This window comes from Camelus bactrianus, chromosome 20 (assembly GCF_048773025.1).
Source record: "Camelus bactrianus isolate YW-2024 breed Bactrian camel chromosome 20, ASM4877302v1, whole genome shotgun sequence".
In the NCBI taxonomy this organism is placed as follows: Eukaryota; Metazoa; Chordata; class Mammalia; order Artiodactyla; family Camelidae; genus Camelus; species Camelus bactrianus.
The window spans coordinates 19,997,242-21,090,280 of NC_133558.1; the positions used below are offsets into that span (position 1 = coordinate 19,997,242).

Sequence of the window (1,093,039 nt, forward strand, 5' to 3'; positions counted from 1 at the left end):
AGATGACCATTTTACCAATTTCTCATGTATCCTTCCTGAGAAAAACTTAGACAGATGTTGTTACTGTTGCTCCATCAGGGAGTACTGAAAAGAAACAGAGAGTAGAAGAAAATGTTTCTTTTCAGTTTTCCAGGGTGTTGTCACCAAGGGGCTGGAGAGAGGGGTCACATTGGGGAGACAGAAACCTCAAGAGTTGGCACAAGGCTCCTGAACTCTCTTCTCCTTCAATCCCTGTCCCATCCCTGACCTTGACACCTGTGCAACCCAGGGCTGCTCAGAAGCTACTTCTTTCCCCCATTGCTACCCAGCCTTCAGGTCAGCCATCTCTGACCAATTTGTATAGCCCAGGCCCTTTGAGGCAGCTCAGTCAAAATCTGACAGCAGTGTGGGGGCGCCCCCGTGTGGCCACAGGGCTGAGGACAGGCAATCCAGCTGTCCGTCCTCCTGCTCAGCAGGACTTCCCCAGGGCCTCTCGGGGCTCCTAGAACCAGAACAGGGCTTTGAACACAAGCTCCTCCCCAGACAAAAAGCCATGTGAGGACACAGTGAGAAGGCAGCCATCTACAAGCCAAAAAGAGAACCCTCACCAGAAACCAAATTTCCAGGCAGTTTGATCTTGGACTTCTTTCCAGAACTGTGATAACAGTAATTTCTCTTGTTTAAGCCACCCAGCCTGTGTTACTCAGTATGGCCACCTGAACTGACTAAGACAACCTCCAAAACCCAACACTGTTAACCTCCCCTCTTCCAGCCTCACACCCAGCTTTAAGGAATCTGTCACAGCATTTATTCATTCATTTACACACATTTAGTGAGTGCTTCTGTGTCAGCACTTAAGTCTCATTCAAAGGCAAGGGAAATTATGCATACATAAGAAGTAGAAGGGGAGGGGTGATAAGAAAGATGGCTTGCTGCTTCTTGGAAAATAGGAAAAAGACCACAAAGTTTCAGTTCCTAAGAAAATTGTCACCTGTTTGCTGTTACTTTATTCTAGGACTGATGATCATTTAATCAAAACACAAAATACTTGCTCCTGATGCTTACCATCTGACAGGAAAGACAATAAATAAAGATCGTAATAGTGGTAAATTATATGGTATGTGTTCCTGTTATCCCAAAACAACTGTTTTATTCCTTCTCATTCTGTGGGTTGATGGGGCTCAGTGGGCAGCTCTTCTGCTCCGTGTGACTGGGCTAGGGCTGCGGTCATCTGGAGGCCCTACTGGTTCAGAACTTTCCAGAGGGCGCCCTCAATGGGCTGCAGGTGGTGCTGGTTGTCGGCTGGGAGCTCACTAGGGCTGTTAAGCCAGTGGCCTACATCGCCCTCTACCTGCTTCTCCCTGTGGCTGGGCTGCTCTCAGCTTAGTACCTGGGTTCCAGGAGGGTGTTTCAACTGGACAAGTCAGAAAGCACAAGGCAACTTATGTAGGAACCTCAGAAGTCATGCACTGTCACCTTTCTCATGTTTAGCCATCAAAGCCAGTAATCAATTCAAAAAGAGGGGAACTAGGCCCCACCTCTAGATAGGGGATGGTGAGGTCACACTGCAAAAGAGCATGTTGGGAGGGGGTGCTATTGAGGTCATCTTTGGAAAAAGATAATTTCACGCTATGAGAAAATGATATGAGATGTAGAGAAAAAATAATGAATGCAAAGTCAACAATCAATGCAAGGTGATGGAAGAGGTGGCACTTTAAAAGAGAGTCAGGTTGGGCCTTGTGGAGGTGATGGCTGAGTAGACTTGAAGCAGGTGAGGAACTGAGCTGCGCAGATATTTGAAGAAAGAGCACTGCGGGATCACTCTCTGCACCCACCTAGATCTCTGCATGGGGCAGGCACTAAAAATGCAGTGGGACTGGAGGTGGGCACACTTATGGACAGATTTCTGGCAGAGAGGTGTGGGGTCCTGGGTGTCTCTTTCCTGCTCTGTTCTTTAGAAGTCCTGGGGCTGGGGAAGGGAGAAGGCACTGCTGTGTGGAAGCTGAGGTGGGGCCCCACCCTCGCTCTCCCGGCTGTCTCTCTCCTGCATCCAGTGTTCCTGCCCAGGGTTGCTGTAATTCACAAGGAGGACCCTGAGGCGATCACACTCCGAGAGGCTGAGGCCGAGCCTTAGACTCCTCCCCTGCCAACAGCATGCTGAGCTGACTGTGGACTCGGGACTCAGGGGGGCCTGACTTGGGGGTGACAAGGCATACCAGAGCTGGATAGCTGTAGGGGTCCTCCCCAAAGAGGAACTCCCTCAGTGTGACCTGGGGTGAGGTGTTGTCAGAGGACAGGGGTGAGGGTGGGGTGAATCTCGTCCAGACCCTGCCAAGGCTCTCAGCACCTGTTCCCAAGGGCCTTCCCTTCCCTTCTACATGGAGATGCTGAGAATGTCCTCAGTCACTGATCACTCATATCTCACCCTCATTTGGAAGTCCTTCTGGCTCTAACCTCCTTCATTCCTGCTGCACCTTCTCCCACAGCCCAGGGCTCTGTCCTCTCTTCTCCTCCTCTGCCCTCCAGTGGTAAAAATGGCCCCCTTCCCACTGAGGAGTGGGCTCTAGGTAAGATACTGGGCTCTAGCTGAGGTTGGAGGAGAGAAAAAGCAAGGGGCTGGAGAGAGAGGATGGGCACAGACAGAGCAGAAATCAAAGGGTTTGGGGAGGTGATGAAGAAAGATGATTCCACATCATTATTTCTCTCATAGTCCAAGAGACCAGCCTTCACCCTAGCCCAGGGACAGGGAAAGAGCAGCAGGAATGGAGAAAGACTCTACACAAAAGCAAAATATAACTGAATCCTCCCTCTGCTGTCTTTTCCTCTTGCCTATTCTTCAATTTTGTAAGTGGAATTTGTTAATAAACATGAAAATTTTCTTTTAGGAAAATCTCCAAACATCAGAGAATTAAATTATAAATATTTAAGGCCAACAGGTTAAAAAAACAGAAGCTTTAAGGAGTGAAGTCGTGGATGGAGAACTGGCCATTATGTTGGGTAGCACAGGCTGCACTGAACAAGCTCTAATGTGGTGCTGAAGTGGGAGCCGCTTACATGCCTGCATGCATTTGGGCAGCTCTTGGAAACTCTGGGTCCTCTTTAGAAAAGTGAAATGAGCACCCAGTGTCCAGATCCTGGTCTCTAAATACCATTCTCCAATAAAAGGAATCAAGGATCCTTAGAAAGGAAGTGCAGCTCTCCCAAAATGGGCCATGTCAGAGGGACACAGGAGCCCTGAAAGAGCTCCCTATGAACAAAGTTGGAACAATGTGAGCAGCAAAATAACAATACTATCGGATTATAACCCAAAACATAAAATAAATATTGAGTTCATACTGAAATATATAAATGATTGAAAAAAAATTTTAAGGTGGGGAGAAAAGACGAATCTTACAGAAGAATACTAAGTAATACATGAAGAGAATCCCCCTTCCAGGAGGAGCTTAATTTTCCTCCCCTTGACTGTGGACTGGACTTGGCGACTCATTTCCAAGAATGGAATATGGAAAGGGAAAAATTACTACTAATTGTAACAGCGGAGAACTTGGCAGACATAACCTGAATCAGGTGATAAAGGCCACACACCCCTTGACGTGAAGTGCTGAGAAGGGCACTTTACCTCTACAGTAGTCTTCCTTAAAGCCCATAATCCCAATTTGATTATCTGAAAATATCAGATAAACCCAAACTGAGTGACATTCTCCAAATGATCTGTCCATTACTCTTCAAATTTTTCAAGGTCATGAAAACAGGTAAAGACTAAGAAACTCAAGAGATCAGAGGAGACTAAGGAGACATGATAACTTACTGCATTAAGGTACCATGGATTGGATCCTGAAACAGAAAAAGGACATTAGGGGAAAAACTGATGAAATCCAAATAAAGTCTATAGCCTAGCTAATAGCATTGTACCAATTTTAATTTCTTAGTTTCTTAGTCTTAACGTGGTTTTGTTAGATGCTAACATTAAGGGAAGCTGGGTAACGAGAATGCTGTGTTCTAGGTTTACGACCCTTCTGTAAATCTAATGTTATTCAAAAAATAATTTTAAAAAGTAAGCAGCAGGCCCAGATAAATTCACTGGTAAATTATACCAGTGCTTTACACCATCTCTTCCAGAAGATAGATGCAGAAGGACCACTTTCTAACTCATTCTGTGAGGCCAGTTTACCCTCATACTAAACCAGACAATAACATTACAGGAAAAGAAACTATAGACCAATATCTCTCATGAACATAGATGCAAAAATCCACAACAAAATATTAGCAAACCAAATCTACAATGTATAAAAAGAACTATATACCACAACCAAATGGGATTTATCGCAGGTATGCAAGGCTAGTTCAACATTTGAAAATCAACTAATGTAATCTACCACCTCAAGAGGCTCAAAAAGGAAAAATCATATGATCATATCAATAGATGCAGAAAAAATATTTGACAGAAACCAATTTTCATTATAAAAATTCTAAGTGAACTAGGAATAGAAGGGAATTTCCTAAACTTGATAAAGAACATCTACAAAAACCCCACAGCTAACATTATACTTAACAGTAAGCAACTAGAAGTTTTCCTGCTAAGATCAGGAACAAGGCAAGGATGTCCCCTCTCACCACTTCATTTCAACATCATATTAGAAGTCCTAGTTAATGTAATAAGACTTTAAAAAGGAAATAAAAGGTATACAGATTGGGAAGGAAGAAATAAAACTGTCTTTGTTGGCAGATGACATGATTGTGTATGTAGAAAATCCAAAGAATCAACAACAACAACAAAAAACTCCTGGAACCATCAACTAACAGTTAATCAAGACTGCATGATACAAGCCCTTCTATACAAAAGTCAATCGCTTTCCTGTACACCAGCAATAAACAACTGGAAGCTGAAATTAAAAACACAATATCATTTACATTAGCACCCCACAAAATGAAATACTTATGTATAAATCTAACAAAATATGTACAAGATCTATATGAGGAAAAAAATTTAAACTCTGATGAAAGAAATCAAAGAAGTAAGTTGAGAGATATTCCATGTTCATGGATAGAAGACTCAAAATTATCAAGATGTCAGTTCTTCCCAGTTTGGTCAATAGACTCAGCATAATTTCAATCAAAATCCTAGCAGGTTACTTTGTGGATACAGACATACTTCACTTTATTGCATTTTGCTTTTTTGCACTTTGCAGATTCTGGCATTTTTTACAAATTGAAGGTTTGTGACAACCCTCCACTGAGCAAGTCTATCAGCACCATTTTCCCAAAAGCATTATTTTAAAATTAAGGTATGTACATTGTTTTTTAGTTTTTATTTTTTAAATCTTTTGGGGGGGAGGTAATTAGATTGATTATTTATATATTTATGTATTTATTTTTTAATGGAGATACTGGGGATTGAAACCAGGACCTTATGCATGCTAAGCATGCACTCTAACTAAGCTATACCTTACTCCCTTGTACATTTTTTTTCTAGACAGACTGCTATTATACACTTAATAAACTACAGTATAGTGTAAATATAACGTTTCTATACACTGGGAAACCAAAAAATTCATGTGACTTGCTTTATTGCAGTGATCTGGAACCAAACGCATATCTCCAAGGTAAGTCTGTACTGATAAACTGATCCTAAAGTTTATATGGAGAGGCAAAAGAGCCAAAATAGCTATCACACCATAAGAGAACAAAGTCAGTGGACACTTGAAGACAGTGTCTGAGTTCAAGACTTCCTATAAAGCTACAGTAATCAAGGCAGTGTGGTATTGGTGAAAGAGTACACAAGTAGATCAACGAAACAGAATAGAGAACCCAGAAATAGAACATACAAATGTTTCTGGAACAACTGAACATCCACATGCAAAAAAAACGTGAAATGAGAAAGCGCTCTTCAAAAGTTATCATGAAGGTCACCTGTGACAGGAACAAAAAGTGGCCAACAGGGTCTCTGACAGTCAGTAAGCTCTCACATTAATGTAATGGGTGGACTTCAATATATCTAGGAAACCAGCTCCACAAGAGTTTCACATGAAGGCTATGATTCATGTCGGTCACCCTAGTCCTGCCAATCTGCAGGGTAGGATGCAATATTAAAGGGCGGCATCGGTACACTGGCCTCAGGGAGCTCGACAGCCCCTTGACCTTGTGGTTGATGCTTCCCATAATCGTCTGCTTGTCCCTGGCTGAAGACAGGCAACTCCTGCAGAGGCCAGGCCAGAGCCCTCATTTGATTAAGGCTCTACTAGACATAAACAAAGCCTTTTCATATAAACGGGGGGGGGGGGGAGACTACTAAACACTCAGAAGTAACAAAAAAATATACACAGTAACGTAAATCTAGGTTTAAACATTTATCTATCTTCATTCCTTCATTTCCATGATTGTGAGATCCCAGCTTACCCAACAGATTTGAACTAACCCAAATACTAGCCTTTTCTTTAGTTCTCACAGACGAACAAAGCCAAATCCACAGATTCTTATGGCTTAGAATGACCTACTGTAAATTATTGGGTGTTAGTTCATTTTGTAACTCATAACCTAAAATAGAAGTTCAGATGGTTGAAATGTCCAGTTTTCAGGAAGGACATTTTGTTACTAGTGCATCATTTTGATTGCCCTATAGAAGTTTCATTTATTTTCTTAATAGCTGCTAATCTTGCCTTTAATTTATAAACGAGGTTAGTTTTGCTTCAGTGTTACCGTGGGTTGTTTAACCTTATACTAGATAGTTTCCCATATCTGTAGCAACAGTAGTTTGGGCCTCTTATGTCCCAATAATTAAGCCTTAAAGCTGTGAATACATTGCAATTCAAAAATGAACCATGCATAACCCTATCACTTAAGAAACGAGAGAGCTTCTCTCCTCCAAAATTTTACAGGGATTCTTGGTTCTTCTTTCACTGAAAAGTGGGAACCTGCTAGCCAATGGGGAACTTGAGGTCTTTGACCTCATCTAAAGGTGTTTCAGTCCCCCAAGGTTAAAAACCACTGACCTCCGGGAAGGTCTCCCTCCCTGGTTCCCGGACCCCCACACCATGACAGAGGCTATCTTCCCTCTGAATTCAGTGTGATGTCCCAGATAGTGAGCTGGCCAGAAGCTGTCCACTCTCCAGCAATCTTGCTTTCTGAAGCATGTTTTTCTGAGGACCTGCCTTTTCCCAGGTGACAAAAGCTGGAACCATCTACTCCCTATGAGCCACCTCTGCCCACAGGGCTGTGGCTGTGCCCTCCAGCCACAACAGGACATTTCAGGACACACTGCAGAAAGTCCAATATATATACACAAGGTTCACACACAATGGGTGAACTGGGCTTTTGTTCTAGTGCATCGTTGATGGGAGGGCTAACTAGTTCAACAAAGCTTGAAACCTGTACCAGTGTCCCAGTGTACGGTGTCCAGACTTACCAGAGAAGGTAACCCCGTACAACGTGCAATGTACAACAGGGGCAAGAAAAAAAGCTCCCTCTGGGACAGCAAGAACAGGAAAGGGAAATAAAGGGAGAATCAGTCAATACTTGAGTCAAGACAAGTATGAGCTTTCAAGTCAGAGAGACCTGGTCATGAATCCTCCAGGATTTTCCACCAACCAGCTGTAGAGTCTTGAGCACATCTGGTCCAGGGCGGGCTCTGAGTGATATTTGCCGAATCAGTGAGTGCTGAATGAAACTGAGCATTTCATTTGCTAACCAGTAGTGTAATTCCTACCTTGCAGAATTGAGAGGAATGAGAACACATTCTAAGAAAAAAGACATTAGACATGCAGTAGGCTAGGCACCAGAATTCTAAGGTACTGCCTACCCTGGCAGGAACATTTTCACAACAGGGAACATGAGTTCCTGGACTCTGGGGCCAGGTTAGGAGGTGGGTAGGTGCAGCAGAGCAGGGCAGGGGCAGGGGCAGGGCCAGGCACTGAAGCAAGGCTACAGCCCGGAGGAAACCAGTTCCCGGTGGCTGTAGGGTGGCTCAGACAGTTCCCTGCCTCACCCGCCATGGTCTTCCCTCTGCCCTGGCTCTCCGGACATTGCTGCCGCCTCCTCCTCCTGCCATCCTGGCCCTCTGCACTCCAGGGCTCCTGGAGGCGCTGCTCCCAAGATCCCAAGGCAAGTACAGAAGAGACCAGCTCTACAGGCAGTGGGAAGATGTCACCCCCCAGGGTAAGTGGACCAAGAGTGAGGCTGGAGGGCAAATTTGTACTGGAGGGGTACAGGGAATCACCTCCATCTCATCCCGTAACAAAGGCCAGCTGAAAGCAGACACTACCCTTAACCCAGGTGCTTGTTGCCTAGTCCCAACCCAGTTTCCCGGAACTTTCCCTGTCCCCAGACCACTCCAGACCTCAGGGGACCCTCTACTGCACCCTTCCCTCCTCACAACCCACGAAGTCCTTGAACAGGAATTTCCCCTAACAGTTAATTATTTCTTTGGGGTGGGTTGGGACAGCCAGTCCTCCCCTTCCCATAACCCCACATGCTGCACAGGGAGTCCAGTCATAGCCCATGGGCTGCAATCTCTAATTGCTCTCCCATCCGGCCCCAGGCCGATGCCTAAGACAGGAAGTTAACCTTGGCTCTGCAGTACAGGACCTTAAAACTAATGAGGTTGAAAAACTGGAAAGATGCATAATTCCTTTCAGTGAGCCTCAGCCTCCTGCCCTGGCTGATGCTCCCTCCCTAATGCCCCCTCTCCCAGGACCCCCGGCCTCATCCCACAGCTGAGCTGGCCCAGGCTGAGGAGTTGCTGGAACAGCAGTTGGAGCTATACCAGGCCCTGCTGGAAGGTCAAGAGGGGGCCTGGGAAGCCCAGGGCCTGGTGCTCAAGACCCAGAAGCTGAAAGAGCAGATGAGACACAGGGAGAGCCCAGGAGGAGACACCTAAGCTTTCCACCAGTTTGCACTTAACCCTCCAACACTGGGAATACTGCATACCACTCTCCCCAGCCCTTCAATCAGGAACACCCCAGCCTCTCCCAGCCACTAAGAAAATGGAATCCTCCACAAAGGGCCAGAATATGGAAAGCAGTGAGGAATCATGGCCTCTGCAGTCTTTTCAGTCACATCCCCCAGTTTGACACCTCCCACTGACCTTGGCCCCACAGCAGGGCACAGTCCCTACAGGAATTTACTCTGGATTATGCCCTAAAATCTCACCCCAAATCCAATAAAGGGACGGAGCGCTTACAGATACCACAGACACATATGTTTTTTAGTTTTGTTAAAAAAAAGTTGACAAATCAGTAAGTGGGGGGATTAGGAGTGGTGGTGATGCAAAAGAGGGAAGCCATGGGGTGGGGGTTGGGGTTGTCAGGGGCAGGTGGCAGTAGTGTCTCCTTCATCCCCATGCCTGGTGTCATCTCCTGAAAAGGGATGGACTGTCACATTCCAGAATGGGTGGGTGAATTCTCTACCGCGTCTGTTCAACTGAAGAAAAAACATGGCAATTAGAATAAGGCATGAAAAGGAAAAAGCAAGGTTGGCAGAAGCACCCACCCCTCCCCAACACATGCAGATGTTTGTATAGTGTGTAGGTCAGAGAATAGATTTGGGAGTTAAGAAAGAGAAATCATTTGATGAGAAGAGACCTCATATAGAAGTCTTTAAATTAAACATCCCAACAGGGCATCAAGATGGATGGGGTGGGGGTGGGGGGAAGGCAATGGATGATGAATTTGTCAAGTGTCCACTATGCACCAGGGGCTTTAAGTAAAGACCCACTAAGTAACAAGGAGAATCTAAAGAGCTGGGGGAGCCAGTTTCATGAGATCAATACTCACTGTAGGAGGAGATGTCTATCTCATCAGGCAGCTCACTAATATTGACTTCAAAGCGATCCTGCACATCATTGAGGATCTTGGCATCATTCTCATCTGACACAAATGTAATGGCCAAGCCCTTGGTGCCAAACCGGCCAGCTCTGGCCACCTGGAAGGAGACAGGTAACATCTGTACACCCCCGAAGAATGAAGACAATCAAAAGGGGAACGAAGATGTAAGGGATGAAAAGATAATAGAAACCAAGGAGACGGGAGAGGATACTCGGATGCCCTCCTGGGTGTGGGGCTTACCCGATGCAGGTAGGTGTCGGAATCTTCAGGCATGTCGTAGTTGAAGGCAATGTTCACCCGCTCGATGTCCATGCCTCGGCCAAACAGGTTGGTGGCCACAAGAATTCGTCGTTGAAAATCTTTAAACTGCTGATACCGAGAAAGCCTTTGTGAGAAAGAAAGTAAAAATAAAATAAAATAAAATAAAAATGTTGAGTTTCCCTTCTCACAAGGGTCTCTCTTACTCTCAAGGACACAAAACATCTTCCCCATCTCTGACTCACCTCTCCTCCTGGGGCATCCCACGGTGGATGGCAATGGCTGGGAAGTTCTGCTCCACCAGAAGCTGGGCCAGGGCGATGCAACGCTGCACAGACTTCACAAATATCACCACCTGTGTGTGTGTGTGTGTGTGTGTATGAGATTGGTGGATGTGGGTCCATGTGGGTGTGTAAGAGATTATATGCAAGAGTTTTCAGAAATTATACTCTTCTGAAAGAATTCCTTAGTCCCCATCACGTCTCCTCTTCTGCTCTAAGTATAATATAGCCTTTCATAGCCTTTCCCTCTTGGCTCTAATTTTTCCTGAGCAGACAAGACATGCTACAGAGAAGGTAACGAAAACAGTAACCAAAATTACCAGACATATTAGGAGACAAAAGAAGCCACCTCATGAGAGAGTGTAAAAATTAGAACTAAGGTCTGGAAAGACCAACTTTCTCACTCACCAAAACATCAAATGTAAGGACTACCCTAACTCTAGAAAGTAGCTTTTAATGCAAACAAATCACACAACAGGTAAAGTGACGGAACACTTCTCCCTCAGCAAGCAGTACAAGAAACAAATTTAAGAACCCAACAGGCCTAATATATCTTGGGACTTTTACCAACTTATTAAAACTGTTCAAGGATTTTCTTACTTGAAATTAATTTTGTTGAGACTCTGTCTGTGCCAGCCTTCGAACAGAAAAGCAGTTCCCACCTTGCTCCTGCTCAGCCCCACAAAAGACACTTTTTTCTCACTTAACAGAATTTCATTTAAGAGGATTGTTCCACCTTTCTTTTACACAACATACATGGTTTCCTCAATGAAAGGGTATATAATACACGTTTCTGCTCATCTTCCCTACTGGACCCTGAACAACTGACCTGGTTGAATTCAAGGACATCCAGAAGGTCAAAGAGTTTCCGGTTCTTCTCGTTGTCCTTCAGTTTCACGTAGTACTGCTGCAACCCATGCAGCGTCAGCTTCGTCTCATCATCCACGAAGATCTCCATTGGCTGGGGGGGAGGGGGGAGGCAGGGGGTGGGGAACGGGAGGAGGGCAGAGTGGGGGGGTTAAACCTGGGGGGGGTGGAGGAAGCTGATCTCCAATACACCCCATGGGGGGATGGGGAGAAGAGAGAAGATTGAAAACCCAACCCCACCCCCAAAAATACCCACATTTTAATGTGGCCTTTCCCACGTTAGATCTAATTTCCTTCCTATCAGTTGAGTTTTAAGACTGCCCAACTGAAAATTGTCATGGGAAAGAACTTTGCAGGGAGGAAAAGGCATATTGCAACCATCCAATGGCAAAATGCCATTACCTCAAATGGAGGCGGTGGAAGAAAGAAAACAATGGGAGATGATTCTCAAAGTGAGAACATAATCCAAACACCTGAGAAATGACAGGAAACAGTGACTCGAGGTCAGAATAACTCCGTCAGAGCTGGTTATAATATGGGGGAGGGGACAAGGACTGCTCCATTTGAGTATCCTCTCAACTAGGAGAAACATATCCCTATTGGGAAGTGGATGTCTTTAAGATCAGAATGCTTCAATGGACATTTCAAGTCAAAATGCCATGAAAAGACAGGCAAAAATTATTCAAGATGAGCAACTTGCCCTCAGACTAAAAGGGAAGTTTTAGATGAAACTGATCTCTCAACTAAGAATCAAACCATCTACAGTATTACATGGAAGGTATCAATAACTGGCGCTAAGAAGCAAATTCAGAGCAGCAGTTATTCACTCATCCTAAAACAGACACACCCCTGCCACACACACACACACAACCCTTGAAGGGAAGGAAAGCAGCATTAAAAAAAGATGGAAATTGGCAACTCAACTCCAAAGCCCAACTTCCCTAGCACTCTTCACTAACTTGGGGATGTATTTAACATGAAGACCCAGGGTCTAAGATTTCAGAAAAGAATGTATGTGTCATGGGAGAAAACCAGAAGCCCAACCCTAGGAGGCAGACTAGCAAAGGTAGGCTTTCCAAAGAGAAGTTTCATGGCCTCCTTCAACATCTGAGTCCCAAGCATAGCTACAGATAAAGAGTTATCTTCCCTCGGGAAGGAGCAGAGCAGGGAGGGAAAGAACACGCTCCACTGCTTATACAACTGGCCCCACTTAGCCCCAGACCCTAACACCCACCTGGTTACATCCAAGTGGAGCTCCTCACTTTACCTTTCCCATATCCCTCTGAGTATTAAAAAAGTGTATGAAAGAAGAAAAAAAAAAAAATCTACCACCCCATTCAGAACACCCCTCCCCCCAACACAAATGAAGGGAAACGGGGAGCACGGCACGCCTTGGGTTCAGGAAAAAAACCGGGAACGGAAAAAGAGGCTGGTTTTGGTCCTCGGCTTCCTGGTCAGGTTCCCCGCGGCCTCCGCTGCCGCCATCCACCGCTGGTGCCGTCTGCATTCCCCCGCCGTGCCACGGTGCTTCTCTGCCGCCGGCTCACATCAACTGAGGTTCCGGATGGGTGCGAGGAGGTACGGGTAGGAAGGAGCAGGGACTCGGGGATTGAGGTGCCAAAGGCCCCCACCCCTGGAGGTGGGGAGGGAGCGGATTCATTTGTGCTGTTTGCTCTTCTTTTGGACATGCCCTGCCATCTGTCTGTCCCTCTCTTGCTCTCCTGCCACCGGGAGGTTATGAGTTTGGGGGAGCAGAAGGCTCCAGTTGTATGCTTGATGCCACCTTGAGGATGCGTGGCTGTAGGGGGTATGTAGGAGACGATGGGTGGGTGGTAGGGCAGAAAATCCTGCCCTCCCCCAAAAAGGGAGAAGAGGTTCAAAAATGCTGTGATTGAAAAAAAAAAAAGTCGAACACTACCCGCTCTCATGTTAACCCGACCAAGTCTTCCGGAGTTTCCCTGGCGCCCGCGCAGACCCTAACACTAACTGTCTCTGCCTCTGTGTGTCTCTTCAAGGCTTCATCACTCCCAAATGGGCACGTGCCCCCTTCTTGGCGCTTGAAGGACAAGGGAGTCTGGAGGAAGAGGGCGCGGAGGGGGAGGAGGCAGCGGGCGGGGAGTGGAGGGAGAGAAGGTAGAAGGGTATTTACGTCTTGCATGAACTTGCGGCAGACTGGACGAATCTCTTTGCTCAAGGTAGCACTGAACATCATGACCTGCTTCTCATGGGGGGTCATGCGAAAAATTTCCTGGACATCCCGACGCATGTCTGAGAAGAGGAAAAAAAATTACTATAGGAGAAGAAAAGCATATACTATAAACAAAGACCAAAAGGCTTCCCAATGAGGTAGAACTGCTAGAAATGGGTAAGCAAGTCTCATGTCAAGGAAAGATTTGCCTCAGGTCTCTCTCTACTCTATTTTCTCCAACCACCATGAAGTCATATCCATAATAACAACACAGTGGAAAGAACAATGAATCTAGGGCCAGATTCCAGCTCTGTGTTTTTTAACCATACAAACTATCAAATGAAACCCCAAAGCCCACAACTATGAAATGGAGATAAAGTCCACTGCAGCTCACAAAGATAAGTTCTCTGAAAAATGCTTCACAAGGCCCTTCTTACTCCTCTCTCCCAGAGCCCCAGCTGTCTACAAATATGGCGCACCTATTACATTCCAGCTGTCTACAAATATGGCGCACCTATTACATTCCAGCTGTCAGAGTCCATTCCGTACTTCCTCTGGATCACACTGTCCTATTCAGTCAGGGAAACATGACATCTCTACCTGCAGCCCACCTTATAGCTTGCCATCTAGAATAGCCAAAGATCATCTGGAATCACTTATCCCTGGGGCTATGTCCATCCCTACTCCCTCATTCACCAAATTTGAGTTCCTATAAAAATCTTTCTTAACCCTACTTAGCACACCAGAATACCACACCAAACCAACTCCCACACTATCTGTATTAATCCTAGAACTTAAGTCTAGAGATCTATTCAGCTATAAATTCTGACAACATGTGCTAAGCTGAGGATGTCAGGAGTAGACTGTCTCCTCTTCTAGTTTAATTTTCTCCCCTATGACACCCACTACAGGAATTTATAAAGAAAAGAACGGATGTGTGACTGATGTCCAAGATCAGCAAAGTTTCTCCTCTCAAAGATAAACATCTGTCACAGAAGGGAAGAACACCCTTCCCCTTGATCACCAAGGCTGCTTAAAAAGCCTAACAAAGACTGACCAGGGAAGCCAGAGCCATCAGTCATGGGTGATAGATTAAGGGTCGTCCTGGCACTGAAGTGCTCCAGTAGCAAATAAACATCATTTGGCTCCAAAAGGCAACTCCCAGATCACTAGCCCAGTCTCAGCACTGCTACTTACCGAGCTGTTCAAGCATCTTATCACATTCATCCAAGATAAAGTGTTTAATGTGTTTGAGGTTGAGGCTCTTATTTCGAGCCAGGGCTAGGATGCGGCCAGGGGTCCCCACGACGATATGCGGGCAGTTCTTCTTCAGTACCTCTTCATCCTTCTTGATAGACAGACCACCAAAAAACACTGCGACCTGCCAACCCAGAGAAAAAGAGCATCTCACAAGGAAGAATTCAACCTCCCCAACATTCCCATCCTTTCAGTTTGCTCTAAACCAATTTTTAGAATATTTCAGACTAAAGGGAATGTAAGTCTAGTCTAAAATTATCATACTCTTCAAACATTGAAGCTAAGAAACAAAAGTGACTTCTCCTGTTATATGGCTGATCAGGACAGTCAAGACTAGCATCTACTTCTTCTGACTTAATCTAACAATATTCCTCCCCAAGACTCTTAAGGGTAGGCGTCATTGTGAAAATTGGGGGGGGGGGTGCACGTTGCAGTGTGATGGGGGAGCTAGGGGCAGGGAGATAGCTTAGCCTGCACAAGGTCCTGGGTTCAATCCCCAGTACCTCCTTTTGAAAAAAGAGAGAGAACAGCAAAAAATCGCGAGAGTGTCAAGTACCACAAAAAACTCATGGACATCAAGTGTTTCTAACCAACTCCAGAGTTTTAAACTCCTTTACATAAATCCTAGGAAATTACTGATTCAGGCTAAACATACCACGCCACGTTAAAATCATTAGGGGAATAGTTGCTGAGGATCTGGGCTTTAATACAGTATTAAAAAGCATCAAAAACTGCTTTCTAGTTCAAGGGGGGTTAAGATCAATCAAGGGTTCAGACCGTCATGACCCTAACTCTAGGCTAAGTCTAAAACCACTAATTGTGGGACAAGCAGTTATGCAACAAAACAAGAGGTACGCGGCATCATTTATGAAGAATTCTCGCCAAAAATGTTTAACCTGAATGAGTTAAGCTTTCAAATATAAATCTCAGTTCACAAGAAATACTAGGAAGGAAGAACAAGTTAAAACACAAGGGAATAACCAGACAAACCCAGAGACAGGACATTCTGTAGAACTAGCCCAACCACTTCAACAAATCACTGAAGCATAATTTTGAGCAAAATAAAGAAAACTTAAAGATGATGTCATGATAATTTTTATTTGATCTTGACACCAAGAACATCCTCTTTTGAGTCCACAAGGGTGATGAGTTAGACCTACAGAGGAAGTGTAATCCTAGCTCTCTAATGAGCTCAACAATAAATTTTTCCAGTCTTAACAGTGGAAACTGGTTCCTGGTTATTAACTTTTAGAATCAACCTACAATCAAGACTGCTTGCAGGGGGGAGGGTATAGCTCAGTGGTAGAGTGTGTGCTTAGCATGCACAAGGTCCTGGGTTCAATCCCCAGTAACTCCAGAAAAAAAAATATTAAATAAACCTAATTAACCCCCCAAAAGACTGCTTGCTAAAAGGACAGAAAGTAAATGCTAATGAAATTGACAACATGAGAATACAGGCACATATATACAGCATCCAGACTATTTAGAGAATTTCAATTAATACAGTTTTCAAATTCTGAGAGAAAGAACAGTGTAAACAAGCTAAATAATTTTGTGAAAAAAGTAAAAAAGGCCTGTAAGTTGACAAACTGAGAAAACAGTGCCGAATACTTGGTTTCACAAAACTATCAGAACTTAAAAAAAAAAAAAAAAAAAAAAAAAAACAAAAAGGTTAACTAGCAGTACTCTGTGAAGTACAATTAGATGGAAGAATACAAATCTTTTCATTATAAGGCCCTATGGCTTATTTAAGCATTTTTATCATGCACAGGAACTACCATTACTACATTAAAGCTACTACTCAAATGTTCCTAGTCTTAAATATAAAGTAATAATCAATTGAGGAGAAAATTCTAAAAATCCGAACAGAAATACAGTTTTTTCCCCCCAGAAGAGCAGAAGTTATATACATGGGTGCTTCTCTAACTCTAATTACCTGAAAATCTTAGAATACATACTCAGTAGGTCTGTGGTGGGACCCATGAAATCTTCATTTCCAGTAGGCTGCCAAATGACACTGAAACTACGGGTCTGGGAACCACACTTTGACTATCTAGGTTATACAATGCACAGGCGTATTTATACAATGTGTTAGAAACCAGCGCAAACTAAAGCTTCTCCAAAATTAAGAATGTAACAAAGGTCTCTGAAATTATAATGCATATGCAAATGAGCCCTAAAACATAAATCTCTTATACGCTAAAGTTGCAAGATACATGTAACTGAGATTTGTGTACGGGTATTTAACACCTGTGGGACATGAAGACCGCTGATCTAACAAGTCTCCAATGCCTCCAACTCCCCACACCCTCACTCTCCCAGAATATTCCCCCGGCTCACCTTGACATTGGGCATGTATTTAGAGAAGCGCTCATACTCCTTGCTGATCTGGAAAGCCAACTCCCGAGTATGACACATCACCAGTACAGACACCTGGGGGGAAGGGGAAGAGTAGATGGAGACACACATATACTGTATCCCTTCACCAGCTGTGCCACAAAAACACACCTGGCAGATCACAAGTGACTACAATTCTGAGATCTAGATTATTAACCCCATGTGCCCCGTAGCTGTCAATCAAGGATGATAAACTTCATCTTAGCAACAAGCCCTCATGGCTCTGAATGCACCACATAGCTGAGACAAAAACATCCTTCCCGAACATTACTAACCAAAATCCCTTCCCCAACACTCTCCCCAAGTGTACCTGCCCAGTAACTGGCTCCAGTTGTTGCAGTGTGGCCAGCACAAACACTGCTGTCTTTCCCATGCCTGACTTGGCCTGGCATAGGACATCCATTCCCAGGATGGCCTGAGGGATGCATTCATGCTGAACTAGAAGCAGGGGGAAAAAAAGTTGAATTAGACTTCACTCTACCACCTTTTCCACCATGCCAAACCCATTTCTCATCACTCAGTTCTTAAGTGGTTCTTGTCAATTTCCAGATCTTTTCTACCTCTCTGCTTCCTCAAAGTGATCTCCAAATCAAACCTCCCCAGTTCCTTCTAGCTTTAGCCTCCTCCAGCTCCACATCCCTAGTCCTGCTAACCCTCTTGCACCTATCAACTGCTCACCCTAGGTGCTCCTGTCCGAATGTTCCTTAATCTAGAACAATCCATGACTTCTGAATGCCTGTCACAGGCCATTTCTCCTACTTAGGTTGTCGGGCTTTGGGTCACATAACCCTGCAACTTTGGACAAAATGAAGGACTTCGATCCTGATCTAGAAACCAGCCATCTTTGGACCTTCCATAAACGTTTCCAGAGACAAGAGTTGGCCAGCTCCAACCAGCTCCTCTCTAACAATTTTAAATTAAAAGTCAAAGTGACAAAAATCAAAAACAAGCAGACAAGGAGAAAGGCAGACTTTAAGCTGCTTTTAGATTAGTACTTACTCACTCTCATGAATGAAAAACCTACCTATATAAACCTCTTCAATTGCTAAAACAGTTTTTGGTAGTTATTTCCTCGTCTATCCTAAATATAATCTGCATCACCTGAGGAACCACAACCGTATCTGTTTCTTGTATCCTTAAAGAGCAGTGCCTAACTCTGTCCAACAGAAAATTTACCTTCTGATGGATGCTCAAAGCCACAGTCAACAATGGCCCGGAGCAACTCTGGCTTGAGCAGGAAGTCACGAAAGCCAGAGCTGTGAATGGAGACGTAGGAGCCCTTGACATCCTTCTTGGCAGGGGCCTCAGCCCCATCTCCCCCAGCTGCTGTTTCCACCTCATCGTCTTCATAGTCTAAGAGCTCATTGTCCACATCGTTCTCTGCCATAACTGAGCCGGCAGGGGGAGAAGGGGAGGGGTCTTTGGATAGGTTTACGCAGAATAAGCGAAAACAAGGGAGGAAGGAGAGTGGGGGCTTGAGGAACAGCAGAAAAAAATAAACACAATAGTTTCTGACAGAAGAGCTGGGGAAAAAAAACAGGGAGAAGACTCATCAGTCATGAGCTGGGCCTTCACAGCCTTTTCTATACCCACACTCTTCCTGCTCTCCCTAAACTATGAAACATTTATTTACCTGGAAAGAAAAGTAACAAAGGAACAAAACATAATAGCAAAAGGCAAACATAATACAGGTAATAGAGAAAGTGGCCCCAAGGGAGGTAGTTAGGACACAGGTTCTCAAGGAGACAGGATAGGAGAAGCAGAAAAAGCTAAGTTGTAAGGGCAAGACCAGCTTATACATAGTCTTGGTCTGTGACGGTAGTGAGGGGAAAAAAACCCGTGAAAAACAAAACATGACTAATGACTGAAGAGAGCGGAGAATGAAGGCGGAAATGACCAAAAAAAAAAAAAAAAATCCTCAATGGACGACCTTGGTGCTTTCCCTACAATCTCAAAGCGTCAACCTCTAACATAGCAGCCATCAGTCAAGGGTGATAGATTCAAGTCGTCATTGCGCAAAGCGCTTATCTTTCAAAATGAAAACATCATGTGGCTGCCATCCACCTCTCCCACCCAGCACTCCAGCCTCTCAGTCCTCACTAACCTCCTTCTGATGCTTAAGAAATCCTTAATTAATGGGGGGGGGGGGGCAGAGAAATGGCCCGGCCAGAAAAAACTCCTTCATACGATGAGTAAAAAGGTAATAATTGAGAAAGATGTATTCTCGTTCCAGCTAACAGAACCTTTACCAAGTGGTCTCACAGCACCGTTGGGCTACTCCTCAGGGACGACTCCTTTCCGAAAAACACAATGACACCACTCGTCAACATTTGGACAGCGCTCCAAATAATGGTGGACAAGTAGAGTCCAACTAGGCCCAGAAGCCAACTACTTCCACCGCGGGCCGAGGGCTCAGAGAAAAGCGGGAAGGTGAGAAGAGCCCCGCCTTCCCCCAAAGCCCAGGATCAGAGAACGCCTAACACCTCCTATCACGGTCGCTGGGGCCTCTGATAAATTAGGAGTCCACTGGAGGAGCGAAGAGCAAAGGAAACACAATGGCGGCGAAGCCACCATCTTGGATTGACCCCCTAGATTTCCTACCTCCCCCTGAAAATTATTGCTCCCGAAAGAGATGCAAACGATGGATGTAATGACCCAATCAGACCCCAGCGACCAGACCAGAGCCTATACTGTGGTTATCAGGAGCCCATGAGACAGGATGGCCGCAGAGGAACGCAGATGGACGTGGATGGTACGGAAGGCCAAGGCTTACCTGGGCAAGGCGAAGACGTATGGCGGCGGCAACAGAGACGAAGGAGGGAATCTGCCTTCACTTCCGGTTCCCGGCTTCCCTCTACCCAGGTCTCCCGCCTTCTGGGCTGCGAGAGCGCAGACGCAAGGGACCGGAAGAAGGACCTTCCACTGTTCTATAGTTCCGCACGCTCCCTGGTTGTCTTTAGAGATGCCTGTGTGAAAAAAAAATTTTTAAGCCACTTCTAAGTGCTCCGCTACTGCCAGTAACAAAAGCATAAAGGAGACTAGCATCTTCTCAGATGGTTATTTTTTTCTTCTTGTCCTACTCTTTTCCACGCCCTTCTCCTCTTTATTTAGGTTCTTGCCACGCAGGTCTTCTCTCTGGGCACCCCTCCGGGGGGCACGAGGACCCAAGGTGGCGGGACTGAGAGTTCCCACGGGGTCCTTGGCCCGGTAGTCAAGGTGACCTGGGGGCGTTGGAGCGGGAGCTAGGGGACTGCAGGCTCCAGGTGAGAGAAGCGAGTGCTCACGGTCCTACCTCTACCCTTTCCCTAGCCGTAGGGCAGGCGGGCGGCATTTACCCAAAATAAAGTGGGCCGATGTAGCTGATGCCTTAAGGTCCCTGAAGTTCGTGGACTTGGACTGCGAATCAGAAAGGTGTTCTGAAGCCACCGTATGGGGGACGGGGTCTAGATTCTGCCCCAAGTGTTAAAGATAAATGGTAGGGCTGGAGGGTTATGTAACATTTTATAAATATTGTTAATTTGACCAGAATGTACTTAGCCCCGCCCCCAGTAGCTCCTTTGTTCAGCCTGGATTTTTCTTGAATAAAACATTTGATGTGTCCCTCCCCAACCCCCGCCTTTATATGCTACAGAAGTCAAATGTGACATAACAAAAATGACAAACGTTTGGCCCTTTACCTGTTGTCACACTTAACCACTTAACATCATGGTGTATCATTAATACCATTCTATAATAAGCAAGCAGATTTAGAGTAATAAAGCAACATGTCCAAAGTAATACAGCTAACAGGTGACAGAGCCAAAATGTACACATCTCTTTATTCTCTACTGTATACTTTCCACCTGCTTCAAGAGTCTAGTTAATAAACTACGGATTATCTCATTGGTTTAAGTACTTGATGAAACAGGCTTGTTTCCTGTGGTCAAAAGAACAGTAATCCAAGGATGGTGTCATGGAAGGGCAGTTTTTCCAACCCACAATATCAATTTTTTTCAACAGTATTTATCAATTGTCTATCCTGTGCCAAGTGCCATCCTAGGATCTGGGGACGCAGCAGTGAACACCTGTGATCACAGAGTTCACATAATAGGGGAGACAACACATAAACATGTCAAGTATTGATAAGTGCTACGAAGGAAAATAAAGCAACGTAAGGGGCAGAGTGCTTGTTCCTACATCCTAGCTTTTCTCTACAGTTGCCATCTTTAGTCCTCAGGTTCCCAAAGGAGGAACCACTTGTTTCTCACTTTAGAGAAAAAATTACGTACCATTTGCTTTTGTTTCTCCAACAAGCTTCAAAGGACAGCCCTTTTGGCTGTTTGGGGAATCCGTAAACAAGGAACAAGAGTGACTGAAAATGAGAAATGATGAAACAAAAGGAGGCTGATTCAAACCACCAATCGATTTGCCCATAATTATTTTATTGACACTTTTTTATTGTTACAAAGGTAAAGTAAGGTGTTGAAGATGTAGAAAGGAAGGCCATGCATACGAGGGAACAGGGTCACTTTAGATCTCAGGAAGCAGTGAACATCTGATGGGTCTTTGGAGAATTAGGGAGAGAGGGAAATCCAATAAAGAGAAAGACCAATTTAAGAGAGACAAAAAGAGAGGCTAAGAAATGCAAACATCTTCCTGGAACCACAGTAGAGAGGCTAAATGAGATCATCATTTCATTTTTTCAGGGATCATAAGGTCTCTGGGAAAAGAGGTGGGAAGAACCAATTTAGAGAATTACTCGCACCACAGAATGAATGAGTAGAATTAGAAAGCCACAGACAGAAGTGAGGAATCAGCTGTGTTTAGGTTTTGGTAGGTGGGCAGGGAATAGTAATAATATAACAGGGTTGCCATTTATTGGACCACAGCTACCACATGCCAGAAACCATGCTAGGCTCTTTACGGAAGAATCCTAGTAATTGCAGCAACCCTGCAAAGTAGGCATGATTGTTACTATTCCAGTCTTGCAGAGGACACTGGGGCTACAGCTGAAGTAGCTTGTCCTGGTTGCCAAGCCAGCAAGTGGCAGGGTTGGGAGAGAGACCCAAGCCTTCCAGGCTTTGAAGTTAGTATTTTCCACATCCCTATTTCTCCATGCTACAAATTTCATGAGGGTGACTTGGGAGTTTATGAGGTCCCACTGAAGGTTAAAGGACAATCAGGAGATTCAGGTCTCAGCAGGACATTTATGAATTTCAAGGGAGAATTATTGGAGCCTGCTTCCAAGAATTTCTAGGGAGTGGAAAGGAGAGAAGGATTATGGTGGGAGGTGATTTTGACTTAGGGAGTTCTTTGAAGGAAGGAACTGGCAGGAGGAGTCAGGCCCTGGGGTGGATTCTAAGCAGCAATCCGGTAGTTGGGGTGGACCTGGGGCCTGACGTCGCAGACCATGCCAAGAAGCTGGGCCAGGACACGTTCTCGGTTTCTCTGCTGGGAGCTCTGCATGCCCTGCACCTGGCGCCTTGTAGCCTGCTCCACCTCAGCAGACAGGTTCCCCTGGGAGCCCATGGCCTGGGTTGGGAGGGGTTGGGAGGAGTGGAAGAGAGAAAGGAAAAGGCAGAAACAGAAAAAGAAGCATCCAGGCATGTGGAGGGAAGGATCCTGGAGCCAGGCCAGGAAGAAAGGCCCTCTCCAAAACCACTCCCATCCACGGTAGTATCCAGACACCAAAGAGAGCCACACAACGCCCTCTCCTCTAAGACCTGACATGCAGCATCATCCTAAAACCGACCGTACAATCCCCACCATCTCACCACCATGCCCATAAAGCTCTGCCTTCCACCCCAAATGTCATCATCATACTCTACATAAAATGTGGCGATTCCCCCCACCTCCCTAAACTGTACAAGCCCTTCAAAACTTCCAGACTCTTTTACATACCACAAAGCTTGACCAATGTCATGGTCCTCGCCAGGGTCCCCTTTAGCCCTTTACCACCTTATTTTCTTGTGGGATCACCCTATACACACCTCACCAGAGGTATCCACCAACTTGCACCCTGGAGTCCCCTCCCAGCTTCCCCAGGACTCACCGCCTGCTGCTTGCTCTGGAATTCCTGTTCTCTTTCTCTGCGGTATTGCTCCACTTCCATCTGTGCCTCTTCCTTTGCCTGCTTCAGACGCCGGGCCTTTCCTGGAAGCAAAAGGAAGGACAGAGGTGTAGAACCCCCCCCCCAAATGTGATGGTAGGGGTCAGTCCTTTCCAAAAAGTTATTCTGCCTTCTCTCAGCCAACCAGGTGCTAGATTCCAACAGCCACCCATTTCTTCCCTTCTAAGAAGCCACTGCAGCCCCCAGCTGTCTCCCTCCTCTCCAGCCTTGAGTTATCCCAAGGACTCAAAAATGTTTGTTATCACGTCCAATTTTCTTTCCAGACTTCTAACGGAGACATGAGGAGACTCACTCTTTCTGGCATCTGCCACCTTCTCAGCCGCCCGCTTCTCGGCTTGCAGGAGCTGCTGGATACCTTGGGACTGACTGGCCATTTGTGTCGTTATGACCGATGATGTTTCAGATGCTACCAAGGTACCAGATGGCTCCCCCTTCTTTCCTCTCCAAACCGCCTACTTCTCCTCCTCCAGCTGTTTGCTGCAGCCTTCCCCTACCCCTGGGTCTTAGTGCTCCCCTTTTCACTCAGCCTCCTGCGCCCGGTGTCTCCCCCAAAATGATCCTCCCATTGATGGCTGGTCCTCTTCCACATCTCACTCTGGCAGTACCCAGAAGAACCGCCTGAGGGCAGCAGAGACCACGCCCAAAGCTGCCTGCTAACATTATAGACTTTCCCAGTAGGAAGATCTAGGAATGGGGGCAGGGGTAGAGAGGAAAGGAGTACTGGGGAGAGGAGGCATAGAGGGATTAAAAATGGGTTGAGGAGAAAAAGAAATTATCATGCGTGGCGTGTTGGGAACAGAGTATGCTGGGCTTCTCTGAATTCTTCCAATTTCTCTTCCTCTCTTTTTTCTCCCTGCCATTTCCATCTCATTTTTCTACATCTTTCCCAATTCCAAATTTCTGCACCCATCTCACTTTCCTTGTCCTACTGTTGCTCCTCGTGTTTTTTTATGTCTGTGTTTTTCTCTTTTATGACCTGTCCCTCTTCTTGGCCTCACTATGGTTTTGGGTTTGGTTTTCCATTTTCACTGTGATGTTTATCCTGTTTTTATATTCTCCTATTTTCTCTCTTCTCATCTTTTTGTCTACCACTGAACCATCTCCTCTCTCTTCTCAGTTGGGGGAGGCGGGCTTAAACCTCCAAATAGCCCTTGCCTATGCTCCTTTTCATCGCATATCGCATTATCGTCCAGTCTTCCGGTTTCAGACGGACCGTTTGTCTTGAGTTCCCTAGTTTCCCCCCCGGAGGCTACAGCGAGGAAACACCTCCCGCCCCCTTGGGGCGGAAGGACATCGGTAACGCGCCACACAGTTCATTTCCGCCCTTCACCTGCGTCTTGGCTTGCGCCATTTCCGTCAGCCTAGAGTGTCTCCGCCCTTCCCGCCTCCCTTCCTCCGAGCGTCTTAAACACAGGCCTTGAGCCTACTGCTCCGGGGGTACTTAGGGGGGCGGGGGGGGGCAGGTCTGATGAGTAACCCCTCCCCCCAAGTCCCAGAGGGAGAAGCCTCTACATCTGTCTACCGGGTACATCATATTAAATTTCTAGATCATTATTTGAAATTATCCCTGACTTTTTAAGATTCAAATTTCTTTTGATAAAAATTTACCCCACCAGTCTGTTTTTTATTATATAACAAAGTCCTTTATTTAAAAAAAAATGGACTAGTGAGCCTTGAAGTAATCATTTATCCTTTCCTCAAATTTTACATTAAAAAAGTAAATGTAACCCCAGCCCCCCTCAAAAATTTTTTCAAACCTATCGCCTGGTAAAGGAATGAGGGTTAGGACAGGCCTTATCTCTAGCTGAAGATGTCAGAAGAAATGGGGAACGGAAGGGAGAAACAATGTCAGAGATGGAAGGGAAAGGACCATCCAAGGCTGGGGGTCCTGACTGCTGCATTTTTTTCCTTCTTCCTCAGCCCAAGAGTTCCATGGCCTCCACTTCCCGTCGCCAACGCCGAGAACGTCGCTTCCGTCGTTATTTGTCTGCAGGACGGCTGGTTCGGGCCCAAGCCCTCCTCCAGAGACACCCAGGCCTTGATGTAGATGCTGGGCAGCCCCCACCACTGCACCGGGCCTGTGCCCGCCATGATGCCCCTGCCCTGTGCCTGCTCCTTCGGCTTGGAGCTGACCCTGCCCACCAGGACCGCCACGGGGACACGGCACTGCATGCTGCTGCCCGCCAGGGCCCTGATGGTGAGTCTGCCTGGTGGGGGACAAGGTCATGAACAACTGATGGGGTCTGAGACCAATGGTTGAAGGCCAGTGGTTGAAAAATAAGCTAGTTTTCTGGTCATGGGACTTAGGGAAGTAGTTGATCAAGTTGGCTTGTGGCTATCATTTGTGCCTTTACATTATTCCCCAAACATCAACTAGTATCTGGTTTCACATCTTTCCGGATTAGTAGCTCCTTTGTCTCTTGACTGGTTGTTGCCTGTAGTGCAAAAAGTAGAATAGAGGGTACTCTCCGGAGTTACATCGCCTGGGTTCAAATCCCAGCTCCACACTTAATAGCTGTGTATTCTTAGGCAAGTTACTAAACTTTGCTGATCTTTAATTTGCCCATGTGGAAAATAAAATAATAACCCTTGTTGTGTGCCAGGTGCTTCTCACACAGCAACTCATTTAATTCTTACGACTACCCTATGAAGTTATAAATACTCATATCATCCCCCATTTCTCAGATGCAGAAACAGCACAGAGAAGTTAAGTAATTTGCCAAAGTCACACAGCTATTAAGTGGTAGAGTAGGGGTTGTATCCCAGGCAGCCTAACTAGACTACCCATGCTCTTAAATATCTGCTCTATCCGGTGTGATACTTTATAGAATTATACAGTGATAATGCCCGTGTTCACAGTGCCCGTGTTGTGACACATGTTTTGAGAATCAGCTGACACCATACATAATTAAAGCACCTGACACATGATAAGCACTCTAGTTGCTGGCCACTATTCCTGAGGTTATCAACAGATGCATCCTCTCTTACCCTTAGTTCTGAAACTCAAAAACACTCTTGAGAATGAAACATTTTTCGTCAGTTTGCCACCAAACTCATTTGGTGACAAAACCTAACCTGAACTAAAATGAGGCTATCTCTGATATGTTTTTCTCTTATTGATGTCAATATTCATACATTTCACTGCAGAAACATTAATGCATTTGGGGACTGGGGCTGCCCAGGCTCTCCTGGGTTACATAATATACAGTGTGCAGTTGTCCCTTGATGTCCAAGAGGGATTGGTTCCAGGACCCACCTCCCTGAATCCCAAAATCCACAGATGCTCAAGTCCCTTATATAAAATGACATAATATTTGCATCTAGCCTACATACTATCTTCTTGTTACTTTAAATCATTTCTAGATTACTTGTAATACCTGATACAATGTCAATGCTATGTAAGTAGTTGCAGGAAAGCATCAAATTCAATTTTTGCTATTTGGAACTTTCTGTAATTTTATTTTTCCTGAATGTTTTAGATCTGTGGTTGGTTGAAGCTGCAGATGTGGAACCCAAGTATATGGAGGGCCGACTCTATGTACTTTCAGATCAACTCAGTCAAATCCCCAAAAATATCTGCATTCTGGAAAGCCTTCGATATGGAGGGTTTCAGATGGGGACCTGTTAATACTATAGTGGCAGTGGAGGGAGCTCTGTAGAGGTACAGCCCTCCCTAGGAAGATAGTAGGTGAAATCCCCTTTCCCCTTCTAGAGATTTTCCTTCTCGAGTAAGAACGTTAGATGAAAACCTTTAGGTTGAGATGAGCAACCTGAACTCAGTTTGATTGCTGTTATCATCCCCCAGCTCTCCAAGAATATACAGGAACCCCACCCACACCCTGGAACCTCCCCAATTTGGTCAAAAATCCCCTTTTCTTTAACTCCCCTAACATGAGTGAGATAGGCTGACCTACTCAGATTTTTTTTAACTTAAAAACAAAGAGAGAAGGTCTTCAAAGGGCAGGCATCCAACTTGACAGCTGCCACTGTACGTGGCAACAGAGCAGAGTACCCTGAGACAGACCTCAGACCCCATCCAAGTTCCAGCTCTGTCACTTAAAGGCTGTGTGATGGGGACATGCAGCTTAGCCTCTACAAATCCAATCTGCTTCTCTAAAATGGAAGTTGTGACTAGTAAATGAGGCAAGCACTTGGTGCAGTTTTGGTACTCGCCAGATGATAAGAACTGATATTTTTATTCTTACATTATTTAACTAAGGCTTTCTGAGTAACAAAAATTTCCCTCATAGAAGATAGGTGCTTTCTTCATCATACTGAATTCTAAGAAGCATATGAGATTGATATTATTATTCCATATACAGATGAGGGAAGCAGGGCCCAGAAGGTTCAAGACCTTGCTGAAATCTCACTTGTACTCAGGTCACTCCCAAGCCCTCTCAGGCCTTCTTTCCTCCCAATCCTCTGCCAGCCCTGCCAGCAGGTGGCCTTCTAACTGCTTGGTAGAAAGGCCCATCTCTGGAGACCACTGCCTTAAAATGCAAATGTTTTCTTTGAACAGATGAAATGACCCAGAATCTCCTGGGGGAGTGGAGGTTTTCCCTCAGTTCCTGTGTCAGGTCTGAGGGACGTGCCAGTGCATGCTGGAGTGGCTGGGCTGGGTTGTCACATCCAGTGAGGTGCCAGTGGATGGCACTGCTTTTGAAGCCTTTGAGTGAACGTTGAGAAACAGGAGGTCATTTTCTCACAGTCTTTGTAAAAAGAACAAGTCCAAAGCCAGCTTAGTTTTTTTTTTTTCTTTTTTTAATGTAACATTCACTGCACTTCTGCTCTGTGCCAGCACAGTATTAGACATTTCCCACCCATTACCCACTTTGATCTGCTCAGTAGAAGTAGGCTGTGGCCCTGCTTTACAGATGACTGAGCCATCCGGTTTACGTTCCCTTTGCCTTTCCAACTTTATCTCTCACAGGACACCTACAAATCTGCAACTCGTGCTACATGGTTCTGTCTTCAGTGACCCCAAGCATCTTTTCAGCAAACCTGCCTGTCTGTTATCTGTCTCTTGCCTTTCACTTTCCTGTCCACCTTGCTAAGTTTTCCACCTTGCTGAGTTATTTTCCCTTCTCAGCCAGTGTAAGCCCCACCTCCTTCTAGAAGCCCTCTCCAACCACTCGGCCCACTGTTACCTTTTCTTCCTCTGCACCGCAGTCAGTCGTCACTCAACATAAGCTTTTGATACAGGCAGTTTTTTCAAAATATGTCATACCAGTTAGTATGAACATCTCTTTAAGGTAGAAATCATGTCTCATTATGGGGAGAAGAGCAGTGCTTCCATCACTAAGATGAAGTGTGGGTTTTTTCATATTTTTCCCAAAATAAAAGTAGAACATGTTAATTAAAGAACATTGAGAAAAGTTGATCTTAGACTGCTAAATTGATGGAAAAGTCAGCATTTCACATCACTAGAGGGGGGTGGTGAACTATTTAATAAATGGTACTAGACTATTTGGCTTCTCTGGGGAAGAGTTTTAGCTCACAGCCAACTCAAAAGTAAATTACAGTAGATTAATCATCTAAATATGACAGGAAGGATACATACCAAATGCATGGGAGGGTTTTCCCTGCACAGTGGAGGGTGGGGTGGATAAAACTTGGAAGAATCAAGAAAAGCTTAGCTTTATCTATGATGTTTTTACTTCTTTAAAGTAAAATGATGTTGTAAAAATGAAAGTACATTAACATACCTCATATGTTAGCAGGAATAGGGATGCTTATCGTACTGTGCTTTACATTTTTTTTTCAGTTTTTTTTCTTTTTTTTGTCTTTATCTTTTTATTTACTTACTTATTTTTGATGGAGGTACTAGGGATTGAACCCAAGACCTCGTGCATGCTAAGCACACACTCTACCACTGAGCTATACCCACCCACCTCAGTTTTTTATATTTCTAAAAAATAAATGTGATAGGAAGAAATACAAAGGAATGACCTTGGAGTGGATAAAACCTTCCTAAGAGTGAAATAAAGTCAAAATCTATAAAAGAAAATATTGTTTCAGATTTAACTACATAAACACTTTAAAAAGACAGATGGGAGAAAATAATTACAATATATGTAACAGATGCAAGGGATTGATATCTATACTGTATTAAGAGCTCTCATGTCTGCATATATAATTTCTAGGGGGAAAACAGACAAAGAATATGACAATTTATTTTCAAGAGAAACACAAAGAGCCAGAAAGCATATGAAAAAGAAAAATCTTTCATTAGTAAAGTCGTTTGTTTAATCTATCAGATGGGCAAAATTTAAAGGGTTGGTAATACTCAGGTTTGGTAAAGGATGACACAAGCACTCGTATATTCTTGATGAAGTGTTGGCCAAACTTTTTGAAAGCAGTTTGGCAAAACTGTACATATTGTTTGACTCAGAAATTCCACTTCTGAGAATCTACCCCCACAGAAGTACTGTAAGGAGTCCACAAAAACGGATGCGTGAGGCTCATCATTTTTGGAAACAGAGTCTGTCTTTTGGGGGTGGGAAGATTTGTTTGTTTCATACACACAGCAGAACACTACACAGTCATAAAAAAGAATGAGTTAGACTATGTCTACTCCTGTGGAAAATATAAATGAGGTGTTAAGTGAAAAAAACAAGTTGTCAAACAGTACATTGTAGTATGGTCACATATCTCTGAAAAGAAATTATCATTATGTATGTCTATATACACCAAGACAAGACTGGAAGGGTCCATAGCAAATTGTTAACAGTGATTAAATTTATTACTCATTCTTTAAAAAAAAATTTCATATTATGTCCCTTTCACATAAAAACATCAGCTAAGACTGGGGGAAAGCCACCCATAGTCCTACCACTCAGAGACTAGAAGTTTTACATCTTTCCCTCCAGGCTGTTTTTTCAACCATAGGATTTGGTCTCTTTTTTTATGCAGTTGTGATAGGATCCAATGCACAGTTTTGAGGTGAGCTTTTTCCACACACAAACATAATTTTTAGTGGCTGTTTAACATTCTGTAGCAGATTCTACTTATCATGTTTTATATAGTTGGAGGACTTGCTCCTTAAAATCTGTGAATTTAAAAGCCTCCCATGCAAGCCTGAGCATCCACCTACCTTCACACTGGCTATGAACCCTGGTGGGGAATAAACAGTTGAAAGACAAGACCAGGTACTTGCTGGGTGGGACAGGTTGGGAGGGCTTGTGATGGGTCACATCGGTACTAAAGCCAAGCACCCTCAGCCCTCGTCCTGATGTGGTTTGGGTGGGGTGACATGCAAGTGTGCCAGGAGGTGAGTGGGGGCAGTGGGCCTTGGCCAGCCAAGGTTGGACCCAGTCTGTCTTCTGCTTTCCTGGCAGTGGCAGGACAACCCTTCCACTGTCCTGTCCTTTTGCAAGGTAGCCAGTATGTTCTAGCACCACAGAATAAAGATTTAAGGATTGCTGGCCCATTTCCTCCTGCCCTAGGGAGAGAAAGTAGGTTTACAGGAAGGGAGGGTGCCTCACTCCCCTTCCTCTGTCCTGGGAGTGAAGAGGCCGTGACGAGTGGGGCTGGCCAGGGGTAGGGTGCTGGGTTGGCAGTGAAGTGAGCAGCATGGTACTTGGCAGACACTAGAGGAGATGCATTGAGGTCAGGGCTCAGGAAGAAGGGAACTCAGAAATTTCAGTCCCTCTGCTGTTTTCCGCCAGCCTCCTGTCAGTCAGCCCCTGGGTGAAACCCTCTGTCTCAGCCCCTTTCCCTTGCCTTAGGTTAGTGGTCATTTGGAAAGAGTCTGCTTTGTGCTGGGAACATTTCTGTGGCTCAAATTCCTTGCTGGTATGGACTCTCTACCTCTCCTCACCCCCCTCCCAGCATCCCCTGGGCAAGGCTGGCTGAGAGAAATTCCCCTGAAAATAATTATCTTACTCAGTTTATTGAAAAGTGATATAAAAAGGTAAATATTACATATTTTATATTTATAATGGTACAGGGTAGGGTGTTCAGGTATTTTATCAGTTTGAATAGTTTTGGCTGAGAAACACATTGAGAGGTATTCAAGCCCGAAATGGAATACATAGTCAGGAGTTCTTGACATCCCCTAGATGGCTAGAGGCAGGCCGGAAAATGTCATTTGACATAGTTGAGCTCCCAGGACACTAAATTGGTTTATGAAGACACAGGTCAGAATATTTTAAACTACCATGCTTATCAGGCATGTGGTAAGCTATCAGTAAATATTTTGTGAGTGACGGTGATTTCCTAATACCCAGGAGGCATCCACGTGGGCAGCCTTTTTGTTGCTCAGTGAGTGACCAGCAGGATTCAAGATGGCGGCCCTGCCAAGGAGTGGGAGTCCCAGCTAACTTCTGCTCAATGCTCTCACACCAACAGCCTACACGGATTTCTTCTTGCCACTGCTGAGTCGCTGTCCCTCTGCCATGGGAATAAAGAATAAGGATGGGGAGACCCCTGGGCAAATTCTGGGCTGGGGACCCCCCTGGGATTCTGCTGAAGAAGAGGAGGAAGATGAGGCTTCCAAGGAACGGGAGTGGAGACAGAAGCTACAGGGAGAGCTGGAGGATGAGTGGCAGGAGGTCATTGGAAGATTTGAAGGTAAGGAATCCATTTTCATCCACAGCCTCCCTTCTTCCCCAGTGGCCGCTTTTCCTCCACTCGCTGCACGAATGCTCCCATGGCACCTTCTCACAGCCTCTCCCTGACCACCCCCATCCTGCCCTCCCAAACAGATGATGCTGCCCACGAGACCCAGGAACCTGAGTCCTTCTCAGCGTGGTCAGATCGCATGGCCCGGGAACATGCCCAGAAGCGCCATCAGCAGCAGTGTGAGGCGGAGGGAGCCTGCCGACCCCCGCGGGCTGAGGGCTCCAGTCACAGCTGGCGGCAGCAGGAGGAGGAGCAGCGGCTCTTCCGAGAGCGAGCCCGGGCCAAGGAGGAAGAACTGCGTGAGAGCCAAGCCAGGAGGGCGCAGGAGGCTCCCGGGGACCGAGCGCAGGAGCCAGCCAGGGCAGGGCCCAGGGCAGAGCACCCCAGAGGAGCAGGGAGGGGCAGCCTCTGGCGCTTTGGCGATGTACCCTGGCCCTGCCCTGGGGGAGGGGACCCGGAGGCCATGGCTGCAGCTCTGGTGGCCAGGGGCCCCCCTTTGGAGGAGCAGGGGGCTCTGAGGAGGTACTTGAGGGTCCAGCAGGTCCGCTGGCACCCCGACCGCTTCCTGCAGCGATTCCGAAGCCAGATTGAGACCTGGGAGCTGGGCCGTGTGATGGGAGCTGTGACCGCCCTTTCTCAGGCCCTGAATCGCCATGCGGAGGCCCTCAAGTGACCCCAGGGAAAAAGCAAGAAACTGCAGGGAGTGCAGGGCAGTAGGAAGGGGATGACAAGGAGGAGGCCTGTGGTGCTGAACAGCAGAGGATATGGGGTGGGAGCAAAACTTGTAATGAGCGGGGGTGGGGGGATGTGGGCCACCACCACTGCTCCTTGACTCTGCCATTTCCTAATAAGACCTGGTTCCACATCTCACTCCTGGTGTCTCCTCTGCCTTTTTCCATTGCTGTGGTTTTCATCACCCATGACATCTCCTTTCCCGCTCCGCCTGCCAAAACCCACAGCTCCTACACACCTGCACCATGCATGCACACACTAACTCGTGCCCTCAGCTGGAAACTAGAAGCTCCCTGTTTGCCCGCCTGCCTGCCTTCCCACAAGGGCGGCCCTAAGAAGGCCCAGTTTGCCCTCTGGTCTCTCCACTCCCTATGCTGGGCTCCTCTCCGCTCTTTAGTCAGTGGTTGGAGAAATAGATGTGAACGGAGGCAAAAAGGGGAACAAAAGCAGTTTCCCTCCCCTCCCCAGCTCCCCAACCAGAACCACATCCTCCTCCCCACTTAACACCCCCGTCCCCCAACACAGGGCTTTCCCTTTGCTGAGTCACTGAATGATCTGAATTGGGGGCAGCTGGAGCTGGAGGACCATGAGGAGGCTATGGGAGGATGAGGGATAGAAGCAGGATGGATGGAGGAAGAGCCCTGTTGGGGAGTGGAATTTTGGTTGCTAAAGTTAGGAGCAGGGGAAGGAGGTGGAAAGAGCCAAATTATGTAACCTGGGTTGTCTGTTCTTGGGCAATCAGGGATCCACACCCGAGGCCATCTCTCCTCTCTGCCTTCTCAGTCCTGTGTCTCCTCCTCTAGAGCCCCATTCTCAGTTCCCTCCATCCAGCTTCTGCCCCATCCTGGGGCAGAAACAAACCTGGGCTTGTCTCTGGGCAGCCCAATCTTGGCCTTCCAGATAAACATCTCCTTCTGAGGTTGAGGAAGAGATCCTGGAGGGTGGAGAGAGAGGGTTTAGGATTCCCAAGGTGGAAGGAGCGGGGCACCATCCCTTCCACTATTCATACCCAGTTCTCACTCCAGCTCCCCGGAACTGGGATAGGAAGTTGTAGACAGGACCAAACCCACTGCCCTCCACCAGGACACTACAGGAAGCTCGGCAAAAAGAAAGGGCAGGACTGAGAGGAGAGCACAGATGTGTGCTGGCATGTGTGCAGTCTGCACGTGTCTGCAGCAGAGAATCTTATGAATCAGAAACGTATTTTTCAGGTTTGGTCTACACAGGAAAGTCCCAGGAGTGGAAGTGGAGGGCGATAGGGGACAGGGAGGGGACGCCTCTGGAAGCATGGGAATATGGGTTGGGAGTGAGACCTTTGGAGAAGGCAGAGCCAAGAGGCACCAGGTCTCCGAGCGACCAGGCAGATGTTCATGGGGCAGGAGAGGAAGGGCTGGTGAGAAAGATCCTGTGAGAGGAAGCTGCTGTGATTCAGAGAAGAGACTTCGAGCTGTGAGCAACCCAGGCGTCCGGTTCCTCTCACAGGCCGGAGCTTTCGGAAGTGGCATGCAAAGAGCTCAGGTTCAGAGTAGGGGGTGGAGTTGGGGTTAGGATCCCTAAGCTGGGGGTTGAGAGGTAAGCAACAGAAAACTTGGGTGTCTAAATGTGTTCCTTTACCCAGAAGGTTTTTCTCTGGTTTTTAAGCACATTATTTCTCTCTCTGCAAGAGTCACATAAAACTAAAGCAAAATAAGTCCTGTTAGTTGGCTCCCCAGACCTCCCTCTTTCCAACGTCTCTACCTGGTGTCTGGCCCCCAGCCCTGTTGGGGGTTCCCCTGAGATGAGGGCTGTTCACTTTCTCTGACCACATGGTTTCCGCTTCTGTGTCTCTTATTTCCTAGGCTGATAAAAATACTGAGCCCCAGAGGCCCTGGCTTCCTCTGACCCCCTGGGGCCAGGCAGCAGGCATCCTGTCCACCACGGAGTGGGTGGGGAGGGGGGACCAGGGATCCCCAAGGGGTGACTCAGTGCCTACAATGAAACACTGGGGTAGGTGGATGTGTATACATCTGTCTGCTCTCTAGAGCTGGAATGAGGAATCACTTCTCAGTGGAGAATGCATTGGGGTTCAGTTAGAGAAACAGGGTTGGGAATGAGACTGGTGAGATTGAAGAGGATAATCTGGGGGACTGAAATTGTGGTAGGTTTGGGTTAAGAAAAGGGTCTGGGAGGGACTCTATTCAGTGCAGTTCAGCAGAGCATCAAGTAGCCCAAAGATAAATTCAAACTCTGCTTCAAGCTTACATCCAACAGGAGAGGCAGGCCCCATACCTAGTTAACTGATTCAAGGCATGCTGAGAAATGTTAAGAGTAAGGTACGGTGGATATCGAGAAAGGGGAGGTGAATTCTAACTGAAGGCACCCTGGGGTCTCTGAAGAGGGACAGGGCATTTGAGCTGGTGCTGATGAACAGGTGGGATTTCTGCGGGCAGGGGTGATAGAAGGAAGGGCTCTGGCGATGAGTGAAACGGCTTGAACAGAGGCTGGGCATCAGAAAATAGAGTGTGTACGTTCGGGAAAGATGAGTGTCCCGAGGTAGATGAAGTGCAGGTGTGAGGGAGCACATGTTGAAGAAAGGACACAGAATGTCAACATAAGGGATTTGGACTTTATCCTGTGAGCAGTGGCGCTGTGACAACCATGAAGAAGAGGGAGAACTGGGGAGCGCTGCAGGCGTACAGGCAAGGGATAAAGAAAACAGCTGACATTCTTTGAACACATACTATATGTTAACCACGTCAAGCCCTTTTCAAAACTAACGTCAGAATCCTGCCAGCAGCTGTCAAAAGGTAGGTGGTGGCTCTCCAATACACAGGAACTGAGGAACTGAGGCTCATCCACACACTATAACTTGCTTAAGGTCACAGCTAAAAAGTAGTGGAATTAGCATTAAAATTATCTTACTCCAAAACTTGTGTCCTGTCTACTTAGGTCCCAGTCATTCCAAGTGGCATTAAAGGGAAGGAACAGATTTTACAAACTTTTGAGAGAGAAGTCATTAGGACACACCAACCACCTGGATGGTGGGAGTGAGGGAAGAGGGGTCTTAGATGACTCCAAGTTTTGAGCTGAGGGGATTGGAAAGATGATGCCGGAAGCCCTAAACCAAGAAGATGTGTGGCTGAGGGGAAAGATGAGTTAATTTCAGACATACAATCAATAAATTTTTATTAAGGACCTGATAGGAGCAGGATGCTCTGCTAGACAATGGGTATAAATGAAATAGTCACTGCCCTCACAGGACTTGCAGTCTAAAACAAACAATATACAAGTACCAACTACAGGTAATGATGGGAGGTGCACCTGCTTAGAGTAGTAAAGTGCTCAAAGAAGGTCTGCTGAGTTTAAGGTGTTAGCATAATACTCAGGTGGAGAGTTTCAGCAAGCAGGTTTGGAGCTCAAGAGAAAAGTTGGGGCTGCTGAAGGGACAGATTTGGGCATCGTTCCTTTTCCAGTGGAGGTTGAACCTCTAATTGAACAGGATCCCCCCACCCCCCGCCAAAAGAGAATGGCCAGAAGAGCCTTGAGGATGATCAAAGAAAGAGGAACCAATAAAAGAGAGAGGTTGGGGGGAGCAGTCAGAGAAGTAGGGCAAAGGAGGGGTGTGCCAAGCAGAGACTGGGCAGCCACATCTGATGCTTCAAAGAGGCCTAGTAGGTGAGAGTTCAAAGGATCCTTTGGGTTCAGGAACTAGACGATTACAAATTTTGAGAAAACAGTTTCCACTTACCAGAGGGGCAGAAATTGCTTTACCTAGGTTGAGGAATGAGTGGGAGGTGAAGAAAGGGAGGTGGTGAAGACAAAGTCATAGAATGGTGACTACAAAAGATAACTGAGAATTAACTCTAGTTCAACCCACGAATTCTACAGATGAGGAAAATTTACCAGTTCCCAAAAAAGTGGTTAGTTAGGGGGCTAGTCTCTTGAGACATCATGCAGAAAAGGAAGGTGAGAGATGAAATGGATATTTGAGGGAAAAAAATGGAGTCCAGGGGAGTCTTTTTTTATTTTCAAGAAGTAAAGATGAGTATGTAAAATGAAGGCACATGAAAAGAGAAAGATACTGAAAACATAACAAAGGTGGGAAAGAGTATAGTAAGGACAGAGAAGGGGGATACAGAGTACAAAGCATCAGCCTTGGACCGGAGGAAGAGTCTCTGAGTCAAGACGAAAGGAAAAATGAAATATTAACTAAAGGGAAAAGAAGGAGGTAAAGAGATCCACCTTGAATGGTCTTAAGCTCAATAAAAAGATGACAGCATCACCAACTGAGAGTGAAAAAGTAGGGAGGCATGGAGATTTAGAACATCACCTGCGGGAGTAGAACAAGGGAATCAACAAAGTTTAGGGAACACTGAGGGTTGTCTGAGGTTAGATGGCCAGGCTCAGTAGAAGGCAGGCCTCTTATGGTGACATCACTCTCTCCTGCAGTCCTTGGTAGCCTAGGAGAAAGACCCAACCATGAGACCATCGAGTTCACCAAAATCAAGTTTTTCAAGATCTTCTTGGTAGCCTATATCAGACAGTGATCCTAAAGTGCTAGTGAAGGTAGTTGAATTTTTGACTATACAGTACAGGTTAAACCAAATAAGCAAGGAAAACAAGGAAAGAAGAAGATGGAGGTCTTGGCAAGAATGAACTGATTCAATGGGAGGGAGAGAGTGGAAGGTGTGAAAAGTGGGTGGTTGTGATGAGAGGGAAAATTTAGAGTTCAAGAACTTGAAGGTGTAGCCTTTCCAAGTGATGCTGAGGTGTGAGGTACCACCTTCTGGGTGGTATGCTTACGGGTGGCTAAAGTGGAGCAGGGAAAGAGGCTATAATGCTGTTGAGAAAGTTGAAAAATTTGAAGCACTGAGAGGCCAGATTGTAAGATTCATCATGTCTGTGTGGTTTTGAAGTCACTAAAGCTAGTAGAAGGGGATGAGATGTGGAGAAAAACTGCTAGGTATACAAATTAAGAGCCTGGTAGAGATTTTGGTGAAGATTGTGCTGTGAAGACCAGAAGAACATGGAAAATGCAAAAGGCATGGGCTTCAAGAAGAGGAGGAGGTTATCAATGGTTCAGAGGGGAGAGAAGAGAAGAGTGGCCTCTCCTCTGACTCCTCCTGTCCCTAGTGATGGACATGAAAGAAAGAGCAGCCTCCCCCCCCCCCCGCCCCAAGACAGAAGGAGCATCATTAGGGGAAAGCCAGGTTTCAAAGTGCCAGAGGAGGAGGGGAGGGTATAGCTCAAGTGGTAGAGTGCATGCTTAGCATGCACTAGGTCCTAGGTTCAATCCCCAGTACCTTCTCTAAAAATAAATAAATAAACCTAATTATCTCCCTCCCCACCTAAAAATAAATAAATAAATAAAATTTTAAAAATTGTGACAATGTGCCAGAGGAAGATGCTTTCAAAAGTGAAACAGAGAATTTGAACACATAAGGAGTTCCATAAAATATTGTGAAATGGATTGGTAGAAGCAGTCTTCATTGGATAGGGAATTGAATCCAGGGAGGATTTCCAGTGAGAGTTCAGAAGAAGACAAAGCCTGGAGAGATTTGCTTCTGGACACAAGAGGCTATTGCTTCTGGAGTTTAGAATGGAAGATACATTGCATTTATTGTGAGGGAAAACATAAAATACCTTGAAGGGGTCTTAGGGAGATGGGCAAGATAAAGTATCTCTTCCAATTCCATGGCTTTCTTCATGTTGACAGTTCCCAGTGTTGACACCCTAGTTCTGATATTGCCTCTGAAATCTACTCATATATACAACTACCAAGTGACATCTCTTGGCAAGATTTGAATGTCATCCAAGACAGGAATGTCTGTCTGATAGATTTAAACTGAAATCCAAAATTGAACTTCTAGTTCTCCCATCCCATCAGAATCCTGCTTCTCTCCCAGTCTCCCCACCTCACCTCCATCACCATTCATCCAGTCAATCTTCTGATCTTATCAATTCTGCCCCTGAAATATATCCCAATATATCCCAAATTTGTCTACTTCTCTCCATCTTCATGGCTACCACCATCTTCTCTCCAGGATGACTGCATTGCCTCCTAACTGGTGTCCCTGCTTGCAATCTTCCCCACTACAGTCCAGTCTAAACACAGCAGCCATGATGATCTTTTAAAAACATAAATCCAATCACCTGTACCTCATACCTACACCTCTCTCTGTCTCATATGCACACATTCATACATTTACACATACATAGACACCCTCCAAAGTTCCTCATGGTTGAGTAAAATCCAGATGCTTTACCCATCCTTACATGGCCCTGTGTGATCTGGCCCTTGCCCCTCCTCTATGACCTCATTCCCCACCCGTCTCCCACTCTCTCTGTTCCAGCCACACTGGCCTCCTCTCTGTTCCTCAACAGCCCCAGTTCATTTCCACCTTCCGGCCCTTGCAATAGCTATTCCCTTTCCTGGAAAGCTCCTTCCACAAACCTTCACTCAGCCACTCCTATCATTTGGGTCTTAGCTTAAAATGCCACTTACTCAAGAAGGACTTTCCTGACCTTTCCTGTGTCTAAAATAGTTCCCTGCCATTCGTATCATATGACCCTGTCTTATTTCCTCATAGCACTGCTTACTGATTTCATCTTCAGTGTATTTCTTTTCTGCCTTGCCTCACTAGAATGTCAGCTCCATGAGTGCAGGTTCCTTGTCTGACTTGTTAGCCACTATGTCCCTACTGCCTAGAACAGTGCTCAGCACATAGTAAGCACTCAAGTAAGACTCAATTATTAAATGGAGGCTTGGCTGAATAATGGAGTAAAAGCAGAATAAAGCTCAACTTTGGGTTTGTGGCTCAGACTGAACTTACATTTAGAGTCAGGTTTAACTATAGGGTTAAGCATGGAGATGAGTTGATTTCCAGACTAGCTCTAGAAACAGGGTTGGGTTTGTTCAGAGGGTAAGTTTATTTGGGGCTTCATCTATTGAGCTGTGTTTATATTTGAGGTTAGGGTTGAGTTTGAGTTGTGATTTGAGTTGAGGTTAAAGATGGGTTAGGATCAAAGTTGGCATTAAATCCCAGTTTAGCTTTTGAGGCGAAGTTCAACTTTGAGTCTAATGTCAGTTCAACCTCATTTGGAGGGCTCAGAGATTTCACTAGTTCCTCCTCAGAGACCACTGTAGAAACTGTATTTCCCTAAGTTTGGGGCACAAGACTCCAGTCATCACCCCTCCCACCCAGGGAAAGCCCCAAACCAACTGCTGGCCTCCTCAAGAAAGAAACCAAATTTCACACAACCTCCGAAACTGAGATTGAAACCAAGATTGGCCCATCTCAGGGAGCGTCCTTCAGCACATCGCAAACACCCGTGACACGGAGCCTCGGCCCAGTTCTTGTCCTTCCTTCTTTTTTCCTCCTCGCCTTCCCTTTTTTGTCCCTCAATGCCCCAGTCTTCCTCTCTGATTGAAGTTTCTCCCTTTCTCTCTATTTCTTACCATTAACGGCAACACCATTTTATATTTTAATACAGCTCAGGTCTCTCAGTCCATCAGCTCCCACCACTGGAGAGGCAGAAAGAGACTGATGGAAGAAAAAGGGACTCCAGAGGAAGGGACACAGGAAAGGAAAGGAGCAGGGACCAAGAGGGAGGCCAACAGTGACAAAAGACACAATGAGGTTAAGAGAAATAAAATGAAACCAAGATACAGATCAAGATATTTAAAAGAGGAATCTGTGGCTATGCGTCTTCCTCTGTCACATTTGGTCAGCCACCAAGACCTGGAGATTTTGCCTAGAAACTCTCCTTTCCATTCTCCTGCTGCTGCCTTGACATAAAGGTAGGCTCCTGTCACTTCCTTGCTGGGTTGTTGCAAAACCCTCCGCACTTCTGGTTTCCCCTCCAGCCCCTCAACTCCCATACCTCAATTTCAGATGTTTTACCCATCCTTACTTTCTCAATTCCTTCTTCGTGTAGCTTCCAGGCTGATTTTTTAAAAATATACCAATCTGGGTGGGTCCCTCTCTCACTTAAAATTTGTGGTGGCTCCCCATCCTATTTAGAAGGAAATCCAAACCTTCTTTCTTGGTTTTAAACCCCCCAGGATGTGTTCTCAGCTTACCTCCCAAGCCTCATCTCTTCTCCTTCTGTTTGTACCCACTTGCACATGTTAGCACACTTCATACTCTTTTACATCCAGTCTTTGCACCTCTCTTCCCTCTATCTCGAATGCGTTTCACCATCTTCTTTCCCTACATAAGATGCCTGAATCATCTCTCCCCCAGGCCAAGTTCGATGGCTTTTCTATGGGCTGCCATAAGCCCTCTGTCACAGAATGTATCACACTTTATTGTAATTATCTGATAATTGTGTCTCCTACACTGGTCTTTGGGCTCCCAGAGATCAAGGGACTGTCCTTCATGTTCGTCTCCTCAATGCCTTGTGCAGGTGCTCAATAAATGTTTGTGAAATAGAGAGAAAACCAAAGAGATGGAATGAGAACGAAAAGAACTAATAGGTTAGACTAGTAAGGCATGAAAGACAAAGTTTCAGGGCCTCAAGGAGGGGAAGGAAAATGGAAAAATAACTCATGCACACCCTGAATATCCTGTATGTGCCACCAGACACCAGGACCCTTCAGGAACTTTCTGCCCAGTGTAACAGAGGGAGAGGTTTAGCCTCCATCACCACCATCCTCAGCCCCAGCCCCTCCAAAACCTTCCAAATGAAAGCATAACAAGTAAGAACAATAATAATAATAATTGAGGCAGCCAATTGTTATTTTCTCAGTCTTACAAAACGTGACAAAAATCATCTTTAGAAACCTTCCTTTTTTTTAAACCTGCAACCTACAAGCTAAGCGAAAACTGGCTCATGTTCGAGAATGTTCTTATCAACGTTTTTCATACTAGCTAAAAACTAGAGACCAACGGAATGCCCATCAACAGAAGAATAGATAAGTAAGTTAGAGTATATTCTCATAATAGAATATTGCATCAGAGTGAAATAAAAATTACTACTGCTGCATACAACCATATAGACTAGTCTCACAAATGTAATTTTGAGTGAAAGAAGCCAAACACAGGTGAGTACAGTCTACAGGATTTCATTTATATGAAGTTCAAAAGCAGGAAGAACTAGTCTATAGTGACAGAGGTCAGAAAGTGGTTGGTTATCTTTGAAAGATATGAACTGGGAGAGGGTCCGAGAGAAAGTTCTGGGGACCTAAAAATATGTTGCACTGGATGGTGGCTACATGGCAATAAACAGATGAAAAAATTCATCAGGCTATCCACTTAGGAGAAGTGCACCTCACTGTACCTAAGGTCTACATCAATAAAAGGTGGAAATCCTTGATGATTTTACAACAGTGCATTCATTGACATTACATTGATAAGTCCCTTCACTGCCTGCCTCCCCAGCCCAGGTCACCCACCCTTAAGCTCTATCTGTGTGGGATTCTGAAGCCTCCCCTATAGAGAACTTTAGAAGTTGCCACATTCCTTGATCCTGGAGTGTATTTGTGTGGAAGGGACAGGTTATAAGTCTGATCTGTGGGGCCCACCTAAGGGTGGGATGAGGTGGAGGACATCCTTCAGCAGTTAAGACGAAATCTCATCATATGTGAGTTCCTTGCCTCATCCTTGAATAGGATTTTCCAAACCAGGATACTTTTGAGCTCAAAAGGGGGCTCCATGAATATTTCTACCAAGACAACAGGCATAAACCAGGATGTCCCAGGCAGGAGGGTATCTAGTGGAACTTCTTGATGTGAAATCTGCCAGATGAGCTGGAAAATACACATATTGGGACAAGTGTGACTTGAGCCTTTTGGGACAAGGACAGGGGTACCAGAGGAGGAAATGTGCACAGAGAGAAGCCTGTAATCAGCCAAGGGTGCAAAGGTGTTATACATAATCGCTCTTCAGGGAACCAGGCGACCAGCCCACGCCCCAGCTGCTCCCCTTCTCCTCTGAATTTACTGTCCCTTCTCTGGAACTCCTAAGCCTGACCCCACTCCCTGGCCCTCCCAGCCCACGGTTCCCCTGACCCCGACTCCCTTTCCCAGAACTCAGTCGTCTGAGCCCCCAGCCTGCGGTTCTCTCCTAGGCCTCAGCCTTTCCTGCCTTCGACTGAAACAGCAGCATCTTCTAAGCCCTGGGGGCTTCCCCGGGCCCCAGCCCCGGCCTAGAACCCGCCCGCCGCCTGCCACGCTGCCACTGCCGCTTCCTCTATAAAGGGACCCAGGCGTCCGGGCCAAGAGGCCCCACACAGCAGGTGAGACTCTCCCACCCCATCTCCCTGGGCTGCCCGGGCGGGTGGACTCCTTCCCCCGTGGGTTCGGTCCCTCCCCCGTGCCCTGACCCCTCCTGCACCTCCCCGCTGGGCCTTGGTGGGTTTGGTTTTGGTTTGTTCCCTCTCTCTGACTCTATGTGCCAGCCTCTGGCACACGCTGTGTGTTCCTGCCCCATCCCTCTCTCTTCCCTCCCTGCCTGTTTCTCTCTGTCTCCCCCTGCTCACCTCGGGGTTTCCCTGACTGCATCTCGTCCCCTTCTCTGTCTGCCACCCTGTCTCTCAGGGTGGCGGTCTCTGCAGGCAGGAGGCCCGTCTTCCGCATCGTGCCCCGCCCCGCTCACTGTCTCTTTCCCCCGCAGGTTCTCCCCATGACACCACTTGGACGTCTCTACCTCCTGAGGGTGTGCAGCACCCCCCTCCTCCTCCTCCTTCTAGGGCTGCTGCTGGCCCTGCCACCTGAGGCCCAGGTGAGGCAGCAGGAGAACCAGGGCCACAGGGGTGGCCCAGCCCAACCTTGGGCCTTAGATCCTCTCTCAACTCCGTTCTCCCCTAGGGACTCCCACCCTCAGCTGCACGGACTACCCATCAGCAACCCCCGAAGCATTTCGCCCAAGGCACCCTCAAACCTGCTGCTCACCTTGTTGGTAAACACCCACCTGCCCTCCTGGACATGTAGCCCCCAGCCCTCCTCCTACTCGCCTTCAAGGACCCAAGCATCCCCTCCAGCTTTCCCCCATCTTCCCTCACCCCCAAAACAGAGGCATCCCACTCCCTCCGTCCTCCCAACCACCCCCCAGGAACTCAGTCTAGCACCTCCCTCCTCAGGGATTGAGACCTCTGACCCCCAGGGCCCTGACCCCCACCCCCTCTGGCTCTTCCTAGGAGACCCGAGCACCCAGGACTTGCTTCGCTGGAAGGCAAACACAGATCGTGCCTTCCTCCGCCATGGCTTCTCTTTGAGCAACAATTCCCTCCTGGTCCCCACCAGTGGCCTCTACTTCGTCTACTCCCAGGTGGTCTTCTCTGGAGAAGGCTGCTTCCCCAAGGCCACCCCCACCCCTCTCTATCTGGCCCACGAGGTCCAGCTCTTCTCCTCCCAGTACCCCTTCCATGTGCCTCTCCTCAGTGCTCAGAAGTCCGTGTGCCCGGGGCCGCAGGGACCTTGGGTGCGCTCGGTGTACCAGGGGGCTGTGTTCCTGCTCACCCGGGGAGACCAGCTATCCACTCACACAGACGGCATCTCCCACCTGCTCCTCAGCCCCAGTAGCGTATTCTTTGGAGCCTTTGCTCTGTAGAAAAATCTGGAAAGAAGAAAATTGGTTTCAAGGCCTTCTCCCCATTTGCCTCCATTCTGACCACTTCAGGGGTCACCATGCCTCTCCTCTGACCATTCCAACAATCTCAAGTCTTCCCCTCTCTCTCAGCACCTGGAGGTTCCAAAGAAGGAATTATCGGCACCCCAGGAGACCACACTCCCTGAATCACCCCGGATGCTCCGTTGAGGATTTCAAGCCTGCGTAGAAATGCCCACCCAGAGCCCTTCACCAGTCCTGCCAGTCTAGGGGGGGGTCCTCGCCCTGGACATGGAAGGGGAGGGACACATGAGGGAGCTTGGGGGGATGACTGGAGCAGGGGGTGGGTTATTTATGAAGGTGAAAAATTAAATTATTTATTTATGGAGGATGGAGAGGAGGGAGTAATAGAGGGACAGAAGAAAGAGAAAAATATGCCCAAGGGATGAAGAGTTGAGAGGGCGTCGTCTTAAGGATGACCTTGGGAGAGAGGAAAAGAAGTGGATCTGAGGGACCAAGGGGGTCTAGAAGGAAGTGAAAGGCTGTTAAGAAGCAGCAACTGCTTGACTGGACAGCCCAGGAGGAAACATCCAACCTCTGATGAAGCCCAATAAACCTCTTTTCTCTGAAATGCTGTCTGCCTGCATCTGTCTGTCTGGGAAGGGAGAATTCTCCAGAAGTCTCGAAGGAATGGTGGGAGGATAGGAATCAGAGGGTTCAGGAGCGGTGCATGTACACAGAGGCCTAAGGGGCTTGGGGGAAATATGGTGGACTCGCGGGGGTGGGGCAGCCAGGTCACTGCAGGGGAAATGAGGATAAGCTGCGAAGACAAAGCAAAGAAGCAGGTCCAAGGTCTGGAGGACTGCGTCAGGGACCCCTGGCAGATACGGCCACGTGGAGATGGTCTGAGGAATGGGGTTTACAGGAGGCCTCTGGGGAGCAGTGACCACACTGAATGGTGTTCAGGACTATGGGGTAGGGTATGAGGACCCTCTGGCAGACAGACATGGCCAGGCAAGAGCCCTGAGAGGTGGGAGAGCCTCCAAGGAGAGGAGGCTGGGGAATTCAGGGGACATTTGAGGAGACATGGTCCCGCACAGGGGCTCCGAGGTCCAGGGCTGTCTCCAGGAATTCTTTGGGGATACATGGGCACACACAGGGACTCTGAGGGGTGGGGACTTCATGCAAAAATCAGAGTCTCACATTCCGTTGGATGCCAAAACTGAAACCAGCACCAGAGTTCTGGTGAGTCCCCCGTCAGAGTGAAAGGAGAAGGCCTGCTCTGGTGGGGTTTGTGATTTCCCAGCGTTGCTTTGACTCCCTCTGGGACTGTCCCAGGCTCATCCCTGTGCTCCTCCCCCAGTCTCTGCAGAGCCTAAGCTCCCCTTCCTCCTATTTCCTTTCCCCTCAAGGAACCCAAATACACATCTAAGGACCCAGTACCCCTTCTCCCACGTTTGCTATTAAGGACTCAGTTTTCTGAAGCCCCTCTCATTTCTAGTTCAACCCCTATAGGAGTCCTGTCTAGAAATCAGAGAGAAATAAGCCACAGACCTTGTCACCAAAGAAATGGAAACAATGGAATTTAGGGTGAGGGGCAGAGGGAAACGAGAGCCCCGTCCGTAGGGCCCCACATACACAGCAGGAACTGGCCCAGTGAGCCCCCTTCAGAATCTGGGTGAGGAGGGTAGGAAGTATCCTTGATGCCTGGGTGTCCCCAACTTTCCAAACCCCCGCCCCCACGATGGAGAAGAAACCAAGACAGAAGGTGTAGGGCCCACTACCGCTTCCTCCAGATGAGCTCATGGGTTTCTCCACCAAGGAAGTTTTCCGCTGGTTGAATGAGAGTCTTTCCCCGCCCTCCTCTCACCCCAGGGCGTATAAATGCAGCTGTCTGCACACCCAGCCAGCAGAAGCTCCCAGAGCGAGGACACCAGGGGACCAGCCAGGAGAGAGAGAAGCAACTCCAGACCCCCCTGGAAACAACCTCTCAGAAAACACACCCCTGACAGGCAGCCGGGCGACTCTCTCTCTAACACACGCTGCCCCAAGGCTCTACCATCTCCCAGCTGGAAGAAAGACCCTTTGAAAAAGACACCATGAGCACTGAAAGCATGATCCGGGACGTGGAGCTGGCAGAGGAGGCGCTCCCCAAGAAGGCAGGGGGCCCCCAGGGCTCCAGAAGGTGCTTGTGCCTCAGCCTCTTTTCCTTCCTCCTTGTCGCAGGAGCCACCACGCTCTTCTGCCTGCTGCACTTTGGGGTAATTGGGCCCCAGAAAGAAGAGGTGAGTGCCTGAATAGCCTTAGCTCATTCTACCACCCAGAGAGAAGTAGGGGGGAAAGAGGGTGAGAGATGGGATGCGGGAAAGAGGTATGCTGATGGGGAGGCATGGGGAGGAAAAACATGGAGAGAGATGGGCAGGCAGAAGGAGATGTGGAGAAAGATGGGGGAAGAGAGAGAAGGACAGGGAAATGGGGTGCCTGGCACCTGGGAGATGCTCTCTAAATATTTGTTGAATGAATGAGCAAGCAGGGATACAGATGTAAAGAGAGATGTGTGAACTGATAAAGGGTGAGGGTAGAGAGATGGAGAAAAAACAAGTGATGTGGACAAAGATGGTGAGATAGAAAGGGATATAGGAGCTATGAAAGAGAGAAGGAAAGGTGTAGACAGGGTGCTTAGCAAGTGGAAAGAACTCAGTGAAAGAGTTATTGAACAGATGGATGATGAAAAAATGAATGAATGGAGAGAGAAGACTAGACACAACAGGGCAGAGAGCACAAACTAGAGAGGCAGCCAGCTGTTTCTCCTTTAAGGGTGACTTGCTCTGATACTAATCCTCCATCTTCTCCTCAACAGCTCCTGACTGGCCTCCAGCTCATGAACCCTCTGGCCCAGACCCTCAGTAAGTGTCTCCAAAACCTCTCTCCTAATTCTGGGCTTGGGCAGAGGTGGGGGTTAGTCCTGAGATAGAAGCAGTAGGGGAAATTTAGAGTTTTGGGTTTGAGGGGAGACGGAATGGAGGTCAAAGTAGCGGGATATTTTCTGGGAAGCTGAAGGGTCTCACCTTCTTCTTTCTTCTTTCCTCTTCAGGATCATCTTCTCAAGCCTCAAGAGATAAGCCTGTCGCCCATGTTGTAGGTAAGAGTTCTGAGGCTGTTCCTGGGGGCTGAAGAAGCAGATGGGACGGGGAGGGATAGGGTTTGGGGGCTGAACCCAGGTTGAGGATAGACAGACCCGGGAGACAGTGTGAGAAGGACTCACTGAGCTCAAGGAGAGGGTGGAGGATACCTAGCACTTGAGGGGGAGACTCAGAACCTCATGGCCAGATGGGATGTGGGAAGACAAACAGAGGGGACAGGAACCGGATGTGGGGGGTGGGCAGAACTTGAGGGCCAGGATGTGGAGAGTGGAACTGACAGGGTCACACTGACTTACCCCGCCCTCTTTTTCTCCTTCCTTCCAGCCGACCCCGCTGCCCAGGGGCAGCTGCAGTGGGAGAAGCGGTTTGCCAATACCCTCCTGGCCAATGGTGTGAAGCTGGAAGACAACCAGCTGGTGGTACCGACTGATGGGCTATACCTCATCTACTCCCAGGTCCTCTTCAGTGGCCAGCGCTGCCCCTCCACCCCTGTGTTCCTCACTCACACCATCAGCCGCCTTGCCGTCTCCTACCCAAACAAAGCCAACCTCCTCTCTGCCATCAAGAGCCCTTGCCAGGGGGGCACCTCAGAGGAGGCTGAGGCCAAGCCCTGGTACGAGCCCATCTATCTGGGAGGGGTCTTCCAGCTGGAGAAGGATGATCGACTTAGTGCTGAGATCAACATGCCCAACTACCTGGACTTTGCTGAGTCTGGGCAGGTCTACTTCGGGATCATTGCCCTGTGAGGGGGCAGGACATCATCCCCTCCCACCTCAATCCCTTTATTATTTAATCCTTCAGACCCCTCATCCCCTTCTGCTTTAGAAAGAGAACTAGGGGCTGAGGGCTGGGCTCCAAGCTTAAAACTTTAAACAGTAACAACACTTAGAAATTGAGGTTGCAGGAACATGTGGCCTGGACAATGGGGCACTGACCACTACTGAGAATTCAAACGAGGTCTTCCAGAACTCACTGGGGTCCCCAGGTTGGGATTCCTGGATGCAACCTGGGACACCTGGAATGTGGGAGCCAGGGAACCTTGGCTTCTGTCTGGAACACTTCAGAACATCCCATGAGAAGATCTCACCTGGAACTTGACATGAGTGGACTTCAGGCCTTCCTTTCTTCAACTGTTTCCAGACTTCCCTGAGATGGAGGGCCCACCCCCACCCCTAGCAGGGCCAGTTCCCTCTATTTATGTTTGCACTTGTAATTATTTATTATTTATTTATTATTTATTTATTTACTAATGAATGTATTTATTTAGGAGGTCAAGGTGTCCTGGGAGAGCCAGTGTAGGGGTTGCTTTGGCTAAGACATGTTTTCTGTGAAAACGGAGCTGAATTCTAGATTGTTCCCACCTGGCTTCCTAGCCTCTGTGCCTCCTTTTGCTTATGTTTTTTAAAAAACTATTTATCTGATCAAACTGTCTAAATAACGCTGATTTGGTGACTGACTTGTCGCTACATCGCTGAACCTCTGCTCCCCAGGGGAGTTGTGTCTGTAATCGCCCTACTGGTCAGTGGCGAGAAATAAAATGTGCTTAGAAAAGAAGTATGGCCTCTCTCTCTGGGAATTAATTCTGCATTGGCCTCTCCTTGTGAGGAGCATGGGAGCCGCTCCCTGAAGTTCTTTCTTCTCAGGCTTAAGGTCCCTGGACCCAGTTCTCATTATTGGGGTGACTGGGACTCCAGGGACCCTACAGAAAACAAAGTCCTTTGGAATATGCTCCTCCCCCAAGAAAGGAGCCTAAACTTCATTACCTCTCCCTTGGGGCATGGGAATTTCCAACTCTGGGAATTCCTATCCAAGCCGGGGAAATCCTGCAGCTCAGGTGAGATTTCCGGCTGTTTAGGCCTGAGAGAAAGAGCTGGAGAGGGGCCAAATTCACAAACACCTGAGTCACAGCCAAGGGACTTTCAGACACTCAGGCAACTGAGCTCCAAATCGCCTGATCCCACCCCATGTCCCTCCCCTGCCAGCCTTTTCCTAACTGTGCAACCAGAACCAGATATTGAACCCCATCTATCAAAGAGCAGTAGGAACCCTGACCATGTATGGAGCCATGTGAGAACAGAAGACCTAAATAAACTACATCTGAGTACCTAGCAGAGCACCCAGTGAATTCTGGCTTTCTCCCTTTATCCAGCTCCCAGTCTTCTATCCCCTTCCATCCCTTAGCGGAAGGGATTGAAGAGAAAGAAGAAAATAAACAAGGAAGAAGATGTAGGTCAAGGACTTCCATGCCAGCTTGGTCTCACTGATTTTCTTGGCAAAGGATGAGGAGAGGGATGTGAGATGGGAGAAGTGAGAAGAAAAATGCATTCCCTCCATCTTCCCCCCAACACACACCCAGGAAGGCTCTTCTGGACACAAAGATAAATATGGAGTCAGAAATGAAGACTCAGAGAGTTGTAGCCCCACCTCTGGGCTCAGAAGTTGCATTTTCCTTCCTGCCAGGCGGGGAAAACCGTGTGGTGTGCCACAGGGGTGGGGTGACCCACTGGGGTAACCTAGATAGAGCATTGGATTCCTTTCTGCCTCCTCCAGCCCGGGGCTAAACGTTAGTCATGGGGTGAGGGGGCTACTGTCACTCACCCTGGGGCTCCCACCCTTCTTAGAGAAGGGGACCTGAAGGTGAGGGTCTTCACATCCTTCCATCCCATTCTGGACAGGACCAAGTGCCATCAGCTTTTCTTCCTCCCCTTCCTCCCCAGGTTCTCCTTGGTGTCCTTAGGCATTATCCCCACCCCATCTCCCTTTCTTCATCACCCTCCCAATTGTCTCCTTCAGCCTTCTGACTTCATATCCCATGAGCTGTTGGTTCTTCCCTTGGAAGAGAAGAGTTGACTGTGAGATAGTAGCTAATGGAGCCTTCAAGCAATTAGCAGGGGAGAAGTGCTGACTCCTCAGTGCTTCATTATCAGCCCTATTTGGATTTACTCTGCCAGTTGGGCCTTTCTGAGTGGTGCTTGCCTTCCCCTGTAATGACCTCTGTCACTGCTGGTAGGGACCCAAGAGAAAAGAGTGCAGTGTTGAGTCCCAGGGGGGACCATGTGGCCCTGAGAATTAGGATGCTTGGAGATGCTTTGGGATTTGAGAAGGTCCCTTTCCTTCTACCCATCCAAATGGGCCAATGGCGCAAGGCCATTCAGAGGCAGGAGTGGATGGGATCCACAGACCCCCAACCCAGGGAACAGAGGCCATACCAAATGTCATGAACTGTTTCAAGAAACCAGAAAAGAACACACACACAAAATAACCCCAGTATATTTAACCATGACTTGTGTACCCACCCTGAATGAAGACACATTAGCATCTCAGCATCTGTATCGGCAGCACTAAAGCTTTACATTCTTTATTTCCATAAGGCTCAAAATCAGTTTCCCATCACCTACATTTTCCCCACGGCTATGGGGTCCCTGGTGTCTGAGTCCCCAATATCTGGGCTGATTCATTCACACACTCCCACCATGCAGTCGTTTTCCCCAGGACGCCAGCAGCCCTCAGCCCACCATCACCGCACCAAAGAAGGTCTTTCCTCTCCTGTAGTCCACCATATCGGGGTGACTGATATTGACGTACACCCTCTCGCCCCTCCGGAGCTGCACCAGGCCACCGAACCCCACGCTCGTGTACCAGAGGGGCCCGTACTCGTGCCTCCGGGAGGGGTCCAAGACCGGGGTCACGGTCTCTGCGCCCTCGAGCAGCAGCTCAGGAGTCCCGGATCCGTAGGCACCCCCCGCCCGGTACAGCCGGCTGAGCAGCGTGACCGAGCGGTCCAGGGGGTCCCCGCCGGGAGGGGGCGCCCGGCCCCGGTAGCCGATGTGACAGTAGAGATAATAAAGTCCATCCTGAGGGAGGGCCAGCCCCTCGGCGCCCGAGAACTGCGTCCCGCTCCTCAGAAATGCCTCTTCTTTCTTCGTCTCCCAGCCTAGCCCCTGCCCGGTGGTCCAAGCGCCTGCGGAGAAACGGCCTGTCGGCTCTCGGGGATCCCGAGAGGAGTGACCCAGGCCCGGGACTTTCTGGGATGGTGAGCGGGAACCAGCGGGGGAAGAGGGAGTGGGGGTTGGTGTTGGGGGAGTGGTGCTTTTTAATTCCCGGCAGGAAGCCAGCCGGGCTCGGGGCAGCGGGGTGATGGCGCTCACTCTGCCAGTGTGAGTATTGGCTGGGGACCGAGGGCACCTGGGTGTGCCGTGCAGAGCGCCGTAATGGGAAGATCCAGACCGGGTTTCGCCTCCTCCGGAGGAGAAGCGAGAAACAAGAATGCTGGACAAGCGGAAGGGTGGGCACTAGAGTGGCGGTGGAGCAGGTGGGCAACCGAGCACAGCAATAACAGAGCAGAACTGGCACTCATGGACTATTCAGGTCTATGAGATCCTTACCAATGAGATGGGCAGCTGGGAGCCTGGGGCTGAGATCTGTTTCTACCTCCTCCTCTGGCTGCTCCTGGGACTCTGGAAGGGGAAAAGGGTCCACAACTGGGGGCAAGGCAGCCACTCACACACAGTCCTCCTAAGAGGACAGGGCACCAGGGCCCAGGGATGGGGCACCTGGATTCATGGAGGAAGAGAGTATCTGGGGATGCAGATGGATGGGAGCTGGGAGCCCCTGAGAGGCAGGAGCCGGGGAGGGGGAGATGGTCTGCTCTTACCCAGTTGCTGCCGGGCCTGTGCCTGTGCGCCTGGGTCAGCAGTCCCTGTTACCTGAGTGGGTGGGGTCACAGTGCCCAGAGTTCAGTCTTAGCTGATACCAACCCCACCCCTCCCATTCCCAACATAGACCCAAACTCTTCCACCAACCCCAGCCTCAACACACACCTCCCTGGAATGGAGAGCAAGCAAGGCATCTGTACTTGGGCAGAGAGACAGAGGCCCGAGTATGTCTTGGAAAGAGAAGAGGAGACAGGCAGACAACCAGTAAAGGGCTTGGAGATATCAGGACACAACAGCATCACAGGAACACGGAGAGAAGACCAGCAAAGAGACAGACAAGACATCCTCACTGAGGACAGCCAAACCAGCTCAGCAGGATGAGGCAAGAAACCCTCAGGCATAACCAGAGGTGAGTGAGCAGCAGCAATTTACAGCCCTTCAAGGATTTGTTGCAGCCACTCACCAGTCCTCCCTGCTCCTGGGGCACCAAAGCCAGCATAGCCAGGACAGTGATAGGCACAGCCAGCAGGAGGGTCACCAGGGAAGTGGCTCCTGCCACAGCCAGCAGGAGGCATCCCTTCCCCTGAGGCCTCCTGCCCCGGCCCTCCAGCCCCAGTGCCCCCATTGAGACTGAGCCAGGGCCAACGCAGGGGGGCTTTCATACCTCAGGGGTGGGGCCACCCCCTCCCCACAGACGCACACACCTGGCTGGGACTTTCCGCACACCCCTGCTCCACTCACCCTGCTTCCTGTTTACCCAGAGCTAGGGTGGGGCAGCTGGATGCTTGGGTTCTCTGAACTGGGGAAGGAGTTGGGGTGAAGAGGCAGGCTTTCAGGGTAGAGCTCAAGGGGGCCTTAGAGATCTTCTGACTCAGTGGGGAGGGAAACTGAGACTCAGGGAGGGAAGGTAGCTTGCAGAAAGTCAGGCAGCTGCAGTGAGAATGCAGAACTCTAGATTTCCAGTGTGGTCTGCATTCTTCTGCACCCCAGAGGTGGGTTCTGGAGGGAGGACTGTATCCCTGAGGTCAAGGGCTGGAATAGGAAGACAGGAACTGGGGTCTTGAGGGATGGATGTCTAGGTCCCTAAGAAGAACCTATCCCCACATTGGGCTGAGCCCCTCCCATTCCTTTGCTCCTTCCTACCCCCCAGAGCTAAGTGAGTAAGGCACCAGTCCACAGTGATGACAGCTGAAGGGGGCCTCAGCCTCACCACTGACTGTTAACTCACTGAAGAGGGATGGAAATGGAGTGTTACCTCTCTTGCTACACATAGTGCAGACAGGAGAGTGTTGAGGCACCCACCCCCAGACAGCTTCTCAATCTAGAATGAGCCCCATCCATTTATAGATGCTGGCTAAGTGTTAAGTGAAGAAAGGACAAATAAATGAATGAGTAAGCAAAACAAAGCAGTATGGACCAAATGAATGCTATAGTAGGCAGTGCAGTAGGAGTCGAAGGGAGGAAAAACCAGGACAAGGAAGTTAGAGGTAGTCCCAGATCATCTCTCCTTCTTGATATCTCTGTGTGTTCTGGTAATATTAATAATAATAATGATAATAAAATATAGCTAATATACAAAAAGCATTTGGCCTGTGTCTGCCACAGATCTACACCCTTTATATATAATAACGCTTTTAATCCTGACAAAAACTGAGGGGAAACTGAGGCACATATTGGTTAAGGAATTTGTGGAAGGTCACACAGAAGTGGCAGAGTCAGGATTTGAACCCAGGCAGTCTGGCTCCATGCCCTTAACCACAAGACAGTTTAAGAACTGAGTACTGACCTCAGATTTGTGCATTTCAGTGTATGTAAATCTTGCCTTCCTTACCACCCCAAAAAAAGAAATGGGGAAACAAATACTGAACTCAAGTCAATGATAAGCATCGTAAAGGGTTTAGAGGTAAAATGTACTGATGTTTGCAACTTTGAAAGGTACCAAAAAATGAGATGGATTGATAGACAGGTGATAAAGCAAATATAGAAAAGTACTTATTGTAGAATCTAGGTCGTAGGGATACGTTCACTGTTAAATTCTTTTAATTTTTTCTACGTTTGAACATTTTAATAATAAAACATTTTTAAAAACTGAATATTGTCCTACTATCCTGCATGGGGAACATCGTGAATAGGGGAAGGGGAGAAAATAACAGAAAGTTTCTGAATTTGGAGAAGGAAACGCAAGTGCATATGGACCCAGGCACCAGATCTCCTCCCCACGCCTGGCTTTCACATGAGTCCTCAGTCTTCACCCTCCTAAATGACTAGGTGTGCCATCCTCCAGCATCCATCGCCCTCTCCATCACAGTGCTGCTAAGAGGCCTTCATCTGTCCAGAGGGTTTCAGATAGCCACCCTTACTTTTGTGCTTAACATCAGAATGCTGCCCTCTGCAGGAAGCCCACCTGGATTGCCCACACATCCTTTCCCAGCACCAACTTATCATCATCTTTCTGTCCTTGATCTATTAGCAGTGCTCATGTAGATACAGCTCCCTCTGACTCTCCCATTTGTTAATCAGTCAGCCAAGTGTTAGAAACAGCTCCAGAACACCAGGAAGTTACCCTAAATCCACCAGAACTCCCAGTCAGCTGCAGGAGCTGGGGTGTGTGTCCACACACATACACCAGGATCATGAGCTCTCAGCGATGCACCAGGAAAAGGTAATCAGGGAAGGCACCTGGAAGGCATACGTTCACTGGCGATTTGCAGGCTCGGTAGGAAGGCTGGAGCTGCTGGGGTTCACAGGCTAAGTTACAGACTCAGGAGTCTGAAAGGAAAGATGTTGTAACCCTAACCCTCAAAGCCTAACTTCTTCTCCTAACGATGCTGGAGAGTCACCCAGGCTGGGGGAGAAGTTAAACCAGAGGAGGGGCAGGAATGTCTGAGGTGGCAACACATCCCAGGCAGCTCTAGCTGGTCTGGAGCGTGTCCACCCGCAGGCCACAGAGTCTGGGTAAGCTGGAACCCTCACAGGGGAAACCCAGGGAGGGGATGGACATAGCCCAGAGGGAGGAGCAGCTAAGATGAGGGAAGGGAGAGTATGGCTTTGAGGTTCTCTTGGCCCTGGAGGAATCCTCTGCCCAGCCTCTGTCTCTGCTCCCCAGAGAAATTTAAAACAACCTACTTCCACTCCCACTGCCCCTCATGACCACCCAAACCCTCCTCTCCACCTGTGCTTCTGCTCCCCCCACCCACACAAACCCCAGCATTCCTCCTGAACCCAGGATGGTCTCAGTTTCCAGACCCTGGTCAGTGCATCTGGCTCTGGGTGAAGTCAGCGACCCCCTCTTCGCCCTCAAACAGGAACCAGTGGTTGCAGGGCAGGAAGTGCCTGAGGGGAAGTTACGGACCCCAGACACACCTCCAGGCCCTACTTCAGCCCCAGCAATATCTGCCCAAGGGAAGCAGCTCTCCACACCAGCCCAGCAGGGCCCCATTCTCCTGAGTTGCTCTGGGGCTGAAGGAGCAGCCCCAGTGGCCAGGTGGCACTGGGCACCACCCTCCCTGTTTCCCCACCAGTCCCCACACGCCCTACCCTGGCTCCTCCCTCAGCCCCCTCACCAGAACCTAGAACTATCCAGTGCTGGAGAGGGCCCTGTGAACCAGCTGGTCAGCCTGGAGTGGGGGAAAGGAGGTGAGCTCTGGAGCTGGACAGAGCTGGCCTTGAACCCCAGTTCTGCCACTGCTGGGCTGGATGTCCTTGTTACGGGGATTTGCAGTGACAAACAGAAAGCGCCCCATTCAGGGCTGGCACGTAACGAAGGCTCCTCAGCCTGGGAAATGATTGTAACAGAGGGCCCTGAACTTTACAGATGAGGAACTTGGGGCACGTGACTCACCCCAGGCCATTTAGCCTGGAAGAGCAGGGGCCAGGTTTTCTGACCTGCAGGCCAGTCTTCAATTCCCAACCTAGTGATGATTTGTGAGACTCGAGGTAAGGCAGTGCTCTGCCCAGGGAGGGCTGTGGTGCACGGGGAACCGTGGGTAAAAAGTGGTGTGTGTGGTTCATGAGTAGGTGGCCAGGGCCTCTCGGGACCAGAGAGTGCAAGTGGAAAAGGGACTTCATGGGGAGGCCCAGAGAGGGCAGGGATGGCAGTGGGAGGCTTCTGAGGGGTGAATGAGGTAACCCGTGAGGGATGGCTACCTCTAGTGGGAAGTGAGGGAATGCAGTCTGGGGTGAAGGATCTCTCAGAGAATCTTCTGCCTCTAACACTGTTGGAGAGAGGAGTTGAGATCCATGGCCAACCAGGAGGATGGGGTGAGCTGAAGAGAAATGGGCTCTTTAATACTCCCCTCTTTTCCCTACAGAGTTATGTCTTTACGAGTATGTGACCTTAGGGCTGGGGGGGCTCCTGCTCCTGGTTTTGGTCATTCTGTCCATCTGCCTGTGTCGGCTTCGTGTGAGAGGTGAGCCCCACCCTTAGCTCCCTCATTTGCTCCTCGCTCCTCGGCCATGCCCCCTGCTACCTGCCCCCCATACCACACCCTTCCTACCACTCTCTCTCCAAGTCTCCACCAATCCTGAGTGAGGAAGGGGGCAGAAGTCTGGTGGGAGAGGGGAGGGGAGAGTGTCCAAAGAGAGAGGCCATGTCTTTGGCCGTGTGAACCACAGGGAAGTTGGCAAGTGAGGAAATGCCTGCTGGGGGTGGGGAGGCGGAGTGAGGGGGCTGGAAGATAGCACAACAGGAGGGCTGAGCTGAGCTTCTTCTTTTCTTCCAGTGAAGAGGCTGGAGAGGAGCTGGGTGAGTCTGCGGGCAGGGAAGTGTGTGATGGGGCCACAAGAGGGGGATGTGAGGGCTGTGGTGGGGGTGGGCAAGAGAAGAGAGAGAAACAGGAGCATGAGAGAGTCAGAGAGGGAATGAGAGAGACACAGGGAAAATAAGAGAGAAACCAAAAGAAAAATAAGAGGGAGAATGAGAGTGAAAGAGACCCAAAGAGAAAAGGGTGGGAGAGAGAGAGAGATGGAAAGAGATGGAATCTCCCCTCATGAGGAGGCAATGAGGCAAGAAAGCAGGGGTGGGGGTGGCAAGCACTCAGAAGGAAGGGTTGGGGTTGGTGGGGAGGCTCCTGGGTGACCTCCTGTCAGCGCCTTCTGCCCGGGCCCAGTCCCAGCTCCCAGAACAGGAGCTCCACTACGCATCCCTGCTGAGGCTGCCAGAGCGGGAGGGACCTGACCTCCGCAACCAAGAAAGGGAAGACAGAAAGGAGGACCTCAGCACTGACTACGCCTGCATTGTCTAGAACAAACCCACCTGAGCACCCCCAGATGCCTCCCCCACCGCAAGCGGGTGGTCAGGGCCGCCCTGAGTTTCACCCAGTAAAGACCATGATCTCACACATTCTGTGTCTTGGGCTTCTCCATCCCTCTCAAACCCCGGCTCCACATGGCCATCATCAAAGTCTAAGTGACTTACCCTCCCGCCCGCTCTGGGGTCAGATAGGGATTCATTGGGTGAAGAAGGGTGTTGAGGGACCCACGCTCCTCTGAAGGCCAGAAAAGAGAATTTGTCTATGGGCCATTGACAAGTAGGACTAATCATGCCTGAAACTGCATTTCTCAGGCGAATGGGACTTAGCCTCCTGAGCGTGGGAGAGGGAGGTACGTTGAGTCCCAGAATGGTGGTGGTGGGAGGGGGCTCTAGGCAGGAGTGCTGGGAAGCTCCCTTCTTGGGCCAATCCAGGCCCAACTTGGTAGAAGGGAGAGTAAGAGCCAGTCGGGAGAACCCGGAGAGGGGCACATGGGGGCATCTGAAGATGGAGAAGAAATACACAAGACTCATAAGAAGCAGCTAATGGTGAGGCAGAGAGGGATTTATTGGGGTCTCTTGAAGAACACTGGGATTACTGGGGTCTGGAATCACTTATCAGAGGCCATCCAGGGAGGGGCAGTGTGTTCCCAGGTGACAGTGGCCTGATGGAGAGGTGACAGGAGTCGCGCAGCGCTGGAGCCCTCCTCCTCTTCTTGGTCTCTGTCTCCTCCTCCAGGCCTCTCACTGACCCTCTCATCTCTTCAGCCATTGTCCCGGCTCCATTACTCACATTTGCCCTAATAATAGATGGTACTGCCCATGGCCACAGAGAGAAAGCGGAAGGCATAGAATCCATCCCGAAAGAGGAGGGCTGTGCCGGCCACTAGTAGAGGGGGTCCTGCATGTGGGCAAGGGGTGGGGAGCGTTAAGTAAAGGATGCCTGGGGAAGAGGCGTGCACAGGGTCAGGGAGGGACAGAGGGCAGCGGGCCTCAGGAAGGTCTCTCAACTTCTAGAGAGAGTGGAGCCTCCAGACAAGGAGCACCAGACAACTTCTCAGCAACTCATCTTTCTCCATCAGCAGCAGAGTCCCATTCCCTGTTCCAACACCCAGGCCCAGTACCTCCATCTGGCATGTGCTGACTCTGGCATCATGGTCTCAGGTGCCCCAGATGTTCAGCTCAGCCTGGTGGGCACTGAGGAAGCAGGAAGAGGCAAGAGGGGCCAGATGGCCCCTGAACTCTGGGGTCCCATTTCTCACCTTCTTCCCTGGGGCCACTTTGTCCTGGTACCATGTGACAGACCCAGTGGCCATTCTCCCTTGGCTGGCATTGAAGGAACAGGGTAGGGAGGCAGGGGGGCCCTCCTGGGTGTGGATCTCAGGGAGCTGGGACACCCAAAGAACACAGGATCCTGGGGGCAGAGAGAAGACCCAGAGAAACAACCCCCTAGCTACTCCAAAGATAAAAGACAAGAGTGGGAGAGGGTATAGTTCAGTGGTAAAGTGAGTGCTCAGTATGCACGAGGTCCTGGGTTCAGTCCCCAGTACCTCCATTTAAAAAAATAAACAATAAGCCTAATTACCTCCCTGCTAAAACAAAACAAACAAAACTCCAAAAGACAAGAGAGCTTGCAGTAGAATACCCCAGCTGTACCCCTACCCATTAAGGGCCCAGAGGGACAAGTCCTTAGATGCCTCATTAAAACCCTTTTCTCTTTACCAACATAATTTCTTAACATTGCTTATTAAATAGTTTTTCAAATTCTTTCCCATACCAACTCTCACCCTCTCCCATCATTCTCCAGTTACATTCACTAGTAACATTTTGCTGAAACTTAACCTGTCACAGTGAAATTGAAGCTCATTAATGAACGTGGCTGCCTAGTTAAATAATATCATTAATTACATTATTCCAAGTATTATTTTAGTACTAACAGCATTCAGTAGTAGACCACTTTTGCTAATCTTTGTTGTTATTGTTGTTGTTAAAGAGTATTAACTAATTAAATCTCCAGGTGAAGACATGGCTATAATTGATTGAGATCACTGTTTAACTCATTTAAATTGATGAATTAAACCAATTACTAAAATCCTTGATTAAATTCATTAGTTAATGAAATTTACCAGTCATGCTTCTATGTCAGTGATTCTCAAACTTGAGGGCACACTGGCACCACCTGGAGTGATTGTTAAGACAGATTCCAAGTCCCCACTCCCAGCCTTCTTTATTCACTGGGTCTGGAGTGGGTCTTGGGAATTTGCCCCAGATCCCAGCTGATGCTGAAGCTGAGGGTCTGGAGTTCACACTGCATTTAGTTAATGGATCTGTCTGATAATTAAAATCAGGTTCATTAAGAAATAGATTTAATTAGGTCTCCCAAACTGCTAATTTGATCTAGACCCTAGATAATAGGTTTTGTTTAATAGGCTTATTAAACTCATCAAATTAAAACTGACCCCTTTAAAAAAAAATTGACCCCATCCTTCAAGCCCTTCCTTCCTTTTTACTGGTTCTTTAAATTTGATCTCTTCAGGAAGGTGGCTGAGAAGAAAAGAATTCTGGGATGGAAGCTGGGGAATGACCCTCCGAGCAGGTGACATGAAGGGAACTGTGAACTGGGGCATCTATATCCAGCCTCCTCCCTCCTCCCAGCCCCACACCCCTCAGGGTCCTAGAAGAAAGCCTTGTCACCTGGATGGACTGTGATAAAGACGAGCAACAGAATCCGGGCCATGTCAGAGGGCGTTCCTGTTGACAAGGGGAACCTGAGCAGTGAGGTCTGGGTGGAGGAAGAATGACCCACTACTTGTGACCAGGCCTTGGGTCACTAGATGGGGGTGGGGGGCTTCCTATAACACACAGGACTCACACATCACTTACCAAGGACTCAACTGCCTAGGACATCGGGCATCAAATGCATGCCTCCCTGAGGAAAGAGGATGTTGCAGACAGCGGTATCTGGGTCGCTAGGAAGTGCGGGCAGCATGTGGGCAGGTTTGAGGGAGAGGGTGGAGCTTAGATGGTTGGTAAGTCAGGATGGGTTGGTGGACAAGTGAGACCAGGAAGTGGTTCCCCCACCTTCTGAGGTTCAAGAAGATCAGCCCCTTACCCAGAATAAGCCTCCAGGAGCCTTTCTGGGCCCAGAGCTAAACTACTTCCCCTCCCCTTGGCTCAACAGTGCCCAAGCCAACCCCATCCATTCCCTTCTGGCCCTCCCCCAGGGCTGCTCTAGAAATCCTATAAATAAGAGGATTAGCTGACGCCATCCATCAGCTGGCGGCTGCAGGGGGTTGCTAGGGACTTTGTCTGGAAGCTGCATTTACATAGCAGTCATCCGGTTTCACTTAGACTGTGTGGACTTGGGTGGACTGGCAGAGAGAGTGCAGCTGATGGAGAAGTTTGGACTCATTCATATTCTGGTCTCCACTAAAGGGATACACCTCTCACAGAGGTCTGCTTTACCTAGTGCATTCTGCACAGATTTATCACCCACTGGTAAATTCACTCATTTTGATTATTTTATTCATTATTTAACTCACATTATTGAGCAATTACAAATGTAGTTTCTAGTTTCTAGAAAATGTAGTTTTCTGTAGTAAAATATATTTTTAAAGACAAAAATGAAAAACATATTGCAATACACAGAACTCCAAGGTTATGGAGGATTAGTACAAGAGTACACCACAAACTCTTGGATACATATTACCCACCTACATGAGATAACACAGCACAAAGAAAAGAAGGATGACGTGTAATGTGCTGGGGGAAACCTGCCCAGCCCTCACTGCACATTTGCTCTCTGGTTCCTTTCACATTAATACATACTCTTTCTGTCCGTGTTTCCAGCTCTCTTTCATAATACAATTGTAGACTGTGCAGTTCCCACCCTTCACTGCAGTGATCTGGAGCCTTTTCCCCCCACATCACAACAACCTTTATTGCCCCAAGAGAAACTCTATTCTTCTTGCTCCATCTGCCCTCCTGTAGGACCAGAGAAAAGGGGCCCTGGAGCCCAGAACATCAACATGCAACATAAAGGGGCTCAACAGGGAAGTAAGCCCCACTGCAGCCGGGTTCCGGGTGCCTGCCTCGCTCATCCTGGGTGAGAACCGGGTCCCCTGTGGAATGCTGGGAGAGCATGGACTGCGAGCCTTTTTTTTTTTTTTTTTTTTTTTTTTTTGAAGGAGCATTGATTTTATGGGTTTATTTTTTTTAACATTTTTTTTATTGAGTTATAGTCATTTTACAATGTTGTGTCAAATTCCAGTGTAGAGCACAATTTTTCAGTTATGCATGAACATACATACCTTCATTGTCACATTCTCTTTTGCTGTGAGCCGATTTTATGGTTAAGAACGCTGGCTTGGAGTCAGGCTAGATTCAAATGCCAGCTTCCCTACAAACTGATTACATGATCTTGAACAAGTTATTGAGCCTTTCTGAACCACCCAGACAAGCACAGGTACCCCACAATCTGGGGAGGAGTAACAGCCATTCTCCATCAACAGTGGCTGCCTCTTCAGGGCCATCTAAGCAGAGGCTGTGGCACTGAAGTTCCATGGCAAGGCAAGGGCTGCCCCCTGGTGGTCACAGAGCATGGGGCAGCCTGAGGAACCAATACATGGCTTTTCCCAACCGGGCCTTAATTTTAGCTTCTGTCTGTCCATTACCTTGCCTTGTCCTATCCACACCCCATGCCCAGCCCCAGAGAGTAATGTGGAGCGAACATCCCATCTTCATCTTCCCTGGGCTCTCTTTCCCTCACTTCTTGCCTTATCTCCTATATCTTCAACATTCTGCCCGTAACTCTTTTTTGTCTCACTGTCTTTATTATTTTTTACCATTTGTTTCTTCCCTATCTCTCTACCCACATGCCACATCCCTCTAAATATCTTTATCTCTCTCTCTACACACACACACACACACACGTGTGTGTGTGAGTGCACGTACACATCCGCTTATTCACTAATTCATTCTCTCTTCATATTTCTCCCTTTCTCTTCCCCCACCTCTCTCCACATCTCTTTTTGCTTTCTCATCTTACTCTATGATGTCCCTCCCACCCTTCCCCATCAGCACACCTCTTTCCCCTACTCCATCTCTCACTCCCTTTCTCCCTGATTTCTCTGAGTGGAAGAATGAGCCAACACTGGCAAAGTACTCACCTTTCCCTCTGGGAACTGATCACCCTCCACTGAGAAGCCTTCCCTGACTCTGCCAGGCTGGATGGCTGCGACCACTCCTGGGTGCCCTCAGACTCTCCGTGCAAGGATCCTTTTTTGTTTTTTTTTCTCTATAATATTAGTGGAAGACTTTAACTTACATCTCTCAGAAAGTGGTAAATCAACCTAAAGACATAGAGGAGTGAAACCAGACAATCAACAATTTTGCTCTAATGGAACTATGCAGTATATTAGAATAACTAGAAAAATTAGGAAGTAGACATTGTTTTCAGGTACACAGATAGACATTTAGAAAAAAGAATCAAAATCTATAGAATACAATTGCTGACCAAAATCCATGACAATTGAAGAGTAACAAAAAATATTTATCATATGTTTGGAAAATTTAAAGATGCATTTCTAACATATTTGTAAACTTTAAAAAACCTACTTCTAAATAATTAAAATGCTAAAAGAGAATACAATGGAATTTAAAATATTTTGAATGGAATGACAGGGAAAACACTGCATATCTAAACTGTGGAATGTAGCTAAAACAATTCATGGAAGAAAGTAAATGTGCATATTACAAAAGAAAGTTTGAAAATTAATGAGTTGAACGGATATCTCAAGAAATTACAAAAAGTGCACAGAGTAACTCCCCAAAATCTTAGAAGGAAATAATAGATAATTTTAGAAATTAATGAAATAGAAAATAATAGAGCAGAAAACAAATACATATTTACAGAGACTTCTTATATCTTTTTTTTTTAGTTTTTTTTTGGGGGGGAGGGTAATTAAGTATTTATTTATTCGTTTATTTACAGAGACTTCTTATATTAAAAAATCTCTATCCAAATTGGTAAAGCAGAAAAAGAAGAGAAAAGGCATACACAGGCATACACAAAAGTAATTTGAAGGGAATGTAATGCCAGATGCAGCAGATATTTAGACTGCAGATTTTGAGAAGATGAATAATTTTCTAGAAAAAAAAATGACCAAAACTGACTCAAGAAAAAATTAAAAGCCTGATATGTTTGTAACCATTAAAGAAACTGAATTAGATGTTCAAAATTTAACCACCAAAAAAATCACCAAACCCAGATAGTTGTGAAACCTTCAAAACAGAGGTCATTCCGATCATATAAACATTATTCCAGTGATCAAAAAACAGGAAAAGTTTCTCAACTTCTTTCATGAGACTAATATACCCTTGCTATATGGACAATTTGAGAAAATAAAACTATAAAACAATAACAATTTCCCTCACGAAGACAGATGCGAGAAAAAAAAAACTTAGAAATATTAGCAAACCCGAATAGAATTTACTAAATAATATAAAACTTAACCAAGCAGTCTTTATCATAGGAAAGCAATTCACTATTCATGCAATTCCTGGTTTCTATTCATACAAACCACTGCATTAAGAGATTAAGGAGGAAAGTCCATATGACCTCAATTAATACAGTAAAAGCATTTCACAAAAACTGTTCATGCTAAACAACTATTCAGATTTTAAAAAGAGAAAAAAACCCATTTTACAACAGTTATTTATGATTTTTAAAATTAGGAATATATATTAAACGTCTCTCTTCTCCCATAAAATGTAATGTTCACTTTTGAAATGGCTTTGTATTTTTGTTTTCTGTATTTTTCCCCATCTTCCTACTCATATGTTGTGTTACCCATCATTATAAATGAGCTAGATTCTTCTAAAGCGTTAGCAGTTTAGAAGGTGAGGGTGGGGAGAGTGCCCAGGAGGGCTTTCCAGACTTACAACTTCGATGACTCCTCTTTCGCCATAACAATGGTTTACCTTAAATATTGTGTAGCCACTACCTCCTTGGTCTCTGAGAACATATCCCAGTTAAGCAAGCATTTTACCACCAACTTTAGGCTTTTTTTATTTCACAAGAGACCTTGCAGGCTGCCAAATGCACCTAAGGGGATTCACTTAATATTAGAAGAATTTTGCTGGCCCTTTCTGAAATCTGCCACCTCTGGGTTGGGTTCTTTGGAGCACGTTAAATCATTCTCTCTCCACCTTTACAAGTATTTGAATCTGTTCAGTCAGCTCTGACTTCAGCTTTTCCCTCCTGGGATGAAGACTTTCCTCCCAGGAAGGAATATCTGCTTTTTTTTCCAGCAGTCATTGGACCCTCCCTACTCTTAAGCTCTTCCCAGAGGCACTCCTGGGGATGGCCTGCTCAGCTGGGTATTTGGTCACATGTAACGCATAAATTAGAGTTTGTAGGTTACCTCCTAGCTTCACTGAAAATGTGTGTGTGTGTATTTCCAATTTCTTTATGGTTTCCAGGCATCAAGAGAAGAAATTTAGAAATAAACTGTTGGTATGTTCCCCATAAAGCTCTACAAGGAGGCTTTTTAGAAAAGTCTTTGGCAACAGCAACATCGGTGAGTTAGTTCTGGTTCTACAGAGCTGCACCAGAAATTAACACAACATTGTAAACTGACTATACTTTAAAAAAAATTAAGTTATTAAAAAAGAAGCTATTGCTCGTCCCCACCCCCAGAGTTTCTGATTCCACAGACCTGGGCTGGGGCCCAACAATGTGCATTTCTAACATGATTCCATATGATGCTACGGAAGGACCAGTCATTGAGAACCACTGCTTTAAGGAGATTCTGCATATCTCTGCTCAGATCTAGATTGTGTAGCCTAAATGTCAAAGTGATCTACTTCCCTTATTTCTAGGTTCTTATCAGATTCCTTGCTGCTTTGCAGCTCTCTGCCCAGAGGGCCCGCCTCCCCTTCAGCCCTAACTGTGAGCAAGCCCTCTCTGTGGTCCAGGGGGTGGGGCCCTGAGTTTGGGAGAGAGGTGTCTTCTGGCATCTCTGTTCTTTCCAGGTTTTCCCCATATCTGTGTTTAGGCTGAGTTTCATTCTCCACTCACTGGCCCATCTCGATGCCCTTTATCCTTCACTTTTGTCCCATGGCCAGAGCAGCCGTCACTTTCTCTATCCCAGGAAGTTTCTCTGAGCACCAAACTCTATGTCACCTTGGTAGTCGGCCAAGCCACCCTCCATGGAACTACTACTCTGGGAGGCAATCCACTCCAAATATAAGCCAGATTCTTCCCAATGGCCTACAAGATCCGACACAATCTGGCTTGCATCTTTTGCCTCTGCTTTCCCTCACACACGTGGCTCCAGCCGCGCTGGCCTCCCTGCTGCTCCGTGAATACTCAGACATCTAGACATATCCTCACCTTAGTACCTTTGCACTTGCTGTTCCCTCTGCCTGAAATGCTTCTTTCCCATCTGTCCACGTGGCGTATTCCCTCACCTCCTTGAAGTCTTTGCTCAAATATCACTTTCTCAGAGAAGCCTCCCCGAGCACCCTATTTAAAATTGCAGTCCAATTTCCAGAAGGAACCCTACTTCAAAAAGACACCTGCACCCCAATGTTCACAGCAGCACTATTTACAATAGCCAAGACATGGAAAACAGCTTAAATGTCCATTGACAGATGACTGGATAAAGAAGATGTGGTCTATTTATACAATGGAATACTCTTCAGCCACAAAAAAACAACATAACGCCATTTGCAGCAACATGGATGTCCCTGGAGAATGTCATTCTAAGTGAAGTAAGCCAGAAAGAGAAAGAAAAATACCATATGAGATCACTCATATGTGGAATATATATATTAAAAAAAGAACATAAATACAAAACAGAAACAGACTCATAGACATAGAATACAAACTTGTGGTTGCCAAGGGGGAGGGGGTGGGAAAGGACAGGCTGGGAGTTTGAAATTTGTAGATACTGACAAGTATATGTAGAATAGATAAACAAGATTATACTGTATAGCACAGGGAAATATATACACAATCTTGTGGTAGCTCACAGCAAAAAGAATGTGATAATGAATATATGTATGTTCATGTATAACTGAAAAATTGTGCTCTACACTGGAAATTGAAACAATATTGTAAACTGACTATAACTCAATTAAAAAAAAAACTGCAGTCCACACAGCCCTTCCTAGCCCCCTCCTCCGTACTTAGCTCTTCTCCATAAGCACCTACTGCCATTAATATACTTGTTTATTCATTTATTTATTTTGTAATTGAAATATAGTCAGTTTACAATGTTACACCAGTTTCTGGTGTGCAGCATAATGTTTCAGTCATCCATATACATACATATTTCTTTTCATATTCTTTTTAATTATAGGTTACTACAAGATACTGAAGGTAGTTCCCTGTGCTATACAGTAGAAACTTGTTTATCTACTTTATATATAGTATTTTTATTGTCTGTCTTCCCCAGTTAGACTGTCTATGAGGACAAGGGTTTACATTCATTTGGTTCACTGGGTGGAGAAGTACAACTGGTATCATAGTAAGTACTCAATAAATATTTGTTGAATGAATGTATGAATAAAAAAGTGAATTCCTCCCACTAGGCACTGAGACCACTGGACCATCCAGCTGCAGGGTTGCAGCTTTCTCTTCAGGGAGGAGGCAGCTGCAATAAAGAGAAGTCAAGAGGTCAGAGTCCACTCCAGCATCTCCCCCAACCTGCATGGGTCAGGGAGAGGGCAGTGAGAAGTAAAACCTCGCAGCTGCAGAAGGGGAAATAGCTTGTGGGAGGAGAGGAGAAGGAAAGGTGTGTCCATCTGGGGCAGATTGGCTGGAGTTCATAGAAGGGAGTTTAGACAAAAGTGTCTCAGTGAGGGGGATGCTCCGTCTTTGCCTCCCCTAGAAGCCATTAGCCAAAACGAGCAGCAAAGGGGATAAAGGTGTCCCTTGGGTCTACCAATCCGGTCTCTCTCAGTATCATGTTGCTCCAAAGAATCTACTTAAATTCTTGAATTCCTGAGCAATGTTGATTTTACTGAAAATTTCCAAGGAGATAAGAGGATTACACTGCACATCCAGAAACAAATTAAGGTTCCTTTGTTAGTTCCGTATTTCTAAGTGCCTCTCTGGAGCTGCCAGGCTAGAAGAGAAGTTTCTCTTCCTTTCCAGACCCTGCACCCCATCTCACCACCCTCCCAAATCTGTCAGCAGACTTCAGGTTCTCCTGCCATTCACAGAGCAGAAAACCTCAGTCAGCCTTTCCTCCGCTCCCTATCCAAACCTGCGTGCCCAGACTTGTGAAACCCGAGCCTTAGAGTTACCTGAACGTCCAGACCTGTTCAAAGACCGTTTGTTCCTGAGAATAAATGTCCCTGGGGACTTACCGACCTTCCCCCACACCTCTGGTGGCTTCTCAAAATATTTCTTTCATGCACACACTGGGCTCCCCTTAAGAGGAATTTAGGAGAATGTTATTTTCTCATCTCTTTTCTACACCCAGCTCCTCCTTCTTCCTGGGTGCTAGTGTCAGCAGAAACTGATGGGGAAGTAAGGCCTGGGACCTGAGGGGAAAGAGGAAGTTTGGGAGGGAGGCTTCCAGGAAGCTGGTGGGAGAGCCGACAGACAGAGAGAGGCAGCCAGTTTGGTCTGTTTCCACCAACATCTCCACCAGCATCTGCTGAGCAATGAGCCAAATCAGGGATTTACAGGGTAGGGAAGGTGGCATAAGGCAGGATCCTAAAATGGGAGAAAGGAGCTCGACAGTCCTGGGCTGGGGGCTAGGAGGGTGGTTAGCTGACCTATGAAGGAAGAACTGTGATAGCCTCAGGCTGGGCCTGGGGGTGAGGAGAAGATGACGGGGTGGGGGTAGGGATGAGGATACATTAACCTTGGTGCCCCTTTAGGAGGAAAAGCCTTTGGACTGCTGAAGGCCCAGCAGGAAGAGAGACTCAATGAAATCAACAAGGTAAAAGGAAGAACTAAGGGGCAGGGTGTGGGGGGGGAGGTGGACCCAGAGGGCCAACCCAGGATCTTGCTTTCCCCCACAGCAATTCCTGGATGATCCCAAATTTAGCAGTGACGAGGACCTGCCTTCCAAGCTGGAAGCCTTCAAGAGTAAGGGGGAGACTGTAGGGGTGGAGAAGGGGTGAGGAGGATAGGATTTCCCTAAGAACAGAGAAGAGACAGAAGAAACAGTGGACTTTTGTGGTGGGAAGATGGGAGGGTGCCTCTATTGCCACCCTAGTTACAGTCTGTTCCCCTGTCCTGCCCCTCAGCACCCCCTCTAGTTCCCTACACCTTACTAGGGCCTCTCAACTCCCCAACCCCCACTTCTTCCCCCTGCCCCACCTCCTCCTCACCTTCTCCCTAACCTAGTAACCCCTTCTCAATCCCTGCCCTGCCCTTGCCTGTGACCCTCCAGTCAGTGCTATCCTCTTTGCTTTCTCCTCTCACCCAGAGAAATACATGGAGTTTGACCTGAATGGAAATGGAGATATCGGTGAGAAAAGGGTGATTTGGGGGGAGTGTGCAGATCTAGGAAGAGGGAGGTCTTTCCTACAGTGCTCCATTCCCAATGGTTTGGGAGAGAGCCCAGCTCCCAGGATAGGAGGAAGGGGAGTGGGAATATGGAAGTGGGCGGGGGTAGAGAGAGAGAGGGTCCTCCTCTCTTCACCTCCATCATCTGCCTCCAGATATCATGTCCCTGAAGCAAATGCTGGAGAAACTTGGGGTCCCCAAGACCCACCTGGAGCTAAAGAAATTAATCCGGGAGGTATCCAGTGGCTCTGGGGAGACTTTCAGCTACTCTGACTTTCTCAAGATGATGTTGGGCAAGAGATCTGCCATCCTAAAAATGTAAGGGTCCAGTTCCAACCTCCTATATACTTACCTGTTTTTTCTCCACCCCTACCTCTGTCCCCAGGCTCAACTTCTATACTACTCAGCATCTATTTTTTCCATCTTTTGAGAGACCCTTCCAAAAATCCTATCCCCCTCCATGGTTCTGGTCCCCACAGCCCCCAGCACTCCCACTCCTGCTCTTCCTCTTTCTCCTCCTACCCTCACAACCCTTATCCTTTTATGGAATTTCCAGCAGCCTAAGATCTATTCTCTTGAGAGGACTGTCCGACTGTCCGACTGTCCCCTGATCCCCAAGTCTCTTCCTATCTCAACCAGGATCCTTATGTATGAAGAGAAGGCGAGAGAACAGGAGAAGCCAACGGGTCCCCCAGCCAAGAAAGCTATCTCCGAGTTGCCCTGATTTGTGGTGGGGAGATGTGGTAGGATTGAAGGGGCTTCTAGTGACCCCAGCATAGAAAAGAAAGACAAAACTGTGAGCCAGAGTCAAATTAATTTAAATAAATTATCCTTGTTCAGATCAACTCAGCTTGGTCTTTGTTTTGGAGGGATGTTTTTTCCTGGGTTTGGGAAGGATAAAGCATCTTTGATGCAAAGATAACAAGGATTTCCCAAATGACCAATCCATTAACAATTTTGTAGTATGTCTACCACAGCAGATGGTTTTGTACACCAAGGAGGATTCCAGGTGTATAAGATAGCCTTGAACTCAAGGAATTTAAGTGGGATGAAACGACATGTACAGACAAAAAGTATTATTGCTCAAGCCAGTGATGAAAGGCAAGGATACCTTGAATCAACATTCTCTATCACTATGAGCTTCGTAACCTTAACAAATCACTCAGGATCTCTGAGTCTTTCATCTGAAAATGGAAATAATATGATCTATCCTGCAGTGCCTGACATATCATAGGCTCTCAATAAGGTATAAACCTTGAATGAATGGATGGATGATGGATGAAATAACTGGTGTTATCAAATTAAGTAAAGGATTAATGACCCTATAAAGCCAGATAATTTAAGTGAAAATGAGTTTTGAGGTCCTTCTGGGGACAGGCTACAAAAACTGAGTCTACCTAATAAAAGGAAAAAGGGTTTGTATTAGGAAGAAACTAAGGGCAGATTCTGGGGATACAGCATCCATGGATGGTTGCAAGAGTTAAATAGCCAACTCCAGGGAAGGCAGGAGCCTGAGAGTTTCCAGACCTTCAGTGAGGCTATTCCTGGACCTTTCCTCCAGGGGGTCCAGATGTATTAACTCCAGCAACTTCCAGTCTCTGGCCACTACATCAGACTTTCTTACTCCTTGGAAAGCAAGAATCCAATTGGCCCAGCTTGTTTCATTTACTGAGGACAAATGGGCGCCCTAGGGCCACCCATGTTGACCCACACCAATGGTAAAGCCAGGCTGGCATTCTAAAGAGTTCTACAGTAACTGTATAGGACTTCAAATGAAGAAGAAATCAATGCGGGTTGAATAAACTCTCTGAATATAAAAAAATTAATAGCTAACCTTTATGGAGCACACACTATATACTGGATAGATGCTTTCCGTGTATTAATTCATTTAATTTTTGCAACAACTCTGGCAACACCAAGGAGGATACAAAGGATCTGTGGCTTAAACAACTTGTTCATTCAGGATAAATAAATTGGGTTATATTTACACAACAGACTATTATTATATAGTAATAAGAATGAACAAACTAAATGCAACAATTTCATTAATATAGTGTGGCACAGAAGAAGACAAACAAAAAAGAACACTTACTGTACAATTTCACTCATATAAAGTACAAACACAAGGAAAACTAATAAATATTGTTAAAAGTCAGGATAGTAGTTAGCCTTGGGGGAGGGCAGTGACTAGAAAAGGCCTTGGGCAGCTTCTGTGGTGCTAGTTAAGGTTCTGTTTTTGTTTACATGTTCTGCTTAGTTCATGAAAAGTTATGAAATTCTTTGATACTTTGATAAAAAAGATTTTTAAAATCATTTAAAAAATCATTATGTGTCATTCCCTCCAAGCACCATACAGGTGCTTGGGATATAAGAGTGAGCAAAACAAAGCTCCCTGCCTTTGTGAAGCTTACATTCCATTGTGGGAATTGGTGCGGGAAGAGAGACAGACAATAGAAAGTCAACAGAATTTACAATTTGTATGCTCTTTTAGAAGATGACAAATACTATGACAAAAAGAGAAAGTAGAGCAGGTTAAAGGGAATCGGGGGTGCCAGGATGTAAGGGAAGATTAAAATTTTGGAAGGGTAATCAGGATAGGCCTCATCCAGAAGGTGACCAACATTAAGCAAAAACTTCAAGGAGGTAAAAGAGTGAGCCATACAGGTTCCTGGGGGGAAGAGCCAACTGGGCAGAGAGAAAAGGAGCAGAAGAGCCCCAAGGTGAGACAGGCCTGTGCAGATGGGGAGAGTAATACAATCAGAAATATAACAGGGGGCCAAGTCATCAAGGGTCTTGAAGGCTGCTGTAAGGACGTTGGTTGGCTTTTACTCAGAGAGAAACAAAGAAGCACTGCAGGACTTTGAGCAAAGGAGTCCCCTGAAACCTCTTTTGAGAAAAGGCCCACTCTGACTGCAGTACAGAGAACAGACTTCAGGAGCAGGGGTAGACTCGGGAAGACCAAGTAGGAGGCTGTGGCTATAACCCAGGTGAGAGATAAGGATGGTTCAGATCAAGGTGAAAGCAGTGGAAGTGGAGAGGTTGGACTCAAGATATTTTCTCAAGATAAGATTTCCTGTCTGACTGAAAGTGGTGAGGGAGAGAAAGAAGGGAGTCCATGAGGTTTCCAGGACTTTTGACTTAATTGGAATTTTTAAACTGTCATCAGCTGAGATGGTGAAGGCTGTGGCTAGAGAAGGTTTTGAAGGGCTGGAGATCAAATGTTCAGTTTTGGACACACTGAATTTGAAATGATCTGTTAGATACCCATGAGGAGATGTCAAGTACACAGCTGCATATTCACGTCTGGAGTTTAGGAGAGAGGCCTCTGATGAAGATAAACATTTAGTTGTGATTAGCACATAAATGCTATTTCAAGCCATAAGACTGATGCCCTTGACATACCCAGTCTGGGTAGAAGGTGGGGATCAAGGCTTGACTGAAGTGAGTTTACAAAAGAATAAGAGATGGTGTGTATGGGTAGCTCTTCCAAAAAATTTTGCAGTAGTAGCTGATCAGGGAAAGGGGACAAGAGAAACGTTTTGAAAGTTTGAGAACTCAACCATCTCAAACATCTTAAAGAGCCCCAGGATAAAATTCTTAACACATTCTTTTAAATTTTTTCCTCTAATGTCCACAATGGACAGGCAGTCCCTTAATTTAGCCACACCAGCCTAGGCATAAGTTCTAAACCCATGCCTCTGCTCATCAGTTCACTGGGCCTGAGATGTGTACCCTTTCTTCAAACTTGGCTAAACATATATTTTTTAGTTGAACTATAGTCAGTTTACAATGTTGTGTCAATTTTTGGTGCACAGCATAATAGTTCAGTGATACATACACATACATTTCATATTCTTAATTTAGCTTTTTAAACTTACATAGTTATCAAAGGAATAAAGCCAATCACAAAATAAGAGTAACATGCAGTAATCCAATCATAAAGGACAGTCAAATGTGCTTACACATATTCAAGATATCAATCACTTAAGTTATAAATAAGTAGTTCACTTGTGTCCTTTTTTTTTTTTTTTTTTTTTAGATTCCACATATAAATGATATCATATGGCATTTTTCTTTCTCTTTCTGGCTTACTTCACTTGGAATGATGATCTCCAGGTCCACCCATGTTGCTGCAAATGGCATTATTTTATTCTTTTTTATAGCTGAGTAGTATTCCATCATATATATATATATATATATATATATATATACACACACACACACACACACACACATATATACACCATATCTTCTTTATCCAGTCATCTATTGATGAATATTTGAGTTGTTTTCATTGTCTTGGCTATTGTAAATAGTGCTGCTAAACTTGGCTAAATCTTAACTAGTTCTTCATATCAGTTAACCACAGTCACATTTTTCTAGAAGCATTTCTGAACCTGCCCAGGCATGATCTGGTTTTTATTCCTTCACTTCTATAACATTCTGTGCATATCTCTGCTGCATCCAAAACACAGCTGTCGACAATGGTTCACTGAAGAAATCAAAGAGGAAATATAAAAATAACTGGAGACAAATGAAAATGAAAACACAACACTCTAAAATCTATGGGATGCAGCAAAAGCACTTCTAAGAGGGAAGTTTACAGCGATACAAGCCTACCTCAGGAAACAAGAAAAATCTCAAATAAACAAAATAACTTTACACCTAAAGGAATTAGATAAAGAAGAACAAACAAAACCCAAAGTTAGTAGAAGGAAAGAAACAATAAAGATGAAAACAGAAATAAATGAAATAGAGACTAAAAAAAAAAAAGAATAGAAAAGATTAATAAAACTAAGAGCTGTTCTTTGTAAAGATAAACAAAATTGATAAACCTTTAGCCAGACTTATCAAGAAAAAAGAGAGACAGTCCAAATCGATAAAATCAGAAATGAAAAAATGAGAAGTTACAACCAACATCACAGAAGTACAAAGGATCATAAGAGAGAACAATTATACACCAATAAAATGAACAACCTAGAAGAAATGGACAAATTCCTAGAAATGTATAATCTCCCAAGACTAAATCAGGAAGAAATAGAAAACATGAACAGACCAATTACCAGTAATGAAATTAAATCAGTAATAAAAGAAACTCCCAACAAACAAAAGTCCAGGACTGGATTTCTTCACAGGTGAATTCTACCAAACATTTAAAGAAGAGTTATCATCTATCCTTCAGAAACTATTTCAAAAAAACTGCAGAGAAAGGAACACTTCTGAATTCATTCTTTGAGGCCAGCATCACCCTGATACCAAAACCAGACAAAGATATCACACACACAGACAAATGAAAATTACAGGAAAATATCACTGATGAACAAGCAAAAATCCTCAAAACATATCAGCAAATGGAATGCCACAATACATTAAATACACCATGATCAAGTGGGATTTATCCCAGGGATGCAAGGATGGTTCAATATATGCAAATCAATCAATGTGATATCCCAGATTAACAAACAGGAATAAAAATGATAAGATCATCTCAGTAGATGCAGAAAAAGCTTGTGACAAAATTCAACATCCATTTATGATAAAAACTCTCCAGAAAGTTGGTATAGAGGGAACATATCTCACATAATAAAGGCTATATATGACAAGCCCACAACTAATATCAGACTCAATAGTGAAAAGCTGAAACATTTCCTCTAAGATCAGGAACAATACAAGGATGCCTACTCTCACCACTTTAATTCAGCATAGTATTGTTAGTTCTAGGCACAGCAATCAGAAAAGAAAAAGAAATAAAAGGAATCCAAATTCAAAAGGAAGAAGTAAAACTGTTACTGTTTGTAGATGACATGATACTACACATAGAAAACCCTAAAGATGCCACCAAGAAACTATCAGAACTCACCATGAATCAGGTAAAGTTGCAGGATACAAAATTAATATACATAAATCTGTTGCATTTCTATACACTACCAACAAACTATCAGAAAGAGAAACTAAGAAAATAATTTCATTTATAATCACATCAAAAAAGAATAAAATACTTGGGAATAAATCTAACTAAGAAGGCAAGAGACCTTTACTCAGAAAACTATAAGACACTGATGAAAGAAACTGAAGACAACACAAACAAATGGAAAGCCATACTGTGCTCATGGATTGGAAAGATTAATATTAAAATGACTATGCTATCCAAAGCAATCTACAGATTCAATGCCATCCCTATCAAAATATCAATGGCATTTTTCATAGAACTAGAACTAATAATCCTAAAATTTGTATGGAAACACAAAGACTCTGAATATTCAAAACAATCTTGAGAAAAAAGAACAAACTGGAGGTATCATGTACCCTGTTTTCAAACTATACTACAAAGGTACAATAATCAAACAATACAGTACTAGCACACACACAAAAAAAACACGAAGACCAATGGAACAGGTTAGAAAGCCCAGAAATGAACCCACACTTATATGGTCACTTAACCTAGGACAAAGGAGGCAAAAATATACAATGGGGGAAAGATAGCCTCTTCAATTAATGGTGTTAGGAAAAGTGAACAGCTAGATGCAAAAGAATCAAACTGGACTACTTTCTCACACAATATACAAAAATAACTCAAAATGGACTCAAGACTTAAATGTAAGACCTGAAACCATAAAACTCGTAGAAGAAAGCATAAGCAGTATGCTCTTTGACACCAGTCTCAGAAATATTTATTTTTTGATATATCTCTTCAGTCAAGGGAAATAAAAGCAAAAATAAACAAATGGGACTACAACAAACTATAAAGCTTTTGCACAGAGAAGGAAACTATCAACAAAATAAAAAGCCTGCCTACTGAATGGGATAAGACATTTGCAAATGATATATCCTATAAGAGGTTAACATCCAAAATATACAAAGAACTTATACAATTTAACATCAAAAAAGCAAAAAACAAAAGACAAAAAATTGAAAAATGGGCAGAGGCCCTAAAGAGACATTTTTTCCAAAGAAGACATACAAATGGCTAACAGGTACAAGAAAAGATGCTCAACATCACTAACCATCAGGAGTGATTAGTGAAGGGATGATTAGTGATGCAAATCAAAACTACAATGAAATTCACCTCACACTTGTCAGAATGCTATTATCAAAAAGACAGCAAATACAAATGTTGACAAGGATGTGGAGAAAAGGGAACACTAGTGCACTGTTAGTGGGAATGTAAATTGGTGCAGCCACTATAGAAAACAATATAGAGAATTCCTCAAAAAATTAAAAGTAGAACTACCATACAATCCAGCAATTCCACTTCTGGATATTTATCCAAAGAAAATGAAAACACTAATTCAAAAAGATATATGCACTTCTATGTTCATTGAAGCATTATTTATAATATATTCCAAGGTATGGAAGCAACCTAAGTGCCCATCAATAGATGAATGGATAAAGAAGATGTGGTATTTATGTACAATGGAATATTACTCAGCCATTAGAAAGAATAAAATCTTGCTATTTGTGTCAACATGGTAGACCTAGAGGGTATTGTGCTAAGTGAAATAAGTCAGACACAGAAAGACAAATACTGTATGATTTCACTTATGTGGGCTCTACAAAACAAAACAAATGAACAAATCTAACAAAGCAGAAACTGAGTTATAGATACAGAGAACAAACAGGTAGTTGCCGGGGGTAGGAGAGTAGGGGTAGGAGAGAAACAGGCAAGGGAGATTAAGCGATAGAAACTTCCGGTTATAAAATAACTGAGTCACAGATACGAAACATATAGTATGGAGAATATAATCAATAATTATGTAATACCTTTGTAAGGTGACAGATGGTACCTAGACTTACGGTGGTGGATCATTTTGAAATGTATAAAAATATCAAATCACTGTTTGTGTACCAGGAACTAACATAGTATTGTAGGTCAATTATACTTCAAAAACAAGCAAACAAACAAATTCATAGAGAAAGAGATCAGATTTGTGGTTACCAGAGGCAGGAGGCAGTGGGAAGATGGGGAATTGGATGAAGGTAGTCATAAGGTACAAACTTCCAGTTACAAGATAAGTACTAGAGATGTAATGTACAACATGATAAATATAATTAAAACTGATGAAGGTTGTTAAGACAGTAAATCCTTAGTTCTCATCACAAGGAAAAAATACATTTTTTTCTATTTCGTTAAGTTTTAACTATGTGAGATGATAGATGTTCACTAAACATTGTGGTGATCATCTCATGATGTTCCTATACCAAATCATTATGCTGTTCACCTGAAATTTATATAGTGCTGTATGTCAATCATATTTCAGTAAAACTGGAAGAAAAAATAATAACTTTTCACTACTGGCTTATCAATTGCAACAAATGTGCCACACCAATGCACTATGTTAATAATAGGGGAAACTGAGGCAGGGGAAGGAGTTTATGGGAATTCTCTGTACTTCCGCTCATTCGTTCTGTAAACTTAAAATCCCTCTAATAAAAATCTATTATACGCATTTTTATTGGTTAAAAAATAATTGTTGAATGATTTGTTAAACGGGTAGGTCTGATTGGAGCCGAATAAAAGGAGACTAAATGGGAGACAAAGGAGAAAAATGGTACTGCATTCCGTATTATTAAACCCATTGTGAAGGGAACGCAAACTGCCAAAAATATCAAATATACAAATATATTCATTAAAATTATAGATTATAAAACTAAATGTCCGTCCTAGTCACTGGTTGCCAATATTTTCTTGAGTATGTTATTCGTAGCCTATCTTTGTTCAAATGATTTGCATAATTATGCAAATAAAGACCTACCCACAGAATGCCTACGCTGTGTGGTGCCCACGATGCATTCCCCTGGACCCTTGAATTGGCCTGTGTATCCATTTTATTTGCATGACGTGATTTAATAAACTAAGGCCCCGCTCCTCCAGTGCTTTCACCTCTCGCGAAGAAATGCATGACTTGGGACTCTTCCCTGGTTACGTTAGCTCCGCCCTCCGGCAACTAATCCCTTCCGCCCCGTCTTCTAGCTCCGTCTCCTCCGCGGAAAACGCCACGGGCCTACCATCGTTTCCTTCTACTCTCGGCGTCCCTACGTTTCTCCGCTCTCATCTTTCCACGAACGCACGACGCACGCTCCGCCTCTTTCTCTATTTGTCGTGCAAATTCTGCGACCCAACCGCCCGGCGCCGCATTTCCGCCCCCTCTACACGTCTCAACGGCCGACGCCGGGGGCCCGTCTCTCCAGCCAACCGGCGTCCTAGCGCTTGTAAGTCCCTCCTCTTTATGCAAATAATCCATGTCTGCTTCGCAGGCCTTTTTTTTTTTTAAAATAAGGACAACCCTGGAAGTAAAGAGGAATACGGTAGAAAGCGCCCCGCCCTTTATGCAAATCAAGGGGCGTGTCTAGGCGCGGAGGGAGGCGGGAGTGGGGGGGCGCTCCCGGGGGCGGCGGTTGCCCGGATGGGCCGTTAGTCGGAGCCCAGCCGCGGAGTGAGCGAGGGAGACGGGAGGAGCCGAACCCGGCGCCATCCGCCGCCATCCGCCCCCGCCCCACCGCCATCCTACTCCGGGGAGTCCCTAGGCCCCGGTCCCGGACCCCCGCGCACCCGGCCAGGTGAGTCTGGGCAAGCCGAATGCTAACGCCCTTTTCCGGCGCGGGAGCGGTGGTGGCAGCGGCGGTGGCGGCGGCGGCGGGCTGGGGGGAGGAGAAGCTGCCATTAGCCGCCGCCATTTTGTCCTCCTGCTGCCGGGCCCTGCCTGCCCCTCCCCCTCCGATACTCCCACCCGGGGACCCGCACCTCCAGCCCTCCTCTGAGTCCACAGCCTGTCCTTACCTTCCCGCCTTCCTGGCTTCCTGGAGCGACCTTCACTCCTGGGCCGCAACTCCCCATTCTCCACTGCGCTCCTGGTTTCTCACCCCTATTTGTGGGCCCCCTTCTCTGCGGCCACTCTGGGGTGGGCCGCGCCTGACTGTGCTCTCCCAGAATCTTCTTTCCTCCATAGTGGACCCCCTCCCATCACTCAGCGCTAGGGTATCCCCTTGACGCCCCACTTCGCTTCGAGTCACTCCCACTCTGAAACCCTGTTTTTATCCTGCATCTGTGCTTTTTGCGTTCCTCGGTCTCCCCTCTGCTTTTTTTCATTTTTCCTATTCTCTCTGTCTTTTCTATCCCACCCCCCCTTTTTTTCTGGGCCTGTTGACACTGCCCCCCCTTACTGTGATCTACATCCTTTTCCTATAACTCCTGCTTACGTGTATTATTTTCCACCTGCCTTCATATTAACTCTCTTTTATTAGTCTTAGTCTGTTCACTCCACAATTCTTCTGTCTCCTTTTCCTTCAGAGACTGACCTTAAATACCTGCAAAGAGACCCCCATCCCCTCATCTAACCTGTCTTAAAGTTCTTGATTTCAGCTTTCATCCTGGTCCTGTCTGGATATCCCACCAACCTCCATCTTTTTCCTTTACATTATTTTCTATAAATGAATGCCTGGTCGCTCAGGAACTGAGGATGGAGCATTTGGCCTGCTTAAGGAGCAAGGGGCATTAGGGAAAGAAATGACTGCTGATAGGCCTTTTTACTGGGAAGGAAAATGAAATTGGTTCTGGCCTTGGCCCCAAGCTTGCAGGGTGTCTGTGTTTTTTGTTTCGCTCACATCTCCAGAAGGTGAACCAGAGCCTGCCAGTGTTTCATCTAATGAAAAAAAAATTCTTCCAGGAGGCAGGGTAGGGGCAAATGTAGGAAAAGATAGGTTATCCCAAATACTTGGTTCTATAACTTGGGAGTATGTAGAGCCCCAATTGTTCTATGAGGAATTCTCTGGCACCAGCCCCAAGTCTGGCTGAGCAGGCTCATAAAATCCTTAAACTCCTGGCATACCTTCCTGCAAATCTTCCCAGATGGGAGTGAGGCTGCTGAGAATAGAACCCGGGGCACAGTTAGGAAGCTAGTGTCTAATAAGTAGGGGATCTAGATATTTGTACCTTACATGATAGAGCTGTATTCCTCTTTCTGGTTTTCTCTGGGGCTTAGACTTGCTCTTTTTTTTATTGTAGGTCTCTGAAATGATTTTGGTGGAGGGAGAAGAGGTTATTACTTGTGGGGTTAGTGAAGAGGCTGCTGCCCTTTATAGACTGGCACAAAAGGGAGGGTGTTTACACAAGAAGATACTGAATTTTTATTCGCATTTTCATGGCAAGAGATGTCTGGGGAAAAGAGGGAACATGGCATTTGGGCTCTGTTGGGAGTTAAGTAGATAATGATTGCTTAAAGAGACTGGGGTGTTTGATTAGATGGGAGGAAAAGACATGAGAGAGCCACATATCTGGGCCCCTATTGAGAATGGAAGGGAGCATCTAGGCTTTTCTGTTGGAATCTGTAAATGAAACAGAGACTGAAACACTTGGTGTCTGGCCCACAGGCTCCGGCACGTTTTGGGGGAGGTGCCTGCAGGACCCAACGTACTCAATGAGCTTCCAGCGCAATGTCCGATCGCTCGGGGCCGACTGCCAAGGGGAAGGATGGAAAGAAGTATTCCTCGCTCAACCTGTTTGATACGTATAAGGGCAAGTCCTTAGAGATCCAGAAACCCACTGGTGAGGGTCCTGCAATGATGTGCTTAATTATTGGAGGCTGGGCATGAATGGGTCATGTGTTTTAGAGCTCTCCAAAGGGAAACAGCTGTAGTACATACATCAAAAAAAAAGAGGAACACTAGAGACTTTCCAGTTTTGTCTTGGGTCCCATAGGGCATGTTGCACTTTGGGTAAACACTAGTACCCTCCTACAAAGGCGTGTCTGTGGTTTCCTATCTTTGGACATGTAAGAATTGGAGGCAAAGAAATGTGGATTTGGAGAAATCTGGGGCCAGCTTGCACCTTGCAGGCTCAAGATCAACCATCCCACAAAGAAGTATTGAATGTAAAACATTTCAGTCTTCCTGATAGGATTTCGGAGTTTGCCTAGGGCAAAGGGAGGGAAGATTTCTAAGAGAAGTTGGGTAATGAGACTGAGGATGCGTGTCTAAATGGAGCCTAGGGTAGGATGCTGTCAGATCTCTGAGGCATTTTTCATCCTCCACCTTTTCTCCAGTTGCCCCTCGCCATGGCTTGCAGAGTCTCGGGAAAGTTGCCATTGCACGGCGTATGCCACCCCCAGCCAACCTTCCAAGCCTGAAAGCCGAGAACAAAGGCAATGACCCCAACGTCTCACTAGTGCCGAAAGACGGAACAGGATGGGCAAGCAAACAGGAGCAGTCCGACCCCAAGAGGTAGACAGAGGCTTGGGGGACCCAGAGTTACGAGTATTTTAACTTTGAACTTCAGGAAGAGTTGGCGCTTGGTCTAGCCCTGCCACTTAAGAGTCAGAGACAGAGAAGATTTTCTCCTGCCTACTGCAGCAGTCCTGTTAAATGAGTAGGGAATAGTACCTTTTAGCTTTCTGTCAGATGGATAGAAAGTTGGAAGAAACAGTTCAGCCTATGCAGTAAGACAAGATTATGGCATTTTGTTCTAGTATTTGTAGCCAGTATCTAAGAGGCTTGGGTTCAGTTCCTGTCCTCGACCAGCTGGATAAGCAGGAGAGCCACAACCATCTTAGGCTCTGAATAACCTTATTCTACCATTCCTTAGTTCCGATGCCTCAACCGCTCAGCCGCTGGAATCGCAGCCACTGCCGGCTTCACAGACGCCTGCCTCCAACCAACCGAAACGACCCCCAGCAACCCCCGAGGTATTGAAGAAATGGATGTTACTTAAGGGTTGGGGGGCAAGAATGGCTTGTATCTCCTCACCCACATTGCCATTTATTATTTCACTGCTTCCCCAGAACACTCCTTCGGTTCCAAGCGGGGTAAAGTCCTGGGCACAAGCCAGCGTCACCCATGGAGCACATGGAGATGGTGAGTGAAGGGCTGTTTGGGGAGCTCTCTCCAGGCACCCTTTTAGGTAGGAGCCTTGCACTATACCTTCAGCGAAGTGTTCTCATTCCTCTTTGACTAAATTTTGGACTGCATATTCAGTTTTATAGGGCATTTGAGCAAGTTTGTCTCAGTGTTACACAAGTGTGAGGAGAGTGTCCTAGAACTGACTTTGTTTCTTGGGGAATGAGTACCTAATACATAGTGGGTGAGTTTGGAGGTGGAACTGGATCTGGTACCCATCAGGACCTTCAACTTTGATGGTGCATTCTCAGTAAATGTATTTTTGTCTCCTATTCTTGAACCTCAACCGCAACAGGTGGAAGGGCATCAAGCCTACTGTCACGATTCTCTCGAGAGGAATTTCCGACCCTGCAGGCGGCTGGCGACCAGGACAAGGCTGCCAAGGAAAGGGAGTCTGCCGAACAGTCGTCTGGGCCCGGACTAAACCTCCGCCCCCAAAGTGAGTGGCTGTTGTGAGGCAGGGAGGGAGGGAAGGAGTGATTAAGTTACCCTCTTGGGCAGGACATAACCTTATTCCATCTCAGAACTAAGTACTGGCTTATTTATCTTTCTCCCCATCATTTTCAGCTACATTCACACTCTGCCTTTTTCAAAATACAGATTCTACTACTTGGAGGGACGGAGGTGGGCGTGGCCCTGATGAGCTGGAGGGCCCGGACTCCAAACTTCATCATGGCCATGATCCCCGGGCTGGGCTGCAGCCTTCAGGCCCACCCCAGTTCCCTCCCTACCGCGGAATGATGCCGCCCTTCGTGAGTTTGGATGTGTTTTGGATTGGTTGGACTGGAAGCTGGAGAGTTAAGGGTTAGGACTTAGTTTGTGGAGAGGGCAGCTGGAAAACAGGAGCCTGTGACATAGAGTGAGGGTCGGGGGAGGATGATAGGTTTAGGGAGCTGGTTGGCTATTTGACTGTCTCTGAGCAGCTACTGTTGGGCCTTTTTGCAGATGTATCCCCCATATCTCCCGTTTCCTCCACCGTATGGACCCCAGGGGCCTTATCGATACCCCACTCCTGATGGGCCCAGGTGAGTAATCCAGTTCTGGGTTTGTGGTTGGGGAGAGGGGAAGCCTTTTGGGGAAGATGGTTTTCTAGCGAGGAGGCTTGGTCTTACGTGTGTCTATAAAACTGTTTTATTCTCTTCTCCTATTTGCCTTTTCATACACAGCCGTTTTCCCCGTGTGGCAGGCCCCCGAGGCTCAGGACCACCAATGCGCCTTGTAGAGCCTGTGGGTCGGCCTTCCATTCTTAAAGAAGATAACCTCAAAGAGTTTGACCAGTTGGACCAGGAGAATGATGATGGTTGGGCAGGTGAGTGGATATTAAGGACTAAGTATTTTAGTTTTAAAAGGCAAAATCTGGTGAGGAAATAAAATGGGGTCAGGTGTGATAAAAGACATTGAAAGGTAGGGAGATACATGGAGGAAAGCCAAGTCCTGGTAGAGAGCTGAGAGGAGTGAGTGACAGGAGCCATGGTGGATCTAGACATCCATCGGGAGGGCAGTTGGCATTGGTAGTGCATCTTGTCGTGTAGTTCCAGATCCCTTCCTGTGTTCCAGTGGATAGCAGACTAGAGAGCAGAATGCTTGGGTTCCAGTCATCACTTTTCTCTTCAGGGGCCCACGAGGAGGTTGACTACACTGAGAAGCTCAAGTTCAGCGATGAGGAAGATGGGCGAGACTCCGATGAGGAGGGAGCTGAGGGCCAGTGAGTTAGGGCCCTCTGGGGAGAGGAGGGGAGCTCAGTTTCTCTCACAGTAATATACTCTTAAAGGCTCTGGGTTTCAGCTGATTTTAATTCCATTGTTGGTTTGCTCACAGCAAGGAGTCCCAGTCAGCTGCTGGTGAGGAACGGCCCCCTGAAGCAGATGGCAAAAAGGGCAACTCCCCTGGCAGCGAACCGCCCCCTCCTAAGACGGCCTGGGCAGAGACCTCTCGGCCTCCAGAGACAGAGCCGGGGCCTCCTGCCCCAAAGCCTCCCCCACCCCCACCTCACCGGGGCCCCGCCGGGAATTGGGGCCCCCCTGGGGACTACCCAGTGAGTGTCTACAATGAGGGGTTGAGAGGGTTAGTTGTGGGAGATTAGTTTCAGCTGAGTAATTGAAGCAGTAGGAATAGAGGAAGCGGGAGGGAAGGCCAGAAATGGGCTGCAGGAAGTGTAGAGCTGTGGAGCATCTCTGAAAAGGTTGAACATTGTTGGTGACAAGCAAGTCTGGGTTAACAGAGAAATTGGTTGCTAGTTAGGAAAAACGGGGAGACCTGGGTTTTGGGGTCTTTGAAAGAGGAAACAAGACTAGGATGATGAGTTTGTTACTACCCAGAGAGGTCATCGGCCCCAAGGCCTGGTCTTTGCACCTACAGCTAGAAACAGTTGGTGAGTCTGAAAGAGATTGTAAGAAACATAATGACTGACACCTCTGGCCCTGCTGGGTCTGCCCACTGACAGGATCGTGGGGGCCCTCCCTGCAAGCCCCCAGCACCCGAAGACGAGGATGAGGCATGGCGACAGCGGCGAAAGCAGTCTTCCTCTGAAATCTCCCTGGCTGTGGAGCGGGCCCGGCGACGGCGAGAGGAGGAGGAGCGGCGCATGCAGGAGGAGCGCAGGGCAGCCTGTGCTGAGAAGCTCAAGCGACTCGATGAGAAGTTTGGGGCACCTGACAAGCGGCTCAAAGCAGAGCCTGCTGCACCACCTGCTGCCCCTCCTGTCCCTGCTCCACCACCTGCAGCCCCCAAGGAACTGCCCGCACCTCCAGTTCCTCCAACTGCACCAGTCCCATCGCCTGAAAAAGAACCAGAAGAGCCGGCACAGATGGCTCCTGCCCAGTCCACCCCCACTCCAGGTGTGGCTCCAGCTCCCACTCTGGTGAGTGGTGGTGGCAGTACCAGTAGCACCAGCAGTGGCAGCTTCGAAGCCAGCCCAGGTATGGAGATGGTGATAGGTACTACCAGGTGCCAGATCTCTGCTTGGGGTCGAGGGTGCAGGTGGTAAGGATGGGAGTAAACGAAATAGAAGGCAGCTATTTTGGTTTATTGGGCTGTCTGTGGTAGGGGTAAAAGGGGTCCTTGTGCTTGTGTGGACATCTAAAGGGGAAAGATTTTGGTACCTGAATCCCTGAGTAAGTAGTGATCTAAAACCACTTTCCATAGGCCTAGCATGGAGCAAGACTGAAGAAAGTGTCTTATTTTGGTGATTTCATGGGAAGTTAATGCCACCACTGTTGGCTCTTGAAATACCATGAAGTGTTTTCATGGGTTTTAAATGGGAAAGTCTTAACCTTTAGAGGGGGAGCTAGAGGTGAGAGCTGAAATTATGGGGGTGTTGATGGAGTATCTGTTGGTAGACTAGGCTACTCTGATTGTTGTCTTTTCTTCAATGCAGTGGAACCTCAGCTGCCCTCAAAAGAGGGTCCTGAACTGTCAGAAGAGGTTCCTTCTCCTGCCACACCTCCGGTCCCAAAGGTGGAACCCAAGGGTGATGGGGTTGGTCCCACCCGGCAGCCCCCCAGCCAAAGCTCAGGCTACCCCAAATATCAGAAGTCATTGCCTCCTCGTTTCCAGCGGCAGCAGCAGGTGAAGCTGAATTACTTTCTTAAGGACTGCTGCTTTCCTTGGTTTCAACATTCATTCTATCCATAAGTTACTTTCTGGGTCCCTCTACCAGTTCTGTCTCCATTATGTCACCCTAGTTTCCATCTAGCCCGTGTATTTGTAACATTTATGTATTGCCTTTATCTTGCTCCTTTTTCTGTCTGGGGCCTTTAATGCCTCTCTCATCTCCTTTTTTCCTTCCCCAGGAGCAGCTCTTGAAGCAGCAACAACAGCAGCAGTGGCAGCAGCATCAACAGGGCTCCGCTCCACCTGCCCCTGTGCCCCCATCACCACCACAGCCTGTGACTTTGGGGGCTGTGCCGGCTCCACAGGCTCCACCACCCCCTCCCAAGGCCCTGTACCCAGGTGCTCTGGGCCGGCCCCCACCCATGCCCCCAATGAACTTTGATCCCCGATGGATGATGATTCCTCCTTATGTGGACCCCCGGCTCCTCCAAGGCCGGCCCCCTCTGGACTTCTACCCTCCTGGTGTGCACCCCTCTGGTAAGGGGCCATAGGAGGGGTAGGGGACAGGGAACCTCTTAGTCCTGGGAGTTGGGATCAGCATCTTGCTATGGAGAAGAAAAGCTACTAGTTAAGAGGAAGCTTAGCATTGCTGAGATAACTTCTTGTTGCAAGAATGAAAGAGTAGTTCTTTATCCAGGATTAATGTGGGGGTTATTGATTGATTTCATTTATAGAGAAGCTTAGTGGACAACTCTGTTTCAGGAGAGCAGACAAGGTCCAGGAGATGGAGGTGCTGACATTGATTGGACAGACATGGAGGATTAGACTGGGTGATACTTTGTGCTGAAGGGCCTGTAACATGAAAAAAGGGTTTTTCTCATACTGTTTTGTTTCCTCAGGCCTAGTTCCCCGGGAGCGTTCAGACAGTGGGGGCTCAAGCTCAGAGCCATTTGAACGCCACGCACCCCCACTCTTACGGGACCGGGGCACCCCACCAGTGGATCCAAAGTTGGCCTGGGTAGGAGATGTCTTCACCACCACCCCTGCTGACCCCCGCCCACTTACCTCACCACTGCGCCAGGCTGCTGATGAGGACGACAAGGGGATGAGGTGAGTCTGGGGAGAGAAATGGGTGAGTTTCATAGTGAAAAGATCTGGGGTAGGAGAAAAGGTACTTTGGATTATTGGTGAGGTGATAGGGATAAACATGAAAGGAGTGTCTGGGTCATAATAAAGTATTCTCTTTCCCTACCTAGTCTGTTTTCCTCGTCTTGAGATATTTCCGTTCTTTTCTGTCTCCCTCTTCAGGAGCGAGACCCCTCCAGTACCTCCCCCACCACCCTATCTGGCCAGTTATCCAGGCTTTCCTGAGAATGGAGCCCCTGGGCCCCCAATCCCTCGCTTCCCTCTGGAGGAGACAGCTCCCCCAGGGCCCCGTCCACTCCCCTGGCCCCCAGGCAGTGATGAGGCGGCCAAGATACAAGCTCCACCACCCAAGAAGGAAACCCCCAAGGAGGAGACTCCACAGCTAACAGGGCCAGAAGCTGGCCGGAAGCCTGCCCGCGGAGTTGGAGGCCAAGGCCCCCTGCCACCTCGCAGAGAAAGCCGCACTGAGACCCGCTGGGGACCTCGCCCGGGCAGCAGTCGTCGTGGAATCCCTCCGGAGGAGCCTGGGGCCCCTCCCCGCCGGGCCGGGCCTATAAAGAAACCCCCACCACCTACGAAAGTTGAAGAGCTGCCCCCTAAGCCCCTTGAACAGGGGGATGAAACCCCTAAAGTTCCAAAGCCAGACCCACTGAAGATGGCAAAGGGGAAGATAGGGGGCCCCAAGGAGACCCCACCAAGTGGGAATCTTTCCCCTGCCCCAAGGCTTCGGAGGGACTATTCCTATGAAAGAGTGGGTCCTAACTCTTGCAGGGGGCGGGGCCGTGGGGAATATTTTGCCAGAGGGAGGGGTTTTCGGGGGACTTATGGGGGGCGGGGGCGGGGAGCCCGAAGCCGAGAGTTCCGCAGTTACCGAGAGTTCCGTGGAGACGATGGGCGTGGAGGTGGGGCCGGGGGACCGAATCATCCCCCTGCTCCCCGAGGCCGCACTGCCAGCGAGACACGAAGTGAGGGTTCAGAGTATGAAGAGATCCCCAAGCGGCGCCGTCAGCGGGGCTCAGAAACAGGCAGTGAGACCCATGAGAGTGATCTGGCCCCATCAGACAAGGAGGCCCCCACACCCAAGGAAGGAGTTCTCACCCAGGTTCCTCTTGCTCCCCCATCATCAGAAGCACCTCCTTCACCAGCCCCAGCCCGCTTTTCAACTGCCCGGGGTGGGCGTGTCTTCACTCCCAGAGGAGTGCCATCCCGCCGGGGTCGAGGGGGAGGGCGGCCCCCTCCCCCCATTTGCCCAGGCTGGAGTCCTCCAACCAAGTCCCTGGCTCCTAAGAAGCCTCCAACAGGTCCTTTGCCACCAAATAAGGAGCCTTTGAAAGAGAAGCTGATTCCAGGACCTTTGTCCCCTATGGCCCGAGGAGGCAGCAGTGGAGGCAGCAATGTTGGTATGGGTGTGGAAGATGGGGAGCGGCCCAGGAGGAGGCGACATGGGAGGGCTCAGCAGCAGGACAAACCACCTCGTTTCCGGAGGCTGAAACAGGAACGGGAGAATGCTGCCAGAGGGACTGAGGGCAAGCCCTCTTCCTTAACCCTTCCAGCTTCCTCCCCTGGACCGGAGGAGGCCCTCACAACAGTAGCAGTGCCTCCACCTCCTCGCAGGGCAGCTGCCAAGTCTCCTGATCTGTCAAACCAGAACTCAGACCAAGCCAATGAGGAATGGGAGACAGCGTCAGAGAGCAGCGACTTTGCTAGTGAGCGCCGGGGAGACAAGGAGGCTCCCCCACCAGCACTGCTAACCCCCAAAGCTATGGGGACTCCTGGGGGCGTTGGAGGTGGACCAGGCATTTCAGCCATGTCCCGTGGAGATCTGAGCCAGAGAGCCAAGGATTTGAGCAAGCGGAGCTTCTCAAGTCAGCGGCCCGGCATGGAAAGGCAGAACCGGCGCCCAGGCCCAAGCAGCAAGGCTGGCAGTGGTGGCGGCAGCAGTGGAGGAGGAGGTGGGGGTCCTGGAGGGAGGACCGGCCCAGGGCGAGGGGACAAGAGGAGCTGGCCCTCTCCCAAGAACCGAAGGTGGGTAGGAACAGGCTGTTACAAAGTTTAATTGTAGAGTTAAAAACAGGATGGGGAAGATTGAAAAATCAGGGTGGAGGTGCGGAGGAAACCTGAGGGAAAGGTGTGAAGTTGGGGGCTGTGGAGTTTGAGATCTGAGGGCACAGGCTAAGCTGTTAGGCACTGGGGTATTTGTGTTGAGGGAAGGCAGCTGGAAAGCAATTGATAAGTTGGGAACACCCATAATCCTTGCTCCCCATCATAGATATGTATGTGTATAATTGCTTAAAAGTGCTCAGAAACACCTGGATTTTAGCAGAGGACAGGTCGAAGATGAAGTAGAGTTCGATTTCTAGGGAAAACATAACAATTTTGTGACAACTGGAGCTGATGCTCTGTTCTCTTCAGCCGTCCTCCGGAGGAGCGTCCCCCAGGGCTTCCTCTGCCTCCCCCGCCCCCGAGCAGTTCTGCTGTCTTCCGCCTGGACCAAGTTATCCACAGCAACCCTGCTGGCATCCAACAGGCCCTGGCGCAGCTCAGCAGCCGCCAAGGAAGTGCAGCTGCACCAGGGAGCCACCCAAGGCCCAAGCCTGGAGCTCCCCAAACCCCTCAAGGCCCCTCCCCTCGGCCCCCAACCCGGTATGATCCTCAGAGGGCCAACAACAACGGCATCGATTCAGGTAAGCTGGAGGGACTAAGGGTGTGCGTGTCTCCATCCCCACAGAAGATCAGATGCTGAAGGGGCAAGATTCTGTGGCCTGGGGGGCCTTGATGCCAGATGTCTGCACTGAGGGTAGAAGGATTGGGAGGTGGAGTAAGGAGGAAGTGCTCGGGTCAGTGATGGAGCAAGGCAGATGCTAACAGATTTCCCCTTTTCTCCAGACCCCCACTTGGAGGAGCCAGGGCCAGTGGTGAGGGGGGTGGGCGGGACTCCCCGGGACTCTGCCGGGGTCAATCCCTTCCCCCCCAAACGGCGAGAGCGACCTCCCAGAAAACCAGAGCTGCTACAGGAGGTGAGGGGTGGGGCTTGAGGTTGTGCTTAGCTGCTCTCACTTAAACGTTTTTACTCATGTTTTCTTTTTTTCTAGTCTCTGTCCTATTAGTGTCATTGTGTTCTCACCCTGAAGCCTCAGTATTAGTCACTGCTTGTCTCCCATGTTTCTTTGCCCCACACGTGGGGCACTCTTGTCTCAGCTGCTTACGTTTCGTAATGCCCTCATTCATGTTTTGCTTCTGACTTTTCTAACCTTTAGGAATCTTTGCCATCTTCTCATACCTCTGGATTCTTGGGCCCCAAATCCGAGGGCCCAGGCCCTCAGGGAGAGTCCCGAGATGCAGGAACAGAGGCCCTGACCCCTCAAATCTGGAACCGTTTACATACTGGTGAGTTAAGCTGAGTAGAAGGAAGGCCTGTGTTAGAGAGCTTAGAGAGAGGTGAGCTACAGAACTGTTTTCTCACTTCTGTTCTGTTGGTGCTGTTCCCAGCCACTAGCCGAAAGAGTTTCCAGCCTGGCTCTGTAGAGCCTTGGATGGAACCCCTGAGTCCTTTTGAGGATGTGGCTGGCACAGAGGTAAGTGAGGGTGGGAGGGAGTGTCTGAGTTGGAATTTTATTGAGCACTGGTCTTAATTCCCCACGTTTTGGAATGAGTCTGGGGCTGTTTGGTCATGCAGTTGTCTCCTTTCTTTAGTTTGTGTGTGTACATCAGTCAGGTATATTGGGGTGCTTTCTACTCTGACTTAAGTCCTTTTCCACTCCTCTCAGATGAGTCAGTCTGACAGTGGGGTGGACCTGAGTGGGGATTCTCAGGTGTCATCAGGTCCCTGCAGCCAGCGAAGTTCCCCTGATGGAGGACTCAAGGGGACAGCAGAGGGACCCCCCAAGCGGCCTGGAGGCCCCTCACCTCTGAATGCTGTTCCTGGTGAGGGTCCACCTGGCTCTGAACCCTCTGAACCTCCTAGGAGACGACCACCTGCGCCCCATGATGGGGACAGAAAGGTAAATCACCACGAAAGGGTAAGAAGGTTTTTGGGACTCTGGCTTTGACCTTACCTTTGCCCTTTCCTCTGCCTATGTGTGCTGATTTGGCCTTCCCTTCCCAACCCTTCATTGTGTTGCCCAATACAGGAGTTGCCCCGGGAGCAGCCTCTGCCCCCTGGGCCCATTGGCACAGAACGATTGCAGCGTACAGACCGAGGCCCAGAGCCTGGCTCCCTCCGCCCAGCCCATCGACCTGGTCCCCCAGTCCAGTTTGGTACCAGTGACAAGGTCTGAATGGGGTGAATCTGGGTGACTTGGGTTGGCTGGAGAGAAGGGAAGGGTTAGAAGTGGGAAGTGGAGGACACACGTCTGATACATGGGATAATCTCCCTTGCCTTGTGATCACAGGACTCGGACTTGCGTCTAGTGGTAGGAGATAGTTTAAAAGCAGAGAAGGAGCTAACTGCATCAGTCACTGAGGTAAGTGGGAGAGTGAGATTGATGGAAAGGCTTTAGACTTCTGGATAAGGTGTCTGGGAGTCACCAGGGCATCCAGGATGCCCAGATAGCCCTCTTGATAAAGCTTCTCCTTCCCAGGCCATTCCTATTTCCCAGGACTGGGAGCTGCTCCCCAGTGCTTCTGCCTCAGCTGAGCCACAATCCAAGAACATGGGTTCTGGGCATGGCCCAGAGCCCAGCTCCTCAGGCCAACGCTTGTACCCTGAGGTCTTCTATGGCAGCCCTGGGCCTCCCAGTTCTCAGGTAGGTCCTATTTCCTATCCCATGACCCTTTCTGCCTACTGTCTTCTAAAATCAAACCTTTCCAATTTGTAGTTTATACCTTCTTGTCATTTCATTTTTCTCCTTGCTTTTGCTATAGTGGGTGGGGGGTGGGTGAGCTTTTCTTGACCAGAGAAATTGGAACTATTCCAGCCTTACTCTTCTTCAGGTCTCAGGGGGAGCCATAGACTCTCAGTTACATCCCAACAGTGGAGGCTTCCGCCCTGGGACACCCTCGCTGCACCCTTACAGGTAAGACTAGATTTCTGTGGACTTCAGAAGGAAATGGAGCCGTGTTTTAGGGGAGAAGAAAGAGTAAGGTATTTCTAGAGTACCCAGAGGCTAGTGAACTTACCACATGGTTAAGGCTAACGGAGTAAATGACCCTGGCTTCCTGACACCTCTCCTCATCCTTGCTCCAATTTCTTTTCAGATCACAGCCCCTGTACCTCCCCCCAGGCTCAGCTCCACCCTCTGCTCTGCTCTCTGGGGTGGCCGTCAAGGGCCAGTTTCTGGATTTCTCAGCACTGCAAGCAACAGAGCTGGGGAAATTGCCGGCTGGAGGAGTTCTTTACCCTCCACCTTCCTTCCTCTACTCTCCAGCTTTCTGCCCTAGCCCTCTGCCAGACCCTCCCTTGCTTCAGGTAAGAGGTGGGTGGGTGCTGGGCTTGGGGAGTTAGGGGTGAGGGGAAGAATGCTTTTTGGGGAGTTGACGTATTTCTCCCTGTTCCCCAACAGGTGCGTCAGGATCTGCCATCCCCCTCAGATTTTTATTCTACTCTGCAACCTAGTGGCCAAAGTGGCTTCCTCCCCTCAGGGGCCCCTGCCCAGCAGGTACCGCTTATGTTCTCATTCTGTTCTCTTTCGAGCTTCTTTTTTTGTTAACTTGTTTGGACGCTATTCCTGGTATTCTGACATTCCTCTCTGTTCCCCACACACACTCCCATGTTTCTCATTACAGATGCTTCTACCCATGGTGGACTCACAGCTGCCTGTGGTGAACTTTGGCTCCCTGCCACCAGCGCCACCTCCCGCCCCACCTCCCCTCTCTCTGTTACCTGTGGGCCCTGCTCTGCAGCCCCCTAGTCTGGCTGTGCGGCCCCCACCTGCTCCTGCTACTGGGGTGCTGCCTTCACCTGCCAGGCCCTTCGGCCCTAGCTTGGGGCGAGCAGAGGTAAGGTACAGGAACTGAGGTGCTAGGGAACCCTGAGAGTTTAGGGGTAGGAATTCAGTATCAAGATTAAAGGGTTGAAAGGCAGGATTCTCATGAATTTTTTTTCCTTCAGCTGCACCCAGTGGAACTAAAGCCGTTCCAGGATTATCGAAAATTGAACAGCAACCTTGGGGGACCTGGGTCGTCACGTACTCCCCCAGCTGGAAGGCAAGAGAAGGGAATGGAATGCAGACTGCCTGTCCCCTAGGACTTCTTTGGTCACTTCAAATACTTTTCCTCCTGTAGGTCTTTCTCTGGCCTCAGTTGCCGTCTCAAGGCCCCGCCTTCCACCTACAGTGGAGTTTTCCGCACCCAGCGCATCGACCTTTACCAGCAGGTGAGGGAGAAACTCCTGTCTGAATTTACAGGAGTTAGCACCTGAGTTCCTGTTCTTCCATCCCTGACCTCCCTTTGACATAACTCTTGCACATGTACCTGTCCCCCAGGCGTCCCCATCTGATACCCTGCGCTGGATGCCAAAGCCTTGGGAGCGGACAGGGCCACCTCGAGAGGGGCCGTCCCGAAGGGCAGAGGAGCCTGGGTCCCGAGGGGACAAGGAGCCTGGGTTGCCCCCACCCCGCTGAGGGATTTCCCCTTGCCCCCTATCCCCGGGGCTTGTATATAGATTATAAATATATAAGGGGGAAAAGGGGTGGGTGGAGAAGGGTTGTAGGGCTGGGGCCTTGCTTCCCCTCCTTCCCCCTCCCCTGGTCCCCTATCCCTGGGGCCGTTTGTTAAAAAAAGAAGAATAAAAGGATTAAAAAAAGTATTTCCAAAATGATTTTGGGGATGGGTTGGCTGTTTGCAATCTCTTGTCATATAGTCTGATGCCAGGTGATCTGTAGAGTGGTTTCATTCAGGGAATTGCTATTACTTCAGTGATCTCTTGTAACAAACTACCTCAACACTTAAACTGTTTTATTGTATCTTAAAGTTGTGTGGGCCAGGAATTACATCTGGGCTTCCCTGGGCAAATCTGTTTCTTGTGCCTGTGAGGTTGCTTGGTAACCAGTTTGTAGCTGGGCTATCCTATAGGGCTTTACTCACACGTCCGGGGCTGTGGTGGGCCGTCTGGAAGGTAGAATCCATTGGATTGTCAACCAATGTCTCTGTATAAGTTCTCTAGCAAGATAGAGTCACCAGGCCTTTTATGTCCATGAGCCAGTGTTCCAAGAGGTCTGGGCAAAAGCTGCAAAGCTCATGACCTGGCCTTAGGTTGCCTCTTCTACATTCTGTTTGTCCAGCATTAAGCTGGCTAAAAGGGGGAGGGGACGGCAACTGCGTCTTAAAAGGAGTAGCAAAGAATTTGCAGCCACATGTCACTTCAGTCCTGTCTACAAACAGGAAGTGCCTTTATAGCTGTCAAAGACTGAAGGTAGACCAGTTCCATCACAGTCAGACTTGGTTCAGTTACACTGGTACTACTGCATGCATCAAGGTAAGACTTTAGGTCTGCAGCTGCTTGGAAAATGGTTTACTAGATAGCTTGAGAGCCCTATTATAAAATGCGCCCACAGTATGTTTGTTTACATGCAAAAGGCTTTTGCACAAAAGCGTTCCTTGGAAGTGGCCAACATTGAAACAGGCTTGTACGTTTTCTCGTGCTGCACAGTCAAACAATACTGCATATATATGCTCATGGTGAAATGTTAAATGCTGCCCAATATAGCTGGGTTCCTAGGAATTAATTTAAAAAAACAAGTTCATAGAAGACATAAGGGAATTAGACTACCTAATGAAGACAATTCAGAGACAAAAGAGCCAGGAAAATCTGACTTTTATTTCTTAAATACTGTGAAGGAAGAGTCGGGAAATGGTCCCCAGATGATGGAGGGCCGTGGAGCAAAGAGCTAGGGATCATCAGCAAAGGCCCTGTGGGCATTAGGGAAGCGCTGGGGGCTGTAGTTAGGGTCTTCCTGCAGTCGCTTTTGTATATCAGCCCGGAGCTGGATAGAGAGCAAAGCAGGTTGGAGAGGTACTGGCCAAACCCCTACAATCCCAGCAACCACACGAAGCCATCCCTGAGGCCAACACTTCCCCAACAGCCATATACTGTCCAGTAGCCCAACATGGCATCACTGAGCCTTCCCAGATGCTACTAGGGAAAGCATCTTAAAACCATCAAACGGTAGCCCCAGACTGACCAGTTCACCTCTGAAGGAATCCAGGGAAGACGGGCCCTAGCCGAACCCCTCCCACTTGACCATCCCTATGCTACTTAACGGTAGGGGCACCTGCTGCCTGTAGCTCTCCTGAACCTCTGGTGCCTCCAGGTCCCGGCTCAGGCTCTCAGGGCTCGTCAGGGGCCGAGCTCCGGCTGCCTTAGCTGCCCGGCTCACAGCCTCTGAGAGAAGCAGCTGGGGGCCCTCACCCTGCATCATCTGGGGGGCAGGGGGTCGGGAGGGAAAAGAGGATCAACGTCAGCTCCAATGCCACCACCCAGCTCACCCTTTCCATGAGTCAACCACTGAGTCTCCATTCTAGTGGAAAGAAGGGAAATAATCCAAGTGTAGTTTTGACAGCAGAAATGCCTTCCTAATTTTGTTTGGCTCTGGCCAAAACCAGCATTTGAATTTGCTCACTTGGTCTTCAAAATAAGAGAGGCAGGATGGGTCAGGCCATCCAGCATTCACAGCCAGCTAGTCACCAGCGGAAGCCCACCTTATGGAAGCTGGGCCCTAGTCACAGGATTAGGCAACTGAGGGATGACAGCACTGCTAACAGACTAATGCAAAGGTGTGAGGTGACAACCGTGAGCAAGTCTGAGTCCCAGAAAGGTTCTGGTGTCACTTAAATGAGGAGACTAAACTAGAAAGAATTCCTTCCAGCTCTAGTTAGTTTGATTCTGAGAAGGGTATTTGGGTAATGGGGACGTCAGGGGAGAGGCAAACCAACCTTGCGTCTCTTGGCAGGCATACCACTGAGGTAGGCGTCACTCAGGGGGGGCTGTGGCTTCACCTTCCGCTGGCTCTGAATGTCCTGCTGGATAATAGGGACCCATTCCTGGGGGGGGAATGATGATGAGAAATTCCCACAAGTTTCAGCTGCCTTAGCCCACTAGGTCACCTCCTGACACTCACTGGGGGGACTGCTGCTGCCCAAGGTTCTGTCTCAGCCGAAGCTCCATCCTGTTCGTCTCGGGAGCCCCCCTCAGGAGCAGGAGGTGGACCTCGGGACATGGCCTCTTCTGCTGTTGTTCCAGGGGCTGGGGACGCATTCTCCCGCTGGGAGTCGGACAGCGGGAAGATCCAGGCTTCAGAATTCTCAGCCTCCAGCCCTTCCGCCCCAGCCCTCCACACTCCATATTATCTGGCTCCTCAACCTCTCCCTGGTACCTGAGGCTCAGGGGAAGTTCTCTCTGATCCCTGAACTTCCATTGGCTCCTCAGGAAGTGGCTGTGAAATTAGACAGAGGAGAACACCACAAAGCGCCCTCTCAGATCTCTCCAGGTCCCTCAGGTCCCCTGACCCCACAGTCCATCAGGTTCCTTACCTGGGGCGGGTCACCAACCCTACGGACGTATCTGAGGATGGCATCAGGGCCCACAGGCATGTGCTCCAGGACCACCTGAAGTCTCAGTCCCATCATAGTGGTCAGCCAGCTCACCAAGGATGGATTTACTCCACGAGACATGCGACGCTGAGGGGCAGAAAGCAGACTAGAACACAAAATGCTCAACCAGCTTTTGAAAGATATCAAAGAGTAAAGGAGGACAGTTTGGAGGGAAAAAACTGAGAATTGCAGGATACCAGAGAATGGAAACCCAAGAAAATGAAAGGCTGGGGATCTGGGGCTCAGTGATGCTTACAATTCGGCCATTGATGACAGCAGCAAGCTCCATCTGCTGTCCGCCCAAGCAGTGCAGGTTCAGGGCCAGGCATTCAAACAAGCCCTGGTTACACAATTCCAGCAAACGGGCCCCAAATCCACTGTCTGTGGGCAAGACATAAGGAAGGAACACTGGCACCCGGTAGCTGCTCTGCACATACAACACACCCCCCAACTCATCCTGGCCCAGCCAGCCCCTGACCTGTGCAGTGCATCACGTGAGCAGCAATGCTGTTAAACTGCTCTTGGAGAAATTCCAGGTTTGTCCGGATGATGTCCACACCTGGCTGAACTTGCACCAATGACTGAGACACAAGACACACAAAGACCCCAAAATCAGAAAGCCCAAGAGACTGGGAGTTGTGGGTGAAGCAGCTGGAATAGCGGCCATCCCACCTGGAGCCAGGAATGGAGGGGATGGGAGAGGGCTACTCACGAAACTTTCCCGCACGTACTCTTCTAGCCCCGTGATCAACGTGTGGGTGGCCGTCTAGGGGAGAACAGCACAGCTTTACAACAAAGCCCCACCCCTCAAGGCACTCCCCACCCCACCACAAGTCTAGGGCTTGGGCTGGAGCAGTCGCAGCTTCAGACAACAGATAAAAAAAGTCAGGAAGAAGAAAGAGAAGGTGAGAAGGAGGAGAGCTCTGGGCCCAAGGTCTTCATTTACCCGGATGTTACCAGGTGTGGGCTCCTGGCCACCCAAGTAGTGCTGGTGGAAGAAGGATCGCAGCTGGGGCTGGAGCCGCTGCAGTGGCTGGAAATGCCCGTGGAGAAGCATCACCACATCCACCATGGAAAAGTTCTGGCACAGAAGAGAGAGCAGGGCCCCAAAGAATCCTAGGGAGAGGTGCAGAAGTCAGCAGCTATCTTGAGCACTTGGCCTACCCACCAGCCCATCAGCCTCATCCCACCTTGGCAATATCCCTAAACAAAGGCCATCTACCTTCCCCTGGCTGCCCCTCCCTAGAGAAGGCCAAGGCACCCTCATTTGCTCACCAAGGGCCCCATCAGCCCCAGGCTCAAAGATGTTGCTGGATCCACTGAGGCGTTGTATGAAAGCAGCGATACTTTCACTGCTGCCAGCCCGAGCTCCCAGGGAGCCCAGCAGGGAGCTCAGTACACCCTGCACCACTGAGGTGAAAAACTCCAGCGGCAGGCTCTCAGGACCCAGACCTCCAGGACTCCCTGTGCCACCAGAAGGGGACCCTGGTGGGGGCGCCGTCTGCTGCTCTGGGGCTGGAGGTGGAGGCGGGGGTGGAGGGGGTGGAGGGGGTGGAGCGGCCGTTTGTGTTGCCTGGCCAACAAAGAAGAAATAAAGAACAGAAAATGAAGTGAGAATGGGGACAAGGACAGAAAATGGCATCAGGAAAGCACAACTCAACAGGGGTCTTGAAGACAGGGAGCTCTACTTTGGTCTCTGCTCCTTAAAGCAGAAGGTCCAGGAGTAGTTTACTCCACAGCAAAGTGAGGTCCAGAGACTACCTCTCTCCTTCTGAATGAGTCAGGTCAGAAAGCAATGACACAAATTACTATGCCTCTCTCTCTCAACCTCATTTTCCTCATCTCCAAAATGGAGGATTCTAAGTCAATACACTCCCAGGGTCCCTTCCAAGTGGCAATATAATGGCAATAAGGCACCAGTGCCCCAGGCTTGGGAACAGGAAGGGGGAAGTAGAGAGCAATGCAGTCTCTCACCTGCAGGAAGTCAGTCATGCCCTGGAGAAAGGCAGGGACACCAGGCATCGCCACAGTGATGGTGGGAGAAGCCATGCCAGGCCCTGCAGCCCCTGGCCCTGCAGGCCCCAGCAGGTTCCCCAGGAGCTGAGAGAATTGAAGATCAGAGGCAGAGGGCTGAGGGGGGGGAGGCTGGGCAGGGCCCCCCGGGGCAGGGCCAGCTGTGGTAGCCGTGTTGGTAGTGCCAGCACTGGCCGAAGCAGTGGCAGGGGCTGGAGGTGGAGCCATTCCTGGGGTCCCCTGAGCTGTAGAGACCAAAAGAAAAACGTTGAAATCTGAAGAAAAACAAGACACCACAGGATCTCCATTCTGGCCTTCCCAGCAGGAAGGCAAGAACAGAGAAATATGGAGAACTGGGAAGCGGCCAGTGAAGAGACCGGGAGGGGAACACCGGCCTTCAGAGCCATGGAGACCTCTTCAGTTCAAGCTAGGGAAGAACGAAGACTCACCCACAAGGACAGGCTGCATAAGAAGCTGCCCCACAAGGCCGCTCACCATCTGGGCTAAAGACGCATTGGTCCCCAGACCAGCGCCCGGCTGAGGGGAAAGAAGGGGAGGCTTTCAGTCTTGGCTTCTCCATGCCCCACCACAGAATTTCCTCCTCACCTTCTTTCCCACTGGGACTCCGCCACCTCACTTACCAGAGCCCCCGAGACAGGGGGCCCCCCAGGATGGGAAGGCCGAGCCTGGGGAGGGGTGGGCCGGGCAATCACCACCCGGGTCGGAGCTGTTGGGAAGCCTGGCACCTGCTGTCCTGTAGGGGGCAGAGGGGAGAGACCGAAGAGGGCTGAGGGCCGGGCCCTTGCCCGCCAGCCGACGATACCAACACCATGGACCGGGCCCCACCGCCCAGGCTTCCCCTTTCTGGTCATTACCTGTGGCCGCGGAGGCAACAGCTGCCACCATGGCCTGATGAGTGATCTGGTGGGCGACGGCGTGCATGAACTCAGGGGGCAGGGAGGGCAGCTGGATGAGGGTGGAGCCTGGGGGGTGGGTCTGATGTAACCTTGAACCTGGACCCCCTTCAACCCACCCACTTGGCTCTACCCCGTCTCTACCCAGAGCTCAACCTGCTCTGATGCCCTCACTCTTACCCAGGGTCTGGCCATGACCAGGGGGTCCTAGGGGGCCAGTGGGAGCACTCGGAACTCCACCAGGCTGTGTGCCAGAATCTGGGCAAGAAGACAGAGAGAGTGGCCCTGAGACAGGCAGGGCCAAGGCCTAACTGTATCCTCCTGAGATCAGCAAGCTGCAGGCCTTCACTCCCTCAACCAGAAAGCCCACCTTTCACTCCATCTAGACACGGAGGAGACACTTCCTTCATCGTGCAAACAACTCTCCAAGGACAAGCAGTTCTTCCTGCCCCTCGCCGTACACGCCAACTCAAAGAGCTTCTGCTCTGGTCTCAGTTACTGCTGACAGCCCTGGCCTCTTGCTCCCTTGCCCTGGCTCTCTCATACCTCAGTTCCAGCCCGACCTCCCTCATCGCGCTGCTCTTCTCTCTGCTGGCAACTGCTCCTAACTCACCTTGAATGTTCATGTGCATCATGACCACGGGTTCCACGCTCTGGTGGGAAATCCGGATGACCCTCGGGTGGCTGGCAGTTGGAGGGGGAGCTGGCCCTGGTGGGGAAGCCCCCTCGGTCGAAGACTCCACAGTGGTCGAAGAGGGAGCCAGGGAAGAGGCCTGCCCAGGACCAGGGGGAGGTGTCTCTGCATTGGGAGTTGGGGGGGGCCGAGTCCCATTCCCCGTCATGGTCACAGTGGTCCCCACATTGATCTGGAGGACACAGATGAACAGGGCAGCAGTGAGAAAAACCCCAGAGCTTAACCCAGAGCAACCCATGAGATACTTCTAAATTCTCCATCCTGCCTAACAATATGTTTCCAAAGTCTGACCCTTTCTAACCTGCCTTGCGCCGACAGCTTCTCTGGGTCATCCTATCAACAGCCCTCCATTGTCTCTCAGCCGGGATTCCTCTGACCCACCTGGATGGGGATGGCTGCCTGCTGGAGCACCATGGGGGTGGTGTAGTGAGACATGGGCCGGACCACATGCAGGTGGCGGGGGGGCGCACAGGCCAGATTGCAGCGCAGGTCTGACAACGCCACAAAGGTGTTGCCCAGCAGCCGCAAGCTCTCGCCAACCAAGTTGATCAGGCGCTGGTCCTCTTCACGGCCCTCTTGCTGTAGTCCCAAGGCCAAACACAGAAAAGCAGAAAACATTAGGCTGGCATTCACCTTGCTAACAAAACCACCACCTTGAGAATATCATGTCCTCTACATCTTCAAGCATATCCTTGGGAGCCTCTGGGTAGATCAAATCTTTGCCAATAAGTTCTATTCTACACACATAGTTTCCTATCAAAATAAACCCTACAATAAATCAATAAGGTATCATCTGCTAATCTGTTAGTTTTTTTTTATGTTTTTATTGAAGTGTAATCAATTTGCAATGTTAGTTTCAAATGTATCCCTTATTTCCTAAACTTCCTAAATAAGTTGAGGGACCAAAAGGTTGCAAGAACAGTGGTTATCATTAAGATCCTCACCTTCTCTGTCAGGAAGGGAAGATCCCTTACTTGCAAGTCCAGAGAGAAACCATTTTGTTACAAGTCCAGAGAGAAACAATTTTGTTGCAGACAATGTGTTTTGTAGGGGGAAGGGGTGATCTGCATTTCACCCTGTTCCACCTGGAGTAGTGGAGGTGGGGGGCGGGCGGGGCTCACATTGTTGTTGTAGTCCGTTGTGGCAGCAGCACCCAGAACCTCATAGTAGCGCTGCAGGAAGGGCTGGAGGCGGCTCTCAAGCCGCTGCAGCTCCTGAAGCACCTCGACATACTCCGCGGGGGAAGGATGGCTGTGTGCAACCCCAAGAGGCAGTAAGCCAAGGTTTTCCTTAGATTCCCAACCTCACATGCCCACCCTGTCTCTTCCTGGCTTCCCAAACCCCTGACCCAATCCTTCCCAAACTAGCAGAGCTTCTGTTCTTTAACCCCACCCAGGGGAAGATGGGGAGAGGAAAATAAACCGCTTCCACCCTCCCCACCACACTTATCCTGTACCTACAATGGCGAAAATCTAACTGAAAAAGAGATGGGGCCTGGATGAACTCAGAGGAAAGAATCTCCATCAGGCTCAGGAAGCACCATTTGGATTTCCTTGCCCCAGAGAGGGCAGGGCTTCTGGCTCAGCAGCCAGTCCTAACTTCATTTACCTACTACCCCCTGCCCCTCAACACCAACCCTCCAAGGAAGACTTCCAAGCAATTCTTCCTCTCCCATCAGACCCCTCCTGGTCCCCATACGTTACTTAGAATCCCCAACCCACTCCCACCCCAAAAGGTTCCCTCCATCTCTCACTTGGGTGCATTTGTCTCTGGGGCAGGTGTTGCGCCCGCTGGGGCTGGGCCGGAAGGGGTGAGCTCCGGGCTCTGGGCGGGGGCACGCTCCTCCACTTCCTCTGCCTCCATGGGCTCCCGAGGAGGCACTTCACTTTCGACTGGTTCTGATGTTTGAGAGCTCAAGGCTACTGGCTCCGGGGCCACAGCTGGTATCTGAGGGGGTGGCTGACTGTGCTGTGCTTGGGACCCTCCTCGGCACTGCAGGTGGAGAGAGTCAGGACACCAAAGGCAGGATGAGACTGCGGCAGAGGCTTACCCAGGTCGAAGCGGACTGAGTAGAGAAGCTGTGCTGACCAGGCTCCCTGGAGGCAGGGGTCCTCATCTGTATCTCTGACCCCCTAGCAACCAGTGTAAAGCTTAAACAAATCAGATGTGTGACAAATATCTGTAATACCTGCAAACAAATTACTAAAGAAAAGTAAGCATTGTAGTTCCCTACCCACCAAGAGAAGAGAAAGAAAAGGCCACTGGTTGCAGCTGCAGTACAAACTAACGGAGTTAGCCCACCCCCGTATCAAACACGCTAAGACATTTTTAAAAAGCACAGAATCCTTATTTAATTGAAAAGACATATTGTGAGTTATCTGACAAGTCTGCAACAAACTTCTCAGATACCAGGTATCTGGGGATCAGCAGGGACAAGACAGTCTCACAAAGCTACTTTTTCTGCCCGAAAGAATAAAGATTGCAGAGAAAAGACCAGATTAGAAAGAAAGAATCCAGTGGATGTGGCCAGTCATGTCCTCACCCTTGGGCTGAGAGAAAAGGGGTAGGGAGGATGGGAAGAGAGACAGACAGACCCTAGCCGGCCTTGCCCACTCACCTCCATCCGGGATAGTAAGGTCTGTATGTCCCTGATCATGTGCTGGGCCATCACCAGCCGGACTCGGGGCTCACTCTACAATAAGAGAAGGAAAAATCAGGGCAGGCTTGGAATAAAGCCATGAGCTCCACAACCAGGTCCCAGCCATTTCCTCAGCCAGATCCGCCCCCACCTCATGGCCTCCTTCTCCCAGATCCCCTTCCCTGACCCTCCCAGGCCCCGGGATACCTGAATCGGGGCCTGTTCCATGTTGATGTGAACATCCACAGCAGAGCCGTCACTCTGGGGAAAGGGTAAGGGAAGTTGCTCTGGGAGAAGCCAAATACTAAGGTCCCCCACACTTCCAACTGGTTCTCTGGAGCCCCACCCACTATCTTCTCAAAGACAAAGACTATATTATCAGACCACAGGGCCCTCCAAACCCAATCTAAAAACTGAGAAACCGGTCTTATGAGGTCTTGGCTGCTACCACTACCAAAACTACACTCTCCCACAAAAACCCTCCCATGAGGAACACAAGCTTACAGGAAGATTGAAGGTTCCAACCATGACATAGCTGTTGGCATTCCGGTCATGAACAGAGGCCCCAGGCCCCCGAGTACCAGGCGGGGGTCCCCCACCATGGGTAGCTGAGGCAGACCCTGTTCCAGAAGATGCCCCAAAAGGGAGCTGAAGCTGAGGAGGAGCCCGTTCTACCAGGTGGATAACCTTTCCCCCAACATCTGCAGGAAGAAAAGATACACACCAAAACATTGTAACATTAGGTAAACCCAAAGCCTCAGCTCAGGACTCTGGACAACTGCCTCAGCCTCTGAATGGCCTCCCCCACTCCCTTACTGTATTCTTGGAGCTTCTTATCATCCTGCAGAACTCGTCCCTGATAGATGAGTCGTTGTTTCTCAGAAGGGATGCTGACAGAGGCAGCAATGTGCTCCTTAAACTCCTTTACATTCATCTGTAAGGAAGAGACATGAATAGGAAGCAGGGAATGGAAGAAAACAGGAAAGATAGAAGAGGGACAACTGACTTGTGAGGGCTAAAAAGCCATCCCATCATAAAATCACTACCTATTTGTCTTAATTGTGAGGTAATCATTGTGCAAAGCCCTGAACTAAGGCAACACCTGTCAAAATACTTACGATACACATAGGGAACTGCAGGTTATATGCCTAGTGAAAATTACAGGGCTGAAAAACAGAAAAGACGACTGACATTCCCTTTTCTCCTCCTCTGCCTGGCTCCCAAAGGAATGTGTCTAAAGATACCAAAGGAATGTGTCTAAAGATACCAGTGACCCCTTCTCAAACACAAAATGATACAACTCTGTAATCTTAAAGATACAAACGCTGACAAAGAAAATGGAGTGGAGAATCAGGTTAAGGTGGGAAGACTGAGCCAAGATGAAAGAAAAGGGATCAAAACAGAAAAACTTTTGTCCTAACCATACAACTGACTCTTGGGAAGCACCAAGCTGTTTACATACATCTAATTACAAAAGCCTATATGGTTTCCTTAAAAACAGGTAACACGTTTTAAAACAACAGAACAACTCCCTCATGATTTTGTCTCCAATAATGACATAGATAGCTGTATTCCTGCCATTAAGCTCAAAAAACCTAAAATACATCGTAAATATTAGTAATTCCACTCAAGAGTCTATTAGGGCTCTTCCTGCATTATGAGCTCCATTTTCTCTACTTTAAAAACAACAGTTTTTGTTTGTAAGACACACTTGCACTTTAGGTCTATGTGTTCTGTTTCCCTTCCAAAAGGCAGGAGCCATGTCCGTCCCTTTGGCTGGGATTCGTTCACGATGTTGGCATACAGATTCCTCCCTCCTTCTTTCCCTTTGCATTTTTATTGAGGTGGAGGAAGGCAGAAGAAAATCTGCCTCACCCAACAGAAACCATAGAGGTAACATCAGGAAATGCTCTGCCTACAACATGAACAAAGGATTCAATGAAAGGAAATTTGAAGACCAGAAAATCAGACTCTTCTCTCAAGCTAAGGAACCTACAAGAGAAAGAGTTAATGGATGTCTTCCAGAAGTACTGGGTTCTCACCTGGGCCCCCACAATAAAGGTCCGGGTCTGTGAGTCCAGGGTCTTCACCAGCACCTCCAGGCTGTCAGGCTCCTTCACAGTGGTACTGGTACTATCATTAGACTCCATGGCCGACAGCTGTCTAAGGAAGAATGGAAAGGAGGCGGCCCGCTGTCGCCCAAGGCAGATTTTTATGTACCCGGAAGCCTCCCCGGCCCAAGACTCCGCCCCAATGCCTAAGGAGTTTCTCCCACACAAGCACACACACTCACACCCGCCCCCATCCCTCTTCTGATTCCGGGGCACAGGGAGAGAGACACAAAGGGCAAGAGATCGACGGCACACGGAGCTGGAGGACGGGAGGTGGGAGGGGCTCCACGAAGCCAATCACAATAAGGGAGGGCCAGTCGGGCTAGAAAGCAGCGAAGGAAGGAAACACAAAACCATTGTCATCACCAGTCGCGACAGGACAAGGGCCCAAGAAGTCGGCAAACCCTGGGACAACGCAAGAGCGAGGGTCGCGCCAGACCTGGCGGAGAAAGTGGTTTCGCGCGCACGCGCGCCACGCCACGCCCATCGAACCCGCCTAAGTCACGATAAACCCGAGATGACGGACACTCACTGAGGGCCAGACCGGCCAGCTGACTGCCCTTCTCTTCCGCCTTCCCTCGGTGCTCTAGCAAAGCGGCCCAACTAATACACCAGACTCAACACACCAAACACACACAGCGCCAGCCAGCGGCTCCGCCCCCGACTTCCCCACGGGACCGTCACTTCCGGTCTCCCCCAACCTGCCACCGACGGCCACTTCCGTTTCCCCAATAGTATTTGGGGATCGCGAGGCGGTACTTCCGGCTCCCCCCAGTTCCCCAAGCTTTACTTTTGTGGGGCACGACGAGAAAGTCCGCGGCCCCAAATAGTAAGCTTCTGCGGCCGAGACGGGCCGGGGCCGGCCTAGATGGGAGGGAGCCGAGCACCCCGAAGAGCCGCCGCCGCCGCCGTCGCCCGGGGGACCGTATTGCGCCTGCGTGCGTCGTACTACGTAAGCGTACAGAGTTAGGCACCGCCCCACCCCCGCCGGCGGTGTTCCTTTCTCCCGTGCGCGCGCTTGAGCAGTAGGGAGTTGTGGTGGCCACTATAAATGCCTGAAAAAATCAATTACCATATGGGACTCTTCGACTGCCTGGAGAGGTGCACTGAACGGCTGTATGGATCTTGGAGTTGGGAGACTGGAGACTATGTCTCGCCAATCTATGTGAACGTCTTGGCCTGCAGAGAATTTGAGGTGGCACTGTCCTGGCCACCTAGAATTCTGTCCGCCTCTCACTATCCCCCTCGCTGCGACACTCTTTCCGCGCCTCCGGAAGTCACTCTTTACCTAGGCAGTTGGAGGTGGTTCTCGAGCTGACTTGCGTGTGGTGGCGTCGTTGGGCTCGAGCTCGGTTTCGCCCGGTGGGCATCTTGCGAGTTTGGGCGCCATGTTCTTCCTCTGCGGTGTGCGGCCGAGGGGACACGCCATGTTTTGGAGAAGCTAAGGATTTACTACCTTTCAAGACTTTTGTCTGAAAAAAAAAAAAAAAAAGGACGCCTCCGAGTTTGGGAGTTGGGAGCAAATGGAGTCTGACTGAACCGAAACACAAGGCTCTGACCCTGGGGGATTGAAAGGGCCGCCTGAAGGCTTTTGCGCGCCGGGAGCCGCGGGGGTTACTGTCCCTGTGTCCTCTTCTGTCTCCACTTTTCGGGCAAGGGCCTCGGCCCGCGGTCCTGCCGGGGTGCCTGCCTTCGTGCCCAGCTTTTCTGGGATTTGTAGTTTATCCCCAAGGCCCAGTACTGTTTCAATTAAGAGTTCTAATAAGCACCTATTTAGTGAGCCCCTGGTTTGTGTCAGCCAATTTGCTGAGGAGTTCAGGTACTGTCATTTAAAAACCTTTCAACATTTGAGACGGTTATTACATCCATCTTTAGGCGAATGTAAGTGGCAGAACCGACAAATCCAGGCCTACCAGACTCCTTTGGGTCAAACACTTATACTGTAGTGCCCCCATAACTTGTATTTTAGTTTTTTATTGTAAAAAGATGTCAAACATGACTCCATAACAATACAATGAAACCTCAAATACCCATCACCCAAATTTTGTTCTTTTAACTAAATCATAAGCCCATAGCAAGCCTCACCTCTGAGAACAAATCTTTATGACAGTCTGTGGGTTATAAAGGAAGCCCCAATTTTCATTGCATTAACTGCTCCACCCACTTGGCACTACCCAATGACTACCTCTTGATAATTCTTTCCTTACCTCCTGTTGAGAACTTAATACCCACCAGAGACTATAATAAGTGCTTTACAATCATTAGTATTAATTATAGCGAATATTTACTTTGGACTTAACCATGTGCAGGCCGTTGCTAAGGGTTTTATGTGCATTCTCTCTTTTAATCGAATGAGACCAATGATTTGCTAATTTTACAGATGAAAAAGCAGGCATAAAGATGAATAAAATTGTACAATATCTAATAAGTAGTAGATTCACTCTCCTGACCCCAATGTCTATTCATTTTAACCACTAGGTTACATGGATTCTTACTCGTAGTAATAAACCAGAGAATGAATTCATGTGTCGGCAGACTTTTCGGGGGAGGGGGTATACATATTGCCTCCCCAGTTATCAGCTTCAGAGAGAAAGCCTCCCATTCATCATGCTCTAGCACTTGGTTCATACCTGTTCTAAAGCACTTACCAGGTTGTACTAAAATGATTTGTTTACATAGCTAGTTTTCCTCTGACTGATTCTTCAAGGCCAGGAACTGTCTTACTCATTTTTATGTTCCCAGGGCTTAGCCAGTTCCTAACAAACAGCTGGGACCTAAAAACAGTTTGCTGAGTGAATGTATGAAAGAATCAATCCACCTCTCTTCAGTGCTGCACAGCGCAGCAGATATCCAGGGTTGAAAGACCACAGGCTTCTACCTGGAGGGCTCAACTCTCCTTAAAACTCCTGAGAAATCCTGGACATGCCAGGATGTATTGTGAAGTGGTTACATTCAGTAGAGGAGAAGACCCAAACACTGTAAGTAATCCAGGCTTGGGTTGGAAAACAAGGTTGAAGTTACTCATTAGCAGGTGAAGGATCAAGGGTCAAGGCAAGGGGGCTGGAAGCAGAGTGGACTGAGCAGCCAGTGGGGGAGAACAGTTAAGACACCAGCCACTCCAGGCAGAGCACCAGCTCCTCCTTCCTGAAGATGTTCCACCAAATTTGGGCAGCTGTACTCTACCTCTATGGCATTCTTCTTAACTCCATCTACCAGTGCCCTGAGCACAGTCAATTGACACCTCAAGGAGTGGATGGGAAAGAGGTATGGACTGAGAGTTCGGGAAGCTTGGGGTGGGGAGGGTCTGAGGGATGACCAGAAAGCCACACTGGGAAAGGAAGTGGGGAAGAGGTTGCAGGTGTTGTGATGATAATGGCAAGAACAAGTAAAGAAATATTAGTGCTGTGGCCATCATTGTGAAGACATGGTGCAATTGGATGGGGCTGGGGGCAGGTTTACTGAGGAGGGGCAAAGAGGAAAAGTCATTTAATGACTCCCATCTCGTGGATCCAACCCCCAGTTGGAAAAAGGCCAGCCAACACCTTCACTTGTAAGTATTGCAGTCCTGATTAACGAACAGGTTGGATGGATTCTGTAGTGGGACCCACCTTCTTCTGCTCCCCTGTTGTCTCTTCAGTTCCCAGAGCCCCACCTTGGCCGGTGGTTCTTTATCGCAGGGGCAGCTCCCACCAAGGAGGAGTTGGCGACTTTTGACCCTGTGGACAACATTGTCTTCAACATGGCTGCGGGATCTGCCCCCATGCAGCTCCAGCTTCAAGCTACCATCCGCACGTGAGTGGTGAGGAGGCAGAGGCACTAGTAGGTGCAGTCTCTGCCCCAGGTGAGAGCACCCACCCAGAAAGAGCTGGGCTCTTTGGTATAGCCACTATCCTTGGCCCATTGAGTTCAATAGCTCTATTAGTTTCCCTCTGGAGAGAGATGGACCTAACCATCCCCCAAAGGGGACCCAGGCTTCAAGGAGGAATAAGATGGAATAAATAGAGGCTGGTCCTGAGTGGTTGAGGGGTCACTCAGTCTTTTCTCCTTGCCACCACCACCTCTGCAGGAAGAATGGGCTGTGTGTGCCCCGGAAATGGATCTACTACCTGTCTGAAGGGAGCACAGATCTCAGAACTGAAGGTTGGTTCTCTCCAGCCCTTGCTCTCCCCAAGCCTCCTGGGCTTGCTTGGTTTTGCATCGCTGTCCTCACACTTCCTCCCACCCACCCTGACAGGCCGCCCTGACATGAAGACCAAACTCTTCTCCAGCTCATGCCCAGGCGGAATCATGCTGAAAGAGACAGGCCAGGGTTACCAGCGCTTCCTTCTCTACAGTGAGTGGGGATGCCAGGCAGGAAGGGTTGGAGGGAAGCATGGTGAGGTTGCAGGGGCAAGAGAGCCCCTTCCTCTGGGCCCTGTGACATCATCCCAAGAAGGGCTGGGTGCTTCCATGAGGTTCTCACCAGAGGTGGTGCTTAGAAGCAGGGGATTTGACAGACCTGGGCCTGCTCTGTCCATTCAGATCGCTCACCACACCCCCCTGAGAAGTGTGTGGAGGAATTCCAGTCCCTGACCTCCTGCCTGGACTTTAAGGCCTTCTTACTGACTCCCAGGAATCAAGGTGAGGGGGTAAAGTCTCACAGAAGACAACTAGGACTCACCAAGTCTTCTGTGAGACCTGGTTGAAAGGGACTCAAGTGGGCATAGGGGCTGGGCAAAGGCTGGCATCATCAGACTGGCTGTGTTGACACCTCTATTTGTGTCATAGGCTGTGATGGCACCAGAGAAAGTAATCATGGGCTCTGGGCTACTCAAAAGAGAGGTTTCTGATTTTGCAGTGGATAAAGGGGGTGAAGGGTCAGACACGGTGCAGAGGTCTGCAGGGCAAAAAGGCCTCAGAGACCCTCTTCTCTGAAATGCGGGAATGAGGGAGTGCATTCTTCCTCATCTCACTACCACCAGCCTTACCTCTCTCCTTGGGTTTCCTTCCTTTCCATCTTTTTCTCTTCATCCTCCTCCCACCAGAGGCCTGCGAGCTGTCCAGTAACTGACCTGTGGCTTCATCTGTACCCCCAGATGGATACAATAGAAGCTGACATTGTAGTAGGGGAGAAGCTGGAAAATCCCAACTCCCTTTCAAGGGTAATAAAGGTTTTTCAATCCTCATCTAATTTAGGGGGTTTGTCTCTAGACATTAGTCCCACTCCCTCCATTTCAATATTTCCCTGGACCTTCTACCACATAAACCCCCAGTTGGACGGCGTCAGGAAGGACACTTGGCAGTAACTCTTACTTTGTAGTGGTATATTGAGGATTTGGTGTGACAGAGTTATTTATTGCTGAGTGAGCAAATCTCTAACCACCCCCCCCCCCCGCCCCAGTGGGGTCTGCAGACTCCAGTGCTCCCCATACTGCCTGTCTGAGCTGACAGCCCCTCTGAGCTGGCCCTCCTGCTAACAATGCCTGCACAGTCCCCATTCCCTCTGGCTACTGGGAACACCCAGATCCTCCCTGCAGGCTCCATCACCTATAGGACCCCATCCAGACCCCCTAATTCACCCACCTAGCAGTGCCACTCCTCCCTAGATGGTGCAGATCCCAGGATCCAAGGGATACCTTGAGTCTCTCAACCACCCTCTTACCCTATCCAGAGATCTATCTGTCATACCTCTGGTCTCCTCCACCCCTGGAGAGTTTTGAAAGGTAGAGAGGGACTTTTAGTCTTTATTCTCCACCATCACACTTTTTTTTTTTTCTTTTAAAAAGTGGAGGTGGAAAAAAAAATAACTGGAGGTGGGAGAAATGTAAAAGCAAAAATTAACAACAGCTGGTGAATTCAAGGGCAATGCCCTCACTGTCCATAAACAGACACCTAAACAGTTCTATTCTCTCCTGTGTGTGAAGGGGGGCTCTGTGCCCTCATACTCTGGGGTTTCTACCCCATCCCTGAGGTCCCTGTGCTTACAATCTAAATCATGCCCCCCACTCTCCTAAAGGCCACACTGTGTTCACCCTTGCTCCCACCTCACTGAGGATGGGGCCATGGGACACACCCCACCCTGTGGTCACAGCCCCTTTCCTGGGTCTCCCCTCTGCTCCTCACCCTCCCTCCCCAGCTTCTCGCCCTCCAAGTCAATGGCCTCCTCATCCCCACTGGGCTCCCGGAGGCTGACAGCCAGCACCAGGGCCTGTAGAAGACCAAAGAGGCAGGCAAAGTGCAGGGGGTGAGCGGTAAGTAGGCTCAGAACAGCATGGAGCCCATGCAGGGCAGCCAGGAAGGACAGTAGCCCATGTAGCCAGAGGCCCAGTGGTCCACGCAGGCCCAGCGCGTCCAAGGCTGCCCGCAATGGCCTTGAGCATAGCCCCAGCAGGGCTGAGGCCAGTAGCTCCAGCAGGTGCAGGGTCAGGTTGGTAGAGATCTGCAGACATTCCTCTGGGCCCCCCAGGTACTGATAGGGAGCCCCTGGTTCCCCCCGCAGCCAGCCCAGCAGCTTCTGACGCCGACCAGGCTTCTCCAGTGGGGCTTCAGGCCCAGAGGGGCTCAGTCCCTCTTCAGGGGACACTCCAGGTTTCCTGGTGCCACCTGAGTCCACAGGATCCCATCCCAGTTTGGGAATGGCCTGTCCAGCCTCCAGTCTCCCAGACCCTTGAGTGCTAGAGACAGTCTTGTTCCACTTGAAAGAATCCATTCTTTTGCTCTCCAGTTGCTCAACTTGGGACTCCCTGCTTGGTTCTGGAGCAGCCCCAGAGCTCGTCTGTGCACCTGAGTCCTTGGTCTTGGGAGGCCCCAGGTCTCCCATGGTTTCTGGGGCACTGTCCCAGTCACTCCCTGAATTCTCGGAGGAGCTGTCCATCTGTCTGGGTTCTGGGGCAGGCAGGTCAGGCCTCGTTGGTTTCCGGCGGCCCCAGGGGCGAGGTAGCCAGCCACCAAGCCGTCGCAGGAACATGGCTGGGGTGTGTAATGAAGCCCCAAATTCTGGTGCTGCTTCCTGGCACTGCTTAGACTCTCAGGTTTGAGGGCTGAAGTTCTCCTCAGAAGCCAGAGTCTGTTCAGGCTCAGAACAGGTATCTGCCTGGTGTGTCCTACTCTGAATTCAGAAGTGGCTCCCCACTTCCCTGGATGGTTATGCAGCCTCAAACGTGGCAGGTGGCTTGTTTCCTTTTCAGTTTTGAGGTAAAGTTAGGCACATCCAAATTTATTAACCACCACCACAATCACCACCACCACCACACAAGATTCCGAAAGTCTCGGGATCTGACAAAGCCTGGGTCACCCCCACAGTGTCCTCCCTGTTTTTCCGGGTTTCTTTCCCAGCAGGCAGCACCCCAAGTTTCACTCACCAAGGCCACGCCCCAAGGTGCCCCAGAAAATGGGGAGGCGGTGCTCCATCCAAGAAGGAAGGAAGGAAAGGTGGCCCCGGGTCCTAGGTGCTCCCGACTGAGGGAGTTCTGAACTGCTATCCTAAAGGAGCTCAGGAGTAGGAAGTCTATTAGGTGGATAGGGGGAGAGCTATCCGGCAAACTCCAGCCAGCAGCGTTCGTCCCTTGATTCAGAGGGCTGTGAATCCTGTAAGTAGCCCCACCGGTCTCCGAGCACACAGCTGAGACTCAGCTTCAGCAAGGTCAGGTTGGAGGGTTCCTCGGAGCTCTCGGTCGAGAGGCAAAGCGCGGGCCTGCGTGGGGAGCCAGGCATCCGGGCGCTGCAGCCCCTCCCGGACCCAGCGTCGGGGCCGCGGCCTCGCGGAGCCGCCCGGAGCCAGCCGCAGAGCCCGGAAGCAGCAGCACAGGGACTACAGGGACAGACGGGGGCGGAGCCCGAAGCTCACGGGGAGGACCCTGCCGACCGACCGCCCCCGCGCCCCCGCGCCGCTTGTGCGCGCCGTCAGAGCGCACCAGGCCGTAACACGGCGCGGAGCCGAGGTCGCTGGGGGCCAGTAAATCCAGCCTTCCATTTTCGTCGCCCAGAGGTCCCGGGACCACCAGTGTCCCCTAAACTCGCCCACTCCCATTAGTCTCCTGCCTTTGAGTTCTTCCCCGTATCCCCCACCATTCCTTCTCTTAAAGTCCAAGATTTCATTAAAGGATTTTCTGGAAAAGAAAGCTATGAGAGAAGGCTTGGGACTTGAGTAGCCCTCCGCCCATCCATGCATATTTACCTCCTAGATTTGACAACAGCGAGGTCTTCTTTTGCCTGGTACCTGGTATGAGCAGCATAAGGGAGGAGGGAGAGAGGGAAATTTGGGAAAGACAAGTATAGACAAATAGGATGTACTTCCAGCCCTCAGTTTTCAGGTAGCAGAATGAAGAATCTTGGCTTAAAATGCAGATCTGGAAGGCCAGAATTCTGATCCCAGTTCAGCAATAGCTTACAGACTTCATAATCAGGCCCTCCTATCACACTGGCCTCTTCCTCCAAGACCCTACCCACTCTCATCATCTTTGAGCCTTCTCTGACTTCTACCACCGTGCATTGTATTTTATCACATACAGTCTCCTCCTCCAGCTGTGAGCAACCCCAAGACTGGGAGTATCTTTCATTCCTACTTTTAGTGCATAGCACATGAACTTCTATGTGAAATCAGTGATTGAATTGGCTAGAGTGGTCAGATGATTTCTGGGGGAGGCTAGACTTGCACAGAGATGGGTAATTGCTGGTTCAGGGATTGAAAGAATAGGTGGTGACACAACATTGTAAACTGACTATACGTCAATAAAAATATATTTAAAACAAAGGAAAGGAAAGGAAGAAAAAGGAAAGAAAGGAAGAAAGAAAAGAAAGGGAAAGAAAGAAAAAGGAAAGAAGGAAAGAAAGAAGGAAAGAAAAGGAAGGAAGAAGGAAGAAGAAAGAAAAAAGAAAAAGAACGAAAAAGAAAGGGAGAGGAGAGGAAGGGAACGGAAAGGAAAGGAAAAGGTGGGTCCCTCAAGGCAGTGGCTGGGACTAGAAGTGAACCAGACTAGCAGGAAGGTGACCCTATCATGCCACCTAGAGGAGCTGCCTCTTCTAGCTCACGTAGGATTGTATGTGGTCCCTAGCCTTGTTTGGCTTCCCTGCAACAGCTTCCAGAAAAGTGAATAAAACACCAAAGAGGAAAAAAAATTTTATTTTTTAACTCTCAGCCTCTCTCTCCCAAAGGCAGAGCCCACTGTTCAAAACCTGAGGGTCTGGGACCTGAGCAGACCTCAGGAAGTAGAAGCCAAAGTGCCCAGGCCAGAGGCTCAAGCAGACCAGGGTCAGACCTTGCCAAGGTCAGAACTCAAGATTCATATATGTCCTCAAATCCCGCTCCCAGGCCCTGTCCTTCTCCTCCTGCCTTCTCTCCCTCTTCTGGCTCATTGTGGTCACCTGAGGGGTTCTCTCCCTCCCAGCCACTGCCCGGGTATCCCGAGCTGGGAAATGTGTAACTCGGGGTTGGGGTGCTGATCTGTAGCCTAATCCTTCCTGGTCCCTCTTGAGGACAGTGGGGATGGGGTTGGCACGGCCCTCACCCCGGGGCCCCAGCCCCATTCCAGGCTCCCAGCCCCCCTTCAGCAGCAGCCTGAAGCCTGGACTGGAGGTAGGCACCCCAAGGGGCTGGCTGGGGGGCCGGAGATCCTGGGACAGTGACAGCAGGTGAGCAGTGGATGTACGGTGGTTAGAGTCTCGGAAGTGGGCACCACAGGTCTCACAGTACTGGGGGGAGGGGGACTGGGACCTGTAGAGAAAGAGAAGAAAGGGTTTAGGACAGCACAAAGGTTGAGGCCTCGGGGGGTGGGGTGGGTGGCAGAATGGGACAGGGTCCTTCCAGTGTTTCTGCTGAGGAACAAATTGCTTTCCTCCCCACTTAGCAATGAGGGACTCAGAGGAGCACAGTTGGGAGAAGAGATGGTAATCAGGCCTCACAAGGCTCCCAGGCAAGGGAAAAATAAAATTGACCACAGCTAATGTAGTCATATAGTGCTTACTACGCAACCAGCACTGTTCTGTGACTTTACATATATTAACCCATTTAATCCTCAAGACCCTATTGAGAAAGGTACTCTTATTTCCCCCATTTCTCAGATGAGGAAACAGGCACATAGATATTAGGGTGCCCATCTAAGTACAGGATTTAAATCTAGGGAGCTTGTACAACACAGGGGATATGGCAAATATTTTGACTATAAATGGAGTATAACCTTTAAAAGTTATGAATCATTACATTGTATACCTGTAACTTATGTAATATTATGCCTGAACTATAGTTCAATTAAAAAATTGAAAAATAAAAAGTGGAAAAGATTTTAAAATATTTAAAAAATAAACTAAGGGAACTCATGTTTATAAGCACTCTACTACACTGCCTTATCAGCCTACACAGGGGGGCAGGGGAGAGAACCCTTCAGCTCTGTTCTGGGGCCTCTGGTGGGGAGTGGCTAGGAAGGGCAGAATACAGTGAAAGATGGGTGTGGGCTAAGGCTTCCCCTCACCAATTCTCTTGACTCCTCGTCTCTCCAGGGCTCTCTCTGACCATGCGGGCCACCTCAGGAAAGCCCGCTTCTTCTGCCAATTGAGCAGCATCCCTGCCACTCAGCTCACAGACCCCAACCCAGGCAGCCCCACGGTTCAGGAGATAGCGCACAGCTGCCTCCTGGCCGGCCCGGGCAGCACACATTAGCGGGGTCCACCAGAAGGCATCTCGAGCGTTGATATTCCCCCCAGCTCCCCCTGCCTCATGGGGATCCAACAGTCTTTTTAGTTTTGCCAGGTCCCCCTCCTGGGCTGCCCTCAGTATCCGCTGGGTCATCTTGTCTTCTGCCTCCAGGGATCTCCTTTGTCCATGTCCTCCTGATGTTCCTGCTGCAGCCTCCCTCATTGTTCTTTTCTTCCTCTTTCTCTTACTGGCAGGCTCAGGATGAGATCTCTGGGGTTCCAGGGTGCTGCTCTCATCCCCAATTAAGGCCTCGTAGAAAGCCCGGGTTGCAGCTCCATCAAGGGTGGGCTCCAGCTCTTCAGGCTGTGATTGCAGCTGCCCATCTTTCCAGAGGTCACTGGGGTCAGTGGCTGGGGTAAAGTTAATGAGGGAGGACCTGGACATGGCTTTTGGGAGAGCTGGGAAAATGAGACTGGGCAAGGGGAGGATGAGACAAGGAAGCCAAGCCTTTGGTGGTCCTGCAGTGACCAGAGCCACCTCCAGACACCTGCTGGGATAAGGAAAAGTATCCTTAAGAGTCAAAAATCCCCTCATACCCCAAATGTAACCCCACAACCCAGGACTCTGCAGGGCCTGAGGGTCATAGATCTTGTGGAAAAACTGGAAACCCAACAGTAACAGACCATGTCCCTTAGTAAAGGTTAACAAAGAAGACTCTGTAAGACAGTTGCCCAGAGCTTTTGGACTCCGCCCCCACTCCAATTCTCACCGCCAATAAATTCTGAAACTACTTTACCACCGCACAAGACATACCATTAAGAAAAACAGCCTGGCTGTTTAAATCTCCCTTGATCCTATTTCGGGGTAACGTCTTCCCAAATCAAAACAGACTTCTCCGGAAGCAGGAAGCAGATATCGAGGAGAGGTTCCAGTCTGCGTTGCTTTGTAGTTTCCGTACTGCAAAATGGTGCTACTCCAAGCTAAGAAGTCCACAAGTGGCCACATGACACAATCACGCATGCGTGGCTGGGGAAAAACAACAACAACAAAACACCAAAACATTACTTGAGGGCGCAGGCATGCGCAAGCGCTGGGGTGTTTCCCGCCCTGGAATCTTTCCAATAGCATACGCGAAAAGCGCCACGTGCCCAGGCAGCGCGAGGACCAAGAAGGATCCGTCGGTTGGGGCAGAGGGGTCCTGCTTTTACATAACGCCCCCACAATGCCCTTCGCCTCCCTCAACGTGGCCCCTGCTACAAGCTCATTTTCTGGACCTGGGAAACCACTCTCGCGGTTAAAAAAGGCCCCAAGGAGGCGGAGAATGCCCAGAAGCCGTGAAATGAAATAACATTACGCAGCCCCTCACCATTACTCTGACCAGGGTTCGAAGGTCACACTTAGCGCCCGCAGCAGAACGCTCTGTTCAAGCCCCAAGAGGAAATGGAGAAGTGCAAGGGGACGAGCAGCAGAATGGCTGGCGCCACCTCAGGTTAGCGCACCGGGACGTCCCGGTTCTCACACCGCTCAGCTCAACCCAGTACACCCTACCCAAGTCCCTCAACACGGAATCCAGCCTCACCTCCCAGCTCAGGAGGCCGAACCCCGGGGTGAAACATGGGCCTCGTCAGGGGTCTCTACTGGCAGGCTGACTCGGGCAAGGGGCTCGACAGGCGATAAGGAACCGGCTGGTTGGCAAGGGATGAGGTCGATGCCCTCAGTAGCAGGATCGCGTCGGGACCTGAGGCATGCTGTATTAGGGGAACGGCTGGAAACGATTCAGCCAGCCTCGTTCCTTTCCCCGCCCCCTCTCGGCTCCAGGGTCCGAGGATCACAGGGCTGTTATTTCTCAGGCTCCCCGGTCCAGAACACGCTACTGAGCTTCCGCTTCCGGTGGCGACTCCTAGAGCCTCTCTGCGCCCCGCCCCCGAGCGTGTCCCTCAGGGGCCTCGCGACACCAGGGTCGTGCGCGGGTTATCCTGGGGTTCGTAGTTCGTCTTTCTCTAGTTTCGCCAGTTTCTCCCCACCGGGGACTCCATCTCCCGGCGTCCACGGCGGCTCCCGACTCTAGGCGCTTGCGCGTTGCCCTCTTCCCCACCCCACCCCCAGTTTCCACTCCCCCCACCCCACTTCGCCTGCCGCGGTTGGGTCCGCGGCCTGCGTTGTAGCGGTCGCCGCGGTTCCTTGGAAGTAGAAACTCCCCTCCCCTCCCCGCCCCCCGGTCCCGGTCCCCGTTCAGCCGGTGAGTCTGGGGTCGTCGCCGCTCGGTGTCTCCTGTCCCTGGGCGCGGCACATGGGGTCTCGGCGCCTTGATGTGGGGGTGGGGAAGGAAGTGACCTGGTCCGGCACCGAGGGAGGGAGGGGTGGCCTGAAGTATGGAGGCGGGATGTGGGGACTCCTGTGAAAGGGACCTGACGGCCATTGCCAGGCCTTGAGAAGAGGAGGGGCCTAGCCCTTGTTTGGAAAGGATAAACTTTGAAACGCTTGGGAGTGGGGCCAGGGACACGGGGAGACCTGCGGGGGTAGGCAGCCTGAGCCGCCGGGCCCTGCCGGAGCTGACACAGAGGAGACAGGCCTGGCCTTCGGGAGCGTCAGGGATGTGGGTAGGACTGGTGGCTGTCGGTTTCTTCCAAGTGGTAGGACCCTAAAGAATTCCTTAATCTCAGTGAGAGAAAATTGCCTGAGGTGTGAATAAGACGATGTACAGAGACGTGCTGCAGCCTGGGATCCTTTAAAAAAGGGTGGCCCCAAATTCTTCCGCGGTTGGAGAGCAAAGTGTGGGAGGAGGGAGGATACCAGAGGCAGGAAGGGAGATCTTAGGTTTACACTTCTTTTTCTAGCTGACGTGAAGATGAGCAGCTCAGAGGAGGTGTCCTGGATTTCCTGGTTCTGTGGGCTCCGTGGCAATGAATTCTTCTGTGAAGTGAGTTCTCCTCAATCTTCCTATCCATCTCCACGTATAATCTGGCCAGATATTCTCCCATTTATTCAGTTTCCACACACTTCTCTCACATGCTTCTATAGAAACTTTCTTGTTAAGGAAGAGTCTCCTCAGTAACCCCCTCGCTAACTTGTGGTGAATGGGCAAGACTGGGGCCTCAAGTCAACCCTGCCATACTCCAGCAGTATAATGTTGGCCATGTCAACCCGTGTGTTTTCTTTTTTATGTGGTACTAGTAGAACCTGTCTTTGGAGAAATAAAATACTGCATGTTAAAATGCTTGGTAACATGTAAAGCTGTGTGTTAACATAAGGGATTGTAATTGCCTTCAGAACCCAAGCTGTTCAGCCTCCACCTTCCTCAGAGAGCCAGCTGCCCCTAAGAGGAGGCCAAAACTGAGACCTGGAGATGGGGAGCAGGAAGAGGGACAGGGGTCTTGAAAGGAATGTCTCTCTAAGGAGGGGATTGCTGTACCTGTTTATCCTTAGAAAAGAAAAGCCAAAGGTTTTATGGGTGGTATACGTGGACTGGGGATGGAGACTCAGGTGCTTCTGCTGAGTTGGGAGTGGTGATCAAAGGGAACAGGAGCAGTTGTGTTGAGGATAAGGCATCAGTTAGGGCAACTTGCCTAGGTCAAAGCTGAGGATTCTGCTGTGGGTTCCTCTTGACTTCCATGTCCTGACAGGTGGATGAAGACTACATCCAGGACAAATTCAATCTCACTGGACTCAATGAGCAGGTGCCTCACTATCGACAAGCTCTAGACATGATCTTGGACCTGGAGCCTGGTGAGATACCCTCAGGGTTGTTTTGTGTGTCTATGCTTCTTTTCCTCTTCAAATTCTGTTTACCTGCTTCTTGAATTTCTAAATTTCCTTTTGGTTCTCTGATCCGATTAACCCCAAATTCTCTACTTCCATTTTGATTCCCCACTTGATTGTTGAGTGTTATGACTTATACCACTTGTTCCCATACTCTGATCCTATAACTCAGCTCTCTTCCATAATACCAGTTTCCCCATGGGTCTGATTTTCTGTTTCTCCTGGCTGGCACCTTTCAGTCTAGAGTCTATCTTTTGTGTTGACATCTTTGTATTTATGTGTTGAGAAGGGAGTTGTGAGGGAGAGAAGGGAGCAGAAGCTGAGAGGGGCGGAGAGAAGGCACAGTTGCCTTGGGTGGGTGGAAGGGTCAGAGGCCCAGGTTTCTGGGTCAAATGCCTGGGCTGTGGGTGGGTGAGGCTCTGAGTTGGATGCTGGGCTAACTGAGTAGCCAGCAGCCCCTGGGGGTGGGCAGAGCACCTAAAAAAGCTGTCAGACAAGTGGTTGCATTCAGCCTGGGCCATATTGCAGATGAGGAGCTGGAAGACAACCCCAACCAGAGCGACCTGATTGAGCAGGCAGCCGAAATGCTCTATGGATTGATCCACGCCCGCTACATCCTCACCAACCGTGGCATCGCCCAGATGGTGAGGCCTCTCTACTCCCACTTGACTCCTTCAGAGGCAACAAGGGAAACAGATTCCTGCAGCAAGAAGTCACTTGTTTCAGCCTTGTCAAGGAATCTAGCTGAGAAGAGAGAAAGAACCCCTGGGCCTGGGGGTTAAAACCTGATTGAGGGTTGTGCTGAAGGGGGTGTTTACAGGGAGGGAGATGTGACCTCGGGCAGGAAATTGTAGACTGCCTCTTCCTCAGGGAACAAGCAGCGAATGGCTCTGATGGTCTGCAGCCTGTGTAACTGGAGGAAAGGAAGCAGAGGAGTCCAAGGGCCAATCTGAGCCACAGAAGGGGCCTCTGGACAGAGAGAGGCAGGAGGAGTTGGGGACAGAGTGATTTGGGTTGGGCCAAGGAGGGAAATTGCCTCTTCACTTCGCACCTACCCACCAACCCCTTCCATTTTATTCACTTCAGTTGGAAAAGTACCAGCAGGGAGACTTTGGCTACTGTCCCCGTGTGTACTGTGAGAACCAGCCAATGCTTCCCATCGGTGAGTGTTGGAAAAGGGAAAGGAGGGCTGTGTAAAATGGCAGGTCCACTGGGAAGGAGCTGGGGCTCAGCAAGTTGGGACTGAGTCCGGGAGGGAGGTTGGGCAGGCTTGGGGTTGCCTGGCCTGCTGAGTCTGGCTGTCTCCCAGGCCTTTCGGACATCCCAGGTGAGGCCATGGTGAAGCTCTACTGCCCCAAGTGCATGGACGTGTACACACCCAAGTCATCGAGGCACCACCACACGGACGGCGCCTACTTCGGCACCGGTTTCCCTCACATGCTCTTCATGGTGCACCCCGAGTACCGGCCCAAGCGGCCCGCCAACCAGTTTGTGCCCAGGTGGGGAGTAGGGACAGAGTCACCAAGGGTCAAAAGCAAGGCCCAGGAGCCCCCAGAAAGAAGGGTGAACAAGTACAGGGCATGGTCCTTTCTTGAGGCCTACTTCTCCCAGAGCCATGGCTTTTCCCTGCTGAGTGACCATGGGAAAGTTGTTTGATTACCTATGTCTCAGTCCCCTTATCCATAAAATGGGGATGATGGCAATACCTGCCCAACAGCATATTTTTAAATGTGTGAATTGCTTAGAGTAATGTTTGGCAGTTGAAAAGCCGTCCTTGTCGCCATCTGCCCTCAACCTGCCAGGAAATCCTCAGAGCCACGGTTCAAGTGTGGTTTATCTTCCTGGAGCATCATTTTTACTCTGGTGTAGAGAAGGGAAGTCCAGGTTTGAAAGCTGAATAGTATTGAAATAGTTTTGAAACAAGTACTGACGTGTACACATAGACACATACGTAGACATGTGTGCATACACACACCTATGTATGTATACTGAGTTTTAACAGATATTTAAAGCACATTTTCAATATTCTTGAGGGAAGAAGTTTGGGAACCACTGCCCTTAAGCGCTGAGCAGGCCCATAAAGGAGCTGGGATAGGGAGGCGGGAAGGCAGGCCATTGACAGGGCCAAGATGGGGCTCACCCTGCTGCCTCTCTGACCTCTGCCCCAAACCAGGCTCTACGGTTTCAAGATTCATCCGATGGCCTACCAGCTGCAGCTCCAAGCCGCCAGCAACTTCAAGAGCCCAGTCAAGACGATTCGCTGATTCCCCACCCTACCTGTCCCTCAGTCTTTGACACTTTCATTCCTTTGCTGCCACCCTTTCAGGAACCCTCTTTGGTTTTTAGTTTAAATTAAAGGAGTCATTATTGTGGTGGGAATATGAAATAAAGTGGAAGAAAAGGCCATGGGCTGGTCTGCTGGTGCTTGGGGTTGGGAAAGGGAGGGTAATGGTGTGCTGGACCCCAGGAGCCCTCCTGGCCCAGCTCACCCTCCTCAAATTGAAAACCAGCACAGATTTGTGCCCAGTGGATTTGGATGATGTTTTTAGTAGTAGAGCAAAGTTCCTAGGACTGGGTGTGGGGATGTGCAAAGATCACAAGGGAAAGACTCAGAAAAGTCGGATTTCAAAGGCTAGAGAGATAATTTGTTCTTTTTGGGTCACCTATGGCTGTCTGTTTATACTCTAAGGGATGTAATCAACACTTTCAGTTTGGGTTTTACAGGGAAAGTGGTTTCCCAAAACAAGACAACTGTAGGGGGTGGGGAGAGGAGGGACAGGTCCATAATTTCTGCTTTGTGGTGTCTATGCGCCCTCTACTGGGAGAGCTGAGACCTGCTCATCTCAGAAGGATGGGGTCACTGTGTCCAAAGTTTCTCCCAGCGCAATAGGGACTGGCTCTGTTGTGTAGAGAGGATAGCACATTGTGCCAGAGACAGAAACTAATCCATGCAGCCTTGAGGGGCGGGAGTAGATCTGTGAGGGGCAGGCAGGACAAAGGTAAACTGCTGGACTGGGGCCCAGGTATTGCCCCTGTCTGGGCGACTGCCCCTACATTCAGGAACCAGACCTTGTGGGTGAGGACATGCTGTCCCTCCTGCCAAGTTAATAGCTTCCTCCTCCAGCCAGAATCCTGCCCCAGGCGGAAATAAAGCTCTGTACCTACGGTAGCTCCTGCCCAGATTCTGCTTTGTCAAAACCACCCTGCAGCTCAGGCTCAAGGGGTATGGTCACCCCTCATGGACTGCCCTTCTCCCCAGAATTCCATAATGAAGGCCCATATACTTGTAGGTGTGCTGGTCATGGTGGGATTCACAGTGGGAAAGGGTAAGTGGGGCCCAGGGGCAGGGAGGGAGGAAAGATTAAGTCCAGGCAGAGGGGTGGGCTGTGGCACTGGATGTGCTGGCTCCCTGAAGGGCAGGGAATTTGGAGTGGGTCAACACCCCCATCCCTCCTGTCTGTTTCCCCAGCTCCTGTTCCTGAACTCCGGACCTGCCACCTCTGCCTCTTGGAAGATCCTTCTGTAGGATGCATTTCAGGCTCGGAGAAGTGCACTGTCAGCAGTGCATCCCCATGCATGGTGATCACCATCTATTATGGTGAGTCAAGTCCCAGGAAGGGGATACTAGCAGGACAGCCTATGGCTTAGTCTCATAGATGAGGGCTGCTTGGAGCCTGAGGTATAAGACAGGGAAGTGGAGGGGTCTGGGATTCTGGGAGCCAGTTAAGCTAATTTTTCTGGCTCCTTCTAAAGGAGTCTGGGATAGGAATTGGGTCTGGGTGAGGGATGGAGAGAGCCTGTGAAAGGGGTGCCAGGTTTGGGGACTGTGGGAGGCAGCAGGAGTCATTAGCTGTCCCCTCCCCTTTAGAGACCAAGGTTCGCTTCTTCATCCGAGGCTGTGGACAGTATAATTCTTACCGCTGCCAAGAAAAACGCTCCACCTACTTCCCAGAGTACTGGTACCAGGCTGAGTGCTGCCAGTACGACTACTGCAACTCCTGGTCCAGCCCCCAGGTCCAGGGCTCCCTGCCTGAGCCCACTGATGGGTCCCTGCCCCGGCCCCTGTCCAAGTCCCAGATCCAGTGGTTCTACCAGGCCCTGAACCTCTCACTGCCCCTGCCCAGCTTCCATGCTGAGAAGAAGCCTGAAGGCCTGGACCCCCTGGCCGCCCCACCCCTGAACCTGAGCTTGTCCATTGCTGAGCTGCGCCGCATATACTTGTTCCTCAACAATTCAGGACTTTTGGTTCTTCCCCAGGCTGAGCCCTGACATTTTACCCTTCCTGGATTCCACTCTAATCCGGCATCTCTCCCCTAACACCCCAGCATCCTTCACTGCCCTCTCAGAAGACCACATTCTCTGGTCTGTGAGTTCTCGGGCCTCTTTTCCTCTGTACTTCATGGCTGTTTTAGTTTAGTTTCCTCCCCAGAAAGCAGTTGGCACTGCACCCACTGCCCTTTGTCCGTCTAGAAAACAGTCTCAAAGGTGGGTAATGCCTAGGCTGCCCTAGGAAAGGCACAGTGGTTTCCTCATCCCTTTCCCGTCATCCCCCCCCTCGGCTTCCTGATCCTCTCTCAGTCTGGTCACTTCCCACTTCCATTCTTACACTCTCTCTAAAACCTTGTGCCAGACTGGACTTGCATCAAGAAGGGTGAGGGATGGACTTCTGTGCAGATTTCCTGACTTGGTACTCTGGCGTTCCTACCTCACTGTCTCCACCACCCTCACTCCCACCTGGTCTCCTACTGCTTTCTCTCATCTCATCTTCGTCTCTGGCTTCCTCAGCTCCACTTCACGCCACTGAGTCCTGGCACCCGCTTCCACAGGTTCCTGGAGAGGGGAGAGGCTCTGTCCTCTGCTCCACACTCCCCAGTTTCCCTCCACAATAAACAAACTGGGCTAAGTCTGTGTCACATGGTTTATGGGGTCAGGCTCAGGTGTGGGCAGGTGTAGACAGGTTAAAGAAAGTTAACTGGGTGTGGGGTTCCAACAGGGTTGCAGCACCCTGCCCACTCAACCATTGTGGCTTCCTCGTAGTCCGTCCCACACAGCCCTCATCCATTCCGCCCTCTGCTCAGCAAGAGATCAGAGTCCTTGTGACTCCTCCCAGCCTTAAACATACCCTACAAAACCTAGGTAGCTAAACCTGAGTGATGTCAGGTTTTTCCACCTAAGAAAAGAGGAAAAACTCAACCAGGGAAACTCAAGAGCAAACCATAGGGCCCAGGTCTGCATCTCAGAGTCACCCGGAGCTGAGGTTCCTGCGTTCCTGCCTATCCTCAGTTTTCAGGATCCTGGCACCTAGAACCTCCTCTGTGGGGAAGTACAGAGAGCACACAGGTGGGGTTGCAGTGGTAGAATCTTTCATTTTAATGTTTTGAAAAACTGTAAGCATGCAGAGGGCAATAATGAATATTCATAACTGATCCTTTCCCATACATTCAATAAACACTGAACACACTGCTCTGAGCCAGGCCTGGTGTTAAGCACCAGGAGTTGAAGATGAGTACATCCAGGCATCCACCCTTCTGAATTTTGTAACCCAGTTCTGGGATTATGAAACCTTTTTCTGAAAAGTAGTGCAGCTTTGTGGCTAGAAGGCCAAATCCCAGCTCCTCTGCTACTTGGGTAAGTTGGTCTCTGCTTAACTTGGGTCATTTGTCAAGTAGGGATAGTGCCTCATAAGATTGAGAGAATGAGTGTAAATATGTGCACACAAATGGAAAGTAGGGGCTCAGAAATAGACACATGCCTTAGAGACAAACATGCACACAGATTTTGGCCTATACAGTTTTAAACCTTTTTGGCCATACAGAAGTTTGCACACCAAAAGATGGATTCTTGTAAAATACACACCTGTGTTACCGCTCCCCAAGTTAGCATAAAGGCCTTTATCAGCACCCAAAGCTGCCTTCACACAGCTACCTCCTCAGCCCTCCCCGCCAGCTCTCAGGGGCAGCCACTGGCCTGAGTCGCACCGCCATGGATGAATTTTGTCTGTGTGCTGAACAGAAGTGGTGTCACGCAGCATCTAAATTACACAACATTTTGCACATAAGTTAACAGGTCTTCGTGGCCCCTTTAACAGCCTGTGCTCTGGTGAGAGACACCAATGTTTGTTTTTAGGTCAGGAAGCAGTTGGAGGTACAAAAAGAGGTACCAACCAGTTGTCCCCCTCTTGCTGGCCCACTTTTCCCCGTGACCTCTGACTTCAAAATAAGACAAAGGCCCCAGGGATGGAGTATATAGCTCAGAGGTAGAGTGCATGCTTAGCATGCACAAGGTCCTGGGTTCAAGCTCCAATACCTCCATTTAAAAAAATAATAAGATACTGACATTGCTATTATTAAAAAAAAAAAGTTCAAAAAAAAAAAAAAAAAAGCAAAGGCCCAGGGTTTACACAGCTCTAGCAAGTCAAACTGGAAGACAGCCTCAGCGGCTGAGAAATCCAAGGCACGAAGTTGAGTAACTTACTGTGGTCCTTGATAAGGGATGTTGAGCTTGAGACCACAGAGGCCAGTGCTCCACTGGGCCTCACATCTCTTCACAAAACTTCTTCCGCACCTTCTCCTCCCTGGCCTGGTTCTTCCACAGCTCCACTCCCACCCACACACCCCCATGGACCTGCCCACTAGTCCCCATAGCTCTGGGTCTGATGGCACTTCTGAGGACACCCACTGCCCTTCTGGTCTTCCCTGGAGGATGGCTTCCAGTCCCTCTTCACCTCTTTGTGCCAAGAGCTGAGTCACAGACAGTGGGGCAGAGCGGGAACATAGCTCTGCTGAGCTGGGAGCTCCTTACGGGCTCCATGAGGGGGCCGTCAGGCAGTACCACCTCCCTCAGCCTCCACCTCCACCAGAAGAGAGACAAACCAAATACTTCAGTACCTCAATTTATTTTGCAGGAACAGCTGGGGACTTGGGACAAGAGAGGCCTGTGGTGGGAAAAAGGGAAGGAGCAAAGCAGGGGAAAGCAGCAGCTTCCAGGTGGGAGCAGACAGGAGGAAAGCTGTCAGACAGGACTGAAGGAAATTCTGGAGAGGGAGCCTGGGGAAGGGGCAGAGTGGAAACAGGGACATTCAAGGGTGTCAACCAAGAAGTAGATAGGGCTGGGGTCCAGTAACTCGGGGGAGGCAGGGAGGGCTGGTGGGCAGGGATGGGCATTGTCCCAGCTGCCCCTGGGTGGAAATTGGGGGGATGGCTGGAATTTGGCAGAATATTACTCCAGAGGTCTCCGCAGAATTTCTAAGAAATATAGAGCGCTCTGTTCTGAGGGTTATTGCAGAAATTCCGGAAGCAGCATCGAGAGAATATCCAGAAGCCAAGCACCGGAGAAGTGCGGGTGTACGAGCAATCACTCATCTGCTCCTTAGGACGACAGTCACTCACCATGATGTCAGAACCACTGTCTGCAGAGGGACGGCAGCAGTCAGTGACACGGAGGTCCAGGCAAAGCCTCGAACCCTCCCATCCCCTCACTCTGCATGGACTGACCACACTGCCCTCAAACCCTACCCTGGACCCCCCCAAACGCAAAGATTCCTGGAACTGGGCAGAGGCAGAGAGTGCCAGGAATTCACCAGCCATAAACTCTTCAGAAGTTTCCCAACGAAGATTGGTGAGAAAGGGCCATTTGAAATACAGTGATAGTTGGAATGGGGTGAGTTGGGACTTGCGGAGCGAAGTTGGGAGAACCAGCACTTTGGATGGGACCATGTAAGAAAAAGTTGGGAGATGTATTGGAGGTCAGATTGCAGAGGGGAGGTGTTTGTCATTTATTTTATGGATCAAAAGTAAGAGGATGTTCCTGCTGCTGTTATATATATTACTGGAGGGGGGAAATCTTTGTGCCCATGTCCAGGGATCGTCATTGCTGCCCTGCTTAAGAGAGTGAAAACTTAGAAGCAACCTAAAGGTCCAGTAGGGGGATGAATAAATTGTCTCTGACATGCCCATGCTGTGAATACTACGCGGCTGGACAGCAGAACAAGGAAGCTAGTTACAAACTGGTATGGAAACATCAAGTTCCCATAACTGTTAAGTTTAAAAAACAAGTGCAGAACAGTGTTTACAGTAGTATGCTACTCTTTGTGGAGGAAAAAAAAAAGAGGTGAAAAGGAGTAAACAGCATATTTGTATAGGTGGGATGTGCATAAAAGATCACAGAAAGGATAATAAAGACATTTTTAAATAGTTTTTTGCTGTTTGTGCTTGAGAGCTGAATGGATTGGGCCAGGTGTGGGAAGGAGACTTCTCTTTGATACCCCTGAATACTCTGATATGGAACCACACCTGTGCATCAGCTGTTTGAAAAGTATCATGAAAGGATTTGAATGAAAGCAGTTGTGAACAGCAGTTGATAAGAACACCGTCTCTGGAGCGACCATAAACTGTGTGACTCAGCCTCTAGGAGATTTGTGCAAGGCTCTGCACCTCTGTTTCCTCCTCTGTAAAATGGGGATAATAATGTCTACCTCGGAGGGTTGTTAGTGCTTAGAACAGTGCTGGGCACATAGTCTGTGTTATGTGCTTATTAACTTGAAAAAGGTGAGGATTCGGGTAGAAGAGCAAGCATGAGGAACAAGGGAATGTAGTCAACTTCCAGCAAGTTGAAAAAGAGGTGGAGATGTCTAGAGGGCAATTTGATATGACAGTTTTGGCTAACATTCAGATTTAGGAGGATGCCATACATGGCTGCTAGGTGGAGCCAAAGAAAGATAAAATCCTCTTGGAGAGTAAAGAGCTAAGGACCAAACTTTGGTGAACATGAACTGTTAAGGGTTATGGAGAATAAGGCAAGACTCATGAAGGAGACTGGGAAGAAGCAGTGGAAGATGGAGAAGACTGATGCTGGCAGGAACTACTGCTGACAGATGGGGAGAAGGCAGCCTGAAGAAAGGCTTGTGGATCTGGTGATCTTGAGGGTCCCCTACAAGTCTGGGTGCTATGAGGAGGGTGAGCTGAGGAGGGAAGGAGAGTGGAAGTAGAGATAGGGAGTGGCTCTAAAGGAAAGGAAAGGAAAGACAGACAGTGATGGAATAGTATCTTAGAGCTGTGGGAACCAGACTTGGGGTACAGCCTAGAAGGCTGGTAGAGGCTCAGTTTGGGAACAGACTGGGCCCAAGACAGAAGGGGGAAAGCAGCTTACTGTTCTTTATGAACAGAGTCATGCAGCTGCTGCCGTGCGGGGCAAGGCAGATGTCAGATCCCAGAAGGCACCCCAACTCCTTGGTCTCCAAGAGGCATCGATAGCAGCGAAGGTATTTGTTTAACTGAGGCAGATAAGGGGGTTCTTGTTCATTAAGATTGAGCTGACCTAGAACATAGAGAAGCACTGATTTCAAACCCACCTAATTTCCAGGCTGGCCAACCCCACTGTTCCCTCCCACTTACCCATCTCAAAAAACCATAAAATTACCAATTCTTTAAAACCATCCGGCTAAATCTTCCATTAGAAGCCTTAGTGCTTGTTAAAAACCACCGTTCTCTGCTGTTATACCTCCTGAAATGAGGAACTCATTCATCCATTCATTCATTCACCATGTATTTGAGGGGCTAATGTGCCCAGCACTCTGCAAGCCTCTAAGTTCAATGGTTAGGCCAAGTCAGCCCATTCCAACTTTGGGTACCCCTGTTAGGACAGTTCTTCCTCTGTGACTTGGTGTCACAGTTCCCCACACTCCTCCACACTCCCAGACTCTCTTGAATATGCTTTCTTAAATCTGTAACATTCAGAAGTGAAAACACCAGCGTGGACCATCACAGGACAGGAAGAATCTCTGCTTTGTGTAGACAAGAGACTTCAAGTAGCCCACAGCCACATTCTTTGTTTGGTGGTCCTCTCATTGATCCAACTCATTTAATTTTGTCCACCAAAGCCCTCCTCTATTACATGCATATTCATCTCCCTCTTCCTCTGGTCCCAGGCCCAGACCACATGTTAATGAGTCCCCAGACCCGGCAGAGCACTTGGTGTGAAGCAGATGCTGAGCAAACACTGAATCCTGTTTCTGTGTAGATGGTACTTTGCAGCCAAATGAGGTTATCAGGTTGGATTCAGCCTTGTTCTACGTGGTGGATCCTAGTGCTGTCATCTGGTATGTTCGTCCAACCCTCCCTATTCTGTATTGTCCTCAGATATGAAGAGGTTCCCTTTAGTATATCCATTTAGGTCACTGCTGTTGAGTGAGACATCCCTGGGGAAGTTACCAGAAATCTCCCTCAGAATGAACATCAGTCCATTATCAGTCTGCAGGCATTATCCCACCAAGCCCACACATCCCATCTTTCCTCCTGCCTAGGTTTACCTGAACATCCTTGGAAGATGTACCCAGACACCTGGTGTCTGTGGATTTCTCTATCCAGCAGGCTAGGAGAACCTTCTGACCCCTTAGAGCCACTTACCAAATGCGAAGCTCATCGTGACCAGAATTATTAAGAGGACAGGGCTTTTCCTCTTAATGTACAGGGCTTGGGGGGAACTCAGATTCCGGCTACCTGCAGGGACTGCCATTAAGTTTATGACTTCCCATCAGCCTCTGGTTTGGCCTTATATTGGTGGAAGAGAAGTTGGCCAAGAGGGCAGGGAGAGGCAACACCTGTTTGGGGTAGAAATCAGTGCCAGAATGGCCAGAGGGACAGAGTGTCCCCACCCACAGCCTTTCTGGGGCCTAACATCCTGGCTTGGGGACAAGGGCCCAGCAACAGGGGAATGAGAGGGGAAACTTCTTTCATATTAATTCAACAGACATTCATTGAATCAGGTGTTGGAGATACAATATTTCACAAAGTCTGTACTCTGACAGAGCACACAGTCTAGTGCAGGAGGCAAGTCAACAAGCAATGATGGTGGGGAGTGCTTTCCGGGGGCACTTGGGCAGTGGAAACTACTGACCAAAGGGATTTCAGCAGAGGAGTAACAAGATCAGATTTCTGTTCATAAAGATTTCTGAGGCCGGGAAACCAGTTAGGACGCTATTCCTGAGTCCAGTCACAAGATGGCGGCCTGGTCTAGCAAAAGAGAGGGAAGCCGAGACGTGAATGATTCTGAGATAACATTTAGGAGGAAGACTGGACAAATTTGGACTTAAACTGAATGTAGGGTGAGGGAAAGGGGGATAGGCTTACAAAAGCAGGTGACTGTGATACCATTTTCTAAGATGGGAAAGACGTGTCAGAAATCCAAAAGCGCAATAAAAAATTTTTTTAAAAATAAAAGAAATCCAAAAGCGAGGACACCTGGGCCCCGAATGGTCATTCTCAGCCCAGTGCCTCCTGTGGGTTCTGGAAAGTAAGTGCCTTTCCCTACGCCCCCCTTTTCCGGGCCCGCCTCAGCTCTGCTGCAGGTCAGTGGGTCTGATCTCCGGCGCCCACAGGCTCCGGCGCTGTGCGCTCGAACTCCGCGGCTGGCTGCACCTCAGAGGTTTCGGGAGGACGAGAGGGCGGCCGCCAGCCCAAGTTTGGCTCTTGTCCCTGCCGCGGGGAAGCAACCTAGGAACGGCGTGCCGGGCATCAGGACCCAGGCGTCTGGCCCTAGCCGACACCCAGACACTACGCGGCTTCCCCAGAAGGTGGCACTGTGGCGCCAACGTCCCTCCCAGACCAGGATTAGGAGCCCACGCAGCAACCAATGAGCGGCCGCCCACCCGCCTCAGGTGCGGTATCCACTTCCTCCGCCCGGGGCCTGCTGGGCCCGCCCCGACTGCTCTGTCGGCATCTCGTCAGGTCAGTCCCTCCCTCTCTGTGGGAGAAAGGGTTTTTGCTTTAAGGGTCGGTGGGCTGGGGGGCCGTGGGGGGGTCCTCGGCTTCCAGGAACGCACCACCTGCTCCAGCTTCTGGTCTGGAGGTTTGGGGCGGGAACGTGCCCGAGGGTTCGCAGCTACTGTCTCGGACTACCCAAGAATCCTTCGGTCTCGGGGTGCTGATGAGGAAGATGGGAAGAAACGCACGGAGACACACCCGAGAAACACGGACGCGAAAACAGAAATACGAGAGGAAGACGCGCGCCACTGCACGCACCCCAAGAGCTTTGGAAGCAATTTTTTTTTTTTTTTGATGGAGGACTAGGGATTGAACCCAGGACCTTGTGCGTGCTAATCACGCGCTCTACCACTGGGCTATACTACCCCCCACCCCCAAAAGCTTTGGGATGATAGAAATAAGAGAATTATTTTAAAGGAAAGTCAAGGTAATGGAGAAATGGGGAGGAGCACCGGCACCTATATAAATCTTTGTTGAATGAGTGACAGAGTGATAGATGAAAAGAATCAGACGGCGGGGACTGCTCTTGAAGCGAGGAGGGCAAAGGGGAGCAGAAGGGAATTTCACAGCGCCCTCTGAATCCCTCTTTCAAATATAACCGTAACGAAAAGGCCAAAGACTAGAGTTATGGGTGACTGAGGCAGGGGTCCCCCTGAGAAGTCCAAGAGGACTTGCCGTGGAGTTACATCGGCCACGCGCCCTAAGGGTCGCAGGAGCGAAGAGGCGGGTCTTATTTCGAGGCTGCGCTGGGCCTTCTTCGGAGGGGGTGGGGTCTTAGGGTTATTAATCCAGCCCTAGTTTCGTTTCGCTCTTCCCCTGTCCACGTGGCAGGGCGCGGCGGGTGAGCGCGCAGAACTGCCGGAGTTCGTTGCCACGGTGACGGGCACCTTGGAGGCTTTCTTGGGGTGAAGAGGCGGGGCGTTCCAACAGTCGCCATGGTGACAACTGCGGATAATGGTATCCAGACTGAGGGCCTCTCCCCCGGGACAAGGGATAGCTGCGGGTAAGCAGCTGAATGACCAAACAAAGGAGGTCGGGCTTGAGGACCCAACGCCACAGTTCGGGAATGGATCTGGGCAAACGAGGGGCCGGGCTACAGATAATTGGGCCCTCGAAAGCCAGGTTCTGTTAGGGAAGTGGCTGCGACTCTGCATTCTGGAGCGGAACTTAGAGAGGGGATATTTAATCTGAATATAAATGAATGAAAAAATGAATGACTGGGCTCCTGAGAGAGCTGGGAAGATTTGGTGATGGGTGGATGAGCTATCCCCAACACCTGCCCCCACCCCCCGGAACCCTCCACCCTCTGGTCCCTCATTCACTTGTGACAGCTGTGTAAGCAACACATGCCCCTCCCGAGAACGTAGAGCAAACCTTCTGCCCAAACATGCAGCCCAGAGCTGAGTCCAGCACCTCCCACTAGGAACAGTGCAGGGCGGGGCCTGGCCAATGAGGTGGCCCAGCCCCATCTCTTCTTCCCCGGATTCCAATCCAGTTGTTAGATCTCCTTTTTCCCAGTCTCCATTCCCTCTCCCAGTTTTCCCAGCAACTCTAGGGTGCCTGGGCAACCAGGCCTCACCCGGTGCCCAGTACGGCAAGATCCAGAGCCCCAGCAGATTTAGGGTCTACATCTCAGCTGGTCTTCCCCTGAGACTGCGAGAACCCTGCTAAATAGGGTGAAGAGTGGACAGGGAGCTGGTTCCATCCTGGGGTAGAGGGTGGTTCTGAAAACACAGCTGCTGTGAGCCTTATCAGGTGGGGAGTAATCTGAGGCCCCTTGGGTGGGGTGGTCCAGAATTCAAATGTTGAACCTCACCTCTCCCTACTCACTTCAGGTATCCAAGGGCCCATCAGGGCATCCACTGTTCTCTATAGTTAGTACAGGAAGGAGTGAGGAGGGCAGTGGTGGTAGAGACAGATCAACAGAGTCTCTGGCGGCCATGGCCAGGAAGAGGGACTCCTTTGTCTCTAGGGTGTGAGAGGTGGGGCTGGGTACCTCCTGACTGCATTTAAGGAGGTTCTCTTAGCTGAACAAAGACTTGGTTTCCAGGAGACGACTGTCCTGGTGGATCTGGGAAGGTGAGGTTCAGCACCATGCCACTGGTCCCACAGCTCCATATTCCACACTTCCCATCCTGTTTGCTCCCTAGGACAGGACAGAGGAGAGGGGTACCAGTATCTGCTCTCCAGTATTTGCTAAAGGTGGAGCATTCTGGAGCTGTGGCCACCTCCTCTCTTCTAACTCCAAGTAGTAAGCATCATGTTACCTGACAAGTCTCAGATCATTCCTTCTGGTGGAGACAAACTATGTCTCCCCTTAAGGAGCTGCTGAGCTGGTGGGGGCAGAGAGCCTCTGCCCCAGGGATAGCAGGGGAGCTTTGTACACTGAGGTTGGGGGACACACTGAAATTAGCCAGAGACTTTATCTAGTTAGGACATCAGAATATTGTTGCCCATGTTAAGTATCTTGTTCAAAACAGTGGACCCAGGGTGGTAAGCCTAGGGGCATTTCATCAGGGAAAAGAGGTTTCCAAGGGAAGAAAGTGGCCAGGCAACAAACGGATGTGTGGGAGAGGGACTCATTCTGTTCTGTGAGGTCCAAGGATGGGAAATAGGACAGAAGTTACAGGGAACCAATTTCCTCAGGTTCAAACTAAGAATATTCTAACAGCTGTCCAAAAAGGTAAAGTATGGCTCTCGGAGGACTTAAGTCTTTGTCATTCGGTCCTCAGTCCCTGGCAGACCCCATGTTTGTTGAATTGCAAAGAGGATATGAGGAGAGAAATTTGATGACATGGAGAGGAGAGTGTGCTGGGTTTGCTGCATAAGACACGGGGTGCAGGCCACTCCTCACTCTCTGTGGGAAAAGCAAGAACTGAGCAAGGAAAACAGGAGGTACTGATGGGGAAACCATGTAGGCTGGACCTGGCGATCAATAGAAGAGCTGAGTAGGTGAAATCAGCTACTAGAAAATACTTTGTAAACAACAAAGCTCATGAGTTGTAAGCAAGAGGAGGCAACCACGGGCTCCTGGGGTGGTGGTACGCAGGAAGGACTAGGCAGGGGCCAGGGAGGAGGCAGAGTCGTGATAGTACTAGGCACGCCAAGGAGAGGAAGGCCTTGGGGACCCACTGCATGACGGCAGCTCAGGTTGGGGTCTGAAGGCCTGGGGTGACAGCAGAGACAGGGCGGGTTAAACTGGCTGTCTGGAGTTGGGGTTTCCCAAAGCTCCCCACTCCCAGCCTTGGCTTCCTGGATACCTGGGAAGTCACATTATTAGCCAGCCAGTAGAAAAAATACCTTTTTATTAATTATTAGGAATAATCCATTCATTTAATGCAGGGCGTGTGTCCAGGAGACTTAGGTACTGCAGGACGGAAGAGGGGAACCGTGCAGGAGGAACAGTGAAAAGGGGGATGGCCCCCCGCCTGCCACAAACTATAAACAGCAAAATAAACACAAAGAATCACAAATAATGGGGTCCTTCCTTGTGTCTCCTCCCATCCATTCTTCCAGAATGACTCCCACTGTGGTCCCTAGAGGTGCCAGGGCATCTGGAAATTCTGGGCTGGGAGTGGGGTGCAGTGTGTGGCCTCGAAGTTGTGCAGATGCTTCTGAGCCTGAGGGGAGAGGGTGGGACAGGTGGGGTGCAGAGCACGGACACCCTCCAAACCCACTGCCCACTCTACAAAAGATGTCGCTTCCAATGCTTATGGGGTACCCTGTTCCCAAGCCCCACATGTGCCCCCTGGCCATTCAGGCACCCCCTTCCTGCTTCCCACCCTGGAGCTCACCAGAAACAAAGCCAGCTGCCGCCGTCCATCCACACTCATGTCCTCCCCTGCAGAGAGGAGACGCTCAAACTTGGGCCATGCACCTGGGTGTTCATCCCCAGCCCCCTCTCCTGCCCCGGGACTCCTTACCTACACTCCAGGGGAATTCAGGCCCGTGTTCGGCCTGGTAGGAGCGGAGAACGGACAGGCACCAGTCCTCCTCCACCTCCCATCGGCTGTAAATCGAGGCTGGTTATGGAGAGAGAGGAGTGCCCATCAGCAACCTGGCCCTGCTAGGCCCCCAACAAAGGCCTCAGTTGGTCCCCTCTCACCTTCCTCCAGCTGTGAGGAGGCCTCCAGCCACTGCCTCACCACTTGAAGACCCTCCTCTGCCATCACACGGGGATACCTACAGAGGGAGCGCCAAGGCAGGAGGTCGGGACCCAGTTCTCTGCACTCCTTATCCCTGACCCTTCTCCCCGCCCTCCTTGCGCTGGTGACAGCACACACATACACCCTGGCTCTCACCGATGCTGCAGGAGCTTCAGCAGGAGGTCATTGCCTCGGTTAGACATGATATCCTCAGGAACCCTGGAGGGTGAGAAGAATGTACACTGGAGGGGCTGGAGGCTGGGGAGGGAGGGTCTGGACACCTGGGTTTCTGGAGGGCAGAGGGAGGAGGGACAACTTCCTAGCTGTCTCTGGGATCCAGGAGGGCAGAGGTTCCCAGGCACTCACGTGGTGGTGATGATCTCATCCTTGGTTCTGCGGATCAGCAGCACAGGGCCCTGGTACCTTCAGAGGACAGTGTAGTAGGGAGGGAGAGTTCAGAGGGAGACAGGTGACACTGCCACCCCACCCCTACACTGGCTGCATTCTTACCCCCTGCTACAGTAGAGGGCCCCTTCACCCAGGCAAGCCCTTCACCCAGGGCTGAGAGTCTGAACACTTAAGAGTGGGCATTGCTCAAAGGCAGGCCTTGCTGGGAGATCCCTGCTATGCCAGGTATGAACTGTTTGGTTACCAGATCATGGGAGGGTCCAGGATCCCAGGGAAGCTGGGAGGGGTTGGGTCTGCTGGGGTGATGGCAGGGTCACTCAGGGGATGTGGGTCAGTGGCCTTTTGCCAGCTTGCACTTTACTACTAATTTCAGCATTTGAATACGCAGCACCATGTCTATGGTGGGGTGAGGCGGGGGAAAGGTGTTATATGCCGGACACTGGCCTGCCCTCACCTGCACAGCTGCTCCGCGTTGTTTAGATTGAGATGCTGCCTCACGGTCCTGGTCACCAGGCCCCCTAGAGTGAGATAAAAGTGAAGCGACAGCAGAGACAAAGCCCCTGCCCAACACAAAGGTCCCTACTGTTCATGGAGATAGAAAACTGAGGTCCCCAGACAGGGGAGTCCTCCTGCTTCTCAACAGGGTGACCTACTCCCCACCCACAGAAAGGGGAACCATCTCCAATTAGAACAGCTCCCAGTTCCAGCCCACCCCTTCCCTGCACTCACTCCAGCTGTCTGGCATGACCTTCAAGGCCAAGGGCACCAGGTCATCAAAGGAGGCATCCAGGATCACGGCACTAATGTCTGGATAAGACATGGCTGCCCACGTAGCTGGTACCAGGACAGGGAAGAAGGGTGATGATCAAGGGGATTCTGCCCACCACCCCCACCCTCATCCCACTGATCCTGTAGGCGGACCCCATCCTCCCTACTAAGTTAGTCCCAGGTCTCTCCTTAACCCCTCACTTCAGTCAGCCAGGGCTCTGCCTGGAGAGGATGGAGAGAGAACAAAGTGCACTGAAGACAATACACACAGGAAACATTCACTTCCCTGACCTCCCCATCCCAGGACCCAGGTCTGCTTCTTTTAATAACTGGGCACAAGGGTGGAAGGAAATATGAAGTGTATATGAATAGGATACCTTCCTCCAGACCCACTCAGAGATCCCAGTTCCATTCCTTTCTTTAAGCCTCCACCCCACTCCTGGGCCACCAGTGCATTTCCCCACCTCTCCTGGGTTGTGGGGTAGCATGGAGATGGCATGAATGTGCCTGCGCTGTGGGGGTAGGAGAGAGGCCGTTACCGGTGAAGCCGCCAATGGACCAGGCATAGAGGATGATGTCCTGGGGATGGAAGCCCAGGCGGTGGATGGCAAACTGGACCACCACATCCACGGCATTGGCCTCATTCTGCGGGAACGGCACCCCCTGCAGGAAGAAGGGCAAAGGGTGCTGAGTGGGTCAGCACCAAAGGCTGGTTTGCCTGCCACCCCCACCCTTCCAGCATGGACCCTTCCTGCAGCTACCCTGCAACAGAGAAGATGGAACTGCAGCTCTGAACAGACATTTCAGAGTGCTACAGTCTTATTTCATGGAAGAATAAATCTGTAGTCTTATTTCATGGAAGAATAAATTTCTGTCAGTGGCATTTAAAAAGAAGAAAAGAGTGGGGGAGAGTACAGCTCAGTGGTATAGTGTGTGCTTAGCACGCATGAGGTCCTGGGTTCAATCCCTCATACCTCCCTTAAAAATAAATAAATAAACATAATTACCTCCCCCTCCAAATAAAAATAAATGTAATGATAAAAAAAAAATCAGTAAAAAGAGGGGGAAAATACCCTAAAAAAAAAGAAAAGAATAGGGTGGTGGAAGGGGCTCTTCTCTCTAGAAACCAGTCATTTACAGCAAGGTCCTCCCTCCCCTGCTCCTGCCAATCCCTCAGTGTGAGAGAAGGGGGCTTGCAGCCCCTTGCTCTTGGCACCCAGGTCACAGTGAGTGGGAGACCCCATAGAAATATACATGACTTTCCCTGACTCCAGGAGCTGACCAGAGGGAGACAGACCATCATTCAGGAAGAGGAAGGGATTCTAGAGAAGGTCTCACCGTGCTTCCAGCAAAGCCTGGATGATTCCAGCCCAGGACTGAATATCCAGCTGTAACACAGGGTATGGAAGGGCTGGAACTTTACTGCCCACGTCCACCCCCTGCCCCAGCTCTGGAAGAAGGAGCCACAGGACAATGGAGCTCTAAACAGCCCCCCAACTCAGGCAAATAACTCCAAGCGTTCCCAGAATGGAGACATGACACCAAAGGTTCTGAGGCAGCAGAAGGGAGAGATACGTGATTGTTGGGGGCGGAACAGAACAAGGAGCATAATGAGGTTAGGGACACAGCCCAAGGGGAGGGATGTAAGTTTAGCAAAGCAAATCGGGAATGCACTTTGCCCCAAAGGCAAGGGTCTAAAACCTCTCCCAGAGAAAGTGGTTAGGCCCTGGGAAGCTGGGGACATTCCATTCCAAGGGGCAGAGATAAGAGGCCTGAGGCATGGGCCTACCTTCCAGAGGTGTGGAGACGCAGCCCACCTCATAGAAGCCCGCGTTCCCCTCACAGCAGATCACCTACAGGGGGAGCAGGAAGGAGCCAAGTTGGAACCAAACATCCCCCTAGTGGCAGGGAGGGCAGCCTGTGGGAGCTTCCTAGGGAAGAGGAAAGCTCACGTTTCCTGTTCTCTCCAAGGGGAATGGAAACATCTCATTTCACAGGGTCCATGAAGTGAGAAGAAAAGTGCTTAGCAAGCTGAGCCCTCAGAAAAAGAAGAATGATCTGAGTTGAGATGCTCAACCCCTCCAGCACAGTGTCGTTTTTCCTTGGAAGACCACCACCTGGATAGCTCTCAGGATGGGATTATGGATGTTTTTTCCCTTTCTGGTTTCTGGGCCCATTTTTTCTGTGACTGTTCTTTCATGTAGTATGCCAAGTGCTTTCCCTTTCCCTCCTGGGCTCCAGACTTGTGGCTAGATATACTCTACTGGTGCCCGAAGCCAGAGCCCAGATATGGTGGGACTTACGTAGACCCTCACAGCAGCTGGGCAGAGCCAGGACTAAAGCCCAGCTCCCTGTACTGCTGGCTCAGTGCTCGTTCCAGGGCTGTGGCATGGATGCAGGAGACTTCGGAGCAAGGCTGCCTGGGTTCAAATCCCAGCTCTCCCACTCACTAACTGTGTGATCTGGGGAAGTTATTCTGTGCCTCAGTTTCATCTGTAAAATGGGCTAATATAAACGGTACCTACCTTACAGGGCTGCTGTGAGATCAAACATATGCCCTGCATGTGTACGTGCTGTCTCAGCAGCAACTGTTACGATGATGACTTTTTTGATCCTTGCGTGTCAGCTCCTACTTCTTCATCTATTTCCCTATCACAGGGATTTCCTGCACCAAGAGGTCTTTAGGGTGTAGCTGGGAGATGGGGTTATCCCCACTGTGCTTCCTTAGGGGCTGTAGAACTGAGATCCCCAGAACCCCCACTGCCCTCCCCACATTCTGCCTTTGCACTCCCTGCTCCCTCTCACCAGCTTCTGTCCCTGGGGCTCAGCTGTCCCCCGTCGGTCCACAAACATGGTGTCAATCTCGTTGCCGTCACAGGCCAGTAACTTTGCCCGGCGCCCGTTACACTGAGTGTGCGAGATGCAACAGCCAGGTTGGACGGGCAGGAGGCCACATCCCAGGTCAGGGAAGAAAGGCTGTGGAGGGGAAAGGGAAGGGGAGCCTTACCTCTTCTACCAGCCGGGCCTGGCCCTGCAGCAGCACAGGCATGAGGGCCTTCTGGAGCAGATACACTGAGCCAGGATACAGCATCCGGCGCCCCAGCGTGTGTGCCACCAGGTAGCTGTGGGGAACATGGGTCTAATGAACCCCCAACCCCAGTGGGGCCCTGGCACCATCCCAGCCCTAGCACTCACAGACTCTGGGGCCTGCCTCACCCTTGACCTTCACAGGTTCATTTTTCCCCTTTCAGGACTTAATGAAACAATAATATATGTACCAACTTTTCAAACTTTTTCACGGCAACTTTTCAAAGATACTTTATATCATGGCCTGGTACATGCATATGCACATATAATACTGAAAGTTTTATGAGATAACACTTTCTATATACGATAAGTAAAAGCAAGGTAATTAACAATTATGATTCTGATAATATATAAATACAATTTATTAGAAGTCCCAAAATAGGCAATACTGATCACTGCGACATTCCCAATGTCTGCCATGTGGTAAGTGCTAAAAGTCTGGCACAGAGTAGGGGCTTAATAAATATTTCTTGAACAAATGTACTAATCTAGACACAAAAGATGTGGCAGGTGCTGTTCCTGAAAAAGACAGTTAAGCAGTTCCAGTTAATCCTGAAGTAGGATTTGTCCCCAGAACAACACTGTACAACCCCTTCCAACAGCCCCCTCAAAACCTCACACTTGGCTTGCCCCTCTGGTCAATCAGCACATGGTCAACAACCGACCACTAAGTCCACCCCTTCCTTGGTAGCCCACAACCCACCCCCCAGGCCCCAGCGACAGAATTCCCACAGTGCTGCTCCACTGTAAGATCCGGGTGGTCACTGGTGTTACTTCAGATGTCATCAGTGCCCACAACTACACTTTACTTGGGCCTCACCTCGTGCTCCCAGGCACCCAGGCAAGGTGGAAGCACTTCTGAATATGTTACCTACTTAATCTCACCAACCCTGTGAGCAAGTTGTTCACGGAGACAGAAAATGTAGCTCCTTCGAGGAGGAATGACCAAGGAGCAGAGGGGCCAGGGTAGGGCCGCAGCTGCCACCAGACCCTGCTGCGCTAAGGCTATGGGTTCCCTCCCCACCTGCAACCTCATTCTTCCTTCTCAGCCTCCCTGAAACAGCTTCTGAGTCAGACACAACTGCCTTGTGTCCCAGCTCTTCACGCTCCTCCTGTGAGACTCTGGATATCTGACCCTCTTCTTTTCACACAGAAACGTGAATCAAAATTACTCGGCTACAAATAATACGATGTATACAACATTCGGCTCAATAACTGACAGTTATCTAACAATGGAGCACCCAGTCCCAGAGCCTGCGCCCCATGCCCCTCCACCCCTGCCAGCCTCTGCTCCCTCTGCTCCCCACCTGGTGATCTGACAGGGCAGCTTCTTGACCTGGTCAAGGAGGGTGTCTGCCGTCCCCCGGTGCAGAGGCTCTGGGCGGAGCAGGGCCACGCCCCGGCAGGAAGGGCCCCCTTGGGACTCCTTCCTGAAGAATGGAAAGATGCAGGGGAAGACGGGGTCAGGAGCAGCAAGCTGGACGTCTGAGGTCTGATGGACAGTGGGGTCGAAGAATGAGGAGACGGCACTGGAAGGCAGGCACTGGAACCCAGAGAGGGTGGAGGTGGGGGACAGGTCAGAGTAGGGATGGAGCGAAAGAACTGGGGCCTCACCGGCTGCTGGGTTCTTCCCAGTGGAAGTCGACTGGCCAGCTTCTGAAGTCAAAGTTGTAGTTGGCAAGCTGCCTCTGTGGGAGGTCGAGAGAGAAGAGGGAGACCATGAAAAGGGGAGTAGGTGGAGGCCCACCTACCCACCCTCGACACTCGCATCATCCAGGGGACTGGTCCCCACACATTGTAGGGAGACAAGCAGAGGTTGACACTCTCTGGTTCACAGATGGAAAGCTCTGCCAGGGCCAGAAAAATCAAGCAAGGGAGGGTTCCCTAGCAGACACCCAGGCCAGCCTGTCTGCCCTTGTCTAGAAGCGAGACCCAACACTCTTTGCTTTTCTAAAATCTAAGACTGACTCACCCCCAGAAAGGGTGGCTGGAGGTGCTGGTGCTTTGGAAGGAAGGGATGGGGGCTTGTTGGCTGGTAAGGCTCCCTTTCCCACCTGGGTCCTATACATGATGCAATCCTGAAGGATCAACATGTCTGTCCCAAGGTGAGGAGGGAGGGAAGGGGAAAGTCACACCCACAGTAGCTCCTTTGCACCAGGCCACCACTTGAATGAAGCCTCTCTGACTGTTCCATCCTCATGGCCACCTCCCTTCCCTCAACTCCTGCAGCCACGGGCCGTTGATGCCACCCAGACCATCTGTGCCTCTGTTCACCCCACTGAGTCAGCCCCCGTGCTTTTTGAGGGCAGCAAGAGCGGTGTCTTCCACTCTGCCGTATTCCTTCCCGCACCCCGAGAGCTCCCCCGCACTCTATTTTGAGAATAGTTTTTTTACTTTCTGTCACAGGAATTTTTTGACATTTTCAAAAATAGCTGGACTAAAAGAGAGCAATAGAAAAACTGTACAGAAATGTAAATGGCAAAACAAAACAAAATGAAGAAAAGCCCATTTCAGGCAAGCTCTGTTCAGACCTGGACCCAAATGCTCTTAGTCACTTCCCTGCTCTGTGACTCTGCTTGGGTCATGTAACCTCTTTTTGCCTCTGTTTCCTCAGACATATAAATAAGGGCAATAATGCCACCTTATGCGGTTGTGTGAGGACTAGAAATGGTGTATCCCAAATGCCTCAGCCGGCGGCATGGCAGAGCATCATTACACAGCTCCGTAAGTGGTGGTGTGGGGTGACCAGTAATATGATGACAGTGGTCATAGCTGTTTGATCCCAGAAACCCCTTTGCTCCAGGAGAGAGCTTTATAAGGCCCCAAGGCCCCTTCTCAAAGATAATCACACTCCAGCAGTGGCAGGGCTGGAACAAGTCCAAGGACAGTCTGCCCTGGCTTTTGTCCCTCCTGGCGCCAGACAGTACTCCTGGGCGTGAGAATGGATATACCTGTCCATCTCGTCCTATCCCTCAACAAAACCAGCTCAGTGTTCAATGCACACAGCAAAAAAATAAACAGACATTTACAGAATGGGCCGCTGTGATGAAGAGAAAACCCCTTTCTAAGAAACACTGTGGAATGTTTCACATCTAGACAATTCTTGCAGGTGGAGGGTGGGGGATTGTTCTAGTGGAATATTTCATCAGAAGTGGGAGGGTGGAAAAATTCCTCGGGTGGACAGGTCACTTGTGGAGGGGAGAGGGGATCCAGTGACATGCAAGCAAAACACACCCCTGCACCCAACAGAAGCCGGACCAGTGCTCCGGGGAGGCAGCGGCACCTCTCACCTTGTTTTCCGCAGACTGGTTCCTATGTGTCGCCTCCAAGATGGTGATGAACTGCCGGTACTGGGGGTTGGTCCAGCGGCCGATGCCTGGTGGAGAGAGGATAGGAAACCATGTTAGGAAAACTGGGAAGCAAGATGAGTAGGTTTCAGGAAGAGAATTGGAGCTGGAGAAGACCCTGGAAGAAGTGGGAGGAAAAGGAATAGAGGGCCCTGGAGCTGGGGAGATAGGAGACCTAAGCCAACTCCCTTTCTCCGTAATCCTCCGAAAGCATTCGTCCCCTAACTTCTCCTGTTTTTCTTTATAGACTATCGACCTTCTACCCTCCAGGACGTTCATTCTCCCCAGTCATAAAACACTGTCACACGCCCGCACGCTTCGCCCTTGCTAACATTGGGTCTCTCTTCTTTTCACTCCACCCATCCCTGATGCCACCTTTCCCTCTTTTCTGTATAGTCCAACTCCCTGTCATCTGGCTTCACAGCTTTTGCTCTTGCCCCATAATTATGTCCTCGCTGAATCTGAGTCCCCTTCCTTGTCCTCATTCTCATTTAACTGTGCCACCCAGCACTCCTCCTGTCCCTGGGGATTCCTTTCTCTTCTGCTTCCTGGGTCCATCTTTGCCTCATTCAGTTCCTGGACTGCTCCTCTCCTGCCTCCCTTCTACGTCCCTCTCGGAATCGAAAGCCATTCCTAACACTGGGCTCTTTTCTCTCCTCACTTGGCCCCTCAGCGATCGCACCTGCTCTCCCATGACTGCCAAGAAGTCTCAAACCCTGACTTCTCTGCTCCCTCTGACCCGAAGGAGTCATGCCCCAGGCACTGCTCTGATGTGGGAGAAACAGCAGGAAACGAGCGAGACACACGGGTCCGGCCCTCAGAGAGCTGGCCTTTCTGTTGGGGGTGGGGTGGGGCTGGGGAAAGACAGTAAATGAGTAAACAGGAACATTTCAGAGAAGCGTAAGTGCTATAAAGAAAACAAAACCAGAATGAACTAGAATGCTATGTGTTATCAAGGGGAGAGCCCCCAAACAATACTGAGAATGAAACATGCTGCAGGATGATTCGGATAGAATGATGCCATTTGTGCTAAAAAGGTAAAATGCGCCCCCCCAAATGCTACATATTGTTTATACTCACCATGTCGCAGACTTTAAAATGCCTATTTTTTTCATATTTGAAAACTCTGAAATCAGTGTGTGTTTTACAATTTATAGCTGCTTAGATTTAATGGAATGAGGTATATATTGTGTAAAAGTAAAAAATATGGACCAGGAAGAAAACCTACACCAGATGACAGTGGCTACTTCTGGGGAAAGAGGAACGTGTGACTGGGGTTAGATTTAGGTGGGAATGTCAACTCTATCTGTAATGCTTTAGTATTTTACTGACAAAACGTATTTGAAGCAATAGCACAAAACACAAACATTTTAGTTCTTTTTGGTATTTTGTTCTCTGGACTTCTCTGTACTGAATTTTTCCCCCAGATTAAAAAAATGAAGAGGAGTGGGATCTATTTTTAGGCAGGGTGATCAGGGAGGGCCTGTCTAAGGAGGGAGCCCAGCCCCATGGTGATCAGGAGACAGAACAAGCAGAAGGTCCTCACCTTGGGCTGGACCCACCTGTAGCCATCCAGCTCCTGACCCCACCACTCCCTTCTCAGGACCCCCCTCCCCCAGTTTTCATCATGTGCACCCACCAGAGGGCAATGATTTGGTTTGTCTCTCCATTTTTAAAATTGTGAGATAATAACATATGTACATAAAACATACATTCAGCTTAAAAGATACAAACATTCATGTACCAATCACCCAGGATGAGAAAGAGAACAAAGCCATCTCCCGCCAGGAGGCCTCCTTGGCCTGTTCCCTCCCCACTCCAGGTAAGCAGTCTCCTGACTTTCAAGATACCCATGCCTGTGATTTTCTTTAGTGTTTCACCACTTAGATCTGCATCCCTGTTGAACTTCATATAAATGGAAACATACTGCATAAACTATTTGGTGGTCAGCATCTTTCACTCAGCATAACACCTCTGAGATCCATCTGTGTTGCTGAGTGTAACTCTACAGTCTGTGTGTCTGCCTTGCTCTATGGCGTTCTGTTGCAGGACTATACCCCCTAATGTATTTATCCATTCTGCTATTCGGGGCCATGCAATCCAGTTAGGGTTATTACAAACATATATATGGATATATATGGAACTGTTGTAGGGTATATGCATCTTTTCTAGGTAACAGCAAATGTTTCTGCCAATTATTTGTTTCTATTTACGACTCAAGCCCTTTAAGGAAAAGATCATGCCTTGACCATTAATTACTCCCCCTCAGAGACCAGCACCAAATTATATTTGCAGAAGGTACTTAATGAATATTTACCCAGTGATGGTATGTCCAAACCAGATCCCTCTCCACCTACCTCGGAGGCAGGCCACTCCTGCCAGTAGTAGAAGCAATGTCCCAGCATAGTGAGAAAATGGCACCACTTTGGACAAACTCAGGTAACCTGGATGGGAGAGGGATTATGTGAGACGCTTTCCCCCTTGACCCTCAGCTCCTTTCCCAGTTTGGTCCCAATCTCCACCCCACACCCTCTTTGGGGGACAGCCACACCCTCAGAGGAAGAAGATGCCTGATGGAAGAGGGAAGCCAAGCCATCCTCACAGGTTCCCTTTCCCCTTTAGGAGATGGGCTCAGCTGCCGAAAACCTGCCCATTTCCTGTCCCACCACCTTGGAAACCACACTGACCTTTCCTGTACAAGTAGAAGAAGGCGAAGGGAGAGGAGTAATAAGAGATGGACCAGAAGACTGAAGCCTGCAGCAGAGAGACAGGGACAAGCAATCAATACACTCACACACATGCACGCACACACAAGTCTGCCATTTCCAGGCCTAGGCTCTGAGCAAAGTGGATAACCTGAAGGATAGTATCATATCAAGTACCTACTCTGTGCATGACACCATGCACACAGTAGGTGCTCAATAATTTGTTGAAAAGCAGTGTGTCAGAGCATAACACAGGCTGGGAAAACTAGGTACAGCTTCTATTTTCTTCATCTAGTCATCTCTGGACATAATTTCATCACATCTGAAGGCCAGTCTCTTTTTCTACTCAAGTCAATCAAGCCTCTTCAATCAGCTCTGCTCAGGACAGCCCCTGGCCTGGTCCCCAAGAGATGCACAAACGTCACCACAGGAACCTTGCCAGAGACAACAGCTGTCTCTGCAGCCAAAGAGGTTAGTTGCCAGGGAGGACAGGTCACTGGGGACTGCAGGACCCAGCACCTGGGGATGGTCCCAAGAGTAAAGGGTTTCCTCGTGGCTCAGGCTGCCCCAGAGAAAGCAGTGCACATGCCAAAGGGGAGTACCAAGTATGCGCGTTTGAGAGCCGTCTATGTGTGTGTGTTGGAGATGTCTGCTGCAAAGCCCAGAGCATTCCCCACCCCCAGGGGCGCTGCCTTCTCCTAGGCTGGGGAGGAGGAAGTTCAGGAGGGCAACTGGCTCTGAAAAGATGCAGTAGTAGTCTCAGATGCCCGGGGCAGACATACCAGTGCCAGGATGCTGTCAGCATGTTTCTCGAGGGCACGGGGCTGATAGTACGTATCCTGCCAAAACAGATGGTGGAATTAAGGACCCCGCTCATTGACAAGTTCTCCCTCTTCCCTTTCAGAAGCCCTGATGTGTGTCCTTTGGTTCTAGCCCCCAAAGCCATCTCTCCTGGGACACCTCTGGCTCCCAAGGAAGCCTCTCTTCCCCATCACAACTGAAAGCCTGATTTCCCACTCCAGACCATAGGAACAAACACGGGGGTCTGGACTTGGAAGGAAAAGTGAAAGCAACATTGGACGACTCTTGTTTTTTCACAACGCAGTTTTAAATGGGTTGTTTGCATATGGGAGAGGGGTTAGAGAAGGAAAAGACACCATGACAACTTTTAAAGGGAAAGAAGAGCCAGAAATAAGAGTGGGTTTTTGTTCGTTTGTTATTTAGGAGTAGGTGTGGCTGGAGGTGGGCAGTTTGCAGAGGACAGTAAACATAATTTGAGACTCCCGATAAAAAGGAAGACAACATTTACGGGCACAGCCTACCACCACCCCAGCTTTCAGGAACGCAGTGATCCTGGGGTCTCCAAGGTAGGCTGGGTGTGGGGTGAGGGGAGAGCGGATACACGATACGTTGAAGAAATCATTTTGAAATTCAAGGCCGGGGAGGATAAGCGGAACCGAGTGAGGCACTGAGTAAGAAGAAATGGAGAGCGTGATGGCAAAATCACCCAGCTCCGGAATCCGCGCAGGGTCTCTTCCAGGACTTTTAAGAGTCAATTGGGACCGGCAGGAACCACGACGGGTAGGGTGAGAGGCCGCGAGAGGAAAAAGGAGTGGTAGTCAGAATGAGAAAGCACTGGCAAACAGCGATAAAGCAGACGGCCAGTCCACAGGCGTGACTTTAACCCAGGAAGCACAAAGAGCGCAGACTTTGCGGACAACTGGCTTGACAAGCAGGCTCCCCCTATTTCCAATAATGGGCGCTTCTGGGGATCAAAGGCCGCAAAGGGGTTTGGGCCATACTATGTTTTTAACCAGGGGAGAACTCGACTCACCCAGGAGCTGGAAGGGGGGGTAGTGACTGAAGTTGGAGTCCCAGGGACGCCGGACGGGGCCCTTTCAGAGTCCCTTTCCCGGTAGATTTTGTAGAGCCGGGGGCCTAGGACGCAGCTCAGCAGCTTCGCCATGGCCCCGGGCCGGGCCGCTGCTCTTCCAGCAGCAGGTCCCCCTGCCGGCCCCGCCCTCCCCCGGCCTCTAAGATGTTGCGTGCCCTTGACGTCAGCACGTACCGGCTCCGCCTCGTGCCGAGTCGAGACATTTTCAGCGCTTCCCGAACAGAGTTTCGCGCACTTGGAGCTACGGGTACAGCAATGGACAGAAATTAGTCGGAGGCGTTTGGAATGCGAGGAGGTAGAGAATTATCAGACATAAGTAAATCAGTTTTTTCTATCCCTTATTATTGGCAGACTCTCGAGTGACAGTGGGGACGAAGAGTAGGATCATGAGCATTTGACAAGAGCAACAAAAAAGGTGTCTAGGAATACATCTAATAAAAGATATGCAAGATTTTACCAAGAAAATTACAAAAGTTCTTGAAAGAGGTAAACGAAGCCTTGACTATGTGGAGAGCTACGCCGTGGTCATGGATAGGAAGATTTCGTATTGTTAAGATGTGTGAAATACTGTAAAAAAAAAAAAAAAGATGAATTATCGTACTTAAGCTTGAACAAATCTCAAAACCATAATATTGAGTGGAAAAAAGAAAGCCACAGAAGACTGTGCACAACATGACACCATAGTATAAAATTAAAAAACACATAAAATTTAATGATCAAGTATGTGAAAGATAAAGAGTGAATTTAGAATGTTGTTATACAGCATAGAGCATCTTTGAAATGATAGTATTCTGTTTCTCAATAGGTATACAGGTTTGTTTTATTTTTCTTTGTACCTGACACCTACGTAATATATAAACTCTTTAGCTTTTCACTGCAGTAAACACATATACAGAAAAGTGCACCAGTTGAGTATATCCATGTGATCAGCAGCACCCAGTTCAAGAACATATCATTACCGCATCTAGAAGACCCTCTCCAGATTACTACCATTTGCTACCACCCCACCAGAGGTAATCACTATCTTAATTTCTAACCTTGTACATTAGCTTTGCCAATTTCTGCACTTTATATAAATGCAATACGTGCCTTTTGTTTCTGGCTTCTTTACTCTCATTATGTTTGTGACCTTGTTGCATATCTTTGTGGTTTACTCATTCTCATTGCTGTTGAGTGTTCCGTGTATGAATATACCACAGTTTATTTAGCCATTATATAGTTGTACATTAGATATAGTCTTTGGTATACATGAAATATTTCATCAAAAACAACTGTTAAAGGAATAGCCTTTGAAAATAAATAACACATTACAAACTATTAGAGCTATATGAAGATCTGCCCTAAGAGTCCTGCCTGGGGCAAAGGGATGAATCAGTGAATTTTCCAGGCCCCTGCTAGCCTTCTCCTTGAGTTAATAACTTAATATACTCATCAGAGGCTCAGAAGAAGTCTGTGGTGTGCCAGGCAGCCACAAGGAATGTCATTCTGTCATTTATGGAGTACTGACTGGGTGTGCAGTCTTGTGCTGGGGTTCCATGGAAACCAACATGAAGACTCATCTTCACTCATGGCTGAGATCTCTAGGGTTGGAAGGCAGAACAGGGAATGTAATTCCAGACTGATGGGATGTGGACAACCGTGACTGCTTCTGGGCAGACGTCTTAGCATGGAGAGTTTTTGATCTGACTCCTTCAGCTGATGTGGAGTCTGAAGGGTGATGGGGTCATCTTCAGAGTGGCCTGAACTGGGTCTTTTCTCTCTCGGCATGGAAAGGTGGTGATCATTTTTTCTCCCTGGTAGACATGCAGCTAGGCTTTATCTCCCCAGCATTCACATCCCCTTCAGAGGCCCTTGTCACTCCAGACTAGGGAGAATGGGCGTTTATCTGGGCTCTGTTTCCTCCCTGGGGATAGCAGGTCCCAGGCAAGAGAAGTTGGCAAGCTCTCCCCATGGCTGTCTTATTCCTACCCCTTCTGTGCTTGTGTGGGCTCCCCAAGGCTGTTGCAGGTAAGGAGCAGGAGGTGAGGGATTCTCTAGCTCTTCCCAAGGTTGGGAGGGACTGCTGCTATTTCTCCTTAGGGGCCTGGGGAAGGCATCTGGCTCACGAAGATAGATTTACCCCAGTTGACCTCCCCCTGTCTCTAGTACTGGGGAAGACCCAGAGACCATGAGGGTCCAGGTCAGGTACAGTTTCCTTTAGAAAACAAGAACGGACAAGTAAATGCTCATCCAGAAAATGAGAAATGAGGGGAAGGGAGATGGGCATTTCTTAACTATTCCAGCCTTTCCCCTCTTGCCCTCAGAGTCCTTCACTCACTTGGTGGGGATGGGGGAGTCCTACCCTCTTCTATTCACCTCAATTTTTTGTAGCTGTCACTTGAAAAATGTGCTTACAGCCAGGCCCAGTGGTGGGGGTACCCAGGAAGGGGAGGAAGGTAGGAGGTTGAGTGGTGGGGTTGTGGATTTGATGGAGGGCTCTGGTCTCATACAACCCCCTCCCCACAGACAACATCCAGGCCATCTATGTCGCCTTGGGGGAGACGCTGGAGCTGCCGTGCCCCTCACCGCCCACCCTGCATGGGGATGAAATCTTGTCGTGGTTCCGCAGCCCTGCAACAGTCTCCTCTACTGTCTTAGTGGCCCAAGTCCAAATGGTCAGACCAACTCCCTACTCTGGGAAGCTCCAAAGGGAACCCCAGCTCAAACTGCTGGGAAACTACTCTCTGTGGCTGGAAGGGTCCAAGGAGGGAGACGCTGGGAGGTACTGGTGCGCTGTGCTGGGTCAGCACAACAAGTACCAGAACTGGAGGGTGTATGATGTCTCCGTGCTCAGAGGTGAGTGGGGGGCAAGCAGACCAGGGGCTACTGGGAGTTAGGGAAGCCCAGACAAAAAACGAAGGGCTCCCTCTCTCCCTCCAGGATCCCAGTTCTCTGCAAGGGCTGCAGATGGATCCCCCTGCTCTGTCCTCCTGTGCTCTGTGGTCCCTGCCAGGCGCCTGGACTCTGTGACCTGGCTGGAGGGGAAGGGTACTGTGAGGGGCCATGTACAGTCCTTCTGGGGTGATGGGGCTGCCCTGCTCTTGGTGTGTCCTGGGGAGGGGCTTCCTGAGCCCAGGAGACGTAGACCAAGAATCATCCGCTGCCTCATGCCACAGAACAAAGGGATCAGCTTTAACCTGGCAGGTAAACTGAGGGACACTATGGGAAGGATGTTGCCTCCAACACATCCCACACCGCTGGCTGGGGAGGAGGGGAGAGAGGAGGCAAATCTGTTATTGGCCACGTGGGGCAGTGTGGAGGGGGTCATTTTTGGTGGAGCAGACTGCTGCCTGGAGGAGGAGGACTCTTTTCTCATTGACTCAATCCATTTAGCAGAGAAGGGGGTTGGTTAAGCGAGCTTTCTCATGGAATAGACCATCAGCCAAGAGGGAGAAGAATTCTGGTGGTCTATATCTGTATTTAGAAATAGAATAATCTGTGACTTTTGTGAAAAATCCCTTAGCAGAGAGGAGGAAAGTAAGAATTATTGCTGGGGCAGTTGTCTTTTGAAGAAAGGATATATGCACCGATGTTATAATGGCCCATTGATAGTGGAGGCAGAAGGAGGAAAAATATATGATTGTTTTACAATAAAAAGTCCATTATGCAGAGAAAGAATGCTATTGGTTGTAGAATAACCCATTCGCAAGGCAGGAGGGAGGAGCCAATGCCCATTATTTTGGTAAGCATAGGCCAATTAATGGGCAGTGACTGGGTTTTATTTCCCTCTCCATCCTCAGCACCTAATACGGTGTCTGGCACATGGTGGGCACTCTGCAGATGCTTATGGAGTGAATGAATGGAAGAACGAATAAACAGAAGGCACTGTCTTTTTTCTTGAAAGGGTGGATTACTAGGAAGGGTATGAGTTAAAAATTGCAGTTGTGACTCATGGTCTGCCCTAGAGTTAGCTGTCCATGTGTAGGCAGGGGGCACTGGCACTCTCTATCAGTGTTAGCTCAGGGGGTCAGGGCGAGAGGCCTGGAAATGGGAGAAGGGGGGTTGTGGATATTGGGGGCAAGGAAGCATATGAAGTCTTCTTTTGGAAGAGCCCACCAGACTATGGGGGAAGCTTCTCTGTGGGGCACAAGGGACAGACCCCCTCCCTACATCCCTCCTGATCCCTCTTGTCTTGTCCTTGCTGCAGCCTCCACGGACGCCTCCCCTGCCCTCTGTGCCCCTTCCACAGACTGGGGTGTGCCCTGGATCCTGATGCTGTTGCTTGCAGTGGGCCAGGGGATCATTATCCTAGTCCTCAGCATCATGCTGTGGAGGTGGAGGGTCCAGGGGTCTCAGGGCAGAGGTGAGTCCCTCCTCCCCAGAGGGAAGAAGAGAGTTTGTGGGCACGAGGCAGAGGGGGTGAGCTCACATCTTGCTTTATGTGGTCTTCCCTAGGGGAGGAGGGGGTAAGGAATACAATTCTGAGTTATCTGACTTCTCTGCCGCACCCGCTATGGCTCCTTCTCCCCAGATGCCTCAATTCCTCAATTCAAACCCGAGATCCAGGTCTATGAGAATATCCATTTGGCCCATCTCAGGTGAGGAGCTAGGGGGCAGAGGTTTAAAACCCAGAGGAGACTGGGGTGGGGTGGGGTGGGGATCAGATGCTGGTCCCCAAGAGGTGGCGAATGGAAGTATCCTTAATCTGTCTTTCTCCTTTGCAAAACCCACAGCCCACCTGCCCCCAAGACCAGGTGATCTTAATGACAGCTGCTGGGAAGTGTCACCTGCTGTCTCCTTGGTCATCTGGCACCTGAAGGATTCCCTGAAAACCTTGGCAAGAGGGGAGGGGCTGGGAGTGCTACTTCCCAGTCCAGCTGGTCTCCAGCAGCCAAACTATGTTTTCTGTGTGTCTGTGTGTATGTGTGCGTGCATGTGTGTTTTAAGGGGCTGGGAGCTGAAAGAAAGAAGAATTATTTTGTGATGTCACCTATGAAAAGGTGTGATTTCCTATCTCGCAGTAGCCAGTGACAGGGTGGCCTGAGCCTGCAGTACCATGGGATGAAGGGAGCCTGGGGTAGCTGGCAAGGGCTGAGGAGGGTTGGGGATGGGCAGAAAAGACACAGAGGAATCCAGAGGCTGGAGCGCTGGGAAAGAATCAGCTATGGGGAACCAAAGGACAAATGGGGGACATTGAAGAAGAGAGAAGGGAAGAGGCTCAAGGCAGAGTAAGGGGAAAGAGACAGACAGAAAGAGAGAAAAATAGAAGTACAAAGTGGGAGGATGGAGGGACAGAGAGAATGGAAATAACACTCAACTTGCTTCTAATTTAAGCCAGATCCTCACCCCCGTCTCCTTCTCACAAAGAGAAGTTGAGAGAGAATAAGCACCTTTAATTGGACCCCAGACTTCCTCAGATGGAAGGGGAAGGAAGGGGTCAGGATGGGGTGCCCCCCCCACACCCCTCCTTATCCTCAGCACTCCATTGTGGCATCCGGAGCAGGGAGCAGCTTGTCACCCTGACATCCTGACAGCCCCACAAGTCACATGCTCTCTCCTTAGGCAGCGAGAGTGTCCTCAGCGGTGGGTGGGTGGATTCTCCGGTTGGGTGTGTAATCTGGTTTGTCAGTAAACCATGGACAAGTCTGGGCTGGTGAAGCGGGGGAGGACACTGGTGTTCCTTGTCTCCTGTGGCCTCCTAGCCACACCCTCACCACTCCACCAGGGGCCCTTTTGTGTATCCAGTCAAGCTTGGGCTTCACTGGAGAAAGGGCCTTTTTGTGTATCTAGTCAAGCTGGGGCTTCGCTGGAGAAAAGCTTTCTTGGAAGTCTCACCTCAGCCTTCACGCTGCAGTGGCTTAAGCTAAGCTATTGGCAAGAAGGAGGATGCCAATGACAGATGGAAGATGAAGGGACAGTTATTTTTCAGGTGCCAGCATCCCAGCCCAACCCACCAAGCAGCTATAGTTTGCTTTTAGAGAGAGAACGTGTGTGCTCGTGCACACACACACACACAGGCGTTTCCGGACTCCCAAGACAGCACTTTTATTATGTATACTCTTCCTAGCTCCCCAAGCCCTCCTTCCTGAGTTCCTGACCTACTAAATTAACCTTTCCTAACAGAACTCTCTTCCCCACCACATCTGATGCCCCTTCAATCCCCTTGCCTGGGACCCCCAGCTCCATCAAACACTTGCCTTGCCAGAAGGCTGGGGTGAGAGAACACATCAGCAATGGACATCTAGAAAAGGCCAAAGATTTAGAACAGGTGTTCTTTATGAGGCTGGGCTCTGGGCAGGAACTCTGGGCCAGGAGGGGCTGGAGCAATGCCTGCAGGAATCAGGTCTTGTGGGGGTTCTGGGAAGCTCTTGAGACCAGGGATCTGAGGTCACTGTACAAAATCAGGTTCTTGGCCAAATCTCACAAGTGTCTGTGCAGGTGTTCCCAGGGCCATGGTGATGGTAGAGGAGTCCTAGGTTGACGGCTGTAGGTCTGTGAGAGGCTAGTGGAGAAGGTGGCCTCCCCAGGTGAAGCTGGCCATGAGGACGAGCAGGGTGATGAGGAGGCAGCTGGGGAGCCGCTGCAAGGTGGTGGCCGCATTGCACAGGTCCTGCTCACAGCAGTGGTGCTGCAGAGAGTAGGAGCGCTCCCAGTAGGTGGCATGGCCCTGCAGAGGGCACTGGGCCCTTGGGAGGCAGCCTTTCCGCTGGATGACCTCACTCTGCTCTGTGGGACAAAGGGAGAATGCCAAGGCTTGGGCAGGAAAGAGGCAAGGGCCAGGAGGCCACAGGAAAGGTAGGATGGATGGCAGTGGGGAAGACCTGGAGAAGGTCCACTGGACCAGAATCCTACCTGAGGTACCAATGCTGATGCCACAAACTTCATCATCCTGACACTCGGTGGGAATAGGGTAGCAGGGTTTGGCGAAGTTGCAGGTGTAACAGCGGAGCCGTCCCTGGGCAGAGGATGTGGTGAGACCTGTGAGATGGATGGAGACCAGGCAGGGAAGAGAGGCAAACAGGACAGGTGAGAGGCTGAGCCCAGATCTGGGAATGGGATGCACAGAGAGAGGTGATACACAAAATGGGAGAGGGAAGCGTGAAATGGAGAGAAAAGCAGACAGAAGTAGAAAAAGAGACACAGAGAAGGGAGGGGAGACAGTGCCAGAAAAGAAAAAGACACAGAGGCAAGAGGGATACAGGAAGTGAGAGAGATGCACAAACATGAACAGAAGCCAAGAGACTCAGAGATGAACACAGAGAATGATACAAAAAGCCAGACGGGATGGGAGAGGGATGGCAGTGAAGAAGTTAAGCAGATGGTGCCAAGTCAGATGGGAAAATAGGAATTAACATTGACCAAGGGGCCCAGCCAAGAAGCAAGAGGCAAGATAAGGGTCAGGGGAGACAGAGGCATGTCAAAGACGCCAGAAGGAAGAGACAGTTATTCTCAAATGTCTTTGAAAAGAAACTTTTTTGTTTCACCTCATTAGACTGGCCAGAGACTGTTCCAAATATCTCTTCTTTCCAAAACCCCTACAGCTCTCTCCTTGGCATCTCTCAGCACACTCCCCAGCCCCCTCCCCAGCCCTCAGGCTCCTCCACAAGCCCCTGCCACCACCCGACCCTGCCTCTAGCCCCCAAGGATTCCCCAGCTCACCCTTACCCAGTGCCCCACCAAGAAACAGAATGCAGAAGAAGATGCTGGAGGTGCCCATGGCTGGACCCGGGGCTCAGGAGTCTGGGAGAATGTGATCTGTACCCTGAGATCTGAGAGTTGGAGAGTTGGAGCATCTGAGCAAGACAGGGAGGGACCAGAAAACAAACACACCTAGGGAGTGAATCTGTGGGGGGCGGAACTGGGAACAGATTCAGCAGCCTGACACAGCAGGGGCCCTGGCCCCACTGCTCTCACATCCTCCCTGCCTCCTACTGGAGTCTGCTCTTACCTTGAGGATCTTCTCTGCTCTTAACGTTTGCCTGTTACTCTTAGTTGCGTCTGCCGCTCCTGAGTGGTGTCTGTCAGTGTCTGTCACTTCCCCTCCTACTCATCTCCCTCCCTCCCCTTGTCTCAAGCTGTTCTCTGCTCTCTCCCAGTTTTTGTTTCTTGGTGTTTTCCCCTTCTGTGCATTTAAGTCTCTGAAGGTCACCCTCCTAAACAGCCTGGGCCCAGATCTGTTTGCGCATGGTATTTGAGTGTGGAATTAGCAACCCCCCAACCCCGCAACCTGCACACACAAAGCCCAGCTGCAGCTGCGTAAGGGAGGACCCCACCCAGCCTCTGATCCCTTTGATCTCCCCAAGCCTTAACATTGCTATCCCATAATTATCTCTCCTGCTTTACTACATTGGAGGAAAGAATTAATTATGGGTGGGGCCAGAGGGACTGATGTGTTTCCACTGGGGCAGGGATGGGGGGGTCAGAAAGACTAGGAAGGAAGGCAGCGATAAGATCTGGAGCAGTGGTGGGGCGTGTGGTAGAGTCTGGAAGACTAGGGCTTGAGAGTCTAGGGAGAAGAGCCGCATCTAGGGAATCAGGGCAGAATGTACCAGGAGGAGTAAGAGGCAGACTGGGCTGGGGGAATGTGAGAGGGAGTGAGACAGAGGACACCCAGGTATTTGTTAAACAGCAGTTTTCAAAAACATTTTTCATATCAGAACCTCTTTACACTCAAAAATTACTGAAGACCCCAAAGAGCTTTTCTTATGTAAGTTACATCGCTATTTGTTATACTAGAAATCGAAATAGAACAGTGTGATAGGTTTATTCAAAAATTTAAAAATAAAAAATAAAAATAAAAAATCAATAAACCTATTACATGTTAACAAAACATGGTTTTGTGAAAAATAGCCTCTTACCCAACAATACAGTAAGAAGAGTGGCGTTGCTTTATCCTTGGGAGAATCTATTTAATGTCAGGCTTAATAGAAGAACCAGAAGATGACTGGGTTTTCACATCTGCTTCTGCATTCAACCTGCTGGGATGTGTTATTTTGGTTGAGGTTATAGTGAAAATCTGACCTCACACAGATAAGTCATTGGAAGACTGTCAAAGACCCTCTCAAAGGGTCTTAGGGACCCCCAGGAGTTCTGGGGCCACCGTTTTAGAACTGTTTCTGAGGTGGAGGAGTTTGAGGACTTCAGAGGAATGTGGGGACTCCTGTGGGGGCCCCTCCCTGACCCCATTGGGGCCCCGGTGCCTGCTGGGGGAGACTCTTTCCTCCCCTTTTATTGCCCTATAAAGCCCAAGGCCAGGGGGATAAAAGGCTGGCAGAGCAGGGCCAGGGAGGGGGGTGGGAGGGAGGGAGAGGCGCTCTGGACACAGGCAGACACGATGAACCCCCTATTTGTCGGGATCCTACTCAGCACCCTGCTGGGGGCTGCCTTGGGTAAGGAGGCAGCCCAGGCGCCTCTCACACAGGCCGGTCCCCCTCTGCCAGCGGCTCCCTTGAGAGCCCAGGTCCGGCACCTCTTCTCTCCTGCCAGGAAATCGCATGCGGTGCTACGACTGCGGTGGAGGCCCCAGCGGCTCCTGCCAAGAGACCGTGACCACTTGTGGAGAGGGCGAACGTTGTGGCTTCCTGGAGCGCAAACCCAAAGGGGACGTGGGACAGACCAAGCTGTCTGGAAACCGTGAGTCCTCAGTTTCTCCCCCTTCCTCCCAGCCCCTCCCTGCCTCCAGCCCATCCCTCAATCCTTCTGGCTTCCAGAACCTTCCAGGCTCAGTCTGGCTCTGGGCAGATGGTGCCATTGTCGGAGTGGAGCAGTCTGTAGCCCCTTCTGGCTCCTGGCGCTGAGCCCTGGAAGCCTGCCATCTGTGTAGCCCCACCTCCCTCCTTTTGACTCTCCAGAGTCTCATAGGCCCATTCACTCACAAATGGTTGGAAAAGCTGTGTCCCTTGAAGGACCAAAATATTCAACCAAACTTCAAATTGCAGGCATCAGTTAAGGATCCCAGAGGGGTGTGTGTGTGTGTGATTTTAAATTTTAATTAATTGATTAATTAATTTTTGGATGACTGGGTCCAGCCTACTGCTCCTGGAGCAGCCCCCCACCCAATTTTTAATTTTGAAATAATTTTAGATTGACAGAAAAGTTGCAAAAATAGTACAGAATAGTACTGTATATTCTTCACCCGGCTTCCTCAAATGTTAATATCTTATAAAGCCATAGTACAATTAGCATAATCAGAAAATAACACTGGTACAGTACTACCAGCTACTCTACAGACCTTACTCAGTTTAGCTGGTTGTCCCACTTATGTCCCTTTTCTGATACAGAACCCAAACCAGGAGCCCACATAGCACTTAGCTCTCATGTCTTCTTAGTTGCCCCTTCTCTGTGACAGTTCTGAATCTTCCTTTTTTTTCCCCATGATCTTGACACTTTTGAAGAGTCCTGGTAAGTTACTTTATAGAACATCCTGCAATTTGGATTTATCTGATATTTTCTCATGATTAGATTGAGCTCATGAGATTTGGGCAAGAAATGATGTTGGTCTCTCTCAGTGCATCCCATCAGGGGATTCACAGTGTCAACGTGTTAACTGTGATCACTTGGTTTTGGGGAGGTGTTTTTTGAGGGGGCAGAGGATCCCTTTGGGCTCCTTGAAGTCACATCTGCTCTGCCGCAGAAGGCAAGTCCTCAAGCCAGGCGTCCAACACCCCAGTCTCATTCTCTCTCTCAGCCTCAGTGACCTTGATTCATCATCATCCAGCCTGTGTGGCGGCCCATCATTGCAATCGAGTGGAAACAGAAGTGGTGGGAGAGGTGACTTATACGACCCACAGGGACTGCTGCGTCGGAGACCTGTGCAACAGTGCTGTGGCAAGCACTGCGGCCCCTGCATGCCTCTTGGCCGCAGCGGCCACCACCCTGGTCTGGCTCCTGCCGGGACTGTGGAGAGGGTAGAGGGAGCCGGGGAAGGGAAGGGAGCAATGGAGCAAGGGAACTAAGGCACTCTGAAGTGAGAAGACAAACACTCCTCTTTGAGCCATTAAAAGCTATCCACCACTCTAAAGCTGACTGGAAAATTCCATCTTTTGTTGATGGGAGGGCTGAAGGAGTGATATGGGGTCATCTAGGCTTGAGTTTAGGGGTCATCAAGGATCAGTGGACTTAGTTACAATGGTGCACTTCTTAGCCAACTAAACCCCAAAGGACAATGGAGAATCTGCCCTAAGTTGCTCCTACATCCTGTTGCTAGAGAGAATCTTCCTTAGCAACGAGGATCACTGAGAGGAGCAGGATCTGGGCTGAGTGGGGGCCACCAGGAATCAATGAGCCTGGTTGTCTGGGCTTGTTCCCCTTTCCTCCATTTGCAACTTAGCTCCCAGTATGGCTATTTTGGATTGAGAAAGGAAATGTGCCTCACTTACCTGGCCAGGAGGCCTCTGACTCTAACCTGAGGGAGTGAGGCCTGGCAAGAGGGTCCCATGTCCCATCCCCATGCAACTCTCCTACCCTTTCTGGGGATCCCTCAAGCCAGGCTGTACCTCCTTCTTGACAGTACATCAGAGGTATGGCCTAAATTTAGGATAAGGATTGTTTCTCCAAACACTGGGAGCTGTATGCCACCCCCAGACACTGGAAGAGGGATGGAGGCCTGAAAAACCTGTTTCTCCTTTTGTCGCAGCCCAGCCTCCCAGAAAAACTCCCTGAGGGGTTCTTTGATGGGGGTGAGGTCTGAGAGTGTTATTTCCTGGCGGGGGTGGGGGGGTGGGTGGGCGGCTTTTCTGTCAATAGATCTTCTCACAAAAATGCACAATTGATCAGATACAGACATTTATTACTCAAAATGGAAAGGGGTGAGAATGAGGCTGGGGCACATATGACAGCCAGGGTGTGGGGAATCAGCTCATACAATGAGGTCATCAGGTCCTTCTTGGGAGCCTTCACTGGGGACAGGGCAGAACCCCCATTTCCAGCCCAGATTCCAATCCCTCCCCAAGGAGGGCATGGGAGAGTGCAGGAGGCAAAGGGGGGGGGGCCCTTTTAGGAGGCCATGGAGGATCTGGAGTGGTGTTCAGGGAAATGGGGAAGGACTCCGGAAAAGCAGAGTGGAGGGTGTGGGGTGGAAGGATGGAGCGGGAGACCACTGTCTAAGCAAAGAAATGTGAAGGGTCTGGAGGGTTGCTTTTCTGAGCAAAGGGAAGCAGAGGTTACAAAGACAGAAGAAGAGAGGCTCAGGCCAAGGCAGGTGGGAGGAGGGGCAACCACGGAGTGGATTTCAGTGCAACAGCCAGAGGCCAAGGCCAGCCAAGGAGGTAACAAGGACAAGGGCCAGGGCCGGGGTGGGCCGAGGGGCTGGGCTATTGCAGTTGTCCTTGTTGCAGCAGGTAGTGTTATAGGTCAGGCCCAGCTTGTGGCTGGTTTGGTTGAAGGCCTCCCGACAGGGCTCTTCTGGTGTGCCGCAGCGGAGATTGGAGAAAACCCACATCTTACCTGGGGTTAGAAGTGGCCAGTGGAGTCAGTTAAGGTGGGCACCTGACATGCCTGTGTCCACTTTCCCACCCCTGCACCCCACCCAGGCTTCCTTCCTTCCCAACTCTGCCCCTGGCCGTGCCCTTCTGAATCTCTTCTCAGTCTAACCTCCTGCACTTCCTTGCTTTGCCCCATCACCCCAATCCTGGTCCTATCACTTGCTGGCCATGAAGTCTTGGACCAGTTACTGTCTCTTTCTGAGGCTGTTTCCTCAGTAGAACAATAGCAGCACATCTTAGGGTTGTTGTGACCATAAATTGAAACAATCCATGTAAAGACACGGAATGGTGCCTGGCGCACAAAAGTCCTTGGCCAATTACCATCATTGCTGTAATTCTCTGTTCCACCTCAGCCCCAGGCATAGTCTCCCACTGGACCCCTCTCCCTACTAGAGAAGGGATGTTACCGAGATACACATTTGTTGTCAGGCATTGGTGTCCTGGTTCCAGGCGGCAGGACTGCCGGTCCACGCAGCCCAGCACAGGGACCTTGTAGCAGGAGTGACAGCGAATGTCAGCTGGGAAGACAGAAGTCATGCTGAGGTGATGGAGTGTCTGACTCACCTCGGGATGAGCCGAGCTGGGAGATAGGGTGGAGAAGAGCCAATCAAGTAGGTGTTCTGACCTGTTTGGTCTGCTAGGGACGGAGCAGGTGAGTGATGCAGAAGTGGAAGTGGGTGAGGGTGGAGTTGTTGCTCTGTGAATAGCCTGCACCCTAACATCTTTCTTCACTCCACCCCACCTGGAGATGAGTCAGGAGGAGCAGAGTTACCAAGAAAAACATGGGGCTGGGGAGGGACGGAATGTGAGCCTACCACAGGGAAGGAATGAAGGAGGTGAGGGAGAAGATGAAGGAATGCAGAAAACATCACAGATGGAGTCTTGAAACAGGAAGAAATATTAAAAGTAAAAACCATGGCGTTACAACACTTGTAGAAATGGCTTGGAACTTGAGGTGGGCAAGAAAGCCACCGGGGGCCAGCTTTAATAATTTAACCTTCAACCCAGGGGTGGCCAAGAGTGTGGGAAGAAGAACCAGACCTGAATGGAACCCTCCCAACACAGCAGCTCTCTGACAGAAAGGAATAATATCTGGGAGACAGATCATCGGAATCCATCTGAGCACTTTACCGAAATGGAAGGATGAGGGCAGAAGATGACACCCCTTAAAGTTTCTGCCTCAGCTGATTTAAGGTTTGAGTGAAGAAAGGGTTCAATCTATGGGTGGAGGATCCTGGGACTGCAACTCAGGAAAACCTACCTCATCTGGGGGTGAGCAGCCCCGGTATTCCCTCCCCAGAAGGCTGGGAAATCTCCCTGGTTCTCTGGGAGGTTCTGAGGGGCCACTGGAACCCTCCAGAAAGCTTGTGTCCTTGGGGGTATGCACCCCAGGGAGGAGCAGAGCGTATCAGGAAAAGCCACTGCTTGACGGACTGAGCACAAAGTCCCTGATGGAGTAGAAGGGAGGATGGAGAGCAAAAGAAGTCCCTGACTGCATGTCTAGATTTCTGAGAGAACACCCTGCTGAGTGCAGGTGGTGAGAGAAGGAAGCAGGTAAGCTGCATCCTAGAGAGTTTCATTATTGGAATGGGGCTGGCAGGGGAACTGGAGAGCAGAGTTTCCAAGAAGGAGTGGGGAACAGGGGAACTGGAACCCTGGGCAGGTTAAAAGAGTGGGTCTTGGTGGGGAGGAGTCTGAAGGATGGAGACTGGAGTCCTTGAGAAATGGAGCAAGGACTCCGTCACAGGGTCAACTGAGCCAGTTGGGTCTGGGGGCACTGGGGATCTTGAGTTGTGGGTAGTGTAGGGCAGTGGCTGGGACAGGGTGTGGAAGTCCTGACCAGGTGAACCAGGTCTTTGGGGGCCCCCAGGTGCTCACCTGAGACCCAGCAGAGCAGAGCAGACAGGATGAGCAGCAGAAAGCCTTTCATGGTGAGTGTCTTGAGAGTGGTAGCGGTAGCAGCAGCCGACAGAGTAGAATTTCCGGGTTGGGTTCTGGGAGTTGAGTGGCCTTTTTGGAATTTATAATTCCAACGGTCCCTCCCTTCCCTGACTCTGGTGGCCCCTCCCTCCCCATTTAGGGAGGGGCTAAGCAGGGCCCAGTGAGGGAGTGGGGATGGGGATGGGAGAGAGAGGTGGGGAGGGTAGGTGCACTAGTGGCCAACTCCATTTTGGTTCTTGGCTTCAGTCCAAGACACACCCTCCTGGCCCCCAAGAGTAATATCCCCTCCTGCCCAGTCCTCTGAAGAGGTATCACCAAAGGCCCCTGTGATGTTACAGTGGCTGTGGTGGTAGCATCTGCTGGTTCCTGAGAAATGAACAATGGGGTATGGCCCAAGCTGAGTGCCAAATTTAATCCCCGGTGGGCATTTGTAGGGGCACGTGGGCAGAAATTGAGCACCAAATTAACCTCATTTCAGCCCCTACTTGGTCTTCCCAACCCCTGCTCAGCCACAGGATGAAGGGTTTGTGATGTCACCAAGGGCTTCTGTGATGTCATAGCAGCAGAGGCATGGGATGGAGCTGCCTGCTAAGGAAGGGTTGCTTCAGGCCCCCTGAAGGTTCTGAGGTCCTGGCTCTGGCTCTACTTGGGCTTGGCCTGGACTTGGTTGCTCCAGTCTGGTAAGGGCTGATGAAGTCCTGGGTGTGGGGCTTTGCACCTGCTCCAAAGCACTTCCTCAATCAAAACCTGCCAATTTGGGCGCAGCACCAACGGCTGGGAGGGACAGCGTGGGCACAGAGAGGTGAGGTAGCAGCTAAAATAAGAACAGAAATGGTAATAATGGCAAGTACATAGTGCTCCTATGTCTCAGCCATTGTTCTAGGCATTTTCGGTGTATTACTTAATTCTCACAATACTCTACAAGGTAGGTGTTTTTATCCCCATTTTACAGATAATGTCAACAAGCCCAGAGAAATTACACGACTTGTGCACATCATGCATCTAGTACATGGCAAAGTCAAGATTTCAACTCAGACAGTGGGGATCTAGAAATCGTGGTGTATCAGGCACCTGCGACGCTGCAGTGGTTAAAGTCTGCGGTAGTGTTGGTGAAAACGGCCCCAGCAGGAATTTTAAGTGAGCATTGGTTGAGGGCTGTGACTTTGCCTGGGAAGATTCCCAGAGGGATCAGGGCAGCTGGTGGCCCCGCCCTCACCCCTTATCGGAGCCCCCAGACCTGCGGTCTCCCTCTCCACCCCCACCTCCGGTTTCCCTCCGGTGTCCTCCGCTGATTCATTCGCCGCCTCTTACCATCACATTCCAGCTATGGCCCTGGTTCTGCAGCTGCTACCGCTGCTGCTGTCGAGGGCCCACGGGAGCCCCGGGGGTAAGCCATCCCGGGAAAGTCAGAATGGCGACGAAGGACTGAGGCAGGGGGCGGGGATAACTAGGAGGAGTGGGATGTGTGTGGGAAGATCCAGGACGGCTGGAGAGCAGAGGAGACGAGAGGAGAGCAGACGTAAGTGAGGGGTCGTCTCGCCCTGTGGACTTTTCCTAACCACTACCTCTGGCCTCCCCTAGCTTCCCTGGTCGGCCGCCCTGGGGACAGGGTGAATCTCTCCTGTGAAGGGGTATCGCAACCCAGCCGCTGGGTCTGGGCACCTAGCTTCCCCGCCTGCAAGGGTCTGTCCAAAGGACGTCGCCCGATCCTGTGGGCCTCACCGAGCGGGACCCCCACCGCGTCTCCCGTTCAGCCCTTTGCTAGTCGCCTACGTGCTCTGGACCTTGATATCAGGCGGCTGGAGCTGCTCCTGAGCACGGGGGACTCGGGCACCTTTATCTGCAAGGGCCAGCACCAGGGAGAGAGTCGAACGGTGCTTCACGTGCTGGGGGATCTGGCCAATTGCAGAGCTCCGGAGCCTACCCAAGGTAGGTCTAGGACTTCATATACAAGAGACTTAACCCTGACACACGCCCCCGGCAGGGAGGGAGGCCGTGGCTGGGGGTTCCTGAGTAGGAGACCTAGCTGTCCTCGCACCTTTGACCTTGGCATCCACCGCCACCCCGCCTCCAACATTCCCTTCGGGTCAGTTTATCCCCAGATCCTGATCCCGCTGCTAAGCGTTGGATTGGTGCTGGGACTCGGAGCGCTGGGCTTGGTCTGGTGGCTGCGCAGGTGAGCACGAGGGGCGGGATTTCACCGGAGGCGGGAGGGGCAGGACCACAACTTTTGCAGACAAAAGCTAGATCTGGAGCCCTGGGGTCTGGTTTGGAGAAGAATGGAGGAGGTCAGAACTTGGCGAAGCCACGAGCTGGTGGGTGGAGCCCTGGCTAGGGAAGCGAAGCTAGAGGCGGAGCAGGCTCAGAGCGTGGGCGGAACTATCTGTGGGGGTGGGGCTTAAATTGTTTTGTGGGTCAGAGCCTGCACCGAGTTGGTGGGTTGTTGGTGAGTCCTGGGACCCAGAACTAGCGAGAGAAGACTGGTGGCTCTCAAATACTTTTATCCATCCTTACAGGCCCTCGCCCCCTCACCCGCCCTCGCCCCCTCACCCGCCTCGACCGCTGCCCAGATTTGGTGAGACTAACTCCACCCCATTTTCCTTCTCCGCACATTCCCCACCCAATGCCGGAGTCTTAGCCCTTGCTGGGAGCAGACAAGTTGGTTACCTTCTCTCAATTCTTCAGCTCTGTCCCCCCCACATAGTTCCACTCGTGAAAGCCGAGCCCCAGAGGCCAGTAGAGGAGGAGGAGCCAAAGATTTCAGGGGGCCTGGATCAAGAGTCGGTAAGGGCTTGGGGATGGAAAGGGGGCTGGTCAGAATCCCTGGGTAAAGTGGATCAAGAAAGACAGAGGCCTGGATCCCCAAGGGAGTCAGACTTCTGAGACCCTCCTGCCTTCCTCCCCACCTTTCAGAGCCTGCTGTACGCAGACCTGGATCATATGGCCCTCAGAAGGCCCTGCCGACTGTCCCCAGTGGCCCCAGCTGATGCCTCCACCATCTATGCGGTTGTAGTTTGAAAGGAACCCCTTACTCCAAACCTCACAAGCTGGGGGCTCCCAGGTCTCCATAACCCTCCCCTTCTTGGCCCTTCACGTGGGAAAGGAAGGCACTGTAAGATAGAAATGAGCACTAGACTGGGAGTCAGAAGAGCTGGGCTCCAGGCTATCCCTGTCACTGATCTTCTTCCTTCCTTCCCCACAACTTTCATGTCTCCTTCACCACTGATTTCCTTTCTAGAGCTGATCAAGCCCTGCTTCCCCATGTTGAGATATCTACAACTCCTAGATTACTGCCCTCTCTCTTTCCCTCTCTCCGCAGTCAAGCTCTTTCCACCAATGGCCTACACCTAGCTCTTCCATTTTCTTCAGTCACCTCCTACTGCTCACCCCCTCTCCATGAGATTGCCAGTGATGTCCTAATAGCTACACTCAGCAGACATTTTTTATCATTCATCTGGCTTGGCCTTTGATTACTCTCATCTTTAAGCTGTTTTTCTTTAATGTTGATATCTTCCTTCTGGAATCCTCTTCCTTGCTCTCTCCCCCCTACAGTATTCCCCACCATTCTAGGTTTGTCCCTGTCTTTATCTGCCTTCTCCCTCTTCTGGGACACTATGATCCACAGCCAGTCCTCAGCCTTCACCTCTGCAAACAACAGCAAGAACTCTTTCTAGCTCAGATCCCTGATATGGGATTGCCAAACTGTCCCTCAGACATCCCTGCCTGGCTGGCCCTAGGCATTTTGCACACAGCAGGTCCAAAACCCAACTCACTGTCATCTCCCAAGCCACTTACTTAATTTAACCCTTCCTCCTCTGCATTCTCTCTTGATCAACCCAGTTGCCTAAGCCAGAAACTGGGAGTCATGTACACCTCTCATTCCCACACAATTAACCAAGTGCCTTTCTATTTTAATGTCACAGTCAAATCCACACCCTCTTCATGCCCAGTACTGCCACCTGAATCTCATCTCCTCGTTTCCTCCTTAGATTGCCCATAGCCCCACCTCATCCTCCTACCCTTGCTTAAGATCTTCCTTAGATGCTAACCTGCTCCTGACCACCTGTATTTCAGAACTGCAGTATTTCAGCTCTGGGTCCACGGTCCTCAGATTTGGGTACAAGGTGCTATAGCTTTCGACCTACTTTCCAGGCTTATCTCTGTCACTCACATGCATAGAACATGACAGCTATAGAGAAAGTCTCCCCAGCCCCAAATATGCATTTGCCCAATGCAGTTCCTTCTTCCTAGATTAATTACCCTTTGTCTCCTTCCCACTGTATGCCTGGCTATTATTTATCCGCAGGACTCAGTTCAAGCATAGCCTTTTCTGGGAAGTGATCCCTGCCCCTCTTTGCCCATCCCTGCTTACACTTTGATTTCCTAGAGGGTCCCCTTATTTCTCTCATAGCCTGCTGTGAATTGTTTCATTACAAACCATATTTCAATTTATAAGAAATTTTCATGTACCATGAGTTCCTTGATACCAAGAGATTAACCCTTTTTGTATCACTGCTAAGCTTCAGTAAATGAGTAAAAATGAATGTCCCTGGAAATGTCATTTCCTCCTATGAATTATGGATGGACTGTTAATCTCCTAGTCTCTGAATCATCTGACATTTAGATAAATGCAGTGATTGATTCACTCATATTTTCTCTTCTCTGCCCTGTACGTGCTCCCCACCACAGAAGTTCTGTCCTGTCCATTTTGTGGCCAAACACCTCTGATAGGGCTGGACCATGAGTTAGTAAGTGCCAAGAGAGGGTTTGATGAATGAAAGAGGCCTCCTTCCCAGCACTGACCTAACCTCAGGTTTCAGCCCTGCCCTTGTCCTTCTGCCCCAGTAAGACACAAGTCACAGCCCAGTCTAAAAGGTCAGTTCTATTTTATTAGTTCTTGGGGAAAGGACTTACCCAGTGGCCCCTATCCTTTTCCTTACATTATGCCCTCCCTCCACCTTGGGGCCCTCTCCCCACTACTACTGTTCGCCATCCTCTATTGAATCCTCCTTCCCCTTCTACTCCTGTGCCACCCTACCCCTGGCCAGCCAGGACCCCAAGGCCAGGCTCTCAGCTGTGGGGGCGTGTGCTGAGCACCAGGCAGAGGGAGCTGAGCCCAGCGCCTGCTTTCTCCAATTCTGAGCAGGACACGGGTACCAGGGTGACGTCAGAGAGCTTCTGCAGTGCCTGCAGGGAGGACAGTGTGTGGGGAGAAGGGAGTAAGACCCCAAAGCCCACAGCTAAGGCCTCCTTCCCACCAGCCAGCTCAGAGTGGCCCCACCCAGGCTTCTAGAGAAGGTCTCCCTCCTTCCTGCCACTAGGAAAGCCTGAGGCTCATTTCTCTGGTTGGTGGTGATGGTAGAGCTCCTGCCTTCTCTCACCTCCTGGCTGTTGGGCAGGTCCCCGCCTCCGCGGTGCAGGAGGAAAGGGGGCACACCAGGCATCCCAGGCCGCAGAAAGATACAGTCAGCTGCTGCATCATCCGGGAGGGTTAGGGAGGCATAGGGGTGATCTGTCAACACTGCCATTGCCTGGGGGACAGGAGAGAGGAAGCATGCAAGGCTCAGAGCCTCTTCACAACTGAGTCTGGCTGCCCAACCACTGCTAAGGGCTGAGGACAGAGTTAAATTATTGTGGAATAATAATGACAGCAAGCACATAGCACTTACTATGTTTCAGGCAGTAAGTGCTTTAATTAACTTTGCAATTTTCACCTCAGACTCACATGCAGTTCTTTCCACGTGCTACCCTCTTCTCCCCTACTCCAGACCCGACCTGTCCGTCCTATCCATCCTTTAAGTCACAGCTTAGATGCCACTTTTGGGAATTTCTTGAAACTTGGGAAGACAATCTTAATTGCCCCTGTTCCTCGGTCTTCCAGCCCCCTGTCCCACATAGTAACTTCTTGTTTTCTCAGGTGTTTTTACACTGGATGGACAGCTCCGTGAGGGCAAGGGTTGGGGCTCATCCTCAGAGCCTCCCAGCTCCCCGCCTCCCAGGCCCGGGGCCACGCCCAGTTTCGTTGGCCGCGGACCAACCCGCCCCACCTCAGCCCTGCCCCTTCTCACCCTGACAGCCTTTTGGGCAGCATCGCTGCTACCTGCCACCACAGTGCGAGGTCCCCCCATGCCACAGAGGCCACGCAGGTGGGCAGGGCTCGAGACCGGCACCGTGGAGACAGCAAAGTCCTAGCGGCGGGGGAATAAGGGAAAGTATTCAAGGGCGCGGGAAGGGTGAGGGGATACCCTCAAACACAGACTCAGCCTCTTCCTCCTCAGTGCCGCGCTAAGTCTCCCCTCGCCCCCGCCGCCGAGGCTCCTCCGGCCCCTATCTGCTCCATGCCCTCCCCCCACCCCCCTGCCCAAGGCGGGTCCTACTCCTCACCCGGAACGTGTCTGCCACGATCTCAGCTCCTCGGTGATTGGTCCACTTGGAGAGGCCTACGAAAAACTCCCGGCCTGAGCCCGGGGAGGCCGCCAGGTTTAAGGCGGGAGTGAGTTGGCAACAAGGCGCGGGATGGCCCAGTCTCCCAAAGTCTGCTTCCCTGTGCCAAGCCCTAGGGTGCAGGCACCCCAGCCTCACCAGTGAAGAGAACATCAGTGCCATCCAGCGTCGCGTTCTCGTCCCCCATCTCCACAATTCGGAGCCCCAGGTCCTGGAGGGCTTTGCGGACTCCATCAACCTTAGTGCAGAAGAGGGCGCCAGGCGGAGACATTCCCATCCCCATTCTTCCCTAAAGCCCTGGAGGCCCAGATCCAGTTTCCCCCTACCCTAACCCGCACCCAGGCGCTCACCTCCGGCCTGCGGGAGGGACTCCAAGGTCGCGTGATTAGGGCCGTATCCCCTTGGATCACAGCGGTGTCACCAAGCAGCGGTCCCAGCGGCAACGACTCTTCAGGAGGCAATTCTAACAGCTGCAGCCCTAATCGCTGCCTCAGTTTACCCCCCAGCACCCCGTGCTCTCTCTGAGCTTTGGCCAGGTCCAGAGCTGGGAGGCCGGCCCCTGCACCCTCGCCCGACGCCAGGCTCTCCGGGACCCCCCGGATCAGGGCATGGGAGCAGCGGCCCAGCCCCTCCCCTGGCGTCCCCATCCCATCCACACAGACGCCCCCTCCGGCCGCGCTGATTTCTTAGTTTTCTTTTTACTTCACCTGTCTGGGAGAAGAAAAAGAAAGGGGTGAAGCAGAGAAAGAAACATGCAGAAAAGGGTGTAGTGGGTGGTGGTTAAGAGCGCCCAGGTCTTCCTCCTGCCATCTCCGGGTGCCCCACCCACTCCACCCCACCCCCTCCAGTCGGTCCTCTTCTGCCGACCCCACTCCACCCCACACCCTCGTGGGTCTGCAGCTTTAGGGGGAGTCCGAGGAACAAGATCGGGATCCCTAATCTCCAAAACACCTGTTGCCCCTGCTCGGGGGCTTCGAAAGGTCCCTGCCAGGCGCACCTCTTGGCAGCCGCTAGGATGCGCTCACTCCCCAAAAATGTAGCGGCCCCGCCCCCTTAACCCTCAGCTGCTCGCTGCCTTAGGGACCCGACTTGTGGCGAGGGGCCCACAGAGGTTATGGGTCAGGAGACAGCTGGGGAGAGTCAAGGCTTGGGGGATGGAAGTCCTAAACGTCCGAATGAGAAAGGGAGAGAGGGACAAGGAGGGAGGAATTAGAGACTAAGGAGTTAAACATCCTCTCTCCACCCCGACCGGTCACTCCGTTCCTAGCGCGACCCATTGTAAACCAGACTGAGTCCCGGAGGACTGGGAGAGGTCTAAAACGAAATCCGAGGGGCGGGGAAACCGGGGGCGTGGTTCTGGGGAGCCGGCGCCACTCTGGGCACCAGGACCCGGTCCCCCAGTCTTCGGATCTATCTTCCCCAAAGTCCACTCCCACTCAGCTCCACACCCAAATATCGACCCTTCGCACTGTCCGGCACAAGCAAGGGCCCCTCACCCCCAAACTCTGGCCCTCACATGATCCAAGGGCCACCTCCCACCCCAGACTCACCTCTAGCGGCCACCCCCACTCCTGCCGCTCTGTGATCTTGGCTGCGGCCCCACCCCCCTGAGGACAGAGTTGGTGAAGAAGAGTCCTAGTCTTCAAGCCTTGAGGGTTGGAGCTTTGGCTTTCAGGGGTCCCGTGGTAAGCGAGCTCAAGTACTACAGTGGGGCGGGGTCGCGACGATCTGGCGGCTCCGGGGCATTGTCTAAGCGGGACGGGGCGGGGCTCCTCGAGGTCACGCCCATTCCGCTCTGCTACGCCGCGCCCACTCTATCCGGACTGCGCTCCTTCTCTGAATTCAGCCCCGCCCCAAGAGCGCTGCCTAGGCCCACCCAGATCTGGCCGGCTCTTGCGGCTGGGCTGCAAATGCGACATGGAGCGCAAGACAGCTCAACGGTGAACCAGCACTAAAAATGGCAGCCCCATCACAAGCACCCCTCTTCTAAATTCCGGGCTTCTGCTCGGAGCTCAGGGTCACTTACCCACCCTTCATTCCGTGTTACTCACACTTCAAGCCCCTTTGTGTAAAAACACTGGATTTTCCTTCTGTATTTTATTATTGAAACACATTGTCCTATCCGCCCGACCCCACAATAAAAATCTCACCCATATCCCCCATCCTTTCTCCTCATCACCCCCCAGCAAGCCCCGCACCAGGATTCTCTGTACACCGGCCGTTTTGGAGTGTGTCCATTGGGTAGCCATGTGGAAACAAACGATCCAGGGCCTTGATGGAGAAAATGGATGGGGGTGAGGGAACCCCAGGAGGGACTTATTTGAGGGCCTTGGCCACTTGCTCATAGGCCAGCTCGATCTCCTCATCATCTGGACAGGTGGAGGCAAACTCTTCCCGAGCATAGGCATTGCGTAAGTAGCGATGCACTCCCCGAAACACATCAGGAATGGAGAATCCCCGGTACTTCTTACATACCACCTAGGGATGAGGAGAGAAGGACCAATAGCTTAGCCTCAGGGAAGCCACAATAGTTATCATGCTCTTGGTCTTTCCCTTATGCCAAGGCCTACAGGATAAAATCCAGCCTCCTTGTCCAGGCATTCAAGTAATTCCACTCTCTGGTTTCTCTTCCTAAGATTCTTATCTCCCATATTAATCATCTTTGATGGGTTTTCTTAACTCCTCACTGTCTTGTAAGCTCTTTAGCCTTCCTCTCCACTTAAATGAAATCCTGGCCATTTATAACCAACCAGCCCTTTTCAGACCACCTCAGTCTATGGTGCTAGTTTTCCCCTCTTGATTTTGAGATATAACTCACAAACCACACACTTCTCCTCTTGAATTTCCATAGCAACTTATATCTACTTTTCATTTGGCTTTTAACCATGTATTATTACTTAACTTTCATGTGAATGTTTTATCATCTCAGCTAGATTTCAAATTCCTTGAGGGCAAGGACCAATCACTCCAGATCTTCATGTCTTTTAGTGCCCAGTACACCGATGTTTAATACACAGTTCTGCAGCAGACTGACACTTCAGTATCCCTTGTTTCACAAACTAAAGCATAGCATGAGCTATGATAAAAACATGGGAACCAGCAGTGTTCATCTTCGACAAGAGGAAGTGAAGACTGAAGCTACAGACTTAAAGCTTTGATTTTTAGGAAAAGCCTGCTCTGTCTGATTTGGGGATTTGGCAATGACTGAGACAGCAAGAGCATTTTTGAAAGTAATACTGGAATGTGTTACTCTCGGCTAGTCTGTTTGCACTCACTTCTTGTATCATGGACTAGAATTCTCTCAAGTCTTACCAGCAAAGAATGCCAGGAAGGAATGGGGTGGTGTCTGCTATTAGAAATCATCCTAGTAAAGAAACCACCTTTGGAGCAGTTGTCATGGGAAGCCCATGTGGGAGCCCCTTAAAAAGCCATCCCAGCGACCACCCTCTCCTCCCACCATGACCACCCACCTGTACTATGTGGAGCTTTGGCAACAGGTTGCAGTCAGCCAGAGTGAGCTCATTGCCATCCAGAAACTTCCTCTGAGAGATGCCCTCATCCTCAGCACTGGTCTCATCCACTTCTTCTGGGAGGGGGGATGTCAAGTAATTGTCTAAAATTTTCAAGGCTTTCAGGAGCCCCTTCTCCAGATCTGTGCAAGAGAGAGAAGTTGGGAAGAACATCAGAAGGTCCAAGAAGACCCATGGGGGTACTGAATACTAATGGCGAGGCCAGTCCAAAATAATAATTGCTAGCAGTAATGTAGTTCATTTTTTATGTGTTATTCTAATAATTTTACACACAAAAGCTCATTTAGTTCTCACATCAACCCAAGAAACAGGTATTGTTATTCTCATTCTATAGATCTGGAAGTGGATTTACAGAGAAGTTAAATGAATTGTCCCAAGTTACCCAGCTAGTAAGATTTGTACTCAGGTAGTCTGGATCTAGAGTCATTGTTTTTTGTTTGTTTGTTTGTTTTTAATGGAGGTACTGGAGATTGAACTCAGGACCTCCTGCATGCTAAGCATGTGCTCTACCACTGGGCTATTTCCCTCCTACCTAAAGCCATTGTTCTTAAGCAAAATCCTCTTCTGCCAGAACACAGGCCAGCAGTCAACCCAACTAATGTCCCCAGTGGGGCAGAAGAGGCTAGGGAACAAATGAGAGGAGCTTAAAAGTCACAGTCAATGAGAATTCAGGGAAATATGGGGGTTAAACAAAGATAAGGTGCAGGGTGGTGGTGGTGCAAGTTTGCCAACATCTGCTCCATTTCCCTGATATCTGAATTTCCAGGGGCCCCTAATCCATGGTTCTTCTTCATTCTTCCTAGGACTCAGGCCTCCAATCCACAAGACTCACTGTCATTGAGGGCTGGGTTTGAATTCTTTATGTAGGCAGAAAACTTGGCAAATATGTCCAGCCCAGCAGTGTTGGATTCGGGGTTCAGAGCTGCCAGCTTGGGGTACCTGAAAACCAATGGGAGAAACAGGATAAGAGCTCTTCTGAGAAGGAGCCTCAGCAACCCTGCCCTTGCCCAACCACCATCTGCGTTTTCCATTTCTTCAATCATTCTCTTTCTCTGAGTCTCCCAGATTCCCCACTCCCTGTTCCGAGTTCCCCTATACCTAGGAGGGCACAGCACCGCCTCCAGAAATTCCTCAATCTTGTTGGTGTCTGTGTGCACTTCGGTGCCGTATAGCAGGAATGGGAGCTGCCCTCCTGGGCACAGCTTCTGTACCGTCTCAGTCCGCCTGGAGGAGAGACCCAGCATCAGGACAGGAAAAGGGGTTTAGGGAGAACCAGAAAGGGGAGGGGGAGGAATGTGGGAAAAGAAAAGGGGCTCCAGATGGAGGGGAAAAGTATTCAGCATGGAAGGACACAGGTGGGTGACGGTATGTATGCGCATGTGTGTATGCACAAGGGATGTTTAGTGGAACAGAAGTGGGCCTACCTCTTGGTGTCAACAGTGGTGACATTGAAGGTAACTCCCTTGAGCCAGAGCACCATGAACAGTCTCTGGGAGAAGGGGCAGTTCCCGATCTTGGCACCATCACTGCCAGCCTGGAAAGAAAGCCCCACTCCAAGGTTAGGCCTGGTGCATCCCACTCATCTCCAGGTCTTTCTCTGCATCTCCTATTCCCAGACCTGTTTCCTGCCTCGTCATGACACATACTCAGTCTCACTGCTAAAAGCTCCCCCAGAACTGGGCTCTCCACCTGGGGGGCTAGATCAAACCCAAGGTGGATCAGTGAGAATTTTCTACAAAGGTAGGCTTCTGCTTCCCCAGAGAGTTGAGGACAGGTGGGAGGTAGGCAGAGGGAACAGGCTTCGGAGAACTTGGAGGATCTGGACCCTAGAGAGGGAAGACTAATGCTAGTGTAGTTTCCTCTGTGCTATTCTAAGCACTTTACATACAAAAATTCGTTTAATTCTCACAATTTAACCCATGAAATGGTGCCTAGAGAGGGGCTTTGGGGAGTCTAGGGTTGTAGGCTAGAGGCCTGGATTCCTGGATTCCTGATAGGAATACAGCCTGAAGACAGGAGGGGTGGGGCAGGGCTCAGAAGCAGGAGGTCTGGTTCTCTATACCTCTACCCAAGCAGTTTCTGGCAGCTGCTTGGGGAGGCAAGGGACTTAGGGCCTTGCCCTAGAGATGTGGAGGGCCTTGCATAAGGGGGCTGCCCTCTAATTGGCAAGTGGTGACCTCATCTCCCAAGGGACACCTCCCCCTAGGCTGAGGGTGATTCATCTCACTGTGTCTCTGGTCTCAGCAGCTTCCTTCCTGGCGAGGAGTGGGGGCAGGGACCTGTGAGGCTGAGGCCCAAGCAGCAAAGGCCACCTCCCTCTTCCCTGGGCACTGCCGGGGTCTCCAAGTATAATTCCCCTATTTCCAGATAATCCTCCCCATGCTGGACCCAGGGCTGGAGGAATCTCTGCAGCACAGCCTCACCCAGGAGTAAAAATAGCCCTTGAGGCCAAGTGTGAGAGGGAGGTGGGGACCACACCTAAGGGGGCGGACCCTGCATGGCTGCACAGAGAGGGAATGGCTGCCCAAGAAGCCCCAGCATAAAGGAGAGGGAGAAACCGGCAGGAACACACAAAGGCTAGATGAACAAAAGCAGGGAAGTGGAGAGAAAGGAGGCAGGAAAATGAAGAATGGGGAAAATGTACAAACCGGGAGACACAGACAGAGAGGGAGGGAGAGGCATAGGGAAGAGGTCCAGAGAAGGCAGAGAATGCAGTGCTAGTGGGGAGGGGAGAGGGGCAAAAAGGCAGAGGCTGCCGCCTGCGGCTTCGATATGCAGATTCCATGGGACCACCACCTCTTCTAATCCACACCCGCCGAGAGGAGAGAGTTGGGGTGACTTTTTCTTCTGCTTCTATAACTTCAAACCCTAAGCATCCTAACCCTGCTCTCTTCCTCCTGCTCTGTCTCCCCATCTACCCTCATGGTAGGCACAGCTCAGCTCTCATCTCCTCGCCACCACCCTCCTCACTTCCCCAAGTCCCCAGGACACTTGTTCACCACCCAGTCACCTCTCCCACCCAGGTTCTAGAACTTCGCTCCCACTCTCCTGTCTCCTTTCATCCCGCCAATTCTTCCCAGTTCACCTAGTCCCACTCCCAGGCCTCCCTACCACACCCTCTTCCCTGAAACCTCCCCCGCTCCCCCCCCACACGCCTCCAAGTCTCTCCCACTACACCCCTCATCCTCTGATCTTCTCGCTGGGCCCATATCCTGAAGTTTCCCTCTGTGCCACCCAAACCCTGTAGGTTTCTGGCCGCCCCCGTCTCTCCTGGTCCCCCTATCAGCTTTGTCCTCCACCCCCCACTCCCCGTCAATCTTCTCCACTCTGGAAACCCTCCCTTTTCTGTACCTTCCTGTCCTTTAGGCTGCTGGAAACTTGCACTTTTACAAACTTTGCAGAGTTGAACCTAGATTTCTCATTATCGACACACACGTCAATTGTCTTCCCCGCCCTAACCCCCCCCCACAGTACCACACGCCCCTCAAAGATTGCACGTGGGGTTGGGACTGGGGCTGGGGGTCAAAGAGGGAAGGGATTGGGAGTAAAGGTTGGAGCTGGGGAAAGGTGAGAGCTACCTTCTAGGAATTTGGAGGGGGGACTAGGGGCGGGAGGGTGTTCTTACCTTCACGAACAATTCGACCTGCGGTTGTTCTTCAGCCATGGTTGCGACGGGGACCAGGAAGCGACCGTCGCTGGGGGAACTGGGAGGGGCCGGGGCCGGGGCCGGGGCCGGGGCCAGGGAAGGCGGGTCTCACTGAAGAGAATCTGTCCCCTAGACCTAGGTCTGGCCCTTCAGCGCCGCACTAGCCCGATCAGACCCGCTCACTCCAGACGCGGCCTCCCGACCGGTCCAGCGTCCTCCACACCCTAGCTCTGCCCCCTCCTGGGTCGGATCGGGGAGCCGCTGACTCACAGACCGCCCCGCCCTGAACTTGGGGAGGGGACCGGCGGGGGGCGGGACGATTCAGGGAGTGGGTCGGAAGGGAGATCCTCAGGTTTTCCAGATGATCGAGGAGGAGGGTATCGAGGAGAGGGAATCCTGGGAAATTTGTTTCTCCGCCAGTCTCCCTGAACACAGAACTTTTTCTGCCTCAGTTTCCCTGCTTCACTCATCAGAGGACACTCTCCCTCCACCCTCACACAAGAAACCGGACACCCACTGCTTGAGCACGTCCCTGACGGCCCAGAGAGGGAATTATAGAAGGGAAAGGTGGTGGTTTATTCCTTTTTCCACCTTGCCTTTGGACTCCAGTCCAAAGTCTGGGTTCCTAGGACTGTGGTCCAGGAAAGGGACTTGGAAGTGGAAGCTGGGGTTGGGAAAAGCGTGGTGAAATGTAGGGCAGGGGCGGGGAAAGGAGATAATCAGGCTCGTGTTGGGGAAACAGGAAGCTGCCTAACCACTGGGGGAGGTCCGCTACCACTCAGTAGCCTGATCAGTCATCTGGGGCCCCTTCCTGTGCCCCTTGTCCTTTTTTCTCACTGACACGTTACCTTGGAGACAGGGTAGGAGCCTAGGGTTGTTGTGGCCCCAGGATAGCTCTGCCCTGATCCTAAGGTCTTGGTGGTAGCTAGTCCTAACAGTGGGGAAAAAAGTGAAGATTAGACAGGATAGTGTGAGTGGAGTCCTTGGGGATACAATTAGAGAAGTAGGGAGGACAGAAGAATAGCTCTCTTCCTTCCCAATAACCTTAATTTTGGAGGTTCTAGCAAACTCTTTATGGTCTGTTGAAAAATAGCCCAAAAATATGTCCTCTGAACTGGACATAGGCCAGCCTCTACATCTGACTCTCTCTCCTATCTAACCATCTTTTTCCTCCCCACCACCTTCTGTCTAGCAACACACCTACAGTTTCAGAGAAACATAGTGGAGTGTAAGGACATAGGGGCAAAACAGGGCTAAAAACGTAAAGAAAAGGAGAGAGTTGGGGGAGGAGAGAGTGGAGAGAAGAGAGGTGCTCGAACCAGCAGTTAGTGGTTTCCTCTTATGCTTCCTCTTCTGTGGGTTTTTTCCTCCCTGCGGGAAGGCGTTTCTCCACCCCCAAGAAGGAATATATGTGGTGTTTGCTCCCTTGAATTATCACAGCTTATAAGGATGTAGAATGAGTCAATGAGTATGCATTTGTTGGGGGGGAATCTCCTTTATGTGTGATCCTCAAAATCTGCACACAAGAGCCCTTTCATCTGAGGAAGGGAGGTCAAAGCAGAGCTACTTCCTAGGGTCCTCTTCTGCTCCAGGTGGTCAATTTGCTCCACAAAAATCTCCCCTCTGGGAGAAGCCTCAGGCAAATGGGGCCAGCCCTGAGCTCAAACAGGTTTGGCAGATTCTCCCCTGCCTCTTTTCCCTCCTACAGCTTTTTACAGCTAGAGCTGCCTTGATCATCAATATTGACTTTGGCTAGCTGGTATGGTTACCCACAAAGAATTTTGCCTTAACTTCCCACGTGACAGAGAATGCTGCCCTCTCCTGGTGCCATCCATCAGTGCCTTATGGATTTGAAGCCAGGGGCTGTACCCCCAAATCCTGCATCAGAGAAGTTTCCCTCCCATATCAGTCTCCTTGCCTTTGCTTTTCTCCTATCTCAGTATCTCCGCTTTCCTTCCCCAGGCTTCTTTCTCCACTACCTCCCCTTCCTCAGCTTGGTAAAGCAGTCCCTAATCTCTTTCCACCCCAGACTGGAAGGTGTGTCCCTCCCCGACACTCCTTAGAGCTGTCACCTGGCCTCCAGTTCTCCGTAACTTCATTGCTCAACAATTTGCCAGGGGTAACCATTAACTCAGACCTTAACTCACTCTCCCAGCTTTCTCACTAAATGGGATTTTCCAATCATTGGTTAGCAGAGCCAGGTTACACTCACTATCTTTCCTAAACTCTTGGGTGGGATCTCCACATCTCAGAGTACCCAGAACAGTTAATTAGAGGGGAGATATATTTTAAGGGAAGTTTTTTAAAGTATATAATTGTTTATTTCTGTCTCCTTCACCTTGCTTCTTCTCCCCTTACACACACACACTCAAAAATTAAGCTGGTGGAGCAGGGATTTAATTATGCTCTCTGCTTTTGAGTACACCACCTGGCCCAGAAGGGAATGAATGATAAACCCTCTGTCCTTAGGGGTATGTGTTTGTATAGGGGTGTAGGTGTTCTTATCAGGGTTACTTCTTTCTGCAAGAATTTAGTGTAATTCGAATGCTTTCACCTTCTCTTGGGGGACAGAGAATGCAGTGCTAGTGGGCTGGGGGAGAGGGGCAGAAAGGCAGACGCTGCCATCTGCGGCGTTGATATGCAAATACTTTGGGACAACCACCTCTCTTCAGCCACACCCACCAAGAGGAGAGAGTCTTAGAATTGTTGGCACAAGTTGAATTAATGTTGCTTATCTCTACTCTCCAGAAAACCAAACCAAACCAAACCAAAAACGCGCCTCTGTTCCTTTAAGGTCGGCCTTCTCTCCAGATTCCCCAATGCCCCTAGACAAGCTACGGGGACCCGAACTCAATCTCAGTTAAGAACCTTCTCACAGGCTCCACCCCGTGTCAATCAAAGCCTAGAAACCCAGATCGCGCGAGGCCCGGGTGCTAAGCAACGGCAGAGGGCGGGAAGTTTTTACGTTCTAGCACCGCCCCATATGCAAATAGACCAATCACCGTCCAGCCTTCTCTGCAGTTCCCTCCTCCCCCTCTCTCTGTTGGATCTCTGGGGAGTTTCCGGATCCCTTCGACGAATAGCGGCTAAGAAGGCGGGGCGTATGCGCGCTCACCCCGCCCTCGCGCCGGCGCACCCCTCCCTGCAGGCTCGCGGCTGTTAGCGGCGGTCAGTGACGCGCGGTCTTGCACACGTCGCGACCCAGGTGACTGAGAAGGCGGGAAAACACCGCGAGTTGTCCGCAACTGGGTGGGGAAGTCAAGAAAGTGAGGCTGTGAACTTGGGGAATTATTTGGCAGTGGTGGAGAGAGGAAGCGTGCACAATTCGCCCCACTGGGCCCTCAGACCGTCTACAAAGTAGAACCTCCGCCTGACAGAAATGAGGGTGGGGCAAGTGGGGTTTTCTACAGTCTGTACTTTAGTGAAATACTCGAGAAGTCGCTCCTCCCAATGCCCTATACCTGTCACCACAGCGCTCCAAGGGCCCTCGCAGCCCTGCCCCTCAGCCCTCTCCCATTAGTTCTCAGCGGTTTTGCATTTCTGCGCGCCCCCCTACCCCGCCCCCTCGCAGGTGACATCTCGCTCCAGAACCGCGTTAATTTTCTGCATCCGCAGAGCCTTCAAGGCCATGGCCTCCGTAGGAGCGACCCCAGGGAGGACGCCGCAGGGACCAGGCCCCGGCGAGGCCTCGACCAACTTCCCCTGCCCAGCGCCAGTACCAGGTCCCGGGGAGGCCGAGGAGGAGGAAGAGGAGGAGCCGGCGGAGGTCTGGCGGCAGTGTTGTGGGGGGAACAGGAGCTCGAATCTGGAGAGCGGGGAGTTGACTCGAAATTCTGATGGTTAGAATATAAAGGGGCTGGAAAGAGCTGAGCAAGTCACTTCCCTCCTACGAGTGTTGGTTTCACATTTACTGATTGGGAGTGATGATGTCCGTCTCAGAGTTGAAAGAATGATTAAAATTAAATAAGGCATGGCCCAAACCTGGTCTTAAGAGGGGTTCACATGTTGGGTTCCTTTCTTCCTCGACCAACAGATCCATCTGTGTGTGCTGTGGAATTCAGGATACCTGGGGATTGCCTACTATGACACTAGTGACTCCACCATCCACTTTATGCCAGATGCCCCAGACCATGAGAGCCTCAAGCTGCTCCAAAGAGGTGAGGGCAGAACCAACAATTCCTCACTCTGGGATTGGAAGTGTATTTCACGCATATCACCTTACTTGACTCAGTCTATTTTGTTTTGTTTTGTTGACTCCTAGAGGCTTCTTTTGTTGTTTTTGGTAATTAATCTCATTGTTTACAAATGTATCAGGTGCTGGAGATACAGTCCAGGGCAAATGAGTCATGTCTATCCTTCAGGAGTTTGTAGTCTAGTGATAATCTCCTGGGCACCCCTGTTCCCTCCCATCACCCTATCTTACTACTCTTTTCTAATCTCATGTCTGACTCCTACCTATGCTCCCAATCTGGGGGGCACTCCCTACTCTTAGAAGGAGGAAAGAGGAAATAAGTTTTTGAGAGACGAAGGGAGATAGCAAGGGGAGGGCTACATATTCCCTCTCAGTCAAAAGATAAAGATCCTTAAAAAAAAAAAACAGAAAGATAAAGATCCTTGAACTCATTTGGTCTCTGTTCTCTTTCCAAGTTCTGGATGAAATTGATCCCCAGTCTGTTGTTACGAGTGCCAAACAGGATGAGAATATGACTCGGTTTCTGGGGAAGCTTGGTAAGGACTGACTAAGGGAGAGAGGGAAAATGGGAAAGGACTAAAGTGTGGATGTCCCAGGAGACTAAAGGGTCTTGGAGGGAGCTACGGCCAGGAGGCCAGAACTGGGTGAGAGGGAAGGTGGAATAGAGGCAGAAGGACTGAGATGTACGGACTGATGGCCCTTTCTTTGCTTCCCTCACAGCCTCCCAAGAGCACAGAGAGCCTAAGAGACCTGAAATCATATTTTTGCCCAGTGTGGATTTTGGTATTTCCTTCTTTTTGCTTTGCTCAGCCCCTCATCCCAGTTTTTTTAATCTTTTTTCCTAACTCTGCCTTTATCATCAGAGGTGTCCCCTCAGCCCTATCTCATCCTAAACCACTGTGTTCTTCAACCAGTCTCCCCATGAGCTCTCCTGATCCCTACTTTTAATAACGTGCAGCTTAGGCACGTCTAGGGATGAGGGCCTTCCCTGAGAAAAGGGAGTGGTAACACTTTTTGAACAGCTCTGATTGTTGGCATTTTCCCCTTTAAGCCGAAGCCATTTGCCCCTTAAGAAAAAAAAAAAAAGCACTGCCTCAGAGAACTTGTTAATCCAGAAGGCACTTTCATAACCTTCCCAGGTTTGCAAAAAGGACAGGGAATGGTCTATCCTATACTAGATGTTAGGGCATTCATGTTATTTGTTCCTCTACTAATGTAATCTTTTTGACCAAAAATCTCCAGTTCAGATATCTTACTCTTCTGAGCCATTTATCTTTCTCAATTATGTTCTCAGCCTTTATATTATATGTAGAATAAAAAGAAAGTTAGACTAAGTGCCTGAACATTTGGTTCTTGTCTCGGCTTTCCATTAACGGCCTGTGTGAGCTTGGCAAGCCACATCATCCCTCTTGCTTCTATTTTCTCATTCTTAAAATAGGGTGAAAAATTCGGTTAAAAGACCTTTCCCTCCCTCAAAATAGGTCTGGAGATAAGCAAACAGCGCCTCCTTTCTGGAAACTACTCCTTCATCCCGGACTCCATGACTGCCACTGAGAAAATTCTCTTCCTCTCCTCCATCATCCCCTTTGACTGCCTCCTCACGGTGAGATGGTTCCCACGAAATAAGGGCTGGGATGCAGCAGATTAGAGAAAGGCACAAGCGCCCCAGTACTAGGATTGAGTCTTGGGAGGCACTAGCTCAGCCCTAGAAAATAAGTTTTCTTTGATGTTGTCTAGCCTCCAAGACACTGAGATTTACCCCAGCTTCACTACTGATCCCTTCCTAGGTTCGAGCACTTGGAGGGCTGCTCAAGTTCCTGGCTCGAAGAAGAATCGGGGTTGAACTAGAAGACTGTAACGTCAGTGTGCCCATCCTGGGCTTTAAGAAATTTGTGTTGTAGGTGATTTACGCTAACCTCAACCAAAGTAAAATGGGATTGGGAGGCCTGGAAAGTAAGATGGGATCAGGGAAGGGGGCAATGAACCATTTGGTAAAGTGCTCTAGGACACACGGGAGCTCCTGAGAGGGTGTGAAGCTCTGGGGAGAAAAGTGAGACAGTGTTCTGGAAGGGAGGCTAAGGGTGGAACTGAGGAATGAACTCGGACCTCATACCCCAACCACCTTCCCTTGTTTTCTGTATTCAGGACCCACCTGGTGAGCATAGATCAAGACACTTACAGGTAAGGAGATGGAAGCAGACTGTCTTCTCCGGAGAGGGAGAAGGATTAAGCTTAATACTCTAATAATCCTAATGGAGCTCCAATTTCTTTAATCCTGGGGCTATTAGGATCTCTCTCCCTGAAGGAAAGAGAAGAAGGGAGTGAGGGGGAGAGAAGAAAAGCACAAAGGTGTCAACTTCCTTTTCTAAAGGGAGAAGCTGAGGCAGAGAGCAGTGAGGGACAAACCTTATATCAAGGCTTGGTCTCAGAAGGATGTTCTCAATCCCCTTTCCGTTTTCTTAATTTCCTGTAAAAATACAAATTACCCCAATTTCTTCCTGACAGTGTTCTGCAGATATTTAAGAGTGAGTCTCATCCCTCGGTGTACAAAGTGGCCAGTGGACTCAAGGAGGGGCTCAGCCTCTTTGGTAGGTGTGCTCCGTCCTTCATTCCACACTACACAAGCCTGCCAGAAAAGCAGCTGCCTCCAGAGATGTGTCCCAGCCCCTCTTCCTACTTCATCCCCAGTGCCAGCTATCTCTTCCACTCCAAACCAGCTTTATCATCCTCTTTGTATCCTTCCCGAGCTTGGGTATCTCCTCACAGCCTTGTCCAATAGAGTTGTCTGGTATCATTTGCATATAATTTCTTAGTTTACCAATTCCATTTTTATTCCTTGGGTTTGTATGAATGTTTTTACTAGTTGTGCACCTGTCTAGGGACTTTGGGAGGCCATATGTATAGAAGAGAGTTATGTAACTACATAACTCCCATGTTTGATTTGCACAGAGTATCTCTTATAGTTGTTTCAGGCTTTAGGGTATATGGGGACATCACCCCAAATATCCACATGGTTTCACTATGCATCTCAGTGGGTTGTGCCTAATGTTTACGTATATGGGCTGGGCTCTTTGTGAGTTTAACTACGCCTGCTCAGCATAATTTTCTAGCTGAATTTTCCTGTGAGTGCCCATTCCCTCCCCCGAGCCCATGTAAGGTAATCCCAGCTCAGACTTGTGGCCAGACACCGGCTTTGGCTGCCTTTGTGTCCTGTATCTGGGAAACGCCCCCCACCCCCAGGCCAGCCAGCCCCATGCCCAAACCTCTGACCCTGATGCCTCAGCTTAGATACATCCATATATTCCTTTCCCTGCCCCTCTTTGTAACAGGCTCACTCCCTACCCCACTCCCAACAGGAATCCTCAACAGATGCCGCTGTAAGTGGGGAGAGAAATTGCTCAGGTGAGTAAGTCTCACACACATGTTACAGATTAATGCATGCAGTCGACAGACACACACAGCACCCTTAGTAGTAATGAAAACAACTGCCCTTTCCCAAATGCATTTAATCCTTACAACGACCCCATGTGGTAGCTGTTACTGAACCAAATTTGAGTCCACTTGCCTGTGCACAGTAAAGCCAATCTACTAACACCAGGTTGTGGTGAAAGAAAGTGCAGTGTTTATTGCAGGGCACCAAGCAAGGAGTCCAGGTAGCTAGTGCTTAAAAGACCCAAACTCCTGAAGGCTTTCAGGGAAAGGTTTTTAAAGACAGGGTGAGGGAGGGGGGTTGTGGGGTGTGTGATAAGCTCATAGACATTTTTCTGATTGGTTGATGGTGAGTTAATCAGGAGTCAACGTCATCAACCTTCTGCTTCCAACTGGTCTGGGGTCTACATGCTTGTGGGCAACACACAGTTAACTTCTGCCACTATCTGCAAAATGGCTCAAAGGCTATGGCTCAGAATATTATCTATAGACCTTGAGGGGGTACTAAAGGTCCTTGACTTTGTTTAATGGCTAAAGTATTATTATTTTGTCTTACTTAACTGTTTTCCTTTCTTTCTGCATTTTCTCACTTCTCTGATTAAATATATTCTTTGGAACTTGGGGATGCCTAGGAAACTAAACTTTTGCTACAAACAAGAGGCAGGTGGAGGACATGGGTGTTGGGTACCTATTCCAGGAAGGTCCCATAGGGTCCTGCTTGGTTAAAGTAGCTAGTATTATTCTCATTTTATGTTGTCAGCACAGATACACACATACCCATTGATGATATAGAGACTTGCACACATAACGTGCAGCAGAAACACAATCACAAGACACTAATGTACACATGGTAATATCTTTAATTATTAAAAACACACTTCGGATTTGAACTGTTCTCTGATGACTTTCAAATTGGTGTCTCTAATTTCCACAGGTAGCTCAAACTCAGAGCATCCAAACTGACACCCACTGGCCCTGTTCTCTTCCTGCATTCCCTTTTCTGGTTAATGGCATTGCTGGCAATACAGCTTCTGACGCTCTGAACCTTAGATTAATGCTTCTCCCTCACCTCCGATATCCAGTTATTCAATAAGGGCGCCTATTGATTCTATCCGGAAATGTTTCTCTCAGCCATCCCCTTCTCCCTCTTTCCTCTGCTCTAATTCTGGCTGTCTTCATTTCTACCCTGGAGCATTGCATTCACTTTCACATTGGTCTCTCTGCCTCTAATCTCTTCTTTTTCCAATCTATTCTTCTTTCTAAAATAACTGTCATTCCAAAGCAGAGATCGGAGCGTGTCACCCCCTTTTTTTTTTAAAACATAAGTGGAAATAAAACAAACCTCAGGATGCTTCCCCCCACCTGCAGGATGAAGATTCTCGCCTTCAGCAGTATGATGTTCAGGGCCTATCCCATTCACCCCAATTTTAATTTCCAGGCTTACTTTCCCAACCCCATCCTAAATCCTTTCTTACTGGATCCTCTGTATATTCCAGTCACTTAGGGCCACCTGCCATCATAGAAACACATCATGCCTGTGTTTATGCCCTCTGGAAAGTCTTACCCCTGTTCTTCTGTCAAAATCTTATATCCTTGTCAAGGTGCAGCCGAACTATCACCTTTTTGGTGAAGCTTTCGCAGGCACCTCAGAGGAGACTGACATACACCTTGCTGTGTGGTCACATAGTGCCTGTTTATATTTTCTAGTTGCGCTATCACATCAGGTTGGAATTAGCAGCCCTCAGAGCTGAGTGAACTCTGTGTGTGGCCATTCCTGTTAGCTTGGTGCCTGGCACAAGGCCTCGTACACTAGCGCTGAGGGAGTGGGCACAGCACACTAATGCAAGCCCATTAGTTACATCATCTCTAAAAACTGAGGAAACCTTTGCTAGCCTGCAGGTGCATAATCCTTTCCCCTATGCCACCTGCCCTTCAGTGTATGTCTATTGGAGGTTAATTTAGGATAATCTCTGAGGCCATTTCCAGGTAATTGGTGGAGTGATCTAATTACCCACACATTCTCTAGTGCTTCAGGTGCAGATCTCTAATCTCAACCAGGGATGAAAGGGAAGGAATTCTCAGTGGAGAAGAGAATGGAGTTAAAGTTGCAGGATGGGTGCAGAGTCCCCAGATGGGATCTTGGGAATATAATCGCAGGGCGTAGAATCACAATCTGATGATCAACTAAGGGCCCAGCTGTTCAAAAGCCAGACAGGGCCCCTGGAAGTTGACTGAGTGTCGCATTATGCTCTAAAGAGTACTGTCCTAGCAGTCTGGATACCTGAGTTTGATCTGTACTTCATACTAGCTGCATGACTTTGAACGACTTGCTTATTTTCTAAGGGCCTCGTCTCCTCAGCTGACTAAGACCTCTAGGCACTAGCAACGCATGAGTCAGATACACAGGAGTTCTATAAGAGAGTATGCTTAGTGTAGCTCACATGCTTCCCAGGTGGGGAGAGTATTCACAGACTGGCCTATACTGCTCCAGGCACCTCGGCTCCTTGGCCACACCCTTGAATCCACCTGAATCCTCCCTTTTATTTTAACCTGGTGTGTTCTAACCCAGGGTAACTGGCCAGAGACTACAGTGTGATATACACATCCTTAGGCCCCAGTGTCTCCACAGGTTGGCTTTTATATAAAATTGTATGCCTAATTGTATGCCTAATGGCTTGCTCTAATGTGGGCTCACAGGTCCTTACAGAGTCTCACACTCTCCTTAGCCATAAGGAAATAGGGATACCCAGAGTTAGACAAACACAGATGAGACATTTATTTCTGTATAATGATTTAATTTATTAGGAAATACCTCAGACACACAAGATAATAATATAAACTTCTGTGTTTCTACTAGCCAATTTAAAAATAAGACTGTTATTGGAGCCCCTTAAGTGCCTCTACCCAATACTTTCTTCTCTGCAGAGATGACCATTATCATGAATTAAGGACTTATCATTCTACATGGAAGAGTTATGTACTTTCACAGGAAGAACATGAAAAGACGAATGTCTGTGCTATTTCACAGCTAAATACAGATACGCAAACTCATTCTGACTTATTCTCTCCTACTCAGCTGCAGAGAGAGCTAGAGTGTTGGCATACAAATGCTTCAACACACTGCTCTCCCTCTAAAATATTGACAAGCTCCATCACATATCCACATGGAATGACACATGGTCACATCCATCAAAACTGAGATACACAGACACAGTCGTGCTCTTCAAAGATTTTCAGTAGATGCAAGTGAACCCACCTGCATAGATAGGACACTGTACTTACCAGTACAGGTACACGTTGCCACAATCCCCAGAGACCTCCAAGTGCACATTTTCACAAATTGAGATGAAGACAGTGATAAGAACAGATGTAATTTCTGGTCCCCCGACTCCAACCCTCACTTCAGGCTATGGTTCACACGTCCAACTCAGGACCTGGGGGAACTAAATTCCCGTCTGGATGTCATTCAGTTTTTCCTGTTACCCCAGAATCTGGACATGGCTCAGATGCTGCATCGACTGCTGGGTCACATCAAGAACGTGCCTGTAAGCCCAAGGTGGCGGGCAGGGAGGTGGGGAAGGAGGTTGAGGGATGGTGGGCATCTTGAGGGGCGTTAGGGTGGGAGAGGAAAACAGTGGCTGTCTCCTTGTCTGACTGTAGCTGATTCTTAAACGCATGAAGTTGTCCCACACCAAGGTCAGTGACTGGCAGGTTCTCTACAAGGTAAGGTCTCCCTTTTTTTTTTTTTTTTTTTCCGTTTTTGTTGAAGTATAGTCAGTTTACAATGTTGTGCCAGTTTCTGGTGTACAGCACAGTGCTTCAGTCATACATGAATGTACATAGATTTGTTTTCATATTCTTTTCACCATAGGTTGCTACAAGGTATTGAATATAGTTCCCTGTGCTATACAGTATGAACTTACTGTTTAAGGTCTCCCTTCTTGAATCCCAGAAGTCCAGGTTAAGCCCTTCAGCATGTGTTGTAAACCCTCTGTACTCTGATTACCCTGTCCTACTTTATCCCAATACCTTTTTTTCCCTCAATACCTTTTTTTTTTTTTTAAACTTTGTATTGTGGAAATTGTCAAAAAATTTTAGAGAAAATAATATAATGAACCCCCACATACCCACCATGGAGCTTCAACACTTTGACTCATACCAATCTTGTTTCATATGTATCTTCTCCCACCTTCCTTTTCCTGGATTATTTTGAAGCAATTCCCAGCCATCTTATCATTTCATCCATAAATATTTTAGAATGATTTCTGAAAGAAAATAATTTTTAAAAAAGAATAACAATACCATTATCTTACCTAGGAAAATAATGTAATTCTTTAATATCATTAATTATCTCATTTTTAAATTTCTACTCATCTCTTAAATGTAATTATTTTAAAATTACAGTTTGTTTAATTAGGATTCAAATATGTTCAACATATAGTGATGGGATGATGTCTCTTTAATTCTCCTTTATGGGTTCCTTCTCCATTGCACCTTTTCCTTTCTTTCTCTCTCTCTTTCTCCTTATATATATCTTTTTCCCTTGCAATGTTATTTATTGAATAAGCTGGATTATGTGTCCTGCAGAGTTTTCCTTAGCCTGAATTCCACTGATTACATTCCCTACGCGTATTAGACATGTTTCTCTCTCTTCTGGAATTTCTGTAAATTAATGGTTGAATCTAGAAGCTTAATCAGGTTCAAGTTTGATTTTTCTTCAATACTGTTTGTTAAATGGAGGAACGTAATGTCTGATATGTCTGTCTCTCCTTTTGTGATGTCAGCAGCCTTTGATGTTTAATATCTAAGTCCATTAGTTCTTTAGGGATTGCAAAGAATATTTACGCAATTCCAAACATGGTATAGTCAACTAATTCTAGCTTCTAGCCCTTTCCCCTCTTTCCACCTGTAGATACACTTTTCTTTCTTTCTTTCTTTCTTTTATTGAGTTATAGTTGGTTTACAATGTTGTGTCAATTTCTGGTGTACAGCACAATTCGTCAGTCATACATTAATCTACGTATATTCATTTTCATATTCTTTTCCACCATGAGCTACTACAAGATATTGAATGTATTTCCTTGTACTATACCCCTTTTCTTTTTAAAAATTTTAAGATTTATCCTTATATTGTTTTAACTTTTTATTTAAAAAACAAAATTTAATACTTTAAAGTTGCAAAAATTGTATAGAACGTTCTCATATACCTTTCACCCCGCTTCCCCTAATGTTAACATCTTACATAACCAGGGTATAATAATCTCCTAAATACTTATTTTGTGAGTTATAATTCAATGCTATCATTGTTTATTTTTGCTCAAATTTTTCTAGCTCAGATCATTAAGAGTTCTTTCAGACTGACCAGGGGAGGGGGGCTGTATTAGGTTTACTTATTTATTTATTTAATGGAGGTACTGGGGATTGAACCCAGGACTTCGTGCACGCTAAGCAGGCACTCTACTGCTGAGCTATACTCTCCGCTGCCATCTTCTTTCTCACTGTTTTGCCTTTGAGGTCTTCTGTCTGTCTTTGTTATTGTATTTTTCCCTGTTAGTCTTTGTTCTTCTCGGTCCATCCTTGTTCTCTCACCTGAGCCCGGCCTGGGTATGGGCCACCCTTCCCTGTCCATTTCTCCTACAGACTGTGTACAGTGCCCTGGGCCTGAGGGATGCCTGCCGCTCCCTGCCCCAGTCCATTCAGCTCTTTAGGGACATTGCCCAAGAGTTCTCTGATGACCTACACCACATTGCCAGCCTCATTGGGAAAGTGGTGAGTGGAAGGAAAGAAGCAGAGCTCCTGGGGAACTGGGGGAGAGAGATGGGCTTGGATAACAGAGAGTGACTGGGCTCTGGGGAATGGGCATGCATGGGAGACATTGAGGTCAGCTGGATGACCAAAGGGTAGGATGGTGAGAGGAGACAGCCGAACATCAGGGATGTGCTTGGAGGGTCAAGGTTAAAGCAGGGACTACAGGGTGAATTGGGGCCCAAATAGAGATGAGGAACAGGATGAGATGGTGTTGGATAGAAAGAACCTGGACTTCTTGTCTCCTCAGGTAGACTTTGAGGGCAGTCTGGCTGAAAATCGCTTCATCGTCCTCCCCAACATAGATCCTGAAATTGATGAGAGTGAGTATTAGGTGTGCGGATAGACCCAAGGGCTCTGAAACCTGAGCCTGCCTGGAGAGGGGGTTCTATCCTTGGTAGGGAGCAAGCTACCTAGCAACCAGGGCGGGAACCTTACTTTCGATATCTATGTCTTCCACCCTCCTAGAAAAACGAAGGCTGATGGGACTTCCTAGTTTCCTCACTGAGGTCGCTCAGAAAGAACTGGAGAATCTGGATTCCCGTATTCCTTCATGCAGTGTCATCTACATCCCCCTGGTGAGGGCAGGAGGGTGGATGTAATCTCCAGGGGTTTTTAAGGGGAGACATTAGGCTTATGAAGGACACATTGGTAGGTAAGAGAGCTCTTGGAGAAAACTGAAGAACATGAATACCTTTTTGGTGGCTTTATTCCCCTTGAGGGAAGCACTCGGGGGGATACAGGAAACTCTGGCTTCCTGTAAGAAAAGAGGGCACCCAGTGCATCACTGTCCTCTTTATCTCTTCTTTACTCTCCCCAGATTGGCTTCCTTCTTTCTATTCCCCGCCTGCCTTCCATGGTGGAGACCAGTGACTTTGAGATTGAGGGTCTGGACTTCATGGTGAGACCCTCAACCTCTGTAGGGGGTGATAAGGAAAGTGAATCAGCAGCTGAGGGAGGGCTTTACCCCATCAGCATCCCCCAACGTGGGATCCCTCTTCTGTAGTTTTACTTAGATCTTTGCCTGATCTGAGACAAAGCAGAAAAAAAAAATCAGGGTCAGGGCTAGAGGTGGGGTTAGAGAGGATGACAACTAAGAGATGCAAAGACCATAGCTTTGAACCCTTGTACCCAGTTCCTCTCAGAGGAGAAGCTGCACTACCGAAGTGCTCGAACCAAAGAGCTGGATGCATTGCTGGGGGACCTGCACTGCGACATCCGGGGTGAGGAGGAGTGAACGGCTGGAGCAGCTCAGGCAGCATGGAGATGGCTGACAGACTCCTTTCCTTCCTGCTGTTGCTCTCTCTCACGCACTCTTGACTCTGCACCTTCTCCTCCGAATGTCTCTGGGTGTTTCCGACTGTGTCTGCAAGCCTGTTTCTAGGTCCCTCTGCTGGCTTCTTGTCTCTCCTTCACTTACCCCTGGAGCTGACCCCCAGCTCCCTCCTTCACCTGCTTCCAGACCAGGAGACTCTGCTGATGCACCAGCTGCAGTGTCAGGTGTTGGCACGGGCGGCTGTCTTGACCCGGGTGTTGGACCTTGCCTCCCGCCTGGATGTCTTGTTGGCTCTCGCCAGTGCCGCTCGGGACTATGGCTACTCAAGGCCCCGTTACTCCCCCCGGCTTCTTGGGGTACGAATTCAGAATGGCAGGTGAGAACAGAAAGGGGTGGAGGTATAGACACGAGGAGCCCAAAGGGCCCATCTTCTGGATCCACAGGCCTTGTGTGAGGTACCTCTCCTCCTACTGCAGGCATCCTCTGATGGAACTCTGTGCCCGAACCTTTGTGCCCAACTCCGCAGAATGTGGGGGGGACAAAGGGAGGGTCAAAGTCATCACCGGACCCAACTCTTCAGGGAAGAGCATATACCTCAAACAGGTAGGAGAAGCCCTACAAACTGGGCCTCTGGCTTCTTCTTCATGATCTCCACCCCCCACCTGCCAGCCAACCCAGGTCCCTACAGCTCTTCTTCTGTCCTCTGACCACCCCTGTCATGAAAAGACATAACTCACACCCTCTACTCCTCTTCCTCTCATGTTCTCTTTCTCTATCTGAGGGAGAACCATGCTCTAATGATCATTCCATGGCCTGAATTCTCTTCCCCCACCTCTGAATAGGTCCACGCCATTCCTCAGTATGCCTCTGCCTGTCCCTCTTTACTGATTATAAAGTGAACAGAAGGGGCTGTGACCTATTAAACTGTGGCCATCTCTCTTGATCTGTCATTGATCCTTCAGTTTGGCCTCACCTTCACCATAGCCCACACCACCAGGCCCTGGGCCCTGTCTCTCCCCCCTATTCAGGTAGGCTTGATCACATTCATGGCCCTGGTGGGCAGCTTTGTGCCAGCAGAGGAAGCCGAAATCGGGGCAGTAGATGCCATCTTCACCCGAATTCACAGCTGCGAATCCATCTCCCTTGGCCTCTCCACCTTCATGATCGACCTCAACCAGGTCAAAGGGAGCAAAGGGAGGTGGGATTGGGGGAGAGGGTAATGGGGAAGGAATCCTATCCCTGAGAAATAGTAGAACGGGAAAAATGTTCCCTCTGCTGCCTGCTCTCCACACCAGGGGCAGGGAGTACCCAGTTCAGACACCGGGTGAATCAATACCATGAACCTTTATTGAACCCTGGCTTTGTGTAGGGCACAGTTGGCAATGAAGGGATAAACAAAACATGGGCCTCGCCGTTAAAGAACTTGCAGTCCAGTAGGGTGGGCACATATACAAGCAGCTTTCTTCACAGGCAGACTGTGGTCAGGCCTCAAATGCTAATGAAACTCTCCCTTGTCCACCTGGTGCCCAGCAGGTGGCGAAAGCGGTGAACAATGCCACTGAGCAGTCTCTGGTCCTTATTGATGAATTCGGAAAGGGAACCAACACGGTGAGGGGAGAAACTGAAGAGGAACTAAGGAGGGAAAAGTGGAGGAGGACGAAGGAGCAGGAGAGTGAGGCTGAGCCTTAGGGAAAGAGAGGGTTGTGTGGGCAGAAGAGAGACAGAGCACGAGGTGGGAAAGGCCCAGAAGGAGGAGGGGGCACCCAGGGCAGGTGGTCCCACACCCTCACCCCTGCCTTCTGCGCAGGTGGATGGGCTCGCGCTTCTGGCCGCTGTGATCCGACACTGGCTGGCACTTGGACCCACGTGTCCCCACGTCTTCGTGGCCACCAACTTTCTGAGCCTCGTTCAGCTACAGCTGCTGCCACAGGGCCCCCTTGTGCAATATTTGGTGAGGAAACCAATCCAGCCCCTAGGTACCTGTAGGGCAAGCATTTCCCAGGGCTGGGAACATCTCCATCAGAACAGGGGCTCGCTGAGGGAGGGACCATGTCCCTTTCCGTTTCTCACCACAGTGATTGACCAAGGGTATCAGGGAAGGAAGCAGAAGGACTGATGACATATGTACCCTTTATTCTCTTTTAAGACCATGGAGACCTGTGAGGATGGGAACGACCTTGTCTTCTTCTATCAAGTGTGCGAAGGTGTTGCCAGTGCCAGCCATGCCTCCCACACAGCTGCCCAGGCTGGGCTTCCTGACAAACTCATTGCTCGTGGCAAGGAGGTGAGGTCCAAACAGCAACTACCTCCACCAGGGCTCCCTTCCACCTCCCTGCTTCTCTCAGGTGCCCAGGTTTCTTGGCCTATGGGATTTCTGACCCTTCTTTTCCCTTCTCTTACCCAACACCTCCCCCCTGCTTCTTCCCACTTGGTCCTAGGTCTCAGACTTCATCCGCAGTGGAAAACCCATCCAGCCTGTCAAGGAGCTGCTAAAGGAGAAGCAAATGGAAAAGTGAGTGCAAGCCCAGGGTCCGCGTTCTCTCCAGCATGTTTTGTAGCTCTTCTCCCCCTTTCAGAGGCCCATCTAACCTCCTTGCCCTTCAAAGACTCAGTTTCTTCCTGAAATTCCTAAATTCTCAAGGTCCCCAGTTTCCTATGCTGTATCCTCTCCCCTCTGCTCAGGGACTGTTATCCCTCCTCTCATAAATCTCGCCATTCTCTCTCCCCTCAGTTGCCAGACATTAGTAGATAAGTTTCTGAAACTGGATTTGGAAGATCCCAGTCTGGACCTGGACATTTTCATGAGTCAGGAAGTGCTGCTTGCCGCCACCGCCATCCTCTGAGAGTCCTTCCTCGGCCCTCCTCCGCCTCCCAGACCCTCTTTGTTTCCTTATCTCCTTCAGACCTAGAGTTCTCAGTTTCCCTGTAAATTTTGTTTTCTGTCAGTAATAAAGTTTATTTTGGAGAAAGTTATTGTTTCCTTAGGCCAGACAGACAGGAGAATAGGAAAGAGATGAAATGCAAAGCAGCAGTCCACAGAGGGACCTGCCCTGCCTCATTAAAAATACAGTATCACTGCTGGAGGGAGACCCTTGAGTTCTACACAGAAGGACTCCATGAGGACCAGCCACTTCAACAGATCTTACAAAAACAGACGAGAGGGAAGACAGGAGCCCACGGGAGATGGTCTTTCTCCTTAGAGTAGGAACACCTCAGCCTCAGGCAGACACAGCAGGAAGGGCTCTGAGAGGCTGAAAGTCTAGGTAGGACGGGTGCAAGGCTAGGGGAATGGGAGGGACCAGCTCTGTGCAGCAGTGGGCGTGGCTCCACTTTTCCCACCTCAGAACTATGGGGAGCCGGGGTCGCAGTGGGCTGCCCCTGGTGCAGGCCCCCTACACGGTTCTGCTGCTGCCACTGGAGACAAGCCACCAAGACCCAGGGGCCCGGAGCTTCTTCCTCTGGGTGAGTATCAGGGGAAGCCTCTCTCCCTAGATCAGTCTCCTCCATTTCCACTTGATTTTGAGGACTTTTAAGTCTTTCCCTCTTTTCCCTTGTCCTTCAGGTCCTCAGTGATCAGTCTGGGCTCATACTCAGTGACCAGATAGTGAACCCAATCAGGGGTTAAGAGGAAGGGCCCGGCATGGCCCAGAGCCCTGCTGTGGAGTGAGTCAGCCTCTGCTCCTTGCCTTTTCCAGCTGCAGAGGATGCAGGCTCTGGAGAGGGAACAGGATGCCCTGTGGCAGGGGCTGGAGCTGCTGGAGCATAGCCAGGCCTGGTATGAGGGCCGCCTGAGGGAAGCCCAACAACAGCAGCTGCGTCTGGGGGCCCTTGGTGAGGTATGAGGCTGATCTACCGTGTGTGGGGCAGGGCTTGCAGAGACACATGGACACAGCCTGACACCGTCCTGGAAGGGCAAGAGTTAATGGGCAGGGATCATGAATTGGAAGTAACATTGTAATGACAGGATGCCACCAAGTGTTCAGTTGGTGTTCATTGTTGGGCCTAGAGGAGGCTGATCTGCATTCCATTCAGAGGGACATGATTTGGATCACTGCATGGAGATGGAGGAGTGGCCTGGATTGTTCCAATGAGTCAGGGATGGACAGGGAAGATCCATAAAGAAGAGAAGGGGTGCTGTGCTATTTGAGGGGAATGGAGGAACTGGACTGTTAAAGAGATGGAGTGAAGAGTATTAAAATTGCCCCCCTGCCTGGTGGGGAATTGGGAGGAGGGGATCCAGATGGAAGAGAGGAATGGCATATGAGCTCAAGTTTTCACCACGTTGTCTGTCTCTAACTCTTCCTTTAGAATTTTCTAACAGATTCACACTCAGAGCCTGGCAGCCCCCAGTTAGCCCAGATTCAAAAGGTGAACATCTGTTTGCAGAATCTAATTCAGGGGAAGGTGAGTTTATTGTTTTTAGTTTAGACTTTTGGGAAGTGGGGTCATGGGGAGCAGCCTTTGGGTCAGTTCCAGTCTAACAAAACAGTGAATCCCCCCCGCCCCTCAGTTCTCTCCACATCCCTTGAACAAAGATAGTTCCTGCGCCACCCAAGACTGGAAGGGAAGGCCAAGGAAACAGAATTTGTGGCAGCAGCAGGTAAGCTGTAGAGAAGTGGGGGGAGGGTGGAAGCCCTGGGCCTCAGTGGGAGTGGGGAGCACAAACACCCAAACTGTCTCTCTCCTCTTCTCCAGGAGCTGACAAGGCAGCAGAAAGGAGTCATTCGCCCAAAGGGGGAGATGGCTCAGCCAGGCTACCCCGAGGGACGGGTGGGCCCTACCCGTGTCTAAGGTCTCCTCTGGTTCCCCTCAGTTGTGCTGGGGAGGCTAGGTCAGAACCCCCAGCCTCCTTATTCCTTTTTTTGACTCAACAGCTAAATGGCTCCAATTAGTGGGTCAACTGAAGTCCAAACATTTTGGTATATAGTTTCTTCTCTCCTGAAAACTTCCATCTCACCTTTTTGGTGTCTTACACTCTCCCTCTTCCCTAAATGATTTGCATAATCTTTCTCTGAAATCCCTCTGGGGAGAAGAAATGTTTATTGAAACTGTCCTTCAACTTTAAATACAAAAATAAAATAGAAGCATCTCTAGAATTTCAATAAAAACAATTTTATAAATAATACATTTTGGTAGGAGGTGGAATACCTTCCTCACACTCCAAATCTTAATCTCTGCCCCCACATTATCTTCCCCTCTACCTGAGCCTGAGAGAGCATGAATAAGTAGTGGGATAAAGATGCTACAGAGGAATAGAAAGCAACTTTCTCCAGAAATGAGTCTTTGGTTTGGTTCCCACAAGGATTAGGGAAAGTGCATTATGAGAGAATCCATTGCCCTCCACTACAATCTTGCTAAGAAAGAGACGGGATAAGTGCATGAGAAGGAAAACCGCCATCCTACCTGGGAGAGTAGGGTCCTGAGGCCCATGTTGCCTTCTCACCAATGGGGCAAGATAGCAAATACCGCTGGAGACCCATCCCTCGAGGGGCTGTTGTGTCAGCAGGAGGCCAGGCCTAGCAGGATCAGCGCCCCTCCAACTGTGCCCCACCACGGGTTGCCCACTAGCCCTCCCCCAGCTCCGCCCCGAGTCACCGAAGTAGAAGGATGAAGGGTAGGGCTGGTTGTGGTGAGGACAGGGTCAGTGGAGTAGACAGGAGCAGGGAGCTGGTTCTGGGGAGAAGGAGAAACTGTCAGGGTGGCTGTACCACCCTCCTCTTGCCCTGCCTATTCTGCAGTGGAAAGTGGGGGCACCTCACCTGTGGGGCCGGGGGCAGCACCAGGAGCCGGAGGAAGGCATGGGTTGGGGGCACTGTGCTGGCTTCTCGATCTGTCGCAGTCACAGTCACCATCACCACAGAGTCCGGGGCAGCTGAGTCTGGGACCTCCAGCCACAGGCGCCCCCAGGCAGACTCATTCTGTTCTAGGCTAACCCTGGAGAGTAGTGACATGGACTGACATCAGGCTGAAGCCCCAGGCTCCAAATAGCTGAGAGCCAAGCACAGGCAGGGAGAGGAGCAAGGAATCTGAGCACCAATCTGAAAGGGCAGGAGGCAAGGCTTAACGAGGTATACCAGAGCCTGAAACCTGGGAATAGAAAGATGAGTCCCAAAGGGAGCAGGAGGATTCAGGGGATTCACCTGGAGAGGTTGGAGGTGAGAGTGAAGCTGGGGTTGACAGATGTCCTAAGATCAAGATCCCGAGGGCCTGAGAAACTGGCAATGTGGAGGCTGAGCGGGGCCTTGGTTCCCGGCGCCAGGAGACTTGGGGGACCGCTGAGCTGTAGAGGAGGGCCAGTCAGGGGAGGGGCAGGTCCTATTCTCTCCAGCCCTGGCCACACCTTCCATTGGCTTCTCACCTCCAGAAGGACAGGAACTACAGCACAGGGCTGGGGGGCTGCCCGGTGTAGGCCCTGCCCCGCTCCATCCTGGCCAATAATCTCCAGAGAAAAGGGTCCCGCAGTGGACAGAAGTGTGGGCGGTAGAGAGGCAGCAAAGAGACCTCGCTCCTGGGGTCCCACGGGCTCCAAAGGCACCTGGCCCAGCTCAGCACCCTGCGGGACTCCTCGAAGGACAACATGGGAGAAATGTGGCAGAGGATCTCCAGGGTGTCCTCTGGAGCCCAGCCCTGTCACTTCGACCAGCAGTTGGGTCTGGAGACCTGGGACAGGGATTGGGGGGGGAGAGAACAGTGATCTGCATGAGGTTTGGAGACAAGGAGAAAAGGATGAGCAGCTTTGAATAGGGGTTGGTTCTGGGGAGTATGGATGGGGAGGGCCTGGAGTGGGTTCTGGGATGCGAAATGTTCTACAGCTTGAACTGAGTGATGGTTACATGGGTGTATTATATAGAATCCACCCACCTGAACACTTAAATTTGGTGGACCTTATTAAATGTTTATTGTAATTCACTAAAGTTTATATATATATAAACAAGTTAGGGATGCGGGTAGATGTACCTGCAACTGGTTGAGTCAGGGGGTAGAGGCCAGGGTGGGGTCCATCCTCCTTGGGGATCCCAAAGTGGAAGAGGAAGTCCAGGGAGGTCTGGGCTGAGGGAGGGCAAAGGCAGTCAGAGACCCTCCCGAGATGGTTGTGACTGATGTTGCTCTCTGAGCTCGGCAGTCTTCCTTTCTTTTCCCAGAAGTATCTCCCTCCTTACCTTGCACTCTTACCCGGGGGATGCCCTTGGCTGTGACCTGGATCTCCCAGGTTCCTGTCTGCAAGGGGTCATTCATGGTCACCATCCAGAACTGCCCGAAGCGGCGAGTGTGACCTAGAGGCCCGTCACCTTCCTCCTGGCCCTGGGAGACTCCTGAGTGGGTGTTGGGGATAAGAGATTGTCACATGAGAATTCCCCTCATTCTCCAATCTCCATTCTTCCCTCTGCCTTGAGAAACACACGTGGAAGTACCTGCAGGATTCCTGATCCAGAAACTGCTGACTTCCCCGTGGATCCGGACTGTGACCCTCTGGAGCCGCCCATCCACACTGAACACAAGTGGCCTCTCAGGCACAACAACAGAAGGCTCCAGGGGCAGGGTCACCTTGAGGGAGCAGGGCCGAAAAATGGGGAGAAGATAAGACATGGGATGAGGGGGAAACAAAGAAGAAAGAAAGGTAGAGACAAACTAAATAACACATAGAGAAGGGATACCACTGAGGGAGGAAGGACCAGGGTTGAAGCTATGGTCAATGACAAAGTTGAAGGAAAGGGACTAAGGATGATGCAACCATTTCTTGCCCCCCTTAAAAGATGGCAGGACTTCTAGGGTAGCCATGAGGACAGAACACTAGAGGCCATGACTAGGGGGGAGATGGAAGTACTAATACAGTAGTGTAGAAGTTTGTAGCCATGGATCTCAGAGGGAGAGAAACTTCCTTTCCCACCCTTCTGCCTAGAATGGCAAGCCAGCAATGGGAGCCATTCTCCTACAAGAAAGAGAAATGCAGTGTCACCCATCCCCTCAGTCCTGAGTTGAGTCCACTGATCTGTCTGGCCCCTACCCTTACCAGGTCAGCTATGCTGTCCCCAACAATGGCTGCCACATCCCGAATATACTGGTCTTTGGTGAAGATCACTTCTCCTCCTGAGGCCAGGGCCACTGCTTCATATGGCTCAAAACGCAGAGGGGACAAGACCTCACGTCGAGCTCGGCCATGAAACCTAGATGGGTCTTCAGTCACCAGGAATGTGACCTGTGTCCGGAAGAGAGGCCAGTACTTGAGGTTTCTATGTGCCATCTAACATTGTAAACAAAGGTCTCCTGTGCTCAAGCTTTCTACAGAGCTGATGATTGGTGATAAATTCTCTGTCTACCCTCTGGCTGCTACAGCAGGGTCTTCTAATGACACAACGCCTGGCCTTCAGTTAGAAGTTGCCACTCTCTGTAACTGTCACCATATGTCATCCATATAGTGGATTGTTGGCAACCAGATCTCCAGTTCTTCAACTGGTTTACTGGGGGCAGGTTCAAATACAAATTCAGTATCATTAATGGTAGGGTCTCCCACTCTTTAGTACTGTTAAAGGGATTGGGAAATGTTATACTAATGGTCCACTTCTCCCCACGTAAGCCAAGTCTAGTTTAACCACCATAGTGTGGGTGTGACCCTTATTATGAGAGTGTTGTCCTAGGATTTCTCACATCCCTGGGTGGCTAACACTGAGTCTCCCCCCAGCTATGCTCACTCTGCAACGCCGCTCCTGAGTCAGGGCTTCCACCTGGTTGGTGAGAAAGGCATCCTTGGGGGAGGCATCAGTGAAGACAAAGATGTCTGAGAGTGGAGGTGTATGTAGCAAGGCCAGCTGGCAGGGAGGTAAAAGACTGATGTTAAAAAAAAATGGTGGCAGTAGGGGAATGGGTAGAGCAAGGGAGGGCAGAGTAGAAGGCAGTCGGGCCCTGGAACCTGGAGTGAAGCTAGTGGGATTAGGCTCTGAAAATGAGCTGAGGGTGGGGTCCCAGGGAAGCTCTAGCTCCCCTGATGGTGGGGCCTGGAAAGGAGGGGAGAAGAAGGGACAGGGTAGGGAGGGCAGACCTCCAGAGCTGACAGGCACATCTCGGGCTCGTCTCCACCTCCCAAGGCATGTAACTCATTGAGTTGTTTCCAGAAACTGTCAGGGTCACTGGTTGTAAAGACAGGACCAAACCCTGGGGAAGGAGAAAGGAGATTGAAATGAGTGAGAAGAGATCTCCCCTCACTCCCACCCAGGGCCATCTCCCCAGTCAAGAGGTCCACTGTGTTCCTTGGGTGGACAAATATTGAGATAACAATATTCTGTTATATTTATACACACAGGGTAGGACAAGGTAGGGGCTAGGTACCTCTGATGGGAAAGTGGACCTCGTTTCCTCACAAAATGGTGGCACTTCCTGTGATCCTGAGTGGGCCTTTTTGGGTATATGTATAAGTATAAAAAAACAACTACGGCAGCAACATGGATGGACCTAGAGATTATCATACTAAGTGAAGTAAATCAGAGAAAGACAAATGTCATGTATCACTTATATGTGGAATCTAAAAGAATGATACACATGAACTTATTTACAAAACAGAAATAGACTCACAGACATAGAAAACAAACTTATGGTTACCAAAGGGGAAAGGAGGAGGGAGGGATAAATTAGGAGTTTGAGATTAACAGTTACACACTACTACATATAAAACAGATAAACTACAAGGACCTACTATATAGCACAAGGAGCTATATTCAATATCTTGTAATAACCTATAATGGAAAAGAATATATATAACTGAATCACTTCACTGTACACCTGAAACATTGTAAATCAATTACAGTTTGATTAAGAAAAAAATAAAACTAGGGCCTCAGTTTCTTTCTTTTTTTTTTTTTTTAACTTTTTTATTGATTTATAATCATTTTACAATGTTGTGTCAGGGCCTCAGTTTCTTCACGGAAAAGCCAGAGAAATAATAGTATTTACCTCAGACAGGGTTATTGGGATGACTGAATTGATTTTGTAAATCTAAGAACAGTGCTTTGACACACAGTAGGTGCTAAATTCTTACTTATTAATTTACTCACACCTTCATCTAATATGTGATAAGCCTCTACCGAATGTCAGCTACTATGAGATTTATACATGCAAATCAGGCTCAAACTCTGCCCTTAGGGGATTCTCAGTCCAAATTTTATTTGATGAACATTTCAACTATGGGAGTTAGGCAGGATAAGGCAAGTACTGATGCATTTTATGGAAGATGAAATTGAGAAAAGAGAGGTTAAACAATCAGCCTAAGGACACACAGCAAGACTGGTCGACTCAGGTCAAGTGATCTGACTTCCAGTTCAGCAGGGAAAGGAATATGATGTAACTAGCTGACTCAGACATTTCACAAAGGCCTGGACCCGCCAGCACCCCCATCTTCATCCCAACCTCTGTCTACAGGAAGTGGAGAGAATTGAAAATGACTTATTAGAATGGAAGCCTAAGAAAGCAGAGGCCACCTGTCTAAGCATGTATCATGACTAAACTCATGTGGAAAGTGCTGTCATTTTGGAAATAGTGGAAGAAGTGGCCCATTGTTTCCTGTATGCACACAGGTACCAGTACAGGCTCACCCAGGACTACAGAAAGTGCCTCCATTTTACTACAGAAATGAAGTCATGAGGGCACTTTCCTACCAGTGGCATTTACCCCTCACCCTGGACTTCAGTCCACTACCCCAGCCATATCACAGTTACCTGGGTCATGGAAAGGCACCAGGACGTAGTGGCTGGGCTCCATGGGGCTTCCCAGCCGCTGCTCCACAATGCGGCGAGCCTGGATTTTGGCAGCGTTGATCTCCTCACCCATGCTGCCCGTGGTATCCAGGACAAAGCTCAGGCTAGAGGCTGGGGTGATGTCCAGCAGCCTGGGAAGCAGGCCAGAGATACAGTGAAGGGTCTGCACATTTGTCCCCAGCCCCTCGTTTCTTAGCTCTGGAGCACCTACCTATTAAGGAGTCCATCTCCAGAAGGCCACTCACCTGGAGAAACCCCTGTCTCCCAGGCGGCTTCGCAGGAGGCTGAAGGCCTGGATGGAGGCCAGGAGGGCCAGTTTTGCAGCCTGGAGGTGCAGCATGTGGTGGGGGGAGAAGCCTGGGGATGTGCTATCCTTGTTGATGCCTCCTCGTGGTGGCTGGGAGCTGCTCTGGTCAAAATGGCCCCCGTGGCTACATTTCCCTGGGTTGGGGAAAGGAATCTGGAGGGTGGAGGTAAAAAGCCCACTGCCTCCTAAGAAAATGAGACCCTTCCTGACCTGGCCTGACCCTCTCATTTCTCAGCAAAGGATCAGCAGAAAATTTTGTAGAGGGCAAATCTGGAGTTAATCTGGAATAGGCAATCATCACAGCACAAGGTGAATCCCCTAGTCCCTCCAATCAGTCCCCAAAAGCTGCCTTCGGGCAATGGAGAAGTTTTATCAACTGAGTAAGAAGCTGCTCCCCAACCCCAACAATCATGGCCACCTCAGTGGGCCTTCATCCGCCCACCTCCTTCCCAACCTCCTCTCCTTTCAGGAAGTGATGCCACAGGAAACAGGACAAGGGCCTACAGAACTGAGATCCCTAGGAAGTGACTTTCTCTCCTTACTTCTGGAGGCTTTCCAGTCTGGTACCTGGAGGTTTGGAAGGATGAGTTCCAAAGTAGCCAGAGGTGAGGAGTGTGAAGCCCAGCAAATTCCCAGGGCAGCTCAACTCCTCACAGTCGGAGCAGGTAGGATCGTCCACTGGGAAGAGAGGGCAGGGGTCTGGTACTCAGGATTCTGTTGCCCCTGACCTTTATCCCTGTCCACCCAAACTTCTTCAACTCTTCCTCCCAACTGGAACAAGGTGGAAGCCCATAGGTACCCGTCAAAGCTACCCTTCTAGGCTTTCTGAACTAAAACCTGGAATTCATGGGCCAGCAATGAGACTCAATATTTGAGACTGGGACTGGGCTAGAAAACCCAGAAGTGTGGGGACCAATCCTAAAGGGAGTGTACCCTCTGTGAGCTTGTGAAGTGAACTTGTAATAGGCAGGAGGTACCTTCCAGGTCATAGTTCAGTTGGAAGGATGAAGGGACAGTGAGAAAGCCCCATGTGATCCAGTGAGGGGAGGAAGCCACATGGATGACAGAGAACTCCCTGAGGCGTAGACCTGGTGCTGGCTCTGTCCTTCCCCGTGTGACCTTGGGGAAGTGGCCTTTGGTTGAACTGAGGGACCTCACAGGTGGTTCCAGAGATGAAGTGATGTCACAGCCTATGTGACCTTAGGATATGACATGGTGGCTGGATGGGCTGAGAGGAGGTGACTCCGTGGGCTCCCCCTCACCCCCGGGGTCATGGCCGCACCTTGTGCCAGGCTCTGGAGCTCCTGCCTTGGCCAGAGGAGTTGAGGATGTGGCTGCTGCCTTCCCATTTCCACCCAGTTGCTGTGACTGTAGAAATCCTGGTCCCAAGGGAAAGGAAGAGAAGGGGAACAAGGTGCTAGTCTGACTGGTCGCACCATCTCCAGCCCTAACTCCCCACTCCTTCCAGTTGCCCACCCTGAAAGCCTTCTACCCTACCACTCCTTCAGACGCCCCAAGTCCCCTCCACTGCTCTCTCCCTTGCCCAGGATAGAGCTTCACTGACGTGGGAGTCTCCCGGTGTTTCTTCCTATCCCACTGCGTCCAACCAAAGGCCTTTCAGTGGCCTGCATGGCCCACCTCAACCTGAGCACTGTCCTCTCACTCACTTGTCTCCATCTGCAATGGCCTCCTGGCTGTTGCCAGGGGATGTGCTGCCAGTTTGGAGGTGGGGACTAGGGAATCGCCCCAGGACATTGGCAAGCAGCACCCAGGCCCTTCTTGAGTAGGGTAGGCTTGACTAAGAGGGCACCATTGGAGAGTAGGGAAGACTGGAAGCAAAGACCCCTCTGACCATTACCCCAGCCCTGTTCTCACCTGCAAGGCATGAAGTGCAGCCCCAAGGCGCTGACGGGCCAGGCTGTGGTCAAGGGCCCTGGCTGCCACCAGCGTCTCCTGTAGAGCCCCCACCAGGCGTGTGCGTCCCTGGCCTAGCCGCTCGGCATCAAAGTGCAGGTCAGGGTCATTCCTGGAAGTTGGCAGGAAGTCCTGGGCGGCATTGGCTCGAGACACCTCACCTAAGGCTGCTCGGAACCGCCGAGAGGGAGACCCAGGTCCAAAGTAGGCAGCAAAGAGGTCATCGGCCAGGAGGGTGTGGCCCTGGGAGAGTGGTAGGGGATAGGGGTTCCAGGGAAGCCCCTTGAATAGGACCACTGCCCACGTTTCCTCAGCACTGGCACTCAGGCTGGGTATGGAAGGATTTGAGGGTACTGGGCCCTAGAGGAAGGGGGACTCCTGGGTTTTAAGCCCAGGACTCCTGGGTATTGTTGCTACTGGGAGGAGAGGAGGGGATGCAGGGAGCGGGGAGAGGGAGGTCCCTTCTCTCAGCAGGCAGGGCCCTTAAGGAGTAGAGTTCCCTGGGAATGGGGGAATCCGGCTGGGATTTGATGGGACCCAGGGAGGCTCACCAGGAAGTCCTCAAGAAGAAGAGGGGGCCGACCTGGTGGCGGCTGCTCCAGGAAGAGCTGCAGGGTGACGTTGAGAGCCGCCTCCTCAGTCAGGTCCTGGTGGGTGATGGAGCCGGGGGCAGCCAGGAGACTCCAAACATTGGGGAAGAAGGCAGATGCCGGGGGCAGCAGTAGCTGCAGCAGCAGCAGCACTGAGGGGCCCAGGTGGGATAGGGGCACGTCCGCAGGGAGCATAGCTGAGACATGGACCTGGGGGACAGAAGGCTCTCAAGGGAGGAGAAGGCAGCAGCAATTCCAGGGCAAGCCTGGCACTGTTTGTCTCCATGGGCACCTGCTTTGTTCCCTTTTTCCGCTTTGCCTCAAGTACCTTATCTGCTCCAGCTGGCTTCCCCGCCCTCTCCCTTCACTCATCCGGACAACCTGAGGGCCTATCAGGCCAACAGGGACTTACACCTGCAGGGGAGGGGCCTGAGGCTCCTCCTCCAGGCCGCCCCTCCCCACCCACAGGCTGACACCCCCCCACACACACACAGAAAGTCTCCTCTCTAGGCCTCTCCCCTACCTGGTTGCTGGGTCTCCGGGCAGGGCCGCCGGGGCGTGGCGTCACAGGGCACTTAGGTCAGAGTTATAATTAACCTAGGCCGACTCAGTGGAGGGGGAGGGATGCCCCAGCACGGTGGGGGCAGGACAGGCAGCACCTGGCCCCTCTACTCTCGCCTGCCTAAGGCCACCAGCAGCAGCCAGCACCAGGGCGGGCCTCTCTTGACTGTCCGCAATGCGGAGGTGAGTGGCTGGCTAAGAGCCTGGAGGAGGGAGTGAGCAGCGAGTGGCGAGCAGCGTGACTCAGGCCTGGCTCAGGTCCAGGGCCAGACCCAGACAGATGCATCTCTCCCCACCAGGACCCAGAGCCCTACCCACGCCTGCTGCTATCCTATTGTTCACACTGGCACCCCTGAGGATTCAGGAATCCAGCCCCTCAGCACTGCCTCCCCAGCCCCACCACACACACAATCAAGAGATGGTTTCGTGGCAAAATATTTTATTGCTGCCATCCCCATGGTGGACTACTGGGGGCTGTGAGGGTTGGAGCTGGGTATATCACAGCATCTTCTGAAACAGGGCGATGGCCTTGTCCACCTTCCTGAGTTCTGCTTCTGTCTGTTGGAGCTGAAGGTGGAACAAGGGGGTGGTGGGTGGTGAGGACCCAGGCCCGAGAGAACCCCAAATGCCCATGACAGGGGTCAGAGATGGGTGAGGATCATGGGCAGGGAGTAGTTCGGGGACCTGTGTGCTTGGCTGGCCTGCTTCCCCCTAATTCTCAACAGCTTCCCCACCATCTCCCCCTTCTCTTCCATCATCACTGGTCTCCTGAATCCTGCCTTTTCCCAGAGTGGTCAGTTCCGAAGGACAAAGGGGCCTCAGAGCTCATGTGCGCCACCCAGTGGCCCAGCTCCCCAGTTGGGCACTAGAGCACTGGAGTTAGGAGCACAGGCTCCCGGGCAGGCCCTTAGCCTTCCTTCATTTGGAAGAAGGCGATGGTCATACTGCCCTGTCTTGAGAGGGCTACTGGACAGTCATGTAAGATAACCTTGCTCAGCCACCAACACTCTGTAACTCAGCCTCCACTCATGTTCCTGTGTCCTTGTGGTTTACCCCATGGCTTCTCCCTGGAGGGCCCCAGCAATCCACTGAGCTTCCTCACTATATTAGGTGGGCCCTGAGCCTAGCCCCCCGACCCTGGGCATGTGGACACCATGTTCTGGGCACCAGGTGGGGCATGAGGGGTCTGGCTGGGAGGCAGGATAACTGGTTCCAGGTCTGCCTGTCTTCAACTTGCTGTGTGATCCTGGGCTGTGCCTCTGCCCTGGCTGTCCTCACATAGGACAAGAGGGATTACAAGGCCACCTGCCCCCATGGATTGCCTGGGATGGGGCAGAGCAGCCGCAGGACGGTGTTTGACAGTGGAGGGAGCGGATGGTGTGGGAAATGTGGAAGGAAACGCCCACCCACTCCACACACCTTGGCTTCATCTGCTTCCTGGACTTTGAGGGGCACCTTGACAGGGTAGCCCGAGGCAGCACGGCGCTCCCGCAGACGCTGGGCCTGCCGCTGAGCTTCATCACGCTTGGCCTGTAGTTTGCCCAGCTCCCGGGCCGGGTCCACCAGCCCCTGCAGCTGCAGGTGGACGGAGCAGCAGTCAGAGGCCAGGGCCACAGCACAGCCCTGGGGTGCAGAAGCCCCCAGCGCCAGGACAGCCACTATGCCTGCGCTGGCCAGCGTCTGCACGTAGCTCGACACTGCCGATGCCAGGGCGCCCGTGGCCTCATCAGCCACCTCCAGGAAACCTGCCGGGGAAGGGAGAAAGGTGAGGAGACAGAAGATGAGGCCACCACACTGCATGCTGGCCCCAGAGTAGGCTGAGGGGACAGTGGGACGTGGGGGCCTGAGGCTCACAGTCGGGCCGGGTCCGGGTGAGACTGTAGTCAGCACGCAGGGAGCGCACAGCTCGAGTGATGCTCAGGGCCAGCTCAAAGGCGGCTTCTGCCTCAGGGTCCTTCCAGGAGCACTGTGGAGTGGATGAGGGGGTGAGGGAAGCTGGGGGGCAGCTCTGTGGAGCTACCCAGAGCCCCTCTCCAGGCCATACCCCTTACCTCCAAGGGCTCCGGGTAGTGGGTAACGCAGAGGCTAGGGGGAGCCTGTGGCGTCCGCCGGGGCAGCCTCTGGAACAGTTCCTCGGTCACGAAGGGCATGAAGGGTGAGAGCAGCCGCAGGCCAACGTCCAGGCAGGTGTAGAGGGTCTGGCGGGCGCACTCAGCAGCTACCTGGTCAACCCCATTCAGCACAGGCTTCAGGCACTCCTAGGGGAGGGGAGGCACGGGGCTCAGGGCTGGGGAAGGTCTGGCCCCGAGCCCTCGCTGAATCAGTGAGGACAGGGAGGGGGACAGGCTGGCTCAGGTCTCACAGCCAACCCCGGGCTCTGCTGCACCCCGTCCACAGGGCCCCCCTCACCAGGTAGACATCACATAGCTCGTAGAGCCAGAAGCTGTACTGGGCAGTGGTGACAGCCGGGAAGTCATAGGCCTGGAACCCTTGATTGCTGAGCCTCACAGCCTCCGTTAGCCGGCTGAGGATCCAGCGGTCCACCAGGCTCTCATGGCCTCCAGGCTTGTGGGGAAGGAGTGTATCAGCCAGGGGGCCACCATATGCCCGGCCAGAGGGAGGGAGCCACAACTCCATGGGACCAGGAATGGTGGGCAAGGCTGCATTCCAGGAGCCCGATGGGTCCAAAGCAACCACGATGTACCTAGTATCTGGGGGAGAAGGTACAGGTACCCCGACATCTTGTGGGAGGACCTCAGTGCCTGAGGCTTTCCCTATGACAGTCTGCCCCAGCTACATGGAGGCTCCTGGGGGCAGAGGCTGGGCTTCCAGACTCTGTTGCTACAATTCTGACAGAGCCAGCATGATGCTGGAATGGCAAGGGTGCAACCTGTGTGGATGCGGGCCACCTCACTGCCCACCAGGCCCTCACCTCGGAGGTAGGTGACGGCACAAAACCCTTCCCAAGGCCACGGAGGGCAAACTTGGTGGCGTTCCAGAGTTTGTTGCAGAAATGGCGGTATCCCAGTATTCGGTTCACATCCAGGTTGATGTCACGACCTGGGTGGAGGTGAATTGAGTTCTTACCCTTCTCCCTTCAAACTGACCCCCAGGGTGGGAGGAGGGGAGGGGGGAGGTAAGAAAGGTTTGGGGAGCTGTACCCTGAGACGTGTAGGCGCACAGTCCAAACCGGAGAGCATCGGTGCCACACTCGGGAATCCCTGCTGGGAAATCTGCCTTCTGCAGGAGAGTCAGTGAGGGGCGTGCCCTGAGCCGGCCTCACCCACCTTCTGCCCACACTCCAGCCCTGGGCCCACCCTCTGTACCTGCCCTTCTTTAGCCTTCTCCACCTCGCTGGGATCCAGGTTACTGTTCAGTAACTGGTCGTGAAGGCCCTGAGAGTAAGGTGGGAGTAGTCAGAGGACCATGGCCACAGCCCCACAGCCCTTCCCGGCCTAACCCAGTGCCCAGCCCCACCTGCAGGGAGACTCCATGGATGACGTCTAGGGGGTCAATGACATTGCCTAGAGATTTGCTCATCTTCCGGCCGTGGGCATCTCGCACGATGGCGTGGAGGTAGACCTGCAAGGCAGGGAAAGGGAAGACCTGTGAGGATGTGTCTCCCCTACCCCAGGGCCCTACATCTATCTGTCTGTCCCACTCTGAACCTCAGGCCCCATGGGGTCCCCACCAGCCTCTTCAGTGCCTTCATGTGGATTAGAGGTGCTGCCTTCTCTAGGAAGCCAGGGCACAGAATCACCCAGTAGAGCCCAGGTTGGCTTTCAGCCCCCCGGCCAGGCCCAACCACAGCTGTCCATGGGCCCTGCCCTGTGTCCACATCCAGGCTGAGCCTGAGCTGTGGCACAAGAGAGCGGGGGAGGGTGGGGACTTGGGGAGGAGTCTCCGCAGTTGCCACACCTCTCTGAAGGGCAGCCTCCCAGTGAGCTTTAGGCCGAGCATGACCATCCTGGCCACCCAGAAGAAGAGGATGTCATGGCCCGTCTCCAGCAGCGTCCCCGGGTAGAACACACTCAGATCCTCTGACTGTAGGCAGAGAAGGGCGTGAGTGATGGGAACCAAGCACTCACCCCACAAACCTCTGCCCCACCTTGGGCTGGCCCTGGGAACATACCTGGTTGGGCCAGCCCAGGATGGAAAAGGGGAAGAGGCCAGAGGAGAACCAGGTGTCCAGTACGTCTTCATCTGAGGGAGGCCAAAGGTCAGAGGTCAGAAAACATAGTGGTAAGGATCAGAGCCCCAGCTCTGCCCCTGACCCCGAGGCCCCGCCTTGCCTTGCTGGAGGCTGATCTTGTCAGGGGACACTCCAAACTCCTTGGCTGCCTTTTCCAGGGCCTCGGCCTCGGTGCGCCCACTCACCCAGTATCGCCCGTCAGGGTCCTGCCACAGATGTAGTGAGTACCCAAGGGGGCACCTCTGCCTGTTCCCCCACCAAAGACCCAACCAACTCAGAGCCCCTGGAGATGTGCCAGTACCCCGCCCTGGCCCAGCTCTCACCTCCCCTGGGGGTACGGCTGGGTCATTGACAGTGATGAAGTAGGCTGGGATGCGATGGCCCCACCACAGCTGCCGGGAGATGCACCAGTCTCTGCAAGGGGCAGGGAGGGGAGGGAATCAAGAAGGGCAGGATGTGCCCTGGCCTGTGCCCTCTCGGCCCCTCGCTCAGTCACTCTCCCCACATCGAGGGGCCTGACGCACCGGATGTTGTCCATCCAGGCATGCCACGTCCGCTGATGGGCCTCAGGCAGGATGCAAAGGTCGCCCCGCGTCACGGCAGCGCTGGCAGCCTGGGCCATCTCCCCACAGCGCACGTACCACTGCGGCCGCAGCAGAGGCTCTACCACATCCTTGGAGCGGCTGCAGGTACACGTGGGTGGGCAGGCTGGGTGAGGAGCACCCTGAGGAGCCCCTATCCTCACCCCCTCCCCGGCCCCACTCTCACTTGCAAAGTGGCACCACCATGGGGTTGTCCTCAATGCCACGGAACAGTCCCTGCTCCTTCAGCGCTGCCAGCACCGCCTTTCTGGCCTCAAACCTGGGCAGGCCCTGGATGGGAGACAGTCTCCGTCATGGACGTGCCCAGGTACCCCACTGTCTCCTGGCCCGGCCACCATGTCCAGCAGTCTCACCAGGAAAGGTGGGGGCACGTTGATGAGGGCCCCTTGGGCGTCCATGATGCTGATGGCCTCCAGCCCGTGCCGCTGCCCAACCTCATAGTCATTCTGATCGTGTGCAGGGGTGATTTTCACCGCGCCTGGGGTGTACATGGGGGTGCCGGGCTCACGAAGGACTTATTGGAGTCCCCCTTTTGCCAGTGGATGTGGCCCTCAGACCACTCCTGTCCCCCATCCCCCAAACACAGTCCCCTGGGAACCAGCCCGAGTCCTGCCTGTTCAGGTGGAGCTTTCTTTTCTCTGAGGGCAGGTGTATGGCAGAGGTGGGCCTCGCGGCTTCTTCTCCCCAGACAGCCCTCGCTCACCTGTGCCGAACTCCATGTCCACAAAGTCATCGAAGACAATGGGGAGGCTCCGAGATACAAATGGGTGGATCACGCTCTTCCCTTTTAGGTGCTGGGGACAGAGGGAGACTTCAGAAACATGCAAAAGGCTAGGCCTGACTCCCTCCTCCTCAGGGCCCTGACAGCCCCACACCCAAATTCCATCTTCACCGCCAGAAAGCAGCCAGAGGATAAGCTTCTAATCCAATTTTCTGTCCTCAGCCAGGGGCTTGGTGCCCATCCTGCCCCTACAAGTAGCATGGGAGCCCTCTTTCAGCCAGCACTCTTCCCCCAGCTGTGGGCAGCACCCCCACCACACCTGGTATCTGGGGTCTTTGGGGTGCACAGCTACGGCCACGTCTCCCAGCATCGTCTCAATTCGAGTTGTTGCCACCACCACCTCCTCGTCACTGTCTAGGGTGACAGGAGGCCTTGTGGTCTCAGAACCAGCCCCTTCCAGCCCCCATCTGACCCAGCCCAGAATCTGGCTGCCCCAGTTCCTACCTGAGTCTTGGACCTTATACGCAAAGGAGACGAGGACCCCAAACTCCACCTTGTCCTTGTAGCCAGGCACGGAGAGCAGGGTGCGGCCTGTCAGCTCCTTCTTATCCACCTGTGAGATGGAGATTTAAGAGAAGGGGCCCAGGGGCTGGGGGTGGGGGTGGAGAGCGCCAGGGGGTGGGCAGGGGCACACCTCAATGTCAGAGATGGCAGAGTTGAGGGTGCAGGACCAGTTGACAAGGCGGGTACTGCGGTAAATGACGCCTTCCTCGTGGAGCCGGACAAAAGCCTCGGTCACGGCTGCTGACAGTTTCTGAGGGGAACAGGGGACGTCAGAGATGGGCTGAGGTGCCAAGGCAGCAGGGGCCAGTGAGACCTGGCCTGTCCAGAGCCCCACTGTCCGGCACACAGAGCCCTTTAAGGCCTGGTGGGGAGAAGTACTTTTCTGGAGGCGGAGAGGGGACCCTGGGAACACAAGGACAGGCAGCAAGCCTGGTGATGCTTGAGATGGCAGGGAAGCCACTCAACTCGGGATAGATGCTAGTGCAGAGAATCCTGGGAGTCCAAGCTCCAGGGAACACAAAGGGCCATGACATGGGGCGAAAAGTGGCATTTAGTAAACTAATCAGTAAGTTGACTAAAACTAGTCAATAAATTTGTTTACAGCTGAGCCCTTGGTGGTTTCCTGCGAGTGGGCCCGCCTCCTGGGGGAGAACCATGGGTGTGTGCTTTCTTCTGTGGGGAGCTTCCCACCCCGGCCCCAGCCCCAAGACCCCTCCTACTCCTACTCACAGGATCCATGGTGAAACAGGCTCGATTCCAGTCCAACGAGCTGCCCAGCTTCTTCAGCTGGTGGTAAATCCGGTCACCTTTCCTGGAAGTGGACAGACAGACCGGGATCAGTGTTCAGGCCTGGGCTGGAGGGAGACACCAGGTGGCTAACGGGGCAGAGTGTGGGGCTCACCCCTCCCTCTGAAATTGACCTGGGCCCAGGAGTCAGCTGACCCTCAGCCTCTGTGAGATGGTCTGAGCCTGCAGCCAGGGTCGCAAGTGACCGAGATCTTATCTGGACAGGGGACAGGGAGGCAGGGCTGTGAGGCCTTCAGGAACACTGCACACTCACTCCTCCTTCCACTTCCAGACCTCCTGCAGAAAGGCCTCTCGGCCCAGCTGGTGCCGACTCAGCCCCTGCTCACGCCAGAGTTTCTTCTCCACCACCACCTGGGTGGCAATGCCTGCGTGGTCACAGCCAGGATTCCACAGGGTGGTCTCCCCACGCATGCGGTGCCTGTGGAGGAGCATGGAGGACCAGACGTGAGTGGGCTGGTGGAGCTGCCACAGAGGAAGGGGCTCCAACAGTCAGTGGACTTGGTAAAGAAAGAGGCGGAGGATAGGGCCTCTCCCAACTGTAAAATTATAGTCGTGCAAGGATGGCCAAGACAATTTAGCAAAAGAAATACAAAGAGAAGGCTTTCAAGTTTGATAGCAAAACATATGAAAAAGTTGATTACTAAAACAAGTTTTCATAGGAACTAGGATCACAGTTATAGATGAAGGAAGCAAAACAGTGACTGGAAATGGATCCAAACAAGTATAAGTATCTGTTAAAGGTGGAATTTTATATCCAGAGAAAAGACAAAGTAGTCAATAAATCTACTTGGGACACTAGTTAATTGGGTGGAAAAATTGCCCTACTTCCCCATATTCACAAAATTTTTTTTTAAATTTCAAAATCTAGATTTAAATTAAAAAAACCCTCAACTTAAGAAAATAAAACTATGAGAAAACTATTAGAAAATGATAGTTTCCAAAATTTTTTTTAAAAAGAAGAAAATAATAAGTGATCATGTTTATAATTTTGAGGCAGGAGAGGCCTTGTTTAACAGGACACAAAAGATAAAGTCAAAGAACACTGGCAAACTGACTAGGTCAAAATGCAAAACCTTAGAGCAATAAAACCTCTGAATTAAAAAGCAAGGAATAGACCATTTTGGAGAACATACTAGAAGCTAGTAATAGTTTGGGGAATTAACCAAGGGATGAATTAGAGAAATAGAGATGGTAATGTCACGAGTCTTCACCCACCATACTCTGATACAAATGGTTCACTCTTAATCTTAAGCTTTATGTTGATGTGGCCCATAGAACATCTAACTGTAATGAACTTTTTCAATGACTCATCAAACTGTACAATAGTCATTACTATATCAGTCTGTTTACCCCCACTAGGTTACATCTCCTTGGGGACAAGAACTATAGCAACTCCATTCTCTTATAGATCATAGATATTTGGAAATGTGCTTATATGCTGTAATGGATGTGAACATTTTCTAACCTTTGAAGACGCGATTAGATATTACTGTTAAAGAAGTTAAGCATAGGAAAGGAAGATAAGAGTATTATTTCAATGAAAGTATCTCTTAGGGACCATATAAACTTGGTAAAAAAAATCAATAATGTCTTGGATACTTGTAGAAAAGTATTTCCTGTTATTCTCTGCTGGAGGAAGAAAAAATAAAAAATACAGACAACTCACTTTTATAATGTCTTCTTGGTGGAGATATTCAAGGCTGTATTTCATATGTTATTTTTGATTCTAAAATGTTGACATAAATCTATTCCGGGTTAAGTAATGGGAGTTTCTAAAATTTTATTTAAATCATGCTCAGAAAAAAAGTTGCTACCTTAAGTATTTTGTAAAAGTATTAATTCTTTTCTCATGTAAATAATTTGGCTGTTATATGTTACAAGTATTTAATACAACCCTGTTCTTCCAACTTTCAATTCCCTGCAAAATGCTAGATCTGATGTTGTATCCCCAGTGCCAAGAGCAGAGCTGGCACATGATCATGTCCTATAAATATTTTTGACCAAATTAATTAAGACACTAGAAAAACTATTCAAAATTTAAAATATAGTAAATAAACCCTGGTTTCTAAAGATAAAAAGCTGTTTTAAATAACCTTTTAAAAGAAATCTATCACTTGGAATAGTAGACTTTGCAGTTGTTAACTAGTTAAAATATTCACAGTAGGGAAAAAATCAAGTGCTAGAACAGGAGAAAACATTTATAATATGTACAATAAAAAGTCAATACCCAGAATATATATATATTCTGGGTATTATATATTATATACATATATAATTTGCTAACAAACCAATTTTTAAAAAAATTACCAAAGAATAGAAAGATGGGCAAACAATAGGTTCAGACAATTCATATAAGGAAAAACCTGACTGGCCAGGATACATGAGAAGGCACAGCCTCACCCAGAATCAGAAATAACAGGACCATTTTTTTGCCCATCACATTATCAAAACAAAGACAGATAATGTCCAGGGTTGGCAAGGGCATGAGGAAACAGATACCCTTGCATGCAACTCTCGGAGGTGTAAGTCAGTAAAGCCGTTTTGGAGGGCCACATGGCAGCTTCTATTCGTACTTAATACAGGCATGCCCCTGGACTAAGCGATTTCAATTTCACTTCCTGGGGGCTATGCCAGAGAAATGCTTCCCCATGAGCTTGAGAAAGCATGTACAGAAAATGTGCATTCCAATAAGGTGCTCAATAGAGAAAAGTTAGGAATAATCATTAACAAAAAAGTGACGCCATTATGGTGTAGCCACATTATGGAAAACTACAGAGCAATGAAGGAGAACGAAGTCAGTCTATGTATAAGGACGAGGAAAAATCTCTCTGATAAACTGGTAAGGGTAAGAAGTTGTAGAGTAACAAGTCTGGTGTGAGCCCTTTATGTTAAAGAACAAAAAAGAAAACCCCCTCACAAAAGGAAAACTATAAATGTCTATGGGTACACGTACACAGAAGTAAGTACAGAGGGAAGATCTGGGAAGATCCGTATCAAAGTGCTAACAGGGGCCAACTCTTAGGAGGGAGTAAATCTGGAGAGGGTGGTCGAGGAAACCCGAAGCTTTCGATTTCTTACATCAAGAACATAGTCACATATTTCTTGCTAAATTCAAAATAAGGTTATTTTTAGTAGCAAGAGAAGAGACCCTGCAAGTGGAAGTGTTGGTTTCTTGACCAGGAGAGGGCATGCTAAGTGACCAGATGTGAACGACCCAGAGAGAAGAGCAGCAGCACTAGGGGGCAGAGCTGAGCGACAACATGGAAGGAGAGGACAGAGGGCCCCAGTCAGTGATGAGAAGGGAGGACAGGAGTGGGGAGCCAGAGAAGAAAGAGGGAACCAGCTGGAGAAGACAGGGGCTCACCATCGGGTCAGGGAGTCCTGGATGGCGTTGGTGAGCGCATGGCCCAGGTGCAGGGAGCCTGTCACGTTGGGGGGTGGGATGCACATCATGAAGATGCCCTGGGGATTTGGTGCTGACACGCTGGAACGCTGACAGGGAGGAAGGATGGGCGGTTGCTAAGGCCTCATGTCACCTCTTCAGGCCCCCTCCCAAGTAAGATATCCTTCAGCCCTGTGCTTCCCTCCCTCATCCCCTCCAGGTCTGGGTGGCAGCACCCACTCACCCCATACTCAGGCCTGAAGAAGCCCTGCTGCTCCCACCAAGGGTACCAGGCAGCCTCCACGTACTGAGGGCTATAGGAGTCAGGCATGGTACCACTGACATCTGGGGGTGAGGAAGGGAGGGATCAGAACCCAGGCTGGGAGCAGCTGGGAAGGGGACGATGGGCCAGCAGAGAAGGACCTGGGCCTCTGCAAATCCTCACTAATCTGCACAGTAGTGGGAGCAAGGACAGCAAGAGGGGTAAAGAGAGAAGGGTGGAGGTGAAGAGTGGGGTCTCTCTTCCCCCTCCTAGTACCTTTCTTTTCCCCAGGTGGGGTTGGGAGGTCATAGGTAATGACCCCAGGATCCCGTTTCTCCCTCTTCTCTGGTTTTGGTTTCTTCTGCTTGGGAGGGCAAAGGAGATAGGCCCAGAAATCAGCCACTCATCACAGCACTGACCCTCCATCCAACTCACCCGTGGCCCCTCACCTCCCCTGGGGGTGGCTGCTGCTGTTGCATCTTCTGCTTCTGTTGGAATTTCTCTAGCTTCTCCCGTTTCTTTGCCTCTTTCTTGAGTTGGGCAGCTGTCTTTGAGTGTGCAGGGACCTCAGGGCCTGGAAAGAGGCACAGAAATGCCTACCTGCAGGGGACCCTCTGTGAACAGTCCTACTATGTCTCAGAGGGGCTATTTCTGCTGCCCAAAGGTTCCCCATGTTGACCTCCCACCCTTCCCACTGGCCCTGCCCCAGGGATTCTGCCATTTCTGAGAAAAAACAAAAGCTGAATAAAAAGGCCCCAGAGAAACCCTTCCCCTCTTACCCCCCACCCTTCCTCACCTGGCTGCTGGGAGGGAGGCCTGGCCCCTGAGTATAGAACCACCTCTCCCAGCACGGCCCGGAATTCTGGCTGCTGGACACATGTGATAAACCAGCGAGTCACATTACCCCATATCCTGCGGGCAGAGGGGTCCAGGACCTGGGATGGGGAAAAGAAATGAACTGTCCTTATTCACCAGTAGTGAAGTCTGAGGGAACCTGCTCTCATTTGCCTAAGGCCCCAGTGACTCACATATCGGAAAGGCAGCAGCAAGGCTGTGACAGCCGCCACGTCAGCCAGAGTGGGGGCCTCCCTGGCCAGGAAGGTGTGCAGCCGAAGCCACTCTTCCAAGGGGCTCAGGGCCCTGCCCAGGGCCCCCAGTGCAGCCTAGCAGGAAGGCAAAGGTGTATTAGATAAGGCTTGGCCCACCTCAATCCCCATCCCGACTCAATCCATTTGGCCTCCTTCCATTCCCACAAACCTCCACATCTAAGGCTAGTTTCTTCTGCACTGACAGAGTCATAATAAAAATATTTCCCATTCATTCAATAAATTCCTGCTGAACAGTTATTAAATGTCAGGTGCAATATATGAAGCACAGGGAGTTAAAGATTACATGAGGCAACACAATAATTGCTTCAGTAAATATTTATTGAGTACCTACTTAATAATACCAGACACTTCTCCAATGAATGAGGAGACAATCTGAATAGATGGAGCCCCTGACCTAATGGAGTTTACATTCTAGTGGGGGAGACAATAAATGTGCAAATATCTAATGCATTACCCAATTTTTCTTAAGTGCTATGAAGAAAATAAATTGGGTTGAGGGGTACAGAGAAATTTCAGAGAGAGGGCCTCGACAGAGATAAGGTAGTCAGGATATGAGGGAGCAAGCCAGGATCTAAGCCATACATGCATTTCATTCATTCATTCATTCATTCATTCAAATACTAAGTATCCACCATGCGCTCAATATGGTGTCATAAGAACCCTAGGGCACAGCCCTTCTCTGGAAGGATTTAGTTATAATCCCAGGTGATTATCTCTCCTTTCCCCTCCTTTCCTTCCTCATTTCATTTCTCCTTCATCTCCCAGCAACTGTCATCTCTCCAGGACTGAATGCCTCTCACCTCTCCTTCACCCAGTCTTTTCCTACAATTCACAGTAACCCCTAACCTTATCAATTTCAGATTCATCAAACTTTTACTCAGAGACTTGAAAGCAACTGGCACTAGATTACATGCATCTTTTAATCTTCTCAACATGTTCTCAATTTTCATTTTCATAGACATAATTAGACCAAGGCTTAGAGAGTTTAAGAAACCTGCCCAAGTTTACCATACCAGGTGGCAATTTGGGATATGATCAATTCTTTTTCGACATCTGACATGCTACCTTCCTGGCGCCTTACCCACTCCAATGCTTACTTCCTTCTTCTAAATTTCCTCCTCCCCTTCTCCGCTTCTTCTCCCCACTCACCTGGGGGTCCTGGGCGGAAATTCGGAGTCCCAAGGCTGGCAGCGTTGCCCCACAGGCTGCTGGTATTAGCTCCGTGTCAGCGTAACTAACCCACTGTTGGACGAGGACGGCTGCCCGACTACCCCCAGGGCCCCCCAAGCCTGCTGGCCACAGCAGCTGGGCGACAGCTGTGGCCCCCCACACCCAGAGCCCACCGGGCCTCTGCTCCAGGGCGGGGAGGCGGGGTGGGGGAAAGGGAGTCCTGCTGCTCGGGGGCGGTTGGAGACAGATGCGGGGGTGGGCTCCTCCCCATCCCGGACCCTCCCCAGCCTCCCCGTAGCGAGCAGCTATAAGAGCTCGAAGGCTGGGGAAGGCATCGGGATGAGGGGAGACGTAGAGGATGGACATGATTATGCAGGAGGTCCGAACGAGATGGAAAAATCCTAGGGAGAAAGAGAAACAGGGTAAGACTGATAGACCCCGAGGAGTCCCACTTGAGTCGATAGGAGACCCTCACGGCAGCTCCTCTTCCTCAGGCGCTCAAAGCCCCCAGGACTAAGGGTCTGATCGGGTCTCAAGAGCTGAGGGCCCAGGTCTTGGAGTGGCAATGACAGTGGGGGACTCCCCATGATCGCGGGTCCCTGGGGAGTGAGAAGCTCGTCGGAGCCCCTCGGCGTCCGGTAGGATGCGGGTTCGGGCCGCTGGTACGTACTGGAAGGGAAGTAGTCACACTGAGCCGAACATCCACCTCATAGCCGGGCGCCGGCCGAAGCTGGACTGGCCTGGCGGCCGAGGCCGAGGCCGAGGAGTAGGGCGGGCAGGGACGGCAGGCGGTTCTCCGGGCGACCCTAGCTCCCTGAGACAGCCGTCCGGGCCGTCGGCGCCCACGTGTTCCCCCCTTTGTGACCGCGAGCGTTTCCGGACCTGCGGGTCCTGGCGCGGGCGGCCGTACCCCGCCTGCGTGTGCGGAGCCTGCCCTGCCCGACCCTGGCCCGGAGACCACACCGCCCGCCGCAGGCCGCACTCGCGAGGAACGACGCGGGGCGCCGGCGCGGGGAGGGGGTCGGGGGAGCACCGCCGGGGAACCTCACTCCCGTCAGGCGCCGCCGCGGGCACCCTGCCTGGGTCCTCGGTCGGGCCGGGCGGGAGGGCGGCGCCCAGCGGGCAGCCAGAGAAGCGGCTGGGAGGATGCTGCCGGTTACCGACACGCAAGGATTGGGGTCCATTTGGCCAAGGCACCTGGCGTTCACCTCCTCCCTGGGGCTCATTTCTTCCTCAGTGAGAAAAGGGAGTCGCACTGGATGGCCCCCTCCGTGCTGAGAACTATAATCTGTAGCGAGAACTCGTTTGCTGAATGGAGTGTTAGATCCCCCTTTCCAACTTCCCACGGTAAAAATTGTGTTTGTCACTTGTTTGTACTTATCTGCTATTTGGCTGGGTTGAGGAAGAAATCTAGCAGCATCAAATGCATTTTGGTATCTCATTGGCTTTCATGTTAATAGGACAGCAAGCACTCCAAGGTACAGTGTAAGCAAAAGACCGGTAGGTAGGTCCTGCAGGTAGGGGCATGTTCAGGAAACATGCTGTAGTGCAGTTGGGGTATTTTATGGTTTATACCAAGGAAAGCAGTAGCAGGTAATGCCAGGATGAGCTGGATTCTTGGCTGGGGTAATGAGTATAACAGGGCTTGGATGGATTTAACACCCCTTTCCCACCTTCCAGCCACCTTCCCAAAACACACACGCAACCAGAACACGATTTTGCATCATAAATTTTATTCCCGATGCGGGACAGATTCCTTCCATCCCCAAAATGAATCACGTGCTACCCTGGAGAGATCTGGGAGATTCTCCCACCATCACCAGGGGAGAAGCGAGAAAGGCAAGAGATGGGGACCGGAAAAGCTTCGAAGTTCCCCAGCCTACTTTTCCTCCCCTTCTTAACAGAGGACAGCAGCTCCCCACTATTATTCCTCTCATCCACTTATCCTTTAAAAAAAAAAAAAGCCTTCACTATGAAAAACAAAAACAAAACCAACACCTCAAGTAAGGCGAGGGAGGTATCCTGAGCTGGGACGTGAGGTTAAGGGTCATCAATGGAAGAAGAGGGAGGGAGAAGGAACCATCACTGTTTCTGCTGCAGGGCCTCCTTCCTTGCTGCATCCTGTAGCAACTGTGTGTCCACCTCATCTGCTGGTAACTGCACATAGCGAACCACTGAGCCCCTGATGAAGCAGTTCTTCACTGATAACTAGACAGAGTAGACAAATGTGAAAACATCCTGAAAAACACCCTCTATCCACCCAAGGGCCTCCTGCTTTTAGAGGTGTTTCCTCTTCTGTACCACCCACAACTCACCATGTGAGGGTATTTCTCAGGGTCAGTGACACTGATGTCAGTCAGTTTGATGTTGAGATACTAAGAAAAGAAGATGAACATCATTAGTACTAGAGACAAGATGCAAGTACCCTGCCTTTAAGCCCTCTCCTCTCCTTCCCCAAGGCCAGATTCAGGGCCCTTGCTATAGCTCACCTGATCCACAGAATGGAGGGTTCCACAGATGCTGTCAGGGGCAGAGAGAGGGAAAAACCAAGTTAGTTTATACCAAAGTCAATGTAGAGATGACTTCAGAGCAGAGATAAGAACATGGTTGGGGTAAGTAAAGGATATGAGGAAACGAGAAATGGTAGAACCCAAAGGGGTCATGCCTGAGCTCTGGAGTGGAAAAGAAAATGCTTCCAGAGCAGTGTGTTTAGACCTCACAGCTCCTCTCCCTAAACCAACTCACTCTTAGTAGCTACCATTAAACAACGGTTATGTGCTAGACCTGTATTCTGCATAGTATTTGTAATCTTTACAGCCACTTCATAAGGTAGCTATTAACCATCCACGGGCTCAGGAAGTTTGTATAATTTGCTCAAGTTTAGAACAAATAAACAGGGACTCTAAGCCTTTCTCTCAGAACCATCAGGTATTTTCAAGTATTTATTGCTTTGGAACCAGAGCCCCATATGTAAAGTAGATAAAGTAGCTAGCTATGTTCTTGATGATGCAGGCATGAGAGATACCCTCTCCCTTCCTCAAGCCTCCTGAAATATTAATAAGGAGTGCTAGCCAAACACCAGTGCTCCAAACCATGCTACCCCTCTCCTAATTCCTTCATTTCTGTCAATGGCTTCAACACCAAGTCTCACAACCCCAAATCCTGTAAGTTGTACTTCTCCACCTCCATGTCCCATGAATCCCCTTCATTTTGCTGATGTCTTTTTAACATTTTTGCATTTCTCTTTCTAGTATGATTTTATACTGCAAACTAGGCTAGTCTCCAACCTGGCTGCCCTCATCCTAACCACCCTGCATATCATCACCAGATTCTAAGTTCCTTAGAACTCTGATTTTCAACACTGATATGTGCTAGTTTCATGAGTCCATGACAAAAGAGAAAACACAGGCTAGCATAGTGTGTATGTAAGGTCCTAAAGGTTGTCAGTAGTTTTCCCCTAAGAATAACTGCTCTCTGCTCTTTAATTGCCCTTCCTATTTTTTGTATTAAAAAAAATTAATGAAATGATTTTAATAAATGGCAGTTTAAAATGTCCTTATCTTGCCAAAATTAAAGATATCAATTCTCTTTTGAGCCCTAATTTTTGTAAAATTCTTATTGTTTGAAATCCAGTGTCTGAGACCAACTGCCTCAGTGGTGGTTTCACCAAATTGCTGGCTGCTGAAAAATGCCTTTGACAGGGCCAACCAACGTCTGCATAAGGAACTGCATAAGGTGGTGTCATTTCATTCAGTCCCTTAGGAATGAGATACCTGGCACAAAAGTGGTCTGACAACAAGCATGAGAGAAAGAGTTCTTCTCCCAACCCAATGGAGTATCTTCATATCTTACAAGTCCTTGCTTTAGGGTCTGGGGCTATAACATAGCAGTTACTCTTGCCATGTGGAGGGCCCAGGAAGGAGAAAAGAGGAAAATCAAACACAAGTCACCTCACAGAACTGCCAAGGATGGTCGTGGCTTCCACACTTATCACTGTATATGGATCCAATATATATGCCATCAACACAAGATGCACTGCCAGTGCCACAAATCAAACTCTCTGATCTAAAATCTCTCCTCCCCCTTCCCCTACTAAAAAATTCTCACAGAAAAATGTAGAAGAAACTGTTGGGAAGAGAATACATTGATTCAAACTTTCTAAAGGACAATCAGGTAATACACATCAATATTTTGAATGTACATTTGTTTAAAGGATTTTTTCTAAAGAAATAAGATGTATACAAAGATGTATGCATGATGATGTTCAGGATGTTCAGGGCAGCATCAGTTGTAAAATGCAAAGACTTGGAAACAGCCTATATATCCAGCAGCAAGGTCTTGGTTAAATGAGTTCTAGCCAGCTAACAAAAATGCCAGTCAGACATTAATAATGTTAAAGGTGAACTATATTAACGTGGAAAATATCCACAACATACTGTTAAGTGAAAGCAAGTTTTCCAACTGCTTAGAATATGCCCTATTTTTAATTAAAAACAAACAAAGAAAAAGGGGGGGACAGAATGGGATTTAAGTTCTGGCTTTGTCTTTTACTAGTTGTCTAGACTCAACCAAGTTTAACCTAGTCAAGCTTCAGTATCCTCATGTGTAAAGCAACCATGTATGTCAGGTAGAGGTGTTGTGAGAATTAAATGAGTTAATAAATGTAAAGTATTCAGAGTAGTGCTTAGTCTATAGGAGGTTCTCAAATATGAGCTAGTTTTCTTTCCTTCAGCACATTTATTAAGCATCTACTATATACCAGGCCTGTGCTAGATGTTAAGTATACAATGGTGAGCTTAAACATGGTCCTGGCCCTTTAGGAAGGACAAGCTCTAAACAGTAAACATATTTCCATAAATCACAATTTGAGGTCCAAGGATACAGCATTTAATGCAAGTCCTGAAAGATGATTAAAAGCTAATGATACAAGGAGGTAGGGGATGGAAAAGCAGCACACACAGAATGGACCACATTGGTCTTCTGTTTATCTTTTATATTTTCTCCAACAAAAAGGAGACTATGCCACATACACTATTTTGCAAAAGCTTTCCATATTAATACATCTTATTTCCATGTGACAGCTGTATTATACAGCTATATCACAATCTAACCTATTCCCTAGTGATGGCTATTTGTTTCCAATTTTTGGCTATTACAAACAAAACCATCAACATCCTTGTACAAACGTCTTTACCTGTGGAACCAATACTTACGTTTCTAAAAGTTGGGTCAAAGGAGCATATAATTTAATCAGAAAAACAAAACTGTTTTGTAAAAAATGTTACTGATGCCTCTGCCTTGACTTCTCTCTAGTGCTTACTCCTTACATATTTCTTTGTATTGTTTTCCAATAGAAGATACAATTCCCTAGCTAATCTGAGAGCTTAAGGCAAAAGTCATTTCTTTTGTGTCTCTCCCACCTTGCCGAGCCCTCAAATACTTGTCAACATAAAGAAGTTCCAGGACGCTAGGTACATCCACCCCCTACAGACTTGTTGGAACAGGTACCTACCTCAGGTCATTCTTGAGTTCCACGACCACGTCCTTGCCCACAAGGGACTTGAAAAAGGAATAGAAGAGCTATTGGGGGAGAGGGGTGAAAATCATCATATGGGAAGGGACATGGAAAGAGGCGTGTCCCCCTGCCAGCATTACCAACTACTGGTATTGGGATCCCCGCCAATCTCTGGCAGTTCCCATAACTTCATAGAGAAGAATACTTGGATGAATGGCTGGAGCCCAGATGATTATGCACTTCCTAGAGTCCCTGACATAAAGCCCCAGAGAGAGGCTCTGCCTTGCACGCCTCGGGCTGTTCTCTCAACAAACCACCTCTCCTGGGGTCCTGCCCACGCCTCCCAGTGAACTGTAGGAAGTATTCCACCCGCACCCTCCCGAAGCCCAGTCTCCGTCAGGGAAATGCTCCTTAAAGTCTAGCTTTTCCCCCTCCTGCTCTCCCTGCCTACTCTCTCGGGTTTTATTTATTTTCCCCTTCATAAGGGAAAAATAAGTCCCATTTGCTCGCGGGTCTCTCCTCAAAGAACTGGAGGCGCAGGCTATGGATGCAGGGAAAAATCCTAGGGCCCAAAGCCAGCTCAGAGGAACAAAGCCCCCAGAGGGTTCCCCCACACAGCCCCGAACCGTCCCAACGGCCAGCGCTCCCCGAGGGCGCCCCCTTGTGACGTCACGGTACCCACCATGGTGCTTGCGCCGCGGGCTGCCTGCGGGACCGGGAAGGCGAGCGCTGGGTGCCGCGGGCCGGAGGCCGGGCGGGAACCCGAGCGCGAGCCCGCGCGTGGGACGGGGCGGGGTCGCGCAAGCGCAGCGGGACGCGCCGCGGAGAGCTCCGAGGGATGGAGGAGAGCGCGCGGCGGACTCGCGGAGAGCCGGTGGTGTAGAACAGAAGAGACGCTAAAGCCGGGAAAGGGGCGGGGCTTCCTGCCTTCCGACTTCCTCCCGGAGCGGCGGGCTCCCATCGCGCAGGCGCCGGCCTCAGCTGCTGCCCGGGTGTCGGAGAGGCCCGCTCACCGCCTCTCAAGAGGTTTTTGTTCCTCTCCATGACAATGAAGTACCAGCGTGATTTGCTCACACCCTAAAGACATTTCCTATTGCAAACTGTTGGGTAGTTTGTGAAAAACCATAATGATTTGCACACTTTTCTATGTTTGTTACACTTAATAAAAGTTAAAAAAATATTGAGTCGTCGAGATCAGGAGCCTGCGTACAAATCTTGAGTTTATCAAAGGTTCCCAATAACTATATTCCTCCCGAGGACCCAACCTCAGTCCATATTTCTTTTACGCTTTTGCCTAGGGCTGTCCTATAAAGGACTGAGTAAAACTAAACAGATTGGCCAGGGGATAGAAATACCAATTCTAGTATTTCAAATGCAAATATTGCCTCCTCAAAGGTTCACAAGTGCAGTAACACATACTTCTATACTCATGTCCCCAAGGCTTTATAAGTATGCGATATTATGACACAGCAGGTGAAATGTTTTTCAATAAGATCATTGAAAATCCTCCACTAAATCCTCCATTTTCATCTTGCATAAAACTACCCGTTTGTTAAGAGTTTGCTGTAGAAACATTTCCAGCATTTAAAGGATGTAATAATGGACTCTGTGCGTGCTGGATCTCCTAGACCCCACCTCTAAGTGACATCAGCACATCTAGCAGAAGTTTGTGCCTCCAACCCCAGGTGGAACCCTAAGCACCTAGATCAGTCCATCACTAAATATTAGCAGTAACTAATTAGGAACTACTCTAACTGGGGTTAAAGGTGCCTTATGATCCAAAGTTGTTTTCCTGCTTCAAACAATTAGCCCATGAAAATTCAAATACTTTGCCCTTACCCGTTTAATCATTCACAATTTGCTCACAAGCAGACCACACATGCTCTCTCTACAAACTCTCCTTTTCCCGAGTTTTCAAGATAAACACAATCTAAAGATACCAGAAGCAATTTGCTTTAGGAACAAATTTACTGAGGGACAAATAACCATCTACACAGGAAGAAGAAAGTTGGGGAGGCCAGAAATAAATAACAGACATTCAAATTCTGCAAATGGTTCAGAGAGGGGCCTAGTTTTCCTAACAGTCTCATTTCAGAGTCAGAAACAGGACATTGGAGTGTGAAAGGTGGTATGAGACTCCTCCATCATGATCCAAAAAGGATGGTAATTTAGGTTCAGGTCAATTCAAGAATCATAATCATGTTTGAAGATGAGGGAAACAAAATTCATCTTAGAGGCACCCTAGAACCCTCCAGCTCCAGATAAGATTAATCTACTTCTTCAATGGTGGGGCCTGTGGCAGCCCTTCCAGGTGTATACCCTGTTCCACATGAAGGCCCAGTGCATCCTCCCTGGTAGAGCTTTGTGATGACTGGGTTGCACACCTGCTCCAATTCCTTTCTCTTATGATCAAACTCATCTTTCTCAGCCAGTTGATTGGCCTCCAGCCATGAAAGAACCTCATTGCATTTATTCAGTATTTTCTTTTTATCAGACTCACTAATCTTGCCCTTCAGGCCTTCATCACTCACAGCACTCTTCATGTTAAAAGCATAGGATTCTAATGCATTTTTGGCAGCAATTTTCTCTCTCTGGACCTCATCTTCAGCTTTATATTTCTCAGCATCCAGAACCATGCGCTCAATCTCTTCCTTGCTCAGCCGGCCCTTGTCGTTGGTGATGGTGATCTTGTTGGCCTTGCCCGTGCTCTTGTCCATGGCTGTTACATTGAGAATACCATTTGCATCAATGTCGAAGGTTACCTCAATCTGGGGCACTCCCCTGGGGGCAGGAGGGATTCCAGTCAGGTCAAAGCGCCCCAGCAGGTTGTTGTCCCGAGTCATGGCCCTCTCGCCCTCATACACCTGAATCAACACCCCAGGCTGGTTGTCTGAGTAGGTGGTGAAGATCTGCGTCTGCTTGGTGGGGATGGTGGAGTTGCGCTTGATCAGGACGGTCATCACGCCCCCGGCCGTCTCCAACCCTAGGGACAGGGGAGCCACATCCAACAACAGCAGGTCCTGTACCTTTTCAGACTTGTCCCCCATCAAAATGGCTGCCTGTACTGCAGCCCCATAGGCCACTGCCTCATCGGGGTTGATGCTTTTGTTGAGATCACGACCATTAAAGTAGTCTTGCAGCAGCTTCTGAACCTTAGGTATGCGGGTGGAGCCCCCCACTAAAACAATGTCATGGATTTTAGCCTTATCTGTTTTGGCATCCCGAAGAGCCTTCTCCACAGGCTCCAAGGTGCCCCTAAACAGGTCTGCACACAACTCTTCAAACCGGGCTCTGGTGATGGACGTGTAGAAGTCAATGCCTTCATAAAGTGAATCAATTTCCAAGTTGGCCTGGGTGCTGGACGACAGGGTCCTCTTGGCCCTCTCGCAGGCCGTGCGCAGCCGCCTCACGGCCCGCTTGTTCTGGCTGATGTCCTTCTTGTGCTTCCTCTTGAACTCCTCCACAAAGTGGCTCACCAGCCTGTTGTCAAAGTCCTCCCCACCCAGGTGCGTGTCCCCAGCCGTGGCCTTCACCTCAAAAATCCCGTCATCTATGGTCAGGATGGACACATCAAATGTGCCTCCACCCAGATCAAAGATTAGGACGTGTCGCTCTCCCTGACCTGCTTTATCTAAGCCATAAGCAATGGCAGCAGCTGTGGGTTCGTTGATAATTCTTAGCACGTTGAGACCTGCAATCACACCTGCATCCTTGGTGGCCTGGCGCTGAGAGTCATTGAAATAGGCTGGCACGGTGATCACAGCATTGGTGACAGTGTGGCCCAAAAAAGCCTCAGCAGTCTCCTTCATCTTAGTCAGTACCATAGAAGAGATTTCCTCAGGGTAGAAAGCTTTTTTCTCCCCTTTGTAGGACACCATTACCTTGGGCTTGCCTCCTTCATTGATTACTTGAAAAGGCCAAAGTTTCATATCTGATTGCACTACAGGATCATTAAATTTCCTGCCAATCAGACGTTTGGCATCAAAGACAGTGTTCTGTGGATTCATGGCTACCTGGTTCTTGGCCGCATCGCCGATGAGCCGCTCGGTGTCCGTGAAGGCCACATAGCTGGGGGTGGTGCGGTTCCCCTGGTCGTTGGCGATGATCTCCACCTTGCCGTGCTGGAACACCCCGACGCACGAGTAGGTGGTGCCCAGGTCGATGCCAATGGCCGTACCCTTAGCAGCAGCCATGGTTTTCCTAGGCCTGTGGAGAGAGAATAAGATAAACTTTTGGCTGAGAACTTTTTAATTTTATTTATTTTTAATTGTGGTGAAATACACATTACATAAAATTTACCATCTTAATCATTTTTTGGCACACAGTTCAGTAGTAAGTTCATTCACATTGTTGTCCAACCAATCTCCAGAATCTTTTATCTTGCAAAACTGAAATTCTAGACCCATTAAACAACTCCTCCTTCCCCTCTTCCCTCAGCTCTTGGCAACCACTATTCTTTCTCTCATCATTTGACTACTCTAGGTACCTCATGTTAGTAGAATTATACACTAATTCTTCCTTTTTGTGACCAGCTTATTTCACTTAGCATAATACTTCAAGTTCCTCTATGTTACACCATGTGTCAGAATTTCCTTCCCTTTCAAAGCTGATTAATTTTCATTGTATGTTATGTGCCACGTTTTGTTTATTCATTTATTCCCTCTGTAGCACTTGAGCTGCTTCCACCTTACAGCTATTGTGAATAACTCTGCCACATACTCTGTGTTCAAATATCGTTACTGTGTACAAATTTTTTTTTTGTGGCACAGTGCTTTTTGGACAAGGTAGGGAAAAGTACTCCTAGCCAGCTGTAAGGGAGTGGGAGACCAACGGCATCCGCTGTTTTCAGTTTCTCACAGGACCTCACTCAACTGCCTGTTTCTTTGTGACAAATTTCATTCTGAGATTGTACCTGTCTCCTGCTGAGCTCAGATTATTTGCAGTTCTGATCGCCCCAGGAGACATCAATCTCCACAAGTGGGTTTAGCTAACCTCCTAGTCTCCTTTTACTCTCTTTAGGGATTGGTGGGAGTAAATCCTGGCCACTCTGAAGATGGCTGCTCGGAACCCAATCAAGCCCTCACGGTTTTCTCAGGCGAGGTGCTGCTCTTCAAGGCAGTTTCTTTCTCTAACCTTTTCACAAATAAAACTCCTGTCATCTGGAGACAAAAACAGACCGGCTCCTCCCTCTTTCCGGCAGTTCTGACCAATCCCAGCCACCTCAAAAGACCTCCCCCCCCACCTTCCCTGGTTGGCCAACGCCCCCATACCTTAGACTTAAACAAACTAGGTAACTTTCCAGCACTGCCTCAAACAAGGACCAACTAGTCTTGCCTTTTCCCAGCTCATTTCAATCAGAGCCCTCTTGGCTCACCTAGTATCCCGCCGCCTTCGATCCAGTTTGATAGGGTTCGGACTGCGGAGCCCCTGTAGCTGGGGGCTCCCTCAATATTCAAACTGCGCAGACGGTGTCCCCCCACCCCCCACCCGCCCGCCCTACAACTCTGACCCGGCTTCAGTCCTATCCTCCAGATTCCCTACTAGTCCGTGACGTCAGAGGCAGTATCTCCATTGTAACGCGACTCGGCGGCAGGAAGCGTCAACACTCACGCCCCACCCTCCTCTCCAAACCCGCCGCCGCCCCGCCCCCGCAGTCGGCTGACCCCACTAACTCTCTACCCCTTCCACCTCCCCCTCCCTGTGACAGTGCCCAGCCCAGCAAGCCCCAGAAGAGTCTGGAGAGTTCTGGGAGGGGCGAGATACAGGACGCTGATTGGTCCCAGAAAGCCAGGGGGCAGGACGTGAGGCGAAACCCCTGGAAAATTCCCGACCTGGCAGCTCCGCCGAGCTCGGTGATTGGCTGAGGAGGAAAAAGGAGGGGCTCCATGAAGAATTATAAACACAGAGCCGCTCAGCCCTAGAGCAACTGCAAGCCCCTGAGACGGGAGTTGCGTTATGTAGTCCGTGAGGACAGCTTCTGCAGACCCACTGCTTCCGAGGACCACCCCGGACGACACCGGCGCGTTCAGTTTAAGGCTCCATAAACGATCCAGCTCCTTGTCACCGATCCCGTCAGCCGTTTTCAGGTCTGAAGCTCATTGCGGGGCGGAGAAAAGGCAGGGCACAGGCATGGCGAAAAACACGGCCATCGGCATCGACCTGGGCACCACCTACTCTTGCGTGGGGGTGTTCCAGCACGGCAAGGTGGAGATCATCGCCAACGACCAGGGCAACCGCACCACCCCCAGCTACGTGGCCTTCACGGACACCGAGCGGCTCATCGGCGATGCGGCCAAGAACCAGGTGGCGCTGAACCCGCAGAACACGGTGTTCGACGCGAAGCGGCTGATCGGCCGCAAGTTCGGCGACCCGGTGGTGCAGTCGGACATGAAGCACTGGCCCTTCCGCGTGATCAACGACGGAGATAAGCCGAAGGTGCAGGTGAGCTACAAGGGGGAGACCAAGGCGTTCTACCCCGAGGAGATCTCGTCGATGGTGCTGACCAAAATGAAGGAGATTGCCGAGGCTTACCTGGGCCACCCGGTGACCAACGCGGTGATCACCGTACCGGCCTACTTCAACGACTCGCAGCGCCAGGCCACCAAGGATGCGGGGGTGATCGCGGGGCTGAACGTGCTGCGGATCATCAACGAGCCGACCGCCGCCGCCATCGCCTACGGCCTGGACAGGACCGGCAAGGGGGAGCGCAACGTGCTCATCTTCGACCTGGGTGGGGGCACGTTCGACGTATCCATCCTGACGATCGACGACGGCATCTTCGAGGTGAAGGCCACGGCCGGGGACACGCACCTGGGTGGGGAGGACTTTGACAACAGGCTGGTGAACCACTTCGTGGAGGAGTTCAAGAGGAAGCACAAGAAGGACATCAGCCAGAACAAGCGGGCCGTGAGGCGGCTGCGCACGGCCTGCGAGAGGGCCAAGAGGACCCTGTCGTCCAGCACCCAGGCCAGCCTGGAGATCGACTCCCTGTTCGAGGGCATCGACTTCTACACGTCCATCACCAGGGCGCGGTTCGAGGAGCTGTGCTCGGACCTGTTCCGGAGCACCTTGGAGCCCGTGGAGAAGGCTCTGCGCGACGCCAAGCTGGACAAGGCCCAGATCCACGACCTGGTCCTGGTGGGCGGCTCCACCCGCATCCCCAAGGTGCAGAAGCTGCTGCAGGACTTCTTCAACGGGCGCGACCTGAACAAGAGCATCAACCCCGACGAGGCAGTGGCCTACGGGGCGGCGGTGCAGGCAGCCATCCTGATGGGGGACAAGTCTGAGAACGTGCAGGACCTGCTGCTGCTGGACGTGGCTCCCCTGTCGCTGGGGCTGGAGACGGCCGGGGGCGTGATGACCGCTCTGATCAAGCGCAACTCCACCATCCCCACCAAGCAGACGCAGATCTTCACCACCTACTCGGACAACCAGCCGGGCGTGCTGATCCAGGTGTACGAGGGCGAGAGGGCCATGACGCGGGACAACAACCTGCTGGGGCGCTTCGAGCTGAGCGGCATCCCACCGGCCCCCAGGGGAGTGCCCCAGATCGAGGTGACCTTCGACATCGACGCCAATGGCATCCTGAACGTCACGGCCACGGACAAGAGCACGGGCAAGGCCAACAAGATCACCATCACCAACGACAAGGGCCGGCTGAGCAAGGAGGAGATCGAGCGCATGGTGCAGGAGGCGGAGAAGTACAAAGCCGAGGACGAGGTCCAGCGCGAGAGGGTGTCCGCCAAGAACGCCCTGGAGTCTTACGCCTTCAACATGAAGAGCGCCGTGGAGGATGAGGGGCTCAAGGGCAAGATCAGCGAGGCCGACAAGAAGAAAGTGCTGGACAAGTGCCAGGAGGTGATTTCGTGGTTGGACGCCAACACGCTGGCCGAGAAGGACGAGTTTGAGCACAAGAGGAAAGAGCTGGAGCAGGTGTGTAACCCCATCATCAGTGGACTGTACCAGGGGGCGGGTGGCCCCGGGGCCGGTGGCTTTGGGGCTCAGGCCCCCAAAGGGGGCTCTGGGTCTGGCCCCACCATTGAGGAGGTGGATTAGGAGTGCTTCCCCTGGTAGCTCATGTTTTGTTATGGAGACGGTTGGGTTCAAGACTTCTCATTGCCTTATATCTGCCTTTCATCAGCTCTCAAGTATGCAAGTTGTTTTGAAGTGAACTGTGTTTCTTGGTGAAGTTACGAACTTGCTATTTTTTCAGAGCCTAAATGTAGAGGTGAATGTATACTGCCATCTTTTGTTCATTTTCCTTTTTGTAATATTCATGTCAACACAGGCTTTTTGTGTGTGTGTGTGTGACTGTTTACTTCAAAGTGAATAAAGTCAAATAATTTGAGTGATGTCTGCTTGTTTTATTTGAGGTCAGAATGGTCTGCCTAGGTTGTCTTTCTTACAGGGTCTAAAATGGGATGGCAATGTGCCTGTTAGATAAGGTTAGTGATCTGGAAATTACGCACTGCATTGTGATCCACTTTTAGGCAAATAGTATCCTGGGGAGGCATAAAACTGTTTGTTTTGAATGGTTTGGGTTGGTGGGCCCCAAATATCAAGGGTTAATTGGCATGGTTGCCTCAAGGCTGCTGAGGGGAGTGACCTTGGATAAAAATGGCCTAAAAATGAGCTTGGTAGTGGCGGTGTTCCTGGAGAAGCAGAAAGAAAGGAGAGGCAGTTAGATGGTCATGGCTGCCTCTTCCTGTGAGTACCTGTGATGTGTTAAAGCCTTGTTACTTAATCTGAATTCTGCATGGAAGAGGTGAGTCCTGAGTTGACAGTGAGGAGGTGTGAATTCGAGCCCTGGCTTGCCTGGTTACACACAAGTAGGTTAGTCACCGTGGTCCCTAGTTTTCAGTTTTTAAAACGAAGGGGTTTGGCCTGATGCCTCAGCCTGTAGTTCTTACTTCTGAAAGAATGCTGAGAATTTCCAGCAGTGGTTACCTACCTACATTTTAAGGATCCCAATGAGTACCTTAGGGAGGTGTCATTGAGTGTTTTATGCCCCAACAGGAGAACTCCAGTATTTAATTGCTCTTGCCTACCAGGCACTGTACTGGGGCCTTGTAGGTGTTTATTAATCCTCATCCCATCCACCTCACTGAGTTTAATTAGTGTTTGACTTGCACAGATGGACATCTAGGAGACTTAAAAGATACTTGCTTAACTAAAATTATTTATTTCAAGGTTAGAAAAAACAACCAGTTCAGCAAAGATGTTGGATCTGGATTCCAGCTCAGGTTGTATCAGTTTTTGTCATGCTGCCCCAAGTGCACACGGCTTTTGTTTGTACGTGTCTGGTTCTGAGTTGTTTCTACCCTAGGTTTTACAATCAGTACTTCATGCTTTTACTCTGTATAATCCTTGACAAATATGTCAAGGGATGATGGCAGAGGATTAGTATTTGTTAAATTAGAAGAGAGAGAAAAAACCTGCAGCCCTGTAGCAGGAAGACTTGCCAAAGACTTCCTTCCCTTTGAGATGCCCTAGCTGCTAGCATGCTAGAAATAATCCACTCCGCAGCTTCTTTTTTGGCACAATTCTCAAGGCTTGGGGTGTGAGCCCCTATAAAAATCAGTTGTGTTGAGGGATTACAAAGATGTTTTTGAACGAGATAGAGGTGATGGTTTTCACAACATGTGTATGAACTAGGAAGCACTAAATTGTACACTTTAAAATGGTTTATGTTATATGAATTTACTTCAAAAACAGTAAAAAAAAATTGTATCAACATTCTATAAAAGCACTTTGTGAATTTGTGTACCTCAAGGCCCACCAAACCTTTCACTAAACACTTGCCTTTGGAGAAAATCCAGTATTATGGGAATGGCACATACAGGTTGACCTTGTCCTGGAAGTTTAGAAATGGAAATCCAAGAAATGCTAGGCTTCCAGGCCAGCTTATAACGACACATTTAACCCTCAAAGTAGTTCAGCTGTTACACTGTGGGCTCTAGCCACAGGTGAATCAAACTTCATGGGGATGTGCACTTGCTGCAGGACTTCCTCTACCCCTTAGAGTTGCAGGAGCATTTGACTGTCATCTACATATAATACAGTAACTCTTCAAGCCAGCACCTACTCCATTATTGGGGGGGGGGGGGGTTGCAAAGGAGGGGGATGGCAGGGGATGGGGAGGGTAGGTAGAAGAGGGTGGAGACTGAAAAGGACAAACACCTTTGCTAAGAGAGGTTAGGGGGGAAAAAGAGGTTAGGGAAATCTCCAGAAATTACCTTGAAGAAAATGAGTTCCTATGGCTAGGTCAATTAAGATTACTGAGTAGGTGTTTTATTAAGAAGTGAATTTTTTTTTAAAAAAGTGAAGATCGTATTGCTTGCATACCCTTGTACAGAGTACTTTGAAAATAATCAGCTTTAATCTAAGCTGCAGGAGATGAAGTTGAGCAAGGAGAATGTAGTGCCATCTCTGGAGGAAGTGGTGTTTTGCATAGCAGCAGGAACTTCGAAGGAGAGGAGGTGCATGGAGGAAAAACAATTGTAGATGAAAGAATTTTTAAAATCTAATACCTTCCCTAATTCCAATCTCACTTATTTCCCTATGCCAGCCCTCAGAAGGCAGGTGGCTCTAGTAAAGTGACTGATTTTATGTCTTTAAAGCCCAGGGTATCGCTTTATTAAATAAGTAACACACATACTGTTATTCCTGGTGTTTAATAGGGTTCTGCTATCAGCAATTTTAAAAATACCAAAACAACAAATAACTTAAAAATGTGAGATAAGTGGGCAGAAACAGGCTTTAGGTTAAAAGAGGTTATTTCAGGTAAAAACCCAATATTGGCGATTTCTGAGGGGCAATCCTCACCGTAAGGATAAGAAATCGTAACTGTCAAAATTCTTAAACCAATCACCTTAAACCCGTCCCCTAGGGTTACTCGTAAAGTATCCACTTTAGTTCAGTGGGACAGAGCAACCTCGCCAGTTCCTTCGCCTTCCCCTAGCTGCAGCTCATTAAAACGATGTTAAGGGGTCTGGTAGCGGAGCGAATTAACGATGAATTCACGATGCCGAGGTAAACCCGCTCCACCCCGCCGGCCCCGATCGCGCCCAGTGCAGAATCGGGGAGGGCACAACAGGGCACACAGGTTGGGAAGACGGGGGAATCCCACGAGACCAGAATAACCCGCGAGGGCCCTCGACCTTTTTAACCCTCTAAACGTCCCCACGGGAACCAGGACTAGAGTAGGGAGGTGAGGTGGCGGCAGAGAGAAACCAGCAGCCTCCCGTCTGTGGCCCGTCCCAGCACAGGGCCAAGGCGCTTTCGCCTCAGGGACGATGGGGACTTTCTCTTCTCGCGTCTGGCCACTCAATTCATCTGGCTTACTTGTATGAGTTACAAAATTTTCTAATGTTTTAGTCTAATAAGTTAGCGAGGTTGAGTGAAACACCACAGGACTCCCCCTTTATTCACTCCTTTAATCCGATTTTGAAAAAACCACCGCAAAACGCCGGCACCAGCCAGGTAGCTCCGCAGCCAGGCAGCTCCACGGCCAGCCCCGCCGGCAGGCCCCAGCGGCGGCCCGGCCCCGCCCCGCCCCTCCCCGCTCGCTCTATCTGGGTCTTGCGGGCTCTGGCTCCTTGCCGGCTTCGGGCTGTTCCTGGAACTTTCCGGCGTTCTCTGGGCTCGAAGGCGGGGACTGGCTCGTAGGAACACTCCTCAACAAACAAACTGTCCACCCAAGTCTCCCCACCCCCCAACGCTACCCTAGAACATCAAGCTTAGTCACGGCTCTACATTTAGTTTCCAGAAGATTCTCTGAACTGTGTGCCAGCCTAGCCATAGTAACAGAGTTCCCCCTCCCTTCCCCTCTTTCTGACTAACCAGTCTGCTATGAAGGGAAGGGGAGGCGGAGCTGGGAGAAGCTGTAAGGGTGGAAAAGGTGGGGGCGATAGTAGTGAGAAGCAGGAGTCAGGAGGGGAGGCCCTGGCGGGTCACAAACCACCGGGGTGCCCCTAATGGGCGCAGAGCCCTGACATTCACTCTTCACTCCCCTCTTCTGTGGCCATTTGTTTTCCTCGTTTTAGAGAGTGAATTGATAGCATCTGTGTCGGTATTGGCAGGAGTCCAAAACAAGGAGCATGAGGACATGTGGGTCAATTACCAGCTCTGTAATTACCTGTCCGGGTGACTAGACCAAGTCACTAAACCACTGATCCTTTGTGCTCATCTATGAAAATGGAAAGATTTGGCTGAATGGCCTCTGCCTGAAAGTTTTTAAGATAGTTTATTTGATAAACTGAAAGTAATACCATAGTCCTGGTAGTAGTCCTCAACCTTGTAAGCACCTCAGTGAGAATGTTTGAGGTAAGAGATGAGAGTGTGGGACCCCCAACAAAAGAAGGGAACTAAAAGAAAACTTTTGAGCACTATAGAGGAACTGTACTGTTATGGAAACGACAGGCCAGCCAAGAAACAAGCACCACTCGGAGGGTTGGAGTACTCAGATGTATTATGCCGGCGGGCTCAGAGGGGCTTCTCCAAAGCTCTGAGCACCTCCAAGATGTGCGCATGAGGTTTTACAGGGTAAAGTACAAGCTTGGGGTATTTGGCCAATAGGCATGGAACAGCCTTAGCAGCATAATTATCACAAAAGTGGAGGCAGGGAGGCAGCAAACCAACATTCCAAAGCCAGATATATGTCTTTGAAAATCCAGCTGGCTAGCAAAAAAAACATGAACAGCAAACCAACACTAATTAACCTAGATTTACAAGTTAGTCTAGCAGAACTCAGATCAGTATTCCAATACTTAGATTTGTGAGTTATCTTGTTAGACCAGCCCGGTTTTTCCTTCACAGTACTAAGGCCTCACCATAAGTATTATCATTGTAATCTTTGATGCCACATTTCTGTGACATATATACTGTTTATTCTAACTTAGAGATATAGAGACTTGCAAGTACTTCATTGTTAAAGAAAAACAGCCTCAACAAGAAAGTGTTCCTGAATGTGAGACAGAAGTAGAGTCCTGATGCAAATCCAGGTCTTCCCTTTCCCTGTTTTTTTCCGATGTTGCTGGAAATCTGCAGGGTTCCCAAGTCATTGAAGCCTTTGCCATTTGGCAGTTAAAAAAAAAAAAAAAAAAAAAAAGCCTGGCTCTTTTGCTTTCTTCGGATAAACCTAGAATTATACCATTTTTTAAAAAATGAATAGAATTGAGGGGAAAAGGATACTGTTTGAAAAACTATAGGAAAAAGGAGAGAGAAGGAAAAAGATCCTGCAGTTACAGGGTGAGGAAGGCTCCCCTCCCCTACACTTCCTGCTGCTGGCAGTCAGCATTCTCCACACTCTCTCTTCACAACCCCATCTTAAATTTTACCTGACATCCCATCTGACTTGGGGAACCTGAGCTTTGATCTTTCCAAACATCAAACTCCATAAAAATCTAATTCCAAAATTAGTCAAATTAAAATGCTGGAAAATCTCTTGGGATTCTTATAATCACCTTGGACACCAATTAAACCTTTAACTGAGTTTCTGCCTTGGGAAACATCCAGTGCAAAAGGAAAGACGAAATTCAAGAGACTTTCTCCTTGTAGGATATGGAAAAGGAGTACAGATGTTTTTGGTTTCCAGGCTAGTCCACAAAGAGAGACAACATAAAAGGTAGATCAAATACAATATGTATGTGACTGCCTCATTCATGGAAAACAGCATTTTTGAACTGCTCTTGTTCTGGTACCCCAGCAGCAGCAAAATTTAATGTGCTATCACCATGTTTACCTGCCAGTGGAGATAGTGATGCCCTTTGCTTCAAGACAGAGGCATACATACAACTGCAAATTTGGAGACAAGAAATGAGTGAATCCACAACTGCTGCTGGTAGCCAGCTGATGGTGAGGAAGCTTGGGGGGTGGGAGTGAGGTCAGGGGTCTCTAGAAGTGTTCATACACTGGGCAGCTAAGATGGAAGTTTGAGGAATCCCCAGCCAGGGACTGCATAAAGAAATGGAAAGTTCCTGAAGTTTGACCAGTTCGACTAGATTAAGGAGGTGAGTCATTAGGGAGTCACATCTGAATGTAAAAAAAGTTACCGCTTACGTACACACACACACACACACACACACACACACACACACAGAGGTTTGTAAAAGCAATCTTTTTACAACATCAGTTTAGATTAGCCTGATCAAATTATATAATAAACAACTGAATACTCTTGGATTCCAGGAAGAAGTGTCTACGTGTGTGTGTGTAAAGCCAACTGAGCAAGAGTGTTCAGAAGCAAGATTTCTCCTCTTCATCAAAAACTGCCTCCTCCTACTTGTGCTCTGTGCTCAAGAGATGTGGGTATGGAAATGAGTCTATTTTGCAGGGTTGTGAGCCCCATACTCTAGCTTTACTAGCCCTCACATTTTCTTTTCAGGCATCTAACAAGGGGTCTTGCATTGCCCACAAAGGGTGAAGAAACAAAGGCCAAAAAAATTTTACCAAATTTGACTGTATTTAAAACAAGGAGGATATGCACAGAAAGTTGAAATCTAGGATAAAAAACTAATTGGATGAATTAAGTGCTCAGCAAATAACCTGAAATTTTTTTGGGGGTAGGGTATATAGCTCAGTGGTAGAGTGCATGGCTAGAATGCATGAGATCCTGGGTTCTATTCCTAGTACCTCAACTAACTAAATAAATAACCTTAATTATACCCCTGTCCCCAAAAAGAACCTGAAGTTTTTAGAAGAGCTGGAACCTGGGTCTGGCCAGTCTCTCCCACCTTACAGCATCGTCCTGACCAATCCGCTTAAAATGGACCACCTGCCAAGGGACTCTAACATATGACGCTGTTAAAGAGGACTGAACGTTCTTGCCCCCCCCCCCCCGCAGGCTCACCACCACACCACATTTATCTAAAAGTGGTGGACAACCTAGGACAGCTGCAAGTGACAGGGCAGAAGACCAAATTCGCGACCCTGAAGTTAACCCTGGCACTACCCATCATCAGAGGCTGAACCGGGAATTAAGAGAGAAAAGAGGGAGGGGAGCGACCCGGATCCCAGGCTGGGAAGGACGAGGAATGGGAGAAGCCCAAAAGGCCTAAAGACAGTTGAATTTCTATAGAAAAAGTTTTTTTGTTTTTTTGTTTTTGCCCTCTAGCCCCAGTCCAGCCCAAGGCAAAGGGAAGTGGCTCTGGACAGGGACAGTGCCCAGCGGATCCAGCCTGGCCTTCCCTCCCCACACTCCTTAACCTTCTAAGGCGTTGTGAATATTCTCCAGTTTAAGAATCGTTTACCTGATTGCTTCTCTTTTGAAAATTCAAACTCCACCATCCTCAGATATTCCATCTATAAAGGGCTAAAGATGACGTCAAAAACTATATTGCATTATCTCTTCCCTTGTCCTTCTCATTTTAAAAATAGAATAGGAAAAACGCCACAGACGGCCAAGACCAAGGCAATCAATCCTCCCGCAGCCCAGACAGGCAGTCCCGCCCCTCCGCGCACCGGCCCAAACCGCGGCTCCTTCTATCAGCGTCAGGCTCCAATTTGGCCCACAGATACCCTACCCTCTTAGAGAAACTCGGGAACTTTCTGTATTTTGGGTGACCCCGGAGTCCTGTAGCCCTTAATCCTACTTTAAACCACCAAACTAGTTTGAGCCCCAGGAGCCTCTCATCGCCCTACAATTACAAGCCTAGTGCTGATCTTTCTAGTCAACTTCAAACTACTTGGCTGACCACTCGCCTGAAAACGGAGACTGTTGGGCGGAGTCAAAAATGACCCTTTCCAGCGCCTCTCCTCCCTCCCCTTAGGACTCTGGTTTCCTCCCGTGAATCCGAGAAGAGTCTGGAGAGTTCTGGGAGGGGCGAGATACAGGGCGATGATTGGTCCCAGAAAGCCAGGGGGCAGGACGTGAGGCGAAACCCCTGGAAAATTCCCGACCTGGCAGCTCCGCCGAGCTCGGTGATTGGCTGAGGAGGAAAAAGGAGGGGCTCCATGAAGAATTATAAACACAGAGCCGCCCAACCTCAGAGAAACCGCAAGCCAGCCACAATCTAGGGAGACTTGTGGCGTAGTCGGTGAGCGCAACTTCGGCAGACCCACTGCTTCCGAGGACCACCCCAAGCAGCACCTGAGTGTTCAGTTTCCGGCTCTACGAACGACCTAGCTCCTCGTCGCCGATCCCGTCAGCCGTTTTCAGGTCTGAAGCTCATTGCGGGGCGGAGAAAAGGCAGGGCACAGGCATGGCGAAAAACACGGCCATCGGCATCGACCTGGGCACCACCTACTCTTGCGTGGGGGTGTTCCAGCACGGCAAGGTGGAGATCATCGCCAACGACCAGGGCAACCGCACCACCCCCAGCTACGTGGCCTTCACGGACACCGAGCGGCTCATCGGCGATGCGGCCAAGAACCAGGTGGCGCTGAACCCGCAGAACACGGTGTTCGACGCGAAGCGGCTGATCGGCCGCAAGTTCGGCGACCCGGTGGTGCAGTCGGACATGAAGCACTGGCCCTTCCGCGTGATCAACGACGGAGATAAGCCGAAGGTGCAGGTGAGCTACAAGGGGGAGACCAAGGCGTTCTACCCCGAGGAGATCTCGTCGATGGTGCTGACCAAAATGAAGGAGATCGCCGAGGCTTACCTGGGCCACCCGGTGACCAACGCGGTGATCACCGTACCGGCCTACTTCAACGACTCGCAGCGCCAGGCCACCAAGGATGCGGGGGTGATCGCGGGGCTGAACGTGCTGCGGATCATCAACGAGCCGACCGCCGCCGCCATCGCCTACGGCCTGGACAGGACCGGCAAGGGGGAGCGCAACGTGCTCATCTTCGACCTGGGTGGGGGCACGTTCGACGTATCCATCCTGACGATCGACGACGGCATCTTCGAGGTGAAGGCCACGGCCGGGGACACGCACCTGGGTGGGGAGGACTTTGACAACAGGCTGGTGAACCACTTCGTGGAGGAGTTCAAGAGGAAGCACAAGAAGGACATCAGCCAGAACAAGCGGGCCGTGAGGCGGCTGCGCACGGCCTGCGAGAGGGCCAAGAGGACCCTGTCGTCCAGCACCCAGGCCAGCCTGGAGATCGACTCCCTGTTCGAGGGCATCGACTTCTACACGTCCATCACCAGGGCGCGGTTCGAGGAGCTGTGCTCGGACCTGTTCCGGAGCACCTTGGAGCCCGTGGAGAAGGCTCTGCGCGACGCCAAGCTGGACAAGGCCCAGATCCACGACCTGGTCCTGGTGGGCGGCTCCACCCGCATCCCCAAGGTGCAGAAGCTGCTGCAGGACTTCTTCAACGGGCGCGACCTGAACAAGAGCATCAACCCCGACGAGGCAGTGGCCTACGGGGCGGCGGTGCAGGCAGCCATCCTGATGGGGGACAAGTCTGAGAACGTGCAGGACCTGCTGCTGCTGGACGTGGCTCCCCTGTCGCTGGGGCTGGAGACGGCCGGGGGCGTGATGACCGCTCTGATCAAGCGCAACTCCACCATCCCCACCAAGCAGACGCAGATCTTCACCACCTACTCGGACAACCAGCCGGGCGTGCTGATCCAGGTGTACGAGGGCGAGAGGGCCATGACGCGGGACAACAACCTGCTGGGGCGCTTCGAGCTGAGCGGCATCCCACCGGCCCCCAGGGGAGTGCCCCAGATCGAGGTGACCTTCGACATCGACGCCAATGGCATCCTGAACGTCACGGCCACGGACAAGAGCACGGGCAAGGCCAACAAGATCACCATCACCAACGACAAGGGCCGGCTGAGCAAGGAGGAGATCGAGCGCATGGTGCAGGAGGCGGAGAAGTACAAAGCCGAGGACGAGGTCCAGCGCGAGAGGGTGTCCGCCAAGAACGCCCTGGAGTCTTACGCCTTCAACATGAAGAGCGCCGTGGAGGATGAGGGGCTCAAGGGCAAGATCAGCGAGGCCGACAAGAAGAAAGTGCTGGACAAGTGCCAGGAGGTGATTTCGTGGTTGGACGCCAACACGCTGGCCGAGAAGGACGAGTTTGAGCACAAGAGGAAAGAGCTGGAGCAGGTGTGTAACCCCATCATCAGTGGACTGTACCAGGGGGCGGGTGGCCCCGGGGCCGGTGGCTTTGGGGCTCAGGCCCCCAAAGGGGGCTCTGGGTCTGGCCCCACCATTGAGGAGGTAGATTAGGGGCCTTATTTTTGCCTTTGTTTTGTTTGAGACAGAGCAGACCCCAAGGATTTTGATGTTGCCCTGTGTTTTAGTCCTCTACTATGTCAGTTCATTGTAAGGTTAGGTTGTAACTTCATATAATTTTCTTGTTTTTGTTATTCTTTGTGTTATAACCAATGTGTTCACATCTCTGCCTTTCACATAAGTGGGTACTGTAAGTGTGGCTTTCCTTTTTTTTTTCTCTGTTGAATCAACACTGCCACCCTCTGTCTTATTTTTTGCTTTGTAAACACACCAAAGCTCATGGAATTTTTAATTTGTATACTTAAGGAATAAAAATAAAACGAAATATATGTGTCTTCTTTTATTTGGAGAGGGGTAATGGACTCTTCTCGGAATGTTTGAATTCCATAGGCCATGAAAGGGCAGTGCTTTTGAAGGGAGTTTTACACATTAGGAGCCATCACCATGGCTATTTGTGCAGGGACTTTATTGGAGGTGCTAAATTACATCTGTGACAGTAAACAAATTCCATGTGCCCATTTTGATTTGTGGGTTTTGTTTTAGGGCAAAGTGGGGATGGGGCTGCAATAGGGTTGTGGGGAGGAGAGGCTGGTGTGGGTTTAAAGGTGGTATTAAGAGGGGTTCGTGTTCCTTATTCTCTTGCACCTAATGTGTGCAGAGCCATTCCTTTTTCATTTGACCTGTGAGTCTTCCAGTCTTTTCTATAAGTTCTAAGCAAATTTAGGGGTGGGCAAAATGGTAAATAAGATACAGAATCACACTCGGTTTTATAAATCCCACCTGGGTGACCAAGTTTATTTAGCATTTTAGTTTAGGTCACCTCCTTGTAAAATACAGCATTTGAATGGCTTCACTTAGAAGTGGGCTATAAGCAAGCAACATCTTCAGCCATGATGACGAGCCGCAGTTACCCACCCAGGAGTCTGGAGAAGTGAGATACTGAGTTTGGGGACATGGTAATAAAGAGGGATGGGCTAAGCACTGTACCTGGTTCTTTGAGTCACTCCCAAAATCCTCAGTAATTCTCATCACACCACTCTCTACCCTAAGTATTCTAAAGCATTTTTCATAGGTTAGCACATGGAGGTGGTCACTTAAGCTATATCCAGGGCAAAATTAGCAACAAGAGATGGTTTTGAGGCCAGAGTTTTTTTCACACTACCTGATCATGGGGGTTGGCCCTGGGTGGTTCCTATCTAAGTGGTGATTTTACCTGAGTTTTAACGATCAGTATCCTCTTTTTCCTTTTAATGGACAATCTCAAAATAATAGCAACTTTAATAGCACATTTAATTATGAAAAGAGGAAATAAAAGCTGTGCAGCATAGAGCTGGGAAGATGAGGAGATGGGCTTTCCTTTCACACAAGCCCTTCCCTTTGGGGTTCTTCTCACCTGAGCAGTTAAATGTCCTGAAGAGTTTCTCTAGCCTGATAGAATCCCAACCTTTCTTCCAAAAACTTAACTTGAGAATATCTACTCCAAATCAAAGTTCCATGTGTTATTTCTCAATAAATGCTTCCCCTCTGGGAAATTAAAACATTTTAAGAATGACAAAGTGTGGGAAACCTTGCAAAGGAAAAAGTACCATATTGGTTCCAGGACCAGTTCCCAAAGGCTGGTTTTACTCACAAGATAGGTGAACTATAATATACCCTCTGATCATAGCATATGGTATATGCAGTTTAATTGCTGCAGCAGCAGAAATGGGGGAGGTGGCTTTCTTAACTTTTTAAAAATTTAATCTGCCAGGCAGTAGAGGGAATTAATCTTTTAACTTCAAACCACTGGAGTCGTGGTGTATACCGAAATCATTTGACGGGGCTAGGTCCCCCAGGAGTCAGAGTCTCTGGGACTGGGCAAAGGCATCATATAGAATTAAAAGTGCCTGGTTGTTCTGAATGTGCGGCCAAGGTTTAGGAAAAACCACTGCACCAGGGGCTACTCCTGATTGTTTTTAGAGGGATGGGGTCACTGGAGAGTAAGGACAGAAAGATGTCAGTGCTTCCAGGAGCAGCAGCTGGTGGCAAGGGGCTTTCTGCTGTGAACCAGAGCCAGAAGGCTTCAAAGGCCTTAAAGTTTTGATTCCCTAGCAGCAGCAGCAGCAGCAGCAGCAGCAGCAGCAGCAGCAGCAGCAGCAGCAGCAGCAGCAGCAGCAGCAGCAGCAATGATAAAGGTTAGAGAAGTGGCCAGCAACAGCAAAATGAGCCAAAAAAGAATTCCTGAGGCTGGCCCAATTAGTTTCATGAATTCTCATTAGGGAAGTAGTTCGTTAGAAAGCAGCATCAGAACATGAGAAGTCATCGCCTATACACTTCTTGAAACTTAAAATCACTTTTCAAGATCAATGATAGGAAGGGCTCAACCCCTGGAAGCTGAGAAATGTGTCAAACAAACAGGTGAATACTGTAGGATTCTTGGAAAAGACTTTGATGGACGCCTGAAGCCTTGGAGGAAGGGAGGGCAGACTGAACAATAATTGCAGGAGAAAAAAATAAAAGGATACATTTCCTGCACCCATGATTGCCTTCATCCAATTTTGCTCTGTGCTCTCTGTGCCTAAATTACGTGGCTCAGAAGACTGATTGCGTGTAACTTGGAACTCCCAAATCATCCTGGTAGATGGGACTGTCTCACAAAAGATGAAGAAAAAGATGTCAACATACATCGCCAAACTCTATCTGCATAAATGAAGAGTTACAGAAGGGGTCAGAAAAGAAGGATCTGGGGTAATGTATGAGTTGATGGATTAAGAGCAAGTGACTAGATTGCTGAGAGAGTGAAAACTAGCCGAGGGAGAATAGGGCCTGTTGCCCTCCACCCCAACATGTTTTGCGTCCAACCAACCTGAAACTTTACGGTGCTATTCACAGTGTACTGAGCACTTCCACCATTTCTGGCCCAGTCCCAGGCCATGCACTACTGCACTACTCATGAAAAGGACATGGGGAAATGGGGAATAGCTGTTTATAGGCACAAATTTCAGTTTTGCAAGATGAAAAAGTTCTGGAGATCGGTTGCACAACAATATGAAAATGTTAACACTACTGAACTGTAAACGTTAAAAGCTTACAATTTTTTTTTAATGTACCAAATTGTGTATTTTAAATACTTGTTCACTATACCTTAATAAAGTTAATACAAAAAAAAAAAAGAGGCATGAAAGTTAATGTGCCTGACAGGTCTACAGGTTGGAATGAGGAGGCGATTTCAGATTTCGCTGGCTAGACGGAGCGGGGTGACAGTCCCTCGGAGTGACCTGGACCCAACCTGGGACAAGTGAAGACAAGAGAGAAGTCCGGGGGTCATTACTCAACAGAGGACTGGACTCGCTGAGAGACCGCCAAGAAGAGCGCTCAGTTGCGCGCGCACCTGACAGCGCTGGGGACTTTGTGCGGCCTGGCCAGTCAAGTCACCTGTTTTTTGTTTTTCAAAACTCGCAAAACATCTCCGAATATTTGCCCAGAAGAGTGTGCAACATTCACCCGTAGCCTCTCTTTCACTTTGTTTCAGTCTTGTTTGGACGAGCGATGGGAAAAATGCTTCGGGTCAAGACAGGCATCTAAGAAGACAGCCATGCCCGTCAGGCCCCCGACCCCACGCCGCCATAAATAGCCCCGGCCGAGCGTTTTTGGGTCTTTTCGTGCGGTGAAGTCGTGGGGAGCTGCTATGGGAGGTGTATGGTGTTTGCCGAGGGTGCTGCGGACCTTTCCCCGAATTAAGGGAAGGCGGCACCCTGCGCCATCTTTGCACAGCTGCCCGCGTGCAGGTACCTCAGGGCCCTGCTGATTGAGGGACCGCACTCTCGGGCTGAGCAGGATGAACTGCCATTACAGACTAGAGTTTCTGATGTCTTTGTGACGCCAGTGCTTGGAACTGACCCAGCCTGGGGCAGGGGGGACTCCTCTGGAGTCAGCCTAGCCTCTGCTGACTCACTGTTTTTTTTCCCCAGGGCCCTGATTTTGGAAGCCGGATCTGCAGCTCCACGGGGGTGAGTGCAGTGTGCGAGATGGCGGTCGCACTGGGGGAGGACGGAGGTGATGATGAACCCAGGTGATTCTGAGTGTCTCGCTGACGCCATCACCGCAGCGCGCTGAACACCCCTATCCCCCTGGCCGGGATTCCTAGTAGTTGGTCTTGGGGAGAAGTTGATGTCCAGGAACCCTTAGTGATCACTTATTCGTGTGTCGTTTTTCCATTAGGGGTTTAAGACGTCCACCAGTGTGTTACCCTTGAATAAAGGTGAGTATTAGGGGTGCGGGCGCTCTCAGCGGCTGTCCCAGATCATGTTTTTAACTTCAGATTTTTGTCTAAGCCCGCTTAAACCTGCTTCCTCCACCCCTTTTTCGAATACAAACTTCCCTTCGTGCTGGGTTCCTCTGGTGGAGCTGGCGCTATCCTCTGCAGTTATAAATTTGTTTTCCATTTCTCCTCTTGAACATCCCAGCCCTGAACTCATAATTATGTTAGATCCTTATACTGGGACCGTTGTTTTTGAATGTTTTAGGTCCCTACCAGTGGTGGCTTCCGTTGATCCAGGTCTCTCTAAGTTGGGAATGATGATTTCTCAGACTAGAGTCTCTGATGCTGGTCCTGATGTCAAAATTAATTTCTGACCCATTTGGGGAACCTGGATACTTGGATTTCTGAGAAAGGCTAATGGAAGGGCTGTAACTGTCTTTTTTCATGAGTTGTCCTGTTTTCATCTTTGTAGCATGAGAGCTTTGGAAGCCCAGCCAGGGGCAGTGCCCCTTCACAGAAACTGAGGGCTAGCCTGGTGACTGAAGGCCTAAGGTTTGGAATTCTTTTGGAGAAGTGCTGTTGGGATGCCTAGGTAATAGTTCCTGCCACTTCAACAGCAGGCTGTGACAAAAAGTGGAGAGCCACATGCCTTCTACCCGGGTACTATGGTAAGTCTCTTTGCTGGTTTTTCTTCCATTCTGAGTGGTAGTGATGACCTGGTTGGACTAGAGTCTCTGAGCATTTCTCTGAGGATCTTTGAAACCACCTGATCCACTCATGCTCCTTTCCATGCTGTGTGGCAACTCCCCTGCCTACTCAGACTTTTCTCTTTAAATTGATTCATAACTGCATTAGCTTTGGGTATATAACATAACAATTTGATATTTACATATATTGGAAAGTGATCGTAAGTCTATTTACTGTTACCATACAGTTGGTCCTTTTTACCCAACCCCCCTTTCCCTCTGATAACCACTAGTTTGTTCTCTGTATGTATGACAGATTCATGCTTTAATACCAGCTATTTGCATGTTTTTAATGTGTTGCTTTTATGAAATTTCAGGATTTTGCTGGCAAAGGATGTCCCCTATCTGGTGTTGGACAGACCCTAGGAACCATACATCTTTCCTGCAGTAACCCTTGTAAGCAGCTGTCAGCTTACTGGAGGAGGGGAAACTGCCTAGAAATTTTGGGGCACTTAAATATCAGACAGCCTTTATTTTGTCTTAAGTACTTTATCAAAAGGATTCCAATAAAATATTTTAAAGCAAATAAAAAATAGATTGGTCTCAGTGAAAACAATATGATACAGAAAGGTTAGGGAGGTGAAGGTTCACCACTAGTCAGTGAGCCTCACAGCTGACGTCTAGCTGGACCCCTTTACAGCTGTGTACAAAAAACTAAGGTTTATTACACGTTGACACTAATGTTAAGGATTTCCAAATATTATATTTGAGAGTTTTATGATACCATTAACACAGGCATCCAATTTACCTTTTGATAGATTTGTGAAAACAGGTTGTTCAGGTATATTTTAAAAGAATATACTTCTGGTGGTTGTCAAGGGCTGGGGAAGGAGGAGTGAGGAGTTATTGTTTAAATGGTAGAGTGTTTTACAAGATGAAAGGAATTCATGGGGATGGATGGTAGTGATAGTTGAATGGTATAATAGATGTATTTATTACTCTCAAGCTGTATGCTTAAAAAGGTTAAGATGGTAAATTTTATGTGTATTTCACCATAATAGAAATTTTGGGGGAAAAAGCATCTCTTGTTCCTTCTTGTCAACATCGCAAAGGTGGTTCCCTACCAGCATGTACAGAGTATGCTGCTGTTAGACTGTACTATAAATTATCCAGTTTGTTTTAGGCGGCATTAGATTTCTGGTCATGCTGTAGTATACCAGTGCTGATTCCCTGTTAATTTGCACCCATATGAAGTTGTGTTGAATATATTTCCAAAAGTAGAATGTCAGTGGCAGGATTTGGGCATTTAAAATGTGTGTTCCATAAGGTTGTCCAGTTTACACTTCATCTGCCCCTTCAGAGTGCTTGTTTCTCCATTCCTGCCCTCACTATTCCAGTGGTAATACTTTTTAGCAACAATGTACCTAACCATCTGCATCTTCCTACTGAGCATTTCCAGGTTGGTCCCCATCACTTGTTAGCAAAGATTTTTTCCCAGCCTTTATTTTCCTTAATCACCTTTGTTAGTTTTCTTTTTTTCCTCTTTGAGATTGCTCTGTTTGGTACTCCTAACCAGACAGGCTCCCATTGCTATTCTCCAGTCAGTCTGTATCATCTTAGCAGCCACCATGTATTTAGTGCTTCGGTCTGTGCTAGGCTTTTTATGTGCTTCACTTTGTTGAATCCTTAAAAAAAAATCAGCCTTGTAAAGTAGACATCTGTCTTTGCAGGCAAGGAAGGGAAAGCTCAGGGATGTTAAATCATTTGCTTAAGATCACAGTATCAGGAGTATCAGTCAGCATTGAACTTCCTGTCCCTTGTGTACCTGTCACCTAGCTTTAAGACTACCAATAACGAGGCAAACCTGCCTTTGATTCAATTTTTCTCCCATGCAGAGGAAACCACCCAGCTGAGTTGTAGCTGTATCATTCTGACTTTCCTTGGTACTCTGAATTCATCCCTAAACAATACTGTTTGGTCGTGTATCTTTTTGAGCTTCATAAATAGGGGCTAATTACGTAGTTGGTTGTTATTTTAATATATTCCTGTAGTTAATTTAGATTTCACCCTTCCACGCACATTTCTATCCATTTTAATTTTTGAAAAAACGTTGGAATAATGGGTGTCTCAGTAGTGTATATGAGGACTTGTATTAGTGCATTTTTGTAGGGTGACCGTATCACATAGGAAGTATAGGGGACTGGTTAAGATTTGGGAGCAAACTGAACACTTACAGCTAGTCTATCACAATTTCCTTGTTTGTAAACGGATAGAGTACCTACTCAGAGTTGTTAGGATTAAATATATGTAAATACACTTTAAACTGCCTACCACATAGTAAACCTATTTAGGTATTGGCTACAATTATATTACTCCAAATAGCTTAGACGTTAGTTTACATAGATAACCTCGTCAGTACCTTGTCTACTCTTAATCCCTGACATGGCTGTTAGATGGTGAACTTCATCTTGTCCCTAGGGTCTCTTCTGTATTCTCTACCTGGACTTGTGTGGTCCAGGTCCTCCTGTAGGTGTTTGGACCCTCCTTCTTGTGCTAGTCTCAGGTTTAGGGTCTAAGATTGAGCTACAGCCATGGTAAAGATGGTCACATGAACTTTTCTTTATTCTAGGCTTGGGAATCACTTTCCAGTCTTCTGCATTCTTGAGCCCCACAGTCTCTCCACAGGGGTGACAGTGATTTGATAAGACCCCTATCCTAAAGCAGTCTTTTTAAATTCACCCCTCAGGCTCTAGGAAGGGAGCAAATTCATAAGAAGCCAGTCCCCTCCCAACCCACCATGCAGATCTCAGCTCTCTACTTAGTCTAAACAGAGACTGGCCTGTCACCTCAGCTACTGAAGACAGTGAGCCTCCCAGGGCCTGGCCCCCCATCCCTGCAATCCTCAGCAACTGGCCAGTGTGCAATCCCCTCCCGAACAATACCTCCACCCTGCCAGCTGCTGTGCCAGGACCCCTGCAGTCTCTTGGACTCTTTGTTCACACCTACTACGTCCAATTTGTCCAAATCATGCTGGCGCTACCTTAACACTAAAATTTGCATCGCTAACCTATGTGACTGCAACAGCCTCCAATGGCTTGTGGATGTAATTTGGTTTGTGCAGAAACCTAGCGCCAAGAAATAAAAACTTTTGGACATTGCTTTTGGGAATGTAACTTTAAAGGATCCCTTTGGAAAATAATTTTTCAGCACCTAATAAAAATGAGGTGGTGTATTGTCTTCAACCCAGCATCTCCACTTCTGGTAATATACCCTAAACAAACTCACATGCGTATGTAAGGGTTATTGGACAGGAAAGTCCTTGATGGTACTGTTTGTAATAGGGGAGGAAAAGGGGAAACAATCCAAGTGTTCTCCAACAGGGAAGTGGGCAAATTGTGGTATATTCATAAAATATACTTTATAGAGCAGCAGTGTGTTACATGCAGCAGTGGTGTGACTAATGTACTATCATGGATTAATCTCAATGTGAAGAAAAAGGGCAAATCACAGGAAAATAGTATGTAATGTTTTAAAACATTTCAAGCTAAACAATGTATTGCCTAGAATTCAGTATCATAATAGTAACAGCAAAAAGAAGTGCATAGGATTGCTAAATGCTAAATTCAACATAGTAGTTACCCAGACTGATGGGGTTGGGAGGGAGAGCGATATAGTCAAGGACTCCACGGGAGGTCATTGTATAATTCATATTTTAGTATTCCTGAATTATTTCTTAGTAAGTTAAAAAACAAGGTTTGGAAACTGTTGGAATGAGTAATCTCCTACGTATGTCCTCTTCTCTGCTTGCCTGCAGCCATAGTGGACATTCTCAGCAGTGGAATTGTGCATTTGTAATTTTTCATAGATAGGCCACATTCCCCTCCATAATGATGGAAATAACAATTTACATCCCCACCAGCCATGTTCCACAGTGTCTCCACAGACTAGCCAACCGGGTGTGGTATAAAACATTAGGATTTTTGCAAATTCAGTGGGTGGAAATAGTATTTCAGAGACGCTTTCTGTAAATGTCCCTCACATATTTTCTGTTGGGTTCTTCCTATTTCCGGGTGCTTTTTATTTATTTTTTTGCCAGGGGTAATTAGGTTTTATTTATTTTTTAGAGGAGGTACTGGGGATTGAACCCAGGACCTTGTGCATGCTAGGCATGGGTGCTACCAGTTGGGCTATACTGTCCCCACAACTAGGTGCTCTTTTTGTACTAGGAACCTTAGATCTTTTTTCTCATATGAGTTGCAAAAATTTTAATTTACATTTGTCATTAAAAGAATTATTCTACAGTGGTTGTTTTTTCCTTCCCATGCAAAAGGTTTAAGCAGTGAAGAACATACTAGTCTGATCTTCCCTGGGAGGGGGGGGGGAGGGGGGGGAGAAAAAACCCTAAACAAAACAAACCAACCAAGGTTTGAGACCTGTGAAACCCAAAGGGCTGAGCAAAAGGACAGGCAAAAGCTAAGTCACCCCTAGTGACTCCAGACTCCAGCGCTCACCCATGGAGTACAACTGTTTCCAAGATGAGCCAGAATAAAAACAAACCCATCCACCCCCAGGAGAACAAATCAACAGGCACAGTAACAGGTGACTTTACAGCTAAGAAACCAAAGATATTCAAAGAGATAGAGAATGCAATCCACTGTACGTGAACAGGGCATTATGGAGCAGATGGATTCGAAAGGGAAACAGCAATTCTAGAATTGAGATAAATGCACAAGAAGTACAAACACACAAAAAGGTGAAATAACAGACCAACTGGATAGAGAATTAGTGAATTGGAAGAAATCATCCATGATGTGGAGCAGAGAAAACATGAATAATATGAAAAGGGAGTTGAAGTGAAGGATGGAATGAGACGCCCCAACAATTGGCATCGTTAGAGCTGCCCTCACCTTGCTGGTTGGTTCTGATGCTGCAGCCACAACAGCCACAGGCCCATCATTAGCTCTGCCCAGTGGCATCTGTGGCCATCTGTTACTTTATCATAGTACTTTCTCATGCATTCTCATCCTACTTTCCCATGATTGTCTTTTTTTCTTTAATGGAGTTACTGGGGATTGAACCCAGGACCTCATGCATGCTAAGCAAGCCCTCCACCACTGAGCTGTACCCACCCTCTCCCATGATTGTCTTTCAATTTTGTTATTTCCCAAAGAGTAAGGACACAGATTATCCTAAGGGCTAAAGAACCTGCTGACTCTTAAAATACTAAATTTTATTGCCCCTTGATGAACCTCAGGTGGAAATGGGTCACATTTCAGACTGTCATTAAAGCATTAAAGTCTCACTATAGTGAAGATAAAGGTGCCAGCCAATAATTCATCCCCTTTATGTGCTGACAGGTACCAAACTGGGAGCAGGAGCTGTCTTTAAAGAGCCTTACAGCGGGGAGGGTATAGTTCGGTAGAGCACATGCTGAGCATGCACGGGGTCTTGGGTTCAGTCCCCAGTACCAACATTTAATAAAGAAACCTAATTATCTATCCCCTCCAAACAAAAACAAAAAAATAAAGGGCCTTGCAACAATGGCAGGTACCACCCTGAAGTACACAGGGAGAGGCTGCGCTCTACACTGGGTTGATTTCTTCCAAAGGAGGCTGAGAAATAAAATACTGTTTTTTAAAATTTTATTTCTTATTTTGTTATTTTTTAGGGGGGAGGTAATTAGGCTTATTTATCTATTTACTTTTTAATGGAGGTACTGGGGATTGAATTCAGGACCTTGTGCATGCTAGGCATGCGCTGTACCACTGAGCTATGCCCTCCCCCATGAGACTTTTAAAATAAGAATAGTATAAACACCCACATACCCACCACCTCATCCAACAATTGTCACTTTAACATATTTGAAAATATGGCAAATGGCAAAAATATATGTGTATATATGTTTACATATACATGCATATAAATATTAAAAATATATGGCAGGATCATTTCAATGTGAATTATAGAGATCATGACATTTTATGTTTAAATATTTCAGCATGCATATCCCCTCTAAGGACTTTCACCTGCATATACACAACACTATTATCATACCTAAGAAAATTAACAATTTCTAATATTAATCAATATTCAGATTTTTTTCAATTGTTCCCAAAATGTCTTTTATGGTACTTGCTTTTAAAGAGCCAGTATCCATTTAATCAAGGATTAAGCACTTTATTTTACTGTTATAGCTTGTTAGTCTTTCAATTCTAAAACAATCCCCTTCTTTCTGTGACAATTGCTCTTTTGAAGAGACTGGACCAGTTGTCTTGTAGAATGTTCCACACATACTGGCTTCATCTAACTGTCCCCTCTTGGTATTTTTTAACTTGTTCCTTAACTTTCTGCACTTTCTTTAACCTGGAAGTTATACCTAAAGGCCTAGTTAGATTCTGGTTACCTGGTTTGGGCAACAATACTTCTTGAATGCTGCTAACTATTCATTGCCTGTAGCTGCTGTAACAAATTACTACAAACTAGGTGGTTTAAAACAACGGATATTTATTCCTTCACACTTCTGAGGGCCAGCAGTTCGACAGTTTCACTGGGCAAAAAATTAAGGTGTCCACGGGCCCTTGCCCCTAAAGAGACACTAGGGGAGAATCTGTTTCTTTTCTCTTCCAGCTTCTGGTGGCTGTTGGCACAACTTGACTTGCGGCCACATCACTCACATCTCTGCCTCTGTGTCATACTACCTCCTCTTCTGTGTTGAATCTTCCTCTGCCTCCCTCTTATAATGATATATGTGATTGCATTTAGGGCCCATCCAGATAATCCAGGATAATCTCCCCATCTCAAGATCCTTGGTTTAATCACATCTGCAAAGACCCTCTTTATCCTTGTATAAGATAACCTTCACAGGTTCCAGGGATTAGGGCATGGATATCTTTTAGGGGATCATTTTTCAGTCTGCCATGTGCTATGTACTTCACAGGGTCTTGTGTCAGGGGGATCATAACCTCTACCTGTCCCATTTTTCTGGATCTCAATTTGGTCACCCAGTTAAAGTGATCCCCAGGATTTCTTCACTGTAGAGGTACTTTTCCCCCTTGTGAGTGGCAAGATGGGTTAATTCTTTGATGCTGTTACCAAACAAGGTTTATTTGCTGGGTGGGCAGCAAGCCAAACTCAAGGATGCCAAGGTTTGTAGCAAAGAGTTTATTCAGAAGGCAGCCAACCCAAGAGATGAGAAAACAAGTATCAAATTCACCTCCTAAAAGGCAAGGGGCCTTGGGATATTCATGGGATAAAGCTGAGGTGTGGGGAGCATGGGGAAAGGTAATTGGAGACAAGAGAAAGGTGCTGTAATTGTCATTTTGTGTGGGTGCAACTAAAGTATAGGCTTCTTCGTGTTCCATGTAGCTGTAGAAGCCCGTAGCTTTCTATGTCCAAAAAGTGGCTGTGTTCTCTTCACAATAACCAAGACATGGAAGCAACCTAAACGTCCATCGACAGATGACTGGATAAAGAAGTTGTGGTATATATCTACCATGGGCTACTTGACTCATCCATAAAAAAGAATGAAATAATGCCATTTGTAGCAACATGGATGGACCTAGAGATTATCATACCAAGTGAAGTAAGTCAGAGAAAGACAAATATATGATATCACTTATATATGGACTCCAAAAAAAAAGACACAAATGAACTTACTTACAAAACAGAAACAGACTCACAGACATAGAAAACAAACTTATACTTACCAAAGGGGAAATCCAGTGGGAGAGGGATAAACTGAGAGTTTGGGATTAGCAGATACAAACTACTATATATGAAATAGATAAACAAGAAGGGTCTACTGTATAGAACGGGACTATTTTCAATAGCTTGTAATAACCTAAAATAAAGAATATGAAAAAGAATATATATATGTATAACCAAATCATTATGCTGTACACCAAAAACTAACACAATATTGTAATCAACATTGTAAATCAACTATACTTCAGTTAAAAAAGTAATTCAAATCACTTCCTATTAGTATGCATCTCTGAAATATAAATGTTACAAGGGCAAGTTTTTTTGCCTGTTATATTCTGATATAGTCCAAACACGTAAAATAGTGCCTGGCATAAAGCAGGGCACAATAAATGTTTACTGAACAACAAAAAAAGAATATCCAGCCCCCATCAACCTTAATTAATGATTTTAGCATCTACTGATGATCGTTGCCTGTGTAGGGGTGGAAAACGTTTTCCCTGACCCTCTTAGGGTCCCTGGCTGGGTCTTTTCAACCTGACATAGATTAACAGGAGAAAAGCACACACATTTATTTAATGTAAGTTTTACATTACACGGGAGACTTCGTAGGGAAATAAAGATGCAAAGACATGGCAAAACCTACTTGCTTTTATGTTAGGTTGAATGAAAGAGGCAATTGTGGATAAGTGTCTAAACTATGTGGGGAAGGCTAATGGAAGATAAGAAGTATTTTAACAAGTTCTTGTGTGTGTGTTTGTGTGCGGGGCAGGTACTAGGTCTGTTTCTTTGTTTATTTAATGGAGGTACTGGGAATTGAACCTAGGACCTCCTGCATGCTAAGCACGCGCTCTACCACTGAGCTATACCCTCCCCAAGAAATACTTCAACAAGTTCTGTTTGTATAGAATTCTTCTCATCTCAACTTCTCATCCTCCTGGTTCAGGGAGGGCATATTTAGAATGGAAATTTTCATTTGAGTTTGCAAAATGATTATTTTCTAATTTGATTATTCTTCCTACACTTATTCACTGACATTCTACATTCCTCTGTCAAGTAAGTAATGTCATCTCATCTACTGGTACTATTACCAAATGCAAGTTCTTGTGCCCTACGCAGTGAGGCCAAAAAGATACTGAACTGTTACAGTTTGGAGCAGAGAAAGATTTATTACTGAGTAAGTGAATGGGTGGCTCAAGCCCCCCAAACCCCTGAACTCCCTGGAAGTTTTCAGCTAAGCATTTTTAAAGGCCAGCTGAGAGTGGCGCATCTCAGGGTATGTGATCAGCTGTGCACAATTCTCTGATTGGTTGATGGTGATCAATCCTTAGGCCCAGAAGGTCTGGGGGCTACATGTTCATGATCAAGTAATTTCTTCTGTTTGATCATGGTTTCTAGAAATATGCATGAGATACTATTATCTGGGTACTTCAGAGAGGAGCTGCAGCAGAGGATATGGGGGAGAGGTCTGTCCCATGAAGGCCCCATAGGGACTTACTTGGTTACAATTCCCTGCTTTTCTTTGATACTTCTCTACTTGAGGAGATCAGGTGTTGGACAAGAAGGGGAATAGTATTTTGGATAGAGAGGTTAATCATAAACTCAGCAGAGGAACTCAGTTTCACTCTCCAATCCTGTTTCATCCCAACCCAAGTCTTCCAGGGAGTGGGGTGATGGCCATTCTGGCCACTTCCTGCTTAAACAGGGCATAGTCCTACCTTGATTTGAGGAATGGACACTGAGTTGGACATATTTCTGAGTTCCCAAGTCCTGGGTCAGAGTCTTGTATGATTAAGATCTCATTCCCTGAGGAATTCAGGAGAATAAGCCTGAAAACCAGTCTTACCTGGCACTTTGGGGGAGATTTGTAGCCAGGTAGCCAGTTGTCTACTTTTATCTGAATAGGTTTTAACTTTTCAGGTGGTATTAACCTATATATAACAAGAGTTATTGGTCACTACACATCTTTTTTCTGCTAATATCTGATCTAAAGCAATTTTATTGTCTAAAAATTTAATAGTTACAAGAGGAGACCTTGAGATCATGAGGTTGCAGCTGCTATAAGCCAGCAGACACTGCTTTGAGAGTGGCTGGTGGTGTCCCGAGTATGACACAGCTCAGAAAATTAGAGTACTTAACAACACAGGAATGTGTCTGAAATCACGTCCACAACGGCCACCTAGTTTTACTTTGGAACCACAGCTACTCTATTTACACTTTCAAATGCATTCTCCTCCTCAGTGCCCAAAGCAGATGTACAATGCATGTCCAAAAGACCATAAAGCAGGCCTCTTTGGTCAGTAAAGTTTAAGCCAAGGCACACATAAGCCAGAATGACTCCCCCATACCTCAATATGTGCAGATTTCCCCATCATTTCCCCTTTTGATTACAAATCTTTCAATAGAAAGCACTGATGATGAGAATACCTGTCCCTCGATGCTGGGGTGGTAGCTCCTGCCCAGGTTTAGATCATGTCCCTTGGTGCTAGGCCTCCTTTATATTTGCCTAGTTAACCGCATTAGGGAAAACGAATCAGACATTGTGAACAGGCTCACATGTATGTTCATCAGGTAACACTTACAGGCTAAACATTTGATCACTCACCCAACTGTTACACAAGCATGATTCATGTGCTTTTAGCAATAAACTTAAAGCAAGCGTTGTTGTACATCATGAGTAGTTACACTCTGTGACAATTCCGTCAGAGAATTCTTTATATCCTAAACACTGGGGGCAATATTGATAGGAAGAAAAACATTTGATAAACAGGTCAATTATAAAACATAGATTAAAAGCCAGTAATACTTCAGACAACCAAAAAATTACAACCATATTCATCAGTTCACTCAATCCTATGCAATCAATCCCTTCAACAGTTTCATAAAATCAGTTTTCTTTAGACTTCTTAAATCTTACCTAGCTCAGTAGTATGATTTAAAAGAAATCTGTACTTGTCAAAAAGTCCTTTTTATGAATCTTCTTTTTTTTGGGGGGGGGGTAATTACGTTTCTTTATGTATTTTTAAATTAATCTTTTACTTTATTTTTTAGTGGAGGTAGTGGGGATTGAACCCAGGACCTTGTGCATGCTAAGCACGCACTCTACCACTGAGCTGTACTCTCCCCCTTAAATTGTATTTTGAATGTTCTTGACGATGAAGTAGTTCTGCAAAGTATCAGCTTAACTGTCTATGAATGACAAAAGACCCAAAAAGACAAGGTAAGAGATCTGATCACAATGTTTTTGACAAAGAAGCTTAATCAGGTTGCTGTGACATACAACATTCCAAGATAACCACCAGAATTATGCCTGACAGCATTATACTAGGACATATCTGAATTTCAGAAACTTTGTATAATTTCTAGAGTGCCCGTATTAACAGCTGTATGATGTATAATCCAAGGAGGTTCATCAGTCATTTGACAATGCTTCCTGTGCAATGCAACATACCAACCAATACCAGTTAAATATTTTTTCTGAGATGTCTCAGGGGCCCTCTGAAGCATCCCAAAGCCAGCTGAAGTCAAAAGAACTTTAATTAGAATTTGATAGAAAGCCTGTCAAAAATACCACAGAAGTTTCACACAATCTGTTATCAGAAGTATTCTAAGTAAACTTGTTCTCTTAACATAGAGGGACCAAATCCAGTCCTGCACCAGCCTACTTTGAATAACAAAATCCATTTACCTAATTAAGTTTAATCTAATCTCAGCCTGACCCTGACGGGTGCTGTTTCTTACAACCTTTCCTCAACTTCCTCTATCCATATTAGTGTGTCCCCTTTTGTCCACATCTAGAACAACCAGCTCTAGGACAAATCACTTTTTTCCCCCTCAACAAATGCAATTCCATTCCTCATACCTTTTTTAAAAATTTTAACTCAAAACACTACTATACACTGAAATGTCTCTCCCATTACTTCCAGTAGCTTCAGTTACATATTTAAATTAGAATCCTCAATTCTTAAAAATCTTAAACTCCAGTGAATGTTTCAGTATCTTATTTTGTTTGGGAATGATCTTGCTGTTCAACTATTCAATAAATTTCCATCATTTAACTTTATTTAGCACAACTCCAAAATTTTAAGTTACCAAATATCTGGAGAGATCATTTTTAAGTAGATATTCCTAAAACTAATTATTTCCAAAGAGTTCACCCAAAGGCTCTTATCTCATATGCATCTCATTTACTTATAAGAATTTCATACCAAGTTAATTTTTTCTTTCTGCTGAGAAACTCTGCAACAGAAACATGAACCTACTGACCTGTAGTAAACCTAGATACAATAAGACATGTCTGTATTGATTATACCAACAAGCTCAAGCTAGCGTTCATATCAGATCAACTCAATATTGAATATTTCTTAGATCACATGAACCTGAAATCTGTTCTGTCTAGCTTCTTTTGTACTTAGAAGTATTTAATTTGCAAGCACCTACCTTCGAGTCAATCAAGTAGAACTCACTTACAAGTTAATTTTTTACATAAAGACAGAACCAGAGACCTCAGTTGTTCCGACTGACTTTTTTTTTTTTTTTTTTTTAGTTTTTTATTTTAATCCTTCCTAGAGGAATAGAGATTTGAATGAAATCGACTGACTTTTTAAAAACCTCTTTTTTCCCTTGACAGCTCAGGTAGATCATCCACATCTCAAAGGCACAGGAAGAGAAATACAAATTTCTCTTCTAACTGCTTTTATAAAACCCAATCATCTTGGCTATTTTCAGGGATTTTTTCCCCCAGTTCCCAAATCGCCACCTCAGTTTAAAGAAAGAACAGTAATAGACAATAATATATGTATCATTCGCTCATATTCACATGCCTCACTTTTAGCAAAATCAGAAAGAGAGAGCAGGATTTGGATTCAGGTACCACTGAGACTCTCACCCCACCCCCACCCCCCGCCAAGATAAAAGCCGAAGCAATTGCAAAAGTCCCTTGATACAATAGCAGACCCATTAGGGGCCATTGTTCTGATCTGAGGGAGTACTGAGCCCAAACAGTGTTACAATAAAAAATTTCATTTATCTTTCATTTTCAGGAGCACAGCTGAAGGCCTCCCAGTTTTGCAAAATACACCCTAGGGGGATGTTAAGATGGAACAGAGCTCCTATCATCCATACTTCGTTATTCACAGCTGATGTTATCAAATATCAAGAAAATGGTCTCTCACGGTCACAGTTCCCTAGCCCCCAAAAGGGGGATTCCCAACCAATGCCCCATCAGAGATGAAGCTGAATGAATGACCAAGGCTAGAAAGGGAAAATCTCAACCAAACATGAGCTACAGGTGAAGCAAATGCAACAGAGAAGGATACCTGGATGTCGTCACCCGTGAGCCCTGTTACTTGCCAAAGATGTCTCAACTGATCAATGCAAGTACTAAAACACACACAGATAACAAATACGGTCCCACAAATAAAAGGTCAGATGAAGTGTAGCCTCATTTCCACTCCCAGACGGAGGATTCCAGAGTGGCCTGGCTCCTAAAAGAGAATGGACCCAGGGTGTCTTGTACTGAGCCCAGAGCAGCTCCCTTCCCACAAGGGAATGACTCCAGATAGAGTGCAGAGAATTCCCAGCCTGTGCAAGCAGGAGCGACTCACCCCAGGCGACACTGAATGTGGACCATAGCTCCGGATGTTTTTCAGCTCCAAACAGCCTCATGCTGTGGGGCAGGTGGCACCTGTTAGGGAGAGTCCCTCCCAGTTCCTAGAGCAAAGAGGCCTCCAGCAGCTGCTGGGACCCAGGATAGAGGCTGCCTTGGGCCAGGGTCGACCTGTTACTGGCACAAACTCCTAGGCTGGCTTTGCCAAAATTCTTATTGATCACAAGTTCTTGTGCCTAATGCACAGTGAGGCCAAAAAGATACTAAAAAGTTGGAGTCTAGAACACAGAAAAGTTTATTGCTGGGCTAAGCAAGGAGAATGAGTGGCTAATGCCCCCCAAACCCGAGCACTCTGGAAGGTTTCAGCTGGGAATTTTTATAGGCCAGCTGAGGTGTGGAGGGCATCCCAGGGTATGTAATCAGCTGTGCACAATTCTCTGGTTGATGGTAATCAATCCTTAGGTGCCAGAAGGCCTGGGGGCTCTTTGCTAATAATCATCAAGTAGTTAATTTCTTCCATTTGGTAGTGGGTTTTAGCATCTGAAAAAACCTCAGGAAATATGTATGAGACACCATTATTGAGTATTTCAGAGAGGAGCTACCGCAGAGGATATAGGGGAGGGGTCGGTCCTGGGAAGTCCCCATAGGGTCCTGCTTGGTTAAGTGGTTAAGTACTTTGTCCAACCTGAACTACTTGTTCCTACTGCAAAGATAGGAGAAAGGTTTAGTCTTTTCCTGTATTTACAGTAGTGTAAGGAGCTGGTGTAAAAGTGTCTTCAGTGGTGGCAAATGAATTTCCCTTCTTTTTTGGTTACATGGGTCCCCTTGTGGGAAATTTCCCTGTGGTCCCCTTGACTTTATCAAGTGCCTTACTGAGACTCAGACATGCTGAGACACTGGCCTTCCTCTGACCTCTCCTTTTAGAACTTTGACTAAAGAACTGCCATTGGGGTTGGCAGGATATCCCAGGGAACCCATGTTAGTTGCTCTCTACCAGGCTCCCACCTCCAATGGCAAGGGCACCGTAATGTCTTACCAATCTTGCTGGAGGTTAAACAACACACGTCCCTTAAACTGGGTAACAGGAACAACGCAAAGTTAGCTGGGCTGAAGACACCAAAGCGGTAAGTTGATTTTGCATCTTCACTCTTCCTTTCATCCTCACCCTCTCTTGATGCACATTGGGTCATTCACTCTGGGTGAGACACGCTGGGACATGGGGCTTGAGCCCTTTGCTCAGTGCTTGCATAGGCTGCGATGTGGGACTCTGGGCTGCAATGCTTGCATTGGGACAGAGCAATAGAAAAGAAACTATTAAGGGACTAAAAATAACTGTGCATGAGCAGTTGGCTGGGGCAAGTTATGAACAAGATACAAAAAGACCCAACACCCAACTGCCACTTTGAGATGCTGGGAGCAGAGGCAGGGTACTGGTGCTTGATCCTTGCACACACCACCACCAAGGGGGTGGGCAGCCCACCTAAGCCACCCCTCCGGCCCTACGCCTGGATCTGCCCCTACCCTCACCCCACTTAAGGGACCAGCTCACCAGGGAGTGAGCAAGGGAAACTGTTACTTATTTTCGCTCCTTTGTGCTGCAGCAGGAGTCCCAGTAAAGTCTTGCCTTAATTTCTCATCTGGCATCTTATCAATTTTTATTGATTAAGGAGGCCAAGAACCCTGGTCAGTAACATGGGCACCGTCTTTGTGGCTGTATTTTGCCAAGTTACCCAGTGATCTCCATTTATCTTTTTCCTTCTATTTATTTACTTGTTTATCTCCCTCTATTTCATTTTATTTTACTTTTTATTTTCTATCTATTATTATATACAAGAGTATATAACAATTCTGTACAATTTAAAGGAGACTAAAACAACATACTCACCACTGAGCTTAAGACCTAGTACTTCTAAATGCGTGGCTTGCAGATTTGAGGGCCACAGGAAACGTGATTTCTGGCATTAGTCCCACAGGAATGTGAACTTTTGTTAGGAATTTTCCAGACACTGTTATTTATTCTGCCCCACCCCCCACTGTTTTTTTCCTCTCTCTATTCACAGCAAAGATGGAGGCCAGTTCACCCACTGAAGATGTGGCTTTTTGATACTTTATTTACAAAGAAAGGTAGCCAGCCTGTGAGCTGTAGTTTCCCAATTTGATTTAAAAAAAATATATTGCATTAGTGGGCTGGAGGTATAGCTCAAGGGTAGACTATATGCTTAGAATGCACGAGGTTATTTTAAAAATATACTGCATTAAAATATGACTTACCTGGATTCCTGAGTTTTTTGGTGTTCTTTTAAATTTTGCACCCTAGGTAGTACTGCTATGTTGTGAGCAGAGCAGGGGTTGGAAAAAGGCTCTTATTTCATTTTGTCACTTAAAAAAAAAAACAGTGCAGGAGGCTGCAAATAAGAATGGTTTATTTGGGGTCTTAAGAATTACAGTTTGGGGGAGGAGGGTATAGCTCAGTGATAGAGTTCATGCCTAGAATGCCGGAGGTCCTGGGTTCAATCCCCAGCACCTCCACTAAAAAAAAAAATTAAGAAATAAACCTAATTACCTTCCCCCACCCCTGGATAAAAGGAAGACAAAGTTAAAAATGAACCTCACATCTAGGGAAAATTTTTTTTTAAATAAAAAAGAATTACAATTCGCGGGAGAGGGTATAGCTCAGTGGTAGAGCATGTGCTTAGCATGTATAAGGTCTTAGGTTCAATCCCCAGTACCTCCATTAAAAAAAATAAACCTAATTACCTCCCCACAAAATGAAGAAAAAAAAAAAAAAGAATTACAATTTGGGAGACACAGGTTTGGGTAACCTTGAAAGAGTGTTCCGAGAAAAGAGTCAGGGGCTCGTAAAGACAAAAAGCCACAGGTTGTTAAAAGTTGCCTGGCGAGAATTGTGATTGACTAAGTCAGAAAACATGTGTCCACAGAGAATCACAAGTTGTTTTAGGGCAGGGGTCTGATAAGTGGACTGTCATGAGTTATTTTACAAGTATCTTGAATTTCTGGCAGGTGTTCTGGATGACTTCATAAGACCAAAAGGTGAGAGTCCATCCAGGCTGAGAGCTGCTTAAGTCATGCTTCCTTAATGGCCTCCTAGCTCCATTCTGGAGCGCTCTCTTAGCAATACTGACTCCATTTTGACTTCTACTCACAACTTACAGAACTTCTCAACACCTTGGTTTTGTACCCTGACTCCAAATCTGTGATCTGCTGAAATCCTGACTTGAGCTCTGAGCATTGACTGATGTCCCCAGGGCAAATGCCAGCTCCAGGGCTCATTTTTCTAGGTTCTTCCTATTATTTATGGTTTTTGAAGATTCTCCTTAGTTTTCACCAGCTAAGCCTTACGCTAAAAATGTGTTTTAAAAAATATTTTATCCAGAACATTAGGAAAGGGAAGACCTACCCTTTCATTGTGGTAATCCTTCCTAATCCTCTTTCGGGAAAAAATGATGGACAACCTCCTGCTTCTGCCTGATAATGACTTCTGGTTGTGAGGACTGAATTAGTGAAAAAGTGCACCTGGTGCCTGGTCCCCGGTATTTGCTGCTCAATATTACTTGTTGGGCTCTCTTTCCATTGTTTCAGAGCAGCCTGGTAAACAGGAGAGCCCAGAGCCCCTCCAATCCTGAGCCAAGGGGCTGGGTAAGGGGTGAGAGTGTGTGCCCAGCAGGAGGGCCCGTGCTGGGGGGTGGGAGCTCCAGGTTAGAATCTGGCTGCTGACCCAGGTGGCACTCACCAGGCTGTAGTCTTCCAAGTCCACTTTGTCCCATTCGTACAAATGAGCACTCTGCCTTCCCCTTTCAGTTTCCTGTCACTCCTTCCAATTCCCCCTTTATATTACAAGAAAAAAAGCCAACCAAACAATCAACAGTTCTTCAACCCTTTCTGCACCCCTGACTTGTGTTCAAACCTGGTTTTCAAACTTGAATATGTATTAGAATCCCCTGGAGGGTCTGGTAACACTCTGAGTGCTGGTCCCACCCCCAGAGCTTCTGACTGCAGGTGTGGGGAAGGGGGCGGTGTCGGGATGGGGGAGGTCAAGCAACCCATTCCCAGGGACGGCTGCCACCCACCTGGGACCACACTTTGAAAACCACTGGCCCAGCTCCTTACCCTTCCTGGGCTTGTCTTTCCTCCCGTATTAAGCCTCCACCATGTGCCAGGTATCATGGCAGGGTTTAAGATGCCCGGATAAGTAGGCAGGTTTGGTCCCTGCCAGCTATTATGGCTATTGTTTGTTAGACACAAACTCTTCCTGTTGTAACAATTTCTCTTTTGAGATCTTTTCTTCAGTGTTTTGAAATCTATTCTTCCTAAGTCTAGGCTAAACGTCTGAGTTTCTCAAAGTGCAGCCCAAAGACCCCAGCGTTAGACTCTCCTGTAGTTCCCTTTAAAAATGCAAGGTTGCAGGGTGGGTAATAGCTCAGGGGTAGAGGGCATGCTTAGCATGTATGAGGTCCTGGGTTCTATCCCCCGTACCACCACTATTAAAAAAAAAATCTATTATAAAAAAAGAAAAAACAAACAAAAAACAAAAACAAGGTCCTGGACAGATTCCAGAGATACTGAACCTGCAGGCAGGTCTGGGGTGGGACCAGGGCTCTGGTTTCTAATGACTCCTCCCCACCCTCTTCTGAGGAGGAGATCCTTCCTTGAGGATCCTCTCTCTTAGCTGAGGGTTCTTGGCTATGAAGAAGGAACACTGTCACTTCCTCATAAGCCCCCCATCACATATACTTCACGAGGCAGTAGCTCATGGGTCGGACACTCACGGTATCATTTCCTCTCTTTCCTCCAATGTTTCTGATAAATAAAATTTTAAGGACTTACCAGATGTGTAATTATTAGTGTCATTAACAGATGTCCCAATTGCTGCATATGCCACCCCCACCATACTTCCTTGGGTCGTATCTGTTTCTCGATTGTATTTGAGAGGCAGACCCCCCACCCCCATGACCATGCTGCCTGTGTTTCTCGCCGAGTTCTTCCTCCCTCAGATGTCCCTGTTTCCTCCGGCAGGCCCACAGATTCTGCCTCTGCATGTGTGTCCTGTGTGGTAACAATGTGGTTTGCTGGCCAAGGTAAAGTATTCCATCAGTTTACTCTGTGAACTGGCAATTACAGGAGAGAAATTAAGCATTTATCCTGCCTTTCCCATGCAAACCACACTTCACGGTAACCCGACAGCCTTGATGAGTGACAGCTTTTTTTTTTAATCTGGAGAATTCTAGCTAATACATGAGGACAAAATAACAGAATTTAAAAACCAGCATTTCCCAACCCCTCATGAAATAACTGATTCAGGCAAAACTCATCCATGAATGAAACTTTCCGTTGGAAGGTTGATGGGGAAATCTTACAGAGGGGGTGAGTCAGGCTATGGCCATATGAACCCATGGCTCAATCTCAGCTTTACTCTGAGAGGGGCAAGCAGACAGTGCTTGCTTCCTTAGGGGGCACCAAAGGAAGCACAAAGCCCCTGCAAAGGAATCTTGTCCCCCCTCAGATGGACTCTGAACCTAGTTAGATCTTTTTTGATAACTGGAAATACAAGGGATGGAGGAAGAAGTTAAATGAGGCTCTGAGGAAGAAACATGAATCCAGGGGGAGGAACATTCTACAGGACAAATGAATTATTTTTGTGTAGATGGTATTAAAAGAGAGAGAAAGAAAAGAGAGGAGGTGGAACTACTGTAGATTACAAAGACTAAAGAGACATCGGGGTGGGAGAGGTATAGCTCAATGGTAGAGTGCATGCATGAGGTCCTGGGTTCAATCCCCAGTACCTCCATATTAAAGAAGAAAAAGACATCAAGATGCAATGTGTTGATTTTCTTGGCATCCTGATTTGAACAAATCAACTGTAAATAAGACATCTTTGAGACATTTGATGAAATTTGAACATCAGCTGGGTTTTAGATTATACCACAGTTACTGTTAATGTTTCGGGTGTGCAATGGCATTACGATTATGTAATAATATATTCCGATCTAAAGAAAGAGATGCATACTTAAGAATGTAGGGGTGAATGTCATGAGGTCTGGGATTTGGTTTAAAATACTTCAGCAAAGGAAGCAGAAAAAAGGGTAAGAAGCAACATGGTAACTTTTTTTTTTAAGTTTGTTTTTTGGAGGGGGAGGTAATTAGGTTTATTTATTTACTTTTAATGGAGGTGCTGGGAATTGAATTTAGGACCTTGTGCATGCTAAGCACACACTCTAACACTGAGCTATACCCTCCCCACAACGTGGTAACATCTTGATAATTGCTGAAACTGGATGCTGTGGTACATGGGGTTCATGAAGCTATTTTCTTTACTTTTGTGTTTTTGAAAATGTCTATAAATGAAAAAAATTCCAGTATTACCCAGTTGACCACAAATTCTGGATAGAACACAACAAAATCTCACCATGTCTTCACAGGCAAGGGGATTATTCCATCTCTTCCATCAGATAGGATATTATCCTAACATTTCTTAGAGAAGCAGTTGAAAGTAACACAAATCTCTGCAAATGAATGTGGCCTTTATCCCTTTATGATAAAGACATAAAGAATGTCTGGACCATTCCTACCATCTTGTCCAGGCACTGCATTTCCTTTCCGTATGGAAAAAAGCTGTGGTTCCCACTCAGCTGCAGGCCGTCTAGGCTCTTTTCACAGCATCTGTGTTTAGGATGAAGACGCTGTTTTCTCCCATAATTGCCACAGTGCTTATTTCTCCGCCAGGCCGGCCTGGGAGAGGCTTCCATCTGCACTTTACACACCTGCTCCCTGCTTCATGGAGGACAGTACCCCATCCTGCCTTAGACATACAGAACAGCCAGTTTTTAAATACCTTATGGGGCTCCCCCTCCTACTCCTCATTACACCTCTGAAGAGCAATCCATTTTTCTGTGATATGAAAGAATGTGAAAGGGAAAGGAGGATTTGATTTGTCAAAGTCAGATTTTTCACAGGCAGTAAGCACACCAGCTTCCTCCCCAAACTCACTCCCAGTCTCGCACGTGTACACAAGGAAAACAGACGTGAAGACGTGCATTGACAGAACCACAGAGACTGCAAATATTCATTCTCCTTCATTTAAAACATTCATTAAGTATAAACAGTTTGATTCATAAATAGTCAAAGTGAGTGGTGCACCTCGTTCCTTACCCTGCAACCAAACTTCCTGCCCTTCCGGGACTTTCACCAACCCTCTTCAAAGTGAAGATCTCACCCCAAAGAGGTAAACCTTTCCAGATTCCCTGAGTTGACAGTTATTTAATGCTACAAGCCCACCAATCCCTGCCCAAGAAAAGGACCAATCATTGTCCTGGGAGGGCAGAGAGGGCGTGGGGCAGACCCAGCAATGTGGAAGGGAAGTGCTCCCAGGTGTGGGCACTCTTCCTGTGGGGAGGAGCCAGGTTTTTAGTCCTAGAGATTTCCCTGTCAAAGAGAAGCTGATTTCCCAAAAGACTAGAATCTAAGGGAAGGTGGAATGGTCTTCTAGGGTCGTCCAGCAGACCCTGTACAGACCCATGGTCCTGAGGCTCAGTCCAGGGCCTCCTACCCCCGTGGCAGGTGTGCAGCTCACAGGGTCCCATAGATGCTGACTTTGGCCAGGGAGATGCTCTCTGTGTACTGGTTCCGGCCTTTCTCATACAGAACATAGAGCTGAGGGGCCTGCTCCTCCCCACCCACGCTGCCCTCCAGGGTTGCCAATGAGGAGTAGCCACTGGGCCCTGGCCACAGCTGGACCGTCTCCTTCCGCCAAGAGGTACCGTTACTGAAGCTCCAGCGCAGGGTCAGGTTCACCCCTGGGGACAGCAGCAGAGTCAGGGGAAGGAGAGTCTAGATGGCAGGGGCTCCCCCGCCGACCCCACCCGGCCGGCACTCACGGAACTCTGGATGGGCAGGGTTGGAGAAGAAGACAATGCCCGAGTTGGTGGCTACGGCTCCTGCAGCGACCACAGGGTCCACGAGCTCGGGGTCAAAGGTCACATCCCGCGGCCTCAGCGTCTCGCAGGCGTCGTAGCTGCGGAGGATGATGCGGCAGCGGCAGTGGTAGTTGTTCTGGTTCCGGGCATTGATGACGACTGAGCCGTCTGGGAGCTCATAGGGCTGAGGGGACAGAATGGGGCTTCAGGAAGACCCAGGGAGAGGGCAGCAAAGGGCCCTGTCCCAGAAGGAGTGAGGCTGTTGGCACAGAGCTGGGAAGCCAGACCCTGGGTCCACGAGTGAACCGCTGCTCTGAAGGACACAGCAGGTTGAGTGGATGGGGAACCGCCCATGGACTCCTGACCTGGCACTCGTCGGGGTTGAAATCGTTTTCCCGCTTGGGCTGGCCGTAGGGGATGCCGCTGATCCCACTCCCATAGCGCCAGGAAGCACCATGGTCATCGCTGAGGAGGCAGAAGACCCCGTCCCGCTCCAGTGTCCCATGGCCACACACGATGAGCCGGCCCTTTCGTGGCTCCTGCTGTTTCTGTGGGAAAAGCCACAGATGGAGACACTGAGGGGGCTCAGAGGCAGGGAAGGGGAACCCAGCACCTCCCAAGTGTGAGGACACACACATCTGGTCCTCATCTGTTCTGTCCCTGCTCGCTGACAAGTATCGCACAAACACCCACTGTCTAATTTAAGAAACTCTTTTGCAGAATAAGCTCCTTCAGGACAACCAGGGTGTACTTTGGACAGGTTGTTCACAGGACAAGGGGCCCAGCCACAGAGTAGATGGGAGCTTAAACCCAACCTGTGCTCACGGACCAAGCTGTGGACCACGGCACAGGCTTGTGTCTGACCAAAGGAAGGCTTTCTAATCTGTATGGGATTTTCTAATTTATTTTCTAATCTGTACATGGCTTAAGCAGCCCTGTTGACAGCCCCCAAAAAGGGAAGCCAATGGCAAAGTCCCACGTTCCTTTGGTAGGGTGTTGCTTCCAGGATGTCCCTTTCTACCAAGGAATCCCATCTAAGACAAAAAGCCTGTCTTCTCCCTGGGAAGGAGTTCACCTGGGGGCAGATTCTCTACAAGACAGCTCCCGCCACCCATCTCAGGACAGAGACCTGAATGCCAGACCCCGGGCCGGGGGCAAACATCTCGGTGCCTATATCCAAGGAGAGGTTCCGGGGTGAGCTCCAGGAAACACCGTCATCCTTGCTCCACACCAACATGGTGGAGGCCACCTGGCAGCCAGCCTTGTGAGCACAGAGGGAGTAGAAAAGGAAGACCACTCCTGTCGTTGCGTCGCTCACCACGGCCCCCAAATTTAGCCCATCTGGGGTCACCCCATCGTCCACAATGAAAGCTGTTGGAGACCATGTGCTGCCTAAAGAAAAAAGGGAGGAAGCCCAGGCTGAGCGCTCTGGAGGTGCCCTTTCCACTGCTCCCTGCAATTTTGACCCCTTGCTAGGGACCAAGGCCTTCTGATGGCCCCTAGGCCTACAAGACCTGCCCCTCCTTACCTCTCTGATCTTATCTATTCTATCCTTGCTCACTCCATCCAATCACACAAAATCCTTCCCATTCCTGAAATACTTCCCCTCCTTGAGGCCTGTGCCCAAGCTTGTGCTGCCTGGTGCACTCTTCCTCCAGGCTCACTGACCTCCTTTGAGTCTTTGCTCCAATTTCATCTACTTAAAATTGCAGTCAAACTCTGGCTCTCTCCATACCTCTTGCCCTGTGTTTTATTTTTCTCCACTGCACTTATCACCTTCTAGCATAATACATTTACTTATTTATTATGCTTATTGCATCTTCCCCCCAGTAGAATATAAGCTCTGTGAAGGCAAGGACTTTTGCTCTATTTTGTTCATAACTGTATTCACAGAACCTAGAACAGTGCCAGATAACTGCCCTGGACACCTTCCCTTCTTAGGTTCTATCTACCCCTCAGGGAACCAGCAGCTTCAGGGCCCTAAAGCAGATCAGGCTCCCAACCCATCCAACCTCTTGCAACCCAGGCATCTTTATACCCTGGTCCATAGACCTCCGCAGAGCAATGAACTTGGCTCCTTTATCTGATGCTGACATTTTTCTGGCCTCAGCGAAAGCAAGAAGAGTGCCCCGAGGAGTGGTGGTGATGAGCGGGATGCGGAAGGTGTCCACAGAGCCGATCTGCTTCCCGCTCACCCACAGTAGCTGCTCCATGGTCACCAGCGGATGAACCTACGAAGGGAGGAGGAAGGGTCAACAGAACAAAGGTGACTTGGGGTTTTAGGGCGAATGAATAGCGGCTCGGAGTCAAGTTCCCCTGGTATTGGCAGGGTGATGGGGATCCGCAGTGGGAGCACGGATCCCAGAACAAGGAAGGGGAACCCTGAGGAAAGTTTGGAGTGAAACCGAAGGCTCGGAGCAGCGGGGGAAGGACTACGAGGGGAGAAGGAATCATTTGAGACAAATTCTCAAAAGGGGAAGGAGCTCGAATGAGGAGACTTAGAAGGAAGGAGGACAAGAGCCCAGAGAGGGAGAGGGACTGGGAAAGGAGGGGAAGGGGTTGGAGAGTCCCCCAGTTAAGAGGGGGATCAGCAGTCCGCGTCCCGAGGAAACAACCACGCAGGTCGGGGATGGGGCTATGCAAAGGGTGACTTACCAGACTGAAGTCGTTCTTTGTCCTAGCCCCGAATGCTGCCGGAGATAAAAGCAACAGGAAGACAGAGGCAAATAACTGAATCCTACAGACTCCCCAGAATCCCAGCATCCGCGGCCTCCCGGGCCTGCCCAGGGGCACTGCGCTGGGTCGCCCCGCAGTCATCTCCACCCCGCTGCGGCCGCGACCCTGGCCCCCAGGACTAGACGCGGGCTGGAGTCGGTCAACTGACTTCAGCCCTTTAAATGCTCAGATGTCATCCCAAACCTGCCCTCGGCCCAGCCGAGCTTCCGCGTCTTTAATTGGCATTCGCAGTCCTCCCCACGTGACCTTCAACTCCTCAGCGCTACCTCTTTCAATTGGCCCTCTTTGAAGCCCCAGAGCACATGATCCAGACGGGAAGCCTATTGGCTGGGGTGAAGGGGGCGGCATTACTCCGGAGGCGCCCTTTGATTGGTTGCGACACCTGGGGCGCGTCACAGGGGCGGGGCCTATTTTAAAGAGCCAGGGCTAGGGGAAAAGGCAGCATGTAGTCCTGGAGGAAATAAAAGAAAGTTTTTGAGAAAGGAAAATATCAATCTTTTAATAAAATCTTTTTACTACATAATCGAGATCTGGAAGGTGAGGTAGGGCTGGGAAGCTGTACAGGACGGGTGCAGTCCCGGATCAGGGCTGCTTCTTTCATTTCTTCCTCTTCTTGTCTCCCTGGGGCGCCGCGTTCTTCTTGCCCAGAATCTTCAGAAGGCTCTTGGACATGTAGTAGGGGCGGTCCACGGAGCCATCGTTCCGCTCCAGGTCTTCCACTGAGCCGTGACATAGACCCGTTAGAGCGGACATTTGAGGGGCCAAACCCACTCCCCGGGAAAATCAGGGACTAAGAGACAGCTGCATGGTTTCCAGGCTGTGCCACCACCGGCTGTTTTTTTCTAGCATTTTTTGTAACCTACTGGGTGGGTTATGTAATATCAGTTTCCTCATCTGAAATGTGGGGTCAATAGTACTATATTTCATACAGTGATTAACGGTAAAAATACATGTCGATTGCTTAGCACAGAGCCTGCTACATACGAAACCCTGAATGAATGCATACAGTAGGGTAGGAAAATCCGCACTCACTACAGCCACCTGCTGGGAAGACTCCTGTGGCTTCCCTAGATTTTCAAGGGGAGGGGAAGATACGGGGTGGGGGGGCCTCTTCCCTGCAATGCTCCTTCTTGGGAGAACCCAGGCACCTGGGAGCTCCCTCCCTCCTTTCTTCCCAAACACCTGGCCTGAGGATGTTAGAAGAGGCTCCCTCTGGCTCTGGCTCCGGTAACTCACAAAGTAGCTGTTTCTAGAAGCACCAAATCTCCAAAAAAAGCCTAAACAATCTGGTACCTTTAAGTTGGGGAGAGGTGGAGGAGGGATATCACTCACAGAAACAGAGGAAGAGAGTATCCACACACATGCCAAAAACGCTGAAGAAGCCACTGGCGATGACATAGGCCCCCATGATGGAGGTCTGGAAGACACAAAGCTGGTTAGGGTTCCTCTGGAGAGTTGGAGGGTGAGGCAGAGTGGCTGAGGGGTGTCACTCACCATGATAGGCAGCCAGTAATAGTTGAGGTGGGGATTCTCAAAGTCTTTACCCAGTCCCTGGATGCGACCGGTGAAAAAAAAGAAGGACAGGACCCCTGTGGGAGAGAGGTCAGTGTCACTCCTCTGAGGTCATCTGTTAAGCTGCCCAGCATCCCTGTCCTCTGTCCACATAACTCCCTGCCCTGGTCATTACCTACACCTCCAACCACGAGCAGCTTCCCAAAGAACAGCAGCAGGTCTGTGACTTTGTCCAAGACGACCACCCTGTACATGGAGTTTGGGTAGGTTGGGGGTGAGAGGCTTTGCAGGGCTGGGAACAGAACTGGCTATATAATTTGCCATGACAGATGCAAAATGAAAATTGTTCACATTTCAAGATGAAGGCAGCAGAGATTAAACCCAGCTCAAGGCACCTTCTGAGCATAGCATGCCCATGAAGCTGGCCTTGAGTGGGAGATCACGGAGGTGGTGGTGGGGGGTGGGCAGTGATAGCCTGACCTGATAATGTTCCGCATGAGCAGCATGAAGGCGTTTTTGGCTGAGACACAGAAATTCTTCCCATAGACGGCAATCTGGGTGAGGTGGGAAGTTCAGAGTTAACCTGTGGTGAGTTACCTGGGCCAGGGTGGGAAGCCTGGGTCAAGGGCCCCCAGAGCAAGGGGTTGGTTAGGGAGTGGGGCTCACCATGATGTATGCATTGCGGTTCAGGAACTTGATAAACTTTTCCAAACACCAGAGGCAGCACTTGAAGCAGCACAAGATACAGCGGGCCATGGGGTTCTGGGCTCCTGGGGGTAAGGAGGGCTCATGTTTGGTCACTGGCCCCTGACAGCCCCTCCCCAAGGATCCAGCTGCCTAGCCTAGCCCTGCCCAGCCCCCAGTCTCAGCTCACCTCTCAGTTTGTGGTCAATGTACTCCAGGATGACTCGGGCTATCTGCACCAGGGTCAGGATGAGGGCTCCGAAGGCTAGTGACCCGGTGTGGTAACTGCACAGGACTTAGGGAGTTAGAGGCAGCCTCAGGACCCCTGGGACTCCCAGGGCCAAAATAGCCAGCCCCTGCCCCAGGCTTACCGGAGTGTGCGGATGAAGGCAGCGCTCAGGGGAAAGGTAGGGATGTCCCGAGGCTTGTGGAAGGCCCAGTAGAAGGAGGCAAAGGCCCCAGCCAGGACACACTGGCCCAAGGCCAATACCCAGTTGATGGTCCAGAAGAGCCCCAGTACCCCATAGATTTGCAAGTTGAAGAGAGAACGTTGTACCAGGCCTTTGGACAAGTAGCCCTGGAAGACGCACATCAGCCCTGGGCACGAGGTGTTCGGGGTCTGGGCCTGGGGAGATGGGCAGAGGAGGCTCGTTCCCAGCCAGCTCCTGCCTCTCCCAGAGCAGAGGGAAGTAACAGCCTCTCCAGAGCTGGAGAAGCTCATTCCTTCCAGGAGATCCATCTCCAGGTTCAAACAGGGTTCAGCTTGCCTACTGTGTGAGTATAATTAGTTTCCTTCAGTCTCCAGCCTGCGGATGGGCACCAGAGCTCCCAGGGCTTGTGGGCTGAGCCTTAACGGTATGAAGGCAGTGTGATCAGGAGCTCTCCCTCCCACTCAGGCAGCAATCCCCTCCCAGAGCAGCCTCTGCAACTTCAACCAAAACACTCCAGCAAAATGGAACAGACTGGGTATCAGGTGATACTAAGGAATTGTTCATTTTGTTGGGTGTGATAATGGTGTAGTGGTTATGCTTTTTAAATATGTTGAGATCCATCTTGATATATTGATAGGAGAAATGGCACAATGTCCAGAATTTGCCATTAGAAACTCCAGAAAAAAAAACTGCAGGTTGGGCAGGGGGTGGATGGGTAGGGAGTTACATGAAGCAAGAACAGAGAGCTGAAGCTTATGAAATCTGGGTACAGGGATTCTCTACGTTTGTGTGCATCTGAAAATTTCCCTCATAAAAAGTAAAAACCACAACCTGGCTCCTAAAGCAAAGGAAATAAAAGCCAAAATAAACAAATGGGACCTAATTAAACTTAAAGCTTGTACCCAGCCAGGGAAAACATCACCATCAAAAAGACGAGCTACTGAACGGGAGAAAGGATTTGCAAATGATGTGACAAAAATCTTGATAATTGCTGAAACCCAATGTTCGTTTGAAATTTTATAAGAAAGTAAACCAGTTTCTACTGTGTAGGTAATTGTGGGTTTCAGTCAGTCCCCACTGCTACATGGAGTCTAAGTAAGTCAAAAGCGAACACATTTGGGGCTTTGTATACCCAGCTCCCAGCACATAGAGAGTCCTCCTTAAATGTAAAGGATTTCCCCCTCCTTCTTCAGTGGGGCTAATGCCTGTGGGCACAGCCCTTGATCCCAGCTCTGATGCAGTGGCAGTATGAAAGCTTTGACCGCTAAATACCCAGAAGTCTGGCCCCAATCTCTGGGAGAGTTTGGGGAAGCAGCTACTTTCCCAGGCCTCCCAGGGAGCCCCACCTGCCTATTGCCTAGGACACAGTGTTCTGAGGGAGGAAGACTGACCAAAAAAGCCCGGAATAAAACCCATCTAGAGTTATCGGCTCTCATCAGATGCCAGGCATTGTACTAAGCACTTTCATGTGCACAATGTTCTTTAATCGTCTCAGCCTCGCTGAGGCACAGATATTAAGATTTATCTTCATTTTACAGGTGGGTGGACTGAGACTGAGAGGGTGAAGTGGTTAATTGTCCTCTTGGCAGAGGAATGTCCTGGGGAGGGATGGAGAACTTCTGGTACCCACCTGCCTGGGGGCCTGGCCCTGCTTTCAGGCACAGCCTGCTTGCTCTTCCAGTACAATGGGTAGCTCAGCGGGAGATCTGGATTCTGGGGACTGCTTCCCTCTCTGGTTCTGCTAGGGGCCTGCTGTGTGACAGTTACTAAGCCCCTTGCCCTCTCTGGTCCTCAGTCTCCCTGGCACAATGAGGGATTTGGAGCAGTTGGCCTCTGAGGTCCCCTTAGCCCTACTGGTGCACCTCTGTGTCCACCCCAAGTCCTCACCAAGGGATCACATGATGTATTCATCAGCGCTTTCTCACAGCCCGGCAAGGTGGCGTTGGGTGCCCAGAACACATACTGAGGTTGTCCCGATGTGGCCAGGTATCCAGAGAAGAGTCAAGGAAAGCATGGTCATATGGGGGTCTCCATAGGTCCCCTCCTCAGCAACCCCTTCCTGTGCAGGCTGTTTGCTGCACAGTGGCTGAAATTTTCTTTCTACGCAGGGCTGCCTGCAGGAAGGGATGCCTCCCTCCAATGGTACTGAGGCACTGCACAAAAAGGTACTGCCCTGTCCCCTACTCCCAAGGACTCCAGGAGGGCCCGGCCATGTGGGCAAAGGATACAGAGCAGTCATGGCCCAGTAGGCAATGCAGATGAGCAGGAGGACAAAGGTGACCAGCGGGTAGAACATGGTAGACATCATCTGTCCTACAGCCCTGCAGGGAGATGAGAGCGGTCCACCAAAGGAGCTAGCCCCCCAATCCCCACCCATCCTCTCACTGGGCTGACCCTGGTACGGCCACACCTCTGTCCTCTCCAGGGCCTGATCCATCCCCCCAGGCTGAGCACACAGTAGGTGTTCTCTGAACAAACTGAATTGAATAAATCAGGCTCAAGGGAACTATAGAGGAAACTAGAGTCACAAGAAACTGCCAAGGCAGCTTCAGGGAGAGTAAGGGCCTGTTTCATGTTCTAGACACTCGACGAGACACTAATTTAATCCTTATGACAGCAGCCCTAGGGGTAGGAAATGCTGTTACACCCATTTTACAGATGGGTAAACTGGGGCACAGAAAAGCTAAGTCACAGCAGTGTTAACCACCATGCTGTGCTGCCCTTCTCCTCCAGCGCTCCCCTCCACAAAGTCAGCATTCCCATCCTGGGCCCACACCCCTGCCCTCTGCCTCTTCTTTCCAGACAGGCCCTGACTTGCTAGCCTCCTCCAGGAGGGAGATGGCGATACGAATCCGCTGCCGGAGGAAGATGAGCATCAGCAGCAGAATGCCTTCCAGCACGGCCAGCACGATCACTAGGGTAGACGGGGCAGAGGGGCCTGGGTCAGGACCAGGGCCAGGCATGGCCCAGGGCCACCCTTGAGTGGCAGGTGGTTCATCGGTGGGCAGGACACTCACAGGCTGCCAGCCAGGTCTCCTGAACTTTGCCGTAGGCGCTGAGGTTGGTGGTGATGCCCAGCTGGGAGATGGAGGCACCCTGGTCCCGCAGCATGCGGTATTCTTTCCAGCAGTGGTAGATACCATAGGCCAGCACGCCCAGCACCCCTACGATCAGCACAAACACCAGGGGCCCGGCCACCAGGCGCAGAAGCAGGATAAACAGCAGGCTCAGGACCAGAGCCACACCTAGGGCACTGCGGGCAGGGCGAGGCAGGTGAGGGTCACCCCACATCCCCCAAACCTTTCCCCTTTCAGAGGTCCCCAGTGTACCCAGATCAGACCCCCTCCACCCCACCACCCCTTATAAATCCTGTCAAGCTTGGGATCCATTCTGAGCTCCAGCTCCTCCTCCCTGGTCCAAAGCCTCTGTTTCAGGGAAGGGAAGGAGAGAACAGAGGTATCTGGTGACTCACACAAGAATCCAATACCAGGATTGGGCAAAGTCTTCAAAGATCTTGACACTGATGTCACGGCCATTGAGGCCATCAAGAAGACCACTGTTGGGGAGACAACGTCAGATGGGGCTGTGTGTGGGATGGGGTGCGGGACAGGGAGGTGGGGGCAGGGGGGTGCCCACCTGATGCCCTGGGAGATGGATGTGTTGGAGATCCCTGTGAGCTCGGGCACAGTGCTATTGGACCATGGGAAACAACGCCCTAGAGCTGGAGGGAGAGAACCAGGTGACTGGATGGGAGGGCCCAGAGCTTTACCTTGAAAGCCTCTGGCCCCCACCCTAGCCGAGTTGAGAGTTGAGAAGGCTTGTGCCCTCTTCAGAGGGCTGCTCTTTTTTCTTTTTTTAATGGGGATTGAACCCAGGACCTTGCGCATGCTAAGCACATACTCCACCACTGAGTTATATCCCCGCACCCTGGGAGTGCTGCTCTTGATTCTGCAGCCAAAAGGGAGCTCCTGTCCCAGGAACCCAGTCCGTGTTTCCTTCGCTGTCTCTTAAAGTTCCTTCCTCCCCTCTCTGCCACTGCCTGCCCTCCTCCCCTCTGGCCTACCTCTTAAAGCACCTCCACCCTCAACCCTGCCAACCTTCAATCCAGCCTCTGCCAGAGTGCCCGGGAGACCATGACCTGGTCTGGCCTGGACCTCAGCATTCCAGGGCTCTAAATCACTCTGCAGCTCAGACACCTCCAGATGCCCTGCCCTGGAGAGTGCCCACATCCACAGCCAGGCTTTAAGACCCTGTTGTCCTAGCCCAGCCACTTTCCCCTCCCCTCTGTACCTTTGCGCTCCCTCCTCCAGAAATCCCATCTGTGATGCCCTATTCAGTTCCATCTCCACCTCACCTCCTCCAGGAAGCCTTCTCACCCCACCCCTATCTCCTGTGGAACCTATCACATGCCTACAGGGCCATTTATCACCACCCTCAAGGCAACTTTACCAGGTAGGCTTGCTTTGGCATTTACATTCTAAAGATGAGGAGACAAGGTTCAGAGAGGCTGTCATTTCCCCAAGACCACACAGCTGGAAAGTGCTGAATTGAAATCCAGATCTATCTGACCTTTGGAGCACTCATTGGAGACACTTCCTATGGCACGCGTATTGAGAGCTGGATATCTTTTCTCATGCTATTGTTAATTTTTTTCTATTAAAAATAACATTTACTATTGCACAGAAGAGCATAGAGGGCAAATAAAAAAGTCAACTGTGATCCCACTGCCTGGCCATACTCTCTTTAACATATTTGGGTGAACATCCTTCCAGTCTGTTCCCTATGCTGATGCACAAAGGCAAGTGTAGGTTCTCACAGCAATCTCATGCGATCTCTTCATGAACCTCTCTGATCGTACCACCTAGAATGCAGTTCAGACGGGGAGCAGTTTTCATCTTCCCTTCACCTGTCCCCAGTGCCCGGCACACAGCAGGTGCGTGATCAGCACTGATGATCTGATTACAGGGTCATACAGCAGAGAAAAAATGAAGGCCTGGTACTCATTCCAATTTTGTCACAGACAAGCTGTGTGACTTGATTTCTCTGAGCCTGCTTTCCTCGTTTGAGGAATGAAAATACAAGACTGGCTGATGTTTGAGGAAGGTATTCAACTTCTCACCTGGAGTGGAAGGGAGGAGGAAACTGGGGCAGAGCTCTAGTTGCAGGCTTTCAAGCACTTCCTGGGGGGTGGGAAGAGGAGAGACAGACACACAGACACAGCAGGATGAAGGAGTGAGTCCCCTCTCCACCACCATGATTATCTACCCAGTTCCCCCTTCCACCCCCGCCTCATTGTGGACCCCCCTTGGCAACAGCAATGATTTTGGGGGCAGCACTCACCATATCCCCAGACACCCCTGGCAGACAAAAGTTCCTATTTGCAGCATAGAAGACCTTCTCAACAGTCTGCGAGAGCTGCTCCGGGTCCACTGTCCATGGGACCACTGGACAGGAGGACACACACACCTGGGGGCAGAGAGCATGCGAAGGGGCTGGTATCCAGACCCTGGGGGAGATCTGGGGGCAGAAGCAGGACCCAGGCTCTGACCTGGGGTGTGGGGCATTCCAGACCATTCTTGGCGACCGCGATGATGTTGGTGGTTAGGACGCAGCTGAATATGTTGAAGTACAGGAGATATGGTTTATCTCTGCAAGAGAGAGGGAAGCGTATGCATCAGGTCTTGGGCAGGCCTCGGGGAAGGAGAGGGACTGCCAGGGCTGCATCTCAAGCATGCAATGGGCCCAGTGTGGCCTAGACACACACCACCCACTTCCTGGCCTCAGGATGCTCAGCCCAGCCAGGGAGGAGGTATGGGAGACACCAGAAAGATTTCCAGAGTAATTCAGCATCACCACTGCTAATAAATGGTTAAGAGCTTAAACTCTGGAGCTAAATCATCACCCAGCTTTATGACCTTGAGCAAGTCACTAAACCGCTCACTACCACAGTTCCAGCATATGTAAAATATTAGTACCTACACCTCATAGGGTTTAAATGAGTCTGTGTGCAAAGTACATTGCCTGCCCGAAACACAGTAAATGCCATCTAAGTGGTAGAGGTTTTATTATTTATTGAACATTTCCTGCATGCTAGGAGCGACAGCGTTGCTTCTGGAATCATCCCTGTGTTTTAGACGAGGAAATCAAAGTTCAGAGAGGTTAAGTACCTTTCCCAAGGTCACAAACCAGAACTTACTTAGCCCAGTTGGGGATTCAAATGCCAGTCCAAAACCCATGACTTCATCATTGATACTACACTGTCTCCCAACTTGGGGGGACTCAGAAGCCACTAACCAGCAGTGGAGGCTATTCAATGTGGCCTGGAGTGGTGAGATTCAGGGAGGCTGAGTGGGGCATGGAAACAACAGGAGAAGGGTCTGGAGCCCGAGTAGAGGTGGGTGGTCCCCTGCCCATCCCCCACCTCACCTCCCTCCAGCCCCCGCTTCTTGCCTTCATACTCACTTGTTTTGCCCAACCCCGCAGTATGCCCCAGTAGAGTTCCTGGGGTAGAGGACTTGCTGGGGGTCTCCATACACCCAGGCTGGAGACAGAGACACACAGATGAATCACAGGAGGGGGCAGGTATTTAGGAAGGAACAGCCATGGGTATAGTCCCTCTCTGGGACAATGAAGTCCCCCAGCCCACCGCCCCAGGTCTGCATAGCCAGAAACTCACCCACAAGTCCCACCGCGATGTAACCCAGAATGAAGACAAAGAAGAGGACACAGCAGATGATATCTGTGCAGCTCCTGGGAGAGAAATGGGGGAAACCTTTGGAGAGGGGATGCTGGGAGTGGGCGTGGTCTGGAGGTGTCATGGTTTGGGGAGTTGGGGGACGCTGGAAAGTAAGCATAGGTAGGTTCCTTTCTTTCTTTCTTTTTTTTTTTTTTTAAGAAAACCCTTTTTTTGGGGTAAGTAAACTGTCTTCTGAAGTTTAACACCAGAAAGTGTACCATTCATAAATGCTCAGCTGGATGAATTTTCTTTCCCAAAGGGCACAGGCCTGTGTAGCCAGCTCCCAGGTCAAGAAATAGAACAGCACCAACACCCCGGAAGCCCCCTTTTGTCCCCTCCACACATGACAGTCTCCTCAAGGCCACCACTGTCCTGGGGAAAGATTTTCTTTTCCCTCACAAGTAGATTCTTACCAATATTTCAGTAAATATGAAGCAAAACCGAGACACTGCCCCTCTCCCCAACTGCTGCTGCCCCAACCAGCGCAGTGCCCAGAACTCACCTGTTCTTGATGGGACCTCGAAAGGAGGGGTCATATTTGGCTGGTTTTCCTGAAGGGCATGGGGAGGAGTGTGCAGAGTGAGGCAATGAGAGGAGTCTCTCCCCCCATTTCCAGTCCCTCCAAATCCTTCCCCACAGCAGGCTCTACCCGGCACCAGGTCCTACCCAGCCCTAGGAGTTTGGTGGGAGATGGACAGGGGCAGGGCTGGCAGGAGGGGACATTACAGAACAGGAAAGGTAAGATCAAGGCTTGGTCAGCAGCTTTACTGCTCACCCACAGTGAACTCCAACTAGGCGGCCTTGGAGGGAGGGGAGAGTGCGGCCTTTTCCAGTCATTTACTGCTCACACCTCAAGGACCTCGGCCAGGGGCCAGGAAACTGCCTTCATCAATTTCCCCAACCCTGGCTCCTTTCTCCAGAGTCTCCCTCCAGCTGGGATGTGGGACTCTGTTCAGCCGTCTTAGTTGCTCTCACACCCCCATCCTTGTCCCTCTCCCCTCCCCATACTCCTGCCCAGGCCAAGGTGGGCACAGATCTGGAGCCCCTCAGGGAGGTCACAGCCCTGCCCTACATCTGCCTCAGCCCATCTCTCTACCCTCTGGCCCCAGGCTGTGGGGAAAGAAGCTGGAGCAAAAGGCATCAACTCCTGCAGGGCCTGGGGAGGGAGGGGGCCCCTGTAGACCCCCCCACCCCAAAGGGACCTTAGTCTCCAGGCTACCGCCAGTCCCTGGGAGACCAGTCAGTGTGACACTTGAGCCCGGCTGTTGAGATTGTGGCCACGTCCTGTTCCTGGTCCTCCCTGAGTACACACAGGGAGGAGGTGGGGCCAGGCAGCCAGGGTCCCATGTGGGCACCGAGGAGGGAGTACAGAGGGCTGGGCAGGAGTGTGGGAAGGGGTGCGGTCCATTCTTCTAGGTGCTCTGGACTCTGTCCCTCCATGATTCTTGGACATGATGTCAATGATTGACCCAAAACCACTCCAGGAAGTCTCCTGGGAGTCCTTCCTCCTCCCTCCCCTCACTCCCTTCTGAGGAAGCCTCGCCTCTGGGAGGCCCCTCCCTTGGGTTCCCTCCTTTCCAGACCAGGAGCTCAGATCCTTCAAACCCCAGGGGACCTCTGCAGGCAGGCCCCAGACCTTACTGCTCACAGGGATCCCAGAGGCTGGCCCCTCTCCCTTCAGACTCCCCCACCTTGCCCCCCACCCCTAGCCCTCGGGACTCCCAGGACAGACTCTCAGCTTTCTGTTCCTCACAGAGATTCTGGAGACAAGCTTCCTGCCCCTCTCCTCAGGCCTTGCCCTTCACAGGAACCCCAGAGGGCCGCTGCCCTTGTTCCTCAGTGTACTCTCAGATAGCCTCCCTCCTAACGGAGACCCTGGGTGCAGGTCACCAGTCACCTTTCCATCAAGATCCGCAGCCCCGACTCTTCACTGGGACCCCGAGCAGAACCCACTCCCCTGCCACTCCTCACAGACTCCAGCGGGCAGAACCCCAGCACCTTTTCCCCTCAGAGATCCAGCGTCCAGGCGGAAATTCCTCCTTGCAGGGATCCCAGCTCACCCGTCCCAGGCTCCGCAGCACGTGACACTCCCAGCCCGAGCCCCTTCCCCACTCTCCCCGACTCTGCCTCCTTCTGTTCAGACTGCTTCCCAGGGCCCAGGCCTAACACCACCCACTCCTCCCAAGGACTCCAGCCCCCACTCCTCATGGAGACCCCAGCTTTACTTCCCAAATTCTCCCCAGAAATGGCCCTCAGCCCCTGAACCCCATCCTCCTCCCAGGACCCTGACTCTGCCTTCTTCCATCAGCTTGTTTCCTGGGCCCTCCCCTCAGGGACCACGACTCCTCTCAGCTCCTCTCCCTGTGGTCCGTCCCAGCCTCCATACGCCGAACGGCCTACCCTCCCTCACAGGGTCGCCTCTGTCATGGGCTCCCCACCCCAGCCTTGCCCGCAGCCTTACCGTAGTTCTCGTCCTGGTCCTGTTTTCCCCCCATGGCTCAGTCTCTGGAGTGATTGGAGCCTGGGAGACCTGGCGGCTCACCTGCTACCTGCCCCGCCCTCCCACACGTCACAGCCCCACCTCCGCCCGTGGTCCCCGACACACTCTAGTTCCTCCTTGACTCCAGCGGAGGGCTGGAAAGCAAGCCTGGGACAGGGTTTCAGGTCAGGGCTGCTTACTGCGGGCCTCATGGACCATGGCCTGGAACACTTGCTCTAAGAAAATCCTTCATGGTTTTTCAAACTACCTCAATCATGGTACTCTCACACCCACACCCTCCTGCCAAAGATTAAGTGTGGAGATGAGATTTGCCCTTGACTAGACCCTGCCCACAGTAATCCCCCACAGCCCCTGCCTCCCCCCAGGCGGCTGTCCACACCAGCCACACCTGTCTGGCCTGCTTCCCATCCCCTCTCTGTGCCCCCTGGGACCCACATTCCTCCGGCCCTGTGTGCTTCCTCACCAACAGTGACTCAGTTTATTACCAAACCCAACGTTTATTGAGAACAAAGGAAACCAGTTAGCATAGAGGCCCAATTTCAATTCATCAAACTTAAGCTGAGGATGGGGGTGGGGGGTGGCCTGCCCTGAAGTCACCCTCCCAGGGAGGAACCAGCTCTGGGAGAGAGGGGCTGTCAGACCTCCAGGGCCTGGCTGGGATCTCTGGCTGAGGAATGTGTGAAGGGGGGGGGGGGGAGATGGTAGCACCCTCAGGTGTGGACTGTGAGCAGCAAGGGCAGAGGTGGCTGCTGAGCAGGTGGCCATGGGGTGGGGTGTGTGGTCCACTCTCAGGGGTTGACAGGGGGCAGGGAGCTGAGCTCAGGCAGCAGCTCCGGGTGGGGGTCCAGGCGGGCCAGGCGGCTCTGCTCCAGGGCAATGGCCTCAGCTGAGTGCTTGCACTTCTCAGAACCACACTGACAGGTAAAATATTTGCTTTTGATGTCCCAGAAGCGGTCACCATAGTCGAACCTGTCAGAGGAGCACAAGAGGTCTGTGGGACCCAGCCCCACTCCAAAGCACCCAGCCCATGGGCTCTAAGCCCTCCCACGTTCTATGTACCTGTGCACCAGCACTGCCTCGTAGGTTGGTGGAAATGAAGACTCTCAGGCCCCATCCCAAACCTACTGAACCAAAATCTGTGAGGCTCAGGACTGTCTACAGTGGAGAAGCTCTGCTCTAACCCACACATGGGAACCGGGCACTCTCCAGCCTTCTGTTTTGGTCCTAGGCTTGCTGCATCTCCCACATCCCTGGCCGAGCCCCAGGACACCTCACCCCAGCTCCTCCCCAGTCCGGATGTCTCGGGAACTGAAGAAGGCAATGCGTGGAAATCTCAGGTCTTGGTGTAACATGAAGACACGGACAGGGATGATGTTGGGGTCACACAAGTGGTTGATGAAGCGGCTGATGTTGCCATAGTAACGGGCATCGATGCAGTACACCTCTCCATCCTGAGGGAACGGTGTCACTCATCACGTCGAACACTACTCTGCTGGCCTGACCAAACTCCCCACCCCTGGCCATCCAGCCCCTCCTCCCCAGGTTTCCATCCTTTGACTGGGGAGGGACAGAGGGGGTCTCTGCCCACCTTGTTGTCTAAGTCGAAGAGATAAGAATCATCCTCCCTCACGTCAGCCTCAGCATCAGAGATCAGCTCTCCGACATACCTGTTGAGCAGGGGTTACTGGGAGCAGGCTCCAGGCCCTGTCTCTCCTCACCACCCCATGAATCCTCTTCCACAGCTGTCCCAGTCACTGTCTGTGAATCTCACAGATCAACGCTGCTGGGGTGGGTGACCCAAGGCACAGTGGGCCTGGAGGACAATGGACATTATCTGGAAGTGGGTGTGTGTTGGGACAGGCCTGAATGGTCTCTTAAATTGGCAAATGGGGCTGAAGGGCAGTTTTTTTTAAAGGCCAAAGGAGATCTAGATTAAGTTTGAAGGCCATGGAATAAAAAGCTGGAGGTCAGGAAGAGGTTACAGATGCTGGGAAGAGAAAGAGCTGATGGATGGAGAGGCCCCTGGGGTAAACAGAAAGGTAGCTATTTATCACCTCCATTTTGCAGACAGAGAAAAAAAATGACGCTCAAAGAGATTGTTACTTGGCCAAGGACACCCAATGGCAGAGTGGGGCTCAACCCAGGTCTGTCTGTCTCCAGCTGGGAAAGGCAGGGGAGAGGGAGGAAGACACGGGCCCTGTGGTCTGGGCAGAGCAGAGGCTTGGAGGATGGGGGTCAGAGGAGGCTGGCTGGAGTAGGGGCAGCAAAAAGAGGTGGGACCCAACAGGGAGGAGAGCAGGGAAGGGGGCCTGGGAGTCAGCTGTGGCACTGCACCCAGCCCCTCGCCCCCAGGAGCCAAAGTATGCCCCCCCCCCCACCGCCAACTCACTCGCAGATGAAAGTCCCCTGGGGAATGGTCTGCAGGGCGCGGACCCCCCAGCCCATCTTGGCTGTTCGGTAGAGCTGCAGTCGCACCCTGGGGGTAGGGGAGAGGGTGATATTGGGTGGAGTGACTTGGAAGCGCCCCATGGGAGGGAAGAGATAAGGGGTGAGGGTGGGCTGCAGCGGGGACCTCACTTGATGCCACTCTGTACTACCCGGTTCTTGCAGTTTCTCCAGCAGGAGCATGCCTGGTTACACTCGAAAATCAGCGGGGGCTCTATCTTGTTAAATTCCTGAAGCAGCCGCCCATCCTGGGATCAAGGGAGGGGAGGACAACGGTTTCTTATGGTGCCCACTTCAGCTGCCCAGGGCTCCCAAGACTTCACAGAAAAATCCACCGCTGGCCCCAACCCAGAGACAGGGAGGACAGGCTGGGGGAGGCCACATATGCTCTGAGTTCAGGGAACAGGAAGCACACAATCATTGCCCTTGATTTGCATAAACCTGGGCCAGGCCCATCTCTGTCCTGGCAACATCCTAGGAAACCCAGGTCTCACCCTGCTCTCTCTGCCACTTCCCCAACAGGGTGGGAGGTGAGGGACAAGGTCACAGGAAGCTGGTGTCAGAGGCCAGCTCCTCCAAAGGAGTGGATAAGCATGTGGCCAGAGCGAGGGCACGTACCTTGTCATACCAGCAGCGAATGCTGAGCTGGCCACACAGGCAGTTGGAGCTGGAGCAGTCATCCACACACGTGCAGTGCTGGGGCAGGAGGCAGGGTCAGCTCATCCTCCCCCAGAATGAGCCCCCCAGCTTCTAGGGCTCCCTGCTCCCTAACAGCTATCTTTTCTCTAGGGTCCACACTGTCCGGCAGTGATAGTGATGGTCTCAGGGTGAGGGGGAATCAAGATATTGCCGATGGGGGTGTCTCCAGGGCTACCGTGAGCCCAGGGGATACCTTCACGTGTCCTAGAAGAAGGACCCTTCCCCAGGTGGACGCAGGCCCACACCGGAGCTCCTTTTCAGCCCCACCACCTTGGCCAGGTACTCTTGGCCCACATCTTGCCCAGCTGTACTGGGCGGCTCTGGGTGTCCCTCTGGCAGGGCCCAGGCCCCGCACTCACCTGCAGGTGGGTGATGTTGCGGTCGATGTTCATGGTGGACGTCTCGCAGTTCTCCGAGATGTACTTGTAATCCTCCGGGCAGGGCTCCCCATCCACGCCGTTGACACAGGGAATGGGCACATTCTCGTAGCCCCGAGCCACGTCCCTGGCAGGAGGAGAGATGGAGCTGGGTGGCCAGAGCATGGGGTGAGGGCTCCCCTAGGTGCAAGGAGAGAGTAGTGGGAGGGAAGAGGGTGGTTCTGGCGGTTCCTCAGGGCATGGGGAATAAAGTTCCCAGATGAAATGCAGAATACGCCATTAAATTTGAATTTCAGACAAACAAGAAATAATTTTTTAGTGTAACTGTGTCCCAAATACTGCCTGGGACACACACTAAAAGAGTATGCACTGTTCATCTGAAATTCTAGTGTAACTGGGTGTTCTCTATTTTTATTTGCTGTATCAGGCAGCCTTAGCTGATGAGTGTGTGTTGGGGAGCAGGGGGTGGTTCTGGGGACCCAGTGGGGTGTGGGGCGGGGCTGGGGGATGTCCTGAGGGTTCAGCAGGGCCTGGGGAAGGGCAGGAGGTGGTTGTGGGTGTGGGGAGAGCACCGCTCACCGGCAGATGATCTTCTCAGTGCGGATGGCCCTGTTCCCCACCCCTAGCCGCAGCTTGCGGTTGAGCTGGAGCGCAAACCACACGTCAGAGCGCTCAGGAGTCAGGTCCCATGCGGTGTCCCCCTCCTTGTTCCGCAGCTCGGGGTTCGCACCACGTGACAGGAACAACCTGGGAGAGGACAGAAGCCCATGGGGTCCGGGGCCGTGAAGGGGGCAGAGGGGCGTCCAGGTGTGTGTAGGGGACAGGGGGCTCACAGCACGCAGTCGTGATAGCTCTCCCGGGCTGCGATGTGCAGGGGCGTGTCCCCGTGGTAGTTGACAGCGTGCAGGTCGCAGCGGGCGTTCAGGAGGACCTCAGCGATGGCGGCGCTGCCGGTGAAGGAGGCCCAGTGCAGGCAGATGTTCTCCTCCTGTGGAGGTGGGAGGGGAGAGGTGGCCCAGGCAGGGAGTCCTGGAACGCAGCCTGCACCTTGCTCAGGGGCTCGGGGTGGTCACCACCTCCCCCATCCCGACCAAAACTCTCACTTACGTTGTCTGTGAGGGTGACGTCGGCACCCCGGGTCAGCAGCATGCGGATCACCTCGATGTGTTTGTGCTCTGCGGCCCAGATGATGGGCGTCCACCCCCCACTGTCCTGTGGGTGGGAAGGGAAGGAGGTAGGGGCTCGGGCGGCAGCTCCGGCCCTTCTCACCCAAGCAGCAGGTGGTCAAGAGCACAGGCTCTGGAGCTAGACTCCGAGCCTGAATCCCAGCCCCACCACTCACAGGCTGCAGGGACTTGGGCAAGTCATTTACCATCGCTGGGTCTTAGTTTTCCCATTTATAAAATGAAACTAATACTGTCTACTGCTCAAGGCTGTGAAGTAATTTTTCTCATTCTAAAAAAATAGGTATTTCCTAGGTCTGCCCACTCAAAAGCCCTAGAAGCAGAGACCCAACAGCAACAACCACCCTAGGAACACAAACTGTAGTCTGAAAAATACTTCCCACTTAAAGGAACCAGAGTTTCTTAGAGAAATGATTGATTCTGAGTCCGGGGCAGGATATGCACTGAAAAGGATGCTCTCAAAGGCTACCGGGTCATATCAAAAGCCATAGGAGCCAACTTCAAGGAGCTTCTCTTGGACAAAGGATGGAACAATTCAAAGAGCAAGAAAAATGCATACCAAAACACATCTAACATGTGAAAAACTAAGAGCTAATAAAGAATCTCACTGGACAGCTCCAGAGATTAAGGCAGCAACTTGTTGTTTTGAAAACAGATAAACAAAGAAAAAAGAAACAAAAATCAGTGAAGAGAAATACAAGTAACGAAGGAAAAAGAGATGGGACAGACCAGAATAGCGTGAAATGCAGGGAAAGCGTCAACAGTCAGATGAAAGAGAAAGGGGACCCGAAACTCCAGGCTGAGCCAAGGACCCCAAGGGCTGAGCCTGAGGCCAGGCTGCTGACCTGGGCGTTGACGTCCACCTGTCCCGTGCTGAGCAGCAGACTGACCATCTCCAGATTCCCAATTTTGGCTGCGTGGTGGAGGCAGGTGGAGCCATCTTCCTCCTGAGGGAGATGCGGACAGGTGAGTCCTCTGGCTGGCACCTCAAGCCCAATCCTTGAGCCTGGGCGCCCGCCCGCCCGGCTGCCCACCTTGCTGTAGACGCAGCCGCCACGCTGTACCATGTAGCGCGCCACCTCCAGGTGGTTGTTCACCACGGCCTCCATCAGTGGCGTCCGCTGCTGCTTGTCCACTGCGTTGATGTTGGCTCCAGCCTGCAAGGACGGGGCACGTGGGCTGGCACCAGGGAGGGCCTGGGTTGGGGAGGGGGTCCAAGGCCCTGATCAATGAGGCGGAGGGCCGGGCCTGCACTGACCTGCAGCAGCACGTGGCAGATCTCCACGGAGCCCTTCTGGGCAGCCGCGTGCAGGGGCGTGCGCTTGCTCTGCTGGTCGCTCTGGAAGTTGGGGTCCAGGTTGTCCACTGTGGGGAGAGCCCGCCACACCGGGAGAGGGAGGGACAAGTAGTAAGTGAGCTAGGGAAGGGTGGCACCTCCTCCAGGAAGGCTTCTCAGGGTCCCAACCTAGGTCAGGGACCCCTCCTGAACCTTCTCTGTGCTCACTTCCACCACAGCACTTCTCAAAGAGTAGGAAGTTAAAGAGTACCAGTTCTGCCTGAATTCAAACCAGCCCTGCCCCTGCCTCTTAGTTCCACTGTGCACTGGGCAAGGGAGTTAACCTCTCTGGGCCTCTGCTGGGAGACTTATGTGGGTGGACCTACACGAGCACTCAGAACAGTACCCAGAGCCTCTGTGCTCATCGCTACCACAGTCCCCATCACCACGGGTTATTTGTGTATCTGTGTCCCCCACGCCACTGAGTCCTTTGGGGCAAGGATGACATCTTCACTGCTGTGCTCCTGGCCCTGAGCCCAGTGGCTGGTATATAATCGGTGTTCAGTCAAGGTCTGCTGAACAAGGAGCAGAGTACTCACACAGCATCAGGATCACCTTCTGCAGCTCCCCCTGCTTCACTGACAGGTACAACTGCCGGGGGTGGAAACGAAGTTTCTTCCGCCTGCCGTGGTGAGGGAAGGGGTGGGCTCCTCAGATTCAAGCATCAGGCCCAACCCCTGCAGATACACATCTCCAGCCCCAGTCCTAGGTGCAGTGCCCTAGAGCGACCCCTACACACCTCTCCGACTCCTGGATGACCAGGGCCTTTTCCAGGGCCTCCCGGCCTGGCCCAGGTGGCAGCCCCACAGCTGAGAGGCAGCCCCCATTGGGCAGGGTTAGGGAGGGCCCCGAGCTGTCGATGGTGTCAGCCAGGGGGTCACAGGGTGGACGCCGGGGCTCCCCATGCCCTCGCATCCGGGCGCTGTGGGAGAAGGTGTGGATGTCTAGGGGAGAAGGGGAGAGAGCAGAGAACAGACACAAGGGAAGGGCGAGGCCAGTACCTGGGCTGGGAAGTGTCTGCTCTCCCAGGGGCATCCTGGGCCAGGGGCGGTGGGGCAGGGGCTGCAGCGCCAGCTGGTGGGGTCACCCCATCCCCCCGGGGGATGGTCACCTCCTGGGCCTCAGATGCATCCTCCCCGCAGTGGGGACAGAAGACCATCCCGTTCAGCTGGGACACACAGGCCTTGTGGAAGCGGTGGGCCACACGGAAGTCGGGGTGGCACTCCAGGAAGGTGCCCTGGGGGCAGGGAAACAATGTGGTCCGGCTCCGGGAGCCCCCGCCCCTGTGAGGCACGCTGCCTGTCTGCCCCACTGGTCACTCACCGCTGTACAGAAATAGCCACAGCCTGGGCAGCAGTGGTGTTTGACCATACGGGCACGGTGTGTCTCACAGAGCACCATGAGTGCCACACGGCTTGATGGTCTCATGGTCTCCCGCTTGAGGATTGCAGCATTGCAGCCCGACAGCTGTACGCAGTGAGGACAGGGGAGAAAAGGTGAGGCCGGGGCCTGGGGCTGGATCCCTGGTGTCTCACCTACCAGCCCTCAGGCCCACCTCTCCATCCACACTCTCTGTGGCCATGCACTTGTGCCCCGCTCTCTCGCTGATGCGGTCTATCTTGGGTGCCTCCATGCGACAGCTGCAGAGGGGCAACTCCTCAAATCCGCGCTCTGTCTCCAGCGAAGACGTGTCATTGGACACCCCTTGGATGGAGGAAAAATCTAGCTGAGGGAGGCCCAGCCCCTCACTCACCGGGACCCCCTTTGGGGCCTTTCACCCCCACCTTCACTTTCCCTCCATGCTCCAGAACCCCCAGAGTCTGGCCATGGACACCCCGGCTTCAGCGGGGTCCCCCTCCTCCCCATTCCCTCCAGCCCCGAGGGCGCCCCCTAGTGGCTCCCGATCCCAGCAATTCGCAATTACCAGCGTGGTTGGGGGAGAGGGTCCCCTCGCTGGGCAGCTCCAGGGACCCCAGAGGGACCTCCATGTACTCACTGGGGCCTGAGGAGCCCACACCATTCACTCCTGACACAGAGACAGAGAGAGTGAGAGTGCGAGCTCACAGGTGCCTGGACGCGTGGGTACATGCGGGTGTGCATGCTGAGCGTGTGTGTCCATGCATGCTTTCTGGGGGCTGGGAAGGGGCTGGAGGAGGAGACCCAAAGCAAGGGAGCCTCCTCACCTCGTGGCTCCTTGGCCCTTGGAGGCTCCCGCTTCCGCCTTTTCCGTGACGGCTTCACCCATGGGCTGTCCTTCCGCCACTTCTTCTTGGCTTTGCGCCGGCCACTGGAACCACTCTAGGGAGGAGGAAAAGAGTTAGCGAGCCTGGCCCCCAGCCCACAACCCGCTCCTCTGAGGACTCAGGCCTCAGGCCCTGCAGCCCCCATCCCTCTGGGAATACCAGCCTCCAGCTCCTACCCTGTCAGACTGGTTGCCTGACTCTTCATCTTCCTCTTCTTCTTCTTCTTCCTCCTCCTCCTCCTCTTCCTCTTCCTCCTCCTCCTCTTCCTCCTCTTCCTCACTCAGTTGTTCAGCCAGAGCTTCAACCTCAGACTGAGAGAGAGGCAAAACAGTGCTCTCAGAAATAGTGACCCACAGGCCACAGCTCTCTTCTGTGGGAACTTGGGAGAGAGGCAGAGCAGGACACAGAGGATGAGGGGGAATCAAGAAAACAACAGCAGCTCCCCAAGGATGGCTCCCTGGTGGAGGTAAGTGGGGGCAGGAAAAGCGAGGAAGGGGTTTGATAAAGAGAGGCGGTGTAGAATATTAAATGGTATTGAAAAATAAGCTGCCATGGTTACATGCAACAACATGTATGAGTCTTGGCAACATGTTAAGGAAAAAAAAAGGTAAGTTCCTAATGACAAAAGTATAGTACAGTGTTCTTTATGAAGTTTGTAAATAGGCAAAACTAAAAACACTAAATGAATTTGTAGCTACTCACTACTATATATAAAATACATAAATCAACAAGGTCCTGCTGTACAGCATGGGGAACTCTATTCAATACCTTGTAATTGCCTATAATGAAAAAGAACATATATGTACAGATGAATCACTATGCTGTACACCAGAAATTAATACAACATTGTAAATCAACTATACTTCATAAAAAAATAAGGCAAGCAAGTAAAATTTCAGAAGAGAACAACAAAACAATCCACAGTAGATGAAAAACTAATCAGAAACTTTATAATGAGGATCAGGCTGACATCTCCTGAATCCACTGATCAATCTTAACTTCACTAATAAAAGACCAGATGTTCTAAACCTGATGTGATGCAACACTTGTACCAGCTATCAAGTCTTACCAAATTGAAAAAAAAAAAAAAAGGCATCTGAAGCTGATCACACTTTTGGATCTATCAGTCTGTAAGGAACATTGGGTAGAGTTATGTGTCAATCCCCACCCAAGCAGCCAACTCCCAATTATGAATTCTGTAGGACAACTGACTTGGTTTCTTCAACAAATAAATAGCAAGAATTTTTTTTTTTTAGAAGACAGGGAACCTATACATCAAGAGAGACCTAAGACAAATAATCAAATCAAGGCGTGGATCTAACTCGAATCAGGACACACAAAACCCGTTTATGAAACAACTGAAGAAATGTTAAGACTAACTAGTAGCAAGGTGATAGTATTAAGGAATCATTTGTAAATTTTTTTAGGTGTGAAAAGAGTAATGCAGTGATGTTAAAAAAACAGAAAGGGGTCTTATGTTTTGAGATACATATTGGAGTATTTCTAGATAAAATGATATGGTGTTTGGGATTTGCTTTGAAACAATCCAGTAGGTATGGGTGCACTAGGGGAGGAACAGCTGAGATGAGCTGTGTATTGATAATCCTTGGAGCTGGGGTGACAGGCTCCCTGGGGGCTATCTATTCTATTTTTGTTATATTTGAAAGTTACCACAATAAAACAAATGAAAAGCAAAACAAGTAAGACCAAGCATTACGTTGCACAGGCAAACATATATGTGAAATAAAACCAAATAATGAGCAAAGGAATAAACAAGTAAACAACAAATAAACCATAAAATGGGACGTTAAACCCTCAGTCCAGGACGTTGACTACCACTGTGGAGAGGGGCACAGGGATGGAATGAGGTAGGGCACACAGTGGAAATAAGTTATAGACAGGGTGGGGCAGTGAATTAGTGGGTGTTCAGAAAAGGAAAGAGAAAAAAGGGGGGCAGGAAGGACTGGAGAGCCAGCCCTGGGCATGGGGGAGTGCTGGCTGGGAGGGCCGTCGGCCCCTTCTCACCTTGCTGTCAGAGTCCACCCGTTCATCCACAGAGTAGGAATCATAGTACAGGCTGAAGTCATCCCCCACCACTGTCTCCCACTCCTCCAGGGACCCGGGGTCCCCTTTCTCCAGGGTCATGTCTCCTGAACCCCGGGCAGAACCCAACTCCTCCGACTAGAAAAAGTGAAAAAAAAAAAAAAAAAAAAAAAAAAGGAAACTGCTGGCATTCCCTCCCTAACCCTCCATTTCCCTTGAGGGTGAGATGGAGCCCCAGCTCCTGGGGTCCCTGGGAGCAGCCCCCCAGGTGGAGAGGCCCTCTTCCCAGCCTCTCCTGGCTCACCAGACCACCACCTGAGTTAAGCTTCCTTCTTTTGGCCACATCTGGAAGGAGAGAAAGAGGAGTCAGGCCTGTATTCTAAACCCTCAGGACAGGCCATATCAAGGCACAGGTAGGTGGGGGGTGGGACTGACCTGAGGTCACCTTCCCCAGCGAGTGCACGTCATCACTCATACGGAAATGCTGCACTTCAGGGGGCCGCTTCTCAGGGACTGGGGGCTGGGGGCCAAGAGGGAATACATTTAGGGTCAGGGAGCATCTATGGTTCTGCCTGGATTAGCCTAGAGCCCCAGGTAGGAATGGGATGGTGAGCCACACCCTCAAAAATGCCATCAGAAGCTCCGTGGCAATAACAAGAACAGTTTCCCCAAGAGGAAGTGTGTTGAGCACATCCCACATCTAATGCTTGCTGAACTCTCTGAGCACACCGCAGCAGGCCTTTTCTCCCCATTTCCCAGATGAGAAAACAAAGGTTAAGGCCTTGACCAAAGCTACCCAAACCATACTTAGAACAACATGATACCAAGAGCCCTAAAAACACTGTTGTAAAGCTTCTGAGATTCTGGGTCCCTTGTCATTTCCCTATGTCATTTCTATGGCTCTCAACTCCTTCTCTATAGAGATTCACAGTCAAACCTTTAAAAGGGAGGAGGGGGCAGTTTCACAGAAGGGAGGGAGAAGGGAGGAGGGTATAGCTCAGTGGCAGAGTGCATGCTTTGTGTGCATGAGGTCCTGGGTTCAACCCCCAGTACTTTGATTAAAAATAAATAAACCGACTGCTCTGCACCAAAAAAAAAAAAGGGAGGGAGAAGTTCCCTTGGGGCTTGTTTTGAGGTAGAAAAGAAAAAGTGTTTGGAAGTTTCTCTACTCATTAACATAAGAGTTATTAAGACATTTACTACATGATTAACTCTTTAACATTTGTATATCTTCTACTCCTCTCTCCTTAAGAATGTAAACCCCAGGATGATAGGAACCTGTCTGCCCACAGATTAAGCCTCAGTCCACAATTTGAGACACAGTAGCCCCTCTGTAAATATGTGAAGCAGTGATTGGGTAAGAAAAGGCCCGAAGCTAAATTGTAAAAGAGCAGCCCACCAGGGATTTCTGGTTGATTACCCCGTATCTCCCACCGGCCACAACCCTGCCCCTAAGCCTCACCTGTCCATTTCCTGGTTTGGACATGGTTTTTCTGGCTCGGTGGACCTTGGGCTGCCCCTCGGGGCTGGCAGTGGCTGGAGGGGGTTCAGGCCCTGCTGCTGCTGCCCCCTGGGCCCCAGGCATACTCAGCAGCCTCATGGCCAAACTCTGGACTGATGGAGGTGATTTTCCCGCCCCTGTCATCGACATCTTGGCTCGGCTGGGACAGGTACCCCCCTTGCTGGGGGAAGACGGGAATGACTTTGTGGCATGGCCTGGAAAACAGAAGGCAGGCAGGAGGAAAGATAAGAGAAATGGCAGAGTCAGAGAAGATCCCACCTCACCCCCAGACTCTTTTGCCTCTCACCCAGCAGGATGCGGCCCCCATGGAGGTCCCCATCTCCCTCAAGATTCTCCGGTTCCTCCCCAATTAGCGGTGTGGCCCCTATAGGGGTGTCTGCCCCCTCATCGCCGACGGTGACAGTAACAGAGGCTGGGGAAGAGGGGCCAGCAGGCTCCAAGGAGTCGGGGTTGACCTTGGGCAGAATCTCCTCACTACGAGGGGTGTCCCCCAAAGAGCCATGAACTGTAATGGAAGAGAAAAAGTTCAGGGCTAAAGGCTCAGAAGATCCTGTGTTGGGGGAGGTGAAGGTCCAACCGGGCCCGGTTCTGCTGCACTCACCTTTCTCGGTGGCTCCTCTGGGCTCCTTCTCCAACACCAGCGCCCCCATCTCAGCGGGGGCCTCCCCCTGGGAGGGGACACAAGGGATAGGAGAGCTGGTCAGTACGGTAGGAAGCTGGGGGGCCCAGGACGCCTGGGCCCTGGGAAGAGAGAGTAGGCTCCGGGGCCTACCTCTTCCTCTGTGGGGGCCCCCTCTTCCGCGGCCTCGGCTGCCCGGAGGGGCCGCACGACCCCTCCCCCGGGCACGCATCAGCCCCCTCCCTCTCGGTAGACCCCTCATCTCAGGGACCGAGAAGAGAGGAGGGGGAGGGGGCGGGGCCTCCGCGCCCCGGCCCCGCCCCCTCCTCCCGGCTGCACGCGCCGCTCCCCCTTTGTCCCCCAGGCCGCGGGGACCCCGGGCACCAACCCCTCCAGCGCCCGCTGCCCCCCAGCCCGGTGGACGGCCCCTCGTGCCCCTCACGCGTGTTCCTGCGGCCCCAGCGCCCGCTGCCCACTCGGGGGCAGCCGGCGGCTGCACGCGCGCCTCCGTGCCCACTCCCCCCACCTCCCACCCCCTGGTCCCCTCATCCGCCCCCGGTGCTGGCCCTCCGGATTGCTGCAAGTCCCGCCCGGGCCCCCCGGCCCCGATGCACCCCCGGAGCATTGCACGGGCGCGCGCTTCCCCCGGGCGCGCGCGCGGGCATGCACCCGCCTCTCCCCCTCCCCTTCCGCACCTCGGCGGCCGCCGCCGCTGCAGCTCCCGCCGCCGCCGCCATCGCCGCTTGCGCGGGGGGCCGAGCCGGCGCGCGGCCGCCCCGGGTCACGTGGGCGGGGGAGGGAAGGCTAGGAGGAGCCTTAAAGGAGCCACTACGCGCTTTCTGGCTATCTTCCCTCGAGAGCGGCCTGGGAGATGGCAGTGGCCGTCCTAAGCTGGGGGCTGCAGTAGAGAATTTCTGCCATTCCTGGCCTCAGCCCAGCGGGTAGCCGAAGGCGAGGCAAGCCTTGAGCCCAGGTGTGGCTTCTCCATTCCCCACCTAGTTTTAGGTAACTACGTAGCGTCTGAGTCTCCCAGCTCTCCCAGCAGTGGCTGTATTTCCAGTCCTACCCGCGTGTGCTTCTCCTGCTGCTGGTTGCTTTCTAGTTTCTGGGTCACTAGATAGAAAGCTCGGCCTCAATTTTGGCCTCGCTTCTCTAACGAGCAAGAAGGGGGCGATGGGGATGCGCGGAGGACACCTTTAATCTTGGCTGGTTCTAGCATGCTGCTTCAATGTCCCCTGGAGCAGCGACCCCTTTTGAAAACCTGGGGCTAAATGTGTTTTCTGTTTATGCCAGACATGTTACGCCACCACAAGCACTAGGGATTCAGGTAAGCCCCCAGAGCCCCGAGTCATTACTGTCTGGTGACAGTAAGTAACCTTTTTTTTTTTTTGGCCAAACACTCAACAAGGATAGCCAGGCACTCCGTGGGTCATAGCCCAGCCAACAGTGGAAGTATGAATATTACACCAAGACACACGACTTTGGCAGTAATAGAGTACCATCCCTTTAGGTATTACATTATGGTCAAATTTTGGATAATATCTGTATTTCACATGCAGTATTTGACACAGGCAGGTGGTTGGGATATAGGGCACCTGAGGCCAATTCAAGGCCTTCTGGGAACTGTAGTTCTTTTTGGTTAAGGATTCCAGAGTTCTCTGGGAATTGTAGTTTTCCCCATACCCTAATCTGAACAGTGGTTTTTAGCTTTCCCAAGGACATGAACCCTTTCCTCAGACCAAAAACGGGCTCAAACACAGGATCCTGCTTACAATTTTGGTGGGCACCACAATCACACCTAGAATCCCATCCCCTAGCCCTGACACTGAACTCTTCAACTAGAGGAGCAGGTTGTGTTAAAGCCTCTGCCAAACAATCATGGAACCTTGTGCTGTGAGGTATCTGCCAGTTGTTCAGGATGTAGAACTGGGGAGGGGGGGGTTCTCTGGCCAGAGGAACCCCCTTGTCACATTCCCCTGTCAAGGCTCCTTCAGGCATGGGCCTGCATGAGTTGTGACCTTGGGGTACTTCGCAAATGGCACCAGAGGGTGAAGTGGGACAGTCATTTACACACAGTTGCCAGACAAAGTATAAAGAAAAAAAAGTTTTTTTTTTTTATTTTGTGGAAAACAAAAGCAGAAAAACTAAAACCCCAAACTCCAGAAAAAATCCTAAAAAATACGTTTTGTTTTCTTAAAAAATACTGTATAAGTCTCTACTCCTTTCCCTCCCCCTCAACAGCCCTTCTTGTGTCCTCTCATCTAAGTGCCCTACCCCCCCCACCCCCACCACTATTCGTAGTTCTTGCTATTGTACCCCGCTTCCCAGTATCTACCCAGGATGCTCACCCCCATGTTCTCTTACCTGCCACCTTACTTTGTTCTCCCTACAATTTTGATGAGCCTTGTACCCACAGTCCCATTCCCCCAGCATGCAAGAACTGTCTCCCCCTTCCTTTTCTGGAATTCAATAATCCTTCCCCCTACCGTTCCCTCTCCCAAGGATCTATTCTAATCAGGAGCACTTAAACTGCCTCCTGCCAAATCCCCTCCCACTTCCCACCCACCCACCCCCTACCTCAAGAAATGTCAGAACCTCTTCCTGGACAGCCTTAGTTAGCCAGAAATAAAACATTTTCCAGCCTTTTCCCCTCCTCATCCCATAGGACCCTTTCCCTCCCTCCACGTATCCATGCACCTCTAAGAGAAGAAAATCTTTCTTTGGGACCCCCTATTCCCTTGGCCTTCTCAAAGAACCCTCTTCCTCTCCATCCTTTTCTTCTGAAGAGGCAGAGTCTTCTAAGGAATCTTCGGCCTCTCCCTCAGGATGTGTGTGTCTGCTCAGGCTCCTCACCGTACCTGTCTGCCCCCGACCCCCCACCCCCTATTCTCCTGGGCCAGGGATCCCCTTTTCCACCTAGCCCAGGGATCCAGTGCCTGCCCCGCTAGTGCTAGCGGATGAGGACGTTGATTTCAGCCACACTGGCCTCCAGCACGTTCTCGGCCGTGGTCTTGCCGTGCTGCTCCTTGAGGTGCCGCCTAATGGCAGGCTTGTGAGCGAAGCGCACGTCGCAGTAGGAGCAGCGATAGGGCCTCGCTCCAGAGTGGAGGTTGAGGTGGTCGTGCAGCGTGGACTTCTGCGTGAAGCACTTGCCGCAGATGCCACACGAGTGCGACTTGACGCCACGGTGCACGTTCATGTGGCGGTTGAGGTTGCTGCTGTGGTTGAACTGCTTGCCGCAGCGCGGGCACATGAAGATGAAGTGCTGTGCTCGCATATGGAAGACCAGCTTCTCCACGCCCTGGAACACTTCCGGGCACTTGGTGCACTTGATGTTCTTTAGGGGATTTCCACTGGAAAAGCCTCCGGGCAGGGGTCCCCGGCTGCCCCCCGCCCCCAGGCTGCCCCCCGCCCCCCGGGCAGCCATGGCCACCGCTGCTGCTTCCACCAGACCTGAGGTGGCCCCCACACTGGCCCGGCCTCCGGGGATCAACAGCAGGCCCTCCCCTTCCGCGTCCTCGGACAGGCTGTAGCAGGCTTTCACCACGCCCTGTGGTGGGGCCACGGTGCTGGGGGGCACGCTGCTCTGGGCCAGCTCCCCAAGGTGGCTGCCCACAGAGCCTCCGATGCCCAGACCTCCTCCCAGGCCTCCGGGAGGTTTGAGCCGGTGTGCCACCTCCAGGGCTGACTCCACCTTGACAATGCAGATATCAGACACGTCCTCGTCCTCGTCCTCATCCTCTTCCTCGGCCTTCAGCTCCAGGTCCTCATCCAGCGGGAACTCTAGCTTTACAGGCCTCAGGAGTGGAGGGGGAAGAGGGGGTGGAGGTGGGGGTTTGGGGGCTGGCTTTGGGGTCCTGGCAGGAGGGAGGAGGGATTTGGTGGCACTGACACTGCTCACAAGGCTGGCATCGCTGACCCCATCCTCTTTGAGGCCTATTTTGGGCTCGATGAACTGGCTGAGGGCGTTCCGGCATTTCTCCACCACGTGCTCCATCTGCAGGTAGGAGGCTGCCGTCAGGTAGTTAACGATGTCTCTGACAGCGAATTCCAGGGCTCCCGTGTAGCAAGAGAGAAGCAGGTCAGCCACTATGCGCGCACTGTGCATCAGCGAGACCTGCAGCTCAGAGCTGGGGTTCAGCAGGAACTGGTCCCGCAGGAACGGCGAGCAGGCGGCCAGGATGACCTTGTGGCCGCGGAACTTGAGGCTGTCGGCCACAATGGTCACGTCGCAGAACCGCTCCTCTGCGCGGAGCTGGTTCATGTTCCGCAGCGTAGCGGCCTCGTGGCCAGGCAGCTGGAAGCGCAGGACTTCCACCCCAGAGGCCATTGTGGCGGGGGTGGGCAACCCTGGTTGGGAAGGAAACCGGTCAGAGACAAAGGTCTCTGGCTTTCCTAAGCCAAGGCTCCAAGCCTCGCACCCCCATTCTTGCCTGGCCCTCCAGCATCAGAGCACCAAGTCTTTAAGCCTCTTCCTCAGTTTCCCCAGCCCCCGGGGAGGCGCTGTCCCTCGGAGAAGAGGGAGGCGTGGTTCCCGGGGGCGGGGCAGCGGCGTCCGCACTCCCCGGCTCCACCGCCCGCGAGGATGGGGCGAGCCCGCGCGCCCACGGGGGAAGATCGGAAAAAAGGGGAGCAGAGGCCTGGGGCTCTAGGGTGGCCCGGGTTGCAGCCTCTTCTCACCCCGCCCCCTTTACCCGCTGCCTCATCCCTCCGCCCCCCCTTGCACGTTTGCACGCGCCTTTCACGTCCTCCCCCCGCCGGCTGCACGCATCGTGCACGCCCCCCCCACGTTCAGAACTCCGTGGCACGCCCCCCCCGCCCCACGACCCTGAGTGCACGCGCCTCTCACCTGGCCCGGTTCCGCGCGGTTTTTTTCCCCCCCAATTTCCCCCACCCCCCCGGGGTCGACTGCGCCCCCACACACGGGCAGGGCCTGGGCAGCGCGCAGGCGCGGGGGTGCACGGGGCGCGCGCGCGCGCGCGGGGCTGGCTCCGCGTGGGCGTAAGGGGGGAGGGGCGGGGGCGGCTTGTGCCGTGTGTTCCAGGCCCCGCGCGCGGCGGCGTCGGCTAGAACTCAGAGAGAAGGAAAAGGGGAGGGAATTAAAGGAGCAGGATTCCCCCTTTCCCGACCCCCCTTTCTTCACCAGCCCCCCCACACGGTTAAAGGGCCGGACGGCCTGGCCTCCCCTTTGGCCGCTATTATTTGTCCGCCAGAGCGGAAATACGTTCCGCACCCCCCCCTCTTTCTGGCTCCCCCTCCTCTGTGCCTCCGGGCCCCGCGGCTGGTCTGCGCGTGCGTGCCAAATGCCGCGCGGAGGCCCGCTCGGCTCGGGCCCGCCCCCCGCTCCCGGCGGCCCGCGGCGCAGCCTGCTCTGCGCCCCGCAAGGCGCGCCCCCGCCCCCTGCGCTCCCAGCCTGCCTGGCTTCCCGCGGGCGGCGCTGCCACCTGCTCATAGGAGGTGGTGCGGCTCTGACCCAGCTGTGCGGAGCGGGGCCCGGGTTGCAACCCCCGCCCTTCCCGGGGTCCCAGAGCACCCGAGACTATCGGGGATGTTGGTTGCTGTTGCCCATGTCTGCATCCCCTGTTCACAGTTCCTCCAGCCACACTTCCAGACTTTTCCAGGCCTTCTGAAGCTACTAACCACCCCAGCACTCCTGTCCTAAAAGATATTTAACTTCCTACGAGGCCAAACAATCCAGTGTCGTTAACTTCCTCTGTCTCAAAATCTTGTGAAATCACACCCGTCCTGCCTTTGCCAACATTCTCAAAATTGATCCCAATTTTTTGCCAAGGCAAAAACCCTCGTACTGTCGATGACCTTGACCATTTCACCCCACTGTACAATTAGCCCTAGTACTAATTGTTCTAATTATGTGAATATTTACATTAATAAGATTCTACTATCTTTAATCTTTCCAACCGCAACCGTCCTTCCCATCCCTGCCCCTCCACCAGATTCACAAGGTCAAAGCTCCACCACCCTCAGTTCTGCACCTTTGCTTTCTTTGTCACTCCCAAACTAAGCTGCAGTCTCCACAACTTCACCACAGGCTTTTATTGAAGACTGAAAGACTGGTTCCCTCTTCCTTGCATCTCTCATACATACACTCATTTCCCCACACATCCAAGTCCAGGAGAAGCTCCTGTTTCCTGCCAACTGGATTTGTTTGTTACATCCTCCAGGACACTAGAGCATTTTCCTTACATATTAATTCTGATGGAACTGCTGGTGATATAATGTGTTCAATATCTGGTTTCCCCATTAGATTGTAAACTTCTTGATTGTATGAATTATATCTTGGGTTATGTTTTGCAAATAAAAGTCATACAATAAATGACTGACTGTTGAAGTCATTTCGCTTCAATTTAGTCAGCATCCACCCATAAAAGTTTGATGCTGACTTAAACCGAATCCTGAACTCAAGGGATGCCCTTTGATGGGGGAGTGGGGGCAGTGTTCCAATGGTGCCTCTAATCTGCCTTTCTCTTTTAAGTTCTTTAACTTTTATGTCTTCACCCAGTTCTCTGTTCTAAAATCCCTCTTTGTAGAAATATCTTTGTTTTTAGGCCACATGGATTCCAGGAAGAATGTTGGCTTTTGTGTCAGACATACCTAAGCTCAAAGCCATATTCCACTACTTATGAAAAGAGGGCCCTTGGGAAATTTACTTAATTCTCTGAATCACAGCATCTTTATCTTTGAATTGGAGGCCCTGGATTCCTTACAGAGCTAATGTGGAGTTATGTGAGCCTGCATATCAGTGAGAGGTGCTGCATCAGTGAGAGCTCCTTTCTCCTTTGACTAATTGAAAAACAGACTTAAATTTTCAAAGAACTGTAACTAAAAATTCTGCTTCCCTCATTAAGACAGGTGGTCCTTGGTAGCAGGTAGAGTTGAGAGCTGGTGACTCTTTCAGGTGCCTAGCCCACCCAGTTACAGTTTTATATGGAATCAAGTTGTGGTGCACAAGGCTGACTCTTCCTGTATAGTCTGGTGAGGAGATGTTGTAGGAGTGTTTTCACATATACCCCACATAGGGATATCTAAATCCTAGGCCTTTGTCCCCCAACTTCTGCCAGTATAAAATGACAGGACTTCTTGCCCTTGGGTGGCAGGACCAACGCCTTAGCCTAGTGTCAAGAACAAATAAATTCAGGATTCTTGTAGGGTTGAGAAATAAAATCTGATTAAGGATTCAAGAAAAAATTAGGAGACAGAAGTTCTGTAGACTTACTATATGATCCAGTAATCCTACTCCTGGGCATGTATCTGGAGGGAACTCTAATTTCAAAAAGATACATGGCACCCCAATGTTCATAGCAGCACTATTTAACAATACCCAAGACATGGAAACAATCTAAATGTTCATCGACAATGACTGGATAAAGAAGTTGTGAGATAGATAGATATATATATATATAATATATATATATATATATATATATATATATATATATATATATATATATATATATAATATATATATAATGGAATACTACTCAGCCATAAAAGAGAATAAAATAATGCCATTTGCAGCAATATGGGTGGAACTGGAGATTGTCATTCTAAGTGGAGTAAGCCAGAAAGTGAAAGAAAAATACTATATCACTTATATGTGGAATCTAAAAAAAAAAGACACAAATGAACTTATTTACAAGACAGAAACAGACTCATAGACATAGAAAACAAACTTATGGTTACCAGGGAGGAAAGAAGGTGGGAAGGGATAAATTGGGAGTTTGAGATTTGCAGATACTAGCTACTGTGTATAAAATAGATAAACAAATTTCTTCTGTATAGCACAGGGAACTATATTCAATATCTTGTAGTAACCTATGAGGAAAAAGAATATAAAAAGAATATATGTATGTTCATATATGACTGAAACATTATGCTGTACACCAGAAATTGACACAACGTTTTCAACTGACTTTACTTCAATTAAAAAAAAAAATTAGGAGACAGAAGTTCTAGATTCTAGCCAGGTTTGAAGTCCTCAAGTCCTCAGAGGTTTCAGTATTCTCTTCAATGAAATGAAGGGATTGTCCTCTGAAGTCTTTTCCAGCCTTGTGTCTACAAAAGTTCAATCTGAAAAGGGGTGTGTGTATTTTTGTGTGTATGCTTAGGAGAAGTGGTCAAGGACTAGCTAGCTCCTGGCTTAGTGAACTGCTCTTGGTTATGGACCAAGCAGTGACCTAGTAGGAAATGTCTAAGTGGTAGAAAATCTTAGACACTTCCCCGTGGCATTCAAAGTATTTTTCGCAGTGGGTTTACTTTTGCAATTGTGCTTAGCCCAGACTGAAATAACTATATGCCTTGAGCAACCAATTGAAAAGGAGGAGGGAAGTCTGCCTGGATTTCTTAATCCATAGGCTGATAAGACTTTCTGGTATTACAACAAAATTTCCAACTTCTCATTTCTGCTTGGACCCACACTCTGCTCTGCCCTCACTGTAGAAACCCTGGTGAAAACTGCAGCCTGTTCAGACAATGGTGACAGGTGCTCACAGCTTGAGAAAAGAAACCATATGACACATTATGCTGTACACCAGAAACTGACACATTGTAACGGACTATACTTCAATTAAAAAAAAGACACCTCAAGAAAACAAAAGGCCCACACCACTCCCATCTATTTGTAAAACCACCTTTCCTAAATTCCCATCTATCTCCTGCAAAGTATCCCATTCCCCAATCTGTACATCCTTCTAGTATTTCATTTCCTCCAGTTCTTTGCAAGCCTCTCACAGCCTCAGCCTCCAGACCTATTCTTCCCCCCATCTCCTGCTTTTGAGAGAATTTAGTTCTCCCTGCAGCCCATGACCTTCCCCCTCCACACCTTCCCGGCCTTGCTCAGCACTAAGTCTGGGGAAATGATGGCGGGTTCTCCTAGCTCCTTGTCAATCCCAGGAACAGGACTCTTCCACTTCAGTCCAAACACCCTTTCCTCCCAGCCTCAAGAGTCCTGCTCTAAAGCTCCCCGCCTCTCTCTCCTTGTTGCCATGAGCAACTCACTTCCGGGCCTGCCAGTGTCCATGCTAATAACCCAATCCACACCCCAATTAAAATATCTTTTTTTTTTACATTTTCTTGGATTCATTTGTATGGTTCAAAATTCAAAAAATATAAAGAGGTACACAGTGAAAGGCCTCCTTCCCACCCCCACCCATAACCCTCCCCCATCCGCAGCCTATATTACTGGGTTCTTCAAAGCTTCTTGGCCTCCTTCCAACAACTTTTACCTCGACTCCATCTCATTCACTTTCTTCCTAGAATCATACTCTGGTGATTATCAGCATCTGGAATTTCATCCTCTCTGAAATTTACAGTGCCAGCATACCATTCTCCAAGGAGCCCTCAGCTTGCTCCCTCCTGGAGGGCAGTGAGTATAACTGCTCTGTTCTCCCAGGAGAACCTTCAGTCGTGGGTCTTTCCTTTTCTATCAGGCCCTCCTCCTTTCTTCCCTTCTTTCCTTTCTTCCCAGTCTAGCCAAGGTACCACTCACAATGCATCACGCAGCTGCTCTGGGCAGGCTCCCTTCAGCTGGGCTCCAGGTGCCACTTTGCCCCCTCCCGCAGCCCCCTTCAACTCTGTCCACTCTCCTGAGTACTCACCCCCCCCAACCTTCTTCAACCTGGTCCCTCTCCAGCTTCCTCTCCTCTTCCCAGCACAGTCAGCATTTGGTGTTCCTCACTCGCCCTTTCCACTCTCTCTTCACATTCATCCTCTCTCCTAAATTTATTGTGATTATACTATAAGCATGGAAGCATGTATAAAATAAACATTTATAGTTAAAGATGAATGTAACAGACTGCCTGGGCACCTGACAGCAGCTTAAGAAATAAATTCCCAGGACATCAGACGTCCTGCGTGCTCCAAGTTATCTGCATCCCATTCCCTCCCTGCAGACTGAACTCCACCCTCAATTCCTCATGTTCCCTTCCTTTGCTTATCTTAGTTTCACTATCTATGCATTGTAAGTATTTCTAAACAGTATATACTGTTTAGATTTCCCTGTTTGATCTTCACATGTGTGGAATCACTCTCCATGTGTTCTTTTGGGGCTGGCTTTTTTACTCAGCATTATGATTTTGACTGTGTAGCTGTAATTCATTCACTTTCTTTCTGCATGCTCACACCACAATACGTCCTCACTCCTATCAGTGGACATTTACTTTGTTTAAGCTGATGGTTATGACCACGATGCTGCTGTGAGCTCTCTTCTACTCTTGTCTGGTAAGTTTCTCCAGGGCAAGTCTTCAAACTAGGACGTGTGTATTTCTGTGATTGGAGAGAACTGTCCAAGAGTCAGGTAGACCTGGAGAAATATAAGGGGACCATTTCAGATGTGTAACACTCCCATGTTATTGTGTAAAAATGTGTTACAGCTCAGTTACGACAGCAACCTGGAGCTGGGCAGCACTCCGGGAGTTGGAGAACTCAGGTTTATTACACCAGCAGACCCAGGACAGTTAACACTGGAAGCTCTGGACCCCAGCTGTAGGTTTACACAGGCTTTTATAGGCTGCCAGTTTTACACTTTGCAACATCATATGCAAATAGAGTATAACAGAAGTTGACCAACCAGGAACAAGCTTTGTAGAAATAGACCAATTAGGAGTGAGAGAAACAACCAATCAGGAGTGAGCTCCATGCAAATGAAGTACTACAAATGGACCAATCAGAAGTTAGGCAAGTGGACCAATCAGAAGTGAGAGTAATAACCAATCAGAAGTGAGCTCAGGGAACCAATAGAATTTTAGGGGTAAGTAAGCCATTTCAGAGGCAAAAAGTGAGATAGAGCCTCTGGGCCAGGGAACTGAATGGTGCTGTCAGGAGAGTAGTGGCCCTGCTTGGGGGGTCCTGCCCGTCTTTTTTATGGGGCTTCCTGCCTCAATGTGAGTTGGGAAGTTGGTGGGCCTGAGAGCCGCCCCCACCCCCCTTAAGGAGTGGGTATTCCCTCCCCCTCCCCTTGTCCAACCCTCCCTTACTACAGAAAGAAGGCACAAGGGGAAATCCAGGAGGGTCAAAACACCAGCGGGCACCAAAGGGACAGTTTCAAAATCTCACCGAGAGAGTGAGTGACCTCATGACACCATTCTGCCAGATACTTTTTCTTTCCTTTCAACAAAATTGAAGGAGGGCTCATTGAGTGTCAGCTGATTGATTTTTTTCTACCATTTACATTATTGAGGTGAAATTCACATAACATAAAATTAACGATTTTTTTGATAGCTTAGGTACATTTTATTGACTTTCTTTCAGAATAAAATTAACGATTTTTAAGTGAGCATTTAAGTGGCATTTAGTCCATTTTCAATACTGAGCAACCATTGAAACATTTTCATCACTCCAAGACATTTTCTATCACCCCAAAAGAAACCCCATACCGATTAAGCAGTTGCTCCCCGTTCTCCTCCCTCAAGCCCCCAGAAACCACCAATATGTGTTCTATTTCTGTGGATTTACCTATTTTGGATATTTTGTATAAGTGGAATCATACAATACGTGGCACTTTGTGTCTGGCTTCTTTCGCATGGCACAATGTCTTTGAGATTTGTCTGTGTTAGCATGTATTAGTACTCCATTCCTTTTTATGGCTGAATGATATTCCAATGTAGGTTTATACCATAGTTTGTTCATTCATTTGTTGATGGACATCTAGGCTGTTTCCACCTTTTGGCTATTGTGAATAGTGCTGTGATGAACATGTATATACATGTATTTGCTTCTTTTTGTTCTTTTTTTTTTTAACATGTATTTGCTGAGTATCTGTTTTCAGGTTTTTGGGGGGATATACTCATAGGAGATGAATTTCTGGATTATATGGTAATTCTATATTTAACTTTTGAGGAACCACCAAGCTGTTTTCCACAGCAGTGGAACCATTTCACCAGCACATTGTAAGGATTCCAATTTCTCCACATTCTAGCTAACACTTTTTATTTTCTATTGTTTTTGTTGTAGTTTAATAGGTGTCCTAGTGGGTGTGCAGTGGTAAACTACTGTGATTTTGATTTGCATTTCCCTTGTGACTTATGATGTTGAATATCTTTTCCTGTGGTTGTTGGCACCATTTTTATGTCTTTTCTGAGAAATGTCTATTCAGGTCCTTTGCTTATTTTTATTTACTTAAAAAATTTTAATATATATATTTTTGAAGTATAGTCAGTTTACAATGTCGTGTCAATTTCTGGTGCACAGCACAATACTTCAGTCAGATTTAAACTGAGTTGTTTGCCTCTTTGTCTTTGAGTTGTAAGAGTTCTTTATATATTCTGAATTCTAGATCTTTTTTAGACATGATTTACAAGCATTTTCTTCCATTCTGTAGGTTGTCTTTTTCACTTTCTTGATAAATGTAAAAAAAGTGAGAGGGTGGGGGTGTATAGCTCAGTGGTAGAGTGCATGCCTAGCATGCATGAGGTCCTGGGTTCAATCCGTGGCACCTCCATTAAAAAATAAATAAATAAACTTAATCCTGTGCCCCCAAAAAGGAATAAAAAAAGAAGTGATAAAAAAATTCATTTAATAATGAACAATTATTTTAATACAGAAAATTGTCCTGTCAAATATAACTCTTAACAAAGAAACCTATCTCTTTAGAAGCTAAAAAACGGTATGTATTGATTGGATACACTTTGCTTCTTCTCTTGTCCAAGTTTGTTTCCCAGGAAGCTAAAACCTTGCTCGTATTTCACTGCCTTTTAAAATTGAATAACAAAATGTTAATTTGTGTAAAAAAAAAAAGACATTTTCTACCGTCAAGAAGACTGTAAATAATAAATAGGCAACCACAGCAGACATAAGTGTGGAGATTGAGGCAACCTGGATATTATGAGGGCTCAGGAGAGACCCCAGAGGGAACTCCCTGGTCTGCTTCTCAACATTTGTCCTGGTCGGGGAGGGTGTAGCTCAGTGGTAGAGTGTGTGCTTGGGGTGCACGAGGTCCTGGGTTCAATCCCCAGCACCTCCATTAAAAAACAAACAAGAAACATTTGTCCTGGTTCCTCGTCCCGACTTCTCTGTCAGCCCCTGGTCTCTTGCCAGAACTACAAATGTCTCCTAACTCCTTCAATTCACTTTCCACATTGATTCCACAATAATAATTCTGAAGCGACCAACCCTGGCTCTTGAGTAAGGTACCTTCTTCACAGTCATCATACTGTGGCCTCCCCTTCCCTCTCCCACCCTAAAACTTCCTGAATGTACTCTAGGGCTCCAGACTCCAAGCCTTTGCTCCATGTACTGCTTTGTCTGGATTGCCCTCTGTCTTTTAAGAACACTCATCTTTTAAAGCTTATCTCCAGTTCCTCTATGAAGCTTTTCTAAACCTCTGGGGAGACGTGATACCTCCCTTTTTGTGTTCCTCTAAACTTTATATGCGTTCCTATCTCAGGTTGTATCAGCCAGAATGGCTAAGTAACACTGGAGAAACGAACAATCTGGCAATCTCAGTAGCTCAACACGAATTTTATTTCTTACAATGCTACCTGTTGGGTCAGTGGAATGGTGCTGGGAGTCTCTGATCAGCACAATCACTCGGGGGCCAGATATAAGGACATTCTGTCAGAAGAGGGCGCTGCAGTGTCTCACATTGCACTGGCAATGAATGCATCTGCCTGAAAGAACTCACATGGCTTGGGCTCATACTTCACTGGTGAAAGCAAGCTGAAATTCAGTCCTACCATGTGCCTGGAAGGCAGAAAACGGCAAGATTGGTGAATGACTCAGTGACTATCACAGCTGGGTTCAGTGCTGACCAGCTTGCATGACTCTCTCCCATGGGACACCGAGGGATCCCAGACATGTCCCAGGGTCCCTGTCCTAGAGCAGTGTGGAGAGACCAGTACACTGTAATTCTCTGTGTTAATGTTACAGTCCAGGTTTGACTGGCGTGTTGCTGGGGCAGAACCCATGAAAGAAGGGCAATGGAACATGGGAGAGGAGGATGGGAGAGGGACAGTCTTAGTTGAGTGTCCCTGGAAGTGGATGGAGCCTGAGATAGAGGTATAGGCAGGTAACTTAGGTGATTCCAGAAAGCAGAAGTGAGGGAGTGTGAGATCGCAAAGGAGGAAAAGCCAACTAAGATAGTGACAGTGATTCAATTCCATTGGAAATTTCTGAGGAGAGAAACAGAAATTGTCCAACTGAGGGACCAGGGGGCATGAGCATGTATCCCCCAGTTTCCATTCTCTGATTAATTGCAGGTTGACTCTGGGGCTGTTTCCCTGTCTTTCTTACATGTGTTGCCCTTTGAGCACCGATGTACCAGAGAAGGCCCAGGCTGGTATGATTTAGTGCAAAGTGAAACTGAGCTGCAAAGACCCACAAGCCTCAGCCACAGCTGAGGTCAGAGGTGGGCGAGGAGATGCTGGGCACCAGCAGCCGCTGCTGCAGGGACTTCATGCTGATTGAGTTACGGCTTCCTGCCAGTTGCTATGCTAGGTGCTAATTTAGTACACCTTACCCTTATTTGGTATAGCATTCTTGTGAGGTAGGGTGTTGTGGTAATTTATAGGAAGACAGAAGCATCATCTAGGGAAGGATGACAGGTGGCTCTGACAGGGTGGTTTTACTTTTCTGTAGTTATTTTCCAAAAGGTATTGCTCTGGGCTTTACGAATTCAGAAATGGGGATTTAAAAAATGCCCGCAAATATGACTGGTCCCCAGGTAACTGACTCATGCTAATAAAACTCATGAAAGACCAATGTATAAATGGCTCATTTATTAATTTCAGTAGTCAATGTGACTTGCAAGATGATTCAATGCTTATGTCCCCTTAGCTTTATCATCCGTTCATTCGATAGTTATGACCGTACCTTTGTGTCTCGTCTGATCTTTTTATTTGTTTAATCTTAGTTGCTCAATGGTCAGAGGGGGTTAAAATATTTTCTTTTTTTAACTTTTTATTATGGAAAATTTCAAACATACACTGAAGTTTGGGAGAATAGTATACAGATCTCCCATGTGCAGATCACTCAGCTTCAACAATTTTCAACTGTATGCCACACTTGCTTCTTCTGGCCTCCCCCTCCCTCTAGAGAATTTTAAAGCAAATGCCAGACATCATATCAGTTCATCTGTAAATACTGCTGTTTGCATGCCTACATCAAAAGAATTTTAAAACATAATCACTATGTGGATGTAATATACAGCATAAGGAATATGGTTAGTAATATACAGTATAAGGAATATGGAATAATAATATTGTAATAAATTTGTATGAGGACAGATGGTTACTAGACTTATCATGGTGATCATTTCATAAAGTAGGCAAATGTTAAATCTTTATTTGTATGTGGTACACCTGAAACTAACATAATATTGTGTGTCAACTATATTTCAGTTAAAAAAAAACCCACAGTGTCACCACAGTACTGTGAGGGGTACACCTACCATTTTGCTGTTTCTTTTCTATATGCCTTATGGCTTTTTTGTCCCTCATTTCCTTCATTACTGTCTTCTTTTGTATTCAGTTGATTTTTCAAAGCGAAATGTTTAAATGCTTCTTTCATTTCCTTTTTGTATATTCTATAGCTATTTTCTTTGTGGTTACCATGGGGATTACTTTTAGCATCCTAAAGTCATAACATTCTAATTTGAATTTATACCAGCTTACCTCCAATAATGTACAAAAACTCTGCTCCATTACAACTCTGTCCCTACTCCTTTTGGCTGGGGATTCCACCACATTATGAATGTATTTAATACTACTGAACTGTTAATTAATATACTAATTATGTTAATATATTAATAACTATAGTTATTTGAATTAACTTCACAACTTAAAAGTGGTGAAGATGGTAAATTTTATGTTATGGGTACTTTACCACAATAAAGCAATTAAAAAATAGGTTTGATATTGCTGATTTTTATTTACTTTTTGGGGGGGAGCTAATTAGGTTTATTTGTTTATTTAATGGAGGTACTGAGAATTGAACTCAGGACCTTGTGCATGCTGGGCATGCGCTCTACCACTGAGCTGTACCTTCTCCTGATGTTTTTTAAAGTGTGAGAACTGTATTATGGTTGTGTTTTCAAAAAAGAGTCCTTATCTTGTAGAGGTACTTACTGATGTATATGTACAGGTGAATTGTAACCTGATGTCTTGGATTTGTGTAAAAATAAATCCCAGAAGGAGTGGTTGGGTACAGAGATGAACCAGGATTGTCCATATATGGACTATGGTTGAAGTTGGGTGATAAATACATGGACATTCACTATACTGTTTTCTCTACTTTTGCATATATTTGAAGTTTTACAAAATAAGACGTAAACAGTCTGTAGAGGGACTGCATCAGGGTCTCTTGTTAGAAATCCAGCAGAATTCTTTTGGTGCAGTGCTACAGGTTGACATATATTCAAGCCTCTTTTTCCTGTAAAAGGCTTTCACAGGGCTTCTACTGAAGACACAGACTGAGGACACAAAGGAGGTACCAGCTCCCTCAGAGATCTCCTGCCTGGTTCCGGGGCTTTCTCCTCGGCTCCTTGTGTTTCCCTCCACCTATTTGAATAAGAATCATTCATACCCAACAAAAAGCTCAAAGAATAATAAAGGGGATTTAATGAAAAGTAAATCTCTCTCCTTGCCCCACATCCCATTTTCCAGCCCCCAGTTCTCCTATCCACGTTCTTGTCCACCTTTCCGGGGAGAACTTTCACACGTACAAAGAGCATACACAACTACATCCTCTCCCCTCCTTTTTTGCATAAATGGTGGCGTCCCATACACAGGGTCTTGACTGTATACTTAGTTAAAAAGTATATGTTGTATTATACATAATATCTTAAGACATTGCACTCATAGGTACAGATAAGCCTTAAGCTTTCAGAGGCTGCATAGTTTCCACCATCCAAACCACAATGTACTGTGTGTCAGTCCTTTATGTAAAGGTCCCTCTGCTGATGGATGCGGGTTATTCCCAAACTTTCTCTCTTGGTAACAATGAAAGCTGCAGTGGATATCTTTGTGCATCACACTTCCACACCTGCAGGGGAGAAGAGCCTCTCATTTTGATCATCCTAATCTAATTCTCAGAGGTAACCGTAAGGGGAGTGTATTTTGCTGTTGGCTCCATGTATGACAGGTGATAAAATAGAGTGAGCAAGGTTGAAATAGCTAATAAATCTGCCAAGCTGAACCCGCAGTTCCAGCCTGTCTTCAATCAAAGCCTGAATTCCTTCCAGCACCCTGGGGCTGGGGCCAGAAATGTGGGCAGGAAGAATCTGCTGGGGTATGACTTTCACTTGAGTCTGACGGGAAAGCAAGGCATGAGTGTCTCTTCTAGACTGGAAATCTCCCTCCCTGCCCCTTGGCAGCACCGGGGTGTGTGGGCAGGAAGCTGCCCAACTTTGAACCTGAGGGCTGCCCTTTTGGTGGGAGGGACCTGGTATCCAGAAGAGAGAAATAAGTGGATCCCCCATGTCCCCACACCAGGATATGGAGGAAAATGTTAGAGAGACATTTTGGATGAAAGAGCAGAGGAATGCAGCTAGGTCTCCCCCAACCAAAGCTAAGTCCAGACATGGAGGGAGTAGGAGTGAGGCAGTGTGAGGGAGGAGCCAGGGAGGTTACAGCCAGAGGCCATCCCTCCCCTTGCCCTTTACAGCTGACCCCTGAGTCCCTGGGCCATGATCACCATCCTCTCCCCTGGGCCATGCTGGGCAGCCTCCCCCTAGGTGGTGAGAAGTCAGGGAGCGGGAATGACATGCACCACTGGCACCCCCAGGACTGGCAGAGCCCAGAGGGATGGGGTGCACAGGGGTGAGGTAGGGGCTGTAGTGTGGGTAGACAGGCACGTGGTGCAGCCCAGGCCTGGCTGTTTCCAGGGGCTGAGTTTCCATCTGAAAGAGACGTGGCCCCTTACAGGAGATCAGAAACAGGCCTTCTGTTTCCTGGGAGGTCCCCACTCCACCCTCACTTAATTCTCAGGCACTGTTTGGGTGAGGAGAGGACGTTCAGCGTCCTGACCCAGAGTCTGGGCTTGCAGGGTAGCCTCTGGGTCCAGGGGCCTGGCAGAGTCCGGGGATGGGAGGGGCCCAGGGGCTAGGCATAACCCTTTTCTGAGGTTCAAAGGGTGCTTTATGTAAAGATTTCTCAAAGTCACAGTTGGGAAATCAGCTCAAAGTAAGTAGGTCAGTACGTGGCAGGATGGGGGTGGTTGTATACCCAGCCCTCTAACAGTAGCCTGTGTTAGAGCAAGGGGGTGGGGTCTGACCCAAAGTAAATATTTTATTAAGGAAGAAGTGGGAGGAATAGAAACCAAAGACACTTCTGTTGCTGATCTAAAGGAAGCTGTTTCCTTGGAGTGAGAATAGGACTGGGGAGGAGGTTCTGCTGGGTATAATCTAGAGTCTGGGGTATAACCTTCAGCCTGACCTTAACCGTGGAGCTCAGTGTTTCAACAACAGCTCCTGGGAACCCTCCTCTGGGGAGGCTGAGATAAGCACACAAGTGACTCAAAGCAGTACATTCTGTGGACAGGTCCTGTAGGAATCTGGAGGACTTTCTGGAGGACTTCCTGAAGGCTGAGGGATTTGAGGAGAATGAAGGTGTTTCAGGAGAAGGAGAAGGAAGAGACAAGCACATAGGGGAGAAAGGCCTTGGGAAGAGCTCCTCTGGGAGCTCAGAAGAGCCACCACAGAGATGTTAGGAAGAGGCACTAAAGCATAAGGGCTACGAGTGTAGACTCAGGAGCCATGCTGCCTTGATCTGAATCCCAGCTCTGCCACTTAGTACCCGTGTGAATCTAAGGCAGGTCATTTAACATTTCTGTGCCTCACTTTCCTCATATGTTAAGTGGGGACAATGATAAAACCTGTGTCTTAGGTTTATTGTGAGGATTACGTGAGCTCCTACTTATAAAGGGCTTAGAACAGCGTCTGGCTCATAGTAATTCCTGTTGATATGATATCTTCTTCCCCCAGAAGCAGCCCTGAGACAAAGATTCAAGTGCAAATAGTGCATTTGAGAAATGGTCTCAGGACATGTGGGTAGGGGGCGGGAAAGAGGGATAGCGAAGGAAGACAGTCAATAAAGTGGGTCTTATCTGTTACGGAAACGACAGGCCAGCCAAGAAACAAGCACCACTCGGAGGGTTGGAGTACTCAGATGTATTACGCTGGCGGGCTCAGAGGGGCTTCTGCTCCGAAGCTCTGAGCACCTCCAAGACGTGCGCGTGAGGTTTTATAGGGTAAAGTACAAGCTTGGGGTATTCGGCCAATAGGCATGGAACAGCCTTAGCAGCATTATCATCACAAAAGTGGAGGCGGGGAGGCAGCAAACCAACATTCCGAAGCCAGATATGTATCTTTGAAAATCCAGCTGGCTAGCAAAAAAACATAAACAGCAAACCAACACTAGTTAACCTAGATTTACAAGTTAGTCTAGCAGAACTCAGATCAGTATTCCAATACTTAGACTTGTGAGTTATCTTGTTAGACCAGCCCAGCTTTTCCTTCACAATCAAGAGAATTTACCATTGTGAATGAGTGGAGATTGGTTCTGCTGAGGAACCCTGGAGTCGTTCAGAATCTCAGCGTTATCCCATGGTGGGGTCACAGTCCTCTGTGACGTGTAGGGCTGGAGGGATGTGTGTGTGGAGAAAGAAAGAGAGACGGAGAAGGAGGGAGGGAGAGAGAAGTTTCTGGTATCCTGGATAATGTCACTTATCCTATTGGATCAGAACCTCAGAACCCCATTCTTATGACCTCATTGAAGATTAATTACCTCTTTACAGGCCCTGTCATCACCAAATATAGTCATATTAGGGGTTAGGCGTTCAACATATAAATTTAATTCAGTCCATAGCAGCAACTTAAAGAGGCACCCAAAATTCAGTGATTTAAGTATTCAGTCAGGCAGGATTCATTATGCCATTATGACAATCTCCCGATCTTGGTTGCCTTAGTGGTTTGCAAAACATGGCTGTACATCTCTACTATTCTGGTGTGTGTGCCTCTTTGCAGTGTGACTTTGCCACTCCTCCCATCAAAAGGTAAAGTTCCTCCCACCCTTAAATCTGGGCTGGCCTTGTGATTTGCTGTGACCAATAGAACATGAGGAAGTGATGTCATGTGACTTCTGAGGACAGGCCTCAAGAGACCTTGCAGCGTATGTGTTGCATCTCTTAGGATGCTGTCCTGAGACTGCCATGATATGAGGGGCTCTGGGTGACAGACCACGGGGCTTACTGTTCCTGCTGAACTCAGCCCTCAGCTGGCTGCAGCTGCATGAGTGAGTCCAGGCAAGAATCTCCTGGCCAACCCACAAAATCATGAGCAGGAATAAAACATTTTTAAAGCCCTAAATTTGGGGTGGTATTTTTTTCCCCCTGCAGCTGTGGTAATGCAGTGGATTAAAACAACAAAAGTTTATTTCTTGCTCACATTGCATATCTGGTAAGGGTCAGCAGGGGTTCTGCTTTTGGTGTCACCCAGTGATCTAGGCTGATGGAGCAGCCACCATCCCAAAAGTAGCCATCCAGAGGGAAAGATTATGAGCCCGAGGAAGACTGCATTGGCTAATAAAGCTTCCATGTACCAGTGGTTCACGTCACTTATACCCACCTTTCATTGGACAAAGCAAGTGGATAGGGAAGTTTAATCCTACTGTGTGACTGAAAGGAGACGAAGCCAGAACATTTGTGAACATCTCAAATGCCCACCACCTTTAATATAGTTTATTTCTCTCTTGTAACAATCTAAGCAGGTAGGCAGGGCTGGTATGACATCAACACAGTGTCAGGGACGCAAGGCTCCTCTGTCTGTTTGCCCTGTCATTCCCAGGGTGCTTCTCTGGAATCACCATCAAATTTATATTCCAGCCCATGGGAAAGGAGGGGGACACTCTCCGTTTATTTTAGGGGCATAATTTGGAAGTTACACACATCAGTTCTATTGGCTAGAGCTGTGTCACCTGGCCACTAGCTGCAAGGGAAGCTGGGAAATGTAGTCTTTAGCTGGGTGACTGTGTCCTGCTGAACATCTCTTACTGTAGAAGGAGGGAGAACAAATACTGGGTGCAGGGAAGGTGCCAGTAGCTCTGCCACAGCAGCAGCTTTGGGACCTCCAGCACTGGGGATCACGGTCTTCTACATCCAGTCAGTTCTGTCCAAGGTGAGCCTAACTGTGTGTGTCTGTGTTTCTGAGAAGTTATTTGTAAATCAAGAGTGTTCATAAACTTAAATGCTCACTTCAGAGATGTTTCATCTTCTTTTCTGGTTGCTTCTATTTACTTATTATATTCCACATTGTTCGAAAAGTTGTTTTTTTTTTTTTAATGGAGGTACTGGGGATTAAACCCCGGACCTCGTGCATGCTGAGCATGAGCTCCCACTGAGCTATACCCTCCCCGCCATTTGACAGATTTTAAAGAGTCTTCTGTGGGGAGGCTAACACACTAGCTTAGAGTTTCTTTGCTTCCAGCACTTCACACAAAATGCAGGTTGTAATTTAAAGACATTATCTCATTTTCAAAAGTACTTTTATTCCTTTGAGTAAACAACCCCAGACTTGTTTATTTTATAAGTTGGGGATTTTATCTACTGGACTTTCCCTAAAAATGTTCTCAATATTTTTCCAGTCTCAAAAACTAAATGTTGATTTCATTTTTGTCCCTAGATTCTCTCTGGGGAAGGGTTGTAGGGAAGAAAAAGATGAGGAATTCTCCTATGTATCAAAAATTTCTAAGAAAATTCGTTTTAATCCCTTGGGGGTTTATATTCAAAAAGACAGTACTATCCTAGACTCTGAGGAAGTAAAATCCACTTGGTAAAACCCAAAAGAAAACTGAAACTTTACTTAAATAAAATGTTTTGCAACATCTCAGCTGGTTGGTGGGTCTGTGTGCTTTAGACTATTCTTGCAAGAGCTTGTGAGCAGGCGGGTCTGCGAGGGGTGGAGGTTTGAAGCGCCACACAAAGCCCGTGATGCAGATCGACAGCTCTATGGATGTGCTGGGATTAGGGAGACAGGGCAAATGTTTCACCACCTCAGCTCAGTCCCCGATCCCTGATTACTTCTTTCCTAATGAGAGAACATTCCCCCTTGCCACTCCCTAGTTTTCTTTCTCTGGCAGCTCATGAAGCGGCTGCTGAGCCAACTCTGGCTTTCGGGAAGTCAGATGACCTTTTCCCTCTCCCAGCACTCTGCCTCTCCCTGCCCCTAAGGTGGACACCATGGACCCACTGATGGCCGTCCTTTGCCTGCTGCCCCTGTACCCAGGTAGGAGCAGGGGAGGGGGATGTGGGGGTCCCGTGGGTGATCCCAGTACCACCCATATGCAAAACTGACAGTCTCTTCTGCTTTCCTTTCCTTATCTGTGCCTTCCTGCTCTCCATTTCTGTGCCATGTCCCCATGCCCACAGGCTTGGCTACAGCCGCTCCCTCCTGCCCTCAGAATGTGAATATCTCTGGTGGCACGTTCACCCTCAGCAACGGCTGGGCCCCTGGGAGTGTCCTCACCTACTCCTGTCCCCTGGGCCGCTACCCATTCCCTGTGGCATCACGGCTGTGCAGGAGCAACGGGCAGTGGCAGGTCCCGAGAGCCATCCGGGTGACAAAGGTGGTCTGCAAACGTGAGCTCCCCGCCGGCGGGCCCCCCCACCCAGGACTTCTATTTAGGAGTTGCTGGGGTGGGGCTTAACCTGACTAGATAGGATGGCTAAGAAGCTTTTCAAAATAGTGGGAAAATGTCAACTGCCCACAGCCAAGCATTGGAGGCAGGCTCTGATGGAGATTGTGGGGAACTAAAGCCAGGGATGATTTTTAAAATACTTAACAATCCACTGCATGGTGCTGACCATTCAGAGTGGCTGCTGAATGATCCTGGAGCCCCCTGTTGTGCCAGGCTTCACCCCTTTAGTCACCCACTCATGAGGATCCCAGGGGAGGGGCTGGAGTGGCTGTGGCATTCAGGGGCTGAGAGAAGTGGCTGTATTTCAATCTACTAGGTTGGTGTGAAATTGCCAATATTCAGCCAATTGCCAAAAGTAGCAATTTCATGGGCATCAACCTAATATTTTGACAACCAGTTGGCTCTTCCCAGGCATCCAAGCTGAATGTCACTTACTTGGTGTCCAGCCCAAGTGTTATCCATCCATCCCCAGTCTCATCCCTGTCTCTCCCTGCAGCTGTTCGCTGTCCAGCCCCTGTTTCCTTTGAGAACGGTGTGTACACCCCACGGCTGGGGTCCCACCCTGTGGGCGGCAACTTGAGCTTCGAATGTGAGGATGGCTTCACACTTCGGGGCTCGCCTGTGCGGCAGTGTCGCCCCAATGGCATGTGGGATGGGGAGACGGCCGTGTGTGACAACGGTGGTGAGTGCCCTGACTGATGGCTGCATGGGGCGGGGGTCTCCCGGGAGTCCTGGAGTTAGATGTGTGCCCAGGGAGCCTCTGTGGGGACAGGGACCTGGTGCTTCTGGTGCCAAAATCACATTCCTGGATTTTGGTAAATTGAGGTCTATAGGTCACACATCTCCGGCTTGTGGGGACCCTGGCCCAAGGCAGTTGGTGCTAAGCTTCAGATCTGACAAAAGACTCCACATTCTCTATCTGGCTTCTGCAAATGCCTCAAAGCCAGATTGGTTTTCAGGCCCCCAGGGCTATTGCAGGGAGGATGCGCTGAAGGCAATCGAGTTTGGGCTTAGGTTCTTGCGAATGGAGCAAGTTTGTGTTACAAGCCCAGCTCTGACTTTGGTAGCCTTTGGGCTAGTTATTTAACCTCTCTATGCCTCAGTTTCCCCATCTGTAAAATGGAGATAGTAAGAGTACCGACTGCCTGGGAGTGCTGGGTGGATCAAGTGAGTTGCGTCTGGAACAGTCCCTAGGATCTAATAAGCTCCACATATACTTCCGTCACGGTCATTCCTGCCCCTGTGAAAGACAACCAGCTCTGCTTGACTGAAGCAGGGCTCCCGGAACCCCTGGAGCCACATCTGTCTGTGGGTTTGGGGAGTTTCCGGGGTCACTGTTCTGAGTACACAATACAGAAGACTCAAGAGTCCACGAAATGGCAGGACCAGGACCTCACCTGGTACCCAGACTTCCTAGTTGGCCCCCTAGTTACACCCTTGATCATTTATTCAAACATAAATATAATTTATTTGAATATGGAGGTTTAATCTACCTAAAACATAGAAATCTTAAGTATTCAGCTTGAGGAGATTTTATACATGTGTCCACCCATGTAATCACCCAAGACCGAGTGCCCATCACCTCGGGAGGCTCCTCCTGTTCTCTCCCATAAGGTGACCACTCTTCGGACCTCTGCCTCCATGGACGAGTTTAGCTTATTCTTACACCTCACACACGTGGACTCATATGCACGTGCTGTTTTGCAACTGGCTTCCTTTAGTCAACATTCTGCCTGGGAGATGTATCCATGTTTTCCTGTGTTTTAGCAGTTTTGTTTTTTTTTTAGTTGCTGTGTGTTTCCATTATATGAAAATATTATAATTTATCTATGCATTCTTCTGTTGGTGGGCATTTGGGCTATTTCCAGTTTTTGGCTCTATGCTCTATGCATGTCCTTGCACACGACTGTGGGTGCCCCTAGACGCTTGTTTCTCTTAAGCATGACACCTAGGAGTGGAATTACTGGGTCATAGGTTGGCAGATGTTTTGTTTTAGTGGAGGCTGCAAACAGATTCCCAATTGACACTCCAGCAATGTAACAGCTCAAGTTGTCTGTCCCACATCATCTTTGACACTTGGAATTACCCATCTTTTTAGTTTTAGCCATTTCAGTGGGTGTGGAGTGTTGTCTCATTGTTTGCAAACAATCTCTGTGGAAGGGTGGGGCTTCTCAGCCAGCATCTTCCCTGGGGCTCTGGGGTGGGTGCAGGCCGACTCTCTGTGTTGGAAGTGGGATACTTTAGCTGGAAACTGAGGTTACTGAGTTCTTTTGTATTTTTTTGAGGCTACTGAGTTCTGAACATCTCCCCCTACTTCAGGTTTTCCATCCACATGCCTGGGAGGCACGTGTTTCCCAAGGGAGAGACCATGGGACCCACAGAGCCTCTGAGGGTCTGGAGGAGGAAGAGCCTGGAGGGAGAGGGTGGAGAAGCAGCATTTAGAGGCTGAGGAGGCGTCCCGGCTCACCTCTATCTTCCTTTGTTCCTTGCAGCCAGCCACTGCCCCAACCCGGGCATATCCGTGGGTGCGGTGCGGACGGGGTCCCGCTTTGGCCTTGGGGACAAGGTCAGATACCACTGCTCCTTGAATCTGGTGCTGACAGGCTCTGTGGAGCGGGAGTGCCAGGACAGTGGGGTCTGGAGTGGGACGGAGCCCATCTGCCGCCGTAAGTAGCTATTCTGATCCTCCTGAGACTCCTGGCCACTGCCCCGGCCCTGGCTGACCCGGTGGCTCTTCCTACAGAGCCCTACTCTTATGACTTTCCTGAGGATGTGGCCCCCGCCCTAGGCACCTCCTTGTCCCACCTCCTTGAATCCACCAATCCCACCCAGAAGAAGAATGGTGAGTTCTCCAGGAGGGGGCGGCAGGCTGCTGGGGAAGGGCGTGCTTCCTAGGGGCTAAGCTGACCGGCGGGGAGGCAAAGAGGCCTGGTAAGAAAGCAGGGAGGAGGAGGAGATCTGAATCTGCCCTTTCCACTTTCCTCCCAGAAAACCTGGGCCGAAAAATACAAATCCAGCGTTCGGGTCACTTGAACCTCTATCTGCTTCTGGATGCCTCTCAGAGTGTGTCAGAAGAGGACTTTGAAGTCTTCAAGGACAGTTCCTCCCACGTGGTGGACAGGGTCAGTAAATAGGAGCCCACACACAGAGGAGGACTTCCTGCGCTCGCCGTCTCTCTCGGTCTCCTTCCTTTCCTCAGAATCACACTCACAGCCCACCTCCTCCAAGAAGTCTTCCTGGATTATATGCATGCCATGCAGGAATCATGGCTTTAATTTATAGGATCCTATTTTTCATTCCACAAACTCTATTGGGCTATATATGTGAGGCCCTGTTCTGGGTGCTGGGGGGACCCCAAAGATGAACAAGGCTGAGATCCCACTTTCCAGGATTTAATCATCTAGAATAGAGGTCTTCACAGAGAGGTACCCAAAATAATCCACCAGGATGTGGCTGGAAAATACTGGTCTCCGTATTGAATAGTTGCAATTTAACTTACATTAACAACTTAATATTTAAAACTTTTTAAAAATTTTCAATATTTTGTTTAGGTTTTAAAATATGTATACTATATTTGAATAGTGATAAACTTTATAAATATGAGTGTACGTTATAAATACATATGTGTATGTTGAGGGATGTGCTCAAAATGTTTTTACTGATGCGACGCATGAGCAGGAGAGCTTGGAAGCCATTGGTTCAGATTCCTTGCCAAGACTGTGCTTGGTAATTATGCTTTTCACAATAGTTTGTGTAGATAAATGTTTTTTCCTCCCGGCTACATTTTAAAGAAGGCAGCTTTTGTACACCTTAGTGTCTTTCTTAAGAAAGTAACTTAAGTGATTCACTAAACCATGAAGGCTGCAAAATGCGACAGAAATGTGCTGATAGGTTCAAATTCCACCTCCACCTCTTGCCAGCGGTGTGATCTGGGGTGACGTAATGGGCCTCAGCTTCCTCATCTATATGATAGGGACCCTCACGACCCCCTCACAGCATTGATGTGAGGAATAAATGAACAGTGAACCTGTCAAAGAGTAGACAGGACCAGCAAATGTCAGGTTCCTGCCTTCTTCAAGCAGCTGTTTCCCAAGAAGGGACCCCTGAAGGCCTTGTGTCTGTCAGTCTCCGTCCAGGCTCTCGGCCTCCTCCAGGGCCCTTTGCGGCTCTCTTACCATCTTCCTTTTGGTTCTGGAGTCCCTCACGCTACCTCTCACCTCCCTTTCTCAGATCTTCAGCTTTGAGATCAATGTTAGTGTCGCCATCATCACCTTTGCATCAAAACCCAAAATCATCATGTCAGTCCTGAGCGACAAATCCCGGGATGTGACTGAAGTGGCCAACAGTCTGGAAAATGCCAGCTATAAAGGTATGATGTCATCCAGTGACAGTGACGGGAGTGGGGCGGGGATGAGCTCTCTGTAGCTGCCAGCTGATTCTAGACAAGTTACAGAGTGAGGCCTCTTGGTGGCATTCAAGTCCCAGGGCTCTGGGACTAAAGTTCCTCAGGTGGGGGTGGCTTCCAAGTCAGGTTCCTGGTGGGGGAGTCCCAGGTCCTACCAACACATGGCTTACTCGGACATGCTGCATGTCCACACGTGCCGTGCATGTTGTCAGCTCCTTCCTGATGCCAGAACCACATGGTCTGCTTTTCATAGTCCCCCTGTACCACTGTGAAACCACGGGAGTGGTAGCTAGCAGGCGGCTAAAACAACCCAAGTGCTTTGGAAACCCCATCTTTGAATCTTGGGACTTTAGAGTGGTCTTTAGTGGGGTTATGCAATAAACATTTGTAAGGGGAAAGGCTTTTCATGTTTAAACAGGCAATGTCTAACTGGATATCAAAGGTCTGAGTTTATCACACCAATTGATATATGCATTTCCAGTGTTTGGGGAAATGGCGTGATTCCCTTCTCCCAGGTGGCAGGCAGGAAGTTTCTAAGAGAGCTTTTCGTCTTTGGATATTCCAGACCATGAAAATGGAACTGGGACCAACATCTACAAGGCTCTAAATAGTGTCTATAACATGATGAACAACCAAATGGAACGCCTTGGCATGAACACGGCGGCCTGGCAGGAAATCCGACACGCCATCATCCTTCTGACAGATGGTGAGTGAGTCTGGCACGTGGAAGGAGCAGGCCCATGGGGTCAGAAGACCTGCAGTCTGGTTCTCCCACTGCCACTTCTGGCCTCCGTTTCTTGTTTATAAAGTAGGAATAGTGTTAATGATGATGGTAATGACCACCATAACAGTGGTGGTGATGTCATGGTAGCTGCCCTCCTTCACTTACACAGTTTTTATGAAGAGCAACTTAAGTAGTTTATGTAAAAGTGCTTTAAGACTGTTAAGTGTTAGCTATTGTTACTACCTGAGAGGTCACCTAGAGTGTGCTGGATGGGGAGGCGTGGCTCTGGACCAGTGATGTCGAGGGGCATGGATGGAAGGGCAGACTGGGTGGTGGATCTGGGCTCTGCCATTTATCTCTTGATTTTGTCCAAATTACACAGCCCCTCTAGAAATCAATTTTTTTGTCTATAAAGTAAGGATACCCTCATTTCCTGGGGTTTCATGAGAATGAAATGAGGCAAAGTATATGGAGCTCCTGGCCCAGAGCCAAAGAACTTCAGTAAATAATTTCAGAATCTTGAAACTCGAGTATGGCGTGTAAGTGCGGAGATTCCCGGGATGGAGGCCTCCTCACTCCTCCAGGGCTGTGGGGAACCTTCATATATCCACCCAGATGGACAGTTCTTTCCCTCCTCGTTCTAGGCAAGTCCAACATGGGTGGCTCTCCAAAGCCAGCTGTTGACAACATCAAAGAGATCTTGAACATCAACCAGAAGAGGACTGACTATCTGGGTGAGCCTCCCCCCCCCCCCGGCCCACCTGTGCTGCCCTGCAGGGGGCACGAGGCCCACTGCCAGGGGCTCCAGCCTCTTGGTTTTCTTTCTATTGAGACCCCAGGCTGGGTTGTTCTGTATGAAGGCAGCCGACTGTCACACTGGAGTCTAGTCAAACTGCCTGTGGTTTCAACCTTGGATTCATCTTCGACTGGCTGTGGCTGTGGGTAGTGTCTTTACTTGTAAGAGGGGCCAGTATAAGGACCTGCCTCAGAGGCCGCTGAAGGCGAACGCTCAAACATCGCTTGGCACAGAAAAACTCGGTGTACGTCAGCGGCACCATCATCATCCTCATTGTCGTGTTTTTTTCCCACCATCTTATGTTCCACAGGCCTCTCCCGGAAGAAGAGGCCTGGACCTTGTGAGGACTGTCCCAGGCACTCTTAGAGCAGTGCACATAACTAACGAAGGCTTTGGCAGTTGCAGTCTCTAAAACAATTCCTTTAATTCAGACTAAACAAAAATTGCACTGACCTTTGACCAGAAAAAAACTTCAAAGAGAAAAGCTCCAGATAAGGGAGGGCAGCTGGTTTTGAGGCCCCAAGTTTTACTTTCCCCTTGGGACCTCTCTTTTCTGTTCATGCCTCTCACTCCATTTGCCCCTTATGAGTAAACAGATTCTTCAAAACCCTGACCTGGAGGAGCAGGCAGCTCAGTGGTAGAGAGCGTGCCTAGCAAGCACAAGGGCTTGGATTCAATCCCCAGTACTTCCATAAAACAAAACAAAACAAAACAACCCTAATTACCTCCCCCATACCTTCCTCCAAAAAAAAATCAAAGTACACAGTGCTGTATGTCAACTATGTCTCAATAAAACTGGAAGGGACAAAAAAGAACGATATTTTAAAAATTTATAAAAGAAAAACAAAAAACTCCCCTGACCTAAGGAAGGCAAAAGCCAAACTTTACATCCTAACTCCTTAGCATCACTGGGCCAAGGTTAAATGCTTGAAAGCATCTTATTAAAAAGAAGCAGAAACTGAAGGGAAATAGTCAGAGAAAACATGTGGGGCCTGACAATTGTCCAGTTCCTATCATAACTGCAAAAAAGGACTGTAAGGGGTACAAAGGGTGGGAGAAGACTGGACTCTTTGAGCCACTCCAAGGCAGTTTCTGATTGGCACCCACATGTGCTCAGAGGCTGGTGTGGATGGTTGTGTGGACCCAGGTTCTCCAGCGGGAAGAGATGGCTTGGGGGCCCCGTCCCAGAGTCTACATTTTACAGAGGAAGACCAGTTTTGAATGCTACATCATAGGTTCTTTTTATCGATGTAGTCATTTAAAAGTCCTCGCTAAAAGCCTCTCCTGGGCCAGTCATGTTCTAAGGATACAGCTGTGAACAAAACAGATGAAAATGCCTGCTTGCATGGGGATGTCACTCTGGAGGGGGCAATGTGTTAGTTTCCTAGGGCAGCAGATAATACAGACTTGGCTGATACCAAGGTCAAGGTGTCAGCAGGGCCATGCTCCCTCTGGAGGCTCTAGTGGAACGTTGTTCTTACCTCCCCCAGTTTCCGGCGGCTCTGGGCTTTCCTTGGCTTGCAGCAGGATCACCCAATTTCTGCCTCTGTCTTCACGTCACCTTCTTCCCTGAGGGTTTCTCTGTGTTGTCACACGGTTTTCTCTCTCTCTGTTTTTGTGTCTAGAGTCTCCTGTTCTTATAAAGGCATCAGGCTGGGCCCACCCTAATCCAGGGTGACCTCATCTTAACTGATTATAGCCAAAAAGACATTCTATTTCCCTATTATTAGTCACAGGTACTAAGGGTTAGGACTTGAACATACCTTTTGTGGGGGACACCATTCTACCCACTCTAGGCATTAAACAAAATAAGAAGGAAACCATATTGCACGATAGACAGTGACATGTACTAAGGTATAAAATGAAATGGAGTGGGTGGAAGTCTCTGGGCCACTGCAGTTTTAGACAAGGAGACCAGGGAAGGCCTCACTGAGATGGTGACATTTGAGTCAAGACTTAAAAAGTTCAGAGAGGGAGCCACGTGGGAAGTCTGGGGGAGGCGTGAACCAAGCAGAGGCGCAGCTCATGCAAAGGACCTGAGGTGGGAGTGTGCCCACCAATTTGAGGAGCTTCAAGGAGGCCATGTGGCTGGAAGAGAGAGAAGGGTGAGGAGTAGTAGGTAATGAGGTCAGTTAGGTAGTGGGGGCAAGGGAGTCCTCCTTATGTGGGGCACAGCGAGTTCCAAATTACAGCCTCCTATGCAACAGGGTAGCCCCTTGGCCACAAGATTCTGGTGATTTCTTCCTTCCCATCAGACATCTATGCCATTGGCGTGGGCAACCTGGATGTGGACTGGAGAGAACTGAATGAGCTGGGGTCCAAGAAGGATGGCGAGAGGCATGCCTTCATTCTGAAGGACACGAAGGCTCTGAGTCAGGTCTTTGAGCACATGCTGGGTGAGTGTGCTTCACCCTCTCCTGAGCAGGGTGCCCAGAGTGGAACCGGCCAAGGGTCCAGGTTGGCAACTGCTCACAGCACCCCTCACCTGCCTCCTTCCCCATCTGCTCCTCACATCCACAGATGTTTCCCAGCTCACGGACACCATCTGTGGGGTAGGGAACATGTCTGCCAATGCCTCTGCCCAGGAGAGGACACCTTGGCATGTCACTATTAAGGTACCAGGAAGGAGGGATGGGGCTTGGATCCCAGAGGTGACAGTGGCCATGGGCCAGAGACACAGCAGTCCCTGAAGATCACCTGTTCCCCTACAGCCCAAGAGCCAGGAGACCTGCCGGGGGGCGCTCATCTCAGACCAGTGGGTCCTGACAGCTGCTCACTGCTTCCGCCAGGCCGAGGACCGCTCCCTGTGGAGGGTCAGTGTGGGTAAGGCAGGGCACGCACCAGCGTCCCGACCCTGCAGCCAGAGTTCCCACCCCTTGTCCCTAGCCTCTGGCCCCTTCAGGAGCCCTGGTCCAGCCTAATCTGCCATATTGTTTTCAGGGGATCCCAACTCCAAGTGGGGCAAAGAATTCCAAATTGAGAAGGCAGTGATCTCCTCGGAGTTCAATGTCTATTCCAAGAAGAATCAGGGAATCCCGGAGTTCTATGGCAATGACATTGCCCTGCTAAAGCTGGCCCAGAAAGTGAAGATGTCTACCCACGCCAGGTGCCGGAGTCTGGGATGGGAGGGTGCCCCCAGGGTGAGTGCTCTGGGGCGCCTGGAGGAGGGGACACCAAGGATGGGCCTGTGTGACACTTCTTCTCTTCAGGCCCATCTGCCTTCCCTGCACGGTGGGGGCCAATCTGGCTCTGCGGAGACCTCCGGGCAGCACCTGCCAAGACCATGGTGAGTGCCGGGCTCAGCGTGCATGAGGACCCAGGGACCGGGGCTTGGGGTGATGACATGGTCTGTGCGGCAGCCCCCAGGTCAAGAGTCTGGATGCTGAGTAAAGAGATCAGAACTGACATCCTTTTCCTTGATGGCAGAGAGGGAACTTCTGAACCAAATGAGCATTCCTGCTCATTTCGTGGCCTTGAATGGGAGCAAGCTGAACATTAACCTCAAGACAGGGTCAAAGGTGAGTGTCTCAGGTCCGGGATGCTATGCAGGGATTGGATTCCCCTGTGGTAGCTCCTGGAACATCTCTCTTCATCCTGTAGCTTGGGCTGCTTTCTCCATCTGACCCCAAGTCACCGCTCCTCCCAGACCTAGCTGCGCTGCCAGCTGTCCCCTGGGCCTGCTCATGCCATCCTTCTGTCCTGTTCCACCCCTACTGCAGTGGAAAAACTGTATCCAGGTCGTCTCTCAAGACAAAGTCACATTCCCCAACTTGACAGATATCAGAGAGGTGGTGACAGACCAGTTCCTATGCAGTGGGACTGAGGAGGATGACAATCCCTGCAAGGGTGAGCCCCTCCCACCCACTTCTCGACCCTCATCCTGGAACCTGGATTCCCAAGGGGAAGGCCACCTGTGTCCCTGTGGCTGGCACGTGTACCAGGACACCAGTGCACTGCCCTGATGCAGTGGTGAGAGTCAGGATGACAGTCTCTTGTCCCTCTTTTCTGGCAGGAGAATCTGGGGGAGCAGTTTTCCTTCAGCGGAGATTCAGGTTTTTTCAGGTGAGGAGGGAAGGGGGATGGAGTTACGGGATCTTGACCTTGGGGGAAGAGGCAGGCCTTTGGAGAATCCAGGGAGGTTGGGGCTTGGAGCTAGGGCTGGGGCAGCCTCCCACCCCATCTTCTCCTTTTTTCAGGTGGGCCTGGTGAGCTGGGGTCTCTACAACCCCTGTGGCAGCTCCAATAAAAACTCCCGCAGAAAGGCCCCCCGTGGCAGGATCCCACCACCACGAGATTTCCACATCAATCTCTTCCGCCTGCAGCCCTGGCTGAGGCAGCACCTGGAGGGCATCCTGAACTTTTTGCCCCTCTAATCATGGCCACCGAGGCCTTTGCTGTCCTGCCGGGACCTGCCATCTCTCCCATTTCCTATCTTTCAACTTTTACCCTCAGACTCCGTGACCCATCCCCTCTCCCTGCTCTGAGTAAACCCCTGCCTCTAGGAACCCGAGGCGAGGCAGCCAGCGGCACATGCAAGCCGGGGAATCCCCAGGGCTCCTGCCGGCGTGGAGATCCTCGGCTTTACTTGGCTCACTCTTTCCTTTCACTTTCACGTGGAATTTCCCAGTTATGAAATTAATAAAAATCAATGATTTCCTCATCTATCTGTGCCTCTACCTGGGTCCTGTGGGGAGAGAAAAGCCAGAATGATTCCAGGAACTGCAAGAAGGCAGGTCAGAGACCCTTCTGGACAAACAATGGCTGGACTCTGCTCCATAACAGAGTCAACAGGGGAACCAGTGAGGGCCTTGTGTCTGGTCCCTAAGGGGTAGGGGGCTTGTTGGGGAGGAACGAAGGCTGAGAGGAGGTGTTGACAGGAAGAATCCTGGATCCTGGGCAGCCAAAGGTGGGATTTTGCAGTTTCTGTTTCCTTGACTGGCAGCTCAGAGGGGGGCCCTCCCGCTCGGACATTCCGGAAAGTGATGTGGGTAGGGTGGGTGGGGCGAACAGCAGGCGCCAGAACACAGGTTGCATAAAAGGCTGGAGGTTGTAGGGGGCAGGGGAAGGGCGCGTGACACAGCCCAGGTCTGGAGCTTCAGCTTGGAAAAGCCCGCCAAGCAGACACATAGCAGAAGCTGAGACAGGCCGTCCTGCCCGCAGCTCCAGCTTCTCCCTGTCTTCCAAAGCCATGGGGAGCAGTCGCAGCTGCCGACCCTGCCTAGCCCCCTTGATCCTGGCCCTCTTGTCTGGAGGTAAGTGCCCTCACAGGCTCCCTCCTGCTGCCCCCAGGATCCCTCCTTGGCCTTGTGAGCCTGGGCTTCACGGGCCTTCCTCTTTAGGTGTGAGCATGACGCCATTGCCTGAGGCTGGGCCCCAGAGCACCTGCTCTCTGGAGGGAGTAGAGATCAAAGGTGGCTCCTTTCGGCTGCTCAAGGAGGGGCAGGCACTGGAGTACGTGTGCCCTTCCGGCTTCTACCCATACCCTGCGCAGATTCGCACCTGCAGATCCACAGGGTCCTGGAGCACCCTGAAGACTCAAGACAGAAAGATTGTCAAGAGGGCCGAATGCAAAGGTTGGAGGGCAGCGAAGGGGGGCATGGGCCAGCAGAGGGACGGAGCAGGTGGTGGCCACGACCCAGACTTGGACAAGATTAGAGTTGTGTTGAGACCAGGCAGTCTGACCAGGCGGGCTGAACAGGGGTGGGAGCCGAGCAAGGGTTGGCGGTGGGATGGAGGGAGCAGCAAGGGGGCTAAACTTTACTAAGCATTGACTGTGTCAGGCAGCCCTGGCAGCTGAAAGAACATTCAGAAATGGGGAGGGTAAGTGGCTGGACTCCTCACGGGTTGAGGCTAGTAGCTGATCCTGTGGGATCGAGAAGACACTGTTTCTCAGTGACAGGGTCCCCGAGACCAGGAGGGATGTCCTAAAGGGCAGCCCTTCCCTCTCGGTCACTTCTACTTGTTCCCCTCCCCCAAAGCAATTCGCTGCCCCAGACCACAGGACTTTGAGAATGGGGAGTACTGGCCCAGGGCTGCCTACTACAATTTGAGTGACCAGATCACTTTCCGCTGCTATGATGGTTACACTCTCCGGGGCTCTGCCAATCGCACCTGCCAAGAGAATGGTCGGTGGGACGGGCAAACGGCCATCTGTGATGATGGAGGTGAGAAACTTCCCCTCTCCCCATGACGGCACCCTTGCCCTGACCACCTCAGCCTGAGGAACTGGCACCAGAGCTCTTGTGCTCCACCTTGCTCTCCGGGCCTCCGGCTTTGGCCTTCACCTCCGCATCTCATGCTTCCGCAGCGGGGTACTGCCCGAACCCGGGCATCCCCATTGGCACAAGGAAGGTGGGCAGCCAGTACCGCCTTGAAGACACTGTCACCTACTACTGCAACCGGGGGCTCACCCTACGGGGCTCCCAGCAGCGCAAATGCCAGGAGGGTGGCTCTTGGAGTGGAACGGAGCCTTCCTGCCAAGGTGACTCTTGAGCTGGACAGTCAGGTCAGATCTTGCTCACCATCCTCACATCCCCACACAAGGGCACTGCCTTCTCCCTACTGCAAGCCAGCTCCTTCCTCACTCTTAAACATCCCTTTAGGACTCCCTCACTTCTGAGCCCTTTCCACCCCAGAAATCCACCATACCCTGTCTCTCTGGTCACTGCGTCCCTGACCTCCCAGACATTTGACCTGATTTCTGACCTCTCTCAGACTCCTTTATGTATGACACTCCTGGAGAGGTGGCCGAAGCCTTCCTATCCTCCCTGACAGAGACCATAGAAGGAGTTGATGCTGAGGATGGACACATTCCAGGTGTGAAGGCAGAGATGGGAAGCGAGGTGGGGGTGGGGTTGGAGGATGAAGGGGCAGGAGAACCATGAGTCTCTCTGGTGGCACCCAGGGGAACAACAGAAGAGGAGGATTGTCCTGGACCCCTCGGGCTCCATGAACATCTACCTGGTGCTGGATGGATCAGACAGCATTGGGGCCCACAACTTCACAGGAGCCAAGAACTGTCTCAGAGACTTCATTGAGAAGGTGAAATCCCCTCCCCTTGAACGTGGGGACCCTGAATGGATCTGGCTGCCCTGCTGGGATTAGCTCTTGGAGCTCCCAGCCGCTCTGAGCCACAGGGTCCCAGAAAATCTCCAGGTCCTGTTCTGTCCTCCTTCACTTTTACTTGAAGCAGTTTCTTGACCTTTAACCAAGACTCCTCCAAGAACCCCAGGGTGACGAGTCAGTCCTTGAATCTCTTACTCTGGCCTTCCCTACCTGTCCTAGCAAAGCTACTGAATTCTCCCACTTGCTTCCCTCACCCACAGGTGGCAAGTTATGGGGTGAAGCCAAAATATGGTCTAGTGACATATGCCACATATCCCAAAGTTTTGATCAAAGTGTCTGATGCAAAGAGCAGTGATGCAGACTGGGTCACAGAGCAGGTCAACCAGATCAACTACGAAGGTCAGAGGTCAAGGAAGGGAATGGTGGGAGGTTCACTTTGGGGTCAGAGGGATCAGAAGTTTCAGGGGTGTTGTGGGGAGTGGGGAGTGAGACCATATAGTGGGGCAGGGAGGACTACTTTTTCTAGCTGGACAGCAGGGTCACTGGGGAGTCTGTTGGAACTGAGAGGGTCACTTTGTCATCAAAGGGAAGTCAGTGGGGGTGACAATTAACTCAGAAAGTTCGAAAATGTGGGTTACTGATAGGCCTCTGGGGACACGGATGGCTTGGAAGACCAGGTGAGGTGATGATTTCTTCCCTTTCCACAGATCACAAGCTGAAGGCAGGGACAAACACAAAGAAGGCCCTCCTGGAAATATACAACATGATGAGCAGGGAAGTGAACACCTTACCTGAAACCTGGAACCGCACCCGCCATGTCATCATCCTCATGACTGATGGTCAGAGGGGCCTTTCTCCTGCCCGACTCCCCACCCTCTCACACCAGCGTATGGCCTTAAGTCCACATGTAACACTGGACTCATGGCTGGGCCCTGACCGCTGCTCAGGGCCCTGAATTTGTCCATCTCTCCTGGGAACCTTTATAAGGAGGGACCCTTTTCTTTAAAGCTATGAGCTGTCACTTCCATCACCTCCCCAATCTGCTCACTCAGCCATAGGTGTCACTCCTTCTAGCCAGTTTCTCTTCCTTGACCCTCTCCCCTCCTTGTCTCCTACCTTCATGGCCCTGTCTCTCCTGCAGGCTTGCACAACATGGGCGGGGATCCAGTCTCTGCCATTCATGATATCCGGGACTTGCTGGACATTGGTAGAAGTCGCAAAAACCCAAGGGAGGATTATCTGGGTGCGTTTCAGTGCCCAGGACCCAGCACCCCACTTTCTCAGCTCCTGCCCACTTAGGGCCTTGACCCTCACTCTTCCTTTTTCTCCCTCAGACATCTATGTGTTCGGGGTTGGGCCTCTGGTGAACCAAGAGAACATCAATGCTTTGGCTTCCAAGAAGGATAAAGAGCAACACGTGTTCAAAGTCAAGGACATGGAGGACCTGGAGAATGTTTTCATTCAAATGCTTGGTAGGCAGATACCGGAAGGGTAGAAGATGGTCAGGAAACTCAGTCCTCTCCAGGCCTCCCAAGGTCACTCATTCGTCCACTCCTCCCAAAGCCCTGGCAGCCTGCAAGTCCTTTCTCATTCTTTCCTCTCTACCTCGGTGTCACTATTCTTGCCTCCTGGCACTGTCCATTCCCTGATTTTAGACTCACAGGGCTCTGATTGAAGTCGGAGAGCTTTCTAGAGTCCCTTGTTTTACAGATGTGGAAATTAAGGCCCAGAGAGATCCAGGAACAGCAGGCTAGCAAGAGTTGGGCCTGAAAGTCGCTGGGTCTCTAATCCGAGTCCCATGTTCTCTTCACGATACCAGTGGTTTCTTACTCTCAGCATAAAGAAGCAAGTGCCCCTGCCCCTCCCTTCCTCCTATGGGCCTCTGCTCCCCAAAGACACATACATGTCCCTCCCCAAGACTGCTGCCATTTGGAAGTGAAGGGCCAGCTTTCAGCACATTCTCCTTTCTTGCCAGATGAAAGCCGGACTCTGGGCCTCTGTGGCATGGTTTGGGAGCACAAGGGAGGTACTGACTACCACAAGCAACCATGGCACACCAAGATTTCAGTCACTGTAAGTGCTGGTGGGGACTCATGGGAGGTGAGGTCAGGGTGAAATGAAGGTGGGGGAAGAGCAATCTGTTCACATTAGGTTGTGGTGTTTGTGAAAGGCGAGCTTCCCCCCTCTGCTGCTCTGTTCCTAGCGCCCTTCGAGGGGACATGAAAACTGTATGGGTGCTGTGGTATCTGAGTACTTTGTGCTGACAGCCGCACACTGTTTCACGGTGGAGGATGAGGCTCACTCAATCAAGGTCAGCGTGGGTAAGGAGGCAACCAGTCAGTCCTGACCTTCAGCCGTGCCCTCTGGGCAGGACCTGCCACTTCTTGAGCCCACACTCCACCGGTCCTCAATGTAGCTCCCTCCCTTGCATGCTGGACCAGTTAGGGATGGGGAAGACTGAAGTTACGGATGACACGGGGCTCGAGGCAGGAGGCTTCTCGCAAAGAAGTGAGTGTTCTACAAGTACCCACTTTCCTACTTCAGGAGGGAAGAATCAGGCCCTGCAGATAGAGGAAGTCATATTTCACCCAAACTATGACCTCAATGCGAAAAAAGCAGAAGGAATTCCTGAATTTTATGACTATGATGTGGCCCTGATCAAACTCAGGAAGAAGCTGACATATGATCAGACCACCAGGTGAGCCAGCTGGATCCCTGAGGAGAAAAGGCCGGGAGAGGGAGGGCTGGGAGACTGGGGCAGGTCCAGAGTTCGCCATCCCTGAGTGTCCCTGTCTCTCCTTAACAGGCCCATTTGTCTCCCTTGCACTGAGGGATCCAATCAAGCCTTGAGGCTTCCAAGGCTAACCACTTGCCAGCAACAGAGTAAGACATATTCTGGGAGAGGAGCAAAAGGGTGAGATTCCAAGAGGCAAATGAGGCATGAGGGGGAGCTGTAGGTGATGCCCAGCCCAGGCTCCAGCTCACACGAAGGGGCTGAGGGACATTGGCTGAGTGACAAAGACAATGGATAGACGGTGGGGGGGTGGAAGGGTGCCAAAATGACCCCGTCTGTCCACTTGTCTAGGGGAAGAGCTGCTCCCTGCAAAGGATATCAAAGCTCTGTTTGTGTCTGAGTTGCCCAAAGAAAAGAAACTGATACGGAAGGAGGTCTACATCAAGAATGGGGAAAAGGTGAGGAACGTGGGATCCTGAAGGGGTCCTTTAGGCCCCAATTCTTCCTAAGCAAGCTCTGTTCTTCACCTCTTCCTCCTCTGTGCTTCCTACCCCACCTACAGAAAACCGCCTGTGAGAGAGATGCTCTGCATGCCCCAGGCTATGACAAAGTCAAGGACGTCTCTGAGGTGGTCACCCCCAGGTTCCTTTGCACTGGAGGGGTGGCTCCCTACGCTGACCCCAACACTTGCAAAGGTGAGAGAAGGCTCTTTGGTTGTGCTGTAAGTTCCTGGGACCCAAGAGTCTCTTCCCCTACAGCTCTTCCTCCCCACAGGTGATTCTGGTGGCCCTCTGATTATTCACAAGAAGAGTCGCTTCATTCAAGTGAGTTTCCCCTTTCCTAACTGTGGGGAGATGCCAGGTGGTCAGTGTTGTGTCCCACAGCAGGAAAGCTCAATGCATGTGGCTGGAAAGCGGAGGGTGGAGCCTGCCCTGCCTTAGGACTCTTCCTTAAACTGGCCAACTTAGGGCTGTGTGTCTGGTCTGTGTGCTGGAGGATAAGACTGAGCTGGGCCCCTGGTCTAGTCCTCCCACGTCAGCTCAAATGCAAACAGCTGCTTCCTGGGATTAGGAAGGAATTCCGCCCAGTGACCGGTGGTATCCCCTCGCCCTCTCCAGGTGGGTGTGATCAGCTGGGGCGTTGTGGATGTCTGCAAGGGGCAGAAGCAGCCACCTGCTCATGCCCGAGACTTCTACATCAACCTCTTCCAAGTGCTGCCCTGGCTCAAGGAGAAACTCAAAGATGAAGACCTCGGTTTTCTATAAGGGGTTTCCTGCTGGAAAGGGGCATGAGATCAAATTAAAACAGCTGCGACAACACCTGTGTTCAAGATCCTTTTGGGGTAAAGGAATGGGGAACGTGCACTGGCCATGTTGTTACAACTGAGATCAAAACTAACGGCTGTTTTTAAAGGCTTGACCCCAGTCCCAAGTGCTGAAAAACCAGAGGCTGAGGGAGATCTGTAAGCTTCCACCTCAGTGTTTTACTGAGACCAGCGTTGGGGCAGATGAGGCACACGGAATCCAGCTTCACTCCCTAGAAGCCGTCCACAAGGTTTTCCTTGTAGACGTCATCACTGTAGACAATCTGGGTCCTCTTGTCCCGGTGGCAACCCTTAGGGCTATTCTGGACAGCTAGGGAGGGAGGAAAGGATTTGTTAAGGTCCGAAGGAGAGCACTGAGGAGACCTGAGGCCCAGAGTCTGACCACCTCAACACCTCTGCCCTCTCTCTGGCCCTTGGCGGCCCAGCCTCCATGCTGCCCTCTGGTGGCTGGATGGCCTTTCTAGCTTTACACCACTTAGGTAAGAAATCTCAAATGTTACTGTTGAGACATGTGAATGATGTTAACCTACTACTTTCAGTCAGTACACCAAAAATTAAAAATTAGAAAACCTTTATAGCCCTTTGTTAACATGCAGATCATTTCTGGCTCCTTCCTCTTATATAGAGTGCCACTCCCACTCTGAACCCCTTTGCACCCATCCCTTTGCACGAAAATCCATTTCAGGTAAAATGAGTTATTTGCCCCATTAAGAGAACTCACTCCAGGTGTAGCTCTGGCCGCAAGAATTCTCCCTCGAGCTGCCTCTCCCCTTCCTCTTTCCTCCCCACACCGTGCCCCTCCACGCTATCTCTGGGGCTAGAGTGAACCCCTCACACCAAGCCCCGTTCTCCTGGAGCTGTGTATCTTGACACTGCTGATCATTTCCTCCCTCTCAAAGCTTGTACCCTTAGGCTTCAACAACCCTCGACGGTGCTGCTCTCAGCACCGTGACCTCTCCTTCTGTCTCCTTTGCTGCATCCTCGACTTCCGCCTGACATGTCGGGAGGCTGGGGATGTGTGGGGAGTGAGGAGGACAGCCCTGCTCCCTAACATAGTCTCCGAATACTCCTCAAGCCCAGTCCTGGGTCATTTTTCCCTCCAAATTCAGTCTCCCCCACCGATACTACCGCTTTGCAGCTACCCTGTGATACAGAGGACTCTGATCTGTGTTTTCATTGCTCACCTCACACCTGAGTTCCAGACCCCTAACGTCAAAGGCTTATTTTACAAAACCAGCTATACTCCATCTCAAAATGAACACGCCACATGAGATGCTCATTTTCCTCACCAAGCTGACTGACTCACTCCCCTCTTCCTCCCTGTGCTGGTACTGCCTTAGAAATTATCTTCAATCCTTTTCTCTCCTTCTCCTGCCTCTAACAGGGGGCCAGACAATTCTTCTTCTCATTCCCGCAGCCGCCACACAAATCCAGACCTCTGCCCCCTCTAGGGAACCCAGAAACATGCAGGGGAACAAAAAAAGGGGTGGCCTAGTGAGGGACAGGATGAGGGAGGAAGAATCCTGTTCTTACCCAGGGAGCCCCAGACAGACTTGCCAGTGGCGGCATCCAGCATGGGCTGTTTTCGGGCAATGCTGACTTTGAGCTGTACGGACTCCACCTGGGTCCCGTTGAGCTGGGGCAGAAGAGGGGAGGGGGCAGCGGATGGGGGGGGGGAACATTACAGACAAACTAAAGGAGGATTTCTAGGCGCTGCCACCCTAGAAGTAGATTGAGTAGGGATCTGAGGGTATAAAGTTTCCTGTGTGAATAGGGAGGGACTTTTTGTCAAGAGGAAATGATTTCCTCCTGGATCCCAGCATTTTAAAAGGAAAATAGGAGGATGGCAGGAGGGATGGGAAGAACAGATCTGGGAAGTCCCAACCTCAGCAACGGCCTGATCTGCTGACTCCATCTTTTCATAAGTGACGAAGGCACAGCTGGGATGAGAAAACACAGGGTCAGTAGAGGGCCTATGGGCTCTTCAGGACCCCGCCAAACCCAGTGTAACAGGCTGTGGAGACAGGCGAGCTTCCTCCCTTAGGGCTCACACCCCAGGTCCTCCTAGGACTTATCATCTTTCCTCATGGTCGTCCTTACTTTCTGGGTGGGTCCATGGAGAGGTCAATGATGTTTCCAAAGGGAGAGAAGGCCCCACGGAGGAGGGTGGGCGTCATGTCTTCTCCATACACATAGAGAGTATTCCCCTTCCGCGGGGCCCGGCGTTCAGGGAATGAGTCCGACCCTACAGGACAGGAATTAGTCATGAGGCCTAGTCTATCTCACCCTCCACTTTAAGAGTCCACTTTAGTGGGACTCACCTAAAACTTATCTGAGGTCACTTCCCCACCAGCCAAGATCACTCACTGCGGAAAGGGCCCTCTCGGTCCCGATCCCTGTCCCGGTCTCGATCTCGGTCTCGGTCCCTGTCCCGATCTCTGTCCCGGTCTCGATCGCGGTCTCTGTCCCGGTCTCTGTCCCGGTCTCGATCCCGGTCTCGGTCCCGTTCCCGGTCTCTGTCCCGGTTCCGCTCACGACTGCGGTCCCGGCTGCGGCTTCGGGGTGGGGAGGCTGAGGAGCGGGCACCACCACGTTCTTCATAACCCCAGTCAAAGCTTCGAGGGGGGCCATCACCAGCCCCTGAGACCTCTGCTTCTTCCCCATCTGGCCCCAGTTCCCGAAGCCGATCACTGGAAGATACAAAACTGCGGAGAGGCAGACAATGAGGATCAAAGGGGGCCTCTACTTCATCTTCCCAGATCCTGTGGAGACTCAACACTCCCTCCGTAGCCCCAGCTCCTCCCACTCCAGTCCCGAATCGTCTAAGGACCCAGGCGATGCCCCCACTATTTTCCTCCCCTCCCCAGCCAAAGGGGACCCAGTCCTATCTTTCTCTAACCTCTCATACAGAGATTTCCTCTGGGGACGTCTGGATGACTGAAAGAGAGACCAAAGACAGGTAAGACGATTCCTCTTTGCTGGCATGTGGCCCCAAATACGTGGGTTTCTCGTCTTTTTCAATCCTGGGCCCCTCAGAGACAGAAAATTGGAAACAATTACCTCCTGCAGATCGTCGTCGGCAGATACACTCCTCTGGAATGGCTGGAAAGTGGGGACTGGCCCCTTCTCAGGGTCCTGGGAAGGTGGGAGAGAGCTACCTCAGCGGGGGGAGCAGGAGGCTACCTAACCATGGGATGGTGGGGGTTCCTCCTCCCTCACCCTCTTCTTGGCTTCCTCTGGCCTATCTTTATTTTCTGTTAACTCCTCTGTACCATTCTTACTTGACTGTGTGGTATTTTTCATAAATGACTTAATACACCCTTAAAGTATTTAGTTTACTTAAAAATTTCTTGAACCTGATGACATTTTCAGCCTGTTCAACTCCTCAGAGTAACAAAATCCAGGAGCTCTAATATGTGGTGAATTAGACTCACAGAATGTGTAAAACAAAGAATTCAGGAGCCACCCACTTTCTTCACCTTACGGATAAGAAACTGGAAGCTCAAAATGGGATAGCAACTTGCGCATGATTGAACAGGCGTCACTTTTCCCTTAAACCTACCTCCATTTCAACTTGCAAGGATGCCCTCTGGAGTCAAGGATCCCCTGAACAACTTTTCTCCTTGTGCTCACCTTTAACTTCCCCTCTAGGGTTCGAGAACGTTTGAAGCCTGAGTTCTTGGTCTCGGCCTTGATGGCACTGATGGCTCCTGACTTCACCAGCTGCTTTGCCTGCTCTGTTGCTGTGGCTGTGTCCACCACAGGCTGCTCTGACAGTGCTGGAGTGGTGAGGGAAAGAGGCATTATGTTAGCCAGGCTGGGACAGAGGTCGGCCCCACGCCGCTCACTTCGTCTGCCCCAGCCCCGTCACTCACAGCGTTTGACACCGCCTTGGCTGGCTGTGCTGCTGCTGCTTTGCTTCTTCAGAGCCAGCAATGCCTTTTTCTGGTAATGACAGTGAGAAGAGAGGGGTCGGTGAGGGCCAGTCCCTGGCCAGGTCCTCTCCCAAGGCCCCTAGGTGCATCACTCCAGGGGACACCTTTCTCAGAGAAACTAATGCACGTGGTGTCCCTGGAATGGTACACTGAGGTAACCTTGCCTCTTATAAGGCCCCCCAGATCATCTATAAGGCCAGCCATACCTAATCTATCCAAACCATGGTATCCAGAGGCTTTCCAGACTCATGTTTTACAAGTTGAAAACAAGGAATTCAGTCACAGACAAGAGCCCTCAGATATAAGCTGCAATTAAGTATAAGCCTACATGCCTTTCTCAAGAGGCTTCATCCATCCGCCTCCTACATATAGAAGGAGGACATCCCACTACTTTGAAACAGGGATATGCAAAAGTATGAGGCGTAAATTTTCCCCTCAAGAAGCTTTCAGTCTAAGAAGTAAGATGACTAGACTGAATTGTCAAGAATAATTATAGGAGGTGCAGACTGTTTGTAGCTGAGCGCAAGTAAGGTTTTTCTGATGCCAAATGACTATTATACTGGGCCCTGGATAGAATCTACATGATGCAGACTGAGAGGAAAGGGGACTGTAGACAAAGCAAACAGGGTGCCAAAGAAGCGGAGATAAGAAGGCTTTGGGAGAGCATGTTTTGGGATTAGGGAATAGTTCTATTTGACTAGGAAGAGGTGCCACATTAAGACTTTGTTTTATAGACATCATGAAACCACGCATAGCTTCTGAGAAAAAGAGGGACAGAGTTTTGTGTTTTCAATGTATCACTTTGACAGGAGTAAAGAAATCTGTCCAAAAAAGAAACTTGTTGAGAGACCATTACAACAGTCTAGGTGAGCATCTATCAGCAAAGACCTGATCTAGAGAATACACAGGAAAAAGAAAACAGGAAATTACTTCAAGGGAAGAATAAAGGTGACTTGGCAAATATTTGGTTGTGCAAATAGCGGAGAAGACGGAGATGAGATTTTAATTCCAAACACACAAGAGAAATGAATGTAGTTAGTCCTATTTGGAAGACCAAGATTAGAATAGTAAGGTAATAACTTCAATTTGAGATACGTAAGGTTATCAATAAGACTCTAGACGGAACTCGAAAAACCGAGCTTGGGGATCACCAGCTCTTAGGTAGTACTAAAAGCCGTAAGAAAGGAAGACAACTCCAAGGCAGACTGCATAGAAAAGAGACAAAAGAAAGTACAAACCAAGACTTGGGAAAGTCCACCTCTGAAGCTACACTGAGAGGTGATATGTCTCCAGGTGGGAGGCAGAAGAACACCCCCACCCCCATCCCCTCACTCACCCCAGGTGTTCTCAGAGTGTAGAGTCTTTGAAAGTTTGGGCCATGCCCACACACACTCCCTCACCTTTTTCTTGAGTTTGTTGAATTTCTTCTGCAGAGCCTCCTCCTCCTCGCTCAGTCCGGGGGGTATCACCAACATGGTGGCTCCTGGTTCAGGGGCAGGGCCCAAGACATCTTTCTCCACTGTCACCGCCCAGGATTCACACGCCGTCCACACAGAACCCAACCCCACCCCTCCAGGCCTGCCTACTCCTGTCTTTTGCTTCTCCCTACACCTTGCTTAAACCAGGCTGCTGTCCAAGCCCCCGCCGTCGGGATCAACCAGCATTCCCTTCTCTCTCCAGGAATCACGGATACCAGCACCTTGGGACACCATGTGGCCCGGGAAGGGAGAAACACTCTCTCCGTCGCGAAGACGATGGCACCAGACCCCCCTACCTCGCTGGGGTTATATGGCAATCGCGGGGTCTGAACAGCAGAGGAAGCAGTGGAACCCGCGCATCGCTCTTAGACCAACGAAAAGGTTAAGAAGAGAAAAGGAGCTCCGAAAAAAGGGGCGAAGGCTGAGAAAGAGAAGGCCTTACCTGAGGGGGCGGCAACCGGGGCCCCGATGGTCTCAGGCGGCGCCCGCGCGGGCAGCGGATTGCGGGCTCAGAGCGATGACGCAGCGAGGGGCGGAGAACGCGGTAACCAGGGCGGCCCGCGGCGCGCACACTTCCGCCCGGCCTCCCACCAGCTTAGGCCCGCCCCTCGGCGGGGGTGTGTGCCGGAAGTTGCCTTCACTTCCGCCCATTTGGGCTACCCCTGACACTTCTGGGCTGCACGGTAGCTGCCGTGGCTGCAGGATGATGGAGACGGAGCGACTTGGTGAGGGGCAGCGGGTGAAAAGAAGGAGTAGACGGAGAATGACCCTTGACCCCTGACCTATGACCTTTCCCCCCGTAGTGCTACCTCCCCCGGATCCCCTGGACCTGCCCCTTCGGGCCGTGGAATTGGGATGCACAGGACGCTGGGAGCTGCTGAATGTGCCTGGGGCTCCAGAGAGCACCGTGAGTGACTATTGATCCTACCCTTGACCCTCATTGAGCTTAAAACTTCCTTCACCTTCCTCACATTAGGATCTAACTTGATGTGGCTCTCCTGTCCCTGGACATCTGTCATCCTGGCCAGGACTGGTGCTGGATAGAGCCTAACCCAGTGGACCTGCGGTGGGTCAGAGCCCTTGAAAGAACAGAGCAGGGAGCCCTGGGGATACCTTAGCTCTGAGAACTGCTCTTTCAAATGTCTTTTCTCCTTGGAGTCCTCTTCTGTCTCCAAGCACCAAGGCCCTTGTTGGTGGTGGCTGAGATGCTAGCCTTTGAGCACCTGGCTCTTCCTTTTTAGGTCTGGGACCCCTTTTCCTAAGACTAGGGATTCTCAAATTTCAGTGTGCCTTATGATTAGTCGGGGAGCTTTTAAACTACAAAGTCTTAGGTCCATCCCTGAGAATTTGAAATTCAAAATCTGTGTTATTAACCAGCACCCCAGGTAATTCAGTTGCAGGTCGTTTGTCCTGACAAATAAAGCAGAATGACCTTTGGAAAATACTGCTTCAGCCCGATTGTCCTAGTCTGCCTGGAACATATACCATTTCTAATCTAAACACCAATCTCATTACTTTCTCTTTTGTCTGTGGCCTACTCTGTTTTCTTCCCTAAATGCCTCTCACCCTGCCCTTGTTCCAGCTTCCCCACGGCCTCCCTCCCTGTGCCCCAGATCTGCAGCAAGAAGCAGAGCAGTTGTTTCTGTCATCTCCAGCCTGGCTGCCTCTACATGGTGTGGAGCACTCAGCCCGGTGAGGGGTCTAGAGAGGCCTGGCCTAGGGAGATGGGTCCCTAAAGGAAGCTGGGACATAGGAGAAAGAAGGCCTGAACATTACTTTCCTTCTGTCCAGAAAATGGCAGAGAAAGATGGATCCCTGGTCTCTCCTGGCCACACTGGGTGCCCCAGTCCCCTCCGATCTACAGGCCCAAAGACACCCAACCACAGGCCAGATACTGGGCTACAAGGAGGTAAGAGGTCAGGGGCCATGAGAAGCAGACTTGGGAGAAGGGATGGGGGTGAGAGGCAAGCTCAGCCTCACTGGTGCTCTGCTCTCTTGCTTCAGGTCCTGTTGGAGAATACAAACCTGTCGGCCACGACCTCCTTGTCTCTTCGCCGGCCACCAGGGCCCATCTCCCAGTCCCTGTGGGGGAATCCAACACAGTACCCTTTCTGGCCAGGTGACGTTAGTGGAAATGGGATAGTGGGAGAGGGATCCCTTAGTCTCCACCCCTCCTGTATCAGTCTTACCCCATGAATCCCTATTTGTCCAACCTCTCCCCAGGTGGAATGGATGAGCCCACCATAACAGATCTGAGCACTCGGGAGGAGGCTGAGGAGGAGATAGACTTTGAGAAAGGTGAGGTGGTAGCAGGATGGCCCTGTGGGAGATAGGGCTCTGAGTCTGGGCCCTGAGGAAGAGAGGCCCAGGCCTATCACCAGGTCCTTGCAAGGCCTTCCATGCCTTTGACAAATTAGGGAAAGGTTCCCCTTCTATAACAACCTTTACTGTCAGCTGTTGGAAAACTGTAACAATAAATATCCCCATCTACGACGTCTACGCTGTGAATGTCCTTTAGGTTCACGTAACGTACAACTTGTACAACAGTGTGCAGTGGCCCCGATTCTCTTTCTTTGTCCCTGTCTTCCAGATCTTCTTACTGTTCCACCTGGTTTCAAGAAAGGCGTGGACTTTGCACCAAAGGGTGAGTTGAGGTTTGGGATGGGGGCACAAGGGAAGTGGTACCCCTCTTCTTCAGAATAGACGTGGACATGACCAGGTCTCTGTCTTTGCTTTGCTCCTCAGATCACCAAGCTCCAGCTCCTGGGTTGCTCAGCCTCAGCCGTCTGCTGGAGCCCCTGGATTTGGGCGGGGGTGATGAGGATGAGAGTGAGGCTGTGGGACAGCCCAGAGGTCCCAGAGGGGACACTGTTTCAGCCTCTCCCTGCAGTGCTCCCTTGGCCCGAGCAAGCAGCTTGGAGGACCTAGTGTTGAAGGTTGGTAGTTCCTTGCGGTTGAAACAGGAAAGAAGGAGCCTTGCCAGACAGGGTGGGCTGGCTTCGTTGGGTCCAAGGGGATGACTGGAGCATCTTTTGGAGGAGTGGTAACAGAGTTCTCTGGCCCTGTCTTTGTCACCTCTACCCTGGACTTTTCCAGGAAGCGTCCACAGCTGTAGCCCCCCCAGAGCCTTCCAAGCCCCTACCTCAGGAGCAGTGGGCTGTCCCTGTGGATGTCACCTCCCCTGTTGGTGATTTCTACCGCCTCATTCCCCAGCCAGCCTTCCAGGTAGTGTAACCCAGTCCTCATGTGCTCCCCCACCTCCTCCCAGCCCACTCCCTTGTGTCCTTTCCCCACCAGACCGCCACATGTCTCCATGGGACCTCAGTCCCAGCCTCGCCTCACTCTGGCCTTTTCCCCACTGTCCTGATTGCTCCATGAGCCAGAGGTAGGAAGACCCATCTCCCTTCTTCAGCCCCCATCTCTTTCTTTTTCCCACAGTGGGCATTTGAACCAGATGTGTTTCAGAAACAGGCCATCCTGCACTTGGAACGGCACGACTCAGTCTTTGTTGCGGCTCACACATCCGCAGGGAAGACAGTTGTGGCTGAATACGCCATTGCCCTTGCCCAGAAACACATGACGCGGTACAGGTCCCCTCCCCAGCCTCCCCCTTTATCAGCCAGCCCTGCTCTCTCCTGCATCGTTTCTAAGTCTCATTTCTTCTCCACCTCCCTACCTCATCGTTTAGATGCGAGGTTGGGGGGAGAAATTGACACGGGCGCAGAGGGAAATGAGATGTGGCGAGAGAGGTTAGCAGAATGACCTGTGTTAGCTGAGGGATGGATTAAGAGACAGTTTTTCTGGGGTCACACCATGAAGGGGTATGTGAGGGAAGTACACGTGAAGAAATGGGGCACCTGAGCTCTGTGGGGCACCTCTGGGAAGGCTCAGGGTAGGAGAAGAGGTGCTGCCCATGGGTCTGCGTGGAGGGACTGGCTAACTTCACGCCTTCTTCCCAGCACCATCTATACTTCGCCCATCAAGGCCCTGAGCAACCAGAAGTTCCGAGACTTCCGAAACACATTTGGGGATGTAGGACTGCTCACAGGGGACGTGCAGCTGCACCCAGAGGCCTCTTGCCTCATTATGACAACAGAGATCCTTCGGTAAGAGATGGGCACTCAACACGGGTGGACTTTTGGTCAGGAAGGTGAGGCTGCTCTGGAGAGCATGTTGGCTGAGTTGAGGGTGGAGACAGGAGCCACGTGGGAGTCGGCCTACCACCTCTTTCCTCCAGCTCCATGCTGTACAGCGGCTCGGATGTCATACGGGATCTGGAGTGGGTCATCTTTGATGAGGTTCACTACATCAACGATGCTGAGGTAAGAGGAACAGGGTCCCCAGATCCTGGGGGACCAGGTCAGCAGCTCCTTTACTGCACATAGCCTGTGAACCTCGCTGCCTTTTTTGCCTGGAAGTGGAACCCTGTGCTACTTCCCTGGGGGCAGAAAGGCAGCCCCCTCTGAGCTGCTGGTAACTTGTCTTCCTTTCCTGTGCATAGCGTGGGGTTGTGTGGGAGGAGGTGCTGATCATGCTCCCTGACCACGTTTCCATCATCCTTCTGAGTGCTACTGTCCCCAATGCCCTTGAATTTGCTGACTGGATCGGGTAAGATGCGTGTCCTGGGCACCTTGGGTGAAGGGGGCTGTAGCATTTGTTGGGTGGGGTCGGGGGGTGAAGACTGTCACAGCAGGGAGAGTGGTCAGGCCTTGGGCTTGCAGATGAGAAAGGGGTGCAGCTGGGGAACATGTCCAGCTCTGGAGGCTATGGGATCCCACTTGGGTCCACATCACGTTGCATGTTGAGAGGTAGGATGATGGGGCCTTCCAATCCAGCTCCCAGAAAAGACTGGCTAAAGCCACAGGGGGACAGTGGTGGGGATGTAGGCTCTTGCCCGCACGCCCACCCCCGCCCTGCTGCCTCCTTCCCACTCAGGCGGCTGAAGCGTCGCCAGATCTACGTCATCAGCACTGTTGCTCGCCCTGTCCCCCTGGAGCATTATCTCTTCACGGGCAACAGTCCCAAGACCCAGGGGGAGCTCTTCCTGCTGCTGGACTCGCGGGGTGCCTTCCACACGAAGGGGTAAGCCGGGGACGGGGCAGAGTCCAGGCTGCCCGCCGGGTGTGACTGTGATTGCCGCCCCTCCCCTGCCCCAGGTACTACGCGGCTGTGGAGGCCAAGAAGGAGCGGATGAGCAAACACGCCCAGACCTTTGGGGCCAAGCAGCCCACGCATCAGGGGGGGCCCGCACAGGTGAGAACTGGTGGGCTGTGTACCTGCCACCACCTGATTCTGCCATCTTTCTCCCCTCGTCCTCCCAGGCTTTGGAGTTGAGCTCTGAGCGCAGCCTGATTTGACTCTGCTCCACCTTCCCCCACTTCGGTCCCCACTGGTTCAGGGACTCAGTCTCACTCCCTCCTCCCCCAGGACCGTGGCGTGTACCTGTCCCTCCTGGCCTCCCTCCGTACCCGTGCGCAGCTGCCCGTAGTGGTGTTCACCTTCTCCCGGGGCCGCTGTGACGAGCAGGCCTCGGGCCTCACCTCCCTGGACCTCACCACAAGTTCAGAGAAGAGTGAGATTCACCTCTTCCTGCAGCGCTGCCTCGCTCGCCTCCGAGGCTCTGACCGCCAGCTGCCCCAGGTGTGGAGCAGGGACTCGGAGACTATGGGGGATCGGGTGTTCCACAACCCCATCCCTGACCCTGGGCCTCGGCCACCCATAGGTCCTGCACATGTCCGAGCTCTTGCACCGCGGCCTGGGCGTGCACCACAGTGGCATCCTGCCCATCCTTAAGGAGATCGTGGAGATGCTGTTCAGCCGCGGCCTGGTCAAGGTGCGCAAGCTGGTGGGAGAGGGACACCCCAGGGCATTTTCTGCCCCCTTAGGGGCTGCCCAGTTGGTGGAGGGACAGGCTTTTAGGCAGGACAATGCAGTGGTTACCAACTTGGGCTCTGGATCTAGACTGCCTGGGTGTGAATCCCAGCTCTGTCACTTACTCACTGTGACCTGGGGCAAATTACTTCAATCTCCCTGAACTTTAGGTTTCCGTTCTTAAAATGGAGACACATAAGATATTAACAGGCAGTAGTCAGAAGAGGAACCAAAAATGCTAACTAACAAGCATATGTCATCATCAGTCACGAGAAAAATGCAAATTGAAATACTCCCAAGAGAGAACTTTACAGCTATTAGATGGTAAAATTTAGGAAACTGGCTAATGCCAAGTGTTACTCGAGACATAGGAGACTACAGGACTACAGGAACCCTATACAGGTGTGGCCAGTCTGACGTGGCACTCTTGAGGCAAAAACAAGTATAGCATACTCTTTATCCCTAAATTCCATTCCTGAGTGTAAATCATAAAGAAATTCTCACCCTGGTCAAGGGGGGAACATGTCTGCTCTTGCCTTTTTGGCTATAATCCTGTGGCAGGGTGTTGGGGTACCAAGGTGCCCTTCACTGGGAGAGTAGGTAGGCCCCACAAAGTGTTCTGCAGCAATGGATCTGATGTAACCACGGGAACATGGGTGGATGTTGAAAACACTACATGGCAGAAAAGAAGAAAACAGGAGATACGTAATTGCCTTTACTGCAAGTTGTAAATTACACACAAAACAAGACATGTTTTATGAAACACGTTAACACAAAAAGATATTCATTAAATACACTGGGATGATTGATAGTGGGAGGGCAGAAGTGGGATATGGGGGTAAAAGGAAAAAAATAGGCAGCTAAATAAATAAACTGAGGAAAACAATGGTACCTACTCTGCAGATTTGCCTTGAGGGTTAAATAAGGTCCTGTGAGTTAACCATCTGGGACCGTGCCTGGGGTCTACTCAGCCTTGGCTACAAAGTGAGGTGGGCTTGGCCAGGGCTGGGCTTTGGTCTGCAGGCGGCTCCCTTGCTGACTCTCTTTTCCCCGTCCCAGGTCTTGTTTGCCACAGAGACCTTTGCCATGGGTGTAAATATGCCAGCCCGAACGGTGGTGTTTGACTCCATGCGCAAGCACGACGGCTCCACCTTCCGGGACCTGCTCCCTGGGGAGTACGTGCAGATGGCAGGTCGGGCAGGGCGCAGGGGCCTGGACCCCACGGGCACTGTCATCCTGCTCTGCAAGGGCCGCGTGCCTGAGATGGCGGATCTGCACCGCATGATGATGGTGAGCTACTGGGGCAGTGCGAAGCCGAGCCGACTTGGTGCACCTGCTGGATTCTCTCTCTTCCAACTCTCTTCTCCCCTCCTTTCTACTTCTTTCCTTTTGCCTGGGAGAGCCAGGGTAAGAGTGAGCAAATCCAAGGATGACACTGGATCTTGTCTCCTCTGGTCTTTCTTTACTGTGAATATGGAACTAGACAGGACCTTGGGGAGTCTATTTATTTAGTTTCGCTCCCTTGTTTTGCAGAGGGGAGCAAGCAGTTTGTCTAGGGTCCTGTGCTTGTGGAGCTGGGAGTGGAGCTGCTGGGAGTGGAGGGAGCTGAGCAGCGGGACCCCCTGGGTCTCACTGCCCTCTCTGACCCGGCCCAGGGGAAGCCGTCCCAGCTGCAGTCCCAGTTCCGCCTCACGTACACCATGATCCTCAACCTGCTGCGGGTGGACGCTCTCAGGGTGGAAGACATGATGAAGAGGAGCTTCTCTGAGTTTCCATCCCGCAAGGACAGCAAGGTGAGTAGAGGGTGACCAGGATACCGTGCAGAATGTAGGACAAGGAAGCCAGGCTGGGAGCAGGTGGGCATCTGGAGGCCCCAGCAGGTGACTATGGGGGAGGTGGCAGGCTGGGCCTGGAGACTATTGTTTCATACCCACCCTGGTTTCTGCCCAGGCCCATGAACAGGCTCTGGCTGAACTGACCAAGAGGCTGGAGGCCTTGGAGGAGCCTGACATGACTGGCCAGCTCGTTGACCTGCCTGAGTATTACAGCTGGGGGGAGGAACTGACAGAGACCCGGAGCCTGATCCAGGTTAGTGTGTGTGTGTTGGGGGGTGGGGGTGATGGAGGCGGGGAGGAAGGGAGTGTGACACCCTGGGTACTCCTGAACCTAGTCCCAGTGTCTCTGTGACATTCGTCCCTTATCCCTGTTGTTCACGCCCCTGCTCTTCAGCGACGCATCATGGACTCTGTGAATGGGCTGAAGTCTCTCTCCGCGGGAAGGGTGGTGGTCGTGAAGAGTCAGGAGCATCACAATGCGCTGGGTGTGATCCTTCAGGTAAGAGCAATGGTAATACTGGCGGACTCTGCATGGCTCTTCCATGATCCCTGCCTGAGGGTGGGGATCTGGTCTCTCCCTCCAATGTCCACTCTTCACATTGCCCTGTCCTGGCCTCCCCAACCTGCCCTAGGTCTCTTCAAATTCCACCAGCAGAGTATTCACAACTCTGGTCTTGTGTGAGAAACCTGTGTCTGAGGACCCACAGGAGAGGGGGCCGGCCTCCCCTGATGTGCCCTATCCAGATGACCTTGTAGGATTCAAGCTGTTCCTGCCTGAAGGTGAGAGTGGGCAGATGGCTGGGTTCCTGACAGCAGTGCAGGCAGGATGCCAGGGCCGTGGTGAGGTTTGACCCTGCTCTCCCCTCTTTACAGGGCCCTGCGACCACACCGTGGCCAAGCTCCAGGCAGGAGATGTGGCTGCCATCACCACCAAGGTGCTCCGGGTGAATGGGGAGAAGATCTTGGAGGACTTCAGCAGGAGGCAGCAACCAAAATTCAAGTCAGAGATGCTGGGGAGAGACCATGTTCGGGGGTGGGGAGGTGGGGTCGGGGCAGCTCCCCCAGCCTGAGGGGGTTCCTCTGGAAGAGAAGCCTCTGCCCCAGGTCTCAGGTCCTGCTCCTTCCTCAGGAAGGATCCTCCCTCTGCGCCCGTGACAACTGCTGTTCAGGAACTGCTACGTCTGGCTCAGGCCTACCCAGCAGGACCCTCTACCCTTGACCCTGTCAATGACCTGCAGCTCAAGGATGTGTCAGTGGTAGAGGGGGGCCTCCGGGCCCGGAAGCTGGAGGAGCTGATCCGGGGGGCTCAGTGTGTGCACAGTCCCCGTTTCCCTGCCCAGGTAGGTACTGGATGCCGGCTCCCAAGCTAGGAGGGGAACGTTTCCTCTGGTTCTCTGTTGACTGGCCACCCCCGTCTCAGCCCTTGTCCTCAGTACACCCCTGCTGAGGGCGAGGAGCAGGCTAACATGCTTCTGCCGGTGGCTCCCTGTAGTACCTGAAGCTGCGAGAGCGAATGCAGATACAGAAGGAGATGGAGCGGCTGCGCTTCCTGCTGTCGGATCAGTCCCTGCTGCTGCTCCCCGAGTACCACCAGCGAGTAGAGGTGGGAGGACGGGGATGGCGCTGGGGGGCTCCTGAAGAAGAGGTCAGCAGGCTCCCAACACCCACCATCCTTCGTCCAGGTGCTCCGAACTCTGGGGTACGTAGACGAGGCGGGCACCGTGAAGCTGGCAGGGCGGGTGGCTTGTGCCATGAGCAGCCATGAGCTGCTTCTCACCGAGCTCATGTTCGACAATGCGCTGAGCGCCCTGCGGCCCGAGGAAATTGCAGCCCTGCTCTCTGGCCTGGTCTGCCAGAGCCCTGGCGACCCTGGGGATCAGCTCCCCAGCACCCTCAAACAGGTATGGGACACCTATCCCCTCTCCCTCCCTCAGCGGTGGCACTCCCAGTCCCCACCGCCACGTATTCCCCACGTGCCCCATCCAGCCCTGGGAGTGCCCCTAAGAGCCGGAATTCCTTCTGGAGCCGGGCCTCCCCTGCTCTGGAGCAGGAAGGTTGAGCTTAACCTCTCCTCTTCTATCTGCAGGGGGTGGAATGTGTCCAAGCTGTGGCCAAGCGGATTGGTGAGGTCCAAGTGGCCTGTGGCCTGAACCAGACAGTGGAGGAATTTGTGGGGGAGCTGAATTTTGGGCTGGTTGAGGTTGTGTACGAGTGGGCCCGGGGCATGGTGAGTAGCTGGGGTTTGGAGCTTTGTAGAAGGCCGGTTGGGGAGAGGTGACCCGGGCTGACTATTCAGTCCCCACCCTGCTTCCCCTACAGCCCTTCTCTGAGTTGGCGGGGCTCTCAGGGACCCCCGAGGGCCTGGTGGTCCGCTGCATCCAGCGCCTGGCCGAGATGTGTCGCTCACTTCGGGGGGCAGCCCGCCTGGTAGGCGAGCCTGTGCTAGGTGCCAAGATGGAGACGGCGGCCACCCTGCTACGGAGGGACATCGTCTTCGCGGCCAGCCTCTACACTCAGTGAATGACCCCTGTGTAAAATGTAACAATAAAACAGCAAACCACCTGTGTGAACCTGAGGTGTTGGGCAGGGATGACTCAGCTCAAAAGACACAGCAGGGAGAACCACCTAGAAATATGCCTTTATCTATGCACACAGAAACAGGACCAGCCCCTGAGAAGCATCAGTCCTTTGGGGAGGGTGTCTTGGGGGGTGACAGGAGGTCCTGGGTCATGGCTTCGACATACCATGTAGGCAGAAAGGCATGCGGTGCATCTCGATGTTCAGACACTGTGACTGGGCCACCAGGCTCCCAGGAGAAGAGGTAGACGAGTCTAGGGGGCAGGTGGAGTCATGAGTTGAGGACTGGAGGCTGAGCTTCAGGGACCCAGAGGGGAGGGGCAGAGCTGAAGGCCTCACCTGGGGTCGTCCTGGACAACTGTGTTCTGGGCAAAGCTAAGGAAGGCAGCACAGAAGTTCATGCACACTGAGGGATTCCAGCCATCACGGTCATTCTGGAGTGGGACCAGGAGGCAGAAGACTGGCAGTGAGGGAGAGGGTGGGAAAGGGGGAAGGTGCACTGCAGCCCTGGACACCGGACCTGTGGTCTTGGCTCAGGGGAGTATGGGCAGGAGCTGTGACACCATTGCCTTACCCTGACGTATTCAAACATCTCCATGGTAGGAAAGGTCTTGAGGGAACAGACGAAACCCTCTGGGTTACGGAAACCAGCAATGACATTTGGGACCCCCGGAAGGAATGACTGAGCCCACCATTTCAGGAGCTTGTGTCTGTCAGGAAAGGCAAGGGGTCAGTGGGACTTCTCCAGCCTCATCCAAGTCCCTTTCCCAGCTGTCAGTTCTAGGCTCTTGTCCACCCCACCCCTCATCCTGAACCTGTAGAAGCTCTTCCATTGGCCAGGGCTGTGCATTTCCTTGGAGGTCTTGAGCTCCACATAGCAGGTGGGGGGCTGCATGGATGGGGCCTGGGGGTCTATGCAGTCTACCTCCCCAGAGAAGAGCAGTGGATGGTTCCCCAGGCGGCTGCGTAGCACAGAGCAGAAGGCCACGTTGGTGTTAACCTCCCCAGAGGGGTCTGGGGAGCCTCCGGGTTTGTCTGCATAAGAAGAGAAACAGCAGCAGGGCTGGGGGTTCTCAATCTCTGGGGAAAGGGGAGGGCGTTTCAGAGCCAGGACAACTCTCACCTGCACACATGTACTGCTCGAACTTGTACCCCATGTACATAAGCTCCCGGAGGAGAGGTGGCCGGGTAAGCCTCCGAACCCGGGCAGCCGGCGTCTCTACCTCACTCAGGTACAGTGTCCCCTGGAACCGGGAGGCTGCCAGCTGCCAGCCCTCCTGCCGCTCATATGGTGTTGTCAGCAATTTTGTCAGGTGCCCCCGCCATGTCACTATGGCCCCTGGGCGCCAGTCTGGACTCCTGAAAGGGAGGAATTAGGGGCTGAAGATCTGACACAAGCATTAGTGCAGATGGCTCCCCCAAAGAATAGCCTAAGTTCCTTCTAAGGATTGAGCTAACTCCAGCTTTGGCTCTCCCAGTTTTAGAGGGCAGGTGCAGGTCTCTAGATCTACTTGTGTGCTATGCTTTGCTCACCCCTCCAGCTGGCCTCGGTGCTCCAGGAGCCAGCGTAGCAGGTGGTCCAGCCTCTCTTGGACCTCCTCGTCCCGGGGCTGGTATCGATCTGGGTATCCGTCTCTGAGGTCAAAGTTGGGTCCTTGTCCATTGGTGGGGGGTGGGCTGTAGTAGCGCAAGGCTCGAGCATCTCCATGGTACTGGCGTTGTGCATCCAGGGAGAAGCAGCCCAGTTCAGAAGGGCGCCGGTAGAAAGGAAAGGGTCCAGAGTAGAGGGCAGGGTCTGTGGGCAGCGAGGGTGCTGGGCGGGGGACTTTGTTCCGAGGCTCAGCTACCTCTATTTTTCCAGCTCCTCTCTTGGTCCCTCTGGGCTCCATGAGGTCCTGAGAGGGGCTGGGTAAGTTCCCCTTTTACAGAGGAGGCCTGAGGAAGGGGGACTCCAGGTCAGGACTAAGTGAGACTCTTGATGGCCAGACTCTGGCCTTGAAACAACCAGGCCCCATCTCCTCAAACAGAACCACGGTCAGATGCACATCTCACCTTTTCCCTTGACCTATCTCCCCACCCCCAGGTCATCCAAACGCAGTGAGGTTAGAAAGGATGTTTGGGCTCAGATCAAGGATCTGGTTACCTCAAAGCCCGCCAACCTCGACTTCCACCTTCGCAGAGCTATGACGTCATGGCAGGTACGTCAGATGTGGGAGAGGGATGCCAAGGTGGTTTTCCAGCTTTCGATGACGCAATCATTCAGCGACAGTAGCAGGCAAACTCCTCTGGGGTGGGGGTGGGGGGGTGGTCTGTGCGCTTTACACCAGCAGGTTGATCTCAACGTGGCCACCGGCGCCCCTCCTCACCGCCTGGGCGTCCCCGGACGTGAGTGCGCTCGGACGAAGCCAATCAGCGGCGGCCGTGGAGCCTCGGCCAATGCGGGTGGTGTTGGTATCCGCCTTGGCACCGCCCCTCCCAGCAAGGGCCCGCGATGACAAATCGACGCCTCTTTGGTCACCACGTCGTCTTACTAACACCGGGCTGACAGGTCTCCCAGGAGGGACGCCCAGGGAGCCCGTGCGTCACTGCTCTGCGCCGGAAGACTCTCTTTTCGTGTTCTCTTCTCTCAACAGCTACCTCTTCCCCGGTACAGTAAGATCCCGGGATATGAGCCGGAAGAGGCATCGCCTGGTCCCGGAGCCCTTTGGACTGAAGAGGCGGCGGGAACGAGGGGATGTAGAGGTCGATTCATTGCGGGGCGAATCAGGTAACCATGGCAACCCCGGGGCGAGGCTAAAGACCTCAGCTGGGAGCGGCCTCGCCTCCGGTAACCCTGTATGTTGGGACAGCAGCGCCTCCCAGAGTCGTACCCCCGCTTCCCTTCGCCCCAGTTCTCGTCTCAGTGGCTCGGTCTCTCCGCTCAGGGTCTGCGCGCGCGGCCGTCGCGGAGCTAGTGCGGCTGTTCCCACGAGTCCTGTTTGAGGATGCGCTACCGCCCATCGTGTTGAGGAGCCAGGTCTACAGCCTCGTGCCCGACCGAACTGTGGCTGACCTGCAGCTGGTGAGGGGCGTCAGAGCGACCGACGAAAAGCGCTTACTTGCCTCGAGAGCACTTCCGATGTTCCCTATCACTCACTCAGTCGGTCGGCCCGCTATTCTGCCATTCAGCAAGCGTTGGGTCTTTCTGGGCCAGACATTGTGCCAGGCACTGTGGTGCCAAGGAGAATGCTGCAGACCCTCCAGCAGTAGAGAGCATGCCAAATCATGATGGTGGAAGAGCGAAGCTTTTGGGGAAACTGCCTCACCGGGCATGGTTCGAGCCTACAGCGCTGGGAATGCAGGCAGGCGTCAGATTAGGACAGGCCTTGTACAACAGTGTTGTTTCCATCTTACGTTGAAAGCAATGAGCTGGCAGAGAATGTTAAACAGGAGAGGCAGCGGTGTGTTGCATGGATTGGAGGTAGTGAGATGAGGCAGGGAGATCAACCAGGAAGTTATTGCAGCTGAGGACTGGTGGAGGACTGGTGAAGGCCTGAATGAGGTCAGTGTAGTGGGAGGGAGAGGATGGGTGAGGGTGAGTGATGTGGAGAGTGGGAAGCGGGAGGAATCAAGGAAATTCTGAGATCTTCTGGATGACTGAGTGATTAGAGTAGAAGAATATTGAATTGTTTGTTGGGGGCAGATGATGTGTTTAATTTTGTTCAAGTTGAGTTGGAGGTGCTGCTGGAGCATGGAAAGGCAAATGTGCATTAGACAGCTGGAGAGAATTCAGGGTCAGTGATATAGAGGAATTTGAGCTGTGAGCAGTGGTTCAGTCTCTGGATGTGGGTGAGATCTATAGGAAGTGAGGAGTTTTACAAACTTTAGAAGATAATGAAAGCTATGGCGTTCTTTCTCTAGAAAAACGCATATATGTCCTATATATATGTCATATATATATGTGGTGTATGTATAATTTGGTGGGGAGGGGGTTGTTTCACAGATCCTCTGAGATCAAAGGTTTAACGACCCTAGGTTTGCAGTGAAAGATAACAGAGCCAAATCCCCAATGCTGGGAGATAAAAAACTTAAGGCAGTCTTTCTCAAAGTATGTCTTTAGTTCTACCTGTACCAGAACCACCAGGACTACTTATTCAAAAATACCTGGGATTCACTCTATGCTCATGAATGAAGATTTCTTGGGCAGGACCTGGGAATCTACATTTTTAAGCTGCTGCCCCAGGTAATTCTTACTGGGCCTTAAAATTTGAGATCCACTGATACAAGGGGAAAACAGAGAAAGACAAGTCTGTGAAAGAGGCTGAGAAGGAATTGTCATTAGGAGGAACCCAGGAAGAGGCCTATTGAGAAAGGAGAAATTTTCAAGAAGGTGGAGTAGTTGGCCGTGTTAGCATCTGTGATTCAAGGCAGTGGTATGTGAAGAGGTCAAGTAAAATAATACCCAATTGGATTTAGCAGATAGCAGGTTATTATGACAACCTGTCAGGAAGAAAAGAGGGAAGAAAAGGAAGATGGGGACTTGCTCCAGTCTCTTAAGGAAGCGAGTCAGAACCACTCCTTAGAGTATTTGGTTGTTTTTAACCTCCTGGTGTTAGCCTAAATTTTAGGAAAGCTTTAAAAGTTGCACAACAGAAAATATAAACACAAAATTTAAAAGAATGTTTATAAAGGAAATACCTACTTAACCATCACCCAAGTCAGACTGTAGGACACGGCCACAGCCTGCATATATTGTTCTCTGATCAAAATGCCTTATGTCCCAGGAGGTAACATACCTGACTGGTATGAAAATGTTTCCCTTGATTTTCTTTATACCATCTATGTGTTTATCCATAAACAACATGCTTAGTTTTACCCACTTTTGAACTTGATTATAAACAAAATCATACCGTATGTGTTGGTTTATATCTTGTTTCATTAGATGAATATTTTTGAGATTCATCCAGATTGTTGCATGTAGCTATAGTTAATTTCATTTTCATACACTTCCCTTTTATGAATGTACCCTTTTCTGTCCATTCTGGTGGAAGAAATTATGTTTTCTAGGAATTTGTCAATTTCATCTAAATATTCAAATTTATTGCTGTAAGGTTTATAATCTCATTTTATTGTCTGTAGAATCAGCAGAAAAGATCCTTTTTTCATTTTCTATATTGGTCATCTGTGCTTTTTCTAGGCTCCCCCATCCATTTTTCTCTGTCAGTCTCACCAGGGTTTCCCAGTTTTAATAGTCTTTCAAAGAATTAACTTTTAGCTTTGCTGCTGTCTCTTGTATGCACGTATTCTGTTTCATTCATGTTTCCTCTGTGCTGTTGGGTTTATCTTACTTTTTTTTTTCCCATTAATTTTCATCCTCTATTCTTTTCTAACAGATGGGTGTCAGGCTGTAGTTTCCCCCTAAGTATTGACATATGTCTATGTCAGTACCTATATCTGTATCTACCAAGTTTTAGTATATGTTTTCATCAGCTTCTAATTTCCTTTGTGATTTTTTTTTTCTTTGACTCATTGGGTTGATTAGAAGTGTATAACTTACTTTCTAACCATTTTCTTATTACCTTATTGTTACCAATTTCTGGCTTAAATGATATTGTGACCAGAGAACAGACACGATATTATGATTTTAGTCATTTGAAACTTACTGAGATGTGCTTAGTGCAATATAGTCAGTTTTGCTAAATATTCTATGTATATTTGAAAAGAATATGTATTATTCAGTTATTAATTTCTTAGTAACTAAAATTATTATTGAAATCTTTTATTTTCCCACTGATCACTGTATCGTCTGTTTGTTCTATGAGTTTATGCAAATTGGATTAATGTACTTTTGTGATTGTGGATTTGTTATTGGTACTTCAGATATTTCCCACACCTCATTATTGCTTTTCTTTCTTTCTGGGACTCCAACTAAACATAAAGTGGATCATCTCTTTGTATCCTTTAAGTCTTTTAGCCTCTTGTCTGCATTTTCAGTGTTTTTGACTACCTTTATCATATTCTGGTTGGTTTTTAAAAAATCTGTTTTCCAGATTAATAGCTTTTTATTTAGCCGTGCCTTAATCTACTAAACCCATTCATTGAGTTCTTAATTGCACCTGCTTTATTTTTGAGTTCTAGAATTTCTACTGAGATGTCTTTGAAGTCCATTATGTCAATTTTTATAATTTCGTGCTGAAATTTTCCATCTTGGCTTTTATTTATTTTAGCATTATAAGCATAGTTTTTTAAAAAAAAGCCTGTCTTTGGTAATTTCACTATACCATGTCTTTTTAGGTTTGTTTCTATTGTCTGTTTCTTTTTTGAGTTTTGTTTCCTTGTGCCCAGTTAATTTTGACTATGTGTTGGATGGATTTGCCTAAATCACCAAATGCACTCCGTGTCCCAATTTCTTCTGTGAGCTCTTGTTTTCACGTAGATATTATATTAGTCTGGTAATTCCTTATTACCTTGTGAGCTCTTTAATACTTAAACAATTTTAAAAATAATATTTTATCCAGAATTTTATGTAATTTTCAGCAAGTGAGTTGGTCTTACTATATTCCTGCAAATGGAAGTCCCAGTTTACTTTTGTTTTAAACATTTTCTCCCATATTCCTCCCCACCTTCCCCCACCCAAAATCTAGACTGTTCATTCCTTGAGGGCAGAGCCTGTGTCTTAATTGCTATTTTATCAGACAGATAACTGATGAGGTGAGTGGATGGAAAACTAATTGGAAAATGCTATTTGATAATCACCTGATTCTCTCCCCATAATTTTTCCTTTACTTAGGGAGAAACTCCCCAATGCTCGCAAACAAAATCTCCCTGCCCAGAAGTTTCCAAAGTATAGCAGAGCATCTTACCCTGATACCCTTCTTTTTATTCTCATCTCTCTGGAGATAGAAGGCACTTCAAGAGCAGGGGGAGATCAGAATCATCCAGCTAGGCTTCGACTTGGATGCCCAAGGAATTATCTTCACTGAGGACTACAGGACCAGAGTGCGTGTGACTGTGTTTATGTCACTGAGGCCAGGGGAGGGGGGTGCCGAGAAACTGGGGAATGCACATGTTAAAAAAAAGAGACAATTACCCCACCTCAAATCTTACTGAGAAGGCACGGGGCTCTGGTTAAGTATTAGTATGAGGAGGAGGAGTATGAGAGGGAGAAGGACTTGAGCAGAAGGGAAAACAGAGGAAGAGACATGTTGCCGTGGGTTCTGAGATTGGTGGAGGGTGAAAGTGGGGCCAGACCACATCTCTCACTTCTGGTTCCAGGTCCTCAAGGCTTGTGATGGGCGCCCCTATGCTGGCGCAGTGCAAAAGTTTCTGGCTTCGGTGCTTCCAGCCTGTAGCGACCTTAGCTTCCAGCAGGACCAAATGACACAGACCTTTGGCTTCAGGGACCCAGAAATCACGTGAGACCTGGGGAACCAACAGAATCAGGCATCTGGCCTATCCCTCCCTCCCTCCAGCTCTATCCAGCCTTGTCCCCTTCTTTTTGGTGAACTAAAGTTCAAATAAAATGACCTAACTTTATGTTCCCCCAAGAGAAGAGGCCTGTCTTACCTGGGGCCTTGGAAAGAGCCCTGGAGTAAAATTCAGGAGATCTGAGTGGCTAATCAGATACAAAGGGAGGTCTGACAGGAACCATAAAGGCCTGATGTGAATTGTGCTGAAACCAAGAAACTGGAGGATGGTAGGAGCTCTGATGCCCCGAAAGCATTCACATTCAAAAGAACAGCAACCAAACAAGGGCTAAGTAAGAATATCATTTCAGGAGCCTGTGTCTGGCTCAAGCTCCCTGCTTCGTAACCCATGGTAGACGTGAAAGCATTTTACACTCCTTTTCAGTACAATGTGGGAAGAGCTATGGTAAGGTCTGCGTAGGTAGTGGCAGGAGCCTTGTTTCTCCCCTGGTGGTGGGACTGAGTGCGTTGGGGCATGTAGTCAAGGAGGGCTTCCGAGAGAAGCTGTCTTAGTGAATGTGTAATAGTAACAAAGGAGTTGGGGGAGGGCAGTCAGGGAGGAGAATGGAGCAAGCAAGGGCACGGGGCACTGAGCAGCATGGTGTGAGCAGAGAACTGCCCCAGGTGGGCTTCTCTTATTAAGTCTCCTGTGTGGGTACCCAGGCTTCTGGAGAATTAGTGTCCAAAGATGACCAGGTGAGGAGGAGAGAGGGTTCTTAGAGCCAATGCCTCATTTCTCCCGCCTCAGGCAGCTGGTGAATGCTGGAGTCCTCACTGTCCGAGATGCTGGAAGTTGGTGGTTAGCTGTGCCTGGAGCTGGGAGATTCATCAAGTATTTTGTTAAAGGTAGCCTGTCTGCAGCTAAAGCCCGCAGCCCCTCAAGAATGCCTTTTGGTGACTCCTCAGGCCTCCAGGCCTCACTCACCTTTCCCCTCTCCTGTGCCACCTCTCCTCCAGGGCGCCAGGCTGTCCTTGGCATGGTCCGGAAGGCCAAGTACCGGGAGTTACTCCTTTCGGAGCTCCTAGGCCGGCGGGTACCTGCTGCGGTGAGACTTGGCCTTGCCTACCACGTGCATGACCTCATTGGGGCCCAGCTGGTGGACTGGTGAGTCTCGCCCCCAGTGTCTGACAGATGACGGGTCCATGACCCAAAGGTTGGATTCCCCCCGACTCACTCTTCATTCACTAGTGAAGAAGCCTAGCTCCTCTCTCATTCTCTGGAACCCAGGCACCTCTGTGGCCGAGTTCTGAGTTCCCCCCAGACCCTGGGCCTAGGCATCTGGCTCCAGCCTTGTCTCTCTTGCAGCGTCTCCACCACTTCTGGAACCCTCCTCCGCCTGCCGGAGACGTGAGGATTCTGCTCGTCATGGCAACCTTCCCCAGAGTGGAGAGAGGGGGGCCCAGGAGTGCTGAGATGGGGTCACCTTGGGAAGGCTCGGGAGCCACGATGAGTGTTGGGCTTGCATCCGTGCAAAGGGTCAGATGTGACTGCTGCTGTTTACTTGGGGTTTAGGCAATGCTCCTTTGCCCTTTCACTGAAGTGGAACCAGAAACCGTGCCAAGGCCATGGCCGCTGCCTTTCATGCAGTGAGGTGCCGCTGCTCTGTCTTGAGATGGGAAGGAAGGGTTCCTGGGGAGGCTGGTGAAGGACAGCAGGGTTCTTCCCCTATATGTTGGCTTGAAACTGCCAAATAAAGTACTTCTGCCTGTGATATTTGCTGGATGTCTTTTGTTTAACATGACAGGTGTGTCCAGGTGCCTCATTTGGGGATAGAGGTAAAGCCAAACTTGGGCCTGAGCTTTGCCTCTTGGTTCAGAGAGTAAAAAAGGACACTGAGTTCAATTCCCCTCACGGGGTGGTGAGGGTGCGCCTGATCTCCTAAACCACAGAGTTTCTGTTAAAGCCTACAAAAAGCAAAAACTTCGCGTAGTTGTTTTTGTGGGGGTTATAGCGAGAGGCAGGTGTCTAAGTACCTTGCTTTGTTAAGACCGACAAAGGAGTCAAGTGGCTGCTTGCTGAGCCACATGGGCCCTCGTGCACCCACGTACGTGTATACGTGCTGTACTCGAGCATGTGTATGCTTACACACACCCAGATAGACCCAGTAGCGGGAGGTGCCCAGGAAACTGGGATGAAAGGGGTTAACAGGGAAGGACTGGCTATCTCTCTGCGCTGTGATTTCCTCAGACTCCCTCAGAGACCCAGGTGTCCCGGGTGCCCCCCCCCCAATACTGGGCCTGGGGCCAGTTGCAGTTCTTGGCTGTCACGTGCTTTCCCGACTTAGCTGGGCCAGGGGAGGAGCAAGGTCCAGAGTCAAATATGCTCCAAGCCCGAGGTTGACCAGAAGGGAGCAGGCAGACAGACGGGTCTGATCCCTCTGGGGTGCTCCAGCCATGAGGCTCCTCCTGGGGCTGATCTGGGCATCTGGCTTCTTCGCCTTGTCTCTGCAGAAGCCCAGGTCCTGGAGGCAGGATGCTGGGTGCTTGAGCAGGGCCAGGGTTGGCGAGCGGACAGCAGGCGCAGGGGGACCTGATTCAGGAGCCAGGGGTAGAGGGGCCCTAGTGGAGGCTGGCTGCTGACCCTCGCCTGTTCTTCCCAGGTTGCTCCTGTTTTCTCCTTCTGTGGTTCACCTAGGGGTCCCCCTGTCGGTGGTGGTGCAGCTCCAGGATGCTCCTCCCGGGCAGGTAGTGACAGGATCAGTGTTCCTGAGAAACCCGTCCAACCATCGTCACCTCTGTTCTGCGGAGGTGGATTTCACCCTCAACTCAGAGAAAGACTTCATACTTCTCAGCCTCCCGGTAACTGGCCACGACGCCCTCTTGTTTCTGCCCAGCATCTCCTACTCTGTTCTCCTCTGTCTTCTTGTAAATGTCTTTGTCTTCTCACTGGCCCCTCTCTCCTTCTCCCACCTAGTCATCTTCCCTGTTTCTGTCTCAGTCTCTCTTTTTCCTTCTGCTCTGTCTCTGACCTGCTCCCTCTCCTGTTCCCTTTTGTGACAGATCTCCCTGAAGGATGCAAAGGACTGTGGCCTCCATCTCCTCCGCAGAGCCCCCGAGGTGCAGCTGGTGGTCCAGTCGTCATGGCTGAAGAACTATCTGTCCAAGCAGACTGACAGGCAGGGTGTCAACCTGTTCTTCTCCTCTCGCCGGGGCCACCTCTTTCTGCAGACTGACCAGCCCGTTTATAACCCTGGCCAGCGCGGTGAGTCTCGGCCCTGGGGCCTCCACCTTTCACTCCTTCCCAGCCCCCTGAGTGAGAGCACCGGGAAGGTGCCCCACAGGAAGGCTGCTTTGCAAATCTTTGTTCTCCTCCTCATCACTCCCTGGAAGGGGTGGGGGGCCCAGGGCCCACCCTCCGTTGGCACATGGCGTCCCGCTCACCTCCTCGCCCTCCATTTCCAGTTCGGTACCGAGTCTTTGCTCTGGATCAAAAGATGCGCCCATCCACTGATACCCTCACAGTCATGGTGGAGGTGAGTTCCCTACCTCTGACCTTCCTGACTGGCCAGGGCTGCTGCTCTGCCCTTCCATCGTGACGACTTCTACCCCCATTGCAGAACTCTTGTGGCCTCCACGTGCGGAAGAAGGAGGTGTATGCTCCCACCTCCATCTTCCAGGATGACTTTGTGATCCCAGACATCTCAGAGTAAGTGCTCCCCACCTAGGGCTTGCCCCCACCTACGCGCTGTTCCCTTGGCTTTCCACCTCCAGCACTTAGCCATCCCAAGCTCCCATCAGCCCCTGGTTCACCCCTGAGGTCCTCTTCCTAGGGAGCCAGGCCACTGGCTCTCCATGGGCCTCTTGTACACATGGGCTGAGTCTCTCCCTTGTTGTCCTCAGGCCAGGGACTTGGAAGATCTCAGCCCGATTCTCAGATAGCCTGGATTCCAACAGCAGCACCCAGTTTGAGGTGAAGAAATATGGTGAGAGCTGGAGACTCCAGGGACAAGCAGCTCCTTTCCTGCAGGGAATAAGGGGTGGGAGGAGAGAGGGTGGGGGCAAGGCAGGGGCAGGGAGATGTGGCTGCCACAGCGCAGAGGGGCAGGGAATCTTTAAAGGGCCCTTTCACAAGAGTCTGACCCTCCCTTTGCCCTGGGTCAGTCCTTCCCAACTTTGAGGTGAAGATCATTCCTGAAAAGCCCTACATCCTGACAGCGCCTGGCTTTCTCAGTGAAATCCAAGTAGACATCCAGGCCAGGTAACTGCCCCCAACCCCCAGGCTGGGCCCTGCTCCCAGGGCTCCGCATTCAGTGTGAACATGCCATGGAACCCCACTCCCCTCTCTTGCCCCAGCCCTCCTCCCTCCCAGACCATTCCATTCTTTCCTCCGGCCCTTAGCCCACCCTCTTCCGAATCTCTCTGCCACGGCAGGTACATCTATGGGAAGCCAGTGCAGGGGGTGGCATATGTGCGCTTTGGGCTCCTGGGAGAGGACGGTGAAAAGACTTTCCTTCGGGGGCTGGAGCATCAGAGCAAGGTAGGAAGGAGGGAGGGGATGCATGCGGTAGGTGAGGAGAGGGAGGGAGGGTGAGGATGTGAGGCTGAAGACTCAAGGTCTCTTCTCATCCCATGTCCTGTCTTCTTTGCCCCAGCTGATAGATGGCCAGTGTCGCATTTCCCTCTCAAAGGCTGAGGTTCAGGGTGCGCTGGAGAAGCTGAGTATTAATATTAATGACCTCCCAGGGCAGCGCCTCTATGTGGCAGCCTCCATCATTGAGTCACCAGGTGAGTGGCTTCCCCTGGTTATAAGCCCAGACCCTCGCCTCTGACCTCTGAGCTGACCCTCTGTTCTCCAGCATTGACACCGCCTTCTTCCCCTCATCTGGGACCCAAAGCCAGGAAAGACCCAGGAGACTATCTCTCTCCAACTGCATTTCTGGGTGGTTTCTGGGGAAGGGGTACCTTCCTCCCATCTCAATTTATTTTTTTTTTTTACCCAAACATCCATCCATCCACCCATCCATCCAATCATCCATCCATCCATCCATCAGACACATGTTACATACCATCTGTGTGCTGGGCCCTGTGTTGGCCTCGGCAAACGTAGAGACCAACAGGAGGTGGCCTGTCCCCTGAAGTGTTCAGTCTTGTGGGTGGGAAACACTCGAGCAGCCTCCCGCTGGCTCTTCTTCCCCTGTCTTCTTGGGTCTCTGTCCTCCACCTCCCTCCACCCTGTGTCTTGCAGGAGGGGAGATGGAGGAGGCAGAGCTCACATCCTGGCGTTTTGTGTCATCTCCCTTCTCCTTGGATCTGAGCAAAACCAAGCGACACCTTGTGCCTGGGGCCCCCTTTCTGCTCCAGGTTTCTTCTGGAAGGGGGAGGATGGGCGGTGGAGGGAGGGGGTGGTCAGGAGGACACAGGGTCTCACTGCCCACTCTTTCCCCTGCCCCTCCCGCACCTACCTAGGCCCTGGTCCGCAACATATCAGGCTCCCCAGCCCTTGGCATTCCCGTCAAAGTTTCTGCCAAGTTGTCTTCTGGATCTTCTTCTAAAAACCAGGACTTTCAACAAAACACCGACAGGAGCGGCCAAGTCATTGTTCCCATTGCTGTCTCCCCAACCACCTCAGAAGTGCAGCTCTTGGTAGGACTCCTCCTCATGGGAGAGGGAGGAGAAGGAGAGAGGGTTCCCGAGCTGAGAGGAGATGTTGGGTACCTGAGTCTTTGCCACTGACCCTGCCACCCTGGCCCCCTCTTCAGGTGTCTGCAGGCTCCACCCACCCCATCACAGGCAGGCTCACCGTGAGAGCCCCTTCGTCACGAAGCTCCGGGTTTCTGTCCATTGAGCAGCTGAATCCTCAACCCCCTAAAGTCGGGGACACCATTAACCTAAACCTGCGAGCCGTGGGCATCAGTGGGAACAGCTTCTCTCATTTCTACTACATGGTGTGCATGCGCTGGGTTGTAGCAGAGGATGGGTGCAGGAGGGTCTCAGGCAGGAAAGGACCCTTGGGGTCGGGTAGCAGTTTCAGGGCTGAGGATGTGCAGTGAAGAAGACCCCACTCTTGCCCCAGATCCTGTCCCAGGGCCAGATCGTGTCTGTGCATCGAGAGCCCAGGAGGACACTGACCTCCGTCTCCGTATTTGTGGACCATCACCTGGCACCCTCCTTCCACCTGGTGGCCTTCTACTATCATGGGGGCCTCCCAGTGGCCAATTCCCTGCGAGTGGACGTTCAGGCTGGGGACTGTGAGGGCAAGGTAACTGGCATTGGGAGAGACAGCATGCATGTGTGTATTGGGGGGAGGTTAAGAGAGAAAGAAGACAGGGTGATTGCAAACAAGGTGTGGGTCTAGTTTGGGGTGCACTGGGGAAGCACATGACTGAAATCTCTCTCTACTCTGACTGCCCTCTACCTCCTGCCTCTGCCAGCTGGAGCTGAACGTGGATGGTAGCAAGGAATACCGTCCTGGGGATACTATAAAGCTCCACCTGCAGACAGATTCTCCAGCCCTGGTGGCACTGGGAGCTGTGGACATGGCTCTGTATGCTGTGGGCGGCAAGTCCCAGAAACCCCTTGACATGGTCAAGGTTTGTCAAGCCCCTCTCCCTCATCCTCCATCCCCTCCATCCTCATTCTCCTGCCGCTTTGAGCCCTGGGCCCAGCCCCTAGATCTCACTCATGGCTCCTCCCAGTCTTCCCGCAGGCCTTGGCCCCTGTGGACTCTATCCCCCTCTTTCGGATTTGTCCATACCCTGCCTTCTCACCTGGAGCTGAGTGGCCGACGTGTCCCACAGCCACACCTGTCTCTGCAACATCTCTGCCTTTTCTCACCAGGTCTTCGAAGCTATGAACAGCTATGACCTTGGCTGTGGTCCTGGGGGTGGGGACAGTGCCCTTCAGGTGTTTGAGGCAGCTGGTCTGGCCTTTTCTGATGGAGACCAATTGACCTCTACCAGAAAGAGTGAGCACAGAGGAGGAGGGGACGTGGGTGGTGGGAAGATGGGGAGGAAGTGGGGCTGGAGGGGGTAAGACAGGAAGAGGAGGGGTGAGAAGGGCTGGGCTGGGAGAGGGAGCAAGGAGAGAGGGTGGGAGGCCACATAACCCCCACGGCTGGCTGCAGTCCTTCTCTCTACCAGGTCTGAGCTGTCCCAAGGAGACAAAAACCCGGAAAAAGAGAAACGTGAACTTCCAAAAGGCAATTCAGGAGAAGCGTGAGTTGTGGGTGCCTGTGAAACCCTCTACTTGGGCCCCAGGATCAGGGTGGGGTTTGGCCTGTCGGCTCCTTGGCTTCTGGGCAAGCCAGTACCTGGTGCTCAGGGCCAGAGACCCAAGTCCCAAGGTTGAAGGTGAGCAGGCGGGAGGCACTCTCCTTCGGCCTCTCTGGAGTTCCTGGTCCCTCAGGGTGAGTCCTTGTGCATCTTGAGGTCAGGCTGGGAGATGAGGCATGTGTCCTTTTTGTTCCCTCCTGCTCACCCTCATCTGGCCCCACAGTGGGCCAGTACGCTTCCCCCATGGCCAAGCGCTGCTGCCAGGATGGGCTGACGCGACTGCCCATGGCGCGCACCTGTGAGCAGCGGGTGGCTCGTGTGAAGCAGCCGGACTGCCGGGAGCCCTTCCTGTCCTGCTGCCAGTTTGCTGAGGGCCTGCGCAAGAAGCTCCAGTCCAAGGACCAGGCGGGCCTTGCCCGAGGTGAGGGGCTGGATAGGGCCAGAGGACTGGCAGGGGCAGCTGGAGGGGCAGAACAGCCCCTCCTCATTGCCCTCCACTGTGGTCCCCCAGCCATGGAGATCCTGCAGGAGGAGGAACTGATCGATGAAGATGACATCCCCGTGCGCAGCTTCTTCCCTGAGAACTGGCTCTGGAGAGTGGAGACAGTAGACCGCTCCTTCCAGTGAGAGCGTGTGGTGGGCCTGGCCTTGTCTCTGGGAGGTGTCTGGGATCAGCCCGGGGCGTGACAGAGTGTGTCATCTTTCCCACTGCAGATTGGCACGGCCGCTCCCTGACTCTCTGACCACGTGGGAGATCCATGGCGTGAGCCTGTCTAAAAGCACAGGTGCAGTCACCCTGTGGGGGCCTATGGCCTTCCTCTGCCATGCCACCTTGACAAGGCTCCCTTTGCTCTTGGTATGGGATGGTGGGGCAGAGACACGAAGTCGGCACGCCATGCACCAGGCCCGAGAAGCCAGAGAGTAGGGACAGGACGGGGTGGAGCTAGGACCCCGATGCTGTGATGCCCCCAGGCCTCTCATATCTGCCCCCTCCATCCATCAGGCTTGTGTGTGGCTACTCCTGCCCGGGTCCGAGTATTCCGGGAATTCCACCTGCACCTCCGCCTGCCTGTCTCTGTTCGCCGCTTTGAGCAGCTTGAACTGCGGCCTGTCCTCTACAACTATCTGGATGCAGATATGACCGTGAGGCCCCTTGGGAGCCTGAGCGTTCGGAGGTAGGGGGTAGGCAGGTGAGGGGTGGGGAGCCTAACTGGGCTGGGGCTCTGGCCCTCCCCATCTTTCTGTCCCCAGGTGAGCGTCCACGTGTCCCCAGTGGAGGGGCTGTGCCTGGCTGGGGGCGGAGGGCTAGCCCAGCAGGTGCTGGTGCCTGCGGGCTCTGCCCGGCCCGTGGGCTTCTCTGTGGTACCCACAGCGGCTGCAGCTGTGCCCGTTAAGGTGGTGGCCCGAGGATCCTTGGAGTTCCCTGTGGGGGATGCAGTATCTAAGGTTCTACAAATTGAGGTGAATGGAACACCCCTGAATCTTAGGTCCCCAGGCTCCCAGAATTAACCCCCACAACCCTGAGCCCCTCTCTACTGGCCAGACCAGAGACCCAAATCCGATGCTCTGGTCTGTTTGCGTCTTCTATAATTCTGATCCGACTCTGCCCCTGAAGTTCAAACTCCAAGTCCTGAGGAGTCTGCATTGGGAGGGGCAGGCTGTGGTCCTGTGTGATCTCTCACAGCTGTGTTTCCCCTGAGACAGAAGGAAGGGGCCATTCACAGGGAGGAGATGGTCTATGAACTCAACCCCCTGGGTGAGTGACCCCCACCCCCAGCCATCAGTGTCCTAAGAGGGTTGTAGGTGGCAGGGGATGTAGACAGCAGGACAGATTACCAACTTCTGTCATCTCCCCAGACCCCCGAGGCCGGACCTTGGAAATTCCTGGCAACTCTGATCCCAATATTATCCCTGATTCAGATTTCAGGAGCTTTGTCAGGGTCACAGGTGAGAGTGTCCTCCCGTCCCTTCCCAGTGGCCCCCCCTTGGAGTCATGTGAAACCTATAGACCTGTTTGATCCCATGACACCATGATCCTCTGACCCTGGGTCCCCCGACCTGCTCTCTGATCCTTAACCCTTTCCCTCCCCTATAGCCTCAGATGCATTGGACACTTTGGGCTCTGAGGGGGCCTTGTCACCAGGAGGCCTGGCCTCCCTCCTGAGGCTTCCCCAGGGCTGCGGGGAACAAACCATGGTCCTCTTGGCTCCAACATTGGCTGCTTCCCGCTACCTGGACAAGACAGAGCAGTGGAGCAAGTTGCCCCCTGAGACCAAGGACCGCGCTGTGGACCTGATCCAGAAAGGTTCTGGGCGCAGTAGCAAGCAGGAACTGGGGCCAGGAGAGGGCAATTAATGGAGGCTAGGCAGCCCAGGTGGCTGGAAGGGGGAAGAGAGAGGGTGCCCAATGGAAATGGGGAGCACGGCATCGGGCACAAATAGTGGGAGAGTCAGTGTCACCTCAGTAGCCACCTCTTCTCTCCAAGGCTACACGCGGATCCAGGAGTTTCGGAAAACAGATGGTTCCTATGGGGCTTGGTTAAAACGGGACAGCAGCACCTGGTGAGGTTGGGAGAGAGGTTCTGGGTTTCCGAAAGGGTCCGGGGCTGGTGGGGGCAGAGCCAGGTACAGTGGGAGGGTAAATTACCAGGTGCCTGGGGGAGTGGGGCCATGTCCCCTGTAGAAACCAGTCTCTATCCCCAGCCATTCCTTTCTCCCCTCTAGGCTCACAGCCTTTGTGCTGAAGGTACTAAGTTTGGCCCAGGAACAGGTGGGCGGCTCACCTGAAAAGCTGCAGGAGACAGCCGAGTGGCTGCTGTCGCAGCAGCAGGATGACGGGTCATTCCAGGACCCCTGTCCAGTTATCCACAGGGAAATGCAGGTGTGGGGCTGGGAGGCTGGGCCAAGGAGCACAGGTGGGAAGAGCCTCCCAGCTCCTGACCCTCCTGGTTGACGTCTTCTCTTCCCCCCACTTCAACTAGGGGGGCTTAGTGGGAAACGATGAGACCGTGGCGCTCACAGCCTTTGTGGTCATCGCCCTTCAGCATGGGCTGGCTGTCTTCCAGGACAGGAATTCAGAGCAGTGGAGGAGAGTGGTAAGACACCCGTGCGTCTGCCCTTCGCGGGTCTCCTTTCTCCTCAGGAACCCAGGTGTCCAGCCCCGAGACCTTCCTCCCCACTTTCTTCTAGGAAAACTCCATCTCCAGAGCAAACACATTCTTGGGAGCAAAAGTAAGTAGTGGGCTCCTGGGCACCCACGCAGCCGCCATCTCAGCCTACGCCCTGTCGCTGACCAAGGCCCCTGAGGACCTGCGGGATGTTGCCCACAACAACCTCATGGCCATGGCCCAGGAGACTGGTGGTGAGGGAGCCTGGGGCTCGGGGGACCTTGGGAACCTTGAGTGTGCCCACAGGGGGAAATTGAATGAAGGAAGGCCCCCAGATGGAATCAGGGCACGAGCAGGGATGACTGGGGTAGAATCAGGAGAGGCTGACAGGGAGCGTCAACAGCCAGGCAACTAGCATCCTCCCCCTGTTCACCTGTGGTTCTCCTTTCACTCCCAGATAACCTGTACTGGGGCTCAGTCATCAATTCTCACAGCAACCTCCTGTCACCCACCCTGGCTCCTCGCAGCCCAGCAGACCCCATGCCCCAGGCCCCAGCCCTGTGGATTGAAACCACAGCCTATGGCCTGCTGCACCTGCTGCTTCGGGAGGGCAAGGCTGAGATGGCCGACCATGCTGCGTCCTGGCTGACCCGCCAGGGCAGCTTCCGAGGGGGATTCCGCAGCACCCAGGTAGAGGCTGCCCTGGGGCTCTGAGGGATGGGTGGTTCTGAGACCAAGTGCCTGAGTCCTGGCCCAACATCCCCAGGACACGGTGATCGCCCTGGATGCCCTGTCTGCATACTGGATCGCTTCCCACACCCCTGAGGAGCAGGGGCTCAATGTGACTCTCAGCTCCATGGGCCGCAGTGGGTTCAAGTCCCACACGTTGCAGCTGACCAACCACCAAGTTCAGGGACTGGAGGAGGAGCTGCAGGTGAACCCTTCCCTCACCTGGGTTTCCAGGACACCTGGGCCTACCTCAGCCAGGCCAGAAGCCATCCCTGGGCCCCGCCCCCATAGAATCCCCAGGGCACCTCTTTCTGATATCTTTGCTGGAAGTCTTACTGGCTGTGTGAACTTGAGAAAGTCACCAAGCCTCTGCGCTTCCTTTTTCTCGTCTGAAAATGATGCATGCAAAGTCTACCCCACAGGGGTTTTAGGAGGCGGCAGTGAGAGAATGCATGTGAAAGTGGAAACTTTGTGGAAATGTGAGATGGGGAGCAGAGGTGGGGTCGTTTTTCGGGAGGAGGTAAATTAGAGCAACAAACAGTGTGCCCTCTGACATCTCTTTCCCTTTTTTGTTTCTGAAAGTTTTCCTTGGGCAGCAAGATTAATGTGCAGGTGGGAGGAAACAGCAAAGGAACCTTGAAGGTGAGAGCTGGCTGGATGCCTGGAGCCAGCAGGATGAAGCTGGGGTCTTGAGTGGGAGACCTGTGGGCACGCCAGGGCTGGCATCCCCTGTGCTCTACCCTGGGCACTTCCCCACTACTCTGGTCTCCACTCTTTCTGGGCACCTGTTGTTCCCTTTACCCCCTCGGTGCTGATGCTCCAACACCTGGCACCTCAGTCCCAGCCTCCCTCCTGAGCTCCGGGTCCTTGTATCCCACAGCACCTTAGACATGGTTGTGCCCTAAGCCCCTTCTTCCTCCTGCATCCCCTTGTCTGGTTGATGGTGTCCCTTCCCTGCAGGAGCCTGGCTGTCACCCCAGGGGCCATCTTAGTGCCCCTACTTCCCGAGCCCCTCATGACCCCAGTACCTCCTCCTCTGCTCCTACCCTAGCCCTGCCCACCCTCCCCAGACAGATCCACCCACCTGCACTGATCTCCTTGCCTTGAATGTGCTTCCCCTGCTTCTTGTCCCCCCTGACAAATTCATTGTCCTCCTTCAAGCCTCAGCTGGAAGCCTTTCCTGAACTTTCCATTCCAACCTCTTCTGTGCACTGTGTAGAATACTCGCCCCCAGGCCTGGTCCTTGATTCCCACTCTCTCACCGTCTAACCCAACACCTGGGCCCATTCCCGGACTGGTCCGGGAAGGGGGTGAGAAGGGGCTGAAGGCCTCGGACTCCTTAGCTCAGGGAGGCCCCTTTGGTGTGGCTCTGGAGAGAGCTCTGTGGCCCCAAATGTCCTCTCTCCACCCCTTGCTGAGCCAGGTGCTTCGTACCTACAATGTCCTGAGCATGAAGAACACGACCTGCCAGGATCTTCAGATTGAAGTGACAGTCGTTGGCCACGTCGAGTACACGAGTGAGTGTTGAGGTCAGAGGCGGTGGATCCCTGAGAGGCTGGTGCCAGGACTGAGCCACGATGCTGTCCCCATGCAGTGGAGGCAAATGAAGACTACAAGGACTATGAGTATGAGGACCTGCCAGCCAGGGATGACCCAGCGGCCCATTCCCAGCCCGTGATGCCCCTGCAGCTGTTTGACGGACGGAGGAACCGCCGCAGGAGGGAGGCACCCAAGGTGGCCGAGGAACAGGAATCTAGGGTGCAGTACACCGTGTGCATCTGGTGAGCTCTGGGAGTGGCCTGGGGCGCGTGGGGCACTGCTGGGCGGGGAGAGGGCAGGACCGAGGTTGGGCCAGGTGACTGCAACCTGGCACGGTTGGGACCCAGACAACAGGGTGCATCTCTCCACAGGCGGAATGGCAAGGTGGGGCTGTCGGGCATGGCCATTGCGGACATCACCCTCCTGAGTGGATTCTATGCCCTGCGGGCCGACCTGGAGAAGGTGTGGCCAGCTGCCCAGAGGGGCCCCTTGTGCCCTTGGGAGCCCTGCTCTATCCCCACAAGGCCCCCAGCTGCTGAGCCCGGTCATGCGCAGGGCCCAGGACTGCCTCCCTGTGACCGGCTCCCCTTCCCCACAGCTGACCTCCCTCTCTGACCAGTACGTGAGTCACTTTGAGACCACGGGGCCCCACGTCCTGCTGTACTTCGACTCGGTGAGCAGGGAGGATGACGGGAGGCACGCATGGCACTGGGTTTCCTGAGCTGGTGCTGAGGTTTCCCAGGAAGCAGCTGTACCTGCGGCTAGTGCTCTTAGAGAGAACTTGTGATGTGAGCAGGGAGACGGCGCAAGAGTGCCCCGGGGCAGTTAGGGGGGCACCGGGTAGGGGGGCCGGTGCCTGCCCGCGGGCAGGGCCAGTGCCAGTCAGCAGGGAAGAGCTTGAGAGTGAGCCTCTCGTAAAGCTGAATTCATTCAGTTTGAGGAGCTACTTTTGTTTTGTTCTCTTGTTGACCTTCCCGTTTTTTTTTTTTTTTTAATATGAAAGTATATTTTGATTTTTAAAATGATAATGGTCCTAGATGAGTTGTTTTTGTTTTTTCGTGGCCTTATTTGGCTAAAACAGAGAGTTATCAACCCTCTGATGGCCCTCCAAAAATGGTTTTTGAACATTTTCTCTAACCTCTTGGAGAAAATGTGAAAAAGGCATGTTAACACTTAGCCAGGTGTTTGTGGATCAGGGAAGACCCTCCCTGCCCAGTGCATGCAGAGGGCACAGACCCTGTTAGCTTGAGAAGCCAGGCAGAGGAGTCTGGTTGAACACAGTGGAAAATGAGGAACCAGGAAGATTTCAAGGCAGGGAGCTAACTGCAGCTTAGGATGGAGACTAGCAGGGTACCAGGCTGGACTGGACTGGTGTGGGCATGAGAAGAAGTTTCTGGGCCTGAATATGTGTGGTGGGGTCACAGGGGCCGGGCAGAGTGGCAGCACCTGCCCTTAGGTTGCGGCAGACTAAGGGAGGCCTTAGTTGTATCAGTGCCCAAGTGAGGCTGTCAAGAGGATAAGTGGGTGGGAGAATGGGGGAGGGGGCAGGCTGAGTGAATTTGGAGAATTTAATACAGCCTGTAAAAATCTTAATGCAAGAAGAAGGCTGAATGTTTGGTTCGGGAATCACCAGCCTGGGAAATTTTGGGGAGAACCAGGGAGCCATGTGACCTCCACGGGGGAGCGCAGAGGAGGGGAAGGCCAGCGGCTGAGACTGTGCCTCTGGGAGGGCAGAGGAGGAGGGAATGTCAGGAATGATCAGATCAGAAGCTGGGTGGTCGGGAAGCTAACCCTGAGCTTAGGAGAATGTGTCCATGATGTGAGACCCTGCAGAGGGGCCCGGGGCACTGGGGACTGGGATAAGAGCACCATGCAGGCAGTGAAGTCAGCAGAGACCTTGGGGAGCAGCTTTTAGAAATCCGGAGGCTGGAAGGTAACCAAGTGTGAAGGACACTGGAGCTGAGATAACAGGAACCAAACAGAGACAGGCCAAGGAAACACATCACAGCAGCCTGTGGGGCCCTGACCTCTCCTCCTCCCCACCTTCCCCTACAACGCCAGGTCCCCACCTCCCGGGAGTGTGTGGGCTTTGGAGCTGTGCAGGAGGTGCCCGTGGGGCTGGTACAGCCGGCCAGCGCCGTCCTATATGACTACTACAACCCCGGTGAGCACTTCGGCAACACTCGGGAGGTTTGGAATAGGTGGCGGTGAAGGGTGACAGGGGAGTCCTGTGGCTCCATGGGACCGGGAGGCAGAGAAGGGGGCATGCACCCTAACTCTCCCCTCTGTGCTCTTCTCCAGAGCACAAATGTTCTGTGTTTTACGGGGCACCAACTAAGAGCAAACTCTTGTCCACGTTGTGCTCTGCCGATGTCTGCCAGTGTGCTGAGGGTGAGACCCAGGGCCTGGGGGCCGGGGTGGGAAGACGGTATGGTTGGGGTCGACACTCTCTCATCTGGGCCCCTGATTTCAGGGAAGTGCCCTCGACAGCGCCGGGCCCTGGAGCGGGGGCTGCAGGAGGTAGATGGTTACAGGATGAAGTTTGCCTGCTACTTTCCCCGCGTGGAGTATGGTCAGTCTTCCTGCCCCGGCCCCAGGCCCAGCCCTGGCCCAGGCCCATCCTAAGGGTCTCTCTGATTGTGCCTGCTCCTCTCAGGCCCCCGGGCAGCCTTTCTGCTCTGCACTGAGGGCAACTAACCTCCCCTCCCTTCTCCTGAACTCCCTCGTAGGCTTCCAGGTTAAGGTTCTCCGAGAAGATGGCAGAGCTGCTTTCCGCCTCTTTGAGATCAGCATCATCCAAGTCCTGCACTTCAGTAAGAAGGGGATGGATAAGTGGGCAGGGCTGTGGGGATACAGGGGAGCTTTGGGGCCTGGCCGCTTGGAATAGTGAAATTTCAGCCAAATCTGAGCTCAGATCACCTCAGCCTCTTAGAAGCTCTGGGCTTGTCCATAAATAGAAAAGCAGTCACACTTCCTTGCTGGGAGTGGTGGGTCAGATGAGAGGCTTGACAAAGAGGCAAAGCCCCTGTCCCGCACCTTCTCCTCCCCCGTGACAATGCTTGTGGATGTGATCCCCTCAGCCAAGGATGCCAAGGCCAAGGCTGGTCAGACCCGAAACTTCCTGGTTCGAGCCTCTTGCCGCCTTCGTTTGGAACCTGGGAAAGAATATTTGATCATGGGTCTGGACGGGAGCACCTATGACCTCAAGGGAGAGTGAGTTCTCTGGGCCCCTTGGTCTCTTGCTCTCCTCATACCTCACGCCGAACCCGTGCCCCCTCTGAAGCGAGGTGCCTCTCATGCTCTGCCGCCTGAGCATTGCCCTGCCCCCTACTGACTGCCCCTTTGCCCCTACAGCCCCCAGTACCTGCTGGACTCGAACAGCTGGATCGAGGAGATGCCCTCAGAGCGCCTGTGCCGGAGCAGCCGCCAACGGGCAGCCTGTGCCCAGCTCAACGACTTCATCAATGAGTACAGCACCCAGGGCTGCCAGGTGTAGCGGCTGCCCTCCCGCCTGCCCCGGGAGGAGCCTGAGCCAGGGAAAGCTCACGCCTGGATGGGTGCTGTGCCCAGTCCCCTGAACATAGCCCCAGGCAGGACCGGGGACTCAATAAAGGCCTTTGGCAGCAAAGTGTCAGTGTGCCTCTCCAGGGCTGGGACCAGTGTCCCCACCGCCCCTTCCAGGTTTGGGGGGCCCAGGCCGGGGGTTGCATAATCTTAGGCTGTCAGAGCTGAGGTGACCCTTGCAGTGTCCAGCTCTGCCTGAACCCTACCCCACACCCCCACAGATGACTCCCTCGGAGCTCAGTCTCTCATAGGACCACCCCAAGCAGACTTGTGACCCAATAGATCACCCTGCACTCTGGGGATCCAATGTCCACACCAAGGCCAGACTGCGCCCAGGCAGTCCGTCACTGCGGCCTTCGGCGGGGCTCGTGCTCACCAGCACCTCAGCCCTTCTGCCTCGGGAGCAGTGTCCAGCCACACGTCTCCCACTCTGGCCTCATGCAGCTGGCAGTCGAGACCTGGCCCGTTTGGCACTCAATCCCTTAATTAGCCGCATTATGTAACTCTCCCAGAAGGTTGTGCAATCCTCAGGTCAATGATGTCTGCATCTAGAGGCTGATTTTAAACAAACCAAAAGGCCGACTTTGGTGTATTTGTTAATTCTCTGCAGGGACTGCTATTCTACTGGGGTCAACCCTTGCCACCTGCCTGTCCGGCTCTTCCCATTGGGTGGCACTCCTTGGGTCTTCAAGGCTGACCTAGAAGTTCATTGAGAAATTTGCTGAAGATTGGCTAATAAAGCAAGAGCCTACAAGAGACCCACTTTAGGGTGAAGGACACACATAGATTGAAAGTGAGAGGATGGAGAAATTTGATGAGTTCAATTTTGATGGAAACAGAGAGCACAACAGCCTGCCATTCAACCATTTAACAGAAATTTGTGGAATTCTCCCTCCATGCCGTGCCTCGTGACAGGCCCCCACCCTCCATGAAAGGTGTGATGTCAGGGAGCTGCAAGGTCCTGTGCGGCACAGAGTTGAGGCATCTGACTCAGTCTGGGGGTATGTGAGGAGTTCAGGGGAGGCTTCCTGGAGGAAGTGACATCTAAGTTAGATTCTGAAGGATAAAGAGTAGGGATAGATGAGAGTGTTTGAGGTAGAAGAAAATATAAAAGGCCTAGAGGCTGGGGACAGGACAGGGCACATTTGGGGCACGGCATGTAGACATTCATGTCTGGAATTTCGATTTGGAGGTGGTATGGAACAGATGGGGCTGGCAAGGTAAATGGTGTCAGTTCATGAAGGGATGGTCACAAGCATGCCAGCATTCCAGGTCTCTCTCCTTTTGAGTGGAGGCCCCCTCCTATCCCAATGCAGCTTTGAGAAGTCCTGACCTTCCCCAGTATTTCAGAGGCTTCCGAGGACTGTTGTTTACATGGCCCGGTTGCTGCCCATCAGATCTCTCCCAAAGGCTGATCGGCCTGGTGGTGGCATAAACCCATTTGTAAGAATGAGAGATTAAGCTAATGCTTGTGTCAAGACGTGGCCTGGGGCTGGGAGGTCAACCACAAGGAAGGTACCAGCTGTTGCTGCCCAATCCCAGAAACCCCACCCCGTTTTCTCCCTCCCCACCCTAGGCATGGTTCTGGGCTGAGCCTCCTCCATCGGGACTCCCAGTGGTTAACGCTTCAAGCTAGTGGGTGGCACAGCCTTGCTTTGGTTAAATCTCTGAGCATCCCAACCCCACTGGGGTCAGTTCATAAAGCCAGGGATGGGGAATTGGGAGATGCATGGGCCTCAGATCACCTCCAAGCCATCAGCCCCACCGCTTAGATGCCCCAACCTTTCACTGAAACCTGCTGCCTCTCTTTGGCATGACCTCTCCCCAAGCCCTTCCTATAAGCCCCTCCACTGCCTCCTCACCTGTAAAAGTGGTCCCTGACAGCCCTACTTGATCCAGTGGGACCCCACCCCTTATGGCTATGGCTCCCAGAATAGGGCTGGAGCCCTGATCCCAGCTGTAGTTATCAAGTTCCCTTCTGGGGACTTTGGAATCGACGGGTATGTTCAGCGAGGAAACCCCACTTGCCCTGGGGCTAGACCTGTAACCTGTGGGCTCTAACACCGAAGGCAGCCCTGTTCTGCCTGCACCTGGAAGCACAAGCAGCTTGACTGCAGAGAGGGAGGAGGGGTCAGGAGGCAAAGAGGAGGGAGGAATGAAGAATGAGGGAGGGGCCCCGTTTCTAAAGCTTTTCTTGTCCCCTATCCCTGACCTTCCAAGGCCAATAGGTCCCTCCTACTTTCCTGCTCTTGGGTTCCAGAAGATGTATTTATAGAACAGTTGTGTTTGGCTCAAGCCAGCTCAAGTGGGTCACTTTTCCTTGCAACCAACAAGCATCAGGCACGTGGTAAGAGCTCCAAATTGGGGGACCATATAATTCTTCACCTTCAACTTTTGAGAGTGAAATGGGGCACTATTAATGATGACACTGGGGCTACAGGTATAAACTGGGATAACCCAGGCTAACCAGGATATCTGCATCCTCTACATGGAAGTTAGAAAAACACACAGATCACTTTCATCTCAGTTTGTTCTTCAGGAAATCCTGGAGGGTGTATTAGTCAGGGATTGTCATTTTCCCTCCGAGACAAACTCCAGAGCAGGAATCTGCTCTAAGGTGGGGTGGGAGCGGGAGCAGGCTCAGGCTGGAGAGTGGACACTTCTTCCTGTATGATTGACGTGTAGCCAGAAAGTGGATTCTAGCTGTTCGAGAAGGTCAGGGTTGTGTTTCCCTTCCTTTCTTCTTGATAGATGAACGGAAAAAGGCCTGCTCTTTGAAATGGGGATTTTCCAAGGCCAAGAGGACTGGTGCCATTCCAGGAATGTGCCACTTTGTGGGCGGGACAGTGGGCAGGGGCCTGAGAGAAGGACTCAAGGGAGGTCTCAGAACCGCCCAAGTAGCCAGATGGATGAGGGTCTCAAGAGCTATAAGTGGCCGGGCCAGGGCCTTGGCATGGGTCTCCAACCATGGTCCCCGTGGGGCTGCTGCTGCTGCCGCTGCTGCTGGCCCTGCTAGCCGGGGCTCGCCTGCTGTGGGGCCAGTGGAAGCTCAGGAGCCTCCACCTCCCCCCTCTTGTTCCTGGCTTCTTGCACCTGCTGCAGCCCAACCTCCCCATCTATCTACTTGGCCTGACTCAGAAACTCGGGCCTATCTACAGGGTCCGCCTTGGGCTGCAAGGTGAGAGGCTGCTCCCTCCCCGGCCCCACTGCAGCAGGGAGGGGCGGTCTGCTCCCTGCTGACCTCCTGTGTTTCCTTTCCCCAGATGTGGTGGTGCTGAACTCCAAGAGGACCATTGAGGAGGCCATGGTCAGGAAGTGGGTGGACTTCGCTGGCAGACCCCAGATACCATCCTGTAAGGGGAGGGGGCGTTTCGGGAAGAAGCAGGGGCTGTGGGAGGCAGGGAAGGGCAGGCCCATGGCTTCCTTGGTCAGTTCGACCCCCCACCCCCAACCCCTACTCACAGACAAGCTGGTGTCTCAGCACTGTGAGGACATCTCCCTGGGGGACTACTCCCTGCTCTGGAAGGCCCACAAGAAGCTCACCCGCTCTGCCCTGCTGCTGGGCATCCGCAACTCCATGGAGCCCTGGGTGGAGCAGCTGACCCAGGAGTTCTGTGAGGTAAGGCTGGACTCCCACAGTCCCCCGGGGTCAGCTTCGCCCCTCTTGGCAGGCCCCCTATTTAGTTCACGCCCCTTTTCCATAGCGCATGAGAGCCCAGGCCGGTGCCCCTGTGACCATCCAGAAGGAATTCTCTTTCCTCACCTGCAGCATCATCTGTTACCTTACCTTTGGAGACAAGGTCAAGGCTCTCTTCCTCTCACAGATGCTTGGGTCCACCCCACAGCCCCTCCCTGGCCCTCTCCTTGTCCTGAACTGAAAGGATCCCATCCTTTCCCAGCAGGAGGAGACCTTAGTACATGCCATTCATGACTGTGTCCAAGACTTGATGAAAACCTGGGACCACTGGTCCCTCCAAATGTTGGACATGGTTCCCTTTCTCAGGGTGAGGAGGCAGAGCCCTGGCACACCTGGGTCCTGGGAGAAAGGGTGGGGGGAACAGGCTTCCTTCCCAGCAGCTACACTCTCTTGCTCTCTGCCCCAGTTCTTCCCCAACCCCAGCCTCTGGAGGCTGAAGCAGGCCTTGGAGAACAGGGACCACATTGTAGAGAAGCAGCTGAGGCGGCACAAGGTGGGAACCGTGTGTGGACCGGGCTCCCCCTCAGCCCATAGCAGTGATGCTCCTGCCCCAGAGCTAGGCAGCTTCTTCGGCATCCCACCAGTCCTGGACCTGTTGCCACCCCCAGAACCCCTGCCCCAAGCCAGGTGCTCAGGCCTGCTCCTCCTCCCCTCCCCAGGAGAGCATGGTGGCCGGCCAGTGGAGGGACATGGTGGACTACATGCTCCAAGGGGTGGGGAGGCCAAGAGAGGGAGAGGGCCCTGGACAGCTCCTCGAAGGGCACGTGCATATGTCTGTGGTGGACCTTTTCATCGGTGGCACTGAGACCACGGCGATAACCCTTTCCTGGGCTGTGGCCTTCCTGCTTCACCACCCTGAGGTATGCTCTGGAGGCAGGCAAAAGGCTCCTTCCTGGCAGCCTGGCCAGGGCAGCAGGAACCCAGCTGGCTCCACCCTGATGTAGGCTGTGCTGGGGGTGGGGGTGGGGGTGGGGAGGGGCTGGGGGGATGGGATGGTTTGGGAGGGGCTTCCCTAATTGGCATGAAGTCTCCTGTGAGTTGCTCCAGGACGTGGTGGGAGGCTGGGCAGCTCCGTATAGGCCAGCGGCAGGGCTTGGACCCCTGATACCAGGCTTGACCCCTTTCCCAGATTCAGCAGCGACTGCAGGAGGAGCTGGATCATGAGCTGGGCCCCAGAGCCTCAGGTACCCGAGTCCCATTCAAGGACCGGGCTCGGCTGCCCTTGCTCAACGCCACCATCGCGGAGGTGCTGCGCCTGCGGCCCGTCGTGCCCCTGGCCTTGCCGCACCGCGCCACGCGGCCTAGCAGGTGACTCCCAAGGGGCAGGGATGAGCGGGGAAGGCCCCAGGGGTTCCCGGCCGGCCTCTAACTGCACCCCTCCCTCAGCATCTTCGGCTATGACATCCCTGAGGGCATGGTGGTCATCCCCAACCTCCAAGGCGCCCACCTTGACGAGACGGTCTGGGAGCAGCCTCACGAGTTCCGGCCGGGTGCGTGGCGAGGCGGGGGCCCGGGGCGTGGGGGCAGCGGAGGCTGGGGCTGGCGGCCGCTGAACCCCGGGTCTGTCCTTCCACCTGCAGACCGCTTCCTGGGCCCGGGCGCCAACCCCTGCGTGTTGGCGTTTGGCTGCGGGGCGCGCGTGTGCCTGGGCGAGCCGCTGGCGCGCCTGGAGCTCTTCGTGGTGCTGGTGCACCTGCTCCGGGCCTTCACGCTGCTGCCTCCCGCGGGCGCCTTGCCCTCGCTGCAACCCTATCCCTACTGCGGCCTCAACCTCAAGATACAGCCTTTCCAGGTGCGGCTGCAGCCTCGGGAGGCGGAGGCCCCGGGTCTGGGAGAGTGCCAGTGACCAGTGACAGGGCAGGACTCGTGCCAGTCACGTGCCTCAGTTTCTCCTTTTATTGCTCCCATACAAACCTCGTCCCTCCCCCCTGTAAACATGGTGCTGTGAGATCGCGGGTGGAGAAGGCTTCTGCTGACGGCTGGATGGTGAAGGTGGCCCCTGGCTCTTCTCTCAGCGCAACCCCTCAGTGCTCGGCAGTCATAGTGGGGCGCTGGAGGGGTGAGCAGCGGCTCAGCTTCCCCTGCCCGGGGGCCGGTAGCTTCTTGGTCTCAGCTTCATTTCCGTGAAGGGTATGGAGAAATCGAAGCCCTTCCAGTAGTACCAGCTCACTCCCTGGGAAGAGGGTTGTTGAAGGAGAGTCAAAGCCAGACAGCCCACCTGCTCCCACCTCTGCCCCCTTTGGGGAGATCGTTCCCAGAAATCAATCAACCATCCTCCCTCCCTTTTTTCTTCATAACCCTCGGCTACAAAGGACTGAGGCTGAATCCTGTGCTGTCCTTTTACATCCAATAAATCATCCCCTCCTCAGGATAAGTTGGTGAGATTGGCATTGTTCCGTTTCATGGATGAGGGCCCAGGAGCACCTAGGGCTCAGTGGCTTGTCCTGTCACACTGTATGTAACACACACCCCAGCAGGCCGAGCCCCAAACACCCCCAGCCCCGGGCTACCTCCCGGCCTCTCACCTGGTGATCCACTGTGCTCCCGTAGAGCCCATTGAGGTTGGCATAGTGGCAGTTCCTGTACCACCAGGCCCCGCGGTAAGAGACAGCACAGGAGATGAGCAAGTTGTTGGGGTCTCGGTCCCGGGCAGAGAAGACACTGCCGCTGTGGTAGCTCATGGAGTCCCCTGGGCAGGGAGTGGAAGGATCCGTGAGGACCTCCCCCACCCCTGCCCCACCCTCGCCCCCACCAGGCCCGCCCCCCTAGACCCGCCCCTCACCTGCGGTGCCATGGTAGCCATCCAGGTGCAGGCGGTAGTACTCAGCAGCTGAGTCTACTTGGAAGGAGTCATACTGGGCAAACACGGCCTCATCCCCATCCCGCAGGTCCACACGCAAGGAGTAGTCGCCAGCTTTGGTCAAGCTGTGCAGGGCCTCATTGCCTGGGGGTGGTGAAGTGTGCACTCATCAGGGTCCTGGTGTCCACAGGGCCCTCATCACTTCCTGGTCCCCCAATCCCTGTGAGGCACTGACCCAGCCAGAACTCCCCAGAGAGGTTCCCAAAACCGTGGGCATAGTCCTCCCAGTCCCTCCAGAAGTCTGTTTTTCCATCCATGCGGCGCTGGAACACCTGGGAAGTGGGTGGGGGCACCATCAGCCTATGCCTCCTGGCACAGCAGCCTTGCCCTGTACAGACCCCTGGGGTTCCTGCTGCCACCCACCAGCCAGCCACCCCCATCCGTCTCCATGTCACAAAACACGTTCAGGGGCCGCTCGCGGTTGCCGTTGAGGAAGATGGTGGTGGTCCTTGAAGTGCTGACCCCATTCTGCATCTCCTCCCCACAGTCCCGGGGGAAGGGGATCCGCAGTCCACCTGGGGAGAGGAGAGTGCCAGCCCAGTCCTTTCTCCAAACCCTAGACCCCTTCTACCCACTCAGCCCCCAGACCTCAGGTCCCAGCGCCTGCGCACCAGTGGTGAAGGAGGTGGACACAGGTGGAGTGAAGCTCTGGCCCCACATGGCCCGCAGCCATGTGCTGTAGGGGGTGGAGGGAAAGAGACCCGACAGCTGGTGAGAGGTGACCCCTCCTGGGAGCAGGATCTCCTGTGGAACAGACAAGGTGCAGGTCAGGGGAGAAGGAGGTGGAGCCCCACTGGGAGCGGCAGAGGTGGCACCTCCTGGACTGGAACACAAGGAGGGGAGTTGGCCAAGGGGACAGGGGCCAGGGCACCTGGATCTGTCCGCCAGGGGTGTTGAAGCTGAGTAGGTAGCCAGTCGGGGTGACTTGGGGTGCAGTCCAAGTGAGCAGGACTGTGCGGGGGGTCACTTCCTTTGCCTCCAAGTTCTGGGGGGCCTCCAGCCCTGGGCAGGGTGGAGGGATGAGAAGATGGAGACGAGGCCCCTCCTGGTTCCCTTTCACCCCCTCTCCCCCACCACCCCAGGTACCTTGCAGGCCATACCTGTGGTGAAGGTGATGCTGGCTGGGGAGGTGAGGTTGGGGCCCCGAAGGCCGCGCAGGGTGGCTGTGTAGTTGGTGTGGAGCACCAGGTCATGCAGGGGGTAGTCCACAGCACTGCCAGGGGCTGAGGCCTGTAGAGAAGGGGCTGGGAGAGGGGGTGGGGCATCAGCTTCTGCCCTGCGGAAGCCCAGCCTGCCCCTTCCGACCCTGAATAAGTCCTCTTCAGAGGCTTCAGCCCTGCTCACCCCCTGGGGCTGTGACCTTGACGTCATATGTATCCACTGGTGCCTGAGGGGGCTTCCAATGCAGCAGGGCAGATCCCTCTGTCAGGTTCAGTGCTCGCAGCTGGGTGGGGCCGTCAGGAACTGGGAGAAGGGAGGGGCTCAGAGCTGTGCCCTGCTGCTCTCCCCACCCCTCACCTCCCAAACTCTGCTGTGCCTCCCCTCCACCACTGGAGCCTCCAACCCCCCCTTTCCCCTTCTGCGTTCACTCTCAACAACCACCTGTGCCCTCATTTTCTCCTATTTCCTGCACTGTCCCATCAGCCTCACCTGTGGTAAGGAAGCCAGTGAGAGGCTCACTCTCCTCAAAGCCACGGACGGAGACCACGGTCACCTCGTAGCGAGCCCCTGGGATCAGCCCCTCTAGTTTCTGCGTCCGGGCTCGGCCGTCCACCTGCATGCTCAGTGGCTCCCCTGAAAACACAATGGGCTTGGGAGGTGGCCCAGGGAAGCAAGGAGGAACTGCAGGGTGGGCAGAGTGCAGGGCGCAGGAGGAAGGGGGCAAGCGAGGACACGGGCAAAAGGGTATCACCTCCATCTGCCAGTTGGTAGGACACTTTGAAGCTGTCCACTCTGGATGGTGGGGGTACCCAGCTGACCTTGGCTGAGGTCTCCCTGATTTCGCTGAACTGGAGGTCACGGGGGCTCTCCAGAACTGAGGGGAGACGGTGCAAAAGAATGACGGTGAGGACATGGGGCAGGGAGGTTCCCACCCCTGGATTCTCACCCCTCCTTCCTCTCCCTGGGCCCCATGCCTCCAGACATACTCACCACCACCCCTTTCCTCCAGACCTAGAAATGGAAGCCACTCTGCTGGTTCCAAGCTCTCCACCACTTACCAACCTCCCCTCTGGCTGAGACACTAGGTCCCACCTTACTATGCAACAACCCCCACTTTGGAGCAGAGGGCATATGTGCCCAGCACAGGGCCTTACCTGGGCTGAGGGTACGGGCTGTGCCCTGGATGCTGTCTGCCTTGTGGGGCCCCCTCAGTCCATACAGTGTAAGGGTATACAGGGTCCCTGGACGCAGGTCCCGGAGCACGGCCGAGCGCCGTGTCCCTGGCACCGTCAGCTCCCGCTGCAGCAGGGGACGTGGATGTGGCTCCAGGGTGCTTGGTGATGGGACCCCAAATCGGAGCAGGAAGGAGTCAAAGGCTTCATGTGGGGCTTCCCAGTTGAGCCGCAGCGAACTGGTGGTCACGTCAGTCACCGACAGGTGGGACAGGCGGGGCCCTGGCTCTCCGGGGCTCAGACCAGCAGGAGCTGGCCCTACAGAGTGGGTGGGAGAAAAGAGTTTGGAGACACAAGCACGTCAGCTAGGTAACTTGGGGCAGGTCCCTTCTGCCACCTCACCTGGCCCCCATTTCCTCATCTGTAAAATGGACCTAATGAGGAGCCCGCACCCACCGGTAGGACCCATAATGGCGGCATGTGTGTGCAGAGCCAAGGGCTACTCGTGCGCCCCTCCCTCCCTCCGTGGGGCCCTCCTCCTGTTATTTCCCTATGGTCACCGCTTCTGGGCCCCCTCTTTCACCCTTTCAGTCCTAGACTAGAGGCAGGTGAGGTGGTACCTGTGGTGCCCTCGGCTGAGACAGGCCCCAGGCGCTTCCCTTCGTGGAGGCCGTAGAGAAAGAATGTGTAGGAGGTGCTGGGCTCAAGACCCGACACCCGGATCTTGTTCTGGTTGCCGCCCACGAGCAAGGCCTGGGGCTGCCCATCTGTGTCCTGATACTGGACCACGAAGGAGTCAAAGGGGCCCCGGGCCACGCTCCATGAGAGACGCAGGGAGTCTGGGGACACGTCACTCACTGCCAGCGCCCCCAGGCGGGGCCCTTCAGGGGGCTTGGGGGCCTCTGTGGCCGAGTGCCAGGGGGCTGGCATGTCCTCTTCTGGGGCTGTGTGGGAGAAACCCAGGGAGAAGCTGGGTGTGGGGGGGGTGCAGCAGGGCCCTCCCACTCCACTCACCCTCCAGAGAGGGGACTCAGGGCTGGCCCAAGGCTGAGGTAGGGACTTTATGATCCTGGCCACGGCAGCCAAGTGGACAGAAGAGAGGGACTGAGGCTCTCCTAGCATCTTTCTTCTCTTGAATCTGCCACATCCCTGCTCTGGTCCCAACTTCTGCCAGCCCAGGACCTCTCTAAGCGCCAACCCAGGGGCCCCACGACCCTCTGTGGGGCTCCTTTGCTCTGCCTGAATCTGCTGTTTGCTCTCCCCTCTTCGCCTCAGTGTCTCATCGCACCCCATTTGAAATGTCTGCATAGGCCCTACTCCCTCCCCAACCCACCAGGGCGCCTGTGCTGAGGGCCTGAGGCAGGACTAACCCAGTCACTCCCTGAGCACAGGGCACGTGGCCCTCCCTGCTGAGAAAAGCTGAGGATGGAACTGGCTGGTGAACTCGAAGGGCGAATCATGCCAGCCAGGTCTGGCCACATACCCGTCGGGCTGAGTCGAGGTGGGTGGTAGTAAGTCTGGAAGAGGAGCCGGCCCCATCAGCATGGCCACTCCTATTGGTTTCTATGCCCCTTGCCTGCTTTGTTTTCCAGTAATTTTCCATTTGAGAAAATGCTCCTGACTCATCCATGGGAGGGGATTTGCCTTTATCTGGGCAAGGCCACCCCGCCGGGAGGTAAGAACTAGTCCATGAGAGTAATGGGGAGTAGCTGGCCGCACGGGGGCCGGGCAGGATTTGGGAAATTAGAGACCACTGTCAGAGCCTCGCCCTGCCACCTGTCCTGGCTCCTGCCTTTGATGGACCCTTGATCATCGCACTGTCAGCGCTGGCTCCGCTGCCCTTCCTCCTCCTGAGCCCTGAGCCCCTCCGCCCTCCACCTGGCCCACTGCTGCCAGTCCTTCAGCACAGAGGAGCGAGGAAACCCACTCAGGCGGGTTTGCCAGGGCCAAACAGGGCAACCTCCTGCTCACCTGTCACTCCCAGGACAGAGATAGGGCCCAGACGCTGTCCTCTGTGGAGCCCATAGAGCAGAAACTTGTATTTCCTGCCAGGCTCCAGGCCCTCTATGGTGACCTCCCTCTGGTCTGCGGCCACAGGCACCACCCGGGGTTGCCTGTCTGTGTCCCTGAACTGGACCACAAAGGAGTCAAAGGGGCCCTGGGCCACAGTCCACAAGAGGTGCAGGGAGTCTGGGGTCTCATCCGTCACAGTCAGCTCCCCCAGGCGGGGTGGGGGCTGCTGCTCCTCCAGGGGAGCTGTGGGGAGAGTGGGGGTGGGGGAGAAACCCTTAGTCAAGAGCTGCCTTTACCTCAGCCCTGGAAACTTCTGGGAGGAGGGAGGGTCTGGGAAGAGTCCCTGAAGTGTGGCTTCAGGGGACACTCACCTGGGGAGACAGACATGCCTGCTTCAGCCCTGCCCTGAATGAAGGAGCCCTGTCTCCTCCTCTGGAGGCCACTGTCCAAACTCCTTCCTGCCCCCTCTCCCTCCCCTCTGTGATCAGGATGCAGTAAACACATGAAAGATCACCCCGTCAGAGAAGGGCAGCTGGGATTGCAGAGAAGGGCTCAGTTTCCCCCAACCCCTGGCCCCCAGAGCAGGAACCAGAGCTGTGGTTCAGAGCTGAGAAAGGCCCCCAGAGGGTGTGTGGGTTGTCAGAGAGACGCCCCAAACAGTCAGGGCTGGGCTGGGCAGCCAGCCAAGCTCATGGGCTCCCATCACCCGGACTTGAACTCCCCTTCATTTGTTATCAGCCTGGGCCCTCCTTTCCACCTGCTTCCTGCACGAACACCACTAGACCCAGACGGCCAGGTGGGGCAGGGTGGGAAGCCAGGGGCAGAGCTGAGAGGGCAAAGGGCAGAGCAGAGCACAAAAGAGATTTGTCTAGGTGGGTGTGAGTGTTGACTGATAGGGGCTGGAGAAGCCTGTATCCAGTTTTCACAATTTGGGGGTTGGGGGAGATAATTATGGAGTCTGAGAGCCCCAAGCCCCAACTGGCCGTGTGCCCCATCCTTGTCTGGCCAAGGTGACTCATGGTCCTGGAGGTGTGGTAAGGGTCAGTGACCCACCTCCACCCCTTCCTTGGGGGGCTGAGTCATGGGCACAAGACACCAGATATTTCCATAGTCTTCTGCAGCCAAACCCGCCCATATTTTCCACCTCTTGCCATAGAGGGAGGAGAATGTGAACATTTATTGAGTCCCAGTAGATATTATTCATAACCATTATGCAGGTGTGGAAACTGAGGTTCAAAAGAAACAAGTGGCTTGTCTAAGGCCACACAGCAGGCAATCAGAATTTCAACATACATCTGCTTGGCTCCAAAATCTGTAATCTTTTAATTACATTTCCAATCAGTGAGTAGAGGAAATAATGCATATAAAATGCTCTAAACAGTGCCCGGCATTCAGTGGGGACGCAATAAAGATTTGCTTTTGGTGTTATGATTGTCATGCCAAGGCTGAAGGCAGGAGAATTGGCTTCATGGGAAAGCCCCAGGGCCAGCGCTGGGTGCTCAGATGAAAGGCAACTCTGGAAAAGGTGAGAGGAGGGCCAGGGCTCACCTGTGCTGCCGTCAGCAGAGATGGGGCCCAGTCGCTTACTGCCTGCCAGCCCGTAGAGCAGAAACTTGTATTTCCTATTGGGCTCCAGGCCCGGGATGGTGATCTCGTGCTGGTCTGAGGCCACAGGCACTACCTGGGGCTGCCCGTCCCTGTCCTTGTACTGGACCACGAAGGAGTCGAATTCGCCCTCGGCGACTGTCCAGGACAGGATCATGGAGTCTGGGGTCACATCCGTCACTGTCAGCTCCCCCAGGCGGGGAGAAGTTTTCATGTCTGGGACTGGAAAAGGGGGAGGTGCATGGAACATGACAGAAACGGAAGCAGGGGCCCCTCAGGATGCTAGGACTCTGGGCACTGGTTCTGGGAGCTGGGAAGGGGCGACCAGGCCACATGTCAGAAGGCAGAGGCAGAAGAGTAGGGAGAAAAGAGGAGCCAGAGAAGAAAGCAGGTCCCTCGGGATGTAGGAGGAGTAGGGAGATGAGATGGGAATGAGGGGGTTGAGGGGTACTCAGGACCTGGATTTCACTGGACCCAGTAAATAAACAGGTCTGGAGTGTGAAGCACAGAAATGTGAAATTCCACAAGGGAGTGGAGGATTGTCAGGAGGCTCCAGGGGCACAGGCAGCCTCCAGCCCTCACTCACGGGTCTTTGCATCTGCAGAGACTGGGCCGTGTCGTTTCTCATCCTGGAGTCCAAAGAGTAGGAACTTGTACTTGCGGGCCGGGGCCAGACCTGAAACCGTGACCTCCCGGAGGTCTCCACCCACAGGCACTGCCTGGGGCTGTCCCTGCACATCCTTGTATTGGACCAGGAAGGAGTCAAAGAGGCCCTGGGCCACGGTCCACAAGAGGCGCACTGTGTCCGAGCCCACAGCTGCCACAGTCAGCTCTCTGAGTTGGGGTGGCAATGGGGGCTCTGTAGTCAGGGAGGCTGGAACAGAGCAGAGGAGGCTGAGGTTAATGGCAGGACCCTGGGCAAGAGAGGGAGTGAGGTTCCCAAACTATGAAATGAACATTTGGAACAAACTTGTGTAACGTGCTTAATGTGTTCCCGGCCTTGCTGTCAGCCATTCACAAACAGTGCACGTCATCCTCACACAACAGATGAAAGAGGTGCTTTTATCATTATCACCCTCATCCTGCCTGGATCTGCAGCGCAGAGAGGTTAAGAAACATTTGAAAAATCACACCATCAGTACATTCAGAGCAGGATTCAAGCCCCTAAAATGCTCAGCCAGGGAGACTGAGGAAGACACGTGGGAACAGCTGAGCAAGTTTGAGGTTCCGGATTGAGAAGGAAGGAGGAAAGCTGAAAAGTGTGAGCATAGGCTGCACGCCCAGCTGACCCTGAACCCAGTCTCCATCAGTCCTCACTCAATTCAAGGATGAGGCAGGATCTTCAGCACCACAGGAGAAAAGAGAGGGACCCAGAGGCCCACTTTGAGGAATGCTGAGATCCAAAGGGGTTAAACAAGAGAGCAACAGAGGGAAACCTGGGGGTCAGGGCCTGTCCCTCACTCACCTGTCACACCCATGGTGGACACGGGACCCACGCGCCGCCCTCCATGGAGGCCGTACAGGTGCATCTTGTACTTGCGCCCGGGCTCCAGGCCCCCAACGGTCACCTCGCTCTCCTCGCCCCCAACACGCACCACCTGGGGCCCGTCCCTGCCCTTGTACTGGACGGTGAAGGAGTCGAAGTGGCCCTGGGGGACGGTCCAGGAGAGGCTGAGCGAGTCTGGGGAGGATCCGGTCACCGTCAGCTCCCCCAGGAGGGGCTCCTCGGGGGACTCTGGGGCCTCCGTGCTGGGCTCGGTGGGGCTGGGCGTCTCCTCCATCTCTGTGGGGCTGGGGGTCTCTTCCTCTGCAGCTGAGAAGGAGACACAGAGGGTGAGGCAGGGGCCCTGCCAGATGTCCTTGGGTCTCCTCCCAAGCCTTGTCCCTGACTGGGGACCCTGAGGTCAGTTCAGAGAAGCCCGTCCTTGGGGCAGGTGGTCCTGCTCAGCTGACATCTCACATACATGCCCAGAGCCTCTGGGGTCAGCTGTGGGGAACAGGGCGGCCACCAGCACAGCTCACGGAGGTCCTTCTCTGCCCAGGAAGACCCGCTGGTCCTCAGGGAGCGGGGTCAGGGGCACAAAGGGCACCGTGGCTCAGCCTCGAGCAGAGAGGCCTCTTCACCCCACTCACCCTCCACCTGAGAGAGGGTGGTCCTCACACTAGGTCCCACCCTGGGGCTTCCGCCGTCCACTCACTTGTCACCCCGATGACAGAGACAGGGCCCAGGCGCTGGCCGTCATGGAAGCCGTATAGGTTCATCTTGTACTTGTGGTCTGGCTCCAGGCCCGAGACGGTGACCCCGTCCTCGTGCCCCGGCACCCGCACCGCCTTGGGCTGCCCATCTCCGTTCTTGTACTGGACCAGGAAGTGGTCAAACTGGCCCTCGGGGACAGTCCATGAGAGGCTCAGGGAGTCTGGGCTGGCGTCTGTCACTGCCAGCTCCCCCAGGCGCGGCTTGATGGGAGGCTCGGGGGCCTCGGTGGGCGGGGCTTGGGTGGTCATAGCTTCGTAGCCTGGAGCTGCCAGAGACATGCAGGACAGGGGAGGTCTCAGTCCTCAGTTCAGCATATACAGGAGTGTATTACAAAAATTAGATTAATAAGGAACAGGAACTGTCTGTCTGGAGTGGCTCTAACTGCTATTCTTTCTGGTCCCTTTAATGTCGGCCTTCTGTCCCCTCACCCGCATCTACTCTGCCCTCACCCACTACTTACCAGCACCCCTGTGACCTCTCCCTCTCCCTCCAGTACACATTTCTCCTCTAGACATAGGCCCACATGGCCACTGGGCCCTGGGCCTCCCTCCACTAGGATCTCATTAGCATCTCAACCCTTTGGCTCACGTCTTAGCTTCCAGACAGCTCAGAGCCGCCTTCTCCAATCAGAAACCTGGAGTCTTCCTGGACTTGTTCCTGTCCCCAGCTGCCATCACATTCAGAGTGTCCCACCCTCTCTCCCAAGTTCCTCCTGAGTCTCCTCCCTCCCCATACCTGCAGCCCCACCATCCGGGTTTGGGCTACCCTTACCTATCACCTGGGTTACCACCTCCCTCCCCCATCTGTTCTCCATCAGGGGCCAGAATAAGCCTTTAAATGCACATCTGATGGTGTCAATCTTAGCTTAAAACTATGCAAAACCCCTCCTTATCCCCAGGAGAAATCCCTGGCTTCTTGAGCTGTCTGTACCTCTCTACCCCCATCTCAAGACTATCTCCCACACTCAAAGGCTTTCATGCAAAATCCTCTCATGTGTCATGATGGTCCTAATTTCCAGGCTTTGTACCAGCTGTGACGATCTGACACACCCTTCATCCTGCCACCAAGCTAACACCTGCCCGACACCAGGTCTCCACCGTCCCATGGGAACCGGTGGGCAGGCTGGCGCAGGCATCTCTGCCCAGTCTTGGCCTGGCTGTGGGGCTTCCTGGCTTACATGCATCCCCTTTGCCTGATTTGCTGGTTCACAGCTTGTCTCCCCCAAACCGTGAGCCCCATAGGATGAGAACTGGTCTCTGCCACATTCCAGGTTTATCTTAGTGAACTTCCACAGTGTTTGGCTGAGGCCCCCACATCTTTGTTGACCCATTGGTGTCATAAGTCTGTTAATACAAGAATAATGAGGCTAGGGGTTCTTTCAGTCAAGATGCTGTGTTCTGAGCACACTCTGTCTTCCTCCACAGCCTACAGTAGACTGAATCTCTGTGAGGAATTAGGGTGCATGTACAGTTTTCTCCAGCAGATTCTAAGAAAGTGTGCAATTCCTTTGTTGTGAGGAGCTTCGCTACTCAAAGTGCGGTCCTCGGACAAGCAGCATCAGCATCACGAAGGATCTTGTTAGAAACACAGAATCTCTGACCCCAGCCCAAAGCTGCTGACTCTGAATCTGCCCTTTTACAAGATTCCCAGGCCATCTGATGCCCAGAGACCTGCTGTTGAGAATATTTACCTTTTCTCAAAGATGGTAATAAAGGGAAAGTCTTCCAGAGCCTGTCTTCCCCACCCTGCACAACCCCACCCCAGTCCTCACTCACCGGTCACGCCCACGGTGGACACGGGACCCACGCGCCGCCCTCCATGGAGGCCGTACAGGTGCATCTTGTACTTGCGCCCGGGCTCCAGGCCCCCAACGGTCACCTCGCTCTCCTCGCCCCCAACACGCACCACCTGGGGCCCGTCCCTGCCCTTGTACTGGACGGTGAAGGAGTCGAAGTGGCCCTGGGGGACGGTCCAGGAGAGGCTGAGCGAGTCTGGGGAGGATCCGGTCACCGTCAGCTCCCCCAGGAGGGGCTCCTCGGGGGGCTCTGGGGCCTCCGTGCTGGGCTCGGTGGGGCTGGGCGTGTCCTCCACAACGTCCTGGGGGGCTGAGAAAAGAGATTGGTGGGTAGAGGCTTAGAGAGTGACTTGCCTGGCTGGTGATGTCAATAGGGACAATCAGGCATGTCTAGCAAAATGCTCCTCAAGGTGTTAGGACTGGAAGCTTGCATAGCTTTCGGATGAGCCACACGGTGACTCTGCTGGAGAGGATGGGACAGCCCCGGCCCCCATCATGTACTGGCTGGCGGGCACCACGAACCTTCAGAAGGCAATTTGGACATATGTGTCGGCAGCCAAAATAATGCTCATTTCCTTTGACCCAATAATCTCATTTCTGGGCAGCTATCCTAAGAAAATTATTAAAAAGCAGGAAAAAGTTGTATCACAGGAGTTCATCTTGGGATCATTCCTGACAGCAAAATTGTGTCAGGGACCCAAATGACTGGTAGAAGATTAATTTTGTTATGGAACTTTCACCATGAAGCATCAAATAACCATTAAAATGATGATTAATGCTGGTTGTGCAGCCACAGGATAAATGTTCTCAGTGTAACTTGCGTACAAAAAAAAAAAAAAAAAGAGTAAGAGCCAAGAATGATATACTGTGCAACCTTAAAACATGCCCTGCATGGAAAATGCAGAAAGAAAGGGTGTGTTACACACATTGTTATGAATGGTGGTTATTGGATCAGAAGTGGTCTGATGAGAGATTTTTTTCCTATTTTCCAAACTTTCCATCATGTTGCTATATTCTTTTCAGAGAAAAATATGGGCTTAAAGAGAAATCCTGGGTTATAAAAATTAGTAAGCCGGTGGAGAGTGTGGAGTGGGGGCTTGGGTCCCTCCATACTTTGCATATACTTGTGATTTGCCACGACAGGGGGTCCCTCCGTCCTAAGTATCTTCAAGAGAGAGAGTGACCCGCACAGAGGCAGTTACATGTCCCCCAAAAAGACTGGCTCTCAGAGGGGCTGAGTTCTTCCACATCCAGAGAAACTCTCATGAAATACCACCACCAGGCATAGGATATGGCTGACAATGACTTAGAAAAGCCAGCCTGAGTGCAATTTTGGAATTTAATTCACCTCGTGATTTTTTTCTCCTAATTTCTTCGGGACTAGAAATTGTAAACTTTAAGAAAATTTAAATGACAGAATAGAATAAAACAGAAAAAAAAAGTACAGGAACATTCTATTCTGTCCCACAAACCATGCATTTCGTGGGATGTGTTTCCTTCCAGCTGTCTTACCATACATGCTATTTTCAAGTGGTTGTGATTTGCATCCTTACAAAATCTTTAAGCCTCTTTTTATTGTAATAATATAAAGTAATTGTCTTATGTTGAAACATTTCAATGATGGCATAAAGGCTCATTTTATAGACATGATTAAGTACTTAATCATTTCAGTGTGGTTGGTTGTTGGATTGTTTCTTTTGTTCTTTTTTTAAAAATTATAACAAAGAATGCTTGTGATTAAGATGGAAAGAAGAGAAAATTCTAGTAAAATCAGGCTTGGCCTGTGCCTGACACACTTCTCTCTTGGAGGGGGCCAGTGGCTGACTGTCAGAAGGAGGCCATGCTAGTGTGGACGGTGAGGCTGCAGGTTGGCAAAGGCCAAGCCACTACTCATGGGTCATGGCCCAGGACCATGAAACAAGGACATAAAAAGGGAACAAGGGCTGGCAAAAGAGCAGAACAGTCAACCAGGTTAACCAGGAGGAAAAGTCTCTGAGACTAACGAGCCCCGTTGTCACTCACCAGTCACACCCACAGTGGACACGGGACCCATGCGCCGCCCTCCATGCAGGCCGTACAGGTGCATCTTGTACTTGCGCCCGGGCTCCAGGCCCCCAACGGTCACCTCGCTCTCCTCGCCCCCAACACGCACCACCTGGGGCCCGTCCCTGCCCTTGTACTGGACGGTGAAGGAGTCGAAGTGGCCCTGGGGGACGGTCCAGGAGAGGCTGAGCGAGTCTGGGGAGGATCTGGTCACCGTCAGCTCCCCCAGGAGGGGCTCCTCGGGGGACTCTGGGGCCTCCGTGCTGGGGTCGGTGGGGCTGGGGGTCTCTTCCTCTGCAGCTGAGAAGGAGACACAGAGGGTGAGGCAGGGGCCCTGCCAGATGTCCTTGGGTCTCCTCCCAAGCCTTGTCCCTGACTGGGGACCCTGAGGTCAGTTCAGAGAAGCCCGTCCTTGGGGCAGGTGGTCCTGCTCAGCTGACATCTCACATACATGCCCAGAGCCTCTGGGGTCAGCTGTGGGGAACAGGGCGGCCACCAGCACAGCTCACGGAGGTCCTTCTCTGCCCAGGAAGACCCGCTGGTCCTCAGGGAGCGGGGTCAGGGGCACAAAGGGCACCGTGGCTCAGCCTCGAGCAGAGAGGCCTCCTCACCCCACTCACCCTCCACCTGAGAGAGGGTGGTCCTCCCACTAGGTCCCACCCTGGGGCTTCCACCGTCCACTCACTTGTCACCCCGATGACAGAGACAGGGCCCAGGCGCTGGCCGTCATGGAAGCCGTATAGGTTCATCTTGTACTTGTGGTCTGGCTCCAGGCCCGAGACGGTGACCCCGTCCTCGTGCCCCGGCACCCGCACCGCCTTGGGCTGCCCATCTCCGTTCTTGTACTGGACCAGGAAGTGGTCAAATTGGCCCTCGGGGACAGTCCATGAGAGGCTCAGGGAGTCTGGGCTGGCGTCTGTCACTGCCAGCTCCCCCAGGCGCGGCTTGATGGGAGGCTCGGTGGGTAGGTCTGTTGGGGCTGGGGTCATTTCTAGGTCCTTTCCTGGGGCTATATCAGGAGACAAATAGATGGGTGGACATGCTTTGCCATCCTAACAGGGGATGGATTCTGGGATTTCTCCCGACATACCAGGGCCCTGCATGCTGGATGCCAGTGCCCCAGGGTTTAGACATCATTTCCCTGGTTTGAACTTTCGGTTTCTAGGGGACAGAACACACACTTGTGGAGACATCACGATGGTAGCTGAATGTGTGCAGCACAAAACTTTTAGGAGCCATTGAGCAAATTCATTTAGCAGGACAAGACTAATGCTTTTAACAGCACTACGCCTAACAGACAGGTCACATCAGGTGGTGCATATGCTCACGTTCAGGAATTCCACTTCATGAGTATTTTCCTTTAATACTGCCTCTGGTTTAGAAGGCTTTTCAGAGCATTTGAGGAACTAATTTAGATTTCACAGTTGAGGGAAAGAGATGAGATGACTTGAGATCATCTTTTTTTTCAGTTGGGTTGTTTTTGGATCTTGTATTAATTCTCTTGCTAACTTATGGCAGAGACAACTCATCACACCCCCAGATTTCTTTCCTCTTTTCTGTTCAGCAGACGGCTTTATTCTGCCTTAATAGCTAAATTACAAAATCATCTTGTTTCGTATCTCTGCTGTGCTTGGGAACCAGGTTTTAAGCATCTAGCGGGCAACAGCTACAAAAGAGCTTAACAAAAGCAACCAACAGCCACATTAGGGACTAATTAATGAAGAGAAAACACCTTGTTAAACTGCACATATGACTAATAGTAACTATTGAATTAATAGTATCGATGTCAGCTGGATTCCAGGTTGATATAGCATATATGGGTATCAGTTTGGGGACTGGGGAACCTGTATAAGTTTACCCACTGAAATCAATAATAATTATGAGAATTCATCCCAAGAGTTTTCAGGAACTAATTTTCATTCTTGGAAGGGGAAGACTGTTGTTACTGAACATTGTATGTGAGCCAAGCCACATTCATGCCCACCCTGCAAGACAGGTGTGGTCCATTCCTTCTGTATGGATGAGGAAAGGGAGGCACAGAGAGGCTGAGTGACTCTCTCGAGGTCATGCAGCTCTAATGAGCTGAGGCTAGGGTCAGCCCCAGGTCTGCCTCAGTCTGTGTTATTTCCCTGGCGCCCTGCCTCTTCAAGGACCCAAAAAGTCCACACGTAAAGGATGAGACAGCTAAGATGACACCAAAGGCTCAGAGTGAAGACACAAGCAGGACTGCCCCCAGGATATTGGGAGGCTCAGTCTGAAGAAGAGTGGGACAAAAACACCTCAGTACTAGCAATAAAAGGGAAACTGAGTCCAGCTCAGGGCAGGCCCAGTGTTCCACTGCACACTCACCAGTTAAACCAATAGTGGAGACGGGGCCCAGGCGCTGGCCTTCGTGGAAGCCATACAGGTTCATTTTGTACTTGTGGTCTGGCTCAAGGCCTGAGACGGTGACCCCGTCCTGATGCCCTGGCACCCGCACCGCCTTGGGCTGCCCATTCCCATTCTTGTACTGGACCAGGAAGTGGTCGAACTGGCCCTCGGGGACGGTCCAGGAGAGGCTCAGGGAGTCAGGGGTGGCGTCTGTCACGGTCAGGTCCCCCAGGTATGGCTTCAAAGGGGGGCTGGCAGGGGGCTCCTCTTCAGGGGCTGGGAAGAGATGCAAACAGAATCATTCCTGCTGGAAGAAAATATTGAGACCCTGCTCTCCTGGATTCAGGCCAGAAAGTGGGCCAGCTCTGTGGGCCTAACTTAAGATCCGCTTCCACTTATGATCATCAAAATCTCTTTGTTGCCTCTTTAGGGTCCATCAGATGTCCCAGCCCTGGCCTTAAGGCCTTTTTGCTGACTGTTTCCTCTGCCTGACTCTTCTTTCCCCAGATGTCTGCATGGCTCAAGTTCACATCTCCTTAAGTCTTTGTTCAAATGTCACCTTGTCTTTGGGGCCTTCCCTGACCACACTATTTACAATCCCAGTTCTCCCAATTGTAGCCTATTTTCCTTCTTTGGACCTGAATCCAGCCACTAATTGCAAAACAACAATTATGACACACTCTAGCACTACCTAGACATCTGGGGATCTTAGGGAATGATTGTTCCTTTTTAAAGGTACAATCATTGTATTGTGGTTATTTTTAAATAGTCTTTTTGAAAAAAGCAGGACACTTAAATATGTAATGATGAGATATAGAGTGTATACAATAAGTTTAAAAATATTGCAGCAACATAGCCACACAACAGAATGCTATTTGGCTATAAAGGAATGAAGGACTGCTACACGCTGCAACACGGATCAACCTCAAAAAGATGCTCCATAAAAGAAGCCGGACGCAAAAGAACACAAACTGTGTGATTCCATTTCTATGTTAAGTCCAGCAAAGGCAAATCTACAGAGACAGAAAGTAGATTAGTGGGGCCTGGGCCTGGGCATGGGTCTGGAGATCAGGCTTCTTCTTGATGTGGTAGAAAAGTCCTACAACTAGGTAGTGATGACAGTTGCACAACTCTCTAAATACACTAAAACTTATAAACTGTATACTGAAAACAGGTGAATTTTAAGGTATGTAAATTACACCTCAACAAAGCTGTTAATAAAGAAGACATTTTAGTTGGGGAGGGCAGGAAGGGAGTAGGGTCTGGGCGAGCCAGACTGGCCAGGGGTTGATCTTTGGTTGCAGCAGGGTGGTGAATACATAGGACATTATATTTTCCCTTTGGGTATATGTTTGAAATTTTATATAATAAATACTTGTTGAGAATTAATCTTTCACGGCATTTGTCCCATCTCCCCAAAAGAGTTCTTTTCAGAGTTCCCAGGCAAAGCAGAGAGCCACAAATTGATCAGTGAGTGACTGCCTTGGAGTCCTCAGTCCTCAGCAGCCTCTCTCAAATGGGCAAAGCACTTTCCTGGGCCTCACTCTTCCTGCCCTCAGATCACACCTGTCCTGATGTGTTGAGTGGATGAGGAGTGGGTTAGAGGTTTGGGGGATTTTAGAGTCCTGGGTCTTCAGTGAAGGAGACTCAAGAGGCTATACTGTGAGACCTTTCCTGAGACCTAAGACTGAGGGCCCTCACTCACCAGTCACACCCACGGTGGACACAGGGCCCATGCGCTGACCCCCGTGCAGGCCGTACAGGTGCATCTTGTACTTGCGCCCGGGCTCCAGGCCCCCAACGGTCACCTCGCTCTCCTCGCCCCCAACACGCACCACCTGGGGCCCGTCCCTGCCCTTGTACTGGACGGTGAAGGAGTCGAAGTGGCCCTGGGGGACGGTCCAGGAGAGGCTGAGCGAGTCTGGGGAGGATCCGGTCACTGTCAGCTCCCCCAGGAGGGGCTCCTCGGGGGGCTCTGGGGCCTCTGTGCTGGGCTCGGTGGGGCTGGGTGTCTCCTCCATCTCTGTGGGGCTGGGGGTCTCTTCCTCTGCAGCTGAGAAGGAGACACAGAGGGTGAGGCAGGGGCCCTGCCAGATGTCCTTGGGTCTCCTCCCAAGCCTTGTCCCTGACTGGGGACCCTGAGGTCAGTTCAGAGAAGCCCGTCCTTGGGGCAGGTGGTCCTGCTCAGCTGACATCTCACATACATGCCCAGAGCCTCTGGGGTCAGCTGTGGGGACCAGGGAGGCCACCAGCACAGCTCACGGAGGTCCTTTTCTGCCCAGGAAGACCTGCTGGTCCTCAGGGAGAGGGGAGGTGGCACAAAGGGCACCGTGGCTCAGCCTCGAGCAGAGAGGTCTCCTCACCCCACTCACCCTCCACCTGAGAGAGGGTAGTCCTCCCACTAGGTCCCACTCTGGGGCTTCCACCGTCCACTCACTTGTCACCCCGATGACAGAGACAGGGCCCAGGCGCTGGCCGTCATGGAAGCCGTATAGGTTCATCTTGTACTTGTGGTCTGGCTCCAGGCCCGAGACAGTGACCCTGTCCTCGTGCCCCGGCACCCGCACCGCCTTGGGCTGCCCATCTCCGTTCTTGTACTGGACCAGGAAGTGGTCAAACTGGCCCTCGGGGATGGTCCATGAGAGGCTCAGGGAGTCTGGGCTGGTGTCTGTCACTGCCAGCTCCCCCAGGCGCGGCTTGATGGGAGGCTCTGGGGTGGTAGAGGGAGATTCTGAAGGTTCATCCTCTTCCTCTCTTGGGGCTGCACACAGGCACAGAGAGAGAAGGACCTGAGAGGGGGGAGTGCTGTCCACCGGGACTCAGCCCTCCTCTGGGCCCTCACTGCCCCTGGGAGGAAGCAGAGCAGGCAGAGTTCTTTTGCTCACCTGTCAGGGCCTCGACGTGGACAGGACCCACACTCTGCCCGTTGTGGAAACCGTACAGGCTCACCAGGTATTTGTGGTCAGATTCCAGGTCAGAGAGGGCGATGTCATTCTGGTCGCCACCTAAACGGACTACTTGGAGCTGCCCATCCTCGTCTGTGTACTGGACCTCAAAGGAGTCAAATTCTCCCTCAGTCACCATCCAGGAGAGACGCAGGGTGTGTGGCGTGGCTTCTTCCACGGTCACCTCCCCCAGGTGAGGCTCAGATGCTGGGGGGCTGGGGGCCTCGGTCTCAGCTTCCATTTCTTCTTTGGGGGCTGGTTCAGGGAGACAGGTAGGGATGGGTGACTGGTCTGTCGCTGCACTAAGATGCTCCAAGAGGAGGGAAGGATATGAAGGCAAGAGGTAACAAAAGGGGACCAATTATTGACACTCAAGGATGAATTTCAAAAGCATTATGCTAAGTGCAAGAAGCCAAATACAAAAGATTATGCATTGGATGATGCGGTTAAATGAAAATGCTTAAAAAGACAAAACCATAATGACAGAAAGCAATCCATGGTTGCCAGAAGTTGGGTTTAGGGAAACTTCTGGAGTCACCAATATTGTCTTATATCTTTGTTGTGGTAATGGTTTCATGACATACATTTGCCCAAACTCACTGAATTATGCACTTAAAATGAGTGAATTCTATTGTATGTAAATTATGCCTCTGTAAAGCTGATCCCTCCCCCACAAAAGGGAAATAGGAAACTCAGAAATCCTGAGGCTCCAACAGACCAGGAGAGCCAGGCAGAAGGAAGGACCGCGTTTCCCCCAGCTGCACTCACCGGTCTCGGTGATGGCGGAGATGGGACCCACACGCCTGCCCTTGTGCAGCCCGTAGAGCAGCAACTTGTACCTGCGGGCAGGGTCCAGGCCCGAGATACTGACCTCCCTGAGGCTGCCATCCACGGGCACCACCTGGGGTTGCCCATCCCTGTCCTTGTACTGGACCACAAAGGAGTCAAACTGGCCCTCGGGGACCGTCCACGAGAGACCCATGGAGTCTGATGTCACACTGGTCACCTGCAGCTCCTCCCCTAGGCGGGGCTTTGACGGATGCTTTGTTCTGGCCTCATCCACAGCACTCTGAGTCCCTGAGATGGAATCACAGAGAGGAAATGGGTGAGCTGTTTCCAGAAGGCTGGGTGACTTCAAAGGGCAGGATTGAGAGGTATAAAGACAGGGCTGTCCAGTGGCTGAATCCCGCAGGGCTGGTGCTTTGGGCTCATCCAAGGAGAAGGGATGCTGGAGCCCAGCCAGAACGGCAAGAGCCAGACAACTACCGTGATGGCAGCCACCACAGTGACCACAGGTGACCTTCCGCCGGGGGGCTCTGGGGCAGAGATGCCCCTGCAGGGGCTGCCCTCACCTGTGGTGCCCTCGGCGCTGAGGGGGCCGTGGCGCTTCTTGCCCAGGAGGCCGTAGAGGAGGAACTTGTACTTGCGGTTGGCGTCCAGCGGGGCCACGGTGACTGAGCGCTCATGGCCCTCCACAGGCACCACCTGGGGCCCATCCCTGTCCTTGAACTGGACCACAAAGGAGTCGAAGTGGCCTTCAGGGACTGTCCAGGAGAGGCGCAGCGAGTCTGGGGTGGGGTCTGTCACCCACAGCTCCCCAAGGCGGGGTGGGGCTCCTAGGCTGGCGTCACCTCGGGCAGCTGACAGAGAGGAAAGGTTCTTGTGTTTATTTTTTTTCCAAAATGACTCCTTGACTGCCTCCCACTGGAGTTGGAAAAACCCAGAGTTTCCCAAATGACCAGTGCTTCTCCCAAATATTTCCATCACCCTCCCATGCCCGCCACCATCCCCAACTGGCCATGCTCTGTCCACTGAACCAGCGCAGGGAGGGGTCTTCTGTCCTCAGACATCTCTGGGACAAGAGATTCCCTAGCTTCCTGTTTATCTTATCCCTCTTGCTGTCCAGCCTCTAACTACCTATTAGAGACTATTTCCCCCGCAGGGTGCAGCTTATCATAGATGTGGTTTGTTCATTTCCAAGGAGCCCACTCTTTGTGATTTGACTGACCCCTGGGGAAATCCGAAGGTCCTGGAGACGTCAGAGGGGGCACAGGATCCCTGATGGGGGCAGATAGCAGGTGGGGAGGTAGGATATTATGACGTAGAGACTCTCACAGGACCTAGCATAGGAGCAGCGGCTGCCTACGTGTGAGGGGGACAGGGGGAAGAAGGGGAGCCCAGACGGGAAGGACCTGGTGTCTGCCCAGGAAGTCATCCAGAGGCCTGAGAAGGAGCTGGCCTTCTGCCTTCCTGGACAGCAAGGACGCTGACGGCATTGTTATTGTGAGAGTTTTCTGGCAACAGGGAGCCCCCAGGGACAGGGGAGGGCCTGGACTCATATCCAGGAAAGGGGCGCACTTGGCTGGGCCCGACCAGACCAGGCTGGGTAGCCAGTCTCGGATTCCTCTGGTCTCCAGTTTCTGAGGCTCAAGGAAGAGGGCAGAAGAGGAAAGGGGTCCTTTGGGGGAGGCTGATGTGGGAGCCAAGGTACCTCACCCAATGACTAGTGAGAGTCAGAGGGAAGAACTCTCAGGAGGTGATGGCTACATGGGGCTGAGGACCCACCACGGCTCCTGGCTCCCTCCCCTGCTTCCCAGCCCCTCCTGTTTCTCATGTTCCACCTTTCAGGAAGGGGTATGAAGGAGCCTCCCCCATTCAGTGGAAGCAGGAATTATGAGAAGAGAGGAAAAGTCAGCAAGGGGAACTAATCCAGTAACTGGCCCCTTTTCCTGGTTCTCATCTGCCTAGGTTGGGGCAGGCAGAGTGGCTTTTCAAATGAAACAGAAGAGGTGGACGGAGGGGAGCCCTGGAGGAAGGGCGAGCAGATGGGGCGGTGTTGGGGGGGGCAAGGCAGGGGCCTCAGGATCGGCTTCCTGGGGGGTCCCGCTCACCTGTCTTTGCCTCCACAGAGACTGGGCTGTGGCGTTTCCCATCCAGAATCCCAAAAAGCAGGAACTTGTATTTCCTACTGGGCTCCAGGCCGGGGACGGTGACCTCACGCTGGTCTGAGGCCACAGGCACTACCTGGGGCTGCCCGTCCCTGTCCTTGTACTGGACCACGAAGGAGTCGAATTTGCCCTCAGGGACGGTCCAGGAGAGGCCCACGGAGTCCGGGGTCACGTCAGTCACTGTCAGCTCCCCCAGGCGTGGCTCCAGGGGGTGCTCTGTGGCTGGAGCTGGAGGGAGGGGAGCTAGGATCCAGGAAGACAAAGAACATGGCTGAACTCCGGCGGGAGAACTCCCCTGTCACAGGGCTCCTGGGCTATGAGGGTCTCAAGGGGGCCTTGAACTCAGATGGGAAACAGTTACATCTCTATTTCCACTGCCCTCTAAGTGAAATGTAGCCTTTCCTTCAACAATGACTATAGATGACTATAGGAAGCCAACCACGGTGGTACTAGCAGTGCCTGTGACTCTCCCCAGTGGGAATCGCCGGTGATTTCACATCACCTTAGCATTACTGCAGACGCTTCGAAGTACTGCTACACTTAGCACTGCTCCTAGACGTGAGCAGGTTATTACACACGCCACTAAGTTCTTGCCATTTAATGAACTAATGAAAAAGTTCCTGTATTACTAAATCATAAATTTGAATTTTAAAATATTTAGATCATTGGCTGTCAGGATAATTGGTTTCTTTTGTAATCCTATGCATTTTATTTTATAGATTTAGAAACATTGCTCTGAAAGGGGTTTGTTCATTTCACCAGACACCATGGCACAAAAATGGTGGCAGCCTGAGCCCAGGAAACAGGAGGGGTGGGAAGAAGCTGGGAGCCAAGAGCAAGGCTGCTTCCCTGAGGGAGGAAGACTCTGGGTCGGCCAGAAGGGAACACTGCTCAGGCCAGGGGGCTGAGGGCCTCAGAGAAGAGAGTCAAGGGATGTGTGCTGTTTAACCCCAACAAAAAGGGGCAGCAGGGGGAGGTGGTAACTGGGTCCAAGTCACAGCAGGGTTGTAAAGTGGGAAGGAAACAGCTGTGGGCAATCAGATAGTCTGGCTGGATTTAGGTCAGATGGAAGGAGGACAATCCTGCCTGGGGGAGGAGGTGGAGTGGAGATGGAGACTGGAAGGCAATGTTCCAGGAGCGGAGGGGTCAGGGAACAGACTAAGATGCCTGTGACTTGGGAAAGGACCTGTGGGGCCACTGAGGCAGGACTTCAGAGGGAGGCTGGGGGATGGGAGCTACCTTTACGCGTCCTCACTCACCCGTCACGGCTACCACAGCGAGGGGGCCCACGCGCCGCCCACCATGAAGCCCATAGAAGTTCATCTTGTATTTGCGTGCCGGTTCCAGGCCGAGGACGGTGACCTCACGCTGGTCCGCGGCCACAGGCACCGCCTGGGGCTGCCCGTCCCTGTCCTTGTACTGCACCACGAAGGAGTCAAACTGGCCCTCAGGGACAGTCCATGCAAGGCCCACGGAGTTGGGGGTCACATCTGTCACTGTCAGCTCCCCCAGGCGCGGCTCCAGCGGGGGCTCGGTGGCTGGAGGAGTCTCTTCTGGTTGTGGAGCTGAGACAGAAATGGCGGAGGCTGTTAGGAAAAGCCCCTCTTCCCCTTGGTAGTAATAATGTCAGTTGTTTTTGTGGTGCCCACGGGGTGGTTCTGATGTAAGACTACACTGATTGGCAACATCTGTCTGGCCAACACACCTTCACTAAGTCCCTGCCAGGATCTGGGGCGGGGCTTCTGGGGAGGGGTGTCAGCCACACCGAGACCCTGGGGAAGTGGCTGAAGTGGCATCTGTGTATCACCGGCTCCAAGTCCTCCCATCCAGACCTTCTCCTGACCCCTGGACTTGTGTTTGCTCAGCATCTTCCTTGGGTGCTTAATTGATGTCTCAAATGCAGCAAGTCCAAAAGTGAACTCAGGGGCTCCCTCCACACATGCTCCCCCCAGAACCTTCCCATCTAGGCAAAACCGCAGCTCCATTCTCAGAGTCCTCCCTGAGTTCCCTTACACCCACCTCCAGCCTGCGAGTAAGTCCTGTTGTCACTGACTTCAGAAGCTTACCCTCCCTCCCTAGCTCCACTGTCGCCATCACCAAGTATCACGGGCTCTTACTGGACTATAGTACCAGCTCCTAAATCCTCGCCCTCCTCCCCATCCCCACTTCACTCTGTTTCCTACCATTAAGGCATTAGTCAGAGCCCGTTCCCGCAACAGCTTCCACTCTCACTCAGAGCAAAATCCAAGCCCTTACTATCACTCCAAGGCCCCAGTTGTTTGCACCTCACATCACCCTCCCCATTCCAAAACATTCCTCACTGGTCCACAGACATTCAGGCTCTTTCCCTCTGTCCAGGATGCTCTCCCCAACAGGCCTAGGGGCTTGTCCTCTCCCTCCTGTAGGTCCTTCCTCAGCGAGGCCCCTTCCCACCCCCTTCCTGCCCACACACCATCTCACCTACTGGGCTTTGCTTTTCTCCCCAGCTCTCATCACCATCGCTGATATATTTGTACACTTTGGAGCCTGTCTCCCTCTGTTAGAATCTGGCTCCCGGCAGGAGTTTTGCCTTGTTCAGTGCTGTGTCTCCAGCACGGGCAGCCGGTGGGGGCTCCACAAATGTTTAAGTTAATGAATGAGTGGTCTGTGTCTGTGCTGGGAAAGGCCGAGCTCAGGACCTGCTGGTCCCCACTGCTCCAGGAGGAGCTGAGTCTGGGATGCCCTTCTCATTAGTGACCCAGCCTGGAAGGTGGTCCCCAGAGGCAACTGGTAGAGGGGTGGCTGGGTGGGTGGGGTTCCCAAGAGCTTGTTTCTCTGGCTCCTTTGGGAGGACAAGGCTAGGTTCCATACAGGTAAAACCTGCTTTAAAAACAGGCTGGTGACCAGGCCTGAGGAGGACACACATAAGTCTGAGTGGGGAGGGCAGGGATGGAGGCAGCTGAAGGTGGGCGGGAGTGACCACCAGCTACTGAATTTCCACCCGGTACAGGTCCCAGGTCAGGCACTGTATTTCATTTGCCTTCAAGCTCTGTTCCTTCCTGGAGCATCCATTTCCTGTTTGTTCTTGCCCTGTCTGTACTTCTTCCCCTGAGAGTGAGAAACTGTCCCTTGCCATCAAGCCTTACTGCTGGTGGTTTGGCTGAACTGGGCCATAAGCATGGCCGTTTCCCTGCTGCATCTGGCATAATCCTTTCCTAATTCAGAAATGTTTCTAAAGCTGCCTGCTCGTTCTCCTCCTGGCAACGGTTCAGCACGTGCCGTGTTTCAGGTCAGCTCAGCGGGCTCCAGCTGCCCGTCACTGACCTGCCCTGGAAACAAGCACCACGCCTGGTCACATGGCTAAGAACTTGGGAAGCCGGGACTGGAACTCAGGTGGTCTGATTCCAAGACTCAGTTTTCCTCTACTGCACCACCTCAGCCAGAGCTCGACACAGCCCATCCTTACCGGGGACCAGTGTGGCCGCCCAGGACAGACAGACGGACAAAGGGTCACCCCAGGAGAAACCTCGGCCACATGTTCTGGGCCCGGCACAAGCTCCACCCTGCTACTCGGGCCGGCAGGACAGTAACTCAGGGAGGCTTTCCGCCTCCCTACTCTGTGCTGACTGAAGAAAGAAAAGAAATCGGGAGTAAAAGTTCTGGAAGCTAAGCCAACCAAGTCCCTGTGAGGCTGGGCTCTGTGGCAGCACAGAAGCCGGGCTCTGGAAATCTATCTGTTTCTCTGCTTTTTAAAATCTCTTCCTTTATAGTAAAGTTGTTTTTGATTTTCTTTCTTTTCCCCCCCACTTAATGGAGGCACAGGGATGAACTCAGGACCTCGGGCATGCCAAACACATGCTGTACCACTGAGCTATACCCACCTCCCCAGTAAAAGTTATTTTTGAAAAAGCTGTGTCTTTGTTTCAGCGAACAAAGGGGAAAAGAGACGCCCTTTGTTGGGACCAAGCTGGGCAGATCAGCAGGAGGGTCCCAGAGGCCTGCCTGGGATCCAGCCCCAGACGCTGGGGCTCTGGAGAGCAGGTGCCCAGGCTGGGTCCTCTCTGGTAGTTGAGTGGCCCTGTACCCTGGCGGAGGCGACATTCCTCCTTGTTGTAGTCACTCACTGGATGAATAGTAAGAAAGTCTCCAGCTGCACTGGTGAGAGGCCAATGTTTCATGCACATTCTGACCATCTAAGAAACCAAACCAGCCAAAGGGAACAGAGCAGACACCAGAGTCGGGACAAATACAGTGATCATAGTGGCCAACACTGACAGCATGTCTACTCTGTGCCAGGCCCATTTGTATGTCTCAACTCATTTATTCTCACAACAGTTTTGTGAGGTAGGCGTTAAAATCCCCATTTTACAGATGAGGAAACAGGCCTAGAAAGTTTAAAACTTGCTCAAGGTCATGCAGCTGGTTGTAGCCCAGTCCACAGTGACCTGTTCTTTCTAGGTCTTCCCCAGGCACGTGGTTCAGCAAGAGGGGGCAATCGCCACAGGGAGGCTGGGAGCCACTGGCCGGAGGAAAACAAACAAGACTCCGTCCTCACTCACCTGTCACACCCACGGTGGACACGGGACCCACGCGCCGCCCCCCGTGCAGGCCGTACAGGTGCATCTTGTACTTGTGCCCGGGCTCCAGGTCCCCAACGGTCACCTCGCTCTCCTCGCCCCCGACACGCACCACCTGGGGCCCATCCCTGCCCTTGTACTGGACGGTGAAGGAGTCGAAGTGGCCCTGGGGGACGGTCCAGGAGAGGCTGAGCGAGTCTGGGGAGGATCTGGTCACCATCAGCTCCCCCAGGAGGGGCTCCTCGGGGGAGTCTGGGGCCTCCGTGCTGGGCTCAGTGGGGCTGGGGGTCTCTTCCTCTGCAGCTGAGAAGGAGACACAGAGGGTGAGGCAGGGGCCCTGCCAGATGTCCTTGGGTCTCCTCCCAAGCCTTGTCCCTGACTGGGGACCCTGAGGTCAGTTCAGAGAAGCCCGTCCTTGGGGCAGGTGGTCCTGCTCAGCTGACATCTCACAGACATGCCCAGAGCCTCAGGGATCAGCTGTGGGGACCAGGGCGGCCACCAGCACAGCTCACGGAGGTCCTTCTCTGCCCAGGACGATCCACTGGTACTCAGGGAGGGGGGAGGTGGCACAAAGGGTACCATGGCTCAGCCTCGAGCAGAGAGGCCTCCTCACCCCACTCACCCTCCACCTGAGAGAGGGTGGGGCTTCCCCTGTCCACTCACTTGTCACCCCGATGACAGAGACGGGGCCCAGGCGCTGGCCATTGTGGAAGCCGTACAGGTTCATCTTGTACTTGTGGTCCGGCTCCAGGCCCGAGACGGTGACCCCGTCCTCGTGCCCCGGCACCCGCATCACCTTGGGCTGCCCATCCCTGTCTCTGTGCTGGACGGTGAAGGAATCAAAGTGGCCTTGGGGGACGGTCCAGGAGAGGCTGAGTGAGTCCGGGGAGGATCCAGTCACTGTCATCTCCCCCAGGAGGGGCTCCTCAGGGGGCTCCGGGGCCTCTGTGCTGGGCTCTGTGGGGCTGGGGGTCTCCTCCACCTCTGCAGGGCTGGGGGTCTCATCCACAATTTCCTGGAGGGCTGAGAGAAGAGATCAGGCTTTATAGGTGACATGCTTTGCTGGTGACATTAATCATGACTATTTATAATAAAGTTCATCCAGCAAATAATACTCTTCAAGCTGTAGACTTAGGGGTTCTTGTAGACTTTGTATTAGCCATTCAGCAACTCATCAGAGGAGACAGGGCTGAGACAGGCCCCTAAAGCCCATCATGTACAGCTGGCCGGATTCCACTGTGGGTTCTGTGGGGCAGTGGTCTCCCCTCATGTCTGAGAAAGGAGGTGAGATGGAAGTGAGGAGACTGAGGAATTATGTACTGTGTTCATGGACAGTGCTACCCTCAGGAACTTGAGGGAGAACTGAGGCCCCTTCCCACCTGTGTTTCTCCCTTTCAGCTCCTGCCACTTCCCCAGGCTTTCCAGCTGCCCCCACCCCACTTACCAGGTCAGGAGATGGGTCGGGCTCTGACTCAGGCCTCCCAGGGCAGCCCTGACCCTCCCTCCACTTCAGACAAGATGGGAGAAAGATCTGGGGATGGGGGTGGGGGCTGGGGTGGGCCAGGCTCTTCCCTGGCTGGGGCTCGAATCACAGCCCTGAGGGCATCTACCCACCACCCGAAGCAGCTAGGTCTTTTCTGAGGCTCTTCATGGGGTGGGGAGACTGGCACGAGGGAAGCCAGCCCTTCTGTGACCCACTCCCCAGTGCATGGGGGGCTGCTTAGGGGACAGGAGGTTGAGGAGGTAGCAGGCAAGAATGACAACTCAGACAGGATGGGGAAGGTGAGGAGGTGAGGAGAAAAGGGTACTGGGAAGTGAGAGAGTCAGGGCAAAATAGCAGATCACTCTCCAATAGCTGTTTTGACGTGCCAGGCACTGGCCTAAGTGCATATGTGTATTAACTCATTTAACTCCAAGAACTCTGTGAAGCAGTTACTGTTATTAACCTCATTTGACAGATGAGAAAGCTGAGGCCCAGAGAGGTTTAGTCATTTGCATAAGATCTCAGAGTTACAATGAAAATCCGGGCAGTTGGCTCCAGAGCCCATGCTCCCAACCACGATGCTGCACAGCCACAGAAATGGCGCTGGCCAGGGGAGGCTGAGCCCTGGAGGAACGCAGGGACCGGGGCTGAAAGTGAGCCCTTTGCCCTGCTCCAAGTTGGCAGGGAGTCGGGGAGTCAGGAGGCTGGGAGGAGGCTGGGAGGAGGCTGGGGAGACGTGGAGCTCACGTCCCTTGGACTCGCCAGCTCTGAGCAGAGCAGTAATGGTGGGAGGGTGTGGGCAGCAGGCAACAGAAGCTCAGAGGTGACCATGGCCTGAGCTAGGGGACAAAGGCCAGCAAAGACAGCGGGGAAAGAACACATTGGCTGAGAACATCTACGGGGAGACAGCCCGGGGCAGAGGCATGATTCCCAGGGCTCAGAATGGGAGAAATGGGGCCTATTAGTGGAGTGGAGAAGCAGGGCCAAGAGGTTAGGGGCTGGAGGCTGGAGGAGAAGTCCTGAGATGTGGGGAGTGGATGGTGGAGGCCTTGGCAGAGTTGGAGCTGAGAAAGAGAAGGTGGTGGGAGGTGCAAAGGATCGCGGGCCAGGTCCCGCTCAGAGGGTTGGGGGTTGGCAGGGGAGGGAGGCCTGTGTGGCTCTGACTCACCTGTGGTGGCCACCACAGACACCGGCCCCACACGCTGCCTGCCATGAAGCCCGTAGAGGTTCATCTTATACTTCCGGTCCGACTCCAGGCCAGGGATGGTGACCTCATTCTCTTCCCCCCTGACGGGTACCACTTGGGGCCGCCCCTGCGCATCCTTGTACTGGACCGTGAAGGAGTCGAAAGAGCCCTGGGCCACCGTCCAGGACAGGTGCAGGGAGTCTGGGGTGGCACCAGTCACCGCCAGCTCTCCCAATAGGGGCTGCTGGGGGGACTCTGGGTGGCGAGGCTCCTCTCTCTTCTCTGGAGCTGCAAATAAGAGGAAATAGGCAGGGCTGAACTGGCAGCCTGGGGTTGGGGCTTGGGAATTCGACAAGCTGTCACACCTAGGGGGTCTCTACTCCACTAGCATGAGCGCTGAACTCCTGCGTCATCTGGCACAGGCCAGGGTATGACATACCTTCTGGGCCTTGGGGAGCAGCTGCACAGGATGAAAGGGGCCCAGCAGTGCGGAGGAGGCTGGCTGGCCCTGAGCCCAAATGCGGGGCCAGGATTCAGAGTCAGTCGTCTCGCTGGGAGGCCCCAGCTGGTCCATGGCTGAGGGCAAAGGTGGGGAAGACTGGGAGGGGTCATATGGGGGCTTAGATGGCTGCCACTCACCAGTGGTGCCCTCGGCTGTGAGGGGGCCATGCCGCTTCCTGTTGGCAATCCCAAACAGAGTGAATCTGTACTTGTGGTCAGGGTCCAGCGGGGAGACAACGACTGAGCGCTCAGGCCCTTCCACGGGCACCACCTGGGGTCGTCCATCCCTGTCCCTGTACTGGACCACGAAGGAGTCAAACTGCCCTTCAGGGACAGTCCAGGAGAGGTGCAGCGAGTCTGGGGTGGGATCTGTCACCCACAGCATCCCCAGGCGGGGTGGAGTTCCTGGGCTGGGATCAGTCTGAGCCACTAGAAAGAGGAGGTAGAGAGAAGGGAGGGACACAGGTCAAAGGAGAAGGGGGAATCCATCTCCCACATGGGGATGCTGTGTGTGGTTGTGCAGGCTGTTCACTGCACAAAGGACCATGGCTGATGGTGCACTGAGGACAGAAATCCAACTAACACTGTGCTTGCCAAGCTGTGTATGTGGGCAGGGGGCTACGCTAACCTAGAAGAAGGGGTGCCTTCTTTGAAGTGGCACAAAAGCACTGCATGAACTAGTGTGACCCTGACTCATTCCACAGTGTGGGGAGGGGCTTCAGAGAGAAGGGAGTCCAGCCAGCCCCTTCCACGTCTCCATAGCCAGGGACATCTTCCAAGACAGCCTCTACTGCTTCCAAGCCTAACAACTAGCTGGTTTTCCCTCCAAAAGAGGGATGCTCAATTCTTGGAGCATTTTAATGTGGGAGAGTCTCCCACACCTGTGCTCTGAGCCCCACTTCCTCCTCTCCCACCCTCACTCCCTCCGCTGTGCCATCAGCATTTACACAAGCTCCTCCACTAGGCTGTACCGCCCTCCGGCCTCCACCCTCCCTCTTTGCTCTCTTTCCAGCCCAGATTCCAGAAAGAGACATCTATACTGTTTGTAGTCATGTCCTCACCTCAATCACTCTCCCAGCCCAGCTCCACCCGCCACCAGCAGCTCTCACCAGGGTCAGTGATGACCTCGCCATTGCTAAGTCCTGTGGACACTGTAGCCCTGAATCACACTTGGGGAATCTGACATGTCTGACCACACCCTGCATTTTGGCGTCCTCCCCACACCACCCCTCAGGCTGTCCTGAGGCTCCTCTTTCTCTGCTCATGCCGTGAATATTGGCCGTCTCCAGGGTTCCAGTGGCCCTCTCTCCCCCACTGTCCCCTGCCTTACCCTGGCTTCTGTCCACTGGGACACCCATACCCCCTCTTCAGGCCTTTTTTTCTGCTCCCCAGGCCCATGAGGGCTGCGTTACTTGCTGCTTGTCTGACCTTCCCTCTCTGGGCCTTGATTCTCCTCATCTATAAAGTGAGCATGTCTCACAGGGCTGCTTCTAAGGACTAAGTGTGATGATACACTTGGAACATCTTGAACACATCTGACACTTCACAAACGCTCAGATGTTTTAACTAAGTGTCCCATGCTGCATTGTTCCTCACATCCGCTGTTCCCTGCCTCAGGGAATGGGGGGACAGTCTGACCCAGATACGTAGGGGTGCCTGGGCCTCCTCAGTTTCTTCACCTCCCACATCCAGCCTCACTGTCACCATCCCAGCCAGGCGACCATCATTTCTTGCCGGTTTTTAACTCACTTCTCCAGCTATCCTCTGCAGCAGCCTCTGAGTTACTTGTAGGATAAATATTGAATCAGGTCACTCTCCCACTTCAAGCCCTTCAGCGTTCCCCTAGGGTCCTCAGATGAGGACTGAGTGCCTCAGTCAGACACATGAGATTAGAAGACCCCTCAGCCCGCCGGGGCCCTGCCCCCACCCAGAGGGAAGAGACTTTGATTCTCTTTCAGGGCCATTCTCACTTCTTGCTCTCCACTGCTCCTTCTGTTTGCACTGCCCTCCTCAACCTCCCTGCCTGACCCACCACAATTTTTCCTTCAGGATTCATCTCAGGCACCACCGCCTCCAGGAACCCTTCCTGGAATTCCCAAAGCACTGGGCAGACCCCCTTCAGGACCATGCAGAGGGCAGGGGCAGGGGTGTATGACCACCCTCACTTACAGATCTTGGCTTCAGTCACCAGGGGGCCGTGCTTCTTCTTGCCCACAAGCCCATACAGGACAAATTTATACTTGCGACCGACATCCAGGTTGGAGATGAGGGCTGAGCGCTGGGGCCCCTCCACTGGCACCACCTGGGGCCCGTCCCTGTCCTTATACTGGATCATGAAGGAGTCGAACTCGCCCTCAAGGACTGTCCAATGCAGAAGTAGGGAGTTGGAGGTCACGTCAGTCACTGACAGCTTGCCCAGGCGTGGCGGGGCCAAGGGCTTCCCAGGCTTCTCCCCATCCCTGTCTGGGGTTTGGGGGGCAAAAGCAAAGCAGATGGGCTCAACCATTGCTGTGTGCCCAGTCTCCTTCCCTCTTGTCTGCCCACTGGCTCATTCCATCCTGGACAGCTCCCTCCCTTGAAGCCTCTACTTCTCTACCCTCGGTCCTCTGTGACTAGCCTTTTGTGGAAGAGTGGCATTTCCTTCAATCTCTGTTCTGGAGTAAAAGCTTTGGACCTTCCCTTGTGATAGCTTCCCCACCCCTTACAAAGGTCCCAGTCCCTCTTCACACCAAGATCTCTGAGGGGGTTTCAAGTCCCCATGGTTCTTCCTGAGAGTTTAGGACATCCCCATTCCTGTTTCAAAACAGTCTGAAGATGCCTCAGGCCATCTGAACTTCTCTCTCCCTTGCCACCCTCTCCCCAGTGGTGAACTGGATCTGGAGTTGTAAGGAGAACTGGCTACCCTAGTCCTATAAACAGGGAGCCAGATGAAATGTGAGAGCCAGGAACTCCAGGCTCCTACACTGGTTCCACAAACCTCACTCATCTCTGAAGTCCTGATGGCTGTGAAGCGCCCTACCCCAAGGAACCTCCACCCCAAGCAGGAACTGGCTGATGGGACCACAGGGCACTGTCCACTGTGGGCCGGGTTCCCTGGGTGTGGGTGGAGGGCAACACCACTGTCCTAGCCTGTTTAGTAAGGGGATGGTAGGGGCTCTGGGGAAGGGAAAGGGAGGAGGAAACTGAGCGTCAGTATCCTCAGTGCCAGAGGCATTCGCACACCCATCCTGAGAGGTCAAGGGGAAGGGTGGGGCAGGGGAGTGACCAGGAAATGGGGGCAGGACACAGGGCAAAGACAAGTGAAGAGCCAGGGGCCAAAGCCTCCCTCCTTGAATCCTAGTCCCATCTTCTGACTTTTCTCCTCTCATCTACTTTTCCTGGAGTTCTCCCCTCCCCAGCCCACCTTATCACTGTTCTAAGACCCCCTCCCTCCCTCTTGCCTCTGAACCCTCAGCTCCTTTTAGCTCCTTGTTTCTCCTATCCCCCTGACCCAGCCACCAGCTCTACCTGTCAATCTCCACCCCATTTCTTATGTCCTAATGGCCTGGCCCCTCCCCCAACCTCAGGACACTAGTCTTGGGCAGAATCCAGGATGTACCCATAATGCCTTGGTAGATGAGAGGGGCAGAGGGCTCGCCCTCCGGGGGGACCCCACGAAGTGACAGCTCATAGGGGGATCCAGGAGGGGGTGAGGGCACCAGAGCCTGATGGACATCCCCTGGCAGTCGTTCCTCATGTGCCCCCGGCCCTTCGGGCACCCGTAGGTGCAGCTGGAAGTGGGCAAAGGTGTCAGGCTGAGCGGTCCAGGCCACGCGGAGGCGCCCTGTCTTGTCTCTGCCCAGCACCCTCAACTCTCCCAGCTCCTGGGGGCGCTGCTGCAGGACAGGGGCCTGGGCCCCTTGAGTTGTTGACGGGCCTGAGGGAGGCGGCTCATCTGTGGCCCCCAAGAGGCCTAAGGGGGAGGAACCTGGGAAGAGGCAGGGCAAGAAAAACAGGAGAGTCGAATGTGAGAGCCAGAAAAGAAGCCCCAGGCCCCAGGTTCTGTCCTCTAGCCCCTAAGAGCCTACAGACCCTCCCTCTTCTCCTAGGTCACCCCCGGGTCATCTCATCCTCCCAAAGGTCCACCACAGCCCTGCACAGACAGGTCTGCTAGTAATAAAAGGAATAAAGTCTGCCACCCCTCCCCCACATGGCTCCTATGACCTCCAGCCCCATAGACCACCATGTCCCTCCCCACAGGCATCCCCCTCCCCACTGGGCGGTGGCCGTGGCTTCCATTAGTGCTGCAGTGAGAAGCCTGGAAGAAAGGAGGAGACGGTGGTGTTAGGGAAGGAGGATGCAGGAGAGAGTGGGTAGTGAGAAGAAAGGGAAGAGGTGTGTGCGGGGTGGACATCCAGCTCAGGTGGCATCTCGGCCCTATGGGGGAAGAAGAGGTCCACAACCCTCCCCACAGAGCGCCCCTTCCCCAAGCCCGGACATCGTTCCTGTGGGAGAGACAAGCGTGGAGTGAGCCAGGAGGTCTGCAAAGGCAGCTCAAGAAGCAGTGGTTTCACCTCTCACAGACACATGCTGCCTGATGGCTTCAAGGCCACCCCCAGGCAGTTCCGATGTGTCCCTCTGAGGTTAGGGGAAGATTGTGGAAAATAGTAACCACTGACCACAGTCTTCAGCCACCCTCACCACAATGAGTCAGAGTGGTGAACCACTGGTTTCACTCCCTACCCCACCCAAACTGCTCCAGTGAGTCTTTGCAGACACTGCCCCTCTCACCAAATGCCTAGAACAGCAATCCTGGCAGAAGTGCCCTATGAACCCAAGTGAAAAATCAGGGCTCTCTCAGATCTCCTTGGCTTTGGGTATCCACCAGGACCTTGGGGGTGGTGATGGCTTCTAGGGACACAGGAAAGTGTGCCTTGTTGTGGGGGAGGGTCCCCTGGATCTTGAAGGCAGAAGGAGGCGGTAGAGGGGTGGCAGTCTGAGAAGTGAGGCAGTGTGAGGGACTCATGGATGCAGACTCCAATGGCAGGTGAGACTGGGCAGGGGATGGGTGGTCCCGCGGCCCCAGCCCACGCTACCTGTAGTGGTGATGAAGGCGTAGGACTTGGAGGTCTGCCCTGCCCGCACCCCGTGAACCTCCACGTGGTAGGTGGTGCTGGGCCTGAGATCAGGTAGGCTGACGGTGCGCGAGGTGCCAGGCACGGTCAGCTCCCCGCTGGGAGCCTCCGCGGGCGGCTGGGGCCGCCAGCGCAGCACCACGCGCTCGAAGTGGCCGCGTAGCCCGTCGAGGGACACGAGTAGCGCGCCGTCGGCAGAACTGCCCAGCACCTCGGGCTTGGGGTGGCGGGGCGCAGCCACCCGGTCGACGCCTTCGGGCGAGAGGCCGTAGATGCCCTGGTTGGAGTCCCGCTTCCAGGTGCCCGAATCGGGGCTGGCGGTGGGGCGAGGGCGACGGGGCGGGGGTGCGGGGGACCCGGTGGGGGCAGCAGCCGCCAGGCGACGCCGCTGCAAGTATTCGTGGATGTGGCGCGCCACCGACGTGTAGGTCTGGTTGGCCCGCAGCGGGTAGCCGTGAGCCCGCAGGTGGTGCTCCAGGTCCTGCACGGTGCCGCGGAAGCGGCCCAGCTCGGCCGTCAGGTTGCCCCACGCCCGCCGAGGGGGCTGGGGTAGGCTCTGTCCTGGCCGAGAGTCCTGCCCCTCCTCCGCGGGCCCCGAGGGCGAAGGCGAGGGCCGAGGGGGCCGAGGGGGGCGCGGGGGCCGCGGGGCCGGCCGGGGCCGGGGCTTGGGGGGCGGGGCTGGGGGGTGCGCCTCCGGGTAACTGTAGTGGCCTGGTGCTGCCGGGGGGCGGAAAAAGGGGGAGGGGAGAGCAGGTCAGTGGCAGCCCCCCACCAATCCCTGCACTCCTCCTCACGGCAGGCAGTCCGTCCCTCCATCCCTCCCAACGGAGCAAGAGGCCTCTTCACTGTGCCCCAGCCCCACCTGGAAAGAGAACCGAAAGGAGTTAGTGTCCCAGGAACCCCTCACCCCTCGCCCTCCAAGCCCGCCAGTGTTGGTGCCCTGGAAAGAAGAGAGAAGCCAGCGGGTGAGGCCCTGTGTCTGAAGGAGAGAAAGGGGCGTGGGAGGAGAGAATGTGAGCTACAGTGAGGTGGGCGTCCCTCTGTCACAGGAAAAGAAAAGAAAAATCCAGGCATCTGTTAAGAGACCTTGAGGGTTAGTGGAAAATTTCTGCTGTGAGCCCTAATCCCCCAAACCCCAGTCCTCCAGTCAACGTGAGTGCTGATCTCTAATCTGCCGAATTCCAGTCTGCAAGATCTGACCACTGACTGAGCACAAGGGCTGTCCCTGTGCCCAGGTTTGGATGGGAACCTCCCCCACCTGCGTGGGTCAGACAGCATTTTCTTATTTCCTGCTTCTCTCCATGAGTCGGCTCCTCTCAAACTCTTACCCACAGCCTTCCTACAGGACTCCTGGCACCTGAGGACTCTGTCTCCCAAGTGCCCTTGGTACAGAGCAAGGCCCCCACCCCTACCCCAGGCAGGTGGTTTGGGACTGCCACACACCCTGTCAAGTGCATTCAGAGGAGCCTGTGAGCCCTAGACTCGCAAGGAAGGGGCTCTTATGCTCCGAAACTTCCCTAATCCTTGGCCAGCCGTACCTGTATTGGCCCTGACGGAAGCCGGGTAGCTTACTGCCTGGCCCCGCTCAGCCGTGACGGTCACCACGTATTCTACGCCTGGCATCAGGCCAGTCAGCAGCGTCCCGTCTGCCTCAGGGGGCACTTCCAGTCGCACTCTCTGGTTGCCAGCACTGACGTAGGACACCACGAACCGGTCCACCTCAGCCTGGGGGCGCATCCAGTTGAGCTCCAGCGTGGTTGGTGTCACTGCCACCACACGGAGGTCCTGGGGGCCATCAATCACTAGCCAGATTAGAGAGAGGAGGGGTCAGGTGGGAGTCTGGTTCTTCACCAGCTTTCCTTCTAAGAGCCTGGCCCCTAACCAGTCCCTGCCTTTGCCCTCTTGAGGGGCATAGTCCCAGCCATCCCTCTCAAATACAGATCTCCACCCAGGACCCCATCCCAAAGCCACAGCTCTCACTAGTGGTGATGGTCTTGGAGGCAGGAGGGCCCCAGTTAGTCCCTCGAAGAGCACGGACAGTGACTTGGTACTCCTGACCGGGGGCCAGTCCTCTCTGGTCATAGGCTGAGGCAGAGCTGGGCACCCGTGCTGTGAACGGGGGGCTCTCTCCCTCTGTCTGCAAGAGAGAGAGCACCAGGTGGATCAGGGCTGGCACTCTTGCTGCTCAATCCCCCTCATCCTTTCTTTTTCCAAATCCAGGCAGGGTCGACACGGGACTGTGTAGAACTTGACCTTGTATGGGTGGTATCAGCAAACACATCTCGAACACTTACTCCATGCCAGGTCTTGTTCAACGCAATTCACAAATACAAACTCAGTTAATCATCTTAAGAATTCCCACTGGGCAGATGAGGAAACTGAGGTACAAAAGGATTAAGTGCCTTGTCCAAGGTCACCAACACCAAGAAAGTATCAGAGATTTCAACCCAGGCAGTGTGACCTCAGAGTTCCCTGTCATGGGCACTACCTTCTTAGCCTGTTCATCATCTGTCTGCCAGAATCCTACATGACACACGCCAGGACTCTCCTTCCGGCTTTCCCCCGGCAACCCTGACCACCTGGGCACGAGGAGGCTTCTCCTAAGCCCGCTCCTGTCACAGCAGATGAAGTAGGTGAGGGATCACTTCAAGTCTCACTTTCTCCTTAAAGCACCTGCCCCAGGCTGAGCCACCCCACAGACACCTGCCCCTGGCTGTGTAATTTAGGTGTGACCCATGTCAAGTCATTTCCTTTTAGGTAATTTTCTTGTCTCCTCAGCAGGGTCATAGGCTCCTCACAAACAAGGCTCACCTCCTCAAAGTTCCACAAATACATTTTCCAGTTTTGTACCTGGCATCATTCTGGGCACTGGAAACACAAAATAGAAGATATGGTCCCTGTCCTCAACTAGCTTATACTCTAGTAGCTAAATGTATGACCATGTCTTATGTTTTATTAGATCCCTACCCAGATCCCCATGTGCAGCACATGTCTGTGAGAGAGCAACCCTCCTTTGAGTATACACTTAAGGTATTATGATCATTTGTGGTGACCCCGCAGGCAATCTGCCAGTCCCTGCTCCAGGCAGGGACTCCTGGAGTGCCAGCCACTGGGGCAATAGGAGGAATGGACATCTGTGAGCCGTCTAAGAGTCCAGCACTTCCCAGGGCTGTCGAGCTAGGACAGCTAATAAGGACACTCTGTTCTGGTTAGCTATGTTGGCTGTTATGGAGACACCTCTGTTCAGCCAAGTAGGATTGGAAATTTCAAAAGGTACTCTCCTAAACTAAGAGAATTGTGGAGAAATCAACATAGTAAATACCAAAGTATAAAACCAGACGAGAGGCCATGTAGAGATTTCTGGGTTGAGGATGAAATAAAGCTTTGTCAGAGTTTTCTTGGCTGAAAAGTTTTCCAGGGCACACAGGATCCCCCATCCCTCTCCCACTCACTCTGCCCTAGGATACCCCAGCCTAGGAGGCCTTGGATTGGCCTCAACTCAAGCCTTGTGGGGTCCCCATCCTTCCCAGAACTTTCTCTCTTTCCTCTTACTCCCCCAACCCACCACAAACACACACACACACACATGCACGCACATCCCTTGAGTGTCTCCTGTTGATGTCTGGTCCTTTCAGCAAGATGAGCTGGTCCCGTTTTCCTTCTCCTTTCGACCATCTATGTGAACCTTTTAGACACTTCATAGTCCCTCCTGAGATCCATTTGGGAACAGTCCCCTGAAAGTCCCACTGTGGGTCTAATTCACATCTCCTAGTACCATCTGTCTGGCCCAAGGCCAATTGTCTCACCAGATGCTGGCAGCTGGCTCTGCCACTTGGTGAAAGCTTGGCTGCTTCTCTGATTGTGCTTGGCAAGTTTCTAACTCTATTCTTGATATCAACCTCATGGCCCCAGGTGGAGGACTCCACCTTGGCTGGTCCCAGGGGTATATACCTCACCCTCATCCCCCTTTTCAGACCAGACCCAAACACAAACTTTTCTGAGGCTACAAGTTTGTCCCAATGAAAACATGGCATAGCCCCAATTTCCAGGCTGCAGAATATACCCAGACAGGGAATATGTGAGCCTCATTCTGTTCAGGGGTTCACCTCCCTCCATTTCCTCATGCTTTCTCTCATATTCATAGAGGAGCCTGCATTTTGCAAATTAACAACATTCCTTAAATTGGTGGTCCTTGGGTTTGGGGTGCATCAGAATCACCTGGAGGGCTTGTTATAACACAGGTTACTGGGCTCCACCCCCTAGAGCGGTTGACTCAGTAGATCAGGGAGTGTAGTCTGACAATTTCCATGTCTGATGTGCCAGGTGATGCTAATGCTGCAGGTCCAGGAACACACTTTAAGAACCACTGAGTCAGAGTAACAATGCCACGTATGCAGGGAAAGGAGGAATGTTCCTCTTTTGTGTTCTGAGAATCATTCCAATAACTAGGTGTGTCCCTTGGCCAGGAATAGTAGACTTTGGGCTTTGAGAATGAAGTGTTTCTGGAAAAGGGGAGGGGATAAGGTAGAGAGAGACTTCTAGGAAGATGGTAGTGGCCAGAGCACAGCCAGCTACTGAATATACTGTGTGCCAACTGCAATGGATAGAGAGTCCTGGCCAGGGCCCAGTCACAGAAAGCATCGTCAGAGGGCCAGTAGCACAGGCTGATGTAGAGTCCAAGAGAGGTGTCCGGAGACCAATTTTCCAGGAGCATTTTCCACACCCAAGCTCAGAGAGAACCCAGAATGTGACAGAGGCCCATACTCAGAGCAGAGCAAATGAGCTAAGAGCATGACCAAGCTGGGCACAGGCCAGCTCAACATCACCCCGGCCCCATCGAGAGGGAGGAAGCCAAGGGCTTTGGCCAAGAAGTCGCACCTTTTGAAAACACCAAGGTTGAGTTCACATTTACTGAGAGCAGGAGACGATGCTGCTCTGCAAGCTCCTTCCATCTCAAGTGTTTATTTTAATTCTTCTTTCCCTGAAGTTTCTTAGGAAAGTTCCCTTTAAAAGTCCTACCCTCTTGAGATTAGAACTATGTAAATAATATACACACAGAAGAAGAGAGTGGGAGAAACACTTAAAAATGTTAACAGGGCTTGTTTTAGTGTGAAGCAGCCAAGGATTATTTGTTTTTTTATCTAGTTGCCAAATTCTTATCTTGTGATTAAATTATGTTTATAACTGAAAAAAAATTTTTTTTTTAAACAGAAGAAAAAAATTTAAACATCTTGATTGTGCAGCAAAGTGGGTATTTCTGCCTCTGCTTCCACCAGGGGGTAAGGAGAGACAGAACATGGTAGGGGTCTGGGCTAAGGGTATAATAAGACTTAGATTGATGTGGCCAGTCGGGGTGGGGATGACAGCCAGCACGTCTGAGCTGTCCCTTCTGTCCTAGAGGCTTCCTAGGTCTGGGCCCTGGGAGTTAATTATTTTTCCGGAGTCCTGACTGTGTAGAGATGACAGTGACATGGCCTACCCACCCATGGCATTTGTGGGATGATGCAGAAAAACAAAAATTGGACTGTAAAAATGTCAGATGATTTGGAACTAGGAGACCAAACACATCATAAAAGCCCAATCTGCATAAAGGGAGATCGCTAATGAGAGGCCACAAGGCTTTGTCCTTAGAGTGCCCCCCAAATATTTTAAGAGTGAGCTAGGAGACAGAAGGGAGGTTTTTCAATGCACTGATGACATGGAGGAGGGGAACCAGCTCACAGACTTAAATTATTGCAACAGCCTAGACAGCTTGGCCCAAACCAAAAAAGATAACACTAAGCAATGCTAAATGCAAAGGCCTATATTCAGGCTACAAAAAGTGTATGTAGTTGAGTGTCTTCTTTTCTCCTTTCTTATTTTTTGTTTATATTTTCTATGCTGAGCTATATGACTTCTATAATAAAAAGTTACTTAAAAAAATCAAAGATGATCAAAACAACTGACAGTTTGTGTGACCGCAAGTTCAGTTGCATCAGTTCTGAGAACAATGTCAGTGTATCCAGAGTTAGTTGGGTGAATGACAGGGCTCCTCTCTGACCCCACACTTTTGGAGGGCACGTGCACAAAGCAGGTGGCATTAGAGGAGGAAAACCAAGGAGTGAAGGATTCAGAGAACCAAGCCTTTAGGAAAAGGGATGGAGAAACCAGAATGAAGGCTGACATAATGGCTGATGTCCCCAATACCTGAAAGCCTGTGGTCTAAGATGAAGGGAAGGCAAAAAACACATTCCAACTGCTGGTGAAGGTTTAGCTAGGGCCAATGGACGGATGTTAGACTGAGGCAGATTTGGATTCAGCAACAACAAAAAGAACTGACTATAGTGATAAGCTGGATGGGACAATCTTGGGAAGCACTGAGCTCATGGTCACCAGGGTGTTCCATCCATAAAGGACCAATGCTGCTAAGGCCTTCTGCCCTCAGTGTGGGACAGGATGAGAAGGCCTTTAGAACAGCTTCAGGAATCAGACATCTGGACTCAACCACTGATTACCTGGAAGTCCTGCTTGAGGTGAGCACCCCCTCCCCCAGCCCTGCCACCCAGCCCCTCCTGGAGCTTGGTTCTCACCGTGGGGATGAACTGAATTTCATAGGCATCCACATTGCCGGGAGCCCGGGTCCACTCTGTCCGAACCGTCGTCTCCTCCAGGAGGTGCATCCTCATGCCCTCAATGGCTGGCACCTCTGCCCAGGAGAATGGGGTATGAGAAGCTGCTCAGCCCAAGGAAGCCCTCCACCCCTACCCCCACCACCACAGGCTCCCCCTACTTAGGCCTCTCTAAGAGATCCCTCCAAGTTCCCACTGTCACTGGGGGTGGGGCAAAGCTGGCAGAGGCCTGAACAGGCCCTGAGTCTCCTTCACTGCCTCCCATCTCCAGGAACACAGAATCTTCCTAAAAGCAACGAAGGGGACCCCCAGTCTGCTCAGCAGAGATCTGAAAGCAGGTCCTGCCTGTGGTCATGCCCCTATGGTTCTGCTGCCCCTAGAGGACAAGGCTCTCTGGCTCCTCTGATTCCCCAACCTCCCCACCCCAATATATGACCTTCCTTCACTCTTCCTCCAGGTTCCTGGGCTTCTAGGCATCAGACTCAGGCTTTTCCACTGGCTCCAGTTTTTCATTCCCTGACCAAGCATATCGAGGAAGGCTGCCTACTCACCTTCCCCGCAGTCCTCTCCTGCATAGCCATCTTGGCAGATGCAGCGGCCCTCTTGGCACTCTCCCCTGCCGCGGCAGTCCCCGGGACACGTCTGGATGGCGCAGTCAGGACCTCGGAAGCCCTCGACGCATACACACTGGCCTTCGCGACACAGTTCCCGGGGCCCGCAGCCCCCGGGGCAGGCGCTGGCGGGAGGCTCTTCTTGCCCACAGTCCTCGCCGCTGTAGCCCAAGTGGCAAACGCATACTCCCTGCACACACCGCCCACGGCCCCGACAGTCGGCAGGGCAGGTGCGGGTGGAGCAGGAGGGGCCTGTGTAGCCTGAGTCGCACACGCAACGCCCGTCCTCACAGCGGCCGCGCCGGTGACAGTTGGAGGGGCAGGTACGGAGGCTGCAGTCCTCACCTGAGTAGCCCTCCCAACAGGTGCACACACCGTCCCGGCACACGCCGCGCTGGCTGCAGTCGCGCGGGCACCGTCTCACCCCGCAGTCTTCGCCCTCATAGCCGTCGTCGCACACGCAGCGCCCCTCCAGACACTGGCCGCGACCTCTGCAACCGCCAGGGCAGCTGCGCGAGCCGCAGTCTTCGCCCTCGTAGCCTACGTCGCACAAGCATACGCCGTCGTCGCAGCGGCCGCGACCGCGGCAGTCCCCAGGGCACCGAAGGCTTCCGCAGTCCTCGCCTGTGAAACCCGGGTTGCACACGCAGCGGCCGTCCGCGCAGCGCCCGCGCCCGCGACAGTCGCCCGGGCAGGCGCGCGTGCCACAGTCCCGGCCTGTATACCCGGGCCAACACACGCAGCGACCATTCTCGCAACGGCCTCGGCCGCGACAATCCCCGGGACAGCTGCGCACGCCGCAGTCCTCGCCGCTGTAGCCCGCGTTACACACGCACACGCCGTTCTCGCAGCGCCCGCGGCCCCGACAGTCGCGCGGGCAGGCGCGCGCGCCGCAGTCAGGCCCGGAGTACCCGGGCCAGCACACGCAGCGGCCGTCCTCGCAGCGGCCCCTTTGACTGCAGTCGCCCGGGCAGCTGCGCACGCCGCAATCGTCCCCGCTGTAGCCTGCGTTGCAGATGCATTCGCCATCCTCGCAGCGCCCTCGGCCCCGACAGTCGCGGGGGCAGGTCCGTGTGCTGCAGTCCTCGCCCGCATACCCGGGCCAGCACACGCAGCGGCCGTCTACACAGCGCCCGCCCTCGCCACAGTCCCACGGGCAGCTCCGCGAGCCGCAGTCGTCGCCGGTGTAGCCAGGGTCACAGACGCAGCGCCCGTCCTCGCAGCGCCCCTTCTGGCTGCAACCTCGGGGGCAGCTCCTCATCGCACAGTCCTCGCCAGTGTAGCCGGAGTTGCACACGCAGCGCCCATTCTCGCAGCGCCCCCTCTGGCTGCAGTCTCGGGGGCAACTCCTCATTCCACAGTCCTCGCCAGTGTAGCCGGGGTCACAGACGCAGCGCCCGTCCTCGCAGCGCCCCCTCTGGCTGCAGCCCCGAGGGCAAGAGCGCAGACTGCAGTCGTCGCCGGAGAAGCCCGCCCGGCACACGCACACGCCCTGCACGCAGCGCCCGCGGCCTTGGCAGTCCCCGGGACAGGAGGGCCAGCTACAGCTGGGGCCGGTGTAGCCAGGGAAGCACACGCAGCGACCACGGACGCAGCGACCCTGATCATTGCAGTCATCTGGGCAGGACCCGGAGGCTGAGGGTGGGGAGGAAGGGGACACCCCGGAATCCATGGGATCCGAGCAGGTAGGCCCACCCCAGCCAGGCTCGCAGGAGCAGGCACAGCGGCTCAGGTCAAACACGCCATGGAGACTGCAGAGGGTCCGAACGTCTGTCTGGCCTGGAGTAAGAAGGAAAGATGGGCCTCAGTCTCTCTGGGGGACAGGCTGCTCCTGTGAGTTGGCCCCTCCAGCAGGGCCAGCCTCATTTCCTAAGGCCATCTTAGTTTCCAGCTGCAACTTGTCTATATATGTGGCCTCACAGTGCCCTAGCATATGCTTGGGAGGAGAGGGCTGATGTCTAAATAGGTGGCTCCTCTCTCAGAGCTGTGCCATGGGCTGCACTCACCACCCCCAAGGGAGAGGAAGGGGTGCCTTTTGCTAATTCATACCAGGGTCTTTTATGGACTAGCGCTGCCCACCCAACCCTAACCATGATCTCCACCTTCCTTCTTTTCCGTGCACCTTCTTGTGATCATCTGCTCACCTGTGCCAGCCTGGGCAGCAGCAGGGCAACATCCCCCAGTGCACTGTTCCTTGAGCCCCTTCACCAGCTCCTCCAGGATCTCTAGCCGGACCCTCAGAGCCTGTACCTCTGAAGCAGGGACAGGGGGCTCAGTGCCTGGGGGACAGCCACAGCCAGCTGAAGGGGGCAGGTTAATGCGGTGGGTGAACACCACCTGCTTCTCCCCTCCTTCCACGGTGTGCTCATACAGCCGAGAAGAGGGGCTTCCCCCTCCTGTGCGGCCCCCTGGCTGGGGAGGGGGCCGTGGGGCTGGGAGTGTCATGTTGGCCCGTGGAGAGAAAGGACCTGCTCTGACTGTGCCCAGCAGCACCAGGAGGGCCAGGTTGGAGGCTAGGGAACATTGAGCTGGCATCATTCAGGAGGCTGCAGGGAGAGAGGGAACATATGAGAGCAGCTTCACAGAGAAGGAGACAAGATGGATATCCCCACTTCCCCAACATACATACTCATTGTCCCACCACCCACAACTAATGTACCCAACTCACATGTATAAAAAAATCCACATTCAGCCCAACCCTAATAGACACCCTCCTTGAGCAGCATTGGTCTCTACCTTGTTTCTGATGCCATTTGGTCACCCTGCTCCCTGTTTTTACATTTTATGTATTTTTTTTTATTGTTCCACCCACACTTGTCTCTTTTGTTTGTTCCACAGACACCATAAGCTTACATCAGCCCAAGGGCCTTTGCACTCTATGTTCCCTCTGTTTGGGATGTTCTTCACAGAGCTCTTAGAGGCTGGCTCCTTCTTGTTTAAATCTTAACTCACATGTCATCGACTCTCAGAGGTCTTCCTTAATGCCCAGGTTGGGCAGCCTTTCATTACTCTCCATCACAGTGTCCTGCTTATGTTTGTGGGCTTTTCTTTTATATTAGCCCAAACTGGAAGCACCTCAAGTGTCCATTAATAGTAGAATATATAAGTAAATTGCAGCATAGTCATACGATGGAATGCTATACAACAATGAAAAACACCCTCTTGTTACATGCAACGACATGGACAAATTTCACATGTAGGATGCTAAGCAAAAGAAACCAGACACACAAAAGAGAACATTGTGAATGATACTATTTATCTGAGGGTCAAAAACAGGCAGAGCTCATCTTTGCTAATACAAGATGGGACAGACTTACTAGAAACATTTTGTACTTTGATTTTTGGGTGGTGGCAAAACAGACGTATACATATTGAAAAATTAATTGAGCTATACACTTTAGATTTGTGCACTTCACTATATGCACAAAATGTTCTTAACATACAAAATATACTTAATTATACAAAAATACACTTAAAATTTTTTCCCTTTAATCTCACCCTCCCTTCAGCCACCAGATATCTATCTTCTCTACTTCATGGCCATAGTTGTCAAAATATTTATCTTTACTTGCTGTTTCTATTTCCCCATATCTCATGTGTGTCTCAATCCACTCCCATCTGACTTCCCCACCTTTCAACCCCTGAAATAGCCCTGCCACAGGTCTCCCAATGATCTCAGTGTCCCAAAATCTAAAAGACATCCATCTTCACCTTACTTGACCTCTCTCAAAATCACTGGACACTGTTGACCACATCTTCCATTTTAGGACATTCTATATCTGTGCTATCTATATGGTAGCCAGGAGAGATATCTGGCTCCCAAACACTTGAAATGTGGCTAGAGTGACTGAAGCACTGAATTTCATTTAGTATTTTTTAAAATCTCCCCAGGTGATTGTAATGTCCAGCTGGAGTTGAGACCTACTGCTGTAGTCACACAGCCAGGTACCTTCATCCAGATCCATGACTTTAATTTCCAAACTATATCTCAATTTATAAACTCTCTCCTCTTAACTCCAAGCAATACATCCAACTTCCTATTTGGCATCTCTTCTTAGGTACCAACAAATTCAACATGTCTAAAATTGACCTTATGATCATTCTGCCCTGTACCCAACCAACCCCATCTCAGTGTTCTCCCTTGCAGCTCATGCCCCATCAATCATTCAGCCTTCCAAGCCAGAAACTAAACAGCCCATTCAACACCACTATATTTCATTCATATTTACCCATATTTTCTTGTAAATTGCTCTTTAATTTGCTTATGTCTCTCCCTCTAAGCATCATTATAGTCCAAGCTACTATCTACCTTTTGCTTGACAACTGCAATTGCCTTCTAGCTGGTCCCTCCTCTCCCATTCTTGCCCCTTGTAATCTTGTAAAAGCAGCTAGATGGCCCTCTCCTGCTAGAAACTCTTCAGTGTCTCTTTCAAATTGTCTTCAGACACTGACAGCCCTACATCATCTGGCCCCTGCTGACCTCTCCCACCTCATCCCTCATAACACTTCCCACCCTCTCTCTACTCCCACTGGCCTTAAGTCCCTCACACTCTTCCCAGCCCCAGACCATTGTATATGCGGTTCCCTCTATGTGAAATGCTCTTCCCTTTTCTCCTGGCTTCCTCATCCTTCAGGTCTCAGCCCCATATCACTTCCTCAGGAGACCTTTCCTGCCCAGGTCAGGTTTCCCCATCATGCGATATTACAGCATCACATAACTCTTATTTGTAGCATTTATAACAATTGATAATCATAAATTTATTTGCAGGATTATTTTATTACTTTCTTGCTCACACTCAATCTTGCCCACTAGGCTGGAAGGTCCGGGGGGCAGGCACAGTATCTGTTTTTAGCTTGGTTGCTGCATCCTTGCATCTGGCACATAGTAGGTTCTCGATAAATATTTATTGACTATATAAATATTTAGTCAACTTATATAGTTCAATTTAAGCCCAGGACTAGCATCAGGGTTGAAATCAAGGACAGGACCAAGGTCAGGGCTAGGACCACGGACAGGGTCTGGGGCTGAAAGTTGGTTAGGAACAGCTGTTGGGGCAGAAGCTGACCAGGGAGCAGGCAAGGCGTGGATCCTGGCAGGGCCACGCGGTGCAAGCACTATGGAAAACCATTTGGCACAATCTACTAAATCTACTAGAGCTATATGCAAACGCTATGCCTTGGCAATTCCACTCCTAGGAACGTACCCACCTTAGCAGTACTTCTCACAATAGCCTCAAACGGGGAACTACCCAAATGTCTCACATCAGTGGAACAGATTACATAAAGTCTGGGTTGTCCACACAGTGGAATAAAATAAAGCAACAAGAACAAACTACAACAATATGCAGTAACATGGATGGGTCTCATTCATACGGGGTGGAGCAGGGAAGTCAGACACAGAAGGGAACATGCTGAAACATTCTATTTACATGCAGTGAGGCAACATTCTTCTGTAGTGTTACAAGTCGCAAGTGTGGTACTCCTGGGGAAGTAGTGACCAGAAGGGGCATGGTGGGGGACTTCTGGGACCCAAAGAATATCCTGTTTCTTGATCTGGGTGCTTGTTACCCAGTTGTGTTAGTTTGTGGAATCCACTGAGGTAAGAATTGGGGGGCACAGGGAGACAAGGGTTAGAGAGGGATAGTAGTGGGGTGCTCAGGGTGAACCATAAGAGGTGCTATGGTAACAGAGGAGTGTGGAGTGGCCAGGCCAGGATTTGGTTCAGGGGAAGGGTGAAGGAGAGGTGTCAGCAGGTGCCCAGTTCTTCCAGACAAGAGAGGCTAGAGCAGGAAGGAGGGTAAGGTAAGTGTGGAAATGCTAACTGATGAGGAGGGAAGGGACAGTGACCAGCATCTCCCCCCAGCATGCTCACATTTCCTGGCATCTTACTCTTAAAATTCTCCTCTGCGTCTGAGAAAAAGGAGTTTTCAGGGCTACCAGCCATCACACCCTGCCACCATCCCACAAGAGACGGAAGGGGAGCTGGACAACAGGGACAGAGTGTTTCCACACTGAAAGGCAACCTGGCCAACGAAGCCCAGGCAGAGAGGTCCCCCAGCCCTCCCCTCAGCTTGGAGCATAGCCTGGGGTCTGAAGTGGGCTCTACCTTCCAATCCTGTTGCCCCATGTCTGAGGCCGTGCACATCACTGGTGCGTGCACACACAAATACACGTACACATACAAATATACTCAAGTGCACTCATCCACAAACACAAATATAACCATACTTCTTGTATACACATACTCATATTCATCCAAGGAAGCCTGCATCTTTGCAGGAACACACGTTGGACGGTGTGCTTGGGCTCACGCGTGTGCGCGCGCGCGCACACACACACACACACACACACACACAGTCTCTTTCTTCTTTATTTCCTTCATACCCATTCATCAAGTGATGCCTAAAAAAGCTGATTTCTCATTGGCTTAGAGGGCAGCTGTGTGAGTCAAAGAACTTAGTTGGAGGGGAATCACACAGGAGGTCCTTCTCCAGTGGGGAGCAGAGGATACGGGTGCCCCACACCTGGGGAGGCCTTTGAGAGCTGTCCAGCAACCCTACCCCCCACAATTGGATTCTGCATCTTTCTCCACATGGTAGACTGAAGGGGGAGGGTCTCTGCAGCAGGAAGGAAAGAAGTGGGAAAGTACTGATGCTTGTCTGAGAGAAGAGGAGTGGTCCCCACAGACCATACCCCCAGAGCCTCCATCCCTGTCCCCCTCTCCTGCCGAGTCTCCACTGCCCCCACCACCACCTCCCATCTCCTGCCTGGCAGCTCCTCACTCCCAATTCTTGGCAGAATTCTGCTCTTCTCTCAGCACTAGGAAAACAGAAAACTTGTGTGTCCCTTGTGTCTCCCCCCATCATCCCTCCTACCGCTGCATCTGGGTGCCTCTGTGCAGTGGAGCGAGAGGGAGAGGGGATGCGGCCTCACCCTCTTGGCATCCTCCCCACAGTTGGAGGGCTGGCAGGGATGGGGGCATCTTCCCAAGCTGTGACTCAGTGTGCTGGGTATTCACGTCATAGCCAACTTTGACACTTTGCTCATCAGGGACTGTAGGTCTCAAGAGGTGGGGAAAGAGCTGGCTTCCTTGAGGGATATTCTTAAGAGGGGGGATTTTGGTCCCATCCCCATGCTTCCCTCTGCTCCTTGGGCCACCAGAGGACTGAAGGTAGAAGGATTCCGAGACTGTGAGATGAAGGAGGGAGATGAGGGTGGGTTCCAGATACTGGGTTGGAAACAGGTGGCAATAAGGTACCAGGAGTGGGGAGTTGGAGGGACCAGATGCCTCTTATTCTGGGGAGCTAATAGGCCAGAGAAATGTAAAAATTAAGAGAAAGGATTTCCAGACCCCCAGTGGGAAAGAGTCGGGGTGGGGGGTGGGGGTAGTCAGTGAGAGATAGGAAGGCGGGTTCTGGTCCTGCACTGAGTGACCTGGCAGGACTTGAGGGAAAGGAAGTTTGCAGAATTGAGGTGTTGGGTCCCCAGGGGTTTGGAGGCAGGGCCAGGGAAAGGGGAGGGGGCTGAGGATCTGGGAAGTGGGTGGGGATTGGAAGTGGACACACAGCAGCTGTGGTGTTTCCGTGTTTCCGAGTTGCTTCCCAGTAGTTCCTCTCAGTTCCATTTCCAGTTGTTTCCAAGCCATTAAATTCTTTCCAGGCGAGATAAGGGGCCCGCCCATCCCACCCAGGGTGTGTCACGTGTAGGGGGAGGTTCAGACGGACAGAAGCAGGGAGAGCCTGGAAGGGGGACGGAATGAAGACGGAGCCCTGTGACCCTGGAGGCATCTCTCAATCATCCCAGCCCCGCTGAACCGTGAGTCATGGGTGCAAAGCTCTCTGCCAAGAACAAGTTTTAGGATTCTCTCTGCAGGCTCCGTGCCCATCCCAGACCTGGGAGTCCTGACTCTGCTCCATTTCAGCATTTCCTAAAGGCTCAAGACCCCCAGACCTCCCTCCCAGGCCTTGTAACCCATGTGTTGTCACCTGGGGAGCTCCCATCTGGATGCTCAAAGAAGCTCCTTCCTGGAGCTCTGGCTCAGCCTCGCCAGCCACAGCACTTGGGGTTCCACCAGCACTTTCCTCCTTCAGCTGGCCACCAGCTCAGCCTGGTCCCTGGTTTCCCCCAGCCTCAACCCCTCCGGGGCCCAGAGCCCCTCCTCACCGATAGCCACTGCCACCTTGGTGCCACCACCGGGTCCTGTCCAAACCCCAGCACCCGCCGCCCTGCACACAAATACACATGCACTGACCCACCTCCCAGACACACCTTCCACAGGGAGTCCAGTCCCCAGTGCATGGTCCGATTTCCTCTGCCCCAAAGGAAAGTCCTTGCTCTGGGAGGCTCTGCTGAGAGCTCTCCTGTCAGCCTTCACCTGTGGTGTGGGGACAGAAGTCCTCACCTCTCCCGGCTCTTCTGTCTCCCAAGAGCACCGTTCCTTACCTGGGTAACAAGCGGCTGCAGTCCCTCTGCACCTGCTCTGTCTCCGACCTTGGGAAGGGGGCGCTCAGGGCAGGGTGGTAGGTGCCCCTTGGCAGCCCTGGATTCCCTGGATGTCCCCTGCTTATTCCCTGCAGCAGGGGCTCACTGACCCGACAGTCGATCTGGGCAGCGACAGTGAGAAGGAGGGAGCCTGCATCGAGCAGGGGGAGGAGAAGGGGAGGACCAGCATGAGGTCAGGGAGGGGAGCGGAGATAGGGCAGGTCTTCCCACCCTCCCGCCCCTGCCAGGCCCTCCCAACGTCATCACATACCACCCCCCTCTCCTGCCATCAACCCGACCCCCCTCCCTGTCTGGGATCACTGAGTCCCACAATACACTCATCTCGCCCCTGGTCTGACCTCCCACGTCCTTTTCTTATCCCATTTTTACTCTTCCTCTTCACCCTAATCTTTATCCAAACAGACATCCCCATCCCTCAAGCCTTTTCTCCTTTCCCCCCACCACTTCCCCACCTGCTGCTCCAGCTCTCTGACCAGATTCCTCCTCTCTTCCAACTCCCTTCCCTATGGCCAGCCCCTCTCCCTCCTCCCTCCCCTGCACCTCCCCACCCTCCCCAGCTGCCACACTGCTCCAGCTTGGATCTTGCCCGATCTGTCTGGGCCAACACCCACTCCTTCATCCCCCCTCACCACCAATTGTCTCCTGGCAGTGCGGGGCAGGGACCAAAGTGGGAGGATGACAGGGGGAAACCTCCCTCCCAAGCCTAAATCCCTCTCCAACATGGAGCCTTCTCCAGGACTCCTTGTCCTCACCTCTGCCCCTGCCCGGCCCCAACTGCTCCCACCTGCGCTATCTCTTTTTCTTCTATTGTCTCTGCTCGCCCTGCCTCCATGCTGCCTGGTCCCTGTCCGAATGTCTGCACTGTTCGGTCTACCTCTGGTTCTCAGCTCGGGATCAATGGCCCCTTTTGATTCTCCCACCTCAGCAAATTCCTAGAGAAATGGCAGATGAGGCTTGGGCACTGGCTGGACAAGGGCTTGGCTGAACCCTGGGTCATAGAAGATCTGGGAAAGATGGTGGAGTTCAGGGGAGACAGGGAAGGGAAGCCTGCAAGTTAGGAGGAAGCTTTAGGGCTGGAGAAAGAGCTAGAGGCAGGGGCAGAAATGGTGGGGCTAAGTTGTGAAAAGTGGAAGGAGGCTAATGTCTGGGTCCTGTGGGGAAGAGGGGCTGGGGTAGGGAGAGAGTTGTGGGCTGGGGTAAAAGGTCACTTTGATCTCAGGCAGAGATAGGAAAACTGACACCAGAGGGCAGGGGTGCAGACACACCCAAATCAGGCTGCTGTGCTGTTTCTCTGGCCTCATTTCTCTGCATGCTTTGCTACCTGGATGAGGGGCTGAAAAGGAGACTTACGCCAGATGAGAACTATCCAGGTTGAGGGAGACCCCATCCCAGGTTTCAACCTGAGGATTAATTCTTGCTGCCCAGCTACAATCCTCACCATTAAGGAGTAGCTTGGCCAAGTCGCAGGTGATGGGTGAAAGCCTGGACGTGCCTGACTCCACTGCTTGGGCTGGGGCACAGGTGTCAGCACCCCAAGTCAGATCCCCGTGGTCGTGGGTGTGTGGTGTTCCCAGGTCATGCTGGGACAGCATGTGGTGGTACCATTTGCCTAGTTAGCTCCCAGGGCTGAGGGCAAAGGCTCGCATGGGCTCTCGCGTGGGTGTCCCCGTGTGTGTCCGTGTGTCTGTGGCTGTTTTTTTCCTGGCTTTGATGGGGAGGATGAAGTCAGCATCTTGGATAGAGCTGGGCTCAGCTTCCTTCCTCTGCGTTGGCCTGAGGCCCCCAGAGCCTGGAATAGCTAACGGCTTCCCTCAGATTTGCAGGCAGGGGTTGGGGGAAAGTAGATGAAAAGGTGAAGGGGGTCTGAAACAGCATCTTATGGGGGAGCAGACAGCACAGAGAACATTTTCTCTGATACCCCCCAATTCCAGTAATTCTGTCCCATGGTCATAGTCTTTCTTTTTTTTTTCATCCTATACCCTACGTCTCGGTTTTATTATTTAGGATGTATGCTCACCATAGGTATACTTGGCCCAGAGAGAGGCCAGGAGACCCTGGAGAGGAGCAAGAGCTGGAAGGACAGCTCTGAGGTATTGAAAGTCCACTGCTGGGGAGAGACAGGGTGCTGGAGTCAGAGCGGGGTGTGGGATTCCAGACATTTACAAGATTACAAGGCATTTGAAGAAGCCACGGAGGCCTGACAGAGATGTAATTCCAGGTTTTCAGATAATCATTATCTAAAATTTGACTCCCACCCTGGATTTCAGGCTCTTGGAGGAGCTCGTGTCTCCTATATGCTTGCATTTTATCAGACAAGCAGCAGGCCTTGCACAGAGCAGGTGCCTGATAAATGCCTGCTGGTACAAGGACTGTGAGGGAAGGCTGTGTGGCAAGAGGGCCTGGCAGGGAGCCCCAGCGGGAAGGCAGGGAGTCCAGTGGTCAGAGCTAGGGCACCTTCACCCAGATGTCCTGGGTGATGGGCAGAAAGGCTGAGGTGTCGTCAAGAACTGTCCAGGTGCTCTGGCTGTTCTCTGAATCCTCAGTCCAGGTGTCTTCAGCTCTGGGCCTCCATCCTTGAATGAACCTCCAAGTTCCTGTCATGACTTCGGGAGGATGTGGGGTATAAGGTATAGCATGGTAGGAAAGGGAAAGCCAAGGAAGACAAAGGAGACTAAGGGCAATTAAGGGCAAGGGCCTGAGGGATGGGAGAGGCAGCGAAGAGAGGCCGGGGCTGCAATCCAAGGAAGCGGTCCCAGGGAGGGGAAGATAGAAAACAGTTGTACTGGGCTTCCGTTTACAAAGCGCTGACACCGCAGCATTTTAGTGCCACTTCGTGCTAAGGACTTGGAGGCTCCCAGGCTCTCAGGGACTTGTCCCAGCAACCTTGCTAGTGGTGGTGAGGGTGGGCCTCAGCCCAGGTTTTCTGATTCCAGAGCCTGTGTTCCTTCCCTTTCTCCAGGAACAGCCATGGGAAGACTGAAGACTTCGGGCAGAAACAAATGAAGGGGGTTCTGGAAGGACTTGTTTGAGAAGGAAGGGTGGATGATCTGGATTTCTGAAACTTCTTTCTGCATCCAGTTACCATGTAGATTCAGTTGGAAGAAATTGCCAAGTATAAGTCACAGGGTCAACACTCCACTATTGAGATTTGGAGGCGGGAGGTGGTGAGAAAGGGGGACGTGGAGAGAGAAGACAGCCTGGGATGAAACATGGGAGAACTAAGAAGCTGAGGCTGAAAAGGGGGCAAGAGAGCCACAGGAGGAAGGGTTTGGACTTCCTCTGCCTGAAGCCATGGGTGTGGGGAAAAGGGAGGAGGGAGGACATTTCTATCCCGTGACAAAAGAAAGTCACAGAATTATTTTGTTCTCTGCTCTGGGGCGGGTGGGCGCCCGTATTTACCAGAGGGACTGAGGTCGCTGTAGCAACCACACATCTGGGCCCCGGAATCCAGATGTGCTGTATCCAGAAGCCATAGCAGAACGATGAGGCAAACGTGTCAGGCTCCCCAGTCCCGGCCCCGCAGCTGGGAAGAGGACAGAGGACTGGAGCGGGGAGGTGAAGGGAGAAGGGGGGAGGAAGGAGGAGAGGGCTGAGGTGGGGAGAAGAGAGGAAGTCGTGGAAGGGGACAAGGAATGTGGACAAAGGAGTGGAGAGGGCAACGGAGGGGGTGGTGTGACAAGGGAGGACGTGTCCAGGGTCAGCAGAGGGAGGGGATGAGAAGACAACGAAAAAAGAAAGGGAGCAGATAGTGAGGCCGAGGGGAAGGAAGGGGAAATACAAAAACAGCGAGAAACAACAGATGAACAGACTAAAGAGTCAGAAAGAGAAGGCGGGGACTCGTGCTGGGTAGAGGGCAAAGCGATGCAGGAAAGAAGCCTAGAGAAAAGAGAAGAGGGAGAGAGAGTGCGTCAGGGGTGGTAAGAGGAACAAAAGGCGGATTCTGAGGAAGGAAAGCAGAACAGAAAGATAAAGAGGGCCTGAGACAGGAAGGAGCCAACAGGAGGCACTAAGTTACAGTGGCCAGCATGCTGAGATGACCAAACGGGGGCTGTGGCTGGACACCCACGTGGGCCTGGAGGGCGGCAGCCCAGACAGACCTGCCTTCACCCCTGCAGCCGACTGACCTCCTCTTCACACCCCTCTCGGGCCTTCCCACCACCCCACTCCCTGGTCCAAAAGAGCCTGATTCCTGCCTGGTTCACACCCAAGTGCCAGCTGTCCCTAGCTGCCACTTCGCAGGAGGAGCTGCAGGCCCCACCCGAGAGCGCCAGGCTGATGCCAGTACTTCAAACACTTTCCCGAGCAGTGGGGGCGGGTGGGGCAGGAAAGAGAAAAAGCAATGGGACAATGAAACAGTGATGGACCCAGATGGGTTAAAAGTGTAACAGAGGAGAAAAGGACAGGTAAATGGAGAGAGAAAGGAGCAAGGGATGAGGGGAGGGTGTGCCCACTATGGACCAGGCACTGTGAACATCATCTTTTATCCTCACATCAACCCTGAGACGTGGGTAGGAGTAGCCCATTTCACAGATGAGGAAACTAAGGCTCAGAGTGTTTAAGTTACCTCTTAAGGAGGCCCACTAATAAAAGGCAAAGCAGGGACTCCCACTCCCACTCAGGTGGTCTGCCTCCAAACTCCTTGTTCTCCTTGCACTCACCGCCTGGATGAGGCTGGATAAGGCTCGAGGGACGTTGGGACAGGAAGTGCTGATGGAGGAGCCAGGACTGCCCTCTGGAAGGAGGTGAGGCCTAGTTCCTGGGGGCCCTGGTTCCAGGTTGCCGTAGTTACTTGGTCTGTTTTCACCCCAAACACAGTAATGGGGAAGGGGGAGAGCCTGGCTGGACACGTGAGGTTCTTCCCCCCTTTCAGGCCTGGGCTTGTGGCCCAGGCGGCCCCTGTCCAGTGATCTGGGCGTTGAGCCCAGGCCTAGCCCACACCCTCCCACTGACCCAGGACACTCCTGCAGGGCCAGGCCGGAGGTGCTGCCGGACAGGAGCTGCTGACAGGGGACCCCCCCAGGTTGAATGAGACTTGGCCCCCCACCCTTCATCCTGTCCCCCTTCCTCCTAATTAGAAAGTACAGCCTTTCCTGCTGGCCCCTCACTCATCCCTTATTTTCAACTGGGTTCTCAATCTCAGTTGCCTCCAGTTTAGGGCTAAGAAGATGTTCTTCAACATCCCCCTTCTCTCCAAACACTGCCCCCTGTCCCCTGTGGCTCCTCCTCTCTGGGCTCACAGCCCTTGGCCCCAGCTCCACTGTTTGTTCAAGCTGCTCATCCTGGAAAGCAAGCGGGGGAGAACCTGCTAGAGGGCCGGGGACCCAGGGAGGCTGCTCACCCTAAAGGGCGTGGGGCCCCCTGTCCTTCCTGTTTACTCAGACACATTCCAGGATCTGTATCCTCTGGCTGGTCACGCCATGGGACATCACTCCCCCGCTCCCCCGTTAGACAGCAGACGTCCAGAGTTGCAGGGGTGGGGTAAGGGGATGACTTGAGGTCTGCGATCGCACACCCTCCCCACCCCAGAGCCAGCTATGTCTTCAGTGCTTGGTTCTGACATACGGGCCCTACAGAAGCCACCTTCCCCCAAATTCCCTGTCATGAGCCATCGTTCCTTCAACTCCCTCCAAGTTGTTTATTTAATAATAAAAAAGAAGATATGCACAAACATCAACCTGGCCTCCCTCCACCATGCCTCCTTTACGCCCAGTAACTAGGTCCCAAATGTAAAAACTCCCCTTGTCCCACCTGGGGACTAAATTCCCACCTCCACCCCCCCAAATAGAAACAAAAGAATAAACAATGTACAGGAGCTCCCCCACCACACTTAACCTCACTCAACACCTTCAAAGAAAGAAGGAGGGACTGGGGGTTCCTAGAAATGAGAGAAGCCCTATATTCCAAAAAGGGGCACGAAGAGAGGTAAAATTCCACCCCACCCCAAATAGGTGCTTAACCCCTCACCTATCTTTCCTTGACCAACTGCCCCAAGCCCAGGGATGGGGAAAATTCAAAACAGTCCCACTAGGTCAGCCCCACCCCTGCCCCCCAGTTCTAAGTCAATGTGAGCAGCAGAGGTCAGGGATGATTGAGGTAGAGGGGCTGATGGGCAGCCGGGGGGGCCTGGCTGGATGCAGAAGCTGGCAAGGGGCCGCCTGTGGCATTGCCCGGGGTGGAGGACGGCTGTTTTCGGAGCGAGGGGGGCACTGTGGAGGTCTTGATGTGAATCACCCGGGTGTCCATGACCTCACACTCGATCTGCATCATCTCCTCATAGTCCCCCGGGGGCCCCCGGCCTGACAGGGTCTCTGTGAGAAGGGAAGAGGTGAGGGAGAGGGGAGGGGAGGCACACAGAGAGGAGGGGTTGGAAAAGTGGTGGTGGACAGGGAGGAAAGGGCAAGGGTGATGAGGCAGATCCCCAGTGGGAGTTCAGTGAGAGGGTAGGGATGGAGTTGGTGCAGGGAAAAGGAAAGAAGTAGGAAGAGAAAATGGCATTTATGAGTGTGAGGTCACAGAGGGGAGGATATCAGGAGAAAAAAGGAAGTAAGAGTCTGGCAGGTTCCCAGCCCACCCCTCGTCTGCCCAACACCTCCACTAAGGGAGGACCCGCACCCTCACTGGCCTCCCGTCAGTCTCCTGTATCTTGTTTTTCTCTCCACCCCTTTCCAGCTTCTCACCCAGGCATCTAGCATCTCTGCGGTATCCCCGCTCTGCTCCCCATTTCCCCCCTCAACTCCGCATGCTAGATCTCCTATCAGAACTTCCCCCTCCCTCAATTTCAGGATCCCTCCCCACACTGGGCAGGGAAAGAATTACCATTGGGGGCCATGGCGGGCATCACCAGGGACATCTTGGGCCGAGAGGTCTTGTTGTGGCTGATGGCTGGGAGCAGCAGGTGGTCCTGGGAAACAGAGGGGCCAGGCCGAAAGGATGGAGAAGAAGATGCCGACAGGCTCCCTGGCCATACTCTACAGCCTCAACCTGCAGACAGACTGCTAGAGAACCCAGGGTGATGGGGACAGGCCAGGAGGAGAAACTCACCCTTCGGAAGGAGACAACATAAAATGTGTCCTCCCGTCGGTCGATTGCATCCAGGAACTCTGGCTGCGAACGGTCTGGGTGGCGATATAGCTGTAGCTGGCCCACAGAATCCCTAGGCAAGTGGGGAAACAGGAATTGTGAGCAACTAAAACCCAGTGCCCAGTTTCCACTGGGGAAAGCGGAGAGGATGAGAGAAAAAGAGACAGGAGACCCCTGGTGGATGAAGGAGGCATAATGCCAGGGGTGACAAAGCTCCAAGCACAGGACGGTCCCTGGGGGTATAGCTCTTTGGAGTGGAACCTCCCTTAATAATAAGCACCCAGTAAAGACTCACCTTTCTGGGGGCCCAAGGGGCTGGGTGGGGACTGCCTTAAATGGAGGTGACTTCTTCCATAGCTGAGACTTCTGGAAGGAGAAGTATCTAAGGATTTGAAGAGGGTGAAGGGAAAAGGGAAAGAGACAGACGGCCCCTGGAAGCCAACGCCACCGCACACCCACCCTTCCACTGCCCCCAACCCCCACAGTTCGATAACTACTTAAAATCCCCAGGACAGTTAGCCCCTGTCCTCACCTGGCTGTCCTTGAAGCAGCCCCATGCCCTCCTACCTGCCTCTCCTGGGCCCTCTGAGGGACCTTCCGCCGGCCTCTCTGGTGGCGCTGGACCCAGCCACTGAGCTCATCAGCAAGCCTGGGGAAGCAGAGGAAGGGTAACACCTCCATGCCCGGCCACTCTCCCACTCTCATCGCCCGAGGGAGGGAGAGGAGGACTGAGGGCAAGGCGAGCTGGTGCTTCAGCACACGGGACAGCCAGGCCGTCTGGGAGCAGGGGGAGTAGGGGAGCTCAGGACAACAGGGAAGGCGCCCCAGTGGTGAATCCCCCACACCTCAGGGACTCAGTTCGGTTGAAGTGCCGGCAATCAGAGGAGAGGAAGAGCTGGTCCAGGTCTCTCAGCAGCAGCTCCCTGGCGCCCCCGGGGAAGGCCGTCAGGTTCCTGGAGTGAGGCAGGGAGGAGGCAATGACCCGGGGCTGCCCCGCACTCCCCCATCAAAGAAGAAGACAATGATGTAAAAGAACAACTCTGGCTCTCCTCAAAGTTAGCTTTGAGGGAGAAGACACACTCAGGACCCCCAAAATAGAGAGGGCCCTCTCCTCACCTGAAGCTTGGCTGGCCTGCAGGGCTGGGCTGGGGCTCCTCGGGGCCCTGAGAAGGACGCTGCGGGGGCTCAGCTCCATGAACAGGCTCTTGGGCCGAGAACCCCAGCAAGTGTCTCCGGGGTCGAGGCTCCTCTCTGCTCATCCGAGGAGAGATGGGAGCTGGAGGAGGCTCACTGATGCTGTGGATGGGGAAGGACAGAGTATGAGGAAGAATTCCAGCTTCAATGAGGGGCTAGTTAAGAGCAAGTGCTCTGCAGACAGCCTGCCTGGTTCCAATCGGCTCTTTGAGACTGAACCTCTTCACCTGTAGGATGGAATGAGAGCAGTCCCTACCCCTAGCCAGCCAGAAAACATGAGAAAAGGAGAGCGCTGAACCAAGAGCCCGGAACTAAGGAAGCACTCGACAGTCACTGTTTTTATCAGTGTTCTCACCGTCATCTACTCCACAACCTATCATTTATGAGAGAAATGATGGAACAAGAAAGGACTGGCTGGATACACCGTCAGTGTCAAGGACACCATAGCTGTCTGTGGGTACGTGGGATGAAAGGGAGGGCGCCAAAGCAGGCAATCAGGCAGCAGAGGGGTGAGCTCCACCCAGAAGGTTCTGGGGAGGCAAGGAGGGTCTCACCTGACAGGCCCAAAGTTGAAGGCAACGAAGAGAAGGAAGACCATGATGCAGACCACCTTCCTGTTTCCGGACCCTAACTTGAGCTCGCTGTTCTAAGGTACAGAGAAAGAGGGAAGCTGGAGAGGGTGAGTCATCCCCGGGAGCCCAACACCCGCTGGTCTCCCAAGGACACCCGGGTCTTACCTCAGCCAGCAGGGCCTCCAGCCGCCGGCGGAGGGCAGCATTCTCCCTCCGGAGCTGCTGGTTGTCGGCCAGCACGGCCTGCAGCCTCGCTTCCAGCCCCTGCAGGTACTCTTTCTTTTTCCTCCGGGACTGGCAGGCTGACTCCCGGTTCTTGATCATTCGCTGCTGCCGCTTCAGCAGCTTCGCCTATGCAGGAGAGGGTCAAAGAGAATGAAAGAGGGGCGGGGCGAGAGGGGAGCCACGTCCTCTGCTCCAGGGACCCGTTACTCCACGCTCTAGGGCGCTACTCTCCTGCCTCCCTAATCTCTGCTTGCACAGCCAGAGAGGGGTTTTTCCTCTCTACTAAAACATTTCAGGGAAGGGGCCCTGCTCTCAACCACTCCGTAATCCTGATCCTCAGAGCTGAGAGAAGTTAAGACTGTAGGAGGAACTTCCTCCATTCTCAGTTCCTTTCCTTGATGGGTGGTCTTTCTTCTCAGTTCTCCTTTTTAGGACCCAACGTTTAAGCTTGCTATAATGAAAGAAGAGTTTACCTAGTTTTCCCTTAGGAAGCAGCATCCCTCTTCCACCACACAGTATGACTGCCCTGACTGATTTACTGAGACCACTCCCATTTCTCCATCTGCAGTGACAGCAAAGGTGAAGAGCCTCAAACTACAAGGAGTTGATACTCTTGTATGAAAGAGGTCCACTCTGACCTTCAGGATCATTTTATGGGCCCACTTCCTCACTTTTTGCTCTCTTTTCACTCTACAGTTCTCTCGCATTACAGTTCTCTTCCCCTCCACTACCATCCCTACTCCTCTCTCCCCAATACTTACATCCACCTCAGGTGGGCAGGAGTTCCCTGGCATAGGAGCTGGAACAATGCTCTTCCTCTCAGGTCTTGGAGCAGGGGGGTTCGGTCCCTCAGGCTGGACTCGAATAGCACCTTGGATGAGGAGGACTGGCGACACTGGGGCAAGTGAGCAGGAGAAGGAGGTCAGAGAGCTGGAAGTCAGGTGGGTTCCTTGTGTCCGCAGCCACACCCGAGCACCCAAGGGTTGGGAGCCTCAGTGGCTGTGAGCTCCCTGAGAGGGTCAATCCAAGTGGCCTCCTTCTCTCCTTTTTCAGTACCTGGGGGTGGCTGGACGAGGGGCTGCAGAAGGACAGCGGTGCTGGGAGGCACAGCTCTGGGTGGCATCGGGACAGCAGTTATCACCACAGGTTTGGGCTGCAGCGGTGGCTTCCGGGCGGGCAGGGCTTTGCCTGAAGAAAGGTGAAAGGAAAGAAGGAAGGAATATGAGGACTACAGTCCTCTTGCCAGGGATCCCAGGTGTCAGGAGGCCCCATTACCTGAGGAGCCATCGGAGGATGGGCCCACGCTGATCTGAACGGCACCAAGTGGGGCGCCTGCGACATCCCGCAGGAGACAGCCTTGAGGGGATGGGGACTCTGTCTTCACTTCCAGTACCTCCTCTCCTATAAAAGCCTATGTGGGGCATTCCAGAAGATATGTGAGTCAGGAGGAGGGCTGAGGAGAAGAAGCTGAAGAAGAGAAAGTGTTCACACTTCTGAGAGTCAGGAGGGACTCACGGGGTGCTGGAGGGAGGCAGGGACGCTGATGCTCACCTGGCTGGAGGACTCTGCAGAGAGCAGGGACGCCTCAGAGTTGATGGAGGAAGATGGAGAGACAGGTTCTATCTTAATCTGGACATCTGTGGGATGGCAGGACAAGACAAAAAGCTGGGTATCAGAGAAGCACTGAAGGAGACAAGGGCCAAGATGGGGAGATGGGAGACATGGTCATTTTCCTTGCACCTGAAAGGAAAACTGTTCTTGCTGAGGAGGGCAGTCCGGGAGGAGGGGAGCCACGGAGCTGCTGACCTGCTGGCTCTCCTCCCCCCTCTTCACCCAGGACCCCCTCTCTCCCTCCATGGCCCCTCTCAGGTGTTTTCACCAGTGCTGAGTTTCCCCCATGGCTGCCCTTGCCCTTCTCTCTCCCTCTTTCTTCCTCATACACCTTGTCCGTTCATGGAGACGAGGCCCAAGCAGGGACTCTGCAGCATTCCTATGGGCCTGAATTCCTGTCTGGTTAGACTTTTACTGCACCCTGGCCCAATGCTATCGGGCATCTCCACGCTAACAACTACCCAGGCTATGTTTCTACCCTTGACTGCTTCCTGGTGTCCTGATTCTGACTCCCAAGCTCCCTGCTGGTCACTTCCATCCTCATGCCTCCCACCCCCAACCCCTGGTCACCCAGATTCAACTGGTCTTAAACAGGGCTCACTGCTTGTCCCTTTATACAGATTCCCTTCGTACTCTGTCAGCCTTCTAGGCACCAAGTTGCAAAGCTCAGTCACCTCTGAGCCTTCATGGCCTCTGATAAATCTCTCTTTGAGACTTGTTGACTGCCCCATGTAGGTGAACCCATCTGAGAGCCAGGTTCAGCCCTCTTATGAGCTTTCATGGCATCTTGTGATAATCTCTACACCTTCCTTGTCTTTCTCCCCTGACCACACTGCAGGATTCTTAAGTCAGTGTGGTGGTTATATGTTCTTCATCTCTGTATCTCCAGCACCCTGTCCAGTATCTGGCATGGAGTAGGTGCTCAATAAATGCAGGTGCTGAATAAATATATAAGAGTAAATAAACTCAATAACACTTTAAAAAAATAGCACAAGTAACGTTATTTGTAGAATCTAGGAGTTGGGTATAGGGTATCCCAACTTTCCTGTATGTTCGAAAACTTTTATAATGAAATCTTGAGGGAAAAGTAACATAGATAAATATGCCCTAAACTGTCCACAAGTTTTTATAAAAAAAAGCAAAGCAATGAGAAGTTCAATCACACAGCAGGTATGAACAAGAAAAGAAAGAAAAATCATCCCCATCTCTTCAGTGCTGCATTTGCTGTGATTTCCTGAAATTCTCCCTCCTATTCCTGGCCTCTCTCCTGGTTATCTGCTGTTTCCCCTCCCACCTTTTCCTCCCTGTCCTGCTGACTGCAGTCCCCCTTCCCATACAAACATGCACACACGCACACATGTACGTACACTCTACCTTGGTGTGGCCTGGGGATGATGTAGGCTGTTATTACCTGAGGGATCATCGGCGGTGGGGCCCACATTGATCTGGACAGTTTCAAATGGGGATGTTGGATCATCTCCCAGGAGGCAGAGTGGGGGTGCCAAGGACTCTGTCTTCACAACCAGCACCTCCCCTACACCAGAGGCCTGGGTAAAAGTGAGGGTGAAGCAGAGGGCACAAAAACAAGGAAAGAAAACAAAGGACGTGTTGAGAGTAAGAGCTAGAACAAATGCTTTAAAGCTTAACTGAACCACCAGTTACTTGACCTTCTGCTTTGAAAGGTACTCAACATCTCCCTAAGCTGTCTCTGGCCCCTTGTTCTCTCTTTCTACTTTATTCCTGGGAGGGATGATGAAGTCTCACGATTTCAAATACTGCCTTAGAGTGGACAACTTGGCTAAGTACAGTTCCAGAACTCTCAGCAGCTAACAACTTTCTTCTTCCTAGCCCCACCATAGCTGCCACATATTTCTGTATATTAAAAAATTCCATTTTCAATTCTAGACAACCAGAGTGTAGATGTGGAAAACGAGGAGATTAAAGAAATGGCAAAGGCGGAAAAGCCCCCCACCCCCACCCCACGACTCAAAGCACACAGATCATTCCCTCAGCATCTGCAGGTGAAGGGAAGGGAGCTGAGTCCCTGCCGCGGAGAGTAGGAGGGAGATGACTCTCTCACCTGGGTGGAGGGCTCTGTGGAAAGATGTGATGATTCAGAGCTGAGGGAGGAGGAAGAGCAGGGAGAGGATGGCTCAGACTTCACCTGAAGATCTGAAGGAAAAGGGGTTAGAACATAACTAGGAAGCAAGAGTCCAAAATGTGTCCAAGGACCCCAGGTAAGGACCCCTCCCTGGGCAAGGGGGAAGGAGCACATATAAGGGATCAAAGACGGAAAGGAGTCTACAGGCACTGGGGTGGAGGAGGCGTGAGGATAAGAGGAATCACATAATTTCTGGGGAACAATGGGAAGATCAGGGTTTCTGGAAGGTGAGGGACTCACAAAGGGTATCTTACCTGGAGAGATAGGCAGAGGGTCCCAGGGGGGTTCGGGAGGGCTGATATCCATCCCCAAGTCCAGGGGGCTGCTGCCAAACTGAATAAGGGAGGATATTAGGCGGCAGGGGTGAGGAGGAAGTGGTGGCTCCCGATGAGCTCTGGCCTGGGGACGAGTCCTGGTTCTGGGACCATTCCCACCCACCCAGGGTAAGAGACTAGGCTTGGGGAGCGATACCGGGACATCCTGCTCCAGGCAACGGAAGAGCTGCGTCTGCTCCTCGGCCACTTCATCCAGGCCGGCGTACAAGGTGCTGTCTGCAAGAGGCGCGGACGGTCATGGGGGTCGTCCGGTAGCGCCGCACAAGGATCCACACTCTGCCCTCACCCCATCCCTCATTGGCTCGGCTCGGCCAGACCCACCGCCCGCCCACTAGAAAAGTGATACAGCTAAAGAACTTCACTCCTCCTTCCCCGACCCCGGAATAACTCCAGATTTCCGCAGGGAGTGCAGGTCTTCCCCAACTCCCGTTTCCTCCCCCAAAGCACAACTAGCCCCTCTGTTCCGCCTTCCTTCAGACAGTAGATTCCCTATTTGCCCAGCCTTCCTCTATGGGCCTCCGCGCCTTAGGGACACAGTATGCCACAGCCCTCTACCCACCCCGAGGCCTACACTCCACACACCCCAGTCCTCCGGGCTCAGCAAATTATCGGTGAAAAAACGCGTCGGATCCGCAATCTCGCTGAGAAGCATCAGCTCCGCCATCTTTCCCCCCCGCCCCCCAACCATGAGACGGTTCCCAAGGCCCGCCTCTCCCCATCAGCAACTAATCAGTTGACTCTTAAAAAGCGAGGGGTCGTCCCGGAAGCGCTATCGACCAGTAAGAGACCTGGGTACTGAGCACGTGAGTCAATAGAAGCGGTGGCTGTACAGGCCCGGCCAATGCGAGCGCGGAAGGCCAGCGCTTCCACAGAACTGGGCAGTGAGGTTTGCGCATGCGCCAGCTGGACCCAGCCAGAAATCGCTTAGGAAATGCAGCTCCCAGGTTTTAAAGGTCTGCCGTCTCCCTCAGCCAGTCCTAAATTTCGTTTGGACGGCTTCTATTCATCTTCGGAGATGGAAAAGCAACCCCCCCCAAAAAAAACCCCATAGCACACATGACATATGGCTTTTTAATGGTAAAAGGGTAAAGAAGCGCCCTGAGACCACTGCTACCTCCCCTAGGAAGGCAAAAGCTGGGAAAGGGATATCGGTGAAACCCTCCCTCTGGCCGTCCCCCCCACCCCCCATCTCACAGCATAGACCACAATTCACAGGTTCCTGTCTCTTTTAAGGTTTAACTTTTAATCAGCCAAACATCTTGCGCAGTCCCTGAGCCAGCCTTGCATCCTGTTTCTTCCCCTGAATGATCACCTTTCCCAGCTCTTCCTGGGCTGCCCGGTTTTTCGGGTCTACTGCCAGCACCTTCTTGAAGTCAGCACTTGCTTTTTCCAGGTTCCCAAGAGCAGCCTGGGCAACCCCTCTTCGGTACAAGGCCTTTAAATGGCCAGGCTCTTGCTCCAGCACCCGATCACAGCTCTGGGCTGCCAAATGGGGCTGCCCTAGCAGCAACTGACAGGCAGCCAGGTTGGCATGAAGGACAGTTCGTTCTGGAGAGCCAGGTGGGGGTAAAGTCAGCAGCAGCCTAAGAGCCCGTCCATAGCATCGGGCAGCCCCTTCAGGGTTCCCAGCTTGAAATAATTCTGTGCCCCTTGCACGTTCTTCCCTGGCCAGGGCCTCCTTCTCGGCGGCCTCCAGCTCCCAGGAGTCCCGGCCCTGAGTGAAGGAGGCCAGTGTGAGCCTGATAGGAGGTCCAGAGCACCCAGGGAGCTGAAGCTCTGCCACTTCACCTTGACACATGGACTCCAAGCATTTTTCTATGAGCTCCCCCCAGGATTCCTCCCGCCATGGGCCTAACCCCATAGTTAGCTCTGTCCAACCCTCTGGCAGCCCTGACCCCAAAGGAAATCCAGAAGCCTGTACCCGGCAGCGGGAGCCCAGCTTGGGTTTGTCCAAGCCATGGCCATGGGTTATGATCTTCTTGACAAAGCTCCCATCAGGACAGTACCAGAGGTCAGAAGCTTCAAGGGGCTCTGGCATCTCACTGGCTGATCCATGAGACTTATCAGAGTCTCCTTCAAGTCCAGCGGCCAGATTTTCAGTTTCTTGAGGATTCTCTAGAATTTGGATGGCTGGATCTGGGCTCACTCTCAGCTCAAGGATTTCGGTAGGAGGGTCTCGGGGCTGCTGCCTAATTTGAGTAGCTGAATCAAAGTTCTTCCGGAAGTTCTTTCCGCATTGTTGCTGCGGTTGAGAGGTGTCCTTCTCTCCCATTGGATTGACTGGTGGCGTCTCCATTTGGGTGCCCGGTCCCTTTCACCGTGGGTAAACAGTTTTGGTCAGAAAGGGATGGCACCTTTGGTCAGCACTTGATTTGAAAAAAAAAAAGTCAAAACAACGCTAACAGCAGGATTCTTATTTAGACGACTTTCCTGTCTTCCTAGGACGCGGTCCCAGCCCTCAAAATCCTCTTTTTCTTTTTTTCCTCCAAAAATCTCTGCTCGGCTCAAGCCTCCCTTCCAACCCCGAACTAACCTAGAACTATAAGTTCCACAATTCCCTGCGGCTTGGGTAGCCGTCCCAACTACGGACAGTCGATCCAGTCAAAAAGTACCTGGCGGCCGAAGCTCATCGCCTGGTGGCAATAGCTGGACCATTCGAATCACTTCTTCCGAAGCCAAGTGCTACTGAGTACTGTGCTCGGAGTCTTGCCCCAAGCGGAGAGAACGGTCTGGGGGGCCAGGGAGCAGCTGGGGAGAGACGCTGACAGCTAACCCTGGAGCCCGCGAGACGGAGAATCTAGTCAAATTCCTGGCAGCCAATCGGGAGGAGGGGAAGTCTGGTTAGCCCGCCTTTTGGACATGACATCATTTCCCACCCCGCCCCCAAACCCCACCACTCCTCCCAACCCCGCAACCGGGAAGCTCCGGGCCTTACAACCGACCTAGGCCAAATCGAACCCAACTAGGCTAGGTTGCCTGGCCAAGCTATTCAGAGTCAAAGTCTGGAGAAGTCCTGGAAAGGGAGATTGTGGCGAATGAGGATAGAGTGGGGAATTGTGGAGCTGGTGGTGAATGATAGCGGCAGCAACCAGCATTATATCTGGCAACCTCGGGCTCACCTGTGCTAATCACCTTATCCCTACGTTCAGGGCGCCCAGCCAGGGTCCACCCGTCTGCTCCTTCTCCCCTTCAATCTAGGGTGCTTCAAAATGAACTCTCTTCCTAACTGTCCCGTTCCCTTGAGGGACCACCTGAGGCTTTCCTTACCTTTCCCCTCATATTTATCAATGCTTTTCCACCTCTTCTTCCTCCAGAAGTCTTAGTGCTTTTCAAACTTTAATGTGTATACGTATCATCTGGTGAACTTGTTAAATAGCAGGTTCTGATTAAGGAAGTCTAGGGTGGGACTTGCGAGTCTGCATTTCTAGCAAGCTCTTGGATGCTGTTGCTGCTGGTCCACGGACCACACTTTGAATAGCATGATTCTAGAATAATCTCATGCCATTCTCTTCACCCCTTGCTCTGTGCCCATTTAGTTTGTCCTATATTTTGCATATATAACTAGTGTAACCTGCTCCACTGGGTGTATCAGTGGAAAACTGGTCCTCCTCTTCCTAATAAAAGGTGTAGGTCCACTTTGTGATTCAGCATTGCTTGTCCAGCTCCCTGCACAGGCTCAGCCACCACAGCTCTTCAGGGAAGGAGAATTCCATTCTCAGTACCTCACTTTGGCTCCCTCTTCCATTTGCTCTCTAACACCATGCCGCTGTGCCCCAAACTACAAGGGCCGCGCCAGGATAGCCAGGAGGGGAGGTAATTTCATCACTAACCACAGACTTGTGCCAAAACAGTCCCCTCCATTTCTGTGTTGAGCCTCAGATCACTAACCTAGACTTCTTTTCCCCTCAAGTTTATTTCTGGGTTCTGTGCCAGAGTAACCTTAGTCCACTGTGACTAAGGCTAAATACTCTGATTCTTAGAATCCCCGTGTTCCTATTGAAAATTAACCTACCTTTTCTCCCTCCCTCTTCCCCTTTTCATTTCAGGGATTTCTGGGAAAGGCAGAAAGTTAAGAATAGTCACAAAAGATTTGATTATACCCTAATCCCTGGACAAAGATTGCTAATTTGTATTATGTGTGCCTTAACTGAGAGGTCCACTCCAATGACCCTTTGAAGATTTGTTTCTCTCAGTTGAAAGAAACTATACTCTGTTACAAGTGTATTGCTTTGTAATGTTCTCTTACTGTTTTCTGTGTGTTTCAGTTCCATCACTGGAACACAATCCACAGGGCATGGATCTTGTCTCTATTTCTTTTGTTTCCTTCTTCTCCATTCATTCATTCAACAAATATTTATTGAGCATCTGCTATGTTCCAGGCAGAATGGTAGGAACTGGGGATACTTAGACAGTCTCTGCTCTCATGGAACTTATAGTCTGGCCATGGAGAATAAGTAATTACAGCGGTATGAAGAAGTGTGTGTGATGCCATGAGAGTGAATGAGAGATGAGGGCATACTTCTTGAGAATGAGGCATTTTTTGCTGCCATCTAAAGAATGAGTTAGAGCTGAACCTCTGAGAATACACCAAAAGACGCCATACTGAGGAAAACTGAATTAAATAGTCAAATTTGTCTCCTTAAGAGAATCCCTTGTCACCATTGTGACTATACATAAAAATAAACATAGGCACTGAAACCCCTAAAAACAGTAATCCAAATCATCCAAAATGAAAATATTTTTATTTTTAAGAAGATGATCCATTAAAATGAAAACACAAAATTTCTAAGTTTTATAAGAGGACTGAGAAGTCCCCAGAGAAGACATTCATGGATCTGTAGGTTCCCCAGGTCTCAGCTTGAGAAACACAGGACTAGGAAGGGGCCAAGAGGTGAAAGCTCAGAAATGGGCAGTAGCCTAAGCTGCCCCCGCAAAGTATTACTGCATGAATGTTGATGGACTCACACTGCTTGCTCTCTCCCAGTTCCCTGCCCCATGAGTCCTATTATGCTAGGGCTCAGTTCTCTGGAGACAGTCACTAAAGAATCAGCAAGAAGGGATACAAACCCGGAGGATTATATCCCCAGGCCTGGCTAGAGAACGTGGGCTCTCAGAGGACCTGGCCATATTCTACTGCTCTCCTTGCCCTGCCCCATTAAGGGCATTGTTTTGCCTTCATTAAAGATCTAGGCTGATGGCAGAACCCAGGGAGATGTTCATGAGCTGGTGTGGGGTAATTGTGAGCTACTGGTGGTTCCATGTTGTTTCAGCACACACAGAGCATGACACTTCCCCTCCAAATGGGTGACCTAAGATTCTGTAAGCAGATAGGGTAGTGGGGTCCCCATAAGAAAAGAACCAGATAATAGCTTTTTAACATAAGAGAAGCCATTTGAGGCCCAAGCCATTTTGTGATCTAAGCCTAGCCACAATGCTTGCCCTTGAACGGGTCTCAATCGTAAAGATTTTAAGGGGAACAATGCAATGCAATACCAGGCAAAAGAAGTAACAATAGCAAAGACAATGAATCAGTTGTAAAGGCTTCCAGTTCTATTCAAGGTCTTTAGTGTTTCCATACAAACTTAAAAATTTCTTTTGTTCCAGTTCTGTGAAAAATGCCATTAGTAATTTGATAGGGATCACATTGAATCTGGATATTGTCTTGAGTAGTATGGCCATTTTAACAATATTGATTCTTCCAATCCAAGAACGTGGTCTATCTTCCCATCTGTTTGTGTCATCTTCAATTTCTTTCATCAGAGTGTTACAGTTTTCAGAGTACAGGTCTTTTGCCTCCCTAGGTAGGTTTATTCCTAGGTATTTTATTCTTTTTATGTGATGGTAAATGGGATTGTTTCCTTAATTTCTTTTTATGATATTTCATTGTTAGTGTGTAGAGATGCAACAGATTTCTGTCTATTAATTTTGTATCCTGCAACTTTACCAAATTCATCTGGTAACATCTTTAGTATTTTCTATGTATAGTATCATGTCATCTGCAAACAGTGGCAGTTTTACTCCCCCCCCCCTCAACTTGGACCACTTTTATTTCCTTTTCTTCTCTGATTGCTGTACTTCCAAAACTATGTTGAATGAAAGTGGCGAGAGTAAACATTCTTGTCTTTTTCCTGATCTTAGAGGAAATGCTTTCAGCTTTTCACCATTGAGTATGATGTTAGCTGTGGGTTTGTCATGTGTGGATTTGATTATGTTGAAGTACGTTCTCTGTATGCCCACTTTATGGAGCATTTTTAATTGTAAATGGATGTTGAACTTTTTTAATGGAGGTACTAGGGATTGAACCCAGGACTTCGTGCATGCCAAGGATGTGCTCTACCACTGAGCTATTACCCTCTTCCTGAGGTTGAATTTTATCAAAAGCTTTTTCTGCCTCTCTTGAGCTGAGCATATGGTTTTTATTCCTCAAATGTGTTAATGTGGTGCATCACACCAATTGATTTGTGGATACTGAAAAGACCTTTCATCCTTGGGATAAATCCCACTTGATCATGTTGTATGATCCTTTTAATGTATTGTTGGAAGACTCCCAGTTCAATTTCAATAATAAGAACTAGCCTGAAGCACTTTCTCGAGCCGTTTTGCAGAATTTAACTTCCCCTTCAAGCACTCAACCACTAGACCAACAGGAACCTAAGGGGTGCTGATGTTGACCTTTTCTGACCCTCTTGACTTCAGTCAACTAAAGCTTGGACTCTGTCAATCTTTGCCCAAATTCTATGCTAAATCCTCCTCTGCTCAAGCCTCTTCATGAATATATATGTACCCTTAGCTTAAAACTTCCCCAATTTTGCTATTCAAGAACACACTGCTCTGGGAAAATCCCTCATGTTCTCCTTACTTGCTGCAAGTGTTAAATACCTCCTTCTCCCCATCTTTGGCTTGGTTGTGTCTTTTGACTCCACATCCACCAAGAGGAAAATTCAGTTTTCCAGGGAACAGTTCTTTTCTTATCCATTCAACAATCCTTACTGAGGACTCAGAATTAGCCAATGACACATGGAGATAAATAGCGAACTCCCCATCAGTAGTCTAACAAGAATAGTGATAGTTAACAAAAGCTCCAGATGCAGGGGCAAAAGTGATCAGTGGCAGGGAAGTTATTTCCAACCGGGGTGATCTGAAAAGGATTCCAAAGGGTTGAGCCTTGGAGGATGGCTGTAACTGTGACATGTAGAGATGGAAGGGATTTGTTGCAGGTGGAGGACGCAGCACAAGGCAGGAGATAAAAGGAAGGGAAGCCACTTTCCACCCATATTATTCGTCTCCAGCTTGTCAGTCTCAGCTTTTCCAGAGTATTCCTGTACCCATTCGCAGCGCCCTGTCAGCAGGCATCAAGCTGGTTGGGAGTTTTTACACCCTCACATTCCCCTGCATTCCGTCCTCACCACATGGAACCATATGCCGCACTTACTGTCTGCCAGTTGTCATCAGCATAAGAGACAAAATTTCTAGCTTTCCAAAGGCTAAATAAATTTCCCCTTCTGTTTAGCTTTGATGGTTTCTGTAGTTTTTAGTTCTGCGGGATTTATGTCAAAATAGTTCCTCTCTCCTCTCTGCTCCTGATCCATTTTGCTTGTGCCTTCCTTATGGGCAGGGTTTTCAGGGAGGATGAGGCCTTGAAAGGCAGCCTTTTCCATTGTGAAATGTCTAATGATGATGTTTAATGATACCACCCCCAACCGTGAATGATGACCACAGTACCACTTGCTCTAAGTGTCTCATGTATGTTATGTCACTTCTCCTCACACAACTCCGGGAGCTACTTCTTTAGTCATTCAGCAAATCTTTATTAAGGGCCTCCTCTGTGCCAAGCAGTGTACTAGTTTCTGGGAATAAGACAGAGGAAAAAAGCCCTGGATCTCTTGTGGCTTATATTCAAGTGAAGATAATAGGCAATCAAAATCAGTCACTAAAATATAATGTCAATTTTGTAGCACAAGGGGGTATTAGACAAATAAATAAATAATAGTCAAAAAGGAAAAAAAAATAAAGTAGCAAGTGCTGTGAACACAATAAAGCTGGATAAGGCAATGGATAGAAAATGCCCCAGGTGTATATGGTGCTGTTTTTAATCAAGTGATGAGGGCAGGCCCCCTTTCGGAGGTGACATTTGTGCAAAGACGTGAGTGTTGTAAGGGAGCAGGCATGCAGCTATCTGAAGGAAGAGTGTCCAGGGGAAAAAAACACGAGTGCAGAGGCCCTGAGGCAGGAGGGAATTAGATTTTTATGCTAAATTCATGGCAGCTAGAAGAAGAGCAAAGGGGCCAGAGTGGGTGAAGCAGAGTAAGCAAGGGAAAGGGTTGGAAGGGATGCAGTCAGAGAGGTGGGGAGAAACTGGGTCAGGTAGGCTTCACAGGCCGAGGTAAGGGTTTTGTTCTAATTGTGCTTGGGGGCCATCAGAGGGTTTGAGTGAGATGAATGACATTATCTGGTAATTTAAAAGATCACCCTGAGGATGGGGAGAGTATAGCTCAGTGGTAGAGTACGTGCTCAGCATGCACAAGGTCCTGGGTTCAATCCCCAGTACTTCCATTTAAATAAATAAATATATAAATACCTAATTACCTATCTCCCCACCCCCCCCCCAAACCTCAACAATGTTGAGTTATACAACAAATAGCTCCGCCCGGAAAAAAGAGTAAAAGATCACTCTGGCTTCTATATGAAGGAAGGACTGTATCAGTCAAAAATGAAAGCAGAAACTTCAATGAAGGGGCTAAGGTAGCATGGAAGCTTGGATTTGGGCAGAAGAGAGGGCCAATTGTAGAGTCCTGAGGCTCTCTAATATTTAGCAGTCTGGAAGACTTATATTATTATAACATGTTTGTATGGTGATGGGAATGTTTCAGCAACGAGGGGAAAACTGATCATGTGGGCAAGATAGGGGATAATTTCAAAAGTCTCATTTCTGAGCAGGTGAGAAGAGATGGGATCCCAGTGCACAGATCGGGTGAGGACTGGGAGAAGGTCAGCTTCTCCGCCATAACAAGGGGGAGGCAATGAATTCAACAGGGATGCAGGTAGCCTGGTAGATCTGGGGGTGGGACCATGAGGAAATTCTCTTCTGAAAGTTTCTATTTTCTCACTGAAATAGGAAGGAAGGTTATCATGTTGTGAAATAGTGGTCTCAGATTTGGGGAATGTGACCAACTGGGGAAATGCAGGCTTGGCCATTTCTGGAGGCCTATAGGAAGCAAGACTAGTAGGTATGACTGTGTCCCCCCCCCACACACACACACACACATAGTCAGTTGTTGGGTGCAGGTGTGGTGCAGACAGGATTGGATGGAACCAGGGATAAAATGTGTGGAATGGGGAGGGGCCAGGAATACAAAGCAAGGGCTGAAAGGCAAATCCAGTGTGGAGACTTGGGAGCTGCAGTAGGTACTGAGGGAGGTGAGAAATGAGGGGATCAAACAGCAGAGGAGAGTGAGAGAGTCAATGAATGGGCGTTCTGGGTGAAGTTGAAGAATTTTTGGAACAGGGGTACTGGGTGGAGGAAGAGGGGGTGACATGAAAAAACTGAAGAGATTTTGGAGGTGTGGCGATTACTGGTTGTAACCAAGTCAAAGATATGATACAGGGCTGGGAGTGGGAAATCATCAACGGAGGTGAGGAAAGGAAGGAACTGACAGGGATGCTGCATGGTTATCTGCATGGATATTGAAGCCGCCAAAAATAATGAAATGGCAGAGGTGGTGGTAGAGAGGAAGGCAGTAAGCTAGATACGGTATCTTCAGTGAGGATTCAATGGGAGCATGATGACCCAGACTGAATCATGGGGAAATCTGAGCTCCCAGTCGGTGCTGGGTGTTCTAGGTGCCAAAGACTCTCCTGGATGATGGAATCTCTGTTGACAGGGGTGCAAGAGCCAAGGGAACCATGTTTGGAGGGAGTTAAGTTAAGGTGGGAGGAGAATTGAATTGAATACACTTTCTGAGGGAGGATTCTCAGTGAGGTGAAGAGATCTGAGAGCAGTCGTTTTCATTTATTTTTTTTCTCTGCTTAATTCCTTTTGATTCAATTCATTTAAAAGATTGGTAGAAGAGGTTTTGTCTAGTGAGGATCTGAAAACCCCAGATAAGCCAGATTTTGCTCCTGCCTTCAAGTAACTCACTAGGTAAGGTGGGGACATCAAGATCTCAGGTGGGAAGAGATGAAGAGATGGGGGAAAAATCCCGATAAAGTAAACAATGTATCTAACTTAGACACAGATCCCTTTCTCCTAAAAAAAGTTGCTGTGGTTGAAGCCACACCTTTTGGTCTCTCCTCTCCTGGTGGTCCTGGAAGTGCCTCCAGGCCTGTGATTCACAGCCTTGGCTGCCCTTTGGAATCAGCTGGGGATGTGTTAAGAGATGTTGATACCTGAGTCCCACTCCCAAGAGATTGTGATTTAATTGGTCTAGGATGTAACCGGGGCTTTGGGATTTTTAAATGCTCCCCAGATGACTCTAATGTATGGGTGAGAATCATTGTTTCAAGGAATGCCTGGAGCTTTTTTTTTTTTTTTCTCAAAGTTTAGATTTTCTTTTATCCCCAGATTCTATTTTTATTTCCCAGGAATTGTTAATGGGCTTTGTTGGTGACATACTGATACTTCCTTTGCCCTTTAGGAATATTCAGTCTGGTAGTGATGCTCAGAAACCCACTGCTTTAGTCCGACTCATAGTAGAGAGAGATTCCTTCTTGCTGTGGTCAGGGGGTGAATTGACCTGGGCCTTGAAGGATAGGTACATTTTGGCCAAGTGGGGATGCAGATGTGAAGCAAGGGAGAACACTGAGCAAAAGCTTAGATGTGGTCTGAAACATGAGAAGCAGCAAGCAGTTTGGTTTGTAACAGGCAGAGACTGGAGAAAGAGGTCTTAGATTTGAGAACAGCTGGGCAAAGACCTGGAGGTGGGAGTGATGATAATACAGCGTGGTTCCAGAGAAAGCTGGATGATTTGAAATTATGGAAGGGGTTGAAGGCCAGATTAAAATTTTGTAAACAGTTGAGTAAGCAACAGGAAATCTTGAAGGGCTTTTGAGCAGCAGGGTTATATAAGGAGTGTGTTTAGGGAGGATAAGCTGACGGCAGTGTCAAGGAAGACTTGGCTTAGGGAGCCATAGGAAAGAGGGAGATCTATTAGGGGAGTTGTTGCAATAATCCTAGGTGGGGTCATTTTTCCAGCAAGAGTTGGGGAAGAGTTACAGATCCAAAAGACACTGTGATGGTAGAAGTGACTTGGCTTAACAGCTCACCAAAGGTAAAGGGAGGAGGGAGGTGGAAGAGGCACCAAGTTTTCAGATAAGGGAGCTGAGAAATGGTGCTGTCAACAGAGATAGGGAAGGAGGTTTCCGATGGTATTTCATCAGTTTGGTTTGGAACATGCTCAGTTTAGGGGACCAGCAGCATGGTCCACGAGGCCAGATCTCCCTCTTTCCTATGGTAGAAGGGGTAAGGGAGCTCTCTTATAAGGGCACTTATCTCATTCATTAGCTCCCCTCCTCAAGACCTAAGCACCTGCCAAAGGCCCCATCCTCACATTGGGGATTAGGCTTCAACACACGCATTTTGGGGGAACACAAACGTTGGATCTATAGCAGAGAAGCATTTGGTTACAAATGATGTCTGAGTTTGGAGTGGATGATATTTTCAAGGGAAATTCTCAAAGAAGGAAAAAAAAAAATCCAGAGATAGACACTTAGGCAAGGGAGGAGAAAAAACAGGTGGGGAGAGAGGAGGAGGAGGGGTGATTTGAGGTGTGTGTGGAGGTAGGTGGGGAGGCAATAAAATGTCCCTGAACCTGAGAAGTCGGGAATCCAGGGTCAAGGGACAAACATGGGAAGGTTCAGAGAGGCAGAGTACTGTGAAAATGCCATTGATTTTGGCTCCTGGTAACTTCTGGTCATTGAATACTATTTGAAAGAACAGTTTCAGTAAAGGAGGGAGTGGAAGCATATTTCAAAGGGTCAGGAAGCAGTGAATATGAAAGAAAGACACATCTCTAACAATAATACACCCTATTTAAGGGAGGGGAGGTGAGTGGGTGGTTGAGGAAGTACAAGCAGCAAACATGAGTTTTTTCAAGAAGTTTGGTAAGGAAGGCATATTAAACTGGAAATGTCCAAAGGAGAACCCATGATTTCTCCTCCTCAGATCCTCATCCCATGTCTCCTATCTCGGTGCATGGCTTTCCTTCTAGATTATAAGCTTCGTGAGTTTCAGCGTTCACACCTGCTGTCTCACCAGCAACCTGCATGGAATTCAAGATAGGACCCTGTCTTGCAGGTGTACAGCTGAAGATACCAAGTCCACTGCTTATGCCACCTCCCCTCCCCAACAGGTCTCCTGGTTGCCCTCAGGATAGGAGAGGACAACTAGCCCCAGAAGGACCTGAGAGGCTATTGATCTCTTCCCTGGTGCTTTGCTGTGGTCAGAATGTTTGTGTGCCCCACCTGGCAATTCATATGTTGAAATCTTAATGTGCAATATAATGGTATTAGGAGTTGGGGCTTTTGCGATTGGTATTTAGGTCATAAGAATAGAGCCTTCAGGAATGGGATTGTAAAAGAGACCTCACAGAGCTCCCTAGCCCCTTCTGCCAAGTGAGGATACAATGAGTCTACAACCCAGAACATGACCCAAACCTTACAGTGCTGCCACCCTGATCTCAGACTTCCAGTAAATTTCTGTTCTTTGTAAGCCACTCAGTGATAGTATTTTTGTCATAGCAGCCTGAAAGGACTGAGGCAGACTCCCACAGCTCTTTGCTCCCTTACCTTCCCTACACTGGAACAAAACACCAAGTAGAGCTCTAATTCAAGTTGTCTGCCACCCTCCAGCCTGCACACAGGAATAGCTGTGGGCAGTTGGCATCTTTTCCCTGCTCCTGACATCCTATCCCTGGCCAACTTTTTCAGAATGGTCTGCCTTCTTTCCACCCAACTTCGTGGCGTTCTAGGGGTAGATCCCTGAGTCTCCTTGTAAATCCTCCCTCTCCAAAGCCCTAAGCCCATTCTGGTACAGAGTGGAAAATGTGTGCTGGGTAAAGAAATTCCCACCAAGAATGGACCCCAAAGTCCTCCCCAGTAAGATTCCTAGGGAGGCCCCCACTCCCATATTTGTGTCTGTTTCTCTAGTGTCCTGGGAATCTATCTCCTCCTGCTTTGTCTTTGTCAGTTTTCTTTTTTCAACCCCCACCCCACAAGGGGAGATAAGGGGAGGTGAAAGGGAAAGCCAAAAGAGCAGGGTCTTTGCAAGGCTGCAGTCTTCAGAATTGCGGGTGATGAATCTACTTAGTCTATTTAATGTTGTCTTTCAGAAATTCACACACACACTCACACACAGATCAGAACAAGGTGGGGACTACCAAGGGGAGCAGGGAGTGTGGAGCGGGCCGGCTCCCTCGCGACACTGGGAGATTTGTACCCTGGGTTCCGTTCTGCCCGACTGCCCAGGAGTTGGGATAGGAGGAAAGGAGTATTTACAGAGAAGAGGGACGTAATCTTCATTTCAGGGTGAAGGTCCCTAAACTGGGAACCCCCTAAATCTCATTCCAAAAAAATCAAAAGTAGATAGAGGCTCTGGGATTAGCAAGAAAATAGGCGGGTATCAGGGTGGAAAAGAGACGGAAGTGTACTAGCAAAAAAACGGGAGTGAGAGTTGCGGCATGGCTACCCCCGAGTTCGGCTCTTGCGCCAGGTAAAGGGGAGGAGTCTGTCGGTTTGAGGGCGAGGCCTGGCGCCACAAACCCAATCACCGGACTGAATCACCCCGCAGGGAAAAAAAGAAGGCGGAGCCTGCCGACCTGGAGGCGGGGTTTTGTCAGAGCCGGGGCGGAGCCTATGGAGGAGGCGGGGCTTTAGGGACCTGTCTCCAGGCTGCGGAGCAGTGACCCAGGGAGCTCGACTGGGGGTGCTGCATTTTGAAGGGGTGGGGGCCTGGAGCGACTGAGGGCCCAGGATTTGGCAGGGATCCCGGGAAGCGGTGTCCCTGATAGTGTGTGTTTTGGCGAGGTTCCTGAGGAACTGGATTCGGAGCGTGCTCGCAAGGCGAGAGTTTCCGTGGAGGCCTAGTTTAGGATGTAAAGAAGTCCGGTGGCCCCAGAAGCGGGTGCGCAGGGCGCCCATTGGATCCGCGGCTTGACGGTAAAACGCGCTTGGGAGGTCGAGGGGCGCAGGGTGGGGCTGGGCTGGGGGCATCCTTACGGATCCCAATAGTTCTCGTGGTGCTGCGCAGCGATGATGATGACTACGGTGAGGATGGTACACAGCACCATGGCTGCTATGCCCACGGCCAGGGAGATGAAGGAGAAGTTCCGGGCCTCGCGTGAAGCGATCTCGGCTGACACCATGTCTCCGCGGGCCAAGGCCGTGCGTACCTGCAGGGGAGGGTGGGGGAGAGCTGATCAGAGAGCTGCTACCTTGGCTGCACGACTCAGAGCTCTAAGATGCTTCCCCAAATCTCCAGCACTCCCTGGGAATAAGACAAACTTAGTGAGCCCTCCTCTCCATACTCCGCCTCCATTCCCTTCCCCACTCCACCTTCTACACACCTGCACTGCCTTGAAGATGGCAATGATGCCCGTAGGCCAGAAGCAGCAGATGGTGGTCAGCACTGCGATGGGCATGTAGTCGTGCGGCGGGCGCCTTGGCTCCAGAAGGGCCAGGCCCGGGCCCTGGGGTGGCGGGGGGAGTGTGGAGGTTACTCCCGTTCCCCCCGGGGTTCCGCCTGCATAGGGCTGTAGAAGGAAGGTTGTGGGGAGAGGATGTCATTCTTACCCTATCTGAGCCCACCAACTTTCCAGCTCTGACAGAGAAAGAAGGCTATTTTCTTCTTTAAAACCTCCTCTGGACTTCTCGGCTCTGTTTCTCCTCCCAGGCCCTGATCTTTGACTCCACTGGCCACCAGACACTACCCCCCCCCCCGCCCCACTCATTCCCAGGCCTTTCCTTAGTCCCTCCTCTCCCTTGGCCCCAGAATACCGCCTGGTACCCTGGCCCCGTTTTTCTGTCCCACCAGCCCCCAGGGTGTCCCCAGTTCCAGGTCCTGTTCCACCGTCCTCCTCCCAGGCCCCTGTCTGCCCCATACTCACCGTGCCCACCGGGTAGACTGGCACGTAGGCAGTGCAAGGCTGCAGCTGTAAGGGGTAGCCAGGGGCTACGTAGCCGCCCAGTGGCAGCGTGCCGACCGCTCCCGTGTGCGTGGGCACCACGAAGCCCGGGGCCTGGGTAGTATGAGAGGGCGCCGGCGGGGGCGGGGCGGCGGCGGCGGGCGGCGGCGGGGGCAGTGGACCCTCGAAGCGAGTCTCCTGCAGGTAAGGGTCGGGTGGCATGCGGGGCAAGGTAGCGCAGCCCGGTGGGGGCGCCCCGGCGGCGGGGCCTGGCGGGGCGTGGTGTGGGGGCCTCGGCAAGGTGGCTGAGGACGAGGGACCGCGCTGAGCACTGGCCCCAGAAGCCAGGCCCCCTGCCCCTAAGCGCGGGAGAGTGGCGGTGCCGGACTGGTGGTAGTGGTGGTGGTGGTGATGGTGCGAGGAAGGGGCTGCCTGTGGGGGCGGGGCGGGAGGTTCGGCGGGGGGCTGGGGGGCATTGTAGGGTGGTGGAGAGGTGTGAGGGACTGAGTCCGGGAGGCCTGGGGGGCGGTGAGCAGGGGAGAGGGTATGGGGAGAGATAAGACCGACGGATGAGATAAGGAGGGGTAGGGGGAGACACAGAGGGTCAGGGATGTGGAAAGATAATAGGAGAGACAGAGAGGAAATGGGTGAGAAGCCATCATTTATTCTTGGGGCAGGAGAGGGGTTGTATCTAGGCCATCAGCAACCCCCCTCCCACACACACTTCTTTTCAATCTAGTTTTGAGGTCATAACTCTCTTATGCTCCTCTCCCTTCTTCAGCAATGGGCACACAGCTTTAATCCGCAGACCCAATCTTCTACACTTTTTGGCTTATGGCTGCCTTTGGGCTTGCCCATCTGAGCTAGTCCTGTGTGTGCACATGGGTAGACATGCAATACTGGGTTAACATGTGCTCAGCCCAACAGTTGTATAAACACATGCAGGAGAACATGTTCCACTCTCCCATTCCTTCAGTGGGGAAGGGGTGCCCTAGTCTTTCTGGGAATCTCAGTACCTCTTTTAGGGCAGGTTAAAGAAGGGTCCTCTGAATTTACTCCCCTTACAACCCCCATCTGCTCATCTCTCCATATTTCCCCACTGGATGTCTCCATGCCAGCCAGTGTCATCTGTCCATCTGTCACTCGCAATGATGCTGCCCATGCAGTACCCGGGTGATGCTAAAGCACTCTTGTACTTCGCTCACCCTCTCAACCTGCCCCCCTACCCATGTTGTTGGCAAGGGACTGAGGCTGAGACTGGCAGGAGGAAAGGAAGAGAAGGGAGGGATATAGAAAGATGAGGGGGCTTGGGGGGGGGGATGTTGAGAGCCGTACAGAAGGGGAATGAAACAGGACCACCATTTAGGGAGGGGTAAGGGAGGGGTTTGGGGCCAAGGGGTAGGGAGAGAGTCCGGAGACGGTAGAGAGGGCTGGAGGTTTTGTTGTTGTTTTCTACCTGACTTTTCGGATGACATGCCTGCGGTCTCCCTGGGACAGGATCCGTGCAGCCGGAGTCCAGAGTCGGGGTCCCTGGCTAGCACCGGAGTCTGGGTGCGCAGATTGCGCAGCCGGCAGCAGCGCAGAGATGGAGAGATGAAGACAGTGGCGGCGGGGGGCGGAGGAAAAGCGGGGGGGGGGGAGCTTAAAGGGACCGAGGCGAGGGAGGGGGAGTGCTTCAGACGTACCCCCGCTTGGTCTCTCTCCTCCTCTCACCCCGGCATTCAAGCCCCCAGTTTGGGCTCCTTTGGAGTTGTCATGGAAACAGGGAGGCAAGCAAGACCAGGCAAGGCGGGTGGGACTAGGGGAAGGAAGGAGGGAGAAAGAACTCTCTAGAGTCTTCCCCTCCAAGACTGGCTGTAGTGATTATATTATGAGAGGAAGCCAAGCAGGTGCTCAGTCGATTCAATACCCCAGTTCCCTCTGGGTCTGGTTCACCCCAGTCAGGCCTCCCCCTTCTCAGCTTCCCTCAGAGTCCCTGTAAGATCTCAGGATCTTCTCCCAAACCTTGGCCTTAGTTCTCCCCTCTGAAGGAGAGATAACTGTATGAGAGAAAATGGCTTGCATAGCGGAGACCAGAGATGGCCTGGAAAGTTCCCAGGGTTCTGGCCTCGACCTGCCACCTTGGCCTGGGATGAATGGGGAGGGAAACCGAGAGGCTCCAGTTCATAGCAGTTTGGAGGTAGCAAGGTCTGCGGTGTGGTGGTGGTGGTGGTGGTGGGGTACGACTGGAGGAAGCTTAGGGGATAGAGATACCTTCTTCCTCCACGGCCAAGGAGCTGAAGCGCTTTGGGAGGAGGGGATGAATCAACTGCTCATTGCTAGCAGCTAGGTTTGGGAATACGTGCTTTGTCCCCCCTCCCCTCCCCCTTGCTTATTGGGCTTCTTAGAGTTTCCAGGGGCCTCAGTGTTCAATCCATTCCTTTAGTCCCACCCACTCACCACCCCCGCCGAGACGCTGCGCCACTGCCTGAGTCAACCTGGGGCCACAGCGGTAATTGCAGTCTTTTTATTTTGCTCTTTTCATCTCGGGAGCGTGTACGTGGGGAGGGGAGGTGAAGATTAGCAGTCTACCGAGATTTACCAGCGTTGGCGTTTTGCAAAAACATTATTACCCGGAGTCGCTATTACCCACCCCATCCTCCCCCCTTAGACTAGTACTTCCCAGTACCCGCCTGAAGCAGTCGTTCTCCGGAGCTGTCCTTCCGCTCCGAGTCCAGGAGGAGACTACAGAGGTGTAAATGAGGAGCTCGCCTGGGCCAGTCCCAGGCGCCAGAGATTTAGATTACGGCCCCATCCTCGCCGTTCTGGTTTCTAAGGGGTTCGTGTGAGCCCCTAACCCCACTTCCGCCACTCCATCATCATGACTCGGGCGCAAATTGGTTTTATTGGGAGATTTAGACTGGCAAAGACTTTGTAAACAGAGGGAGGGGTTCTGATAAGCAGCAAAATCCTTTTATCAAGGGAAGTGTTTTAAAATGCTAACTAAAAGCCCTAACCCAGGCACCAGGATGTCCGTAGGGGTCAGAGGCGGGGAGGTGCGGGACGCCTGGAGTTCAGAAGTTCGATTCGGGTGGGAAGGTCTGAGTAAGGAGCCGCCCACAAAGAACTCGAAATTCAGGGGGGAGGGGGATTGTGAGGGTCGCTCAGGTCGAACAATTGGTCGAATCCAAGCGAGCGTGAGTCAGCGCGGCCCTACAGGCCGTCCGTCCCCTGGTAGGGGGTGGGTCGTATATTGGCAGTGGAGTAGAGTAGGGCAAAAGAAACTGGGCCAAGCCGCACTTTTATCTCGAGGGACCTCGAGGACTCTCCGTGTCTCTGGAGACAAGGGCACTACAAGCACTTCAGGATGGAGAGTTGTAAGATGCAGGCCTGGCGCGGGCGGGCGGGCGGTTAGGGGTTGGGGGTAGGGTCTGCCCGGTCTACCTTAAGCCCTACTCTGGCGGACGACAAAATACTGAGGACTACCTTTCCCCAGTTTGTTTCCCCAGCGTCTCCCTGGGGAGAGAGCTCCGTGTTCCGTTGCGGGTCGCCTGAATTGGGAAGTAGGGTGAATCAACCGAGAAATCGGACCCCCGAGTCGCTGGTACCGCAGGGCCTGAAGAGGCCACCTCTCAGTTCCCAGGATATGTTTGCTGCTTCTCCCTCTCTCCGCCGCTCTAAAGAGATCGCTCCGCCTATTTCCTCCCCCGCTCTTAGGGCGCAATGGATTGTTCCATTGCCCCTCCTGTCTGGGGCCTGAGTTGCGGAGGACGCTGGCACGGTTGCTAGGGAAAGCCCCGGACGTGACGGCTAAGCGCGACCCCGAGCAGCCTCCCCTCCCGGCCGTCATTCCCCTGCGCGCGTTTTCCTTACACCCTTCCCCTCCCCCACGTGGGTTCCAGGCTGGGGAGAAGTAAACAGCGGGCGGGGCGAGGCTCGCGGACCAAGGCCAGGTGGGAGTTTGCACACTTAAAGGGGCCTGCGCTGCTGCTCAGGGGTCTTTTCTTGCGAAACCCCGGTCGTGCATGGCTAGGATGATGCATTAGGAAGATCCTGGGCCTAGAGATAAAAGTACCCGCTGAGTTGGGGGTGGGGCTTGGGTGCGCATTGGTGTGCGTCTACGTTTGTGGGGAGAGGACTGGAGGAAGTTAAAAGTAGGATATTCTGTGACAAGGTGTGGGAACCGGCAGGGGAGGCTTGATTGCCAGCCGTCTGTTCCGAAGGGAGGGGCTGTTGTCACCTCTCTCACAGGCCCCCATCTCCCTCTTCTCAGGCGGGAGCATGCCGGGGCTCCGGGGGCTGCGGCTCCCCCCGGCAGGGTTCCTGTTCCTGTTGCCATTCCTGCTGCTGCTGCTGCTGCCCGCAGCCCCCGCGCCCCATCGGACTTCCTACAAGCCGGTCATCGTGGTACACGGGCTCTTTGACAGCTCGTACAGCTTCCGCCACCTGCTGGAATACATCAATGAGGTCTGGCAGGGGACACCCGGTTGTGGGGCTTTGGAAGTGTCTACAGTGGCTGGGGAAGGAGAATGGGGAACTGAAAGCTGCCCTTCCGGGCCTGCCCAGTTGCTCGGGGAGAAAGTTGGGGGCCCGAGATCCCTGGTTCTAGCTGGGCACAATAGGCATATGGGTGCTGGCCAGGGGGCGGTGTGGAGGCGCTTCGTAGTTCAACCCCAGTTGCGGCATTGCCCCTTTCCCGCAGACACACCCCGGGACTGTGGTGACAGTGCTCGATCTCTTCGATGGGAGAGAGAGTTTGCGGCCCCTGTGGGAACAGGTGCAAGGGTTCCGAGAGGCTGTGGCCCCCATCATGGCAAAGGCCCCTCAAGGGGTGCATCTCATCTGCTACTCCCAGGGTAGGCACCCTCTCCCCACCCCAACTCCTAAGCCCTATCTGAGGCTCAGTCCTTACCTAAGTGTTCTCTTTGATGAATCACCTTCCTCCAGCCAAATCCCTGGTACTCGAGCCCTCCTTTTCTGACCTCCTTCTGCACCTAGGTCTTATCTCTCTGTGTGACCTCCCTGCACTGCTGCCCCTTTCTTTATCCATTACCCATCGGTCTTGGACATAAGGGACAGTGGGACAGTAAAGAGCACCCTAGAGTTAGTCAGAAGCCCCAGCATGGAATTCTGGCTCTGTCACTTACAAGATGGGGGATGTTTTGACAGGGTGTGCTTGCCTCCTTCGGGCCAGGTTTCCTTTATGTACATTGTGTGTGTCGGGGGGCCGGTGGAATGGGGGGACTGTTGGCCTGGCAGTCCCTAAGTCCCTCCCAATGTTGTGTTCCGCCGCCAGGGGGCCTCGTGTGCCGGGCACTGCTCTCAGTGATGGATGAACACAATGTGGATTCTTTCATCTCCCTCTCCTCTCCACAGATGGGACAGTATGGAGGTGAGTGGGCACTTGCGGGCTCCATAAGGGGGCCCTGAGTTTTGTGAGTACAAATGTTTGGGGTCACTTGGCCCTGCTGTTCTCTCGCCAGACACGGACTATTTGAAGTGGCTGTTCCCCACCTCCATGAGGTCTAACCTCTACCGGATCTGCTATAGCCCCTGGGGCCAGGAATTCTCCATCTGCAACTACTGGCACGGTGAGTAAGGCATGCCAAATGGAGGCCTCCATGGAAAGGGCATCCTGGAGGGTAGGGCCTGCTGTTCCCACCTGTGCCATAACCAGCAGCAGTGATAATAATGATGGTGGCTTACATTTACTGAGCACTTACTGTGTGAACCTGCACTGTTTAAAACGTTTTATGTGTATCACCTTACTGCCTTAGCCAAATCTGGTGCAGGGGTTGGCAGACTTTGTCCTTAAAGGGCCAGATGGTAAATATTTTTAGTTTTGCAGGCCATCCAGTCTCCACCACAACCACTCAGTTCTGCTGCAGTAGTGTAAAAGTGGCCATAGACCATATGTAGATGAATGAGTGTGTCTCTGTTCCAATAAAAAGTTATTTACAGAAACAAACGGTGAACTGGATTTGGCTAATGAGTCATAGTTTGCAAATGCCTCGTATAGTTTTTAAGACCACGGATACTGGGTCCAGACTTCTTGGGTTGGAAGCCTGGCCCTGCTGGGTGACTTTGAGCAAGTTTCTCAGGCTTTCTGTGACTCAATTTTCCTCATTTATAATGATGACATTTATATATCCTCATCTAAAATAATGATATAGTGCATACCCTTATAGGGTAGATATGGATTAAATAAACGAATGAATGTAATGTACTTTGAATAGTATCTGGCTCATGGTAGGTGCTAGATAAAGATGTTTGCTAGCACGTTTACAATTACTATTATTGATACCATTGTATTACTGTTCACCTTGTCTATTACTGTAGCCTCTTGATTGTTCTTTTAGCCTCTGGTCTTGCCTCCTCTCCCTGCTTCTGACTGTCTTTCTAACTGCTGTTTGTACCCAGACCCCCACCATGATGACTTGTACCTCAATGCCAGCAGCTTCCTGGCCCTGATCAATGGAGAAAGAGACCATCCCAATGCCACTGGTGAGACCCTGGGCTCCTACCTGGGACCCATTTTCTGCTTCTCTGAGCCCCGATGTTCCCCTTTCCAACCTGGCCTGACCCCTATGACTGACTAAGGCTCTCTTCTTCCCACCCTGCAGTGTGGCGGAAGAACTTTCTTCGTGTGGGCCGCCTGGTGCTGATTGGGGGCCCTGATGATGGTGTCATTACCCCCTGGCAATCCAGGTAATAAGAGACTGTGTGGCTTGAACATTGCCTCAGGACACCCCCAGGCCTCATCAATCTTTTATATGTTTTCTGAAACTGGCTCACTCCTCCCACTCTCTGTTGAGTTAATACCCCCACCCTCCATCCGTCTTGTTACCCAAGACCAAAACCTGGGAGTCATCTCCCAGCCTCTCATAGCTAGCCGGTCACTAAACCCTGCTGACTGTACTGCCTCTCCATCCCTACTATCCCCCCTTGTAAAAACTTTTAACTTTAAAATATTTACAGGCTCATAGGAAGTTGCAGAGATAGTTTAGAGAGGTCCTGTGTAGCCTTTGCTCAGTTTCCCCCAGTGGTTGCCGCCTATGTAACTATAGCGCAATATCAAAACCAGGAAATGGACTTTGGTAGAATATGCGTATATAGTTCCATGCCATTTAATCACATTTCCTACCATCTCTTTTACTTACCTGGACTATGTCCCCTCTATCCTATTCCTCAGGAAAAGCCAGAGCTCCTGGTACTATGTGGCTGCCTCTGATCATCATGACTGATCTGAAATGTCACCTGATCTACTTTAGTCACTCAACACTCATTGAACACTGTGCCCAGGCATTTTCCTAGGCCCTGGGGATGCTCCCATAAATGAAAGAGAAGTCCATACAGTCTAGTGGGGGAGACAGATAATAAATGTAAATATATATGCCAGGTGGTGATAAAGTAAGGTAAGGGAAGGGATTAGAGTATGACTGGGGCCTATTTTATTTTATTAAAAAATTTTTTGGGGGGGGATTAGGTTTATTTATTTATTTATTTGTAATTAGGTTTATTTATTTTTAACAGAGGTACTAGGGATTGAACCCAGGACCTCATGCATGCTAAGCAAGTGGTCTACCGCAGAGCTATACCCTCACCCGACAGGGGCCTTTTTAAGATAGTGGCCAGAGAAGTCTTTCTGGGAGATTTGCCATTTGAGCAGAAGGAAGTGAGGGAAGGAGTTGTTCAACAACCTGGGGGAAGAACAACCCAGGGAAGATGAATAGCACCTGCAAAGGCCCTGGGGCAGGTGTGAGGAGTTAAGGAGGCCCCTGTGCCTAGAATGCAGGGAAGTGTGAAGAGCAGGTGGGAGGTACAGGGAGCTAGTTACAGAGAGCCTCTGTAGGGCAAAGTAAGGCCCCCCCCTTTTTTTTTTCCCTAAAATATACATAGTATAAAATTTACTCTTTTTGAGTGTATAGTTCAGTGGCATCAAGTCTGTTCACGTTCTTTTTTAAAAATTAAAAAAATGTCTTAAATATGGGATGCTTCACAAATTTGCATGTCATCCTTGCGCAGGGGTCATGCTAATCGTCTGTCTCTGTATCGTTCCAGTCTTGGTATATGTGCTGCTGAAGCAAGCACCCACTCACAATCTTATGTAGCCATCACCACTATCTCAAGAACTTTTTTTTTCTTCCCAAACTGAAACCTCAAACCCTTTAAATGCATCCCTGCTTCTCCCTGGCTCCTGCCAACCATGGCCCTTGATTTTTTTTTTTTTTTTAAATTCTAAGTGAGATGGGAACATCTTGGAGGATTTTGAGTGAAGGAGTAACATTCCTTATAAAGGTTAGAGATGGGATTTCTTTTTATCTCATTTCACATCTACTAGAATCCTATGCAAATAATAATGGCTCAAGGTTATATAGCACCTTTATGTCCCAAAGCATTATTCTAAGTACTTTTCAAATAACATTTATACATGCATAGAGTTAGTAAGTGGTGAGGTCAGGCTGTGTGACTTAACCACAGTGTTTTAGTTCCTGTCTACAAAGGAGGTATTATAGGGCAAAGAAGACCAGCAGCATGATCAACCACACACAGCGGGGAGCGTGTGGCAGAGCTGGAGTTCAAATCCAGGTCTTTGTGCCCCTACTGCTCTCCTACACTTTATGAGATCCAGCCCTCCAACCCAGCACCTCCATGTACCCAGCTGTGTCTTACCTCTGTGCCATTGCTTTTGCTGTTCCATTTGCCTGGGACAGCCTTCCCTAGTCCAAGGTCATTGCTGGGAAGCCTTTGTTGATGCTCTAAAACTAGGGTAGTGACCTCTCCTCTTTGTTCCCATAACCCACTGGACTTAACACTATTAGATATTTCTTTAGTTATCCTTGGTCAGTGTCCACGCCAGTTAAATCTTCTTAATTTAAAGAATGTTAAGACCTTTATATTTTGAAATATCATACTTAAGAAGTTGCCAAAGTAGTACAAAGCAGTCTTGTATATCTTCACCTAGATTTCCCCAAATGTTAACATTTTGCCAAGTTTACATTACATTACCCCACCCCCCATATATATATGGAGGATGTGTATGAACCATTTGAGAGTAGACTGCAGACACAATATCTCTTTCCCTTAAAACTTCAATATGTCCATGTCTGTTTCCTATATACAGGACATTTCTTTTATGTATCCACAATATAATGATCAAAATCAGGAAATGAACATTGATACAGTACTCTGGAGACCTTATTCAAGAATCTCTCCATTGTCCTTATAGAAAAAAATGTCCAGTGCAAAATCCAACCCATGATCACGTGTTGCCTTTACTTGTCTCTTTTGCCTCTTTTAATCCGGAAAGCTCCCTCAGTCTCTGGCCATGACATTGATATTTCTGAAGCATATGAGCTGGCTATTTTATAGAATGTCCCTCAGTTTGGGTTTGTTGGCTAGTTTGTCATGATTAGATTCAGGGTATGCATTTCTGATGGGAATTCTGCAGAAGCGATGCTGTATCCTCAGTGCATCACTTTATGAGGTACATGATACCCAGTTAAATATTTTGAGTGTCCTTGCTGCCCATGTCCCCAACAGGCCACGCGTTCCTGAAGGACCCTAGCCCACCTTGATTTTCTCCATCTCTCCTGATAACCTTCTCTTCCTTACCCTCCAATCTCTTTGTAGCTTCTTTGGTTTCTATGATGCAAACGAGACGGTCTTGGAGATGGAAGAGCAACTGGTGAGTCCCCTGGAGTTACTTCCCCTTTCTGCATGCACTGTCCCATCTCAGTCTGTGGCCCTCCCTGCCACTGACATGTGAGCTGAAGGGTTCACCCTGTGGGGAAGGGGTCTGGGATACCAGCAGGAACTCACTTTGTCTCTCCCTGTGTCTTTCTTCCATGTCCCTTCACCCTCCTTGAAGGTTTATCTGCATGATTCTTTTGGGTTGAAGACTCTCTTGGCCCGGGGGGCCATAGTGAGGTGTCCGATGGCTGGGATCTCCCACACGGTCTGGCACTCCAACCGTACCCTCTATGAGACCTGCATTGAACCTTGGCTCTCCTAAGGGGTCCCTCAGGAACTCCTCAGCCCAGAGACCAAGTGGTAGCCTTGGACATCAGGCCCTAGTGTGCCTGTGACCACCTCATCGCTCCCACACTGCCCCCCTCCAACCAGGGCTCCCAGGCCCCCTTCCCTGCACCTCTGTGAATGACAAGTCCTGGTCTCCTCCATCTCTTCTCTCATTTGGGGGTTGCTCCATGCTCTCCCATCCTCCCAAGCCGAGGTTGGGAAGTGAGAAACCAGGTTTTTAACTTGTGGCTGCTCCTACTGCTGCTGCTCCCCTGTCTCTGGCCGTACAGGAGGAGAACCCAGCCCCTGCCCACCACAGGGGCCTCCTTCCAGGCCACTCAGGATATTTTTAGCTTCTGTTTTCCCTATATTCTCTTTTCTCTGAACTCCCCTGTGGTCAGCCCTCCCAAGCCCCAGGAAGGACCACCCATGAGAGTGGGGTTCTGAGGCTCCCCTATGGGGACGGTTCCGTTCTTGAAGTGTCAGTGCTGGGGAATATCTGTGGCCTGTGAGGCCCATCTCAGGTTTGGGGATCCCCCAGTCCCTATGTTCAGTATTGGGGTGCCCTCTGGGAGCCTAGTTTCTTTGAGGCTCCAGCCCCTCTTTTAGCTATCCTTGAATGGGTGTTACCCCTATATTTATGGAAATAAAGTTTCATTTACTCAGTGTGGCTTGACTCATTTCCAGGTGAGGAGGACCCGACTCCTAGGGAGGGTGGGGATGGAGAGCCTGAGGCGTAGGTGCCCGGATGCCTGGTCTGGGGTGGGACCCCCTTGGTGTTTCCGCTCACTCAATGCCCATTCTGTGTGGGTTCCTGATTCTCTGTGGGGTCTTTCCTGCTGAGGACAATTCTCTTCCTGTCCCAGCCTATGATTGGGGGGCTGAGCCCAGGGCTCCAGTGGTTTGTGCCCCAGCCTCATGGGTGGAATGTGCTGGCCACCCCCAGGCTAGACGAGGGGGCTGAGGGTCAGGGTGGGCATTTGTTGCGCCCCTTTTCGACCTTTGTAGGCCAGAGCTGGGTGAGGGGCTGGACAATGAGCCTCCTCTTCCTTGAAAGAAGGAATCTTGGTGGAGACAATAAGGCCCTGTCTGCCCTGGCATGGGGGTGGTGGCTGACTCAACTCTGCACCCTTCCCCAGGCACTAACAAATGTCATCAAGAAATAGGGGCAATTTTCCCCTTAGTTCCCTGGGCAGCCCCCCTCCCACCCTGCTTTGTGGTGTCTTGCCCTTCTTTCTTTCCTCAGCCTATCTCGCCTTTCTCCCATGACCGGACCCCACTTTGTTCTCTGCCAGCTCTGCCTATCCCTGCCCCTCCAGTACTTCCCCAGGCTGTGTTGGGTTGAAGGGTGGGGGGCAAGGGCCAAGGATACTGCTGGTGTTATAAAGCCAGTAGCTTCTGCTGATTTGGAGGGCTGGTCCAGAAATAAGGGGCCTCAGAGGGTTGAGAAGAGACTTCTAGTGGACCCTTTGCTCAGCTGTGGGTGAAGGTGGTGGGATTTGGACCCCACTGAACTCACTGCGCTCCAGCGATGGAGGAAGCTTGTGGGAGGGGGCAGGATTGGGAGGGCTCTGTCTGGCCCCGCCCCTCTCCTTTGCAGCCCGCCTGGCCCGCCACCAGTCTGAGTTGCTGCTGAGGCTGGTTGTCCTGAAGTCTCCCAAGAAAGGGAAAGACAGGTGGGGAGAGAATGTCAATGGGGAAAGAGTAGGGGGTCACTCAGAGTCTTAGAGTGAGTGTGAGTTGGGGGGTGTTGTCTGAGTAAGGGGAGTGGGTCCAGGGTGTGTGTGGTGGTGTGGGTGTGTGAGGGTAGCAGGAATGTGTTTAAGGCGGTGTGTCCAGGTGTATGAGTTTGTGTACAAGTTGTGAAGGGGTGACTGTTTGAGACTTTGAAAGTAGGAAGATTAGAAGAGGGCAGGTGCAAGACAGGGCCATGAAGGGAGGTGGAGGGTGCGTGTCGTGGTGTGAGCTTGTATGATGCTGCATGGACGATGATGTGCTAAAGGAAGGGGTGGTGGTAAATGTACATGCAGGTGTGCAAATGTATGTCCTGGCCCCCTTAAAGGGAACCTGCAGACTGACTGCTCTTGTAAGGGCCAGCACTGGAGAAGTTAACAGGAGAGGGAAAGGGCCTCCATTAACCTCTTCTTGCCTGCAGCTGGCAGAGCCTGGAGTCAAGGAGAATCATGGGGTCCAGGGCTGAGCTGTGCACTCTCTTAGGCGGACTCTCATTCCTCCTGCTCCTGATGTCAGGCGAGGGGGCCAAGGGTGGACCTCTCAAAGAGAGGTGACAACAGCGGGGGCAGGGCCAGGGGTGAGGGCTTCATGAAACCTGCTGGGGGTGGGGCTTCACAGGTGGCAAAAGAAAATTTAGAATGGGGGTGAGGCTGTCTCTTCTAGGGAGGGTGGGGTCTCAGGGGAGCCTTAAGGGAAGTGGAGCTCCAGGCCCCCCAGGGCCTGGCCCACTTAATGTCACCTTCCCCAACATGGGTGCAGTCAGGGGGTCTGCTCCAAGCAGACGCTGGTGGTCCCGCTCCGGTACAACGAGTCCTACAGCCAACCGGTGTATAAGCCCTACTTGACCCTGTGTTCTGGAAGGCGTGTCTGCAGCACCTATAGGTAAGGATGGGGAGCCTGGACTCTGGGGTCTCGCAAGAGGAATCCCAGGAACCAGGGACAGGACCCATATGCCAATGTCCAGGGCCGGGTCGGGTGCTGTGTTCCAGGACCACGTACCGCGTGGCCTGGCGAGAGGTGAGGAGGGAGGTACAGCAGACCCACGCCGTGTGCTGCCAAGGCTGGAAAAAGAGGCATCCCGGGGCGCTCACCTGCGATGAAGGTGAGGCTGGGTCTTTCCAGGTCTCGGGGAGAGGTGCGCCCCCTCGGGGCTGGGGAGCAGGGCCGTTGCCCGGTCTTGAACCCCACTTCCCGTGCCTGCAGCCATCTGCGCCAAGCCCTGCCAGAACCGAGGCGTCTGCATCCGCCCCGACCAGTGCGAGTGCGCCCCGGGCTGGGGAGGGAAGCACTGTCACGTGGGTGAGTTGGCCCGCCCCCCCTCGGGGGTGGTGCCAGGACCTCCCCACCCACCGCGGCGCCCATCCCCGCCCCACCCCCTCAACCTCCTCCTCTTTCCGGGAACTAGACGTGAATGAATGTAGGACTGGCGTCAATCTCTGCTCGCACCGGTGCCTCAATACGGCAGGCAGCTTCACCTGTGGCTGCCCCCAAGGCCTGGTGCTGGGCCCAGACGGGCGCACCTGCGCAGAAGGGGCTCCAGAGCCCCCAACCAGTGCCAGCATCCTCAGCGTGGCCGGTGAGCGGGCGGGAGCTTGGGACATGCGGAGTGCCTGGGGCTGGAGGCAGGGCCAGAGCCGTGGTCACGCTCGCTCTCCTACGTCCCAGTTCGGGAAGCTGGACAGGATGAGCGTGCCCTGAGGCTGGAGATTCACGAGCTGCGAGGGCGCCTGGAGCGGCTGGAGCAGGTGAACTGAGAACCCTGGGGCAAAGCCTGCAGAACCAGGCAGACCCCATCCCCAAGACCCTGAGGTGTCTCTTCCTTTGCAGTGGGCCGGTCAGGTTGGGGCCTGGGTCCGAGCAGTGCTGCCCATGCCACCGGAAGAGCTGCAGCCCGAACAGGTGGCAGAGTTGTGGGGCCGGGGTGACAGGATCGAGTCTCTCAGTGATCAGGTGCTGCTGCTGGAGGAGAGGCTAGGTGCCTGTGAGTCCCCATACCTCTCTGCTGGGACCCTCCATCTCCCAACAATTGCTCCTGGCTCTTCCAAACACCTTTCCCCAACTCAGTTTTCATTTTCCAAAACCTCTTCCCCTGCACTCACTTGCCCCATACTTTCCCCAGACTTCTGAACTTTACCACTCCTTCTTCTGGTACCCTGTCTCCAACTGGGTGGTTCCACTTATTGTTGGGTGAGCCTGTCAATGTCTTCAGTGCTCAGGGCCCACTCCAGGCACCCAAGAAATCCACAGCCAGTGTGTCTGCCTGTCTCCCTGTCATTAACCAGGCTCTTGTGAGGACAACAGCCTCGGCCCAGGCCTCAAGCGGCGGAGATAAGGAGCCTCTGCAGAGCCCCTGCCCCCCTAATTTATACAGAAACTGGACCCACTAATCCTCCAAGATTTGCGGCTGGGGAGCTGCAGATAAGGTCATCTGCCACTAAGGAGCAACGAACAATGGAAACTTTGGAAAGCGGAAGAGAGAAGGCAGGCAGGTTGTCTTGGCCTGCCGAGTCTTCCGGCTGGGGCAGATGCCTGGGTGAGAACTGCTTTTTTAACTCTTTAACAAACACAGCCAGAAAGTGCCCATTTCGCTCTCAATCTTTATTCTTGGTTTCTTGCTGTTACCCAGATAATTAATAAAAATCAATCACGCAAAACTGGGTCCCAGCCTCTCCTTTTGCTCCCAGCCCACCTCCCCAGTTGCGGGCACAGGTCTGGGGTGGGGGGGCTGAAAGTGGCTAATGCCACAGGGAGGAAATGAAAACTGGCTCAGAGAGGGGAAGCCCCAAAAGAAAGAGAAATAAATTAAAAGCCTTCCCATCCCCTCCAGCCAGGGTTCAGTTCCTTTCTCCAACACCCCAGGGAGACACGAAAGCAGCATTGACATCTGTCTCCTCCCGTGTCTGGTTAGAATGGTACAGAGGGGCTGCAGGGGGCTGGGTGGGGCCAGGACCACTGAAGAATGTACCAAGAGGATGAGGGGAAGCAGAAATGTGGAGAGCAAACTGGCCTCCAAGAGTGTGCTCAACCCTGGACACCTGGACACGGGCAGGGATGAGACCTCTGAGTGAGAAAAGTCCAGCCTCCACAGACAGGAGGCTCCATAGGAGGGAGGGTGAAGGTGCTGAGGAATGTTCCCAGTACAAGCCTGAGAGGAATGTTCCAGGCATCGGCTTCCAGCCAGTGTGAGGAGTCCTCACAAATGGATGAGTCCACTGAATCCATGGACTTCTGGACTTGGGGGTGAGGAATTGTTCCACAGAACAGATGAGTCCACTGGCCAATGTGGGGTGGAGAGGGAGAGAGGACCACAAAGGACGAGGGTCCACTGGGGACAGGATGGAGTGTTCCTACCCTGGTGTAGACTGAGCCACTGGAGATGAGGGGGAGGCAACTGTCCCACACACAAGATGGCACAGAAGGTGGGGGTCAGAGGGGAGATTGCACCTAGGCAAGAGAGTCCGTGGTGGGGCTGGGAAGGGGGCAGGGGGCGGTGCTATAACCACGTTCACTTCAAAAGTTGAAGACTCCAAAGAGGAGAACAAGTGGGGAGGAGGGGAAATGAGGAACAGGGCTTGGCCTGGTTTCAGGCCCACTGGGCTGGTAGGTGTGGAGAAGGTGGGGGGTAGCCGGGAGGGGAGCTCAGAGCCGGGCCTCGCCCACCCCTCCAGGCTTCTTCAGATAGTCACCACCACCCCTGCCATCGGTGGAGATTTCCCGGAAAACGGTGAGCATGGAGTGCCGGACTCTGTCAGCCAGCGCCGGGACGTCGTCTGGTGTCAGCCCTTCTGTGGGCACTGGGGGCAGCACCCGGACCTGACATTGCCCTGGATCGGGGTAGGGGGCGGTGAGCACCATTGCGGCCTATCTACTGGGACTTTGATCACAGGCGGAGCCTGGTTTCTGAGCGCTCCTGCTACTTACTCTCCTCCTTAACCTTTCAGTTCTCTTCCCCTTGCCCTGGACAGCTGCCCTCTGCTCACCAGCTGCCACCTGTTCTCCGAGGTCCTCCTGTACAAAGTCTTCCTCAAACCCCAGTCCAGACACCTCAGTGCCCTGCCAGCCCCTGCTGTCTAGGTTTAGCGTTTACTGCTGAATATTACAGCTTGGCACATGTAGGCTTTATCCTTCCCGCTAGACAGTAGTGGCCCCTCTTGGAGGGACCAAGCGTTACCCACCTAGCAGGATGCAGTGGGTGCTTCATAAATACTTACTGGCTGATGTCACACTAGATGAGCCTGTGGACATCTCACAGTTCTGACACTGCCTGAACCTCCTGCCTCCCAGGGACGTCCCTCTAGCCTCTCCCAGGCCTTCCTGGCCAGCCCCCAATCCCGGATCTGCTCAGAGCCCTCACCCGAAGTGAAGCGGCGCTCCTTCTTGCAGTAGAAGTCTTGATAGGAGGACATGACTATGGGGACGATGGGAACCTGAGGAAGGCGAAAAGCGATCAGCCCACAGCTCCCTTCCGAGGCCCCCACAACAAACCTCTGCCAAGAGAGGAAGGGATGGTGGGGGCTGGGGGCGCAGCAGTAGAAGGGGAAGTAGTAATCACCTGGGCCTGCACTGCAAGGTGGAAGGCGCCACGTTTGAAGGGCAGCATGGAGCCGTTGTGGTTTCTTGTGCCCTCAGGAAAAACCCAGACTCGTACCTGGAAGGGGTCAGAAAATGGCTGTGATGCTGTAATGGGACTTCTGAGGTCTGCTGGCCCTGCACATCAGTTTATTTACAACTGTTCTACTCCTTAACCCTCCAGTTCCCCAGGGTGACTCACGTCCTGTGTGAGCAGGGTCTGGGCGACCTCAGACATGACACTGATGGCATCCCCAGTGCGCTTTCGGTCAATGAAGATGACTCCTGCCAGCCAGCAGGCCAGCCCGGCAGAGCCAGCCCACAGTAGCTCACGCTTGGCAATGGGCACACAGCGCCCTGGCAGTACCTCCATCATCCCTAGGGCAGAGGTGGGGATGAGGTAAGGACCAGAGTGTCACAGGAAGCAGCCTACCTCACCCAGGTCATCACCCACACTACCAGGGACTGGAGATAAAGGAAGAGGCAGACTGAGGGGAGGGGGCAGGGAAGCCCCAAAAAGGAAGAAAGGGCAACTAAAGGTCTATTATCCTGCTTATGAGGGCAGCTCTACTCCAGGGAAAGAGGCCTGGGGAGGGAGCAAGGGTGCAACATCCCAGGTGAGGGAGGCTTGAGGACCTCTGGGGGATGAGATCCCGGGGAAGGTTCCAGGAGGACAGGCATGGCTAGGGGAGGCTGCTCACCAAGCAGGTCCAGGGAGCTCTGGTGGTTGGAGACGACAACGTAGGGCTGGGAGGGAGGGAAGTGGTGAGCCCCTCGCACCTCCACTCGGATCCCATACAGGTACTTGATGTGGAGCATCATCAGACGCAAGATCCTGCGGGGTCAGGGAAGAGGGTTCCAGCGGAATCCGCTGACATCCACCTGCATGCCTCACCTCCCCTCAGCCCCTACCCACACCGCCTTTCTGGGCATCTTTGCATCTTCTCCTCCTTGTCCCTGGGCTCTCTCAGTGTCTCCACATCCGATACCTTCCCCATCCACACTCACTCACGACACTTAGGCTCCCTCATCACCCAACACTCCGACCCTCACTTCATGTTCTCCACGTTGCGCCCTCGCACGGCGCACACGGGGATGGCAAGCACAGCCAGGAAGAGGATCCAGCCATTGTAGAAGGCCATCTTGAAGAAGTACTTGGCACTGGGGCTGCAGAACCATAGAATGGGCAGCAGGAAGAGCAGCAGCAGGAAGAGCAGCAGCAGCAGAGTCCATGCCCCTGGCCACAGCTCCATGCTGGTCACCTGCAGGGGATGGGGCAAAGGACAGTGGGCCTGGCTCCTGGGAGGGGGATGGGGCAGGCAAGGTGCAGAAGGCAGGGTCTGGTAGGGCTCTGGGGACAAGGGCCAGAGACACAGAATAGGGCCAGAACTCTCATCAAAACCTGTCTAGGAAGCCTCTCTAGGCTGGGGGCAGAGGGGATGGGAGCTCAGGCCTGCTCTCCTACCCCTCGCCCTGAAGGCTGCAGATACATTCAGACAAGAGACACAAGACACGGACATCCACAGACACGCAATAATAAAAGGACATTAATAACAACAGCTAACAGTTGTAGCTGGTAAGGATCTTATAATGGTCTAGCCCGCCACTGTCCAATATGGTAGCCACCAGCCACATATGGCTACTGAGCACTTGAAATGTGGTCTGGTCTGAACTGAGATGCCAGAAGTGTAAAATACACATTGGATTCAAAAGACTTTGAATGAAAAACAGAAGGTAAAATATCCCATTAATCATCTTTTATATTGGTAACTCTGAAATTTTAAACTTTCGGACATACTTGGTTCAACATACTAAAGTAAATTTCACCCTGTGACTTTTTACCTTTTTTATGTAGCTACCAGAAAATTTAAAATTACATATGTGGCTTGCATTATACTTCTGTTGGACAGGGTTGGTCTATATATTAAGTTAAGCTTTTCAATATGAACCACACAATTTACATTTAAAACTAAATAGGCCCAGAGTGGTTAAAAAACTTACTTGAGGTGATATGATTCCTAAGAGGCACTTCCTAGCTTAAACCTAAGTGGCTGTGCTTCTAACCACTCGGCTACACTGCTGCCTGTCTACACACACACACGTGTACACACAGCAGGGACAGGGAAACTGACAAAACACTCACAGACATTCTCAAGGGCCGACTGGCAAGAATAAAGTCTCCGTCACAAACGCAGACACACACAGGCACATAGGCTGACCTGTCCACACACACACACAAATTTATTATCACACCCATGGCAGATAAAGGATTATAAACGCATACCCAGAAGAACCCCTCTCCACCTAAGCAGGCTCCCTTGTCCCCTTATCTGGACACGACATACCAGGGGTGGCTCTGTCCATTAATCCTGCCTCCACAGACAGGCAAACAAATCCCACCAGTCCCTTCCCTCCCTTCCAGTGACGCTGGAGCACTGTGGTCAGGCAGGTAGCTTGTAGGTGAAAAAAAGAGGGCAAAGAGTAAAAGGGACATCACACCACCTGCCGGGGAGAGGAAAGGGCTCAGGAGGAAGAGGAGCACGCACACAGAACCTACTTTCTAGACTTTTCCTCCTTCCTCCACTCTGTCCCACTGTTGGGGGCAGGGCCACAATTCACAAAAAACAGTGTTTAGGCAAATAACTGTCACTCACATCAAGGCCAGAGGCACTCCCTTCCAATGACAGAAGGGCTGTGCTCTAAGGTAAGCCCACTGCCAAACAAGGGTAAAGGTAACAGGCAACAGAGGAAACAGGACTCTGCCAGCACTAGGGCAGCAGCGCTGCTCGATCCTACACCCCCCGCCCCCCAGTTTGGATGAGCACTGCTCCCCTGGATTATCTGCAACTCCTAACCCCTCCCCTTTAATCTGTCTTCCACCACGGCAACCACCGATGTTTCTGTTAACAGACCTCGGAGCATATTTTGATCTTGCCTAAAGGCCCTTCTCGACAAGCTTACTTCTGCTTACGTCTTTGGCCACACCGCCAAAAAAGCCTCTTTTGCTCCAGTCAAACTGATTTACTTCAGCTCCTCAGACACACCGTGATCTTTCATGCTTCTGTGCTGTGAACACGCTGTTCCCTCTGGCTGGAATGTCCTTCCGCCTCTTCACTTGTCTCACACACTTCAGTGGCACTTTTTGGAAGTCTTCCTGAACCCCTCCAAGCCTGTGTTTTCATTACACTTTTATCTTAATCACTGGTTTTCAAAGTGTGGAAATGTAGATTCTTAGACCTCACCTCTGATCTGCTGAATCTTGGACATTGGGCCCATCAATCTGTATATTATTTTAAGAAGCCCTTCAGATGAGTCTGATGTGCACACAGGTTTGAGAACCACCCATCCTGACACAAGGCAGGGTGTAACTGCTCAGGGCATTTTTATTTTCCTCCCCAACCTATAAGCAGCTTGAGGACAGGAACTGTCTTATGCCCAGGGCAGAAGGAAGCAGAGAAGACACTCACTAAACATCTGCTGAACAGATTCTACTTCTGTATACATACCCACACAGCCATAACTAAGGACAGAGACAATGGTTCTAAACAATGAATCAGCTACCCTCCTGAGGACTATCAACTATGAAAAGGCACCAAGAAAGTAATGAACACACCAGACCAAACAGTAACCTACTCTGAATCTACACATAAGATACGGGGTCACGGTGAAGGCAGAGGGACAACAATCAACACGGCACTTACCATCTCACACACAGTAGAAGCATACAGAATGGGGATTAACATGCCACAGGGGAAAGATGCTGCTGTCATCCAACAGATGCCAACAGTGCAAAGAGTGAGGGACAGACAATGGGCACGGCAGGGCTGACCCTGCGGTGTGCACTGAGTTTCCCGGACAGACGGTTCACAGCCACTGGAGGCAATGTGGGTGAAGAGACAAGAGCCTGCGAGGTCAGCAACGTAAGGCACATGGGGGTGGTTCTTTAGGGACATGGAGACCCAGTTACCTTCTTCTCTAATATTCGACATCAAGTGACCCTCTCCAGAGCAGGACTGTCTGAGGACTTATAAGCCCAGTGGAAGGCAAATGAGGTACTGAGCATACCGCTCATAAAATATATTGTCAATAAAATCATGAAATAAATAGTACGTGTAACCAGAAGCAAGAAGCTATGGACATGTCACGTCAGCACATCATGTGAAGGGACACACATATGTGCACTGTGAACCGAGACTGGGAAAACAAACGTGGTAAACAGGCCAGTCTGATCACAACACGAGTGTGCGCTGGTCAGCTAAGCCACGAGATCCCACACAGAGACGACTGCCTGTGGCAGGGCTGTGGACATAACCTGTGAGCCCGAACAAACTAAAGTATAACCTTTACAGGTTAAAGTAAACATGCAAAACCATAAAATGTGTAAGAAACATGAAACCACATAATAGACGCAACAGATGAAAAAACACACACACGTGAACGTGTTAAGACTGGACAGGAGACATGGGCATCAGATATGAGAACAGGAGATTCTGATGGAAAAGAACACATCATTTCTTCACAGCCCATGGAGAGCATAGGACAACCTAGCTGCACCCAAGCCATTAAACATGTCAAAGGCACACGGACTCCATGTAGAAAACATGGCCCCCTATGAGGCACTGCATGTCAGTAAGGGTCTACAACAGTATATAAGGCCACAAGAAACAAGAGGTCCCGTGCCTAGAGAGAAACAGAGGTGTCTGAGGGCATTCGTAGGAAGCCAATTCTGCTGGGGGAAGGAGGGCAATACACTGCCTTCTGCCTGCCACAAGCCCCCCAAGATCATGTGGGGCCAAAGGGCAAGAAAAGGAATTGGGAAAGTGTCGGGAATTCCCTCTCCAAGATTCCCCGTCCACACCCCCATCCCAAATTAACAGGGTCTCCATCTCTCCTTCCTCTTGTGTCTCTTCCATCCTTCCTCCCTCTCAGGCCCCCTCTCCTTTCCCCAGCAACCCTCTCCCCAGTCGGCCCTTATCCTTTTCTCACCAATCCTCTCTCCGGTCCGCCCTCCCAGACCCAGTTTTTCCCCCATCCCCTCCTCCACGTCCCTTTTAACACCCTCCTCCCTCCTCCGCCCATCCCTTTCCTGCCCCCACCTCAGTGGGGTGGGGGGCCTGGGGGGCTGGCCCCCTCCCCAGCCGGGCTGCGGCAGCGGTGGTGGCGGGTGGCTGTGTCTCTGCCTCAGTCGGGGTGTCGGTGCCAAGGGGGCGACAGGATTTGGGGGTGTCCTAGCCCCGGCCGATGGAGGGGAGGTGAGAGTGGGAGGCTGGGCCCATAGCGGTAGGAATGGTGGGGGGTTGTCCCCCCAGCTCCCTCCCTCCCTTCCTGCTGTCTCTCTGAGGGCTGGGGCTGCTGCTGCCGCTATCCCCCGCCACCCCTCCCCACGCCCGCTAGTTTCCGGGGCTGGCCAGGAAGTAGGGGGCGGTGATGGGCGCTGTGTTTTGCCAATCGCCTCCCGGGGACCCAGGCATCTCCTCCCCACATCTTTCAGTAGTCTCTTGCTAGCTCCTCCCCACGGGAGCTCGCCCTGGCTCTGCCTCCCTCGCTCTGGCCTTCTCTGCCTCCAGCTGTATCTTTTTTTCCACAGTTTCCCTTCAGCACACATGCCTTGGATGCCCCGTGGTGCTGTATTCCTTCCGTGACCCGGTCCTTCTCATTCTCCATCAGCTCTCCTCTTAGTGTCAATTGGTTTCTTCGTTTCTCCTTAACGCCCACATCTGCTACTTATTCCCTCCAATTCCAACCCTTCTCCAACTCCTTCCTCCTGTTCCCTGTTCAAGTCCAAATATTTATCAAGCACCTACTATATGCCAAGCACTGAGTTCTTCACCTCTCTCTTTCTCTCCAGGGCTCCATCTCACCGCAACTTGCCCTCCGGCCCTCTTGCCTGGTCTCTCTGCCCTTTGTCCCCCCACTATCTCCCAGCAGTCCAGCTCCCTCCTCCACCCACTCCCTTCCTGGTCTTTGGAGAGAAGGGATACTCTCAGGCCCTCTCCCTGCTCCTGTCCTCCCCCCATTCCTTAACTTAGTACTTCTTCTTTTCTAGTTCCTTTCCTTCGTATCAGTCTCCTTACTCACCGAAGCTGAGACAACTGAGCTGTTTTGCGATTGGCAAAACAGAGCCCATCACCGCCCCCTCTCCGCAAAGCAGAAAAGTACTCTTTTCTTCCAATGGAAATTGGGCATTAGGGTTGCTTTCTTGAAAAATTAAGTGGGGAAGAATGCTGATTCTTCTGGGATGAGCATGCCTCCTTAATTTTGTCATCATGTACCTAGCTCTCTCTCCAGCCCTCTTCCCCATACTCCCATCATCCCTTTACCAAGATTACTCCATCACTTCTCCCTTCTTGGTCTCCACCTCTCCCTCTCAATAACTGCCCCTAGACCTCTACATGCCTCCTGAACCTTTACCTCCCCTGCCTTAGACAACTCCCAACTTTTTACCTTTCCTCACTTGAGTCACTTGGACCTTTTATAAGGATGTTGAATAGGCCTCAGCTTGTGTCTGGCCTCCACGTCCTCAGACACCTTTGCCCTGAGAGTTTACACGCCCTGAGCAACAGGATGTAAAGAACACTAATAATGAGAGGGCTGTTACCTAGTCCTGCTCCTTGGGCCACAGTGAGGGCCACAGACTGTAGAAAAGGCCCAAACTCGTAGGAAAGGCCCAGACTCTAGCAGCTAGCCCAACTCCCAGGGGTCCAGCCCGGGAGGAAGACCCCCGGACACAGTACGAGAAGGAAGGGGCGGGCCTAACCCCATTCCGCCGCGGGTCGCCTAAAAGGGGGAGGGCCTTGCCTCTTCTGCACCCTCACAAGGGGGCGGAGCTAGACCTTTTCTGCTCTTAAGATTTAAAACGGAGTCGAGGTCAACTCTGTTCTACTGTGTCACATTAGAAAGGGGGTGGGCATTTAGTTCAGTTCTACTCTGTAAATCACCTAGAGATGGGCGGACTGAGTCGTCCAGATGAGGGAGATGGGTTAACACCAGCGCTGCAAATCGAGGTTGGCACCATCCAAACGTCGGGCTAATCCCAGTTCTGCTCCCTTCTTCACTAAGAGGGAAGGGCAGACCCAAGCTCTGTTCTCTACGTCACCGAAGGAGGCCGGAGCCATTTTGAACCCTGCGACCCCAGTATTTGTCCTCTTTTCCAGCTCTTCGCCGTCTTTTCCGATCTCGGCCAATCAAGGGCGAAAGAAACGGCCCAATCAGCCGAGAGTCCACAGCCGGAGGACCCGGATGAGGCCGAGCCGAGGCCTTTGAACCCAAACCCCGCCAATTGTAGAGCAGTCACCATGGCGACAAGAGAGAGGTGAAGGGGTGGGACCCGAGGAGGCTCAACCCTTACAGGATTGGCCCACCCCTTCCCGCCGCCTGCTGCGCACGCGCATTTTACCTAGCCACCATTTTCCGTCGAGTTCTAGCCAACCAATTGCTTTGGAGTCATACGCTCCAAAGTCCAATAGGAATGCGGACGTTCTCTGAAAGAGGAAGTAGAGGCAAAAAAGGGGTTTTGGTGGGCGAGGTCTATGTGGTCTTGAGCCAATTGCCTCTGGCCTTTGGTTATGACGGGCAGCTACTCGGACGAATAAAGCCTTCCCTGGCAGTGCGACAGGACGTATGGAGTTGTTACCAATCCCTTGGCACTGCATACTGACTTCGACTGTACCAGCCAATAGTCAGTGTGCAAGGGCCGGACCGCGCAAACCTCTTTCCACCCCCACCCTTTGGACCAATCCTTTCTTTAGGCCCTGTGTGATTGGCAGGCACTCAGGCCAATAGTGATTAGAAAACCTTGAAGCCTGCCCAAAGATCGTGGGCAGGAGGCGGTTTCTCGTTTGCTGGGGCGTTTGTATGTTTGTTTCGGGGGATTGAGGGGTACGAGGGGGCGAAGCAGAACTGGTCATGGCAGCGGCGGAGGAGGAGGACGGGGGCCCCGAAGGGCCAAACCGCGAGCGGGGCGGGGCGGGCGCGACCTTCGAATGTAATATATGCCTGGAGACTGCTCGGGAAGCTGTGGTCAGTGTGTGTGGCCACCTGTACTGGTGAGACTCTGGGACGGGCGCGAAAAGGAGTGGGGTTCACCTCCATACCCGGGAGGCTGGGGGCGCGGGGACCATACAGTCATATGGATACTCGGAGGGCACAGTCTCATAGGTGAGGCCTGAGGAGGGGGTCTTACGTCTTTTTGGGCATGTGTGGGCGAGAGGGTCACGTCTGTACAGAGAAGACCTGGGAGAGGGGAGTGATAGGAATTAGGAGCTGAGGCGTATGGTGTGTTAAGAAGTGTGGCGCCGCGCCGGGGATGGGCACCAGACATCTGTGCAGGTGAGACCCTAGCCACCTTACCCTTGGGAAGGATCTTAGCTGTACAGGTGGATACGGACTAGACTCAAAGGTCAGGAGAGGCACGCATCAACTGAGTTGGGGGAGATCTAGAGAATCTAGGGAATGTGAGGTTACATTCAGGTGAGAGATGGGAAGAGGTGGTATGGCAAACTGGGGACAAGGGCACTGTGGAGGGGCAGCCCCCAGGGGTTAAGGAATTGTGGAAATAGGGATTTTATTGGGCATAGGAGAGAGGAAAAGGAGTAGTGGGGTAAGTGCTAGTAAAAGAGGGTTTGGTTTGGGAGTGATGAGGGCAAGGATGGGGACTGGGGCTGAAAGAGTAGATCTGGAAAAGTGTGCTTGAAGAGTGGAAATTAAGTCCAAAGACAGAGAAGGGAGGGGGAGAATTTGTGTGTGTGTGTGTGTGTGTGTCTTGGGGGAGAGGAAACGGTTGAGCATGTTGAGGATGGATGTACCTCTGAGGGGAAGTCAGAGAAGCAGGAAGGCTGAGTTGGCTGGCCTGGTAGAGGTTGTGGAAAATATGAAAAGAAACAGCAGGTAATACCTGGGAAGAGGGGGCGAGATGGGACTGAGGTTGGGTCTGTGTCTCTCTTTTGTGTAGCTGGTTTGACCTTTCTTTTTTCCCCCTTCCAGCTGGCCCTGTCTTCATCAGGTGCGTACTCAGAGGATATGAAGAGGGAATTGGGGAGGTCTGAGAAGCTGGAAGACCCTTCTGTGTACTGGAAACCACTACATTTTTTCCCCCCAGTGGCTGGAGACACGGCCAGAGCGGCAAGAGTGCCCAGTGTGTAAAGCTGGGATCAGCAGAGAAAAGGTTGTCCCCCTTTATGGGCGAGGGAGCCAGAAGCCCCAGGATCCCAGGTGAGAGAGGGGAAGTGGTGCCGAGGGAAGGTGGAAGCTTCTATCCTGGGAGTGGGTGTGGAAGAGGAGGGAATATTTCCTGTTGATAGTCCCTCTCCTCTTCCTCAGATTGAAAACCCCACCTCGCCCCCAGGGCCAGCGACCAGCTCCGGAGAGCAGAGGGGTGAGTCTTGTCTGATTGTGTTCCTTCCTGGCCAAAGACTTGTCCATCTCCCTACTGACTTTCTCTACCTCTCTAGGGATTCCAGCCATTTGGTGACACTGGGGGCTTTCACTTCTCATTTGGTGTTGGTGCTTTTCCCTTTGGCTTTTTCACCACCATCTTCAACACCCATGAGCCATTCCGTCGGGGTACAGGTAAGAGACTTCCCTCAGCTATTACCAGCAAGCCCTCTGAATCCCCCCAGCCCCCGTCCGGGCCTACAAGTGGATGCTCTTTCCACAGCTTTCCTCTCTCCCACAGGTGTGGATCTGAGACAGGGTCACCCGGCCTCCAGCTGGCAGGACTCCCTCTTCCTGTTTCTCGCCATCTTCTTCTTTTTCTGGCTGCTCAGTATTTGAGCTGTGTCTCCTTCCTGCCCACCTCCAGCCAGAGGAGAATCAGTATTGGGGGTCTCTGCTGACCCTTCCTTAACCACGGACCCTCCCCTCAACTACTCCCTTTCTCTTGGCTAAGGCCAACCCCGGCCACTTTCTGGGAGGGTGTGGGGAGGAGGAGTGACATCTGTGCATAGGATGGGAAAACCTTTGCTCTGAACTGCTCCGTCAGTAGCATCAGAACTCCCAGCTCTGAGAGAGGAGGACGGACGGAAGAGACTATCTGTCTCTCCTCTCCCGATCCTCCACTCTCCCCAGCATTTCTTGATTTGATGTTGACAGGTGGGCAAGGCTCCCTCTTTCTCTTCCCCACAGCCTCCTTGTTGATTTAATTTAATTTTTCTCTCCCCAGTGTCTAACGTGGGTTCTGACTCTTAAGTGCTTCCTTCCCCTCACTACCTCCTTTACTACAAATTCAATAAACAAGGTGAGATCTAGTCATGGGAACTCTGCCCACCTTGGCCCGTCCCTCCTTCCTTCCATGACAGGAACATCTTCTCCCCAACTTGCGTAGATGTTGGTGTGGTGTGGGGAAGCATGCGCTTGAGCCCCTCTCCTTCAGGGCTCTCAAGCGTGCAGGGGGTGAGGGTGTCTCACACACACACACACACACACACACACACACACACACACACACACACACACACACACACACACGAGTGAATGGGGCAAGACGTGTCAGGTGTTTACTCATCGCAGTTTGTGGGAGGCTCTGGTTGTGGAAGAAAGTCTGGGGAGGTGGGGTAGAGATTATACAGCGGGGAACTGGTCTGGGGCCAGAACACAGGGTGGGAGAAGGAAAAGGGAGCTGATGGTTGGGGTCAGGCTTCGGGCCCCTCAAGGCCCTCCGGCACTGCTCTCCGCTGCCTCGGGCTCCTCCTGCTGATTCAGTTCTGCACGCTCCTCCTCTTCCTCCTCCTGGTTTTCTGGGGCCTTCCTGGGGAGGAGGATTGGGTGGAGTCCCGCACATGGTTTCTGGCGCTCCATCATTCCTCCCCCCACATCCCTCCTTGCTGCCTGGAAGCCCTCCGTCTGAGGTGTCTGGCTTTTCCCACTCACCTCTCCTCTCCTCTGCGTTGCCGCCTGTGCCACACAATGACCCCAATGAGCAGGGCAGCTGTCCCCAGGCCTCCCAGGATCCCCAGGGCCAGGGCTAGAGTTCCCAGCCCTGGCTCTGCCACAGAGCCTGTAGCAAGATGGGGAGAATTGAGGGCACAGCCCCCTACTCACAACTCCTTTCTCCTCGACCATCCCCTCAGTGACACTAAGGTCTGTCTGCTTCTCTCTGACTTTATCCAGCACCTCACCTGCAGTTGGTCCCTCTTCGCCTGTTTCTAGAAAACAAAGTCAGAAGAAAAGTCTTCAGTTTGAGAGTGGGCTATTCAGTGGGAGCCCCAGTGGGGTCTTTTCCTTTCTTAGGTCAGTTCAGAGGAGAGGGGACAGGCCGGGCCGTTCTCTGGTTACAGTTTGGGTCAGGCAGAGGAGGCCTGGGTGTGGCTGCACTGAGGGAAGTGTGGGGTGGCCCCTGGGGACTGTACCAGAATGGAGAAGGGAACTGGAGCCTGCACTGTCCCTCAGGGTCCCTGGGATTTGGAGAGAGGTCTTCTCACCAGTAATGCTGATGCTGACAGCACGGCTCTCCTGGGGCCGGTGGCTGGGATGGGTGGCCACGCAGCTGTAGGTTCCCTGGTCCTCAGGCCCGACCTCAGGGAGGAGCAGCACAGGGCTGGTGGGGAGGGGCAGGGGCATACCCTGGCGGGGAAAGGGGGACAGGGAACAATCAAAACCCCTGTCCACACACCCCATACTCCTGCCGCTGCCTCCACATCCTCAGACACCCTCGTCTTCCCCAGCTCCCCACCTGCCTCTCTCTCCATGAGCCCTCTGCCCTCCTCCTTGCCAATTATGTATCCCTCTACCTCCCAGTCCCCTCTCCTGGTCACTCACATCCTTGATCCAGTGGATTTGAGGCGGGGGCTGGGCAGGGGCTTCACAGGTCAGGGTCACGGTACCACCGGGAGCTACTGCTCCACCTTCTGGCTCTACCACCAGCTGGACCTCCTCCAGTGGTACAGGCTCTGGGGGTTGAGAGTCACACCTGTGTGTGGTCACAGCGACCATCCAACCATCCGTTGGCTAAACCCTCCCTTCCCTGAGGGTCATACTTCTGACATGTGCTCACCCAGGCTTGGGGCCCTCCCCACCTCTGCTCTCACCCAAGACGCTGAGCTGGATGGGGGCCGTGTGCAGGGCTCGGCGCCGTGGAAGGCCAGGGCTGAAGCTGCAGGAGAAGGAGGGGTGGGGAGCTCCTCCCTGGGCTGGGGTCACCATCAGCTCCGAATGGAGTGTGAAAAGCCCCGTCTCAGGGTGTCTCCTGGTCTCTTCCTTCACAGACACTCCTACAGTGGGTGGAGAACAAGGCAAGACATTCCAGGGGGGCATGGGGGAGGGGTCAAAAAGAAGGCAGCCAGGAGGGGGGAACTTGGGGCTCACCTTTGCCATCAGGTGTCAGGGTTTTCCCATCCAAGTGCCAGCTAAGAGTCCCTGCAGGGTAGCCCCCCTCGGACACACATGTCCCCACCTGGGGAAAAAGACCTCATCATCTTTGAAAATAAGAGAATCACAGGGGAAAGGTATAGCTCAGTGGTAAAGTGTGCACTTAGCACACACGGGGTCCTGGGTTCAATCCCCAGTGCCTCCATTAAAGCGGAAATAACAAACTGAATTACCTCCCCCACCCCCAAGGGAAAATAAAAAGGAAAATAAAAAATCCATACACATACACACAGCTACACCCCCCTCCCATCCTCAGGACCCCTTCCTATGCCTCCCCTTTTCTTCCACTACCTTACTGGGAACACCAGCCATGAGTTCGGAGGCAGGATCAACAATTTCTGGCTTCCCAGGAATCTCTGAAGGAGGGAAAATTCCAATCAGAGGTTGTTTGCAGCTTTGAAGAGTCGCACACCCCGGGTGCGGGAATAGGGGGTGCAGCTGAATCAGGGTCTCACGTGCCAGGGCCAAGGAGTCAAGGGCTGGGGTAGAAGGCTTTTCCTTAGATGAGAGGTGGGCCTTGAGGAAGGCCCTGGAACCTTACGGTAGACTCGGACTCGGTAGTTGGACTTGGTCTCCTTTCCATGCCGGCTCGTTGCCCGGCACCGGAAGGTCCCCTCATCCTGGATCCCAACAGCTGGCAGGAGGAGGGAGCCGTTGGGGAGGACACGGGCCACGCTATCCCAGGGCCCTCCCTGGGGAGATAAGACCTTCCAAGCTTCTGTCCGGCCTGTGTTCTGGGAAGCAGAACAAGCCCTTCAGGAAAGGACTCACAAGGCAGACAGGTGGGGAGGAGGGGATGTGAATCGTCACCCATCTCCCTGGAAATGGGGAGACTGCGACAGGAGCCCCACTTACCAGTTTCCATTCCAGCTGCTGCGGTGGTTTCTTGGGGGCCCCCTTACAGTTCAGCACCAGTGGCTTCCCAATCCGGGCTGTGATGTTTCGATCCCCTACTACTGCCCCTGGGAGACAGCACCACGATAGAGGGGCAGAAAGGGAGATGGGAGCTAGTAAGACTAGAACAGGGTGCACGAGGGAGACTGGAAAGCAGTACCCAGGTTCCCAGAAAGTTGTGGGGAGGTCTGGGGAGAGGGGCAGAGTGCTTTCTGCCTGGAGAATCAGTGTGTGGGGAGTGGCTCACCCCACAGACCGAGGACCAGCACCCAGGCTCCAGCTGCTACCATCCTGCTTCTGTCCCAGGTTCTTGGCTCTGTCTGCCCCTCGCTGCTGTGGCCACCACCCTAGGTGGGGCTTGTACCCTCTCCCCAGCCCCCATCTCTCCAGTCCTGTCCCGTCACAGGGAATGCTAGGAATTTGTGCCTCTTGGACAAGAGTCCTTCAGGTACTAGGAGAAACAATTGTCACCCCACCCCTGGGCACTGCCAGCCTCTGGGCACAACCACATCCACGGGGGTGGGGAGTACATCTCTTTGGGTAATCCCCCAGGGCCCAACGTATTCCATCAGTCCACTGAGGGCTGTCTCTTGGAGGACTGGACCCCTATCTTGACTAGGCAAGGTTGCTAGGCAACAGGGTTCAGGACTGGCTGTTTCCTGTGGAGAGGAGGCTGGGGTGAAACCTGGGGCCTGTGTGATGAGGGCAAGGCTGGGGGACTCAGGGGGAACACTTGTTTGGGGGGCTTTATGAGAGAAAAATATTTTTTTCTGGGGTTTCTCACGTTTTTGAAAAGAATTCTCAACTAAACCCAGGGAAAAAAGCAATTTCTTTATTCAAAACTGCGTTTTTTGTTTTTTTGTTTTTCTGTGAAACTACAAGTTTACAAGTGAGGAGAGAACTGCCCCCGGCCCATGCCTCCCACCCCAACCCATCACACTCCCAACCTGCCCCCTAATCCTGCCCAGATCTCTGACGAGAGGGGTTCCCCACTCTTGTAAAATCCTGAGGATGTTTGAGGGGTTCAGATGGTAGGGTTCAGGGCCAAGAATGGGACAGTGATTTTACTTTCCCCACACCTGGCTTCTTGCGGCCTCCCTCCTCTCTCCCCACCTTCTTGATTTTGGATTGAGAGAAAAAAAAAGATACCTTATTTCTGGGGAAATACACAAACACCCAACCCCATATTTAACATATTTGGCAATAACCCCCTCCCCATTCTTCCCCCTCCAATCTGCAAATAGTTAAAAAAAATTTAAAGACGTGTCACTCACAGGGGAAGGTGGCATTTGCTCAAAATGACTGAGTCCAGCCCTGCCTAAAGATTGTGGGAAGAGAGGACAGGCTGGCAGAGCAAACCCCTGACTGACCTTGACTGCCTCCACACCAGGTGCAACAGAAAACTGCCTGCACAAGCAAAGAACACCTAAGTGACTTCACAAGCAAAGGAGAACATTCCTAAGTGATTTTAGGGGGGCAGGCTTGGTGCCCTGCTAAATGCACTTCCTGACAGACAGGACTGGAGCCAGGCAGGCCTCTTCACCAGTTCTATTTGTTCCCCTTTCTCTTATCGTGACCCCTTTGGCTATCACCCCTAATATGGGAAAGCAATAAAAAAAAAACATTTATAAAAACATCTACTTCCCCAAACTAAATTAAAAATTAAGAACCATCACCACGAACAACACCCCCCCCCCAAATAAAAAAAAAATACAGATGGATCCCAGGGTTATTTTTTCTTTCCTTTTAAAAAAAAAAGTTCAACCCCAAAGCCCAGTCAACAATTCCCTAAAGTAGCAGAAACTCCCTCCGAGGTAGATATCTGAGTCAGACACTCTCGTCCACCGAGCGATTCTATTGGTTTAAGATGAGCTGCGTATGAGGTAATAAAGCCGTCTGGAGGGGCCGGGGGCGGGGAGGCACGGGGGGGCGTGGCCCATGTCCTCTGTCCAGAAGTCGAGTCCCCATTTTTGGCATCTCTGGTCGGGCAGGGCTGGCGTCTCCACAGATCCCAGAGCAGATAAGTGGGGTGGGTGAGGGAGAGTGGGGGAGCCCAGAGAGAGAGAGACAGACAATAGTTGTATGTGTGTATGAGAGAGAGAGGAGAGAAAGATCTGAAAAATAGGATTCTATGTGTGTGTTTCTATGGGAGAGAGAAAAGAATGGAAAAAGGGGAGACAGACTCCACTCTCCCCTTAGGGGACCTCATCTTCCCTGCCATGTAGTCAGCACCCCCAGCACTGAGAGAGTCCAGCCGGGGATGGGATGACCCCGCTTGCCCTTCTCTGTCTTGTGCTTCTCCTGTGTCTGGGTTTTGTCCTCTGGATGCCTGCGTCCTCTTCAAGAGTTGCCTTGTGAGCCCCCACCCCTGTGGCCCTGAGGGGCGAGATCAGTTGGAAGTGTCAGAGTGAACGCTCCCTGGTCCCTCCGTTGGGGATGTCACTGAGGATGGGGTCACAGCCTCCTGCCAGCCGCCATTTGCCTGGAAAAAGAGACAGACACCCATTGAGTTGGGGGAGGGCTTTGGGAAACCCAGCATGGGGGATAACACTGCCGGGGGAAATGCCCTCTGGTCCAGGCTAGAGAGTCCTGCTGGTGCGAGGTGGAGAGAGGGGGCTTCAGGTACTCACTCACCCTCATTTCCCGAGGGCTATATATCTGGCCTCCCGCGAGGTTATCCCCATAGCCCCCTGGCCCCATCGAGTGTCGGAGTGATTCCACCTGCAGACACAAAGTGACAGTGAGAAGCCTCAAAAGAAGAAAGTCTCAGATCCAAAAGTAGGGACACTGAGTTTGGGAAAGCCCTGCTCAAGGGGAGATGGACCACCTGACCTGGGAGGCAGAATAGGAATCTCCGTTGAGCCCGGGCATCCCCAGAAACATGTCACCGGATCCTGAGAGATTGAAAGAGCCGCCAGAGCCTGGGGGGAGCAGAGAGGGAGTTAGGGAGGAGTGTAACAGAGCCTGTGATGGCAGACAGGAGACTCACCACCGCTCTGAGTTTTCAAAAAGCTCTCTCAATTAGCGCTGAGGGTGCGCCACCATACACAAATTACCCACAAAGCAACACTACAACACTATGAAAGAGCAGACCGTTCCTGAGTCTCCCCTGGCCACTCTCTGGAAGAAAGGCTAAAGTAATTTCACTGGAGCAGCCTCTGTTCCGATATCCTCACCTCGTCTCAGCTCCGTCCCTCTCACCCCAAAAGGCGCCCTCCTCTCTGCTAGGATCCTGCCTAGTTAGGAAGTGGGAACAAAAGCAGGAAGTGTGCAAAACAGCCAGGCAGGCTGGCAGCGGGATCCACCTGCGGAGGAAGGGGGTGTTGGGGAGCTTGTGCGGCTGTGGCCTCCCTGGGTGACTGACACAGCGGTCTTGACAGCATATATATTTGCCTCCTCTTGGAACTTTCCAATATTTTTCTTATAGCGAATCCGCTTGTTGCCAAACCAGTTGGAGACCTGGGGGGTGTTGGGCAGAAAGGAGGGTCAGGTGGGAACCTGTCCCTCTGTAAACACCTCAGTCAACAGGATTGGAGAGCCAGCTTTTCACCCCAAAACTCCTCCCCAAGCCTCCCCAATACCTGAGAGACAGTGATTCCACACTTCTTGGCGAGCTCCTCCTTGGCCTCCTCACTAGGATATGGGTTACTCAGGTGGGAGTAGAAATACTCGTTCAGGACCTCAGTGGCCTGTTTGCTGAAGTTACGGCGTTTTCGTCTGCAGAGGAGAGGGGGGTGATGAGGAGGGTGTCGGTGTCCCAGCAGGGCCACTCAACTCCAGAGGGCACCACTGTCATAGAGTAGTGTGTGTAATGCAATGTGGTGGCCCAGAGGCTTGGAGTCGAGTGAGAAGGAGCGTGGTGCTGGGGGCTGGCCTGGGGCCCTGGGCCCCACCTGGCATCCAGGAAGCGGGAACGCAGGATCATGACAGCCTCGCAGGTGCTCTGTTTGAGCTGCATCTGGATGGCGCTGAACTTCCGATGGATGATGCTCACCATGCGCTCCATCTCCTTGGGGGCCACGGGCCGCGTGCGGCTCTGCTCCCTCAGCAGGTTCATGACATGGGTTGTGAACTCATTACATGCCTGCAGGGGGTGCCCGTGGCCTGGTGAGGAGGAGCCCTTTGGCCTAGGCATCCCCTCTAAGGGCCACTGCCTCCACCCACTCCAGCTGCCGCACCTCACCTGCTCATACTTCTCCAGCTCTGAGTGGTAGATGTGGCGGATCTGGGCAAGTTTGCTGCGATAGTCCGAGTGTTCGATGGAGTTGTCAGGGGACACACCGCCCCCGGAGGCTGCAGCCGCTGCAGCTGCGGCCGCTGAGCCACCCCCTTTCTCCGGCCCAGCCACACCCTCTGCCAGAAGCATGTTGTCCAAGCGCATCAGCTGTGGGTCCACAGGCTCCTCCTCTTGGGAGCTCCGAATGCTGAGGCCTAGTGTGCAGGGGAGTGGACTCAGGGGCCCAGGGACCCCACACCCAGCTCTCAGCCCTCCTGGTGCCTCCTAGAGACCCAAGTTTCCAGGTGTGTGTTCCCTCCCCAACCCCCCTCAGCAACCTGCCTGACCCCCACTTTCCTCAGGGCCCCAAGTTGTCAAACTCTTGGCCTGAGCCCTAGAGTGAACAGGGTTCTGTCCCAGAGTTGAGGAATCAGAGGGGGGCCCTACATACCGGTTTTCTCCTTGATTTCACACAGGACGCTAAAAAGAGCAGGCTTCATTCGGTGGCAGTTTAGGGCATGTTTCCTTGGAAGGAATGGGAGAGAAAAGTTGAGAGGCTACAGAAATGGTGGGGGGAGTGGGAAAGACACAAAACCACAAAATGACACACCCATGAATGTGAGAGAAGGGAGCCTGCGGATAAGAGGAAAGGTGATGGGTAAATGTGCGGCAGGAGAAAGCAGGGTTGGGGGCAGAAAGGAGTTGGGGGTTCTTGGTAAGAGATCAGCTCCCAGAATGTGGAGATGCCAGGGAAGCTGCTTGGCTTTGGGTGGACGGAGGGACGGTGCAGCAGGCTAAAGGCACCACGGCCAGGCTGAGGGTGGTGGGAGACAGTCTAGAAGGGTAGAGAGGGGGAGTCTGGGGGTGACTGCAGAAATGAGGGTGACTAGGTAGATTTCAGAGGAACAGAGGAGGAGGCTGGGGAGGAGAAGAGGCAGAGTTGGAGGTGCCAGAGGGGGTTCAGGGTGCTGAGCTGAAGTGGGGAGTTCAATACAGAGGTGTGTGAGGGGTCCTGGGACTGAGCAGGCTGGGAGGCGCTGATGCTCGCAGTGTCAGCTGAGCAGGGGCAAAGGGTGAGGAGGACCCTTGGAGGCTGGGCCATCGGTGGAGCAGTATGGAAGGAACTCTAGGGAGGGGTATGGAGGCCCCTAGGATGAGGGTGAGCTAGAGAGTTAGGGGAGAAGACAGCATAGCACTTTCTTAGTCTGGGAGCCAGAAGGAGGCTCTGGAGATGGGAGATGTTCCAGGGGAGTGTGGGGGGTCAGTGAGAGGCTGGGGGGCATAAGACCACCTAGGGTTCCCCTTTTTGAAGGTTTCAGGGACTGGGGGTGAAGGGAAATTTGAGAGGGATTGATTATCTCGGGGATCTCGGGAGTAAGGAGAGGAGAGGAGAGCTGTAGGATCCTGGGGAGGGTCCTGGAGTTGGGGGCTCCCGTAAGATTCAGACCTTGTGAATGGGGCTTCTGCTAGGTCTGTGTGGGGTCCCGGGTTGGGGGCACTCACTTGGCCTGGGCCTCGTCCAGGCTCTGGTCGGTGATGGTCATTATCTGCTGCAGAATGTCCCCGATGTCTTGCTTCCCTCGGCCTCCCGGGACCCCCCCGCTACCCCCACCGGGGTCTCCGCCACCGGGAGGCTCGCCAGGGCCCCCAGGCTCCCCACCCACCAATCCCAGGCCCCCCCGGCCCCCGCCAGGAGGGGGCGGCCCCAGCAGCCGCTCGTCCATAGTTGGGGGGGGGCCTGAGGCCCCCTCCCTGCTCCGCCCCTCCCCCCCGCCTGGTTACTTCCCCCCCCCCAAACTCGCTGGGGCCGCTGCTCCCTCCGCCCCAGCCCCCGCCCGTCTCCCCACCTCCCGGCTCTCCCGGGGGTTCGCCCCGGCCCTGAAGGGAGACCTGGGGTACCGTCTGGGCCCCCCACAGGAGACCCCGGCCCCCGGCGGCGGAGAAAATGGAGCCGGAGAGAGAGAGGAGGCCCAAGCGGGGGTGTGTGTGAGAGAGAGGGAGGAGGGAGGAGGGAGGAGGGGGGAGCGAGGGAGGGACGCTGGGGGAGGGGAGCCGGGGAGGAAGAGGAGGGGAGAAGAGAGGAGGAACAGGGAGGAGCTGGGGGCGGAGAGAGACACACAGAAACAGAGGAACTGAGACCGAGTGGAGGAGGGGAGAGGGGACGAGGGGAGGAGACTAGCCCGTGGGGAAAATAAGGGAAGGCCCCAGGGGCTGGACTTCTGTGGCCTTGGAGGAGGGCGTATTGGGGGCTGGGGGGTGGGGGCTGCCACCTGGGTTCTCAGTCCGGGATCTAGCAGAAGTGGACTCTGGCCGCTGGAATGCCTGGGTTCACAGACAGCTTAGTTCATATTTCTTATCCTAATGACTCCCCTCCCTGTTCTACTTAATTAAAACCAGGAGAGGGGGGCTGGGGGGGATAATTAGGGAGGTCTCCAGCCGCTGCTTAATGAGCCAGTAATTAACCAGCCAGGGAGGGGAGCTGGCCTCTGGCCAGACTGGGGAGAGTGACGGCCTCTGGTCTTACCTTCCTACCCTCCACCCCGCCATCCCAGACACCAGTCTTCAGTCCAGAGGGGAATTACATTTATTCATGTCACCAAACATCAGACAGCTCAGAACAGCAATGGGGAGGGAGGGTGGGCAGGGCTAAATGTCCATTCACAGCCTATAGGCCCCTCAGTCCTGGGGCTGGGGGGTGCCGGTGATGGAGGTGGGACAATAAGTCTTTGCTGTGCCCTCTCTTCCTTTCTTCTTACTGAGAAGGAGGGTGGAACTGTCTCTCAGGTCCAAACCTTGGGAGATTTGCCTTTTCTTGGGAGGTGGAGGCCTGAACCCTCAGATCCTGCCTGGTGTCTTGAGTATAGGGAGTGTCCCCACAACTCAAGACCAAGACTCCCAGTTCCTCCCTGAGACCAGAGGAGAGGGTGAGTTGTCCCTCTGTGGCCGGGTTCCTCTCAAGGCCTTCAGCTCCCATGTACTTGGTCACAGAGGGAGTTAAATGTCCATCCTACCTTGACTATTCCCAGGGTCTGAGGACTTGCAACCCTCCAGCTCCCAGGAAGGGTGGATGAGGGCGATGACTACTGAGATTTCTGCTGGGTCTTCCAGTCTCTGGTGCCTCTGCCAGGCAGGGTTGAGGGCATGCAGTGGGCTGCCCAGCTTTGAGCCACAGCAGTACAGAGGGGCTGGTGGGGGCTCAAGTCTCAGCAGGTGTGTGTGGGGGGCTGGGACCTTTGCTCCTCCATTCGACCCCCACCCTGAACTCTCAGCAGCAACTCCAGGAGCTCCTGTCCTCCTGGGGGTAGGGGAGGCTCTGACCGCTGGGCTTCCATCCGCTGGCACTGGAGGAGTGGAGGGAAGGGAAGTTGTTGGTGAGCTTCTAAGAGGAGCAGGCCTTGAAAGGAGCCAGAGCTGGTGTGAGGGGCGTATAGGACACCTGTGATGGGGATGGGGATGAGGGGACTAGGATCTGGTGAGGGGGCAGATGCCTGGGGAGAAGGAGGGGTAGGGCCAAAGGAGAACAGGGGCCAAGAGACCAAGAAGCCTGGGCCTTGCCTCCTGGGGTGGGGGTGGGGGGCGTCTCACCTGGTGACTGAGGATGGTGCTGTAGAGCTGTTCTCTGTCCTCAAGAGGCCGGGGTGGGGCTCGGCCTAAGCTTGGGGGGTTTTGAGGGGCATGGAAGGTGGCCCTCTGCTCCTCTAGGCGGCGGGACTGGGCCTCAGCCACCAAGTCCAGAAGCAGCTCAGTCTGCAGGGAGAGCAGGGAGGCCGAGCGGGGCCCCAGGGCTGGGGAGAGGAGGGGAAGGGCTCAGGGACCCATAGAAGTTGGCAGACAGGGTGGTGGATGTGGGGGTATGATTAGGGACGTGGGGTCAGAGCTAAGGGGGTGTGATGGGGAGTCTGGAGGTGGGGAGAGAGCCCATGATGGAGTGGGCCTTGGTAATGGGATCAGGAAGGATGTGGGCACCAGGGTCAGGGAGCCCCCTGGGTGAGGGGGGTACCTGTGTGGCGGGTCCCTGGAGGAGGAGGGGACGGAGGAGCAGATCGCCAAGGCCGAGTACCGGTGTTCACAGGGGGCCAGCCACGCTCATCCTGAGGGGGGCCCTGATGCTGAGAGACATCCGTTCCAGTCAAGCAGGGGTGGGGTGCGCAGAGGACTAGGCCAGCAGCCCATTTCCTCTCTTGGTGTCTCTGTTCCTGCCTCAGTGTGCCCAAGCCCGTCCAAGTCGCCTGAGTCCACCATTACTCAGTCTCTGCCTCAGGTCCTCTCACCTCCCTCTCCCAGTGTCAGCCTCCCAGACCCGGTGCCCAGCTCACCTGCTCATCATCCTCTTCTTCCTGGGGTCTCTCAGCCTCCATCCCCTAGAGGGGAGAAACTGGTGGGGGAGGAGTAGCTCTGATTTGGGAGGAGGGCCGGAACCCTGAGTTCCTGAGGGGAGTAGGGGCTGAAAGGGGTGGGGGTGAGCCGGGGGCTGGATGTCTGGGTACTGAGCAGGAAGCTGGGTTCCTGGTCAGCCCCCCCACGGGCCCCGCCCATCTCTGTCAACTTCCTCCAGTTCTCTTTTCCCACCCAAACTGCATGCTTGACCTCTCTCGCCCCAGGGGAACAGAGACTGGGAAAAGCTCCTCCAGCTGCAGTAGTGATGGGGGTGTCAGGGAGGGGAAGGACTTTGGCTTTCTCATCTCCAGATCCTCAGTAGTCCCCCAGCCCCCGGCTCTGTTCCTTCCACCCCCCTCCTCCCCTTCAGTTCTGTCAACACAGGAACTAGCTACAAAGGAAGTGGTTTCACTCCTCAGAAACCCCCCTCACCCCCTTGCCCCAGGTACCTTCCCCAAGAAGGACCCTCCCCCTGCTTCTCAGCTTCCCTCAGACTTATTGGGACTGGGAGAGGCATGGTTCCGGTGGGAAGCAGGACTTAGATCCAGGGATGCCAGGGCCTGAAACATGTATACATACACCCCTAGCACTGTGTCTAATAACTGTGTTGAATAGTAATAACTGCCTTATAGGTGCTTACAGTCTATTCAGGGGACAAGATATGCACCAAATGTAAGAGACAAGGGGCAGGGGAAGCTTTCCTCTAGTTATGAAATGGAAAAGAGAGAGGACCACAACCTGGCTTGGTCTTTGATCCACGTTGGTCAGGCTGGCTGGCACCAAGGTGGGAAGAGGACAGAGACATTTTGGACCTCTAAATGGCTGTCATGTTAGCTCAGTGACTTTGAACGTAAAATATGATAGAGAGATCAGGTTCTGCCACTTAATGCTTTGCAATTTGGGGCAAGTGAAACCTCTGCCTCAGTTTCTGAAAGAGTAAAAGGGAGGTCTTATAAAATTATTTTTTATAGTGTTGATGTAAGGATTAAGTGTGATATTAAGCATTTGGCACATAGTGAATGCTCCAGCAATGGTAGTTATTAGCTTTCAAAATACTTCATGCCTCCATGTCTCAGGTCCATTGCTATGAAAGAGGTATAACCAAGTTGCTGAATGGAGGATAAAGTTGGAGATGCTTTCTCCATCTCCCTCTACTTGAGATCTCAGGAATCTCCTAAGTGGCTATAACTAAATGCCCTTGCAAGAGGAACAAAGGGTAGGCCTGGTTTAGTGTGTGAGTCGTTTCTCCCTGAGCTACTAGAGACTTTCACCTTTTGATACCCTAAATTAACACAGGACCCCCAAGTCTACTTATTCTTGCTGTTAACACTATGCTCAAAGCTTCCATCCAAATGTTGAACCTAGGGCACAAAATTCTGAAAACACTGTGCAGTTAATCCCATATTTTTTCCACTTCCCAACCCCTCCAAAAAAAGGTAACACTTCAAGTCAGCTTTATTATGGGTTGACACATGTGAGGTTCTTAAATAGAGTGGTGGCTATAAGAGTGGCACTTCATGCCTGCAGTGGTTTGTTTGGGGGTGGGGGAAGGTGGAGAGAATGCAAGGAGTCATCAGCTGGAGTGACCCTTGGCCCTCCCTTCAGCACCAGCACAGTGTCTGGCACACAGTAGGTGCTCAATAAATATTTGTCAGCCCTTTGTGAGTGGTCGGGGTTACAGGCGATGGGGCTCCCCCTGGGAACCATATATAGGAAAGGACATCTTACATCCTGTTTGCAGTTTTTGGTTCCAGTTCAGGGGTACTTCTCCCATTCCCCTCCATCCTCCTGTAACCTCTCACCCTTATTTTCTGGGAGAGAGGATGGGCCTGCTTCATCCCAGCACCCTAAACTCCTTTTCCAGGGCTGCAGTTTCTCCACGTGTAAGACGATGTGGCATACACTCACTTTGGGAGGGACACTACACTCATAATCCCTCAAGTTTGGGGCTCAAGGATCTTAAAATCTGGAGACCTTCCAGACTGCCTGTCATTTAATGAGTACTCACTTTTAGAATCCCTCCCTGCCATGTAGCCTTTTATTTCTGACCCTCACCTCCCGCATTTAAGGGTACTACTTGGTGGGCTGGGGAACACCAGGCAACTTGAGGGGATCCCCGCTCCGGGGACGGAGTAAGGCAGGGAGGCGGGATTGGAGTGTTGGAGGCGGGGCCGCAGGCTCCTAGGGCCACCCAATTGCAGGGCCAGTCATCAGCTGAGGCCACACCCCCGCTCCCGGCCGCGACCCCGGATCTTCCTCGCTCTATTGCAGGGTTGGGTCGAGGCCCGCGCATGCCTGTAGAAAACCTACGGCCGCGGAGGGGCGGGCCGCCTCCTGCTGCTCCTTTCGATAGGCTCCGGCTATGCGAATAGGCCCCGCCCCCACGCGCGGCCAAGTCTACGGACAAAGTCCGAGCTTGCGGACAGGCTCCGGCCGACAGCGTCCGGCAGCGGGGCAGAGCCCCGCCCCCGCGCGGGGGCACGCTTCCCGACGGAGTTCTCGCGCGCTGGTAAGCGCCGACCTCGCGGCCCGGCGTGGCTTTGTGACGCGCCTCCAGTGGTCCCGCCCCTTCCAGCAACGTCAGCAGATCCCAGTGGTTTCGCTGGCGGGCGATGTCCCCGGGCGCTAGCCCGGCCTGGTCCCGCAGCCCTCGGGCCGCCCCCAGCTCCAGCAGCAGCTGGGCTACCTCCACTGCCCCTTCCCGGGCCGCCAGGAACAGCGGCGTCTGCTCCTGCGCGGGAGGAAACAACCAGGGGGCGAGGTCAGGGAAGGCCACGCCCCACAGGGCTGGCCCTCCTCCTGCTCGACCGCTGGCCCCTCCCCCTTCAGGTTTTGCGGAGTTCCCGCGCGTTCCACTTCTCCTGGCCCGTTTTATTGCGGGGAGCCCTCTACCCGGTCTAACCCTGCCATCCTGTGCGTCTTTATCGGCTCCGGCCTGGAGAAGGGAGCGGGCGGCCCTGGCGTTGTTCACGGCGGCGGCCCAGTGCAGCGCGGTTTTTCCTAGGGGACGACGTGGGAGGTTGTTAACCCGGAGGCTGGGGGCCAGTCGCCTGGGTTCCTGTTTCCCACGGATTCTGGTCTTGGGGGAAGGGCTATTCGGCCTGCCGGGTACCTCAAAAGCGGAAGCGTTGCCCGGGTGACCGCCGGCCTGCAGGAAGCGTTGCCCCTGGTGACGTCACCGGCGCGCGGGCGGGACAATGGGGCATTGTTCTGGGGTCGGTGGGACCGGCAGACCACCTCCCTCCCACGAGACCCTTCCCCCTTCTCAGACATTTCCCGCATCCTAGTTCCCAGTGGACTAGAGCAGTGTGTGTGTTTTTGAGGATGGTGAGGAAGACTCACGTTCTGCGTATTGCCACCGCACCGCAGGTTTACCACCCTCACAGCAGAGTGGGAGGGAATGCCCCAGCCTCCAGCTGGTCCCTCTGCTGCCCCCCTCCTTGGCATCTTACGCCCCATTTGCTCAACTTCTTTATAGCACAACATCAGCTTCCCCAGATCCATACCCCATTTATCTTTGGCCCCCACATCTGCTTTGGCTGCAATCAGTTCTTCAACCAGGTCCTCAACAGCCAGCCTGGCAGCCAGCATCAGGGCTGTGGTCCCATCCTCTGTCCGTGCATCCACTAAGGTCTGTCTGCTGCGGAGTAAGAGCTAGGGGAGCCAGAGAGGGCCAGTGATCCTTGGTATATCTGGACTTCTAGCTAAGGTTTATCACACTGTTAACCACCCCCCAGTCCGTATTCAACCATCTGTTCTTGTTTCCCTTTCAGTCCCCAATCTCACATCACCTTCCTCTGCCAAACCCTTGAGGATGCTTTTGCCTGACTTTAGTTGCAAGTTTGCCCCGTTTCCTTTAGCGACTCCATTGTGCACTGACTGACCTGGCAAACCTCCCGGGCATCAGCAGCCACAGCGGTGTGAAGAGGGGTGCGCCCTGCCCGGTCAGGCTGGTTGGGGTTGGCTCCTGCCTCAAGGAGGCGGCGGGCAGCGGTTGGTCGGGAGAATCGGGCAGCTAGGTGCAGGGGAGTCTCCCCAGTGCCCAAGGTGTGAACCTGGGGACAGGCCCCTCCACCCAGCAGAGGTTCCCAGGGCTCAGGGCTTCCCAGCCATGTCCCCTGATAGGTCCTGGACTCCACTCCCCCACAGCAGACTGCTGACATCAGGGGTGTCACCCCATCTGTGTGTAAGAGACATGAGGAATGGGAGACAAATCAATCAAAAGGACATAACTGGGGGAGGGGAGAACACGGAGGCTCAGGGAAAATCACAGCCTGAGGTGTTGGGAAGCCCAGCTTGGGCTCACAATTTTGTGTGGCTTTAATCAAATGACTTTCCTTTTCTCTGGACTTCGGTTTCCTGATTTGTAAAAGGAAGCAACAGGCCATAGTACTCTCACCCTAAGGCAATGGTTCTCAAACTTGAGTCCTGGATCAGACTCACCTGCAGGGCTTGTCAGTATTTTGAATTTCTGAATCAGTAGCTGTGGAGTGGAGCCTGAGAATTTGTATTTCTAACAATTTCCCTGGTGATGCCGATTCTTCTGTCTGAGAATGACTGCTCTAAAACACTAACTCTAACATTAGTTTCTCCAGTTCTGATAGCAAAGGATTTTCTGATTCTAAAACGGTCAGAGGGAGTTTTCATTTTCTTGGTCTGAGTTGCATACATACCAGGTCCACGGGTGTCCACGTCAGGGACGTCCAGTTCAGATTCCTGGGGAGGAGTCAGCATGGCTGCCTGGGGGAGCTCCTGACAGTCACCACTTAGAGGCCAGAGCTGGCACTTGGAAGGTGAGGCCATTTCTTCAGCCTTGGGGATCAGAGCAAGGATCAGTGAAGTGGCACTGACTTTTCTCTTCAACCCTTCCATCACCTTGGGACCATTCCTGCCCCAGTGCCTTCACCTGGCCCACCTCCTCTCCTTCCTCGGGGCCTGAGCACATCACAACTCCATCTTCATCAACTTCTCCCTCTGGTTTCAGTGCCCTGGAAGGAAGAGGGTGGGTGGGTAGAGAACCTTCAGGGTCTCTAAGATTTCCAGCAGCCTTCCTCCTCCCTCACCTTTCTTGTCTTCAGCTTCTGCAATAGCATCTCTCATTGCTTCTGATCATAAATATCTCCATGGGAAAGAGCCCCCACCCTGAGTCCCGGTTCTTCCTCACTCTCACTTGAGGCCGATGCTGTCCTCGCCCAGAGGGGGCCGGCGTCGGCGGGGAACTGGCTGAGTCCGAGGCCTTCGAGTGAACCCAGGGGGCAGCCAGAGGGCCCCATGCTCTCGGCGCCGCCGGCGGATGAGCTGGAGGACAAGCAGGGCCCCGAGAGCCAGGAGAAGCACCCCGGCCACCGGTGAGCACAGTACAGGCCAGGGAAGCTGGTTGGCGGGGGGCACTGGTGGAAGAGACACAGTCAGGAAAAGAGGCCATTCCTGGTGGGGCTGGGTACTCCTGTGAGACTTTGGGCAAGTGCAGTCACCTCTTTTTGCCACAGTTTCCTCAACTGTAAAATGGGAATAGTAAGAGTACCTCCCTCATGGGGTTGTTGGGAGGATTAAATGAGTTAATACTGTAAAATGCTTAGACCGAGGCTGGCACATAGTGCTATTAAGAGTTATTATTCTTTCATGTACTACCAACTGTTTGACGTGGGGATGATTGGATACTCTTGGTCTCGTAGAGAGGACAGACCAGAACCCAAGGTTTGTGGGAGGTGTACGATAGAGGTTAGGCTAAAGTACTTGGGGAAATAAGGAAGGAGACTGCAGAGCAAATGGGCCATGAGGAGATCTAGTTAGAGAAGGAGGTTAACAAGGGTAAGTCTCCGTAAAGAACACTTGGGGTCCCAGCGATTCTGTTTCATTTGATCTCCATTGCTTGTTGTTGGCATGAAAGCTAGCCCGGGAGCAAAGTGAGGGGAAATGACAGGGGGTCACCTACCGGTGTCTGCACGAGGGTGGGCAGCCAGCAGGGGTCCTGGCAGTAGGGGTTCCAGGGCCCCCACTGCGGCCATCGCAGCAAGGAAGCGGAGCAGGAGCCCAGGGTCCCAGGGACAGCGGGATGCAGGGTGGTCCGGGCCACAGCGGGACAGATCCACACCCATCACCACCACGAACCTGTGGGGAAGGCACCTCAGAGGCCCCTGTGTTGGTCCCTGGCTCCCTTCCCTCCATGGGTAAAAAAACTAATGTCTGCCCGCTGCCCCCAGCTTCTTACCCAGTGCTGAGGGAGTCTGTCTCCTTGCCTACAGGCTGTGTTTGAGGGGCTGCTCTCTGGTGAGAGGGGTCTGGGGTTCCTCCTAACTCCTCTTCGGCCTGGGCCCCAGGATAGGGGTACACCATATCCCTGCCGTCACTATCCTTTCTCACCCAGAGCCCTACCCTCAGAGTCAGGGACAGCACCCGGGCCAGGGCACGCAGCTGCTGGTCCAGGGTTGAGGGGTTCAGCACCACCAGCAGGGCCAGGGAGGGCCCCCACTCTGCATCCCCGTCTCTGGGCCTGCAGTCACCCCCATCCCAGCCACATTCTGCAGTGTTGCAGCCCTTCTCGCAGTGTCCGTTGTGGAAGTGATCGTGGCAGTACTGGTCGTAGGCTGGTCTGTGGGGTGAGGAGACAGGGACTCAGGACCCCCAAGGAAACCTGACTCCCTCATCCCAGAGAGGATTCCTGATATTCCACGGCCTCTAGGGCTCTGGTTGTTAAGTGGGGGCAGCTCTGGGGCAGTGGGCTTAGTCCCTGGATGGTAGGTAGTCCAGATACCCTAATATCTGCTGACACCCTTGTTTCCTAGGACCATCCCCTAGGTCCCCATAGGTCCCCCAGGACCGTTCCCAGAAAACACTCTGCAGCTAATCTCCCTCCCTTGGGACCCTCCCAAGCTCTCCTGTCTCCCTGAAGGGGAGCCCTTTTCCCTTAGGGGTGCTGGTTGCTAGGGGAGATCCTCCACAGCAACAGGGCTTAAAGAGAGAGCTTGAGATCAGAGCTCCCACATCCCTCAGAGAGGAGCCCAGACAGAGGCAGCGCCCTCTTTCCTGGTCCCCACATTAAATATTTATGCTGCCCCCATTCCCTCGGGTTAGAGTCCAGCATCTTATACCCCTACTTAGCAATGGGTATTAGGGTAGACTCTCCCTGGGGCTTTAGGCTGTGGTCACCCTGTAACTCAGAGACCTCTGTGTCCTTCCTCCTGCCACCCCCCCCCCCAGCCCAAGGCAGGGCTTCAGGCTCACGTGCAGGCTGGAGGAGTCTCACAGTCGTAGCCATCAAACAAACACTCTTCAGAGTCACACTGTGGGTGGCACTGCCCATCCCGGAAGAGAAGCCAGCACCGAGAATGGGAGGGGCAGCCCTTCCAGGGGTCTGGGACCCCCAGGGAGCAGTCCCCCCCATCCCAGTTTCCTCCTGGGCCACTGCAGCCAGCGTCACAGGCCCCATCTCCACCTCTACCCTCACATCCCTTTGCTCCGGGCCTCTGACACCGGGGCCCTGGAGAGCTGGGAGGGCAGGAGCATCGAAAGCCTGGGGCCCCCAGCCCAGGCGTCTCTGAGCAGCTGCCATTGTGTAGGCATGGAGAAGGAGGGCCGCAGCCTTGAGGAGCGGGTGGGGTCAGGCAGTCAGGGCCCCCATAACCACTGAAGCAGGCACAGCGGGGCAGGAATCCAGACTTGGGGGAGGGCAGACAGAGGCCACCGTGGTGGCAGTGATGAAGGCCGCAGGAGGGGGCTCTTTGGCTACAGGTGGGGCCTTCAAAACCCTGTGGAGAGGAGAGATATTGGTGAAGGACCTTGTATTCTTCCCACTTCCTCTCAAGCAAATTCCTGGGTTAAGATAACTCAGAGGATCCTAGATTCTCATCTGGAAGGGGCCTCAGAATATTAAGTTCATTTTACAGATCCCCCCCCCCCCCACAGTGGCATACTACATAGTGGGGGAGAAGGATGGACCACAGCTCTACACAACTACATGGGTGAATCACCATGCAAGTCCTGGAAGACTGTTAATAGAGTGATAGTAATTGAACTAGCACTATATTATCTTAATCCTTGGAGATAGGATTGTATACTTTCTCTTCTGGATAGAGGAGGACATAAGTATATGAAAGTTATTGTTAATATTGTAATTCCTTGGTTTGGTTCATGGGTGTTATCTTTTTAAAAATTTTTTATTTTTCAGGGATATTATCTTGTAAGTATAATAAAGTAAAAGAAGGCTGTGCAGAAACCAGTGTTAGTTTGTACGTTAGTGTATCAAGAACCAAGTTTTTAAGATTAACCCAGTTTGGTGCATCTGAGGTCAATAAACAAATACACAGAGTTAAAAGAATTTATCCAAGGTCATCCAGCTTGACCTGGGGGAACCTTCCCTTAGGCAATGCCCATACTTCTGATAATTCCATTCATGCTCCCACTGGATCCTGCCTTTCCCCACTACTGCTTCTGAGAGCCACTTACCACTGTGAACAAGAGACAGTTTTCTTCAATAATTCCCACTCCGGTGCTCCGCCAGGTTCTGGCTCAGACATTCTCACCTTGCGTCAGCATCGGGGCGACAGAGAAAGCAGCTCTGTGGTCACTCACCTGGGGGCAGTGGCAGGTGAATCCTGGGGGTGGTCCTGGTGTGGTCTCACAAGACCCTCCGTGGGAGCAGGGCTGGCTCTGGCAGGGGTCTATCTCCTGTTCACACAACTGGCCTGGGGGCGGGGGTGGGATTAAACATAACTCTACTTCACTGGCTGCCTCCTTCCTAGCGCATTCCTGGGAGTCAGCCCAGCACTGGCTGCACAGACAAAGGGATCATGGGGCATATTCTCTGGGTGGGGGGGGGCATGGAGGCAGGGGGATAGACCAGATGACTAGGCTGCCTCGTGGGTGGGGATTGTCTGGGTTTCCATGGTCAGTTCAGCTGTGCACAGAGATGCCTACACCCCTCGTCCCAGGCCTTACCTGTGTGTCCGGGCAGACACTGGCAGTAGAAGGCATTGGCCAGAGAGTGGCAGGCTGCAGTGCCTGTGGGGTGACAGGGCCGGTCCAGACACTCATCCACGTCCCCCTCACAGCGCAGCCCCACAAAGCCTGGAGGGCAGGCACAGTGGAAGCCTCCAGGTTTGGGGGTGCAGGTCCCATGGTTGTGACAGGGTTGGGATTGACAAGCGTCGGGCTCCTTTGAGCAGTTCTGTCCACTGTAACCTGGTGCACACTTGCAGGCAAAGAGGGTCAGACAGGGAACCAGTAAATGAGCCCATCCTGGCACCGTAGGGGACTAGCTCAAGACAGTCTGCCTAGCTCCCCGCCTCCAGCTCAAACCATCACTCAGCTCAGCATCCATCACAGCCATGGTAGCTTAACCCTTTATCTCAACTCCACATGATACACAGTTGTTCAATAATATGAAACGTAATCCCTTCCCAGCCACAAACAATCTCTATGCTACATTGCCAGTAAATATAGTTCCGTTTTTGGTCAAACCTTCCTCCCTCAACCACACACCTACCGGGCTCTGTCATGCTTTATTAATTAATTTATAAACCTTCATCGAATGCCTACTTTGTGCCAGGCACCGTTTTAGGCACTAGGAATACAAAGAAAATAAGAACACATCCCTGCTTTCATGAAGTCCTCAGTCAACCAGAGGAGAGAGGCAGCTAGAATTTATTGCATGCTTTGTGTATATAACCTCACAAACCTTCCCAACAACCCTCTACATGGGCCATCTCATTTGATTCTCACTTTACAGAAAAAGGAAACTAATTCCTTGACTTGGGCAAACCACACAGCAGTAGGTGGTAGGGCAAGTCACGGACCCCATAGCTGATGCCTTAACCGTTTTCCAGTTGTTTCAGATCTTTCTGCTAGTGAGAGAGGGCCATTGATGAGGGCTGTACCACGTGCAGAGTTCTTGCAGGGGGAAGGAGGGTATGTGAGAATGGAGTCCCAACAGGGCTTCAGAAATATGATGGAGAAAAAGGGATTCATAGAGAATCTGAGGAGCTGCCAGAGGGCTGGAAGAAGCAGGCAAGGGGGGTGTCTTGGAAACTTTGGGAAGAAGGAGTTTCATGGGCAGGGAAGCAGAGCTGAGTATTAGGTGTATGAGGGTTCACTGCTAATCAGCACACTGCTTTTGTGTCAGTTTGAAAATGCTCATAAGAATAAGGTAAAAAATAAAATTTAACAGTTAGAGAAAAAGGGCAGTTGGTGGACCTGCCTCATGCCTTCTAGCCAAAGTCGTGGTTCTGAGTACAAGGATCAGGTTGCTTGGACTTGAACCCCAGCTTTGCCTCCCTCTCCTACTCAGTGACTCAAACCACCAAGGAGGGGCCGTAACCCAGTCTGGAGAGAAGTTCGGGACATTTTCCTGAGGCAGACGCCTCCGGGGCACCATCCATTGGGAGAGGGGTGAGGAAGGCCATCAAAGAGCCAGTTTGGGGTGGGGGGAAGCCAGCAGCAGTTTTGTGTTGCAGGAGTAAGGGAGGAGGGCGGGGGTGGGGAGAGATGAGGCCGGAGAGGCAGGCGGGGCTGGGTTACACAGGGCTTTGGACTTCATTGTCAAAGAGGTGGGCAGCCACTGAAGGGTTTTAAGTAGGGGAGCGACAGGTCAGCTTAATATTTTCAACGAAGCTCCCTGGTAGTGGCGCAGAGGCTGAACATTTAGGAGGACAAGTGTGAGGCTGGACGATAGTTAGGAGGCTGAGATCTGGGTGGAAGGCAGTGAAGGCCTGGACAAAGGCAGGGCGATGAGGGTGCGGGTGCAAGGACAGAGCTGAGAAGTACTAGGAGGTAAGCAGCACGACTCGGTGGTTGGTGGGATGTGTGGGGGAAGTGAAAGGAAAATGCCCCATCCTCCATTCTGACCCACGACTGCCATTTCCCACAGCCAGCCCACCTTTGTCTCCCCCAGCTCCTCTAGACCCTCTCACCTGGCAGAGATAACCATTGGGTTGGGCCACGCAGGTGGCCCCGTGCTGGCAGGGCCTGGACTCACATGGGTTCACCCTGTCCTGGCAGGTACTGCCTTGGAATCCGGGGGGACAGTGGCAGAAGTAGGAGGGGCCGTTGTCAATGCAGATGCCTCCATTCTGGCACAGGGAAGAGATTTCTGTGCCTGGGAAGAGAGACAAACGGGGACTGATAAAGCTAAATGGGGTGGAAGGATGCTCAGGGGCCCCAGACGCTGAGCAGAGAGGAGAGTGGGGGCCACTAACATTCCTGGAAGCCTGAGGAGTCAGTAACTCCTGACGCTGAAGAGGTTAAAATACCAAGTTCCCCCTCCTGCCTGTTTTGTCAGATGGAGAGGAATACCTCTTCTTTGGCTTATCAGAGCATTATAAGCAGCTGTATTCTTGGCTTTAAAGAAATCTCAACTGCCCTTTTTCTCTAACTGTTAAATTTTATTTTTAAGGTGGGGGCATGTGACTTAACTAATGGCCTGTCTGTCCCCTGGGTTTTGCATCCTCGCATATTCTCTCCCAGTGATTCCCACTGACCATCCCCGGACCCCACAATAGTCTCCTGAGTTCTTCTCATATCAAAATTTATTTGATCAAGGCGGGGGTGGTATTCTTGTACCAGGGGTTGGCATAACATCCAAGTGAGCAGGGCATGGTGAAGTATGTTGAGCATAGTTGGGTTAAATGTGGTTCACTGCAGTTGAGTTATGGTGATAATGGCAATGTTGAGTTGTTCCACACTTTCTGTCCCAGGTGGTTGTGTTAAATAGGAGTCTCGTCGACTGGGCTGGTTGATGTTGCTTGAGTTGTGTTGAATGTGGTGCTAGGAGCTGAGTTGTGCTAGGCTGTCCTGGGTGTTGAGCTGTGGCACCGTGACTGGTTGGTCTGTGTTACTTGGACTCTTGGTTGTTTGGCTGAATGTTGTGTGTGGATGTCCTTAGGGATGAGGTAGAGGAGGACACCCTTTTCTCTCCATCTGCTCCCTAGTCGGTCCTTGGGTTGGTACCTTGGCTCAGAGCAGCCCTCTGGCAGGAGGACAGCGGAAGGTTGCAGAGAGGCCCAGTCCATCCCTGGAGGCACAGGCACTGGAAGGAGGGCCCAGTCTGGATGCAGTGGGAATTGTGTGGGCAGGGCTTCTGGGCACATAAGTCCATCAGCGTCTGAGGGTCAGGAGGGAGCATGAGGCAGGAAAGAGCATCAGGTTCAGAGATGGTCCTCTGCCAGCTCCTCAAACTCCCTTATCTCTAAAACTCTTTCCTGGATGGTCTGGGACCAGGTTACCCTCTCTGGTTTCCTCTGATACTCACATCCCAGAATAGTCCCTGGGATCAGAAATCCTCTCAGTCCCTCAACTCCATACAAATCTCAAGTTAGACCCCAACTCCTAGACTCCCAAACCTCCTTTCATGTGGACACCTCTCCTAAGATTCCCTGCTGCCCACCTTTTAATACCTGAGACCCTCTCACTGGAGCTCTCTAGCCACCCCCTCCTCAGCACACCTGGCTCAGTGCCCCTCACCTGGCAGCTACCTCCTGTGTAGCCAGGGGGGCAGAGGCAGTGGGGACCCTGAGGGCCATCTTGGCAGGTTGCCCAGTTCCTACAGGGGCTGGATAAGAAAGAAGGCGTGGTAGGAGGAGGGTCTGGGAAACAAGGGGAGGGAGTGTGTGATTCTGGGGGGGCAGGAGGGCCTCGGTGAGGGGGAGGGGAAAACAGGAGGGAGGGCGGAGTGAGAGGGTGTGGGGTATAGGAGGAGAGGCAGCATGGAGCCCCGGAAGAGATGGAGAGGCAGGGTGGGAAGGGCTCCCTCCCTTCCTCCAGGGGTCTCTGTGCCCTGCTCACCTGTCTGCGCAGCTGGGACGGATCCTCCCCTCACAGCGTGGGCCCTGGAAGCCCGGGGCACAGAGGCAGGAGGAGGTGCCGGGCCTATTCACACAGGTGCCCCCATTGAGGCACGGTGCTGGAGAGAGGAGGCTGTGAGGGGTTGGGTTCCCTGCCTGTAACCTGGCCTGTGACCTCAGTCACACTGCACACAGGACAGCGCTCCCACCGCCACTTCCTCACCCAAACGCCGGCTTGCGGCATCCAGTTAAGTTTTTAAAAATTATGGCACAAACATACCCTGACCAATTTTTGCATTGTCCTGTGGCCCAGCCCCAGACACGGTGGGCACTCACCAGAGGCACAGTGGTCGACGCTGATCTGGCAGCGGAGCCCAGTGTGGCTCGGAGGGCAGGTGCAGGAGTAGCCCCCAGGGCTGGGGCTGCAGGAACCACCATTGAGACAGGGCCCTGAGTGACAAGCTGTCACCTCCTCGCTGCACGTGGGCCCTGAGGGAAGTGGGTAGGGTCTGAGAAGGGGACTTGTCCTTTTCTCCTCTCTTCCTCCTCTTCCCTTTCTCTTTCCTTCCCCTCCTCATCCCTATCACCACTCTTCTCCCCCACCCAACCTCTCTTCTTTTGTCACCACCTCCCACACATCACCCATGTCCCCTGCTGCCCGTGCCCAGTTCTTGGTGGTGACTGAGACCCAGAGCCCCTGGACACAGGCCTCCACTGGTCTTGCCCTTGATTTAGAGGGTGGTCATCCCAGGGTATGTGTGGTTTAGGGAGCAGCTCACCTGTGAAGCCTGTGGGGCAGGTGCAGTTGTAGCCAAAGGGCTGGGGGTGGCAGGTCCCTCCATGGGCACAGGGCGTGGAGACGCAGCCCCCCAGCTCTGAGTCACACTCCGGTCCTGTCCAACCCACATCACACACACACGAGGATCTGGTCACAGAGAGGAAGGGAAGGGTTTTCTCTTCTGATGTTTTTCTCTTCTCCCCTCCTCATTGGTCAGACCCCTATGACCTCTTCTTTTGTTGGCCCTGAGACTCTGGCCTTTCCTCAGTGGCTTTGCTCTCAGCACTGTCCCCCTTCTGCCCCAGCTGCTCTACCCATTTTCTCCAAGTACATTTCTCTTTATATTCCGTCCATAGCTTGTTTATTGGCTGTCTTTGCTCATTAGAACCAAAGCACTATGAGAGCAGATACTGCATCTCTTTTGTTCTGCACTGTTCTCCAGTGCCTGGAAAAGTGTCCACACATAGACGCTCAATAACTATTTGTCTAAGAAGTGGTGAAATGAATTGGTCCTGGGATTTAATACTACTCTGCTTTCTGCTTTGACAAGCCCCAGCCCCAGTCCTCTGTTTCCCTCATCATTTATGAACTCTCCCCTCATTGGATAGCACTCACCAGCTGAACCCTCCCATTGTCTGTGACCCCAGTACTTTGCCATCTCCTTCCTAGTCCCTGTTGGCCATTTCCTACAGGCTCGCACCTCACTGGCTGTCTTCTCCTGCCCTATCTGAGGAGGACCCAGAGGAGACTGTAAATGGGGAGGGCCTGGAAGATGTTACCTCTGGCAGTGCCCATGGTGGCAGGTGCAGTTGTCTGCAGCGGGGGCACAGCCAGGGCTTCCATTGGGGCAGAGACAGGGGGCCTTGTCCTCCTGATCCTGGCATGTTTGCTTGGGCTGGCACAGGTCGGGGGCACACAGGGGAATTTCACAGAGATGACCTGGGTGGGGAGATGGGTCAGAGAGAAAACAGAGTCCCTCCCTGTCTTTGATGGGGCCAAAGGCCACTTCTTATGCATGACTTGCTTCCTCCCCAAGGACCTGTCCTTCAGTGGCTCCCTGTTGCCTTGGGATACTAACTTCCTCAGAATGACACGTGGGGCCCTACACGACGTGACCTTCCTGCGACTGCTGCATTTCTCACCTTTGCCCCACTGTACCCTAAGCTCTGGGCTCCTACAGTCCCTTGAGTCAGGTACGCTTTTCTTCCTTCTGTGCCTTTGCACACGCCGTCATCTGCAGCTAAAACATGCTGTCTTGCATTCTGTCTCAACAAACTCCTACTCAGTCCTTCAGACTCTGTTCATGAAGGCTTCCCATCTCTAGTCTGGGTTAGCCCGTCCTTTGTGTTCCCATAGGATCCTGTGCATTCCTCTCTCAGAGCACGTCTCTGGGCCATAATCAACGAGAGACTTGGTCTCTCTGCAGTAGATTTAAGGTCACTTGGGGACAGCATCTCTTACTCAACTTTGTGTCTGTGTCTGTGTCTATTAAGTGCATAGTAGGCACTTAATAAATGTTTGCTGAATAAGCAAATGAATGTTTTGCCTTTGAATCCCATCCTCCACTCCTGATCCCCAATCATGCCATTCACTTTGGGCCCGGTGTGGGCCCTACAGTAACACTTGCCCTCAGCCCCTGTATGGTTGTGCAGGTTTTGCACTGCAGAACTTTAAGGGGTCCCATTCTCATTCTGTTCTCACATCCCAGTCCTCCAACACCCATCAATGACCTCTGCTCCACCCACAGTGGATTTCATTATCCCTCCGGTTCTTTCCAGTGCCTCCCCTGCTGACCTGTGAAGCCAGATGGGCAGAGGCAAAGGAAAGCTCCTGGGAGATCGAGGCAGCTGGCTCCAGCAGGGCATGGGCCGCTCAGACACTCGTCCACCTCCGCCTGACAGCGCGGGCCTCCAAAGCCTGTGGCACAACAGGAGGGCCAGGGGCTGCACGGACTCTGCCCCTGCCCCTGCCCCTCTCTCTCCTCCAGTGTTTGAGCCCCAGTTTACCTGGGAGACACTCGCAGTGGAAGGATCCAGGCTGGTCCCGGCACTGCCCACCGTTGGCACAGGGAGAGCTTCTGCACTCGTCTATGTCCTCCTCACACCGCGGGCCGGTGAATCCTGGTGGGGCGGGAAGCCGGGGGGAGGAGAGGTGGCAAAGGTCTTTTTTTTTTTTCTGTAGATGTATTAGAGAGTTTGTTACAAGTGTTTGAGCTTTACAGGCATGATTTCATGGATTCAAACAAGAAATTGAGAGTTGACACTGCTGTTAGTCTTCTCTTGGCAAATACAGAAACAACATCGCTACAAATGGCAGTGGAGAGACTCTTGTTTCAAATGGTTTGGTTTGGGGTTTTGTCTAAATGTATCATGTAATAAAGGGACCAATTTGGGGGCTTCTCAAATAGTGATGTGGATTTCAGGACATAATGGAGCATAACTTGGTAATTTTATTCTTCATTTAAATAAGGCATAACTGGATATGTGTACTAATGTTGAAAACACATTTTACCGAAAGCATAAATACAAGTCCTGGCCCTTCCCCTTGCCAGGAAAGAGGAACCTGGAAACCTTTCCAGAGAAGACACCTAGGGCAGGTCGAGGTGACAGAAGGGTGATGTAGAAAAGGTGAAGCTCAACCACCTGCTGGCTGTGTGACTTTGGGCAAGCTACTCAACCTCTCTGGGCTCCACTGTAAAAGAGGAATAATGACAGAACCTACCTCATGATACCATTGAAAGCATTCAAGGAGACAATGCCTGAAAAGTACATGGCCATGTGCCTGGCCTGGAGTAAATACTCAACAAACCTCAGTTATTATCATAGCAGGGAACACAGGGGTGTTCCATGAAGCTGGAGAAGGCAGGCCTGGGGCAAATTTCCCTGCGTCCCTGGAGGGCAGACCAGCCCGGCAGCCCCGGCAGGCAGGGAGAGCATACAGGGGACTCTGAAGGAGGGCTGGAGAGGAGGGACATTGGGTGATCTGGCCGGACAGAGATGAGGTGGGCGAGTAAGCAATGGAGGATTTGGGGGATGTAACGGAAGAGAGCTTGGAGAGCAGAGGAGAAGCTGGAGAAATGGGGGACTCCTTGGCCAGGCTAGAGGGAGCTTCAGGAGGCCCCGGGCGATTGTCAGGTCTGAACTGTGGAGGTTCAGGAGCCCAGGGGGCTGAGGGGGCTGGACTGGAATCTGCACTCACCGGGCCGGCAGACACACTGGAAGCCACTGAGCAGGTCGTGGCAGTCAGCCTGGTTCAGGCAAGGGGCAGAGGCACACTCATCTGTCTCCACCTCACAGAGCTGCCCTTCAAAGCCTGAGGGTGTAGAGGTGCGGTCAGGGGTGAGGCTCAGCCACGCCAGCCTTGCCCTGGCTGCTCACCCCTTCTGCCCGGGAGGCCCGGGTCCCAGAACCAGCCTGGTCCCTGACTTGCTGTGTGTCTCCATCAGGCAGCCCCTCCCAGGGTGCCATCTGCATGGGGGCTGGAGAGGTGAACCCGAGGCTCCGCTGCTCTGCTGTGTGTGGCTCTGCTCTCTCCAGTGTGAAAGCTCAGGGAGCAGGGCGCCTGTGGGGACCTGTGGGAGGGCTCCTGGGAAGTGTCTTTTGGGGCTATTCCTCTGTGCACAGAAGGCAGGGCTCACTCGGGATGGGGGGGAGGGTAGCTGATCAGCCCCGGGGGGTTCTCGAGGTGCCAGTGTGACAAATGAGCATCTACTTGGAGGTGGCTCACTCCTCTTGTTCTACCTGGACAGGCCTCTGTGCCAGGGAGACCAGGGATCCCCAAGGTAGGCATTTGAAGGGCATCTGGGAAGCTGTGTTGCTCCCATATTTGTCCTGTGTCTTTGGCCTCATCCTGGTCTCCACTGTCTCACCCTGAACTGAAGCTGGACCAGCCTCTGGACCTCAGTTGCTTCCCTCTTCTTGCCTGGGGAGCCTGCCTCTGAAGCTCCTTGTTATCTACAACCTTGTCCCTCGGATTACTGGGTAGTTTTCTCAGCATTTTTTGTTGGATGCTGTCAGCATAGAAAGGCTGTATAGTGTAGTGGTTAAAACTATCAAAGCCCTGGGTTTGAATCCTGGCTCTGCCACTTACTAGCTGGGCAACCTTGGACAAATCGGTTTCTTCATTTATAAAATGGGCATAGTAACGATGTTGACCTCATAGGGTTATTGTCAAGATTAGATAATGCGTGTAAGAGGCTCAGGCAATACCTGGCATAGAGTAAGCTGTTATTTTTCTGGTTTCATTCAGCTCCTTGATATTGGCTCTGTTGCTGTCTCCCTGGGGAGATAATTCCCCTCTTAACACTAACTTGTACGTAGGCGCAGCCTTGCAGCATTCTTTCCCGTTGTACCAAATTCAAGCACAAGCCCTTGGGGTTTTAAGGGTTTACTCTTGATCTCTCCAGGGGAGAGTTTCTGTGATTAGAAGGACCATTCTGGGTTGGCATGAGCAGAGGCTGCAGCGTGAAAAGCTGTTAACCGCTATTCTGCTTTCCCCTGATGGGCCTCTGGGTCCAATGGACCAGGCTGTGCACCCTTAATGACTTTGAAGTGAATACGTCCTCTTCCCCCAAGAGTAGAGCAGTGCACAACCTCACTACGTCTGTGGCCGCCCTTCTCTTAGGGGCCATCGGTTTCCAGAGTTTTCACCTGGGGGTGGGGAGAGGAGGAGAAACATTCTTTGGTAACTGACCCCAACTGACCTGAGGCTATCTAGACTCCAGAGAGGTCACACCCCGTGGGTTAGTGCCCTGTCTTCTCTACCCGAGGCCCCATTCTGCTGGTACCTGGTGGGCAGAGGCAGTGGAAGGTGGCAAGCAAGTCCAGGCAGGTGCTGCCCGGGTGGCAGGGCTGGGACAGGCACTCATTGTGATCAGCCTCACAGCGGGATCCCGTGTAGCCAGGGGGACAGAGGCACTCAAAGGAGCCGGGCGTGTTGAAGCAGGAGCCGCCATGTTCACAGGGACTAGGGCCTTGCTGGGCTGTGGGGAGAGAAGAACCGGGGGTCCACAGGGGTCAGGGCGGGAAGGCAAGGAGGCCAGACTGGCAGGGACACTATGGGGGGTCTGTTTGTGGCAGATGAGACCCAACTGGGGAAAGGGCTTGTGTCTTTAAGAAGGAGAAGGACTCATTGGGGCCTGGAGGGCTGAGCGTTGGTGAAAAGACTGTGTAGGGAAGAGATGCCAAATCTGGACAAATTCAGGAAAGAGGAGATGTTTATGTTTTTAATTTGAAAAGCAATTTGCCTGTTTCTCTCTTCAGTGCAGAGCCTGTCTGGGGCTCAGAGTGGGTCTGATGAGGGGTGCCTCACCCATCTGACACTCGTCCAGGTCCTGGTGGCAGGTGGGCCCGGTGTAGCCAGGCTGACACAGGCAGAGAGTGGAGCCCGTCAGGGGGTTTGTGCTGCACTGGGCTTCCCCATGGCACGGCCGGCTCAGACACATGTCCTCCATGTGGCACAGGAGGCCTGGAGGGCAGGTGGGAGAGGCTCTCAGAGGCTGCTTGAAGCCCCCAGCTGCCCTCCTCATGCTTTGCTCAAGTGCCATCCCCACCTCCCACCTCCCTGTGCCCCCCACGCCACACCTGTGCGGCCAGGTGGGCAGAGGCAGGAGAAGGAGCCCACACGGTCGATGCAGGTGGATCCTGGGGCGCAGGTGGCTGCAGCACAGTCATCCAGGTTCTCCTCGCAGCCCGTGCCTCCCCAGCCACTGACGCACACACAGTGAAAGCTGCCAGCTGAGTTCTGGCAGGTCCCTCCATTTTTACAGAGAGGGGGACCCTGAGCCTCACATTCATCCACATCTTCAGAGCAATCCCAGCCTGCAGGGGGCGGGAAGGGGACAGGTGCTGGAGCTGGGGCCCTGTGGGGAGGGGAGAACAAGGGACGACCGTCTGGGCCACTGGTGCCATCGACTTGGCTTCAGTGACTCACCTGTCCAGTCCTCTGGGCAGAGGCAGGTGTAGGTGGCCAGCCCATCCTGGCAAGTGCCCCCGTTCTGACACTGGTGCCCCACACAGTCATCTGGATTCACCTCACAGCTTGGGCCTGTGAAACCTGTCAGGGTCATGTGATCAGCTGAGAAAGGGGGACCCACGGGAGACCACCTGGGTGCCCAGAAGAGCCCTGTGAGGACGCACCTGGGGGACACAGGCAGAGGTGGAAGGTGGAGTCTCTCCCTGGAACCAGCTGACAGGTGCCCCCATTGAGACAGCCGCTGGTGGGGCAGGGTCCTGGCTGGAGCTTACAGCGTGGCCCCTCCCGCCCGGTGGGGCAGAGACACTGGAAGGACCCCAGGGTGTTGTGGCAGGAAGTGCCCTTGGGGCAGGGTCCTGGGTCCAGGAAACACTCGTTGATGTCATGTTCGCAGGCATGGCCCTCGAAACCAGGTGGGCAGCGGCACTGAATCTGGGGGTAGGTGGTCAGACACACCCCTCCGTTGATGCAGGGGTTGGCTGAGCAGAAGTCCCGAAGCTGGCACTGCTCACCTGAGGTGAAGGACAGAGGAGGCACAAATTCCAGCTCCTCTGAGATGACCCAGCTCTCCCTCCAGGTTATCTGTGTCTAATTTCCATATTTACTTCCCTTCCCTCCCATACCCTCTCTGCCTTGTTCCCTCACCCTCAGTTTTACCATTCCTTGGGAGGGTTCTATCTGGAGTGGCTACCTTTTCCAAACTGAAAACAGTACATGGAGCTGTTGGTAGGAGTACTGCACCTGAGCCCTGCTGGACTGGGGACGCAGGGTCCCTTCAGTAGTGACCTTGGTGGGGAGATGAAAACCTGCAGGCTTTGCAGGCAGGAGACAGAGCCCCTCGCTGTGGGATGACCGGTTATGTGCCCTTGGGCAGTTGGCTTGCCTTTCTCATCTTGATCTTTTTTTTTTTTTTTTTTTTTTTTTTTTTGGCAGGGGGTGGGGGAGGTAATTAGGTTTATTTATTTATTTTTAATGGAAATACTGGGATTGAACCCAGGACCTCATGCTAAGCATGAGCTTTACCAGTGAGCTGTATCCTCGCCCCCAAGAACTGGCTTGTTGATTCTCAAGACCTCTGTCCTCAAAGGGCTCCCAGTCTCTCAGTCCCTAGTTCCATCCTTCCCACCCCATCACCCCATAGCCCAGCCCTTGTCCTGCCGGCTGTTCCTCCCTACTCCCGCCAGTGCTCACCTGTCCATCCTGGCAGGCAGGAGCACTGTGGGCGGCCCGAGGCCTGGATGTGGCAGCTGCCCATTTTGGAACAGAAGGAAGAACAGGGGTCCTTGAGCTGGGCCTGGCACCTCTCACCAGTGAAGCCAGGGGGGCAGGTGCAGAAGAAGCTGGGGGCGGAGGGTGAGGTAGGGCTGGGGGAGCTGGGAAGGGTGGGAAGCAGGGCTCGGCAGCTGCCCCCATTCTGGCAGAGCTGGGCATTCTGGCAGGGGTCGGGAAACTGGCACGTCTCACCCAAGAAGCCAGGGGCACACCTGGGCAGGGGAGGAGAGGAAAGCTCACATCCTGGCCCCTCTGCCTTCTCTCCTCCCTCCTGTTCATTTGTTTCCCTTCAACCGCCTCCCTTTCTCCCTTCTCCTTTCTTTTCACTTCTCCCTGCTCTCCCTCGCCCTTTCCAGTCTCCCATTCCCACGAGGTACACTCACTGGCAGGTCCCTTGCCCCTGAGATAGGCTCAAGCAGGTGCCTCCGTTAGCACAGGGTTCTGGGAAACTCCCACACCGCAGCCCTAGGGATGGAGATGAGGATGAGAAGGGAGCAGGGAGCATTATGCTCCCCTTTTCCTCCTCTGATTAATCCGGAGGGACCTGACCACAGCCGCCCCCCACACACGTGCTCTAAACCACCATTGCCTTTGTATCTGTGTTTCTAGTCTCCACGTGGCACTTGCTCCCCAGCCCCCCAGATCCCAGGCCTCTCAGTTACGAATCCCCACCCCCTCTTTCCTGTTTATTCTCTGGCCTCCTAAGTCCAGCTTCAGGATCCGTCCCTCGGAAGCAAGGCAACAGAGATTGGGGGGGGGGGGCGCTGAGGGGACTCCTGGGAGGTGAATGGCTGAAACATTGAAGGGATTTCCTCCCGGAAGGGCCCAGCATTGAGCCATCAGGGGTGGGGACAGCTGGACCAGGAAAGGGACTTGACCTTCCCATGTCTCCATCTCCTGCTCCCCTAGCAGGTGGTTACTCTCTTTCCTCTTTTCCTCCTAAATGTGATCACAAGACCCTGCTGTCCCCCAGCTGCAGGGCCAACTGGGTTCTCCCTGGGGGTGGGCACCCTCTCACCCATCCCCCTACGGTCACCACCCCTGGCATGAGGCCTATAGCCTTGGGCTGTATAGCTGCAGAGGCAGAGTTGAGTCTCCCTACAGGCTATTCCATCTGGGAGATGAGAAACTCCTCCATCCAGGGCTTGGCCGTCTGTCCCCAACCCATGGGAAATCGTCCTAAGGTCCCGTCTTGGTCCCTTCACCTCTCCCACCCCGTGCCTCACCTCTGGTCTTGATGACACACAGCAGCAGCAGCGGCAACAGCAGCAGTGAAGGGGGCTGCATCCCAGAGCCCCTGCCCCAAGATCCCCTCTGCCTCCTCTGCAGGGACCCTCCGAGCCCCCACTGAGGCCACAACCACCTCCCCTGCTCCCACGGCCCCTTCTTCCTCCTCCTCAGCCTGTAGTGAACCTCACGTCTGAGCTGTTTCCTGAGTCACACAATGTCCTGGACACCCTGGTGATGGGGGGGAGTGGAGGAAAATTGAGGGGGATGAGGGAGGGGCCTCTGTCCCTGACAACCCCTGGGGAAGTGGGGCGGGTAGGACAGCGCTGCCAGAGGGCGTGTGGTAGAAGGGGAGCACTGGGCTGCTGGGGCCCTGGGAGCAGCCCCGCCTTCTGCTGTAGATGTGTCCTCTCCTTCCCAGAGGGGGGACTGCAAGGTGGCTGCAGGGCCCTGGGGCGGGGGAGGGTCAGGGCCTGGAAACAGAGGTGGGAGGTGATGGGAGATCTCCTGTACCTCTTCCTAGGAGAGGAGGCTTTTTTCATGAGGTCAGGACGGATGCTTCTCAGGGAGTCTGCCCCTTTCTATGACTTGGAACCACTAATCTTGGCAGAAGGAACCCAGAGAACTTTGGGGTCTCACCTTGGGCTTTACTGGGGACTTAGTTTTCTCCTTTCGGGGGAACGGGCAAGGCGCTGGGCTGGTTTTGGGGGAAATCTTGGCCTTCTTTGGAAGGGAATGTATAAGATTGTCATCAATGAGAAATAAATGTCGTTTACACTGAATTTTTCTTTGATTTTTTTTATTGGAGTACAGTCAATTACAATGTGTAATTTCTGGTGTACAGCACAGTATCCCAGTCATGCATATACATACATATATTCGTTTTCATTTTTTTCTTTAAAGATTATTACAAGTTATTGAACATAGTTCTCTGTGCTACACAGAAGAAACTTTTTTTTAAAATCTATTTTTATTTATAGGTCTACACTGAATTTTGTAATCTGTATTGTCCCTAGCAAACACTGCATTTGGGTAGGTGCCCCTCCCCCCATGGCTCCCTCCATCCACCACAGAGGTCCCTGGGAAGCAAGGAATGCCAGTCATTGAATTAAAAATCACAAAAGAGAATTCATGGCCCTGACTCATCCAGCGTTCTTGAGTCAACCCAGGACAGCTTTGGGGTCAGCCACACACCCAGTTCCTCTAGTTGCACAGAGAACCGAGAGTCCAGGGTGGCTGGAGGTGTTATCAGTGACTGTGCACGGCCCCAGCATCGAGGCACGCCCGGCCACAGCCTGGTGCGTCCTGAGCCTTGGTCCCCCGCCAATGAATACACTTTGCCAGCACCATTCTTTTTATTATTATTAACTTTTTATTTTGAAGTAATTTAAAACTCACAGAAAAGAGGCAAGAATCCTAAAAATAATTCCAGGGTACTCTTCACTCAGATTCACCAACTGATTTGACCACATTATTTGTGGTCATTTGACCACATTATTTCTCTAAATACACAGTAGCATTCTTTTCTGAACCATCTGAGACCAAGTTGCACGCAGTATCTCCCTTTCCTTGTAAACACATCGATGTGAAGTTTTTACGAACAAGAGCCTTCTTTTACATAACCACAGTACGACCATCAAGATCAGGAAGCTTAGACTGATACAAAATTATTATCTGACCTACAGTTCATATTCAAGATTTGCCAATTGCCCCATAATGTCCTTTATAACGATTCTCTTTTTTTCTTGGTCCAGGATCCAACCTAGGATCATGCATTGCATTTGTCTTTTCAGTCTCCTTTATTTTAATAAAATAAAAAGATACAATTCCTTAGCCTTACTTTGTCTTTCATTATATTGACATTTTTGAGGAATACAGGTTAGTTATTTTGCAGACTGTTCTTTTCTTATATTTTTATTTTAGTTTTAGACGGTTCTTAAATTTAGGTATGTCTGATGTTTCTTCAGTTTATGCATCTTTTGATTGCCACACAAGTGATGCTGAGTCCTCAGTGTATCACACCAGGAGACACATGAGCCAACATTTTTTTTTTTTTGCATTTAAAATAAAAAAAAATTAATTTTTAATTGAACTATAGTTAGTTTACAATGTTGTGTCAATTTCTGAACATCATTCTTTTTTTAAATATATATTTTTATTGAAATATAATCAGTTTACAATGCTGTGTCAATTTCTGGTGTACAGCACAATGCTTCAGTCATGTAGGAACATACATATATTCATTTTCATATTCTTTTTCACCATAAGTTACTGTAAGATATTGAATATAGTTCCCTGTGCTATACAGTATAAACTTGTTGTTTATCTGTTTTATATATATTAGTTAGTATCTGCAAATCTTGAACTCCCAATTTATTCCTTCCCACCCCCTTCACCCCTGGTAACCATAAGTTTGTTTTCTATGTCTGTGAGTCTGTTTTTGTTTTGTAAATAAATTCTTTTTTTAAAAATTCCACATATAAGTGATACCATATGGTATTTTTTTCTCTCTTTCTGGCTTACTTCACTTAGAATGATATTCTTCAGGTTCATCCATGTTGCTGCAAATGGCATTATTTTATTATTTTTTATGGCTGAGTAGTAGTCCATTGTATAAATATACCACAGCTTCTTTATTCAGTCCTCTGTTGAGGGACACTTAGGTTGCTTCCATATCTTGACAATTGTAAATAATGCTCTATGAACATTGGGGTGCATTTTCTTTTGCACAGATAAAACATCTGTTTACATACCTGTGAAGGACATGAATCTCAAGTTTCATCTCATTTTTTAAACTTTCTTCTCGCATCTTGGTCAACCACCTTGTCGCAAATAAGAATGAACATTATTCTTAATGGCTGATTAGTATTCCACTGTTTGGTGAACCTAGTTCATTAAACCAGTTTCCTACTGTAGAGCACTTAGATGGATCTCAATCTTTAAAAATGTGGTAAACTATGGTGCAATAAATATTCTTGAACATACATATTTGCAGGGTTGTCTAATTATTTCCTTAGGTTAAATTTCTAGAAGGGAAACCACTGAGTCAAAGGGTCAAAGGATAGACTTTAAAAAGAAAAATCTGACTTTGAGAAGAATTAAGACATGTATCTATTTGTAAGTCACCCTCCTTTTTTCAGTCCAACGTATTTTTAACATTCACTGCAGTTAATTATCCTGTGTTTAGCACTAGTTCTATTTTTCTAAAACTACAGTCATTCCTGACCACGCTCACACATACCTGCACCCATCAGTAATATTATTTGTTTTATACATTTAAAAAAATCTACTCCCATTTTCAAACTTAGATTTTAAAAGGAATCTGTAGGTAAGCTCTGTCTGATTGTAAATAGAGAATTGCCATAAAAATAACTTCAGTGAAAACAAAGTAATGCTAGTAAATTCTAGATTGATTCTCTTCTCTGCAGAAGGAGACTCCAAATGAGGAGAGACTTAGCTTTAGAGCTTTTGGTACCTAAGTGTCATTCTTCAGAAGGCAGTACAGGACTTTATATTCTTGGAAGTAGTGTCTCTGCATGCCCTTACCCTCACCAACTCTGGAATCCGAATTCATGCCACTTTGATAGGCGAAATCCCATCTCATTGTTGTACAAACTATTACGTATAAAATAAGCTACAAGGATATATTGTCCAAACGGGATATAGTCAATATTTCATAATAACTATAAATGGAATATAACCTTTAAAAATTGTGAATGACTATATTGTACACCTTTAACTTACATAATATTGTACATCGACTATACTTCAGTAAAAAAAAGAAAGAAAATCTCATTGTTTTAAGTTGCATTTTGTTGTAGGGATCACATTCTTTTTATCTGTTTACTGGCTGTTTACGTTTCTTCTTTCATGAATTGCCTGTCCGTGATTCTGTTCCATTGTTCTATTGATGTCATTGTCATTTTCCCATCAGCTTTCTTGGTTGAGGAGACAACCGTGGATGTAGAGATCTCAGCAGAAGAAATCTAGTTTGAAAAGTTCCTTCTTTTGCACTGTCTGGCTTGTGAACTTGGGAGGGTGGATTTAGTGTTCGTGAGAAATGAAAGTAAAGTAGAAAGGCATCAAGCTTCTTGAGGAACCATGAAGACCTGAGTGGAAAGAACTAACCTCTCCATTTCTACCATGTTGCTAGCCTCACAGTTTTTGTGGAAAAGTAGGTTGGGGCCCTAGGCTGTGACTTGAGAGAAAGAAGAAGAAATGGTAGCAGGGATGGAGAAGGAGGGTTAGGAGAAGGAGAACCAAGGGTGTGGTGGGCAGAAGTGAAGTTAAGGACAATGTCAGGAAGGGGCACAGCCCACATCTTGCGTTATCCCCACCTAAGGGAAGGCGGCGTGCACCTGCTCAGGACCACACAGCCCCTCTGTAATCTCATCCAGTCTTATGCTTTGCATCAGATTTTTAAATATCCCCTATGAAGGGAATCTATCTTTCCACTGATGACTCCCAAATTTGTGTTTCTAGAGTAGACCACTCACTCCCCTTAACTGCAAACTTGTACTTCCAGTGTTTAAGGAGTACCTCAAACTCAGCATGCCCAGAACTGATGTGATCTTCTCCAAGCTTTCTCCTCCCTGCTGATAGAACTGGGCTTTGCAATTTTGTTCTTTCAGTTGTTCGGACCCAAATCCTCAGAAACATTGCTGATGCCTCTCTTTTTCTCATATTCTACATTTAATCTGTCTTAAATCCTTGTGGCTCTACCTTCAAAATAAATCCAGAATCTGACCACCTCTTATCTCCTCTGATCCCCACTGTTAATACCCTAGTCCAAGCCACTATCATTTTTACATATCTTAACTTAGCCTTCATGGAAAAATACCCAAAAGAGTACACATTGCATGGTTAATTTATATGATATACTTAAAATGGCAGAAACGTAGAAATGGAGAACAGATTAGTGGTGATCTGGGGTTAAGGAGAGGATGGGGTGGAAAGGAAGCAGCTGTGGCCATTAAAAGGCAACATGAGAGATTCCTGTGATGATGGCAGTGTTCTGTGTCTTGATTGTACTGATGTTAACATCCCAATTTTGATTCTATAGTCCAGTCTTGCAAGATGCTAATATTGGGGGAAACAGGGTAAAGGGTACACAGAATCTCTCTGTGTTATGTCTTACAATTGCATGTGAATTTGTAATTATCTCAAAACAAAGAAAGTTAATTAAACAGAAAAAAATAGGCAAAAAATTAGTTGCAGACAAAAAGATGTCTAGTAGGAGAGCATACGAGGTCAAGGGAAAAAAGTTTACCTTATTATTATAGAAAACTCAAACATACAGTTAAGTGGAAAAGCTCCAACTATCCACCATCATGAATTCAAGACCACTCTGGTTCCACCTCTACTCCCACACTCCACTCTAGATTGAACAAATCCTAGACATTATATCATTTCTGTCACAAATATTTTAGTATCTCTAAAGGATAAGGACTCTTAAAGAAAATAACCACAGTGACATTATGATGTCTAAAAATTCATAATTATTCCTTACTATCCTAAAATATGCAGCCAATGTTGAAAATTCCCAAATTTTCCAATCAATATATAAATATATACGCAGTTCATTTGTTTGAATCAAGATCAAAACAAGATCCACTCATTGCCTTTGATTGATATGTCTCTTGAATTTTCAGTCTTCTAAGGAGAACTGTTTTTAAAAATAGTTTTAATTTTATAGAAAAATTGAGATGAGAGTATAAAGCCATGCACCCTGCACCCAGTGTTCCCTATTATTAACATTTTATGTGAACATAGTACATTTGTTATAGACAATAAATCAAGATTGATAGCTTCTCATTAGAATCCATACTGTCTTCAGATTTTCTTATGTATGTTTTTGCTCTTTATCTGAGCCAGAACCCCCTCCAGGACACATTATATGTAATTGCCATGTATCCTTGGGCCCTTCTTGGCTGGGACAGTTCTTCAGACTTTTCTTGTTTTCAATGAACTGGACGGTTTTGAGGAATACTGGTTAGGTATTTTATAGGATGTTCCCTCCCTTTTGGAATTTGTTTGGTGTTTTTTCTCATGGTTAGATTAGGAGCTTAAGTCTCTTTAATCTTTCTTTCCTTGACATTTATTTTTTGAAGAAACGACTTGTTTCCTATAGAATATTTCACATTCTAAAATTTGCTCATTGCAATCCTATGTCATTTACCATGTTCTTCTTCCTCCCTCATTTTTTCCTGTAAACTGGTAGTTAGATTTACAGACTTGACATGATTCAGAATCTATTTTTTGGCAGGGGTATGTCATAGGTAGTGTTGTGTTGTGTTTTTCCATCAGGAGGCATATAGTTCTAGTTGGCACCCTTTGATGAGTGTTGCCTAGGTCCATGGTTTTATTAGGGGTTGTAAAGTGGTAATATTTTAATTCTATCATACTGTCTTTGTTTATTTTATTCATACAGAGAAACTATGCCTTGTCTTCTATTTCCATTCGATTTATTTAGGAAAGGCAGATTAGCACCTTTCTTTACTCTTTATTTACCACTTTTCAGGATAATGAGTTCATTCTCTAGCATCCTCCAAAGGGGAACCAATGAGTTTTTATTCAGTATAACCATGAATAAATTCATTTTAATGTGTTTTATTCCCTCTCAGTGATTATTTTTTATTGATGCTCAATTTGTCCCATATTTGGCGAGTGTAAGCCTCAAGTTGACACGATTCTAATACCTTTGATGGCCTCCTGGCCCGCAGGGTCCACTTGTACAAATACTGCTACATGGTTCTTTTTTACTGGGAATGGAAAAAGAGACCTTGATTTGGGTACTAGGGAAGGTTTCTGCTTATTTATTTTTTAAGATAGAAAGTGTAACATGTTTTCTTGCTGAGGGGTGTGATGCACTGCAGAGGTAAAGGCGATGTTGTGGGAGAGAGAGGGTTGCTGATGGAATGTCTGTGAGTAGGTGAGAAGAGATAGGGTCCAATGCCCAAGCGGAAGGTTGGTTATTAGTTGAAAATGAAGAGGAGGGAGGTTGTGTAATGAAGAAGAATGAAATGGGAAATAATTGCCTTGAAAGTTTGTGGGTGACCAGGAAGATGCTGGGCACTTCTAATGGCCAACGTGAAGTCTGTGCTTGTAAATACTCCATGTTTTATCCAACCGCTTCAGCTTCATGGAGGCAGGCGTGGAGCAGGTGGGAAGCTGGATTTAGCCAGAGCCAGGCTTTTGCCAGGCTGATATGATGAGGGGCAGTGAGGGAAATGGGATTTGAGCAGGCAAGTTGGCGATTATAACAACAGGTCATAAAATCTAAGTGGGGTAAGGTTGGAAGGCGGTAGGATCTCTTACTATCTGAGTCAAAGGGGTTGGAGGTTTGGGGAGTAGAAAAATTGCTGGCGAGAGAGTGATGTGCAGAGACGGGAGGTGTTGGGCACAGTGTGGGATACTTACAGCTGAGATTATGATGTTACAGGTCCAGGTAATGACAAGACCAAGGTATGACTGCGGCGCAAGAGGAGCGGTGCAGGGAGGACATTGTCATCGGATGAGGCGATCAAGGTCAGGGTGTGACGGAGCGGTGAGTGGATTGCCTTGGCTGATAGAGGACGCACCAAGAATGATAGTAGCAGTGAACTGTTCCATGGCCAGAGGGGAGGGGTGGTGGGAAGGCTGCTGAACACTGGCACCTGGAGAAGCTGAGGGGGGTGTAGGATGGCTGCGTGCACGTCGGAGTGGCTGAGGCCTGCGGTCCCCTCCACCACCAGGTAGAGTCTTCAGCGTCATCCCCCACCTTCCTGGGACTCAGCCTTTAACACCTCCCTCTACCTTTGAACCTCTGATTCCAGCTCTCCGGAGCCCATGCCTTCTCAGCAAGGAAGACGCCTCCTCAGAGAGGTCAGGCTCTGACCTGCCATTTTCAGTTTTGTTCAAGGGAATTCAGAGTTTCCCCGGGCACCAAAGCTGAAATCGGGGGCACTCCTCCAGGAGCTCTGCCCACGTCTCCCTGAGGTGTGACTTCTCTTCAGTACCTGAGGGTTGTCTTGTTTTGTGATTTTTCTCCACTTCACCTCGTGTCCTGTCAGGTGGCCAGGCTGTGAGGCTGCCTGGGGCAGGAGACTTTGTCTTCTACAAATGCTTGCAGCTGTCAATAAATGCGCACTGAGCCAGTGAGTGTAGGGAGTGTGTCCTGTAACCTTTCAGCAGGGATGCCAGTAGAGGTGGAAGGGGAGGGGGCAGGTGGAGGGGGAAAGCTGTTGTTTTGGGGGAAATGGGAGAGCAGACTGGGTCTTTTGCAAAGTCAGGAAGTGTGTGTGTGTGTGTGTGTGTGTGTGTGTGTGTGTGTGTGTGTGTTTGGGTGGGGGTGGGGGTGGGGGTAGGAGTGGGAGGGGTCCATCCTTACCTTCCCAGGCTTCAGGGGAACAGTGAGTTTGGGGAGCATTATGGGACAGACCAATGAGTGGGGATTTGGTTGGACAGAGATGCTGATGTCCGAATATTCTTCTAAGCAAACAGTTTTATCCTTAAAATGAATATTATTGTATTAAAATAAATAAAATAAAAGTAATAAAGAATATGAATAAGAGCTAACTCTTCAGGAAGTCCAGATGCCCTTCACAGGGGGTGTACAGCTCAGTGGTGGAGCCTGTGTTTAGCAGGCATGCGGCCCTGGGTTCAATCCCCAGTACCTCCATTAAAAATAAATAAATAAAAAAAACCTAACTGCCCCGCCCCCCCAAACAAAAGAGCAAACAAAGAAACAAAAAATGTAAGGACTTCAGTTAAGCCCCGGGACACTGCGGGTGTCCCTTTTCTGTCCTAACTAGACTTCAGCAGGTCAGGGTCTCCTCATGCACTTTGCTGTTCTTTAACTTCATAGACCAGGAATCCTGCAGCGTGCAGGATTTGTGTGCGGTTTCCTGTGCTCCTGTCCACTTTTCTAAGATTCCGTGTCTGCGTCTCCATTCCTCCCTCAGTGTCCTCCCCAGGGAAGCGCTCTTTCAGTTCACCGCGCCGACCACTAGAGGGCGGCAGAATCCGATGGAACGTGGGCTGACCCCGCAGAGCAGCCACTCTGGGGGCCCCTGGGTTACTCCTCCCACCCAGGGAGCTTCTGGGCTGCGTCCCAGGCAGCTGCTGCAGGGTGGTCCTGCTGTTTCCCCCTCTGAGACCTGCTGCTTTGGAGAGGATTTCCGGAGTGAAAGTTTAGAGACAGGGTCTCTGAACTCTCTAGATCACGCACTCCGTTCAATAATGTATTTGAACGTGCAGCTATCTTATACGCACAAATGTTACACATATTATAAAAACATACAGACAATATCTTAAAAGAAATAACATTAAAGCATTTATCATAGAACTTCTAATATTTTTTCTGCCTCCCTTCTTGCCCCCAGATCCCTGGAGCACCCCTGGGGCTGGTCATCCCTCTCTGGTCCCCTGTTCAGAGGTCAGCTGAGCTTGGAAGGGCCTGGCTCCTGTGGGTTTGACACACGAAGCCATGACCCTGGGCCTCCGTCTCCCAGCTGTAACATGAAGAAAGGAAGACTTTCCTCAAGGAGCGTAGTACAACATTCACTGAAATCAAGGATGTAATGCTGAGAGTGAAATGGCACTGGGAGCAGGTGGGCTTGAGTATTTGGTGACGGTCTGCAGAGGGCAGGGGCCCGGCCTCAGGGCTTCAGCCTACAGGTCAGTCTGCGGAGACCAGTCTCCCTGACATGAAGGAACAGGGTGTCGGGCATCCTGGGGAGCTTAGAATCAGCTTCTCAGGCTTGGTCAGGTCCTCTGTTGCCTTTACTGCCCCAGGCTGCTCTCCTCTGATTCTCAGAGGCCAAAGTGCCAGGCCTGCGGGCCTTTCCCATGACTTGGCATTGAACTCCCTCCTGTCAGGAGTTGTCTGTTTTAGCCTTGACCCCGGGTGAGCCTGACCCATGTGGGTCTGGGAGAGTGAGTCAAGTCTTCCCAGGTTGCTGACTGGGTCACCCACGTGGGGCAGTAGAAACACTCACACCGCAACTCACACACTGACATGTCAGTGTCTGGGGAACGTGCTTGAGACACCCTGGGCAGATGTGCCCATTCTGGTGTCCTGTCTCAGGTACGTCAGTGCCGAGGGCCAGGAGGATCCTACCCCTTCCTTTTTCCCTCTTTCTCCCTCTCGCCTTCCTTCCATCCCTGCCTCCTTTGCTTCCCTCCTTCCTGCTCTTTCTTTTCTTACACTATCTTTCTCTCTGCTTCCTTTCCTTTTAATTTCCTGTTTCTGTTTTGCTTAATAGTGCAATAAAATTTATTACATGTTTGCATTCCCCCCAGTCTCACTCATTTTCATTTATACCCCTCAGGGCTTGGTGGGAGTGCTGCCCCCTCATGTGCCCTGGAACCTCAGACTGTGGAAGCAGAGTGGATTGCCTACTCAGAGGGGATCGGGTAGGTGCTGTGGGCCTGGTGGGCCGGGGCAGCGCCGACTCCTGGGAGCGGGAGAGGGTCCTTAGGACGTCCCTGAGCCACATTTGTTTGGATATTTCAGTTTGGAGATGACAGCCTATTCTCTGCCCTCACTAGAGGGGCAGAAGTCCAGGTTCAGAGGATGGTCCTGTCCCCAGCTGTGCCTTTGGGGACTCTGCTCAGCAGCTCCCTGGGTAGAGTTCCCCACCATCCAGGGTCATTGTGGTTAGAGAAGGAAGGAAAAATTTTAAAGTTGAACCAAGCCATTGCCTCCTGTGTGAGTGTGTGTGTGAGCCTGATTTTTTATTTTTCAGAAAAAGAGCAGGTAGAAATAGTTGTTTTAACTTTCCCTGCAGTGTAATTTAACCCCGTGAACACTTCGATTTAAGTGTCTTTTAAAACAAGCTTTATCAGATTGTGTGTTTTTAAAAAAGGGAGATTATTCCTTCCCATCCAGTAACATTGAAAAATCACAATGTATTTTATGTCACCGTTGTTTTATGGCTCAGGTATTTATCTGAAACTGTTTTGAAAGTACTTGAAGCAAGTAAAAGATAAGAGGTATTATATGGCTGTTAAGAAAGTAAAATATTAACCGCATTAACATTAGGAAAATTTATATTTCGAGAAAGAAAAGTCATCTGTGGCTAGTGAGCAGTCTTTGTTGGTAAAGCAGCCGGAGCATGACCCTGATGCCTGGCAGAGGGCGGCGAAGCTTGCTGTTTTGTCCCTCTTGCGGTTGTTCAAGTGTCCTTCCCGGTGCTTGGGGAAAACCTTCCCTGTACTTTGTCATTTCCACCCCCTCTCCCTCCCCGTATGGAATCCAAGGGCTGGCATTCAGGCCGAGATAAGCTTTCTGGCCAGATCACCTCGGGGCATTTCGGAGTCCAGGGTCCGCTTTCTGCCTGTCCTTCGGGTGGAGTTGTGTGGCGCTGGGCGTGGGCAGGGGGCAGTCTCCCTGCAGCTCGAGCCCCTCCCTCCTCTTCAAAGCTAGTGGACTGAGTGTACTCAGTGTGTGGTTGTGAATCTGTGAGACGTGGTTTCCTCTACTGCACAATGAGGATAATAATGACAAGCACTGGGCAGAAGGCAGGTGGAGTGGGAGAGACACGAGCCAAAGTCACTTAACCCATGACCCCCGGGCACAGGGCAGGCTGGAGGGAGCATGCAAGGTGGAGGAACCTGACGTTTCCCACTGAGGGATGTAGTCAGTGATGCATTTGTGTTTGGGGTAGATGGGAAGATGGAGGGGGGCTGTGGCATCCAACCAGGGCTGACTCCATTAGCTCAGAGGTAACAGTCTTCATGTTTCTCAGTTTTCTTTGTGTTTTCTCAGGCCTAGAATATTTTCTGAAAGTGGATGAGGCTGAGTAGCTCATGTGCTGTGGAAGGGACTCCTGCAAACGAGGACAACTTAGGTTTATCGAGTGTCTTCTACGTGCTGGACCCGTGAACAGCACACACCGTGCCTCCTCTCCTGGATTCCAGTCATTCCCCAGACGGACACAGGTGAGGGCTGTGGAGGAGACAGGGTGCCAGCAAAACCGCAGCAAGCACGTGTGTGGGGCACATAATGGGGATCAGGAGGTCAGCAAATTCCCTGAGCAAGGTCGTCTGAGCCAGGCGAGAAATGAGAGGAGCGTGGAAGTAGCTGCTGGCCATCGACATGAATTTGTGAAGTCTCTGGAACTTTCCGGTAGGTTGGAAGTAGACTGGGTGGGAGAGGAGAGTGTCAAAAGAGTGCCCCTTTGATTCTGTTGGAGAAAACTGGGTGACCACAGGTGGCCTTCACCGAGGTGAGGAACCTGCGGGAAGGGAGGGGCTGGAGGAAGGCCCGGTCTCCTTGGTTTTCCTTTGGAGACCACAGAACCGGGCCTTTCCTGGTGTCCACTGGGGCCTGGCAGGGGTGGGGGGTGGGGGGCGGTCCTGAGTGGCTGTACCAAGCCTTGGGTGATATTAAAATCTTAACAAGCCTTAGGGCACTGTCCCATTGGTCTGGGCAGGCCCAGTGTCCTGGAGCGGGTCCTGGAACCTCCTGATGCCTGGGGTTAACCCCTTGAAGGAAAAGGAAATGAACTAACTTCCCTGATGCTAAAACTGTTTGCTGACTCTTTGTAAGGCATCCTGCAGTTTGCTTTCCTCCCTTACTGCTTTTGTGCTGCTGAGTCCCCCTGGGGCTTCTCCCTCACACTCTTTACAACAGCTTCAGCCCAGGGGCTGTGCTCCAGGAAGAGGGCAATGGGCCCATAGTCTCAGAAGAATGACCAGACCCTCTGCAGTTCCCCCAAGACAGGACGGTTCATGGAGGTTGAGGGGAATGTAGCAGCACCCTGTAAAGCGCCCTGATTGCTATCACCTTTTCTGTTCCATCCAGTTTTTTCCAATAAAACCTCAAGACCCCAACTCTGAGATGGATTCACAGTGTCTAAGGCATGAGCCTGCCGTGGCTCCCTTTGCCTGGGAAAGCAATGAAGCTGTTCTTTTCTGTCTTTCCCAAACTCTGCCTCTGAGTGTCAATCCGTTTTCGGGGCACAGAGGCCAGTTTGGGGCAGGACCCTCAGTTGCCAGGTTGAGGGGAGCTCCTGGGTCATCGGTTGGGGAAGAAAAGAAACAGCCACATGGGGCTGTGTTTGTGTGCAATTTACCAGCAGACATGGAATCATCTCAGTAGTGAGCGGCTGGTCCGGACAGAGCCAGGCACGGGGCTGGGTACGGTCCTGGCTGTGCCACACACAGTGCCCTCCTCTGAGGTTAGAAGCCAGCCGTCCAGGAGGGCAGCACGTGCTCACACTGCGGTTGTTGAGTCTGTGCCTGTCTGTCCCCCTCAGCGTTGTTTCAGGGCACCTGGACCTCCTCTCCGTTTGCTGCTCTGATCATGCTGTTTCCGTCTTGATAGCTGGGGTGACCGTCCAGAGGGCAGGGCAGAGTCTGCGGGGAATGCTTTTTGCAAGTTTCACTTTCAAATAGTGGAAGGAGTCAGAGAAGGGCGGACTCCACTGTCCGGGATCGTTCTGACGGGGTCCCCGTGGGCTGGTCTCTGCAGGTACCCGTCAACCTGGGCCAGACTTGGCTTCTTGTCCCCTCTCCTGGGAGTCCCTCACCTCTCAGACTCCGATTTGGACCTGGAGTTAGGATCTGGGGCTCTGAGCCACTAAGTGGAGGTGCAAACTGTGCGGGCAGATTTGGGATCTCCTGGGGTCCCTGAATCTTCTAATGCTCCTGAGATAAGGGACGCTTCAGAAGTCCCAGCCTTTCTAAGCTGGTAAGTTGGTTTTGAAGTCCCTTGTGAGCCAAGAAGAGGAAGCAGGGAGCAGCTGGCTGTGAGGAGGAGGCTGAGCACATGGTGGGCCTGGGGGCAGGTTCTGGGTGGTGCTGGATGACAGTGTGGCCTCAGGATGACCCAGGACAGCCACAGTGAGGGTTGCACCTTCATTCATTTAATTCAATGTTGTATCTGTAGCACTTCCTAGGACCGGGTCCTGTTCTAATTACATGTAGTGACAACAATATAAATTCATGTGATTCTCATTAAAAGCTTGGGATGGAGATGCTGTTAATATGTCCATTTTGTAGTTGGGGAAACATGCAGAGAAAGTCAAGAAACTTGAGTGAGGTCGTCACAGAGAGTGGCCCAGCCTTGGAGGGAACCCAGTACTCAGGCCTCAGAATCTGCCTGCCTAGGACCCTAAGTTGCCTCCTCCCCCACCCTGAGCAATAAGTCATCTGGGGGTCTCTTCTGTGACCAGGACTGATTGTACCTCCTGCGCTGCTGTGTTTCCACTGGGTCTTTTACGCTGATGCAGAAATCTTCTTGAAAGATATTGAGGATGGGAGGAGGGTACAGCTCAGTGGTAGAGTGCGTGCCCAGCATGCATGAGGTCCTGGGCTCAACCCCTGGTCCTCTGTCAAAAATAATTAAAAAGTAAATGAATAAATGAACTGAATTACCTTCTCCCCCACCAGTAAGTAGATAAAATAAATAATTATAAAGAGAGAAATGTAAAAAAAAAGAGATTGAGAATAAGGATTAACTTGTTAGTGGGACTGACTGGGCACCTGGGTGCAGGACCATGTCTTTGGTCCCTCGCAGGAAAGGGCCAAGTGGACTGAAATTCAGGTGAACTAAACAAGGAACAAAGGCAGCACTGGGTGCCTGTGACGGGACCCATTGTCTCCTTGAGGAGGAGACACACTCCGAGGACTCTCGGTGATTCCTGGTCCCAGGTCAGCCGCCGACAGGAGCTGGCATGTCCTCCGTGGTGAGGGGCCTGCGTCCGGGCCCTCTGTCCTGGGGCAGCACTGGTGGCTGTGAATAATGGAGAGACAGAGGCCGGTCTCTGCCCCGGGGCCCCCGGTGCTGAGAAAGGAAGTGCCTGGCTTTCTGGGCAGAGTGGGCTGTGCTGCAGGTGCCATTGGGGTGGGCAGGAAAGGGGTGTTTTTTCCCAAGCCGACCTAACGGTTGTCTAGCACCACAGAGGCCTTTTAAAGGGCTGGGAGGAGCCCAGGCCCAGTGTTTTCCTGGAGTCCGGGTTGTGGGGGTCCCGCCAGCTCATCAGCATAAGGATCAGGAAGGGAAGGCCCCTCTCCTCCTGGGACTGTTGCCAGCCCTCCCCCTGCCCTCCCCCTGGGCCCCCGGGCTCTGGGCTGGCCCTGCCTGCTGCCCTGTCTCTCTCCCCAGCCCCGAGGAAATGGAGGATTTCTGCAGCCACTCTGTGCTCTGCCATCTCACCTGCCTGCTCCTCCTCGTCCAGCTGCCCACTGCGGGGTCCGTAGGTGAGTGTCCCCATCCCTCTTCCGGGGCCCTCTTGGGTGGATGGGAGCCACCCAGCAGCTGGGCAGGTTTGTCCATCAGGAGTGGGTGGCTGTTTGAAGAGTCCCTTCTCTGGAAAGATTATGCTCCCCTAGCCGGTAATTGTAATTAAATATTTAAGAACAATCTAAACCATAAAATAAGGGTAAGGGACTTTGATAATTGCCCAGTGAGGAGTTTATGATGTTTTCAAAAGTCAGCTATCAAAAATGTGACAATTCCTTTCCATTCCTTTATTGTTTCCTGGCTTCATTTTATTAAGCACTTACTCCTTCACTCCTTCATGCCATTCCACATACATTTATAGGGTGTGGACTTTGCATTAGGTGCTATATTTGAACAAAACAGGCACATTTCTATTTTTATGGAGACTACAGTAGAGCAGGAAGCAATGAATAATAAAAGAAGGAAACAAGTGTAATCTCCATTTTGTTACAAGAGATGAGAGGAGGGGCAGTGAAGTAGCCCCCGGTGGGGCGGGCAGGGGTGTGGGAGGTGGGAAGCGGGCCGGCAGCAGTTTTCAGTGAACACAGTGACATGGGAATAAAGACTTGGAGGAGAGGGAGGTGAGCCTGTGAGGATACCCTTGCGTGGATGGTTTCTGGAGGAGAGAAGAGTCAGTGCAAAGCTGCCTGAGTTTCTGGGATGTTGAAGGCCTGTGGAGGCTAGTGTTGGCTGGAGCTGAGTGAGCGAGAGGGAGAGAAGCAGAGCCGGGGGTCAGAGAGGCCCTGGGGGGCGTCCCTCTGGCCTGTGTTTCACTGGGGTATCTGAGGAGCCATTGTTAGGCTGTGAGCTGAGTAGCGACGTGAGTTACAGTGAAAAGAGCTGCAGATGTGGGAGTGGGGAGAGGAAGACACGGGGAGACGCAGTCTGCTGTCATCCTCCAGGGGAGAGATCATGGTGACTCAGGCCAAGTTTGAGCGGCTCAGGAGGTGAGAAGTCAGTCTTTGTTTTGTTTTTTTGTGACGGTTCCGTGTATAGGCAGGAGGTAATTAGGTTCATTTCTTTATTTTAATGGAGGTACTGGGGATTGAACCCAGGACCTCGAGCATGCCAAGCATGCACTCTGCCACTGAGCTGTACCCTCCTCCCTGAGAAGTGTTTCTTTGGATGTCCAGCGGGGCTCTCCTGAAGAAGAGTCGTGTCATGGTCCATCCTCCAGGTCTCAAAAGGCCAGTGGCTCTGAGAAGATATCAGTGGGGTGAATACTTTTTTTTTTTTTTTTAACAAGCTGAGATACGATTTCCTGTGGGTGATGAGAGTGAGGGCAGGTTTTAATGGAAATAGCACTGGTTTTGCTTTTTGGTGCATGTATGATGCAGCCGAGGAGAAAGACATGAACAGAAGTAGTAAAGTTTTAGGGGTGGCAGTGGAGATGTTCCTGGGTGTGGCTGAAGGATCTGGGAGGTCTGACCTAGTCGCAGGTATGCTCTTTGCTCAGGGCTCTATCTTATCGAAGTATCTGCGTCTGGGCGGTTCTTTAGAAATGCACATGCTGGTATCCAGCCCTGACCCGCTGGGTGAGAAGCTATGGGAACAGGGCCCAGCAGTGTGTGATTTATAAGCCCTCTTGCTGATTGCACTGCATGCTGAAGGCTGCAAACCCCTGCATCACAGCCCTCCATGAAAGGACGTGAAGTCAGGAGTACAGATGAGGGGATTCTCTGTGACATTATTTCTGGGTCACAGAATTGTGGTTGGAAGATCTTGCCCATATTTAGAGTGTTCACAGCTCAGTCCATCAATTCACTGGTCATCTCATCTGACACCGGGGTCTACCCACCCGATGGTGTGTGTTCCCTGCCCTCGGTCTATGTCTCTCCTACTTTCTTGCTCCTATGTCTGTGTCCACAGAGGAGTTCCTGGTGGTTGGCCCCTCGGAACCCATCGTGGCAGTGCTTGGCCAGGATGTCGCACTGCCCTGTCGTGTGTCCCCGACCATGAGTGTCGAAGACATGGAGCTGAGGTGGTTCCGCTCCAAGTTTTCAGAAGCCGTGTTCATCTATCAAAACCGACAGGAGCAGAATGAGGAGCAGGTGGCTCAATATGTAGGGCGGACCTCACTGGTGAGGGATCTCCTCACTCAGGGGGGAGCTGCCGTGCGCATCCATAAGGTCCAGGTTGCCGACAATGGGCTGTTCACCTGCTTCTTCAGAAAGGGAGGCTTCTACGAAGAGGCCATTTTGGAGCTGAAGGTGGCAGGTTGGTGACTTGATATTTTTGAGTTGCGGAATATTGGGGTTGGGAGGAAGTTCAGGGACCACGTAAATGGACCACTCAGTTTATAGATGAGGAACAGGAGGTACATTAATTCCTTCCATTACTCAGTGCAAATACATAGAAACCCTACTGTGTGCCATGTCATCTTCTGTGAACCTGGGACACATCAGTGGACCAAACAAAGTTCCCTGTGCTGTGGAGTTTATGTTCTAGAGGCAGTACTTAAATACTTAGATCAAGAGGTTACAGAGGATGTTATCAGGTGGTAAGCACTTAGGATAAAAGGCCAAGTCAAACAGTGGAAGAGGACCAGGATGTGGGTGAGGAGGGCTTCAGTGTTACATGGGGGCTTGGGGTGGGACTTACTGACAATTTGAGCAGAAGCTGAAAGGAAGTCAGGATTTAGCCAAGTGTTCCCAGCAGAGAAAACACCCAGTGGGAAACCCTTGAGGTAGGAGTGTGGCTGGTTTTCACTGGGCACACATGGAGGCCATGATGGTTGGTAAGACGAGTGAATGGGAGGGTGATGAGAGGTGGAATGATGAAGAGATGTTCCTGGTATGGGGTGTGCAGAAGGGGTTGCTTCATGCTCTCCGAGATGGTCAGGAAGAGTTTATAGGTAATACACTCGAGCAGGCACTTGTATTCACCAGACAATGTTCCAAAGATCCCTTGAGGTTGATGGATGGGAACGTGAGAAGGCAGGGGGCGCATACAGCATGTTGATCATAGTTCTTAGCAGTTAACCATCGAGTCCTCGGGGCTGGAGTATGTCGTCCAGGAGGGGCACAGGTAGTGGGAGTTGGGAGGAAGACGAGAGAAGGTGTTTGGGAGGGAAGGCAGATGCCAGGTCATCGAAGACTTTGTGTGCTGGGCTATGGAGTTTTGTTTCATGGCTGAGGAAATTTTAAAGGGAGCAGGGCCAGGAATGTCCCCTTTGTCAGCTGTGAGGAGGCTGGATGGAAGGTGAGCAAGGCTGCAGGCACGGATGCAGGGATGGGGCGGAGAGGATGCCTCAAGTAGAGGCAGTGACGTCACGTAGAGAGGGACAGGAGGGATCACACATCAGAGGTTTAGAAAGTAGACTCAGCTGAGTGAGTGCATCTAGGGATACAAAGAGTGTGGAGGGGAAGGGGGGTTGTAGAAACTCCCAGGTTTTGCCTTGGCTGTTTGTTGTTAGTGGTAGGGATATTGAAAATTATGTGTGTCAACTGAAGAAACACATACAACCTAAGAGCTGTGAGCTGAGTTTATTTCAGGATCTTACTGAGGGCTGTACACTCTGGGAAACAGCCTCTCAGTAGCTGTGAAAAACTGACCCAAAGCGGTAGGCAGAGCAGTCAGTATATATAGAATTTTGGCTAGGGAACGGGTACAGTCAAGCATGCATCTCGGTACAAATTTATTGCTAGTCACGAGGATCAGAGACCTCAGTTAATGATTTTAAAGCTTTGCTATGTATGGGAAGATGCAAGAATCTAGGTTCAGTAAATTTTTTCCCCCCTGAGATATTTGTAACTATCTAGGGGGTCTGTTTTTCCAAAACACAGACTACCTTATCCTGTTTTTCATCCTGAATTCCTTTTGGCATGTACTGTCAGTGAGTGACTGCAGTGGCTAATGACTTGATCCTTGTAGAACTGGATGGTGGGCAGCATTCTTTATTTTACATGTGTTACTTATGTGTTAGTTACCTGTTTCCATAATAATGCTGTGTAACAAAGAGCCACAAAAATCACAGTGGCATACAGCAATAACCATTTATTTACTTCAGGCGTTAAGGAAGTACAGCTGATTTGGACAGTAGTTGACTGACCTCACCTGGGCTGACTTATACATCTTTAGTCACGTTGGCGAAATATAATTAAAAACAAAACCTCCGAAACCAAAATCCTCTTGACAAAGTTAGTAGAGAAAGAAAACAGTTATATTTTTAAAAGGGCATTAAAGCAGAATGTGATACACATGGCAGGCAATCTACCAAGAGATGGCAAAGACAAAAAGAAATCTCCCCCTTTTATAAAGCCAAGCAGATGCAACCGATTACCTAACTAATCCTCAAGTCATAGGACTTGGAAGCACCATTTGCCACGTGGTTCACCCTAAATTTTCCTGGTATTTGAGGTAATCATCCATGTTAGCTAATTGGCTTTACCCAGAGGAAAATAAATCCTCATATCTTTATGACGGGGGAAAGCTTTACACGTTGGAGCACAGTGCCCCCTGAAGTTAGGCTCCTACCCTCCCACAGGGAAGGGGAAAGTGGGAGAACCAGCTCTCCTGATGTTTATTTTTCAGAGAGATGGCCCCCAGGTTCTAGAGAAAGCCATTCCTGGGTCACAAAGCTGGCAGAAGCCTATCTAGCTTTTCCAAAAGGATTTATGTACGTTTCAAAGAGGGGAGAAAGTACCTACAATTACAGGTTTCCCAAAGTAAACGATTTAAGAAAAAGAGGTGGTAAACCTCTTCCCTTGAATGAAGCCTCTTACTTTAAAATTTTATTTGTCCTTACAGTCAGCTGAGGAGGTCACATGAGGACCTTGGCTGGGTCTGTTCACAGGGGTTTGTTGAAGTGACTGTAGGAAAGCTTCAGCTGCAAAGGCTGCGCTCGACCAAACAGGTTCTTCCTGAGGCGGAGGCAGCCCAAGGCGCAAGCCCTTTACAGCCTCTGCTCGAGTCACATGGCTGATCTCCCACTGGCCGGTCAAGTCCCATGACCCAGCCCAGGGGCACAGTGTGAAGGCACTAAAAAGTGTGTAGCAGAGGGCGAGCTGGACATGAAGATAAGTGAAGATCCTGCCTAATTTTCATAACCTATCACTGACAGGGCAAAGTCACATCCTTAGTTCTGGGACTCTGAGGTTGAAGTGGGTGTGAGGAAGCCCAGCAGAGGTGAACTGTAGGTATAAGAGGGTTCCTCAGGGGACAGCGTCGTCAGCTGATCTAATTTTGGTGATGATTTACAGAGAGGCAGTGGGTGTGGAAGCAGGCGCCCTGGGAGAGTGTGTGAGGTGAGGATCGTTAGGACAGGGATGGAACCCTGGGCCAGATTCCTCCCGCTGTTCACCTGGGTGTCAGCCGTTCCACCTGCTGACTGGGGAGAAGGGCCCCAGCCCCCGAGTCCCTGTAGGTCTCCTTCCTTCTGTTCCCCGTGTCAGGGCCACTGCCTTGCTCCTTGCAGGGGGCAGCCTGTCCCCAGAGTCCCCAGAATGCAGAATGAGTGGCTCCCCCTGCAGTTGTGTACACGTAACGCTGCCAGGGTCGCCTGGAGCCAGGCGACCCCCCCTGGGCTGTACATGTTCCCTCCCGCAGGTGTGGGCTCTGCCCCTGCAGTGCGCATCACAGGCCCGGAGGAGGACGGGGTCCGCGTGGTGTGCATGGCCTCGGGGTGGTTCCCGAAGCCCCAGGTGCAGTGGAGAGACCTCCGTGGAGGGAAGTTCCTGGCGTTCTCTGAGGCCCACGCCCAGGATGCTGAAGGGCTGTTCAGTGTGGAGGCCACTCTGGTGGTGAGAGACAGCTCTGTGGGGAACGTGACCTGCTCCCTCCTCAACCCTGTCCTGGGCCAGGAGAAGGCCATGGCCATTTTCATCCCAGGTCAGCGCTGCTCCCAGCTTCCGGCAGGGCGGGAGGAGGGTCGGGCGTTCCTGAGTGTGCCGGGCTGGGCCGCCCCGGGCTGTGGCCCTGACGGGGTCTGTGGCTGGGCGGCAGCACCCTTCTTCCCCCAGGCGTCTCCCTGGAAGCTGGCTTTCCAGGTGAGCCTGACTGTGCTGATGATCCTACTCCTTGGGGCTGGATGTTACACCAGGAGAGAACATGCCACAAAGTTACAGGAGGTTGCGAAAAAGAAGAGTCTCTGCCTGGATAAGGAGCAGGACCAGCGGGAACAGGAGGAGGCGCGGAAGGAGATCGGTAAGACAGGACAGCGGCCACGGCTGGCGAGTGTGGCAGCCTGTGCTGAGAGGGCCAAGCTGACCGCAGGGCCGAGTCCTGGGCTCCAGCCCTCCAGGGAAATCCAGGCCCGGAGCGGGTGGCTGGGGAGATGCAGGGAGGACGGCCGGAGCCGTGGAGGCTCGGACGGGTCTGGAGTGGGAACGTCTTCCAGGTCACATACAAAGAGGTTGTTTTTGTGGATTCTTTTTCTCAGGGATGGGAGTTCATGCGTTTTTTTCACTCTCTTTCAGGTGAACTCCAGGCACAACTTGGTGAGTCCTGCTTTTCCTCCTGAGCTCTATGCATCCCCGTCGTAGGAGACCTGGTTCTCAGCTCATGTGTTTCCTGTACGTTGCCTTTCAGCCTGGAGGAAGTCAGTGTACCTGGCTGGTGAGTGACTCTCCAGATGTGCTTGGGTCTCCTTTCCTGCCTGTGCCAGGGCACCGCTGTCCTTGTTTCTGTCTAGACACAAACATGTGGACCCCCTCCCCTGGGGTGGATGTGGAAGCTGGTGGGAGGCAGAACCCAGCTCCAGGGGTCTCCCCGATCAGGGCTGCTCTTTGCTACCCAGTGCTTCAGAGCGTGGCTGTGACGGTGACCCCTGGGGCCTGCCATGCACTGGGGTCTTATTCCAACACTGACTGACCCGCTATACGGATAGTTTCAAGCCTTGAATGCATCTGGTTTTCAGTCAGTACTTGGAAGCCAAAACCACGTGCACTGAGATGTCATTAAAGGAGCTATAAATGAAGGGGGTGATTAAGTTTAGGAGTGTGACTTTCTGTCTCCACCTCAAAACACCATCCGAGAAGAGTATAGTCTGTCCAGTTTCTGTGGGTGCTGATCAAAAAGTGATTGTTAGGAGAGGGGGCGGACTGAGCTGACCGTGCATGGAAATGTCATGGGCTGGGCTGTCAACAGCCCAGAAAAATGATGTTTATGTCTAGAAATATTTCATCTGAGAACGATTGGCCACTTTTACCCCAGAGCTCACCTCACATTCCTGTGCTTATATAATTCCCATTTGAAGTGATTTCCCAAAGATATCTTTGCCAGAAAAAGACTGGATATGAGAATTCTTTCTTAGAACAATGTAATAATTTGTCTTTTATTTGTTTGATCCTTAGTGGCAATAGTGAATGCAGATTGTATATTAATTTTTGAGGTTTTTAAATGTTTTAGTGGAGGTACTGGGGATTGAACCCATGACCACAGCATGCTAAGCATGTATTCTATCACCGAGGTATATTCCTCCTTACCAAAAATGTTTGAGGTTTTTTAGGCACAGAACAACTAAGTAACTTGCCAAAAGTCGCATCGTAGGAGCGGGACAGTGGAGGAACTCAGCCTGCAACGCAGGCCTCCTGCCCTGTGGTCCAGGGGATTCCGCGTGGGACCTGCTGTCTGCACGTGGCAGGAGGTCACCTTGTCTCCAGCCTCTCCCCCACTGCAGTTAGTCTCACCTGCAGAACAGAGGGGAGGCAAGGGCCAGCGGAGTCACGCTGAGTGGGCTGGTTCTAGCTGAGGTCTCACCAGGGTGTGTTCCCTTTCAGCCTGGAGGAAGGCCCAGCTATATGCAGGTGAGTGGCTCTGAGTTCCTGTGGCCTCCCCTTCCCAGCCCGGACTCTGCCCTCTTCTCCATCAGGGGCCCCCACACCAGGGAGGGGTTGGTGATCTGTCTCCTTATCACTTCTGTAGTCTCCATCTGGAGTCTGCAGGGACTTCTTGTGGGAACACAGGGCTGCCTCCATTCTGGGCTATCCCCCCGCAGGTCACTGTTAGGGTTAGCAACACTCTCCCCAAACTCCTTGTCCAGCTGCTACTTCTTGTTGGTGCAGAGACAATGGAGACGTCAGTTGTGTGGGGAGATGGCAGCAGGATAATGACTCAGGAATCTCTCATCTCGAGAAGATTCCAGAAACCATGCTTGCCTGCTTGGGACTCAGGTTTTCCTAAGGGAGCCTTTTGGTTCTTGATCCGTGTCGCTCCAAAACTCCTACTCTTTTGGATCTACTTTTGGTTTTCCCGCTTCTTCCTTGTCCTCTGGGTATTGGTGTTCTCTCTGCTCCTTATGCTCTGACTCCCTGTCCAGGCTGTGTTTCTTCCTCCAAGCCTCCTTGGTTGCTGAAGAATTAGTTGTTGTAGAACAAGTTTTCTGAATCTGGGGTCCAGAACCCGTGGGATGTTTATGGATTCTTAGGATGAGGGTCTGTGAAAGATCAGAAATTATACGCAAAATCCTATGTATATGTTTGTGTAACAGGAACCAAATGTAATAATCATTCTCTCTCCTTTTCTGTGAAATCTTATTTGCTGATAGGCTCATTCCTTGTTGGGCTTATTAGGGGCAATGTGTGAGGACTGGGAAAGGAGCAACCTAGGGGAATCAAAATTGTTTCCCAGAAAAAGGGTGGGGAGAAAATCAGGGAAGATAAGACCAGAAGGAGGAAGAGAGGAGGCAATGATGAGGAAGTAGAGTGTCTGAGATTCACCTTATAGAGATTTGGGGTGGCTTGGAGGGTGGAAGAGGGACCACAAGTCACAGCCATGTAGCTCTGAGTTGGGGAGCACACGGCACATGTACAAGTTACTTCGGTGCATAAAGGGTAATCAGCTCCTCGATTCCTCTTTGAGAAATTTCAGTAAAGACACTTATTTTAAAACCATTTTAAAGGAACTGCCTAATTGATTTTGTCTCTGATAATGAGACCACCTCAACCTTCTTGTGGTGGTTGGGGCAGGAGTGTGGTGCGGGGGATGCTACTGCAAGGGGGGTTGTCCAGAGGCCCCATCAGCTTTGGGGTGAGTTAAAAATCTGTATCCTCTGAACCTGTGTTCAATGCCCTTTCCTAGCTTGGAATGTTTCTTTTTATGGTCAGAAATATAGACTGTGAGGGATGGAGAGAAGTATTCCAAGGGGTGAAGGCAGCCTGGGGACCGGAGGTGTGAGGAGTGAGGATCTCGCCTTCGGGATTGTTACTGATTCTCCCTGGGATTTATATGTTAAACCTGAGGGTCAGATAGTCTTCTTTTAGCATCTGCCCCCTTGTCTGCCTGATTAAAGAGTGTGTGTTTTAATGTATACCTGTATACACCTTTCTATTTCTGTAAGGACAGACCCCATTACACTAGAATCAACATTTTTATATTGACAGATTAATGGTGTGAGGTGATGAAAAGTCTGACGTCTTTAATTCACAAAATTGAAAAAATGATTTGCAACTTACTGATTTTCTGTGAAAATTAAGTGAAGAATAGCAGAACACTGGACACATTGTAGAGTTTCACAAATGCCAAATCTCTTTTCTCCTCCTCCTCTTTCTTCTTTGGTAACCTCTGCTGGCTGTGATATAGAAGTTTATATCTGGTATCAACTAGTGCCTTTGTGAAGAACAAGTGAATTAGAGTTCATTTTCTTCTCAAAGGGTCACATGAGTCAGGCCATTTTGTGTGATCTTATTTCCATCAAGCAAATCAACAGAGATCGAAATGTGAATTTCTGCATAAACCTGTCTTAAGTGGAAATAGTGGTCATATATTTATACCCCAAATGTGCAAGAAAATGTCATTTACTTATTTCTATAAAGGTTCTAACCTTGTTCCCCAGTCTCCACCCTGTTGGAGGCAACAGCTCTCCCAGTGCAGACATTTCAGGGTCCTATGACTTTTATAGGTTTTGCTATGCCCCACAAGCTTCTTTTCTTCTTCCTAAAAGGGAGTATGAAGGTTGGAAGAGATTATGTGGCTCTGAGTCAGTGGGGTAGGGGTCCCTATGCTGTCCTCTTAGTTGCATCCGGCCATCACCGTGTGGAGACTAGCCTGAGCTGGCCCTTAAGACGCTTGGCTTGGGGTCTGCTGAGGAGTGGCAGGTCCTGTGCTGCTATTTGGACACTGTTGTTCCCCCTCTACCCGTGACCCCATCTCAAGGATCTTAATCACGTCTGTAACGTTCCCTTTGCCACAATGTATTCACACATTCTGGAGTTTAGAATATGGACATCTTTGGGAGCCTAGCACATTGAGTTTCTCCTGGAAGCTTCCAAACTTTCTGGGCAGTTATCGGGGGCAGCAGATGACTAGATCCAATATTTTGGGTTCTCCTTTCTGTATAGGGATGTTTTTGCTTCACTACCCTGTGAAAAGGTGAAGAGAATTCGTTAGTGTCTTTTCCTCTCACTGAATATATGTGTTTCTCACTTTGAACATCTCTCTCCTTCCTTGAAACCTCTCTGTTGCCTCCAAGCTGGGGAAGACCTCTCTGATGCTCTGTCCTGGATTGTTTGTACTCAAGGCTTGTAGTCATCCTTTGAGTTCAGTTCAGCCAAGTTGTATTCTGTCTACCGATGTCTTGGAGGTAACCTGCACATTCAGCTCAATTAGTTCTTGATCATTAAATGGAAGCCTTGAAAATTATGATCTCCCCAGTTCTTTCTCAAGAAAACCTAGCTTTCAGGATAGCTGTATGACTAGGGCCTTGAGAAAGCATTAGTTTATAGTGAAATCTGGGCAATGATGTTTATGTTCAAATTGACATCAAGCCTCTCAGTCCCTCGGTATTAAGGTTTGTGGCTTAGCCTTCATGGGAGGCTGCAGCATGATGGTTCTCTGTGTGTGTGTGTGTGTGTGTGTGAAGAAATAAATGCATCAGTTGAATGTTTCCAAGGCATTTCTCCCTATATCTCTCTCATCAGTAAGTTTCATTAGATTAGGTACCGACCCTAATGTGTATAGTCTCTGAAACTCCCTGAAACGAAGCCCATGGTTCTCTTGTAGATTGGCGGAAGGAGAAGTTCCAGGCCTGTGAGTGACTTTGTGTCCTTTCTGAGTATTCCTACTGCTGTCCCGTGGCCTCCCCTTCAGTTGTCTGTGATGATACAGATGCCAGTGTCATCGGTGGTGGTGGGGTGGGATGTGGCCGTGATAGTCACATAGTTGGGGCTGGTGGGTGTGGCTGACTTTGGGTGCTAGGTAGAGATGTTTCAGCCCTTGGAGTCCAGGCTGGTCCTAAAGGGCCCTGGGACATACCTAACCCCCAAATCAGCCTTGTGGTTCCTTCTCCAGCCTGGAGGGCCATGGGCTTGATTCACAAGTTTCTAATCTCAGGCAGCTTAGCCTTCCCCCCATGCAGTTGGGAGTCCAAGCTGGGGAGTGGTTGGGAGATCTTGTTATGGGGCAGGGGAAGGCCTTGTATGACAGGCAACTTTCTCTGCAGGTCCTGTCACTCTGGATCCAGGATCTGCCCATTCAGACCTTGTCATCTCTCATGAAATGAAAAGTGTGGCCTGGAAGGACTGCAATAATCCCTCATCAGACATCTGCAGCGTACTGGGCTTTGAGAGCATCGCAGCCGGGCGCTGGTACTGGGAGGTGGAGGTCAGGAATGGAGACAGAAGCGAGTGGGCTCTGGGAGTCTGTAGGGAAGGTGTGAACAGGAAAGGTTGGTACGCAGAATCACCAGATAGGGGGTTCTGGGTTTTGGGTCGATTTGGAAGTGGATACTGTGCCCGTACTAACCCTAAAACTGAGCTCTCCTGTAGGCAGGTTCCCCACAAGGTGGGGGTGTTCCTGGACCACGAGGAAGGGGATGTCTCCTTCTATAACATGACTGACGGCTCCCACATTTTCTCCTTCCCTCAGGCTTCCTTCTCTGGGGCCCTCTTTCCATACTTCATGTTTATATCAGGAGATGTGTCCATGACTGTCTGCTCCACGGCGGGTGGGTCTGAGGGGCTCCCTGTGCCCCTTAACAGTTCTTCTCTGGAGGAGCCTGTGAGCCTCCCAGAGGAGGGGTTCTGCTCAGGCTGTGGTGCTGATGCTCCCCCGGGGGTTCAGTCTCCATTACTCCCCTGCAGCCCTGGGGCTGCAACCCCATAGGGCCCCCTCACTGTCCCAGACCCCTCACTGTGGCCTTTCCTGGAGCTGGAGATCCCATGTGATTAAGGCCTCAGAGTGGACTGTTGATGGCTGGGAGTCTTGCCCACCTGCTCTGGAGACAGACTCCTGGGTGCATGGTTAGGAGAAGAGTCAGTTCATGCCATGTGCTCAAGTATCAGATTATAAAAGTTGACCCTTGGAGCTGGTTTGGGGATAGGGTGCATTTTATTTTGGGAAGTTTTTTTTTCTTTTGGTAATGAAAAATATTTCATGAGGTTTTTATACTGTTTGAATAGGATAGGTGATGAGAGTTTGAATTACTCTGCAGAATAAAGTGGTATTTCCTTTATCCAATTTGAGTTTGTGCAGAAGAACCCAGAGGCTGACAGTGGGTCCCTGCTCTATCTGAGAGATCTGCACTATCAAGCCAGAAAAGGTGACCATCGAAAAATTTCCAGGGAGTTGGGTGGCTCCTGAAAGTAGTGTGATATTTTTATTTTATGTATTTCATATTCTGAGATGGATAAAACACACCCATTTTCCTTTTTTTTTAAATTGACCTGTAGTCAGTTGACATCGTTGTGTCAATTTCTGGTGTATACAGCATGGTATTTCAGTCATACACATACATGCATATATTCCTTTTTATATTCTTTCTCACTATAGGCTACTACAAGTTATTGAATATAGTTTCCTGTGCTATACAGTATAAACTTGTTTATCTATTTTATACATAGAAGTTAGTATTTGAAAATCTCGAACTCCCAATTTATCCCTTGCCACCCCCTTTCCTCTGGTAACCGTAAGTTTGTTTTCTATACCTGTGAACCTGTTTCTGTTTTGAAAACAAGTTGATTTGAAACACACCGATTTTCCCAAACCTCAGTAAATTTCCATTACCTGTGAAAAACTTGTACTTTGTTTATTTAAAGAATTGAGGAGAAAGATGTGGGTTTTTAATTTTTGTCAATAGCAAGTGGAAAATAGAGAATTGCTGTGTGAATTAAGATATAAATGAAGAGAAAGCTTTCAGAGGCCGGGGGAATTGCAGAAAGGTTTGAGCACGAGCATGGAGCCAGCTATCAGCGTACTGTCTCTCAGGACTCCCGAGTCCAATGGTAAATGTTAATGGAAAACTACAGCAAAGAAAGAGAAGCAGGACTGTTGAGGACTGAGACCTTTGGGAATGGAGGTGTGGTCACTCAGCCAGGTGGAGAACTCTGAACCTGCTCTGGTTCTGGGTGAGAAGACACAGAAGGTGGGAAGTGGAAGAAGTGATGGGTCCCGATTCTGCCCTGTGACCAGTGACAGAAAGAGGACTCTACCAGCCTTGCATGTTTTCTCTTTCTTGTCATGTGTGAGTGCGTGTTGATTTGTGTTCATGTTCCAGTTTCTTCCTCTCCCTTCTTCTTTCCCTTATGCTTATATTCAAGTTGTTGGAGGTCATGTTTTTAATATAGTCTTTGGGGACCAGAATGATCCAAGGCATTGTGACTGTGTTTGAGGTATGGATAACAGAGCAGTGTTGGCTCCAATTTCTGCGACTGTCTGTCTCCTCATTTTGGGGAAAGGGTGAGAAATTCTGCATTTGTAAGTGGAGCTTACAAATGGGTGAGAAGGCAGAGTTGTGTTATTATGTGGAAGTTCAACTGTGTGTGTGGCAGCTGAGTGGCCAAAGTGTGGACTGTGCTCCTTATGAATTTGTTGCCTCTTGGTCCCCAATCTACCCTGTATTTCCCCTGCTTTGTGGTACTGGAGCTGAACCCCATAAACATCTCCTCTCGCATGTGGCGCAGTGTCAGTAAGTGAAGGGGACACCGCGGACATAGCAGAGGGCAGGGCTTGTGTTGTCAGTCTGATGCTTTTCTTCTGGATCCTACGATGGGACAGCCAGTGGCCTGCACAAGGTCCAAGATCTCTCTTTTTTCGTGAACGTGTCTGGCATTGCAGCAGGCTGTTTTCCAGAGGCTTGCTTCCCGTGGAAACTTGCAGTCCTCCAGTGGGTGATGTCCTGCCCTGCAGCCTTGGCTGGTGACACATTGCAGAACTTCTTCACTTTCCAGGGGGCTGCAGTCCCCTTTTGCCCAACAAGCTCTGAATCCCAGATCCTCTCTAACGAGAGTTTTCTCCCAAATTTCTCCTTTGCTTGGGTGTCTGCCTCAGCCCTAGAGGGAACGTGTGCCCCCCATGTCTGCTATTTCTCTATTCCTTAGTGTGGTTTTTTTTTTTACCTCCTTTAATAGTTAACTACTTTTTCTAGTTAAGAATTTCTCATCTAATTTTCCCTGTTCAAATGACTTATGTGGTTTCTTTCTCCTGACTGGGCTCTGACTGACGTAAAATCTGAAGTGCAGTGTAGGTTGGAGCGGGGCCCTGCCCTGCCCCCAGCGTGTGGAAGGAGTAGTGGAGGCACTGACAAACTCATTAAAGTGGTTCAGCCCAACAACAAAGTCACACAAATACATTGTTGGAGTGTTTGTGTGAAGTTTAAGTATTCTGTATGTTAATATATTTTGCATTATGCTTATCCCCACTTCCGTTTGTCTTGTACCTTTATGATAGTGTAGTACTTTTGGATGAGCTATGGGCATATTTCCTTCAAACTAGAGGAAAAAAAAAGAAAGGTACGCGTGTGATATGAATCATCCACACAAAAGAGGAATAATCTTTGTAAACAAGAGGACTAGTTGCCTGAGTAAGTCCAGAAAGAATAGTAAGAAGTTCGACTATGAATTTTCTGCCAAGGGAAGAAAAAAGAACCAGGCAAAACAAGGCAGCGATGTAAATGGAAAACTATTTCACTCGAGTCAGGACGTGTCAGCCTTGGTTTCAGTGTGAAAAGGGAGATGTTAACTTTTGTTTCTTATGAGACCTCTGTTCCATCTGAGTTGTTCAAGCACTGAATATGATTTTCATGTTTAAAATGCATGTTTCATTTGTTGCAACCCTATTTATAATGTTATGTCCATTACTGTAAACTTTATACATTATATGCCTACTTTATGCATGGGGCTGTCCACCCCAGCCATGGAGCTGTACTTGAGGAGAAAGATAAAGGATTTTTAATAGTCATTTTGACCATACATAAGATTTGCCTTCCCAGGAACCACACTCTTTGTGTAAGATGGGGCTACATACCAGTGACATTGCTGTGGAGAAACAGACTTATTTTTTACTTTGCCCTCACCCCTGAACTCTTTCTCTGGTTCATTGCTACTCATTCAGTTGATGCTCAGGCTCTCTCTCCAATTTAAATGGAATGTTTTCCATTAGTTGGTCTCACAGAATACTGTTCCTTAACTTTTGATTAGTTATTTCAATTTACAGTTACTCCTGATTATTTGATTGATGCTGAGGTCTCCTCCAAAATATAAGTCCCATAGGGGACATGCATCCCAAAGCCCAAGGTTACAATGGCTGTTACATTATGGTTACTTAATAAATATTTGTTGAATGAATTTAACTGCTCATGTTTCCCTCCTTGTGTTTGCTGCTAGAAGTTCAGGTCAATTTGTGTCTTATATATTTCTAATAATTGTAGATTTTCGATATATATTCTCTCTTGATTTTATTTTATATTTTCATTTTGCTTGATTTAATCTCTTCAGTTTATTTGTACTCATTTATTTATTTGGATGGAGGTACTGGGGATTGAACCCAGGACCTTGTGCATGTTAAGCATACATTCTACTACAGAGCTATTACCCCCACCCCTTCATTGTTGTTTTGATAGCATTTTTAAAGAGTTGTTCAAAATTGTTATTTAGAATAAGGTACCGTATAAATAAATATGCAGACATACAACCAGCCAAACATGAGTGAAATATCTCATCTAGCTGAGGAATTGGACTTTCTTGATCAAAACCTTCTTCTCATTTTCTCCTTTTTGGCTCTGTAATGTCAAACCCTTCCACTCATCTGCCTCAATCATTTCTTTTTCTTGCAGACTCTCCTTGTACTGGCTTTTAAAATGTTGTTTCCTAGGATTTAGTCTTAGATTCTCTTCTCTTTTCCTCCTGGATGTTATTTCCCATCCATACTCTAGAAGTCAGCTCTCACCCACATACTCGTGACTTCCACAGCTATGTCTCCTGTTCAGTCCCTTTGTCGAACTACAGAACTCTGTTTTCATTAAATTTCTAGATACCTGATGCATCATGTGTCTATAAATACAAGATTTTGTTTTCAATTTCTATTAAAAGAGGAGGTAAGTTAATTGGTAAATAATTTCCAAATTACATTTTAAAATTTAACATCACTTCTCAAGATTACACATCATAATTAAGTGGGGTTCATCCCAGGGACCCAGGGGTGGTTCAACATATGCAAATCAATCAATGTAATACATCCCATCAACAAGAGAAAGGACAAAAACCAGACGATCATCTCAATAGATGCAGAAAAAGCATCTGATAAAATTCAACACCCATTTATGATAAAAACTCACCAAAGTGGGTACAGAGGGAACATATCTCAATATAATAAAAGCTATATATGACAAACCTACAGCCAGCATAGTACTCAACAGTGAAAAACTCAAAAGCTTCCCACTAAAATCTGGGACAAGACAAGGCTGCCACTCTCACCACTCCTATTCAACATAGTCTTGCAAGTCCTAGCCACAGCAACCAGGCAGGAGAAATAAAAGGGCCCCAAATTGGAAAAGAAGAGGTAAAAGTGACATGTTACTATATATAGAAAACCCTAAAAGGTCCACACCAAAACTACTGGAGCTGATTGAAGAATTCAGCAAGGTAGCAGGTTACAAGATAAACGTTCAAAAATCAGTTGCATTTCTATACACTAACGAATCAACAGAAAAAGAAAGTAAGGAAACAATCTCCTTTAAAATAGCACCCAAAGTAATAAAATACCTAGGAATAATTCTAACTAAGGAGGTGAAAGACTTATACATGGAAAACTATAAAACACTGATTAAGGAAATTAATGAAGACTTAAAAAATGGAAAGATATCCCGTGCTCCTGGATTGGAAGAATCCATATTGTTAAAATGATCACACTGCCCAAGGCAATCTACAGATTTAATGCAATCCCTATCAAATTACTCAGGACATATTTCACAGAACTAGAACAAATCATAATAAAATTTATATGGGACCATCAAAGACCTAGAATTGCCAAAGCATTACTGAAGAGAAAGAAAGAGACTGGAGGAATAACTCTCCCAGACTTCAGACAATACTACAGAGCTACAGTAATCAAAACAGCATGGTATTGGTACAAAAACAGACATATGGACCAATGGAACAGAACAGAGCGCCCAGAAATGAACCCACAAACTTTTGGTCAGCTAATCTTCGACAAAGGAGGCAAGAATATACAATGGAAGAAAGACAGTCTCTTCAACAAATGGTGTTGGGAAAACTGGACAGCAGCATGTAAATCATTGAAGCTAGAACACTCCCTTACACCACACACAAAAATAAACTCAGAATGGATTAAAGACTTAACCATAAGACAAGATACAATAAATCTCCTAGAAGAAAATACAGGCAAACATTATCTGACATACATCTCAAAAATGTTCTCCTAGGGCAGTCTACCCAAGCAAAAGAAATAAAAGCAAGAATAAACAAATGGGACCTAATTAACCTTACAAGCTTCTGCACAGCAAAGGAAACCGTAAGTAAAAAAAAAAAGACAACCTACGGAATGAGAGAACATTTTTGCAAATGAAACCAACAAAGGCTTAATCTCCAGAATATATAAGTAGCTCATACGACTTAACAAGAAATGGGCCCATCCAGAAATGGGCAGAAGACCTAAACAAGCAATTCTCCAAGGAAGAAATACAAATGATCAATAGACACATGAAAAAATGTTCAATATCACTAATTATCAGAGAAATGCAAATCAAAACTACAATGAGGTATCACCTCACACCAGTCAGAATGGCCATGTTTCAAAATCCACAAATGACAAATGCTGGAGAGGCTGTGGAGAAAGGGGAGCCCTCCTACACTGCTGGTGGGAATGCAGTTTGGTGCAGCCACTGTGGAAAACAGTTATGGAGATTCCTCAAAAGACTAGGAATAGACTTACCGTATGACCCAGGAATCCTGCTCCTGGGCATATATTCAGAAGAAACTCTACTTCAAAATGACACCTGCACCCCAATGTTCATAGCAGCACTATTTACAATAGCCAAGACATAGAAACAGCCTAAATGTCCATCAACAGATGAGTGGATAAAGAAAAAGTGGTGTTTTTATACAATGGAATACTATTCAGCCATAAAAACTGACAACATAACGCCATTTGCAGCAACATGGATGTTCCTGGAGAATGTCATTCTAAGTGAAGTAAGCCAGAAAGAGAAAGAAAAATACCATATGAGATTGCTCATATGTGGAATCTAAAAAAAAAAAAACAAAACAAATACAAAACAGAAAAAGACTCATAGACATAGAATACAAACTTGTGGTTGCCAAGGGGGTGGGAGGTGGGAAGGGACAGACTGGGATTTCAAAATGTAGAATAGATTAACAAGATTATACTGTATGCACAGGGAAATATATACAAGATCTTATGGTAACTCACAGAGAAAAAAAGTGACAATAAATATATATATGTTCATGTATAACTGAAAAAGTGTGCTCTACACTGGAATTTGACACAACATTGTAAAATGGCTATAACTCAATAAAAATATTAAAAGAAAAGAAAAGAAAACAAACAAACAAAAATAAAATCACTTTCTCATACCACAAGTAATTAACACCTAGGTTGTTCAAAACATAACATGTTACTCCCTCTCCTGATTGCAGAATACTACTTTTTACCCCTGAATTCTCTCTTAATTCATGTTCTTACTAGCAACCCTGGTGTCTATGTCAGAAACCTGGGAGCCATCCTCATCCCGAATAGCTACAATCTTGAGAACAAAGAACAAAAATATGGGTATCACACTCTAATCTATATTTCAAAGCTTCAGGAATCAAAACAGTATAGTACTGGCACAAAAACAAACTCATAGATCAATGGAATGGAATAGAGAGCCCAGAAATGAACTGACCCTTATATGGGCAATTAATCTACAACAAGGGAGGCAAAATAGACAATGGGAAAAGACAGCCTCTTCAGTACATGGTGTTGGGAACACTGGACAGCTACATGCAAAAGAATCAAACTGGACTACTTTCTCACACCATATTAAAAAACTAAGCTTGAAGTGGATTAAGGACTTAAATTTAACACCCCAAACCATAAAACTCCTAGAAGAAAATATAGGCAATGTGCTGTTTGACATTGATCTTGGTAATTTTTATTTGATATGTCTTCTCAGGCAAGAGAAACAAAAGCAGAAATAAACAAATGGGACTATATGAAACTAAAAAGCTGTTTCACAGCGAAGAAAACCATCAACAAAACGAGAAGACCACTTACTGAAAAAGAAAAGATAATTGCAAATTATATACCTGATAAGGAGTTAATCTTCAAAATATACAAAGAAGTCATACAACTCAACATCAAAAAAACAAACAGCCCAAGTAAATATTGGGCAGAAGACTTTAATAGATATTTTCCCAAAGAAGACAAAAGATGGCCCAGAGACACATGAAAAGATACTCAAAATCACTAATCATGAGGGAAATGCAAAGGAAAACCACAATGAGATATCACCTTACATCTGTTAGAATGGCTATTATCAAACGTATAACAAATAAGAAATATTTGCAAGGATATGGAAAAAGTGAACCCCTGTACACTGTTGTTGGGAATGTAAATTGGTGCATCCATTATAGAAAATGGTATGGAAGTTCCTCGAAAAATTCAAATTAAGACTTCCATATGATCTAGCACTTCCAATCCTGGGTATGTATCCAAAGAAAACAAAAACACTAATTCAAAAACACAGATGCACGTGTATGTTCACTGCAGCATTATTTACAATAGCCAAGATATGGAAGCAACCTAAGCGTTCACCGATAGACAAATTGATAAAGAAGATGTGATATATATATAATATATATATAAAATATATAAAATGGAATATTACTTAGCTGTAAAGGAGAATGAAATCTTGCTATTTATGACAACGCGGATAGACCTAGAGGGTGTTATGCTAAGTCAGAGAAAGACACATACTGAATGATTTCACTTATATGTGGGATCCTAAAAAACATGAATGAACATAAAACAGAAACAGAGCACGAGTTACAGAGGACAAATAGATGGTAGCTAGAGTGGAGTAGGGGAGGAGATAAATAGATGAGAGAGATGAAGAGGTACTAACTTCCAGTTACAAAATAAACGAGTGATAGGTATGAAATATACAGTGTGGAGAATAAAGTTAATAATAAAGTAATATATTTCTTTGGTGACAGGTGGTAACTAGACTCATTGTGGTGATCATTTTGAAATGGATAGACATATCCAATCACTATGTTGTGCACCAGGAACTAACATAGTGTTGCAGCTCAATTATGACTTCAGAAACAAAGAAATAAACAAAACCCAACAAACTCATAGAAAAAAATTTTAGTTTTTAGGTTACTCTACTGTGGAGAATGAAGATACAGGCAGACCCACAGGAGACTAAGTCATTCAGATGAAAACTCTAGGAATCCTGTTCTCAGGCAAGGGTAGAATGGAGGGCTTGTGGATAGGAGATAGAACTAACAGGACTCGGTACTGGTGGAATGCACGTGGTCCTGAGAAAGGAATCTGGGATACTTCCCAGTTACTCTGCAGGGGGATGTGGTACTGAGACCGGGAGTTCAGGAAAAGGAGCGCAATTTTTTGCAGCTTAGGCTAAATCAGTTTATGAGTCAAAACCTTTGCAAGGCTGGTTGTCAAGTTGTATTAATGGGCTTAAGCCATGGGTGGAGGATATAGCTCAGGCAGAGGTTTCACTGTCTGTTGATCTTTTCTTCTGCTTGATCTGGTCTGTTGAACCCTTCTAATGAACTTTTCAGCTTGATTATTGTGTTCTCCAGCTTGTTAATTCAGTTTAGTATTTTGAAATATTTCTACCTCTTGGCTGAAATTCTCACTTTATTCGTGCATTGACCTGGGTGAGCTTCTTAGTCACCTATTTTGTTTGTTTGTTTTTGGGTGAATGGAGGCTATTTCTTAAACACAAATTATATTCAAAGGGAGCGCTGTGTAAGGGTTTGTGGAGTATTTCCAAAATAATGACCATATATGATTTAAGCCATGCATTTATTACAAATAGCAGGATGGCTGTTAAGGAAAATACACGTCAGCTATTTTGAATTCTCTGTCAGGTAAATTACATAGCTTCATTTCATTAGGGCCACTTTCTAAAGATTTATTTTGCTCCTTTGTTTGGAACATCTTTGGCTGATTCTTTATTTTCCTTGACTCTATGTTGGTGTCTGTGCATTAGACAAAGGATGAGGGGAAACAGTGAAGAAGGAGGGTTGTGAGGGGAAAGAAAGTATGAGAGGTTTGGGGAGTAGAAAAATTACTGGCGAGAGAGTGATGTGCAGAGACGGGAGGTGTTGGGCATGGTGTGGGATACTTACAGCTGAGATTATGATGTTACAGGTCCAGGTAATGACAAGACCAAGGTATGGCTGCGGCGCAAGAGGAGCGGTGCAGGGAGGACATTGTCATCGGATGAGGCGATCAAGGTCAGGGTGTGACGGAGCGGTGAGTGGATTGCCTTGGCTGATAGAGGACGCACCAAGAATGATAGTAGCAGTGAACTGTTCCATGGCCGGAGGGGAGGGGTGGTGGGAAGGCTGCTGAACACTGGCACCTGGAGAAGCTGAGGGGGGTGTAGGATGGCTGCGTGCACGTCGGAGTGGCTGAGGCCTGCGGTCCCCTCCACCACCAGGTAGAGTCTTCAGCGTCATCCCCCACCTTCCTGGGACTCAGCCTTTAACACCTCCCTCTACCTTTGAACCTCTGATTCCAGCTCTCCGGAGCCCATGCCTTCTCAGCAAGGAAGACGCCTCCTCAGAGAGGTCAGGCTCTGACCTGCCATTTTCAGTTTTGTTCCAGGGAATTCAGAGTTTCCCCGGGCACCAAAGCTGAAATCGGGGGCACTCCTCCAGGAGCTCTGCCCACGTCTCCCTGAGGTGTGACTTCTCTTCAGTACCTGAGGGTTGTCTTGTTTTGTGATTTTTCTCCACTTCACCTCGTGTCCTGTCAGGTGGCCAGGCTGTGAGGCTGCCTGGGGCAGGAGGCTGTCTTCTCCGAGTGCTTGCAGCTGTCAATAAATGTGCACTGAGCCAGTGAGTGTAGGGAGTGTGTCCTGTAACCTTTCAGCAGGGATGCCAGGAGAGGTGGAAGGGGAGGGGGCAGGTGGAGGAGGAAAGCTGTTGTTTTGGGGGAAATGGCAGAGCAGACTGGGTCTTTTGCAAAGTCAGGAAGTGTGTGTGTGTGTGTGTGTGTGTGTGTGTGTGTGTGTGTTTGGGTGGGGGTGGGGGTGGGGGTAGGAGTGGGAGGGGTCCATCCTTACCTTCCCAGGCTTCAGGGGAACAGTGAGTTTGGGGAGCATTATGGGACAGACCAATGAGTGGGGATTTGGTTGGACAGAGATGCTGATGTCCGAATATTCTTCTAAGCAAACAGTTTTATCCTTAAAATGAATATTATTGTATTAAAATAAATAAAATAAAAGTAATAAAGAATATGAATAAGAGCTAACTCTTCAGGAAGTCCACATGCCCTTCACAGGGGGTGTACAGCTCAGTGGTGGAGCCTGTGTTTAGCAGGCATGCGGCCCTGGGTTCAATCCCCAGTACCTCCATTAAAAATAAATAAATAAAAAAAACCTAACTGCCCCGCCCCCCCAAACAAAAGAGCAAACAAAGAAACAAAAAATGTAAGGACTTCAGTTAAGCCCCGGGACACTGCGGGTGTCCCTTTTCTGTCCTAACTAGACTTCAGCAGGTCAGGGTCTCCTCATGCACTTTGCTGTTCTTTAACTTAATAGACCAGGAATCCTGCAGCGTGCAGGATTTGTGTGCGGTTTCCTGTTCTCCTGTCCACTTTTCTAAGATTCCGTGTCTGGGTCTCCATTCCTCCCTCAGTGTCCTCCCCAGGGAAGCGCTCTTTCAGTTCACCGCGCCGACCACTAGAGGGCGGCAGAATCCGATGGAACGTGGGCTGACCCCGCAGAGCAGCCACTCTGGGGGCCCCTGGGTTACTCCTCCCACCCAGGGAGCTTCTGGGCTGCGTCCCAGGCAGCTGCTGCAGGGTGGTCCTGCTGTTTCCCCCTCTGAGACCTGCTGCTTTGGAGAGGATTTCCGGAGTGAAAGTTTAGAGACAGGGTCTCTGAACTCTCTAGATCACGCACTCCGTTCAATAATGTATTTGAACGTGCAGCTATCTTATACGCACAAATGTTACACATATTATAAAAACATACAGACAATATCTTAAAAGAAATAACATTAAAGCATTTATCATAGAACTTCTAATATTTTTTCTGCCTCCCTTCTTGCCCCCAGATCCCTGGAGCACCCCTGGGGCTGGTCATCCCTCTCTGGTCCCCTGTTCAGAGGTCAGCTGAGCTTGGAAGGGCCTGGCTCCTGTGGGTTTGACACACGAAGCCATGACCCTGGGCCTCCGTCTCCCAGCTGTAACATGAAGAAAGGAAGACTTTCCTCAAGGAGCGTAGTACAACATTCACTGAAATCAAGGATGTAATGCTGAGAGTGAAACGGCACTGGGAGCAGGTGGGCTTGAGTATTTGGTGATGGTCTGCAGAGGGCAGGGGCCCGGCCTCAGGGCTTCAGCCTACAGGTCAGTCTGCGGAGACCAGTCTCCCTGACATGAAGGAACAGGGTGTCGGGCATCCTGGGGAGCTTAGAATCAGCTTCTCAGGCTTGGTCAGGTCCTCTGTTGCCTTTACTGCCCCAGGCTGCTCTCCTCTGATTCTCAGAGGCCAAAGTGCCAGGCCTGCGGGCCTTTCCCATGACTTGGCATTGAACTCCCTCCTGTCAGGAGTTGTCTGTTTTAGCCTTGACCCCGGGTGAGCCTGACCCATGTGGGTCTGGGAGAGTGAGTCAAGTCTTCCCAGGTTGCTGACTGGGTCACCCACGTGGGGCAGTAGAAACACTCACACCGCAACTCACACACTGACATGTCAGTGTCTGGGGAACGTGCTTGAGACACCCTGGGCAGATGTGCCCATTCTGGTGTCCTGTCTCAGGTACGTCAGTGCCGAGGGCCAGGAGGATCCTACCCCTTCCTTTTTCCCTCTTTCTCCCTCTCGCCTTCCTTCCATCCCTGCTTCCTTTGCTTCCCTCCTTCCTGCTCTTTCTTTTCTTACACTATCTTTCTCTCTGCTTCCTTTCCTTTTAATTTCCTGTTTCTGTTTTGCTTAATAGTGCAATAAAATTTATTACATGTTTGCATTCCCCCCAGTCTCACTCATTTTCATTTATACCCCTCAGGGCTTGGTGGGAGTGCTGCCCCCTCATGTGCCCTGGAACCTCAGACTGTGGAAGCAGAGTGGATTGCCTACTCAGAGGGGATCGGGTAGGTGCTGTGGGCCTGGTGGGCCGGGGCAGCGCCGACTCCTGGGAGCGGGAGAGGGTCCTTAGGACGTCCCTGAGCCACATTTGTTTGGATATTTCAGTTTGGAGATGACAGCCTATTCTCTGCCCTCACTAGAGGGGCAGAAGTCCAGGTTCAGAGGATGGTCCTGTCCCCAGCTGTGCCCTTGGGGACTCTGCTCAGCAGCTCCCTGGGTAGAGTTCCCCACCATCCAGGGTCATTGTGGTTAGAGAAGGAAGGAAAAATTTTAAAGTTGAACCAAGCCATTGCCTCCTGTGTGAGTGTGTGTGTGAGCCTGATTTTTTATTTTTCAGAAAACGAGCAGGTAGAAATAGTTGTTTTAACTTTCCCTGCAGTGTAATTTAACCCCGTGAACACTTCGATTTAAGTGTCTTTTAAAACAAGCTTTATCAGATTGTGTGTTTTTAAAAAAGGGAGATTATTCCTTCCCATCCAGTAACATTGAAAAATCACAATGTATTTTATGTCACCGTTGTTTTATGGCTCAGGTATTTATCTGAAACTGTTTTGAAAGTACTTGAAGCAAGTAAAAGATAAGAGGTATTATACGGCTGTTAAGAAAGTAAAATATTAACCGCATTAACATTAGGAAAATTTATATTTCGAGAAAGAAAAGTCATCTGTGGCTAGTGAGCAGTCTTTGTTGGTAAAGCAGCCGGAGCATGACCCTGATGCCTGGCAGAGGGCGGCGAAGTTTGCTGTTTTGTCCCTCTTGCGGTTGTTCAAGTGTCCTTCCCGGTGCTTGGGGATAAACCTTCCCTGTACTTTGTCATTTCCACCCCCCTCTCCCTCCCCGTATGGAATCCAAGGGCTGGCATTCAGGCCGAGATAAGCTTTCTGGCCAGATCACCTCGGGGCATTTCGGAGTCCAGGGTCCGCTTTCTGCCTGTCCTTCGGGTGGAGTTGTGTGGCGCTGGGCGTGGGCAGGGGGCAGTCTCCCTGCAGCTCGAGCCCCTCCCTCCTCTTCAAAGCTAGTGGACTGAGTGTACTCAGTGTGTGGTTGTGAATCTGTGAGACGTGGTTTCCTCTACTGCACAATGAGGATAATAATGACAAGCACTGGGCAGAAGGCAGGTGGAGTGGGAGAGACACGAGCCAAAGTCACTTAACCCATGACCCCCGGGCACAGGGCAGGCTGGAGGGAGCATGCAAGGTGGAGGAACCTGACGTTTCCCACTGAGGGATGTAGTCAGTGATGCATTTGTGTTTGGGGTAGATGGGAAGATGGAGGGGGGCTGTGGCATCCAACCAGGGCTGACTCCATTAGCTCAGAGGTAACAGTCTTCATGTTTCTCAGTTTTCTTTGTGTTTTCTCAGGCCTAGAATATTTTCTGAAAGTGGATGAGGCTGAGTAGCTCATGTGCTGTGGAAGGGACTCCTGCAAACGAGGACAACTTAGGTTTATCGAGTGTCTTCTACGTGCTGGACCCGTGAACAGCACACACCGTGCCTCCTCTCCTGGATTCCAGTCATTCCCCAGACGGACACAGGTGAGGGCTGTGGAGGAGACAGGGTGCCAGCAAAACCGCAGCAAGCACGTGTGTGGGGCACATAATGGGGATCAGGAGGTCAGCAAATTCCCTGAGCAAGGTCGTCTGAGCCAGGCGAGAAATGAGAGGAGCGTGGAAGTAGCTGCTGGCCATCGACATGAATTTGTGAAGTCTCTGGAACTTTCCGGTAGGTTGGAAGTAGACTGGGTGGGAGAGGAGAGTGTCAAAAGAGTGCCCCTTTGATTCTGTTGGAGAAAACTGGGTGACCACAGGTGGCCTTCACCGAGGTGAGGAACCTGCGGGAAGGGAGGGGCTGGAGGAAGGCCCGGTCTCCTTGGTTTTCCTTTGGAGACCACAGAACCGGGCCTTTCCTGGTGTCCACTGGGGCCTGGCAGGGGTGGGGGGTGGGGGGCGGTCCTGAGTGGCTGTACCAAGCCTTGGGTGATATTAAAATCTTAACAAGCCTTAGGGCACTGTCCCATTGGTCTGGGCAGGCCCAGTGTCCTGGAGCGGGTCCTGGAACCTCCTGATGCCTGGGGTTAACCCCTTGAAGGAAAAGGAAATGAACTAACTTCCCTGATGCTAAAACTGTTTGCTGACTCTTTGTAAGGCATCCTGCAGTTTGCTTTCCTCCCTTACTGCTTTTGTGCTGCTGAGTCCCCCTGGGGCTTCTCCCTCACACTCTTTACAACAGCTTCAGCCCAGGGGCTGTGCTCCAGGAAGAGGGCAATGGGCCCATAGTCTCAGAAGAATGACCAGACCCTCTGCAGTTCCCCCAAGACAGGACGGTTCATGGAGGTTGAGGGGAATGTAGCAGCACCCTGTAAAGCGCCCTGATTGCTATCACCTTTTCTGTTCCATCCAGTTTTTTCCAATAAAACCTCAAGACCCCAACTCTGAGATGGATTCACAGTGTCTAAGGCATGAGCCTGCCGTGGCTCCCTTTGCCTGGGAAAGCAATGAAGCTGTTCTTTTCTGTCTTTCCCAAACTCTGCCTCTGAGTGTCAATCCGTTTTCGGGGCACAGAGGCCAGTTTGGGGCAGGACCCTCAGTTGCCAGGTTGAGGGGAGCTCCTGGGTCATCGGTTGGGGAAGAAAAGAAACAGCCACATGGGGCTGTGTTTGTGTGCAATTTACCAGCAGACATGGAATCATCTCAGTAGTGAGCGGCTGGTCCGGACAGAGCCAGGCACGGGGCTGGGTACGGTCCTGGCTGTGCCACACACAGTGCCCTCCTCTGAGGTTAGAAGCCAGCCGTCCAGGAGGGCAGCACGTGCTCACACTGCGGTTGTTGAGTCTGTGCCTGTCTGTCCCCCTCAGCGTTGTTTCAGGGCACCTGGACCTCCTCTCCGTTTGCTGCTCTGATCATGCTGTTTCCGTCTTGATAGCTGGGGTGACCGTCCAGAGGGCAGGGCAGAGTCTGCGGGGAATGCTTTTTGCAAGTTTCACTTTCAAATAGTGGAAGGAGTCAGAGAAGGGCGGACTCCACTGTCCGGGATCGTTCTGACGGGGTCCCCGTGGGCTGGTCTCTGCAGGTACCCGTCAACCTGGGCCAGACTTGGCTTCTTGTCCTCTCTCCTGGGAGTCCCTCACCTCTCAGACTCCGATTTGGACCTGGAGTTAGGATCTGGGGCTCTGAGCCACTAAGTGGAGGTGCAAACTGTGCGGGCAGATTTGGGATCTCCTGGGGTCCCTGAATCTTCTAATGCTCCTGAGATAAGGGACGCTTCAGAAGTCCCAGCCTTTCTAAGCTGGTAAGTTGGTTTTGAAGTCCCTTGTGAGCCAAGAAGAGGAAGCAGGGAGCAGCTGGCTGTGAGGAGGAGGCTGAGCACATGGTGGGCCTGGGGGCAGGTTCTGGGTGGTGCTGGATGATGGTGTGGCCTCAGGATGACCCAGGACAGCCACAGTGAGGGTTGCACCTTCATTCATTTAATTCAATGTTGTATCTGTAGCACTTCCTAGGACCGGGTCCTGTTCTAATTACATGTAGTGACAACAATATAAATTCATGTGATTCTCATTAAAAGCTTGGGATGGAGATGCTGTTAATATGTCCATTTTGTAGTTGGGGAAACATGCAGAGAAAGTCAAGAAACTTGAGTGAGGTCGTCACAGAGAGTGGCCCAGCCTTGGAGGGAACCCAGTACTCAGGCCTCAGAATCTGTCTGCCCAGGACCCTAAGTTGCCTCCTCCCCAACCCTGAGCAATAAGTCATCTGGGGGTCTCTTCTGTGACCAGGACTGATTGTACCTCCTGCGCTGCTGTGTTTCCACTGGGTCTTTTACGCTGATGCAGAAATCTTCTTGAAAGATATTGAGGATGGGAGGAGGGTACAGCTCAGTGGTAGAGTGCGTGCCCAGCATGCATGAGGTCCTGGGCTCAACCCCTGGTCCTCTGTCAAAAATAATTAAAAAGTAAATGAATAAATGAACTGAATTACCTTCTCCCCCATCACTAAATAAATAAAATAAATAATTATAAAGAGGGAAATGTAAAAAAAAAAAGAGATTGAGAATAAGGATTAACTTGTTAGTGGGACTGACTGGGCACCTGGGTGCAGGACCATGTCTTTGGTCCCTCGCAGGAAAGGGCCAAGTGGACTGAAATTCAGGTGAACTAAACAAGGAACAAAGGCAGCACTGGGTGCCTGTGACGGGACCCATTGTCTCCTTGAGGAGGAGACACACTCCGAGGACTCTCGGTGATTCCTGGTCCCAGGTCAGCCGCCGACAGGAGCTGGCATGTCCTCCGTGGTGAGGGGCCTGCGTCCGGGCCCTCTGTCCTGGGGCAGCACTGGTGGCTGTGAATAATGGAGAGACAGAGGCCGGTCTCTGCCCCGGGGCCCCCGGTGCTGAGAAAGGAAGTGCCTGGCTTTCTGGGCAGAGTGGGCTGTGCTGCAGGTGCCATTGGGGTGGGCAGGAAAGGGGTGTTTTTTCCCAAGCCGACCTAACGGTTGTCTAGCACCACAGAGGCCTTTTAAAGGGCTGGGAGGAGCCCAGGCCCAGTGTTTTCCTGGAGTCCGGGTTGTGGGGGTCCCGCCAGCTCATCAGCATAAGGATCAGGAAGGGAAGGCCCCTCTCCTCCTGGGACTGTTGCCAGCCCTCCCCCTGCCCTCCCCCTGGGCCCCCGGGCTCTGGGCTGGCCCTGCCTGCTGCCCTGTCTCTCTCCCCAGCCCCGAGGAAATGGAGGATTTCTGCAGCCACTCTGTGCTCTGCCATCTCACCTGCCTGCTCCTCCTCGTCCAGCTGCCCACTGCGGGGTCCGTAGGTGAGTGTCCCCATCCCTCTTCCGGGGCCCTCTTGGGTGGATGGGAGCCACCCAGCAGCTGGGCAGGTTTGTCCATCAGGAGTGGGTGGCTGTTTGAAGAGTCCCTTCTCTGGAAAGATTATGCTCCCCTAGCCGGTAATTGTAATTAAATATTTAAGAACAATCTAAACCATAAAATAAGGGTAAGGGACTTTGATAATTGCCCAGTGAGGAGTTTATGATGTTTTCAAAAGTCAGCTATCAAAAATGTGACAATTCCTTTCCATTCCTTTATTGTTTCCTGGCTTCATTTTATTAAGCACTTACTCCTTCACTCCTTCATGCCATTCCACATACATTTATAGGGTGTGGACTTTGCATTAGGTGCTATATTTGAACAAAACAGGCACATTTCTATTTTTATGGAGACTACAGTAGAGCAGGAAGCAATGAATAATAAAAGAAGGAAACAAGTGTAATCTCCATTTTGTTACAAGAGATGAGAGGAGGGGCAGTGAAGTAGCCCCCGGTGGGGCGGGCAGGGGTGTGGGAGGTGGGAAGCGGGCCGGCAGCAGTTTTCAGTGAACACAGTGACTTGGGGAAAAAGACTTGGAGGAGATGGGGGTGAGACTGTGAGGATCCCCTTACGTGGATGGTTTCTGGAGGAGAGAAGAGTCAGTGCAAAGCTGCCTGAGTTTCTGGGATGTTGAAGGCCTGTGGAGGCTAGTGTTGGCTGGAGCTGAGTGAGCGAGAGGGAGAGAAGCAGAGCCGGGGGTCAGAGAGGCCCTGGGGGGCGTCCCTCTGGCCTGTGTTTCACTGGGGTATCTGAGGAGCCATTGTTAGGCTGTGAGCTGAGTAGCGACATGAGTTACAGTGAAAAGAGCTGCAGATGTGGGAGTGGGGAGAGGAAGACACGGGGAGACGCAGTCTGCTGTCATCCTCCAGGGGAGAGATCATGGTGACTCAGGCAAAGTTTGAGCGGCTCGGGAGGTGAGAAGTCAGTCTTTGTTTTGTTTTTTTGTGACGGTTCCGTGTATAGGCAGGAGGTAATTAGGTTCATTTCTTTATTTTAATGGAGGTACTGGGGATTGAACCCAGGACCTCGAGCATGCCAAGCATGCACTCTGCCACTGAGCTGTACCCTCCTCCCTGAGAAGTGTTTCTTTGGACGTCCAGCGGGGCTCTCCTGAAGAAGAGTCGTGTCATGGTCCATCCTCCAGGTCTCAAAAGGCCAGTGGCTCTGAGAAGATATCAGTGGGGTGAATACTTTTTTTTTTTTAACAAGCTGAGATATGAGTTCCTGTGGGTGATGAGAGTGAGGGCAGGTTTTAATGGAAATAGCATTGGTTTTGCTTTTTGGTGCATGTATGATTCAGCCGAGGAGAAAGACTTGAACAGAAGTAATAAAGTTTTAGGGGTGGCAGTGGAGACGTTCCTGGGTGTGGCTGAAGGATCTGGGAGGTCTGACCTAGTCGCAGGTGTGCTCTTTGCTCAGGGCTCTATGTTATCGAAGTATCAGCGTCTGGGCGGTTCTTTAGAAATGCACATGCTGGTGCCCAGCCCAGACCTGCTGGTTGAGAAGCTCCGGGGACAGGGCCCAGCAGTGTGTGATTTATAAGCCCTCTTGCTGTTTCCACTGCATGCTGAAGGCTCCAAACCCCTGCATCACAGCCCTCCATGAAAGGACGTGAGGTCAGGAGTACAGATGAATGGATTCTCCGTGACATGATTTCTGGGTCACACAATTGTGGTCGGAAGATCCTGCCCAGATTCAGGGTCTTCACAGCTCAGTCCATCAATTCACTGGTCATCTCATCTGATACCGGGGTCTACCCACCTGATGGTGTGTGCTCCCTGCCCTCGGTCTGTGTCTGTCCTACTTTCTTGCTCCTATGTCTGTGTCCACAGAGGAGTTCTTGGTGTTCAGCCCCTCAGACCCCATCGTGGCAGTGCTCGGCCCTGATGTCACGCTGCGCTGTCGTGTGTTCCCGACCATGAGTGTCGAAGACATGGAGCCGATGTGGTTCCGCTCCAAGTTTTCAGAAGCCGTGTTCATCTATCAAAATCGACAGGAGCAGAATGAGGAGCAGGTGGCTCAATATGTAGGGCGGACCTCACTGGCAAGGAGGGACCTCCTCACACAGGGGGAAGCTGCTGTGCGCATCCATAATGTCCAGGTTTCCGACAATGGGCTGTACACCTGCTCCTTCAGAAAGGGAAGTTTATACAAAGAGGCCACTTTTGAGCTGAAGGTGGCAGGTTGGTGACTTGATATTTTTGAGTTGCGGAATATTGGGGTTGGGAGGAAGCTCAAGGACCATGTAATTGGACCACTCAGTTTATAGATGAGGAACAGGAGGCACATTCACTCCTTTCATCATCCAGTGCAAATACATAGAAACCTTATTGTGTGCCACGTCCTCTTCTGTGAACCTGGGACACATCAGTGGACCAAACAAAGTTCCCTGTGCTGTGGAGTTTATGTTCTAGAGGCAGTACATAAATACTTAGATCAAGAGGTTACAGAGGATGTTATCAGGTGGTAAGCACTTAGGATAAAAGGCCAAGTCAAACAGTGGAAGAGGACCAGGATGTGGGTGAGGAGGGCTTCAGTGTTACATGGGGGTTCGGGGTGTGACTTACTGACAATTTGAGCAGAAGCTGAAAGGAAGTCAGGATTTAGCCAAGTGTTCGCAGCAGAGAAAACGCCCAGCGTGAAACCCTTGTGGTAGGAGTGTGGCTGGTTTGCTCTGGGCACACATGGAGGCCATGATGGTTGGTAAGACGAGTGAATGGGAGGGTGATGAGAGGTGACAATGATGGAATAACGAGATGTTCCTGGTATAGGGTGTGCAGAAAGGGTTGCTTCATGCTCTCTGTGGTGGTCAGGAAGAGTTTATAGGTAATACACTCGAGCAGGCACTTGTGTTCACCAGACAATGTTCCAAAGATCCCTTGAGGTTGATGGATGGGAACGTGAGAAGGCAGGGGGCGCATACAGCATGTTGATCATAGTTCTTAGCAGTTAACCAAAGAATCCTGGGGTCTTAAGTGTGTGATCCCGGAGGGGCACAGGTAGTGGGAGTTGGGAGGAAGACGAGAGAAGGAGTTTGGGAGGGAAGGCTGATGCAAGGTCATCGAAGACATTGTGTGCTGGGCTATGGAGTTTTGATTCATGGGTGAGGAAAGCTTAAAGGGAGCAGGGCCAGGAATGTCCCCTTTGTCAGCTGTGAGGAGGCTGGATGGAAGGTGAGCAAGGCTGCAGGCACGGATGCAGTGATGGGGCGGAGAGGATGCCTCAAGTAGAGGCAGTGACGTCACGTAGAGAGGGACAGGAGGGATCACACATCAGAGGTTTAAAAGGTAGAGTCAACTGAGTGAGTGGATCTGGGGACACAGAGCGTGTGGAGGGAAAGTGGGGACTGCAGAAGCACCCAGTGTTTTGCCTTGGCTGTTTATTCTTTAGTGGTCGGGATATTGAAAGTTAGGTGTGTCAACTGAAGAAATATATTCAACCTAAGAGCTATGAGCTGAGTTTATTTCAGGATCTTACTGAGGGCTCTATAATCTGGGAAACAGCCTCTCAGCAGCTCTGAAAAACTGACCCAAAGTGGGTGGCAGAGAAGTCAGTATATTAGGATTCTGGGTAGGGAATGCTTATAGTCAAGCATACATCTCGGAATAAAGTTATTGCTACCACCAGGATCAGATAGCTCAGTTAATGATTTTAATGCTTTACTATGTATGGGAATATGCAAGAATCTAGGTTCAGTAAATTTTTCCCCCTATCTACAACTGTCTAAGGGGCCTGTTTTTCCAAAACACAGAGTACTTATCCTGTTTTTCATCCTGAATTCCTTTTGGCATGTACTGTCAGTGAGTGAGCAGCGGCTAATGACTTGATCCTTGTAGAACTGGATGGTGGGCAGCATTCTTTGTTTTACACGTTACTTATGTGTTAGTTACCTGTTTCCATAATAAAGCTGTGTAACAAAGAGCCACAAAAATCACAGTGGCATACAGCGATAACCATTTATTTACTTCAGGCGTTAAGGAAGTACAGCTGATTCGGACAGTAGTTCACTGACCTCACCTGGGCTGACTTATACATCTTTAGTCACGTTGGCGAAATATAATTAAAAACAAAACCTCCCAAACCAAAATCCTCTTCACAAATTTAGGGAGAAAGAAAACAGTTTAATTATTAAAAGGGCAATAAAGCAGAATGTGATACACATGGCAGGCAATCTACCAAGAGATGGCAAAGACAAAAAGAAATCTCCCCCTTTTATAAAGCCAAGCAGATGCAACCCATTACTTAACTAATCCTCAAGTCATAGGACTTGGAAGCACCATTTGTCTCATGGTTCACCCTAAATTTTCCTGGTAGTTGAGGTAATCATTACCTATGTTAGCCAATTGGCTTTACCCAGAGGAAAATAAATCCTCATATCTTTATGACGGGGGAAAGCTTTACACGTTGGAGCACAGTGCCCCCTGAAGTTAGGCTCCTACCCTCCCACAGGGAAGGGGAAAGTGGGAGTACCAGCTCTCCTGTGGTTTATTTTTCAGAGAGATGGCCCCCAGGTTCTAGAGAAAGCCATTCCTGGGTCACAAAGCTGGCAAAAGCTTAACTAGTTTTTCCAAAAGGATTTATGTACGTTTCAAAGAGGGGAGAAAGTACCTACAATTACAGGTTTCCGAAAGTAAACGATTTAAGAAAAAGGAGGGGGTAAACCTCTTCCCTTGAATGAAGCCTCTTACTTTAAAATTTTATTTGTCCTTATGGTCAGCTGAGGAGGTCACATAGGACCTTGGCTGGGTCTGTTCATAGGGGTTTGTTGAAGTGACTGTAGGAAAGCTTCAGCTGCAAAGGCTGCACTCAACCGAGCAGGTCCTTCCCGAGGCGGAGGGCAGCCCAAAGGCACAAGCCCTTTACAGCCTCTGCTCGAGTCACGTGGCTGATCTCCCACTGGCCGGTCAAGTCCCATGACCCAGCCCAGGGGCACAGTGTGAAGGCACTAAAAAGTGTGTAGCAGAGGGCGAGCTGGACATGAAGATAAGTGAAGATCCTGCCTAATTTTCATAATCTATCACTGACAGGGCAAAGTCACATAGTCAGTTCTGCGACTCTGAGTTTGAAGTGGATGTGAGGAAGCCCAGCAGAGGTGAACCTGTGGGTATAAGGAGGGTTCCTCAGGGGACAGGGTTGTCAGCCTATCTAATTTTGGTGATGACTTACAAAGAGAGGCAGTGGGTGTGGAAGCAGGTGCCCTGGGAGAGTATGTGAGGTGAGGAGAGTTAGGACAGGGGTGGAACCCTGGGCCAGATTCCTCCCGCTGTTCACCTGGGTGTCAGCCGTTTCACCTGCTGACTGGGGAGAAGGGCCCCAGGCCCCGAGTCCCTGTAGGTCTCCTTCCTTCTGTTCCCCGTGGAAGGGCCGCTGCCTTGCTCCTTGCAGGGGGCAGCCTGTCCCCAGAGCCCCGCAAAAGCAGAGTGAGTGGCTCCCCCTGCAGTTGTGCACACGTAACGCTGCCGGGGTCCACAGCAGCCAGGCGGCCCCCCCCCGGGCTCTACATCGTCCCTCCCGCAGGTGTGGGCTCTGCCCCTGCAGTGCGCATCACAGGCCCGGAGGAGGACGGGGTCCGCGTGGTGTGCACGGCCTCGGGGTGGTTCCCGAAGCCCCAGGTGCAGTGGAGAGACCTCCGTGGAGGGAAGTTCCTGGCGTTCTCTGAGGCCCACGCCCAGGATGCTGAAGGGCTGTTCAGTGTGGAGGCCACTCTGGTGGTGAGAGACAGCTCTGTGGGGAACGTGACCTGCTCCCTCCTCAACCCTGTCCTGGGCCAGGAGAAGGCCATGGCCATTTTCATCCCAGGTCAGCGCTGCTCCCAGCTTCCGGCAGGGCGGGAGGAGGGTCGGGCGTTCCTGAGTGTGCCGGGCTGGGCCGCCCCGGGCTGTGGCCCTGACGGGGTCTGTGGCTGGGCGGCAGCGCCCTTCTTCCCCCAGGCGTCTCCCTGGAAGCTGGCTTTCCGGGTGAGCCTGACTGTGCTGATGATCCTACTCCTTGGGGCTGGATGTTACACCAGGAGAGAACATGCCACAAAGTTACAGGAGGTTGCGAAAAAGAAGCGTCTCTGCCTGGATAAGGAGCAGGACCAGCGGGAACAGGAGGAGGCGCGGAAGGAGATCGGTAAGACAGGACAGCGGCCACGGCTGGCGAGAGTGGCAGCCTGTGCTGAGAGGGCCAAGCTGACCGCAGGGCCGAGTCCTGGGCTCCAGCCCTCCAGGGAAATCCAGGCCCGGAGCGGGTGGCTGGGGAGATGCAGGGAGGACGGCCGGAGCCGTGGAGGCTCGGACGGGTCTGGAGTGGGAACGTCTTCCAGGTCACATACAAAGAGGTTGTTTTTGTGGATTCTTTTTCTCAGGGATGGGAGTTCATGCGTTTTTTTCACTCTCTTTCAGGTGAACTCCAGGCACAACTTGGTGAGTCCTGCTTTTCCTCCTGAGCTCTCTGCATCCCTGTCGTAGGAGACCTTGTGGTTCTCAGCTCATGTGTTTCCTGTACGTTGCCTTTCAGCCTGGAGGAAGTCAGTGTACCTGGCTGGTGAGTGACTCTCCAGATGTGCTTGGGTCTCCTTTCCTGCCTGTGCCAGGGCACCGCTGTCCTTGTTTCTGTCTAGACACAAACATGTGGACCCCCTCCCCTGGGGTGGATGTGGAAGCTGGTGGGAGGCAGAACCCAGCTCCAGGGGTCTCCCCGATCAGGGCTGCTCTTTGCTACCCAGTGCTTCAGAGCGTGGCTGTGACGGTGACCCCTGGGGCCTGCCATGCACTGGGGTCTTATTCCAACCCTGACTGACCCGCTATACGGATAGTTTCAAGCCTTGAATGCATCTGGTTTTCAGTTAGTACTTGGAAGCCAAAACCACGTGCACTGAGATGTCATTAAAGAGCTATAAATGAAGGGGGTGATTAAGTTTAGGAGTGTGACTTTCTGTCTCCACCTCAAAACACCATCCGAGAAGAGTATAGTCTGTCCAGTTTCTGTGGGTGCTGATCAAAAAGTGATTGTTAGGAGAGGGGGCGGACTGAGCTGACCGTGCATGGAAATGTCATGGGCTGGGCTGTCAACAGCCCAGAAAAATGATGTTTATGTCTAGAAATATTTCATCTGAGAACGATTGGCCACTTTTACCCCAGAGCTCACCTCACATTCCTGTGCTTATATAATTCCCATTTGAAGTGATTTCCCAAAGATATCTTTGCCAGAAAAAGACTGGATATGAGAATTCTTTCTTAGAACAATGTAATAATTTGTCTTTTATTTGTTTGATCCTTAGTGGCAATAGTGAATGCAGATTGTATATTAATTTTTGAGGTTTTTAAATGTTTTAGTGGAGGTACTGGGGATTGAACCCATGACCACAGCATGCTAAGCATGTATTCTATCACCGAGGTATATTCCTCCTTACCAAAAATGTTTGAGGTTTTTTAGGCACAGAACAACTAAGTAACTTGCCAAAAGTCGCATCGTAGGAGCGGGACAGTGGAGGAACTCAGCCTGCAACGCAGGCCTCCTGCCCTGTGGTCCAGGGGATTCCGCGTGGGACCTGCTGTCTGCACGTGGCAGGAGGTCACCTTGTCTCCAGCCTCTCCCCCACTGCAGTTAGTCTCACCTGCAGAACAGAGGGGAGGCAAGGGCCAGCGGAGTCACGCTGAGTGGGCTGGTTCTAGCTGAGGTCTCACCAGGGTGTGTTCCCTTTCAGCCTGGAGGAAGGCCCAGCTGTATGCAGGTGAGTGGCTTTGAGTTCCTGTGGCCTCCCCTTCCCAGCCCGGACTCTGCCCTCTTCTCCATCAGGGGCCCCCACACCAGGGAGGGGTTGGTGATCTGTCTCCTTATCACTTCTGTAGTCTCCATCTGGAGTCTGCAGGGACTCCTTGTGGGAACACAGGGCTGCCTCCATTCTGGGCTATCCCCCCGCAGGTCACTGTTAGGGTTAGCAACACTCTCCCCAAACTCCTTGTCCAGCTGCTACTTCTTGTTGTTGCAGAGACAATGGAGAGGTCAGTTGTGAGGGGAGATGGCAGCAGGATAATGACTCAGGAATCGCTCATCTCTACAAGATTCCAGCAACCATGCTTGCCTGCTTGGGACTCAGGTTTTCCTAAGGGAGCCTTTTGGTTCTTGATTCGTGTCGCTCCAAAACTCCTACTCTTTTGGATCTACTTTTGGTTTTCCGGTGTCTTCCTGGTCCTCTGGGCTATTCGTCTTCTCTCTGCTGCTTTTTCTCTAACTCCCTGTCCAGGCTGTGTGTCTTCCTCTAAGACTCCTTAGTTGCTGAGGAATTAGTTATTCTAGAGCAAGCTTTCTCGATCTGGGAAACAGAACACGTGGGATGTTTATGGATTTCTGGAGTGAGGGTCTGTGAAAGATCAGAAATTACATGCAAAATTTTGTGTATATGTTTGTGTAACAGGAACCGAATGTAACAACCATTCTCTCTCCTTTTCTGAGAAATCTTATTTGCTGATAGGCTCATTCCTTGTTGGGCTTATTAGGGGCAATATGTGAAGACCGGGAAAGGAGCAACCTAGAGGAATCAAAATTGTTTCCCAGAAAAAGGGTGGGGAGAAAATCAGGGAAGATAAGACCAGAAGGAGGAAGAGAGGAGGCGATGAGGAGGAAGTAGAGGGTCTGAGATTCGACTTATAGAGATTTGGGGTAGCTTGGAGGGTGAGAGAGAGACCACAAGTCACAGCCATGTAGCTCTGAGTTGGGGAGCACACAGCGCATGTACAAGTTACTTCGGTGCATAAAGGGTAATCAGCTCCTCGATCCCTCGTTGAGAAATTTCAGTAAAGACAGTTATTTTTAAGCCATTTTAAAGTAACCACCTAATTGAGTTTGCCTCTGATAATGAGACCACCTCAACCTTCTTGTGGTGGTTGGGGCAAGAGTGTGGTGCGGGGGATGCTACTGCAAGGGGGGTTGTCCAGAGGCCCCATCAGCTTTGGGGTGAGTTAAAAATCTGTATCCTCTGAACCTGTGTTCAATGCCCTTTCCTAGCTTGGAATGTTTCTTTTTATGGTCAGAAATATAGACTGTGAGGGATGGAGAGAAGTATTCCAAGGGGTGAAGGCAGCCTGGGGACCGGAGGTGTGAGGAGTGAGGATCTCGCCTTCGGGATTGTTACTGATTCTCCCTGGGATTTATATGTTAAACCTGAGGGTCAGATAGTCTTCTTTTAGCATCTGCCCCCTTGTCTGCCTGATTAAAGAGTGTGTGTTTTAATGTATACCTGTATACACCTTTCTATTTCTGTAAGGACAGACCGTATTACACCGGAATCTACATTTTATATTGACAGATTCATAGTGTGAGGAGACCAAAGGTCTGACCTGTTTTTTTCATAAAATTGAAAAAATGATTTGTAACTTATCGATTTTCTGTGGAAATTAAGTGAAGAATAGCAGAACACTGGACACATTGTAGAGTTTCACAAATGCCAATTCTCTTTTCTCCTCCTCCCCTTTCTTCTTTGGTAACCTCTTCTGGCTGTGATATAGAAGTTTATATCTGGTATCAACTACTGTTTTTGTGAAGTACAAGTGAATTAGTGTTAATCTTTTTCTCAAACGGTCATATGGGTCAGGCCATTTCATGCGATCTTATTTCTATCAAGCAAATCAACAGAGATGGAAATAATTTTTGCATAAACCTGTCTTAAGTGGAAATAGTGGTCATATATTTATACCCCAAATGTGCAAGAAAATGTCATTTACTTATTTCTATAAATGTTCTAACCTTGTTCCCCAGTCTCCGCCCTGTTGGAGGCAACAGCTCTCCCAGTGCAGACATTTCAGGGTCCTATGACTTTTATAGGTTTTGCTTTGCCCCACGAGCTTCCTTTCTTCTTCCCAACAGGGAGTATGAAGGTTGGAAGAGATTATGTGGCTCTGAGTCAGTGGGGTAGGGGTCCCTATGCTGTCCTCTTAGTTGCATCAGGGCATCACCCTGTGGAGACTAGCCTGAGCTGGCCCTTAAGATGCTTGGTTTGGGGTCTGCTGAGGAGTGGCAGGTCCTGTGCTGCTATTTGGGCACTGTTGTTCCCCCGATACCGGTGACCCCATCTCAAGGATCTTAATCACGTCTGTAAAGTTCCCTTTGCCGCAACATATTCACACATTCTGGAGTTTAGAATGTGGACACCTTTGGGAGCCTAGCACATTGAGGTTCTCCTGGAAGCTTCCAACCTTTCTGGGCAGTTATCGGGGGCAGCAGATGACTAGATCCAATATTTTGGGTTCTCCCTTCCGTATAGGAATATTTTTGCTTCACTACCCTGTGAAAAGGGGAGGAGAATTCGTTAGTGTCTTTTCCTCTCACTGAATATATGTGTTTCTCACTTTGAACATCTCTGTCTCTTACTTGAAATCTTTCTGCTGCCTCCAAGCTGGGCAAGACTTCTGTGATGCTCTATCCTGGATTGTTTGTACTCAAAGCTTGTAGTCATCCTTTGAGTTCAGCTCAGCCAAGTTGTATTCTGTCTACCAATGGCTTGGAGGTAACCTGAACATTCAGCTCAATTAGTTCTTGATCATTAAATGGAAGCCTTGGAAATTTTGATCTCCCCATTTCTTTCTTAATAAAAGCTAGCTTTCAGGATAGATGTATGACTAGGGCCTTGAGAAAGCATTAGTTTATAGTGAAATCTGGGCAATGATGTTTATGTTCAAACTGACATCAAGCCTCTCAGTCCCTTGTTATTAAGCTTAGCCTTCATGGTAGGATGCAGCATGATGATTCTGTATGTGTGTGTGTGTGTGTGTGTGTGTGTGTGTGTGTGAAAAGAAACACATGCATCAGTTGAATGTTTCCAAGGCATTTCTCCCTATAACTCTCTCATCAGTATGTTTCAGTAGATTAGGTACCGACCCTTATGTGTAAAGTCTCTGAAACTCCCTGAAATGAAACCCGTGGTTCTCTTGTAGATTGGCGGAAGGAGAAGTTCCAGGACTGTGTGTGACTTCGAGCTCTTTCTGAGTATTCCTTCTGCTGCCCTGGGGCTTCCCCTTCATTTCTCTGTGGTGATGGAGATGCCAGCGTCATCGGTGGTGGTGGGGTGGGATGTGGCCGTGATAGTCACATAGTTGGGGCTGGTGGGTGTGCCTGACTTTGGGTGCTAGGTAGAGATGCTTCAGTCCTTGGAGTGTAGGCTGGTCCTAAAGGGCCCTGGGACATATCTAACCCCCAAAGCAGCCTTGTGGTTCCTTCCCCAGCCTGGAGGGCCATGAGCTTGAGTCACAAGTTTCTAACCTCAGGGGGCTTAGCCTTACCCCATGAACTTGGAGTCCAGGCTGGGGGTGGTTGGGAGATCTTGTTATGGGGCAGGGGTATTCCTTGCATTACAGGCAACTTTCTCTGCAGGTCCTGTCACTCTGGATCCAGGATCTGCCCATTCAGGCCTTGTCTTCTCTCATGAAATGAAACGTGTGGCCTTGAAAGACTTTCGTATGTTCCCATTAGAGTTCTGTGCATACTGGGCTTTGAGGGCATCACAGCCGGGCGCTGGTACTGGGAGGTGGAGGTCAGAAACGGAGACAGAAGTGAGTGGGCCTTGGGGGTCTGTAGGGAAAATGTGGAAAGGATAGGTTGGTACTTACAATTCCCAGATGGGGGTTGTGGGTTATCCATAGATGTGAATTTGGCTATTTTGCCTGTACTTGCCCTCAGACTTGGATCTCCCTTAGGCAGTTTCCCCACAAGGTGGGGGTGTTCCTGGACCACGAGGAAGGGGATGTCTCCTTCTATAACATGACTGACGGCTCCCACATTTTCTCCTTCCCTCAGGCTTCCTTCTCTGGGGCCCTCTTTCCATACTTCATGCTTATGTCAGGAGATGTGTCCATGACTGTCTGCTCCACGGCGGGTGGGTCTGAGGGGCTCCCTGTGCCCCTTAACAGTTCTTCTCTGGAGGAGCCTGTGAGCCTCCCAGAGGAGGGGTTCTGCTCAGGCTGTTGTGCTGATGCTCCCCCGGGGGTTCAGTCTCCATTACTCCCCTGCAGCCCTGGGGCTGCATCCCCATAGGGCCCCCTCACTGTCCCAGACCCCTCACTGTGGCCTTTCCTGGAGCTGGAGATCCCATGTGACTAAGGCCTCAGAGTGGACTGTTGATGGCTGGGAGTCTTGCCCACCTGCTCTGGAGACAGACTCCTGGGCGTGTGGTTAGGAGAAGAGTCAGTTCATGCCATGTGCTCACGTATCAGATTATAAAAGTTGACTCTTGGAGCTGGTTGAGGGGTAGGGTGCATTTTATTTGGGGAAGTATTTCTTTTGGTAATGAAACATATTTCATGAGGTTTTTATACTGTTTGGATAGTAGATGATGAGAGGTTGAATTACTCTGCAGAATAAAGTGGTATTTCCTTTATCCAATTTGAGTTTGTGCAGAAGAACCCAGAGGCTGACAGTGGGTCCCTGCTCTATCTGAGAGATCTGCACTATCAAGCCAGAAAAGCTGGCCATCAAAAAATTTCCAGGGAATTGAGTAGCTCCTGAAAGGAGTCTGATATTTTAATTTTATGTATTTCATATTCTGAGATGGATAGAACACACCCATTTTCCTTTTTTTTTTTAAAAATGACCTATAGTCTGTTTAGAATGTTGTGTCAATTTCTGGTGTACAGCATTGTATTTCAGTCATACACATACATGCGTATATTCCTTTTCATATTCCTTTTCACTATAGGCTACTACAAGTTATTGAATATAGTTTCCTGTGCTATACAGTAAAGTTGTTTATCTATTTTATACATAGTAGTTAGTATTTGAAAATCTCGAACTCCCAATTTATCCCTTGCCACCCGCTTTCCTCTGGTAACCATAAGTTTGTGTTCTATATCTGTGAACCTGTTTCTGTTTTGAAAACAAGTTGATTTGAAACACACTGATTTTCCCAAACCTCAGTAAATTTCTGTTACTTGTGAAAAACTGTACCAAAAGATTGAAGAGAAAGATCTGGGTTTTTAATTTTTGTTAATAGAAAATAGAGAATTGCGATTTGAATTAAGATATAAATGAAGAGAAAATTTTCAGAGGCCGGGGGAATTGCAGAAAGCTTTGACCACCAGCATGGAGCCAGCTGTTAGTGTAGTGTCTCTCAGGACTACCGAGTCCAATAGTAAATGTTAATGGAAAACTACAGCAAAGAAAGAGAAGCAGGACTCTTGAGGACTCAGACCTTTGGGAATGGAGGTGTGGTCACTCAACCAGGTGGAGAACCCTGACCTGCTCCGGTTCTGGGTGAGAAGACACAGAAGGTGGGAAGTGGAAGAAGTCATGGGTCCCGATTCTGCCCTGTGACCAATTACAGAAAGAGGACTTTAGCAGCCTTGCGTGTTTTCTCTTTCTTGTCATGTGTGTGAGTGTATGTTGATTTGTGTTCATGTTCCAGTTTCTTCCTCTCCCTTCTTCTTTCTCTTATGCTTATATTCAAGTTGTTGGAGGTTATGTTTGTAATACAGTCTTTGTGGACCAGAATGATCCAAGGCATTGTGACTATGTTTGAGGAGTAGGTAATGGAGCAGTGTTGGCTCCAATTTCTAGGACTGTCTGTCTTCTCATTTTGGGGAAAGGATGAGAAATTCTGCATTTGTAAGTGAAGCTTTGTCTTGATGGGAGAGAAGGCAGAGTTGTGTTATTATATGGAAGTTCAACTGTGTGTGTGGCAGCTGAGTGGCCAAAGTGTGGACTGTGCTCAATATCAGTTTGTTGCCTCTTGGTCCCAAATCTACCCTGTATTTCCCCTGCTTTGTGGTCCTGGAGCTGAAGCCCATAAACATCTCCTCTCGCATGTGGCGCAGTGTCAGTTACTGAAGGGGACACTGCAGACATAACAGAGGGCAGGGCTTGTCTTGTCAGTCTGATGCTTTTCTTCTGGATCCTACGATGGGACAGCCAGTGGCCTGCACAAGGTCCAAGATTTCTCTTTTTTTTGTGAACTTGTCTGGCATTGCAGCAGGCTGTTTTCCAGAGACTTGCTTCCCGTGGAAACTTGCAGACCTCCAGTGGGTGATGTCCTGCCCAGCAGCCTTGGCTGGTGACACATTGCAGAACTTCTTCACTTTCCAGGGGGCTACAGTCCCCTTTTACCCAACAAGCTCTGAATCCCAAATCCTCTCTAACGAGAGTTTTCTCCCAAATTTCTCCTTTGCTTGGGTGTCTGCCTCAGCCCTAGAGGTAATGTGTGCCCCCCATACCTGCCATTTCTCTATTCCTTAGTGTGGTTTTTTTCCCCTCCTTTAATAGTTAACTTTTTGCTAGTTAAGGATTTCTCATCTCAATTTTCCCTGTTCAAATGACTTAATGTGATTTCTGTCTCCTAACTGGCCTCTGACTGACGTAAAATCTAAAGTGCAGTGTAGCTTTGAGCAGGGCACTGCACTGCCCTCAGTGTGTGGAAGGAGTAGTGGAGGCACTGACAAACTCATTAAAATGGTTCAGCCCAACAACAAAGTCACACAAACATATTCTTGGAGTGTTTGTGTGGATTTTAAGTATTCTATATGTTAACGTATTTTCCATTATACTTATCCCCACTTCCATTTGTCTTGTACCTTTATGATACTATATTACTTTTGGATGAGCTATCGGCATATTTCCCTCAAACTCAAGAAAAAAAATAAAGAAAGGTAAGCATGTGATTTGAATCATCCACACAAAAGAAGAATAATCTTTGTAAACAAGAGGACTAGTTTCCTGAGTAAGTCCAGAAAGAATAATAAGAAGAAGTTCAACTATGAATTTTCTGCCAAGGGTAGAAAAAGGAACCGGGCAAAAACAAGGCAGCAGTGTAAATGGAAAACTATTTCACTCGACTGAGGATGTTTCAGCCTTGGTTTCAGTGTGAAAAGGGAGATGTTAACTTTTGTTTGCTTATGAGACCGCTGTTCCATCTGAGTTGTTCAAGCACTGAGTATGATTTTCATGTTTAAAATGCATGTTTCATTTGTTGCAACCCTATTTATAATGTTATCTATTGTTGTAAACTTTATACATTATATGCCTACTTTATGCATGGGGCTGTCCTTCCCAGCCATGGAGCTGTACTTGAAGAACAAGATAAAGGATTTTCAAGGGTTTTTTTTGACCATACATAAGATTTGCCTTCCCAGGAACCACACTCTTTGTGTAAGATGGGGCTACATACCAATGGCATTGCTGTGGAGAAACAGATTTATTTTTTACCTTGCCCTCTCCCCTGAACTCTTTCTCTGGTTCATTGCTACTCTTTCTGTTGGTGCTCAGGCTCTCTCTCCAGTTTAAATGGAATGTGTTCCATTAGTTGGTCTTACAGAATACTGTTCCGTAACTTTGGAGCAGTTATTTCAATTTACAGTTAATCCTGATTATTTGATTGATGCTGGGGTCTCCTCCAGAATATGAATCTCGTATGGGACATGTATCCACAAAGCCCGAGGTTACAATGCCTGTCATATTATGGTTACTTAACAAATATTTGTTGAATGAATATAACTGCTCATGTTTCCCTCCTTATATTTGCTGCTAGAAGTTCAGGTTAATTTGTGGCTTATATATTTCTAATAATTGTTTATTTTGGATATATACTCTCTCTTGATTTTATTTTATATTTTCATTTCTGTTCTTCATTTTCCTTGATTTTATCTCTTCAGTTCATTTTTATTTATTTATTTAATTGGATGGAGGTACTGGGGATTGAACCCAGGACATTGTGCATGGTAAGCATGCATTCTACTTCTGAGCTATTATCTGCACCCTTTCATTGCTGTTTTGATAGCATTTTTTAAGAGTTGTTCAAAATTGTTATTTAGAATAAGGTAGCGTATAAATAAATATGCAGACATACAACCAGCCAAGAGTGAGTGAACTATCTCGTCTAGCTGAGGAACTGGACTTTCCTGATCATAACATCCTCCTTCTCATTTTCTCCTTTTTGGCTTCTGTAATGTCAAACCCTTCCACTCATCTGTCTCAGTCATTTCTTTTTCTTGCAAACTCTCCTTGTACTGGCTTTTAAAATGTTGTTTCCTAGGATTTAGTCTTAGATTCTCTTCTCTTTTCCTCCTAGATATTATTTCCCATCCATACTCTAGATGTCAGCTCTCACCCACAACTCGTGACTTCCACAGCTATGTCTCCTGTTCAATCTCTTTCTCGAACTACAGAACTCCTTTTTCATTTAATTTCTAGACACCTGAGGCATTATGTGACCCAAAATTTTGTTTTCAATTTTCTTTAAAAGAGGAGGTAAGTTAATTGGTAAATAATTTCAAAATTACATTTTAAAATTTTAAATCACTTCCTCATACCACAAGTAATTCACACCTTGCTTGTTTAAAACGTAACATGTTACTCCCTCTCCTGATTGCAGAATACTACTTTTTTTCCCTCTGAGTTCTCTCTTAATTCATGTCCTTACTAGCAACCCAGGTGTCCATGTGAGAAACTTGGGTATCATCTACATCCTGAATAGCTACAATCTTGACAAAGAAGAACAAATCTGGGTATCACACTCTTAAAGTATACTATAAAGCTTCAGTAATCAAAAGAGTATAGTACTGGCACAAAAACAGACTCTTAGATCAATGGAACAGAATAGAGAGCCCAGAAATGAACTGACCCTTATATGGCCAATTAATCTATAACACCGGAGGCAAGAATATACAATGGGAAAAGACAGCCTCTTCAGTACATGGTGTTGCAAAAACTGGACTGCTACATGCAAAAGAATCAAACTGGACTACTTTCTCACACTGTATTAAAAATAAACTCAAAATGGATTAAAGACTTAAATGTAAGTCCTGAAATTATAAAACTAGAAGAAAACATAGGCAGTATACTCTTTGACATTGGTCTTAGTAACTTTTTTTTTTTTTTTGGATATGTCTCCTCAGGCAAGGGAAACAAAAGCAGAAATAAACAAATGGGACTATATGAAACTAAAAAGCTTTCTACAGTGAAGAGAACCATGAACACAGATAAAAGACCTCTTACTGAAAGAAAGAAGATAATTGCAAACTATATACCTGAGAAGGGGTTAATCTTCAAAATATAGAAAGAAGTCATACAACCCAACATCAAACAAACAAACAAACAAACAAAAACCAAAAAAAAAAAAAACAACCCCAGCCCAACTAAATACTTTAATAGAGATTTTCCTAAAGAAAACAAAAGATGGCCCAGAGACCACATGAAAAGATACTCAAAATCACTAATCATCAGGGAAATGCAAGTGAAAACCACAGTGAGATATCACCTTACACCTGTTAGAATGGCTATTATCAAAAGTATAACAAATAACAAATATGCAAGGATATGGAAAATGTGAACCCCTGTACACTCTTGGTGGGAATGTAAATTGGTGTGTCCATTATAGAAAATGGTATGGAAGTTCCTCAAAAAATTCAAAAGAAAACTTCCGTATGATCTAGCACTTCCAATCCTAGGTATTCCAAAGAAAACAAAAACACTAATTCAAAAACATATATGCACCTGTTATATTCTCTGTGGCATTATTTACAATAGCTAAGATATGGAAGCAACCTAAGTGTACATCGATAGATAAATTGATTAAAAAGATTTGAGATTTTATATATACATAAATGGAATATTACTTAGCCATAAAAATGAATGAAATCTTGCTATTTATGATAACATGGATAGACCTAGAGTGTGTTATGCTAAATCACACAGAGAAAGACACAAACTGTATGATTTCACTTATATGTGGAATCCTAAAAAATATATGAATGAACATAAAACAGAAACAGAGCATGAGTTACAGAGAACAAATAGGTGGTTGCCAGAGGGGATGAGGGTGTAGGGAGGAGATAAATAGATGAGAGAGATGAAAAGATACTTTCAGTTACAAAATAAATGAGTCATAGGTATGAAATATACAGTGTGGATAATAAAGTCAATAATAATATATTTCTTTGGTGACAGATGGTAACTAGACTCATTGTGGTGATCATTTTGAAATGGATAGATGTATCCAATCACTATGCTGTGCACCAGGAACTAACATAGTGTTGCAGGTCAATTATGACTTCAAAAACAAACAAACAAATAAAAACAAACTCATAGAAAAAGATAAGTTTTTAGATTACTCTATTGTGTGGAGAATGAAGATATAGACAGACCCACGGGAGACTTAGTCATTCAGATGAATACTCTAGGAATCCTGTTGTCAGGCAAGGGTGGAATGGAGGGGTTGTGGATAGGAGACAGAACTAACAGGACTTGGTACTGGTGGAATGTATGTTGTCCCGAAAAAGGAATCTGGGATACTTCCCAGTTACTCTGCAGGGGGATGTAGTGCTGAGACATGGAGTTCAGGAAAAGGAGTGCACTTTTTTTTTTTTTTTTTTTTTTTTTTTTTTTGCAGCTTAGGCTTAATCAATTAATGAATCAAAACTTTTACAAGGCTGGTTGTCAAGTTGTATTTATGGGCCTAAGCCATGGGTGGAGGTTTCACTCTCTATTGATCTTTTTTTTCTGCTTGATCTAGTCTGTTGAACCCTTCTAATTAAGTTTTCAGTTTGATTATTGTGTTCTCTAGCTTGTTAATTGTGTTTAGTATTTTGAAATATTTCTACTGTTACAGCAAAGTGTCACAGCATAGTGTCACAGCAGAGTGCTACAGCAACCTGGATCCTGCTGAGAGATTAAGCGACACTTGGATGGTTGGAGAACTCAGGTTTATTACACCGGTGGGCCCACAGGATTTAACACTCCAAGCTCTGGACCCCATTTGTAGGTTTACACAGGCTTACAGGTTTACAAAGTCAAGACTTTGCAACATTTTGCAACATCATATGCAGAGTAGGTATTAGAAATGGACCAATCAGGAGTGAAAGAAATGGACCAATCAGGAGTGAGCTAGGTTTGTGCCCTATGCAGAGTAGATGTTATAAATGGTCCAATCAGGAGTGATCTTTGAGAATCTTAGAATCTTAGGGGTAAGTTCTGCTTTCCTAGAAATAAGCCGTTTTACAGAAGAAAAAAGTGAGATAATGCCACAGGGCCAGGGAACCAGTCAGTGCAGGCAGGAATGTAGTGTCCCTGCCTGGGGTTCCTGCCAATCTTTTCATGGGGCTTCCCACCTCACTACCTCTTGGTTGAAATTCTCACTTTATTCATGGATTATTCTCTTGACCTCAGTGAGCGTCTTTTCCTCAGCTCTTTTGTTTGTTTGTTTTTGGATGAATGGAGGCTATTTATTAAACACATATTATATTCAAAGAGAATACCTTGTAAGGGTTTGTGGAATATTTCCAAAATAATGACCATATATGATTTAAGCCATGCATTTATTACAAATAGCAGAATGGCTGTTAAGGAAAATATACGTCAGCGATTTTGAATTCTCTGTCAGGTAAATTACATAGCTTTGTTTCATTAGGGCCACTTTCTAAAGATTTATTTTGCTCCTTTGTTTGGAACATCTTTGCCTGATTCTTTATTTTCCTTGACTCTGTGTTGGTGTCTGTGCATTAGACAAAGGATGAGGGGAAACAGTGAAGAAGGAGGGTTGTGAGGGGAAAATATTAGAAAATAAAGTGGTAAGGGGAAGCTGGGAAGGGAGAAGGCAGTGAGGGAGAAACTGTGAGGAATGAGAGGGCTTGAAAGTGTAAGGAGAGAAGGCAGCGAGGGGAAACCTAAAGGGGAAAAGGCAGTGAGGGGGACACTGAGGAGAAAGCAGGGAGGGGGATATTGCAGAGAGGAGGTTGTAAGGGCAAATTGTTGTGAGTGAAGACATGAGGGGAAAACCGAGGGGAGAAGGCTGTGAGGGGAAAACTGAAGAGAGAAGGTGGTGAGGGACATTGTGAGGGAAGGGGGTCTTAAGCGGAAAATGTGAGGAAATAAAGTGGTGCAGGGAAACTAGGAGGGAAGGCAGTGAGGAGGAAACTGAGGGAGAAGGCATTGAGCAGGAATTTGGTGGGAGAGAAGGCTGTGAGGGGAAACTGACAGGAAGCTGTGAGAACTATGAGGGGAGAACACAGCGCGGTAGAAACTGAGGAGAGAGAAACAGGAAACTGTGGAGAAAAGAGGCTTGAAGGAAAGTTGTGAGGACAGAAGGCACTGAGGGAAAACGTGTGAGGGTAGAAGGCGGCGAGGGGGTAATTGGCCGTGAGGCAGACACTGACAGAAGAGAGTGAGGGGGAAAATGTGCGGGGAGAAGGCTGTGACAGGGACTCTGTGATGAGAGAGGTGGAGGGAGAAACTGTGGGGAGAGAACACCGGGAGGGGAACCTAGGGGAGAAAACTTGGAGGGAAAAGCTGTGGGGGAGGATGAAGTGAGGGGCAGTGAGAAGAAACTGTGAGGAGAGAAGGCTGTAAGTGGGAAAGTGTGTGGGGAGATGGCAGCGAGGGGGAAACTGTGGAGAAGCTGGTGAGAGGACAGTGAGGGAGAAAATGAGAAGGTGGTGAGGTGAAACTGTCAGGGGAGACAGAGGTGAAAGGATAAACTGAGAGGAAAAGGTGAAGATAGAAAGTGGTGAGGAGGAACCTGTGAGGGGAGCAGGGACCTGAGAGAAAAGTGTGAGGAGAAACGTCTGTGACGGGACACTTTGAGGGGAGAAGACAGTGAGGGAAACTGAGGAGACAAGGCGGTGAGGGCGGTGAGGGAAACGGGGGAAGCCGGGAAAGTGTGGTGAGGAAGGGGTGAAAGTCAGAGAGGAATAAGGTTCGCGGTGGGGTGGGGAAGACGCCAGGTCGGCGCGCGGTGGGCGGGAGCCCGGCGAGGGGCGCGTAGCACCCGGAGCGCGAGCCGCAGGACCAGCGCTTCCCCGAGCTGCCTCAGCCTGAGACTCGGGTCCTGTGCCGGGCGCGCGCCTGCTCTGCTCCGGGTCTCCACCTCGAGGCTATGAGGGTGCCTTCTGGATCTTCCCCGTTAGACCCACCACGCCAAGGAGGTTTGGCTTTGAGAGGAATTCTCTGAAGGGTCAGCTTCGGAAGAGAGACTTCGCTCGCCTCTTCCACAGCGTAAGTTCCTTCTCCACCGCTTCCACCTCTTACAGTGGTCCTCGCAGTCTGACTAAACCTGAACAAATGCAGTTCTTTTTGACTTGTACTTTTTCCCAGAACAGCAGGTGTAGGACTCTTAGGACTCTTCCTCCCTCCCTTCTTTCTATAAACCTTTTTATTTTGAATTAATTTAAAACTTACAAGTAGTGGCAAAAATAGTGTAACCAAAACAAAGAAGCCAGCAAACAACCAACTCCCTCCCCCAGAGCTTCCGCCGCCACAAAGTATCTTCCACCCATCTGTCCCCAATGATAACATTTTACATGATCATACATTTTTCAAAGCCAGGAAACTGACATCGGTACGGTATTATTAAGTAAACTACAGACCTTATTCAGATCTCACCAGTTTTTATATACTTTTTTGGGGTCTATGGTACTATGAAGTTGTATCACATATGTAGGTTTATGAAATTGCTACTGCTGTCAGAATACAAAATAGTTTTATCGCCACAAAGAATCTCTCTCATGGTATGTTTTTAGTTAGACCTTCCCCCAGCCTTAACCCTAGACAACCACTGACTTGTTCTCCATCGCTGTAAGTATGTCATTTTAAGAGTGTTATAAATAGAATCATACATATGTAATCACTTGAGGTTCAAACAGCGAATCACCCTGGAGGTCCATCCAAGTTATTGTGTGGATCAGTAATTTGTTCCTTTTTGATGGCTTATGGTATTTCATTGTATGGATATGCCGCATTTTGTTATCTATTTGCCCACTGAAGGACATTTGGATTGTTTCCAGCTTGAGGCTATTACAAACGAAGCTACTATGAATGTTCCTGTATTTTTTCTGTGTGGTCATGTTTTATTTCTCCAGGATAAATATCCAGCAGTATGATGGTAGCTAGATTGTATGGTCACTGTATGTTTCACTTTGTAAAAAACTGACAAACTGTTTTCCAGAGTTGCTGTATCATTTTACATTCTCCTACCAATCTGTAAGAGTCAGTTGCGCTAATCGTTTTAACACTTGCTGTTATCAGTACTTTTAAATTTTAGCCAGCTGGTAGATCTTTAGTGCCACCTCATGTATTTAAATTTGCATGTCTTTAATGTCTGATGTTGTTAAATCTTTTCATCTGTCTCCTCTTTGGTGAAGTGTCAGTTCAGGTCTTTTGCCCATTTTCTAAAGAGATTGTTTGTTTTCTTAACGTTGAATTTAGAGAGTTCTTGACATATTCCGAAGACAAGCCATTTGTTGAATATGTGTTTTGCAGATGTTTTCTCCCAGCCTATTGCTTGTATTTTCATCCTCTTGACAGGGAATTTTGAAAATCAAAGTTTTAAATTTTGATAGAGTCCAATTTCTAATTTTTGTTTTATGGATTGTGTTTTTCATGTTACATCTAATCACAATATTTTTCTCCTATATTTTCATTTATAATTTTTACGGTTTTTAGATTTAAATTTATGATCAACTTTGACTTATTTTTTTAAAATAATGTGTGATATTGAGGTTGAGATTAATTTTATTTTTGTTTGGTGGAAGTCCAGTTGTTTCAGCCACACCATTTATTGAAAATGCCATTTTCAAAGGATACCAAGATTGCCTTTGAATTGCTTTTGCACCTTTGTGAAAAATCAGCTGGGACTAGGAGTTGGGTTCTTCTTCTGTGCTATCATGTTCTGATGATACACGGTTCTATTCCTCTTCTGGTACTATAGTGTCTTGACACTGTAGTTATATAGTAAATCTTAACATTGGTTTGTGTGATTCCACCTATTTTATTATGATTTTTCAATAGTGTTTTAGTTATTCTTGTTCCTTTGCTGTTCCATGTAAATTTTAGGACCAGCTTGTCTGTATATACAAAAGAAAGTGTTTGATACAAATTATGCTAAACCTATAGATCAATTTGGGGAGACATGATATCCTTACTTTGTTGAGTCTTCCAGTTAACTAACACTGCATGTATTTCTAATTAGATCTATTTTTATATCTTTCATCAGCATTTTGCAGTTTTTAGCATTCAGATTCTATATATATTTTGTTTGATTTATACCTTAGTGTTAGTTTTCTTTGCAGTGGTTGTAAATGGTATTGTGCTTTAATTTTGGTTTCCTATTTTTTGCTAGTTTATAGAAATATGATTGATTTGTATTTTGTAGACTTGCTAAACTCCCTTAATAGTTCTAGAAATGTTTTTATAGTTCTTTGGGCCATTTTCTCTGGATATAAACTTCTGAGTTGACAGTTCTTGTCTTTCAGCACTTGAAAACTGTTATGCCACTTTCTTCCAGCTTCATGGTTTTTGATAGGAAGTCCACTGTCATTCAAGTAGTTGTTCTGTAGGTAATGCTTTTTTTTTTCTCTGAATGTTTTCAGTATTTTTTCTTTGTCTTTAGTGTTCATAAATTTGATTATGATATGACTGAGCATGGATTTCTTAGAGTTTATTGTATTAAAGAAAGGTTGACTTAGTTTCTTGAATTGCATGTTTATGTCTTTCACTAAATTTGGGAAGTCTTCAGTAATTTCTTCAGTTTTTTTCTAGCACTCTTCGTCCTCTTTTTTTGAGATTCTGATGACAAGAATGTTAGGTGGTTTGTTATTTCCCACAGGTGTCTGTGGTGATCTGTTAATTTTTTTTTCTCAGTTTGGATTGGGTAATTTCAATTGATTTATCCTTAGGTTTGCAGATTCTTTCTTCTGTGACCTCAATTCTATTATTGGTAACCCCATCCAGTAATTTTTCATTTTGGTTATTTTATTTTTTAATTATAAAATTCCTATTTGCGTCTTCCTTACATTTTCTATTTCTTTACTGAGATGTTCTATTTTTTGTTACAAAGGTGATCACAATTGCTTGTTGGAACATTTTTATGATAGCTGCTGCAAAGTCCTGGTGAGATAATTCTAACACCTGTGTCATCTTGGTGTTGCCATTGTTTGCATTTTCTTACTGAGGTGTGATTTTTGAGGGTCTTGGTAATGACAACTGATTTTTTGACTATATGTTGGACATTTTGGATATTATACTATGAGACTCTTGCTTCTATTTAACTCTTCGTTTTAGCAGGCAGTCAACTTGCTTAAGTTTGGAATACACATACTGACCTACTTTTGTGGGCCGTGGTCAAATGTTAATGGTTTTTAAGGCCTTTGCAATGCTTTTCTGGCCTGCCCCAGTTGTGTTTTATTCAGAGGCCAGTTTGAAACCTGGTAGTATTCCAGATCAATGTTCAGTTCTCAGATCCCTTAAGGTGTCATTTCTGGTCAGTTTCTTTCTTTCTTTCTTTTTTTTTTTTTTAGGTTTTCTACACTAAAAATTAAAAATTTTAAATGGAAATATAGTTGATTTACAATGTTGTGCTAGTTTTTGGTGAATAGTCTGGTCAGTTTCTTAGATGTACCACTCAGAAGGATTTCATACAGAGATTCAGAATATCCCCATCTCCCTTCCTTTTTATCCATCATCTTTCTTGCCCCACATTCTCTAGTTGGGAGGAAAACACTGCCTTGTCATTGCAAAGTAGGGGTTCTACACCCAGTCCCCATAGCTGCTGTACCAGATAAACTTTGATTTAGGAATTACTCTTTTGAGAATTTAACCCCTTTTTTATGTCTCTTAAATTTTTTTTTAATTGAAGTAGAGTTGATTTACAATGTGTTAAATTCTAGTGCACAGTGTAGTGATTCATTTATACATCTCTATATATTCCTTTTCATATTCTTTTTCACCACAGGCCATTATAAGGTATTGAATATAGTTCCCTGTGCTATATACTAGGACCTTATTGTTTATCTATTTATATTTAGTAGTTTGTATCTGTTTATCACAAACTCTTAGTTTATCCCTCTCTCTCCTTTATACCCGGTAACTGTAAGTTTGTTTTCTATATCCGTGAGTCTGTTTCTGTTTTGTAAATAAGTTCATTTGTATCATATTTTAGATTCCACATATAGTGATATCTTATATGTCTTTCTCTGTCAAGCAGTACTTTCTTAATATTAAGCCTTCCCTGATCTGGTTGACTAGGTAGAAATCTTCCTATTACAGGTCATTTTAAGAATAATTGTTGTTACAATTGCAGTTTTACATGTTTATTATTGGATTAATATCTTTCCCTTTGGAATGAGTTCCATGAGAGCATGGGCTGTATTTAATTGTGCCTACCACTGCATTTTCAGCACTCAGGGCAATGCCTGGCATGTAACAGGCACTTGATACATGTTTGGTCAATGAATCAATCAAAATGGAGGAGTAAAGTATGCAGTTGGAAATATAAGCTTGGATCTCATAGAATTAAAAAAATGAACTCTACTTTGGTGTTATGTTATAATGGTTATTATAAAAAGTCTCTCAATTATATATAGTATCATAATTACTATAGTGCAATAGTGTGAAGCCATTATTTATTATGTCCCAACAGTTAACAAATAACTTACCTTTTTCCCACTGAATTTCCCTCCTTCTATGATTGGTGCCTTCATCTTATCAGTTACCCAGGTTTGTCAAAACCTTGGGATCATCTTTGAGGTTCTCCATGTCATATACATTCAGTTAGTTGTCAAAGTAAGTTCATTTCTCTTTCAAGATAATTTTCACATCTGTTTCTTTCATTTTATTCTCATCACCTCCAAATTAATTTAGTCTCTTGTCTTTTTATGGCTGTATCACTACAATAGTCTTCTACTGATCTCTCATCCTTTCTCATGTCTAAACCACCAAATTACTCTTCCTGAAAGACATCCCAGCTTATATTTCTGTTGCCTATCAAATAAATGAAATAAAAGTTCAAGTCCCTCCAAAACCCTGGTTTTTAATTTCAACCTTATTTTCTTCTATTACCCTCAGTGTTGCCAATTTCATTCATATCCCACCACTTTTCATAATTGTTGCTGTGTCTAAGTACATACAAACTGTACTATTTTTTATTCAGTATTTTTCTTTAAATTGACTCATCATTTTACTTAGTCTCATCCTAATCTATAATTTCTTCAAAATCATGGGCTTGATGGACTGTATACACCTTTTTTTCTAATTCATGTAATAATAAATATTAAGTTTTATATTAAAATATTTACCTGTGTACCACCTGAAATCATCCTATGCATTATTGGTGGTCTGGGGAACTAAACTTTGGGGAGCTTTGCTGCACACAAATTCTCTGCTCTTCTCCCTGCATTTAGAATACATTTTTTCATGTCTAACCTTTTTCTTTTTTGTTCCCTCATTTCCTTTCCCAGTCAATTCAATTTAGTAAAGATTGTAATAGGCACTGAGGATGAAGGTAATGGTAAGAAACAGATTTTCCTTCAAAAAGTTTATACTCTGTTAGAGGAATTACTAATCCACAGTCTCAAACAATATAAAACTCCTGTCTTTGATTGATGCCCAGCTCAAATTCTACTGCTGTTAAAGTCCTTCATGTATCACCTCTGTCCAAAGAGATTCTTCTCAGAGGGGAGGGTATAGCTCAGTGGTGGGGCATGTGCGTAGCATGCACAAGGTCCTGGGTTCAATCCCCAGTACTTCCTTTTAAAATAGATAAGCCTAATTACCTCCCCCTGCAAAAAAACAAAAACAAACAAACAAAAAAACAAAGAGGTTTTTCTCTTCTGAATTTTTCCTATTGTATTTACTGCTCAGAATCATTTTTTGGATATTCATATTTTTAACATTGTTTTAGTCTTTTCATTTATATTTATCTTCTTCATGAAGATGTTTTTGTATTCCTCTATGGATGTTGCATTTAGTAGGGACTAAGTAAATAGCTATTTGATTAGGCAGGGAAATACCATACTTCATTGAGAAAAAGAGTTCTACTTTTCTTTAATCAGAGTTTTATTTCAGAAAAATTGTAATTTCCTGACAGTGATGCATCATGCACATACATTTTGAAAAATTTACACTTGGAAGCTGAAGTTTGAGACTAAGAGACCTAAAAAGAAAAAAATTTCTGAAGGATCTTTTGCCAGATTGCAAGCAAAGGAGTAGAAACTTTGTGGCTAAAGAAAATGTAAGGAGTCTGTCATTTTAATTGATACTTTAGAAGACTGGGAGCTAGTTTTGAAGTTGATGTGTTGGAGTGAATTTATTCAATTTTATTTTATTAGTTTATAAAATTTGGTGCTATTTTTCTTCAACGTGACCTTTTTTTACTGTCCCTTTTCTTCCTGGAATCTTCTTTTTGGTTTATACCCTTCTCCTCTTTACTTATTTCTGTTTTGTCCCTTTTATTCTTAGACTCACCTTTGATATTCTTGCTCTCCTTTTTGTCCTTGACTCCCTTCTTGTCCTCTGTCTCTGTCTTTTTGTCCTCATCTCCCTTCATGCCCTTGTCCTCTGTCTTGTCCTCATCTTCCATCTTATCCTTGTCCTCTTTCATGTTCTCGTCTTCCTCCTTGTCCTTGTCCTCTGTCTTGTCCTCATTTCCCTTCATGCTGTTGTCCTCTGTCTTGTTCTCATCTTCCATCTTATCCTTGTCCTCTTTTATGTTCTCGTCTTCCTTCTTGTCCTTGCCCTCTGTCTTGTCCTCATTTCCCTTCATGACCTTGTCCTGTGTCTTGTCCTCATCTCCCTTCATGTCCTTGTCCTCATCTTCCTTCTTGTCTTTGTGCTCATTTTTGTCTTCATCTCCCTTCTTGTCCTGGTCCTCCTCCTTGTCTTCATCTCCCTTCTTGTCTTTATTTTCCCTGTCCTCATCTCCCTTCTTTTTCATGTTCACCCTTTGTTCCCCTTTTTCACCTTTATCTTTTTCACCATCCCCTTTCTTTGGTTGGTCCTTATCTATTTTCTTTTCCTTGTCCATGTCCTCCCTAGTATGTTTCCTTTCATTGTCTTTCTCTCTCTTCTCTTCTTTACCCTGAGTTTTCCCAGGAAGCTCTTCAACTTTCACTCCAGTTTTCTGTTTTTGTTCCTTTTCATAGGTCTCCTCAGGGCCACCTACTTCTCTTTCATGTTGGTGCTTAGGACCACTTTGGCTATTTTGTGGTGGGACTGCCTGAATTCTTAAATGAATATCCTGTTTGGAGATAGCATTCCTTGTTTCTCTAGTGCCACTTTTTACCTCTGTTTTTGAACCTTCTCTCAAATTACCTGAAAATATAATAGAGCATATAAGTGCATAATTCATATCTTAAGTAATTTTTATCTGCTTGCATTTTTTGTTATCAGACACTTTTACTTTGCATTAAGCTTGAATCAATAAATTTGTCTTCCCAATAATATAAAATTTGTGAAGCTGTATACACACAAAGGATTTGATAAGAGGTCATTGAAATGCAGACTCTTTTCAGAAATTGAATTGAGAAAAGGGAAAAATATAACACAAAGGAATTGGTAATTGCTTAGTAGAATATGGCTAGAGTGTATGATTAAAATTATTAGAGATGTAAACTGAAAAGGGGAACTTTTTCTGAGAAAATTATATTATTATATAATGTTCATGATTTCTTAAGGAAGCTTCATTTCCCTTTGAGTGATAAGAATTGCTAAGCTAGTAATTTGAGAGACAGTGAGGCTGGAACTTTCCTTAGTTATCTCACAGGTTTTCATGGAGTCTGCATTTAAAGTGATTTAGAGATGATAGCATGACTTAAGGTCAAAAAACATTTGGTTCTTGTAGGGCCTATGCTAAAAATAGGAATATTTACTGCTGTGTGATACATAGCAAACTAAAATTAATATTTTTATAAATATGAAAAGTAAAGCATGATTATTTTACTGAAATACAGATTCTTTTAGTTACATTTTGTTATTAATTTATCTTTTTATTGATCTTGAGTGTTTGCTTCTGTCATGTTTCAATACCCTTTTCTTATTTTAATATAGAGGAAATAGGACCAGTAGTTACTGAAATGGGATAGAAAATATAATTTAAGCAAGTAATGAGAGTTACAGGTCTCCCCAAATTGGGAGTGGGTCAAGAATTTAATGAGGCCTCATGCTGTGCTTCATAGTGGTGTCCCTTGATAAGAGTTCCTAGATACTCAGCACTGAGCACTCAGATTTATTCAGTTGGTTCTGTACCTGTGGATGACATACCCTCTAACTGGCTCTTCCCTTTGGCTGAATTCTAGGTGGGTGTTTTGTGTTTGGGTGTTGTACTATCTGTACTGGGTACCCCCATATACCCATTTCCACCCTTTCTGTATTTTATTAGCAAAGGAAGGTTAACATTTGCACAGTGGGAACACACAGCTGCTTGAAAGTTGTGGGAATAAGAATAAAGTAATTTATAATTTGTGAAACTGGACAGGTGATGTTGAGGGTAGAGAGATAGGGGAGGATAACTATGAAGAACATTCTAAACAGGGTTTCCATCCTAGAATGTGGACATTGTGAAATAGTCTTGTTTCATGTTTTGAGAAGGCTTGTTGGACTGAATTCAGGATAGTGGAGAGATCATTGGATGAGAAGTAAAAAAATATTTGAGTTCTATTATTTATTATTTGCCAAAGACCCTTAATCTTTTTGTATCTTACCTTTTTTATTTGTATAATGAAGTTAATAATACTGGCCATATTCACCTCACAGAGTTACGTGAGGACAAATGGAGAAAAAGTACATCGATGTCTTTTAAAATTGCTAAAATAGTATGTGACAAATACATGAGATTAACTATCTGTAGCACAAGGGAAATTTTACTGTAAAAGTAATTACTACAGTGATCTTTTAATTAAAAAATATTTAATGGTTCTGTGTCAATAATATTGATTGATATGATCATTTAAGTGTTTACATAATATTCTATTTATATAATCTCAATTTTAAAACAACCTCCTATTAATAAGTATTATTTTCAAGTTTTAATTATTATAAATAATTCTGCAATAAACCACTTAATGTATATTCCTTTGAAAAGCTGCTCTTTTTTTCATAGAAAACATTTCTAGAGGTATAAATTCTTAGTCAAAGGATGTGCACATTTTGTATTTTGAAACATATTGCCATATGCACTCTTGAACATTAAAGCCAAGTTACCTTAATATCAATAGGGCATAAAGAGGGGAGGATGTAGCTCAGCAGTAGAGTGCCTGTGTAACATGCATGAGGTCATGGGTTCAATCCCTAGTACTTCCATTAAAAAAAAAAAAACACCCTAATTACGCACCCCCCCAAAAAACCCAAAAAGAAATGGGGCATAGGAATAGAAATGTGGCCAAACCCTAAAAACATTATTCTCTGTAAATATCTTTGATCTTTCACAAACTGATAGATTAAAAAAAATAGCTCCTCTTTATCTGTATTTTTTATTAACTAGTAGTTTTGGATCTTTAGCATTTATTATTGACCTCTTTTGCTTTATTTATTTATTTTCCCCCCAGAGATCATTATATATTCAAGAGAGAAAATTTTTGTCTGGTATAAGTGGTTTTGTTTTCCAAATTTCTATTTGCTTTTCAACTTTGTTTTTGGTAATTTCTTTAATATAGAAGATAAAAAAGAGATGTAGTCTAATTAATCAAACTTTTAAATTACAGTTTCTGTATTTTATATCATTCTTAGAAAATAATCTTGTTCCTCAAGAGAGCACTGTAGGATGTTAGTTTACAAAGTAAAAAAATTATTTTTTAATGCATATAAATAACCTAATAATCATTTAAAAAATGATATGAAACATCTTTATAATGGAGGATATTGATTTTTTAAAGTTAGATTTTTAAAAATTATTTTTTCTTCCAGTTTTGTTAAGATATAATTGATATACAGCACCGTATAAGTTCAAGGTATACAGCATAATGATTTGACTTATTTACATCATGAAATGACTACTGCTATAAGTTTAGTGAACATCCATCATTTCATATAGATACAAAATAAAGGAAAAAGAAAAAAATTCTTGTGATAAGAACTCTTAGATATACTTTCTTAACAATTTTCATGTATAACGTACAACAGTGTTAATTGTATTTACCATGTTGTACATTACATCCCTAGTACTTATTTATCTTATAACTGGAACTTTGTGCATTTTCACTACTTTCATACAATTCCTCCTCCCCTTACCCCCTTGTCTGGTAACCACAAATTTGATCTCTTTTTCTATAAGTATGTTTTTGAAGTATAATTGACCTATGACACTATGTTAGTTCCTGGTACACGACATAGTGATTTGATATTTCTGTGTGTTACAAATGATGACCATAATAAGTCTAGTTACCTCTGTTACCATACAAAGATATTACATTATCAGTGACTATACTCCCCACACTACATTTCATACATGTGACTCATTTATTTTGTAACTGGAAGTTTGTACCTCTTACTCTCCCTCACCTCCACTATAATGGAAGATATTGATTAATATTAAGGACTTCCCAAAACTTCCAAACTTTGGGCTTGCATTTTCCTAGAAAGAAGGCTAGCATTGAAAAAAGAGAACAAAATCTGAAGTCAAAAGAACTGGTTTGAAATTCAGGTTTATCACTTAGCAATTAGGCAACCTGTAGAAAATCACTTCCCTGAGCCTCAGATCTGTTAAATATGTTAAAGGCATACTCGTTACCTAATCATAAATTGCTGGACTATGGCCAAGCAGGGTAGGGCTGAGTCCATAGAGGGTTGGGGCTACTTGTGGTGTGGCAGATAGAACCATGTTTGGTGAGATTGCCACCAGGAAGTGGGCCTGCCTTTTGAAAGCAGCTATCCTCAGTCTTGGGGTTTACCTACTACCTGGATCCCAAATCTCCACAAAAGGCACATTTGTCCATGAATGGCTACCAGTTAGTTTGTGTTGGGGAAGCAAGCTGGTGACCTCCTATTCCACCACATTGTTGACATCACTGTGCTTCAGACTTTTCAACAACCACCTCTTGCTGACAGAATTAGACATGTCTGCATGCCTAATTCTAATGTAGACATTGTCTAGAGAACTAGACTTCTGAATGACATAGAAGGTACAACATTAACTGGCCTCAATAACCATATTATCTTTCTTTAAGATAAACACTTAGAATTGTTCACTGTACCTAGAAAAAATTATATATCTTGCTGGTTTCCTGTTGTTGATAAGCATTTAAGTATTTACCAGGAGAATTTTCCTGTTATTTCTTTTGTTATTTCAGTTAATTAAGGGAATATGTTTTTCCTATAACACCATTAACAACTTGATAATGAACAAAGTGTGGGAATTATACTATCAGGTTTCTTTAGTGTTAGTAATGATGGTTCCCTCTAGGAACTATGAAAGAACAACAACAAAATTGTAGTTTAGGGGGAAAATAATGTGAGTTCATGGGTATGATTTTACTACAGATTTTTGTAAAATAAAAACACAAAGGTGACTTGGTCACAGGCTCTTGAATATGGTTATAAAGATGTACTTCTTAGGAAAGAAACTCCAGCCTCTGTGTCTGTGGAGGGATACCCTTGCTCAAGGTAGAGTTTTAGGAGGAGGCAGAAGACATAAGTGGGTTTTATCATCTTTTTTTCTCTCAGCCCCTATAAGAAATGGAAACCTATCAGAAACTGTTCAAATGTCTCCTTTTGAAAAATTTGCTGCACTGAATTTTATGCATCTTCTTTACTTTTTAATTCTCTCCCCTGCTCCTCATTAAACTCAGGTGGTTTAGTTTTTAGTTTCTGCCTACAACTTACTGGAAGCAGTTCTAGAAGATTACTTGCTTACTTTTTTTGTCTTAGGTAGGTGAAATCTCTGTTTTCAGACTTAATCAAGAAGTTAAGGGGTTACTGGGTAAATATCTAGAAGTGAAATTAGTGAGTGCAGAAAATATTGAGAAAGATGTTTTTATAGATGCTGGAACTGAGGATTAAAGAGCTTACCAGTGGGTACTGAAGGTTCCGTGGAAGGAAAACCCAAAATAACAGGTTATTTTTTGTTGAACAACCTAGTTTATTCAAAGTGTTTACTGTAAGCTTTAGATGTATGACTTTTAGGGAGAACCAACCCTTCCAAGTCACTAAGTTGTACTGTACTGTGTGTGATAGGGACTTTAGAAAGGCTCTGTACGGTGTCTCCATAACTTCGATAGCGTCAGCCAACTAAAATAATGTGGAGTGAAACCCTTCCAGTGTGTTTCTTCCCGCTCAGTCTAGAGGTAAAACTCTTTGGAGATTGTTTTGGGGTCACCCCATTAAGTACCCTCTTCCTCTAGTTTCCATTATCCACCTTTCCTCTTCTCTTTCCTCCATTCATTCTTCCTGACAATCATGTCCTTTAAAACATTATCAATAACTTAACTGTATGGTGAATGAGGAGAGAAAGGGTTATGTAGAAACATCCTTTTTTTCAATATTAGAAATGGTATTTTCCTGCAGGAACTGGAAAATGCAAATAATATGTGTGTAGTTACTACTAGATCTTGCTAAAATATAAATGTAAATGTAAATATAAATATAAATACATATATCTTAGTATGCCATGGTCAGAAATGTGGACTATGGTCTTAATACTATCCTTAATCAAGAGGGAAACTCCACCCTCTCCATGTCTGTGTCTGTGCTGCCACAGTCCCATTCCATATAGTACTTCAGGGAGAGGAAATGGAGGGGAACACGCTCCATCCTCTCCTTTCACTCTCTTCTAGAATTGGAGACCTATCAGAAACTGTTAAAAACTTTATCTTATAATACCTCTGTAAGAAGGTATTGAATGAAGAAGTGAAGAACCTCTGAGAAATGAAACCTTGAAATTTGGAATTTTCAGCAGAGGCATGAGGTGAATTGGTCTGGTCATGGTCTAGTTTGAATAGCATCATTTGAGACAAGACTTTTGGGCAGGATAGAAATAGGAATTTCTTCTGCTTCCCCACATGGTGATCAGAGGAAGATGGCACTGGAAAACATTCCATTTACATGACTTTGTGAATATTTCTTTTTCCCTGCCAGACTTGGAACCATATTGCCTAATTTTTTCATATACATGATGTCCATTTCAATAAATCTGACATACTTTTGGCCAAATGGTCTAAGTTTCCTCCAGTGTTTTTAAATGTTTCTTTTTTACTGAAGAGAACCATAATTTCTCAAGCTATGGCAGTCTTCTAGGTTTATAATTGGAACTTTTGAAGTTGGCTTTCTTAAAATTTAGTCTAGAATATTTGACAATCTTTAGCTGTTTATCCTCAGATAACACAAAATCTAAGCTCATGTGATCTATTACTTTTAAAAAATACTTTTTCTTATTAGTACAAGTCTTTTTGTTAGTATGAATTGGGTCAATGGTAACTCTATGTGCTTCTTCTATTCATTAAGATACAATATAGTCAGTTTGATTCTTTTGCGCTTTGCTGTTTCCATTTCCCCATCTAATTTATCTTTTTTTTTTCAGAATTTCTCTTTTCATCCTATTTGTAATATTAATCCTAATTGATTCTATTCTATTAATTTTGATATCTTAGAATTAACATGGATATAGTCCATTCTTTTATTCTCTTTACTTGTTCAGACACTCAACTAAATTTTTGGATCCTGTGTGTCAGATTTAGAAGATTTATCAAGGTATTTAAAAAATTATTCTTCCATATATTTCTCTATTTTTTCTTCTCAGCTTCAACTCATTTTTATCCCTAGTAAGAACATTCTTCTTTGTTGCAGGTAAGTCAGTTGACTTGACTAAATGATAGTGTACTTCTGTATTTACTCTTTCTATAAATCATTTGGGTTTAATTTCAAGATAATTGTCAAAAAGAGTAAAATTCTTGACTTTTGCTCCACTGGAAAATAACAACCACAGAGCTTAATAACAGATCTATGCATGCAGCAATAGACTACATCAGTAGAATTATAAAATATTGTACTTACTAGGAAGTGGTGAGGTTGAGGTTTTTGCTAAAATAAAAACACAATTATTATTATTATTATTATTATTATTATTATTATTATTAATTATTTAGCTATTAAGTATACAACACATTTCCCTTGTAAATATTCCTGGTGAGGGTCTTATAAAATAATATTCAAGAAGCACAAACATGGGGAGAGGGTATAGTTCAATTGGTAGAGCGTGTGCTTAGCATGCACAAGGTCTTGGGTTCAATCCCCAGTACCTCTTCTAAAAATAAATAAATAAGTAAACTTAATGACCTCCCCTCTCAAAAAATAAAATAAAATAAATTTAAAAAATAAAAACATTAAAAAAGCACAAACACTTTTGCATCAGTTAATTTGATTTCTAGTGGGATGGATGGTCCTATATGAGACATAAAATTCACACTCTCAGGACTGAAGAGTAACTTACTTCTTAGGTCTTCTTTTTACCTTTATACCACAACATCTTTTTTATTAAAGTATAGTTGATTTATAATATTATATTAATTTCAGGTGTAGAAATAGTGATTCAATATTTTTATAGATTATACTCCATTTAAAATTATTGCAAAATAATGGCTATATTTCCCTGTGCCATACAGTATGTCCTTGTAGCTTATTTATTTTATACATAATAGTTTGTGTCTCTTAATTCCATATTCCTATCTCACTCCTCCCCACTTCCCTCTCCCCACTGGTAACCTATGGTTTGTTCTCTGTATTGGTGAGCCTGTTTATATTTTGTTATATTCATTCAATTGTTTTATTTTTTAGATTCCTCGTATGAGTGGTAACATAGAGTATTTATCTTTCTCTGCCTGACTTATTTCACTAAGCATAATACTTTCTAGGTCCATCCAAGTTGTTGCAAATAGCAGAATTTCATTCTTTCTTTGTTGCTGAGTAATATTTCATTGTACATATATACCACTTCTTTATTCTTTTTCAACACAAGAAAAAAATGTAACTATGTCTGGTAATGGATGTTAACTAGACTTACTGTGATGATCATTTCACAATATGAATGAATATTGAATTATGTTGTACACTTGAAACTAATAGAAGTTATATGTTAATTATATTCAATAAAAAACTGTAGGAATAACTTCCAGAGTGTTATTTAAACTGAAAGACATAATAGTGAGGAAAAGAAAAAAAACTTACCAATTGGTTTAGCAAATCCTGATTCAGAGAAAAAACAATTGTTAGTTCTAGTTATAAAGTCATATATTATCATATTAAAAACCAATTCTTCTATGGCATTTGGACTCTCTTCTCGATTTTAGCCATGATATTTACTTACTTGTAAATATATTTCTAGAAATCGTGTTCTTTTCATTTGTTTCATATCCTTAGTAATGCCCAAATTGAAACTATGGGCTAAAACACACAAATAATGAATTATTTTGAAGACTTGTACTTACCTTTAAATCTAGAGATAACTAAATCTAGAAACACACCTGAAAAACTCTTTTTTTCACTATAACATCTTGATTTTTGTTTATGATCATGTAATACATATAAGAAATACACTATAGTAGTTAAAATTAGAATTCATTTAGTGACTGTTGATGTTTAATATTTCTCCATATGTTTACTGTTTGAATTTTCTTTTGGGCAAATTAACGGTACATGTTCTTCAACCATTGTCAACAGAAAAATTATTGACCTATAAAAATGGCACAAACAGTTTTGGTAGGTCAAACTTGCACTAGCATCTATGGTATCATTTCTACTCTGCTGCTTTGAAGAAATCTGATTATATAGTTGATGTTGTTGGTGCCTCTGTTGTATTCTAAGAGAAGACCTGATGGATGGAGTGAGGGCTCCTTTTCTCTGGTAGAAGGGCAAAGCAAATTGTCTTCCTTGAGCCTATTTAGCTATTGTTTTCTTGCCCATTGTCATAGGTTTATACTATTTTTGGACTTGTCAAGAAGTCATACTACTTAATCTCCCTTCTTCTTTTTGTACTTTTATTAACTTTCCTTATCTCTTTTTTTTTATGCTTATGAGTATCACATTGGTGCAGTATCAAAACTGGTTTGATAATAATATTTCTCATAATAGGTATAATCTATTAATTGTTGATTAATAGATCTTCATCTTTTACAGTATCATCAATTATTTATCTGTATCACACAGAGAAAGTGTATAGAAATATTAGCACTGAGATTTTAGACTGCTAACACTATAATAGCTATAGGGAGTAAAACTGGCTTACCTTCTACAGATTTTAGGATTTGAAAAGGAACTTACTGATGGTTGATGCAGGTACTTTAAAACAGAAAGAAAAATAAAGATGTAAGTAATGTGTGGCATATGAAAATATATTCAATCAAGAAATTTATCTAGGTGTGTGGATGTTAGAACAAAATTGTCACTCATGAAATTTCTAGAGAGTGTTCCAAAAAACAAAAGTCAAAGGAATTTCAAAACAGTTGAGATTATCTGTGTTTAATGGAAGATCATTTTAATATCTGATTAATCCCAGAATTTTGGTGTTCTGTTTGAAGGGACTCTCTTGAGAGGCTATTTTTCTGTGTACTTTACCTTTCTTATGCAGGACAAAGAAATATTAAAATCTTTTAGGAAGGTGGTATGATGTTGCAGTAGTTGGAGTTTTACCTATCACTCTACTTCTCTTTCAAAACCGGACTCTTGTCTTCTGTATAGATTCCTTTTACATTTTGTTTTGAAAAGGATTTTTATTTGTTTTGTGGTATGTAGTCTCACAATGCGTATTTTTAAGCTTTCCTGCAAATTGTTAGTGATCTATAAAGAAGGCTCACTAACGTGAAGGGAATATAGAAAGTGAAATAATAACATTGGAATTTGCAAAGTTGATTATGGCCATAGTTGGATTTATCTATGAAAATGTCTTCATGCACATATTTTCCGGATACTAGTCACAGAAAAGTAACTTAGTGGAAATTTTCTCAACAGTTCCAAAAAACAAAAATAAAGGAGAATGTTTGACCTACTATCTTAGGCCTACCCAAAATACTTCTTTATGTTGTTTTAATACCTATCTTTTAAACTAGCTACAGTTATCTTTTATTTTGGACATCTTAGCAGAAACATAAGTATATGAATCATTCTTGTATTTACCTTCTTCTCAAATTTCTGTCTTTTTAGTGACACAATGTAATGCATATAAAGTTTAGTTATCTCTTTGGTTAGTTCCTTCTTCCCCCTTTAATTCTGTGACAAGTTTCCTTCTCGCTTCCATTACATCTCATTTAAAATGGTGTTTTTTTCTGTCCTAGTATGGATATGTTAACTTTTAAAGATAGACAAATCAGTTTTCTTGATATAACAATATATTTATCAGTTTATGCTTTCTACAAACCATTGTGGTTCATTATAAGTTAATCACCAACAACTCTAACTTTTGATCTTCTGAAAATGAAAAATCTATTAATAAAATCTCACGCATCCTATAGTAGTCCAGTATATACTAGTGTTATAAATAAGATAATATTCAATTTCTTGTAATAACATATAATAGAAAAGAATCTGAAATATATACATGTATATGTATAACTGAATCGCTTTGCTGTACACCTGAAACTAACATTGTAAATCAACTACAGTTCAATAAAAATTTTTTTTAAGAAAAAAAAATAGGATAATGAACTTACTAGTAGGTGGTATAACTCTCCCTGAAATACAAAACAAGCAAGCGTTAGCTCATTTCATTAGCCTATTATTGGACTTAAGGTTCCCCTGGGGAATCTTTTGAAACGACATGCAAGAAACACCAAACCTACAGTTATCTTGTTAAAAAAGTTCACTTTTCCACTTTTCATGAGCCCTCCTTTTTTTTTTTTTTTTTTGCTTTTTGCCTCCTTATTTCTCTGGCTAGCTTCCTTTTCGTGATTCCAATTCATTTCACCCAAAATTTCTTGGTATATACCTTTTCTTTGGCTGAAACTTTTTTAATATTGGAAAGTCAGTTGACCTAACAAAGTCCTTTTCAGTTTATTCAGTAAGACTAAATTTCAGAGACATTGTCAACAATTTGGTAAAATGCTAGCTTTGCACTATTGAAAAAGAAAACTGTCAATTTAACAAAAGTCCTACATCATGTATCACTACAGTAATATGAAAATTACAAACAAGATAACTTACTTAAAGGTGGAGCTGGTTTTGCTGAAATATAAATACAAGCAAATAATTTTTGTCAGTCTTTTGTGTGTATATTTACTCATTGTTAATCTTTCCCCAAGGGTCTTTTACAGTAATACACAATAGTTAACAGAGAATTATATTTAATTTCTTGTAACAGCCTATAATGGAAAATAATCTGAAAAAGAATAGATTTATATATATGTGTGTAACTAAATCACTTTGCTGCATACCCCAAACTAGCACAACTTTGTAAATCAACTATACTTCAATAAAAAAAAAAGAATAAAAATAATATCCAATAAACATCAAAAGTGCTACATCAATTACTTTGACGTTTTAGCCTCAGAAAATGAAATCTTTTGTGAGTAAAGTATTAAATTTGGAGCTGGAAAGTGTTTTACGACTTCATGGTCCAGCCACTAACCACAGTTGTATCCCTCTGAAGTCTCTCCACCAAGTGACAAGCCTGTATCAGTGTCTCTTTATCAAAGGGAGTTTCATCCCATTCCATGGTCATCATTTCTTCTTGGGCCCAGACTTGCTGTCACAGAGTTCGTGAATACATGTTAGAATTTCTTCCCATTCTCACTTGGACTTGGAAAACTTTTACAATTAGGTAAAATACTAATCATTTAAACCTAATAGTATGAAATAAACAGTGTGATTTGACTGGTAGGAGATTAAGACTCAAATTACTGTTCTAAGAGTTGTTTCATATCTAATTTTTTAAAATCCTGAAAGTTTCCATACCGAATACTGTGGATAAGCAGAGAAGAGATAACATGGTTTCAATGTTTGGCTGTATTTATTTATTTTTTTGTTTGACAGTGATTTAAAAAATTTCCAACTAATGAATAGGATTGTGAATATGGAAGAAAGAATGAGTGAAGAGTGGTCCCTATGCTTCTGGCATTACTCCCTTTCTTTTACCCCTAGGCAGCTTTTGATAGTTTATCCTTCTTTCTTAGCATTTCCTCCCCTGGCTTCTGGGGCACTACTCTCTCTGGAGACTGTTCTCCTCACTCACTCCTCATGTTTCTTCTGATCTCCTCTCGGAGTTCTCAATTTCTAACTTTTGGAAGGCCCCAGGGCCTCGTTTTCCTTTCTCCATCTGCACTAACCTCCTAGATGTTCTCATTTTGGTTTCAAGGGTCTAAATGCCATTTATATGCTGACAAATTCCAGATTTATATCTTTAGCCTGGATCTCTTCCTTGAATTAAAGAATAGAAAAATGAACTTACCTGTGGATTTTACTTTTCCTAAAATAAAATACAAGGAAGTGAGTGTGAGAGGGTTTGTCACTGGGGAGAGTAAAGATCTTGATAATGTCTTTGGGCTATGACACACTTAGAGCATCCAAACATCCAATACTAATAGCCAACATTTGGTAATCGTAAGTGATTAGATAGCAGATATTGTTTGAAGTATTTCTTTTCATTTAAATGATTTAATCCTATGGGTTCTGAACTCTTATTCCAATTTTATAGAGCAAGAAACTAGTCACAGAGAGATTAAGTAGCTTAATCTCTAACATTGTCTCTTTTATTTTCTCCCAGTTTCTAGCAGCTTTAATTGGTAGTGATTTGATATGAGCTAGGCAGAGGTGCACTGGAGGTCATCTTAACGTCATGTGTCACAGAATTCCATGTTGACTATTTGGCACTGGTGTCCCAGACATTAACCTAAGTTTCTTTCTTAAACTTAATTTCCTTCACAGCTTCTTATACACTATTTTACTCTCATTTCCTTTATTTTCTTTTTCATCTTTTCAACTCTTCTCTGAGACAGAAGAAGGTTTTAATTTGGTCACAGTCTCCAAGTTTGTAAGGTGGCCAATCGGACTGGAATCAAAGTTTGTTTGACTTTATAGTTCTTGTGTCAGTTTACCTTTTCCCTGAGTGTATAGAAAAGGGTGATATTTATTTAATAAATGTTTCTTAATACATAAGATGCTGGTGATAGAAGCATAATAAGAACATTGTGCCTGACTTTGAAAGACTGGACAGTTTAGGAAAGGAATTGGTTATTTAAACTATAACTGCACAGATGCAAGACTGATAGAGGTAAGTTCAACATACAAAGGAGCACACAGTACAGACTGCACCTATGTCTCTTTATAGGAGACTGTACAGTGGGAAGAGCCAGGTTTTGGGGATGAAAGTCCTAAATAGGAAAGGTAAAATAATAAATCTAATGGAAGAGAAGAGGATACACACTAGTACGTTCATCAGAGTGTTTGTGGTGCTAGGAAGATGGGGGCAGCTAAGGATCCATTACAACAAAATTGGATGGGTGTAGTATACCCATACTCCCCACATTTTAGAGTGTGTGCCCATGGTGGAAAGGGGATTGGGAGTGGAGGAAAGGGTGAAGGAGAAAAATAACATTAAAAAAGAGCCTGAGAGCATGCACTTTTGATTTATTTTATTTATTTATTGTCTTTAGTTTCAAGCTGTTTGCTTGCAGTTGATAATTTTTTTTTAAACTCTACTATGTCTCAGCTTCTTCATCTATAAAATGATTCTAAGCAGTATGTGATTTGTAGAATTATCCTGAGATTTAATTAAAAATACATATGAAGTATCTAGCATTTAAACATGCTCAATTAATGTAAGTTTTTGTTTTCCCTCTCATCTTCCTTTTCTGACCCCACATCACTTCTGTTCAACCTTTACATTATTTCAGCACAGCTACATGGATTTTTCACTTAACCTCATTTCTTTTATTGTTTCTTTCTGCTTTTACTCTCAGACTCTAATCACAGAATGTACTGTTTTTGGCTGATAAGCCAGAATAATCATTCCCAGGATACTCATCATTCCTCCTGTGTACCACCTCGAGCTCCTCCACCCCTGCGCTTCCCAATTGGGCTTTTATTTTCTAAAAATTCAAATTGAAACACAGAAGTCTCAAAGTTTTATAAATGGAATTAAAAAGAGCTAGTGCAAGAAAGGGTCCTAGACATACCTGGGAACACTAGAATTTAGATTAAAAATACTTACCAGGGGATGGAGAAGTCATGCCTAAAAATAACACAGTGAAACAATTTAGATAATAATCATCCAGATTAGTAACTCAACTCCTATTCATTTTATTTTTAGAGAAATGTCATATATGATTTCTTAAGGTAGAGCCCAAACTCCCAAATCAGATTTTGGGCAAATGTTTCAGTATTCTCTGCTTTGCTATGAGAACACCTCTAGTTCTTTTGTTTCTGTGAACATTCAATTACAAACTCCCTCAGGGTGTTGGGATAGGATAGTCTATTCCACTTTTTTTTTTTTAAATTTATCTCTGAGCTCTGATCTCTATTTAAGGGACTCACAAGTATTTAATATATCCATTCTTCTTACTATTTATTCTGTTTATCTTTCTTTTGTCATTTCTCAGCTATATCCTTATTCTATAATATTTCTGTTGCTGAATAGTTTAGTATAAGATGCCATTTTTTTTGTTGTTTGCAAGATATTTTCAGCATTTCCAGGATATTTCCCCCTCTATATTAATGCTTTCTATCCATGAAAGTTGTATATATTTTGTAAATTGGCGTCATTAATTTGGTAAGAGAGAGGGAGGAGTGTGGCTCTGATCTGTTATGCAAATGACTGTGTTAGCTTCTCATCCAAGGTTCAAAACCAAATCACTTTACATGAAGTCAATTGAAAAGGAAATTGTTTGGAGTAATTTCAGTTATTTTTAAGATAAAATGCATATATATTATCTTCTGTGTCTGGTATTTGGTAACTATAGCTCCTGTTAATAATCTTTTTTTCCTTAGAACATCAGGTCCTAGAGCCACCAAATTACCTCATGACAAATTCTATGATATTGCAGCCCTTGTCAATGCAGACTTTTGAAAGGCTGAGAAAGAAGTCACCCCAACCCTTCCTTGCATTTAATTTAAGAGAGTTGGAATGCCTATTCAAATTCACCTCTGGAGACATATACCTTGTTGCTTTCTTTCTGCTAAATCATTGGAATTTTACTTTCTGAAAAATCGTGAAATGGGAGAATTCTATATAGAAGGAAATCTGAAGTTCTGAACATATAGAGCCATAGCCCCAGACTTTATGAAAGACTGAAATATATCAAAAATAAAAAATAGAAAAAAACTTACTTTTAAATTCTGAAACTCTTTCTGAAAAAGAAAACATTTTCATGTATGCGTGCACGCACACACACACACATTAGTGTTGGGTTCTCTGGATTAACAACAATTTCTTCTGATATTGTTCTGGAAGGAACATACTACATTCACAATGCACCAGTTTCTTCCAGTAGATGATGGGCATTAAATGTAATTTTCAGCAGTCTCATCTGATGGTTCTTCAACTTGCTGGACCTTTGGAAAGTGTTATGAACTCAGTGTTTGTGTCCCCGCAATTCATATATTGAAGCCCTATGGTCAATGTAATGGTATTTAGAGTTGGGGCCTTTTGAGAGGTAATTAAGGTTAGATGAGGTGTTTATGGTAGGGCCCTCATGATGAGATTAGTACCCTTATAAGAAGAGACACCAGGGAGCTTGCTTGCTCTCCTCTTTCTGCCAAGTGAGGACAGAGTGAGAAGGCAGCTATCTGCAAATTAGGAAAAGAGTTTCCTTGTAAACAAATTTTATTTCTCTTTTCCTCTGCCTAGATTTTGACTCTGTTTTATTTCACTGAATATTCTGTGTCTATTTCTTCTTAGTAAAAACATCAAATTTATTATTGATAAACCAGTTGACATAATTCTCAATGTATTCTTTCTTAAACCAGTGGGGCTAAATAGCAGATATACTTTCAATTACTCATTAAAATGCTTAGTTTCTGTGCAGGTATAAATGAAAATAGCCAGAGTAAATAAAATCCTTTGTCACATGTGCACTATTATAGTTACCAAATAGTAAAGTAACTTACCAGTAGATGGTCTATGTTTTCCTGAAATACAACACAAAACATACTTTCAGTTGATCATAATCTCTTTCAATAATCTTTTTCAGGATGGCTTTGAAAAATGACACTTTTTAGAAAAGGCACCATAATATTTGCATCATTTATTTTGAAGCTGTTGACCCAGATAAAGAATTCCTTGATGCAGTACTAAAGTATAGTTTAAGGATTAGAAGGGATCCTGGGAAACCCAAATGTTGTTGTATCCCCTGTGCAATATCTGTATCAAGTAAGAAGTCTGTGCTTCTGACCTAAATAAAAGCTTAATGTTTCTCATTAGCCATTCACTCTATCCTTAAACAGAGCTGAGAGGTATAAAATTCATTTATATGCATTTGAAACTTTCTTTTCAGTTTTCTTGGACTTTGGCATATTTCTATGGCAAAAAACTTTTTTGTGCCTGCCTGTTATAATTTTTTCCCTCTTATTTTTTCTATTCTCTCATTTTGTGTCTCTGCCTACTTCTATTCCACCTATATTCTATTGGATTGAGAATTTCCGCTTTTTTAGTTAGAATAAATTTTTTTGTCAAGCTCCTAATTATTTTTATCAATTCATTTCTTTCTTTTCCCATCTAAAATTCGTTAGTTACTTAAGAGGATGACTATTATTTAGAATGAAAGGCAGTTGAAAACCATATTTTATGCAAGTAGAATTTATAGCAATCAGTGAGGGACCTTGTTCAAAATTCTTGAACCTAATACTTCAAAAATTTTTTAAAGTATGATTGGTAAACAAAAAGCTATATTTAATGTATACAACTTTGTGTATCTGGAGGTAAGTATATACCCATGAAACCATTGTCACAGTCAATGCCATGAGCTTATCCAACACCTCCAAAAGTTTCCATGGACAAAGAACCTGAGTAGACATTTCTCAAAAGAAGACATACAAATGGCCAATAGATATAATGAAAAGTGTTCAATATCTCTAATGCTCAGGGAAATGCACATCAAAACAACAACAATGAGATATCACTTCATATTTGTTGGATGGCTATTATCAAAAAACCCTAAAAGGACAAAAAATGTTGAGGAGGATGTGGAGAAAAGGGAACTTTGTACATTGTTGGTAGGAATATAAATTGGTGCAACCACTATGGAAAAAGATATGGAGTTTCATCAAGAAACTAAAAACAGAATCACCATATGATCCAGCAATCTTAGTTCTGGGTATATATCTGAAGGAATTGAAATCAGGATCTCAAAGAGATATCTTTACGCCCATGTTCTTTGCAGCATTACTCACAACACTTGGAAGCAGTCTAAATGTCCATTGATGAATGGATAAAGAAAATGTGGAATATACATACAATGGAATATATATTGGCCTTTAGGAGAAAGGAATCCTTCCATTTGTGACAAGACAGATGAACTGGGAGGACATTATGCTAAGTGAAGTAAATCAGAAACCGAGGACAAATACTACATGATCTTAGATATGGAATCTAAAATAGACTCATAGAAGTGATTGACAGGGGTTGGGCGATGGGGAGGTGGAGAGTTATTAGTTAAAGGGTATGAAGTTTTAGTTATACAGGATGAGTAACTTCTGGTGGTCTGCAGCATAGTGCCTATAATCAACAAATATTGTATTGATACTTAAAAATTTGCTAAGAGGGTAAGTCTTATGTTAAATGTTCTTATTACCAAAAAAACAAGAGAGATGAAACTTTTGGAGGTTTATAGTACAGATTGTGGTGATGGTTTCATGGATGCACACTTATCTCTGAACTCATCAAGGTTATACATTAATTATGTATAGCTTTTTGTTTGTAAAAAATTAAACAAAAGGAAATACTTATAAAGAAATCATATCAATAAAAAAGGAAAGGATATAGTAGAACATGGAAATCTAAGAAGGAGCAAATCTTTCTTTTTTAAAATTTTATTTTTTTATTGATGTATAGTTGATTTACAGTGTGTCCATTTCAGGTGTATAGGAAAGTGATTCAGTTATACATACCTATATATGTGTGTGTATATATATATATTTTTTTTCAGATTCTTTTCCATTATAGGTTATTACAAGATATTGAATTTAGTTTTCTGTGCTATACAGTAGGCCCTTGCTGGTTATCTGTTTTTTATGTAGTAGTGTATATAATCCCAAACTCCTAATTTTATCCTTCCCTCCCACCCCTTTCCCTTTGGTAACCATAAGTTTGTTTTCTATGTCTGTGAGTCTATTTCTGTTTTGTAAATGAGTTCATTTGTATCATTTTTTAAAGATTCTACATATAAATGGTAGCATATGATATTTGTCTTTGTCTGACTTTCTTCACTTAGTATGGTCCATCTATGTTGCTGCAAATGGCATTATTTCATTCCTTTTTTATGGCTGAATAATATTCATGTATATATACACACACACCATATCTTCTTTATCCATTCATATGGACATTTAGGTTGCTTTCATGTCTTGGCTACTGTAAATAGTGCTGCTATAAATATTGGGGCACATGTACTTTTCTCTGGATATATGCCCAGGAGTGGGATTGCTGGATCATATGGCAACTCTATTTTTAGTATGTATGTATGTATGTATGTATGTATTTATTTATTTATTTAACATTTTTTTATTGAGTTATAGTCAGTTTACAATGTTGTGTCAATTTCCAGTATAGAGTACAATTTTCAGTTATACATGAACATACGTATATTCATTGTCAGATTCTTTTTTGCTGTGAGCTACCACAAGATCTTGTATATATTTCACTGTGCTATACAGTGTAATCTTGTTTATCTATTCTACATATGCCTGTCAGTATCTACAAATTTCAAACTCCCAATCTGTCCCTTCCTACCCCCACCCCCTTGGCAACCACAAGTTTGTATTCTATGTCTGTGAGTCTGTTTCTGTTTTGTGTTTATGTCCTTTTTTTTTTAAATTCCACATATGAGAAATCTCATATGGTATTTTTCTTTCTCTTTCTGGCTTACTTCACTTAGAATGACATTCTCCAGGAGCATCCATGTTGCTGCAAATGGCATTATGTTGTTGTTTTTTATGGCTATTGTATACTATTTATACAATAGTATTCCATTGTATAAATATACCACTGCTTCTTTATCCACTCATCTGTTGATGGACATTTAGGCTGTTTCCATGTCTTGGCTATTGTAAATAGTGCTGCTATGAACATTTGGGTGCAGGTGGTCATTTTGAAGTAGAGTTTCTTCTGAATATATGCCCAGTAGTGGGATTCCTGGGTCCTAGGTAAGTCTATTCCTAGTCTTTTGAGTAATTTCCATACTGTTTTCCACAGTGGCTGCACCAAACTGCATTCCCACCAGCAGTGTAGGAGGGCTCCCTTTTCTCCACAGCCTCTCCAGCATTTGTCACTTGTGGACTTTTGAATGATGGTGATTCTGACTGGTGTGAGGTGATACCTCATTGTAGTTTTGATTTGCATTTCTCTGATAATTAGTGATATTGAGCATTTTTTCATGTGCCTATTGATCATTTGTATTTCTTCCTTGGAAAATTGCTTGTTTCGGTCTTTTGCTCATTTTTGTATGGGTTGTTTGTTTTTTTCTTATTAAGTCATATGAGCTGCTTATATATTCTGGAGATCAAGCCTTTGTCAGTTTCATCTTTTGCAAAAATGTTCTCCCATTCTGTAGTTTGTCTTTTTGTTTTACTTATGGTTTCCTTTGCTGTGCAGAAGCTTGTAAGTTTAATTAGGTCCCATTTGTTTATTCTTGCTTTTATTTCTATTGCTTGGGTAGACTGCCCTAGGAAAAGATTTATGAGATGTATGTGAGATAATGTTTTGTCTATGTTTTCTTCTAGGAGGTTTATTGTATCTTGTCTTATGTTTAAGTCTTTGATCTCCATAGTGGCTGCACCAATTTACATTCCCACCAACAGTGTAGGAGGGTTCCTTTTTCATAAGGAACAATTCTAATGTGTCAAACAGCCACTGTAGAAATTGATCTACCTTACTATAATTCAATAAAATTTTTGAATTGTGTATTTAATTGAACAATAATAAAAGATCAAAGGAAAGGGTCAAATATCAATTGATATTAAATAATAAAACATTTCTTGCTATGAATTCACAATATGGTAAAACACTATAAGCTTTCCAGAGCTTATTAAGACATGATTTATTTCTATTTTGATTATGGTGTACATGTAAGCTTGAATTTTTTCCTACCATTTATTACATTGTGGAGGCTAGACTTAATTATCTTCATAATTGTCATTCCTAATTATAATAAGTTGGGTTAATCAGCTATACTCTACCCACCTATTCAGAGTTATGTGTTTGTACTCTTTGCTAGATTTGTTATAAGATAGCACCTTCTCCTAGAATTATGAATGTATCTATTTCTTTGTAAACATACCAACATTGGGTTTTGTGTTTGTTAATCTAATATATGATAGGCATTGTATGTTTAATTTTAATTTCTGTAATAGTAGTCGAGGTTACTATTTCTATTTCTGTTGTTTTCTGTTGTGTGAATTAACTAATGCCAGGAGTGCATTTCTCTTATTGATACCATCTATTAATTAGTGTATTTTAATTTCCCTGAAAATCCTCTAATGTGTATGCCATGGAGAAATTGTTAAGTAATAAATATTAATTTTTTTTAACAGTAGGAACCGTAAATAGAAGTAGGGAAAATGATAATTCAAGCCTAATGAACTTTAGAAGGCAATTAACTACTGGATTATCAAGTTTCCTTTAAGAACCAAAACTAAAAAGGAAAGAAATATCAAAATATGTTTAGGACATGGAAAGATGTAAAATAAAGGAATTACTTATACGTTTCCTGGGTTATAACAAAATTGTCAGTCATGCACTTTAGTGGGGTACCTCACAAAAAAGAATTTTAAAGAATTTTTGAAAGTACAGATCATTATGCTCAAGAAAGATAATTAAAAGAAATGAAAGCTTCTTATCATTTAAAGAGTTGACCTATTATGTGGGTTGCATTGTGCTTCCTCTTTGGTGGATCTTTGCTTATGAAGATACAGACTTTAGCATACTTTTGCATTCTTATCCAGTGCAAAGATAAGGTTGAAGTATTTAGCGAAAGTGGTAGAATGTTGTGCTCTTTTTCATCACTCCTCTCTCTTTTTCCAAACTGGATTCTCTTCTCCTCATGTATGCCAGTTACAATGTATGTTTTTAAAAATGACTTTTAAGTTTTCTGTTGTTCTCTCTTAATCAATCAATGCAATTAAAATTTCCTGTAGACTGTCAGTAATCTACAAAATGCTGACTAATGGGAAATAAAGTGGACTGAGAAATAAGATTTGCCAAGCTTGATATACTAAGATCAGATTTAAGCAAAAAGCCTTCATAAGCTTTGATGTTCAGAAACCATTCAAATTAAGAAATGGAAGTGGAACTTACTGAGGATGCTCTCGATATTTCCTAAAATGCAAACATAAATTAATAAGTTAGTGTGGTTTGACTGGTAGAAGATTAAGGATCTTCGTAGCATGTTTATCTCCATCAACGTTAAAATCCAAACCTTCCAATATCTGATACTATGAGCTAGGAGCAAAAAATCTTTATCTTTACAGTTAGATTATATTGATGCTTTTTCATTCATGAATGTAATTAAAATTTTACACTAAACAAGTTTCTGAGAAAGGAAGAGAGGAGATGAAAGAAAATATGAGCTCTTATATTTGAAAAATTAGACTTATTTAAGTTAGAGTTTGCAAAAGTTCCTGCTAATTCTAAATGGTAAAAGGCATTAGTTAATGAATGCAAAACTTACCTGTGGTTGCTGAATATCTTCCTAAAACAAAACATAAGCAAATAAGTATGATATGATTTGCTAAAATGCTTGATAAAAACATTGTTTAGGCTTAGATTATCTTGGAGTACTAAATAATATCAGATCATTTTATTGGCAAATTACCATGTGCCAAGCACTTGTCTAAGAGCTTTATGTGATTGATATTATTTAATCCTCAGCAACCCCATGATGAAGATTCTGAGCACAGAGATTATCAAGGTCACACAGCTAGTAATTAACGGAGCCACAGTCTGCTCCAAGCACTCAGGATCTAGTCTTGCTTTGAAAAATATTTTTTGGTCAATTTGACCCCATAATCTCAGTATTGGTCTGAGTCTGTGAACTTTTTTTGGATAATATCATGCTCTTATTTCCTTTATTTTCTTTAATGGTAGACCTGGACCTGGAATCCAGGTTTATTATACTCTATAGAGTTTTCGTGTAATTCAACCCCTTTTCAAATTTTTTAGAAGAGATGGTCTACTTTCATTTATTCCACAGATGTGTATTGAATATATGTATGTTCTAGGCACTATGTTAGGTGCTGGACATAGAATTCAAGATGGAACACTGAGCTGACCCTTGAAGAATTGAATAGTCTACCAAAGGAATCAGCCATCATAATAAATTATTCCATCAGGGTAGTGAGTACTCTAATAGACATGTGGACAAGGTGCTTTAGGAACATAGAGGAGGAAGTATCACTCTTATTCCCTTTTCTCTCAGCCCTTCTGAGGAGTTGATACATTTTGGGAATTGTTGAACTCTCCCCTTATGGCTTGATTGTAAAGGAAAAATGTTTCTTTAATAGGAGACAAGGAGGGATAGAGTACAATGGGAAGGCACTGATAGATGCTTTAAAGAAAAAAATGAAAGGTAAAAATAATATAAAAGTAATGGAAGAAATTGTAGAAGACTATCTCTTTGAGGTTTAAGTTAGGTAAGAATTCAAACCACCATAAGCCAAACCATAATGTGAAAAACTGAGTTATTTGAGTACATAAAATTTTAGGATTTCTGTTCAGTGAAGCACACAATATACAGATTTCAGAGATAAACAACAGACTGAGGTATCTTCAATATCTAAAACCTGAAATACAGTAATTGAGATGTATGAATGGCACCTGAAACCCATAAGAAAAAGACAAAAAGTCTAATAGAAAAGTGGCAACTGATATGCATTCAAGCTCACAAAAAGGAAACAATGCTTAACAAGTATGTGTTGAAGTGCACAAATCCACTGAGACCATAGGAGTACAGATGAAAGCAACATTGATAGACTCTTCCTCCATCTGATTGGCAAAATTTGCAAGCAACATGATTCAAGATATTGGTAGGAAAGTGGTTCAACAGTCCTGGATTACAGGTGGGAATATAAATTGTATAGCAATTATGCAAGTTACCTGGCCTATGCTGTATGCCAGATATCCATTTGCTGAAAATATATCTCAAGGAATTCTAACTCAAGTCCTCAAGGGATCACATATCAGGATGTCCAATTACAGTATGTTTGTGACATTAGAGTGTTGAAGGTATAATACAAAACTTCTCTATTGAATTTTTTGTCTTTTTCTTACTCATTTTCAGGTGCCACTCATACATCTCAATAACTACATTACATTAGTGATGTGGCTACCACCAGGAAAATGGAAATATGAGAGACAGTTTCTGTAATACTTCACAAAACTAGAAACAGAGTATGGGATGTACATACAGCAATATGGATAGATCTTTAGAGTTATTAGCAGCAAAAAATGAGAAGAATGAGATTAACTGATGAAATTAAGTATACATACATGTAAATAAATGCTACAGGTTATTTAGGTATTGAAGGATATTTAAGGACAAACAGTAGTTGTATATACTTGTGAAAGGAATGGGACTGAGAGCTGTGAGTGAAGGTGAAATATTAGAAAAGCAGAAGAATTTGAATTTTTCTTTTTACTGCTTTGCCGCCCTTTTTAAAAAAATTGAAGTATAGTCAGTTTACAATGTTGAGTCAATTTCTTGTGTACAACATAATGTTTCTGTCATCCATATACATACACATATTCCTTTTCATATTCTTTTTCATTATAGGTTATTAAAAGGCATTGAATATAGTTCCCTGTGCTGTAACAGTATGAACTTGTTTATCTGAGTTTGAATTTTAAATCCACTTTGATCTGATTTCAGCCTTGGATTTGCTTAAGAACTATATGGATTTGAATACATATTTAACTCAATATGCATGATTTCTTGCCTCTAAAATAAGGCAAATGATAGAATTATATTGAATTTAAGAAAAATAATATATGTAAAGTCTTCTTATGTGCTCAGTTCATATCCTTTCCTTTTCATCTCTTTCTTTCCATCCCTCTCTTTCTAGGGATGCCATTTCTGTTTACCTGATGTTATTCAAACATCACTACATTAACTTTTATTTAATCTTATTTTCTTTATCTTCTGTTCTTTCTCATTTTGCTCTGTTTTTCTTCTGTTTTTCTTTCCACTCCCACTGCCCCTCATACATATTTATACATTTATTGTTTTTGATGATGAACCACTATAATCATTTCAATGAGATTGCTGATTTAATCTTTTCCTGTCTCTGGAGTTAAAAAAATACCTCACTATGAAATATTTCATGCATATATAAGAGTTTAGATATGTTTGTGTATAGTGTAAAGAATAATAGCCATCTACCCAACGTCCAGGTGCCCTGAGCTGTGTGCTTTCCCTGATTGCATTTTCCTCTTCATTTCTTTTTCTTTTCTTCTCCTTTTTTTTTTTTTTTGCTTGCTTGAATTAACCAGGGTCCTGAATTTTGTTTTAATCCTTCTTGATTTACTTTCCATTCTTTTTATTAGTAAGTTCTCTTCATTTGCTCAACATTTATAAGCAGTCTAATGAAATTCTGATTATGTAAAATTAAAAGAGGTGAAAATACCTGAGTCTAAATTTGAGTCTATCCAGAAGTGAAAATAGAAAAATTCAAAAAAATTCCCTGGAAGACTCTGAGAAAACCATATTTGAGAATGAAAAAACTTACTAAAAGATGCTGAAGATATGCCTAAAAGTAAGCCAAAAAAATAAATAAAGTTAGATTGTCTGAATCAGTTACCCATGTCTTATCTAATCTTTGCATGGGAAACATACACATTCAGGGGTGCCACATCTTCAAAGTTACTCAATTGTAAGAAAATGTACTGAGTGCAGCATCTCTAACTTTAAGAATAGCTCTAGTTCTTTCATGTCTATGAACATTCAGTTTGGTAGACCTTGAGGGATGCTGGGGTGGGTGTAGCCTCTCTTCCAGATTTTCAGATCATTTTTAGCCCAGAGTTAAAAGACATAGCGAATTAAACTTAAAATATTTACTGTATCCCTACTTCTCACTATTTTTTTCTATCATCAACTCTTTATTCTCTCTCTATTCTTATTCTGTCACTGAATATAGAAATGTGTGTAATAGTAATTTTTGTTGTTTAGGAACTACTTTCAGCTTTATCAGAACATTTCCCTTTTCACGTCAGAGCTATTGTAACTTTCTAAATGTATTAGTAACCTGTCAGGAAAGAGAGGAGACTTGTGGTCTAAATCTTTTGTGTGACAATGCTGGTCTATCATACAGTTTTCAGAGCATTCTGCAGGAAGTCAATAAAAAAAGGGAAGCTATTGGGAGTTACTACAGATATTTCTAAAATAAAACACATTTAAAAATCTCTCCCATGTAAGCATGGTGAAGTAGTATGTGTTGATTATATTATTTCATAGGGCCACCAAATCCTTCACAACAGATTCTGTGGCATTTTTGCCTCTACCAGGAAAAAGACTTCCATCCTTTTCCTTCAGTTTTTGAAGACAGTTATTGACTATTAAAAATGGCCTTATGTAAAAATTTTCTGCCCCTGGTTTCTTATTTCATTCTTTTTCTTCTCTTATTTTAAAGTTTGCTTTCCATCTCCTTTTTCCCCTCATCATTAGTTTGGAAGTTTCAATTAGTAACCCATTACAATCAATCTTTGGAGACATTTCTATTAATTCTATTCTTTTGGCCAGTTGTTGGGATTTTTGTCTTCTAAATGTTCTCAACGAATGGAGAGGATTTTACGTACTACAAAACCAAAGGAAATAGAGAACCATGTGTCTCAGGTCATTTAGAGCCAGAACAGAAAATGATTAGGGTGTGGAGTGGTTCTGTTGTGTTCTGAAAGACTGAAATACACCAAAATCAAGAAAGAAATGAGCAACTTACTACTGTAAGGTGAACAGGTTTCTAAAAGAGAAAAAAATACACATGAATTAGCCCTAAAAAATTACTGTTGCATTTTGAGATTAATAATATTTTCTGTAATATTTTTCCAATATAAGCGTAAAAAAGGGTTATTTATTTATTGTCAATGAATGATGTTTGACATTGTAAGAGATTGGCATTTCACAGTAATTCTGAATAACCCCTTTGTGGGATTCAGTGGTCATTAGCTTGGTAGAACAGTAGGGGATTAAATAGATGGAGCTAATTATTTCTTTCTTCATCTGCTGAATAGTCTGCTTCATATCCCTAATTTTCTTTCTCCTTTATGATTTTTTTCCCTTTTTACACACACGTGTTTTCTGAATGGCAAGTGTTGGTTTATATTGTTAGTCTCTAGAAATCCTTTTCCAGACTATTGTTATTCCATGTTATTTTGTTTATTAGAAGTGATTATATTTTAAAGAAAATGTTAATAATATACCAGAATTCTGAAGAATGAGGCACTAGGAATGAATATTAAACTTTTGGAAGGTTAGAAATAAAGGCCCCAAGACACTGTAGAAGATCAAAATATACTTGGACAGCAACTTATCTGTTGTTTTTACTGAAATATAATACATATATAGATGTTTTTGGTCTAAGAGTATATTAGACTTTAAACTCTTTAAAGTACAGTAGATTAAAAATTCATATGATTTTTACATTTATAATTTAGTTTTATGAAAGTAATACATATATATTCTTAAAAACTTCAAATAATTTTATAAACATAAGAAAAAACAGCAATATCCTGACCCACTCCCTTTATTCCCATTTTCTTTCGTTGGAAGGAACCACTTTTAACATTCTTATGTTGTTTTTTTCTTGTGTTTTTACATCTGTTTTTCTAAAGAACACATTTATAAGAGCTATTTCTTGATTTATAAAATTCCATCTTAATTTTTGACTTCTTACCAGGCTTTATTTCTTATATTCTCTCTCCCTTCCCCCACAATGCACTTTTCCTTCTCCAATTCTCCCAGTATATCTTGTTACAATTTTTTGGTTAAATTAATATATTCAGTGATTACATCATCATGACACCAACCTATCTCCACAGCTAAGGCATGTACTACGCTATGGTTATATTGCTTACTGTACAATTCTTTGTATTGCCTATAATTAACTTTTTCCATTTTGTTTTTTAAAACAGGTTGCCTAGATTGTCCTTTGGGTTTTATGCCATTTTAATGCCTTAACTATCACTTCTGTGCATTTAGAAGGCACTCATTTCACTAGAGTGGGTAAAATGAGTGTGTTTGAACTGTTATGTCCTCTGAAGTCTCCTTTAATACTTTTCCCAGATGGTTTTACAAGTAGATCTGGTAAAAGCCAGAGGAAGCAAAAGCCTTTCACATTATTAGGTTAAAGTACATGAGAGATGAAAGTTGAAAAGGATATCAAAACAGGGAAATGCAAATCAAAACCACAATTACCTCACACCTGTTAGAATGGTTATTATAAAAAAGGCAAGAAATAATAATAAGTGTTGGCAAGGATGTGGGGAAAAGGGAACCCATGTGCACTGCTGATGGGAATGTAAATTGGTGCAGCCAATATGGAAAACTGTATGGAGTTTCCTCAATAAGTTAAAAGTAGAACTACTGTATGATTCAGCAATTCTATTTCTGGGTATTTATCTGAAGAAAATGAAAAACCTAACTTGAAAATATATATGCACCCCCATGTTCATTGCAGCATTGTTTACAACAGTCAACATGTAGAAACAACCTAAGTGTCCATTGATGGATGAATGGATAAAGAAGATGTGGTTTAAATATACAATGGAATATTATTAGCATAAAAAAGAATGAAATTTTGCCATTTGTGACAAGATGGATAGATCTTGAGAGCATTATACCAAGTGAAATAAGCTAGATGGAGAAAGACAAATACTGTGTGATCTCACTTAAATTGGAATTAAAAAAACAAACAAACAAACTCAAAACCCAATATACAGAGCATAGATACAGAGAGCCAATTGGTGATTGCCAAAAGACGAGGGCAGGGGATGGGAGAGCGGGCAAAATGGGTGAAGGGAGTCAAAGGTGCAAGTTTCTAGTTATAAAATAAATGAGTCATGAGGATATAATGTACAGCATGGCAGCAGTTAATAATACTATGTTGCATATTTAAAAGATGCTAAAAGAGCAGACCTTAAAACTTTTCATCACAAGAAAAAAATTCTGTAACTATAAGTGCTGAGGGATGTTAACCAGACTTATTTTCGTCACAATTTTGCAACATATACAAATATTGAAACATTATGTTGTACACCTGAAACTAATATAATGTTCTATGTCAAATATACTGCAAAAAAAAAAAAAAAAAAAAAAAAAAAAAAAAAAAAAAGAAAAAGGAACCAGGTAACAGGTTGTGGGGTCTTGCTTCAACATAAATAAAAGCCTCAATGTAGTTTGAAAGTAGATTGTTCTTTTCTTCTAAAGATTCTCTTCCAGAGTAAATTTTAAAATCAGAAATAATAATTAGAGTAATAGGATTTCCAAATAACTAGGGGACCAAATTAGATATAAGAAATATAAGAGGAACTTACTTGTGAGTGGTTCTTTAGTTGTAACTAAAATACAAACACAAAAAATGTTTAAAAAAATACAAACACAGATAAGAGGAATAAGTGTTATTGTATGGGGAGAAGAATATGGCTCCCCTAAAAGTCTTTCATTATCAGCAAAATGTATAATTATATGAAATTAAAAAATCAAATTTTCATAATATTTATGTATGTGTTTTAAAAATGAAGTTTTATTGGCCTTTTATGAAAATTAGCCTTATGACTTACTCCCTATACTCCCAACTCCCTCCCCTTAGTGGCAAACACTTCCAAAAAACTTTTAGGTGTTGTTTTGTTTTCTGGTGTCATCTTTTTGCCTTTTTAAAAAAATTATTGAAATATAGTTGATTTACAATATTATGTTAGTTTTAAGTGCTACATAGTGATTTGACATTTGTATACATTACAAAATGGTCTAATTATCATTTGTCCCCAAAGTTATTACAACATTAATAACCACATCTCTTATGCTTTATTTTACATCTCCATGACTTACTTATTTTTATAACTGGAGCTTTGTACCTTTTGATCCCCTTTACCTATATTGTTCAACCCCCACCTCCCTCCCCTCTGGCAACCACCTGTTTGTTCTCTGTATCTATGAGTCTGGTTTTGTTTTGTTTTTTGTTTGTTTTATCTTTTAGATCCTACATATAAGTGAGATCATGTGGTATTTGTTTTTCTCTGACTTATATCACTTAGCATAATACTCTCTAGATCCATTCATGTTGCATATGGCAAGATTTCATTTTTAATGGCTGAGTAATAGTCCACTATATATATACATATATATATATATATATACACACACACACACACCACATCTTTATCCATTTTATGAGTATAAGATCTCATCTCTTATGTGTCTAATTTAAGCTTTCATTTCCCCCTCCAAATTTCTTGGTTTTCTCTAATTTCTTACTTTCTGCATGATAGTTTGGTCCTTCATCTTTCAAGGTAGAATATTGTCCTGCAGTGTATTGTGATCCTTGGAAGTCCATTTATATTGAAAAATAAAGCTCTAAGTAGGTGATATTAAGTATCATTAAGTATCAATTGTCACCTGAGCCTATTAGCTTTACTGGATGAACCTCATTATACCATTTCAGAATCTCTAAGTCTTTCCCTTAGTATAGTTTATCTTATTCCAAGATATATTCTGTACATTTCTTGTACGAAGAATGTAAATCTGACTGTCAAGTTGCTCTGAGTACATTGAGGGGAAAAATGTAGATTGTAGACTCTTATTTTGTTCCTCTATTGTTCTGATGTCACTCTGATTTTACCTGTTTGTGGAATCCCTTTGATACGTAGAGTTCCTTTGATTCAACCTGTCCTGAGCATTCACTTCTTTTCCTCTATTCAATTACAGTGTGGGTACAAGAGTGGAAGCCACATGGAAAATAGTGGAAGACATGATTTATATAGACTTACATAACAAATTTTAAGCTAATCAGTTTGTCTTCATCCCCACCTTCACATGCTTCACTAAAATGTTACTTGGGCCCTGATAATCCTGAGCATTTTTAATTTTGCCATTTAGGATTAGCCCTCTTGGGTTTACTTAGGATTCATATGTGTAGATCAGATTAGCTAGTTATTACTCATCTGCTGTCAGCTTTAAAAATTTTGTTTCAAATTTTCTTCTGGTGCATTCTTCTGTTATTTCTTAGACATCATAGTTTAGTATTTTAAAACATGTCTTTTCTCTCAGTTTAGTGTGTTCTCAAGAGTACATGGAGGAAAATGGAATTTTAAAAGTTTTAATTTTCAACTTCAGTGTATCAGTGATACTCTTTTAATAATGAGAGTTATAAAAATTGTAGGAAAGGAAAATTTTTTTTTTTTCCTAAGAGAGCAAATCATTGTAGTGATAAGCAATGTAGAGGAACTTACCGGTTTGTGTTGAGATTGTTCCTACAGAAATAAATACAAATAAACATATAAGCTAACTGAAAGATGTTATAACAATTATTTCTAATTTTTAAACAGCAGATACAAATATAGAAATGATGATAGCTAGAGAATACAGAGATCCAGTGTTAATTGATACATAAACATACAATATTCGAGATTCAAAAGAGGAACTTACTGACAGGTTTTGAAGTCACAACTGAAATAAGAAGAAAGATAAAAATATAGGCATTGGTTGACCATTAGAAGGAAATTAGTTTTCCTTATTATTTTTCTAAAATCACTTGATAGAATACCAAAGTTATATAAGTTATTTAAATTGAGCTTTTCTTATATCAAAGTTCATATATCTATTTTAAAAGTAAGATTATATTATGTAGGTAAAAACAGCAGTTCTCTGAACAATCCCTTCCTGCCCCCAATTTCCTTTACATTTACATATTTTTGGACTGGCAGTTTAACTACTATTTGTTTATAGAGTGTTTATTTTATAACTTAAAAATATGGATAATGTATATAGACTTCCTACTATGGACAACTGGGCTTAGCCTCTTTTTCTACCCTTCTCCAAATCATCCCAAGATTATTTAGTGAAAAGGATAAAGAAAAATACAAGTTTAGTGAATATTTCTCTTTCTAATTTAGGTTAGAATGACTTTAAAAATTGAAGTTATAACTTCAAGAACTCAAAAGTCTTCCTTCCAACAAGTAGAATGTGTAGATATGAAAAATTCAAAATTAACTTATGGATGGATTCTGGAGTCTCAACTAAAACACAAACAAAACAAACAAAATTATTTGCCTAAGAAAAGAAAACTTTTTTCTTATAATCTTTTTCTTACAATTTTTCTTACAATCTTTTTGATTAAGTCACAATGTAAAATGGACATACTCAGGTGTACTATTAGAATTTACTTGTTTATGAAAGTCATATATTTTCTAATTTTAAAGTCAACTCATGTTGTAGGTGTATAGAAAAGTCATTAGTTCCCTACTGAATATATTCACAAAATTTTCTCCCCACAATTATTCAATATTTGTGTGTAATCTCTTCTTCTGGAATTTATAGAAATATTTAAAAACTGCTTTATCAAAATGCAGTTTCTTATATTTTTAGTTTAAAATGTCATCTACTGACTTCTTACTCTCAAGATTAGGCTTTCTTGTTCCTCCACCTAATGTATCACCTCTTTTACCTTTCTGTAATAGCCATATTTTAAGATAAATCCAATGATTTATATATAGACCCTTATATAACACACTCCACTTGAGTGAGAATAGAACCTATGACTTGTGTTTGGTCAATAGCATTTGGCTAAGGTAATAGGATAGTCACTTCCATGTTAATGTTACATAATCTATGGCTTGGTTCTAGGTGATTAGATTGAGAAATTCTGCTAGCTTTGAAGACGTAAGCTTCCATGTTGTGAGAGTGCCTTTGAGAGGGTAATGTGACAAGAAACTTTAGAAGTCTCTAGGATCTGACAGTGGCCTCAGCTGACAGCTAGTGAGAAAGTGAACATCTCAGAAAAGAGACATATAGGATATTACAAAATAGCCTAACAAACATGAAATTTCAGTTATAGAAGTGGGATAGAAAACAAGTTTATACTGTATAGCACAGGGAGCTATATTCAAATCTTGTAGTAACTTATGGTGAAAAAGAATTTGAAAACTTTAGTTGGTTTCTGAAGGGAAGAGAAGAAAGTGCCCCTCTTCAATTTACCTATTATGGCCTCTGACAGTTTTTACCTGGATGGTTTTACAAGCAGACATGGCAATATCTAAAAATCTCCTTCACCATTAGCAGACCAAATCGTCTACATTTTAGAAACTGGATGTGAGGGCACTGATTCATTCTAAGATCTTTCATACAAGTAAGTCCATCAGTTTGATTTGCCTGAGAGGAGATTAATGTTTTGTCTCCCTCATCTATTTTAGACTGATTAATAAACTTGAAGTTATAATAGCCTGAGAATACAAAAATTTTTGTGCAACTAGGAGACCAAAGCAGATTTGAGAAATTGAAAGTATACTTTGGATAGACTCTGGAGTCTCAACTAAAACACAAACAAAACAAACACAAAATTGTTATTTATCTGTGAAAAGAAAACTAGTTTTCTCTAAATAGCTTTTTTGATTTGGAACATGATACACAATTGGCATATTCAAATGTAAATTAAAGTTTACTTGTTTTCATGAAAGTAACATTTAATCTAATATTAAAAAGTTAATTTTGTAGGCTTATAGCAAAACAGATTAGTTTCCTACCTTATCCATTTATAATCATATTTTCTCAAATGAGAAACATGGAGTATTTAAATGTAGGCCCTTTCTCCTAGAAATGTATGTAAATATTAAGAATATGTATGTTCATGTATGACTGAAGCATTATGCTGTACACCAGAACTTGACACAACATTGTAAACTGACTGTATTTCAATTAAAAAAAATATATATTTACAAAAAAAAAAAAATGGGATGGAGAGAGAAGGGGCATGCACGAAAGGGAATGTTAAAGGAGTCACATCTTTGTGTAATCCCTTCCACAAAGTGTGTGTGGAATCTGTGACTTGCTTCCAGCCAATAATATATAGCCAAAGTGAAAGGATAGTCATTCCCATGGTAATGCTACGTTATGTAAGACATAATCTTAGCAGACTAGAACAAGAGATTTTGCTCCTGGCTTTGAATAAGTAAGCTGCAATGTTGTGAGAGGCCCTTGTGGTGAGGAACTGCAAGGGTCTCTGCATCTGAGCGCTCTCTCCAGTTGACAGACAACTAGCAAGAAATCATACACCTCATAAAAGAGTATAGAAACATATGGAATATGGGGAAAAGTCTAACAAACATGATAGTAGCCATAGAAGTAAAGGAGAGATAGAATGAGGCAGAACGTGAAAAGATGTTACAAGAAATAGAAAAATTTTCTGATGGATACATGTAGTTGCTTGAAAACAATTACAATAGAAAAGCAAATTTGTAGGTAAGTAGAAGCAAATATTGACTATATAAAGTAATAATAATGTTTTGTGGGGTGAAAAGGCAGAGGTAGAGTTTAAGTGTTCTAAATCTTTTAAATTATGAAATGTTAAAAGTAGTAATTTATATTAAATAAGATTAGTATGCATGCTTTCATCTTCATGAAAGCTACTAAAAGCATAGCAAAAGAATGTATAACTGACATGGAAAGGAAGGAGACAAGGGAATTATAAAAAACAAATTAATCTAAGAAATTGGAAGAGAGAGAAAGGAATAGGATATAGGATCGGTGAGACAATTAGAAACATATAATAAGATATTTTAACCCCAATATATAAATAATTAATTACATTAAATTTAAATTGATAAATATTCCAACTAAAAAAGATTTCAGACTGGAGTAAAAAATCCATATCTATCTATATCTATATACGTATGTCTATCTTGCAAGAGACACATTAAACATAATAATGTAGAAAGAGTTTAAGTGGGGGGTGATATCAGCATCATGGTGATGTAAGACATTCCTCCTCTCCCCTCCTCTTTCAACAAAGAATTAGATATCCATTCATGAACAAAAGCACCTTTGTGGGAGCTGTGGAATCTAGCACCTTAGGCCAAGGGACCTGGGATGAGTCTCGCCCATATGTGCATCTGGTAATAGACAGACCTCAGTTCAGACTGTGGAATCAGTGAAGCCTTGAAACTGCCCCAGCCCCTCTTGCTGCATTTGGAAAAAATCTGTAGAGTGTTGTCCTGGGAAGATACTCATAGAAAAGTGAGAAATTGCAGAAGTCCAGCCTTCCTTAGGGGAGATTTTAGCATGCTATAGGAACCCCCCCCCCCGCCGCCCCAAGCTTAATTTGGTCACAGTGGAGATGGTAAGAAGAATTTTACCAGTGTTGTCCCCAACCTGCCACCCCTGCAAATCCCCCAAAGCAACACTGCAAGGAACCATACTATCAGGCAGTGGCAGAACTCTCCTACAAGAGAAAGAGTGGTGAGGGAATGCCTGGCTACCCTTGTGGTGTGGAATGCAGTTGGAGAAACCCATTTCTCTCTAGCAGCACTGTGAGTACTGAGGTGGGAGAAGGAGGAAGATTGATAAAAGGGCAGATAAGTATATCAAAGAGCATTAAAGGGATGTGGTTTCTACTGACTGTGCTTAGCAAGAAGTCCATTCGCAAGCCTCTAGGAGGACCACATCTGGGGATCTTTCTACCCCAGTGCACTGAGTGCTAAACTCACACCTGTCTCTACCCTGTGGCTGGCTCCTTATACTTACTCCTGAGTGCAGTGGCAAGAGCAAATTTCAGTAGTCAGGGAGTGTACTCAGAAAACAGGCCAGGGTCTGCAGACAAGGGAGAAATAAACTTGAGATATAATACTACCTTCTGGAAAACAAAAGAGTGATTTCCAGTGGTCATCCAAGTAGTTGTAAGAATTAAAAAAGATATTAAAGTTTAAGAATTTTGCCACATGAAGAAATGAGAAGAGTGAAAACAGGTGTACCTGTATAAGACAGAGAAAACCCCAGTTAGTAACACCACCAAGGAATAGAATACTCTATCTGTAAAGAGCAAATATTTAGGTAGATGCCTGCTACTTCAAATGTGAAAGCCGTATTGCAGAACTACAAGGAATATGAAAAATCAAGGAAACATCATCCCCAAAGGATAATAATTCTGCAATAACCAAATGCAAAGGCATGGAATTTTGCAATCTAGCTGATAAAGAATTCAAAATAGCTATGTTGAAGAAATACAATAAGCTACAAGGAAACACAGAAAGATAATTCAATGAAATAATGAAAAAAGTTTCAAAATGAGATATTTAACAAAGAGAAATCATAAAAAAGAACCAGTCAGAAAATCTGAAGCTAAAGAACTCAATGAATGAAATAAAAAAGCAATAGAGAGCATCTGAGGTCCAGCAGAGCAAATGGAAGACATTACAAGTGGATATTGGGAGGAACGGGCATTGTTGGTGGCTTTTTATCATAAGGCAAATTGGTGTCCAAGTTTATTTGTTTTGCTTGAGGTCTCCATTTAAAATATTTTAAAAAATAAAAATGTTTAAAAATAAGACTATCATAAGGTATATATATAGGCCTTTTCTTTGGGGAGTTTGTTTTTTCCCATAAAAAATTCTCTAAATTTTTTCCTGGTAAGCAAAGATATGCCTGGTTGCGGTTGTACCAAGAACTATGTAGAACCTCTCTAGCCATTAAACCATTAGGGTTCTTTTAAGGTGGGGTGTTTGCCTGGCTGTGAAGGGTGGAGCAGGGTGTTCAAGGTTCTGATAAAGATTTTTAGTTGGTCATCCTGTTTTTAGTCTCACCCTGCACATCTGCCTTCAGTTCTTGAGCCTCTCTAGAATTCTCCATTTGAACTGATATTCTTGCCTTTCTCTGCTGTTTGGACTCAGGCTTCTTCTGTCTGCTAAGTTAGTTAGTCATCTGTTTTCAAAAGTTTCTCAACACTTAAAAATTGCTCTCTTTTCCTTTCCTCCTGTTCTTTATCATCTGTGTGTATGCTTTTTCTATCTCTTTATTTTCATTCCAGTGAGATTTTAGCAGGGAGTTGAGATAAATGCCTTGTAAACCGGAACTCACCCACTTCTGCCCACGCTGAACACATTTTGGGGCTCATATTTAAACATGATAGACATGGAACTGGTAACAATCAGTGAGGTAAAAAATCTTCCACACCATTAATACTAAATCAATCACAAATAAGAAACAAACAAGAAAGAAACTTACTGCTGGGGTCTGATATCTTTTCTGAAATATAAATGTAAACATGTAAGTATCATTTGCTTAAGGGAAGGAGACCCTAGTTTTCTTTAATATTACTTTATTATATGGCATGTAGGACTGAAAATATTAGTAATTAGAAAGATCAAAAGCTTTTAAAGAATTAATAAACTGAAGTCCATTAGAGTTAAGGAACAGTTTGGGAACTTGCTGAAGATTCTGAGTCTTTCATAGAATACAAACTTAAATATACAACTGTGGTTTCCTTCATAGAAGGAGCCCAATGTCACGTTTTCCTCTAATACTTCTTTTGGGGGAATTAATTTAAAAGTTAGACAATTTTGGGGCCCTAAGTCATCTCTATTTTGTTCTTAGTCTTCATAGTAGAAATGTCATAGGTCTGGGAAATCTGTGCAGCCATTCTGTATTCCCTTTCATCTCTTTTCACTTCAAGGACTGTTGAGATTTCCATAAATTTGCTGAGAAATAAGAAAGTAACTTCTAGTTTTGATCAGAAAGGTTTGCCACAAAAGTGCGAAAGTTTTTTTTTTATCTGCTTATGTTTTTAATTAAGAACAAGGCTTCTATTTACACTTTTTAATGTGGAACATCAGAAAAATGAACCTATAGTATTGTATCAGAAAAGTCAACTTCAGTGGAATTAACCAGTTTGTGCAACCCCTATTGTGATTTAAGAACAGTGCTAATCTGATGGTTTTAAGATTTCTTAAGTTTGTTAGATTGAAGACAATAACATCCATAAATATTTTTCTGTACCTTTGATTGAAACTTTTCATTATAGGTATAAGGCATTAGAACATGCAAATCCTGCTGTATTCACATTTTCATCGTATTCTTACCTGTCCTCTATTTGTTAGGCAGCCCAAATCAGAACTTCTCAACCACATATGGATTGTAGAAAAATAGATTTTTAAACCATTGTACTTAAATACTCCTTCCCATTGTTAGTAAGTTAGTGCATGCTGACTATTGGACAAGGGAAAGAGGGAATGAATTATAGGAACATCAAGATTTTGGTAATATCCATAGTTATTAGTACTACCTCTGACTCTATGACGGATAAAGAAAACTAGAGATGTGAAGTAGATAAAGAATTGCTAATAGTTCATGCATGTTTTTTTCCCTCTCTCTAAAACACATACTGGAATAAATAAATATGGTTTGCCTTTGGTAAGGAGTTTTTGTTTTTTTTTTTTTCTCCTCACCTTTGCTTTTTTCAAGCCCATAATTCTCTTTAAGAGTGAACTGAGATTTGAATCCAGGCTCTGAGACATTCAGACACTACAGTTTATTGTATTTCCACTTCTGTCTTCTTCTCTCTGTTCTGTCTTATTTTGTCTCTCGTGTTCTCACTGCCTCCTCACACCATCCCCACCTTCACCCTACCCAGACTGAATATTTGTTGTTGAAAAGGCAGTATAAGTAATCCTGAGAGGTAGTCTTAGTATGGTCATTGTTTCCTAGGCATGATACCTGTTTAGTGCGAAGGGATTCCATGTGTTGGATTTTACTTAGTGGCCTCTTTTCTACTGCTCTTCAACAATGTTTAGCAAATGTTTATTGTTTTTAAGTATAAAAGATAGTGACATATAGTGATGTGAGTACATTGTGACTCTCTGTCCTCATCTTTGAGGATGCTGATTCTATAGAGATCTTTAGGGAGAAAGGGTAGGAACAGCATTTTCCTATGATACAGCCTGAGTTATTAGTTCTAGAGGTGAGGACTTTTCTCTCCTTGAGGCCTGGGGAAAATATCAGGAGTTTATGATTCTTTGAGGGAGCTTAACATGTGAAAACCTGTGAAGCCCATTGGAAAAGGCTGTTCTTTTATACTCTTTTGTGCTCCTAGGAGAGTATCCTTGATCCTGCCCATCTTGCTGGGCCAAATTGCTCCCAGTTCTTGTGGTTAGGAAAGATCTGGTTAGGGAGAGACATGGAAGCAAGGATCCTCCCCTCCTGTGTCAAATATAAGAACAAGGATTTTTCACTTTGTACACAGACACATGAGCAGGCCCTGTCATGACTTCAATGGCATAATGATTGTCAATAATGAGAAATCCTGAGTCTGATAGTTAATCTGATGGCTTAGGGCAAATTAGCCTGAATAAGCAAAGAGATATTTCACTCAAAACCAGAGGTAGGAAAACCAAATTAAATATCTAAAGTGTGTCTCCCAGGGAAGTAGAACTGATAAAAACTCAGATAAGAATATCAAGAAAAAAAATAGAGGAATCAAAATAAACCTAACAAAAAAAGATATCTGGATTTAACATGGGTTTGATGATGACTTCTTGGTTCAACATGCCAAAGGCACAACCCATGAAAAAAATAATTGATAAGTTGGACTTCATTAAAATAAAAAACTCTGTTCCGTGAAAGACACTGTCAAGAAAGTGAGAGACAATCCACCGATTGAGAGGAAACATTTGCAAAAACATATCTGATAAAGATGTGTTATCCAAAATATACAAAGAACTCTTGAAACTCAACAATGAAAAAATAAACAACCCAATTAAAAAATGGGTAAAAGAACTGAAATGACACCTCACCAAAGAAGATAACAAATGGCAAACAAGTATATGAATAGATGCTCCCACACCACATGTCATCAGGGAGATTCAAATAAAATTAACAATGAAGTACCACAACATACATATTAGAGTGGTCCCAGATGCTGACATCATCCAATGCTGGCAAGGATGTGGAGCAAAAGGAACTCTCATTCATTGCTGATAGGAATGTAAACAGCCACTTTGGAAGACAGAGCAGAGGTTTCTTACAAAGCTAAACATACCTTTACCATATGATCCAGCAATCATGCTCCTTGGTATTTACCCAAAAGGGCTAAAAAACCTTGTGTCCACACAAGAATATGCACATGGATGTTTATAACAGCTTTATTCATAATTGCCAAAACTTTGAAGCAACCAAGATGTCCTTCAGTAGGTGAATGGATAAATAAACTGTGGTACATTCAGATAATGGAGTATTATTCAGCACTAAAAAGATATGCACTATGACCTCAAACCTCTAATGGGTAAAAAGAAGAACAAACTGAGCCCAAAGTTAGCAGAAGAAAGGAAATAAAGATTAGAGCAGAAATAAGTGAAATATAGAACAAAAGACGGTAGAAAAGATTAACAAAACTAAGAGCTGATTCTTTGAAAACGTAAGTAAAATTGATAAACCTTTAGCTAATCTAACTAAAATCTAACTAAAAAAGAGAGAGGATCCAAATCAACAAACTTATAAATGAAAGAGGAAACATTACATCTGATACCACAGAAACACAAAGGATCATAAGAAGCTACTATGAAAAACTGTATGCCAAGAAACCAGACAATCTAGAAAAAAATGGGAAAATTTTTAGAAATATGTAATTTACTAAGACTGAATCAAGAAGAAATAGAAAATCTGAACAGACCAACTACTAGTAAGGTGGTTGAATCAGAAATCAAAGCTCTCCCAATGAAGAAAAATCCCAGGACCAGAAGGCTTCACTGGTGAATTTTACCAAACATTTGAAGACTTGAAGTCAAGGATGAATCATATATCTTTAATATGATCATTAAAAGAATGGTAAAGTAATGTATAAATAACAATCTAATAGAGGAGAAAACAGAATAATTAAAATTGTCCATCCAAAGAAGGTTGAAAAAGATATGTATGGCGGGAATAGAAAGCAAGTAATAGGATATGTTTAAGTCCAAATATGTCTGTGATGACACTGAATTTAAATAAATGAACTATTTCATTACAAATATAAAGATAATTAAATTAAAAACACCTTTATCATAAGGGACCCATCTAAAACAAAGATACAGGAAAGTTGTAAGTGAAAGAACCAAAAGGAAACATAATCCAAACATTATTCAAAAGTGAGCTAGAGTAACTACATTAATTTCATACATAGTATACTTTCAGGCAAAAAGCATTACTAGATATAAAGAGGGTCCTTTCATAACGATAATCAGTTCACAAAGATTATATAACAGTTCTAAGTTAATATGCATCAAGTTAAGTTGTCTAAAAATATGTAAAGCATAAATTGACTGGCAATCAATGTACATACAGAATAGATGATTAAATCCCAGTAACAGAAGAAGCAGAAAAAAAATGAGTTTGATAAGACAACATGAATAATATAATTAAAAGTCTTGACTTATTTAATATGCAAAAAGTATTACACCCAGCAAGAGGAGAATACATATTTTTACCAAATACACAAAATATAATGGGCTAGGAAGCAACTCACCATAAAATTCAAAGATTAAAATGAGTGTGTTTTGCCCACTATGGAATTAGATTGGAATTTAATAAAAAAAAAGAAAGACAATTAGAAGATCTCTATACATCTGGAAATTAAGAGTTACATCTTAAAAATAAACCATAGGTTAAATAAGAAACTAGAATAGAAATATATATGTTTTTAATAAAGGATAATGAAAATCTGTATTTCAATACTTGTGGGATCTAGTTTAAGCCTTAATTAGAAGTAAATTTAGAACTTTAAATGCAAATATTAGAAAGGAAAATTGGTTGAAAATCAATAATATTGTTATTTAACTCAAGAAATTAGAAAAATAGCAAATTAAGCCAAAGAAAATAGCAGGAAAGTAATAGCAAAGATAAGAGCAGAAATTAATTAAATAGAAAATAAATATACAATAAGGAAGATGAAAAGGAAGATACAAAACGTAAGAAGAAATGCAAAATCTGAATAAACCTATAAGATTTAGAGCAATTGAATCTTAAATTCTTATCAAAATACTCCACACCCAAGTGGCCTCCTAGTGAATTTTAAAGCCAGAAGACAATGAAACAGCATCTTTAAAGTGCTGAGAAAAAAGCCAACCTAGAATTCTATACTCAGAAGCAGTATCTTTCAACACTTAAAGTTAAATAGATTTTTTTCTGACAGATAAAAGCTGAGAGAATTTATCTCCAGCAGATTTTCATATAGGAAATATTAAAGGCAGGTCTAAAGCCAGAAAAAAAATTACACCAGATGTAAATTGGATCCACACAAAAGAAAGAGAAGCTCCAGAAATAGTAAATATATGGGCATATATAAAATTATCTTGTTTTCTTATTAAAATTTTTTAGAAAGATAATTGACTAACACAAAACAGTAATGTATTGTGGGATTTAAAATGCATGTAGAAGTAAAATATATAATGAAAATATCGCAAAGGACAGGAATGGGAAATGAAAATATATTTTAAGTTTCTTACATTATATATGAAGTGGTGTAAAATTGAAGTGTAGTTGATTTACAAAATTTTGTTAGTTTCATGTGTACGGCAAAGTGATTCAGTTATATATATATATATTTTCAGGTTATTTTCCGTTATAGGTTATACAGGATATTGAATATAGTTCCCTGTGCTATAAAGTAAATTCTTATTGCTTGTATACTTTATATACAGTAATTTGTATCTGTTAATCTCATAATCCTAATTTATCTCTCCCCTTCCCTTTCCCCTTTGGTAACCATAAATTTGTTTTCTATGTTTGTGAGTCTGCTTCTGTTTTTTATATAGATTCATTTGCATTATTTTTTAGATTCCACATGTAAGTGATATCATGATATTTGTCTTTCTCTGTCTGATTTATATCACTTAGTATGATCATCTATAGCAAACACCAGGAGAAACAGAGATAACTAGTAAGACAATATTCGAGGCAAATTGGAAACTTAAAAAGTATCCAATTAATCTGAAAGGAAGGAGGGAAAGAGAAGAAAAACCCTGCAGAGCAATTGGAATAAATAGAAAGCAAATAGTAAAATGATAGGTGTAAACTCAACAATATCAGTAATTCATAGAAGATAAGAACAATACTATCAATCAACCTAGTTGACACTTGTAGAAAATCCACCTAACATAACAGAAAAATGTGTATTCTTTTCAAGTGCATTTCAAGTACCCTAGAATGCTCCCCATGAAACTGCTGCAACAATAAAATTGCTACTTCCCCTAGAGCATGGCATGGCAGTCTTTAATCCCTTTGCCTTTCTTTTACTTTTTCTACTTCACTCAGCATTTCAAGTATATTTGGAGTATTCACTAAGATTGACTATATCCTTGGCCACAAGACAAGTAGCAGTAAATTAAAAAAGATTGAAATTATATGAATGTTCTGTAATAACAGAATTAAATTAGTAATCAATAACAGAAATCTATCTGAAAAAACCCCCAAATATTAGGAACCCATAAATTAAAGAAGAAATTACAGAGAAATTAGAAAACATTTAAAACTAAATAGAAATGAAAATACAACATACCAAAATTTGTGATGTGCAGCTTTTAAATATTGTGCTATTTTAAAATATTAATTAAATTGATAAATCTGTAGAATTAGATTATTAAGAAAAGAGAAGAGGACACAAGAATATCAGGAATGAGAAAGGGGTAATTGCTACAGATCCTACAGATTGGAGGGAGGTATTATGAACAACTTTAGGCCAGCTAACTGGACAACTAAAGCAAAATGGACATATTCCTTGAAAGACACAAGTTATTAAAACTGAATGAAGCAAAGATAGAAAACAAAGTTTATTTCACATCATAAACAAATGGCTAAATAAGTGTGAAAGAGAAATGAAAAACTGAATATATGTACCGTAGTAGTGAGGGAGTCCATTTTGAAAGCCTGGAAGCTATCAAGGATAAGGTAGACACATCTGACTAAATGCAATAAATTTTTGTATAGCAAGAGATATCTTTATTCCACTTCATTTAATATATTTTTGTTGAACATCTACTATGTATAAAACACTCTGATAAGCACTGGAGATTTAGCAGTGAAAAAAAACAAAGTCCCTGCCTTCTTAGAGTTTATATCAAGTAGGGGCAGAAAGTCAATAAACAAATATATCATGAGGTAGTGGTAAATACTAGGCAGAAAAGTAAGAACAAAAGGATAGAAAATGAGGAGTACTGTTTTAGTTAAGATAGTCAATTTTATCAACATCTTAAAGAATAGAGGAAGTGAGTTGTGCAAATATTTGAGGAGAGTATTCCAGCAGACATTGAAGTGGGTACATGTGTGGCAGGTGTGAAGAAAAATGAGGCCACCAGTGTGGCTGCAGCAATGGGAGAGAGAGTGGGAGAAGAGGCTGGAAGGGAAGCCCTGGCTGAATATTATAAGGTCTTGAAGTCCATAGGAACTTTAGATTTTTGCACTGAGGGGATTGGGAAGCCTTTGGAGGGTCTTGAACAGAGAAGTAACATGATCTAATTTATATTTTTAAAAATACATTTTTATTGAAGTATAGTCAGTTTACAATGTTGTATCAATTTCTGATGTACATTTTAAAAGTATGAATCTCCATGTATGACTGAAGCAGTGTGCTGTACACCAGAAACTGACACAACATTGTAAACTGACTATACCTCAATTAAAAAAAAAGTATAAATCTGACCACAGTAAAGCAAATACCCTGGGAGTGGGGAGTGTGCTCAAGAAACTCAATTTGGAGGCTGTCACAGCAGTACAGGTGAGATATGGTGAAGGCTTGGATTACTTGATGAAGGAAGTGAGAACTAGTCAGATTTGGGATACAATTTTAAGGGACAGTTTGAATAGAGAAAGAACAAGTAGATTGGGAAAACATTTTTTCAACACAAATGGAAGATAAGACATTAATTGACAATAAATACCTATAAATTGAATAAGAAAAGAACAAACCACCAATTTGAAAAATGAGTAATTTGCAAAGGAGGAAGTACAAAAGATCAATAAGCCTGTGAAAAATGCTCAGTCTCACTAGCAGTCTGGAAAATGCATTAAAGCAACAATTGGATACCACTTTTCTCATTAGATAGACAAAATTGAAAGATAGCTACTGTTTGCAGCACCAGTGAGAGAGTTTGGGGAAAACAGAACTCTTACACATTCCTGAATTATTACAAATTGTGGGGAAAGTGGTCAGGTAATATCTATTAACATAAAAAATACGTATTTTCTTTGATACTCCACGTTTGGAAATCTAGCCTAGAGAAGTAAAATCCTCATCATGTCCAAAATGTTTATTACAGCACCATTTGGCAATTGCAGCACCATTTGGCCAATGGCAAAAAGCTAGAAACAAGTCAAATGTCCAGATTTAAGGAAATGAATAAGCAGTAATTCATCCACAATGTTGGATGCTACACTATGACAATAATTGTTTAGAGTGATATATATCTACCTGGAGTGATGTACATGACAATTTTAGGTGAAGAAATCAAGTTGCAGAAGAATGCATATAGTTTGACTTTATTTGCATATTTTATATGAGCATGAATTAAGATATGGAGAGATTCATAGGAAGTTAACACTGATAACATGAGTTTTTAATTTTTAAAGATAAATTTAATAAAAATTTAAATAAAATATTTTTGAGACTTGGATTACGATGTGTATAATCTGGAGTGTGGTTTGATTTCTCAGTCATGGCAGATGCTCAGGCTTCTGGATGATGATGGATAAGGGTATCTTTATTCCTTAAACACTAGAAAAATATGCTTCTATTTCTTTAAAACCTAATTGGAACCTCCCAGGTAGAGGAGGACAGTGGTTGTTTTTCCTGCTCTTAATTGCTTTAAAGGGGGAGAGTAACAGAATTTAATCAAATATAAAACTAAATATTCAGATCAATTTTTCAGTTTATCCTTTTATCTCTTCAATCCTGTTTTAAAATTCTATACTTTCCCCCTTTCACTAGCTCCCTATATTTACTTCCTAGATATGTCAGTTATTATCTGGGGTGAGAGATATTTGGAAATAATGGGAAATTATATTTTTAATGCAGTTCCAACCCAGGAAATCTTTAACTGAGATAAGAATCACACTAATTTTACATAAATCATTTATTTCCAAGTATCTTTGCATTTCTTATTCAGCTTTGTTATTTCAAAAGTCACTTTCCTGCTTTTCTTTACTTATGCTTTCCTCCTAAACATAAAATGTCTAGTGGTAAGCCTTCCACGTATTTTTTTCTTCCCATCTTTACTGAGGTATAATTGAAAGATAAAAATTATATATATTTAAGATGTGATACTTGATTTCACTCCCAGTTTTACTGAGATATAATTGACGTATAACATTGTGTATGTTAAGGTTTACTATATATGTGTATATATATTGATTGCTATCACCTTACATAGTTTCAAATTTTCTTATTTCCTTTGATGAGAACTTTTAAGATCTACTGTTAGCAGCCAGCTTGAAGTTTGGATGTATGTTTCTGCTTGTTCTTGTGAACTGGGTACTTGACATTTGTGTTAGCTTATTTGTAAAATAAAATTTACCATTACTGATTTTCTGTTAAGCCCTACATTTCTACCTTTATATCTAAACTGTCTTGAGAGTACATATGTTCATTTTACTAATATTTGCATCATTTTGCTAAGCATGGTGCCATTTTGATAGCTCACCCTTTTCCCCTTCGTTTTTCTGAGGTCCTTTAAGATTTCCATTCCTGTATACTTAAGGGAGGATTAACAATTGTTTTTAACTGGCCTGCTTTTTGGTGGCCTTTAGAGAATAGTTTACAAAGTTTTCATAGTTAGAGTTTCCTATTTATTATATGACTTACTTGCTTCAAAGAAACCTAGTGGAGATGAAGATATTTTGACTGCAAGTTAGAAGTTACGGAGAAGATACAGGGAAGTTTTTATGGATCTATCCTTTCTGAATCCTTGGTTTGGAGAGATATACTCTTAGATATGGAGCCAGCTCAATGGATTGCTAAAGTCTGTCTACTGTTTTTCCAGTAGTTTCCCTGGCAGGGTCCCTGTTTCTTAGCAGAAATCCTAGAGAAGATGCATTAGTCAGAGCCTTCTAACTCCTACCAGCTAGCTGCCAGATGGATGAGAGAGAACTATAGAAAAATGACATAAGGATCATGAAAACCTAAATATTTTAAACTATATGAAAAGCTTTCTGGTCATATTTTTCCCTGATAATAAGCATAATATATGCAAGTGATGTCAACTAAAACTGGTAAAAATCTCTAAATGTGTATATTCCAGAGACATATATTTAACTTACAATATAAAAATTTCATGTTCCATATTTGTCCTTCCACCTTCTCTCCTTTTGTTTTCAATTCAGGCTTGCTAATAAATCCATGTGGTTTATCAAAGATCTTAGAATTCTGTGATTTCTAAAAGTAATTTAGGTTCTACAGCAGTTGCAGAGCTCTGAGCACACGATAGGGATCCACGAGTGCTTTAAATTGTACTAGAAGCTGTGGAGCTGCTGTCTTCAGCTTGTGGTTAATAACATCAATCATTTGTGAAACATTTTATACTTCGGGCAAGGACTAAAGTATAATTTCTCAGTCTCTCTCTTTTCGGTCAAACCTCTTTAAAGAATCCTAGCATATTAGATTAGTTTGAAAAGTTTCCTTGGAAGACATCCAGTTAATCCAGAAGGATTTTACATTTAGAATTATAGACTCATATTTGGAAGAAGCCATAAAGAAAATCTATTCCAGCTACTCAGCTGGTTCCTTAGAATCTCCTCTGCAGCATTCCCAGTGAATGATCATGCATGCTTCAACTCTTGCTCAAACTTTTTAAGGCATCCCACTTCTTTTTATAGCTGATATAAACATCTGTTACTTTGAACCTTCTATTCACTGGTCTTATTTCCTTGGGGATATACAAAATATTCTAATCCATGATGAACCTTCATATATTTGAAAATAATTCTCATTGTCTCCTTTGTGTCCCTCCCACCACCCCCAGGTGAAACTGCGGAATTTTCTGCTCACTTGAAATTGAGTCCCCTTACCATCATAGTCTTTCTCTTCTGAAGGCACTCTAGTTTATCCATATCCCATAACAGAACTGAATGTAATATTCAAAGTATGAGCTAACTAGCACAGAATATAGCAGTATGAAAATAAAGTTCTTAAAAACTATGCTTTTAAATTAGACTAAAATTGACTTTATTATAAGCCATACCTTGCAGCTACTTATTTGTGTCTCTATATTTTGCCTGCTTAAATTTCTTCTCCTAGCTGCCTCTTTTTGGAAAGTGCTTTTTTACAAGTGCATCAGCCATCTCCAAAACAGCAACTACAATGGTTTCTTTCAGTTCTTATTCTCCTTGATGTCTCAGCTATCCTTTAATCATTCTTTTTCTTAAGGCACTTGAATCAAATGATTTACTGAACCAAATGAAAACACACAGCAAGAAGAAAGGGGAAAGAGTTGGGGACAGGTTAACATACTTGGGATAGATTACACGAGGTGTGAAAGGACCACCAGATCTGAATCCTGACATATAAATTGACCTGATAGCCTCTCTCTCTGCTACATCAGACTTTCTAATTGAAGATGTGGTTAAAAGTTACATTGAACAAGAGGGCTCAGGGAAGGTAGATACCTGGAGCCAACACATTTTTTTCTGTTTAGGAACAGGACCTGGTCAGTTGCTGTCATTTTCTCATGACCTGTTGAATAACCTTGCCTTTTCTCTGTACATGTAGTGCAGAACACATATGGGACCAACATGTGTGTCACACCCATGATGCGTGTCACAAATGGGTGGCTGACTTAGCGATAATCATCCTTTCTTTTTGAAATTCTCGTCTTCCTTAATTATCATAACATTATACAGATTCTCCTTATATCTTCCCACAGCTTTTTTTTTCTTCTTTAATCTGTTCCATGTAGCAGGCTCAGTTCTTAGGCCTCTGCTTTTGCTAGCTCTGTGCTTTCTCTTCTGGGGAGGTCATTTACTCTTACGGCTTCAGTTGTGACCTCTATTGGACTGACCCCTCAAATGACAAGTGTTATTGTTTGTCCCTTTAAACTCATTAGTTTGTTTTTCTCTTTCTGTCCCACAAATTAGCTCCCAGTTTGTTATTGTCACCACGTTTCAATAGTTATGGAGTCAATTATTTTATTTTTCCTTTTCCTTTCTCATATGTAGTCAATCATTAGGAAATAGTGATTCTTTTTTGAAAAAAATATATCGTATCTGTCTCTTTTATTTATTCTCTTTCCATCACTTACTATCCCAAGCACCTCTTAACTAGATTTACGACTTATGACATTTCTCTTCTTCAATTTATTTGGCACAACCACAAGATTAACTTAAAAAAAAAAGCGACCTTATTCACTTCACTCTCCTTCTCAAACACCCAAGAAGGCTTCCAGTTGCCTGATGAGTAAAATATAAATTCCTGATTTGTTTTTAACATCCCTTTAGCATCTTCTTCTCACCCTCGTTTTCAAAATTATATCACCAAATGCTTCTCACGAGTCTACTGCAACAATATTACCTACTTCTGCTAGAAAATGACATGGCAGTCTTTAATCCCTTTGTTTTTTTCCTACTCTTCCACTTCACTCAGAACATTGACATCTTATCTATCTTTTGAGACACATCGTATACCACCAGTCCCTTCCCCATGAAGGTATCCCCTTTACCTTCTCATCCCAAGAGGTTGCTAACTTGTATTTTATTGTTCATCTAAACTACATCTTGATGCTTAGATTTTACTTAAAAAATTGTCATTTATATACATATTATATCACTATATATGTTGTAAGCTATTGATTATAGGGACTCATACTTTTCTGTGTACCCCTTATTGCTAGGACAGTGCCTTGCAAACATTAGGCCCATCAGGAGGAGTTATTGGTCGGTTGATTGGTTGGACTATTATAAAGATAAAATACTTCTCAAAGGAAATTATTAGAATTTTTTAATCAAAATGTTTTATTTCAGAAAGTATGCAGTCTTTCTTGACTAAATAATATAAGTATCAACTTATAAAACAATTGGAAGCTGAGGTTTGTGGTGGCTGAGAGATCTAAAAATGGTGAAACTTCCAAAGAGTAGAAATCTCTGCAGATGCATAGATTAAAGGGATTCTACAATTATGGTCCAGTTAGGTGGTGACTAGGATATGACTTGTATTTGGAAGATGGAAATCACAATAATCAGTTGTCTTATGGGCCTTCCTTTTATTTATCCTTACTCTTCCTTTTTGTTATACTTTACAAGTAAGGGAGGTTTTACTTGCCCTTGCGCCTTAGTGAAACTTCTGCTTTTTTACCCTTTTTTGATTCATTCTTTCCTTTAACTTTGTTCTTTCCTCCATCATCTTTCTTGTTTTCAACATCATTTTCTTCTGTATCTTTATTCTTTCCTGCATCTCTCTTTTTATTGTCCTGCTCTTCTTTATCCTCAAAACTCTCCCTCTTTTCTTGGGTTTCCTGTCCTTTTGATATTCCAGTCTCACTCTTCTTTACTTTGGATCTCTGTCCTTTTGGTATTCCAGCCTCACTCTTCTCTACTTGGGCTTCCTGCCCTTGTGGTATTTCAGCCTCACTCTTCTCTGCCTGGGCTTCCTGCCCTTGTGGTATTTCAGCCTCACTCTTCTCTTCTTGGGCTTCCAGTTCTTTTGTCATTCTCATGTCACTCACTTTTACTTGGGATTCTTGTCTTTTCATTATTGTGGCATCACTGTCCTTTACCTTGACCTCCATTCCTATTTCACCTTTCTCCAACTCAATGTCTTTTGCTTTCCTTTTTGACTCTCTTTTGTGCATTGATGTCAAGCTTTTATCAGAATCTGTGAATAAAATTTCCTTCTTTAGTGCTCCCTTGTTTTGTTGGCTACTCTGAAACTTTGTAGTGCCTCTACTTTTTAGAATCTGGTCTTTGGAATCTGATTTTTTTGCAAGTTCTCCATCCACGTAACCTGGAAATATAACTGAGCACACAACAAAAGTGCACGATTCAGATATCAAGTATTTTCTCTTTATTCCTACTTTTTTCCTGATACTGGTTTCTCTCTTTCTTTTTGTCTTAAAACTGACAAATGGGAGATAACTTGAAATATTCCTGAAAATATAAAGTGGTGGAACTATACACATAAAATTATATAAGTACTGATAACATTCCAGACTCTTTTCAATAAATTGGAAGATTAATAAAATAAAAGGTAAAATATGCTATAAATGAACTGATATTTGTTCAGTATATGATGGCTAGTGAATAATGCTTAATAGCTAAAGGAGGGTGTACTCTGAAAGGAAACAATTTAATTTTAGAAAATTTATGGAAAGAAGCAGTAATTGTTTTTTAAAATAGAAAAAGAAAACTCAAAATGTGCTTTCCATATTGAATAAAAGCACATCTCATTATGCAAAAGTAGTACTAGTACTAGCTGACAGTTACTAAGTGCCTACCATACACCAGGCATTTAACTGTTCTGAGCACTTTGTATGTATTACCTCATATAATTCTCACAACAACCATAAGGTAGGTACTATTATTATCCCCATTTTACAGATGAAAAAATTGAGACACAAAATTTTAAATGAATGTCCATATGGTCGTGAAGTTAGTAGGTGGTGGAGCTGGAACTTGAACCTGAGTAGTCAGATTCCACATTTCAGTTTTAACCAATACCCTAGACTGCTTCTTGTGATACCTGTTAACACACTATGCAAAAATTTCGGGTCCCTTTTGTCATGTATAGGTAAATTAACTCTGCTATGTCTCAATTTCTATGTGATAGAATAAACTTGAATTTGTTTGCTGCTGCTGCTGCTTTTTTTTTTTTTTTTTTTAGTGATTTAGTTCCCTGAATTAAGAAAAAACAGTATCTGTGTTGCCAAGGAGAATTGTGTGGGTTCTTGCTACGAAGCAGTCATATCTTTCTTTGAGAAAACCTAACATTTAATGTAGTATAAAGAATACTGAATTTAAGAGCTAAATCAGAACACCTGGGTTTAGTATCCCTGTTAACTGGGTTTATTTGGGTAAATCAGTTAACCCCCAGAGACTTATTTTCTTCATATTTAGTCTGCTCTGCCCACTTTGTAGGGTTATTTAAGGATTCTAGACAATGTTTAAGGAGCCTGGCCTTTAGAGACAGACTGGTTTAAATCCAGGTCCATACCTAGCTAGCTAGCTGGCTGATCTTGGGTAAACTTCACTTTCTTACCTGTAAAATGGGAGCAATAGCAGTAGCTACTTCACAGAAGTATAAGGAAGATTAAATAATATCTAAGTAAATCACTCAGTACAGTGCATGGAATATAGTATGTAGTCAGTAAATATGGACTATTATTACTATCAAATGAGATAGTACAGGCAAAAACTGTCTCTGATCTAACAAAGCATTTTTAGTTCCAACCAAATAATTTAGAAAAATGGTTAATTGTGTCAGAGAAAGATACATTGCTTAAAATTTAACTTTTTTTTTTAACAGAGAAAGCTTTCTGGTACATTTTGAGTTAGATGTTTGAAAAATTGACATTTACTAATTGTTAAAGTGAAACACATTTGTATTAGGTAAGAAGGTAACTATAAATCAAAAGGGATGTTGTAGTTCAGTGTTTTCTGTTTGGTTTTTTAAACTTTTGACACCAAAATAAAAATAATATTAGGAACCTTGCAGTAGTACTTTCTGAGCCCTTTTGTATGTTTTCCTCCATAGTGCAGTTCAATAAGAAATGAGTACTTATATTTTATTTTAGACAAACTCATTTCCAGTTTTTTAATTGAAAAAATCAATAGTAACATATCCCAAGCATTTCTATATTGAGAAAGACAGTCCAGAATATTTTGATGTTTGACAGCACTATCAGTTGACACTTATTTTGTTTAGGGGTGTGGTATGGTAAAGAGCATGTTTTTTCACAGAAGCTTCTAATCTAAAATACCACTAATTAATCTAGTCACTTCTAATAGTATCTTCATACCACTGATTGCTTTAATCTTTGTTGTATATTTTATATTTTAAACTTAACACAAATTAGATTTTCTAGGATTTATTTTTTAGAAAACTAATTATCCCATAAAGTGAGATCCACTCTTATTTCAACTTTGCATTGCAGAAGTAAGCCACAAGTATTATTCCACCAAATTCTAAGCTCCTCTCTCCATTCTTCCATATTTCTAGATAATACATAAATCTTTTCTTTCCTTGAGCCTTATAATTTCCATAATATAAAAATTTTAAGCCCTGGTTGAAAGTCTGTTTATTACAGGCAGTAGCCTATACAACAAAATTATAATAGAGTCAAAACTTTTAATTAAGACCTTGGTGATCATTGTAATGTATTAAATTAAAAATTTAAGGCTGATTAAAAATTTTAAATTGGATTAATTTTTACTAAAGTTGAAAGATATCATAAAATGACTATCACATTAATAATTCTAATCATGTGATACTTAAAATCATGTAGAAGAATATAGACCATGTGCTTTATTAGGATATTAATCTTACTAGATTCTTAATCTAGTGACTTGTCAGAGCACAATCAAATGTAGACTCTAAAAGATCTGTTAAGCATTAGAGGTGAATCATTCTAGTTCTCAGGTTTTGAGTTAATTTAACAGATCATATACTTATTAGCAGAATGTGGAGGTAAGAAAATAAGAAACTCAACTCGAGAGGATGATGAAGTTTGATGGGCAGATCTGTCTTAAATCTTTCTTTGAACAATAAATTAAAACTAGACCTCCTTTTACTGAAAATACCAACACGAAACAATATGTTTGAAATATTGTCAATAAAAACATATCTTTCACAAGAAAAGAATTTAAAAGATTGAACTGTTTTTTCTGGTAATTAAAAATATATTTATTAAAAACGATCCCTTTCCATCTCCCCCTTCCTTTTGGTTAGGAAACACACACAGTCTTATTACCTTCCCCATGTGAGGAGGGCATTTGAGGGACGCAGACACATCATGAATGCTCTGAATGCATATTGTTTCTTATTTTGTGAATCAAAAGAAAATAATTTTCGCTTCCAACTTTGTGTTTTCTCCCCACTCACAAACCCACACTCCTTCTAAGTGTGAACTGAGAACAAACAGTGAGGCTTAAATATGATTATAAAGACATATTTCATGTTTGTCAGTGAATGAGATACTTGAAATGTATCTCACTACATATAAGTATTACTTCTTATGATTAAATATTTACAGAGTTTTAAACATTATTATTCTATTTTTATATGATTTCCATGAAGAACTGAGCCATTAATTAAATAATCCTGATATAGAGAAGTCTGAACTTAAAAGTTAAAAGCCAAACTGATTTAAATGAGACATCTTCTATTTTAAAAGGATGATTTATGTGTATTTAATTTTACGGCTTTTCTAGTAGATGTATATTTGTATTTACAAACATTTGATTTATAGATAAGATTTCAGGTCTAATCACAAAAAAGGCATTTGTGATTCAGTATAGGAGGCAGTGTGTTGATTTGGAAAGAGTAGGTACTTCAGAGGCAGGAAGTCCTTGGTTTAAATCCTGACAGTGCTGTTTACTAATTCTTTAAACTTGGGCATGTCTGAACCAGTTTCCTGATCTGTAAAGAAGGGGATAATAATAGCTACCAGGCAGGGCTATAGTAAAGAATAAGAGATACTGTTTTTGAAAATGCCCAGCACAGTGCACAGTACATAGTAGGTGCTCAATACCTACTATCCCTCAAAGGTAAAGTTATTTACAAGGCAACAGGAAGCAGGTAAGATTTTGTTCTTAAATAGTTCTTTTTCCTATTAATATGATTTAGCAGGCCTTCACTTATAACTAAAAAAAGAGTTCTAAATTACCAGCAAAGAACTAACAGAATTCAGAAACCAATCTTTCTTTTATTACATTTTGCTGAGTCAGTAAGGAGATTCTTTTTCAGAGCCTAGAAGATGGCCAGAGACTATGGCACCCTTTTGCAGTCTCTCCAAAAATAGTTATTTAAAATATTGGAAGATTCTGGAGAATAGGGACATTTAAAATGACCTTACAAGCACAAGACTATTTTGTGAGTAGAAACAACCAGTTGAGAAAATAACCATAAACCATGTAAAATATCAGAGTTGAGACTAGATAATGAACTTACCCATAGGAGATAGTGCTAAAAATAAAATACAAAAGAAAGGTCAGTGGGAATTTTCTAACTCAAGGAGAACCCAATTCCCAATGATACCCTTTGTTGGTGAATGCAGGAGTAGGATCTCCAGAGAGTATAAAACCCTGTTTCATCCTCTGGGAAGCTGCTGGCCAAACCCCCACATCCTACTCCACAGGGGAGGTTATCTCTAGGAAACCATTAGTGTATGGGATTGAATCCTTGGGTAAGTAATATTTATTCCACCAAAATTCAAACTATTGCATTTCCCACTTTTCATTGTTCTCTCACAAGTCAGTTTGTTACCCACTTTGCTTCATTTAAGTTTGAAAAATGTGTATTTTGGTCAGTTATCAAAATCACCATCTAGTCCTATTCTTTGTCAGTCTTAGGGGATTTTCCTTTTTAATAAAAATTATCTATTGCCAGATTATAGCACAAGGAAAATAGGCTCTTTTTCGATGGACTAGCTGGGAATATATGCTGCCAATAATGTTTGATAGAAAATAACCAGAACCAAATATAAGACCATTATATTTTGTTTCAAACAGAAATTAGAGAAAAGGAAATAAAAATATGAGAAAATCAGTTATTTAAGACATAGTGACTATTCTAAGGCAGAAGAGCTTGGAATACAAAAATTTGGGGGAAAACTCAAAGGACTGAGACACAGAAATGGGTAAAGCAATGAAATGAAATGATCCAAACTTACTGATTTTTCCAGAACTGTCCATTGAAAGAGACAAAACAAACAAACAAACAAACAAAAAAACAGTAGGTATTGGGTTTTCCCTTCTTACCCAACCCTCAAGCCTCTATACTGGTTGGAATCTGTGTCAAAAACAATTAAGTTCCATTTATTTAAATATGGAGAACCTCCATTTCCCTTCCCTCTTATCTTGGTCTGTTGTGATTAGCTACTTTGTTAAAAAATTTTTAAACTGAACTATAATTGACATATAACATTACACAAATTGAAGGTATAACAAATGTTAATTTTTTAATTTTCTTTTTTTATTGAAATATAATTGATTTATAACACTGTGTTAGTTTTGGGTGTATAGCAAAGTGATTCAGTTATACATATACATGTATATATATTCTTTTTCAGATTCTTTTCCATTATAGAAAGGAATTCCTATAATGTAATTATTATCACAAGATAGTTAATATAGTTCCCTGTGCTATACAGTAGGTCCTTGTTGTTTATCTATTTTATATATAGTAGTGTGTATATGTTAATCCCAAACTCCTCTAAGTTATTCTCCACCCCACCTCTTTCCCCTTTGGTAACCATTTTTTTTCTCCATCTGTGATTCTGTTTCTGGTTTGTAAATATGTTCATTTGGGTCATTTTTTTTTTTTTTAGATTCCACATATAGGAGATACCATATGATATTTGTCTTTTCTCTGAGTTACTTCACTTAACACAACATAATTTGATACGTTTATGTATTATAATATGACTGACATTGTAGTGATAATTAGCACCTCTATCACATTACATAATGATCCTTTTGTTTTAGTGGTTGGAATCCTTATATTCTAGTCTCTTAGCAAGTCTGACAATTATAATATTGTTGTCTATATTTACTATATTGTCCATTAAATCTCAAAGGCTTATTGACTACTTGTTGCAAGCTTGTAATCTTAAACATGTCCTATACCTGCACTCCTCTAATTCTCTAGTAACCACCATTTTACTTCTGTTGTTACTAATTTGGCTTTTTTAGATTCCACATCTGGATGATACCATGCAGTACTTCCTTCCTGTGTCTGACTTAACCACTTAGCGTAACATGTTCATGGTCCATCTGTGTTGTTGCAAATGGTGAGATGTCCTTCTTTCTTATGGCTGTGAATCATATTTCATTGTATACATAAGTCATCCCTCAGTATCTCCGGGAATACTTTATCCTTCCCACCCAAATCCATGGAGCTCAACTTTCTTATATAAAATGGCATAGTGTTTGCATATAAACTACAAACATCCTCCTGTATACTTTAAATCATCTCTAGATTGCTTAGAGTACTTAATGCAATGTAAGTGCTATGTAAATATTTGCTGGTATGCAACAAATTCAAATTTTGCTTTTTGCAAGTTTCTGGAATTTTTTCCTGAATATTTTCTATCCATGGTTGGTTGAATTCATTGATGCTGAACCCATCGATACAGAGGGATGACGGTATGCCACATCTTCTTTATCCATTCATCTGCTCATGGGCACTTAGGTTGTTTCCATATCTTGGCTATTGTGAATAATGCTACAATAAACATGGGATTGCATATATCTCTTTGATACCTTGTCTCATTGCCTTTGAGGTATATACCTGGAAGAGGAATTGCTGGATCATATGGTAGACCTTTTTCTAATTTTTTGAGGAATCTCCTTATTGTTTTCCATAGTGGTTGGACCAATTTACGCTCCCATCAACAGTCCACAAGGGTTCCCTCTTCTCCACATCCTTGCCAACACTTATTATCTCACATTCTTTATATACATATATATATATTTAGATATAGTCAGTTTACATCATTGTGTCAATTTCTGGTGTATAGCATAATGCTTCAGTCATACATGAACATATATATATTCATTTTCATATTCTGTATGAAATATAATTCCTTGTGCTATACAGTATGAACTTGTTTATCTATTTTATATATATATATGTTACTATCTGCAAATCTTGAACTCCCAATTTATCCCTTCCCACCCTCTTCCCCACTAATAACCATAAGTTTGTTTTCTATGTCTGTGAGTCTGGTTTTTTTTTTTTGATTCCACATATAAATGATATCATATAGTAGTTTTCTTTCTCTTTCTGGCTTACTTCACTTAGAATGACAATCTCCAGGTCTATCCATATTGCTGTAAATGGCATTTTATTCTTTTTTATGGCTGAGTAGTATTCCATTGTATGAATATACCACAACTTCTTTATCCAGTCATCTGACAATGGACATTTAGGTTTTTCCATGTCTTGGCTATTGTATATAGTGCTGCTATGAACACTGGGGTGCATGTATCTTTTTGAATTAAGGTTCCCTCTGGATATATGCCCAGGAATGAGATTGCTGGATCATATGGTAAGTCTATTTTCAGTCTTTTGAGGAATCTCCATACTGTTTTTCTTAACGGCTGCACCAAACTACATTCCTACCAGCAGTGTAGGAGGGTTCCCTTTTCTTCACACCCTCTTCAGCACCTATAGCTTCAGATTAAAATATAAATTTCTTAGTGTGTTATTTCCATAGCCTTTCCAGTGATCTGACCCCAGACATATTTTGCCAACATTGTTTTCCTGTTTCTCTTCTGTAACTTAATTCTCTAACCAAATGAACAACTTTTTATTTTTTTTGTCCTTGACATGTTGTTTCTTGTTTCTGTGGGCCTTTTAATTTACTGGAAAACCCCCCAAAACTCCAAATCCCAAGACTGTTTATAATTAAAGTAATACTTAAAAATGTGGAAGAAAAGAGGTAGAAAATAGTCTGATTTTCAGGGTTCAGACTGGTCAGATGTCAAAAGTATCAGTGCATTAAAGGACCCCAGATGTTACAGATGACCAGAGGAAAGAGAGAAAGACAATTGGAACTTACCAGCTGCTACTGGACCAATTACTAAAAAAGAAAATAAAACAAATTATTATTTAAAAAATTATGTACTCAATTCCCATTGAAAATCCAGTTGGAACATCAGAAAAGGGACTTTTAGGAAACATTGCATCTTGTATGAATGTGCTATCTCTTATTAATTCAATATTAACTCCATTTAAATAACCTAAACATCCAGGCTATTTTGGAAGGCCTGTTTGATAGGTTATATGAGTGAGACTCACTTTTCTAATGAAATAATTTTTAAGATTGTTAACTAGGGCAAAGGTCACAACCTTTCAGGAGACTGGTTACCAGTTCAAGATTACTAATTTAAATTCCCTTTTCCTTATTCTTTTTTTTAAAAAAAAATTATTTTAATGTCTTCTTTATTTTTATTTTTAATTTAATTTTATTTATTTATTTTAAAAATATTTTACTTATTTATTATTTTATTTTGGTGGGAGTGGGGGGAGGTAATTAGGTTTATTCATTTTTAGAGAGGGTAGTAAGGATTGAACCCAGGACCTCATGCATGCTAAGCACGCGCTCTACCACTTGAGCTATACCCTCCCCCTATTTTATTTTTTTTAATTGAAATATAGTCAGTTACAATGTTGTGTCAATTTTCAATACTTCAGTCATATAGGATCTTTTCATTTTTTCTGTCTTTCAACGTTCTCTCTCCCTTTCAAAGCTCTACCACCATCTCAGCACTCATCATATTCCTTTTGTAGTGCACAAAGTTTATTTATAATTATGAATTTTAAAGCTTTTGTAATGATAATTTTTCAATGTTTTTTCCTTTTTGATAATTTCTGGAGTTTAATCAGAATTTTAAATCTAGTTTAAGAAATAGCATGTAAAACTTATAACCATGTAAGACAAGCATTCTTTCTTGCACATCTTCAGGGGTATAGGATAGGGCAGAGCCAGGATCACTTATAATGACAGATGAGAAATTCCAAGAGCTTCAATTTCCTGATCTTCTATAGTCCTCAATCTTTCATATCTTCAGAGTGGGCAAAATGGAGTTTAGTCTTTCTTCCTTTTCTTCTCAATTTTTATGAAAATTTAAAACTCTTCAAGAGCTAGCTATGTTTATTTAAATTTTGCTCGTTTTATTTTTCTTTCTATTTCAGTCTCTATCTCAGAATGTGTCTGTTTTATTCTTTACCTTCCCTTATGTAATTCTTCTAAGTCCATCACTTTACTATTCCTTGTCTTATTTAAAAAATATCTGAGCTAAAGTCTTTATTACTTTAGGACATTTGTTCTATTAAAATTAAGGCCATATTATGTCTGTTCTTTTTATTCTATTTATTTTTATTCTATTTATTGCATCAATAGATTTTTCACTTATCATCAGTAATTTTGAGAAATGCAGAAAAATTTAAAAGTGAAAGAGATGGGGAAACATGCCACTTAGATTTTGCATTAACAGGCATGATTATAGAGAATCAAAGAACCCTGTGGGAGGCCAAAGGACACTAGGATTGACAACCAGACAGTATGTTGATGGGTTTGGAAAAGAACTGTACCTAACCTAACACAAAATTCAAGCTTCTGAAAATTCAGTTACTAATCATATTCTCTATGGTGGAAGAGGAAAAGAATTCCTGAAACCACTCTTCCTCCTAAGAAGGAAGCTGCAATGAAGCATCATTAATTAACCCCTCTGTTGTTTTTGTCCTGTAATCTAGGGCTGAAGGGCAAAAGTGGAGGCATTAATATACCCACAACTTCATATAAGTTGCAGGTAATAGGAGTGCTGGGAGATGGCATGCAGTAATGATTATTGTTCTGGTATAGAAGTTATTGACAGTCAGATACTAGTTTCCAGTTAGTATAATGTATTGATTTCACACAATTATTATAGATAAGCATTATTTATGACTTACAAACCAACAGTGACTGTAAAGACTATTATTATAATAAGTTGAAGATTTATTCTTTGCTCATAGGTCATTTAGAAAAGAGTTGAAATATAGTTGTTAGATAAAAATGGCTGGCTTTGTATGTGGAGGGGATACGGTAAGCTGCTGAGAAATAGGCAGCTGGTGAAATTATACATAAAATCTCATCCAAGTCAGTCACACCTCCACCTAGTGTCCTGAACAGAATATGTCTTAATGCTATTGCTTCTAAATATAGTAAAAAGGGACATTTTATCATCTGATTAAAATACGAAGCCTTTTCACAACACTTAGCACTTAGCTAATGTCAACCTGGAAGAAGCTCTTTATGACTGCCAAATAAAGAACTACACTACTACAGGTACTTTGGAATCTTGTGTCAAAAACATAAAAATAGATCTCTCTACGGGTGTTTATTTTGAAAGAATAACTAACATGGTTTCCCTGACTTAAAGAGTTAGTAAGGTTATCATCCTATATAAATGGACATGAAAAATTTAAGTTTACTTTAGGAGACATAGGCAAGGATGGGAAAAGTATGTATATATACACATATTTCTTAGGAAATCAGGAAAAAAGAATTTCACATTCATGTGTAATTTTTGAAAAACTGTTTCTCTTGAAAGTCCTCCACTGAAAAGTATGTTAAAGTAGACCCTTGAAGCATAGTAGGAGAAAGGAATTAGATGTTGCTCCATTTGAATTTAGCTCTCACAATTTTTCTGCCTTCTCTCTTTTGGCTGAAAGACCTGATTTTTCTGCTCCCTTCTCTCTTCATCATCAGATTTCCCTCATGGCTTGATCTGTGTTGATAAAATGTTTAAACTGTCCCCAGCACTTGTTTCCCCCTGTCTTTTTTTTTCCCTTCAGTAGGGGTTTATGCTTTCCTCTAATTTATAAATAAATAAATCAGTTGTTTCAGTAATGTGGATTAAGGAGAATGAGAACATCAGATTTGCAAGTAAATAATTAAAGATAATACCAAATAAAGATAATACACATTAAATTTTAAGAGAAATTAAGTAATTTACCCACAGCCACATGTCTGGTGTTTTAGCTGAGATTTGAACTTAGGTCTGTATGATTCTTTTCTTAATCACTGCAATATATTACCTTTCCATTTTCTTTTACCAGTTAAAATCATACAAATGGTTTTATTCCATATTTAGAATCATTCTTGAGAATATATATATATATATATATATATATAAATGGAATTATGAATTTAAAGGATACTATCATCTGTAGAGCTTGCAACATACTGCACATTTGCTTTCTAAAATGGTTATATTAATTTAAATGGAATCAGTGATGTATCAATGTATAATTTTTATCACAGCATTAGTGATATTTTTTATCATATTTAAATTTTTCTCTTCATTGGGTAAAAAGTACTACCTCAGGGTCATGATTTTCTATCCTTTTTTTTAAATTTTACCAGTCATTGGGCACACTATAGACTCTAAATTCATCAGTAATTTAAGGGTACTAGATAATGGGACAGCAAAGGGGGTTGTAAAATGTGAATTCATTTCAGGGAAACTTTTCTAAAAGACATTAGAATTAAAAACAGATGAATAATAACTTACCAATAGGTATTGGAGTAACTGGCAGGACAACATGAAACAAAAATATATTAGCAGAATTTTTGGATCAAGAATATAATTTCCTTCTTTGCTCTTTCCAGGGCAACAGAGAGATATTTGTAAGACATCAGACCTCCCCCAGAAAGATGCCCATAATGGAATAAGAGGAATTAGCATTTCTCTTGTGGTAAAGGAATAGTCCTAGTCTGATACGACTGGTTTCAGTGTATTATGATGGAGTAGAAAGGCAGGGTGGGCTAGTACATATATGCTTACATCATTCTTTTTCTTCTCTAGTATGGAGGATTTAAATTGTACAGAGAACTTTCAAAAAATTTGAATGCTAATTGCAGTTATTCTCTTTCCTTTTTTCACATCTAACATAGTGATTTTTCTCCTCTGTTCCTTATTGGTAACTCCATATTGACTATATCCCACCCTATATATCTTTCTTTTTTGCAGTATGAAAAGTTTTATTTGTTACTGAAAGCTTTTTGAGTTTTTTTAGAAAACAAAATGTTTCTTTTATATTTGGCCTCTTAGTGAAATACTCTTTTCATTGAGGAATTAATAACACAGCAGGTTGCCAAGGAAGAAGGAGAAGGAGATTATTTATAAATAAAAGCATTAAGTGCAGCTATTCAGAATTGGAAAAAAGTTCTCATTTTGGGATCCCAATTTGTACCAGATTTATGAAAAGAAAAGGAACTTACTGATAGGTACTGCTACATGTGCTAAAATCCAAACAGAAATTATTAGTATGGGTTGACACTGATAACAGAATTGACACTGATAGTAAAATTCTTACTGATACTGTTTCCAGACAGGAATTTCTGGAATGGAAAGGATGAGCAAGCGCCAAGCCTTTTACGTGAGTTACTTTAGTGTCCCTTTTACAGTTACACAGTAGTTTTGACAGGTGGAGAAGGGGTGAGTTAGTTTCCTTTTATCAGCCAGTTTTGCTTGGAAATTGAAATATCACAGAGCCGGAAAAGGCTTATTTCCTTTCAATTTTGCTTCCATTTTCATTCTATTCCCTTCTCTCATTGCTTACTCTTTCATGAGTTTTCCCACTTTTCTCTGTCATTTCTCTCTTATAGTTAGTTGAAAATATATTTTCTTGAAATTCAGTAGTGCTAATCCCAAGATTTTCATCACATTCTTAATTATTCCTGTTTATCAGTTTCATTTTCCAGGTATTATTCAGTAATCCAGGTGGAAAGAAGTGGGTTTATGTATATGCAAAGATATATGACCATGAGCAGTTCTAGCTGTCAGAAATGAAGACAGAGTTCACTTTTTCTGACTCCCTCCTCAGGCAATAATATATGATGTTTATTACATCCATATCGTAAGTCTTTTTAAGTATACAAAAATGGTTTGTTTTTAGTAGGACATTTTAACTTACTAGGAGAAAAATCAGTCATGTTTATTTTTTTCACCTATCTTTGTAATCTGTGCTTTGTATAAAGTCATAAATATTCTAGCAGGATTCTGAAGAGAGGATATAAGAGATATAAATGTCAATCTTTCCCTTGAAATGGAAACAACCATGTTTAGGAAAAAGCCCACAATGGATACATAACAAATATCAAATAGAAAGGGAATTTCTTAGAATTGCAGGTGTCATCAATCTGGATATAGAGACCATGGCTCTCTTGTTTATACTGTTCAGTGAATGAAGACAGAAATACATTTTACTTCTTAATACTACTAAAACATACTGGTCAGATGCAATAGCTCAATTTCTAGAAGAAGTGAGAGAAATAAATTACTTTTTCTTCCAATTTTCCTCAACTTCTCTGGATGAGAAACATGTCAAGAATGTTCAGATTTATATATAAACTCTGGGAGGGCAGTATCTTCTGTTTTGGTCCTTGCTGTATTCCCAGAGCCTGGCACACGGTAGGCCCTCAATAATTATATATTTCTGAGTGAATAAGATCTCAGTGAATTTAACTTTGCCAGTTCAATTTTATTTCTGTTACCTACTTTTAAAATTTCCTACCAAAATTATTTATAAACTCTAATAATAAAAATATTAGTAGCCAGCTTTTTTCCATAGGTGACAATTTGCAAAAAATGTTCATAAGCATTATTTCTTATTTCAGGTCATCTTTAACCAGCTGAATATTTGACTTGCTATCTGTGGTTTTTTACTTTCAAAATATTCATCAGTAACTTTAAAGGAATTTATCCAATGTAAAAACAAGAGAAATTGGAAAAGTTGAATGTCAAGGCCTTACATGTTCAGAAAAGGATGTAATCGATACAGGAACCAACCCTAGAATTAATGAATAGGTGTAGAACTTACCTGGTTCTTCTTGCCTTACTGTGAAAAGGAAATCAAATAATTAAATGAATGGGAGGTTTCTGGGTAAAGAACAGAGTTACTTCTCAAATATTTTATGCTGAAAGTTTTAGAAACAGGACTTTAAGAGACCACCAAACCCTCTTTTTAGAGTCAGTTAAATATAGTGGGGGGGTAAGTACCTTCAGATTATTTTGCTCAAGTCCCTTTTAATTTGAGAGCCTTTTTGGAAAGAAAGGCAAGAGTGGAATCATTCAGAAAGGCTATTTTCTTCCTTCTGATTTCTCTCTGCTAATTCAAACCTTCAAAAATCATCAACTGGTAAGATTTTTATATAATTTACCCTTTATTGCCTCTTCTTCTTTTTATTCCCCTTTTTTCATCACTTCTTTGGAATTATTGTATGGATTTATCATGGTTACCATGATTCTTCTATGCTAATTATTATTTTTTAGATTAATTTTAGAAAAATTTTTATTTTCCCCATAAGCATAAATATTTTAGGGCTAGTGACTGTATTTCTCATTTGAATGAGATGGAGGCACTGCTTAACTGTATACAAACCTGAAATTGAATCCCAGCTTCTGCTGCTCATAATTATGGAATCAAAGGCAAGTTACCTAATCTATTTCCTTCTTTTTTTATAATAGGAGTAGCAATACTTATCTGATATAATGTATGTGTATATATAAAGCTCTGAGTACAGTGCCTGGCATATTATAAGTACTTAATACATATTATTTATTATTGTAGTACCACATTAATTACTAATTAGATCCAGTTATAGCCTCCAAATGGAAATTGATAGTTGAAAATGGAGCAAGATGCTGAAAATAGGAATAGGGAAACAAGAAGACAGAAGGTGAGAAATGCTGAAAAAATTAAGTAAAGCATAGAGTCAGAAATATAAATCTTAAACCTTGGCACATTCACACTAAAAACAGACACAAAAGGGCTTCTAGATACTCTAAAAAACCAATGATAACCGAATTGAGAGAAACATGGGACTTACTTTTAGGTTTCTCAGGTCTTGCTTTAATAAAAAAGGCAAATGAACAAATTAGTGTAGTTGTCTGATGAAACAAAAACACATTATCACTGATGTCATTATTAAGATGAGCATCACAGACTGAATAGTAGTGAAAAGAAGAGAGATTAAGAAAGGACCACCTTGCCTTGAGAATGTTATGGAAGGAATGGTCCACAGCTAGTGATGGAGCTCACTCTTTCCTTTCCCATCTAGGTCTCTGATTGTGTGAAATCAGGAAATGTGTCACATCCCCACCTGTTTCAGTTGAGCTACTTTCTTGGTCTTTGCCATTTTTCTCTCCCAATCTCCACCCACATTCTTAATCTCTGTAGTCCTCACCACCGTTCCTCACTGGATTTGCCCAGGTTGTCGCTCCCTTCTCTGAGAGCAAGTTCTGTGTTCTCTTCACTAGTAAGGGCAGCTTCTTCAAATAGCCTCATGGGCAGTCGATAAAATAAAGGAAACCAGAGGAGGTTTGTTCTGATAGAAGATTTCAGTGAAGATGTGGAGTTATTCCTTTAGAGATTCCAAGAACTTGAAGGGATAGGTTGCACTGCAAAAAGGGCTGAATCTTTTGCAGGTGGACACACTGGTAATCTACAGACATATTTGTCATGATTACCTGCTTCCTCATGACTTTATAGTATATTTGTTTTATATGCTTTCTTTTCATTTTCAATTATTTTAAGAATACTAAAAATCACAATATCTCAGGAACTAATAATTACACTACCTGTAATGTAACATTTGTCACATTTGTTCCCAATTTTTCTTTCTAGAAAAAATAGTACTGACATGGCTAAAATTCCTTTGAATCACCAATCCCAGGTTTATTTTCTTCCCTCTGCTCTTTGGAGGCAATCACTGTTATGAATTCATAAATTTTATTATTTATTTATAAGTAATTCTGAAATGAACATAGGGGTGCAGATAACCCTTTAAGATAGTGATTTTGTTTCTTTTGGATATGTACTCTGAAGTGGGATTGCTGGATCATATATTAGTTCTGCTTTTAATTTTTTGAAGAAGCTCAATTCTGTTTTCTATAATGGCTGTGTTAATTTACATTCCCACCAACAGTGCACAAGGGTTCTCTTTTCTCCACAGCCTCACCAGCACTTGTTGTCTTTTTGATAATAAGCATTCTAACAGGTGTGAGATTATGTCTTATTGTAGTTTTGATTTACATTTCCCTAATGGTTAGTGAGTTGAGAGACTTCATGTACCTATTGGCCATTTGTATATCTTATTTGGAAAAATGTGTATACAGTTTTGCTGCTCATTTTTAAATACAATTTTTTTTTGCTATTGAGTTCCATATATATATTTTGGATATTAACTCCTTAGCAGATTAGACAGTTTAAAAGTATTTTTTCCTATTCCATAGGCTCCCTTTTCATTTTGCTGATGTTTTCTTTTGCTGCAAAAGTTTTTAGTTTGACTCTCTAGTTGAGTGAATTGGTAGTCAAATTAAATTTTTCGACTGTGCTGGTTGGATGGAAGGTTCTATGTACATCTCTTAGATCAAACTTTTAAAAACTGTGTCAGCCAAAGCTTCTCTAGCCTTAATCATTATTGCTTTTTTTACCTATTTTCTGAGGCGGGTATTATAAAAATATCCTCATATTTTTTTTACATTTTTTTATTGAGTAATAGTTATTTTACAGTGTTGTGTCAAATTCTAGTGTAGAGCACAATTTTTCAGTCATACATGAACATGTTTATATTCATTGCCACATTTTTTTTTCGCTATGAGCTACCACAAGATCTTGTATATATTTCCCTGTGCTATACAGTATAATCTTGCTTATCTATTCTGCATTTTAAAATCCCAGTCTGTCCCTTCCCCCCCCCCCCGCCCCCTTGGCAACCACAGGTTTGTATTCTGTGAGACTGTTTCTGTTTTGTATTTATGTTTTGTTTGTTTGTTTGTTTGTTTGTTTGGTTTTAGATTCCTCATCTAAGCGATCTCATATGGTATTTTTCTTTCTCTTTCTGGCTTACTTCACTTTGAATGACATTCTCCAGGAACATCCATGTTGCTGCAAATGGCGTTATGTTGTCGATTTTTGTGGCTGAACAGAATCCCATCATATAAATATACCACATCTTCTTTATTGAGTCATCTGTTGATGGACATCTAGGCTGCTTCCATGTCTTGGCTATTGTAAATAGTGCTGCTATGAACATTGGGGTGCAGGTGTCATACTGATGTAGGGTTCTTTCTGGGTATATGCCCAGGAGCGGGATTCCTGGGTCATATGGTAAGTCTATTTGTAGTCTTTTGAGGAATCTCCATACTGTTTTCCACAGTGGCTTTCCTTGCTTCCCTCTCCCACTCTTAATGAATTAGATGTCTTCTTTTACAATTTTGTGTTTATTCTTTTTGTAATTCATGGCAGCTATCTCCTTTCCAGTTATAAGTTTCTCATTTTTGTAGCATCCTGCTTCTTTTCCATTTAGAGTAGACCTGTGAATATTTCTTTTAGCATGGGTTAGTGTTGCTAAACTCTTTTAGTTTTTTTTTTTTTAACATTTTTTATTGATTTAGAATCATTTTACAATGTTGTGTCAAATTCCAGTGTTCAGCACAATTTTTCAGTTATTCATGGACATATACACACTCATTGTCACATTTTTTTCTCTGTGAGTTATCATAACATTTTGTGTATATTTCCCTGTGCTATACAGTGTAGTCTATTCTACAATTTTGAAATCCCAGTCTATCCTTTCCCACCCTCCACCCCCCTGGTAACCACAAGTCTGTATTCTCTGTCTGTGAGTCTATTTCTGTCCTTTATTTATGCTTTGTTTTTGTTTGTTTGTTTGTTTTTGTTTTTGCTTTTTAGATTCCACATATGAGCGATCTCATATGGTATTTTTCTTTCTCTTTCTGGCTTACTTCACTTAGAATGACATTCTCCAGGAGCATCCATGTTGCTGCAAATGGCATTATGTTGTCGGTTTTTATGGCTGAGTAGTATTCCATTGTATGAATATACCACCACTTCTTTATCCAGTCACCTGTTGATGGACATTTAGGCTGTTTCCATGTTTTGGCTATTGTAAATAGTGCTGCTATGAACATTGGGGTGCAGGTGTCATCCTGAAGTAGATTTCCTTCTGGATACAAGCCCAGGAGTGGGATTCCTGGGTCATATGGTAAGTCTATTTCTAGTCTTTTGAGGAATCTCCACACTGTTTTCCATAGTGGCTGCACCAAACTGCATTCCCACCAGCAGTGTAGGAGGGTTCCCCTTTCTCCACAGCCTCTCCAGCATTTGTCATTTGTGGATTTTTGAATGACGGCCATTCTGACTGGTGTGAGGTGATACCTCATTGTAGTTTTGATTTGCATTTCTCTGATAATTAGTGATATTGAGCATTTTTTCATGTGCTTTTTGATCATTTGTATGTCTTCCTTGGAGAATTGCTTGTTTAGGTCTTCTGCCCATTTTTGGATTGGGTTGTTTATTTTTTTCTTATTGAGTCGTATGAGCCGCTTATATATTCTGGAGATCAAGCCTTTGTCGGTTTCACTTGCAAAAATTTTCTCCCATTCCGTAGGTTTTCTTCTTGTTTTACTTCTGGTTTCCTTTGCTTTGCAGAAGCTTGTAAGTTTCATTAGGTCCCATTTGTTTATTCTTGCTTTTATTTCTTCTAGGAGAAAATTTTTGAGATGTATGTCAGATAATGTTTTGCCTATGTTTTCCTCTAGGAGGTTTATTGTATCTTGTCTTATGTTTAAGTCTTTAATCCATTTTGAGTTGATTTTTGTATATGGTGTAAGGGAGTGTTCTAGCTTCATTGTTTTACATGCTGCTGTCCAGTTTTCCCAACACCATTTGCTGAAGAGACGGTCTTTATTCCAATGTATATTCTTGCCTCCTTTGTCAAAGATGAGTTGACCAAAAGTTTGTGGGTTCATTTCTGGGCTCTCTATTCTGTTCCATTGGTCTATATGTCTGTTTTGGTACCAATACCATGCTGTCTTGATGACTGTAGCTCTATAGTATTGTCTGAAGTCTGGGAGAGTTATTCCTCCAGCCTCTTTCTTTCTCTTCAGTAATGCTTTGGCAATTAATCTCTTTTAGTTTTTGCTTGTCTGTGAAATTCTTTCTCTCTCCTTCTGTCCTAAAGGATAGCCTTGCTGGATATCCTAGGCTGCATCTTTTTTTCATTCAGGACTTTGAATATATCTTGCCACTCCCTTCTGGCCTGTAGTATTTGTGTAGAGAAATCAGCTGAGAGCCTTATGGGGGTTCCCTTGTAACTCACTCTATTTATCTCTTGCTGCCTTTAGGATCATTTCTTTATCCTTGACTCTGGCCATCTTGATTATGATATGTCTTGGTGTGGGTCTGTTTGGGTTCTTCCTGTTTGGGACCCTCTAAGCCTCCTGTATTTCGTTATCTGATTCTTTCTTTAGGTTTGGGAAGTTTTCAGTCATGATTTCTTCAAATACCTTTTCAATCCCCTTTGTTCTTTCTTCCCCTTCTGGAACCCCTATTATGCATAGATTAGCACACTTTGTATTATCCCATAGGTCCCTTATATTGTTTTCATTGTTTTTTATTTGTTTTTCTCTCAGCTGTTCTGATTGGGTGCTTTCTGTTGTCCTCTCTTGTAGGTCACTTATTGGTTCCTCTGCATTATCTAGCCTGCTTTGTACAGCCTTTAAGTCAGCTCTCATCTCAGCAATTGAGTTTACTAATTCTAGTTGGTTCTTTATAGCTTCTATTTCATTTTTGACATATTTTATATCTCTGAACACTATTTCTTTTAGTTTCTTCAGTACTTTGATCACTCCTTTTTTGACATTTTGATCTAGTAGGCCATCAGTGTTTACTTCCTTGATCGTGCTTTCAGGGGATTTCTCTTGATCTTTTAATTGGGAGTGGTTCCTCTGCTTCTTCATATTGCTCATATCTCTCTGGCACTGGGGCTTAAGGAGTATCAGTTATCTAGTTCTCCTGGAGACGGTGTGCTCTTAATGATTTTATCAAGAGGTTATTGTGTCTTCACCTTGTTTCGTGAACTCAGCTTGGTGTTTCCAGAGGCCCTCTGTTGGCACCCTCGTCTTTGCTGCTCCCCATGGCTGTTGGCTAGCAGATTGCACCCCCTCCTAACACTGGGTCAGGAGCTGAGCTCTTACTCGGTGAGCGGGCAGGTCACTCCCCCTCCCGATACCTCAGTCAGATGCTGCACTTGGGGGGAGGCAGGTGGGCGGATCGTACCCCTTCCCAGCACCATGGTCAGGTGCTGCGTTCCTGTCAGAAAGGGGGGTGGCCCCCCACCCTCTCCTGGTGCCGGTCGCTCCGCTGCTCTGTGCAGCTGCCCGCTCTGCCTTGGGTCGACACTCTGGGCTCGGGGAAGACCATGGAACGGCCCTGCCCCTGCTCCTTGCCAAATCTCAGCTCCTTGTTTGTCTTGGCGGTGCAAATTCTCTGAGGTGCCAGGGCAGAAAGATCCTACCTGCCTTGGGCTGTAGACAAGTCTCAGCCCTGCCTAGGAGGTTGCGAAGCCCCCGGATTCAGGTGCAGATTCATGTCTCGGCCCCTCCCCTGCCCGGGCACTGCGCACAGGAGGAGATAGTGGCTATGGCTGTGCCCTGCCTCTCTTCTCACAAGATGCGCCAGTAATGGCGGTGCAGGTCTGAGGAGACAAAGGCTACAGTGCCCCTCCCTCCAGGGCACACCAGCCATGTTGTCTTGCTTTTTTCCGCAATTTGTGGGGAACCGAGGTTGTTCTGCTCCATATCCCCTCCCAGCCGTGGCATGCAGCACCCTGCAGTCCCCTGGGGTTGCCTCAGTGCAGCCGCCCCAGTCCTCCGCCTGGCTCAGGTGGCCTATCCCGGCCCCAGCTGCCAGCTTGTCTCTCAGGCTGGGTGTGGCGGGGACCCTTTGTGCCCATTTAACTTAGTTCTGTTGGTCAAGGGGTGCTCGGGGCAGATCTGAGCCTTGGAGGCTCCCCTTCCGTCCCACTGGCCTCTCCATTGGAAGGGGGGTACCCAGCGAATGAGCGCCAGTCCTCGTTTGCTGCTCCCTCCCTGCGGGATCGGTCCTGTAGTTTTGCTTTTTCTTCTTTCTTTTTTCCTTTTCTCCTACCAGATTTTTGGCATCTTTGTCTTTCGAAGACCGCGATGTTCTGTCGGAGTTCAGCAGGTGCTCTGGTTGGCTGAGTAGGTCCGTAGATGTGAGTTTTGGTGTATTTGTGGGAGAGGGTGAGCTACAAGCGTCCTTCTCCTCTGCCATCTTGCTTCTCTCTCAAAAATATCCTCATTTAATCATAAATATATTGATTTCTTCTTTGGTATTTTTCAGTTTTGTTTTATATATTTTAAAAGTTATGCTAATAAGCACCTTTGAGGTCATGACTGTTACACAGTCTGTTAAATGAGGTATACTGTGGGGAGGGAGCTACAGGGCTCTGGAATAGTCCAGACTGGAGTCAGTACTTCCACATCAGAGACTGTACAGTGGAGCTCTCAGAACTGGGCAAGCACTTGGAGATTCCTTCAAAGAAGTAAAAGGTGTGTTCTATAATGCTTTTGGGTGCCTGCCCTAGATGACATTGAAAGGCAGTCAATCTTATGTCCTCAGAAAAAAGGACCTACAACTAACACAATAGGGAAATTACATGCCTAATTAAGTAAAATTCATCTTCTCAGCCTCAGCTCAGGGGGAACTGGAACCTCAAGAGAGTGGACAGAATGAAGAAGCAGGTTGAAGAAGCAGGCTGGGCTACAATACGTACCCCACAACAGGCCCTTTGTACTTGCCCCTTGTGTCTGGAGAGCTCTTTCTTCCTTCTGCATACCATCTTTCTCTAGTCTAGTTGTTTACCCTGCTTATATTTCTTCATGGCATTTATCTACCTGACATCTATTATATGTTTATTTGCTACTATTTTCCTGGTTTAATCTAAAATGTAAGTTCCTGGAGTGCAGGGCCTTTGTCTTTTTCACTGCTATATTCTCAGTGCCTAGGATAATTCCTGGCCTGGATTTCTTCATACATATCATAATTTTGGGGTGGGTAGTCTCTTATTCTTTGGGAGTTATCTTTTTGGATGTTTTATCCTGTGAATACTCTGTGTTGTGGATTCCTTCTTGTGGGGAATTTTGTGGTTGCTGTTGTGCCTGTTACCTGGGTACACATCACCCAACCAGATATCAACTGTTTTGGCTTGGGATTCCCGCACTGCTTGGATAGCACACTTCCAGTTGAGTTTTGCGCCCTGGGTAGATTTAGGTCCAGACCTGTGCTGTTGGCTCCGTTTTCATGGCTGGGGCAGATGGGTGAAATTATTTTGGTTCTTCTCCTTGGACAGGAAGTGTATTTTCTGCCTCCATCTTCAATCAAGGAGGCCCAATTCCAGTTCTTACCTGTTGAGTCCTGGGGCTTTGGCTGCCATTTTGTAGCAGGTGTTGAAACTCTAGCTCTGTTTCTGAGGTGAAGCTGCTATCTATATTCCTCTGTCCCTTCACCTTTCCTGCTGAGGGCTTAACTTTACTTTTTCCTCACAATGTATTCCTATTTGGTTTCTACACACTGGAAATCATTCTAACACCCTCCTCCCATTTTTATGCTTAAGCTTGGCTGTGTATTTTTAATTAAAAAAATTAGCAACCAAGGCCAAGCCAGCCCAAAAGAAGGTGGCATAATCCTGAGTTCCTTTGGTATAACTTTTTTCTTCCTCCCAGTCCTTTAGATCTTGAATTTTGACATCTCTTTCCTGTCAATCCCTAATGCCTCCATTGAAAACTACATTATTCATTCAATTCAGATTATGGAGTATAATTTCTAGCTGCATGACCACTAATCCCTTCTGCTGACCACAGGTGAGCCTTTGTCTCTGTTCCCAGTTAAAAGGTCTGTGCCCAAACATGGATATCTGAGGTTTCCAACCTCATCCTTGGGTTTGCACAATTGACTCTGTAAAGTAAGAATTATCATCTGTGCAGTAAGAGTCTTTACTAGTCAGCCTCCTTGCTCAAATTTCAAAAAGGATGTATAGATGGGAACTTCAGAAGGACACTAGCTCATTCTCTGTTAGCATTTCCAATATTTCCTCCTTACTTACCAATCCTTGTGTCCTAACATTATTGAAATTGTTATTATAATAAAAATATATTCAGAATGTGTTTTTGCAACTATGGGGGGGTGTATAAGCATGCTTACAATCTGTTAGAATGATGTATATATCTATCATGTTTTAAAAACTTGAGAGATTTTACCTAAAATCTGGATTAAGTGAGATGCTTTGGCAGCTATAGATCTTTTTTTTTTTTTTTTTTTGGTGGAAAAATTGGCTGGAGCTGAGCAGCAGTTATCTTCTTTAGACAGTATGTGACCTTCCCATTCTCCACAGTTCCTAGGGGATGTACCTCACCTCATTTACATTACCTGCCTGAGTTCTATCAGCATCTGAATTTTTAGCCTTGATGGGAACTTTGACTTTTAATATTAATATCATTTAACTTCAACCAGAGGAACCCCAGGAGATATTGGGATTGCATAAAAATAGCTTGTAGTATAGGTGTGAGAACCAAATTTGAATTATGGTATATTAGAGCATAACGTGAAATGTGGCTTCATGAATTCTATATTAATTATTGCCATTATCAGTGCTTGATCCGGTTTAAATATTGAGTTACTGTATGTGTCTGTTACCCGAGAATTTGAGTTAAGAACTGAAATAATGGGAGTTCCTATAGTTATGAATCAAAAATGTTGTTTTGCATTCCCAATCTGGAGGTCTTTGGATAGTGTGGAAGCAAACAAATATGAGAAACATCAGTCTCAATCTTTTGTGCTGTTAGAACAGAAACATCTAAGCTCAGAAGTCTCACACATGACAGGTTAAGAAGTAAAAAAACTTACTTGAGGTTCTCTGTGAAATCACTAAAAAATAAGCAAAAAGAAATTCATGTAACTTTTCTTAAATAGGAAAAAACCATTATATTAAGTAATATATTCTGCCTTTGTCTGTGAGGGGAAGACTTGGGTGAGAATATGAAGAAAGCACCCCAAATAGCCCTAGAGCATAGTTGTAATGCAAAACTTAGGTGTAAGATTAAGCAGTGATGGTGTAATGATGAAGTCAAAGTTGGGTTTCCTTAAAAGCCTTCTTCATTACTGGACTTGAACAACTTTGGGTATAGCACCAGGTAAAGACCACGGGATCTTTCTGTTTCCTTTGAATAACAGTGTATTCTTTTAGGAAACACTCAAAACTCTATCTCCATTTAAACATCATTTTTGACTTCCTTTCTCTCAAAAATTCTGCCTACCTCTGTTATTTCATATTATTCTTCAGTTTTTTTTTGTTGACAAATGCTAATTTATTCTTTCTTCTAATCAGTATTTTCTTAACTTGTCTGTAAAGTAGGGGATGGTGGGTAATAAGGAAGCAAGAGAGCAGTGAGAAAGTCAAATCACTTTAACAGAACAAAGTCCCTCAGACTTTGAAGACCAGAGAGAACCAAAGTAGAGAAACAGGTGTAATACTTACTTATGGGTGCCATGGGCAGACCTAAAAAACAAATCAGTTGTTAGTGGATATTTGTTTGAAAAGAACAAGTTTCCTTCTAAGGAGGAATATTTGTGTAGGGGAGAGGCTTATGTGTCACACAGCTCTTTGTTTAAATGATTGTTCTATGACTGTGTATTCTTGGGCAAGGATGTGGCCTCAGTTTCTTAGTCCTTAGTCGCAGGTTGCTACACAACAATTAGTAATGAGTAGGGCAGGGACATTTCCCAAAGCCTTGTAGACAACAATAACAACAGAAAACAGTAGAAAAACAAACTAAACTTACCTCCGGGTGTTGAAGATGGACCAGCTGAAAGACAGAAAAATATCTTCACAACTCTTTTCTTTCCCACTGTAGTTCCCCCTGCTACTTAAAGAGTTCCTTCTTGGTAGGTCATTATAATAACAGGGAAAAAAGTTAACTTTGGTCTTTATGTATTTTTAATGTAAGTGAGCAGGATTTGAACTTTCTAAAAAATCATTAATCACAATGGAATTTTGATCATGGGAAGGTAAGTGGTTATGGAAGCATGTACCCCATACCCAGAAATCCTAGTATAGCTGGGGAAAGGAGAGGTTTCCACAGTGGAGGAAACATGGAATGACTTACTGAGGGCTTGTGGAACTGATCCAGCTGGAAAACAGAACAGAAAAAACCGTCTTTTCCCCCTTTCTTCCCCATTCAATTTGTTTTTCATTTTGTGAAGCCCTTTGTAACATGTCATTTTTAACTGCTGGGAAACTCTCCTCTCTGCTCTTTATTTTTTATGTAGATCAGTGGAGTTTGTCTTTTTCTGCAAAATTATTAAAAAGCTTAGAAAATTATTGGTAATGTGAATGCAAGATGTCAAAGAAATAGGAACTTCTAGTCCCTAAAACCCTATAGGGTCAGGAAAATTTTCCTCAGATATCTTGAAGTTCAAATGTAGAAAACAGACTGAGTAGGGCAGGAGGTCCAAATGAAAACTGTCTTAGAAAATTCTTATCCCCTCCTTTCTCTCCCATCATTTTTCTCTTCGCTGTAGACAGTCTTGTGTTGGTTTCTATAACTAAGCAAAATTTATTCTCCCCTCTTCATATTTATGTAAATTAGTAGTGTTAGAACTTTCCAGTACATCATTAGTAACCCAGAGGGATTTTGATAATGAGGTAGCAAGAGGTCAGGATGTACCTCAAGCCCTTTGTATCCCAATATGGCCAGATACAGAATTTTGGATCCCACTAGAAACCAGTAGAACCCTGTGGAAGAGAACAGAATGAACACACAGACTTACTGATTGCATGAGGAGTTGATCCCGCTGAAAAGCAATAAGAGAGATTTTGTATTTCCCCCTTCTTGTTTACTCTCCTATTCATTTTTTCCTATTGATACATTTCCTAGTGATATAATTGCATGAAAATTGTTTAAAATCAGTTTATTTGAATTTTCCAGCAAACATAATCAGCTGGTGGAATTCTGGTTAATGGAGAAGCAAAAGGGGGAAAAATAGTTTAAAATTTCTGTACTGGAACTCAAATTTCAATAGACATTGCTGGACTTCGATAAGTGCACAGCAGAGACAAATAAACGACTTACTATTTGCTTGTATAGATGACCCAGCTGTAAAACAGAAATATTATCTATGTCTTTTTCTCCCATTCATTTTTCCCTTCTGTATGGAAAGTCCCTAACTGACAATTCTTAGAACCACTGAGAATTTTTTTCTCTGCTCTTTAATTTTTATGTAACTCAGTGAATATTCTAGAAACTTATTAATAACCTAGTGAGATTCTGAGTATTAGAAAAATAAGGAGTCAGGGAAATAGGAGCTTTAAGCTACTGCAGTCTCAATATGGATGGATAAATTTTGATTCAAGTAGATCTGTGTAGATACTGCTGGAGACAATTGAGTTCCATCACAAAGGGAGATACTCAAACTTACAAGAGGATCCTGGAGCTGGAAAACAAAGAGAGAAATCAGTGTCAAAATGCCAGTGAAAGATGGTTTAGATTTCCTGCTGCTGTTCTGAGAGAGATTATTAGAAATATCTGTGGAGAGAGAACCCTTGTAGGTGTTGTAATGCAGTGCACTGTGGTGAGGAATACAATTGCCATCATGCCTTGGGGGATTCTGCCGCCACCTTAGTATGGGAGGCTGCAGGAAGGGAGATGGTTGATCTCTTCCCTTTTTGCATTGGCTGGTCAACCACTTAAAACTACCAGGGGTTGGTAATTTATGCTGTGCTGCCTTCACATTTTTTCTTCCTATTTCTGCTATCTGGCACAAGCTCTCATTCACTCATACAAATATGCTCCCTCCCTTGCTGATAAGTCACAATAAACTTGAGATAGTTTCCTCTATTTAAAAATATAATGTAATACATATATCTGTATGTACATATATGTATATAATATATATTTTGAGTTATTAAATGGGGTTTGTATTCTCCTTAATTCATTCATTCTTGGAGTGGGGTGCAGCTAGATAGTGGAATAAACAAAAGACAGGGATACAAATTTCTATTATCTAGACCCTATAGGAAGCTGAAGATGAACATCATATAAGAAGAGGCATGGAACTTACTGGACATTTCTGAAGTTTCAGCTGTTGGAAAAATGGAAAGAAAGAAAAAGGAGAAATCAGTGTGTGTAGAACCAAGAGAACTCAGTTCTCCCATGATGGGCTTAAAAAGAGTAATGGCAGAGATGATGCAGGGAGCGCTGAAACCTGCTTATTAGCTCAGAGCGTTGTCTGGGCTTAAGCACCCATCCCTGTACTTTGCATCCTCAGGCCTGCTGCTCCTGTCTGGGGCAGGAGAGAGGCCATCCGTTCTATTCCTTTTGGGTATGGTAAATGTTTGAAACACTTACAGAGGTTCATACGGTCTAGAATTTGTACTTCTATGTACTTTTGCCGTTCTTGTTTTCACTAGTCTTTTTCCTACCTGATCTTTTAATTGGTTTGAAAAGTTTTCTTCCCATTCCTCCTCTTACTAGTTCCACTTGGACCACTCATTTTTGTTAATTAAAAAAATTAATCAATGCCTTTTGCACTTTCTCCAAATCACCTGTAATTTAGGGGAAAGCTAGGAAGGAATACATGTAGCAGTATAATTCATTTATACATTACTATATATTTAAAAGCATTTACACATAGGGGAGAGGGAATTACATAGGGAAGAAAAGAAGGGAAATGGAATTGATGTACCTATATAGATTCTCTGGCACATGGTGACTATTAGGGGACTTTGGGCCAGATAGGACCCTTCCTTTAGCCACAGTGTGAAATGATTTGTGATTTTTCACTTACAAGAATTGTGAGAACTTTCAAGTCTGTAAGTCTTGATGATAATCATAAGTACTGAGAAGGGCAGCCTTGATTTAGGGGACTAGTTAATAAATTATGGCTCATATTCATCTACAACATGAAGCTTATTTAGAACGAGCATCTAGAGCTGGCAACATCCAGTTTTAGTGGTCATAGTATGAACATCCAGTTTTAGTGGTCATAGTATGACTGTGTGAGAGACTGCCTGCCATCTCTACATTTTGAATTCCTTTTTCCAAGATACCTTGTAGGACTGTAAACTCCACAGAGCACCAGAGATCAACCACATCTTTCTCTCTTATTCGTAACTTTATCCCCAGTGCTCGGCTCAGTTTCTGATACGTAGTAGGAGCTCAGCTAGTTGAAGGAGTATCTCTGTACACCTGAATTGCCTTCTGATAATTTCCTCCATTTTGACTTAAACTTTGGGATGCTTTTACTTAATTTTCAGACTCAGAATTTTCTATGACATGGGGTTGGTTTCAACAGTCTAGATTTTGACCCTGGCTTTGCCCTTGTTGATCACAATGCAAACTTGTCTTCCACTTTCTTCTACCTGATGAATCTGTCAGATCCTGTAGTTGTAGCCCAACTACTGTCATATCCTGTTTCTTGAAGCTCTGTGGGGTGTCTGTGGGGGTAGAGGTGGGTGGAGAGGTGTTTGGAGTGAGGAGGCAGGATGGGACATGAGGAAAAGGAAAGGTCTCAGGAGAAAAGACGGAGAACTCAAGGTAGACTAGATCCTGAGCAGCACTCCCTGGTAGACTTACCCCAGGAAACCAGGGAGGAACCTGATAAGACCTCAGTCTATTTAAGTTTGCTTTTCTTTTTCTTCTTTTACATTTATCTTGAAATTTTGCCTTCCTTTTCTCATTTTCTCTACATTGTCTCCATTATCTTTGAGTAGGCCCTTTATCAGCTACAAAGCACATCAGAACTGGAAAGCTACCCTTATTATTCTTTCTTTGTTACATTAGAAAATTCTATATTGTTATAGAAGCCATTATGACCATTACTGGAGGAATTTTCTTACTCTTCTTCTATAAAAAATAATTTTCCTGGAAATTAGGAAGCATGAAAACATGTCTAAAACCACTATCTTTATGGCAATAGATACATTTAGGACAGAGAACAGGCCCTCTAGACATTGTTGATGTTCAAAGAACACCAGAGGAAAGAAGTAGATAAGGGACTTACCACTAGGTCCAGTACATTGTACTAAAAATAGAAAAAAATTATTTTGGTTAATAAACATGAAAAATACATGTACCACTGATGTTTTCTGAAAGAGAACAGTGAAAATGGTTTGCTAGGAATTACTAAGTCCCAGTTTTAGGATTAAATATTTTTTACTGCACTTCTGCTGGTCTATAGGCTCTCTGTAAGAATCAGATCTTCCTCGAGGAGACTTTTAACCTTGTTTTAGTTTGAAAGATAACCACTTCATTGTTGCCTTTCTCTTATAGGTGTTTAAGGTAAAATTTTAATTGTATTTCTTTCCCTACATTTTCCCTCATCTTTTTTCCTTCACGCCATTTTTATTTCACTCTCTCAGCCATCTTTCTCTTGTCTTCTTGCTCATTTCTTATATCCTCCCCCAGAATGTTCTTCTAATGATTATTGACAAACCACTATTATTACCATTAGAAAAATGTTATTCTACCTATTATGAACTTGAGTGATATATGAGTTTATATATATATATATGTATGTGTGTGTATAATACACATAGGCAACTTACCAATAGGTCCTGGAGTTTGCACTAAAAAGAAATCCAAATTGGCATATTAGTATGGGTGTTTGGTTGAAGAATACATTTTTTTATTAATTTTATTCTAGGGGTGGACTTTAGAAGATAGAGGAGGGGAGAAAAAGTGATTATCAGTAATGAGGACATCAGGGAGCTATGTTAACTACAGAGGAAAGGGAGTATTAAAATATACTGCAGTATTTCAGCCTGAGGTGAGGGTTTCTCTAGGATCCTTGTCAACCTGGCAGACATAAGAAAAAAATGAAACTTTATACTTTTCTTACCTGTCAGTAGCATTAGAAGATACTACTGTTTCAAGGGACCATCCTGTACTAAAATATTTCTGACCAACTAATATGTTCTAGGGGTAAGCATTAAGGTAGGGAGGGCAGGATCTAAGCTGCTAACAGCTTCCAGCTTATTGGGGACTGACAGTTAAATACTGCTTTGATTAGGTTTAGTGGCTGTGGGCAAAGGATCAACAAAGTCTTCAGTTTTTAATGAAAATTTGGTCCTCAGTTGATTTTCTAGCTCTGATCCTTTGGTGACCTGATAAAGATTGTTAATCTGTTATGTTACTTGGCAACATTGTTGGTTTGTTTTTTTTTTTTAACATAAGAATGATCCTTGAACAGTAATCTGCATATGAACTGGGAGAACTATAAATACCTATTTGAAAGCCATAGCTTTGGGGTTCCTTGAGTGCGGTGACCATGTATTTGGGCATGTTCCTTATGAGATCCCTATAGGTTATGTGTATGGAGTTCTTAGAGATGTTGGCTCCTGGAGTTTCTAAGTCAGGGTAGCTCCCGTACTCAGCCTATGGGAGACCAAAGGGAATGGTTCCTGGGTGGGTCTGTAGAGACCTGTGAGGAATGCTCCCACAGAAGAGGGATGGCTGATGCTGCCCTGCTGGCAGGCTGTGCTTCCTGCCTTAGGTCCTACTGGTGCCAGGTGAGGGCTATGATAATTTTGTGAGTCTGCATGGTTAATTGAATCTTCCTCCCAGTGGGCATCACAGTATCTCTCTTCTCCACAGCCCCTCCCTTCATGGCACTCTTGATAGGAAATATCCCCATTCTGACCCATAAGAACCAAACTTATAACTCTCATTTTGTTTTCTGTGTAAAAAAGCTAGAAAGTGGCTTACCAGTTCTGGGTATCCTGGGTTATGGGCTGTAGACAAGCTAGAAATTTAGGTATTTTGAAAAAATAATTTAATACTTGCTTTGATCCTGGAGTAGGACTCCTAGGACAGCTGCCCTCTTGGTAAAAGCCACTAAACCCTTGGACAGATGATCATTTCAAATTTTATTTTGTTTCTTTAGTTTTCCTATATTTTCTCCCCTCTTTTTCACTTTTAATTTGTAACCCCTTGTACCCTTCTTTTCCTTCTCTTTATCAGTTTTATTTATATTCATTTACACTTCTTTCTTTATATATGTATATATTTTCAGATTCTTTTCCATTACAGCTCATTATAAGAAATTGAATATAGTTCCCTGTGCTATACAGTAGGTCCTTGTTATTTGTCTATTTTATATACAGTAATTACACTTCTTTCTTTTCCAGTCTGTCAATTCACTTAATCTTTCTTCTTTCAATTTTCTTCCTTTTTATTTCCTCTCGATTTTTCTCTTTTTAACTTATATCTTCATTCTCTATCTTTTACTGTTTTATTGTACTTTTGCTCACTTCCTCTCCCCATAGGCCTTTTTGACCCCTGAGTTCTAAAATCAGAAGTTCATTTTATTCATTGCTAATAACCCATTATAACACCCAGTATGGTAGTGGAAAGAGGTCAACTAAAAGTCAGCAAAACTTCAGTCCTAACTTCGTTATTAACTAACTACTTCTCCTCTTATCTTTTTGAGGGCCTCAGTTTCCTCATCTTTAAAGATGAGTATAATACCTGCTTTACCTACCACTATTGGAATGTTGTACAGATCCAACAAAATAATGTATGTGAAAGTTAGAGAAAAACTATGAAGCATTATAGGAATCATTCAAAGAATATGGCTAGGTACAAATACAGGACTCATATTCATTCTGTTGATGACTATAGAGGAACCTCAAATCATATTTCTTTAGTTTTATAATTTAAAAAATTCTCAATTTTTGCTAGTACTATAATCCAGTGTGTAAAGTTATGTTTCTGCTCTTAGTTTATAAACATGTAAATTATGGACGATTGTGTCTTTGAACCTAATCATTATTTATAATGTTTCTATGGAAAAATGCAATAGGGCAAGTTGCTAAAAGTTGGTGAAAATAGAACCTAACTGTCCTGGAGAGAACTTTTCAGAGCAATCAGAAATGAAAAGAAACTTAGAATTTACATATTTTACAAAATGAAGATGACCTAATAATGAGAAATCATTTGCACAGAAAGCAAGAAGTTCAGGTGCTGTGTTCTACATTTTTTTTTATTATATATTGGTTCTAAAGAACTAGATTATATACTGAAGTGGGAACAGCTCAGAAAAGACCATCCCAGGGGAGTATTTTTTTCACTGTATATTTCAACTTCATAGTTAATATCTTTTTATTGCAGAACCTGAGTGAATCTAATCTCTAGGAATTCTGGGTGGGATAATGTGGCAACAGAAACACTTGATCCTGGAGTCTGTGGGCATGAATTGTTAAAATAGACTAATGTTTTGAGCATTGTAAAAGACCAAAAGGCATTATAATTTGAGGCTTAGGTGACTTACCGATGGTTTTTTGAGAGAGCTCTAAAAAATAAATAAAAAAGAAAAGAAGTGAAAGAAATCAGTAGGTGCTTTCAGGTTCTAGAGACCATAGTTCTCATTTATTTGTTTTCCCTAGTAAGAATCTCTCCCACTAACCTTGGGGTCAGCTGTAGTTGGGTAGTGGGGTTGCTGACTTTCTTGCAGGGATGTTAAGACAATGTAATAGATATCAGGGCCTCCCATCTAAAGAATACACTGAGAGGTAAGTAGCAAAGGTACTAGTAGATATTACCCTGTTAAAACCCATGTAGAAGATTAGAAAAATCCTTTTCCATTTAAACTTAATTTTCTTTCTTTCTTCTATTATTTCATTTCTCTCCATCTCATTCTGGTCTTAAAAGTCCTTTGTGGGCTGTTGACAGGCCACTGGAAACCTGCAAGTATTTGTCCTCTACTTTATAGTTTTTATTTAGCAGTGGAATGTACATTCACAGGATCATTAATGATTTGCTAGGTAGAAGAAAACTGAAAGGTCAAGAAAATGTGGACCCCAAAGCCCTGTAATCCCAACATGGCATCCAAGGAAGGATCCTTAATATACTGCATGAAATTAAAATGCTTTACAGTGGAGAATTAGACAGCAAACTTACTGATAGGTCCCGTAGCTCCAGCTGAGAAATGAGGGGTGGGGTGGGGAGAGAGAGAGGTCATTATGCTTCACCACTGTGAAGAAAATACCCATTCTGCATCACTTACTCTAGAGGGAGTGTCATAAATGAAAACCCTAGGAAGAGCAAGGGTTGCTTGTATGGCAATCCTTGGACAGGTTTCCTGTTGCATAATATAGGAGATCTACAGGAATGGAGGCCTCCCCTTGTTTTCAGTGACGATTCAAACTCTTTAGAGAGGATTGAGAAAGACTCATTTCATACTAATTTGTAATGCCTCTATTTTTTCTTACATTTTTCTTTTCTTTTTTCTTTTTTTTTTCTCATTCCATTAGGAACTTATTGTTACTTGAACAGTGAATCTTCCCTTGCTGATTGCTTTATGACTGCTTATAAGAGGCTTCCCTCTCTTTTTTCTATTTTCTTACATTAGCCTATGGGGTTTGTAGTCTCTCTGCTTCATGCAGAGCTTCTTTGGAAACTCTGTAATAGAAATGCTAGGGGAGTTGAGAAACATGGTATCAGGAAAAATGGGCAGATTAGTTCTTAAGACCTGTAGGTCAGAAATCAAAGGAACTTGAGTAGATAAACAAATTCAATACTTACGAATAGGTGCTGTGAATTGTACTGAAATACAAAGAGGAGGAAAATCAGTGTAGTTTGATATTAACAGAATTCTCATTCTACCAATATTCTTTTTAAAGAATTCGTGAAGCAACTCAGCTAGAGGTAGAACTATTACTGTAGGTCTGTAGATAATTTTAACATGGGAGACTCCTAACCCTCTCACAAGATCAAGTCATTCAGCATTCATCTTAGATGAGGAGTCTATGGCAGAGGGGAACATATAGAACAAAGGCTGAAGGTTGTTGGCTCTTCTCCTTCACTTCCATTCCTCTGTCTCTTTTTTCCTCTGTCCACCCCTCAGCTGTCTCAAAGGATTGAAACTCTTTAGGGGTAGGTAGATGTCAGTTTCTTTATCTTTTTTTCATCACCTCCTCCTCCTTTGTCTTTATCATGCTTATTTTGCCTTCTCCTAGAACTTCTCCTTAAACTGTTTTTCTTGTAGCTCTTCCCTCAATTTAGGAAAAGCCCATAAATAGATGTTTTGATTCTTTTTATCAAAGCTCAGAGAACTTTTTCCTGGTCATTATTTAAAATATGAATTATTTGGCTTTCCTTTTTCTTAAACTCAGTGACAAGTCATGGCATTTATTTCTGATGGCTTGGACATCAGGAGGTGCCAGGAGATTCAAATTCAATCAATAAACATGATTGGGAAAGGCTAGGGTATAGAAATGGAAATCGCCATGGTGAGGAGAGGGCCCTCTATCCCACAGAAGACCAAAGAATGTCAGAATTAGGAAACAGAAAAGGAACTCACTTATTGGTCCAATAGCTCCAGCTAAAATATGGGAAAAACAAGACAGAACTAATTAGAATGGCTCTTTGGCACAGGAAAATACAGTTTGCATTGAAATTATTTCTTGGAAAATATCAGAAATAGGGACATGAGAGCTAAAATTTCCACTTCATTGGAAGAGCAAATGAAATTCATTCTTCATTCCCCATCTTGGAGGACCCTTGTACTACTGGGATCTGACAGCTGAAGCTGCAAGTATGCAATAGTCAGTGTTCCCTCCCAGATGGATGTTCTGTTTGTAACTCAGTGGATTACACAGGTTATTGCCTTTCTTCCAATTGGGTTAATCTGAACTTGTTAAGCTAGAATCCATAGCCTCATCTTCTGAAGGAGGCAGTGGGAATTTCTATCTCTTGTGGACGATCTTGGCTCTCTTATTCAACAGAATAACTTGGCCTGCAATATTTTAGTATCTAAGAGGGAATAGAAAACTTTTAGATAGACTCAAGACATTCATAGGTATGGTTAGTGGGTAAAAGGATTTGGACACTAGATGCACAAGCTTATCAATTACAGCCTTCTGTTTTTAAAACACACACACCCCTCTGTACCTCTTAGGCTTAGGCTACATGTGCTTTTGTGACACCTCCCCAGTTTGAAGTTTGACTTTTGATTATTTTAATCATATTTCATGTGTATACATGCTCCAGGAGGGATAGACACAGGGTATGATTTGCCATGAGCCCTAACTTTCAAATTGTTCTTCTTCCTCTTCCTTTCAGGGTTGGCCCTGCCCGAGGTGCTCAAGCTCCGAACATCCTCAGGAATTATAGATAGAAATGTGTTAAGAAATGAATTAAACCTCAGTGGGTTTCATCTTTCTTGCCATTGGCTTTAAGGCTACTCTGTGTGGAGAATCTTTAGGGATAGAGGAGCTGGTTAAACTTAGATCAAGTGCACTCAACTCATTTCCTTTCTAAGTGCAAAGGGATTGAAACTCTGTAAAGCAATGGTTCTAAACTTTAATGTTCACAGAGACCACTTGGTGATCTTGTTAAAATTCAGATTCTGATTTAGTAGCTCTGGGAATGAGTGTTAGACTGAGATTCTGCATTTCTTACAAACTCCAAGGTGATGCTGATGCAGCTCCTTGGACTCACTTTAAGCAGTAAGGCCATAAAGGACTGGTAAAATCTCAGAGCATTTATATATCACGGTTTCCATTTACCTTTTCTTCTTTTTCCCGTTTCTAAATCAACTGTCTCCCACTCATCCTTCACTATTCCCTTCCAGTGCTTCTGCCAGAAATGTTTGTGGTAATGTCTTTTAAAATGCTATTGGGACACTTCTTCCAGACATAGTCTTTGTTAATAACAGGACGTTTAATTCCACACAACCATTAACGATAGCCTGGGGATCCTAGGTCAGCCAACTGGGACTCACTACCCTCTTCCTCTGAGTGTTACTGGAATTGCTAGAAAGGAACCTTCCTACCTTTTTAACTGCCAATGAATCTCAAGATTTTGATAAAATTAAAAATGATAGTACTTCCTCACAGAGTCACCTAGTTTATTAAGATCATATTAGAGAATAAGAAGGAGAAAAGAACTGAGAATTTGTTCAGGAGGAATTAAAAAACAATTCCTGCAGGGATAGGAGTGTCTTACATATTCTAACAGTGTAGTGTTGCAAAGCACAGAAGAATTAAAGTACTGAAAAAGGACTCACTTATAGCTCCAGCAGTGCCGGCTGAAATACAAACACAAACAAGTAAGTTTGGAGAGACTATCGCTGAAGAATGTACATTTCATGAAGTTTCAGATCAAGCGTTTTCTATATGTTAGATTTACATGGAAGGCAGTAAGAAGGTAGTCTGCATTTCCCCTTTTTTCCTTAGGAGACCAATAAAATCATATTCCTTGCAATTATTTTTCTTGTTCTCAATTTTTACAATCTTCTTGTTGTCAAATCCGTCTAAAAGTTTATTTTTCATAAATGACTCCATCCAACCCTAGGATGTTTCTTTTATTTTTTAATTAATTGCTTTATTTTTTATTAGCAGACTTTCCACTTTGCTAAATAAGAAAATCATTAGCTACTTAGGGGGATCCTGAAAACAGCCTCAAGTTCCTCACACTGGTAAAGCAAAGGAGAGCAGTAAAATAATGAGTAGTTGTTCTACTTTCCTCCACCTTTGTGTCTCCTTACCCCTCACCCAGTAGTAGGCTCTTTGTAAAAGACAGAAATGAACTGAGTTGAGAAACAGGGAAAACTTACATAAAGGTTCTGGAGTGGCTTTTAAGCCTTTTGTATCACCTATAAACGAAAATTGAGAATTTTGAGAAATAAATGTTTTTTGTTTAAGCCAAAAGGAAAAAAAAAAGGAAAATTGACAAATATAATCTCACTTAACTTAAATTTTCAAAGAATGTGGAGTGTAGGCAATCCCATCCCCTCTCCCCAGGTGTGAGGTACAAATACTCTTGAGGTTAAAGACCAGAGACTAGAGAGCCCTAGATTTGCTACTCTAGCTCTATGACTGGATAAGTCACTAAGCCTTTGAAACATTAATTTTCTAATATTTAAAATGGAAATTGTCTTTCCTGTGTTACTTACACTGCAAGGCTGCAGTGAAAATTCAAGAGTAACAATGGATAAGGAGCTGAAAAATTCTATTAAAAATGTTATGGAAAGATATCGCATGCTCCTGGATTGGAAGAATCAATATTGTTAAAATGATCACACTGCCCAAGGCAATCTACAGATTTAATGCAATCCGTATCAAATTACCCAGGACATATTTCACAGAACTAGAACAAATCATAATAAAATTTATATGGAACCACAAAAGATATCCCATTTGTTTATTCTTGTTTTTATTTCTATTGCTTGGGTAGACTCCCCTAGGAGAACATTTTTGAGATGTATATCAGATAATGTTTTGCCAATATTTTCTTCTAAGAGGTTTATTGTATCTTGTCTTATGTTTAAGTCTTTGATCCATTTTTGAGTTTATTTTTGTGTAGGGTGTAAGGGAGTGTTCTAGCTTCATTAATTTACATGCTGCTGTCCAGTTTTCCCAACATCATTTGCTGAAGAGACTGTCTTTCTTCCATTGTATATTCTTGCCTCCTTTGTCGAAGATTAGTTGACCAGAAGTTTGTGGGTTCATTTCTGGGCTCCCTATTCTGTTCCATTGGTCCATATGTCTGTTTTTGTACCAATATCCTGCTCTTTTGATTACTGTAGCTCTGTAGTATTGTCTGAAGTCTGGGAGAGTTATTCCTCCAGCCTCTTTCTTTCTCTTCAGTAATGCTTTGGCAATTCTAGGTCTTTTGTGGTTCCATATAAATTTTATTATGATTTTTTCTAGTTCTGTGAAATATGTCCTGGGTAATTTGATAGGGATTGCATTAAATCTGTAGATTGCCTTGGGCAGTGTGACCATTTTAACAATATTGATTCTTCCAATCCAAGAGCATGGGATATCTTTCCATTTTTTAAAGTCTTCTTTAATTTCCCTCATCAATGGTTTATAGTTTTCCGTGTATAATTCTTTCACCTCCTTGATTAGATTTATTCCTAGGTATTTTATTACTTTGGGTGCTATTTTAAAGGGGATTGTTTCTTTACTTTCTTTTTCTGTTGATTCATCATTAGTGTAAAGAAATGCAACTGATTTTTGAGCGTTAATCTTGTAACCTGCTACCTTGCTGAATTCTTCGATCAGCTCCAGTAGTTTTTGTGTGGACCTTTTAGGGTTTTCTATATACAGTATAATGTCATTGGCATATAGTGAAACTTTTACGTCTTCTTTTCCAATTTGGATCCCTTTTATTTCTCTCTCCTGCCTGGTTGCTGTGGCTAGGACTTCCAAGACCATGTTGAATAGGAGTGGTTAGAGTAAGCAGCCTTGTCCCAGATTTTAGTGGGAAGCTTTTGAGTTTTTCACCGTCGAGTACTATGCTGGCTGTAGGTTTGTCATATATAGCTTTTATTATGGTGAGATATGTTCCCTCTGTATGCGCTTTGGTGAGAGTTTTTATCATAAATGGGTGTTGAATTTTATCAAAAGCTTTTCCTGCATCTATTGAGATGATCATGTGGTTTTTGTCCTTTCTCTTGTTGATGGGATGTATTACATTGATTGATTTGCATATGTTGAATCACCCTTGTGTCCCTGGGATGAACCGCACTTGATCATGATGTATAATCTTTTTTATGTGCTGTTGGATTCTATTTGCTAATATTTTGTTAAGGATTTTTGCATCTATGTTCAAAAACAAACAACCCAATCCAAAAATGGGCAAAAGACCTAAACAAGCAATTCTCCAAGGAAGAATTACAAATGATCAATAGGCACATGAAAAATGCTCAATATCACTAATTATCAGAGAAATGCAAACCAAAAGTACAATGAGGTATTACCTCAAAGCAGCCAGAATGGCCATCATTCAGAAGTCCACAAATGACAAATGCTGAAGAGGCTGTGGAGAATGGGGAACCCTCCTACACTGCTGGTGGGAATGCAGTTTGGTGCAGCCACTGTGGAAAACAGTATGGAGATTCCTCAAAAGACTAGGAATAGACTTACCATATGACTCAGTGATCCCACTCCTGGGCATATATCCAGAAGGGACCCTACTTCAAAAAGATACCTGAACCCCAATGTTCATAGCAGTACTATTTCCAATAGCCAAGACATGGAAACAGCCTAAATGTCCATCAACAGATGAGTGGATAAAGAAGTGGTGGTATATTTATACAATGGAATACTATTCAGCCATAAAAACTGACAACATAACACCATTTGTAGCAACATGGATGTCCCTGGAGAATGTCATTGTAAGTGAAGTAAGCCAGAAAGAGAAAGAAAAATACCATATGAGATTGCTCATATGTGAAATCTTAAAAACAAAACATAAATATAAAACAGAAACAGACTTGTAGACATAGAATACAAACTTGTGGTTGCCAAGGGGGAGGAAGATAGGAAGGGATAGACTGGGATTTCAAAATTTGTAGATACTGTCAGGCATATGTAGAATAGATAAACAAGATTATACTGTGTAGCACAGAGAAATATATACAAGATCTTGTGGTAGCTCACAGCGAAAAAAAAATGTGACAACGAATATATGTATGTTCATGTATAACTGAAAAAATTGTGCTCTATGCTGGAATTTGACACAACATTGTAAAATGACTATAACTCAATTAAAAAAGTTAAAACAAAAAGAGTGCAGTTTCTGTGGTTATTCTTCCTAATGAAAATATCAGAATTAGTTCTCCTGAGAGTAAATTTTCCATACTGGACAGAAACAGAAATACTGGTTGTCTTTGTGGGGGTCACAAACTCCGGTGCTGTTAGCGACCCAGCAATTCTCATGAATCACTGTGAATCTGTTTGTCATAGGAGGTAGTGCGAATGTTGGCCATTTGAAAAATGCACACCTATCTTAAAGCATTCAGATCCAAAATTTAAAATAATTTTATGCTGGTCAAACAAAACACATCTACAGGTGGCATTAGAAATGACAGGTAGATAATTAATAAATGAGAAGGTGGAAAATCATGAGCCTTAAGCCCTATCACTCTGACTAAGAAGGGAGCAGATAAGACAGGGAGACTACCTCTGCCAAGTGTAGAAGTCCTACAATACCAGATTCTGAAACAAGAAAAACTTACAGATCCTTGCAGTAGAGCTAAAGAACAATAGCAAATATTCAAATCAGTCTAGAATTAGTGATTTAAATAACCTACCCATTTCTCAAGTCTTTCTAGAAATTGAGCCCTCAGGATACATTTGGCTCTCCATTCCTTAGTAGGCACGTAGTTACCACACCCTAAATTCCAATCTTCTTCCCCCTTGAACACTATCCAGGAGTGGAAGTTTTGGGGGAGTATTGAGATTTACTGTATTTCCAATATTCTGATTTCATTCAGCACCTTTCTTTTTCCCTGTTTTCCATTCCTCCCTCTTACTTCTCTCTTTTCAGTTTGGAGAGTCTCCTCTCCATAATGTAATAGCTTCAAGAATCAAAGAAAGACAATGTTAGGAAGATTCCACTTTTATAATAAAAAAACCCGAGGCTGAGAGGGGCAAAGGTCTGTGCCTGGGTACCTGAAAAATTATAGGCAGTTTTAGCCTCCAGTTTTTCAGTTCAGTGCACTTTCCTCTATACCTCACATAATTTCCTTCTCTTTCTGTTCTTTCTGGATTGGTCTTTTAAAAAGTAATTTAACTTCTTTCCTATGTATCAACTCTTTCAGTTTTTTTTTCCTGGTCTTTTTCATTAATCTCTGGAGTTTTCCAGAAGCACCCTTTAAAATATCACTCTATCTATCTATCTATCTATCTATCTATCTATCTATCTATCTATCAAGATATACCTAGAGCTATACCTTTATCTATATAGTTATCTATAAAACAATCTTATTCATGGGATAGGGTTATGTCACAGTATTGAATTAGCAAAATAATTTTGAGATTTAGATTAGTTCACACCTTTTGAGTTTCAAATTACATTTTAAAAATTGAAGTGATATTTTTAACATATGCATAATTTCCTAAATTCTTTGAAAACTTTTATTTAAAAAAGATTCTTTGAATTGAAAAATTAAATATATTTAATGGTGTCCTAGGTAATTGGACAAGCACAGGCATTTGGAGTTGAAAGAACTCTAGTGTTTAAAGCCTCAGTGTTACCTTTTACTATAGTTATGTGCCCTTGGGCTAGTTAAATATTGTCCCTCAGCTTCAATTTTCTCAACTATAATACCTGTAAATATGGATTCAAAAAACAAGGTTTTCTTTAATTTCATCTCTCCCTTGTCCTTTACTCCCATTCCCTGCCCTCTTCACAACGTTCTTTCTCCTTCCCTCCTAAGTTACAGAAGATATAATTATTTTACTGAAACCATCGTAGCCAGCTAAAACCATTTAAATCCTATCTTTATTATTTTTTTAAATCAGTGTACTTTTCATTTTCCAAAGTTAGTTAGTTTCAGATAAAATGCTCGATTATGGGGAAGGAAGAGAAGACAAGGGACAAAACCTAGGCAGAATTAGGGAATGATCCTCAGTTCTGTGATATACCAAGGAGAATTAGAATTGGGAAACAGAAAAGGAACTTACCCCTTTGTTCTCCTAAAGAGAAACATGAAAAGATCATATGGTTGTCTGGGTCAAAAACTATACATATTGTTGTTGTTGCTTGTTTTGGGAGTATCAGAACAGGGAATCCCAGGGAGCACAAAACCCTGAATGTCAGTTGCAGCTCAAGGAAGTAGATTAGACAACTCCTCCATTGCTGCCAGCGAGACTTGGGGACATCTTTAGGAAGGCTTCCCTTTCCCCTCAGCCATACAAAGCTTTGAAATTCTCAGGAGACAGCTAACACCAGTTGTCTCACACACTGTATTATCTCCATTACATTCTGATCTTTCTTACTAACTTTTTGCTCTCTTCCTTCTTTATTTACTCTTGTTATCCCAGCAACACAAGTTTGGAAATGTTTTCTGTTTCCTGGTGACATGTCATTTTGGTAAGCCACTAGAAACTTTCATTTACTTCCTATACTTCTGGTTGATTATTGAGGTATCTGAGTTATGTAGCAAAAAGAAATTGGAGAAGTGTGAAGCTCAAGCATCTAGGCACTTTAGGGAAATGTCCCCTTGATTAAATGCAGCTAAATGTCAGCAGAATTAAAGAAAAGTGAAGGAACTTACCAATACTTGATTGAGATGGTGCTAAAAGAAAACAAAACAAGAATGGGATCTGTGTGTCTCAGGGAGAACTGAGATCCCATAGCTATGATGTTAGGAAGAGATTATGGGAGAGAGGGCAGCAATGGGTCACATTCCATTTTCTGTTGTCAGTTACAATGTAATGTGGTGGGAGGATGGATATCCACCTATGGATTGCTTTTTGGGTATGAACTTCAGACTTTGTTTATTCCATCGGTAATACTCTTATGGTAGGGCAGGATGGCAAGATCTATGCAGCCCATCCTTTAATCTCTTTTAGTAAAAGAATAACACTATTTTGGTGATTGCCAGTTTCTCAGTGCATGGAAATTTTCCTGCCTCCAAGTCTTCTTTCATTTCTGATGCTACTGCTTTTATTTTTTCCCTTTTTCTTTGTTTCTCCTCTTCCTCCTCTCCCCTCTCCTTAATTTTCTTTCTTTTTTTCCTTCTTGTCTGAAAGAGCCTTTGTTGCACCAAATTATTACTACATAACTGCTTCAAAAAAGGGTTTCTAAATTTCCAAAATCATATGTGTCATCTAGGGATGCTGAATAACAAGAAAAATTAGGATGTACCTGAGTATTAGAAAATAAAGAGTCAAGGCAGGTAACGGGGCTCACTGCCAAGATGGATATTTTACCCTCTTCTGTAATCACTGGGAAAAGTTGGGCATAATATTCTTTAAACATTTAAAATGTAGAGCTGAGCTTGAAAACTAGAAAGAAAAGTGTCCCAGAGTCATGTATCAAGAGGGAGCCCATACTTTTGATAGTGAATGATAGGTTTCATCACCCACATATCCTACATATCTGGAGGCTGGATTGTCAACACCAGATCAGGAGCAAACATCAAGGCCCCAGGCCTCATGCATTGTAACAACCTGGCATGAATCTTCCTGTATATCTAAGGCTCACAAAAGAATTATCTGTGAAAAGGGCACCATTAATCCCTACCTGTTGTTCAGGCAGAGTATGCCAGGAAGTTACTTGCTTGCATCAGGCCATGGTTGGAAACTAAGTCTTCAGCAATGGTAGAACCCTCAAGGTAAGCTGAGTTCAGGTATAGAACCCACATTTGAACACCTCATGTAGGGAAGAAGCTGTGCATGCAGAAACTATTATAAAAATTGGCCTATAAAATCTATGTAGTAATGGGATTATTGCACAACAAAGGTTATGAGAAACTCTAACAAATGATAACCAATGAGCTCACAGACTAAAGTCAAAATACATTTGAGGAAACCTACTGATGTGATAGACAGTGGCCACAACAAATGGGACAACACACGTAAGAAGAGCAATTCAAAAGGAATTTTCAAACAAGTGTGTTTCAAATATTCAAAGATACTAATGAAAGAACAGAATCCATAAAGCAGCAATAACATTTATCAGAAGCAGCTGTATTTGACTAAGAACAAAATGGACATAGCAAATGTAGAAAATACAGTCATTAAATTATAATGTTGTTTAGATGGGTAAACAAAGAAAACAGACTCGGCTGAAGAATTAGTGAATGATAAATCTGAGGGAAGTCATCCAGGACCCAGTAGAGAGAAATAAGGAGACAATATAGTCTGTCCTCTCTCCTCCCCTCTGTGGTCACTTCCTAATCCCTGGAACCTGTGAATATGTTAGGTTACATGGTTCAGGGGAATTAAGGATGCAAATGGAGTTAATGTTGCTAATCAGTTGACCCTGAAATAGGGAGATTGTTTTAGATGATCTGTGTGGGCCCAATGTAATCTTAAGAGTCCTAAAAAGAGGAAGTGGGAAGTTGAAAGGAGTCTTGTGAATCATATGGAACTAGAGAAATTGATTCTAAACATTCTAGCGTAAGAGTAAAAGTACAAGAATAGTCAAAGCATTTTTGAAAAAAAAGAACAGAGAGAATGTGCCATTCCTCATGGTAAATATTATCATAAAGCTTTAGTAATGGAAGCAGTTTAGTGTCTGTCAGCAAGACAGAAGATCATTGAAACAGAGGAGAAAATCCAAGGAAAAACTAATCATATCATGAAGGAAGTATTACAAATCAGTAGGGAAAGAATGCATGATTCAATAAGTTCAGTTGGAGCAATTGATTTTTCAGAGTTAGACTCTATAATGTTTATGAACAAACGAAAAACAACCCCCAAAGTATAAACAAATCAGTTTGGATTAAAGTTCTATATATGGAAAGAGAAACTGTATTATGAGAAAGTGTAGGATAACATCTTTGTAATAAGAAAGGCCAAAAAAAAAAAAAAATCGAAAAACAAACCCCCCCCACAAACTCTAAAAGAAAACAAAGATTTACAAATATTTCAATAAATTATATGTAAGGACAGTGAGGGAGAATGGTGACTTTCTAAGTGTCCAGAAACATGATAAAAATTTAAAACTAAGAGACAGAATTGGAGGAGATATTTGCAAATATTGAACACAAAACATAAATAATTAGCCTTCATAATCATAAAAAGTTCCTACATATCAATAACCTAATAGATATATAAGTAAAGTAAATAATTTGTGTAAGGTGAAGCCTAACTAGTCAACAGACATATGAGAAGATACTCAATTTCAGAAGTGAGTAGGAAAATGCAAATTAAAAAATTTTACACTTATTCAAGTGGCAGTAATGTGAAAGTATGACAAAATCTAAGGTTGTTATTGATGCAGGGAAATGGGAAACTTTTACACATGTTGGTGGGCCTCCTATGTAACTACCATGCAACTTAAAAAATTTTTTAGAAAATTAAAATGTGCCTAGAGGGGAAGGTATAGCTCAAGTGGTAGAGTGCATGCTTAGAATGCACGAGGTTGTGGGTTCAATCCTCAGTCCCTCCTCTAAAATAAGCCTAAATAAATAAACCTAATTACCTTCCCCACTCCAAAAAAGAAAAAAAGAAATAAAATGTGCCTAACTTACATAAATGTAATTCATTAATTCCACTTCAGGGTCAGTACCTTGGATAAACTATTTTCCACTTCCTTAAGAACATTTTCCAGCATTACTTGTGATAGCAGAAATTGGAAACATTAAGAATTCATCAGTAGGAAAAAGAATAAATAATGTGTATTTGTAAACTTGACATTCAGCAATTAAAATGCATAAGCAGAGCTTCTATATATCTCAATATTACCATGATTTGGGGATAAAAGCAAGTTGCAATGATACTTTTAGAATGATGCTATTTAGTAAAATTAAAAAAAATACATACAAAACAATACTATTTATTTTTCAGTGTTACATAGAGATTATATAAATACATGAAAATAAACTTAAAAGATTTATAATACATTTATAACTCTTTGGGAAGAAAGGAGAGTAGAATGGATCTAGGAATGGAGACAAAAAATTTCTATATTATCTGTCAGTTGAGAATTATGACAAAATATCAGTTATCAAATCTGGGGTGTAGATTTACAAGTGTTAACTATTTTTGAATTTTATTTTAAAAACTTCTTTAGGAGAAAGAAAAAACAAATACAAGAACTACTGGACTTGCAAATCAGATGATAGTAGAAAGAAAACCACAAAGAACTTACCGAGGGAGTTGGCTGATGGTGCTAAAACACACACACACAGACACATGAGGCAAATCATCAGAATTTGAATTCTTAACCTTTGCATATTAGCTTCAATCATTGTGACTTTCTCTCAGGAGATGAAGCCCAGGCCCAGGGAGATCCACTGACCTGGTGGTGGGTACTGGAGACCATGCCTACAAGATCTCTCACCCTTTCAATCTCTACAGAGTTTCATCTTTTAGTAGATGGTTGTTATTCCTATGAAACTTTGTCACTTACATTTTTTCCTGTCCTTATCCCTCTCTCCCTCATTTCTGTCTCTTTTTTTCTTCTTGCCTTTTATCTCTAGCACTTCCCTTTTCTCACACTCACCATTTTCTCTATTTTTTTTCTTCCATCTCAGTCAATTACTGATAGACCATCCTAAATCAGCACTAGGAGACTTTATTTACTGCTTAGTATTTATATAAACTGATAGAATTTTTCTTTCCTCAAAGCATTTACAATCTAGGGAAATGTTACTAACAGGAAACAAACTTTTTTGAGAAACAAGAGGATACTTACTGTAATTTCCTTTGTATCCCTCTAAACATACAAAATGAAGAAAAGTTAGTTTGGATTTTCTGTTCTGTAGTTTTGACATTATTATAGAGGATTATCCAATCAACACCCTCAAACATCCAAGTAGGCAAGAAACTGGAGGCAAAATCTCCTTATGCCCTTAGTTTATGAGTCAAATGACATAAAAAAGCAGTCAACAGGCACATGAAAAAATGCTCAATATCACTAATTATCAGAGAAATGCAAATCAAAACTACAATGAAGTATCACCTCACACCAGTCAGAATCGCCATCATTCAGAAGTCCACAAATGACAAATGCTGAAGAGGCTGTGGAGAAAGGGGAACCCTCCTACACTGCTTGTGGGAATGCAGTTTGGTGCAGCCACTGTGGAAAACAGTATGGAGATTTCCTCAAAAGACTAGGAATAGACTTACCCTATGACCCAGGAATCCCGCTCCTGGGCATATATCCAGAAGGGACCCTATTTCAGAGTGACACCTGCACCCCAGTGTTCGTGGCAGCACTATTTCCAATAGCCAAGACATGGAAACAGCCTAAATGTCCATCAACAGAAGACTGGATAAAGAAGCGGTGGTATATTTATACAATGGAATACTATTCAGCCATAAAAACTGACAACATAATGCCATTTGCAGCAACATGGATGTTCCTGGAGAATGTCATTGTAAGTGAAGTAAGCCAGAAAGAGAAAGAAAAATACCATATGAGATTGCTCATATGTGAAATCTTAAAAATTAAACAAAACATAAATATAAAACAGAAACAGACTCATAGACATAGAATACAAACTTATGGTTGCCAAGGGGGAGGAAGGTAGGAAGGGGCAGACTGGGAGTTCGAAATTTGTAGATACTGACAGGCATATGTAGAATAGATAAAGAAGATTATACTGTATAGCACAGGGAAATATATACAAGATCTTGTGGTAGCTCCAGTGGAAAAAAATGTGACAACGAATATATGTATGTTCATGTATAACTGAAAAAATTGTGCTCTACACTGGAATTGACACAACATTGTAAAATGACTATAACTCAATGGAAAAATGTTAAAAAAAAAAAAAAGCAGTCAAAGGTTAACTCAGGTAAATGTGCAGTGAGAAGAAATAATAAACTATACATGGAAACACTAAAACAAAGCAATATATTAGTTATAAGATAAGATGAGGCCAGATAAGAAATGAAAAATTATGTTGAAATTGAAAATTTCAATTGATTGAAAATTCAAGTTCAATGAAGATATGGCAAATTATAATGAATACATATGCATATACTTATTGTGATTGGATGTATATCCTATGACCTAAAACTTGTTTCTTAGTGATGTCATGGAAATAGACTTTCTAAAAGCTCTGGAGACAAAGCAAGTTACACAAAAAGTTGTCATGTTATCACTATTATTTTCATGAAAGTGTAAAAATAAATAATACTGACTCTCTGGAAATGACTTAAATTATGTTGCACAGTACTATCATTTGATATTTTACTAAAGTATAGGTAGTGAAAGATCTACCCAGAACTGTAAAGATAACATGTATATTTTTTCTCAGTTCCTTTTCTGAAAATGAATGCTTTCCTTCTGTACTTGATTGTCATTATGATGGGAATTAAGCCCCAAACACACAAAATCTTCCCTGTTTTACACTAATGTTACTTGCTTCTCATGGTTCTGTGGCTATTTTAAAGATAGAAAATATTAAGAGATGCTGAACACATTCATGTGCTACACTTACATTTGCTATAAACAATAACATTAAAGATAAATTCAGTGAATTCAAAATTTTTGAATTATCACTGCAACTTTAATATATAGTATGAATGTATTTAAATCCAACTAAGATTTAAGTACTAAATTTCATGTACCTAGACTAATATAATAACCTTACTTAATATTTTCCTGTCAGAAGATTTCCATAGTCTCAAATTGACCAGCAAATTTAAATTTCTATGTCCAGTAATGACAGAGGGAAGACTAGTAGAACTTGGGAATTTAGAAACTTAGGATGATTGAGATTTATAGGGCTACCTTAGAGGAGATTTGAAAGTCAGAGAAATTGTCATTTGCCTTTATGAACTTTAAATTATGGCTTATTCAGACAATAGTAAAATGTTTACTGATGCAAGTTTCCCCTAAGAATGCACGGGTAGCCTGGAAACTAAGATTGCAGACTGTGCACTAAAGATCCATAACCAGAAAATTTATTATTAAGATAGAACTAAATATGAAATTTGGAGTCAGTCAACTCTAAGTTCATATCCAAGTTCAGTCGCTTGCAAGCCCTGTGGCCTTGGGCAAATCATTTAATATTTTTTATATAAATGTTTCTCTTCTATAAATTAGGGATATTCATGTATAGTAAATTAATTGATTTATTTTAGAACTACTTTTTTTTTTTTAATGGTGTGGGACCCAACAGAAAACACATACTTCCTTGGTGTCTTTTTTTTTTTTTTTTTTTTTTTTCCCAGAAAGAGCGTGTCTATGTGTTGGATTAATAATTTCATTTAAGGGTGTGTTTTATGGAACCTTTTGAGTAGGCTGTAGAGTTGAAAGTAAAATCATTTTGGTGGCCCGAGTTGCCACTCAAACCTCTTTACTTTAGAACTACTTATTAAAGATCACCCTGATTGGTGAGGGGGACAGACTTTAAGTGGGCAAAGGTAGAAGCAAGGAAACCAGTTAGAGGACAGCTGAAGTTGTTCAGGCAAGAGATGTTGGTTGCTTGGGTTAAGACTGTCATCATGGTGAAAAGTGGTCTGATTTGGAATATAATTTGAAAGTATCATATATGTGATTTTCTGGTGGATTAGTTGAGGATAGTGAGAGAAAGGAGTTAAAGATGACTTCAAGATATTTGGCCTGAGCATTGGGTGAATACAAGAGCCAGTACCTGTCTGTAGAAGGAATCAGGACTTGGGTTTTGGATATGTTAAGAGTGAGATGCCTCTTGTATATCTTCAGGACCACTGCATTATAGTTATATAGGTTGTTCACTGCACAAAGGGATATGGGGACTAAAATCCCTAACACTGTCCCTGCTGTGGGGCTGCCTCTTCCTGGAGGAAGGAGCACTCTCTAATTCTCAGCAAAGCAACCTAAAGGCTAGTAGAGGCCTTGGACAGCCAGGGGGTTGGGGGTGCTTTATGGGTGGTTTGTCCTTGTGCGGTTGACAAGGTCGTTTGTAGATATTAAATAAATCAAAATGAAAAATGCTCACCAGAGTGACTAGCATGTAGTAGGTGCTGAGTACGTGTTAATTCTCTTCCTTTCCTATTGTGTATGGTTTTGTTTTGCTTATCTATGTACCCTTAAATTCTTCAAATTATGTAGCTTCTTGCACTGGTTAAATGTGTTTCGCTGATTAACTGTTGCTGAGGAGGTTTGTTTCCTAAGAAACATGAGATGTAAATGACAACTGTAGACAAAACCTGTACAACATCAAGAGTGAACCCTAATGTAAAGTATGGACTTTGATTGATAATAATGTGTTCGTGTTGGTTCATAGATTTTACCAAATATGCCATACCGATGAAAGATGTTGAGGGTAGGGGAGTATATATATGTGAATGGGGAAGGTTATGTGTGTACCTCTGTATTTTCTGCTCAATTTTGCTGTGAACCTGAAACTGCTCTAAAAAATAAAGTCTATTAATTAAAAAAAAAAAAAGAAAAAGAAAAAACCCTCCAGAAAGCAGTAGACAATAGCAGCACTTTTTTGTGACCTTGGAATTTCAGTACACACAGGTCCTACCCTAATGTGATGAGTTGTCAGGGACTTTTTCTTCCATTTATATTAAGAAAGGCTCACTGAGTGGTTAGCATTTCTGAGCTCTGGGGTACCAAATTTCTCTTGAGTACTCAGATTACTTTTTTTAAATGATTAGGAGGCGAATAAGAAAGGAATTGAATAGCACTGGGAAAAATGTCCCTCACAGTGTGAAGGTGAGCATTTCTGAACATATCTCAGAATCTTCTATGTGCTACTTTGGTTACTTGACTTTTTAGCTGGTAGGTTTTATAGCCCCTTATGTTATAACAGGAAACAAACATGGATTTTCCTTTAATTTTACCATAATCTCTAAATACACTTACCTCGATCATCATATGAAGTACCTAGAGGATTAAGGAAAAAAGTATGAGAGTCTAAATTTCTCATAAACAATTTCTGCATTAATTTCTTAACAATTCAGGATCTAATTTATTTACCACTTTCTGTTGAATATGAATGCCGGAATCCTAAAAGATAAGATAAAAGCATGAGACTCTACCTTGACAACTATGTCTATATTATTTTTTTATTAGGTGAAAATCTATTTACCTCTTCCTCTTTTAGATCTTTGAGAGGAAAAATCTTTTGGGGAAAAAGCCAAGACATCTTAACTAACAGCTCATCAAGAAATGTTTTATTATTAGTCTAAATCCAACTACTAAGACATTTTTCTACTTTCACAGTGGTGTTCCCATTTTCTTTGGATTTCATTTCAGGAAAGAAAGAGGGATGCCATGGCCCTGCTAAGTAAAAATTTACACTTGCCACCTGTCGCTACACATGATTAAATCAAGAGCCACTGCAGCCACTGACCTTTTAACACACCCTGAGAGAATTTGAGGGTGGAGATCAGGAATGAGGCACTCTGTGCTCTGGGAAAAACTGGCAGAACAGGCCTTCAGATAGTTAGATATTTTCAGGAGATTTTATGAGCCCAAATTCTTGCATCTCCTCATATCTAGAAAAGCACTAAAATCATTAACAGTGGCATCTGCTCTTCGTGACTAGCAGCAAGCTTCTGCTAAAATGTGTGCTTGATTGCACATCTGCCCCCTACCCTCACTAAAATCGTATATGATGCTGACTGACATTCCCCCTACCTCTTTGGAGCAGTTCTTTAGAGCTATCTGAAATGCTATGTCCTGGGCTATAGTCCTCATTTTGCCCCAGATAAAACTTAACTCACAGCTCTCATGTTGTGCATTTTTTTCAGTTGACAGTGCTTTGCCTGTCAGTCATGACAGATAAATCACAAAGGTAAGAAGAGAGGAAACGGGCCAAGAGTTCAAGTGTGGGGCATGGACACCTAGCAGAGTGATCAAGCTACATCCTCTTTTCTTTCCTCTTGGAGATATGAATCTATGTGCTTGCAGTGTGCGTGTGTGTGTGTGTGTGTGTGTGTGTGCGTGTGTGTGGTGTGTCTCTATAAAAAAGCAGACAGTGTCTTGCAATCACCTTAAGACCATCAGATTTCTAGATGTTTTATTTTAAATGATCTTTATTATTATTCCTCACTCATGTCAGACCACATGTTCTGATTTGAGGGACAGAGTGTAACTCTATAATAATAACTACTGAAACTCAGTATAAAATGAGCCTTTGTCTTAAACTAAGTGGGGATAGTATGACATAAGAATATGAGTACTGAATTCAGGGCCACAAACCTGGGCTCACTAGCCAACTCCTCCCTTTGCTAGGTGAATTTGGGTAAGTCTCTTAACTTTTGAGCATCAATTTCATCTTCTAAAATGGAGATAATAATATAAGTTGTGCTCACCTATTATACTTTACAGCTTACAAAGTGTCTTTTCACATATAGCATTCAATCTTCATGACAGCCCATAAATTATGTATTTTATCCCCATTTTATGCATCAGAAAATTGTTTCATGGAGGTTCCTTAATCTTTCCAAGATCTTGGGATAAACAGGAGCTGGAAAGAATTCTTTTAGTGGTCTTAGGAAGGGAACATATTTGCCTTCTCTCAGAAAAAAAAATACTCAGTCTTTCTTGTGTTTATCTATGTAGAGAGATGATTGGCAGTTGGATATTATAACAACAAAAGATGTGCTGACCTGACAGATCATGCTTAAAGGAAGATAAGTCCATTTTGTTCTCTAAAGAGCACTTTTTCTCCATTAATTCTATAGTAGTTCCTAATCTATTTACCTCTACCATCCTCATAGTCCAGAAGACTGGCACCTGGAGAAAAAAGAAGAGAGAGCTCCATGATTTTGCTTCTTGAAAATTAGCGAGACTTTAAGACTCTGAGAGCTAATGTAGACATGATGTCCTGATAGTGAGTAATGATGGGAATTAATTTACTTTGTTAGGAACTAGGGACTGTGCATGAGTAGCAGGATGCTAAGTGACCATGCTATTCACCATTTCCTTAATATTATCCAGGCTAGATAATAATCAGAAGGGACCTCAAAGATGCTTTTCCCTCTTGGTACTCCAGCATCTAGCTCCTGTTTTTCTTTTCTTAGTAATCCTGGGCCATCATTCAGTAACTTTGGCATCTCACTGGATATTGCTGTGGAAAATCTGCTTCACCTCTTCACATCTTTAATGTGGTGCTCTCCTTCTCAATCATAATTATCTTATGTTCACTGTCATTATTCCTAGCTATGCTAGATTCTTCTCCATGGCTCCCTTGCTGAGGTCTTCTTCCCTACCAGGTTTAGACTTTCTGCTTCATTGACTGAGGAGCCTGCTATTTCCATGGTTTGGTATCTCTGTTGCTGTTCTTGGACCACGGGAGACATCAGAAGAGAGCTTCACAATCATGCAGATCTACCCATTACTATTTCATTCTGCCCAATTCCAGTTTGGCACTCATTGTTGCATAGAAATCTTTGGTAGATTTCTCCCAGGAACTTAGTAGTTCAGTTCAGGAAGTGATGCACTATGCAAGGTGCTGGAAATTGTAACAAGACTGATTTGGTCCCTGATTTATTCCATAAATGCTTATTTACTATCTTTCTGTTTCTCATGGGTATAAGTACTTACTTTGTTCAGAACTGTAACTTGAGACATCAATTTCTGTGGAAGAATTAAGCAAAAATATTTCTGTTAGCTACTTATGAGAGATGTTTTTCCTCCTGTTCAACTCTCCTCTCTCTAAACTTTTCTTCTTTACTCCCCAAATAGTCTTCTTGACATGATGCATTACTGGTTCCCACCTCTTCTCAGTGCTTCCAGCCAGCCCTGTTTTATCTATCCTGCCATACCACTTACTATTTTCTGAGAGCTCACAGGCACAGAGGATGAGAAATAAAGAGGGGATGCAGCTGATGCGAAAGGAGTGGGAAAGATGCTAAGAAAAATCCTGGAGACGTCTCTTGACATAGAAATAGGTCATTGTTTTTGTAAGCCCCATTTCTGTTTCTTACAAGTACTACTCTATGTTTGTTTCTTCTTATCACCTCCCCAAAATTAAGTAATTAAAATTATTGAATTCTTCCCATATTAAATTAGCTAGTGATATCTACCATAATGTCTTCACTCTTCTGTTTTCTTTTCCTCACTAATTTCCCTTGGAATTCAGATAGCTTTCTTTTAGAGTATTCTTATTATTACTATTGTTAAACTCAGCATGGGTTTTTTTTGTTGTTGTTGTTGGCATTATAGGTAACATGAGCTTTGGGAGTTTAAAAGTGCAGGGGAATCACTAATAGGTCAGAGATTCTTTGATTCATGTGCTGAAATGGATTCCAGAATATTGGCAAGGTCTCTAGATATCTGATAAATAGAAATGAACTCAGACTGAATGTTGGCATCCCTTCCTCTGTGACTTTCATAGGGAATCTCCCTTTTGACTCATTGTTACTCACCCTTTTGCTTGCGTCGTGTCCATCTTGTTAACAAAATAGCCCGAATGGCAAATCCCAGTAGAGTCAAGATGACAGCCAAAGTTATTTCTGAAACAAAAACTCACCTGTAGGCCTATTTATTTAAAACTTGTTATTATCAGAGACAACTTCTGGTCACTTCTTACATACAGATACCCATTTTCCCTTCATCCACTTTTCTGCCACCTCAACCACTTTCTTTCTTTCTCTTCATCATCTTATTGTCCTCACATTTCTTTCCCTGTCCATTTCTTGGCTTTTCTGCTCCTCCTTTTGGTCAGATACTAAGACCCTCAGATGCTATGCCCCCATGGTTTAGAGTGGGGAATCTGATAGATTTCCTCCTCATTGAACCCTTATTCTGTGGGCAGGATAAGATTAGAGGGAATCAGTGGTATGCCAAGCAATCCATTGGGATATGAGAAAAATATTGTTCTATTTTTATGTTATATTTTTGTCTATTTATATATGTCTTTCTATCTTATAGCTTTAAAATTAATAGGTTTTCTGTTTTAAAACATATATATCAGTAGAATAGTATGTTCCGAAAAATTTAAAATAGACATATATAAGGAATGCATACTCAAAATTTTTGCATGGATAAGTGATAAAAAAATTTTGGAGGCCCCTGACTGAAGGTCATTTATTTCATATTAATGAAAGCCACAGTAGAGGACAGAAATTTCTTATCACTGGTAAAGACTTTTCAGTTATCACCTACTAAGCTCCTCATATAAGATAGATATTTATGAGGGTTGCTACTATGGTGAATAGGAGAAAGTACGGTGGGACTTCTTAACCTGTGTTTGTTTCTGTGTCATAGGAGAGAAAATCTTAGATATCTTGCTATGGTTATGAAAAACAGAGACTATGGAAGCTTCAGAAGAAAAAGAAAGAAAGAAAGGAAGAAAAAAAAGCAGAAAGGAAGGAAGCAAGAAGTAAGGAGGGAAGAAAAAAAGAAAGAAAGGAGGTAGGAAGAGAGGAAGGATGGGAGAAAGAATGAGAGGAAGGAGTGAATGAAAGAACCAACCATAAATCTGCCTATGACAATTTCAAAATGTAGAATAGATGAAAAAAAATAAGATTGTACTGTGTAGCACAGGGAAATATATACAGGATCTTGTGGTGGCTCAAAGCAAAAGAGAATGTGGCAATGAATATATGTATGTTCATGTATAACTGAAAAATTGTGCTCTACACTGGAATTTGACACAACATTGTAAAATGACTATAACTCAATAAAAAAAAGTTTAAAATAAAAAAAATAAAAATTTGGAAGAAAAATTAACTCTGAAGGGCTAAGAAAATTAACTACAACAACATTAAGGCTACTGCAAAAATCAGTACATGAATTCACCTCAAGATGTAATGATACACCTCCAACTGGAGCAAATTAGGCAAATGTCTACTGAGTCTTTTAGGTGTTAGATCATGTGAGAAAATTCTCTTATCAAATTAACCTTCAGAGAATTTGCTCCTAATGGACTCCTAAAATGAATAGTAAGTAGTTTGACCCCTATCATGAAAGTAAAAATTTCATATCTGATGTGAAATAATCCTTAGGGGAGGAAGGGATAAGCAGGTGGTGTACTTGGATCAAGCCTCAGGAAAATAGTACTCCCCTTGAATGGTGTCTGAAATATTCTTGCTTTAGGCCATTTAGAAAATGATCCTCTCCATTTATGAGGAAAATAAGAGGAAGAGTTGAGAAAGATTATAAAGTGAGCAATATTATAGGAAGTGAGATAACAGGCTAAGGAATTTTCCTATTGCTCTGGAAGGTACCTGGTTTCTTCGACCAGTTCAAAACTTATCAGACTGAAGGAGAAATAGGCACTCTCACTCTAGAGCTGAGTTGAATGTGTTGTTTTCCCCAGGTTTCTAGATAAGTCGATGAGAGTGAAAGAAAGGGTATTGAATTTGAAAGAAAGCAGGCAAGGAAGATAAAGTTCCCAAAGAGAAGACTCCTGAGCGAACAAAGTCAAGGAGGCCTTAGAGAAGGAGTCACCATACCCAGGACTGCCATTTTCCAGATACTATCTTCAGTGGGTTCTGCGTCATCTGGATTTCTTTGTCAGAGGGAGATCAAGATAAAATGAACACCCCAAGCTCTCTGTTTCTGAGCAGTATGAACTTGGATGTGGGGAATGCCCTTGTAGGTAAGGGTGCAGAAGGTCGCAGAGGAATTGTGTGGCTCAGGTTGATCAGACCTAAGCAGACTACAGGAGTATGGCCTATGAAAGTTCTGGAATCTGTGTCATAACAAAGAACTAGAACTTAGAAAGGCAAGAGGAGGATCAAGAAGCTGGGAAGATTTCAGAATACTTTGGAGGACATTAAATTTAAGATACTGAAAGGGAGCTTATTCTATCTGGGCTCTGGAATAATTTCTAACTTTCCAGAGATTTTGAGGCCAGAGATTGTATTTCATTCATCTTTGTAACTCTTGAGGCAAAGAACCTCCTATAGATTAGACACTAAATAAATGTTTGATGATTAAAAATGAAAAACATTTTGTTTAAATTTAGGGACCTTTAATTTATATTTATAAAATATATTTTTATAAATATTTAAAAAGAGGAACCTTGAAACAAATGAAGGGTGAACCATGAAGCTGAGGTGATGGAGTTAGATAGTAAGGGAAAGTTAAGAGGTCTGTGGTGCTAGGAAGAATGAGCCAGTGAATGGGATTCCATAAGCCATTGTGGAGAACAAGGAGAGCAGTAAGACTCCCTTTTATTTATCTAGGAACTATAAGGCTCTGTAGTAGATACTTTCCAAGGACAAACTCATTTAATCCTCAATAACCTTCACCATGAAACCCCTTAAGATGGAAACATCTGAAGTTGCCCAGCCAACGAATGGCAGTTTCTGACTCCAAAGACCATACTCTATTTACAAAGCCATGTTTCATTTCAATCTTGGAGGCCTACTGTCCATGAAGATTTTTTTTTAGGCTAAGCAGCGAGCTGCAGGAGGAGGAGAGTAATGCTCTCCAGTTTTAGGGTTCTCTACCTGCCAACTTTTAAAATTAACTTTGATGGTGGAAATCCTTATTTGGCCTATTTTTATGGTCTAGGTTGATGAGGAAGGGATCATTAAAAATTTCTACATATATAAGTTTAAATTGCTAATATTTAAATAATCACTCCATATTTTAATTGACTATTGACACAGATTAATTCTAATTACACTGCAGTTATTAGAACCATTACAAATCCAATAGTCAGTCACAATGATAAACTACATAATTTTGACTATGTTAATAGCATACCATCAAAGAATTATATGTAATTTGATTGTATAACATTTTACAAAATAAATTAATATCTCGGCCTGTTTTCTGAATTGCAGCTATCTTACTGTAGACTAACTGTAAACTTGCAGAAAAATTCTAATGGAGGAAACATAATAATTCTATGGTATTACCATCATAACTACTACTACCATCATAAACCTGAACCCAAATTCAAACTAAACCAAAAAAACAAAACACCCCCTGTGATAGTTCATGTGTCAACTTCCCTAGGCTATTGTGCCCAGTTATTTGATCAAATACCAGTCTAGATGTTGCTATGAAGGTATCTTTTAGATGTAATAAGCATTTACAATCACAAGTCTAAGTAAAGCAAGTTACTGTCCGTAATATGGGTAGGACTCATCCAATCAGTAAAAGGCCTTCAGAGCAAAGGCTGAGATTTCCTAAGGAAGAAAAGAATCATGTCTCAAGACTGCATCAGGGAATTTTGCCTGGGTTTCCAACATGCTTGGCTTACCCTGAGGATTTCAAACTCACAACAGCAATATCAACTCTTACATAAATTTATAGCCTGCTCACCCACCCTACATATTTCAGACTTGCCAGCCCCTACATTTGTGTAAGCCAATTCCTTGTAATAAATCTCCTTTTCTATATACCCTGTTACTTCTCTTTCTCTGGAGAACCCTGATGAATACACCCCCTGGCTTAATGTCTCATTATTGCCAATGTGATATAGTGTACATGTTAAAAGAAAACAAAACAGAACAACTAACTTTGGGCTCTCTGTGCACTTCCAGTATGGGTGGGGGACATTTGATGTATTTTAGAAAACTGACCACACACAATAGGAATTCTAAAATACTAACAGGGAGAAAGAAATAATGTGGAAAGAGTTCAGATATGTAGCTTTCAGTGGATTTGATTTGATGGAGGTTACAGTTTAAGAAATGTACAGTAGTGAATAGGAAGTATCACCTTTGATCCATACGCTTTGTTTGCCTCAGACTGATAAGCAAAGCAGATATCTTAAAAGTATACTTATCCTTTAATTTAGGTATTTGGATGAGATGAGAAAAATTATGCATATATATATAATATAAGCATAATGCTTCAGTCATACATGAACATACATATATTCATTTTCATATTCTTTTTCACCATAGGTTACTACAAGATATTGAATATAGTTATATAGATATTGAATATAGACAGTATAGTATGAACTTTTTGTTTATCTGTTTTATATATATTAGTTAGTATCTGCAAATCTCAAACTCCCAATTTATCCCTTCCCACCTACTTCCCCAACTGGTAACCATAAGTTTGTTTTCTATGTCTCTGAGTCTGTTTCTGTTTTGTAAATAAATTCATTTATCTTTTTTTTTTAGATTCCACATATAAATGATATTATATGATATTTTTCTTTCTCTTTCTGGCTTATTTCATTTAGAATAACAATCTCCAGATCCATCCATATTGCTGCAAGTGGCATTATTTTATTATTTTTTATGGTTGAATAGTATTCCATTTTATAAATATACCACAACTTCTTTATCTAGTCATCTGTTGATGGACATTTAGGCTGTTTCCATGGCTACTGTAAATAGTGCTGCTGTGAATATTGGGGTGCATATATCTTTTTGAATTAAGGTTCACTCTGGATATATGCCCAGGAGTGGGATTGCTGGATCATATAGTAAGTCTGTTTGTAGTCTTTTGAGGAATCTCCATATTGTTCTCCCTAACGGCTGCACCAAACTACATTTCCACCAACAGTGTAGGAGGGTTTCCTTTTCTCCACAGCCTCTCCAGCATTTATGGTTTGTGGACTTTTGAATAATGGCCACTGTGACTGGTATGAGGTGATACCTCATTGTAGTTTTGATTTGCATTTCTCTGATAATTAGCAATACTGAGCATTTTTTCATGTGCCTATTGGCCATTTGTATGCCTTCACTGGAGAATTGCTTGTTTAAGTCTTCTGCCCATTTTTAGATTAGGTTTTTTTTTTTTTTTCTTATTAAGTTGTATGAGCTGTTTATATATTCTGGAAATTAAGCCCTTGTCAGCCTCATCTTTTGTAAATATTTTCTCCCATTCCGTAGGTTGTCTTTTGTTTTGCTTATGGTTTCCTTTGCTGTGCAAAAGCGTGTAAGTTTAATTAGGTCCCATTTATTTATTTTTGCCTTTATTTCTTTTGCCTGGGTAGATTACTCTAGGAGAACATTGCTAAGATGTTTAAGTCAGATGATGTTTTGCCTAAGTTTTCTTCTAAGAGGTTTATTGTGTCTTATCTTATGTTTAAGTCTTTAAGCCATTTTGAGTTTATTTTTTGTATATGGTGTGAGGTAGTATTCTAACTTCATTGATTTACATGCAGCTAGCTGTCCAGTTATCCCAACATCATTTGCTGGAGAGACTGTCTTTACTCCATTACATGTTCTTGCCTCCTTTGTCAAAGATTAATTGACCAGAAGTCTGTGGTTTTATTTCTGGGATTTCTATTCTGTTCCATTGATCCGTATGTCTATTCTTGTACCAGTACCATGCTGTTTTTATTACCGTAGTTCGGTAGTATTGTCTAAAGTCTGAGAAGGTTATTCCTCCAGCTTCATTCTTTTTCTTCAGTATTGCTTTGGCAATTCTGGATCTTTTGCCATTCCATATACATTTTAGGATTATTTGTTCTAGTTCTGTGAAAAATGTCCTGGATAATTTGATAGAGATCACATTAAATCTGTAGATTGCTTTGGGTAGTATGGTCATTTTAACAATATTAATTCTTCCAATCCAAGAACATGAGATTTCTTTCCATTTCTTTAAATCATCTTTAATTTCCTTAGTCAATGTTTTGTAGTTCTTCAAGTATAAATCTTTCACTTCCTTGGTCAGATTTATTCCTAAGTACTTTATTTATTTATTTATTTGGATGCAATTTTAAAAGGGATTGTTTCTTTACTTTCCTTTTTGACTATCTCTTAGGCTGTATAAAATATATAGGAGATGAACCATAAAACAGGCAGATAAAGTTTGACTAGTATGTTGGGTTCAAATACTGCTTTTGAAAAGAAAAGTTGTGACTGAATTTCAGGAAACTATTTTAGAGGAATTGATGGTTCTTTGTGAGTGTGTAGCTTGTCTTCTTAATGTCTAGCGCTTATTACCTGAAGACTATACTCAGTTGGCCCCCCCAAATACTGGAGCGCTAAGGCTGTCCCTCCAGAGAAATGTGGGTATATACTGAAGACACATGTGTTTCACATAACTGCTGTTGTATCCACTGAGACCCACTGAGAGAATGATGACTTCAGTGGGAAAAGTTCAGTAAAATTCTTGGGATAAAAATAGAATGTATTATTTTGTTAGGGCTGCTGTAACAAAGTACCACAAATGAGTGGCTTAAACTAGAGAAGTTTGTTGTCTCACAGTTGTGAAAAGTACAGGTCTGAGATCAAGGTATCAGCAGGACTATACTTCCTCCCAAAGTACAGGAAAAGGATCTGTTCCATGCCTCTCTTCTAACTTTTCATGCTTTGCCAGCAATCTTGAACATTTCTTGGCTTGTGGGACCAAACTCCATTCTTGATATGATGTGTGCATGTTTGTGTCCAGATTTAACCTTTTTATGAGGACACCAGTAATGCTGGATTAGGGACTCACCCTACTCCAGTATGACCTCATCTTAGCCAATTACATTCATAAGGACCCTAATTCCAGATAAAGTCACATTCTGAATACTGGGGATTATGACTTCAACATGTGACTTCTGAGGGTATGGGTTGGTGGTGGGGGACACAATTCTACCCATAATATAGAGTATGCATAGGAGGAAATGGGAAACAGGGAAATATAAATAGACTATTTAGATAACCATTCTGAGAAGTTTGATTATGAAAAGAGAATGAGTTAGGAGAGTATATTGGAGGACACAGAGTTGATGGAAAATTGTATTGTTTTAATTTTAACCAGGGAAAGATTTAAAAATTTTTTAGGTTTATGGGGAGAAGCTTGTACAAAAGCTAAGAGGAATAATTGGTGGATCCAAGTACCAGAGAGGCAATACAGGATGGATGTGGGGAAGAAGAATTGGTGCTTCCTGTAAAGGAAGAGGAATATTTCTTTTAATATAACAAGGAGGAAGGAATAATGGCGAGGTGCACAGTTAAATAGGTTTGTTATTTGCATACAGTACCCTTCTGATAGATCCTTCTTCTTCTTCCTCTTACAATTATATTTTTATTCAAAGAGGGAATATAGTCATAAACTGAGAATAAGGGCATAGTAGAGTTGGAAGTTTAAAGAAAGTGGAATTTTTTTTACTGAAATTGCCTGCAAAATAAGGGAATGCAAATGGCTGGAGATGCATAGGAGGATTATCAGATAGTGCTGGTGTCCAAGAATTGATATATAGGTACACATGTATGAAGGAAACAATCTACTCATTTGTGTGGAATGTTATGGCAGACTAAGCTGCCAGTATAAGAAATGGATAATTAGATTAATTTGGAATTTTGCCAAGTTGATGTGACAGAAGGGCAATGACACCAGTATTTTCATTTATTAGTAAGAGAATACTTCAAATTATTAGCCATGGCACCTAAATAAGAAAGGGCAGGAAGTTAAGTCAGGAGTGACTCATGATCAGGAGAAATTGAGGGGCCTAATGAAAGTGACACCCTGGAAGAGAAGCAGTAGCTAAGTAATCAAGGACTGGAGTTTACAACTCCAGTTTCACCTGTATATTCAGTTGTGGATGTCATTTGCAGCCAAACGTAAGGGGAGAGTGCAGCAGGAAGGGTGAGAATCAATCACAAGTGACAAATATCGAACATTTAAATTTAATTGAGATATAAAAGTTTATTTCTCACAGAAAAGAATTTGAGAATTGGGCATTGCAGTAGATCCATGGAGTTGTCAATAATGCAAGTTCATTTTAATTTCTCTGACATCCATGTCATATTACAGGGTCATATGTGTTCTTTGAGTTCCATCCATCATGACATATTACAGCCAGAAGAAAAAGTAAAGAAGAAAAGACACAATTTCCTTTTAAGAACACATCTTTATAATTCAGCATTTAATACACCACCATCATTTAGTCATATACAACAGGGGAGGCTAGGAAATCTAATATTTATACGAGGCTATCATAGGAAAAGGTAATAATAAGAAGAAATCTATAACTAAAGAAGAAGGAGAAGTGATATGAAGGACAATTTTAAGTCTGTGTCCCAGAGCTTCATCTTGAGAATGATCCAGTAAGGAGTAGAAAAAATCAATTTATATCTCATTGTGGGAGAATTGTGATCTTCATGGGGCCCCAAAATAATCATTTTTCATGGAGAGGTAGGCATATGAATTACAACATCAGTAGCTTTCTCCTTCCCCTGGACAGATGGTTAGGGGGCCTGACTCAGAGGACCAAAGTCTGAAAAGTGGCCTTAGGACACCATAGAATGTATTCTGGGGAAAGGTGAAAATGTGGGATCCAGCTGTCATGTTATAGAAAGATACATCTCCAGCCTCATAATCTAGGAATACCCCTACTCTAAGGAGAGTTTCTTTTAGAATAAGAGACGTTACTGGGGAGGTGAGGGCCCAGTATTCTCCCTTGTAGAGCCTAATGGCCCAGAAACCATTCTGTGGGGACATTGTGACTCTCCCCTTCCTTGTTACAGTATCCCTACAAATTCCCAAGTCCCAGGATAGCATGTCCTCAACCTGTACTTCCCAGTAGCATCTCCCTGAACTGATGTGTGGCTGACCCAGCACACAGGGAAGGGAGTCAAATCTCTGTGGGGAGCTGGGTAGATCTTGACATGTTTCTTGCCAGGTAACTTGTCTCCCTTTTTCAGACAGGAGGAGGGCAGGATGGGCAGTGGCTGCATCCAGGGTCACGTTTACTGCAAAGACAAGTGGACCATCACGTTTCTGGGAAGGGTCTTAGTAGGCCTGGGCCAGAAGATTCCCATTCTGTGAGGACTCCTCTGGCCCTGGGTAGACCCAGCTCACTTCCACCCAACATTCTTCCAGACTATCCCACAAAGGTCAAGGTCCCTTGAAGATCATCATAGGCTCACCAGCTTCGAATTCTTCTTTCCTCCAATCTGCAAGGAAAAAATAAACATGAGAACCCATCATATGAAAGATGAAGCTGCCTGTCTGTCCAAAATACTATGAGTATAAATTCCCTAGGATTAACTCAAAGGTAATAGCAACCAAAGAATATACATTTTCAAACCTTGAACTTCTTTTTACAGTCTACTGAATTATGTCTGACTTGAGATACCAATGTTACTCCAGTATAAATATCTATAATTTATTTAGGATGTTTGAGAGGAAGTAGGGAACACAGTGTGTCTGACCAAATAACTTAATTTTCACTTAGTTTCCTTAGATTTTAGCAAGTGAACTGCTCTACACATGCTCAAAACACAATGTAAGATGCAATTAAAAAAACAAAAAAACTGCTAAAATGTAATGTTTTAAAGACATGATTATCTGTTAAAATATTGAGTAATCTATGACATTCATGTTGTATATGCTTTGGAGTTCCTTTGATTTTCAGTATATTGTTTCACACACTGTAAGTGTTCATTTAAGGTATCTTCAATAATAGGACATTCTTCATCAGATTCCACATCACTCACCAGCATATAATGGTGCGTTCCTCCAGACTGCAAAAGAACAAAATAGGAAACCCTTTACCTTCTTTTCTTCCCTATTTTCTCTCATTGTCTTTCCCATTTCTTCCTGTCTTTGTCCTATTTCTTCTTTTGAATCCCTTGGACTTCCTCTATCCATTCTGTATTGCTTTCATATTCCATTTTTTTCAAACATGATAATAAAAACGGTTAGGTGTAAGACAGGTAGAGATATAGAGGCAAGAAAAGGTGGGAGGGACAGAGGAAGAGCATGAAGGAGGAGCAGCAAATAAAGAAAAGAAAGAAGGAAGGAGGAGAGGAGGAAAAACATGCTGAATCACTTCTCATTTACACTTCAGAGAGAATACATTGAAATTACAGAAATTCAAGTAAAGAAAAACAAATGCTTCTTTGCTGAATATAGACATTTTTATTTTACTTTTGCATCCTATCCTCCTGTTATAGGGGAAATACCCAAGAGAGATGGAAGAATGGAGATTTCTGAGAGATAAGCATTACTCACCAGACTTAAATTGAGCCTTCCTCCTATCTGAGAGAAAATACATGAATACACATATATATGACAAGATTTCTTAATATTATAAAAAAGATGCAATTAAAGCCATTCATCTGCTAATGTCTGTGTCTGCATATTGGTCAAGTAATGCACATTTAAAAAATGATGAGAGAAATCTCTAAAGTCCATTCCAAATGAAAAATTTGCTTCAATTTGAAGAATACTATCTAATATGAAGGGTCATCAGAATTTAAACAATTCTTGTAGTGAGGTACTAAAAAATGTTGTAGGAATACCTTACAAAATAGCCTTAGCCTAAAGAGATACATTAGCACTGAAGTTTCTTTGAGTGAAAAATGCAATGCAATATAAAATATCCTGAAAACAATTTGTTGAATATTGTTTGAGTGAATTAAAATAAAAATGAAAGAAGAAGAATAACTAAGTTTGGGAAGAGAAAATAAGCATGGAAAATAAGGAAAAATGTTTATAGACATTGGACCACATGAAGGTATGGTCAAAAAAAGGGAACTACCAAATCTCAGATTTACATGTGACATCAGTAATAGACAAATATATAAAAGGCCAACAACAAGAGATACTTATAGTAGATGAAGTGTGTAAATCAAAAAGAAAACCTTCTGTCTCTCACCAGGGTTGGAGTCTACACCACTTACTTTAAACTGGGCCAATGTTATATACATAACAACGGACACACCATCTCAGAAGACATGCTTGAGGACCCAAGTTAAAGAAAGCTTTCCACTAAACAGGTAAAAATACATTCTTCTTAGTCTAATCCCCTTCATTTAACCAACCTTATAATGAAATTATCTGGAAGATAGTAACTTAAGGCTATATTAAAGGAAGGGAAGAAAACACAGGGAAAATATTTCTACAAAATACATCTTAAAAAAAAGTCAGAAAAAAAGTTACCAATTTCATACCAATTTCAGCCTGACGTTTTTCTGAAAAATAAATTAGAAAATACTCATATAAATGTCAAGGAAAACCAACACAGAAAATAAAAATAAGAATAAAATATCCAAGCATGGAATTCCTAATTCAAAATATTGACCAAAATACATAACTAGTAAAATGATGAAATAATTTTATGACAAATGTTATCGTGGTAGAAGTATATTGAAATTGATTTTTAGTTTTGCAAATGTTTCTAAGTCACATTAAGAGAGGTATTTTAGTGAAACATTATTTGTATAATTAGTGGTAAACACATGTGTAAGTCCTGAAAAAGTTCTTTTTAGAAGATGCCACAGCCATTGAGAAACTGAATGACTGTCTGGGTACAATGTTTTTGCAAGGAATTGAGAGACATGGCTCTACCAAAATTCGTTCCATTCTTAACAGTAGAGAATTTCTCATCAAACAGATCTTTTGACAACAAACAGAAAATGAAAGGAATAAAATTGATGCTGATGACTGGCTCATGTATATGGGGGAAATGCAATTCACAAAAATGAGTTAATGGAGGGAAACAAATGCTACACTCATATGAGCAGTGTTAGAAAGCTGTGCTTTGTATACGAATTTGATTTCTTTCCTGTAGTGTAACTCTAGGCTTTATTGATGTCCCTTAAAAATCGCTCATGCATAAATATTAGAGCAGAAATAAGTGAAACAGACACTAAAAAAAAAAAAAGAAAGAAAAAGAAAAAAGAAAAGAAAAAAATCAATGGAACTAAAAGCTGGTTCCTTGAAAAGATAAACAAAATTGCCAAACCTTTAGTCAGACCCATCAAGAAAAAAAGAGAGAGGGCCCAAGTTAATGATGTCAGAAATGAAAAAGAAGTTACAACTGACACTACAGAAATACAGAGGCTCGTATGAGGCTACTATAAGCAACTGTATGCCAAAGAAAGGACAATGTAGAAGAAACGGACAATTTCTTAGAAAAGTACAATTTTCCAAGAGTCAACCAGGAAGAAATAGAAAATATGAACAGACCAGTTACCGGTACTGAAATTGAATCAGTGATTTAGTAACTTGTAACACACAAAAATCCTGGATCAGTTGGCATCACAGGGGAATCCTCCCAGTTAGAAAAGAGTTAACACCTATCCTTCTGAAACTACTCAGAAAAATCGCAGAGGAAGGAATACTTCAAACTCATTCTATGAGGCTAGCATCACCCTGATACGAAAACCAGACAAAGATACCACACACACAAAAGGAAATTACAGGCCAACATCACTGATGAACACAGATGCAAAAATCCTCAATAAAATGCTAGCAAACCAAATCCAACAATACATTAAAAGGAGCAAACGCTATGATAAAGTGGGATTTACCCCAGGGATGCAAGGAATTTTCATCACTCCCAGGTCAGTCAATGTGTTGTACCACATTAAGCTATTAATAAATAAAAGCCATATGATTAGCTCAATAGATGCAGAAAAAGCTTTCCCTAAAATTCAGCATCCATTTATGACAAAAAAAAAAAGTCTTCAGAAAGTGAGCATAGAGGGAATCTCAACATAATAAAGGCCTGAACATAATACCTCAACATAATAAAGGGCATACATGAGTATAGCTCATCAATGAAGTCAGTAGTGTTGCAGGATGGAAAATTAATATAGAGAAATCTCTTGCATTTCTATATACTAATAATGAATTATCAGATAGAGGAATGAAAGAAACAATCTGATACCATCAAATCATAAAGAATAAAATACTTAGGAATAAACCTACCTAAGGAGGTAAAAGACCTGTACTCCAAAAACTGTAAGATGCTGATGAAAGTAATTGAAGAAGACACAAATAGATAAAAGATATACTGTGTTCTTGGACTGGAAGAATCAGTATTGTTAAAATGACCATACCACCCAAGGCAATCTACAGACTTAATGCAATCCCTGTCAAATTACCAATGGTGATCTTCACAGAATTACAATGAAAAATGTTAAAATTTGCATGGGAACACAAAAGATCCCAAAAGGCAGAACAATCCTGAGAAAGAGAAATGGAGCTGGTGTAATCACACTGCCTGACTTCAGACTAAACTACAAAAAGCTACAGTAATTGAAACAGTATGGTACCAGCACAAAAGCGCAGACATACAGATTAATGGAACAGAATAGAGAGCCCAGAAGTAAGCCCATACATTTAAGGTCAACTATTCTATGACAAAGGAGGCAAGATATACAAAGGAGAAAAGAGCCTCTTCTGTGGTGCTGGAAAACTAGACAGCTACATGTGAAAGAATGAAATCAGAACATTCTCTAACACCATATTAAAAAATAATCTCAAAAATGGATTAAAGACCTAAATGTAAGACCAGATACTATAAAACATCTAGAGGAAAACATAGGCAGAACACTCTGACAAGAATCCCAGCAATATTTTTTTGGATGTCTCTCCTAGAGAAATAGAAATAAAAATGCAAATAAATGAATGGGACCTAATCAAACTTAAAACGTTTTGCACAGCAAAAGAAATGATGAGCAAACTGAAAAGCAGTCTACGAACTGGGGGAATATATTTGTAAATGATGCGACTGACAAGGGATTAATTTCCAAAATATACAAACAGCTCATACAGCTAAATATATATATCTATGTATAAACTTATATATATATATATATATATATACACATACATACTATGTATAAAAATATGTATAACTATATGTATAAATCCAATCAAAAAATGGGCAGATGATCCAAATAGACATTTCTCCAAAGAAGACATACAGATGGCCAAGAGACACATGAAAAGGTACTCAATATCACTATCAGAGAAATGCAAATCAAAACTACAATAAGGTATCACCTCACACGAGTCAAAATGGCCATTATCAAAAAGTCTACGAATAATAAATGCTGGAGAGGGTGTAGAAAAAAGTACCTTCCTACAGTGTTGGTAGGAATGTAAATTAGTACAGTCACTGTGGAGAGCAGTATGGAGGTTCCTGAGAAAACTAAAATCAAGAGTTACCATATGATCCAGCAATTCCATTCTTGGGCATGTACCCAGAAAAAAACTCTAATTCAAAAAGACGCATGCACCCCCATGTTCATAGAAGCACTAGGTACAATATGCAAGATGTGGAAGCAACCTAAATGTCCACGGGCAGATGAATGGATAAAGATACACACACATACATACATACAAAGACTATTACTCAGCCATAAAAAAGAATGAAATAGTGCCATTTGCAGCAACATGGATGGACCTAGACATTATCATACCAAGTGAAGTAAGTCAGGCAGAGAAAGACAAACGTATGATATGACTTATGTGTGGAATCTAAAAAATGATACAAATTAACTTTTTTACAAAACAGTAAGAGACTCACATTCATGGAAAAGAAACTTACGGTTACCAAAGGGGATAGCAGTGGGGGATGGGAGGTCAGAGAAAGATAAATTAGAAAGGAAGAACTCATCTCTCTCACCAGGTTTTGAATCGGAACTCTTCCTTTAAGCGCTGGGATAAAATCATGTGCAAAACAATGGGCAGTCAATCTGAGAGGACAGCTTGAAGAACCCAAGTTAAAGAAAGCTTTGTATTAAACAGATAAAACTACATACTTCTTAGCCTAATCCCCTTCATTTAACCAACCTTCTAATGTCACAGGCTATATATGGTAATTATGGTATTCATCTGGAAGGAAGTAACAATGCTATATCACAGGAGGAAAAGGAAGCTAAGAAAAAATATTTCTAGCAAATACATCCAGAAAATAATTTCAGAAAAAAGTTACCATTTTCATCCTGAAGGAGTTCTGAAAAGTAAATAAAAAAAAGACTCATGTAAATGGCAAGGAAAACCAACACAGAAAATAAAAATAAGAAGAAAATTTCCAAGCATGGAATTCCTAATTCAAAATACAGACCAAAATACATACTTAGTAAAATAATGAAATAATTTTATGACAGATGCTATCTTAGTCGTAGAATATTGAAATTGATTTTTAGTTTTGCAAATGTTTCTGAGTCACATTAAACAAGATGTCTTTAAGTGAAATGTAATACGTATAATTAGTGGTAAACATATGTGTAAGCCCTGTAAAGGTCTTTTTAGAAGATGCCGCAGCCATTGAGAAAGTGAATGACTATCTGTCTGGGTACAATGTTTTTGCAAGTCTGATGGTTTCTAATTCTTTGCATTTAACAAAACTGTGATAAAATTAATTATGTTGTCAATTGATAGGGTTTTCAAGATAAGCTCTGAAAGCCTGAACACTCATTCCTATTTTATCATCTACTGCAGGAAGTCAAGGAATTGAGAGACATGGCTCTAGCCAAATTCGTTCCGTTCTTCACAGTAGAGAATTTCTCAGCAAACAGATCTTTTGTAAACAAACAGAAAATGAAAGGAATAAAATTGATGCTGATGACTGGCTCATGTATTTGGGGGAAATGCAATTCACAAAAATGAGTTAATGGAGGAAAACAAATGCTCCACTCATATGAGCAAAGTGTTAGAAAGCTGTGCTTTGTATACGAACTTGATCTCTTTCCTGTAGTGTAACTCTAGGCTTTATTGATGTCCCTTATAAATCTCTCATGCAATTTCAAGACTAGCTCATTTATAGAATGGGCATTTTGTTGAAAGACAGCATTTGGCAGTCCTTACAACTTACAGAATTTAAGTTTTTATGTACTATGCACACATTTACTTGCCCTACACTCTTGGAGGAAACCTCTCAGGTGGTGTTATATCCACTGTGTGGTCTTTTGACTCATCTCTCTTGTATTTGCTAGACTAAAACATCAGTGAACACTGATCTCTGTCTCTCAAGTTACAACCTTCCCACATTTAGATGCCTTTTAGGATATAATTCCTCACTTGAAAAGAAGGTGGAAAAATATTATCTCATATACATTCCTATTAGGAAAAACTCATCATTGTGATTTAAATATCAGGAAGGGAACAGAAAAGAGGTGTTATGTAGCAGTAAAGAGGGATCTATATTAAATGAACCCATCTTGGAGAAAAGTGATAGGTCAGAAGTTTAAAATACCCAAATTTGACACATATCTTAGGGGTAAAATTCTGTTCACCAGAAGACCCTGTCTTCTTGATTGCAATGACTAGAAATATGAAAGAGGTTAACAATGGCATATATTGAATAGCAAATGAAGATGGATAACCTAAGTTGGAAGGATAAGATACGTGACATAAAGTCGCGTAAAAACACATCTCTGTTTCCAGTAAGGGAGTTGATCATTAAGAGTTGAAGGCAAGGGCACAAGAAATATATGAGAAAATCACAAGGTACACAGTGGAATACATTATTTGTACTTGCCCTTTCTCTGTTTACTCATCTCTAAAAAGTAAAAGGAAGAAGTAAACAATTCGTTCCAAATCAAAGCATAATGTCAGGAAGGAAGGAGAACAAAAATTGGGATCCCTTTCATAGTTTACTCTGTGGTGCAACTTGTGAAAACTGGAACCATAAGGTTCCAAAGGACATCTGACCAATCAGAGGCAATGTTGTTTTACATCCCTCCATCACTTCATGTAAAGGGAACTAAATTAAGAAATGAAACCGTAAGAGGAGATAGGGCAGGAATTCTTTGGGGATGTACAAAATCAGTCATTCCTCTTTCATTGGGCCGTCCTTCTTCACAACAAAATGCAGACATACACACAGGGATGAGACAGGCACTTAAAAAGTGATGAGGAAGCATACACCCATGTGTGCAAAACTGGATCTGTAGCAGTAGTCGTATGAGACGTACGACATACATTAAAGAGATATACTCTTAAATTCCACTCCCAGGAAAACAAGAATGTAATAGAAATAGTCACGAGAAAGGGAGAATATTAAAGTTTGAATAATGTCTCTTGCAAGAGAATAGTGCTTGTGTCCTTCACTCAATATTTTCAGTATTGGGAGAGATATTTGAACTTTCTTTAAGATATATAATTCTTCTAAAAATATTTAATGGGATTTGCAGTTTGCTGATTTGATAATTGTGTCAACGAATGCAAAAGAATAAAGAATAATGAGTAGGGTTGGAGTTTGTTTTAACAAGGCAGGAAAAGTTAAGTAACACATGTAGATATCCGGGAATATTGTTCATATGTTCAAAGACAGGGGAAGAGCCCAAGTTTACACTTCACTGAAGAATGATATCATATACTACGCAAGCTTGGAAAGGGCAGTGAACAGGGAAACTTAGCACTTTCGATGTCTTCTCTCATCACTTAAGGTTTTGAAGACATATCAAGTGCATGATGTAGTGGCCCCTCAAACTTGGAATGCCTGACAGAGGTACTATGTTTGGAAGTTTCCTACAAATATATATAGGATAGAAACCATCTCCCTATCAGCTTAATGCCTTTCATCTCACCACCTTCCTAAGAAAATCATGGCAAACCTGTGTGATGCAGAAGAATCCAGTCTTTATAGGGAAGGCATGGCATGAAATGCGAAGAGAAGGAATGGAAAAGTAGAGAAGGGAGGGAGACAGAAATGGACAGAACTGAAACGAGAGAAGTCCAACACCGAAAAATTTGGGTGGAACTAGTAGACATGCAGAAGAAAGGTTTTCCAAAGCAAGGCATATAGATAAAAAAGGTCAGGAAATGTTAAAGACATCAAGAAAGCAGTCATTTTAAAGGGAGTCAAGAGTAAAGGGATATCAGAAAATTTACCAAGCCTTCTCCGAAGTTCTTCTGAAAAATAAATGGAAAGATAAATGTAAATTTCATGGGAAATAACTACAGAAAGAATTCAAATTTACTGAAAAGTTTATATTTAAAATTAACCATATCCAGTTTCAAACGAACACACACACACACACACACACACACACACACACACACACGTTGGCTCATAGGTCAGTATTGGCCAGAGATATGCTATAGTGCACGAAAAGGGGAGAAGTGGAGTTAATTTAATTTATCGAAAAACTTTAGGTATATTAGTTCTGATGTTCAATTTGTAAACTTATTCTTGATCCCTTTGATAATATTTAGGTTCCTGTTGTTCCATTTGTTACCTTTAGTATGGTCGTTGGATGCTTTTAAATATATTAGTCAATTCTCATCATTGTGGTGAGTAGCTCATACGAACTTGCCACAGACACAGTATGAGGCAATACTGAAACACTGTTCTTAAAGGTAATAATACAAGGTCCGGTTTCCTGGTACCTCTTTTCACAACGTTATTTCCACTGATTAATTTGCAACCTTGTATTTGAGTTTCTGTTTTAATTTATGCATGAATGAATCTTATCTCAACCAAATCACATGGGTGCTGAATCCAGGAGAGAGAAAGGAATGGTTTCTCTGAGAGAGATTCTATGTCCCACCACACTTTTATTGTGCTTCCTTCTATCTGAGAGAAAATATCTAAACACACATACATGAAATAGGTTTTCTGAGCATTATGAAGAAGCTACAACCCAAACTCCACATCTCTTAATTATTATTGTTTCAACATTTTCATGTCCCACCCATTTGGTCTTTAAATAGGTAGATCTCTGAAATCCAGTCCATTGAAAACATCAGTACAACATAAAGAACAGCGTGCGATATGTAGGGATATAAAGTTTTAAGCAATTCTTGTGTTATGGTATTAAAAAGAGGTGTAGAATATTTTAGAACATTGACTCAGTCTTTAGTGATATATCATCCATGAAGTTCACCTGAGTGAAACAAGTACGTATAAAGAACCCAAAGGAAGAGTAATTTGGTGAATTAGTAATCAAATGGGTAGGAGTGAAAATGAAAGAAGAGTAATAACTATGGTTGGAATTGAAACTGACCAGACATGATCAGGCAAAAATATTTGTATACATTGGATCACTTGGGAGTATGGTCAAGAGAAGTGGACAAGCAAGCCTCAAGTTTAAACTTACCATCAGTTATAGACTAATGTGTAAGTCAAAAGGAGAAACTTGAGAGCCTTGTGTTTAGGCAGCCACAAGCAGGCCTTCACAGTGGAGACCTGCTCCTAACATGCTCCATGGTTGAGTGGAGCTGGTGGTGAGGCTCCCCAGTTAGATAAAACTCTTGATGGGGCTCCACAGTTGGCATCGAGGGAGAGAGAGAGAGAGCACGAGAGAGCAAGTGAGAGCAGCCTGAGATGGCTCCGTATATCTTATGGTGCTTAAAATATTTTGTGATTTTAAGTGCACTGCTGGGACGCATAGGATGTCACCTACAGAGGACCACTTCTCCAAGGTCGAGAAATGTAGCTGACCTACTGCATACATGAAAATGCAAGTAGCAATTTAGAAAAAATGAGATGGCAGAGGAATATGTTCCAGGTGAAGGAACATTATAAAACCCTAGAAGATGAACTGTATGATGTTGAGATAGGCGATGTACTTGAAAAAGAGTTCAGAGTAATGATCAAAGAACTTGGGAGGAGACTGGATGCATAGAGGTAGAAATGAGAAGTTTTTAACAAAAAATTAGAAAATATAAAGAACAACCAAACAGAATTGAAGAATACAATAACTGAAATGAAAAATACGCTAGAAGGAATCAGTAATAGACTAAATGAGGCAGAAGAACAGATTAGTGAGCTGGAAGACAGAGCAGTGGATGTCACTGCCACTGAACAGAAAAAAGAAAGAAGAATGAAAAGAAATGAGGAGAGTTTCAGAGACTTCTGGGACAACATCAAGCTTGCTCATATTCATGTTATATGAGTCCCAGAAGGAGAAAAGAGAAAGAAGGGGCCTGAGAAAATATTTGAAGAGATAGTAGCGGAAAACTTTCCTAACTAAGTTAGAAAGAAAAGAGTCATCCAAGTCTAGGAAGTGAAGAGAGAATTAACCCACAGAGAAACACACCATGACACAATGTAATCAAATGACAAATTAAATATAAAGACAGAATATTAAAGGAACGAGGGAAAAGCAACAAATAACATAGAAGGGAGTTTCCATAAGGCTATCAGCTGATTTTTCAGCAGAAATTCTGCAGGCTGGAAAGAAATGGCAAAATATACTTACAATGATGAAAGAGAACAACCTACAATCAACAAGACTCTACCTAACAAGGGTCTCGTTCAGATTTGACAGAGAAATCCAAAGCTTTACAGACAAGCAAAAACTAAAAGAGTTCAGCACCACTAAGCCAACCTTACAACAAATGTGAAAGGAACTTCTCTAGGCGGAAAAGGAAAGCCCGAAACTACAAGCAAGAAAATTATGACCGGGAAAAGCTCCCTGTAAAGGCAAACATACAGTAAAGGTGGAAACTATCCACACACAAACTAATAGGGAAGTTAAAAGACTAAAGTAGTAAATCATCTGTATCCACAATAAACAGTTAAAGAATACATAAAACAATTAGGTGTAAAATATAAAATCATAATAATTGTGAAAGGAGGAGAGTAAAAATGCAGGGTATCTAAAGTGCATTGGAAATTAAGAAATCATCAAACTAAAACAAGCAATTATCTATCTATCTATCTAAATAGACAGATAGATAGATAGATAGACACCACCACTGTCTATTTAGATAGATAGATAGATAGATAGATAGATAGATAGATAGATAGATAGGTATATATATAGACTGCTACACAAACACCTCATGGTAACCACAGAAACAAAATCTATAATATATATACACACAAAAAGGAAAGAAGAATCCAAACGTCATATTAAAGATAGTCATCAAATCACAAGAGAAGAAAACAAAAGGAGAAGGGGAAAACAAGACCTACAAAAACAAATCCAAAAAAATTAAGAAAATGGCAGTGGGAATATACACACGGATAGTTAACCTTAAACATAAATGGGCTAAATGCTCCAATCAAAATACATAAAGAGGCTGAATGGATACAAAAACAGGACCAGTATATATGCTGCCTATAAGAGACTCACATCAGATCTAGAGACAAATGTAGACTTAAAGAAAGGGGATGGAAAAAGGTATTCCATGCAAATGGAAATCCTAAGGAAGCTGGATACTTATTTCAGACAAAATGGACTTTAAAATGAAGAGTGTTACAAGAGACAAAGAAGGACACTACTTAATAATCAAGGGATCAATCCAAGAAGAAAATATAACAACTATAAATATATATGCACACAACATAGGGAGACCTAAATTATAAGGCAAAGGTTAACAGACATAGAAGGAGAAATTGACAGTAAAACAAGAATAGTAGGGACTTTAACACCCCACTTACATCAGTGGACAGATCATACAGATAGAAAATCAATGAGGAAACACTGGCCTTAATGACACATTACAGCAGATGGAGTTAATTGACGTCTAGAGAGCATTCCATCTTAAAGCAGCAGAATTATCGTTCTTTTCAAGGTACATGGAACATTCTCCAGGATAGATCCCATGCTGGGTCAGAAAGCTAGCCTCAGTAAGTTTAAGAAAACTGAAATCGTATCAAGCATCATTTCTGACCACAATGCTATGAGGCTAGAAATCAACTACAAGAAAAAAAACTGTAAAAATGCAAACACATGAAAGGTAAACAATATGCTATTGAACAACCAGTGGATCACTAAAGAAATCAAACAGGAAATTTAAAAATTACCTAGAGGCAAATGAAAGTGAAAACACAATGATCCAAAACCTGCGAAGCACAGCAAAAGCAGTTCTAAGAGGGAAGTTTAGAGCAATACAAGCTTACCTCAGGGAACAAGAAAAATCTTGGATAAACAACCTAACCTTACACCTAAAGCAACCAGAGAAAGAAGAAAAAACAAAACCCAGAGTTAGGAGAAGAAAATCATAAATATTAGAGCAGAAAGAAGTGAAATAGACACTTAAAAAAAAAAAAAAAGAAAAGAAAAAATCAATGGAACTAAAAGCTGGTTCCTTGAAAAGATAAACAAAATTGCCAAACCTTTAGTCAGACCCATCAAGAAAAAAAGAGAGAGGGCCCAAGTTAATGATGTCAGAAATGAAAAAGAAGTTACAACTGACACTACAGAAATACAGAGGCTCGTATGAGGCTACTATAAGCAACTGTATGCCAAAGAAAGGACAATGTAGAAGAAACGGACAATTTCTTAGAAAAGTACAATTTTCCAAGAGTCAACCAGGAAGAAATAGAAAATATGAACAGACCAGTTACCGGTACTGAAATTGAATCAGTGATTTAGTAACTTGTAACACACAAAAATCCTGGATCAGTTGGCATCACAGGGGAATCCTCCCAGTTAGAAAAGAGTTAACACCTATCCTTCTGAAACTACTCAGAAAAATCGCAGAGGAAGGAATACTTCAAACTCATTCTATGAGGCTAGCATCACCCTGATACGAAAACCAGACAAAGATACCACACACACAAAAGGAAATTACAGGCCAACATCACTGATGAACACAGATGCAAAAATCCTCAATAAAATGCTAGCAAACCAAATCCAACAATACATTAAAAGGAGCAAACGCTATGATAAAGTGGGATTTACCCCAGGGATGCAAGGAATTTTCATCACTCCCAGGTCAGTCAATGTGTTGTACCACATTAAGCTATTAATAAATAAAAGCCATATGATTAGCTCAATAGATGCAGAAAAAGCTTTCCCTAAAATTCAGCATCCATTTATGACAAAAAAAAAAAGTCTTCAGAAAGTGAGCATAGAGGGAATCTCAACATAATAAAGGCCTGAACATAATACCTCAACATAATAAAGGGCATACATGAGTATAGCTCATCAATGAAGTCAGTAGTGTTGCAGGATGGAAAATTAATATAGAGAAATCTCTTGCATTTCTATATACTAATAATGAATTATCAGATAGAGGAATGAAAGAAACAATCTGATACCATCAAATCATAAAGAATAAAATACTTAGGAATAAACCTACCTAAGGAGGTAAAAGACCTGTACTCCAAAAACTGTAAGATGCTGATGAAAGTAATTGAAGAAGACACAAATAGATAAAAGATATACTGTGTTCTTGGACTGGAAGAATCAGTATTGTTAAAATGACCATACCACCCAAGGCAATCTACAGACTTAATGCAATCCCTGTCAAATTACCAATGGTGATCTTCACAGAATTACAATGAAAAATGTTAAAATTTGCATGGGAACACAAAAGATCCCAAAAGGCAGAACAATCCTGAGAAAGAGAAATGGAGCTGGTGTAATCACACTGCCTGACTTCAGACTAAACTACAAAAAGCTACAGTAATTGAAACAGTATGGTACCAGCACAAAAGCGCAGACATACAGATTAATGGAACAGAATAGAGAGCCCAGAAGTAAGCCCATACATTTAAGGTCAACTATTCTATGACAAAGGAGGCAAGATATACAAAGGAGAAAAGAGCCTCTTCTGTGGTGCTGGAAAACTAGACAGCTACATGTGAAAGAATGAAATCAGAACATTCTCTAACACCATATTAAAAAATAATCTCAAAAATGGATTAAAGACCTAAATGTAAGACCAGATACTATAAAACATCTAGAGGAAAACATAGGCAGAACACTCTGACAAGAATCCCAGCAATATTTTTTTGGATGTCTCTCCTAGAGAAATAGAAATAAAAATGCAAATAAATGAATGGGACCTAATCAAACTTAAAACGTTTTGCACAGCAAAAGAAATGATGAGCAAACTGAAAAGCAGTCTACGAACTGGGGGAATATATTTGTAAATGATGCGACTGACAAGGGATTAATTTCCAAAATATACAAACAGCTCATACAGCTAAATATATATATCTATGTATAAACTTATATATATATATATATATATATATATATATATATATATACACATACATACTATGTATAAAAATATGTATAACTATATGTATAAATCCAATCAAAAAATGGGCAGATGATCCAAATAGACATTTCTCCAAAGAAGACATACAGATGGCCAAGAGACACATGAAAAGGTACTCAATATCACTATCAGAGAAATGCAAATCAAAACTACAATAAGGTATCACCTCACACGAGTCAAAATGGCCATTATCAAAAAGTCTACGAATAATAAATGCTGGAGAGGGTGTAGAAAAAAGTACCTTCCTACAGTGTTGGTAGGAATGTAAATTAGTACAGTCACTGTGGAGAGCAGTATGGAGGTTCCTGAGAAAACTAAAATCAAGAGTTACCATATGATCCAGCAATTCCATTCTTGGGCATGTACCCAGAAAAAAACTCTAATTCAAAAAGACGCATGCACCCCCATGTTCATAGAAGCACTAGGTACAATATGCAAGATGTGGAAGCAACCTAAATGTCCACGGGCAGATGAATGGATAAAGATACACACACATACATACATACAAAGACTATTACTCAGCCATAAAAAAGAATGAAATAGTGCCATTTGCAGCAACATGGATGGACCTAGACATTATCATACCAAGTGAAGTAAGTCAGGCAGAGAAAGACAAACGTATGATATGACTTATGTGTGGAATCTAAAAAATGATACAAATTAACTTTTTTACAAAACAGTAAGAGACTCACATTCATGGAAAAGAAACTTACGGTTACCAAAGGGGATAGCAGTGGGGGATGGGAGGTCAGAGAAAGATAAATTAGAAAGGAAGAACTCATCTCTCTCACCAGGTTTTGAATCGGAACTCTTCCTTTAAGCGCTGGGATAAAATCATGTGCAAAACAATGGGCAGTCAATCTGAGAGGACAGCTTGAAGAACCCAAGTTAAAGAAAGCTTTGTATTAAACAGATAAAACTACATACTTCTTAGCCTAATCCCCTTCATTTAACCAACCTTCTAATGTCACAGGCTATATATGGTAATTATGGTATTCATCTGGAAGGAAGTAACAATGCTATATCACAGGAGGAAAAGGAAGCTAAGAAAAAATATTTCTAGCAAATACATCCAGAAAATAATTTCAGAAAAAAGTTACCATTTTCATCCTGAAGGAGTTCTGAAAAGTAAATAAAAAAAAGACTCATGTAAATGGCAAGGAAAACCAACACAGAAAATAAAAATAAGAAGAAAATTTCCAAGCATGGAATTCCTAATTCAAAATACAGACCAAAATACATACTTAGTAAAATAATGAAATAATTTTATGACAGATGCTATCTTAGTCGTAGAATATTGAAATTGATTTTTAGTTTTGCAAATGTTTCTGAGTCACATTAAACAAGATGTCTTTAAGTGAAACGTAATACGTATAATTAGTGGTAAACATATGTGTAAGCCCTGTAAAGGTCTTTTTAGAAGATGCCGCAGCCATTGAGAAAGTGAATGACTATCTGTCTGGGTACAATGTTTTTGCAAGTCTGATGGTTTCTAATTCTTTGCATTTAACAAAACTGTGATAAAATTAATTATGTTGTCAATTGATAGGGTTTTCAAGATAAGCTCTGAAAGCCTGAACACTCATTCCTATTTTATCATCTACTGCAGGAAGTCAAGGAATTGAGAGACATGGCTCTAGCCAAATTCGTTCCGTTCTTCACAGTAGAGAATTTCTCAGCAAACAGATCTTTTGTAAACAAACAGAAAATGAAAGGAATAAAATTGATGCTGATGACTGGCTCATGTATTTGGGGGAAATGCAATTCACAAAAATGAGTTAATGGAGGAAAACAAATGCTCCACTCATATGAGCAAAGTGTTAGAAAGCTGTGCTTTGTATACGAACTTGATCTCTTTCCTGTAGTGTAACTCTAGGCTTTATTGATGTCCCTTATAAATCTCTCATGCAATTTCAAGACTAGCTCATTTATAGAATGGGCATTTTGTTGAAAGACAGCATTTGGCAGTCCTTACAACTTACAGAATTTAAGTTTTTATGTACTATGCACACATTTACTTGCCCTACACTCTTGGAGGAAACCTCTCAGGTGGTGTTATATCCACTGTGTGGTCTTTTGACTCATCTCTCTTGTATTTGCTAGACTAAAACATCAGTGAACACTGATCTCTGTCTCTCAAGTTACAACCTTCCCACATTTAGATGCCTTTTAGGATATAATTCCTCACTTGAAAAGAAGGTGGAAAAATATTATCTCATATACATTCCTATTAGGAAAAACTCATCATTGTGATTTAAATATCAGGAAGGGAACAGAAAAGAGGTGTTATGTAGCAGTAAAGAGGGATCTATATTAAATGAACCCATCTTGGAGAAAAGTGATAGGTCAGAAGTTTAAAATACCCAAATTTGACACATATCTTAGGGGTAAAATTCTGTTCACCAGAAGACCCTGTCTTCTTGATTGCAATGACTAGAAATATGAAAGAGGTTAACAATGGCATATATTGAATAGCAAATGAAGATGGATAACCTAAGTTGGAAGGATAAGATACGTGACATAAAGTCGCGTAAAAACACATCTCTGTTTCCAGTAAGGGAGTTGATCATTAAGAGTTGAAGGCAAGGGCACAAGAAATATATGAGAAAATCACAAGGTACACAGTGGAATACATTATTTGTACTTGCCCTTTCTCTGTTTACTCATCTCTAAAAAGTAAAAGGAAGAAGTAAACAATTCGTTCCAAATCAAAGCATAATGTCAGGAAGGAAGGAGAACAAAAATTGGGATCCCTTTCATAGTTTACTCTGTGGTGCAACTTGTGAAAACTGGAACCATAAGGTTCCAAAGGACATCTGACCAATCAGAGGCAATGTTGTTTTACATCCCTCCATCACTTCATGTAAAGGGAACTAAATTAAGAAATGAAACCGTAAGAGGAGATAGGGCAGGAATTCTTTGGGGATGTACAAAATCAGTCATTCCTCTTTCATTGGGCCGTCCTTCTTCACAACAAAATGCAGACATACACACAGGGATGAGACAGGCACTTAAAAAGTGATGAGGAAGCATACACCCATGTGTGCAAAACTGGATCTGTAGCAGTAGTCGTATGAGACGTACGACATACATTAAAGAGATATACTCTTAAATTCCACTCCCAGGAAAACAAGAATGTAATAGAAATAGTCACGAGAAAGGGAGAATATTAAAGTTTGAATAATGTCTCTTGCAAGAGAATAGTGCTTGTGTCCTTCACTCAATATTTTCAGTATTGGGAGAGATATTTGAACTTTCTTTAAGATATATAATTCTTCTAAAAATATTTAATGGGATTTGCAGTTTGCTGATTTGATAATTGTGTCAACGAATGCAAAAGAATAAAGAATAATGAGTAGGGTTGGAGTTTGTTTTAACAAGGCAGGAAAAGTTAAGTAACACATGTAGATATCCGGGAATATTGTTCATATGTTCAAAGACAGGGGAAGAGCCCAAGTTTACACTTCACTGAAGAATGATATCATATACTACGCAAGCTTGGAAAGGGCAGTGAACAGGGAAACTTAGCACTTTCGATGTCTTCTCTCATCACTTAAGGTTTTGAAGACATATCAAGTGCATGATGTAGTGGCCCCTCAAACTTGGAATGCCTGACAGAGGTACTATGTTTGGAAGTTTCCTACAAATATATATAGGATAGAAACCATCTCCCTATCAGCTTAATGCCTTTCATCTCACCACCTTCCTAAGAAAATCATGGCAAACCTGTGTGATGCAGAAGAATCCAGTCTTTATAGGGAAGGCATGGCATGAAATGCGAAGAGAAGGAATGGAAAAGTAGAGAAGGGAGGGAGACAGAAATGGACAGAACTGAAACGAGAGAAGTCCAACACCGAAAAATTTGGGTGGAACTAGTAGACATGCAGAAGAAAGGTTTTCCAAAGCAAGGCATATAGATAAAAAAGGTCAGGAAATGTTAAAGACATCAAGAAAGCAGTCATTTTAAAGGGAGTCAAGAGTAAAGGGATATCAGAAAATTTACCAAGCCTTCTCCGAAGTTCTTCTGAAAAATAAATGGAAAGATAAATGTAAATTTCATGGGAAATAACTACAGAAAGAATTCAAATTTACTGAAAAGTTTATATTTAAAATTAACCATATCCAGTTTCAAACGAACACACACACACACACACACACACACACACACACACACACACACGTTGGCTCATAGGTCAGTATTGGCCAGAGATATGCTATAGTGCACGAAAAGGGGAGAAGTGGAGTTAATTTAATTTATCGAAAAACTTTAGGTATATTAGTTCTGATGTTCAATTTGTAAACTTATTCTTGATCCCTTTGATAATATTTAGGTTCCTGTTGTTCCATTTGTTACCTTTAGTATGGTCGTTGGATGCTTTTAAATATATTAGTCAATTCTCATCATTGTGGTGAGTAGCTCATACGAACTTGCCACAGACACAGTATGAGGCAATACTGAAACACTGTTCTTAAAGGTAATAATACAAGGTCCGGTTTCCTGGTACCTCTTTTCACAACGTTATTTCCACTGATTAATTTGCAACCTTGTATTTGAGTTTCTGTTTTAATTTATGCATGAATGAATCTTATCTCAACCAAATCACATGGGTGCTGAATCCAGGAGAGAGAAAGGAATGGTTTCTCTGAGAGAGATTCTATGTCCCACCACACTTTTATTGTGCTTCCTTCTATCTGAGAGAAAATATCTAAACACACATACATGAAATAGGTTTTCTGAGCATTATGAAGAAGCTACAACCCAAACTCCACATCTCTTAATTATTATTGTTTCAACATTTTCATGTCCCACCCATTTGGTCTTTAAATAGGTAGATCTCTGAAATCCAGTCCATTGAAAACATCAGTACAACATAAAGAACAGCGTGCGATATGTAGGGATATAAAGTTTTAAGCAATAAACAAATAGAGAGGGAAATTTAATACATTTTCTGTATTGTTTCTGCTACGTACCTGATAAATCTTTTCATGATTTCTTTTGAAATTACTTAGTCTTACTACTCAGTTTTTTATCTTTATTAAGTTATCTGACTGCTGCTAAATATATACACTCATTGCTCCTATAGTGTTACCTTTACTATATATAATCACCAAACACTGAATTACAGAATCCTGAACTACTCTCTCAGAAGATATTTGGGTGAGGTTAGGTCAGGTTCATGGGTGCCTCTATTCACATAATTTTGTTTACTGATTCATACATAACTGTATTTTATGGGAGTTTGCTTTTAACTTTGCCTCAGTGAATTTTACTTTCACAAAGTTGGATGAAAAGACAAGAAAGGAAGTATTAAATGGCAGTAAAAGGGCTTCAACATCAAATGACTGAAACTATCTTGGACAAAACTTTCAGATCAGAAACTTTAAAAATGGAAAAAATTTACATATTAATTATTAGTAGTATATATTTGACAAAAAGGATATTTTTTGCACAAAATAGCAAGGACGGGATAAATCAAAGGAAAATGAGCATTGAATAACAAACGAGGACAAAAAAAACCCCATACAAAACAGAAACAGACTTTTAGACATAGAATAGAAACTTGTGGTTGCCAGGCGGACTGGGGGTGGGTCGGGACTGGGATTTCAAATTGTAGAATATATAAACAAGATTGTGCTGTTAGCACAGGGAAATATATACAGGATCTTGTGGTGGCTCACAGCTAAAGAGAATGTGACAATGAATGTATGTATGTTCACGTGTAACTGAAAAATTGTGCTCTGCACTGGAATTTGACACAACATTGTAAAATGACTAGAACTCAATAAAAAAAGTTTAAAAACATGAAAAAAAGACATATGAAGATAAACTTCAGTTGAAATAACAATAAAATGATAAAAATATGATATAAATTTATAAATGTAGTTTGGAGTTGAAAAAGATAATCATTGTGTTACTGAGCAGGACCCTGGTGTCATCAGTTACCATCTGGTATCTGTAATGGTGTTTGTAACGGCCTAACTGTATCGTGGTTTAAAGGGTTTTTCTCATGCTCTTGCTGACCAGGGGTAGGCTGGAGAGGAGGGAGGCTTCGGTGATCCACCCAACCCCCTTGTGTTGCTGTGTGCAGGGATCATGCTCAGTGTCCTGCTTTTGCCCCCAGTGCTCTGCTTTTGACCTTGGTACCCTGCGTTTGACCTCAGTGTTCTCTTCTTGACCCCAACACCTCAGAAACGGCATTTGGGTGTTTTGTGCATCTTGCTGTTAATAACTCTCCCCAAGTGCAGGTGTCTGCAGTTGTTTTTGGCCCTTTGTGGTTTACTTGTATCCTGTTGTTCAAGCTGCAGCATTCAACTTGCAGCAGGAGGTCCCAAGTCTCAGCCTGCTTAAAAGGATAAAAGCACTTATCAACCTGACTTTAAATGGCACAAGTTTTTCTCTAGAGCTCTTTTCCATAGACCTCACCTTCCTACGCATCCTTTATTCTAGGTAACATGAATATTAAAAGAATCCCATACCCAGCTGAGGGAAAGGAGCTGCTGCATCTGCAAAATCAAGAATAACTTTGCAACAATTTGTTACCCTATATACAATCTCTGTGGAAACTAGCTTGGACCCTTGAACTTTTACTCTAAAACCACCTGCCTTCTTTACCCAACAGGCTCACAGTGTTAGAGGCATCAGCCCACTGTGATCTCCTTTGCCTGGCAAAGGAATAAAGCTGCCTTTTCTACTTCATCCAAAACTCTGCCCTTGAGTCTTGATTCAGTAAGCAGGATAAATGGCCATGTTTTAGCAACAATTGAGCATTGAAGACAAATGGTAAATAAACAGATGAAATATAACAAAATACAAAGTGTAAAATATCAATGGGACTTGCCTTTCTTCTGTTCACTCTTAGCTGAAAGATAAAAGGAAGAAATAACCATTCAAACAAATGAAGGCACAACATCAGGGAGAGAACAATTTGACACTCTTTCATTGTTTATTCTTCCCTTAAAACTGGCCCACCTTCCTAGGAATTAGAATCAAAGTTTCCAAACACTGTGTAACTCATGAGAGGCAATGTTGTTTCATATTCTCTCACAGCTTTGTGAAAAAGGAATTAAGATAGGAAGGGAAATAATGACAACATAGAGAGAACTTCCCCTGTTATAAGCCATGACAATCATTGATCTTGCTTTTGACTTTCTGCTCCTTCACAGTAAAAGACAAAGCTGCTCACATATATGAGACAAATGTCTAAAGTGTTGTGGGAAAGCATACAGAAAATACCCCCATATTAAAAACTATACATGTAATGGTAGTCATATTAAGACCACTTCAGACATTAATGAGATATGCTCCCAAATTTCATTGAATCTGTAAGCCACAACATGATTGAAAATATCATTATAGAAAAGGGATGTGAAACTCTGAAAAAGTTTATCAGTGCTTTATGAAAAATATTTTGATTTATCCTAGGACAACAGCATCCACTGACATTCATATAAAAAATTCTGTATTGATATATGTATTGTACATCAACTTTCCTTAAAATGTAACATCCTTCTGCAAACATTGAAAAGATATTGCAGTTTGCAGAATTAATAACTGTGTGAATAAAAATGCAAAAGAAAGAACATTTACTATAGGTGAAAAAAAGACAGGAAAATATTGTAAAATATTTATAAAATTTGGAAACTTGTGTAATATGTTCAAGAACAGTAAAAGAGTGAGACTCAGTCTAACACAACCAGTGGAGGACATCAGAATTCCCACAATCTTTGACAGGGCAATGGAGGGAAACTTCATTCAGTAAATTTGGAATCCTCTCTTCTGTTAAGTTTTGGGGAAATATCAATAGCACAGTAATGGCCCCTTCACTTGGATACTTGAAAGCGTCCTACATTATGGATGTTTTCCAGAATATATATAGAGTGTGGAAACCCATTAGTCCAAACCCCTCTGTCCCACAAATTCACAATGCTAGTATGGCATATCTCTGGACGACAGAGAAAGCAAATGTTATAGGGAAGGAAAGGTATGGAATAAAAAAGGTGCAAAGGGAATTGATGGAACATTCGGGAAGAAGGTGGAGAGAAGGGAATAAGAAAGAAGTCCATATCCAAAAATTGGATAGAGAAGAATAGACATCCAGGAAGGGGAGCCAATGAATAGCATAGTGATAAAAAACAAACAAACAAACAAAAACATAATGTTAAAGGTATCATGGAAGCAGACACTGGAAGTTATTGGAATGGAAGCTTGTCAGAAATTTACCAGTTTTTTCCTGAAGATCATCTGAAAAATAAAATGGAAAGATTAATTTAAAGACCATTGAAAACAAACATGAACAGAAATCAAATAAAAAAAATCCCTAAACAATGTATAATGTATTGAAAGCAGATAAACACATACACATATACACATGTGCACACAATATGAACCCACCAATAGTGGCTGAAAGCTGCTCTCTTTTATTCAGAGAATATTCTACAGGAAAAGAAAAAAAAAAAAAAAGGACAACGAGGAGAGAAATATGGGTGAACTCTGTAATCAAAAATTTGAGTAACAACAGTAGGTATCTCAAAGAAGTGGGGGACAAAGAACAACAAATTGATAAAAAGCTGGAAATATTAAATATAACAGAATAGCCATTATAAATATTTTGAGAGTGAAGAAATGTCAGAGATAATTCATGAATTTTTTTTCTGAAATTCTTCTGAAAATTGAAGAGAAATACAGCAAAAATTCATTGCAATGCAAAATTCATCTATAAATTAGAACTATAAGGATGCAGATAACTGTAAATGCAACCACATGCAGTTCAAACACACAGCATAGAGTCACCAAAAAGTACTCACACACATACACAAATACGATGCTTGAGAGCTCAGTTTTATCCAAAGAGTGTTCTCCAAAAACTGAAAATAGTCATAAAATAAGTGATTTCACTGAGTTGAGCAAAAAAATTAGGATTAGTAGTTTTCTTAGCTTCATTTTAAAAATGTTCTGAATCCCTTTGACTATAGGCATTTTTTTGTAAGACTTAATAAATTGGTAGCATTTAATCAATGTGTATCATCATTAAATCAAGATTTTGCAGTAGCTAAGTGGCATAAAAAAGCAAGAATAACTAAACTAGAGGATCCTGAACACTGCTTCTAGAGGTACCACAGGGTCATTTTTTGTGGGAACTTCTGTTTGCAACATTTTATCCATCAATAATATAAACTAGTGTTTTGTGAATTTCTATTTTAACTAATGCCTAAATTAAGGACTTCACAGTTAAACCCCATAAAAGGAAAAGAAATGAAGGCTTAAATGGCAGGGAAGGGGGTCTAAGTCAAATGACTTTTATCTTGGACAAAACCATCACATTGGCTACACTGAAAATGCCAATACTAGAGAGGAGAACAATCAATAAAATTTACTTGTGTCTAATGAAATATCTGCATAGATTGTAAAAATAGGACAAATCAAGGATGAATATTTGGAAGAGAAATAAATGAAAAATAAAGATGGCACCTTCAGTTAGAAAAGTAAGATTCCATAGAAAATCTTGTAAAATATGCATATTTTGGAGTTAAAAAGGTTATTGTAGGGATTTAAGAGGAAAGCTCAATAAGAGAAGGAATTGATTTTAAACAGGGAAATACATTAGTATGACTTATCTTTTTCTTCACATTTATTGTTAAAATAAAAGGAGGAAAGAAACAATTCAAAATGAGGGTACAATGTGAGGAAGGGATGAGGACAAAAATGTGAAAAACTTCTTTAGTTTTCTCTTGGGTTCAAATGGACCCACGCTTATGAGAAATTAAACTACGGTGTTCAAAGCTCATCTCACTAATGAGAAGTAATGTAGTTTTATTTCCATTCACTTCATTTCATTAAAGGGTCTAAGATTGGAAACGGCCTCATCAGAGGAGGTAGAATAGGAGTTTTGCAGGGTTAAACAATATTCATCATTGACCCAGAATGTTGACCCAGAAACCTTTTTCAGAATAAAAAACTAACATGAGAGACATAGGAGACATGTATTTTAAAAATGATGAAGAAACACAGTAAAGGGACCTTTCTGTACACATGGGGTTAATGAAGCAGTAGACACTTTTAGCCTCCTACAAACTGTAAAGAGATGTTACTAAATTCCATTTCCCTTCAAACTAAGGTGTAAATGAAAAATATCAAGAAGATAGAGGAGTTAAAATTTAGTGCTTGGATTGGTGTTTTTTTTGAAGAAATCTTAAAATTTTCCACAAACATCATTTCTCATATCATTAACACAACATTTCATTAATGATACATGTTATCAGATGACCTTCTGTTAACAGGTGAAATCCTTCTAAAGATATTAAGAAAATCTGTGGTTTCAGAACCAGTAATTTTGAAAAAAAAAGAGGATGTACAATTATACATAACACATGTGTATACCCGGGAAAAATTGGGCAACAGGGTCATGGTGAATGGGAGAGTTAGGATAGAGGTTACGCTTGGGTGAGGAATGACATCTGAAAGTTTAGTCATTTCAAGGGCACAAGGTGGATAATATATATTCAACAAATTAGGAGTCTTCCTTCCACTGAAGTTTATAGTAGGTATCAGTTGCATAATTATTGTCCCTTGAAATTGATATGTCATAGATATTCTATATCTGGGGGTCATTTGCATGAAAGTACATGCAGGATGGAAGGAATGTCTTGATAAACTTAATAAACTGCATCCCTACAAATACCATAATCAAATCAAAGCATTTTTCTGGTGATATAAAAAAACAAGAAAAAAAAAAAAACCCTAGTGGTTACAGAGAACAAAAGCTTTGTAATGCAAAAAAAAAAAAAAAAAAAGAAAGAAAGAGGAAGTGATGAAATAAGAGAAAAACAGATGGAAGAAATTAATATGGGAGAAGTTGACATCCAAAAACTTGGAGAGGGAATAGAAGAAGGATAAACAAATTGATGGCATATAGAGATAAGGCCAGGGAATGTTAGAAAAAATTTCAAGTATTATGAGGCAAAGAATGTGACAAAATTTACCAAAAGTTTTTCCATGAGCATCTGAAAAATAAAATATCCATATAAATTGAAAAAAAGATTCAATCTTATGAAGAAATTTGGATTTTCAATTAAATTTGTCAGTATTCAGAAAGACACAAACAACAAAGGAAAAAATACATGGAGCAGGCTTATAAACACTGGAGGACATACACACAGAAACACACACACACACACACATATCGACACTCATCAAACCCTCACCTTGCACAAGGATATCCTCCAGAAATGGACAGAGGCTTACACTGAGTGATTACACTACATTGAGGGAGAATTTTAGTCCTGGGGGTTACCTTTGTAAAAAGTTTTTAAATATTTTGACATTACTTAGGCTTTCATTATTTAGTCAGATATTATAAGCTATTTGGCTGCTACTACATGTATTCAGAGATCAGGGTATTTACGTTCAATAAACTGGACACAAATGCTGAATGAGAGGGCTAACCCCCTTCTAGAGATTCCATGCGGTCATGTACTGGACCTCTCTATTCAAATTTATGTTAGTCAATGAACATACCACCCAATTTTTGTGGGTTTCTATTTCAACCCAAGGCAAAAGGAAGCTCATCTGAATTAAACCTCATGTAAGGAAGGGACATGAAATATTCAACACCAGTGATACAAGTTCTAAATCACAGAACATGAACACGTCTTGGACAAACACGTTACGCATCAGCCACACTGAAAATGATAGTGCTCCAGAGGTATCTGGTTACTAGCATTAACTGGACGAGAAGAGAATGTCTGCAGAGACTGCAACCACAGGACAAAGCACAGAAGTACCAATGGGAAAAATTGAATAACTAATGAATGTGGCAAACATCCGTTGAAAAGCAAATAGACGAGACAATTCCTGCAAGACTATGTGTATACCGAATTTGAAGACAGTGATTGGGCACTGAACAAGGTGACAATGACAAATGAAAGCATGACCAGATACACAGGGGCAAACATTAACAAGATTTGTCTTTTTGTCCTCTCACTTACTGACCAAGTGAAAAAATAAAGAATTCCCTTAAATGTGGATAAACTGTTGGAAAGGGAGGAGGTTAAATTTTTCAAACACTGACATTCTTTTCTGTGGGGTCCTAATGACACACATTTTTGAGCAATGGAGCCATGAGAGTCAAAGCTCATTTCACCAAGTAGAAAAAATATTTTAGCACTTCTGTGTATGCCTGTGTGTCCCCAAAAATGTGACTGAAAATGACATCATGCAAAGAGGTAGTATAGGCCTCCCTCAGGTGTAAGAGTCACATCAATTATTGGCCTGGCATTGCACCTTACTTCTTTCTCAGGGTACACAGAAAACAAACCCGCACTTGTTCATAAGAGAGGTACTTGAAAAGAGATGAGGAAGAACACAGTAAAGGGAACAGATCTGTCCAAATATCTACCTATAACGGTAGTCATATCAAGTGTGTACTTGAATTAATTTGATCTATTCCTGAATGGAATTATCTTTGGAATAAAAATTATCACTGAAAACTGCCATTGGAAGATATTAAAGATGGAAGGACTACATCCTGTTGTACAAGGAAAAAGAAAATCTCTTTGGCAACTTCCCAGGCAATGGATTCTTGGTCTTTCACATCTAAAGTTGAGAACAGAGAGAGGGAGATAAACAATTTTTATACATATATACACATATTTTGGGGGAGGGTGGATGAAAGGGAGGAGAAGTAATTAGGTTTATTGATTTATTTTCAGAGGAGGTACTAGGCATTAAAGCCAGGGCCTTGTGCATGCTAAGCATGCAATTTACTGCTTGACCTGTACCCTCCCCCCTGACAATAAACAATTTAATATTTCAGTCGTGTGAAAGAAGGTACTGAGTTACAACTTTTAGAATACGTACCATTTTGTTTCTGAATTTCTATAGAAAAATACAATGGAAATATTAAGGTCAATACTATGGAAATGGAAAAGCAAGAAACAACATTGTTTGACAAACTTCACAATAAATTGATAACTAGCTGAATGCAGATAAACACAGACACACACAAACACACACGTGCAGTGGGTGAGGGCTCATTTTGTCAGGAAACTATACTCCCAGAGAAGAGTACGGGTAATATTTAAAAGTATTCTCTTAACGGAGGAAGGTTATTAAAATAGTAGTTTTGAAAGTTACTTTTGAAAAATATTCTTTACCTATATTGAATGTAGTAGCGCTCTTAGTATTTGCATTGAGCTCTAATACTTTCTTAAACTGTGACTAAATAGACGGAGCCTACCTCATTACTGTAATACCTAAGATTTAGTAGAAGCCAGGAACACTGACTTAGCGTTTTGTATCAGTGTTGTAGAGAAATGCAGGTTTGTTTCCCAGGTGATTCTAGTCACATTTTTGTCAACTGATGGATACATACACGTCTGTAACGGGAATTTCTATTTTCACTAAAGACAAAGTGGAGTAGTTCTTCATGAACTGACGTGAAGAGACAGGGTTTAAGTACTGAACGACAGTGCAAGTGGTGGTGCATCAAAGGGCTGAGCATATAAGGGAGAAAAGTCACACTTCAGAAGCCCGGACGTGGCAAGATGTAGAAATGTATCATGACTAACATTTTGTAGACTCAAAAGTAATGTCTTCTTAGATTGTCTCAATAAGAGAAATCACAGAATTAATACGGGGGAAATTGGGTAACAAATACAGAAGCCATGCTTCACTTGGGAAAACTAAATAATAAGATAAATCATGTACGTTCTATGTCGGATGGTGTTGAGGAAAACGGAAGTTGCGTGCTGAAGAAAAATGATAAGAAACAGGTGAAAGCATGCTTGGGTACACAGTGAAATATTGATGAGACATGCTTCTTTCCTCTACACACTAACTGATCAATAAAGGAAGAAAAAACCGTTCAAATTCATTCGAAATAATAAGTCAAGCCAGGTAGGGAGGAGGTTAAACATCTGAAGCCCTTTCTTGGTTTTTCTCTTGGGTTCAAATGGAATCACATTCATCAGAGTTGGAACCATAAGGTTTCAAAATCCATCTCACTAGTGAGAAGTAATGCAGTTTTAATTCCACACAGTCCTTGTGCAAGAGGATGTCTGATTTGAAACGGCCCCAGAAGAGGAGGGAGAATTGAATTGATAGAATTGGGGAAGAAGGTATGGAAGAAATTAATATTGTAGGTGAGATCCAAAAATTGGAGAGGGAAGAAAGGAAGGATGAGCCAATTGGTGGCATACAGATACAAAGGCAGGAAAGTCAGAACTCATTTAAAGGGTTATGGGGCAAAGAATGCAAGAATTGTTACCAACTGGTTTTCCAGAAACATCTGAAAAACAAAATGAAAAGTCCAAGGAAATATCAAAAGAAAAAAAAACAAATAGGACTGACAATTAAATGTATTAGTACTCAGGTACACACACAAAACCAGAAAACATACATGGAACAGGCCTATAGTCACAGGAGCAAATATTCACACAAACACACACACACACACACTCACACATCCACAGTGACCAAACCCTTATTTTGCACAGGAATATTTTCCAGAAATGGAGAGGGACTTTTCAACTAAATGATTTCACTACATTGAGAGACAATTTGAGGACCGTTAGTCCTAGAGGTTACCTTTTAAAAAAGTTCTTAAATATGTCTGATATTAGTTACGCCTTCATTATATATTTTGCAAAATATAAAAAACTAATTGGCTGCTGCCACGTTTATTCAGGGTTCAGGGTAGTTATGTTCAATAAACTGGATAAAAATACTGAATTAGAAGACTAGAAACCCCTACTAGAGATTACACATTGTCATGAACTGAGTCTCTCTCTTCACTTTTGTGTCAGTCAATGAACACATCACCCTGTATTTGTGGGCTTCTATTTCAACACATGCCTGTACTTGTGGGCTTCTATTTCAACACATGCCTAAATGACGGGCACGTTAATTGAATCTCATGAGGCAAAGGGAAATGAAATAGTCAATGCCAGTGACACAAATTCTAAGTTACAGAGCTTGTATGTCTCTCAGACAAACATTACACATCTGAAAATGACGGTGCTTCAGAGGTATGTGAATCTTGACATTAACTAGAGAGGAAGAAAATGTCTACAGAGATTGACGCAATAGGACCAGTCACAGAAGTACCAATGGGGAACACTGCATAACTAATTAATGTGCCAAATATCCACTGAAAAGCGAATAGATGAGCCAAAATCATACAAGAATATGTGTAAATTGCATTTGGAGAAGAAGGCAATTGAGCATTGCAGACAAGATTCCAATAACCGGTGAAAGCATGACCAGATACACAGGGATAAACAATAACTAGATTTGCTTTCTTCTCCTTACAATTATGGTCTTTTTTTTTAAATTTTATTGGGTTATAGTCAGTTTTCAATGTTGAGTCAATTTCTGGTGTACAGCACAATTTTTCAGTCATACATGAGTATACATGTATTCATTTTCATATTCTTTTTCACTGTGAGCTACTACCAGGACAGTTACTGTTTAAGTAAAAAAATAAATAAACAATTCCCTCAAAATGAGGATTGAATGTTGGAAGAGAGGAGTTTTAAATTTTCAAACACTGCAATACATTTCTGAGGGGTGCTACGTGACAATATTTCTGAGCACTGGAACCAGGAGATTCAAAGGTTATTTCAGAAGGAAGAGGAAATATTGTTGCTCTTCTATATGTGCTTGTGTGTCAAAATGAGTAAGAGTGAAAATGGTATCACGTAATACCTATAAATACTGTAATACCTAAGAGCTATCGGCGCCCTCTCTCAGGGATAAAGGTCCTGCACATCACTGGTCTTGCATTGGAAATTTGTCGATTTTCAGGACTCATAGAAAACAAACACAAACCCTTTCACAAGAGCAGTACTTGGAAAGAAATGAGGAAGAACAGAGTAATGGCACCCATCTTCCTCAAAGCTACCTGTAATGACAGTCTTATAAATCCTGCTATATACATTAATTTGATATATTCCTGAATTCTATTATTTTTAAAAGGATACGTATCACTGAAAACTGTCATGAAAAGATGTTAAAATTTAAAAATATTATCCAGTTGTTTAAAAAAAGTCTTTGGAAACTTTCCAGGGCAATGATTTCCTTATCGGTCACATCAAGAGCCGAGAATTGAGACAGAGACAGAGAGAGAGAGAGAGAGAGAGAGAGAGAAATAATTGAACATTTCCTGCTATTTAAACTTCTTTTGTAAACATTGAACAGGTTTCTGGTTGTTGAGGTGTTCATTGTGTCATTCAAAGTGCAAAACAAAAAATTAAGAAGAAGAAGATGAAAGAAAAACTTCCAAAAACACCATTGGAAATATTGTTAAACCTAAGAGTGCAGGGGTATGTATTCAAGCACAGTGGAGGAATGTGCCTCAAAAAGGAGAGACAGGAGAATTTACACAGGCTTTGAAAGGAAAATTAATAGGTAAACTTCACCGAGCCTCTTAGGCATCGTCTCTGATCTCTGCTGGTTTGTAGAAGTATTATCAAAACAAATGTGGGCCATTGAAATTGGAAAGTAATGGAGGTCCTAACTAGGGATGTTTCCTGGAAGCTAAACAGAGTGGAACCCAGTGCCTTTCATACTAATGTCCATAATCTCATCAACGTTTTAGAGAGTTTATAAAAACACACAAAGGTAATGTTAACAGGAAAGAAATGATATAGGATGGAAAAATAAGGATTTGAAATGGATTGTACCAGTGGAGACTAGATGGAGAGAACATTTTATGTGGAGGTCCATACGTAAAATTGCGAAAGGTAAAGGTCGACATCCAGGAGAAGGGAAAGACAAAGAAAAGCATAGGGGTTAAGTACTGGGAATGTTAAGGGCTCAAGAAATCAGCCGTGAAAAAGGGATTCTATAGTTTTTAGAATACTTACCGTTTTTTAGAATCCTGTCATCAGAGTTTTTAGAATACTTATCGTGTCTTCCCTGAGGTTCTTTAAAAAAAAAAAAACCAAATGGAAGATTAATGTCAATAATATGGAAATGGAAAACCAGGAAACCAAAGTTGTTACAAAATATAAACATATAAGGTTAAATTATGTAAATGCAGGTACAAACACACAGAGGGGCACACACACACACATACACACAGTGAATTAGAGCTGATTTTGTCAAGATAACATTCTCCCAAAAGAGAATAGGAATAAAAATAAATATCATCTAAATTAAGGAAAAGTATCATAATAACAGTTCTGAAGTGCACATTTTTAAAATGTTCTTTATTTTGACATTACTAGAGCTATTATTATTGGGTTCGTTAGCTATAATACCTTTTTGCCTGTTAATACATAGATGCAATCAACTTCATTATTGTAATAAGTAAGTTGTGTGAAGACGACATATATGTTGAATTAACATCATGAACCAGTGTTGTAGAGGAAATTCAGGAATGTTTTCCTAGATGATTCTATTCATATTTCTTTCAACTGATTAATAAGTAACTTCGTGTAATATGAAATTCTGTTGTAGCTAAAGCCTACTTCAAGCATGTCTTAATAAAATCCCATGAAAAGATGGAGTTTAAGTACCAAATGTTAGTTTGAAAGCATTTGTACATCAAGGACTGAGAATATATTGGAGAAAACTCACACTTCACAAGCTTGGAAAAGGCAAATCATTGAAATGTATTATTACTAATATTTACTGACCAAAAAAAATCTGCCTAGATAGTATCAAGAAGAGGAATCACAGAAGTACTAATGGGAGAAATTAAAAAACAATGGAGAAGGCAAACTTCCTTTGGAAAGACTAAATAGCAAGACAAACACGTAAGCTCTATGTGCAGTGTTGTTTGGGCATAGGGAAATTGAGTATTGAAGACAAAGCTACAAGAAACAAATGAAAGCATGCTCTAGTACACAGTGAAATACCTTATGAGACATGACTTTTCCCTCTTCACACTGATCCATCAATAAAAATAAGAAAACAGCAACTCATTCCATGTAAGATGATGATGTCAGGAAGGGAGGAAGCGAGGGCTTCAAAAATATATGGTATTTACTTAGTTTTCTCTTAGGTTCAAATGAGCGTACATTTATGAGATTTCATTCCTTAAAGTATGAAGTCCATATAGCCAATGAGAAGTGTTGTAGTTTTAATTTCATAACCTCTGTTTTGCAAAGGATCTAAGATTGGAAACTTTTCCATAAGAGGAGGTAGAATAGGAGTTCCTATTGGGCTTGTGTTGGCTCTTCTACATTTGTTCAAAATAAAATACTAACGTTAAGGAATATAGGGAAGACATACTTAAAAAGTGATGAGAAAATATACAGTAAAGGGCCCTTCTGCGCACAGGGGCTAAAGGAATAGTCACCAGGTTGAGCCAAGTATAAACTGTGAAGAGATACATGGCTGAACTCCTGAAACAAAATTTCTCCTGAAACAAAACTGTAGATGGAAAATCTCAAGAGGATAGAGGATGTAAAAAATTAATGTTTAAATTATGTTTTCTGAAAATCTTTTTAAAAATTTCCCCAAACTTCACTTCTCACATTAACGAAATAACATTTTATTAATGATAGATATGTAATTAAATGCCCTTCCCTTAGCAGGTAAAGTCCTTCTAAACTCATTAAGAAAAATTACAATTTGCAGAGCTAATAATTTTGAAAGAAAAGAGGTCACAAAATATTAGCTAATACATTTGTATACTTGGGAACAATTGGGTAATATGATCAAGGTGAACTGTAGAGTTAGCTTAGAGCTCACACTTGACCAAGAATGACGTCAATTTATTGTTCTTGAAAGATCAGAAGGTTGAGAAATTTCACTTGGCAAATTGGAGCCTTCTTTTCACTTAAGTTGGATCAGCTTCAGTTGCATAGTTATTCTCCCCAGAACTTGAAAGGTGACAGAAATTCTACCTCAGTGGTCATTTGCCAGAAAACGTATATACAATGGAAGTGATGTAGTGACCAGCCTAATGCCAGTTATCTCTACAAAAATAATAATCAGGGCAAGTCTCTGAAGAATTAAAAAGGAAAAAAAAAAAGGCATGCAGTGAAAAACAAGGAGAATTAGGGAGTGAAACAGGAAAAACAGAAAGAAGACATTAATATGAGAGTGGTCCTTATCCCAAATATTGGAGAGGGAAGAGGAGAAGGTTGAGCCAGAAACTGGTAAATAGAAAGGTAGGAAAAGTTAGCAATAGTTTAAAAAGTTATGGAACAATGTGCGTTAGAAAAATTTACCATATAGTCTTTGTAGTTCATCTGAAAAACAAAACAAAAAGATCCATGAAAAGATCCGAGAAACAAAGAGAAAGAGAATTGAAAATTATTTTAAAATTATGTTCAAAATCAAATTGAATCTTATTTAAAACCAGAAATACACAAAACACTAACACACATACAGAGAACGTACATAGAAACAGGAGCAGACACACACACACACACACAGTCACACATACCGAGTGACCAAACCCACACTTCTGCTCAAGGATATTCTCCAGAAATGGAGAGGGGCATAAACTGAATCATTTTAGTACACTGAGAGAGAATTGTAAGAACATTAGTTCCAGAGGTAACCTTTCGAAAAAGTTTTTAATCACTTTTGTTCTTAGTTTCTCATTATTCATTTTGTAAGATATAATAAGCTAATTGTACTTTCAAGTGGGAAACGAAATGTAGAGAACTTTCTATGGTGAAGTCTATAACTCACCATAGGACTAAGAAGATCAAAGTGAACTCTAGAGTTAGCTTAGAGCTCACACTTGACCAGAATGACATCAATTTACTGCGTTTGAAAGATTGGGGTTGAGAAATTTCACTCAGCAAATTGGAGCCTTCTTTTCACTTAAGTTGGATCAGCTTCAGTTGCATAGTTATTCTCCCCAGAACTTGAAAGGTGACAGAAATTCTACCTCAGTGGTCATTTGCCAGAAAACGTATATACAATGGAAGTGATGTAGTGACCAGCCTAATGCCAGTTATCTCTACAAAAATAATAATCAGGGCAAGTCTCTGAAGAATTAAAAAGGAAAAAAAAAAAAGGCATGCAGTGAAAAACAAGGAGAATTAGGGAGTGAAACAGGAAAAACAGAAAGAAGACATTAATATGAGAGTGGTCCTTATCCCAAATATTGGAGAGGGAAGAGGAGAAGGTTGAGCCAGAAACTGGTAAATAGAAAGGTAGGAAAAGTTAGCAATAGTTTAAAAAGTTATGGAACAATGTGCGTTAGAAAAATTTACCATATAGTCTTTGTAGTTCATCTGAAAAACAAAACAAAAAGATCCATGAAAAGATCCGAGAAACAAAGAGAAAGAGAATTGAAAATTATTTTAAAATTATGTTCAAAATCAAATTGAATCTTATTTAAAACCAGAAATACACAAAACACTAACACACATACAGAGAACGTACATAGAAACAGGAGCAGACACACACACACACACACAGTCACACATACCGAGTGACCAAACCCACACTTCTGCTCAAGGATATTCTCCAGAAATGGAGAGGGGCATAAACTGAATCATTTTAGTACACTGAGAGAGAATTGTAAGAACATTAGTTCCAGAGGTAACCTTTCGAAAAAGTTTTTAATCACTTTTGTTCTTAGTTTCTCATTATTCATTTTGTAAGATATAATAAGCTAATTGTACTTTCAAGTGGGAAACGAAATGTAGAGAACTTTCTATGGTGAAGTCTATAACTCACCATAGGACTAAGAAGATCAAAGTGAACTCTAGAGTTAGCTTAGAGCTCACACTTGACCAGAATGACATCAATTTACTGCGTTTGAAAGATTGGGGTTGAGAAATTTCACTCAGCAAATTGGAGCCTTCTTTTCACTTAAGTTGGATCAGCTTCAGTTGCATAGTTATTCTCCCCAGAACTTGGAAGCTGACAGAAATTCTACCTCAGTGGTCATTTGCCAGAAACACATATAGAATGGAAGTGATGTAGTGACCAGCCTAATGCCAGTCATCTCTACAAAAATAATAATCAATCAGGGCAAGTCTCTAAGATTTAAAAATAAAAAAAGAAAAAACATGTTTAAAGAACAGAAAAGGCATGCAGTGAAAAACAAGGAGAATTAGGGAGTGAAACAGGAAAAACAGAAGGAAGACATTAATATGAGAGTGGTCCTTATCCCAAATATTGGAGAGGGAAGAGGAGAAGGTTGAGCCAGGAACTGGTAAATAGATAGAAGGGTAGGAAAAGTTAGCAATAGTTTAAAAAGTTATGGAACAATGTGCGTTAAAAAAATTTACCATTTAGTCTTCGTAGTTCATCTAAAAAAGAAAATGAAAAGATCCATGAAAAGATCCAAGAAAGAAAGAACAAGAGAATTGAAAATTATTTTAAAATTTATATTTAAAATCAAATTCAATCTTACTCAAAACCAGAAATACACAAAACACTAACACACATACAGAGAACATACATACACTCAGAAGCAGACACACAGACACACACAGTCACACATACCGAGTGACCAAACCCACGCTTCTGCTCAAGGATATTCTCCAGAAATGGAGAGGGGCATAAACTGAATCATTTTAGTACACTGAGAGAGAATTGTAAGAACATTAGTTCCAGAGGTAAACTTTCAAAAACTTTTTTTAAAAACATGTTTCATTGATTTATAATCATTCTACAATGTTGTGTCAAATTCCAGTGTTCAGCACAATTTTTCAGTTATACTTGAACGTATATATATTCATTGTCACATTTTTTTCTCTGTGAGCTACCATAATATCTTGTGTATATTTCCCTGTGCTTTACGTATAATCTTGTTTATCTATTCTACAATTTTAAAATGACGTCTATCCCTTCCCACCCTCCACCCCCTTGAGAACCACAAGTTTGTATTCTATGTCTATGAATCTATTTCTGTTTTGTATTTATATGTTTTTCTTTTGTTTTGTTTTTTAGATTCCACATATCAGCGATCTCATATGGTATTTTTCTTTCTCTTTCTGGCTTACTTCACTTAGAATGACATTTTCCAGGAGCATCCATGTTGCTGCAAATGGCATTATGTTGTCAGTTTTTATGGCTGAATAGTATTCCATTGTATAAATATACCACCACTTCTTTATCCACTCATCTGTTGATGGACATTTAGGCTGTTTCTATGTCTTGGCTATTGTAAATAGTGCTGCTATGAACATTGGGGTGTAGATGTCATTTTGAAGTAGGGTTCCTTCTGGATATAAGCCCAGGAGTGGGATTCCTGGGTCATATGGTAAGTCTATTCCTAGTGTTTTGAGGGATCTCCATATTGTTTTCCATAGTGGCTGCACCAAACTGCATTCCCACCAGCAGTGTAGGAGGGTTCCCCTTTCTCCACAGCCTCTCCAGCATTTGTCATTTGTGGACTTTTGAATGATGGCGATTCTGACTGGTGTGAGGTGATACCTCATTGTAGTTTTGATTTGTATTTCTCTGATAATTAGTGATATTGAGCATTTTTTCATGTGCTTATTGATCATTTTTTTTTCTTCCTTGGAGAATTGCTTGTTAAGGTCTTTTGCCCATCTTTGGATTGGGTTGTTTGATTGTTTCTTATTAAGTTGTATGAGCTGCTTATATATTCTGGAGATCAAGCCTTTGTCAGTTTTATTAGCAAAGATTTTTCTCCCATTCCGTAGGTTGTCTTTTTGTTTTACTTATGGTTTACTTTGCTGTGCAGAAGCTTGTAAATTTCATTAGGTCCCATTTGTTTATTCTTGCTTTTATTTCTTCTAGGAGAAATTTTTTGAAATGTCAGTCAGATAATGTTTTGCCTATGTTTTCCTCTAGGAGGTTCATTGTATCTTGTCTTATGTTTAAGTATTTTATCCATTTTTAGTTTATTTTTGTGTATGGTGTAAGGGAGGGTTCTAGCTTCATTGTTTTACATGCTGCTGTCCAGTTTTCCCAACACCATTTGCTGAAGAGACTGTCTTTCTTCCATTGTATATTCTTGCCTCCTTTGTCGAAGATTAGTTGACCAAAAGTTTGTGGGTTCATTTCTGGGCTCTCTATTTTGTTTCATTGGTCCATATGGCTGTTTTTGTACCAATACCATGCTGTCTTGATGACTGTAGCTCTATAGTATTGTCTGAAGTCTGGGAGAGTTATTCCTCCAGCCTCTTTCTTTCTCTTCAGTAATGCTCTGGTAATTCTAGGTCTTTGATGGTTCTCTATAAATTTTATTATGATTTGTTCTACTTCTGTGAAATATGTCCTGGGTAATTTGATAGGGATTGCATTAAATCTGTAGATTGCCTTGGGCAGTGTGACCATTTTAACAATATTGATTCTTCCAATCCAAGAGCATGGGACATCTTTCCATTTTTTAAAGTCTTCTTTAATTTCCTTCATCAATGGTTTATAGTTTTCTGGGTGTAATTCTTTCACCTCCTTGGTTAGATTGATTCCCAGATATTTTATTACTTTGGGTGCTACTTTAAAGGGGATTGTTTCTTTACTTTCTTTTTCTGTTGATTCATCGTTAGTGTAAAGAAATGCAACTGATTTTTGAGCATTAATCTTGTAACCTGCTACCTTGCTGAATTCTTTGATCAGCTCCAGTAGTTTTTGTGTGGACCTTTTAGGGTTTTCTATATATAGTAACATGTCGTCAGCATATATTGACACTTTCACCTCTTCTTTTCCAATTTGGATCCCTTTATCCTCTCTTGCCTGATTGCTGTGTCTAGGACTTCGAGGACTATGTTGAATAGGAGTGGTGATAGTGGGCATCCTTGTCTTGTCCCAGATTTTAGTGGGAAGTTTTTGAGTTTTTCACCATTGAGTACTATGCTGGCTGTAGCTTTGTCATATATAGCTTTTATTATGTTGAGATATGTTCCCTATATACCCACTTTGGCGAGAGTTTTTATCATAGATGGGTGTTGAATTTTATCAAATGCTTTTTCTGCATCTATTGAGATGATCATGTGGTTTTTGTCCTTTCTCTTGTTGATGGGATGCATTACATTGATTGATTTGCGTATGTTGAACCACCCTTGTGTCCCTGGGATGAACTCGAAAAGTTTTTAATCACTTTTGTTCTTAGTTTCTCATTATTCATTTTGTAAGATATAATAAGCTAATTGTACTTTCAAGTGGGAAATGAAATGTAGAGAACTAGAGTCCTAACTCACCATAGGACTAAGAAGATCAAAGTGAACTCTAGAGTTAGCTTAGAGCTCACACTTGACCAGAATGACATCAATTTACTATGTTTGAAAGATTGGGGTTGAGAAATTTCACTCAGCAAATTGGAGTCTTCTTTTCACTTAAGTTGGATCCACTTCTTTTCCATAGTTATTCTCTCCAGAAGTTGAAAGGAGACAGAAATTCTACCTCAGTGGTCATTTGCCAGAAACACATATAGAATGGAAGTGATATAGTGACCAGCCTAATGCCAGTCATCTCTACAAAAATAATAATCAATCAGGGCAAGTCTCTGAAGAATTAAAAATAAAAAAAAGAAAAGGCATGCAGTGAAAAACAAGGAGAATTAGGGAGTGAAACAGGAAAAACAGAAGGAAGACATTAATATGAGAGTGTTCCTTATCCCAAATACTGGAGAGGGAAGAGGAGAAGTTTCAGCCAGGAACTGGTAAATTGATAGAAAGGTAGGAAAAGTTAGCAATAGTTTAAAAGTTATGGAACAATGTGCGTTAAAAAAATTTACCATATAGTCTTCGTTGTTCATCTGAAAAACAAAAAGAAAATATCCATGAAAAGATCCAAGAAAGAAAGAACAAGAGAATTGAAAATTATTTTAAAATTTATATTTAAAATCAAATTCAATCTTATTCAAACCAGAAATATTCAAAACAGTATCACACATACAGAGAACATACACACACACAGGAGCAGACACACACACACACACACACACACACACACACACTCACAGAGAGTGTGCATATGCACACTTTTGCTCAAGGATATTCTCCATAAATGGAAAGGGGCATAAACTGAATCATCTTAGTACAGTTGGGAGAACTGTAAGAACATTAGTTCCAGAGGTAAACTTTCGAAAAAGCTTTTAATCACTTTTATTCTTAGTTTTCATTATTTATTTTGTAAGATATAATAAGCTAATTGTAGTTTCAATTGGGAAACGAAATGAAGAGAACTTTCTATGGTGAAGTCTATAACTCACCACGGTTATAGTCTTAACTCACCATAGGATTGGATTGCAAGATCATATACTAACTCTATTTTTAGTTTTTAAAGGAACTTTCATAGTGTCTTCCATAGTGTCTACACTAATACACATTCTGACCAATGATTATATATGTATATATCACTGAAACATTTTGCTGTATTCCTGAAAAAAATACAGTATTGTAAATCAACTATAGTCCATGAAAAACTATTTCATATTACGAAAATCTTTGACATCATATTAGGTAATTGCATCTCATGCAAAATGAAAGCTGATATGTTAGAGTAATCTTTAATAGAGCTTTTCCTGAACTAGAAGTCTTTCTACCATTATTTATCAGGAAATTCAATTTGACAAAATTAAAATTGTATTATTGAAAATGCAAAAATACAAAGAGCGGTATGATTGTACATTAAGAATTTTTCAGAAGAATCATGTAACATTATTTGCAAACCTGGAAATGCTTGGATAACATATTAAAGAGCAGTGGATAAAAGAGCCTCAAATTCACATTAACTGATGACTGCTATTAACTCTTATTTGAGAGGACAATGGAGGAACAAACATCATTCACATGACAGGCACCTTTGCCACCTGTAAATGGGGAACTGACACTGGCATAGCAATGGTCTCTTCAACTTGGTATATGTTACAGAGTTTCTGTGTTGGGATGTGTTTCATAAAGACAAACACAACGTGCTTTTCAACCTAATGCCCTTCATCTCACCAACTTCTCAGAGAACCTATTGCAAGTCTAGAAAACAGAAAAAGCCAATGTCATAGGGAAAGAACGGTATGGAATGAAAAAAGAAGGAGTGGAAAATTATGGAAGGTTGGGAAATTGAAAGGAAGTTAAGGTAACTTGACAAAGAATTGCAAGAACATTTAATTGTAAGGGAAAGGTAGGCATCCAGGAGAAGAGTGAGACAATGGATAGAAACAGATTAAAGGGCAGGAAATGTTAATTCAATGAGAAACCATCATTCTCATAGGGTTAGGAGAAATACATCTTTTGAAAACTTACCTACTGTTCTCTGAGGTCTTTCTGAAAAATAAAATGGAGAGGTCAATGTAAATATAATGTAAAATGGGAACGTACTTCAGATTAAACACAAAATTTATATTTCAATTTGAACCACATGGATGTGCACACAGATACACAAAGATATCATTGCATGAAGTCACACACACACACACACACACACCCAATGGTTCAGAGCTCAATTTTATCTGAAAAATATTTCCCTCAAAATGAAAACAAAGATAAAATGAGTGAATATTCTTGTTAGAGACTTTTTTACAAATAGCAGTTCTCGTGCTAAGCTTTCAGATGTTCATCATCACTTTAGATACACTTAGGCTTTTCTGATTGAGTTTGTAAGATGTAGTAAGTACTTTTCCTTTACTTAATCTGTATATTCAGTTGGATTTTTTAACATCTAACTAATATAAAGCAGCCACAAACAATGAATTGGAGGATCTCACACCACTGCTTCTAGAGCTACCATAGGGTTTATCCCCTTGGTCTCACTATTAAGAATACTTCATCAATTGATGAATACATAACAGTGTGCATGTGAATTTCTCTTTCAACTATGCCTAAATGAAAATTTTCTTAACTAATTTCCATGAAAAAGAAAAAAAAAGTATTAAATAGCAGTGAGATGAGCCTAAATCAAGTGACCTGAGCATGTCTTGGAAAAGGTTTCACTTCAGCCACTTTGAAAAGGCATTATTCCAAAGGTATATAATTAGCAAAATGTACTTAACTCCAACAGAATACCTGCAAACATTGCAATTACAGGACAAATCAAAGAGCAGTTCTGGGGGATAACTGAATAGCCAATGAGGAGGGAAATTTTGGTTGCAAAAATATGACTGGAGAGGACATCGTGTAAAAGAAGCACATATTGGAGTTGAGAAAGATGATCTTTGGAAGCTGAAGTGAAATGCATAAGTAACAGTTGAAACCATGCTTAGGTACACAAGGAGGTACATTCATGAGACTTACCATTTTCTTCTTCACATTTGTCATTAACTAAAGGAAAGAAAGAAATCATTCATTCAAAACGAGACACAGTGTCAGAAAGGAGGAGGGCAAATTTTCAAATATTTCCATAGCTATTTCTGATACTTATCTTCTGAGAATTGAAACTGCAAATTTCAGAGACCATCTGCCCAGCCAAAGGAAGTGTTATTTCACTCCCATACATGACAAAGGGACAAAGAGGGACATCCAGAATGCAAGGCAGTAGAGCAGCACTCGCTCTGGGTTAAAGGATATGGGATATGTCAATTGTTGGTTTGTTTTGGGCCGTCTACCTTTTTTAGAATAAAATGAAGACACACTCATACACACACACAAACACACAAGTGGTCCTTGAAAACAAAGAAAAACAATAGATTACAAGCACCAATTTTTAAATACTCTTGGCATAGCAGTACTCATAGACAGCTTCATACAAAATTTAAATTGATATATACTTGAATTCCTTTTGAAATAGAAATTATCATTTAACATATTAATTATGTAGAGCATGTTAAAGTTCTAATTGAGTTATATTTGTATTGTAATCAAACATCTCAGGAAAAACACCGGGATAATGGTTTCCATGTACTTCATGTAGAAAATTGAGAATTGATAGGTATATAAACAGTGGAAAATTCCATGTGAACAAAATTCCCTCTACTAATATGTAATATAATTGAAATTTAATAAATTAAATAGTTTCATTGAAAAGGTAAAAGAGAAAGAACAGATAGTATGGTTGTATTTATAAAAATCTGGGCATTACCTTGACACATTGAAAAAAAAACAAACACGAAAAGGGAGAAAGAAACAAACACCCCTAATGGTTACAGAGGAGAAAACGTTTGTAATACAAAAGGATAAAAGGGAATTGATGCAATCGGGGAGGAAGACATGGAAGAAATTAATATTGGTGTAGTTAAGATCCAAAACTTGGAGAGGGAAGAAAGGAAGGATGAGCCAATTGGGGCATATAGATACAAAGGCAGGAAAGCTAGAACACATTTAAAGGGTTTTGGGGCAAAGAATGTGCGAATAGTTACCAACTGGTTTTCTGGAAACATCTGAAAAATAAAATGAAAAGGCCAAGAAAATATCAAAAGAAAGAAAAACAAATAGAATTCAATTTTATTGAAAATTTTGCACTGACAATTAAATGTATTAGTAGTCAGATACACACACAAAACCGAAAAACATACATGGAACAGGCCTATAGTCACAGGAGCAAATATTCATAGAAACACACACACACTCACACATACAAAGTGACCAAATCCTCACATTGCACAGGGATATTCTCAAGAAATGGAGAGGGGCTTCAACTAAATGATTTCACTACATTGAGAGACAATTTTAGGAATGTTAGTCCTGGAGGTAAACTTTTTAAAAAGTTCTTAAATATGTCTGATATTAGTTACGCCTTCATTATATACTTTGCAAAATATAAAAAACTATTTGGCTGCTTCCACGTTTATTCAGGGATCAGGGTAGTTATGTTCAATAAACTGCACACAAATGCTGAATTAGAAGACTAGAAACCCCTACTAGAGATTACACATAGTCATGTACTGAGTCTCTCTGTTCACTTTTATGTCACTCAATGAACAATCACCCTGTACTTCTGGGTTTCTATTTCAACTCATGCCTAAATGAAGGGCACGTGAATTAAATCTCATGAGGCAAAGGGAAATGAAATAGTCAATGCCAGTGACACAAATTCTAAGTTACAGGGCTTGCATGTCTCTCAGACAAACATTACACATCTGAAAATGATGGTGCTTCAGAGGTATGTGATTACTGGCGTTAACTAGAGAGGAATAAAATGTCTACTAAATTGACGCAACAGGACCAGTCACAGAAGAACCAATGGGGAACACTATACAACTAATTAATGTGCCGAGCTGAAAAGCGAATAGATGAGTCAAAATCATACAAGAATACGTGTATATTGCACTTGATGAAGATGGCAATTGAGCACTGCAGACAAGATTCCAATAACCGGTGAAAGCATGACCAGATACACAGGGGTAAACAATAACTAGATTTGCTTTCTTCTCCTCACTGTTACTGTCTTTTTTTTTTTTTAATTTTATTGAGTTATACTCAGTTTTCAATGTTGAGTCAATTTCTGGTGTACAGCACAATTTTTCAGTCATACATGAATATACATATATTCATTTTTGTATTCTTTTTCACTGTGAGCTACTACCAGGACAGTTACTGTTTAAGTACAAAAATAAATAAACAATTCCCTCAAAATGAGGAGAGAAAGTCAGAAAGAGGGGAGTTTTAAATTTTCAAACACTGCAATACATTTCTGAGGGGTCCTGACTGACACATATTTCTGAGCACTGGAGCCAGGAGATTCAAAGGTTATTTCACCAGGAAGAGGAAATATTGTTGCTCTTCTATATATGCTGTGTGTCAAAATGAGTAAGAGTGAAAATGGTATCACGTAATACCTATAAATACTGTAATACCTAAGAGCTATCGGCGCCCTCTCTCAGGGATAAAGGTCCTGCACATCACTGGTCTTGCATTGGAAATTTGTCGATTTTCAGGACTCATAGAAAACAAACACAAACCCTTTCACAAGAGCAGTACTTGGAAAGAAATGAGGAAGAACAGAGTAATGGCACCCATCTTCCTCAAAGCTACCTGTAATGACAGTCTTATAAATCCTGCTATATACATTAATTTGATATATTCCTGAATTCTATTATTTTTAAAAGGATACGTATCACTGAAAACTGTCATGAAAAGATGTTAAAATTTAAAAATATTATCCAGTTGTTTAAAAAAAGTCTTTGGAAACTTTCCAGGGCAATGATTTCCTTATCGGTCACATCAAGAGCCGAGAATTGAGACAGAGACAGAGAGAGAGAGAGAGAGAGAGAGAAATAATTGAACATTTCCTGCTATTTAAACTTCTTTTGTAAACATTGAACAGGTTTCTGGTTGTTGAGGTGTTCATTGTGTCATTCAAAGTGCAAAACAAAAAATTAAGAAGAAGAAGATGAAAGAAAAACTTCCAAAAACACCATTGGAAATATTGTTAAACCTAAGAGTGCAGGGGTATGTATTCAAGCACAGTGGAGGAATGTGCCTCAAAAAGGAGAGACAGGAGAATTTACACAGGCTTTGAAAGGAAAATTAATAGGTAAACTTCACCGAGCCTCTTAGGCATCGTCTCTGATCTCTGCTGGTTTGTAGAAGTATTATCAAAACAAATGTGGGCCATTGAAATTGGAAAGTAATGGAGGTCCTAACTAGGGATGTTTCCTGGAAGCTAAACAGAGTGGAACCCAGTGCCTTTCATACTAATGTCCATAATCTCATCAACGTTTTAGAGAGTTTATAAAAACACACAAAGGTAATGTTAACAGGAAAGAAATGATATAGGATGGAAAAATAAGGATTTGAAATGGATTGTACCAGTGGAGACTAGATGGAGAGAACATTTTATGGGGAAGTCCATACGTAAAATTGCGAGAGGTAAAGGTCGACATCCAGGAGAAGGGAAAGACAAAGAAAAGCATAGGGGTTAAGTACTGGGAATGTTAAGGGCTCAAGAAATCAGCCGTGAAAAAGGGATTCTACAGTTTTTAGAATACTTACCGTTTTTTAGAATCCTGTCATCAGAGTTTTTAGAATACTTATCGTGTCTTCCCTGAGGTTCTTTAAAAAAAAAAAAAAACCAAATGGAAGATTAATGTCAATAACATGGAAATGGAAAACCAGGAAACCAAAGTTGTTACAAAATATAAACATATAAAGTTAAATTATGTGAATGCAGGTACACACACACACATACGCACGGTGAATTAGAGCTGATTTTGTCAAGAAAATATTCTCCCAAAGGAGAATAGGAATAAATAAATATCATCTAAATTAAGGAAAAGTATCATAATAACAGTTCTGAAGTGCACGTTTTTAAAATGTTCTTTATTTTGACATTACTAGAGCTATTATTATTGGGCTCATTAGCTATAATACTTCTTTGCCTGTTAACACATAGATGCAATCAACTTCATTATTGTAATACCTAAATTGTGTGAAGACGACATGTATGTTGAATTAACATCATGAACCAGTGTTGTAGAGGAAATTCAGGGATCTTTTCCTGGATAATTCTATTCATATTTCTCTCAACTGATCAATAAATAACTTCGTGTAATATGAAATTCTATTGTAGCTAAAGCCTACTGAGGCATGTCTTAATAAAATCCCATGAAAAGATGGAGTTTAAGTACCAAGTGTTAGTCTGAAAGCATTTGTACATCAAGGACTGAGAATATAGTGGAGAAAACTCACACTTCACAAGCTTGGAAAAGGCAAATCATTGAAATGTATTATTACTAACATTTACTGACCAAAAAAGCTCTGCCTAGACAGTATCAAGAAGAGAAATCACAGAAGTACTAATGGGAGAAATTAAAAAACAATGGAGAAGGCAAACTTCATTTCGAAAGACTAAATTCCCCAAAACTTCACTTCTCACATTAATGAAATAACATTTTATTAATGATAGATATGTAATTAAATGCCCTTCCCTTAGCAGGTAAAGTCCTTCTAAACTCATTAAGAAAAATTACAATTTGCAGAGCTAATAATTTTGAAAGAAAAGAGGTCACAAAATATTAGCTAATACATTTGCATACTCGGGAACAACTGGGTAATATGATCAAGGTGAACTGTAGAGTTAGTTTAGAGCTCACACTTGACCAAGATGACGTCAATTTATTGTCCTTGAAAGATCAGAAGGTTGAGAAATTTCACTCGGCAAATTGGAGCCTTCTTTTCACTTTAGTTGGATCAGCTTCAGTTGCACAGTTATTCTCCCCAGAACTTGAAAGGTGACAGAAATTCTACCTCAGTGGTCATTTGCCAGAAAACATATATACAATGGAAGTGATGTAGTGACCAGCCTAATGCCAGTCATCTCTACAAAAATAATAATCAATCAGGGCAAGTCTCTGAAGAATTAAAAATAAAAAAAAGAAAAGGCATGCAGTGAAAAACAAGGAGAATTAGGGAGTGAAACAGGAAAACAGAAGGAAGACATTAATATGAGAGTGGTCCTTATCCAAAATATTGGAGAGGGAAGAGGAGAAGGATGTGCCAGGAACTGGAGTATAGATAGAAAGGCAGGAAAAGTTAGCAATAGTTAGAAAGGTATGGAACAATGTGCGTTAAAAAAATTTACCATATCGTCTTTGTAGTTCAGCTGAAAAACAAAAAGAAAAGATCCATGAAAAGATCCAAGAAAGAAAGAAAAAGAGAATTGAAAATTATTTTAAAATGTATATTTAAAATCAAATTGAATCTTATTCAAAACCAGAAATACTCAAAACAGTAACACACATACAGAAAACGTACATACAAACAGGAGCGCGTGCGTCCACACACACACACACACACACACACACACACACACACTCTCTGAGAACCAAGTGACCAAACCCACACTTTTGCTGAAGGATATTCTCCAGAAATAGAGAGAGGCATAAACTGAATCATTTTACTACACTGAGAGAGAATTGTAGGAACATTCGTTCCGAAGGTAATCTTTGAAAAAGTTTTTAATCACTTTCTTCTTAGTTAGTTTCTCATTATTCATTTTGTAAGATATAATCAGCTAATTGTACTTTCAATGGGAAACGAAATGAAGAGAACTTCTATGGTGAAGTCTATGATCACCACAATTATAGTCTATACTCACCATAGGATTGGATTGCAAGATCATATGCTATCTCTATTTTCAGTTTTTAAAGGAAACTTCATAGTGTCTTCCATAGTGTCTACACCAATACACATTCCCACCACTGATGATACATGTATATATCACTGAATCATTTTGCTATACTCGTGAAAAAAATACAGTATTGTAAATCAACTATAGTTCAATAAAAAAACTATTTTGTATTATGAAAATCTTTAACATCATATTAGGTAATTGCATCTCATGCAAAATGAAAACTGATATTTTAGAAATACATTTTAATAGAGCTTTTCTTGAACTAGAAGTCCTTCTATCATTATTTATCAGGAAATTCAATTTGACACAATTAAAATTGTATTATTGAAAATGCAAAAATAGAAAGAGCAGTATGACTGTACATTAAAAATTTCCCAGGAGAATCATGTAAAATTATTGCTAAACCTGGAAATACTTCGATAACATATTAAAGAGCAGTGGATAAAAAAGCCTCAAATTCACAATAGCTGATGACTGATATTAAATCTTATCTGAGAGGACAATGGATGATAAACATCACTCACATGACAGACAACTTCTGTCACCTCTAAATGTTTGGGGAAATATCATTGGCATAGAAATGGTCTCTTCAACTTGGTATATGTTACAGAGTTCTTATCTTTGGACATGTTTCATAAAGACAAACACAATGCGCTTGTCAATCCCTAATGCCCTTCATCTCACTAACTTCTCAGGGAACCTATTGCAAGTCTCTAGAAAACAGAAAAAGCCAATGTCATAGGGAAAGAATGGTATGGAATGAAAAAAGAAGGAGTGGAAAATTATGGAAGGTTGGGAAATTGAAAGGAAGTTAACTTACGGTAACTTGAGAAAGAATTGCAAGAACATTTAATTGTAAGGGAAAGGTAGGCATCCAGGAGAAGAGTGAGATGATGGATAGAAACAGATTAAAAGGCAGGAAATGTTAATTCAGTGAGAAACCATCATTCTCATGGGTTTAGGAGAAACAGATCTTTTGAAAACTTACCTACTGTTAGTTGAGGTCCTTCTGAAAAATGGAGAGATCAATGTAAATATAATGTAAAAATGGAAAAGTAATTCACATTTAACACAAAATTTATATTTCAATTTGAACCCACGTGGATGTGCACACAGATACACACAATCAGATACCATTGCATGAAGTCACACACACACACACACACATATACATATGCAGTAGTTGAGAGCTCAGTTTTATCCGAAAAATGTTTCCCTCAAAATGAAAACAAAGATAAAATGAGTGGATATTCTTGTTTGAGAACTTTTACAAATAGCAGTTCTCATGCTAAACTTCCAAATGTTCCTCATCCCTTTACATACAATTAGGCTTTTCTGATTGAGTTTGTAAGATGTAGTAAGTACTTTTCCTTTACTTCATCTGTATATTCAGTTGGGTTTTTATGACATCAAAGTGATACAAAGCAGCCACAAACAATGAATTGGAGGATCTCACACCACTGCTTCTAGTGGTACCATAGGGTGTATCCCCGTGGTCTTACTATTAAGAATACTTTCATCAATCAATGAATACATAACAGTGTGCATGTGAATTTCTCTTAACTATGCCTAAATGAAAATTTTCTTAACTAATTTCCATGAAAAGGAAAAAAAAAGGTATTAAATGGCAGTGAGGTGAGCCTAAATCAAGTGACCTGAGCATGTCTCAGAAATAGTTTCACTTCAGCCACTCAGAAAAGCCATTACTCCAAAGGTATATAATAGTAAAAGTTATTGACTCCAAAGGAATATCTGCAAACATTGCAATTACAGGACAAATCAAAGAGCAATTCTGGGGGACAATTAAATAGCCAATGAGGAGCAAAACTTCAGTAGCAAAGTAAGACTGCAGAGGAAGTCGTGTAAAAGAAGCACATATTGGAGTTGAGAAAGATGATCCTTGGAAGCTGAAGTGAAAGGCATAAGTACAGTTGAAACCATGCTTAGGTACACAGGGAGGTACATTCATGAGACTTACCATTTTCTTCTTCACATTTGTCATTAACTAAAGGAAAGAAAGAAATCATTCATTCAAAATGAGACACACTGTCAGAAAGGAGAAGGACAAATTTTCAAGCATTTCCATAGTTGTTTCTGAGACTTGTCTTCAGAGAGAAACAAACAAACACCCCTAATGGTTGCACAAGAGAAAACGCTTGTAATACAAAAGGATAAAAGGGAATTGATGCAATTGGGGAAGAAGACATGGAAGAAATTAATATTGGTGTAGTTGAGTTCCAAAACTTGGAGAGGGAAGAAAGGAAGGATGAGCCAATGTAGATACAAAGGCAGGACAGTTAGCACTCTTTGAAAGGGTTATGGGGCAAAGAATGCAAGAATAGTTACCAACTGGTTTTCTGGAAACATCTGAAAAATAAAATGAAAGTCCAAGGAAATATCGAAAGAAAGAAAAATAAATTGAATTCAATCTTATTGAAAATTTTGGGCTGACAATTAAATGTATTAGTAGTCAAGTACACACACAAAACAGGAAAACATACACGGAACAGGTCTATAAACACCGAGTACATATTCACAGAAACACACACACACACACACACACACACACACACACACACAGACACTCACACACTCACACAACCACAGTCGCCAGACCCTCACTTCATATAAGGATATTCTCTAGAAACGGACAGGGGCTTAAACTGAGTGATTTTTCCACACTGAGAGAGAATTTTAGGACTGTTAGTCCTGGGACTAACCTTTTTAAAGTTCTTAAATATTTTGACATTACTTAGGCTTTCATTCTTTACTTTGTCACATATTATAAACTATTTGGCTGCTGCTACATGTGTTCAGAGATCAAGGTAGTTATGTTCAATAAACTGGACACAAACGCTGAATGAGAGGGCTAACCCCCTTCTAGAGATTCCATGTGGTCATGTACTGGACCTCTCTATTCACATTTACATCAGTCAGTGAACACATTACCCAATTTTTGTGGGTTTCTATTTCAACCCAGGGCAAAAGGAAGCTCATCTGAATTAAATCTCATGTAAGGAAGGGACGTGAAATATTCAACACCAGTGATACAAGTTCTAGATCACAGAACATGAACACGTCTTGGACAAACACGTTACGCATCAGCCACACTGAAAATGATAGTGCTCCAGAGGTATCTGGTTACTAGCATTAACTGGACGAGAAGAGAATGTCTGCAGAGACTGCAACCACAGGACAAAGCACAGAAGTACCACTGGGAAAAATTGAATAGCTAATGAATGTGGCAAACATCCGCTGAAAAGCAAATAGACGAGACAATTCCTGCAAGACTATGTGTATGCCGAATTTGAAGACAGTGATTGGGCACTGAACAAGGTGACAATGACAAATGAAAGCATGACCAGATACACAGGGGCAAACATTAACAGGATTTGCCTTTTTGTCCTCTCACTTACTGACCAAGTGAAAAAATAAAGAATTCCCTTAAATGTGGATAAACTGTTGGAAAGGGAGGAGGTTAAATTTTCAAACACTAATATTCTTTGCAGTGGGGTCCTAACTGACAAACATTTCTGAGCAATGGAGCCATGAGATTCAAAGCTCATTTCACCAAGTAGAAAAAATATTTTTGCACTTCTGTGTATGCCTGTGTGTCCCAAAAAAGTGATTGAAAATGACATCATGTAAAGAGGTAGTATAGGCCTCCCTCAGGCATAAAAGTCAATCAATTATTGGTCTGGCATTGGACCTTACTTCTTTATCAGGGTACACAGAAAACAAACCCACACTCGTTCACAAGAGAGGTACTTGAAAAGAGATGAGGAAGAACATAGTAAAGAGACAGATCTGTCCAACCATCTACCTGTAATGGTAGTCATATCAAGTGTGTACTTGCATTAATTTGATCTATTCCTGAATGGAATTATCTTTGGAATAAAAATTATCACTGAAAACTGCCATTAGAAGATATTAAAGATTTAAGGACTATATCCTGTTGTAGGAAAAACAAAATCTCTTTGGCAACTTCCCAGGCAATGGATTCTTGGTCTTTCACATCTAAAGTTGAGAACAGAGAGAGGGAGATAAACAATTTATATATATATGTTTTTGGGGAGGGTGGGTGAAAGGGAGGAGAAATAGTTAGGTTTATTGATTTATTTTCAGAGGAGGTACTAGGAATTGAAGCCAGGGCCTTGTGCATGCTAAGCATGCAATTTACCACTTGACCTGTACCCTCCCCCCAACAATAAACAATTCAATATTTCAGTCGTGTGAAAGAAGGTAGTGAGTTACAACTTTTAGAATACGTACCGTTTCGTTCCTGAATTTCTATAGAAAAATACAATGGAAATATTAAGGTCAATACTATGGAAATGGAAAACCAAGAAACAACATTTTTTGACAAACTTCACAGTAAGTTGATAACTAGCTGAATGCAGATAAACACAGACACACACAAACACACACGTGCAGTGGGTGAGGGCTCATTTTGTCAGGAAACTATACTCCCAGAGAAGAGTACGGGTAATATTTAAAAGTATTCTCTTAACGGAGGAAGGTTATTAAAATAGTAGTTTTGAAAGTTACTTTTTAAAAACATTCTTTATCTATATTGAATGTAGTAGCGCTCTTAGTATTTGCATTGAGCTCTAACAGTCTCTTAAACTGTGACTAAATAGACGGAGCCTACTTCATTACTGTAATACCTAAGATTTAGTAGAAGCCAGGAACACTGACTTAGCGTTTTGTATCAGTGTTGTAGAGAAATGCAGGTTTGTTTCCCAGGTGATTCTAGTCACATTTTTGTCAACTGATGGATACATACACGTCTGTAACGGGAATTTCTATTTTCGCTAAAGCCAAAGTGGAGCAGTTCTTCATGAACTGATGTGAAGAGACAGGGTGTAAGTACTGAACGACAGTGCAAGTGTTGGTGCATCAAAGGGCTGAGCATAGAAGGGGAGAAAAGTCACACTTCTGAAGCCCGGACATGGCAAGATGTAGAAATGTATCATGACTAACATTTTGTAGACTCAAAAGTAATGTCTGCTTAGATTGTCTCAGTAAGAGAAATCACAGAATTAATACGGGGGAAGTTGGGTAACAAATACAGAAGCCATGCTTCATTTGGGAAAACGAAATAATAAGATAAATCATGTACGTTCTATGTAGGATGGTGTTGAGGAAGACGGAAGTTGCGTGCTGAAGAAAAATGATAAGAAACAGGTGAAAGCATGCTTGGGTACACAGTGAAATATTGATGAGACATGCTTCTTTCCTCTACACACTAACTGATCAATAAAGGAAGAAAAAACCGTTCAAATTCATTCGAAATAATAAGTCAAGCCAGGTAGGGAGGAGGTTAAACATCTGAAGCCCTTTCTTGGTTTTTCTCTTGGGTTCAAATGGAATCACATTCATCAGAGTTGGAACCATAAGATTTCAAAATCCATCTCACTAGTGAGAAGTAATGCAGTTTTAATTCCACACAGTCCTCGTGCAAGAGGATGTACGATTTGAAACGGCCCCACAAGAGGAGGGAGAATTGGAGTTCTTTGGGGTTAGAAATACAATCATGTCGTGTGTGGGTCGCTCAGCCTTTGTCAGAATAAAACACTGATGTGAAGAAATAGAGGGGAGACATATTTGAAAAGTGATGAGGAAACAGACAGTAAAGGGCCCTTCTGTACACATGGGGTAATGGAGCAGTCACCACCGGTAGCCTCTGCAAAGTGTAGAGAGATACATGGCTGAACTGAATTTCTCCTCCCAAAAAACCTAAATGAAATCTAACAAGAGGAGAGTGGTCCTTATCCAAAAATATTGGAGAGGGAAGAGGAGAACGATGAGCCAGGAACTGGCATATAGATAGAAAGGTAGGAATAGTTAGCAATAGTTTAAAAAGTTATGGAACAATATGAGTTAAAAATATTTTACCAAATATTTTTCGAAGTTCACCTGAAAAACAAAAAGAAAAGATCCATGAAAAGATCCAAGAAAGAAAGAAAAAGAGAATTGCAAATTATTTTAAAATTTATATTTAAAGTCAAATTCAATCTTATTCAAAACCAGAATTACAGAAACCAGTAATACATATACAGAGAACGGACATACACACAGGAGCAGACACACACACACACTCACAAATGCAGAGTGACCAAACCCATACTTTTGCTCAAGGATATTTTCCAGAAATGGAGAGGGGCATAAACTGAATCATTGTAGTACACTGAGAGAGAATTGTAAAAACATTATTTACAGAAGTAATCTTTTGAAAAAGTTTTTAATCACTTTTATTCTTAGTTTCTCATTATTCATTTTCTTAGATATAATAAGCTAATTGTAGTTTCAATTGGGAAACGAAATGAAGAGAACTTTCTACGGTGAATTCTATAACTCACCACAGTTATAGTCTATAATGCACCATAGGAGTGAATTGAAAGATCATATACTAACTATATTTTTAGTTTTCAAAGGAACCTTCATAGTGTCTTCCAATACACATTCCCACCACTGATTATGTATGTATATATCACTGAATCATTTTGCTGTACTCCTGAAAAAAATACAATATTGTAAATCAACCATAGTTCAATAAAAAACTATTCCATATTAAGAAAATCTTTGACATCATATTAGGTAATTGCATCGCACGGAAAATGAGAACTGATATGTTAGAGATATATTTTAATAGAGCTTTTCCTGAACTAGAAGTCCTTCTGTCATTATTTATCAGGAAATTGTATTTGACACAGTTAAAATTGTATTATTGAAAATGCAAAAATAGAAAAGCAGTATGATTGTACATTAAAAATTTCCCAGGTGAATCATGTAAAATTATTTGCAAATGTGGAAATGCTTGGACAACATATTAAAGAGTAGTGGATAAAAGAGCCTCAAATTTACATTAACTGATGACTGATATTAACTGTTATTTGAGAGGACAATGGATGATAAACATCACTCACATGACAGACACCTTCTGTCACCTCTAAATGTGTGGGGAAATATCATTGGCATAGCAATGGTCTCTTCAACTTGGTATATGTTACAGAGTTCTTATCTTTGAACGTGTTTCACAAAGACAAACACAATGTGCTTATCAACCTAATGCCCTTCATCTCACCAACTTCTCAGGGAACCTATTGCAAGTCTCTAGAAAACAGAAAAAGCCAATGTCATAGGGAAAGAACGGTATGGAATAAAAAAAGAAGGAATAGAAAATAATGGAAGGTTGGGAAATTGAAAGAAAGTTAACTTAAGGTAAGTTAAGAAAGAATTGCATGAACATTTAATTGTGAGGGAAAGGTAGGCATCCAGGAGAAGAGCGAGACAATGGGTAGACACAAATTAAAGGGCAAGAAATGTTATTCAGTGAGAAACCATCATTCTCATGGGGTTAGGAGAGACAGATCTTTTGAAAACTTACCTACTTTCCTCTGAGGTCTTTCTGAAAAATAAAATGGAGAGATCAATGTAAATATAATGTAAAATGGGAAACTAGTTCAGATTTAACACAAAATTTATATTTCAATTTGAACCCACGTGGTTGTTCACCCAGATACACACAATCAGATACCACTGCATGAAGTCACACACACAAATACATGTGCAGTAGTTGAGAGCTCAGTTTTACCTGAAAAATATTTCCCTCAAAATGAAAGCAGACATAAAATGAGTGAATATTCTTGTTTGAGAGCTTTTTAAAAATAGCAGTTCTCGTGTCAAACTTTCAAATGTTACTCATCCCTTTAGATACAATTAGGCTTTTCTGATTGAGTTTGTAAGATGTAGTAGGTACTTTTCCTTTACTTAATCTGTATATTCAGTTGGGTTTTTATGACATCTAAGTGGTATAAAGCAGCCACAAACAATGAATTGGAGGATCTCACACCACTACTTCTAGCGGTACCATAGGGTGTATCCCCTCAGCCGCACTATTAAGAATATTTTCATCAGTCGATGAATACATAACAGTGTGCGTGTGAATTTCTCTTTCAACTATGCCTAAATGAAAATTTTCTTAACTAATTTTCATGAAAAGGAAAAAAAAAGTATTAAATAGCAGTGAGATGAACCTAAATCAAGTGACCTGAGCATGTCTTGGAAAAAGTTTCACTTCAGCCACTTTGAAAAGCCATTATTCCAAAGGTATACAATTAGTAAAATGTACTTAACTCCAACAGAATATCTGCAAACATTGCAATTACAGGACAAATCAAAGAGCAGTTTTGGGGGATAATTGTAAAGCCAATGAAGAGGGAAACTTCGGTTGCAAAAATGTGACTGGAGAGGAAGTCGTGGAAAATCAGCACATACTGGAATTGAGAAAGATGATCCTTGGAAGCTGGAGTGAAAGGCATAAGTAACAGTTGAAACCATACTTAGGTACACAGGGAGGTACATTCATGAGACTTACCATTTTCTTCTTCACATTCGTCATTAACTAAAGGAGAGAAAGAAATCATTCATCCAAAATGAGACACAGTGTTAGAAAGGAGAAGGACAAATTTTCAAGCATTTCCATAGCTGTTTCTGAGACCTGTCTTCTGAGAATTGAAACTGCAAACGTCAGAGACCATCTGCCCAGTCCAAGGAAGTGTTATTTCACGTCCATACATGACAAAGGGACAAAGAGGGACATCCCAGAATGCAAGGCAGTAGAGCAGCACTCGCTCTGGGTTAAAGGATATGGGATATGTCAACTGTTGGTTTGTTTTGGGCCTTCTACCTTTTTTAGAATAAAATGAAGACACACTCATACACACACAAAAAAAGTGGTCCTTGAAAACAAAGAAAAAGAATAGATTACAAGCACAAATTTTTAAATACTCTTGGCGTAGCGGTACTCATATACAGCTTCATACAAACGTTAAATTGATATATACTTGAATTGAATTCCTTTTGAAATAGAAATTATCATTTAACATATTAATTACATAGAGCATGTTAAAGTTCTAATTGAGTTATATTTGTATTGTAATCAAACATCTCAGGAAAAATCCCGGGATAATGGTTTCCATGTATTTCATGTAAAAAATTCAGAAGTGAGAGGTACATTAACAGTTGAAAATTCCATGTGAATAAAATTCCCTCTACTAATATATAGTATACTTGAAGTTTAATAAATTAAATTGTTTCATTGAAAAGGTAAAAGAGAAAGAACAAATGGTGTGGTTGTATTTATAAAAATCTGGGCCATTTCCTGGACACACTGAACAAAAAAAACGGAAAGAGAGAAAGAAACAAAAACCCCTAATGGTTACAGAGGAAAAAACGTTTGTCATACAAAAGGATAAAAGGGAATTGATGGAATCGGGCAAGAAGACATGGAAGAAATTAATATTGGTGTAGGTGAGTTCCAAAACTTGGAGAGGGAAGAAAGGAAGGATGAGCCAATCGGTGGCATGTAGATACAAAGTCAGGAAAGTTAGCACTCATTGAAAGGGTTATGGGGCAAAGAATGCGAGAAAAGTTACCAACTGGTTTTCCAGAAACATCTGAAAAATAAAATGAAAAGTCCAAGGAAATATCAAAAGAAAGAAAAACAAATTGAATTCAATCTTATTGAAAATTTTGGGCTGACAATTAAATGCATTAGTAGTCAGGTACACACACAGAAAACAGGAAAACTTACACGGAACAGGTCTATAAACACAGGAGTACATATTCACAGAAACACACACACACAGACACTCACACACTCACACTCACACATCCACAGTCACCAAAGTCAACCCTCACTTCACATCAGCATATTCTCCAGAAATGCACAGGGGCTTAAACTGAGTGATTTTTCCACATTGAGAGAGAATTTTAGGACTGTTAGTCCTGGGGGTTACCTTTTTAAAAGTTCTTAAATATTTTGACAGTAGTTAGGCTTTCATTATTTAGTCAGATATTATAAGCTATTTGGCTGCTACTACATGTGTCCAGAGATCAGGATAGTTACGTTCAATAAACTGGACACAAACGCTGAATGAGAGGGCTAACCCCCTTCTAGAGATTCCATGCGGTCATGTACTGGACCTCTCTATTCACATTTATGTTAGTCAGTGAACATACTACCCAATTTTTGTGGGTTTCTATTTCAACCCAAGGCAAAAGGAAGCTCATCTGAATTAAATCTCATGTAAGGAAGGTACGTGAAATATTCAACACCAGTGATACAAGTTCTACATCACAGAACATGAACACGTCTTGGACAAACACATTATGCATCAGCCACACTGAAAATGATCGTGCTCCAGAGGTATCTGGTTACTAGCATTAACTGGACAAGAAGAGAATGTCTGCAGAGACTGCAACCACAGGACAAAAAACAGAAGTACCACTGGGAAAAATTGAATAGCTGATGAATGTGGCAAACATCCGTTGAAAAGCAAATAGACGAGACAATTCCTGCAAGACTATGTGTATACCGAATTTGAAGACAGTGATTGGGCACTGAACAAGATTACAATGACAAAAGCATGACCAGATATACAGGGGCAAACATTGACAGGATTTGCCTTTTTCTCCTCTCATTTACTGATCACGTGAAAACACAAAGAATTCCCTTAAATGTGGATAAAATGTTGGAAAGCTAGGAGGTTAAATTTTTCAAACACTGACATTCTTTTCGGTGGAGTCCTAACTGACACACATTTCTGAGCAATGGAGCCATGACATTCAAAGCTCATTTCACCAAGCAGAAAAAATATTTTTGCACTTCTGTGTATGCCTGTGTGTTCCAAAAAATGTGACTGAAAATGACATCGTGCAAAGAGGTAGTATAGGCCTCCCTCAGGTGTAAGAGTCACATCAATTATTGGTCTGGCATTGGACCTTACTTCTTTATCAGGGTACACAGAAAACAAACCCACATTCATTCACAAGAGAGGTACTTGAAAAGAGATGAGGAAGAACACAGTAAAGGGACAGATCTGTCCAAACATCTACCTGTAACGGTAGTCATATCAAGTGTGTACTTGTATTAATTTGATCTATTCCTGAATGGAATTATCTTTGGAATAAAAATTATCACTGAAAACTGCCATTAGAAGATATTAAAGATGTAAGGACTATATCCTGTTGTACAAGGAAAAAGAAAATCTCTTTGGCAACTTCCCAGGCAATGGATTCTTGGTCTTTCACCTCTAAAGCTGAGAATAGAGAGAGGAAGATAAACAATTTATATACATATATGCATGTATTTTGGGGGAGGGTGGGTGAAAGGGAGGAGAAGTAATTAGGTTAATTGATTTATTTTTAGAGGAGGTACTAGGAATTGAAGCCAGGGCCTTGTGCAAGCTAAGCATGCAATTTTCCACGTGACCTGTACCCTCCTCCCCACGATAAACAACTTAGTATTTCAGTCGTGTGAAAGAAGGTAGTGAGTTACAACTTTTAGAATACGTACCGTTTCGTTCCTGAATTTCTATAGAAAAATAAAATGGAAATATTAAGGTCAATACTATGGAAATGGAAAACCAAGGAACAAAATTTTTTGACAAACTTCACAGTAAATTGATAACTAGCTGAATGCAGATAAGAACAGACACACAAACACACGCACGTGCAGTGGGTGAGGGCTCATTTTGTCAGGAGACTATACTCCCAAAGAAGAGTAGGGGTAATATTTAAAAGTATTCTCTTAATGGAGGATGGTTATTAAAATACTAGTTTTGAAAGTTACTTTTTAAAAATATTCTTTACCTATATTGAATGTAGTAGCGCTCTTAGTATTTGCATTGAACTCCAATACTCTCTTAAACTGTGACTAAATAGACAGAGCCTACCTCATTACTGTAATACCTAAGATTTAATAGAAGCCAGGAACACTGACTTAGCGTTTTGTATCCGTGTTGTAGAGAAATGCAGGTTTGTTTCCCAGATGATTCTAGTCACATTTTTGTCAACTGATGGATACATACACGTCTGTAACGGGAATTTCTATTTTCGCTAAAGCCAAAGTGGAGCAGTTCTTCATGAACTGACGTGAAGAGACAGGGTTTAAGTACTGAACGACAGTGCAAGTGGTGGTGCATCAAAGGGCTGAGCATAGAAGGGAGAAAAGTCACACTTCAGAAGCCCGGACGTGGCAGGATGTAGAAATGTATCATGACCAACATTTTGTAGACTCAAAAGTAATGTCTGCTTAGATTGTCTCAATACGAGAAATCACAAAGTTGATAAGGGGAAAATTGGGTAACAAATACAGAAGCCATGCTTCACTTGGGAAAACTAAATAATAAGATAAATCATGGACGTTCTATGTCGGATGGTGTTGAGGAAGACGGAAGTTGCGTGCTGAAGAAAAATGATACGAAACAGGTGAAAGCATGCTTGGGGACACAGTGAAATATTGATGATCATGCTTCTTTCCTCTACACACTAACTGATCAATAAAGGAAGAAAAAAAACGTTCAAATTCATTCGAAATAACAAGTCAAGCCAGGTAGGGAGGAGGTTAAACATGCGAAACCCTTTCTTGGTTTTTCTCTTGGGTTCAAATGGAATCACATTCATAAGAGTTGGAACCATAAGGTTTCAAAATCCATCCCACTAGTGAGAAGTAATGCAGTTTTAATTCCACACAGTCCTCGTGCAAGAGGATGTCCGATTTGAAACGGCCCCACAAGAGGAGGGAGAATTGGAGTCCTTTGGGGTTAGAAATACAATCATGTCGTGTGTGGGTCGCTCAGCCTTTGTCAGAATAAAACACTGATGTGAAGAAACAGAGGGGAGACGTATCTGAAAAGTGATGAGGAAACAGACAGTAAAGGGCCCTTCTGTACACATGGGGTAATGGAGCAGTCACCACCGGTAGCCTCTGCAAAGTGTAGAGAGATACATGGCTGAACTGAATTTCTCCTCCCAAAAAACCTAAATGAAATCTAACAAGAGGAGAGTGGTCCTTATCCAAAAATATTGGAGAGGGAAGAGGAGAACGATGAGCCAGGAACTGGCATATAGATAGAAAGGTAGGAATAGTTAGCAATAGTTTAAAAAGTTATGGAACAATATGAGTTAAAAATATTTTACCAAATATTTTTCGAAGTTCACCTGAAAAACAAAAAGAAAAGATCCATGAAAAGATCCAAGAAAGAAAGAAAAAGAGAATTGCAAATTATTTTAAAATTTATATTTAAAGTCAAATTCAATCTTATTCAAAACCAGAATTACAGAAACCAGTAATACATATACAGAGAACGGACATACACACAGGAGCAGACACACACACACACTCACAAATGCAGAGTGACCAAACCCATACTTTTGCTCAAGGATATTTTCCAGAAATGGAGAGGGGCATAAACTGAATCATTGTAGTACACTGAGAGAGAATTGTAAAAACATTATTTACAGAAGTAATCTTTTGAAAAAGTTTTTAATCACTTTTATTCTTAGTTTCTCATTATTCATTTTCTTAGATATAATAAGCTAATTGTAGTTTCAATTGGGAAACGAAATGAAGAGAACTTTCTACGGTGAATTCTATAACTCACCACAGTTATAGTCTATAACGCACCATAGGAGTGAATTGAAAGATCATATACTAACTATATTTTTAGTTTTCAAAGGAACCTTCATAGTGTCTTCCAATACACATTCCCACCACTGATTATGTATGTATATATCACTGAATCATTTTGCTGTACTCCTGAAAAAAATACAATATTGTAAATCAACCATAGTTCAATAAAAAACTATTCCATATTAAGAAAATCTTTGACATCATATTAGGTAATTGCATCGCACGGAAAATGAGAACTGATATGTTAGAGATATATTTTAATAGAGCTTTTCCTGAACTAGAAGTCCTTCTGTCATTATTTATCAGGAAATTGTATTTGACACAGTTAAAATTGTATTATTGAAAATGCAAAAATAGAAAAGCAGTATGATTGTACATTAAAAATTTCCCAGGTGAATCATGTAAAATTATTTGCAAATGTGGAAATGCTTGGACAACATATTAAAGAGTAGTGGATAAAAGAGCCTCAAATTTACATTAACTGATGACTGATATTAACTGTTATTTGAGAGGACAATGGATGATAAACATCACTCACATGACAGACACCTTCTGTCACCTCTAAATGTGTGGGGAAATATCATTGGCATAGCAATGGTCTCTTCAACTTGGTATATGTTACAGAGTTCTTATCTTTGAACGTGTTTCACAAAGACAAACACAATGTGCTTATCAACCTAATGCCCTTCATCTCACCAACTTCTCAGGGAACCTATTGCAAGTCTCTAGAAAACAGAAAAAGCCAATGTCATAGGGAAAGAACGGTATGGAATAAAAAAAGAAGGAATAGAAAATAATGGAAGGTTGGGAAATTGAAAGAAAGTTAACTTAAGGTAAGTTAAGAAAGAATTGCATGAACATTTAATTGTGAGGGAAAGGTAGGCATCCAGGAGAAGAGCGAGACAATGGGTAGACACAAATTAAAGGGCAAGAAATGTTATTCAGTGAGAAACCATCATTCTCATGGGGTTAGGAGAGACAGATCTTTTGAAAACTTACCTACTTTCCTCTGAGGTCTTTCTGAAAAATAAAATGGAGAGATCAATGTAAATATAATGTAAAATGGGAAACTAGTTCAGATTTAACACAAAATTTATATTTCAATTTGAACCCACGTGGTTGTTCACCCAGATACACACAATCAGATACCACTGCATGAAGTCACACACACAAATACATGTGCAGTAGTTGAGAGCTCAGTTTTACCTGAAAAATATTTCCCTCAAAATGAAAGCAGACATAAAATGAGTGAATATTCTTGTTTGAGAGCTTTTTAAAAATAGCAGTTCTCGTGTCAAACTTTCAAATGTTACTCATCCCTTTAGATACAATTAGGCTTTTCTGATTGAGTTTGTAAGATGTAGTAGGTACTTTTCCTTTACTTAATCTGTATATTCAGTTGGGTTTTTATGACATCTAAGTGGTATAAAGCAGCCACAAACAATGAATTGGAGGATCTCACACCACTACTTCTAGCGGTACCATAGGGTGTATCCCCTCAGCCGCACTATTAAGAATATTTTCATCAGTCGATGAATACATAACAGTGTGCGTGTGAATTTCTCTTTCAACTATGCCTAAATGAAAATTTTCTTAACTAATTTTCATGAAAAGGAAAAAAAAAGTATTAAATAGCAGTGAGATGAACCTAAATCAAGTGACCTGAGCATGTCTTGGAAAAAGTTTCACTTCAGCCACTTTGAAAAGCCATTATTCCAAAGGTATACAATTAGTAAAATGTACTTAACTCCAACAGAATATCTGCAAACATTGCAATTACAGGACAAATCAAAGAGCAGTTTTGGGGGATAATTGTAAAGCCAATGAAGAGGGAAACTTCGGTTGCAAAAATGTGACTGGAGAGGAAGTCGTGGAAAATCAGCACATACTGGAATTGAGAAAGATGATCCTTGGAAGCTGGAGTGAAAGGCATAAGTAACAGTTGAAACCATACTTAGGTACACAGGGAGGTACATTCATGAGACTTACCATTTTCTTCTTCACATTCGTCATTAACTAAAGGAGAGAAAGAAATCATTCATCCAAAATGAGACACAGTGTTAGAAAGGAGAAGGACAAATTTTCAAGCATTTCCATAGCTGTTTCTGAGACCTGTCTTCTGAGAATTGAAACTGCAAACGTCAGAGACCATCTGCCCAGTCCAAGGAAGTGTTATTTCACGTCCATACATGACAAAGGGACAAAGAGGGACATCCCAGAATGCAAGGCAGTAGAGCAGCACTCGCTCTGGGTTAAAGGATATGGGATATGTCAACTGTTGGTTTGTTTTGGGCCTTCTACCTTTTTTAGAATAAAATGAAGACACACTCATACACACACAAAAAAAGTGGTCCTTGAAAACAAAGAAAAAGAATAGATTACAAGCACAAATTTTTAAATACTCTTGGCGTAGCGGTACTCATATACAGCTTCATACAAACATTAAATTGATATATACTTGAACTGAATTCCTTTTGAAATAGAAATTATCATTTAACATATTAATTACATAGAGCATGTTAAAGTTCTAATTGAGTTATATTTGTATTGTAATCAAACATCTCAGGAAAAATCCCGGGATAATGGTTTCCATGTATTTCATGTAAAAAATTCAGAAGTGAGAGGTACATTAACAGTTGAAAATTCCATGTGAATAAAATTCCCTCTACTAATATATAGTATACTTGAAGTTTAATAAATTAAATTGTTTCATTGAAAAGGTAAAAGAGAAAGAACAAATGGTGTGGTTGTATTTATAAAAATCTGGGCCATTTCCTGGACACACTGAACAAAAAAAACGGAAAGAGAGAAAGAAACAAAAACCCCTAATGGTTACAGAGGAAAAAACGTTTGTCATACAAAAGGATAAAAGGGAATTGATGGAATCGGGCAAGAAGACATGGAAGAAATTAATATTGGTGTAGGTGAGTTCCAAAACTTGGAGAGGGAAGAAAGGAAGGATGAGCCAATCGGTGGCATGTAGATACAAAGTCAGGAAAGTTAGCACTCATTGAAAGGGTTATGGGGCAAAGAATGCGAGAAAAGTTACCAACTGGTTTTCCAGAAACATCTGAAAAATAAAATGAAAAGTCCAAGGAAATATCAAAAGAAAGAAAAACAAATTGAATTCAATCTTATTGAAAATTTTGGGCTGACAATTAAATGCATTAGTAGTCAGGTACACACACAGAAAACAGGAAAACTTACACGGAACAGGTCTATAAACACAGGAGTACATATTCACAGAAACACACACACACAGACACTCACACACTCACACTCACACATCCACAGTCACCAAAGTCAACCCTCACTTCACATCAGCATATTCTCCAGAAATGCACAGGGGCTTAAACTGAGTGATTTTTCCACATTGAGAGAGAATTTTAGGACTGTTAGTCCTGGGGGTTACCTTTTTAAAAGTTCTTAAATATTTTGACAGTAGTTAGGCTTTCATTATTTAGTCAGATATTATAAGCTATTTGGCTGCTACTACATGTGTCCAGAGATCAGGATAGTTACGTTCAATAAACTGGACACAAACGCTGAATGAGAGGGCTAACCCCCTTCTAGAGATTCCATGCGGTCATGTACTGGACCTCTCTATTCACATTTATGTTAGTCAGTGAACATACTACCCAATTTTTGTGGGTTTCTATTTCAACCCAAGGCAAAAGGAAGCTCATCTGAATTAAATCTCATGTAAGGAAGGTACGTGAAATATTCAACACCAGTGATACAAGTTCTACATCACAGAACATGAACACGTCTTGGACAAACACATTATGCATCAGCCACACTGAAAATGATCGTGCTCCAGAGGTATCTGGTTACTAGCATTAACTGGACAAGAAGAGAATGTCTGCAGAGACTGCAACCACAGGACAAAAAACAGAAGTACCACTGGGAAAAATTGAATAGCTGATGAATGTGGCAAACATCCGTTGAAAAGCAAATAGACGAGACAATTCCTGCAAGACTATGTGTATACCGAATTTGAAGACAGTGATTGGGCACTGAACAAGATTACAATGACAAAAGCATGACCAGATATACAGGGGCAAACATTGACAGGATTTGCCTTTTTCTCCTCTCATTTACTGATCACGTGAAAACACAAAGAATTCCCTTAAATGTGGATAAAATGTTGGAAAGCTAGGAGGTTAAATTTTTCAAACACTGACATTCTTTTCGGTGGAGTCCTAACTGACACACATTTCTGAGCAATGGAGCCATGACATTCAAAGCTCATTTCACCAAGCAGAAAAAATATTTTTGCACTTCTGTGTATGCCTGTGTGTTCCAAAAAATGTGACTGAAAATGACATCGTGCAAAGAGGTAGTATAGGCCTCCCTCAGGTGTAAGAGTCACATCAATTATTGGTCTGGCATTGGACCTTACTTCTTTATCAGGGTACACAGAAAACAAACCCACATTCATTCACAAGAGAGGTACTTGAAAAGAGATGAGGAAGAACACAGTAAAGGGACAGATCTGTCCAAACATCTACCTGTAACGGTAGTCATATCAAGTGTGTACTTGTATTAATTTGATCTATTCCTGAATGGAATTATCTTTGGAATAAAAATTATCACTGAAAACTGCCATTAGAAGATATTAAAGATGTAAGGACTATATCCTGTTGTACAAGGAAAAAGAAAATCTCTTTGGCAACTTCCCAGGCAATGGATTCTTGGTCTTTCACCTCTAAAGCTGAGAATAGAGAGAGGAAGATAAACAATTTATATACATATATGCATGTATTTTGGGGGAGGGTGGGTGAAAGGGAGGAGAAGTAATTAGGTTAATTGATTTATTTTTAGAGGAGGTACTAGGAATTGAAGCCAGGGCCTTGTGCAAGCTAAGCATGCAATTTTCCACGTGACCTGTACCCTCCTCCCCACGATAAACAACTTAGTATTTCAGTCGTGTGAAAGAAGGTAGTGAGTTACAACTTTTAGAATACGTACCGTTTCGTTCCTGAATTTCTATAGAAAAATAAAATGGAAATATTAAGGTCAATACTATGGAAATGGAAAACCAAGGAACAAAATTTTTTGACAAACTTCACAGTAAATTGATAACTAGCTGAATGCAGATAAGAACAGACACACAAACACACGCACGTGCAGTGGGTGAGGGCTCATTTTGTCAGGAGACTATACTCCCAAAGAAGAGTAGGGGTAATATTTAAAAGTATTCTCTTAATGGAGGATGGTTATTAAAATACTAGTTTTGAAAGTTACTTTTTAAAAATATTCTTTACCTATATTGAATGTAGTAGCGCTCTTAGTATTTGCATTGAACTCCAATACTCTCTTAAACTGTGACTAAATAGACAGAGCCTACCTCATTACTGTAATACCTAAGATTTAATAGAAGCCAGGAACACTGACTTAGCGTTTTGTATCCGTGTTGTAGAGAAATGCAGGTTTGTTTCCCAGATGATTCTAGTCACATTTTTGTCAACTGATGGATACATACACGTCTGTAACGGGAATTTCTATTTTCGCTAAAGCCAAAGTGGAGCAGTTCTTCATGAACTGACGTGAAGAGACAGGGTTTAAGTACTGAACGACAGTGCAAGTGGTGGTGCATCAAAGGGCTGAGCATAGAAGGGAGAAAAGTCACACTTCAGAAGCCCGGACGTGGCAGGATGTAGAAATGTATCATGACCAACATTTTGTAGACTCAAAAGTAATGTCTGCTTAGATTGTCTCAATACGAGAAATCACAAAGTTGATAAGGGGAAAATTGGGTAACAAATACAGAAGCCATGCTTCACTTGGGAAAACTAAATAATAAGATAAATCATGGACGTTCTATGTCGGATGGTGTTGAGGAAGACGGAAGTTGCGTGCTGAAGAAAAATGATACGAAACAGGTGAAAGCATGCTTGGGGACACAGTGAAATATTGATGATCATGCTTCTTTCCTCTACACACTAACTGATCAATAAAGGAAGAAAAAAAACGTTCAAATTCATTCGAAATAACAAGTCAAGCCAGGTAGGGAGGAGGTTAAACATGCGAAACCCTTTCTTGGTTTTTCTCTTGGGTTCAAATGGAATCACATTCATAAGAGTTGGAACCATAAGGTTTCAAAATCCATCCCACTAGTGAGAAGTAATGCAGTTTTAATTCCACACAGTCCTCGTGCAAGAGGATGTCCGATTTGAAACGGCCCCACAAGAGGAGGGAGAATTGGAGTCCTTTGGGGTTAGAAATACAATCATGTCGTGTGTGGGTCGCTCAGCCTTTGTCAGAATAAAACACTGATGTGAAGAAACAGAGGGGAGACGTATCTGAAAAGTGATGAGGAAACAGACAGTAAAGGGCCCTTCTGTACACATGGGGTAATGGAGCAGTCACCACCGGTAGCCTCTGCAAAGTGTAGAGAGATACATGGCTGAACTGAATTTCTCCTCCCAAAAAACCTAAATGAAATCTAACAAGAGGAGAGTGGTCCTTATCCAAAAATATTGGAGAGGGAAGAGGAGAACGATGAGCCAGGAACTGGCATATAGATAGAAAGGTAGGAATAGTTAGCAATAGTTTAAAAAGTTATGGAACAATATGAGTTAAAAATATTTTACCAAATATTTTTCGAAGTTCACCTGAAAAACAAAAAGAAAAGATCCATGAAAAGATCCAAGAAAGAAAGAAAAAGAGAATTGCAAATTATTTTAAAATTTATATTTAAAGTCAAATTCAATCTTATTCAAAACCAGAATTACAGAAACCAGTAATACATATACAGAGAACGGACATACACACAGGAGCAGACACACACACACACTCACAAATGCAGAGTGACCAAACCCATACTTTTGCTCAAGGATATTTTCCAGAAATGGAGAGGGGCATAAACTGAATCATTGTAGTACACTGAGAGAGAATTGTAAAAACATTATTTACAGAAGTAATCTTTTGAAAAAGTTTTTAATCACTTTTATTCTTAGTTTCTCATTATTCATTTTCTTAGATATAATAAGCTAATTGTAGTTTCAATTGGGAAACGAAATGAAGAGAACTTTCTACGGTGAATTCTATAACTCACCACAGTTATAGTCTATAACGCACCATAGGAGTGAATTGAAAGATCATATACTAACTATATTTTTAGTTTTCAAAGGAACCTTCATAGTGTCTTCCAATACACATTCCCACCACTGATTATGTATGTATATATCACTGAATCATTTTGCTGTACTCCTGAAAAAAATACAATATTGTAAATCAACCATAGTTCAATAAAAAACTATTCCATATTAAGAAAATCTTTGACATCATATTAGGTAATTGCATCGCACGGAAAATGAGAACTGATATGTTAGAGATATATTTTAATAGAGCTTTTCCTGAACTAGAAGTCCTTCTGTCATTATTTATCAGGAAATTGTATTTGACACAGTTAAAATTGTATTATTGAAAATGCAAAAATAGAAAAGCAGTATGATTGTACATTAAAAATTTCCCAGGTGAATCATGTAAAATTATTTGCAAATGTGGAAATGCTTGGACAACATATTAAAGAGTAGTGGATAAAAGAGCCTCAAATTTACATTAACTGATGACTGATATTAACTGTTATTTGAGAGGACAATGGATGATAAACATCACTCACATGACAGACACCTTCTGTCACCTCTAAATGTGTGGGGAAATATCATTGGCATAGCAATGGTCTCTTCAACTTGGTATATGTTACAGAGTTCTTATCTTTGAACGTGTTTCACAAAGACAAACACAATGTGCTTATCAACCTAATGCCCTTCATCTCACCAACTTCTCAGGGAACCTATTGCAAGTCTCTAGAAAACAGAAAAAGCCAATGTCATAGGGAAAGAACGGTATGGAATAAAAAAAGAAGGAATAGAAAATAATGGAAGGTTGGGAAATTGAAAGAAAGTTAACTTAAGGTAAGTTAAGAAAGAATTGCATGAACATTTAATTGTGAGGGAAAGGTAGGCATCCAGGAGAAGAGCGAGACAATGGGTAGACACAAATTAAAGGGCAAGAAATGTTATTCAGTGAGAAACCATCATTCTCATGGGGTTAGGAGAGACAGATCTTTTGAAAACTTACCTACTTTCCTCTGAGGTCTTTCTGAAAAATAAAATGGAGAGATCAATGTAAATATAATGTAAAATGGGAAACTAGTTCAGATTTAACACAAAATTTATATTTCAATTTGAACCCACGTGGTTGTTCACCCAGATACACACAATCAGATACCACTGCATGAAGTCACACACACAAATACATGTGCAGTAGTTGAGAGCTCAGTTTTACCTGAAAAATATTTCCCTCAAAATGAAAGCAGACATAAAATGAGTGAATATTCTTGTTTGAGAGCTTTTTAAAAATAGCAGTTCTCGTGTCAAACTTTCAAATGTTACTCATCCCTTTAGATACAATTAGGCTTTTCTGATTGAGTTTGTAAGATGTAGTAGGTACTTTTCCTTTACTTAATCTGTATATTCAGTTGGGTTTTTATGACATCTAAGTGGTATAAAGCAGCCACAAACAATGAATTGGAGGATCTCACACCACTACTTCTAGCGGTACCATAGGGTGTATCCCCTCAGCCGCACTATTAAGAATATTTTCATCAGTCGATGAATACATAACAGTGTGCGTGTGAATTTCTCTTTCAACTATGCCTAAATGAAAATTTTCTTAACTAATTTTCATGAAAAGGAAAAAAAAAGTATTAAATAGCAGTGAGATGAACCTAAATCAAGTGACCTGAGCATGTCTTGGAAAAAGTTTCACTTCAGCCACTTTGAAAAGCCATTATTCCAAAGGTATACAATTAGTAAAATGTACTTAACTCCAACAGAATATCTGCAAACATTGCAATTACAGGACAAATCAAAGAGCAGTTTTGGGGGATAATTGTAAAGCCAATGAAGAGGGAAACTTCGGTTGCAAAAATGTGACTGGAGAGGAAGTCGTGGAAAATCAGCACATACTGGAATTGAGAAAGATGATCCTTGGAAGCTGGAGTGAAAGGCATAAGTAACAGTTGAAACCATACTTAGGTACACAGGGAGGTACATTCATGAGACTTACCATTTTCTTCTTCACATTCGTCATTAACTAAAGGAGAGAAAGAAATCATTCATCCAAAATGAGACACAGTGTTAGAAAGGAGAAGGACAAATTTTCAAGCATTTCCATAGCTGTTTCTGAGACCTGTCTTCTGAGAATTGAAACTGCAAACGTCAGAGACCATCTGCCCAGTCCAAGGAAGTGTTATTTCACGTCCATACATGACAAAGGGACAAAGAGGGACATCCCAGAATGCAAGGCAGTAGAGCAGCACTCGCTCTGGGTTAAAGGATATGGGATATGTCAACTGTTGGTTTGTTTTGGGCCTTCTACCTTTTTTAGAATAAAATGAAGACACACTCATACACACACAAAAAAAGTGGTCCTTGAAAACAAAGAAAAAGAATAGATTACAAGCACAAATTTTTAAATACTCTTGGCGTAGCGGTACTCATATACAGCTTCATACAAACATTAAATTGATATATACTTGAACTGAATTCCTTTTGAAATAGAAATTATCATTTAACATATTAATTACATAGAGCATGTTAAAGTTCTAATTGAGTTATATTTGTATTGTAATCAAACATCTCAGGAAAAATCCCGGGATAATGGTTTCCATGTATTTCATGTAAAAAATTCAGAAGTGAGAGGTACATTAACAGTTAAAATTCCATGTGAACTGAATTCCATTTACAAATATATAATAGGAATTGATGTTTAATAAATTAAATTGTTTCATTGAGAAGTTAAAAAAGAAAGAACAGTTAGCATGCTTGTATTTATAAAAATTTCTGTGAGAATCATAAAAACTTCATATACTTTGGAACACCTAGCTCATGCTTCATATCCGTGGAATAATGAGCCTCCATCTAACACTTAACCAATGAGTAGTATCTGAGTATACACATGCCTTGGAAAGACAATGGATGGACAGACTGAAATCAGCAAGTGAGGCTCTTCTTTCCTGTCTTAGATTATGAAAGTAACAGTGGCATAAAATTTGGTCCATGAACATGAAATATGTGACAGGTGTCTTAATACTGGATGTGTGCCAGAAATATATACAAAATGAAAAGGATATTCGTATCAACCTAGTGCCCTACACCTCACCACTTTCTAAGTGAAATTATAGCAAGTGTCTGGAAAACAGAAAAAGCTAGCATGCGTAGTGAAAGAATGCTATGGAATCGGGGGAGGGAGGAAGGAATGAGAAAATATGGAAGGTGGAAATTGAAAGAAGGAGAATTTAATCTTGGAAAAGTCCATAAGCTATTTATTGAGGAAGCAAAGTTAGACATCCAGGAGACGTGGGAACTAATGGGTGGCATCAGATTAAACGGCAGGGTATGTTAAGGCAACATGAGAGTAGTTATTTGGGTGGGGGGCTTACAGGTTTTCAGAAAATTTATACATAAAAATAAACATACAAGGACACAGATAACCACACACACACACACGCACACAGATATGCGTGCATGCACAAATATAGAGTTATAGAGACAATTTTGTCCAGAAAGTATTCTCTCTGGCAAGAAAATGGTATTAAATTAGTGAATTTATTGATCTGTGAGAAAATTTTAGGAACAGTAGTTCTCATGGTTGCTTAAAAATTTTTTCCTATTCCTTTTAGACATCAGTTAGGGTTTTATTATTCAGTTCGTACAATTTCTTAAATCCTTTGGCATTTAACTTACATGTATCGTTGATTCTACTTTCGGAAGTAACTATGTTCCACAATAAATTCCTGGTGGGAAGATCCTGAGGCACTGCTTCTAGAGATATTAGAGGGCAATCTACTTGGGCTCCTTTATTCACAATATTCTCACCAACTGATAAATGCATAACTTTGTGTTTTGTAAATTTCTATTTTAAAAAATGCCTACCTAATGTTCTTATTAATCAAATTCCATGATAAGAAGGAAATGAAGTAGTACATGGCAGCGAAATGGTCTAAGTCAAAGGACCTGACATAGCCTGGAAAAAACTTTCATATCAGTGTTACTGAAAGTGCTAATACTTCAGATGTGTATGTTTAATAAAAATTGGTTGGCTCAAAAGTAATGTCTGCACAGATTGAAGCAAAAAGTCAAATCATAGAAGACAAATCAGTTATCCCAGAATGTGGGAGGATAATTGAATAGCAAATGAAGATGGCAACCTTTGGTGCAAAAATAAGATTGGAGGGAAAATCATGCAAGCATATATGCGTAGGTCCAATGAGAAAGATGTTTGTAAGGAATTTAAAAGAAAATACAAAAAAACAGATGAAACTTTGACTATGTGCCCAGGGAAATACCTTAATGTGATTTACCATTTTGTTCTTCACATTTACTGAGAAAATAAAAGGAAGAAAGAAGCAATGAATTTAAAATGATGGCACATTGTCAGAAAGGAATGCAGATAAAAAATTCAAACACTGCTATAGTTTTCACTGAGATCCTAACTGACACACATTGGTGAGAATTGGAGCCACAAGACTGAAGACCATGTTACCAATCAGAAAAAAATGTGTTATTTATTTATTTATTTTTATTTCCATTCACCCCCCTGATGAAAAAAAGAACACAATTGGAAACACACCATGCAGGAAGTTGGATGAAATGCTATTCTACCCATCGAGGATACCAGACATATCAATCATGCACCTTACACAGGGAAAATTTAGTCACAGGACATCCAATGTACTTGGCTTCTGCTTTTTTTGACCCATAACTGATAAAAGGAGAGATACATCGGAATCAACATTCCAGCCAGAGTATATTATCTATCTCCACTGCAGCTTTATTTGGCTGTATAATTAGTTCTTGCCAGTGGAATATGAATAAAAGTTACAGGTGTTAATTCTTGCCTGAGTCAGGTCTCCGTTGTGACTTTCTCATGATCTCTTCTCTTTCTGCAGTAAAAATTGTTAAAAATTATTTATTTCATAACTTTTGTTAAATTTATTCAATTTTCCCAATTTAAAAAAATTGTGATGTGTATGTCAGATAATGTTTTGCCTATATTTTCTTCTAGGAGGTTTACTGTATCTTGTCTTAAAAATGTTCTCCTATGACAGTCCACCCAATCAACAGAAATAAAAGCAAGAATAAACAAATGGGACCTAATTAAACTTACAAGCTTCTGCACAGCAAAGGAAACCAGAAGTAAAACAAGAAGAAAACCTACGGAATGGGAGAAAATTTTTGCAAGTGAAACCGACAAAGGCTTGATCGCCAGAATATAGCAGCTCATACGACTTAAGAAGAAAAAAACAACCCAATCCAAAAATGGGCAAAAGACTGAAACAATTTTCTAAGGAAGAAATACAAATGATCAATAGGCACATGAAAAAATGCCCAATATCACTAATTATCAGAGAAATGCAAATCAAAACTATGATGATGTATCACTTCACACCAGTCAGAATGGCCATCATTCAAAAGTCCACAAATGATAAATGCTGGAGAGGCTGTGGAGAAAAGGAAACCCTCCTACACTGCTGGTGGGAATACAGTTTGGTGCAGCCACTGTGGAAAACAGTATGGAGAGTCCTCAAAAGACTAGGAATAGACTTACCATATGACCCAGGAATCCTGCTCGTGGGCATATATCCAGAAGGAACCCTACTTCAAAGTGACGTCTGCACCCCAATGTTCATAGCAGCACTATTTACAATAGCCAAGACATGGAAACAGCCTAAATGTCCATCGACAGATGACTGGATAAAGAAGGAGTGGTATATTTATACAATGGAATACTACTCAGCCATAAAAACCGACAACATAATGCCATTTGCAGCAACATGGATGCTCCTGGAGAATGTCATTCTAAGTGAAGTAAGCCAGAAAGAGAAAGAAAAATACCATATGAGATCGCTTATATGTGGAATCTAAATAAAAAAAAGAACATAAATACAAAAAAAAAAAAAAACCAAAAAAAACCCAAACAGACTCATAGATATAGAATACAAACTTGTGGTTGCCAAGAGGGCGGAGGGTGGGAAGGGACAGACTGGGATTTCAAAATGTAGAATAGATAAACAAGATTATACTGTATAGCACAGGGAAATATATACAAGATCTTATGGTAGCTCACAGAGAAAAAAAAATGTGACAGTGAATATATGTATGTTCATGTATAACTGAAAAATTGTGCTCTACAATGGAATTCGACATAACATTGTAAAGTGATTATAACTCAATAAAAATTTTAAAAAATTGTGATGAAATAAACATAAAAATTTACTATATTAACCATTTTTCAGCATAGAGTTTGGTTGTATTAAGTACATTCATATTGTGCAAACATCACCAGCAACCATTTCCAGAACTGTTTTCACCTTGCAACACTGAAACTCTGTACCTATTAAACATTAACTCCCTATGATTTCTTCTCCCCAGCTCCTGAAAACAGTTATTCTTTCTTTCTTTTATTTCCTTTTTTAAAAAAACCCAATTCTCCCTATTCACCAAGCTCCAGTCTCTGGTAGCCACCATTCTACTCTGTTTCTATGAGTTTGGCTTTTTTTTCCCAAAGAGTCCACATATAAATTAGATCATGTAATATTTGTCTGTATATGTCTGGCTTATTTCACTTAGCAAAATGTCGTGTGGGTTAATCCATCTTGTCAAAAACAGGTAAGATTTTATTCTCTTTTTAAGGCTGAATAATGTATCATTGCATACCTATACACATTTTCTTTATACATTCATCTGTTGATGTTGTACACTTAGGCTTTTCAATATCTTAGTTATTGTGTATAATGCAGCGGTGAACATAAAGAGTACAGATGTTGCTTTGAGATCCTGATTTTACTTCTTTTAAATATATATACAGGAACAGGATTGCTGGATCATATGATAGCTTTAATTTTTGAGGAACTACCATACTGTTTTCCATGAGAATTGTAGCAGTTTATATTCCCACCAACAGTGCACAAGAGTTCACTTTTCTCCACAATCTCCCCAACATTTGTTATCTTTTGTCTTTGTGATAATAGCCTTTACAACGAGTGTGAGGTGATACCATGCTGCATTAGCTGGATGATTAAGACGTTGAACACATTTTCATGTATCCCTTGGACATTTGTATATCTTCTTTGGAGAAATGTTTATTCAGGGTCTATGCTCAATTTTTAAAAAGTTTTTGTTTTGTTTTGTTTTGTTTGCTATGGAGTTGTTTGAGTTCTTTATATTTACTTACTATACTAATACCTTATCGGATATATGATTGGCAGTTTTTTCTCCCATTTTCTCAGATGCCTTTTCATTTTGCTGATTGTTTCCTTTGGCGTGCAGAAACTATGTAGTTTGATGTAGTCCACTACTTATTTTTGTTTTTGTTACTTATTCTTTTGGTGTTAAATCCAAAAAAAGTCATCACCAATACCAATGTCAAAGAGCTTTTCCCCTTATGATTTCTTCTAGTAGTTTTATGACTTCAGATCTTATGTTTAAGTCTTTAATCAATTTTGGGTTGATTTGTAAGATACGGTTAAAATTTCATTTTTCTGGATTTGGTTATCCAATTTTCCCTACGCCATTTATTGAAGAGACTACTCTTTCTCCTTTGTGTATTATTAGCATCTTTATCAAAAAGTAATTGAACTTACCTTCGTGAGTTTCTTCTGGGCTCATGATTATGTTCTATTGGTCCTTGTTTTTGTTTATATGCCAGTATCACACAACTTTGATTACTTTAGCTTTGTAATATAGTTTGAAATGAGGAAGTTTGATTCCTCCAGCTTTATTTTTCTTTCTTGAAACTTTGGTGGCTATTTGGGGTCTTTTGTCGTTCTGTCCAAGTGTCAGGATGCCTTTTTCTATTTTTGTAAAAAGTGCCATTGTAATTAAGGCAAGTATTACATTGAATCTGCAGATTACTCTGAGTACTATGGATTGTTAACAAAATTGATTCTTCCAATCCATGAACATGAGATAACTTTTTATGTATTTGTGTCTCCTTCAATCCCTTTCATCAGTATTATTATCATTTTCAGTGTACAGATATTTCATATCCATGGCTAAATTTATTCCTAAGTATTTTGTTCTTTTCGAAGCTATTGGAAATGGGACATTTTAAAATATCTTTTTTAGGTAGTTCGTCATTACTGTACAGAAATGCCACCAATTTTTATACGTTGATTTTGTTTCCTACAAATACTGAATTTAGGTATTAGTTCTAACAATTTTCTTATGAAATCCTTATGGATTTCTACATACACTTTTATGTTGTCTGCAAACAGAGACAATTTTAAGTCTTCCTTTCTGATCAGATGCCTTTTACTTCTTTAATTTTTCATTTATTTTTGCCTTAATGATCTGGCTATGATTTTGAGTACAGACATACCTTGGAGATATTGCAGGTTCAGTTCCAGACCACCACAATAAAGCAAATACTGTAATAAGATGAATCATACAAATTTTTAGTTTTCCAGTACATATAAAAGTCATGTTTACACTATATTGTAGTCTATTAAGTGTGCAATAGAATTATGTCTTAAAAATGCACATACGTTAATTAGAAATACTTTATTGCTAAAAAAATGCTAACCATCATCTGACAATGAGGGTTGCCACAAACACAATTTGTAAAAAAAAAAAAAAGCATTATCTACAAAGCACAATAGAGTAAAGTGCAATAAAAAGAGAGATGCCTGAGCTACAATGAATAGAAGTTGCAAGAGTGGACATATGTCTTATTTCTGATCTGATCAGAAAAACTTTTCAGCTTTTCACCATTGAGTAAGATGTTACTTGTGTATTGTTCACATGTGACCCACACATATTTATATTTCCTTTTGAGGTACCAAGTTCTGGTAAACATGTGAAGTAATTGGAATTTTCATAGCCTTCTGCCAATAGGTAAGTCACAGTGAACATTTTGGAAATCAGTTTGACAGATATAAAGTGGGCTGGTATATGTTTAAGTTAAAGCAATGTCTGCCTCTAAATGGAGAATTAGCCTACTAACAAACTGACCCTCCTCACAGAAAGTAACTATAAACTTTGAATGAAGTATAAAAAGCAACTACTTGAGAGCCCTGGAGAGTTAACAAAAGCAGACAGAATTTGTTGGGGAGTCAAAACCTGAAGCAAGTGACCAGCATAAAGCAAGTTTTCTAATTTTTGTGCCTTTACCCTGAGGCGGCCAGTTAGCGGTGTTGCTTACATTCTAGTAGAAAGTCTCATATTTTTATTTATAGGAACCAGAGAAAGAACTAAGAACACAGGAGAATGAGAGAGGAATGCAGGATAGGGGAGAGCCAAAAGGGAAACCCAGAGTCTTGTACACATTTATGCCAAATCCCTCAGAGATCTCAACCATGCACATGGGAATGACTTTCAAAGTCCCAATTGAAATCTAAGTTGGGCATCACAGTTTTTGCAGTTTGAGTTTAAGCAAGTTCACTGTCCAATAAAGCAAATAATTCAATAGCCTTTGGAAATATATAAAAGATTTCAGAGTGTTTGTAACATAACATTCAAACTGTCCATGTTATAGTCCAATATTATATGATATATGAAGCATTAGGAAAATGTGACACACATTTTTATCTCGAGAGAAAAGGTAAATAATAGATGGCATTCAAGAAATGAACTAAGTGTTGGAAATATCCAACAATGACTCTAAAGCTGCTATCATAACTATGATCAATGAGATAAATGAAAACATGTTCATTTTGAATACAAAGAGAAAATCTCAGTAGAGAATAAGAAAATACAAAAAGGAATCACATGGGAATTTTTAAACTAAAAAAAGACAATATAAAAATTTATCATAAATAGGCTTATGGAAGAAAGAATTTAACAAAAGAAAGAGTTAATAAACATGAACATAATAATTATCCAAACCAAGAAGAGAGAGGTATAAGATGGGGGAAAACAACAGAGCCCAAGGGACTTGTGGGACAATAGCGAAAAGAATTACATATAGATATGTGGAATAAGAGAAAGAAAGGGGAGAGAGACTATCTCAGAAACATATTTGAAGAAGTAATGGTTCTTTTTCAAATTCTCCTCCTAAATTTAGTGTAAGACAACAATTTGAGGTTCCAGTCAGTTCAGAGAATCCCCAACAGGATAAATATGAAGAACATCATGCTTAGACACATGATATTGACACTGAAAAATCCAAAGATAAGGAGAAGAACTTCAGAATAGCCAGAAAAGTGACATATTCCATAAGGAAAACAATGATTTGACAATGCAGAATGTTATCAGAAACTCTGGAAGGCAGTGAACAATATCTCTATAAAGTTTAAAAAAAATAGTTTTCAACTCAAAATTCTATTTTAAGCAAAAATACCCTTCAAAGTTAATGACAAATAAAGATATTTTATGGTAATTAAAAGCTATAAGAGTCACCATCAGACTCACACCTTAAATGCTAGAAGAAATTCTTTAGAATAAATGAAAATAATATAAGAAAAATCAGAGCTTCAGAAAAGAATGAAGAGCACCAGAGGTAGTAAATATCTAGATATATGAAATAGTCCACTTTTCTTTTAGAGATGTACATATCTGTTTAAAAACACAGAACATTGTTATGTGTTCTTCATAAATTATGGATGGTAGAGGAGCTAAAAGGACCTATGTTGTTACAGTTTATATATTTTAAATAAAATACATATACAATAATAATGCAATGAGTTGAAGCTAAAAAGTCAAAGAATAAATTAAAATAGTCTCCTATCCTAAAAATGTTCAAGTAATCAAAAAGAAAATGAAAAGGGAGGACAGAGTACACAAATCAGAGGAGACAATTAAAAATATATGTGAAATGGTAAACGTAAATCCAACCATATCAATAATTACACCAACCTATTGCAGAATGTACCCCAGAAGCAAAGTGAATGCAAAGTTTAAGTAGAAGAAAGGAAATACTTACACTATTTTGAGTGCTTTGGTACCAGCTTGTCAATTTCCACAAAAGAACTGAAATCTACAAAATACAAGAGACAATAATTGAGAAAAAATTTTAAAGTCAAAAGTTGATTCTTTGCTAAGAGCAACAAAATTGATAAAATACTCATTTATCAGAGCAAGAATTTTGAAAGAGACAACACAAATCACTATTAGGAATAAAGGAGGAGCTGTAACTATAAATTCTGTATATATTAAAAGGATAATGAGAGAATATTTTTTATCAACTTCTAGAAACAAATTGGACAACCTTGATTAAATTTTAAAAACTCTTGAAAATACAACTTACTACAGGTGATGCAAGAGAAACATAAAATGTCATTATCCCTAAGTTATTAAAGAAATAGAATTTGTTAACAAAACCTTTCCACAGAAAAAGTTCAGAACAGTGATTTCACTGGGGAATTCTTTTGACCATTTAAAGCAGAAATAACACCAGCCTTTCACTAAATTCTTGCAGAAAATAGTGAAGGAGGGAACATTTATCAATTTGGGTCATGAGATCAGTATTAACTCCTAAAACAAAACCTGGCAAAAAGTAAGTTCCACGTCAACAACACTCATAAACAAAGACACAGAAATCCTTTACAAAGAAACTGCAACTTTGAATCCAATATATATGAGAAGATTGGGGTCAACAGAATGTATTTCAGCAATGCAAGAATGGTCAATATTCTCAAAGCAGTCAATGCAATTCATAATATTAACAAAATAAAAGGAAAAAATCACTTTAAAGGATTTTTCAAAAGCATTTGACAAAATACACCATCTGTTCATAGTTCAAAAAATTAAAAATGCTATTAAAATAGGACTAGAGGGGAATTTCCTCCATCTGATCAATGGTGTCTATGATAAACCCTAAAGCTTAAGTTGTACTTGATGGGGAAATACTGAATGTTTTCCTCCAAGGTTGAAAAACAGGAAAGGAGCCCACTCTCACCACTTCTTCTCAATAATTTACTTGAGGTACTAGCCATTGCAGTAAAAAGAAAAAAAACATAAAAATCAGTAAGGAAAAGAATAGAACTATATTTGCAGATTATGTGTAAAATATACATGTAAAAAATTCTAGGGAATCTACAAAGCAGCTACAACAACTAATAAGTATATTTAGCAGAGACACAAAATACAATGTTAATATGCAAAATTAATTTAAGTTTATGCAGTAACAATAAACCGATGATGAAAATGGAGAGAAAAATGGAAAACTCCACTTTTATTAGCAAAAATGTAAAATACTTAAGAATGTACGTAACAAAAGCATATAGTATCTCTTCCTTGAAAACTACAGATTATTAAGGAAAGCATGAAAAATTTAAAAAAGCATGAAAAGAAAGAAATAACTTTTTTATGGATTGTGAGACTTAATATGGTTAAAATGTGGTTAAAATGTCAATTCTCCTCAAATTCTTCTATAGCATCAACATATTTCTCAGCAAAGTTCCAGCTGCCTTTTTGTGGTAATTCACAGTCTGATAACAAAGGGCTTTAACTAGTCAACGCAATATTAAAAAAAAAAAAGAAAAAAGTTGGAGGGTTTATATACATATTTTTTAAATTTCAATAAAGCTATGCTATCTCCGAAGTTTGTTGTTAGCATTAGGAGAGATATATAGACTAATGTACCTGAATGATTAATACAGAAACCCATCCATATGTATACGCTTAATTGATTTGTAACAAAGATGCCAAAGCCATTCAATGGGAGAAAGAATAATCTTTCAATAAAACAACTGGACAGCCACATGGGAAAAAATAATCAGCAACCTTAACCTTAACGATATTTTTAAAAATTCAAAAAGGCTCATAGAGCTTCATAGAAATACAAAAGTTATAAATCTTCTGGAAAAACACACAGGAGAAATTTTTTGCAACTTTGGACTAAGCATGTATTTCTTAGAACACGTAAAGCTTGAATCAAAAAAAATTATGAATTGGACCTTAACAAAATTTAAAATTTTATTCTTCAGTGGGTGTAATGAAGGAAACAAAAGGGGAAAATATTTACAAAATAGCTGGCAAATATGTATGGTACAATATGGCCAGTTCTGCAGGTAAAGTATTTCCTTATGGAACGACAGCAAACTGATAAAAAATAGGCAACAAAAGCCTAACTGGTACAGTTCTTTCGCTTTTGTTTTGTTTTATTTTTAAACAAAACTTATTTGGGCATTTGTATAAGAAGAGAATTATGTTTTTAAATCTTACAGAACTCTTTCTACGTGCATTGTAATATTATCATGATTTTCATATCCTATTTTAGACATTATTATTAAATAGAAGACTTTAAGAAAAAGGTCCCATTTTCCTAATTTGTTTATGAAGGATTGAGTTTAGGAAAGAGGTACAATAAAGATATGGGTCTCAGAGTGTTCTCAGCTGAGAAAAAAAAAAAAGCCTGTTGGACAAACAATGATGGAACGAGAACAGAGATATTAAAGAAGGACATAGAGACCATGGGAGGGATATAGAACCAACAGAGACAGAGCCAGACAGGTTCCGAGGACCAGAGTGCCGAGGGGGAGCCCAGGACCCGAGGTTGGAGAGGACATGGCTCTCCTAGAGGTCTCCTAGAAAACCCTGAAGGTTTTCTAACTACGGAAAGAAAGAAAGAAAAGATCAACAATTCATGAGGGTCAAAACGCTAAATTTAGGCCTTTGTTTTTTTCTAAATTCGTCACATCTACATTGACCTTTCTCAAGCCCTTCGCACACACGCGCGCGCACCCCCACTCCCCAACTCCACTTCTAATTCCCCAGCAAACAAAATTCGTTTTTAACTCACCTGGCTGAATCTCCAACAAAGCAGTGTCAGTGTCCTCTCCTCTCCTCTTGAGGCCCCTCTGAACACTGAAGCCTAGCACCTGGAAGCTCCAGGCCACCCAGTTGTCTTCCTCCCTGTTCTGTAACCAGCGGAGGTAGGAGAGCAGCCCAAGGGCAGGAAGTACCAGAGAAGGGGACTCTGGACTGCACTTTACTCCTCTTTGTTCATATGATGGTAATAAATATGAACTGACATGAACATAAAGCTGATATGTGTGCTCCTATGAAGACACATACTCACACACACACACACACACACACACACACAAAATTTATAAACCCTCTGAGGAATGGCTGTCCTTCCTGTTTTTATTACTATTAATTTCAAGAGACTAACATAGAGATTTAAGTGAACTATTATTATACTAACTTTCTAGATTTATGCTTTTACCTTTTTCAGAGTAAGCATGGTGTGTATATACTGCCAGTATAGTTTTGTGCAATCTAGACTTACTAAGCTTACAGTTTGTGGAAAATCGACCTGGGACATTGAAGATAGCTGATTCTTAATTTTACATCTCCAGCCTTGTAAGGTGGTGGTTTTCACATCCCTTAACCTATGAGCTTAATAATTGCTATTAACTCTCTTACTACTGTTGAGATTGTTATTGCATACCAATGTAAAAACAAAGTCAAATGGGAAAAAATTAAGCCAGAAATAACACTCAAGTCCTACCATAAAAATTCCATTGAAACTGTCAGGAATTTCTACTAAGTAAAACCCTGTAATTCTAGGCTCCTCAGGTGAGAGAGTTTGGCCTTTTGCTGACGACAGGAGTGGGGGATGGTTTCTTTACTGCTCACTCACTATGGAGTCCAGAAAAAAGTTAGTAATGATAAAGGCATTTCTGGGAAATCACTCAGAAATCTTTTGCTTTGAATTGTAACCTTATTGGTAAAAACAACTGGTTCAGCTTCCCTAGTTGAGACTAGCCTGTGTCTCCCTCGGGTATGTCAGTCCTCTGTGTAACTTTCCTTCCATTTCAGTTTTTGGCACTTTTTCACTTTTTGATTTTGTGTTGTGTTGCCTCAAGTGTGAACTCCACGGCCCAATCTGTTGGTGTCACAGTGGGACCTGAGTCAGGTACACCTCTCATAAGGGCAGATGAGGAACCGCCATGGCATACACTCCTCCAAGTACATTGATTTCTTTCAAAATGTATTTTCAACAATAGGATTAAATCATATGTCAAATAAAAGGACAATCATTTATTTGTCCCTCCTAATGCTCAGAAAACAATTTCCTTGATATCCAGCTTATTGTAATTTTGTTAGTTTATACTCACTTGCACAGTGTGAAACATGGCAAAAACTTAGTAAATGCATTTAGAACAAATGAGCAGTTGAATGAATGAATTTCATATGCCTTTATATTTATTAATTTTCTTCACTCTATTGCAATCTACATTTTCAAAGTAGTTCAAATAGACTAATCCATACATCTGTTTCCAACATTTGCTGATTTTCACATCTCTATTTGCTCTCCATGAATTCTCTACTGAGTGTCATAAGAAGCCTGTCTTTCTGTCATTCCCTTTCTCTTCTTTCCCTTCTTGGCATATTGTTGATCTTTGAACATAGAACTTTAGAAAATATGAGAAAGTCATATGAATGTTTTTATTGCCCAGATAAGAATAATTGCAAAAGTAAGTAAATCAGCCGTAACTGATGACTTAGCAAGGATATCTATCGGGGCTATAAATTGGTTCACCTTTGTAATTTATTCCGTGAGACTGCAGAGCAGTTATTTTTCTTATCACTGGGAGAGTAATCTGCTGTATAAATATTTTATGTGTTTCAGTTTTGAAAACTGAAGAATGTTCTAGGGTTCATAAAAAGAAACTAAAACATTGGTACATTTCAGTGGCAAAGTCATGATAAAAATGGTGCACAAGAGTAATCAGAGGAAAAATTTGAAACCTAACAAACAAATATGCAATGCAGGTCGGAAGGAATTTCAAAAAGACTAAAGAGAAAATATCTGAAAGACCCCACAGAATATTGGAAGGTTATTTCTGCAGAGAGAAAGAAAGCATTGGCTATGGAGGTCATTATTAACTGATCGCTAGTGACTGGTTATTAGTAACAGGGTCATGAATCTCAGCTCAGTCTGGGGTTGTTTAGATACCAACCTTATGGGACATGGTAATATGTGAGTAATGTGTAAGCTCCCTTCTCAAAAAGACCAAATGGTGGCAAATCCTGAGCATAATTATAACTGAGAAGCAAAAGTGCAACTGGAACAATTTCTAAGATTACCTGCACAAACAATGCTACAATGTCTTGCCCTTTCTCATCATCTCAGGCTCTTGGAGATGTCCCTCTTTTCCAGAGTGTACTGTTCCCTCTGCTTTCAGGGTATTTCTCTCAGGGTCTTGGCCTCTGGTGGCATTAACTCTCCACCAGATGCATTAATCCTGCAGATTATTTTAGTCAACTCATACATGCAGCCTAAGTGAGCATTTTAACCACTGGTAAACTGATATTCTTCTCCCTTAAAGTGCTTTTCCATGACGCATCTTCTTATTCAGGCTTCAATCCTGGGCTCAAATATCATGGCCTCTGTTCTTTCCCAGGCATAATCACTTCCTGTAGTACCTTCTCTCCAATCACTTCCATCTCTCAAGTTCTGCTCTCCTTTCTACCTAAACATATGTTTTGGTGTTTCCCATTTAAAAACAAAACAAATTTAAGCAAAGCTATTCAAGCAAGCACAAACTAAATTCCTTCCTTCTAACCTGCATTCTGTTTTAGATCCTGTCATATCTTTCTTTCTTTTACAGTCAGTGTTTCTTTGGAAGAGTGGTCTACACTCAGCTCTTCCACTTCCCTAATATCCATGCACTCTCCAAACCCCATCAGTCTGCTGAAGTGCCTTAGCCAGGTCTCTCGTGCTCTGCTTGGACACTTGAACTAACTTGACCCTCCACAGCATTGGACATGTATGGTCACTAAGCCTGTGACACTGAAGTCTTGTTTGATTACCATGAACATGCACTCTTTTTTGTTTCTGTGGGTCGCCATAGGCCAATCACAGGGTCTTTCTCTTCATCCTAGCCCTTAACCTCTTCCCTATACTCCAACTATATATGTTAAGTGTTCATTCTGAGCTCCTGACATATATTTAACAACTTCTAGAACATCTTCTTTTGGTCATCTTGCTTGTACTTCAAATTCAGCATATACAAACATGACCATTTGCTTCTCAAATTTTGTCCTGTGGCCTGTAAGCTTATCATCAGAGAATGCCAAATCATCCACTTATATGATATTGCACATGTTCAACATTTTTCTGATCATGAATATTTAGAAAAATGAATTTTGAAAGACATAATATTTTCTTTTTCTTTTTACTTTTTAGTATTTTAATAGACTTTTAATATTTTTGGCACAATTTTATTTTATTTTATTTTATTTTATTTTTTATTGAAGTATAGCCAGTTTACAATGTTGTATCAATCCCTGGTGTACAACATAATTGTTCAGTCATACATATATGTACATATATTCATTTTCATATTCTTTTTCATTATAGGTTACTACAAGATATTGAATATAGTTCCCTGTGCTATATAGTAGAAACTTATTTGTTTATCCACTTTATCTATAGTAGTTAGTATCTGCAAATCTCAATCTCCCAATTTATCCCTTCCCACCGCATTCCCCTGGGTAACTATAAGTTTGTTTTCTATGTTTGTGAGTTTGTTTCTATTTTGTAAATGAGTTCATTTGCGTCTTTTATTATTTTTTAGATTCAACATATAAATGATACCGTATGGTATTTTTCTTTCTCTTTCTGGCTTACTTCACTTAGAATGACAATAAAATAATGCCAATTGCAGCAACATGGATGGACCTGGAGATTGTCGTTCTAAGTGCCCTCTTTTCCCCTCTGAATGTCAATAAGTTAGATGACTGAGAACAATTGAATTATTTTTTATTTGAAACTTTTAATTTTATTTTTCTCCATATCACTTTCTAAATGTAGTACAAAACCCAAAGGTACAAAAGAGTATAAAACAAAAAGTTATTCTTCCCTTATTCCTACCTTTGTCACTTTAAGTTTGTAATATTAAAGAAATTATAACACTGTATGGGTGATCACATGCACTAGTTCCTTGTGTATATTTATAATGATAATACGATTACATTAAATGAGAGTATGTCTATACATATATGTCTATGTTTATATATTTCATTAAACATACCACATGCAACACACAGTTTTTCACTCTGCACCATGCTTTGGGGGAGCTGTTTATGAAGGAGATAAAATAATAGGGAGAAGCATAAAAATGAATAAGAAAAAGTAACTTGCTTCTGGTATAGGAGAATTCATGTCATGATCCAATGCATCAATACACACTGACCCGCAGCTTAAATGGTGCTCCTAGTACAAGGGCACAGACACTGGACAGATGGTCAAATGCCCTGAATCACTGGACCAAAGTCTGAAAAATGGCCTTAAGGGCCCATCAAAGGATCCTTGAGACAAGGTGTGAATGTGGGATTTATCTGTCATGTTATAAAATGAGATACGCCCCTCCTCATATTCTAGGAAAATACATACTGTGGCAGGGTGCTCCTTTAAAGTAAGTTGTGTTTCTGGAGAGGTGAGTGCCCAGTACTCATCCTTATAAAACCTGATGGCCCAGAAACCATCCTCTGGTTTTATACAAATCCTCCCCTTCCTCGTTACATGAGGCCTACAAATTCCCAGGTCCCAGGCTCCACTGTGCCCGACTTCTACTTCCCAGTAGCATCTCCCTGAAGTGATGACTTGATGACCCAGCACACAGGGAAGGGAGTAAAATCTCTGTGGATCCTCAGGTAGATCTTGAGGCTTCTCTCCCCAGATTATACGTCTGTTCTTTTCAGACAAGATGAGGGCAGGATGAGCTGTGACTGGATCCAGAGTAACATTCACTGCAAAGAAAATAACCCTTTTAATCTCTAAAAAAGAGAGATTCTGGAAGCAAAGATACAAGCCTGAGATATCTTTGAGCTTGTGGGATGGGAATATATTCCCATGTGGAGGCTTTCATCAGCCTTCTTCCAACAAATCCTGAGACTGATCCTGGGAATAAAGAGTCGAGTCCCTCTTAGGTCATCAGGGAATGACTCACCAGCCTGGAAAAATTCCTTCCTCCAGTCTGAAAAGAAAATAAATATGCATTGTCAGACCTAGTATCTGAATTTCCTGGTGCAAGAGATAATTTCTTCTTTCCAATACTTCTTTTGCTAATGACCCAATTTTATTCTGTAACTTTTGCTTGAACTAAAGTTTCCACTGCTTTTCTTATTGAATATAATCATAATAATTAATTCTTCTAACTTATACTTTATGTAGTACAGACTTCAGATATTCCCAACACACAGTTATCTTCTTAAACAAATAGCAAAATTACATGTCTGCCTCTCACCACCTTCACCGCATTTAGGTGAGACAATGTCACTGACTTGTGGCCAGTCAAGTGTGCTTAGCAGGGAGCCATACCACTTCCAGTTTTGACAATAAAATAGTTCATGTGGATTTTTTCACCCTCATTCTCATTCTAACAGTTTCCCACCTAACACCAGAACTGCAAGACCCTAAAAACAGAGCAGACAGAAGACTAGAAAAAAACTAGTTCTCAGAGTTACTAGTTTAAAGAGAGTTGCCCAGGAGCACTACTGATGCAGGTATACTCATATTACCAGTTTGAGTGAGGTTAAACCACGGAGATATGGGAGTTGCTTTTTATAAAAATCAAAGTTGATTACACTGATCAAGGCAGAAAGTGCTATCATAAAATGAAAGTGAAATACTGCAGCCAACACTTAAAAAAGTGTGATCTGGTTTCGTGCATAGGCAATAGAGTGATAAAACAGATAAAACTAACTGCATGTGGAGACATCCATGATAGGAAGAGACAAAACAGATGCTAAAACTGTTTCCTATGACCGTTTAAAAAATATATCTTGTGCCCTAAACAGGACCTAAAGGAATGAACTTGAAAAGAGAATATTCATTGGGTGTATTATTAACATTCTATTAAAAAAAATTCATTTTTAAAATATTCACCTTTGTTTCAAGCGTAAGTGCAAATGAGTTTTAAAAATTCCTAAAATGGGTAAATTTTCAGAGTTTAAAAAGGTAACTTTTTCTAGACCAAGAGTCAGCAGATTGGCCCAGGAGCCAAATCCAGCCCACCACCCGTCATTTGTGTACATACAGTTTTATTGTAACACAACCATACTAACTCATTATGCAGTGCCTACAGCTGCTTTTGTGCTAAAAGGGCACAGCTGAGTAATTGTGACAGAGACTACATAGCCCACAAACCTTAAAATATTTACAATCTTGGCTTTTACAGAACAAGTATGGCAATCACTTTTGTAGGCCACCTGAAATAAAAGATGAAATTAAAAGTGCACTTTTAGCACAAGGGAATAGTGCAATTTCTTTAATGAACCAAATGACTTGGGAAAGTTAAGAATGAGCAAAGATCACAATGATGGACTTCTTACAATTTTACCAGGTAGCTTCAAGAGAGAAACCATGAAGAAGACACATAAGGGGAAAAAAATGAAATTGACAAATATATCTACAGTTGTACTTTGGAAATAGCTATTGACACATGAAACTAACTGGTTAGAAGGAAATTTATGAGAAGCGCACTAAATTTGGAGAAAAATGTTGTCAAAAATAAGATGAAGAGTACTTCTGGAATGGTCGAGTGAATAGCACAGCAAATCCCTTCCCCAAAAGCAACAATTAAGACTGGAAAAATTGTCCAAAATGACTTCTTTACAGCGCTGGAAATTGAGAAAGGCATGTATCAAATTGAAAAACACTCATTCATAAAAAAATATTTTAAATGATTAATAAAAGGCTGCCCATAAAAGGATGATTTCTAGTTACAAAAAAATTAAACTAGAAATAAAAATCAGAAGGAAATTTTAGATTTAAACAACATTTGGATATTAATTAATATATTTAAAAATAATCTGTGAATCAAAAAGGAAATCAAAAAAATTTTTTGAACATAGTTTGGATTGAATAAAAATGAAAATGCTACCTACCAAACTTTATTGGATGCAGCTAAAAGTAATGCCTAGAGGAAATTTAGAACTTTAAATGTCTTAAGTAGAACAAGAGTATTATCTTAAATCAATAGCCTAAGCTTCTCTCTGAAGGAACAAAAAAGAGAAGCTTAGCTTAAAGTAGTCAAAAAAAGGAAATAATAAAGACTAAGTTAGAAACCTGTGATGAAAAACAAAATTCATTAGAGAAAATCAATAACACAAATATTGCTTATTTTAAAAATCAGCAAATTTTACTAGACTGCTCAATAATAATGAGAAACCCAGTTTTCAAAATCAGATATGAAAGAGGAGACATGACTATTGAATCTACAGAATTTAGAAGGCTCAAATGAAACTTCTACTAAAATTGCATGCCAATAAATTAGACTTAGATGAAATGCACAAATTCCTCAAGGTACACAAATTACTCAAAATGACTTAAGGAATAGAAAATCTGGACAGATCCATAACAAGTAAAATAATTGAATTGTTCACTGAAAATCCCACTAAAAAGTTCCCAGGCCCAGATGATTTTATTGGTGAGTTTCATCAAACATTTAAAGAATAAAAAAATACCAATATTCAACAAAATCTTCTAGAAAACAGAGGAGGGTAGAGCACTTCCCTTCTCATTCTGAGGCTAGTATCACCCTGGTACTAAAGCCAGACAAAGACATCACAAATATCCCTCATGAATACAGATGCAAAAACTCTCAGTAAAATAATAGTAAACCTAGTATAACAACTCATACAAAAATTATTATAGATCACCACCAAGTGAGGTTCATTCCCAGAATGCAAGATCAGCTTAACATGTAAAAATCAATTAATATAATAAACAATACTAATAAAATAATGGACAAAATAGCATAATCATCTCAATAGGCACAGTTAAAGCATTTGATAAAATCCAATACCTATTCATTGTTTAAAAAACTATTAACAAATTAGGAATAGAAGGGAAGTTTTTCAACCTGATAAAGCCTATCTATGAAAAATTTACAACTGAAAAAATATGTCATGGTAAAATAATAAATGCTTTCACTCCATGATAGGAATCAAGGATGGATGCTTATGCTATTTCTATTCAACATTATAATGAAAATTCTATATAGTCCATTTTTTAAAGTCAGATTTGAAAAAAAGAAGCAAAATTCCTTTTATTCATAGTTGACTCATCTTACCCACAGAAAATCATAAAAGTATCTACAAAATCTACTGAAACTAAAAAAAGTAAATGGATTCAGCAAGTCATAGGATAAAAAAAATCAATATACAAAAATCTATTGCAGTACTATATATTAACAATGAAAAGTCTGAAATAAAATTAAGAAAACAATTCCATTCACAAGTGGATAAAAACATCAAATGCTCAGTAAGACATTTAATAAAAAAGTAACAAAACTTGTAAACAAAAAAACTACAAAACATTTGTGACACAAAGAAGATATGAGTAAAAAGAGAAACATTTCAAAGTCACGAGGAGGAAGACTCACTATTACTGAAACAGCAGTTGATCCCAAATTTATCTATGGAGTCAATAAAATTCCTATCAAAATTCCAGCAGGCTTTTATTTTTCCACAGAAATTTTCAGCCTCATCCTAAATTTCATATGAAAATGCAGAGGAACCAGAATAGCCAAATTAATCATTTAAAAGAAGTTCAAAATGAGAAGACTTGCACTTTCCAATTTCAGAAAATACTATAAAGTCACAGAGATGAAGACAGTGTGATATTAGCTTAAAGATAGACAAATTGATCAGTGGGACAGAATTTTGAACCCAGAAATCAATTTATGATCAGTTGATTTTTTTAAAAAAGTGGCAATACAATTCAATGAGGAAAAGCATACTCTTTTCAAGAGCTGGTGTTAACACAATTGACTACCTACAAATAAAAAGATGTATTTAGACCTTTCCCTCAACCCACACAAAATGATTAACTCAAAATTTGTTATAGACCTAAAGGTAACAGCTAAAACTATAAATTTTTCAGTAGAAAAAATTAGGGAAAAAATGTGATAATCTTGAGTTATGCAAGAAGTACTAATACATGACACCAAAAACTCAAAATGAGAAAAGAAAAAAAACCTGATAAATTGGACCTCATCAAAATAAAAACTTTCAAAATACACCAATAATAAAATGAAAGAAAAAATACACAGATGGGGAGAAAATGTATTTAAACCATTTATCTGATAAAAGATTTATATCCAAATATATAAAGATTTCTTACAAGTCAATAATAACATAAAGACATGCTAATTAAAAAACGGCAAAATAGTTAAACATTTCACTAAGGAACACATATAAATGGCTATAAACCATGTGACATAATATTCAACATCATTGTACATTAGGGAAATACAAATTAATACTGTGGTGAGATACATTTCACATTCAATAAGATGGCTATAATAAAAATTATGAATAACAAAGGTTGTCATATATTTCTGTTCAAAATGTAAAATGGTGCAAACTCTCTGGTAAACAGTTTGACAATTTAAATAAACATTAAACATAAATGTACTATATGATTCAGAATTTCCACTCCTAAGTATATATTCAAGAGAAATGAAACACATTTTCACACAAAGATGTGTACATAAATATTTCCAGCAGAATTGTTCATAAAACTTCAGAAGTAAAAGTGTTCTAATGCCTATTAACTGGGGAATGAAAAAGCACAATGTGTCGTATCCATACAATGGGATACTACCTGACAATAAAAAGGAACCAGCTACTGAAACATGCTAAAATGTGATTCTCAAAAACGTTATGCTAAGTGAAAAAAACCAGACACAAAAGACCATATATTATATGATTTCAATTGTATATGTCCAGGAAAGGCAAATCTATACCAACAGAAAGTGAATTAGCAGTTGCCTGGGACTGGGAACCAGGACTGGCTGAAAACAGAAACTTGAGATCTCTTTGAGGTGATGGAAATCTTCTAAAAATGGATTTGGTGATGGCTGTACAACTATGTAAATATTTTAAAAATCACTAATTTTTTTAAAATGAGTGAACACTTAAAATGAACCAATGTATAGTATGTAAACAACACTTCAATAAAGCCTTTTCAAAAAACAAGGTCAAACTAGCAAATTCTTCAAGCATGAAAGCTACGCACATATTTTGTAACACTGAATTTGCACAAGACAGAGAAGTGTGCTATGATACAATGCATTTGAAGGGGGCGTGAGTGAAAAGTCACTAAAGACAATGAGAAGCAAGATACACCTTAACAACAAAATAAGGGTCCATATAATCAGGAAAATTCTTCCACCCTCAGAAAAGAGGGTCTTCACGATGTCTGCCTGATTGGGGGGGGGGGGGTCCTTAGTGCTGTTGTTACATGATGCCTCTTCTGTTTTCTCCTTTCTTATTCCAAATAGAAAAATTTATTCCACATTTTACTGCAGTTCATCTGATAATGAAGAGTGCTGATAACTCCTCTCCTTAAGTACACAGATTACAAGCTCTGAAAAGTCACATCTGCCTAAAGAAGAGGGCTGGACATCTAGAGATCCTGGCCTTTGAGTAAACTGCAGTAACCGGATGGACCCTTGGCTAGGCTTTTTGAGGATGGATTGCATGAGTTATATACATGGGAAGGAGCTTTAAACTGATCTTTGGTTACCTCTAACAATATTTATTACTTTTTTTTTTAATTTCTAGACAAAAAAGCTAAACATTTCCCAGCTCCCATTGTGTCTTGGTGAAACCACATGAATGAGAACTGGCCTATGTAGGCAGAAGTGGTAAGCACCAAGCAGCCTCTGCCATAAAACATTTTTCTTTCGTGATCTTCATATTTTTTTCTTCGCCCCAAATTTTGGCTTGAATTAAAGGACATCTAGCATATTGAGAAGCTACACAAGGGGAAGAGTCCAGATCAAAATAAGTGCTTGGAGGACATCCACCAAGTGGAGCTTCTTGGCAAGGAATCTTTGTGTGTGCATAAGAGGTACATGCTAGTTTGCTCAACCACTAGGATTTGATGTTTGTTTGAAAAAGTAGCTAGAATTAATCAACATTTATATATAAAACCTCTTAGGAATTGTGAAAAAGGAAAAAAAGTAAATTTCTTAGACTAAAATCAATACTGCTTTCATTTCTTAATATCTGCTTTAATTGACTAGTGTCTTGTGAGATGCAGGTGAGAAAAAGATGAAAAGAAAAATACTTTAAAAGTTCTCATTCTTGCTATGTTTTCTATGGACCAGAACTTATGTTCTATATATTTTTCTGTCATGTGGTAGTTAGTAGCATGATGTTTTACAGAATTTAGGGGCTTAATAATATATCTTAGAATCATCTTCTTCAGGGCAATGTACTCACCAGGGTACAATGATGTCTTCTGCCAGCCTGCAAGTAAACAAAATGAGAAAATATGATTACCTTTTCCTGGTCCTTCTCATATCTTTTCCTCTCTCTTCACCATCATTCCCTAAGTATTCAGTTACTTATTTACCTCTCCATCCCTTTCCTTCCTCACAATAGTGTCACCATACCTTTAACTTGAAAATGGCTGGTTTGTGTATGTGTGTGGAAAAAATTAAGTCAGAAGAAAAATCAAACAAAAAGCAAGAGAAAGAGGAAAAGAAAATAAGGGAATGATGGAAAGAAAGGTAGATAGTTTGAGAAATGAAGACAGAAAGAATGGATAATGGACAAAACGGAAGGAAGGAAGGGAAGAAGGAGGAGAGAAGAAAAGTAAGGAATTAGGAAGAACAGAGGTGAAGGAATACAGAACTGAAGAGGGAGACAGAGTGAAACAGGAAAGAAAAGAGTGGTAAGGGAAGTGAAGAGAAAGGAAGGAAAACTTGGGAAATATCCATTAAAGCTACATTTTTTCATGTCCATCTTGATTAAAGGACATTCTGAATTAGGAAAGAAAATGAATTGACTGACTTTGTTACAGATTCCCTTCCACTTCTGGGTCTACACAGTGAGCACATGCAGTGGCATATTATGCCTGACTCTTTCTGCAAAGGAGGTTTGGAGAAGGGTTAAGTGTCTTATTATTTGTGGAATTTGATCCCATGAGTTACTTACTGTTCCTAAATTGAGCTTTCCTCTCACCTGAAAGGAGATGCACACATAAGACTGGGACTCTCAAAGAGATGAAGATGCAGAAAAAAAAAACATGCATTCTTCTGAGGAGTTTATTAGAATCATTACTGTCACATTCATCAAGCCATTGCTCCTTTCTGAAATTGTTTTTCATGGATAAAATTAAGTTGAATCACATGATTTTAAGCACTTAAGCAAGGTAAGCAGGTAAATTATTCCTAACATGATAGCTGCAATATAAAAAGCCAACAGGGAAATGCAGAAGATACCTAAAATAAGGAGCTAAGGGGAAAGAATGAAGTGAGGCAAGGGATCACCAGAGTCTGACATAATCTTGTAAGTATTTAACTATTAGAACACATTTACCAATTTCCTTCCGCAAGTTTCCTGAAAAACAAAAGTGAAAAGCCCATTTTAATGTTACAGAGAAAGAAAAATTAAAGTTGTTTGGAAAGATTACACACAATGACATATATTAGCTTATTAAGGTTTTAAAAAACCCTCCATTCTCTCTTTTATAACACGTTTCAAAAAAAAAGAAAAGAAGAAAACATATTACATGTTAATATAGATAATAGATAATATAGACAATTTTACAGTTAAAATTCAAGAGGGAACTTATCAAATCCCCCCATGAAGTATTCTTTTTAAACTAATTTAGAATGCTGATGTTCGTGATTATCATCACCTGCAGTGTTGTCATGCTATACATCATCTGTGCGATAGAAGTTACAATTTATTCAGCATTTCCAATGACTTAAATATATGCTAAGGGCTTTAAGTAATTAATCAATACTCACAAAGTAACTGTGATGTAATGCTGTTCTGTTCACAAAAGATCTGAGAATCAAAGGGGTTAAGTTTCTGTTGGTAAATGGACAGACCAATGATTTGAACCCAGGTCTGCTAACCTGCAAAATGAAGACTTCTTATCACTATGCTGTAAATCTCCACCCCTAGTCCAGCCAGTTGAGGCTTCAGTCACAAGGTGGAGAACAGTGGCGTTCTCTACAAGGAACAACCTACCGTATTTTTTAAAAAGTATCTTGCATAGAAGAGCTTTAAAGTTTTACTTAGAATCAGATTGTGGGCGTAGTAAGTACCATGAGAGTTCTTTCAAATATGTTCTCATATTAGAATTTCACTCATCTCAGAGCCATGAGAAGGAGTTACTGTTAGCATCATGGAGACAACCAAAAAATAATACAGTAGAGAAAGAAGGGTGAGTGGGAAAAGTGAGTTAACCAATGGGAGAATTAAGAGAGAAACAAGTAACAGAAGTTGTAAGATAGTAAGAATGAATAAAAATCACAAAAGTGAAAATTATATAGAGGAAGTAGGAGAAATGGAAAAGGGAAGAAGCAAGAAAAATCACTATAGAAAGATAACATCTTATAAATTGTCGTTAAAGTTTACCATTTTCTTTCTTAAGTTGATCTGAAAAAATAAAAAGAGTAATATAAGAATTCTTATGAAACAGCCAATAGGAAGATCGTATTTTGTAAAGAGTCATTAAAGTTTACCATTTTCTTTCCTAAGTTGATCTGAAAAAATAAAAAGAGTAATATAAGAATTCTTATGAAACAGCCAATAGGAAGATCATATTTTGTAAAGAGTCATTAAAGTTTACCATTTTCTTTCCTAAGTTGATCTGAAAAAATAAGAAGAGTAATATAAGAATTCTTATGAAACAGCCAATAGGAAGATCATATTTTGTAAAGAGTCATTAAAGTTTACCATTTTCTTTCCTAAGTTGATCTGAAAAATAAAAGGAGTAATATAAAAATCACTATGAAACAGAAACAAAAGAAACACAAAAATCTTCCCTAAATCTCTCTACCTATTCCAAATATAATAGGTTAGCCATTTCAAAGGGGAAAATTATATTTATTTTCTAAGTATTTCACTGTGAAATATACAAGAGTCAACGTTGCTTTATGCCAAAAGGTAAAGTAGATTAAAAATTTTTAATTTATCATTATTGAACTTAAAAATCCCACAGTGATTTTAGACATAATAACATCGTTGTTATCATCATCATCACCATCGTCACTGCCGTGACCACAATTACTATTGACATTCCTTGATTGCTTTCGCTGTACGAGACTCTGTGAAACATGTTTTAGAAGTACCATTACATTTTGTCATCAGAAGTGCTCTGGATAAGTATTACACTTATGCAGAAGGGTAAACTGAGGTTAGAGCAAGGACATGTTACTTGCTGAGTTCCCCACAGTTACTTATTTCAGAGTCAGAACTTCATCCAAAGTCTGTCTGATATGAAAATTAATGATTTTATCTAATGCAATAATCCGTTCTGTTTTCTGTATTATCTCTGGGCACTTCAGCATCATTTTAAAGAATAGCTTTTCATCTTCTGTGTTAAACAGCATGTCAAATGATCGATGAGGCTTAGTAATGAATTAATATTTAAAAGTAAACTGGACATCCTCTGTCCCTGGAAACAGCGTGATGAAAAGGTGAGATCCTAAATGGTAAGAGGCAGAGCTAGCCATTATTTTGGAGATCATCTAAGTAACAGATAGTGAAGAGTTGTTTTTTTTTCTTTAGAGCAATTCAATTTTTATAAAGGTGAAGTGTTAGTTGTCTTTTGTTTGTGTGATGTGCAAGTTCCTAGATTATTAAGAGTATATGGCAGTAAAATTCATATAACTTGCTTTCCTTTACACACTATTTTCAACTCCACAACACACTCTCATTCTTCATTGCCTTTGGCATGGATATGTCTGGAGCTTATAAAGGTTTATATGGGTTAGAAGTAGACTTCCTCTTCTGTTTCATGATCCTAGTTGCTGTGCTATGTACTAAAGTCCCTATTCTGTTTTATACGACATTTAAAACTATTTTTTCTGCGTATGGCCCCTCTCTCATTGTCTTTGTTATTGTTTGTTTTGACCTTTATTAAAATATAATTCTCCCATTACCAGGTATCCTAGGTAGAGAAGTTTTAAGCATATAATTGTTTGTTATTTTTAACCAACCTACTCCAATGATTCATCAATATTACAGTTTATTTTCTTTCAATTTAACTTGATATGTGAAAAAAGAGGAAAAAAACAGGTCACACATTTACCTGTGTATTTTATTATTAGGGAAAGATATTTTCAGTGAAAGGAAAAAGCATTAGGGTAAAGCAGCACCCCGAGATACTATGTAGTACTGTATAACACTGTGTAATGCACAGCAAGACTGTGTAAAGAGTTTGACAGACCCTGAAGAAGTTAAACATAGTATATCATATTTTTTATTCTTATTTCAACCACATTATTTGAAAATCTAATTAGTGATTTAACATCTTGGCTCCTTTATTCTACTACGACACTTATATTGCTACAAATATTAATTCATATATGTAAGCCTCTCTTATTCGTTTTTATGTTCTATTGCATTCATAATATGTGCTCAAAATGAGTCAGACCTAAATGCAAAAGCTTAAAACTGTAAAACTCTTAAAAGAAAACATAATGGTACATTTTTATGTCCTTGCATTTGAAATGGATTCTTAGAAATGACACCAATGCACAAGCAACAAAGGAAAAAAAAACAACAGATAATTTAAACTTAATAAAAATCGAAAACTTCTGTGCATCAAAAGATCAGAAAGTGAAGAGACAAGATACAGAAAGGGACAAAATATTTGCAAATTATGAATTTAAGGGCTTAGTATCAAGAGTACATATAGAAAAAAAAACTCTGATTGCTCAATAACAAAAAGAACCCAGTTTCAAAATGAGCAAAGGACTTGGACAGACATTTCTCCAAGGAAGATGTACAAATGGTCAACTAGCATACGAAAAAATGCCCAACTTCTTTTGTCATTAGGGAGATAAAAATCAAAACCACAATGAGATACCACTTTACAGGCCATAGTATGGCTATAATTTTAAAAAATGAAAAGTAACAAGTGTTGTTGAGATTGCAGAGAAACTGGAATTCTAATACATTGCTAGTTGTAATGTAAAATGGTGCCATCTCTATGGGAAACAGTTTTGCAGATGCTCAAAAAGTTAAACGAAGTTTATCGTATGATGCAGCAATTGCTAGGTATAAAGCCCCCAAGTTGAAAACAGGCATTAAAACAAATACATATATAGAAATATGCAAAGTAACACCATTCACAATGATCATAATGTATGCAAAGCCCAAATGCTCACCAACAGTTTGTGGATAAACAAAATGTGGTATACCCATACAATGAAGTATGACTCATCATTACTCAGGAACGAAGTAATGATCCATGCTACAACATGAGTGAACCTCAAAAACTTTATGCAAGTGAAAGAAGGAGGCAGACATAAAGGTGGCATATTGTATAATCCCATGCATATGAGATCCTACCAGAATAGGTAAATTCACAGAGGCAGACAGCAGACTGATATACTAAGGGAAAGTTCTATTCTACCTAATGTGAAGATATTGGAATCCTTTCCTTGTTATTGTCTAAAACTGGCTTTGCTGCAATGATATCTTTGTAAGTGAATCAAAATTTGAAACTCACCATTTCCTTTTATTTTCTCTGCAAAACAAATAAGATAAATATTGATTAAAATATTTAAAGTAATTCACAAATAAAATTACAGAGCATCAAGTGTTAATCCTTTTACAGGCAAAATTCTATTCTACATAATGCCAAGTTACCAAGAACATTGCTTTTATATAATCTAGGTCTGATTTTTCTTCAATTACTTATTTTCCTTTTGGGTGGAGATAAACTCTCCTTTTACTTCCTTTCTCTGAATAATCAGACTAGACATATTCATTTGTTTCCAATAAACTGATATAACTCACAAATGAATTGAGGTTCAAATTGATTAGGTTAAATTAATTAGATTAATTAAATCCTTTGTATATGGATGAAGATAAAACACCTTTCTCTTTCTTCATGTTTTCTAAAAAAAAAAAAAAGAAGAAATTTTTTACTTTCAGAATTGATAAACTCTTCATCTTATCTCTACCCACGATGGTCCTCCCTTTCTCTCTCTTACTCCCTCTCGTGCCATTTCCCTTAACCTTGCAGAACTTCCTTTAGAATTTCTCATCAAACATTCTGATAACAAACTCCTTGACATTGCTTTCTTCCACGCATGATTGTCTTCATTTTGTTCTTTATTGAAGTCTTTTTCACTGAATATCTAGAATTCTGGGTTGACAGTCTTCTCACTCAGCATTTTAATGGTGTTGCTTCACTGTATTCTTGCTCCTGTGATTTCTGAATGTGAAACCACCTAATCTTGAATAATTTCTCCTCTGTTGTTTTCCTTTAGATACTTTCAGGAATTACTTATTTATCTTCGGTTTCCAAGAAATATGACTGTGATATATCTAGGCATGTAGTTATTCTTGGAGTTTATTCTGCTTGTATATTGCCGAGCACTTTGCAACCTTTAATTTAAATCTTCACCAAGTTTGAGAAATTTTTGACATTCTTCTTCAAATATATCTTATACCTCAATCTTGCTCTTTCCTCTGGGAATCTCGTGATTTTTGTGTTAGAAGTTTTGATATTATCTTAGTTTCTCCACAGCTCTGTTCATTGTTTAAATTTATTTTCTTTTCTATTCTTTAGATTTTAAAAACTCTATAGATTTGTCCTCCAGTTTCTAGTCTTTTTTACTTTGTCATTTACCATCTGTTATATTTAAATTTCAGATATTATATTTTTCAGTTCTAAAATTTTGATTTGGCTATTTTTTCTAGTTTCTGTTACCCTAAGAAATTTCAACTGTTTATTTATTCATTCATTCATTCTGTTAATTTTAAAGAAGTGTTTTCAGAAACTTTGCAATTTGTGGGAATGATACACGTGATGAATTGCAGTTTGTCAAAATTTTCCTAATCCATATTGTCTAGAACTAAATAAATGAGTTCCTATCAAAAGTGAAAAGTAAACAATAGAGTGAGACTGTCACATCTCTTGCCTCCAATTCTGCTTTTATAATGTGAAGGTCAGATCCTGCTCATCTTTGTTACCATCACTATTCAAGAAACATGTCAAAATGTGTGAGTGGTAGACAGTTCTCTTAAGATATCATGATTTCAATTATTTAAATATTTGGTAACTTACCATTTTCGTGGTATTCCTTCCAGAATACATAAGTAATAAAGAACGCCCCTAAGAGGTAGAGAAGGCAAGGTCCAAGGAAGGTGTCTACATCATCTGTTTTGAGGTGATATCCTGAAAAATGCATGCCAGGGAGTTTTCTTATTAACGTCCATATCAATCCTATTGCTGTTTCTACAACAGAAGTTTTATTCCATACTTTGAGTAACCTGCAGGTCTATGACTAGGTTTCAGTCTTCATAAATAGACTTGAGGGATCTCGTTACTTCTAAGTATCACAGGGGTGGATTGTAGCAGCCACTCAGAAGACAATGTGGAGCTGAATATCTCAGGACAGGCCAAGGGTTAGGGAGATGCTTCTCCTGTGTGTTGTGAAGGATTGTTGAGTGTGGACACCTCACAACAGTAAATGAGGGAATTGCTTCCAAATTCCAGAGATGCCCTCACCACTTTGCTATGTCCTATGAAACAAAACATGTTGTAAGGCAGGTTGGCTGACCATGGCCCACAGGCCAAATCAAGTCTGACATATATTTTTGGAAGGCTTGTGATTTTGAATGGATTTCACATTTTTGGATCATTGAAAAAATGAAAAGAATAGTATTTGTGACACAAAAATAGGTTCAAACTTTGCTGTCCTTTGAATTCAGCTATGCTTATTCATGTACATGTGGTCTATGGCTGTTTTTTCACTACAATAACAGAGATGAGTAGTTGCATCAAGATTGTTTGTAGCACAGTGACACAGTTGTAATTCAGTATCATTGTGAGTGGCTGGACTATCACAGCACGGCAACACTTTATTTTATATCTTTGTTTTATTACTAGGGAATGCCAATCATGTCAAAACAAGTAAAGGGGGAAAAAAAGTAGACTTTGAATAAAATATTTTAAGGTATATTGAAGTGTGGATTATTTTATTATTGAATTATATTTATTTATTATGCAGTGATACTGTAGCTGTGCTAAAAGATAACAATAGATGTTGGCATTATCAGCCTAGCACTCATCACAATACTTTCAGATTACAGTAAGGCAACTATAAGAAAAATTACAGAATTTAAAATTAATTCCCAAAGGAAACCTGTTCTTTGTGGTCAAAAGGCCAAGAAAGGGGAGCCTCACAAAACAAAAACTTTTAGACAATAACCCCCCCTACTGCAACCCAGCACCACAGAGGAAACTGGGTCCCCACTCCCACTATTCAGCAAAGACTGAGGAGCCTACACATTCACCTTCACTTAACTAACAATGTACCCTTTCCCCTTCTGGTTGGTGTCAATGAAGGCAAAGTGGAGAGCTGGAACTTTCACTCCTGCTCACTAAAAGAATAAAATTAGAATATTTTCTCACACCATATAAAAAAATAAACTTAAACTGGATTAAAGACCTAAAAATAAGACCAGAAACCATAAAACTGCTAGAAGAAAACACAGGCAGAACCCTCTTTGATATAAATCATAGCAATATTTTTTCTGGATCTGTCTCCCAAAGCAAAGGAAATAAAAGCAAAAATAAACAAATGGGACCTAATTAGACTTAAAAGCTTTTGCACAGCAAAGTAAATCATTGACAAAATGAAAAGACAACCTACTGAATGGGAGAAAATATTTACTAATGATATGACTGATAAGGTGTTAATATCCAAAATACATAAACAACTCAACATCAAAAAACAAACACAAACCAACATCAAAAAAAAACCAACCTGATTAAAAATGCGCAGAGGACTTAAGTAGGCACTTTTTTCAAAGAAGACATACAGATGGCCAGCAGGCACGTGAAAAGATGCTAACATCACTAATCATGAGGAAAATGCAAATCAAAACCACAAAACCTCACACCTGTTAGAATGGCTATCATCAAAAAGACAACAAATAATAAATTTTGGCGATGATGTGGAGAAAAGGAAAATACAATACACTGCTGGTGAAAATGTAAATTGGTACAGCTACTATGGAAAGCATTATGGAGGGTCCTCAAAAACTTAGAAATAGAATCACCATATGATCCAGCAATTTTACTCCTGGGTGTGTATCCAAATAAAATGAAAACACTAATGTTATACGCCTTCTCCAGTGTTCACAGCATCATTATTTACAATAACCAAGATATGGAAGCAACCTAAGTGTCCATCAACAAATGAATGAATAAAGAAGATGCATATATATAAACATATAGAGATGTATGTATATAAGTATATATACACATACATACATGTGTATGGAATATTCTCAGCCATAAAAAAGAATGAAATTTTTCCATTTGCAACAACATGGTATTCTGCTTAGTGAAATAAGTTACAGAAATAAAAATACTGTATATTTTCCCTTTTATGTAGAATCTAAAAAACAAAACAAATATAACAAAAGAGAAACAGACACAGATGCAGAGAATAAACTAGCGGTTATAAGTGGGAAGAAAGCTGGGGGAAGAGGGTAGATAGGGGAAGGGGATTAAGAGGTACAAACTACCAGGTATAAAATAGATAAGATACAAGAATGTAATGCACAGCTCAGGGAATATAGCCAATATTATATAATAATTTAAATGGAGTAAAATCTATAAAAATGTCAAATCAATATGTTCTATATTTGAAACTACTATATTATAAATCAATTCAAAATATATACCTCAGTTAAACCTCAATTAAAGACATATAGTAAAAAAGTAAAAATATACCTCAGTTAAAAATATATAGTAAAAAATAATACACTTAAATATTTCAATTGTGCGTGTTTCACTTAATTATTTAAAACATCTAACTGAAAACTAATAGAGCTTAAGCGATGAGTTACCTCAAGATTTAAATTTGACTAAGAATCCAACAGAATTTTGTATAAAGAGTAATAAAAGGACTCACCTGTCTTTTCCAATTGATTTCCTAGAAATCAAAATGAGTACAATCATTACTTTAAAATAATATATAAAAGATGAAATCTGAAATTTTATTTGATGAGGTACATGCATCACTATATGCAGAGACAGAATCACATCCAAGAGAATCAAATTTTATGACAAAAAGCAGGAATCTGAGAAATGAACAATAAACAGGAAACATCTTTTTTAATCTTTGAGTCTGACCTTTACTTTGAAAGCCTACATGAAAAAAACTCATTCATTCATTTTTTAATACAATTTTTAAAGGGGGGAGGGGAAAAATAGGGGGAGGGAGTAGGAGGTACAAATTACTGGGTGTAAGACAGGCTACAAGGATGTATTATACAGTGTGGGGAATACAGCCAATAGTTTATAATAACTAACTGTAAATGGAGCGTAACCTTTAAAAGTTTTATGAAAAAATCATTCATTCCAAATGTAAATTTTACATATTAAAATTTTTTTCAGAAAGTGCATTTGAAGGTAATAATATGGTCTTACATGTCATTCAGATTATTTATTTGGTGTTTTCTTAAATAATTATTTAAATAATTGAGATAAATTCCAAAATTTGCAAGAGTTTAAGTAACTGAGATAAACCCATCTTTACTTAATTGAACTGGCTATAATATGACTCAATTATATTCTCACTTCTTTTTGTTTATATTATCATCTTCTTGCTAGGGACCTGCAATTCTCTACTTATCTCTCAAATGCCTGAGAGAATTGGACTTATTTACATAATTACTATTGGTACTGTTCAAGAAGGAAGTTTTGGTCCATTTCTAGGTAAATGGTCATATCTATTGGTACCTTTGTTCTTGCATCCAATCTTCTTCCTCAGAAAGTGACCAGATCACCTGCCTTTGTCTTATCTATCATGTACAATTACACTTTTTCTCCTAGTATTACACTGTAAATTCATTGGCAATGATCAACAGCAATGACTTATTACTAAATCAGCTGCTCATTTTTCAATAAATGTTCTTCAATTTTCTACAGCATGGATAATATGTACCACTTCATTCATTTTGAATATAAATTAATTTTTATTTCTATAACAACATTGTTTCCTACAGCCACTTCTGTCCATATGACTCAATCTCTGTCACTTTTTTATCCTCATATTTTTCCACTACTGAATATTGCTTTGAAATTAATCTGTTATCTATATGACATATATATATATAATCATAATAAGTAAGGCAATGAGAAAAATTGTGTTAAATTTTAAAAATTATATATAATTATCACTGATGGAGAAAACATAACAAATTACACTATTTCCTGTTATATTTGCATAATTTTAGATTCTAAAAAGATTAGTCAATAATAGCAAAAATATTTCTGCATAATATATGGTCTTGTACATAAGAAAACACAGAGGAAACTTACCTGCACACTTCAACGATTCTACTGAAAATATAACAACAACAAAAAGATGTTCATTAAATATTGCAACTCAATTAAATGCTTAAAGTTAACATCAAAGTAGTCCAATGCCATATTCTTGCATGAAATGTTTTTAGAACATAATATAAATCTTTACGTTAGGATAATTTGAATGATACCCCACTGATGGCCAGAAATAACTTTTTTCTAATCTCTGTCTGTTCATGAGTTGTCCTTGATTGTTCATTTTTCCAATCAGAGAAGGTTAATTACTTACCCACAGTCTCATTATATATCAATTTTTTTCAGGACTTACTGTGAATTAGAATATTGACCACTATAGGTTGAATCTCTACTCCTAAAATGCAACTACTGCACATTAAAATGTATTCATCACGAATATTAAAAGCATCTTGGAATTCTGCAACAACATGTTCCTTAAAAGAAGCCTTTATTTCATTATTACACAGAGTGGCCAGTATGAGAATGTTGGTTTTCAGTCCTATGAGGTAATTTTTCATGACTTTAGAATTCATATATCACACTTATTAATTGCTAATTTCTAGTTATATATTTGAAATAAATGACGTTCTAGTGACATATAGAAAAGGGTACATGGAAGTCAGGTTGAACAGATCTGAGAAAGTAAAAGATCCAAGTCTTATGCCTTGTACCCTGAGGTCTGCTCTATGTTTGTGACTCAAGTACTTTTCTTAGAAGCGTTAGACATATAAGCACTCTCTCTCTTTCCTTTTCTCTTTCTCTTTCACAAACACACACACACACACACAGTAGTATCAAAAAATAAAACTCACCTTCATAATTCTCATTCTTCATATATAATTTTATATGGTGATCTATTGGGTAAATCACCATTTTAGGAAGCAAATAGTTTTACGTCTGTTACTCGTGGCCCAAAGAAAATTCCCAACTTGTTTCTGAGTTGTGTTGGCAGGATTTTGAAATGTCTTTGTGTTTCCTCTACAAACACAGGGGGAAGATATTACACCAGCCAGGGCAATATCCCTGAATCACAGAGAAGTTTCAGCCACGTGAATCAGGTTTTTTGCTCCTGAGCTCTGTAGCAAGGCGGAGTACGGAATTAATAAGAAACAGGGCAGGAGACTCTGGACTCTAGTCCTTTGGGATTAAAACAATACTTTAGTTGCAGTTGTTCATTTGATTATTTGAATAAATGCACAAATAATTACAAATACACAGAAAATCAATTGATAAATGGGAAATTAAGATTTTTTAAAAAAATTTCTCTTCGTGCAAAACAACCTTAGAGTGTCTAGTACCGAAAGAGGAAGACATTTTTTGTTGACTTGATAATTTATATAGACCAATAAAACTGAGCCAGGGTTTTTGCAGAGTAGGTTCCTCTTCTTTTTTTCTCCAAATTTTATCCGCTGATTCCAGTCTCCTTGCCTCAAGAGTTTTCTTCAGCAGTTCAAATTCAGTTGCACCTAGACTCTGCCATGGGTTCTCTTGTATCTCTAATCCTTAACTAGGCTCTTCAGTGAAGTCCCTGGGACTCCACCTCTACCCTCTTCCCACAGCCATTTGATCACTTGCTCTAATTTTTTCAATATTTCAATATCTTTGCTTTGTGCTTACACTCTTACACTTTCCTCTGCTTGGGAAACTCTTCCTCCAGATACTCCCACAAATATCTCCCCTTCACTCTTTCAGGTCTTTATTCACCTTTGCAGTGAGACTTTCCCTGGACAAACTGTCCAATGTCACCACTCTCCTTCAGTCCATACATACCTTTGCTATTCTATCTTCTCCTTAGCATTTATCCCCAGTTAATACTCTCCATATTTAACTTATTTAATGTTTATTATCTCCCTTCACAAGAATATAAACTCCCTTAAAGTGGGAATTTGTGTCTACTTTCTTTCCTGCTCAGTACCCACAGAGCCTGTATAGAATATGAATTAATGCAATTTTTAAATTGATTAGTTAACTTTAAATGTTACTATTTTTCTTGGTTTTCTGCTCTAGTGAGAACCTCCAATAAACTTCAGAATAGATGAACCAACATTTTACAGACTTACTCTGTTTTTCACATCTGGCTAACTCCCTTGCCTTCTGAGACTTCTACTTTCACAAAGAAAGGACTCAAAGGTCCAGAATTCAAGTCCTTGCTTTTCTTTCAGGTCAATCACAGTCATGTTTGGAAGGCAAATTAGTATAAAGGGGACCAAACACAAAATGATGTCACATAGTAATATGTGTATTCGTATTTTTAGTAGAATTATATGGTTATTATATCAGGTATAATTGTTTATTAGAATTTCCCTAGTGTTCTTGGCACTACAAGTGTATCTCAGATATTGAGGGTTCAACCTCAGACAACCTCAATGAAGCAAATATTGCAATAAAGCTAGTCATACTAATTTTTTGATTTTCCAGTGCATTAAAAGTTATGTTTGCACTATACTGTAGTCTATTAAGTATGAAATAGGATTATGTCTTTAAAAAGTACATATCTTAAGTTAAAAATACTTTATTGCTAAAATATATTAGCCATCATCTGAGCCTTAAGCAAATCTTAGTCTTTTTGCAATAGTAACATCAAAGATCTCTGATCACAGATCACCCAAACAAACATAATAATGAAAAAGTTTGAAATATTGTAAGAATTACCAAATGTGACACAGAGACAGGAAATGAGCAAATGCTGTTGGAAGAATGGCACTGAAAGACTTACTCTATGCAGGATTGTCACAAACCTTCAATTTGTAAAAATCTCAGTATCTGCGAAGCACAATAATGCAAAGCATAATAAAACCAAGTATGCTTGTATTCTAACTTCAGTGAATTTTACAGTGCTTGCTTTAATACAGTCATTTGAAAATGATAGTTTTCAGTAAAGACTTTCTATTTAATGAAAGATGAGTAAAAAGTGCTCATCTACTGTTGTTAATCTGTTTTCTCTTTTCTCCATCTTCCTGTAATCCGTACCGGCTTCCACCTGTTCTCAAAGACGTTAAAAATGAGTGGTTGTGATCATATTTAATGCTCTTTTTTACACTTTTATGGTGTCATGTTAAATAGACTGTGTCTAATTAGAAGTTACAGCCTCTCTTCTCTCTCTCTCTCACTATATTTCGCTTGCTTTTCTTTTGTTCTCTTCCTGGAAAACAGGAATGCTACTTCATATTTACAAGATAAAACATATCAAGGTCATATAATGGATTTCTGAGGGAGAAGGGATTTTTCTTTAGAAATGTGTTCTTTTCTGATATAATTCTGTTGGATATAGTTTGTACCCTTAAAATGAGAACATGAAAATTCTGGCACACACAAAACAAAATAATAAGTAGAGTTATCTATGGAAATGGAAAGAAGAAAAGAGGAGTTGGGAGGTGGGAAGGGTGGTCAAAGGAAAGAGGATTTAGAGGGAGGACCAAAAAGTGAAAAGGAAAAATAACAATTTGTGAGAGATGAAAGATAGGGGTCCATTTCATATTTTTGCATGTGATTATACTGTTTTCCCAACTCCAATTATTGAAGAGACTGTCCTTTTGCTACTGGGTATTCTTGGCTCGCTTAGCAAGTATTAGTTGACCGCATAGGCAGAGGTTTATTTCTGGACTCTCAATTCTGTTCCATTGGTCTATGTGTTTATTTTTATGCAAGTACCATATTGATTTAATTACTATAAGTTTGTAGCTTAGTTTGAAATCAAAATATGGGATAACTTTGGCTTTGTTCTTCTCTCCCAGAACTGTTTAGCTATTCAGGCCCTTTTGCAGTTCTATACCAATTTAGGAGTTTTTGGTCTTATTTCCGTAAAAATTTCTATTAGAATTTTGATATAGATTGCATATTGATTTTATTCTTGGCTTTGGGTTGTATGAACATTTTTGCAATATTAATTCTTCTAGTCCATGGATAATCTTTCCATTTTTTGGTAACTTCTTCAATATATTTTATTAAAATATTACTCTTTTCATTGGACAGATCATAGATCTTTCACTTTTGGTAATTTTTCCATAAATATTTTATTTACTTTTTTGATACTATTGTGAATGAGATTATTTTATTTCTTTTTCAGGTATTTCTATGCTAGTGTATAAAAACACAACTGATTTTTGTATATTGGCTTTATATCCTACAACTTCACTAAATTCATTGATTAGTTTCAATAGTTTTTTGGTTGAGTCTTTAGTATTTTCTCTATTTAAGATCATATCTTTAAATAATAACAATACTGCTTCTCTCTTTCATTTTGGATGGCTTTCAGTTCTTAGTTATTTTAATTTTATTGATTTAGTTTACACTTACAATAGTATTCATAGATTTTTGAATTTTGGCAAATATATACCACTGTGTTTCCATCAACTCAATAAAGGATTAGAATTTTGGTCATCCCAGAAAGTTTCCTTATGCCCCTTTTCAGTCCCCTCCTCCACCTTAAGGCAAATATTGTTCTAGTTTCTTCCATCATAATTTTCTGGTGTAATGTTGTTTCTATCAGAAATGTGTTTCTTTTATTGGTCAGTAATATTCCATTATGTAAATATATGACAATTATAGAAACAATTTGCTTAAACCTTTACCTATTCATGGACATTTGTTTTATTTCCAGTTTGGGGCATTTATGAATAACTGGATTTGCATTGTTGTGCAACTCTTTGTGGATATTTGTTTTCATTTTGCTTGGGTAAATATCATAACCAGGTTAGTTAATAATAAAATGAATTATTTTTCGTTTTTTGAGGACTCTCCATACTATTTTCCGTAGTGGCTGCGCCAGTTTGCATTCCCACCAACAGTATACGTGGGTTCTCTTTTCTTCACATCTTTGCCAACATTTGACTTTTTGATGATAGACATTCTAACAGGTGTGAGGTGACATCTCACTGAGGTTTTGATTTGAATTTCTCTAATAATTAGTCATGCTGGGTTTCTTTACACATGCCTGTTAGTCATCTGTATGTTCTAGAACTGGGCCAATTCATAGCATCTCTTATTCACCTTGGGTGGCATGAGAAGACAAGTGGAGGGAATGGGATTAGGGAAATAACTGGGCAATTCTCCTCTTTCACAGCCATCAAAAAGTGTAAAATTAATCTTAAACCATGCTTAGTGAAGATACAAAAATCTTCTCATTTTTGCCCAGCCAACCAGCCTTGTATCAATCTTCACTGTTATTGCTGAGAAACACATATTCTGAGCAATACAGCACAATCATGTGTGGTGTCAAAGCCCATTTGGCTACTCACCTGTTTTGAAATATTAACCCTGTTTCTAGATCAACATATCTCAACTCCAGTTACCCATTAGAGTCACTAAGAGTGTTCTAAAAAATACCATTGCCACGATCCCACCTCAGACTAATCAAATAGAAATTGTTTGAGGGTGGAAGGAAGGAAGACAACATAGGGCTATGAATCAGTAATTTTAAATATCTTCCCAAGTGATTATACTGTGCACCTGTTGCCCAAAAGCTGGCCTCTGTACCCCAATAGCCAAATTGAGAGTTGGAGGCAGAGTTTGGGGAAGATAGAAAAGAACAGCTTTATTGCTTTGCCAGGCAAAGGGAGTCATAGCAGGCTAATGCCTTAGAGACTGTGAGCCCATCTTGGGGTTGGGGTCTTGACGTTTTATAGAAAAATTGGATTGAACAGAAAAGGTGATAACAATCAGGGTGTTTTACAGGGTGTTACATTCTCTTCATCTTGGTAAGAACTTGCTGTTGTTATGGAGGTTTAGGAGGGTCTGCCCATTTTCTTGAGGTTTAGTCCATGACCTTCTTTCAAGACCTGTAGGGTAAAAGGATAAGTTACTCTAAGAGGGCACAGGGAGGGGAGTGATCTTAAACTCATAAGATCAGTTTAGCTAGAAGTACAGGCCTGAACATCTCAAGAGCCATCTTGTTAGTTTTCTATTCTTTCACACCCAGGATTAAGAATCACAGTGCTGGGCTGACATCTCCATGCCTCCTGTCCCTTATCTGTCATCTCCTGCTGGGCCCTCAGGTCAAGGTGAGGTGAAAGGGAGTGCATTCAAGGACCTTCTTACCAACCAGCCAGAAATATTCTGAACTCTGTTATTCTTGTTAAGAGTTTCAACCACCATTAATTGAGTGTTCTTGATCCATATCAGTATGTAAATGGGTATAAAGATACTGTGGTGCCTCACCCAAAAATGTGTTATATGTCTCTAAAAATCATGAGGGTAGTTAATGTATAATTGGTCTTTGAGTAAAGGTAGGGCAAAGTCCTTTGATTTCATCTTGGATTTAGTATTTCATTTTCCTTATTCTCTAAATACTCTGACTTCAAAGAATACATAAGGCAAGAGTGATCTTTGAAACGAGATTACAAGAATATGAGCTAACTTGTGAAGAAATTGAGGGTCATTACTCTGTGATTACACCTAATAAAATTTATTGCCGTCTTATAAATGTAGAGAATCTAGTCCAAAGTTCCCTGTATCTGTTATATTAACTAGTCTATTTCATCTTTTTCTGTGTCATTTTGCATAAAGTTGGATAGCGAGCTCTACCTGTCATTCTATGTTATTTCATGAATCAACTCTGGAGAACCTTCTGGTCAGAACTCTTCTTGCTTACCTGATTTTTCATAAATCTTTCCTGCTATCTTCATTGTTTCTAACAAAATATTCTGTACAACCTTAGGATATTGGGATATCTAGTTTTTCATCTCAATTTGTAACCTTTAGGAAAACCTTCCCATAATCTCAGACCTATTGATAACCATTAAAATTTTATCTCTGTGTCAAAACTGTGGGATTTTAAAGGTTGGGATTTCCTCCTGCTGTTGAACTAATCTTGCCCAAGTGAGTATTTTGTGGTATGAAATGCAAGGTGCTGACCGTTTTAGATATCCCTTGTGTATCTGTCTGTGAGCTCACAGAGGCATTTTATTTAAAGAAAAAAATGAAAGAAAAAAGAAAAATTTCTCATAATTCCAGCCACGCTAGGAATGGCTTAGATCTGATACATTTAGGGTAGTGAATGTAGAACCAATTTTTAAACCTCCAAAACAAATAGCTTGATCTTATCCTTTGTGGTTTTGAAAAATGTAGCCTCAGTCGCTAGTCACTCAATAAGAGGTGACTTGAGATTTATTTGGTTATGTTTTATTTGTTTTTAATAGTCCATAGGGAGTGTTTGAGTTTGAGAGGGGGTCAGTGCAATAGATGGTTATGAGATAAGTCACCCCATGAAGAGAACTGCAGTCAAGGGGGTTTCCATGGCAATGGCCAAGGAATGTATATCTGCACAGCACCCTCTTATTTGGATTTACTAGTGTCAAGACAGCTGCATATGCTATGCCCTGAACCCTTCTCTGTAGTAGATGGTGATGCCAAAACTAAACAGGTTAGAGCTAGTCTAGATTCACCATTTTCCAATTTATCCATTTTCAGTGTCACTTTCCTCATCTATAAAATGGGAATAATGCCATATTCACAAAGTATTGTAAAGCTTGAGAGAGATATTGTACATAGAACTTAATATAATGTCAATCTGGCATTGTGAAAACATTCAATAAATATTAGTTTTGATTTTGTTTTTGAATTGTCAAAAGGATACTTATAAAATAGATGCATCATTTATATCCTCCGCAGATAAAGTGAACGATCCATTTATGTTTCCTTAACCATTCTTGCTTCTGTTATTTCTCCACACTCTTAACTAGCTTCTGCTGTGTAGCCAGTTAAGTGACTTCAAAGCTAGTGAATCAACAGTGAAGGAGGCAAGTTAATCTTGGTTTGGGGACCTGTCAGCTCCTACAACCTTCCACACATAAATCAGTTGATATAATTTCTGTAGAAATTGAGTTAACTTTTAAAATGAATCCCTGCCCACCTTCCTTCTTCCCTCTAAAAAACCCGCTGGTTGTGCGCATAAGTGAGGAGAAATTAGCAATTGAGATGAACTTGGAGTGCACAGCTAATGGAGTCTGCCAAAATTTTCTAACACACTTTAAATAGACTTTCTGGATCATCATATTCACTATCTGAAGGATTTGAGAGAACTCCCAGTCACACTCCTAAACCATATTCCAAATATATCTCATAATTTTATCAGCATATTTCTTCTACTTATTTTCAACTACCACAAACTACTTATATAGAAGAATGCATATCAATGTCACTCTTTAATCATACGTAATCTGACACTATGGCCCACCCAAAAGCCCTGGGATTAATGTATGGGCAAATTATATCCTTATCTTAAATACTTTCTTAACTTTTCTTATTAATAAAAAAATCCTCAGTTTTAGAAGTATGCATCTTTGCTTCATCTGTGTAGCTCCCTTATAGTAAATGAATAATGCCATAAACCAAGACATATTCACTTAAAAATTACTATAAACTCAAGTTTTTTTCCCCTCCTAAATTGCCAAGAGCCCTGTTCAAAGCACTATATACTACATGACTCTTGATACCCAACAACACAAACCAGATATCAGGGAAAAAAAAATGATTTTGGCAAATAAATCCAGATGCAGAGATGATAGTCTTGGTATATAAAATTCAAAGGGACAGTGGGATGACCTTGCATGTGGGATGTGGAACACAGAATTGACTTCAGAGTCTAGGTCTGTATGATACCATTGGCAGCATTTGCTATAAGCAATGGCATAGGCTGCCTGAATAAGACAGAAGAAAATTCTTTCAGTTACCAAAGATAATTTCTACACATGAAGTATACAACTAGAGTAATAAACAACTTCAATACAAGTGCTAGAGATTTTGTGTAGGTGAGATTCTGGACTCAATCCCAGTCACCTTCATTAAAAATAAATAAATATATAAACAAACCTAATTACCCCTCCCAAATAAATAAATAAACTTTAAAAAATAAAATAGAAATCATTAAAAAAAATGCTGGAGATTTTCTTTTAAAAGTGATGGAAAATCTAATGTATGCAAAAATTAAAATGAATTTAATGTCTTACGTGACAAAAAAAAAAAAGTCAGAGCTGACTGCCTTCTAGATATGGCATGTTAGAACCATGTCTTCATCTTTTGGCTCTGCACTTCTTCAAATTCCTGTCAAATCGAGGTAGAGTTCATCTTTGGGAAGGTCCACAGTAATATTAGGCTCATATCTTAACAGATTTAAGCCCAGTAAAAGATACAGATCTTTCCATCTCTGTAGCTCCCTCATTAGTCCAGAGATTCCCTCTGAATGGAGCAACTTGGGTAGCATGCTTACTCCCATAACTATTACTGTAGCTAGGAAAATTTGATACATGAACTGGCTCAGTCTTACCCATAGTTCTGGGTTGGAACCTTGGTCAAAATTTATGTTCCAAAAGTAATTGAAGACACAGTTCCTCAAAAGAACTTTGGGATTCTCTTATGAGAATAAATGGGAGAGGATTCTAGATATGCAAATACAACACATATTCATTTTAAGATATTAGAGTAGAAATATCAATTACAGAGTGTTGGAAAATTCTTCCTCTACCCTCCTTTCACATTCGCTATGGTGTATAATATAAACCTTATTTCTTTAGTCAAAACAGTACTCTTTGAACCCCGATGCTTCCTCTTCTTTCTTATGTGCTCTCACTAGGGGCTTTTGTTTATACTTTTATCACAGATGGGTTTTTTGTGTTTTTGTTTTTTATTGAAATAGTCAGTTACAAAGTGTCAGTTTCTGGTGTACAGCACAAGGTCCCAGTCATGCATATACATACATATATTCGTTTTCATAGTCTACAGATGGGTTCTACTACCTCTCTGCTTTCTCTTTTCTTTTTTCCTAAGCAAATATTGAAGCATCCTTCAGTATACTCCTTTCAAATGCCTAATTAACAGTTGTCATTAATAGCACCAAACTATTACAGGATCAGTTATCTTCCATCATTCCAGGAACATATACAAATTATCATTGTGCATAGCTTATGTATATACAGAGGATTTACTATTTATAGACCTGTTTACATCAATTATTACTTTAGTAAATAGTTAAGTATAGTATATCAGAAGAACAACATAAAAATGCATCAAATAATTTCATATTTCTAATTAGAATTTAATCTAGATCTTATTTTAATGTTTCTAATCCCCATCATAAAACTTTCACTTTCATAAATAATGGAATAAAACAATATAAATCTATAAAATAAGTGGAATATAAAAATTTATTCACTACATCTTGGCTCATTGGAAATATTTTGAATATTATTTTTAGTTGTGGTTCAAATCAATTCCTTTTGTCTCAAAACTGTTGGTTATTTGTGTAGCTCTATATTATATTTTGGCTCCATCTGTGAAACTTGGCTGCTTGGGCATCAAGCCCCTTAATCATTCTTGTAGAAAATACTATTTTTTAAAATTATTTTAGTCAGCCTAGGCTGATGTGTCTGCCTCATGTTGTCAGGAGGAGTCATTTATGCTTGGCAAATCTGGAATCAGATTTAGTATCCATTATGTCAGAGATCTCTCTCTCTCTCACACACACACACACACACACACACAACCAATGCATAGTCACCTTTTACAGCATGTTTCATTTGTGTACTTTTATTTATGTATTGTAGTGCACCCTATTATAGGCTGGAACAATAATTTTCAGGTATAGTTTTCTCAATCATTGAAATTAATTTTATTATTATTAATATTTTTAATAATTTGTTAAACTCCAGGGGATCAAATTTTAAGCTTTTAAAAATTTTATTGACGTACAGTCAATTACAATGTATAAATTTCTGGTGTGCAGCACAATGTCCCAGTCATGGATATACACACATTCATTTTCATATTTTTTCTCATTAAAGCTTATTACAAGATATTGAATATAGTTCCCTGTGTTGTCTGGTTTCATTAAAGCTTTTAATGTGATTCCACTTTGTTTGCTTTAGCATATCATTTACAGTTCTTTTAAAAATTTATAGTAAATTACATAAGCTCCTTCACTCCTCCAGTCATGTAAGAACCTAGTGAGAAAGCCACCTATGAACAAGCAAGCAGACTCTCATCAGACACCTAATCTGCTGGCATTTTGATCTTGGACTTCTAGCCTCCAGAACTGTGAGAAGTAAATGTATACTGCTTACAAGCCACTGGCCTATGGTGTTTTTATTATAGCAGTCCGAACAGACCAAGACTGATTTTGGGATCTGGAGTTTATAATGATCAAATTTAGAATATATTTTAGACTCTCATTTTTTCAAATCTTTTTTCTGTCCACATACCTCTCCCTTCAAGGTCTCCAATTACCTTTGTCTTATGCCCCTTTAAAGTTTTCTATTAACTCACTGGTATTCTTTATTTTGTTAATTATTTTCTCCTCTATGTTTCATTTTAGATAGTTTGAATTTCTGTGCCCTCAAGTTCACAAATCATTTATTTCTGCAATGACTAATCTACTGTTAATCATATCCAATAAAATTTTCATCTCACAGATTATACTTTTCATCTCTAGAAGTTCAATTTGAGTCTTTCTTTTAAATATATATCTCTAGTGAACTTTTTGAACATCCAGAATATAGTTACAATTTCTGTTTTAGTATCCTTGTCTATAAAGTTGAACACCTGTAACAGTTCCATGTCAATTTTAATTTATTGATTTTTTGCTCATTATATGTTGTATTTTCCTGCTTCTTTCCTTGCCTGGTAGTTTTTAATTGAATGTTATACATTGTGAATTGTACAGTGTTGATCTTTGCTCTGGGATGAGTTTAAGATACCTGTAAACAATTTGGTTCATTTGACACTTACTTTTAAATTTGTTCATCAATATTGAATCAATTTTTAGTCTAGTGCTAATTACTCCCCATTAATGAGGCAAGACTTTTCTGGGTACTCTATACAGTGTCCAGTGCATTTAAAAGATATTCTAGTCTGGCTCGTAGATCACATTCCCTTCTCACCCCTGTTTAAGCACTGGTTACTGCTTCTTCTAATCATTTCCTTTTAATATAATAGATAATTTTGATTGGAGAGAAAAGAAGAAAGGCCTTTCCTTACCTCTGCTAGTGGTCATACTTAGAATCGCCATGAATACAAAGTAGTCATTCTCCTTATCAACATCTTGGACAAAGCATTCAAATTTCTCTCTCATAATTCAGTGAGATCCATACCTCAATATGCTCTCATTTGATTCTGGTTTCCCCAGACAGCCATTATGTTGGTGTCATCACATGTGTTAGAATTGGATTGTGATTGATATTTACTTTTTCTTTCTCAAATTATCCTTGCATTTAAGATATAACTTAGCTTGTTATCAAATTACAGTTTAACTTTTCTCCCTCGACATTTGAAAACAGCGCTCTTTTGTTATTTTTATTCAGTGTTACTGTCAAGAAATCTGAGGTATATCTAAGTTTTATTCCTTGAGCAGTGCCACCAAAGTGTGATCCACAAACCAGTGTATATTTACAACTGTTTCCTACTAGTTCTTTACGAAACAAACACAGAAATAGAGCATTACAAAAATTTAGAGCAAATGACAGAAAATATTAGGTAAATTGCATCTAATAATAAAATTACTCCTTGTAATCGTATGCCTTTGTTTTTTATTCACTTCATTATATTTCCAGTAATTTATTTCAGAAAAATATGGGTCTGTGATATATAATACATAAAGCAAGAGATATTTACAACAATAATCAAAAGAGAAAAAAAAAAGATTCTTCTCTGCAGATTGTTTGAGAAACACTGCTTGATGTGATTAGAAATTTTGCTCATGCAGATTCAAGGAGCCTTAAGCCAGGAGTCCTCATAATCAGTGGCCCTGAGGACATCCATCAGGACTGGAGTCCTAGGGTTTACAGAGAATTTGCTACTGCCTTCATGGTATATAGATTCTTCTTCTGTGTCACTTACTATCATGCAGATGGGGAGAGCCCCATGGATTTAAGTTTGAAGTAAGGATAGAGTGACCCAGAGAAATTGGCCTGAGTGAAGGAGAAGATGTGGGTTCCATCAGTCATGTTATAGAAAGAAATGTCATTGTCCTCATAATCCAAGAATATCACAATCTTTTGTGGACACTTTTCCACCAGAAGCTTTTCTGGGGAAATGTCGTGGCGATAACTGGTGAGAGCCCTGTATTCACATCCTTTCTTCTCTAAGACTCTGTACTTCTTTAGTAGATCACTTTTTAAATCACTCCTCTCCGTGGGCTTCTCATAAATGCCTAGAGTCCATTCATCCGCATCCCCGACATCCACTTCCCAATAGTATCTCCCTGAAGTGAACCCTGTCGCTTTTAGTGCCGCAAGTTTGCAGTCTCCCTGCATGTCTTCCCTGAAGTTCTCTTTTCTCTCTGGGTAAGAATCGTCCTTATGAAAGTTTTCTTGATTTAAAGTCACAGGAGCTGGAATTTTTTTTAAAAAGGAAAGAAAAGGGCCAATATTGTATATTTCAGAGAACTGTTGTACAGGGCAAACCTTAACAAACAGAGCAAATGTGAAAGAACACTGCTCTGAACGTGTGTGTTGGGGGGGGTTGATGTGCTCTCATCTTGAGTTCGAGGCTACTTACCTTCTCTTATCTACACTGTCAGTGTATCAGCAGAATGCCAGAGTGAGCAGGGGACTTGCAGTATTTATTTGAGAATAGTGTACTGTGTTCTCTGCCGATTAGACCTATGTTCCTCAATTAGTAACAGTCTCCATGTGAGCTGACCTCTCTGCAAAGAACAGCACAATTACTCTTGCTGTTTCGAGCACTTTTCGCTTAGTTTGGGGTCTCCTCAGCTGAGGGGCTCTATTAATTTCTATTTCAGAACCACGGGGACCCCACAAATGAGAAAGCTGTGTCCATATATGAAAGTAGAAGCACTAGCAGAATAGCTAATCCTAGAGGTAATTTTCAGTCCAGGCTAATATTATTTTCATGTTCTTCCCTTGCTTGACCAGAACGGTGCTTCTATCTTTTCAACAAGGAGATGATGTTAGGAAGGAAAAACAGGGTCTCAGAGGGCAGATTGGAAGGGAGCCAAAAAGATAAATAAAGAACCACTTACCAAGTTGGAACTGTTCCTTTCTCCAATCTGAAAAAAAGTAACATAAATTGAAACTGAGATGGAAGCACCCCCAGGGAATGGAAAGGAGGTAAGACGCTTCCTCCCCTAACTCATCACCTTCTCTGCTCAACACTCTCTTCTTCCTCTAAGCCCCACAAACTCTGGTAGTGTCCAGAAACTACAGGACAAAAAGTATGTCTTCTGTGCTCTATGTCAGGCTAGAAACTATCCTACAATTCAGCCCGAAGCTGGGGCTCATTCTCCAGTCTGAGCCAGGCTGACCTGGGGCAGGGTCTGCTGCTCCACATGCCACTCTGCTGTGCTCTCAAGACCTTTATGGACCTCCTCACTAACGTGTTTTTCATTTCATTTCATTTCATTTATATTTTTTCCAGCTTATGACGTTCACAGAGTAAAGCGTAAGTTTATGACCAAGGCATTTAAACTGACTCATTATTTTGTCCTCAATTGTAATCAGATTGTTTATGTTTTTCTCCAGAGACAGATTCCTCATGGGAAATAGAATCGCATCTGTTTCTGCTGCGGCTGTGGTAGAATTACAGGACTTGTGATTTTATTTAAAGATTGAATACCCTCATTAGAGTCTTAGGACAATAGGCAGGTAAGGACATATCCATAACTCTTGATTGGCGCAGCTCTGTGGTCTCTCATGAAACTGGCCTCCTGTAAGAAGTGTTAGCACTCTGATGCAGAGAATCTGTGAATATGTGAGTCAAGGAGGACATATGAGATCATGTAATCCAGTCTCTTTATCTTAGAGTTAAGGACACTGAGGCCAAGAAAGAGAAAATAACCGATTGCTCATCTGTAATTGGTAGAGTTGGAACTAAAACCCAAAGGCCTTCCTTTACACTTTGCTCACTCCTTTAGAAATATAGGAACTTTTATCAGCATCTTATAAAGAAAATGCTTAATAGAAACTGCTTAATCAACTTTAATCCTTGGGAGGAGTTCCTCTGACCTCCTCTTATCAAAGCACTTAACAGGCTGTGTGTAGTTGCCTGGCTCCTAGCTTACTTCCTTCAATGGACTTTAAGTTCCATAGGGTCAGAGATAATAGCTTATACCAACATCTAGCACAATGTCTAGCATATAAAAATTGCACACGTATACAGTCAAGGAATGACCTAGTATGTTTCTGAGGTCTAATTCTATATTACACACGCATGCACACCCAGAGTTAGAAAGCCACACAATACATAGACACAGATTTTAGAAGGTATAAAAAATAAGCAATTCCTCCTACCACCAGATAAACACATTTTTGCAAATGATATTAAAATATCTTGAAAGATTGTTTTTCAACTTTTTCAGACATAAACCTTTGTCCCTGTGTATTGAATTTTACTTTCTTTATTTCAAATAGGTAAAATGAGTAAACTTATAATTAAAATATTTTTCCAAGTATTAAATATAAATACATTTTCTGTTTTTTAAACTTTATTTGTAGAATAGAAATGCTGCCATAATATAGAGTATTCTTTAGTCTTCCCAAATCTTATCAAAATCACTCTGTGTTCTGTGTCTTCCTTCTCCATAGTGGCTGGGCTAACAATTCATGTTGAGTCCTACCTTAGCTGCGTTGTAGAATTTACCTGTCAGCAGTTACTTCTCCTTTATCATTAGCTCTGGAAAACAACTGATTATTTGAGCCTCCAAATACAAAATACTACAGAGTGATATCAAATAAATTGTCACAACTTTCACAAGTGTGTGTGCGTGTGTGTGTGTGTGTTTGTGTGTATTTATGATTCTGCTTATGACACTCAGAATACCAGGGGCACTTGTAGAGATCAGGGCCAGATGGTTACGTACCAGGATATAGCAAGGCCTTTTTCCAATCTAAAACAGAACAAATACAGGTAAAATAAGATGAGACATTAATCTGGAGTCTCATATTTCTCTTCCTTTCCCTTGTCTCTCTTCTGCTAATCATCATTAAATCTCTTAGTCTTTCTTTTCCTCAAAGGATAGGGAGCTGAGAAATTGTTGGGCATCAGGACATCAGTTAGCATGAGCGTCCCTTACCTTCTCGGTATAATGCCTTTCGCCTTTCTGAAAGAAACAATGTTCATTGAGAGATCCAGAACAGGTGTGAAAAGCAGAACAAATTCTTGTGTAGACATGAGAAGAAACAAGACTCACCAAGCTCTGCCTTGAGGTTTTCTGAAAGAGGAAGAGAAATAAAATCCATCAAATTGGGTTTTAGCTGCTCTTGAGTTTGCTAAGTAGCTGAATTAATTCTATCTGGCCATCTCTTATGGGTCCTATTGTTCAGTGGATGAGAAAGATCAGTAAACATGTATGTCAAATGCAAAACACCAAGTGCTAAGAAAAGTTACATGGAAAGTTTCGTGGGGCCACACAGGAAGGAATGCCCAGGCTTCATGGGAATTTAAGATTCCTTAGGTGTTTCTGAAGCTTATTCTTGAAGCACAAAGGGGAAGAGAAGATAAGGGAAGACATTTCCACAAAGAGAAACAGCAGCTGAGGCTGGGGCACAGAGGCATGAATAGGTATGGGGCAGACTAGGGGCTTCATGACCCCTGCCACAGCCCTCCTAACTCCCCACATGGTTTTCTCCTTTCTGCAAGACTTCCAGCTCTGTGGAATTCTTGGTACCCTGTGTTCTGCTTGGGGTTCTTTGGCAAATCTTTTATTTCCCCAACCACCCAACGCAGCCTGTATCTGCAACTTTTCCATAAACCTCTGATTTGACCTGCTGCCCTGATTTACCTTTGACTTCAAGCACCTGTTCCTTTTCTCTCCTCATCTCATCCTTTTCATGAGATTCTTTCTTCCTTTCCGTTACTTCTCTTTCTTTGGCTTTATGTTCTCTCCAGCCAGCGTAGCTGATCCCAATGAGGAGAAGCCCCAGCACAGGGAGGGTCCCAGCCAGAGCTGCCTTCCATGGAGACATCCTGGGGAAGAAGGCCTCTGACGCAGGCATGTGGAGACACGGTGAGAGACTGCCCCCTCTCCAAGGGCCTGTCGGCCCTCCGTGCCCTTCACACAGCCCAGCTCTGCCTTGGGGTTTGTGCCTTACTGACCTGGGAGGAAGACGGCCGACACTCTCTCCTGGCCGGAGAGGGTGTTCTGGACGGAGCAGGTCACGTTGCCTGCAGAGCTATCTGTGACCACAAGAGATGCCTCCACATGGAAGAGCCCATCTCCATCTTGGGTCTGAGACTCAGAGAGGGATGGCAGCTTCATTCCCGCCGTGCCGCTCCACTGCACCCTGGGTTTGGGGAACCAGCCACCCGAGGAGCACAGAACTCGGATCCCGCCATCCTCGGGCCCCCTCATCTGAACGTGAGGGGCAGAGCCCACGCCTGAGGAGAGAAGGCATGTGCCTGAGGCCTGAGGTCCTTGAGGGCTCAGGAGTCCCTGGGGCGGAAGGCCTAACTGCCCCTCACCAGGCTGATGAGTAAACTGAAACTCAGAGTTCAAGAAACTGCTCACAGCCAGTGCTAGGCTTAATTGTGATTCAGTTTTTAAATCAACTTAATGTCTTTGCACTTGGACTGATAGCTCTGGGGTCATTCCAAGAAGAGAAAAGAACAGGGACAATTACAGTCAGAAAAAAGGAGTTTAATTCTATTAAGTTGTCTTTCTCTGCTGATTGAGAAAAAGAATATTTGAAGGTGTCAGTACCTATCTGAATTCATATAGTTAACTAATTTCTGAGATCTTTTTGGATATCAAAATATCCTCAGAAATATTTCCTTCTTAGTTTAAAAGCAAAGAGTGTATAGTCTTATCCTCACCATACAGTTTACAAAATTGACATTCTACAAGGTAAAGTTGTGTATCAACACGTGGACACTCACAAGAAATGCCGGGTTAAGAGTGCTCTCACCTTCCCTTTTGCTTTACACCGTGACATACACTGTGTGCTAAGTTAACATACCTACAACACGCAGCTCCACAGTGGCTTCTTGGGAGATGCGACCATCGTTAAAATGACACCAATACTGGCCATCATCAGAGGCACGGATGTTTTGGATCAGCAGGGCCACAGCCCCTTTGCCGATGGAGTCCCCCACCAACTCTGTCCTGCCACGGTACTCCAGCATTTGCTCCCCGTCTTGTTCCTGTCCATTCTGGTACACAAGCACAGCGGGGGAGAGCTGGACTCGGTACCACCGGATCTGCATGTGGGCAGCATTCTGCTCAGGGGACAGCTGGCAGGGCAGGGTGGCATCTGCCCCTAGCAGCACCATGATGGGCTGAGCTGGTCCCTTTACAGAAAACCCGGACACTGCATGAAAATCAGAGACAGATGGGGGAATGAGTGAGGGAGATGAGATGATACACCCACCTCCATTTCTTTATTTAGAGACTCAAACAGTTCTTTTTTAAATTATTCCTTTTTTTTAATCCTTTTTTTTTTAATTGAAGTACAGTCAATTACAATGTGTCAATTTCTGGTGTGCAGCACAGTGTCCCAGTCTTACATATACATACATACATTTGTTTTCATATTCTAGTTCTTTCTTATTTGTATCATTTTCCAAAAAACAGTTATATATTATATTTTATAACCTAACTTCCTCAGCTGTATTCCCCAGAAGTAGCAACTGTTGATATTTTGGCATTTGAGAAGACATGTGTTTTCTATACATTTACAAACAGTATTTATATGTAAATTATGTAAATCATATGTAAAAGAGATTTATTGAGAATCAAATGTGGCAGTGTGACATTAAGCCAGTTTCCCTTTTTTGGTGGGAGGAGAATGGAAGGTACTTCTCTCCTCACTCATCCCTTTGTCTCCTACTGCTCTGTTCCTAGGAGGGTAAGTAGACATTTCTGACCTTGAGATTTAGGTTACTGTGCGTTGGGGGTTAGGCAGGATTAATGGCGTTTTATCCCAAAATGAAAAGTAGTATTTATAAAGTGAGGTAGGCCTTTTTAAAAAAATAACTATGAAGGCTTGAAATCATAGAGAATTTTTTTTCATAAAAATTATTTTCTTGAGAGGAGTGTAGGACTTGGAGATCAGTGGCTCCAGGTGGTGAGGCAGGTCAGGCCTTGGCTGGGTTCCCCAGGGAAAGGAAGGAGGATGCTGGAGACCAAAATGAGACTTTGTCTGAATTATAAAATATGCTCCTTTCTCAAGTAACTTACAATCATCTGCTTGAAAATGACTTTAGTATAGAAATCCATGATATTTAAAAGGAAATGGTAACCCCTGGGCAGGACTTGCCTTGGCTTGCACTAGCAGAGGGCCAGGATATTGTGGATCTGTGAAAGGTCAGGGATTTTAGGCCTGCAAATGCAGTGACTCTGAGCTGGGAAGAGTTCAGAGAGGTGTGGCTGTGTGAGTGCCCACATGTACTGAGCACACATGGCAAGAGCACATGAGCTTAGAGGAAGGTGCCTGTGGCCAGTCTGTCCCAGAGAGCGTGGATCAGGCCATCCTGGGCAAAGAACATGACATCAGCCATTCTGCTGGACTGAAGCCAAGGTCCCCCTTCTTTTCCATTCCTGTATAAAACCCAGGGTATTGGTATAACTAACAGATATACGTCCTTAGCTAAGTGATACTGAGCTATTGGCCATTCATGTTAAATGAGCCCTTTAATTTGAGAAAAGATATTTGACATTACTTAGAGGTACATGCAGTGGAAAAACTTCATTCTGTTTCACATAAATGGGATCATTATACACCAATTTCTTCAATAAGGAACTTCCAACTATTTTAGTACATGTAGCCAGCTCTACTGATTGTTTTGGGTACTGCCTACGCCATCGTGTTTGAGCTTTTCCTATACTGGTGAATATTGCTTCCAATTTAGTGTTACTACAAACAGCCCTGCAATAAACATTTTAAACATACATGTATATAAACACAGACAGCTTTTCTTTAGGGTAAATTATTATAGAATTGCTGAGTCAACATATATGAAAATTAAATATTTTGATACTTACTGCCTAATTTACTTCAAATTTAAGAGACAATAACAGAAAAGTGTCATTATTGTGAACTCGTAGTTGGTTTCTCTTCAAACCTGGAGTCTGAACACTTTATCTTGAGGAGCCCTTTTATTTTATGAAGGAAGGACTTGTGTTCCAGGAATAATAAATCATTTGTCCAAGATTGTAACCAGATAGTGCTCAGTGATCCTGAGTCCAAATTCTTTGCACTGAAACTTGGGTTTTTTTGGCAGTGTAAACATTACAAAGTATATTTTAATGAACAGTTACATCAGATTTCAACAGGCTGAAATCACTTATATTCAATAAAGATTTAGATAAATATTACAGCTGACTTTTGTGAAGTCAGATCAAAGGAGTAAGGGATGTTGATATGAAGGAGATTACTCCCACCCTTGAAGCCTCTTGTTGGCCGCAGACGCAGCCACAGTTTCCCCAGATATAACTGCCTTTGAGAGGGTGCAGAATTGTGACTGATGGACTCATTACATGAGAAGAGCCACTGCAAACAAACCAATAAATGAAATGCATGAGGGAGACCACTGACCTGCGGAGCACCACGTAGACATCTGGAGAAGGAGGAGAGTGGGGAGAAAGCCAGCAGAGAAGAAACAGGGAACATCCATCATCTTCTTCAGAGCAGAAAGTGGAGCACACTGGAGGCACCAAATGTTCATTCTGACAATGAGGTACTCTGTAGGAGAAGGTGGCGAGAAGCCAGGCAAGTGAAAATTCTAAGGGAAGAAAATACTCCCCTGTTCAAAGGCATACTTTTAGATACAGTTTTTGGTATGTTTTCCCTCACAGACCTTAAGACAAATACCACCAACTCCCACCCTTCCCAATGGGTTTTTTTTTTCTTTCCTCTCTTTTTTTCTGAAAACTAACCGTTTCCCCAGCAGGTGTAGAAAATTGTAAAACGTTCTCTGGTGTCCCGTGGGCTCTCTTGCTTCTGTATGGATTCACCTTCTCAGCAGGGCTCTCTTGAAATTGAAGCCCCTGAGTTCAATGTTGAGAAATGAAGTCAGACACAAAATGTGTCCACTCCTCTCAGCCAAACTATTTTCCTCATTCATTCATTCATTTATTCATTCATTCCTACATACATTTATTTATTTATTTTGACCGCAAATACTCTTGTGGCTTAACTCCTTAAAGGGAAGGGAGTTTTCTCACCACATGACCCAGAACCCAAGCCCTTCTTTTTTCAGGACCCACATGTCCCACAAACACACCTGCACATCACCACACATTTCTCTCTCACCATCCAGATGAGCCAGGGGGTTTCTCAGAAGCTCCTGGGCAGCTCAGTGCATCTACAAAGCCTGGCTCCAGAGACAGTTTGCACCTGGTTGTACTTGTGGTCAGCGTCCAAGAGTGTGTGTAGCTGCAGGGGCTGGATACAGCAGGATTCTAATCCGACTCTGGATTGGGAAAATATTCTTAGGAAGGGGAACAAACAAGGCTGCCAAGAGGCACTTGCACTTGAATGCTTCTCGTAGAATTGGCTAAAGGAGAAGATCACAACCTGCCTCCAGCAAAGTTCTAGTTACTTCGAAAGCGGAAGTAATAAAGGTCATCCCAGCGGACTTTGGACTGGGCTGAGCTATAGAATGACAGGAACTCTAAAGTTTTTTGGTCGAAAATGCTCAGTGTAGGTCCTTCCTGCCACCTGCAAAGGGCTGAAATCACGTGATTCAGGGAGAAGGAATCCTCTTCCTGTATATTCGGGTTGGTTGGTCATCCAAAAGTTCAACTCGAATTTGGAGAATGAGCCCAAGAGAAGCATGCTTCCTCCTACCACACCGCAGCTGGCATCGGAAGCCGCGTGCAGAGCTGCACAGGGGCAAAGTCAGAGGTCGCAAATGGAAGGTTCTGTGCTCTGGGAAATTTACAGCTGTATTTCGAAAACCTTAGTGTTCCCAAAAGTAGAATAGATATAACAACACAGTTATCAGTGCCAGATACAGAATGGCCAAAAGGCATTTTCTTTCCCTTTCACACTCTTTCCAAATTTAATTAGTGTTTCTTCATATCACACAAAGTTTACAGATAATCAGGGACACAGACAGCAATTGCATAAATATTCTTATGAAAGCCCCTAACTGTCTGGCCAAACAAATACCAAGATCCTAAATAAATATTCTTTAGAAACAGTGGGGATCCATTTGCTTTTCTTAAGAAATAAAATGTATTGAGATATAATTCACATACAATGGAGTGCATGGTTTTAAAACATGCATTTCTATGAGTTTTCACAAATGCTTGCACTCATGTCACCACCACCTTGATCAAAATATGCATGATTTTGGTCTCTTGAAAATTTCCCTCATGCCCATCATCAGTCAGTCCGTTCCGGGAAAAACAAACAGTATTTGATATAAATCATCATAGCTTAGTCCTGTCTATTCTAAAACTTCAAAAACAACAAAATGGAGTCATAGAGTATGTGTGCTTTTGTGTTTGGCTTCTTTGGCTAAAAACGAAAATGGTTTTTTTGAGATTCAACCACGTTATGTGTATCAATACATTTTAAATTTTTTATTGCTGAATAATATCGCATTGTTTGAATATAGGACAATGTATTCTGCAGTTATCTTTGGGGCTGCCTCCCCATCCCATGCAGGCCCTTCTCCTTCTATTCAAGTTCTTTCACACCATGCTGGGCAGCCCTCCACCTCCTCCCTAAGGCCCTCCTGTCTCATTTGGAGTCTGATACCCACCTAATGGTTTAGGTCTAAATACTGAGGAATGGGAAGGGAAAACTGAAGGAGAAAGGGATGGGCTGAAGACACTACTTGCCTCTTCTGTTTTCTTGGAAGTGTATGGTATCTGTTTGCATGTGTATTCTATCTCAAAATGGAAATACATTAATATACATTTCCAACAAAGCTTGAAAAATTAAGAAAAAAACAAGCTTGAAAAATTTATATACATATCTTAGATATTTTCCCCAATTACAGAGAATTGTTTGAGTAAAGCCAATTAATCTGTAGAAAACATTTTGAGGGAATTATACTGAATGCATACCAGTGTTTGTGTGTTTAAGAGAGAAAGGTAAAGGGGGCGGGGAGGAGAGAGAGAGAGAGAACTACAAGGTATTACTGATTTCAAAGAGCAGTTTTTAAAACAGTGTGAACAAAATGACCTTATTTGTATAAGAAAGATCAAAGGATAGACATCAAAATCACAGGAAAATAATGATAGGGTATATATTTCTTACTGGCACAAATGTGGGTGTTTCTATTATTTTTGCTTCTCTCTAATTTTTAGATTTCTCTAACATAAAAACGTAAAGAATATCGTGTGTATATAAAGATTTGTAATCCAAATATAAAGTGTATTAGGAAGGATTCACTCATAGGAGATGCAGGATTGGAAAAACAATCAGCATTCTTGGGAATGAAAAATTGGCTTAAAGTAGAAAACAAATAAAAGTGTCACATATCAGAGTAGACAATGCTGAAGATCAAAACTTTGGGCTAGAAAAAAATAGAGTTATTATATTCTCTCAGAATATGGTACATTAAATCAAAGAGATAAAATTGAGGAAATATAAGTTAAGCATACTAGATCCAACACTTCAACATCCACCTAGTATGTTTTCCAAAATGGAAAGGAGATTAGGGACAAGAATCAGAAAAAAGGGCACTTCATAAAAAGTTGGACTATTGCAGAAAAAAATGAGTCATTTATACATGAATTCTTGTAAAGCACAGTGGAGGAAGGGGTTAGATAAGCTTCACACTGGGTCATTCTGTTAATCCTAAGTGGATTTCTACTAATCAAAAATTAAGAGAAATTATTGGATCTCACTAAGTCATTAAGCAAAAGATTTGACGTAGCATAGTTGTTACATTATTTAAAACCTCTGTGACTTCATTTACATGTTCTGGAATGGTTCTGTTCATTTCTGATTAATTGTGATTGAAAAAATTTTTGAGTTCCCAACTGATTTTTGCATTTTTAAGTTCTGCTATGTTTTTAGCACCATGCAATCCTTGAAAGTCAAATGTTCTTAATGAATGCCCCTATCTGCAGGGGAAACCTTGTTTCTTTTAATGATTTCTCTCTGAATGTTATTTTTATTTTAATTTTAATATTGTCATATGTAAAGTTTTGTTAGAATGTGTCTGGTTTATATCTGTTTATTGCTTCTTTTACTATGTCTCTTACAAACCATACATAGATGTTCAATCTTAGGTGCAGAATTTCAAAAATATAAATTAGAGCTTTCTTAATTCTTTCAGGCTTTAACTTGGAGTGTCTTTCTGTCATTCTAAGCAAGAAAAACAAATATTCTAGAACTCAAAGGATCTGAAGGATCTTCAAAACAAAAATGAATTCTGTAGACCCAGGGAAGCAAAATCATCCTCGCCTCTCATTGTTTACAGTATGGAAGGAGGATGAAAGTTTTTGGAGAACCATTTGGGGACTTTCATACTATTTTTCTGCCATCCTGGTTGCGATGGATGTAACCCAGATATCAGTGGGGGAAATTTCTACATCTGAGAGAAGGTATGAATGGGCCCCTGTCTTTTCAATTCCCTGTCTAATGGAATAAGGGGCCTAACTGGTAGATGAAAATTTATTATCAGAATGGCAGATATATCGAGGTGAACTGAACAAAACATCAAAATAAAAATTGCCAACACTTATAAAGAATGTAAAAATTACTGACGCTCTTCTAAGTGCTTAACATATATTAATTTATGTAATCCTCACGAAAACTTAGGATATGTACTACTATTGAACCCATTGTCAGATGAGGAAACTGAGGCACAGAAAGTTTATGTAACTTGCTCAAAACTTTGAACTTATAAGTAATCTTACCGGGATTTTTAACTCAGGCCATCGAGTTCTAATATTTATGCTATTAACCTGGAAAATATATTTCAGAGAGAAAGAAATCGCTTGTTTTTGATCCTCTCCTTGTAAGTATGTAATTATTAGATGGGTTTATTATTCATGCCTGGTCAAAGTTCTCTTTCCTTATCTTATTTTACTTTCAATTTTGAACATGTCTGCCTAGCAGACCAGAAGCACACTGCTGAGTGGTTCCTGAGTAGGGGCCATCTTTCTTCCCTTCAGAAAGAGTTTTCTGAAACACTAAATAACCACCTAAGGCTTCCTGGGGGCTCCAAGGTTTCCAACATCTGATATTCCCTCGGCATCTTGGAGACCCGCAGGCAGCTGCGAGAGGGTAACCTGGAGGAACGGCAGAGAGTGCGTCTTCCTGGTGCCTGTGGCAGTGAGGGGGAGAAGTTCCAGGATGCCCTCGTCTCTGTAAGAAGAACTCAAAAGATGTGAGTGGGGCAAGAGGGTGAGTGAGGGAATCTGGGCAAGGACCCTGGGTGTTGACAGGACAAGCTGAGTTACATCTGCTCCTTCATCATATAGGAAAGTGAGGGAGAAAGTCTGCTGGGGCCAGAGTAACATTTGTGCTAAAGCCATCTCTCTCAGTGGCTGCTTGTTCGCTGCCTTTCCTCTGTGTTCACATCCATTGGATAAAATGTTCTTCTTGAGAGAAGAATTTAGAAATCTTGTGGTCAGCTTTATCACTGCAGAACACGGCTGTTGAGATGAAGACTGTTTTCTTGGAAAAGGGAAACAAAAGGTCTTCTTTGTGAAAGTCAGTCTTCCCTGATGTTCCCTGAGAAGCTACAGTTGTTTGAGAGCTTCAGGAGGTCATTTCTTAGAAACACTGTGAACCACCTTAGCTGCAATCTTTTCAACCTTTTTGTTTGTTTGTTGTTTGACTCTAGCTATTTTCAGGACCTCGCTCTGTGTCATACTGCTCTCTGCTCTGGGAAAGATGGTGTGTTCCTTGGACTTCTCTTTGCGGAGAGACTTCTTCTTTATCCTGCTTCTCCAGGTGTCCATGTGGGGCTCAGGTGAGAATATTTTATATTTCTGATATGTGGATTCTCTTGTTCTCTGAACAGAAGGATTAAACCACTCCATCATGTCTCATATCTACCTAAGTTAATTCCAAATATTTTATTTTGATATAATAATGTATTTGCCCATACACGATGGCAAATACATCATTATATGGTCATTTTAGAGAGAAGGACCAGGTAGAATTACTTTAATGATGACTTCTAGTTCATTCAGATCTCAGCTTCTGGAGGAATGCATTTTCTGATGCGCAAGACCTGATTAAAAACTCTAGCTTCATGATTTCCCAGAACTCTCCCCTCCTCCTTCACTGAATTCACCCCCATGGCAATTTAAAAATCATTTGTTTAATACTTGATCATTCTGTTGGTTGTAAGATCTGCAAGGGTAGAAATCCGCCTTGTCTTGTTCACTGCCATCTTCAGCCTGAATTTGTGCTGCAAATTACTGCTGCGTGAGTGGGAGAGAGAATGTCCATGGGGCTCTACTGGGCCAGTACTGACGCTGTTCTCAAATCCAGGCAGGTTATTCTGATATTCTTTTCATTTGTGGCTCTATTCCACAGATTCATTTTCGGTGATTGGCCCCTCGGAGCCCATTGTGGCCATGCTGGGTGCCGACACGGTGCTGCCCTGTCGCGTGTTCCCAGCCATGAGCCTGGAGAACATGGAGCTCCGCTGGTTCCGCTCCCAGTTCTCAGAAGCTGTGTATGTGTATCAGGACGGGATGGAGCAGACAGGAGAACAGCTGGTAGATTTCAGAGGGAGAGCAGAGCTGGTGAAAGACTACATCACTGAGGGAAGAGTGGCTGTGAGAATCCACAGCCTCCGCGTCTCAGACGATGGAATGTACAAATGTTTTTTTAAAAAGGGAAGTGATTTTGAAGAAGCCGTTTTGGAGCTAAAAGTGATAGGTGAGTAATTATCTGAAAATGTAGATTACTCTAAGTGAAATGTAACTGTGCTGTGTTTGATTTTGAGGGGAGGATGGTGAACAGAACAAAGACAAAAAGACAGGTTTGCTTGGAGCTGGTCAACATCCTAAACACTGGATTTAACCCCAAATCCTCTTAATCTGTTTATACATGTATTGTTCTGTACTTTAAAATTAAACTATTTCCAGAAATATCTACCATAAAAATAGGTCACTTATTTCCCTCTATGTCTCCTCTCACACATTTTGAAGGAGGGCACCATGATTACCAAAATGTACCATTAATCTCAGAGGCCAGAATCCCATTTGGCTACTGTGTTGCACAGAGGCTTAACCGGGACTGTCAGTGGTCAAGTACTGAATGCACTGTTTGGAGAAAGTGACCATGAGGGTTTGACAGAATAGACTGATATTGCAGAAAAAGGAACAACAACAAAAAAAAGCATCATCCAAGGATTGAGGCTGGAAAATAATTAACATTCAGGAACTTAGTGAAGCAGAAATAGAGAAAACCATTAACAGGGTGGCTTTCGGGGAAATAAAAAGGCCCTGCAGATAGGGGCAACTGTGAAAGGCTGGAATGCACTGAGGACTGGTCCACAGAACATTGAATTGATCACTATGAGTGTTACCATCATTGGTGCTGTTTTGTTTTTAATTGTAATAAAATTATAACTCATTGCATCAAACTCAAACATTTCAGAAAGGTAAGAATATAAATGATTATCTTTTTTTCCCTTCAATATTCCTTTTCTCTTCCTAGGTAACTCTTAATGCCAGACTTCTGTGCCATTTCAGTTATCTCTATTTTTATATAATAAATTTTATATATAGTTATATTTATATATAATTAAATTTATAAATAATTGTTTATAAAATAATAAAATATATTATGTAATTATAATATATAATATATTTATATAGCAGATCTTAATCTCTGTTCATAAATTAATTTTCAAAAATATTTATGTTTACTTATTTAAAAACAAAATTAATTCCGTCTTTAAGCCCTCAGCCAATCAGGCTCATGTGAAGTTATATCTTAGTTCTTATTGGAGCTTCCTGTCCCTTGTTCCCTTGAATAATAGTTGTGCAAAGATCCCTGGAGTCTAATGCAGCCCATCACATTCAGGACTCAGTAAACCCCCTCCAGCATTGGTCCCCTACTTGTTAGCACGAGGATGGTCATCATCCCAGCCTCTGTTACATCTTTCCTCACTGACTCCAGAAAGATTGCTACAAATATTATTAAAGACCTTTGATGCAGCTCTTCAAGAGGCACCTAAATATCTCTGTCTCTTCCTTATGTTTTGAGAAATCTCCCCATCACTCTATCAAAATTTATTTCTATTCCCCTTAAGGACACTAGCTCATTGACATTATTTTTCTCACCTGTATTATATAATTGCTGTAACTAACTTACGCATTCAGCAATATAGGAAGAACGAGTTTCTTTATGCTGTTCCTGCTTTTAGCCAAGTAAATATCCCTGAAGCTGATATAATATAATTGGGGTCAGGAGAGAGAAAGACTTAGAGGACAATTCAAGTAACAGTTATTGAAGCACAGTTAAAAACACTATTAAAATGTCAAATAATTTTTGTTTCATATACATATACTGACTCCCTCGTGGACTCACTTCACCTTGTTACCTCCATCTTTTAGATAATCTTTACTCAGTGGAAGAAAGAAAATTTGGAAAAATTACAAAAGGAAATTGTTTAAGGAAGAGACCAGAAGAAGTCTCAATTTCAGCACAGAAAGATAGTCTTCCTTGAGACTCTAAGAAATGGAATAAGCATATGATATAGATATAGAATAGATATACTGATTTTCTTTCTGGAAGAATTCAACATTGGCAAATTTTACTCTGCTCCTTTCCTATTACCCTTCTATGGCCAATTGCAGATATGCATGCACAGAGGAGATAAGACAGGCGTTGGTTATAAGTGTCAGTATCAGATTCATTGCTCTTAAATTTTTGAACCTCAGATACACACTTATCTCATGGAAAAAGAAAAGAAACCCCCTCCATCCATTGAGAACTATGGTGCTTTGTTCATCTCCCCCAACTGGTGTATCTGTGAAACATTAGGGGCTTCTGGACAAAAAAAAATGTCCAAGTCTCAGATAAATGACTTTCCTCTCCAGGTCTGGGTTCCAATCCTCATATTTTCATGGTGGGTCCAGAAGATGGAGGAATACGGCTGAAGTGCACAGGCAAAGGATGGTTTCCCCAGCCTGAAGTTCAGTGGAAAGATGCAAAGGAGGAGAGGATCCCATCTCTCTCTGAAGACCAGACGCAAGACGATGATGGGTTGTTTCAGACTGAGGCGTCTCTCATTGTGAGAGACAGCTCAAAGACAGAAGTGTCCTGTTCCATGAAGAACCCCTTCTTTGGACAAGAGCAAGTGGAAACCATTTTTATCCCAGGTCAGTGTGCTCATTTGGGGGGCAATTCAAGTAACAGTTATTGAAGCACAGTTAAAAACATTATTAAAATGTAAGTAAGAGGGGAATAAGGGTGGGTGAATACTGGGGACCTGGGATGGGATACGCTTGCTTGGTGTATGTTTTTGATCAGGTTTTGGGCACCCTGTGTCAGAGCCCTTCTTCCCTAGGACCTCTCCTTGGAAGGCAGCATTCGCTGTGACTTTCGTGATACTTGGGATTTCCATTGGTGCTATTGTGTATTTGGCTCTGAAAGAAAAACAGGAAAAGAAAAATGTATCAGAAGTTGAGAAGGAAAAGGAGAAAGAAAGAAAAGCCAAAGGTAAAACTGTGAATCAGACTTGGTGGGGATCTGTGAATTTATGGGTTTGTTAACAGGATGGTATCTTTTGGGAACACAGAAAGATATATACGGTTGAGTTAGAGCCCCAAGACCTCCATGAGAAAAAAATATTATTACAGAGTTCATTGGAAAGAAAAAACTCACGGTATAAACATAGGGTTTTTCTTTAATAGTCATAATAAATTTCAATTAAGGTAATTTTTTGTTCTAGGTACATGGAAGTAGCATTCAGGATCTGGATTTAGGAACACAGTCTAGAAAATAAACCTTGGGTTTATTTTTTTTAACCTTAGGTTTATTTTCTGTTAAATCCATTTTATTATTTTCTTTCTTTTTTAGAATCACTTGAGAAGGAGCTTGGTAAGTTTTCCATTTTCTTTGCTCTTCTAATAGAGGAAATAGAGTCCTTACTCTATGCCGTATGTCTGGCATCTCACAGGCTGTTATTCCTTTTCAGCCAGAAGGAAGACATTATATCAGCAAGGTGAGTTATATTGATGTGATGGTTGGGTCGACCATCTCACCTGCCCCTCTGTTCTAGTCACTTCCTATTTACCTTGCTGGTGAGGAAGGGATCCCTACCCTAAATAGTACAAAATGGTCAAACGTATGACACACAACACTGAACAGATGAGATTGATAGCAGTTTTTAAATTACATATACTCACATCCTAGGGAGAAGGACACCATGAGCCATGCAGGACCACGTGGGGGTTGCACTTGAGAGCACAATGAGCTAGCAAGGGCTGTGGGAGGCAGGCTCCGTAGTTACAAGAGGATGAGATGCCTCTGTTTTCTGCGGAAGCATGAAATTGGCTTGTTTGAATAATTTTGCAGGCTGACGGTGAGGTGAAGCTCATTAGGTTAAAGACCAGGTGGGGTTAGGTTGCCTTGGCCAACAGAGAAATTAGCTGATAGGGGAGTTTTCCGTGCTGGGTGGAGGGCATATCGGGTGAGAGCAGGCAAATTAGGCACTTGGAGTCCTGTGAAGCTCAAAGGTGTCAAGGCAGCACATAAAATTTTAAGCTTTCCAATACTTTCACAATTCAAGCCTACCCCTGCCTTTAAAAACAAAACAAACAAAAAAAAAAACAAACAAAAAAACAACAACAAAAAATTAGAAAAAGAGAACCTCACATTTGATCACAAATGTGGAATGTGGAAAACGTGAGAAATGAAGCGGGAGATGTACAAGAGGACAAGCACATCAGAACCGTCACTGAGTGACGGACACGGCAGCGCAGCACCATCGTAACCCTTCCGCTTCCGCGTGGTCACAGCGTTGCCGCGCTCTGAAGTGAAGGTCCAATGAATGGGACAATCTACTTCCTTTGTTTTTTAGGGTTTTTTTTTTTTTTTTTTTTTTTTTTTTTTTTTCAGATTGGAGAAAAGCAGAGTTATATGCTGGTGAGTAACTGGTGTTGTCTTGGGCTTCAAGTGCTTCAGGATTTCATGAGGCATTTTCAGGGCAATTTTCAGAAAAGTGCCAACTTTTGGAGATTTTACTTTGAATCTGGGAGTTCAAAAAAAATACAAGGGATAAGGGGATAAGCATCTCACTCGTTCAAAAGACATGTTCTTGGCATATTTTCCCTTTTTTGTTTTTTCTTTTTAGACTGGAGAAAGGAACTGTTCAAAGCAGGTGAGTGACCTTACTATTTTGTCTCACATAATCTTTTCTATACAAATGAGAAAACACTCTATAATACCTAGCTGTTTATTCACTTCATGGCTTTTGCTTCAGTCTCATGTAGAAATGTGAACAGATTTCTTACTGTTCTGACATCATTCATTCATTCATTCAGCATAAAATTATACAACTATTTATTCGGTGCCGAATGAATATAGCAGATCTTGTCTGACTTCGTGGGAAAGTGCATGTACAAATGGTGATGAATATTATGGAAGGATAAGAGAATGCCATGAGAAAAAAAATGGTGGATTCAAAGAATTCCCCCAAGGAATTGATTTTAATCTGAGACTTAAGTGATATTTAAGTGAGACTTGAGATTTATTCATGCAGATAACATTGACAGAGTAGCTGAGGCAGAAGGAAGTCTACTACATAACCAGTCTGAGACAGAGAAGGGCTTGTTGCATCTCAGCGCAAGTGGAAAATAGCCCCTGATCATCTTAGAGTCTTTCCAGAATTATGAGTCAACTGTTTCTACTGTATGCTACTTAACTCTGAATATCCCTGCGTCCACAAACATTTCCTAATTAATGTAATCCTCCAAAAGTTAAAATATATTCTAATTCCTCACATACAAATTCTTATGAGAAAAATTTTAATTATTGAAGATGTGAGGTTTGCTACTATAGTTAGCACTGGTGCCACTCGCACTGCTGGTGTTAGTGTCACTACAACCATCGGAAGCTACCATTTACCAAGTGCTCATCACGGGCAGGGTAAAGCATTATGTTCTCTGCACACTGTCTCGTTTGCTTCTCACTGTGCTGTGCTGAGGTGTCATCATCATATGCATCTTCATGAGGTTACAGTGAGGTTGAGCAAGGCAAAGGAATTCCAAGATCACAGCTCCTAAAGACAGCGTGGTTATCACAATTCAGATCTTTCTGACCACAGAGTTGGGATTTCGACTATTAGAAATATAATAAGAGTGTGTGAGACTAGATGACTTATTTATTACATAAGCCCACAGAAAAATGACACCAAAGAAGCTCAAATGAAAGTAGATATGCTGTGATTGGCAATATGACACGGCTTAGTTATTAAGAGCGGGCAGTAAAGCAGTCAACGTTTGCATGAGGTTGGAGAAACCCCAACTTGAAATATCTGATCCTGAGGGTTTTCAGATGAGACATCCTTCTTGGCTAAATGGTCTCAGTCTGTCTGGAACACATGGTTATCTAAGGTCCAATCCAACCCTGACCTTCTTTGACCTACACAACATGTGTCTCCTATGAACTGACATAGAATAGAACATAAACTGTTTTACCTTATCTTCCATTTCTCTCCCTCTTGTTTTTCTTCATTTTCCTTTCCTAGTAATTTGAATCTTTCCTAAAGTCACCCCATCTCCATGGTGGAATGATACTCATTTTTCCCCCCAAACCTGCAGTGGATGTTACTCTGGATCCAGACACAGCTCATCACAAGCTCAAGTTATCTGAGAGCAGAAAACAAGTTTATTTAAAAGAGAATGATCCTCAGAATGGTGACGCCTCAACACACCAAGAGCAAGAAGAGTCTGAAACCATCTCCAGTGTTTTGGGCCAGGATGACCTTACCCCAGGGAGACATTGCTGGGAGGTAGAAGTGAGTATGAAGACAGAAGTTGGATCTGGAACTAGATGTGCTCTGGGTGTTTGTGCAGTTATAGCAAAAAGAGAGGGCTGGTTTGCAGAAAGTCCAGAGAAGAATTTCTGGGTGGTAACATACAAGGAAGGAGAAGTCATTTCCCAGAAAGGGTCTCTGTCACTGAGACAGTGGCCCCGCAGGATTGGAGTTTTCCTGGACTGGGATGCTGGGAACGTGTCCTTTTACAACATGATCGATGGGTCCCACATCCATTCTTTTACTGGAATCTCCTTCTGCGGAGAACTTCGTCCTTATTTTAGTCTTCAGGGTGATGGCACATCTTTGACTATCTGCTCAGCTTCAGATAACAATGAAAATTGTCCTGATTTTTCTGCAAAGGCCTCTGTAACTCATTTGAGTAGTTGTGATCTAAGTGTCCCCGAAGAAGCTAACTCTCTATTATGTCCATAAGAAGTGAAGTGTCGGCACATCTGCTGCCCCCGCCTGAACTTCTTATGGGTGTTTCTCCAAGAGCAGGTCAGCCTCACTGGGTATGAACTCAGCCCCTTGCAAAGAGACAGGGAGACGGGGAGAGAAATGGGAACAGCTGGAAAACGTCTGGGGGAATTTCCTCTAGTGCTACCTTTGGGGAAGCCCTCTTTGTGGACAGCAACGATTTGTCATAAGAAAACTCCAGCTAAACGCATGGGCCTTTCTTCAGGTCTGGCACTTACTGTGTTTTGAAGTAAATATGTTTAAAGCTACATTTAAAAAGAAAATCTCTCTTCCTACTATTTTTGTTATCAAATATGGAGGAGGGTGTGGTGCATGAAGGGAAGGGTCCCAGTTGAGTAAATTCTTAATACACAGGCTACGGTTGGAGATACACAGAAATCTGCTCAAGTCTTTTAAAAGTTAATGACTCAGCTTGTCTTTCCTTAGACTTTGGTGTCCATCAACTTCTAAACTTGGACTTTGCCAAGGGGTGGGGAGGACTAATAAATAACTATAAATCATTTGAGCAGGAGACCAAGCCTTCTGGGAAGGAAGAGCACCCCCCCCTCATTTTTTTAAACAAGTTCTCACTGATCAGCAAGTCCAGAATTGTGAGTATGTGAATGTAAAAGGAATGGGCATTGCAATGTATGTTTTCGGAGAAAAAAGTCATTTCTTTCTGACCATGTTCTTCCCGCTGTTGAGGGTTTCCTTTGCCTTTAATGCATCTAAGCCTCTGCAGCTATTTATTACAAAGCTTGCGTCTTCCAGAAAGTAATATATGAGCGTCTCCTGTCAAATAAATCCTGTCTTTCTGACAATAAAAGAGATCAACTTAGACCCACTTAGATTTTTCTGTACAACCAGCTGATCCTTAAATGGCAAGTCCCTTTAACAATTTCTTTTGGAAGATATATCTCTTTGGCAAAATTTCCCTAAAACACGGCCACTAGAGGGCAAAGCCAGTATTTGAACCCAAGAAGAATAAATCCAGATCCCAGAATATTAACTTTACTGAATTAAGGCAACGTTTTAAATGGCAAGAAATAGTAAAAGCGGGAGAGAGGCAAGTAAACGGTGGGAAAATATTAGTAGGTATAATCAAATGGACATGTGGGGGTAACAGCAAAATGGGTACAAATGGTATTGGAAGTATGGCATGGAACAGGAAGGGCAGTGGGTTCAGTTTTGGGTATTTGACTTTTGTTTATACTCAAGACATTCAGCATGAGGTTACCAAATGAGTTTTTAGTATGTCTCCTGCAAGAATTAAAAATTCCTAGTTTATTCTATAGCAGAATTCTTCTACCTGTCACTTCACTCACTTTAGTGGTTTTTTGTCCTTCTAACTTAGACATTGGGGAGCAAAGGCTGGAGGTGTTCAGTGAAAGACTATGTGACAGTTGATGCTCTATTGGAATCAGGGTTATAGAAATGTTTTCAGGGACAACACCATCCAACATAACCTCATCTCTAGCTGCGGGTAAGTCAACAAGCAGTGAAGGGTCTCCAAGTAGCCCGTGGTTTCCAGCAATGTAATAATCTTAAATTCACCACCTGACTCCATCAATTGATTCCTATTGCTAGACTACTCTGGCCATCCCATTTTGAGTAGAGTTCAAGAAGATTTGGTAAGACATTCAAAAAACAAAGAGACTTCACTAGAAGAAAGAAATATCTTAGGGCAGGAATTATGTCTTATTAAGCATTTTACTCTAGGACCTAGCCCAGTGAATTCTACAGATAAGGTATTTAATAAATATTCTATTTATGAATCTATTCACACATTCCACAGATGTTTGTTGACCAATGAATAAATGCCATTTTTCTAGGTTGTGAGGATACACAGAAAAGAATAATATCACTGCCTTAATGGAACTTATAGTCTACTGACAAGTGAGGACAAAGTCCTGCAGGGGGGTTGACAGAATTACTCTCTCTGGTTTCTTCCTGTCCTTTCCTTGAAACTGAGATCCATCCAATCTGCACATCTGTTGTGAGAGTTGCCACGCTTTGCATGACTACAGCCAGCCCTCTGTGCATCAGCGGTGAGAAGGAACGGGGTCCTTGATGGGCCGATCCAGTTACTCATCCGTTAGTCACAGTGATTGTTTCCATGTTTGGGGCGTCTTATCCAAGCACCAACCAGTCTCTTTCCCTGTGGGTTTTCTACCTGGAATTGGAACTGAGAAAGTAAATCAACCCCCAATTGGGGAAGCTAACAGAAAATATGTTTCTTAATACATAGTGAAAGATTTTGACTGATGAAAAACACATTTCATGACACTCTCCTAGGGAAAATGTATGTATTTATCTATTGGGCCTATACAAGCCCATAGGACTAACAAGAAAAGAATTAGGTTGAATGGGCAGGCCAATTCAAAAAAAAGAAAAGAAAAGAAAGAAAAGGAAAAGAAAGGACAGTTAACCTCAGACATTATTAAATAAAATATTTTTAATTATATTAAATCATAACAAAGTAACATCAAAAATATTTTAAGGCTGCTATATTTATTAACAAATTTGTCTTAAAAAATATAAGGGGTACATAAAGGTGTGTCAAAAATGTTTGTACCAAAAACATGTAAATCATTTATGAAATCCCAGAAAATGTACAATACACAAAGTGAACCTTGATGTAACTCTGGACTTTAGTTGAAAATAGTGTATCGGTATCAGTTCATGAGTTGTAACAAATGTACTACACTGATCAAGCTGTTAATAGCAGAGGAAACAGAGGGGTGAGAGGAGAGGGATATGGGAGTGCTCCGGATTTTCCACTCAGTTTTGTTGTAAACCTAAAACATCTCTTAAAGTACTGGTACATGCTACAACATGGATGAACTTTGAAAACATTTTGCTAAGTAAAAAAATACAGACACAAAAAAAATCCACATATTTTACAACTGCATTTGCATTTATGTGAAATACCCCATATAGGTAAATTCACAGAGACAGAAAGTAGATTGGGGGCTGGAGGCAGGGGGAAATGGGTACGACTGCTTGACGGTTATAGAGTTTCCTTTTGGAGTAATCAAAATATTCTGGAACTGGATACTGATGGGGGTTGCACATATTGTGAGGGTAAAAATACGAGTGAATTGTACACTTTAAAATAGCTTAAACAATCAATTTTATGTGATGTGTATTTTACCACAATTGAAAAAATGTAAAACTAAATAAAATAAATGTGTAAACATTTGTGAAAGAATAATGCATAGTTTCAAACATAAAGTTATGAGCTTTAAAATGGAGAAAAAAATTATGAACCAGAAGAGAAAACTCTGGAATGCTGCAGAAAAAAAATCTTCGAAGGACAGCAGGAACCGTGGTGTCTGCCTCCCTAGACGGCAGTAGCGTGTCATTTGCTGGTATTCCTCATTCTCACTTCAGATGATTTTCAGACTTTCTCCAAATCTTTATTTCTTCACATTCTTTCTTCTTCTACCTGTAGCTTCTCTTTCCTAATTCATTATGACTTTAAAATATTTTTATTTCCATTGCATTTTATTACTTGTGTTGCATTTATTGCTTATGTTTATTTTACAATTACTAATTTTAAATTGTGTTTTTTTCACTCTAAAAAATAAGTTTGACGTTTTCATATACATGACACATAACTAATTTTTCTCTTGGACTAGAATTTCTGAAAAGTTTCCTCACTCCGTGTTCTCAATTAACTTTCTGAAAAAGTCTGGTGCAGGGATTCCACACTTCATGGGATTTTCAAGATTACATCTTGGTAATCAGGTTTTTCTCCTTATATTCAGTTGTATTTTCTCTTCCTTGTTTTTAACTATATTTTTGTTTTCTCAGCCCTCCTTGCATAATTAATTGTCACTTTCCTAAAGAAACCAATCAAATACTTGGTCATGCCTTGCACTTCCTCATCTAGGCTAAATTGCATTTCCCACTGGGTTTTCTAAGGGTCCTTTGTCATCCGAAATCAGATTGTGATCAGTGGGCAGGATATCAGAGAGCTTGGATACAATAGGTCACTGAAAGAATCAGTCTTCTGGTCAGATTTGAGGCCAGAGTGTGGTTAAAGCCTCCTGATTGGGTACTTGGGTGATGGTGTGAGTTCCCTTCAAGTGGCTGGTGAAAGGAGAGAAAGGCTGGGATTCAGAATATAATGCCGGTTTCCAGAATCCTAGGTTATTATTTTCCTTGGAGGAGTTGCAGAGGCTCCCTTGGGTGCAGGAAAGATGTCAAGAGAACATACATTAGGGAACCAAAGAATGAAGTGAGGGATGCAGAATTTCAGAGAAGGAAACTGAGGGGAAGGGTATACACAGGGCACTTGCTGTTCATGTTATAAAAGGAGAAGCATCCAGAGGGTGTAGTCAAGGGAGATTCTAATCTGTCCTGGGGACATGTGCAGGGAGAGGAGGAGGAGAGGAGAGGTGATGGCCCAGTACTCATTTCCATAATAACCCATTGCTCAAACCCATTCTCAGATGGCATAGAGATGACTCCATGACATTGTCCTTGGCAACACTCAGGACCAGTGCTTCCCTGTCCCTAAACTCCACCTCTCAGACCCATCTGCCTGACATGAGCCCCTCCTGGCCCAGAGCATTGAGGAGGTTGTGAAATCTCTACAGATCTCTGGCTGCTTGATTGACCTTGGGCCACATGCTCGTTTTCCTCAGAAAGGATTGCTTCTGGTGAGCTGTATTTGGGTCCAATGTCTCATTCGCTGCAGAGAAAGAAAATTCATTCTGATAAGAATCAGTATGGGAGCATCTTAAAATACTAATTTCATGATATTAACATCCAAATGGGCAAACAAAAGTTATAGTAACTTAAGAAATTCAAAGTGGGAGAAATTTCTAGGGCACACCAAACAACCTATCAATCCCTGGGAAGTCTTTCCTGGGCATGGTAGAAATAACCAATAAGCATCATATTTGTAATGATTTTAGTGAAATGTTCATGCCAATAGCATCCCAGTTAAGTCTCAGCTCTCAGCCTTGAAAGCAAGGCTGGCTATGCCACATTTTTTCTTCTTCTACCTTAACTGGATCACTTGGGAATGTGGACAGGGGCGGGAGGGTGAAATGATTGTCTTTTAATCCTTTTGCTTCTATTATAACTGTAAACTCTGATCTCATTCAGCACTGATCCTCAATTACACGTGTGTAAGCCATGGACTCTCGTGTTTTATTGATCACTGAATATCCACTGAATGCCTCTGTGTGTGCCTGCTGAAAAGAGAGGCCAGGGAAAGTGTACAGTAAGGTTCCCACCACAAAGCATGCTTCACACTGTTTCTATTTGCCTGACTTACCTCGTCTACAGCAGCACCTCCAGATCAAGCCTATAGCTCCAACAAGAAGCACTCCCCAAATAATTGGTGTCATCCATGGAAAAGTCATCCTGAACTCTAAAACGGAAACCCCAGAATCACATTAAATCATGAAATTGGGAAAATTTCAAGATCTTCCTTTTCATCTGAGCAGCTCCTGGGCTGAGGAGGAGGGTTAGAATTGGTCCTGTCAAGAAGGAATTTGGTCTGCTCCTCCTTGCTCTGCAGACGCTGAGGAGAGACCAGAGGTTTATGCTGATTTTACTGTTTGCTCCTCTCAGAAACCACCCCCTCACATACACACACACACACACACACACACACTTCCCTTCTCTTTTCCAATTATATCATCACCATCACTGGAACAACAAGGGTGACAAAAAGATAAAATCACCAAGTCCAAGGCCGTGAAGATAATGTTGAGGAAGATTAGTTTCTAATCCAGAAGAAAACCCATCATGAGGGGAAAAAAGTGATACCATTTTCACAACAGAAGAAAAGAATTTGTAGATACAGTGACAATAGAGTCAAATCTTGGAATTTGGTATGTAACAATGTAACAATGTAACCTTAGAGCTTTAGTTGGGGATTTCTAGAAGAGACTCAAAAGAGTAGAATCTCTAGGTGTCCAGAAGACCAGCTTTGCAAGAGCCATCAAGAGGTTTCATCAGAAAGAAAAAAGGAAAAATAGAAAAGCGACATGATGAGTAAGTCTGGGTCAGTGTGCGTATTTATCTCCCAAAGCTGAGAGGAACGCATGGAGTCACTAACCTGAAAGAGAGAAAGCTGTCACTTTCTCCTCACCAAGAAGGGGGTTGCTGATGGAGCAGGTCACGTTCACAGTGGAGCTGTTTGTGACCAGTAGAAACGCCTCCACGCGGAATAGCCCATGGCTGCCTTGAGTCAGGTCCTGGGAAAACGATGGTATTGCCTTTCCTTCCACGTCCCTCCACTGTACATGGGGCTGTGGGAACCACCCTTCTGAAGTGCACAGTAGCTTTATTTCTCCATCCTTCCAACCCTCCACGGAGATCAGAGGGGAAGAACCAAGACCTGAGGAATAGAAACCAAGGAAGGCAACTTAGAGTCTCTGAAAGTGGTTATATAGTCAGTGACTTCACCGAGAGGGAAGAGGGGGAATCAGAAGTTTGGGGAAGAGACCAAAGTTTATTGGGAAATTACACTCCACTTAGGGATGATGCTAGCAGGAGTCTTTACTTGTTTCCTCTTGTTTACATATTTTTATTTTTATTTTATGTATTCCTAAAATCATCCTAGGACAGGTTAAGGGATCCAATACATTTCAAATCCATTTTTTTTTCTTCTATACCTGAAACAGAATAACTTTGACCAGGGCATGAGTCATATGGCCAAGAAAGAAAATGAAAGTGAATAAGAGAATACTCTCAAAGATCAAAATCCTATAAATATATGTGTCCAATGGCAAAAATGATAGTGTTCATTTAACTTTTCAACATGCACTCCCATAGATAATTTTTAAATATATATATTAATTTGGATACACCATAAGTGGAAGAAACAAGTAGATTATCCCTGATTTTGGCTATGAACACAATGGAATTTGCTAACATTGGAAAACCAATTTTCACTCATAAATAGAAGCAGTGGGACATCATGACGTGGGGAGTAACTTTGCCTTTCCTCTTCCATCCCTGCCAATACTGTCAATATTTATGATTTTTGCTTCTACAGTGGATCTGGTTTAGTCTTCATCATCATAATTTCTAATAACTATACATTTCCCAGAATTTTAACAACACACTGAAATAATGAGTCCTGTGTAGTTATGGAGTAAAATTTCCAGACTTCACTAGATGTACAGCCACTTTATGGAGATCTAGAGACGATACAAATTCTACACACACAGAATTAAATCTGGTCCACTTGTGTTTCTGGACTTGATGACATCTCTTGCACATTGGAGCGTTTAATATAAATTTGATGCGTGAATGGGCATTAAGAAAATTTTAGTGCTAGAGAAAATTTCCATGAACTAGGAAGTTAAAGCAGTAGAAACAGATGTTGAATTCAAAACATCTATCTAGAGTCCTTACCTACGATCTTCAGATCCAGATTGGCTTCCTGGTAGACACCATCTTTTTCAAAAAGGCACTGGTACTGTCCGTCATCTGAAATTGTGGCATTGTTTATCTGCAGGGTCAGCCTCCCCTCATTGATGGTATCGCTCACCAATACAGTCCTGCCTCTGTACTCGGCCATCTGCTCTCCAGCCACATGGTCCCCATCCATGTAGACATAAACAGCAGGATAGCGGTGGGATCGGACCCACCTCACCTCCATGCTCTGTGCATTAGTCTTAGGGGACAGGGAACAGGTTAATTGTATGTCTTCTCCCACTCTGACCAGAATGGGCTGGGAAGGTCCAATCACCTTTAAGGAAGCTGAAAATACACAATGAAAGATTCAAAATGGAGCAAAGAGTGTCATCAGCAAGAACATTTCGGGTTGTTTAGAACCCAGGGGCATCCCGGGGGGGCTGATAATCTCATCATCATATCATTTAATCCTGTCTCAACCAGCTTATTCAATAAGTGGGCTATCTCATTCCTCAAATACAGTAAACCATGTCATGTCATATCATATGATATCATGACTCTTACTTAGAACCTGACACTACATTAGGGATTAAGTTCAATATGTGTATTTTAAAGTGACAAAGTAGAGACCAATGACTTACTAAAATCACCAATAAGTGATTAAGAGCACATACTCTTAAGTCAGCTAGACAGAGATTAGAAGGCAAATACCACAATTTCTTCATGGTTTTCAGCAAACCACATATGTCTCTAAGATTGTTTCCCACCTGTAAAATGAGGACAAATCTATTCATCTTTAAAATTATTGTAAGAAAAGAAAATAACTCCTGAAAAGCACTTGGCATAGTGCCGAGCATATAATTAACCTTTCAAAAAATTAGTCATAATTTTTAAAATCAGTAACATTATTTGACAGGGTGGGAAGTAGAAATTCAGCCTCAGGACTTCTACAGAAAGCTCAGCTTGCCTCTGAGCGCTTAGGCACAAGCCCTAACAACCAGAGGCGGCTGCGACTCCCCTGGTTCTCTCCATTAACAGCACACCCTTGAAGCTCCTGAGGGCCCAGCCCTCCTCCCGACCGGGAGCCAAGGGAAGCTCCAACTTTTCATCTTGTTTAACTGTGGTCCCAGAAGCTGTGCACAGCTTAGAAACAACATTAGGACATCAGGCTGTATTTTGTGTGCTGGGTCTCCAACGGACACGGCGATTTGGTTCAGATAACTCCAAGAAATGACTCTTCACTGAAAATCTTCCTAAGGGACAGAGACGTGGCTCGACCTGCCCCAGTCACAGGCTTGGCTCTCTGAGCTGTAACTAACCAGTCAAGGTTTCCGTCCTGTCACAAGCAGATGCCACCCCGGGCAGGAGGGCGTCCGACTTGGAAGGTCAGGCTCACAGGTGTGCAGCTCTCCTCCGACTGTGGCGTTACCTTTGACCGTCCCAAGTCCTTTCCCTTTATCTTTATGGCCCAAAGGGGTCAGAAGTGTCACAACAGACTCTGGCAGAGATTGGGGTGTGTTTGCCACCCTAATTTTCCTCTAAAACTCCTACATGGGCTGAAAAGTGGGCTTAAACTCACCTAATGCGCAACAAGCATACATACACACACACCTACACACATTTTCCTGTAACAGGTGTTTTGAGCGAGAGCAGGGTATTGGAAGGAGAAAGTGAACGGGCAGGGAGCAGACTGGCCGTAATGGGCTGGGAGAAGAGGACACCAAAAGGAAGAAAAGGAGGAAGATGATAAAGCAATAAAGAGAAACCAAAAGCGGCTCAAAAATCAGTTGGTTATTGTTTAAACCGCTTATCTGAGGTCCAATAAAATAATGCCTGCATCCGACTATTAAGTAAAAAAAAAAAAAAAAAAAAAAAAACCAGAAAATTATCACCTCACAGGCTGCATCTAGGAAAGTAACAGCCCCTCCTGACAGTAATGAGGCTGGGCGCACGGGGGCGAGCAGCAGGTGCAGAAACTGCAGCAGGCCGGAGGCGGCAGGAGCGGGTGAGGACCACCGGTTCTCACGATGCCTCTGCACTTACACCAGAAACTCACACTAGGGCTCCCAGAGCTTGGCCGGCCGCTCTGTGCCACCCTCTACACACACCAGAAGCAGCTCCCTTTCCTCCCGCCCAGTAGGACAGAGCTGGCGTCTGCAGCCATCTTGGGCATCTCTCCGAGGCTCACTGGGGTCCCCACAGACACTGAAAGCGGTAGGTTATGGAGGGCAAAGGTGCCTGCGGGAGGCTGCGCTTGCTTTGTGGGTCCCTCCAGTACTAACTGAACGTGAGACTGGGCAGGTCCTGCCTTGGTTTCTCATCTGGATCACGAGCAGTCGCCGTGGCTGCACATGCTTTGTCCAGGGAGCACCACCTCCCTCCGGGGAGGGCAGAGGCTCATCTAGACTCGTGCTTGCAACCGCATCTACGTACCGAGCTCCGTCTGCAGTTTCTCTGGAAAAATAATGAGAATAACATATTAAACATTTTGGTCTAAGGGAAAGGACAGAAAATGTTTCAAAAAATAATAAAATCAAGTCCTCCATTTTATTGATATGCTTGATTCATAAGAAAGAAACTAAATGCAGAAAAATAGTATTTTTTTTCCCATCCATCTCCTAGTGGTCCAGCTGCTTTTCCTTTTCTCTGTACAACAAAAATGCTCTTGGGTCAACCACCTACACACATTTCTACCGCCCTCTGATTCTGTTTGTTTCTGCCTATATTGAACATACTAGTATTTAACTATTTTATTAAAATAATATTATGTTTATAAATGCATAAAATATATGGACATAGACAATTATCACCCATAATTACACACTGAGAGATAAAACATATAAATATATGTATATGTTTTATAATTTATATATATATACATAGTTGGCTCCTTTTGACATTAACATACAATATTTATTTTAACTTTTTTCCCTGTATCCATTTATATGAATAACTGTGTACTTGCATCCTTATATCTAAATATAATAGAGTATGTCCCAAAACTCTTAACACAGTTCGAAGTTTATTTAAAGCCAATAAACTTTACATGATTGGAAATCTCTATTTATAGATAGATAGATGAATAGACAGATATAATCTTTATCATTGAGGAGTCCGTCATGATGATTTTTTTCAACCATTAAATTTATTTGAAAATACCATTTTTCCTCAATGCTATAATGTATAGTAACATAATACACTTAACGCTCCACTGTTGTATTGGGTTTCTGGTAGTAGTTTGTGTTGCTGTTTATAAATGAGGCTGTAATTACGATGCTACTATGTAAACAGCTGTCTCCATCTCTGATTATCTTCAGATGATAGGTTCCAAGAAGTAACTGACACAAATTCAGCATAGGAAAACATTCTGGTTGAAAGAATATAGTTATATTTTCTTTACAATGTAACACATACTTGTGAGTAAAGTAAATTAATAAAAAAGAAAAAGAAGGACTTGAAAATTAATCAGGATATATAGTGTATATATTTCTAGCCATAAATAGTTTTATATTTTTTAATGTATATTACTAAATGTTAGATTTTTTTCTTGATTAAAAAATACTGGGTGCTATGGAGCTGTCCCTGTGACCTTTCCTGCTAATCTGAGCACCTTGGTCCTAGAGGCAGAGCACTGACCTGGGATGGAGATATGTGACCCCTTCTTCTCAGTGAGCGTGGGGTTGTGGATGAAGCAGGACACGACCTCTGGAAGGGGATTCCTGACCACGAGAGTGCTTTCCACATAGAACAAGCCGTCCTCATCTTGGACGTGATGCTCAGAGACAGTCAGCAACTTTTCTCCCGTGATGTCTTGCCAAGAAACCTGAGGTTCTGGGAACCAGCCTTTTGCAGTGCACGCAAGCTGGACTCCATTCTCCACAGATCCCTCCATGTGAATGTAAGGGGTGGACCCCAGACCTGAGAAAAGACACAGCCCTGAGGCCCAGAGCCCACGGAGGCACAAATAGAGGCTGAGAGTCCAGTGACGGTGCTCAGAGGGAGCGCCAGGAGTTCAGCGTTTTGGGGAGCAAACAGTGGCCCAAAGTCTTCTTCCCATACAAACTGGAGTTTGTACACACTTTATATGAACCCCAGTCTGGTTCTTTATATTTTAGTATATGAGCAGTACTTGTATGCAGATCCAGACAGGAAAATAAGGGGAAAGGACATAATGACATTTTGTTTCCATCTCTAGTACTGCAAACAAAGGTTTATTCATGAACTCCCTCATGCCACAAACTCTGCCTTTTTCATCTTATTGTAGCAGGCACTTTGTCTCACCTGTTGGATGGTAGCTTGACTCTAATTTAAATAGAATATTTAATATAAGGGGAGAAATCACCTCCAGGGAAAATGTTCTTCCCCTTCCTTTTGTTGGTGGTTGTGACCTTGAGATGCAAACAGATAACCTGGGGTGTGTAAAGTGGCAAGCTTCATGAGGAGTTCCTCAGCCTAAATATTCCATTCCATGGGAGAATGGTTTTGAAACAGCCCAGTTTTATACAATCAGAAAATTCTTTCTGTATTCAACACAACTCTCAAACCCAAACAAAGGTGATTATATTTTCCATAGATGGTGATTCTGTCTCTATCACTTGCCGGAGGACAGAGACCCACTTTCTCAGCTAGGGCCTTAGAAAATGCATGTTTGGTTTTCGGATATTCCTGGTGAAACGCCTTGGTATGTGCCCTCCACCTTGCACATCTCAGAAGTACGAGGATTCTTTCCTCCACTTTGAATCACCTGGAACATATTAGCAGTAATAATCATAGTCACAGGTTGTACTAAAAAAGGTGTCAGGGAACAGCCTCATGGGGGAGCAAAGAAGGAGGCAGCATCGGCCGGAGACGTTAGCACCTCCAGAGAGCCATTTCTCCAATGAGGGAAAGAGATTCACCTGATTTTGTCTTTAGCACATGATGGAGTTACTCCTGCCAGGGAACCATGTGATAGTCCATTTTTCAGATATTTTGTTTTCCCACAGAGAAATCCTTTCTCCACTCTCCTTCTTCCAACTCCTCCCTACTTTGCCAACACAACAGCATCATACAGAACCTTGCCCTTCACAGTGGGCACGTCCAAGAGCATCCCCGATCCCCCAGTTCACTGAACAGGAGTATATGATAATCCCCACAAAACACAGTGTTCTTAACCTCTTCAGTCTCATCAGGAGCCTTCTAACGGGACGTGTTACACAAAGAAACAAAGTGTTCACTTCTCAGTCCCTGTATTTTCAGGCTGAGTAGAGAACACAGATGTAACTCAGCAACTGACCTGCCCTTGCACGCCAGCCCACGTGGCGTGGGTTCTTGCCTCCGCAAAACTGTTAAAGGCTACATGTCATCAACTGTAAATAGTCCTCAAGAATAGTCAAAACGTGTAACTTAAATCTGGGGAAATTGTGTATGAGTGAGCTCACTTTAAAGACTTCAGAAGCACTTGCCTTCAAGTGAATCGGGAATGGAGAACTGGACAGTAGCAATTACCTTGATGGCGCAAAGGGAATTCTTCCGTTGGCAATAAGCTCACCACAAATTAATATACCTCTCTTTCCAAGACCTTATGTCTTTCCCCCGATATTCACCTGCTACTCTGAGCCACAAGCTTGTTTCACCACAGTAGTTTCCCTCTTGGAAGCGGCACCAGTACTGCCCATCGTCGGATGGTTGGATGCTGTGAATCTTCAGAGCCACGGTTCCCTCAGCAATGTTGTCCTGTATCCACTCTGCCCGGTCTCTGTATCCCTCCATCTGCGTCTCCGTCACCTCAGCTCCGTCCCGGTACGCAAACACAGGTGTGCTGGGCTCTGAGCGGTGCCACCGCACTTCCATGTGCGCCGCGGTTCTCCTGGGAAGGAGCTGACAGGTCAGGACGGCATCTTCTCCGACCATGGCCAGGATAGGACGGGCGGAACCAATCACTCTGAAGTCATCTACAAAAGAGTGACAACGAAAACCAGGAAAAGCCGACTGGAGGATTAATATGTTTGCTTTGGGAGGTCCAGCCTCTCTCAAAATGGAGGCACCTGGAGGAGGGAAAGCTTTATTTTCAATGTTCTAGAGAAATCCAGCATTATGATGTGCGATGGGAAGTGGGGCAAATCCACTATTCTCAATGAGATTTTGAGATTTGGAATCTCAATTTCTTAATCTTTAAGATACTAAAACCTCCATCTTCGGGTTGTTTTTATTCTCAAATAAGTTAATGTATAAATTGATTTTTCAGTTTGTAACTTTATCAGTTAGTGGCTTACTTTTTATTTTATAGTGATTTATTTTATAGTCAGTAATTTCACTTCAGTGACTGAATTATAATCAGTCACTTTTCCTAAAATTTAGGTAATAGGTTTATCCAATAGACTGTTCAGCTTTTTGGGCCTGCTCTTGTCCTAGGTAAAGCTTTTTTGTTTGTTTGTTTATTTGGTTGGTTTTTTGTTTGTTTGTTTTTTGGTCTGGAGCAGGCAAGACTCCAGTGACTGGGGCTATGTAAAATGTTGTTTTTGTAAGGACATTTTGTAGTGAATTAAGGGCTATGATTTGTGTAGAGAGTTGAAGCCTCCCAATCAAATTTTAAGTCATGTTTGACCTCTTCGTTATCTGCAAACTGAAGAGACGTTGAACAATTCTGTCTGTTACTACGCTTAATCATTTCATCTGTTGTGTATATGATTTTTTTTCCTCATCATAAAATGCTCCAGGGCCATTGGCACTTTCTCTGTGCAGATCCAATCTTCCTAAGAAGGAACAGCATCTTGCTTAGTTGCTGCTCGATACCAAATAGACGGTGCTCAGAGGTGACTGTGGAACTTGGGTGGTGATCTGCTTGCGTTCTGCATGGATGCAATCTAAAGATAAAGCCAGAACTGGAGTCCTACCATCTGGTTGGCTTTTTTTTTTTTTTTTTAACAGGTTAGGAAAGAGCATCGCACAGAGGTTTCTGGCAGCCTCACCACATCATGTAGTTTCTGGCAGCCTCAGTCTTGAGCCTGTGCCTCCTAGGGTCCTGTCCAGAGTCTCCCCACTTTGCCACCCTGTGTGTTCCTTGGGCTCCAATGTTACCCACTGACATCGAATCTTCACAATCCTGTTTCAAGGTGCAATATTTTGACCAACAAACTTTAGCTACTGAGATTTCCAAGCCTAATTCTTGGAGGTCTCCTTCTAGTTTCTTATTTCCAAGTATTTTTATGCTGTTTAATTTATGGTTAAAAGCAGCCACTCTTTTCACCCCCAAAGTGCTGTTCTGAATAGAAGCACAAGAATGGATGACTTAACGTGTTCCAGGTTCTGACTGCAGTGTTTTCCACGTACAGCCTCATTTAATCTTAAAGCCTGTGCCAGCCTATGAGACATAGGTAAGCTGTTATTCTTATCATATAGATGAGAAAACCAAGGCAGAAGGTATTCAGGTAAGTTCCAAAGATAACACAGCTGAGAGTGGAGGAGCCCTTTTTGGAACACAGGTGCTCCGGCTCCTGGATCTCCACTCTTAATGTTGTACTGGCCTTTTGAATTTCGATCTCTGCACCCAGACTGGACCTCTGAGACACTCGAGTACAGTCAAGGGAAGAAGAGCGTCCTACCTGACTGCCTCATGCTGAGCAATACAAAGAGGAAGGAGGCAGCTACGCCAGACAGACTGTATCCTGGAAAATCCACCATCCTCTCTGGAGCAAACACAAGAGAAAACATGACTGCACTTAAATGAGGCTGTGATACAGCGAGCATTTCTGTGGTTCCCGATGGCTGTGCAGACACGAGGGATGACATCAGTGCCTTCCACAGTCAGATGATGCAATGGGCTTGGCTCCCTTTCTCTGCATTTATCCATCATTTCCACACTCTTACTTACTGTGTTGTACTTTAAGCTCTTCGGGGGCCCTGAAGGAAGACTTCTGACAAATGAAAATGTCTTCTGGGCTAAAAGGACAAAAACACTACCATAGACCACCTGCTGTCAGCGTGCTGAAAATCTTTGGCATTTTTTTTTTTTTTTGTAAATAAATAACCGGACTTAGATTGTAAGCTTTAAATCAAAACATTTTAATTATAAGTTTCTGACATCTCCATTTTACCATTTAATGTAACCACCATTGATATTACCATTGATACTTTGATACTGTCAAGCGATATGATCTAATATGCATGTGTATCATCGAATTCTCAAAAACCCACGTTCCATTTACCCTTCTTTATAAAGTGCAAGTATTAAGATGCAGCGATAAGTGGTAGTTGGTGTTCAGTCAGTAGGTAAATAACCATTCCAAATTTCAAGGTCTATGCATGCACTGTTAAAATTCATGCCAAAGAAAATTACAAATTTCTAGATGTCCTGAGTCACTAGAGGAATTTTTTCAGTTAAAAAAAAAAACTTCAAAAGTTAAATTCTCAGATTGCCAAGTAACCATAAAGGAAAATAAATCAGTTTGTGAAGTTTGAAGCTCATTTATCCATATAAACTTAATAGACAAACGTTTTTAGGAGAGAAAGGAAAGTAAAGTGAGAGTTCTTGGAGATGAGGTGACTTTGTGTTTACCCCTGTGACCTTGAGCATCTTACTTTATTTTCGTGAACCCCTCCTTTCTCTCGTCTCTGAAGGAGACAATCACTCCTAACATTTCTGCAGCTGCACTGTCGCCAGACAAGGAAGCAAGGCTCAGGGGCACAAGCCCAACATCAGACGTGACAAACGAATAACGTGATCCTGGTTTTCTGAGGTCTGGTCTAGAGCCCCTTCCTCGCCCAGCCTGCTTCACAGCAACTTTGTGAGGATCTGGTAAACTCTGGCAGCACTTTGCAAAGTGTAAAGTGGGGTGTGAGTGCAAAATACAGGAGGGAGGCGTTAGGACAAGTGGCTGGGTTTCCCTGCCGGGTGCCTGCGCATCCACATATACACCACGTGTCTCTATGCCCCAGTTCCTCATCTTAGCCACCTTCCCCAGCCTCCCCTGACCATCCTCCACCAGCCACTCTCCAGTCCACTCACGCGTCTCCCTCTTTCCTTGGCGACGAAACCAGGGGCTGCAGGGTCGTCTTCTCACTGGGTCTCAGGTGTAACCTTCATCCACAGGGCAGGTGTCCAAAGACAGGTCAGAGCCTGAAGTGCTGACTGGAGGGAGAATTGAGCACAGCCAGAGCGGGTGGAGGGGCCCCTGTTTCCCCCGGAGCTTTGGGTGAAGGAGGGTTTAAGCCGCCTCCCCTAAACTGAAGGAAGAGCCAAATCCCTGGAGATGAGCTTCCAATCAGACCTGCACGTTCGCCTCCTACAGCTGTAATCCTCTGAAAACTGAAACTCAGATGGTGAGTGACCTTTGGCTGGGCTGAGTTATGAGCTCCTTAGACCTGCAGACAAAACGCTGACACTGACCCTCCCCCTCTTCCCGGGGAAGCCAGGCCCCGGCTGTGCCATCTCGTCAGGTCCTCGCTGCGCACTGCACGCTGGGGTCTGTCTGGACTGTCCCCTCTGCCTCCCTACACATCAAGGACTCCTGTCTAATCCCAAGTTTCCCCCAGAACACAGTGCTCCTGGGGCTTGGAGTGGGAAGCAAGCCCGAATATCAAATACCCCTTCCCCTCTTTTCATGGTGAGAAAACAGAGTCCCAGAGAAAGGAATTACCTTCTCCAGGCTCAGAGCGCCAGGCCAGGGGTCCATCTGAGCCAGTTTATTGCTCTTACAACTTTGGTCCTTTATCTCCCTTTGCTGGCAGATAAAGAGCTTAATTATTTTCAGACATTAAACGGAAGAAATCGAATAAGCTTCTTAACATGATGTTTGGGCACAAAAATTATGATAGAGACACTGTTGTGTTTGTGTTTTGGTTTAGGTTAGATTTTCCTTTAAATTCCCCATAAGTCAGTTTTTCTTGAATCAGAGTCCCAGTACCCGGGGGGTCCACAGACACAGGCATACCTCCCTTTGTTATGCTTCCCAGATCATTGTGTTTTGGGGGGGTTGTGTTTGTTTTGTTTGGGTTGGTTTTTTTGTTTGTTTGGTTGGTTGGTTTTTTACAAATTGAAGTTTTGAGGCAACCCTGAATCAATCAGGTCTATCAGCACCATTTTTCCAACAGCGTTTGCTCTCTTCATGTCTCTATGTCACATTTTCATAATTCTCTCGACATTTCTGACTTTTTCACTTTTATTCTGTTTGTTATGCTGATCTGTGATCAGTGATCTTTGATGTCATCCTACAGCTCACTGAAGGCTGAGGCGATGATGAGCATTTTTTAGCAATAAAGTATTTTTTAATTAAGATATGTACATTTTTTAGACGTAATGCTATTGCACAGTTAGTAGACCACAGTGTGGTGTAAACATAACCTTTATATGCACTGGGAAGCCAAAAAATGTATGTGACTCACTTTATTGTGATATTCGCTTTATCATAGTGGTCTGGAACCAAACCCGCAGTATCTCCGAGGTATGCCTGTATATACTCAGAAATTCAAGAGTTCGCTAGAACAATTTAAATTTAATTCTAGACGTTCATTTCAATGTAAAATACAAGCACATACAACATTATGATGTGAGAGCGTTTAAGTTGATTTTTTTTTTTTTTCCTGATGTTTCTTCCCCTCCCCTGGTACGACAGCCAGTAGGTACTTGGGCCACCTGATTTGAAATCATTATTCTTTCTTTTTTTTTTTTTTTTTTTGGAGGTAATTAGGTTTGTTTGTTTGTTTATTTATTTATTTATTTATTTATTTATTTATTTATTTATTTATTTATTCTTAGAGGAGGTACTAGGAATTGAAAAAAGTAATTAGGCATTGATGAAAGTTTCTTTGCCCTGTTTCTCTCAATTAGAGTGGAGAGGGCAGTGCCCCACTTCACCTTTGGGTCCCACGGTGGCGATGGTGACACAGCTGTCTCTCTCCCACAATAGCTTCAAAGAGAAGCATTAAAGGGAAAGCTACCCAAGGCAAGAAGACACAGCCCTGAAGGCTCAATGCTTGGAATGAAAGTTTGCTGCCTCGAACGCTGGCACGGGATGATGCAGCAAGGGGAGAGGGATGGCGTGCATGTAACAGTCATCACCACTGACATGCGGAGGACGGGGCCAACCAGGGGCAGTGTGACCGTGACATACAGGGGGAGTCAATGCTGTAATGTGAGGTGAGCCTTCCCCACCCACCCTGTACTACCTCCTACCTCAGGACTTAGAAATAACCCTGGGCGGAGGGCCGTTTTTCAACCATTAATAGTTGTGAAAGCCACAGAGTTTAACTGGAAATTACTAGATTAATGCCTTTGCTATAAGACAGTATAGGGTTTGACATAAAAATTAGAATCAGGAATAGGAAAATACAGAAATTTATTTTTTCACACCCAGTTTTGAGGTTTGAAACTATTCTACCTGTTACACATATTCTGTATCATCTTGATGGTATATTGTGTTGGAATTTTCCCAGGACCTTAGGACTTGTCTTTGCATTTTGTTTAGGTCAGTCATGCTACCACCAACTGACCACTTAAAGAAGCTCTGTTTAAATGTTTGTGCAACTCTTCTCAAAAAATCCTTAAAAGAGACACCAGTTTTAAAATAAGAACTATGTCCTGAATTATGCTGTGGATCATGGATGTTCATTTTGTGTAGGGACGTGGTCTGTGGGAAAGGTGGGTGAAGACAAAGGCCCAGAGGACAGGAAACCAGGAGGGAGGAGGATCCCAGCCAAGGCAGGAGGGAGCATGGAAGGAAAGGGAGTCATGCATCCACGTGGCCACCAGAGGGCAGCAGAGACACGCTCACGGTCTGCCCCTCAAGGACTTGAACAGAAGTTCAAGACATGATTCACTCACAGACCTTTCTTCTCCAAGCACTGCTGTGTTGTATGACCCACATTCATGGCTCTCTCAGCCAGTAGATGGCAAAAGGAGCCCTGAACTTAGGATGTCCAAGATTTGAATTCTAGTTTTGCTATAAATCTGGGCAAGCTTCTTTTTTGGATGTCTGTTCATTTTGGGGGTTTTGATTTCCTTAGCTTTAAAATAGGGATCATATGGGCACCACTCAACTTAAACTATTCCTAAAAGGGTAGAGAGAATATAACAATGACACAGAGCCTCTATTTAGGTATAAAGATTCCTTATTGGGAGCAGAGAGTCTTGGAAAGACGGGAGACTAAAACAATAGAGATAAATGAAAATAAGGAAAACGCATTATCGTGAGAGGACCTCTGGAGTCTTGCTATGAATTCAGAGAAAGTCAAGTGATAGCTATCAGCTTCTATTTTGGGGACCTGGTGGAAATCTATTTTGAGGGTTGTCAGGTAGACTTATCAGAAAGACAAGAATTATTTATTTCATGGAGTCCCCTAGCAATGGGTCTTGTAAATGCAGAATTCTCCCCAGGCAAAAGAAACATGATCGACTTAACTCTCAACATCCTGGTGCGTAGCAGTTTGTAATTCTACTGTCTTCGTGGTTTGTTTTCTGACTGGAGGGGAGGGGGCACTGGCAGAGCCCTGAGACGCCCACCCACACGCTGAGTCACGGGCCTAACCTTCCCGCAAGCACTGAAGGAAGGTCGATCCTCAGAGCTGGACGGTGGCCTTTCTTCATAAGCATGACCACCGTTCCATTGGCACCTCGAAGAGGGTGACCCTGTCCTTCTGTTCCTTCCTCCTCCATCACCCTGATGCTCTGGAACAACTACAGACAAGAAAGCCTGACTCTCGTTGTTTGGAAGGAGGCTGAGTCTCTGAAATATTGTTTAAAATCACATCTCTTGGATTTGTTCCTCTTGCAAATGTGTTTTCCTGACACAAACAAACAACAACAACAAAACAGTACTTTAAATGAATCAAACTCTCAAACCCTCATCTCCCAGGTCAGAGCTGAGCCCAGACACCGTGGACCAGCTCATTCACACCCGGCATCCTGGGAAGGCCCAGCAGCCCAGCTTCTCTGTTGATGCCACAGTTGGCAGTTTTTATTTCACAGACATCAATCTCTTCACATACCGACTTCTGGCCCCTCTCAGGAGGAGGAGGAGAAAAGAAACAGAACAAGAGGAGTTTCTTGCATGGGGATTTGGGAAGGAAATGCCTAGATCCATCTGCCCTCAGCTCCTCTGGTCAGACGACTTCAGCAGGAGATCCATGAAGACTCTGAGCTGGAGGGAAAAGGCGGGAAGGGAAGACAAAGGAAGGTGCTCAGAACTCAAACCATGCAAACACCAAGCGCTGAGGCCCAGATGGCCTGGGTCCAGGTGAGAGTGACCTCATCTCCAAGCCCTCACCGGCTACTCCAAAGCAACATCCTCTCTGGTTCTGGGTTTAGTGCTATGGGAAGACACAGAGCGAGCTGAGGGAAGATTCAGTACAGGGACAGAGACAGAAGTAGACATAGAGGTGGAGAGATATACTTGCGTTTAGTAATTAAAAAAAAAATTCTTCATCACGTCTATGGTCTTGTCTGTGTAGTAGGGAATAAAGATAGGAACGTTACATTTCCCTGGCTTTCTCTGCCTCTGGTTTCTGAATGGGGCCTGCATTCTGCCAGAGAAACAGTACTATGGGATTCAGGAAGCACAGTCAGGCTGCAGGTTTCCCAGGCAGGCGACACACAGGTTCATAGACAGGAATCCTGGCAGCAGCTTTGTGTTGCCAAGACATCCCTTCCCTTGGGGCTTGGGAGCAGCCGTGATGTCAGCACGGGCCCCTGTGGGTCCCGACCTCGTAAAGGCAGGGGTCTGCACTGACGTGCGCTCCTCTAGACTCCCTAACAGTTTTAAGGTATGATTCCCTGAAATAGGGAAGACTTGTAATAAATGATCTTGTTTAGAGGGTCCTCAGGGATTTCTATTTCCTGAATGAACTCTGACTAGTACAGAGGCTCCTCCCCTTTTAATGACACCAAGGCAGCCTCATTCAGGTGTCCTCAGAAATTCCCTCAAACGCACAGGAAGCTGGAGGTCAGGAGAAAACAGGGAACAATGACTAGTGTCCAAAGAGAAACTTCTTTCCCATCACCGAGAAGGGGAACTGAAAGTCTCTTCTAAAGACTCCCCAATTTAGTAATCTCATGAGGAGGACCAATCAGCGTTAAGGTCTAAATGACATCATAAGTTGCTGAGCAACCCCTTGGGTTGAAGGTGCCGTTTCATCATGGAAAATACAGAGATGTGTACTTGCTATCCGTTTATTGAGCATCTTGTAAGAACGAGGCATTATGGCAGCCAGCAAAGGGAAAACATAGAAAAATTATACTTGGTTTTTCCTCTGAAAGAGGAGATGGCAAGTCTAAACCACAGACTCAGACTCTCTACAGAGGCTGACACTGTGGAACTCTCATCTGGCTCATCCCGCTGCCTCCAGAAAACACATTCTTCAACAATTTTAGGGCAGAACTGTGCCTGCAGCCTCCCAGTAATCTAGAAGTCAGTATCGGAGGATGTTCAAAGCCCTTCGATACAATCAGAAAATCAGCAATGTATAGAGTGTTTGTGCTTATAATTTGTGAGCAGAGTGGTAGGGCAGGCTAAGACCTCAGCAGCGCAGAAAACAGTGTGGAAAACTCACCCTAAGCAGATGTGCCATGACTGATACTAAACAGTGGACTCACCATCTCATGAGCTGCCTCCCTGCCAAGTCTCTTCCTTGGAAGCATTTGGATTCCAGCCCTTTCTATGGATGGTTCAACATTTTCCTTTCTGTTTTGCTACATTTTCAGAAACATGAGGGTCACTGTGTCCTAACTTTCAGTCTTCTCAATAGTGAATGTCAAAGTAAACTCTTTGAATCAGAACTTTTATAATTTATGATGTGAGGAAGTAATGATAAAGCCCTCCTGCAGGTCACCATCTCCAGTCTTCCAGGTAAATAAGCTCTGCCCAGTTTACTCTGTATATCCGTCTATCTGAGTCTTCAGATAAGATGTGGGCCCAGCAGTCGTCTCCAATCTCTGGTCATATTTTAGGTGACAGCAATTAGGAAGAGGGTCCCCCTTCATAGCCTGCTGTCTCTGGTAACCACTGTCCATGTTCCACGGTGTAGCTTCTCATCCCTCCCCAGCTTTGGGAGTGTTGAAACTCAGTTTCTCCTCCAGCGTTCTCTAAATATAGTGAACTGCCAGGGACCCCGAGCTCTTGGGCAGAGTCGGCCACCTTGGAGTCCAGGACACTGGAGGAGGATCCTGAAGCAATAAGAGGCATCTTAAGTGAAGCTCCGTCACTCAGTACTGCCAAGATTTGGGCATTCTTCATAGCCTAACAGTTTGCCTTCTTTTTAGATGACTTGTCCCTTAAATAAATTCCCCAGCGATCACAGCACAGAGGCATGACCTGCCATTAACTCTCACCTTAGGGCATTTCCATTGATTCTCCTGTCACTAATGTGCTTCAGGTATGTTTCTTTCTAGAACTTGGAAGAGTCTGCGAGTGATTGCTAATCATTCTTGAAAACTCGATTTTTTTGGTCTTTTTTGTTTGGTCATGAGTTTGTCTGATTGATTAAGAAGTTCCTTTTCCTTGAATGAACAAATTGTCTCCTTTCCTGGACCCTTTGCAAGAGTCCTTCCCTTAGCAACAGATGTGTCATCTCCAAAGATTTTTCTGATTGGCTGCAGCTCAACTTATTTTAAATTTTAAGCAGACTCTCTGACACCCTACATTCTCTTTTCTTGTATTCCTGGCTGTTCTGACCCACCTGTTCTAAACTCTACTGACCCTCATCAAGGCACCTAAGAAGAAAATGGTCATGACTGGGGTCCCAGTCCTAGGAGTTTTCATCACGGTCCTGATGAGACTTCAGGGATCATGGGCTATCAAAGGTAAGTGCTGAGAGAATCAAAAGTAGGGGTTGTAACCTCTGAGAGCATCAGAGAAATGAGCTGTGAACATTTGGAAGATAGTCTTTGGAGTGAAAGAGAAATGTAACGGGTATTATGTGGGTCTGAATCTAGAACTGAAGTAAGTTGTAGTTGGAAGAGTCCTTTCCTCACCACAAATTGGAGTAAGTGAAGCTTAGATTAGGGGCGAAACTCAGACACTGATTAATCCCATCGACTTGGAGATAAACCAGACTTGAGGGGAAATATTTTCTGACAGGCATTAACACGTTACCTCCCTGCACTTTAATTTTTCATTTTGGAAAATTAGTAAAATGAAAGGCCTGACATAATTTTGTGAGGGTTAAATCAGAAAAAATATGAGAATTTCTTGGCACCTGTTCTCAGCTGTTTTAGCCTGTGACTCCTCTCAGCATGTCTGGAGCACAGACATTATACTGAAGATCACGGGAAAGGACAGTCACCAGAAAGCAACCGCCGATCCAGGGGAGGGTGAAAGGCAGGCCTGCTGATATGAGTCACATTTAATTTACTGCCTCCTGGGACAGTGACAGCCCCGGTTACCGTGGATCTTACAATGATCTTAAGTCATTGTCACTAAATAATGTTCCCAAGAGAGCGGGAAGAGTAAAGAAGTGGAGGGTCTGCTATTATTCTGTGCCATCCCCAGAGCAAATGTGCCACTGTGAAGATGTATTGTGAAAAAACACTCCTCACCCAGAGGGACCCCCAAAGAAGGGGGCAGGTAGACTGGAAATAAGTAAAGAAATAACCCAGCTCCGAGACCCATGCTGACAGTTGTGGGTTTGTATTGCCCAGAAAGAGCCATACGTGAGGGTGTTTACCAGGAAAGATAGCTTCCCTGGAAGCTTTCCATTTCCTGGAAATGGAAAGAGTCAGTTAGAATATTTGTGTGTGTGTGTGTGTGTGTTTATAGCTGCAAATGCTAAAAAAAATCCCTAGGTTTATTAATATAGAGTCAAATTTTAAAATCTACCTCTCATTTACATGCACCACAGAATACCCTTTGCAAGAGTCCTTTGATTGCAAACTCCTCGATTGTAACTTATTTCAAGTTGATTATTCCTTTCGTATAGATTATTCTCGCTATCAACTATAATAGAGTATGTCCCATAATGACAGTCTCAACTTAAAGATCTTTAAGATACAAGGGAACGTTGGCAAGGCCAACCTCAACAGAATCCTTCCCTCAGAGGCGTGCACGGAGCGGGTGCGGACCCAGGAAAGTAGGTGTTCTCCTGCACTACCAGGTCTCAGACTTAATTATTTGGGTACCGCAAGCTCCAGTCATATATTCCGTGGATCTGGTCCTTAAACACAAAGCAGTTTCTGACCCTAAAGTACTTGTTATAATCCTGATGGTATGCTAAGAAATTACTTACAACTAGTCTGATTTAATCTTAAAAACAAACCCAATGTAGATGCAAAACCACAGCAGAATATATTGAGAAAGCATCCTTCTACATAAATGATAAAGTAATCTACTCAAGATCATTAGGTAAATAAGTAGCTGAATGAAAATTCAAGATTTACTTTGATTCCAGAGTTCCGAATCCAGTCTTTTTCAACAGTGTTTGTCTCTTGTTAGAGTTACAGTGCTGAGAGACGCCCTGGAATTCGGGTTTAAGTGATTTAATTCCTAGGTCAAGAGAGAACGTTTCTCTTTTAGGAGATGCTGCTGGATTTCTAAAGAGGAAATCATTTCTTGGCCAGTAACATGGAGCCAAACAAAAGCTTCATGAGACTCTGGGTGTTTCAGCTCTTGTGTCCACACTCTCTGCGTCACCCCTTCATTCCTCCACTTCCACCTCTGAGCAACACGAACGTCCTTCACCCGGCCTCCTCCTCCTGCACAGCCCTGCTCTCCTTCACTCCTCCACTCCACTTGGCCTCTCTTCCCACCACTCCCGCCCACGTGTTTGTGCCTCACATCCTGGGTCCTCCCTCTCTCTCTCCTGGTTCCTACCCTAATTCCCTTTCTTGTCTTTTCAGAGGAACACGTGATCATCCAGGCTGAGTTCTATCTGAACCCTGACAAGTCAGGCGAGTTTATGTTTGACTTTGACGGTGATGAGATTTTCCACGTGGATCTGGAAAAGAAGGAGACGGTCTGGCGGCTTGAAGAATTTGGACGTTTTGCCAGCTTTGAGGCTCAGGGTGCATTGGCCAATATAGCTGTGGACAAAGCCAACCTGGACATCATGATAAAGCGCTCCAACCACACCCCGAACACCAATGGTACCTCTCTCTGCTGCCCTCCTAGACGTGGGAATTGTAGCTTTAGATAGATGCTCAGCTCTCTCTGTTGTGTTATCGTGACTGACTTGCCCTTCCAGGGGCCTGACCTTGCCATAAGCAAACCCAAAATTCTCACATTACCAACCCAAGAACTTTATGAGTTTGTTCCTTTCTGGGTGTGCTCACATCTTGTCTTTGCCACCCATGGTCTCTCATAAAGTCTTTGCCTGAATCCATGCTTCCATGCTGGGGGAGCCAAGAATGCAGTCCTTGGAGACCTTGAACCTTAGCATCGGTCGCTGTTCATGGGGAGGGTGTCAGAGCTGGGTATCTGAGACCATGGCGCAGATTCTTAGGGCACAAGCTCAACTGCTTTTTCAGCCTCAGTGGAAGGGAGAGGGGCAGGCCTAAGCAGGGAAGGCTGATTTCTGTCACCTGTCCCCCAGTGCCTCCAGAAGTGACTGTGCTCCCCAACACCCGCGTGGAACTGGGAGAGCCCAACACCCTCATCTGTTTCATCGACAAGTTCTCCCCACCAGTGGTCAAAGTCACATGGCTTCGAAATGGCAAACCTGTCACCACAGGAGTGTCAGAGACAGTCTTCCTGCCCAGGGATGACCACCTGTTCCGCAAGTTCCACTATCTCACCTTCCTGCCCTCAACCGAGGACGTCTATGACTGCAAAGTGGAGCACTGGGGGCTGGAGGAGCCTCTTCTCAAGCACTGGGGTGAGAACCAGCCTTCAGCAGTTCCTCTCGTGATGCCTGGGTCTGGTCCTTTGGAACCCCAACCCCCTAACTGTTTCATAACAACTGCTCCAGTTCCTCCTCCTGGACTTCTCCCACTGCTCAGCTTTCCCCACTTCTAATCTGTAATTCCCTTAATACATCATCCTACCTTCCTCTTATTTAATTAATGAAAAACTATTTTTTGACTAAGTGCCCAATTTTTTGATTAAGTGCCCAATATTTGGTCCTAAGTGCTGCTCCCTATTGCATTCATTACTTCTGTATTCTGTTTTATTTTTCCCCAGAGTATGAAGCACCAGTTCCCCTCCCAGAGACCACAGAGAATACGGTGTGTGCTCTGGGCCTGGTTGTGGCTCTGGCGGGCATCATTGTTGGGACCGCCCTCATCATCAAGGGCGTGCGCAAAAGCAATGCTGCTGAACGCCGAGGGCCTCTGTGAGGCACCTGCAGGTAGGTTTGATGTCAGAAGAAGACATATGTGGAGTGATTCAAGGAAAGGAAACAGAGTTGGGGAAAGGGCATGTGATACCTTTAAGGGAAGGGGAAATGACTAGAAAAGCCATGGCTATTGAACTATCTTTGTTGTTCAGAATCAGACATTGGCATCATCTGGTATCCCAAAGATTCATGGTGCTACACCCCTTTCCGTACATGTGCACCTAAGACCACACCCTCTGTCTTGGGAATTATCTCCAGTAGCTAAAATAATTGTTTCGCATTAGAATTCTGAGTCCCATGATCTGGGAAAGACAACCTCAAGACTAAGACATTTCTTGGCTTATGTTTCCTAAGACAGGACATCAATTCTGAAGCATTTCCAGAGCTTTGCTCTTTGGGGTGTAGGGTAGATTCACAGTATGAAATGGAAATCGCTTGGAAACCAATGCCTGTTTTTGCCTCCAATCTGAAAAATGATGTCAGATGGTCTAAGAAAAGGTGAAGCCTGGTATGCTCACTTGTGCTTGCTTGGAAGGTAGGTTAGAGCAGTTCATGTTGGAAATGCTGTATTTACTAGGGATCACAAATATTAAGAGGCTTTCCCAGAGTTGAAGGATTAAGAGTGAAGAGGAAGGAATCTGAAGGTAAGAGCTCAAAATATTCATCTTAAACTCTATAGTAACTATGTGCGTCTTCCTTCAGGTAATGGATCTGGGTAGAGAGAAGATCAGTGAAGATATTTCTGCTTGAATAGCTTTACAAACCTGGCAATACTCCAGTTGTTCACCTCAGTGAAGACAACCATCCTTCAGGACTTTCCAGCCCTTAGCTACTCCAAGAGTAAAGACGCCTTCTTCAGTCTCCAAATTCCAGTGTCCCGTTATTCCCTGTCTACTGCTTCTTCTTGTATTGGCTTTTCCTCCATTTCTCACTGCCTTGTTATTAGCACCATGTAATCTGTTTGGAATAGATCCCATAGGATTTTTTCTCTGCTATGGAGCCTTTTGAATGTTCTCTGGGGGCATCCCCTGTACACTTATTACTTGGAGATTCTTCCAACTGTGATTGTGATTTTTCTGAATGCAATAAACTTGAGTGGGTCTTAAGTGGAGTTTTTGGTTTCTGAGCCAGTTCTTCACACGGGCTGGGGAATATATGTGATCCTTCCATCCTGAGATATTTGAATGTTGAATGTATCTCATAAGCTCTGTAATTAAGCAGAAATATCCCAATTCATTAGGGCTCAGTTTCATTCAGAGAGTCTGCAAGAATCCAGTTGCTGAGGTCCAGTCCTCATCTGGAAAACCCTAGAGTAGGGTTTATTTGTTCAGAGACAATTTAGCAGTGGGTTCACAATCTGATTTGGGTTCTTAAGCCTCCAAATCAGTGAGCTATTTGGATCGTCAGTAGAGTGAATCTCAAACCCTAAGGTAGGCCTCTGATAATGGGTGAGACAGATGGCAGTGGAGAGCTAAGCAGAATACGGGAGTATCCATATACATAACAGAATTTGCATATCAACACCATGCATTTTAGACTTGAGGAGGAAGGATATTGCACCCTGAGGATTGGCATTACCTCAGTCTTACGGATTTGGAATTTAATAAGCTTGCAGTCAAAGAATATATTCTGTGTGATTTTAATCCTGTGAAATTTATGAGATTTGTTTTACAGTCATAGTATATAGTCTATTTTGTGGATATGCTTCATGAAATTTAAAGAAATATTAGATATAGTCAATTATACACATCAATTACAAATGTCAATTAGATCAAGATGGTTGAAGTATTATTCATATCTTTGATATCCTTACTGATGGTTGTTTGCATGAAACTATAGAGATGTTTTCTACACCGTAATTTATCTGTTCTCTATCTCAAACTTTAGAATGCCTTTTTCCTCTTCTTTTACATTTTTCATAGTGATCTTGGGGGTGTATGTAAGAATTTATCTAGCGTGGAAACACCCAAGATGAAAGTACTGGGTTCTCCAAACTACACAAAGGGGTACACCAACTTATGCTCATATGTCCGTGTGCAGTACTCAAATATAATCCTGTAGAATGCTGTTATTTCACATATTTTATAATCTTTTGATGTAGGAAATTTTTATAATACAGACAAGTTTATCGGGTTTTTTTTTTTAGATTTGGGAAATGTTTTTATTATTCCAAACTCTAGTGCTACAAGCATTCAATTTGATGTCTCCTTGGGCCTGTGTAGAATTATTTCTTTTAAGATAGATAACTGGATATTAATTTTTGTTGTTGCAGCATTTGCATTTTAAATTTAAATAGATATTGCCAATCTGTCACCCATTCGTTATCCTAATAACAGTATATGAGAGAATCCAATTCTATAGAATTTTCTAAGTCCTTGATTTAAAAACAAACTATTATATTTGCCAATTTGGAAGAAGAAATATTTCATCACATTGTTATTTGAACTTGCATTTTTCTGATTTCTAATGAGCTTGAAAAAAATATTTCATGTTTTATTGATCAATCATTGGTATATTCTCTTCTACAAATAGTCTATATCCTTTGCCAAATTTTTTGTTGGATTTTTGTTCATTTATTTATCAACTTGTTGGAAATTTTACATAATAAAAAGACCCAATGTCTGCCTTGTGTGTTGCCAATTTTTTTCTGGAGCTTTACATGTTTTTTCTAATTTTATTTTCTCCATGGAAAGAAAATGTCTATTTTTATTCAAATATATTTTTCCTTTATGTCTTCTGGATTTTTATCTTGCTTAGAAAGGTTTCTTTTCTGCTAAGTTTATTTTTAACAACTTTAGTGGAATACAATTTATATACCACACATTTACTCTTTCTACATGCAAAATTCAATGGTTTTAGTAATTTATAAATGTGTGCAACTACCGACATAATCCAGTTTTAGAACATTTCCATCACCCCCAAAAGTCCCCTGTTTACAGTCAATCCCACCCCCATCCCAGGTCCTAGGCACATACTGATCTGCTTTTTGTGTCTATAAATGTGCCTTTTCTAGATATTTCATGTAAATGGGATCTTATGACATGTAGTCTTTTGTGGCTTCTTTCATTTAATATAATATTTTTGAAGTTCATCTGTCTTTTTTTAGTATGTATAATCATTTCCTTTTTATATTTTTCAGTTCCTTTTTATTGTAGAGGAGTAACTTCATTGTATGGATATAGTATGTTTTGTTTATCCGCTCACTCACTGATGGATATTTGTTTACCGTTTTGGGCTATTATGACCAATGCTGCTACACACATTTGCACACATATATTTGTGTGGACTTATGTTTTTATTTCTCTTGGGTAGATTCCAAGGAGAGGAACTGCTGGATCATATGACAAATGTATTTTCTGACATTTTAAGAAACAACTGAAGTGTTTTTCAAAGAAGTTGTAATATTATACACTCTCACCAGCAGTTCATCAGAGATGAGAAAGGGCTTTTGTTTTCAACATAATTATAACAATGACGATGACAGTAATGGAAATAATACAATCTTCAATGTATTAATTTTATACTTTTTTATGTTTCAAGTTTTATTCATCAAGAATCCATTTTGTTGAAAATAATGAGTTTGGGATACACCTTACAAACAACTTTAAACTATCTTAACTGTTCATGAATTTAATTCTGGACCCTGCTCTACTGGTGTATTTAATCAATAATGAATCAATGGGGGGAAATAGTGCTTATTAAAATAGATTTATAATAGGTTTTAGCACTTTTAAAGTTAGTCACTCCTTATTACGTGTCTCTTTTCAAAAATTGCCCTGGAAAATAGTTTTCCTCATGAAATTAAGTATCAGTGCATTATGTTCTAAAGGCAAACAAATAATGCTCTTGCTTTCATTCATTTATGTATTTATTATTCCTGGTAATTGGCTTATGACTGGCCTTTAATACTCAATATTTTTTTAAAAAAACCCTCAAACCCTTGAATTGATATCACCCATTAAGAATGTATCATCTTTCATGGGGAAATAATTAAAAATACAAATAATCAAATAAGCTAATAGTACCAGAAACCTGGTTTCCTATTTTAAAATTATTCTCCCTTGCCTCATCTACAGTTTTTTTCTTTCTAAAAAGCAAATGATTTTGCTTCTTTTCTTCCCAGTTGCTTCAGGTGAGTCACGCACACGACAAAATGGTGACTCATGGTTTCACGGTTTGTCTGATTGTAAGGCCTCTGTAATCCCATGGCGCTCCTCACGGGAGGGGAGGGGGGCTAAGGGGAATACCTGGGGAAAGGTTGCTCCTCGTGAAAGCGCACAAGGGGAAACGGTTCCTTTTCCTGCCTTTGAAAGTGATTTGCGAGAACAGGAAGCCTCAGGCTGCCGCAGGCATCCTAGTCCTGTCCCAGGAAAGCTGACATGTAGGGGAGGACAGAGGGCAGTGGGACACACTCCCAGCAGTGTTGGTGATGCCACCAACCTGGTGACCTGACCAGCTCTACCTGGGATCAATCTGCTATGAGAGATAAGTTAAATTACAATAAAGACAATTGATTGAATTTTCTGCTACTAGTAGCAGAGCTCATTGAATATTCATGCCATTCACTTTAATTCTACCTTATAATTCCACACCCCAGGTCTCAGATAAATTGAGACAATTCATGTCTTCATCCCAGAGAACAAATCAAGAATAAAGTTACAACCCTGGGATCAACAGAACTTCCCACAGATTGCAGGTGTTACTATTAATTTACCAAGTTCCCTGTTTCACACAAATAATACACCATATAATTAACTACACATAAAGTAAGCTTTGAATTTGCTTGAAAATAAAATAATAGTTGTCTCTGACAGTGAAGAAATTATGTTCACCTGACTATTCCTTTGAAATAAACTTTTTAATATCTCATCTGCTCTTTAGATCTGATTTACATTTGAAACTGACTCTTCAGATGAATTTCAATAGCAGAAACCATCATCTTCTTAACCAATGTAATTACCTTTCTCTGAAACCCATCCAACTTGTTTATATTATTGAAGTCTATGAATTTTGAACTATATACTGATCTATAACTATGTTTCTGCACTGTTTTATGAAAGGATCAAAACAGTTTTGATTTTCTTTTCTAGCTTATTTCCCATCATATACATTTTTTTTCAAGTTTGTTTCAATTGTTAGTTTGTTTTCAGTTTTTAGGTATTGCCTTTTTTAACTTTTGATTTAAATTTTCTATTATATACAATATTTTAATGTTTCTCAAGATAAAATTATTAAATAAGATATATTCAGAAAGCCCAGCTTTCATCTTTGTCTCCCTCAACCTTCATTTTGCCCCATAGGCAATGATTTTTTTTAAAAGTTTCTTCTATTGTTTTTACTTACAAATTGTAATAAAACAATATTTCCCAGCATTGTCTCTGATTTCTGCTGAGCAAAGATCCCCGTAGGATTCTCCTGTGACAGACAGAAAGTTTGTCACTCAATCTGGAAGCCCTCAGAAATGCATCTTTTCCATCAATGTTGTGCTTGGTCCTGATGGCCTGAGACTTTTTATGGAGAAGGGTATATTCCAAGCCAAACAGTCGGCACAGAACTGATTTTTATCTGATAGAAAAAAGACTGAAGTGTTGAAGCCCACCCATAATCCAAAGGGGAGTTCAAGAATTACCCAAGTTTAGAGACTTTCTTTTTAAAATATCAGGGGAAAACATACAAAAGAACATGATTATAAAAATTTTGAAGGCATAACACCCTTATAAGGTACCTGCATTTCTTGTATTTGTTGTCCCTTTCTGTGTCCCATGGTATGAAGGAACGTTTATATTTGTCTTTGAGAATGCAAAGAGGCAAGAGACCACCCCGATATGGGTGAATGAAGGACTTTCTCGTAGCTCAGCTAAATATTCCTAATCACAAAATACAGAAAATTCAAGATAAAACAGAGAATGAAGGAAGGAAAACTACTATGATCCACAAGTGACCAAAATTCAGAAATAAAAATAAAAACCATTATTGTATCTTAATGAAATCCTCTTGTTGGGGTTCAGGGAAGGTTACCCCCAAATATGCCACTATGGCATATTGATAATTTTGAATTAAATTTACTTAAAAAAACAGCCAGTGCAAGAGAGACACTCTGGCTGTCCTTTCTTTCTTCCTGAAAGCAGGAAATAATCTCTGTTGTGAAAGATACATCTGCTACATCTAGAGGTAGGACACACATCACCAAAGACAGGAATTCAGACCAAGAAGGCTTGCTACATCTTTAATTTACTACCCAAGCCCGAACTCTGTTTAGATTCTTCACTATTTGAGCCCCCAAAACCTACGTTTCTTTGTTCTGTCAATTATCACAAATTTATTGTTTCTTTGTCTGAAAAGCACAAAAGCTGCCTGCTTTGGCCACTTCTTAGGTCCTATTTCTATGAGACTGCCATGCATGTGAATTAAAATCCATTTCATTTTCTCTTGTTAATCTGTTTTGTGTCAACTTGATCATTAGTACAGCCACAGGAACTCAAGAGAGCGGGATGGCGGGGGGATTTCTCATGCCCCCCCTTCCCCGCCCCACTCCCTTTCCCTTGAAGCTGTATCAGACAGGTGGTTCCACTCCATGCGTATTTGAGAAAAACTTTGTGAAGAAATGTGGGTAAAAGCTATGTTCAAGTGCAAGGAAGGCCATAAGGGTTGAATGAAAAAAGGACCAGGAAAGAATGAAGATAAGACACTGTCTTCAGTATTCGGGGTTTCCGGGTCAAGGGCAGGGCTGAGGAAGCCAGCAGGGAGGGCATTTTCTGCAGGGTCACTGAACCAGGGGCAAAGCAGACCCTGAGAAGTACTCTCACTGCGGAAGAATCAGAGCTAAGCAGGAAACTGTTTCATGCTGCAAAGAAGCTGGGACAGAAGGTTCTTCCTTGAACGTTACCACTTTCCCTTCAGCTCAGGAGTCCTGCCAAGAGAGAGAGGACAGTGTTGTTTCCAGATCTAAATTTACAAGCAACTTGTTTACCCCTGTCTCTCAGGGCCTCATGTTAAAGCACGGTGGTAAGAAGGGGAAAAGTCCTTAAGTCTCCCTGATCAAAGCTACTTTAGAGTGCCTGCCTTCGGTTTAGTGGAAGGAAGACACTTTAGTGTAAACTGCTGGATCCGAAGTCAGATCCAAAGTCTTTCCCATTATTTCTGTCTCTTTCCTGTTGCCTCTACAATCTGTTCCAGGGAGACTAAATATGTCTCTAGAAGAGTGTTAATTTAGAGCATTACCTGTTGGCTAAAGTCCAGATGTTCTGAAAAAGAGGAGAAGATGTATACTTAAGAGATATGGAGGTAAATCTGTTCCCAAACTCAATGTTCCCACTCCCCCGCCACCCGGGCCATCACTCTTCTAAGACCTCTAAGACCACAGCCCACATCACAGGATGCCAGGGTAGACAGGAGAGCGGACACTGAGGGCATGGAGCCCTGAAGAGTCTGTCACACAAACCCAGTGAAATGTCATCAGCCTCGGGTCTCTTCCTGCACTTGTCCCAGGATCTGCACCCAGATCTCCGTGTATGTTCTACTTCTTTTTTTCTCTACAAACTATCAACTCTTATGTTCCAAACATCAGTAACTACGAACTGTTGATTTCTGGATTTCCTGGAAATTGAGGTCAATCGGGGAAATAAAGGCTTTATATGGACCACTGATATAAAGAGAACTAACTGAGCAAAACCATCGTTCTTCTTCTAAAAATGTCAGTGGGGAGTCTCAGCTGCCAACAGGCCCCTTACCTTTTTGGTTCCTGAAGTAGACGAACAGCCCCACCCCGAGGAAGAGCAGACCCAGAACGAAGCCCCCGATTCCACTCAGCATCTTGCTCTGAGCAGATTCAGACTGTGCCCCTGAGGAAAGAAGCTAGTTTTAGTGATTTTTACCCCAAATCCAAACCTCCTTAATTGAGACTGAGAACGAGAGCTTTGAGAATGGGGGAAGAGGGCTGCCCTGGAAGAACTAGAATAGCTGGCCTCTCCTAGAAAAAAATTGGAATCACAGTGAGTAGCTACAAGGTTCAGGCATCAAACTCATAAATACCACAGCCCTGACATGAGGCCACACGACTGCAACATCTGGTGAATGAGGAGCCTGGGACTGAATGATGCTAAGAAGCTTGTCTAGGGCGACAGAGCTAATTAAAGGCAGAGCTGAGAGAGGACTCCCCTTTGGTCAGGAACGGCCCTACATTGGAGAGGATGTGCCCCTTCTCAGATCACAATGAACTCAGAGCAACAGTGTCAGAAGCACAAGCCCAGTACAAAACAGGGGACTGGTACCCAAAACCAAGGGGTGACCATGACCTGTGACATCACAGGAAGCTCAAAACAGACACATCTCTTCCCTGCATGTCAGGCAGAATTGCGTCCCCAGGGGGCATAGGTATTTGTAGGACCTATCAGGGGACATCTGTAAATTATCAGAGGATTTCTATCACAGGCTATCACAGGGCTCCCCCAGGAACCGTGCTGAAGGAGAGGAGAACATGGAGCAAATGAGCACATGGTGCTGGGAGAGGAGGAACCTGACACTCAGGAGGAGGCAAGTCCCTCCTCAGGGGGAGATGAATGCATGAGGTCACAAAGCTTCTCACTCCATTCCACTGTGACAGGGCCCGTCCAGCTGGGGTGCTCCACTCGGCAGGTGTAGACCTCCCCACTCTGAGGAACCACTTCAAGCATCACCATGGTCTGGAAGGTCCAGTCTCCATTAGGGATCAGACCTGTGGAGACCACCCCAGCCTCCTCTTCCTTGCCATTCCGGAACCACCTGACTTCAATGTGGCCTGGATAGAAGCCCGTCACAGAGCAGACCAGGAGGTTGTGGTGCTGCAGGGGCTGGGGCTTCACAGGATACACGGTCACCGTGGGCTCCACTAGGAGAGAAGTGGTAGACGGAATAGTGAGGAAGACCCAGTGAGTCTCCTAGCTTTTCCACATCTAGTCTCCAGACCAGACTGCAGTCCCAGGAAGCCAGGCTGACCAGGTGGACCAACTTAGGAGTTAGTGCCATGAGCCTCGACTTTAACCCTTACAGCCTGGGCCCGTTAGAGAGATGCTGAGAACATTTCTGTGTGTGCTTCTATACTGTGATACAGCTCTTCATTGCTGATTTGAATTGTTTACAAATCTTTGCAAGGCAGATAGTGTGTTAGTTAAAGCATGATATCTGAAGCCAGGCTACCTGGGTTCAGATCCAGGCTCCCCCGTCTTAGTGACTGATCCTGGGAGAATGTTTACATTCCTCTGTGCCTCAGCTTTCTCACCTATAAAGGGGGATAATGCTATTTACTTACCTTTTAGTGTCATGTGAGGATTAATGCACCAAAAGTATGTAAATTACAGCCATACCTGGAATCTAGCCTTCAATATGTGTTATCTACAGATTATCCTTGTTTAAGTGGGGAGAAAATAGGGTTCACTGCAGTGTGGATAAACCGGGGAGTAGAGGCGGGGTATTCCTAGGAAAGCTGTCTCCATGCACTCACACCTTACAGCACCTCAAAAATGGTTCTACCCTGGGAAGAAGGAAAGACACAGATGATTTTCTAACTCTATGAGTTGAATCTCGAGAAAAGCTCAAGTCCCAAAGGAGAAGGAAAGCAGGAAGGAAAGTCATTCATTTTTAAAGATTCTTATAAGTAAACTCTGCCGATCAATCCCTTTCCTCTGCAAAACAAGCACACCTACTATTGGTATTGTTACAACTTTACATTTGTATCTCTTTTTAAGCTGGCGTTTGAATTCAGGGCAGGATCCAGGACTCACGATGTGTGCTTAGTGCCTGAGACAACCCCAGACACTACCAGCCTCAACAAATACTTTTTTTAAAGAAGCAATCTGGTGGAAAACATTTTTACAAGATAGATTTAAGATAAAGTAAATTATTTCTAACAATTTTGCAGTATATTTCGTTAAATAAGAATGTTTAAATTTCTAAAATGCAAAATAAAGAACTGAATGAAAATAGGAATCACAACCTGGAGAAAATGTTCTCTCAGACCCCAGACCCATTCCCCCAACCACATCCTCTCTCCCTTCTCACAGTCACTGCTGAAGTCACGCACTGTCTCCCCAACAACACCTTTTTCAGCTCCTTCCTAAATTATACTGGCTCACAGTGCATCCCACCCACCCGGACTCAGTATCTGTCTCTGTCTCTCTCCCTCTCTCTCCCACACACAGACACACCCCCACACACACACACCACCTCTCCCCGGCCACCCGCCTGCCCGCTCACCTCGCCGCTGCACCATGAAGCTGCCTATTCCCCAGTAGTTTGATCTGCACAGCGTGTCCACCTTGGCCCGCATCTGCTCCATGAAGTCCTTCTGCTGGTTCCAGTACTTGGCGTCTGGCTGCCCCAGCTCGGTCACCGCCCTGAACTCCCCCACGTCGCTGTCGAAGTACACATCCTCCTCTGTATTATAGATGTATCTGGCCAAGAACTGCACCCGCTCCAAGCCGTTGAAGAAACGACACTCTCCCTTAAACTGATGCATGAAAGTTGCTGTGAGGACATAAAAGATCTGGTCACTGGGTGGGCTTGTAGGAGAAGACTGACAGTGCTGCCCACCGGTGCAGAGTGCTCACGCACTGCTGGGGGCACTAGGACCCCCACTGCTCCGCTGGGGCCCTAAGCACCAGCACAAGCACCCCAGGGGTCCATCTTTCACCTGCCAGTGGTGGAGGAAGGCCGTCCTGGGGGGAGGAGACTCCTCTGATCCTAAGCCATTTGGGATGCAGTCACTCTGCACAGAGCTGGACCAGGATTTGCCCCATCACCACCTCCTCCTGAATGCCTCCACCAGAAAGACGCTGCTGCCTCCTCTCAGCCCAAACATTTTAGCTATCCCAGAAACACTTACTTGCCTAGGGCTGGCCTGGTGTCAGGCCTGTGCAGCCCCCTGGGAATCCAAAGAAGGAAAAACAGACATCTCCCCTATCTTCGAGGAGCATAAAATGTAAAGAAAGTGATGGGCAAAGCCCAACGTATCATATGGGAGTCAGAAATGTCAGAAGAAAAGTGTGGAGTTCTAGAATGGAGAGTAGTTACATCAGGATGTCAGAAAAGTAGCCTCTGAAGAGTGACATTTAAGATGTGACACTGAAGGTTAAGTTGATGTGAGCTAGAGGAAGAGGCCATGTGTGTATGTTTGGGAGAAAAGGGAGGCATATTTCAGGTAAAGGTAAAGGCGTGTGTAGAAGTTTGAAAGAGATGATGAACTTCTGCAATAAACCAGAAGGAAACAGTTCACTGAAGCACAGAGAGTGAAGAAGGAGGGTGAAAGATTCCACTGGAGAAATCACAAGAGTTGGGTACTCAAAATCTTGTAGGCGATCTAGGATTTGAATTTGTGCTAAACATAAATAGGAAACTATTGAAGAGTTTTACGGAGATTAAAACCATGATCCCAATACATGTCCACCATTCCTTCCCTGCATTTCCAAATCCAGATAGCCCATAAAACCTTTTTTTTTTTTTAATTTGGTACCAAACTCACTTGACAAATCTCACCTGTTGAGGTAAGAGGTCAAATATGTCTCTTGGGGTGAGGGAGTCTGTTCCGTACGCTGTAGGCTGTCTACCAGCATCCCTGGCCTCTAGTCACTAGATGTCAGAAGAAATCTCAGAGTAACAACCAAAACTGGCTCCCAGTATTGCCAAATATTAGGGGGTCAAGGAATAGGGGGAAGGACTGGTCTGTCACTGGGTGAGTGCCACTGGTATAAACCATCTAAAAATTTAATTCCTGAAAATCTTATTCCTGCATGAAATTTATATTTTTTTAAGAATCCAGCCCCAGTGGAGAGCTATTTTTCCAACAAAATAAATTTGTTCACAACTAAGGCTTATTTCTTTGCCTCGCCAACCAATTAAAAGACATATAATTTATCCTTCACATCATCTTTCTTCTTAATTTCTCTGCCTCTGGTCCACTACTCATCTATAGCAGTAAACTACAGCCACAGACATTTTATTCCTATTCAAAGCTCCAACCGACTCATCTTCTAACTTTGTCTCCTACACCCAGTAATATCAGTAGGCATCAAATTACCAGCCTTGTCCACATGTAGAATTCTCATTTCTGTAAAGTCCCCTCAGAAAAGGAGAAAAGAAGAAAAAAATGATATATAGACAGTTTACAAAAAAAGAACAGGTCCACAGACTTTGAGTAGAGACCTTCCTTAGAAAGAGGGCAGAGAGGAGGGCTCTCTGGATCAGACCAGGTCTACTGACTAGGAATTCTCTAATAGCTTCTTGTCACATGACAAAGTTTAAAAATAATGAGTCACACACCAGTCTACCCCAAATCTGTTCACTTTCTCTGTCCCACAGTCTGTGTCACTACCCCACTCAATGAAGCCACAAGCACTTCTGCCCCCGAGAATTCCACCATGTTCCTAAGTGGTGTCCCTGACTCTACTTGTGAACCTTTGGAATCCAGTCTGCAAGCGGTAGCTAGGATTATTTAAAAAAATAAATAAACAAACTGACTCTCCTTATAACCTCTCAGTAGCTTCACATATCTCTATTAATAACAGTCAAAGTTCTCACCAAGGCCATCAGCGCCCAGCATGACTGGCTCCTGACTTCCTCTCTGACCTCATCTTACACGGCTCCCCAACCTGCTTGCTCTGCCCTGGTCACTCTAGCCTCCTTTCTGTCCCTTAAACACAGCAAACACCTCCCCACACTTCAGCCTTTCCACGTGCCCTCTCCCTGGAACACTTGTCCCTTACATCCTTCACATGTCTGGCTTCTTCTCATTGTCTCAGTTGAATGTCACCTCTTCAGGCAGAGCTCTGCAGACACGTGAACTGAAGTCAGGTGCATACAGGTCTCTCTGTTCCATACCCCTGAAGTACCCTTTTTTCAGGGCGCTTATTTCTATCTGAAATGTTTTTCCTTGTGCTCGCTTCAGCAGCACATATGCTAAAATTGAGATGTGTTTCCTTGTTAAATGTGTGCTGGATTGTTGCCTTCCACCCCTGTCATTAGGTTAGTTCCATGACAGTAGGGGACTTTTCTGTGTTATTCATACAGAATTCTCTGACCCTAGAAAAGAGCCCAGTATGTAATAGTTGCTCAGAAAAACATTTGTGATCAAAATGAATAAACCCAGGGTTCTGGGGACTGATCTTGGTGGGGATCCTGGAAAGCAAGAAGGGGCTCCAGCTCCAACACACTTTTATTCTGATGACACATATCCTTCCCATTTCCTGGGAGAGATTCAGACAAACTTCCTTTTGCTCCTCCTACAAGGTGGAAGAAACATTCACAGGAAAGAAAAAGATCATTTCTTGTAACAACATTATCATATAATGGAAAAGAATCTGAAAAGAAAATATATGTATGTATGTACATGTATAACTGAATCACTCTGCTGTACACCTGAAACTAACATTGTAAATCAACTACAGGTCAATAAAAACATTTTTTAAGAAAACTAAAGCCTTTATTAAAAAGCATACAGGATTCCATCACTTATACGTGATGCATCTTCTTCATCCATTCTTCTATTGACGTGCACTTAGGATGCTTCCCTATCCTGGCAATTATAAATAATGCTGCTGTTAATAGCAGGGTGTATGTATGTTTTAAAATTAATTCTCATTTTCTGGTTGGCTTTATTCCTTTGATAACTATGTAAGTTTAAAAAGCTAAAGCTCTAAAGTTCTTAGAAACAATGAACAGTACATATATGTAAATTTTAAAAATATGTGGAGTATATTGTGTATATGTATATACATGCAATATATTGTATATGTGCAGTATAATTGTAACAATTCTACTTAATAAAACTGAAAAATGAAAAAAATAAAAAATAGAAATAAATTTAAAAAGACAGAAATTTTCATTAAGTTTTATCTTATCCAGTTGATCTGCTATAGGGCTGACGGTCTGTGTGAATTTTGGGGATTTTCAGTAATGGTGATGACGTAGCTGAGAAAAGAATAGGGAAGGACAAGGACCAGATGCAGAGGACACCAAATATAGCTAATGAAGGAAATGAAAGGGCATTATTAATGAACCTATGAAATATGGGCCCAAGACCTTGACAGGCCAATGAGCTCCCTTGACCTGCTTATTGGCTTTCAGCCTTGTGGGATGGAAACAGCCACACTCTCTGTACCCTGCTCTGGCGTTATGGTTTGCCATATGAAAATGGTGATATTTGACTACTTTTGACATACAAAAACAGAATTTCCTATAATTTATCCTCCACTAGTTGCATCCCTTCTCATGAGCTCAGGCGAGAGAATGGAGAAATGTGGGTGGAGAAACTAACCACGTAGAAGGATTCAGAATAGCTTTATAATTAACAGTAACCTGTGCCAGGTTTTCTGAAGATTCCTAAAGCTCTTTAAGGCATCAGAGAACACTCCGTAGATGCTCCTGATCCACAGGGTCATTCCACGTACAAAGGATCCCTGGTTTAGCTCCAGGGTGTCTTCCCCAGGAGAAACAAAGAGAAAACTAACCCCAATTTCTATCAGAGAACCTCCAGGGTAGGGATACAGGCCTTTTAAACATTGTGGTTCAGGGAAATAGAAAAAAATAGAATGGGAAGGCACTTTGATACATTCTCACGTATTAGGGAGAGACAGCGACATCACAGATCCTGTTAAGGTTATAACACATGATCTTATGTGAGAGATCTTTCTAATTCCTTGAGATTCCCCATAAAATTTTCAGAGGAACTTTTCCTTTTTCTGACACAACATAATACGGGGAATAGTCTGATATGGAATTATTCTGACATCCTTACTTCTAAATCCTCTTAGGATCCCTAGGGAAGGGGATGTAAGTCTGGAGAGGTTTTACTGGAGGAGAGTTGAGAAGAAATATCCCACAGAAATGGAGGCACCTTAAGCAGCACTCAGAAGGCAAGCATCCAGGGCCCTTGTGTTGTGGAAGGAATGGAGAATCCACATGATCACGATAGGAGATGACTGAAGAAAATGTCACAATTCTTTAAGGGATGTGGTCTGGACAGAGAGACAGAGGTAACTCCCTTCCTTCCCCCGCCCCACGAGAGCTCTCCCCCAAGGTGTGCACTTACGTCGGGTCTCCCTGGCCCAAGCCAAGGGATGGCTCACCACCATCAGCATCACTGTCAGTGCTGCCATCGAGGGAACCACAGACACATCAGGCAGGGGACAGAAGACAGAGTGTGAGGGGAGCAGGTAAGTGTCTCACAGTGAGGACTGGGACCCTCTTCAGCTCACATGCCAAGCAATGCTGACCAATGAACTCTTTGTTCCTGGACTGGGTGACCTAAGTGTTGGAAAAACCAATCAGCTTCAGAGTTGAGTAGCATCATCATTTGCTGGTCAGAGATTCAGCATGAAGATCCTCTTCTGAAACTTAGAATTTCCTCTATAAAAGGATTGTTTTAATTTAGTGTGTTAGAGGTATGATCCAACCGTATCTCAAACATTTTAATTGGGCCCCTACTGTGAGCCAGCTCTGTGCTGGTCAGTGATGTGCCACATATTTGAGCCTTTTAGGAACATTCATTCCTCTTACTTAAAGACAGAGAGCCACCAATGTATGTGTGACTGTGAGGAACTGAGGGAGGGGAGGGAAATGGATTGCAATTTAGGGGAACTTTAATCTGTCCTTTTTGTACCATAACTTAGTGTTGTAGATTTGGGAAAATAACCTGTATTGTTAAAAACAAGGCACTTCGATTTTTCAGGTATTTCAATGCTGAAAAATGCTGTGATTCTGTGGACTCCTGAAGGAACAGCATCCCTGGTAACTGATGATGTGACAGAATTGCAGCTGTTGTGTGGAGAGTAGAGTCTGTACCTCCTGACAAATAAGAATGTCTCTGATCAACTGAAGGAAATTAAAAGTTAGTCAATAATTTAATGTAAGTGCAAATGTTTTCCAGGTTTGTCTCCTGATGCTGTCACTGAATTTAGTGGCACCTGGAGAAAACACAGAGAGAACGGGGCTTATAGGAGGCAATCTACATGGAATGGAGTGTCTTGAAGGTACCTTTGTACCACTTAACCTAACAATGTAATAAAACCAACTGCCCAAATCATAGTAGGCAGGGGGCTGAAAGATGGCTAAAGTCAGCCTTGGGCACAGTAGTTCAGCTTTAGAATGTAATATTTCATATAAAAAAATGTTCAATTCCTCATTCCTGTTTCCCATTAGGATTTCCTCATTTTATTGGGGTTATACCCTCTTATTCAACCTCTCTTGTTTATCCTAAGAAAAGATAAAAGAAGACTTTGCTAATGAATATGTTAAGACTGTTCAGGAAAAAGAACTCTATGGAAAAACTATGAATTACATCCTTTGATATAATCATATAATTTTAAACATATAAATCTACTCTAGATAATTATTACACATTATGCTAGTATAAATGTAGTATCTCAGGTTTAGAATGGACTTTAGACGACAACTATCTGTCCAAAGTTCAGCATTAAATCACACTCCACCCAGTTCTGATAAGCATTCATTCTTCATGTGCCTTAATATTCCCAGGGATGGTACTCATCACGCTGCAGTGAAAAAATGATAACAATTAATTGAGAAATTTTTGTGCTTTTTACTTTGTACCCAGAATTATACAAGGAGTTTTTTACACAGCTTTTAAAAATTTAATTCTCACATTATCTCAGTGATTTTAGTACTCTTTTCAACCCTACAAATGGAAAGAATAAGATGATGAGTGGAGCCTTTGCGAAGATCCAGGGCTAGATAATGGTACATTCCAGATTGAACCAAGATATGTGTGACTCCAAACCACACAAGCTCAGACATTGCATCATACAATGTCACAGTCAATTTCTGAAGAAAACAATGTTCCTTAGGTTGAAACTATTCTCATCACTTTAATTCATGGATATATGTATCAATAAGACCACTCCTTTTAATGAATGACAACTTTTTATGTAAACTGAGACAGCTACTATGTAGCAATTCTAGTTTCTTCAAAGGATTCCCACCATCCGCATTGTTACTCTCCTCTGTAAATGACAAAACTTGCATTTATCTTATGTAATCATCCTCATTGCTCCTCACCAGTCTCCTTCAATTGAAGATAACAGTGACCTCCAAATTCCTATATTCAATCTAGTTCTCAATTATTATTTTAGATTTCTTAGCATAATATAGTGCTAGCCTGAACATTTTGGAATAGAATAGAAATAGAGTCACTTCCTTTGGAAAAATTCATTTCTATTAACATGGAAATTTCAAAATTTCTTGGAGTGGTTGGGTTGAAGCCATTATTGTCCCTGAATCTGAGGAGAATCTACAATAATCCAGTACTGTTGAAAGTTGTGCAATTAACTAGTTGTGACGTGATAATTTGGAAGAGTCACACTAGGGTTCATCTTAGATAATAGAATAAAAGGAATGGCAAAAAAACTAATCATATATGAAGAACATACTGAAATATAGTTAAAGAGAATACTGTCAAAACTTGTCTATATAAATTTGACACACATTTACAAATCATATAAATTTCTTTTTTAAAAAGAATTAGCTGTAGGGGGGTATAGCTCAAGTGGTAGAGCGCATGCCTAGCATGCATGAGGTCCTGGGTTCAATCTCCAGTACCTCCTCTAAAAATAAAAATACTTAATTAATAAAGTAATTGAATAACAAAATAATAAATAAAAATATTTTTAAAAAGAATTAGCTACTGACTATGACCTAAATTCTGTTGTTGTATAGTTCAAGTAAAACAATGTAGCAACTGTCACCAAACTATCAATCCTACAGATGATCTCAAGGCTGAGCTTCTTCACTGAAAGCAGGAGGAGACACAATCCAGCTCAACTCCCGCTGTGTAAGAGAAGTGCTAAATAAGGGCTATTTCCTGATGAAAAGGCAGTTAAATTGGTTTCTGGAAGAAAGTGGTTATCAGTACAGAAGTTCTAGTCTCTGCTCTTGGTGCATGAGAGCATAGGTTTGCTTTTACGGAAAAGAAATCACAACATTCTTGGGAACAAGCAAGTGACATCAGATGTACACAGATTTGTTTTGTTTCCTTTGAACAAGAGGCTGGTTGAAATTTCTTTTTTACATTTTTTATATTTTTTACATTTTTATAGCATTACAGAATGTCTTGAGACTTATCAGTTGTCACAGAATGGGACTCACTTATAGGAAGCCTTAATGGTTGCGATAAATTGGAGGAAATGGGCTTTTAGTTATCAGCAAGCCAGTTAGCACAGAATATCTGTCTCTTGTCCAAGTAGCCTCAGAATATTTTTTGTAGTTTCAGAAAGATACCACCACTAATCTGGAACTTAGTGAGAAGGGTACCTTTATCTAAGGAAAAACTATTATTAGTAAGAAATGGATAAACAGATTCAATTTCTTCTTACCATGAAAGATATGTGTTCTGGGCAGACGTCTGCCATTTACAGGCCACGTTAGCAGGCTCTGTAAGACCCTCTCCAGTGCGAGCTCAGCGATGTCCTCCATTAGGAACTTCGGGTGGAGCCAGTCTTTACACCATAGTGCTATCTAAGTCAGTAGACGGGTCTTCAACTTCCAAATGACATTCTTTGACTCGATTTACCTGTCCTTTAATATTTTAATACAGGACTTTTTTTTAGAACCAGAATGTTTGCCATTAAGCAGTCCAGAAAGATCAACTAGAATTCACATGGGCCCATCTGTTAATATTGTACGTAGGAGACTTTCCGTTTTCTTTCCCTTTGATCTAGATCTGATGTTAACTGTACTGTGGCAAAGTATCTACCTCCTTATCCAGTAAAAATATTGGCCAGATTATTTTCCAAAATTCCACTTTGTTTTTCCACTAGCAACTGCCCAGTGATTCCACGTGTACCTAGAATGTTGTTTGTTTAAGTTAAATGATAAAAATATTTTAGCAGTCCTTTTGCTAATAGTCCATCCTTAGAGACAAATAAGTTTCTACCCTCAAAAAGTAAACTTACTAGTAATTATTCTCCCCAAGTGGGAGAAGGAGTTCTGAGTCAGCTTTGGTAAATGTGCGGGGCAGATTAAAGAAGGGTGCAAATTATTTGCCTTTCATCTCATGGAGACGTAGATTGTGTTTTCCCTTCCCTTAAATCTGGACTCACCCCGTTCTCACTTAGACCATTAGAATATGGTGGAAAGGATGCCACACAAGTTCTGAGGCTAGGTCTAAAGAAGTCTTGCAGCTTTTACTTCCCTCTCTTGGAGGTCCTGAGCCATCAGGTAAGAAGTTTGTCTTCACTGCTGATAGGACCACATAGGCCACATTATAGACCCTGGAACCATATACAGAATTTCTCGTGCCCCAGATAAGTCTCTAGAGGACCCCAGCGACTATCTGACTGAAGCCACATGAGAGACCCTGTGTGAAAACCGCCCAATAAGCTCGATCAACTCCCAGAACTGTGAAAAATCATTAAGTGGCTGCAGTTTTAGCCACTAAGTTTGGCATGAATTGTTACACAGAAATAGATCATGAAATTTGCTGTCTTTCAATGAGTTTTATCTAAAATATCAAATCTACTGGCACAACATCTTTTATAATATCCTCTTTGTATCTTATTAATGCCTGCAGGACCTGTAAGAATGGCATCCTTTTTATTCTAGATGTTAACAATTTGTAGTTTGGATTTGTTTCTTTCTTTCTTCCTTATCAGTCTTGTAGGTTTATCAAAAAAGAAGAAAACCCATGGTTCTGTTGATTTTCTTTAATACACATCTATTTTCATTTGTACTAATTTCCTTATTTTTTTTTATGTTTTTACTTAAATTCACTTCTTCTGGATTCTTAACTTACACTTTCAGATCTCTGATTTTTATATATTTCTTCTTTTATAATATAAGCATTTAAACCTATAAATTTCCCTATAGGGACTGTTTTGGTTTCATAGCACAAGTTTTGAAAATCCATTTTAATATTCCTTTAAAATATTTTCTAATTTATCATCTCATCTGATTTATTTTTCAATAAGCCATGGATTATTTAGAATTGTATTACTCCACTGCTGAAAACTTGGCTATATTCTCAATCTTACTGATTTGTTATTTAATAGGAATGTTGTCAGAGAGTATTTTCTGTGTGATTTTAATCCTGTAAAATTTATTGAGCCTTGTTTTGTGGTTACATCATATGGTCTATTTAGTGTATTTTCTTTGTGAAATTTGAGGAGATATATATCCCATAGTTATAGGGTGTAGTCTATATATGTCAGTTATAAATGTCAATTTACAAAAGATGGTTGGAGGATTATTCATGTCTGATTTCCTCATTGATGTTTATTTCCACGAAACTATGGAGATGTTTTTCTTCCTTCTGTCTGCCTCCCAAGTTCCCACCCCCCAACCACGAACTCAGCAAAAGTTCTGGGAGGAGACTCAGCTGGCAGGAGAAAGGAGCCATATATTATATTTGAGAACTTTATTGATCTCAATCCACACAAGCCCACAGGATTATTTAAATGTAGCTGTTTCTCCTTGCCCCATCACAATCTCCCTTATAGGACCAATCTCCCACCCATGTTGATGCTCAGCAGATGACACAGGAGAGGAGAGTGGATACTCATCCCTGCCCATCTAAGCAGAACTTGTCTGTCTCCAGCATTTGGCCTTGTACTATTGCTTTGTATCTATAGCATCTTGAAGTCTTTAAAAATAAGATTTTTTTCCAGTTCATCCATTTAGTTTAACTTATACTATTTTTTCTTGTACTTACAGTGGCAGCAGTGGCCCTTACAACTTTCATCATCCTAACTGGCACTACGATTTTTATATTTTTTTCCCAGCCACATTGATATTGAAAGTTCATTCATTCAAAACTCTGTATATTATTCCCTTGTATGACTGTACCATAATTTATCTGCTTTCCATCTGAAATTTCAGAATGTTTCTTTTCTACTTTTTATGTCATTTGGGGCATGTATGTGAGAATTTATCCAGAGTGTCAACACCTAGGATGGAAGTGCTGGATTATCCAAACTGCCCAGAGGAGTGCCAGTCTGTGCTCACATCACCATACACAACACCCAAATAGCAGCTTGCAACATGCTGTCACTTAACTTATTTTATAGTTTTTTGATGTACAGAGCTTTACAATCAAGACAAATTTATCAGTTTTCCTTTTAGAATTTGAAAGTGTTTTTATTATTCCAAACCCTGGTGCAACAAAAATTCAATTAATGTCTCCTGGGGCTTATGTAGAATGGTTTTTAAGATATAAATGTAAACGCGTATTTTTGTTGTTAATCAAATAGTATTTGCATTTCTAATCATAAAAGATACCACCAAGATGCCACCCGGTCACAATTCTAGTGAATCTTCTAAATCCATGATTTATAAAATAAGCTATTGTATTTGCCAGTGAGAGGGAAGAAATATCTCATCACACTGTTGTTTGAATTTGCATTTTTCTTATTATTGGTGAGTTTAAATAAATATTTCATATTTACAGACTATTGGAATATTCTCTTCTGTTAATAGTCTATATCCTCCATCTAGTTTTCTATGGGATTTTTGTACATTTATTTACTGACTTGTTAGAAATTTTATATGAGAAGACCCAGTGTCTGCCATGTGTTGTAATTATTTTTCCTGAGCTCTAGATATTTCTTTTAATTTTGTTATTTTCTTCATGTAAAACTATAAATTTTTATTCAAATATATTTTTTACTTCATATCTTCTAGATTTTGTCTTGCTTGGAGAAATTTGTTTTTAAAATATTGTTTTAACAGGTTTATTGAGATATAATTTACATAGCACAAAATTCTCTCTTCATACATGTAAAATTCAATAATTTCAGTAACTTATTGATGTGTATAAATATCAGTGTAATCTAGTTTTAGAATATTTTCATCACCTCAAAAAATTCCCAGCCCCATCCCAAGCTCTGGACACCACTGATCTGCTTTCTGTCTACAAAATTGTCTTTTCTAGATATTTCATGTAAATGGAACCATATGACATGTAGGTTTTTGTGCCTGGCCTCTTTCACTATATAATACTAATTATATTTTGGTAGCATGGTTCATCTTTCTTTTAAATGTGTTTCAAGTGTTCTTTTTTCTTGCTCAATAGTATTCCATTGTATAGACAGGGCACATTTTGTTTATCCATTCTTTGACTGATAGATATTTGGATTGTTTTCAATTTTTATTATTATGACTATACTGCTACAAACATTTGCACTATGTATTTGGGAGGCCATATACTTTCATTTCTCTTGGGTAGATTTCAAGGAAAAAAATTTGCTGGATCATATGGTAAATGTATGTTTAACTTTTTAAGAAACAGTCTGTTTTGCAGAGTAGTTGTAATATGATACACTCCCGTCAGCAATGCATCAGGGTTAGAATGCTTTTTATCTTCCAACGTAATTACAGCAATGATGATGGTAGTAATGGAAATCTTATTAACCCCTAATTAACTAATTTTATACTGTTTTTATATTTCCATTTTTATTCATCAGAAATCCATTTTGTTGAAAGAAATGAATTTGGGGAAAATCTTATTAACAACTTGAAACTCTGTGTTAAACTAAACAATCTTTTAGGAATCTAATTTTGGACTCTGTTTCACTGCTGTGCATAACTGATAATCCATGCAAACAAAAAAGTGCTCATTAAAATAGATGTATAATAGATTTCACTATTTTGTAAAGCTAGTCATTCCTCATTATGTATCTTTTTTCAAATATTTCCCTGGATAATATATTTTTTGTCATAAAATTATGAGTCAGTGTACTAAGTTCTAGAAACAAACAAATAATTCTCCTGCTTCCTTGTTCTTTAAGGGGAGGGAGGGGGAGGCTATGGTTAGCATTTAATACTTAATGCAAAAAATAAAAAACCCACCTTGGATTAATGTTGCCCATCAAGAATCTATCATCCTCCCTGAGGAAATTACAAAAAAAAAAGTCTCATAGTACCAGATACTATAGTTTCCCTTCCCTAAAATCACCCTCTCCTTCCCAATATATCATTTCTTTTGCTCTAAAAAAGATGATTTTGCTCCCTTTCTTTCCATGTGCCTCAGGGGAAGCAGGGTGAACAAAGGTTTGTTGAGATACCATTGTAATCTCACAGTCTGCCTAATGTGTGGGGAAGTGAGCTACTGAAAACACTCTGGGAAAAGTTTAGTTGCTCCTTATTAAAGCACTTGAAAAGAAACAGTTCTCTTTCTCTGCCATTAAGATCATCGGTGATGACACTGCCTGATAAGTTAACCCAGTTTGGAGGTTCCTTAACGTGGTTCTGTATAAGATAATAAGTTAAAAGAAAAAAAAGGCAACTAAATTGGATTTTCTGCTACTAGTAGAATATTCAAATATTCAAATTCACTTAAATATTCATGCCATTCACTTTAAATCTACCTTATAATCTCACATCACAGGTCTCAAAGAGAGTAAGGCTGCAAACCACATGAGAGTAAGGCTGCAATCCTGGGATCAAACAGAATTTGTCCGAAGTATGTATACTGTAGACAGGACTATCAGCTTATCAAACTCCTACAGGATGATAACCTGCTTCCGCAAATAATACACAATTAACATATGCATAAAATAATCTTTGAGTTTGCTTGGAATTAAATAATGGTTGTTTCAGACACTGAAGAAATTGTATTCAAATTACTACTATTTTAAAATAAACTTCTGAACTACTCTTTAGATTTGATTTACAATTCAAGCTGACTCTCCAGATGGAATACAATAGCAGAACCATCTTCTTAACCAACTAGTTACCTCTCTCTGAACCAATGCAACTCCTCTATATTATTGAAGTCTATGGCATTTAGAATTATATACTGATTTAGAATTATACTTCTGTAATGTTTTATGCAAGCTTAAAAAAAAGTTTGATTTACTTTTCTAGCTTATTTCCTATCATACACTTTTTGTCAAGTTTGTCTCACTCATTAGTTTGTTTTTAGTTTTTGTGTATTATCTTTTAAACTTTTGATTTAATTTTTAGATTACATAAAAATATATAAATGTACCTCAAGTTAAAACTGATAAATAAGATATATTCAGAGAAGTCCAGCTTTAATCTCTATCCCCTTGAACCTATTCCCACATTTTGCCCTAAAGGCAACAATTAAAAAAAAAATCTTCTATTGTTTCTATTTACAAATATACGTAAACAACAGAGAGACTGAATGTAGGGGGTAGCTGTATGTTCCTATTCTCCTCCTCTACTTTATTAAACAATGTTGTGTACTGTACACACTCTCCCGCACCTACTGAAAGTGCATTGGGAGATTATTCCAAGCAGGATATTTTCTTCCCCAGCCGCAGAGTACTTCATTGTTTGGATGTACATCACTGTATTTGTATAATTTCCTTTGTTTCCCAGCATTGTTTCTTATTTCTGCTAAGGTAAGACACATACAAATTTTCCTGTTGACAGAGAGTAAGCTTGTGACAGAAACTGGAGGATCTCTGAAATGTATCTTATGGACTAGACTTGTAGCTTTGTCCTGATGGCCTTCTGAGACCTATTTATGCAGGAGAATGCATGCTAAGGCAAAGAGTCAGCATGTCACTGACATTTATCTGAGAGAAAAATGATTGAAGTGTTATAGCGTAATAAAAGAATAGTTTAAGAAATCCCCAGATTTAGACATTCCTTTAGAAAAAAAAAGGTGAAAGAAAAAATAGCATGATTTGCTCTTTATTTCTCAAAATAAAAGTATTGAAAGCATCACATCCTCACAAGGTATCCATATTTCTTATATTTGTTGTCTTATTTCTGTACCCCATTGTGTAAAGGAACGTGTCTTTGAAATGCAAAGATGTAAAAGACCATCATGATATGGGTTCATTAGGGCTTTCTCCTTGCTCGGGAAAATACGCCTATGACAGGATGCAGAAAGCCCAAGAGAAAAGCAGGGAAGGAAGGAAGGAAACTTTCCAGTTTCAGTTCTGTGATGCAATTTGTCCCTTTTTCTTCCTACTTCTTTCCTTGAAGCTGTATGAAGCAGATGATTTTCACTCCATATTTATTTGAGAAAAACTTTATAGGTAACGTGGGCAGAATGAGATCAGATGCACAAGAGGCAGTAAAGGTTGAAAACCTTTAAAGAGGACCAGGAAAGAATGAAGATAAGGTATTGCAATCAATATTGGGGGTTCCCAGGTCAAGGGCAGGCTGAGGAAGCCATCAGGGAGGACATTTTCTGCAGGGTCACGAACCAGGAGCAAAGCAGATCCTGAGAAAACACTCTCTTTGAGGAAGAATAAGAGCTAATCAGAAAATTTTTTCATGCTGCAAAGAAGCTGGGACAGAAGGTTCTTCCTTAAGTGTCACCATCTTTACTTCAGCTCAGGAGTCCTGCAGAAGACAGAGTACAGTGTTGCTTCCAGACATAACTCTACAAGTAACACTTTTTTCCCTCCTTTCTCAGGGACTCATGTTTAAACACTGCAATGAGAAGGGGGAAAAAATTCTTAAGTCTCCTGAGCCAAGGCTAATTTAGAGCACAGGCCTTTTGCTTAGTGGTAAGAAGAAATTTTAATGTAAACTGCTTGAACAGAGGTCACATCAAAGTCTTTCACATTATTTCTGTCTCCTGTCTCGTAACCCCTACAATCTGTGCTAGGGAAACTGACTATGACTCAAAAAGAGAATTAAAGAGCATACCTGTAGGCTGAAGTCCAGAGTGTCCTGGGAAAGAGAAGTAAAGATATATACTTAAATATAGTGAAATAAATTCTCCCTAAACACAATGTCCCCAGCCCCAGGCCCCCACCTGAGATTTCTCTAACACCACATCCACATCACATGATGGTGCCAGGGTAGACATGAGGGCAAACACTGAGAGCATGTGACCCATGAAGTTTCTGTCACACAAATCCAGTGTCATTTCATTAGCCTTGTGTCTCTTCTTGCATTTGCCCCAGGATCTCCAGGAAATTGAGGTCAATTGGGGAAATAAAGGCTTTAGATGGAACCATTGATATACAGAGAACTAACTGAGCAAAACCATATTTTTTTTTTCCCTCTAAACACTCTACAGGGAATTTCAGCTGCCAACAGGTTCCTTACCTTTTTGGTTCCTGAAGTAGATGAACAGCCCCACCCCAAGGAAGAGCAGACCCAGAACGAAGCCCCCGATTCCACTCAGCATCTTGCTCTGAGCAGATTCAGACTGTGCCCCTGAGAAAAGAAGTTAGTTTTAGTGATTTTTATCCCAAATCCAGCTTTCCTAATTGATAATCTGTGATCAAGAGCTTTGAGATTGGGGTAAGAAGTCTGCACTTGAAAAAATAGAATGATTGACCATTTCTGGATGAGAGATTTAAAAATTACACTGAGTAGCTACACGGTTCTGGCATTGAATTCACTTAAATATTGCAGCCCTGACATAAGGCCACACGACTTCAACATCTGATGAATGAGGAGCCTGGGATAGAATGATGTTAAGTAGTTGGTCTAGGATGACAGAGCTAATAAAAGGCAGAGCTGAGACTGGACTCCCCTCATGTCAGGAAGGTCCCTACATTGGAGAGGATGTGTCCCTTCTCAGATCACGATGAACTCAGAGCAACAGTGTCAGAAGCACAAGTCCAGCCTTAGGTGGAAGGCAAGACTATGACCCAAAATATCACGGGAAGGCTCAAAATAGGGACATCTCTTCTCTGTTTGCCAGGTAGAATTGCCTCCCCAGGGGGCATAGGTATTTGTAAGACCTATCAGGGGACATCTGTAAACTATCAGAGGATTTCTGTCACAGGCTATCACAGGGCTCCCCCAGGAACCTGTGCTGAAGGAGAGGAGAACGTGGAGCAAATGAGTACATGGTGCGGGGAGAGGAGGAACCTGACACTCAGGGGGAGGCAAGTCCCTCCTTGCGGGGGGAGAGGAACACATGAGGTCACAAAGCTTCTCACTCCATTCCACTGTGACAGGGCGCGTCCAGCTTGGGTGCTCCACTCGGCAGGTGTAGACCTCCCCACTCTGAGGAACCGTTTCAAGCATCACCATGGTCTGGAAGGTCCAGTCTCCATTAGGGATCAGACCTGTGGAGACCACCCCAGCCTCCTCTTCCTGGCCATTCCGGAACCACCTGACTTCAATGTGGCCTGGATAGAAGCCCGTCACAGAGCAGACCAGGAGGTTGTGGTGCTGCAGGGGCTGGGGCTTCACAGGATACACGGTCACCGTGGGCTCCACTAGGAGAGACAAGGTGGAGGCAATGAGTGAGGAAGACAGTTAATTCTCCTTGGTTGACTGACTTTCTGTATCTAGTCCCCTGTTCCAGACTACAGTCCCAGGCAGGCCTCCCTCAAAGCTGGCCATGTAGCCCAATAGAAGTTAGTGACATGAGCCTTTAATTTAAGCCTTAGAACATGGGCCCATTAGATTTGAGAGATATTGGGAAATTTTGTGTGTAGTTTCCCACCCTCCCCCCCCAATAACTTGAAACAGTTATTCATTGCTGAACTGAAGTGCTTACAAACCTTTGCAAAGTACATAGTATATTAATTAAAAGTATGATTTCTGAAGCCAAACTACCTGGGCCCAAATTAAACACTGCCTCTTACTGATTAATTCTGGGAGTATATTCACATTCCTCTGTGCCTCAGCTTTCTCATCTATAAAGGGGATAAGTATACTAACTTACCTCTTACGGCTAAGTGAGAATTAAAGCACCTAAAGCATATAAAACACTGAGAGGAATTTAGGTCTCAATATATGTTTGCTCTTACTATCCTTGTTGAACTGGAGAAAAAACAGACTCAAAGCTGTGTGTACAAATTGGGGAATAGCAGTGGGTAGGTGTATGAAACATGAGAAAGCTGTCTCCATGCACTCACACCTCAGAAATGGTTCTACTCTGGGAATAAGAAAAGACCACAGGTGATTTTCCTAACCCTATGAGTTGAATCTCAAGAAAAGTTTGAGTCTTGAAGGAGAGGGAAATGAGGAAGGAAATCATTTTTTTAAATTCTTATAATTAGACTCCACTGATCAATCTGTCTCCTTTGAAAACAAGTGTATCTACTATTGGAATCAGTATCATTTTACAGTTATCTCTTCTTAAGCTAACATTTGAGTTCAAGGCAGAATATTAATATGTGTGTGCTTACTGTCTGAGATAATCCTTGACACTACCAGCCTGAATAAATACATTTTTTAAAAAGAAGTAACTTGGAAAAAAAAAACAAAAAACACTTACAATATCATGAAATGATAGAATTAAGATTAATGGAAATTATTCCTAACAATTCTGCAGTACATTTCATAAAATAGAAATGTTTACATTTCTAAAATGGAAAATAATGAACTGAATCAAAATAGAAAGCACAAACTGGAGAACTGCTGAATCAAATATCAACAGTATTCATTTTACTGTACAGAGAACTCATACATTCACTGAGAAAAACCCCAGGACCCCACAGGTAACAGGCAATAGACAGTTCTGAGAACAGTAACAACAACTAGCCAATAACTATGTGAAAAACTTCAAGAATCTTAGAAATTAAAGAATTAGAAATTTTAAAATGTAAATTTCCAGCTGAGTACTTGACATTTGTTAGACAAATAGGTCTAACAAAGGGAAATATGAGGTTAATTGTTACAAGTATAAAAAAGAATCATATGTAACCACTCAAATACTATTAGCATTATAAAAATGGTAACACCAGCATATTAAGTAACAAAATCATAATTCAAAAAGTTGATTTCAAAATCATTAATTATGTAAAATATATACGCTAAGGAAAAAGTAGCAATAAATTTAGATCTAAAAGAAGCCTTAGATCAGAAGTGCCTCAGAGGTTCCCCTTCCCCACCTCTCAAAAATCAGTCTGATGCTTTCGTTTTCAATTAATTGTGGATACAGACACAGGCACACTAGTCTCAGGGGTTTCAGGAGGAAAGGGGTATGTGCCAAGAGCAGTTTGTGACTCTTGTCCTCACAGTCTCCCAATTCTTTTACATTCCTCCCCTCCCCTCCCCTAAACCTTCCCCCAATCACAGACACCAGGAAGCCCCTGCATCTCTAACCACCTTCCCCGTCAGGGTTTCCTCCCCTTCCCCTCCCCCAACTGCGCGCAGAGGAGGCCAGGAGCCTCCCTCCAGCCCCTCCCCCACCACAGCCCCCTCCCTCACGGTCCTCTCAGACCCCGGCCCCCAACCCCCACCACACAAACTCTCCCTTCTCACACTCACATGGACAAAATCTCAGTGTCTCCCCTGCAGCACTATCACAGGACCCCCCCAACTTGTACTCACTCACATCCTACGCTCACCTAGCGCTGTCAGTTCTCTCTCTCTCTCCCTCTCCCTCTCCCTCTCTCCCTCTCCCTCTCTCTCCCTCTCTCTCCCTCTCTCACACACACCCACACACACCCCGTCCCCTCCCCTGGCCGCCCCCCGCCGCGCTCACCTCGCCGCTGCACCGTGAAGCTCTCAACAACCCCGTAGTTGTGTCTGCAGTACGTGTCCACCGCGGCCCGCGTCTGCTCCAGGACGTCCTTCCGGCTGTTGAAGTCCTCGGCAATCCCCCGTCCCAGCTCGGTCACCGCCCGATACTCCCCGCCCTGCTCCCCCCAGTCGCTGTCGAAGCGCAACAACTCTTCTAGGTTATAGAAGTATCTGTCCAGGAACTGCACCCGCTCCGTCCCGTTGGAGAAATGACACTCGGACTTCGCCTGTACCATGAAACGTGCTGTGTGGACAGGAAAGAGTCAGTCACCTGGGCGGCTCGGGGGAAGACTGAAGCCCGCGGCCACCAGTGCCCGAAGCTCCGGCGGTGGGAGTGGGGGCGGGACACTAGGACCCCCTGAGGGGCTCCACAAGCACCCCAACTACTAGCACCTCACGGGCTTTTCTTTCTCTGCCCGCTGCAGACGGAGACTGGAGGGGTGAGGAGGGCCGGACGAGGGGCAGAGGAAATCTCCCTTGTCCAGAGCCTCTGGCTCCGCGCTTCCACTCCCTGCTCCTGCGCTTGGCTGGAACCCTTCAACCAAAGCCGGACAAGGATCTGCCCCATCACCTCCTCCTAGAAATCTCCACTGGAAAGACACCCTTCTCTCGTCTTCCCTCCCCCCACCCCAGCTCAGTAGCTGTTCCTTAAACATGTCCACCTCATTGCCTGAAAGCTTGGGTAGGGCTGACCTGGCCAGGCCCATCTTACCCACTGGGAGACCAAAGAAGGAAAAAACAGGTATCTCCCTTCTACTTTTAGAGTTTGAAATTTAGGGAAATTAAAATGAGCTGAGGGGAATAAAGGGGTGGGTGTATATGTTTGGGGTAAAAGAGAGGCACATTTCAGGTAAACATAATACCATACAAACGCTTAAAAGAGTTGATGAACTTACTCAAGAAACCAGAGAAAACATTTCCGTGAAGCACAGAGAGTGGAAGGGAGGAGGGTAAAAGAGTAGACTGGAGACATCACATGGAGCCTGGTACTGAAAAGCCTTAGAGATGATGTTAGGATTTTGACTTTATACTAAATATAATGAGAACTATGAAAGAGTTTTAAGGAGATTAAAACCATAAACCCAATAGGGACACAATTCCTTTTCTGCATTTCCAAATAAAGAAAGCTCAGAAGACCAGGTTTGTTTAAAAAAATTTTTTTTCCAGCAAAATAAATTTGTTCAGGACCAAGGCTTATTTATTTCTTTAACTCACCAACCAATTACAAAAACATATAAGTTATCCACACATTCTTTTCTTTCTTAATTTCTCTGCCACTGGTCCACTACTTATCCATAGTAGTGAACTACAGCAATGGACATTTTATTCCCATTCAAAGCTCCAACTAATTCATTTTTTAACTTTGCTCCTACACCCAATAATGCCAGCAGGCATCAAACTACAAGCCTTGGTCAAATGTAGAACTCTCATTTCTGTAGTCAAGTCCCCTCAGAAGGAGAAAAAGTAAGAAAAAGATGGCATTCTCATAAAGTCAATTTACAAAAAATGAGCAGGTCCCCAGACTTTGAGTAGAGACATTCACTTAGAAATGATGGCAGAGAGGAGGGCACTCTGGATCAGACCAGGTCTACCTTATTATTCAGAAATTCTCTAATAGCTTCTTGACATGACAACATTAAAAAATAAAAATTCATGAAGTTATTTTTCACTGTAGCTTGTATAGTTAGCACCGTTACTCCAGCTCATGTACCGAAATTCAGGTTGTCAGATTTAGTAAATAAAAACATTGGATTCCCAGATAAATTTGGATTTCAGATCAATTGTTGTTGTTGAGCTGAAATTTAAATTTAACTGGATCCTGTAGTTTATTGGACAACTCTTCCCCAACTTGCTAATAAAATTGGAGAGGAAGGAATACATTTAAGACTTCTTTTTATCTTCCTTAGAAATGGATATTATATACTGAAATTCATAGTTACTACAAAAGGATTTGATGACCCATGCTGATAGAGACCAGTTTGTTCTGTTCATCACTCCATCCTCATCAGCTCAGGGAATAACTGGTGTATTCTAGGTCACTAATAATCATTGACTGCACAAATGATTTTTTTTTTTTTTTGCATAGCCAGTCACCTCGGCAAACAAGGACACTCTAGTGCGTCCTTGCTGATGAATGAACACATCTGGTTCTCGAGTCCTCCAGCTTCTCTTCAGTCTCCTTTATTCTTACACTTTAGGTCCAGCTGAATTTCTGATTCTAGGGCACAGTCTTCCCCTGATTTCATCTACTCAGTGTGGCATCTGTAATCCATTCCTCACGCTGCTCCCTTCTCTCTTCAATTGGTCCAATCCAGTTCCTGTCTTGTGTGTACCACTTACTGTAAATGTCGATCCACCAAACCCAGTGCTCACTTCTCTATCACGTTCTCACTTCACCCACTTCTTAGTGGTGCTCATCACAAGTGGTCACTCCCTCCCTCCTTGAAAAATCTACTTTCCTTCACTTCCATGCATCACATTCTCCTGGCTTTTCTCAACATCCCTGGTACCCTTTTCTGGTCCCCTTTACTGACTCATTGACTCTTGGTCCTCTGACTAAGACCTTTGCCCTCTTTTTGTCATCTACACAATCTCTCTCTCCTTATGAAATCTCTTCTACTTTCCTGGATTCTAATCCAGTACATGTGTCAATGACCCAGACATACATACCTCCAGCCCTCACCTCCCCCTGAATTCCAGTCTTATATATTCAACTGGCCTCTTGACAGCTTCACATACATGTTAATAAATTATTTCCACTTAATGTAAACAAATCATTATTTCTAACCAGCCACTTCAAATTATTTTCTTCCACAACTTTTCCTATCCCAGTAAACAGCACCATCAAGTTTATTTCAGTTATTCAAGACAAAGTCCTGAGGGATAAAGTTGATTTGCTCCCTCTTCCCCTCATTAACAAGTTACTCAACACTATCCCAAATCTCCTCACTTTATCACTACTACTGTCTCTGTCACTAAACACTAAATAAGGCCACAAGTATGTCTTCCCTGGAGAATTTTAATATGATCCTGAGTGGTGCCCCTGACCACTGATGAATCCTTCTATCCAGTCTCCACATGGTAACTAGAATTATTATTTTTTCTCTGATAAGTACAAAAGTGACTTTCCTTGTAACCCTTCAGTAGCTTCATGTATTTTTTAAAACAAGATTCAGATTTTTCACCATGCCCATCAGGGTCTAATATAATTTGTTTCCTGAATTCCTTTTCAACCTTATCTTATTCCACCTGCCAACTTGCTTGCTCTGCTTTAGTCACTCTACTAGCCTCCTTTCTGTCCCTTAAACACAGCAAAGATTTTCCCACAGTGTCCTTTCCCTGTTCTGGGACATCCTTCACATGCCTGGCTTTCCAATGTTTATATTTCAACTAAATGTCACTTTCACTAGCCACTTGAACTCAAGTCCAGGTGAATACAATTCTCTCTGTCCATAACCCTGATACATTTTTTTTCAGAGCATTTATTGCTCTCTGAAATGTTTTTCTTTGTTAAATATTTTTGGGTTGTTATCTTTGTCTCCTGTCATTAATTTCATGATAGTAGGGGACTGCTACCTTATCCAAATAGAATTCTCTGAGCCTAGAACAGAACCCAATATATAATAGTTTTTCAAAAAAGAAAATTTGGTTTGAACAAATAAACCCAGAGTTTCGAAAATTGATTTTTGTGAGAATCTTGGAAAGCAAGAGAGGGCTCCAGCTGTCACACTCTTTTATTCCGGTGACACTACGTAACATCCCTTCTACTTGCTGTGACAAATTCAGACAAACTTCTTCTCTGTCCTCCTACTAGTTGTAAGAAACATTCACAGTTTAGAAAAAGGTGATTTTAAGAAAAAAGGAAATTTTCATTAAGTTTCATCTCATCTGGATTGTTACAGTGCTGAAGGTCTGTGCAAATCTGGGGTATTTTCAGCAATGGTGATGACATAACTGAGTAGGAATAGGGAAGAACTGAAAAAAGAAGTAACCAAACAGAGCTAATTAAAGAACAGAGAGGGCATGATGAATGAACCTATGAAATTTGGGGCCAGACTCCAGGAGGCCAATGAGCTCCCTTGACTTGCTTATTGAATTTCAGCCCTATGGGATGGAAACAACCACACTCTCTGTACCTTGCTCAAAAATTATGGTTTGCCATATGAAATTGCTGGTATTTGACTACTTTTGACTTACAAAAGCAGAATTTTATATAGTTTATCCTCTACTAGTTGAGTCTCTTCTCATGGGCTCAGGCCAGAGAATGGGGAGATGTAGGAGAAACATTGTATAGAAAGATTCAAAATAGATTCATAGTGAACATTAACCTGTGTCAAGTTTTCAGAGAATGTGTAACTTCTTTCAGCATCATTGAACATTCCCTAGGTGTTCCTTACCTACTGGGTGATTCCAGATACTAAGGATCTCTACTTAAGCTTTAGGGTGTTTCCCACAGAAGAAAGAGAGAAAACTAGCCCCAGCTTCTGTCAGAGAACCTCCAGTACAGGGATGTAACCCTTATAAACATTGGGGTTCAGGAGAAAGGAAAAGATTTAATGGGGAGAGACTCTTTGATACATTCTCATGTATTAGGGAGAGACACCAACAAAATAAATCTTATTGATGAAATAACAGGATTTTCTAGGAGAGATCTTTCTAAGTCCTCTTGATTCCCCAGAAAATTTTTGGCTAAACTTCCCCTTTTTTTGGCATGATTCAACATAATAAAGGAAACTGACATTTTGACATTCTCATTTATAAATCTTCTTAAGACCCCAAAGGAATGGGATGCAAAGCTGGAATGGTTTTACTGGAAGAGAGTTGAAAATAAATGGTTCATATATATGGAGGCAACTTACACAACTTTCATAAACAGTCCAAGCACCCAGGCTCCCTTATTGTGGAAAGAATTGAGCATCCTTACAATAAAGATAGTTGGTCACTGAAGAAAATGTCCGGTTTTTTAAGGGACATGGCCTGGACACAGTGACAAAGCTAACTCCTTTCCTTTCCCCACCCCACAAGAGCTCAAAATATGCACTTACGTTGGGTGTCCTTGGTCCAAACCAGGGAAGGGCTCAGCACCATCAGTATCACTGTCAGAGCTGCCATCCAGGAGCCTCCAGAGAAATACAGACACACCATGCTGGAGATCAGGAGAAGATAGCGTGTGATGGGAGCAGGCAGGTCCCACTCAAATGGGCACTGTGACCCTCCTCCAATCCACATCCAAATAATACCAGCCAAGGAACTCTGTATTTGCTCCTGGATTGGGTGAGCTCAGTGTTAGGTAACCAATCAACATCAGAGATGAGTAGCATCATCAGTTGCTGGTCAGAGATTCAGTATGAAGGTCCTCTTCATAAACTTAGAATTTCCTCCATTAAAAGAATTGTTTTAATTGAGTACTTTAAAGATTTGATCCAGTTGCATCTGAAATATTTTAATTGGGCCCCTATTGTGAGCCAGCTCTGTGCTGGTCAGTGATGTGTACAGAAGTTTGACTCTTTTATGAGCATGCTTTACTCTCACTTTGAGACAGAGCTGGTCTGACAAGTGTGTGTGTCAGTAGATAAAGGAGTGGAAAGAAAATAATTGCAAGTTACAAGATCTTTAATCTGGTCCTATTTGCACCATAACTTAGTGCTGTAGTTTAGGGAAAATTACTTAACCTCTCACAGTTGAAAATAAGGCACTTCAATCTTTCAGATATTTCAATATTGTGATTCTGTGGACACCTCAAGAAACAGCATTCTCTGGCAACTGATGACGTGACAGAATTACAGCTGTTCATTGGAGAGTTAAGTCTGTAATCTCCTGACAGGTCGGGATGTCTCTGATAAACTGAAGGAAATGTACAGTTAGTCAACAAATTAACCTGAGTGAAAAGGTTTTTCAGGTTTGTTCCTGATGCTGTCACTGAATTTACTGGAACCTCCAGAAAACACATAGACAAAGGGGCTTACTGAAGGTGATCTGTGTAGGATGGAGGGCCTTGAGGGTACCTTTGTAGAGCACGTAACCTAACAATGTGTGAAGGACTACTGTCCAAAGTATGCAGGGGCTGGGTGGTCAATAAAGGATCAAAATCAGCCTGTGGCACAACTCTGCTTTAGAATAATTAATATTTTATATGAAAAAGTGTTCAATCCCTTACTCCTGGTTCCAATTTCAATTTTCACATTTCATTGGGGATGTGACTCCTTATTATTCATCTTCTTTTGCTTTATCCTTAGAAAAGACTAAGAAAATTTTGCTAATGAATGTATTATAGAATGTTCAGGAAATAGAACACTATGGAAAAACTATGAGTTACATCCCTTGATATAATCATATGACTTAAAATATGTAATTCTATGTCTAGGTAATTATTACAGATTAATTTAATGTCAGTGTAATATCTCAAATTTAAAGTGGACCTTAAAGGTCAACAATTATTCTAAATTTTTGCATTAATTCACATTCCTCCCCAGTTCTGATAAGTAGTCATTCTTTATATACCTTAATAATTCTAGTGCCAGAACTCACCATGCCATAATAAAAATAACTAAAATTTATTGATTAATTTTTAAACATTTAACTTTGTACTAAGAATTAATTTTACAGGGCTTTTTACACATCATTTAAAAATATAATTATCACGTCATTTTAATGATTTAACTACCTTTTTCATTGCTACAGTTGGAGATAACAAAATGATGGGTGGAGGATAAACAACTTTTACAAGGGTGCAAGTCTGATAAATGGTACACTCCAGGTTGAGCCAAGTTATATTTGTCTCCAAACCCTACAAGCTCAGCCATTACATCACACCACCTCATATTCCATTTATTCCATTTCTGAAGAGAAGAGTGTCGCTTATATTGAAACTGTTTTTATCACTTTAATTCATTGAAATGCATATCAATAGCACTACTCCTTTAATGAATGACAGAATTTCATACAAATGGAAACAGCTATTTTGTAGCAACTCTATTCCTTCAGAAGACTCCTTTCATCAGCATTGTTACTCCTCTGGAGATGACAAAATCTGCACTAATCTTATGTAATGACATACATAGGTCCCCGCCAGTCTCCTTCTTACTGAAGATAACAGTGGCCACCATGTTTCTAAATCTACTCTACTGTTCTCAATCATTATTTCAGATTTCTCAACATAATTCAGTGCAAGTTTGAATATTTTGGAATAGAATAGAAATAGTATCTCACTTACTTTGGAAAAAATATATTTCTATTAATGTGGAAAGTCCAACATTTCTTGGAGAGGTTGAGTAAAAGTCACTATTGTTTCTGTAGTTGAGAAGAATCTCTATCCCTAAACGCCAATGATAATTTTAGTACCATTGGAAGTTGCTCATTTGCAATCAGGAGAATATTATGTTTAATTTGACAATGACAAAATCATAATTTATTTAGAATTAACTAATTGTGATGTGATAATCTGCAAAAGTCAAGCTAAGTTTCATATAGATTATAGAGTGAAAAAGCATGGCAAAAAAAGTAATTCTGTATCAAGGACATGCTGAAATACAGTATAAAAGGACACTATCAAAACTTGTTCACGTAAATACGACATACAATTTACAAGTCATACAAATTGCTTTTTAAAAAGAATTAACTGACTGTGACCTAAATTCTGTATATTGTATATATTTATGAATATCAAAAATGTGCTTTTAAAAATATTATATCACACTCTTCTGCTACATTAATTCAACATAAGGACAATTTATGTAAAACAATGCAGCAACAATTATCAAACCATCAGTCCTACAGATGATCTCAAGGCTGAGCTTCTTCACTGAAAGTAAGAATCCTGCTCACCTTCTGTTGTGTTTGAGAAGTGTCAAATAAAGGCTTATTTCTTTAAAAGGCAGTTAAATTGGTTTCAGGAAAACTGGTATTGGTACAGAAGTTCTAGTCTCTGCTCTGGATGCATGACACCATAAGTTTGTTTTTATGGAAAATAAATCACAACACTCTTAGGAACAACCAAGTGACATCGGAAGCACAGACTTTTGTTGAACAACAGGCAGGTTGAAGTTTGTAAAGGTACAGAATGTCTTGAGTCCTATACCAGATGTCACAGAATGGGACTCATTTGTAGTAAGTCTGAAAGGTTGCAATACATCTGGGAAAACGAGCTCTTAGTTGTCAGCAGGCCACAGTTAGCAAAGAATGTCTGTCTCTTGTCCAAGTAGTCTCAGAGTATTCTCTGTAGTTTCAGAAGCTACCACCACTACTCTGGAACCCAAAGAGAGAAACAAGTCAGTGGTCCCTTTACCTAAGGAAAATAATATTAATAATGTTGTCAGACAAACAAGTCCAATTTCTTCTTACCATGACAGCATGTGTCCTCCACAGAAGACTGTGCTGTTCACAGGCCATATTAGCCCTCGGCAGGCTTGGTAAGACCCTTTCCAGTAAGAGCTCAGCAATGTCCCCTATTGGGAATTTTGGGTGGAGCCAGTCTTTACACCTTGGTGCTATCTAAGTCACTTGACAGGGCTTCTTCAACTTCTCAGTGTCATCCTATGACTCAGTTTACCTGTGCTTTATGATACTTTAACACAGCACTATTGTTTAGAACCAGAATATTTGCGATCGAGTAGTCACAGAGAGACAGCTAGAATTCTCATAGGCCTGTGCATTAAAATTGTATGTAGAAAGAGTTTTAGTTTTATTTCTCTTTGCTCTAGATCTTGTGTTAACTGTGCTGTGGCAAAGCATCCACCTCTTTATTCAGTACAAACACTGGCCAGATTATTTTTTTAAATTCCACTTAGATTTTCCACCAGCAACTGCCCAGTGATTCCAGGTGTGAGTTTGGAATGTTGTCTGTTTTATTCAAAGTATGTAATAAAACATTTCAAGTTATGTTGTGAATAGTCCATTCTTATAAATAAACAAGTGTCTACTCTCAAAAAGTAACCTTACTAGTAATTATTCTCCCTCAATGAGAGAAGGAGCTACTCCCTTTGTACTGACATCTCTTCCTACATGGTGCGCCTGTCAAACAAACCAGTCCTTCAGTACTGCAGAGCGATTTTAAGAGCATTGAAGCATATGACCCTCTCTAATTATTGCTAGTATCCATATTTAGGCCACATGTTCATTCCATATGTTACACAAGGAAAATAAGGGAGGGAAACTTGGCGCTACTGAACACTCATCTAGAGGTGCTAAGGATGATCTGGGTGCAAAAGGTATGCTGTCAGTCTCTACAGTTCAGAATTTGGGACCAGACCTTAAAAAAAAAAGCCTTTCAGAGAAGAGAGGAGTCTGGTCAGTTGTTAAATTAAGAACAAAGTATCCAGTTAATAAAAAAATTCTCTAAACTATGCCTATATTATTAACCAGAGGAAAAACTCTTTTTAGTAACTATAGCATAAGATAACATAATGATTATTAGAAATATTAAGCTTCTCCAGAAATTAAGAATGCTTGTTTCTTTTACAAATTCTAAGCTATGGAAAGCACAAAAGCATAACAAGAATTAGTCCTATCAGATTGTTTCTGCCATCTAAGCAAAATACATAGCAGTTGATTTATTTCCCTTTCAGAACAGGAGCTAAACACTAAAATCGTTTAAAGGTCAACATTCCCTTCAGCGCTACTGCTGTTATTAATACAGTATCTCTAATCTTGACCATGTTCTTTTCACCCATAATTTTATAGCCATGTGACTTCAAACCATCCAAAACACTCCAGACAATTCGTTTACCTAGAGAGGCTTCTAAGGGTGTCTCAAGTTGCCCCTCTCTATTAGTAAGAGTCACTAGATGATAAAGATTCAAACTGTTAAGTGAATCGTAAAATTCCAGACAGTTTCCAATATGTTCAAGTAGTCCATGAAGCATTGGGAGTAACTTGTAGCATGCATGAACTTTGGCACATCTCTGGCAAATCACTTTTATAATATCTCCTGTCAAGTCTAAATATAAAACATCTTGGAAAAGTGAAGAGATGTACACAAACTATCCATGGGTTTTCTCACCAAGAAGTGTTGGAAGTAATGCCTGTGTAAATTTACCCAACAGTGACATCAGGAAACTTGGCACAATTCAGGCTGACTTCCTGGGGCACAAACTGATGTGACAGCCCTCTCTGTATTGGACCTTCAGATTTGAATTTTACACCCAGGTAGAAACTCAGAAGACTTCCAGAACTGCAGTCTGATAGAGCCTCCAAAGAGCTCAATGACAGTATTCTTGAAATGGTAAAGATATCTTGTTGCCCATGTAACCTTTGTGCAAGGATGCATTGAGTTTCACTAGAAAGCTGGTTGCTGCCATTGAGTCCATAAGGTGTTTTTTGTGGCCTCTGTCTGGGTTCAGCAAAGAGTAAATATCAACTTGCCATATACCCTGATCAGAAAGATGAAAAATATCTTCAATAAGTACATCATTACCCATACATGTGTCTGAATATTATCTCCAAACTCACAAAAAATAATCTTTAAGTTGACAGTAGAATAGTAATGAAAAGCTCTCTAGGTTAAGAAACCGTATGTAAAGGGCAATCCTTTGAGTAAATCTCTCAAAAAGAGTCTCTGGGTCTCAGTTCCTACGGAAAGTCTAAAGTTAGGAATTGTCTTTTAACATTGTCTTCAATTTATTTTTCAACCTCAATTATGGAGCTCTACTGATCATATATTTTGATAATGTTTATATTATAAAACAAAACTAACTGGGTCATAATGTTCTGATTTTTTTATAATAGTAGATGTAGTGAACATGAAAATAAACAGCCATTAGACTAAAAAGCAGTTTTGTTACCATGAATCATTTTGGCATCATCCTCCAAACAGGGGCCGTGAGCCATCCCAGTGGCATGAAAAGCCTGCTGTATAGATATCCTAAGCCATATATACAATAGCCATTAGAAAGAATTCCACTGTGATACCCATGGTAGTCGTCACCTGTTAATAGGTCAATTGTCCCTCTAGCAAAAACTGTAAAAAGGATTGTTTTCTTAATTTACTTCACTGATCGTTTGTTATTAGCACAGAAATGCAACAGATTTTGTATCGCCATTTTGACTCCTACCACTTTAATGAATTCATTTATTAATTCTAACAGTTTTTTGGTGGTGAGAGTTGTCTACATATTAAATTATATCATCTGCAAATAGTTACAGTTTCACTTTCCTTTCCTATTTGGATGACTCATATTTCTTTTTCTTGCCTAATTGCTTGGTTGCCAATACTCTGTTGAATAAAAAGTAATGAGAATGGGCATACTTGTCTTGTTCCAACCCTTAAAGGAAAAGCTTTCAGATTTTCAGCATTGAGTATAATGTTAGCTTGTCATATATGGCCTTTAGTATGTTGAGGTACATTCCCATTTTGTTGACAGTTTTTATCATAAACGGATGTTGAACTCTGTCAAACGCCTTTTCCGCATCTATTGAGATGATCATACGATCATCAGCTACCTCTCCCAGTCTGGAAGGAGTGGCCTTGTGTGGAGATGAAGCTTATTATTTAACTGTGGGAGCCCATGATTGGGTTAATAAATTGTAGCAGACCCCAGCAGCCTGTCACCTTTAAGAAGAACAAATGTGCCTAATAATTGCTTTGCTAGCAGGCGCCTGTGCATCCACACTCCAGCCTCCTAGCCATAAAAAGCAGAAACAATGCCTTGCTTGCATAGTTGAGGTTTTAGATAGCACTCTGCTCATTGCAAAGCAACGACTCAGGCCCTCAGCTATAAACGCTGGGCGTGCCTGCTGTTTAGATGGTCTATATCCCCAAGACCAGGAACTGGCTGGTCTGGTGGTCTGCTTTGTAATTAACATATCTAAAGAATGTATCTTGTTCCCCTCTCGCCATGATTTTCCTAAAGATAAACTAAGCCTTTGTACTCCTTGTGGATTCTACAATCTCTATCCCATCCCTGTCTTTCCCTAAAATTCCTGCATTCCATCACACAACTGTTAGTGATTATTCCTTTGATTGTACACAATAAATGTGGGAGCATCTGAGAGGCTTGTGGAGTTGGCTCCCGACGCCCTCTCACTCTTGACTTTCCAGAGTCTCGAGTAATTCATTCCGTCTCGGTGGGACTTCTGCTGGCCAGAACCCACATTTAACTGTGCCCCAGCTCTTTGTTGTCTCCCAAACCTCTGCGATTGTCTAAGCAGCCTATTATTTTTTTTTTTACAGCTCCCAGTTGTTGAGGGTGTGAAGACCTGCCAGTGTTGGGATCTCTCAGTCAGCACTTAGATTCAGACTGATTGGAAGTCAAACCCTCTGGTAGCAGCTTTTAAAGTATAAAATATACACAGTCCTGTAGGACCACAAACATAAGCCCTGCTGTCCCCCAGACTAGGAAAACTGGAGGTGTCCCCTGGCCAACAGTGGCAGAATTTAAGGTTCTGAGTGAGTGTATAAGCTCCTTTCTGGGAGCTTATACTGTCAAGTTGTAGCAAGTCAGAGGAAGAGTGCAAGGATGGCGTCCCCGGGCCTACGTTCCCTGATAGCATGTCCATAACTTCGCGATGGGTGCCAAACCTGAAGCCTGCCACCAAGCCCAAAGCTTCAGGACAAGCATATAAGCCTCGTTCACAGAAGCAGTGGGGATGTGTTTCAGTCTGCTGTCTGTGCAGTGCCCTGGGGTTGGTAGCCTGTCAAGAACTGTCCCTCTGGTTGTTACAATCCCATGGGACTCAGGAATGCAAGGCCCCTTGGCCACCAGAGCCAAGAGATCAAAAGGTGTCCCCTGAGTGGCAGCCACAAAAACCAGGGAACCCAGTGAAAAACCAGGGAGCCAGGTGAAAAACTGGAGCACCAGACACATGTAAGAGCTCCCCTCCAAGAGATACTGGTGCTCTGGAGTGTGGCGGAGGAAGAGCACAAAGACAGCACGTGCCTTCTGAGGTCTCAGTTAGCCCTTGCATGTGTGTTTAATAAGAACCCTGCCCCTCAGGCTGCAGCTATGATGGTAAACAAATATACTCTTCTTTCACAAAAAGACTGAGCTCCTGGGTCTGTTGCCTCCTGCTGTGCCCTGAGGGTGGGAGCTGTTTAAGAAATCTTTCTCTGTTGGTTACCTGTGGGACCCTTGAGCATAAGCCCTGGTGGCCACCAGAGCCAGACAAGGTAGAGGTGTCCCCGGCCACAGTTGCACAAACCAAGGCACCAGAAATAAATACACGGGCTCCAGACGTGTGTAAAAGCTCCCCTCTGGGAGAGACTGGCCCTGTGCAGTGTGACAGAGGGAGAGCATGAAGTTGGCAGCTGCTGAGAGGGGAAAAAAAGGAGATGTATTAGCGAGGCAGACCAGGAGTACAGAGATGGCGCTTGTCAGTTGAAGTGTGAAGTGGCACCCACCAAGGGAAAAACGTCTAGAGTAACAAGTAAAATAAAATAGCACCTGCCAGCTTTAGCAAGGCAGAGGGAGAGCTCAAAAATGGTGTCCACCGTGCCTTTGTCCCCAGACAATATCCCAACAGGTCCCTGCCCCTCTGGTCAAGCTTTAAGATTAGGAAATGAATCTCTTTCACATATGGGCTCTTTTCAAATGACTGCTTCTGTGCTGGGCCCTGCAGCAAATGAATTGCCCTTTAAGAACCCTTAGCTGGCCACTGTCCCGCAGGTCTCGTGGACGTGAACCCTGCGGCTTTTCAAAGCCAGATGTTTTGAAGGCTCATCTCTCAGGCAAAGGTCCTAGAAGTTGGACTACCTGATGTTGGGGTACACTTTGCTTCTCAAAACGAAGCTCTGGGCTTGTGAGTTCCCTCCCGACTAGGTTCGTGTGTCAGGGTTAGAGTTTATGGTGAGACCTTGTCTCAGCCTCTCCTACCCACCTCCAAGTGGCCCTTTTCTTGCCTACAATGTGAAGTAGCTGCTCAGCTGATTTTCAGGTCCTTTTCAGAGGAAATTGTCTCATATGTTGCTGCAGATTCGGCTTGTCCATGGGAGGAGGTGAGTTCAGGGTTTCCCTACATGGGCACCTTGGACTGCCTCAGCATTTTTTTTAAATGAAAGTTCTCAGGAGAACTGGAAATATTTTTGTGAATACTGGGGCAAATAAAAGAAGGTAAGTGCAGAAAAGAGAGATAGAAAGGAAATATTGTTTTAAATGCAAATGTTGGGGAGAAGGAACGGGACTTGGGGGGAAAAGCTGAGCATTGTGTTCGGTGACAAAGCGCATGGTTCCCGGAAAGCAGCACGTGTGAACCGCAGCAGGACAGTAAGTTAGGGAGAATGAGCCAAGGTGGCGCCATGGGCCAGGGTTACCAAAGTCTAGTCAGAAAAAGAAGTAATACCTCAGCAGCAGCATTAAGTAAGGATGGTGATTAACATGAAAATAATGGGAAAACACTGGGGAAAGATTACTGATTCCCACAGGATACTCTAGGAGAGCTCTTGATACTCTGTTCTGAGGTCCAAAGTAGGCACATGGCTCCTGCTCGTCTCTTCACTTCATGCACTCCAGCGTTTGGGAGAAGAGAATGAGGGGATGAGAGATCAATCTCCAGAGGTTCTGCAATAGATAATTCCATAACATATCAGAATACAGTTTTGATGAGACTTTTTGTGGATATATTGAGGAGTAAGGGAAAGTAGAATAAAAGACACCCAGCATCCAGAAAATCTTTTGTGATTAGTAATAAATTATAAAATGAGGAGCATCGGGTATCGCCTGGGACATGATCCTGGGACTGGGTAACCCTTGGTCACTAGTCAGTGGGTCCTCTCATCTTCTAGGAAGAACAGTTATCTGCTCCTACATAGGAGAAATTGTGGGAGCCACAGCTACACAGATTGACGGTAGTAAGCGGTAATTTGGTGGAAAGACAATTTTGTCCCTCTTTCACGTATTTCCAAATCTAATATCCTTGCAGTCAGAAAAATATTCTTGATGCCTATCCTTCATATCTTTTTCCTACAGTGGTGTTAACCATTCACTGCCATTTGGTAAATTTTAGCTGAGAACTCACTACATGTATAGGTACATACGTATGTGATCTAGTTGGGGATGTTCAATTCACAGTAAGTTTACTGAGTGCTTTCTATATGCATAGAATTCTTCTAATGCTGGAGATAAAAGGATATACATGATTCAGATCCTACCTTTAGGAAAACTAAAACCTCACAGTAAAGATAGACTATAAAATTAACATAAAATGATGTGACAAGACCTACAATAGACATCTATAAAAACATCAAAACACAGATTGGTAAAATTAATTTTTAAGAAAAAACAATTAAAATTAAGTAGAAACATAATTTGCAAAAACAAGGAAGCATTTGTATAGATGTGAGTACAGTCTTACTGAAGAAGTGAGACTTAGAACGTAGAGGAAGGAGTCATGTTTCAGGTTGGTTAGAGACATCTGGGGAATAGAAACAAGGGGGTGGTCAGGAGGTGGCAGGTAGTGAGGGACCCTGTTTGACAGGTATTAAAATTCCTCCCTAAATAATGCTGGGAGATCAGAGTGGATATACATAGTTAAACTATGCTAGGTAAGGCATTGAAAAAATGATAAAGAAGTTACATCTTTCAGAAAGATAGGAATGGGATTAGAAAAAATATTAACCAAGAAAATGTTGAGCAATCCAAGGTTAGTTATGGGGGGTTGGAAGTAGAGACTAGTGTGATAACAGCAGGAATAAGTAATAGGAATACCATGCATTTTGGGATGCCCAGACATGTATTAAAAACTGATATTTGATTTGATGAAAAAGGGAGGAACATGAGGTCTTTTAGAAGAAATATCTTTTCTTTCCTTCTGGGGATAACATGCAAAAGATCAATCCTCATGTTAGACTGGGTGATGGTTCTTTCCTTCTGGGTGAGAGATAATTTGGAGAAATACGAAAGAGAAAGAGAAAGATTTGCTGGAAAATCACATCCTTTCTCAGATAACTGGTTTTTTTTTCTATAACCAGTGGGGATAAAGAATGAGGCAGCATCACTTATCTCCAGCAGATACATCTAACCAGAAGGTCTTTATTTAAAGTCTTGGGTAGAAAGCAGGAGAGGACAGAATGACTAAGTTAGTTGTTGATAATAAAGGCTAAAAACATCCGTTAATGGAATGAATTAGGTGATTAGCAAGGAAAGAGCATTTACAGAGCAAAGCAAAATACAGAGTGAGGATTGGAGATGCTAGGCATTTAGAATGATAGAAACATGATGCCTGACTTTTCATACCTATGTGGGAAGTCCCTGGCTGTGATTAAAAAGCACAAATAAAAAGCTATGGTTCTGGTATCTCCCTGCTATTCCTGACCTGGAAGAGATGGAGACTGTGAATGAGATCTACTGTCCCAGCTCTGGGTGCACAGACAAATGAAGGGAAAATCAAATAATGAATTACCATTTATTTTCTACAACGTATCGAGTTACGTACTTCCAGAAGCTATATTCCATTTAGTTCTCATCAGAGCCTTGAAATGGCCATGCGTATTGCACGATATTTTCAGTTAGCTGCTGCATCCCTAGAACGCTGAAAAACACTGATCACTGAGTAGTAATCAGAAATGTTGATGACTAGGTTCTGGTCAGGAAATTAACTATTTTACATTTTAACACTTTATAGTGAAATAGAATACACATATAGAAAAACACATAAAGCATACATGCACAACTTAATTATTATAATGTTTCATATTACAGTAATATTCCAATATTCATGGAACCACTGCCCAGATCTGGAAAGAGGACACTGGGAACATTGGGCCAACCTCCCATAAGTGTATAATGTCCCTCTTTCCATCCACACTCCTCTGTCTCCCCACCAGGATAAGTCGTTACCCAGACTTCTAAAGCAATCGCTTCCTTGATTTTCAGTGTACCTCCCCAACCTGCTTTGTATCTCTAACATGCTTAGTAGCATTGTATAAACTGAATTATACGGTCTGTTCTCTTTTGTGCCTCTTTTGTGCTCTTTTGTGACCTAATTGTTTTCAACTGAGCAGCTGGGAAAGGATGGTCTTGTCAATAAATGCTGCTGGATCAGTTGGATACACTTTTGAAAAAAATAAACAAAATTTGACACCTGTTTCACACCATATGCAAAATTAATTCCAGTTGAGTTGTATATCTATATGTAAAAAGCAATGCAATGAAATCTTTAGAAGATAATATTAGATGATATCTTTATGACCCTGAAGTATAAAAAGATTTTTAAAATAAGATTAAAAGTTCACTGGTCATAAAGAAAAACATTAACCAGCAGTCGCAAGTATTACATTTAAGCAGGAATGGTATGGATTACTGGGCACGACTACTGAGTGTCACGGATGTGTGAGGAAAACTGAGGAGACCTCTGACAAGTACACGCTGCTGACTAGGCAGCCTCTCGCTAGCCGGGCCCCAGGATGGGTCTAGAAAAAAAGAAACAAGGACAGAGGAGCACACCCTCGGATGCTTTGGAAATCACAGGAGGGAAACGGAATTAAATCTGGGAAACAAGGTGACCTTTAGGAAGGTGATGAACCAAAGTGTGAAAATGCGAAGAGGGGAGGGGAGAGTGGCATGGCAGGGATCGCCTCCTTAATCATCACTTCCAAAGTCAGAAAACTCTTCCTAATGTCCGTCTTCATCTCTCCTTGATACAGCAACATCAATTAAACAGCAAATTTTACCTGGTCACCTCTGAATGCCAAGCATTATGCTAAGTGCTACGTGGACTGTAGAAGCGTGGAGTGACACGGGTGAAATTCGAAGAGCAAACACTTACTGGATACCTCCTACTTTCAGAAGAGAGCGTTGGTGGCCGCACTAACAAGGTGAAGGAAGGGAACACACAGAACGTAAGCCCCTTGAGGCTTGCTCTTTCTTGTGCACCATTCTCTCCCTCAGCTCCTGGAGAAACATCTGGTTCAGAACAGGTAATTATTAATAGTTGTTGAATTAATAAACAATACATTCAGAATAAATACAGGGAAGGGGGAGGGGCAGCACGGGGTAGGGGATAAAGAGGTACAAGCTATTAGGTATAAAACAAGCTACAAGGATGTACAACACAGGGGCACAGCCAGTATTTTGTAATAACTATAAATGGAGTATAACCTTTTAAAACTGTGAATCACTGTATTGTACACCTGTAACATAATAGTATACAGAAATTATACTTCAATTGAAAAAATAATCAATACATTTATAATTATAATGAAAATACCAACAAGTATAATTTTAAAGTAATCAAATTTAAACACAGTAGAAAAAGGATGTATTCATACAGGTTGGAGCATTTAGAAGAAACTTGAAAATGTAGTTCATTTGCAGAAGTAAGACTTGAATCAGAGAAGGAGGAAGATACGATTCAGAAGAACAGCAGAGGAAAAGGAACAATCATGAGTCACATGAGCAAAAACAGTACCGGCTCAGGCTGGAAATACCGGGGCAAGGAGGGGTGAAGTAACTGAAGGAGAAGCGCTGACTGACAGGAGTGGAGCAGTCTGGGCTAAGAGCAGAGAGGGGAGAGGACCTGCTTTATGAAGGGCCTTAGCAGCTGGGCAGAGCAGGAAGGTAACGAACTGAAATATATAAAGGCAAAACAGCAAAATCAACTGCTGGTAACCTCGATGTCATATTGGTATAAGAAGAGCTTCAAGACTAGGGAGGTGGCAGCGAGACTAGAGGGCTGGTACTACTGGGCATCTTGTACGAGGTACTGCGATTGGATGAGTAGGGAAAGTAGATGCAGAGCTTTTTCGAGCTGTCTCTTTTCTCCTTCCAGGAGTAGTGTTGAAAGACCTAGTCCTTGAATCTTGGGATCCTTCTGTAGCCTGGGTCCTAGAGTCTTTCTTTCTGGATGAAGCAGATCAATTTGCTGAACAAAGATACTTGATGAAAATCCCCACTTCTTATCAATTTCCTTCCTATACAACCAATGTGTGAAGCAACATCACTCATCTCCACCAAATAATGCTACTGTAATGCTCCTACTATGAGTCTGGTTTCAAGGTCCTGTGAGAAAGTGGGGTAGGGACAGGTTATGAGTTATAGGGCGAGAAGGATGTCTTATACTTGTAGTTTGTGAGAAGAAACAGGATACGGCTGTGTGGATTGCCAAGAACTCTTCCCCTTTGGTTTTTAGGCATGATTTAGATGGGTGTAAAGTGCTATAGTCAGGATATTTGTTCCTTTCAGGCATCTTTGGATTAGGTGGACAGGAAGTTGCTGTGATGCAAGTATCTCATTGCTGGTAAAAAAAATTTAATCTCTGTGGTGGGAAGGTTGAAAGGAGAGGTGTTCAGGGCCATCTCTCCACCTGCTGGTTATCATAAGAAAGTGCAGGAGCAAAGATGGAAAAAGAATCAATAGTTCCTGGTCCTGATTAAGCATTTTTCAATTATCTCACTTAATCTTTATAACAATTCTGCAAATAACATTTTATACTATTTTTGGAAGTATAGTGGGTGTACAGGAATTCTATCCCAACTTCAAAAAGAGAAGAATATTCAATTCTCTTTGGAGACTATAAACTTAGTAAAAATGTATTCGGGCTGCAATTGTGTAAAGCATTCTTCACAGTGCTGGCATTGCCAGGATGAATGGAATCTGTAGATCCTGTTTCTTAGCAGTTCATAGCCTACATAATCTTTCTATAATATGTTACAACAAGAGTAGCAGTAGATTTATTTATAAAGTATAGTGAAAGCATAAACTGATGGAGCCATGAGTTTTCAAAAGTGGGAAAATGATCAAATGGTTTACAAATCTGTAAGAACCTTAAAAATTAAAGATTGGAGTCCTTCATGTGAATCTGAGATAGTAAGAGTCATAAAAAGAGGAGAAAGGGTATGTTTCAAGTTAATTGCAGAGCAGAAGGGCAAATAAAATATAATGGAATGATATGCAGGGACAACAAAGGATGAAAGATGCAGGCGGGGAGAAGAGTCCTGGCCAATGTGAGAGAAGAGTCTTCCTTAAGGAATAGAAGGCAGGCTACAAAGTGGAACTACCCCCAACAAAGCAAAAGAAGTGTATAGCTGCAAACGGAAAAGGAAATGAACCAAGCCATTTTGGTAATCCCAGTGTGGTTACAAGGTTAAGACATGACAGAATGGAAGGTTTGAATTTACTGAGCACTAACATTCTCATAACTGTGCTAGGAAATAACATTTGATGAAGAGAGAAAAATGAGTCTTTTTAGAAGGAATGCAACTTCTCTCTTTTCAGAGGCAACACCTGCAGGCTCAGACCTCAAACCCAGAATCTACCTCATCAGTTAAGTCAGGTCCAGATTAATTCCTTTTTAGGAAGACATTCCAGCTTTTTACATTGAGTCATTTTAAGAAAGAGAAGCATTCCTGGAAATCCCCATCCTGCCGACCTTTCCCTTCAGCCAATAGGGGTAGAAAATGAAGCAGCATAACTTGTCTCCAAGCAGATGTATCTTTTAAGAAAGTCTGATCTGATCCCAGGTCTTGGGGAGAAGGTGGAGAAGGGGCAGGATGACTGATATGTGGTGAGAGGAGTGGCTGACAACCTAGTTTCATGGAAAGAAGTGATATTCCATGTTAGGGAGCCAAGAAACCACATTTTGCAGTTGTGAAGCAGAGTAGAGGGTAACGATTAAGTGTTGGGTGGAAAAGATATTTTTGATATTTTTTCATGCATCTGCGGGAAGTCCCTGCTCAGTTTTTAAAAAGGAGGAAATGGCTATGACACTGAACTCTCCCTGCTACTGATGCTCAAGTACCTGTGGTGGACGAGATGGAAACTGTGAAAAAGTCCATGAGCCCACCTGCTGATGGTCATAGGACACTTTGAGCGAAAGTCGTATTATCACATGCTGATGACTTTGCTCTAGAGAAGCAGCACTTCCAGATGTATTCTCTCTCGACTAATCACCATGACAAACCTGGCATTTTTAACTGCTGAATCTTCAGCACCTAGAATAGCTCTTAGCACTCAATAACCAGCTAGGCAATTGATTAATAAATGAATAGGAGACTAAGAATTAGTGAGTTTAAGAAATATAAGGTCAAATTATCAGGACCTAAACTTTGTTCTACCTAAGTCCAAATCCCAGGAAATAAAAAATATTAGTTTTTCTGAGATCAGAAGTGTATATGGAATAAAAGTTGAGAGAAAATTCATTCTATGAATTTCACACACCGCAACTTAATATTTCCTCTTCTAGAGGGGAAGAGGGTGTAGCTCAGTGGTAGAGTGCATGCTTGGCTTACGTGAGGTCCTGGATTCAATCCCGAGTGCTTCTGTTAAGGGGAAAAAATAAATAAATTTTAAAAGTCACTTATTTTTAAAAGTATTTCCTCTTTTAATATTCTTCCAATACAAAGAAACATTTCACTTAATCAAGTTACTCTGGAGCTCAGTTAGTGAATATACATTGTAGGTTGGAAAAGACAGTGTTCACTGTCATGAGGTCAGAATTCTGGGGCCTGATCTGTAGCCTGGACCAATGACCTATTCTTTTGAGTTTCTAATTCTTCATCACTATAATTAGGGGATTGAATTATGTGATTTCCCATGTTAATGACTAACTGGTTCCTGGAATGTGATCAATATTAATAAATATTTAGTTTTTATTCCATGTCACTGATCATTTTAGTAACTGAAAATAATTACAGAAAAGGGAGGGACATGGTCTGAAAACTGACTTCAACAAAAAATGAGGATAAATTTTTAATTATCCCAGAGAAAATAGTTCCTCAGCATGGCCAAATAATATTAACTAATGCAAATGTTAGTCAGTTTTCAAGCATCCCTTTGAGATAAGACAAGGACTTTGTCAAAACTCTCCTTAGGGTATCTGTGTTCATTGTAATTCAAGAGCTAGCCAGCACACTGCTGGTACACCTAACACAGCAATGAAATGGGATCTTCACCCTTGGAGTAGGAAATACATGTCTTCCAAATTAGACAGAAATCTTTGTAGCTTAATTTTCATCATTCCGTATTCACTTTCTAATCAACTGATTAACTGACCATGTAAGTAAAGTTATTAGTTATCCGCTGGCAATACCCTGAAATGCTTCTCTGAAAGCCTGGAATGAGTTCTTCTGTTTCTAAGGCAGATAGACAACTTCATACTATTCTAGGCTTGTCAGTTCCTAGTCAATGGTGAAAAAGCGGAAATTCTTGTTTTATATATGAACAAGGAGATCGTACTGCATGCAGACAGGAGTAGCCTTAAGTAGGATTTAGTGAGGTTTCTTATACGTATCCTTAAACTATAGGAACATCCATCAAGGAAGGGGAGAAATAACCAAGTGTTCTGCCAAACTGCAGCACTGGAAGGAAAACATCAGTGGTTGTAACAGAGCTCTACTTTATGGCTAAAGATTTGGCCCAGAGGGCAACCTCCGTATACACACAATGTATACGGGGAATTGGTCAATGCCTTCTTTGATGATCTACCATGCACAATAGAGTATTTTGACTGCAACACTGACTCACTGTTGTCAATTCCCTCGCTCCCATTCAGTGGGGTTACTAGATGCTGGAGGAGCTCCAGGGCTTCTAAAATCCAAGTCCATAAAAAGTACTGCAGGTCACATTCTTATTTGTTTTAAAAAATAAAAATTAACACACTACTTTTCTTAGTATATAGTAATACTTGCTCAATGAAGAAGACTGAAAGTCCACAAAATTAATAGAGACAAATTAATCTGTCTCTGCTCCAACATGAGATAATCACTATGACCATTTTAATGTATATTTCAGTCTTTTTCCAAAATTTATAATCTCTATTTTTTATAAAAGTAAGTTTATAATATAGATTTTTTTATCTTGCATAAATTGCTTAACACTGTATTTTAAATGATTCCCCATGTCTTCGTTATACTTTTACAAATGTTTGTTAAGGCTTTAATAATTATTCATGAAATCATGTGCCATAATTTTACCCACTCTAATTCATGGCTATAGTGGCAACATGTTTTATTAATTAAACTTGTTATTTTGAATAATTGTAGATCCACATACAGTTGTAACAAATAATACAGAGAGATCCTGTGTGCCCTTTATACAGCTGACCCAAATGGCTGCTACTTAAAAAATTGTTGTATAATGTCACAACCAAAATATTAACATTGATACAGTCAAGATACAGAGCATTACCATAATCACAACAAACGTGCATGTCGCTGTTATAGCCACATCCGCTTTCCCTCTCACCCCCAACACCCATCTCCAACCCTCACTTTAACCTCTGGCAACCACTAACCTGTTATTCATTTTTATGATTTTTTTTCACTTCAAAAATGTTATATAAGGAGATCAACAATGTAATGAACTTCACTGACCTGCTCCCCAGCAAAACTGATGGAAAGTAGACAATCATTTAAAGCCTCTGGTTTAAAGTCTAAAAGAAACAGCAAGCAATAAAACATCTATTTTAAAAAAATCTATAAAAATTTGGTAAGAAAGGTGAGAGTCTGTGGTATTTGACCAAAGTAGCTGTCTCCTTGTCCACTTCCAGCTCAGCAAGGCAGAGACTCCACTCCAGACTGCTGCAGCCAAGAGCAAGGGCTCCCTCTCCCCTCAGGTCTAAGCCAGAGGACTTTCTTCCCAAGAGAAGCAGGACCTCATCATTACTTGTCCTGTCTTGAGCTATCAGTTGCTTAGGCTAAATAACAAATAAGTGCACTTTAAAGAGGTCCCAGCTTGTGCCCAACTTCCAATAGTGGAACACAGGATCCACCTTGAGTGTGGCATGTCAAAGTCCTGGGTTAACCCTCCAATAACCCTTTCCTTGGCTGATGAGGGTAAGGGAAAGGCAAGCCAAGAGAACATCAAGTCCCTGGCCATCCCCTCCGCAAAGAACTCAGCCCCCAGAGTAAGGGAGTCACCCAAAGAGAAGCTTGCCATTGTCCCTACCCTGGTTTCGGGGCCCTGGCTCAGATATTTTGCCTGGGAGGAGAAATAGGCCATGAAACAGATATCGCCATGAAACAGACACTTCCTTTGGAAACTTCATTTGCAATAGAAATGGAGAAGTTTAAACCTAAAGGCACTCTCATGAGCAGTAAAGGCTATGATGAAAAGCAACTGGGAAGCAATTCGTGGATCTAATGAAGATACAGCTTGCACTATAGGCTGGCTAGTTTGCAGATAAAAACCGGGGAACAAGACAGCTGAGAGGTGCCCTCCCAGGGCCAGAACAAATATCAAACACTGACCTCAGAAATGATTCCTCAGAAGGAGTCACAACTTTATTGGATTCATTTATAGAGGAATTTATGCCTCAGGGCACTGTGGAAATCAATGGCTTTTGGGGCACCTAAATATATAAAACAATTATTAACAGATCTGAAAGGAGAAACAGACAGCAATGTAATAAGGGTAGGGGATTTCAATATCCCTCTTTCAACAATGAATAGATCATCCATATAGAAAATCAATAAGAAAAAGTGGACTTGAGTAAAAATTTAAACCAAATGGACCAAATGGACATATACAGACTGTTCCATTCAACAGCAGCAGAATATACATTCTTCTCAAGCACACACAAAACATTCTCCAAGAGAGATCATATGCTAGGTCACAAAACAAGTCTTAACAATTTAAGAAGACTGAACTCATATCAAGTATATTCTCTGGCCAAAATGGTCTGAAACTTGAGTATAAAAAGAATGAGATTGGTGCAGGGATAGACTTACAGACAAATGAACAAAAACAAAGGGCTCAGCACCATCCCATCCATGCACTGGAGTTGGCACTGGAATTCACTTAGGAAATGGTGCAGTTTTTAATAAATCATCCTGTGAGAACTGGTTATCTGGAGGGAAAACTCAACATGAATATGAACAAGAAAAAATTTTAACTTCTAGTAAAAAATTTAGAAGTTTACTTTTATGAACTTAGGTAAGGAAGCATTTCTTAACAGAAATATGATAGCAAAAAACATTTTAAAATATTGATAATTGACTTTATGTTTCTTAAAATTATATCAACCACTTTAAAAACTATGTAACAAGTTGGATGAAATCATTTTAATACGTTATTTATACAGGAGATTGAGATTAAAGAACTGAAATCTAAATCCTATAAATTTATTTCTATCTAGACTTATGGATATTTTTATATATATAAAAATAATAAGGAACTTAATGTCACTGGAAGGGCTAGAGCTAGATTACAAAAAGGAAACACAGCAGGCCAATAGGCATGTAAAGATTCCCAACTTAGTAGTAATCAGCAAAATGCATTTTTAAACCACCAGGAGGTACCATTTAATTCTCAACTGATGGACAAAATGAAAAAGTCTGAAAATACCAAGTATTGGCAAGAAAGTCCATTAGTGAGATTAATTATACACTGATAGTGGAGGTATAAATTCATACAACTAGTTAAATCCAGTAAAGCTATAAAAACACATACAACACACAGCAATTCTACTCTTACATGTGTTCTAAAGACCTTTATACATGTGGACCAGGAGACATGCACAAGGATGTTCACAGAGGCAGAGATGGTAATAGCAAACAAATAAAAATAGAAATAACCAGAATTCTATTATGGAAAAAGTTCTCAGAAAGATTCTCAGAATCTCTTTACCATTTACTAAGGATCCACAGAACCTTTATGGGAAGAGATCATTCAGATTAAAATGCTCAGGGCAAGGGAAGACATCAGTGCTTTTCACTGAATTACTTGGCAGTGCAGTTGGTCTCCCATGACCAACCCCACAAAGCCAGTCACATACTGGGACATAGTAAGGACTCCCATATTAACGAGATCTCAATAACAGAGATAACTAGCAGAGAAATTTGTCACTTTCAGGATTGTATTGTGATCTCCAGACTCACCAGTTCACAGGAATGAGGAAGTATAGAAGGGAATAGAGATGCTGCCTTTCAGTCTCCAAGTGTCAAAAAGATTCCTAGTCTCAAATTTAAATTAGGCTTTAGAAAATCTACTAGAAGAAAGAGATTACAGAATTTGTAAGCTTAGTGTTTTGATAATGCCTCAGCAAAAGCAAGAAAGATAGAACAAACTACAAGTGAGAAAACCCAAGGGAGCTAAAAAATGAGCATTTTGTGGTACCATCACTTTTAGAAAATTCTATAATGCAGAGCAAATTAGGGCTGCTTGACCAGTTTTTTCATAGGGTGGAGTGAAGGAAGAGATGGCTCTGGCTAATTTAGCCCAGGCCCTGAAGGGTACACTATTCCAGAAAATATACTTGTGCCCTCACTGATGGCCCAGCTTATGCACAGGGTTTGAGGACTGGCCACCAGCAGGGGGCTTTTTTACTGCCGGGACTCCCAAGCTGGCAGTCATCACGGTTCCAATCTCCATTCAAGTGTGAACTGAACAGATCCCGCCTCCTTACCATTCAAAACTCCAGTCTCTTCAGATATTGAGACAGTGGCCCTAATTCTGACCCAGAGCTGGACACAGTCCTCACTATCATACCAAATAATTTCAGATCCTTCCCATTGTAATGGATTTCCCAAATGCTTTTTTTCCTACCATGAGAAACTTCTACAATGTTGTTACTAATATGTTGGATTCATATGTTCAGAAAGTGCCCTGTAAAATATGTCTTAGTGAAAATTGCCTTCATGATTGGGTGTTAACCTGCGTTCCTCTGATACACTTACGTACAAATAACTTGTTCTTATGTTCTTTCACACATCTTGCGTGAAGATTACTGGCGGATTGACCAGAGACTATATTGCTGTCTAAAATTTACATGGAAAACCTGAGAGAAACTAATAATCCATTTGATGCTTGCAGGAAGTGGGGAGCTATTTGGGAAGTGGTTATTAGGCCAGGGTTGTGGTTAAAGAGGAAGGATGATGACATAAATCTTTGCATAAACCACATTTATATGTAATCATGATGTATCATAAAATACTTTTCTTTCCAGCTAATAAGATGAAGGAAGAAAGGCAGCGTCATTTGTCTCTGGCAGACTAAACTGTCAAGAAGGCATACTCAAAGCTGGGAAAGAAATTCCGTTTACATCTCAGTTCAGTGAAGTTTGTCTGTGGAATTTGAATATGGAGCATTATGTAGAATTTCTGAATTTCAGAAGCTCTCTGCCCGTGCCATCTCCACTGTGTCTATTCCCTCACTTTCTTCTTCTCCATCAGGCTTTCATGATCCCCTTGGGATCGTAGACACAAACTAAGTTTCCAATCTTAGTTGAGCTTTCAAGCCCACTTTTCAATCCTTTCACATACCTTTAGCCATTTTTTTTCACTGAAGTATAGGCGTATTAGCTTCAGGTGAACAACATAGTGATTTGACATTTTTACAGATTATTCGTTATAACTTTAGTCATTTCTACTTCTCATTTCCCTCCAAAATATTCTTTTTTTTTTCAGTCTTTTACCTCATGGAACTAAAATAATTACCACTTTGCACTTCACAAAGGGAAAAGAAGATACATGAACACTCCCCAATCTCATGAGCCTTAAATTCAGAGCCCATGAACCCTGTGGTCCCCACGCACAGATAGAAGAGCACTATTGATGTTCACACTATTTTTGCTGCAAAAGGAAACTTTTAGAGGAAATGTCCAGTTTGTAGATAAAATACAGCAATTTCTGTGTTGGAACTTCTAGGGTTGGGTGTAAGCCTTGACCCTTTGGCCATGTTTAGCAATGATCTCAGCTCAGGAACATTTCTTTGGTTTTTGATAAAGCTTGAAAGATTTTTTAGCCTCAAAGTGTTTGAGGCTATAAGATTTCTAAGTCTCACTAAATAAAATTTCAGATTCTTCAGCTGATCATCAAAACTCCAAAATATCATCCATTTAAATAACCTGAAGATAAATTATTCTGGATCTCACCAGGAGTGTTCATCCGTGCATACATGAATCAAATACTGTGTCAGGTATAAGAAACAAAGGAATAAAGAAGACCCTTTTCCACTCTTAAGGAGTCCACAGAGTAGAGCTTAGTCAGCTGCAAAAATACAAATTTCCATTTCTTTAGAAGAGTTAAGTGGGTGGTTTTACAACTGGTCCAGTGCCTGTGAGGGGATGTACAGCACCAAGGGCCCTCTGTGCACAGCGTAGTACAAGTGTCCCCCTGGCACATCACCCTGAGATTAAACTGCCTGAGTTTGAATCCTGGCTCCACCTCTCACTAACGGTGTAGCCTTAGGCAAGGATTCAACTCCTCCGTGCTACAATTTCCTAACTGATAAAATGGGGAAAGGAAGTAATAATAATACACCTACCCCATGACATCATGAAGATTAAGTAAGTTAATATAGTAAAAGCACTTTGAAGAGTACCTGGCATACAGTAAGCAGGCAATGTATTGGGCATTATTGTTATTATCATTATTAATTATCACTATCATTATGGCTGGAGGGTAATCTGTCAATCTATCTTCTTATTCTCAGTAGCCTTGCTAGTTTTCAATACATCTGGGGAGAAAGTCTCAGAATCAAAAGCCAAAAGAAGCCTGGCTTTCTTTATGATGAGGAGAAAGGAGAGATGAGAAGGAATTTGAGAGGAACAGCTATGTCGTGCTTTAGAGTCTGCCATTGTTCTAGGTGAGGGAGGGTATAGCTCAAGTGGCAGAGCACATGCTTAGCATGCACAGGATCCTGGGTTCAATCCCCAGTACCTCCTCCAAAACATAAATAAATAAATAAATAAATAAACAAACAAACAAACCTAATTACCTTCCTCCCACCCTCCCAAAAATGTACTAGCTTCTGCCATTGTTCTAGACACCTCCAGGAAACTAACTAGATCCCAGACATCTCGAGAAATAGCTGGGTCCATCCCTTCACCCCATCCTGATTTCCTTTCCACCATCTACACATCCCAGAATTTGCTGGTTGATTCTAAAACTGCAAAAATCAGGTTCACACCAGTAGTTTGAACTCACAGTTGATTTTACGAGTCTATGCAGTTTCTTAAGCAGAGCCTACACCATGAGAGCCAGTCGGCACATCATGAAACTCACTGGGGACTGAGTGGACATAAAGAAATAAGTATCCTCAGCATTTCCAGAAGTAGAAATACTTTAAGAAGTTGGTATTTATGGCTGTCATTTCCCTACAGGTATGTAGGCATGAGCCCATCCTTGGTTTAAGTGCAACACCTGATCATGACCTAGATCAGAAGGGTGATACATGTTCCCTCAGCTGACTGCTGATCCCCTCACTGCCTTTTCATATGGAACATATTTTAGACAGAGGAGCAGAGGACCTTGGAAGGCACACCCATGGTGTGAGTGCTATCTACACTTCCTCATCCCAACCCCCAGTCTCCACACCACCACTCCGCTCTAGCCAGGCTTTGGTGACAAACTTTGCAGAAGTAGGGTTTAAGTGAAACAAAAATAAGACATTGGAAACTTTCCCCTCAGGCAAATTAAAATATCTTGTAATAACCTTTAACGAAAACTAATATGAAAACAAATATATATATATATATATATGTATATGCATGACTGGTACATTGTGCTGTACACCAGAAATTGACACATTGTAACTGACTGTACTTCAGTCTTTTAAAAAGGGTCCCAAAAATAAATGTAATAATGTAATTTTAGATCAATGTATTATTAAAAGTTGTATTATCAGGTTTATTTAAAAAAAAAATATGGGATGCAGCAGCATTTGTCTCTGGCAGACTAAGCCATGAAAGACTGTAAGAAAAAGAAAAAAGTATCTGTTAACAAGGGAAAAAAATATAAAATATTGTTATACATTTAGCAAGGAATATAAAGAGTCAGTGAAAATACTGCAAAACTTTTCTGAAACCACAAAAGAAGATGAATAAGTGGAGGAGAATACATTATTCCGAGAAAGGAATATAATAGTAGATTTAATGCAGTTTCAATCAACATCTACCTGAGATATCATGTTCCCAAAAATCAGTATGAAAAGTACCTGCATATACAAGACTGCTACTCTACTGAGCAATTTTTAAAAATGATTAGCTTTCTTCTCCACTATATTGCTTAATTTTCAATTTGCTGTTTCTTTTCTGTATCATTTTGTTCTTCTATGGACATGATTTATTTCATTACCTCTGATCACCATATTAATTATTATAGTTTAGACCTAAAGAAATAAATTCAAGAGACAGATTCAAGATACTGGGGGACGGAGGGATGGGGGGCAGGGAAGCCCATCCAGAGTGGCTTTGCGGCTCTGCTCAACTCCCACCCTACCTACCACCTCTTGCCCACAAAGAGAGCATAAGCTAAACTAGGATTTATTGACAAAGAACATTTGCAGAAGTTGTGTTCTAAGTGGAACAGCAATCTGTCATTGGACATGTTCTCTCCAGCCAATGAGGATCAGATATAGGACAACATCACTTGTCTCTGGAAAACTAAGCTATCAGAGAACCCACAGGAATAAAGCTACTGTGTACAGAAAAAGTGTCTGTCTTCACAATACAAACAAAATATAATATGTAACAAATAACAAATATAGCAAAATTTTACTAATGTAACATGAAAAGCTGAAAAGATAACTATAAATCAAATGCCACATGAAATTCTAAAATTAACAGTGTGATTCTAAAAGTTAGTAGGCATGATGGTAACTAGGCAAAACAAACGAACACTTACTAATTTCACCACTTTGATTTATAATTACTCTCTTCTCAGCTATGCTGTTTAATTTTCAAAAGTGTTTCCTTTTCTAAACATGCGTGGAAGTAATAATTTCTCAAATATTTCTTTAGTTTGAGGGGATGAAATATTTCTAAAGTCTGTAGTTGGAAGGAACATACAAGTACAAATTAACTCTCCAGCCCCACACAATATAAACAAAGGGAGGCAGGATTTCATTATGTCTGCAATTTCCAGGGAAGGACCTGAACACTTGCGTTGTAAATTTCACCTTAGTTCTGACTGTAAATTTATAATCCTTATCATCTCACAGCCAGCCAGTAGTGGAAGTGGCATATGTGAGGTATTTGAGAAATACAAGGCTGAATAAAATCCTTCTCAAAAGTCTATGATTGCCTCACATGCTGTAGCCTGGATGTGGGGTCTTGACAAATATATCTACTCCCTCCATAACAGAAATTCAAGGGGTCACCTGCAAAAACTTGTCTCAGTCTTTCAAGCTCCACTGCCAAGCTCTTCCTGGCTTATGACAGTTTATATTCAGTTATCTGAAGGACCACGAATTTCTCCTTTTCAAACCCAAAGATCTAGGTGGCTCTAAGGAAAACAGATGCTCATTTTATTCACTATATTAATCCATGCGGTGGGGAGTGAGAAAACAAATTTGCATATTATAGTAGAGTAATTGCAACATTATCTCTTTAATGTTGATGTTACTGGATCATCGCTAATTGAACTGTTCACTACCCAACCACTTCCTAAAAGCTGAGGACTTACAGATCACATGATCTCCTAGACTCAGAAAGAAGAAGGCCAAGTTGGCAGGAATAGGGGAAGAAAAGTTGTGTGCTAGATTGACATGGTTAGTTGAATCTGAGTTCTAGACTTGTATATGTATCTTGTCCAGACTTTGCCCACTTAGGAAAAGTAAGATCTACAGATTCCCAAAGCACAGCTTCTATGTTTAAAGTGTCTAGATGATTCTACAAAAATGATTATGGTCCATGGTGAACCTCTCCAAAATATTAGTGGCATTGATTTCATGAACTACTGATATTTTGCTTTGAACTTCAACAGCTTGACTAGATTTTCTTTCCTCACCTACCCCACCTCTCCTTCTACATAGCTGTTTCTCCCTTAGACATGTAGTCTCATGCCCAGCAAAGAATTTTTTCACTTCCATCCTCAGTTTCCTACCTTTCTAACTTAGGAAATTTTTGGCCTCAGAATAAAGATCTTAACACCTCACTCTGAGAGCATTGAGTCTTTCTGTTGGCTTCAAGACCTGAGTGCCAAAATATTATGATTTCAACATACAAGCAGTACAAAAATAATTAATGAGCTATTTAAAATTCTTTTTGTTCATACTAAGTCTTTGAACTCTGGTATGTATTTGACACACATAGCACATCTCAATTTTGACTACTCACTTTGCAAGTGTTCAGTAGTCACGCCGGTGCGCGTGTTGGACAGTGCAGGCATAGATTATAAGTGAAGAGAGTTGCAGAATGAGGTATATGAGAATCTGGGATTTTGAAGTTGAGCACTTCCACTTTTAGGACAATGATTTTAAGCCTAAGAGCCTCAAAGGCTCTTGCTGGACTCCACCTTTTATTTTTCCATAAATTAAGGATAATGCTGTACCTGCCCAACAATGCAGGTGTGAGACTTTCACAAGGTAGCATCCCTGAAGTGCCTGCCATGCCACGGGTTATCCTAAAACAGTGATTTTCTCACTGGCTGCTCCCCAACTCCCAAACCATCCAAGAGCAGTTACCAACCTTAGCCAGGACTGAGGCTCGCCATGTTTGAAAGCCATACCAAAAACATCTTTATTTAGAGTTGTAAGTTGTGTGCCTTTTATAAAATCTTGACCAATTTTCCAATCCAAATCAGGAAAGGAATTGTTCAGAGAAAGGTATAATGCTCTGTGTTCCCTTAAAGTGTAACACATGTAATTAGATGCCAAGGATTGAAAACCTTGATTCAGAGCCCAAAATGACTGTAAGGGGTTTTTTTCCCCAGCTTTATTGAGATATAATTGACATATTACATTTGTAAGTTTAAGATCCAAATTCTCTTGATTACTACAGCTTTTTCTTTCTAGTAAGTCTTAAAACCAGGTAGTTCTTCAATTTTTTTCTTCTTTTCTGAAAATTGTTTTGGTTCCGTGGGTCCTCTGCATATGCCTATCTCCTATATAAATGTCAGAATTAGCACAGTAATTTCTACAGAAGGAAAAAGGGGGAGGGGAGCAGAGGGGGTTCCAATCTGCCTGGGATATTGATTATGACTGCTTTGACTCTATAAATCAATTTTAGAGAATTGACATCTTAACAATATTGAGATTTCAAATTCATTTCATATATATATACACATATATATGTTTAAGATCTTTTTAAATTTCTCTCAGCTGTATTTGTGGTTTTGGATTCAAAGATTTTCATATTTTTCATTATAATTATTTCTATTTATTTTATGGGTTTTGATGGTTTGGTTTTTGGTATTGTTCCATTTTTTAAATTAAGGTATAATATACATATAGTAAAATTTACCCTTTTAAATTCAAATCTCAGTGAGTATTGACAATCAAGATGAATAGTTTCATCTTTCTGAAATATCCACCTCTGTCCCTTTATAGTCAACTCCTCTCCCCATCCTCATAGTTTGCTTTTGCAAATATGTCATAAAAATGGAATTATACAGTATATAGGTTTTAGAGCATAGTGACTTGAAATTATCATGCTGTTGCATGAATCTGTAATTTGTTCCTATTTATTGTTGCGTATCACCCCATTGTGTGCTATGGTGGTTTATTTATCCATTTCTTAATGGAGGGACATTTGGGTTATTTCCAGTTTTTGGTGATTAAAACTTAAGCAGCTTTGTTTTCTTCTAGAAGTTTTATGGTTTTAGGTTTTTCCTTTAGTTCTCTTATTCTTTTTGAGGTATTTTTGTATGGGATGTGACGTAGGGGTCAAAGTTTATTATTTTGCAAATGAATATCCAATTTTTCCATCCCCATTTGTTGAAAAATTTCATATTTCATTGTCTTTACCCTTAGGCCAAAGATAAATTGATTGACTATATATGGGGCTACTTATCAACAATATTCTGATCAATTGATAATATACCTGTCCTTTTACCAGCACAAGACTGCTTAATGTCTTTGGTTTTACAGCAAATCTGAGAATCCTCCAACTCTGTTTTGTTTTTTCAAAATTGTTTTGGCTTTTTTTTTTTTTTTTGCCTTTCTACATAAATTTTAGAATTCCTTTGTCAATTTGTACAAAAATTCCTGCTAAGAATTTGAACAAAATTGCGTTGAATCTATAGATCAAACTGAGGACATCTTAAAAAGATTGAGTCATATTATAAATGGACAGGGTATTTTAGGTCTTCTTTGATTTCTTTCATCAGTGGTCCATAGTTTTTAGCATGTAGATTTATATATATTTTGTAAGATTTATATTTAAGTGTTTTATGGGTTTTGGTGCTATTTATATAGTACTTATTTAATTTATTTTTCAATTGTTTATTACAAGTAAATATAAACAAGATTGGTATTTGTATATTGATTTTGAATTGGTGACCTTGACAAACACAGTAATTGTAATAAATTTTGTAGATTGTTTGGATTTTCTATTTCTTTGGGATTTTATACATATATTTGTCTGTGAATAGAGAGACTTTTGTTCTCTTCTAAGCTATATGTCATTTATTTATTAGTTTATTTTGTCTTACTGCACCTGTTAAGATATGCAGTATGATTTTTTACTTGGAATAGTGAGAGCAGGCATCCTTTTTCTTTTATTCCCAATTTTAGGAGAAAAGCATTTAGCCTTTTTTAAATTAAGCATCATGTTAGTTATAGTTTTTAATAGATATCACTTATCAGGTTTAAGACATGCTGAGAATTTTTAATCATGAATGGAGGTTAAATTTTGTCAAATGTTGATGCAGCCACTATGGAAAACAGTATGGAGATTCCTCAAAAAACTAAAAATAAGACTATCATATGATCCAATAGTTCCACTCCTAGGTGTGTATCCAAAGAAAATGAAAACACTAATTCAAAAAGATATGTTCACGCCCATGTTCATAGCTCCATTATTTACAATAGTCAAGATATGGAAGCAACCTAAGTGTCCATCAACAAATGGCTGTATAAAGAAGATGTGGTATATGTATCCTGTGGAATTACTCAGCCATAAAAAAAAGAAAGAAATTTAGTCATTTGCAACAACATGGATGTACCTGGAGGGTATTATGCTTAGTGAAATAAGTCAGACAGGGAAGGTCAAATGCTGCATGTTATCACTTACATGTGGAATCTAAAAACATAAAACAAATAAATGAATATAACAAAACAGGAACAGATTCACAGATATAAGGAACAAACTAATGATTATCAGTGGGGAGAGGGAAGGGGGAGAGGCAAAATAGGAATGGAGGTTAAGAGGTACAAACTACTAGGTATAAAATCAACAGGCAACAAGGATGTATTATACAGCACAGGGAATAGAGCCAATATTTTACAATAAAAAAAATGGAGTATAATCTATAAAAATATTGAAGCACTATGTTTTACATCTAAAACTAATATAATATTGTAAATCAACTATACTTCAATTTAAAATTATTTGTTGAATGATTTTTCTGCATCTATTGAGTATGTTGTGGGCTGTTTTTCATTCTACTAATACAATAATTTACATAATATTATGTTGAACAAGTTTGCATGCCTGTAATGAATCCCACTTAGTCATGATTTATCTTTTCCGTAAATTCTTCAATTCTATTTGATAATAATATTTCACTGAGTTTTTTTATTTTTAATATCTGTCCATGGGGCATATTGGCCTGTTGTTTGCTTTTCTTGCAAACATGTTAATCTCACTTAAAAAATGTTAGTTAAGATATGTTTTCTTTTTTTAAGTTATGGAAGAGTTCCTGTAGTATTTCTTTCTGCAGTGTTTGGTGAAATTGCCAGTGGAGTCATCTGTGCCTGGGGTTTTCATTGTTTGAAGGTTTTTAACTGAAACTTCAATTTGTTTAGTAAAAATTAAATTATGCTATTTTTTTCTTTTCTTTTCTTATTGAAATATATCTGACATACAACACTGTGTAAACTGAAGCTGTACAATGTTAATTTGATACATTTATATACCATAATATTATTGCCACTGTAGTGATAATTAGCACATCTATCATATTATATAATTATCCTTTCTTTCTAGTGATTAGAATAATTTTCTAGTGTCTTAGCAAGTTTGATTATTATAATACAATGTTCACTGTACTATACATTAGATCTCTAGGGCTTACTTACTACTTGTTGCAAGTTTGTACCCTTAATAATTTCACTTATATGTAGAATCTAAAAAACAAAACAGATGAACAAACATAACAAAACTGAAACAGAGTTATAGAGACAAAGAACAAACAGATGGTTGCCAGAGGGGAGAGGGGTAGGGAGAGAAAGTAAGTAGTGAGGCAGATTAAGAGGCATAAACTACAGATACAAAATAAATGAGTCACCGGTATGAAATGTACAGTGTGGGAAATAGAGTCAATAATTATGTAGTATCTTTGTATGGTGACAGATCACAACTAGATTTGTGGTGCTGATCATTTTGAAACATATAGAAATATAGAATCACTACGCTATGGAACAGGAACTAACATAGTGTAGTAGATCAATTATACTTCAAAAACAAACTCAGAAAAATAGATGAGATTTGCAGTTACTAGAGGTGGAAAGTGGGGGAAGGGAAAACTGGACATAGGAAGTCAAAAGTTACAAGCTTCCAACTATAAGATAAATAAGTACTAGGAATGTAGTGTACAACATACATCACATCTCCATATCCTTGCCAACAGTTGTTATCTCTTGTCTTCTTGATGATAGCCATTCTAACAGGTGTAACGTGACAGCACATTGTGTTTTTGATTGTACTTCCCTTATGATTAGTGACGCTGAGCATCTTTTTATGTACCTGTTGGCCATTTGAATGTCCTCTTTGGAAAAATGTCTATAGTTCCTCTGCCCATTTTTTAATCTGATTTTTGTGGGGATTTTTTGTTAATGAGTTGTTTAATTCTTTATATGTTTTGAATATGAACCCCTTACCAAACATATGGTTTACAAATATTTCCCCTACTCTGTAGGTTGCCTTTTTATTTTGCTAATTGTTCTTTTGCTGTGCTGAAACTTTTAAGTTTGATGCAGCCCCTTTTGTTGACTCTTGCTTTCGTTGTTTGTGCTTTAGGTGTCATATCCAAAAACTCATTGCCAAGACAAATGTCAAGGAGCTTGTTTCTCATGTTTTCTTTTAGGAGTTTTATGATATCAGATCTTAGGTTTAAGGCTTTGATCCATTTCTAGTTAAGATTTTGTGAGTGGTGTGAGATGGGGACCAATTTCGTTATTCTGCAAGCGCTTGTCCAGTTTTTCCAGCACTATTTGTTAAAGAGTCTATTCTTTCCTCTTTGGATGATCTAGGTAGCATCCGTTGACAAATATTAGTTGACCGTTTGTGTAAGGGTTTGATTCTGGGCTCTCTACTCTGTTCCATTGCTCTGTGTGTCTATTTTTATGCCAGTACCACACTGTTTTATTGCTATAGACTTGTAGTATAGTTTGAAATCAGGAGGAGTGATACCTGCAGCTTTGTTCTTCTTCAGGATTGCTTTGGTTATTCAGGGTCTTGTGTGGTTCCATGCAAATTTTAGGATTTGCTATTGTTGTTTATGTGAAGAATGTTACTGGTATTTTGATGGGGATCATGTTAAATCTATAGTTGCCTTTGGCTAATGGAGATTTTAACAATATTAATTCTTCCAATCCATGAACACAGAATGTCTTTCCATTTGTTTGTGTCTTCTTCAATATCTTTAAGCAATGCAGCTGATAAAATCAAAAGCATTATTGAATATTTCTTCATTTGATTACAATGTCCATCTTCTTTTTACCTTATTGCTCTCGACTCTGTTGTTGTTGTGAAGCATCTTTACCTACTTCTAGATGGTGGAGGCTTGGCCCTTTTAGTAAAACTTCACCAATGCATAATAACTAGGGTTGTATCACAGCAAAATAGTTGAAAGTCAGAACTTAAGAACTTGAAAATACAGTTTCTTAGTGAACGTTATAAATGTTAAATAGAAGTTACATGAGTTATTAACTAATTTCTTAGAGGGTTCTCAAAGATGTAAGTTATAATGACACATTCAATTCCATTGACAATTTAAAGTCTTAAATCAATAATAGAAAATTAATGATTTTTAAGAAAATTATTGGACAAAATAATATTTAAACTGCAAACCTCATTTCCACCATTAATTTATGAATAGGATCTCTTATTTACCTTTTAGACAAATATAACAAATTGGTTTTTAAATTGGCGCACATTCCTCTATCTAAGTCTAGTTCACTAATAATTTCACTTTATGTTAAAATTATGACCTGAAGACAGAAGCGACTAGAACAAGATTCATTGTGTGACCGGAGGAAGACGAGAGACACAGAGTCAGGTTGAAGACAGAGAGCTCATCTTCTGTCTCTTAGTTAATGACACTGCCTTGCTTGGACTTCCCCTGCATCCCACAGGATGTGGGATCAGAGACTGGACCTTCAACTTCCCACGATACAATTCTGATCCTGCATGTTTAACACCCTAACTTCCTACTTTGAGTTGAATTTATTTAACTATAATATAAATAGGTGAAAATCTGAAGCACCATCAAGAAAGGTTTTGATCATTTGCCAAATCATAAGGAATTTCTTTAAGATACAAAGCAGATAAGTGTGAACCCAGGAAAAAGCATAGAAACATGTTATTTACTGCACAGAAAAAAGGTGCTTCATGGTAAAAGGAGTGCGTCTCAGGTAGAACCTCAAAAATCCCTCTTGGTCCATGATAGAAGAGACTAGAAAGAATGATAAGGCCACCTATAGGATCAAATATTTATCCTATTATGTTAAGACACTGTATTATGAATCCACATGAGAGATCTCCTCCCTCCACAGGAACTCCTGACTTGCCTTTGTCACATTTCAGCCCTGCACTCACCAGCTGTGTGACCCTGGGAAAATTCTTTCAACTTTCTGAAATCTATTGTCTCCTTGTAAAATGGAGATGATGCTAAAGTATCACGAGGACAGTTGAAGAGCCCTGGGAACTTTTCAGTCCAGATGCAGCGTATGCGTATCCTTCACATCAGTCCAATGAAGTGCTGTAAATGCCTTTGGCCAAGGGCCACCAGGAGCACATCTGTGGACGAGCAAGCTGGTGTTATTGTTCACTGAAGTGAAGGAGACAGCTCACCATGCAGTCATGGGCATCTCAGAATGAAGATGTTGGAACCAGAGAAGCAGAACCTGTTGGAGAGATGTACTAAGAGAATTATTGCAAGGAATTAGTTTACACAGTTGTGAGGATGGGCTAGGCAAGTCCAAGGCCCATAGCGTGAGCTATCTACCATCAGGAAAGGCAGGCTGGAGCTCTCCACACAGGCTGAAGCTGCAGCCCACAGTGGAATCTCTCTCCCCCAGGGAAACCTCAGGTCTGCTCTTGAGAATCGTCAATGGATTGGTTCTGGGTCACCCAGATTGTCTAAGATAATCTCTGTTACTTAGAGTCACGGGATTATGGACCTTAATCACGTCTACAAGGTATCTTCAGAGCACCACCTAGATTCATGTTTGAGTGAATAACTGAGGACCATAACCTAGGTAACACATAAAACTGACCCTTAAACTATTATGCCTTTTGGGTTTGTGCTAGGTGATTTGGAGGAAGATTTAAGAAAGAGAGGCTGTTCTTCATTGGATTCTGTCAGGAAGTGGGTGGGGGGTGGAGTAATTCTATAATCAGGCATCTTAATAAATCTTACCAAGTAGGAAGGAAGACTACACTGAGGCTATAGCCGCAGTTGGGAAAGGAGCAGAGGCCGTTCATATTACCCAGGGGAGAAGCATGCTTGGCCACTTTCACGATTTGGACACGCTTCATGTTCTGCCTGTGCTGAGACGCGACTGCTGAGTGGCCTTGTCTTCTGTTTTGAGCCATCATGGTCACAGAACGGCTGTCTGACACTGGTTACATGGCATTGCTGACGTTGAGCAAGAAAACACCGAAATCTAGCTGTGACCAGCAGGCCGCTCCTGGCAACACCAAGGCCTAATTAATGGTGCCAGGCAGCTCGCAGACGCCAGCTTTTTCTGTCTCGCTCTGCTTCATAGTCTCCGTCACTGTGAGCTAAGACAGAGCGCTGAGAAACCGAGGGCCAGCCAACAAGGACAGGGTGATTGATTCTAAATGGAACTCCCGTTAACTTGCGCCTTCCATAACACACAGAAAATTGATTCCTCTGGGAAAAAAAAAATGTCTCTCTCTAAAAACTTCTTTTGACTTGAGCTCAGTCCCTGGTTCCTCAAAAGTACCTGGAATCTTAATGTGGCAGGATAAAAAATGTTAAAATATCCAGTAGGTGAATAGAAGAAAAACAATTTTCTTAGTCACAGCGGTTCCTTGGATTCCACCCTCAACATTTGACGTGACATTCTTAAATTTTAAAAACACTATATAGCAAGCCAGACAGACCTTCCTTTAATGTAATCAATGTCCCCCAAATTCTTTTAAAGGTAGATAGGTTCACCAAAACACAAAGCATAAATACTCAAGGCAGGGGAAACATTCAAATGGAAGATCATGCAGTTACCTTAGGCGGCCCTGCATGACATGGTAAGTCCTTTTATTACCCTGGGTGCAGTCAGTGGAGATTTTGAGAAGATGAGAAGAGTAATTTACTCAACTGGATTTATAGAAGCAGAAAAGGCAGAGGTATTCCTTGGCTACCACCAGCAGAAATCCCCTGGGTCACCCAGTGTTTAGAGAATTCCACACGTGCTAGGGAAGCGAGCAGAAAGACAATTAGCCCACATATGGAGGCCAGGGAAAGGGGAGGGGCTGAGGACTGCCAGGGAAGCGATCAACTCAGGGGAGAATTCTTGGAAGTTGTAACCCAGACAATCCTGTCAGATACCATGTTACTGATGACCTCATTTATCCATGAGACTGCTCAGAAATTCCCACCCGTCTTGTCACCAGCAGGCAGACACACATGTGACAGGATTCTGATTTCATATACTCCCTCTTTCATGAAGAACTGTCAGGTCCACTGTGAATGGAGGCTGCATCAGGACCAGGGGATTTCCCAACCCCGTCCAGGCCCCTTAGCACAAAGTCTTCAACCAGCAACTGAGGCGTCATCATAGGGGATTTTTCTGATTGGCCAAAACCTGACCTGGCAGAGTCTGGTTTGGGCGTCTTTAGAGCTCCTTCTCAGCTCAGTCCTCATCACTGCCGTGCAGCCCAGAAGAGCGACCGCTGAGACCATCTGGAGAAGAGGATGATCCTAAACAGAGCTCTGATTCTGGGGGTCCTCACGCTGACCACCGTGATGAGTCCCTGCGGAGCTCAAGACATCGTGGGTGAGTGCGTGGCTGAGAGACGTGGAGACTAGAGTTGGGGAGCAGGGAATTGGAGGGGAAAAAAGATAGAGATTGGCATAAAGCAGTAGGGACTTCTCAAAGCGTTCTCAATATTAAGCAAATTTTAAAATTACAGTTGTTCCTCCTTCAGGAAACTAAGGTCCCACCCACTCCCTCCACGACCTGTGCTGTTGCAGAGTGCACCAAGGACATCATTCTGCTTCTGTTACTGGATCCAGTGAAGGTGTCCTGGAGGGGCTCAGGGCATTCATTCGTGGTTGCCTCAAAGATTAGAGGTGTTTCCACAAGTAGATGTTTTGTTACAAAAATTTCAAGAACTACTGCTTCCAAATTTCTCTGAACAAACTTTGAAGCTTTTTATATATTTCTCCTGTAGTTTATCTTGCAATAAATACTTCCATGAATTAAGTGTACTATGTAGATGTAAAGAAGGGTGACCTTTTCTTAGTCTCAGATTTACATACATTTCCAGGCTGGAATCTGGCGCAGGTGGGGAATGGGTCAGCGAGCCCAGCGGATGCCTTTAGACAAGTCATTTTACCAGTGGTCCTCACTTATCTCATTACCTCGTATGTGTCACCCCACAAATAAATAAAATGGGTGTGTAGATATGCTTTCTAAGTAGTTAAGACACACAAGTGTCAAAGAGTATTCTTATTTTTTAGTATTACCATTACAGGTGTAGCTTCATTTTTTTCTTTAACAAAACAAGAAATTTATTTTTATTTTAAATTGAGAACTTTATGATGGGAAACTCGATGAATTAAATTACATTGTTTTCAAATTGTCAGCCCAAATCTCCTGTTCTTCACCCCGTCTAAGGAAGGAAGTCCTTCAAGAAGAAGAATGGACAAGCACAGATTGTTTATTATGTTCTCCAGGCCCCTCTGCCTTTGCTGTCCACCTCTTCCACCCTCTCTTTATACTTTCCTTTACGATCCTTTCCTTCTAGGATCCATCCTTGGCTCATGACTCTGTTGTTTCATAGACATGAAAAGTGGGTTTGTAAAAATCAAAGTAGAAAGACCAGGTAGTTCGAAGGGGAAGTGAAATGGGGTTTACTCTAACCTTCAGCAACTTTACTAACCATGACTGCTCCCATTCTAATTTTGTGTAGTAGTGGAAGTTTCTCCTGCTTCTCCAGAGCACTTCAGAATTTTCTTTCTTCAACATCACACCGGAGTCCTGGGCAGGCTCAGCTTACACGCCAGGCACAGTGGGTGCAGTGCCAAGGGCCTGCAATGCTTATAGGGCCCCATAAAACACTTTTTTATTTTAAAATTGGAAAAAGATGAACTTTTAGGATAGGGGAAAATATTCTAATTTTTAATCCAGCCTAGATTATATTTGTCTTTATACCAATATGGTCATAAAATAGGATTTTTAATATTCTTATAAAAGAAGGGACTCACAGAGCAACAGTGCTTAGGACTCACAAATCATAATGCGCTTCTGGTCACTGCTGATTCTGACTTTCATACGGTTCTGCTACCCCTTTGTCTGTCAGTCTTCTCCAAAATCTCTGAGATGCTCAAGAATAGCAATTGCTGTTCAATTTTTAAGCACAGCAAGCTACATTTGGGGGATTCAAAGACGAAAAGATGTGCTTTCTGCCCCCTAGAGGGTGCACAGACTAGTGATGGAAAGAAAATGGTGCAGGAGAGCAGAAGGGCCATTGCTGAGCAGGACAGAGGATCCAGCTAAGGATAAAACTGCAAAAATGAATTGTTTCCAGTTGGCATAGAAGTGTGATGTTTTCAGCCACAGTCGGCAGCAAAGGACAAGGACCTTGAAAAGAATAATTGCATATATTCATGTCTGAAAAAGAAATCAAGAAGATTCATTGCAAAGATAAGGAGGTTTTGTTTCAGTGCCTTTCAACTAATCAGACAACTACCAACACTAAGGGAGAGGAAGCACGTGCTGGGAATTTTGTCTACACACTATGGCGCAGTCACCGTGTAAAGCCCACAACACATGAAAGTCAATTTATCCTGTCACTTTGTTTAATGAGGTTCTTTTATCTCCCTCTGTTTTCCACCTTCATGATCACCCTGACTCAGCTGACCATGTTGCCTCCTATGGCATAAATGTCTACCAGTCTTACGGTCCCTCTGGCCAATATACCCATGAATTTGATGGAGATGAGGAGTTCTACGTGGACCTGGAGAAGAAGGAGACTGTCTGGCAGCTGCCTCTGTTTAGCAAGTTTAGAAATTTTGACCCACAAGGTGCACTGAGAAACTTAGACATATCGAAACATAACTTGGACATTATCATTAAACGCTCCAACTCTACTGCTGCTACCAATGGTATGTGTTCACCATGCTGTCTCTCTTTATTGAATCTATCCCTTCATACCAGGCCTCACTCCCCTCATTCCTAGGGTAGATAACCTTTACCACTCTATAAAATTCTCACCTTTCCAAGGAGTCTCAGATTTTCTCAGGGTAATTGCTGAACCCTCATTCTCCTCCTTATTACAAATCACATGTCTCCATGTGATAGATACAAAGATCCCTACTCCCATAACGCAATCTTTGAATCTTTCAAGGAAAGCTCCCATAGCCCTCCCTCCTGACAAGCAGGTCCTCAAAAAGAAGGGGACAGAGATAAAGCAGAGGGAGTGAATAGTGGGTCCCAAGCAGGAGGGAATAAGAGCTCTTCCACTATCACACTGGGCAGTGTTGGTGGGTGGGCTCCCCAGGACACAGTGTGGGACCCCAGGGCAGAGCTGTTCTCATTCCACGTCAGTGCTGTTTCCTCACCGTAGAGGTTCCTGAGGTGACTGTGTTTCCCAAGGCCCCCGTGATGCTGGGTCAGCCCAACACCCTCATCTGTCACGTGGACAACATCTTCCCTCCTGTGATCAACATCACGTGGTTGAGGAATGGGCGCTCTGTCACAGAAGGCGTTTCTGAGACCAGCTTCCTCTCCAAAAATGATCATTCCTTCCTCAAGATCAGTTATCTCACCTTCCTCCCTTCTGATGATGATATTTATGACTGTAAAGTGGAGCACTGGGGCCTGGATGAGCCACTCCTGAAACACTGGGGTATGTATGAGTACCACCCCTTTTGGAACCTTCTTTTCTAGGTCGAGTCTAGGACATCCTGCCTCTTATCCCCTAGTCCTCATGGCCCCAAACTTCACACTTCCAGTATTTCTAATGCAGACCTCACTCTCCTCCCTAAGTCCCATGCCCCAAGACCTTGCAGAACCAATCCTCCCTCACCCCATCCCACGTACACACACAGAAACACTCTGTGTTGTGACCTCCACAACTTCACTCTCACAGAACCTGAGATTCCAACCCCCATGTCAGAGCTGACGGAGACTGTGGTCTGCACCCTGGGGTTGACCGTGGGCCTCGTAGGCATCGTGGTGGGCACTGTCTTCATTATCCAAGGCTTGCGCTCAGGTGCTCCCTCCAGACACCAAGGACCCTTATGAGTCACACTCCAGAAGGGAAGGTAAGAATTCAAATTTTTTTAGAGCTAGAGACCCAGTACAGGAAGAAGGAAATTGGGAGGAGGTTTTGAACACAAATGTGCTCAAAAGTTGCAGAATTGGGAAACAGCATGATAATGGCCCAGGAGCCCCTAGGACCCACCCGCCTTGTGTCTGTCCTGCTGCAGGTGCACTGTCCCTCTGCGAGAGAGAAGAGCGGATGTGCTAGATGACCTAGAACCATTTTCTGGCCAAGTTCGTCATATACCTTCTCTCCTCCTGCACTCCTCCTCTCACCTCTTCTCTGGGACTTAAAGTGCCGTATCATCTCAGAACTCTCATACATAGCCCTTGGAACTCTCCCCGTGGCCTCCTAGTTTTTTTCTTTCCTAAATTGTTCCCTATTGGAGATCCCTGAGCTATCCCACCCAGCTACTTAATCCCTCAGTGACCCTAAACTAATATATCCATGGAAGCAATAAATCCCTTTACCAGGTCTTTACTGAATTTTTTCCTGTCTTTCATCTCAAGGTTGACTAGGTCTCTTACTCTACAGGCCCATTTGATCTCATTTCCCAGATCATGTTTCACACCCAGCAACACAGGAGCAAACACAGTACTTTGCTACCTTAGCTGAGGTTAATATTTCTCTCTTCCTTTTTTTCCTGTCCGTGGCCACTGCCACCCACCCCCCCCCAAATCAGACTTCAATGAAAGTAATAAATATATACCCTCTGCCTTTGGTGTAGATTTGTTAGAACACAAATACAAAAAAGCAGATGTAAAACTTTACTCATTTTAATATTACTTTTAAAATTATGATGGCAAAATAAGGTAGCAGAAAGAAATTTTGAATATGAAAAGTACCAAAAGTCAAGATTGGTTCCCAAAATTTTTAATTTTTAAAGAGTTAACAGTGATAAAAGTAGCTTTCTTCTCCCCTCCTCACACTTGAAGAGGTAAGAATTGTGTAGGCAGTAAAAGAAATGTCTGATAGGAGAATTGAGAATAAGAAAGCAGGTATCTGTGAAGGACCAAATACGTTGTCCTTACTTAGGGTTAGTAACAAAGGGAAAGGGGATGGGGTAGAAACCACAGAGGTATTTGGGGTCCATAGAACACAGGTGTAGTTTGCCTCATCTCCTACATGAATTCCTGCCAGATACCCACACAGACTTCCCTGACGTGGCATGTTGGGGGCAGCAGAGTGAACAGGGCTGCAGGATGTCTCTAGGACAGTAAGCCTAAGCCAGGCTCGCTGAGTCCCTGTGCATCCTTGTGTACCCAGCAGAACACCCCACTAACCCCAACTCCCTGCCCCTCGCCCTCCCGGCCAAGGGAAGCATAAGCCTATAAGCGAGAAATCCCAGGAGGAACAACACAGTTGAGGTAATGTAGCAGCGGCTGTGGGTGCCGCCTCCTCCCCTGGATTCATTGTCTCCTAGTGGAGATCTGAGCAGAGGGAATGGATCAACAGATGGGATTCTCTGGCTCTCCTCAGTGTGTCCAGGGCCTCACTCTTGAGAGGAGAGTGTATGTGACTTGACTTGGAGTCATTTTGCCCTTGGATATGTTTTAGGCACATTGCCTCCGTATTTCTACTCTGCAGTTACTGAGTCTACATTGCATCTCGGATGTATTATGGAACAGCTATAAAATGTATAAGATTGTCCCTGTCCATGCTATCTGTCGGTGAGCTTGAAATGTAATTAGGAAAAAAAGACACAATATGAACACAATAATTGATATAGCATAGTTTGGTGCAAAGAAACCTAACTCCAAACCCAGCACTTTGTAGCTAGTAGTTTAAACTTTAGAATATGGATTAAGTATGTAACATTTCTGAGCCTTATGTTTCCTATCTATAATATGGTAACAATAATACTTTCCTTGCAGAGTTAGTGACAGAATTTGAATAATCTTGTTATATAGGAACATAGAAGTATTCATACAGAGTATAGAAATACATTTTACAAAAACATTGCTAGTTATATCTATAATTAATTTATTTAAAAGAGTGAATTATATTATATAAAAAGCACTTTCTAAGCCCCTTAAAGGCTTAGGAGATCCAAATGTGGAGCTATAGATGAATTTCATGTTATTGGAGAACTTTCTTCCTCTCCACAATGAAGGCGGCTGAGATTGGGTTAGGCTGAGAGAATAGATAGGATGCACTGTTCAGTGACATGTCAGTGGTGAAGGGGTTGCTAAGAGAACTCTTAGGGCAAGTTGTAATATTGGACTCTGGGTTCTTACTCTCTAATGAAAGATGTGTCCCCTCCTTATGGCCTGTAAAGTTTTAGTCACGCTATGATATAAGCAACAAATCTTTAGCTATGTTTACTGTGAGGAGAAGGTGTAAAAGTTGCCTGTGAGGTAGAAGCAAGAGAATTATTTAAATTGCAGACTAGGAATTAGTAAATGCAGGGAATCTGGACCAGAGGTGATCATGGAAATGCAGGTGATAGAGCACAGAGGATTTTTAGGGCAGAGAAGCTACTCTGTATGGTACTGCAATAGTGGATACATGTTATTATACATTTTTCCAAATCCATAGACTATGGAACGCCAAGTGCAAATCCTAATGTAAGCTATGGACTTTGAGTGATTGTGACATGTCATTGTAGGTTCATCAATTATAACAAACGTACCACTCTGGTAGGGGGTGTTGATAATGGGGGAAGTTATGCATAGTGGGGGCAGGGGATATGTAGGAAATCTCTGTAGCTTCCATCTAATTTTGCTATGAACCTAAAACTGCTCTAAAATAAGCGTATTTAAAACAATAACATAAAAGATTAGCCATTATGATCTCAAATGTATGAAATTAAAATTTTAGTATAGAAAAAAAGGTAGGTCATCTAAAAAATACACTAATGTGCTGAGAATATTTTGGCAATGGAATTTCAAATAAATGTTATGTAAATATAATGATTCATGAGCTGAGAACCCAGAATTTTGGAGGTGGTGTTGTATATGTGTGTTTATGTATGTGTCTTATAGTAATACGGGGTTATGTTGAATGGCCTTATCACCAGTGTCCCAGAAATATACAAATGCTGCCCTACTAAGACTCCTTCCCTATGAAGTACTAAGGGAAGCAAATTTCATGGTAGTTGCATTTCATTAAAGAGATTCATTCATGAAGACTTCAAAATTGCTTAAAATAGCAATCAAAATTAATTCTAAAGAATAAAAGCAAATATTTATTTTTATCACTCAAAAGTTAAAAGTAGTATCACCATATGACATTAGTATAAACAAAGTTGGAAATCAGCCTTCATGATATTAAATTATGTGATTCTTGAACAATTATTTGAGTTTTTTAATTATTTCAGATTGCATGCATAAAGTATGACTATTAATATTTAATATTATGCCATTTTAAATTTACAAAACTGAAAATCACATAAAATATATCAGGTATGTACTTGCCAACTAAGGATTTTGAAGGATTTAATATTACAAATCAAGCACTTCACACATAGCCTGGCACATAGTAAGCAGTCAACAGATGTTAACCATCAGTGTTACTGTTATTTCTGAAATCCAAACCACAAATCCCATGGTAAATTACATCACAAGGATGCAGCCAACTAGATCCAGCATATGGAAAGTTCTACTGGATAAACAACTCAATTTCTTCAGCAAATAATTTGCCAGGAAAAATAGAGAACAGAGAAATGTTAAAAAAAAAAAAAAAAAAAAGAAATATATCAACCAAATCCTAGACTTTGTCTGGATTTATATTCAAACAAAAGAACTATTAAAAAATTCTTGTAAGGCAACAGGAAAATGGAACACTGAACCTATGAAGGAATTATTTATCTAATTTTAGATATGGTAGTGACATTATACTTGTTATGTTTCTAAAAAGTCATTATATTTTATATTTTCATAATAAAATATTTATGAATAAGTGATATGACTCTGAGATTATCTTCCAAATAATCCAGTGTGCATGTAAGATACGTAGCTGGATTTTCCATGACTTGATAACTGTAAAGCTGGACAGTCAATGCATAGTACTGTTCTCTTTAATACTGCATGTAGCTTTATATACTTGAAATTTTCCATAATACATAGTTTTCAAAAGAAGTATTCTGGGAAAGCCAAAAAGGTAGGTAGAGAAGCATTCTGTGTGAAGTTATGTTGGTTTTTAAAGTTTTCCTCATTTTTATCACATTTAGGAAAACTTGAGTAGACAAATGCTCATCCAGACTATAGAAATCTTTCAGAAGTGTAACTCTAAAAATATACATGCAACAAGGAATAATAACAAAGGAAAGCAAAGTAAGGCTCCCTTTATCATTGGTTGGATTAATCCCCAAATTTTATTAATATGATCATTAAGTTAACCCATAATGCAAAAATGGTCATTGAGTACCAGTGCTGTTATATATGCCATACTATGTTCTCAGTGTATTAAAATAATGTGGAAGATATAATCATTGCCTTCAGAAAACTTACACTCCAGTGGGAGGAAATATACACATATGAAATAATTCCACAAAGGTATAATCACAAAGTCTGAAGAATTTATAATGGAAAAGAACAAGATAATAGGAGAGAGTATTGCACAGACACCAGGTTTAATTTGGTAGAGTTTAGAGGAGACTTGAAGAAATGTATCTTAAGATGAAATACAATGGTGTGTGTATTATGTGAAGAACAAGGTTAAGAGCAGCAGAGCAAATGTTTGAGAAAAATTTGCAATGTGAAAGAGAAGGTGAAAATAAAATGAACAATATCACAGACTTAGACAAGAAAGTTCATGTAAGAGCAAACAAACTTGTTTAAACAAAATCTAATCAGAATTATTAGAAAATATATGGCATGTATAAAAGTAATAATGGAGGCTAACGATGGAAACAAAGTTTGGAAAATTAAACCAAGAAAATCTCCCTGAAATTAAAAAAAAGACAAAGAAATTTAGTATATAGCAGAAAGGATAAGATATAGACAATAGACCCAAGAAGTCTATTGTTGTTACATCAAGTAACAGAGCTGGAGAGAGAAACAGAGAAAATTAAGAAGGAATATTACCAAAGCAAACAATAAGAGGAAATTTTCAGATAGAAAGGATCTAATTCTTTAAATGGAAGGGGAAGGGGACTGTCAGATATTTAGCAAAATTAATGAAAAAAGACTCATTCCTAAATACATAATTTAAAATTTTTCAGAACCACAAGGTTTAAAAGAAGACCATAAAATATCCTAATGGGCGAAGAAATAAAACAAACTGACAACAGACAAAAACTCAGACTGCCACATACTATTATCATTAAGACAATGACAAAGGTCTGGGAGTTCTAAAGGAAAATATAAATTTGTTTTCCATTAATAAATGTATACCTTTTCAGAATCGCATATACCTTTTCAAAATCATGATCAGCCATGAAGAAAGGGTTAAAATACTGTTAGACATGAAAGGATACAAATTTACTTACCATACATAGTTTTATTGGAAGTTGATTAAAAATATGACTTAGTAAAGTGAGGTTGTTATCCAAGAAACAATGGATTCAACCCAGGACATCACTGAACAGAGATCCTACTACTGCAGCTCTAAGGCAAGCCTAAGATGCTTGATTACGTAAGTGATATTTATACAGTGATAAACAACCTTTTTTTCCAACTTTTAGAATTAAGCCATGGGCAATGCCCAAAGACAATTATTGTTAGAGCAGAATGGCAGTATTTTCAACTTTGACAATATTCTAAAAAGGGCAAATACCTCAGTGTGGTGAGTGGAAGCATGAGGAGAGGGGGAAAGAAGGGTAGTGAAGCCAATACCTTCATCTTCCAAGAAGGAGGGTAAGAGACATTGGCCATTGAAGGGAAGAAGACACAAAAATAAATACATTCAAATTAAAACAGAAACTGAGAGAAAAATTACAGAAGATGAAGTTGGGCTGTTATGCAGTCAGGAAAATGTCCTAGTCTAACCCTCAAGGAGTTCTGAAACTGCCAGAGCCCTTCAGAGTTGACCAAGTTAGCGTGGGGTTCAGGACCTTTATATTCCTGCAATGAGCAGTCATTGGAGATGAGTTCCCCTGGGAAGTGGAGCGAAACTGAGTGAGACAGCTCTCCTCACCTCAGGTAATTCCAAAGAGGCCAAAGAGCTGAGGGCTGTCAGACAGCGACATTCCCAGCAACTGAGGGAATACAGCCTTCATTCCCAAAGGGAGGCATCTTGGTGGATCAGGACAGCACCCTCTACAGAAGCATTGTTCTAGTCACTGGGAATACATATATTTTCAGGTGGAAGAAAACAAACAAAAAAAAGTGTTTTTTAAAATGTATCATCTCAACTTTCATTAACGCAACTGACTCATCTTTCTAACTTACGAACTCTATTCCTTCAGTTAAACACCCCATTATGGTCAGGAAGTCCGAGGTTATGTTGCAATAAGACCTTAACCTGCAGTAAAAATTTAATCTCAGTGGCTTAGCTCAGTAAAGGGGACTCAATTCCACAGTCATTCAAGAGATTCAGGTTATGATTCAGAGTTTCGATGCCTTATACACTCAACAATGTCTTTCACACTTCCAGTAGTAGGGAAAGCCAAAGCAGGCAGAGCCTACACTGACTTTTAAGTTCCTTTGGCTGATACAAGTCACCAGACTCCAACCTAACTGCAGAGGAGGCTAAGAAATGTACAGGGGCTTATGGAACACTGGTGAACACCACTGTCCCCGAAAGACATACCGTCTGATGTGACTGGAGGTAAGACCAGACGCTCATGACAAGCAAGTTGCTCTCTAGCACGTCTGTACACTTTTCTCCAAAGTACATGGCTACTAAGTCTTGGGTTTTTTTTTTTTTAGCAAACTTGTTTGTAAAATATGTACTTGTTATTTTTAACTAAGTTTTCAATAAAAGATTACATTTCCCAATGAAACCTAGGTGCAAAAAAAAAAAATTGTTTCTGTGAAATTGTCACTAGAAGAAAGGGAAGAAGACTCTGACACTTTCATTAAGAAGGAATCTTCCAGCACGGGGCCCGTGTGACAACATGGAACTGTAATAATGTCACAGAATACACTTCACCTTTCACCCCCATAATAGGGCTTATGTTTTAACTAGAAAAGTCAGATCTCAGTGTCTCCCTAAACTCTGAGTCTGGTTCAATCTCCAGTCCTGCCTCTTGCCTTTGCAGGGTCAAAATCAAAGAGCTACGTATAGAGACCGAGGGCTTCCTGGACACCCAGCACAAGTCCTCCCAGTTTCCCCAAGGTGTCACTCTCTCTTCACCCCTGTGAGTGACAAAGAGCATCCTAAGGAAGATGACAAAGTCAGCACAAAACCTCTGACCCCACTCAGCATCTTGCTCTGGACAGATCCAGACTCCCCCTTGGAAAGCAGAATCTGAAGTCCCCACACTCTCCAGTGCCCCTGGCCGATGACCTGCAGTACAGCCTGGGGTACAAGAGATAAGAGTCCCAAGAAAGCCTAGTTCTCCCTCTGATCTCATCCAGGAGAGGGAAGGAACTGCCATTGGCTTCTTGTGTCCAGTGTGTGGCTGACAGAGCAGAGCAAAGGGGATGCCTGCTCCTCAGGGGCACAGCCATCCATAACCTCAGAGATAAGTTCCTGTCTTAATGACAAATCCCAGAGACTGAGATGAGGACCAGCTTTCAGGACTGGGTCAATGCCTAAGGCACCACAGTGCATAGTGACCTCCCTAACACCTGGGAAGGGAATATCATCATGAATGAACAGGTCATTATGTTCACAGAAAAGCAGAGTTGTGTCCTCTGGGAATTCCAGCTCAGCAATGGTGTCAGGCGGCTGTGCAGGAGACAAGCGTTGGGATGGGTTAGAGTCAGCCCTAGAGCCAAAGAGGGACCCTGGGGCCAGAGGGGGCTCTGCTACTTGTCTTGTGGGGCCCACAAGACACAATCTTCCCCTTATGCCACTCCACCTGGGGGACTCTGGAGGCTGGGGTGCTCCACATGACAGGTGCAGACATCTCCATGCTGGGAAGGCGTTTCTGAGAAATCCAGTCCCTGTTCTTACTAAGAGGGATGGGCACAATGCCGGCTGTCTGCATCCCATGTACAGGATGATGTTTCTGAGAGGTGGGCTTGTTACCAGTCAGAATCTCTCCTAAAAATGATTAAAACTCTGGGATAAACGCTAGAAACACACAAGAGAGACAGGCTCATACACAGAGAGAGAGAGAAAGAGAGAAACAGCGATAAGATGTCAGGTGATGAGAAAGATGCAGAAACTAGAGAGAGAGAGAGACAAAGAGATACAGATAAATAGCGACAAAGGTGTAGATAGAGAAAAATTGATTTTCTTTCTCCTCGTCCACACCATGATGTTTATAGTCTCCTTCAAGGAACAGTCCCTCCTTCTGGTCCCCAGTTGGTTGGGTCACCTCAAAATATGTTCCTTCACTCTGTAGAAGTTTTCTACCTCTGCTCATTTAAGGAGGTTCAGAGTACAGATAACTCATCATCATGTTTAATTATGGTAAAAAGCTCTATAGTCAGGTAGATGGTTTCAATGTGCTCCTCCCACAGAGTCTGTTGGGTAAAGGAAGGAACAGAGAAACCCCTTGGGCTCCATGTAGATGCAGCTGGCAGGGCACAGGCAGAGGCTCTGGGGTCATGCAGGAGACAGCGTCACAGCCAGAGCCTTGAGGCGGGGGTCACAGGAAGGGACCTGGTGACTATGTCAGAATCACCACAGGATCTGACCTCAGAGTGGGGCGGGCTGACAGGCAGCTTGGAATTCCGGGCAAGGACAAACAGGCATTACAGAAGAGCAAAAGCCAGTCCCAAGGTGTCCTCCAGGAGTCAGCGCACGAGCCCTGCAGAAGAGAGAGAGTGATCAGCACGCGGCACCCTGAGGGACGCGCCCTCTCCTCTCCTGCAGCATCAGGCAGACAGAGCTGAGGCCCAGGGCACATCGTCATGCCCCCTCCCAGTATCTGCAGGAAGGGGAATCAGCTAAAGAGGACACAGCGCTTCAGCCTGATGCAAATGTGTGGGAGGCGGGGAGCGGCTGTTTTCCTTATGGGGGATGTGAAGAGTTAATTCTTTCAGTAAATTTAATGATAACACAGCTTTTCCCTCTACTTTCAGTCACTTATAAACGCCCACAGGTAGTGCCAACATGTGGCACGAAGTGGGCACCATCCTCGTGTCTAACACCCACACCACATTTCTGGCTCCAAGTTTCACAGAAAGATGCCGCCAAAGTTATGGTCTGGTCCTGGGGAACAACTCCAGGAGCTTCCTACAGAAAACTTCCCCCTAACTCTGGATCCCATAGCAGGGAACAGGCCATGAAGGAGACGACTGTGCCCAGGTACACTCACCTCACACCCCGCCCTCTTTTGCCTGTCCCCCAAGCCCCAAACAATCAGAGCAGAAATATAGCAGCTGCTGGTGGAGGCTCAGGACGTCCTACAAAAGGTCTCATGACCCAAACAGCCAGTGCCTCACTCTCCCCAAAGGGAAATGAGACAAGCAACTTAGTTCAAAATATATTTCCTCCCTACCCACAAGGTCTTCACTGCCCTAAAATAAAATCTCACAAAATGAATAAAACTGTTTCTAGAAGGAAAGGAAGCCAATGCTCTGACTGTCTTAATGGAGGAAGCTTTTGGAAAGGAGCCCGTGAGACAATGATGAAGTCTCTGATGGGAGGAAGTCCAAGAGTAAACATCTGTCCCCTCTGTAAAGGGCTGCCTTTCCAATGGTAAAACCCGCCCCCATCGTCTCCCTACGTTGTCCCGTTTCCTCCCACCACCAGCCTAGCCTCCTTCCTTTCGGGCTCAGGAGGAGAGAGCCACATCTAGAGACAGAGGCCTCCCTGAACAGAGGTCTCATTCACAGCCCGTCGTCCCCCTCTCCCCAGAGTTCCTTACCCTTCTGGCTCCTGTGACGGATGAAAAGGCCCAGCCCGAGGAAGATCAGCCCCAGCACGAAGCCCCCAACACCGCTCAGCATCTTGCTCCGGGCGGACTCAGACTGTGCCCCTGGGGAGCAGAGCCTGAGTGTCAGCACTTGTCCCCACCTCCCAGGTGTCCCTTTGAGAAGCCCAAAGTCCAGTCTGAGGTACAGGAGGTGGAGGCACCAGGGGAACCCGGTTCCCTATTCTGACTACCCTGAGGGGAGGGACCAGCCAATAGATCCCTGGACAGACTGGGAAGGTGGGAGAAGGGGAAGGCAGACCCCTGCCCCATACGGACACATCCATAACCTTAGACCCTAAGAGCCTGGTGACCAGTGAGTCCTGCAGAGCTGCAGGGGCTGGGCTCCGCAGCCAGGGAGTGTTGAGGGATCTGCCTGTATCTGGGAAGACCATGAGCTCAGGGTTCCTCTGATACCCACGCTATGAGGCAAGAGGTACTCTTGCCTCCTGTGATTTCCAGCTCAGTAGTGATGTCGGGGACGAGGGCTGAGGTGCGATGGACCGGGGAAGCTCTGTCTGCCCCTGTCCTGTGGGGCCCACAGTGAAAGGAAACAAACTGTCTCTTACGCCACTCCACCTCGACGGGGCTCTGGAGGCTGGGGTGCTCCACGTGGCAGGTGTAGACATCTCCCTGCTGGGGAGTCATTTCCAGCATCACGAGGATCTGGTAGGTCCAGTCCCCATTCCTAATAAGAGGGGTGGACACGACGCCGGCTGTCTCCTCCTGGCCATTGCGGAACCACCGAACTTTGATCTGACTTGGGTAGAAATCTGTCACCGAGCAGACCAGCAGGTTGTGCTGGTTTAGAGCCTCTGTCCTGGATGTGGAGATGGTCACTGTGGGTTCCACTGAGGGGAAAAGACATAGTGAGACATGAGATCACGTAGAAAATCTCCCCACAGGGAAGAGTCCTTCCTTGGTACCTGGTGGAAAGATCCCTGGATTCCAAGTCATGAGTTGGGATCCAACCTGGGCCACTTTATTAGCCTGAATAAACGCATTAGTCAGTTTACTTTTCAGAGTCTCAAGAGATAGTTGTAATTTTTCTATGAGAGTTACCCTGTTGATACTAATTGATAAAAATTAAGTATTTTAAAATTATAAATTGCTATATTATACAGGCCACTATAAACATTTTTTAAAAATTGGGTAGGGGTATAGCTCAGTTGGTAGAGCGCATGCTTAACATGGGTTCAATCCCCAGTAGCTCCATTAAAAAATAGAATTAAATTTATAAATAAAAATAAAGAATCTGGACTTGTTTTCCCCTACACCTTATGAAGGTGGCCATCAGGATCAGCTCTAGTGACTCATGCTAGGACAGTGACACTGCTTTCTGTTAGTCCCAGTGCTCCCCGCAGGAGAGAAAATCCAGGAGCTTTGACTCCCACCTGCTGGCCGTGAGATGAACAGCACTAGTCATACACCCAGGAATACAACTTTGACTGAGAATTTTAAAAGTACAGACATTTCTATGTGCAGTAAAGTAGGACAACAGTGACCATCACATCCTTACTACAAAATAATGCTTCTCAAGAAGAGTGTATCTATAATTCTCAGCCCTCTAACACAGAATCTGAGAGCAAGAACACTTCTTACGTACTACCAGTCAACAAAGCATCTCTCTCAGCTTTTAGCCTACGCTTAGTTCAGAGGCCATTCTATGGTGAATTCTCCACAAGTATTTCATATTACTAAATACATAAACTTCCACCTCCACATCATATATGCCACCTATATTTTATCCATTCATTGATTCATTTATTCATCCATTCAACACATATAAATCTGACAAGCACTGGGAATCCAGAGATAAACAACAGACCATGTAGAACTTGCAAAAGTTTGCAATTTTTGAAGGAAAAGAAAGGGAACGTTGAAAACAAATAACACTGATGAAATATCATGTTTGCCTGTGCCTCAGTCCCTTTATCGTCTCAGGTTGCTACTCATGATAAATACGACACACTTCCTTACCTGTTTTACACATCTTGTCCTTTATTTCTTTAGCCATTTTACTGCATCTCCCTCATTCTATTTATGTGACACTATAGTAAATATTTCATGTATGCTTTATTTAATAATGCATTATGTACCTCATCTTCCTCCCTAATTTTCTTTTAACGTTCAAGTTAAAACTAACTGCCAACCCTACTCCATCCCCTTGCTATTAAGAATAACGGCTTTGTTCAGAAATCAGACATTATTATCATGTATGTTCTCTATAGAAAATATTCTGATGTTCTTGCAGATGTTGTCCTGGGCTAATGGAATGGAATGTGAACATAAATTATAACTGGGACTTGCTGAGGTCAGCAGGCAGTCTCATCACCCCAATCCCACGGCACTCATGAGCCATCATCTGGAGAGAATCGTGTTTTCAGTTTGTGCTTTAACTCTTGACAGGTTCTCCCTCCCGGAGTCTGACTGAAGTCATGGTCAGCTCTATGGATTTATAAAACCCAAACAGATTGGAAGTAAAAATGGAAGTCATAAATTCAAGAGAGAAACATTAGAATAATTTTTACAAGAAAGAACTGAAATAGCAAAAATATAAGGATATACTTAGTGGCATTAGGATGAAGAAGAAGGCAAGAGAGTATAAAGTAAGGTAGACATTACATGACCATGTATAGAAAACACTGTGGTCAGACTAGGATTAATCAGTGAGTTTTCAATCCCTTGAATGTATCATTTCATCCCACTAGCACTGAAAATAGGCAGAAACAGACTCATTGCTGTTTCTAGGCATAACTGGTTTTAACAAGACTTTGCTTGCATTAGGCTCTATACACATGTAGTAAAAAAAAAAACATGATGATTGCTGTGTATTTGGAAGAGGCTTCAAGTCTTAGTGAATAACTGTGTGGAATTACTTAAACTGTTTGTTATGTACCAGTATTAGCATATATAGAGTGGTGATGCTAATTGCTAACACAAAGGTAGTGGTGAAATTAAGTGTCATGATATAGATAGTGTTTGGTAAGTTAATTGTCTAGAAATAGATGATCATTAAACAGGTATAATTAATTTTCAGAATGTCTATCGCCAAAGTGGATGGTGATGCTGGGGGACTGGGGAGGAGGAGGAGAGAGACTAGGCAGGGTTTAGGCCAAAAGAAACCTGAAACAATTTTTATTCAATAATTAAGTGGCATCAACTTATTTAGCCCAAAACTTCAGCCCTTTCTATTGTGCCACTTGTTGAGCTTTTCTAAGAAATTAGAACTCTCTCTTACAACACCATTCAAGTGTTGTTTTTATTTTCAGTGAACACTTCTTTTCCTCAGACTTTGCATTCACAAATTATAAATTAAGACCCAAATCAATAAGCGTTTACTTTAAAGCATTAAGCAAAATAGTAAAGAATAATTAATAAAGTCAGTTTTTAAGGCTCTGTTTACCCTTCTATTTTCTCTTGAGCCTACGTGATTGGGTAACTGAACAATTTATTTAGTAATTTACCAAAGGTTTATGGAGTTCATACTACCTGCCAGTGTCACGTACTAGGTGCACTGTGAGAATTAAGACAGCCCCTTGCCTGGAAGAGGTCCAGGTCTAATGACACAGCGATACCCATTTAAGAAACCAGGATTATGATGAATAACGATTTGAAACCAAAAAATGAAACTATATTATTTCTTGACTGTAATACATTACCACGTGTGCAAGGTGCCCTGAGCGCAGACGTGGAGCATCCCTAACTCCCCCAGACCGAGCTGTTAAGAAGCAAACACACCTGAGGCAGACGTAGTGGGAAGAACGGCCTAGGACTGCCCATGAGCGATGGAGCCACGCCGGGCAGGCCGGGCACGCCGGGACCCCCTCTGCGGGGAATGTTCCAGGGCAGCCAACGTCGTCCCCCTGCTGTGCCCTCGGTCCCCCCCCCCTCCGCACAGGACGCCCCGGCCGTGCTGTCCCCTCCGTGGCCCCGGGGGCCCCGCCCCGGAGGCCGCCCCGTCCCCACCCGCGCGGAGTCCGCCTGCGGACGGCGGCGGCCGGCACTCACCCCGCCGCTGCAAGGTCGTGCGGACCTCCGCCTGGTAGTTGTGTCTGCACACCGTGTCCAGCTCGGCCCGCGTCTGCTCCAGGACGTCCTTCTGGCTGTTCCAGTACTCGGCCGTCGGCCGCCCCAGCTCGGTCACCGGCCGGTAGTCCCCGCCGTGCTCCCCCCAGTCGCTGTCGAAGCGCACGTACTCCTCCCGGTTGTAGACGTGTCTGGTCACGAGCCGCACCCGCTCCGTCCCGTTGGTGAAGTAGCAGTAGCCCTTAAACTGGTACACGAAATCCCCTGCGGGGAGTCGCCGCGTCAGTCAGGCCCCGGCCCCGCCGCAGCCCACAGCCCCACGCGGCCGCCGCTCCCCCGGGTCGGGGAAACCTGGCGCCGCCGCTCACCCCCGGTTCCCGCCCGGCCCGGCCCCGCGCCCGCAGCTCCCAGCCCGGACCCTCCAGGCGGCTCTTCCCCGGCCTCCCGCCCGCCCTGACGGCTTCCACAGTGGCCGTGGTGTGAGGACACCCGCCTCTGCGGGCAGCCCGGGAGCCTGCTGAGCCTGAGAACCGACTATAGACGGCGGTCGGGTTCATTGTCCATCCATCTCTGTACTTAAGAGGTTCTCGCGGGAAATCTCATTTTCCCTGCACCTCCTGGGAACCTCAGTGACAAACAAGTATCCACATGAGCACAAGGGTTCAAGGGTACGACGAAAGAGGCGCAGGACTACGCTGGTCCGCGTCCTGGCAGGCGCTTTCTCTTAGCACCCGGCAAAGTGCCCTCCTTCCCACGCCTGGGTTTACCCAGAACTGCTGCCACCCGCGCCCAACTCCTGTGAGGTTAGAAGGGACAGACACCTCCCCTCAAAAAGGACAGTTTATTCACCGAAAGAGCACAGACTTTAAATTAGATAAATTAGATTCCAGTAAAACTGACACAGTTACCAGCTTGGACAGGTTATTTAACATAGTTTGTAGATCATAAATATAATTGTGTAAAAAGGAAGTCATTATATTTACACATAGGGGTATCAGGAAGATTGAGAGTCTATTTATATAAAGATGTGAATCCTGTATCTAAAATGACTGGTTTCTTCCTCTCTGTCTCTCTCTTTAACTCTCTCTATATACATAATTTCCCTTCTTATGTTCTCCTTTCTCCTGCATTCAGTCCACCCTCAACTCAAGTCTCTGAATTCCACTCAATTTACTATTTGACCACAAATCAGTAAAACTTGAGGCTAAGACTCTGTCAGTGGTCACCCAGTCAGCTTCACTCAAATAACAGAGTTTGCTTCCATAAACCCTGCACTCAGAGTCAGGAATGTAGAGTCCTTCCCTCAAATACCAAGACTACAGACCACGACTGCCCTACACTTCCCCAACCCAGAATCCCACGGTACTTAGTCCAGATAAGGTCTTGGGGGACCCTGAAATGACAAATCCTGCTGTGTCTCCTTTGGAGAAATTCATATCTTAAAAAAAAAAAAACTGCCCACACCCATTCTGTCCTGGCACTTGTAGTAGAAACGCACTTTGTCTCCTCCTTCCAGTCATAACATACCCAGGCTGAAGCCTGTGGGGTGGGGTTTGTCCTCACCTTGTCATCTGAAGGTGGACATGAGAATGTAACATAGCTTTCCTTCCCTCTTTCCCAAAGAGAGGAAATGTGTGATGAAAGAACATGTTCTGAGATCACACCCCAGCCCAAGGGCCCCTCAGAGCCTGGTCCCCAGAGTGGTGGCTCCGGGGAGCAGCTGCCCTGCACTTACGTGGAGAGTCTCTGCCCTCAGCCACTGGGGCACCCAGCACCACCATCACCACCACAGCTGCTGCCCAAAGGCCTCTGGGCATCTGCAGAGCCACCTTCCAAGACATAATTGAGAACAGAGGAAGAAGCAATGGTAGTCAACACAGCTCACACCCAGTGGATCTGGTGTACCCACTTCAGAGAATAAAAACCTATGAAAGCTTCCACGCACAGCAGGACTGGGGAGTCCCTAGGAAAGGAGCCAATCAGCACTGGAGCTGAAGTGCCTCATCTGTCTCTGGGTAGGCATTTTTTATGAAGGTTCTCAATCTAATGCCTGGTACTGTGTCTTCATTGAATGACACTGGATGAACATTTAACATGAAGACTTTCTCTCAGTTATAAAAGATCTGAAAATTTAATGACTTAGGAGTTTAAAGAAGGAAAAGAAAAAAATGATTCAAGAGTAGACATCTCTGTGATATTTATTTAAAACCTATTGTTCTTGAGATTTTTTTGTAGGGAAAAATAAGTGGGGATTGTATTTCAGGGAGAGAAAATTGTCACAGAGATGTTCACTTCTGTTATCTTAGACACTCTCAGGAGCCTTGAGTTGTGATGAGAAGATCAGAGTTCTTGAAGGACATGGTTTTGAGCTGGTTCTACCAGTGCTTTATGAGAGTCAACAAAATACTGAGCCTTTTTGCCTCAGACTTCTCTTTGGAAAATGTGAATTTTATATCTAGGCCTTCATATATTCAAACTGAAGAGTCATATGACCTGTTTAATATTGTGAAATATTCCTCAGCCGCTATGTGTAACTACTGACAGTATCAGGTTAATACCTGGAGGAAGAAAACAAGCAAACAAACAACATTGGACAACCAGTCCTGCTGGCAAGTGATTCCTCATTACACTAAAATCTATTGCACTTATGCTTTTTGAATGAAAGTTTTGGGAAAGTTAAGTTGACTTTTCTCTTTAAAAAATCTCTTCAGCTGCTTAAATCTTCCCTGAAACATCTGATGTCAGCAAAGGCACAACCCACAAACATGAACAGCCTTCAGTACAGTCACCTTTAGTTTGAGGTCAGAGAGCAAAAGATGTGGAGAAGCATTTCCTAGGGCTTAACTAGTGTTAATTAGTTAAGAGGGAGCAGATGCTTAAGTTACAGACTGTACTGTGCCAGCCCTAAGCATCAAACCCACAGTGGCAGAAGTATCGGTGTGTTTTTTTAAATAAATGTATTATTCATCGGACTCCTCTTGCCCATGACTATGGGCGGTAAGAAATGGTTATAGAGCAATTAGAACAGGGCCCGACAAACATTAATAAACACAACAGTAAGTATCTCTCCCTCTAATCTCTCCATCCTTCTCTCTCTTTCCTGAATTTTAGGTTCTTCTTTCAAAATAGAGGACAGGCTCTAAAAGCAGAACATAAGGAGTTGGCCAAGTAAAAAGAAATCGGAAATAGGCAACAACAGGAAGTTTCCATTAGTGGCACATGAAGGTAGTGAGTTTTTTCAATATTCTGAATTAGGTGCATAGTCCCAGAGCACCTGAGACAGGGAAATTCATCACTGGGCTTCCACCAACAGTGGAGTACTCGGGACAGGGCTCACTCCAGAGTAAGGAGGGTTTCCACGCTGGGATGGAAACATAGAGGAACATCAAACTCAGACCTGGAATAGGGTGGGGGAGGGACAACAAAGAATGGTCAGAGAGGGACTTTGAAGGTGACTCAGATCCCTCAGACCCCACCTCGGGGCCCCCTGAAATAAAGAGGATTCCGGCCCATCTCCTCCCTCCTGTCTTAAGGGGGAGGTCCCCTGCGTTCTGTTCTGGGGCTGTGCCCTGGAATCTGAGCCAGACCTGGGGGATTGCCCAGGTCTCACAAGCCTCCTCGCGCAGACTTTTCACCTAGCAACAAGAGTGTCAGCTGAAAATCATTTTTCTGATTGGCTAAAACCTCATTTTCAAGGCTCTGGTTTGGACTTCTGCTTGCTGCTTCCCCCTAAGCCAGGAAGCATTCTCTACATTTTCTAGAGTTCTCTGCACTGTCCATATCCTTGCTGCATTACTCAGGGCAGTCACTGCTGGTCTGGCCTCAGAGAAAGGCAACACGAACAACATTCTGATTCTCGGGACTTACCTGAATTATTCCACTGGGACTCTGTAGAGGACTCTGTAGAGGATGAGGGCAGTGTGCACCCCATGTGGCTAGACAGTGGGATCAAGAAACAGTCATTGATATGGGTCAGGGTTACTACAGGGAGACTCTCATGGTACATCCTCTGTAACCTCAGGGTGGAAGATAAAGTTGTGGACTACTTCCTTGTGGAAATTCAGCTCAGCAGCTAAACGGCTATAATCATTCCAGGCAAAGACACTTATCTGAGTATTCACACAGAGGTTTGGCAAGATTCGGAGTGGGAAGATAGGGTCACTCATGTGTAGTTTCGTATGATTAGAGGCTGGAATTCAGGTATCCTAGTCTTCGTGAGATTTGATGATAGTACCACTGAAAGTTGCCTGGATTTTCTTCAGTTTAACTGAGGCAGGAAGCCCCATAAAAAGACCGGCAGGACCGCAAAGCAGGGCCACTACTCTCCTGTCAACACCATCCGGTTCCCTGGCCCAGAGGCTCTATCTCACTTTTTTTGCCTCTGAAACAGCTTACTTACCCCCAAAATTCTATTGGTTCCCTGAGCTCACTTCTGATTGGTTATTTCCTTCACTCCTGATTGGTTATTACTCTCACTTCTGATTGGTCCACTTCCCTAACTTCTGATTGGTCCATTTGTAGTACTTTATTTGCATGGAGCTCACTCCTGATTGGTTATTTCTCTCGCTCCTGATTGGTCCATTCCCCTCACTCCTGATTGGTTATTTTTCTCACTCCTCATTGGTCTATTTCTACAAAGCTTGTTCCTAGCTGGTCAACTTTTGTTATACTTTATTTGCATACGATGTTGCAAAGGTAAACTGGCAGCCTATAAAGGCCTGTGTAAACCTACAGATGGGGTTCAAACCTTGGAGTGTTAACTCATCTGGGCCTGCTGGTACAATAAACTTGAGTTCTCCAACTCTTCCAGTGCTGCTGGGTCTCTCTTCTCGATTCAGGTTGCTGTCAAAACTGAGCTGTAACACGGAGCTAGAACGCTATGCTGTAACACATTTTTTTACAACATAAAAAGAAAAGTTAGAGGGAATTTAAGCAGAGGAGTGCTATGTCATGCTTCTCTGGTCATAAAGCCACTTTGGAAGCAGTGTGAAGGGGACTTTTCAAAACTTTTTGTGATCCAAAAAGGGTCCAGGTTAATCTGATGATGAACCTGACCCACCAAAAGCCAGTTTACTGAAGAACCAATGTACCAATGACCAGTTTGCTAAATTTACCAAGATTATTAATGTACCCTAAACTCATTTTCTTTTTTTTATTCCTAAGGTTTGTGTAAATTCGTATCTGATGGCTTGGAGGGCTTGGAGGTGTTTTAGAGGGCTGAGAATCACAGACCTCTGAGTGTCTGTGTCCCTCTTGCCCTCCCAAGGGCCTTATTCTCTCACTCCCTGGGACTCCACTCCATCTTTCTTCCATCAAACAGCTCCAGTTTCCATGAAGCTTTATAACCAATGCATTTATAGAGACAAAATGAAAATAGGTCAATTATACTTCACAGATAATTTCAGGAATTGTTTTAAATGCTTTTAATATAAGTTGGAATAAATATTTTTAAATTGTTGAGAAGTGTTTTGGTTGAATTTGGTAAATCTCATAAATTGATCCTTCAGAGAAATTAGCAAAAGAGCCCTTAAAATGCTAAAATCTTGATTAAATAAAATACAACTTTTAAAAGGATTTGGTACCAATATAAATATAAACTGAAAATTTACTGTTTGACATGAGGACATTACTGTAATGTTCATGTTCTACACAAGGCTAATGCTTCAATACTGGAAAATACTGTTTCATCTAATGTATAAAAACCAACGTGGACAGTCAAGAAAAATGAACAAAATAATAGAAAAGTAAATTCCAAACAAAAAAACAAGATACAACCTCAAGAGAGAAGAAAAAATAAAACCTTAGTAAAAAGGACACAAGTCATTCACTTGATGAAGAGTACTGGTCATAAAAATGCTCACTAAACTTGGAAGAAGAATAGAACACAGTGAGAACTTCAACAAAGAGATAGAAAATACAAGAAAATTATAAGAGAACACACAGAATAGATGAATCAGAAGAAAGGATCAGTGAACTTAAAAGAAAAGCCAGAGAAACTTGGCTAATCAGAGCAGCTAAAAGGAAAAAAAAAATGGAAAAACAAGTAAAGGTAACTTAAAGGACTCAGGGGACAACCTCAAGTGGACTAACATTTGCTTCCTGGAGTCCCAGGGAAAAGAGAGCAAGAATGGGACAGAAATTTTATTTGAAGAAATAATGGTTAAAAACTTCCTTAATCTAGGAAAAGAAATAGACATCCAGATCCAGGAAGCTGAGAGTTTAAATAATATCAGTCCAAAAAAATCCACACCAAGACACGTTATAATTAAAATGTTAAAAGTTAAAGACAAGGATAGAATCTTAAAAGCAGCAAGAGAAAAACAGTTACATACAACGGAATCCCCATAAGACTATCAGCAGATTTTCAGCACAAACTTTGTAGAATGAGTAGCACGATGTATGTGGAGCACTGAAAGAAAAAAACTTCCAACCAAGATTGCTCTACCTGGCAGCTGTCAGTCTGGACTGAAGGAGAAATAAAGAGTTCTCCAGACAAGCAAAAGCTAAAGAATCTCATCAGAACTAGACTGACCTTACAGAAAATATGTATAGGAACTTCTTTAAGCTGAAAACAATGAGTGCTAATTAGTAACAAGGAAACATGAAGATATAAATTTCAACGGTAAAGGTAAATATACAGGAAAGGTAGTGGATTCACCACTCAAAAAGCTAGAATGAAGATCAAAAGACAGAAATAGTAAAAAAAATAACTAGCTACAATAATTAGTTGAGATACAAGATATAAAAAGATGTAAAATGTGACATCAAAAACATAAAAATTGGGAAAGATAGAATTGTAGAGCTTTAGAATACATTCTAACTTAAGTTGTTATCAAATTTTAATAGACTGTTATAAGTTGTTATATGTAAGCCTCATAGTAACTACAAAGCAAAAACTTATAGTAAATACACAAAACATAAAGAAAAAAATCTAACTACACCATTACAGAAAGTCATCAGCTACAATGGATGAGAGCAAGAGAAGAAAGAACAGAACTACAAAACAGCTATAAAATAATTAACAATATGAGAATAAGTACATACCTATCAATAATTACTTTAAATGTAAAGGGACTAAATTATCCAATCAAAAGACATGGAGTTCAGATGCATAAAAAGACAATACCTATCTATATTCTGTGAACAACACACACTGTAGGTGTAAGGACTTACACAGACTGCAAGTGAAGGGGTAAAAAAGATACTCCATACAAATGGAATCAAAAAGAAAGCTGGGGTAACTATATCTATATCAAACAAGTTAGACATTAAAACAAAGACTGTAATAAAAGATGAAGAAGGGCATTACATAATAATAAAGGGGTCAATCTAATAAGAAGCTATAACATTTATAAATATTAATGCATCCAAAATAGGAGTACTTAATATTTGAAGCAAATATTAGCAGACATAAGCAGAGAAATAGATAGCAATACAAAATAATAGTAGTGTTCTTCAACAGCCCACTTCCATCAATGGTTAGATTGTCCAAACAGAAAATCAATAATGAAACATTGGCTTTAAATGATATGTTACACAGGTAGACTTAACAAGTATATAAAGAACATTGCACCCAACAGAATGCACATTCTTCTCAAGTTCATATGAGTCATTCTTCAGGTTAGATTAAATGTTAGGCCACAAAAGTCTTAACAAATGTAGGAATATTAAAATCATACCAAGCATCTTTTCTGATCACAATAGTATGAAACTATAAATCAATTACAAAAAGAGAACTAGGAAAAAACACATATGTGTGAATATTAAACGATATGCTACTGAGCAGCCAGTGAGTCAATAAGGAAATCAAAAGTAAAATTTAAAAAGCTTTGACATAAATGAAAATGGAAATAAAACATACCAAAATTTATGGGATGCAGTAGAAGCAGTTTTAAAAGGAAAGTTCATAGTAAAAAAAAAAAAATACATAACCTCAAGAAAGAAAAATCTCAAGTAAACAACCTAGCTTTATACCTCAGGGTACCTGAAAAAGAATAAACAAAGCTCAAATCTACTGAAAGGAAGGAAATAACAAAGATCAGAGCAGAAATAAAATACACTGAAAGATCACAGAAAGATCAGTGAAACTAAAAGCTGCTTCTTTGAAATGATAAACAAAAGTTTGTGTTTATTATGGTCAACCTCAGTGCATCAGTGTCTTCAGATTGTCTGTTGATGCCTTGTGTTTGCCTCCTTACCTAGCTTTGTGTCTTGTGTGTGTGTGTGTGTGTGTGTGTGTGTGTATGTGTGTGTGTGTGCGCGCACCACTTCCCAAAGAGAATCTGTCTCTTAAAGCTCTCCCAGCAATATCCCACTTACATCCATTATTTTTACTCAGTGTTTGTTAGTTTGGTGGTGGGATATGGGATGGGGTCATTCTCTGATGTTATGTTTGTGCTTCAATCTTAGGCAGGCACTGTGGGCTTGGGTCTCATCATAGTAACCTTCACAAGTGTTTTTGCCCCTCCCCATGGGTAGAACTTCTTCCCTCACTCCCCTCCGCAGATAGAGTTGGTTACCACCAGTATCTTCAGGCTATAATTGTGATGCTTTCCTCCCTGCAGATCTAAGTCTTTATTACTTAGGGGAAATGAGATAAGGGAGATAGATCCACCGAGAGAATTTTTTATTTCAGATACTGTTTTTATTTCTAGATGTATGTTTTATTATTTTTATATCTTCTATTTCTCTACTCACCGTGTCTTTATTTCTATAAATCCTTAAGTATATTTATCATAGATGTTTTAAATCTTTGTCTGCTAATTCCATTGTTTTCTACTCCTTTTTTTCACTGACCTCTTTCTTTCCTCAATATAGTTAATTGTTCTCTTTCTTGGTGTGTCTGGTAATTTTCATCAGATGCTGAACATTGTGGATTTTATTTTGTTAAGTACTTGATTTTTATCATATTTCTTTAAAGAATGTTATTTATTGTAACAGGCAGTTAATTTACTTGCAGAACAGCTCAATCATTTTGAGGTTTCTTTTTAAACTTTATTATATGTGCACTCAACAGGCCTGTACTCAGCAAAGGTGATCTAGTTAATGGCATAGCCGAGTCCCAATATACCAACAATAGAGAATGACACTGAGCTCTTAATATGGCACCATTCCTTGGGAAGACCAAGCTAAATGGTAGTAGATGGACTATATCAAAACCTTCCACCTTGGAGGGGAAGTGATTTATCCTTCCTAGACTTGGTATATACTTCAGGTATGGGTTTGCCATTTTTGCCCACAGTACCTCCAAAACTGTCACCATCCAAGGACTCATGATATGTCATATTCATTGATATAAAACCTCAGGTCACAGAACCCATTTACTAACAAAGGAGATACGGCAATAGGCTTATGATACATAGCCCATTATCAAGATGTATCTGTCCAACAAAATGATTGAATGGTGTTGGCTGGAGGACCCTGCCCTCTAAGATGTGATATAAAACTTGAACGAATGATGTGAACCAAGGAGTGGCTCCTCTCACTGGTAAACCTAGTTGTGGAATTTATGCTAATTGTCCCTGTAAACTTGGGGTCTCCCGATTTAGATACCCTGATTCCTGAAAGAGAAATGTTTCTGCAAAGTTACTCAGTAAGATTTCAATAATCTCAAAAACCATCTGTCTCCATCTCAAGCCAGCAGACCAAGAAGCAAACAAGGGAGTTTATGTACCGAATGGAGAAACTGATCTTAATTACAATGGGAAAGAGCTTGCTCATACACAGTAAGGGCAGGGAGGAATATGTGTGCAACCCTGGAATTTACTGGACGGTCTTTTAATACTTTTATACGTGGTAATAACTGGCAGAGACACTAAAACAATCGTAGCCCAACAAGGGCAGGGTAAATTAGAGCACAGATCCTTCTGAGATGGTAGTGTCTGCAATTAGCCAGAAATTAATCTAGACTAAATTCATAGGAGGAGGGGAATCAAGAATGGTTAGTGAAGGAGACACATGATGAAGCTTACTTACAGTCACAAGGCCAGTTATAGCAGTGGACGCTGTAGCAAATCTCATTAACCCCCTTGCCCTAGTCTTCTAGGAGACCACAACTGTCCACCGTTCTTGACCTCTCTTCTTAAGGAAAATTGAGATGTGTTAATTTTCACTAAAAAAATGGGAGGCAACATGTTGAAGTATGAGAGCCTTGGTCCCTGCATCACTACCTGGAGGATCGTTACTAATCCTCAGCATCCACCGCCTGTTGCTACATTAGTGAGATGTAAACCTCTACTGTGTCTGAAGCTGTCGCACATTCATGGGTTTATCTGGTACAGCCGTTTGGCCTACCCTAATTAACACAGGAAGAAAAAAAAGATGGGGACGTCATTTTTTCCCATAAAATGGGGAAACCTCAAGAAGTGTGATAATACATTCTCATAGATTGATAATGAGTTGTAAATAGAAAAATTTGGCACCATCAATCAAAATTACAAGTATGCAGCTTAGACCTAACAATTCCACCTCACAATTCATCCTTCATGTATCTTGAACACATATAAAGTAATGAATATATAAAGCTATTCGTTGCACTGCTGTTTAAAAGAACAAAGATAGAAAACAACCTGATTGTCTATCACTATCAGACTACTGATGAGTATTTTCAAAATGAGGCAGATAAATTTATGTCCAGATATGAAAACACATCAAAGATAAATGGTTAACTGAAAAAAATCAGAGCATAACATACTACGATTTGTGTTAATAATAGACAGCTATTCAGATGATAGATGGAGATAGATGGTTTTTGCTGTAATATATTGAGAATATTTCTGGAAGGATAAACAAAAAGTACTAACAATGGCTGTCTCCTCAGAGGCACACTTGATAGCTCTTTCTTTGGGTTGGGAGAGAGGTAAACTTTCTACTATAAAGCAGCTTTGTACCAAATTTTTCTTATGAACGTGTGTGTATTAGCTGTTCCAAATAAGTTGAATTTAAAAAACAAACCAAGAAAAACATGAAGAAAAATAAATGAGCACATAACCATTTTAATGGTTTCTGTGGACAAGTTTCACTGAAATGATTCTCATTTTTTGGTCTTAGGATCATCAGAGATGTAAAACATTCAACTGATGCTGATGCCCAGTTAGCAGCTAGAGAACGTGTCTAGATTTCAGACCACGTCAGTCCTCCCTGCCCGGTCCTTACCTTAGCCTTCTGAGCAGGGCCTCTTCCTCCCTGACCTGTCTTCTTCTCATGTGCTCAGTCAGAATATGGGGCTTGCCTTTCATTGACATATTACCTCCTAAGTCTGTATCGATCAAATTGATTCTGATTATTTTAAAAGCACCTTATAGAGAAACTACCTTGTTGAAAGTTATGTTTGAATCTGGCCACTCTGTCTTGTTATCTTGTACTGATATTACTTCAAAATTGTTTTTACCTATATTTTTCACACTTGTGGGAAATTATTATATTGTAAGTCAGCCTAAAATGCTTGTGAATCAAAACTTACTGTAAGAAGTTGAGAAAAAAGTTTTCAGTTAGATAAAACTAGCAGACCAGACACCCAGGACAAGAGGAACAACAACTAAGTAACTGCTCTGAATCACACGCCTGGCTCTTGGAGGAGAGGAAGTTTGCTTTGGTGGTAGAAAGTGGTTACTAGACCACAGAGTAACCAAATATGGAATGTTGCTTTAAACAAATTCAAGAAGTTGTGCTTAAGTTAAACCATTAAATACTTTCCTCTCCAGCTAATAAACAGATATGAGGCAGTGTCACTTGTCTCTGGCAGACTAAGCCACTAAGTCTGGTACAGAAAACAACTCATTTATAAGAGCAACAAATGTACAAAAATATCAAAGCAGTAAACTCTACAGCCACTTGTGCAATAAAGGGAAAGAACAGAAGTTGACTTAAGGACAGAAAGTAGTTTAATACATAAATAAAAATGTCATGTTCTTGAACAGGAGAGCTTTTGTCATTTTCCCAAAAAAGGTATAGGTTTGGTGTCGCCTTAATCTAAACATCAATAAGATAGTTTTCTAGCAAAATGTTTCTAATTTTTCAAGAATATTAAATGTACAAACATAGCTATTAGTAAGAAAAATAGAGTGAGTTTCTCTGTAGATGTTTACAAATGATTATAAAGCTAAATAGTTAAAATGTTTATACTGCTACCAAAAAAAAGGACAGTGATGGAATAAAATTGCACAGAAATAGAGCCTAATTTATATTAAGATTAATGAGATTGAGAAATTTATTTACTGTATTTTGAGGAAGCAGTTAATCCTTTGAGAAAATTTTGGGTTAGGAAACAGAAACATATTTCTAAGAAGCTTTTATGTTATATGTTATGTTCTCCACTTTTCCATGGCACAGAAGGACCCACTCCACATCCCTGTAGTCAGTCCTGATTTGCCGGGTAAAGGGCAGTAGCTAATGGGGATTGCAAGTCAGTCAGGTATGAGGATGGAAGACAAGTCTTCTCAGAGACTTTTGAGATATTCTTGATCATCACGGCACCTAGAGGTGGAATGGAAGCAAAAGCAGCGTGGTGGTGAGGAAACTGCGGTGAGTGAAGAAATCTAGTGTGAGATTTTAGGGGGAGAAGATATTTTAAAGGGACTTTAAATCATGCTTCTTGGTGTTAGAAATATAATCCAAATTTGATACTTCTCAAGAGACTGCAATAAAGGTTTGAATTGTTTTTAATTATACGTTAAGCAATTTACTCTTGCCTCTTTAAAAGAGTGCTACACTGGGACTACTTCCAAGGCAGAGCAAGTTACCCCACCTTCATTTTGGACAAATTAAGAAAGTAGTGCATAATAAAAGTTTAATTAAATGGAGCGAGGGAAATGTACTGAACACGGCATTGGGTCAATTAGTTTATTACTCGGAAAGTAAAAAGTGACCATATGTAAACAAACACATGGATGGTATTGAGATGGATTAAAAGTTCAAATGTAAAATAAGAAGGAACTCAAAATATGGAAAAAATATATATAAGTGAATATTTATTTTATTAAAAAGTGCTAGGATGATGATTTAAATAACAAAAAGAGACTACAGAGAAAAATATTAAGTTAGACTATATTTTTAAACTTTGTATTTCTACTTAAAAAGGTCATCATAAACACAACCGCAAGTTATATGAAAAAAACAAGAATTAATATGTGAAATGTATATCAAGCATTAAGCATTCCACCAGCTACATCTTTTTTAAGTGCTTAAGATGCAGTATGTAAAACTTACAATGAGCAAGAGATATTGTGTTAGTTTTCTACCACTGCCATAGATTAGTTCAAGCTTGGCAGTTTTCAAAGGACACCGGTTTATTACCCAGTGTTCTAGGTCAGAGGTGTGTGACAGGCTGTCTGCTTGAGGTCTCAGCAGACTGAAGTCACAAGCTGGGGTTGCAGTTCTCATCTGAGGGCTGGGGTCTTCTCTCACGCTGGCTGCATGTTGGCAGAACTCATTTCTACCCATTTTGTTGTTCCCTTCTTTTGGAAATTCCAAACTATTTTTTTTCTCTGTTTGGAGAACTTCCCTTCCCCATTCTTTAAGGATAGATTTGCTACCAACAACATATTCTTAGTTTTCCTTTGTCTAAAAATGTTTTTATTTCCCTTTCATTCCTGCAGGACAGTTTTGCCAGATATAGAATAATTCATGGTTGAGAATTCTTTTCTTTCAGCACTTGAAACTCATTGTGCAACTTCTGTCTGGCCTTTGTGGCTTCAGGTGAGAAACCCACTATCATGTAATTTGATGTTCCCTTATAAAAATGTACCATTTCTCTCTGGCTGCCTTTAAGATTTTCTACTTTTTTGCCTTGGGTTTCACAAGTTTAATAATCCATGTCTCTTGATATGAATGTCTTTGTGTTTATCCTATTTGGGTTTTGCTCAGATTCTGGAATCTGTAAGATTGTGTCTTTATCCAATTTGGGGGAGTTTTCAGCCATTATTTCTTTGAATACTTTTCAATCCCACATTCTTTTTCTTCCCTGGGTCTTCTAGGATTAAAATGTTAGATCTTTTGTTATTACTACATAAGCCCCAGAGTCTCTGTTCATATTTTTCAGTCCATTTTCTATGTTCAAACTGAGTAAATTCCATTAATCTATCCTCAAGTTCATTGATTTCTATTCTCTGTCATCTCCACTCTACTATTTAGCCCATTTATTTTATTTTTCAGTTCTATGATTTTTATTTGGTTCTTTTTTATAGCTTCTATTTCTTTACTTAAATTTTCTATTATTTTCATTTGTTTTGAGATAATTTATAATTGTTCGTGAAAGCATTTTGTAATGGAAGCTTTAAATTTCTTGTCAGCTACTTCCAACATCTGATCTGTCTTGATTGTTCTGATCAGTTGATTGTCCTTTCTCATTCAAGGTGTTTTCTTCCTGATTCTGGTATGACAAAAGCAATATTTTATTTTATCCTGGACATTCTGGCTATTATGCTAGGAGATGCTGGATCCTGTTCAAATATTTTATTTTAGCAGGCAGTCGCCCTTTTGGGGCTTAACACATGTGTCCTGGCCTAATTTTAAGGCTCTGGTTCTGAAGACAATCCTGTTTTCAAAGCCCTTATAGTGCTGTTCTGGTCTGTTTCATTTATGTTGTACCACTGAGGCTCCATTCAGTCCCACCTGGTGTCATCCCTGGGGGTGGGAGGCACTACCTGGGGCCAACCAGTGCTCCTAGGTGGTGGATGGGGTCAGTCAGCCTCGGGGAAGGAAGGAATGCCCTTTGGTCAGCTCTCCAGGCCCCTTAGTGCTGAACTGCGTCTCTCTTGTTCTTTGCTGTGCCACGGAGGGGACATAACCCACCTGGGATGCCTCTTGCTGCTCAAGGATGAAGGTCAAGAAATGTTGGGTTGGGTCACTCTCTGTCTCTAGGTGACCAAGAGAGGCTGGACCTGCTGGTGCAGCTGGGTGGAGGTGGAGAATGGGACTCCTCATCTAGCCTTTGTTATCTCTAGCATGTACCCACCTGCAGCCCTTTTTTGTTCATTTCTCCTTTTTCCTTTTACCTATCAGAGCTGCATCTGTGGAGTAAATGGATTTATCAAATTTTAAAGTCTCAGGACCACTTTGATCAGAAGATCTCTTCATCTCCTTGTGATTATTCTGGATGTATCGTGGTTTGAGTCTGTACTTTTTATTGTGATCTCATTTATGTTAGGGCTTTTTTTCCCCCTCTTTTGGGGGTCTTGTACGCCCCTGTTTATATAAATGCCCCCAGCAAGAGGCTCTATTTCTTCTGTTGTAGTCCCAGAAATTTCATGATCCTGGACTAGTTTTTAGGTCAATTTATTACTTTGGTATTTTTGCAAAAGTAGGAGATTAAGTCCTTCTAGTCTCATTTTTATCAACAGGACAAATGTTTTCACTTACATTCAGGAGTAAAGCAAAATGAAACCACAAAGATGTGTCAGCCCTTCACTCATTTATCAATGTTGTGAGCAACTTCTTGCCCGAATCAGATAATAGTTTTAAAGTATGTGAAGAACATTTTCTCATGTTTCTGTGCTATTCACAATGTCGCGACTACATGCATGGTATCCTTGTCAGTTTACTCTGCCTCCGCCACTTTCTTAAGTTGAAACCAAGGCCTGTAAACTGCAGACGGTGGGCCTGTACCTGTGTTTGCAAGACTTTACTGGAACATAACCATACTCATTTACTTAAATATTTTCTATGGCAACTTTAGCACCACAATAGAAGAATTAAGTGGTTGTGACAGGAACTGTATGACTTGCAAGCCTAATATATTTTCTATCTGCCCTTGAAGAAAAAGTTGCTGACCTCTGATCTAGACAAATCAACAAAACAGTAAGTCAAACCTTTATTTATAGCCTTTGCTAATTTCCATAATATAAATGCTCCATACTTTTCAAGTTGATTTCAAGTTACTAACCTGACGTCACTGAATGGAGAGGTGGGAAAAGCTGATCATAGCGATCCCTGTACAGCATTTTCAACATTTACCTGCAACAGCTGTTAAGTAACCTCAAGAGCATATATAATAATAACGTGGAGTAAAATAATTAGAGAGTGAGGAGTTTTTAGTATTTATTCTTCTCATTTTTAATATTAATTCTGACTTTACATAACTTAATTTTTAGTAATGGCAGTCCTTAACAACTGACTTGCATAATTCATGAAACAGTTTGCTCTTGCAAGCGTGTATGAGCTGGCTCCTGTGCAATACTGCAGATGTGCATAAAATAATTCTAGCTTCTTTGGTGTGATGTATCCTCTTCCAATATCTTCTAATATCTCCATGAAATATTAAGTTTCATCTTCCACTCAACTGCAGTTGGGATTTATATATATATATATATATATATATATATATATTTTTTTTTTTTTTTTTTTTTTTTTTACTGTGATAATCTTCCAGCGTTTTTACATGTTTAGTGTAGGTAGGGGTACTTCCCAAGAGATCTCATGTTGCAGTATTGATAGGTAGCCTGATTTCTTGTATTTTTACCAGTTATTCTGTTTTCAAGGGTATAATGGTTTTCTCTCCAGCCAATGAGGAGTAGGCATGAGGCAGCATCACTTGTGTCTAGCAGACAAGTCACTAAGAAGGCTAACAAGAAGCACAGAGCTGCAATTAGGGCAAAAATACAGCATAAAATAAACATATCAACAAAGGTATGGAATCATTAGGAGTTGCAAACTTCTGTGACATCATATAATAAAAGAGTTAATGGACTCCTGTTTTATTCAAAAGAAGTGTGTTTTTTAGTTTGCAGAGATTTGATAGTATATTTTTACATTGAGTTCTAATTTAATTTCATTTTGGTCAGTAAGCAAACTTTGTATGTTTCTAATCCTTATAAATTCATTGATCCTTAGATTACTCCCCATCCCCCACAAAAAGTGACCTAATTCTGAGTCCATTCATGTTAATATCATCCATTAAAATAAGATTTCTTTGTGTGTCTGTTCCATTGGAGTAAAGGGGAGGCACGAAGGACCCCTGTTTTATTAAAATATATCTCTATTGTTTAATTTTTAAACTATATACATGTATCCTTCTGACAATTTTTAATTATGATTATAAAATAAAATACCACTCTTGCTGAAGCATCAAGAATGCATTACATAATGGCGGAGGATCACGAAAACTCAATGTGAAAAATGATAGTGCCTTGCACTAGAGTGATGGCAGTGATGATTTGCTTGTAAACCATGCAACTTTATAGCAGCAATCGCTTACCTGTTAGCACATGTTGAAGAGTGAACTCCATCTTCGGGCAAAAGCAGGCTTAATGTCCTGCTCCATTTTCATGCTTCTTTGCTTCTCAAACATCCAAAGCCGCATCTCAGATTGCATCATATTTTGGAAACATGGCAGAATAGCCAGGGAAATAAGAGCTGGCCAGTTTCCCACCCTCTAAGAAGGAATGCTGGCTCCTTCCAGCCCACGTCTGTGAAAGGGAGAAGGGAAAGCCACATCTTGCCTTGAATTTCTAAAGTGCAATGTCTCCATCTGCTGGTGTGTGTGGCCCAGTTAATGCCCTTGGAGCTGTCAATACCCTAGGATGGTAAGAGGGCTCTTGAACTTCCAGTAGAATCGATGTGCTTTAGCATAGTTTTACATCAAAAGAAAAACAAAAATATAACTCCAAATTTTTTAATGTACTTTAGGTCTCTGAGGATGTGACAATGAGAAAATTGAATTGTGTCACGCAGGGCCAAGTTTTAAAATAACACCCTCCTCAGCAAGCCCTTTCCCCAGTATGTACACCTCGTGGCTTCTGCTCAGATTTTCTTTTCTCTCCCTTGTCTTCTATCCATCTCCTCTCTTACACTGCCTTTCCTGCAACACCCAACCTTTCATGTTAAGCTAGCCTCCTTTGTTTCCCTTTGTTTTCTGGCTTCTGCTATTTCAGAGAAGTCTGTTTCCTGCCTGGTTCCTGTCCTTTTATGTATGAGCTATATGTTAGTTAGCTTGTTTATTTCCTTTCTGGAAGTGTTGAGAGCAATTTTTAAATTATCATTGTTTTTGTTTCTGATCCTATAGTCAAAAACATTTCATCATTACATATGTAACTACTATTTGTATATTTTCATTATTCCTGCTTGATGCCTTTAAACTACATGAATCTCATCCATCCAAAGACTAAAGTCTTCCCTTAGCTCAGAAAACATCTTCTATTATTTCTTTCATTACATTCTCTTCTACACCTGTTAACACAGCAATTAAAGGTTGCTATACAGAACTTCCTCAATATGTTTTTCTCAATTCTATGTGACTTGGGATAGTCACATAACAGGCGTCCAGTTTTTCTTTGCTCTCTCTTCCCCATACCTCTGTTTTTTTATGACAAAAGGACCATTACCTGAACAGTCTAATGGATAATTGTTCAGTAGTTCTTCACTTGCCTTGAAGATGCCCCCTCATTACCTTTAAGAATGAAAGCAGTTTAAAATGAAACCATTTCTTCTCTTCCTTAAGGATGCCAGTGTACATACTTTGCCTTTTGCTTGTGTCACTATATCAGTGACATCACTGTGGTACCACTGTGTCAGACCCTTCAGAAAGATCAAACAGTTAGAGGAGTCACACAGCCCTTGCTAAGAGATTAAAGGTGTGCCTCACCGATCCTTTCAAACATCTCAGCGAGGGCCAACACAGAGGAGTGATGGTCTCAAAAAGATGAGTAGATGTGGCTTTTGTGTAATGGAGTGAATCACATACTGGTTTCAGAGCTATTTGGAGCAAGGAGTAAAAGAGCTTTACTTGACTGGATTATAAAGTAGATCATGACACAAGATGCAATATAATTTATCAGTCGAGAGTGTGGGCTCTGGGGTCAGCTATGAATTCAAATTCCAACTCCACCACTGTGCAACCTTGGGAGAGATATTTCATCTCTTTGAGACTCAAGTTCTCTCATCCATAAAATGGGGATAACAATAACCAGTCTCAAAGGGTTGACGATAAGGATTAAATGAGAATACATGAAAAACGCTTAGCATAGCTTCTGCTCATGTTAAAACTCTAAGTAGTAGCTATTAGCAATGTTTTATTAATACTGTTAATTAGGGAACTGTGCTCTGCCCTTCCACACCTTAGCTCCCCTCAAAATATCAGACCCTGATGCGAATGGGGAAAGATACAGAAAGGCAACCTCATGAATATTTATGTCATACTGGTTAATATGTATCTCAAACAACAATTAAAAGACTGATAGGACAGCAAAATAGTAACCATGGTTTTCTCTGGGAAATGAAACAGTGGGCAGTTTTACTTTTCTCCTTACTTTTCTGTATTGTCTTCATTGTCTATATAAATGTGTGCTATCTGTATAATAAGGAAAAATATGTAAAATATGTTCATTACGCCACAGTACACTATTCAGCACCAGGCAAAACTGTTCATCAAGGAAACAAGGTTCCTGGATACAGACAGCAACCCCTCCCCGACGGCCCTGACAAAAGTACCCATGGTCTAAATCTCCATTGTGACCCCAGCTCCAAAAACAGCTCCCCAGGGGAGCTCCCCCAGGGAAACTCAAAGCAGGAGCTACTCAGGGTCACTCAGATGGTCTCGAGAAGGGTCCAGTGCCTCCGCGCTCTCAGTCCTCCAGCTCTGCTGCACCAGGGAGCAGAGGTCCTGCCCCTCCAGGAGCCGGCCGTGCTCCTGCAGCTCCCCCTGCCTCAGCACCAGGATCTGGTCGGCGCTCTGAACCGTCTGCAGCCGGTGAGCGATCACCAGCACCGTGCGGTCCCCGCGGGACCTCCAGTCCTGCAGCTGAACGGGGAGGATCACAACCTCAGAAAGATAAGAAAGGGATGGGCACCGCATCCCCGCTGGGCACCATCTCTGGTGGCTGAGGTTAAGATGGCAGGAAATGAGAGATGACAGGAAAGAGCAGGAGAGGAAGCTCTGCGCTGCTCTGCTCTCTCAGCTAGGCTGCCGCAGCTGGAGGATGAGGAGGGGGCTGTGGAGGAATCAGGGCGTCCCCACACCACGGGAGTCTCCATTCCGATCCCACCCTAAGAAGGCACAGATACTCTTTCCACTAGTTCCTCCTCCACTGCTGGGTTCTGCACAGGCTGACCCTCAGTTCCCCTCCATCCTTGCCCTTCCCAGCCAGTACATGATAGGATATACCCTCAATGAAATGAGGAAATCAAAATGAGAACCAAGAGTAAGGGATTGATCACTTTTTCACATAAAATATCGACTATTCTAAAGCAGAGTTGCTGTGCCAAAGACTGATTTGAGTCTTATCAGTCTCTCAGCTCCCCACGTAATTTGATTTGGACATTGACACCACCACATTGTTAGGCTACGTGCTCCACAAAATACTTTTAAGTCCTTCCGTTCCACATAGATCACCTCCTATAAGCCCTTTTCTCTATATGTTTCCTGGAGGCACCACTAAACTCGGTGGCAACATCAGGAGGCAACCCTGAAAAACTTGAGTGACCATCCCTGACCAGCACAGAGCTCACTCACCATAGGGTCCCAATTAAAACATCACAAACACGACTGGATCAAACCTTTAAAGCACTAAAGTAAAACAGTCCTTCTAATGAAGGAAATCTGAGTTTCGAAGAGGAACTTGGTACTGAATATCTGACCAGCAGCCGATGATGCTGTTCATACATGATGCTGATTGGTTCTAATCTAAGGTCACCCAATCCAGGAACAAAGAAATGAGTTCCCTGGCTGGTGGTATTTGAGCTGTGGGTCCTAATCCTCACTGAGTGGGACTTGCCTGCTCCCTGCAACCACCCTCTTCTGTTCTCCTGCATGGTGTGTCTGTGGTTCCCCAGAGGCTCCCGGACAGCAGTTCTGACAGTGATGCTGATGGTGCTGAGTCCTCCCCTGGCTTGGGCTGGGGACACCCCAAGTAAGTGCACACCTTGGCTGGTGAGCTGTAGTGAGATGGTGGGAGGAGGGGAGGTAACTTTGTCCTTGTGTCCAGACCATGTCCCTTACAAAACTGGCATTTTCTTCAGTGACCACTTTATCTTATGGATCCTTAATTCCTTGCACAAACAAAAGGAGCCTGGATACTTGCCCACTTTATGGGAACTGCATAAGGTCCCTCCATCTGTATATAGCCTATTTCTTCTCAGCTCTCTTCTAATAAAAATTCCCCAGCCTTGCATCCCATTCCCTCAGTGTTTTGAGAGGATTTAGAAATAGCAATTTCAAAATAATTCCCATCAGTTTTTCCCTTTACTATCTTGAGTTATGCAGGGAAAAAGGGAAGTTTCTCTGAAAATTTGATGGGGACTCAAAAGGAACTAGAAAGATCTCTCCTAGCAGATCCTGTATTATGTCTTCAACAGGATCTGTGATGTTGGTACCTCTCCCTAATATGTGAGAATGTAGCAAGAGACCTCCCCACTATCTCTTTTTCTTTTTTCCATAAACCTCAATGTTTATAAGGCCTGCATCCCTGCACTGGAGGTTCTCTGACAGAAGATGGTGTTAGTTTTCTCTCTCCTTCTCCCGTGGAAAGCACCCTGGAGCTAAAGCAGGGACCTTTAGTACTTGGAATGATCCTCTAGGTAAGAAGTAGCTACAGGGTGTTCTATGATGCCTTAAAGAACTCATAAGAACTGACAACCGGACACAGCCTGGTGCTTATTATGACTCTATTTTGAACCTTCGTACACTATCAGTTTCTCCTCTATCTCCCCTTTCACTGGTCTGAACCCACAAGAAGAGATTCAGCTAGTATAGAATAAGTTACATGCAATTATATTTTTGTACGCCAGAAACAGTCAAATATCAGCAATTTCATATGGTTCAAACAATACATCCTGAGCAAGATACAGAGATTGTGAAGGTTTCCATCCCATCTGGCTGAAAGGCAGCAAGCAAGTCAAGGGAACTCACCGGCCTCTCCGAGTCGTGGCCCCACATTATATAGGTTGATTCACTGGGCCATCTGGTTTCTGTAACTAGCCATCTCTTACTATCTCTCCTTCTAGTTTTTCCCTATTCTTTCCCCAACTATGTCATCACCATTACTGAAAATCCCCAAAGTTTGCACAGATCCATTGGATGAGATGAAACCTAATGAAATTTTCCCTGTCTCTTAAAATCACCTTGTCTTTAGCTGTGAATGTTTCTCCCAGGCAGTAAAAGAGGAAAGAGAAAGCTGACCTGAATTTCTCACAGGAAGTAGGAGGGATGTAATGTGTCGTCAGAATAAAAGTGTGTTGGAGCTGGAGCCCCTTCTTGCTTTTCAGGATCCCCACAAAGATCAATCCCCAGAACCCTGGGTTTATTCATTTAGATAACAAATACTTTTTTGAGCAACTGTCATGTACTGGGCTCTGTTCTAGGCTCAGAAAATTCTATTTGAATAACATAGGAACATCCTCTACTGTCAAGGAACTTACCTAATGACAGGGGAGGAAGATAACGACTCAATACAAATTTAACAAGAAAAAACATTTCATTCAGTAATAAGCTCCCTGAAAAAAAAAAAAACAAAAAAAAACCTCCAGGGGTGTGGAACAGAGAGAACTGGATTCACCTGACTTCAGTTCAAGTGTCTAGGGAGCTCTCCCTGTGAAGGTGACGGTTAACTGAGACAATGATGAGGAGAAGCCAGACATGTGAAGGATGTAAGGGACAAGTGTTCCAGGGAGAGGGCGCACGGAAAGGCTGAAGTGTGGGGAGATGTTTGCTGTGTTTAAGGGACAGAAAGGAGGCTAGAGTGACTGGAGCAGAGCAAGCAGGTTGGGTACTGTGTAAGACAAGGTCAGAGAGGAAGTCAGGAGCCAGTCATGTTAGGCCCTGATGGCATTGGTGAGAACTTTGACTGTTATTTATAGAGATATGTGAAGCTACTGAGAGGTTATAAGGAGAGTCAGTTTGTTTATTTTTTTAAAATAATCCTAGCTACTGCATGCAGACTGGATTCCAGAGGTTCACAAGTAGAGTCAGGGACACCACTTAGAAACATGGTGAAATTTCCCAGGGCAGAAGGGTTTGTGGCTTCATTGAGTAGGGTAGTGACACAGACTGTGAGAGAGAGGAAGTGAACAGATCTGGGGTAGACTGGTGTGTGACTCATTAGTGAATTAAATGGTGGGGGCTGGAGGATAGAAAACCAAGCTCATCCTTCAGGATTTTGTCTTGCATGATAACTGAGTGGATGGTGGTGCTGTTTATTGAGATCAGGAAGACTGTGGAAGGAAATAATTTAAAGTGGGTAGTTAAGAATAAAGGTTTATTTAACTGATTTTCAACATTGAAATGGAGTGTCGAGAGGCCAGTTGACTACACGTGCCTTGGAATCCAAGGGGAGGCCAGACCTGGAGGTCTGTATGTCTGGGTCATTGACACATGTACTCTGTCAAAATCCAAGAAAGTAGAGGGGGTTGCACAGAGAAAGAGAGTGTGTGTAGAAGACAAGAAGAAGGCAAAAGGCAAGCCCTGAGGGCCAAAAGTCAGGGAGTTAGCAAGGCGGACTAGACAAGGATACCAGTGATGCTGAGGAAAACCAAGAGAATGTGAAGCATGGGAGTCACAGAAAGTAGATTGTTCAAGGAGGGAGAAAGTGAGTTGTGGTGAGTACGACCAAGAGGTGGGTGAAGTGAGAGCAGGACAGAGAAGCGGGCACTGGGCTTGGGGGTCTTGACATTTGCAGTCAGTGAAACACACTAGACAGGAACGGGATTGGACCTTTTGAAGAGAGAAAGGGAGCTGAAGAAATGAAGGATGGATTACGATGACGTTTTTCGAGTCATTAACTTCAAGGAAGACTGTGCCCTGGGGCTGGGGAGTCAGCTGAACATAAAGTCTAAGAATGCAAGAGCCTGAAGGGACGCTGGGAGGACTTGAGAACCAGACGTGTTCGTTCATCAGCAAGGAAGCACTAGAGTGCCCTTGAATGCAGTGGTGCCTGGCTATGCAAAAAGCCACTGATTCATACAGCCAATATCTACCAGTGACCTGGATACACCAGTTATTACCCAGGTGACGAGGATGGAGTGATGAACAGAACAATCTGATATCTATCGGCATGGAGCATCAAAATATGTCGCAGTTACTAAGTAGCAAGCCTATAAAGTTCCATATATAATTCTCATATCTATCCTAATACATCTGTAGCAATTAAAACATGTATATCTATGGATTCTAAAATTCAAAAAGTTTAAGTAATTTACCCAGTGTCACATAGTGCTAGAACCCAGATCATATAGTCTAAATCTGAGTACTAGGGAGAAAGTACCTCTCTTCTACGTACTCGTTTTGAATTAGTTGATGTATACGCCATTATTACACCTAAACCAATGAGTCTTATGTGTTCAAAATGGTAATAAAGTGATAAAGTGAATAGAAGACAACTGCCAAATCATGATGAAGGTATTACTTGCTATAGGAAGTTAAGGAATAAAAGGTCTTGTGAGCTTGCATTCAAAATGGTACTGTATTTATTGAGGACTTATTATGTGATCAGCACTAGGAAGAGTCATTATTTAAGTTTACATTTAATCCTGTGAGGAATAGGCTATTATTATAACTGTTTTAGAGATGAAGAAAAAGGCTCATGTATTTAAAAATGGCCCAAATAAAAGAGTTCATGTTCAATTCAGTTCTTCTGATTCTAGAGTGAATATTAGTGAATAGTGGTCAGACTGGGTAAAACTGGTAAAATTTCAGATGTTCATACATACCAGTGCTCCTTAGGATGGGATGAGGAGAGATGCAAGGGCTGCTAAATCCAAGATACAGGAGAAATTTACATTTGTTTTGCATCTATTACTTGAAAAACTGCATATGGATCCACATGGAGTGTTTCCATGCTCCCTAAGTGCACTATTCTCTTCCATCTCCATGTATTCACCAACCGAGAAGCTCTCTGGACCCTATCAGTTTTTTAGGATGCTTTATTACATAGGCATAACTGATTAAATCATCGGCCACTGGTGACTGACCTCAATCTCCAGCCCCTCTCCCCTCCCTGGAGGTGAGGGGACTGGGACTGAAAGTTCCAACCCTCTACTCATATGGTTGATTCTCCTGGAAGCCAGTACACCTCCTTAAGTAGGATCCAAAAGACACGTAATCAACATAAAAGACTCCTTTATTGACTTCATCATTTAGGAAATTTCTAGGGTTTTAGATCTGTGGCAGAAATGGGGACAAAGAACAGACATATGTTTCTTATGATAAATCGCAGTATCACAGTGACTGATTGCCAGGGCAAAGGAATCAGTAAACTCTGGTCCTGAGCGAATTTATTTTGTTGGAAAAATAACTCTTCACTGGGACTGGATTCCTTAAAAATGTAAGTTCCACAGAGGATGAAGATTTTCAACAGATATTATATTAGTAAAGTTTTCTATGTAATTCTCAGCTGCTCCATAATTGACAGTATTACCTTTACCTAAAATGTCTCCCTTTTCCCCCAAACATACACACACACACACTCTTCCTCTACCTTAACCTTTTTTATGTTACACGTTTAATGTCTTCACAGACCACTTCTCTAGCTCCCGAACATACCTGAGGTCATCCTATCATTCTCTGTTAGAGAACTCTATACTTTTATCCTGGCATTTCTCACTCCTGTATAAATTCTTGTGTGTTTGGCTTTTGTCCACCACTTTCACTAAATTTTAAGCTCCACAGGTAAACAGGAGATGTCTGTTTTCCCTTCTCTGGATTCACAGGGGGCAGCATAGGTATGGCACAAGGACAGCATTAACCAAATGTTTACAGAATGAAGGAGGTGGGATATGTTCGAGGAAGATCTGTGGGAAGAGAAGACAGAGGGGTTGGTATCTTCCTGGGGGAGGCTCCTAGGAGGAGGTGGTGATGGGGCAAATCCTGGTCCAGTTCACACTTGGAGGTCTCCAGCCAACCATGGAAGCCAAGTGGATCCCAAATGGCTCAGGAGCACAGGGTTCTCCTCCGCCCAGCATGTCCTCCCTCCGCAGCTGGCAGATGAAAGGCAAACCCATGGGGTGCTGGAAGCTGGGGTGCTAGAAGCTGGGGTGCTAGTGGAGCCAGTGACGGCTGGTGCGGGGTGGGGGCTGCGGGCCTGGTGCTCGCACCTGCGCCTGTGCGCCCCGCATTGGTGGGCGTCGCCTTCATTCTTTTTCCAGGAACCCGAGTGACAAGACCATTCCTGTCCCCACAGCACTTTTCATGGTGCAGAGTAAGTCCGAGTGTCATTTCTCCAACGGGACGGAGCAGGTGCGGTTCCTGGACAGATACATCTACAACCGGGAGGAGCTGGTGCGCTTCGACAGCGACGTGGGGGAGTACCGGGCGGTGGCCGCGCTGGGGCGGCGGGCCGCGGAGCGCTGGAACCGCCGGAAGGACGCGCTGGGGCGGGCGCGGGCCGCGGTGGACACGTTCTGCAGGCAGAACTACGAGTTTTTTGAGAGCGGCACGGTGCGGCGGCGCGGTGAGCGCGGGGCGGGCGGCGCGGGGCGGGCTGCGCGCGCCTGTGCGTGTGTGTGCCTGTGTGCGCGCGTGTGCGTGTGTGTGACGAAGAAACAGAGACAAAGACAGAGGCTGAGTCCGGGCCGTGTATGTAGGACTGTGGACAAGTACAAGTTACAGGAGTCACAAGGGTACATGTGAGAGGGTGTTGTCAGAGAGCAGGTGTGTGATTTTGTCTTGTGTGATTGTGAGAAGGGAGACGGGGAAGGAGAGTTGGGGGCGGGAGGCAGTGAGCAGAGGGTCTGAGAGGACCGGGAGGGAGGGGGAACCGGGGGGAAGGATGCAGGAGGGAGGCTCCCGGCATCCTCCCGCGGCGTGGGAGAAGTAGGTGGGAGGAGGAAACCCTGACGGGGAAGAGGGGAAGGAAGGTGGTTAGAGATGCAGGAAGGGGCTTCAAGGTGTCAGTGACTCAGGGGAAGGTTTAGGACAGGGGAGGGAGTAGTGTAAAAGGATTGGGAGAATGTGAGAAGAGTCGCAAACTGCTCTTGGCACACACACCCTTTCTCTTGAAATCCGTTAAAATAAACATACCTGTGTTTGTGTGTACCAACATTTCACTAAGAATGAAATTTGTTGGGGAGACTAATTTCTAGGGGGATAGTGGAGAGGAACAGCCCAGGCCCCTCTGATCTTTCTGAGACTACTTTTAAGTCTAAATTTCCGGCTACTTTTTTGCTTTCTTTGTGTATATTTTTACATATTTGAAATGATAGTGAAGGTAGATTTTTGTTACTTAGCATTAACAAACTGATGTTACTATTTTTATGATGCTAATAGTACTTAAGTAATTACATGCTAACCCTTTGTATAGTTGTAAATAATTTATCTCGAATTCCCCTTTGTTAGATTTTGTTTTCAATATTGCCACTTAGTTGGAAATTTATATCTTATTATTTTTAACTTATATTTCTTTTATTTCTACAGTTCTTTTTTTACACATTTCTGTGCCAATTGTAACTGCTGCTCTAAGCACTGCCTATTAATCCATTATGACTGGGGTTCAAAGTGTTTTTCTCAGTAGCTTCATGGTCCTGTATGCAGTAAGATTATTAACACTTTGCTGATATTTGATTCAACATTTTTTCCAGTTTGAGATTTCTATTAGATTCTGTTTAATGTTTCCTGTGTTAAGAATTTAAAATTTTTTGCTTAATGAAATATAAACTGCAAAATTACTAATGATTTACCCTCGATCTTAAATCTACTATTTTGTAGTCCTGTACAAATGTGTCCCCCATTTCTCCTTTTAAAATAATTATATTTACTGAGGTCCTGACAGTGTCAGAGTCTGTCCCAGATGTTACGAGTCCCAGACCCTGCCTTGATCTCAAATGTCAGTTTAGAAGGAGAGATAAGTATAAAATGATAACAATTCCAAAAATAGATGTGACTTTTTTTGAAAAGGAAAGAGATTGATCAGTTGAATATAAAGCCATAAAAACTTTTTAAAAGATTGAATTCCCTTCTTCCTTTTCCTCTGCAAGACTCATTTTTTTCTTGAGACGCAACTCACAGGGTTAGAGAATGACCTCCGTGTATTTCTGCTTCTCAGGGGAAGAACCAGTTTTGTGCTGTTCTAAGGTGTGAGTGCCTCAAGGCAGCATAACCAGCATTTCACACTCAGTATCTCCGTCTATCTCACTTCTGTTCTCTAATTTATCTTTATACTTTGAATCATATCTTCTCTCATAGTTAATAAATTCAGTAAGTCACTAACATATATCAAAGGCTAAGTTCCAGCCATTTCTTTATATATGTTAGGTCCATTGACCCTTATTTGACTCTGAGAGGTAAATTAGGCTCACTATCCTCCTTTATAGGTGAGAAGGCAGAGGAACAGAGGAATTTTAAAACTTCCCCAGGATTGATCAGTTAGAAGTAGGTCCAGGTAGCCTAGCTCCAGAAATTGTGCTTTTAATTAATACACCACATGTCTTGCAAAATTTGTAAGTACTTTAATTCAACAATAAATAACTATTTCAAGTTATGGAGGAAAAATTCAGTTTTCCCAACATCTCTAAAATCTAACAGGCCCCTGCTTTATGGATTAAATTCAAGACTCATGACCCTGGCTCCTCTTCAGCCGCATGGCCAGCTTGGCCTGCCCAAGGCTGCAGTCTGGTCGGGACACTCATTCTATCTTCCTCACTATTCCGTCTACCACTTCTCTCCTAGTGGAGCCCACAGTGACCGTGTATCCTGCGAAGCCCCAGCCCCTGCAGCACCACAGCCTCCTGGTCTGCTCTGTGACGGGCTTCTATCCAGGCCACATTGAAGTCAGGTGGTTCCGGAACGGCCAGGAAGAGGAGGCTGGGGTGGTCTCCACAGGCCTGATCCCTAATGGAGACTGGACCTTCCAGACCATGGTGATGCTTGAAGTGGTTCCTCAGAGTGGGGAGGTCTACACCTGCCGAGTGGAGCACCCCAGCCGGACGGGCCCTGTCACAGTGGAATGGAGTGAGAAGCTTTGTGACCTCATGTGTTCCTCTCCCCCCGCAAGGAGGGACTTGCCTCCTCCTGAGTGTCAGGTTCCTCTTCTCCCCGCACCATGTACTCATTTGCTCCACGTTCTCCTCTCCTTCAGCACAAGTTCCTGGGGGAGCCCCGTGGTAGCCTGTGATAGAAATCCTCTGATAGTTTACAGATACCCTGGGGTAGTTTCTACAAATACCTATGCCCCCCTGGGGAGGCAATTCTGCCTGACACGCAGGGAAGAGGTGTCTCTGTTTTGAGCCTCCTGTTATGTCACAGGTCATGGTCACCCCTTGGCCATGGGTACCTGCCTCAGGCTGGACTTGTGCTTCTGCCACTGCTGCTCTGAGTTCACTGTGATCTGGGAAGGTACATCCTCTCCAGTGTAGGGGCCTTCTAGGCATGAGGGGAGTCCTGTCTCGGCTCTGCCTTTTATTAGCTCTGTCGCCCTAGACAAGCTTCTTAGCATCATTCAGTTCCAGGCTCCTCATTCATCAGATGTTGCAGTCATGTGGCCTCATGTCAGGGCTGTGGTATTTAAATTAGTTCAGTGCCTTAACCTTGTAGCTATTCAGTGTGGATTTTAATTTCTAGCTCTTCCAGGGCAGCCCTCTTCCCCCATTCTCAAAGCTCTCAATCTCAGAGTCTCAATTAGAGAGAGTCTGGATTTGAGGTAAAAATCACTAAATCTAGCTTCTTTTCTCAGGGGCACAGAATGAGTCTTCACAAGGCAAGATGCTGTGTGGAATCGGGGGCTTCGTTCTGGGTCTGCTCTTCCTTGGGGTGGGGCTGTTCGTCTACTTCAGGAACCAGGAAGGTAAGGAACCTGTTGGCAGCTAAGACTCCCTGTAGACTATTTAGAGGGAAAAAAATTTATATGGCTTTGCTCAGTTAGTTGTCTGTATATCAATGACCCTGCATAAAGCCTCCCTTTACCTAGTCAACCTCACGTTTCTTAGAAATCCAGAAATCCACAGTCCATGGTTACTCATGGGTGAAGCATAAGAGGTAATGGTCTGTAGAGATAAATGAAGCATTAACACGCACGGAGATCTCAAGCAGAGATCCTGGAACAAATGAAGGGAAGGACAGGAGGGCTGATCACGTTACACTGGATTTGTGTCACAGGAACTTCATGGCTCACATGCTCTCAGTGTCTGCTCTCCTCTCTGCCCTGGCATCCTGTGATGTGGGCTGTGGTGTTTCAGAAGTCTTGGGTAGGGGTCAGGTGCTGGGAACATTGTATCTGAGGACAGACTTGCCTCCATATCTTCTAAGTATATATCCTCCCTTCTCTTTCCCAGGACACCTTGGACTTCAGCCAACAGGTAACGCCCTCTAATCTTCTTTTGGAGATAGATTTGATCTCTGAGAACTGATGGTAGAGATGACAAGATAGGAGACAGAGAAAATGAGAAAGACTTTGAATTCTACTCAGGCAGTTTGCAGTAAAGCTTTTCACCAGTTGGTAAGAGGCTTGCGCTCTAAAGTCACTTTAGTTCAGGGAGATGTAAGAATTATTTCCCCTCCTTACTGCAGTGCTTTAACATGAGGCCCTGAGAGATGGGGGTGAAAAGGCTGCTTGTAGAGTTGGGTATGGAAACAACACTGTCTTTTGTCTCCTGCAGGACTCCTGAGCTGAAGGGAAGATGATGACCCTCAGGCAAGAACTTTCTGTCCCAGCTTCTTCAAAGCATCAAAAAGTTTCCGGCTTAGTTCTTATTCTTCCACAAAGATAAGACTTTCTCGGGATCTAGTTTGCTCCTGGTTCAGTGACCCTGCAGCAAGTGTCCTTCTTGATGGCTTCCTCAGCCTGCCCTTGACCTGGAAGCGCCAGCACTGATTGCAGCGCCTTATCTCCATTCTCTCCCCAGCCTCTCTGTTTACCCTGGCTGCTTTCTGTGCATCTGAGCTCACCTGCTGCCCACATTGCTTTGTATGTATTTTCTCAAATACACAGAGAGTGAAATCATCTACTTCATACAGCTTCAATGACAAGAAGGAGAAGGGAAAGGGGAAGGGAGAATTGCATCACAAAACAAAAATCATTTTCACTTATGTTCCTGAATTTTGGTCACATGTGATCTGGAAGGTTTCTTTGCTTCATTCCCTATTTTTGCTTAGGTTTTCTGCATTCTGTATTTAGGCATGTTTCCCTGGGCTAGCAGAAAGCTCTGACTGAAAGGCAGGCTTTGCATCGTCAAAGACAAACACACAGGCCCCTTCACACCATGGAATACAGGAAAGAACAACCGCTATAAGAAATACAGGTAACTTGTCAGGATGTGATGCCTTCAATCACATTTTGGGGTCTCTTTTTCCCTGATTTTTTTTTTAAAGAAAATATCTAAACCTGAGTCCTTCAAGAACTTCCCTTTTGTTAATTAAGGGTAGCCTTCAACACCTCAGTCTTTTTTCCCATCTCTTGAATCAGCAGCATGCTGACTCTTTGTCTTGGGATGTCGTCAGTGCTCTCAGAAGCTGTCAGCACAAAGCCACTGTAGTGGAAAAGATGCATTTCTGAGCCCCACCCCCAGGTGGTGTCACAAACTCCATTACAGGAGAATCCGGTGTGGATCTTACTTTAGCAGAAATCAGAGAAAAGGCTGGGAAACAAAAAGGGAATGTGTGACTACACTGATCTAAATAATGAAGGACCCTGCTGCTGAGGGGTGGGAGAGATGAGAAGCTGTCTATACCCTGCTGTGGAATAATCTCCAAAATATATTTGGAGCAAGGTACAGGAGAGTGTGTATAGTATACAACATCTTGTTTAATAAAATAGAGGAGGAGAATAGGAATGTATAGCTATACCCACTCTATTCTGTCCTCTTCTATTCTACTGACCTGTATATGTGGAAAGGATGGAAGGTTTGTAAAAATGGTTGCTTATAGGACAGTGAGAAAAGAGGTTGTAAGGAACAGAGTGAAAGCTTGACTTCTCTGAATATATCTTATTTAATCATCTTAAATTGAGGAACATTCAGATAGTTTATGTAATAAAAATTTAATCCAAAAGATTAAGAAGGCAATACATGAAAACTGAGAACGGGCAATCAGAATTGAAACAAACTTGACAAAACGTATGTGATGGAAAGCAAACTAGAGAAGCAAATCAAAGAAATCTTTGACCCTCATATGAAACATTTGGCAACTAGTAAATCAGTATATAATTCTAAATTCCAAAGGCTTCAGTAATATAAGTAAATTATTATATTAGAAGTAATTTATGCAATATAAATTATAAAGTAGTTGGATGGGTTTCACAGAAAGGTGACTAAATTGGCTAAGCAAATGGAGGATTCTGCTCTTTTGTTCCATTTGAAGAGTCAGTTTCAAATAGAAGGCAGTCCTGAGAGGTGATTAAAAGTTTATTCTGAAGTGTTTGTCATTTGAACACAATTCGTTCACTGTCAGAGACTATTATTCTACCTTTAAGCATATTCAGTTTATTTTTTGAATATCTTAATTGCATCATATATTATTTGTGCTAAACAAGTCATCGTGCTATCGGAATTGAATAAGGTGATAGTCATGTCTGCAATATGCATACAGTGGAGATAAGTTTTGTTTGATCCCAGAGTTACAACTTTACTCTTGCTTTATCTTCTGAGATGAAATGATTTCTCTCCTTTTATTTGAAGCCTGGTGTGATATTATAAGGGAGAATTAAAATGTATGGTAGGAATAGTTCAATGAAGATGTTTTCTCTCACTAGTAGCAGAAAAAATCCAGTCAATCTGACTTTAATTTTTTACGTATTATTTTGCATAGCAGATGGACCCCAGGTAGGGCATCTCCAGAGTTTGTCAGTTTAGCTGTCCAGTGGCGTCACCCGTGGCCCCAGGACCTTGTCTCATCCCCTCCTCTTCTTAGCATGTCAGCTTTCCTGAGGTGGGGGTAGGGCACCTGCAGCCGTTGGGACGTCGTATTCTCACAACAACTTCCGAAGGCAGCAAAAGGGACCTATTTCTTCTCATGTGCTCTTTTCTCCCAGGCCCTATTGAGATATAATTCATATACAAAAACTACACTTAATTAATGTATAAAATTTGAAGAGTTTGAACATATGCATATGACTCAACCACAATCAAGGAAATAAACATATCCATCACCTCCAAATGTTTCCCTGTGTTCCCCTGCCTTTATTGTGGTAAGAATATTTTACATAAGATTCTACCATCTTAAGAAATTTTTAACTATACAAAATGCAACTTAATTTTTTCCAGCGTGTGATATTGTGGTTTATAAAATGAAATATATATTTGGTCTTTGTCCCCATTCCTGGCACAGAGCTCCTAAAACCCTTGGAATTTCATAACTAAGGAGAAAACAAAAATGTCTCATTATATTAATGAGGTGACACTTGGACCCCACTTAAGGGTGGGGGCTGGTTTTCAGGAGACCGAAACATGTGATCAGAGGGTTGGAACTTTCAGACCCACCCCCTTGACTTCTGGGAGAGAGTGCTTGGAGGTTGAAAGGCCAATGAGTTAATCAGTCATAACTATAGCTACTTCAGTTTGGAAACAAATATAACATAAAATGGGATAATTTCGAACAACAGAAGCACAAAAAAGGAAGAGAAAAAGTACAGAAGCCATATAGGAAAATGAAGATAAGATGCTATCAGCAGGAGAAAAAGACTATTTTACCTATGAGACATTTTATACCCACCTCCTGGTAACTACAAAACAAACCTAGAGCAGAGACATGAAGAATTAAAAAAGGGGAAACTGAGGAAAACATCCTATAAAACCACCAAACTAAAATGGCAGACAGAAACACAAGGAAAACAAAAACATGGGAGATACAAAAAAAAAAAAAAAAGAAAGAAAACAAAAGACAGAACGGCAGGACTATGTCTTGTCTATCAATAATCACCCTAAATGAAAACAGATTGAATTAACCAATCAAAAGAACCACTACTCTGTTCTCTGTATCTGAGCATTATTTTGTTCATTTGTTTTATTTATTTTTTGCATTCCACGTGAGTAAAATCGTACAGTATTCATCTTCCTCCATCAGACTTATTTCACTTAGCATCATACCCTCAAGGTCCATCCATGTAGTTGCAAATGTCAGGACTTCATCTTCTTTATGTCCAACTGTATTCCATTGTATGTATGTGTTTATCTCTACCACATACCACATCTTTTTTTATCTGGTCATCTGTTGATGGGCACTTAGGTTGTTTCCATATCTTGGCTACTGTAAACAGTGCTGCGCTAAATGCATGGTGAGGCATATATCCTTTCGAGTTAGTCTCTTCGTAGTCTTTGGATAAATACTCAGATGTGGGAGGAAGATGAAAGGAGTAAAAGGGATCGACTGAAGACGAATGGAAACTAAAATTTTGGCAGTGAGCATGCTCTAGTGTGTACAAAAGTAGAAATGTAAGGTTTTAACATAAAACTTATATAGTGTTATAAACTAATGTTACCTCAATAAAAAATGTAAAAAAAAATCTATAAATTTACTAAAAAACATTACATTTTACACGTACAAAGAATGAATTTGTGGTAAGTAAATTATACCTCAAGAAACCTGTTAAAATACACTTTTTTAAAAGAAAAAGAGTCTTCCTAAGCAAGACACAAAATCGGGAAGACATAAAGAAAAATATGTATCAATAAAAATTAAAAATTTATTTGCATGGATAAAATAAATTTTAAAGAAATATGTAAAACTCAGGAAAACTTTGCAACATACAAGACACTGGGTTAACTTTCTTATTATGTAAAATTGCCAACAAATCAATAAATACATGAGGAAAAATACACAACAGAAAATTTGGCAAAGATGTAGACTATTTACAGAAAAGAATATATCAGAGGCCAATAAACATAAAATGTGTACTCAAACACACCAATAATCAGAAGAAAATATAAATTCAAATAATGTAATGTAATATTGCTCCCCAAAAGTGTCAAATAAAATAGTCTGGTTTTTAAATCAAGGATTTGGAAGATTCCATGGAAAGGATTTTCTCACGTGTTATTAGTAGCGTCATGAGTGAGTGGCAGCTTGGAAGTATCTATTAAAATTATAAATGCAAATGTTACATGATTGACAGCAATAAAATCCACATCCATGTATCTGCTATGTTCTGAATGCTTGCGTCTCTACAAGAGGTGTATATGGAGACTAAGCCCTAGTGTGATGGCATTAGGAGGCGGGGCCTATGGGAGGCGGTGAGGTCCCGAAGGTGGAGCCCGCATGGCGGGGATTAGTGCACTTACACAGGGCCAAAGAGGTCAGAGTTCGTCCCTTTCCACCACGTGGGGAAACACCGAGTTGCTGGCAGTCCTCACCAGAGCCCGACCTTGCTGAGGGCTCCCAAGAGATGAAAGGAAAAGCTACGAGGCTTCTTTAAGCCTGGCCTCAGAACTTGCGTGGCATCATTTTCACCACATTCTAACGGTCTAAGTGAGTATAGGGTCAGCCCAGGTTAAAGGGAATGGGAAACACAATCTATGTATTCATGAGGTGAATGGCAAGTACTTTGTACCCATTTTAATCTACCCCATACGATTTACCAAAGTGGCCTCAAAAAATTAACAATCTGTATAGTCTCACATCTGATTAAAAAAATTATAATAATTTCATCCCTCAAAGGAAATTCAAGTCCCAATTTGCTTCAATGTTAAATTCTACCAACTACTTTCAATCTATCTGAAATCGATTTTATTAATGATTAGAGTAAGTGTCACAGTAAATTTTCCCAAAGGGACCTTCAAACCACCTGGTAACATTTATTGAAAATTCCATCTTTCTCCTATGGCTCTGCGGTGCCACGATAGGCCAGAGCATTTTATTTGAGAGGGGATCTGATTCTAGAATTTCTATTTTATTCTGTCTTCCTGTCTGTGTTTACTCCAGCTAATATCACACTATGTAGATTAATACACCACAACATGTTAACTAATATAGCCAATACCACACAATGCAAATGAATAAGGCTTTTGTTATCTTGTTTTCTTCCAGTTTTGTTCTTATTTTTGAAAATTTCCTAGGTGATTCTAAGACTATAAATTTGCATATGAATTTTAAATTTACTTTGAAGCCTTCTCACACACATACACACCAAGAAAAAAAAAAGCAGAAGAAACAAAGCAAAATAAACGATCGAGCAAGTGAACAAAAATCCTTGCCTTGATCTTCAATGAAAATTTAATTGAATGTAGATTAACTTGGAGAAAACTGACATTAGAAATATTTACTCTTACTATCTCTAATCTGCACATGCTCATCAATTATGAAGGTTCATTGATTTCTCCCCATGAAGTTCTGTAGTTTTCAGTATACAAGTCTTGTTCATATCTTGCTAGATTTATTCCTAGATATTCGATATTTTGGGGTGCTACTCTGAAAGGTATAATTTTCTCAGTTTTGATTTTTCTTTGTTTCTGGTAGAGTAGAATAGAATTGGCTTTCTGTATATTGCCCTTTCATCCCCCAATACTGTTAAACTTACTTACTGAATCTATTAGCTAGTCTACTATTTCTATTTTCAAAGTACGTGATCACATCAATAGTAAATCATTTTACTTCCGTTGCTACCTTTAAACCTTTTGTTTCTTTTTCTTGCCACTTTTCCTTGTCTACCACTTCTGATATAGAGTCAAGATACAGTCAAGAAGAAAATGTTAAATATTTTCACCATTGAGTTTGATGTGTGCAGACTTTCTTAAACAGAGAAAATTCCTTTTGAATACTAGTTCTTTAATTACTAGACTTTTTTTTAAGTGAAGAGCAGAGGTTGAGCTCTGTCAAATAATATTTTATGATTCTAGCCCCCTGGTCATATGCCTTTTCTCCTACTTTCAGTTAACACAGTATTGGAAGCCCCAGCTGGAAAACTCAAACAAGAAAGGGAAACAAATGGCCTGCCTTACTGCATGATCTCAAATCTGTGCTGTTATGAAATCGTCAAGCCTCAAAGGGCCCAAAGTCCTAACCAGGAGTTCCCCTGCTTTCACCAGATTTTTTCCTCCACGCAGCAACTTCCCCTATCAGCCTGAACAGCTGCACTGGACCTGATTCTCGGTCTAAGGTTTCAGGCCGCTGCCAGCGTATGGAACTATTCAAATAGTAACATCCTCCTGTGAAGTCCGGGGGTGACCCCATTCTCTTGTCACTACAAAGGCTGCCTCCCATAGCCCCTGCTTATTGACTCTGTTTCTGAATGCAACCTCCATGTTGCCCTACACGGGCAGTGCCCTCCTCCCTCAGGCTGTGAGTTTATGTGAGAAATTGCTATCAATCTATCTGACCATTTGGGGTGTAGTGTGTTCACCCATCGCATACTAGTTAGGGTTGGGGAGTTCTTCTTCATCAACAGGATGAATGGGAGGTGGTCAGAACACATGCAGATCAGAAATAAGTGAAATAAATTTATACCTATCCTCATTTGATATGATGGTCTATATAAAAAATCCCAAGGAATTCCCCCCAAAAAACCCTCCTGGAACTAATAAGGGAGTTCATCAAAATTGCAGATTTCAAAAACAATCAAAAAATCAATTTGTATTTCTATATTTGGCAATGAAGAAACGAAGCAAAATTAAAAATACAATATCATTTACAGTAAGATGAAAGGAAGGAAGGGAGGAAGGAACAAAGGAAGGAAGAAAGGAAGGGAGGGAGGGAGGGAGGGAGAGAGGGAGGCTACTCCATGGCCCTCCTCACACACATATACATTCTGTCAGAATGAACAGAGCTTTCTGTTACTCTCCTCCCGCTCATTCTATGCCATGAAAATGTTCCTTCTGCTCCATTGTGAACCTGTGCCCTTAGATAATTCAAAGCAAAGGAATTTTCCAGGCTTCTTCCAGGTCTCTTCATAAAAACGCTTCAACTGGCAACTGAGGTGTCAGCTCAGGGAATTTCTCTGATGGGCTGAAGCATGATACAGCAGGGTTAGGCCTTGTGGCCTACTCCTGCCTGGTTTCCTCTGCTAGTTCTCCTCTTTAGATCTCCTTCCTTGCAAGTTCACATCACAGCTCCACTCAGAACAGCCACTCCTGAGGAGACCCTTGGAGGAGGATGTCCATGAAGAAGGCCCTGATTCTAGGGGCCATCACTCTGGCCGCCATGATGAGCCCCGGTGGAGGTGAAGACATCGTGGGTGAGTGCACAGTGGAGGGGTGTGGATTTAGAATTGCCAAGGAGAGTGGAGACAGCAGTGAATGAGGTGCGGAATCACAGTAAGTAGTCTGTGAAACCCCAGTTCCCCTCAATCTGAATTCTGATGTTTATTTTCCCTCCAAGCCAAAACCCGAGCCCTAAAACTCCATGCTTAGTTCATAGATTAAATTTCATGACGTCCCCATGCCATTGCAGTGCTCAGCAAAGGCCTTTTCCTCTTTCTAATATCAGAAGCAACTAACACACCCTGAAGGTTGTCACGGCGTTAATTATGGTATGTCCTAATGTTAGAGCTATTTCTCCAAACACATTGCTTCTCTTAACAGCAACTTATGACCCTACTCCTCCTAACCCACTCTACACTTTTTGAAAGCTATTACTAATTTTGTCTACCCGATTTCTTAGGGTACTCAAGTCCATAAATTTTTTGCACCACATATAAAGTAGCAGGTCATTTTTTTTGGTTTCCAACATAATTTATATTTTCCAGGTTTGGGCTCGGGAGGTGAGGAGGATGAATTTTACTGAAGATGGTTGCAATTAGAGAAATATAATTAATTAGCTGAATGACATTGAGGGAGTCAGCTCACTACATTGATCTTCATTTTTCTCATATGGAAAAATAATTGATTGACTCATCGTTCTAAAGAACACATAATCAAAATAAGGATGCAGATGTGTATCTTAAATAACAAAGAACTATATAATGCCAAGGTATAGCATGACTATTATAAATGTAACTTCACTTTTGTTTATCTGTTTCAGAACTGTGCATAATGTATGGTGGAAAACCTAGGATCTTACAATAGGTTAGTCTCAGCTTGTCAACCCAAACTACCAGTCCTGTCACCTCCAGCCAGTAAAGCTCTAAAGAGAGGATAAAAACAGACTAACGATGGTTCTTTTGCCCCTCTGCCCCTCCCTTCCCTATTCACAGCACCTTCTGGATCTGTGGCTTTATTCTACCACATCTCAGTCTCCTGTCCAGAACTTTGTCCTGCTATGTCATGGGCACTGACAACAGTTATTGAAACCTGAAGTGAAAAAGCCAAGCCAAGGAAAATAGAAGAGACGTGGAATATGATAGAATCTTCAAAACCTTTCCCAATCATGATTCATTAAGTCAACAAATATTTAGTGAGGTATCAAGCACTCCTCTGGGTGCTTGGCATAAAACAAGGTTTCTATCCGTAAGAAACTGATGTTCTTGCAATAAGAGACAGATAATTTTTTTAAAAAAACAGATTTTATAAGTAACTAAATTCCATAATGTGCTAAGAAAGAGATAAATGCTATGAAAATTAAGAGATTAGGTGATTAGACATGAGCTTAAGAATTAAAATTATCTATTCATTATTTATTCATTTGTTTAACAATTATGATTGAACTCTTACCATGCACCATGAAACCTACTGGACAGTGGAAGTACAAAGTGAACAAGACAGAGCATCTCAGTGCCTCTTGGAGTATACATTATCATGGGAAAGACAATATACATGGAAAAATTTTAAGAGATAATATTTAACACTTACCTCTCAATAATCCTAAGATAGAAAAGACAGAAATGGGAACTGATATCAGACCATGCCAAATATGAATCTACACTACTTGGAATACAGTTTCTTATGCTTCCGTGTTTAATAAAATTCTTTCCCCTCCTGCTCTATCCTACCTTCCTGTTCTTACCTTCCTGCTCTGGAACGGCCCCGCCTCAGCTGACCACATGGGCACTTAAGGCACAAATGTCTACCAGACATACGACGCCTTTGGCCAGTTTACGTTTGAATTTGATGGCGATGAGCTATTCTACGTGGACCTGGAAAAAAGGGAAGTTGTCTGGCGGCTGCCTGAGTTTAACAATCTTACTAAGTTTGAAACTCAGAGTGCCCTGAGAAACATTGTTATGTCAAAAAGAAATTTGGACATCTTGATAAAAAATTCCAACTTTACACCTGCCACCAATGGTAAGGGTCTACAGTTCTGCCTCTTCACCGACTCTCCCTCACATTCCAGGTCTCTCTTTCTTCCCCAGGGTAGCTGCTCTTCCCATTACACTCTAAATTCCTCCACCTTCCTATTTCATTTCCTAGCAAATACCCAGTCCCCATCTGTAGACATCTATATAAATCTCCCTCCCCGAAGTTCCATGAGACACTCCTTGTGTTCCTGCAAGAGGATGTGCCCAGCCTCGTGGCCTAAGTAGCAAACACAGATGCACACACTGTGCCCAGTGGATCCCCAATGACAGGAAAATGTTCTAAGCTTCACAGTGATTCAAAAGAAGAGGACAGATCAGAAGAACATTCACAGTACAGTTCAGAGGACAGTTCAGCATCTGTGGACGAAGATGGCAGCACCCCTTCTGAAGTCACCATAGATAACATTCATCTTCCTCATTTAGAAGATGGAAAAGCTAGAAGTTTTGGACAGTCCTGCCAGTAAAATAATAATAATAATAATAATAATAATAATAATAATAATAATAATAATAATAATAATAATAATAATAATAATAATAATAATAGTAAATATATGATCTAAGAAACAGGTAAAAATAAATGGAGGTGGTTGCTTGCTGTAAAGTGAGCCTAAAAGGACATGGGAAATAGCTCACTAGCAGTTGGGGAGCTGTGTGTGGGTGGGCTCCCCAAACTGATTCAAAAACTCAAGGCACAGTTGACAGACATTTAAATCCGTCTTTGGTCTTCATTGTAGAAATCCCTGAAGTGGCCATGTTTCCCAAGTCTTCCGTGATCCCGGGAATTCCCAACACCCTCATCTGTCACGTGGACAACATCTTTCCCCCCGTGATCAACATCACTTGGTTTCGCAATGGACGCTTCACTGCAGAAGGTATCACCGAGACCACATTCTACCCCAAGAGCGACCACTCCTTCCGCAAGTTCAGTTACCTCACTTTTCTTCCCTCCGCTGACGATTTCTATGACTGCAGGGTGGAGCCCTGGGGCCTGGACGTGCCGCTCGTCAAGCACTGGGGTATGTTTAAATCTCATCGTTGTTTGTGCCCCCTCTGATGTGGCGCGGAATCCACACAGCCTTGCCTTATAGGCCATAACCCCAAGGGCCGCCACTTCATTTCCCACAATTGCAGCGTTTTCTAATAATTGACTTTACTCTTCTTCCAAAGCCCAGGAGCCCCGTGCATTTCCAGACACACGCACCCTCATTCACACACAGTAGCCCTACATACCGTGTCCTCTGACCCTGTTTCTTTTTTCTCAGAGCTTGAGATTCCGACCCCTGTGTCAGAGCTGACAGAGACTGTGGTCTGCGCCCTGGGGTTGGCCATGGGCCTCGTGGGCATCGTGGTGGGCACTGTCCGAGGCCGGCACTTAGGTGGTCCCTCCAGACACCGAACGGCCACGTGACTCGTGGTCTGGAAAACTGGAAGGTAAGAATCAGATGCGTAAGATCTGGAAAGACGTTACCACAGGTGGTGAAGGCAATGGTGGAAAATTGGCATCCAGGATACATAAATGTGTTTGAATAATTGTGGGCAAATTGGAGGTGGGTTGACCTTGGGCCGGGAGCACAGGGCCTGTCAATCTCATGCTGGTTGCTGTTTCGGGTAATCAGCCTTTACAAGAAAAGAGAGGAATGGTTCAGACTCTAGTTCCCTGTTTGGCCTTGATATATAACTTACACGTGCTCCCTGTTCCACCTTATCCACATCCCTGTTTCCCTGTTTGAGTGGAATTTATGGAGAGATTTTCCTTCAAAGACCACTGACCCTTATGAATTCTTCCAGCTTAGTCTTCAGTTCATCACCTACGTTTCACAGGCAGACCTGGACCATTCTACCCAGCCATCTAGTTCTTGGTCACGCTAATCCAATATCTGTGCCAAAAAAAATAAATAAATCTCTTTCTTTGCTTGGAGCATACATTTTCTCTGTCTTTTTTCTAGGGTTATTTTGGATCATTGATAAGAATGGGAGCACTTGTGTTGTAATGTTAGCAGAAATCTCAGCTCTGTTTAACTTGTTTCTCAAGTCATGTTAATACTCACAGCCAAAGTGTCAAAATGATATTGTTACATAATAAATGTGGGGGTTTTTTCCCCCTCCCTGTACTTCCTTTTTGCTCTCTCATTACCCATTTAAGTATCAGTGAAGAGAGTGTATACTTTCTCCCCTCGGTTTAGTGTTTTTCTATGTAAAATGCAAAAAAAGGGGAGAGACAATGTTCAGGTTTTTAATTTTAAAATTGAAGTCTCAATCTGTACTTTAAACACAAAAATTATATTTTGAGGACACAAAGTCAGAAAAATGCCACCATAAATATTGGATTTGTCCAAAATGCAGAATAATGTGAGCAATATCCTCCCCATTTTCATCCCCTGAAGAGATGGAAACTCTCCAGGTTAGGATGAGACACAAGTTAGAAGCAAGAACAACAGAATGAGATAACACTGTCTGTGTCTTAGAGAGTGCCCCCCACTTTTCTTTTATGTGGGTTAATATCAGTGAGAAGGGAGAGATGGAGGTCGTGGACTGGATAAAAGGGCCCACAGCAGAGGTAACCTCACTCCCCTGTAGGCACCACCATTTGTCAGTAGCATAAATACAACATAAATTCACTCCGTGCACAAGCTCATAAATTATGTTTTTGACAACATTTAAATTTGGGTTGTCTTTAGTTGTATGAGACTTTGTAAGTTAATTGAGATTTCAATAAAGTATTAACATCACAGTATTTCAAATTTGCATACAATATAATCCATTAGTAATCACAAAATGGGCTGTTGAGAGGACCCACGAGGTGATACATATAAAACATTAAGTTTAATTGTTGGTAGACAGTGAGCCCCAAATATATGTTAACTACAAGTATAACTTGTATTTCCTGGACTTGAAACTCCAGTCTCAATGTCCAAACTCTGGGAACCAAGTTTAGTCCATGCTGAGCATTCTTTTTGCTTAAACTAGCTAGTCTCCCATTAGGCATTCATACCTTTCTTCTTTCTTGCCCTCTCTGTCTTTCCTTCCTTCTTATTTCATTGTGGTAGAATAGGCATAACATAAAATTTACCATTTTAACCATTTCAAGTGTACAGGTCAGTGGCATTAAGCGCATTCACACTGTTGTGCAATCATCACCACATCCAGCTCCAGAACTTTTGTGTCATCCCAAACTGAAACCCTGCACCCATTGAGTAATAACTTTCTATTTCCATTCTTCCTCCAGCCCCTAGTAACCATCAACTTACTTTTTATCTCTGTAAATTTCAATGTATCTCATATAAGTGTAATAAGACACTATTTGCCCTTTTGTGCCTGGCTTATTTTAATTAGCATAACGTCTTCGAGATTCACCCGTGTTACAGCATGTGTTATTATTTCCTTCCTTTTTAAGATTGACTAATATCCCATTGTGTACGTACACCCCATTTTGTTTATCTAGTTGTCCATCAATGTACATTTGAGTTTTTCTACTGTTAGCTGTTGAGAATAATGTTTCTATGGACACCGCTGTTTGAGTCTCTGCTTTCAATTCTTTGGAGATAACAGTTAGATATAGATACAGATATAGATCGATATCTCCAATTGCTAGATCATATGGTGATTTCATGTTTAACTTTTTGAGGGACCACCATACTGTTCTCCACAGTGGCTGCACCATTTTATATTCCTAACAGTAATGCATATGGTTTCCAGTTTCTACATCCACACCAGCACTTATTATTTTCTGAGTTTTTGATAATAACCATTCTAATGGGTGTGCAAAAATGGTGAATCTCACAAAATATTTATCAAAAAAAACAATAAATAGAATTATTTTGTTTTTATAAAAAATTCAAAGCCATGCATACATTAAAAAATAAGAAAATAATTTTCACAAATTCAGAGTAGTATTTTCTTCTTAAGGGAAAGGATAATTAGATAATTAGTAATAATTGGTAATTAGAGGGTGCACACAAAATGCTTCTGGGAGGGTGGCTGTTTTCTGTTTTATAACCCGTGTAGTTAATTATTGATTAAATTCTGCACACACGTTTATGAAACTCTTTCTACAGAAGTTACTTGTCACTCTGAGAGAAATGCTATGATTAAATCGCAGATTATGAAACATTGTTTTCAGGTCATGAGCTAGAGAATCATGTATGCAGCTTTCCTAGATACAAATCCAGTTCAGGAAATATAAATCCAATTTACTTGGGAAATGAATACTTTAAGGTAAGTGACATGCTTACACTTAAGAGAAGTGAAGAGCTTTTAAACGAATAGCAATTTAAGATTCAATGCCCTCCAAGGATATGGATCTATGAGAAAAATGATTGTTGGAAGGATCATGGTGATTCTCGCCCATCTCGCCCTCATTAAAGGACCCCCAGACTCAGGTCAAGATAAAAAGTTTACATGAGGCATATATTGTTGGATGGAATATAGAAAAATAGCAAACATCTTCTGTAGAATGGTGAGACTCCTTCTTGGAAAAGGTCTTCTAGTGACAAAGCTTCAAAAAGAACATCACCAGTGATGTTTGAAGGCAAGTGACAGGTGCCAAGTTTAGGAAATAACCTGAAACTAGAAGTGGTAGCTTCATGGGTCCATCACAAAGTAAGACAATAGGGAAGCGGTAAGCACTTCATGGAAAAGTAAAAACCCTTACAAAAAAAGGGGGGGGGGGGGAATCATTGGTACAGCCAGTTACTGAAAGTGGCAAAACAAAAAATTAAAAATAATAAATGAGGCTTTTGCGTCCTGCAGAAGACCTTTGTTTGACTCAGATTTCACTCATGCAGATGTGCACTGACAAAAGGGTAAATGTTGACCTGTAGTTGGAGGGCGCTTCATCAGAACCACTTCCTCTTGAATTTTATATTGCAAGGGAAAAAAGGGAAAGAATTATCTGGATCTAAACATATAACGTTCCTAATATGTTGTAAAATTGTGAAAGGAAGAGTTTGCATGTACTGACAGAGGCATACAGGAAGAGTGGGTGGTTAACTGCTACACTGCTAGACTCAGTTGCAGGGTTCTGTTAACAATACAAAGGGGGCTCGTGGCTGTTGGATAAGCAAGATGGAGCAATGGATTTTAAGAATCTCATAATCAAAAACTAGTAGATTAATTTATTGTCTTTCTAAATTTACAGAGAAATAAATCTCCCTGGAAATCTGTTACTGGTTTTGAGATGAGAAATTGTAATTAGAAAAAAATGAAGTGTGGTCTGAGATAAACAACTATAGGTCCACATCCTTGGTGAAACATGAAAAGCACAACATATACATATAATATATATAATATATATATATATATTATATGCTGTGTTTCTCATGTTTCACCAAGAATATATATATATATTATATATATATATATTATATATATATATATATTTTTTTTTACATTTAACTGGCTTTTGACAAGAATGCATAAGTCATTTGTTTTAAATCAGGTTCCCCTAAAAGCCAAGTCTAAGGGCTTGGGTACAGATGGTTTAACTGGGAGGTGGCCTAGGGAACAAGAGTGATGAAACAGGAACAGTGAAAGAGGAAAGGAGGAAGAAAAACAAAAGACACATGTGTTACTGAGATCACTGCCGTGGACAACGGAGACTCCATGTCACTGAGAAACATCCGGCTTAGCAAACACAATACCTTCCATAAACGTTTGCCTGAAGCACAAGAGTGTTAAACATTTATCTACGCTCTCCTACTCCCCATTGGTTGAGGGTTGCCTCTGGGGCATTAATTCCCCTATAAGTCTTCGGGCTACACTTGAACAGAGCCCAAGTGTCCTCCATTAACATTGGAGACAGCTCTGCGTGGCAAGAAAAGATATGCTTGAGGGAGGACACTGTCAGTGCCAGATGAGTCTGAATTTTCTCCTAATTTTCTACTGCAGCTGCGACTAAAACCAGAGTTGGGTCACAGCGTCGTGACATGGGTGCCAGAGTCCGCCCCTTGCACTGCTAAGACCCGACTGCAGCCCTCATTAAGTCCACTGTGTCGCTGACTCTTTAACCTTGTGGGTGATTCCAAGTACCACAAAAGGCATAACAAAGAGGCCTCATGGCTTAAGTGCCAGCTCCTGCTGGCCCCAAGGCTGCAACTGACATTCGTCACCTCCCGTTTTAGCTTCCCCTCGCACTATGTCAGGACTTCAACTCGGCTAACTCGTTTTCTTGATGGGGTGGCACATGCTTTCATCACTTAGAAGACTGAGACCTTACTTGCCGTGCCTTGTCAGGCATGGCTTTCTCCAGGGAAGCGCAGGGATTCACACCGCCACTCCTCTTGGGACTTGACGGAGACTCCTCGCGCATCCACAGCCGACCACGGACAACGCGGGCTCCGCCGGCTGTGCCAGGCACGTGGGCTGCGCAGCGGGGAAGCTCGCATCACAGGCTGGATGTGCTGAAAACCCTCTCTTGCTCTTGGCCCAAACACGTCGTCTATAAATGGGTCAGAGCAGTGCTCCCGAGCATAAAATAGAATATGCTGCCTCCAGGGTCCAAAGGGATCCCCCAAGTACTGTAGGGAGAACAAGGTGCCCCTCTTACCTTCAAGATGCTGTCCCGACATACCCCACACTCTAAAAACCTATGGCTTGAGTCTGGGTAAACAACCAAAAGTCTGTCTGTGGCCCACTGGATCCCCTGGGAGGCAACTGAGGCCAGAACTTGCTCTGCTGTCTGGACCCCATAAGCTCTCGTTCTCACCTGGTGGGAATGGCCCCTTTCACATCACCTGGTGCCAGTGCCGTTCGCACCTAGTACCCAGCAGCCTTCAAAACGTTTCCTTTACCTGGTACACAATTACTCTAGCAAACGGTCCTTCCTGGTGGTTTTATGTTGGAGGGCACTTCTCCAAGTGGGCCTGGTCTCCCCTTCAGGCAGTGAATTTGGGGTCGAGAACGGGCTCAGATCTGGAAAGTGGTAACATGGCAGTTTTCCAGTGTGGTGGCTGATAGTAGCGTACTGGTCACAATCTCCTCAGTTTTTCTGGTGATACAGGCCCGGTAAACCCCTAGTCAGCGTCCCGTCCGTCTCCCCCTAAGGGCACCGCGCTATGATTGTTACCATCACAGATCCCGGCCGTCCAGCTGCACTTTCAGAACTTCATATACAGGAAATCACACTGCGCGTGCCCTTTTGGGTCTAACTTCTTTCCCCAACATGACGCTTGTGAGATTCATCCGTGTTGTTGCCTGTATGAGCGAATTGTTCCTTTTTACTCTGTGAAAATATGGAATTTGTTGATCTGTTATTTCGTTGATAGATTTTTTAGTTATTTCCTGTTCGAGACTAGTATAAATAATGCTGCTCAAAATATTTTTAACAAGTCATTTTGTAGACATATGTTTACATTTCTTCAGGCAAAAACTTAGAAGCAGTATTGTTGTGTCATAGGGCAAGTCTATCTTTATAAGAAATAGCCAGACTTAAAAAAATCTGATTGTACTATTTTACACTCTCAAGAACAAAATGTGAGATTTGGGTTGTAACACACCTTGACATCAGATAATACCAGTTTTTTTTTTAACTTAGCCATTTGTGTATGTGCAGTGGTATTTATTGGATTTAATTTGCATTCCTATTTAGAGCTTTATTTCACCACTTCGAGTAAAATGTGGACGATTTATAGTCATACAGATCCCTCCACCCTCTCCCTTTTATGTTACAGTGTCATACAGAGTACTTCTCCATGCAGTGAAAACCCCACCCCGCAATGTTAAAATCTCTGTTCTCTGTTGGAGGCCAAGAATATAACTTTGATATTTGGGGTTAACAGAAGGTTGAGTGAAACTACTTATTTTTATTGTACCAAACTTTCAACCATGAAAGGAGAAAGTTTTGGATTGTGTTTGTGAAACCAAGAAGTGTGTATGTGTGTGTGTGTGTGTGTGTGTGTGTGTGTGTTTGGGGCCGGGGAGCCGGGTTAATTACATAATGCTTACCTTTGTTATGGAGGCAACTCATGTAGGAGTGATTGACTCAAAGGGCAGCTGGGGTGCTAAGTAGAGGATGACTAGTGCTAAGATCAAACACGGTTGGTGCTAAGCCGTGGCTGTGTGTAGAGTTATGATCCCTGTTAGCAACTGGAGTAAGTCTGACGTACAATTTGAAATGAGAGCATGATGGTGTTGCAAAGAAGAGACAGAACTTGAAAGAGAAATAGTTGCTTATTTAGCATGTGTATTTATTGTCATTTTATATATGATTATGGATTCAGAGTCAGCTGATTGAAATGGAGTAGTCCACTCAGGCCACCATAACATAATACCCCAGACTGGTTGGCTTAACAGGTGGAATTTAATTTATATAAGCATTATTATCTATATTATTATCTAATATAGGCCGGGTAATATTCCAGGCTAGGGAGATAGTGTTTTGTAAGACAAGGTTCCTCCTATCAAAGAAAACAAATAAAGGTATAAGGTTTATCATATAGTAATGACAGCTCTGTGTTTAAAAAAAAAAAAGTAACTGGGAGTGATTTGAAGGAACTACTTTAGGCTGAGTGATCAGAAATGGCCATTCTAAGAAAACACTATTTGAACTGAGATTTGAATGACAGGAACGAGGCCGTCATTCAAAATCCAAAGCAAACCACTCCAGGCATTGAGAACAGGAGTGCGAATCACTAAGGTGGGATCAACCTCACAGGTGTGAGGGACACACAGCCAGCTAGTGTGGCTGAGTTACTGGGAGCGGGAGAACGTCGTGTTTGGAGTGGATAAAGCAGTCGGGAAAGACACTCTGTAGAAGACTTATTTGGATTTCTCTGTGCTTTTCTGGAAAACACCCTGGCCACAGCAGACCGAAAGGGAAAATGTGGTAATGCTGGCTTCTCTCCAGTGAAACCAAAGCCTGTGGTTCACAAGATGAAGAGGAAATTATAAGACTGTTCTCAGACAAGTCATCATTCACTGAAAAAAGCAAGCCATAAAAATATCTTAAAATAGTGCATAAGAGACAGACAAATCAATTATTTCTCATTGAGAATCACATATAAATTAATTTGCTGTGAGTTTGGGGCACAAGATGGAATAGAATTTGTGGTGGTTATATTAAGTAGAAAAGGTCTATTGGACCTAAAAGTGATTCATCTGCACATTGTCTGTGGTGGAACAATACCATCCTCCCTAATTCCCTTTGCAGAGGATTTGATCTGGAAATTACTTGTGCTACTAATAGAAATGAAGGAGAATTTGTAAGGATTCCCTGTTCCCATGTGTGGTGATTGGCATGCAATTTACCTCTCACCGTCTTCTAGTGCTTTTGTCCTGTACTGTAGACAATGTGAAACTGTAAAAGTACATTTCTGGATAATCTTGGATGTCATCTAGCTTTGGCGAATCAGCCACATTCTGGGGAAGCGTGGACATGCTTAGATTTTTCCTCTCCTGAAAAGACGCTTATGTGGAGGTGCTTTGGGTTTTGGGTGATGTTTTTGTTTGTTTGTTTGTATTGGTGGCAGAATTTGGAGTTATTTTCCTGTCTGAAAACTTACTTCATGATGTAGAGAGGCAGCATGCTGCGTGTCCTTGTTACTGGTGCAGACTGTGGCAGGTGACATAGGACATCACCCAGACATCAAAGCCAATTATAAAATTATGGTAATTAAAAGTGTGGTATTAGCACAGGAGTACAAAAGATACATCGAAGAAAATAGAAAAGATTCCAGAAACAGATGAACCCCTGAAACAGAGATCTTCATGTAGCCAGCCAGCAAGTATTTAGTGAGCACTTACTGTATACCAGGCACTATAGTGATGTCAACTGGGAAAAAACATACACAACCTAAAAGTTGAGACATCTTTTATTCAGCAGACTTGCTGAGGACTTAAGCTGGGAAGACAGCCTGTGAGATTGCTCTGAGGGGCTGCTCCGAAGAGATAAGGGAGGAGCCAGGATATACAGGAGATTTTAACAACAAAAACCAGGTAGTGGGAACATCAAATATTACTGTTAATTAAAGAAAAAACAAACATCCCATATGGTTTTGATTTTAACAGGATTGTGAAATTTTGTGTAATCTAATTGTGGATTATATCGTTTAAGTGTTTTTGTATGTTTTTTACCTCTGAATATGTATCTTTTTAGCACCTGGGTTTTATTTTATTTTTGTTTACACAGTAAAGTGGCATTTAACTTATTGAAAGTTGTATTCTTTTGTCTTTTATTTTAAAAGTTCTTTGTACTACTGTGATAATGCTCTGTAATGACTATGGTTAAATTTCATTTAATGTGAAATATTTAAAGTAAATTTGCAAAACAAGAAAAAATATCTCAAGTTAATGAATTTAGCATGTTTCTATGTACAGGAAGATGCAAGAATCTGGACTGAATGAAGTTATTCCTTTGATATGCACCTCAACCCATGTTTTTCTAGTCTCCTTGCCGGGATATGACCTTCTGTGGGACATAACTGAACTTGAGAATCTGACCTTTTCTTTGTCAGTGTTTCCCCATTACCACCACCTTTATACTCAGTAAGAATTAGGAACACAAGTGAGTCACAAATCTATTTAACTTTGAAAAGTATTTTACTGAAAGATAAGAGAGTTTGATATTTAATTCATGGGCAGTCTTCCTGAAGAGAACACAGTCAGAAGTGCCCGTGGGAGTATTTATGGTTCAGACAGACACAGCAGGCAACATGAAGAACAGCACGTCAACTACGCGAGGCAGGGAAGCAGGGGCACAAGCAGAAATTCAGAAAAGACAGAAACTAAGGGGGAGGGTGTAGCTCACGTGGTAAAGCGCCTGCTCAGCATGCATGAGGTCCTGGGTTCAATCCCCAGTCCCTCCACTAAGGAAAGACAGAAACTAAAGGAGGATCTGCCTCCCAGGCACTGTGGAAGCCAGATCTCGATGGGTGACAGCTGGCGGGGGGGGGGGGGGGGGCCGAGAGAAGGGAGGCTGGGAACCACGGACAAGAACAGCAGGACAAAATCAAGGAAAAGAGGGGACAAATCCCAGGAAGAAGAACGTTTGGGGTCAGTGCACGATCCCTGCAGGAGAGAGAAGAGTCGTAAGTCACACCAGTCCCTGAAGAAGACTCAGCCCCTGCCCTCCCGCGGCGCCGTCTGCAGCACCAGAACCCGAAGGTTAACCCTGTGTAACATCCGCTCCCCATTACCTCGCTGGACGTGAGCAAAGACGACACTCTGCTAAAGTGAACACAAATCTGCAGCTCGAAGGGGCGTGTGGAAGGCAGGGGAGCGTAAGGAAATGCTTCTGTGGAGCACAGGTCATGGACTCCCCGGATAGGACTGTGACTACTGTCAGCTCCCCTACCAGCTAGCTCGAGACTACTTTCTATAATTTTGGAGTCTGGGGCATCATTCAAACCTCGCTGAATGGTTGGGTCTTATTCTAGGGGACAATCTCTGAAGTTTCCTGCAGAGACTGCACAGAATGTTCCAGACATTTCCCCTGCCCCAGCTCACATGAATGAATGTGACATGAAGCAGGGACAAAATAACAGAAGCACATTCGAGGGTCTGATAAACCCACTCAGCTCCTTTCCTGTAGTGTTTGTGTCGCAGTCCTGGGCGGGAAGAGTAGGAATACTACCTGTGGCAGAGCCTCAGGATAGTCTGTCATCGGCAAGAATGGGAAGAGAAGAGGAAGAAAAACTCATCAGCCTGGGTAGTGGGAAAATTCCATCTCTCTCTCTCTCTATCTCAGCCTCCAAAAGGAAATGAGGGGGCAGCTTATTTCCTCCTCACCCACCCACGTACAGTGAGGATTCAACTGCCACAAAGTAAGATCACCCGGAAGTCACTGAGCTGGCCCCCACAGGAAGATAAACAGAGACTCTGAGTCTAAGGAAAGAAGCTCAGAGCAGGAAAGCCCATGTTAATAATCGCGCACGAAAGTAAGGACAACATGAGAGCTTCTCTAAGGATAACCCCCCACCTCTCACGTCTGTGACGAAGCAAACCTGACCCAAGAAAAGGAGGTCTCTGAAGTCTCCCTAATTTCTGCAAATCTACTACCATCCTCAGCTCAGTTCCTTTGTGGGGTCAGGTAGGAAAATTTACAACAGAATGCCTCAGCCCTGCACCAGCCTTCCCCGTTTTCTCCCAAGGTGCCTTACCTTTCTTATTCCAAAAGTGATCGATTAGGCCAAAACCTAAGAAGAGCAGACCCAGCACAAAACCCCCAACTCCACTCAGCAGCTGGCTCTGGGCAGATTCAGACTGTGCCCCTGGGAAGTAAAGCCTGCGTGTCAGTGTCTGTCCTCATGCCCCACAGTGTTCTCGTCTGGAAACCTAGAGACCAGCCCTGGTTATAAGAGACAGAGGAGCTCAGAGATCAAAGTGGGCGAGCGATGGAGGGGGGAGAGCATGCAAAGACCCCAAGGGGACAGTGCAGGTGGATGGTGAGGGGGATGTTAGCTCCTCACAAGGTATGTCCATCTACAACTGCTACAGACCATCTTCAAACACCAGCCTTGATGTCAAAGCCCAGAATTTCAGAATTTCAGAAGGTGCACGGCCAAGGCTAAATGCAGCCTGGGGAGTCAGGTCGTGTGAGGGGAGCACCATCATATCTTGGGAGAAAATGAGATCACTGTTCAACATGTGCCTTTTGACGTGAAATCATGGGAGCTAGTCCTCCATGACTTCTAGCTCAGAAATTCCATCAGGGAGTCGTGCAGGAGAGGAGGTTATGAGGTATGCAGGACACAGCATAAATAAGGAGAGATCCCCCCACCAGACCCAGAGTTCTCCCTGCACTTTGTGTTTTCTGCTGAGTCCGTGGTGTCTATGATGTAGCCCTTACGCCATTCTACTGTGATGGGACTCCGGAGGCTGGGGTGCCCCACATGGCAAGTGTAGATATCGCCACGCAGTGGTATTATTTCTAGCATCACGAGGATCTGGTAGGTCCAGTCCCCATTCTGAATAAGAGGTGTAAACACAACTCAGGCTGTCTACTCCTGTCCATTCCGGAACCATCTGACTTTAACTTGGCGAGGGTAGAAATTTGTCACCGAACAGACCAGCAGATTATGGTGGTTTAGAGCCTCTGTCCTGGCTGGGGAGACAGTCACTATAGGCTCCACTAGGAGGGAAAAGAGACAAAATTAGACAGTAAGGCAGCAAAGCGCCTGAAACCTCTCCTTTGATTCTAAAGTAGAGAAGATCACAGGTATTAAATAGTCGTCTGTTGGACTCCTAGCTCTGGGTTTAATTAGCTAATTGGTTAGCCCACTTTTCAGGAAAAGAATATCTTTATTTCGTGCTCACTGGTTTCTTGAACAAGATAATTTATGCGAAAGCTCTTTGTAACACAGACTGGATATCTCTGGTTTTGGTTTTGGGGATTTTGGGGGGGTTCCATTTTTTAATAGAAGTATAGTCAGCTTACAATATTGTATCAATTTCTAGTGTACAGCATGATGTTTCAGTCATATGTATACACACATATATTCCTTTTCATATTCTTTTTCCTTATAGGTCACTGTGAGATATCAAATATAGTTTCCTGCACTATACAGTAGAAACTTGTTGTTTATTTTATATATAGCAGTTAGTATCTGCAAATCTTGAACTCCTGATTTATCCCTTCCCACCCACCTTTCCCCTCTGGTAAACTTAAATTTGATTTCTATGTCTGTGATTCTGTTTCTGTTTTGAAAATAAGTTCATTTGTGTCTTTTTTTTTTAGATTCCACATATGAGTGATATCATATGATATCTCTGTCTGACTTACTTCACTTAGAATGACAATCTCCAGGTCCATCCATGTTGCTGCAAATGGCATTATTTTATTCTTTTTTATGACTGAGTAGTATTCCATTGTATAAATATACCACAACTTATTTCTGACTGGATAACTTTTAAAATATGCATATTTACATATTCGTGTGTGTATACACACGTGCAAAGTGTGCTATGCACACAGTTGGGGGACCAGTTCAAGCTCCACCCCCCTGCCTCAGTTATGCTTACAGAAGCATTGCTCTTAAGGATGGAACTAAAAGGGTGAGAGAACTTAATAGAAAAAGAAAGAGAAGGTGGAGAAAAGGAGAGCATTTCAAGGAGAAAGAACCACTTCTGCAAGAGGAAGAACTAAGGAGTCAAACAAGAATTAGATGTCATAGAACGTTATGGAGTCCATGTGGTGTGAGGGACTCAGAAGCCCCGCCACATATGATAAATCTTGCGACCTGTGAAAGATTGACTTTCAGAGCGCCGAGGATGCCAGCGGCTGCCCCCAGTGCAGGGTTTGTCCTGCTTAGATTTCCACATCCTCCCATCTCTGTCCAGCCAGGTGCTCCAACGTTTTTTCCCTGGGAACTTGAAACCCCTTCCAGTCCCACCAAGATCCTAGAAAACCACAGAAGATCCCTTTCTTGGGGCCTTCCCAGTAGGATCCAGGTGAAGTCCATCCCGCCCATCCCAAACTCACCTCTCCGCTGACCGGTGAAGCCAGAAGTCCCCTGGTAGTCGTGCCTGCACAGCGTGTCCACGTGGGCCCGAAACACCGCCAGGAAGTCCTTCTGGCTGTTCCAAATCTTAGCCCACTACCGCCCTAGCTCTGATACAGCCACAAACTCGTCCAGGTCGCTGTCAAAGTGCAGGATCTCTTCCTTGTTGTAGATTTGTCTGACCACCAGCTTCACGTGCTCCGTCCCATTGGTGAAGTAGCACATGCTTTTAAACTGGTACACAAAGTTCTCTGCGAGAGAGCCCAGCGGCAATAGATTTAGTTCAGCCTTGCATTCCCACCAACCAAATGCTTAGTGAGGGGAGGCATGAAAAAGGGAAGGAAAACACCAGTGCAGCTAAGTGACTGAATAAAATCTGCTCTCAGCCCTCAGAACTGTATCCCCAGGAAGGATTTAGGGAATTTCACTGTCTCAAATCCTGCAGTGAACATTAAAGAAAATCGAATGTAAAGCAAGAAAAATAATGGAACGATGGTTGGTAACGAAGGAATAAAACTGTCAGTATTTGCATATGATAAATCTGTGAATGAAGAAAATCCAAAATTATCTACTGCTAAAGGAATTTAAAGCAATAGAGAGTTCAAAAAGTAACTGGAATAAAGATTCACTTTCAAACATTCTGTAGACAAGAAACAAATTCTAAATACATTTTAATTATACCATTATTGACAGCATGAAAAATTATGAGTCTCTAGGAGTAAATCCTACAAAGGATATTAAGACTTCATAAAGGAAAGGTACTAAATTTTAGGAGATACATTAAAATACTCCTAAAAAAAAAGATACATCTTGTGCATGAATTTAAGACAATATTATAAAGATGACAATTCACCCAAGTGAATTTAAAATTGTTAGTTTTTTAATTATTTAAAACTTTATAAGCTGATTCTAAAACTTAATACAAGTACAAGAAGCAAAAATTAGTCAAACTACTCTTGAAGAAGTAAACACAGTGAAAAAAATTGCTCTCTTGGATGTCAAGATAGCAAATAAAACTATGGTAGTTACACGCTACATTATTGGCACAAACGTAGAAAAATAAACAGGTGGCATAATGTATCCCAAAATAATCTCCATACACTAAATTTATGACCAAGGGGGTGCTTCAGATCAGTGGGGAAACAATGCTTTTGTTAATAAATGGTGTTGTGATAAACGGGTAGCCGTGGTGGGGGAGGGGAAGTTGGACACATTCCTCACACCCTTTACAAACTAAACCTGGATGAGTTAAAGCCCTGAGTCTGAAATGCAGTCCTACCAATGCATTAGAAGATGAAATTAGAGAATGACTTAGGAAGTATAAAGTATTTCTTAAACAAATCATTAAAAGCACTAACCATAAAGAGAAAAGACTGATTAATTCAACTTCATGCAAATTAACAACTGCTCATCAAAAGATATCATTAGAGAGTTAAAAAGACAAGCTGCAAAGTGCAAACAAGTATCTGCAAAGCATGTACTGACCATGGGCTTGGTTCATAATATTTTTGTATCTTTTAAAAACAAATAAGAAAAGACTTAGGTACATCAGTAAAGAGTAAACACCAGTGGGCGATAAACATGCAGAATTGCTTGTCTCGTTGGTAATGAGAGAAGTGCAAGGTGAAACACAGTGAACTACCACTCCATACCCACCAAGCGGCCAAACACACGAAAGTCTAAAATACAAAAGTGCCAGGAATTGGGTTCCTTTATCAGCCACTTCTGAGAGCACATGGAGAGATAATTAATTTGAATAACACTTGGGCATTCCGTTGTAAAGCTGAAGATAGGCATAAACGTTTGACACTCCAATTCCAGTCTGAGTATGTATTCTAGTCTAAAAAAGTTGCAGGTTCGTATGCTCCAGAATACATTTTTTTTAAAATGGTAGTAACACAAAAGTGCACATTAGAATGGGTAAGTACATTGTTGTACACTCATCAAATGAAAACTACGCACAACGATGAAAATGGATGGACAACCGCTACCTGAAAGACCATGACAGATCTTCTCAAACATAATACTGAGCAAAAGAAGTGAGACGGAATATAGCATTTATAGAACATTTAAAGGGGGAAATACTAATTTATATTGATTAAGGATATGTTCATATATGTTAAAACCATAACAAAAAGCAATAATATTAAGATTACAAGGGTGATAATAGTGCTTACTTCTGGGAAGAAGAAGAGGGTGTAATTGGGAAGAAACATATGTGAGTCTTTGGCGGTGCTCATAATAGTCATTTTTGACCTGGTTATTGTTTATTTGGATATTTCTTTATAACTTTTGTTAAACTTTACATATATGGTTTAACCAATGTCTGTACAATGTTATGTTTCAAAATAACCAGTGTAAACAAATTGTCAAATAATAATACTTGCCTAGAGTCTTGTGTGCGTGTGTGTCTTTTAGAAAGATTAAGTGAGGTAGTTTGTGTAATGATATTACTACAAGATTTGGGAATTTGTGAGTATAAAATAAATATCAATTCCCTTGGTTTTTCATCATTCTCATAGCCCTAGTCACCATCAACACTGTCCCAAGTTTGTATATAAACTCAGAGCTAGTGGCAGTCACTGCCTGTCCTCATCCCACTTTTCCTCTCACATCCTCCAAAGTTATCTCCATGAACCCATGCTCACACTCTTCAGATAGTGAAGCTGCAGCGGTCAAGGCTATCTTGAATTTCTCCAACCCTCTGTCCGATAGCACGTGAATACCACTTGCCCCAGAAAGTCCCTAGGGTAGTAAATCCTTTTAACTCACTCTCTGAGGTGCTTTAATGCATCCCATTTTGCCTTGCACCTGGTATAGAAATGGACTTCCTCTTTTTCTTCCAACTCTGAGATCCCAATGTCTTTCCCACAGGAGAAGCTAGTCTCCCTCCAACTGCAGAGATTGAAAACAGGAATCTAGCAAAATTCTTTTTCCTGTGGAGGAGAAATCCGGACTGTGATAGGAGCCCTTCCAAAGTCTACCTGGGATTTTTTCAGAGGGCAACACACCCCACTCTAAGCCCCAGAGTCCAGGAAATTAGTTCCCAGATCTGGGATCTCTGAAGAGAAGCTGTCTAGCACTTACTTGGAGCACCTCTGCCGTGAGCCATGGAAGTCCTCAGCACCATGAAAACAACCATCACAATACCAGCCGCCGTCCAAGGGTTCCTGGAAATGGTCACCCTCATCCTTCCACCCTGGAAACAGGAACGATTTAGCAAAAGCATCAGCAGTCCCCACAGCTGCAGCCAATTCACCTGATGTTTCACTTTGCAGACAATGAAAATGAGGAAACCTTCTATGAATGTTAGGATTGGTCAGTACCTAGGGAAAAAGCCAATCAATCCAATAACTTAGGCTCTCATTTGTCTCTGGGTAAACACCTTTAAGGAAAGTTCTCGATTCAAAAATTATTCATGGACCACCTACATGGTGCCCAACACTATGTCATCGCCAAATATCACTGAACTGGGTGATAGGCTGAAAAGATGTTTGGAGGTTTAAGGAACCAGAAGAAGAAAGTGATGTGCAGTATTTCTTACTGGGACATTTATCTAATTTATCTGGTTCTTATATTTTGGGTTTGATAGTAGGGAGGTGGAAGGAAATGGAGTGATATTCTCTGGGAGAGAAAATAATCGTCTAAAAGCTGTTCATTACCTTCCTTGACTTGGCCAGTATGAGACACCACAGGATACAATGTAAAAAGCAACAGATTTTGAGAAAAATGTACTTGTATCACAAAAAAATTATAAACTTTATAACCATCAATTACATAATCTCTGTTAGCTTCAGTCTTTTTTTTTTTTGAGGTAACATTGGAGTTTTTAATTTTTATTTTTATTTTCTGATTTACAATGTTGTATTAGTTTCTGGTGTACAGCATAGTGATTCAGTTATACATATATATACATATACATATACATATTCTTTTTCATATTCTTTTTCATTACAAGTTAATCTAAGCCATTGAATATAGTTCTCTGTGGGTAACACTGGTTTATAACATTATGTAAGTTTCACATGTACAACATTATCTATCAACTTCTGTATACACCACAACATGCTCACCAACAAAAGTCTACTTTCCATCTCTCACCTTACAATTGACTCCCTTTACTCATTTTGCCCTCTCCCCATCCCCACTGGTAAACACCAATTTGCTTTTTGTATCTATGTGTTCGTTTTCATTTGGTTTTGTTGTATGTTTATTTTTTTATATTTCACATATGAGTGAAATCATACTTTATTTGTGTTTCTCTGTCTGACTTATTTCACTATGCTCAATACCTTCAAGGTTCATCCATACAGTCACAAATGACAAGATTTCATCCTTTTTTATGGCTGAGTAGTAGTCCATTGTGTGTGTGCTGTGTATACACATATACACCACATTTCTTTATCCATTCATCCATTCATCCACTTAGATTGTTTCCATATGTTGGCTGTTATAAATAGTGCTGCAATGAACATTGGGGTGCATGTATCTTTTTGAATTAGCTTTTTTGTAATCTGTGGATAAATACCCTAAAGTGGAGTGGCTGAACTATAAGGCAGTTTTATTCTTAATGTTTTGAAGAATCTCTGTACTATTTTCCACAGCAGCTGCACTAATCTGCTTGCCCCCAACAGTGTAGGAGGGTCCCCTTTTCTCCACATCCTTGCTCACACCTACCTGTCTTTTTGAGCACAGCCATTCTAACAGACATGACATGCTAGCTCATTGTGGTTTTGATTGGCATTTCCTCAATAATTAATGGTGTTGAACATCTTTTCATGTGCCTGTGGCCTGAGACACCTCATGGCAATTGGGCAGGTGGCCAGTGCCCTGAGGTCACAGTATAGCCAATTTGCCAAATGGACTTGCTTCTTGTTGACTCTTAAGTTTTAATTAACCAGATTTTGGGTGGTGTCCATAAGATCATTTTATAGAGTATTAAATTTTAATTTGTCTTTCACCTGGGTCCCTGTCACTGCAGCTGCAGACTTCCTCAGTAAAGGCGGTAATTAAGAACGGTAGCCTAAGCAAGGTGGGGTTTGAGGAGGGGAGACCGGCAGTGAGGAAACAGAAGCAGGGATCTTCCGTGGCTGGGCTGGAAAGCTTCTCACCACCTCTTCTCTCTTCGCTGAGGGAGGGAGATCCCCCCATTGTTCCTTTCAGAGCCTTGTAGACCGAGGTAATGTAAGAAAAAAAAAAAAGAGATGCGAAGGCTACGTGGGGAAAGCCCCTTAGAAAACGTCAGGTTTCTACCGGGATTCCCTCCACGGACGAAGTGGAGAAAACCAACTTAAATTCCGGTCTCGATCGCCGTCTGGTGGTAGAAGTGCCACATCACATCCTCGGAGTAATGACCCAGCGTTGCAAAACAAACGCATACTCAAGTTTAAGATTGCTAAATTTCTTAACTTTTTCCAACTGGAATTTTATTTAACCTAGCATTGTGACCATGTCCGTCACTTTGACATGAAACTCTATAGTCTTCTTTCAGCTCATCTCTGGTTTACTGAGGATGCCCTAGATGAGATCTTTCTGCCCTCCAATTTTCCCCTCCCTACCCACCACCACCACCACCATGCAAGACCTATGACTGCCTCTCCTACCTTACCTTCCTCTCCAAAGCATACTCTGGGGCTCAACCCTAAGAGGTCTCCACACCTCCCAAGGACAATGGTGAAAACGAAGAGGAAGACTTTCTGATGGAGCAAGGTGGCAGAAACGCAACTTCAGGCCAAATTCTGGGCAAAATCTTTACTGCCAGAGACACTCCATAGATCTTACTCTTTTAGAAATAATATGCCTGCAATTAATCGATACCAAAAATGGCTGATTCCAGATTTGGACAGGAAATGTACAGGATGAACCTGGAGCATTTTGTCATACCGGATAACAAAGAAACTATCAAAAGACTTGTGTCAGACAAACTCAGCAGTCACTCGAACAAGTTTCTCTTGACCAAAGATTATACATTTGAACTTCAACATGGACAAAAGATTTCAATGAGTTAAAATCCATCAAATGCATTTAGATCCTTGACTTTTTGATACTACAAAAAAATTAAAAGTAAAACCTAATTGCTCACTTTTGGATAACAGTTGGGGAGGAAATACATTAACCTGAAAACTAGTAAATAAAGGGAAAGAATTCAACATTGATCCTTCTTTCCAGAGTATCACTGGGCAACCACTAGTAAACAAAGGGAAGTGTCTCTTTAGAGAAGTAATAAAGCATATACATGAAGAAGGAATTATAGAATTAGCACATTCTCATTCTGCAATTCCCAGCGAATTAAAGGACTCAGGCAAAAGCATCTGAGGTTATTAACAACATAAAATGAGAGACAACTGGACATTATGTGCCTCGTGGTGAGACGACACCACCACCAATAGACTTTCCAGAGGGAATGAAACCTAAGTCTGACCCAGCCTCTGCATCCGGGTGCCAATTTGTAGGACATGCAGAGGACAGAGGGACACGTCAAACTGCAACAGGTGTCGGCAATCGGCAAAATCCAGACTGTGGAAAACTGCAGGTCAAATGGCACAGGCTTTTCAACATATTAACCATAAGAAAAAGAAAGGGATGGAGGAGAAACCTGTAAAATAAAAGAGACATTAAAAAAAATTACACCTACGGTGTCCAAGAATTCACACTTGAATGAACAAACTATGAAGAAACACTCCGAGGTGGTCGCCGTAGCAGCCATAAAGTGACTGCTTTTAGAAGGTGAGGGGCTTGACTGGTCTGCAGCCCACGGAGACTTCCGCCGTGGCTGGAAGTTCTGTTTCTTAAACTGAGTGTTGATTATAGGGATTTCGCCTTAAGTAACTTATTGGGGGAGAAAAAAGGAGAAAGTAAAATTCACCCATTGCCTAAAGATAAGTGCTACGGAACTTTTGAAGTACATCCTTCCAAGTTTTTTTCTAAACATATACTCATAAACATATATATGTTTCCAAAGATAAGTTGATGTTGTGTATGCTATGCATAGTGTGTTGTAGTCTTTTTCACTTATTAGTATGTTGTGAGTGTTTTTCCACGTAAATACATATCAACTTGCAAAAAAATAATTTATTGAGTTATACATTTTATGTGGTTACCTGTATCTCAATTTTATTTTAAAGGAAAAAAGGCCAAAAACAACGAAAAGAAAGCAGTGACTATCTGAGCATTTGTCTTCTGAAGTCTGTGGAGACGGCAGTTGGAAGAGAGAAAGACAGAGATGACAGCTACGGGGTTGGGGCTGGACCACAGAAAAGTAAACCGTTTTGAACTGGAAGGAGCTAGGTCTCAGGGGAATTTCTGGACACTGTCCTTGGAAATGGGGACTAAGGACACAGACATGCAGGAGAAAGAAGGGAAGAAGGGTTAGGGATGCTGGTCTCAGAACACAGAATTCTAGAATCTGTTCAGGGCTCCTCCAAGACCTCACGGGAAAAAATCATCCAGAACTTTGACCTCATGAATGTCCTCTACTTAGTCCGGGACCCAGACCACTCGGTCCTGCTTCCAGCTCCAGGGGGAGAAGCTTCAGTTAGGACCTTAGTGTGGCTGTTCTGGACAAACTGCTCCTGAGACCTGCAGGGACAGCGACAAAGTCTCGTGAGGCCCCCATCCTCCCAGTGCAGGGACTCAGCAAGCAGAGCACCCAGGCACAGCCACTTACATCTTATCCCCATGACATGACCCTCCCTCTGGCCAAAGGATGGGTGAGTGATTTGCACCCAAAGATAAGGAAGGAGACATTACCTTATCACCAGACAACTGAGTCTCCACATATCCTGGAATAAAAAGGAAGGAAGAAATAGGATGCCCCAATTAGGACCCAGTGTTGTGACCATCCTGGCGGTACCAGAACTCCATCTCCACTTGCCCCCTAGAATGTTTCTGGCTTCAGAAAGGACTACCCCAGTCATCCCTGAGAAGCACAGTCAGCCCTCCCTGCCTTGCATCTTAGACGCTGGGAAAAGTGGGCAGTGGGGGAAGCCACGGGGCAGGGGGTGGGTACTCGTCAGAGCTCATTACCTTTCCGGGCCCTGACGTGGACAGTGATCCCCACCAGAAGGAAGATGAGTCCAACCAGGAAGGCTGCAACTCCACTTAGCATCTTTCCCCAGGAATATTCAGACTGAGCTCCTATGGGAACCAGGTCTTAAAGTTAGCCAAAAGCTCCCAATATTTGGTGTGCCTTCCTGAAATCCCAAAGCCTGTGCTGGACACCAAATCTAATGCTATCTGGAGAAGGAATGCATTTAGAAATGGAGCCAAGGTTTGTACCCATGGAATTTCTATTACTGATCGCCCTTAAGAACACCTCCTAAGTGCCAAGACCAAAGTGTCAGAGGATATGAGTTCTCAAAGCTGGAAGCGAGTGACGACGTGATTAGACCACCTTATTTCTTAGGAGATAAAAGGATAGATAACTGCCATGGTTTCGCCCACCCCAACCCAATGACCCCAGTTTGTATGACTCCCTCAGATCAGGGGCAAGAAGAACTTGTGTGTGTGACCAAGAAGAACCCAGAGGTGACACAGGCCCCGTGTTGAGTCAGATTGACCCAAGTCTAGCCCAGAAAGTACAAGAAGCTGATTCTCACTCCACTCCACAGAAACAGGGCTCAGCAGGCTGGGATGATCAACCAGGCAGGTGTAGACATCTCCAAGTTCCGGAATCATTTCCAGCATCACCATTGTCTGAAAGGTCCAGTCCCCGTTCCTGATGAGGCCAGTGGGCATGACCCCCTCTCTCTCCTCCCGCCCATTCCGGAACCACCTGATCGTGATGTCCCCTGGATAGAAGCCTGTCACAGAGCAAAGTAACAGACTGTGGTGCTGCAGGGATGGGGTCCTCTCCGGATACACTGTCACCTCTGGTTGCACTAGGAAGGGAGAGAAGAATGAGACATTGTGAAGGAAAAATCACAAAGCCAACAGAGGGTTTTTATAGGTACTATCTCTGCCCCTAATCTCTTTCCCAGATGACCCAAGGGGAAACTGGAAATTTGGGGAAATCTCATCCTTGAAGACTCAGACACTGAATATATGAGTGTCCCCAAGTAGGATTTAGGCTTTATCAGACACTCCCACGACTACCCCTTGTATTTGAGAGCACATTAGTCCCTGAGAGCTGGGGATCTGAGACCACGACCACAGTAACCTGAGGATAATGAGTAAGTCACAACTGGGGACAGAACATATACACAGAACCCCCACCCACCTACTGATCCTAACCCATTATCCTGAAGCAGGAAACTGCCTAGTACAGGAGGAAGAGCCATGGTCAAGTTCTCGTGGGGGAGATTATTGAACCCCAGCAGACCCCACGTTTCAGCTCACCTCTTCTCCCCACAGTGAAGGGTGCTCCCAGCTCGTAGTTCCGTCTGCAGACCAGATCCACAGAAGCCCTGCTCCTCTCTAGGATGTCCGACCGATTGTTCCACAGCTCAGCGTCAGGCCGCCCCAGCTCCGTCAGGGCCACAAACATTCCCACATCGCTGTCGAAACGTGCATACTCCTCCAAGTTAAAGATGAATCTGACCACAAACTGCACCTTTTCTGTCCCATTGGTGAAGTAACAGTCAGCCTTTGCCTGAATCACAAAATCCTCTGGGAAACAAAAAGAGAGACTATGAACCAGGCCCTACTGTTAGGAAATCAATGCCTGGTAAATTATGCCAGACCACATGGATTTGAGAGGAAAGCTTTGACTCCAGTAAATCGGCCAGAGTAGCCTCTGCTCCCTTGGGCCCCACCCCGGTTCCTCTTGGCAAAGAAGCGTGAGGCCCAACCTACCAGGCCAGCCAAACAGGAGACATGTAACCCAAAGAGGCAACTCAAAGTGAGTCAAGAGACAAACGTTCCTTCAACAAGTACTCATTCATTCATTCACTCATTGGACAAATATTTATAGACTGTGTTTTGCCAGGCACTGCGCTAAGTTCCTCCAAGCCAAGCTTTCAGAAGCTCAAGGTTTTAATTCCCATTATTAAGTCAAAATATCCATCCCCATATGGAGTAATTCTTTGGTATTCTTGCCCTTAGCAGATTTATTCTGTACTTCCTTCAAGAGTAAAGTGAAGCAGTGGCGGAGGCCGAGCAAAGACATGCAGAGGAGGTTCTTAGCAGATGTGAAATAAACTCCCCTCCACCTTCCCCTCACTATGGGTTTTCTCCGAGAATTTTCTTCTGGACCTTTTCCTTCCCACAATTACTCAGAGACCTCATCCCCTCTGTTGGCTCCACTAAAGTAATGACCTCATTACCTCTATCAATATTGGGTAAAATAATATTAATTCATGGCTTGAAAATGTCTTTTATCATCATCATCATCATCATCATCATCATCATCATCATCATCATTGGCACCATACCTGTAGTTCTAGTGGTTGCAGTAACATGCTGATAGGAAATATAAGGTTAACTTAAACCTTCTCTGGGGGATTTTATATGAAACACTTCCATTGAAGAGGGAATAAAAATATCCAACTTCATTCTCCATTATGATTTTCCACTTTCAAAGTATCTTACTATTGTTGACAGCAACTAGTTTGAGCTCTGTATTAACTTTTGTGCAACATACCTCGTTTCTAATTGGCTCATGTTCTCCAAAACAATTTAATTTTCCAAAGCTACTTAATCAATCTTCATAGATAGGAAAAAGTATGATTTAGTGTACTATGGTCTGAATGTTTGTGTCCTCCCTAAAATTCATATGTTGAAATCCCAATGCCCAAAGGTGATGGTATTAGTCAGTGGTGTTTTGGGGAAGTGCTTAGGTCAGGAGGGTGAAGCCCTGATGAATGAGATTAGCGCTGTTATAAAAAGATGCTCTAGAGAGATCCCTAGCCCCTCCCACCACGTGAGGACACGGAGAGAAGGCGCCTTCACCAGACCTGACCATGCTGGATGGAGCCTTCATCTGGGACTTCCAGCTACCAGAACTTTGGGGAATTTCTCTTGTCGATAAGCCAGCCAGTCTGCGGCATTTGTCAGAGCAGCCCAAACACACTAAGAAAGGGACAGCTGTCTTAGATTTGAAGATCTGGAAACTTTGAAGAGCCAAACTGATAAATGGCCCTGGCTCAGGTCTCAGTTGATTCAAGTTTTAGTTCTATATCTAGTAGTTTTATGTAGAAACGGACACTTACCCTCCCTGACCTGTTTCCCCATCAATAAAGACGCGGCACCGCCAAGGTAGAGCTCAAAAGCATGGTGTTAAGTAAGAAAAGAAGCAGAATGTGATTCAGTGCACAATGACACTTATTAAACTTTTAAAATACACACAGGAAAACAATTGTACATCTTTTTAAAGCCATCCTCATACTTGAAGACATACCAGACACATTAGAATGGATATCTTTGGAAGGGAGGGGATAAGAATGGAGAAAAGAGGAAGTCCTTGTTCCGATCCATGATTACGTGACCAACGCTGTTCTATGCACTTGAGAACAACAATAATAAAAGGCAATTCAAATGGGCTGAGATTGCAGGTTGATCAGGAAAGATCTCCCTGAAGAAATGCCACTGAAGTTGAGACTTAAAGGCTAATTTTACTGATCTTGAGTAAGATTTGCTTTCATTTGTAAGTTCAAGGGAACTATTGAACTGAGTGTAAGGATGGCAGCAGCCTTCCTGGGTCAACCACACTCATCTCTAACGAAACAGCTAATTTCAGATGAGGCTCGAACCTCCAATTTTCTATGTCCTCTTACAATCTAAATCAGAAAAAAAATTATTTTTTAGTCATAGCTATATAAGATTTAAGATCTTACTGATTGTGTGTGTGTGTGTCTTGTTTAATGAACATCATAAGCTCAGAGAGGTTTCTGTTGTCTAAGAATAGTGATTTGCTCCCACCCACCCTCTCCACCCCTAAGTTTGTTCCTCTTTTGTGTTTAATGAGACTTTGACATTCAAAGGGGTTCTGTTTTGAGCACATTATATCCTGTTTTTTCTGATACATATGTTTTCATAACATAACACTGCTTCGTGTTTGCATAGCTTAACTCCTCAGCTAGAAAAATAACAGCAGTAAATTACAGGTACCTGGTAAACTGAGGATGGGGATAATACATTCAACTTCTCTTATTTCTCATAATTGCTTAGTACACCCTGATCATATGATAGATGCTTAAAAATGTCACATGAAGCAACCTTTGTTTCCAAGTTCTTTTGTCCACAAATACCCCATTTGGATGAATACAAAAACAGTCACAATCATCAAACTCCTGGCTTAAAAGTAGCAGCTAGGAAAGGGTGTGGAGAAAGGGAACCCTCCTACACTGTTAGTGGGAATGTAGTTTGGTGTGGCCACTATGGAAGACAAAATGGGGAGTCCTTAAAAAACTAAAAATAGACTTACTATATGATCCAGCAATCCCAATCCTGGGCATATATCCGGAGAAAACTAATTTGAAAAGGTACATGCATCCCAATGTTCAGAGCAGCACTATTTACAATAGCCAAGACATGGAAGCAACCTAAATGTCCATCAACAGATGATTGGATAAAGAAGTTATAGTATGTACATACACCGTGAAATACTACTCAGCCATAAAAAAGAATGAAATAATGCCATTTGCAGCCACATGGATGATCCTAAAGATTGTCATAGTAAGTGAAGTAAGTCAGACAGAGAAAGACAAATTTCATATGATATAACTTATATGTGGAACCTAAAACAATGACACAGATGAAATTATTTACAGAACAGAAACTGACTTACAGACATAGAAAAACTTATAGTTACCAAAGGGGAAAGGGAAAGGAGAGATAAACTGGGACTTTGGGATTTGCAGATACAAAACTACTATATATAAAATAAACATCAAGGTCCTACTGTATGGCACAGGGAACTGTTTTCAATATCTTGTAATAACCTATGATGAAAAGGAATCTATATAATATGTATAACTGAATCACTATGCTGTACACCAGAAACTAAGACAGTATTATACATCAACTCTGCTTCAATAAAAAAAGAAGAATAGCAGCGATTCTCAGACTGCCTCCATCCTTGCAGTTCCCCATAGTGACACTGATACAGAAAGGGCCCTAAGCAAGGTAATATGTTTCCCTTTTTCTTGCCTCCCTACTCCTTGCATCCATGGTTCTGAGACAGGAAGTGTCTTTACCCACAATCCATTGTGTGTGGTAAAGAGGAAAAGAACATTTTTTCTTTTTTTTTTAATTGAAGTATAGCCAGTTACAATGTATCAGTTTCTGGTGTACAGCTAATGTCCCAGTCATACAAATATATACATAAGAATGCCTTTCTGTCAAAGGTAAGAGTACTTTCTTTCAAGCCAGAAGCCACTGTCTGGACTGTAGCCTGGACCTATAGGAAAAGGCATACTTCCCCCACCCCAATTATTGAGTATACGGCTGAAAAAAATCACTGTGCTCTTACCTGGAGAATCTCTGCCTCGAATCATGGAGGAATCCGGCCAGATTACATTCACTGACAAAGCCACCACCCAGGGAACCCATCTAGAACTCATTCTGGAAGAAACAAACAATGAGACAGAAAAATCGTCAGCCTCTTCAGAATGGGGCTTGCCTACATCCAACTCAGTCAAAAATATTCATTAAGCATAGAGATACCTTTCTGGTCTCCCCAGGATTGGAAGCTCCTCACACTGATAACCAATTAAAATAGAGGAGCTCGGTGTCATTAGGTGCTGGGCAGAACACTTTCATAAAGTTGTGTTACACCACTCAAAAATCATTTACCTGCAGAATCACTGACAGCAGCTTAGGCAAATGGAAACTAGGCTGGGGAAAAAAAGAAAAAACAGCCCTAGAAGGTATGTGGTCTTAGAAGAACTAGGCAGATTGTGTATCACACATCCTGCTGTCCTCACTGAACACTGTCCCTGGTCTGTTCTGACCAGTAGGTCTCCCTTCCTATGTGGGGTTGACATTGCCAATGGAGGGCGTGTAAGCAAAGAACACAGACAGCATTCAGAAGCACAGGCCTTAAGAGGAATTAGTGACGGGATTATCAGAAGAAATCGAGATTGAGAATTACCTGGAGAGGAGGATTTCCTGTAAACAAAGAGAAGGGAAAAAAAATCCTAGAGAGAGAATTCTCAAAAAAATAAAATGCTGCAAAAAATGTTCAAAAGGATAAGATAGAAGAAAGCGTTACTGTGTTTTATAATTAGTGAGGCACCAATAACCTTCAATGGAACTTAGAGTGTTAAAGGTAGAAGCTGTATTTCAAAAGAGTAAAGAGTGAATTGAAATGAAAAAATGAAGGCAGCAGGTGTAAGCAGGCTTTCAGGAATCTGGGCAGTGAAAACAGGAGAAAAGAAGAGGCTCTCCCTTGAGAGAAAAGCAACACTAAGGGGAAACTGCTTTTAAGCTGGGAAAGACCTTCACAAGCTTCTGAGTCAAGTGAAAGTCTTAGGAGAAGTTGAAGATAAAAAGGAGAAGAAAGGAGAAATTGCCCCCAGAATGATTACTGGAATCCAAAAAAATCAAAGAGATTGTCAGACATAGCAATGAAAAGAGAAACCCTTTTTCAGATACGAGAGTGAAGTCAGGAAGGTTTGGGGTGAGAAAGAGGGGAATGAGGAAGTTCAAGTTGTGTGGCTTCAACGAACTCAGTTTAGAACAAAGCAAGATCTTCTGCTAAAAAGGAAATGGAAAAATATGTATTTGGTAACTGAGGCGAGCAACATCAAAGTGGTCTGTACATACATTCTGATTTATTTAGCGTAGCGCTCCATGGCCAATATCACGGATTGTGCAAGATGAAACAGACATGTTTCTCGTCTTCAAGAAATGTAAAACCTGGGTGAAGTGACAGGGAAACAATCCACTGTAATGCCAGGAAGGATAAAATCAACTTTGTAATGCTTGGGCACACAAGAAGAGAAAATTCTAACAGTCTATAGAGAGTTCATGATGAAGTTGATAAAGTTGATAGTTGATACAAGTAGCCAACAAAGAAATTCATAATTCAGAATATCCAGTGTGTGTGAACAATAGAGAGGAGATAAACTTTGAGACCAAAAGTTTATCTGGAATTCCTTTAAAATTACTGATTAGCCACACCATAAATATATATAGACACACTACTTCATTGAGTGGGAGAAGGGTACAATAGAATTTTTTTTTCTTCTTCACTTCCCTAAGGGAACACAGGCTTTAATGGGTATGTAAGGTGGGATTATGATGGCAGTTGACCGGGAGAGGCAGAATTATTTGAGTTATGCATTACCAAATATGCTGAAATGCCCTCAGGGCAGCTCTACCCATAAATGTAATAGTAAACTGTAAATCAAAGGCTCAATCTATTATTAGCTGGTCAAACCCCTGATACTCCAGTAGAGAGTTTATGGTGAGCTGCTATGAAGCCTGAGACCCCAAGCAAGGTAAGAACGAGCCAGAGGTCATTCTTACTACTAAGTCCATAGGCTGTGCTATTTCCATTGCACTACATTCCTTATTCAGGTACCCAGAAAACTTTATTTCTACACCTTTAACATCCCTGTAATGATAAGATGCACAAAACGTCAAAATAGCTAAAGAATTTTACTATAACTTTGGTGCCAGGACATACCTCCATCCCTGTCTCTTAAAAAGAAATTAGTGGTCTCATATGTCACAAGCAAGGAATGGCATACAGACTACCTGTAGGAAGAGACAGCAGGATCAACCAAGAAGGGAAATAAATAACCCACAACCTGTGAATCTCCCTTGTCAATGGCCTCTGATACATCGTAAATAAATTGAAGCATCTGATTGGTCCAGTTAGAAGCTTTGCTGAGTCATTTTCTGGGCTTAGTGCCAATGTCTGTGGTGGAAGGATCTGGGCTTCTCAGGCTTGTCAGAGAAACTACACATTTCTGGGGAGACAACTAATAAAGGGAGAGGTTGTGCCCTGGTTCCTTTCTCCCACATTTTTGCTTCTGTGTTCTACTTGTATGCATTTCAAAAAATAAGGTGGGGCATTTGAATTTTTCTCCTCCTGTCTGACTTTCAACCAAGAGCCCACCTAATATAGATACAGGGTTTTCTGATTTTTTCCCTCAAACTCATATTTTGCATCCCTCTTCCTCTTTCCCTCCCCATTCTCAAGGAAGTAAGAGGCGTTGGATGTGGTGTACATGGTCGTTTATTGACGGTGTTAAAAAAAAAATCATTCCCCAATTTACCTGACAATTAAAACAGCTCTTCAATTGTTATTTTGGTGACTTTATTATTTTTATTGAAATATAATAACCTACAACACTATGTTAGTTTCAAGTGTACAACATAATGATTCAATATTTCTGTACATACAAATAAATCACCATGGTAAGTCTTTACCATCTGTCACCACACAAAATTACTACATTATTATCGACTATATTCCCCACACTGTACATTTCATTCCTGTGACTCATTTATTTTGTAACTGGAGATTTGTACCTCTGAATCCCCCTCATCTACTTCACTCATTCCCCCTACCCCCATCCCCTTTGGCAACTACCTGTTTGTTCTTTGTATCTATGAGTCTTTCTGCTTTGTGACTGCTTGCTCATTTGTTTTTTAGATTCCACATATATGTGAAATCATACAGTGTTGTCTTTCTCTATCTTATTTCTCTTGGCATGATACCCACTAGGTCCATCCATGTTGTCGCTAATGGTACGATTTTATTTCTTTTTCATAGCTGAGTATTATTCCATTGTGTATATACATACACCACATCTTCTTTATTCATTCACCTATCAGTAGATACTTATGTTGTTTCCATATTTGGCTACTGTAAACACTGCAATAAACATAGGGGTCCATATAGCTTTTCAATTTTTGTTTTCTTTGGAAAAATACCCAAAAGTGAAATTGCTGGATCATATAATATTCTATGTTTAAATTTTTGAGGAATCTTCATATTGTTTTCCATGGTGGCTGCACTAACTTACATCCCCACCAACAGGGCATGAGGGTTTCCCTTTCTCCACATCCTCACCTTCACTTGTTATTTGTTGTCTTTTTGCCTTTTGCTCTTCTTTTTCAAGATTGTTCTGGCTATTTGGAGTCCTGTGTTTCCATACAAATCTGTTTTAGCCATTTAATTAGGATTGGAATTATCTTTTATTTTCTTTAAAAATTTTATTACATTCCCTTAAATATCTGGACCTGGAGCTTTTCGTTGATAAATTTCTCTATTTCCTCCTTTGTAAATAATTCTATGTAGATACTCTAACTCTATAATGGTTGTTCTGGGTATGTCATATTTTTCAAGAGAATTATTCTATTAATCCAAATTTTCTAATTTATTTTCATAAAATTGAATGAAACAGTCTCTTCTGACTTTGCCTCTGTTCCTATATTAGTTTGTCTTTGTCATTTTTTATTTTCTTTATTTGCAACTTTTCTATTTTTTTGATAAGGTTTGCCAGTAGTTTATTTATTTTCCTGAAAAATTTTAAAGGTTCTGAATTTATGCATTCTACTGTTTTTCAGTTTTCTAACTCTTTAATTTCTACTTTTATCCTTACTTTCTACCCCTGCTTTCATTTGCTTAATTTTGTTTCCTTTTCACTTAATTCACTTGGTTTCATTCTTTCCTTTCATTGATATAAGTAATTAAGATCTTGAATTCTCCTCTGAACACTGCTTTAGTTATATGCCAAATATCTCATATATGTGTATAAAATGTCTATACAAGATTGCTTATAATAGCAAAAGACTTCCAATCACCTAACTACCCGTCAATAAAAGGAGACAAGCTAAATGAAATATGGTACTTCTGTAAAACAGAATACACTATGATCATATATTTCTAAAGTTTAAAAGGTAAAGTTCAGAACAGGGAACTTAGGGAGCTGCTATTTGTGAAAATAGGGAGTGAGAATATATACCCATGCATACGCTTAAGCATATATATAAGTTTCTCTGGAAGGATAAAGATAACGCAAGGGCTATTGACAAACCATGGGGAAGGGCGGGAGTGAGACTTTCCTCTGTATACCATTTTGTGCCTTTTGAATTTTAAACCACATTGACGTATTGCCTATCCACATGAATTCTATCTTTAAAAAAGAGAATAGTGCAAGAGTAAGTGGATACAGGGAGTATAGGGGACTCTTTTGAGGAGATTTGTTGTAAAGTTGGGCCAAGTCCACCTGTACCTAGCTCTGAGACCCAGGCAAGTTAGTGTTTCTAATCTCCGTTTTCTCATTCTTAGAACTGGGATAGTAATACTCATTACGTTGGATTATCTTAAGGATAAAGTAAGACAATATCTGGCTGGCCTTTAGCACAGCGGTAGCACACAGACAGCACTCAATGAACGATGTTTGCTGATACTGAATTATTACAACTCATAAACTTTCTTATTCTCAGCATTTCTTAGGACCAGCAGATGGCATCAGACTCAAGTAAATGGATGCTCCTTTCACTGAGCACCCAAAACAGGGAATCTTCCTCATTCCCCAGTCCTTTTCCTCCCAAATTCTGGCACTTCCACATTTCCTCCTCTTGAGTCCCGACTGCCGCGTGGAAGGCATGTGGCTGGCCCACGCGGCTGGGGCATAAAGGACTTGAAGTTCAATGCCATTCCCACACTGGGCAGGGCAGATGGGGTGGGAAGCTGTTTGTGGCTCCAAAGTAATCTATGAGAGTTTCCTAAGGTTCTTCCTCTCCATTCATATCTCCTTTGGAAAGAGTAGCACAGGACTGAGTGGGAAAGACACTGAAGGTAAGTGACAAGGAGAGGGGGAAATTAATGGGCAGAAGACAAATGGCGGTGGGCAGCAGGAGAGGAGAGTGAAAAGAACTAGAACTCTGGACCAACCAGAGTCACTCATCTGTGGTTACAGGGCAGACCACACCTGTGGGATTTGTAGACGACTCTGTCAGGGAACATTTTTCTTCATTCCTGAAATAAGGCTTACCCAGGAGTTCCCATGATACAACAAACTTTGATGGCCTCTTAAAATCCTAAGGTCTGCCGCATCTCCCTACACTGCCCATCCCAGCTGTCACTGATTAGCTGTGTGATTTCAGGCCACTTTCCCTCTCTGTAAAATAAGATTTGCCAGCTACACTATGTTTAAGATATCTTCCAAGTTTAGAGTATTATGAGTCTGTGGGTGTAATTGTACTGAGGCTATCATAGAATTTTAACAGGTCTTCTCCCATGAGGACTATAGTTTCCGTAAGGTTGGGAGATACAGAGATTATTATTCCTAATTTACAAGTAAAGGAGGGACATTTGGTGGGGAGGGGAAGGAGTCAGGCCAGGCTTCTCCCTCTTCCAATGCATTTCACCCTCAGTGAAATTTGAGAGATAAACAGGTGTGGAGCCATAGGGCAGCAGCAGGATGAATGAGGCAAAGATTTATTTGCATAGGAAACTCCCTTTTCTGGCCTCACCCTGCTCCCAACAGTTGCCAGGCAGAAAAAAAAAAAAAAAAATCCAACAAAAGTCCTGGCTAGTTCATTGCCAGCCTGGAAAGTACCTGCTACTTCCAGGAAAGAGAAAGTTTCAGTTTCCTAGAATAGGAAACTTCAAATGTAAAACCCTTCCAGCAACCAGTAATATGTACAGCTTTGGATTTTCGGTGAATTACACGTGTAGGGAGGATTGAGAATGAGGACTGCGGAGGAAGGAGATTTATTCGTTTATTCAACAAACATGTATTTATTGTCCATTATGAATCGAGTCCTGTGCCAGGTGTAGATATAAAGCTTAATGAGATACATAGCCTCCCCTCAGTCCCGGAGCTCCCGGCCTGGTGGAAGGACCGAGGTCCACGGTGGCGGGTGGAGAGAGGAACAAGGACTGTGAAAGAGGGAAATCCCAGGAGCAGAGCGACAGGAGCACATGGAAAAGGCACTTTTTCCAGACTGAGAAGATAAGGGAAGGCTTCCTGGAAGACCTACATCCTGAGGTGAATCTTAAAGAACCAGGGTAAATCCAAGAGTGTGGTTCAGGGAGTCCCAGGAAACACGACATGCAGAGGACAAAGGCCTCAGCAGGGCAGGAGGTTTGCTGTGGATGGAGCTTAATCCAGCAAGAAACGGGAAGACAAATGGGCTAGAAAACGTGTCTCTGAGGAAGATCTGAGCAGAAAGGGGTGAAGACGCTGGAAGGATTTTATAGAAGTGACATCATCCAATGTGTCTTCCAGAAAGAAGAACGACTTTGTGAAGACTGGCTGGAACAGGGGAACCAAGAATCGGGAAACCCCTTTGGAGATGAGATCATCAAAGGCTCCAAATGAAAGTGATAACACTGGGCCTCGGGAGAAGGTGATGGATTCAGAGCTATTCAGAGCTTCAGGTAAAAGAGTTTTACTTGACCTGATTACAAGGTAGATCATGACACAAGATGCAATATAATTTATGGGTCAAGGGTGTGGACTCTGGGGTCAGCACTGGATTCAGATTCCAACTCCACCACTGTGTAACCTTGGGAGAGTTATTTCATCTCTTTGAGACTCAAGTTCTCTCATCCATAAAATGGGGATAACAATAACCAGTCTCAAAGGGTTGACGATAAGGATTAAATGAGAATACATGAAAAACGCTTAGCGTAGCTCCTGCTCATATTAAAACTCTGTAAGTAGTAGCTATTATCAACGTTTTATTAATACTGTTAATTAGGGAACTGCGCTCTGCCCCTCCACACCTTAGCTCCCCTCAAAATATCAGACCCTGATGCGAATGGGGAAAGATACAGAAAGGCAACTTCATGAATATTTATGTCATACTGGTTAATATGTATCTCAAACAACAATTAAAAGACTGATAAGACAGACAGCAAAATAGTAACCGTGGTTTTCTCTGGGAAATGAAACAGTGGGCAGTTTTACTTTTCTCCTTCCTACTTTTCTGTATTGTCTTCATTTTCTATATAAATGTGTGCTATCTGTATAATAAGGGAAAATACGTAAAATATATTTATTACGCCACAATACACTATTCAGCACCAGGCAAAACTGTTCATCAAGGAAACAAGATTCCTGGCAAAAGTACCCGTGGTCTAAATCTCCATTGTGACCCCAGCTCCAAAAACAGCTCCCCAGGGGAGCTCCCCCAGGGAAACTCAAAGCAGGAGCTACTCGGGGTCACTCAGATGGTCACGAGAAGGGTCCAGTGTCTCCGGGCTCTCAGTCCTCCAGCTCTGCTGCACCAGGGAGCAGAGGTCCTGCCCCTCCGGGAGCCGGCCGTGCTCCTGCAGCTCCCCCTGCCTCAGCACCAGGATCTGGTCGGCGCTCTGAACCGTCTGCAGCCGGTGAGCGATCACCAGCACCGTGCGGTCCCCGCGGGACCTCCAGTCCTGCAGCTGAACGGGGAGGATCACAACCTCAGAAAGATAAGAAAGGGATGGGCACCGCATCCCCGCTGGGCACCATCTCTGGTGGCTGAGGGTCAAGATGGCAGGAAATAAGAGACGACAGGGAAGAGCAGGAGAGGAAGCTCTGTGCTGCTCTGCTCTCTCAGCCGGGCTGCCGCAGCTGGAGGATGAGGAGGGGGCTGTGGAGGAATCAGGGCGTCCCCACACCACGGGAGTCTCCATTCCATCCCCACCCTAAGAAGGCACAGATACTCTTCCCACTAGTGGCCCATTCATCCTCCACTGCCCAGTTCTACACAGGCTGACCCTCAGGTCCCGCCTTCCCCGCCCCTCCCAGCCAGTACTCACGGCCTGCTCACACTCCACGTCCAAGGCACTGGTGGCTTCATCCAGGATAAGGACCTGTGGGTCCCGCACGAGGGCCCGGGCAATGGCCAGACGTTGCTTCTCTCCCACAGCCAACTGGCTCCCTTTCTCCCCGACATCTGAAGAAAACGAGAAATGCCTTTCCTCAAACACTGGTGACCATGACAACGTCCTCCCCACAGGCAGGGACCAGGGCACAACTGGTGTTTCCACAGAAACCAGTTAGGAGGATGAGGGCCTGGTGGAGGGAGGGAGGTGGCCAGTGGGGAGACCTCTGGGGCTGGCCATGTCCAGGGAGCATCACTTCTGCCCTGCTCTCTGGGAACAAAGACTCCGGATCAGGATAGATGGCTAAAGGACTCAGGAGGTTGGGGAAGGAGGGGAGATGGGAGGTGAGAAGAGGCAACAGCAAACACTGAGTTACAGTGACACAGGCCCGGCCCCAAGAATAAGCTCGTCTGTCCTTTGACTGAGGTACCTGTAGAGAGTCCATGCTCCATTTCTTTTATGAACTCATCTGCCCTGGCAGCCTGGGCAGCAGCCATCACCTTATCATCACTGCAGCTCTTCAGCCCGTAAGCAATGTTGTCCCTCACGGAACCCGAGAACAGCACAGGCTCCTGCCCAACCAAAACCACCTGTGCCGAGGGGATGGGAGCAGAGGACTGTGTGGAAACCCCCACGGCAGGGGCCCTCCTTTCCTCCCCGCCTACCTCCCCCAGAACCGAGTCCTTGCGTGTCTCCGCCTGACCCCTCTCCCGTGCCCTCTCTGCACATCCTTCCTCTCCAGTCTCCTATCCCTCGTCTTCCTCCCCACCCACCTGCTGGTGCAGGTAGTGGTGTTCATACTGGGAGATGGGCACCCCGTCCAGCAGCACCTGCCCCCCAGTGGGCTGGTACAGGTTCTGCAGCAGGGCAGCCACCGTGCTCTTCCCAGACCCATTGGGCCCCACCAGTGCGGTCATCTGACCAGGACGTAGGGTGAACGTCAGACCCTAGAAAAGCCAGGAAAGAGTTAGGAGCCTGCCTCTTCTCCGTCCCCCCACCCCATTCTTTCTATCAGAGGCAAATCATCTACAAGCCATGATGCCTGGTCACACAGGAGCCAGGGGCCCAGGTTCCCTCCCTGGGGCCTGTCAGGCACCTTGAGCACTGGCTGGTTGGGGTGACTGGGATATGCAAAGGAGACGTCTTGGAATTCCACCAGCCCCCGCAGAGTGGGCGGGGCCAGTGTCCCAGGGGGAGGCAGGTTTGGCTTTCTGTCCAGGTAGTAGAAAACCTTCTCCGCAGCCCCCACGTTGCTCAGCATATCCCCAAACATGTATACCACGGTCTGCAAAACAGGAGGGCAGGGGTCAGCTAATCATACATAGCTCCACCAGAAAGCAATTTCTCAACTCCTCATGCGCCCTCTGCCACTCTGCACTCCAGCCATGCCTCTCCCCTTATCCAAAAAAAGATTCTCTACCTTTAAATGTGTGATCTGATGGAATTTAAAAGCAGCACCAATATCCTATTATTCCAACTTGTAACACAAAGGATATAAAGGACCGAGACGTCCATACTCCCCTCAACACCGTGACTTGCACCCCAGACCTTTCCAGTTACTGCTCTGTGTTACCGCACAGCTGGTCTGGCCTGATTAGACAGGGAACCCCTTAAAGTCGGTGCTGTGCCCACCTCATCTCTGTGGCCCCCAGAGTGCCTCATGCACTCTCCCCACAAAAGACACTTAACAAATCTCTACGAAAACTCTAAAATAAAGCCCAAGATGCAGGAACTATTTTTGAAAACTGGTAAATAAAGGGAAAGAACTAAATGCTCATTCTGCCTTTCCTAATCAAACTGTCCCACTGAGTAACCAAACAGCAGAGGAGGAGGCACCTCCCTTGAGAGAAGTCTCCCAGCTAATAAATGAAGGAATGACGGCTGTCATCATTTGCCTCCCCTAGTCACTGAATGGATCTTGGCTCTGAGCATTATTGGATGAAGCCACCACAGATGTAGATGAGAGAGAGGAAGAGACAGATGTAATATATGTACTCTTATTACTTATATGAGACGTGAAAATTTGACTGCTGACTGCATTTGATGAACTTTAGAAATTATTGTTAATTTTGTAGGTGTGATAATGGCTTTGCAGTTACATATTTTTTAATGTTTATATTTAGAGAGATACATTTACAGATGAAGCCATATCTGGATTTGCTTTAAAATAATATGGGTTGGGGGTTAAGTGGGTGAGGCTACAGATGAAACAAGCCTGGCCATCAGTTATAATTGTTAAGACAGATGCTGGGTATATGGGGGTTCATTATAGCATATACATATGTGTGTATACATATACATATATGTGTGTGTGTGTGTGTGTGTGTGTGTGTATATATATATGTATGTATGTATATATATGTGCCTACATTTCAGATTCTCCATAACAAATGAATTGGGGTTATTTTGGATTGGTTTTTTTTTTAAGGGGAATGAACAGAAGCCAAAGGGGAAAGAGAGCATGCACAGGTCCTGACTCACTTGCACGTGGGAGCCCACGTCCTCCTGGTAGAGCAGAAAGGAGAGCAGCCCGCCCCGGGTGAGGTCCCCGGCCAGGATCTGCTGCAGCCCACAGTTCAGCAAGAGCACCTGCATTGCCAAGTGCAGCGTCTGGAAGGGAGAAGAAAGGGGAACCTGAGAACTTTCATTCTTTGCCCTCCCTGTTCCTACAACACAGAGCAGCAGGGACCCCAGGACCAGCTGTAGGATCAGGACCAACCTGCCCCCTCCCTGGCCCCTTCCCCCAGCCACTCAGCCTTCTCACCCTCCTTAAGAGCAGGTAGAGGGCCTGTTCCAGGTCTCGTCGCCACCACAGCTGCCTGCATCGTTCAAGGGCCTCCTTATAGCGACAGACTTCTTGCTCCTCGGCCCCAAAACTGCGCACGGTCTGAAGCCCTCCAACTGCTTCCCGCACCACCTGCCCTGCTTTCGCCACTGCGTCCTGGACCTCCTGAAGCACTGCCTGCAGAAGTGGAGCAGGGGACGGAAGGGGTTGACTCGGCAGAAGACAGCAGACCCACGTCTCACTCTAGCCCTTGGGATGCTCCCCCAAACCACCGGGAAATGTCAAACTCTCCTCTTTCCCTCTTTCCTACACTTCTTTCCAGAAGGGATCATGAAAGTCAAGGAGGCAGCGAACAAAACACGACTGAGCTCTCAGTATGAGGTAGTGCAGGATACGCGCTATTTTTTTTAACCATCATTTGAGGTGACTCACACCACCCCCAGTGTCTGAATGAAGAAAGAGGGGTGGTTTTTCCAAGGAGACACAGCTAGTAAACAGACGGTGGAGATGTAACTCAAAATGGATCAAATGCCTAAACACAAGAGCTAAAACCATCAAACTCTGAGAAGAAAACATGGGGGAAAAGATTCATGAGACTAGACCACAAATGATTTCCTGGATGTGACACCAAAAGCACACACAACAAAAGAAAAAAAAAAAACAGATAAATTGGACCTCATCAAAATTAAAAACTTTTGTGCATCAAAAGATTCTATCAACAGAGTGAGAAGGAAAATTACAGAATAGGAGAAAACATCTGCAAATCATGTATGAGTTAAAAGGTTAATACCTAGAATATATAAAGAATTCCTACAACTCAACAATTAAAAACAACTCAATTTAAAAATGAGCAAAGGACTTGAATAGATATTTCCCCAAAAAAGATACTAAACTTGTCAACAAACACATGAAAAGATGCTCAACATCACTAATCAGGAAAAGCAAATCAAAACCATATGAGAAATCATCTCACAATCATTAGGATGGCTATTATTTTTTTAAAGTGGTATGAATATATGATGGACTATTATTCAGCCATAAAAGGAGGACATCTTGCCACTTGCAACAACATGGATGGACCTTGAAAGCATTATGCTAAGTGAAATATGTCAGACGGGAAAAGATAAAAACTGTATGATTCATTTATATGTGGAAATCTAAAAAAACAAAACAAAGCAAAAAACATAAAACTCAAAAGAAGAAGAGATCAAATTTGCATTTGCCAGAGGCGAGGGTAGGAGTTGGGGGAATTGGATGAAGGTGGTCAAAAGGTACAAACTTCCACTTATAAGATAAATAAGCACTGGGGATATAATTTTAAAATTATAAAAAGGAACAGAAGATAACAAGTGTTGACAAGGATGTGGAGAAACTGAAACCCTTGTGTACTGCTAGTAGGAATGTAAAAACAGTACTCTCTCTCTGTCTCACACACACACACACACACACACACACACACACACACATCTACATAAAGTCCCAGGGGCCAGTGGGTCTTCTAAAATCAGAGCTGCTACTTAAGGGCTGTGAAGAGAAGGCCTGTAGGGGAGCTTTATTCTTCCCCAGGGGCCCCCTAACATCCACACCCACCTGATGGCGGGCATTGTACACCTTCTCAGCCGCTATTGTGAGAGGCAGCTCAAGCAGAGAGAGGAGGGTGAGTCGAGGAGACAGGCTGAGCATGAAGCCGTACAGTCCCAGCACTTGCACCAGGCTTCGCAGAAACACATTGGCATTAAGAGGAAGCCAGCAACTCATCAGTTTGGTATCCGAGCTCAGCCGCGAATTCAGCTCCCCTGGGAAGGACAGAGCAGGTGAGGAAACTGTGTGTTGTAATGTAGAACCCCCTCGAGACCCACTGCTCGCTCGCACAGTCCCCTCCTCACTTGCAGAGAGTCAGATGGAGGCTGCCTCACTACATCGTCCCCAAAGAGAGAAAATGCAAGTGTCCTGCCAGCGATGCACGCCGGACAGGCTGGGTGCAGGTGGAGGGCAGCTGAGGGGCAAGGAACGCCAAGGAGAACCCCAGATCTGGACTCCAGGCCCCACCTGTCTTAGTCTCCTGGAAGAAAGTGAGGTCCTGGCGCAAGAGGGAGGAGAAAAGCTGCTCCCGGATCCGCAGGTTGATTCTGGACATGGTGAGGGTGAAGGCGCTTCCTCGGCAGCCAGCAGACAGTGAGCTGCGGGGAGAGGATGAAGGAGAGAGAGATGCAGAAGAGAGAGGAAGGGGAGAAGCAAGGAGAAAGCACAGAATGAAAAGAAATACAAAGTTGCAGGAAGTATACCATGAGAGCAGAAGAGAAAACAAATAAGAGAGAGGGAGAGACACCAGGCAGGAATAAAGGGAGGACATGGTGAGTTAGTTATGGGAACAAAATCATAGCATGAACAGATTCACCAGTATTTATGGAGCTCACTCTGCATTAGACACAAGGGAACAGTACGACAGAAATGGAAAGATGTTGTGAAGAGGAATAGACTATGACTTGCTTCTGACCAGACCTTCCTCAGTGTTATCTATCCCTCCAGCCTCCCCCTCCGTCTTGGTCCCTTTCCTGCCTGCCCCTAGTGTCCTTCTCCCTCCTCCCACATACTTCCTTGTGGGAACAGCAGCAATGAACCCTCTGCCCTCCCACTCTCCAAAGCCCTGCGATCATCTTATTCCCCCTCTTTATTGTCCTTGGGGCTGGAGAATTCCCATTAGACCAAGCAAATATTTACAGTAAAACTTAAGCGGAAAATGTGAAAACAGAGAAACAGGAATTTTACAAAACATGGGCTTCTAACACAAATCTAGTGACTGCATTTAGAAGGCTGTTGGGATAGTCAGACCTAGAATGAAGAGAGTTTGGCCTTTGGTGACCACAGTGAGAATGGAGAGAAAGGAGCCACAGGAAAACATTTTGATTGTGGACAACACAGGGCTAGTGTCTGAACATGAGAAAGGCATGGACCATGCGGGTGCTTGGAGCCTTGGATACTAATGGGTTCATGATGGGAATAAGAAAGGGGAGCCACTTTCAAGGAGATCACGAGGGAGTGGGGTGCAGGTAGAGCTCTGGGAAGATGGAGTCTGAGATAACAATGGGTTATCCAATGGGAATGTCATGGAGGCCAGTAGATGACAAGGCTGGAGCTGGGCATGGAAACTTGGATCTGGGAATCACCTGCAGAGATGAGCTGGGTTAGCTCAACAGGGCAAATGCTCTTAATGATCAAAGAACTGAGTCATGAGGAAAGTCCATAATTAAGGATCCAGAAGAGGACAGTTCACCACTGGGAAGCAGGAAGGGAGTTCATAAAAGCTAATGGAAGAAATAGATCAATTGTAAGAGATTGTTCAGATGCCAAATGCTACAGAGACACAAAGAGAACTGAGTGCTGATTTTTTTTTTTTAAGCAGTAGCTTGATCAGTAAGAAGTTCACTTTTAAGTGATTAGTGTCAGCAAAGAGTAGCAAGTATGGAATAATGGAGAATTGGTTTTTGAGGGATTCCAAATGAAGGATGACCATAACAAAGGAACAGTATCAAGCAGCCCGCTGGGGTTGGGGTAAGGCAGTGAGGTTCTTGCTAGCCTGAGAATGGGCACCTCCTTACATTTTGCACCCTAGGTGCCTCGCTCACCTTATCCTAGTCCCTGCCCTATCAAGCAATTAGTTCATTTGTTTGTTTGTAGACAGCGGACTCCTGGGTACGTCTGAAAAGGGAGGGGAAAGTAAACCAAGTGGAAAAGTGTAAAGACATTGGAAAGAAAGGTGACAAGCCGCAGAGTAAGACCTTCCAGGGCTGACAAGATGAGTTAGGGAAGAAGAATCAGGAAGAAGAAACATGTCCACCCTGACAACAGGATAACTGTGGAAACAAACACAGTGAGAGGTAGGAGACAGAAAAGAGAAATGGAGTTTCATGGAGATAAACACGTTGAGAGGCAACTCAGAGACATTCCATTTGACACATAAACACCTTTTGTACTATATTCACTCATACCTGTAACTTTAATAACGTAATATAAACTTTGAGGGTGTTGGAGCTACGTGGTGAATGAAGGAATAAATGAGTGGATGTAAGAAATAAAACAGTGAATAAATAAATATATGCAGATTTTAGTTTAAGTATTTTGTGTTTTGTGCACCAAAGGGTCTGAAAACAGAGTTGGGAAAGTGAGGGCCTCCATAAAAACTGAGGCCCCACAAACCGCCCATCACCTACCTGCCAACAGAGAAGAGACACATGAAAAAGATGGCACTGACAAAGGCATCCGGGTCAAAATCACCTCCCAGGATGTCAATCACACGACCAGAATAGTAAGGGATTAATGTCTCACCTGCAAGAGGCAGGAAGGACAGCAGATGAAAGTGCTGGTGCCAAGGGCCTTTTCCCACCTCCAGCTCACAGCGCCCTCTCCTGACTCACCCAACACGGCAAGGACCAGGAAGAAGAAGGCGGCAGCCAGGAGAGGCAGGTCTGGCCTGGAGAGCTGCAGCAACCTCCACATAAAGGCTCTGTTGTTCTCCTGGTCCCGCTCCCTCTCCTGGGGTCCTGGGGCACCCAACACAGCCCACACCGCCCAGCTCAGTCCTGCAGCCCCGGAGCCCAGCAGCAGCCAGCTCCAAGAGGCTGAAGCCACTCTGGCCGGGGGAGCACTCAAGGCCCCTGGGACGAGGGCCCTCAGGGAGAGAAACAGGGGGGTCACCAGGCAGAAGGGGGGCAGCAGTGCTCCCACAAATCCCAGCAGCCCCCCCAGCCTTAGCAGCCACCAAAGCCCTCCAAGTCGCAAGGCGCCCTCCAGCCACAGGCCTAGAAGCCCTGGGGGAAGCAGGGCCCCCAGAGGCCCCCGCAGCAGCCAGAGTAAGGCCGAGTCCGCCAGCAGCAGGGAAGCCCAGGGTCTCAGGTCAGAGAGCCGCATGGCGAAATCTGTGGGTAGAAAGTGAGAAATTACAGAGTTGGGGTCCCAGACCTTGTCTCTGTCCTCCCCACTCCCACTCTGCCCAACGCATCCACCGGCTTCTCAGTTTGTTTACCCAATGCCGCCCCGAAAGATGCCCTGAGTACCCCGTGCTCACCAGTACCTCCCTCCTAGGACCCAAGGCATTCGGCCTGACGGAGGGAGCTGGGAAGCCTGACACATCTGCAGCCTCATCCTTTAAAAAAAGTTGCCAGGGCCCCCTCCCCCACACCCCGCTCCCACCAGCCGCCCCGAGTTCCAAAGGGCCGGGCGGTCGGTGCCCTGCTCCTCTGCTTCCCGAGGTCCAGAGGGACAGGAAGCGGGGGGGGCGCAGAGTGGGCGGTGGCTGGGCTGCGTCCGTGTCAGCGCTCCAGGTTTCCACCCGCACGAACTCACCAGCGGCGCTCCTGGGCTGCAGCTCTGGGGGGTCTTTCCTCTAAGCGCTGGGGCTGAGCTCTGAAATGCCGCGCGCGGTCTCAGCTTGGTTTCCCCTCTGCGGGCTGGCGAGGCTCTCCCAGGCAGCGCCTCCCTCCGCTTTCGCTTTCGCTTCCCTACCCGGGGCCTTGTTCTGGGCCCGGCGGCCAGCAGGGGGCGCGCGACCCCCGCAGACCTCCCGACAGACGCCCGACTCCTGCTCCCCTGGCCAGGCCGAGGTTGGTCTCCCACCATCAGCAATAGCTACTCTGTCATAGGAAACTATTGCGATTTTTTAAATTGCCTCTAAGTAAAGTGAAGCTGTTTCAGAGTTTAGGATGCTCTGTAATTGGAGAACCAATGGATTTTCTTACCTCAAATTCTTACTGCCTCAGCTCTGAACCTATTTTGGAATTGGCCCTCTTCCCCCATCCAAGCTCCAGTTGTAGCATCTTGTGGGGAGCGCGGAGAGGGAGCCATATTCCGAGTGAGAAGTACTCAGGACTTCTAAGTGGAAGGCCCAGTCGCTCTCACCAGGACCTACATGCGTTTCCTCTTAATAGATTATGAGCTGAGAAGGCCCTCACCCCATGTCTGCATTTGTCTTTCTCAACACAGCTCCTTGAGCAGAAAATGTATTCAGGTAACTCTAAATTTGTGGTCCAAATTACGTTGGGAGCACCTTCCTCGTATGAGGGGAGTGAATTTTGTTTCTTGGCCTATTTTAACACTGATTAGTGAGGTAATCAGGTTTGCATGGGTCCTGCCTAACCCAGAGTCTCTCCGTGGACCGTGCAGATTGGTTTCCTCCAGAAACAACTCTTCAGGTTGAAACTACCTCCCAGACTCAGAATACCCCTCGAGGGAGGACTGCTTGGATTCCAGTCCACCCTTTTGAAATGTTACCGGTATGACTACCAATGAGTCACTTCAAATTGAAAGTGGGAAGTGGGAGATTAGAAGTTAGGGGCTTACTAAAATTTCTCCAACCCTGTCCACTCTGGAACCTTAAGGATCTCTAAGGAGAAAAGCTCCACACTCAGCGGCTTCCTACTCACAAGCTCTTCTTTTGACTGCCTCTCCTTAGAGAGGGTGTAGCACCCTGCTCCCTCCAGTGGTCCCAGCGTGATTCGGAAAATCTCATTACGTCTCTCACCTTTCTATCCGGGTCACTTTTTCCTCACATTACCACTTCAGCGGGCCCTCCTTATCTCCTCTTCCACTTCAATCCTGGTCTTGTCATCTTTCAATTGAGTGTGACACATCATGAAATTGAAGCCCTAGTGTCTGTCTTTACCTTTAATATCCAATCTCTCCCCAGTGTTATTTGAGGTAAATGGGACCGTGTTTACAATTACTGCACACATGGGAACCAGAAGCTTTTCCATCCTACTCTACAAAGTCAAAAACAGTGTTTCTAAGTGCCCTACTCCCAAATAACCATTAACAACTGATTATACAGGCGTCTCCAGGCTGTGTTCCCATAGAAAGGGCTCTAACCTAAATTAAACTGCACAGAACTGTTCACAGACCATGTTGAGCCTTCCTGAGGTCCTGGAGAGGTGAGCGTGGAAGGAAAACCCAGGAGAGATTTTGGGTGAGGCCCCATTTCTTAGGCAGGGGTTTGAGTCTCTCTTCTCAGAAAAAGTCTGTCTTTATTTCCAGCCCACTCCTTCCAACAACCACAGCCCCAACGCCACTCAGCCACAACACAGAGGCATTTATAACCGTTACCTCTTTATTGTGCTTAGTGGGGCACCCAGGAGGTTGGGGTGGGGGAATGCTAGTTGAGACAGAGAACACACAAAAGGTAAACTCTGCCTTGCACCTCCCAGTGGCCCTCGTTGGTTCTCTATCTCTGGGCTCAGTCAGAGTAGGCCCCTCTTTCTCCTGGGGTGGAAACTGGCCCAGGTCCCTAAGTTGACCAGGCTTCTCCAGAGGCTTGCCCAGCTGCCGCCACCATCACTGACTGGCCTCCCGGTACTGATGCATCAGGTCACTGACATCCGTACTTTCCGCTTTCACCCAGCCATCTTCCTTCATGTGGTACACTGCGGGCAAACGAGAAAGAACCTAGCGTCAGCTTTCCCTTCAGAATTCCTGTTAATGATGTTGTGTTGAAGGCCACAACAGCAACACCGACTCTCAAAGCCTTTATTACTGGGACTTCAGTGCCCTTCCTCCGGCTCTGAAAACCCATCCCCTGCCACTCTGCCTCCCCTAGGTCTCCCGGTCTCAAATCTCCCTTCCCCACCCAGAGGCATGGTAGGGGGCCATTGGTCTCTTACTGTTGACAACACCTCCAGAATAGCTGTCGCGGTGGGTGGCATGAACGATAGCCCTTCGGCCGAGGTCATAGGCCTCTTCGATGCTGAGATTGGGCAGATAGCCGCTGTCCATGACCCCATAGGCATAGGTGTTCCCGCTACCAGTGGAGAATATACTTCCTGAGAGCCGTGTCCCATTTTCATTCACATAGTAGAGTCCAGGTCCCTAAAGGGAGCAAGAAGGTTCCAGGTTGGAATTGGAGAGGAAGTTGTTGGTAACGCACAGGTTCAAGTATGAGCCATGAGAAGTAGATAAAACAATAAGAATGACCACAGGGGCTTTTGAACTGGAATAGCAATCGTAGAAGTTTAGGGGGGAAAACAGGAAAAACAAACTTGGAATTAGCTATTTTATCCACAGAGACAAGCTTATGAAACTAATGGTCCACATCTGGACATAGAAATTGCCAGTGGATGTGCTGGAACAATTTTCCTTTATTTCTTTTTCTTTCTTCCTTTCTTTTTTTTAATGGAGATACTGGGGATTGAATCCAGGGCTTCATATACACTAAGCACGTGCTCTACCACTGAGCCGTACCCTACCTCAATGGAGCAACTCTATAACCCAGTGTTCTATGTACTGCATACCTTGTAGGTGAGGGAGTGGGCGTGTCTAGTGGGGAAACTGCTCTCTCATCCACGTGGGGTGGGGGGTGGAGGGTGGGGGATGATACAGAGGATGGAGAGGACTCACCTTCTTGTCCCAGCCACAGATCATACTGCCCATGGAGAGGCCCATGCCCCGGTACTGGCACATCATGTTGGAGAGCAGTTTGGAGGCTGCTGACACTGAGATCCGCTCCCCATTCCGCAGATAGTACAGCCTGGGTGAGGACAGGGCGGGTCGGGGAGAGGACTTAGAGGTGACAGGAGAGGGCTAGCCCTCTGAGCAGCCCATTTGATGGGCAAAAAAATGATTGCAGAGATAAGCATTTGAAAGGAATGGTTTTGTAGGATCTAAGGATCAGGGAAAGATCTGGAATTTAAAGGATCCAAACTACATAAAGAAATCCTTGTAAGTGATATGATCCCACCAGAGTCGATGATGTCAGTGCTAAATAACTGACAGGTTATCTGGCTTACTGACAGGAGCACAAGCTGAGATTTGGGAGAAGGTTTTGAATCACCAAAAGGCTGTTTTGTGAAACACTATGTTAGCACTAAGATGCTCTGTTAGCACGGAGGGAAAGGGTGAGGAGCAGTGATCTGGACGATCCAGGATCCAGGATTGATCACTAGGCTTAGAAGGGAGATAAGAGGCCTTGCCTACCTGCACTCCTTGGCTAGCAGACGCTCCCAGTACTGACAGTCCGCTGCACAGCCAGACATGGTGCCAAGCAGGTAAGGGTTAATCTCAATCACCTTGTTCACCATAAAGTCGCCTAGAAGAAGACAGAGTTTGGGGAGAGGAGGAATGACCCCACAGCTCTCCCTGTGCATCCTAGATCAATATCCACTCCCACTTAGATGCAGATATTGGTCTACTGCTGAAAGGAGGACTCAGCTCCCCAGCCCTCCCCAGACTGCACCTGCTGAAACACACACTCACTTATGTAATTCCCAGCCGAGGCCCGAGAATCCACGGCCACAATCACCCCATGCTGGAACTTGAAGGCGAGGGTGGTGGTGCCATGAGCCATCTCAATCTGAACGTTCCTTCCTCCGTTCCCACCCAGGGACTGGAAGAACTCAGTGGGCTAATGAGACAGAAAAAGCAGAGAAAGGACCAATGAAAACTTCTGAACTTAGTGGCTTCAGGAAAGTAGTTTAGAGAGTGTGGGAGTGAGGAGATACACAGACATTCTCCGACCCTCAATACATGAAACAGTAAGCCCGCTCTACAAGGAAATGGCTTGGGAGAAGGAAAAGAAGAGGCCGTGACACCAGCTTTTTCCATTTTCCAGCACAATAGAAATGAAAGGAAATAAATGTTACCATAACTAACAATTTTCAGGGTGACTGTAATGTTTTTCCATGCATAGGTCATTTAACCCTCAGGAAACACTTTTTATTAATAGTATCCCCATTTTACAGAAAAGAAGCCCAAGACCTAGACAAAGAGACTCGATCCAAGGCACACAACAGTGAGTGGCCGAAGCCAGGCTAACCGCTAAAGTCCACAGGTTTTCCAAGACACAGCCCCAGGAGAAAAACATGATTTGTGTGTGATGGAGAATGGGCAGGAAAGCGCTTGTCTCTCGATGGGAGTCCCCATCTCACCTCTAACTCTTTGCCCTAATCTGTACTTCCTACCCTCAGGCGGCCGGTCCCACGTGGCCTCTTCGCTGGCTCTGGGCCCTGGACCCTGGACATAGCTCTTAGGCTAACGGATCCCCCTCGCCCATCCCCTCGCATTTCGCAGCCTCTGGACGGTCCCAAGACAGACCCTCCATTGCTCTGCGCCCTCCTGTCCGCGTCCCACAGGATTTTCTTACAGCCCTGACCTGCATTCCCCGTGGGAGGGCGAGCTCTGGAGATCGCATAGAGAAACTGTAGTGACCAGGGTCCGAGCGATGCCGGCTCCCCGCGGCGGGGACAGCCCAGTCCTCCAGCTGCCCTCGGGTGGCTCCGCACACATCCAGCAGCGCCATGATCGCCTAGCACCGGAGATCGGTCGGTGCTCACAGGGGGAAGTGAAAGCGAAAGCCCGAAGCCTCAAGGGGAGGGAACCAGAATTTTTTTCCACATCCCCCTGCCCTTTCCGAGAAGCGAACAGTGGGAGTCTGGGGATCAGGAATATTATGTTGGGGACAGGTTTCTCTGCTCCGCCTTCATGAAATTTAGAGAAACAATGGGTGATAAACTGTCAGAAGAAAGGAAGAAAGAGCGCGAGCGGCTTCGAAAGCCCCTTGGGCGATGAGATTTCAGTAAGAGACACCGACAGGCTGGGGCATCCTCCGGGAACAGTTACCCGGTGGGTAGGGGTCCTATCATCAACCAGAAAGGTGGAAGTCAGCAAGAACCCGGGAGCAGTTTCAAATCGGGAATGGGGGAGGGGTGTTCATAGGAGCATCATTTTATAAAAGCAGGGGAGGGATAGGAGTACATGCGGGTAAGTAATCTTGAGGACGGGTCCTGGGGCGCCGGGAAACAGAATACACCCGCAGCGTGGGGGAAGGGAGCACGAAGGAGAGGGTGCGGCCTCTGAATCTTTCGACCTGGTCCTCCTTAGGGCCGCTCCCGGTTCAATGGTCTCCCTAACTGGTAGCCTCCCACACGTACTGCCCTTTCTGCCCGCACCTCCTCGCGTAATTCTTGCTTGAACGAGCACTTCGGAGTTCAACTCCTCGAAACCCCACCTCTCCTTGCAACCTGTGTTGGCCTAATCTGCCCAGCAACTGTTGACGTCACACTACCATGGCCCTGTCTGAATGATAGAGGTTTTACTAGATCACTCCCTCCACACCCCCTCCCACCCACCTACCACCACCGCCGCCACTTCACTGAGATCACCCTCGCAGGTGCCACTTCAGAGCCGAGTAGGCCCGGCTGGAAAGGACCGGGGTGGGGAGGGGTGACGTGTGAGCTCCCCCGCTGGCGCACTGGCACCTCCTCTAGCCGCTCTCGCCCTCGGTCTTCCACCTGGGGGCTGTGAGGCCCGGCAGCTGCCGGTGCCTTGGAGGGCGAGGTAGCCCCCAGTCTGGCTCATTCCTGGGGGCGGGTGTAGGGGGATGGGGAAGTGGAGAGGGCAACCAAAGGAAATTGAAAACTTGAGGGAGAAGATGGCACACTCAGGGCTGTGAGGATGCTGAAAGTGGGAGAGACCTGGCTTATAAAAAGTGCACCGCAAAAGTCGGTGAGCCATTTGGTCTACCGAAAACACAAGAAACCACAGTAGAAAACACCAATTTTATTATAAATATCAAGAATCCACAGGGTATTTATTGGCCAGCATATGCCTCCGGTCAGACTGGAAAGCAGCCGATCTTCCCTTTCTGTGTATTCTAAATATTATCCTCATTCTAAGGGTGCTAGTCACACCAACCCTGGCTCCAAACCCTAATTACACGAAGGCATTATTATAAACCTTAGTCTCTTCCAGGAAATCTGCATTATCAAGAGGATTTTGGAGGAGCGTAACACTCAGAGCAAAATTTCAGGCATCACCTGGGGGTTACGTTTTAGAACCTCACCCCTCCTAGAAGCAGCTGCCTCCTCTGCAGCTCTAGTAAGACCTTGCTTTGTTCTCAAACTCTCCACTATAGAGAGAAGGTAAAAAGGGAGGGAGATGGAGTGTGCAGGTCTGAGAAGTCTTTCATTCCAGAGCACCAGACCCACCAGGAGCCTGCACCATGGTACAATAGCGTCCCTTATTCTCCATGAGCTGCTGGTGGGTTCCCGCCTCAATGATGGTGCCTCCTTCAAGAAAGAGGATGTGGTCAGCCTTCTCCACAGAGCTGAGGCGCTGGGTGATGAAAAGCACAGACCGAGAGTACCGCTCAGGGCTTTCATACAGGAGCTGCTCCACCTGAGAAAATACAGAGACTCTTTCAGAGCTGGGGACCACTCCCAGCTCAGGGAGACACCTGTGTTTCCAGAGCAGGGACAGACCTCGCCAGGCTGACTGCCCCCTGTGTCAAAAACCCCAAGGAGACTGAAGATGCTCATTCTGAGTGCTTCCCTGCCAAACCTTTGATTTGTTAGGCACTGTTTACATGAAGTGACAACAGTGGAATAAAAGTCACCATCCTATGGTGAAACCCGTGAGAAATGAGTGAAGAGTATTGAATAGGCTCTTCCCTAATTTTGATATTCTCTTTTAAGGAAATATAACCTAGTAGTAAAAAGCATGAGCATTCAAATCAGGCAGACTTGAATGGGAGTTCAGGCTCTGCTATTCAGCAGCTGAATGACACTGAGCAGATTATTCAACCCCTCTTAGCCTCCATTTTATCATCTGCTGAATGCGGATAACATCACCCAGCTCACAAGCATTGGTGATGAATAAACGAGTGAGAGAGCACATGTAGAGGGCCTACTAGCATGTCTGGCACCTAGTCAAAGTGCAATTAATATTAGCATTATTAGGACTGTCTTTTCCTCATGTTTGGCTTCACAGATTTGGAGTCTGTAGACTCTTTAACTAATTCTAGGCATCTTGGGGATAAGCTGGTGGGAACTGAGAATTGCAAGGACTGGTTAGGATGATTATGATGTTAGTATAATAATGAAGGATGAGTGAAGGAAGAAGGATTGGTTGAGTTACAGGCGTTAAGAAGATGACTCTCTCACCCGTGCCTGGCTGCTTGCATCTAGGGCACTGGTCGCATCATCCAGGATGAGTACGTGTGGTTTCCGGATCAGTGCTCGAGCCAAGGCCACTGCCTGCCGCTGACCCCCTGATAGCTGGCTCCCAGCCTCACCTACCTCTGCAGGGACAAATGCCAAGGTCAGAGCTGGATAACCACATGTGCACCCACGTGCTCGCACACACGTGCACACACACATGCACACACATCAAGGACTGAGGGATGCAGCAGGATAGGGAAGGTTCTGGGAAGGTGAAGGAATTCTAAGGATATGAGGATGGAAAAGCCATAGGAACAAGATCTTACAATTTCAAACTGATGTCAGTGGGGTGGCAGGGACTGATGAATAAAGGCATGACTACTGGGGTTTCAGCAAAGGTGAAGATGTCTGGGTGATATTATGAGTGAAGAGGGCACCTGTGTTGTAGCCGTGAGGGAGTTCAGAGATGAAACTGTGGGCTCCAGACTCCTTTGCAACAGCTGTGATTTCCTCCATAGTTGGCTTCTGGATCAGGCCATAGGCAATATTTTCTTGAAAACTTCTTCCAAATAGCTGGGGCTCCTGTCCCACTGCAGCCACCTGGGACAAATGTGATGAAGAGTCACAGTACAATGGAAATTAACACAACATTGTAAATTGACTCCACTTCAATAAAAAAAAAGTCATAGAACAAGGAACACAGGTGTGTGGTCATCTAGAGATTGAAGGTTGAAAATCTTTATTGTGAGCACACCACAAAATTATACAGCTTCTCTCCTGACCACACCCCTACCTCCACCCAAGGTCTCCTATGGCTCCCGAACGCCCCTTTCAGAACCCTCAATGAGAAGGCTCTTCTTACTTGAGGCTCCCTGCCCTCCCGCATGCCACCTTCTTGCTCACCTGTCTGTGCAGGTAGCAGTGCTCATATTGGGGAAGGGGCTTCCCGTCCAGCAGCACCTGCCCCCTGGTGGGCTGGTACAGATTCTGCAGCAGGGCAGCCACCGTGCTCTTCCCAGACCCATTGGGCCCCACCAGTGCCATCACCTCACCAGGACGTAGGGTGAATGTCAGCCCCTGGAGGCCAGAGAATCATACAATAAGAGGCAGACCAAGTGAGGCCCCTAACCTGGAGACCGTCGTCATGTTACATTGTCTTGTCGATGTCTTAGCCCAGAGAAGAAAGGAGGAAAATGGGAAAACAGCAACTCCCACCCTCCCACATGTACAGACTTCGGTTCCTCAGAGATGACACCTCCCCACGGAGTAGAGATGGAAGATGAGACAAAGACAAAGGCCTAGACTAAGCCCTACTCTGCCACCCACTTGACATAAGATACCATGAGAAAAAATCACATTCCAAACCGCAAAGGGAAAGAAGAAGAAAAGATGGAAGACTGGAGGTGCAGATTTTGCTTCAGCAATTCCTTAAGCCATGAGAGCCTCCTCTCCTATTCTCCTTGGAAATCTAAACTGTCTCTTCAGTTCAGGCAGTTTCATGGAACAGATGATGCTCATCTCTGCCTCGGAAGGTGAGGAAGGCTCTATCTACACCTGGTGTTAAGTAGGCTGCAGGCAGGAGGAAAGTTTAAGACCGGAGAGCTGAGAGTGAGGCTGGTGGAAAGCGGGGATTGGCAGGTTGTACCTGCAGCACCGGGACATCCGGACGGTTAGGGTAGGCGAAGGAGACATCCTGGAACTGGACAACGCCCCCGAGGTTTAAGGAAGTCAATACACCACTTGTTGGGCAGCGAGGGATCCGGTCCAGGTATTCAAATATTTCCTCTGAGGAGCCCACAGCCTTCTGTACCCTGGGGTAGGTGGACAGCAGTACCTGGAGGAGATGTTATGAACAGTGAGGCGGGGGATGGGATCTAATCTGCTTGCCATGTGAGAAGGGCAAAGAGTAGAAGGAAAGTGACTCGGATGGCAATGGGACAGCAGAAAGAAAAGCTCTGGGGAGTGAGAGTGGAAGGACCTCACCTGAACAGCTATGGTAAACTGGATCTGGTAGAGAACAAATGTGACAAGGTGCCCACTGCTCACAGCCCCACTTGTCACCAGCTGCCCGCCGAAATACAGGATTCCCACCTTCAGCAGCATCCCTGAGATCTATGGAGAGACCACAGAGGAAAGGGACTGTGGTAGAAAAATCTGGAGGGGCTGCTGAGAGCCAGAATCACTCACATGAAGGAGATATACAGTCCCTTTCCCCCAGGAACCGCAGGAGGAATGAACCACAGCGATCCCGCGGCACCTCACTCAATTACACGGGATGGAAGTCGTAGTCATCATCATCACCATCACCCTTATCGCCTTGTTTGGGGAGTGTTTGGCTCTTCATAAAAGGCTTTCATGACCGTAAGGTCATCTAATATTCACATCAGAACACTGTAAGTAAGGTTGTATAACTCCCAGTTTTTAAAATGAGAGAACGTTCTCAGAGAAGATAAGTTACTAGCCCATGGTCACAGAGCTAGCAGACGGCAGCATCAAGCCAGGAACTCTGACTGCTGCTCTAGTTCTCTTTCAGTTACATCACGGGTGCTCCTCATCCTTCGTTCCTGCTATTCGAATGGCTCTCACTAGCACCATCCACACAGTCCCGGCATGAAGCGGGCCAGGTGCAGGAATTTCTAGGTCCCTGAGCTTTCCCTGTGAGACAGAGGCCCTAGGACTGGGAGACATGGATTTCCCTAAAATGCAGGTTGGACAGATTTTGAAGGAAGCCATCGAGCATGCCTAAAAAGAGGGAGGGGGTTAGGAACACTGAGTAGGGTAATTGAGCCTCCAGTCGCTAGGCTGTATACACTGAACCAGTCGCTGCTCAGTTGGAAGAATGTGGAGCAGAATCATGGATAAGGGAATGGCGTTGAGGCATCTCGGGAACAAGGTAACAGGCATTCATCTCCAGGTGCTCACACTGGTGATCCAGAGATCGACCGCATAGGCCAGGGCCTCCTTCTGGTTGAGTGTCTTCATTTCCTGCAGCTTTTGCCTGAACTTCTGGGCCTCACCCTCTTCGTTGGCAAAGCTCCGGACTGTAAACATTGCTGACAGAACCTCAATGGCCACCTCGCTGGACTTTGCCAGAGCTTCCTGCACCTGCACTGCCAGCTCCTGTGAAGACATGGGCAAGAGGTGTCACACAGGGTTGCCAAACCGTAAGGGACACTAGTACCTGTACCCCCAGCAGAGGGACAGGAGAGAACAGAGAGGGACAAGGCTATATCTCCTGGATACTAAAGAGATACACAGAAAAGGAAAATGACTCAGAAGGGTCATTGGGGGTCATATTCTTGAGACTGGTGATCATATTCTCAAAGACTGATTGTAGGCAGATGAAGAAGAAAAGACAGAGAATGTGAAGGTCAACACTAAGCAATCTGGAAACGTGGACTTCCCGAGACAAGGAGTCCCATAAAGATGGAGAATCAGTGGGAAGATAAGGGTCAGTTAGGTTGAGGCAACTCCCTGGGCATACCTTGTGCCATTTTCCCAGCTTCTTAGGCAGAATGAAAAGCAGTGGCAGGATGGCCAGGGTGACTATGGTAAGGAATGGTGACGCCCAGAGCATAAGCCCCAAGAGACACAATCCCCTCACGAAGTACCACAGCACGAGGCTCAGGTCTGAACTCAGAGACTCACTCACGGTGGACGTGTCCTCTGTCACCCGAGATGTGATGGCACCTGCCAAGGGTTGGAGGGAAGAGAGTGGAGTGAATAGGAAGCTCAGAGTGATGGGAGAGACCAGCAATGAGCCAGGGTGCTAGGGGTCAACATAGTGCTCTAAGAAGGTTAGGAAAACAAGGTCAATGGTATAGAGGGAGGTTTGCAATCTCAACGCAAGGAGAGTAAGTGTCGGAGAGGAAAAGCATGGCCAAGACCTTCATTTTAACCGTAAAAGAAATTGATGGGTGGGAAGGGTATAGCTCAGTAGTAGAGTGCGTGCTTAGTATGCACAAGATCCTGGGTTCAATCCCCAGTGCCTCCATTAAATAAATAAATACATAAACCTAATTAAAGTTATTGATGTCATATGAATTTCCATTTCTCTGACAGATTTCTGTTCTCTGAAGAACTTGTATATCCCACGCATATAGGCAGAAAGAACTTAAGCTGCTCAAGTCACACAGCTGGAGAAGCATGGAGGCGCTGCAAGACAGCAGTGCAGGAATCTATAGCGAGCACTGGATTGGGAATCACGAGACGGGTTCTGTCCCCAGGTTCATCTCTATCCACACGTATGTGTCCATGCAAGTGTTGGCATTTAGGGTCTAGGCCTCAGTTTTCTTCTCTGTCAAATGAGGCAGTTGGACTCTGTGATCTCAAAATCTCCAGGTATGAAATTCTGCCATGTCTCTCTAAATGCACATTTAGGGATACGTTTATGGAAAAATCTCGGATGGCAGCACCAGGCTTTTCTGAAGATAAAGAGTATATTTTGCTCTTGAGGTATGTCAAGAATAAGAAACAATGTTTATGTGAGAGAGAGATCAAGGTTATAAGTAAAAGAGGATATGTGAGGATATAATCAGTAAGTGGGTGGATAATGAAAGGAGTTTCATGAGAAACCTGTTTGGTTCTTTTGAAAAAACTCAGTTTCCTGGCGCAGGACGGCCCGAAACACCTCTCCCTGTAAGTGGCTGTGCACGCGGCCCATGGTGCTGTTGTAGAGTGCATCGCCCACAAACTCTAGCACTGCACTAGAGAGAGACAGAGAAGGAGGGTCAGGCATTCAGGGGACCCCCTTTGGATGGCAGCCCCAACTTCCAACTCCCTCTTTTTCGGAGTTGCCCCATTCCCAGCCTTACAACTTCAGCCCCCAGACCTGGCTATGGTGAGGATGGACATGAGAGTTATGTTTTGAATGAAGGCAGCGCCTGCCTGGTCTTCTAGAATCCAGTCAGTGAGACGGCCCGTGAAGAATGGCACAGCCATCTCCCCTGGGGAGGGAGAGGAGAGATGGATCAGTCAGAAATATCAAGTCTAAGCAGGTGAGCTCTATCCAAGCTCACCCCAGCCCACCCTTCCCCGTCATCCTGGAGGGCAGTGGCAGAAAGAGGACACCAAGGACACACTCTGCACCTGAATGGGCCACCTCAGAACTCACAGCCCTGTGGCCCCACCCATCAGACCTTAGAAGCTTAATTCAGAAGGTAACAGGACGAGCTGCCCCAAGGGAAAGGCATTGCCCCAGATGGCCAGTGATGCTACGCCTAGGGCAGCACTGGAGTCCAGGACGCCTGAGCCCCACCCAGTCCAGAGCTCTTTCCTCTCTGCTGGAGTGGTCTTCATAAGATCTGAGCTGGGTCGCCTTCCCCTGATCCACATTTCTGAGAATTCACACCAGTCTACCTCACTGACCATTTCTCGGTTCCTACCCAGTCCTCTAGCCCCCGTCCCTCTCCCCCGAAAGCCCCCTTACCAAGACTGGAGAGGAGCACCAGGATTAGAATGAGCGGGAGGCAGCGTATCTCTGAGCCCAGGCAGCCCAGAAGCCGCCTCACCGCCACTCCAGAACCCCCGTGACCTTTTTGTTCCGAAAGGTTCCTGGGTTTATGCCACAGGGCAGCCGCGGGCAGTGCTGCTGTGTAGCTGAGGGCGAAGGCGTTGAGGCGACTTCCCCAGTGCAGGAGCTGGGTGCTGTCTGCGTCCCCTGATCTCAGCTGACGGAACGAGGCAAGTCCCGGCAGGGCCAAGGCCAGCGCCGCCGCCAGTGGCTCCAAAGCAGCCAGCCATCCTTGGACTGTTGCTTTTTCTTCCTGAAAGCCAATCGCTGTCCTGAGGACCCCGCGGGCCCCGAGCCACAGCACAGCCCAGCGGCTCAGGCCCACCACCCAGACCCGGAGCAGCGGCAACTCAGGAGGCACCAGCAGGGAGGACAACTGGGGCAGGGCCGGCCGGAGCAGCACCCAGTCGACGAGAAGCAGCAGCGTGGTCCCAAGCCAGGCGAGGGAAGCTCGGGAGAGGCAGAGACACCCGCAGAGTGCGGGGGACCCCGAGCCGGCCATTGGCTCGCGGGCGCAGTTCGAGGTCGGCCCTGGGCCTGGGACTCTCCGCTGTCCCCGCTGGGCCGAAGTCTTCGGATGCTGTTGGAGTCCGTGCAGAGCGGGCGCCCGGGCCGGCGGCGCGGGAAGGGAGAAGGGGCGGGCCGGGGCGGGCTCTCGGAAAGTCCCGGGAACCGGCTGAGCCTGCTGGAGCTCCTAGAAGAGAGCGGTTTAGGGGAAAGGGAAAGCGAAAGCGGCTGCTGGCTCACTCGATCCGCCCATTTCTGAAGGCGGCCGGCCCGAGCTATTTTGGGAGAGGGCGTTGAAGTCAGATCTGAGGTTTGGGGCAGCAGCCCCGGTGCTCCATCTCCGCCATTAGATCTGAGGTTTGGAGGAGTAGCCCCAATGCTCCATCTCCTCCTTTCCTCGCCTCCTCTAGCGGATCTCCCTGTCAGGACTTTCTTACCCCAGCCTCTGGGCGGGGCTCTTCCGTCATTTGTCTCCGGGCAGATCTGCCCCGTACAGGTTAGCGCCCGGGTGCCAAGGCTCACAGAGAGGACCCAGGCGCCCCCTGGCGGGCGTAACGAAGGGGCGGGGCTGCAGGCAGAGCACAGCGCGCTGTCCCAGGTCGGAAACCAGCGCCCCAGGCAGCGAGGAGCGTGGCGCCGGGATGCTGCTGGCCGGAGCACGCACCGGGGATTTACCTCGGGCCGGAGAAGTCCACACTGGGGTAATGAGTCTGGGCATGAGGGTTAGCAGAGGGGTGGAGGAGGTGGAGCGACAGGGGGACCCTGAAAGCGCCACGGAGTGAATTTGGAGACTAACAAGATTGAGGAGATAGCTCGTAGCAGCCAGTGAGTGCACCCCGAAATGAATACGGGTGTCTCTATTCTGAAGGGGATCGTCTAGGGGTCCACGAAGGGACTGGGCCCGCAAGGCTGGTGGAGAAAGGGGTGCTCTGGCTCTTAGCTAGAAGCCTTAAAGGGAAGCTGCTCTAAGGCGCTTTCGCTTTCACTCTGGACTAGAGAGAGGGGCTGGTTAAACCAAGGGAGGGGGTTGGAGAAGGTGCACGGAGAGAAGGAACAGGTACCCTGGGTGAAGTAGGACAGCACTAGACAGAGGGGAACTGTGGACACTGATTGAGGAGGGACAAATCACACAGACCTCTGATGAACTACCCCCTAGGTAACTCAGAGCCTCAGCACTGATTATGGGGGTTCCATGTGAGCTGGTGGTGCCCTTCCCCAGCTCGGCCCAGGAAGGCTTGGCCCAGGTGCTGCCAGGCTCCCTTCCCCGTGTCTTCCCTGCCCACCTCCACGTGCCTGCCGGGGGACTTTTGCTCAGGTTGGGCACCTGGGGCAGATAGCAGCCCAAGGCTGGCTGGCTTCCGCTCTCAAACTAGTGCCACCACTCATAGCTCCAGGGCAGCTTTGTTATAAATGAACACCCTCTAGGATGGGGTGTCCCCTGTTCTCTAGCTGGCTGTTCATGACAAATCAGTATGTCAAAATGAACAGTCAGACCAAGATCCCTGGAGGCCAGGGTAACTTAGGGAGTGGTGAGAAGTACAGCAGTGAAGCCAAATCTCCCCTCACCACCGAACAAGTAGTGGGAAGGAAGAAGTGGAAGTCCAAACAAAGCCTGGGAGTTAGACCTGGGTTTTAGTCCTGTGTGGCCTTGGACAAGTCACTTGCTTTCTCTATGACTCAGTTTCTTCATTGGAACCAAGGATCTTTAAGATTCTTTCCAGCTCAACAGAAGTAAAAAGTGTAGCTTTTTTCTCCTTCACTCTTCCTTAATTCTTTTCCCTAATTCCTTTTATTGATCTGGAAAAGTCAGCTCAAGCTCCTCAAATCCTCTCAGTACAGATCTCTTTCCCTGGCTACTGAGATAGCTCTTTACCTCTTGATCAGAAATCCTTAAATGAAACCTTTATTTTAAGCCATCTCTCATGATTCTTGCTGCTTCCCTCCTTCCTTGACACGTGGTCCTGCTAACTGCTGACCCCCAAGATGTTTTCCATTGTTCAGTAAACTGAAAGAGCTCACTTCTGAGTAAGGAGGTGGGGGTGGATGATTCTGGGCTAAAAAAAAAAAAAGAAAGAAAGCTTGAGCTTGTTTCCCAAGGCCACAGTAACTTGCCGCTGGGGGGTCTGCAGCACATCTGTACATACAACAAGCACATGCAGAGGTAACTCACCGTGCAGCTGCCTCACTGGTGCTTGGAAGTGCCCCCTTGAACCCTTCACTCAGAGGGAGCACTTATACGTCCAAGAGCCTCATCCCACCTCTCTCTTTACAGTGGAAAGGATACCACTTAGTCAGGTTGGGGCTTAGAGATGCCATTCTTTCTGCCTGATACCATGGCCAGGCTCTGACATTCCCTTGCAGCCGGGAGAGACAATAGAGAAAGTGGAAAGATAAAGGGGGGGGGACAATTCTGGGAGTCAGCTCTGGCCTAAATTACCATAAAACCTTGAGTCAGTCACTTCTCTCTGAGAATGTTTCCTCATCTGTAACATGAAAGGATCAAGGCTCTTCCAGCTCTGACTCTCTGTCCTCTGTGTCTCTGCAGACAACCATCATGGCAGTAGAGTTTGACGGGGGCGTGGTGGTGGGATCTGATTCCCGGGTGTCGGCAGGGTAAGTACCAGTGACGGTGTGTACCTTTGGAAGGAAACTAATGGCCCCAAATGCACATTTTCCTTAACCACTCATGAAGAGACTGGTAAACTGGAGCTTTGGAGAAACTGAGTTAAACTTTCAGTAAGGCCTCTCTATTAAGATGCTGGGTGGGTGTTTGGATCTCTGAATTCATGGAGGAGAATCTGAGGCCTGAATGTGAATGTGGCCGGTCCCAGGGAATAAGGGAATAGGGTCTGAAAAGGGCTTAGGAGATAAAGATTTCAGGGCCCCTCCTTCCATCTATGTTTAGAGGTAGAAAAGTTGGTTCTGCCAAGTAGATTTCTGGTTTCTCATCCATAGAGTACTGAACTAATTTTGTCTTTCTCCCTCCCAGCCAGTTTCCTTACATACAAAATAAATACATAGGATTAGATCAATATTACTCATTTTATGTTCCATAGATCACATAAATTCCTTAAGATTGCTAATAGCAAAGAAAAATTATTAAGTGGAAGATTGGTCTTCACTGAGTATTTTTTATTTTACTATAAAAATCTAAGCCCAAAAAATAAGTCTAATTTTGATAATTATTTGCAGTGTTTCATTTGTTTGAGATGATTGCTTCCTGCTTTAATCCAGGCATTAAATTTCATGTGCTCCGAAGCTGTTCTTATGTCCAATAAATCTGAGACACACTGAAAGAGTAACATCAAAAAATTTGGCGAATCTAATGTTGATGACTGTTGACTCCTTGACAGACAGGCGGTGGTAAACCGAGTGTTTGACAAGCTGTCGCCCCTGCACCAGCGTATCTACTGTGCTCTCTCTGGCTCAGCTGCTGATGCCCAGGCCATAGCTGACACGGCCGCCTACCAGCTGGAGCTCCATGGGTACGAAGCTTTGGGGTCCTCAGTCCACCCTGGCTAGAGTTCCCCCAACCGGTGAACCCCTATATAGTGTCACATCCCAGGAGCCCTACAGTTGGAAAATGAAAAATTCTTGTTTTGGCTCCTGCTTTTATTAGCTTTGAGCTGGCACTTGAATCTCTCGAAGCTGGTTTCTGCACCTAGAAAGTGGCAATAATTAATAGTACCCGCCCACCTTGCCAGATGGTTCTTTTGAGAATCAAATGGTATACGTGAAAGCAGTTTGAAAACTGCAAATCACTATCTGAGTCTAAATCATGAGGAAGAAAATGACAGTGTGGCCCACGATAATATCAGGCAGTGATGATGTGAGAAATCAAGGTCATCTGCTTTTACCCACATGGGCAAGATGCCTGCGGCCAGGAGACTTATGTCATGGTGGGGGTGGGTGGCAGTGGTGGTGGACAGAGTAAAGGAGGCAAACAACTGAAATCTTCTTACCAGCTGGTGACGTGAGACTCTGGTTCCCCTGTACACGTGAGAGTGGAGCTGGAGTTTGAATTATTGCAGCTCTAGGTTTCAGGTGTCACTTGGCAGGGATCATGGTAATGGCGCAAGAGAGTGGAACTGCAGGAAATTATGCTGACACCTCTTCCTGACACTTCCTTTAGGATGGAACTGGAAGAACCTCCACTTGTTCTGGCTGCTGCAAACGTGGTAAGGAATATCACCTATAAATACCGGGAGGACCTGTCCGCACATCTCATGGTAGCTGGCTGGGACCAACGTGAAGGGGGCCAGGTGGGTGTCTCCCAATGTCCTCCCTCCCTTGCGGTTCCCCACTTCCCTGTAGAGGGACATGGAGGTCATATGTCATTCCAGCAATGAGTTCCAAAGACACGGCCTCCAAAATCATAGTACAGCCTCAGTGGATAAGTGTATGAGGTGCTGGGGCTCAGCTGCAGAGTGTGGAGACCACCTGCTTGTCTCAGTGGCAAGTAGAGGACTGATGCTTCTGTGGTCTGACCTGAGGATGCCTCCCCCAGGTATACGGAACCATGGGAGGAATGCTGATTCGACAGCCCTTTGCCATTGGTGGCTCGGGCAGCACCTATATCTACGGTTATGTGGATGCAGCGTATAAACCAGGCATGTCCCCTGAGGAGTGCAGACGCTTCACCACGAACGGTAACTAAAGCAAGAGGAAGGGTCCCTGCGGCGGTGGTTAACATGGGAAGGGAGTAGAGCACGAGGAACAGGAAGAGGAACACACAGGTGACCATTTAATTAAATGTCTAAACCGGGACACTTTGGAGAGTGAAAGGGGGCAGGACAAATGCTAAACTAGATGGGACTTCAGGACAAACGGCATAAACCAGGATTGTTATGAGCACACCAAACTAAGATATATGGTGACCCCAAGAACCAGTGGTGTGCGGGAGCTGGCTTGGACCAGCTCATAAGAGCCAATTGTTAAAGATTCAAGGATTTGTGAGCTGTGTGTTTATCTATTTATAACTTGAAATCAATGATGGTGGGATGATTGAGACCATGGACATCAGGAGATGCTACATATGAAGACCTTTTTTTTTTTTTTTGAGTTGTTTACCAGTACACCACCAAATGTGCGTCTCTGGGAGATGGGTTTTGAAGTCTGAAAGTGGTAGTAAGCGTATGAACAGGAGGGAAAGAAAAGATGTTTGAAGCTAAGCTATTCTCTCTTCCTCTCTCCAACTTGAAACCCTCTGCAGCTATTGCTCTGGCCATGAACCGGGATGGCTCTAGTGGGGGTGTCATCTACCTGGTCACCATTACAGCTGCTGGTGTGGACCATCGAGTGATCTTGGGCAATGAGCTGCCGAAATTCTATGACGAGTGAATCTTCCTCAGACTTCCCTTGTTTACTTTGTAATAAACTTTCTGGGGCCAGAACCTGGTATGGTCCATGGGTGCTCAGGGAGATGACGCTGGGGAAGGGGGCTTCCCTCCCAGATGTTAGCACACCCTTTTTATTCTTTTGTCCCCCGATCTAAACATCTTTCCCACAGGTAAGAGTGAGGATGGGAGGGAGTATACTAGAACAGGAAGAGCCCTGTACATCATGTTCTGAGGGATTCTGAAACATTAGAAACAATACAAATTCCCATTCTGGTGCCCAAGGGATGAAGCTGCAAGTGAAAAGCTGGGATTCATTCCTTCAAGGCTAAGACTGATAGGTAGCTAAGACAGCTACACACATGAGAATCAGCTTAGAGCACCAGCAAAGTCACATGCAAAAATTCCTTTCATAATGCATTCACTCACATTAGAGACCAATACATGATAAATACTAAATATTGGGGCGGGGGGCACTTGTGACTTTCAAAGAATAATAGCGATAACCAAAAAAGCTACATTTACTGAACGAGGCATTAGCTAAATGCTTTCAAACTTTACCTCTTAGAACCCAAACCAAAAACCTTATGTAGGTACTACTATTTCTTCCATGTAAGGAGAGATGGAGGCTTAGAAGGATTAAGTCAAGGCAAGTTCAAAAGCTGAGATGCAGGATTTTGTTTACCATATGCCCTTCCTCTACCGCTACATAAAACTCTCCATTTCCTCAAGCTTCATATATCTGCTGCTCTTTGAAATCTGCAGTATTTTTAGTCCAGTCCATTATTTGGCACGTAGGAAGTTGTTGCTAGATGCCTGAGTAATTGTATCAAACACGCGAGCTCCAGTCTTGTCTCTGCCGTGCTCTTCCTGAGTGACAGGACACATTCCCCTTCTCAGAGCCCTCATTTTCTCTTCTGTCAAAAAAAGGGCTGAGTGACTTCTACGGTGGTTTACAGCTTTGACATTCAATGCCATTTTGCTCACAAGTGAGCAGTTAGAGGTATATTTAACAGAAATACTAGTAGGCTACCCAGGAAGTTTCTGTCTGCTTTTCTTTCTAGATTTCAGGCCAAACATACAAATTCAAAGTACCTTAAAACACTCCCATGTCCTTGGGAGTGTGTATTTGGTTTGGAGAAAAATAACCTACAATTACTAGCACCTTCAGTTCTTTCTAGACATGCTATTTAATTTACTTTGAAGTTATATGTAATAGATTAAGAGCTTATCTCTCCTGCTGATCACAACTAGAAACTCTGCAAAGTAGACAAAAGAAAGTACTAAATGACTCTGAAAAATAAACAAAAGCAGGTAGAGAGTGCAGGGAGTCAAAACTTGGAAAGGCAATGCTCTGGGGGGAGGGTGGGTTCAATTTTTTTTCCTCTTGTGGTTCTGCCCTGAAGTCAGGCCTCGGTGGCAGAGCTGCACTGCCGAGCTGAGTCTCCCAGGAAAACACCATCATTCTGGCCAGAGGCACTGAGAGAAGGAGCCCTTGTGGGCAGGAGCGTGAAGGGGACTCTCCCAGACGAGAGCCCTGGAGAAGGGGCCCCCCTAACTCTAGGTGTGAACACCCCTGAGCCGCACAGTTGCGCGGCTCACCCAAAACCGCGCAGCAAAGGCTGTGAGGACCGAATTAAGATTTAAACCTTTTGAAAGTAGGTGGCCATCTTTTTCTTTATTGGCCAAACAATTGTGTCCTTATGCCCCTCGTTCCAAAAAAGGTTGTAGCAGCGTATGGGACAGACACAATTTAAAAAGAAGGAGGAGGAATAGGAGGGGAAGAAGAAATTAGAGCAAAGACAAAATGAAGTTAAGAAATAAGTGAAGCCAAGGGGTAAAACTAATATACAACATGAATATCTTTTTTTAAAAAAGAAAAGTGATGCACTGGACCTGTCCTGAACAGCCTAACAAGAACAGATTGTAAAATAGTCAGGAATTGTGAACGGCAGGGGTCGCTTGACATTGACCATTGTGGGAGTATTAATACTACAGAAACCAGCAATGTCAGAACTTTTTGGTTTTTTCCCCCTGGAGAGCCAGTTTAACAGGACACGTGTTTATCAGCCAGCTATAGATGGATAAAAGAACAACTGGCTCTGAGCTACAGGGTAGTAAAAGCAAAACAGGAGATGAAATCAGGTACAAGATGCAAAAGATTCATTTAAAAATGAATCGTTCAAAAACAACAATATACAAACGTGTGTGTATATATATATAATTTTTCAAGTCACACAGGACATTTACTGAAATGGAATATGCATTATGCCATAAAGAATGCTCTATCAAACTCCAAAAATGTAATATCTTTGAAACTACATTTTGCAGCCATACTGTATTAGATTAGAACTTGAAAACAAAAGGACACCTAAAATTCTCATGGCTTGCAAACTAAGAAAATGTTGATAAATAACATGGATTTAAAAGGTAGTCATAAAGGAAATTTACTCATTTAGAACTAGGTAATAAAAGTGATAAACAGCAAATTTTGTAGGGCAGAATACTATTCAGAATTTTACAGCTTCAAATACATTTATTAGGGCAAAGAAGTTAAAAATAAATGACTTTAAAATTCTCCTAAAAATTTGTAAAAAAGAGCATTTGAGCAAACCTAAAGAAACAAGAAGTTAGGAAATTACAAAGATAAGAAGAGAAAGCAATTTAATAGAGAACAGAAACTTACGTAGTGACGATTCACAAAACCAAAAGCTGCTTCTTAAAAAAAAATTTTGTAAGATGTTCAGACTTAAAGCAAGACTGATCATGAATAAAGGGAAGGAAAAGTGAATAAACAAGATACAGAATGAAAAAAAGGGGGATAGCTACAGATACAACAGAGATATGAGACATAATAAAGGGTATTATGAGTAAGTATACGCTAATGGATTTGAAAACCTAGGTAGAGATAGGCAAATTCGTAGAAAAATTTAATCTACCAAAAGTAGCACAAGGAGAAATAGAAAACTTGACTATACCAGTAAATATGAAGAAATGGAAAAAGTTGCCAATGGCTTCTGGTAAAATTAATTTTTTTAACTGCCCAGATAGTTCTGCAGGTGAGTTCCAGCAAACATTCAAGGGACATGCAACTCTTATGGTAGGTATTTTATTCCAGAATAGATTAAAAGATTAAAAGCTGCTCAGCTAATTTTATCAGGACAGCATAATCTTGATTCCAAACTGATGTATAGGAAATTCAAGGAAAGAAAATAATAGGCCCATTTCACCTTGAACATAGTGGGAAAAAATAAATTATTATTTTATGAATTGAATTTCATGGTATTAAAATTATAATTCACCAAGAGCATATGGGAAATTCTTAGAAGCAAGGATGCTTCAATATAACAAAATACACTATTATAATTCACCATACTCATAGACTAAAGAGGAAAAATCATCTGCTTTTCTCAATCAATTAAGAAGAGGCATTTTATATAGTTAAATATACATTTATGATTTTTGAAAAACAGTTAAGGAACCAGGAATCAAATAAGACTTTTCTTATCTTGGTAAAGGTTATATTCTTAAAAATCTATAACAAGCAGTATACATAAGGAAAAGTTTTAGGTGTCCAAGACAAGAAAGCTCACTATAATTGCTAGCTCTGAATCCAGGCTAATGCGTAAGGAAGAAAGAGGAATGAGAGGACTGGATAAAACTATTATTTTCAGATCATAGGATCATTTACTTAGAAATGATAAACAACAGAAGCAGCAAATTACTAAAATAACAAAAGACTTTTTCAAGATTTTTAGCCATAAGAACAACTTACAAAAATGCATAGCATTTCCCTACACCAGAAAAACCAATAAAAAATCAGAAATCATGTACAAAAGCCAAAAAACGATAAAGTATCTACTGATTAACTTAATTAAGAAATTGTAGAAAATGTAAAATTCTAAAAAAGTCATTGAATATGATTTGAAATAATGCAGAGTCATTTTGCATTCTCAGCTAGGATCACAATCTTATAAAGATATCCAGTTGCCCCCAATTTAATCTTTAAATTGAATATAATCCTAATTGAAGCTCCATTTGATCTTTTCAAGGAAATTTATAAATTTACTCTAAAATATATATGACAGAATAAAGGCCCTTAGATAGCTAAGTAAGCCTTTAAGAAAGAACAATATAAAGGGGAAACTTGTCTTTGGAAACATTAAGACAGTCTAGGGAACTATAATTATTAAAAAGACATGCTAAGAATCCAGCAGTTTTGTTTTTCTTTTAATAGGTTAATAAGGGAGCAGAATTCCAAACTGAGGTATGGAAATCACTGAGAGACAAACTCATACATATACAGGAACCTAATATAGAATAAAGTTTCTGCTATAAAATAATGGGGACATTATGGAATATTTAATACGTATTATTAGAAAAAAATGGCTCTCAATATAAAAAGAAAAACAAAGCTAGATCCTGATCTAATGGCACATACAATAGACTAAGGTGAGGTGAAGCCACAAAAGAAAAATGTGAAACTTTAACTGTAATAAAACAAAACATAAAAATTATCTTTGTGACCAGGGACAGGGAAGGATTTCTTTATATAAAACCCCCAAAATCATACTGAGAAATATTTTATTATTTCATTATGTCAAAACTGAAGGTTTTTTTTAATAAACAGAGATAAAGGACAACTCTAATAAACAAGTAACAGAATAAGAGAGGATATTTACATTGTCTAAAACCAACCAGGGATATTATTGAGAATATACAATGAACTGCTGCAAATCAACAACAAAAATGTGGCAACTCCTAAAGAAAAATGCACCAAGGACACAGACGTGGACTTTACAGAAGAGAAAAACAAAAAGGTAACAAGCATTTGAAGAGATAAGGTCAACAATAATCACAGGAAAACAAATGTATACATTAATTCATAACTAATAGACTGAAAAACATTAGACAGTTAGATAATGACAAATGTTAGTGAGGAAACAGGGGTGAAGGAAGCCTCCTGCTCTGCTTGTGGAAATATAAACTGGTGTGGCATTGTAGACAGAATTCTGTGACACCTAATCAAGTGAAAAACATCCTAGGCAGTTTTAAAGGATACCTTTTCTTCTGTAACCCAGCACAGATACAGATGGGAGCCAAACCTAGGGTTTGATGATAAAGGTTGTGAAGTTGTAGAGCAATTAATTGCTTAACCCCACTAAGGTAAGGCCACTGGTTGGGATGGATTTGAGCCCTGAGATATGAAATGGGGACATATGAGCAGACATAGAGAAATCTGAGAAGCGAAAATCACCGTATCCCCCAAAACATCTTTGCTGGAAGAAGATAACTGGATTAGTTATCTATTGTTGTGTCATACCCCTGCATTAGTTACCTATTGCTGTGTAACAAATGACACTGTAACGTAACAGCTTAAAATACAAACATTTACTATTGGGAATTATTGGGACAATAGGGGAAATTTGAATACAGATGGTATATTTGATAATAGTATGTCAATGTTAAGTATCTTGGAGGTGATGATGTTACGATGGTCATGTTGAGAAATGTCCTCGTTCTTAAAATACACAGGCCAATCTATTTCAAGGTAAAGTGTCATAATGTCCAAAAATTTTCTCAAATGGCTTACCAAAACAGTCCCTCAACAGTAAAGAGATAAATAAAATGTAGTATATTGATACATTAGAATACTGTATAAGTAAAACATATTAATGAATTACTGATGCAACAACATGGATAAATCTCATAGAAATAATACTGAGGGAAGAAGCCAGACACATGCAAAAATACACAATATTTGTTTTAGTTTTCTATTGTTGTGGAGCAAACCACCCCTAAACTTTGTGGCTTAAAACAAAAACAGTCATGTTATTATTTCTTGTGAGTCCATGGGTTAACAGGACTTTAAGAACCACTGATATAAGAATGTGAAAACAAATATGTGTATGCATATGTACTGAAACATTATGCTGTACACCAGAAACTGACACATTGTAACTGACTATATTTCAATTTTAAAAAATACAGCCACTGGTGTAGCCCATGAACCAAAGCCCTTACTCACGGCAGCCACTCCACACAGCACCTCACATTTCATGTAAGGAGTCTGGTTATGTGTCCCATCAGATTCGAACCTTAAGAATACTGTAAAAAATTTTCCCTACCTTATTAGTCCTGCCTCCCCACAATACAATTTAGAAAACCCGCTCCCCCCAGCCCGCTTTGACACTAGGGCACCAGTACGGGACCTAAGTCCCACCAATCAAATTCATGCACCTGAGACTTCAAAACTGAGCAACGGAAGGTAATGGGGATCCACCCTGTGTTCATTTCACTGGCAAAGGTGACAGAAAAAGCAATTGGCTTTAGAAGAAGCAGTGGTTTAAAAAAAAAAAAAAAGGTGAAGTTCCTGCAACGGAAGTGGCTTAGAAGTGTCTTCAGTGATGAGTGCAGTGAAGTCCCGCCCCCAACGACAGAGCAAAGAGCAACACCTAGAAGCAACAGTGAAGTGGCTTATCAGACTTGTTCTGGGGAGTGTGTTTTATCTGTTTATAATGAGCCTCTCATATGTTGTTCCAGCATTTCCACTCCAAAAGCCTAATTCTGAGAGAAATGTATTTGTTAGACTTTTCCAAGTGTTACCAAACTCATGAATGAGGAATCAGGAAGACTACCAGAGACTGGATTCAAAGAGTATTTGCAAAACAAAGATTTACATAGTCAGAAAAAATTGCGGTGTTAGAGATACAGAATGGTTAATGCACTACAAAGCAATAAAACCATAACCTTGGAGTTATCTTCTTTACCAGAGTAAAAGCAAAGCCAACATTCCTTATCAGCTTTCTACAGATTAACCTCTAATAGTACAGGGCCAGCAGAGTTCTTTTTAATCAAGTTACAACTCCTAAAACACTCGAATTTTGATCAGGCAGGATTATGAGAAAATGTTCAAGTATGATGTTAAATAATCAAGAAAGCAAAGTTTTTCCTTATTCCCAACTTTTGGAACATTTTTCCTGCACAATTTCTACCCCCAAGGTACAGGATTAACCAAATAAGATTTTCCAGAAACATTCTAACTCAGTATCTTTCATTTGACAAGCTCTTTTGTTTGGCCTGTTTTAGGATAAAGACGTGAAGCTCCTTGTGTAGTTAACAAAACAAATATCTTATGATATTAAGACTAGAGAGTTCACATCTTCTGAAATGCTTTAGCCCATAAGGTCATAGTTTTAATTACTCCTGTGATAACCAAAAATAATTTTATTACCACTCATCAGTTCACTGATTCCAAGAACCCTTCCCCAACCCATGTTCTCAAAGCTCTGCTTATAGAGCTTTTAACTGTGGATGAAATCCCATTTTCTCTGAGATACCTGAAGTTCACAGTGATCCTGGCTTGTCAGAAGTTAACATCCCTTCCCACCTGTCAGATGGGGACTTAGTAAACTAGAGCCGGTGTGCTAAGAGGGTTTTGCAGACTTTGTTTCCGAATACAAACTGCAGTCTTTCCTCTTATTAGTGACTTGTCATACCCAATTAAATGAGATGTTCCTTTAAATGTGACATCTCTGGCATGCTCAGGATTCCAAATTTGGGGATATGAACCACTGCATATCACTACGTTGTCATAAAAACATAAAGCAACCCATAAAAGTACTCCACATAGTGTTTGCAGGGAAGAACTACACACCAGGTATTCATTAGAATCATATATTCCTATGGAATCCATATTATTTATATATATATATATATATATATATATTTCTATAGAATCATATATTCCACCAGTGATGCTGTCTACAAAAATATGTCATCGTCTATAGAGGTGTGGTACTCACAAGATTTGACTCCATGTCCTTTAACAAAGGATAGCTGAGATTTTTCTAAACTTAAAAATTATAAAAGCCCGGGTCAAAATTCCAATTAATAGGGTCACCACATTTAATTTTTCTTGAGTTTTTATACTCTGTAGTCTGTATTAAGAATTACCATAGGATATTTTTTCCTGAATTCTGAGGTTCTATTGGAACAAGACACCATTCAAAAAAACATTTGGTTTCAGTTTCCACAAGCATAGGCTAAAGTTGAGGATTATAGCTAGATAAGAAAGTAAACTGGTTTGCTCATATGCTCATCAGAAAATGGAACATTTAAAATAATATCCTAAAACAACTATAATTAAATCACTATGATTACATATTGGTTAAGAGTTTGATTCAGTCTTATTACTTGTTCCATTCATCTGCGGCCGGTAGACTACATTAATGATTTCATCTGCTCCTGTACTGAAACAGCCCTATAAATGCCAATTTTTAAGTCCCCTGGTACAGTTTGACAAGTGTCAAGAGGTGGCAATGTCAGCTTAAACTGGTAAGTTTGTTCTCATAACTCTACTCTCTGCAATCCAAGAATCAAGAAAACCTGATAGTCATTTCCACGGGGCCTCTGAAATTGTCCTTTTCTGTTATTTCTCTCAGAAGATCTAATTTTCGATGACAGCTTATAGCAGAGAGTTTCAGGCAAGCATGAGAAAACATCGGTTTGTAACAAGACCGATGGCACTGTTTAATTTATCACAGTAACCGACAATATCAGAATAGAAGGATTAGAATCTAGAGAGCTCACAATTTCACTAAGACTGACTACCCCTTACTCTGAAGGTAAGTACACACTCTAGACGGTGAGGAGCACTGGCAACTCTCCAGGACTTCTAATCCAGTCTGAAAAGTGCAGATTAGAATTCCTGCCATTTGACAAGGGTATTTTAAACCCAGAAACAAAATCTCCTCTAAAATAAATAAATTCAAATCACCATGCCAGGCTTGGAATATGAACAAGAATATGCTTTTACCCTTTCTGAAACATAGTCATTAAAACACACATTAACAATATTTTTACTTGGACAAGATTCATTAAGGAAAGGTTGAGCTCCTGTTTTTTTTTTTTTTTTTTTTTTTGTCAGCTTTCTCCGCATTGTGGATTCGATACATAGAGTAACTCTTTTGATAGCACAGAATTAATTTAAAGTATACGAAGCATGCCAAATGTACCTAATTACTTCTGGCCACCTTAATTTTATGATGAAAGATTAAGCCTTTGGCGCTACCTAGTGGTCAAATGGGTAGTTGTTGCTACCTAATGGGAAAAGGTTTTGGGGTTTTTTTGGTTTTTTTCTTTTTTAAGTAAAAGATAGCTTGACAGCTTTCATATTTTCAATTCAGAGTTTAGGCTTCACAAAGGCAACAAAAAAGAATTTCCAGAGGAAACTGACCACTTAATTAATATAAGTGGACAGGTACTTGAGAGTGAGCAATTGTTACAGCTTTCGCCGTCCCAATAACCAGAGTGACAATAAACCATTTTTAAATACATATGAAGAAGGTACCATAATAATTACAAGAAGCTTTTGGTCTCTCATAATTCAAACAGTTTTGGTTATTTGCTTTTAAAATGATTTAAGAACATGACAATGTCAGCAGAAAGCACTCAAATTTATCCAGATATTAAGTAAGAGTATTCTGATAAGAAATTGCTGCTGGCTGAGCTGATTACACTCAAGGGGAAAAAAACCCTTTTCTACCTCTCTTCAAGAGCACAATGAATATTCCAAGACCAATTTTGAACAAGTCTTCTCCTTTTTTTGCTTATTAATTTTAATTAATCATTATATATGTCTAAAATATACAGAAATGTATAGTTAGATGACAATATTGTTTTAAAAGTTCAACTTCAGCTTTAAAAATATATTTAATCTTATTCGTTCAATACACTAATGTGTGTACCACATTAAGTTTACCACTTAAATTGAGTTTTGTAAAAAATAAGTATGGACAAAAGTATATACATAAAACTGCTTGGTAGTTCAGAATTTTTTTCTTTGTTTCTATGAATTATTTTTTTCTTTTAAGAATTTTGCCGGTATTCAAAATTCACCTACTAATTCACTCAATTTAAATTAGTCCAAAGTTATAAAATCATTTAGGTTGAAACTTCATAGTTGAACATAATCACTATTGATCTTAGCTTTCCAGAGGAGAAATTTTAAATTTTTACCAAGAGAGTAAGTGGAGTAACCAAGTTAAATGATTTACAGCATTGTCTAAAGTTTACAAGAGCCAATACTTTAAAAAAAATAAAAGCATGTCCTATGATTATTTAATTAGATTAAATGTATACATTTACATTTAGGTTTGCTTCCCAGAAAATGAGTCTGAGGATGAGGAAAATATTCTTTTTTTTTTCAAAATCAATTTACGGTGTTAGACATCAAATTAGCAAGTGTTTAGAGAGGGGAATGCAAAAAGGTAGGAGGACTGACTGAAAAAAGGGCAAAAGGAGACCCTTTGAGATAAGAAAAATGTTCTATGTATCAATTGGGGTGGTGGTTACATAGTGTATATATACCTTTGCCAAAACTCATCAAACTGAATATTTTAAATGTTTCCATTGGTTTTATGTAAATCACATCTCAATAAAGTTGATTTCAAACCATAAAATGAGATCAAAAGTTTCAGCTGTGGAGTTTGTGGGCTTCAGCAACAGAAACCAAATGGGTCCTATATCAAGGATAGCACAACCAAATACACTGTGTCCTTTTTTGTCCCCTAACTTAGTAGATCAGTTTTTTAAATTCAAGTTATTTAAACTAAAACAAAAACATCTGGGACATAGTTTAAAAGGATTACAGGGATCAAGGCCTCCAGAGCAGTCCCTGACACTCTGTCTCCTCCACCCATGGATTCTTTATCAACTCCAGGCAAGAAAACTGGGTCTAACGTCATCCAGAGTCCTTCCCAAATCTGTCACTTACAGCACAAGCATTGACTTCAGATATTTACTAATCGAGGCCTTCTGTTCATCTTGCTTCTACCATGGTTTCCAAAGGTAAATTTTAAATTCAAGAGCTTAACCTTTTGATCTTCATAGCTTTGCTGTGTTCACCCAAGGCATGAAGGGGAAATGCCTTATCTGTCTTTAGAGCAGAAAGACAAAACAATCCTAGTTGTCAGAGAATTTTTGCTGCCTTACACCTGAATATGTAAACGCACAGGAAATGTCCTAGCAGGATAGATGCCACGGTGCACCTTTGGGAAGCAGTTAAATGGGAAGGAGGAAGTGACAAGGGAGACCTTTTACCCTCCACTCTTCTACAAGATATTTTATAACAAGATATCAGGTATGTGCTGTGGAATTTTGTAACAATAAGAAAAAAGACTTTTTAATGAATGAATTTCAGGTGGTTGTAGAGAATCACAATCAATATTAGTCTAAGACTGAGGGGCAAAAGGAAATATTCCTTAAGCTGAGAACCAAAAGCTGTAGCTACAAATATTTATTAACTAGTTCAGTCTAAGGTTTAACTGCTTCATGAACACCAGAAAATAGGTATATGCTCTTTTGAACAATGCTTTTCTGGTTATGTTCTCCTATAACCTGCTTTTCTGAAAACTGGCCTGAAATGTACTTCTACCGGGATTGAATGATTGGGGTGCATTATGTTGGAATGATGGAAACTTGAGAAGAGATACACACACCGGTAATAAAGACATACATTCCTGTTCCTTAGGTGAAGTAAAATTGCAGTAATATACACTGGATCTGCACACATTCCTCTCCTAAAGTCTCCCTGGATAAAAAGAGGATGTGTATTCTGAAGGAGGAACAACTGCAAGTGGGCTGCAGCATCCTTACCTAATCACCAACATGCCTGACCCGTCTGCGTCAATGACCCTTATGTCTGCCCAGTTGCTTTGCCCATTCCCTCCAAAAGCAGCTAAACACACATTCTTTTCAAGTGCACATGGAACATTCTCCAGAATAGATCACATGTTAGGTGACAAAACAAATCTCAATAAATTTAAGAAGGTTGAAATCATTTTGGACAACAGTATAAAACTAGTAATCAATTACAAGGGAAAAACTGCAAAACACACACACACACACACACACACACACACACAGAGACTAAACAACATGCTACTAAACAACCAATGGGTCAATGAAGAAATCGAAGAAGTCAAAAATACCTTGAGACAAATGAGAACAGAAACACAACTATCCAAAATCTGTGGGACACAGAAAAAGTAGTTCTAAGGGGGATGTTCATAGTGATACAGGTCTAACCCAAAAAAACAAGAAAAATCACAAATAAGCAACCTACTGTTACACCTAAAGGAATCAGAAAAAGAAGAACAAGTAAAGCCCAAAGTTAGTATAGGAAGGGAAATAATAAAGTTCAGAGCAGAAATAAATGAAATAGAGATTTTAAAAACAATAGAAAAGATTAATGAAACTAAGAATTGGTTCTTTGAAAAGATAAACAAAATCAACAAACACTTAGCCAGACTCAAGGAAAAATCAGAGAGGGCCCAAATAAATAAGAAAGGTGGAGAAATTACAACTGGCACCACAGAAATATAAAGGTACCCAAGAGAACATTATGAACATTTATATGCCAATAAATTAGACAACATGGAAGAAATGGATAAACTCCTAGAAACATACAATCTTCCAAGACTGAATCATGAAGAAATAGAAAATCTGAATAGATCAGTTACTAGCAATGAAATTGTTTATGGAGTTAAAAAAAAAAAAAGTTCAGGTCCAGATGGCTTTACTGGTAAATTCTATGAAACATTTAAAGAAGAGTTATTACGTATCTTTCTCAAATTATTCCTAAAAAAACTGAAGAGGAAAGAACACTCCCAAAATCATGTTATGAGGCCAGCATCATCATGGTACCAAAACCAGACAAAGACACCACAAAGAAAATAAAATTACAGGGCAATATCCCTGATGAACATGGATGCAAAAATCTTCAACAAAATATTAGCAAACTGAATTCAAAAATACATTAAAGGGATGTGTTTAGGGATGAATCAAGTGGGATTTGTTCCAGGATGCAAGGATGGTTTAACATCTGTAAATCAAACAATGTGATACACCACATTGACCAAAAGAGGGATAAAAGTCATATGATCATCTCAATAGATGCAGGAAAAGCATCTGACAAAACTCAACATCCATTTATGACAAAAGCTTTCAACAAAGTGTGTATAGATAGAACATAACTCGACGTGATAAAGGCCACAAATGACAAACCCATAGCTCATATGGTGAAAAGCTGAAAGCATTTCCTCTGAGATCAAGAACAAGACAAGGATGCCTACTCTCACCACTTTTATTCAATCTAGCTGGAAGTTCTAGCTAGAGCTATTAGTCAAGAAAAGGAAATAAAAGGCTTCCAAACTGAAAAGGAGGAAGTAAAACTGTCACTATTTGCAGATGACATTATACTACGTATAGAACACCCGAAAGACTTCACCTAAAGACCATTAGAACTGATAAATTAATTCAGTGAAGATACAAAATTAGTATATAGAAATCTGTTACATTTCTAAACACTAATAACAAACAATCAGAAAGCAAAATTTTAAAAAACAGTCATATTTACAATTGCATCAAAAACAAAAAAGTACCTAGGAATAAATCTAACCAAGGAGGTGAAAGAAAACAATGCACTGAAAACTACAAGACATTGAGCAAACAAATTGAAGACGGCACAAATAAATTTGACTCTCTCAAGGGGTCAGCCCACTTTTTAACTCAATGCCAATGATGGTATTTCAATTCTTAGCCTTGAGAGGCAGGTGACAAAATTCTAAGATAAGAAAGAAAAAAAAAAAGACGTTCTTTTCTGTCCATGACCTGGGGAGAACAATGAACAAATCTTTTAACAAAAATCTGTCTTTGTAAATGATATATCTAACAAGGATAACTTGTCAAATCCCGAGACCTCAAAGACTCTGGACAAGACTGGATAAAATACCCCTTAACCTGTAAAACATTTGTAATTCTGACCACTCATCTTTCTTAATAATGTAGTGCTCTAGTGATAATATTGTTAACATCTCCATCTGCAGGAAGCCAAAATTACTTGTGAATTTTTTCTGTCAAACCAGAAAAAGAATCATTGGCATTTCTGTCTTCTCATACTCAGAGAATAAAATGGCTCTACTGGGCTTTTAACTAGGCAAACAGTGAGAGACTGTTAAACGACTGAACCAAGGAGAGAATGGAACCATAAGGAGGGTGATTCCGTGCTGAGCCTAAAAATGAGCCCACAATTTTTTAAATGTTTTTAATCCTAAAAAACCAGGTAAGACAAGTCTTTATTTGGACATCAGTGGGAGCCTGCCTGCCTCTGATCTTTCCCAGCTACCTCAAAACTTTGTCATTAAAGAATTATTTGTACTGAAAACCCAGAGCTATTAGAAAGGAAGAAAACTATGGGATTTTATTTTGCTGTTGATTTTTTTCTAAAGGTTTTTTCCAGTTGTCACTGGTATGGGTCCAGATGGAGTCTTATCTGTGAGTGTACAATAGTTGAATCCAAGCAGGCAGTCCCAAACTTGAGTGCATCAGAATCCCTTGGAGGGCATGTTAAAAATGCAGATTCCTGGGTCCCATGGCCAGAGTTTCTGATTCAGAAGGTCTGGGTTCAGACCTAAGAATCTGCATTTTTAATGCATTTCTAGGTGATGTTGAAGCTGCTGGTCCAGAGACCACATTTTGAGAACCACTGGAGTAGAAGAAAAACAACTAATTCCAGCACACATTCTATCATTCACTTTTCTAAGGTGGTTGCATTATAATTTCACCTGATTCAAAGTGAGTGATTCTTTGTGAGAAATGAGGCTGAGAAGGAGAGAATCTCCATGAAGAGAGTTGAGAATAACCTGGCCCAGATTTAAGTGCACGGTGCAGAACACAGGTTTCAATAGGTTGCTCATCCTCAGTAAGAGATCCACAACCCATCACCCCAAGGGGTTTTGTTTTTTTTTTAATTATGAGTTTGGGATTAACAGATACACATGACTATATATAAAATAGATAAACAACAAGGACCCACTGTATAGCACAGGGAACTATATTCAATTTCTTATAATAAGCTATAATGGAAAAGAATCTGAAAAAATAAACATATGTATATGTGTAACTGAATTGCTTTGCTAAAACTAACATTGTAAATTAACTACACTTCAATAAAAATTTTTTTTAATTTTTTAAAAAAAGAAACAGGGAAGCTGTGTGATTTTTTTTTCTCTTCCAGATATATACATTTTCTCCTTTCTTTTCCTTAGAAGGAAAGTGGTACTATACAGTCTCCTGCTTTCCCAAGAAGTTAATGATTTCTCTTTTTATTTGAGTGTGAGATTTATCTTCCCTGTGTGAAAGTCCATCTGAACAGTGTTTAGGATTTTTGTATCAAGGATGAGACTGACTTATAATTTTCCTTTCTTATACTATCTTTGTCAAGTTATTAGTATAAAGGTTACACAAGCCTCCTAAAATGAGTAGGGGATATATCCTTTTTTTTTACATTCTCTAAGAACTTCTGTAGGATTAGAATTGTTTTTTCCTTAAGTGTTTGGTACAACTTGCTGGTGTAATCACTTGCTGGTGTAAACTTAACTAAGGCTTAAGTTTCTTCTGTGGGAGGATATTCAACAATCAATTCAATTTTTTCTGTACATGATTATTAAAATAAAGGATTTGATGTAACTGAAAAATGATGAGTTGATCACAGTATGGAATCCCCAACCAGCAGTTATTTTCAGGAAGAAAAAGCAAGGCCCCTTTCCATCACTTGCCATTTCCTAAAGGAAGGCCACTGTTTGGCTCGGGCCTCCTTCTAGATGAGTCTAAGGGTGGCGGGGGAGCTCAAAAGGAGAAAACGTCTGGGTTACTTTGGGAGCAAGGGCACCAGGAGTTCAGTTCAGGGAGAGGGATCAGTGCTTTTCAAAAATTTTTTTAATTATATATACATATATACCTACTAATACACAGAAACACAAATATACTTCACTGAGACAGTTCATGAAACTATAGTTACCCTCACCACCGTAGTGCAGGCTGGTATTTTCTATTCCACTGTATTCTATTTCATTCCATATATATATATGTATATATATATATATATATATATATTTCATTCCATATATATATGTATGTATATATGTATTCTATTTCATTCCATATATATATGTGTATATATATACATACACACACAGGGTGAGATTTGGGTGTGTGTGTGTGTATATATATATACACACACACACAATACATTTTAATATATTACTATAAATTATATGAGATATATATTATATACATTTATATTATATATTTAGGTATTATTTATTCCATTCCACTAACATATATACTTATGTATTTATACTTACATACACATACAGTCTTTCAGGGTTGTGGATGAGGTTTGGAAGTGGACTTAGGAGTGAGACCAGTGCTGGGGATTCTCAGGACCTCATATTGCCACATCCATGGTACCTGCGATTTCACATTATTCTGTTCAGGGACAAATAACGTCGCTCTCTTCCACCTGCCAATGGAGAAGATCCCAGGGTTAGTTAAGACTCGCATTTATCAAGTCGGCCGGAGTGGATTTAACGTTCTACGTTCCTGTTTCATGCTGTGGCATCTGGAAAACCTGATAATGAAATCCCCCTCCTGCTCCTTTCACGGGCCCTGCTGCAGAGGTGAGCAGGTGAGTGGAGAACTGAGGTGAGAAAGGAGGTGGACCCAGAGAAAAGAAACTACCCTTGAGAGGAAAAACTTACGCAGTTAACGCTCCCCCTCCCCCTTCTGCCGGCCGCCCTCTTCCATCTCTGCCCCTTTCTGCCTTCTCTCGTCCACCTCTCTCCTTCCCGCACCTTATACACCTTTCCTCCCTGAAGGTGAATAATTCGCCGCGTAGTAGCCGCTCAGGGGCTGTGAGGAGCGAGAAGTTTACAAGAAGCCTGGTCCAGAGTTCCAAGAAGTGGGTGCAGGTGGCGGGGCACAGCAGCCGCTCCGGGACGCTCGGTCCGGGTATTTCTTAGTGGCCGCGTCGCGACCCGAACGCCGGGGCGCCGTGCGGGCGGGAGGACGGAGCCTGGGAGCTGAGACTGGAGGAGGGCGAAGCGGAGTCCCAGGATCACAGCCCTGGGAGCAGAAACAGCGCAGACAAGCCTGGAGAACCTCTGGGTTGGCGACTGAGGGCTGGACATCTCAGGTCACCGCGGGACCGCACGAAGGGGCCTCAAGGACCAGGCTTCCTCAGGGGAGAGCCGATAATAACCCAGCACAGTGAAAGCAGGAGGGTTGGGCTGTGTTCCTCCCGCCCCAGACCGCCGAGCTCTGATTGGCGTTCCAGTGAGCCAATCATAGCTTCAGGCCCTGAGGTGGGTGGGGCCGGAGCGCTCCCCGCTCACTCGCGGAGGCGTGTACCTTGGACTCAGTGTTTTGGGTACGTCAGCCGGGCTCCTGGGGAGTCCTGCTTCTCCGCGCCTCAGACAGTCCTCGTTAAAATGCCTGCACCCCGGCCTTAAAGGCCTGGACGGAAACGGACGCTGAGGTTTGAAACCCCAGGCTCTATGGGAGATGCCTAGTGCAAAGGCCTGGAGCGCCTACCTGGAGGAAGAGGGTATCCGGTGGCTCTGCAAATACCTGAAGAACGCGCAGGAGACACTATCGTAGGGTGAGATTTGGGACGGTGATTGTGCCCAGCCTCCCCCTCCAGGGATTACCCTGCTGACGTGGTGAGGAAGAAATACGAACCTCTAGATTCCACTCGTGTTCTTTCCGTGGGGCCCTGGGGTCCTGGAGTGAGGTGGGGGAAGGCAGTGAGAATTAGTCTCGTCCCTGACGAGGGAGGGATGGAGGGGATCTGCCCAGACCTTTAGACCCTTTACTTCTGGGAGGTGTACTCTGAGTGCTTCTGTCCTGGCGGAATCATTAAAGGAATCCAGGTCTTTGGGGACGATCCCGGGAGAATACTGCAGGTGGCACATTTATCCCTTCAGTTCTCACGGGTTTGTCTGGGTGTGTAACTCTTTCCGTTTAACCTGAGGTGGCCTTAGTTTGGGCAACAGCCGTTTTCTCTCTCAGACACCATCCTCTTGGCCTCACATCACATCTCTCAGCCTGGGAGTGGGTATGAAGGGGTATACGGGGAAGGAAATCTCTTGTCAGACCAAGGAAATCTATTCTTAGACCAAGGAAATCAGGAGCCATCCAGAGTGCCTTAAGCAGGACCAGGCATCCAGCCAAGAGAGAATCATGAGCCATCTCTTTCCCCTTTCTCAAAAGCCATCTTCCTACCTCCTTATAGTCATCATGGACATAATTGCTGGCCTAGTCTTTCTTGATGTTCCTGTTATTAGAGTGGAGGTTGGATAATATAGATGAAAAACTTGAGTAGAAAGGGAGTGAGTAGAAAGGGAGTGGCCTCTTCATCTTAACTTCTGGGCTTCCCATGGTTAAGCAGGTGCAGGATATCCCCATGACTCATACTCAGGGCAGAGACAGTGACTCGCAAATGTGCTGTAGAGGATGGAGAGGAGTATGACCTCAGGCAGGCAAGTCTCAGCCTGGTTGGCAAAAGGTGTGATCAAGAAGCCACCACTGAAGGGGGCAGCACAAGTGAGCTCCTTGCATGTGCTGCTTGGGTCAGAGGCGCTGAGGCAAGAGGCTGGTGGAAACATCTCGTGGTCAATCTGAGAAGCAGTCGAGATGGAGAACTGCAAACTCAGCAGTACCCAGTATCTACAAGGGATGGTCAGTCTGTGGGCTGAACTCCAAGTGCCTGGGCTGCATTCAGATCTCCCCTGCTTGTTTGTAAGAGCTGGAGAAGCTGAGCCAGAAGCCTGGAGAGTGACCAGAAGGGCACCCAGGCACCCGAGCAATGATTTCCTTACCTCCAAGAGATCCACACCAAGAATTTTCTTGCATTTCTCAAGTTTGTCCCTAGTGAGGGACAGGTCCCAGACTTGATCAAAAACAAACAAAAAAAACCCTCTAGGTAAGCATGTATGTGTGTAAATGGTGCTACAAATGGTGTATTGAATAGTCAAAGGGGGTCTCTACCCCAAATGTATATGGGGAGAAAATTTGGTGTCAAAGAAACTTGGTGTGGTCCCCAGATGTAGGGTTCCTTGGAGGAAAGCCACTTCTTTCCGCCAGAAGGACAGACTTCAGGAGTGCAATTGTCCTATGCCTGGCCCTTACTCCTCTTTTCACCCATTGCTTCCAGATTCTACCTTGGGTCGGGCATTTACATGTTTATACTTGGGTCTGGCGTTTACATGTTTATATGACTTCAAATACAAGATTATTGGTTTGCCCCAGGACCTCATGACCTCCACCTCCACCCACATTTCACACGGGTCATGTTCTCTTCCCAGGTAGTGAAAGAGCGCAGTATCCTCATCATCAAGTAACTAAGGGAGAGGGGTTCAAAGTAGAAGGGAACGGAAAAACTGGGTCTTTGCTATGGGGCAGAGTTGCTGAAAGTTATAGGACAGTCTACTGAGCTGAAGGGAGATTTGGGGTTTAGTAATTCGGGATGTGGGCAGGCCTTCCAGAATACCAGGGGCTTCCAGACTAGCGCATCTCTGCCTTATTGTTTCCTTCCGCAGTTTCACTGGGCTTCCTGGCATAGAACTGGAAAAAAAAACTGACCACTCCTTCCTGCCTCTGCTGACACCTAGGTAGGTTCTCTTCTTCAGTTGTATGTCTATGTTCCTATGAGGGTAACACAGGAAGGGAGAAGAATTACTCAGTGGTCTCCCCTTCACATCTCTCCTAAAAGAATTGTGAAATAGCATATGCCTCTTCCCACAGGGTTTAAGTTGACCTGAAATTCTCAGCATGGATTCAAATAATTGCAAATAATATAAATTTTGAAATATTATATATATTAACACATTTGTATAAAACTGTTAATCACTCCATCATGTGTCCAATGAAATCCAAATGCCATGTTTTGACACCCATCATTAATTTTTAAAATGCACAGACGTAGGGAAGGATATAGCTCAGTGGTATAGTGCATGCTTAGCACTACTTAGGTTCAATCCCCAGTACCTCCATTACAAAAACAAATTTAAATAAATAAATAGTCTAATTACCTCCTCCCCCCAAAAACCTGAATAAATATTTTTTTAATTTTTAAATAAAAATAAATAAAAAATAAAATGTACAAACAACGCCTTCCTTAACAGTTGGAATTTTTACTTTATAACTTCTTTTTCCTTTGAATTCATATCTTCATTTTACTCCCCCTATAGAAATGTTTTTGAGTTCCCCACCCTGGCTTTGTCCTAATAGAATGTATTTTTCTTCTTGGAAATATTTTCTTAATCCATCTATTATGTTTCTTTGCAAAAAAATTTGTTCTTAAAATGAATTTTTTATTTCTTGTAAAGGTTTAAAAAGTCAGGTGGATTAAGATAATATTACAATTACATGGTTGATCAAAACAATGTGAATAATACAGATTTTAGTAAATAAAAATATAAGAAGTACAAATTTTTAAAAAGTAAAATTTAAGTGGAAATGTGTCTCTTACTGAGATGGATGGGAGCTTTATTTTGCTAACTTTATGTTGATAAAAGTTATTTATTGTGAGGACAGATTCCGGTTATATGAATTCCCTTAAAATAAATTTTAATATGAAATAACTAAAGAATTTTGTTCACATACATAAGTGTGGGAACAGAATAAGTATGGGAATGGAAAGAATTTTGTTATAGCAACTTCACTCAATTTAAAAATATTTCTTCTTAGTTATATGCCAAAAACTCACATAGTGAGCTATTACTAAGTACCATTTTTAATAGTCCCACAACACAAATGTAGAGTTTCTTTCAATTTTGTTTTCTTCAAAACTGTTTTTACACATACCTTAGGTTCTATCACTTTCTCAATACCAAAAAGGCTTTACAAATTCTTATGAAATAACTAAAAATTATACCTGTTAGCCTTTCACTTAGAGGCATCTTGTTTGTGAAACTTGAACTAGGTGGCAATGAGGTTAGAAAGAAACAAACAAACCCACAAAATTGAAAATGAAAATTCAGTAAGTTCTGAATAAAGACCTTTTTCCATTTTTTATGTCATTTGGAAGTGTTTTTTAAAAATACGGCAAAGAGATAGACACTTTAATGTGCTTGTATAATTTCATTTCATTGTAGAAAATGATTTATTTTCTAATTCTGTATTTCACAGATGTAGAACAATGTGCCAACATCCAAGAGGGAGAAATTAATCCAAAATAAATGAACCTGGGTTTCTAAAGTTTAAGGCGTTACCTCCAAGATTGCATTTGGGAACGTTTTGTTTTGTATTAATTCATAAATGGATTTCTGCTTTAAAGACCACAATTTAATCTACTTGGTGGAAATCAACAACAAAAATGAAGAGAAGATATTAGATCACCAATAAGTGGAAATTTACAGAAATTCTATTACTGATCGCTATGTGCATTACTTACAGCAGAATCCACAAGGTATTTTCATCAGATTAATCTGAATTAAGCTAGTGGGTATATGATAAAAGTAAATAAATGAGCAGAGAAATAACAGTACATCCTAAACTGGAACCCAAGTAAAAAAATGTATTTATACGATCCAATAATATTTGGTAAAAGGTAACGAAAATATTTCTCTTATGAGTCTGAATAAGTTTGACAAAACATCTATTAAGGTACTCCCAATGTGTGTTTATTTTACTCCAAAATGTAGTGTTGATCTGTCAGAAATAAATGTTGAGATTTTTGCCTTCACTGCCTCAAAATCATGCAAAATAAGAAAGTGAAGTACAGATGAGACACAAGTGAGTGGGTCTTTGTTAGTACTTAGTGCTTTGTAGCAAGTTAGGATTTCTTTACAGAATTTTTAAAAATTGAAATATTCTAATCCTGAAACAGACAAGGATCAGAACCTTGCCGTGAGTTTGTCACTGAATGAAAGAAAAAACCACCACCATCAGTATTTCTTGCCAATGCCAAGGAGCAATATTCAGTCTTAACAGTTATCAGGAGAGGAAGCATCAAAGTCATCAGATGAAAATTTGTCAGCGTCCCAGTTTCTCCACCAAGGAATCATCTGAATCTGAAATACTGCAGCATAGGCCAAAACTCCTTCATTTCTTAAGCCACGTGTCTCCCTTAACTCGAGGTTACTCAACCTGCGGCATTATTGACATCTGGAGTTGAATAATTCTTCATTGTAGGGGACTGTCCTGTGCAATGTATGATGTACACTGTAGCACCCCCCACCTCTCCCCACTGGATGCCAGTAGCACTGATCCTCAATCCCAGCCCTTCTGTTGTGACAACCAGAAATGTTGGCAGATATTGCCAGATGTCTCCTGTGGGGCAGAATGGCTGAGGGTCATTGCCCTTAACGAAAATATACATAGATGACAAAGAAGGACATAACGCTGTGATTAAAGGAGGCTTCGTGGACACTGGTTTTTGAATGGTCCTTTTCTTTAGTACTCAGAAATATTTCATTCCCAGGTTAAAGCACGAGGATTATGTTTGGGATAGGTAAGCTGTATGCCTTTCTTGTGTAAAGCGGGAGAAAAATGATTATGAAAGGGGAGATGGGAAAAGCATACTGTAAGAGCAGGGATTAGCACATCACTTTTCATCGTATCAAACAATGAGGAAGAAGTAATCAGTCTCTTGGGAAAGTTAAAAATTATCCAACAACCCCTTTCCAAGAGGAAAATAAAGCATATAGTAGAAGAGAAAATACTACCATGTGACATCTGTAAGCTTCTCAAACACCAAGAGTCACCCACCTACCTATCTGTCCTGCCAAGGGCAACAACTGCCCTGTAAATCAGACGCAGCAGCCATCTCAGGCTGCAGGCTCTGCACCTTAGTGGTTCTCATACTCCTTCCCAGTTCTCTATCAATACAGGAAAACTGACTACGCCTGACTTCAGTTCTCAGGAAGCAAGACACCACACTAGAGTCTAAAATGAGGCTTATCATAGATCCCAAAATCTTAGGTTTGCTAGAGGTGGGCCACAATTGTGGCTTAAAATTGTCTGACAACCAACTCCAAAAAAAAGTGTTAATAGTACTGTATAATAAAATATATCCAGAGAATAACTAATATGATGATAAGAGTGGAAATATCTTTCTCAAGTCCCTATAAAAAGGAAACTTGTAATTGGAAGAATCACCTCCCAACAATATTGCTTTAGGAAACCCAGTAGAGTTTCACAGACTTGTTTCTAATGGCATTGCTCAGTATAGGTAAACATCACCAAACCAAAATATAATTCTGTAACAAGAATTCTGCAGAAAGCCAACATTTTACAGAATAATAAGTACTACAATGGTTGGGGAGAAGGTAACTCAGAGCAATAAAGTGATTAACTCTTATTGATACGAGTCAGAAAAGCTGCCTGGAGAAAGAGACCCCTGAATGGAATGTTGATAGAACTTGGAGTTTTCCAAGTAGGCAGAAGGAGGCGGACATTCTAGACAAAGGAAACCACATGAATGTAAAGGATGGAGTCATGAATCAGCATGTTTTTTATAAAGAGCTATAATCAGATCAGCTTACTGGAGAATAAAGTGAAACAGAGAAGCAGGGGAAGGGGGCAGTAGCAAGATCAAGAAATGTTAAGAAACAAGTAAAATTACCCCAAGTTCTAAATGGAAGCATTAGGAGTAGTAATGAAGATGAGTGAATCTGCTGAAGGCTGTCTGGGAGGTGGAATTTACACTAACTATTGAGAAATAAAATGAAGAGGGTCAAAGGAGAAGAAAGAATATAGGGTGAGTCTAAGGTTTCTGGTTCAGGAATAAATGACAGGCAGTCATTGAAATCTACTGGCCTATCTTGCACCTTGAAAGGATCTTTTAAACTCATGCATGATTCTGTAACATCATGCATTGGTCATTAGAAAATGTCAGTTCACTGAATTATGCAGATATTTTAAATGTTAACACACTTTATACAACATCAAGAAATCACCATTAGTATTGTTGATCCCATCAGAAAAAATTTTAACTATCCCGCAGTAGCTTCCCAAAATTCTAATTTTCACTTGAAAGGCTAAATGTTATCATTGGCAACAGTTTCAATCAGTTGTTTTCCTTGAAGTGACCATCTCACCTTGTTCCTTTTCAAGAAAATGTCTGCCAAACCCAAGTCTGAATAACCAGTTTTCTATCAGTTTTCCAAGTGAAAAAATTTTTTATTCTATGAAGAAAGTAGCAGGGCAGAAGGTGTAGCTCAGTGGTAAAGTGTTTGCTTAGCATGCGTGAGGTCTTATGTTCAATCCCCAGTACCTCCATTTAAATAAATAAAGAAACCTAATTACCCCTCTGCCGCCACAAACAATAATAGCAAAAAAAAAAAAAAAGTAATAAAAATTTTGTTTAATTTTTTTTAAGTATGGAGACAACCACCATGTTCCAAAATGCAGCAAAAGTGCTTTATGGGTACTTTTCATCACATAGAATATTTCTTAAAATGTACTCAAGAATTGAGATTTAATAAAAATAATTTTTACTGCTTCATCAAGGACATTCTCTAGTGAAACAGACTTGTTTAAAAACAGTGACTGTGTGTAGTAAAGAATACAATGACTTCAGTGGGGAGGGTATAGCCCAAGTGGTAGAGCGCTTGATTAGCATGCACAAGATCCTAGGTTCAATCCCCAGTATCCTTCTAAAAGTAAGTAAATAAATAAACCTAATTACCTCCCACCCACTCCCCCCCCCACAAAAAAAAGAATACAAGGACTTCTAATAGAGTTTGATATCATTAGCTTGATTCATGCTGAAGCACCACTTGTATAACCCACCGTTGTTTTTCCACCATCAGTATAAATGTTAACACAGTTCTTACAGGAGAAGCCATGAGATTCAAAAAAGTTTATACAACACTGTTAATGTTTTCAGCACCCTGTGTTTGTCCTCAAACACTCACATAAAAGATCTTCAGTGTTTGGTTTGTGCTGATGCCAAATGAATGCAAGCAAAACAGTACGTCCATACTTACCTATACATCAGTCCATCTGTAAGGCAAAGGTACAATTTTTCACATAAGGTATTGATTCAGTCCTTATGTTTGCAGTTAAATCTTTCATTTGACAAGTTAATGTATCATTGGAAGGTGGCAGTACCATTTTTTCTTATACTGACTTTTCATCTAGCAGGCATCTGGCAATGCAACTGTATAAGGCTTTACCAGTCTGTCTGCTATGGTATGAGCAACTCCAGCCAATGCAATATGATAATGTCCTGTAAAAGGTTTTTAAAGAGTTTGTCACATCTACATTGAAAATACTTAATCCCTTTTTTTTTGAACACCAAATTATTGGACCCAAAATGATGCTGCAACTTAATTGGAACCATATTAGTTTTTGAAAATGTTCTATTGCATAAGATACAAGGTAAATTATTAACATCTATAAAGCTGAAGGAAATACCTTTTGATTTTTTTTATATTTACAATTTTGCCCAGTTTCTTCGAAACATATTCTTCCTTTCCATGAATTAGAGAACTTGCTGACATGTCAGTTTCATCTTTTTCAGACACAGGCAACGTTGACAAGAGATGAGAAAGATGTATCTTCTCATCTCCCTATTTTAAGCCAACAATCCATTCTTAAATACAAGAAAATGTATTATAAATACATTTTATTTTAGAATAAAACATTATTCCATTCTAAAATAATACATTTCATATAAAATTTTGAAAATTAAAAATGTTTTTGAAAAATATTTTAATATTGTTGCCAAACAAGATAAACTTAATTCTTGATGTGTTTCTGTATAGAAGCAGGAAAAACTTTGGGATTTAAAAATAATGACTTCTTGGAAGAGAATGAAATTACAGAGACTAAAGCAGATATAACTGAAGAGAGCTGGTTGGAGCACAACAAAAGTACTGAGAACAAACTGAGTTAATTTCTGAAAATACAGATGTTAATATCCTAAACTCACTACCTTAGAAAATACTATACGCAGCACACAATCCATTAACTATTAGAGCAATGATGTCATCACATACTGTTGTAGCCTTTGGTGAACTCTACTGTCCACATGGGAATGAAAGGGAAATAGACTAGTAACATCTTAGTATTATGAATAGCTTTGACCTTGTGGATCTGCTAAAAGAATCTCAGGGATCTCCCTTTCCCAGGGGTCCTCTGACCACACCTCTGCAAAACAATAACAAACATCTTTTAAGAAATCCATGACTATAATTCTACTGCCCCTGAACAGTTTCATTTTTCCTTCTTTCCCAGATGTAGTCACCAAGCATGAAGTCAGTTTTATTATCATTGTGCCTGTTTTTAATACTTTTACTAAAATTTGTGACTCCTTAAATGTTATAAAGTATTATTTCATAGAGTTTTAATTTTTATGAAATGTTATCTATGTGTATTTGTTCAACTTTTTTTTTTTTAGTTTTATTCATGTTGATAGATGTAATTCTAGGTCATCCATTAAAAGTGCTGCATTGTGTACTATTGAATAACTATATCACGATTTATTACAATTAATCTACTCCAGTACTGGTGGACTTCAGGTTGGTTTCTAGATTGTGTTTTCTTTTTTGTGTTTCTCTTGCTTTAGTTTAGTTTCATTTGTTTCTACTGCAGTGAACATTTATTTATGTACATGTCAGCTGAGACATATTTATAAGAGTTTCATTTAGGTTAATTTTTGTCATAAATTTTTCTCAAATTTCAAGAATAACTTAGAAACTAGTATCAGCATGAAGAAACATTTGTTTGAACTTAAGCAATTTTTTAGTGTCATTTCATTCTTTTCTATTAACTTCAAATAAAAATCTTTCATCCTATTTACTTCTATCTGTATATCTAGTCCCCATTATACTTAGATGTAGAGAGAGGCCTGGAATAATACTCACCTTTTAAAATAATAATAATAAAATAATTTGATAATACTTATCTCTGAGTGGAGGAATTCAAGGTGGTTATTTCCTTTACCTTTTGTTGTTGTAATCCACCAACCCTGGGGATTGGATCCGGAGAAGTAAAGGATTAAATGCCCAAAGCGTGCCAGCCACACTGTCTCTCACCTCATGCGCTAAGATTCTTCCCTGCATGGAAACCTACAACCGTGGTTTAAGGAAGGAACAGGAAGGGAAGGGAAGTGGGAGGATGGCGTGAGAAGAGACAGACGGAACTTAAATTATCCTTCCGCTGCCGCCTCTAGCTCCTCTCTGCCTTCAACTGAGGCCACCCACTCCTCATACAGAACAGTTTAAAATACCGCTTTTCGAATTGTTGTTATTTTTGTTGTCGCTGTTGCTAGACCTTGAATTCTGTCTTCTTCTCCCTCTTGTATCCTCAGCATCATTTTTAGAGGTGCTAACCAGCAGCCCCTGCATGGACAGCTTGTTGAACACGTGCATTTGTGTGTGGGCAGCAAATCTGTATTCAACAGTCATTATTTAAGCAAAGATTTTCTATTCAGTGGTTTACAATTCTTCCTAGAATTCTCTGTCTTATTTTAAATTGTTTGCATGTATTTTTTCATTTAAAAAAATGATTAATATATAAAATGTGATTCAAGACTTTCAGGAACACAGCCAATCTACACAGCCATAAAGAGAAGTGTTTCCAATATCAAGAGTCCCTGACAAACAGAAATAAGTGAATATATAAATAACTAAATTTATAAACTATTAATTTTTGAAAAAGACTATGAAAACAAATATATGTATATGTATGTATGACTAGGACATTATGTTGTACACCAGAAATTGACACATTGTAACTGACTATACTTTAAAAAAATACTTAAAAAATAAATAAAATAAAAATACTTTATTGCTAAAACGTGCTAAAAAAAAAACTATTTTGATTTTTTTTCAGTAGACATAGAAGAGCATACGCTAAACAATCCTGAAGTAAAATCACTGGTGAATTGTAACCTGTAGGTGTCAGCACAGACTCAACAGGAGGCAGGAAGACATTTTCCCAAAAGAAAGTGTTTAAGTTTCTGTCTTGTTTTTCTTCCCCCTCTGTTACTCATTTGTGTTCTGGGTTCTCTGTGTCTTCCTCATAATAGCCTATAGTGTATCCCGAAGCACATGTTTCTTATTATTTGATCTATTTTTAAAATATATTTTGTTCTGAATTTTATTCAGTTCATTTCCCAGTTCTGGCATTCTAGGTTTGCTCTTATTTCTCTCTAAAGTAATTTTTGTCTGTAACAGAAAACTTGGTGCTTGATTGTATACAGGCATGAACTGTTTTCAAAAGCACTGGTTTCCAAAATGAAGTGGGCACACTGCAGGAAATGCACAAAAGATCCTTCGAGGTATGGGAAGGAAATATTAGAATTTCTATTTCTATTGGTTTGGCAACTTTAAATTTTTCTAGTTATGTGTGTTATAGCGAGTATAATCATATGGATAATTTATGGTAATTTATAAATAAATAAACATTCAAATGTAAGTGCTCAAATGTTTTTTCCTGAGAGCTGTCTTAGTCCATTAGGGCTGCCATAACAGAATGCCAGAGCCTGGGTGGCTTATAAACAACAGAAATTTGTTTCTCACTGTTCCGGAGGCTGGGAGGTCCAAGATCAAGGTGCCAGCATGATCTCGGTCTGGTGACGGCCCTCTTCCTGGTTCAGCGCTGGTGCCTCCTTACTGTCTCCTGAATGGCCGAAGGGGCGAGGGAGCACAGTAAGGTCTCTTTTATACGAACACTAATCACATTCCCGAGGGCCCCACCCTCATGACCTAAGCACCTCCCGAAGGCTCCATCTCCTAATATCAGCACATTACACATTAGGGCTTCAACTTTATGAATTTTAGGGAGAGAGGGACACAAACATTTAGACCATAGAAAGGGCTTTATGCTTTTTTTTTTTTTTTTAGGTTTGAACACTGCAGTTCAAATATGTGTTTAGCTTTGTCTGCATATTTAGAGTATATGCTCCTCCAGGGACTGATGGTGTCTCACTTCTTTTACTCTTGTTCAAAGGGCCTTGTATGTATAAGTGCTCATAAATATTTATTGAACTCAACTGACATACAATTTAGTTCTTCAAACCATCAATCTAGTGGCCACTCTTTGAACATGCCTTGGAAATATTTTTATTAAAGCTAAGGATGTCTTAAAAGTTTTTAATTAAACTTCTAATTTATAACTTTAATTAATTACTAAAAGGGCAAACAAAGACATTTTCCTTTGCACCAGCAGAAAGAAGACTTAGTGAAAATAAACTTTGATAGTCCAATGTAGAAGGTACAAATTTCCAGCTGGAAAATAAATTAGTCGTGGAGGTGTAAGGCACAGTATGGCAACTATTGTTATAACTATAGTTAGGTATTGTATTGCATATTTAAAAGTTGCTGAGAGTGAAATTTATAAGTTCTCAACATAGAAAAAATAATCCATAACTATTTATGGTGATGGATGTTGACTTATTGTGGTGATCACTTTGCAGTGTATATCGAATCATTATGTTGTACACCTGAATCTATATGATGTTATGTGTCAATTATACCTCAAAAAAAGTAAATGTAGAAGTAATACTAAAAGACAGTAGGAAAAAAAAAGATAGGGCAACTAGAAAGTATTAGATAAAGTCATCATCAGTGTCCTCACACTAAAGAAATGACCAGTTGCCCCAATTAATTCACATTGGTGTAATTTTTCATTCATAAGATTAATTTGTAATTAACCCCACCAGCTTATTCATGCTTTTTAAACCTCAGTGTACTTAAGAATTCCTAGAAAGTGAGCTTCAATGCAAATCCTCAGGCTCCAACCCCAGGAATTCTGATTTAGCAAGTGTAGGGGTGTCCAGAGATCTGCATTTTCATCAAGTACCCCAAAAGACTCTAATGCTGGTCATCTGTGATGTAACTTTGAGGTAAATGTCCTAGTTCTGGACATTTTTTACCTTTAACTATACTTATCAGGAAACTAAATTTTTTTTTAAAAATAAATAAAATGAACTAAGAATTCAACTCAAAAGTTAGGTAAAGAGGAACAGAACAAACCCAAAGAAAGAAGGAAGGAAATGATAAACATAAGGAAAGAGAACAATGAAATAGGGAACTAAAACCAGTAAAAGAATTAATGAAAACAAAAACTGGCCTTTGGAAAGAGCATATATATGTTGTTCCAGAAAAAAAGAATGAAGAACAAAATCTGCCCAGCTCAGTGTATAGAAGAATTTTTACTGCAAAAATAAATAAGGAAATATATGAAAAGCAAATTTTATGTCCATGCTTTATAAAAGTAAATATAACACCTTAAGTAAAATACTAACTAAATAGAACCAACAGTTAATATGTAACTATAGGATGATCAAATAAGATTTATCCCAAGAATGCAAAGATATTTCACGTCAAAAAAATCTCTCAGTACAATTCACTGTATTAAGAGATTAAGAGGGAGAATATATATAATGAAATAAATCAATACTGGAAAACTTGTTTTTAAATTTCAACATCTGTTTACAATTTTTTTTTATTTTAAAAACTCAGAAAACTAGGAATAAAAGGAAACCTACTTAATTTAGTGGAAGTTGTACTCAAAAACCTACAGCAAAGACTTCTGTGAAGTGGGAATAAACCTACATTTCTGTAGGAAGGAAGGAAGATAGGAATGGACCTATCTGGGAAGATGAAATAGACCTACATTTCCCTATTCTTCCCACTAAATACAACTAAAAACCCCAGGCACTATGTATAAAACAAACATAAGAAGACTCTGAAGGGTAAAGATAAAAAGCAGACCACCCAGGACACCAGGACCTGAGAAATGGCCACCCCGTCTGTGGGACGATACAAGAAGGCAGCCATCCGCAAGCCAGGAAGAGAGCTCTCACCAGATACCAAGCATGCTGGCACCCTGATCGCAGACTGCCAGCCTCCAAACTGCGAGAAAATTAATTTCTGTTGTTTAAGCCACCCAGTCTGTGGTATTTTGTGATGGCAGCTCAAGTGGACTAAAACACATATCAATAATTACATCAAATGTAAAAAGTCTAAATACATCAATTAAAAAAGAGATTGGTACAGTTGATTTTTAAAAGGTGAGCCCCGGATATGTGAACTACAAGAATCACAGTTCAAATATAGTCCTACCTCATTTTACTGGACTTCACTTTATTGCACTTTGCAGATGTTGTGTTTTTTACAAATTGAAGGTTTGTGGCAACCTTGCATTGAGCAAGTCTGTCAGCACCATTTTTCCAACAGCATTACTTTTAAATTAACGTAGGTAGGTGGGGAGGGTATAGCTCAGTAGTAGAGTGTGTGATTAGCACGCATGAGGCCCTGGTTCAATCCCTAGCACCTCCATTAAAATGAGTAATTAATTAATTAATTAATTAACCTAATTCCCCACCCCCAGAAAAAAGGGGGAAAATTTTTTTAAACAAAAATAAATGAAAAATAAAGTTGTGTACGTTGTTCTGTTAGACATAATGTTATTGCACACTTAATAGACTTCAGTACAGTGTAAATATAAATTTATATGCACTGGAACCGCCCAAAAAAAGTATGCAACTCACTTTATTGTGACATTCTCTTTATTGCAATGATTTAGAACTGAGTTTGCAATATCTCTGAGGTATGCTTGTGTAACAATACAGGTAGGTTAAAAGTAAAATGATGAAAAAATATATATTATGCAATCATTAATCAGAGAAAAACATGAATGAGTATAGAAAGTAACATACTCACTCCTACCATTCCTAGTCAATGTAGTGTTAGAAGTTCTAGCTAGTGCAATAAGGCAATAAAGAAAATAAAAGATAAACTGATTAGACAGGAAGAAATTTTTAAATACTCCTATTTTCATATGACATGATTTTATACAGTTGAACCCAATGCAAGGGTTAGGGGTGCAGACCCTCGTGCGATAGAAAATTCAAGTATAACTTCACAGTAGGCTGTCAATATATGCAGCTCTGCATTTGTGGGTCAACCAACTGCAGATCGTGTAGGACCAAAGTAGGTGTTCATTTATTTAAAGAAATCTGTGTACAAGTGGACCCACGCAGTTCAAACCTGTGTTGTTCAATGGGCTACTGTACACAGAAAAATCCCAAGGAATCCACAAAAACACTCCTTGAACTAATAAGTGAGTTCAGTTAAGTTTATAGGATATGAGATAAACATACAAAAATCAATTGTATTTCTATATACTCATAACACATGAATACCAAAATTAAAAATCAATATTACTTTAAATTTCTCAAAAATAAAATATTTAAGTATAAATCTAACAAAACACATGCTAAGGTTGTATGCTGAAAAGTGCAGAGCACTAATTTAAAAAATCAAAGAATATCTAAATAAATGCAGGGATATATCCTATCCATGGTTTGGAAGACTCCACATAATGAAGATGCCAATTCTCCCCAAACTGATACGCAGGTTTAATTCCATTTGTATCAAAATTCCGGCAAGATTTGTTTATTGATATAGAAAAAGTATTCTAAAATTTATATGGAAAATCGAAAGAACTAGAATAGCTAAAACAATCTTGAGGATAAAGTGGGAAGATTCAATCTTTCTGACTTCAAGACTTATATAGCTACAGTAATCAATACCGTGTGCTACTGGTGAAGGACCAGGCACATAGATCAATGGAATAGGGCAAAGAACCCAAAAACTAGACCCACACAAATATGCCCAAATGATTTTTGACAAAGGTGAAAAAGCAGTTCAATTGAAGAATGATCACCTTTTCAACAAATCATGCTGAACAACTGAACATCCATAGCACAAGAAGAAAAAGAAGGAGGAGGAGAGGAAAAAGAAACCGCTAAACCCAAGATGGATTATGGGCTAAACTGTAAAATATAAAAAAAAAATTTTAATAGGAGAAAATCTTTAAGATCTAGAGGTAGGCAAAGTATGCTTAGAGTTGACATTAAAAACATGATCCATTAAAAAAAATGATAAATTGGACCTCATCCAAATGGAAAACTTTTGCTCTGTGAAAAACTTGTAAAAAAAAAAATGAAGAGATAAGCTACAGAATGGAAAACTCAACAGTAAAAATAAACACTCTAATTAGAAAATATGGGGTGAGGATATAGCTCAGTGGTAGAGAGTGTGCTTAGCACGCACGGGGTCCTGGGTTCAATCCCCAGTACCGCCACTAAATAAATAAATAAACCTAATTACCTCCCCCTACAAAACAACAACAACAACAGAAAATAGGGAAAAGAAGAGGCAATTCACAGAGTAGGATATACAGGTGGCAAATAAGCATACAAAAGGCCATTAGGGAATGCAAATTAAAACATAGTGAGATATCACCACACACCCATTAGAATGGCTAAAATTAAAAATAGACCAAACCAAATGCTGGCAAAAATGCTGAAACACTGGATTACCCATCATATTGTAGGTACAACTACTCTGAAAGACAGTCCTGTAGTTTCTTCAACAAGCTGAACGTACGACTACCACGCAATTCAGCAATTATACTACTAGGCATTTATCTGAGAAAGGAAGATTTATGTCCACACAAAACCTTGTACATAAATGTTTATCCCAGCTGTATTCATAGTAGCTAAAAACTAGAAACAACCCAGATGCCCTTCAGCCGACAGTGCCATGTCCATATCATGGAATGCAACAGCAAGGAGGAGCTACCGATACACGCGACAGCCTTGTGTAAACTCCAGAGAAACATGCTGAGAGAAAAGAGCCAATCTCAAAAGGTTGTAAACTGTATATTTTCATTTATAAAACAGTCTTGCAATGACAAAATTATAAAATGGAGAACAGATTAGCAATTGCCAGAGGTTAAGGAGGGTGTGGGGCAATAGAAAAGTGGGTGTGGCTATAAAAGGGCAATGTGAGGTATCCTGGTGATGACAGTAATCCCCGTGATACAGCATTTTGACTGTATCAGCGTATCCCGGACGTGATTTTGTACCATGGTTTTGCAAGGTGTCGTCATCAGGGGAAACTAGGTAAAGGGTACAAGGGATCTGTTTGTACTATTTCTTACAACTGCATGTGAGTCGAAAATTATCTCAAATTAAGGGTTTGATTTTTAAAAACTGACAGCAAACATTGTATATAATGAAGAACATTTAGGTGTATTTCCTTTAAGAATGATGCTCATTGTCACTGCTACTGCTTAGCATAGCGCTGGAGGTCATGGTCTGTGCTATAAAAAAATAAAAGTAACGAATTTTAAGGATTAGAAGGGAAGAAAGAACACTTTCAGTGTTGGCTGATGATACAGTATCTGCCTGCAGAGAGACAAAGAGAGAGAATATCAGTAACAAATGAAACACTAAAACCAGTAAGAAAATCCAGCAAGATTGCCCCATGTATGATCAACCTACAAAATTTGGTTACTTTCTAAAACTTGCAAATCATATATCTGATAAGAGGTTAGTATCCAGAATATATTTTTTTAAATTTGTACAACCCAGCAACAACAAATAAAACCACGCACAAAAACAATTTCAAAAAAAAATTTCAAAATGGACAAAGGATTTGAATAGACATGTCTCTAAAGATGGTAGACAAATGGCCAACAAGCATATGAAAAGATATTCAACATCACTAATCATTAGAGAAATGCAAATCAAAGCCACAATGAAATATCACCATTAGGATGGCTTCTGTTTTTTTTTAAAAGAGAAGTAGAGACTTGAACACGTATTTGCACCCCCATGTTCATAGCAGCACTATTCACAATAACCAGGAGGTGGAAAAAACACATATGTCCATCAATAGATGAATGGATAAACAATGTGGTCTTCACATACAATGGAACATTATTCAGCTTTAAAAAAAGGAAGGAACTCCTGTCATATGCGACAACATGGATGAACTTTGAGGACATTATGCTAAGTGAAATAAACCAGTCACGAGAAGACAAATACTGCATGACTACACTTACATGAGATGTCTAAAGCAGCCACATTCAGTGAAACATAGAGTAACGTGGTCACTGGGGGCTGGGGAGAACAGGAGATGGAGGGTTGTTGTTTAGTGAGTACAACAGTTCAGTTTTGCCAGATGAAAAAATTTTAGAGATTTGTGGCACAATAATGTGAATATGCTTAAAAGTACTGAAATGTATACTTTAAAATAGTTTAAATGGTCAGTTTTATGTTAAATGTTTTCTACCATAATTTTTTTAATTGGTTTTGTTTCTACTGCAAGTAAGTGATTTGAAAATAAAATTACAATAAGATACCAATCACAATCGCAACAAAAGCTCTAAAATGTCCATGAATTAATCAATCATATATAGATCACTATGAAAAAGTGAATTTTAAAAAAACATAATAAAGAACAAACAAGTCATTTGAGTAAAAAGGAAAATACCCTCTGCTTTTGCATGGGATGACTTGATAGTAAAAAGAAATCAACTATCCCCACGTTGCTCTGTATAGTCAGTATAATCTCAAGCAAAATTCTAATTTAATTTTCAGAGCTCAATAAACTTACTGTAAACCATGTATGAAAAAAAGATTCAGAAAGAGTTACAGAAACTTTGGGGCGGGGCTGGGGGAGGTGGAGAGGGAGAGCTGGAAACGAGTAGCCCAGGTCCTCCAGCAGGAAAGGACAAGCTTGGTCTTCTCCCGCTCCGGAGGACTTGTCCAAGGCCAAAGGAAGCCCGCGCTTTGCATCTTTCTCCCTCCCACCCCCCAGCCTTGGCTTCTTTCCCTCCTATTGGGAACTTGCAGACTGTCCTCCCTCTGCCTTCAGGTCTTACTCTCTGCACTTCTCCACCCTGCTGTCTGCCCCGGGCACTGACCTGTAGGACATCACAGCCTCCCTGGCTTTCTCCTGCTTTCAGCCTTGTCCAGGAGAGCAGAGGGAGGAGGAGTTTTTATTCCCTTGGCCCCCTCCCTGCAAGGTTACCTTAGGCTGGCTGTGTCCCTTGACTGAAGGGTACTGCCGCTGGCAAGGTGGGGACTCTACAGGATTTGTCCTCCTTCTAAGTTCTGATAACCCCTCCCATCCCTTGGGGTAGTGACAGCTCAGCGCCTGCTAGCTCCAGGTTACTGTACCTCCCTCTACCCACTTCCTTGTAAACAATTCCTTACAAACGGTCTCACCTTGAACTACCCTAGTTTGAGTGTGCCGTCTGTTTTCTGTTGAGGCCCTGATACAATGAAAGTCACTTATTTCTTCATTCCCTGCCCCAGTCCACTCTGGCCAGGGGCTCTTCGAAGCCTCAGATGTAATGGAAAAGCAGGAGAGGAAGCATCAGGAAAGCCAGTGACCCCTTGTCTGGGAGCAACCTCTTTGAGTTTGGGGCATCTCCACTCTCTGCAGATCCTGGGGACCTGTCTGGCCGGGGGGTGGCAAGAAGCATTAGGGAGGAATCCCCCATGAACTGCTTCAAGGCAGTGGGAGGGCTCTTGGGAATAGCAGGCACTGCAACCAAGACCAAAATGGGGATGGAGTCCGACTCCACCCTCATCTGTCATCTGACTCCCCCAATTTTACTTTGGAAACAGAATTACTTGAGAAGATAATCTAAAAATAATTTTCCAAAATAAACAGTGAGAGAAAATACCAATCCTTGTCTGTTCCTTTCACATGAACGTGTGCCTGAGTACGGGAACAAAGAGAACCTGGAACAAAGGAGCATGAGATGCCTCAGGAAAAACACTGAGGAGACATCCTCCCGGGGTGCATTTGGTTTTATTCCCATTGTCCTCAATGTTCCAAAGGAGAACCTCCAAACTGGGGTCAACACATTTCTCTAAAGTACTGGTA

The 1,093,039-nt window shown here is 45.0% G+C and overlaps 77 protein-coding genes, 4 long non-coding RNA genes, 10 other non-coding genes and 1 pseudogene across 218 annotated transcripts; 41 read left to right on the forward strand and 51 right to left on the reverse strand.

Annotated features, from left to right (window-relative positions):
• The first annotated feature begins 7,622 nt into the window (after window positions 1-7,622).
• Window positions 7,623-9,057, forward strand: MCCD1 (mitochondrial coiled-coil domain 1). The gene is made up of 2 exons (XM_010961601.3): window positions 7,623-8,130; window positions 8,666-9,057. The coding sequence occupies exons 1-2, from the start codon at window positions 7,966-7,968 to the stop codon at window positions 8,849-8,851; spliced, it is 351 nt and encodes a 116-aa protein (XP_010959903.1). The 5' UTR covers window positions 7,623-7,965; the 3' UTR covers window positions 8,852-9,057.
• A 115-nt stretch (window positions 9,058-9,172) lies between these two features.
• DDX39B (DExD-box helicase 39B) lies at window positions 9,173-19,968 on the reverse strand. Of its 2 annotated transcripts, XM_010961539.3 has the most exons (11): window positions 19,819-19,967; window positions 18,222-18,568; window positions 17,356-17,483; window positions 16,989-17,081; window positions 14,589-14,772; window positions 13,353-13,471; window positions 11,166-11,297; window positions 10,301-10,410; window positions 10,038-10,182; window positions 9,747-9,894; window positions 9,173-9,393 (listed from the first exon to the last, which is right to left on the reverse strand). In XM_010961539.3, the coding sequence occupies exons 2-11, from the start codon at window positions 18,430-18,432 to the stop codon at window positions 9,377-9,379; spliced, it is 1,287 nt and encodes a 428-aa protein (XP_010959841.1). In that variant the 5' UTR covers window positions 18,433-18,568; window positions 19,819-19,967; the 3' UTR covers window positions 9,173-9,376. The 2 variants fall into 2 exon arrangements, 1 of the variants encoding a protein (XP_010959841.1); XR_012501046.1 differs by lacking the exon at window positions 9,173-9,393 and having other exon boundaries at window positions 9,752-9,894; window positions 10,038-10,163; window positions 19,819-19,968.
• On the reverse strand, window positions 14,461-14,537 carry LOC123618707 (small nucleolar RNA SNORD83). Its single transcript, XR_006727162.1, has one exon. It is a non-coding gene; the product is annotated as a small nucleolar RNA SNORD83 (small nucleolar RNA).
• On the reverse strand, window positions 19,022-19,099 carry LOC123618706 (small nucleolar RNA SNORD83). Its single transcript, XR_006727161.1, has one exon. It is a non-coding gene; the product is annotated as a small nucleolar RNA SNORD83 (small nucleolar RNA).
• Window positions 19,969-21,412: 1,444 nt separating the features above from the next.
• ATP6V1G2 (ATPase H+ transporting V1 subunit G2) lies at window positions 21,413-23,580 on the reverse strand. Its single transcript, XM_010961537.3, has 3 exons — window positions 23,447-23,580; window positions 23,077-23,177; window positions 21,413-22,556 (listed from the first exon to the last, which is right to left on the reverse strand). The coding sequence occupies exons 1-3, from the start codon at window positions 23,526-23,528 to the stop codon at window positions 22,383-22,385; spliced, it is 357 nt and encodes a 118-aa protein (XP_010959839.1). The 5' UTR covers window positions 23,529-23,580; the 3' UTR covers window positions 21,413-22,382.
• NFKBIL1 (NFKB inhibitor like 1) lies at window positions 23,430-32,584 on the forward strand. Of its 2 annotated transcripts, none has more exons than XM_045521614.2 (4): window positions 23,430-23,568; window positions 25,075-25,351; window positions 31,504-31,725; window positions 31,860-32,584. In XM_045521614.2, exons 1-4 carry the CDS (start codon window positions 23,539-23,541, stop codon window positions 32,447-32,449), a joined length of 1,119 nt encoding a protein of 372 aa, XP_045377570.2. In that variant the 5' UTR covers window positions 23,430-23,538; the 3' UTR covers window positions 32,450-32,584. The 2 variants fall into 2 exon arrangements, with proteins under 2 accessions (XP_045377570.2, XP_074204460.1); XM_074348359.1 differs by lacking the exon at window positions 23,430-23,568 and adding an exon at window positions 24,506-24,679.
• A 3,198-nt stretch (window positions 32,585-35,782) lies between these two features.
• On the forward strand, window positions 35,783-44,175 carry LTA (lymphotoxin alpha). The gene is made up of 4 exons (XM_010961536.3): window positions 35,783-42,726; window positions 43,104-43,211; window positions 43,298-43,388; window positions 43,627-44,175. Exons 2-4 carry the CDS (start codon window positions 43,113-43,115, stop codon window positions 44,037-44,039), a joined length of 603 nt encoding a protein of 200 aa, XP_010959838.1. The 5' UTR covers window positions 35,783-42,726; window positions 43,104-43,112; the 3' UTR covers window positions 44,040-44,175.
• Window positions 44,176-46,116: 1,941 nt separating this feature from the next.
• TNF (tumor necrosis factor) lies at window positions 46,117-47,942 on the forward strand. Its single transcript, NM_001319779.1, is given in 4 exon segments — window positions 46,117-46,321; window positions 46,897-46,942; window positions 47,131-47,178; window positions 47,504-47,942. Coding segments are annotated over 4 exon segments (702 nt in total). The 5' UTR covers window positions 46,117-46,135; the 3' UTR covers window positions 47,926-47,942.
• A 2,565-nt stretch (window positions 47,943-50,507) lies between these two features.
• LTB (lymphotoxin beta) lies at window positions 50,508-52,579 on the reverse strand. The gene is made up of 4 exons (XM_045521611.2): window positions 52,298-52,579; window positions 51,834-51,885; window positions 51,565-51,636; window positions 50,508-51,140 (listed from the first exon to the last, which is right to left on the reverse strand). Exons 1-4 carry the CDS (start codon window positions 52,457-52,459, stop codon window positions 50,686-50,688), a joined length of 741 nt encoding a protein of 246 aa, XP_045377567.1. The 5' UTR covers window positions 52,460-52,579; the 3' UTR covers window positions 50,508-50,685.
• A 2,118-nt stretch (window positions 52,580-54,697) lies between these two features.
• On the forward strand, window positions 54,698-57,175 carry LST1 (leukocyte specific transcript 1). Its single transcript, XM_045521563.2, has 5 exons — window positions 54,698-54,789; window positions 55,649-55,770; window positions 56,145-56,243; window positions 56,556-56,578; window positions 56,943-57,175. Exons 2-5 carry the CDS (start codon window positions 55,752-55,754, stop codon window positions 57,075-57,077), a joined length of 276 nt encoding a protein of 91 aa, XP_045377519.2. The 5' UTR covers window positions 54,698-54,789; window positions 55,649-55,751; the 3' UTR covers window positions 57,078-57,175.
• Window positions 57,176-57,626: 451 nt separating this feature from the next.
• On the reverse strand, window positions 57,627-59,664 carry NCR3 (natural cytotoxicity triggering receptor 3). Its single transcript, XM_074348375.1, is given in 3 exon segments — window positions 57,627-58,228; window positions 58,345-58,427; window positions 58,429-59,664. Coding segments are annotated over 3 exon segments (426 nt in total). The 5' UTR covers window positions 58,639-59,664; the 3' UTR covers window positions 57,627-58,095.
• Window positions 57,627-77,804, reverse strand: LOC105074124 (uncharacterized). Its single transcript, XR_012501047.1, has 3 exons — window positions 77,366-77,804; window positions 62,251-62,433; window positions 57,627-57,983 (listed from the first exon to the last, which is right to left on the reverse strand). It is a non-coding gene; the product is annotated as an uncharacterized LOC105074124 (transcript).
• On the forward strand, window positions 67,648-69,457 carry AIF1 (allograft inflammatory factor 1). The gene is made up of 6 exons (XM_010961533.3): window positions 67,648-67,784; window positions 67,979-68,040; window positions 68,123-68,189; window positions 68,533-68,574; window positions 68,768-68,930; window positions 69,252-69,457. The coding sequence occupies exons 1-6, from the start codon at window positions 67,760-67,762 to the stop codon at window positions 69,334-69,336; spliced, it is 444 nt and encodes a 147-aa protein (XP_010959835.1). The 5' UTR covers window positions 67,648-67,759; the 3' UTR covers window positions 69,337-69,457.
• A 140-nt stretch (window positions 77,805-77,944) lies between the features above and the next one.
• Window positions 77,945-92,943, forward strand: PRRC2A (proline rich coiled-coil 2A). Its single transcript, XM_074348361.1, has 31 exons — window positions 77,945-78,170; window positions 79,980-80,154; window positions 80,651-80,828; window positions 81,190-81,289; window positions 81,386-81,458; window positions 81,796-81,939; window positions 82,101-82,252; window positions 82,446-82,525; window positions 82,667-82,809; window positions 83,115-83,205; window positions 83,319-83,535; window positions 83,944-84,418; window positions 84,877-85,067; window positions 85,292-85,589; window positions 85,952-86,162; window positions 86,361-88,223; window positions 88,611-88,882; window positions 89,085-89,215; window positions 89,456-89,585; window positions 89,688-89,773; window positions 89,966-90,199; window positions 90,329-90,469; window positions 90,590-90,661; window positions 90,779-90,943; window positions 91,131-91,213; window positions 91,395-91,605; window positions 91,700-91,795; window positions 91,923-92,135; window positions 92,248-92,342; window positions 92,421-92,511; window positions 92,621-92,943. The coding sequence occupies exons 2-31, from the start codon at window positions 80,043-80,045 to the stop codon at window positions 92,756-92,758; spliced, it is 6,486 nt and encodes a 2,161-aa protein (XP_074204462.1). The 5' UTR covers window positions 77,945-78,170; window positions 79,980-80,042; the 3' UTR covers window positions 92,759-92,943.
• On the forward strand, window positions 80,338-80,468 carry LOC123618704 (small nucleolar RNA SNORA38). Its single transcript, XR_006727159.1, has one exon. It is a non-coding gene; the product is annotated as a small nucleolar RNA SNORA38 (small nucleolar RNA).
• Window positions 92,944-93,934: 991 nt separating the features above from the next.
• On the reverse strand, window positions 93,935-105,039 carry BAG6 (BAG cochaperone 6). Of its 15 annotated transcripts, none has more exons than XM_010961517.3 (26): window positions 104,887-105,039; window positions 104,028-104,148; window positions 102,802-102,919; window positions 102,490-102,686; window positions 102,193-102,246; window positions 101,965-102,039; window positions 101,101-101,339; window positions 100,469-100,598; window positions 99,729-99,926; window positions 99,267-99,519; window positions 98,834-98,938; window positions 98,615-98,722; window positions 98,381-98,493; window positions 98,189-98,276; window positions 97,701-97,984; window positions 97,002-97,299; window positions 96,673-96,842; window positions 96,439-96,492; window positions 96,205-96,307; window positions 95,983-96,107; window positions 95,667-95,813; window positions 95,510-95,569; window positions 95,255-95,398; window positions 95,070-95,177; window positions 94,409-94,555; window positions 93,935-94,120 (listed from the first exon to the last, which is right to left on the reverse strand). In XM_010961517.3, the coding sequence occupies exons 2-26, from the start codon at window positions 104,133-104,135 to the stop codon at window positions 94,025-94,027; spliced, it is 3,522 nt and encodes a 1,173-aa protein (XP_010959819.1). In that variant the 5' UTR covers window positions 104,136-104,148; window positions 104,887-105,039; the 3' UTR covers window positions 93,935-94,024. The 15 variants fall into 15 exon arrangements, with proteins under 15 accessions (XP_010959819.1, XP_045377554.1, XP_010959822.1 ...); XM_045521598.2 differs by having other exon boundaries at window positions 104,028-104,144; window positions 104,887-105,022; XM_010961520.3 differs by having other exon boundaries at window positions 104,798-104,955.
• A 144-nt stretch (window positions 105,040-105,183) lies between these two features.
• Window positions 105,184-109,266, forward strand: APOM (apolipoprotein M). Of its 2 annotated transcripts, none has more exons than XM_010961515.3 (6): window positions 105,184-107,360; window positions 107,774-107,888; window positions 108,163-108,236; window positions 108,331-108,429; window positions 108,618-108,716; window positions 109,121-109,266. In XM_010961515.3, the coding sequence occupies exons 2-6, from the start codon at window positions 107,836-107,838 to the stop codon at window positions 109,144-109,146; spliced, it is 351 nt and encodes a 116-aa protein (XP_010959817.1). In that variant the 5' UTR covers window positions 105,184-107,360; window positions 107,774-107,835; the 3' UTR covers window positions 109,147-109,266. The 2 variants fall into 2 exon arrangements, with proteins under 2 accessions (XP_010959817.1, XP_010959816.1); XM_010961514.3 differs by having other exon boundaries at window positions 105,190-107,360; window positions 107,734-107,888.
• A 535-nt stretch (window positions 109,267-109,801) lies between these two features.
• C20H6orf47 (chromosome 20 C6orf47 homolog) lies at window positions 109,802-111,907 on the reverse strand. The gene has a single exon (XM_010961513.3). The coding sequence runs from the start codon at window positions 111,040-111,042 to the stop codon at window positions 110,161-110,163; it is 882 nt and encodes a 293-aa protein (XP_010959815.1). The 5' UTR covers window positions 111,043-111,907; the 3' UTR covers window positions 109,802-110,160.
• Window positions 111,908-113,180: 1,273 nt separating this feature from the next.
• On the reverse strand, window positions 113,181-116,739 carry GPANK1 (G-patch domain and ankyrin repeats 1). 2 transcript variants are annotated; one of them, XM_045521592.2, is made up of 4 exons: window positions 116,285-116,739; window positions 115,519-115,731; window positions 114,542-115,252; window positions 113,181-113,787 (listed from the first exon to the last, which is right to left on the reverse strand). In XM_045521592.2, exons 3-4 carry the CDS (start codon window positions 115,147-115,149, stop codon window positions 113,343-113,345), a joined length of 1,053 nt encoding a protein of 350 aa, XP_045377548.1. In that variant the 5' UTR covers window positions 115,150-115,252; window positions 115,519-115,731; window positions 116,285-116,739; the 3' UTR covers window positions 113,181-113,342. The 2 variants fall into 2 exon arrangements, with proteins under 2 accessions (XP_045377548.1, XP_010959809.1); XM_010961507.3 differs by having other exon boundaries at window positions 114,542-115,255; window positions 116,285-116,738.
• Window positions 116,176-120,870, forward strand: CSNK2B (casein kinase 2 beta). Of its 3 annotated transcripts, none has more exons than XM_074348372.1 (7): window positions 116,176-116,194; window positions 117,543-117,625; window positions 118,329-118,431; window positions 118,993-119,108; window positions 119,551-119,626; window positions 119,774-119,963; window positions 120,638-120,870. In XM_074348372.1, the coding sequence occupies exons 1-7, from the start codon at window positions 116,176-116,178 to the stop codon at window positions 120,726-120,728; spliced, it is 678 nt and encodes a 225-aa protein (XP_074204473.1). In that variant the 3' UTR covers window positions 120,729-120,870. The 3 variants fall into 3 exon arrangements, with proteins under 3 accessions (XP_074204473.1, XP_010959811.1, XP_010959812.1); XM_010961509.3 differs by lacking the exon at window positions 116,176-116,194 and adding an exon at window positions 116,790-116,944; XM_010961510.3 differs by lacking the exon at window positions 116,176-116,194 and adding an exon at window positions 117,153-117,305.
• Window positions 120,871-121,025: 155 nt separating this feature from the next.
• Window positions 121,026-123,367, forward strand: LY6G5B (lymphocyte antigen 6 family member G5B). The gene is made up of 3 exons (XM_045521597.2): window positions 121,026-121,790; window positions 121,934-122,062; window positions 122,333-123,367. The coding sequence occupies exons 1-3, from the start codon at window positions 121,703-121,705 to the stop codon at window positions 122,731-122,733; spliced, it is 618 nt and encodes a 205-aa protein (XP_045377553.1). The 5' UTR covers window positions 121,026-121,702; the 3' UTR covers window positions 122,734-123,367.
• Window positions 123,368-125,416: 2,049 nt separating this feature from the next.
• On the reverse strand, window positions 125,417-128,883 carry LY6G5C (lymphocyte antigen 6 family member G5C). The gene is made up of 3 exons (XM_074349063.1): window positions 128,868-128,883; window positions 127,612-127,797; window positions 125,417-125,872 (listed from the first exon to the last, which is right to left on the reverse strand). Exons 1-3 carry the CDS (start codon window positions 128,881-128,883, stop codon window positions 125,709-125,711), a joined length of 366 nt encoding a protein of 121 aa, XP_074205164.1. The 3' UTR covers window positions 125,417-125,708.
• Window positions 128,884-133,511: 4,628 nt separating this feature from the next.
• Window positions 133,512-146,726, reverse strand: ABHD16A (abhydrolase domain containing 16A, phospholipase). The gene is made up of 20 exons (XM_074348367.1): window positions 146,518-146,726; window positions 145,466-145,522; window positions 144,666-144,732; window positions 144,336-144,422; window positions 141,922-142,007; window positions 140,246-140,319; window positions 139,939-140,061; window positions 138,552-138,666; window positions 138,350-138,451; window positions 137,334-137,397; window positions 136,883-136,932; window positions 136,084-136,207; window positions 135,506-135,610; window positions 135,231-135,294; window positions 134,735-134,791; window positions 134,525-134,587; window positions 134,329-134,405; window positions 134,147-134,245; window positions 134,018-134,064; window positions 133,512-133,843 (listed from the first exon to the last, which is right to left on the reverse strand). The coding sequence occupies exons 1-20, from the start codon at window positions 146,647-146,649 to the stop codon at window positions 133,760-133,762; spliced, it is 1,677 nt and encodes a 558-aa protein (XP_074204468.1). The 5' UTR covers window positions 146,650-146,726; the 3' UTR covers window positions 133,512-133,759.
• Window positions 145,529-151,470, forward strand: LY6G6F (lymphocyte antigen 6 family member G6F). 5 transcript variants are annotated; one of them, XM_010961500.3, is made up of 9 exons: window positions 145,529-146,050; window positions 146,929-147,063; window positions 147,445-147,590; window positions 148,491-148,584; window positions 149,083-149,412; window positions 149,497-149,760; window positions 150,764-150,919; window positions 151,088-151,154; window positions 151,290-151,470. In XM_010961500.3, the coding sequence occupies exons 4-9, from the start codon at window positions 148,527-148,529 to the stop codon at window positions 151,312-151,314; spliced, it is 900 nt and encodes a 299-aa protein (XP_010959802.1). In that variant the 5' UTR covers window positions 145,529-146,050; window positions 146,929-147,063; window positions 147,445-147,590; window positions 148,491-148,526; the 3' UTR covers window positions 151,315-151,470. The 5 variants fall into 5 exon arrangements, with proteins under 5 accessions (XP_010959802.1, XP_074204471.1, XP_074204470.1 ...); XM_074348370.1 differs by lacking the exon at window positions 146,929-147,063 and having other exon boundaries at window positions 151,012-151,154; XM_074348369.1 differs by lacking the exons at window positions 145,529-146,050; window positions 146,929-147,063 and adding an exon at window positions 146,774-146,893 and having other exon boundaries at window positions 151,012-151,154.
• A 192-nt stretch (window positions 151,471-151,662) lies between these two features.
• Window positions 151,663-155,827, reverse strand: LOC105074062 (lymphocyte antigen 6G6e). The gene is made up of 4 exons (XM_010961503.3): window positions 154,505-155,827; window positions 154,222-154,325; window positions 153,409-153,534; window positions 151,663-153,282 (listed from the first exon to the last, which is right to left on the reverse strand). The coding sequence occupies exons 2-4, from the start codon at window positions 154,271-154,273 to the stop codon at window positions 153,059-153,061; spliced, it is 402 nt and encodes a 133-aa protein (XP_010959805.1). The 5' UTR covers window positions 154,274-154,325; window positions 154,505-155,827; the 3' UTR covers window positions 151,663-153,058.
• Window positions 155,828-155,890: 63 nt separating this feature from the next.
• On the forward strand, window positions 155,891-157,576 carry LY6G6D (lymphocyte antigen 6 family member G6D). The gene is made up of 3 exons (XM_010961504.3): window positions 155,891-155,945; window positions 156,043-156,189; window positions 157,244-157,576. The coding sequence occupies exons 1-3, from the start codon at window positions 155,891-155,893 to the stop codon at window positions 157,465-157,467; spliced, it is 426 nt and encodes a 141-aa protein (XP_010959806.1). The 3' UTR covers window positions 157,468-157,576.
• Window positions 157,577-158,327: 751 nt separating this feature from the next.
• On the reverse strand, window positions 158,328-161,074 carry LY6G6C (lymphocyte antigen 6 family member G6C). The gene is made up of 3 exons (XM_010961499.3): window positions 160,917-161,074; window positions 159,446-159,556; window positions 158,328-159,000 (listed from the first exon to the last, which is right to left on the reverse strand). Exons 1-3 carry the CDS (start codon window positions 160,966-160,968, stop codon window positions 158,786-158,788), a joined length of 378 nt encoding a protein of 125 aa, XP_010959801.1. The 5' UTR covers window positions 160,969-161,074; the 3' UTR covers window positions 158,328-158,785.
• MPIG6B (megakaryocyte and platelet inhibitory receptor G6b) lies at window positions 160,437-165,707 on the forward strand. Its single transcript, XM_074348389.1, has 7 exons — window positions 160,437-160,592; window positions 161,932-162,366; window positions 162,561-162,908; window positions 163,071-163,155; window positions 163,496-163,554; window positions 163,684-163,763; window positions 163,893-165,707. Exons 2-7 carry the CDS (start codon window positions 162,306-162,308, stop codon window positions 163,995-163,997), a joined length of 738 nt encoding a protein of 245 aa, XP_074204490.1. The 5' UTR covers window positions 160,437-160,592; window positions 161,932-162,305; the 3' UTR covers window positions 163,998-165,707.
• Window positions 165,708-165,848: 141 nt separating this feature from the next.
• On the reverse strand, window positions 165,849-169,224 carry DDAH2 (DDAH family member 2, ADMA-independent). 3 transcript variants are annotated; one of them, XM_010961496.3, is made up of 7 exons: window positions 168,974-169,203; window positions 167,774-168,134; window positions 167,562-167,661; window positions 167,364-167,437; window positions 167,048-167,167; window positions 166,361-166,510; window positions 165,849-166,166 (listed from the first exon to the last, which is right to left on the reverse strand). In XM_010961496.3, exons 2-7 carry the CDS (start codon window positions 168,068-168,070, stop codon window positions 166,050-166,052), a joined length of 858 nt encoding a protein of 285 aa, XP_010959798.1. In that variant the 5' UTR covers window positions 168,071-168,134; window positions 168,974-169,203; the 3' UTR covers window positions 165,849-166,049. The 3 variants fall into 3 exon arrangements, with proteins under 3 accessions (XP_010959798.1, XP_010959799.1, XP_074204491.1); XM_010961497.3 differs by lacking the exon at window positions 168,974-169,203 and adding an exon at window positions 168,375-168,897; XM_074348390.1 differs by lacking the exon at window positions 167,048-167,167 and having other exon boundaries at window positions 168,974-169,224.
• A 277-nt stretch (window positions 169,225-169,501) lies between these two features.
• Window positions 169,502-175,128, reverse strand: CLIC1 (chloride intracellular channel 1). Its single transcript, XM_010961495.3, has 6 exons — window positions 174,579-175,128; window positions 172,378-172,487; window positions 172,052-172,177; window positions 171,786-171,892; window positions 170,894-171,075; window positions 169,502-169,901 (listed from the first exon to the last, which is right to left on the reverse strand). The coding sequence occupies exons 1-6, from the start codon at window positions 174,615-174,617 to the stop codon at window positions 169,740-169,742; spliced, it is 726 nt and encodes a 241-aa protein (XP_010959797.2). The 5' UTR covers window positions 174,618-175,128; the 3' UTR covers window positions 169,502-169,739.
• Window positions 175,129-177,704: 2,576 nt separating this feature from the next.
• On the forward strand, window positions 177,705-194,397 carry LOC105074054 (mutS protein homolog 5). 10 transcript variants are annotated; one of them, XM_045521576.2, is made up of 29 exons: window positions 177,714-177,804; window positions 178,215-178,365; window positions 178,633-178,756; window positions 179,247-179,327; window positions 179,512-179,574; window positions 180,273-180,394; window positions 180,579-180,688; window positions 180,937-180,972; window positions 181,297-181,379; window positions 182,121-182,193; window positions 185,627-185,765; window positions 185,881-185,943; window positions 187,861-187,989; window positions 188,276-188,348; window positions 188,494-188,603; window positions 188,846-188,926; window positions 189,161-189,248; window positions 189,488-189,677; window positions 189,778-189,904; window positions 190,330-190,479; window positions 190,835-190,909; window positions 191,109-191,252; window positions 191,448-191,585; window positions 191,740-191,813; window positions 192,646-192,763; window positions 192,997-193,137; window positions 193,610-193,705; window positions 193,812-193,901; window positions 193,997-194,397. In XM_045521576.2, exons 2-29 carry the CDS (start codon window positions 178,228-178,230, stop codon window positions 194,090-194,092), a joined length of 2,952 nt encoding a protein of 983 aa, XP_045377532.1. In that variant the 5' UTR covers window positions 177,714-177,804; window positions 178,215-178,227; the 3' UTR covers window positions 194,093-194,397. The 10 variants fall into 10 exon arrangements, with proteins under 10 accessions (XP_074204484.1, XP_045377532.1, XP_074204478.1 ...); XM_074348377.1 differs by having other exon boundaries at window positions 193,812-194,397; XM_074348379.1 differs by having other exon boundaries at window positions 182,148-182,193; window positions 193,812-194,397.
• Window positions 188,645-203,715, reverse strand: VWA7 (von Willebrand factor A domain containing 7). Of its 3 annotated transcripts, none has more exons than XM_010961487.3 (17): window positions 203,381-203,715; window positions 202,819-203,067; window positions 202,229-202,510; window positions 201,636-201,732; window positions 200,921-201,031; window positions 200,292-200,487; window positions 200,008-200,177; window positions 198,339-198,451; window positions 197,992-198,108; window positions 197,313-197,498; window positions 196,714-196,846; window positions 196,462-196,614; window positions 196,259-196,351; window positions 195,660-195,961; window positions 195,442-195,581; window positions 195,061-195,235; window positions 194,393-194,974 (listed from the first exon to the last, which is right to left on the reverse strand). In XM_010961487.3, exons 2-17 carry the CDS (start codon window positions 203,050-203,052, stop codon window positions 194,801-194,803), a joined length of 2,676 nt encoding a protein of 891 aa, XP_010959789.2. In that variant the 5' UTR covers window positions 203,053-203,067; window positions 203,381-203,715; the 3' UTR covers window positions 194,393-194,800. The 3 variants fall into 3 exon arrangements, with proteins under 3 accessions (XP_074204486.1, XP_010959789.2, XP_045377545.2); XM_045521589.2 differs by lacking the exon at window positions 203,381-203,715 and adding an exon at window positions 203,186-203,351; XM_074348385.1 differs by lacking the exons at window positions 194,393-194,974; window positions 203,381-203,715 and adding an exon at window positions 188,645-188,782 and having other exon boundaries at window positions 202,819-203,179.
• Window positions 203,716-203,840: 125 nt separating this feature from the next.
• VARS1 (valyl-tRNA synthetase 1) lies at window positions 203,841-217,216 on the reverse strand. 2 transcript variants are annotated; one of them, XM_074348376.1, is made up of 30 exons: window positions 216,898-217,216; window positions 216,207-216,628; window positions 214,977-215,111; window positions 214,745-214,883; window positions 214,398-214,522; window positions 214,225-214,312; window positions 213,931-214,031; window positions 213,669-213,796; window positions 210,558-210,722; window positions 210,227-210,308; window positions 209,628-209,747; window positions 209,438-209,546; window positions 209,253-209,347; window positions 208,916-209,006; window positions 208,566-208,690; window positions 208,379-208,482; window positions 208,135-208,293; window positions 207,934-208,024; window positions 207,711-207,816; window positions 207,551-207,621; window positions 207,337-207,462; window positions 206,896-207,000; window positions 206,745-206,813; window positions 206,580-206,658; window positions 206,351-206,478; window positions 205,828-205,983; window positions 205,470-205,676; window positions 205,273-205,384; window positions 204,838-205,163; window positions 203,841-203,985 (listed from the first exon to the last, which is right to left on the reverse strand). In XM_074348376.1, the coding sequence occupies exons 2-30, from the start codon at window positions 216,591-216,593 to the stop codon at window positions 203,917-203,919; spliced, it is 3,798 nt and encodes a 1,265-aa protein (XP_074204477.1). In that variant the 5' UTR covers window positions 216,594-216,628; window positions 216,898-217,216; the 3' UTR covers window positions 203,841-203,916. The 2 variants fall into 2 exon arrangements, with proteins under 2 accessions (XP_074204477.1, XP_010959788.3); XM_010961486.3 differs by having other exon boundaries at window positions 214,225-214,309; window positions 216,898-217,215.
• A 727-nt stretch (window positions 217,217-217,943) lies between these two features.
• LSM2 (LSM2 homolog, U6 small nuclear RNA and mRNA degradation associated) lies at window positions 217,944-222,718 on the reverse strand. The gene is made up of 5 exons (XM_010961485.2): window positions 222,425-222,718; window positions 221,740-221,807; window positions 218,717-218,747; window positions 218,543-218,602; window positions 217,944-218,435 (listed from the first exon to the last, which is right to left on the reverse strand). Exons 1-5 carry the CDS (start codon window positions 222,701-222,703, stop codon window positions 218,310-218,312), a joined length of 564 nt encoding a protein of 187 aa, XP_010959787.2. The 5' UTR covers window positions 222,704-222,718; the 3' UTR covers window positions 217,944-218,309.
• Window positions 222,719-223,691: 973 nt separating this feature from the next.
• HSPA1L (heat shock protein family A (Hsp70) member 1 like) lies at window positions 223,692-227,234 on the reverse strand. Of its 4 annotated transcripts, none has more exons than XM_010961484.3 (2): window positions 227,117-227,234; window positions 223,692-225,948 (listed from the first exon to the last, which is right to left on the reverse strand). In XM_010961484.3, exon 2 carries the CDS (start codon window positions 225,933-225,935, stop codon window positions 224,010-224,012), a length of 1,926 nt encoding a protein of 641 aa, XP_010959786.2. In that variant the 5' UTR covers window positions 225,936-225,948; window positions 227,117-227,234; the 3' UTR covers window positions 223,692-224,009. The 4 variants fall into 4 exon arrangements, with proteins under 4 accessions (XP_010959786.2, XP_074204489.1, XP_074204487.1 ...); XM_074348388.1 differs by lacking the exon at window positions 227,117-227,234 and adding an exon at window positions 227,013-227,115; XM_074348386.1 differs by lacking the exon at window positions 227,117-227,234 and adding an exon at window positions 226,655-226,960.
• Window positions 227,235-227,651: 417 nt separating this feature from the next.
• On the forward strand, window positions 227,652-230,089 carry HSPA1A (heat shock protein family A (Hsp70) member 1A). The gene has a single exon (XM_010961482.3). The coding sequence runs from the start codon at window positions 227,872-227,874 to the stop codon at window positions 229,795-229,797; it is 1,926 nt and encodes a 641-aa protein (XP_010959784.3). The 5' UTR covers window positions 227,652-227,871; the 3' UTR covers window positions 229,798-230,089.
• A 7,634-nt stretch (window positions 230,090-237,723) lies between these two features.
• Window positions 237,724-240,200, forward strand: LOC105074048 (heat shock 70 kDa protein 1B). Its single transcript, XM_010961483.3, has one exon. The coding sequence runs from the start codon at window positions 237,942-237,944 to the stop codon at window positions 239,865-239,867; it is 1,926 nt and encodes a 641-aa protein (XP_010959785.3). The 5' UTR covers window positions 237,724-237,941; the 3' UTR covers window positions 239,868-240,200.
• A 3,707-nt stretch (window positions 240,201-243,907) lies between these two features.
• Window positions 243,908-243,970, forward strand: LOC123618703 (small nucleolar RNA SNORD48). Its single transcript, XR_006727158.1, has one exon. It is a non-coding gene; the product is annotated as a small nucleolar RNA SNORD48 (small nucleolar RNA).
• A 453-nt stretch (window positions 243,971-244,423) lies between these two features.
• On the forward strand, window positions 244,424-244,490 carry LOC123618708 (small nucleolar RNA SNORD52). The gene has a single exon (XR_006727163.1). It is a non-coding gene; the product is annotated as a small nucleolar RNA SNORD52 (small nucleolar RNA).
• A 320-nt stretch (window positions 244,491-244,810) lies between these two features.
• Window positions 244,811-244,892, forward strand: LOC141574293 (small nucleolar RNA ZL8). The gene has a single exon (XR_012501203.1). It is a non-coding gene; the product is annotated as a small nucleolar RNA ZL8 (small nucleolar RNA).
• A 20,288-nt stretch (window positions 244,893-265,180) lies between these two features.
• NEU1 (neuraminidase 1) lies at window positions 265,181-269,053 on the reverse strand. Its single transcript, XM_010961481.3, has 6 exons — window positions 268,695-269,053; window positions 268,078-268,270; window positions 267,169-267,431; window positions 266,405-266,587; window positions 266,001-266,223; window positions 265,181-265,919 (listed from the first exon to the last, which is right to left on the reverse strand). Exons 1-6 carry the CDS (start codon window positions 268,854-268,856, stop codon window positions 265,693-265,695), a joined length of 1,251 nt encoding a protein of 416 aa, XP_010959783.1. The 5' UTR covers window positions 268,857-269,053; the 3' UTR covers window positions 265,181-265,692.
• Window positions 269,054-269,246: 193 nt separating this feature from the next.
• On the reverse strand, window positions 269,247-280,706 carry SLC44A4 (solute carrier family 44 member 4). Its single transcript, XM_010961478.3, has 21 exons — window positions 280,600-280,706; window positions 278,641-278,689; window positions 278,079-278,152; window positions 277,865-277,943; window positions 276,951-277,050; window positions 276,743-276,868; window positions 276,522-276,582; window positions 275,039-275,123; window positions 274,875-274,958; window positions 274,420-274,655; window positions 274,217-274,316; window positions 273,631-273,723; window positions 273,290-273,392; window positions 271,343-271,596; window positions 271,162-271,256; window positions 270,954-271,057; window positions 270,768-270,841; window positions 270,463-270,533; window positions 270,270-270,364; window positions 270,108-270,192; window positions 269,247-269,494 (listed from the first exon to the last, which is right to left on the reverse strand). Exons 1-21 carry the CDS (start codon window positions 280,631-280,633, stop codon window positions 269,373-269,375), a joined length of 2,124 nt encoding a protein of 707 aa, XP_010959780.2. The 5' UTR covers window positions 280,634-280,706; the 3' UTR covers window positions 269,247-269,372.
• Window positions 280,707-281,111: 405 nt separating this feature from the next.
• On the reverse strand, window positions 281,112-293,893 carry EHMT2 (euchromatic histone lysine methyltransferase 2). Of its 5 annotated transcripts, XM_074348398.1 has the most exons (28): window positions 293,802-293,892; window positions 293,089-293,155; window positions 292,774-292,992; window positions 292,428-292,681; window positions 291,401-291,485; window positions 291,270-291,310; window positions 290,948-291,103; window positions 289,099-289,233; window positions 288,863-288,977; window positions 288,604-288,705; window positions 288,235-288,383; window positions 288,003-288,146; window positions 287,681-287,916; window positions 287,419-287,601; window positions 287,219-287,301; window positions 286,602-286,708; window positions 286,378-286,500; window positions 286,189-286,290; window positions 285,267-285,371; window positions 284,993-285,147; window positions 284,739-284,906; window positions 284,142-284,286; window positions 283,702-283,779; window positions 283,216-283,331; window positions 283,028-283,114; window positions 282,227-282,305; window positions 281,914-282,089; window positions 281,112-281,607 (listed from the first exon to the last, which is right to left on the reverse strand). In XM_074348398.1, the coding sequence occupies exons 1-28, from the start codon at window positions 293,841-293,843 to the stop codon at window positions 281,427-281,429; spliced, it is 3,633 nt and encodes a 1,210-aa protein (XP_074204499.1). In that variant the 5' UTR covers window positions 293,844-293,892; the 3' UTR covers window positions 281,112-281,426. The 5 variants fall into 5 exon arrangements, with proteins under 5 accessions (XP_074204499.1, XP_074204500.1, XP_074204501.1 ...); XM_074348399.1 differs by lacking the exon at window positions 288,604-288,705 and having other exon boundaries at window positions 293,802-293,893; XM_074348400.1 differs by lacking the exon at window positions 292,774-292,992 and having other exon boundaries at window positions 293,802-293,886.
• TRNAT-UGU (transfer RNA threonine (anticodon UGU)) lies at window positions 291,952-292,023 on the forward strand. The gene has a single exon. It is a non-coding gene; the product is annotated as a tRNA-Thr (tRNA).
• A 1,304-nt stretch (window positions 293,894-295,197) lies between the features above and the next one.
• Window positions 295,198-298,221, reverse strand: ZBTB12 (zinc finger and BTB domain containing 12). The gene is made up of 2 exons (XM_074348413.1): window positions 297,956-298,221; window positions 295,198-297,456 (listed from the first exon to the last, which is right to left on the reverse strand). The coding sequence occupies exon 2, from the start codon at window positions 297,434-297,436 to the stop codon at window positions 296,057-296,059; it is 1,380 nt and encodes a 459-aa protein (XP_074204514.1). The 5' UTR covers window positions 297,437-297,456; window positions 297,956-298,221; the 3' UTR covers window positions 295,198-296,056.
• A 7,788-nt stretch (window positions 298,222-306,009) lies between these two features.
• TRNAP-GGG (transfer RNA proline (anticodon GGG)) lies at window positions 306,010-306,082 on the forward strand. The gene has a single exon. It is a non-coding gene; the product is annotated as a tRNA-Pro (tRNA).
• Window positions 306,083-315,000: 8,918 nt separating this feature from the next.
• C2 (complement C2) lies at window positions 315,001-326,335 on the forward strand. Of its 2 annotated transcripts, XM_010961476.3 has the most exons (18): window positions 315,001-315,334; window positions 315,478-315,687; window positions 316,243-316,428; window positions 318,239-318,412; window positions 318,490-318,588; window positions 318,735-318,868; window positions 319,977-320,115; window positions 320,717-320,857; window positions 321,520-321,609; window positions 323,927-324,067; window positions 324,192-324,286; window positions 324,383-324,494; window positions 324,612-324,777; window positions 324,881-324,957; window positions 325,098-325,189; window positions 325,391-325,517; window positions 325,684-325,733; window positions 325,868-326,335. In XM_010961476.3, the coding sequence occupies exons 1-18, from the start codon at window positions 315,289-315,291 to the stop codon at window positions 326,042-326,044; spliced, it is 2,256 nt and encodes a 751-aa protein (XP_010959778.2). In that variant the 5' UTR covers window positions 315,001-315,288; the 3' UTR covers window positions 326,045-326,335. The 2 variants fall into 2 exon arrangements, with proteins under 2 accessions (XP_010959778.2, XP_074204503.1); XM_074348402.1 differs by lacking the exon at window positions 315,478-315,687.
• Window positions 326,336-326,446: 111 nt separating this feature from the next.
• Window positions 326,447-332,789, forward strand: CFB (complement factor B). 2 transcript variants are annotated; one of them, XM_045521570.2, is made up of 19 exons: window positions 326,447-326,577; window positions 326,832-326,923; window positions 327,011-327,244; window positions 327,650-327,835; window positions 327,979-328,152; window positions 328,386-328,487; window positions 328,576-328,712; window positions 328,997-329,135; window positions 329,444-329,575; window positions 329,878-329,979; window positions 330,071-330,208; window positions 330,712-330,809; window positions 330,940-331,057; window positions 331,281-331,434; window positions 331,543-331,619; window positions 331,822-331,928; window positions 332,033-332,165; window positions 332,245-332,294; window positions 332,589-332,789. In XM_045521570.2, exons 2-19 carry the CDS (start codon window positions 326,860-326,862, stop codon window positions 332,733-332,735), a joined length of 2,292 nt encoding a protein of 763 aa, XP_045377526.1. In that variant the 5' UTR covers window positions 326,447-326,577; window positions 326,832-326,859; the 3' UTR covers window positions 332,736-332,789. The 2 variants fall into 2 exon arrangements, with proteins under 2 accessions (XP_045377526.1, XP_010959776.1); XM_010961474.3 differs by lacking the exon at window positions 326,447-326,577 and having other exon boundaries at window positions 326,713-326,923.
• Window positions 332,790-332,933: 144 nt separating this feature from the next.
• Window positions 332,934-338,787, reverse strand: NELFE (negative elongation factor complex member E). 2 transcript variants are annotated; one of them, XM_074348414.1, is made up of 11 exons: window positions 338,650-338,787; window positions 338,130-338,212; window positions 336,670-336,739; window positions 336,428-336,573; window positions 335,855-335,929; window positions 335,694-335,731; window positions 335,162-335,499; window positions 334,895-335,039; window positions 334,680-334,734; window positions 334,328-334,430; window positions 332,934-333,104 (listed from the first exon to the last, which is right to left on the reverse strand). In XM_074348414.1, the coding sequence occupies exons 2-11, from the start codon at window positions 338,202-338,204 to the stop codon at window positions 333,007-333,009; spliced, it is 1,143 nt and encodes a 380-aa protein (XP_074204515.1). In that variant the 5' UTR covers window positions 338,205-338,212; window positions 338,650-338,787; the 3' UTR covers window positions 332,934-333,006. The 2 variants fall into 2 exon arrangements, with proteins under 2 accessions (XP_074204515.1, XP_074204516.1); XM_074348415.1 differs by lacking the exon at window positions 334,328-334,430.
• A 2-nt stretch (window positions 338,788-338,789) lies between these two features.
• On the forward strand, window positions 338,790-348,483 carry SKIC2 (SKI2 subunit of superkiller complex). Its single transcript, XM_074348401.1, has 28 exons — window positions 338,790-338,932; window positions 339,011-339,114; window positions 339,790-339,899; window positions 339,999-340,116; window positions 340,212-340,326; window positions 340,431-340,505; window positions 340,798-340,851; window positions 340,953-341,143; window positions 341,304-341,432; window positions 341,646-341,791; window positions 342,167-342,313; window positions 342,445-342,529; window positions 342,709-342,815; window positions 343,143-343,289; window positions 343,364-343,460; window positions 343,635-343,847; window positions 343,930-344,040; window positions 345,138-345,368; window positions 345,734-345,871; window positions 346,029-346,166; window positions 346,308-346,412; window positions 346,546-346,693; window positions 346,787-346,913; window positions 347,043-347,253; window positions 347,406-347,516; window positions 347,596-347,814; window positions 348,000-348,140; window positions 348,233-348,483. The coding sequence occupies exons 1-28, from the start codon at window positions 338,911-338,913 to the stop codon at window positions 348,431-348,433; spliced, it is 3,741 nt and encodes a 1,246-aa protein (XP_074204502.1). The 5' UTR covers window positions 338,790-338,910; the 3' UTR covers window positions 348,434-348,483.
• Window positions 348,484-348,532: 49 nt separating this feature from the next.
• DXO (decapping exoribonuclease) lies at window positions 348,533-351,029 on the reverse strand. 2 transcript variants are annotated; one of them, XR_006727133.2, is made up of 7 exons: window positions 350,634-351,029; window positions 350,024-350,425; window positions 349,614-349,849; window positions 349,306-349,525; window positions 349,065-349,200; window positions 348,830-348,950; window positions 348,533-348,744 (listed from the first exon to the last, which is right to left on the reverse strand). XR_006727133.2 is itself a non-coding variant. In XM_010961466.3 (7 exons), the coding sequence occupies exons 2-7, from the start codon at window positions 350,377-350,379 to the stop codon at window positions 348,594-348,596; spliced, it is 1,194 nt and encodes a 397-aa protein (XP_010959768.1). In that variant the 5' UTR covers window positions 350,380-350,425; window positions 350,634-351,026; the 3' UTR covers window positions 348,533-348,593. The 2 variants fall into 2 exon arrangements, 1 of the variants encoding a protein (XP_010959768.1); XM_010961466.3 differs by having other exon boundaries at window positions 348,830-348,924; window positions 350,634-351,026.
• On the forward strand, window positions 350,977-357,647 carry WHR1 (winged helix repair factor 1). 2 transcript variants are annotated; one of them, XM_010961470.3, is made up of 7 exons: window positions 350,977-351,257; window positions 351,415-351,551; window positions 355,373-355,468; window positions 355,745-355,884; window positions 356,684-356,781; window positions 356,893-357,040; window positions 357,242-357,647. In XM_010961470.3, the coding sequence occupies exons 1-7, from the start codon at window positions 351,158-351,160 to the stop codon at window positions 357,285-357,287; spliced, it is 765 nt and encodes a 254-aa protein (XP_010959772.2). In that variant the 5' UTR covers window positions 350,977-351,157; the 3' UTR covers window positions 357,288-357,647. The 2 variants fall into 2 exon arrangements, with proteins under 2 accessions (XP_010959772.2, XP_010959771.1); XM_010961469.3 differs by lacking the exon at window positions 355,373-355,468.
• A 591-nt stretch (window positions 357,648-358,238) lies between these two features.
• On the forward strand, window positions 358,239-372,148 carry LOC105074038 (complement C4A (Chido/Rodgers blood group)). Its single transcript, XM_010961471.3, has 41 exons — window positions 358,239-358,394; window positions 358,536-358,734; window positions 358,936-359,137; window positions 359,338-359,408; window positions 359,493-359,581; window positions 359,776-359,858; window positions 360,037-360,133; window positions 360,307-360,412; window positions 360,528-360,660; window positions 361,121-361,236; window positions 361,342-361,518; window positions 361,635-361,820; window positions 361,949-362,134; window positions 362,307-362,465; window positions 362,713-362,839; window positions 363,015-363,089; window positions 363,370-363,567; window positions 363,658-363,769; window positions 363,861-363,931; window positions 364,150-364,289; window positions 364,398-364,607; window positions 364,851-364,902; window positions 365,004-365,093; window positions 365,242-365,451; window positions 365,632-365,707; window positions 365,870-366,026; window positions 366,127-366,240; window positions 366,335-366,506; window positions 366,710-366,942; window positions 367,019-367,186; window positions 367,564-367,623; window positions 368,405-368,498; window positions 368,576-368,762; window positions 368,892-368,982; window positions 369,119-369,193; window positions 370,582-370,684; window positions 370,822-370,911; window positions 370,994-371,092; window positions 371,250-371,333; window positions 371,601-371,733; window positions 371,875-372,148. The coding sequence occupies exons 1-41, from the start codon at window positions 358,330-358,332 to the stop codon at window positions 372,014-372,016; spliced, it is 5,232 nt and encodes a 1,743-aa protein (XP_010959773.2). The 5' UTR covers window positions 358,239-358,329; the 3' UTR covers window positions 372,017-372,148.
• A 144-nt stretch (window positions 372,149-372,292) lies between these two features.
• On the forward strand, window positions 372,293-378,155 carry CYP21A2 (cytochrome P450 family 21 subfamily A member 2). 10 transcript variants are annotated; one of them, XM_074348410.1, is made up of 10 exons: window positions 372,293-373,019; window positions 375,348-375,437; window positions 375,549-375,703; window positions 375,789-375,884; window positions 375,984-376,088; window positions 376,188-376,274; window positions 376,441-376,641; window positions 376,911-377,089; window positions 377,168-377,271; window positions 377,362-378,155. In XM_074348410.1, the coding sequence occupies exons 1-10, from the start codon at window positions 373,013-373,015 to the stop codon at window positions 377,625-377,627; spliced, it is 1,290 nt and encodes a 429-aa protein (XP_074204511.1). In that variant the 5' UTR covers window positions 372,293-373,012; the 3' UTR covers window positions 377,628-378,155. The 10 variants fall into 10 exon arrangements, with proteins under 10 accessions (XP_074204511.1, XP_074204512.1, XP_074204504.1 ...); XM_074348411.1 differs by lacking the exon at window positions 372,293-373,019 and adding an exon at window positions 373,026-374,431; XM_074348403.1 differs by lacking the exon at window positions 372,293-373,019 and adding an exon at window positions 374,438-375,262.
• On the reverse strand, window positions 377,655-427,609 carry TNXB (tenascin XB). Of its 7 annotated transcripts, XM_074348391.1 has the most exons (42): window positions 427,452-427,609; window positions 421,154-421,555; window positions 418,950-420,788; window positions 418,360-418,475; window positions 413,771-413,927; window positions 413,329-413,592; window positions 411,752-412,507; window positions 410,275-410,643; window positions 408,846-409,139; window positions 406,815-407,105; window positions 406,158-406,463; window positions 404,170-404,529; window positions 403,489-403,809; window positions 400,210-400,515; window positions 398,894-399,193; window positions 397,355-397,642; window positions 396,771-397,079; window positions 395,943-396,257; window positions 395,495-395,818; window positions 394,763-395,110; window positions 393,037-393,333; window positions 391,373-391,696; window positions 390,667-390,987; window positions 388,625-388,954; window positions 386,791-387,114; window positions 386,058-386,405; window positions 385,179-385,466; window positions 384,536-384,814; window positions 382,946-383,230; window positions 381,595-381,918; window positions 380,957-381,292; window positions 380,554-380,676; window positions 380,292-380,435; window positions 379,986-380,105; window positions 379,742-379,885; window positions 379,513-379,643; window positions 379,253-379,385; window positions 379,005-379,156; window positions 378,817-378,913; window positions 378,564-378,725; window positions 378,307-378,470; window positions 377,655-377,954 (listed from the first exon to the last, which is right to left on the reverse strand). In XM_074348391.1, the coding sequence occupies exons 2-42, from the start codon at window positions 421,545-421,547 to the stop codon at window positions 377,853-377,855; spliced, it is 12,585 nt and encodes a 4,194-aa protein (XP_074204492.1). In that variant the 5' UTR covers window positions 421,548-421,555; window positions 427,452-427,609; the 3' UTR covers window positions 377,655-377,852. The 7 variants fall into 7 exon arrangements, with proteins under 7 accessions (XP_074204492.1, XP_074204495.1, XP_074204493.1 ...); XM_074348394.1 differs by lacking the exon at window positions 411,752-412,507; XM_074348392.1 differs by lacking the exon at window positions 382,946-383,230.
• LOC105074034 (uncharacterized) lies at window positions 426,673-431,057 on the forward strand. Its single transcript, XR_835750.3, has 3 exons — window positions 426,673-426,824; window positions 429,516-429,601; window positions 430,471-431,057. It is a non-coding gene; the product is annotated as an uncharacterized LOC105074034 (long non-coding RNA).
• Window positions 431,058-433,122: 2,065 nt separating this feature from the next.
• On the reverse strand, window positions 433,123-441,430 carry ATF6B (activating transcription factor 6 beta). Its single transcript, XM_010961462.3, has 18 exons — window positions 441,272-441,430; window positions 440,826-440,905; window positions 440,609-440,687; window positions 440,274-440,365; window positions 439,605-439,740; window positions 438,134-438,219; window positions 437,858-437,993; window positions 437,639-437,770; window positions 437,344-437,477; window positions 436,523-436,708; window positions 436,340-436,431; window positions 435,708-435,887; window positions 435,437-435,544; window positions 435,159-435,240; window positions 434,887-434,957; window positions 434,553-434,664; window positions 434,328-434,412; window positions 433,123-433,819 (listed from the first exon to the last, which is right to left on the reverse strand). Exons 1-18 carry the CDS (start codon window positions 441,375-441,377, stop codon window positions 433,590-433,592), a joined length of 2,127 nt encoding a protein of 708 aa, XP_010959764.2. The 5' UTR covers window positions 441,378-441,430; the 3' UTR covers window positions 433,123-433,589.
• Window positions 441,431-441,911: 481 nt separating this feature from the next.
• On the reverse strand, window positions 441,912-443,513 carry FKBPL (FKBP prolyl isomerase like). The gene is made up of 2 exons (XM_010961461.3): window positions 443,302-443,513; window positions 441,912-443,055 (listed from the first exon to the last, which is right to left on the reverse strand). Exon 2 carries the CDS (start codon window positions 442,983-442,985, stop codon window positions 441,936-441,938), a length of 1,050 nt encoding a protein of 349 aa, XP_010959763.1. The 5' UTR covers window positions 442,986-443,055; window positions 443,302-443,513; the 3' UTR covers window positions 441,912-441,935.
• A 10,466-nt stretch (window positions 443,514-453,979) lies between these two features.
• Window positions 453,980-457,425, reverse strand: PRRT1 (proline rich transmembrane protein 1). Of its 2 annotated transcripts, none has more exons than XM_074348444.1 (4): window positions 457,262-457,423; window positions 455,788-456,003; window positions 455,248-455,433; window positions 453,980-455,073 (listed from the first exon to the last, which is right to left on the reverse strand). In XM_074348444.1, the coding sequence occupies exons 1-4, from the start codon at window positions 457,278-457,280 to the stop codon at window positions 454,367-454,369; spliced, it is 1,128 nt and encodes a 375-aa protein (XP_074204545.1). In that variant the 5' UTR covers window positions 457,281-457,423; the 3' UTR covers window positions 453,980-454,366. The 2 variants fall into 2 exon arrangements, with proteins under 2 accessions (XP_074204545.1, XP_074204546.1); XM_074348445.1 differs by having other exon boundaries at window positions 454,746-455,073; window positions 455,788-456,323; window positions 457,262-457,425.
• On the forward strand, window positions 454,935-466,470 carry PPT2 (palmitoyl-protein thioesterase 2). 5 transcript variants are annotated; one of them, XM_074348448.1, is made up of 9 exons: window positions 454,935-455,065; window positions 460,058-460,251; window positions 460,487-460,640; window positions 461,081-461,176; window positions 461,268-461,375; window positions 462,205-462,288; window positions 462,408-462,492; window positions 465,418-465,472; window positions 465,656-466,470. In XM_074348448.1, exons 2-9 carry the CDS (start codon window positions 460,066-460,068, stop codon window positions 465,797-465,799), a joined length of 912 nt encoding a protein of 303 aa, XP_074204549.1. In that variant the 5' UTR covers window positions 454,935-455,065; window positions 460,058-460,065; the 3' UTR covers window positions 465,800-466,470. The 5 variants fall into 5 exon arrangements, with proteins under 5 accessions (XP_074204549.1, XP_074204552.1, XP_010959753.2 ...); XM_074348451.1 differs by lacking the exon at window positions 454,935-455,065 and adding an exon at window positions 458,278-458,296; XM_010961451.3 differs by lacking the exon at window positions 454,935-455,065 and adding an exon at window positions 459,585-459,737.
• On the reverse strand, window positions 463,765-463,875 carry LOC123618705 (U6 spliceosomal RNA). Its single transcript, XR_006727160.2, has one exon. It is a non-coding gene; the product is annotated as a U6 spliceosomal RNA (small nuclear RNA).
• A 934-nt stretch (window positions 466,471-467,404) lies between the features above and the next one.
• EGFL8 (EGF like domain multiple 8) lies at window positions 467,405-470,192 on the forward strand. Its single transcript, XM_010961453.3, has 9 exons — window positions 467,405-467,480; window positions 467,960-468,088; window positions 468,298-468,420; window positions 468,528-468,640; window positions 468,742-468,837; window positions 468,944-469,114; window positions 469,204-469,283; window positions 469,366-469,519; window positions 469,821-470,192. Exons 2-9 carry the CDS (start codon window positions 467,988-467,990, stop codon window positions 469,868-469,870), a joined length of 888 nt encoding a protein of 295 aa, XP_010959755.1. The 5' UTR covers window positions 467,405-467,480; window positions 467,960-467,987; the 3' UTR covers window positions 469,871-470,192.
• Window positions 470,118-479,290, reverse strand: AGPAT1 (1-acylglycerol-3-phosphate O-acyltransferase 1). Of its 6 annotated transcripts, none has more exons than XM_010961457.3 (7): window positions 479,046-479,290; window positions 473,161-473,369; window positions 472,809-472,942; window positions 472,310-472,485; window positions 472,091-472,186; window positions 471,893-471,965; window positions 470,118-471,362 (listed from the first exon to the last, which is right to left on the reverse strand). In XM_010961457.3, the coding sequence occupies exons 2-7, from the start codon at window positions 473,358-473,360 to the stop codon at window positions 471,178-471,180; spliced, it is 864 nt and encodes a 287-aa protein (XP_010959759.1). In that variant the 5' UTR covers window positions 473,361-473,369; window positions 479,046-479,290; the 3' UTR covers window positions 470,118-471,177. The 6 variants fall into 6 exon arrangements, with proteins under 6 accessions (XP_010959759.1, XP_010959760.1, XP_010959756.1 ...); XM_010961458.3 differs by lacking the exon at window positions 479,046-479,290 and adding an exon at window positions 478,706-478,832; XM_010961454.3 differs by lacking the exon at window positions 479,046-479,290 and adding an exon at window positions 477,912-478,017.
• A 630-nt stretch (window positions 479,291-479,920) lies between these two features.
• On the forward strand, window positions 479,921-482,351 carry RNF5 (ring finger protein 5). Its single transcript, XM_010961448.3, has 6 exons — window positions 479,921-480,152; window positions 481,090-481,108; window positions 481,205-481,317; window positions 481,426-481,480; window positions 481,557-481,674; window positions 481,781-482,351. Exons 1-6 carry the CDS (start codon window positions 480,013-480,015, stop codon window positions 481,876-481,878), a joined length of 543 nt encoding a protein of 180 aa, XP_010959750.1. The 5' UTR covers window positions 479,921-480,012; the 3' UTR covers window positions 481,879-482,351.
• A 223-nt stretch (window positions 482,352-482,574) lies between these two features.
• AGER (advanced glycosylation end-product specific receptor) lies at window positions 482,575-485,748 on the reverse strand. Its single transcript, XM_010961449.2, has 11 exons — window positions 485,612-485,748; window positions 485,326-485,432; window positions 485,012-485,204; window positions 484,762-484,826; window positions 484,408-484,495; window positions 484,131-484,313; window positions 483,862-483,992; window positions 483,525-483,666; window positions 483,222-483,248; window positions 482,974-483,100; window positions 482,575-482,851 (listed from the first exon to the last, which is right to left on the reverse strand). The coding sequence occupies exons 1-11, from the start codon at window positions 485,652-485,654 to the stop codon at window positions 482,752-482,754; spliced, it is 1,206 nt and encodes a 401-aa protein (XP_010959751.1). The 5' UTR covers window positions 485,655-485,748; the 3' UTR covers window positions 482,575-482,751.
• Window positions 485,749-486,173: 425 nt separating this feature from the next.
• On the reverse strand, window positions 486,174-491,365 carry PBX2 (PBX homeobox 2). The gene is made up of 9 exons (XM_010961447.3): window positions 491,084-491,365; window positions 490,032-490,105; window positions 489,548-489,795; window positions 489,258-489,448; window positions 488,946-489,081; window positions 488,670-488,823; window positions 488,197-488,285; window positions 487,999-488,085; window positions 486,174-487,846 (listed from the first exon to the last, which is right to left on the reverse strand). Exons 1-9 carry the CDS (start codon window positions 491,302-491,304, stop codon window positions 487,754-487,756), a joined length of 1,293 nt encoding a protein of 430 aa, XP_010959749.2. The 5' UTR covers window positions 491,305-491,365; the 3' UTR covers window positions 486,174-487,753.
• A 781-nt stretch (window positions 491,366-492,146) lies between these two features.
• On the reverse strand, window positions 492,147-494,302 carry GPSM3 (G protein signaling modulator 3). The gene is made up of 4 exons (XM_010961595.3): window positions 493,897-494,302; window positions 493,581-493,689; window positions 493,166-493,365; window positions 492,147-492,921 (listed from the first exon to the last, which is right to left on the reverse strand). The coding sequence occupies exons 1-4, from the start codon at window positions 493,936-493,938 to the stop codon at window positions 492,784-492,786; spliced, it is 489 nt and encodes a 162-aa protein (XP_010959897.1). The 5' UTR covers window positions 493,939-494,302; the 3' UTR covers window positions 492,147-492,783.
• A 1,092-nt stretch (window positions 494,303-495,394) lies between these two features.
• Window positions 495,395-516,212, reverse strand: NOTCH4 (notch receptor 4). 3 transcript variants are annotated; one of them, XM_074348416.1, is made up of 30 exons: window positions 515,983-516,212; window positions 515,140-515,221; window positions 514,676-514,968; window positions 513,649-513,996; window positions 513,443-513,565; window positions 513,094-513,330; window positions 512,822-512,977; window positions 512,298-512,492; window positions 510,710-510,823; window positions 509,518-509,631; window positions 509,306-509,428; window positions 508,291-508,450; window positions 507,513-507,658; window positions 507,070-507,222; window positions 506,735-506,852; window positions 506,414-506,501; window positions 505,901-506,054; window positions 504,930-505,049; window positions 502,895-502,957; window positions 502,529-502,641; window positions 501,182-501,705; window positions 500,169-500,549; window positions 499,893-500,068; window positions 499,128-499,347; window positions 498,864-498,945; window positions 498,631-498,769; window positions 497,842-498,137; window positions 497,464-497,611; window positions 496,860-496,957; window positions 495,395-496,688 (listed from the first exon to the last, which is right to left on the reverse strand). In XM_074348416.1, exons 1-30 carry the CDS (start codon window positions 516,041-516,043, stop codon window positions 495,996-495,998), a joined length of 5,718 nt encoding a protein of 1,905 aa, XP_074204517.1. In that variant the 5' UTR covers window positions 516,044-516,212; the 3' UTR covers window positions 495,395-495,995. The 3 variants fall into 3 exon arrangements, with proteins under 3 accessions (XP_074204517.1, XP_045377523.2, XP_010959896.2); XM_045521567.2 differs by having other exon boundaries at window positions 498,873-498,945; window positions 502,895-503,147; window positions 504,865-505,049; window positions 515,983-516,211; XM_010961594.3 differs by having other exon boundaries at window positions 502,895-503,147; window positions 504,865-505,049; window positions 515,983-516,211.
• LOC105082424 (butyrophilin subfamily 1 member A1) lies at window positions 496,337-546,688 on the forward strand. Of its 13 annotated transcripts, XM_074348417.1 has the most exons (15): window positions 496,338-496,466; window positions 523,425-523,529; window positions 525,346-525,573; window positions 526,294-526,378; window positions 527,733-527,905; window positions 529,440-529,658; window positions 531,075-531,169; window positions 533,061-533,408; window positions 536,739-537,020; window positions 537,135-537,335; window positions 537,608-537,628; window positions 537,720-537,746; window positions 538,910-538,936; window positions 542,130-542,156; window positions 542,569-546,688. In XM_074348417.1, the coding sequence occupies exons 7-15, from the start codon at window positions 531,085-531,087 to the stop codon at window positions 543,228-543,230; spliced, it is 1,680 nt and encodes a 559-aa protein (XP_074204518.1). In that variant the 5' UTR covers window positions 496,338-496,466; window positions 523,425-523,529; window positions 525,346-525,573; window positions 526,294-526,378; window positions 527,733-527,905; window positions 529,440-529,658; window positions 531,075-531,084; the 3' UTR covers window positions 543,231-546,688. The 13 variants fall into 13 exon arrangements, with proteins under 13 accessions (XP_074204519.1, XP_074204518.1, XP_074204525.1 ...); XM_074348418.1 differs by lacking the exon at window positions 523,425-523,529 and having other exon boundaries at window positions 496,337-496,466; XM_074348424.1 differs by lacking the exon at window positions 529,440-529,658.
• Window positions 546,689-552,753: 6,065 nt separating this feature from the next.
• LOC105066739 (butyrophilin-like protein 1) lies at window positions 552,754-777,629 on the forward strand. 11 transcript variants are annotated; one of them, XR_012501048.1, is made up of 15 exons: window positions 552,755-552,869; window positions 554,678-554,905; window positions 555,626-555,710; window positions 557,067-557,239; window positions 558,774-558,992; window positions 560,411-560,505; window positions 562,393-562,743; window positions 566,078-566,359; window positions 566,474-566,674; window positions 566,947-566,967; window positions 567,062-567,088; window positions 568,251-568,277; window positions 577,420-581,512; window positions 702,803-702,920; window positions 774,300-777,629. XR_012501048.1 is itself a non-coding variant. In XM_074348439.1 (14 exons), the coding sequence occupies exons 6-14, from the start codon at window positions 560,421-560,423 to the stop codon at window positions 692,580-692,582; spliced, it is 1,137 nt and encodes a 378-aa protein (XP_074204540.1). In that variant the 5' UTR covers window positions 552,755-552,869; window positions 554,678-554,905; window positions 555,626-555,710; window positions 557,067-557,239; window positions 558,774-558,992; window positions 560,411-560,420; the 3' UTR covers window positions 692,583-693,550. The 11 variants fall into 11 exon arrangements, 10 of the variants coding, with proteins under 10 accessions (XP_074204539.1, XP_074204532.1, XP_074204535.1 ...); XM_074348439.1 differs by lacking the exons at window positions 577,420-581,512; window positions 702,803-702,920; window positions 774,300-777,629 and adding exons at window positions 568,536-568,643; window positions 692,548-693,550; XM_074348437.1 differs by lacking the exons at window positions 577,420-581,512; window positions 702,803-702,920; window positions 774,300-777,629 and adding exons at window positions 571,477-571,503; window positions 571,913-577,318.
• On the reverse strand, window positions 587,145-589,651 carry LOC123616053 (uncharacterized). The gene has a single exon (XM_074348446.1). The coding sequence runs from the start codon at window positions 588,636-588,638 to the stop codon at window positions 587,646-587,648; it is 993 nt and encodes a 330-aa protein (XP_074204547.1). The 5' UTR covers window positions 588,639-589,651; the 3' UTR covers window positions 587,145-587,645.
• TSBP1 (testis expressed basic protein 1) lies at window positions 633,040-652,886 on the reverse strand. The gene has a single exon (XM_074348452.1). It carries the CDS (start codon window positions 638,505-638,507, stop codon window positions 637,644-637,646), a length of 864 nt encoding a protein of 287 aa, XP_074204553.1. The 5' UTR covers window positions 638,508-652,886; the 3' UTR covers window positions 633,040-637,643.
• On the reverse strand, window positions 699,809-783,422 carry LOC123616054 (uncharacterized). Its single transcript, XM_074349064.1, has 46 exons — window positions 783,405-783,422; window positions 782,976-783,047; window positions 780,156-780,209; window positions 777,615-777,663; window positions 771,300-771,326; window positions 770,310-770,330; window positions 768,818-768,838; window positions 767,193-767,210; window positions 765,271-765,291; window positions 764,211-764,237; window positions 763,221-763,241; window positions 761,729-761,749; window positions 760,104-760,121; window positions 758,182-758,202; window positions 757,122-757,148; window positions 756,132-756,152; window positions 754,640-754,660; window positions 753,014-753,031; window positions 751,088-751,108; window positions 750,720-750,746; window positions 749,730-749,750; window positions 748,190-748,210; window positions 746,602-746,661; window positions 744,027-744,047; window positions 742,966-742,992; window positions 741,979-741,999; window positions 740,472-740,492; window positions 737,053-737,073; window positions 736,027-736,047; window positions 735,028-735,048; window positions 732,712-732,771; window positions 730,113-730,133; window positions 728,705-728,722; window positions 726,829-726,849; window positions 724,654-724,713; window positions 724,070-724,090; window positions 722,688-722,708; window positions 719,852-719,872; window positions 716,949-716,969; window positions 709,774-709,794; window positions 706,871-706,891; window positions 703,095-703,115; window positions 702,154-702,180; window positions 701,637-701,663; window positions 701,067-701,093; window positions 699,809-700,889 (listed from the first exon to the last, which is right to left on the reverse strand). Exons 1-46 carry the CDS (start codon window positions 783,420-783,422, stop codon window positions 700,354-700,356), a joined length of 1,743 nt encoding a protein of 580 aa, XP_074205165.1. The 3' UTR covers window positions 699,809-700,353.
• A 3,511-nt stretch (window positions 783,423-786,933) lies between these two features.
• LOC105064254 (butyrophilin subfamily 1 member A1) lies at window positions 786,934-806,948 on the reverse strand. Of its 20 annotated transcripts, XR_012501059.1 has the most exons (16): window positions 806,330-806,807; window positions 805,518-805,538; window positions 804,106-804,126; window positions 801,246-801,356; window positions 799,680-799,697; window positions 796,898-796,918; window positions 796,791-796,811; window positions 796,684-796,704; window positions 796,577-796,597; window positions 795,527-795,547; window positions 795,143-795,169; window positions 794,426-794,452; window positions 790,079-790,110; window positions 789,339-789,400; window positions 788,140-788,166; window positions 787,894-787,939 (listed from the first exon to the last, which is right to left on the reverse strand). It is a non-coding gene; the product is annotated as a butyrophilin subfamily 1 member A1 (long non-coding RNA). The 20 variants fall into 20 exon arrangements; XR_012501063.1 differs by lacking the exon at window positions 790,079-790,110 and having other exon boundaries at window positions 787,831-787,939; window positions 806,330-806,846; XR_012501060.1 differs by lacking the exon at window positions 789,339-789,400 and having other exon boundaries at window positions 787,834-787,939.
• An 11,067-nt stretch (window positions 806,949-818,015) lies between these two features.
• LOC105064252 (butyrophilin-like protein 1) lies at window positions 818,016-827,203 on the reverse strand. 2 transcript variants are annotated; one of them, XM_010949130.3, is made up of 11 exons: window positions 826,712-827,203; window positions 826,336-826,446; window positions 825,995-826,141; window positions 823,418-823,768; window positions 822,558-822,839; window positions 822,244-822,444; window positions 821,653-821,673; window positions 821,536-821,562; window positions 821,323-821,349; window positions 819,487-819,513; window positions 818,016-818,835 (listed from the first exon to the last, which is right to left on the reverse strand). In XM_010949130.3, exons 3-11 carry the CDS (start codon window positions 826,122-826,124, stop codon window positions 818,345-818,347), a joined length of 1,557 nt encoding a protein of 518 aa, XP_010947432.1. In that variant the 5' UTR covers window positions 826,125-826,141; window positions 826,336-826,446; window positions 826,712-827,203; the 3' UTR covers window positions 818,016-818,344. The 2 variants fall into 2 exon arrangements, with proteins under 2 accessions (XP_010947432.1, XP_010947433.1); XM_010949131.3 differs by having other exon boundaries at window positions 826,683-827,203.
• A 3,235-nt stretch (window positions 827,204-830,438) lies between these two features.
• LOC105064251 (butyrophilin subfamily 3 member A2) lies at window positions 830,439-841,730 on the forward strand. Of its 3 annotated transcripts, none has more exons than XM_074348454.1 (10): window positions 830,442-830,770; window positions 831,213-831,341; window positions 831,914-832,261; window positions 834,433-834,714; window positions 834,887-835,054; window positions 835,415-835,435; window positions 835,533-835,559; window positions 836,456-836,482; window positions 836,691-836,717; window positions 838,159-841,730. In XM_074348454.1, the coding sequence occupies exons 2-10, from the start codon at window positions 831,263-831,265 to the stop codon at window positions 838,806-838,808; spliced, it is 1,629 nt and encodes a 542-aa protein (XP_074204555.1). In that variant the 5' UTR covers window positions 830,442-830,770; window positions 831,213-831,262; the 3' UTR covers window positions 838,809-841,730. The 3 variants fall into 3 exon arrangements, with proteins under 3 accessions (XP_074204556.1, XP_074204555.1, XP_010947431.2); XM_010949129.3 differs by having other exon boundaries at window positions 830,443-830,753; XM_074348455.1 differs by lacking the exon at window positions 836,456-836,482 and having other exon boundaries at window positions 830,439-830,753.
• On the reverse strand, window positions 841,268-855,861 carry BTNL2 (butyrophilin like 2). 6 transcript variants are annotated; one of them, XM_074348459.1, is made up of 11 exons: window positions 855,836-855,861; window positions 855,205-855,327; window positions 854,071-854,138; window positions 853,802-853,885; window positions 851,804-852,151; window positions 849,855-850,136; window positions 848,652-848,672; window positions 846,216-846,563; window positions 844,912-845,193; window positions 844,123-844,218; window positions 841,268-843,531 (listed from the first exon to the last, which is right to left on the reverse strand). In XM_074348459.1, exons 4-11 carry the CDS (start codon window positions 853,878-853,880, stop codon window positions 843,431-843,433), a joined length of 1,557 nt encoding a protein of 518 aa, XP_074204560.1. In that variant the 5' UTR covers window positions 853,881-853,885; window positions 854,071-854,138; window positions 855,205-855,327; window positions 855,836-855,861; the 3' UTR covers window positions 841,268-843,430. The 6 variants fall into 6 exon arrangements, with proteins under 6 accessions (XP_074204560.1, XP_074204558.1, XP_074204559.1 ...); XM_074348457.1 differs by lacking the exon at window positions 854,071-854,138 and having other exon boundaries at window positions 855,836-855,860; XM_074348458.1 differs by lacking the exon at window positions 855,836-855,861 and having other exon boundaries at window positions 855,205-855,815.
• A 5,966-nt stretch (window positions 855,862-861,827) lies between these two features.
• Window positions 861,828-866,315, forward strand: LOC105064250 (mamu class II histocompatibility antigen, DR alpha chain). Its single transcript, XM_010949127.3, has 5 exons — window positions 861,828-861,990; window positions 864,022-864,267; window positions 864,714-864,995; window positions 865,301-865,466; window positions 866,157-866,315. The coding sequence occupies exons 1-4, from the start codon at window positions 861,912-861,914 to the stop codon at window positions 865,453-865,455; spliced, it is 762 nt and encodes a 253-aa protein (XP_010947429.2). The 5' UTR covers window positions 861,828-861,911; the 3' UTR covers window positions 865,456-865,466; window positions 866,157-866,315.
• Window positions 866,316-872,129: 5,814 nt separating this feature from the next.
• On the reverse strand, window positions 872,130-880,706 carry LOC105064247 (HLA class II histocompatibility antigen, DRB1 beta chain). Its single transcript, XM_010949123.3, has 6 exons — window positions 880,513-880,706; window positions 875,685-875,954; window positions 874,039-874,320; window positions 873,185-873,295; window positions 872,676-872,698; window positions 872,130-872,364 (listed from the first exon to the last, which is right to left on the reverse strand). The coding sequence occupies exons 1-6, from the start codon at window positions 880,577-880,579 to the stop codon at window positions 872,356-872,358; spliced, it is 762 nt and encodes a 253-aa protein (XP_010947425.1). The 5' UTR covers window positions 880,580-880,706; the 3' UTR covers window positions 872,130-872,355.
• A 9,371-nt stretch (window positions 880,707-890,077) lies between these two features.
• Window positions 890,078-900,077, reverse strand: LOC105071695 (DLA class II histocompatibility antigen, DR-1 beta chain). Its single transcript, XM_074348461.1, has 6 exons — window positions 899,897-900,077; window positions 894,814-895,095; window positions 892,313-892,594; window positions 891,468-891,578; window positions 891,063-891,086; window positions 890,078-890,753 (listed from the first exon to the last, which is right to left on the reverse strand). Exons 1-6 carry the CDS (start codon window positions 899,994-899,996, stop codon window positions 890,740-890,742), a joined length of 813 nt encoding a protein of 270 aa, XP_074204562.1. The 5' UTR covers window positions 899,997-900,077; the 3' UTR covers window positions 890,078-890,739.
• A 35,600-nt stretch (window positions 900,078-935,677) lies between these two features.
• Window positions 935,678-939,805, forward strand: LOC105064248 (SLA class II histocompatibility antigen, DQ haplotype D alpha chain). Its single transcript, XM_010949125.3, has 5 exons — window positions 935,678-935,836; window positions 937,921-938,169; window positions 938,631-938,912; window positions 939,156-939,330; window positions 939,496-939,805. Exons 1-4 carry the CDS (start codon window positions 935,755-935,757, stop codon window positions 939,308-939,310), a joined length of 768 nt encoding a protein of 255 aa, XP_010947427.2. The 5' UTR covers window positions 935,678-935,754; the 3' UTR covers window positions 939,311-939,330; window positions 939,496-939,805.
• Window positions 939,806-947,764: 7,959 nt separating this feature from the next.
• On the reverse strand, window positions 947,765-955,198 carry LOC105064249 (HLA class II histocompatibility antigen, DQ beta 1 chain). The gene is made up of 5 exons (XM_074348462.1): window positions 955,007-955,198; window positions 953,254-953,535; window positions 949,812-950,093; window positions 949,198-949,308; window positions 947,765-948,135 (listed from the first exon to the last, which is right to left on the reverse strand). The coding sequence occupies exons 1-5, from the start codon at window positions 955,110-955,112 to the stop codon at window positions 948,122-948,124; spliced, it is 795 nt and encodes a 264-aa protein (XP_074204563.1). The 5' UTR covers window positions 955,113-955,198; the 3' UTR covers window positions 947,765-948,121.
• An 18,716-nt stretch (window positions 955,199-973,914) lies between these two features.
• On the forward strand, window positions 973,915-984,125 carry LOC105064246 (DLA class II histocompatibility antigen, DR-1 beta chain). Its single transcript, XM_010949121.3, has 6 exons — window positions 973,915-974,111; window positions 979,374-979,643; window positions 981,857-982,138; window positions 982,860-982,970; window positions 983,458-983,481; window positions 983,782-984,125. Exons 1-6 carry the CDS (start codon window positions 974,012-974,014, stop codon window positions 983,793-983,795), a joined length of 801 nt encoding a protein of 266 aa, XP_010947423.2. The 5' UTR covers window positions 973,915-974,011; the 3' UTR covers window positions 983,796-984,125.
• A 6,716-nt stretch (window positions 984,126-990,841) lies between these two features.
• Window positions 990,842-995,175, forward strand: LOC105064275 (SLA class II histocompatibility antigen, DQ haplotype D alpha chain-like; annotated as a pseudogene).
• A 9,002-nt stretch (window positions 995,176-1,004,177) lies between these two features.
• Window positions 1,004,178-1,010,950, reverse strand: LOC105064274 (boLa class II histocompatibility antigen, DQB*0101 beta chain). The gene is given in 4 exon segments (XM_074348463.1): window positions 1,004,178-1,005,487; window positions 1,006,066-1,006,347; window positions 1,007,698-1,007,967; window positions 1,010,804-1,010,950. Coding segments are annotated over 4 exon segments (879 nt in total). The 5' UTR covers window positions 1,010,946-1,010,950; the 3' UTR covers window positions 1,004,178-1,005,302.
• A 3,817-nt stretch (window positions 1,010,951-1,014,767) lies between these two features.
• LOC105064245 (HLA class II histocompatibility antigen, DO beta chain) lies at window positions 1,014,768-1,021,309 on the reverse strand. The gene is made up of 6 exons (XM_010949120.3): window positions 1,021,125-1,021,309; window positions 1,017,053-1,017,322; window positions 1,016,314-1,016,595; window positions 1,015,742-1,015,852; window positions 1,015,466-1,015,497; window positions 1,014,768-1,015,294 (listed from the first exon to the last, which is right to left on the reverse strand). The coding sequence occupies exons 1-6, from the start codon at window positions 1,021,213-1,021,215 to the stop codon at window positions 1,015,259-1,015,261; spliced, it is 822 nt and encodes a 273-aa protein (XP_010947422.2). The 5' UTR covers window positions 1,021,216-1,021,309; the 3' UTR covers window positions 1,014,768-1,015,258.
• A 6,016-nt stretch (window positions 1,021,310-1,027,325) lies between these two features.
• On the reverse strand, window positions 1,027,326-1,037,719 carry TAP2 (transporter 2, ATP binding cassette subfamily B member). The gene is made up of 12 exons (XM_010949118.3): window positions 1,037,560-1,037,719; window positions 1,036,632-1,037,132; window positions 1,036,428-1,036,542; window positions 1,034,266-1,034,396; window positions 1,033,807-1,034,012; window positions 1,032,196-1,032,393; window positions 1,031,913-1,032,041; window positions 1,030,528-1,030,716; window positions 1,030,205-1,030,378; window positions 1,029,862-1,030,021; window positions 1,029,366-1,029,502; window positions 1,027,326-1,029,005 (listed from the first exon to the last, which is right to left on the reverse strand). The coding sequence occupies exons 2-12, from the start codon at window positions 1,037,122-1,037,124 to the stop codon at window positions 1,028,778-1,028,780; spliced, it is 2,160 nt and encodes a 719-aa protein (XP_010947420.2). The 5' UTR covers window positions 1,037,125-1,037,132; window positions 1,037,560-1,037,719; the 3' UTR covers window positions 1,027,326-1,028,777.
• A 1,576-nt stretch (window positions 1,037,720-1,039,295) lies between these two features.
• On the reverse strand, window positions 1,039,296-1,042,554 carry PSMB8 (proteasome 20S subunit beta 8). Its single transcript, XM_010949117.3, has 6 exons — window positions 1,042,349-1,042,554; window positions 1,041,454-1,041,601; window positions 1,041,175-1,041,286; window positions 1,040,599-1,040,728; window positions 1,039,866-1,040,070; window positions 1,039,296-1,039,628 (listed from the first exon to the last, which is right to left on the reverse strand). Exons 1-6 carry the CDS (start codon window positions 1,042,493-1,042,495, stop codon window positions 1,039,540-1,039,542), a joined length of 831 nt encoding a protein of 276 aa, XP_010947419.2. The 5' UTR covers window positions 1,042,496-1,042,554; the 3' UTR covers window positions 1,039,296-1,039,539.
• Window positions 1,042,555-1,043,739: 1,185 nt separating this feature from the next.
• Window positions 1,043,740-1,051,546, reverse strand: TAP1 (transporter 1, ATP binding cassette subfamily B member). The gene is made up of 11 exons (XM_010949116.3): window positions 1,050,562-1,051,546; window positions 1,049,965-1,050,079; window positions 1,049,709-1,049,839; window positions 1,048,618-1,048,823; window positions 1,048,056-1,048,253; window positions 1,047,117-1,047,245; window positions 1,046,779-1,046,967; window positions 1,046,037-1,046,210; window positions 1,045,571-1,045,733; window positions 1,045,137-1,045,273; window positions 1,043,740-1,044,372 (listed from the first exon to the last, which is right to left on the reverse strand). The coding sequence occupies exons 1-11, from the start codon at window positions 1,051,145-1,051,147 to the stop codon at window positions 1,044,160-1,044,162; spliced, it is 2,241 nt and encodes a 746-aa protein (XP_010947418.2). The 5' UTR covers window positions 1,051,148-1,051,546; the 3' UTR covers window positions 1,043,740-1,044,159.
• A 32-nt stretch (window positions 1,051,547-1,051,578) lies between these two features.
• On the forward strand, window positions 1,051,579-1,056,545 carry PSMB9 (proteasome 20S subunit beta 9). The gene is made up of 6 exons (XM_010949115.3): window positions 1,051,579-1,051,853; window positions 1,053,698-1,053,765; window positions 1,054,506-1,054,637; window positions 1,055,285-1,055,414; window positions 1,055,660-1,055,801; window positions 1,056,365-1,056,545. The coding sequence occupies exons 1-6, from the start codon at window positions 1,051,794-1,051,796 to the stop codon at window positions 1,056,490-1,056,492; spliced, it is 660 nt and encodes a 219-aa protein (XP_010947417.1). The 5' UTR covers window positions 1,051,579-1,051,793; the 3' UTR covers window positions 1,056,493-1,056,545.
• On the reverse strand, window positions 1,052,127-1,073,619 carry LOC123615085 (uncharacterized). The gene is made up of 3 exons (XR_006722618.2): window positions 1,073,186-1,073,619; window positions 1,072,697-1,072,854; window positions 1,052,127-1,053,206 (listed from the first exon to the last, which is right to left on the reverse strand). It is a non-coding gene; the product is annotated as an uncharacterized LOC123615085 (long non-coding RNA).
• A 117-nt stretch (window positions 1,073,620-1,073,736) lies between these two features.
• LOC123615084 (uncharacterized) lies at window positions 1,073,737-1,083,241 on the forward strand. 2 transcript variants are annotated; one of them, XR_006722617.2, is made up of 4 exons: window positions 1,073,737-1,073,991; window positions 1,075,931-1,076,002; window positions 1,077,522-1,077,801; window positions 1,078,222-1,083,241. It is a non-coding gene; the product is annotated as an uncharacterized LOC123615084 (long non-coding RNA). The 2 variants fall into 2 exon arrangements; XR_006722616.2 differs by having other exon boundaries at window positions 1,073,739-1,073,991; window positions 1,077,522-1,083,241.
• Window positions 1,083,242-1,093,039: the final 9,798 nt, after the last annotated feature.

Coding starts and splice junctions, on each gene's coding strand:
- MCCD1 (XM_010961601.3), top strand. CDS start 7,966: ATGGTCTTCCCTCTGCCCTGGCTCTCCGGACATTGCTGCCGCCTCCTC. Junction 8,131..8,665: donor GGAAGATGTCACCCCCCAGG/GTAAGTGGACCA, acceptor CCCCTCTCCCAG/GACCCCCGGCCTCATCCCAC.
- DDX39B (XM_010961539.3), bottom strand. CDS start 18,432: ATGGCAGAGAACGATGTGGACAATGAGCTCTTAGACTATGAAGACGAT. Junction 14,773..16,988: donor AATACATGCCCAATGTCAAG/GTGAGCCGGGGG, acceptor CTGGGTTGGCAG/GTCGCAGTGTTTTTTGGTGG. Junction 10,411..11,165: donor ATGTCCTTGAATTCAACCAG/GTCAGTTGTTCA, acceptor ACACACACACAG/GTGGTGATATTTGTGAAGTC.
- ATP6V1G2 (XM_010961537.3), bottom strand. CDS start 23,528: ATGGCCAGTCAGTCCCAAGGTATCCAGCAGCTCCTGCAAGCCGAGAAG. Junction 23,178..23,446: donor GGTGGCAGATGCCAGAAAGA/GTGAGTCTCCTC, acceptor TTTTGCTTCCAG/GAAAGGCCCGGCGTCTGAAG. Junction 22,557..23,076: donor TCCAGAGCAAGCAGCAGGCG/GTGAGTCCTGGG, acceptor CTCCCAACCCAG/GCCATGGGCTCCCAGGGGAA.
- NFKBIL1 (XM_074348359.1), top strand. CDS start 24,623: ATGAGTAACCCCTCCCCCCAAGTCCCAGAGGGAGAAGCCTCTACATCT. Junction 24,680..25,074: donor CCTCTACATCTGTCTACCGG/GTACATCATATT, acceptor CTTCTTCCTCAG/CCCAAGAGTTCCATGGCCTC. Junction 31,726..31,859: donor GGTCATTGGAAGATTTGAAG/GTAAGGAATCCA, acceptor CCTCCCAAACAG/ATGATGCTGCCCACGAGACC.
- LTA (XM_010961536.3), top strand. CDS start 43,113: ATGACACCACTTGGACGTCTCTACCTCCTGAGGGTGTGCAGCACCCCC. Junction 43,212..43,297: donor CCCTGCCACCTGAGGCCCAG/GTGAGGCAGCAG, acceptor GTTCTCCCCTAG/GGACTCCCACCCTCAGCTGC. Junction 43,389..43,626: donor ACCTGCTGCTCACCTTGTTG/GTAAACACCCAC, acceptor GGCTCTTCCTAG/GAGACCCGAGCACCCAGGAC.
- LTB (XM_045521611.2), bottom strand. CDS start 52,459: ATGGGGGCACTGGGGCTGGAGGGCCGGGGCAGGAGGCCTCAGGGGAAG. Junction 51,886..52,297: donor CCCAGGAGCAGGGAGGACTG/GTGAGTGGCTGC, acceptor CCACCCACTCAG/GTAACAGGGACTGCTGACCC. Junction 51,637..51,833: donor ACAGGCCCGGCAGCAACTGG/GTAAGAGCAGAC, acceptor TTCCCCTTCCAG/AGTCCCAGGAGCAGCCAGAG.
- LST1 (XM_045521563.2), top strand. Junction 56,244..56,555: donor GTGTCGGCTTCGTGTGAGAG/GTGAGCCCCACC, acceptor CTTTTCTTCCAG/TGAAGAGGCTGGAGAGGAGC. Junction 56,579..56,942: donor AGAGGCTGGAGAGGAGCTGG/GTGAGTCTGCGG, acceptor GCCCGGGCCCAG/TCCCAGCTCCCAGAACAGGA.
- AIF1 (XM_010961533.3), top strand. CDS start 67,760: ATGAGCCAAATCAGGGATTTACAGG. Junction 68,041..68,122: donor GACTCAATGAAATCAACAAG/GTAAAAGGAAGA, acceptor TTTCCCCCACAG/CAATTCCTGGATGATCCCAA. Junction 68,190..68,532: donor CAAGCTGGAAGCCTTCAAGA/GTAAGGGGGAGA, acceptor CCTCTCACCCAG/AGAAATACATGGAGTTTGAC.
- PRRC2A (XM_074348361.1), top strand. CDS start 80,043: ATGTCCGATCGCTCGGGGCCGACTGCCAAGGGGAAGGATGGAAAGAAG. Junction 84,419..84,876: donor CAGCTTCGAAGCCAGCCCAG/GTATGGAGATGG, acceptor TCTTCAATGCAG/TGGAACCTCAGCTGCCCTCA. Junction 88,224..88,610: donor CCCTCTCCCAAGAACCGAAG/GTGGGTAGGAAC, acceptor TGTTCTCTTCAG/CCGTCCTCCGGAGGAGCGTC.
- BAG6 (XM_010961517.3), bottom strand. CDS start 104,135: ATGGAGTCTAATGATAGTACCAGTACCACTGTGAAGGAGCCTGACAGC. Junction 100,599..101,100: donor CCAGAGACAAATGCACCCAA/GTGAGAGATGGA, acceptor GGTTGCACACAG/CCATCCTTCCCCCGCGGAGT. Junction 99,927..100,468: donor CAACGGACTACAACAACAAT/GTGAGCCCCGCC, acceptor TTGGGACTACAG/CAAGAGGGCCGTGAAGAGGA.
- APOM (XM_010961514.3), top strand. CDS start 107,247: ATGTTCCACCAAATTTGGGCAGCTGTACTCTACCTCTATGGCATTCTT. Junction 107,889..108,162: donor CTTCAAGCTACCATCCGCAC/GTGAGTGGTGAG, acceptor CCACCTCTGCAG/GAAGAATGGGCTGTGTGTGC. Junction 108,717..109,120: donor ACTGACTCCCAGGAATCAAG/GTGAGGGGGTAA, acceptor TCCTCCCACCAG/AGGCCTGCGAGCTGTCCAGT.
- C20H6orf47 (XM_010961513.3), bottom strand. CDS start 111,042: ATGTTCCTGCGACGGCTTGGTGGCTGGCTACCTCGCCCCTGGGGCCGC.
- GPANK1 (XM_045521592.2), bottom strand. CDS start 115,149: ATGTCCAGGTCCTCCCTCATTAACTTTACCCCAGCCACTGACCCCAGT. Junction 113,788..114,541: donor ACGAGGAGTCAAGAGAATTG/GTGAGGGGAAGC, acceptor CTTTCTCTACAG/GTCCCAGTCCCCCTCCCCCC.
- CSNK2B (XM_074348372.1), top strand. Junction 119,627..119,773: donor CCAGCCAATGCTTCCCATCG/GTGAGTGTTGGA, acceptor GCTGTCTCCCAG/GCCTTTCGGACATCCCAGGT. Junction 119,964..120,637: donor GCCAACCAGTTTGTGCCCAG/GTGGGGAGTAGG, acceptor GCCCCAAACCAG/GCTCTACGGTTTCAAGATTC.
- LY6G5B (XM_045521597.2), top strand. CDS start 121,703: ATGGACTGCCCTTCTCCCCAGAATTCCATAATGAAGGCCCATATACTT. Junction 121,791..121,933: donor GGGATTCACAGTGGGAAAGG/GTAAGTGGGGCC, acceptor CTGTTTCCCCAG/CTCCTGTTCCTGAACTCCGG. Junction 122,063..122,332: donor GGTGATCACCATCTATTATG/GTGAGTCAAGTC, acceptor CCTCCCCTTTAG/AGACCAAGGTTCGCTTCTTC.
- LY6G5C (XM_074349063.1), bottom strand. Junction 125,873..127,611: donor GACTCTGTTCATAAAGAACA/GTAAGCTGCTTT, acceptor GTCCCTCTGCAG/ACAGTGGTTCTGACATCATG.
- ABHD16A (XM_074348367.1), bottom strand. CDS start 146,649: ATGGCGAAGCTGCTGAGCTGCGTCCTAGGCCCCCGGCTCTACAAAATC. Junction 137,398..138,349: donor AGCCCCAGGGACAGAAGCTG/GTGAGAGGGAGC, acceptor CTCCCCCTGTAG/GTGATCTGCTGTGAGGGGAA. Junction 135,611..136,083: donor GTCCATTGGCGGCTTCACCG/GTAACGGCCTCT, acceptor TCCTGGTACCAG/CTACGTGGGCAGCCATGTCT.
- LY6G6F (XM_074348370.1), top strand. CDS start 148,527: ATGGCTGTCTTATTCCTACCCCTTCTGTGCTTGTGTGGGCTCCCCAAG. Junction 149,413..149,496: donor TGATGTCTCCGTGCTCAGAG/GTGAGTGGGGGG, acceptor CTCTCCCTCCAG/GATCCCAGTTCTCTGCAAGG. Junction 150,920..151,011: donor CCAGGGGTCTCAGGGCAGAG/GTGAGTCCCTCC, acceptor GGTCTTCCCTAG/GGGAGGAGGGGGTAAGGAAT.
- LOC105074062 (XM_010961503.3), bottom strand. CDS start 154,273: ATGGGCACCTCCAGCATCTTCTTCTGCATTCTGTTTCTTGGTGGGGCA. Junction 153,535..154,221: donor GTTTCTTGGTGGGGCACTGG/GTAAGGGTGAGC, acceptor TCCATCTCACAG/GTCTCACCACATCCTCTGCC. Junction 153,283..153,408: donor CATCAGCATTGGTACCTCAG/GTAGGATTCTGG, acceptor TTTGTCCCACAG/AGCAGAGTGAGGTCATCCAG.
- LY6G6D (XM_010961504.3), top strand. CDS start 155,891: ATGAACCCCCTATTTGTCGGGATCCTACTCAGCACCCTGCTGGGGGCT. Junction 155,946..156,042: donor CCTGCTGGGGGCTGCCTTGG/GTAAGGAGGCAG, acceptor CTCTCCTGCCAG/GAAATCGCATGCGGTGCTAC. Junction 156,190..157,243: donor GACCAAGCTGTCTGGAAACC/GTGAGTCCTCAG, acceptor TCTCTCTCTCAG/CCTCAGTGACCTTGATTCAT.
- LY6G6C (XM_010961499.3), bottom strand. CDS start 160,968: ATGAAAGGCTTTCTGCTGCTCATCCTGTCTGCTCTGCTCTGCTGGGTC. Junction 159,557..160,916: donor TCTGCTCTGCTGGGTCTCAG/GTGAGCACCTGG, acceptor CTGTCTTCCCAG/CTGACATTCGCTGTCACTCC. Junction 159,001..159,445: donor GACAACAAATGTGTATCTCG/GTAACATCCCTT, acceptor TTCTAACCCCAG/GTAAGATGTGGGTTTTCTCC.
- MPIG6B (XM_074348389.1), top strand. CDS start 162,306: ATGGCCCTGGTTCTGCAGCTGCTACCGCTGCTGCTGTCGAGGGCCCAC. Junction 163,156..163,495: donor TTGGTCTGGTGGCTGCGCAG/GTGAGCACGAGG, acceptor CCATCCTTACAG/GCCCTCGCCCCCTCACCCGC. Junction 163,555..163,683: donor TCGACCGCTGCCCAGATTTG/GTGAGACTAACT, acceptor CCCCCCACATAG/TTCCACTCGTGAAAGCCGAG.
- DDAH2 (XM_010961496.3), bottom strand. CDS start 168,070: ATGGGGACGCCAGGGGAGGGGCTGGGCCGCTGCTCCCATGCCCTGATC. Junction 167,662..167,773: donor GTCCCTCCCGCAGGCCGGAG/GTGAGCGCCTGG, acceptor TTCTGCACTAAG/GTTGATGGAGTCCGCAAAGC. Junction 166,511..167,047: donor CTGCCCAAAAGGCTGTCAGG/GTGAGAAGGGGC, acceptor CCTGTCCCCCAG/GCAATGGCAGTGTTGACAGA.
- CLIC1 (XM_010961495.3), bottom strand. CDS start 174,617: ATGGCTGAAGAACAACCGCAGGTCGAATTGTTCGTGAAG. Junction 172,488..174,578: donor AGGTCGAATTGTTCGTGAAG/GTAAGAACACCC, acceptor CTTTCTTTCCAG/GCTGGCAGTGATGGTGCCAA. Junction 171,076..171,785: donor AAACCCAGCCCTCAATGACA/GTGAGTCTTGTG, acceptor TCTCTTGCACAG/ATCTGGAGAAGGGGCTCCTG.
- LOC105074054 (XM_074348377.1), top strand. CDS start 178,228: ATGGCCTCCGTAGGAGCGACCCCAGGGAGGACGCCGCAGGGACCAGGC. Junction 180,973..181,296: donor ATAGATCAAGACACTTACAG/GTAAGGAGATGG, acceptor TCTTCCTGACAG/TGTTCTGCAGATATTTAAGA. Junction 192,764..192,996: donor CCCGGAGCTTCTTCCTCTGG/GTGAGTATCAGG, acceptor TGCCTTTTCCAG/CTGCAGAGGATGCAGGCTCT.
- VWA7 (XM_010961487.3), bottom strand. CDS start 203,052: ATGCTCCCTGCGGACGTGCCCCTATCCCACCTGGGCCCCTCAGTGCTG. Junction 201,733..202,228: donor CTGCACTTCATGCCTTGCAG/GTGAGAACAGGG, acceptor CCTTGGGACCAG/GATTTCTACAGTCACAGCAA. Junction 201,032..201,635: donor GCTCCAGAGCCTGGCACAAG/GTGCGGCCATGA, acceptor CTCTCTTCCCAG/TGGACGATCCTACCTGCTCC.
- VARS1 (XM_074348376.1), bottom strand. CDS start 216,593: ATGTCCATCCTCTACGTCTCCCCTCATCCCGATGCCTTCCCCAGCCTT. Junction 207,463..207,550: donor TCCTGGGCTGGCCCAACCAG/GTATGTTCCCAG, acceptor CTCTGCCTACAG/TCAGAGGATCTGAGTGTGTT. Junction 205,385..205,469: donor ACTACCCGGAGCCCTTGGAG/GTAAGGGGTATG, acceptor TCCACTCCACAG/TGCTCCTGGAAGGACCCTGA.
- LSM2 (XM_010961485.2), bottom strand. CDS start 222,703: ATGGGAGCCCGCCGCTCCGGGAGGAAGTCGGAAGGCAGGAAGCCCCGC. Junction 221,808..222,424: donor CCCGCGGCGCAAGCACCATG/GTGGGTACCGTG, acceptor CTCCCCCAATAG/CTCTTCTATTCCTTTTTCAA. Junction 218,436..218,542: donor CTGAGAAATACCCTCACATG/GTGAGTTGTGGG, acceptor TACTCTGTCTAG/TTATCAGTGAAGAACTGCTT.
- HSPA1L (XM_074348386.1), bottom strand. CDS start 226,707: ATGTCTCCTGGGGCGATCAGAACTGCAAATAATCTGAGCTCAGCAGGA. Junction 225,949..226,654: donor CTGAGCTCAGCAGGAGACAG/GTACAATCTCAG, acceptor CTCTCTCCACAG/GCCTAGGAAAACCATGGCTG.
- HSPA1A (XM_010961482.3), top strand. CDS start 227,872: ATGGCGAAAAACACGGCCATCGGCATCGACCTGGGCACCACCTACTCT.
- LOC105074048 (XM_010961483.3), top strand. CDS start 237,942: ATGGCGAAAAACACGGCCATCGGCATCGACCTGGGCACCACCTACTCT.
- NEU1 (XM_010961481.3), bottom strand. CDS start 268,856: ATGACTGCGGGGCGACCCAGCGCAGTGCCCCTGGGCAGGCCCGGGAGG. Junction 268,271..268,694: donor CAAAGAACGACTTCAGTCTG/GTAAGTCACCCT, acceptor CTCCCTTCGTAG/GTTCATCCGCTGGTGACCAT. Junction 266,224..266,404: donor TCAACCCCGACGAGTGCCAG/GTCAGGAGTCCA, acceptor CTGTCCCCTCAG/CCCTATGAGCTCCCAGACGG.
- SLC44A4 (XM_010961478.3), bottom strand. CDS start 280,633: ATGGGGGGAAAACAGGACCAGGACGAGAACTACG. Junction 275,124..276,521: donor CCTCCTCCCTTCCACTCCAG/GTGAGAAGTTGA, acceptor CTCTCCCTCCAG/CTCTAGGGCGTTGTTTCCCA. Junction 274,959..275,038: donor TCCATCTCCCAGGGCATCAG/GTGGGCACCCCC, acceptor TCTCCCCAACAG/TGGTCTTCTTGATGGCCTCA.
- EHMT2 (XM_010961479.3), bottom strand. CDS start 293,368: ATGAGGGGTCTACCGAGAGGGAGGGGGCTGATGCGTGCCCGGGGGAGG. Junction 288,706..288,862: donor AAGGGCCAAGGAGCCACGAG/GTGAGGAGGCTC, acceptor TCTCTGTGTCAG/GAGTGAATGGTGTGGGCTCC. Junction 288,147..288,234: donor CAGAGAGTGTGGATGGAGAG/GTGGGCCTGAGG, acceptor CACTGCGTACAG/CTGTCGGGCTGCAATGCTGC.
- ZBTB12 (XM_074348413.1), bottom strand. CDS start 297,436: ATGGCCTCTGGGGTGGAAGTCCTGCGCTTCCAGCTGCCTGGCCACGAG.
- C2 (XM_010961476.3), top strand. CDS start 315,289: ATGGACCCACTGATGGCCGTCCTTTGCCTGCTGCCCCTGTACCCAG. Junction 316,429..318,238: donor GGCCGTGTGTGACAACGGTG/GTGAGTGCCCTG, acceptor TGTTCCTTGCAG/CCAGCCACTGCCCCAACCCG. Junction 325,518..325,683: donor GGATGACAATCCCTGCAAGG/GTGAGCCCCTCC, acceptor CTTTTCTGGCAG/GAGAATCTGGGGGAGCAGTT.
- CFB (XM_045521570.2), top strand. CDS start 326,860: ATGGGGAGCAGTCGCAGCTGCCGACCCTGCCTAGCCCCCTTGATCCTG. Junction 328,713..328,996: donor TCAGAGACTTCATTGAGAAG/GTGAAATCCCCT, acceptor CCTCACCCACAG/GTGGCAAGTTATGGGGTGAA. Junction 331,435..331,542: donor ACATATGATCAGACCACCAG/GTGAGCCAGCTG, acceptor TCTCCTTAACAG/GCCCATTTGTCTCCCTTGCA.
- NELFE (XM_074348414.1), bottom strand. CDS start 338,204: ATGTTGGTGATACCCCCCGGACTGAGCGAGGAGGAGGAGGCTCTGCAG. Junction 336,574..336,669: donor CCAAGGCGGTGTCAAACGCT/GTGAGTGACGGG, acceptor TCACCACTCCAG/CACTGTCAGAGCAGCCTGTG. Junction 335,930..336,427: donor CCCTAGAGGGGAAGTTAAAG/GTGAGCACAAGG, acceptor CCACCTTCCCAG/GACCCTGAGAAGGGGCCAGT.
- SKIC2 (XM_074348401.1), top strand. CDS start 338,911: ATGATGGAGACGGAGCGACTTG. Junction 339,115..339,789: donor CTGGGGCTCCAGAGAGCACC/GTGAGTGACTAT, acceptor CCCTTGTTCCAG/CTTCCCCACGGCCTCCCTCC. Junction 342,816..343,142: donor GAATTTGCTGACTGGATCGG/GTAAGATGCGTG, acceptor CTTCCCACTCAG/GCGGCTGAAGCGTCGCCAGA.
- DXO (XM_010961466.3), bottom strand. CDS start 350,379: ATGGAGCCCAGAGGGACCAAGAGAGGAGCTGGAAAAATAGAGGTAGCT. Junction 349,850..350,023: donor CACCGAGGCCAGCTGGAGGG/GTGAGCAAAGCA, acceptor CCTCCCTTTCAG/GAGTCCAGACTGGCGCCCAG. Junction 348,925..349,064: donor AGATGTTTGAATACGTCAGG/GTAAGGCAATGG, acceptor GTCCCACTCCAG/AATGACCGTGATGGCTGGAA.
- WHR1 (XM_010961470.3), top strand. CDS start 351,158: ATGAGCCGGAAGAGGCATCGCCTGGTCCCGGAGCCCTTTGGACTGAAG. Junction 351,552..355,372: donor CTGTGGCTGACCTGCAGCTG/GTGAGGGGCGTC, acceptor CTCTGGAGATAG/AAGGCACTTCAAGAGCAGGG. Junction 355,469..355,744: donor CTGAGGACTACAGGACCAGA/GTGCGTGTGACT, acceptor TTCTGGTTCCAG/GTCCTCAAGGCTTGTGATGG.
- LOC105074038 (XM_010961471.3), top strand. CDS start 358,330: ATGAGGCTCCTCCTGGGGCTGATCTGGGCATCTGGCTTCTTCGCCTTG. Junction 364,290..364,397: donor ATCTGGATGCAGATATGACC/GTGAGGCCCCTT, acceptor TTCTGTCCCCAG/GTGAGCGTCCACGTGTCCCC. Junction 371,093..371,249: donor CTTTCCCCGCGTGGAGTATG/GTCAGTCTTCCT, acceptor ACTCCCTCGTAG/GCTTCCAGGTTAAGGTTCTC.
- CYP21A2 (XM_074348403.1), top strand. CDS start 375,052: ATGGTCCCCGTGGGGCTGCTGCTGCTGCCGCTGCTGCTGGCCCTGCTA. Junction 375,263..375,347: donor GGTCCGCCTTGGGCTGCAAG/GTGAGAGGCTGC, acceptor TCCTTTCCCCAG/ATGTGGTGGTGCTGAACTCC. Junction 376,089..376,187: donor ACATGGTTCCCTTTCTCAGG/GTGAGGAGGCAG, acceptor TCTCTGCCCCAG/TTCTTCCCCAACCCCAGCCT.
- TNXB (XM_074348391.1), bottom strand. CDS start 421,547: ATGATGCCAGCTCAATGTTCCCTAGCCTCCAACCTGGCCCTCCTGGTG. Junction 393,334..394,762: donor GTCCACCGTGGGTGTGACTG/GTGAGTGAGGGC, acceptor ATCTCTTCCCAG/CCCCTGAAGAGGAGCCCCCT. Junction 378,726..378,816: donor CTCTGGGGAGTTCTGGCTGG/GTCAGTGCCTCA, acceptor CACCACCCCCAG/GCAATGAGGCCCTGCACAGC.
- ATF6B (XM_010961462.3), bottom strand. CDS start 441,377: ATGGTTGGGGGGCGGGGGGGAAAGATGGCGGAGCTGATGCTTCTCAGC. Junction 440,688..440,825: donor GCCTGGAGCAGGATGTCCCG/GTATCGCTCCCC, acceptor TCCCTTATTCAG/TTTGGCAGCAGCCCCCTGGA. Junction 440,366..440,608: donor CCCTCTGCCTATCTCTCCAG/GTAAGATACCCT, acceptor CTTTTCCTTCAG/ATCTTCAGGTGAAGTCTGAG.
- FKBPL (XM_010961461.3), bottom strand. CDS start 442,985: ATGGAGACGCCACCAGTCAATCCAATGGGAGAGAAGGACACCTCTCAA.
- PRRT1 (XM_074348444.1), bottom strand. Junction 455,434..455,787: donor CAGTCTACCCGGTGGGCACG/GTGAGTATGGGG, acceptor TTCCTTCTACAG/CCCTATGCAGGCGGAACCCC. Junction 455,074..455,247: donor CCATCTTCAAGGCAGTGCAG/GTGTGTAGAAGG, acceptor CCTCCCCTGCAG/GTACGCACGGCCTTGGCCCG.
- PPT2 (XM_074348448.1), top strand. CDS start 460,066: ATGCCGGGGCTCCGGGGGCTGCGGCTCCCCCCGGCAGGGTTCCTGTTC. Junction 461,177..461,267: donor ACAGATGGGACAGTATGGAG/GTGAGTGGGCAC, acceptor TTCTCTCGCCAG/ACACGGACTATTTGAAGTGG. Junction 462,493..465,417: donor ATTACCCCCTGGCAATCCAG/GTAATAAGAGAC, acceptor ATCTCTTTGTAG/CTTCTTTGGTTTCTATGATG.
- EGFL8 (XM_010961453.3), top strand. CDS start 467,988: ATGGGGTCCAGGGCTGAGCTGTGCACTCTCTTAGGCGGACTCTCATTC. Junction 468,838..468,943: donor AGGGAAGCACTGTCACGTGG/GTGAGTTGGCCC, acceptor TCCGGGAACTAG/ACGTGAATGAATGTAGGACT. Junction 469,284..469,365: donor GCCTGGAGCGGCTGGAGCAG/GTGAACTGAGAA, acceptor CTTCCTTTGCAG/TGGGCCGGTCAGGTTGGGGC.
- AGPAT1 (XM_074348442.1), bottom strand. CDS start 477,712: ATGTGTGCTGAAGGGAAACTGTGGAAAAAAAGATACAGCTGGAGGCAG. Junction 472,943..477,203: donor AGGCCCCCCACCCCACTGAG/GTGGGGGCAGGA, acceptor CTGACCCCGCAG/GATCTTGCGTCTGATGATGC. Junction 471,363..471,892: donor GGAGCGCCGCTTCACTTCGG/GTGAGGGCTCTG, acceptor ACCCCGATCCAG/GGCAATGTCAGGTCCGGGTG.
- RNF5 (XM_010961448.3), top strand. CDS start 480,013: ATGGCAGCGGCGGAGGAGGAGGACGGGGGCCCCGAAGGGCCAAACCGC. Junction 481,481..481,556: donor CAGCTCCGGAGAGCAGAGGG/GTGAGTCTTGTC, acceptor CTACCTCTCTAG/GGATTCCAGCCATTTGGTGA. Junction 481,675..481,780: donor GCCATTCCGTCGGGGTACAG/GTAAGAGACTTC, acceptor TCTCTCCCACAG/GTGTGGATCTGAGACAGGGT.
- AGER (XM_010961449.2), bottom strand. CDS start 485,654: ATGGTAGCAGCTGGAGCCTGGGTGCTGGTCCTCGGTCTGTGGG. Junction 485,205..485,325: donor AGCAGCTGGAATGGAAACTG/GTAAGTGGGGCT, acceptor TCTGCTTCCCAG/AACACAGGCCGGACAGAAGC. Junction 484,496..484,761: donor TGGCTGGTGTTCCCAGTAAG/GTAGTGGAAGAA, acceptor CTTTTTCCCCAG/GTGGGGACATGTGTGTCCGA.
- PBX2 (XM_010961447.3), bottom strand. CDS start 491,304: ATGGACGAGCGGCTGCTGGGGCCGCCCCCTCCTGGCGGGGGCCGGGGG. Junction 489,796..490,031: donor TGAAATCAAGGAGAAAACCG/GTATGTAGGGCC, acceptor CCTGCACACTAG/GCCTCAGCATTCGGAGCTCC. Junction 488,286..488,669: donor AACACCCCCTTCCTCCGCAG/GTGGATCCCGCT, acceptor TGCTCCCCCCAG/GCTCTGGCGGCTCTTTCAAT.
- GPSM3 (XM_010961595.3), bottom strand. CDS start 493,938: ATGGAGGCTGAGAGACCCCAGGAAGAAGAGGATGATGAGCAG. Junction 493,690..493,896: donor AAGAAGAGGATGATGAGCAG/GTGAGCTGGGCA, acceptor GATGTCTCTCAG/CATCAGGGCCCCCCTCAGGA. Junction 492,922..493,165: donor GCACCATCCTCAGTCACCAG/GTGAGACGCCCC, acceptor CCACTCCTCCAG/TGCCAGCGGATGGAAGCCCA.
- NOTCH4 (XM_010961594.3), bottom strand. CDS start 516,043: ATGCAGCCCCCTTCACTGCTGCTGTTGCCGCTGCTGCTGCTGTGTGTC. Junction 508,451..509,305: donor CTGCCCATCTGGCTTCACAG/GTCAGCAGGGGA, acceptor CTCCCCACCCAG/GTCATCTCTGTGAAATTCCC. Junction 505,050..505,900: donor GAGGGCTGCTCTGAGCCAAG/GTACCAACCCAA, acceptor CTCTCTTCCCAG/GCACAGAAATCTCTTCCCTG.
- LOC105082424 (XM_074348418.1), top strand. CDS start 531,085: ATGGAGGATTTCTGCAGCCACTCTGTGCTCTGCCATCTCACCTGCCTG. Junction 533,409..536,738: donor TTTGGAGCTGAAGGTGGCAG/GTTGGTGACTTG, acceptor TCCCTCCCGCAG/GTGTGGGCTCTGCCCCTGCA. Junction 537,021..537,134: donor CATGGCCATTTTCATCCCAG/GTCAGCGCTGCT, acceptor GCTGGGCGGCAG/CACCCTTCTTCCCCCAGGCG.
- LOC105066739 (XM_074348434.1), top strand. CDS start 560,421: ATGGAGGATTTCTGCAGCCACTCTGTGCTCTGCCATCTCACCTGCCTG. Junction 560,506..562,392: donor GCCCACTGCGGGGTCCGTAG/GTGAGTGTCCCC, acceptor CTGTGTCCACAG/AGGAGTTCTTGGTGTTCAGC. Junction 566,675..566,946: donor GGAGGCGCGGAAGGAGATCG/GTAAGACAGGAC, acceptor ACTCTCTTTCAG/GTGAACTCCAGGCACAACTT.
- LOC123616053 (XM_074348446.1), bottom strand. CDS start 588,638: ATGAATTATGCACTTATATGCTCTATTATATTTTCAGGTAATTTGAGA.
- TSBP1 (XM_074348452.1), bottom strand. CDS start 638,507: ATGTGTATAGTTCCACCACTTTATATTTTCAGGAATATTTCAAGTTAT.
- LOC123616054 (XM_074349064.1), bottom strand. Junction 763,242..764,210: donor CGAATGTGAAGAAGAAAATG/GTAAGTCTCATG, acceptor TTTATTTTTCAG/AAAGACCTCAGAGGAAAGTA. Junction 703,116..706,870: donor ACTCCTTCAGGATGAAAATG/GTAACTTTTTTC, acceptor TTTATTTTTCAG/AAAAACGTCAGGCTGAAATT.
- LOC105064252 (XM_010949130.3), bottom strand. CDS start 826,124: ATGAACATTTGGTGCCTCCAGTGTGCTCCACTTTCTGCTCTGAAGAAG. Junction 822,445..822,557: donor GTCGGCCGTCTTCCTCCCAG/GTCAGTAAGGCA, acceptor TGCCTGCGTCAG/AGGCCTTCTTCCCCAGGATG. Junction 821,563..821,652: donor AAACCTCAAGGCAGAGCTTG/GTGAGTCTTGTT, acceptor TGTTTCTTTCAG/AAAGGCGAAAGGCATTATAC.
- LOC105064251 (XM_074348454.1), top strand. CDS start 831,263: ATGGTGTGTTCCTTGGACTTCTCTTTGCGGAGAGACTTCTTCTTTATC. Junction 831,342..831,913: donor GGTGTCCATGTGGGGCTCAG/GTGAGAATATTT, acceptor TCTATTCCACAG/ATTCATTTTCGGTGATTGGC. Junction 835,560..836,455: donor GAAGACATTATATCAGCAAG/GTGAGTTATATT, acceptor TTTTTTTTTCAG/ATTGGAGAAAAGCAGAGTTA.
- BTNL2 (XM_074348459.1), bottom strand. CDS start 853,880: ATGGTGGATTTTCCAGGATACAGTCTGTCTGGCGTAGCTGCCTCCTTC. Junction 850,137..851,803: donor CTTGTGGCTCAGAGTAGCAG/GTGAATATCGGG, acceptor GTCTTTTCTCAG/GTCTGGGGTCCACCCCTTAC. Junction 848,673..849,854: donor GTCACATATCTCCATCCCAG/GTCAGTGCTCTG, acceptor TTATTTTTCCAG/AGAAACTGCAGACGGAGCTC.
- LOC105064250 (XM_010949127.3), top strand. CDS start 861,912: ATGGTCATGACTGGGGTCCCAGTCCTAGGAGTTTTCATCACGGTCCTG. Junction 864,268..864,713: donor CCACACCCCGAACACCAATG/GTACCTCTCTCT, acceptor CCTGTCCCCCAG/TGCCTCCAGAAGTGACTGTG. Junction 864,996..865,300: donor GCCTCTTCTCAAGCACTGGG/GTGAGAACCAGC, acceptor ATTTTTCCCCAG/AGTATGAAGCACCAGTTCCC.
- LOC105064247 (XM_010949123.3), bottom strand. CDS start 880,579: ATGGCAGCACTGACAGTGATGCTGATGGTGGTGAGCCATCCCTTGGCT. Junction 874,321..875,684: donor CTTCATGGTGCAGCGGCGAG/GTGAGCGGGCAG, acceptor CTTCTCTCCTAG/TGGAGCCCACGGTGACCGTG. Junction 873,296..874,038: donor CCCTGTCACAGTGGAATGGA/GTGAGAAGCTTT, acceptor TTCTTTCCTCAG/GGGCACAGTCTGAATCTGCT.
- LOC105071695 (XM_074348461.1), bottom strand. CDS start 899,996: ATGGTGTGTCTGTATTTCTCTGGAGGCTCCTGGATGGCAGCTCTGACA. Junction 895,096..899,896: donor TTGGACCAAGGACACCCAAC/GTAAGTGCATAT, acceptor CTGTCCACACAG/CACGTTTCATGGTACAGGCG. Junction 891,087..891,467: donor CTACTTCAGGAACCAAAAAG/GTAAGGAACCTG, acceptor TCTCTTTCCCAG/GACACTCTGGACTTCAGCCT.
- LOC105064248 (XM_010949125.3), top strand. CDS start 935,755: ATGATCCTAAACAGAGCTCTGATTCTGGGGGTCCTCACGCTGACCACC. Junction 935,837..937,920: donor CGGAGCTCAAGACATCGTGG/GTGAGTGCGTGG, acceptor ACCCTGACTCAG/CTGACCATGTTGCCTCCTAT. Junction 938,913..939,155: donor GCCACTCCTGAAACACTGGG/GTATGTATGAGT, acceptor TCACTCTCACAG/AACCTGAGATTCCAACCCCC.
- LOC105064249 (XM_074348462.1), bottom strand. CDS start 955,112: ATGTCTTGGAAGGTGGCTCTGCAGATGCCCAGAGGCCTTTGGGCAGCA. Junction 953,536..955,006: donor TGAGGGCAGAGACTCTCCAC/GTAAGTGCAGGG, acceptor GACTCCCCGCAG/GGGATTTCGTGTACCAGTTT. Junction 950,094..953,253: donor CACGACCTTGCAGCGGCGGG/GTGAGTGCCGGC, acceptor TTTTCCCCTCAG/TGGAACCCACAGTGACCATC.
- LOC105064246 (XM_010949121.3), top strand. CDS start 974,012: ATGGTGTGTCTGTGGTTCCCCAGAGGCTCCCGGACAGCAGTTCTGACA. Junction 974,112..979,373: donor TTGGGCTGGGGACACCCCAA/GTAAGTGCACAC, acceptor CTGTCCCCACAG/CACTTTTCATGGTGCAGAGT. Junction 979,644..981,856: donor CGGCACGGTGCGGCGGCGCG/GTGAGCGCGGGG, acceptor CTTCTCTCCTAG/TGGAGCCCACAGTGACCGTG.
- LOC105064245 (XM_010949120.3), bottom strand. CDS start 1,021,215: ATGAGTTCTAGATGGGTTCCCTGGGTGGTGGCTTTGTCAGTGAATGTA. Junction 1,016,596..1,017,052: donor CTTCACTGTGGGGAGAAGAG/GTGAGCTGAAAC, acceptor CTCCCTTCCTAG/TGCAACCAGAGGTGACAGTG. Junction 1,015,498..1,015,741: donor CCACGTCAGGGCCCGGAAAG/GTAATGAGCTCT, acceptor TTTTTATTCCAG/GATATGTGGAGACTCAGTTG.
- TAP2 (XM_010949118.3), bottom strand. CDS start 1,037,124: ATGCGGCTCTCTGACCTGAGACCCTGGGCTTCCCTGCTGCTGGCGGAC. Junction 1,034,013..1,034,265: donor CTTCCAGGAGACTAAGACAG/GTGGGGCCTGGA, acceptor TGTCCTTCCCAG/GGGAGCTGAATTCGCGGCTG. Junction 1,030,022..1,030,204: donor ACCACTACCTGCACCAGCAG/GTGGGTGGGGAG, acceptor CCCTCGGCACAG/GTGGTTTTGGTTGGGCAGGA.
- PSMB8 (XM_010949117.3), bottom strand. CDS start 1,042,495: ATGGCGCTGCTGGATGTGTGCGGAGCCACCCGAGGGCAGCTGGAGGAC. Junction 1,041,287..1,041,453: donor CTCGGCTGGGAATTACATAA/GTGAGTGTGTGT, acceptor GTCTTCTTCTAG/GCGACTTTATGGTGAACAAG. Junction 1,039,629..1,039,865: donor TTCTGGAGGTGTTGTCAACA/GTAAGAGACCAA, acceptor GTTTGCCCGCAG/TGTACCACATGAAGGAAGAT.
- TAP1 (XM_010949116.3), bottom strand. CDS start 1,051,147: ATGGCCGGCTCGGGGTCCCCCGCACTCTGCGGGTGTCTCTGCCTCTCC. Junction 1,048,824..1,049,708: donor TTTTCAAAAGAACCAAACAG/GTTTCTCATGAA, acceptor AACCCTTGGCAG/GTGCCATCACATCTCGGGTG. Junction 1,045,274..1,045,570: donor CCCTCACGGCTACAACACAG/GTGCCCTCTTCA, acceptor TTGTCCCTGCAG/AGGTAGGTGAGGCTGGGAGC.
- PSMB9 (XM_010949115.3), top strand. CDS start 1,051,794: ATGCTGCTGGCCGGAGCACGCACCGGGGATTTACCTCGGGCCGGAGAA. Junction 1,053,766..1,054,505: donor GATTCCCGGGTGTCGGCAGG/GTAAGTACCAGT, acceptor ACTCCTTGACAG/ACAGGCGGTGGTAAACCGAG. Junction 1,054,638..1,055,284: donor TACCAGCTGGAGCTCCATGG/GTACGAAGCTTT, acceptor CACTTCCTTTAG/GATGGAACTGGAAGAACCTC.